The sequence below is a fragment of the Schistocerca piceifrons genome, chromosome 1, assembly GCF_021461385.2.
Source record: "Schistocerca piceifrons isolate TAMUIC-IGC-003096 chromosome 1, iqSchPice1.1, whole genome shotgun sequence".
Taxonomy (NCBI): domain Eukaryota; kingdom Metazoa; phylum Arthropoda; class Insecta; order Orthoptera; family Acrididae; genus Schistocerca; species Schistocerca piceifrons.
Window position 1 is genome coordinate 829,250,748 of NC_060138.1, and position 1,141,046 is coordinate 830,391,793.

Genomic DNA, 1,141,046 nt, shown 5'->3' on the forward strand with positions numbered 1-1,141,046 from the left:
TCTATATAAACGGCTTAGGAGAGCAATTCTCTTGGACAGTTTTTAGATGATGCTGTTGTTCACCGTGTTGTAGAGGCATCAGAAGATCAAAAAACTGGCCAGGTGCTAGTGGGTCTCACGCACTGAGGGTTCCGAACAGACTTAATTGTGAATACAGACAGTTCGTCCGATCCGGAAATCGAGAATCTCGACCATTTTTGCCTATTAACTACATTGATACTGACAAGGTATCGGTCACAGGGATTCCAAGATTTTCGAGAATATTTTGATTTCAGTAACATAAACGAGACATAATGTCATGCAGGAGGCAGACGACCGTTATTATAGTAATCAGTAGTTCTCCTTCCAGACCGCGTGGTTCGCAGTGGTAGAAGTCAGAAGTCACGCAGGGAAGGGCTTTGTTGCTCGTATGACACATTTCGGGATTTATCCATCATCACATATCCAGAGTAGCCTGCGAATGTTTCTTTCACGTACGACTTAAAACGCCATATCTACGTGCAGTGTCGCTTCTGGATAGCTAATGACGGATAAATGGTTCAAATCGCTCTGAGCACTATGGGACTCAACATCTTAGGTCATAAGTCCCCTAGAACGTAGAACTACTTAAACCTAACTAACCTAAGGACATCACACACACCCATGCCCGAGGCAGGATTCGAACCTGCGACCGTAGCAGTCCCGCGGTTCCGGACTGCAGCGCCAGAACCGCACGGCCACCGCGGCCGGCATGACGGATAAATTCCGAAACCCTTCATATGAGCAGGTCATTTTTTGGCCGCTGTTTGACTTTTGGCATTGCGACCCAGCCAGCCCGACTACAGAACTGCTGATTGTTTTAAAATTCCAAGTACAACGTCGGATAATAAATGACAAAAGAAGTATTTTTTCGTGGGACATAATTACAAATTAACAAATTTCATGATTCTAGGTCAACGAGAAGAACTCTAAAGGATTTGATAAGTGAGTTTGAGAGTATCAAAGTGTGTGACCTAAATGGCCGTATCTTTTGACTGTACTGACTTAGAAGCTTAAATTTGTTCACTGCCAAGGGACTGTAGGCCTTAATACGTGCCATAAATTTCTGCTTGGTACGTCGACTTGTTCCTGAGAAAAAGGATTCGTAACAGAGGACGGACAGACCGACAGTATGATAACAAATGTAAACAATTCTTTTTTCGTGTGATATAATTATAAACTTACAGTTTTCGAATTATTTCCTTTGAAACACTGCTTCTTGTCACATTTAATGATGCTAAGCAAGTGGAAAGTAAACTACTTGTTTTGATGAGTAAATATGAAAAGCGAGTTGGGGTAGCAATCATTAAAACAAAGGTATTCTTGATTGCAGTGCCGCAGGTTCGAATCCTGCCTCGGGCATGAATGTGTGTGATGTCCTTAGGTTAGTTAGGTTTAAGTAATTCTAAGTGCTAGGGGACTGCTGAGCTCAGAAGTTAAGTTCCATAGTGCTAAGAGCCATTTGATTTTTTTGATTGCAGTGAGACCTAATCACGAAATTTGAAACAACAGCTTTCTCTTTCGAATGCCAAATTTTTTTGTTGACTCCGACCTGCAAAGGGAAATTCAGAGGTCGCACGGAAAGGTTTACGTGTTCATTTTTTCGACCTACTATTCGCGAGTCAAACGTAAACACAAACACCACTCAGGGATTAAGCTTAGGCCTGTTCCCACAGATCGACTGCTGCTTACAAGGCAGTATGAGAAGCAATCTGTGAGCATGGATCACGTATTTCTCATGTCGACAATCCCTCCAGCTGTTATTGGCAGTAGATGAATCCTGCTGATGTCGCTGCTTCTTTATACGAGAGTGAAACGTTGCAGAAATATTCTGAAAGTAGTTCTATTATGAACATAAGAATGAATTGCATGTGTATTCACATAGATATAGGTTTATACATACACAATGAAGAGCCAAAGAAACTGGTACACCTGCCTAATATCGTGTAGCGCCCCCGAGAGCACGGGGAAGTGCCGCAACACGACGTGGCGTGAACTCGACTAAAGTCTGAAGTAGTGCTGGAGGGAATTAACACCATGAATCCTGCTGGGCTGTCCATAAATCCGTAAGAGTACGAGGGGGTGGAGAACTCTGCTGAACAGCACGTTCCAAAGCATCCCAGATATGCTCAATAAAAGTTCATGTCTGGGGAGTTTGGTTGCCCCCGAAACTGTTTAAACTCAGAAGATTGTTACTTGAGTCGCTCTGTAGCAATTCTGGACGTGTGGGGTGTCACAATGTGGAATTACCGAAGTCATTCGGAATACGCAATGGACATCAATGGATCAGGTGATCTGGTGGGATGCTTACGTACGTGTCTCCTGTCAGAGTCGTATCTAGACGTATAACAGGGACCCCATGTCACACCAACTGCATACGCCCCACATCATTACAGAGCCTCCACAAACTTTAACAGTCCCGTTCACGTCCATCCGCTCGATACAAGTTGAAACGAGGCTCGTCCAACCAGGAAACATATTTTCGGTCATCAACAGTCCAATGTTGGTCTTGACGGGCCCAGGCGAGACGTAAAGCTTTGTGTCGCGCAATAATGAAGGGTACACGAGTGGGCCTTCGGTTCCTAAATCCCATATCAATGATGTTTCGTTGAATGGTTCGCACACTGTCACTTGTTGATGGCCCAGCATTGAAATCTGCAGCAATTTTCGGAAGGGTTGCACTTCTGTCACGTAGAACACTTCTCTTCAGTCGTCGTTCGTCCCGTTCTTGCAGGATCTGTATCCGGCCGCAGCGGTGTCGGAGATTTTATGTTTTATCGGATTTCTGACATTCACGGTACACTCGTGAAATAGTCGTACGGGAATATCCCCACTTCATTGCAACCTTGGAAATGCTGTGTCCCATCGCTCGTGCGTCGACTATATGGCTCTAATGGCTCTGAGCACTATGGGACTTAACATTTGAGGTCATCAGTCCTCTAGAACTTAGAATACTTAAACCTAACTAACGTAAGGACATCACACACATCCATGCCCGAGGCAGGATTCGAACCTGCGACCGTAGCAGTCGCGCGGTGCCAGACTGAAACGCCTAGAACCGCTCGGCCACAGCTGCCGGCCGTCGACTATAACACCACGTTCAGACTCACTTAAATCTTGATAACCTGCCATTGTAACAGAAGTAACCGATCTAACAACTGCGCCAGACACTTGTTTTCTAATGTAGTCGTTGCCGACCGCAGCACCATTTTCTGCCTGTTTACATATCTCTGTATTTGAATACGCATGCCTATACCAGTTTCTTTGGCGTTTCAGTGTATATGAAGATGTATATTTAGTTTCGTGGATGACTTTCAAACTCCTGACTTCAAAATACACTCAATGAAAGTATGTGTAAACCTCACGGTAATGGATCTCACAGAATCGTCATAAGCGGGTACGCATACAAAAAAAGTCATCCTTTTTTTCTTGGAATGAGTGGACTTCACGATTGTGGGACAAAACCGCCGGAACGTTTGTAACATTCCTAAATACATTTTCCATAGGTGACACGAGCAACATTTCCTGCCCTCTTCAGCAGCTTCAGCCAATGCCCTTTTTCGTGTATTTGCTAAGGTCATGTGTTTTACCGTAATCTGCACGTATCTCGCGCTCTCTGCTAAGACTGGAGTTGCCATACCGCCAAATGTGGAGTGACACGACAATTCATAATTTTATTTCCACATTTCTCCAATACGCACAAGATGAGGTACGGCTGCAAGGGCTCAGCCATAAAATCATAATTTTGCCTCGACGGAAACGCAGACCATAGCTGCACGTGAAAGCTTGGGTGGTTCTCCACGAGCACACCAAGAAATACTTGTCGCAAACAGAGAAGGGTGGATTCGCAGAATCAGCAGACGGGTGTGCGTCCCTAATTCCGTCGGAACGGCATCGCATACCTTTGATGCCTGTCCCCCGTCCACAGTGGTTGCCTAGGGGGTTGCGGAGCGTAGCCAACCGCACGATCCTGTTTGGGCTGATACAAATAGCAGGCTTGCAGTTTCTGCAGTTTACTGTGGAAAAACTAAATGCTTTTGCAGTTCTGGAGTGAGCATCCAATCAAACTGCTTAGCTCGCATTTGCGCTCTCACGCAAAGGGCTCGGCAAATGATCGGGAGTCTCCTCTTAAGGCCATGCTGACCTCTGCATGGAGAATTACAATTTGTAAGAGATGGAAGGGAAATTTCGGTCGCTTTCCCGTTTATTTTGAGGAATCTTAAGAAAACAGCCATTGTCACTGTGGCAAAAGATGGGAATCCTCCCCTCCAACAAGACTTGTGAAAGAGAGATGAGGTTTCGAGATGTTAAGAGGAAAATCGGGGACAACGAGTCGATGACAGCGGTGCTGCCTGGCCACGGAGAGACGAAGACTCCTCCTGCCTCTTCGCCCTGACGCGTTTCGTTGCGTTCTTTGAAAAATTGTCGCACTTTACATCTTGCACTACTAACAGTTTATGTAGTAAAAATACGCAACTTGTGTTACATTCCTAAACTAGATCATATTTTGCAAGATCTAGTATCTGTTTCATATTGGCATCTCTGTGAGCTACTGGTGTTGCCTTAGGAAATTGGATTGTAATTGAAGGATCTAGTATCCGTTTCATCTTGCCTAACTGTGAGGAAGGTTATCGTGTATCCTAAACAGTCTTCCAATTATATTACATTAATCATCCAAGACTTGGATAGTTCCGTCAAATACCAATAATTTTCTGTTGTGAAGCTGTTTGCCAAAACTAGTAAATCTATGATTCGTACGGCGATAACTGAAGAACAGTCTCTTTTCTTTTGATGAATTCATACAGAACATTAATAGAATAAAACTATTATAATTAAATGGATATTTGTTCTGTAGTGTTTTTTAATTTCATAGTCCTACAACAGATCTAGGCTATGTGATCCTTAAGCAATAAATACTGTATAGTCAATACAGATCTATATTATAGTCTCACTGTGACGGAGCTGTCGTTGTAGCATAGGTGCCCACTCTTTAAAAACTGGAAATAAATTGTTTAATTATTCACTCACATAGCATTTTACTCGATGTTGATGTCGCAAGAGTGGCAGACAACTAACACACAATGCGGTCGGGTCCCAGTGCGATGTAGAGACAGAAGTTCCAGTCTCCCACCCAGCTTAAGAGAACGACCAACTCGCAGCATAAGAGTATTAGTGCTGCTGGTAAGAAAGGATTTACAACTCCTGTTTGCCACATTACACACCAACACTATCGTTTCGTTCATTGTGATTCGCCTTGTTTTACTTAACGGTGTGCAAAAGAGTGTAGATGGTTCTCGTTTGTTCTCGAGGGAGTTCGGCCGCCTAGCATCTCCTCCCCTACTTCTTTCAATTATGTTATCAAAAATTCTGACGGTTTACAACAGAAAACAGCCACAGCCGACGGTGACTAGTAGTGCGACTTTATTTTGTGACGAGATAAGGTCATAAATCCACGGGGCAGATACTTGGTAAAGATAGTGAGGGCAAGGATACGTGGTAATTCAATTAATCCGTATCGATCATCATATGGGTTCAATGGGACACTTATTCTAAGGTGCCACAACATTATTCATTTGGCCCTGATGATGTTTCTTTTTGCTTTACATGAAAACTTGCTACTTTCTTTTATAATCAGGACCTTAATAAAAATGTGATAGGTAATGTTAATCAGAACACAGGAAGGAGTTGTGATCTAAATACAATAAATTTCTTAATTCTTAACATCACAAGACAAAAAAAAATGGCTAAAGAAACGTCACACAAACATTTTTTATTTGACAAACTCTTTCACTAATATGGGGTCTATGGTGGACAGAGTCATCAGCTGGGGATCGACACACGACACTAACCAGAACACTAATCGCTTTATCTGACTTCATACACGTGAATCCGGGGTATGGCACAAAAACTACATTACCATCAAGCATCTATACTCTACTATTCCAAAAAGAAAAATATGGTTCGAAAGAACAGGGTGCTAAGAAACATATATTGGAGATCTACGCCATAGCAACGAATACTTTACCCTTCTGCTGGTCATGGCGGCACACCACGATGCGTTCGGCGACTGAAGTCATGGACGGCAGCAATCTGTTATTAATGGCGCGCGACCGAAAAATGCAAGTACGCAGTCTCGCGTTCGGCTAATTCGGAAATCAGGTACTTCCCTATGAGCCTCTGAAACCCCAGTGGATTCTAATATGCAGGTGGACCCGTTTGCAGGTCTGCCAAACCAATTTGACTCTGTTCCACGACTATGTGTTTCGGAATATGTCAAATGTTTAGACGGCCGACTCAAGACAAATAAGTACACCCACACATCACTCGTTGTGCGTGATGCTAGAAGCAGTACCTCTGACGATTCAGAAGGTGGCTGGCACAGGCTCTAAGTGGCACACTAGCGAAGGACACAAGTCTCACCGTTTAGGTAGAGACCTGCAGTTCTTTACCAGCAAAGCGCCAGTACAAGAGTGACCACTTCTCTTTCTCTCCGCTCTCCTCGCCGGCACGGTAGCAAAAGTCCATTTACATCATAGACTACTCCCACTGCAGCACAAGCCAATCAGCCAGCCGGTGTGGCCGAGCGGTTCTAGGCGCTTCAGTCTGAAACCGCGCGACCGCTACGGTCGCAGGTTCGAATCCTGCCTCGGGCGTGGATGACTGTGTGATGTCCTTAGGTTAGTTAGGTTTAAGTAGTTCTAAGTTCTAGGGGACTGATGACCTCAGCTGTTAAGTCCCATAGTGCTCAGATCCATTTGAACCATTTTAACAAGCCAATCAAGAGCTGGAGCGTCGCATTCGAAGATGGGAGACCTGTCCTTGCTCTGCATACACCGATTTGATCAATCAGAGACTTTAAAGTTAACTGGTAGAAAAGAGAGATTCAGCTTCCCAGCCTCTTTCCCACGCGTTTATGCCATGTCTTTTGCCAACAACATGACCAGAATGGAACCACAGCCCACCATAAAAAGATTATCATCTCCTCTGTTGCGTATATTTCGAAGTTTCCAAAGAACGGCCATACACTCGCTGTAAGCATCGTGCCTTCACAAACATATCTTTGTAACAGAGACTGGACGTCTGGGCGCCAGTGACCTGTCCCACAGAAATTCGCAGAACGCTCACAGTCATCGACTTCCTATCTAACAAGGGCCCATCCCCTAATTTATTGCCGGTCTTCAATGCTTTGGCCATTGCAGCGGCGTCTCCTCGGCGCTAGTCAGCCTACCTGGACGCGACCGGCGACCGTCGGCGCCATCCAAACGTGTCTGCACAATGAGACTGCAGGATTCGGCAGTCCGGAAATGTTGACTAATTGATCTCTGTAATAAATTTCAGTTAGTAACAGCGAATACTCTGTTCAATAATCGCAAGAGGAGCAGATATTTTGGAAAAGACGGAGAGATACGGGAATATTTAAATTAGATTACGTCATGGTTAGGCACATATTCCGAAAGTAGATAGACTCAGTTCACAATTTAGTAATGATGAAGAGTAGGCTGAAGTTTAAGAGACTGGTCTGGAAGAATCAGTGCATAAAGAAATGGGATACGAAAGTACTAATGAGTGAAGATATGCGCTTGAAGTTCTGTGGCGATATAGATAGTGCGTTAAGGACTAGCTCAGTAGGCAGTACAGTTGAAGAGGAATGAACATCACTAAATAGGGCAATTACAGAAGCTAGGAAAGAAAATATAGGAACAAGGAAGATAACTGCGAAGAAATTCTTCAGCTGATCGATGAAACAAGGAAGTACAAAAATGTGCAGGGAAATTCGGGAATACAGAAATACAAGTTATTTAGGGATCAAATAAAGAGGAAGTCCACAGAAGCTAATGCGAAATGGCTGCATGAAGAACGTGAAAAAATCAAAAAGGGAATGATTGTCTGAAGGACTGGTTCAGCATATAGAAAAGTGAAAACAGCCTTCGGTGAAATTAAAAGCAAGGGTGCTACGATTAATAGTGCAGTGGGCATACTACTGTCAAATGAGGAGAACAGAGCGGACAGGTTAAAAGAGTACATTCAAGGGGTCTATGATGGGGAAAACTGTCTGATGACCTGAGGGAAGAAGAGACAGGAGTTGATATAGAAAAGAATATGCAATATTAGAATTACAATTTAAAAATAACTTTGGAAAACATAAAGCAGAATAAGGCAATGAGGGAAGATAACATTCCACCACAATTTCTAAAATCCTTGAGGGAAGTGGCAACGAAACGACTCTTTTAATGTTAGTTTGTAGAATGTATGAGTCTGGTGACATACCATCTGACTTTCGGAAAAATATCATCTGCACATTTCCGAAGACTGCAAGAGCTGACAAGTTAGAGAGAACTATAGTACAATCAGCTAACAGCTCATACATCCAAGTTGCTGACAATAATAGCATACAGAAAGGTAAGGGGACAAGAGAGGCAATTCCGACGTGGAAGCTGATAATGGGAGGAAGACTAAAGAAAAATCGAGACTTTTCTTAGGATTTGTAGACCTGGAAAAAGCTTTCGAAAATGTAAAATGTTGCAAGATGTTCGAAATTCTGAGAAAAACAGGGGTAAGCTATAGGGAAAGACGGGTAATATACAATATGTACAAGAGCCAAGAGGGAACATTAAGAGTGGAAGACCAAGAACGAAAAGCTCGGATTAAAAAGGGTGCAAGACACGGATGTGGTCTCTTGCCACTACTGTTCAATCTATACATCGAAGAAGGAATAACGGAAATAAAAGAATGGTTCAAGGGTATAATTAACATTTAGGTGAAAGGTTCTCGCTGATAAGATTCGCTGATGGCAGTACAATCCTCAATGAAACCGATGAAGGACTGCAGGATCTCCTGAATGGAAGGAACAGTCTAATAAGTACCGAATATAGGTTGAGAGTAAGTAGAGGAAAGGTGAAAGTGATGAGAAGTAGCAGAAATGAAAACAGCGAGAAACTTAACATCGAGATTGATCATGAAGTAGATGACGTTAGTGAATTCTGCTACCTAGGCAGCAAAATAACACAAGATGGACGGAGCAAGGAGGCCATAAGCAGCAGACTTGCATGACAAAAAGGGCATTCCTGGCCAAGATAAATCTACTAACATGAAACATAGACCTTAATTTGAGGAATAAATTTCTATGAATGTGTAGGAGCACAGCACTGTAAGGAAGTGAAACATGGACTGTGGGAAAACCGGAAGAGAAGAGAATCGAAGCATTTGAAATGTGGTGCTGCAGAAGAATGTTGAAAATTAGGTGGACTGATATGGTACGGGGTGGGGAGGTTCTCCGGAGAATCGGAGAGGAAAGGAGTATACGTAAAACACTGACAAGAAGAAGGGACAAGATGACAGAGATATGTTGAGACATTAGGGAATAACTTCCATGGTACTAAAGGGAGCAGTAGAGGATAACACCTGTAGAGGAAGACAGAGATTGGAATACATCCTGCAGACGAGAATGTAGGTTGCTAGTGCTGCTCTGAGATGAAGAGGTTAGCACAGGAGAGGAATTCGTGGCGGACCGAGTCAAATCAGTCAGAAGACTGATGACAACATAGAAAATATGTAAATACATAAAACTCCAACCAGTCACTTTTTTGAATAGTTACTTATTATTCCATGAACCGGTTCTCGAACCTTTTCAACTTCACCTTCAGATGGGTTTTCTGGATGTTACATCACTATTTCTGGCCTTATGCTAGAAATAATGATGTAACATCCAGAAAACCATCTGAAGACAAACCTGAAAAGGTTCGAAAACCGGTTCATGGAATAATACATAACTATTCAAAAAAGTGCAACGTTCCATCAGTGTACTAATGATTGGAGATGAAGCACTTACTCGGATTGGGCAGAGGGACAAAAATTGTGGAGAGGGATATCGCCCGTACTTTGTTTAACTAATAATTTACGCTTTCACCTCGAGTTATTTAGGGAAGAACAGGAACGGGTATTTAAATATCATTTCTCCCTAAAACTGGCTATCTCGCGTGGTACTGTCGGTTATATAAAAGCGTTGATCAATTCACAGTCACTTCCATTTCAGACTGTTCCATTCGCTGGGTTGACAGCTATAGGGCAGCTGCTTGTCAGTGTTCATTTCGTCGATAACTCCAGGGATAATCTCTTTAATATTATGAGCCTCTCTGCAGAAAAGAGTATTTTATCAGATATTGGTGTTTGCTGGCTATGTAATAAATTCTGCTAAGCTTGGAATGTATGTGACCACTTTAGGTTTCAGAATTATTTTAAGGTTCACTTAGTAAAGGACTGTGGCCTGCAATGCTCAACAGCTCCCTCAGCGTCCCCTCATGTATCTTTCATTTGTTTTATATGTGAGTGATTGACATAAAAGTATACGACTGCTGGAACGGTTTCTCTGAATTGACCACGGCCAATTTCATGCATGAACCTTATCCAACTGGAGCTCATGCTCCACCTATGACAAACTCGATGCTCAAGGGACGTTAAACTTTGATTCCCGATTCTACACCCCCTCACTATTACAAAGCCTTTGAGTTATGGACGTTGATAAACTTGCTCAAATAAAGCCACTAAATTCAAAATTGACTTTTTTCCCTTTTTAATAATTACTTTGAAGATTCATCAGTATGCAGTGCAGAGATGTTCAACCGTATTTTATGAGTTCATTGTTGATGCTGTCCGTGGCCGTACCTGTCCTGTTTTTCGAGGTGATCATAGCCTCCGTCACGTCTTCTATTTATAAATCGCGAGATATGGGCCACTTATGCAAAGAATTGGTGACGGAGACCATGGTGGCCTTAAAATATAGGAAAGCTAGAGGCATGGACAGCATCAACAACGAACTGCTAAAGTACACTGAAATTTCTCTCCACCAAGAGTGCTAAATCTATTCAGTATGTGTTGGGAGGAAAACTGTCATACCAAAAGCTTCGAAACAAGTAAAAGTTTAATCGTTGTACATCAAAGGAGGTAGAAGTAACTGCCAGAATTATAAGGGGATTAGCATACTGGACACAGCTTAAAAGGCTTACGTTAGTATCCTGAACAGCAGATTGAAAATAATATCAGACTGTTTATAAAGCAAAGAACAAATGGGTTTCCATAGAGGACGACTGACAACAGATAAAATATTCGTGATGAAACAAATCATCGAAAAACATGCAGAATTTAATTGGGAGATGCCCTTAGCATTTGTTGATCAGGAAAAAGCCTTTGGTAAAATTGACAGAGACAAACTGTGAACCATAAAAGAGAAAAGGCGGTAACCAGTCCATGTAATAAACACTTTACGAAGCCCATACGAAAACATAACTGCGTTAGTGTACAGGGTCAGTCACTAACTATTGCCACCAAGAATAACTCCGAAAGTATGACAGGAGATGAAAAGTTTGTGGGACAAAAGTTGCATGCGACAACTGGGTCGTTAATACGACGTTGGTTTTTTGTTGCTAGGTGGGGTCTCTTCAGATATATGAAGGTCAACTTTGATTTTTTAAACGGGATGCTGTAGTTTGCTACTTATTTTCTGATAGTGGCTATTGAGACGAATCCAATGATGTGTAACAGCAAGGTCTTTGAAGGTCTTTGGAGGTCACAAAGGTGGCATGAACGTCCATTTACAGAAGGTGTTCGAAGTGATGACCATTAGTATCAATGCAGTGCTGCAGTCTTCTTATCATGGATTGAGTGGTATTCCTTATCACATAGGCACCTATCGAAACACATGCTCTGACAATTCTCTCTCGCATATCTTGACATGTAGTTGGAACGTCTTTATAAACAATGTCTTTTACGAATCCACACAAGAAAAAATTCAGAAGCGTCAATTTCGGCGAACGAGACGGCCACGACATCTCCTCTGCGTCCAGTCCAACGATTTGGGAATTGTCTCTGTAACTCATTTCTAGCCATCAGCGGAAACTGTGCCGGACACTCATCGTGTTGATACCACATTCTGTTCCATGTTCCTAAAGATATTTCTTGCAATAACAGATCTAATGTCTCTTGAACAAAAGTGGTGCACTTCCTACCATTAAGATTTCCTTCGATGAAATAGGGGCCTATAATTGTGTCCTCCAAAATCCCACACCATTCATTGCACATTTTGGTGTGCAAAAGAAAAAGGAAAAAAAAAATTGTTCAAATGGCTGTCAGCATTATGCAACTTAACTTCTGAGGTCATCAGTCACTTACAACTAATTTAACCTAACTAACCTAAGGACATCACACACATCCATGCCCGAGGCAGGATTCGAACCTGCGACCGTAGCGGTCGCTCGGTTCCAGACTGTAGCGCCTAGAACCGCACGGCTACTTTTTTTTAATCTCATTTTGTTTGCTTTTGTTCGTTGTATCTGCTCGGGGCGGACGTCGTAAGACATCCGTTTAAGTTCGTTGTTGATTAACTCAGTTTTTTTTTTTTTTTATTACCGAGGGCAGCTAACCCTCTGACCGAACAACCTGAGCTACCGTGCCGGCAACCACTTCGGCCGGCTTTGGTGTGCAACTTGCGGCAACCAACATGAATTTTCAGTTGCCCAAGAATGCATGTTATGCAAATTAACAATTCCATTGTTCGTGAATGTAGCCTCGTCAGTAAATAAAAACAAATTAATAAATGTGTCATCCCTCTGAATCAGAAGTTGATCCCATTGGCAGAATTCAATGCGACGCATACAATCCGTACGAGTTAATTCTTGATGGAGACTGATATGGTAAGGAAGATATTTATGGCGATGCAAAACACGAACACTACTACTCTGGCTCATGCCAGTTTCCCTAGCGATTTGACAAGAACTGACAAGGATTTCGAACCACAGTGGCAAGAGTACCAATTTCCGTTTCCTCGTTAGTAACTTTCCTTTGCCGCATATGTTTCCGATGCGTTAAAGATCGAGTTGTTCTCAATTTATCATACATATATTTCAAAGTACGACACATAGGGAGAGTACTTTGAGGATATCTGTCAGCATATAAGTCTGTACCTCTCACTGACTTTCGTTGGCATTCGCTGTAAATGAGAAGCATATCGATTTGTTCTTCGAAAGAATACATCACTCACATTCGCTTGATTCGACGATACTAATCTTACCGTTCCTATTATTGTTATATTGCGAAACAGTCTAATGGTGTTTACATGCCAATAGAAAGTTAGATGGATACGCCGTATTCGGAGAATATTTACTGAGACGCCGGCTAAACCCGCCTGGCAGAACAGGTAATTAGGATTGTGGAAAGGGCCAAATAAGTTTGGGGTCAGTTTCACCTTCTAATTGTAATTTATTGTAATTTACTAACACTTTTACAACCAAAGCGGCACATAGCCGAATCTTTACCAAATGCAACTCTTTCACGGCTGAAGGCCTCCAAACAAGAAATCTTAAAAATCAACAAGATAAAAATGCAGTTAAAATAGCAAATAAAATAATTAAAAAACATATCACCGCTAGGTGGAAAGCCTCAAGGCAAAGTAGATAGAACAAACATATGAAATGTGCAATACAAATGGCTGAAGGCCACAATTAAATTTCAAAATTTTAAAATATATTACTATAATTTATATTACCATAATTTAAGCTTGAAAGATAATTTTAAGGAAAAAGTTGCAAGGCTGAAAACCCACAATTAATTTTCCAAAACTTTAAAAAATATAACCATAAGCCTTAAATTTTAAATAACTGAAAACAGATAATTAAACACCGGTGGGAAAGACAATAAAGACAACGGCACTCAAAAGCCTCCAGGGAGGTTGGTCTGCCCTCGTTCACTTAGGTGAGACAGGTGGTGAGCACAACTATACTTGATCCGTCGGAACCCAACCAGGGAACAGCCACGGACCGACCGACACAACGACTTTCTTGCCATCAATCAGTACATGAGTACTCAAACGCAAAAGGTTACGAACGTGATAATCCACAATGATGTGTGTATTAGCTGTCAAAATTACACACCATGTTGAACAGCGACAACAGGTGAGGGAAGGACGCTGCCTGAAATTACGTTAGTGGCCAGGGAAGGTAACCGGAACATCAACAGCCACAAGGCAGCAAATTTCGCTGGTACACTTGAATTTGAAATACGGTAATATAGTTAATTTCACCCAAAAGAACACTGCCTGAATTAGCGTCAGTGGCCAGGACAGGTAACCAGTACACTAACGGCCACAAGGCAAAAAGTTCCACTGATGCACTCTAATTGTAGTGAACCAGTATAGTTAATTGCACTACATGGCGGCTAAATTTCAGTAATAGAAACACTCGGTATTGCTCACCGGAAAACCTCCCCAACAGCAAACGACTGCAACGAACCACCACAACATGATTGGACGTGGCTTGGGTAGTTGAAACCACTACTCAAATTTGACGTCCTGTGTCGGTGAACCACGAAGCTCGTAGTGATCGGACAGCTCCACACACTCTCCGAGAGTGCACAGGACCCAGCCGACTGCACTGCACGGAGATATCCTCCCTGGTCAGCACCAACCGACCGACTCCCGCTGGTCCGCCTCCCACTCACATCCAGACACACGACGGCGGAAATACTAGCTCGGACCCAACCATGCAGAGGGAACACGCCCACTGGCTAAACGACATCCCTGCACCAGGAAAGGACCGGCCAAGTTTCACAAGATGGTAATTGAAGGGGCCCAAAAACGCTCAAAGAACCAGTTACACGTCGCCCCATAAGACGACCGGTCTCTCAGAGTCAATACACTGACAACATTTAAAATAACTCGTCAATCAAAATCACACAAACTACACACAGCCTGACAAACACTTGCACGAAGACCTGAACGATACCCAACACTAACTAAGCACACGCGAAGACAAATCGGGAGTCGATGCACACGCACACAGCCGACTCGTGAACGACCGGCGAGCCAAAACGCGCCGTCCGGTAAGACCGTGGCCCGGTTCAAGCGATGCGTGGCGGCAACGGTTGGGCGAGTGAGCCATGTCGACGCAGACATCACTACTGCTCCAACCCGACTGCACTAGTGCCGCATTGCAACTCCCCGACTGGCAAGTTCGGACTGCGTTCCAGACGCGTTCCAACCGACTGGCAGCCCAAACTGGCATACGACAGACAACGACCGGGAAGTAATAGCAGTCGAGTAAAGATACTGCGAGAGGGGATATATCGATACGCGATGCTAACGCCGCTCACGGTCAGGCAAAGCAGCAACTCAGTGACAGTAGTAATTTAAATTAACGAAGTGAGGTGGAAGTAAGTTAAAAAGAGGGTGTAAAATACATGATGGCGGGAACACGAGCCACGCACGGCTCATTTACTATTTGCACGATATTCGATATAGAATTGTCAAAGCATGTGCTTCGATAAGTGCCGATGTGAAAAGGAATACCACTCAATCCATGATAAGAAGGTTGCAGCTCCTCATTGATACCAATGGTCACCACTTCGAACATCTTCTGTAGATGAACGTTCATGCCGCTTTTTTGACCTTCGTTGACCTTCAAAGATCTCACTGTTACACAACATTGGATTCGTCTCGATAGCCGCTATCAGAAAGTTAGTGCCAAACTACAGCGTCTAATTTTAAAAAACAAAGTTGACCTTCGTATCTCTGACGTGACTCCACCTAGCAACAAAAAACCAACGTCATATTATGGCCCCCCTTGTCCCATGCAACATTTGTCACACAAACTTCTCATCTACTATTATACTTTCAGAGTTACTGTAGGTGGCAATAGTTAGTGACTCACTCTGTATAAAAGGGGAGCTAGCAGCACCGTCCATCACTAGCAGAGAGGTCGGAGAGGAGTGTAGCATTTCGCCAAAGTTATGGGCCTTCTGGCTCACAGTTTATAAGCTTAGTGCCATACCATCCCTAGTGCTGTCCCAGCGATGTCACACACCCATGTTGCCTACATGAAGGCACAGGGTTGAAGCGAGGAGAGCAGCAGCATGAGAGTTGGCACAGATATGCATACACACACACACACACACACACACGCACATACACTCACATTCACTCTCTACATCCCAGAGCCACCATATATGTGGCTGTAGTTTGATACCTGTACACTAAATCTGTCACCTACTCTGCTAGTTCGATCTTTGTACGTCAGAAGCACCATATTTTTCTTGTAGTACAAGCTCTGTACCTCAGAGTTGCCATCTTCATTCTTGTATTTCAATCTCAGTATCCCAGAGACTCCATCTTGTTCTCGTAGTTTAATCTCTGTACATTAAAGCCACCATTTTGCTCTACTAGCTTGATCTCTGTATCCCAAATATGTTGCAATGGTTGTTCACGCTCTAACTTCCTGCTCTGCCGTCTTGGTGAGTAGCTGTCATCTAGTTTTTGAGGGCCATGCAGCCTTCCATTACTTGATCATAACCTTGTCTGTGATGTGTGGGCAGCACAGAGCACAGAGATCTTGGTTAAATTACGTAAGTAGAAACAAAACTTATTTCCAAAAAATACGACGGCTTACTGCCTTGCGATTTAGGACTCAAATAGGTATGAAAGGAGGCATATCGTGCTTTCAATTAGCTACTTTCAAATATTTTTCAGAAACTTGGGTTGCTATGCTTTCAACTATGCACTTTCAATTACTTTCACGTTTGCAAGAAAAAAGGTTTATTGTACTTTCGGCGACCCACATTTAGCTGCTATTCAAGGTTGACATCTTGAGGTTCGGGAATTCTACCGGATATCGGCGTCCTTCTTGCACGTTATTTCGACAACGTCGTACGTTGTCTTCATCAGGTGCTACCTGAGAATGTCATTCTTGCACAATATTTCAACAGCGTGACTCGATATCTTCAACAGGTGCTATCTGAGACGGAGAGTTTTAGGTAGCACTTGATGAAGATAAAGAATCACGTTGTCGAAATACCGTGCAAGAACGACACCGATATCTAGTAGAATTCCCGATTCCTCAAGATGTCAGCAGATCGCCGGGAAAGTTTAAGAATTATTCATGATAACCGTCCGAAAGCCACAGATGATCGTCAGCAGGATATCATTTCAGGATTTTTGGCACTTTCATTAACAAGAAAACAAATATTCTTGCATAAAATCTTTAATAATTTTTGTTTAAGCATTACACACAGAAAACAACTTTCTCTATTTTTGTTTGGTGTAGTTGGAAAAACATCCAGCTCAATTTTTAACATAATTTAAATTTACATCCAGACCATCTAATTCTTTTTCCAACCAATGATTTGCTAAACACAAGAAGGTACGTTCTCAAATTCTAATACATATCTAATTTTTGTTCCGTAAACTATCAGCTGTATTCCCCTAACAATTAGCTCTGTCCCTTCTTGCAGCCCTTCTAGCGCAGAGTATTCGAAAATTTTAACTTTTCCTTTTATTCCCTGCATTACACTATTGTTAAAGCATTCCACATCTTTTTGGGTCTATGTTACCAACTATTCTTCTCCACATTGTTGCAGAATTTCTATATAAAACTTCAAGTTAACAATCTTTGCAAATAAATTACTGATAAATGTAGTTATTCTATCAGTTTTAAACTTTGCAAATGCCTTTCTGTTTACTATTGCACAATTTCCCGTCCACAACATATAGGTACAATGTAACCATCTTTTTCAAACAGATTCAAACGGAAATTTTGTTCTACTAACAGGTATTTCTTCCGTCACTTTCCAGTGATTTTTACAGTGCATACTTACATCTTGTATTCCCAAATCATATCCATATTCTTCGATATATTGTGTTTAAAGTAATAGGTAAGCCTTGGTTGCACATGTGCAATGGTTTGTTCCAATACCCATTTATGTTCTTCCTTCGTGGCGATCGTTTCACCAAATATTCCAGTTTGCATCTGTTGACCTCGACCTTGGTTTATAGTTTTCTTATGCACTCACAAATCACGTTAACTGAATTTAAATGAGTATTGATATAAAACGGAGTGGTGTAAGTCTGTTTGATATCTCGCTTCTTTTTCTTAAGACCTGTGGAGTAATATTGCAACCAATTCTAATTCAGCAATATCTATATTTGACGGCATTGTGGAGAACAATTTCCTGGATTGATAAAAATAAATTTCAGCAGCTTTAATATACTGTCTAATATGTTGCCCTTGTTGGAATCTGTGTTAACATTTTCCACATAATTTATAAGTAAATAATTAAAATTAAAGGCAGATGGACATAGCTTATAATCACAATACTGGAGTGCCTGTGTTGTTCCGAAGTACGATGCAAAGTTCCTACTGACACGCATGAAGGCAGTATCTTATTTATCCGCCGACACTGGGAAAGTGACTTTCAGTTAAAATGCTTGCCTTGTATGGGAATACACATACTGAATATACGAGTACAGGTTGTAGACACATGGTTGACGTATGGAAGTTAGGCTCTGGGCGTGAGTCGCGCTTGGTTAGCCTCATAGTAAGACCTATGTTACGATATGTGGGAAATCCAGTTTCGAGTCCCAGTCTGGCACAAATTTTCACTGTCGTCATTCCATTACACAGCTGACTGTTCTCCGTATTCGCAACTGAGAATACATTTCAAGTATGGTTTATAACCTTTTCTCAGTCAGGATTGGCTGGAATGTTTACTTCCACACCAGTCAACTTTCCTGTATTCTCATTGCCTCACTATACATACAGTAAAACACAGTTCCACGAAACAGTTCTGTAAGCTGTTCAGTAGTTTACACCATATACAAGCAAGTGGCATAGAGTACAGTGGAGCACACTGAAATTATTGTTCGTCGGCATTTAACACACTTAATATTCCACAAGGCAACCACACCACACCTCCTATAGTTGAAAATCATAGCTCCCAGTGTGCTAATAGAAAGTTCTTTAGCTAAGGAAACATAAAAGTTTTTCGTAGAAACATATCAGGCCATTTTATAAAATCGATAAGAGGGTCACTCCTGTGCTTGTGACTTCACATATCAATTTGTTATATACGAGTATATTCACAATTAGAGCTCATCCAACTGTGTTATCGTTGTTTACAATCACACTGCTATTTTCTTGATTGTTGTTCTTGTACACAGAAGCCTTGGTTTGATGTTATGTAATTACAAATGTCTGCCCTGAAATGCTGTAATATATCAGTCATCTCTTCCATTACTACAGCTACTTTAACCTTAGTCAATTCCATTTTATGTAGTATAGCCATAGGATATTTATACTTCCTCGAAATGTTTTCCGATAGTTCCCTATCGATTTTTTCTAATATTCCTCTCTTTGTCGCAGTATCATTGCCATGTAGGAGTAATGGTGATTTCAACTCGACGCTGTGTCTCGCACAGATGAAATTGGAGGATTGGCCAAGTAGATAACAAACGCATTACACGTTTCCTTCTTCAGCATTGCAGACCGTCGATTCTCTCACTGTTCTTCACGGTCCACTTTATCCCAGACTCTAACCAATATAATGTCGTCAAGAAACTGTTCTGTAATCAGAGCAGGCATATTTAAATTTTTCTTCCTAAGGAGTACGACATTTTCTGTGAAGTTTATGTTGCCAATGTTAGTAGCAAGATTGACCAGGTTCTCTAATAATGATCACCAACCACAGCGTTCATCTGTTGGTCTGGTCTTCTTCCCTGATTGTTAAGGGATGGTCAGCACTTTTATAGAAGCCATTACGACGCTTTGAACTACCTCTAATTAAAGAACAACCGCCACTATCAAAAATTCTTAAATACTCTAAAGATTCAAGATGTCGACACTTCCGATCACATGGTTATGACCTGACTTCGTGTTATGTCTCCTACATTTAGTAGGTTGTTGGGTGCTGCCCCTCGGGTATCACCCCCAGTTCTCAATCACACAATGCAAGCAGCACACCACAGAATCTGCATACTGTGTCGTGGTAAGCCATACATACAGCTATAACGAAACAAGATTTCCGCCTTCAATAATCAACCTATCAGTAATGAATCTGTTTACACAAGAAAAATCTAACAAAATTTTAATAGATCTGATTAACGAAGAGAAATCTGGAGAATAAGAATGAGGAGGAAACCTAGTTGTTTACTAATGAAAGGAGTAAAAAGTCTTTTGTATTTCATGCTGAAAAAACTGCAAATATTTATAAAATTTGACTACGCTCTGAATTAAATTAATAGTAGCCCCACTTGTAGTAGCGCAGTTATTAATATTCATCAACACAGCTGACAAGTTCCTTAATCACTCTGGAACAATCCAATATGATAAGTTCTTACGAGTGAACAAACTTTATTCAGCACAAAACTATCAAGTTTAAATATTTTCCTCTGTCAAAACACTACCAACGAAAATTGATCTACTCTGCTGTGATTGGTCGAAGCTAGTTGACTTAATGGCTCCCACTGTACAGCTTGCATATTTCAGTAACGCTTCGAATAAAAGATTTCATAATCCATTGAAAGAGACTTCTAGAGATGCAAACGGGAGAGCAAAACGTGTGAATACCACTAATGTCAATTTATTACAATAAGGTAAAACAAAATAAATAAAATAGATTATTTCTTATTACTAAAAAATCAATAATATGTAGCTTTCTACTGTGAAAACTATTGCACAGTGAATTCAGTTTCACTTCAGTGCTTTTTACTAGAAAAACTACTAAAATTATTAGGTTACTAAGTTACATGGAAAGAATGACAATCAATAGGCATACATCTGACATTAGCAAAAACAAATTAAGTTTGACCTAACAAATTTTTAAGACAAAAGTAATACCGAAAGAGATACGTAATACGAGGTGCATTCAAGTTCTAAGGCCTCCGATTTTTTTTCTCCGGACTGGAAAGAGATAGAAACATGCGCATTGTTTTAAAATGAGGCCGCATTCATTGTAAATACGTCCCAGAGATGGCAGCACCGTACGGCAGATGGGATTTTACCGCCAGCGGCGAGAATGAGAACTGTTTTAAATACATAAAATGGCGACGTTTTCGTTGCTTGAACGGCGTGCAATCATTCGTTTTCTGAATTTGCGTGGTGCGAAACCAATTGAAATTCACCGACAGTTGAAGGAGACATGTGGTGATGGAGTTATGGATGTGTCGAAAGTGCATTCATGGGTGCAACAGTTTAATGAAGGCAGAACATCGTGTGACAACAAACCAAAACAACCTCAGGCTCGCACAAGCCGGTCTGACGACATGATCGAGAAAGTGGAGAGAATTGTTTTGGGGGATCGCTGAATGACTGTTGAACAGTTGTCGCTGGCCGCAGCTGTCGAAGTCTTCTGGCGTCTTCGTCTCGAGCTAATTTCGGAGATGACTAGGTTCCACGCGTTATTCAGCCCACCCAGACTGATTTGTACTTGCATTCTTCAAGTTGCCATCACCCATCCCAATCCATGAGTGTGCCGTCCGGAGTGGCCGTTCGGTTCTAGGCGCTACAGTCTGGAACCGCGTGACCGCTACGGTCGCAGGTTCGAATCCTGCCTCGGGCATGGATGTGTTGATGTCCTTAGGTTAGTTAGGTTTAAGTAGTTCTAAGTTCTAGGGGACTGATGAACTCAGAAGTTAAGTCCCATAGTGCTCAGAGGCATTTGAACCATTTTTTGAACAAACCATGAGTGTGCTTAAAACCCTTGTGCACAGGGCGCATACGGTGTCGGACGCAGAGTATTTGCCTAAGTAACTTGCACATTTAAGGGCGGTGTTCAGAGACAATGGATACTCGACCCGGCAAATTAACAGGGCCTTATCAACTAAAGCCAGGAACCGGGAAGTGGATAAAGAGAAGAACGTGCCAAGCAAGTCCCTAGCGTTTCTTCCCTTCGTTGGAAATAATTCCTTCAAAATAGCGAGGATTCTTAATAATTTTCTTGTGAAAGTGGCTTTTCATCCACCTTCTTAGATTTCGGATCTGCTGGGATCGGTGAAGGATGATTTGTAACTGCGAAAGGCGGGAATTTATAAAATAACGTGTGAATATGGTGTGGCCTATGTAGGACAGACAAGGCGTACAGTGGAAGAGCGTTGTGTGGAACATCAACGTTGCACTCGCCTACTTCAACCAAATCTGCAGTTGCGGAACATTGTATTTCCAACGGACATTCAATGGAGTATGACAAAACTTCGATTTTGACCACAGCAACAGCCTTTTGGGACTCCATTATCAAAGAAGCCATTGAAATACGTATTGCGGAAAATCTAATGAACCGTGACAGTGTTTACCAACTGAATAACGCGTGGAATCCCAACATCTCGGAAATTTGCTCGTGACGAAGACGCCAGAAGACTTCGATAACTGAGGCCAGCGACAATACCGACGGCAGCTGAGTCTTCCAGTTCCACCAGCGAGGGCGCTGCCACTGTGCGGTATGGTTCTTTTGTCTCCGCGACTTCAACGCATGCGCTGCAGTACCGTCAGCGCACTATATAAGACGGAGCGGAGAAGGTCTTCGTTCCTATGTCACCATCCATAACACGGGTTCCTACATCTTCCACCCATCCGATGGTGTGCCCCAAGGTTCCGTCCTCTTTTCTCTTCTCTACCTTCTATATACGACGGACATGCCGCCGCCTACACCCCCCCCCCCAACCACCTTCTCCAGTACGCCAATAACACCGCCATCCTTGCCCTCGCCCCCCAATTTGCAACGCTCTCAGCACTTTCTCCAATCCCATCTTGACCGGTTCACCACTTGGTGTAACCAGTGGCTGCTCAAGGTCAATCCTTCCAAAACCCAGGCAATCATTGTAGACAAAACCACCCCTTCCTTCCACCTCCTTGATTTTTATGTCACCACCTATGGCCGTCCTATTCACCTCACCCGCACCCTCAAGTAATTTGGTGTGACTGTTGACCGTCGCCTTTCCTGGACCCCCACCTCCGGACGACCCAAGCAAGCCAAGGCACATTCCCGACTCCGCCTCCTCGAACTCGTCTCTGGCCGCACACGGGGTCTGGACCCCTCCACCATCCTCCACACTTATAAATCCTTCATCCGCCCGATTCTCTGCTATGCCCATCCCACCTGGATTTCCGCCCCCTCCCCCCACCTACTATCCAAATGCTTGAACGCCACGCCCTCCGCCTCGCCTATCGCATCCATCATGTATTTGGCTTCATTCCTGCCATGACTTTCTGCAAAAGGAACATCCAGCATGTCGTAGCCCTATTACACGATCTCGTTCAAACTCGATGAGGTGCTGATAAAGGCGGTTTCGTCGCGTTAAAGGCGTTCTTGACTAAAATGAACTCACCACGTCCAATTTCAAAGGCAATTAACGATCACGATCGTTACAGCATGTATTTAAAGCGAACCTAATTTGCATCCTCACAGCGGCGCTAGTAGCGCGCTCTCTTATGCGAGTGGCGCGGAATTTGAATCTACATCATCTTACAGATTTAGAAACACGCCCACCAACTTTCGTTTATCTTGCACAACTTCTTCTGGGTGCTGCGACCTTTTTTCTTGCGCCCGTGCAATATGCAAAACATTCGGTGTGGAAGTTGTATCCGCTTCAAAAAGGAAAGAAGCGAAATGAGAAGGCTCCACCGCTTCAGCTGACGGTCGGCTCGAATCGTTTTGCACACCGGCAGCCCTGCCTAGTCTCAACTCAAGCCGTACCTACTGGCTGCTGGCTGCTAGCTACACCTCAGCTCGCGCACGCAGGTACGCTTCTGAATCTCTACCACTGCACCCCTGAGGTCAGCCCGAACAGGAACGCGAGCTCCCCCGCACAAATGAAATGTACTCCCCGGGGTGTCGAGTGCCAGCTCGTTGCTGCATTATTTAGCGCCATTTCGCTCCACTCCACCAGCCCCTGCCACTCCCGTGTCGAGCAGCTTCTTGGCCCAGTCGTCTGGCGTCTTTCTTCACAGAAAAAAATACGCAGCTGGCTGGTAGATTAGATCGTCGATCGCTGTCTGTCTTACTGGGTTACCAACCAACAGCTCACAATCTCTTTGGCCAGACGACTAAACATGTAACTAACTTGAAGACTGTCACCAATTTTCTCCCTACAGCCCCTAAGCAAGATACGTCAATATCATGGAGCGCTACGACAACTGTTGGAAATTTCCACAGGCAGGAATATCACCAGAGAGCCTGCAGTAGTGAAAAGAATGACCGCAAAGAGCAGTGGGTAGACTGAAATGTGTGTGTCGGGCTGGTAACTCGTGTGTTGTCCCATAGCTGCATCAGAGCGCATGTAGACTGCCTACAGCGAAGTATGGCGGAGGTGGTGTAATCATGTGGAATGGCGTTGTTGCTGGCAGACCACGAGTATTCTTTCATTCATCGTTCTACATCTTCATCTACATCATACTCCGCAAGCCACCTGACGGTGTGTGCTGAAGGGTACCGCTAACTGATCCCGCCTTCCCTCTTCCGTTAGTGAATGGCGTGTGGAAAGAATGATTATTAGTTAGCAACTGCCATTAGCTCGAATTTTCTCACCGTACTCATTTCGCGAGATATATGTGGGATGAAGTAATAGGTTGTCCGACACTTCCCGGGAAGTGCTCTCTCGAAATTTCGATAGTAAACCTCTCCGTGGCGCACAATGCCTCTCTTGTAACGTCTGCCATTGCAGTTTGATGAGCATCTGTGTAACGCTTTCGCGTCGACTAAACGATTTCGTGACGAAAAGCGCCCCTCATCCTTTAACATTCTCCATCTCTTCCGTCAGTCCTACCTGGTAATGATCCCAGATAGATGAACAATACCCAAGAGCCGGTCGAACAAGTGCTTTGTATTCCACTTCCTTCGTGGATGAGCTACATTTCCTTTGAATCTCAGCCTGCAATCTGCTTTCCGTAGTATTTTCTTTCCATGGACAGTCCACTTAAGGTCGCTCTGGAAAGTTACCCCAAGATATTTTACGGCACCTAATGTTTCCAGCAATTTGTCATCAATAGTGTAGCTACCCAGTAGCTGATCTTCTTTCCTTTGTATGTGCAATATGTTACAGTTATTTATGTTCAGAGTCAACTGCCAAAGCCTGCACCATTCATCAGTCCTCTACAGGTTACTCTGCAAATCGATACTTTTTCTGGCAGAGCGGTTCTAGGTGCTTCAGTCCGGAACCGCGCTGCTGCAAAGGTCACACGTTCGAATCCTGCCGCGGGCATGGATGTGTGTGATGTCCTTAGGTTAGTTAGGTTTAAGTAGTTCTAAGTATAGGGTACTGGTGGCTTCAGAAGTTAAGTCCCACAGTGCTTAGGGCCATTTGATACTTTCTCCTGGCATTGCTAATTTGTTATGGGCAGTCGCATCACCTGTAAACACTCTTAAAGAACTTTCGACGCGTATATGTCTTGAAAACAGCAACTGTCATAACACACTTCCTTGGTGCACACACCTTTCTGTGTGTCGATTTTGTGCTGTTAAGAGCGACATGTTGAGTTCTATCTGCAAGAAAGTCTTGCGGATAGAAATGCGGTCCGATACTCCATAAACTCGTTTTTTTCACTAAATGGAAGTAGTGGCAGCTTCAAATGCCTTCCTGAAGTTGAGGAACTCAGCATCAACCTGGGCGCCGTTGTGTACAGCGCTATGGATCTCGTGGAGGAACGAGCTGAGTTTCACAGGATCTCTGTTTTCGTAATCCACGTTGATCTTTATTGAGAGACTTTCGTTCTCCAGAAACGATATAATTCTTGAGCATAAAGCACGTTCCATAATAATCCCACTACAGACCGACGTCAACGATATAGGCCTATAATTATGTATATCTGTACTACGATAAATCTTGAAAACGGGAATGAGCTGCGCTTTTTCCAGTCGCTAGGTACCTTTCGTTGCTCCAGTGAACTACGATAAATTGCTGCTAGAAGGTGGGCATGTTCTTTTGCACATTTTTTGTAGAATCTTATAGGTATCACATCTGATTCTGATGCTTTTCCACTACTAAGCGATGGTAGATGCATTTTTATTCCCCCATCGGTTATCTCAATAACTGCCATTTCAGCGTTCGTACGATGACTGAAAGGAGGGGCAGTGTTACAATTTTCCGCAGTGAAACAAATCTTTACCGGAAATGTTTAGCTATCTGCCACATACTACTATCTGTTCTTACGAATTGTGGCTATCCTGCCTTCTCAGAAACCAGAAACATCGGTGTAGACGACTGTGACGTGATTGTTTAACACACACACACAAACACAGAGAGAGAGAGAGAGAGCAGTAAAACTATGTGTCAGCATGTAACCCATTAGACTCGGAGATACCATGGATCGAATGTACGCTGGCGCTTTCCTCCTCTAGAGGCTGAATTTTCGGTGATGAAAATCATCCCCCGGTTTTTGAGACTACTGACTCATTAACGGTTGGTAGGACACATTCTGAGGCATCAAGGGATCACCAATTTAATACTGGAGGGAAGCGCGGGAGGTAAAAACCTTAGAAGGAGATCAAGAGATGAATACAGTAAGCAAATTCAGATGCATGTAAGTTGCAGTAGTTACTCGGTGATGAAGAGGCTTGCACTGGGTAGAGTTGTATGGAGAGGTGCATCAAACCAGTCTTTGGACTGAAGACTACAACAACAACAGCAGGAACAACTCATGATCGGTAGCGTCTACGAATAAGAGAGCTAAAAAAAGAACAGAAGAAGAAAAATTCGTATCCAACCTGTTTTTCTAAAGCGTTTGTACAGTATAGGATTAACGGAAAAGAAAGAGAAGGTGTAGAAGAGAAATGGCCTTTTCCACCCGGACTGTAATTACAGAGTGGTTCCGTGATAATATTCCACAAACTTCCAGCGATTAGGGACAAGAGGAACTGTATCAACTTGATGTAAGGGATCCCCGTCCGAAAACAAACGAGTCGAACGTTATAAGCGCAAATCGTTCTGATACCTCTGCCGGTGGAATACATGTACTGGTGATGTTGTCGCTTGGCAGAGTACTTTCAGATGTTGTATTATCTAGTCTAGTAAACATGGGCTCTAAAATGCATACCTTAAGAGTAATGTGCATTTACGTATCTTTGCTACTATCAAACACATTTCTTCTACTGGACAAGAGCCCATAGCTCTTAAAAGAAAGATAACTCTCCGATAGGGTAGGAAAGGTGCAAACTCAAACTAAATTAAGTATCCCATCACAGCGTGAAGTGGTGGATCCGTAGCAAAAAATCGAAGCCCACCAACAGTCGGATTCACTAAAAAACAGTCTAAACACTGATGATGAATTTGTTTTCACATTTTTTTGTTTAGCTTTAAACTAATGTGATACCTAGCTTGTACGAAGGCTTCTTACAGTTGTGAAAGAAGATCGTAAAAGATTGAAGACTACCACCGCTTGATTCTAGATTCTCTTTTGAGCCTCGAGCAATTTTGGACAAACTTTCATTTTTTATTGGTTTCAGGCAAGACTTATCTGACCAGAAATAATTATGTGACACAAAGATACAACACGACATTTGTCGAACTTCAGTACAAAACTTTTTTTTTGGTCATCAGTCTACTGACTGGTTTGATGCGACCCGCCACGAATTCCTTTCCTGTGCTAACCTCTTCATCTCGGAGTAGCACTTGCAACCTACGTCCTCAATTATTTGCTTGACGTATTACAATCTCTGTCTTCCTCTACAGTTTTTGCCCTCTACAACTCCCTCTAGTACCAGGAAGTCATTCCCTCATGTCTTAGCAGATGTCCTATCATCCTGTCCCTTCTCCTTATCAGTGCTTTCCACATATTCCTTTCCTCTCCGATTCTGCGTAGAACCTCCTCATTCCTTACCTTATCAGTCCACCTAATTTGCAACATTCGTCTATTGCACCACATCTCAAATGCTTCGATTCTCTTCTGTTCCAGTTTTCCCACAGTCCATGTTTCACTACCATACAATGCTGTACTCCAGACGTACATCCTCAGAAATTTCTTCCTCAAATTAAGACCGGTATTTGATATTAGTAGACTTCTCTTGGCCAGAAATGCCTTTTTTGCCATAGCGAGTCTGCTTTTGATGTCCTCCTTGCTCCGTCCGTCATTGGTTATTTTACTGCCTAGGAAGGGAATTCCTTAACTTCATTGACTTCGTGACCATCAATCCTGATGTTAAGTTTCTCGCTGTTCTCGTTTCTACTACTTCTCATTACCTTCGTCTTTCTCCGATTTACTCTCAAACCATACTGTGTACTCATTAGAATGTTCATTCCGTTCAGCAGATCATTTAATTCTTCTTCACTTTCACTCAGGATAGCAATGTCATCAGCGAATCGTATCATTGATATCCTTTCACCTTGTATTTTAATTCCACTCCTGAACCTTTCCTTTATTTTCCATCATTGCTTCCTTAATGTACAGATTGAAGAGTAGGGGCGAAAGGCTACAGCCTTGTCTTACACCCTTATTAATACGAGCACTTCGTTCTTGATCGTCCACTCTTATTATTCCCTCTTGGTTGTTGTACATATTGTATATGACCCGTCTCTCCCTACAGCTTAACCCTACTTTTTTAGAATCTCGAACAGCTTGCACCATTTTATATTGTCGAACGCTTTTTCCAGGTCGACAAATCCTATGAAAGCGTCCTGATTTTTCTTTAGCCTTGCTTCCATTATTAGCCGTAACGTCAGAATTGCCTCTCTCGTCCCTTTACTTTTCCTAAATCCAAACTGATCGTCACCTAGAGCATCCTCAATTTTCTTTTCCTTTCTTCTGTATATTATTCTAGTAAGCAGCTTCGATGCATGAGCTGTTAAGCCGATTGTGCGATAATTTTCGCACTTGTCTGCTCTTGCCGTCTTCGGAATTGTGTGGATGATGCTTTTCCGAAAGTCAGATGGTATATTGCCAGACTCATATATTCTACACGCCAACGTGAATAGTCGTTTTGTTGCCATTTCCCCCAACGATTTTAGAAATTCTGATGGAATGTTATCTATCCCTTCTGCCTTATTTGACCGTAAGTCCTCCAAAGCTCTTTTAAATTCCAGTTCTAATACTGGATCCCCTATCTCTTCTAAATCGACTCCTGTTTCTTCTTCTATCACATCAGACAAATCTTCACCCTCATAGAGGCTTTCAATGTATTCTTTCCACCTATCTGCTCTCTCCTCTGCATTTAACAGTGGAATTCCCGTTGCACTCTTAATGTTACCACCGTTGCTTTTAATGTCACCAAAGGTTGTTTTGACTTTCCTGTATGCTGAGTCTGTCCTTCCGACAATCATATCTTTTTCGATGTCTTCACATTTTTCCTGTAGCCATTTCGTCTTAGCTTCCCTGCACTTCCTATTTATTTCATTCCTCAGCGACTTGTATTTCTGTATTCCTGATTTTCCCGGAACATGTTTGTACTTCCTCCTTTCATCAATCAACTGAAGTATTTCTTCTGTTACCCATGGTTTCTTCGCAGCTACCTTCTTTGTACCTATGTTTTCCTTCCCAACTTCTGCGATGGCCCTTTTTAGAGATGTCCATTCCTCTTCAACTGTACTTCCTACTGCGCTATTCCTTATTGCTGTATCTATAGCGTTAGAGAACTTCAAACGTATCTCGTCATTCCTTAGTACTTCCGTATCCCACTTCTTTGCGTATTGATTCTTCCTGACTAATGTCTTGAACTTCAGCCTACTCTTCACCACTACTATATTGTGATCTGAATCTACACTCCTAGAAATTGAAATAAGAACACCGTGAATTCATTGTCCCAGGAAGGGGAAACTTTATTGACACATTCCTGGGGTCAGATACATCACATGATCACACTGACAGAACCACAGGCACATAGACACAGGCAACAGAGCATGCACAATGTCGGCACTAGTACAGTGTATATCCACCTTTCGCAGCAATGCAGGCTGCTATTCTCCCGTGGAGACGATCGTAGAGATGCTGGATGTAGTCCTGTGGAACGGCTTGCCATGCCATTTCCACCTGGCGCCTCAGTTGGACCAGCGTTCGTGCTGGACGTGCAGACCGCGTGAGACGACGCTTCATCCAGTCCCAAACATGCTCAATGGGGGACAGATCCGGAGATCTTGCTGGCCAGGGTAGTTGACTTACACCTTCTAGAGCACGTTGGGTGGCACAGGATACATGCGGACGTGCATTGTCCTGTTGGAACAGCAAGTTCCCTTGCCGGTCTAGGAATGGTAGAACGATGGGTTCGATGACGGTTTGGATGTACCGTGCACTATTCAGTGTCCCCTCGACGATCACCAGTGGTGTACGGCCAGTGTAGGAGATCGCTCCCCACACCATGATGCCGGGTGTTGGCCCTGTGTGCCTCGGTCGTATGCAGTCCTGATTGTGGCGCTCACCTGCACGGCGCCAAACAAGCATACGACCATCATTGGCACCAAGGCAGAAGCGACTCTCATCGCTGAAGACGACACGTCTCCATTCGTCCCTCCATTCACGCCTGTCGCGACACCACTGGAGGCGGGCTGCACGATGTTGGGGCGTGAGCGGAAGACGGCCTAACGGTGTGCGGGACCGTAGCCCAGCTTCATGGAGACGGTTGCGAATGGTCCTCGCCGATACCCCAGGAGCAACAGTGTCCCTAATTTGCTGGGAAGTGGCGGTGAGGTCCCCTACGGCACTGCGTAGGATCCTACGGTCTTGGCGTGCATCCGTGCGTCGCTGCGGTCCGGTCCCAGGTCGACGGGCACGTGCACCTTCCGCCGACCACTGGCGACAACATCGATGTACTGTGGAGACCTCACGCCCCACGTGTTGAGCAATTCGGCGGTACGTCCACCCGGCCTCCCGCATGCCCACTATACGCCCTCGCTCAAAGTCCGTCAACTGCACATACGGTTCACGTCCACGCTGTCGCGGCATGCTACCAGTGTTACAGACTGCGATGGAGCTCCGTATGCCACGGCAAACTGGCTGACACTGACGGCGGCGGTGCACAAATGCTGCGCAGCTAGCGCCATTCGACGGCCAACACCGCGGTTCCTGGTGTGTCCGCTGTGCCGTGCGTGTGATCATTGCTTGTACAGCCCTCTCGCAGTGTTCGGAGCAAGTATGGTGGGTCTGACACACCGGTGTCAATGTGTTCTTTTTTCCATTTCCAGGAGTGTATATCTGCTCCTGGGTACGCCTTACAATCCAGTATCTGATTTCGGAATCTCTGTCTGACCATGATGTAATCTAATTGAAATCTTCCCGTATCTCCCGGCCTTTTCCAAGTATACCTCCTCCTCTTGTGATTCTTGAAAAGGGTATTCGCTGTTACTAGCTGAAACTTGTTACAGAACTCAATTAGTCTTTCTCCTCTTTCATCCCTTGTCCCAAGCCCATATTCTCCTGTAACCTTTTCTTCTACTCCTTCCCCTACAACTGCATTCCAGTCGCCCATGACTATTAGATTTTCGTACCCCTTTACATTCTGCATTACCCTTCCAATATCCTCATACACTTTCTCTATCTGTTCATCTTCAGCTTGCGACGTCGGCATGTATACTTGAACTATCGTTGTCGGTGTTGGTCTGCTGTCGATTCTGATTAGAACAACCCGGTCACTGAACTGTTCACAGTAACACACCCTCTGCCCTACCTTCCTATTCATAACGAATCCTACACCTGTTATACCATTTTCTGCTGCTGTTTATGTTACCCGATACTCATCTGACCAGAAATCCTTGTTTTCCTTCCACTTCACTTCACTGACCCCTACTATATCTAGATTGAGCCTTTGCATTTCCCTTTTCAGATGTTCTAGTTTCCCTACCACGTTCAAGCTTCTGACATTCCACGCCCCGACTCGTAGAACGTTATCCTTTCGTTGATTATTCAATCTTTTTCTCATGGCAACCTCCCCCTTGGCAGTCCCCTCCCGGAGATAAAATGGGGGACTATTCCGGAATCTTTTGCCAATGGAGAGATCATCATGACACTTCTTCAATTACAGGCCACATGTCCTGTGAATACACGTTGCGTGCCTTTAATGCAGTGGTTTCCATTGCCTTCTGCATCCTCATGTCGTTGATCATTGCTGATTCTTCCGCCTTTAGGGACAATTTCCCACCCCTAGGACAAGAGAGTGCCCTGAACCTCTATCCGCTCCCCCGCCCTCATTGATAAGGCCGTTGGCAGAATGAGGCTGACTTCTTATGCCGGAAGTCTTCGACCGCCAATGCTGATTATTTATCAAAATTTAGGCAGTGGCGGGGATCGAATCCGGGACCGAAGACGTTTTGATTATGAATCAAAGACGCTACCCCTTTTTTAAATTATTTTTTTCTTTTTTTCCTTTTTTCTTTCCTTTTTTCTTTTATTTTTTTGTTTCTTGTTGTTTTTCTTTTTTTGACCACTTTTTTCCCCTTAAAAAGCCCCTTAGGAAAATTGAACTAAAAAAACACCAAAGTGCCACCGCCACTTTTCATCCTATAACAAAAAGTCTGATCCACTTCAGGCGTTGGCTCCTGAGTAAACCCACCCCAGAGAGCTGTCTATATACCAGGGGAAATATGGTAAATCAAGGTTAGGGCTATCCTTTGGCACTTTTTTTTTTTACATGATTACATTTAGGGAACGTGTACAAATGAGAATTCTAGTAACTAAATGTTACAAGTAAGTGCTACAACAACAAAGGTGGCATAAAAGAGTAATCAAAAAATATAAATCACTGATGTAATACCAACTAATAGGCTCTTCAATAATGTAACTGGTTCCACTTGGAGCCTCGCCATCGTTATCTGATATCTCCAATAGCGCCTTTGAAGGGCATCTGCAACGGAGGCATTCTGCTTCGCTAGTGCCTCCAGCAAAACAGCATCCTTGCAGCGGCTTGTCTCTTCCTTCGCTCATTGCTGACAAAGCAGAATGTTCAGCCTTGAGTGTGATGCAGCACAGAACATTAACCGCAGCTTGGCACTTCCCAGTTGAGTGGAGGGTTAACGAAAACGCTGCGTAAATAATTTGCGAAGAGTGTACGGTATTTCGGTGTGCGTTCGAGGGCATTGTGAACATTTTGTAGGAACCACCAGTAATCAAGCTGCTCTTTCTCCCCGTCGCTGAAGATGTAGGCGACGGTAAGTCCTTTGAACCACGTAAGCGCATGATATTTTGCAGCCGGAAAGTAAGTTTCATCGGGACAGAGTAGGGTCTGAGGGTCAATCATATCAGGTGTGACCCGGAGGTAACAAGCCAATATCTTCTGTGTTAGTCGCCAAACTCCGGACGATGATGCGCAAGTAAAACTGTGTTCATCGGTATCCAAAAGGTGACAATCTGGGCAATAAGGGGAGTCTGCCAGTCCAATAGTGTGAAGTCGCTGTCGTGTGGCATATTTTTTGTTGGCGATCTGATACCACTTCGAACGCACCGTGGATGACAGAAAATTGTGGTGTATCGTTTTCCACACTCTTGGCCAGTGAACCGTAGGGTACTTGTTTTCCACCACGTTATGGGGAACAGCCCGCAGAAGGTTGGTATAAAAATCTTTCGCCTTTGGTGGACGTGTGGCGGAGAGGTTCGAGCTGACATAGCTGTAATCAAGAATGAAGGTCGACACATGGGAGAGCTGTGGTGCGACGTGCGCCACCGACACCGGCGGGACGTTAGAGGCTGGCATCAGAACCTGTAGTAAACCACCCGTGAGAGAGGTATATTGACTTTTCCATCGTTTCCTCATGTTACTCATGTGAAGGGCAGCTGCTCTCGCCCTGACGTTGACCAATCCGAGCCCTCCTTTGTGCACTGGGAGGGTAAGAGTGTCGTATCGTACTTTAAAGATATGACCTGCGGAAACGTAGTAACTGAAGGCCGCCTGAAGCCGGCGACCTATCTGCAGCGGTAGTGGGAGGACCTGTGCCACGTGGTTGAGTTTTGATGCCACATAGAGGTTCAGGTATTCAACACGTTGTAACTGATTCAAGTCCCGGAGCAGGTTCTGTCGCACCATTGCGCGTATGATCTGTAATAACCGTCGGTAGTTTGCTGCAGCTGTTTTACGTACATCTTTCTTGAACGTGATTCCCAAATATCGCAGATGAGAAACTGGTGGGAGGGGAGCGAGGGCTTCTGGTCCGAGACCACGTCCAATATCCAACGCCGCCGACTTGTTGATGTTCAGAAGACTGTCTGCGGCCTGTCCGTATCGCTCAATCCAGATTAGTACCCTTTGAGCTTCGTCATTGGAACGAACCAGCAGTAGCAGGTCGTCAGCGTATATCCTATAGCGAAAGGTGACGTCCCGCAGCGTGATGCCAGATAGGCGGTGGTTAAGGCCCCCTAGGAGTGGCTCGAGTGCGATTGCATAAAGGTAGGTAGAAGGGGGACAACCCTGTCGTAGAGACCTCTTAATGGGTACTAGTCCTGCCGTCCTTCCATTAACCTGGACGTGTGAGCTGGCTGCCGTCCAAAGACGCCGTAGGGTGTCGATGAGGCCCGGGGGGAATCCCATACAGCCCATCACTCGTAGGAGGAAGTTGTGGTGCACTCTATCAAAGGCGTGGTTGAAATCGACGGAGACGATCGCCGCTCTCAGACGGCACGCAGAAGCGATCGCTATTAAGTCCGTCACCGGTGGCCATGTGTATGTTGGCTTCTCCCCCCTGCGACGTCTGTTCTGGAGCGAGGATCATCGGCAAAGTCGTCTTAATACGGCTCGCCATAATCCTGGTGAAAATCTTGTAATCGGCATTCAGCATTGTAAGCGGCCGATAGTCGTTAATCGATAGCCCTCCACCTGGCTTGTGTACCGGTATGAGAAGACCTTCTACAAACGCTGGCGGCACAACACAGTCTGGAGACATAAGTTCGCGGAACATTATAACCCAGCGAGGCATCATGATGTCACGGAAAGTTCGGTAGAATTCGATGGGCAATCCATCAGGTCCAGGAGACTTATTGGCCGCACCTTTGTCCACGGCGTCTTCGACTTCTTCGAGTGAGATTTCCTCTGTTAGTGCACTCACGGTAGCCTCGTCGATAGTACGTGTTACCTGGTGTAACACTTCAGTAGTGGCGTCGTCATCGACGGTTCTTTCCTTGTAAAGATGACGAAAATGCTCCTCCACCGCCTTTACTATGGTTGCTTGGGTCGTACATAAGCGACCGTCGTGTGTCCTGAGTTGTGTGATTAAATGTTGGCGTTGTCGGCGCTTATCCGCCACAACGTGGTGCATAGTGGGTTCCTCTGCAACCGTTCGGTCGTGCCGTCGCGAGCGGACTACTGCACCTTCTAGTCGGCGCTTCGTCAATGATAGCATGTGAGCCTTGATTCTGCTTTGGTCATGTTGTCTCTCCGGGGAAGGGGGTAAGGCGTCGAGGTCCCTGAGTGCCTCGTAGTAAAAATCGAGGGTCTGTCGATGCCACGCAGTCACGTCTTTGCCATATTGCATAAGTGTCCTACGGATTGCTGGTTTGGCACAGAGGAGCCACCACTCCAGGGTCGAGGTGTATCGTGGGTGGCGGCGTTCACAGTCAGTCCACGTTGCTGCAACTTGCCGACGGCAATCCAGGTCCTGGAGATTAGTTATGTTGAGCTTCCAAAAGCCATTGCTGCGCCAGACTTGTTGGGGGCGTAGGTGTATAGTGCAGATATAGGCACTGTGATCGTAATAGGCTTGAGGCCATAGTTCGGCGTCCACCACACCTTGTGTGAGATCTTGTGACACATATATGCGGTCAAGTCGGCTGGCCGAATGACTGGTAAGATGAGTGTGGCCAGAGCGGTTACCGTGGACTTTTTCCCACGTGTCGCACAAGTGAAGTTCTTGGATCACCGCACCCAGTTCCGGACAAGGCATGTAATGTGGGATTTGGTCCTTGGGGTGAAGTACACAATTAAAATCGCCGGCGAAGACGCTGTGGTCGTATCGTCCAAGGAAAAGGGGAGCGACATCTGTGGAGTAGAATCTGGCGCGGTCGTGACGTCTTGTGGTAGCCGACGGCGCGTAAACATTAATGAATCGGGTGTTGAGTGCCGTAAATGCAATTCCTCGCGCGGAGGGAAGAAACGTGACGTCGGTAACTTCAATACCTTCACGCACTAATATTGCCACTCCAGTGTCTGCAGGGCTACCGGGCGTCACATGTGTGGCGTAACCGTAAAAGTGCGGGAGTGCAGTCGTTTTCACTTCTTGTAGGAAAGCAAAGTCAACTCCCATGGCTCGTATGGTTTCTTTCAAAAGTTGGATCTTGACAGGAAAACTGATCATGTTGATATTCATTGTCGCCAGGCGGTAAGCCTGGCAACGCGTTGTTTGGGCGAGGTTATCCATGTTGAAGTTGGAGAGAAGCGAACATCGGAAGTGATGTCACCCCCCGCCGAACGCGGTCCTCCTTGTGCTGCTTATGCTGCATGATCCGGCGGCGCCTCAGCTGGCCGCGGATCGGGATCTTGTGTCTCGACGTCCTCGGCTCACGAAGCGGGCGCGGATGTCTGTTCATGTTCCATAGCCTCGGAATGTTTGATAGTAAGGGACCGGGCGACTTCGCTGCCTGCACTGGTACCTTCCCGCTGCTCACTGTTTCTGTCAGTGGGCTGATGGTCGAAAGCTGCGTGTTGTTCTGTCTGTTCTGCAAGGTTGAAGTCAGTGGAAAGAGCCTCAGCTTCGCGGCTGGCTTCTTGAGTGGTCAGTTGTTCTTCCCGGCTGAATGCGAACCGCTGTGTTCCGACACGGTCCGACGACGGCGCTTTCGGCGATTCGGTGATCGCTGTTTCCGTACGTGGCCTTCGTTGTCAGAAGACGGCACTGACTCACGCTCCGCCGGAACAAACGCTTCGGTCGGTACAATAAGGGAATCAATTGCCATCTTGCTGTCGTCAATGTCTGTCGCGTTCGGTAGCTCCAGAGTCGTAGTACTATTTTCCACCACTGGCCAGGTCGGCGGACCATCTAGGTTTTGTCCGTGGAAAGTGATTCCTGTACCGCTGAAACGGTCGGCTGTGTCTGTTGTGTGGAGAATGTCGTGAGCGCCGCCGCGTAAGTCACGGGTAGAATAGTCTTCGTCGCTGATGGTGCAACGTCCTTCGGTGGGAGTTGTGTGATCCGACGCTGGAGACACTCGGAACGAAGGTGACCTTCCTTGCCGCATTCGGAACGCGTCTTCGGCTGGCCGTCATAAATAACTATGGCCCGGCATCCTCCTATCTGTAGATAGGATGGCACGTGTCGTTGGAGATCTATGCGCACTTGGCGTACTCCATTGAGTACTGGATACGTCTTAAACTGGGTCCATTTTTCAGCCACGTGTTCGTGTACCGTGCCGTAGGGGCGGAGCGCCGCTACAACTTCTGCCGCCGGGAGTTCAAATGGAAGTTCGAATATGCGTATAGTCCGCAGTCCCATTGCGGCATGGCCGACCTCGACGTTACCAACATTGCCATCTGCGTGGCAGAAGCGGAGTTCTTGTTTCATCTCACGAAGCACCTTGTCGCATGTAGTTTCGTTTATGAGCTTTACATAGACCGTGCTACTGACGATCGAAAAGTGAATGCCGACAATGTCGGCAGCCGGGATCTTGGCTTCCTCTTTTAAAAAGCGTTCGACTTCGAGCGCCTTTGGTCGGGTAAAGTCGTTCCGAAATGTGAATTTCAAGGTTGATCTTCTGTATTGGGTTGCCATGGTCTTGTAGCGCTACGGCGTCACGTTAGTGTCGGCCGAAGAAAGTAAACAAGGCGCGCGGGCCCTCTCTGACAGCGGAGAGCACACACCGCACGTCTGCTTCGCTCGGCTGCGAGAGCCGCACTGCCCCTAGACCACGGGGTTACACACAGTTTATTACACAAAACTAAATTAAACAAGAAGAATCCCAAGTACGGTAGCAAAATTTTGCATTGTGTTCAGGAATATTTTCAGAGCGTTTTCGTGTAACGGACCAGTAATATCCGGTGGCTGGTTATAGTATGATGTTTCAATTACGATTTATTCAGTTTGGTATCCCAATTACATTTATTTGTGTGAAAAAACTTTCACAATAGTGAAGTGTCATTTGTTATCACTCATCACCAAAATCCACAACCACAAAACAAAGAGTAATGCAACAATCGTCGGATGAAATATATACACTTTTATTACGGTGGGCTCCAATGTTCTAGCAGCGTACAGTCCAGTAGGTAACAAATGCACAACTCTTCCCTTACAGGCATTGTTCAAAATATGACCACTATTTTCAACGTTTCGCGGCCCTGTCAGCAACTGTATAAATATTAATTTTAATTTTAAATGGACAAACGGTAGTTACTTTTATTCTGAAGAAGGTTGGGTTATCCCGACGCAAACCTAGGTAAGTCTAGGTAAATTTTTCAACTGAGGCTGTTGATTTTTAAAATTAAAAATGACTACTATGTTCAGAGCAGGGTATACCATCAACTGTCTTACACGATCAAGAATGCCAGGTGTTTGGTGTGCTACATCCGCAGCTATTGACAATCCTAGCAACATGATCGACGTGAGTGTCTGCTGGAATCTCGTGAGCTAGGCTCTTTTTTGTAATTTACTGGCCTTCGGCACGTACCCATACAGCCGTCTCAACACAGGAAACGTTACACAACGGTTGGTTAGGCAGTTCATAGTATACATAAGTAAGTCGTGCCCTAGTACAGGTTACATTGGCTTAACAAAAGACACGTTCAAATATAAAACAAATAGTAGAGCCACAGTATAATGAAACAAGTTACATAGGCTTAACAAAAGACACGTTCAAATATAAAACAAATTGTACAGCCACAGTATAATGAAACAAGTAAATAAGACGCAGGATGCACAGAGGTAGTACGTGGTACTGGTAGCTCAATAATAAATGATGAATCGCCGTTGGTACACATTTGCGATATCCCTATTCCATCCACATTAGTGCGTATGTATATAAATTAACAATAAAATGTTCTTTTGTATGCCCTGTAAGAATTGTTTCAAAAGCTACGGATAGAAAATTGAATATTTGTGCAAGTCTGCAAGTACTGTCTACACAGAACTTGAGAAAAGTATACAGAAACCAGATTTGGGCATAACATCAATACATACACACACATCAATATTCAGACACATGCATATAGAGAGTACATAGTGACATTCATTTATACACTGAGCGTTTTTCATCTTCCTGAATAGCACGTTGGAGAATAGTCTATTAAACTGAGCTTTCCCCTGGCATTCTAATTATGAAGAGTGCTGACTTCGCAGTGCATAGAGCTATATCTGGGAACTCGTATAGGATTTTATACGCTGCTATATCATTTGATGGTAACAAGGTTTGGGGGCTGTTTGAGACCAAGAGACCGAAAACTACGTGCAAGTATATTTATGAGAGGTTCTAGGCGCGCAGTCCGGAACCGTGCGACTGCTACGGTCGCGGGTTCGAATCCTGCCTCGGGCATGGATGTGTGTGATGTCCTTAGGTTGGTTAGGTTTAAGTAGTTCTACGTTCTAGGGGACTGATGACCACAGCAGTTGAGTCCCATAGTGCTCAGAGCCATTTGAACCATTTATGCGAGACGCGTTCCGAGGACACTGCAGGTGTATGTGGTTTGCATCTTCTATATCTCCGCAAAGACATACCGGTGTGGCGCGTAGGTTGAACCGCTAGAGGTGTCTGCTGTATTTCCAATTATTAAACTTTAGCTATGCTAAAACTGTCGTGAAGCTTCTCGATGTTTGTATTTTATTATACCATGGTATTCTTGGAATTGTGTGATGAATTAGCGGGTAGTGGGTGCCGTTGATTTTTAGATGTTCTCGACCACTCTTCTTGCTTTGTGAGCACGGGTATCAAATCGGTGAAAGGGAGTTTATCATATTTAATAGTTCCATATAGAGATGCTTGCTTCGTTCAGGTATCTCGGAGTGGCCCTTCACCAATACCACCACGATGTGGCAATAGCTTCTTTGCACAAGAAACACACCGTCGATAATTACTGCCAATAGGCAATATTTTTCCCATTGCGTTAGCATTTCTGCAGCCCCACCACAGCGTATGGGGGTCGTTAAAGTAACCTAGTAGCAGAAGATGTTTCCCGGTGGAGTCAACTGCGTTTTAACTGTTGTTTAGTAAATCTGTTGTTGGGTGCTTTGTATGCTGAGACCAAATTCAGGTGCAGGTCCTTGATCCGCAGGTGGGTACACACCGTTAGCAATGTTCGATGCTGATTGCGAATATTGACAACAAAAAGTGGATATCGTGTTTTGCCAACAACTCTGCACCGCTGTAGCCGTCACCTCTATCTTCTCTAATGACAGAGCAGCCTGGGAGCGCGAACGTTCGTCTGGTCTGAATCGTGTTTCAGTCATGGCACAAATGTCTGCATTAGTTTCAAAAAAAAAAAGGTGGAGGCTGTAAGTCTGCCGTGGGCGATCTTGCGCTCCATTGGATGATTTTGTAGGCCATTTTGGAACGCAAAGAGTGGGGTCAACATATTTTGGATTGACATCCAAATGGAATCTATTTGTAGTACTGGAGTGGGCCCATTAGCAGTCTTTTGATGCGACATTATTATTCATCGCAGGCATAATTGTACTTTAAATGTTATTAACGAGGTAGTTCCAAACATCACTCTGGTTGTTTTTGTTTTAGGTCGCAAAAACAACTAGGGTCATACACGCCAAATCACTCTGTTGGTTGAGTCTGTGATACCGTGGTGAATAGCAGTTGGGATCCATTGAATAAAGAGGAAGGCAGAGTTCTGGCCCCAGTGTTCCATGCTTTGGTGGGGCCATCTATGATCCACAGATTTTACACGTTCCTGATGGTGTAATTGGGCATGCTGTATAGGGGGAGGGCCGGCAGTATTTGCAGTGAATCCAGTGGAGGCACCCTTCCTAATGTCTGCCGCATTTTCATCGTGGCACGGGTTACTGCGGACAGTAGTGGAGGTGCTGATATTTCCGCTGAGCCGCCGTTGAGTCGGATGGGGCGGTAATTCTATATCCTGTCTCGTAAAGTTTGCGAGAGAAGTAACTTCATTCGCATAAGGTCTATTTTCAAACACGGCTGCTGTTTCTCGGAATGTAATGTCACTTAGAGACTTAATTTTGTTAATTTCTTGGTGTTAGTGATACATTGGATAGGTTCGAGGTAGAGCACTGTGACCACCAACACAATGAATACAGGATGCTTAATTGACCCTCCCACAGGCATCACTTCTGTGTGGACCTGCGTAATACACACATCTCATGTTACTTCTGCACTGTTTGCTGCCATGTCCAAATAGCAAACAATTAGAGCACTGTAAGACGGAAGGTAGGTGCATACCCACTGAACAGCGAACTCCATGAATATAAATGAACTATGGGAGCTGCTGTGACCTAAATGTCAAAACAAAAAGTGGAAACGGCTTTGTTACACTTTCGCATTTCAGTTTTACATTTCTACTAAATCACCTGATAACAATAACTTCGCAGCAACACGTCATTTCAGTTAGTAATTAGTCCTCTTTAAGGAAGTTTTCAACCTTATTGATGATGCCTAGTTTAGTAGTGAATACTTTCGGAATGTAAGGCTGAGCCGCGCGGTATAGCCGCGCGGTCTTAGGCACCTTGTCACCGTTCACGCGGCTCCCCACGTCGGAGGTTCGAGTCCTCCCTCGGGCATGGGCGTGTGTTATTCTTAGCGTAAGTTAGATTAAGTAGTGTGTAAGCCTAGGGACCGATGACCTCAGCAGTTTGGCCCATAGGAACTTACCACAAATTTCCAAAATGTAAGACTCCAAATTTTCTTTGTCTAAGAAAGAATGTTGAACCAAGGCATTTGCAGTTAATCCTGACAGCCTCAATTTTCACACTGTTTTTCGCTGCCGCCGTAATACTGGTTAGGTGCTTGAATAATGACTCACATTCCCCTCTAAGAAGTTTGCCTAGTATCTCCGAGTGGAGTCGGCCTATGTTTCTCTATTTACTTTCAACAAAAAAGATAAAAAGTCTTTATCGGTGGTTGGGGAGAAGTTAGCTGTGCAACTTACTTTTTGTTAGGTAACGGTTTCTTTTTGGTTTCCGTCGATACGCAGCACCTTCTCCATTCTGTCTGGTTGGTCGTCGTGTCCTTCCTCCTCCAAGCTGTCTCACTGACGTTTGCGCGGGGGTTGCAGGTCTCCAGTCGTAGGTGCATCTACAGGTGCGAAGTGCTAGTGTGCGCCTGCGTTGCGGGAAGCGATGATAGCGTTGCTGGTCGCTTCAGCGGTAGCTGCATGAAGTGCATCAGTATCCTTTGCGACACTGCGACAATGGTTTTGCGAAGTTTCTGGTGCAGGGGAGCTGCGATCGCCACCGTCCATGGTGGTGATCGCAACTTAGCAAAAATTTTTGCGATCTCGCACAGCCTTCGTAAATTTATCGAATACTGGAACGAACTAGCACAGGTTACACTTCGCGAGTGCTATCCAAGTAACCAGTGTTTACACAGTCTAAGCACTTCAATGTCACTTCCGTTTCTCGGAGCGGACTAAACTAGGCTCTTCACATGCCCTCAGAAGAAGAAGTCCATTGGTGTCATGTCGGGCGACCTAGATGACCATGGAAGAGAAAACATCCGATCAATCTATTGTTGCCCAAAACTGTTTCTAACATACAGTGCAAAGTGCGTAAGCGCCCCGACATCTTTCAAGCAAGTAACGTGACGAATTCTCAGGGGCACATCTTGCAGGAATTGTGGGAGGACATGTTGAAGGATCATTTTGTGCGTGACTCCGTTGAATTTATCGGAAAGAACGAAGGTACAATCACATGATCGTTGACAATACATTTCCATACATTCTCAGCGAAACTGATAAGATTAAATAAAGCAAGATACGAAGACCACTGCCAAAAAGAACGGATGGAATGATAGGACATGTGTTAAGACATCAGGGAATAACATCCATGGCACTATAGGGGGCTGTACAGGATAAAAACTGTAGGGGAAGCAGAGATTGGAATACATCCAACAAATAACAGAGGACGTGGGGTGCAAACGCTACTCTGAGTTGAAGAGTTTGTCTCAAGAGAGTAATTCGAGGTGGGCTGCAACAAACCAGTCAGAAGATTGGTGACTCAATATTTTTCGGGACATAGGCCTACTTTAGAAGAAATTAATGGAAAAAAATGCTTCAATGCTCCAGCTCCAACTATGCTCTCCCATGGTTGAAATACGACACGATCTCAGTAACAAGTCTCGTAACGCATAAGAACAACATTCAAGCTTACCTGTTAATCAAAACGTAATATCAGCGAACACGCGTCTCTGAACTAGCAACATTAACATCTGTCGGTAACTTTTACTGTCACAGCTACGGAGATAGCTGTTTCGTACACTTTTAACCGTCAATCTGTCATTAATGTATTGTGAGCTTGCTCAGTGTTTTCATCTGTGATTGCTATTTTTAGAATTTAATGTGGTGCACTATCTTCAGGGGTAGGCCTACGTCGATACATTTCAGTTCAGCGACCCATCCTCACTAGCTTTGTATTTTGCAGTTCAAATTTACATTTGAGTTACGTTATTTGTTCAATATATAACAGCGTAAGAGAAACAAAATTTCATTTGTATCAATGCCATCTCTGTACTAAGCGGATAAGTTTACAGTCTGACTTCGCATGCTCCTGCCATCATACAAGATGTATTGCCTTGCGAAGTGTAGATGACATTGACACTTTCTAGCAACTTTACCCACCTAAGAGTGGGTAAAATCTGATTCTTATCTGCATGTAGATTGAAGTTACGGCGTTTGTTCATTCAGTTTGCTCTTGCAAGAGCTGGCTCTGGACTTGCGTCCCTTGCCAAACCTTACATATTAAAATGTATACGTCGTGAGGATGTGAACGACAAACCCACATTCGACCCTAGAAACGATTCTTTTTACGAAAAGTGGGCGTCCTCACAAATAAGTGTGTAGAAGAAAACTGCCTACCGGAACAGAGTTAAAATTCGAATCTTCATCTCCTGATAGGTAAGCGCTTCCATCAGTGCAGTCAAAATAAGCTAAACTCAAAGATTAAGCCTGACACTAACTCTTTCCACCTTCCAAATGCCATAGAATCTCTCTGGCACACCTCACTGGACTAACAACGCTGGGAAAATGAGTAAGGCATATGAAGGCTTTGCAACAGCCCTAGGTTTGGTTTCCAAGTGCAACTTTCGTACTGCAGCACCCTAATAGGAGTGGCTTAACAGCTGTTCCTGCGACAGAAGTTCTACTGTCATGATTATCACACACTACATTACAATTTTCAACTATTGAAGGCATCTACTAGCAATGTGGCTCGACACGACGTACCGCAACAGTCTTTCATCCGAAGTATCCACAGTGACGTTGCTACAGCACACTAGACGTACAGCAACAGAACAAATTTTAAATAATATGTTTAGAATATTACTAACTGGATTCCTGAAAATTCCTTGATTTTAAGAAAATGCAGCATATTCAGTTCTGTACATCACGGAGCATAACACCAGTGATAAATTTAAACCGTGAGCAGAAACTTGCAAGAGGGAAGTATCAAGATTTTTGAACCTACATACTGATGAGAATTTAAACTGAAAAAACCACATACTAGAGATTCTTAAACAACTAAATTCATCGACTTCCACACTTCTCATTATTGCAAGCCTTGAGACAGAGTAATTTGTAAGCCAATATACTGTATTCTCGGGAAGCTAATCGCTATGAGAGAAAGTGTTTATTGCACGAAAGTGTGTCATAACAATAACATGTGGCGTTCATCTTCCACTATTTTGTAGACAACTGTTAAGGAGCTAGGTCTTTTAACTACATCGTCACAGTACATATTTTCTTTCGTGAAATTTCTTGTAACTAAACCAGAGTTAGAAGAAATCTCACCCGCGGCTACAATGCTAGAAAAAAAAAATGACGAAGACCGGAAATATGAAAGTAAGCTGAAAAAGTTGTTTTGGACAACTTGTATACCATAAAAGGATATAGCTTATTTAGTGCACAAGTGTTGCTCCTGTTGTTAAACTAAATATTGCTTTCTGTTATGAGAGTTCTTCTGTAAATGCATTCACACTTAAATTCCATTTAAGTTAATACTGCCTAAACTCACTCGTTCCACATCACTGTGACATATCATGCAAGTGACATGTGGAATATATTATTAAATATCACGTTTCAAGACGAGACTATCAGCGTCAGCCGCTTCTCGCATTCATTTTCTTCCTTTTGTCACTCTTTATAGCTTTTTCTCTCTTTCCATTATGTGTTGACTTCGAAGTACCACATTTCCGAGTAAATTGTTATTGGAGATTACATTCATTGGCATTCATTCGGAGGCAACAGAATGAAATTTTTACTCCAGTGTTGAATGTACCGTGAAAGGCAAATTAAATCTTTGTTCTGAACTGGTGGTGCAATACTGTGCTTGGACTTCGCAAGACACTTGTCGATTTCGGTACGATGTGCCTCACGATCCAGCTCGATGCTTCAGTCTTTTGGCGCTGGTCCCCATCTTTCGAGTCTCCACAGACTCTTTTACTTATCTTACTCGACTACTGTTCCTGTTAAAAGGATGTGGCAAAGAACTGCACAGCAAAGGCATCAGGATGAAACGTTCTCTTTACAGCCAATAGAACTCTATAATGAATATTACACACCATTTATGACTATACACCACTCCCGGATTAGGACTTGGATTTTTGTTTTTAGTGGATAAGGCCTACCAAGTGAATGGTAAGCTCAACGAACAAAGTGTTAGCCACGACTTTCAAAGGTGTCAGCTCATTCAGTGTGATAATTAATTTCAACTAGAGGATAATGAGACAAGATCTAAAAATAATAGCTTTGAAGAGTAAATATGACTGTAGTGATTGAATGTGCTGATTTCTGGTAACTTCTTGTCTTAAGGTTTTGACATTTAACATGGAGTGGGGCTGCTCTTTGCTCCACTGAGCAAGCCTGGAAATTGCATGCGCAACGGAGTCAAGACAGGCATTGCACAAGTCTGGCAAAAGAAAAAGTGGGCCTTGGGATGAAACGGGGACACAGGGATTTGTGGAAACAGAGCAGGGCCATGCTGCAGGTGGGAAAAGATGTGTTGTCTTCGTGTAAGTTGCGTCGCTGCACGGCCGCATGGCGTATTACAGGTTTCATAGCGTGTTTCCATGCTGGCCAGGCAAGCAGAGCTGTCTGATGAGGGTAGGAACTTGTATCCTCACGAGGACGGCGATCTGCCATCTTCAGAATAGTGCCTCCAGCGGATAAGAATCTCCAGATTTCCAAAAAACATGAACGTGCTGCAGAATTAGCAGGTAGAATCGGTCACACTTTTTTAACTTTCTCAGGATCTAAGGGGGCCACGCTAGTTGCTGGACGCGGAAACGCCGATTGCTAAAAGTTGTGTGCCCTCATGAGATGGGATCACAAAGAGGGAAGTTTTGTAGAGAAGGAGGAATGATAGAAAAGTCATTCGAGTTTTTACCGTGACACATTTTCTTGGCGGTATATTTTGATAAAGAAGTAAATACGCCTTTGGTGGACATAGCGTGTTTGCAAGATGACTGGTGGTCATGTTTTCTTGGCAGGAAGAGAGCAGGCTGTTTGGTTCTAATGGACGAAAGGAGCTTCGGCGCAGGTGTTGGTGCAGGATACATCACTGCAGGCTCCAGTCTCTACTGGAAGAGACGACTGGAGGTCGAGTGTTCGAGTCTGTGGAAGCCCGATACTAGCGTCACACTCTAGAGAACAAGAGATGGAGCCCACACACAGTTCGCCTTCCGCTGAAAACTTATGACGAGCAGTAATGGCAGCACCAGCACGTTAGGACAATCCTTGATCAGCATTCAGTCTAAGCATAGCAGTTAACTGTTCTGCATCCATCAATGCGTTGATGGATCCATGTGGTTTCTCTCTCCAGTTCAGCACTCAGCCAAGCAGTCACTGCGATCGAACAGCAGGAAATCGTGAGTTGTTTTGGAACGTCAGTTACGTTTGTAGGTATCCATTTCAAACTTTCAAAGTAACATTACCCATCGGGGGATTCAATTTGTTTGAAATTCATGGTACACCTTTATATTTTTTAGCTTTATTTATTGTCAGTCAGATGCTTTTCCATATTTGTGCTTGTTTGAATTTTTTATGTCAGTTATTGAAGTCAGTTATTTCCACCGTTTAGGATCCACAGCTAGGGCCTTAACGTTTCTTTGCGTTTATTAATGCGTTTCTGTACCCCAATTTAACTTGGGTTATGAGGGTGTGAGTCTGTCTCATAATTAATTTTCTGAGTCAGGCTTTTACAATAAACACACGTAGGGTTTTGCTCCTTTAAAAGAGCACACCGTTCGCTTTGGAGAACTGAAGATGGCATAGAACTGGTACCCTCCACTACTGATGGAAGTCATGACAGTGATGTGGTGTGTGCATGTTAGTCGATCGTTTGAAACCAGCGAAGTAAGAAGTGACAGAGTGGCAGAAAAGAGCTGCCGTGTTTCGACGTACTCATGACCACGCCATAGATTTAGTTACCCGATATATTGGTCTGTCAGTGTGAAGTGTCAAACTTATCTGCAATGAAATGAAATGTCGTGTGACCAGGGCGTCCCGTCGGGTAGACAGGTCGCCTTGTGCAAGTCTTTTTAATTGACGCCACTTCGGCGACTTGTGCGTCGATGGAGATGATATGATAATGAAGGCAACACAACACCCAGTCCCTGAGCGGGGAAACTCTCCGACCCCGCCCGGAATCGAACCCGGGCTCCTTTTGCACAGCATTCCGCAGCGCTGACGACTGAGCTGTCGAGACGGACTATCCACAAAGAATGGTGTACAAGACGCAGCCGCGTAAAACGGCGAAAGGAAAGTGGTGGTAACAAGATACCAACAGAAAATGGCTGGAGATGAGCGTTGCGCCCTGTCAGTGACAATCGGTTTCAAACCCTACACAAATTGCTGCTGACAGTAAATGCAACAGCGTGTCAACCAGTTTTTGAGCGAACATTTAGAAGAGAACTACGTGCTATGAACATCTGGCGTCGGACACCTCACAGAAAACCATTCTCACAGCCGCACATAAAGCTGCACGTCTTTAGTGGGCCAGACAACAGAGAAACTGGACAGCAGATAACTGGAGGAGTCTAGTGTGGTGCAATGAGACGCGCTTTCATCTTTTTTCACACGATGCTAGGCGTCGAGTACACCGAAGGCCCAGTGAGGAGTTTCTTCCGCAGTGTTGGTGTTTTCAGGCCAGTGACAGTTCTGTGAAGTTTTAGGGTACTTTCGTACTATCATTTGGGCCACTTATTATCGTTACCATAAACATCAACCGGGATGTAGATCTAAATATACCCGGTGACCAAGTGTAGACCTTTCTTTCCATCTTCATGATGTGTACTCTTGGACACTCCAATCTTTCAACATGGTAGAGCGTTACACATACACTTTCCTGGTTTGACGGATACTTGAGGAGCCTATCGCATGTTGACTGCCCTGCTAAATCATCCTCTCTTAGTCCCATAGAATATGCTTGGGACTATTTGGAACAGAGGGTGAAACACATGAGTCAACAGCCCCGGGGCTGCGTGACGGCTGAGGCTCGACCTGTCTCGGCTTTCCACATCCCTTCCCGGAAGTAGCAGGTAGGGCGCAAAATTTAATTTAGTATTGCGATGTTGCATGATTCGGTAGACACGACATTCTTCTCTTCGGCAAAACCATGGTGTCAGCACTGTTTACCCTTCTCTGTTTGTTTGTAGTGTAAAGGAAGTTCACAGGTCCAGTGGCTGTTTGCACATAACGAGGTAGTCTGGCGGTCTATTGTCACAAGCCTTTAAAAGTAAATGAGAATGACCAAAGATGAGGATGAGAATTCTCAGTATCTATTGTGCAGACACATAATCGACAGGTACCGCAAATTACAACAGCATGCAGAGAGAATTTAATGATTTAGTCGAAGTGAAAGAGCAAAAAGTTACAGTGGTCTTCAGAGGGAATCGTGCTAAATTCGCAGGCATGGAGCACGTGATAAAGTTGGTGGTACGAACAGTAATTTTTCTGAAGTATCACATATTGTTCCATTGTCAGTTGCAACAGTTTTCGATGCAATTGAACGAAGAGTATTGAGACTTTACATATTATTGCAAAATGCGTTAGTGAAGTCAAGTGGCGTGCCTAAAACGATCTTACAATCTAACATGCACTATTGTTCAATTTATAAAGGAAAAAGGAGAGCAAGAACGAAATTTAGAATATCCACAATGGATTGCAGACCTTCCATTGTAAGTGAACTTGAGTGCGCATCGCACACAGTAAGACACTGCAAGGTGAGACACAATTTATTTTTGATTTTAAATGGATGCATTTAAAAAGGAAAATCGCATTGTGGAAAGGAGAAATTCTGACAAAAAACACCATCCAGTTCCCTAATCTCACTGGTGTAAAAAAGGCGAGTTTTAAAGAATTGATTGTGGCCTTGAAAGAATTACGGGGACAGTTTTTGAGGGCACTGCCCGTCTTACATCCGTTTTCGGTACCGTTTGGCAATTCAGTTGAAAGCGGCCTTGTGCATGTGCAGATGGAACGGACTGATCTGCGGTACATCTCCCGTTTAAAATGCAGATTCTTTTATGTTAAAAATGTACAGGAAGTCAATGTTGTTTTCGCCGGGAAAAGTTTGCACGTCTCCAGAACGAGGTTACGAAGGTAATAAAAATATTTCGATTAACATACATCTGCAAAAGGCTTTTTTCAAATATGAAACTAATTAAGTCACCATTACGTGGCAACCCGAGCGCAGAAATATTTGATATTGTCTGTGTCTGTCTGCATGCTAACAATTTGTACCAGATAAAAATTTAATAATACAAAAAATTTGTTTAGTTTGTGATCTATGTTGATGAGAAATATGAAATATGAAACATAGTCGTGTGCAATGCGACTGCACTGCCATTTAAATGTAGTACGTTATCAGTTTCCTTGAATTTCCCTTCCTCACGCTCCTACGGAATGGCATGGCATGGTGTGACCGTGGGGGAAGCGTGCTGCAAGGCGAGACAGCTACGGCACTCGTACCAGGGAGCACTGGTGAGCCGATTTCTTGGGCGTCCTGCTCTAGACGTTCTGATCACTAGCGTGTGGCTTCAGGTGGATATGTTGTACCTGAAGGAACTTTTGGACTCTCTTCCTCCCCGAAATGAGGCCATTAGTAAGTCTAATGTGACGCGGTCTTTGCGTGATGTGTCCTGGGGCTGCCTGTTAATTTTGCAGTGTGATTAAAAGCACCTGTAGTCTAATGTATCTTGTCAGTGTACAAGAGCTTTCACACATAGAGCTCATTAACATCGAAGCCTTGAGGAAGATACGTGTGCCGCCCATAGACATCACTCCAACCTCCTCTTTATGTTTTCTTTTTAATGTTTCTCACAGTTGCGTAACACCCATCACAAGTGGGACTGGACACAGGCACCAAATCAACAGTCCACCTCAAGACGGGAACAGTGCATACTCTCAGATTTGAATGGTACTGTGTTCCAGGAACAATGAACTTTGGTAATGTGGTAACGTCTTATGCGATCAAACTGCTGAGGTCATCGGTCCCTAAGCTTCTTCTTCTTCTTCTTCTTCTTCTTCTTCTTGGTTGGCTCTACAGTCCTTGAAGAACCTTGGCCTCCTGTATCACCTGCCTCCATTCTTCTCTGTCCATCGCCTTCCTTCTCCAATTTCTTATTCCCATCGCCTTTAGATCTTCTTCCATATCGTCCAGCCACCTTTTGCTGGGTCTACCTCTTCTCTTTCTCCCATCAGGTTTTCCCATGAAAACTTTCTTGACACTCTGAGTTTCTGGCATTATCTGTACATGTCCTGCCCATATTATTCTTCCCTGGTTAATTTTAACAACAATATCCATCTGTCCAAAAAGTATTTGTGGTTCTACATTTGTCCTCTTTCTCCAGCCATCTTCCTCTCTCACTGCTCCAAAATTTTTTCTTCTCAGTATCTTTCTTTCCCATCTCAATAACCAATTCTCCTTCTTTAATGTCAATACCCAGCCTTCTGATCCATATACGAGGGTTATTCCAAAAGTAAGGTCCGATCGGTCGCGAAATGGAAACGACTATGAAAATCCGATAAAGCTTTGCACAGATGTGTTGGGTAGTGTCTCTAGTATAACCCCAGTTAGCATCACGTCGCTCTTCTCATTTCTGAGCTCGCAGTGAGTGCGTAAAGATGTCTAGAAAATCGTGTCTGCCGCCAAGTACGAGGGCCTGGTGAGAAATTTCGCCTGAGGCTATGCAGCCAACATTACATAACTGTCGTGCTGTTTCGTCTTCACGACAATTCTCAGCCGCATTCTGCAGGGGCAATGAAGATACTCCTGCATCGTTTTCAAATGGAAATGTGAGATTACCCACAATACAGTCCGCAATTGTCTCCCCCTGAGTTTCATCTCTGGTCACATGAACCGCTGTCTTTGAAGACAACATTTTGACACAGACAACGAGGTGTAGGCCAGCGTGGAGAATTGGCGGAAAGCACTGGCGGCTGCCTTCTATGATGAGGCTATTGAAAAGTTGGTACAACGCTATGACAAAAGTCTAAGTCAGAACGGCGACTACGTAGAGAAGTAGCTGAAAGGTGTAGCTAATTGTTACAAGTAAAACATTTCTGATGTTCACTGTGGTTTCAATTTGGCAATCAATCGGACCTTACTTTTGGAATAACCCTCGTATTACAACTGCTCTTAATATGGTCATGTATATTTTGATTTTTGTATTCCTACTAACATTCTTGGAATTGAATACATTCTGCAAGGCAAAATAGCAACGATTTCCACTCACTATCCCTTCTTGAATTTCTACTGCTACTTTATTGTCCTCTCTTATTACAGAACCTAAATATTGAAATGTTTTCACTCTCATATTCTTTCCCATTCATTACTATTGAATTCTTTTGTCCGTTTATATTGGGCTCTCCCATCATCATATACTTTGTTTTTTTATGTTTACTTCTAGACCTACTTCTCTTGCTGCTTCCTGTAACGTATCGTAGTTCCCCTTTAGTGCCCATACATTCCTTGCCATTAATGCTACGTCATCCGCATATGCTACCACTTGAACTTGCCGATTAAGTATTGTTCCTCCTGGGTTTATCGGCATTTGCCGAATCACCTTTTCTAAAACTAAATTAAATAGCACTGTAGAGAACACATCTCTCTGTCGAAGGCCCCTCTGTACTTGGAATTCACCAGACAGTTCTTGCTCTTTTCTTACTTTACACGCTGTTGTTTTCTTTGTCATTTCTGTTAAATTGACCAGTTTTAGTGGAATAGTAAAAGGCATGCAACAGATATTATGGAAGTTAGCAGCTGCAGAGGGGCAGGTGGAGACACAGACCATTACTTTGTACGAATTAGATATAGGCAGAAGATAGATTTGGTAAGAAACCAAAGGGATGAGATAAGAATGAAACACAGTATACAAAGACTCCAAACGAAGAAAACACAGGAAGAATATAGGAAGAAGCTAGAAGAGATTTTGGAAGCAGGGAGAAACACAGGGAATGAAGATAAAGTGGAAACTAAATGGGAGTCGTTGAAAACTGCCATTAGTGTAGCTGCAGAAGAGATACTGGGGAGAGAACAACGCAAAAGGGTGGTTAAGTGGTTCGATGAGGAATGCTTAACGGTAATACACAAGAGAAATGAAGCGAGACGGAGAATGTGGCAAAGGAACATGAGGTTAGCGGCAGAAGAATACAGAGAAAAGAATGGAAAGCTTTGTAGGATAGAGAAAAGGAGGCATGAAAGGTTTCCAACCTCGAGCAGTTTTTTATAAGGATAAGGACGGAAATCTAATAGGAGATAAAAGCAAAGTCCTAGAAAGGTGGCAAAAGTATTTTATCGAACTGCTGGGCGGGAATGAAGGGGATAAAGAAGAAGGAACCGTGATTGAGAATGAAACGGAACAGGACTCAGAATTAGAATCAGAGTTAGATGTAGAGGATCTGGAAGACGAAGTAGTGCCAGAGCTAGAGGAAATGAAGAATGCTATCAAGATACTAAAAAATAATAATGCAGCAGGAGAAAACGGCATAGATGCCGAATTATTAAAATATGGGGGAAAGAAAATGGAGAAGGCAGTCCATGAACTTATAAAGGAAATATGGATAATGCCTAAGGGTTCGAACATGGGGATTATCTGCCCGTTACATAAAAAAGGCGCCAAGTCAGAATGTAGTTATTATCGTGGAATCACTCTCTTGGAAGATATTTTAGTAAAATTTTAGCGTCCAGGCTTGAAGGGATGATAGAAGGAAGTTTTGGGGGACTATCAGGCTGGATTTAGGAGGAACAGATACACGATGGATCAGATATTTTTATTAAGACAAGTGCTAGAGAAGTTTTATGAGTACGACAAGCAACTACATGAGTTGTACACTGATTTTAAGCAAGCGTACGACAGCCTATACAGGAAGAAAATTATACAGATCATGAAAGAATTTAGAATCCCACTAAAACTGGTCAATTTAACAGTCCCTAAGCTTACGCTCTACTTAATCTAAGTTAAACCAACTTATTCTAAGGACGACACACACACCCATGAACGAGGGAAGACTCGAACCTCCGACGGGGGAAGCCGTGCGGATCATGACAAGACACCCTAGACCGCGCGGCTACCCCTCGCGCTCCAGTGAACTTTAACACTGCTTTACACTAGTCAATAAATTCCTGGAAATGTCACTCAAACGAAATGAAAGCGATTTTTTCATGTATCTGATATATCAGAATATAGCGCACAGAGTAAATAACAAAGCCTCGGGTATATCAGAAAGACAGTCGTTCGTGTGAATGAGGCACATAGTATCTGCCGTATATAATTGTAACTGTTTCATATGGTACTTAGCCTCTACACTAAGTAACGTATATGAGGCTGTGCCAAACTGACTGTGACTTATGACACACATGGGTCTTGGAACAGTGACAGATGAGCACGTACGCATAAAAACTGATGAAATATTCTAATTTTTTTCATAAGAAAAAGAAATTGCTACCTTCCAATCAATGTAGTCACCTATTCCGTCACCCTTGACTCCGTCCGACTTGGCCTCTAAAGACCCGTCGTTTCATCAGTAATATACCTGTATAACATATCGTCTGTTACAATCAAGCTTTTCGTCTATAATGGTCGATCAAGAACTTTCCATTCGAAGGCCGTAAGGTCCTGTCGTCCAGAATCGGTATACCAATCATGCAAAGTCGCCCTTAGTGTTAAGACAATAATCCCACCGACACATCATGTTGAAGATACCTGTTTGGTAAAACACGGTGTCCTACTGTGTGAGGAAGACCAGAGCTGCCTGCTACACGTCCTCGTCCGACAGGAATCGCCGATCCTTCGAGATCTTTTTAAGGGACCGAAGGCCTGGTAATTGCATGGGGAGAGATCAGGACTATAGAGCGGGTGCTCGAGTATCTTCCACTCGAGTTGGCGTAACTTGTGTTTTACGACATTTGTGATACGGGGACCTGCATCAACATAAAGCAGCAGCATGTAACTCAGCGCACCATTCCACAACGGTAGTTTTCCACAGAGATTCTACGCCATACATATTCTTCAGTCTCTGATAGATGTCTACCAGTGTTTGCAGCCAAGAGAAGCCAAAAAAAGTTGCCAAGAAAAGAATAACAGCACGTTGGTTCTGTTTGAAAGCGTTTGGTAATAACATCGCCATAAGAAACGTTTCTGAATTTACTGCACGCATGTTGGAAGACACAAATTCCACACTAATCCCTTGCCTACATGTCGATGCTTATGTACGCGCATCGGAGTCGCGCTATATTGAATATATGCTGCAGTAACGTCCTCAAACAGGAACGTTTTGATTGTCCCCTACAGAATGCGACAAATATCAAAATAAAATAGTAACAAGTGGCACATTTACAAGTTTATAATTCATACCTACACTGCTGGCCATTAAAATAGTAACAACAGAAAGGTTAGCAAATAATGAAATTTCATGTATTGTTCGTATACACTATAGTATGAGGGATATTTTATCAAATTTGTAGGAAATTTGAGGGACATAGGGTGCGAAATTAGTTGAACTGTCCTTTGACAACAGCTACGGGAACATCATGCCATGCCAGTGTTCATCAATCCTACTGGCTGGCTAGTGGTGGCTTGCAAGTGTCTCGGCAATCTATGAGCAAAAGTTCCAATGGGTGAGAGATAAGGAGCATGTATGGACAGGACAACAGTCGAAAACGCTCTGTATCGAAGTTGGTCAGCACAACATGGCCAGGATGGTGTTCTGCGTGATCTTGTTAACACGTAAGGTCACAAGAGAACTCGAAGATAGGACACAGCCATCGGCCTTAACGTTTCAGAAGTGTAACCCACCCGCTGTCCAAACTACAAGCTAAGCGAACCAAAGGTGATCGTACTGTGTACTCGATGGCTCTCCCATACTATCGCTCTAGGTGCAAAGCCTGCGGGACGATGACGAATACAATCTGGCAATGTCGTTTCTCTTCGTAGCCTCCACGTGGGGGTATGTCCGCTATGACGCTGACACAGAAGAGGATGGGACTCGCCTGAAAGTAGTGCTATTCCTACGTCCAATTTTGCCGTTTAGTGCTCCACTGTCAGCATGCATTTCTGTTTTGCTTCGTCAAGGATAACAATGGTAGTCGCCCGTAGTGGTCCAAAGTGCGTCCCACTGTCCCTGTGGGCACTTGTCTTATCTCGAACGTGCCCATTTTATGACTCAAATTACGTGCCGTGGCTGTACGAACAAATACGTTCTAGCGGGTAATATGTCTATTGTGTCGGGCGCTAGTCGCGTTGGGCAGTTCAGATCCTGCGTGGTTTTTATCGTGGAATGACAAACTGCAATCACGATTGGCCACGATGCTGTCGCTGCTGCACTTCTACACGTTCTCCAGGTCGTTTCTTCTTCTTATCCGAAGCGTAGCACGTCCTTCTCACAAACAATCAACATTCAAATCTAATTTCTGAGTTAGAAACCTGCTGCATATTCTTTCCTTACACGAGGTGGTTCCGTGATGGTATTACAAACTTTCAGGGATAATGGAGACGGGTAAATGTATCAATTTCAGGTAAGAGACCAATTTCTGGAAATGACTGAGTCGAAAGTAATAAGCGAAAATCGTGCTGTTACTTCTGACAGTAGAATGCATGTGCCGGTACTTTTATTGCTAAGATTATAAGCTAAGAAACTTTCAAAAGTGGTAGTATCAACCAAAAATAAAACAGCACAGTAAACAAGGGCTCTAAACTGTATGTCTTAAAAGCTATAAGCACTTGCTCATCTTCGCTACTGTGGAACACATCTATCTTCTACTGAGCAAGTGCCCATACCTCTGTAAATTAAAACGCCATCCAGCTCATGAGTCGCGAAAACCACTTACGCTTACCTTTCGCGGTGGATGAAGTTGGTGGATTTCTAATGCCTAGCATCGAATCGTATTTGGTGTAGGCATACAGGAAAAGGTATTATCAACGCTGTTGTCAGGGGAAAAGGTCGAAGGGGAAATCCTCTGAAAACAATGTGCTAAAGGAAAAAAGAAAGATACTTAAACCAAACAAAGGTTTATTGCAGTACCGATATTATGATATTTAATTCTGCTCCAACCAACCCGTATCTAACGAACGTAGCAACGCAAACGAAAGGACGTCTATAAAGCGAACAACCGTGTTTTACGCTCCATTGATTTATACGACCAATAATTGGAAAGAGAAGAGAATATCGTGTGCCATAAAATATTCAGATGTTTCGCTATCTTGCTCTTTTCATATATTCTCCTCTTATACCTTCCTTCACGCAAGCGACGTGAATATTTCCACCGCAGGAAAAAGAACACTCGAGTCTCCCCACTGCCTTCTTTCTTCCCCTCCCCCCAGCCACCCACTCGGCCGTGCCACTTCATTTTTTTTTTCTTTTCCTCTTGCTGCTCCCTGTTTCTCATTTCCCCTCTTTATTCCGCGCAGGATATGTGACGTTCTTTTTATGCGCTCGATGTCGCATATTTCGCAGCAGTAGACTCCCGACCGTTACTCTGCCTTAAGCCCTGTGCTGCAATATTCTTCCGTTCTCCCTCAGGATAGGTTTAGTACAGAGTTTTCTTAATGGATGGTCGAGTAATGCACAGGCAAACACGTGCAGGGGGCAGGTGTGTCAACAGCGACGAGGTCTCTCCCCCACTCTGGCCCTCGCCACACAACCGCAGCCTTCAGGCATACACAGACACACACACACACACACACACACCAGGCTGCCGGCTTGCTCCGCTCGTTAACAACGGGCTCAACTTCCTTTCCGCTAATTCGAAAACAACCAGATGGATGGCCGGGATCTCGGAGATCTGTGCCTCGCCACACAAGCAGATCACTTACAAGATTAAGACTGCTCTCTCCGTCTAGTCTGTCTTAGTCCCTTGCGGTTACAGCTTAATCCCGAAACCCTGCAAAGTCCACGTGCGAGGCGGCGTTAAAGCAACAGTTTGTACCAACAGTTCCTCCAGCAGCACATGTTTCTAGCGGTAAAACATTTTAAAAAATCTATTTTGAGAAAGTTGTTATCTGGGTATCTTTGCTTTCACAGAAAAGCAACTTCAAGTAAGAGAATGTAGAGGTAATTTTCGGATTTCATAGCGCGTTCCAATATGTTTCGTGACTGACTGCAGAAGACGTCTTCAAAGGAATGAGCAAGTCAGTGCGAAGTATCACCGAAGACCAGTATTTGAGTGTATCGTGTACGATTACGAAAATATCGTCCACAGTTAATAACTACTTACCAGTTGTGCAGTAAGATTTTTTATTTGTTTATGCATTTATTTCACTTAACAACATCATGCACTTCAGCCTCCAACTTACATCTAACCACACATCCGCAGAGAGTTAACATTGCAATATCCGCAGTACGGTGGTCGTTACAAAAGATCAGTAAGATAGGACAGTAGAAAATAATTTGTTTCAAAAATACGTTTACATGCCTTCAATATAATCTCTATTCTTACTTGTCAGAGCTTCCCAAAGTTTTGGCAGTGTTTGTATTTCGGATAGTACGCTTTCAATTTTGAGCTGTCTGATTACTCGGATCACGTCACTGGAAGCTACATCAGTTGTATCAAAATGTTTTCCACGGAGTTGTTCCTTCAATCTGGAAAACAAATCAAAGTATGGTGGGTTAATTTTAGAACTGTATGGTGGGTGGAGAAGTATTTGCCATTCACTTTTGTCGCGAGTTACTCTCATTGGTAGGACCAGATGCGATGCTGCATTGTCGTGCAAAATGAGGACACCAGGTGCAGTTATGTCCGGCCTTCTTTGGTGAATTTCTAGCGCAATACATTTTGCAGAAACAGCTTGTAGAACGTGTCTGTTACAGATTTCGCCTAGTGCATTCTATTTGTAGCTTATTATCAGTTTCGCCTTTTATTTTTGGCGGTGGAATTTTTCGGGCGTAGAGAGTCAGAACTTTTCCATTCTGACGCCTGAGACTTTAGTTCGCGCTCAAAATCTCGTATACAGGATTCATCAAGTGCTACAGTCTTTTTCAGAAACTGTTCTGCTTCTGTTCTATAGCGATGAAACAATTCTTCTGCGATTCTTTTGAGATCTGCTTTCTGATCTTCATTCAGATCGTGCGGAACCTATGTGGCAGCAACATTTCACATCTTTAGCTTTTCAGTTTTGATTCCGTAAACTGAAGTGATAGACTTTCTGGCCTCATACGCAGTTTCCTCACAAGTTTTACGTCGATTCTCTCTCAAAACGTCATTAACAATAACCTGAGAGGTGTAGTCTGTTGCAGTTGATGGCCTTCCACTTCTTGGGTCCTCTCATTGCTTACCCGACATTATGGAAACGAGCAGCCCACGGTGATACTGTGCTACGGGCCACTACACTGTTCCCACGCACCTCTCTCACAGCGTTGTAAATTTCGCATATCAGCAGTACGTAATGTTCTCGTGATCTTCAGCTCGAAGACTACTTGAATACAGGTGTCTACACTAGTCTATCCTGTACAAGTCTCTCCATCTCTCCTTAACTACTGCAGCCTACATGTATTTTAACCCATTTACTGTGTTAAGATTTTCTCTCACTCAGAATCTTTATCCCACTCCCCCCCCCCCCCCCCCGTCCCCCCGCTACCTCACATTAACATTACCAGGACCATATTGTGTTCTATCAACCAATCTTTTAGTCAAACTGTGCCATAAATTTCTTCTCTCTCCCGTTCTGATCAGTATCTCGACCCTAGTTACACGATTTCCCCATCTAATCTTCAGCATTCTTCTATTGCACTACAATTCAAAAATTTCCATTCTAGTTAGAACATCCAAAGTCTCACTTCCGTGCACTGGAAAAAGACTTCCTAATACTTAAATTCGTATTTAATGTTAACAGATTTCTCTTTTTTTAGAATTGCTTCTCGTGCTCCTCCCATTCTTTACTTTATATCGTCTCTACTTCGACTACAATCAGTTATTTTGTCGCTCAAATAACAAAACTCATCGACTTTTTTGGTGTTCCATTTCCTAATCTGATTCTATCAATATCACCTGATTTAATTCGGCTACATCACATTGCACTTGTTTTACTTTTGTTGATGTTCGTCTTATAACCTCTTTTAAAGACACTATCCATTCCGTTTAACTAATCCACCAGGTCATTTGCTGTTCGAAGAGTGGGTGAGGAGGAAATGGGCAGAGAGAGGGGGAGGAGTGGTTGGATAGAAAGAGGGGCAGGAAGAGATGAAAGAGAGATGGGGGAAGAAGAAGATGGAAAGAGAGAGAGAGAGAGAGAGGAGGAGATGGACAGAGAGAGGGGGAACGAGGAGATGTGTGTAATATATGCACCATATGTGTACACGGGCAAACCCGCGAGTAAAAAGCTTCTTTTATATATAGAATGAAATATTTTGTTGTTGCTGCCTCATTTCGACAAGATCTTGCTATTGTTGCTGACACATTGTAATCAACATGCGAGATGAAACTGTCTAAGAATTGCATGACTCTGCACGTAAAATTTATCCAAGGAGAACAGTTATCGTGAAAGGAATTGGCGATTTTCATTATTCTGATTTATTTGACATGACTGCATAGTCCAGATACAATTCAGGCTATAAATATTCATTAGCTGCAAGTGATGTGTACTCGAAATATGCATGGCTTGTCTCTCTAAAGAGTAGAAGTGGTACTGAGGTTGCAGATACACCGACAATAATATACAGAAGTACACTGGTGTCCAAAATTAAAGCAACAAAAAGAAATTTTGCAGGGTTGAGTCTATTTTGCCACAAAACTGTAGAAACAGGTGATAGTAAAGTAGAAACAATGTAAAGAATACAGAACGAATCAACTGCAACATGCCCTACGTTAGACGAAAATGTTCTTCGTTTCTTTAACAGATTTGCACACACATTCCGACAACGGGTTAATCTGCTCAGTATGGGATGTGACCACCTCTGGCACCAATACAGGCCTGACAATGACGGGACATGCTGTGAAGTTCAAGTTGAGGCAATAACGCCCATGCTTCCTGCAGAGCTACTCACAAGTCTTGGAGAGTGATTGGTCGATGCTGACGTGATGCAGCCCGTCTCCCTAGTGCATCCCAGAATGCTCTATGGGACTCAAATCGGGAGAGCGAGCAAGCCACGCCATGCGTGCAATATCTTCCGTTCCCAAAAAAAACGTCCAACCACCAGTGCTCTATGAGGTCGAAAATTATCGTCCGTCAGTACGAAGTCTGCCGGACGGTGTGGCCGTGCGGTTCTAGGCGCTTCAGTCAGGAAACGCGCGACCGCTACGGTCACAGGTTCGAATCTTGCCTCGGGCATGTATATGTGTGATGTCCTTAGGTTAGCTAGGTTTAAGTAGTTCTAAGTTCTAGGGGACTGATGACCTCAGCTGTTAAGTCCCATAGTTTAAAAAACAGTACGAAGTATGGGCCCACAGCACCTCTCAACAATCAAGCAAGAGATCCCAAGATCTCTTCACGGTACCTGACAGCCGTTAAATCTTGCTGATTCACCAGTACAGTTTCATCAAGAGGTATTCGAGTGGTCAACATAACCCCTACTCACACAATTAGCGATCCTCCTCGATATTAGTGTCTTCCCACCATGTTTGGGTCCTGAAATCGTGTTCCACGTGTCCTGCAGATGGAAATCCCTCGAGAATCACTCTGCAGACCAATTCTGGACTCATCTGTGAAAAGAACATTGGCCGACTGTTCGACCGTCCAGGTGGCATGTTGACTGCTCCACTCCAGACGTTCCCTTCTATGAAGACACGCCAGAGGTAAACTGGTAGCTGGGTCTCCAACAATAAAGTCCACTCTGCTGGAGCCTTCTGTACACCATTTACGTCGATACAACACGTCCAGAGGATGGTGCGAGGTCAGATGCCAGCAGCAGTGCAGTACTTAGGCGCTACCGTCGTGCCCTTACCGCCTGATAACGGTCCACTCTTTCTGATGTCACACGTGATCGGCCCTGTCCTGGTCTCCGGGACGCAGTTTCGGTCTCTTACAAACTGTCGCCTCATCCGAGAAACAATAAAATGATTCACATTAAGCCATCGGGCCACATCAGTTTGCGACTCTCCCCTCCTTCCATTCTTTCCATGATCCTCCACAGGAGAGAGTCTGTATGCGTCTTCTCTGTGCCATACTGCACCGTCTGTGACTGTGTGACAGCGAATGTGGATGTGGGCCTACCCTGCAAACGCTACCCCGATTTATAGGTGGCCTGACGTCATTGCTGGGGTGATTGTCCGTTGGTCGGAATTCCATCTTCCGTGAAGAACCCGATCGTAGCGACATCTGTTGATAGTCTATGTGGCTATATCGTGAATTAGACACAGGACGGGCAAATAACAGTTTGTTGCTTTAATTTGGGAGACCAGTGTAGCTGGATCCGAGTCATTTAGAAACTGTCTTTAGTAAGGAATTTTACAGCAGTCCTTTCAAGAAGCTAATGCAAAAACAAAAGATTTATCATTATTCAGCTTTTCTACTTTGTAAAATTCAGTTATGGAGCGATCAGAAGAACTCTTGAAATTAAAATGGTTAAACGTTTCACTGCACAACATTCTTTCAAATGAATTGGTACGGTGCAAGATCTATTAACTAAGTAAAATCACACGAAACGTGAACAATTAATATGAGACCTGCTGACGTAAAAGATAACAGCCTTTTGTGTAGTGTATATAATAAGATCAAGATAACATATCTACGAAGAAGTAAATTCAAAGTTGCCGATTTTATTGGTAAACATAAGACCTTTTAGAAAATATTCAAAATTCTATCAGTTGAGGAAATAAAACCAAGAATATATCTGCTGGAAGATTACATTCGCGATATGTAGCAGGAAGTTTCGACAGCACTGAACTAGAAACAAACTAAAGACCCCGCTCACATTTTTAATTGAAAAAAATCATACGAAGAAAAGGGAACAAAGATTTCGTAAAATGGTTGGGTTTTGATAAAACACTATATTCCTGGATTACTTTGTAAGAGAATGTATTAGTAAAATAGGCCTACTGTAAGTTACACTAGTATTGCAAATATCTTGACGAATTTTGGATAAATAGTTCAGATCGTTTCGATACTTTTCAACACGATACGAAATTCACATTGTTCGGACCCTTTTGAACTTGTTGAGGGGGGCAGCTACATACTGATTGGCTGTTTTGTTTTGATGGCAGTAAAATACTGCTTCGTGACTGGCTTTTCGTTTTAATGGCTGGTATTTTGAATTTGCTGCCACTGTGAAACCATGTTAGATTGTGACGTGATTGCCCTGCCCCTGCTTCCAGCAAAACACATGTGTGAAGTAATGCATACAGTTGTGAGCTGCAGAAGTGCTTGCATGAGGTTTCAAGGTCAGTCAAACTGAGCCAAGCGGTACATTGCTATACTACTAGTAAGAGGTGGGAAAGAAATCTTCAGTAAAGGTTAATAAGACACAAGAAGAGGAAAATACGAGTCCATTACTTACACACAGCAGATTTATAATCTAACTGCTTTTAGCAAAATTCACAAATGATAATCACACCTCCCATATACTTCATCACATGACAAAGCATCCGGGAACAAAGGACATCCCATCGCAGAAACCAAGTCGTGCAGCCAACTGTCATAAATGAATCCAGCAATAGCATGAACAAAAAGTTACACGAGGTATAATGTACAGGTACTCCAATGTATCGAGCTTCCAGACGCTCTGTAGTATTCTAAAAACATACTCACCGCGATAACTACGTCTTCCCACAGTTAAATTAGTAACACAGACTCACATAACCATAAATTTCTACGCAGTACGAACGAGCATCCTTATTTAGTAAAATCTGCACGTATTCTGGTCTCATTCACCACGTGGTGAGACAAAGGATTTGGTGCTCGTTAACCACCTAGTGGTACGCAAATTTACGAAGAATTTCCTCTTTAGAAAATTACGAGCACAGACCACATTTTAGCGCAATAAATTCCTAGACAGTTACGAAATACGCTGTCGAAAAGCGACCTTAGTAACAGCTTGTGGTTCGTACAAAGTGACATTGCAAGAAACTTCACTCAATGTCTTGGTACGCTAATTTACGAAACATTATATGTACGGAGCCCGTCATAATGTAAAATACTACAAAGCAAGACATGTAATGAATGGACAAGGTAATATTAAAACTGACTAGCTGATTGGGAGCCTCTCGGACTTTGAAGCAGATCCATTCAAGAAAAGATTTTAATTATCAATTTCATTAATGAATTTACGGAAAACGGCTCAAATAATTGATCAACATGAAAGCCAGAATACAGGTGAGAAATGAAAAACTGTATACGACACATTGAAAACTGTCTCTCTGCTCACATGTCTCAGATTTAAATAGGACTTGTATTATAATAAATATAAATATCAAAATATAGCATAAACATCTAATTATACACCGTTACGTAGTCAGAATCACATAGCAGGATTCATGCAACTGCTCTGAGAATATCAAGTCCGAATCTCGGTGACCATATTTTCTGCACACCAACCTATTGAGTCTCTTCGGTTAAGTTTGCACAGAACCATTTCCACTGACTGGATGTATATAAGCTAACAGATTCCACTAAGAAATATTCTGCATTTCATTTCAGCCCCAAAAGGATACGATCCACCAGGTCAAAAATTATATTTGAAAGTCTGTCCTTCCCGATACTGACAATTTCTAGATACGTTATTTGACATGCGCTTAATGTGGATTGATCACGTATCTGACATATTCCAGAAAACAGGAAAAACGTTAACAAAATGAGATCTATCGCTAGAACTTCTTGGGGTGCAGATTCCTCCATTCTCTTGATCGTAGTCAAGGGCCTCATTCGCTTAGTCATCGATTACGGATGCTTCTTAGATCAAAACGCTGCTAAACATTCACCTCACAAACTTACAATTTACACAAGATGCAGCTCCGATGTCCGCGGATATGCCTTGGAGTAATGCGATCGACTTTGACGAACGCCTTATAAACTGAAACTACTGCTGAATCTCCGCTATATGTTCTACGTCAGTGCTTTATTTTTCACTAGAATCAGCAACCTAGTAGTACGTTAACCACCATCCTACGAGAAGTAACAATTTTTCGCTCATTAGGTCTTCAACGGATATGAGGAATATTTGCCACCTACTGCTGCCAGCATTAGACTCTGTGTGTACATTCAAGCATTAGATTCAGTTAGATGGATACAAGCCCCATTTGGAGTTCCAGTCTGGTACCAGCTGGAAAACATCAATATTCACTATAATAGTTTCATCAAAAATTGCTTCGGCACCATCAATTTAAGTTTCAGTTCTTACATTAATCATTGCAGACCACACTTGGCTCATGTGCTGACTGATGCCTCTCGATAGCAAGAGCCTCAAACATTAGCATGTACATTTCACATTGTAACAGCGAAAATGCAGGATGCGTGGCACCTGCTACCTTTATATAACTTTTTTTAATTGTATGTAAATATTTGTAATTTAAAGGCTTTCTTTTAATAAGTACGGACATTACTTCACTGTATGTGTACATTTAGGTAGAAGTCTGTTGACATTTCATTGTATTTGTGTTTTACTGTGAAACTTATAAGCTCTGGGAAAAAGCCAAAGGAATTCTTAGTTTCATCGACAAGCAACGATAAAAATAGTGCTTGTGTGTTGTAAAATCTTTGGGTAGGGGTTAGTTGCGCAGAGCGCGCGGATACAGAGGGAGACGGGTTCCAGCGCTTGTAGTGTGCGGAAGTGTGGTGTTAACGCTCTCGCAGTACAGAGTACCATTTTCGGCGGCATCATGTACATGCGCCGGCCAGATGTCTAGAGCTGGAGTACGGACAGTGGTAGAAAGTATTAGCGGCTAACCCAGCAGCACAACTGAATGTGATTTGGTTGATAAGATTTATTTAAATAATAAGCAGTTAAACTCAGGGAGATTGTGTCCTCATTGCCCCCAGACATTGTTACCAAGCAGGATCCTTGTTCCTCTTTTTGCTAATATGCTAACTGAATGTCATAAGAATCAAATTGAATAGTTACGGCCAGTTTATTAATGAATAAATTCTCTTTTAAGAATTTTAGCCTCAGTCTACTTTCAATTAATTATTGTACAACAGAGGCTTTAGTATATGACTAAAGTAAAGCAATTTCATTTTTCAAGTTTGAGAATCAATCACTGGAAAAAATACAAATCTAAAGATATGCACATATTAAGAGTTCGGAACTTTTACTTATTTTACATATAGCTTGGAGCACATGGCTGCTTGGTTTGGTACGTATTCTAGTATTTAATTCTGTTCAAGTCAGTAAAAAAGGCTCAGTTGTTCAGACAATAATATGAAATCCAATTTAAAAAATAAGTAGCGGAAAAGTAAAAAGTTCTTGTTTTTTTTCTAAATTTCTTTGATGACGTTATGCTGAGGTTACTGAAAGTCATTGTTCACGTAACGAAGTTCAGTACTAACATAGAGTTGAACTGCATATTTTCAAATCATTACTCGATTGCCTTTTTAAAAATTTAATGCCAAACATAACTAAGAGTGACTTCTCAGTTTTCTTTACCATTACATAATCACTTAAAGTCAGTGTCAAAAATAAAAAAAAAGACGTGGCAACATTTACTTGCCACGTCAGTGTTTAACAATACATATTTTTCTTTCCCATCATCTTGCACGGGATTTTCGATGTAAATTGCTCTAGTGGGCTGGCGACCGTTAATTACTTCCTTATCGTTCATTAGTGTAACTTTTGGATTCATTATCAGTGGTACCCCTTTCTGTCCAGTGTTGTTCGTGAGCGAATGCAAAAAATAACTTTCATTTTCCAAATTATAGCCCTGTTCGGTTTAATTACTTTTATTTTTAGTAGACTTTTCATCAGAAGGGTCGGTTGTAGAACTTCCTCGTACTTATCGGTATCACTTCTTCGGGAAAGATAGCCTTATACAATTAGAAAATATCCATTAGGCATACACGCGATCCAGGGTCATATTTTATATCGCAAGCAGGATAGGCCGATTAGTAAGAGGGAGGGTACAACTTCTCCAAGCAGAAATAATTTAAGAAATTACATCTTCCCCCACATTGTCCAGTTTTTACTACAGAAGAGATAGTGATTCGAGAGACTCTCAAATTTGCTCGTCATGCGGTCTACAGAGCTTGGTAATAGTACCAAATAATAGAAGCGTAATGCAGTAATTTGAAAGCCCAAAGTGGAACAATAAAATTTGTATATAAATTCCTAAAATTATATGAGAATCATAATAGAAGCGTAATGCAGTAATTTGAATGCCCAAAGTGGAACAATAAAATTTGTATATAAATGCCTAAAATTATACGAGAATCATTGCAGAATAAAAGAAGAGGTATTAGAATCTCCTTCGTAGCGCAGATGACAAGCAAAGCGGTCCTGCTAAGAAAAGGAATGGCGCCCCAGACCATCAGTCCTGGCTGTCGGGCCGTCTAGCGGGCAACAGTCAGGTCTGTATCTCCTTCGTGTTGACACAGACTCACGTAGGACTGGTTTACACTGGCAAATGGAAGCCAGTGCTCCTGGCCCTGTGACGGACGTAAGTCTACCACCCTCCGACTTCAGGTTATGCATATGGAATCTGGCCGGGGAACAACGGGCAGAGGTTGGCTCCTTTGGAGCTGTCCGGAGCGTCTTCGCTAGTCATCTGCTCTCAGTTCGAAGCTGAAGACAATTCTACTCCAGTCAATCATATCCCAGGCCGAAGATGTGTCTGGAGACGCCTCAGAGAGCGGTGGGATACGGACCCGACTGACGCCCACTATACGGGCCGACAGCCAGGAGTGATGGTCTAGGGCTGCCATTTCCTTTCTCAGCAGGGCCCCCTTAGCTTTCATCCGCGGCGCCCTTACAGCACAGTGGTACGTCGACGATATTCTATGCCCCGTTTGTTGCGCCTCATTGCAACCCGTCCTCGGCTTAGATTTCAGAATGATAATGGCCGCCAGTACACGGCGAGAGTTTCTACTGCTTGTCTTGGTGCTCGTCAAACCTTAACTTGGCCAGAAAGCTTGTTTGATCTTTCCCCAGTTGAGAACTTTGGAGCATTATAGTCAGGGTCCTCCAACTCGAGATTCTGGCGATCCAAAGCGCCATTCGGGCAGAATTTGGACCGATATCCCTCAGGGCATACAACAACTCTTTCAATCCACGCGAAGCCGAATAACCGCTTACATAAGGGCCAGAAGTGGGCCAACGCGTTACTGACTTGCTCAAATTGTGAAGTTCTTTCTCTTGTATAAATCATCCAATTTTTGTGAAAACGTGATCATTCATTTCTCTGTAGATGCACATCACATCTTCGGATTTCTGTTCCCTTAGATTTTTTTTGTCTTAGAGTGTAATTCATGCAAAAAAACGTCCTCTAAGTGCATGAAACTCTTTGAAAAATTGTCTTAAAAATGAAGTCTACGATTGTATTGTGACTTCTATGGTTCTCCTTAAAACATTATGGTGTAGCACTTACACTATATCCTTATTTCACTCTTTTGCCTGTCAGCTTCGGCAGTCATCGAAATTCCCTCAGTTTGTTCTCAACATTGGATTTTTCCCCTTTCAGCTGCCGTAAATCTCAGTTGCTAGCTCGTCCTCTCTTGCGGGTGCCTTAAAACGGTTCTTCCACTTCGAAAGCTACGAGCTCCACAGACAAAATTACGTCCCCCAGTACTTTACACAGTGAATCGAGTAACTCGTGAACTCGCACTGAAAATAGTATTAGCGCATTTCATGCGAACATCCTGTACGAAACAGTTCTTACGTGGAAATGTCCATTCCGACTTGGCACGAGGGAGAAACGGACCATAGCAGAAATCTTTGGTTGAGTAATTAGGTGGTAAGTGGCAAGATGGTTGAGCACCAATGCTAACTAATGGAAGAGGATCCCTAGAGCAAACAAACGGTGCTGATGTCCTTTCAGCGCTGCTAGCATCTATCAGACTCAGCACATGCTACATTATATTAATCATTTCACCGCAGCTGGGTTAAATGCCAACTCTCACGTGTGATATAAAATTCCACAACGTGTTTCAGGTGTCGCACTGTGAAAGCCACCACGTTTACACCTGTACCTTGAACTGAATTCCTTTTGCAGCCAGAAACAAATTGAGTTTTTTATAGAGAATTATTTGTAAACAATAACCGATCACCCTCCCCCCCCGCCTCGTGAACCATGGTCCTTGCCGAGTTGGGGTGGCTTATGTGCCTCAACGATACAGATAGCCGTAACGTAGGTGCAACCACAATAGGGGGGTATCTGCGGAGGGGCAAGACAAACCTGTAGTTCCTGAAGAGGAGTAGCAACGTGTTCAGTAGTAGCAGGGTAATCAGTCTGGACGGTTGTATGATCTGGCCTTCTAACATTAGACAACAAGGTTTTGCTAATTTCGTACACCAAACGGTTTACATCAACTGTAAATTACTGCTGTTGCAGCAATAGATCAAATAAGCAAAAAGACAAAGCGCAGTAGAAATCTTTGGATAATACACGAAATAATGAATTGACGAAAACGGCAAACGGCAAACTAAGCGGGCAAAAGACCATACAGTTGCATAAAACGTGAGACCGATAGAGAATGCTAGATGGCTAAGCAGGTTTGGCTGATGGATAAATGCAAGACCGTAAGCTTTCATAACTAGAGGAAAGATAAATGTTGCGTATAGGAAAATTAAATAGACATTTGGGGAAAAGAGAAACACCTGCATTGCAAGTCACAGCTGACACGGCAGGGCAGTAGGAGGCAAAGAAGGGAAGGCTGAAAGGTGGAAGGAATATGTAGAGGGGTCAGAGATGTGAAATGAACTTGAAGACAGTAATATACATAGATAAGAGGAAGTAGATGGAGATGTGATGGGAGATATGACACTGTGAGAAAAGTTTGACGAAGCACTGGTAGACCTGAGTCCAAACGAAGCCCTCGAAGTAGACGACATTCCCTCAGAATTATTAAGAAACTAAAGAAAGCCAGCCATGATAAAACTTCCCACCTGGCATACAAGACAAAATCTTAGAGTTTGAAAAGAATTTAATAATTCAATTTCCAAGGAAGGCGTGAATATTAGCGAGCTATCAGATTAATAAGTCATGCTTGCAAGACTGACAAGATTTGTTTACAGAAGAATGGAACAATTCGTTAAAGCCGGCATTGATAAAGATTAGTTTGGGTTCCGGAGCAATAGAGGAGCATGGAAGGCAGTGATGCCCCTATGGCTTAGCATAAAAGGAAGACCTTTCTTAGAAAATAGATCAACGTTTACCGTTTTTGTAGATTTAAATAAATCTTTTGACGCTGTTGATTGGAAAACACTCTTTGGAAATGTGAAGTGAGCAGTAATAAAGGTTATCTACAATTTGTACAGAAACCAGGCTGCAGTTACAAGAGTCGGACGTGAAAGGGAAGCCGTAGTTGAGAACAGAATAAAACATTATTGTATTCTATTCACGATGTTATTCTATCTGAACATTGAGCAAGCAGTAAAAGGAACCAAGAAGAAATTTGAAATGGAAATTAAAGTTGAAGAAGAAGAAATTAAAACTTTGAGCTTTGCTGATGGCACTGTAATCCTGTCAGAGACAACAAGGGACTTAAAAGAGCACTTAACGAAATGGATGGTGTCTTGAAATTAGATTTTAAGACGAACATCAACAAGATAAAGCAAATGTAATGGGATGGACGATAATTAAATCAGGCGATGCTGAAGCAATTAGATTAGGAAGTGAGACACTAAAATGCATCTTATTCATTTTTAACTATTATTTATTTATTTTATCGTCTCAGTCTCGCTGAGCTTTTGACTCACTAGTTTCAAAGATGTACGTTCATAATCAGTACATTGCCCGAGTGGTTCATGAAATATCATCTGATCTATTCACAACTGTTCAAATTCGAACATTCTGTGTCCATAACGTAAGTGTCGGCTGCGGCTTCCGCTAACAGATGGCTCACTGCATAATAGCCACTTACATTAAGCACACAGAATGTTCGAAACTGAACAGCTGCAAATAACTCGAAATGTACAGATGTAATTTCATCTATCATTTCAGAACCACTCAGGCAATCATTCGATAATGGACAGACACGTTCGAGGCTAGTCACCAATAACCCAAAAAAACGAAAAATAAATAAGTAATACATTGGAAACAGTTCCTTACATTACATTACATTGATGCTTGTTCCATGCATTACGTTCTTACGGCAAATATTACGAAAAAACTCCGTTTCCTTTTATAAACTCTTATTTCTTTAGCTTTGAAAAAAAAAACTCTTTTTGTGCTCTGACTGTTCTCATATACAACCTGAAGTACATACTGCTTCTTTTCATCGTCTTTCGTAAATTATTGATTGTAATCTTCCATGACAATGAAGGCCCTCTCTGTTAGATCTTTTACTGCTTTAATAATTAGGCAGTACCGACAAGATCTTCAGTTTCATGCTACTGCGAACGATACGGTTTAAGGAATTTGTCACTCAAATTACTTCTTGTAAAAAATATTCTTATTTTTTTAGTAACAAAATGTTTAGTCTAATTATTGACAATTTTTATAGCTTTTTAATATTTTTCTCTCACTGTTCCGCTTCACGATTCCATGCGCTGATCATATTCATTTTGGGTATGGGAGACAAATTAGGGTCAAAGATAACCACAGTGACAGAACAGGAGAGAGGTACAATAAATTATATCGAAATATGGTGCGTTAGTTTCTTGAGGAGCACAGAATCATGCTTCGACATAAATTGAAATGTAACATACGGATAGCGTAAGTTACACACTCTTCTTGTGGCCTTAATATTCATTCGTCATGGAAGCTTTTTCGGCAAGAAATCGCTTTCGCCAACAACTTTACACGAGCTCTATCCTCTGTTTCTTATCATTGATGAACCTCTTGCAATATTTTTTTTAGTTTCCTTCAGTACTGACACGAAGCCACTGACTATGGTATGCTGCTCCTCAGCTCCTACGTCTAAATGAATACTTTTCCAATAAATTATCACATCTCGCCCAAAGTGTGTGTCACTTCGATGCACAGTGAATTTACACATACGCAAATTGTAAATGGAAATCATTACAATTTGTTTGGAAACCAGGAGACTAGCTTCAGTTATTTCATACGAGTAATGCAAAGGGCGGAGAAAACAATGGAGCTACCACTAATACAACAAATTACCACTTCTGAGACGTTACAGGAAACCCGTCGTCATTCAAAGCGACTTCCAGTCGTCTCGGAATGGATAATATAGGTCCTGTGTGGTTTTCAAAAGAACATTAAGCCTTCCTTCCTGCAAAATAGTGGCAGATTCAGGTAACGATGGTGGAGGTGGATAGCGATCACGCACCCTTCTCTCCAAAGTAGATCATAATGCCTCAAAAATATTGGCATTTGGTGACTATGGTGACTTCGACCTCACAAAACCTGTCCTGGATGATACGAGCTCTGTGATGAGAGCGCATTTGAACGTCACTTTTGCACATTTATCATAAGAAAATTGTTGTTGTTGTTGTGGTCTTCAGTCCAGAGACTGGTTTGATGCAGCTCTCCATGCTACTCTATCCTGTGCAAGCTACTTCGTTTCCCAGCACCTACTGCAACCTACATCCTTCTGAATCTGCTTAGTGTATTCATCTCTTGGTCTCCCTCTACGACTTTTACCCTCCACGCTAAATTTGGGATCCCTTGATGCCTCAGAACATTTCCTACCAACCGGTCCCTTCTTCTTGTCAAGTTGTGCTACAAACTCCTCTTCTCCACAATTCTATTCAATACCTCCTTATTAGTTATGTGATCTACCCATGTAATCTTCAGCATTCTTCTGTAGCACCACATTTCGAAAGCTTCTATTCTCCTCTTGTCCAAACTATTTATCGTCCATGTTTCACTTCCATACATGGCTACACTCCATACAAATACTTTCAGAAACGACTTCCTGACACTTAAATCTATGCTCGATGTTAACAAATTTCTCTTCTTCAGAAACGCTTTCCTTGCCATTGCCAGTCTACATTTTATATCCTCTCTACTTCGACCATCATTAGTTATTTTGCTCCCCGAATAACAAAACTCCTTTACTATTTTAAGTGTCTCATTTCCTAATCTAATTCCCTCGGCATCACCCGACTTAATTCGAATACATTCCATTATCCTCGTTTTGCTTTTGTTGATGTACGTCTTATATCCTCCTTTCAAGACACTGTCCATTCTGTTCAACAGCTCTTCCAAGTCCTTTGCTATTAAACGACATTAAATCTCCTACAAAAAAAGCCCTGTTCATTTTTTCTATAGGGCTAATAATTTGCACTAAGAGACCAAGGGAATATGGAAAACGTCGCGCGACGAGCATGCGCTGTAGGTTAGGTTCTTTCACTAGGCTAATTTGAGGTAGTCTCGCGACTTGAGAGACAACGAGTGTCCTATGTCAAAGTCGTCGTCTCGTCTTCCTTTACACCACTGTGGTACGTCGTAAATCATTATAGTTTACCCTGCATATCTTCAGTCCCGGTCGCAGATGAAACAGCGTTCACCTTTCCGATGAGAGTACTGATTACTTTGAAATCACCATAGCGGATATTTTCAAGAAGTGGTGACATGCTTTCGAAAGCATCTTTCGGGTGGGCAGAATACGCAAATGTTCGGTATCTGTTGTTTAATACTAGTGCTCCTAAAACGTGCTTGAACGCTTGATATCAGACCTGGCACTCCGTCTTCAGGCCACAAGTGGCCCATCTGGACCATCCGACCGCCGTTTCATCCTCACACGAGGATGTGAATAGGAGGGGTGTGTGGTCAGCAGACCACTCTCCCGGTCGTTATGATGGATTTCTTTGACCGGAGCCGCTACTATTCGGTCGAGTAGCTCCTCAATTGGCATCACGAGGCTGAGTGCACCCCGAAAAATGGCAACAGCGCATGGTGGTCTGGATGGTCACCCATCCAAGTGCCGACCACGTCCGACAGTGCTTAACTTCGGTGATCTGACGGGAACCGGTGTATCCACTGTGGCAAGACCGTTGCCATATCAGACCTGGAACATCCATAAAATAACAAACAGTGCCACTCATTAAAACGAATCGCACAATTTTTGTGCTGAAGATGTGAAGTCATTGTACCCAGTGCAAACCATAGATATTTTAGAAGACCTGAAATGAGTAATTCTACGTGAGCTTTTGTTAGCGTCACATCGTTATCGGCAATGTGACTCCAGCTATGACATATGCAAAAATCGTAGCCAAAGGACAGTTAGTGTTCCGATATTGCAGGCCCTGTGTTCTTCCAAAATGTGATGCGGTGTTCCTTCGGATATGTGTGCATGTACAAAGGAGCATATCATTGTAATTCGGAATAAGACAGTCACTGCAGTATCGTAAAACTGGGCAACAGACTTTCAAGTAAAATGCCTCACCTGTACGGGAATATTCATAACACATGTGCGAGTACAGGTTGTAGGCGCATGATTGACGACGTATGGAAGTCTGGTTCTGTCCGTGTATCGTGCTCGGATAGCCTAACAGTAACGCTACCGCTGGCAATAAGTGGGAAATCCAGGTTCGAGTTCCAATCAGGCACAAATTTTCATTGTCATCATGCCATTATACAGCTGATGGTGGTCCATACTGGCAGCTACGAATTCATTTCTTGTAGTTGGTGTCCCAGTTAGGGTAATTTATGGGGCTGGCTGAAAAATAGACAAAAACGATGAGGAACTTCCGCACGGACTGTTTTCCACGCTACATAAAATATCTTCAAAACGTGATGTTACAGAGAAAAAGTTTTCAAATATGAAATTAGTACGAAAAGCTGCATCATAAAAAGTAAAAAAGTGCCAGATACCTGCGGCTGATTCATTAGCGTTCTTGATCACAGTACACAGAAGAAGAATAACTGCACTATTTCTTCTCTTTACTAAATCTTCAACACTCTAGTCGTCAGTCTCTGGCATAATGTCAAACAAATCATCTTTAACATACCCATGAATTACTGTTTCATCCTCTCCTTACAGAAGAGCCACATAAAAATGCTATGCCAAAGAATTTTGCAGCATCTTTTAAACCTCTATCTTTAGCATGTAGACCTGTAATAACAATTACAGACTTCTTTTCCCCATGTGGAACACAAGAAATGCAGAATTGTTTTGGACTTCTTTCCCTCGTAGCTTTCATCAAAGCTTTTTCACCCCTTTTCAAAAGTTACTTCCCTTCATCTCCCTTGGTTCATTTCGCATTTGTCATTTAATCACTTTTTCACGTCGCTGTTGCGATCTTATCACTGTTTGCTCTTTTCACGTTCACAATACTCAATGAGTAATATGCAATTCCCACAGTAACGTTCTCAAATAGTGTACATGACGTCCAGTTGTTGTCGAACAGAGAAGCTTGTAGTTTCGTTTTCAGTTATACTTTCTCATAGCTGTATGTAAAAGCCTAGTTTGTAGGTAACATTAAAATTTTCTCCCATTTCAATCAGTGTTGTCCAGAGGAAACTTAAACTCAGGCACTCAGTCACAATGTCAACACTTAAACCCCCTCACAGAGTGTATGTTACTTTGATGCCAACTAATGTAGTAGCAGAATATTGGTCTCTTTAGTTGTTGTCCTTTCAGGGAAGCAATTATGTTTAAAGGTTCGTTTTTAAAATGTGTCTTAATTTTCAAAACTTTACTACTCAAACAATGTAGACCATGTCAAATGCAAAATGACTCATTAGGACTAAACGTATTTTGTAACAGTTCGAGAAAGATGCTATCACTCCTTGACATTGATTAACTTTTGATGAGCCATATATATTACTCAGAATATGAGAGGACAATATTTGCACAGCTGCAATATATAGTAAAGCCAATGTCTCTGTAGTTAATATTATATTTTCAAATATTTATCTGTATCATTATATCTCATAACCATTGCTTCAAAAGTGACAATTAAGGTAATAATGAATACATTATTAATAGATATAAATAAACTCTTTTTGGATGAAATTCTCAAATATTGCACATAGTATTTACTTGACTTATCAGACCCAAACATTATCTTTCATCAAGTCATATTGATAACACATAACAGAGGACAGTTAGCAAACATGAGAGTCACATTAATGTCACTTTTCATTGTCATTCACTCAAAAATTGAATAACTGAAAGACATTAAATATTTCTGGGGAAAATTTCAATCCTGCATCACTTGAAGGATAATATTAATTCCAGCAATTAAAAAGATATGTTATTACTGTGACCTTCAACATACAGTCATTTGTTCAAGGGTTGAGTATTCTTATAATCAACCTTAAAAGTTATGAAACCAAAGTAGAGTGGGTATGATACTCTATTGAAATCCAACTATAAGTTACATGCTGTTCCACAGATTTCCATTTATTTATCTCAGAAAATCAGTCTTCTATAAATCATAAAGCATATTCTAATTTTATATTTGTTCCATTTTCGTTCACTTCATACTCATGCCTATATTCATCAACTCAAATTCAAATTGCTATCATTTTATGATTTGTGAGTGTCTACCTATTTGATAATTCTGTTTTAACACACAGTATGTTAACAAATGACGTAATCATATTTGTGATTCAGTAAAATCAAGGATTCTATGTGTGTGTATACTGCTTGTATATATCTAGGCCTGGTGTATCTGTTAACTACAGTTGCTCATCTCACAACAAACAAACAAAATCACATCAAACATATATTAAATCATATGAATTGTATCTAGAACTCAAGCAGTGGGTAAGGTATATTGTTAAATCACATTCTTATACTGCAACTTCGTATTATTTGAAGAAGAATATAAACATCATCAAATAAACATAACTCTATAGAATACCATTTGCCACCAAACATGGGTACATATATGTTTTACTGTTTAGAAAAAGTGCCCTTAGCACACTTTAGGGTGCTGTGTGGCTATGAAGAGTTAACAGGTACAAAAATAACAGAAATCAAACAATATTAATGTTGAATCGATGGTTTAATATAATCATCAAACAAATTAATATTTTTAAATGAAATAAATGCTGTTATTTGACTGTAATTTTCTGTTTATTTATTTATTTCAGTGACACAGTTTTGGCTGTAAGGCCACTTTCAAGAGTGGGGTTAAAAAAGGTCAGTAAATATGGGACACAAGTGAATAACATGTCATTGTCAAAATATTACCAAATTAATAATCGAGCAATGGTGAGTACTCAGCTAGTATTTTATGTTTGGAATTAAACATTTGAAAAAAGTGGCAGGGAAAACTTAGTAAATATTAGGCTTATTTCAGCTCACAAAGGCCAGTTTTAGTCCTTTTGTACATACAATGGAACATAATTCAAACTGTTCTACACAGGCATATTTAGTATAATTTTCAGGCATTCTTACAGAATGATTAACTTAACCATTGACATGTGTTATGCCTTTGAAGCCTAGTTTTGAAAAGCTACAGACTTCCTATAACTATAATTGTTCAAGACCTACACAAATCAAAGAGTTTCAAATATTTCTCACAAATATTTATCTCACTGGATATTATCACTTGTCAAAAATTGTTTCCCAATCATGAACTGCTTTTGAAATAGTAGGGTGACCTACACAACTTTGGACACCCAACCTGTAAAATATTATTTATCAAAGATCACACACTCTAATAGTTCAGTTCAATTTCCTGCATTTTTATTCAGAGTATGTGTCTCACCTTTGGGTCCAGAGTGTTTAAACCTTAACAGCGATAAACTATCAATGAAAATATCATATTCACAATACATTTAAGGGTTAAACTATGAATTTTCCAGTTTTTGATAGAATGATGTTGAAGATAACATCTTTTTGTGTGTTTAATGACTGTTTGAGGCTATAGTTAGTGAAGAGAGACAAGATTCCATAACTCATAGTATGTGGTTCCATATTTCAAGGCAGCCGTATTTTAGGTAACTGTTAGGAAATTTACAACAAAATAACTGTCTACTGCCTTATTTTAAACTGTAACATGAAGATAGATTTTTCCAACATACATGGACAAAAATGATTTAACCACTTGTTGTTATGTTTTCTTCTAATTTTTAGAAAATAATATACATTTAATTTTTTCTGACTCTTTGTGTAAACTGTCTTTCTCAACATTTATAAAATATGAGTGTTAGGAAAAAGTCTGTATAATTTAGTGAGCTATAGAGTCGAAATTAACAGGGCGACCCAGGAGGTATGGTCAGTTTTCAGGCATATAAAAGGAACTAGCATTTGAAGGAAAAAAGTCTAATGAAAATGGGCTAAAAACATGTAAAAACGTCCAGTAAACATCGACTCTGAAGTGCATCCCTTAAGAGCTATGAGCACTTGTTCATCTTCGCTACTGTGAAACATTTCTACTGAACAAATGCTCGTATCTATTAAGGTAAGCACTTTAGAACCTGAGTTTATTGTTTTTTTTTCCCGTTTGGTCCATACTACCACTTCTCAAAATATGGAAAGCAAAGAGCTGTCGATAGAAAGATTTAATCATAGTATCAAAAGTGAACAACTGCTCATAGCTCTTAAGTAGAGCCCATGGTTACTTCACTTTTTTGCCTCGAATTATCGTTCCGGTCCTTTATCTGAATATCGACCACTCCTCCTTCGACACCCTCTATATCATATCTACTGTTAATACATTACCAGCAAGCTGCCTGATGATTATCCCGAAATTATTTTCATGAGCTGTTCCTTGTGATATATTACACACAATCAATTATGCCCTATTCAACTATATCAGTATCCTCTTATTCCAGCAGTCATTTGAAATCCGGTTTCCCAGATAGTAGATTACTCGCATGCCTTGTATTCCATCATCACTGATTCCATTCTTCATCGAATTTTCAATAACCTCTCTGGAATCATGTATTGTTTCTGTCTTAACTTTGTTTATCCTCAGACATAGTTCTGTAGTAATTTTCTCTTATTTATGATTGTAAAGAAGTATACGTTTTCATTAAGTGACTTGTCTCCAACGGCATCCATTTTAGACGGAAAATTTGGACGAATGGTAGATGCGATTCCAAAGAGTGTCTCACAGATCCTCATTGATCTAAAATCCTACAGATAATTAAGTTCACAGTCGGTGCGCTCGCTGATGAGAGCGACCGTATGAGCATTTCCCATTTACCGTCGCTCCCGTCAGTCACCGCGCCGAGTGTCAACTTGATTTGTACGGACAGCAGTAGAGACTTCGCACAGCGCCGGTCCGTGTGGCCGAGCGGTTCTAGGCGCTTCAGTCTAGGTTCGCAGGTTCGAATCCTGCCTCGGGCATGGCTGTGTGTGATGTCCTTAGGTTAGCTAGGTTTAAGTAGTTCTAAGTAATGGGGGACTGATGACCTCAGAAGTTAAGTCCCATAGTGGATGGTAGCGAAGTATGCTTCTGCTAGTACACTCTGGAAGCATATCTTGTTGGTCATGAAACCACCAAACTATTTCGCCATTCACCATGAAGTTAATATTCAGTATGAGCTGCCTCCCGCCCTCCCTTTAGCTCGGGTCCTGGGTACACTTTTATTCGCCAAAGGATGTGTGCAGCACGAACGTCTTTTAATAAAAACTTGGACAGCTAGTGTCCTTCCCCATCAAGAATTAATTCTGGACTCGGAGAGAAACTTGCTGACAATTTATACATCATAAATAAACAAAACGACTCCCTGATTTGATTTCTTGGCCTGAAGATAGCCTTTTTGTAGGTAAATTTAACTCCGTCGCTCCTTATACTAGTAGTTTAGAAAAGGAGAGGTTGGACTGGCAGGTCAAATGCCAATCGACCATATGACTAAAGATATTCATTTGGCTGAATACCTAACGGAAGAGTAGGATACTTTAAGAATTATTTTTTGATTTGCTGTGGACATGGTATTGCCTCCATCACATGGTTAGATTCTTGGTTTTTTTGCTGTATTGCATCGCTTAGTGTACTGATGAAGAAGAATTACTTTTTCTCTGAACTGTTCTCAACAGCGATTATTACCTATGGCTCTCGAAATTTATATATCGTGCACTACAGCGTTCTCAGCACTATGCGTCGGCCTGCATAACACATAAAAACATAAGTTACAACGTGATATACACTCTAGTTAAAAAGGGTGCACAAAAAAAGGTTATTGTCAAACCTAATGGCAGCATTTAGGTGTAGCTCATCACCTAAAGTTTCTCTAATAGTCACATAAGCATTAAAGGACTTCTGTGTTTCAGTAGTAATGAACATCAGACTTCGATCGGAATAATATGGTAGTTAAAATGTTAGGCACCAAATTTCACCCTAATTTGATGTCTTTGATGCACAAGCGTAGGGTTCATTAATCAGATGTACAGTGAATAACGGTACCTCTTCGAGAATTAGCGGTATCAGCTCGGAAGGAATATCATGTGCACACAGTATTTACTCTTGGGGAACTTATTCAGCACGTTGAAGATCCCATCAGCAAATGAGGGCGCCAGTTTCAGAAACAAACGATTCCTGTCATATGGGTTCTGGCGTTCGCCAAGGAAGTGTTCTGCTCTTCCTGAACTATATAAACGCTTTAGGAGACAACCTCAGCAACCCTCTTAGATTGTTTGCAGATGATGCTATCATTACCGTCTAATAAACTCATCAGATGACCAAAACCAGTTGCAAAATGACTTAGATATCACTATGAGTAGGATAACACCGTCTTTTCTGGCTGATATAACGTTATTACCTCAAAGTCACTACTGCCAACTGGATGAGTTACATTCAGGGTCACTGAAGGGAACCTCTATCCTGACCATACACATGAGGCAATTGCATGTGGTACATTCAAGATCATGACGTAACCCAATACCAGTTATAATGTAACCCGATACCCCACCCATGCATCTTGGACATAGTGGGACATTAAACTGCTCCCACTTGTATTACTAAAGGAATTACAGGTTGTACCATTTGAGGTCTATGCACCACACTGAGAGAATCAGGTTTGTTAAAAACAAATTGAGTTCTGAATTATTAACAGTAATTCTCTCTATATGTAGTTCATTTGTACTCTGTAATGAAAGGGTCAGTTTTTTTTGTAAATAATAAAAATGATACAGCAAATTAACTTATGGTTAATTATTAACATTTTTTGGAGTATATTGTTTACATTATTCCATGCCTTTTTACACAATGTGATGCTTTTATTTGCAATTATTTCCAAAGTAAGTGACAATAATTTTTTTTCTTATCACGGATATCTCACGGCGTACGCCATGGCTGCTTCAGTGGTATCGTGTCCGCACTCGCCGAGCATCAGCGACATTTCGACGTTTATGCCATCTTCATGCCATGTCAGTAACTGTGGTATATTGAGCCCCGTTCGTTTGTATGGCTCGAACTGTCGAGTATACGGCGGTATGCGGCAACAGTCGGCCGTCTAACAGCGCATCGAGGAAGCTTCTCACTTCGTAACACTGGCGACGTTACAACTCGGCCGCACCACATTTAGAAGGTGCATTACGTTATGCGCAGCGTGTGTGGTGTCTGCCCCTGAAACTTTGAAGGGTTGTAGCTCGCAAACTAAAAGTGATGGGAATGTAATTTAAATTGATGTATACACAGCTGGTGTTATTGATTCCAGTGCATGATAGAAACAACTATTGTTCATTTACAAAATTGTATCTTTTTGCTGTAACTCTTTGGATAATAACACTATAAACTATATTCATAGCTCCGCAGCAGTGTAACGTTTCTTATGGTGACCTACCGCCTCTTACTTCGTAACTTACAGAGGCAAACACATTTAGTGAAACACCCTGTATATTGAAACTAATATTACCAGGTACATTTATACCAACTATTTGCGCTAAAACGAATAGAGAGAAGAAGAAGAATTTAAATTCTTCATTTTCCATTGAATTAGTACTTTGTGATATTTCTTTCATTCTGTTTACAGTTGTCACTTTTTTCAAACAATATTCAGATTTTAATTGTTACTTTCCAATTGAGTTGATAATTTCTGTATACAGTATATACAATATACAGGAAAAAGGTACTAGGAGGAGCAATTGAAGAAAACCACACAAACACACACAAAGAGTGCAGTCAATTTGTACATGTCCATAGTATACAAAATATATATAATTTGCATGCACAAATAGAGTACAGTCTTTCACGAATACCAATACACATGTAAATAACAAATGGTTCATCCAACTATTCATCATACACTCACACAACCCTCCACCATTACAAATAAAAAACCATCCACACACTCAATCACTAGGGACTGATGGCCTTTGTAGTCTGGTCCCTTCAACCCCCACAAACCAACCAACCACTCAATCACTCAAGGGAATAGTATGAGTACAGGAGAGACCCAATCCTGTGCTCAAAAGTGCACCATTTGTCATCATGATTAACAGGCTGGTTTTCAGCTGCAATGCTTTATGTGTCTCAAGGCCTCATGATCGAAAGAGCGCTTGGTGCACCGTATGTGAACTGCTACCAGTGCCCTCGATAAGGCATTTCTTATAAGCTTCAATCATGAGAGCCTTTGAAGCCATACAATGGGCACCCTTACCCTTGGGTTGGCACTTGTATCTATCTCGTATGCACACATTTAGATCTGAGCCCCACAAATTCTACAATCTGGGACACGTTACTCTTCCTTCATCAGGCCAATAACAGTTTTGTTCTCAGGTGTTGTTCCATAAGGATTATCGGCTGCAGATCCAGATGTGACAAATGCTCTAGGATTGCATCTAATTACTTCACACGGATCACAGCCTTTCAGCCAATAGGTGAAATTGTCGATATCCATATAAAGTAATTTGTGATCAGAAAAGTTTGGTTTCGTAAACACAAAGTGAAATCGGTACATGTGCAGTTTGGAAAAGCCCAGAATACACATACCGACACAGACAGGTTTCATGAACTGTAATCTCCACAGCGACTAGTTCTTTACCAAAGAGAGTGGCCTACTTAAAATTTGACCTAGTGATGTAATCTCTTACGCTGTAACGCCCATCCCAAAGGTAAACTAAATGAATTGCGCGCTAGTTTCTTACATTTTCCATTGTTACCTCGAAAACTGAATTACTTGGAACTTAAAAAATCCTAATCGAAATTACACATCGGGAAAGCCCTAATCTAGAAGTTTACACCAGTGTACTCCTCCAGTCAGTGTGACTGATTGAAGGAGATGCCTTGGACGATGCTAATAGTTTCATTCCCAAACTGAGGTATTGCTGGAGATTTCTGCAGTGCAGAATATATTTCTGTTAAGTCCCCAGGATTGTCACCAGCTTGGAGATGCAACACCTGCGTGGAACTAGGCGCTCCAGACACAGCGGTAAGTCACTGTCCGCATTGTGCAAATGGGTAGGATACGTCAGGTCTGCCCCCGAAGACATATCCTTCAACAGAATCTGCAGCCACATCATCTTCTTTTCCTTCAGCCTGTGACTGATGTCTCTGGACATCCATCAGGACGCTCCAAACAGTACAGATTGCTGCATAGCGTGCCCATAGAGGCTGTTTATTTCCAATTAAAGAATGTAAATCAGGGCGTCAGATGGTCAATATCACCCAAGTGCTCAACAAGAAAATAAGCATCATACCCACTTAAATTATGGAAGAAGATGGGTACGCATTATGGGAGTTGATATTTCAAGTTGTATGTGTTGTGGGGTGTGTTGTTGTTGGATGATAATGATTCTACGTGGAGTTTTCGTTTCCTTGTCCAACAGCGGACCATATGTATAACAGTGCTCATATAATGCATCATTCTCTTGTGACTCAGTCATGGGATTGTTGTTGCAATAAAGTTTATCAACGTGCCACTCTATTTTTGAGCTCAGAAAGCAGTCTCTCACAGGATTATCACTGATGTATGATTCGAATTGATTGTGGTTGGAATCATCCAAGATTACAACTTGACATGGTGCTGCATATGGTACATGCTTTTCTGTGAAGGTGCTGTGAGAGATAGTGGTCACCTTCACAACATGCTACAGGGGCTAGTAGGCACTCAAAGTCAGCATATACCCTGAAGGAACATTACTCCTAGTGATAGGCGTTCTTAAACTTTAAGAACTTTTTATTCTTGGTAGGGATCACATACCAGTCCTTGGGTAGAGCAACCAGTCAGATGCCTTTCTTACTTTTAGTAAAATATTTGAGGTATATGCATCAAAAATGTCGTTTATAGTCATTTTTATTGAACTGGAAGGAAAGTAGATGGGACATGTTGAAACCTTCCCGTCTCCTCTATATCTATTTTGTTACGCAACCTTCCCCTCTACAATAACCTATGAAACCTTCCCTTAGGATTTCTACCTCTTGCTTAATAATAACAAATGAAATTTTCCCTTTGAAATTAATTCTCTTTCTCAATAATAATTAGTGCAATCTTGGCATACAAATTTAAATGCTGCTTATTAAAAGTGATTTGCTGATTATTTCGACGAAACATAGAATGCGTCGTCGTCGTGGCCCTCAGTCGTTACCTGCAATAACTCAAAACTATTCCTTACCTTTTCTACTGTTGCTGGATCGTCATCTGACTGCTACATCGAACTGCGACATGAATATACTTACTCTGTTTTACTATACTCTATTAGCTTCTGGTGGGCTGTCATAATAAGTGGCTGTATTTACTACCAAAGCTGACGTTATTCTTTAATACCAAAGCTGAGGTTATTCCTTAAATAATTTGACTGAAGTTACGTAATTCATAGTTAAACTATTTCTTGACAACGATAAAATTTTGCAAAGTTTTACGTTGATGGTTTTTTTGGGATGGATTATAATCAGTAATGCAATATTGCTGACAAAAAATTAATTATGTTCTGAAAACGATTCTTCAAATACTTACTGTTGGTAATGAAATGATTTTACAAACGTTCAAATGAGACTCACTTTTTACAATAATCTTACAACTAGCATTGCGCAAACATACCTTCAGTAGTCTTGAGTTTCTCAACAACAACAAAAAATAATTTAAAAATATTAGTTCCTCTTATGATAATAGTTAGCTGATGTCTCTGTAAATCCGTTTACAATCTCTTGTAAATCGTAGCTGGTGGCTGGCAGGCACACTGCTCCACTCAACCTCTCGCTTCAGACCTGCTACCGACTCGCTTCACATCTCGGTTACTACTGACTTCCTACGAACGCTAAAGTGCGGTCTCTCCCTCCAACAATGCTTTCTGGTGCAGACAATCCCTGCTACCATTACAAAATGTATCAATGCCCGGTCATTCCCGCTCTTTTCTTAAAATGTATCCATACTTGGTCTCTCCCGCCCTTTTTAAAATTATATCTATGCACGGTCTCTCCCGCTAACAATAATTTGGTGGAGACATTCCCTGTTACCACAATTATTTCCAAAATGACAAATATTAATTATTCCTACTTAACCTTATCAATAAAATATAAACATCTTTCATAAATTGTGGTTTGACAATAGACAATAGAAATATACACATCTTACAATGTTTTTGAACCAGGCGTATTATTACTTTTCGCCCTCAGAACTCTTAAAAATCTATATGTTTGGGGTTCTGAGTGGCTAATTTGGAAAAGCAGAGGGTTGAAGCTCCTGCATACTTTACATATTTCTGCACAGTGTGCTCTTTCTCATCTTCTGGCTCACTGTCAACATCTGCTCCCAGATCCTAAATGTGAATTCAGTAATTCAGAATTTTCCTCTCGAATTTTGGTGAATCCTGGAGTTTTATGGAGAATGAGATACCTTTGAAGTTACAATACTCGCAGACGTTATTTGTCTGGTATATTCTCACATCCTTTGCATTTTTTTGGTAACATGTACCACAAGCCAGAAGCTACCATACAAAAAAAATCGTCCCCCACATCATACGTGCATTTTAGAAGCAATAGCTTTCAGAAGATAGGTGAAACTGGACCCCCTGTACTGTGTCAAGTTGAATATGTGTATATATTTGTGTCATCTTTACTTATTGAATTAACATTTGGAACTAGATTAATATCCAGTGGAATGTAAAAATATAATGCTTGTAAGAGTTTTCTACTATGTGTATTATAACTGTGTTGTAGATTTCATAGTGTTGAGATACAGTTTGTGCACATTCAAGAATTGCTTTGATCTGCTACAACATGTTGTAAGGTGTCAGGCTAATCCAACACCTTCCATGAAAACCCTGACATGATAAGCAAATCCTGTAGTATGTCACATAGCTCCGAATAAATCGTGACATTGAATTAACCAAAGTAATACGAGTAACGACTGAGCAAATGGAATACCACAGACTAACACAAGAATGCCTAAATGCATGTCATACTTTCCCACCGTGAGACAGACGCAGTTCCGAGGGGAGAAACGAGAACAGAAGCCGAGAGCAGAACCGTGTTAACCTAGAAGGCCCTACGATAAGGGACGGACACCGACGTTGCCAGCTAACCGCTAGGACCACCCCCCAGCCCATGTTAAAAGCTAGACCCTTCCAGAAGAACAGTATAGATCTTACGATAACACTAAAAGGGCCACCCCAGCCGCAAGTTTTAGCGTGAGACTTTTTCACGTCTCTGTTACGTTGCAAACTTTAAAAACATAGCCCCACCACGAAAAGTATAACGTTTCTCATTGGATAGACAGAATTTCTCTAGGCGGAGCTTAAGGTCAACATTGGGACCCTGATTGGTCAGATGAAAACACAGCCAGATAGTTTTTTTAAACCAACTTTGGTAAATTGTAGTAAAGAGAAGTTAGGAGAGAGTTGCTTCCGAGACGGCGAGGTGAGCGGAACTGTGCTGTCCGCCGCCCCCTGACGAATACTGACAAGGTAATGAACGTACGCAATGCCGCATAACAGCGCATAAAGCTTCACTCAGAACTGCAGAAGTCTCATCTGTTACACCCCCTTTTTGCGTAATACTAGTGTCGATCGTCAATTAAAGCTCATGGTGTTCACATTTGCCACTTGAAGTAAAAATCTGAAACGCGATGATTTTTCTGTTATATAGTTATTGAGAAGCCACATTAGCCACTGTAATTTACGACAAGTTAGATAAGTAATTAAAGATAATTGAGGGTCACTGTAGAGTATTTTGATAGTTTTCCCTCTTGTGAAAGTTAATTTAAACCTAGATTATAGATGTGATATGGCATAGGTCATCCTTCGATCCATTGTAGAACTTGAAAAGCCAGTCAGCGAATATTCGTTCACATTTTTGTTGAACGCAGTTGGTTTTTATCATCCTGTATTAAAACATTTCCTTTTATCAATAGTGCAATTTATAAACGATGTTTTGTGAGTAGAATAAAATTTCCGATGGTAAACTTAACTGCTTTTTCGACGTTATTTTACCAGATAACTAAAAATAGGAAATCCTTGAACCCCTTCCACTAAATTTAGTTAGTATTAAGAGTCTTTTACAGGGAGTGCAGTGGAGCCGACGCTGAAATCATTAAGTATTTGGTTATATCATCGCTAGTCTCACTGAACTCTTCTGAACTCCACATGTCATGTGTGCTCTGGCGTCTCCTTGCCAGCAACAGGTCCCAGGTTCAAACTAGTCAATTCCCTAAAAAACACGCTCAGAGCGTCGTTGCGCGAAAGTGGTAGGGAGACACGATATAGAACAAACAGACACCACGCAGAATGTTAGAATGTCACTGCACAGTACAGAGAGGTTACAGCATACCATCAGGGCTGGCCACTGAGAATACAGCCAACGGCCCTCAGAACCAATATTTAAATGTTAAAAGGAATAGTGACACTGTATATTTGTCAAAATTAATGGTTCCACTCTATTGTAACATGACCTAGATAGGAGAGCTGAATGAGACGTCGGTCCAAGTCGTGAAGAGATAGTCTTGGTTAAGATGGTTGTCGGCAGTGAGTTAGCGAGTGCGATAATTCGTTAGTGGAAGAGACTACAGACGATATACATCGGTTCATTAATCCTTCCAAGATAAATTTTGGAGAATCCGGTTTCTAGCTTCATAGCTGACAAAGTTGGGTTTCTCCTAAAGACTTCATATGGTACAGGGAGATCTTTAGTAGTAAGTTTATGTTTAACATGCTTGCGTAATTATTTATTGGTATAGTAGTATGTTTGCAGGCTGTGTGGAACGAGAGTTAATGATTGGGATTGCAATTTGTTGACTAGTGATAGTGGACTGGGAATTCTTATTCTTCTGTGGAGTATTGTTATGGTTCTGAGGTGACTGTTGTTGTGTGGCACACTCTAATGATTGAGTTGTTGTTGTTTTGTGGTTGTGTATAGATGGATTTGTGGGTCGTGAGTGGGTAATGACTCAATTGCATTGTATTTAGGGTGACAGACCATAGCATTTGATAGCGGAGAATTTGCCTGTGATTTCTTGAAGATCTACCATTATATAATTAAAGAAAGCCCACGCCTTTTAAGGAACCATTAATGAAGGTATTGGTAAACAAAAGCCACCACTTCTGCCTTAACAGTGTCAAGTGACCATTTCAACAAGGGATTTTTAATGGGTAGTATATTGCGAAAACATGAAGAGGTTTTGACTTTGTTCGTGCTGTTTAACTGTATGGACGAAAGTGGTGGTGCCACTTTTGTTGATGATTACTGTTCATCAGCGAAGACTCAGAATGTTGCTGGCACTTGTACACTTGCAACGAAGTGACTCTACTGTTTACTGAAATTAAAAGAAATATAATAAAGCTATGTTACTTAACATAAACTTGGGTTCCCGACCTGCAATTTTCAATAAATTGCCCTTCAACGACCTTTTTAGTAGAATAAATAAAATCTTGAAAAGTTTTTCAAGTGAAAGCAAAGATACACAATACACTCTAGATAATTATAACTGCAGAAAATTTAACACAAAGAGCTTTAATTGCATTATGACTGTCTGCTTTAAAATAGAAAGAAAGAATTGTAAAATACTGTACATATTCTGACTGGTTTATAACTATTACAATGTTAACTGTCGTCTGTAAATATAAAAAGGGAAAGGGAGTCAGATTTATTTTCAGAAAAGAAAAATAAAAGAAAGCCAGGGAAGGCAGTAAACTATATCGCTGGCTTGGCTAGTTGTCTAATCTCTGTGAGACGGTGACAAATTTTACCAAAGAATACAGCGTGATTTTCGCTGAATGTATCATCAATAAAAAAGTTTATATATGTAATTTTTTCTACTGATATTGGTTGACATCCCTGAGAGAAGGTGTTACTGTTAATTTTCATTCCTGTGTTAGCTAGTTGGAATAGAGTTTCGACAATAAACTAGTACAAGTCTGCGATATTTAGTTCACACTGAGAGCTAAGTTTTAAAAGTATTTAGCTTAGCTACCACAGGTAAATAAACTTAATTAGATCTGTTAAAGAACTCTTAGCATGATAATTTCTGTTAATGGCATTTACATAAAAAAGATAGCTAACGATGACTTGTTCTGAAAACCACTCATATCATCACTTTCAGAGAATTCATAAATAGTTACAAACTATCTATTAAGGGCTAACCAGTTTCTATGAGAATATAATAAGTCACATTCATTAAAACTTAAACTGCTTTTGTGTGAAATAAATATTTTGTGCTGGATAATCTACATTTGGGTGTGACAGAAAATAAGAACTAATTTCACCACAGGACAATACTCATAGGCACCTCACGTGTCAACCAGATAGTGACAATTAAACCCACCATACTTATTTATACAGTGTTATGTAAAATAAAGTGTCAGTGATACTTGTTTATAATATGGCCCAGTGCACACCATTTATTGCATCAAGAAGATGTGAGTATATATCGAGGAATAGTGTACAGTTGAGTGCCTTACCAGACACTCTATCCTGCATTTTGGAAAAATGTCCAGCGTGGTGCTCTTGATAAAAGTTCTGGACCACTCTGTGATTGATTTGCCCACGATACCACACCATTTCTCCTATAAATACAGACAATGCTCTTTTCTTTACCAACATCAACTGGAGGGTGCATGAATTCGCAGCACAGAACTGCAGTGCACTTAGTGGTGGGATACCACAGATCACTGACGATTTTGGGGTCATCTCTATCCGAAACGGCTTGACATGCATTAAAGAAACTGGCAAGATGTCGGTATCCTGAGTTATTGTCACAAATACGAGTTTTTGAGATCCTACCTCCCCCCCCCCCCCTCCCAGCAACACCAGTGTTTTTCAGTGCAGGTGCACGATTTTTCTGGTGATCTGTAACAGAGGGAGCAGTTGTGCTACCACTGCTAGGTCCATGGCAACATCGAGGTGATGTCTGATGCTGTGAATGTCCAGGACCCAGGAAAACTGCGAGCTGTACCTAGGGCATAGAGAGCGTGGCTGAATTGGTGAACAAGCTTGTGCTGTCAGCCTGTACCAGGCTGACATACCGGGTTGCAGCCTCGAAGGGCCTGCTCATGGTGTTGGCGAGCGCAGTGAACACTTCATCATCGACAGGGCTTGCTAGGGTGATGAACACATCATCACTGGGTCGAGTCTTGGAGTAAATGTAGGCGCAAACATGTGTCCACACATGTCCATCGCCTCTAGGAATAAAAAAATGACGACGTTGATAAATATCAGATGTAAAAAAAAAAGATACATGCATACGTTTATAATAACAGAAATTTGTAGTTTTGCTTATACATAAAATTATCAGCGCCTAAATCCTTCCACGTGGTTCTCATCGCATTATCATCATTATTTGCCATAAAACCAGTTAATATTATACCCAGTTGTAGATCCACAGTCATCGGACACATTACTATGTTATCATCAAGTGCGTCTATAAACAGACAAAAAAAACCTCATAAGTAAGTGTGTGGGTAAAAAAATTATCGTTACTGTAGAACATTAAGAATGAAGTATTGCTACTTACATATTTGCCACTCAATGGTTTATTTCATTCACCATGAGCTAACACTGGAGAATGGTGTCAGGCTATTTAGTGAATATCAGCAGCTGCTGCTGAATCAAACGACCCCCATAGCCATATGTTCATCAACTGCATCTAGAAAGAAACAAACAAGCACATCTCATCAGTAACACTTGTCAATAATACTGGAGAATGGTGAGGGGTTATTTAGTTGAATTTCAGCAGTTGTTACTGCGTCAAACCGTGCCCCGTAGCCTCATCATCATTGAGCGCATCTACAAAGAAACAGACAAGAACATCTCATAAGAAATGCTTGCAAGTGTGCGACAAACGTATTAGTAATGCCGTAGGGTAGAGAAAATGAAAAATTACTATTTATGTATTTGCTCCTCGATGACAGACATCATTCCCCCATGAGCTCACACTGGAAAAAGGCGTTGGGTCAGTTGCTTGGATGTCTGATACCAGAATAGTAGTTGAATCATTGTCAATAACAAAGTGTATAACACCACAACATTTTCTACGTGTTTTACAGAGTTTGTTTTATTAGTTGTGCTGAATATTATTCTTGTAAATATGTTGTCAAGGTACAAATGCTATTTGTTATTTAAGAAAGAGATTACGCATGGAATGTTGACATTTTGTGAGTAGACACGCTGGACTAGTCAGGTAAATTTTTTTTTTTTTTTTTTTTTAATGGACTTGTAGTCCGGGGTGATATGTTACAATACAGCATCACCGGTCTATTGCGGTCTAACTGTGTTGGTGAGGCAGTAAATTTCCACAGGGCAGTGACTGCGTCACTGCAATTCACTTTGGAGGTGTGGCGGTGGGACTTGTAGTCCCGTACCACCCTCTGACGGTGATAGTACTACATGAGTGAGGCACAAAAATTTTGCCTAACATGGGCAGGTGAAGGTGTGGCGGTGGTAAAAGCTATCGTCAAAGAATATAATAAATTGTAAATGCATTTTGGCTGGGCGTGCGAGTGCGCCAAAACAGTAGCAGTTCAGAGTCGCGAGGAGACTGTAGCCGTCCGAAGTACGGATCTGTGACAACTGAAATGGTTGTTTTGGCAGATACTTAATATGGGCATTTATTGGGCACAGTAAAAATGCAGCAAGAGTAATACACAGAAGATCAAGAGTACTGTGGGCTCTCGTTATTGGCTATGGCATGGCAAGAAGATCAACCTGTGCACTATTTTACTGCTAAAAGAAGCTGTTCGACAAACCAACGGCTTCCTAAAGTGAAGTAAGATCTAGACTTTTATAACTAGAAGTGTAATACGCTGACCAGCGTTGTTGAAATTTTATTACTTAAATAACATTGTTTTTGTGCATACTGTCACGTAAATAATTTTCCTAAGTCATTATCCAAGTAGTATCCATGTTATTCCTTAGTATGAACCGAGATAATCAGAAAATGAACTGAAAATGAAGTGAACATTAATTTATTAGAATATCAAAACATAATTCTTCCAACTTTTGAACATTTACGTAATAATAAAATTTTTGGCTGTAGTATGAATGATGTCAGAAACAGAATGATGCAAAAGCCAGTATTAATTCAGTTGCTAAAAATAGAGAAACTTTCATAATAAAAAAAATGATAGCAAAACGTTACGTAACTTGGACACTGAACTTCACTGTCAAGGCACAGTTTCTAATTGATAGCTTGTGGTATTAATTATAGCTTTTATTACAAAGAAATATCAGAGTAATTACTAGGTAAATGACGGTCCTTACCAATGAGTATATTCAAAAAAATCTTTCTGCTTGCTACAGTTACGACAGTCAGTATTACGGTGAATAACGTAACAAAATGTCTCTTTCCACAGCCAGTAAACAAAGAAGAAGAGGAATTTGTTAACATCGAGTATAGATTTAAGTGTCAGGAAGTCGTTACTGAAAGTATTTGCATGGAGTGTAGCCATGTATGGAAGTGAGACATGGACGATAAATAGTTTGGACAAGAAGAGAATAGAAGCTTTCGAAATGTGGTGCTACAGAAGAATGCTGAAGATTAGATGGGTAGATCACATAACTAATGAGGAGGTATTGAATAGAATTGTGGAGAAGAGGAGTTTGTGGCACAACTTGACAAGAAGAAGGGACCGGTTGGTAGGACATGTTCTGGGGCATCAAGAGATCCCAAATTTAGCATTGGAGGGCAGCGTGGAGGGTAAAAATCGTAGAGGGAGACCAAGAGATGAATACACTAAGTAGATTCAGAAGGATGTAGGTTGCAGTAGGTACTGGGAGATGAAGAAGCTTGCACAGGATAGAGTAGCATGGAGAGCTGCATCAAACCAGTCTCAGGACTGAAGACCACAACAACAACAACATGTTGTATGTGTTTGTTATTTGATTATTATCTGACTACTGTGGCATGTGTGGTGTGAAGTACTTAAAAATGTCCAGAATGAGATTTTCACTCTGCAGCGGAGTGTGCGCTGATATGAAACTGTCTGGCAGATTAAAACTGTGTGCCAGACCGAGACTCGAACTCGGGACCTTTGCCTTCCGCGGGCAAGTGCTCTACCAACTGAGCTACCCAAGCACGACTCACGCCCCGTCCTCACAGCTTCACTTCTGCCAGTACCTCGTCTCCTACCTCCCAAACTTTACAGAAGCTCTCCTGCAAACCTTGCAGATCTAATCCGGCACACAGTTTTAATCTGCCAGAAAGTTTCCTGTCGGCGCACACTCCGCTGCAGAGTGAAAATCTCATTCTGGAAACATCCCCCAGGCTGTAGCTAAGCCAAGTCTCCGCAGTATCCTTTCTTTCAGGAGTGCTAGTTCTGCAATGTTTGCGGGAGAGCTTCTGTAAAGTTTGGAATGTAGGAGACGAGGTACTGGCAGAAGTGAAGCTGTGAGGACGAGCCGTGAGTCGTGCTTGGGTAGCTCAGTTGGTAGAGCACTTGCCCGCGAAAGGCAAAGGTCCCGAGTTCGAGTCTCGGTCTGGCACACAGTTTTAATCTGCCAGAAAGTTTCATACTTAAAAGTGTGTTTCTTACGTAAGATTGCTTACGAGTATAAAGTTCAGATTCAATTTAATTATACTTGTTCTGGTGAGGAACTGGCGAGCGTTGGTTATTTTCATTAATGACATACTTTGAAAACATTTTTTTTCAAATTTTCCACCTTTATTTAATCGTATGGCTACGGTCCGTTCGCCGGGTGCCGGTCTTTCAATATGACGCCATTTCGGCGACCTGCAGTCGATGAGGATGATAGGAGGATGATGTGGACAGCACAACACTCGGATCCAGGGCGGAGAAAATTCCCGGCCCAGCCGGGAATCGAACCCGGCACAGAGGATTGACAATCCGTCACGCTTACCATTCAGCTACTGGGGGTGGACAAATTTTCCACTAACTACTGTTAATTAAAAATTAGTTTACGCGAAGAAATATATAAAGTTAACCGTACTTCGTTTCTAATAGCCGGCCGGTGTGGTCGAGCGGTTCTAGGCACTACAGTCTGGAACCGCGCGACCGCTACGGTCGCAGGTTCGAATCCTGCCTCGGGCATGGATGTGTGTGATGTCCTTAGGTTAGTTAGGTTTAAGTAGTTCTAAGTTCTAGGGGACTGATGACCTCAGAAATTAAGTCCCATAGTGCTCAGAGCCATTTGAACCAATCTGTTTCTAATCGTCAGTGCCAAAGAACTGAGCAATGGCGATTAAAGTTCATTTGCTTCTCTCAGTTTTGCATTATTCTTCGGAATAGATGCCTTTTCCCCACAGAGTTAGGGGCTTTAGGTACACGGTCATATAGCAAAGCCTAAATAGCCAGAGAGGTAGGAGGTTTATAAGTGTAGTGTGGAGTGTATGTTTACTGAGATGGGTTGCAATTTATCCATACCGAGAATTACAATGCCGTTGAAAAATTCTGCAAGCAACAGAACTAGAATTATATTAGATTGGTATATGATTCATACCAAGCCCCCCCCCCCCTCCCAACCACACACACACACACACACACACACACACACACACACACACACATACACACACACACACACACACAGAGCAGGGAGAGAGAGAGAGAGAGAGAGAGAGAAACTGGTACTTATGTTCACAAAATCCGCCATCCTCTGAAGCATCAATCAGCGTCATCAGATCCTCTTGTGTACTACCACGCATCAGGGATGATGGCACACTCGTAACTTATAACAAAAGAAGAAGAGATTCATTATCAGATTGTAGCAGAAATATACATAAGAAATACACCCACAAGAACACGGGAGGGAAGGGGAAGTGGGGGAGGGGGGGGGGGGGGGTATCATCTTAAAACACATTGCTGCAGTAACACGAGAATAAAATCAAGGACGCTTATTAACTTCTGATGAAGTATTATCATTTTCACTATTGCACTTTGTGTCTACAGGTCCAGACTTTGAGTGAAAGTATACGCAGAAGCAGTCTTGGGCAGCCTAACAAGGTATACAGAGGTACCGCACGGAAAGTGTAGGAAACTCTTCACCAAACCAGAAAGTGGGAAGGCAGCTGCTATTAATGTAGAACCAGAAACAAGGATTTCTCTGACCAGTCTAGTCAATAGCTGCTGGGTGCTCGGAGGGTAGCTGCTATTACCCTGTCACCAGAGAGTGCCCTAGATATTCTAGTTAGTAGCCACTTTATGTAAGGAGGATTGTTGCTCTTAATCTAGCACTAGGGAGTAGCCTATACCAGTCTAGTAAGTAGAAGCTAGGTATAAGAGCACTGTCAGTGTTCACACTAGAACGAGTCTCTGCATAAAAACGGCTCTTTTTTATAGCCAAAAACTAACTTAGACGGCTCGGCACTCGCTAATGGCAGTGCGCAGGCAACGCTGTCACGCCACATTTTTACCGGCATGCATAGAAATAGTATTATATTTCTTGAACGATCTGGTGCAGGTGGCCACTATTCCATTTAGAGGCCACACGTAGGCGGTAAAATTCAGCACTGTTTCTGATCAAAGAGAAGATTTTTTTTCCCCAACGCATTGAGGCTCACAGTGCACCATGACTGCTATCAGAGGAATGCCTACGCGCACCTTCTGAGACAGGCTCACAGTGCACCATGACTGCTATCAGAGGAATGCCTACGCGCACCTTCTGAGACAGGCACGGCCGCCGCTGCCGCCATAGTTTGCAGTATACCGTGGCTGCTATCGGCGCAACACCTATGCAGCCGCCAGTACCGTTTGTTTGTGCACGCTGCAGCTCCATGCTGGCGCTTACCATACCCAACTCCACATCTGTACATAAAGACTGAAACATGCACATCCAGCATGAGCAAAATGATGGAGAAGAAAAAGGAAATTCACTTTCCGGATGAGTGTCCGCAGCTCGTGGTCGTGCGGTAGCGTTCTCGCTTCCCGCGCCCGGGTTCCCGGGTTCGATTCCCGCCGGCGTCAGGGATTTTCTCTGCCTGGTGATGACTGGGTGTTGTGTTATGTCCTTAGGTTAGTTAGGTTTAAGTAGTCCTAAGTTCTAGGGGACTGATGACCATAGATGTTAAGTCCCATAGTGCTCAGAGGCATTTGAACCATTTTTCCAGATGAGTATGTAACTCAGTTCACATATTAAATGCTTAGGATTTCTCTATATACGGAAAAGTCCACATTTGCCCCTTGCTATAGACAGCTGTCGACCATCGCCACTTCTACAATCATACAGACGAGTCATCTAAAATCATTACTCCAATCCTCATTGAGCTGCAAAGGTAACATTTAATAAATACTCACATGAAACCTGTAAGAGGTATAGGAGAAGCTGAATAATAAAATACGCAGTTTTTAAAAAAATACAATATCATTTATTGGTAATCTAGTTTAAAAGTAATTGTACATTATCTGAAGCACAGGTTGTTTGCACGATACATTTGCTTGAGTCTTGAAATTGATGGCAGTTGTACTCTTCGAGATTTATAATTGAAACACTCTTGAAGATGTCATGCAGCCACAACTCTTTTTCATGGCCTTTGACATAAACTCCGCTGTCTGCGTGATCATAGTTATAGAATGATGGCTTCATATCTTCAAGCGGTATTCCATTATCTTCCCAGCGTTTTCCATGATGGAATTGCATCAACCACGCTGCAGTTCTTTCAGACTTCACACACGTTACTGTTCTAAATGGTTTAGGCAAAGCGACTACTGCGGAACACGTTGTTAATATGGGTCCAGTGTTGATGAACGCAGTGAAATTCAACATCTTTAAGCACAAATTGTCCACACTCGTCGGAGAAGGCTTGTATATCTGCAATGATATTTACACTTTGAGGTGTCATGGTGGAATGACTTTGGTTTGAAGCAGTACCTCCACGTTTATAAAAGTTACTGTATGATCCCTGTGAGAGGTGAATAATTTATTGCATGATGATGCAATAATAATGTGTATGCAGTGGTGCTTGGAGGGAAATTCTTTGATGATTTAAATTCAGTATGGATGTCTACAGGGCCTTATTTAGTACTCTTGCTTCGAGCAATCGATCACAACAACTGATGCTAAATTTTTAAACTCCTGTGGACTGAACACGGATCTAAGTTCATCACCCGCACAGTAAGAAGCACGAAACCTCACATACATATCCTACAGCAGACCGATATTGTTATTGTTCCATTCAAGCTGTAGATTGTTACATTGGCAGTACACAAAATTCAAGTACACTGTTCCACTGATCAGATTACGGTTGTTGAATATGCTGGAATCATTGTTCAGATTTCCCCCTCCTGTCTGTTTGCAGCACAAGAATAAACTGATGTCTTAACCACCCATGTCAGTCTGGACGTCGTCATTAGAACTGCAAATTCTTGAAGGTCCCAAAAATGGAAACTTAATGAGAGCTTGACACCTGCACTCAGTACATACAAAAGTTTCAGATGCTTCTCATCTGATACAGATATTTGGGCACTTTCCACACCAATTTGTCCAGCGCATTTTTATTCTTTTCTTCTTGCACTTCTTGAATGTTCACGTTATTATTCGTCGCAGTTTGAACAAGAATCCGTTCCTTTTAGGCATTTATAATTAGACGCTTACTATCCTCAAAGAACCACACAAATAATTTTGAGAGGGACATACAGACTAAAGTGCTTTATTATCAATCCGTCTATGGAACATGCTGCATTTTATAAAGCACTTATGTCCAACGTTGATGCAGAGACATATGTTTTCAGTGTCGACGTGATTCCAACGCTTCTTGTGCAGTCAGACTCAACATCATTAAGTTCATATCTTTCTTTAAACAGAAACAGTAAGGCGAACGTGTTACGTTTAAATCACGATGCTGCTGCTAGAAAATTTCCATACTTTTTCATAAATGTTCCTTTCAAGCGTAGGAAACTGTTGCTCAGAATTTTTAAATCATCCTGATGTCGAATGAGAATGCTTATCCCATCATTATTGTTAAATGTTGCAACGTTGCCGAAGCAAAAGATTTGTGGGAGAAGTATTCCTACCTAGTAATTCAGTCGTCATATTGAACTGGAGCTGCTATATTGAGCGACATCATTGCATGGTTTCAGTTCCATCGATGCCAAGAATTCATAGTTCTCAATTGTTGTCCTTACGTTGTGGAGTGATGAACTGATGGCTGTGTGCCTTGGTTTTATGTTTTATACTCATGCTGCTACTGGTGCTGCTGCAAGTGAAGATGCAGTACAATTATCCCTTCTTGAAAACTGTTCAACTTAAGATAGTCTACCGTCTAAACAGTCACTGGAAAGTATATCAGGCGGCATTGTTCGGTTCTCCCGCACGCTATTCGAGAGTGGAGTGGTAGAGAAAAAGCTTTAATGTGTTTCTATGTACCCCCTGTCAGGCACTTAATTGTGACTGAAATTAATGGTTGTATTTTCTTCACAAGTTGCATTGAAAAGTATCTATTTTTTATTTTTTGATGGCGACTATTTTCTGACACCTGTGTCTATTTTCAAACCATACGTGCTAATAACAGGCGGTAGCCCATGTACAGAAACTGCCCCTGCAGTAATCAAAGTGGTATATGGCCGACTTAACAACAGCAGGGTACTCCACACAGGACGGACACAGTTCTCTAATGTCCATCCTATGTGGTGTAACTTGCTCTTGTTAAGTCGGCCATATACCGCTTTGATTACTGCAATGGCAGTTTCTGTACATGGGCTATCGTCTTTATTTGTCACACTTACGGCATTTATTTCAATTAAAAGGCAAGTTGTGGACCTATTTTTCACCTGCAGCATGCTGCAAGTTCGTACTTAATTCTGAATTGCATAGTAATCGTGTAGATGTAGATTTAGATTTATATTTTCGTAACGACCCAGAAACAGATTAATGATGAAGCTCACAGCCTGAAACAGATGAAACAGCACTTACATAAGTGGCAAAAGTGTCTAGATACAAGAACGTCATTACTCGACCAGCGCGCAACTTTCGATCAAGAGAAAGATCACACACTTAGGTAATCAAAAGACACACAATAAAAAAGAGACAGTCTGAAAGTAGAGATATAGTCTGAAAGTAGTTCGATGAACCCTCTGCCAGGCATGTAAGTGTGAACTGCAGGGTAGACATGTAGATATAAATGTAGATGTAGTTTCCACAATGACTTAGCCAATGTAAATATTATTTGTCTAGATCTTGAGTTTATAAAATGATCTGACGGATTTCTGTTGTGTTAATAATCCTCTTCGGATCATAAAATATCGTTACACAAAGTGACACGTTACATATTGTACAATCAAGTAGTGAGCAGTTAACTGAGCTTTAATGACTCAGTCCTTAATTATACAACATGTGGCGTGTTACACTTTGTAACGATATTTTTTTGATCTCAAGGTGATTGTTAGTACAATCGAAACCAGTCATATCATTTTATAAACTTGTATCTTGATAAAGTTTATTTTAAATTAGCATTTTGTAAAGAAAACATAAATGACGTACTGTATACACACAAAAAATGTTTTTTCTGTGTTTATTCGTGTAAATTTCAGTACATCAAAATTTCCCTGCCCCGCCCTGTATTTAAACAGCAAAAAATCTGGAAAATAATGCCAGGCATATTTACTGCACTGTATTTTTACATTCATTACACGCCTTGAAATGAGATATCATTTACAGGACGCCACTTTCGTACTGAAAAAAACTTTCCTATTTAACAGACTCAAAACATTAACATTAATGACTTAAATAACAACGTATACATGACGAAATAAAAACCCTGTGCCAGTTGGGATTTCTCTCCCATTAGAAACAACGATTATAACTCAGCTGCATGGTATTTTCTTCCTCTCTTGAGAATATACTTTAAAAAGGATAGAGCAGATACTTTGCATACAGACAATGTATGCAAACCGAGGACCATAAAGCAGTTCAAATCGTATCTCCCGTGTACAGCCGCAGAGGGTGGAAATAACGCAGGCACTCAGCTTGCAGGCTGCGTGCTGCCATCTATTGGAGCCTGGATGAACTGCCTCCTCTACTTGTAAGCTTCAGAGCCGACAGATTTAATGTCTCGATGCGAATGACAAAAATAAAAGTATAAGACTTTGATGCAAGTTCTGGTCGTTGCATTTGAATTCAAATCTTACACAGAAAGTTCTTTTCAGCCTGAAATTATTATTCGTTTCTTATGATGTAGAGCTTCAGTTACTCATTTTCTTCCTTTGCGATTTTTATCGACCAAAACAATTTAGTAATGGATAGAACGCAATGACAACGGTGTACTTTTTCATCGTATTAATTAACTAACACAATTCTTGTTTGTCACCGTCGTAAGCAAATGTAATTGGAGACGGATTTTTATATCTTGGAGGCGTTTTCTTTGCCGTCTGTATTAGTCATGTAACTTTGTGGGATATGTTCTTAGTGCTCTATATCTGTACTCTGCAAATCAGTGTAGAGTGAGTGAGAGAAGTACTTTTTGTTGTGGCACAAATGTCTTTTCCTCGGTCAGTTCATGTATTGGGCCTTCGTGTATCATTCTTTTTCTATATACCTTGGTATCATTGCATTTACCTCTCTAATCGGTATCATTTTATTTTCAAGGTATCTGTTAATAAATACATTTTCATGATACGTTATGTGTCTTCTTGAAGTTCCTGCCAGTTAAAAGTTTTGAGCATTTCTGTTGCGCTTTTCCGACAATCAAACAAACTTGCGTATTGACGTAGTTCCGCAATGTCTGCAGGTAATCCGTTTAGACACGGTGTGGAGTTTCCCAGTATCTAGCCAGCCCCGATGAGAGGGTAGGGCAACATCTCCGCGGCTCAAGTCTCGAGGGGGGCCCAGGTCTCTCAAGGTTTGGGTTCTCCAGGGTGCTAAGTTGGCGAATATCAGTCTGCTATTGTAAAAAAAAAGAACTGTATTATACAATAAATAAAATTACCCCAGCACCAGCAATACGAATCTTTTTCATAAACTGTTCTAGTATTTTCATAAAGTGTTATTATGTCTTTTTGTGTATGTAAAATGTTATAAATGTGTTTTAGCAGTATGAATGATCCTTTCCACTTCAGTTCTTCAGCTTTGTAAGTCATACAGGATAGTTACACAGTTCTATGTCATGTATAACCGTGAATGCACAATATTTTCTTTAGAGATCGCTCACTAAAATCAACTTGTGATGGAGTCGAAAATGCGCTTCCTTTAAATGTTGTTTGAAATCCTACCAAAACATTTCTCCAGCACATGGACACGGCAACAGCTGTAAAACGCATTATAATTTCGTAGGTTTGCCGACAACATTCAATGATAAGACACCTCTGACTCCATCACGAGGTAATTTTACACGAAAAACGAATATACAGAAAATATTTTGCATTCAGGAGTAAACACAAAGTATAATATTTCTATTTGTAAAAGTGAATAAATGAAATGGCATTGAAAAGGTACATTGGTCATGGTGATGCCCAGAAGTAAAGAGGTAACGTTCTTTTTTGTTCGCCTGTAGAACAGCCAACTTACAAGTGGACTCTCTCGTTACCTGATGTGACATTATTTCTTGGCCAAAGCGGCTTGGTCTTCAGAGGTTCAGCTCAGAAAATTGGAGATCCAAATAATGGAAATTCCCTCAGAATATTAGAGCTCTTGAGTCTCTCTGATCCACTGCTTGCAAGGGAAATTAGCAAAATCAGAGACTGACAACAAGCGGGAAAGCTTGATTCATAACTAAGAAATAAATGAACGGTTTTTGGATTCGTACACTGTAATCAGAAAACGAGAAGAGCTGTTGTACATTTAATCCGATTAACACTTATGAAACATCAATATCTATCAGTGAAAGCTGCGGACAAGGTTATGATAACGGAAGTATTGCTAGAAGGTCTTACCTGTATAAAGGGGCCCAGACACATTTTCTTCACGAAATCCTGTTGCAAAATTGTCTGTGTGATTGTCATAGCCTTAAGTGGAGTACATGCAGCCGAGACTTCTCTTGAAGCAAATACTTTTTTCGGAGTGATTCAACGTCTTTACGTCCCGTTCATCAACAGCCCACAACGATGGGAAATTCTGAAACAGTGTGCTGGAAGCTCTTTATATCCCATGTCTGATATCCGTTTTAGTGCTCTGGTTGACGCTGCAATAGCAGTTTCAGCTCTCTTGGATAAGATTATCATTGTTGTTGAAAGTCTCAGTAAGTATACGGGGAGTAGCTGGCAGTTGATTCACCTCTTCCTTTAGCAACAAACAGCAAAAAGTCATTACTCACAATGTTGAGAATGGCTGTTATGTAGGGTCTGAGTGGGGTACAGTCAAGTTGGGGTGGGGGGAGGGGGGAAGGGTGCCCCAGGGATCATTGTTGAGCCACTCCTGTTTCTTATTTATATAAATGATATGCCCTCTAGTATTACGAGTAAGTCCGCCCCTCGTGGTCTCGCGGTAGCGTTCTCGCTTTCCAAGCAAGGGGTCCCGGGTTCGATTCCCGGCGGGGACAGGGATTTTTCCTGCCTCGAGATGACTGAGTGTTGTTGTGTCATCTTCATCATCATCATCATTCATCCACATTACGGTCGGAGGAAGGCAACGGCAAACCACCTCCATTAGGACCTTGCCTAGTAAGGCGGTGCGGGTCTCCCGCATCGTTCCCCTACGCTCTGTAAAGAAGCATGGGACTTCATTTCCATTACGAGTAATTCTAAAATGTTTCTATTTGCTGATGACACGAGCTTGGTAGCAAAGCATGTTGTGTGCAACATTGGCCCAGTTTCAAATAGTGCAGTTCAGGACCTAAGTTCACGCTAAATCACAGTAAGACTCAGTTTTTACAGTGTCTAACACAATTCAACAAAACCTGACGTTTTAATTTCACGGAATGGGAATGTGATTAGTGAAACTGGACATTTCAAATTTCTAGGTGTTCAGACAGATAGTGAACTGTCGTGGAAAGCCCACGTTCAGGATCTTGTTCAGACTTAATGCTGTCATTTTTACTATTCGAATGGTATCTGAAGTGAGTGATCGCTCGACACGAAAATTAGTGTACTTCGCTTATTTTCATTCGCTTATGTTGTATGGTATTATATTTTGGGGTAACTCTTCCCATTCTAAAAGGATATTTTTGGCTCAGAAACGTGTGGTTCGGGCAATACATGGTGCAAGTTCACAAACCTCTCGTCGACCCCTGTTCACTAGTCTGGGTATTTTGACACTGGCCTCTCAATATATATATTCCTTACTGTCATTTCTTGTTAACAATGTTAGCTTATTCCCAAGAATAAGCAGCTTTCACTCAGTTAATACTCGGCAGAAATCAAACCCGCATTTGGATCGGACTTCCTTAACTCTTGTGCAGAAAGGTGTGCAGTATGCTGCTGCATCCGTTGTCAAAAGCTATCGCTCAAATTCAAAAATCTTAGCAGTAATCCACGCGCTTTCAAATCGAAACTGAAGAGTTTCTCATGGGTCACTTCTATTCTGTCTAGAAGTTCCTTGAAAAATTAAGCTGATTCTTTTTGTATTGTTGATTGCGTTTACTTAAACTTATAGATTGACTTTTTTCGGGCTCATAAACATTTTATTTTTTATCTGTTATTACTTTTATGTTGTAATTTCATGTACTGACATGTTCCATGGCCTTGGAGTTTTGCTCCTCCATTTGGTCCTACGGAACGTGACGTGTAAACAAATAAATAAGTTGATTCAAATGGCTCTGAGCACTATGCGACTTAACTTCTGAGGTCATCAGTCGCCTAGAACTTAGAACTAATTAAACCTAACTAACCTAAGGACATCACACACATCCATGCCCGAGGCAGGATTCGAACCTGCGACCGTAGCGGTCACGTGGTTCCAGACTGAAGCGCCTTTAACCGCACGGCCACACCGGCCGGCAAATAAGTTGAATTTGTTACCTGAAACACGTTGTGTGGTAAAGGGTATTTTGATAGTGTGAGACAGTCAAATGTTTGATCATGGCATCAATTTAGCTGAAGTTGTTGGTACCAAATGACTACAGAAGAAAATTGCTACAACATCGAAATACTACAATTGATGTCGAAGTAAGACACTTTGAGAGATTATTAAATGACTTACCATCTTCGCGAAAATTGGGACACCATTCTCCTGATCTAAAGTTGTTGCCAGTGTAATTAATATCTATCCTGAACTTCCGGAGGTGCGCAATAAGGACAGGAAATCATTTCATAATGAAACGAGGAGTGAAGTAACAGATGTGAATTTACAAGATTTATTCAAGATACATTGTAACTCTCTCTCATGTGAAAGGTAAATTGTTATAATTTTACTGAAATGTAATTATCCATGGCAGTGAAGCGTAGCGCCGTATAACGATTCTGCCTTGGAGGCGGTTAAGTGGGAGATGTGTCTCAGAGCTGGATAGTGGCAGATGGTGACGCGAGACTGTATGCGCACGTAGTTTATGTATCAGCCGATTGAGGACAATATTGGATAGGGGGACTGTGATTTTAGTTTCGATTGTGCCAACTAGAGCGCACTAAAGTAATAGAATGTTTTTCATAAACTGTTCTAGTATTTTCATGAAGTGTTATTATGTCTTTTTGTGTATGTAAAATGTTATAAATGTGTTTTAGCAGTACGAATGATCCGTGAGTTTGGTTTAAGGTTAATATGAAGATAACTGTTTAACGAGTTATGTAGTGGGATTTAGTGTGGGAACATTTCGAAGAAGTATGGATATGGACAATGGGGATTTTTGTAGCATAGATTTGTAACGTAAGTTTATGGTAAAGGGAAAGTTAATTCAGGTATAAATAACAGTAGTAAATAACTTTATGCATAATCAAAACTTCAGCATATTAGATAATTACGTCGGTAAAAAGTGCAGTCGTTAGGTTTACTATTTTGCGATTGGTTATTAATGAAAAGCGCGGACTGACGCGGGAGAATGTTGTTTTGCTATTGGCTGTTGAGTAAACTGACAAATGGTAAAGCAATATTATCCGTGCGCCTTTCTCTGCTGGTAGAGAAGACATAAGAGTATTCTAGAAGGGTCGAAGCCTAGCCATGAAACAGATCGGACGTTTGTAGTAGTAGTTCTGATGGAAACGATAAGTTGCCGGGTCTAGCAGTGTTTCACACACCAAAAGTGTGGTAAAGTGACGGCATAATTATTCTGATGGGCATGTAGAAATTTCGGAATTTTTAAGTGAATTATGTGAAGAGAAAAGACAAACTCCGCGTGGCGTATTGAGCAGGTCAGTGGCTAAAAACTGTGACTGCATTTGGTACCGACAGACTTAATATTTGGCGAACATTACCAATCAAAAGCAAGCAGTATTTTTGTAGCTCTTACGTTTTCGGGAAATGCAACACCATAAACTTGTTAACGAGGGTGAAAGGGATTATGAGTGACTGTGTTAAGACTAGCACGGGCTTGGCAGTGATAATTGTTCACCTAAGTTTCAGAATTTATTAATTGAGGACAAAATTTCCAACCTTTCATTTGTGTGAAAATTTTTCCCGAAACGTAGATTAGTGACTTAAATTGCAGCCTGGTTCACATCGAAGTACAGTAGGTTTCACTGATGACATGCTGAGACAATGTTCACGGGTAGGTGCAGGTCCGTCGTAAAGGGACGGAAAGAACCGCGCCGACGCAACAGGAGTCATTATGTCACCCTAAACTCACTTACTGTATGGATATCTGTGTCGAAAATTTCCTTTCAGAGACAAAAATTAATTCGATGAACTGCTTTTATGATCATCATCATCATTATTATTATTATTAATTTATTTACTGCTTTGATTTTATTATTGTTATTATTATTATTATTATTATTACTGATTCAAGGAATTAGTTCTTTAGTATTCAGTCTCTCTAAGAAAAGAGTTTAGGTCTTTAAAATGAGTAAACAACCAATCCGATCTCACTAGACGACGTTTAAATTCAGTGGATTGTGCATGGTAGACTGGAGATCTGCTGCTGCACGCTGTCTGTAAGCTGTTCTCGATGTCCCTGCCGGTCGTCGAACTGCGTGCTGAATCTGTAGGAATCTTAGTCTACGTTAACTACGGTCCAATTCTCCGTTCTATGAAAGCTTGTCCGTCGAAGTGGATTTGTTTAAAAGTCTTTAAATTAATGACAGTATAGAGTTTGACGGTTCGAGTTTCCACAGTCCAAACAAATGTGTCGTAGGCATGTACAAATATTTGAAAATGTGAAACCATAAAATGGAGAATAATTTAATCAATACACACCTTGTTTGTGCTGTCGAGAAATTGGTTTATTGTCTTATTATACTCGCACAAAATCAGAAAATGCCCTTCAATTAAAGATGGTGGTCTCGCAACAATGCCTTCTCTCTTAAGCCGTAATACATTCGTCTATACTCATTAAGATCAGAAGCTAGGCTATATCTTTTCACAATAGTTAACATCGCACCAAAGCTCTCTTAGTTCAAGGAATAGAGAGAGCGTCAGCGATAATGCTGCTTTCTCGCAGCCAGTTGAGCTCGAGTACGCTTCAAATAACGTCATGTACACGGTTTAGTAAATGCCGTTAGTAACACATATAAACCAGATACGAAGCTGCGAAGATTTTGGATAAATGACGGGCGTTATGGTAAAACTAGAACGTGATTGAATATGAAGTCGTTGAGGGGCGCCAGTTACCTATCAGTGAGCACCGCTGTGATATCACAACAGATGTAAACGAGAAATTAAATATCTGAAAGCAATTCAAATTTAAAACCTTGAGCACATTGCTTTGGAACCATTAGACCTCAAGAATAAGATGCACGAGCTTAAATATTCAAGCTTATTTATGAACGTAAATGGAGCTTTGCGCGTGTTTTGCACCCTTCCTGTGACTGCCACTGAAGCAGAAAGTTAATTCGGCTCTCTGGCTCGTGTCTCAGATCAACTATGCATCAACAACGTTTGACAGTTTCGGGGACCTTGGCAACTCAGTATAATTTTCCAGGACATTTGATTAAACATGTGATTAAAACATATGTTAAACGAATGGCTCGCAAAGCATCATCGACAGTGTTACAGGCAAGATCGTTGGATGACCCACTGATGTTTACATGCGAGCGTGTTGATGTCTGATTACTGAAGTGCGTGGGCACGCCAGGGAACGAGCAGGGACGGAACGCCATATCACAACGTTACTGGTACCAGACATTTCGTCAATGTGCAAATGAGTATAATATTTAGCCTTTTGTTTTGTAAAGTGAATTGAAAGTAAATTAAACCGATTTAAAAATAAAATTAATTGGAGCTTACTTACATTTTACAATAATTCATTACTGAGTAGCATCTGAAGACGAAGAGGTCCGAGCAGATGTAATTTCGATGTATTGCTCATGCGCTGCCTGCGATATGCAAGGTATAAGAGAATCGCTGACCAGAGAGCAGTGTTGACTCAGTAGGAACTGTGTAGCTGTAGCAGTAAGTTGTTGCTAGTCTGTGTCTGGTCTGGAGTCTGCTCTGGTCTGGTATAGTGTATCAGTTTGACACGCCTAATTTGCAAGATTTATGCAGTGAACAGATAATTGTTTCTAACGAAAGTGAACAATATTCACAAAACACGTCAAGTTTATTTGATTCCAGTGTAGTGACCAACAGTGTACATTCAATTGGCAAACCTTTTCAAGAATTACAGAATGACCAAATAGATACACAAAACGTGACAAATACAGATATGTCATCAAATAGCACAGAGAATAGAGTAGGTAATATTGGCTGGGATCAAGTTATGGCAGTATTGCTACAAATTAAAGAATCGTACAAACAGCTTAATGAAAAACTAGACAACAATTATAAACAACTTACTGAATCGTGCAAACAATTTAATGAAAGTTTCAAACAGTCGAATGAAAAACACGACAACCTTAATGAACAGAACAAACAACTTAGTGAACAGATTACAGCCGTTACCGTGCAACGTTATGACACTAAAGGACAATTATGTGAGGAAATTAAGGCTTGTGCTAGGGACAGTAGTGAAGAAATTAGATCTGTTGCACAAGAACTAAGTAATACACATGTAGCCACAACGAAATTACTTACAGATGAAAGTAGTGCAAACGCTAAACAATGTTCTGAAAACGCAACACAGTTACGCGACGAGTTTAAATTAATGTCAGCAAAACTTTCACGCACACTGGATGCGAAAGTAGACGCGAAATTTGACCAACAGAACAGCCAAATTGACGAACGTTTTAACCACCACCTACAAAACAGTGAAACGCGTTACAGTAAATTCATACAGGAACAGAATAAAGTAAAGCAACATATCATGAAAACAATTACTGCACAGAGACAGGAAGATAAGCGTAAATTGTTTACGAAAGCAAAAACATACGTAGACAACAATATTGCTACAGTATCGGACGAAATCAAACAGTTGAACACCGAATTGCATGATGAAATCTCCGATCTTAAAACAAAAACAGACACACACACATTAGACTTTCAGACAATGACCAACAGACTTGAAAAGTTGGAACTAATACAGTATCCCGATGCCATCAAAGCAGACGTTAAGAAACTGAACAAAACCACACATAAAATACAAAAACAAATTAATGCTTGTGATACTAAAAACGATGATCAGGTAAAAGCACTGACTGAAAAATATGATGAATTGGCCAGTCGTGTTGATGTTATCGAAAATAATGATGACACCAAATCAGACGACACGTCACCTGTTTCGCTTAATCAAACACCCGAATTCCAAAATTTACAGCAGACAATCCATGACATAGGTTCGTCCAATAATACATTACGTAGAAAATTGTCAACTTTACAGCAAGAAGTGACAGAGATGAAAAATATTTCAGTCTTTAACACATCACAGCATACGCCACATTCTGAACATTTGTCACACTCACACAGCCAGTGTAGCTTAGGTAATTTACAGAGACTACGTGACTAGGAATCCGAACAGACACAGACAAATAGAGTCTCATACAATCCTGAACCTACTCAGACACTCAGAGACGAAAATTTTGATTATAAGCACTTTCTATCCGTTAGGAAATTTAAGTCATTTAAAAATGACAGAACACAAATACACCCTTTCGACTGGATACGACAATTTGCTTTTGTATTTTCACCAGCTTGGCCTGTAATGCAGAAACTAGCTTTGGACTGTATAAAACAATTTGCTTTTGAATTTTCACCGGTATTGCCTGTAATGCAGAAACTAAAATTTATTTGCAGCGCGTAATAGACCTCAGAGGATTCATTACGCTTCGATGAATATGTGCCGTAGCGTGCACAGGGCCCCGAGTCGTAGTACTGCTATTTCATCTTTAGTTTTCTGCACTGCTGCCTTCTCTTCAACTATCCTTTATATCTATCAAAACAGCTCTTCAACTATCGACTATCTAGGATTAGAAATGAGTAAAGAAAACCTGATGTGACAAGTTTTACCGAACGTGACAATTTTCATTAGACACTCGCGAAATGACAACCACGAGAATTTTAATAACAAACAAAATTTTAATCATCAGTAGGTACAAAATTTTCAGCAGTCGCAAACACATTTTGGTAACAATAGAGGTTTTCCCAACAACAGCAACAAAACCAACCGGTTAGCATACCTAACCAACAATGCAGTCTGCAAGGTCAACCAAGCTTTAATGTTTCGCCGCCTACACGTATAGCGTCGGCTCCACCAAATAGTAACGCACAGCAACAAGGAAATAACTACGTACAGAAAACACACCATTTCAATTCCTATCGCTACGCACCGTATAGCAATGATTATTATGACAGACGTAAAACTAATGAGCACAATTTTCAGCGTAACAGTCGGTGTTACAAGCAGCAGAATCATCTGCAACAACAGATTATCATGAATGAACCAGACAGTAGATATCATCCCGAACGTAATACGTCAGGACGAAATAACAGAACAGTACAAATAGTCGAAATGCCACAGCATCCTCCCGCAAATAATAGCACGCCAGATAGAATTTGACTAGATACACTGCAGAATGAATCTTCCAGCAACGCAAGCAATACTTTTGACACAGAGAATCTTGTTCACGAAAATGTTATTACTTTTGACGACATCTGATACACACTTTTACATGAAAAACCAATAGTCTGAATTTGCTAATCTGAAACAAGCTTTGTTGAATGCACCACTATTATCACATCCAGATCTTACTAGAAATTTTTCCATTGCCACCGACAGTTCTAACACCGCTTTAGGCGTAACATTTTTCAGGAAATTGAAGAAGATGGTTGTACAGTAATTAAAAACATCGCCTTTGCGAGTCGCATTCTGTCACCTGCTGAACGCAATTATTCTGTTACAGAACTTGAAACATTATGTGTTGTATGGGCATTTACGAGATTTAGGCATTTTCTTTATGGAAGACACACTACTGTTTACACAGATCATAGAGCTATACAGTTTTTACTTTCCGCAAAATTTACACACGACAGGTTAAGCAGATGGAAACTTTATTTACAGGAATTTAATTTTACAATTGTTCACATTCCCGGTACACAAAATATTGTAGCAGACGCACTATCCCGTTCTCTCAGCAACAATCAGCAAGACATCGCAACCAACTTCTGCAAAGCAAATTTCAGCGTCATGTATGTTCAACAAGTTGCATTTGAAAATTTCATTTCGTCGTCATTACGAGATATAGCACAAGAGCAGAGTAAAGACAACGTATGGAAAGAAATTAAACACCTTTGGCAAGATAGGAATAATGTTACCATCAGAAACCATTACACTGTACGCAATAATATTCTGTTTCGCCGCTTTCACCCTGACAGCAACAACTGGTTACTATGCATTCCTGACGAGCATGTTAACAAATTGATTTGGTATACTCATTTAAGTTACGCACATTACGGAGCCAGAAAATGTTTTCTTATACTGAGACAGAACTGTTATTTTGCCAATATGGAGAAACGTATTCGACGAGTTTTAGCGTCATGTAAAATCTGCCAGAAAGCTAAGTCAGATACGACTTCACATATTCCTCCATTACATCCCATTGTACCTGTTAAATTGAAACACATGGCCGCTGTAGATATTTTTGGTCCGATTCCCAGAACTAATAGAGGTTTTTGCTACATCTTTGTCGCTGTTGAACTCACTTCGAAATTGGTTACCTTCACCCCGTTACGCAAAGCTACTGCTAAATCTGTTTCGAAAGCATTTGTAAAACGTTTTCTATTTCACGTAGGACATGTATTGAAAGTAATTTCCGACAATGGATCACAGTTTCGATCTGCTATATGGACACGTATGTTACGAACAAGAAACATTTCTCCGATTTATATATCCAAGTATCACGCTTCTTCGAACCCTTGTGAACGACTAATGAAAGAAATTGGTAAACTGTGTAGAATATACTGCCATAAAAGACATATTGATTGGGAAACACACATACTCTCATTCCAGGATGTAATTAATTCCATACCAAATGAATCTACTATGCTATCTCCGACTGTTATGCTGAAAACTGTTGAACCACCTAACAAAATTAAAGAATTAGTATCCTTTCCTACATCTTGTCGTCTACGACACCATGAAATAATTGACATTGCGCTGAACAGCATCAAATGTGCCGCAGAGCGCCGGAGAAGACAGTAAAAACAGGTTTGTATACGCCGTGACTTTCTCATTGGACAAAAGATATTAGTACGTACACACTATCTATCCAACGGAGGAAAGAATAGATGCAGTAAATTTGAGCTTCTATACGCAGGTCCATATCGAATTCGCAGCATTCCTCACCCCAATGTAGTACACGTCGAAACTTTGAGAACCAGAAAAAGCAAAGGCAATCACCATGTCTCCAAGATTAAACCCTTTATTGAATGAACATACTTTATGATTTATCACACTGTAATGCCATTTCCTGATTTTTATATGACCACTTATGCAATTATATTTATAGGAACAATTACTAATGATATTTTATGACCAATTATGCAATTCTAGCTAGCGACATATTAATTTTATCAAATTCTTTCTCCATTAAAGTCTTCAACTCTCGCCTCTATCAACTACACAACATACAAGCTGAACACAAAGAAAGTCATTTCTTGTTGTTATATATCAGACCGTGCACATTTTCCATTTTTTATGTATGTATGATTGTTTTCCTGTTTTGTTTGTATGCACTACGAAATCTTTAAGATATAACAAACACCAGTTGACTTTGACATTTTGCCTTATGATATCTCAACATCGTGACTATTTTACACTTTTTTTTTTTTTTTTGCTACTACATTATGATACTCTGTGTACATTTTTGCACCTGAACACTGTCTATGTTTTTGACATAATACGTTTTCTGTCATGCTATGCTGTATGCTTAATTATATCACTAGAAACCAGTTTTTATTTAATGGGTATATGATTTAAATGCAAGATATTAATCCTTATTCATCATTTTCAGAAAGGAATAACGTGTAAAAGAAATAAATTAAACAAACCACAGTGGATTACTATGAAATGGGAATTTCACCTTCGGAATGAACGAAAGAAGATGCAATACCTCGTCACGAAGAGTAAATGGATCAGAATTAACAAACACTAACAAGAATATACTATACACATCGTATGATAGCAGTCTTAACTAATTTTTTCTTTCAGAATACGAGGCAATTGATGCAGGCTGTCAGACAGAACTACACATCTTAGTTTTAGTGATGAAATATGCTAGAAATAAGAAACTCTATACTATGAATAGTTATATGAAGTAAATGGTAATATGAATAATGAATAATGAAGTGTCTTTTTTGCAGATGATAGTGAATGATGATGAATAGTTATATAAAGAATATGCTAATATGAATAATGAAGTTTTTCTTTGCAGGTGATGATAGTGATGAATTTTATATGGTCACTTAACGGACCACTTTTAAGTTTTTCTTTGCAGATGAGTATAATGATGAAGTTTATATATTAGTTAAGAGATGCTATGTAGTTATTTAAGTATTTGTTGCAGTTCGTTTTGACAGTATGTCTTATGTCACATGGTATAATGACTGAATGTTTTGGAAAGGACAGCTAGAGTACATACATATTGAGTACACGCTTCATTACTTGTTAATTCGAAGTTCACTACTTTTCAGCATAATATGCGATTCTTCTTTCAGCTGAATAATCCATTTTGTATTTTTCCAGGAGAAGCTATTCATGAAATTAATGTGCTATAAGCAGTTAGTCATTAAATCTGTTCTAGACTTGCATTTTTTTTACCCATTTGTGTGTGTCATTCATGAATGTGATCACCAATACTCTACTTGTTTCATAACCTTGCTACAACTGACTCATGACCAATGACGTTACTAATCCTTATTTGCAGCAATAAGTCAAAAGCAAATATTTTCATCCCTCAGTAATTAATTATCGATCCCAATGCAATGCATTGCTAGCACAAAAAAAATAGACCTTGAATAATAGTTACAGTGTGTTACATTTTAAATATGTCTTATGTCACTGAAATGATGAGTTCTGAGTAATGCTGAATGATGTTTTCTAACCACAGACCTTGAATAATAGTTATAGTGTGTTGCATTTTAAATATGTCCTATGTCACTTGGATGATCAGTTCTGAGTATACTGAATGATGTTTTGTAATAATGCATAAATACTATGCCAATAATTTCTGTAAATAATATTTTTGTTATACTCTATAAATGCTATGCCAATAATTAACTCTCATTTTGAATGGTGACTCTTGAATAATACTGAATAATGTTTTATAAAACTATATGTATACTTTGTAACTGGCTAATGAGTGCCAATGAGTACTGTAACTAGATGAATTATGTTAATGCTATGCCATTAATTAACTCTTTTTTGAATGATGACTTCTGAATTATGCATAAAAATGGTATGTAACTGGCGAATGAGTGCCAATGATTACTATAACTAGATGAATTATGTAAATGGTATGCCGTTAATTAACTCTTGCTTTGAGTGATGACTTCTGAACAATGCATAAATATGAATACTGTTCTGTAATACTCCATACATAGTACAGAAGTGTTTAGTAACTAGGCAATGAGTGCCAACAATTACTCAAATCGGTAGTTAGACTAGTGTAATTCTCTATGATGACTAGTATAAGACTTAATGTCCTTCACCTTCTGACCTAAATGCAATATCCGTTTGTCCTGTCCATCCTCATGATCATGGAGCACTATATTTGGAATTTGCACTAATTCTATGTTGGTGAAAAAGTATCAATTCTGCAGGAGTGTGGTGTTGACACATCATGCTGTCCACCACCTTGAACGATGGAGATGTTATTATGGTCGCACTGTTTGGTGTACCTAATGTACTACCAAAATGATAACATTGAATATTAATACGGCATTTCAGTGTCTTGGCTACACTGATTAATACTTCAGGGAAGAGAACTTCAGTTTGTCTCACTTGGTGTTGCGCTTCTGTAGAAACATATGGACTTTCAGTGCAGCTACGTGCAACCTACTGTGCTACAACCATGATGCAATCCTTCCCTTTCCTATCCTAGTTCTTGTAAAATCGTAAAAAAATATTACAGTGCGTGTGCACTTTATGTCATTTGTTAATATGATTTGTATTCATTGCGTATACATTTTGTCATTGCTTGATATGTTCTGTACTACAGTGCGTATGCACTTTATGTCATTTGTTAATATGTTTTGTACTCATTGCGTATACATTTTGTCATTGCTATATATGTTCTGTACTACAGTGCGTATGCACTTTATGTCATTTGTTAATATGTTTTGTACTCATTGCATATACATTTTGTAATTTCTTGATATGTTCTGTACTCAGTGCATGTGCACTCTATTTCATTTCATGTTCTGCACTTATATATATATGTATATACTCTGTGACTGTGAACTTAGTTAATTAAGAAAAATTTGTTGCTCATGGAAAGTCCAATTGACTCACCATCGCTGCCAAATTTTTCCCTCCCCAGTGGAGGGTTATGTAAGAGGTCCGAGCAGATGTAATTTCGATGTATTGCTCATGCGCTGCCTGCGATATGCAAGGTATAAGAGAATCGCTGACCAGAGAGCAGCGTTGACTCAGTAGTAACTGTGTAGCTGTAGCAGTAAGTTGTTGCTAGTCTGTGTCTGGTCTGGAGTCTGCTCTGGTCTGGTATAGTGTATCATGTTGGCTGGGCCAGTCGCGGTGCAGCGATGCCGGAGCCTGAGTATTATTGTGTAAGGTAAAAAGCAGCCTCGCGCATATCTAGTAATGTTATGTGAACTCCCATGCAAATCTTTTAAAAATGTCCTAATGATGATCTTTGTCATATAAAGTAATTTCCAACAAGCATTCATTTCAATTTAAAGAATTTACTAATTTCTCCAATCCATGATCATTCCGATTGTTGCAAAATAAAAATCAGTTGCTTCCTTTCATAAATGACAAATCTAGTGGGCAGCATTGCACAGAGCTGTGCCGGAAAAAGTTATTGTAAAAGCAGATAGTTGGCGACTTTATTGAGGTAAGAATTTTTGCTTTTTATTCAGAATGATCTTACAGGGCCATGACGGAGCACTGCTGTCGTCCAAAATTTACCAGGTTACTGAATTTATTTTTTATTACGACGTTTAGGAATTTTTCTGTTTCGAGCTTACATTAAATGAGAAAAGAATTTTGTGGGTACATTAAATGGGAAACAAATTTTGTGTGGAGGTTAAATGTGAATGAATTTCTGTAGGGAGGTTATAAATGGGAACCAATTTTGTTCTGAGGTTACACAAAAAATAGAATCATAATATTATTATTATTTATTAAATTTTGTGGGGAGGTTACAACCTGTTTGTCATGACTTACACGGCGAGGAAGAAAACTGAGTCATGGTTCAGCTATCATCCATTCCCTAGCTGTAGTGGCTTTGGGTTCCTGATAACTGCCACCGTCACAACTTTTCAGAAAAATTTATTACTATTCTTTAAGTCTCCTACTCCATAAAAGCGTCATAGCGCTAGTATTCTTTCTCGGTCTATTTAACCTTTGCACATTCATTCATAAATCACACGTTATGCGTATTAGTTCTTACAAAGCTGCAGTCGAAAACAAGAGATATGGATTACGACTATTTTTTTTTTTTTGCTTTTCTACATTCCAATGTTGATTGTAATATACCATATAATTGTACAAAGTGGATCATAACAGCTATTACTACTTTTCTAAAATAATAGAGGGCACAAAATTAAACACGTTTCTTATTACAGCAGTGTGCATTAGTGCGTCATATTGAACTTGCACTGGGATAAAGGCTACTAACTCTATATTGTAAAATAAGTGCTGGCTGGACTGCACTGCGAAACGAGTGTGAAATCTGGAGCACGATCTCAGCAAAGGCACATCACGCAGGTGTGCTTCCAGCTGTTCTCTTTCTACGAAACTGTTATAATTAAATGCAATGAAAACTGAAAATATATGTATAAATGTTATTTAAACCGAGCCACCGCAGTCTACTCTAATTCAGAGTGAAAATGTGTGTAAAAATCAGAAATGAGAATGCAAAAGCTGCGCACGGAAAAAAAACTGCTTACTAGAGGTAGCAAATTTAATTCTGTGTCAATTCTGTAATTAGAAAGCCAGTCTTTCCCCACTTTCGTAGAAAAACAATGTTGCTGTTGTTGTGGTCTTCAGTTCTGAGACTGGTTTGTTGCAGCTCTCCGTGCTACCCTATCCTGTGCAAGTTTCTTCATCTCCCAGTACCTACTGCAACCTACATCCTTCTGAATCTGCTTAGTGTATTCATCTCTTGGTCTCCCTCTACGATTTTTACCCTCCACGCTGCCCTCCAATGCTAAATTTGTGATCCCTTGATGCCTCAGAACATGTCCTACCAACCGGTCCCTTCTTCTAGTCAAGTTGTGCCCAAACTCCTCTTCTCCCCAATTCTATTCAGTACCTCCTCATTAGTTATGTGATTTACCCATCTAATCTTCAGCATTCTTCTGTAGCACCACATTTCGAAAGCTTCTATTCTCTTCTTGTCCAAACTATTTATTGTCCATGTTTCACTTCCGTACGTGGCTACACTCCATGCAAATACTTTCGGAAACGACTTCCTGACACTTAAATCTATACTCGATGGTAACAAATTTCTCTTCTTCAGAACCACTTTCCTTGCCATTGCCAGTCTACATTTTATATCTTCTCTACTTCGACCATCATGTTACGTACTTTTATATTCGAAACTAAGTAAACAAATTTCGTAGATTATATTCTGTGACGCATAGTGACTAACTATCGGATTTGTGCATACGTTCGTTGCGTTTTTTCCGTAAGTTTAATAAATACAACGGAGATTTCAATCATCAGTTCTCATTCACTATTTATAACTGTCCGCCAACGCTGGGGTAATTTTTAGATTCATCACATGGTTCTGAGGCGAGAAACTCGTCGAACCATGTTCGGATCGCATTTTCATCCAGAAAGGAAGTTCCTTAAAGATTAAATAGAGAGCAGAAAAGGTAAAAATCTGAGTGCACAGTGTCATGTGAATATGGTGAGTGTGGAATGACTTCCTAATCCAACTCTTCGGTAGCGTTTAGTGTCAGTCTAGTAGAATACGGGCGGGCGTTATTGCGGAGTAGAGTCACACTGTCTCCTCTCTCTCCTTCCCTCCGTCTTCTTCTATCTTTCTCTTTTGCGGGCACTTTGTCTCACTGACCATCAGTATCTCCTTTCTCTTTGGCTACCACTGCCATTGTCTTCATCCTCTCTCTCTTTCACTGACATTTTCTCTCTGCCACCATCACTGTCTCTCCTCCTCTCCCACTGGCACTGTCGCCTTTCTCTTCCACCATCGCTGTCTCTCTTCCATTCTCTTTTAGTACCAAAAAGTTTCGTGAGGAAGATGGAATGACGACTGAGGCAGTTGGTTTTCCACTTTTATCTATCAGTTTCTTTTAAAAGAGGACATAGTCGCCTTTTTTGTGCTCCAATAGAAGCATTTTTCGCTGGTTCCCTTCTTTTCCCTGCGACAGCAGTGTATGCAGCTTATATAAAACGATCCCTATAGGTCAGTAAAGTTTTACAGTTTATAAACTTCGACATATTTATATACTTTGACAAATATAAACAACAAATAAGTACACGTAATGTAAGGTTAATATAAAATCATTAGCTTTACGTTTTTCTCAGTACTTTGTTCATCGATCGCAGTTCATTGAAAACGTCCAGCTTATTATATGCGCCATAAAGAGTGAAAATGTTATTAGAAATATTTTACTATTTTGCAGTCTTTCTGGTTTTACATCATTTTTGCCAGTCATTTTAAGTTCTTTTCAGGTATGTTAGGACCTTATCTAGTCCACTTTTGTTAACGCAGCGCTACTTTGGGCACATTTGTGTAGGCATGAAGTACCCATTACAGAGAGAGAGAGAGAGAGAGAGAGAGAGAGCACCATAAGGTATTACTTGTGAACAAATGCTGACTAAAAACATAGTTTGGTGACCTCAGAACTCTTGCACTGACCTTAGAACCTTTGCTATGTGTCACAACGTCAGTTATGTCTACATTTACGCCTCAGACTGGATATTACGAGCATACGAGGGTGGTTTGAAAAGTTCTCGGAATCACGACGAGAGGTCAGTGCTAGCGCAACGAGTTGTTCGTGTGATATTTCTTGGACTGTTGCCTGTAAAAACGTTCCATTTCAGTGCTCTTGGAAGAGAGCTGTGGCGGTGACATGGCTCTTTTGGTGTTCCCACACAGTGATTTGCGATGACGGAAAAAATCGAGAGCTTCGAGGAGTGATTAAGTACTTCGTAAAGAAAGGTATGAAAACAAAGGACATTCATGCCGATTTCCAGAATACACTGGAGACTCTGCACCTTCATATTCAACTGTTGCCAAGTGGACAGATGAATTTAAATTTGGGTGGGAGAGCTTAGATGATGATCTGCGCAGTGGTCGGCCAAGATGTATCACCAATCCAGAAATCATTGCAAAAGTGAACAAAATGGTCAAGAAGGATCGCCGATTGGAAGTGCGTGAAGTTGCTCACGCTTGCCAGATGTCATCTGAAAGGGTATATCACCTTTTAACTGAAGAATTAGAAATAAAAAAATTATCTGCAAGATGTGTGCCGAGACTCTTAACGTTGGATCAAAAACGCGTGATAATAGACATATCAGAACTACGTTTGGCCCGTTTTAGGAAAAACGAACAACATTTTTTGCACCAGTTTGTGGCCACAGATGAACCTTGAGTGCACTACTATACCCCAGAGACAAAACAACAGTCAAAGCAGTGGAAACATGCTGATTCTCCACCACCAAAGAAAGCAAAGAAAATTCCTTCGGTGGGAAAGGTCATGGCATCAGTGTTCTGGGATGCAAAGGGGATTCTGTTTGTGGATTATCTCCTCACTGGGCAAACAATTACTGGAGAACACTATGCTGACCTCCTGGACAAATTGCCACAAAAGATACGCGAGAAAAGGTCAGGTTCAGCAAGGAAGAAAGCCATCTTTCATCAAGACTATGCGCGTCCGCACACATGTGCCGTCGCCATGGCAAAATTACACGAAGGTATTAATCGTTGCCACACCCGCATTGGTCACCTGATATGGCTCCGTCAGACTTCCATATCTTTACAAAACTGAAAATTTTTCTTGGTGGACGAAAATTCACATCAGACGAAGCATTGATAGCCAAAGTTGACTACTATTTTGCAGGCATTGAGGAAACTGATTTTTGAGATGGGAGCAAGGCTTCGGAACATCGTTGGACCAAGTGCATCAATCTACAAGGAGACTACATGGAAAAATAAAAAAAATTTCAGTGATGGAAGTACTTTTTTTTATGCCGTTCCGAGATCTTCTCAAACCACCCTCGTATTTTACTGCGTGAGTACAACTTTGAAACTTGGATCTGGTAACGGATAATTACATCGAAAAAAGTTTCTAAGATCAACGATATCATCTTAAGAACGTACCGTACAAATCGCCGATCTGCCATCAACAGAAATTATCGAAGAGGCCATCCTCACAATTGGAGACATCCTCTTAGATTAATTCCAGATGATGCTGTCATTTACCGTCTTGTAAAGTCATCAGATGACCAAAACGAATTGCAAAATGATTTAGATAAGATATCTGTGTGGTGCGAAAAGTGGCAATTGACCCTGAATAAAGAAAAGTGTGAAGTTATTCACATGAACACTAAAAGAAATCCGCTAATTTTCGATTTCGCTATAAGTCATACAAATCTGAAGGCTGTAAATTCAATTAAATACTTACGGATTACAATTACAAATAACCTAAATTGGAACGATCACATCGATAATGTTGTGGGTAGATTAAACCATAGACTGCGATTCATTGGCAGAGCACTTAGAAGGCGCAACAGATCTACTAAAGAGACTGTTTACACTACACTTGTCCGCCCTATTCTTGATTATTGCCGTGCGGTGTGGGATGCATTTCAGGTAGAACTGACGGATGAAATTGAAAAAGTTCAAAGAAGGGCGGCTCATTTTGTATTATCGCGAAATAGGGGAGATAGTGGCACAGACATGATACGTGAATTGGACTGGCAATCATTAAAACAAAGGCGTTTTTCGTTACGACGAGATCTTCTCATGAAATTTCAATCACCAGTTTTCTCCTCAGATTACGAAAACATTCTGTTGGCAGCCATCTACATAGGGAGAAATGATCATCACGATAAAATAAGAGAAATCAGGGATCGCTCAGAAAAAATTAAGTGCTCGATTTCTCGCACGACGTTCGAGAGTGGAACGGCAGAGACCGCTTGAAAGTGGTTCACTGAACCCTCTACCTGGCACTTAATTGTGAACAGCAGAGTAATCACGTAGATGTAGATGTGGTACTTCCCGTTCCCAAAAAATCGTTGTTTTTCGAGGTTTTCTCAGGAGTCGTCCACAGCTGCTTTTGTAAGCCGCCTACGGTCTACACTAAAACATACCTAATGCAGATGAACTAGTCGATTAGCTCAATTTGCCTGGGCTGGAGAAAGCGTGTAATGTTGAAATGTTGGTCTTGTACTGCAGGGTAGCTACAGTATATCCTAGTACTTCGGATAGGTATACAAATACTCGCTAGACCAAGAACTACCTAAAACTGTTGACTCCTTACCTCTGTGGTCAGTAGAACCCGAGATATGACCTCCTGAAAAACTACATGTCCACGCGCGGCTGTTTGGAACACAATGGCACTGTGCACGGACTAATTGAATTTGTGAATATACGTTTAGTTTTTAATAAGAAGTTATATTTATTCCGTATTTCATTCGAACGCGTATCTTCGTGCATGTCCAATATTCCCCGAACTGAATTTATGTTTTAATCACGCCAAACCTTCTTTAAAATAACAACAGATTTGAACTGCTATATTTGCAGATGGGGCCCAGTCACACATCTCGCCACAGGCCCCATCCTGGCTCTTAGTGGCCTGCATCCAGCAAATTAATTTTTAGTTAAAACAGAGCTCAAGTGGTGGTGTCATTTCATAGTCTCACCCATTGTTAGTCTCAAATACGAGGGTTGGAACTTAAACAGCGGCAACTATTTATTCACAACCGATACAAAAGAGTTACATGTTTGTACCTGTTACTGTCCTTCAAAGTAGTCACCAGCGTTGTGTAGAACCCGTTGCCAGCGATGTGCAAGGCGTAGTATGCCGTTAGCTGAGCCTGCTCTGTAGATGCTGCGGATGGAGCTGTCTACTGCCTGTCGAATCTCCGGAACAGTTTTGAAGCGAATGCCACCAAGTGATTCCTTCATCTTCGGAATCAAATCAAAGTCACACAAGGACTGAAGTCCGGGGAGTATGGTGGATGGTACAGTACTTCCCAGTGCCATCGACCGAACAGAGCAGCCACAGCTTGCGATGTATGCGCCCGCGCATTGTCGTGCAAAATGATGGGTGGGTTGCGCAGAAAGTGTCGCCGCTTCTTTCGCAAAGCTGGTCGCAGGTGATGCTCCAAAAAGTAACAGTAATACTGTGCATTGACGGTCTGCCGTGGAGGAACGTAATGCATTAGATAACACCATCACAGTCGCACACGAGAATCACCATAACTTTAGACCGCTCCATTCGCACCATCAACAGAACAGGCTCTGCTAACGGTATACTACGCCTTCCACGTCGCTGGCAACGGGCTCTACACAACGCTGGTGACTACTCTGAAGGACAGTAACAGGTACAAACATGTAACTCTTTTGTATCGGTTGTGAATAAATAGTTGCCGCTATTTAAGTTCCAACCCTCGTATTTAATCGTTTAGTCAAAGGTAATAACATTCACACACTTTCTGAAGGGCAAAACTTTACCTTCCTCTAGAGTATAGATCAAGAGATAGTTCATTTAGATCAAGAGTCAGTTCGGAACCCCACTCATCATGGAAATATATTGAATCTAATGGTAACAAACAGACTTGGCCTCTTTGAGGATGTCCACAATGAAACTGGTGCCAGAGACAGTGACGCAGTTGTGGCAAAAATGATTACCAAAGTACAAAGGACCACTAAAACAAGCAGAAAGATATACAGGAGCAAGCAAAGGAACTATGTTTCAAGTTTAGAAGAATAGCTGACCGTGCACTGCATTGAAATGTACCCAGTAGAACAGTCCATAATGTGAGTTGTACAGACACTGCAGAGAAACTTCTAAAGAAACAGAAACTACTGCGAAACAGGTGTGAAACAAAGGATAGGACTGTAGATAGAGAGATGCTGAATGAAAGGCGTTTGGCTGTCAAGAGAGCAGTGTATGATGCCTTCAGTGACTTACCGTAGCAGGATATTGACAAATAATCTTTCGCAGACCCAAAGAAATTCAGATGGTATGTAAAGGTTGTTAGTATTAGTTGGTGTACATTCCCTAACGAATGAGACAGGAACTGAAATTGAGGGTAGTAAAGCAAAAGCTGAAATGGTTAACCTTGTTTTGAAATTCTACTTTACAAACGAAAGCACAGGAAAACTGCCCCAATATAATTCTCGTACCACTGGAAAGACGAGTGAAATAAGTATCAGTGTCAGTGGTGTTGAGAAATAGCTGAAATCGTTAAAATTGATCAAAGCTCCAGGGGCCACTGGAATCCCTATCAGATTCTATACTGAATTTGCGGCTGAGTTAGCCCCTCTTGCTACTATAATCTTTTGTAGATCCCTGGGACAAAAAACCGTGCCGTGTAGTTGGAAAGTCACACCCGTTTACAAGAAGGGTAGTAGAACTGACCCACACAAAACTACCTTCTAGTATCCTTGAAATCGATTTGTTGTAGAATCTTAGAACAGATTCTGAGCTCAAATATAATGAGGTATCTCGAATAGAATGATCTCCTCCATGCCAACCAGCATGGATTCGGGTAACAGCGATCATGTGGAACCCAAGTCACACTTTTCTCTCATGATGTATTGAAAGCTTTGGATCCAGGCAGTCAGGTAGATGTAGTATTTCTTAATTTCGGAGAATCGTTTGCCTCAGCGCCACACCTAAGCTTATCGTCAAAAGTACAATCACACGGCATATCAAGCGTAATTTGTGACTGGATTGACGGCGTTTTGGTAGGGAGGACGCCGTGTGCTTTCTTGGATAGACCTTGTCAGCTACATAAGCAAATTTGGGTGTACACCATGGAAGTGTGTTGATACCCTTGCTGTTCATGTCGTATATCAATGACTTTTCGAAAAATATTAATATTAACCTCATACGTTTTACGTATATACTTTATCTATAATGAAGTACTGTCTGAAAGAAGCTGCATAAATATTCTGTCAGATATTGGTAAGATTTCAAAGTGGTGCAAAGATTCGCAACTTCCTTTAAATGTTCAGAAATGTAAAATTGTGAACTTAACAAAACGAAAAAACGCAGTATCCTATAACTATAATATCGATGAGTCACAGTTTGATTCGGTCAGTTCATAAAAATACGTGAGTGTAACACTTTGTACGGATATGAAATGGTCACGTGGGCTCAGTGGTGTGCAAATAACGTGGCAGACTGAAGTTGAGTACTGGGGAAGTGTAATCTGTCTACAAAGGAGATTAAAAAATCACTCATGCAACTCATTCTAGAACAAAACTCAAGTGCGTAGGACCCATACCAAATAGGACTAACACATGAAACTAGTAGCAATACTAAACAGGGAAGAGCATGAAATGATTCTGATTTAAATCAGGGTGTCTGTAATGATCACACTCTGTAACATCATTGCTTAGTACAGGGTCTCTATGCCTGTGCATTGACCAACTTGAATTAGAATAGCTAACACAGTAAACATTTCTTTCTTAAGCTCGGTTTGAAGCAATTAAACAGAATGCAAATCTCACTACACTGGCTCTGAAAATGACTTTGCTTTGCTTCATTAACTAACTGGTCTAGTACATGAGGGCCCTTAAGTTTTCATGGTTTGAAGGACGATTCTTATTAACAAAACTACACAAGTATATATGAGGAACGGTAAATATTCTCATCAATAATTATTAATTAAGTAAAGCACAAAAACCAAAGGCAAATTATTTAAGGAAATAACTGCAGATTGATTTAAAATTGCACTGGAAGTGGAATATTTCTCAGACTATAAAACTGAATTTAGACACTATAACTCCACACATCAGAAAGCAATCACAACGATTTTTACAGCTGCCTAATAAGTCTTTCCATAATAAATTAGGACACTCGGAACTAAATCCACTAGGACAGGATTCCTGTATAGGTTTCTGATTTGGATAATCACGGGTGTTAAGACAGAGTTTTTAGCAGCACCAAGATTATTATTAAAATCAACTAAATTTCATAAATACCTAGTCCATTTACAGAGTGCCAAATATAAACAATTTAGTGGAAGGCTGGTGGTACTGGTGGCGTAATTTGCATTGGTGTTAACATGACGGCGATGCAGTCATCGCATACTGTTGACCTCGCCCTGCTACCGATCTTCTTGTCGTCGGAGTTATATTTTTATAGGGCCAAAAACCATGGTAATAGCCTCACCAAATGCAGCATCCGAGGCCCATAAATACTGCTCTTAAGCTCCTCTGGCCTCAAAACACCAAAAAATTTCCATGACAGATACAACATTCTTTATGACAACACTACAAATTGACATACAAATATCGATACAGATGCAAAATGTATAAAAAATAGGTGTACAAAGTTCTTCCAAATTTTGCCACCAGCTCTATATAAAGATCGAAAATCAACTAAAAGTATATATATATATATATATATATATATATATATATACTGCAGCCAAGTCAACAGAACAATGCAGAATGTCACACTTCAAAACCACCACGAAACAATGGAACAGTACACAGAGAAAAACGCACTTGAAAATGGGCATAAATTCTCGAAACGCATTGCATAAAGTGTAAATAAAAGAAAGTCCTGAGTGGTATCAGACAATTTATTCATAAACAATTCCATTATCGTGTCCGGAGTGTAGCAGACAAGTTATTTATGAACAAATCCATTATCGTATAACACATGACAAAAAAATGGCAAAACACATGTAAGTATGAAATGAATATTTTGACATGTCAGATTTAAAAAATAAACATAAAAGTTTACAAGTCAAGAGCATAGTGTACAGAGTGAAGAAAGAGTAAATAAACTACAAGAAAGAGTAAATAAACTTTTGAAACATTCACAAGTCGGTATTTAGCTGGCGAGTCTAGTTCCGAAATGCTGTGTAACTTCTGGAACGCCATTCCATTTCCCTTGATGCGCTCGAAGTGCGCGCCCGCTCAAAGCGCGGCTGATACTCCGTTGGGGCACCCCACAGTGACACAAAAGCTCCTGCATAAAGCCCCATTCATGAAGAGAATACGTGCATCTTCAGCCACAAGTTCGTAATCTCTTCAGTCTAACCCATTACTTACGCGGTAGTGACTGAGGCTAAGAGTTCTTCCTATAAAGACGACGTGTAGACGAGGTTTTTGCAAATATTGGCATTTTCTAATGTCCTGTACTTGTTGCGGATGATTGTTTCTGCTTCCCCGAAACGTAGCCGTCTAGATCTAGGAGTGTTTCTTACGAGTGGTATTGAGGCTTGATGGATTGGAAGAAGCTGTAGGCTGGTAGAAATTCTTTTGTATTCTCTCTGAGTGAGTCAGTTATTGGGAGATCTGGTAGCTTATTCGTAGAATATAGACAGTGGATCCACAGGTTGAGGCGCATAGTTTTCTATAATGTATTCTTGGATATGCGATTTCCAGCAGTATTGTTCCAACCTTTCTTGAACGATGGTTTGTGGCCTAGGGTAGATCCAAGGTATTTCGGGAAATGGCTGTACCACGTAATGACACCTGGAATGCGTGTAATATACTACTAATTGCGGAGGAATATTTTATGCTTTTCCAACGTTTCACTCACATATATTGTGCAGTTATCAACTTTCATTTTCACTGCGTTATCACTATGTAAATTAAGTGATGTGTCTGGCAAATTATACTGAACAGTATTCTCCATAGCAACACACTGCCACTGTCAAAATCGAAGTGGTCACTGATGAATTCAGTCGACAGGGTTCAGATCCCTGCCTAGTCATCCAAATTTTGTTTAAGGGAACAGCAGTGTGACTGCTTCAAAAGGGTCAAGGTTGATTCCTCTCCCCATTGTTTTCTGGCAGGTCTGCTGTCCCATGTCTAATGTCGTTGAATGCAAAATTTACCAACAATATATAATTTCTAGAAAAACTGTTTTAAATTTCACAACTGTTCAGTTTATTTCCCACATTCCGTTCCATAATTAAGGGGTATTCAACAACTGCGAGCCTGTGTATAGTGTTCCTTACTAACCATACGATTTCTGGTAAGAATCAGTGCTGCAAGATGAATGTCATCAATTATTCAAACTGTTACAATAAGTATGAATCAGACCATCATCAGTCCGAAGACTGATCTGATGCAGCTCTCCAAGTTAGTCCATTTTGAGGAAACCTCGTAATCTCTGCATAGGTACTGCAACCTACATCTGTTTAAACTATATTTATGTATTTTTCTCCCACTACAATTTTTATGCCCCCCCCCTTCCCCTCAACATCCATCCAACAGAAAAATTCACAATTCCTTGATGCCTCAGGACATGTCCTGTCCATCAATCCCTTCATTTTAACAAGTTGTGGCATAAAGTTCTTATCTCTCCATTTCGATTCAGTACCTAATTACTAGTTACGCGATGTACCATCTAATTTTCAGCATTCTTCTATAGCTACAATTTCAAAAGCTTCTACTCTCTTCTTCTCTGAACTGCTTATTGTCCACGTTTTACTTCTGTACAAGACTACACTCCATCTGAATATCTTTTTTATTTATTTATTTATTTTAGGTGGTCTGTATTTCGTCTCTTCCATACTGCGGCCATCATCATTTATTTTTCTGTACAAATATCAAAACTCTTCAACTCCTTTCAGTGTCTCATTCCCTAATCTATTTCCCTCAGCGTTGCCTGATTTTATTTAACTACATTTCAAATACCTCCTTGGTTATCTTTAGTGTTTGCTAACGAACAAATTGAATTAAATCAGGGATAGTAGTATGGTTTCTGTACAAGTAGTTAATAAGTTCTTGCTTCCAGTATTTTGTCCCCACTACGTTGAGAATGTCAAAGCTTTCTCTGAATCTACAAATGGAATAAATGTGGAGCTGGTTTCCTTCACCCTACCTTATAAGACAATTCAGAGGAACAGTATTGCCCACATGTTCATACATTTCTCTGGAAGCCAAATGGACCTTCCCCAAGGTCAGCTCCTAACAGCTTTTTTTTCATTCTGTAAGCCATTAGTGTCAGTGATTTGCTACTGTGACTTCTTACATTGATGGTTCGGTAGTATTCGCATCAGCTTTCATTGAAATAGGATTTAGTAGAATCTTTTTCAAGTCTGAGGGTATCTCGCCAGCGTCATATATCTTGCACACAAGGTAGAATAGTTTTGTATCGACTAGAATCATACACAGTATATTTTTCCTTTGTTTATGGCGTTTACCTTGATTAGTTTACATATTTCAAGCATTTAGTAATGGCCTACTATACTTGAGAGATTGCAGGGCACTCTCACTTCCGATTCGGTGTAGGGAATACGATCTACAGTGATTTGACTTCATACATTGTGATGAAATGGTGGGCAGCAGTTTATGGTCTCGTTTGCGTGCTCTAGGGAAAGAAATACGGTAAGTTTTACTTGTGTTCAAAGGAACAGGGTGCCGTCTTAAATGACTGCAGTAAAAGCACGGCGTTGGTGGGGCGACAAAGCGCGTTTTTTCTGGAGAACGATGAGGAGACATTGTGCAGAAACACATTAAACTTTGCACTGGACAGGGGGCAGACGTCCAGGTATACGACCTAGCGCCGAAAAGTCGCCGACGGCGCATTGTAGGCCTTGTTAGCGAGCAAGCTGCCAAAAGAAACGTAAACATTCTGCAAATCTCCATGGGACAGGGAAACTGGCGCCCAGACGTCCAGACTCTGTTTCAAAACATGTTTTGTCAATGGACGAAGCTGTTTACGTGTTTATGGCCGTTCTTTGCAAACTATGAAATGGACACAACAGGGGAAATAACAAGTTGTTTATGGAGGTCTGTGCTTCCACCCTTTATTGTGTTAGCAAAAGACACAGCAAACGTGTGGGAAAGAGGCCATGAAGCTGAATTTTTTCCGTTTTCTGCCAATGAACTTTAAAATCTCTGACTGGCCAAATCGGTTTGCAGTGCAAAGACCATTCTCAGAGTTTAGAATGCCAGGTTCCAGCTCGTGATTGGCTTATGTGAAAGTGGGGAAAGTCAAAAAGAGAAATGTGCTTTTGGAATCGAGCTGTGGAGGAAATGGGGAGAAAGGAAGAAAGATCTCTCTTGTACAAGTCTCTTGTACTGGTGCTTTGCTAGTAAAGAACTGTAGGTCTCTACCTAAACAGTGAGACCTGTGTCCTTTCCTAGTGTGTGACTTAGAGCCTGTGCGAGCCACCTTCTGAACCGTCAGAGGTGCTGCTTATGTCATTACGGTCACAACGAGTGGTGTGTGGGTGTACTTATTTGTCTTGAGTCGGCCGTCTAAAACATTTGACGTATTCCGACATGCACAGTCATGGCACGGCGTCAAATTGGTGTGGCAGACCAGCAAACGGGTCCACTTGCACACTGGAATCCATCGCTGTTTCAGAGGCTCATAGGGAAGTACCTGCATTATGAATTAACCGAACGCTAGACCGAGTACTTACATTTTTCGGAAACGTGCATTTAACAACAGATTGCCACCGTCCATGACTTCAGTCGCCGAACGCATCGTGGTGTGCCGCCTTGACCAGCAGGATGGTAAAGTATTCACTGCTGCGACGTAGGACTATAATATATATTTCACAGCACCATGTTCTTTCGAACCATATTGTTCCTCTTTTTTGTATGGTAGAATATAGTTGCTTGGTGGTGGAGTAGTTTGATGCCATAACCTGGATTCAAGTGTATGAAGTCAGACAGAGCGAGTTGTGTTCTGGTTAGTGTCACGTCTCAATCCCCTGCAGATCACTTTGTCCACCATAGATCCCACGTTAGTAAGGCATTTGTTAAATAAAATATTTTTTGTGTTGTTTCTTTAATAATTTTGTTGTCTTGTCATGTTTAAGATCAATAAATCGATGGTGAATTAGACTATAACTTCTCCTGAGTTCTGATTAACGGTTCCTTCACATTTTTATGGCAGTCTAGATCTGTAATATAAGGAGTAGCTTTTTCACTTGGTGTCCACTGCGTGGATCTTTTACTTCATTAACAATAATCATCATTCATACTTTGTTGGACAATAGTCTTCTAACAGCTGCATTCAATGTCAAGATATTTTCCGCCATAATTTTTTGTACACATTTGTCTGCAAAATAGACCACAAAGGCTCAATAATATTGAGATATGTTGACGGTGGTGCCCAGGGGAGAATCGACAATTCATCCCCATGATCACGAAACCAGTCCTGGACGATGCGTGTTGTGTGAACGGGAGGTCTGTCGTCTTGAAACGTGATTAACACGATCAAATGCCTTATCGAAGCCTAGACAAACAAGGCACAAGGGACGCACCTTACAGCAGCAACTGACACCACGTCACGTCACTCGACTATAGGGGTAAGAATGGTACGACCAGGCACGCAGCTTTGATGTTTTGCAACAATCATCTCCATCAGAGCCGACATCCTACTATTAAATGCCCTCGCCACAGTCTTATAATCAAATTGGCGAAAGTTATCAGGGGCAGCCGGTCCAGTGCGTTTCGGGATTAAAACAATTTTTCCCAGTTTGAACGAGGTCGGCACTACTCTACTCTGTAACACCTCATTCAAAAGGAAGGTAAAGGTAGCACCTAACAACGGCCAAAATCCCACGTAAAATTCCTTGGGAAGGCCATCTAGACCTGGTGACTTTTGAGAAGGCGATCCCGCAATAAGATTGTAAACTTCCTCAGGCTGAAAGGCAACTAAGAACGTTGCAGTATGTTCAGGCGTAATTGTCGTATCCAAGATGCTGACATGTGACTCATCGATGTCGTAGATGTCTACATACTAATGGTGTAAGATACGCTCTAGATCAGCATGCCCCATTACGATACGTCCATCATTTGTCGTGAGAGAATGAATACAAGCGGGTCGGCGAGGGTCTGATGCCGAAGCAAATGATACAAGGAAGGATGCCAATGAACGCGGTTTCGATCGGATTTTCAAACCTTCCATTTGTATTCCCTTTAAGGTCAACAATTTTGCCTTTACACGCCCAACATCCGCAATTCGCAGAGGGGCGTGATCCGAAGCAGCATAAAGTTCACGCAGGATGGAATAGTAATATGAATAAGTTCTCCGAAAGTCTCACGCTTTGGAAACACAGAGGAGTATCAAACTTCGCCTGAGCCTCGGTTTTGCTAGCTGTGTCCACCAGTCCAGGGTGGAAGAGTATTTCCCAGTGGACCGTAGAGTACGATCCCACACGACTTGCATCACTTCATCGAGAGACGAGTCAGCTAGGTGAGCGACGTTTAACGTCCACAGGGGGCGAAACAATTTGGGGGTTGTGTTCGAGATTAAGAGTCGTGATCACAGCACGGTGATCAATAAAGGAAGCTGGGATACCTTCAACATTACTATCGCTCTGGTAGTCTGATAAGTAAAACTTATCTAATCTGCTACTGGAAGTCGCAGTAAAGTGGGTAAATTTAACTAATGTCCGGTATTTACGTATCCAGACGTCTTTTAGGTGTAAGGAGCGAACCAATTCATGTAATTCACGAGAGAAATTAAAATTTGAAGATTTATCGGCAGGACGCAATACACAGTTAAAATCACCACCCAACAGAATACCCGGAGGACTCTTACATAACAGATAAATAATATCCTCTTTATAAAAACACGAACGATCCACTGCGCGACCAGTGCCAGAAGCGGCATATAAAAGAACCAAGGTAAGATTAAAAAGTTGACAACCTATGCCCTGCCAGAATCCAACATTTCCACCTCAGCAATAGGAATGGGAAAACCAAGTAAGGAGAAATTACTAAATAACACCTCCTGCAAGAAGACTATGTCCGCACATGAACCATAAATGAACTGACGCAGGGAAGCCAGTCGCAATTCTGGTTCCACACGATTAACATTTAAGGAAAGGAAGGTGTAGGCTTGGGTCATTTATCAAGGCTATACAGGGATCTACGGAAGGTATTGAGCAGGGTTAGGTAGACAGCTGAACGTCAAGGTCCATTTCGGAGTCGACAGATGAATCAGACATCGGGGGACCAAAATCCCCCATCATCACAACCTTTTTTGTTAGATTCCTTACGTGCCACTGCACGATCAGGTTGTATACGCTGTTTCTGTAGGCTACGCGGCATGGCGACCTCTGCAGACGGAGGTGTGGGAGAGGTCATAGGCACAGCCTCCTGCCCCTCACAAGGGAACCTCCCCATCGCACCCCCCTCAGATTTAGTTATAAGTTGGCACAGTGGATAGGCCTTGAGAAACTGAACACAGATCAATCGAGAAAACAGGAAGAAGTTGTATGGAACTGTGAAAAAAATAAGCAAAATATACAAACTGCGTACTCTATGCGCAACATAGGCAACATCAAGGATTATGTGGGCTCAGTGGCGCTGTGGTCCCGTGGTTAGCGTGAGCAGCTGCGGAGCGAACGGTTCTTGGTTCAAGTCTTCCCACGAGTGAAAATTTTTACTTTCTTTATTTTCGCAAAGTTATGATCTGTCCGTTCGTTCATTGACGTCTCTGTTCACTGTAATAAGTTTAGTGTCCGTGTTTTGCGACCGCACCGCAAAACCGTGCGATTAGTAGACAAAAGGACGTACCTCTCCAACGGGAACCGAAAACATTTTGATCGCAAGGTCATAGGTCAACCGATTCCTCCACAGGAAAACACGTCTAGTATACTCTATACGACACTGCTGACGGCATGTGCGTCACATGACAGGAATATGTAGTCGACCCACCTAACTTGTACACTTGGCGAATGGGTAAAAAGATTCTTCTACCTTGCCCGATTTAGGTTTTGCTTGTGGATGTCATAATCACTCCCAAAACAGTGATGATAACATAAGAGTTTGTCACATAAACTGCAACAAATGAATGCAACAGTTTCACAGTCGCACAGTTTTCCCTGTGCTCTGTCAAAACGTATGTTTTTAACGTTTTCAAATTTTTCCGTGTGTAGACTGTTAAATCCTGCATATGTCCAAGCAAATCTGAACATGTCCTGGAATTTTGGAGAGCGAAGTTGATCATGTGTGAGTACCTGAACTTTGATAATTGTCTGAAAATAAAAAAAGTCAACTTTTCACTCGACGGAAGACTTGAACCAAGGACCTTTCGTTCCGCAGCTGCTCACGCTAACCACGGGACCACGGCGCTACTGAGCGCACACCGTCCTTGATCTTGCCTATCTTGCGCATGGACTACTCAGTTTGTATATTTTGCTTATTTTTTTCATAGTTCCACACAACTTCTTCCTGTTTTCTCGATTGATCTGTGTTCAGTTTTTCAAGGCCTATCCAGTGTGCCAACTTATAACTAAATCTGAGGGGGGTGCGATGGGGAGGTTCCCTTGTCAGAACAAGGGTCATGTGCTGCAGGTCCAGTCACTAAGGCGGAAGCATTCTGTGGAACTACCAACACAACCGGTGATACTTGGTCGCTAATTTTATTCTCCTCAGGAGTTACCGTAGGCAGCAAATTCGGGAAACCCTTGGCGTCTGAAGAAGAAGGAGCAGGAGGACATTGCTTTGTCTCAGACTGTAACGGAGGACACAAAGACGAAGGGGGGGACTCCGTTCCCTCTCCACACTTAGGCAGCTCTGGAGGAGCCACTTCGCGAACAGGAGGGATGGTGGAGATTAACTTCTGCGCCACTCGCCGTGCCACAGATGGGAGGTATCGTAGCATCGAGAGGAGCAGGGGACACAATCGATGCGGAGGAAGTTGGGGCAGAAGGCACAGCCAAATCCTCACCCTCACCATCTTGAGTGCGACTTCGCTTGTTTTTCACTGTTGCGGGTTCCATCCTGGGGGCAAGAGGATTCTGAACCTGTCGCGGGGGTAAAGGCGGAAATTCAATGACACGATTATCAGAACTGACTGTTTGTTCATTATGACCTGAAGCAGAAGCAGGTCCTACGGCGGGAGTGGACGGAACAAGATCAGCAACCGTCAATTTGCGACGCTGCATTAATGACGGCTTTAATACAAAAACCCTCCGCGGGCAATTTCACCGACCGTGTCCACTTTCATGACATAGGAAGCAGATTCCCTCTTGAGCAGTCTACATGACACGGACGCGAAAACCACACAGTAGTAAATGTGATGGAATATTGCGTTTGACATGCATTTCCACGGAACGAATTCCACTATAACACTGTTGAGTAGACCAACGTTCACGACGGACGCTTTGAACACTTGAACACTGGTATAGTCAATGTCAGCATCTGCGAGTGACACCATACTAACAGAATTATCGCGATGCTTGAACGGGACTCGAGAACCATGTCGCGACAATAACCTTTCAACGTGAAGGAGATCCATCAACTTCGCGTAAAACACGTACTCGCCTGCGTCAAAATAAGTGGCGTGCACCTGATCAGAGTTCACATCAACGGTATCGACAAGCCAATCGTGGATTTCTAGAGACTCGGGCTGCACGTGTCGCTTTGTTTTATCGAAAGTGAAGCTCACAGTACCTTTTCGTGGAATATACGTGGAAACCATAGTAGCCATAGCGGAGCGCTGACGCTGCTGCAAGTAGACGAACACAGTCAGTAAGGCGGAGCGGAGGCGCTAAGATTCACTCGGCAGGCAGAACAACACTACCGAGGAAAATTTCAGACAAGCGACGCTGCGGCAAGTGAAATAAACAAGAATCTTCCCGCTCGGCGTTCGAAGCGTAACTGTACCATTAATCTATTCGAGCACGCCCCACAGCCAAACCCACACTTCCAGATATCGTCAACCAGGTGTCTGCAACCTGCACACGTACATCCATTATGTGTATTCCCGCACAGGTGAGACATTTTAATTGAAAGTTGCTTGCCCGGTGTCCACGGATAAATACGATACTACAGTGCTGTGTTGTTCAGAAATACGACGCACGGGTGCACGGATATGCACACATGTCCGAAGGCACATTGCATCATTTTTCTGAACAACACAGACACTGTAGTATCGTATTTATCCGTGGACACCGGGCAAGCAACTTTCAATTAAAATGTCTCGCCTGTACGAGAATTTACATAATGGATGTACGCGTGCAGGTTGCAGACACATGGTCGACGAAATTTGGGTCTGACTGTGGAGCGTGCTCGAATAGTCTAATGTTAAGACGACCCTTCGTGGGGAAATCTGGGCTCGAGTCCTGGTCAGGCAGAAATTTTCATCGTCGCCATTCCATTATATGGTGGTCCAGATTTGCAGCCGTGAATACATTTCATGTATTCCAAAACTGGTTGTCAGAAAGCAAAGTATCCGAAGAAGGAATGGAGGGTTTGGGTTTAGCGTCCCGTCGACGGCAAAGTCATTAGAGACGGAGTGCAAGCCCTGACTTTCGAAGGGTGCTTAAGCAAATTCGCCACTTCCTTTTCGAAGGAATCACTGCGAAATTTACCTTAAGCAAATGGAACCACCAGAGAAGCGGAAAAATTGTACAGGACTAAATATTCGAGTAGAGGGCATCCACTTCCACCATGTTTCTAAGACTGTTCCAATGATTAAGTGAAACAGGGTAGTTGGTACCACACCACAACGGCTGAGGAGGACGATGAACTACACGGGCTCCCGACTTAGAAGATGCAGAGCTTCGTCGAGTGGAAGAGGCGCCTGCAGTCAGCATTCGGTCAGTTGCACGTGGAATGAATGTTTCACAGAGTACTGAGTGGCAAGTATTACGTGCAACGCAGCTACATTCCTACCATCCACAGAACTCGGATGTGTTGACTCCAGCTGACGTCGCACTTCGTGTCGTGTCCAGCCAATGGTTCTTGTAAGTCGATTCTCACTTTCCTGCGTATGCACTTTTCGCGGATGAAGCCTATTTCACCAGCGACGGAATGCTACCTAGTCGCAGTAGTCATATCTCGGTCGACGAGAATCCCCGCACTACAGCTGTGAAGAGCCATCAGCACATATCATCCATCAAGATATGGGCAGGTATAGTCAATGATTACATTCTACGCTCCTTTATTCTTCTTCCCCGCTTAAATGTACCAGTGTGTACAGTGTTTATCAGAGACACACTACCCAGGTTCCTGGAAAATATCCCACTTGTTATTCGTCAAGGGATGTGGTTCCAACGTGGTGGTGCCCCACTTCACTTTGGACTGAGGGTTCCTGATCACCTGGATCGAAGATTCCCTGAAAAGTTGATAGGCAGAGGAAGTTCACCTAATCTCAGCACACTTGATTTCTTCTTCTGGGGCCATGAGAAAAGTTTTGTGTAGGAGACACTTGTCGAGGCTGAAGAGGACCTCCCGGCACGAATTCTCACTGCCTGCCACACTGTTCAAACGACGCTGGGGATATTCGAAAGGATACAATAGAAGTTTGTGCGACGATGCCATGCTTGCACTGGAGCTGGGGGACACGATTTTGAACAACCGTGTAAATGTAGCAGCTTGTGAAACTTGTGCAGGTAAACGGAGTATATTACTACTGTACTGTAAACTTAGGATTTTCGGTCCATCTGATTTCAAGTTAATGTGCGCCGTTACTAGTCCATCAAAACTGGAAATTATCTGAGGGTAGTGAGGAGTATTCATTGGGTATCACGGCAGTCATGATTAGGGCTCGGACATCGTGGCCCTTAGTTTCAGCGCTCGGCGAGGCTAAGGCGGAACTTGAGTAGATTTTCGCTTGTACCTTTCGACTCGGTCATTTCCGGACTAGCGTCTCCCACCTCAGATTTATACTTTTACCTTTCACCATCATCCCTGAAAGTGTCTATCATCTCAGTCTATCATCTCACGCAGTCACTCAGTACGTTTGTATAAATACTAAATGAAATTAAATGAAACAAACGGACTAAACTATATTATTGATTTACTTTTCTAGATATAGGCACCCAGTTTCACATTAAGCTGTAGTGGTTGAGAGTTGATCAAACGTGTAAAGTGCCATGTGCACTTCTCACTGACACAGTGTACAGGGTTTTCAGAAATTCCCGTTACGAACTTCTAGGACTTTAGAGGGGAGCGAGTACACAATATTCTGAATAGGAATCCATGTTCGGAAACTCCATCCAACGACGCTACAGGGCGTCAAAGCTATAGGCGCCGGCGCCTGTAAATGTATGTATATACAGGCTGATTCTGTGACGATGTTACAAACTTTCTAGGATGCTGGAGAAGGATAAATGTATCAATCTGAGGGAAGGCTCCCTGTACCGGAAACGAAGGAGTCTAAATTTAAAAGCAACAACCGTTCTGATACCTCTGACAGTGGAATATGTGTACTGGTACTCTTGTTGCTAAGATTGTGGGTAGGCAACTTTCGAACGTGGTAGTATGGACCAAAACAAGGAAGAGTGTCCAGTAAGCATGGGCTCTCAAATGCATGCCTGAGGAGACGTAAGCACTTGTTCATCTCCGCTACTGTGAAGTAGGGACCATTCTACTCATTTGTACAAGTGCTCATGGTTCTTAAGGTATGCACTTTTGAGCCCATGTTTTCTGGAAATTTTTTTCTTGTTGTGGTCCATACTACGCCTCTAAAGCTGTCTACGCACACTCTTAGCACCAACAGTACCAGTACACGTATTCCACTATCAGAGTATCAGAACTGTTTTCGCTTACAACTTTCGACACGTTCGTTTCCGGACAAGGACCCTTACCTGAAATTGATACATTTATCCTTCTCCATCGTCCTAGGAAGTTCGTAAAATCATCACGGAGTCACCCTATAAACACTGAAGCACCAAAGAAACTAGTATAGACGTCTGTATTCAAATACAGAGACAATGTAAACAGGCAGAATACGGAACTGCGGCCGCCAACGAATATACAGAGTGAGTCACCTAACGTTACCGCTGGATATATTTCGTAAACCACATCAAATACTGACGAACCGATTCCACAGACCGAGCGTGAGGAGAGGGGCTAGTGTAATTGTTTAATACAAACCATACAAAAATGCACGGAAGTATGTTTTTTAACACAAACCTACGTTTTTTTAAATGGAACCACGTTAGTTTTGTTAGCACATCTGAACATATAAACAAATACGTAATCAGTGCCGTTTGTTGCATTGTAAAATGTTAATTACATCCGGAGATATTGTGACCTAAAGTTGACACTTGAAACCTCCGACGTTCAGTTGCGTGTTGTAACAAACAGCTGCAACATACATCGCGTTTCTACAGAATGATCTGCCAACGTTGCTCGGAAATGTCCCACTGGAAACGCGTCGACGTATGTGGTATCAGCATGATGGTGCACCTGCACATCCCGCAATTAACACTAGGCTGACCCTTGACAGGATGTTCGACGGGCGTTTCATAGGACGTGGAGGACGCATAAATTGGCCAGTCCGTTCTCCTGATCTTACACCTCTGGACTTCTTTCTGTGGGGTACGTTAAAGGAGAATGTGTACCGTGATGTGCCTACAACCCCAGAGGATATTAAACAACGTATTGTGGCAGCCTGCGGCGACATTACGCCAGATGTACTGCGGCGTGTACGACATTCATTACGTCAGAGATTGCAATTGTGTGCAGCAAATGATGGCCACCACATTGAACATCTATTGGCCTAACATGTCGGGACACACTCTATTCCACTCCGTAATTGAAAACGGAAACCACGTGTGTACGTGTACCTCACCCCTCATGGTAATGTACATGTGCGTCAGTAAAAAAGACCAATAAAAAGGTGTTAGCATGTGGACGTAATGTGCTGTTCCAGTTTCTTCTGTACCTAAGGTCCATCACCGTTCCCTTGGGATCCCTACGTAATTCGGTGCTCTCCGATACACACGATCGAACAGCGGAGGAGTGGTACTCTAGCGTCAACTTTAGGTTACAATATCTCCGGATGTAATTAACATTTTACAATGCAACAAACGGCACTGATTACGTATTTGTTTATATGTTCAGATGTGCTAAGAAAACTAACGGGATTCCATTTAAAAAAACGTAGGTTTGTGTTAAAGAACATACTTCCGTGCATTTTTTTATGGTTTGTATTAACCAATTACACTAGCCCCTCTCCTCACGCTCGGTCTGTGGAATCGATTCGTCAGTATTTGATGTGGTTTACGAAATATAACCAGCGGTAATGTTAGGTGACTCACCCTGTATAAGACGACATGTGTCTGGTGCAGTTGTTAGATCAGTTACTGCTGCTACAGTAGCAGGTTATCAAGATTTAAGTGAGTTTGAACGTGGTGTTATAGTCGACGCACGAGGGATGGAACACAGCATCTCCGAGGTAGCGATGAAGTGGGGATTTTCCAGTACGACCATCTCACGAGTGTACCGTGAATCTCCGACATCCCTGAGGCCGGAAAAAGATCCTGCATGAATGGGAACAACGACGTCTGAAGAGAATCGTTCAACGTGACGGAAGTGCAACCCTTCCGCAAATTGCTGCATATTTCAAAGCTGGGCCATCAACAAGTGCAGCATGCGAACCATTCAACGAATCCTCATCGATATGGGCTTTTGGAGTCGAAGGCACACTCGTGTACCCATGATGACTGCACAACACAAAGCGTCACACCTCGCTCAGGCCCGTCAACACCGAAATTGGACTGTTGACGACTAGAAACATGTCGCATGGTCGGACGAGTCCTGTTTCAAATTGTATCGAGCGGATGGATGTGTACGGGTATTGAGACAATCTCATGAATCCATGGAGCCTGCATGCCAGCGGGGGACTCTTCAAACTGGTGGATGCTCTGTAGTGGTGTGGGGCATGTGCAGCTGGAGTGATATGGGACCCATGATACGTCTAGACACGACTCTGACAGGTGACATGAACATAAGCATCCTATCTGATCGCCTGCATGCATTCATGTCCATTATGCATTCCGACGGACTTGCGCAATTCCAGTAGGACAATACGTCACCCCACACGTCCAAAACTGCTACAGAGTGGATCCAGGAACACTCTTCTGAGTTTAAACGCGTCCGCTCGCCCTCAAACACCCCAGACATGAACATTATTGAGCATATCTGAGACGCCTTGTTCAGAAGAGATTTCAACATTAGTGGAACAAGGCGGTTGCAGTGACACTTTGCATTGTTGCCAGATGTATCCAAGATGGTGACGATGACGTCATTCAAGATGGCGACCTATAGACTTGGCAATGGTGCATGACGTCATCCAAGATGGAGGCTATGACGTCATCCAAGATTGCGGATTTTGGCGGGAAGATAGGCCAATTGGGCTACCTCCACTAACCTAATGCCCCCTCCCCTTCCCTCGCCCAAAAAATGGCGGTAAGTTAAAATTCCATTAGGAGATTGCCACACACCATCATTATCTCTACTAACCTAAGAAAATGACAGGAAAGAAAGGGCACTTGGGCTACCTTCACTAACGTAAGTAATCCGACCGCCACCTCTTCCTAGGAACTGGTGGGAAGTTTGAATTTTGGCGGTAAAGAAATATCACTTGTGCTGTCTCTACTAACCTAAGAAAATGGCGGGACAGAAAGTGCACTTGGGCTACCTCCCTTAACGTAAGTCATCTGACTGCCACCTCGTCCTAGGAAATGGTGGGAAGAGAACTCAACCAGTGCTGGACATAACTCTTTATTTTGCATGCACTATTTATTTAAACAATTAGAGGTAGTACCACCATCAAGTGTAGTTGCCATGGGGTCCAGAATCAAGTGACCTTGTTCACAGTACTGCCACCAGAGGGCGCTCATCCATTCCATGAAGTAATCCAAGATGGTGGCCTGGGATGGGGGGAAAATGGCAGGAAACAGTGTGGTCGCCATGGGTCCAGAGTCCAACTGACCTAGTACACAGTACTGCCACCAGAGGGTTCTGTCATCTGTTCCATGACATAATCCAAGATGGCAGGGGAAAATGGCGGGAAACAATGTGTTCACCACAAGGTCTGGACCTAGTACACAGTACTACCACCAGAGGGCGCTGTCGTCCGTTCTGTGATGTAACCCAACATGGCTGTCTGGAGGGGAAAATGACTCAGCCTGTGCTGTGCTGCTGGAGAGAGGAAGGAGCGAACTTTATTTATTTTGGAACCATTTATTTAGGGATGGATTTGAGATAGTACATTTATCACACTGATACAAAACACAAGTATATTTATCAAAATGGCTCTGAGCACTATGGGACTTAACATCTGTGGTCATCAGTCCCCTAGAACTTAGAACTACTTAAACCCAACTAACCTAAGGACATCACACACATCCATGCCCGAGGCAGGATTCGAAACTGCGACCGTAGCAGTCGCGCGGTTCCGGACTGAGCGCCTTAACCGCAAGACCGCCGCGGCCGGCAGTATATTTATCACACTGATACAAAACACACACTCTGACATGATTGAGGTCACGCCACACAGTCTACAGACCTGTAAAATACTCTTAAATAATGCATTACAGACACACAAACAACTCGTAAATCACCTAAATAATGCATGTATAATGCTCTGCAGACATGCTCATTACTCATAAACTGTCCAAATAACACATAGCACAGCCCACAGACCAGCTCGCAAAATAATGTAACAGACAAGCAAATAAAGTGCACAGCCACCGCCCGCTACCCCCTGTCGACCAGACCGCACAGGATGCTACCTCACAAGCTCTCAGAAGTTGAGATGCACTGGCTTCCCCCATGAACCGAAGTGGCTGTTGGTTGCCAAGCTATGCACAGGTTCCCATTTGGGTCCTCAAGCATGAGGCGACGGCATCCCTTTCATACTCGACACCTGAGAAATTCCTCTTGAAATATGTGATAACCTAGACACCGCTGATGTCGCGACCGGATGGCAGTGAAAACCTATTTGCAGAGTGAGGACGCTCCAAGGGTGCGTGTGTGTCAATGCCACCATGAGCCACCACTGGATGCAAGCCAGCATGAGCCATCACTCTCACGCACCTGTTGACGGCATGTCAAAGTCACCTCTACAGTTAAAGTTCTTCGAGTGTTATACTGACGTCACATGTCTATCTAAATAAGCGCCAAGTCATCCTCTGGGCCGTGCGCAGGTGTGTTCACCACTGGTGGTGTGATCCCTCTCTCTACCTGTGGTCCAGCGAAGACCTGATTGCCGAAAAACTCACGCTCGCAGACGCTGCAGAAACCCGTTCCAGAGTAGCACAGGGTGCATTGTTCCCAGTGATCCTAATAGGTCAGGTGTGATGCGCATACTGATGTCACAGATTGTGCAGTAGAAATCTGTTTGACTACCGCAATTCTAATGGGACATGCGTGATCTGTGGCTGACGTATCGCTGCACATAGCTACATACCATCGCAAGCGCATCTAGCAATGTTCTCAATGTTATACTGAAGTCACATGGCTATCTAAAATAAGAAGTAAGGCAAACTCTCGGAAATTGTATAGTGTGCCAGAAATACCTAACAACATACGATTTTGTAGGAGCTTTCGTGATGTCTCAGCTTGTGGGCACAGATATTCTTGCCCTAACAGGACCAGTTTACGAAAATACCGCAAAATAACGTCGAATGCACTCTTCCTCGTGGACCTAATGTGGCATCCCATCCATCACATGTTATCCCTCCTGATTTCAACATACACGAAAGTTCTCACCGCTATGTAGAGACTCCTATATCCCAGCACAAAGGATTTGTTGTGAATGAATTTGGCATTATGACTGGCTCTTATCGAATTTATCTGCCGAATTACTGATGCCACCAGTGTGGAAGCACCAACCACCTTTTTTTTTCTTTCTGCAGATGAGGCTTTCAGTGGCAAAAAAACTATTTTAAACAGATCGCCATATTGCACCAACAATTAAACCGTTCAAAGTGCCCCTACATATCGTCAAATACTGAAAAACCTTACTCAAATACACTGCTCACCCACTGAGGACGGGAGCTTGAATATTAGAGCGCGATACATATACTTCAAAGACAGACAGCACCGTATACACTCATCGCAGCACTAGACATTTCCCTGTGAGGTCGGCGGTCATCCACTCCCGACGGGTGACCAGGGTGCCCTCAGCAGACTGAAGTGACTCTAAAAACTGTTCTACAAATTCGGGCTTGTTCCCCCTCGGCACAAAGGCGTTACTGTTTCTGGTCCAGACCTGCTTGTTTGCTTGCTTTTCTACACCCATCTCGAGACTCTGGGATTATAAGAACACATGTATTTTCACATAGTTTGCCATAGTATTATACTATTTTCGCGGTACTTCTCGATATCAAACACACAGTAGTATCCTACCAGTCACTTGCGCAACTTAATTCCGAAGATATAGACTGCAAAGTATTTCTCTGCAAACCCAAAACTTTAGTTAGTTGGGGCATGTTGTAAACCACTGACTGACTACAAACCTGTCACGTCTGGGAAGACATTTATGTGGAAACTCGAAAAAAATAGAGGGAACTGATATATCCACTCGCAAATAACGATGTCAGTGATGTAGCCTCATATCTATTTTATTCCTGTACTTACAACTAAATTTTACCATTGCGGTCTCAATTGAACGACATTCGACAATGAGTGAAGTACCATAAATACACCCTGTTGATGGCTGTGGCTCTGGAAATAGAAATATCGGTACCATTCTTATGACTTGACATACTCTTTCCTTTGCTATCACAGTACTCCACGTCAAATCCATATTTTCCTTACGGCTGGATGTAGTCGTTTTCTTTGCACATGTCCAAACACAAGCACATAGTTTATAAGCCTGACGCTCAAGGACGAACCTGTCATGCACCCCCTACCATTAAACATAATACTTCGTCAATAACTGATTCCTGGAGATACAAAAATAATAATGACCGAAAATCAACGATGGGAGGACATGTCTCATAAGTTTTTCTTGTGAGTGCTACTACCGTGCCTTAGAAAGAGAGGCGTAATTGTCTTACAAACCGCTATATGTTAAAAAAAGTACCATCACATGCAGTCTTCATTTAACATGTGCACACAAGTATCCATGTTAAAAGCCATACCGGCTTTATAAATCCACATATGGCATTACCTATGAATCATGTGGTTTTTCCACACAAATACCGAGACAGTGATCGTAGGAGTGTATATTATCAGACCAGCAGTCCATTTACACGTAACCCACGATGCAACCTCGTTATAAAGTCGCTGAAGTTTGAAAGTGATTCAGCCAAGGAACATGGTATGAAACCGCTATTTGCAACCCCCTCACGCCATCGCCACTAGATATTTCTCCAGTATTTGCAACGTATTCTGTCTAGATACCACGTCAGAGGTTCTGCAATATATCCACTGAGTTATAGGCGACGATTGATTGAGAAGGATCACAAACAGTAGTAGATGGTGTCATGATTGAGGTCGTAAGAAATGTACACAAGCGTTTCAGATCCCTAGTGCAACTCGTTTGTTAGAAATGATGTCTATGATTTCGAATGAAGTCTTTCCATTCAACCACATACCTGCGTTGGATCCTATGGAGAAGTCCTTTAATGATTACAGCCACTAGTGAATCATATCTCTGGCACTCTCATATCTCGAAACGAGTCACCTTTCTCGAAACAGGCGAAGCTGAGCTACTGTGACAGAACTGTGTTTTGACTATTCGACGGAAATGAAACCTCCTCCTGCAACACAAGGTAGTATAAAAGACAGTCCGGGAACAGGGGGAAGGACATGGATTTTGCTACTGCATTGTGGTGCTTCTTCAAACTACAGACAGGTACTACAGATCCACATCCCTCAGAGGTTGCTGTGTCCTCTTCCTGCCATTTCCTAGGATGAGGTAGCGGGCAGATTACTTGGTTAGTGGAGGTAGCCAAGTGCCCTTTCTTTCCCGCCATTTTCTCAGGTTAGTAGAGATAGCCCAAGTGACCTTTCTTTACCACAAAAATTCAAACTTCTCGCCAGTTCCTAGGAAGAAGTGGCAGTCGGATGACTTAGGTTAGTGGAGGTAGCCCAAGTGCCCTTTCTTTCCGGCCACTTTGTTAAGTTAGTAGAGATAGCCATGGTGTGTTGCATTGTCCTGATGGAATTTGAACTTACCACCATGTGGGGGAGGAGAGGGGAAGGGGGGTTTGGCTAGTGGAGGTAGCCCAATTGGCCTATCTTCCCGTCAAAATCCGCCATCTTGGATGACGTCATGTGCTGTTGCCAAGTCTACAGGCCACAATCTTGGATGACGGCATCGCCACCATCTTGGATACATCTGGCAACAATGGAAAGTGTCGCCGCACTGCCTTGTTCCACTACCCTCCACCTCCTCGTACTCTTACGGATTTATGGACAGCCCTGCAGGATATATGGTATCAGTTCCCTCCAGCACTACCTCAGACATTAGTCGAGTCTGTGCCACCTCGTGTTGCAGCGCTTCTGTGGGGGACATACATGATATTAGGCAGGTGTGTCAGTTTCTTTGGCTCTTCAGTGTATACATACAATTACAGACGCTATGACACTGAAGCTAAGTTGCTTCTTTGGATGACCTTTCTGGACATGGGTTCCGATTCAAAATGGTATGCACTTACTTCCCTCTACAAGTCCTAAAAATTTGTAACGGGAATTTCCATTCACCCTGCGTGTAGCACATTTCTCAGGATACTGCTTTTATACTACAATTTTTTTCAAGTTCTCCTGGACTAGTCTCAAAATATTCCTTAACACTGTACAAAAATGGTGTCTTCAAGTTGTTTTATTTTGGAGACTGGTAGTACTTTTACATTTTTTTAACTGTCTAGTAGTCTGTTGTGTGATAGTACCCAGTTTTAGCAGGGTCTTTATAGTGAGTTTTACACAGATATTGTTGTGACAATCGTCTTTGACTCTTGTTCTATAACTGTGCGGTTCTCTGTTTAGCATCTGTGCACAGTTTTCTTTGAGATACATGACTGTTTCATAAAGGTACACGGAGTGCAATGTCAAAATTTTAAATGCTCTGAATTCGATTTCTAAGTATTTTCTCGGAGATAGCCTTCCAGCTCAGCTCTAGTAGTCTGTTTACATTCAGTTTTGCGGCCCTATCCCATATTATTACACAGCACAATAAATGTGGGTGAACTAGCCCAACCTTAACCACTGGTTACATCAGATGTGTGGAACATTTTCTTTCAGGCAATAGATTACAATAGAACTCTGGCAGTGATGCACATTTGTCCCTGATAGGTAAATGACATTCCTTATTCGATGATATGGCCACCTGTCTTTTAGGTTTAGTAAACTGATATCGTATTTCCAGAGTGAAGTATCTCCTGAAATGAATATTCTCAGGAAACAAATTTTAAATAATAAGCTTAATTTTAATTCCTGAAACCTACTTGCTGGAACATGTTCTAAATGCGAACATAATGGTGAGAAAAGTCCGGTTCTTGGGATAAGAGAGCTAATGTTGAGTTTTGAAGTTAGTCACTTTGGAACAAACCCACAGAATTTGTCTATGTATTGTCATTAAAACCAAGCATAATGTTTATCAATTTAACGTAAAAATTCTGCCACCATTTACATAATCTCGAGCACTGTTTGATTTGCTGGATTACAAAAATAGTTATGTTATAGTAAAAATCACAAAATAACTGGTAAATTTCGTACAAAGGTAGTGTTATAGGCCCTTCGCTGTTCCTTATCTGTATAAATGACTTGGGAGACAATCTGAGCAGCCGTCTTAGGTTGTTTGCAGATGACACTGTCGTTTATCGACTAGTAAAGTCATCAGAAGAGCAAAACAAATTGCAAAACGATTTAGAAAAGATAAATGTATGGTGCGAAAATTGGCAGTCGACCCTAAATAACGAAAAGAGTGAGGTCATCCACATGAGTGCTAAAAGGCACCCGTTGATCTTCGGCTACGCAATAAATCAGTCAGATCTAAAGGCCGTAAATTCAATCAAATGCCTGGGAATTACAGTCACGAACAACTTAAATTGAAAGGAACACATAGAAAATATTGTGGGGAAGGCTAACCAAAGACAGCGTTTTATTGGCAGGTCACTCAGAAAATGTAACAGATCTACTAAGGAGACTGCCTACACTACACTTGTCCATCCTCTTTTAGAATACTGCTGCGCGGTGTGGGATCCTTACCAGATAGGATTTGCGGAGTACATCGAAAGAGTTCAAAGAAGGGCAGCACGTTTTGTATTATCGCGAAGTAGGGGAGAGAGTGTCATTGAAATCATAGAGGTTTTGAGGTAGACATCATTTTAAAAAAAGGCGTCTTTCGTTGCAGAGCAATCTTCTCACAAAATTCCAGTCACCAACTTTCCCCTCCGAATGCTAAAATATTTTGTTGATGGCGACCTACATAGGCAGAAATGGTCACCGTAATAAAATAGGGAAATTAGAGCTCGTACGGAGAGATATAGGTGTTCTTTCTTTCTCTGCGCTATATGGGATTGGAATAATAGAGAATTGTGATATGGGATTGGAATAATAGAGAATTGTGAAGGTAGTTCTTTGAAACCTCTGCCAGGCACTTAAATGTGATTTGCAGAGTATCCATGTAGATGTAGATGTAGAAAGACTAAATTATTCATTATGTCCTCGGAACAGCATTTACATGCGCTCGAAATAAAATATCGTTTCATAAAACAGCTTGCCATATTATCCGTCAGTTATCCCTAATTTACTTAAAAGCTGATTGACATTATCTGCCATTCTGAGGGTTGTAAATATGATGAAAAAGATAGCACAACATACAATTACATTATCCTCACGGCGTGTTTTCATAAAGTATGTCATTCGAAACGGTATCGTAGTCTCTGATTATCATTCCCTTCCTTTCTCTGTTTTCTGTACCAAAAATAGCATTGTTAATAAAACTGCTCGTTCAAGACTTTTGCTTTTGATCATAGAACAATTCATGAAGGCTGTGGTAATCTCCTCGCTGAAGTTTCACTGTCTTGCAACGTCCTGAGTTGTGTTTACAAGCCATTATAAAGTGACTGCCACCGCGAGCACCCATTCTTCTGCCATTGTGATAGATTATGTCGCCTATTTCTGCTATAGCACCATTACATTTACCTGTACTCCATTTTTTCATCCGAAAGTGGCCATATTGTATACAGACAACAAAATCCACTCAAAGCTTCATAAGTCAAGACCTACTTTACGACCACTGTTCCCACACCGTCAACAATTAAGTTTCAGCATGTGGATACCCAACGAGCATCCCTTCCCCTCCCCCCCCCCTGCCCCTATTCCCTCAACCCTCCCTCAGAAGATATTCGAACGCGTTCGGGTAGACAAAGGCGTTATTTTCACGTCATTAGCACATGACTGACGACGAGGAAGTTTACAGAAATAATAAAATTGGGCAATAAGCAGTCAGCTCAGCTACTGGCGGGCACTGTGACGTCACCATGGTCAACATTCTTTCTCCCTGTTTTTTTAAATGCAAAATGTTTTTCTGGTGCTAAGTTATTAATTTTAAAGGTATGCAGTTTTCTATGGTAAGCTTGTGTCCCGCACATCAGTAACAGATCAGACGGCTGACCCACATTCTATTTCGAACCGTTGACCTAAATTCAAGAACTTGGAATACAATCTGCTGGAATACGTTAACATAAGGAATTAAGTGTTGCACGCTACGACTAACAGGAAACAAAGCGAGTTCGCAATCTTGTCAGCGACGCTACCATGCAATACGGTAAATATGCTAAACATTGCCATTATTAGTCTCGTAATGCTGCAAAATAATTGTAGACAAGTGGTAAGAATAAGAAATCTCGACCATTTCCACTTACCCACTTATTTTGCTCTTGACCGGTTTCGGTTATTTTATACAACCGTCCTCAAACAACATTACTGTACAGTAAATGTATGTTATAATCAAGGAGTGTGTGTTGTAACATCAAAGTACAGCATTTCTAATGGGCGATATTTCGAAACATCTACGCTGCCTGCATTAAAGTTATGTCGTAAATTGAATTTCTCTGCAGAATTTTTTTTCTTCCAAATTTTTATTCGGCTGTTCTCTATTAGCTCGATAAATGCCATGCTATTATTTTTCGAGGTGAGCTGCTTGTGGTTCTCTTACTTGTTTTCGACGACAGCATGAAGGATGAATGTTCGCGTTCTTCGGGAATTTTTATTATTTCTGGGTGAGTAGAGAGGAACCACTACGTAGTTGTACAGAAGTTTCTAAAGACATTCCTGTTTCAGAATAATTTGTTGCGTCCATTTATAAGAGCAAACGTTAATTCAAACCACTTTTCTGAGGGTTCGAACATTACTGCATGGCAAAGCACTTGATTGAATGTATCTGTCTTAACCCTTTCGTGGGCAAAATTATTGAGGAATTTTTTTTATGAATGGAGAGCTGACAGTAGTTAACAGGTAGGTATATTTATCTAACAGAATATCAAATTTGCTACAACTGTGAAAGTGAGGTCACACAACAAGGTGGGAAGTATTCTTCCCACTGCCCTTCCTTGGAGTTAAATGACAAAAACAACTTTTTCGATATTTGTCATATTTATTTGATAAATTTACTTCTTTTGCTACAATGATTGTTCACATTTATTTGCCATGACATTTTCTGAAACATGGGTCTATGCATGTGGTATTTGACAATATGTACAAACACAACGAGTGCGCTTTTCTGCAGCTTTGGTACTACAATGACGGCACCTCCTGTAGGTTTCTCCTAAAATGGGTTGATGCTCCCCTACAGCCACATGACGAACATCTTCAGGTACTTTACCCCTTTTTGCCAGAAAGACAGGTTTTTGTCCACGCCTTTTTCGGGATGAGAAGCCAGCGATCAATTGTCTGGCTAGATGGATCCTGTATGTGAGCTGATCATGCTCTCCACTTTCTCTTTTATTTATTTTCCACAGGATAAAACTGTTCACTACAGCAACGTCCACCAGAAAATAAAATATTCTGTGCCACCATTTTACAGAACGTCATCAAATAGCATACCGTTCTCGTAATTGATCAAACTTATCGACACCACCCATTATTTTGTTGTATTCTGCCACAACTTCAGGACAACAAAACTCTCTGCTCTAGTACCAACCTTGTTTTTCCTCTGTATTGTGGTTGTTTCTCTTGGGTTATGAATTGAGGACAGGAAAGTGACTGGACGGTTATCCATACATTTTACTGCAGAAATGGCTCCTTTTGTTTCAAACTGGAATTCTCCTCGATCCAATTTTACGTTTTCCTTCATAAATTTGGGTAAATCTTTCCTGTTGGTCTTCACTGTTCCACATCCATACACACCCTTCTTCGAAAGTGTTGACATTAATTTCACAGTGGTGAAGAATCTGTCAATTGCAAGTACATTATTTTTATTATGTATTTCCTTTGTTAGATCCACTACAACCCTTTAGCCCAGTGTAAACATCAAAGTTCATTATATATCCAGTGAGTGAGTCTGACAAGCACCACAACTTGTAGCCTCGTTTCACCGGCTTCATTGGCATATACTGTTTCATAGATGATCGTCCTTTGAAGGGAATCATCGATTCAACCACTGACATAAATCATGAGGGCTCATAATTATTCTCACAGCTCTGCAAAAGCTTTTCAATCAATGGCTGTAATTTGTGCATTTTATCATATTCTGGATAATTTCTTGGCTTTGCAGTTTCGTTGTTATTACAGTGAACATTCTCTACAATCTTTGTTAATCTTTTACTTGTCATTACATTAGCGATTGGCTCTACTTTTAGTATAGGGTCTGAACTCCAGAAGTTAGAGAGAGTAGGAAGTTGGTGAATTCCCATTAGAATAAGACATCCTATATACGCTCTCATTTCTTGAGTAGTTGTGTCCACCCACGTTTTTGATGGACATCTACTACCACGATTCTGCTTTGCATACAAGTTTGTTTCATTTACAATGAGAGTGAAAGCATCGTCATCAAAGAACTTAGAAAAATACGTGAGCTCCCGATCATTAGCACTACAGAGAAATTTTGGTTTTCCTTCCATTCGTGTTTCAAAGTTGTTCTTTACATTGTAAAAGTAAGAACAGTCACCGTTCCATTCTTCTTCACTTTCACCGTCCAACGTATCACTACTGGCAACAGCCGGAAGCACGAATGATTCACTGTCATGTTCATCACCATAAATGTCTTGTTCCACAGAAACATGCCTTGAATCACTGGTGACTGTGTTATCTAGAACATTCAGTTCATCTGCAGCTCCTTCATCTCCTTCAATTTTTTGAATCACTTTCATCAGGTAATGAAAATAATATATTGTAAATTTCGTCAACATGTTTAGGATTGAAACTTCCTGGCAGATTAAAACTGTGTGCCCGACCGAGACTCGAACTCGTGACCTTTGCCTTTCGCGGGCAAGTGCTCCATCAACTGAGCTACCGAAGCACGACTCACGCCCGGTACTCACAGCTTTACTTCTGCCAGTACCTCGTCTCCTACCTTCCAAACTTTACAGAAGCTCTCCTGCGAACCTTGCAGAACTAGCACTCCTGAAAGAAAGGATATTGCGGAGACATGGCTTAGCCACAGCCTGGGGGATGTTTCCAGAATGAAATTTTCACTCTGCAGCGGAGTGTGCGCTGATATGAAACTTCCTGGCAGATTAAAACTGTGTGCCCGACCGAGACTCGAACTCGGGAGCTTTGCCTTTCGCGGGCAAGTGCTCCACCAACTGAGCTACCGAAGCACGACTCACGCCCGGTACTCACAGTTTTACTTCTGCCAGTACCTCGTCTCCTTCCTTCCAAACTTTACAGAAGCTCTCCTGCGAACCTTGCAGAACTAGCAGAGTTCGAGTCTCGGTCGGGCACACAGTTTTAATCTGCCAGGAAGTTTCATATCAGCGCACACTCCGCTGCAGAGTGAAAATCTCATTCTGGATGTTTAGGATTGCTGACGTCTAGGGAATGAGACAACTGAAAGGAAAGCAATGCAAAGAAATAGAGAACTGGAGAGTGTAAAAAATAATATGACAGATTCAACGGAAGCAAGCACTTGGTTTGATATGGTAAACTTGACATTCTGTGGAAATTAACTAAGTCAAAAATGTCAAATAAATGTGGCAAAATATAGAAATATTGGTTCTAGAGACGTAAAACAACGGGCTACCAAAGGGGCGGTGGGGAGCATCCTTCCCACCAACAATATCAAATACTACAAGTAAAGTCCACAAGTAATGCAAGTAAAACACATTTTACAACAAACGGGAAACATCAAATAATAAGACACCATAGCAAAAATCAGAAGTATTTACCTTATACTATAACTTTGAGGAAAAAATTACAAAATGTCACGCAAACAGCACTGAAAGGCTCATCTACAGAGCAACACTCAGCCATACAAAGTATCTGCGCGAAGGTACAGCAAAAACGGCCGTAACTTCCGATTCGAAATAGTACCCTATACTGTTCACTAGGTGGTAGCTCCATACAGAGGTGGGAACTGTGAATCCCACGGGGTTAGGAGAGAGTTCATTGTAGTGGGAAGCATGTTTCCCACGGCTCACGAAAGGGTTAAATGCTCTTTTATACAATAACTTCAACAATTATGACCGAAAGAAGTTTCTTCCTCTAAAAGGTTCTTAGAAATGATAAGATCAAATACGACTGTCCGCTACATTTAATTTGCCTTTTTTACAGAATTTCGTCAGCAAAACTCCTTCTAGCCTTGCTTGGAAGAGAAATATGACATAAAACTTAAGTTCCTATTTTGTTGCGGTTGTGAAAATTACACCTTACAACAGTACAGCCTATCGCAGTGTAAGGCTTACATACAACTGTGACACCAGTGGACTGCTTCTTCTGGAGGTTTCTGGAGACCCTAGGTGACGAGACTCCACTCGATATTCAGCTGGATATGTTTGCTATTGTTGAATCGTTGCAGCTGCGGGAGTCCTACACCGAACTGTTGCGATTCTTTGGCGTGCAAGACCCGATGAGAAGTCGCTGTAGATCCAGCCATGATTATGGTGGTCGACATTTTGAACAGTCTTTAAGGTAGTATTTCTGCAGTTGTTACGTCTACGTCTTTACTCCGCATGCCACCTTAATGTGTGGCGTAGGGTACTTTGTGTACCCAATGGCACTTCTCCCTTTTCATGTTCCAATCCCGTATGGTTCGCGGGAAGAATTATTGCTGGTAAGCCTCCGTGTGGGTTCGAAATTCTGGAATTTTATCTTCGTGGTCTTTTCGCGAGATATACGTAGGAGAAAGCAATACATTTGTTGACCCCTCTAGAAAAGTACGCTTTCGGAACTTTAATTGTAGAACATATCCTGGTGCAGAACCCCTCTCATGGAGCGTCTGCCATTGCCTTAGCATCTCCGTAACGCTTTCGCGATTGCTAAATGAACCTGTAACGAAACGTACTGCTCTTCTTTGGATTTTCTCTATTTCGTCAAGGAACACTTGAACTTATAGAGCGAGCTGTGTCCCATACGATCGTTGTTTTCGGAAACCGTGTTGGTTCTTACAGAGAAGCTTTTCGGTCTACAGAAATATCATAATACGCGATCATAAAACATGTTCCAGAGTTCTAAGGCTTATAGTTCTGTGCGTCTGTTCGATGGCCCTTCTTGAAACCTGGAACGACCTGTGCTTTTTTTCTAATCATTAGAAACCCTTCGCTCCTCTAGAGACCTAAGGTACACTGCTGATAGAAGACGAGCAAGTTCTTTCGCGTACACTGTACACGAGGTGTGATTGGAAAGTTTTAAGAACGTATCCGCTACTGCTTACTGGTTTGGCGGGGAGGTACACGGAGGGTGAGGAGTGAGTCATGGCCTTGTCCTCGAACACCCTCTGACAGGAAACTGTTTTTCCTTTATTCAGTTTCTTGTGGCAGCTGATTGAGTGCGGATCTGTTAGGGCTTGTTGCCGGATTCTGTCTGCGTGAAAATGGACGTAAAGACGGAGTAACGAGTTTGTGTGAAATTTTGTTTTAAAACCGGGAAATCAGCTTTGAGACTTGCGAACTATTAAAAACAGCTTTTGGAGATAATTGTATGAGCCAGTCAAATGTATTTGTTTGGTTCAACAGATTTAAAAATGGTCGCTAATCATTTGAAGATGAACCATGGTCCGGCTGTCCTTCCACCTCAAAAACGAATGAAAATGTTGCGAAAGTTTGCGACTTAGTACACTCTGATCGTAGACTTACAATTATGGAGATGGCTGATGAACTTAATTTAAGTTTCTATGCAGTTCAGTCAGTTTTAACTGAAGATCGGAACATGCATCGAGTGTCCGCAAAACTCATTCCAAAAGTGTTGTCAAGTGACCAGAGACAATACCGACTTGAAGCGTTCCAAGAACTGATTAATCGGACTAAAATTGACCCAGATTTGTTAAATAGGGTAATTACAGGTGACAGATCGTGGGTATATGGATATGATACTGAAACCAAAGTGCAGTCTTCGCAGTGGAAGACTCCAGGTTCACCACGACCGAAAAAAACAAGGCAAAGTCGATCGAAGGTGAAGACAATGTTGGTGATTTTTTTCGATTCTACCGACATTATGCATTATGAATTTACCCCTGGAGGACAGACAATTAACCAGGGATACTACAAATGTGTCCTTGACCATTTGCACGAAAAGGTGCAGAAGAAAAGGCCTGCGTTGTGGAAAGACAATGCTCCAGCTCATCGTACCTTCTCCATCGTTGAATTTTTGCCCAAATTCAAAATCCCTGTGCTTCCACAACCGCCACATTCCTTTTATTTAGCCCCTGCGGACTTCTACCTGTTTCCAAAACTGAAATTTTCACTGAAAGGGAACCGATTTGACTGGACTGAAGACATCCTGGCAAATACGGAGAGCGTCCTTAACACACTTCAGGAAAAAAATTTCCAGGAATGTTTCTAAAAGTGTAAACACCTCTGCAGTAGGTCTGTTCGACCAGAAGCGGACAATTTTGAAGGAGATGCATCACAGTAGAATGTAAGTACCACCAATGTATAATTACAAGCCCATTCTTAAAACTTTGCAATCACACCTCGTATGATCGAATTGGTGTCCCGTTAGGATCAGTGGCCTTTCCTCCGTTGAGCGATTTCATTTGCTTTCTCGTCCACTGGTGCCTTGTTTCGATATCTGTGATTTTTTCGCTCGTGCAACGATGTAAAGGAGGCATTGCAGTGCGATCTTCCTTTGTGAAACAGTTTCTGAATAAGCCTTTTAGGATTTCGGTCTTTTCTGTATCTTCTCTGTTTCAGTGCCAGTATGGTCACAGTGTGTCTAGACCAGTGATTTTCAAACTATTTGAGCTTCGGTGGCATTTAAAAGGCCGAAAATAATTGTGGGAGCACTATACACACGTTTTTGAGTAATATTTTACGACAGTGAATATAAGAAATAAATACCGTGATAAAATAACAATTAAGTCGTTTTATTTTGAATTTCGCGACCAGACTACAGAAAATACAACTTATATTAACAAAAACATACATTACCACAATAGGAACAAATAATTTTTGTATAATAATTATGTAAGAGATTCATGAAGCACGATTGTCATCCAAATACGAAGACAGAGCGCCGTGTTGCCTCCTACCCTGCCAAGACGAAATGCAAGAGAAACTATTAAGTGAAACGTATAAAAATGAAATAACGATTAATTCAAATTAATGAGAAAAGTAATAATGGAATACAAATTTAACGTACCTTACGTCTACTCTTTCTAGTGTTTGTGAGAAACATGAGCCTGATGTGTCCTCGCGATTTCTTCAATGTTTGGAGATATATTTGAAAGACAAACACTCATTTCCTTGTCAATACATTGAAGAGTTCCTCTCTTTTTACATTTAATTGTGGTGAGGGCAGAAAATCCTAATTCACATAGATATAACGTCGAAAATTGAAGTTAAATGTTCAAAGCCTTTCTAGATATCGTCACGTATTCTTCTTTTATAGAAATACAAAATGCTTCAAGAGACAATTCCTTATACTAAATCATCAGTCCACGATCAATAGACACAGCTGCCAGTTCTTCTTCTTCTCTTAATGCTAAGCCGAATTCACCTGAAGTTTCCGTGTATGGGTTTCCAATCCAATCGTACTGTTCGGTGTTGAGGGATGAAAAATATGAACTCAGTTTCTCTTCTAAACTTATTAAATGATCTTCTACTATTGGAAATATTTCATTTATGCACGTGCTCCTTACCAAAGGGAACATTTCCAAGTTATCTTGAACAGCTTTTCTCTTCCACATTTGTAATTTACTGTGAAACGCTTTAATTTTGTCGGTGAATGTGAGAATATTTTCTTCTTTCCCTTGCATGCTAGTGTTCAAGATATTTAGCTGCTGAAATATATGGGCCAAATACTGCAATCTGGAAAATCCAAAATTCACTCTGAAGGAGGTTGCAAAAATGTAAATGTTTCATTTCCTCAAAAAACATGAGAAATTCGAGTCGTAGCTCATGCTTTGGGTAAATACTTTCCCCCTCGACAACCACCTGATTTCTATGTGTAAAAGCAGCCGTCTGTATTCTGAGTCTACATCGATACAAAGTTTTTCGAATAAACGGGTTTTGAAAGGTCTTGTTTTAATAAAATTTATCTTCTGAACAACTTGCTCTAAGGCTTCACTCAATTTTTCTCCCAAATGTTTTGCTATTAAGGCCTCCCTATGAAGAAAGCAGTGAGTTACGATAACATTTTCATTTTTTTTTTGTACGAAAGAAATAAGACCCTTAACACAGCCTACCAATGAAGGGGCGCCATCTGTACAAATGCCTACATACGACTTCCACATTAATTGCCACTTATTAAGATAATCATGTAAAATGTTGAGAACGTCCTCACCCTTAGTGGGCACACTTAATTCTCTGCAAAAAAAGAAACTGATTTACTGTTTGATGCCGGCTGCGGTGGCCGAGCGGTTCTAGGCGCTTCAGTCCGGAACCGCGCGACTGCTACGGTCGCAGGTTCGAATCCTGCCTCGGGCATGGATGTGTGTGATGTCCTTAGGTTTGTTAGGTTTAAGTAGTTCTAAGTTCTAGGGGACTGATGACTTCAGATGTTAAGTCCCCTAGTGGTCAGAGCCATTTTTACTGTTTGATCTTGATTAATGAAATGGAGAAATGCTAAGAGTTGCGATGGTTGGTAATGTCTGTTGATGTAAAGTTTGAGTGCTTGAGATTATTACTGCATACATTTTTCTCAATATCAGTAGACATTTCTATAATACGCCTGTGAATTGTATCATTCGACAAAGGAATCTTGCTTATTTTCATAGCTGTTTCCTTTCCAAGCATAGTAATGACCATTTTTTTGCAAGCAGGCAAAATAAGTGACTCACCTATAGTATGAGCTTCCATACTCTTTGCTATTAGTTCAGAGACTTGGTGGGAAGCGATCAGAGCTTTATCAGAAACAGACATTACACTTTTAAAGGAATTTTCTTCCCTTGTTTGCTGTTCAGACAATCTCTTGAAATAACTTACAGGTTTATCTCGCATATGTGAATGCATTGTTTTAAATGTTTGGTTCAAATGGCTCTGAGCACTGTGCGACTTAACTTCTGAGGTCATCAGTCGCCTAGAACTTAGAACCAATTAAACCTAACTAACCTAAGGACATCATACACATCCATGCCCGAGGCAGGATTCGAACCTGCGACCTACCGGTCGCTCGGTTCCAGACTGTAGCGCCCAGAACCGCACGGCCACTCCGGCCGGCTTTTAAATATTTGCTAAGTTCACTAGGAAGCAGAAATTCATTTGCCATTTTATACCCACATACTTAGCATAGTGGGAAAGGGTAATCTTCATTCCCAGTTCAAGTGAAACCATAAAATAAGTAGTATTCACTGTACTTAGACGAGTAGGCCGCTGTTTTGCTTTTTTCCTTGCACTTAACGTTTGTTCACTTCCAGAATTGGATTCCTCGATGGCATGCTTGTTTTTCATAAATCTGTCCATTTTATTCGATTGTATTTTGCGTATAAGATTCACTTCTAGCCCTTGGAAAATGAGTAGTACACTGTACACAAAACGCGACCCCACGTACGCTAACGACCCCTCAGTGACATACACCTGAAAGCTCTGCGATAACGTCAAGCCCAGAACAATGGAAACGCGTTTCCCTTCTGGGCCTCGATTCTTGTGCCTCCCTGGGTTTGCCAACGATAATTTTCAAGTTCCGTTAACCTTGCTGGGAGCTTCCGTCATGAATCAGCCGGATCACTAAACTGCAGTGGAAATGACGCTCAGAATTAGCAAGGCTTCATGAACAATGACGATCATGTTCACATCTGCAACTCATCCGTAGCAAAGAGCATGGAATTCTTTTAGTCACGGACAGCTCGAGGTCAAACAATAAGCAGCTGTCATAGATAATTTCCTCTCTCAGTTTCTCTTTTCAATAACATTTTACTGACAACAGAGAGTTATACATTTTCAATAAAATGTTATTAAAAAGTGACTGGTTGCGGATGTTATTTACAATGTTTTGATACGCTGTCGCGGTACCTAAATAGGTCATAATGGCCAATAATCATAATATGCAATTCACTTCCTACCTACTGTTGCAGCGCTACTCGGAAATGGTAGAATAGGTTCGCATTCATTGGGAACGAGACGAAACCTTCCGAATTCCATGGACAAGTTGTGATCACATGCATATCGCACAAGGCTCAATTTCATCATGTTTACTATTATAAAAGAAAAACGTCCATAGGCAGATCAACTGCGAAACGGAAGCACGAGACGACAAAATAATATTTGTAAGAGTTTCCGTCGGAAAAATCCGTCAGCCGTCGAATAATTTTTCACCGTTTGCTCCTGATTCTGAACGTTTGGATCTGACCAGAAATCCATTAACCCTTGACAACACTATGGATTAACTCAACGTTTATTTACAAACTTTAAGAGCGATACAAGTGTCGTACCGTTTTGTTACGGAAAGAACGCACGGAACGAGGCGTGCGAAAATAATTTGCACGGCGCCTACAGGGCGAAGGGTGGTGAGATGAGGGATGGTTAGGAAAATTTCACGACCAGCGCTAGTCATCCACTGATGCCTGTGCGCCTGGTACCAACCAGCAACTAAGACAGTAATATTTTACACACAAAAATGAAAAAGGTTCGCTAAAAGCACATTATTTCTATCAAAAATTGTCAAATTAAGGTAAGGCTGTTGTAATGCAGTTCTAGTGCAAGGAGTTCAAGAAAATGGCATTTGAGGCATTTATTAATTATGAATGATCATGAAGCGTTATGTTGTAATAAACTGGCAGTCCATGGTTGCAGTCGCGGACTGCAAGTATTTTACAACATATCAAATAAGGTACTGTGTTGGCCACACCAAACTTTACCATGGACAAAGTGATACATTTATAAATACAGTTACATTCATTGTTAAATGAATTAACCACTCCCACCACTGCATATTGTTATGATTCAAGCAATGTGACAATTTTCTGACCATCCTGTTTATCCAGACCGCAGCATTCTGTCATCCGAATAATTATTTTTCTCGCCCCACTGCGAATTACCCTTTCCCTAGAATTCCGTACACTTCTCGGAGGTGTAAGGGATGACCTCGATGGGCTAGCAATGGCTTTATCATCACTCGTTATTTTGAAGTGTCTTTGTCCAGTTCCCAAACAGCCGCTACTGTTAGATAGCTAAAAAGAGAAGAGAGAAGACAGTCGGCATGAAACGTTCCGAATACTGTCAACACTACAAAGAGAATAAGCTACCTTATTTCCTTAATCAAACTGAACTATTCGACAAAACTTAAGGACTCGTTCCATACTGTACCTGTCACGAAATGGATAAAACTGAGTACCATATGTTCTTTTATATTTGGCCATAAGTTTTCCTAAAATATTACAGGGCGCACCTGTTAATGTTATAGGGCGCACCAGTGCGCCCTGGCGCACTCTTTGAGGGCTACTGGTCTAGACAAATTGCTTCGATTCGTTTACTGATTTAACATAAGACCAGACCTTTTTAGATTTTTTATCAATATCGTAGATACATTTGCAGCGAAACCCTCTCTGCTTTTCTTGCAGCTTCCTATCCCCAACACGGTTGTCAGACCGTGGTGGGTCTTTTCCATCCCTCACAATTACACTTGAGACATACTTGTCTAAAGCGTGTTGTACTATGCTCTTGAACTTTGTCCATTGATTTTCAACATTGTGAGTGCTGGAGACAAGATATTCGTGATGACTTGTCACATAATATGGAATATGTCTCTTGTCGCTCTTGATAAACAGAAAGATTTTCCTGCCTTTTTTTGTATTCCTATTTACAGCCGTATTCAGTGATGCTGTAATGGCCTTATAGTCGCTGGTTCCCTGTTGTACGCCGAGTTGAAAAGTTCAGGACTGTTTGACACCAGCAGGTCTAAGATGTTACCTTCACGAGTAGGTTCTTTGATTAACTTCTCAAGATAATTTTCGGATAAGGCACTTAGAACAATTTCATATGATTCTCTGTCCCTACTACCAGCTCTAATCACTTGACTCTCCCAGTCTGTAGGTGGTGAGTTAAGATCTCCACCTAAGTCTACAACATGACCGGAAAATTTACTCGAAATGTTCTCCAAGTTTCCCCTCAATTGCTGCTGAGGCACGAGGTCTATAAAAACATTCGATGACCATGTTTGCTCCACCTGTAAGACTTACATTCATCCAAATTACTCGCATTCTGAATCTGTAATTTATCGTATTTTTTTAATTGCTATAAACACGCTTCCACCACCAGCGTTCAACCTATCTTCGCGATAAACAATTCCAGGCGGAAGTTAGAATGTTATTGCTATTAATCTTTGGTTTCAACCAGCTTTCTGCCACTGATACGAGGGTGGTCTGGTAAGTCCGGTAATAAAGCAAGAAAAACTCACCTTACTTCTCGACATAGTCTCCTTTGAGGGATAGGCACTTGATCCTCTGATCCTCTAATTTTTCATCCTATCGGAAAAATAGATTCTGTCAAACTCTAAAAAATACTCGTTGACTGCAACTATCACTTCCTCATTTGATGAAAATTTCTCGCAGTAAGCCAAAGTTTCAAGTTAGGAAAGAGAAAAATGTGACTTTGGGCTAAATCTGGTGAAGATGGTAGATGAGGAACCAACTCAAAGCCCATTTCATGCACTTTCGCCATTGCTATCGCTGATGTGTTGGATGGTGCGTTATCCTGGTGAAGGAGCACTTTTTTACGTACCAAGTTTGGTGTTTTTTCAGCCAATTCAAGTTTCAATCGATCTAACAGTGATGCATAATAGGTCTCCTTATGTTTCTGCCGTTTTCCAAGTAATCCATGACGATTATTCATAGTGAATCCCCAAAAACAGTGGCTATCACCTTACTAGCTGACAAAATGGTCTTTGCCTTCTTCGTCTCACTTTCACGAGCCTTTGTCCATTATTTTGACTGCCGTTTTGACTCGGGTGTGTAATGATGGATCTGGGTTTCATCAACAGTCGCAAATCGGCGCAAAAAGTCGTGCGGATTGCGATTAAACATCGTCAGGCATTCTGTTGAAATGTTGAGCCGGATGCGCTTTCGGTTGACTGTGAGCAGTCGCGGCACCCATCTCGCACATAGCTTCTGCATTGTCAGCTCTCCGTGCAGGATATTATGCACTGGCTCAGCTGAGGTATCTACAGTCCCAGCAACCTCACGAATTTTTATTCGGCTGTCTTGCATTATAATGTCATAGATTTTGTCAATGGGTTCCTTTCTGGCGACCTCAACTGTACCTCCGGAGCGTTCATTTTCGCCGGCCGGTGTAGCCGTGCGGTTCTAGGCGCTTCAGTCTGGAACCGCGTGACCGCTACGGTCGCAGGTTCGAATCCTGCCTCGGGCATGGATGTGTGTGATGTCCTAAGGATAGTTAGGTTTAAGTAGTTCTAAGTTCTAGGGGACTGATGACCACAGATGTTAAGTCCCATAGTGCTCAGAGCCATTTGAACCACTTTTTCGTTCATTTTTGGTGCTTGTCCGACCACATTAAAATTCATTAATCCAAAAGTAAATAGTCTTCAGTGATGGTGCAGAGTCCACGTGAACTTAATCCAATTCTGTTTTGATTTGTGCCTCAGTCCAACGATTAAAATAAAAAATGTTTATTTAAAGCGCGAAACTTGGTTTCCTCCATTTTCAATCGCAGTCGACACGCTGACCATTTCAGATGGCTGTCAACACTGAACTGTACGGTGTATATTGTTGAAATTCTTTATACGATCCTTGGAATAATCAAGTGTCCAACCGTGAAGGTGCAATAAAAATGTTCCATTCTTTCGTGGAAACTTACCATACTTACTAAACCACCCTCGTACTATGTGGACTTTGTTACCCTTTATAAGCGAGATAACGAGATTATTTTTGGACCTTCCATAGACGCTCCTGCAATTAACTAATACTGTATTAAAGTTTTCTTTCTCCGATCTGCTACCCTGGGCTCAGAGGGCACCTTATCGGGCCGGTAGGCTGTGAGCCTGTGCTCTATATTGATAGACCTGTTTGAAAACACTATGGAAAATGTGTATACGAGGGGGGACCCAAAAGAAACCGGATTCCGAGGGCGCTGCCAATCGTAGATGTAGTGCAGGATTCTCACGCTAGATGGTATTAGTAGAGACCTTCATGAAACAGCTGTGCAGACGGCGTCAGTGTAGAGCTGAACGTGCAAGTGTGGTATTGTGTTTCTCTGACTGTTTGTGGGTTACCTCTGCGAAGTCGTTATGGCAACTTTAAAAGAACAAAGAGTGTGTGTGAAATTTTGTTTCCTGCTTAAAAAAAACTGCAACGGAGACACACCAAATGCTTCAAGAAGCTTTCCAGGAGGACGCTATGAGCCGCACACAGGTTTTCGAGTGGTTTGGACGCTTTAAACGTGGTGAGATATGTGTTGAAGACCAAACTCGTTCTGGACGCCCTTCAACATCGCGAAATGAAGAGAACATTGAAAAGGTCCGCCAAAAGATCAACGAGGATCGTCGCCAAACGATCGACCAAATTTCAGCAGAGAGGGGAATCAGTTGGAGCTCGTGCCAGCGGATTTGCACGAGACGTGTTGCTGCTAAATTTGTTCCGCGCCTTCTCACACATTGGCAAAAAACCATCCGCATGAATGTGTGTCAGGACTTGAAAACAGAGATTGCACGTGATCCAAACTTCTTGAACAAAGTCATTACAGGGGATGAGAGTTGGTGTTACGGGTATGACCCAGAAACCAAGCAAGCGTCAAGCCAGTGGAGGACTCCCGACTCTCCCAGACCAAAAACAGCAAGGCAAGTGGGGTCACATGTGAAGACGATGATCGTTGTCTTTTTTTATGTTCGTGGAATTGTGCATCGGGAATTTGTACCCTCTGGCCAGACTGTTAACCAGCACTTTTACTTGGATATTTTAAGGCGTCTGCGAGAGGATGTGAGGAGGAAACGCCCAGAACTTTGGCGATCAGGTGACTGGTTTCTGCATCAAGACAACACTCCAGCACACACGGCCTTACGAGTGACCCACTATTTGGCATCTCAGAGGTGGTCTGTCGTTCCCCACGCTCTGTATTCGCCGGACCTAGCCCCGTACGACTTTTTCCTATTTCCACGAATGAAAAAAACGCTAAAAAGGGGGCGTTATGACGATGTGGAGGCGGCAAAAACAGCTTCGCAAAGGGCACTGGACAATATCAAACTTGAAGAGTTCCAAACATGCTTCCAACAGTGGGGAAAGAGATTTGACAAGTGCATCGCATGTAATGGAGAGTATTTTGAAGGTGACTGAAGTAATTTTGTAAAAAGGTTCATCAATAAATTTTTTATGACAACAATCCAGTTTCTTTTGGGTTCCCCCTCGTATGTTTAACTGTTTGTTGTTACTTTACTCTGTGCTTCGTGTCGTACAGTTTACTATATGACGAATAGTAGAAAATCACCGGTCACTTACGCCAGAATACTCAAAAAATATCCCTAAACCACCTTCGAAGTTTTGTGGATGGAGCTCGGGTTCTCCCTTAACTAGTTTTCATAAAGATTGAGTGATCTTTTCCTTTGGATTGGCTTTTTGAATAACCCTGCTTTATTCACACTCCCTATTATTAAGTGTCTTTTACAAAAAAATTACTGTCCAATCGCATTTTAATCAGAGCTTTTGTAGACTTCAATGGCCCACCCAATACAGTGTTATTTCTTAAAATTGTTCAGTAATACTGCACTGAAAGCTGTTCTCAAAGCAGTATGCGATCTCTCTCCCTAATATACAAGGTTCAAATGCATCCTTTTCATCACTGCTACATTAGCCGTTGCTGCACAAACGGAATAAGTCTGGCGTGCTGTGTGTAACAGGGAAGAAACACGCACGAAATGGCCGGGGACGGTGGAGCGGAAGACCGGGTTCCGACTGTTTTTAAGCCGCGCGCACGAATACGCGCGCATTCCGCGACAGCGCGGGCACGGGACCACGCGCGCGCCTGTGATACTCCGTGGAGCGCAAGCACACGCGGCAGTCCGCTCCGGTGATTCTTTTGCTGTCAAAAGCTGTTCGCGGCCCAGTCCACCTCCGTGTTCCCAAAGAGACACGTGGGGGGACTTTCAAACAGAAGCCACAACTTGATTCAAAATACTGTACTCGCAGCAAAACGTGAAAATATTTTACCTTGCTTTATCATCCATTTGCAAGTGTTTGTAGAGAATTTCAGCAAATTAACTCCGGATTAAAGTACATTACTACTCGTCTGCGAACTCTGCAAATACGTTCGCGAGTTTGTCTTTCCATCGGCCAGTCTCTATCGTAGAGCGGATTGTACGCTGCACTCGCTTTTTAAAATTTCGTCAGCAGATTTTCTGTACCAAGGGGAACAAACGGACAGTATCACTTACAAATGACTTCGCTGTAAAGCAATTACTTCAACCCGTGAACAAGAAAATCTAGGAATATTTCTGCATTCACGAGCAACTGTACTGTTAGTTTAGTTATCAGTAATGGAGAGGGTTTTCATACGCGCCATTTGGCCGAAACACTAGAAGTAAGAGTTCACGGTTAACGACTCTTGTTGAACAATATTGCATGTTACTTCGTCAGTGGGTCTCTTATTCCTGGAATTGTAACAAACTGGAAGTATCACTGTAATTGCATCCTGTAGGCTACGCAGGCTCGGATCTAGGGTTCGGCTATGGGGATGGGAGGGCGGGTGTCACAGCTGGACCTCGCGTTCCTCATCGCTTAAATGCACTCTGAGACAAAAAAATAAACAACAGACTCACCGCGAAGGCATTATCCGAATGGGCCGGAAATAAGAAGATGTGACGTAAATGTACAGACAAACAAATGGTAACAATTTCAGAAAAAAATGGATGGGTTATACAAGAGAAAGAGCTTCACAAATACGGCAAGTCAGTAACGCGTTGCTCTAGCTCGGGCCCTTATGCAAGCAGTTATTAGGCTTGGCATTGACTGGTAAAGTTGTTGGGTGTCCTCCTGAGTGACATCGTGCCAATTTCTGTGTAACTGGTGACATACAGTGCCTAAAACCTGAGCTGGTTGGAGGGCCCTGCCCATAATGCTCCAAACTTTCTCAATTGGGGAGAAATCTGGCGACCTTGCAGGCCAAGGTAAGGTTTGCCAAGCACAAAGACAAGCATTAGAAACTGACGGGCATTATCTTCCTGAAATGTAAGTCCAGGATAGCTTGTTTATAGGGCAACAAAACGAGGCGCAGAATACCGTCGACATACAGCTGTGCTGGAAGGATGCCTTGGATAACAACCAAAGGTGTCCTGCTGTGAAAATAAATGACACCTGGCCGGAGTGGCCGAGCGGTTCTAGGCGCTACAGTCCGGAGTCGCACGACCGCTACGGTCGCAGGTTCGGATCCTGCCTCGGGCATGGATGTGTGTGATGTCCTTAGGTTAGTTAGGTTTAAGTAATTCTAAGTTCTAGGGGACTGATGACCTCAGATGTTAAGTCCCATAGTGCTCAGAGCCATTTGGACCATTTTAAATGGCACCACTAACCACCACTCCTGATTTCGGTCCCTATGGCGGGCGACAGTCAGGTTGGTATCCCACTGCTGTACGGGGTTCTTAAGACATACGTTCGCTGGTCGTTGGAGGTCACTTCGGAACGGGCTTCATCACTGAAGAGATTTCTACGCCATTCAATGAGATTCTAAGCCGAAGACATGTCTGGAGACGCCCCGGACAGTGGTGGAATACCAATCTGACTGTTGCCCCCCATATGGCCTGACAAGCAGGCTTGATGGCCTGGTGTGCCATTTCTTTTAATAAGAAGATCTTTGGTTGTCATCTGCGGCACCCTTAAAGCACAGCGGTACATAGACGACATACTACGCGCCATCCTGGGCAAGATAATGCCCGCCCGCACACGGTGACACTTTCTGCGGCTTGTCTTCGTGCTTGCCAAACCCTGCCTTGGGTAGCAACGTCACCGAATTTCTCCCCAATGGGGAACGTTTACAGTATTATGGTCAGTGTTCTCCAACCAGCTCGGGATACTGATGATCTAATGCGCCAATTGGTCGGAATTCGGCACAATATACCTCAGAAGAACATCCAACAATTCTGTCAATCAATGTCAAGCCGAATAATTCCTTTCATATGGTCAGACGCATTATGGATTTTCTCAATTTGTGAAACTCTTTCTCTTGAATAAGCTATCCAATTTTCATGTGTTTGTCTGTACATGTACATCTACATCACATCTACTTATTTCCGTCCCATTCGTGTAATTCTTTCGTGGTCCGTCGTTTTTCTGATCTTCGAGTGTATGAGTTACCGTCACTCTCACTTCTAATGAGACACAGACGCCTAAGACATTAAAGATAATAACAATGCAGTATTTTTCTATTATAACCCCATACAGAAAAAAAAATGTAACGACTGACTGACTCACTCATCAACTCATCGTCGCCCAACATAACCGCTAAGGATAGAAATTTTTTATTTGGAGAGGGCGTTAATCTTATACTGTAGACGTCGTTGAAGATGGGATTTTTCGAAATTCCACGCCTACTGTGGTGAAATAGGGGATGAAATGTTTTTTGAAAATATGTTGCTATTAAGGCAATTTTAAGCCAGACCAATGAAAATTGGTATTTGGTTTCTTGGCAAAAAATAAAGAAATACGCGTTTCAGCTTTACATCTACATCTACATCTACATGGTTACTCTGCAGTTTACACTTAAGCGCTGGCAGAGGGTTCATCGAACCATTTTCATACTTCTTCTCTACCATTCCACTCTCGAATGGCGCGTGGGAAAAAGGAACACCAAAATCTTTCTGTTCGAGCTCTGATTTCTCTTATTTTATTATGATGATCATTTCTCCCTACATAGGTGGTGTCAACAAAATATTTACACATTCGGAAGAGAAAGTTGGTGGAAGAAATTTCGTAAACAGATCTCGTCGCAAAGAACACAGTCTTTGTTTCAGTGACTGCCTCCCCAACTCGCGTATCACAGCATTGACACTCTCACCCCTATTGCGCGATAACACGAAACAAGCTGCCCATCTCTGCACTTTTTCGATGTCCTCCGTCAATCCTACCTGCTAAGGATCCCATACCGCGCAGCAGTATTCCAGCAGAAGACGGACAAGTGGGTTTGTCGCATCTTCTAAGTGTTCTGCCATTAAAGCGCAGTCTTTGTTTCGCCTTCCCCACAATATTATCTATGTGGTCTTTCCAATTTAAGTTGCTCGTAATTGTAATTCCTAGGTATTTAGTCGATCTGACGGCCCTCAGATTTGTGCGATTTATCGTATAACCAAAATTTATCGGATTTCTTTTAGTACCCTTGTGGATGTCCTCGCACTTTTCTTTGTTTAGTGCTAATTGCCTCTTTTCGTATCATACAGAAATTCTCTCTACATCATTTTGTCATCTGATGATTTTAACAGACGGTAAATTACAGCGTCATCTGCAAACAATCTAAGAGGGCTGCTCAGATTATCACCTAGATCATTTATATAAATCAGGACCAGCAGAGGGCCTATGATACTATCTTGCGGAACGTCAGATATAACTTCTGTTCTACTCGATGATTTACCGTCTATCACTACGAACTGTGTCCTCTCTGAGAGGAAATCACGAATCCAGTCACACAACTGAGACGATACTCCATATGCACGCAATTTCATTACTAGTCGCTTGTGAGGAACGGTATCAAAAGCCTTCTGGAAATCTAGGAATATGGAATCTATCTGAGATCCCTTGTCGGCAGCACTCATTACTTCATGGGAATAAAGAGCTAGTTGTGTTGCACAAGAACGAGATTTTCTGAATCCGTGTTGGTTATGTATCAATAAATCATTTTCTTCAAGGTGATTCATAATGTTCGAGTACAGTATACTCCAAAATCCTACTGCAAATTGAGTTTAGTGATATGGGTCTGTAATTCAATGAGTTATGCCTATTTCCTTTCTTGAATATTGGTGTGACCTGTGCTACTTTCCAGTCCTTATGAACAGACCTTTCGTCAAGTGAGCGGTTGTATATGATTGCTAAGAAAGGCGCTGTAGTGTCTGCATACTCTGAGAGGAACCTGACTGGTATACCATCTGGACCGGAAGACTTGCCTTTCTTAAGTGATTTGTTTCGCAACACCTAAGATATCTACTTTTATGTCACTCATCCTAACAGCTGTTCTGGTTTCGAATTCTGGAATATTTACTTGGTCTTCTTTCGTGAAGGAATTGCGGAAAACCGAATTTAGCAACTCCGCTTTAGTGGCACCATCATCGGTAACATTTCCATCGCTATTACGCAGTGACGGTATTGACTGTTTTTTGCCACTGGTGTACTTTACATACGATCAGAATCTCTTTGGGTTTTCTACCACATTTTGAGACAATATTTCATTGTGGAAAGAATTAAAAGCATCTCGCATTGACGCCCGCACTAAATTTCGAGCTTCCGTGAAACTTAGCCAGTCTTGGGGATTTTGCCTTCTTCTGAATTTGGCATGCTTATTTCGTTGCTTCTGCAACAGTGTTCTGACATGTTTTGTGTACCATGGTGGATCAGTTTTGTCTCTTATTAACTGGAAATTTCTTGGAAACTGGTGATTTCTTTAAAGCATTTTTAAAGTTACATCTATGAACATTGGCCTCTGACTTTTCAGTTAGAAATAGAAAGTATGTGTTTAAGTGGTTTAGAAATTCAGCCCCTAAGTGGTGAAATAGGGGATGAACATGTTTATGGAAACAGGTCAAAGCATTTTCGAAGCTAAATCAATGAAATAAAATATAACGTATTTTAGTGTTTATGAAAATTCAACCCCTAAAGGGGTGAAATAGGACCCGACTGATACATTGACTCATATTGCCCAACCAAAACCACTGTGGATAGAAACTTGAAATTTTGGGAAGGTGTTGATCTTTATCTGCAGGCACCTTTAGGAAAGGGATTGTTCGAAATTCCAGTCCTAAGGAGGTGAAGTAGGCAAAATACGCTGTGCATTCAAGTTCTAAGGCCTCCGATATTTTTTTTTTTTTTCCGGACTGGAAAGAGATAGAAACATGTGCATTGTTTTAAAATGAGGCCGTATTCATTGTCAATACGTCCCAGAGATGGCAGCACCATACGGCAGATGGGATTTTACCGCCAGCGGCGAGAATGAGAACTGTTTTAAATACTTAAAATGGCGACGTTTTCCTTACTTGAACAGAGTGCAATCATTCGTTTTCTGAATTTGCGTGGTGTGAAACCAATTGAAATTCATCGACAAACAGGAGACATGTGGTGATGGAGTTATGGATGTGTCGAAAGTGCATTCGTGGGTGCAACAGTTTAATGAAAGCAGAACATCGTGTGACAACAAACCGAAACAACCTTAGGCTCGCACAAGCCGGTCTGACGACATGATCGAGAAAGTGGAGAGAATTGTTTTGGGGGATCGCCGAATGACTGTTGAACAGATCGCCTCCAGAGTTGGCATTTCTGTGGGTTCTGTGCACACAATCCTGCATGAGGACCTGAAAATGCGAAAAGTGTCATCCAGGTGGGTGCCACGAATGCTGACGGATGACCACATGGCTGCCCGTGTGGCATGTTGCCAAGCAATGTTGACGCGCAACGACAGCATGAATGGGACTTTCTTTTCGTCAGTTGTGACAATGGATGAGACGTGGATGTCATTTTTCAATCCAGAAACAAAGCGCCAGTCAGCTCAATGGAAGCACACAGATTCACCGCCACCAAAAAAATTTGGGGTAACCGCCAGTGCTGAAAAAATGATGATGTCCATGTTCTGGGACAGCGAGGGTGTAATCCTTACGCATTGCGTTCCAAAGGGCACTATGGTAACAGGTGCATCCTACGAAAATGTTTTGAAGAACAAATTCCTTCCTGCACTGCAACAAAAACGTCCGAGAAGGGCTGCGCGTGTGCTGTTTCACCAAGACAACGCACCCGCACGAGCTAACGTTACGCAACAGTTTCTTCGTGATAACAACTTTGAAGTGATTCCTCATGCTCCCTACTCACCTGACCTGGCTCCTAGTGACTTTTGGCTTTTTCCATCAATGAAAGACACTCTCCGTGCCCGCACATTCACTAGCCATGCTGCTATTGCCTCAGCGATTTTCCAGTGGTCAAAACAGACTCCTAAAGAAGCCTTCGCCGCTACCATGGAACCATGGCGTCAGCGTTGTGAAAAATGTGTACGTCTGCGGGGCGATTACGTCGAGAAGTAACGCCAGTTTCATCGATTTTGGGTGAGTAGTTAATTAGAAAAGAAATCGGAGGCCTTAGAACTTGAATGCACCTCGTAGTCGCTTTTAAGGCAATTTTGAAGCTAGAACTACAAAAATTGGCATTTGAATTCTCTGGCAGAAATTAAAGTACGTGCTTCAGCAGTTTTGGAAATTCAGCCACTAAGGACAACAACAGCGGGTGACTGCTTCTTTGGAAAATAAATCATTACTCAAGTCCTAATAAAGCATTTTTAAAGCTATGAAAATTAATATTTGACTTTTCAGTTAGAAACAAAAAAATAAAATAAAATACGTGTTTCAGTGTTCCTGGAAATTCAGCCACTAAGGAGGTGAAATAGGGCATAGAAATTTTTATGAAAATATTTCACTACAAAAGATTTTTTTAAGCTAAATCTAAGAAAATTTGTTTTTGCTTCTTGGTTACAAAAAATAAACGTGTTTCAGTTTTTTTGGAAATTCAACCCTAAGGGCGTGAAATAGGGAATGAATACTTTTATGAAAATATTTCGTTATATTAAAACATTTTTAAAGCTAAGTCTTTGAAAAATTTTTATTTGACTTCTAAATAAATATGTGTTAGGTGTTGGAAGTTATTATGGGTATATAACCACAAGAACTCAAAATGCAGGATTAACAAAGATTTCAGACTCTAGCTGACAGAACCGCTTTTCGTTCAGAAGTAAATTCGGAAAAGACAATGCTTCTATCGCCTTAATTAGCATGAAAAGTTTGGAAAATCTTTCACAGTTTGAGAACACAACAAAAATTCGATTAAAGGAAAAAAATCTATGCAGACAATACAGTTAACACCCTAAGCTGTTATTTTACATAATCTGTTTGCATCAGCGCTTAGTGCATCGCTTCAACATATCTTTCAGGAAAATGCATTCCAGATAATAACATAATGTGAAAAAGTATTTATTGAAAACTTTAAGAACTAACTGTGTCGTGTACGTCCTTCAACAACTACACTATGTACAAAACTTAAGTACGAAATTAATGTTTGCATGATGCGTCACCGACAAGTAACATAGCTCAATGATACATACATGGATTATCGTACGTAGAAAGAACTGCATCAGTATAGTACAGATGGTAACTGAAAGAAACAGGCAATGAGACGAAACGAAATTACAGTTTCATTCAAACAAAATAATTATACTTTATTGTTATGATGGTGTCCCGGATATTATAAAAGGTGGGGCAGGTCCTTAATAGGGTGTGTGACCACCACAGACAGCAGTGCATCCTCTGCAATGTGCTCCTATGATGGCCACAAGGTTGGTAAGAAGTTCTTGTGGTAGCGCGTTATATTCCTCTACCACTGAGGTCGACAGCTGCTGTTAGTGGATATGGACATGCTGCAGTGCCTCTTCCTGTTGTGTCCCACACATATTCAAAGGGATTTTAAGTCGGAGGAACATGGCAGGACAGTCCATTCACCGAACATCCACTAGTTCCAAGAGCTCTTCTGAATACACTGTTCATTGTGGTCACGCCTTGCCATCCATAAAAATGAAATCAGGGCCGAAAGTACCAGCAAAAAAAAGCATACGAGGTGTGATTGGAAATTCTTAAGAATGGATCCGCCACTGCTTACTGGTTTGGTGGGCAGGCACATGGAGGGTGGGGAGTGAGTCATTGCCTTGCACTTGAACACCCTCTGACAGGAAACTGCGTTTCCTATATTCAGTTCTTTGTGGCAGCTGGTTGAGTGCGGGTCTGTTAGGGCTTGTTGTCAGATTCTGTCTGCGTGAAAATGAAAGTAAAAACGGAACAACGAGCTTGTGTGAAATTTTGTTTTAAAACTGGGAAAACAGCTTCTGAGACTTACGAACTAATAAAAACGGCTCTTGGAGGTAATTGTATAAGCCAGTCAAACGTTTTTGTCTGGTTCAACAGTTTTAAAAATGGCCGCGAATCATTTGAAGATGAACCACGGTCCGGCTGTTCTTCCACCTCAAAAACGAATGAAAATGTTGTGAAAGTTTACGACTTAGTGCGCTCTGATCGTAGACTTACAATTAGGGAGATGGTTGATGAACTTAATTTAAGTTTCTATGCAGTTCAGTCAGTTTTAACTGAAGATCTGAACATGCATCGAGTGTCCGCAAAATTCATTCCAAAAGTTTTGTCACGACCATATCGACTTGAAGTGTGCCAAGAACTGTTCAAACGGACTAAAATTGACCTCATATTTGTTAAATAGGGTAATTACAGATGACGAATCGTGGGTATATGGATATGATCCTGAAACAAGAGTGCATTGTTTGCCGTGGAGGACTCCAGCTTCACCATGACCGAAAAAAGCACGGAAAAGTCGGTCGAAGGTGAAGACAATATTGATGATTTTTTTTCGATTCTGCCGCTATTGTGCATCATGAACTTACCTCTAGAGGACAGACAATTAAACAAGAATACTACAAATGTGTCCTTGAGCATTTGCGCGAAAAGTGCGGAAGAAAAGGCCTGCATTGTGGAAAGACAGGAGTTGAGTGCTACACCATGACAATGCTCCGGCTCATCATCCCTTCTCGATCATTGAATTTTTTGAACAAATTCAAAATTCCTGTGCTTCCACAACCGCCACATTCCCCTTATTTGGCCCCTGCGGACTTGTACCTGTTACCAGAACTGAAATTTTCACTGAAAGGGAAGCGATTTGACTCGATTGAAGACATCCTGCAAATACGGAGAGTGTCCTTAACACACTTCTGCAAAAAATTTCCAGGAATGTTTCCAAAAGTTGAAATACCGTTGGAGTAGGTGTGTTCAGTCAGAAGGGGACTATTTTGAAGGAGACGCATCACAGTAGCATGTAGGTACCACCATTGTACAATTACAAGCCCAGTCTTAAAACTTTCCAATCGCACTTCATATGAGGAAGGAATACAGTGTCAAAACAACAGTGACTTGTGAGCGTATCGTGTTAAGGATTTGGAGGTTGAAAGATGACAAGCCACTCTCTCGCTTTAACTCCTCTGGCGGTCAGATTAATATTCATATTGTAGGTCATGGTCCCTATGTATTAAATTTGGTATGTGTGGTGTATGACTTCCCTACATGAGGAAGTTGTGGGTAGAATGTTCATATAACGGCATGTGTAGCCAGTAGAGAACTTGCACCCTAGGGGTCTTAGTGGAGGCGATGGAGAACTGGGAGACTACGGGCCATAAATGTTGGGACCAGTGACCTGGTTGTACGAGTGACTCGAGGAAGCAGCGCTCTGTGAATTATACCTGCACAGGGACCTCAGGCCATGACACTCCACTCTTCCTACTTGGAATTGGAGCAGGAAGGTTCTGAGCTGCGAAACATTTTACATGGGCCAGATGACAGTCTATCGTGAAGGTAGCCAGTTGGCTGTAATCTGAACTTTTATGCAAATGGCGGGTCGGTCATGAAACTATAAACATTCTCATGTTAGAGGCTGGGACGATACGATCAGAGCAGATGGTGCACATGTTTAGTGGAGGCAAGACTGCAACTCTCCTGACACCAGGAAGTCGCCAGGTAGTTTTAGCGAGCTGAGAAAAAGGGCTATTTGAAAACTTAACAGCCTTCTTTCAGAAATTGGAAATGGCCGACCTGGAAAACTTACGAGGTGCATTCAAGTTCTAAGGCCTCCGATTTCTTTTCTAATTAACTACTCACCCAAAATCGATGAAACTGGCGTTACTTCTCGACGTAATCGCCCTGTAGACGTACACATTTTTCACAACGCTGACGCCATGGTTCCATGGCAGCGGCGAAGGCTTCTTTAGGAGTCTGTTTTGACCACTGGAAAATCGCTGAGGGAATAGCAGCATGCTTAGTGAATGTGCGGCCACGGAGAGTGTCTTTCATTGATGGAAAAAGCCAAAAGTCACTAGGAGCCAGGTCAGGTGAGTAGGGAGCATGAGGAATCACTTCAAAGTTGTTATCACGAAGAAACTGTTGCGTAACGTTAGCTCGTGCGGGTGCGTTGTCTTGGTGAAACAGCACACGCACAGCCCTTCTCGGACGTTTTTGTTGCAGTGCAGGAAGGAATTTGTTCTTCAAAACATTTTCGTAGGATGCACCTGTTACCATAGTGCCCTTTGGAACGCAATGCGTAAGGTTTACGCCCTCGCTGTCCCAGAACATGGACACCATCATTTTTTCAGCACTGGCAGTTACCCCAAATTTTTTGGTGGTGGTGAATCTGTGTGCTTCCATTGAGCTGACTGGTGCTTTGTTTCTGGATTGAAAAATGGCATCCACGTCTCATCCATTGTCACAACTGACGAAAAGAAAGTCCCATTCATGCTGTCGTTGCGCGTCAACATTGCTTGGCAACATGCCACACGGGTAGCCATGTGGTCGTCCGTCAGCATTCGTGGCACCCACCTGGATGACACTTTTCGCATTTTCAGGTCATCATGCAGGATTGTGTGCACAGAACCCACAGAAATGCCAACTCTGGAGGTGATCTGTTCAACAGTCATTCGGCGATCCCCCAAAACAATTCTCTCCACTTTCTCGATCATGTCGTCAGACCGGCTTGTGCGAGCCCGAGGTTGTTTCGGTTTGTTGTCACATGATGTTCTGCCTTCATTAAACTGTCGCACCCACGAACGCACTTTCGACACATCCATAACTCCATCACCACATGTCTCCTGTTTGTCGATGAATTTCAATTGGTTTCACACCACGCAAATTCAGAAAACGAATGATTGCATGCTGTTCAAGTAAGGAAAACGTCGCCATTTTAAGTATTTAAAACAATTCTCATTCTCGCCGCTGGCGGTAAAATTCCATCTGCCGTACGGGGCTGCCATCTCTGGGACGTATTGATAATGAACGCGGCCTCATTTTAAAACAATGCACATGTTTCTATCTCTTTCCGGTCCGGAGAAAAAAAAATCGGAGGCCTTAGAACTTGAATGCACCTCGTAGATCTCTTGGTAAATGAGGGACTATGGTCCCGTCTAGGTAGACGTTTTTTGCCAAAACCGTGAGAGCGACACGTCCCTAGTCTAAAATATTCCTATTTCAGGCAAGAGAGTTTTTGATTTGTTGATTGGCTTCTCTCAGGGCATGTAAAGCAGAGGCTTGCTCCTCCAGCATGGGAACCCTGGTGCTGTGTCTGGATAGGCTACCAGACCAGCAGAACAGCCAAGAGGGAAGATTCGATGAGTAGAGGATAGTTCGGTTGGTTTGTACAACGTGGAAGCGTTTTATTTCGGCTAATTCGGCATCTTCGTGGAAAGTGATTGTGATTCTTTGCTTTCTTCGTTTCTGGTGGATTTTCAGGTCTTTCCCTACTGGGTGAGACTTGTGGTGTGCAGCTTGTGGTGGATTAAGAGCCAGTTGCAGTTTCCATCTGTACCAGCAGTAAAACTGCATATCATCTTGGACATATCATGTGTCACGAGGGTGATCTTATTCGTCCTGAGTCGACAGTCTAACAATTCCAGCAAGTGCCGCATGTCTGAGTGTCAAATTGGTTGGCCAGACTAGTAAACAGGTGCGCCTCACACAGAAATCTGCTGGGATTTCAGGGCTCTGGTAGGGAAGTTTCCTACGTTCTAATAATCATAACGCCAATCCGCGTAGTTTGCAAGTTTTCGTGGACGTGTCAGAACATTACAGCTGCTGTCGCACTCCATCCGTCGCCCACAGCATGCCGTTTTCTGCTGCAGCCTGAATCAAGGTGAAAGGGTAACGTATTGCTGCACCGGTGTAGGGTTATTAAATGATATTCACAGCTCCCTGTTCTCTGTGAACCATAGTATGTGGTGTACCTGGTCGTAGTTGATTCCATTTGAATAGAATTTGGCCTCACAGTGGATTCATACACTGAAGCATCAAAGAAACTGGTACAAGCATGCGTATTCAAATCCAGAGATACGTAAACGGGCACTATACGGCGCTGCGGTCGGCAACGCCTATATAAAACAAGTCTCTGGCGCAGTTGTTAGATCGGTTGCTGCCGCTACAATGACAGGTTGTCAAGATTTAAGTGAGAACGTACAACCATTTCACAAGTGTATCGTGAATATCAGGAATCCGTTAAAACATCAAATCTCTGACATCTCTGCGGCCGGAAAAAGGTCCTGCAAGAACGGGACCAACGACGACTGAAGAGAATCATTCAGCGTGACAGAAGAGCAGTCCTTCTGCACATTGCTCAGATTTCAGTGCTAGGCCATCAACAAGTGTCAGCATGCAATCCATTCAACGAAACGTCATCGATATGGGCTTTTGGAGTCGAAGGCACACTCGTGTACCCGAACGAGTCTCGTTTCAAATTGTGTCGAGTGGATAGACGTGTACGGGTATGGAGAAACCTCATGAATCAATGAGCCCTGCATGTCAGTTGGCGGAGGCTCTGTAACGGCGTGGGGCTTGTGCAGTTGGAGTGATGTGGGACCCCTGATACGACTCTGACAGATAACACGTACGTATGCATCCTGTCTGATCACCTGCATCCATTCATGTCCATTGTGCATTCCGACGTACTTGGACAATTCCAGCAGGACAATGCGACACCACACACATCCAGGATTGCTACAATGTTGCTCCAGGAACACTCTTCTGAGTTTAAACACTTCCGCTGCTCACCAAACCCCCCAGACATGAACATTATTGAGCGTATCTGGGATGCCTTGCAACGTGCTGATCAGAAGACGTCTGTACCCCCTCGCACTCTTACGGATTTATGGACAGCCCTGCAGGATTTATGGTGTCAATTTCCCCCAGCACTATTTCAGACGTTAGTCGAGTCCATGCCACGCCATGTTGCGGCACTTCTGCGTCAGGCGGGGCCCCTGCACGATATTAGGCAGGTGTACCAGTTTCCTTGGCTCTTCAGTGTGTGAACGAAGTTTGATTGCGTTTTAGTTGAAAAAGGATGAATAAAAATTATTTATTATTATTATTGTAAACTTGAATACCCCACTGTTCTCATTCATACTCCCCCCGAAATTCACTGTTTTTATTTGATTGTGGTGATACAAGAATACACCAGCCATTTAGAATGCTGTCGTACTAAATTAGGCCTAGTTAATTTGATGATTAATCTGAGTTCTGAAAGTGACTGCAGACAAAGGCAACAAAAGTGCCATGAGTAAATTCAATAATGTCATACATAAAAATTAAGATTATAGCTCACGATTTGAAGATTGTTGAGAAGATAATATTTTTATATATGCAAAGATAATAACATTTAGCAGCACTTGGACATATATTTATGATAAAGCAAGCAAGCTCTCGTAGTTGGCGACCCTTGTATGTATTGTCTGTGTCATCTCTGAGGGTGGCTTGAAAAGTTCTCGGAACGGAACAGAAAAAATGTACTAACATCACTGTAACTTTTTTTTATTTTTCAATGTAGTCTCCTTGTAGATTAATGGACTTGGTACAACGATGTTCCAGTGCCTTGATCCTATCTCGAAAATGAGTTTCCTCCAGACCTGCAAAATAGTTGTCAACTCCATCTATCAATTCTTCGTTTGAAGGGAATCCTCGTCTACCAAGAAAAATTTTCAGTTTTGGGAAGAGACGAAAGTCGGATGGAGCCATATCATGTGAATAAGCTGGGTATGGCAACAATTCATACCTTAGTTCGTTTAATTTTGCCATGGAGACGGCACATGTGTGTGGGCACGCATTGTCTTGATGGAAGATGACTTTCTTCCTTGCTAAACCTGGCCTTTTTCCGCGAATCTTTTGTTGCAATTTGTCCAGGAGGTTATCGTAGTGTTCTCCAACAATTGTTTGCCCAGTGGGGAGATAATCTACAAACAGAATCCCCTTCGCATCCCAGAACACTGATGCCATGACCTTTCCCGCCGAAGGAATTCTCTTTGCTTTCTTTAGTGGCGGAGAATCAGCATGATTCCACTGCTTTGACTGTTGTTTTGTCTCTGGGCTATAGTAATGCACCCATGTTTCATCTATGATCACAAATCGATGCAAAAAATCTTGTTCGCTTTTCCTAAAATGGGCCAAACATTGTTCCGATATGTACATTCTCATACATTTTTAATCCAGCGTCAAGAGTCGCGGCACCCATTTTGCAGATAATTTTTGATTTCTAATTCTTTGGTCAAAATGTGATATACCCTTTCAAATGACGTCTGGCAAGCATGAGCAATTTCACGCACTTTCATCGGCGATCCTCCATGACCATTTTGTTCACTTTTGCAATGATTTCTGGAGTAGTAACACATCTTGGCCGACCACTGCGTAGACCATCATCTAAGCTCTCCCGAGTAAATTTAAATTCATTTGTCCACTTGGCAACAGTCGAATATGAAGGAGCAGAGTCCTCCAGTGTATTCTGGAAATCAGCATGAATGTCCTTTGCTTTCATACCTTTCTTTATGGAGTACTTACTCACTGCTCGAATCTAGATTTTCTCCATCTTCGCAAATCACTACGCGGGAACAACATCAAGGCCACGTCACCGCCACAGCTCTCTTCCAAGAGCACTGAAATGGCACGTTTTTACAGGCAACAGTCCAATGAATATCACGTAAACAACTCGTTGCGCTAGCGCTGACCTCTCGTGGTGATTTCGAGAACTTTTCAAACCATCCTCGTATTTGATTTTTCATTGTGTATCGTCTGTGACTTCTGTGTCACTTCTTGTCTGATGTTGTGTCGTTGGTAATAGCATTGTGCAAGCTTTTGTGGAGCAGATTTGCTTATGGGAATGTGTCAGGCACTGCCTAGCTAGTTATCAGCCGCCGGCTTTCTGCCATGACGACAGTGCTAGGACGATGTTCAGCCCTGTTTCGTTTTCCCAGTCGCCGAGCAGCCTCTCTGCTGCTATCAAGGGTGGCGGAGAGGGAGACGGGGAAGAATTTTTTGACCTTCACCGCTAGCGGCACGCATAGGTCGGTGATTTCGCCCACTTACCACCTTTTCGTAGGACATTTTCCAGCAGTTACTGCTGTCAACCAATGCCCGTACGGTGAGGCTGTGGCAGTTCTCCCCCAGGTTAGACGTTTCATTTATGCGAGGAGCGCCTTTGCGCCGACAACTGTATTCATCTGAGCCACCTGGAGATATGCAATGGTGGAGGCAGCGTTCACTTAAGGCAGTTTCGGGAGTCGAGAAGAAATGGTGGTACTGCAGGCCGCTTTTCCAGTAGTCAATACGCTTTCAAGTTAATTCCTGTTTGTGGACGATTAACTGTAATTACGTGTGCGTCTTTGAAGAACGGGCTAATCGACAAACAGTGCGCGAACTCTGTGGCTCTCTCCAAGGTCACATTTTCTCGTATAGCGAGAGAGGTGCTGTGCACTCTGTGAGTTCATGACTATGTGTGTAGAAGCAGTTTATTTTTGCTGCACAGTGGACATTGCTCAGTATCATTTGGGTGGCGGGGACCTGAAAGTATTATTATTTTATCTATTTCATCGCTGAGATTTCTTCCTGCATGTATGTATTCTCTCTCAATTTTTTTTAACATGTTCGTACAATGGAATCCAATCTTCTGTGGTCTTTGAATTAAATTTCACCTCGCACGTATCAGACGAAACGTTCCTAGAAGTTACCTAACCATTCGCAATAGACCAAATATTCCGCATTTGATTTAATTCCGGGTGGTAAGGAGGGAGTCGTAAAGCAACGTGACCAGCCGTTTTTAGAATCTTATGGATGGAGTACTCTACGGTCCTTGGCGTGCTTCTTTGAGCAAGCTCATAGGGAACAGATTGCAGCATGTCATCCGAGAAAGGGATATGTTCCTTTCCTCACAATAAAAGGATGACAGCCAAAAACAGTTGCAGGATAAAATTTTTTATTGAAATTCTTGACCCCTCAAGAAAGCGCCATGCTAGCGAGAGGTTTTAAATACAATTTCATGCCTAATATTAACGATCCTAAAGTGGTAGATAATTTTATTGTTGACCTTAAAGTTGGTCTTGACTCCGTAAAAACTGAAAAATCGCAACAAAATAGGATTGCTCATGAATGTAGCGCAATTATAGAAAGAGAGGTCAAGTCGGTAAAAAACAGTGATTTAAAACAGAGAGGGGGCAGCATTATTACTAGTATTGACCGTAAATTAAAAAATAATGAGGCTCTTATCACCAAATCAGACAAAGGAAATTCGCTTGTTGTAGCTTATAAAAGTGAATACATTGCTAAAACTTTGGCTTTTTTCGAAGAAAATTGTATATTTGAAATTGAACAGGATCCTACCCCTACGTTACAAAAGCAAATTAGGGATACGTTAAGAAGAAGCAAACATCTTATGAAAGAGTTTCAAAAGAAAACCTTAATTAATATGAACCCTAGAGCACCTATGCTTAGAAGTCAGTTTAAGGTACATAAAAGTCAACACCCAGTTCGTCCCATCGTTAACGGAATAAAGAGCCCACATCACAAATTAGCGCGATTTTTACACACTAAAATTAAAGAAGCCTTTGTTTTTGGAAACAATTATTCTGTTAAAAATAGTGCTGAGGTAATAAACAAGCTAAAATCGATAGAGATCACTTCTTCCTCTCGTTTGGTTTCGTTTGACGTCGTAAGTTTATACACTAATGTTCCAGTGGATATCACTCTTAAGATTATTGAAGGTAACATTCGACAACATAAAACTCTAAGTGAGCTACAGTTGTCGGAACTTATGTCACTACTGCAGGTTGTACTAGATTATAATTACTTTCAGTTTAATGGTAAAATGTTTGAGCAACCATTCGGCTTAGCCATGGGTTGCCCGTTAGCTGGCATCTTAGCTGACATCTTTGTGAATGCACTAGAAGAAAATTTCTTCAAAAACAATCCTACGTTAGGCAATAAGATTTCTTTTTATGCTCGTTATGTTGATGATATACTATTTCAAGGGTGTGACCAAGATCTACAACAACTGTTTCATGTTTTCAACAGTTTCCATGAGAAAATGAAATTCACAAAAGAGATACAAAATAACGAGAGAGAACTCCATTTTCTTGATTTGAAACTTAAGTTATCGGGTAATACTATTAGCTTTGACATTTTTCGTAAAGAAACTTTTTCTGATAATATTCTTCCAGCAGATTCCTGTCATCCTCAAACTCACAAGATCGTCTTTTTTCATTCTGCAGTTCATCGCGCTGTGAGCATACCTTTAGCACAGAATTGTTTTGAAAATGAAATATCTTTATTAAAATCAATAGCTACTAACAATGGATACGACCCTAAATTAATTGACCGAATTGCTAAGAAAAAAACAGCTGTAAAATTTTCTACTTTAGAAGATAACAGGGCAAAAAAGTATGAGAGTAATAACTTTATTTCTATTCCATTTTTGGGGAACGTTTCATATAAGATAAAAAGACTTTTACAGAAACAATACGGTTATAGAGTTGCCTTTTCCGTAAATAATAGCCTGAAACGTAGAGTAATTCATAATATTGGAGCACGAGAAGAACTCAGCACTAAATCCGGGGTATACAAAATTACTTGTAACGACTACCCAAACTATTACATAGGGCAGACAGGTAGACCCATTAAAGTTAGGTATAAAGAACACATGTTAGGTAAAAATGGGGAAAACGTATATAATTCCACCTTTGCTGAACATCTATGGCTCTTACGGCACACGCCATGTGAACTGGACGACGTAGAGCTGCTTCATGAAGCTAATAAAGGTTACAAACTAGACTTGCTTGAAGAACTAGAGATTTTCAAGCATCTGTCTCTAAAAAATGGTTTTGTTCTTAATGAACAGGTGCAGCTTCGAAACAAAAATTTTTTAGACAGTTTCAAACCCCTCATTGCCTTAATGTAATATAGTCTGGCTGACTAGAGTTATTTTCTTGCTTGTTGATGCCGGTGAGGTGTGCTTTTCCTGTCTTGTTGGGATTCTGCGTGTTTTGGTGTTTGTTGGTTGTGAATTTCGATGTGTATGTGTGGTTGAATGACTGCTATGTTTTATTCATAATGACAGATGGTTTCGTTTTGTTATAGCATTTTGGTTGTTTCGCTGGTATGTGTTTCACTGCCTGCGTTGCGCGGGACTCTCGCGCATTACACTAGTGCCCTCTCTCGTTAGATGTTCCAAGCGCAAGCTTTATCTGTTTGATACTAGGACACAGGTAAATTGGTTCTATATTTCTATTTTACATAAATGTCTTTAATTGGCCTGATACGTTTTATTTATTAAGACAGAGTTTGAATTAACACAATCTTTAATAATTTTTGATGCGCTTATGTACGTATTCATGGGTTTTTAATATGCGCGAGTCTGGCACATGCAAGTGCCCTCTCTCGGCGAAACCATCTGCCCTAGTGCTTTCACACTCGTGTCTCAATAGTTCATAAGCGAAGTAATGGTGTTAAACCGTTCGCTTTGACCCTGTGCCCATTACACATGTTGTACAAATGGAGATGATGTCTTAATTACTGACGACGCCTTTGGCATAATTGTTTTATTATTCTCCATTGCATGATGTAATTTTAGTAAGTACTAAAGATTTTGTGCCTGTATTACTTTGGTAATTTCACCGTTACTTAAGATTCTGTTTCTCACTTTTGTTGATATGGCTTTTCTAATTAATGTGTCTTTCTGTTCAGGAAGTTTTACTTATGATGGAGGTATATTTATATGTACCGAAACCTTGGTCAAGAATTTTAATAAAAAGTTTTATCCTGCAAATGTTTTTGGCTGTCATCCTTTTATTGTGAAAAATTTGAACAGTTGCTGCTGCAGCTATGTTTAAAATCTTGAAATATGTTCCTTTGTTAACCATGTTCTGATATCGTCTATAGTAGAATTAAATGTTGGAGTTTTGATTATCTTAACTTTGTCATATGGAGCATTGTCGAGAGTTGGTACAGAGTCAGGTTTTAAAATGGGAATCACGTTCCTGTCAGTCGCGTTTCGTGCTTCTGTTGCTTCCATGTGGTTGTGGTAACCTCCGTTTGCTTGATCTGACTTCCACATGGCAAGCGCATTACGAATAAAGCCATGTTCACTGTCAGCATGAGTTGTTACTAGGCGTTGTCCAGTAGATACCGGTTTGAAGAGACAGTGAATTGTATTATCAGTCCACGATTTCCCAGTTACAGATGATGATAAAATGAAAGTTTCATCAACGTTAACAAGGTCCCTAATTTTTTTTTAACTGCTTCGAATACGCAATCCTTTTTTCTATGATGTCGCTTATCTCTATCAATATGAGCCTGCTCGACGTTTTTGTGTTTTATTTTCTTTTTTTTCAGCGCAAACCTAATTTCTTTAATAAACGCCCCTACAATGGTGTTGCCATCTTGAAAGTTTACAACTTCTTTCAACATCTGTTTAATTCCTACTACTGTAGGCACTCGTTTTTCGCTCAGATAAAAGTTATAAGCAAGCATCATCAGACATATCAATTTCTGAAATTGTTTTACGCTTACATTTTTTATCTGGAGTTACAATTTCCTTCCTCCGCCAGCTTCCAATAGCCTGCCTTTCCTTTTAATTTTGTGGATAGTTTTACGCGAAACGTCTGTGACCAGCTGAACTCGCTGCACCGGAATGTTCCTTCCCTCAGAGGACTCATCTACCACAAACATTAAAACGTTATACGAGGTGCGGCTAGAAAAAAACCGGACTGATGCTGGAAAAAACATTTATTTACAATTTCATGTTATCTCCTTCAATGTACTCTCCTCCTCGGTCTCTACACCGCTCCATACGAATTTTCCACTGTTCATAGCAATGCTGCAGATCATTTTCGGTAAGTCCATACATTACTTCCGTCGCTTTTTCTTTTATTGCTTCAACAGTCTCAAATCTAGTTCCTTTCAAAGCTGACTTGACTTTAGGGAAAAGAAAAAAGTCACAGGGGGCCAAATCAGGTGAGTAGGGTGGATGATCTAAGATGGGAATGTTGTGTTTTGCCAAAAACGTCTTCTCTGACAACGCACTGTGAGCTGGAGCATTGTCTTGGTGAAGGATCCATGACTTTTTTCTCCACAAATCGTTCCGTTTTCTCCGTACTCGCTCACGTAGGGTAGCCAGGACGCTAATGTAGTAATGCTGATTCACTGTTCGTCCCTCTGGTACCCAATCAATGTGCACAATCCCTTTGATGTCAAAAAAATAATCATCATTGCCTTGAATTTCGATTTTGACATTCGTGCTTTTTTTTGTCGTGGAGAACCAGGAGTTTTCCAATGCATCGATTGGCGTTTAGCTTCGGGATCGTAAGTAAAAAACCACGATTCATCGCAAGTAATAACATTTTGTAAGAAGGTGGGATCACTTTCAATGTTTTCCAGGATGTCAGAACAAATCATTCTTCGGCGTTCCTTCTGTTCAATTGTGAGACACTTTGGAACCATTTTTGAACTCACTTTGTTCATGTTGAAACTTTCATGAAGAATCTGCCTAACACTTTCCTTGTCAACTCCTGTTAACTCAGACACTGCTCTGATTGTTAAACGGCGATCTTGTCGAACAAGTTTACCGATTTTTTCAATGTTTGCATCAGTTTTTGCTGACAATGGTCTGCCAGTGCGAGTGTCGTCACTGGTGTCTTCGCGGCCATCTTTAAATCGTTTAAACCACTCAAACACTTGTGTTCGCGATAAACAATCATCGCCGTACACTTGTTGTAACATTACAAACGTTTCACTTGCAGATTTTCCTAGTTTGAAACAAAATTTGATGTTAACACGCTGTTCTTTCTGTACACTCAACATTTTCCGACGCACAGACAAAACGTCAACTACTTAAAACAGACGCCACGGGCAGACTGAGTGCAGGAGGCAGATGAAACTCGAGCAGTAGGCGGAGCGAGAGTCACGTGACAGGCCACGCGACTTTCAGCCTTATTGCATTCGTTTTATTGTTTCACCAGTACTAGTCCGGTTTTTTTCTAGCCATACCTCGTATGCCACCTCCCGAGACCATCAGGCCCGGATCTACCGGTGGAGGGGGGCGGGAGTACCAATTCATTCATATTCTTGAAGAAAACGACCTTGATTCGCAAGGTGCCTAGCATCCAGCGCACGTTGGTCTATCGATTATTCACATGATTTTGGAACGCATCCCAATTGGTTTCTGAACATTTTTCAACACATTTTAAGTTGATTTCTGAACGGATCGTAAGTTGATTTTTGAATGCATGCATAATGTACGTGATGTCTCTGCCAGAGGAATCCCCGTCGCATCTAGAAATAAAACCTTTCCGGCAGACAAAAGAGAATGGGGCTATAGGATCTAAGCTGAGTAAATCCGAACGGGGGAATACGAATCGTTATTTGTTTATGTGCTTCATTGGGTGTGTGAATGGTCAGCGTTGTTATAATTATTAGCGAAATGCACTGATTCATACTACCAGAGGGAAATAAACGGCTGACAGGAAAAGCAGGTAAGAAAGTTTACATATCATCTACTGGTGTATCCAAGGAAATGAAATTTTGATGGAAATTTTTTGCCGGATCGCTACACTACTAAGGACCAGTTGTATACCGTAGTCCCTGGTTAGCAGCCGCTTAAGTTCTTTTCTCGGAATAGCGCGTAAAACAATGTTGTACGAACACGTGAGAACGCCTAACCGGAGAATTAAAGGCGGGATAAGTAAACTGGCACGTTTAGTGAAATTAAACGGAGAATAATTTTTGGCAATGGCAGGAATAATTACAGAATTAGTGGCTCTGTGCACTATGGGACTTAACTACTGTGGTCATCAGTCCCCTAGAACGTAGAACTACTTAAACCGAACTAACCTAAGGACATCACACACATCCATGCCCGAGGCAGGATTCGAAACTGCGACCGTAGCAGTCACGCGGTTCCGGACTGCGCGCCTAGAACCGCTAGACCATCGCGGCCGGCACAGAATTAGTGATGACAAGATTGATTGTTAGAAAGAGGAAGGAGAAGAAACGGGAACATCACACAAATTATATGGAAGAATATGACGATTTCAAATTTATATACAAATTCCACAATGGAACCATTTTTCGATCTCATTTTTGAGAAACTGGAGCGTGTGAATGAACAATGGAACTATTTCCTAACATAAAACTTTTTGCTCGCAATAGACCTAATAGTGGGTTAGATAGAGCAGCAATCAGTCGTAGAATTAAGCTGTTTTAATATGACATTTATAGTCGCAACGCAGATCAGATTTCGACCTGTGTCAGGTCATTATCAATGCAGTGCGGAACTGTAGCAGTTGTTCGTGCTCAAGTGAATGTGTACATTCGCTTGTTTACATTCACAACGCAGATCAGATTTCGACCTGTGTCAGGTCATTATCAATGCAGTGCGGAACTGTAGCAGTTGTTCGTGCTCAAGTGAATGTTTACATTCGCTTGTTTACATTCACTTGAGCACGAACAACTGCTACAGTTCCGCACTGCATTGATAATGACCTGACACAGGTCGAAACCTGATCTGCGTTGTGACTATAAATGTCATATTAAAACAGCTTAATTCTACGACTGATTGCTGCTCTATCTAACCCAATATAACCACAGTCGTTGCGTGCACCCACTCCATGGAGGGCAACCTGATGAGGACCTAATAGTGCTTCGTGCATTATATTCTGTTGCGTTACGCATGTAAATGAGGTACATAAAAATGACCATTTGTGCCAAAACTGTCTCGTATATTTGGCGTGTGTTACAACTGCTGCAATATTAGAAAGGCCTATTTCATTTTATCTAGCAAACTACGATGAGGAATAGATTCTTTTGCAGAAAGGGAAGTACACTGTGTAAAGCTGTAGGGAGAATACAGGAAAAAATGCTAGGACCTGAGGATTGAAGAGATGTATACTGTATTGCTTGTCTCTTATCTTTACTGCTTTTATTTTTTCTATTTAATTTTATGTCACACCGCGAGAAAGTTATTAGCTAATAGGCAATAAAGAGTGCAAATTTTGAAAGAGTTATTATTCTTCTGGGCACAAATAATTACTATCAGAATTAATTGTTAAGGAGGGTAGGATGTGCAACCGACTAACTGGAAGCAGGAGAGGCATCATAGGACATTTTAATTTCCGCTGTCCTGAATATAGTTTTGATGGCTTCCATTACAAAATATACACGTCTGAAGTCCACTGAGCGAAATGAAGTGGCGCACAATGGAAGAATGTTGTATGAAGAGGGGTGGCATTGCACTTTGGCACTCTTAAGACCAAATAACATGCCTTACATTTTTTCAAATATACATGTTTTGTATATCAAGCTGTTCAGAAAGAGGTGCATTACAAAATGAACACATTTTTGAAAAAATCGACTTTTAATTTTTTTTATGTACTATCTCAAACGCTTCAGGGGGTGAAAGGGGGGAGGGGAGGACGACAGTCCCACTATAAATTTTTTGTCACAGTTCGGAAATATCGTAGATCCGTGGCTGTGAGCTGTTTACATATACGTTGTTATCACCAAGACAATTCCTGATCATTTTACATCAAGCACAGAGGAAACTGCAAACTCTTTTGAAATTCACTGTAACTCGGGAATAGAAAATCTTATCACTGTTTTAGTATCTTGCAATAGTGGGGGTCAGCACCAACTGCGTCTGACCACAAATGCGAATTCATTTTCCAGTAGCAGGTACCAATGCTCGAAACAGATGTTACAAGGTTCACCCAAATCCTGTAAGATGGAGACCATGGGAAAGATAGTGCAAGTCAGGACGAAGAAAATACTACTGGTGGGTGGGGAAAGTTTTATATTAATGTCAGCAGACGAATTGCGGAATTACCAATGAGAACAAGTTACAATATGCCCATTCCGGATTAAGCAGACTACCTCAGAGACTTGTGAAATGGAATGGGGCATTAGGAGCGGAGGATACCCAAGGGACATCCTTGGAACACACCCTTATTTCTAGAAAGCAGGGTATCACTAGATATACAACACAATGGTAGTCTAGTTATCGCAAATTGTTATGAGTTAGGGTGGTCAAAGGTGCAGAACATTTTGACTGAATTTTCGTACCACAGACATAAAAATGAGATGATTCTCGTGGGTGCAGCACATGTCAGAAAGCATAACATAAAAAGTACTCACTTACCTGATCATTTATCAGGAGACTGTCAAAATCTGTGAATACATTACAGTAAATTTGAATATTTATGGAATTAATACACTGTCAGAATGAAACGTAGTTATGCACTTTTAGTAAATTTATCGTACACAAAATACCAAATCTTGACTGTTGTGACCAAGTGCTGTAAATACTGAAATCTAACAGACATTTTTACTTAAGCTGGTCTAACAGTCCCTATTAAGATACTCATTTATAGAATAGAAGGAGTTGTGTATCAAAAAGTCTTCCAAACTCTGTTTAAACTGTACTTTATCTGAAACCAAGTGTTTAATGGTTGCTGTCAATTTATTGAAAATGTGTGTTCCTGAAGTGTTCCTGAATGTTGGACTCCTTTTTGGACCAAGGTAAGTGAATTTAGATCTTAATGTAGATTCTTCTTATTCCTAGTATTGATACTATGTATTGAGCTATTGGTTGGAAACATATTATTTGCAGCAGATTTCATTAAGGAATAAATATACTGAGAAGTAGTGATTAGAATACCATTTTATTGAATTTACACCCCAAATGAGTCTCATTACATGCTTTTGCACACTAAAACTCTTGCTCAGTTTGACGAATTACTCCAAAATATGATCCCCTATCTCTTACATCTAACACAATTCGCATTGGAAATACAGACTTGTTTAGGTGCTTCAGCAATTCTGTGGTATACTTTTCCCTACTGATTAATGAGTTGTAATCCCAGAAATTTAACACTGTCAACCTCTTTGATCTGTCGTCATATATTACACACATACTGGTAGGATATCTCTTTACAGGTTCTGAACTGCATGCAGTTGGTCTTTTCAAAGATTAATGACATTTAATTAGCTTTAAACCATTTATTAGTGTCAGTGAAAATTTTACTAGCAGCCGTTTCTAAATCTGTATTTGACTTGCTATTTATTGCAAAGTTTGTATCCTCTGCAAACAAATAAAACTTAGCATCTGGCAATGTAACAGATGGGGGTTCGTTAATGTACACAAGAAAAAGCAAAGGACTGAAGATGGAATCTTGAGGAACACCACATTAACAGGCTTAACTTCAGCATGTTTTAGCCATTGTAGTAATATTCTGCTGATTAGAGGCTGTTTACACAAGTAACATATGGTAGAACGCAACTCAAACAAGCACTCTTTTTGATTAACTTCGTTGGTATGTTATCATAACAATACCGTTTTCATAAACAATATGAGTCACCCCGACATATCCATTACTGTACTTGCCCAACAAACCTTTGGAAATATAACCCACTAAGAACCTGATCTTCCTAAACTATACCTTGGATACCAACTTGCTCAGTTCACTGTATGGGTTTAGAGCAGTGCAGGAAGGGCATATTAGTACAGAGCAAATGTTTCAACACGTTCAGCTGTACCACCACAGAATCTCATCTACAGGTAACATCTCACCCCTGGCTCTGGCTTGTGCAGCCTATGTCTGTCTACAGCAGAGAGTTGCCTGTCCTCCTGAATTTCCCATCCGCCATATACTGACCACATGGGTGATCCTTAGAGTATAAAATGAATAATCTTTAAGTGTAACAACTATCAAACATTTGTGAATTGGACTGGACTAATGAAAAGCAGTTCGAGTGAAAATGTAAATAAATATAAAAAGAATGGTGTAAAATGCAGTAAGTAATATTTAAGTACTGCACAGATTTAACACAGTTCGGTGAATGACACATTCCAAAGGAGGCAGGAGTGTTGTGCCAACATCTTCCATGCAGAATTCACAATCTGTGAGCAAATGGGCCAATCTGCTTGCCTGTTTAATTTTGAAGCATGGCTAGAAAAGTAGTGAGATGACATGATGCAAGCAGTGAGCCAGATGCAGCAGACCGCTGGCTTACTTCATGCTGCACTGACTTGGCCCCTCTACGAGCCCAGAAGTGATGACTTGTCAAAATAAATTCTCGCCATGTGAACATAAATAATGACTGCTCCAGCCCAGCAATATCTGTCTTGGCCTGCTACCCATGCAAGGACTACTCCTCGCCAACAATCTACCTGATGTGGATAACCCAGCCTCATTTACAACTAAGTGCTGACTCCACTGGCTGTGAGTCTAGATATGAGGCTGGAACCTTCCACCTAGTGTCTCCTCCAGGCTGCCAGAGACTGACTCCTTGGCATCTGTAAGGGGTAAGGGGTCCTTGTCCTTGGCTTGTAGTCAACTCCTGGGTGCATCTCACACCCGATCTGCTGTGATCTGCAGCTTCACCATCACACACACACACTGCTGAGATTGGGACACCTGAAGTAACAAGCACTCATCAAGGTGCTGATGCTGTGTCTCTACTGTTGCCAACTTCCTGCTTGGTGCCCTCACACTGGCCACCAGCTGGCTGCTGCATGTTTTTCTGAAGTGAGCCACATCACCTCAGAGTCAGTGCACACCACTGAGAGGCAGTCTTCGGCAGCCGTATGATATCTGGCTGAATGAAATACAGTGTTGACACATTCCTGATTTTACAACAGTTAAGATACTGATTTTTCACACCAACTGTCCAGTTCACCATCCTGAGACATCATCCTGACATATATGGTGCCAAAACCTATCGGACCATCCTGGCACAATAATAAGCATTTCAGCACAACGTTACAAGTAGGTAGGAGCAACATTCTGCATATACGAAAGGATTTTGCATTAGTTTTTCACTCAGAAACACCATTTTAATGTTGGCTGTTTTTTAGAAGGTCAGATTAATCCTCGTGTAACAAGAAAAACCATCTGTCAAAACTTGTTGGGGCAGTTAGTCGAATCGAGCTGGGAAGAAAGACTCAGGTACGTCAGATTCAGGTATGTCATTCCATGCTGCTTCAGTTCTTTGTCAGAGTTCATCAGTAATAGTGGCTGGTGAGTGGTGGCATGCCAGTCTCTGGGCAACACATTACCAGATGTTTCCAACGATAGAGAGATCTGGAGAATCAGTCGAGCACCCATCCTCTGTACTGAGGTAGGTCAGGACAGCAGGGCCAGCATGCTGTCTTGTACTATCTGGTTGAAAGACATCATGGAGACCTTGAAGATAGGGCACAGCCTCAGTCTATAATATGTCAGAATTGCAATGGCCGTTTTCCAACTTACAAGCGAAGAGAGCCAGGAGGATTGTGTTGTGATGTGTAACATCATTCCATATGCTGGACCCATACGACAATGATGAATGCAGTCTGGCAGCCTTCATTCTCCTCGAAGCCTCCACTCATTGTTATGTCCACTGTGATGAAAACTTGAGGCCCATCATAAAATATATGATGCTTATCCTGTTTCCAATGTTCTCATTTGGCGCACTGTTTTGGCAGGGCCTTCTTAGCTGCTGCATTTAGGGAAGCAGCAATAGTGGCCTCTGTGCTGACAGACCATTATGCTCCAGACATTGTCACACAGCCAATATGAATAACTGTCTTACTATGAACAAACCCATTATATGGCTGTACAATCCTACATGGACAAGCAAATTAATGTCTATCTGCTTCAGAACTAGTCATACAGGGCCACTGAGATCCTGGAGAGTATTGAGTATGGGACTCCTGAACTTTATTTGTATGACAGTCACAGGATCTATACCAGTACAAGCAGCAATATTGTGGAATTATAAACAATAGTCTTGATAGACTACGATCGTGCAGCTGTCGAATTCTGACATGTGCTAATAGACATTCCTTTTCCTTATGAAAGGCATCACACAATCCTTTCACAAACAACCAACATTCAAATGCAATTTCTAAATGTGAAACATGCTGTACAATCTTTCCTTATATACAGAAAGTAGATGGCATTACACCTACCAACTTCATGTGGTTGCACTGAAATGGTAAACACTAGTGTATCCAAACATGTAGTACAATTCATGCCAATAAGATACTTTTTGCTAGCCATCTTTGGACTATGGCAATTTTTGCAATGTAGCTTTGAAATCCAAATGCTTTAACATTGTGGTATCAGAAAACTTGAGCACCTTAAGCAGCAAAAGCTCTAAGCAATTCTGGAGATCATGTATGAGGACCAAGTCATCAACACCCAAGTTCTAAAAAGAGTACCTTTCAACAACGTATAAGCTGATATCACCCATCATCTGGCGAAGATGGAAGGGACAGATCCTCCACATGAGTGCCGTCAGACCTCCTTCCCAAGTACATTGCAGTGAACTGCATTCTTGTTAGAGATGGGTTACAAAGATAAGTTGAAATGAATCACGAAGAGAACCAGCTCAGTCCTTAGAGCCAATGGAAACTAGCAGAAGATTGTGAATATCATCTGCATACTGTCACCATGGTTGTTGTTGCTGCACTTTTCTTCAAAGTCAACCAAGTTCAACTAAAACTACAACTACTGAGGGTGCTGCAGACAACACAAAGTTCACTCAAAAATTGATCTGTGCAGTCAAAAATTAAGAACTAATTTTGTGCAGAACTCGAAATGGATTACACTACGCCAAAGCACTTTGCTGAGTTAACTGGTTCTTAACATCACAGAAGTGATGTACATCTAGTGCACCACTCACATTTGGTCAGAAAAACAAAGAGTAAGAAGTAGATTGCAGCAGTGCCAGATGCAGGCAAGCGCGGGTGTTGTGCCCAACAGCTGCGTTAGCTGTTACAACACTGCGGGGTGTGGAAACAGCTGACACAGATGTACCGAAGCAGAAGAAAACAAAAGCCATTCTACACTGGTGGCTACTGAAGATATATCTGTGTGTGTGTGTGTGTGTGTGTGTGTGTGTGTGTGTGTGTGTGTGTGTGTGTGTGTGTCCAGCACAAATTTCCTACTTTATCCATTTATTTCAATCAGTGCCCACATATAGCCATTGTCTGTAATTCCTCTACTTGTTGATATGTGTATCTAGTCATTTTATATTATAGTCACTGGTGTTAGTATCGCAGTTCTACTACCACATGCCTGTGATGCTGGAGGAGATGCCATCCAGAATGCTATTTGTGGACCACAGTTTGGCTCTGCGATGGGACTGTCCACCCTGAAACCACAAGAGCCACAGTCACCATTACTCTGGGCCAGCACAGGCCATAGGAAGCAGTTTGATGACCATCAACACAGGGTCATGGGCCACACAATTATGGGACCAGTTTGCTGCTCACTGGGCAATACTGGGGGTGCAAGTCATACCACTGCACTTGCGGCCATAGTTAGCTGAGGCCACCAGGACCAGAGTCATCGCTGACAGAGGTGGCTGTGTCACTAACCATCGCTCAGCTGATGCTGCACTGTCAGCATTGCTGGATGACAACACACATGAGGCCACTGGATGCCCCAGCCATGCCACTGATTTCTGTATTAAACCATGGCAGGGAGCCATAATTAAGTAATTTGGGAACTTCTGGCTGTTTGACAGGCACTGCACATCATCTTTCTGCACTCCAAATCCACCAGGCATCTTCACTGGTGTCAGCTCAACACCTGGACCTACAGCCTACAGTGTGGTGAGTAAAGAAATTTAATTGTTGCAGTCAAAGTGTCTCGATGATGGAAAAGAATCTTTACTGCCATGCTCTTTGTAAGGTGAATTTTGTTAAAAGTAAGAAACCTGTGGATTTGTCACACTTAAGAGGTAATGAAAGTCACAGCTGTCTAGTACCTGATAAATGCATGCAGTCTAAGCTGGAAGGTCATTCAGTACTATATACAGAATCAGTATCAGTAGAATGTTTCACATGTAATCATTATGGTCATGTGGTTAGACACTGGCGAGAATCAAAATGGTTAGATGTAAAAGTTAAGTTAATATATTTTATTTTGTCTCTCTTGCAATTGTTGGCGTTTTGGAATGTGTATTGAGAAGAACAAGGCTTTTACAAAATCAGGGACGCAATGAGTATCAGAACCAGATGCAGTTCACATATTGTTGGAAAGGTTAGCACAACTGACAGCATTTAATATGGAGTTTTGTACACTGGTAAAAGAGCAGTCTGCACAGTGAAGTATATACACTCCTGGAAATGGAAAAAAGAACACATTGACACCGGTGTGTCAGACCCACCATACTTGCTCCGGACACTGCGAGAGGGCTGTACAAGCAATGATCACACGCACGGCACAGCGGACACACCAGGAACCGCGGTGTTGGCCGTCGAATGGCGCTAGCTGCGCAGCATTTGTGCACCGCCGCCGTCAGTGTCAGCCAGTTTGCCGTGGCATATGGAGCTCCATCGCAGTCTTTAACACTGGTAGCATGCCGCGACAGCGTGGACGTGAACCGTATGTGCAGTTGACGGACTTTGAGCGAGGGCGTATAGTGGGCATGCGGGAGGCCAGGTGGACGTACCGCCGAATTTCTCAACACATGGGGCGTGAGGTCTCCACAGTACATCGATGTTGTCGCCAGTGGTCGGCGGAAGGTGCACGTGCCCGTCGCCCTGGGACCAGACCGCAGCGATGCACGGATGCACGCCAAGACCGTAGGATCCTACGCAGCGCCGTAGGGGACCGCACCGCCACTTCCCAGCAAATTAAGGACACTGTTGCTCCTGGGGTATCGGCGAGGACCATTCGCAACCGTCTCCATGAAGCTGGGCTATGGTCCCGCACACCGTTAGGCCGTCTTCCGCTCACGCCCCAACATCGTGCAGCCCGCCTCCAGTGGTGTCGCGACAGGCGTGAATGGAGGGACGAATGGAGACGTGTCGTCTTCAGCGATGAGAGTCGCTTCTGCCTTGGTGCCAATGATGGTCGTATGCGTGTTTGGCGCCGTGCAGGTGAGCGCCACAATCAGGACTGCATACGACCGAGGCACACAGGGCCAACACCCGGCATCATGGTGTGGGGAGCGATCTCCTACACTGGCCGTACACCACTGGTGATCGTCGAGGGGACACTGAATAGTGCACGGTACATCCAAACCGTCATTGAACCCATCGTTCTACCATTCCTAGACCGGCAAGGGAACTTGCTGTTCCAACAGGACAATGCACGTCTGCATGTATCCCGTGCCACCCAACGTGTTCTAGAAGGTGTAAGTCAACTACCCTGGCCAGCAAGATCTCCGGATCTGTCCCCCATTGAGCATGTTTGGGACTGGATGAAGCGTCGTCTCACGCGGTCTGCACGTCCAGCACGAACGCTGGTCCAACTGAGGCGCCAGGTGGAAATGGCATGGCAAGCCGTTCCACAGGACTACATCCAGCATCTCTACGATCGTCTCCATGGGAGAATAGCAGCCTGCATTGCTGCGAAAGGTGGATATACACTGTACTAGTGCCGACATTGTGCATGCTCTGTTGCCTGTGTCTATGTGCCTGTGGTTCTGTCAGTGTGATCATGTGATGTATCTGACCCCAGGAATGTGTCAATAAAGTTTCCCCTTCCTGGGACAATGAATTCACGGTGTTCTTATTTCAATTTCCAGGAGTGTATTTGATAGCTGCAAGTTTAGTTGCTCCATTCTCTGGTAAATCAACTGAGGATGTGAAAGCACTTGTTGGTAATCTTAGGAATTTGGCAGAGGTGCAAGGATGGTCTGATGCAGAACTTTGTATGGAAGCAAAATTAAGATTAACTGGAGAAGCAAAAGCTTATGTGGATTATACAGAGGCTTTTGAGAGAGCTGGGTATTTGACAATTTCAGGAAGGGGTTGGCACAAAGGTATACAAAGCAAAACAGTGCCACACATTTTAGGGAGCAGTTGGGCACAGTAGCAAAGAGGACTTGGAATCGGTAGAAGAATTTGTGGACAGAATAAGCATGATCAATGGTTACATATACTAGTTGGAGTAGAATGCTGTGGTGAATGAAGTAATTTTATGGAAGGCTGATGTGAGGGTGCTTGACACATTTTTAAGATGGTTGCCTTCAGAAGTGTTAAGGTGAGTACGGACTGATCTGTGCACAGTTCTCAGACTGGCAGTAGAATGTGAGGAAATTGACATATCATCCAGCTGCAAGCTAGACAAACATTGTTTTCAGCAAATATAAGATGTTATGTGGGCAGATGGGACATGTTTGGAAGCAATGTCGCCAGCTGTGGGACACAGAGAATAGAGGCAGAAGACAGCATAATGGTAATGGTAGTTTCAGATGTAGGGTACAAGGAAAGAGGCAGATGTTAACATGTTAAATGTCAGTGGGAACCCAAGGTCCACATACAGGTATTTCCAGTAAAATTAGATGCAACGAAGTCATATGCAAAGATAGATAGTGTCGTCAGAGAAACAGTACAGAAAAAGAATTGCAGGAAGTTTTTGGACAAAGGGGTGCATATGTTGGCTGTCATTGGAGATCTGTAGGAACATAAGCAATGGAACCCACCAGATATGTCACACCAGTGGGATTATATAACAACAACAAAATTATTGATAAAATTGTTTAATTGGATAGATAAAAAATATACTCACCACGTGGTGGCAGAACACACACATAAAAGAATGTGACTGGCAAGCTTTTGGAGCCAGTGGCCCCTTCTTCAGGCAGAAGGGTTGAAGGGGAAGGAAGAAGGGTGAAGGAAAAGGACTAGAGAGGTCTATGAAATGGGGTAGACTCCAGGAAAGTCACCCAGAACTGTGGGTCAGGGAAGACTTACCATATGGGATGAGAAGGAAAGACTGATTATTGGAGTCTGCATCAGATGTGATTTGAAAATCTGAGAGCTTGAAGTTGAAAGACAGGATAATATCCAATACAGAGATTACTACTAAATCATCATGCATGAGTTACAGCAATACACCACCATTTTCACCTCAGCCTTCACTGCATGTAGTTACCCCAGAGCCTAGTTAAAACACAGATTTCCTGGGCCATCACATCCAATCCCGGTACTGCTGATCCCTCCACAAAACAGCTTTGGAACACACCATTGGTGACTCAGTATTAACCTGGTGTGGAAAGTGTTAATCAGCTACTTCGACAGGGCCATGACTTCCTAAAATCATGCCCTGAAATTAGATCCATTCTGTCTGAAATTTTGCCCACCACACCTAGAATAGCTTTCTATCACACTCCCAATCTCTGCAATATTCTTTTTCGATCCTATGCTCCTTCTACACTCATCTGCCTACCCTATGTCTCCTACCCCTGTGACTATCCCCACTGGAAGACTCGGCCTATGCACCCTCCTGCCACCACCTATAATAGCCCTGTAAGTGTCAAAATGTATATCAAAGGGAGAGCCAGCTGCTCAATGAACTAAGTCATACACCAGCTATTACGTAAACACTGTTCAGCCCTCTATATCACCATGACTTCCACCAAATTATTAATTAGGATGAATGGGCATAGGCAGAGGGTATATACTGGCAACTCGCAATATCCTGTTGCAGAGCATGCTCTACAATTCGTGACCTCAGCACCTGTTTCACCACACACACCATCTGGATTCTTCCTCCAAACACTAGTTTCTCGGAACTCTGCAGGTGGGAACTAGCACTACAACATGTCCTTGGTTCTCGCCACACACATGGCCTTAATTTACGTTAATTTCTTCTGTCTCAGCTTTTCTTCACTGTAACTATTCCTTGCTTCACTCTGTTTTAGTGTTTTGCGTCTTTCATTGTCTTTCCCATCTATTTTTCAGTGCACCCTCCCACCTCTGTTACATACAATGCATCTAGCTTTTCACTCTTATTAATTCATGCATGATGTTTTAGTAGCTCTCTCTGTCTTGCATATTACCCTGTCTTCCATCTTTAAGCTCTCAGGTTTACAAATCTCATCCGATGCAGTCCCCAACAATCAGTCTTTCCTTCTCATCCTGTACAGTAAGTCTCCCCTTTTTGTAGACCTCCCCAGTCCTTTTCCTTTAGCTTTACACGTTCCCCTTTAACCCTTCTGCCAGAAGGAGCCACTGGCTCCAAATCTTGCTAATCACAACAGTCTCGTGTGTGCTCTGCTGCCACTTGATGAGTAGACTTTTTATCTATCCAGTTAAATAATTACACCATTGGGATTGGTGGACATAGATCTTTTCCTGGGTACAATTCAGCTCCAACAATGTGTAGAGATTGTGCCACACAAGAGGGCTGTGACATAATTCTGGGGTTGGATTTCTTGCATCAGCATTGTGCCAAAATAAACCTCCGGCAGCACATGGTGGAGCTCTATGGGAAAATGTTTGTTGGACAAAACTGCTGCCAGTGTAGCCATGTTGCAAGGTAAATCTATCAAGTATGACACGCCATTCAAAATGCAAACAATCACACTAACAGTCAATTCACACAGTTGTGTACCTAAGGATACCAAGAAACCACTAGGGATGTTGTGTGGGGTGGAATTGTTGAAAGAAAATGAAGTACTGGATCAGGCAGGTTGTTTAGTGAAAATAAGAGTTATACATGTACAAGAGGCACATAGTGAAAAAATTGACACCTATGTTTGTGGATAATTTTGTGCCAAGGATTTAAGGTTAAGAAAGGGGTGGTTGATTACGTGGACATCCTGGATGAAGAAGAGTGGGACACAAGGGTGCTCACCACAGACAATCGCCGAATCCTGTTAAAACTGCATTACAAAGGAAAGAGAAGCTCCTAAAAGAGACTGATACGGAATTTACAGAAAAGTTACTGGTGAAATTCAGAAGTTTGTTTCTTCCAGAAGGGCCATTGCCAGTAATGCATAGTATGCAGCACCGAATACCAACAGGATATGAATCACCAGAATTCCAAGGTACTTGCAGCTAATTCTGGAGGAATTAATTGATCAGCAGCTGAAGTGTGGGATTATTGAGAAAAGTAATAGCCCATGGGGATGCTGAAAGAGGGGGGGGGGGGGGCTGTTGGAGCTGTTGTTGAGCTGAAGAAACCAGTGGATGGACCACAAAAATATAATGCCAAGACTGTAACAGGATCCTACCCTTAGCCAAACATTATGGAAACCACAGGCCATTTAGGCCATTGCAAGTGTTTTTCAGTGAGGGACCTAAGGAATAATTACCATCAGCTAGAAGTCACTTCAGAGGACCGACCAAAAACAGCACTTTCTTCACCCTGTAGACATCATCAATTGAGGAGGATGCTTTTCAGATTGCAGAAAGCACAGGCGACATTTCAGTGGGTGTCGGACAGAGTTCTCAGAGGAATGAAACCACGTCAATGCATGGCATATCTTTATCATATAATTGTCCTTGCAAGTGATGTGAAGGAGCACATACGTCACCTTAGGGAATTATTCCTGAGATTGAGAGCCATGAATTTAACTTTAAGTACAGAGTAGTATGATTTTGGGTTAGAAGAAGTAGCATACCTTGGTCACATAATTAGTTAATACGAGGTTCACACAGACCCAAGGCTAGTTAAAACCACAGTGAATATCCTGTACCTGAATCGGTGAAGGAACTACTATCGTTCCTTGGCGTCCTGAATTATTACAGTAGGTTCATAAAAGGATATTGTCAGACTATTAACACAATTTCTGAAGAAAGGTTCAAAGTTTATTTGATCAGAGGACTGTCAGCATGCTTTGGGAAACTGAAAGAAGTTATGTCAGCAAGACCAGTCTTAGTGTTTCTGAATTTCAATAAGGAATTTATTCCGTTATGCAGTGCACCCAGCCATGCACTTTGTTGTGTGTTGTCTCAAGAGATAGAGGGCACAGAGCATCCAGTGGAGAAGAATTACTCCACAAAATAAAAATAAATGTTGAGCCTTATTTATGGTATCACCTACATCAAGTATTATCTCTATGGGAAAAGGTTGTGAGTGATAACAGATCATGCAATGTTAAAATGGTTACTCAGTCGAAGGCTCTGTCTAGTAGGTTGTAGGTTGACATAATGAGCAGTATGATTGAGTGAGTTTGATTTTGAGATCATAAATAAATCTGGAAAAAAAACTGGGAATGCAGACAGGTTAAGTAAGACACTAGCAGTGTTACAAATATGTGGTAATGAGCTTGAAGAATGGCAGACAGCACAGAGAATGCATATCAAATTAAACATTTTAATAAGCAGTCACAGTTTTGTATACAAATGGGTAGGTGTGCAGAGGAACTAAGTTGAGCTGCGAATGGTGGTGTCAGCAGAGCTGAGAGATAGAGTATTATGGGAGACTAATGATCATATGTCAGCAGATCATGGGGGTTGTAGGTCTACCAAAAGGAGACTAGCAGAGAGATGAGATAGTGGTGGGAGGATAAGAAGCTGAAGGTGGACAAACATATATACAGAATTGTATACAGTCTGCACAGAGAGTGGATTTGTGTCAGACAAGGATAACATCGCACAGGTTACCTGAAGCATTAATATAATTCTAACTTGTCAGGATTGATTTTTTAGGTCCTTTCAACAAAATGCTTGCAGGAAATAAATATGTACTCATGATTATAGACCATTTTTCAAGAAACATGTAAATGGTCGCAATGCCAACCAACTGGTAGCAACAGTGGCACAAGCGCTAGTAAAAAACTGGTTACTGAAGTTCAGGGTACCTGAGACGATGGGGGACTGATGACCTTCGCTGTTTAGTCCCCCTTAAACATCCCAACAACCACCACCACCACCACCTGAGATGATAATGATGGATCAGGGAACCAACTTTATGTAGGATTTGTTCAAGGAATTGTGTGAGTTTTTTTGTGTGAAAAAACTACAGATGGGCCCTTTCATCCCCAAGCTAACGGTAGAATGGAAAGAAAGCACAGGCCTTTAGGGAAGTTGGTAATATACTATGTGAACACACACTGTACCAGTTGGGACATTTACGGTACGTGGTCTCAGTGTACAACTTGAAGAAATGCACGAATACGGGATTATCACCATACTAGGTAATATAGGGTCATAAGCTGCCATCACTGTTCAACATGCTAAAAACTAAGAAGGGTAATACAGGAGAATCAGTTAAGGAGTTCAAGTGCTAAAGCAAATATGTAACACGGCGTGCAGGGCTAATGATAGGGAATAGAAAAGCAAGAAGAAGAAGTGAGCCCAATGGCTAATGTTATTGACTTCTCATATTCCAAAGGGGAAGAAAAAAAATTTTGTGATGTTTCAAGGGCCATATCAAGTTGTGGAAACTATGTCACCAGTGAAAGTCAAGTCTGTTGCCAATGAGGATGACAGTTGTACATGTGGGACATTTGAAACTGTTTCAAGTGATTCCAGATGTTATTCCAGGAAATTTGGATTTGGAATAGAAGGGAAAAGTCAAAATGAAGGTGCAGGGCGGTGAATGAGAAGTTTTTCCTCAGGTTAGGTAGGTCAGGTGACAACATGGTGTGGACCATAGCTGTGCTACTGATTATCATTGGAGTAGAAGCATTGCAAAACCAACACCTGGAATGGGTAGTGCTGTCACTGCTGTGTGGTGCAGGTGCTATTTAATGTGTGATAATGCATTACTAGGTGAGACGACTAGAGTAAGTGTTCAACAATTTCCAGAAGGGTGTGGAGAGTCACAGAGTGCTTAAAGGAGTTAACAGGGCTATGTATCAGGACACATGGGACTTTTGAGAGGATAAAGAACGAGATGACACAGATTTAGGGGATTATATTGCATACAAGGAGGAGGAGAAGTTGGATCGATGTGGGGGGACAACTTCTGAAAACTGTATTTGCAATAGCTGACAAGTAGGGCATCAGAAGGATGGACAACATGGTAGAAGAAGTGAAACAATGGATGAAAGGAAACAAGGCAGGAAGTGAGTGACACACTACACAAACCAAAAGTTTGGAGAAAGATGTCTTAATGAATACTCAGTTATTATGCTGCCTGACTGGATAAGTAATGAACTTTGCAAACACTGTGGAAGAATCAGTGAACTGGAACATAAAGTGGCTATGGGCCAAAGTTGAAATATTGGATAGGGAGTAGTGCTAACAAAGTGGTTGCAGTCCTTGTAGAATAGTATTTGGGACGCACACAGAGAGGAGTCAGAAACATTGTAAGCCATGCAGCTAGCTGTGCAAGTATTACTGGCAATAAACTTGTCGTCACCAGATCAATAACTGGAGCGACTATGACGAGTGCAAAAAGAGCTATTGCTGTAATTAAAATTAGCCTTGAAACCTAGCCATAACAACTTGCCTTTCTATTTTAATCTAGTCACAGTAGAAGCAAGAACTGTTGGAGCAAAGGTGTACATTTCAGTTTCCTTTCCTATAGCAGGGAAGCAGAGATGGTATCAATGTTATGTAGTCCACATAATCCTGTTAAGTGGGTGATGCTGAAGGAGTCTGTTGGGGTAAAAATGCAATGATTGCTATCGATCACAGAAGATAAGAAAAGGCATGTGGAAATGGAAGAAGCAAAGCTGCAGAAGTGTTACAGGTGTGAAGTTACGGCTTGTCTAAACATTGTAGTAAGAGGTCAGAACTCCCGTGTAGTGAAGCTACTGCTGGGTCAGAAAATGAAAAAGGATTGTAAGCCAGTGGTGATTAGGCCTGAGTTGTACTTCCAGTAGACTGAGGCGCATTGGTTGTACTCTACCTTTGATAAAGTGATACTAGTAGCCAATCGTTCTAAAAAGCGAGGCTCATGACAACAAGTTAGAGCTAGATGGAAGTGGATTGTTGGTAAAAAGGGCATTATGTGAAATAGTGAGACCTACTTTCCATCTACCTGCCACAATTTCAGTAATAATCCCTCTGAACATTTTGCAGCCTCAATTGTATTGGTCACAGAAAACTACACAAGTGTTACCTGCCATGCATCTGACTATGATGAATCAGACTTTAGGACCCAAGTTTATTCAGTCCATATACAAATCCATTAACTAGCAGGAAAGATGAATCTCCATGGAGACAGTGTCAGAAAATGTGGATCGATATGGGGAGAACCAGTACCACAGGGAAACAAAATTGACCGTCACTGTACCAAGAACTGCAGTGACACTTATTCTGCTAAGTGTAGTCCTTGTTTACATGCACAAGAAGTGGAACACAAGAACAACTTTGGACCCAGCCACTGTTGAAACCCAGGTGGACTGGATTTCCACAACCTAGGAGGTGGTAAGGGAATTATAATTTTAAGTGAAGTTAAGCTAAAAAGGAAATGACAGAGCTTAGCACAAGTAGTGCATAAGAGATTGTAATGATAAGAGTGAACTGCAGTAAGAAGCAGACCAAAGCCAACAGGGCCAGCTGCCAGGGAATTTGTCACTGTAGTGTTGCTCAAGAATAATCTAGTTTAAGGAAACCCGAGGGTACAGGTCTTTTCCAAGAGGAGGGTACTGTAGTGCTGCTACCATATTTGGTCAGAAATGCACAGAATAGGAAATAAACTGTAACAATGCAAGCCGCAGGCAGGAGTAGGTGTTATGCCTTACGAAATGCAACACAGTCATCACAATGTTGCGGCCTGGTCAGGTGTGGAAACAGTTGACAGAGTAATACCTAAGTGGAAGAAGGCGGAAGCCTTTCCTCACCAGCAGACACAAAGGTGTTTAGCACACAAGTGTTTAACAAGGCACAGCAAAGCTCAAGCAAATGCAGCCTGAAAGCATATATGTAGCTAGCCTTTTACACTTAAGCCACTTGTATTAGTATCACAGTTCTACTTCCACAGGGCTGTGACACTTGGGGTGCCCCCCTAAACGTTGTTCATGGGCTGCAGTTTGACTCTATGACATGGCAATCTGTCCTGAAACCACAGAAGTTGGAGCTGTCACCACTTCTGGCCAGCATGGCCCCTGGGATGCAGTTTGCCAGCTGTCAATGATGGGCAGCGGGTCAGTGCCATTGCATCACGTGCCTGATGCCCACTGGACTGTGGTGAGGACGCAAGTCATGCCACTGCAATCATGGCTGTAGTTAGCAGAGTCTGCCAGGACCAGAGTCATTGCTGACATCAGCTGTTGCCTCATAAGCCACTACTCAGCTGCCACTGCAGTCAGTCAGCATTGCTGTATCACATACAAGAGGTTGCTGGGTGCCTCAGCCACACTGTTGCTTTCTTCATTAAACCATAGTGGGGAACCATAATAATGCAATTTGGAAACTTCTGGCTGTTTGACTGGTGCCACACAGCGTCTTCCTGCACCCCACATCCACAAGGCATCTTTATACACATCAGTCATCTTTTTAATAATGTGGGAATTGTGTGAGGGACAGTAGCTTCACAATTCTTGTTTTGGAGGGAACATTTTAAATTTGTCCCCATAACAGTCTTGAGATACATCCAAACTCCCTTAAGATTTTGGGAGAATTTCTATGACGAGGTTCTGGAATAATAGTTGTTAGCTACTCTGCTATTAATGTGTGATAAAAGGACACTGAAATACTGTAAATTGTTGTAAAGAAAGTCTAACATGGCTAACTGAGGGGACTGTTTTATGACTGCAGTCGTCCCTAAGAAATAGACTTAAAAATCTTATATCACATAACTGTCAACATGTTACCATAAGTCTCAATGAGTAAGTGTAAAACTATTGTGAAGTAACTGACGCACATCATGGCAAGACATCTCCAGTTTTGATCACTGGAACATGCAAATATTTAACAATAAATGTATTAATATAAAACAATCTAGGTACCTGATCAACCACAAAGATTTACAAAGATACACCCTTACACCGCAATGTAGCTGCCTAAACATAAATCATTCTCCTGAAAATCAGCTGCACAAACACAGTTCTTACCTTAGATCAACTTAGCAGAAAGGAATTTTTTTGTTTTTTCCTTTTTTGGGCTTAACTGTCACTCTACATGTGCATGAAAACCGACTCACAGGGTCTGCCAAACACTGCAGAACAAGTTTGTGAAACTCCCAGACAGACAACCAATGCTCAACAAGGATGTGAAAGCAATTTATGGAAACCACAGAAAACCCAAATGATGATGGCTAGACTATGATTTCAGCCTCACTTCTCCCATAGAATATTGCACAAGAAAATCTTAAGATACAACAGCAGAAAGAAAGATATATGTAAAATCAATTTTTGCAGTACAAGAACTGATGTATGCATTGGGGAACAGTAAATATTTTCTGGAAAGATTTGAAACCAGTAAAAAAAGAAAGTGCTTTGGAACAGCAGTGAATTTAAAAAAAAATGCTGAAACAAGAAAGCCCATAGGTGATGTCCACCCAGTGCTATTTTTAAAAATATTTCGTAGAATTTAGCTGACTTGTGGTCAGAAAATAGAAATACTGGAATTCTGTTTAGCCTCTTAGAAGCAGGCAGCATCCTGTGGGGCATGCTGCACTGGGAAAGTTTCCAGGATTTCACAAAAATTGAAAGGACCTTCAAAGTTAAAGATCTGCTCTGAAGCTACTAAGTGGAAACTAAGTTGCAAATACTAAATCTCAGAGAGAATGACCAGTGGAAAAGACTGGAGTCAAGTCAGTAATATGTTAGGCTATTGAGAGCATTTAGAGAGATCAGAAAGTTCTGATTTCCAACTGGAAGGCCAGTGTGAAAGACAAGGAGAGCAAAAGGAAACAAACATATACTCTCAGGGAAACAAGAACTGTGAATGTTAAATTTAAATTGTAAGTAAGGGGATAGCACAGCCACTAAGTAGGAATGTGGAAAATAAATTCTGTGCATGGCAAGGGAAGGAAAGCTTCAAAAACCTAACATAATCAAACAAGGGGGTCTGTTCATTTCAAGCCAAACAAACAATGGTCCACCCACTAAATGATAAAATTAGTTAGGTCCTTTGACAGATCTTCCTTAGAGAAAAGATTACGAGTGGTGATCATTTCTAATTGTAAGTGTTTCACATTTACAAAATTTTGAGTGAAACTTCCAGGCAGATTAAAACTGTGTGCCCGACCGAGACTTGAACTCGGGACCTTTGCCTTTTGCGGGCAAGTGCTCTACCATCTGAGCTACCGAAGCACGACTCACGTCCGGTACTCACAGCTTTACTTCTGCCAGTATCTCGTCTCCTACCTTCCAAACTTTACAGAGCGTCTCCTGCGAAACTTGCAGAACTAGCACTCCTGAAAGAAAGGATATTGCAAAGACATGGCTTAGCCACAGCCTGGGGGATGTTTCCAGAATGAAATTTTCACTCTGCAGTGGAGTGTGCGCTGATATGAAACTTCCTGGCAGATTAAAACTGTGTGCCCAACTGAGACTCGAACTCGGGAGCTTTGCCTTTCGCGGGCAAGTGCTCTACCATCTGAGCTACCAAAGCAAGTTTCGCAGGAGAGGTTCTGTAAAGTTTGGAAGGTAGGAGACGAGATACTGGCAGAAGTAAAGCTGTGAGTACCGGACGTGAGTCGTGCTTCGGTAGCTCAGATGGTAGAGCATGTGCCTGCGAAAGGCAAAGGTCCTGAGTTCGAGTCTCTGTCGGGCACACAGTTTTAATCTGCCAGGAAGTTTCATATAAGCACACACTCTGCTGCAGAGTGAATATTTCATTCGGGAAAATTTTTAGTATTTATCACACCTAGCACTTTTCCTGCAGATAATTGGAAACGGGAAGATACAATAAATTCTAGAAACTGAGGAAACAAATAAAAGGCAAGATAAGGTGAAAAATAAGAACTATGTAACAAGGTCGTATATGTAAACTTTAAGAATTTTGTATTTGCTCTGGGCACAAATGTAAACTATACTAGCCAACAGTGGCTCGATTACAAAGCCAGGGAGCAGAACTCCAGAAGAGGAAATGAAACTCAACATTTTAGTCAATCTACAAGGGAGCTGAGAGTTCAGACAATACACAGAGATGAGCACCGGAACAAATACAAAACACAACCAGCGTGACCAACTGAACAAATATGCACATGGAAACAGAGCATGGGGTAAGGCAAAGGCCAGGTCCAATGGAGTTGAAATGCAAAGATAGTGCGAGAACTGATGGTTCTGGCCTATCGCCACTAGCAGGTAAACACATGGATCAGTGGTTCTGTCCTTGCAATGCTTTATGCACATTGTGATGGCTAGCCACACTACTCTGCCAAGAGATTAACACCAAGTATCAATGTCCACTGATGGAGATATTAAATCCAACCTTCTGAAAAGGTCACATAGGGCCAAACATGCAAACTTAATTCTGCAACCTCTGTCACAAAGCTGGCGAGGATATGAGCTTCCCTGGCAATGTAGCTGTTCCCAAAGAAGCCAATACCGACACAGCAGGCATCTCTGGAGCAGCAGAATAATGCGGAAGCTGGCCTAACAATGGGTCTGCCTGCATCAATGGGGTCGAGGGCTCATCCACACAAGCCGGTGTCTTATTCCATGGGCAAAAGAAGGATGGTGGAGGGTGTGCTTACTACTGCAACTGGGAGCTGCTCACCAGGAAAATGACACGACAAACCTGACAGGGACACTAAAAATATGTCACAGGTTTTTCTATATGAAGGGTTGATAATTTGCATGTCTCAAAGAGAATAGATGCAAAAAGCAGTGAGTGAATTCGAGGGGTCTCATGGGGCAAAACAAGTTCTGCGATATGCTATATCATCGACTCAAAAAGTCTGAAAAACATTACAGTTTGTTGATAGGAAGACAAGCCTCCCACACAGAGTGCAGCAATCTAGGGTGGAGGGTTATCTGTCTATCTTGTTGTCTTCCTTCTTCACCCGTTCCATTCCTCTTTCTTTCCTTTTTTTATAATAGCTCCACTGACAGAGCTGGTTTTAACCCTAATGAAGTTTTTTGTGTGTCATCACAAACAGCCATCTTTACTCTGGAAGTTTCCAATCATACAAGTATTTCTATTACCCAGTTAGCATGCCCCTCTCACCCTGGAAACTGATTACCTCTAGCTTCCTTCTAATGTAACATGATTGATTATGAGGAACTCAAGTTGTTAAATTTCTATTTTCAGAGAGCAAATTATTTTTTACAAAAGGATATATAATGGTGGCATTCACATACATTAAACAGCTAAATTAATGGCCTTGGTTCTAATAAACTTCTTTTTTTAAAACAAATGTGAGTCCAAGTACTTCAGTATGATTCAGAAAGTGACAGACAGTACTGAAATAAAATATTGCCCTCATTAAAGAGATAATCATTTCACCCATAGAGGAACAAATTCAACTGAACTAATCAGAGTACTCATCGTTAGTACTATGGTAGTCGTTGAAAAAGTTTAGATGAATGAATGGAAGCACTAAGTGTCAAAAGTTATCTTATGTGAAGTAAAATTAGTACTTCGTTGAACAGGCACATTCAACAGTGGTGGTGAAAACTAAATAGATGTTGTAGCTACACTACTTTCAGTTGTATGACACTGTGTTGATTGGTTACCATATGTGGCTCTTTTGTTCCAAATTTAGGTCAATATTTACTAAATAAATTTTAACTGTGTGAAGGTGTGTGCCTTAAGACATCCAGATGTATCTGCAGATTAGGGGTACTCAGGGAAATGCTTGCTGCGAAAATAACATACCAAGTGCCTCACTGATAGCAAATGTAATGATTTATTAATAATTAAGGTCAGTGTACTTCAGTTAATATTTAGTTTATGAGCGAGAAATCCTAGAGAACTTAAGCAGTAGTATTTTGTTCGGAAAACCTTTGTTTGTTTTTAAGTTACTTTGGTAGTATCCACAAAATTCTATAGCACTGCCGAAGCTAAATAATAAATGTGGCAAAATCAAGATGCCTCACAATAAGAATCATTATTAAAACATTCTCTGTTGTTAATTTTCTTTTGGCTTAAAGGAACTGATACCTTTAATAAATAAAGATCATAGAACATTTTCATATAAGTTGATGAATAAATTATACCCAAAATTGACAGAAATACACTTTCCAATAAATAAAAATGTAAATGCTATTTCTGTAAAGACAAAGATTCCTCCATAACTACTTCTTACCTTTTCCATGGTTAAGTAAAAGACTCAACGTAAATATCAAGATATTATTGATGAGAAAAGATTTAATATGTTGACTGCCATGAAGTCACTACCAGCCACAGCAGAGCCTCATGCCCTACACCACGTGCCCACTGGCCTTTGATGAAACATCCATTACTGTGCGTGTAATAGTCAGCATGTTAAAAATAAAATACAGTTCGAGAGCAGTACTCCAACAGCCTAAAAGGATAAAAAGCAAGTAACTGACTATCTTTTATTTTAATTCAGCAAATATAAACACTTCGTGTTGTAATGTAACCACCATACAATGTCCCACCTCCAAGACAACAGCTGCCTCCAGGGCCTGCTACCTCTGTAGGAGACATGCACCTATCTGCCTATCGGCACTCTGAGACAGGACCTCTGGCACCCCCCCCCCCCCCCCCCCACCCTTCACCTCACCTTTCCTGTGAAAGATACGCACCTGATGAGGCCAAGAGACATCCCAGGGTGGCATTGTACACCTGGAGAGCTAAAATTTTTGACACCCTATATGGATGTTTCTCTGTGGTGTTGAGAAGACTGGAAGGGGCACAGATTCAAACACCTCATAGAACTGGAGGTAAGACATTACCTAGGCGAAAGGATGCTTGTTATAAAACTATTTTTAGCATCTGCATGTACTGTCCTGAGAAGTTTCGGAACTATGGCATACCTGACACAGTGCCAAGCTGGAGTGAAAGGAAATGTTAGCAGAGGATGACAATGAGGAGGAGGAGGAGGAGGAGGAGGAGGAGGAGGTGACAAATGGATGAATTAAGGGGTCACAAAACATAAACTGTTAACTGGTAACATGCAGTTTGATAGGCAAAAGGAATTTTGGCGGCAATATAGGGCGTGTGATAAACCAGCCATGGGATTTGTGGGCAGCACAAAACAGTAAAGAAGTATGGTGAACAATAATTTTATTGGCCTGAAGAGGAACATAAGCTCGCCAACTGGGTATTTGGTTACAGCCAGGGAGATAGCTCTGGAAAACACACAGAGATTGCTCTGGAAAATATTTATAATCAAGATGGGAAGGAAAGGACACTTGTCATACAGACGGCAAAGGAGACACTTCCTGGCATGAGTCATATACACTTTAATGCTGAGTGTAACTGCCGCAAATGTGGGCAACCAAGTTTGGCCACTGCCAAAAGATATGCCCTGCTGCAGGCTCCATGGCTGTCACCAGGAAATATGACCTATCGTTTGAAGCATGCCTGCCTGCTACTTTCACACTCCCACAAACACTTCCAGCTGCCCATGGCATGTCTTCCTCCATGCTGATAGCAATCTGATTACCACCCAGCTCTCTCTCATTCAGGTCCATATGCCTATTCCTTTTGTCTCATTGCAACCTCAATTTAAAACCATGATAACAACCTGGAGAATCTTGTAACTGATAATTGACAAATTATTATTTCTTTTTACATGAATGAACGCCATTTGCACATTGTATTTGAATAATCATTGTCTATAGGCACTTTAGTTTCTCAAATGTAAATATTTGCGACTAATGTAATTATGTTCTTGCGGCTGAGGCTCCTAACCTTTTTATATAATTTGCAAATGCTGCAGTCAAGTGCAATTTAATATATTGTAATCTTCAAAATTTCAACAACAACAGTGCAAATAGAATGAAAAACAACTTATGTCAAGTATTACAATAAAATGATGGCTGAAATATAGAAAATGGTAATATTGCTGTGAAGTCAGCTAAGGAATGGCATCAATATTTACATAGAAGCCATACTCTGTCATTTATTCCTTCACTTACAGATAATGTTTTTTTGATAAATCCAACTTACAAGACAATTGGAATAAAATAACAACTTCACATGGCATATAGTTTATTATACATTCAATACTTTAACATTCCATTCTTCAAGAAATGGCAACATTGAACATAAAACTGGCATACAGCTTTAGTTTATAGTGTTGAATTATCTGTACATAACAAGGTGCATTCTGAAATAAAGTATCACAAAAACATAACATCATGTTGCAGTAAACAGTTAACAAATCTGTGAACCCAAACGAAGGGAAACACTGTATACTGGTACAAAACTTTATCGCTTTAATTCTACACAAATTAATTTTACATAACTGACGTGCGTTTTCTCTTGGTACATACATACATACAATATGTACAATATATACATACATACCATGAGCAAAGAATTAATTTGGTGATTCACAAATGATTGCAACATAATTAATATATATGAGAACTAAATAAACAACGTAGGTGGGTTGATGAGTGCAGTTATTTTACATTTTGTTTAAATGAACTGCTTTTATTAATGCAATACATTGTTAATTGCCTTCAGGTAAAATGTCATAAATAGAACTATATACTGTTAAATTATGAACTTTACAGTTATGTACATATTTGGTTGCTAACAGATAATGTGCTTTAAAGCCCATTCAAGATATTGCAGAAAATCCACACACACTTTCACAACAAATCTCATATGGTATAACTTATCTCAAAAATTTAAATGTACACATACTTCATACATAGAAAATAAATAATGCCCAAGAAACTATAAATGTTAAGGTGACATGGCAACTGTACTTATGCATGACACAAAATCTGAAATGGCTACTCTTTGACAATACCTGAGAATGAGAGCCACTTCATTTAACAATCATGATAGTGAGTCATCTGTGGCACAGCCACTATCTCTGCACAGAAGAGAGATGAACATTCGATCATAAATCTCCCCTCCTCTTTCAGTTACCTCCTTGAAATTCTACTTTATACTGCAATATATTTTATCACCATCCTTGTGGAGCACTAATTTTTATTTAAAAAATCAACAAATCTCTTTTTTTGGTAAAGAAATAGTGCCATATGTATTCACAGAAGAAATATAAAAAGGACTAAATCTATATCCCATATAAAAATGTGTAGCATTTTTTTTTGTATAAAAGATCTTAATTTTCTTTATAAAAAAATGTCCCATTTTATGTGTGCCATTTTGATATAGTACAATATGGGAATAGGCTCAATTGTCTTGAAATTAAAGCTCAAAAGTCGATTTATTACACATTTACTTCTAAAGATTTAGTAGTCTGGTGGTCTCCCATGCTCATACACAACATCTCTACACTAGTTTGTAAACACAAGCAATTTTAACTCAACTTTCTCAAAATTTAATGAAATTGTGTAAAAATTGTGATTACAGCTTCTTCACACAGTACTTTGAGGCTATGTTTTTAATAGATAGTGTTTTTGTTTTCACTATTACAAGCTGAGTAAAACCTGGAGTGACACTAGTGGTGTCTTCAGTCTGATTTGCACAAGCAAACTGCTTTCTTTTTTGCAGAATAAATGGAGCTGCAGAGCTGCTGTTACAGTTTAAGATGCCTGACTCATCTCCTTTTGAATCTGTGTTGTTGCATCCCCTCCCCTCCTCCGACATTCTCACACTTAGTGTTCGAACAGCTTTTTGCGCTCGGCCACCATCCCACCCAGTGGACAGGGCGATGGGGAGTGGAGGGGGACAAACCATAAAAAAGACTGCTGAAGGTCTCGTGAACAGCTGTTATCTGGACACCGCATCAATTCTGTGAAAGAAGTTTCTAGATCATCAACACAGAACACCATGGATTTGCAAAGTTGTTTCTATCTCTACAGTTTACAATAATTGAGAAGATACAAATATTGTATTTATCATATAAAATTAAAATATCAATAATGACAGAGTGTGTGCAAAAATGTCTTATTAAATGACATTGTTTACTGGTTTCCAGCATTCTGGAAGGCAAGACCTCAGCAACTGTGTGGTTTACCAAATTATGCAATAAAGAGCAGAGAACCATCAAAGTTGCAATATTTTTTAATTACTTAATTACTAGTTTCAAGCCTAAGCTGATTATCAAATCATTTAATAAGCTATGCAAAACCACACATTATGACAGATACAGAATACCTTCCGCACTTCAGTGTCTCAGTTAAGTGAATGAAGTTTAGCCCTGTCCTGCTTTATAAGATGTGTTTATCAAGAATGAACAGTCATGTGGCTGTTATAAAGTATGATTCTGCATAGCTTATTGGATGATTTGATAATAAGCTTAGGCTTTAAACTAGTTACCAAGTAATAAAGAAAATTAGTATCACATATTCGATGGTTCTCTGCAATTTACCGTATAATTTGGTACATGGCATTCAAATATCTAAGTTCCAGAATGTCTCTTAAGCTCCTCTGCAATTTGTCTTACAACTTTATTTCCTTCCCCCTAAAGAACATGTCTAACAAAAGTGTTTTGTATGAAATTTGTTTGTGCTTCAGCTATAGTTAGAAGATACCGCTTAAATACGAGTTCTTTTAACATCCATAAAAGTCCATTATTAAGTTAACCAAAGTTATTTTTCTCTAATACTAAATATTTCCTAGACTGTGGATGCCTATGTGTTAACACACTGCCAGTAAAAACTTAACTAAATGAAAAAATACTCTATTATATACATCCTTTCGTCTTTCCCTCTCCTTCCTTCTTTCCTGACGAAGCAACCATTGGTTGCGAAAGCTAGAATTTTGTGTTGTATGTATGTGTTTGTTTGTGTTTCTATCGACCTGCCAGCACTTTCGTATGATAAGTCACATCATCTTTGTTTTTAAATATATTTTTTCCGTGTGGAATGTTTCCCTCTATTATATTCATATCATTAATTTGAACCCAACAATCACTATTATATACATATATATATATAAATTCCTTATAAACATTAAACAGGTACAAATGAAAGCACTACAACCAAGCTGACATCTACCCTGATCCAAGGAACAAACACGAGCTGTAAAATTTACTGATCAATAAACTTTCAAAAATGCAGCCATGTATTAGGCACATAAAACTGACAAGCAAGTGTGACAAACAATTTAGAAGAATTGCAAAGGGGAAGTAAAATTACCACTGGACATCAGTTCCTTACCAACTCAAAAGTTGAAACAATCTTGCACAGCAACTTTATTTATTGCAAGCAAAAAGCTGAAATGCCAGACCTTTATTCTTGTAGGAGAAATTAAATTGGTGGAGACTAACATGTAAATGAGATTAAAAAATGGAAAGGAAAGAAGAAAAAGCCATGTTGGATAAACATTTGAGTGAGAAAAAGCAACAGAATAATGTACCTAGCATTGTAGGGGGAGAGGACACGGGGGCAGATATGCACTAAACTAAACAAAAAGAGAGAGAGAGAGAGAGAGAGAGAGAGAGAGAGAGAGAGAGAGAGAGTGTGTGTGTGTGTGTGTGTGTGTGTGTGTGTGCGCGCGCGCGCGCGCGTGTGCGGAAGGGGGGATAACAAGTAGGCAATAAACCAAACAATCAGACATGTCTTGTCCCCACACAATTTCAATTTTATTGTAGGAGTAGTAGTAGTAGTAGTAGTAGTAGTAGTAGTGTACAACTGTGAGTTTTAAAGAATAGTCTCAATGGCACCATCAGTGTTTATTTAGGACAAACAAAGGAAGCATACACCCAAGGGGTCATCAATTTTGCTCTCATCTTTCGTTCAATTGCAGTGACCCGTGTATGCTTCCTTGTAAGAATGCTGTTTTAGGTTTTAAACAATCACATCACGAACTCCACAAAGCCAAAGACTGTCATTTCATCTTATTTCACACTCACTGTTTATTTCTAAGTTAGTAGTAAGCCAAACATCACTAAGTATGCAGCAACTATTCAATAACAAATATTCTTATTTGTAACTTACAGTCACACAAATGTATGACATTAACAGACATGTATATAATATACATTGGAATAACACACAAGGTTATGCTACACAGTGGAGACAAGGAAACAGATTAGTCACAATACCGCCACCTGCCACACTCAGTTATCCTATGTGACATGTAGAGTAGAGTGTTAGTAATGCATCTGACTACGTACCAATGCCTTGTTACACTAATGCATGCCAACAAACCTGCAGGGGCGAGAGCTGGCGGTTCCTTATGCTGTTTGGATATGGAGCATTGTCCTTCCTGATTTTTGTCTCCGTCTGTATCATGTCTGTTTGACACACCGACCTCGGAAGCTGAATACAGATTAGTACATGGATTAGTTTTAATTTTTAAGCTAAAAATTCAAAGAGACAAATAGAGCGGTATTGCTTAATGCAATGTATAGTTTTAATACCACACACTACAGTTTTGTTTCTGTTTGGTAATAAATGGCCCTCACCAAGTTACTATGCATACAGCTTCTCAAATGTCAAACAGCAACCATTAACTATAAATTCATGATAACCTTGCAAATGCAAGGCCAGATGTGATTAAAATATTCAGTGAGTTAGAAACAGCTAACCAATCATATGTAGGTAGCACCTTGTCCTGGTCTACAAATGGACATAGAGTCTCCTTTGAAAGAATTCAGTGTTTGCAGTAGAGGCAGTAGCCATCATGCACCTTCTCCAGCTCATCATGCTACTAGAGCTGTTGAGTGTACTTTAATGGAAATTGGATGAATTTTCTATGGGTATCAGCACAGCAAAGCATTCAAAAAAGTGAGTGTGTGGACCTCCTCAGAATGAACACAACACACAATGGACACTTGCTTAGCCCCTAATTTCAATCTGTGTCCTCAATGAAACACATCAAAAGGGCAGTGGCCAAAACATAGAGGCAGCTAGTATTGTAATCTGAAATCCATCTCTCCCTTCCTCTTTACAAAAGATTATTGTTTTCACATTTGGTGAATGCTAGGCAACGTGTACCACAAGGATGTGCTAACAATATGACAACTTCTCCAGGAATTTCCAAGGGATAGCAATGAAATTTGCCAACTTGCTCAGGCAACCCAACTCATTTATTCCTTTGATGTTAACAGTATCATGACTGGTGTGTAAGGGACCAAGCAAGCTGAATTACCAATTTGCCACTAGTATCACCTCCATCCCTACATCATGAAAATATGACTTAAAGACTCATCATGCACTGTTTTACCAATTGTAGGCAATAAAGGAAAGTGAAGGGGATTACTAGGAGAGTTAAGACATCAAACATGTGAATAAGGTGACAAACTAGATGATAAGTTGCTCATGAGTGGGTGTAAATGGCTGCTGATAAGTGACATTTGTTGACTGATTAAGATGACTTTCATCTTTTGCACTGGAAATGTTATGATGTCCAGAGGTTCTACTCCCCTGATCTGTTTACAATGGTTTGTGTCCCCCACACATGCTACACACTTGTACAGTCCACTCCATCTGATTAACATGACTACTATTTTAATTCTTCATCTTCTCCCATTTTCCACCAATTTGTGCTTTCCAATTTACACAAACACTAATAATAAAGTCAGTCATCCATATACCCATTCCTTTTGCTCAACTATTACATTTACTACCCATTTCTCCCACACGATTTATTTCACCTCAACAGAACTCAACCTTCAATTGGTCTTTCTTTTTATTTTGCTTTTAATTACATACTGTTATTCCCATTTACCTCTACAAATTTTAATAACATGTTTGATTGTATTAACTTTTACAGAAAAACATTCTGATTTTTAATTCCTTATTTATCACATGAAAAGTAACATTTTAATTGTGATTCCTGTTACAGATCAAATTTCTTCTCTCTCAAACACTTGAACTGCAGTGGAAAAATATCAAACATCAAAGCAACATATTTCAAAGGAAAAAAAACTGGTTCTGATCTATCGTGATTATTATGTCACTGGATCACACAACACTTTTAACATCACAAAGTACTTATGCAGATCTCTTGAATTATTTTGCCATTAGTTTCACACTATAAATCTTGTAGGGTAACAATCAAATAAAGCAATTAGGAAAGCAATATGGATCACATTCTATGTAGATTAGGAAACCCAGGTTCTCTGTTCAAAACACGTATCTGATTCAGAGGTGTACAAATTTTCCTTTCAGTCGGCCTGCCCCTGTCTCTGACACAACCATTAAAGCAGCTCAACCTGTTGTGATGGAAACCAAAGAGTACATGTATACTGAACCACTATGGTTAAAGTTGGTCAACTCATGTTTCTGCAAGCCTGGCCAGTTTCGTGGGCTCCATGCAACCTGCTGCACCCGACAAGTTTTCACAATCAATCCAATGTGGCTAATGAATGGGCAGCTATATATCTGCATAGGTAGTTTCACTGCAGATTAGGTGTTATAATTAGTGGGAGCAGTAAAATGAAAAAATCAAATTATAGGATCACTGGTGAGAAATTTAGAGTTGGGGAATATGTACTAGCCATGAAACAGCATGGGAAAAGTTTGTGCGCGCTTATGAGGCAGCTTCAAATAAACTAGTAGGTGTCTCACAATGCAAATTGTGTAAAAAGTTACTAAACATTCATTTTGGAACCTTGAGTATGTGTTATGACATTTGACTAGCAGTTTGCTTACTCCATAAGTATTTTGAAAGAGGACAAAGACTTAATGGCTGACAAGTGTTTGGAAGTGTGTGCCAAGGCCTTGAGGCCGTTTATCAGTATAGAGGGAGAAGGCTTTCTAAATTCATGGTAAACATTAATCAAAACACGAAAAAAATATGTCTCAGTGGATATAAAAACTTGTGCCTTTTCAAGTGAAACTAGAAAAACACTAACCTTTGGTAATAAAATGCCCAGAAAAGTGTTCCCTGCCATAGTGTGTGCTATTCACACTGGTATCTGTGCGAGTACAATTGACTTATAGACAGGTAATTACAAATATGTGCCATGTATGTCTGTTACGGTGTTCTACATTCGGACTGGCATTTGAATAAATATGTATTAATGCGCTCAGAATTTTCCAATGCCCAAAAACTGGAAAAAAATATTTGCCAAAATTAGATTTGTCACAGTCACAGATTAGGCCAGTAATATTGTTGAGGCTCTTGATGCATATATAAACATCTTCGATGCATGGCTCACGGTGCAAACACAATCTTTAAGCATGCTCTGCAGGAACAGCATTTGTAAGAAAATGTCTTTATGTATTAACTGTTCTTAAGTAAGTTAGACCTATTTAGACCTATGGTTTCCTCTCTACACCTGGGAAACTGGAGTTGGAAAATGATGACGACCTATGGTTTCCTACTTCAAGAGAAGTAGTCTCTGTGCAAAATTGAATTCATCTTTAAAGCAATGTGTTTCAACTCACAACAGAATAATTATTTTGACATGCTTCAATCAGAACATTCTCAGACTGAATCAGTGAAGGCTGTTTTAGATAGCAAATGCACCTCTGATAAAATGCTAGTTTGCGACCACTGTATACCTCCTCATAGCATTACTTAAGCCATTTAAGGAAGCAATAGTTTATCTACAGGGTGATAAGGAGAAAACCTTATATTTATTTCTACTGTGGTTTTACCCCTTAATAACACTCTGTACTCAGCAGGATGATGATGATGAGGTACATAATTTTATTTCATCTAGCCCTTATGGTATTTCTTGTATGCATAAAGTTACAATGTTCGTGGTGCCTGAATACCGCACATTGAGGAAGCCAAATGACAATGAAAAAATGTGTGTTTACCAAGCAGCTTGACAGATGTGTGCTGATAGTGAGTTTCTGAGATTATGTAGGTATTTTAATTATGTGCAGTTTAACTAATGGAAGGATCTCAACACTATTCTGAAAATACACATGCTCAAATAAATATTTTCAAAATAATCTGGGTCCAACCATATTAATTTGAGATCTACAGTGCAAAAGCCCATTCAAAGAAGCCAAGAAGTAAATACAGGACATTACAAGAAAACAAAATTTGAGTACTGGACAGAAGATTCTCTCCTAAATGAACAAGTCTATACATGCATAATAAGACATATGTAAAATTCACTTTTGTTTCAGATTAAAAATTCTGATTTCAATGCTCTCAAATGACATTTATTATTGTTTATAAACTGTTTTCAACTGCTTATGTTTGCTAAATTAGTGAAATATATTTTATGGGGTTTGTCATAAATAACTCTTTAATGAAACTGAAGGATATTTTGTGGGGTAGAGTTCTTAGTTCTAAAATTTTTGAAACTTCTGCAAAATAACAAACTGAAAGCAAATTTTAAGGTTAGTATTAGGAACACTGACCTACTCAGCCATAAACTGTTTCTCTCATCTCATTTATTCATTAAAAACAAATTTCTACATAACAAAGTTCAGTAAAAATATGGAGGGAATGAGGGAAAAATAGAACAGATTTTTGGGGGGGGGGGGGGGGGGGGTTTATGAAAGGTGTACAAAAATTTAAGTTAAGAAAATGGACTTGTGGTAAGTATACAGTGAATGGGTAAAGAGAAGCACACTTCACATGCACTGTGCAGGGGTATGATCAAATTGCTGCTGTAAATAAAAAACAAAATGAAGAACACAGCACATCGCAATGAAATTTTCATCCAGTTAATACAATCTGTATCGAAGTTTTAGGACAGTTCTTGTACAGTGTAAATACTCTTAGATTAAAGGAGACTACTCACCAAAAGCAGAAGCGTTGAGTTGTCGGCAGGCACAAAAAAAACCCACTTGCTATCTTGTTCTTTGATGAGCTGGAGTAACACCCCCCCCCCACACACACACACCCTATCTGTGCCCCTATATAGTGCCGGCTGGATTAACAGTGCCAATGCTTCATTTCTCTGAGGTTGATTGGTTGTGATGGGGGTCGTGTCATATGGGGTGGGTAGAGGGACAGGGAGGCACGAGGCAGGGAGAGGGGCTGAGGGTGGATGGCTAGCAGCTTAGAAGAATCCATTGGTTTGGCGGCTACAAATGCAGGAGGGTGAGGTGGCAGGTATATAGGCTAGGTATGTAACACATGATTGTAGTTACTGGTGGGAGCAGTGAATGCTGGAGACAATGTGGCGACATGAATTTGGAAGGGACGACAGGATCAAGCCAGGGGAAACTGTTGGGTGCAGGGTGGGTTACCCGACATGGAGTCCAGGATGATTATGGGAGTGGAGAATGCACTGTAAGGATAACTCCAATCTGCGTAGTTCAGAGAAGCTGGTGGTAGAGGGAACAGCCACTGAAATTAAGCATGTTGTGTGCTGAGCTGCATACTGTGCTACTGGGTGGTCAACTTTGCGCTTGGCAAGAGTTTGGCAGTGCCATCCGTCCTGGTGATCAGTTGGTTAGTAGTCATACTGACATAAAAAACTGTACAGTGTTTGCAGCAGTATTGTTATATGACATGGCTGTTTTCATAGGTTGCCCAGTCTCTGATAGGGTAGGATATGCCTGTGACAGAACTGGACTAGGAGATGCTGGGTGAGTGTATTGGGTGGGTCTTGCACTGTCTGCCACAAGGATATGATACCTATGCCAAAGTGTTGTGAGTGGGAGCACCATAGGGATGGACAAGGATGTTGTGCAGGTTGGGTGGGCAATGGACAATCACTTTAGGAGTGGTGAGAAGGATCTTGCATAGAATGTACTTCATTGCAGGGCAGGATGAGTGATAATCAAAAGCCCTGGCAATGATGTGGTTCAATTGTTCCAGTCCAGCATGATATTGGGTTCAATCCTTTGTAGCTGATTCTTGGGCAGTGGTTGGAAGATGGGCAGTGTGTGGGGATATGGCACAGGAAATCTGTCTGTGGACTAGGTTTCGGAGGAGGGGGGGGGGGGGGGTATTGCACATCTGTGAAGGTCTTGTTGAGGACTTCAGCATACTGGGCAATGCATTTCTCGTCTCAGCAGATACAATGACCACAAATAGTAAGGCTGTGTGGAAAGGAGTTTTTATTGTGGAAAAGATGGCAGCTGTCAAAATGCAGGTTATTAGTGGGTTTAATGCAGACAGAGTTGTGAATGGAGCCATCAGACCGGTGGAGATGAACATCCAGGAAGGTGGCGTATTGGGTAGAGGAGGACCAGGTGAAGCAGGTGGGAGATAAGGTGTTGAGGTTCTGAAGGAATGTGAATAGGGTGTACTGACCCAAAGTAAGATATCAACAATGAACCTAAACCAGCTTGGGGGATTGGGTGTTTTGGGATGTTAGGAAGGTTTCCTCTAGATGGCCTTGAAAGAGGTTGGCATTAGAAGGTGCGATGTGGGTACCAATGGCTGTGCTATGGATTTGTTTGTAAGTCTTCCCATCTGTGGAAACATAGTTGTAGGTCAGAATATGTACTGTAGGGTATATAAGAAATGATGTGGTGGGTTTGGAGTCTGAAAGGCGTTGGCAAAGGTAGTGTTCAATAGCAGCAAGGCTATGGGCATGAGGGATGTTGGTATATAGAAGGGGTGGTGTGAACAGTGATGAGTAGGAATCCAGTGGGTAAAGGGTTGGGGATGGTGGAAATTTGGTAGAGGAAGTGTTGGAACCTCTGAGGTAGGAGGCTAGGTTTTGGGCAACTGGTTGGAGGTAATGGTCAACAAAGGTGGAAATTCTTTCAGTGGGTGCACAATAGCCAGCTACAATGGGCTCTCCAGGATTGTTAGGTTTGTGGATTTTGGGGAGCATGCAAAAGGTGTGTGTGGGGGGGGGGGGGAGTGGGGGGGGGGGAGGGCAGATGATAAAGGAGATGGCCTTGGGGGTGAGGTTCTGAGAAGGGCCTAGGGATTTCAGTAGGGACTGGAGGTTATTCCAGACTTCTGGCTGGGATCACCCTGGCAGAGCTTGTAGGTGGAGGAGTCATAGAGTTGGCAGAACCCATCTAGAGGATACCTTTCTAGCCTCCCAAAACTCTCAACCCATAGTCTGTTTTGGGTTCACTGCTGAGATCTGACTTCAGACCAAGACACCCTATCCACATTCCTTCACAACCTGCTCCCCTACTCGCTTCACCTGGTCCTCCTTTACCAAACATGGCACCTTCCTGGATGTACATCTCCACCTTTCTGATGGTTCCACCCACATCTCTGACGACATTAAACCCACTAACCATCTATAATACCTACATTTCAACAGCTGCTATTCTTTCCACAACAAAAACTCCCTCCCATTCAGCCTTGCCGCTTGTGCATGATGTATCTGCAGTGACGAGAAATGTTTTGCCCAGTATGCTGAAGGCCTCAACAAGGCCTTCACAGACAGGCAATACCCCTCCCCATTCCCAAAACCTAGTCCTCACATACCGCCCATCAGCTACAAAGGATTGAACCCAATATCATGCTAGACTGGAACAACTGAACCACATCATTTGCCAGGGCTTTGATTATCACTCATCCTGCCCTGCAATGAAATACATTCTATGAAAGATCTTTCCCACCACTCCTACAGTGGTTCTCCATTATCCACCCAACAACATCCTAGTCCATCCCTATTGCATTCCTTGCCATAGGTATCATATCCTTGAGGCAGACCAGGGTGCAAGACCCACTCAATACATACACCCAGCATCTCCTAATCCAGTTCTGTGACAGGCTTATCCTACCTCCATCAGAGGACGTGCAACCTGTGAAAGCCGGCATGTCACTTACCAACTCTCCTGGAAACACTACACAGCTTTTTATGTCAACCAGCTATCCACCAGGATGAATGGTCACTGCCACACTGCTGCCACGAACAATGTTGACCATCCGGTGGCACAACATGCAGCTGAGCACAACTTAATCATATTCAAATGGCTACTTCACAATCTGTAGCATCTGGTTCCTTCCCTCGTGACCAGCTTCTCTGAACTATGCAATGGGGGTTATCCATACAACACATCCTCCGCACCTGTAACTATCCAGACTTCAATCTTGGGTAACCCACTTTCCTCACACCCTCCACCCAGCCGTTTCCCCTCTCTCCATTCTGTCATCACCTCCCAATTCACATCACATCACCACCTTCAATGTGCTCCACTCCCAACCGTCACCTACAATTGTGCATTACATGCCTAGCCCATGTACCTATCAACCCTGCTTCCCACATTCCTAGTCAGCAAAATGACTGACTTCCTCCAAGCCACTAGCCACCTACCCCATGCCCCTCTCCCTGCCTCCTGCCACCCTGTCTGTCTTCCCATCCCACCCAACACGCCCCCACCCAAAGCCAGTCCACCTGCTGAGAAACAAATCATTAGCACTGTTAGTCCACTCAGCACAATGTAAGGGCAGAGGCACAATAACTCTGAAAGCTAGCAAGTTTTTTTCCTTTATGCATGCCTATCGACTACTCAATGCTTCTGCTTTTCAGTGTGTGGTATCCTTTAACCTAATTTATATTTACACCATTTCTGACTTTGTAGATGATTCCGGTGAAATAAATCTTGTACTTCTATTTACTTACAAACTTTGACAATCAGAACATAATACATTAAAAGACATTTAAAAGGGGAGGAGTCAACCACGAGGATATTACGTTCTTATAGCTTTTCCAATGTTTCATTTAACACACAACAATAATTTACATTTTTACTAGCACTATGTTTAATGCTCTAACAGTGAAAGCTAGACTATATTTCTCTACACACACACACACACACACACACACACACACACACACACAAAAAAAAATAAAAAATAAAAATAATAATAAATGAGATTTGAAAACTGTATGAACTGAAGCTTTCACAACTGGTACACAATTTACAAGACTTCACCAAACCAAAATAGATCATACTGTAAACAAAAACACACACACACACACACACACACACACACACACACACACACACACACACACACACAAACAAAAATAACAAATAAATGTCAACTCTGTTGTGTACAAATGCATACCTTTTGAACACGCTGCAATGGGCACATCAGCCTTCTCTGACATGTGCTGTACCAAGATTTGCAGAGAGAGATGTAGTTTTAGGACAGTTATAGCTTATTAACAGGTTATAAATGCATACCTTTCTCATGTGGTGGCCATGCAGTTGCCAACTGTTGCAGTCTATTCCACAGAGCTGTCAGCACAGCCCCATCACCATGGCAACCACCGCACTCATCACGTAAGCGTGAGCACAGGGCACTCAGCTCCTCCCCATGCTGTTAGTTTAACACACACAAGCAACACATTGTGACACAAGCACAACAACTGAACTTGACCAATAGATGCTGTTCTAATCTTTCTTAAAAATTATCTAAAAACTTTTGGTGAGGACTCCCATGGTATTTCATGTAGATATTAGATTTCAAGGGGATGAAAGAAGGAGGACTGCAATTAAGCCAAGTCTTAGGAGAAATTACAGGCAGAGTTACTGTCTTACTTGGCAGTATTTAATATGTTGTTGGTGACTAAGCTGCCTATATTCAATTCTGTATTGTCATCTTCCAACTTAAAAATGGAACTATAACTGGTTACATATCATATCTGATGCCTTTTATGAACATGATTGGAGGAAAATATTAAAAATCAAAAGCTCAAAGAAAGGTATGTTGAGAGATCAGAATATATGGTACTACTGATAAAACACCTGAGACAATTCAGCCCTGCCAAAAGAGATCTACCAACAATAAGAAACAAAGAAACTAACCCAATTGTGATATTTTGATTCAATCACTATTATGTTAGCAGTATAAGAGATGACATATTTGACATCTCTCTCCAAAAAATGTTCAATTAATGACCTGCCCAAACGAATCGTTGATTATAATGAAAGAAGTTTACTGTTCCGTTCACTGCTTTCTCTAAGAAGGTGTCCCAAATGATTATGGAAAAGTATGTCTGAAAACGGATGGTACTGGGAGGGCATCAATGGTGAAAATTCAGTGATAATACTGAAGTACAGATATGAACTAGCAAACACACACTTAAAGCAAACGAGCAAAACAGTCACTTTTCTCTGTGTGTAGCTGACCCTAGACAACAGACTCACAGTAATATCCAGTTTACAATTTACTTCTACAAACAACAAAATGACAATATTATGAAAAGGATAAATTACTACTCACCACATAGAGGAGATGTTGAGTCACAGACAGGCACCTAAAATACTGCTACACATGTGAGCTTTTCAACAAAAGGCCTTTTTCTAAAGCAGACAAAACACACACACACACACACACACACACACACACAAAGCAAACCTATAGCTCTGGCCAAAGAGGCCAGAATGACCAGAGACAGTGGTAGTGTGTGTGAGATGTGCATGAGTGAATGTGTGTATGTTGCCTACTTTAGAAGAAGGCCTTTTGGTCAAAAGCTCAGAAGTTTAAAGTCTTTTTAGTGTGCCTGTCTGTAACTCAACATCTTTTCTACATGGTGACTACCAATCTGTCCTGTTCATAATACTGTCATTATTCCAGTCTGGAATTTCCACTGTTTAACTTTGAAAAAATTAGACATCTGAGCTTAAAAGTCTTCATCACATCTCATCTGTCTCATAATCAGGCAAAAACATTATACAAGTCATGTAACTACAGTTAGGCAAAGTCTACAAATATTTGTGCTAGCACATTTAGTCACGAGTAATTCAACCCATATTAAATAAAAAGACAGTTACATAAAATTTCTAACTATTCATGAGTATTTTCAGTATTAGTACGATTTACAGAACAAAAAAATTTTACTGGTTGTTACCACTGTCACATTCTCAACTACACAATGCAATCTGGATATATTCTGTGACATACATTCCATGTACAAATAGTAAACGCCATGTTTGTTACTGAAATATTAGAGGTTCACTGACGCAGAGAACTTTCTAACAGAATGCTTTCTTACCACAATAAAAACTATTTTGAAGAAAAACACACGAAGCTGCCGCCACCTCCACCACCACCACCACCACCACCACCACCACCACCACCACCGGCCCCACGGCTACTTTGATCATTTATATTTTAGAGGAATTAAACATTAACATTAAAAATCAACATTGAAATAAGCAGATTTGTTATGGAAAAATCTATGACAGTAAAGCACATCATAATCAATGAGATGACTGAAAAAAGCCCAGTTATCAGCCATGTTAACAGTATATACTCAGCAAGGGATAATATATGAATCCCACCAGTTGCACGCTCGCTTTCACACTTGTTTCTGTAATTTAGTATAACACCAATCATATGTTACAGTAGACTGGGTTACCAGCAAGACATGCGATGATTGAACGTTTCATCATATTGCAAGTACATACCATATACTGGTAAAGTGAAACAAGCTATGAATGTCTAATCTGAATTTCAAGCACGTATTCCCTTTCTGTGAGTATCTGGTTATCTGCCCTGTAACTTCATTTTCCCCAGGAAAAAATTAGGAAAAACAATGCAGCATTTCTTGGAATCAAATGCAAACTTCGTTTTCTGGATGACACTGAACTGTACTGCATTAGTTGTCCAAACTTTTTAAGGTACACTGTAGGAATTTAATGCGAACACCATTTTTAAAATAATTACAAATCAGGACTTATCAGATGTCGTAAATTTCAACACAATATTCAGTTTCAGTAGAGTAAAAGTAAATACTGAGTGAAGGCAGAAGGAGATGTAGAAATTAACAACAAAACATGTCACATAATTTAGATATGCATGTACACAACTGGGATGCATTTGCGAAGGAATGAGCACCCAATTTCCAAAGAAAAGTGCTACCAGAACTTTACACGATACTTCAGGATTTTTTTAATAAGACACTTCACAAGGTAAACTGTAAATGGACCAGTGAGAGAGGTCTCATTTTCTCTGGAAATGAAGTAGCATTGTTAAAGACTGTGGTACACTGAAGGGCAGAGCAGCATTGTTCTCCGGCAAAAATATTGAGAACATAGTTACAAGGAATACAAAAGCACATGTCTGGTTTAGTCTGGTAAGACATACTAAATAATGTATAGAAAGAAGAGAGTAAATATTGGCAGTAATTTTGGATGGCGTAAGTGTGGTAAAAAACCCTTTTTTTTATTGAGAGGTATGACAATTGTACTTGGGTGCAGAACTATTTATCAGCATGAAGTAAAAATACTCAGTTGAGGCAACGAATTTTGGGTTTCGTAGAGATGATAAACAATTGAAATGAATTTCAATTTTCAGTGCAAAAATGCTAACTTTCTTAAGATGGCAGAAACTTTCCCTAATAATTTCTTGGGAAAGTCTTAAAAGGTTCATGAGAACAGTAAATACAGCCTGTGAAAATGATTATGAAAGAGTATAGAGTTTCCACTGAAATTTAGAATATGGGAGATTACAGCTAATTTGAGAAGTTACTATTTTTCTTCAGATGGTAGATGGTGAATTTGCAAAATGACAGACCGGATTCACAATACATTAATGGAACTGATATTTCTTCTCACCCAAAGAAGTGGGGAAAAACAGAAATTTTAAGACTGAGGAGTAACTGAGTGAAGTGGGGTCATTCCAGGGAAAACTGGCATGAATCTGGTAACTTGACATAATATAGCAAACATCTACAATGAAGGCAACATGTTCACCACTGGAAATAGAATAAGAGCAGCAGAATTTTCTACATCTACATCAGTACACAGCAAGTCATCTAACTGTGTATGGCGGAGAGTACTTCTTATACCATTGTCCATCCCTGTTCCATCTGTGAAAGGCATTTGGGAAGAATGAGTGTCTGTAAACCTCTGTATTAGCTATAATTTCTCTAATTTTCTCATTGTAGTCATTTTGCAAGATATATGTGGGATGAATGTGTTGTCCAACTCTTCCTGGAATGTATTCTCTCTGACTGTCAATACTAAATCTCTTCCTGTTGCACAATGCCCCTCTTGTTGAGTCTACCACTGGAGTTTGTTCAGCTCCTCTATAATGCTCTCGTGCCAACTACATGGTCCCCACGATCATGTGACAAAGCACAGTGTTCTTTGTTGGATCTTCTCGATCTCTTCTATTAGCCGTACTTGTAAGGGTCCCACAGTGATGAGGAATATTCAAGAATTGGTTGAACAAGTATTTTGTAAGCCACTTCTTTTGTGGGTGAGTTACATTTCTTGAATATTTGTTCTACCAGTCGCAGTCTGTTATCTGCTTTTCCTACTATTTGTCTGTAATTGGTCATTCCATTTAAGGTCACTCTGGATAGTTACTCGCCAATATTTTTCCAGCCTTTTGTCGTCAATGCTGTAGCTGTACAACAGTGGATCTCTTTTCTCCTATGTATGCACAATAGGTTACATTTATTTATGTTTGGAGTCAACTGCCAGACCTGCACCATTCTGCAGCAGTATCAATCTCGTGGAGGAACAAAGTGAACCGAATTTTACAAGATCTCTATTTATGGAATCCAATTTCACTTTTGTATCAGATATTTTCTTTTTTAAAAATCGTCATAACACATGAGCACGAAACATATTCCATACTTCTACAACAGACTGTTGCCAGCGATGTAAGGTTGTAATTATGTTATCTGTCATATCACCTTCCTGAAGATCAGAATGACGTGTGTTTTTTCCAGTGCTAGGTACCCTTTGTAGCTCAGCAACGTACAATAAACTGCTGTTACAAGGTAATCCAGTTCTTTTGCATCATCTCTGTACAATTTTAAAGGTATCTTACTTGGTCTTGTTGCCTTTCCACTACTAAGTGATTGTAGTTGCTTTTCTGCTCCTTGACTGGATATCTCACTTCCATTTAGACTTTTGTAAGACAATTTAAAGGAGGGACTATAGCACTACCTTTTGTGGTGAAACAATTTCGGAAGAGCGAATTCAGTATTTTGGCCCTATCTCCATTAGCTTCTGTTTCAGTGCCAGTATGGTCACTGAATGATTCGTAGTTCATTTCAAAATGCTCACTCGTTTTACTTCCCATCTTCTTAGAGTTTTCAGTCATAGCAGTTGGCAAAATTTTAATTTCAAAGACACTGGATGCTTCTCTCATTGCTCTCCTTATGCTCATCTTTACATTTATTAGATTTCATTTTTCAGAATGAAGCTCTCTTTGTTTACGTTGCAGTTTCCTAACACGGCTATTAAGCAACAGCGAATCTTTCCCATCACTTAAGACTTGGCTTGGAACATACTTGTCAAAGGCATATTGAATGATGCTTTTGAATTTCGATTTGTACCCCACACATTTGTACTCAGCCCTGAATACTTGATGTTGACCATTCGGACACTCATCAATTTGTATCCTTGCAATCTTGCTAAGGAAAATTTATTTCCCACCTTTCTTAATATGCCCTTAATCATAGACGTCATCACAGCCTTCTGACCACTGATACCCTCCTCTACACTAACTGGTTCAAAAAGTTCATAATTATCTGTTGCTTGGAGGTCTGGTTTCCTAACTGTCTGCTCAAAGGAATTTTCAGACAAGACATTCTGAATAATGTCACACAAGTCATTGTCTCCGACATCAATTTCTGTATTTAGCAAAATGAAGACACCCCCCCCCCTCCCTAAATACAACTGCACCCCCCCCCCCTCCCTAAATACAACAGCACGGTCAGGAAACTTATTAACGAAATTCTGAATGTTCTCTCTGAAGGATTCTAGCACTACAGTTGGTATATAAAAGCATACTGTTTTTGGCCCATCATTGATGCTTAACTTCACCCAGATTAATTCAAATTCAGAATCTGTGAAAACCTCACTAGATACTATTGAACTATTTACTGCAAGAAAGACACTGTCATATTTGGCATTTGGCATCTGGCCTGTCCTTACAACAAATATTCCAATCTCAATTTAGGACTTCATTGCTATTTACTTCCGATTTCAACCAACTTGTATGAAAGAAAAACATAACATGAGCCTTCCAGAAATATAAAGTAAAAACGAATTAGAGGAACAATGTGTGTAATGCAAAAGGACAGTATTTGAATAGAGTGACATTCCAGCTGCAAGTACCAAGATTTTGGAGAACAAACCAATGCAAAATTGAGACCTTAACCCATTCTGAAAAATAGAGTGAAATAGTATTAAATTACAACTTTGCTCGAATATAGCCATATTAGTACAAAACAATGGCAAAGTGCTAATCTACAGAAATTAGTAGAGTTATTTGATGAATTTGGGCATCTAATCAAATATATATTATATGGTATGGTTTGTGTGGTACTATACAAAATTAACATATTCCCAAATAATGCACAAAGATATTTAATATTTTGAGCAAGTACAATTTGCTTTAGCGGCCGATAATGACCTTCCTATAGTGTTAAGCATTCCACAATATTAAACCTACTTCTTAAGAGTGAGGTACAATGTAAATTCATAACAACTTGTTGGTTCACTGTTCTCTTTCAGTATCCCCTACCCCAACCCAGTAAGCACAAAGCACAAAATACACCGAGTAGTAGTATCATCACTCACATGAGCAAGGTGTTTCTACTGAATTCATCAACTAATCGATGTATCACATATTTTTAGAATTGTTTCAAAAGGCATGTCCAGCTTCTGGCCATACTGAATACTACTAGCTATGCCTGGTTGCTCAGTTAACCATCACTACCTGAACTCCTGATCTTTTTATTCTTCGTGGACACACACATAACACTATATAATTCCATTGGTCACCAATGGAAGATGTACGCTGTGAGCAAGAAGAAAGTTTAATCTAAAATCCCTAGCATTGTTCTTCTCAGAAGTTACTGTCAATACAATGTGATAATATTTTGAAACAAAGTTCAGTTTAGATAGTAAAAATGTTTATGAAGTGTAAATTCAGCTGTCCGAGTAGGATAGGTAAGAGAGTATGATTTTTAAATGCATAGCCTGCCAATACCTTGAGTTAAAATCAAAAATATCTGTAGTGTTTTGATGGTGATAGATATGGTGTACATTAAGCCATGGGCCAAGGGGCAGTTACAATGGTATTCATTGTAAGGCAAGTCTACTGAAATCCCAAGGGTTAAAATAATTTTCATTGCTGAAATCTGCTTTTTAAAGGAAGCCTGGTAGCAGAGTAGAGTACCTGGTTAGCATACTCTGGATTTGAAGTAACACCTGCTCATATTGCTCAGTTACCCATTGGAAACACTGGCAATTTAGTGAAGGATCATAAACTGATGGCTGAAATATTAAATTCTATCTAGCGTTCACGCACTCAACAGGTCAGTCGGCATCAAGCTGTGGTCGAGTGAACGTCGTACCTGCGCTAGTTTAGTTTTTGTGGCAGTTTGAAATGTGTGCTGCAATAGAAAACCCCGCCAAATGTGAAGTGCGTGCTGTCATAAGGTTTTTTACAACCGAAGGATATTCTGCAGCAGCTATTCATCGTGAGCTTTGTGCCGTGTACGGACCAAGAGTTATGAGTGAAGGAGTTGTACGTGAATGGGTACGTTTATTTAGAAGTGGACGAGAAAACGTTCATGATGAAGAGAGGAGTGGTAGACCATCATTGGTGACTGACGAACTCGTTCAGACAGTTGATGCAAAAGTTCGTGAAAATCGACGTTTCTCAATGTCGGAGTTGTCTACTGGTTTTCCACAGATTTCTAAGACTCTCTTGTATGAGATAGTGACAGCAAGATTGGGTTACCGTAAGTTCTGTGCACGATGGGTGCCCAAAATTCTTACCCACCACCACAAAACTCAAAGAATGGCCTCTGCATTAGACTTTCTGTCACGTTATGAGGACGAAGGAGAACCACATTGTTGTTTTTGTGGTCTTCAGTCCTGAGACTGGTTTGATGCAGCTCTCCAGGCTACGCTATACTGTGCAAGCTTTTTCATCTCCCAGTACCTACTGCAACCTACATCCTTCTGAATCTGCTTAGTGTATTCATCTCTTGGTCTCCCTCTACGATTTTTACCCTCCACGCTGCCCTCCAATACTAAATTGGTGATCCCTTGATGCCTCAGAACATGTCCTACCAACTGATCCCTTCTTCTGGTCAAGTTGTGCCACAAACTTCTCTTCTCCCCAATCCTATTCAATACTTCCTCATTAGTTATGTGATCTACCCATCTAATCTTCAGCATTCTTCTGTAGCACCACATTTCGAAAGCTTCTATTCTCTTCTTGTCCAAACTATTTATTGTCCATGTTTCACTTCCATACATGGCTACACTCCATACGAATACTTTCAGAAATGACTTCCTGACACTTAAATCAATACTGGATGTTAACAAATTTCTCTTCTTCAGAAACACTTTCCTTGCCATTGCCAGCCTACATTTTATATCCTCTCTACTTCGACCATCATCAGTTATTTTGCTCCCCAAATAGCAAAACTCCTTTACTACTTTAAGTGCCTCATTTCCTAATCTAATTCCCTCAGCATCACCCAACTTAATGAGACTACATTCCATTACCCTTGTTTTGCTTTTGTTGATGTTCATCTTATATCCTCCTTTCAAGACACTGTCCATTCCATTCAACTGCTCTTCCAAGTCCTTTGCTGTCTCTGACAGAATTACAATGTCATCGGCGAACCTCAAAGTTTTTATTTCTTCTCCATGAATTTTAATACGTACTCCGAATTTTTCTTTTGTTTCCTTTACTGCTTGCTCAATATACAGATTGAACAACATCGGGGAGAGGCTACAACCCTGTCTTACTCCCTTCCCAACCACTGCTTCCCTTTCATGTCCCTCGACTCTTATAACTGCCATCTGGTTTCTGTACAAATTGTAAATAGCCTTTCGCTCCCTGTATTTTACCCCTGCCACCTTTAGAATTTGAAAGAGAGTATTCCAGTCAACATTGTCAAAAGCTTTCTCTAAGTCTACAAATGCTAGAAACGTAGGTTTGCCTTTCCTTAATCTTTCTTCTAAGATAAGTCGTAAGATCAGTATTGCCTCACGTGTTCCAGTGTTTCTACGGAATCCAAACCGATCTTCCCCGAGGTTGGCTTCTACTAGTTTTTCCATTCGTCTGTAAAGAATTCGTGTTAGTATTTTGCAGCTGTGACTTATTAAGCTGATAGTTCGGTAATTTTCACATCTGTCAACACCTGCTTTCTTTGGGATTGGAATTATTATATTCTTCTTGAAGTCTGAGGGTATTTCGCCTGTTTCATACATCTTGCTCACCAGATGGTAGAGTTTTGTCAGGACTGGCTCTCCCACGGCCGTCAGTAGTTCCAATGGAATATTGTCTACTCCGGGGGCCTTGTTTCGACTCAGGTCTTTCAGTGCTCTGTCAAACTCTTCACGCAGTATCAAATCTCCCATTTCATCTTCATCTACATCCTCTTCCATTTCCACAATATTGTCCTCAAGTACATTGCCCTTGTATAGACCCTCTATATACTCCTTCCACCTTTCTGCTTTCCCTTCTTTGCTTAGAACTGGGTTTCCATCTAAGCTCTTGATATTCATACAAGTCGTTCTCTTATCTCCAAAGGTCTCTTTAATTTTCCTGTAGGCGGTATCTATCTTACCCCTAGTGAGATAGGCCTCTACATCCTTACATTTGTCCTCTAGCCATCCCTGCTTAGCCATTTTGCACTTCCTGTCGATCTCATTTTTGAGACGTTTGTATTCCTTGTTGCCTGTTTCACTTACTGCATTTTTATATTTTCTCCTTTCATCAATTAAATTCAATATTTCTTCTGTTACCCAAGGATTTCTACTAGCCCTCGTCTTTTTACCTACTTGATCCTCTGCTGCCTTCACTACTTCATCCCTCAAAGCTACCTATTCTTCTTCTACTGTATTTATTTCCCCCATTCCTGTCAATTGCTCCCTTATGCTCTTCCTGAAACTCTGTACAACCTCTGGTTCTTTTAGTTTATCCAGGTCCCATCTCCTTAAATTCCCACCTTTTTGCAGTTTCTTCAGTTTTAACCTACAGGTCATAACCGATAAATTGTGGTCAGAGTCCACATCTGCCCCTGGAAATGTCTTACAATTTAAAACCTGGTTCCTAAATCTCTGTCTTACCATTATATAATCTATCTGATACCTTTTAGTATCTCCAGGGTTCTTCCATGTATACAACCTTCTTTCATGATTCTTAAACCAAGTGTTAGTTATGATTATGTTGTGCTCTGTGCAAAATTCTACCAGGCGGCTTCCTCTTTCATTTCTGTCCCCCAATCCATATTCACCTACTATGTTTCCTTCTCTCCCTCTTCCTACACTCGAATTCCAGTCACCCATGACTATTAAATTTTCGTCTTCCTTCACAATCTGAATAATTTCTTTTATTTCATCATACATTTCTTCAATTTCTTCGTCATCTGCAGAGCTAGTTGGCATATAAACTTGTACTACTGTAGTAGGTGTGGGCTTCGTATCTATCTTGGCCACAATAATGCGTTCACTATGCTGTTTGTAGTAGCTTACCCGCATTCCTATTTTCCTATTCATTATTAAACCTACTCCTGCATTACCCCTATTTGATTTTGTGTTTATAACCCTGTAGTCACCTGACCAGAAGTCTTGTTCCTCCTGCCACCGAACTTCACTAATTCCCACTATATCTAACTTCAACCTATCCATTTCCCTTTTTAAATTTTCTAACCTACCTGCCCGATTAAGGGATCTGACATTCCACGCTCCGATCCGTAGAACGCCAGTTTTCTTTCTCCTGATAATGACATCCTCTTGAGTAGTCCCCGCCCGGAGATCCGAATGGGGGACTATTTTACCTCCGGAATATTTTACCTCAAATCCTGCCCTGAAATGAGATCCATCCTTCATGAAATCCTCCCCACTCCACCAAGAGTGTCTTTCCGCCATCCACCTAACCTTCGTAACCTGTTAGTTCATCCCTATGAAATCCCCAAACCACCTTCCCTACCCTCTGGCTCCTATCCTTGTAACCACCCCCGGTGTAAAACCTGTCCCATGCACCCTCCCACAACCACCTACTCCAGTCCTGTAACCCGGAAGGTGTACACAATCAAAGGCAGAGCCACATGTGAAAGCACCCACGTGATTTACCAACTGACCTGCCTGCACTGTGATGCATTCTATGGGGGAATGATCAGCAACAAACTGTCCATTCGCATGAATGGACACAGGCAGACAGTGTTTGTTGGTAATGAGGATCACCCTGTGGCTAAACATGCCTTGGTGCATGGCCAGCACATCTCGGCACAGTGTTACACCGTCCGGGTTATCTGGATACTTCCCCCAGCACCAACCTATCCGAACTCCGGAGATGGGAACTTGCTCTTCAATATATCCTCTCTTTCCGTTACCCACCAGGCCTCAATCTCCACTAATTTCAAGTTGCCGCCACTCATACCTCACCTGTCATTCAACATCATCTTTGCCTCTGCACTTCCGCCTCGACTAACATCTCTGCCCAAACTCTTTGTCTTTAAATATGTCTGCTTGTGTATGTGTGTGTGTGTGTGTGTGTGTGTGTGTGTGTGTGTGTGTGTGTGTGTGTGTGCGCGCGCGCGCGTGCAAGTGTATACCCGTCCTTTTTGCCCCCTAAGGTAAGTCTTTCCACTCCCGGGATTGGAATGACTCCTTACCCTCTCCCTTAAAACCCACTTCCTTTCGTCTTTCCCTCTCCTTCCCTCTTTCCTGACGAAGCAACCGTTTGTTGCGAAAGCTAGAATTTTGTGTGTATGTTTGTGTGTCTATCGACCTGCCAGCACTTTCGTTCGGTAAGTCACATCATCTTTGTTTTTAGATATATTTTTCCCACGTGGAATGTTTCCATATATATATATATATAAAAAGAAAGATGATGAAACTTACCAAACAAAAGCGCTGGCAGGTCGATAGACACACAAGCAAACACAAACATACACACAAAATTCTAGCTTTCGCAACCAATGGTTGCCTCGTCAGGAAAGAGGGAAGGAGAAGGAAAGACAAAAGGATATGGGTTTTAAGGGAGAGGGTAAGGAGTCATTCCAATCCCGGGAGCGGAAAGACTTACCTTAGGGGGAAAAAAGGACAGGTATACACTCGCACACACACACATATCCATCCACACATACACAGACACAAGCAGACATTTGTAAAGGCAAAGAGTTTGGGCAGAGATGTCAGTCGGGGCGGATGTACAGAGGCAAAGATGAAGTTGAAAGACAGGTGAGGTATGAGCGGCGGCAACTTGAAATTAGCGGAGATTGAGGCCTGGCGGATAGCGAGAAGAAAGGATATGCTGAAGGGCAAGTTCCCATCTCCGGAGTTCTGACAGGTTGGTGTTAGTGGGAAGTATCCAGATAACCCGGACGGTGTAACACTGTGCCAAGATGTGCTGGCCGTGCACCAAGGCATGTTTAGCCACAGGGTGATCCTCATTACCAACAAACACTGTCTGCCTGTGTCCATTCATGCGAATGGACAGTTTGTTGCTGGTCATTCCCACATAGAACGCTTCACAGTGTAGGCAGGTCAGTTGGTAAATCACGTGGGTGCTTTCACACGTGGCTCTGCCTTTGATCGTGTACACCTTCCGGGTTACAGGACTGGAATAGGTGGTGGTGGGAGGGTGCATGGGACAGGTTTTACACCGGGGGCGGTTACAGGGGTAGGAGCCAGAGGGTAGGGAAGGTGGTTTGGGGATTTCATAGGGATGAACTAGAGGTTGCGAAGGTTAGGTGGACGGCGGAAAGACACTCTTGGTGGAGTGGGGAGGATTTCATGAAGGATGGATCTCATTTCAGGGCAGGATTTGAGGAAGTCGTATCCCTGCTGGAGAGCCACATTCAGAATCTGATCCAGTCCCGGAAAGTATCCTGTCACAAGTGGGGCACTTTTGGGGTTCTTCTGTGGAAGGTTCCGGGTTTGAGGAGATGAGGATGTGGCTCTGGTTATTTGCTTCTGTACCAGGTTGGGAGGGTAGTTACGGGATGCAAAAGCTGCTTTTAGGTTGTTGGTGTATGGTTCAAGGATTCCGGACTGGAGCAGATTCGTTTGCCACGAAGACCTAGGCTGTAGGGAAGGGACCGTTTGATGTGGAATGGGTGGCAGCTGTCATAATGGAGGTACTGTTGCTTGTTGGTGGGTTTAATGTGGACGGACGTGTGAAGCTGGCCATTGGACAGGTGGAGGTCAACGTCAAGGACAGTGGCATGGGATTTGGAGTAGGACCAGGTGAATCTGTGGAACCAAAGGAGTTGAGGTTGGAGAGGAAATTCTGGAGTTCTTCTTCACTGTGAGTCCAGATCACGAAAATGTCATCAATAAATCTGTACCAAACTTCGGGTTGGCAGGCCTGGGTAACCAGGAAGGCTTCCTCTAAGCGACCCATGAATAGGTTGGCATACGAGGGGGCCATCCTGGTACCCATGGCTGTTCCCTTTAATTGTTGGTATGTCTGGCCTTCAAAAGTGAAGAAGTTGTGGGTCAGGATGAAGCTGGCTAAGGTAATGAGGAAAGAGGTTTTAGGTAGGGCGGCAGGTGATCGGCGTGAAAGGAAGTGCTCCATCGCAGCGAGGCCCTGGACATGCGGAATATTTGTGTATAAGGAAGTGGCATCAATGGTTACAAGGATGGTTTCCGGGGGTAACAGACTGGGTAGGGATTCCAGGCGTTTGAGAAAGTGGTTGGTGTCTTTGATGAAGGATGGGAGACTGCATGTAATGGGTTGAAGGTGTTGATCTACGTAGGCAGAGATGCGTTCGGTGGGGGCTTGGTAACCAGCTACAATGGGACGGCCGGGATGATTGATGATTGGGTTTGTGAATTTTGGGAAGAAGGTAGAAGGTAGGGGTGCGGGGTGTTGGTGGGGTCAGGAGGTTGATGGAGTCGGGTGAAAGGTTTTGTAGGGGGCCTAAGGTTCTGAGGATTCCTTGAAGCTCCGCCTGGACATCAGGAATGGGATTGCCTTGGCAAACTTTGTAAGTAGTGTTGTCTGAAAGCTGACGCAGTCCCTCAGCCACATACTCCCGACGATCAAGTACCACAGTTGTGGAACCCTTGTCCGCCGGAAGAATGACGATGGATCGGTCAGCCTTCAGATCACGGATAGCCTGGGCTTCAGCAGTGGTGATGTTGGGAGTAGGATTAAGGTTTTTTAAGAAGGATTGAGAGGCAAGGCTGGAAGTCAGAAATTCCTGGAAGGTTAGGAGAGGGTGATTTTGAGGAAGAGGAGGTGGGTCCCGCTGTGACGGAGGACGGAACTGTTCCAGGCATGGTTCAATTTGGATAGTGTCTTGGGGAGTTGGGTCATTAGGAGTAGGATTAGGATCATTTTTCTTCGTGGCAAAGTGATATTTCCAGCAGAGAGTACGGGTGTAGGACAGTAAATCTTTGACGAGGGCTGTTTGGTTAAATCTGGGAGTGGGGCTGAAGGTGAGGCCTTTGGATAGGACAGAGGTTTCGGATTGGGAGAGAGGTTTGGAGGAAAGGTTAACTACTGAATTGGGGTGTTGTGGTTCCAGATTGCGTTGATTGGAATTTTGAGGTTTTGGAGGGAGTGGAGCTGGAAGTGGGAGATTGAGTAGATGGGAGAGACTGGGTTTGTGTGCAATGAGAGGAGGTTGAGGTTTGCTGGAAAGGTTGTGAAGGGTGAGTGAGTTGCCTTTCCGGAGGTGGGAAACCAGGAGATTGGATAGTTTTTTAAGGTGGAGGGTGGCATGCTGCTCTAATTTGCGGTTGGCCTGTAGGAGGATGCTCTGAACAACAGGTGTGGATGTGGGAGAGGAAAGATTGAGGATTTTTATGAAGGATAGGAGTTGATGGGCGTGTTGATTGGCTGAGTGGATGTGTAGGTGAAGGATTAGGTGGGTGAGGGCAATGGATTGTTTGGTTCATCCCTATGAAATCCCCAAACCACCTTCCCTACCCTCTGGCTCCTACCCCTGTAACCGCCCCCGGTGTAAAACCTGTCCCATGCACCCTCCCACCACCACCTATTCCAGTCCTGTAACCCGGAAGGTGTACACGATCAAAGGCAGAGCCACGTGTGAAAGCACCCACGTGATTTACCAACTGACCTGCCTACACTGTGAAGAGTTCTATGTGGGAATGACCAGCAACAAACTGTCCATTCGCATGAATGGACACAGGCAGACAGTGTTTGTTGGTAATGAGGATCACCCTGTGGCTAAACATGCCTTGGTGCACGGCCAGCACATCTTGGCACAGTGTTACACCGTCCGGGTTATCTGGATACTTCCCACTAACACCAACCTGTCAGAACTCCGGAGATGGGAACTTGCCCTTCAGCATATCCTTTCTTCTCGCTATCCGCCAGGCCTCAATCTCCGCTAACTTCTAATTTCTATTTGCCGCCGCTCATACCTCACCTGTCTTTCAACTTCATCTTTGCCTCTGTACATCCGCCCCGACTGACATCTCTGCCCAAACTCTTTGCCTTTACAAATGTCTGCTTGTGTCTGTGTATGTGTGGATGGATATGTGTGTGTGTGCGAGTGTATACCTGTCCTTTTTTCCCCCTAAGGTAAGTCTTTCCGCTCCCGGGATTGGAATGACTCCTTACCCTCTCCCTTAAAACCCATATCCTTTTGTCTTTCCTTCTCCTTCCCTCTTTCCTGACGAGGCAACCATTGGTTGCGAAAGCTAGAATTTTGTGTGTATGTTTGTGTTTGCTTGTGTGTCTATCGACCTGCCAGCGCTTTTGTTTGGTAAGTTTCATCATCTTTCTTTTTAGATATATTTTTCCCACGTGGAATGTTTCCCTATATATATATATAAACCTCAGTTGACACCATGTTTCTCAATTGCCTGAAAATCTTTGAAACTGTTGTGCATTGTCATAGTCTAAACCAAAGGCATTCTTCCAGAATAACCACCTATGTACGTGAGTGTAATAAAGATTTTTTATCAAACAAAACTATTAAATAGTGATAAAGTTGGAAACTCTGCAAAGAACTGTGATATCATCATCAGTGTTTAAGAGTTGTACTCATGGAGAACATAACTTTACCCTGCAAATAATAATAGCTGACCTTTAACATAATCAAATGTCATGTAACATCTGTAAATGGAAAATGCCCCCTGTTATTTCATTACGTCATTGCTGATTAATCAATAAATCTGTAACAGCTCTCAGAAGGAAAAGGCGTAAGACCCAACCAACTAGTTTGGCTCATGCTTGGCAGGTCACTTGTGCATCACCTAAAACTAAAGGACTCCGAGACATTTTGGTTCACTACCCCCTGGTTTTGATAATACTGCCCCTACAGTTCATGTCACACAACTGACTCAAAACTGATGGGATCAATAGATAACTGCAAACTGAGCATATTTCATGATCATCTTCTACATGATCCTCTAATGCTTATTTTCAGAGAAAACGAGGAAAGAAACTTCTGTGACTGATGCTTACATAACTGTAAGGTTAATGCCCTTCAATGAAAGCAGTGCTGGCTGAGTTATTAATTCACCTGTCTGGGAAACTGAGGACTTACATTTGATATATACATGTATTCTTCATGTTTCCTCCCACTCCAAACCAAAATTGTTGGGAATCAGAGGGTTAATAAGGTATATTTCTTCTGTGACGGCTCACAAATATTTATTTCAGCTCTGCTCTCAGGCTGTGCATCCTCTGTTATTAAAATTGTGCAACTGGAAAACTGTAGTGAACAACCTGATACTACTAAATACACAAAAGGGTGATTTATTACTAACAGAAGACCACCATATTGTTTCACAAAATGTATTTTATTCTGCAGATATAGGATAAAAATTCTCTGCATGTATGCTCATTGTTTGCAACAGACTCATAATGAAGAACTATTCCTTTCAGTTGTCATATATAACATTACTGCTGGAAACCATCACTCCTTGAAATTCAGAACTATACCGTGACTAGGGCCGGTATTACACAATCAAATTTCTTTGTCAAAGATTTGATCAAAGATGTGATCCAATATTCCGTCCAATATATTTGACAAAGATCTTTGATGTAGCGCTAGAAGGGGTATTACACTGTCATTAAATTTTTCGTCAAAGTTCAAGATGGCTGACAACAACTTGTTATTTAACCGCAGCAGTTCTACGTACTCCAATTGCATTGTGTGCACATGCGGAAAAGAAGTGGGGGGAAAAATGGAACCATACATATGAGGTTGACAGTCTTAAAAGTCCTGGGATTACAACTTGATAATAAATTCAGTTGGGAGGAGCACACCACAGAACTGCAGAAAGGCCTTAACAAATCTGTATTTGCAATTCGAGTGTTAGCAGACATAGGCAACATAAAAATGAAAAAGCTTGCATACTTTCATTCCATAATGTCATATGGGATAATATTTTGGGGGTAAATCTTGAAGTCAAACAAAAGTTTTCAAGGTCCAAAAGCGTGTAATACGTATTATTTGTGGAGTAAATTCACGGACCTCCTGCAGAAACCTCTTCAAAGAACTGGGTATACTAACTACTGCCTCTCAGTATATTTACTTCTTAATGAAATTTGTCGTAAATAATATATCTCTTTTTCCAACAAACAACTCAGTTCATACGTACAATACCAGGAACAAAAATGATCTGCACAAGGACTTAAAAGCACTTACTTTAGTTCAAAAAGGGGTCCACTACTCAGGAACACTCATCTTCAATAATTTGCCAGCAAACATAAAAAATTTAGTTAGAAATAAAGATCAGTTTAAAAGGAGCCTGAAAGACTTACTACTGGCCAACTCCTTCTACTCCATTGGCGAAATTTTAATAGAAACAAATGATGTATTGTATTTATTCATACTATTAGTATTGTTATTTCAGCTTAAAAAAAAAAAAATCGACATGTTCCACATCCACGAGGATCTCCTCAGCATGGATCTATGGAACGAAAAAACTAATCTAATCTGGGTGAAGCCGTGGGTTTTACGACGACACGATAAAAGCATTCAACAAAACTTGTTACGTGAGCTTACAGTGGAAGACATCAAGTCGTACATCAATTACTTAAGAATGGATGAGCATACATTTCTGTATGTGCTCAATGAAGTGTATCCTCATATCACAAAGCACAATATTCACTTAAGAACTGCTACATCTTCAGAAGACAGGCTCACTATAACACTCCGATTCCTTGCTACAGGAGAGGGTTATGTTAGGTTAGGTCTCCAATCTTCTTAATCTATTTTTGTATTCAGGGTGCCTCACGTTGTAAAGCGCCTCATCAGCTTCAGACATCTCTATTAATTTTGTAGTTGTCGGCACACACCAATTGTATTTACCGGCAATGGTTATAAAAACACTACAGACGACAGAACGCTGCAGCGATGCTAGCGCTCCACGTGGTAACATGTCACATTGCAGTGAACAGAAGACAAGCGGTTTCTTTGATCAAATATACAGCGAGGCCCTAGATTTGATCAAATATTGGACGACATTTGACAAAGTCCCTATTACACTATCAAACATCTTTGACAAAGATATTGGACAAAGATATTGGACAAAGAAATTTGATAGTGTAATACCGGCCTAACAGGCAATGAGGATAGCATATCTGGAATCTTGCAAATGTGTGCACTTTTCTCATATGTCAGTACAAACAAAATTTCACCCACCTGTTGTCCATGATCCCTCATGATGAATTCGGAAAAGTCCTTCTGAGAGTTGTTTTCATACATAGATGATCCAAATGTTCATTCTTTGCTAATCCAAGTAGTTTGAAGAATTTATTTATCTACCTTGTTATTATTCTTGATTGATTTATTCACCTTATGAAGCCTCCTATTCCCCCTCTAATTTCGATATGAAGAGAAATAAATACAAAAAAAATGCAGAATACAAATAGGAATCAAATACAGGTCCTCGACTTCCCAGCCAGTCACTCGGTTAGTGCTGCTTTCATCGAAGGTAGTTTACCTTATGCATACATAAACAGCAATCATAAGAATTTCTTATCTTAATTTCTCACAAAATAAGCATATGTGGACCCCAAATATAATGATGCAAAATGTTCAGTTTTCAATTATCTATTGTGGTGTAACAGAAATTAGCACCAGCTATACAAGGATTCTTACTACCCCAGTGTACTTTGTGACTAAATAATATACTGTCAATTTTGGAAGGCGACTATCAACAGTATGTATAAAATGTATGTCTGACCATCATTTGCAATTATTTTAACCCTCCCCCCCCCCCAAAAAAAAAGCAGCTGATGGTAAAACATGCATTTTACAAAATATACTGTCATGATATCCACTAAGTTATTAGAACCAGAATGTCATTTCTTATTTGAATGTTGTCATGATAGTTTTGTACATAAATGGTTGTTTCTGTGTGGTTCATGTCTTATGGAAGAGTGCAGCAAAAGGCCAATGACAGCACCTTCGTCACTGCTGCCAGAATGATATGCCAATCACTGATACACACCAAGCATGGCCAGTGTGTAGGAGAACATCCTGCCAGCAACTGTGGGCCACCTCTGTCTTCACCTGAATTACGTAATGAGAATGTTGTAATTGATGAAAAATGGATGTTGTTGTGCTAATTTGATTAACAACACTGACAATTTTTTACGAAGTTAACATTTTTACAAAGACTGTTTAAACTATTTTTGCTCAAGATGGAGTCTCTTGATGTACAGATTTGTAACTGCTCATCAGGAAACTTATCTGACTGACTTCAACATTTTGTGGTGACTTACACCCTGGTAAACAAAAATATGAACACATTCACAAGAAACTGTAAGTCAATATCTACCAATTGCAAGGTTGATTAGCTGAAAGTTTAACTTCTGCTATACGCCTACATCAGAACAAGGGTTGTAAAGCCACATTATGTATGCAGTCAATTTCGAATCAATTGTTTCTCATTAATTTTAGTCGTCATTATCTCAAAAATGAAGGAACTGAGAGCCATAACATCTCTGAGTACTTCCTTGCAAGTTGTACAGTAACAAAATGCCAACGTACGTGAGCCGAATCAGTCTGTCTGTCTGTCTGTCTGTCTGTCTGTCTGTCCCCCCCCCCCCCCCTCCCGATCCCATATACTCAGTGGGAGTCATTTTATTAACAGCATGAGACACACAACCTTAGATGCACTTAAATAAGAAAAATTTTCTTGTGTACATGAATATTCTTTCTCAGCTGCTGAACAAGCCTTTGCAGCTCCACAAACCTGAACACAACAGGAACTTTACTTGTATTTGCATCTGTTAAGCAGTCAGTTTCCTACACTTCTCACTGCTTTACACATCTCTTCTTCCCATTTTCGAACAAAGATCCTTGTTAAAAAGTTAAATTTTACTTACCTTATTCTTACTGAATGTTAATATGCTCTTTAACAACAATAACAATTGAAAACCATAGCATGCAAGTGCAGCTCATGAAACACTGTACAAAGCACCGTACAAAGGAATATTCACACAAAATGGAGTGAGTGCTACAATAATAACTACACAAAGAAACTGTACTACAAATGACACTACCCACAAAAACATTTCCTTTCACACATGCTTCATAATGTCTGTCTACACAATATCCTTTCCATAGACACTAGGTTACTTTCTTCAAACTACTTTCATACCTAATTCAGTTCAGTGTTACAATGTCTCAAGTTTATATTTTAAGTTTCTCAAATAAACTTACAGCATGTGCAACATTCAACTGCTGTTGCAGTTTCTGTATTTCTGCACATTTTTCTTGCAATCTTGATTCCTGATGCTCTAACAATTCTGCAGCATCTTCTGATGAAATCTCATTTGCTTCAGACATTAAATGGGCTCTCAGTTGTTTGTTCCTGGAAATTAAATGTACACATAATAAAAAAATAAAATCAATATTCTATTCATAGGTAACATAAGCTACTGGGTAACTTCTTTTTTGGTTTTGTTTGCTTCCCAGTATACAGCTGCAAATTCTAGTTTCAATATATTCTGAACTCAATAACATGTAACTAATTGAAGTAGCACTAAAATTATGATCTTGGAACCCTTATCATGATGAGTAGGGTTCAATTTTTAGTCAGCATCCACATGCTATTATAATATCAATGTCTACAAAACATATAACATCCTTCCAACACTTTCCTTTCCCTTCACGGGCAAAAATTCATAACTTTCTATGAACGAAATCTTGACTGATGACAGACGACTAGCCTTAAAATCATTTTAATAATTATTATGGGAATGATCACTGCAAATGCAGGACATATTTCCACAAGACTCTTATAAAAGCAAAGGTAAAAATCAAAACTACAGAATATGAAGAGATATAAAAATTATGTTGAAAATTTCTGGGAACTTATTTGCCCAAGGGCTGTAAGACACTACAGAATTTTAAACAGAAAGTCCCTCTTAGGAACTACAGAAGGCATAAGAAGATGGAAATATTTCAAAAAATATGGTGTGTAGATTCTATACTTAATTCACTAACAACTACACTCATGAGCAATTTAATTAGACATAGGTCCTGTGTTCAGGTGAGACCATGGTGACTGGCATGGCCCGGTGTGCTATGTGAATAGGATATATGTCAGAGTTTCTGTTGGCAATTGGTGTGACATCTGGGATGTAGCTGAGTAAGATATGTGTGCTTTGGACACAATTCTTACCTATATTCAAAAGTTGTGGGTGTTCATTGAATGGTTATAGAAAGGACAGCTTTGGGTCTCGTTGATTCTATGACACAACAGATTTTCACCATAATCAGATTGGAAACATGGGCTACTTGTTACTAGATATGAGTCTCCAATTCAGTTGCTCATGTGTAACTACTGTCTGACACAGTATCTCATGAGCAGAACCATATGAAGCTATTGTGTACCTTGCATCCAGCTGAAGAATGTGTTGCTGTGCTTCAGCAAGCTGCTTGTTAGCCACACTCAGTTGCTCTTCTAGTGCTGCTGACTCAACACATTTGATTGAATACTTCTCGGACAGTGACAGAATTTCTTTCTTTATCTCTTCCATCTCTGCCCTGCAATATAAAATTCATTAATAAGAATAATTACAGCACTGTTACTGTTTATGGAAACTGTCTTCCTCCTTTTGATAACAGTCTCCCTGCCATTTAGTATGGTACAGAACCCAATTTTTCTTTCATCTGAGCACTATATGACATGTGTGATGGTCATACAGCTAAAATGCAGGACAGTAACAAAACCCTTGTAAAAGAAAGAAAATATATGTCTCAAAAATCTATAATAGTTTATTTTATTACGAGTTCCACTGATTCCAATAGCATTACAGTTCCTAGGTTACAGTACAAGTTAGTGTTTTTTTGCAATGTTTAGAACTGTGAATTTTTAATAAAATTTGCAACAACAGATACAGTACCGTACAATATGCTAGATTTTTGATACTCATATCATCTAATGACCAATCATAATACATGAAAATAAGTAAGGTACATAGTACAACAAACACAACAATAATTTTTACATATACACTATGAGATGTTCAGAGTACTAATAGCCTGATATCTGTAAATCAATATGATATATTTTACAGAAAAAAAAAAATAAATAAAATAAAAATTATATTTATGTTCACAGTATAGGACATTCAAGTTCTACAATTAAACTACACAAATGTACACTCATTTATGCTAAAAAAATTCCCTAAATGAGTAGAATGAATTTTAAAAATTGATGTATCAACTTGTTCTTGAATGCATGAGTAATTTACACCTTTCTGCACAAGGGCAACATTTGTCCGATTACTGTAAAAGCATTGTTTTGCCCTCTGTACTGTGACCGACTTCATATAATGGCCACAACGTGCAACAAGGTTTTGAAAAGCCAATGATTTTGTTAATGAAGTATACACAGTAGTAAAGTAGATGTCATTCTAAAAATCCTATACTTTCCAGAACAGATTCCTGAAATACTGTCTTGGATCAACACCACTCATTACGTTTATAACTCTCTTCTGAGTAACAAGAACTTTTTTTCTGGCAAGAGCTGATTACTCCAAAAGTTTATGTTGCAAGACAACAAAGTATTGGAATATCTTAAGTATGCAGCTCTGGTGCCATCATAGTGTGTAGATGAAGTAATTATGAACATGGCAAAATTTGTGGAATGAAGTCTTTTTGGCAGATCTACGAAATGGCAGGGCCAATTTTGTTACCGATGTACACACCAAGGATTTTTAGAGTCCACTTGCTGTATTTGTTGTCCACTACATTTTATATTTATATCCTCTTGTTCTTTCTGTTGCTCATGAAATTGTACCTAATGAGTTTTTTCGACATTTAGAGAGAGTTCACTACACTAAACCAGTACACCATATTATCGAATGCACAGTTAGCAGACATTTCCAAGTTTTCCCACCTATTTATCCATTGAATGTACTCTGACAGAGTAAGAGGTCATTTCTAAGTATAAGAAATAGCAAAGGCGCCAAAACCAAGCCTTATGGCACAATAGTTTAACAGATATGTGTGTGAAACTGGCTGGCCACTATTAAGTAATCATCTCAACCACTTTACAACATGCTGAAACCATGCCTGTTTATCCTTTTCTTGTTAAAAGTCACCACTTTTAATTTAAAACATGCACCATCTCATGGTTATCGAAAATAATATACAGAGGCATAAATTTAGAGTTGCCCCATTGTCAGTATACTACAGAATGGTTGAGTGCAAGGGCATAAATTGGTAACTTCACTTTGCCATAGAAGACAGTCATGTGCACCAAGGCAGTACCCCATCCATAACTAAGGCAGAATGATCTTTTCCCATCTCAGTGGGAGGTAGGGTGTTTGCCTAGGCCTGTTGACTGGGTTAATCTTCATCTCAAATTATCTTGTATTCAGACTATTTATTTCATTGGAGGTTGGTGAAAAGCAAACTTTGTTCTAAAATTCTGAAATCAGTGACACAAGAAGAAGCATAATGAAGCTACATACAAAATATTTACAAAAAGGGAAAATACACAGACTGTTTCAAAGTCATCTGTTATGCAATCATGGTATACTGCTCCCCGCTTACTCGCTTGGAAATTATGGTTCTAGCACCATCTTTTAACTTTTAAACATAACATTTGAACTTGCTACAATGCTAAATGATCTATTTACCTTTTTTCCTACACTTGTTAGCTGCATGCAGTTCTATATAAAGCAGTTTATAATCAGAAATTGTTTAGACTTACTCATGCTCTTTATGAAGTGCACCAATGTCGTGTGTAGACTGCATCTTCTTTATGAATTCAGACTTAAATTTTGCAATCTCTTTCTGAACTTCAGTTTCATGTGCTTTTCTCATAGCATCTAGGGCTGAAAAATTGGTAGGGTTATTTAACACACAACTGACTACCATATTATAAAGCATCTGTCAAGATTAGTTTTAATGCATACCTGCAAGGGTGGCCTGTGTTTCCTCAGCAAGTGCCTGTTCCTTTTCTAGCCGCAGTTGTTCCAATTCCTGACGATGTTTCTCTTCCAGTTCAGCTATTATACGTCTGTGAGAATTTTCCATTGCAACCAATCCTTTTTCACACAGAGCCTGTTAGAGCAACAGATGGAATGTTACAGCACTATGTTAAAATCAGAAATCAAGTCTTCCTTGATGTTTCATACAGATACAATACATACAAGGTGTTCAGTTTGTGAAAGAGGGTGCAGAGATAGGAAGTGTTTTCACTTGAAGGTAATTATTTAATAACAATGCTGCTTAACAAGCAACAAAACTTTACACTGTGATTCATGTCGCTTATGATGTAACTGCTGAAATAGTCCATGCTATGGCATTATCACTTGCAGCTAGAATTCCTTATGTGCATACAGCAGAACAATTCTGCATTATTCGCCACAAATTACTGCATCTTTTCCCCCTACAAGATGCCATGCCAGCTGGTCACACAGCTGGCACCTTGTAGGTGCATAAGAAAATGTTTGCGCTCTCTCTCTCTCTCTCTCTCTCTCTCTCTCTCTGTGTGTGTGTGGGGGGGGGGGGGGGGGGGGGGGGGGGGGGGAGGAGGGACAACTTCATGTCCCTCTAGCTCAAAAAAGAATTTTTTGTGCTCTGGCCCGAAAAAGGATTATTCTAAGAGCTAGGAAGTTTCTTTTTGCCTGTGCCTATTGACGACTCAACACCCTTGCTTTCTAGTGAGCAGTCTCCTTTAATCCAAAAGTGTTTAAGTTCTACCAGAACTTTTCTACAAATAAAATTATAGAGTTCAGCATCATATAAACAATTAGAAAGATTTTGTTGAAAACATGTCATGGCCTTTTATGAGGAACTGCACTTGAATTTCAGTTCAGTAATACAAGAAAATCAAAGAACACCTAAATTTGAACAGAATAAAAATTTGAAACTTTATCTTCTGAATAATGGTGTAGTGTTTTAAGCAGCACAGGACCTCACTGACTCACAGATGGTTTATGAAGTTTCAAATTATATGACTGAGTGGTTAGGGGAAGAAGAAATTCACCTGCTTGAATATGGCCATCACCATTAAAAGGGCACTGTGTATTTAGAAGACACCACTATTGATAAGGAACAAAATTTATGTCATATGAAGCCTTAGAGTGCCTACACAATGTCATCTGATGCCTTACTCTTCTTACTTATTTTGAAGATAACACAATGAAAATGTTCCCCAGACTATGTTCAACAATATAAGTATACAGCACAACAGAATTATGAGCCTTTATTGGATGACTGCCATACAAAAATGGAACATGTTGTTGGAGACAGGATGAAGGATGGCTCACTGTATCTTTTTTTTTTTTTTTGAAATACCTATTTCTCAATTCAATTTGACATTTCATAGTGATTTATTCAAGGTGTTGTCTAAGCTCTGGCATCAACTTTGCTGTTCAGTATTATTATCTTTTTTTTTTTGTGGTTGATAATCCTGGTCAGTGCAGATTAACTTTTATGCATTACTACTCCTCAATTATGTCTGTCTGGGGATCAGATGTACACTAGTATTTGGTAAAAAGTTGCTCCATCTAAATATTCTGCCAAAAGCTGCCTTCATTACTCATTGAATACTGGCCAGTTATATGGCTGAATACATAATACGCTTTCTGTTGTACTTTCAGACAAATTTTCTCCATTACAAGAACAAATGATTGACGATTACAGCTCACATACAACAAAGGAGATGATGTGCTCTGGAGTAAGTGATGTTTCTCAACACAGTTATTTTCACTATTTTCATAGCAACCACTAATTTGAGTAGTTTTGTATAATAAAAAGAGCAAGGGCATAAAAGATTTTAAGCTCAATTCCATACGAATATTTTGAAAGTACCAACATTACTTTGATCAGTTTAACACTTGTTTAATATTTATCCAAAGCCACAGAAATCAAAGTCTTTCAATCTTTACGATGAATGGCTACCACCTGCTTATTTTTTCAGATAATACAGGGTGTACATAAAGTCCGGGAACACTTTCAATTATTTATTGCACAAGAACCAAACATTGTACAAATATCATACCTATGTCAGTTTGAAGAGAAACCCTGAAGGTTGTTCCTCTCCCCCCCCCCTCCCCCCATATATATCACCACAGCATAGTTTGATAATTTGCAGATAGTCAGCACTAGTTGCAAACATGGCGAGCAGACATCCCAGTGTGAGTGAAGTGAATGTGGAGCCATGTTTGTGATTAGTGCTGACTATCGACAAATTACCAAACTACGCTGTGGTGGTATAGATGAAGAAAATCTTTCAGGGTCTCTCTTCAAAATGCAATATGTATGACATCTGTACAGTGTTTAGTTCTTGTGTAATAAATAATTGAAAGTGTTCCCAGGCTTTATGTACACCTTACTTGTAATTTACGTGGTAATTCATGTGTACTTTACTGGAACACAGAAACATCAGAAAACTGTGTGTACATAATAAATTTTCCAAGAGATTTGAGCCCAAGATTACAGTTCTGCTTGATATTCCAGGCGAACACTATTAAATCAAATAAATTCTTCAAATAGTAACATTACGAACTCATTTGTATGCTAAAAAGAAAAGAAAATCATTGTCTTACCCTGAGGTGTTCAATTTCAGCTTGATATCTCTGCCTGATGTTCTCCTCACCCTCAATGTCCCTTTCAAGTCCTTCTGCTAGAGTTTTTTGATATGCAGCTCTGAGATTTTCCACCTGTTGCGTGTATTCAGAGTCCAGAGTACCAAGCCTACGTTCAAGGCGGCGGGCTCTTTCTTTCAACTGTGTCTGCTCATGTTCATGTTGAGCAATCTATGTGAAACATATAACAACTATTTTAAGTACAATTTTAATAACAAAATGAAACACTTTAATCTGCAACAGAAGTAAATATGACAAGCAAATCACAAAAACCCAAGTCATTTACAGCTTGATGAAGCCAATTCTCACACCACTATTTCATAAATGTTACATTTCATTTTTTACTGTATAGCATATAGACAAAAAGAGATAAGAAAAAAGTCTGTAAGATATGAAGACTGCTAAACTTCTTGACATGGCACATTCTAGGCCAGAGAGAGAGAGAGAGAGAGAGAGAGAGAGAGAGAGAGAGAGAGAGAGAGCGCAGTTGCTACTGTCTAAAAATCACATCTTTTATTTGTGATGCATGAGAAGGGTTGCCTACATGCAGATTTATAACTAAAACTGTGATGTTAAAAAGAAAATACATTATTTCTACATCTACATCCATACTCCACAAGCCACCTTTTAGTGTGTGGTGGACACTTCATGACACACCGTTCAGCATCCTTCAATACACACTACACTACTTCAAACATACTGTGTTGTTATTGTTCAAAGAGCTTATCTCCACATTTACTGTTTGCAGTAAAAAGTTAATGCCAGCAACTCATTAATTTCATTCAATTTCATTGTGTACTGCACAGGGACCTTCTGTCATCAGGTAAAGAAATTTAAGCCTGTAGTATGTGTGTGCAGGGGGTAGTTGGGGGTGGGGACAAAGGAATTATGAAAATCTTATACTTTATGATTCTGCAGTTGTCTCTCATGGTCATCAGAATAACCACAGAACTGAGAGTAATTAAGTGGTCAAACTATCAGCCACATCTAGTACATAACAATAAAACTCATGACATTATTTAGCAACTACAACAATGTGTACAGGAGTTCTTATGTTTTACCTGGTCTACCATGAACTTGACGTAAGTGAAAAAAACAAATGAAGAAACAGATGTTCTGTAACAAAACAGGTATTACAAACACATTATTCATCATTTACTGAAGTTTGATACGACATAGGGAGAGGAAAATAAATATATGTACACTAGGCAACAGTGCAACAGAAAGAATAATCAACACTGTAGATGTGGAACAACACAATCAAAAACGAGCTTCAGATGACATTAGAACCACAGATAGTGTAAAAAACAAAAACAGGTACTAAATTTATGATATGATTCTGGATTAAGGTACGGGAAAGGAAATCTACAGAAAAAGTGCCTCAAGGGGATAGCACGTGACAAGAATCAAAAGGATACAATTTCTCTAAGATTTCTGATGAGGTGATACTGGTGTGACCAGTAAGCTGATGAAAGTAGGCCTGGCAAACATTTCTCATCACCAATCTAATCTATATTTGGAATCCCAGAATGAGATTTTCACTCTGCAGTGGAGTGTTCGCTGATATGAAACTTCCTGGCAGATTAAACCTGTGTGCCGGACAGAGACTCGAACTCGGGATCTTTGCCTTTTGCGGGCAAGTGCGCTACCAGTTGGTAGAGCACTTGCCCGGCAAAGGTCCCAAGTTTGAGTCTCGGTCCGGCACACAGTTTTAATCTGCCAGGAAGTTTTATATTTGGAATAGTGGTAATTTTTACTGTGATCTTTTAACAATGAATTTACAAATAAAATAAATTCTTGAATAATTCTTACAAGAGCCTGCTGTTGCTGCTCCAACTCTGCTTTTAGAGCTTCCATTTCCTGTTGATGTGACTTTCTCAAGAGTGATACACTTTCCTGGTGGATCTCTTCAAGCCTGAGACAAGAAACAGTACAATAAAATAACTGTAATGGTTGTGACTACCATGCGATAGGTATATATCTACTGCTTCCTGCATTTATTACTACTTTATATGATTTGATGTAAATAACATACATTGCAGATTGCAATGCAAGTATGAAAGCTAATACACATTATAATTTACAGTCAAGCTGCATGTCAGTAGATCTGGTGAAGAAATTAGGCGATTTACAATTTTTACATAATTATCAACTGATCATACAAAATTTTATTTTTCTTGATGAATAATTGGGTCTTACCTTTTCATTTGTTCCTGTAGTTCCATGCATTTCGAACACTGGTGTTCATGCAGCATGTACCTATTTAAGTTGGCCACCTGTTCTCGAAGTGCGGAACATTTACTACACACACTGTGCCAAGTTACTTCCATATCACAATCTTCCAAATCTGTCAAATGTTGATATCCTGCATCAATTTCAGCTGAGCACAACATTTCCTGAGAAGTTAAATGATTACGAAGAACTTCTAGATCTTTTTCCAGGTAATAAAGATCCTTAAGAACTTCTTGAGCAGATTCCTGATTCGCCTTCTGGCCTGTTAGATAGTTAGGTTTATCACTGGAGCCACTATCAAGTAATCCTTGACACTCAGAATAAAATTTGTGAAATAAGAATTCAAATTCTGAACCAAGTTTCACATTAGTCTCGGGTGTTTCATCATCCAGAAGTCTAGCAAGAATTGGTTCACTGTCTAAAAGGTGTACTACATTTGAATCTGTGACACTGTTTTCCACCTGTTGTGGGAGAGGTGATCTATCTACTACTGAAGAAGATTTTTCTTGCACGATTACACTAATTCTAGCATCAATTAAAGCTTTATTAGCAATCACATCTGCAAGTTCTGCTAACAATTTTCTTGAGTCTTTTGTGCTTTGACTGCGATTAAGGTTCTTTATAGTATCTTTATTCTGTTTCAATCTTATTATATACTCTTCATACTTCTTTGTCAGCTCTTCAATACCCATTTCCATTTCTTTCCTCAAAATTTCTTCAACCGTTTCTGCCCACTGTTCCAAAAATGAACGCTGTGTTCCAATAAAGGTAAAACTGGCTTGCCTTTCTGCTGTCAGACTAGATTCATAAGCCTGACTGCACCTCATCGCAACATGTGATATTTCAGCTTGTATAAGTTCATGATTTACTGTTTCCTGTGCAACTGTCCAAGCTTCTCTCAACTTCTTATCTTCTAGTTTACAGTTGTTTGCTTCAACTATTTCATCAGTGTGGCTCAAAGTCTCATATGCCAAAGACTGTGCTAACTCATCTATTTTCTCTTCCTTGTATTTTCTCACACACATATTAAGATCGTTCTGTTTCTGCAGAAGTATATTAATGATGTGTGTATCTTGAGTGCCAGAACATACAGTGTCTTTTACTATTTTTGACTGAACTGCATCAGAAAGAGCTAAAGTCCCCTGTACAAGCAATCTTTCAGAAAGAATTTTTGTAAGATGTTCAAGGGAGCTTTGTGAACTTTTGTAACCAGAGTTATTTGTACCACTTAACTTCAGTTTAAGAGCTGATATTAGCCTACTACTTTCCAGAATCTCACTGTCAACTACCCACTTTTTAAAATCCAAAAAATTTTCTTTGCTTTTTAAAACAGCTTGCAGTACCCTGCTTATTATAACTGTTTCATAAGCCAGTTTTTCTGCAAGAAGATTTAATGATGCTTTGTAGTCTAACTGGTTACTGGCATAAAGACATTTTCTTTTTTCAAAAAGTGTTGACAACTTCTGCCTCAAAACATTTTCTAGTTGACTTACTACTAAATTTACAGAATCTCCAATTATTTGTACTTCCTCAGAGTCAAATACCCTATCTGTTTCACTCTCACAGTACTGTGTGTTGCACTGCTGCAGAATATCTTTAATTTCTGACAACCTACATTCTAAGGATAAGAAGTAATCTAACACTGAAGAATGATCAACAGACTCTCTGTAAGTCTGCATTATGTTCAAACACTGTTGTACTTTTTCTCTTGATTTTGCAATCATTGCATCTAGTGCATGTAAGCGCACCTCTGCTTCAGAACATCTGTCACTTTCTGCTTGTTCAACACTCACCTCCACTGGCAGACCTGAGTGTTCTGGATGTTCTGGCGATGAACTTTGAGTCGTCATGTCTACATCATCTGTCTCTGATGCCAAACTTTCAGTCGCTTTGGCCACTTTCGACTCCAGTGCAGACAGACGAATCAGAACCTTCATTGGCTCAGAGCTTGTTGCACTATCTAATGACTTTCTCCTTAGACGAGCTGATGAAGATTTCAAATTCTCATTGCTACCCAGTTCCTTCTGTGTTAGCTGTGGCGATTCACTTCTTGACACCCTAACTGATTTAGGGATATCAGTGAATGGTCGTCCTGCTTCCAGTGCATTTATTTTTGCTTCTAGTTCTCCCAGTTTTTCTTCTAGTTCTTTACATATCTGAAATGATTCTCTGCCCTTTAAAGATAGAGAACGTCTTTTTTCTCGGGAGTCTGACTTTGAAAGCTTCTGCTTCAGGCTACGAACCTGTGTAAAAATAATTAATCAGAATTTGTACTTCATAAAAATATGAATATTTTCAATGACAACATTTTAGTATTAGACTCTTTACAAAGTGACTAGTTATTTGAAGAATAATGTATACGAGTAAGTACTTAAAGGAAAGTCATTTTCCCTTTACCTGTTTCTCAGCAGAAGTAAGCTTTGATGTTAAATCTTCTATACGTGACACCATAAGTGCAGCCTGTGCCCTCTCGTTTTCTTCGCGGTTCTTTGCATCTTGCCGCAGGGCAATACATATAAGTTCAAGATCATCATAAAGAGCATGAGACTCACGTAATTCACGTTTCATCGCTTTAATTTCCTGCACAGCTTTCTCAAAACGTGCTCTGAGTTCATCACACTCTTCCAAAACTCTGGAAAACATTCAGTTCTTAACATATGTATATTAAAGAAAATAATTTGAAAACAGCTTGTTCAGTACTCACAAGGAAACCCACAAAATAGTAGAGTAATGGAACATCTAACACCAACACAAAGCATTTGAAAAAGAATCCTTAAGTCTAAGAGTAGATAACTGCTTGGTAAGAGCTTGCTTCAGATTTATTTATTTATTATTATTTATTAATTATCCATCTTTAAGCACTAAAAATGCTAACAATGAAATCTAGTGTGTACATACACATTTACAATTACATAAATAACATACACAATAAACACTGTGTAAAAGAAATTTACATCATTATTGTTTGCCAGACACAAAATTGCCTATCATACTGCACTTGATGTACTCAATAAATTCACATGTATATAAGTTTCATTTAAACTATATTGGGGCACATTTTGAACTCTTCTTCTATATAAAATGCTTTTTCTCGAAGCCATTTCTGTGTGGTGTTTTTGAACGTACTCGGTGGGCACATTGTATAGCTGCACTGGCAAAATATTTTTACACCACATATTAGTAACTATCTGGACTTTTCTTAAGTCTGATGACTGTGATGCTGATTTGCTGTTTTAGGCCTGTCTTAGTTGATGGACAGATAGTTGTATTTTGTGAATGTATTCATTTTCTTTTGTATTTATTAGTCAGCTTAATATAAAGAAGGATGTAACTGTTGGTATTTTTAGTTTTTTGAAACACAGTCTGCAAGGCTCGTTATTTCTGACTCCACAGATGCATCAGTTGCTTTCTTTTGCCAAATGAAAAATTTTTTGCTCCAGGGGAATTTTGTCATAACAAAATAGCATATATCAAGTGTGTGTGTGTGTGTGTGTGTGTGTGTGTGTGTGTGTGTGTGTGTGTGTGTGTGTGTGGAAGAAGGCATAGTATGCATTGAGCAATAGCTTATCATTAACACAAGACCTTAGTTTGTCTAACAAGTGTGTAACATGTGCTAAATTAGAAGAGAGATAACCATTATGACTCTTCCATGTTAATTTTGAGTCAAGATGGACCCTAAGAAGTTTAAAAAGTCCAGTCATTGTCATCATCTGTAATATATAAACTAAAGAAAATATTACAGTGGTTTCACGATTGATACACAACTCAACAATTTTGAACCACTTACTAGCTACTCTGAGACAATCCCTACTTTCCTGGTTTAATGCTCTTAAGTCTTTCTCAGCTGTAACAAACCATCATATTCTTTAACTGCACACTTGTTTTTTGCCACTCAGATAGGATCTGAGTAGAGATAATTCCGAGCATCTAAAAACACAGCAGCAGAGTTTTTCCTAGTAGAATTTTATGACACAGAGTCCAATGCTTTGCTGAGATCCACGAGAACAGCATTTACAGATGATCTTGAGTCAGATTACAATAGTGTAAATAAAAAAAAAATAAAATAAAAAAAATTAATTGCTTTTACTGTTGACAAGCCATATCTCAAGCCATACTGTGAGTCACTAAGAATGTTATTCACAGACAGATGTTTACTGATTTGGAGCTAATGCTGTACTCTAGTGCTTTCGACAGGATGGGTAAAAGAGAGATTGGTCAGTAATTATTAGGACAAGACTCATCTTTGATTTGTCACAGAAAATCATTAACAGAATTCTAGGCCTTTGTAGATAAGGTGTGGCCCAGTTACATAAAGGTGTAAGACCATGTCTTCTGGCAGTTCCCATATTTTTCCTACTACTTTAGGGCAGCTAGTTTTGAATGTATCTGACAGCGCATAGATAAATAATGTAAATGCATTTTCAATACGAGTACTCTGGAGCAGAATGCCATTCCAGTTTGTCATTTTTAGCCTGTGTTTTCGAGTTATCAGCGTTCTCCTCATTCAGCAGCCTGTGTACTTAATTTCATTGGAGTCAGATGCAGGCATTTTAGTTTTTAATTTAAACCAGATACCTTTATGGTCTGAAAAAAAAAGTGTGTTTAACAACCACAGTTCAAACTGATTTGCCTCAATATCAGTAATTACATTATTAAGACAGGCAGATTGTGTTGATGAGATATCATTAATATTTTACAGGTCAAGTGGTCTTAGTACATCAGGTAGATTAAGTTTAGGTGTCCTTTGCCTTACGTCAATATTTATGTCACCAAAAATTTAAACTGTCTATTTAGGCAATTTCTGAAAGTAATACCTGTGTCTGTAGGGCCACACAAATACTTCAGTATCAATTGGTATGCAGATTATATGTTTTAACACAGGCAGTAAAATTGCTGCTGTCAACAGTACATTTTATACTAGGGTTGGAACTTTAATAGTGGCAACTATTTATTTACAGCTCATGCAAAATAGATACGTGTTTCAAAGTTTTACTGACCTTCAAAGTAGTCACCAGCATTGTTGCCAGCAATGATACTGTAAGCAGTGCCAGTTGTGTTGACAGTTCGAGCAGCGCGGTCTATTGCCCGATGAATTTGTAGCAGTTTTGAAGTGAATACCGTGAAGTGTTTCCTTCAGTTTAGAAATTGAGTTGAACTTACGAGGTCTTAAGTCAGGGGAGCACAGTAGGTGGTATAGCACTTAGCAGCCCTATCAGTCAAACAAATCAGTAACAGCTTGCACTGCACTTGCTTGAGCATTGTCCAAGCAAAATGATGGTCAGATCCTAAAGAAAGTGTCATCACTTCTGTCTCTATACTGTTCATTTTTGGAACACAACCTACGACCAGCTTAGAGACAGAAGTGATAACACTTTCTGCAGGACCTGACTATCATTTTGCAGGACAATGCTCAAGCACATGCAGTGCAAGCTGTTACCGATTTGTTTGACTGATGGGGCTGCTAAGTGCTATACCACCTACTGCACTCCCATGACTTAAGCCCTCATAAGTTCAACTTGATTTCTAAACTGAAGGAAACACTTCATGGCATTCACTTCAGAACTGCTACAAATTCATCGGGCAATAGACTGCACCACTCAAACTGTCAACACAACTGGCTCTGCTAGGAATACCATACGACTTCCACATTGCTGGCAATGGATTATACACAATGCTGGTGACTAATTTGAAGATCAGCACAACTTTGAAACACATATATATTTTGTACGAGCTGTAAATAAATAGTTGCCACTATTAAAGTTCCAATCCCCATATATGTTAATCATTGACACAAAAGGCACTGTAATCTAAGTCTATGCCACTGCAAACATATATCGAGCCCCTCCCTCCTCCCATAGTTTTGTATTCATCTACAGTGACCCATTGCTAAGTCAAAACCTGATGGTGCATATAACTGCAGTTAATTTTCACTTAGCCAATGTTCATTAATGCATAATATAATATTCTTGTTCGCTTCTAACAAAATTGTTGAGATCATCAGTTTTATTTTTTAAAGACCTGATATTCCTGTGTACAAATAATAAAGGGTCATGTTCACAAAAGAATAGATCTGGATTCTTATGTAGCAGCGCATCAGTTTGCTTGTACATTCACCACTTGCAGATTGTGTAGTTACATCTATGGCCAGTTTCTTGAAGCTTTGGAAACAGATGGTGGTGATGAAGTGACTTCCCCAGTGCAGCCATAAAAAAATTACTGCTGCTCTCTGGGCCTTTCCTTGTTCTGGAAGACACACACATATAGTCGATTGTTTGCTGTCACACATGTAGTAGGTACTTCATCCCCTCCTCCCCCCCCCCCTCCTTTTACACCTTGACTGTCATCACAAAGTGTCTGAGCACACACTTATTTCCTTTGCAGCCAGCCTGTTTTAGCACACTGATTGGACTTTTGCTTTTAATAGATCCAATTGGACTTGACATGGCAACTTGATACTTATCTGGGCAGGTGCACTGACAATTTCCAATGAATTTCTCCTTTGCTGAGGAGAAGTGGAATGGGTAATGGTTTTACCTCTAACTGTCCTCTGAACACCATGCCCCAAAGCTGGTTTCATCATATGAATGAAACTTACTGAGGAAGTAACTAGGCTTGTCAATGCAGGCATCTTACATTTGCATGGAGAAATAGCAATACTTCAATATATTTTCTGTTTTCCTCGTGTTAAGATGCATTCCAAGCTTCATGTAGTCTCCTCTTTCTAATAGTTGGTTCACGTCAATTACAGTGATGTTGGCACATACATGTACTAGTTCCACTATACACTGAAGAGCCAAAGAGACTGGTACACCTGCCTAATATAGTGCAAGGTCCCTGCAGAAGTGTTGTAACAAGATGTGGCATGGACTCTATTAATGTCTAAGTAGTGCTGGAGGGAACTCACACCATGAATCCTGCAGGGCTGTCCATAAATCTGTAAGCATGTTGCAAGGCATACCAGATATGGTCAATAATGTTCATGTCTGGGGAGTTTGGTGGCCAGTGGAAGTGTTTAAACTCAGAAGAGTGTTGCTGGAGCCACTCCGTAGCAATTCTGGGCGTGTGGGGTGTCTCATTGTCCTGATGGAATTTCCCCAAGTCTGTCGGAATTCACAACAGACATGAGTGGATGCAGGTGATCAGACAGGATGCTCACATATTTGTCACATGTCAGAGTCGTATCTAGACATATCAGGGGCCCAATATCACTCCAACTGCACATGCCCCACACCATTACAGAGCCTCCACTAGCTTGAACAGTCCCCTGCTGACATGCAGAGTCTATGGATTCAAGTCCATCCACTTGAAACAATTTGGAATGAGACTCGTCCACCCAGGTAACATGTTTCCAGTCCTCAACAGTCCAATGTTGGTGGTGATTAGCCCAGGCAAGGTGTAAAGCTTTGTCATGTAGTCATCAAGTGTACACAAGTGGGACTTCAGCTCCAAACGCCCGTATCGATGATGTTTCATTGAATGGTTTGCATGCTGATACTTGTGGCCCAGCATTGAAATCTGCAGCAATTTGCGGAAGTGTTGTACTTCCATCACACTGAACGATTCTCTTCAGCCATCATTGGTCCCATTCTTGTAGGATCTTTTTCCAGCCGCAGCGATGAAGGAGATTTGGTGCTTTGGCAGATTCCTGATATTTACAGTATACTCGTGAAATGGTCGTATAGGAAAATCCCCACTTCATCGCTACCTCAGAGATGCAGTGTCCCATCTTTCATGCACTGACTATAACGCCAAGTTCAAACCCACTTAAAACTTCATAACCTGTCATTGTAGCAGCAGTAACTGATCTAACAACTGCACCAGACACTTGTTGTCTTACATTAGGCACCGTATTCTGCCTGTTTGCATATCTCTGCACTTGAATACGCATCAAGATTTATGTAATGTACATAATTTCTGGCTTGTAAAATCTATATGGGATTTTACACAGTTGTAGTCTTATATAACTCACTTTTGAAATTAATATCTGTACTGAACTCAGTTTTATTCCAGAACAGTCATTAAAACCTGCAATAACAGCAACTAAAAATCATAGGAGAAAAGAACATAGAAAATCAATAGAATCTCTTTTGGAACCATGTTTTTCTTTATTGGCAGCTAATGCGGACAGGAACCTAAAGGTGAAAAAGGGTTTCTATATTCTGTGCAAATTGGTTATCTGTGTACATTTTCTCCTTTGACCATATGTACCTTCACCTGTGACCTGGAGTCTTTACTAATGTTAATAACATCACTCCCCAGTCCTCCCTACCCCACAAATTATCTGCAGAGGACAAATTTCTGTTCTAATATGGATTGTTTATAGAGTTCTCTTGGATAATTGCAAAAATATCTGTGAGATATGGAAGAAATAAGGTCTGATGATTTTACTTACAGATAATCCACAAGCGAAGTTTGGTGGCCTAAAGAACAGTATTTGAATTGGTTCAGGTAATTCTACCAAAACAATCCAAATTATTAACAAAATTTGTCTGGGATAATAAAATCTATGGGGATTATAAAGGTTTCTTGAATCTGTGATCTCAAAATATTTATTCCTGAAACCATAGTAATATACATCACGGCATTCTTGTTATTATAGCAAAAGCTTGGTTTTCTGGGCTGTTGGTTAACCCTTTCGTGAGCCGTGGGAAACATGCTTCCCACTACAATGAACTCGCTCCTAGTCCTGTAGGATTCACAGTTCCCACCTCTGTACGGTGCTACCACCTAGTGAACAGTATAGGGTACTACCTCCATTCGGAAGTTCCCGCCGTTTTTGCTGTACCTTCGCACAGAGGCATTGTATAGCTGAGTGTTGCTCTGTAGAGGAGCCTTTCAGTGCTGTTTGCATGACATTTTGTGATTTTTTCCTCAGAGCTATAGTATAAGGTAAATACTTTTGATTTACCCAAATTTATGAAGGAAAATGTAAAATTGGAACGAGGAGAATTCCAGTTTGCAAGAAAAGGAGCCATTTCTGCAGTAAAATGGATGGAAAACCGTCCAGTCGCTTTCCTATCCTCAATTCATGTCCCATGAGAAACAGCCACAGTGAAAAGTAAAAACAATGATGGTACTAGTACAGAGATTTCTTGTCCTGAAGTTGTGGCAGAATACAACAAAATAATGGGTGGTGTCGATAAGTTTGATCAATTACGAGAAAGGTATGCTATTGGCAGACGTTCTGTAAAATGGTGGCATAGAATATTTTATTTCCTGGTGGACGTTGCTGCAGTGAACAGTTTTATCCTGTGGAAAATAAGTAAAAGAGAATGTGGACAGCATGATCAGCTCACATACAGGATCCATCTAGCCAGACAATTGATCGCTGGCTTCTCATCCCATAAAAGGCGTGGACAAAAACCTGTCTTTCCGGCAAAAGGGGGTAAAGTACCTGAAGATTTTCGTCATGGAGCTGTAGGGGAGCATCAACCCATTTTAGGAGAAACCTACTGGACGTGCCGTCATTGTAGTACCAAAGCTGCGGAAAAGAGCACTCGCTGTGTTTGTACATATTGTCAAATACCACTTTGCATACACCCATGTTTCAGAAAATTTCATGGCAAGTAATTGTGAACAATCATTGTAACAAGAGAAGTAAATTTATCAAATAAATGTGACATATATTGAAAAAGTTGTTTTTGTCATGTAACTCCAAGGAAGGGCAGTGGGAAGAATACTTCCCACCTTGTTGTGTGACCTCACTTTCACAATTGGAGCAAATTTGATATTCTGTATGATAAAGATACCTATATGTTAACTACTATCTGCTCTCCATTCATTAAAAAAAACTGCTCAATAATTTTGCCCATGAAAGGGTTAATGAAAACTTCAGAGTAATTTAGGGGAAGGAAGGACTAAACTCTCACAGCTTGCATCCACATCTGCAAGTTGTGGTAACAATAACGAAAAAGAAAAAAGTAGAAACTAGTCTAAGAAACATAGTTTCTTACATCAGCTATACATACTGAAACCACAAAATGAATGTGCAAAAGAGACCAAGGGTATAATATTTAGAAAAAAAAAAAAAAAAAAAAGAACCGGCTGGTGGATTACATGCACTGTGTCAGATGAAAGATTGCCTGAAAGAAAACAGGATTACCAGCAATAAGAAGAAGAAATGTTTGCAAGCCGCACAGAACGTATGTTCAGAAATTGCAGACACAAAGACAAAACTTTTAAGTAACTGATCATAACAGTGATAATAAATTAGAATCAGAAAATGTGTATAATTCACCAAGATGCACACTATGGCAAATTATAAGACTACATAAAATCTGTAGGAATCCTCGCAGTCAATCGTTAATATTTCTAAAAAGAATTTATTTTCTACAGAAACTTGTTAAATATATGTATTATGATCACTCAAGTCGAAGTGCAAATCGGAGTTAACTGAGCAATGCTTGAGAAGCAGAATTTAAACCTGTTGGTGACATGATAAACCCATGTGAGAATGACAGAGCATCTGGCCCTTGAGAAGCACCCAAAATAAGTCTGCAAGATTATAGTCTTTATTCCAATTACGATTTTTCCCGTACAACTCTTGCACACTTTATTGTCACGTGCGCGTGCACACACACACATACATACCTGTCCTTGTCAAGGGATGACAAATCACGTCGAAGGTCAATATTTGTTAGGTCACTCAGTGAACCAAAGCTCCGTCGCATCTCTCGTGAAGGTGACGTGACAGTTGAAGAGCGACGGCTGTTCTCTCTGGCCATCACAACAGTCCTCTCCAAATGTGTACAACGATTCTCTGATTCCTGCAAGGCTGCTTCGGCATGTTTCAGCTTCTGTTGCCAAATCTCGCCATCCCTGCTATATCTGCAACAGTGAAACAGTTAATTGTGCTTTTTGTACCTCTGTGAGTACAAATGCCACTAAAGTCACAATGAAATTTGTTCTACACTTCAGTTTTGTTCATTATGCTTTGAAGTGCTATCAGCAGTGAGCTCACTCACACTAAAGTTGAAATGATAGTGTTTAGAACAATAAAGATGGAGCTAGACACTATTAAGAAGTTGCTTTACTGTGTATGTATCTTAAACTTTGCTTATTTCAGTAAAGTGAAGAAATACAGACCACATAAAGATGCATCAGCATGGAGGTACAGCAAAATTACTGTCCAATTTCTGACTGAATTTTGTAGTATCAATGCTTTAGCTGAAGCCAAACTTTGTTACTAATAAATCTACACGCATTCAATGGAAACAGAACTTACCTGTCACTAATCTGTTCGTATAATGATCGCCAGTCTGGGCCAACTGCCTGCTGCCTCCAACGTAGCAGGAGTTGTTCATGCTCTTCTAGCAGCTGCTTGTAACTACAGACAGATACAATATGCTTGCCGAATGTATCTACTATGGATAACCTACTCTAAACACTCAATTGCTAGAATCATATGAATAAAACGAAATTGACTTACATTACACTGTTGATATAAATTCTCATGCTAAACTGACAGCTGACAAAAGGTGATTTACTATTATGGTAAATTGCAGAACTACAAAATACTCTGAAAAACCGTTAAGCACAAATTACTGTATTTCCTAAATAGGTTACTTTCAACATAGACATACATCTGACTACACAATAAAAACTGCCATGGTGCTTTTCTCAGTTTATCACTTAACTGATGCTCATCAAATTTTCCATTACAACTTTTATTCAACACTTGGCTGGGCAAATGTGAATACATAGTTCAAAATAAGTAAGTCCCAAAATAACAGTCTAAAATTTCCCTAAGAAGTTAATACAAACCATATGTATACACTAATAATTAAGGGAATATATTTGTCAACTATGGAAAAATGCATAACAGTAAAAGATTATAGACAGAATACCTGATTATGGTTAAGATCAAACTCTTGAGAAACTGGCAAATTGAATGGGAGTGGAACAAAGAAATGAACTGGGAAGGTGAGAGAGCAAATGTAAATGGATGACAGAAAGGTGATGCAAATAAACTGGACAGATTAAATGAAGTATGGAATACGGCGACAGTAAAGAAAGGAAAAAAAATGCAATTTGGAAAGAATCAGAGGTAAAGGAGAATCACAAGTAAACATGGAAGGGACTGTGAGTTCAAGAAATAAATGAATGGGCAAGTCTTTATTTTAAAGTATCACAACATGAAAATATAACTGTTTCTGATCCAATTTTGTTGATGCTGATACACATCAGTCTTATCTATGTTGAGTAGGAAGTAAGTTAGTGGACTCCATAGTGTATTTTAATGAGAAAGGCATAAATGAGCACAACTATAACTTTTAATATGTATTGCTTGTTACATACTATAATAATGAGGTCTGTTCATAATGTTTTGATGTAAGATAGTTCCCAAAGTACTTTTCAGGATACATTCCTGGATTTCTCTTGTGTCTCTCACAGCAGAAAATGGTTTTCCTGTTTACACCATTTTCATTTCTTTTCATAGAAATTATTCAATCCTTCATAATTTGTTTACAATTAAGATTATAAAATATATCCTCCAATTCATCCTCTATCAGTAAAAAGTGACGGGAGTCCTTTTTTTGATGAGATCTTTTTCTATACGAAAGATGTGTGTATCATTCTTTTGCTGTTTCTTATACAATATTGCAGGAAGTTGCATGCCACATCAGAACTCAAAACTGGAACCCAGTAATAGTATTGCCCATAAAAAGGAGTCATTTTCTTGATTCCTGGTCTGTACAAAGTTTGAATGTGCAGGATGTTTTACAACAGTGCTTAATCCACTGCAATGTAAAAGACTCATTCCATATATTGTTCTAATTTCTCGTTTTTTCAATGACCTGGAAAATTTTCCTTGACTGCATAACTGCCCCATTCTATGGATTCATATGTTACACAAACCCTAAACAAGTCGAGAGCTCATGTAGAACTTGCCAATTAATATGACCATCTGTGTGCACTTGCAGAACTTGCACCAAATGAATCACTATTTGTGACATTAATGGAAAATAATGATGAATAACATATTCAGGTGTTATCTAGCCAGAATACCGAATGTAAAGAAACACTAATATTCTGTGAATTGAACAGACAAGAAATTTGAATGATTCACTTGGCAGGTTTCTTCAGATTATAGTAATTTTTATTGAATCCCACCTTTTAAAACTACTGTGTTATTAACTACAAACCTATTTCTTCTGGCAGATATAACAACAATTTCATGTAGTTCAATGGCCTAGTGAAAGTCTTTCAATTGGACACCATTTTGTCAACATGCATGTTCCTATAACCTATCACAGTTATACAATTGGGGAAATGGACCTAGAATCTAACATTGAATCCACACCATGTGACGTTTCTGGCAAATCTCCACATTATTGAGACTTGAATCCTAAGGTAAAAGGCACACTGAAACATCTCTTGTCCGACCAGAATTGATCCTGCAGACTTTCAGTTTCCTGGTGATTGGTTGTTTGATTTGGGGGGAGGGGACCAAACAGCGATGTCATTGGTCTCATTGGATTAGGGAAGAATGGGGAAGGAAGTTGGCCATGCCCTTTCAAAAGAACCATTCCGGCATTTGCCTGAAGCAATTTAGGGAAATCACGGAAAATCCAAATCAGGATGGCCAGACATGGGTTTGAACCGTCATCCTCCCAAGAGCGAGTCATGTGTGCTAACCACTGCGCCACCTCGCTCCGTTTTCCTGGTGACTGCTTTCCGGCTAGATCACCCGATTTATGCAAGGCTCTTCAGGTGTGTCAGAAAAACTGAATGCCACATGCAAAAATCTGAGCTGGAATTTTCTGAAGTTCACAGCATGTTCAGTACTGCATAAGGAATGCCTTCTTTTCTTCTGCTGAAACTTGTTCCCATGATGGCTGCAATGAATCTTTTGTTAGTGGAGTTGCATTTGGTATTTTTCATTCTAACAAGTTTATAAATAAGATTATCACTGAAAAGCAGTTAAAAATATTTTGTTAACATTGCGTGCTAAGTACTTTGAAGACCTTGAATCAGATCTGTCTGACAAAGTGCAGGGAATCAATAAAATCACTATAAACCTTTCAGTCACACGTAACTGCCTTCCTTACCATTAACTTTAGTCATTGCAGTTTACATTACAGCCTACAGGAAGAATTTTCCTTACCTACTGTCATCACTAAATGCTCTCTCATTCATAGTAAGCTCAAAATGCCACATCTCAATATTATTATTATTCTACATATATTTTGCCAAGTATTTTTATATGAGCAAAAACCATGCAAAAGGTACAATCAATTGCGTACTTCAAAACTTCCAGTGTAATGTGAAACAGAGCAAATAATTTATGCTATCTGCTGGATAGATTTAGTACTACATTAGGATACCTGTAGCTGTCTCTCTTAGCACAGGAAACAATTTTATTACTGATTAAAGATATAAAAGATTTAAAGGAAAATCATTATGTTGGACAAAACGTAACATTGGTTTGGAAACAGTGATGAAAGAAGAGACAAACATTTAAGAGGGAGAACAAGATCGGAGACGTTTGTTCTCAGTGGCAAACAATCAGCACGCAGTCGCATCCCCTTTTTCCGATTGAATATGGACTGGAGAAGCATACCCATTCACTACATTGAAACCTGGCTGTTTTATTCTATGACATTGCTTTTTGGGGTGTTTTGTTCTGGTGGACAATGAATGTTGCATACAAAGTCCTGAGCTTTTCAGCTCTACTGTTTTAATTACATGTACACCTGAAAATGTGGCTTTTAGTGCCACAAAAGCAGTAGTGATCCACTAATGAAAGACTAAACACAGCTGAAGCCATTTACCAATACCCAAGATGACTACCCATAGCTGTGGTTGCCCCACCTACAAGATTGTCTGCAATCAGTCACAGTTACTGAAACTTGGTCATTTATTTTACATTACAGAACAAAAACTACAAGCAATAAGGATAACATACAAATGACTACTATAAGTACTCTAATTTCTGAACTGATTAATTCTTATAAGAGAAACTTAAGTATCGGCGGGAAAACTAAATTCTCTGTAGCAATATTACTATTCTGCTAGGTTATTAGGGGGAAAAAAAAATTGATTCTCAAAATGAAAGTAGACAACTATCTTAGAATTTCTGTCAAGGGCTGTGGCAGGCATAGCCACAAAATGTTGCTTAGATTTGAACTATGTACCAAGACACCATCACCACATTCATTCTAACACTGTGGCTATTTTATGTTCCCATATTATTAATATTTGTTAAATGTTTGTAAAGCTGTCATCGAACTCAAAGGGTGATTTGAACAATGCAGTCCTTCACTTGTACTCGTTCACTAGGCACGGTTCCTCTAGACGGTGTGCTGTTGCCTTCCTCCAACCTTTAAACTTACTTACCCACCCAATTACAGGGAAACTTTCAGTTTAACGTACGTTTTGAACCACAGTGCAGTTCAGCGTTTTTCACATAAACAAACATTTGCCAGAAATGAAAGAAATGCAAAGCGACAGACAAAAATTCCAGGACTGGCCACAGACTGAATCCAAGACCTTTGGACTCGTAATCTGGCATTTTACCACTGACACAAGACACCACCTCCCACCACCCCACCCCACCCCCCCCCGCCCCACCCCCTCTCCTCCATGAACTTGCCGCTGGTGGGGAGGCTTGCGTGCCTCAGCGATACAGATAGCCGTACTGTAGGTGCAACCACAACGGAGGGGTATCAGTTGAGAGGTCAGACAAACGTCTGGTTCCTGAAGAGGGGCAGCAGCCTTTTCAGTAGTTGCAGGGACAACAGTCTGGATGATTGACTGATCTGGCCTTGTAACGCTAACCAAAACAGCCTTGCTGTGCTGGTACTGCGAACGGCTGAAAGCAAGGTGAAACTGCAGCCATAATTTTTCCCAATGGCATGCAGCTTTACTGTATGGTTAAATGATGTTGGCGTCCTCTTGGGTAAAATATTTCACAGGTAAAATAGTCCCCCATTGGGATCTCCAGGCGTAGACTCCTCAGGAGGGCATTGTTATCAGGAGAAAGAAAACTGGCGTTCTACAGATTAGAACATGGAATGTCAGATCCCTTAATCGGGCAGGTAGGTTAGAAAATTTAAAAAGGGAAATGGATAGGTTAAAGTCAGATATAGTGGGACTTCGTGAAGTTCAGTGGCAGCAGAAACAAGACTTCTGGTCAGATGAATACAGAGTTATAAATACAAAATCAAATAGGGGTAATGCAGGAGTAGGTTTAATAATGAATAGGAAAATAGGAATGCGGGTAAGCTACTACAAACAGCATAGTGAACGCATTATTGTGACCAAGATACGACACGAAGCCCACGCCTACCACAGCAGCACAAGTTTATAAGCCAACTAGCTCAGCAGATGATGAAGAGATTGACGAAACGTATGATGAGATAAAAGAAATAATTCAGATAGTGAAGGGAGATGAAAATTTAATAGTTATGGGTGACTAGAACTCGATAGTAAAAAAAGGGAGAGAAGGAAACGTAGCAGGTGAATATGGATTGGGGGGAAGAAATGAAAGAGGAAGCCGCCTGGTAGAATTTTGCACAGAGCATAACTTAATCATAGCTAACACTTGGTTCAAGAATCATAAAAGAAGGTTGTATACATGGAAGAAGCCTGGAGATACCGACAGGTTTCAGATAGATTATATAATGGTAAGACAGAGATTTAGGAACCAGGTTTTAAATTGTAAGACTTTTCCAGGGGCAGATGTGGACTCTGACTAAAACCTATTGGTTATGAACTGTAGATAAAAACCGAAGAAACTGCAAAAAGGTGGGAATTTGAGGAGATGGGACCTGGATAAATCGAAAGAACCAGAGGTTGTAGAGAGCTTCAGGGAGAGCATTAAGGAACAATTGACAAGAATGGGGAAAAGAAATACAATAGAAGAAGAATGGGTAGCTTTGAGAGACGAAATAGTGAAGGTAGCAGTGGATCAAGTAGGTAAAAAGATGAGGGCTAGTAGAAATCCTTGGGTAACAGAAGAGATATTGAATTTAATTGATGAAAGGAGAAAATATAAAAATGCAGTAAATGAAGCAGGCAAAAAGGAATACAAACGTCTAAATAATGAGATCGACAGGAAGTGCAAAAATTGCTAAGCAGGGATGGCTAGAGGACAAATGTAAGGATGTAGAGGCTTATCTCACTAGGGGTAAGATAGATACTGCCTACAGGAAAATTAAAGAGACCTTTGGAGAAAAGAGAACCACTTGCACGAATATCAAGGGCTCAGATGGAAACCCAGTTCTAAGCAAGAAAGAGAAAGCAGAAAGGTGGAAGGGATATATAGAGGGTCTATACAAGGGCGATGTTCTTAAAGACAATATTATAGAAATGGCAGAGAATGTAGATGAAGATGAAATGGGAGATATGATACTGCGTGAAGAGTTTGACAGAGCACTGAAAGACCTGAGTCGAAACAAGGCCCCCAGAGTAGACAACATTCTATTAGAACTACTGACACCCTTGGAAGAGCCAGACCTGACAAAACTCTACTATCTGGTGAGCAAGATGTATGAGACAGGTGAAATATCCTCAGACTTCAAGAAGAATATAATAATTCCAATCCCAAAGAAAGCACGTGTTGACAGATGTGAAAATTACCTAACTATCAGTTTACATCTACATCTACATTTCTACTCTGCAAGCCACCCAACAGTGTGTGGCGGAGGGCACTTCATGTGCCACAGTCATTACCTCCCTTTTCTGTTCCAGTCGCGTACGGTTCGCGGGAAGAACGACTGTCTGAAAGCCTCTGTATGCGCTCGAATCTCTCTAATTTTACATTCGTTATCTCCTCAGGGAGAAGCAATATATTCAATACCTCATCCAGAAACGCAACCTCTCGAAACCTGGCGAGCAAGCTACACCGCGATGCAGAGCGCCTCTCTTGCAGAGTCTGCCACTTGAGTTTGCTAAACATCTCCATAACGCTATCACAATTACCAAATAACCCTGTGACGAAACGCGCCACTCTTCTTTGGATCTTCTCTATCTCCTCCGTCAACTCGATCTGGTACGGGTCCCACACTGATGAGCAATACTCAAGTATAGGTCGAACGAGTGTTTTGTAAGCCACCTCCTTTGTTGATGGACTACATTTTCTAAGGACTCTCCCAATGAATCTCAACCTGGCACCCGCCTTACCAACAATTAATTTCATATGATCATTCCACTTCAAATCGTTCCGCACGCATACTCCCAGATATTTTACAGAAGTAACTGCTACCAGTGTTTGTTCCGCTATCATATAATCATACAATAAAGGATCCTTCTTTCTATGTATTCGCAATACATTACATTTGTCTATGTTAAGGGTCAGTTGCCACTCCCTGCACCAAGTGCCTATCCGCTGCAGATCTTCCTGCATTTCGCTACAATTTTCTAATGCTGCAACTTCTCTGTATACTACAGCATCATCTGCGAAAAGCCGCATGGAACTTCCACTGCTGCAAAATACTAACACGAATTCTTTACAGACGAATGGAAAAACTGGTAGAAACTGACCTTGGGGAAGATCAGTTTGGATTCCGTAGAAATGTTGTAACACGTGAGGCAATACTGACTCTATGATGTATCTTAGAAAATAGATTAAGGAAAGGCAAACCTACATTTCTAGCATTTGCAGAATTAGAGAAAGCTTTTGACAATGTTGACTGGAACACTCTCTTTCAAATTCTGAAGGTGGCAGGGGTAAAATACAGGGAGCGAAAGGCTATTTACAATTTGTACAGAAACCAGATGGCAGTTGTAAGAGTCTTGGGACATGAAAGGGAAGCAGTGGCTGGGAAGGGAGTGAGACAGGGTTGTAGCCTCTCCCTGATGATATTCAATCTGTATATTGAGCAAGCAGTGAAGGAAACAAAAGAAAAATTCGGAGCAGGAATTAAAATCCACGGAGAAGAAATAAAAACTTTGAGGTTCCCCGATGACAATGTAATTCTGTCAGAGACAGCAAAGGACCTGGTAGAGCAGCTGAACAGAATGGACATGGTCTTGAAAGGAGGATATAAGATGAACATCAATAAAAGCAAAATGAGAATAACGGAATGTAGTGAATTAAACCGGGTGATGCTGTGGGAATTAGATTAGGAAAAGAGACGCTTACAGCAGTAAAGGAGTTTTGCTATTTGGGGACCAAAATAACTGATGATGGTCAAAGTAGAGAGGATATAAAACATAGACTGGCACTGACAAGGAAAGCGTTTATGAAGAAGAGAAATTTGTTAACGTCGAGTATAGATTGAAGTGTCAGGAAGTCGTCTCTGAGAAAGTATTTGTATGGAGTGTAGCCATGTATGGAAGTGAAACATGGACGATAAATAGTTTAGACAAGAAGGGAATAGAAGATTTTGAAATGTGGTGCTACAGAAGAATGCTGAAGATTACATGGGTAAATCACATAACTAATGAGGAGGTATTGAATAGAATTGGAGAGAAGAGGAATTTGTGGCACAACTGGACTAGAAGAAGGGATTGGTTGGTAGGGCATATTCTGAGGCATCAAGGGATCACCAATTTAGTATTGGAGGGCAGCGTGGAGGGTAAAAATCGCAGAGGGAGATCGAGAGATGAATACACTAAACAGATTCAGAAGGATGTAAGTTGCAGTAAGTACTGGGAGATGAATAACCTTGCACAAGATAGAGTAGCATGGAGAGCTACATCAAACCAGTCTCTGGACTGAAGACCACAACAACAACATAAGAAGCCACATTGTTATATGTTTATGAAAGTGTTACACAGGGTGGAGCAAATAAAAGAGGCCCAGACAAGCAGCAGTATTAATGGACGAGGAAAAGACCTACAGTTACTTCCAACAGGATGGAGCAACTGCCAATACAGCTGGGAGCACCTTGGAGCACGTTTACATACTCTTCATGCCTGACAGTTGTTAGCAGAAGTCAGCCTGGTCACCTCCCTAGCTGGTCACCCAGGTCTCCTGGTATGACTGTGTGCAATTACTTTGTGTGGGCAGCCCTCAAGTCTAAGGCGAATTGCAACAACCCTCATAGTCTTCAAGAACTGCAGCAGAACATTTCAGACTAGTTTGCAGGAATTTCAGCAGTCCATCATCAATCTGCCTTCAGCAACTTGCTGACCAGGGCCCAAAACTGCCAGGAGATGAATTGGGGTCAGTTTAAACATCTGCTACAGTCAGGTTTCCTCTGCTGTGTTTCTTTGTGCCCTGTAACTCTGTTCTTCGGGCCACTTTTATTTGCCTCACCCGGTACTAATTCCCCCCCCCCCCCCCCCCCTTCTTACATGAAATTCACAACTATGTTTAGTATGGTGAGTATGCTGGCTATCAACGACCAACATTGCAACTAAGGTGTACCTGACAAATACATCAGTGATTTGTACGTATAATACTACACTTCAAATGGGAATATTTAGGATTTTAGGACAAATCCAAAGCTTGAAAACTAATAGCCACTCAAGAGTGAAACATATTTGGAAACAAAAAATGCAGCTGCTCACTTTAAATACGACATGATGAAAACTGAGAGAGAAAACAGGGTCAACTCAGGAAACAAAAAATATGGGTGTAAGAATTTTAATAACTGATTACCTCTGATGTAACAAAACCAGATCTCTGCTGTTTCTTTCCGTTGAAATTGTGAGGAAAGTTTTCAAATTAATCATTAAATATGTCTCAGATTAGACTTTTTTTTTTTTTTTTTTTTTTTTAATGGAAAATGTTTCTGGCTACATATTTAAACTTCTGCCTTAACGACTTAACTGTACCACTTAACTTCCAAAAGTATTCACGAAGAAAAACATACAACTTACGTTTGAGATTTAAATAGGGAATAACGAAGAAAGTACATTAAATGCACTCAGTCCAAAAGATTCTGAATATCTAGTTTTGTAGTTTTATCTCTAGTTTAAAAACAAACATACAATGGTGAATCATAATGATTTCAGCATTCTTACCTTTCTTTGAGTCTTTCCAACTCCTCTGCTTCTCTTGTCCTAACTTCTAACTGGTGTTCAGTTTTCTCCAAAGAACTCATTAAATCTTTTACCTGAAACACAAACATTTAAGGAACTTTTAATTACATGTAAGAAGGTTGTACATATGTAAGTGACATGAAGACACTGCAAGGTTTCGGACTGACTATACACTGAAGTGTCAAAGAAAATGGTTATAGGCATGCATATTCAGATACAGATATATGTAAACAGGCATAATATGCTGCTGTGGTCAGCAATGCCTAAGTAAGACAACATGTGTCTGACGCAGTTGTTAGATCAGTTACTGCTGCTACAGTGGCGGGTTATCAACATTTAACAGAGTTTGAACGTGATGTTATAGTCGGCGCATGACCAATGGGATATAACATCTCTGAGGCAGTGATGAAGTGGGGATTTTCGGGACACCTGATACATCTAGATACAACTAGATACAACTTTGACAGGTGATGCGTACATAAGCATCCTGTCTTGTCACCTGCATCCATTCGTGTCCATTGTGCATTCCGACAGTGTATAATGTCAAGGAACAAATTTCAAAATTGGTTTTAGACTGACATTTCCAAGGGCAGATGTGAACCGTAATTTATTGATTATGACCTGCAAGTTAAAACTTAAAAAGGTAGGAAATAAAGCAGATGGGATCTGCATAAACTGAATAAACCACAGGTTGTTAGAGTGTTTCAGAGGGAGCATCAGGCAACATTGGACTGCAGCAGTCAAAAGGAATACAATAGAAGATGAATGGGTAGCTCTGAGAGATGAAATAGTAAAGGCAGCAGAGGATGACATATGTAAAAGGCAAGGCCTAATAGAAGTCCTTGAATAATGCCAGAGATAATAAATTTAATTGTTGAATGGAGAAAATATTAAAATGCAGCAAATGAACACGATAAAAGGGAATACAGATGTATAAAAACAAGACTGGCAGTAAAAGCAAAATAGCTAAGGAAGAAAGGCTAGAGGAGAAAAGTTAGGCTGTAAAAGCACGTATAACTAGGTGGAAATATAGGTACCACCTATATGAAGATTGAAGAGATTGGTGGAGAAAAGAGAAGCAACTGTATGAATGTCAAAAGCTAAGATGGTAAGCCAGTGCTAAGCAAAAAAGGGAAAGCTAGAAGGAATTTGAGAGAGCCTCAACAAGAGAAATGAACTTTAAGAGAATATTATAGGAGGGAAGAGGATCAAGATAAAAACGAGATGGAGATAGGATACTGCAAGAAAAATTTGGCAGAACACTCGAAAACCTAAGCCAAAACAAGGCCCCCTGAGCAGACGACATTCCCTCAGGATTTTTTAAATCCTTGGGGGACCCAGCAATTACTCCACTTCATGTGCAAGGTGCAAGATAAAGGAGACATGTGAAATACCCTCATACTTCAGGAAGAATGTAATAATTCAAATTACAAACAAGGTGGGTGCATACCGTTGCGAATATTTACCCTCATACTTCACTAAGAATGTAATAATTCAAATTCCAAACAAAGCACGTACTTACAGTTGGCCGGCCGCGGTGGCCGAGCGGTTCTAGGCGCTTCAGTTCGGAACCGCGCGACTGCTACGGTCGCGGGTTCGAATCCTGCCTCGGGCATGGGGATGTGTGAGATGTCCTTAGGTTAGTTAGGTTTAAGTAGTTCTAAGTTCTAGGGGACTGATGACCTCAGCAGTTAAGTCCCATAGTTGTGAATATTACAAAACTATCAGTTTAAAAATTATGGTTGCAAAACACCAACACAAATTATTTACAGAGCAATGGGCCAACTGGTAGGACGCAACCTCAGGAAAGACCTGTTTTGGGTTCCAGAGAAATTAAGTTACATCCAAGGCAATACTGGCACTCCAATTTTTCTTAAAAGCAGGTTAAAAGAAAGTAAATCTATGTTTATAACATTTGTAGATTTAGAGAAAGCTTTTGACAACATTGACTGGAATATACAAGGTGTGACTGGACAGTTTAAAGAATGGATCCGCTACTGCTTACTGGTTTGGCGGGCAGGTACACGGAGGGTGGGGAGAGAGTCATTGCCTTGTCCTTGAACGCCCTCTGACAGGAAACTGTTTCCTTTATTCAGTTCATTGTGACAGCTGGTTGAGTGCAGGTCTGTTAGGGCTTGTTGCTGGATTCTGTCTGTGTGAAATTGGATGTGTAAACAGAGCAACGAGTTTGTGTGAAATTTTGTTTTAAAACCAGGAAAGCAGCTTCTGAGACTTACGAACTAATAAAAACAGCTTTTGGAGATAACTGTATGAGCCAGTCAAATGCTTTTGTCTGGTTCAACAGGTTCAGAAATGGCCGCAAATCATTTGAGAATGAACCACGGTGCAGCCCACCTCAAAAACAAATGAACATGTTGTGAAAGTTCACTCTGAACGTGTTTATGCATGCCACCAGTCCTTCTACCTGATACTCTGAACATTTCTACCTCTTGCTAATCAGCACCACCAGGCAACAAAAATTCAGTTCAGTTGTATGACCACAAATCAGTTCACACAAACAACTCAACATTTCCTTTACAATCTTGTTAATAATAATCGATTATTTTCATTAAATCTAAATGGATATAACACTGCAGATTTCCCAATCTTTTTTACCTTATTTTCAAGCGCAGCAATTTCCACTTTGTTTTGCCGTAGTTTGAGAAGCTCTTTCTCTGCAATACTGACATCACACAGAGCAATGCTTAGGCGTCGTTTCAAGTCCTCTACCTCTGTTGATTGACTCTCTGCCGAGTCAAACAAAGAGCTCTTCACCGAGTCGACCTGAAACAGTTTTCCTTTGAAAAATGTGCAAATTCACAGTACAAAAATGACATAGTTCTACTAAGCATTTTCTCTGGGGTGTGGATGTCTACAGAAATACAACTGGAAAATACAAACTTTTCACTTATGTGCAGCAAAAAGTCCAATTATTTCTATTTACCTTGAGTATTGTAAAGGGCCATTTCTAAGAGTATTAGCTTTCATATGAAATCTCATATGTCTTCCCACATTTTTGGTTGTCTTTTCTTCCCCTTAACTTCTTGAAAGAGATAGTTCTAGTTGAGAAATTTCAATATCAGTTACTTGTTTGGGGGAGGCTGGGTAGCCATTGGATGAAACGAAATTCACTTGACTTCTAGTCTGGCTATGCTTCTGTGGAAAGCTAACAGTAATACTACATGTTCTACAAAGTCTTATTAAATAAATAATTCATGCAAAAAATTATTAACAGTTTACTTTGTTTCTGGTGTCTGTTGCACAACACCATAATGGCACATGTATGTGGCCAGAATAGTGAAATTCTGCAAAAGTAACTACTCATTACGACAGGACGGAGGAGGAAGAGGAGGAGGAAGAGGAGGAGGAGGAGGAGGAGGAGGAGGAGGAGAAGAAGAAGAAGAAAAGCATTAAAATCTTCATGTCCCATTATCGTCAGTGAAGATGAATCGAGTTGGGACAACTAACAAAGTTTGGCATTGTAAGAAAATGAAACACCTACAGCCGTCCTTATGATCTTATTTATTATGTAGCTACCATTTCTGGCACTTCAATGCACCATCTTTAGGCCTTAGTTCATGCTGAAAGGGTTATCATGATCCATATATATATGCTGCATCAGTGGCCAATGTAACAGGTTTATGCAGACTATCTGCAACTGTGATGTCGGCATCCAGTCAATAGCCCGTTGATGGTTGGAGATAGAAGGTAAAAGATACAGGTAAAAGGAACATTAGGGCAGCAGGAAGGTTAAAGGACAGGAGGGGGTGGAGGTGCGGGGGGAGGAGGGTGGGGGTGGCGATCTAATCAAGAAAGGTTGGTCAGGTGACAATGTGGGGAAAAGAACATGGATGGAGATGGAAATCATGGTGCAAAGAAGCAAGGTGGAGCACAACCGATGAACCTACCGGAGGGCAGGCAGGCGATGTCCCAGAGTCACAAAAAGAATAAAATAGAAGAGGAGAGCAGGGGAAGAACGGATAGTGATGGCATACAAAACCAGGAGCTGGGACCACCGAACTGTAAGGAGAGGGATCCCAGCATCAACCAGAAGACTACTGTCATGCCTAGTGTGAAAGCAACTGGTGGCTAAACCGATACTACGATAGTGAACCGGGTCCAAGAGGAGCAGCATGGAAGGGGCAGCTGAGCCACAAACTTAATAACCACAGTTCAGATGACCCAGAACTAATGCCCAATAAAAGTGGAGAAGAATCGAATGATCCGTACCCTAAGAGGTGTGAACAAGGAAGTGAAGACATTGAGTTTAAGAAAACAGCCAACCTTCAGATGATGGATATGGAGTAACCAAGTAAGCTTGTTGTCAAAAAGATGACCCATGAAACAGAACTGGGGGACTACAGTCAGGTGTTGGGCATTGACGTACAGCTCTGAATCACAAAGGACGTAGTTTGGTGACAAATATACACCACCCTTGACTTAAGGGAACAGAATTGATAATCGTGCGGATGTCCATGAAAAAGTACAGTGGAAGACATCCTGAAACTGTCACTCCACAGAGGCCACTGAGTGGGAGCTAGATCAAATACATAAACCATCTACACAAAGAGCAGGGGCGACCAACGGTCTGGCGAAGGCCACAAGTCCATTAATTGCAATGAGAAAAAGAAGGATACTTTATACAGAGCCCTGTGCATCATCATTCTCCAAACTGGTGAATGAAAGTTAAGAGTGGGCCCCAAAGACCCACTTGTGGAGTGTAAGGAGGATGTGATGGCACCAAGCTGTGTCATAGGCCTTACAAAGATTGAGGAAAACTGCAACAAGATGGCGGCACTGATAAAAGGTCTGCCAAACTGTGGTTTTCAAATCAAAGCAGATGATTGATTGGAGACCATCCGTTCTGGAAGCCACAATGCTAAGGAGAGAAAAGGTCCTGAGATTCAAGGACCGAACTGAGCTGACAAGCCACCATCGATTCAAAAGCTTGCAGGGGACATTGGTCAGACTGATTTGCTGGTAACTATCAAGGGACGGTGGAACCCTTCTGGGTTTAAGTACAGGAACCACAATACCACTGAGTGGAGAAAATGCCTTGGAGACAAATACAGTTAAATACGGAGGAGATATTGTCACTGAAAAGGATTGAGTTGTTGAAGCTATTGATTACGGATGGAATCGAGGTCAGGGTCTGAACCATGGGATGAAGAGAGGGCCAGAAGAATTTCTGATTCAGTAAGAAGTGGGAAGTTTCAGTCCACTGTTTCTGGAGGAGTAAGGCAGCTGGATAGGAGGCTGACACCAATGTCATCACAACATCTATCACTAGGTGTTCCATGAGACCCAATGGATCTGTATAAAGGTTACCTGGAAGGGCAAGGTCAGGGATGGAAGGCTGTCAATGGCAACCTTGGGGGGCAGGGGGGGGGGGGGGGTGGAGCATAGCCCACACCCATGACAAAGGGACACAAGAACCTAGGGAGGAGACAAAGAATCCGTAACACACCTGCTTGCTCTGTTTGATTAAGTAACGGGCTTTGGCACAAAGACATTTGAATGTAATAAGACTGGTGGGGGATGGGTGCTGCTTAAGATGTTGCAAGGTTCGACAGCGATTGTGGATGGTGGTGGCAATGGCTGTGCTCCACCATGCAACTAGCCAGTGGTGAACGGGGCCCGTATAGCAGGTAACAGCAATGTCAATGGTGTGAATTATCTTACAGGACACATCACAAATGACTTCATCAATACACTCTAACAAAGAGGGTGTAAACATTACCTGGGAGGTATATAGAGGCCAATCAGCATGATGGAAAGCCCAGCAGGATAACCAATCCATTGGGAGGTAAGAAGGGAATGAGAGAATCAATGTGAAGTGGTCATTACCACAGAGGTTATTGTGTGGCATGAGCAAAAGACCAATGCAGAGAAAATGCCACAGGTGGCAATAAAATGAGTAAGGGAACCATCATTTAGAAGGCACAGGTCGTGGTCTGCAAGAAACTGGTCAATTAGGAGCCCCTGACTAGACAAAAAAAAAAGCACTGCCCCACGAAGGATGGTGGTTAAAATCCCCAATAAGGAAGAAGGTAGAGAGGGAGGGAGTTTCTGAATGAAGGCAGTTAGGGCAAAGAGTGTAGGTGGCCTGTCACAAGGGAGATAAGAGATTGCAAAGTAGACCTGGATGGCAACTGCTTCCCATGTGGTACAAAGGGAAATCCATGTATTAACAATGTCCGTACAGACCGATGTGCAAATGTTACCAGAGGCCTAGCATGGTTCCGACAGAATGCGCTGTACCAACGAAGAGTTAATGAGTAGGCATTAGTAAAATAAGATATCTAGAGTCACAAGCTGCCAATTAGAAGAAAATAAGGGATTGCAACTGTCTTAAGTGATGGTAGAGTCCACTGCATAAGCAGGTAATGGGGATCTCAGTGGGAGGCGAGTGACCTGGTGCCAGTCACACTACTGAGTCAACATATGTCACCAATGAGGATTGGGTGACATCCATAAATAAGAGGTCAGACTCAGCTTGCGAGGGGGGAGATGGCACCTCTGGGGACACCAGAGGGGCCTTGTCCTGAGACTTACAGTTCTTCTTCTTCTTCTCCTCTTTCATAGGTCAAGCAGAGCAAGGCATGGAGAGAGAGAGAGAGAGAGAGAGAGAGAGAGAGAGAGAGAGAGAGAGAGAGAGAGAGAGAGAGAGAGACAGAGAGAGAGCAGGCCTCTGCAAGATCCGGAACTGAGAGCGGGCAGTCTTGGGGTGCATGGACTGTGGGTCCTGCAACTGAGCTGTGGCAACAGATCTCTAGCATGGGAGACACTGAGGGAGAGGAGTCTGGGTGTAAGCCCCATGATCAATGGGTGCCAAAGAAAGATGATACATCTCCAGCTGAGGAGGAGGAGGGGCACCCGGAGGCCAAGGGCATGGGAACCGCAGGGGAGGGGAGAAAGGAGAGAGGGGCAGGACTAACCTAAGAAGTCGGGAGGAGAGGGAAAGGACTTAACAGAGGCAAAGTTAGATGTCATGAACACAGGGTGAAGATAGGCAAATTACTGATGAGCCTCAGTGTATGATAAATGATCAAGGGACTTATACTCCTATATCTTCTTTCCTTCTTATAAACCAGGCAGTCTGCTGAGTGTGGAGAGTGATGCTCATGACTTTCAACACACAGGTGCTGGAACACAGGGGGCTCCCCTCATGGAGTGGGTGTCAACATTCATTACAAAGAGGTTTCTCCATAAAGTGGAAATACGTATTCGAAATTCAAACACCAAAAACATCTCACAAGTGGCATATAACTTCACATCGTGCTGATAACAAACAAGCTTGACCTTCTCTGGGACAGATCTCACTCAAATGCCAGAGTAAAGGAGCCAGTATTGATGCAATTGTCCTTACAACCTTTCTGAACATGCCACACAAAATGAATTCCCTGTGATCCCGAACTGGCCCAGAGTGCTTCATCAGTTTGAAAGATGAGGTCCATAGGATAAATCACTTTATCAAACTTGTTTTCGATATCTTCCACAAATAGTAACAGCTTGGTGGTGGTGAAATTGTCCCTGTCTGTCCTAGTGCAGGCCAGGCAGTGTGAAAAGTGTTTCATCCCAAGTCAGTGAGCCTGGCCAACCTCCCAGGATGCAGTCAAGGAAGGGAAGGCTAGAGTGTCATAAGAAGCAGTATTAAACGATTCACTGCCACACCGCCAGCTGAAGACATGGCCATATAATACCAGCCAGTTTTTTTTTTTTTTTTTTAATGCACAGTGCTCTGTTTACGTGGCAACTTTCTGTTTTAATTCCTTCTGAATGCATGCTGCAGTGTTGTAACAGATAAACATTTCACATGTTCTTGGACACACAAACTCTTTTCTTGCTTTGTCACTATTTTTTATGGAACTGCACTTGCCATACCAACTGGTGGCCACAATGCAAACTCCACGAGTTTACAGTTCTATTCATGCATCAGTCATATTTGTACATGTAATACTGTGGAAAATATAGAACATTGAAAATAAATGAATCATTTATAGCAACCCTGTATTGCACACTGGGAAATGTATGTATCATAAATACAATATCAACTGCTTTAGTCAAATAACAGTTACTACTGCAAAGGAATTATACAAGAAATAATTATAAAACTGTCACCTTTTACTTTTCAGGAGTGCCAATATTTCTCTAAAATTACACCCTCACGATGAGTAAGAACACAAAGGAGAGTGGTGGTGGCTTCCTTTAGAAGGTTCCTCCTTATGTTTGTAAAGCTCATACTGTGTAACTCCCACTGAAGACAATATTTGCAATCTCAGTGTATTTAAAGTTCATCCACTTTACATAGTTAGAAATACATTCCCAAACAAAGTCATAAAAGTCCAACCCTGTTAACTTGGCACTTGGACTGAATCTTGACTTGCACATGGTACTAAATAGAAAGACATTTTAATAGAAAATTGAGTAACAAATTTTAGATATTTGTGACATTTGTTCCAGGAGGAATATAAATAATTGAAATTCTGTTTGCTTAATGTATTTAGGTACCAGCATTAAAGTAATAACTACAATTATTAACAATTATTTTATGCATTACTTCCAGTGTGGTTCTTTTACAAGATGTACTGTGGGATGTATCAGATAAACTTTTAAATGAGGATAGTAGAGTTCAGAAGTGAAACTCTACAAATGTACTGTAGCAAAGAGCAGTTTTAGAGGAACTTAAGGAGTTCCTTCAAAGCTACGTTCCCTACCACTGAATTTGAGTAATTAATGCATAGCTGCACAGTCAAAAAGGACGAGGGATATTTAATAATCAAAGAGACAAATTTATGTAGAAAGAAACTGTATATTTTTACAAGCCAGACTTTTACTACTTCTTAACGTAATCCCAACCATTATTAATATAGTTGTTGCAACTGTGCTTGGCAGTATTGCCTTGGGTGGCACTACTGGTTGGCTATACTTCCTCATGCCTTGTGGTGTGCTCTCCTTGGTTGCAGAAGTATTTATCTGGCCGCAGTGGAGACAAAAGTGGGCAGTCAGACGGTGCAGGAAGCCACAAGGAAAGGCAGTCCTGGATGACCCTTGGTCGCAAGTTGTGAATGCAGTTTGTTTAGGGGGCCAGCTACACACAATGAGCAACTACACACACTGAGCGCTCACAAGCCTGTTATACTGTGGATTCCAGAGGCAGTGAAGCCTGAACTTACTGCGGGGATTATAGTGTGTAACTAAGTGGGGCATAAGGAGTGAATTCTGGCAGTGGACATTGATTTGGTGTGTCTGTATCACAACTTTCTAGTTACCATTTGCAGATTGTGAGCCGATAAGACAGTGTTCAAGGATTTGACAAGACACTATGTTCATGTGATGATGTAAAGGAACTGACTTTGTATTGGTACACATTGTTCACAGGCAGTTGTCCGATTACTTTATACTGTCTCTATGAATCTGACTGCTCACTGCATTTTAATGTTGTTCTATAGTAACATGCTTTGTATGACTGCACATTGTTCATGCACAGCCAGCTTGTTGGACTTGCAAATAGTACCACTATACTCGCTGGCTGCATTAAGAAGCCATGGTTTCCCATTTCTAATACTGAATTTACCCACTGAGGATCAGACAGACCTAACTATATTTTTGCCACTTTTGATTTGTTAGTACTGTAAGGTACACAGAATCAAGACCTATGTTACGATCAAACAAGCGTAACTCTATCTTATGTAGTTTCCGTTTTAGTTGTCAACGTATCTACATTTTATGAAAAATAGTAAGGATCAGACAGAAGAGCTGATCCATTTTTAAATCACAGGATGCAGTGTTAATTTGCAAAACGGAACAGCTCTTACATTTCTCTGATCCTAACAGGACTATTAGAAGTTGCTTTTCCCGCTACTTCTCTGTAGACGCATTGTCGCCATCGTTCTGTGACAACAATGAAATGCCATTTCCTGGCAAGGAAGACAAATATTGTTTCAGTTGTGAATGGATTTACAAGCAAGTAGAAGCACTATGGAGTCCAGAGGAAGAAGGATGGTGAAAATGTGCCGGAGAAGGAACAGAATTTAATGGAATCTTTTAAGTATAAGAATCTGTTCTTAGTGTATATATTTCACTACTAAGTTCTATAATAATAATAATAATAATAATAATAATAGTCATAGCTGAAGAAGAATGTGATGTGGAGATGCTAAGGACATCATTGGTTCAGTTGAGCTACAAAGGCAGTACCTAAATAAGTTAGTGGAAGAAGAAGAGAAACAAACTGTGAGGACAAAATCGGATAACTCATGAAGGAAGAGGACCAAGAAATTCTATCTAATAAAGGGATCTGATAAAATTCAAGTGTGTATGCAGTTTTTTCTCAAGGCACTTGACATTTCTGAAACCTTTGTAAGAAATACTATTAAAAAAAAAAAAAAAAGATGAACATCATGTAACTGAGAAAGAGCGAAGAGGATGTCATGGGACAGGTATAAAGAGACCAGAAGAAAGTAAAGAGGCTGTAAGGAAACACATGAAGAGTTTTTCTACCCTTCCTTCTCATTACAAGAGGAAAGAATGCGCAACAGATTATTTACCTGCTGATACGAGCATTAAGATAATGTATGAGTTATATTGAGAACAATGCTATGAGAAAGGAAAGACAGTCAAGAAATTATGGCTGTATAGGTAGATATTCACAAAGGAATTTAATGTGATATTCCACAGACCACGAAAAGATGTGTGAAATATTTGAAGTTTTCATACCTTTCAGCTGAAGAAAAGGAAAACAAAGATTTTAAAAGGGAACAGGAAGAGCATTTGAAAAAGGAAAGAAATGGCAGGGAATTTTAAGAACATTAAGAAAGGAAATGCAAGAAAAGGTGAATCTTTGCTAGTTGAATTTGGCTTACAAGCTGTGCTTTACTGCCCTAGAGTGAATGCAAAGGCAGTATTCTATAAAAGAAAGCTCTCTGTGTACAATGTCACAGTTCTTAATGTAGGAGAAAACAAAGCAGAGTGCTACATGTGGAATGAGGCAACAGCAAGAAGGGGGTCCATAGAGGTGGCTTCATGTCTGTGGGATTTTTTGAAAAATCATGCACAAGGAAAACTGATAACCTTGTTTTCTCATACATGTGGGGGCCAGAACAGGAATGCCAACATGAACACTGTATGTTTGCATGCAGTAAATACACTGGACATTCCAACTATCGATCAATGTTGTTTAGAGCCTGGACATTCACAAATGGAAGTAAACTCTGTGCATACGAGCATCAAAAGAAAAAGTAAACAAATGGATGTTTTTCATTCCAGCGGCTGGTATACAACTGTAAGAATGACCTCCAACAAGAGTGACATAAATGGATAGCACTCAAATTTCAGATTTCAACCAGCTTCAGAAGAAAATAATTCAGAATAGGAAAACTGCTAAGAATGGAGAAACTGTGAAATGGCTTAAGATTGTTTGGATACAATATAGGAAAGATCAGCCTGAGATGATGTTTCTCAAGTATTCCTACGATGATCTTGCTTATAGTACTCATTTAATAGCACTGACACACATTCCCATATCTTGTTCTGTGTAATCTATATTTATAAAGACATTATTAACAAAACTGCAGTAATCTTTTATTGATAATATTGCTTAAAGTTGCATATTATTTGTTTGGCATTCATATGTTATATAGCAGCAGTCATTAAGGTAAGGATTGGAAGAACTTAACTACGTGCATAATTTCATAAAATATTTCATTGGTGTTCACCAAGTGACTACAATATGTACCACTTAGTAGAAAACAACAGTCAATGAAGTATACTTTTTATTTACCATAGAAAGGTTTGTGAAAACTATTATAAAGTACTCAGTTTTTTGGACAAAACATTTAAATCGAATTATCTCAGAACACTGTTTTTGGAGTTACGTTTCTTTGATCCTAAATGGGTGAACTGTTTCAGGGCAGTCTGTGACATTTCCTTATATTGTTATGAACTGGAGTGGGCTGAAGTTGATATATCAAAGTACATGTCATGACAGGATGAGCTCTTAGGATCCAACGGATTATCCTTATGGTTCAATTTAAATTTAGGACCAGTCTGCTCGTAAGTTGTTAAAATGAGCATGTGTTTTTAAAATACACCAGAATTGGTGTCCCATACACCAGTTGCCTCCCCTTTCCACATTTCTATCCCACACAACAGTTCCCTCACATCAGCTGCCCCCTTTCAAGCTGCCAGCCACCCTTTCCAACCCGTCCCCTCACTTCCAGCTCTTTCTCCCTCCACCTACTCCTCTGACGCAACCCCTCACCACATTCTACCTGCCAAACTGCAATCTTGGCACAACTAATTCTGAAAGTAAGCTATTTATTTATTTTAGTTTTGTTCCACTCAATCCCATTTTCATAACTGGTAAATAGTCATATCTCTTTAGAGTAAAACATACATTACACATATTTTAAAAAATCATTCTAGAACTTACACCAATGCTTTCCTCTGCATCAGATTCAGGAAGTTCCCCACAGCATGCCAGTAAATCTTCAGGACGAATAGAATCCAAAGTAGAGTGCCGTGATGATGGAGGAGATGATCTTGACCTTTTATATACACGTGATCTTGAGTTTGATCTGGACCTATAAGCCAACAGAACTTAAGAAGTCTTGTAATGAGGCGAAACATTGTACTTATGCATCAGGTAGAAATTTTTAACTGTACTCAAGTTTCACGGTGTCAGTTTTACAAGCTGTAGGTATGGTAAAATATTATTTTCAAACTCACTGCAGAAGAATTACTAGCCATTAGAGCCACATAAAAAGAATATAACAAGCTAAATGTCACAGGGGTTAACATACAGGCACTGAGGAATTGTCAAAGTTTACTGGGGGTAATGAGCTGGCCAAGCAATGTGCATCTGCAGTCATAAACAAAAAATAGAGACTGCAGCTGTTCACTGCAGATGAAGCATTCATGACTGAGGGAGGAGGTATTTTCTATACAGGAGGAGACACAATGCGTATTATGGCTGGCTGAAATGTGATCAGCTCTAAGCACAATGGCATTTCTAGGCAGAGAATGGCCCTGTGCTCATCTCTCACCACAGCATCATGCAGTGGGACCATTATTTTTAACAGACAGGAAGTGTTGAATCAGAGTAGGGAAAACACTGAAACACCAGACCACTCAGATGACCAACGACAATGTACCACGCATCAGATGTCAGAAGTCCATGGGAATCAATTCATGCCAAAACACCGGAATTGGACATACTGGAACTCAGTGCCGATTGTTCTTTAGCCAGATCACGAACAGTTTGCTGAGATAATTCTGGAATGTGCCAACAATAACCTTTTCAAATGAGGTCATGTTTTATGTCAGTAGAAAAGACAACAGGCACAACTGCATGGTTTGATGAACTGAAAACCCACATGCTATGACTCTATACAAATCTTATAGTTTGATGGTGAATCTTTGATGCTATCTGCTGAAATGTGGAATCATTTAATTGTTCTTCCCCTAAACTATAGTCACCAGGACTAGATATCTGTATCTGGTGGAGAATTGTACCATCGTACATTGTCAACAGGTCCCACTTTTTCAACAGGGTAGCACCACTACTCACTATGCCAAAATTGTGTGCTCCTACCTTAAGGAGATGTTTCCGGCCCACTGGACTGAGTAAGAGGACCAACACTATGGTCACCATGCTCACCTTACGTGCCCCTATTGTGAGAGTCCACAACAGGTAGTGTGTGGCACTCATGTGACTGATGTTGCAAATTTGCTTGGACACATTCTGGTGACTACACTTCTGCCAAGGGCTGTGAATTTGTATCACTAGATACAGTCTATGCTGCCAATAGTTCTCATGTTGAGGTGTTCTTGCCAACTATGTAAACCTCGTGCAATACTTTTCAAGTCATATGCCTTTTGTTCTCATTTGTTCATTGCGGACACCTTTTAATTTTTATGTATTACAGAAGATAACAAATTACCTGGCTTTCTCTTTAACTCTTGAGATAGGTGTCCTGTTTAGTGGTGGAGATGGCGGCAGAGGAGTTAGAGATTCACCCCAATCTTCACTCTCCCTCCTTCCACCTTCTGACGCCGTTCTGTACTCTTCATCTGAAGAGAGTAGTACAGACCGTGGTGTTGCTGGAGTGCTTGGGACAATGGATGGTTCTGCACATGCCAACCTACAAAACACAGTATGCCATTACTAAATTTACCGTTTTCATGTATAATCACCACAGTAAAAAAGTCACATTTACTACCTAAATTTATACACAAAACTTGGCTGAAAGTGAGTTTTAATTGTAATTAATGAAAAATAACACAATTCCATAACGTGAATATGCACTGTCATCTTAAAAAATAATCTTTTGCTGTAACAGTATATTTTGGCAACAAATCTACACTGAAGCCAAGCCCTAAAAGCTGAAGAGTCCTAATGATTTTTTTTCAATTTTTTTCCAGATAACTCTAAAAAATCAGTCACAAAAGCTCAAATAATGTTATTATATAACACTCAGCTCTTATTTTCTCAAAACTAACACCTTAATGCACACAATATTCGTCACATACCACAGAGTTTTTGCATAAATTAGTTTTACTGTCAATCTATACACAACAGATGCATAATTGATGAAGCTTCACAAGTCAACTTAAGGAGGGGAAGGAATAAAACTGATCATTATGCCTTCATTTTAACACCACAACAGAAAACCGAAGTCTTGTTTGCTATGTTCTCATTTTCAGTGGCAGTCCAAGTAGGTCCCAACAATTAAGAAAACCAGCATTGATCTTGATGATGCAAATGAACTGTTAAGTTGCTAACTGCAATTTATGGATCAATTGTATCAAATCCCTAACAATTTATTAAGCAGTTAAATGACAATAACCACTAATCAAATTATGAATCATCAGAAATTTGTGATAATTTATGCTAGGACAGATCACAAGATATGCAGCAGTGTTTCATCTCCTTAAATGACTTAAGAGTAGTAAATGGTTCAGTCTGCTCTACGAGGCTCTCCTGACACCTACTGATGGCTTTTAACAACTGTTTTAAAAATTTAAGATGCTCATGCATAATTTAAAACAAAATGCCAGTGGTTGAAAATACCGCTTCAGTTGTAATTTTTATTTAGTATCCCATGACCGGTTTTGGGCTGTGTCGTACTGGAAATAGCAAGAGACGGGAGATAATTTTAACACAATGGAACACACACAAAAAAATAAAAAATTTTAAAAACCTTTAAAAATGTTTTGAAACTCAACAGGAGGTTCTGAAATTTTTTTTAAAGTTTTTTAAAATTTTCTTAGAAATTTTTTTGTTTTTTATGTGTGTTGCTGCATGTGAAAATTATCTCCCGTCTCTTACTATGTCCAGTATGACACCTGAAGATGGGCTTATAACAGCCTGAAACCTGTCGTGGGATAATAAAAGAAATTTACAACCGAAGCGGTATTTTCAACCACTGGTATAATACTCAGTTGTGGATGTTCTTCCAACAGGACTGTTTGTTAAAACAAAATATTTTTCCAGAATTTTGAATTTACCAAATACTCAGCACCATGTCATTTTGGAATTTAAGGGTCTATACTCTACTGCCATAACATATTGCCATCCAGTACTGGATCCTTACCAGATAGGCTTGGCAGACGACATTCCCAATGTTCAAAGAAGGACAGAAGGACAGATCATTTTTTATTACCATCAAACAGGGGAGGGGGGGGGGGGGTGTTTGAGTGAGAGAGAGAGAGAGAGAGAGAGAGAGAGAGAGAGAGAGTCACGGTTATGGTACGTGAGTTAGGGTAGCAAACATTAAAACAAAGGCAATTTTTGTTGCTGTAAGATCTTATCACAAAATTTTACTCACAAATTTTCTTCTCAAAAAGCCAAAATATCTATTTGACTATCACCTACTTGGGGAGAAATGACCACCACAATAAAATAAGAAAAATCAGATCTCACATATTCAATATTCCTGTTTTGAAAGAGGGTGGAAGAGGAGGGAGGTGAATGTCTTGGGAGAAGGTACGCAACCAGACAAAGTTGTAAGGAGTGAAAACATGAAAATGCAAATGAACCACTTACTTGCCATCAATGTACATTACTGTAAGAGATCGTACTCACTCATTCACTTATGTTCCAGTGATCCCACCTTTAGAAGTCTTACTGAAGCCCAAAATTTAAGGCGAACTTCAATGCAAGGTGCTTTTAATAGTTTCCACAACAGGACTGTCCCCAAATCTCTTAGAAAATCCAACTAGATTCTAGTGATATATAAAGTACACCACCAGCAACATGAAATCAGTACCTTCACTACACAATAACAATCGTGATGTCAGTGCCACTAAAGCTGAGTTAGTGAACACGGTTTTCTGAAACTCCTTAACCAAAGGAGAACTACTAAAGATGATAGCTGAAGAGAGATTCAAAATGGTTAACAAGAGAGCAAACAACACATACATCACACACAATGGTAGCAGCACCCAGACATAATCCTTTACAAAGGCAACAATCTCGAAATAATGGACCACAACGTGATATATTCCGCCACGAGACAACAATAAAGAAACACTGTCCAGTGACAACCACCTTCCAAATGAAAGAACCTAAATGCACACAAAAGAAAACAAAGTACATGGGAAGAACCTCAGAAAGATAGACGAGAATTAAAATACACGAAAATGGAGACAAGCTTACCGTCTTTGACAATAAAATACAGGAAAAGAACCTAAGGACCTAGATGCTGCAGCAGCAGTGCTAGAAGACATAATTAAAGCCGCAACCACCACAACCAATGAGAGAAAGGCAAAGAGATGGTTCGATCAACAATGCTACACAGACAGAAAAAGATTCTTACTAGCCCTCCATGTGGCCAAACACACACAAAAACAGGACGACCTGATCACATATAGCAGACTCAGAAAAGAACGTCCTAAAGAAAAAACAAGATGATTTCACAGAACTCTAAGCTAAAAGAATGGTGGAAGAAGCAAACAAAAACCCCTACGTAGCTCTAAACTCATGACGGTCTCAGACAATGTGGAAAATAGAGATGCCAGTCTGGGAGGACCACTTCACCAACAACCTAAATCAACAGTGTGTCAACAAAGCTCATGAAACAACAAGACAATATGAAGACATCAGAAGATTCACGACAGAGGAAATTAGAAACGCTATATCAACACTGAACAACAAGAAGCAGCAGGGCTGGGCAGGATATTCAACACACACATCAAGACAGCCTCAGAAGTTTTAATTCCAGCAATCACGGACATGATGAACTTATGTCTCCACGCAGGACGAATCCCAGAGACATGAAGAACCTCGACAATCAGAATGCTGTAGAACGGGAAAGGAAAACCACATGACCCGAACTCATACCAGGGAATTGCCCTGGAGAACAACCTCCTCAAAATACCGACAAGCCTAATGGAGATAAGACTAACAGAAGAAAACAACAAGATCCCAGAGGAACAATTTGGATTCAGGAAAGTCTGAAGCACCCTACACACAGTCAAAAACCTGATAGATGGCATAGAGGAGAAAATAAGACTCCCAAAAGGAAAATTTCACACAGTACTCATCGATTTCACAAAGGCATTTGACAATCTCAACAGGCCTGTAACATGCACCAAAACAGAACAGATGGTGGAACAAAACAAGGAACTAAGTGTCTTGACACATGACATCCTGAGCAAAAACTCCATCATAATATCAGACAACGTAAAAACCTCGCAAGAAATTACACAGACAAATGGAGTGTTAGAAGGAGACACCCTCAGTCCCTTCAGTTCAACGTAGCCACGTATGACGTGGTCCTAGCAATAAGAACTTTGGCTCCATCCCTCAAAATCTATATATCTGGGCGTAATGGTTCAGGCAACAGCACACTCGTACAGACTCCACACAATACAACGAGCAGCAGCCGCAACCAAAGCCATCTATGAAATCAAGTCACTAAGCAAACTATCCCTGGATACAGCCATGGTCCTCTTTGCAGCCAAAATTGTTCCTATTCTAGGATTTGCAATAGAGATAACATGGGGAAAGCTGTACTATGGAGACCTATTATGAACGGAAAAACTGAAAAAACAGATTCCTGAAGGCAACCCTCGGAATTTCCAACCACACAAAGTCAAGATCAGCGTACAAACTCATTAGAGAAACATTTCTAGTAGAGGACCTGAGATGGCAATTCAACTTGCTCTATACAGACAACTGGAAGAAACTGCGGCTAGAGAGGGAGAAGAAAAAGAAGGAGATACGGCCAGAGTTCTGCTCTTCAGAGGCCATGAAATCCAGAGCACTTCATAAATTCCATGACAGTCCATGGCTACCATCACATACTCTGCAAGACCAAGACATACCACGACCCAGTCTCGATATGCATATGTGAACTCTGTGAAAAACATTGTGACTGATACCACATACTAAAGTGTAAAAAACGTGTGAATCAATCATAGACCTCTGTGTTAAATAATGTATCTTAATACACACAACATGTGCACAATAAAGTTTATTATATATTATTAACCAAAGGAGGCAAATCAAATATTCCAGAATTCAAATCAAGAATAAATGCTAACATGAATAACTTAGAAGTAGCTATCATCGGTCCAGTGAAGCAGCTTAAATCACTTAATAAAGGCAAGGCCTCCAATCCAGATTGTATACCAGTCAGATTCCTTTCAGGGTATACTGATATAATAGCTCCATACTTAGCAATCATATACAACAGCTCACTAATCGAAAGATCTTTAACTAAAGAATGGAAAGTTGCACAAGTCACAATAATACCCAAGAGAGGAAATAGGAGTAATCCACTGAATTACAAAGCCATATCACAAAAATCGATTTGCATTAGGCTTTTGGAACACAGACTGTGTTTGAAGATTTAGAAAATAATTTATTGATGAATAGTCATCACAGATTCAGACAATACTGTTCTTGTGAAGCACAACTGGCTCTTTATTCTCATGAAGCAATGACTTCTATTGACAGAAATGTCAAATTGATTCCATACTCTTTTTATTTCCAGAAGACTTTTGACACCATACATCACAAGAGACTTCTAATCAGATTGTGTGCCTATAGAGTATCATCTCAGTTGTGTGACTGGATTCACAAGTTCCTGTCAAGAAAGTCACAGTTTGCAGTAACTGAAAGAAAGTCCTCAAGTAAAACGAAAGTAATATTTAGTATTCCCCAAGGAATTGTTATAGGATCTCTGCTGTTCGTGATCTACATGAACAATTTAGGAGTAAATCTGAGCAGTCCTCTGGGATGGTTTGTGGATGATTGTGTCTTTACTGTCTCATAAAGTCATCAGATTATCATAACCAACCGAAAAAATGATTTAAAAAAGATGTTTAAGATGTAAAAAATGGAAATTGACTCTAAATAGTGGAAAGTGTTCAGTCATCCACATAACTACTAAAAGAAATCTGCTACATTTTGGTTACAAGAAAACTCACACAAATCTAAAAGCTGTAAATTCAACTAAATCCTTAGGGATTACAATTATGTATAACTTAAATTGCAACTATCACACTGACAATGTTGTCTGGAAAGCAAACCAAAGACCGCGATTGTTGGCAGAACATTTAAAAATGCAACAAGTCTACTTAAAGAGACTGCTTACACTATGCTTGTCCGTCCTCTTCAGAAATACTGCTGTGTTATGTTTGATCCATATCAGATGGGAACGATGGAGAACATCGAAAAGGTTCAAAGAAGTGCAGTTCATTTTGTATTATTGTGAAATAGGGTAGAGAGTTCCACAGACAAGATACATGAATTGCGATGCCAATCATTAAAACATAGGCATTTTTCATTTTAGAACCAACTTTCTCTCCTGAGTATGGAAATATTCTGCTAACATCCACATACCTATGCAGAAATGATCATGGTAAAATAAGAGAAAACAAATCTTACACTGAAAGACTTAAGTGCTCATTTTCCCCGTGTACCACTTGGGAGTGGAATGGTAGACAAATAGCTTGAAAGTGCTTCAATGAATCCTCTGCCAGGCACGTAAGTGCAAATTGCATAGTCATGATTTAGATGTAAATGTAGATGATACAGAATGAATCGACACATACTTCAACAGAAGCTCTTCATAGAAAAATGATCTGTACACAGCACCAGCAATAGTGTCAACAAATTGCTTAATAATGTTTGTCCTTATGCCAAATACGTTTGATTTACTAAATAAGAAAGAGTGATTCTGCTTTGGAAAAAGGTGCAGCTTCATCAATTATACTAAATAGCTGTTGTTTACCTCCTGTTGTTTAATATTTACTGTGTTATGAAAGGACAGATTGCTACTCAGCCAACAGAGGAGTAATTGAGTCACAGCCAGGCACAACAAAAATACTCTTATATGTTTAAGCTTTCAGTCAAAGTGCCTTCTTTTGAGGTAGAAAAAATACACAAAAATTCATGCAAGCGCAGCTCAGAGTGTGCCAGTTGTACTTACATGAATGTACGTATTTTCTACTTTAGAAAAAGGCATTTTGGTCAAACACTTAAATGTATAGCAGTCTTTTTGTTATGGCTTCCCACAACTCAACATCTTCTCTATACAGTGAGTAGCAATTTCTTCTTTTCAAAATATTATCATTATTCCAGCCTCAGTTTTCCACTGTTTAATATTTACTTTATTACACTGGTAATTTAAAAGAAAATAGTTATCTAGATTTGTAAATACAGTGGCCTGTTTACAATACACTACTACTTGTCATCCAATTCTGTAATGAATGCTTCAACTTGACATACGTCTAATAGAAATTTTCAACTGCTTAGCTTAGATCATTTGTAGGAGGGGGGCTAATGAAGTACATTTTCGATTTTCCTTTGAACTATTATGTATTTCTAATTTCTTGCTTTACTTTACTGGAGAGTGTGATCCGCACTTCACATACTAGAAAAACTTACAATGGCCTACAAGAAAGTTGATTTCCTCCAAGGTCATTGTCAAGTTTTGCATCAGTCACTATTACACCATCCACAACAGGATCCTTCAATCCTGCAGCTCGACGGAGTGCTCCCATCCAGTTTGCTCTAATACCAGATGTAACAGCTGATAGCACACACTGCTTGCTGTCCCATGTCTGTAATAAAATACAGCTCACATTAGCTACACAAGTACTGTACAAAATGGAGTAGCTTTTCAGTTAACAAGAAATATATGTCAATTATTTCCAGAAACTATGAAATGGAATTTAAAGCAACCATGCTGAATTGGTTTTAGAGGTTATGTTCAATGACAAACAAGACACTTCACACTTCACAGTAATATTAAAACTTTAAACATGGTTGCGTTGTCAACGACTGTTACAAGGTAAAATTAAAACAATTGCAGCCCTTTGTCACAAAAATAATGTCTTTTTGAACTAGTTTTAGGCCACTTCTATGTGTGCCTTCATCAGAAATAAAACCTTTAAAACTGGCATGTCACGTATGCCACATGACACGTATGGCACGTGACACGCCAGTTTTAAATGTTTTATTTCTAATGAAGGCACTCGTAGAAGTGGCTGCAATTGTTTTAATTTTACACTTCACAGTCACAAATTTCTCTCTAAGATTCCAAAATATATTCTGAACATCTGAACACTTAGTACATTTTTCTGATGTGGATAATTATGATTTTTCTTACACTTCTGGCAAACAAATGTGACTTTATGTATTTGCAATTTTTAAAGTAAAACTTAGGCTCATAGCATACAGCATTACAATGCTACATAAATAGCACATACACAGAGCGTACTCGAAATTAGTGTACTAAACAGATGAGACTGGAGGAAGAGATTAATAATGGACAAACAATACAACAAATTTATTACATCTTGCGTAACGAGATGGTAGCATCCACAAAACGTCTGGCAGTGAACGAGTAGCAACACAATGTGTGGCGCCCACAAAAAGTGCTGAGTTTCAACCTAACTGCTGAGCAGAGAGTCCGAAAGCATGGTGAAAAAGAGACATGGGACTAAAAGTGTGTGACAGCGCAAAAGATTTAATGGCATAAATTCAAGGGAGCAGAGAAAAAGTAAACAAGAATCTCCAAAATAAGCTAGCATGTGACTGACTTCAAAGTTCTCATAGCTAAAGCAGTAAAGTTACGAATCCAGAAGCACTGGCGAATGTGTGCAACTCTCACGCTGCTTACAGTGGAGTCACAGATCACTCTGACACCTGATTCAAAACCACACCAGGTCTGACATGTGCAAGTCTGACAGAAATACTAAAAAATTCAAATCCATTTGTATAACTCTGAGGTAGAAGCAATGATAGGCTAGGTAGAAGGAAAGGGTATGAGTAATGCTGATCATCGTCAGAAACTCTAATAATGTTCACAGTGCTATGCCCCATAGTCCAAACAGTGGGACTTTTGCGACTGATATTTGAAAGCATGAACAGAATGTAATATGTTAATGTTGCCACAATACTATTGCCACCTATATTTCTGTAAGAGAGGCAAGACTGTGTGAAAATGCAATCTGAGCATTGGAGCATCATGCAAAATTAACATTCCCCATAGTGCTTTATATGACAGTATCATAGCAAAGTTTACATGTGGAAAAAATGGTGTGCAACTCTCATTGCACATGGTAATGAATGGCAGTGCAACATAAACCACTAGGAACACAAACAGTTTTCCGCTGAAAAAACAGTAACAAGATTTTTAAAAAAAACTGACACTTAGCTCTATTACAGGTGACAGTTCAATCAAAAAAATGCCATTATAGCTTTTCAAAATTGACATGCACATACAGTGTTCTCACATATTTCACAAACCACATAAAAATTGCCAACAATACTATGGTCTCTTAAGGCAAGCAAGAATACTATCCATAAAATAAATTTTGATCATAAAATATAGACAAATGTATATTGACAATGTGAAGCAATATTTATGAAATATCTAATTCTTTCACAGTTTCCTATCATGAAACCACTTACATCTATTTGGAAGCCGTAATTTCTGGCCACTTGTACTTCAATCACATTGCTGACTCCATTCAAGTCAATTACACCATCCAGTATACCATTGTCTTCTGCTGTAGGATCTCTATAATACATCAAGGCAGCACCACGAAGAACAAACCAATGTTTATTCCATTCCTAAAACAAGACAAAAAATAAATACATAAAAATTAAAATTGGTTCGGACAACAGAAAAAGGTGCCCTGGACACATTCATTTTTTAACCTTAAGGTGAAGCCTGTTAGCCAACACCTTCAAACAAAGAAAAGAAGAAATCACGCATGAGAGGAACATGTAAATATACCTGAAAACAAAATTAAAGCGTGTCCATACAGGCTTCCACAATAAAAATAAATATTTTTTTTCCTTTTTAGTAGTCTTAATTTAATTATGGAGTTGTCCAGTTTATATATGCTTACAGAAATGGCTAAAAGTTTTAAATGGACAGCTAAATACAAAGATAATAGCCATAGAAAACCTGATTTTTCTGCCAACACCTAAAAATGTTCGCACAAATTCAGCTGCGTAGCGTCTCTGACAACTGCTGTTGGCTAAGACATTACCGTAAGTTCTTTGAACATAAAATCAGTCTTATGAAGTCACAACAGAGAGAGAAACACAGATAATATGCACAGTCCTCCTTTCTTCACTATGACTTGGAACGTGTGTGTGTGTGTGTGTGTGTGTGTGTGTGTGTGTGTGTGTGTGTGTGAGAGAGAGAGAGAGAGAGAGAGAGAGAGAGAGAGAGAGAGATTGATTTTGGTAACAGTTTCCTTCAAAAAGCTTCATTGTTACATTATTTATATGTCCTCCTCCATCCAGTTTTACACTGCCAGATTATCGCTATACAGAGCGAATCAACAACAACAAACAAATGCAGGATAACAAGTACCATGCCATCCTTAATCAGTATCCCCATCCAGAAGCAATATGTAATTACATCAGGCCTTTTATGAGGTATAATATGACTATTACAATGTCTTTATATTTACACATAATCATCATAAATATTGGTTATGTAGTGGTGAGACTATCACTATGTAGTAGTGATAGTCTCACAACTACATAACCAATATTTACAATAATTATGGATAAACATACAGGAATAAAGAGTTTGTCACAGTCATACGTAACTAACCAATAATTTTTACTGTAGGATAAACAATGATTACGTTAATAGTAAGGGTAACAAAATATGAGGTGAGGCACACAATAGAAGAGAGACTAAAATAGATGAACATGGAGAGAGTGGGCAAAGCAATGAAGATAAAATTATGGGAAAATGAGAATGAAAAACGTCATTGATGATAGCCAATAGTTTGAAAAGTATGCAGAATGCCAAAATATGAGAGATAAGTGAAATAAATGGAAAGCCTGCTGAGACTAATGGAACTGTAGTGAAAAGGGGAGGGATGTGGGTAGGGTGGAGGAAGCAGGGAGTAGGCAGGCAAGAGGGGTGAGAAAGAAAGGATTAATACAAGACAAGCTCTAATTAATGAAAGAAAGAAAATTTACACAGTTACATTCAGCTCCCTCTATAGAATTATGTGGCTGTGTTACTGGCTGAGTGGATTCAAATAAAAATTTTGGTACATCAAGTGGACAGAAACCACACATGCTGCACAACATTCTCTTCCGAATTACAGTACCTCTGCAAGCAGCTTGCCTGTACACATTTATCCAATTGTTTATTGTTTTTGTGCTCAACCTAACACAAAAATCTACAGTGTCTTTACAGAATAGATCATTTAAAGGACTGAAATATGCAATGCAAGGTAGGTGAAAAATGAGATGTGTCGGGAGAAACTGAAATGATCACACGGGTAGACTCAGGGTGGGGGTTAAGACTGGCTGAACAGTGCTTATGCAACAGCTTTTACTAAAGAGTTAGAAAGACTACAACATACATTTCAAACACTGTGAAGAGTGTTGTGGGCTATGAACACAATAGTAAGGACATCAATATATTTTAATTAGAGTAATTTGTAAGCTTATTTTTGAGATTAATTGAAGGAATATATACATATAAATATCACACCTTATTTGTACCCAATTTCATTAGCCAGCCTTTCTTGATATTCAGCAGTTCCTCTGCAGGGAGATCAACACGTAGCTCAGAATTTGGTGAATATCTTTGGCTTGAAAGGTCGAGTCCACAACCATCAGGATCTCCACGTACCTTGAAAAGCACAATAATCATTTACAAATATGAAAATACGTTATATTGTTTCGAAACATTCTCCATTTCATGCTTTGGAAATAAAATTACTATTACTGATGACTAAAGAGTAGAATGGGCTATGAAATCTATTGCAAAATCTGATAGTACTTCTGATATTGACTTGTTTAGTTTTTTTCTAACATATTTACTACTGAATGTGAACATTCTTGGCAGTGATCATCAAGTAGTGACTTTTGTCAATGATAGAACAAAGTTGGATTAACCATATTTCTCAGGTCACTTTGCACTGCATTTCATTTGAAACTCTTCCAATAGACAAAGTGGACTGGTAATTACTGAAAGCACAGCATATTTCTCAAACTTTTAAGAAGTAAATTTTTCCAGAAAAATGATTGCTTTATCTGCTTACACATTCAAGTAGTTTCTGTCAATTATGAAAAGGAGATTAACATTAAAAATTTTGTTTCTTAAGCAAAGCACTGTCAATATAAAGGAAAAGGAAATTAGTGCAATATAAATTCCAGTTGCATAATAGGTACTAACATTTGATTTTTCCCGTAATAGTTTATCATCTCTGGTGTCAGCTTCTGTCATTCCTCGCAATGCAGGATTGATAAATGGTTTCTTCGTTTGATCTTTTAGTTGCTGTTCTTCCTCACTACATTCACCATCTCGAGTAGGCTTCAAGCTGCTGGCTTTATGGAGGTAGACACTACTGGCAATAGGAGCATTTCGCTTGTAGCGGACCCTTGTTATAGAGTCTGCAATATCCTTTAGTTTTTCGTCTCTTTTGCTCTCACTATCATAATTATCAAACAGTATCCTCCGAGATGAGTCCGTTTTATCTGTTGGAATATGAAACCATCATTTTAAGCACACACTTAAATAATTACAAGACACCAATACATTTACCTAGTTACAAAAAAAATTTCAAATGTGTGTGAATTCCTAAGGGACCAAACTGCTTAGGTCATCGGTCTTTAGACTTACATACTACTTAAACTAACTTATGCTAAGAACAAGCGCGAACAAAGAGGGATGTATGAATATACATCACCTGTGGGACAGTTAATAATCTGATCTCCTTTCTACACAGGTTTATTTTCTGTGGTATTTTCTTCAAACAACTGACTAAATAGTACAATGTACACTGGCTGTTGCAAGTGGTTGTGAACTAACAGTCTGACATTTGAATCTTTTGCATTTGTAGTACCATCTTTTTATTCAAACATGTATGCTCCCTTCCCTCCCATTCCTCAGTCCACTGATCCCATATTCTGGAGAGACAATCACATTTAATTTTCACTATGACCTCATTTTAGAGATATGGGTTTTCATCATCATATGAAGGTCTTTAATATACAATGATACTGTTCTCATGTAACGCGCATGTTTAGTGACTGTGACTGATTAATGGTGTGTTTCCAGATATTCTGCCAAGTTGTTGTTGTTGTTGTTGTTTCTATTTTATCCAACAGGTTTTTGAGGACTGACCTAGCCGTCTTCTTCATTTGCTGTGAGTTTTGCTGTTAACATGTTAAGAGCCAAACTTGCAGCACCTGAAGAAGAAGACGACAGGGTTGCTGTTGAAATTTTGTGCAGAAAATGGAAAGAACAACTTTGAAGAACACCTAGAATCACACCATTAATCAATCAAGTTACGGAAAATGTATGAGTGTTCTATGGCACTATGCTAACTGCCAGTGCCAGTATCCGGGATGTTGGGAACCAGTTGTGGGCCAGCTTGCCTCAGGAGAGGATATAAATGTTTTGTGCAACCCTTCCCAATCTAATCAGCTCTTGCATCCAAGCCAGAGGGGGTGTAATATCATACTGATAAATGGGCTCACACTGCCAAGTACTTTATAAATTTGCTTCTATATTGTTATCACTGAAATAATATGACATATCCTAACTGAGAAGTAGTTTCATTCATTTCCTGCGCCACTTCTTGATGCTTCACTTTTTTTGTGAGACAGTGCATTTTAAATGTGTGTACCATGCATCACAAAATTTTCAACCATGGAACTACAGCAGTTTTCTATTGTTATGTGCTGTGCCCAATGGGCTATGGCCCAAAGAGGAGGACACTGCAATGCACTTCATGTTTTCCGTGCCAGTCTGAAAGTTTCAAATTCAATTTTCTACACGATTTTAACTATAATTGAGTGATAATCTGAGGCTTTCCGCTAATACTTTCAGAGGCCAATTTTGATCATCTATTCAGACAGCTCTATGTGTTAGATAACAGTTTACACACACACACACACACACACCCTCTCCCTCTCCCTCTCCCTCTCCCCCTCCCTCTCTCTCTCTCTCTCTCTCTCTCTCTCTCTCTCTCTCTCTCTCTCTCTCTCTCTCTCTCAGCTTTTTATCACTAAAAGTAAATAAAAACATAAGGCAGTTCAAATTACGAGATTACAATGAAATTATCTTGGCAAAGCTTTACTTTTAAAAAATTGCAGAATTTTATTTTAGATTTCACCTTGTATATCAGCTGATGCCATTTTCCTTTCTCGCCACGAAGGAAGAATACCAGGTACACCAGAGAAATCTTCCGAGAAACTTCGGGCTGACTTTACTCCTCGTTTCTCTCTATTTACAACACGTCTAGTTCGACTCTTTTCCTCTGTTTGTATTTTATCTCTTGTTGGTGGTGATGCTGATGACACAGGTTTGTCACCATACCCTTTATTGAACAAAGAAGTAAATAATAATTTCACAGTTATGCATAAAATGTACAAATTATTTATGGACAATGTAGGAAAAGATAGATTGCCACTTACCATAAAGAAGAAATGTCAAGTTAACAGACAGGCACAATGAAAAAGACACTCACATACAGCTCTCAGCCACAGCCTTCATCATCAGTAAAGAGTGTCTCCAATGAGGTGTCCTCTTTACTGATGAAGGCTGTGGCTAAAAGCTATCTGTGAGTGTCTTTTAATCGTGCTTGTCTGCAGTCTATCTTTTTCTACAATGCTGATATTCCTACATGGAGTTTCCATTGTTTGATTTAAATTATTTATGGAAAATACCTACAGTACTTGAAAGAACATAGGGCATATTAAAAACTGCACTACAATATTTATTTTATAGTTCATAGTGAAATTCTACACAGAGCCAATAAAGACAGGAAACTAACATTACTTTAAATTTTCACGGTCAGTAAACACGTCACAGAATCGTTAATAATCAAATGTAGTCACATCATTGCTGAAGTAGCAGCCAGTTACTATTTTTCTCGCCATAAGACAGTATGTTTGTTGCAAAAAGTGTAACTGTTCCCCATCAACATTCCACTGACTCCTATCTCCCCTCTGACTCACTCTCTTTTTTTACCTATCCATAACATTCACCAGTTATTTTGTCCCCATGTCTGTATCAGTACTAACATGTGTACTGTATGGCATGTACATTCTTGCACTTCTAATCTGTATAATTTAATATAAGATTTATTTTTCACAGCTTCTTTGAGATTGCATTATACTCATGTTTCCATATAGATATATACAGCAGTTGTAAAAGGTCAGTGCGGCTGGTCCCGGCGGAGGTTTGAGTCCTCCCTCGGGCATGGGTGTGTGTGTTTGTCCTTAGGTTGGTTGGTTTGGGGAAGGAGACCAGACAGCGTGGTCATCGGTCTCATCGGATTAGGGAAGGATTGGGAAGGAAGTCGGCCGTGCCCTTTCAGAGGAACCATCCCGGCATTTGCCTGGAGTGATTCAGGGAAATCACGGAAAACCTAAATCAGGATGGCCAGACACGGGATTGAACCGTCGTCCTCCTGAATGCGAGTCCAGTGTCGAACCACTGCGCCACCCCGCTCGGTATGTCCTTAGGATAATTTAGGTTAAGTAGTGTGTAAGCTTAGGGACTGATGACCTTAGCAGGTAAGTCCCATAAGATTTCACACACACATTTTTGTAAAAGGTCATTATCTTTGGACAAACAATCTTTGTACAGCTATAAACTCTCACTGATGAATCTGCAGCTGATGGTCTAATGGCTAGCGTTGCTGCCTCAGAATCACGGGGTCTCGGGTTCGATTCCCGGCCGGGTTGGGAATTTTCTCTGCTCGGGGACTGGGTGTTTGTGTTGTCATCATTTCATCATAGTCATCGTCACCATCATTTGTGACAGTGGCTAGATTGGACTGGGTCAAAATAGGACTGTGTAAGAATGGGGCCTTTGTACAGGCGCTGACGACTGCGCAATTGAGTGCCACCAAACGTCATCACCATCACCATCTCACTGATGATGTGTGGCCACACTGCTTAGTCGTAAGTTGCTGGGAATGGCCTCGGTAGCCAAGGTCAGTTCACAACTAATTTTAAAATAAATGTTATTGTGGAACATAAATACTGCACATTTCAGTTTTTAATATGTATGGATCATTTTCACGTGCTATACAGATATGTTGGTAGTACTAAATGTAAAATGGGAAATCTAATTACACTATTATGTCTAAATCATTGTGCTAACAGACACATCATGTCCAAAAGCAGAAGTGGTTCACTTGTAAACACATGGGTATGCATGAATGAATGTTTGTACTCATTTCACAACAAAATTTTATTACCTTTGGTTGTTTCTGTTGTTGGTGAGGTGTGCAACTCTGATGGGACAATGGTTGATTTTGGTGAAGTCACATCTCTTGTTGGTATCACATCTGCTTCACTCGTAGTCCATTTGCGCTGTGGTGCTGGAGGAGGTTGTCGTAAAGGTTCAGTATGACAGCTGTTGAAGCGTGGTCGTGTGTCGCTTGGAGTAGTTGCTAGTAATGAAAAATGTACGAAATGTGGCTTTATTTCAACAGTGATTTTCATACATCTGGTGCATAAGTTACATTAAGCAAGTGAACATACCAACTCCTCTGTCTTAACTTTGTAAAAACAAATCATAATCAAGCTAACATTCACCTCTGACTGACTGTGTAGGTGGAAGTATACTTGATGACTGACCTCCAGGAAATGTTGCATTCCTTTTGTGCCGCCCCTGTAAAAATAGCAGGAATCCATTTAAATGAGCTGTAATGTAAGCTTTTTGTAGTTCTGTGAATACGAGCTGCTTGTTAATGTCACACATTATGCTAATTAGAGAACACTTCAGAAAGGAGGGTGGGAGGAGTGGGTGCATCACACCGTTATGTGCAAAAAACAAAGGTATAAAAATAAAAATACCTTCCTGAGATCCAAAAAATTAGCACTAAATGCTCGTGTTTACACTTTTCTGAAACAGGACAGTGGCTCCCCCAGTACGTAGCACTGATCTTTATCTAATGTAATAGAAAGTACTATATGACAGTAATTGTGAATCATTAATCTCAGATGTCGTAAGATCAATGTAATTAGGAAATGCATAATGAGTACCACAAAGACGGGCCAGTATAAAGTTCTCATAACGTCAACAACAACAACAACAACAACAGCAATAATAATGTCAACAACAACAACAACAATAACAATAATAATAAAATATGTACAAATATAATATGCTACTAATCCACTAAATAAAATCTTTGATACTGCACTATTCCTCTCAACATGAAGCGAAGTTTATTAAATGCTATCACTATTACAAGCTGCAACTCAGGCGATGTGAAATTTAAAAACTTTCTGTACGAAGTAAAACGAAATGAAATTGTTGTAGAACAGTAATTTTGTCCACTAACAATTTCACTAGTGGTAAGCTAGGTCGTGATAATCCTAATCAGAAATAAACACAGTATCTTGTACTTACAGCACTTGCACTGCACTAAAATTCATACACACTGTTGTACTTCATCAAAGACCCTAAATTATTTCACTCTGAAAAATCAAGTGGTCTGAGGATGGAAGTGAGGAGCCACCAAGCTACCAGCAGAGACTGCATGATGAGCCTTGACACAGGCAGGAACTATCCAATTTGGCCTTATCCCAGATGGTAAGTGCTCTGTCATTCAACAATTACGTAACCCAACAGCTGATATGAACAGTAATTTCAGTCTTCCTCTATTCTAAATGCTAGGATTGTATCACCAGCAAAGTAGCAAATTAATTTCGGTTTCAACGTCTGTACTTAAATGTATTTCACATACAATACATTTATTTAATTGTTTCAAGTAACAGCCACAGCTTTGGCTCTTTTGTGAATATCTGAATAAATACAAAAATATTTGAGTGACAAGTAATACTCTACATATGATGACAGTTACTTTAAAACAGATAAAACAGGTTAAGAATTAAAGTCAAGGAAATAAAAAATGTGGTAGAGATAATGTCTTACACTCATTTATTTCACTTCACTGCTAAATGAGGAACAGATTTCAAGTTTGTTATCTTGTATTATACACCGTGTTCCAGGAGGAATTGTCAGTATTCAGGGATATGACAGGAACAATCATCTGAAGCAAGGAACATATGCCCCATTCCAAATGGTTTCCACAACAGAACACATAATGTGCTTGTGATGTGCATGTTTGTTTCTTACCTACCCACCCCTTTGACATTTTATTCTAGCCCAACTTAACCTGTTGCTTCCAGCCTCTTTCCTCAGGATGTATTTCTTTCTGTCATTTTAGTCCACTGGATGCGCAGTTGTCCTTTGATGTGTTGTGAGTGAAGTAGTGTGATGGATTGAGAATGTACCAGACAGAAATATTGGTTAACTGCATGCCCCACATCTACACTAATCAAAAGTATGTAGATATGCTACATGTTTAAGACTCTTGCGATGCCAGTATTCCTGCTGCATCAAAGAATACTGTCCGCGCTTTCCAAAAAATCAAATTCCTCATTGTAGTGTGTTTATCAGAGTTTTTAGCACAGGTATTCTTTAAAGTTCCCCAATTTTTTTTCTGAATGTGTAGTTCAACAACCTGTATAGTAAGCACAACACATTGTTTAAATGGTGCAGCATGGTCCTACTACTAGCACAGAATGACTTTCTGCACTTATCAATGTGTGGCAAACATTACAAGCTGAAAACTTGAACCCATTTCACATAAAGCATGTCCACTAACTTCAGAATGGCGACAATGGCACATGACATGAATTTTGTCACTCGTTAAATAGCAGTCATCACTTGCTTCCCTTGATCCTATTCACTGCTGAGGCCATGTTTACATGGAATGGTATCCCCATATGGTCATTACAGAGTGAGCCCTGCTACTATTTCCACTCCAGTCCTATACTGGACAACTGTCTTTTTTTTTGCCAAGATATAAAGTCTATTTTTACTACATAAAGAAATTGATCGCAATTAACAAACAGCCCTTGATCAAAATTGGCAGATTATAACAAGACCAGCATGGTATGAAGCAATGTGCAGTTGGAATACTAAAAATCCAGGAAATAAGAATCAGGGTTGAGAACATGATGGACAGGAATACTTAACTTAATGCTATTTGTGCAAGAGAACTGAGTATTATGCACACGAATTAGTGAAGGATACATCAAAATGCAAAACTTCTAGCATCATACACCGGTGCAAAAGAACTGAGCATTATGCAAACGAATTAGTGAAGGATACATCAAATGGCAAAACTTCTAGCATCATACACCGGTGAGCTTTGAAGTGAGGAATATAGATGAATAAAACCATGGTGATTAAAGATATGAAAATTGCAAACAAGTTAAAGCATTGAATGCTACAATATGATCAAAAAGTCTAGCTGTAATAACGGTGTAAGCTGGTCTCAAGATAACTTACAATAAAATTACAATACTTAACGCAGATACTGTCTGGGAGGTAGAAGATCAAGCAGATGAGAATATACACAGCTTTCGTTATTTGGGCTGAACGTATAAGGGAAGCTACAGATGAACAAGAGCATAATCAACAGATATCAGATACTGCAGAAGCTATTACACAATGCAAGTACAACTTCATAGAAGACAATCTGTGTACAGCTGGAAGAAGACGTATGAAAATTTTAAAAAGGTATCAGGGGGACAGAAAGTGACATTTAGTTGGGATACGTAGATCAAGACTGGAGATGCTTAAGCATATTGAATCAATTTCAAGCATTATACACAAGAGAATTCCAGGGTATGTTGTTAAGATGGATGATGACAACATGTTGGCCACGAAATATGGAACAAAACATGCTTAACAGCAAACAATTGGATGTAAAAATAAAGCAGGACTGGAGTGCAAATGGAATAAGTAAAACAATTTATCTGCCGCAAAATGATGGAAGGTGATACATGGACTGACAGTATAATCAAAATTAAGATCACATAAGCAGAGAGAAACAGATACACGAGAATAGAGGTATTGTGGAGGAGGAGGAGGAGGAGGAGGAAAAGAAAACAGGCATGCTGTCTATGCTATAATTGTTTGCAGATACATTTATTTTATTCTGTGCAGATAGTTTTACTGAGTTCTAATGTTAAAATAAGAATCACCACTGGAATGCTCAACATCACTGAAAACGGCAAAGAATAATTTAGAAATCTTTATCTGGCATCAGAAGTCACTTAGTGATTGTGTTGAACTTGCATTTATAAGAATACATAATCCATTTCTTTTTATGGAAAATCGCATTTGGAGACAACAGGTAAGGACAATGTTACAGTTGTAAGCGGTAGTATCCTTACCTACACTTTGATTGTATGACCTCTAGGTGACATGATCAGTATTTGCTACATGTGGTAAGATTCTTTACAGTTTTCCAACTTAAAATGTATGAACTCCCCTGAATTTTAATCGCTTGAACTATCTGCATCCTAACAAATGTTAGTATTTATTACATTTTCAGATGTGACTCAGATGTTCTGAGATTTTGGTATCTTTCTTTTTACTCAAGCATCTTCTTTTTTCTCTCATTCTACCACCATCATTTCCTTTTACACCTTCTCTGAGGTAGTTAAAATCTCTCCCTTCATTCGATATTCCTGAATGTTCCCTCTCTTTCTCTGTGCAATCTACGAAGTATTGAGTATGAATGAATAAATGAACTTTTAAATTATGGGTCAAAATGCTAGGTGTTGGTGGAGGTACGTGACAAGATGTTACTAGAATAACTGCAATAGGCTAGTTATATATATCTAAATAAGGTTCTACATTCTATGAGTAGGTATATCCATACTAATGCATTTGCATAAAATTTAATATCTCTAGAGGTACATGCCTTGGATCTTGGGTAAACTGACAGTCCATCTGCCCACCAACGGCATTCTTCACGGCTGGTGCCTTTGACAAAATGAACGCCATCAGGTGCTGTGATCGCTAGACTAAATGCATTCCCCGTCACTTTCTCAGCATCTGCCACTTCCAGCACCTTGTTCATATCAATGCTTGCCTGGGGTACTGTGTCGGGCTGCAACATAAGCAACAAATAGTGTCAACATTAATTACGTAAGACAAACATCTAGATCATGTTGCTGAATATTGCGTGTTTATCTTTCTGTAATTTTGAAAATTTGTGAGACTGCTCTGAATGAAGTCACGTGACTGGGAAAAAAAACAACCCTTCAGGTAAATGATGAATCAATTGAATTCTGACATGCTAGACTGCAACAGACATGCTACACTGCAACACAAAAATTAAGAATAAGAGACTGTCCAACTAACTAATTTTCCAAACTAACCCTGCTCAGCAGCAACAGCCACCAGCTAAGTCTGAGCCTTTGACTTTAACAAAATAACGTTGCACCCCACACAGAAATGTTTTCTGTAGATTTTTTGTGATATTGAAGTAAAGCTCATTAACAGAAATACTGATATCTTCAAACATTTTACCGACCCTGGCCTAAGAAACTCAAAAGAAAGAAAAGATTGACTGTGAGGATGGAAATGACATCCTTGGAGGATTCCTATATTGGATATATCAACTTCGCATATTGTTCCCTCACTGGTAGAAAGGCTGCTATCAAGCCGATAGCCGGTTTGAACAAAACATTTTTTATGTTAACATTTGGAAACTTTTGGCGGCAAAATTTGTTCGTCCAGCCACTCACGTATGCGGTAGAGTGACTACGTACTTGCTAAAATAAGGTGGTAACTTAAGTTTACCATCGGTACCGACAAAAAGTTTTAGTCAGATATTCGTGGAACTCTAAAGATACAAAGTAAAACGATAATACAAAAATTACTTGAAATGCTCATGCCCATAACAGTGTACGAAAATCAGTAAAATTATATCACGTGATATCTTCATAACGTAAGTGGTAAAACAAACTACACCTTTTATGTACAAATGGCATACTGCAACAACAGGCTGTTAGAAAATGTCGATCTTCGTGTTTGGCAGCATTTAGGATTCGACAGTTTCACGACAAATTCACTTGTATTCATCCTAGCAAGCAGAGAAGAAACGCGCATACTGCTTCTAGACAACCTATAACAACATCCAAAATCTACTACTACCCCAGTGACATTATTATTATTATTATTATTATTGTATAGTGCACACAATTATTGTACGTTTAACACACAGAATAAATAAATATAAAAATCAATACCCACACCAATGATTTCCGATTATCCTCACGGCTTTAACTACAGAATCCACAAACAACAGAGTGCGAAGTTGATTCATGATCGTACGTAACGTCTACCGTAGCAAGCTACACTGGTGTTTAAGCGGGAGAAATTGTGCCTTCTTTATTTTCGCAGTGATTGTCTGTATACTGTTCACCAAATCTTGCCTTCACAATTCAGTAAACACGATATTCGCAAAGCTAGCAGTCCCATCTACGAACGTGGTAAAAAGCAATGTGACGACGGTTTAAAGGATCGTGGGGAAAAAATGCGAAAGGAAAGAAACAGATGCGCAAAGTTGCATACCCACATCGTTACCGTTTGTATCTTGTCAGGTGCACGGGCGTCTACAGAAACAGTCAGTGCTCATGATAACTTTTTGTTATGGGTGGTAAAGTGATCCAATTTGTATAAAACATTCGCGGTTTCGAGAACGTTTTATACAACAGTGCCGTTGAAAAAGACTTTGTTCTGAAAGTGATTTCAGTTTCTCAACTACTTAAGCAGCTCTACTTGGAGGTGGATTGTTCAGTCGATTGTCTTAAAACGACTCAAGAGACGCTGCTTTACAAGATGGTATTCTAGGACATGGTGAGGCAGCTCTTTAGAACTTAGCATATGTACACAAGGTGTCGTGTATTACACTGAGGGCAAGTGTCACGGCATAGCGATATGCACAGACACAGATGGCGGTAGTGTCGCGTACACGAGGTATAAGGCATTGTCGAAGCGGTCATTCGTACTCGTGTGATTCTTGTGACAAGGTTTCCGATGTGATTATGGCCGCACGACCGGAATTAACAAATTTAGAATTCGAAATGGTATTTGGAGTTAGACGTATGGGATATTCCGCTTCGGAAATCTCTAGGGAATTCTATCTTCCGAAATCCACGGTGTCAAGAGTGTGCCAAGAATACCAAATTCTAGACATCACCCCTCACCACGGACAACGCAATGGCAACGGCCTTTACTTAACGACCGAGAGCAGCGGAGTTTGCGGAGAGTTGTCATTGCCAATACACAAGTAACATTGCATGAAATAACAGCAGAAATCAATCTGGGACGTACGACGAACTTATCCGTCAGAACAGTGCAGGGAACTATGGCAGCAGACGACCGACGCGAGTGTCTGGTAACAGCACGACACCGCCTACAGCGCCACTCCTGCGCTAGTGACCATCTCGGTTGGACCCCAGACGACTGCAAAAGCATCGTTTACTCAGATGTCTCCCGATTTCGGTTAGTAAGAGCCTATGGTAGGGTTCGAATGTGGCACAGACCATACGAAGCCATGGACGCAAGTTGTCAACAAGACAATGTGCAAGCTGGTGGTGGCTCCATAATAGTGTGGGCTGTGTTTACATGGAATGGATTGGGTCCTCTTGTCCAACTGAACTGAACATTGACTGGAAATGGTTATGTTCCGTTACATAAAGACCATTTGCAACCGTTCATATACTTCATATTCCCCAACAACTATGTCGTGCTACCGGGCCACAATTGCTCGCGACTGGTTGCAGAACATTCTGGACAATTCGAGTGAATGATATAGCTACCCAGATTGCTCAACATGAGTCTCATCGAACATTTATGGGACATAAGTTAATGGAAAGGTCAATTCGTGCACAAAATCCTGTAGCGACAACACTTTCGGAATTATGGGCGGCTATCTAGGCAGCATGGCACAATATTTCTGCAGGGGACTTCCAACGACTTGTTGAATGTATGCCCCGTCGAGTTGCTTCAATGTTGTTGTCGTGTTGCTTCACTACACCGGGTAAAGGAAGGTCCAACATGACATTAGGAGGTGTCCACTGACTTTTTCCACTTCACTGTATGACCAACAGAGACAAAATGGGCCACTGAATAAGCAACTTCTGAGGGAAACTGAGTACCAATGCGTCTGCCTTTAGAGATGTGGTCTCATGTATTAATAAATTTAGACTGTATTAACTGGTCGCTGCAAGAAAAGAGTGCTACCATTGATGTGTCGTAGAGTTTGATACTTGGTTTTTTAACAGCTACATGCAGGAGTAGTGCAGAAACAGACAACCAAAGCCAAAGATGATTGTGAGCCTATATAAGTACAAGACAGTTTTTGTGTTAGAAGGCTGAGAAAGATGAAAAGACTGCCCTGAGAGATGGCTGCAACGAGGCACAACTGATTTGTGTTTAGAAACTGTTTGAGCTAGAGTACCTCAAAGTTCGCGATAGACTAACAAGTGTAACGGAAAAACTGATCCCTCATACATGAAACCATTTCGCCTGACTTTAATTTCCTGTGAAGATACGGCTTAAACGAAAGCTCTGTACCTTATCTTGAAAAATGTGCAGAGTTATCGATCAGCGGAGTTAGTTAACGAAATAGCTGCTTTCAAGTTCCTGGTGAAAGAGATAATGAAGAGATTCACACGACTTCTCATTTTTTTTATTGAAAGTTGGTGTAACACATTCTTCTTCAAATAACGATTTAACTATGACGACATCTATAATGTGAACGCAATTTCAGCGAATTAAGGACGATAAACTACTTCAGATCGAACACAGATGAAAGCTGGCTGTCAAATTTTGCAGTCCCATCGATAGAATATGACACTGCTAAGTAAAGTCGGTAGCATGCGTTACCTCATATGTTCTGAAACGTCGCGCACAAAAACGGGGTTCTTCCACTGATAGAAAGGTGGGGTAAAGTGTTTAGGATAGTCCTTGGGCTAGGGACCATTTTTATACCAAAAATGGTTCAAATGGCTCTGAGCACTATGGGACTTAACTTCTGAGGTCATCAGTCCCCTAGAACTTAGAACTACTTAAACCTAACTAACCTAAGGACATCACACACATCCATGCTCGAGGCAGGATTCGAACCTGCGACTGAAGTGGTCGCGCGCAGTTCCAGACTGTAGCGCCTAGAACCGCTCGGCCACTCCCGCCGGCGTTCGTATACCCAACGGAAAGGTCGTGTGTCACTATGCACTTGATGTAGCCTATGGGGGCCTTAGGGGAATTATAGAGGCACGATTAGTTCATGGGCGGTTCCTTAGAAAATCCAAAAAAGGTCCATTCGCTCATACCAAAATCGAGCTGCGAATTCCAATTTTTACGATATAGTCCTAAGATCCCGTGATCGAACAATCTTTAAAATTTTATTGGTATCTTCATCCGTTTGCGAGGTACAGAGGTTCAAAGTACCCTTCCTGTACACGTAAAACATGCACGCAGTCCGGTGTGAGGCGAAAACATTGTTCATGAAGTGACGTTGCACGGAGAAATGTGCTGTAAAGTGACTCCATTATCAACAGAAGGGTACTAGGAACCCCATGTAGCACTGAATCATATGCAAAATTTTTGTGCATATAAAATCCGGTCTGAAGTGTAAAATTAGTTTTGTATTAATTCAAATTCACATAAGTAAACATCAAAATCTTAGTGACCCATAAAGTTCTTTTCATATTAATGACGTGCCCTACTGTGGCAGGGAAAAGAAAGGAACCGTCGGAAAATGATCCTATTGAAACACAAACAAAGAAATATTTGTGTTTGAAAGTTGCCTCATTTTACCTTCCTTAGCACTTTTAAAATTTTCCAAATAATTGTGGCGCCCGAACATATTCGTGCTTTTTATTCTGAGAGAGGGGAAGAGACTGTAGTGGAAAAGACGGAAAGGTAATAAATACTGAAAGATAATAGACAGTGGCTGTGGTATAGAAAGAGCACACGAGACACTCGCGGTGTGAGACAACCGGGACACAGTGACAGGGGAACATAGTTTGCATAGGCAGAACAGTGCTAGAAAAAGAGTGAAGGAGAGAGTGCGAGTGGCAGAGGAATAAAGATAAGGAGAAAATAGAAGTGGGTAAGAGCCAGTGATAATGAGAGAGAAGAGTCTATGACAGTGACCGAGAGATGGTGACAGTGAGAAGAGAGAGCTACAGTAGGAATGAATGAATGAGATAACAGTGGGGAGAGGGAGGGGGGGGGGGAGACAGACAGAGAGAGAGAGACTGTGGTGGTGGTGGTGGTGGTGGTAGTAGTAGTAGTAGTACAGAACGAAGGACTCTGTGGCTGTAACGCAGGAAACATTGACAGTGAGTTGGGTTGAATGAGTGAGTGACATTGGGCAAATGGAAGTGGATGCACTAGCGGTGTGAGCGAGTCAGAGTTAGCGGAGCTTGTGGGAGTGACAGGTGAGTTGGCATATTAAAGGGAGTGCGAATACGTTCCCATGCCAGAATTTTTGGGAAAAATTTTATGGTTGCTGAGGAAGGTACAATGAGACAGCTGGTACCCCACTTTTCAGTAAGAGTCTTTTGAACAGGAGCATATTCGCCTCTTCCTGTTCCTATAGGAGCATTTTTCCGCTAGTTACAATAAAATCGCAATTTCTGAAAAAGGATATTTCTTCAACTCTTAAGTGTAGATCTTTATTTTACTTCTGATTAATAATTTATGTGCTATTAATAATTTATGAGTAGTAAATAGAGTATGTATTTACTATAAATCACACGAAAACCAATGTGCATTAGCTGCATAGAAAAAATTGTAGAATTAAGGTAGTTTTACGGTGAGGGGTGTGGGGTGGTTAGCTATGACAGTCTGCAAGGAGGGCAGAATCGCCTCGGTGCGGCTCTGCCCTCGGGGGGCGCGACAGGTCCGCCCACGTTGGATAATTTCAAACTGTCCACCAACCAAAACAGTTTGCAAGCCTTTCAGGTTGTAATTTATCCAAGTGTGTTTATAATATTAAAATGTGTGAGTACCTACAAGGAAATTCGAAATGATTGTAGAAACCTTCCTATACTTAATGACGTATTTCCGATGTCGATTGATACAAAAAAGACCTTAAAAAGGGTATAACACTCAGTCACTTTTAGCAAGTAACTAGCGACAACTTCGTGAATCCACCTATAGTTGTATGATACATAAAATCAGCCGTATATATAAGAAATAAATAATCTCTGTCCATTCGAATAACTGAATAAATTTTGGAGTACTGGATTCAAATATGACTTCTGCTTTATTTAATAATACCACCAAAGCGACTGAAAAATGTGTGTCAATGACAGCACATTCATTTATTAGTAGCGACTTAACTTCGAAACTGACTAGATCTAAATTATTTGGAATCACTCATTTGTGGCCATTTTTTTATTGCTGACAGCGTACCTTACAAATCGGAAAATACTTTGTGTAGCTGTACAATGTTAGTTGTCCTGTAATAGCAGATTCACGTCGAATTGTAACAAACTTGGTTAGTCGATTCTGGTATTGCAGAAAGACAAGTGAAAAGTACCACCATGTATATAATAGGATCACGTCTGAGAAAGTGCCGTGGTGTCCAAACCAACTTCTAGTCTGATGAATGTTGTATTTAAGATATTTATATCAGCATCTGCGGAAACATCCACAAAAAGACTTCTACTCTGTGGAAACACTACGGCCCTTTTCTCGAGAAACGCTGCGTGGTACATCTGGAAAAATTGTTTTTGACCTGCACTGTACACACACTTTTTTCCATAAACCTGTCTTCCAAGTCTGGAGCCTTACCTACCTCCTCGAGTGTCTCCAAGTTTGATCTTTCCTTTGCTTTTCCTCTCTGCACTTTCTTCAACAAGGAAAGAAAGAAACTAGTATACCTCTATAACTAGATATACGACAAAGGCACCTTTCTTGGAACAGTAATCGTACCAATTAAGGAGAAAAGAAATAGTAAGAAATCTGAAGGGCATAGTACTCAGCCTAATATCTCATGTAGCTTAGTGTTGCTAAGAGTGCTGAATAAAAGGCTAAATGGCAAGCTCGATAGATGGATTGAGGAGGAGCTGTTCTGATATAGAAGAGGAAAAGAAGTAAGAGATGCTATTGCCCTGTTAAGACTTATAAGAGAAAGATAAATCGAGAAAACCAGAGAAATTTATGTTGTTTTTATTTTTTTGAAAAAAAAAGCTTTCGGCAGAGTTCAACGAAACAAGCTGATGGGTATTTTGAAGAGGAAAGGAGTAGATTGGAAAAAGAGAAGACTGATACAGAATCTATATTTACAACGGAAAGAAAGAATAAGGATTTGAAATGTAATGTCTGAGGGAAGCAGCATTGGAAGGGGCGTTAGGCAAGGTTGTTGGCTCTTCCCTTTGTTGTTCAACTTATACCTGGTAGAGATTATTGCGAAAGGCTTAGATGGAAAAACGAGTGTGTATTGGTGGAAGAGAAAGAATGTATAAGATATGCTGATAACATGGTATTAGATGCAGAAAGTGAACAAACTATAAATAAAATGCTGAAAGATCTGAATGAAATGGTGCGGAATGTGGGATGGGAATAAGTACAGCAAATATAAAGAGAATGGTGATCGTCAAACCAAGGAGATTGGCAAATATTAGTATAGAGCATGTTGTTACTGGCTAAGCAAGAGCATTTAAATATCTTGGAAATACGATCACTGAGGAGTTGAGGTGTCATCAGGAAGTGAAAACTCGCACTGCTATAGCAAAGAAGGAATTTGGCAGAAAGGAGATTATTACGTGGCAAACTAGATAAATGTCTGAAGAAAAGACTAAGCAAGTGTTTTGTCTGGAGTCTGGCAATATATTATGAGGCAGAAACATGGACGCTGAATGGAAAAAAAAACCGCTAGAAGTATTTGAGATATGGATGTGGAGGATAAGCTGGATGGAATGAGAGAGTAACGAAAGTGTGTTGGAAAAGGTTGGTGAGTGGAGAAGACTGCTGCAGGGTATAAGAGAAAGGAAGAAGAACTGGGTGGGACAGTCATTGGGGCGGGAGTGATTGTTAACAGACAGTTTGTGAGAGGAGAGTGGGAGGAAGGAGGAGATACAACATGATAGATGACAAAGGGAAACGGAAATTAGGCGGACGGCAGAAGACTCGAGAGCATGGAGAGTTACCATGTGAAAATCTGCCTTTGGGCAGAACGCTAATGACGACGTGAAAACACTACTGACCATTATAGTTGCAGCACTTGGAAAGATAGCAAAAGAAAAAGTTGCTTATTATATGTATACAGTACTAGCGAACACGGAAATCCCTCGCTTAGGAACTAGATATACGTCTCCTGATATATATATATATATATATAATCTCCACCTGAATCGGTGGGGATCACTGGTACACAGGCTACGACAGACCTCTCCTGCACCTGGATCTGGATTTTAATCTGCATACGGGTAGGATTACGAAGTTTCGGACGATTCAGATTCCGTATTATCCTGATCATAATACGTTGTAAATAAAACTTTCCTGTTAGAACCGACTGCGAGGAAGAAAACAGAACACCACATAGTCGCATAAACGATTTGTCTTATGATTTAAATGCCCTGTTATCACAGTTACAACTGACTGTGAGAAAGAAGACGATAGCACACATTTTCACAGCACAGTGTAACACTTTATGTCTTGCAATCGGTTTCAAAAGGAAGCCTGTACCTCAAACTTAAAGACTGCTATCCAAGTTATCGGTTATGCGAACCAGAGGCGATCGTGTCGGGTACCCAGCGGTAAGCTACACCAAGAACGACGGCGAATACAATCCGACAACCTTCGTTCTCCTCGTCCATTTTGCTGTACGCAACGACAGATCAAAAGAAGTGCAGGTTCCCTCTGACCCTTATGCTTCGAAGTATGTGTAATAAAAAGGTGTAGATTTATGAATAATATCAAAAGGTTACCCAGTGATAGTTGTTCATAAAGAAACAAATTGACTTGTTACTGCATGCGTCCTTTCAAACAAATGTATGACGCACGTCATACGTTAGCAGTGTCAGCTGCATTTCGCTCTCGTTCTGTTATGTCCCCAACCGAAGCAATAGCCAAATGACCCCCTGAAGTATGAAAGCTGCATAACCGGAGAGAGCAGAAGTGTTAAAGTAACAATAAGCCTCGTCCACAGGACAAAACAATAAAGTGCACAGCGAATTACAGCGTATGTGCTTTCCCAGAATAATGAAGGAGCTATTCAAAGACTGAAAAAATTAAGGTAGGTTGAAGACCGATACACTCATTCCATCTCTGAATGAATGTAGTAACCTGTAACGAACAGAGGCACTAAGCAGCGTGTTTGCTGGCAACAGCTACTACAGTAGCGGAAATCAGTATAAAGACATGGATATCTATAGGAAAATTAACATTGTTGGTTGGAACAGTTGTACACAGTGTATATGCAACAGGATGAGATCCAGTATACCGACAAATGCAGTCAGAAACGGTATCGAACTTATGTCAGTAGTAGAATATGTTAAAGAAAAAAAGTCATCAACGAATCAGATGGTACATGCTGGAACTCGGCATAAAGGCAATCGGCTATGTGTCTTTACTGCAGATAAGAGACAGACATCATTCCTGACGGTGCGTGCATTGAACCAAGTAAAAATCGGTGCGTCACAAGGAAATAGGACTCTCTAATCGTCAAATCGCCAAGAAGTTAAGCCGTGTAAGTAGGGGACTGATAATTCTGTTACACTGGGCGCACGTTATGGACAGAACGGCAAATATGGGAAAAATAGAAAATTATCTGAGACATGAAAATGGTTACTTCTGTGCAACGTTAGGGTTACAAACCATTATTCTTCTCAACTAGCCGCTGATTTACAATCGCCAGTAACCGTCAGATGTGTACGACAAATTTTGTTACATGATATATTGCATTCGAGAAACAACAGCGGAAACCTGCTCTAACTCCCAAACATAAACAGGATGGATTGGAGTTTGTTGAAAATCATGTGTCATGAACTACAGAATGTGATAAAGTGATCTTCAATAACGAGAGAAATTTTAATTTAGAGGAGCAGGATGGATTTCAGTATTACTGGCATGAGCTGAGAACAGAGCAGCAGGTAAGAAGGAGAAGAAATTATGGTGATGCAAGTGTTATTATCTAGGCAGTCTTCTACGCTAAAGGTAAATTACGCATTCCTTGAATGAACAACTGACTGAACTCTGAACATGTGCACTGAGATGCTAGAGACAGAATTGATTAGGATGCATGATGTCCTAGAGGCCGAAAGTATTACGTTCCAACAAGATACTGCATATCGATGTCTTGCTCTGGCGTGCACATAGCTTGGATATGAACTCCGAGGAAGAACCATTGGGAATACTTGCAACGCGTGTTTATCGCAATGGAATGCAGTTCGAGGCCGTAAGTGAGATGAAAAGAGCGGTACGAGAAGAGTGGGCAACAATTTCGCGGCAAGAATTACAAAGCCTAATAAAATCAATACCGACGAGAATGTTTTTAGTATTTACTAAGGAGGGAAGTTAGACAAAGTACAAACAATGCACAACTGGACAACAAGTGTCTTTATACCAGTTATGTAAGAAACTGTGTGTTTATGTCTTTATGTGTACCTAATCATTTCATAATAAATTCGATACGTGTGCGGTTCAGACATTGTACTATTACTTTTACAGGAACCCTGTCTTTATACTGATGTCACTACTGTATAAGCTCAACGTACTTTCAAATTCGTACAGCCAAAGAAGTGTCCGTCAGATCAATACAAATATTCAGTGAGCAGGAAGCAACCGTCTTACCTAGTTCGAGTGGGAAAAAAAGCCTCCATCAATGCAGACGTATGTACAGGAACTAGGACCAGGACCGCTGAAACTGTTAATTTTGTTCTGTTATGCAACAACTGTATTACGGACGAGTAACCCAAAAATGATTCATAACGGTGCACTAAGAAAGATGTGAGTATCGCGAATGTTGTAGTGCAGATGGAAGCAGTGTGGGCTAAGAATGATGGCGAAAGGACCGCCGTGTGGGCCGAAATTTGGTCCTGGGAATGGTGAGGGATAAGAGGGGGGAGGGGGGGGGGGGGGCGTGTAGGAATGCGCCCGGCTCGGCGCTGTGACCTTCGCGCCGGCTACCACCGCCAGATGGCGCACAACTCTGGAGCCACCAACCTCCTCGTACACACGGCGCTACTCCACTGTCAGCTCACCCGTCTCGCTAAACAAGTTACGCCAAACGTCAAACAATGGAACAATGTGGCTGGCGTTAGTTTATATCTTTGTATTCCACGAGTAACCCGTTTGAAAACATCACGGTACAAACATCGCAGCGCCTTAGAGGCATGGTGCTATGTTGTCAGTAAAATGACAATACCAGAGTTGGTTACGAGGGAGAGCTTAAGAGGTTGCCTGTAGTGAAGTCGGATCTGAACCACGATGTAGTTAACACAACCAAATTTGAGTTTCAAAAACTGTATCCACTGAAATAAATCATAGCTGCTCTCTTCATAACCTTCGTTTATATTTCTCCCACGGAAGTCACTATTTCACGCTTTCCCTAGTGTACTGGTAGTGCGATATTCCTTAGCAAGGTCTTGGACGCAATAAAGTGAGCAAAAGATTTATAGTTGTTACTTTCGACATTTTGCCTGGTCATCAGTTTTCATCTGGATATTCTTCAGTGGACGGAAGCAAGTCTGCTAAGACAACAAGTCCAAGTTCCGGTTGGGAATATTACTTAATCATTCTGAACATTAATTTTAACTGATCTCAATAAACTCGATGACCTACCATTCAGTCCAGCGATGACACAAACAAATTAGCGCAAAACTGAAAATAAGGGAAACACACAAGCCCCGTGGCCTCTCTAACAACGAAGCGCGCAATGTTACTGGAGAAAGGTGCAGGTCGCTGCTTTCTGTAAGAAAGGTCGCAGAACAGATGCGCAGAACTCTTGGCCTGTGTCGCTGATTTCAAGGTGTGGTAGACTTACGGAATGTTTTCCCTGCGTACATATTAAATGGAATTTGCTGGACAATTCATTATGGCTTCTAGATAATTATTCTGAAATATGACTGTGCTTTCGTTTTCGATAGTCAACGAGACCCATCTCAAAGCCACTCAGATGAATATGTAACGGTAAACAGAGATGAGCGATAGCAGAAGAATACAGTAACTGTTACTGTGTGAACCATTCAAAGATGTTAACAACACCTACGACCCAAAGAGGCAGTTGGTATCTTTCTGATGAACTCATAATTACGGCTATCGCTGGAGAGGCATTCTTCACACTAAAACGAGATCGACAAAACATAACGATTGCATAGATAAATATCAGCACCGGTTTCCGGAGACTTCTGCTGTGTCATTGTTTTGCAGAAACTCTCTACTCTTCCTTCAGTGCTAAGTAAAGTCAGCATTCCAGCTGTCCAGTCCGGTAGTTCGATGACAACCCAACAGTAGAGACAAATGAATGGGATAAACTGACTTCACTAAGTCAGTTCCGGTCCACAATTTGACAGTTTCCATCCGCTAATAGATTTCCCAACCAACGTCCAGTGCGCTGTGCAATATATAAATAATACGCGTACACAAACGCAGCACAGTTCTTCTCTGTCCCTGACACTGCGAATCAGGAAGTAACTGAGGTAACTCGCCTATTTCGAAGAAGATGATGACCCTTACTTTAATTTACGATAAGCTTCCTTATAATTTCCAGTTTAGAAACGTTAAACGCCTTAATTTCTGGATGTTTCTTGGTATCTTTATTTCACGAGGAAATGAGAACGAACGAGACAGACTTTACCATAGATGCAAAAGAAAAACCGTATCAAATAAACTTCGCTCCTGTTTATACGTGAGCATAAGTGGGTAAAATTACAAATACGAAAGCAGTTCGAACTCCTTTTGAGGGCTTTGACCTGTTCCTATCGATTGGTTCATTTTAACAACGTATCCAATACGAACAATGCCATACTACGTTTTATTTGCCTTCCTTCGCAAACGAAGAATAGCGATTGTTGTGGAAAGCATGATGTAACCCGCAGAAGTGCCACGAGAAAGATTCATTGCCTATTTCCCACGAACAAAGACTCTGAAAAGATACGGAATTTTCTCAGGTTAGATGACACTTGAATAAGAAATCTGTTGTGACATTTATTTCAGCATTAACCTGCTATTTCTCAGAAACGGTTACGAGCGACCATAAAGATAGCAGTTTGGAATGGTCCGTCAACTATCACCGTAGACGAGAGCTGCAAGTTAACTGCTGCCCTATTGCGCTGTTCTTGTAGTACAGGAACGCAATTATCAGAACGAAAGTTGACTTTTTTTAACATAAGGAAGAAAGGATATCCAACGAGAATACTTTGGTGTGCAGTGTTTCCCTGTACAAAACAAACATTACTAAAGCGCTACACTCGAAATTAAAGAATATGACATTGTTTGGTACGTATTAGCAGTCTTTTTTCTTTGCTGCTTAGAGGTGATGCTGGATAACTGATCCATCCATCTACAGCTACACATATACTCTGCAATACACTGTCGAGTGCCTAACAGAGCGTACATCGTATCAGTATTGGCCACTCACTGCCCTACGCCATTAGCGAATGTAACGAAAGAAAAAATGTTTCTTCGCGCTCACATTCCCAACCTGATCTCAGTTATCTTAGCGTTTCAATACCCGTGACTTAGCACAGCGTACTTCAAATATCAATTCTCTATAGATGCTCAATGTGGTAACGTGGCCTAACTTCCAACAATTTCCACTTAAGTTCTTGAGCATCCTCGTTTCACTACCATCGATGACTGAAGATCTTCGTAGCGCTCATCTGAATTCTGTAAGACGTCTGCTGCCTTACCTTCCTGATAACGGACCAAACACTAGGGTAGTGTTCTGGAGGACACTTCACAGAAGTGTATTGTATGTGGTTTCCTTTATTTCTACCTTGTACTTCCACAGAATCTTTTCTACAACCTTAAGTCTTCCAAACTCTTTCCACACGATCGATTTAAAGTGTTCGCTCTCTTTCCTTTCGCTCAATAATACAACTCCATTGTATTTAAATAATGTAAATGTCTCCGGAATTTTACCTCTTGTCACGAATCGGATACTATGGGACTCCTTTCTTGTTTGCGGACATTATATTACATTCGTCGACACTGTCTAATCGAAAGTATCCGGACAGCCCTATGTAATACGAAATTTACCAGTAGATCTCAAGAGAGGTGGGACACGCCAGTGTAAAAGGAGGTGGGGAGTATCGTGTTGTTAGTAGCGCAGTGGGCAGAGACGGTCAAGACGATTCTCACATATTATTGAAGGTAAATATACAATGATGAGCCGAAACATTATGATCACTGCCCACCGTGAGGTTGAATGCATCCTGGTGGTGTTATGGGCACGCCACGCCGTAAGGAAAGACTGTAAGCAGAAGAGAAACGAAAAAAATGGGCAGTCATTACGGCGAAAATAAGGACCGCAAATGCGGAAATCCACTGATGTAAGCGGTTTGGACAAGTGGCACATTTCTGTGGTTGCAAACGAGAATCTCTGAAACGGCGAAGCTGGTCGCCTTTTTGTCGTACTACTGTCGTGAACACCTACGGAAAATGGTTGAAGGATAGTGAGATGACGAGTAGGCCGTATGGTATTGGACGACCACGTCTCACCAGAAAATGTAGAGGATGGAGTATCCCCCACCGTGTAATCCAGGATAGGCAGCGATCTGTGGCAAATCTGACGACAGAGTACACTGCTGGGGCAGGCACAAGTGTTTCGGAGCACAACGTTCAAAGGTCTCATTGTTGAACATGGAGCTCCACATCACACGACCCCTACATGTTCCTGTGTTGACACAACGACATCGTCAGTTATGACAGCATCATTGAGTTTTCACTGTGTATCACTAGAAACGTGTCGCTTGTCGAATGAATAGCATTTCTTGATACACCGCGTCGGTGGTTGTGTCCTTACACGTCTTCATCCAGGCGAATGGCTGCACGGGACATGCATCACGCCACAGATGTAGGCTGGCGTGGACAGAATTATGTTACGAGTTACACTGAGTGGGGCTTCCATCGGATCTGTTGTGGTAATCGAAGGCATCATGACAATAGTGAACTACGTGAACATTACTGTGGACCACCTGCACCGCCCCATGCATGAAGTCTCCCCCTATGGCGATGACATCTTTCAGCAGGATAACTGTCCGTGTTGCAAGGTAAGAATAGTGCTACAGTGGTTTGAGGGGCAGTACAGTGAACTCAAATTGATGCCTTGGCCAGAAAATGTGCCTGATCAGTACCCACTGGAATACATATCGGGCGGCAGCTGCGTGCCCGTAAACCATCATCCCGTAATTTGCCGGAATTGCTTGACCTGTACGTAGACCGTCTGGTGCCACATACTTCTGGCGTCCTGTCAAGGACTTGTAGGATCCACGCCAAGCAGTATTTATGTTGTACTGTGCTTGAAAAGTGGAACAACACGCTACTGCACAGGTGGTTATAATGTTTGGGCTCGTCGGCGTATATAGTCTCTCTGCACATCGACGCACGCACAGTGTATGCCAAGTCATCGTAGTGAGTTAAGAAATTGCGGAAACGTTATGACAGAAATTTAAAGTTAAGAGTGTCTGTATGTGCTCCATTAATTATGAAAAACTTGGGAGGCAAGACCCTACAGATTAGAATTTACCACACATAAATCCAGGTAGATCTGACGTACTAACAGATAGGGACCGTCGAGCATTGCGGTGGGTTGCTGGGGAAAATAGGATGAAATCAACGGAAGGAAACACTTGAGTTCCAAACAGTTGCCAGCAGTCCAGCTAGCACAATGACTGTGGGTAGGGAGGTAAAAGAGAATGGGGTGCAATGTTCGAGCAGCTCTTCATAAGCAACACATTTCTGCAGTCAGTGCTAAGAGACGCTTAAGGTCGTGTAAAAAACGACGCCACTGGACAGTGAATGCCTGGATACGAGTTATTTGGAGTGATGAATCACGCTATACACAGCAGCAACTCGATGAAAGGGTTTGGATTTGACGAATGGGTGGAGAACGTTACCTCCATCGTGTGTAGTGCCAACAGTGAAGTGCGGAGGTGGTGGTGTTACTGTATGGAGGATGTTTTTGTGGCCTCGCCATTGCGCTTAAAAAAACGCTAAATGCGGAAGGACATGACCACCTATTACAGCGCGGTTTACTGCTTACAGAAGGCTGTTTGTATCAGCGTAACACTGCACCTTGTCATAAAGTAGCATCTGTGAAAATTTTGGTTTGTGGACAGTAACATTCATTCATGAAGTGGACAGGTCTGCTCAGAGGCCCGACCGGAATACAATAGAACACGTTTGGGATGAGTCAGAACGTCGACTCTGCTCCCCAGACCGCAGCGTCTAACACTGCTAACCTGTGTGGTTCCGGCTCTTGAGGAGTAATGGGCTGCCATTCCTCCACGGACATTCAGACAGCTCGTTGAAAGAGTCCCGAGCAGAGTTCGTCACAAAGACGAAGGGTGGACACACCCCACATTAATATCTACTAATAGGTGTCAGGATACTTTTGATCACATAGCGCACACTTAGAATTTTCATTCATTAGACCAAGAGCTAATTCCGTCTAAGATGTTTCGCATTTCTGAACGACCACCCAGCGAAAGTAGTTTCCTGAAGACAATAGCAGCACCACGGACTATTTTGCTAGTGCTGCTGACAATACCTGATAGTTCTTTAATGTACAAATCGGTTATAATTAAATTTTCGCTGCTTGAGCAAATGTAGACGGGAAACTATTTATCGTATAGGTACCCAACTTTATAGTAATGATGTTCGAGAGTGGGTACGGCAGGATTTGCATTCTTAGTAGTATTAGTGTCAGGACTTGCCGTTAGGCGTCGGTGCTCGTACGGCGACGTAGGGTTGAAACACAAGTAGCAGTTTCCATTACAGTTGCAGACAGTCAACATTGGTCTTAACAATGTGAGCGGGGCTTTACTGTGAAAGCTGCTTTATCAAAACAACAGCAACAGAACTGTTCCTTTTCGCGAGTACCGACGCATTAAAGGAATACGGAGAAGTCTTCCTTCCACACAGAAGTTCAAGAACATGATTCGGAAGTTCGAATTAACTGGCGATTTGGGAACTGCTCCTGGGAGAGGCCGACGGCCAGTTGCGTCACAAATTGTTGAAGAAGTTACTGTTGCCATGGCTGATACTGCTGGATGCAGTGTGTGATCTTCATGCAGTGCACGAGCTACCTCATGACAGTTGAACTTGTGTGGTCCACTGATTGCAAAGTGCTGCGAACCGTATCTCTAGTGCGGTTTCAGCCTGTCGTGGATGTAGCGGGTCGTCACACTGATCAACGTTTGTAACCCGGAATGTAAACATGGTACGGAATTACCAATTGTTACCCTCTCATGTGGAAATTAAAACGTGTTTCTTTCAACGGTTCATTCATTATTCCCCTTTCGCATGCCCTTACAAATATTTCCATAAACTTCCATAGTCCTACGTTCACTCTTTTATCGTGCGGGTCCTCCCGAGTAGCGAAAGTTCCACCCTGTATACTGACATCGAAGGTCCTATTACTCTTCCTTCGCGCACACTCGATGTAGCAGTCGCCTAAGTTGAAAATTCGGGCGCACCGTGTACCGTACTGACGTCTTTTAGTGAAACAACGTTGTCCTAATCAGTTTACAACAGAGAAGGTACTCATCATCATTTCCTGTTCGCCAGTCGGCGAACGCTTTACAGCGTTGCACGTCAAACAGAAATCTAGGAAGACTTAATCTCTGTAGGCCTATTCATCTGGTTCAACTACTTACATTATATCCTGTGTGAGAAAGTTTTTTCTTTTTTTTTTTCTTCATACGAGTGGTACTATCTAAACTCTCCGCAACACAGGACCAGATGTTTTCAACGGGGGATGTCATGGCCACTTCCATCACGGAAGTTTTGCCTTCAAAAGGCATTCCTGTTGTTGCATAGCCCACTATTCACCTTATCTTAGTCATTTTAACTTTTTTCCTTTTCCTGAAAGCGGACGTCAATTTGGGACTCTAGAAAACACTCAAAAATGTGATGGATATGATAAAGGCCCTGCCAGCTGAAGCCTTTCAGCGCTGATACTAAGACAGGGAACAACGACTCCGCCGGTATGTAGCTCCCGAAAAAACTTTAGTATATAAAAAAATGAGGCTCATTACTTGTATCACACTCGTAAACAGCGCCGACTACTTTCGACGCAGGTGTATCTTGTCACAGGTACAAACTTGTTTCCGGCAGCAGAAGGACATACGCCTGGTTTTGTTGAACAGCTGCTAGACACTGGGGCAGGACGAGCAAGTTTGCAGCAACACTTGACTCAGACGCTGTCATGGCGTGCGCCTGTGCTGTGTGCTGGAGGTTAGGGGCGCAGCGACGCATCCCGCGCGCCGCCGCCGGCAGAGCTAACCGAATTACCTGCGGTACGCCGGCCTCTCGCCTCGCCTCGCCTTGCCAGCAGCCAGTAATTTGCCTGGGGTCAGCGGCACCCCTCTCTGGCCCTCGCACTGGTGGGTGCGGCGCAGTCGTGAGGAGTTTCGACGTGAGGACCCACTCACGCAGCTGCACAATTTTGGAACACTTCTTATGCTCGCGTATTGTGACCGAAAAATCTTCTCTCTAGGAACCACCGTGGATCCTGCGAACAACTGCCTTGGGAAGTGAAGTTCTCTCTGTCCATCCACGAGACTCGGAAAGCAAGATTCAGGTTGATGCTGAAGCCGCAACGCAAGAAAAATGCAGGAACCTGTAGTGGAGCGATGCTTGGGGCATAGATTGGCAGTTGATCTTGAACACATACAGTCACATTAATTAAATATGTCTAGGTATGCGAACACAGAAATTTAATATTGCACGATCAGGTGCGAGTAGGCCACACGCACTAACGGTTCTGTAAAAACTTAATTTTGTATACGGACAGTTCATCCATTCCGGGAATCGAGAATCTTGACAGTTTTGCTTGTTATTGACATTAATACTGACACGATATCGGTGCCAGGGATTCAAAAATTTTCGAGTTTTTTTAAAATTTCAATAATATACATGTGACCAAGTCATGCAAAAGACAGGCGATCATTGTTATAGTAATCAGTAGTTCTTCGTTCAGGCTCACTGGGTCGCATTGGTAAAAGTCAAACATTAGGCAAAGAATGACTTTATTGCTGATATGATGAGTTTCGGAATTTATCCAGCATCAGATATCCAGGAACGATTACTGCATGTAGATATGGCCTTTCTAATTGTGCGTGAAACAAAAATTCGCGGTCTGCGACGATGGATAAATTCCGAAACGCTTCATATGAGGAATAAAGTCATTCCTTGCCTCATGTTTCACTTTTACCATTGCGCCCCAGTCAACCTAAATGCAGATATACTTATTGTTTCAATTTAAATTTTGACGTTGGATAAAAAATGAAAAAAGAAATATTTTGTGTGAGATAATTACAAACTTACAGTTTTCGGATTTTTTCTTGCTAAGTTTCATGATTCTAGGCCAACTGGAAATACCCTATATGTTTTGATGAGTGAGTTGGTGATTATCCAAGAATCGTTTTGTTGCGTGACTTAGAAGCTTCAATTTCTTACGTCGCCAATGGACCATAGACCTCAGTATGTGACAACGTTAAACTCGATACGTCTGCTCATTCCCTAGAAAAGAAGTTTTTAACAGTTGGACAGACAGACGGACAACAAGGTGATCACATAGGGTTCAGTCTTCAGCGATTGAGGTATAGAACTCTAAAAATTAATCGGAGAAAAAGTAGATACCAGACTGATATTCACTGGAAAAGTCCTCACGGATTGTAGCACAGCCACGAAGGCTGATTCTTGCTCCTCACCTCGAGACTCTTACCACCTCAGATGAATACAAACAGAGAAGATCCAAATAAGCGTAATACTTTTCGTCTCTTGTTCATTTAGCAATATCCAAGTCGTCACGGAGATTCTCAGTAAGCTCCTGTCAGACACGCTACAGGAGAGGCTTCGTGCATCACTGTTTGGTATATGGCAAAAATTCACTGCCAGTACCGTTTTCGGACAACTAAGACGGTCTGCAGAGGGCTCCAGTTGTTTTATTACTTGTCACAGCCGGCCGCTGTGGCCTAGCGGTTCTAGGCGCTTCAGTCCGGAACCGCGCTGCTGCTACGGTCGCAGGTTCGAATCCTGCCTCGGGCATGGATGTGTGTGATGTCCTTAGGTTTAATTAGTTTTAAGTCTAGGGGACTGATGACCTCAGATATTAAGTCCCATAGTACTTAGAGCCATTTTGAACTTGTCACACTTCTGCGCAACATACCTACTCCTGAAATGTACTCCAGTGATACTTGTTCGGTCTGAAAAAAAGACTTGTTTGCAGTTGGGACTGCCTTGCTGTATATTATGAGGTGTTGGTGTGCCGTTTTCGACGTGTACGCAAGGTGCTTGCCATTAAATGTTTCGTGCTTTCTCTCAAAATTTCGTATGGTAAAAGGTACAGAATATTTACCATTGCAGCACATGGAAAGGAGGAAGGAAGATTATTGCTGAATTTCCTGTCTACAGTGAGGTCATTCGGATTGGTTAAGGATGGGGAAGGAAATCGACTCCGTCCTTTCAAAGCAATCATCCCTGCATTTGCCTTAAGCGATTTAGGGACATCACGAAAAACCTAACTCTGAATGGGTGTACGCTGATTTGAACCGTCATCCGCCCATATTCGAGTCCAGTGTGCTAAGCACTGCGCCACATCGGTCTGTACAGCGCAACAGATTACAGGAGCAGACATGTTGCTGAAAACACTGACAATGCAAGGAAACAGATGTAGTCATCTTGAGATGGACACAGTTATCCGAAGCCGGTAATGGCTACAGAAAAGAAATTCCTTTTTTTAAAATCCATGATCATCGCCATTATTTCAACAGGAGAATTTTATATGTGGGTCAGCAACTGACAATTTTTTTTCTGGAAACAGCAGTTTCACACCATTATAGTCATAATATAAGAAACATTAACACAACAGCAGTCCCTCCCAACGGCTAATTCAATGATGCATGTACATGCGTAACCTTAGTCTAACTGTGGGCAGTGATGATTCCAGGCTGCAGCTTGACAGACTGGCACCTGAGAATGGGAATGCGACCTCGGAGTTAGTAGCAAAGAAACTAATATAGATAAAATGAATGAATCCTGGATCGTTTGGATGCCCAAATCGAGCATCATATAGAATAATACGAAGAGAGCTTCAGGAAAGGTCGTGCAAAAGCAGAACAGATTCATAATCTCAAAAGCATCATCAGATATTTTACTCTATGGTCTAAACAGTGCGTGTCAGCCTTTGTGTACTTCAAGAATGCCTACAGTTAAACAGACCGCTAAGTCCAGATAAGCATCTTTAATGGGTTGGGGGTTTACCTTAAAATGCTAGTCTTATTTACGGCCAACCTGACTGATACAAACTCCAAGATAAAGTTCCTAGGATATCTATCAGATTCCTTGAGATCAAACTGGAGTCAGACAAGGCGATGCTTTTCAACTGTGTTCTTGAAATCATTATCAGTATCAGGCGAATGAGACTGACAGAAACCGACTACAGCCCGATGAGAATAGGAACTAAATCCCAGGCGATCATGGTAGATATCACTAAAAAAAAGAGAGAGATTCCACCCGAAACTCTAGATGAAATATGGAGACCTCAGCAGAGTAGTAAGTTTTAAGTATCGGAGTGATGTATGCAGCGGGAACTTTATTCCTAAATGCAAATAAAGGGCTCCAGGAAGATCTGGAGAAATAAGAGCGTATAATGATTACGGCAATCACAGGATCCAATTATAAGAATGGCATCCACCAAACAAGAAAAAAGAAGGTAGTCTATGAGAAAACAGAAGAAATGCAAATAAGACCACCAAGAGAAGTGTCCGATTTTACGGTCACCTCAAACAAATGGACCAAGAAGGTAGACCAAGCAGATGATATGCTTTCTGATTCAGACACCAAAACCAGAAGTACCACAGATGATCTCCACCTCCTAGAAATCAAAGCCGAAGACGCTTGTGAAAGGGGTCTCTTCTGTAAGAAGATGGGAGAAGAACATCCAAACAGACGTGGTGCACCTTGGCCGGAGAAGAGTAAGCAAGGCCACTCGGAAAAAAGGAAAGAAATCTGGGCTTCAAAGAAACCAAAGTAGATTTCCAAGTGTAAAAAAACTAAATATGGCCCTAAATAGCCCCAGTGAAATACATAAATAAATAAATTGAAGCTCTGGACCGGTATTTCCAGAAGAAATTAATTTATGACTGGTTTCCCTGAAAAATCTTGAATAAAGTATTCATTGTGTCACAGTGGGAAAAAAAGAAAAGAGTCTTCATGCTAAACTCGGTGAATTCAAGACGTACAAACATGCACTGTTAGCCAGTGCGGTATCTTCAATATACAGTGTGGAATCATAGGCCGAAGCCCAATGGGGGGCTGGGGGGGGGGGGTATACAAGGGGAAATTTCATCTTAACTAACCATAAAAAATTCCATGAAAAATAGATTTCTGAAAAATTTTCGACTTAGTAGCCTGTAATGCAGCACTAATGGTTTATTATATAACTGTATCAAATGATTAAAATGATAGCTCCCTTTACTGTTACGCTGCTGTTATTTGCCTACAATGGCGGATACCGCCACAATGGTATTTCTTTACATTGGGGCTACAATCGCGATTGCGGTCGTTAGAATGCTGACAAAGGGATGCTGACAAATTGTTGGAGTTTTTTCATTTGGTAGCAACGTACTTATTACGACAAAATATTACTTTTTATGTCCGGCCCTGGTAGCTGAGTGGTCAGCGCGACGGAATGTCATACCTAACGGCCCGGGCTCGATTCCCGGGTCGGAGAACTGGGTGTTCTGTTGTCCTTATCATCATCATCATTTCATCCCCGTCGACACGCAAGTCGCGTAAGTGGCGTCAACCCGAAAGAGTTGCACCAGGCGAACGGTTTAACCGACGGGAGGCCCTAGCCACACGGCATTTCCATTTCCGTAAGTCTTTTAAAAAGTACATTAGCATTTTTAATGGAGTTGCTTACCTGACTTCTGAATTTCGCGCTAAGCAAATCCCGTTGGTCGCTTAACTTGCTATTAACGTCTTGAATCCATGAGCTGTCACATGCTATTCATCTTGGGACATCTTTTACGTTTGCTTCAATATCTTGGTAACTGGTAAAGTTATGTGAAATATGGTTTTTCCCCGGCTTCAACACCTGCCAATAGATGGATACTCTTTTATGGTTCCTGGTTTGGATGACTTGCAGTGTGGAAGAAATCGGATTTCTGTGCAATATAACTCTCTTGAAACTGCTACAATCCGTTAAACATCCTTTAAAATTTCTTGGCAGTTTACCAGCTAAAGTGCGACGCGTTTTACCCGTCGCCAACGGAGAATATGCCGCGAAGGAATGCGGGATTTTAGAGAAGTCCATACAAAACAACTATGCCTACGTCTTTTTAATTATGAAAAGGCCTACACCATAGCATCAAAAGGAATACTTTTCTTTTTTGTGGTGCGGATCTGCAGAACGCATCCCTATTGCTAACCTAACAGCACGAGCATAAACTGGGCTCGAGCCCGCGATCCTGGAAACAGTCATCGTTTCCAGAACGAGTTTTCACCGTGCAGAGGAGTCGATCCTGATTTGGAACTTCCTGGCAAACCAAATCTGTGGGCCGGACCAGGGGGACTCTGACGTGGGACCTTTGCAAGTGGCCTAGAGGCAGGTTCGAGTCCCTGTCCGACGCACTGCTTTAACCTGACAAAGTTTCGGTTGCCGTTGAGGGATGCTTGTTGTCCAACTCCCCAGCTGGTGGGCGTAGCGCTGGCTGCGGGGCTACTAGTTGGGACGGCGTTGTACGGGGCTGGCTCTCCCGGCTACACGTGGTGGGCGAGGTTATCGGCCGTGCCGCCACGCCCCTGGGCCCCGAGCGGCGCGCCAGACGGCCGTATTGATCGGCCAGCCGACGAGCTGAACTGAAGCTGAGTCATGGAGTCTGGGCAGCCCACGGGGAGCCCCAGCAGAAGCTGCAGGCCGCCTCTCCGACACACACAAACGTACACGCATACACTCCGCGGCGGTGCCGTATCACCCACTGTAAAGGCCAACCTCAACCTCGCTCACACTTTGCCAAACAAGAAAACGTAACCGCCAGGTAGCTGTAGTATAGTTTCATTTACTAACGATTAGTTTAGATAATATTTTTTGGTCACTTAATTGACAAAAGACTTATTTACTAGACTATTTATTTACATTTACATCACCTCATGATTTGTGACGTTATCGCTGAATCATTGAAACAAAACCTGTTTTTCGAAGTTTTGAACAACGCAACTAATATGGCAGAACCTAGAATCAGTCTGGTGTAGAATTGTAGAACTATCGTAGACTACCGTAAGTATGTTTTGACTACGGTTGTGTTCCTAGTAACTATGGTCAGCTAGTGTCTTGCCCGCACTACATGTGTGTTAGGTGTGTTGCGTACCCATCAGGCGTTGCCTCACAACGATCGCCTTTTTTATGTACACCATCAGTGTATTACTAGTTTCCCCTGAAAGTGGAAGCTGTGAGCAGTCTTGCCAATGAGTTAGGATATATAAAGGTCTGGTTAATCTACAGAATATTTTTGTTCTAGACAGTTATCCTCCGGAATGTTGCTTAAGAATCAACAGTATTTATAGCAAAACTGGAATTTTCAATGTTTAATTCAGGTTTTATTCGATAACTGTTAACCAGTAGCGTGAAACAGACGGATGTTGTAGTAAAAATAAGGAAAAAATACAGATTTATCAAATAGCTCTAGAAAACGCAATTTCCTTAACAAAAAGCTAACATAAAAAAAATCCAGAAAACAAAAATATACCAAACATCGCTTCAATACTTCGTCGAACTCATATAAAACATGCTATTTTGTCAAAAATTGACAGTCTGCGCCTGTGGCTGTATGCAAAATATAGGTTGACTCTTACATAGAAGGTACCAGTAACAGCAACTTTTTACAATGTTATTTATTTATTTAAATAGCGCCGTAACCTATTTCAAACCGAGAGGTTCATCTTCAGATGGCTAGTTCACGTTAAGGTACAATTTTACATTAGCATTTTCCCAACTGATGGAATTTTCCTGGAGTGGTGGTGCCGATGAAAAATCTGCGCGATCACGTTCCAGTGCAGACGGCTTATGACCTTGCAGCAGCGAAAACTGTACGATGCGCTTCCTTTATGTATATATATGCACATAATCTAAAGCACCACTAACACACTGAGAAGTTTCACCACATGTGGTGATTTGTATGCATTAAGTGAATAATTGATTATTTGGATACAATTAATTGATATGATCAATCGAGTCATTTAAATAGTTGAAAAGGTAAATTACTCTATTGTTACTTATAACCACCCATTCCGAAAACTATCGCTAGCACGCACACCGCTCCTTCAATTGTTGGCCTGTTGGTGCCCATGAGTCTGAAGTGTTGTAACTGAGTGATGCGGTAAAAATTTTGGGTAAATAAATAAAGGCAAAAAACTGAGATAAAGTATTAATAGGATCATTTGATACGATCCTGCCGTAAAGTACTGACGTAAGAAAAGGTATCCACCGAAAAGTGTAAGTGTCGGGACGAAAGTACTCGCAATTAAAAAGTATAAAATACTTGTTTTGTTTTCCTGCAGAAAAACAGAGATCGACACAGAAGGTCCACTCCCGCAGAGAGCGTTCCCGAGGGATCTTACCACCAATCCTCAAAGTTTTTGGACTATGGAAGTATGGTAAACCGATGTGGGCAGTCTGTACAGTCTGGCAGAACTGGTGTGAAGAGCTGTGTGTGAATCATTGGCTGCATGGAATGCGCGACCGAGACCAAACCATCACAGAAACAATTTGTCCACGAGAAGTCTTATACCATAAGATGTTCCTATTACCCTTTCTATTTTGGGGCAGTCACATACTGATACGCAGTGTTCTTTGTAATATAGCTACTTCAGCTAAGCACTGGTCCTTAAATTGTAAGGGAGAAACAACTGAATCGAGTCAGCGACAATAGCGTGTGACGAACGGATGGTCCTATGAATTCAGATCATCACTAAATGTAAACATAAACAAACAGGCAGTTCGGCTACTGATACTGATACTTGCGATTTCAGGTTAAGTGTTACGTACACATATTTGTTTATGAAAGGTTATGTAACAAAGGAAAAACAAGAGAAATTAATCCGTATCGTTTTAAACTCCGCAACAGCCAAAAGGTAAACAGTTTCACTGATGACGAGAAATTTCATCTGCCACTGAAGTATCTGTATCGGACTATGTTCCGAGTAAGCCCCAAGTCTGCGGCAGCAGTGCATGTTAACCACATATTGCTATGTTGTGATACTTCAATGAAATGAAAATGTGACTGTGCTGGTCAGTTATATAGCGACCACATTTTGCTTTTGGCTCGCCAATTTCTCTTGAAGCATCACGCTGGACAGTGTTACCGAATGCCACTTCGAACAGCACATCTTGACGCCCGTCCCAGGAATCACGGTTACTAAACGCATACTATAACTGCTCGATGGTTGTTATGGCATGTGGAACTCTGCAATACTTATCTCAAACGCATCCCACACGTGCTGATGGGAATGAGCATGGTAGCCGTGCGGTCTAAGGTGCCTAGCCACGGTTCGCGCGGCTCCCACGTCGGAGTTTCGAGTCGTGTGTGTGTGTGTGTGTGTGTGTGTGTGTGTGTGTGTGTGTGTGTTGCCCTTAGCGTAAGTTAGATTAAGTAGTGTGTAAGCCTAGGGACCGATGAACTCAAAAGTTTGGTCCCATAGAGCTTACCACAAATTTCCGAAACTTGCTGATGGTATTTTAAGTCGGGGAAACGACCGCTGAGTACCCTCTCTTCCCAAGGGCGCTACCTGCGGTGTTCGGTGCAGCCGTGCACTATCATTCATACAAATGCAATCGGGGCCGAATGAATTCCTGGGAAGACGCACATGGAGAACCAGTACAGTGTCAAAATAGCACTGACCGGTGAATGTATAGTGTTCTGAGATCTGAAGGTCATACAACATTATTCCTCCTCAAACCTTAACACCTGACCCACCAGAACGATCATGTTCGACAATTTTCTTGGGTGCATTACGGGCTTCTATCTCTCGGCATCTGAGAGTACGTCCAGAATCACTGCTCATACTGAATCTGTTCTCATTCGAAAAGAGCACACGACCCCACTACTTGTGGGTACACTTGCTATGCTCCGAGCACCATCGCAAATGGTGCCGCTAATGAGCGGTTATCGACAACGTCCTGGCAGTCGCGAAAAGAGTCCATCCCCATCTATTCGCTGTCCCACTGTGGAGCGTGAGATTATGTGCCTTGCAGTCATGTTAAATGTGGTTGCAAGTACTACTGCTGTATGACGTGTTTCCCTTTTTGCGTGTGGCATGAAGTAATGTTCATCTGCTGCTGTAGATGATCGTGGTCGTCCCCTCCTCTCCTTCGGGCAATACTTACTGCGGTTGGGAACACTGCTCAGGCACATGAAACAAAGCATCGAGCAATACCAGACTGCTGCGCTACACTAGTCACACTTCCTCCTCCTTCCAGTCTGCCGATGATTCTTCCCTGTGCGAAGTATTCCAAATGTGCCTCCGGGACATGCTGTAATGAACATCATAGTGCACCGTAACTACTCGCTGATTTACGAACACTGTCTTTTTCCTGCTTCTTCCACTGCTTCGTGTTGCAAGGCCAGGCCCATTTGGCGCTAAAGTCACACTGACGCTAAGTCGTGTGATGTCTAGCTTTCTGTGCACGACTGGGAGGCCCCTGGCAACATGCTCCTGCACTTTCGATTATTTTCACCGAGTGGTTATGTTTTATTACTTAGTCACCTCGCCCATATATTTTGTAGACCAGTGTATTGCATATATTCGGCTGGGTCGGAGATTTTCTCCGCTCAGGGACTGGGTGTTGTGTTGTCCTAATCATCATCATTTCACCCCCATCGACGCGCAGGTCGCCGAAGTGGCGTCAAATCGAAAGACCTGCACCAGGCGAACGGTCTACCCGACGGGAGGCCCTAGCCACACGACATTTCCATTTCCATTTGCATGACACATTTACTTTTCAAATTTTCTAACAAGTCCTTTTCAAACGGCGAATTTCTCTGGGCTGCAGTTTCTTCAAAGATGTGCTAAAGCGATCTACCAAGCACTGATGTAAATATATTATCATAATGACATTCCTGTGTATAACCACCACAAAGCAGACAAAACCATTGTTGTTGAACAAATAGTTTCGATGATCTGTCAGAATCCGGCAGATTTTAGAATTTTGAAGTGTTTATACCACACGCCCGTGATTCCAGAATGAGTTATGTATCTATTTAGTGTTGTGAAAGTAAGCGGGCCCGTTGTACAGAGACATAGAATAGATGATATGGCATACTCCAGACCCATATGCGTTGATAGCACTGACTAGGTTTTTTAAGCTATTTTAAAATTATGGACATACGATGTACGCTATTTTAAAATCCACGCCATATGACGCAGTGTGGTAGTTATACATAAAATATTTTGTGTGTTATGGTAACTTGCATTTGTAGGATGGATGGAGGAGACAGTAACTGTGGTCTTAAGAGAATCTGCAATGAAACCCACATACTGAACAATGAGAACCCCCTCTCCCCCCCCCCCCCTTCCCACCCGCATTGCCATCTCCCGCTTGCTTCGTCAGCAGGTGAACACACAGAGTGATTCCTTCGGGAAAGTCAGGGACAATCTATCAGAGCAGTTATTTACCGCCACAGCTCGTAAGGTCGGCCAGTGCTGAGTCGCTAGCTAGGCCTTCACGTCTGGTTTGGCCCGGCTGACCACCCCGGCAGCCGCAGACAGCCTTGCGGGCTCGCGCGTCCCTCCTCTCCGCTTACATGTCCACGCTAAGTGCCTCGGCCCAGTGTGTGCCACTTTCGGCACCTCTGCTTTCGCCGCGGACACAACTTAGGCCTGTACTACCCAGTAAAAGAACTTTGTCAAATGTCCTTTGTAAAAGACGTTTTGTGACATCTTTGACAGTGTAGTAGGGTATTTTTTATCATACCGGAGAGCGAAACTTTCTAAATTTCCAATGCGTTGATGAGGAACCGATTTGAGCTGGAAGAAATTAGTTCCGATTTTGGCCACCAGGTGCAAACTTGGCGCCGTGAATGCAAGAAAGACGTATACAAATGTTTCCATATGTAATGGATTAGGAACGAGACATGGGTAGAGAAGGTTAGGCAAGCGAGAGAGGCGTAATGTTGGTTTTTCTGTTAACTGCTGCTTACACAATTTGTTCAATACGGTCACCGGAGGCGTCGATGAAATGCTGTACAGTGCCAGATTTGCACCTGTTTGCCACATTTGGAACTAATTTTTTCCAGCGTAAATTGGTTCCACATGAAAGCATTAGCACTTCTACAAAGTTTCGCTGCCTACGATATTATAGCCCACACTGGTCCTCCGTGTGTAGCTGAACTTTAATTAAAGCTACGAACTTTAATTATAGCCGCCTCGTATCTTTTATGTACGTTAGATTGTGGTCCTAGCTTTTATGAAAGATTTGTCAAATATCTTTGACGGTGTAATACAGACCTTAGCAACACACAGCGTCCAAGCGGTGAGATTACCACAAAAGACTTGTCTCAGCTTCCCATCTAAGTGGCTTTCCATGAAAACCGGCATGCAAGCCACCCAATGTGTCGTCGACTGAAATGAGACTGCACTCGGCGACCCAACTTTCCCAGATGGGGCCTCTGGCCAACAATGCCATACGCACATATCATTTCATTCCATTAAAAATATTCATAGTTCATACATTCCCTGTATCTTTTATTAGTCGTTCCTCGACAAAATTGTAATGTTTCATTCCAATAGTCTATCAGCCTTAAGTCGTAGTCGCTCTTATATTTTTCCTTCATATTTATGAATAAACCAAATTTGTATTATTTTACGATATTTAGGTAGGTCTTTATAATAATAACTACGAAATAAAAAACTAAGTAAAAACCAAGGTAACATAAGAAAAATACAATATCGCCACTGCGTAAACCCAAACAAAAATCCATCTAAAATGCTTCTAGCATCGTGTTTGGTATAATTTCGTCTTTTTACTTGTTTTAACCGTTTCTGTATATTTCCTTTGCATTCCTGGTAGGTTAAAACAGCCACGTACTTAGCTACTCTTTCGACGAAATAATCTTCTCCTTCATTTCAGAGTGCTACGTAAATGTTTAGTATATTTGAGACCTGGGGACTGGGGAAGTGCTTCTGTTCTATCTTCATTTTGTATAATGTCATGCAAGGCGTAGGAGAAATATTTTTACAGGAACTGAGACAAGAATACAAACACTAAACCAAGGAGAAAGGTCCACATTAACATATGCCCAAAATGAAAAACTTTTGAAAAAAAAAAAACTCTCAGGCACCTAATTTGCCTCACCTGCACCCACACACGCATACACTTGTTGGATTATTGTTTATCACATTTGTTCAACTATCTTTTTCTGGTGTCGAATGGTTTTGCATATTGCCGTGACATGATGGTGAATAGAATCTTTATGACGAACGTGTACTGTATAAACCATTTGCCTTAGGCGGTTTCACAGATAACAATATGAAATACTGATATCTAGAGAACGCACCGGCCATGAAACTGTCTCCCCACTGCCTATCCGTCACGGCAGATTCAGCCAGTAAATAACAGTCTGACTGAAATGCGCTGGTTTCCTCTCATGCATAAACCATTGTCGTCCTCTTACTTGCAAGGCCACATCCTGTAGCAACTCTGGAAGATTATACTGAATGATGTTCTGGCTACGCAGTACCTCAGAGACATTCGGCACCACCACTTTCAAACCACACATCAATCTTTAAGTGTCCTTGAATAATTTCAGAAATCATAAATTTTTGATTTGTTGACCACCCTTTTGAACTCGGGTTTAGTATTTTAAAATCTTAATGCTATTAACATTTAACATCAGGAATTCTATTCTCTTGTCTGTTTGTTTTGTAATGCAATTTTGTTCATTACACCTGTTCGTGAAGATATTATCAATGGCTCTTTTTCAGCAATTATCTAAGCCTAGTTGAGAGGTTTGCGGTAGGTATTAAGTTGAATGACGATGGTACTGACAATTTTGCTGCTGGTGTCAAGCCTGAAGCGTCTCCTGACAACTTTCAACCATCTACAAAAATGGTTGTTAAAATAACCTCGTCCTGTACACGCAGGCTCATCTGTAAATAGGACCAAAGAAACAAACAACGAATTGGGATTCTGTACAAGAAACCAGTGGTAGACGTTTTCCCGTGTTCGGTAATCGGCAAACCGAATTACCCTACGCACGCTGACTCGAGCTGCCAGTGAGGTAGTCTCTCTAATGTTGTATTACGAGATGTCACACGCTACAAAGACCTGCTGAAAACTGGAACTTCTTCGACAGCCTGTAGAATGTGTCCTGATCAGGTGTACGAGTGAAATCCCGACCCATCACCAACCACCGTCTGTGGCGTTAAAGAACCCTTTCTTATGAATAAAATCGTCTAGATAGCTAAATAAAATGTCTTTACTTCTTACAACGATTCGGCATATGTCGTCATCAGGTATCAAAAAACTCTGAATTGCGAAACAACGTTCAGTGTCAATATCGGGTACAGATTTAAATATTGACTCTGAACCTCGTTTCGCAAGTTCAAAGTTTCTTGATATCTGAGGATGGCAGGTAGAGAAACGTCGTAATAAATAAAGTCATTTCATTTAGCGATCCAGACGGTTTTATTCATTAAGTATTCAAGACGACTGCGGACGAAAACTGGAATTTTTTTCCTTTATTAATAAAAAGTTACAGAACCCGTATCAGCATGTGGCGGTATACACCAACAAAACGCTGGATGGTTCTGCTGTCTCCCGCTTGGAAATGTATTTTCAAACGGATTTGCATCCTTGTGCCCAACACAATTCGTGTGATCGTACATAAAAAATCATATTCGTCTGCTCACGAACTGATATAATCTGACGGTTAAAGAAAAACCTTTTTAGATACTAATTCGCGTTAAACTTTCAGGACACAATAGCCGTAAATGTACTGAAATGTGAATGTAAACACATCTCCTCAGTACAATATTGTCATCGAGGATACAATGAGTGTATCAGTAGACTGACTTCTAACGGTTCTATTCTCTAGCAAAAATGTATCTTAAATATTGATTACAAACATCAGCAGCTACACTTCAGATACAAAAGCTCTGAAGGTAATTTTTCATGAATAATTCAAAAACGAAAAATATTCAGAAATGTTTACACGGACGTTATCATTGTTTTGGTGTAAGGAATAGGTCACCAAAATTTGGAAGAGTATTTGGGATATACACTGTAACGTTACAGAATAAGAGGCATGTTGTAATACATTAAATTATATCGCTTATTTAAATAATTTAAAGAGAAATCGTGGATATCATTGGACTGAATATGCTCAAGTCCATGGAATATTTTCTACTTTGTTTTGTAGAAGGAACCTGCACCTCACTTGATTTCTTCTCCTTCTGCTATCTAGGTGCATGAGAGGAAAGGAAGACGTATTTGTAATTTTCATTTAATTGCGAATAATGAATTTTCTGAGAAGTTAAATTATTTATCATTTATTGAATATATTCCTTATATGTCACTGATTTTCTATACAAGCTTATTAGATGTTTCAGTTGGTGCATTCCGCTGGGAAGCGAAAGTTTGTTGCATGACGACTACGCACCATCGGTGTGCTATCAAATGCATATTTGCATCCTCTGTTTCAGAATCTGCAGTGTAATATTGTTTGTAGTAAGTAGTCGGACTAATTTTTCAAGGGCACTGCGACACATTTCACCGTTATTGTGCTTCGTTTTAAGACGGTCAACTCACCCAACTTATCGCTCATCTACAGCGATTTCTGCGTCTGCTTTCATCAGAACGAGAAAATCTAGCGCTTATTCCGGCTAAGTGGAAAGTTTTGTTTGAATATACCATTGATTTTAAATTAAGCGTGAGTATTTTTGCACATACTGTAACCTTTGTCCCGCCTCAGAACAATTAACGTTCTACCTTGACTCCAGAACTTACTCTACGGGAATATCACAATGTGGAATAAACGCGCAATTTTCGGCTCAAACTTTTTTTTCCGTTGCTGCAGGTTACCAGCATTCGCTAATCGAAGTAGCTCGCGGAGTCGTCATTCCGTTTCACGTCTAACAGTGCGATAGCTACGAAAAGGTAACTGCGTGACTACGTGTCAAGTGATACTATGCATGTGAAAAGACACTCGCTTACTTGGCCGTATATGATAATCAAATTGTTGTTGTTGTTGTGGTCTTCAGTCCTGAAACTGGTTTGATACAGCTCTCCATGCTACTCTATCCTGTGCAAGCTTCTTCATCTCCCAGTACCCAATGCAACATACATCCCTCTGAATCTGCTTACTGTATTCCTCTCTTGGTCTCCCTCTACGACTTTTACCCTCCACGCTGCCCTCCAATACTAAATTGGTGATCCCTTGATGCCTCAGAACATGTCCTCCTTTCAAGACACTATCCATTCCGTTCAACTACTCTTCCAAGTCCTTTGCTGTCTCTGACAGAATTACAATGTCATCGGCGAACCCCAAAGTTTTTATTTCTTCTCCATGATTTTAATACCTACTCCAAATTTTTCTTTTGTTTCCTTCACTGCTTGCTCAATATACAGATTGAATAACATCGGGGATAGGCTACAACCCTGTCTCACTCCCTTCCCAACCACTGCTTCCCTTTCATGCCCCTCGACTCTTATAACTGCCATCTGGTTTCTGTACAAATTGTAAATAGCCTTTCGCTCCCTGTATTTTACTCCTGCCACCTTCAGAATTTGAAAGAGAGCATTCCAGTCAACATTGTCAAAAGCTTTCTCTAAGTCTACAAATGCTAGAAATGTAGGTTTGCCTTTCCTTAATCTATCGTGTTCCAACATTTCTGCGGAATCCAAACTGATCTTCGCCGAGGTCGGCTTCTACCAGTTTTTCCATTCGTCTGTAAAGAATTCGTGTTAGTATTTTGCAGCTGTGACTTATTAAACTGATAGTTCGGTAATTTTCACATCTGTCAACACCTGCTTTCTTTGGGATTGGAATTATTATATTCTTCTTGAAGTCTGAGGGTATTTCGCCTGTCTCATACATCTTGGTCACCAGATGGTAGAGTTTTGTCAGGAATGGCTCTCCCAAGGCTGTCAGTAGTTCTAATGGAATGTTGTCTATTTCCGGGGCCTTGTTTCGACTTAGGTCTTTCAGCGCTCTGTCAAACTCTTCAGGTAGTATCATATCTCCCATTTCATCTGCATCTACATCCTCTTTCATTTCCATAATATTGTCCTCAAGTACATCGCCCTTGTATAGACCCTCTATATACTCCTTCCACCTTTCTGCTTTCCCTTCTTTGCTTAGAACTGGGTTTCCATCTGAGCTCTTGATATTCATACAAGTGGTTCTCTTTTCTCCAAAGGTCTCTTTAATTTTCCTGTAGGCAGTATCTATCTTACCCCGATAATCAAGTAACACGGCAAAAACTGATCATCAAAAAGGGGAGCATTACGACAACTTGTTAACTCAGATATTTTGAAATAATGAAATTATATACAGATACATCTTCATCATATCACAGTTTACCTTCTATTTTTAGTATTTATTATATGAAATACTCTGAACAGACTGACGTAATAGTGTGGCCGTATATTAAAGTGAAACACTGTGTACTGTGCACTGGTATCTTGCAAGTGGTATGTCCGCCAGTTTTCTCTAGATAAGCGGAAATTTTCTGTGTACTCGTGCTATGAAGAAGCTTGTAACATTTCAGCTAGGAGGAATGTAGGAATATCTGTACCTACTGGACACTTGCAAACCAAGAAAAGTGCGTAGTTATTATTGAAGTCGAGAAGCCATTAAGTTTTAGTAATGGACTTTTCGTGTCAATATTACAGGATAACCTCAGTTCAGGCGTGTTAAGATATATTATTCTAATTAACAGCGTTGCGAATTTTGTCACACTTTCAATCGGTAAACAGACAAATGTTCTCTGTAGAGCTACGTTGATATTTTTTTTGTACACGCGAATCAGGAGGCAAAACGAGTGAAACTGCGTGATGCTGTCTGCCGTTAGATAGAAAGGAATTAAGAAGAAACAAACAAGAATAATAGACTCAATAGGAAGATCAGATTATTAGGGTAAGGTTTTGCTTAACACCTTTTCCACATCACTTCCTGGACTCGGTTTGGAACCAGTTTCTAAACGAACCTGACGAACAGGTTAACAACGAGTCACGTCCCAGATATGTACTACAGGTCAGCATGTGAGACGAATGTGGAACCCAAGAAAGAAGTGATATCCGTTTCTCTGCGAATAAAGTTCGCACATTCATCGGTACATACCACAGAGCATTAACCTGCTGAACTATGACTGTGAAGTTACCTGGAAGGGGAGTAGGTACTGCGATTACACAAGCCTCCCTTTTGTGGTGGAAATTTTCTGTCTGCTCTAGTGACGAAACTGTTTAAAAACTACTTCTGCGCTAGGAAGAACGTTTTTACCTACTGCACTGTTCCAAAGCAAGAAAACATTGCAGTACTGCCCTCAGTACGCAGCAAGTAAGAGCACACATTTCGAATGACTCCCCTGATCATTACATTTGGCCTTTGTCCGCTATTTCTCTGAACAATGCATGCTGTCATACCGCTGTTTCCTCTGCACTGGAAGCAATCGCAAAAGTAAATAAAGAAAAGCAGCACGCTAATCGCAGCAACTCTGTGTCCGGTACAGTGGGAGACTTTCGTGATTTTTGGACAGTGGAGGCCAAAGCAATGTCACGCGTGCCCCCAATCCAGACCACAGAATACAGCGTTGAACGGTCTACGCTAACAGGTTCATACCCATTTCATTGCACAGGTTTCGAGGCTACACGACGCAAGCTAAGCAGCACTGTCGATACTATGCCCCATACGACCCGAAAAGTCATGATATGACAAACTTATTTTCTATTTTTCCAAACTTAGATCACTCTGTCCATTCGGACTCTCTCACATGCTGAGACAACACTGAAATATTACAAACATACTACTGGTACACTGTTGTAGGTATTCTCCGAATCTGTATTCATGCAGGCCACTTTTCCTACTGATTTTCACAAACGCTAGTTAACATGGCTTTCTGCGAATTAACTTGTGCGTATACCGTTCCCGCGCAGTTGGTAAACTGTACAGGAAATCCGGATGACCTGCGTTCGTAGTAAACGCTACCGCATGTGTGTCTAAACGGGCAGATGGTTAAAGTGGGATAGTAAATATATTGACGTCTGCCACGGGGATCTTGTCAACGGTGGTCTGTGAGGCGTGCCTTTGTGGTGCCGAACGCTCAAGCACTGCAGCTGAACGCCAAAATGCAGAGTCAACAGCACGGCTCGGCGGGCTGGTAAACAGACGCCGGCCGAGAAGTAACACTGGCTAAAAGCTTTGCGGCCGAGTGACTTCTAAATATTTCCTCACAGCCAGGTCACACGTGTTTGTACTAAGAATACCGGCTGTACACAACCGAGGAGGCACGAGTGGGCTTCCCAGAAAGAACTGTGCCACATGGATCGATCAGTACAACAGTCAGGCGCAAACGCGAACAGGTAAGTGTACATTCCTCAGATCGAACTTACTACTGTTGCATTTAGAATTACCACGATCTTACAGTGATATACTGTCTTTGAAGGAAAGATGTGGAGACGTATAAGGGCAGGTGTTTGATGAGACTGTTAATGAGACCCCGTCACAAAAGAGATTGCAATCTATGTTGTAACCACTACCTGACTTGAAAACGTCTTTCGGATGATCCTATCAGGTTGAATCCAACCATATTAAATTTTTAAGTTGTGTGTAATCGACGTTCATATATAAAATGGACAGATGTTCATTTGATGTATCCCAAATGAGGTGAGATCGTTGTTGAAAAAGACGTCCAGTAGCACTTTCCTTTGAGAAAGGTAGTTTTCAAGAACGGAGCAAAGTCAAGAGAGTAGCAACTGGGATGTACCCTGCCTGGAAGTGCCTTCAAACAGAAAGTAGGAAACTTATAATGGGCTTAACCCTCCCACAAGTCATTTTAAACATAACCGCGGCTAACTTAGATTATGTAGCCTTTAAAATGTCTTCTTGTTTACACATGTTTAAGAGATTGGTAACCAAACGTTATGGTCATCATATCGATTAAGAATTTACCCTTGTGTATGTAGTGGAAGTACATGATATTTGCGTTATTTTCTCGACCTCCATCCGTCTTCAAATACACTAAAAAGTTATTTTATATACCCTTGAAAAGGCTGCAACTGCTCCTCATTGTAGCTTCGCGTGAGGGTAATTATTCACTTATTACGTAAGCCCCTCAAAGAGCAATAATTCTCAAACTAACGCCGTCACGTATCACTTAGTAGGCCAACACACACACCGAAAATATTCGTTAGTACCGAAGTGACTTCGGTACTCACGAATATTTTCAGTGCGTGGGAACCAGATACGGGCCGCCGGAATGTGTGGGTTCCGAACTTCATACCGTACCTAATATTTGTTTCGGCGCCCGTGAATAGTTTCGTGGTCGTGGTGGTTCATTGTCTTATACAGACCTGCCTTTCGCATCTTCTCCTGAAGTGTTCCAAACAGCGCAGGAAGGCATACTCCAGCACAGCCAGCATTACTAGTGTACAAAGTTCGGTTGTGACGATGTATCCATTTGCGGCGAGTTAATTATATTCCGTAATTTTGCTAATACTCAAACTCTCTTCATTTTTGTTGTACGGTCATCTACAAGAGAAACCGGGAAACAATACGAATTGGTATAATCTTTCTTGTTTAGATTTCGCTGTCTACCCCGAAGAGTAGAATGGGCTGTTCTAAATCCGATCCATTCTTTTCAGCCCAATTGTTGGCGTAGGACGCCACATATAGTGTTTAACAATTTTGGCCAGCGTGATTTAAGCCCCCAAACAGTGACGAACACCACTCTTGTTCACGGTTAGACTATGCTGTACCTACAGATAGCAAACCCCCTGAATGAAGAAATTTGTTTTAGATCTTAGCGATCGTCGGAATCCAGTCCAAATCTTACAGTGACTGTAGTAGTTCCTTCGGAGATCGTCTTTTTCACTCATTCATTTCAAACAAAATACGCGTTGGCAATAGCCGGACCAGCAATACAATTTTTTTCGTTTCTGAAGTTGTTGAACTAAAGGACACCTGAGGCCATGGAAGAACATCACCACCAACTGCGAAACAAAATCAGCCAGCGAAATGATTCTAATTAAAACCACCTTTCAAATCGTGAACAAAAAGAGAGCACAGAAAATGTGATTTTCAGCTCATGGGTTGACAGCCACTGAACGGAACACGACAATGGAACTCCTACCACCTGTTTACAGTTACAACAACTGATAAATCTGGATGTTCCTAGGAAATGTCTTTTCTCGAAGGGAGACAACTTCAAACATTTTCTGTTCTTGTTAGGAAATTTACTTCTAAAATAAGAGTTAATATGTCAATAATTTCTTCATAACAGTGACAAGTCCTTAGGAACCGACTAGTAAAGTTGAAAACAGGTTGGTGAGGTCGTGTTCGTAAGATACTTTATGTTGATACTAAAAGGTATCTTTTGCCTTATGTAACACTAAGCGTTGATACGTGAGTTGCATTAAAAGTCTACGTTTTAGAAAACCTCACTGGCTGCCGTGGGAACATTGTTTTGTTCCAACAATGTCATTATGTTTGAACTTTGACAATGTTGTAGTATCTTGCTGTATTTAGAGGCTAATAATTCATGGAGGTTGCTCTCTCATCCCAAAGGTCTAGAATCACACGAGACGATAGAAATTTTCCTGAGCAAGTTTGTTTATAAACTCATTTCACAAAAACCTTAGTAGACCACACCTTCGGAGTGGAGCGCTGCAGATATTGTAGAAATGGTGTAACGGCAGTCAGGTGAGGCTCCACCGCTCAGGTAAGACTTGCCAGAGAGGTGGTGTGTTTGCGCCAGTCTGGTGAATGGAATCATTGCAGAAAGACGTGACATGACAGCTGGAAGAAGTTATCGTGTTTAAACGTGCTAATGACCAAATCGTGAATAAAGTTGCCCGATTTGTTGGTGTACCAAGTAGGACTGTCCAAAGTGTTTACAAGGAACAGTGTACCACTCAAAGCTGTATAGGTCGTAGAAAGATCCTAACAGCAGGTGCCGGTATTTCACTTCTCGTCAGTGACAATCGCTATTGCTGCTGTCAGTGAATAAAGTCTCATCTCCATCAGTTTCCGAACGACCACTGCGAAGGAAACTGCTTGCAGTGGACACAGGGAGTTGGGTACTTCTCGAAAGGCCATGCTTTCCACGGGACATAAAGCTGCATGACTTCACCGGTACAAAACAATACAACAATTGGACAGTAGCTCACTGGAGGCGTTCATGCGCTCCAACGAATCGTGGTTTTGTCTCTTTTTCAAACGAGGCGAGTGCAACGACAACCCAACAAAGCGTTTAACCAGTAGTGTGCAGCTAATTGTAGGCCAGACTAGAGAGCGTTCTATGATGTTTTGGGTATTTTTTCTTAACGTATGTTGGGGCCACTCATTCGTGTGACCGTGAACATGAATCAGGATAAACCCTCTTGGCAGACTAAAACCCTGCGCTGGACCGGGACCCGAACCCGTGACCTTTGCCTTTCGCGGGCAACTGCTCTGCCAACTGAGCCACCCGAGAACGACTCACGACACCCCCTAACAGCATTATTTCCGGAAGTACCTCATCTCCTACCTTCCAGACTTCACGTAAATTCTTGTGCGTAACTCGCGGGACTAGCACTCCTGGAAGAAAGGATATTGCCGGGACATGGATTAGTTACAAAGCGAAAATTCATTGCGGAAACAATCTCCCATGCTGTGGCTAAGCCTCGTCTCCGCAATATCCGTACTTCCAGCAGTGCTAATCCTGCAAGTTACGCACGAGATTTGTGAAGTTTGGAAGGTAGCAGATGAGGTTCTGGCGGAATTAAAGCTGTTAGGACGGGTCATGAGTCGTGCTCCGATAGCTCGGTTTGCACAGCACTTGTCGGCAGAAGCCAAAGGTCTCGGATTCGAGTCCTGGTCCAGCACGTGGTTGTAATCTGGCGGGAAGTTTCATTTCAGCGAACTATCCGCTGCAGAGTGAAAAAAAAGGTTCAAATGGCTCTGTGCACTATGCGACTTAACTTCTGAGGTCATCAGTCGGCTAGAACTTAGAACTAATTAAACCTAACTAACCTAAGGACATCACACACATCCATGACGAGCCAGGATTCGAACCTGCGACCGTAGCGGTCACTCGGCTCCAGACTGTATCGCCTAGAACCGCACGGCCACTCTGGCCGGGGCTGTAGAGTGAAAATTCATTCTGTGTGGATCAGTTTATTTCGATATTCTCGATGAACTACAAGTGCTCTTTCTTCCATCACATCTTCATGGTATGCTATGGTCAATCCTGTCCTCCGATATGGCTGCCTCTGAATCACGGGGTCCCGGGTTTAATTCTCGGTGGTGTTCGGGATTTTCCCGGTGACTGAGTATTTGTGCGGTCCTCCTCATTCATCATCATTCGTGAAAGTGGTAGACTGGACTGTGTAGAAGATTGGGACTTTGTAAGGGCGCTGATGACCGCGTAGTTGAGCGTCCCACAAACCAAACATCATCATCATCATCCTCCGATATGACAACGGCCGCGTTTACATGGCCTCACGAATACATTCATGGTTTAACCAACACTCAAGTAATTCTATCGCACCTCGACTGACACGCTAAATCAACCGATTGTAAACCCAAACCACTTGTCTGGGACTATTTGGAACAGTGGATGAATCATCAATGAGTGGCTTTAGCTGGATGTACCTAACCTGAATAAATTTGTGGACTGTCGTGAGGTTAGAGGCGATGCTACACGATATTACCATGATGTCTGCTCGGCTCCTCTTTTTTTTTTTAATTTTACGTCGTTCATTCCCAGCTTCACTCTTTTTAGCCAAATATCCTAACAGGGTAGGATTTGAGCAGAGGAGCTCCCACTTGCGAACATTTGGAAGGGTATTTCTAGACCTGGATTTGCAAAAAAAAAAAAAAAAAAAAAAAAAAAAAAAAAAAAAAAAAAAACCAAGGGCAATCTCCCGAAAATCTCGGTCGGACTGGGGGAATGGGACTATTTTAATTTATTTCTGTACCAATATTGTGCATTGTCTCATCCAAAGCTTACAAGTTGTGTATGTGTGTGTCTGAGATTTCTTTTTTTTACGGCCCGATTGTGTTACCAGCGCAACTGCTCCTACCCTGCGAGCGCGACCAGCTGATAGGAGCAGCTCTGAACTGACGAGCGACCTGTCAGTCGAGTTGGTGGCTAACCTGGAGGCAAGGCCGCGTCCCCAGAGTCCTTGACCCGGGCGCGATGGCAGCAGCAGAAGCGGCCGCAGGCGCCCCGGGCACTTGCGCGGCAGCGGCATCGGCAGCGGGTTTTAATTTGGCGGAGCAGGTGCTGGCTGCATTCCAGGCGCACAGCGGTACCCGCGAGGTCAAGGCTCGCGTGGGCGGGGCCTGCCGGCGGCCGCCTCACACACGCCGCTGCTGCACGGCACAGCCTGGCATTACACACTTTACCGCGGCCCTTACCCCGTCCAATGGCTCGTTACTTCCCACAGGTGTGTGACTCACCTGACACGTTGGATGTACCTTGCACCGGTACTCGAAGTCGGATATTCGCATCACGCAGGAGGAAACGAGGGGTAAAGGGACGCTCTAACAACTATGTTATCCGAACACGCCCCTCAGCTTAAAACTGCCATTGCTCGAAATACATGTACAGTTAAGGAAGAAGAAATAGAAACGTTCATGTTTGCCGATGACATAGTAATTCTATCACAGACGGCGGAGGACTTGGAAAAGCAGCTAAACATAATGGATAGCCTTTTATATTCTTCTGGACCCGCTGCGTAGCGTATGTCTTTTAACAACATTGTACAATTGTAATTTTTAATTCCACGTAGGTTGCTAAGTTTCGTTGCTTTTATTTTTCAACAGGCCTATTTCGGCTAATTTGCCATCAGGTTATTAGTAAGTAAATGACTCAATTTCGGTACATTATTTCTAATTTTGAAAGTAATTATAAAATGGATTTCATTATTCTACATTTTTATGTACGTCTGATGCTCTTGACGTCCATGCAATATCGGTGGTTGGGTCACTCTATATTTGCTTCTTAGTGACGTTCCGTTTGTGTTATTGTAATAATACGCTTTGGTTACCACCTTATCTGATTTATTATTTTATGTAGTTATCAGATTATATTCTTCGCAAGGGTATTATCGTGACAGATTCTTTGACAGATAATCCAATCTAGTCCCTTTAATCCCCCAAACCAACCAACCAACACACAATCCATCGTTACAGGCAGCGCTGTTTATGTTGCTTTTATGAAGGTATTGATCTTTGCATGTCTATATGACATCGCTGGGTGCTATCATTGTAATCTAGTTTCGTACGCGGATTTCGGTAAAGGCTGTGTTCTTTTTAATTTTCGTAAGTGCGTCTTTGGCTGAAATGCAAGATGTGGGTAGCGTCTTGAAAAAGAGGTGAATTTTCACGAAAGGAAGACAAAGATAATGGACTTTGGTCGAATCAGATCAAATCAGGCAATGCTGAGGGAATTAGATTAGGAACTGAAACCACCAGTAACAGTAGATGAGTTTTGTGATTTGTGGGCAGCAAAATAACTCACTTTGCGCGAAGAAATGAGACTGCAAAATGGTGGCTGCTAATTGCAAGTGAAGCGTTTCTGGGAAAGAGAAATTTGTCCACATCAAACGTGAATTCAAGTGTTAGGAAGTCTTTTCTGAAGGTGTTTGTCTGGAGCGTGGGATTGTACGGAAGTGAAACGTGGAAGATAAACAGTTCAGATAAGAAGAGAGCTGAAGCTTTTGAAATGTGATGGTGCAAAAAATTGCTGAAGATTAGATGGGTTGATCGGATCACTTATGACGAGGTACTGAATCGAACTGGGGGGGGGGGGGGAATTTGTCGCCCAACTTGAGTAAAAGAAGCGATCGGTTGATATGACACATTTTGACGTTTAGAAAAATTGAGTGTGTGTGTGTGTGTGTGTGTGTGTGTGTGTGTGTGTGTGTGTGTGTGTGTGTGTAAGGGGGGGTGGTAAATATTTTGAAGTAAGATTATGGTAAGAAGTTGAACAGAGATGAAGAGCTTCATAGAGGGCAGATTAGCACGGAGATCTGCATCAAACCGATCTTCGAACCGAAGACGACAAAAACAACAACATTATCCTTTCGCACGATCTGCTTATGAGCAAAATTCGAACGCTCCGGATTATTATCAACTTAGGCAGAACGAATTCATCCAAGCAGTTCAGAGATACTGCTGCTAGAACAAATGCTTCAAATGGCTCTGAGCACTGTGGTACTTAATATTTGAGGTCATCAGTCCCCTAGAACTTAGAACTACTTAAACCTGACTAACCTAAGGACATCACACACATCCATGCCCGAGGCAGGATTCGAACCTGCGACCGTAGCAGTCACGCGGTTCCGGACTGACGCGCCTAGAACCGCTCGTCCACCACTGCCGGCGCTGCTAGAACAACAGGGCAAAGGACTATTAAATGGGAGGAGTTGAGTTATTGGGATACAAATATATTCAGGTAATTCAGACGCATCGTAAAATAAATTTTGCACCGCCGTTGTATGTTTCGCCTAAGCCTTTTCAATACAATTTCAACCATATCAGAACGCATACTGAAGCACCAAATTAACGTATTTCATTCCGTAACAGGGAAGGAAACTTTGAATAATAGTCTAACGTTCACTTTGTATGCTACGTACACAGTCGGTCCAAAAAATTTTGGGACTGATTTTATTCGTGGCGTATAAGCGACGTCAGCACAATAGGTACTGTGGCAGATGCAAACAACAGACGTGCATCCGACCACTGTCAGGCAGTGTTAAGTGGTGGACTTGGGGCCGTGGTGTGTCGACGTCGCTGTGTCACAAAACTTAATCGATCAACATCTCTGAATCAAGAGTTTAAGGCATTCTTCAGAACGTTACATTTTGTTGGGCCCGCAGCACAGTAAACGTCGGTATAAGACATTATGGAAATGAATGCTTCAAACCAGCTACAATAAGGTAATACGTTTTTTTAATGTTTTACCGACAGGCCTGAATCGGCTTCTTGCCATTATCAAGTAACCTGCGAAATAACGTCAGTAATACTATCTGCACAAAAATTGCAGCTGTTTTACCTTTACATTTGCGTTGGTGCTTACGTCTCGTTAGAAGTGCCGACCATACTGCATCTGTAGTAGTCTTTCTGTCATGTCTCGGTAAGCATAATACTTCTTGTAGTTACAAAACGTAAAAATTCGTTTCTGTTAGATATTTTGACAGTTCAGTTTTGACAGATCTCTACTATAATGCTATATGTTCACAAAGTATATACAGCTTACCACAGATGTTAACTGTGAATGTTTTTATTTTCCTTTGAATTTTATCCATGGACCGTGTAAGTTTTGTTTACCATTTGACTATGTCTTTCCGTGTTCTTTCTTTGTGTCAGTAAAATTTTATAGATAGTATTTATGTTTAAAGTCTTTGGGTTGATTTAGAATGTTTTGTGGTTATTTCATCGTATGAATATAAATTTCCAGTTCTTCGAGAATGTTTATAGCAAGTACGTTCGGTATTTTTTGTAATATTTCTAACGCAGTTTCAATTTTCACAGTTTTGTGGTGTTGAGTTTTCAAGTGTAAATAGAAGCTTGACGGTTTAATATCACTGTTCCTAGCGTGTTCTTTAAAACAGGGGGTTGAAATTTCGTCCGGTTTGGTCAATACAGAAATTGCTGCAATTTTAAATATGATCGTCACTTCCAGCTAGACGTAAGTACCGGCGCAAATGTAAAACAGCCACAATTTACGTACAGAAATCTCACTAATGTTATTTCGCAGGTCACTTGATAACGCAATAAGCCTAAACAGGCCTGTCGTGTAAAATGTTAAAAAATATATTACCTTATTGCAGCTGGTCTGGAGGATTCATTTCCATAATTCAGAAAGTCATGAAGAATTGAAAAGTGTGTTTGTTCCGCACATCTTGGCTCCCGAACACTTTCCTCGACTCTATTGAAATGCAAAATGTGGTCAGGTCTTTCCTGGAAAAACAAATAATCACGGATGACACTTTGTGCCATCAAGAAGAATCTTTCTCATAACGACAGTATGCAGAAATTCAAATGAAGGTTCAACGCTTTGACGATCGTTTCTAACAGTTTCGCATGGTCGTACGAACGATCTCGGGGGAAGGGTGAGGGGGGGGGGCAACCACTGCGTAAAACACCTGAAGCATTAAAACCACCGTCTTAACTGGTTATTAATCGTCCAGTCTGGAAACGTTTTGGACTCACGGGGTACAGCGATTGGCAGAATAATGTGTTGCTCTAAATCAGCGACGGACAACCCGAATCAGAATAGGCAAATTGCGGGTACGCTCTTCTATCTCCTACGAAGTGGTTTCGGGACCTGTGTTATTTTCGGGATATGTATATTCCAATTCTAATTATCTTGTCTCACATTTCCTCTCTCCTCTGCTCTACCTTGCTCGAAGGTCATCCCAAATATATATCACATTACGATGACGCCAAAGAAAACAAGGCTAATTCTAAAGTCGGCCAAGAATCAACAGCCGTGTTCCATATTTTGTTACTGTTCCGTTTAGTCAATACAAGACTGTAATGAAGATGTTCAGGCATCATGCGTGGGAATCTTTGGAAAAAATAATAATAAAACCATTATTTTTGGGAGAGGCTATTCGGAAAATTTCCGAAGATAGTATTCGAGTAGCAGTAAAATTGTTTTACTGACTTCATTGTTTACATTGCGTGCAGACCAGATGAGCTAAGTGTTTTCGGAGCCTTTGGTTTTGCAAATGTAACAGGAAACGTAATGGTACGAGGTACGTCCAGCTATTTACTGTACAGTGGTCTGCGGGATATCGGTCTTGCCATAAAACTAGGTTGCCCCAGGTCCGTCTACCTGAGTTAAATACCTCCAACTATCTTCACAAACAGCACTGAAAATGACGTTTCTCTTACCACTGTGTCCTTGATCTTTAACTTTTGCATAATTAAGTCAGTGACACATCCAACGTCCGGTATACAGGTAAACATAATTTTCAAGTCTAGTTGTACTGCTATATCTTACCACACCAGCAGTAACGCCTGTCTCCGGCGTCCACTTACTGTTTCCCTTGACGGCGATCTTGCCCGCAGTGTTCATTAATCCCGAGCGAAAGATTTACATGCGAGTGCGGCTCTCGCCTTACTAGGCAAGTAGGGTACATTCCAACACACCCCTTTTTCTCTTCTTTTCTTTGCGGAAAAAAGGATACAGTTTTTAGCGTGAGCGGCTGTAGGACAACCCGGAGGAAGTTGCAAATAACACAAGACACCTTCACCGCCACTTACCTGTCGCTTACCATAAATTACGCGTCCTGCACTTTGAATTTAATGCCACGAAACGCCTCGTGTCACGTTTTAACACATGCAGGCTGGCGAGAAGCAGGTATACTTTAGAGGTGGATCTTTTAAAAGTTACAGAAACAGACGCCACACCTAGTGACGTCCGTAAGGGCGGAGACAAGGTCGCCGTGACTAACAGTCGCAGGACATTTCCATAAACGTCACGGTGTCTCTTCGAGAATGTATCCTCCGGAGGAGAGCGCTGAGAAAGGCAAACAGCTGCTGCGAGATGGCAACGGCGTAGTCTGAGAAAAGCAAGCAGTGGTCACGGCGTACGTCTATAAGGTACTGTTCTGGCAAACATCCACGAAATGGTCGTGCGTCATCAAAGTTAGCCGCATTTAAATTGGTATACGAACTACAAAACGACGCTACGAGGGTATTTGTGTGTCTCAGACCGACTTCGGGATCTCCGCGTAGAGAATAAGGGATTTGGCAAGGTGACCAGATCAGCCCGTAGACTGCTATCTCGCTACACACGGAGGTGAGCTGCACTCAGATCGAGTGCACGCGCTGAATAACTACGGCAGATCCGGTACACTCGCCAATCTTTGGGTAATTTTTACCCATTGTTACGACATCCAGACGAACAATGAAGTTGCTACAGTCTTTCAGTGTCAGAGAAACCAGACAAAAAAATCAAATTAAATGTAGGTACAGATAGCTGCGACAAGTCACTTATAAAATATTTCATTATTTCCATTAAGTAGTTTTTGGAGCTTTTTCAAGCTCATCTTTATATAAGATATGCACGAATTACGTGTTCACATTTATAGCATGCGCTGGGTGCTGGAGATCGCTTCTCGCGACAACATGGGCTATTGTGGTGTTGACGTTCAAATGACTGCTTGAATTATCAGTATCTATCAGCCGAAGAGTTAAACACCATTATTTTGTAAACACTAGAGTGTTAGCAGAAACTAGACAGGACCCGCCATATGCTGCGATACGGCAGTTTTACAGGACATGCTGGATGCTGACTGGTTTCTGTTGACAGTCTAGTGTTCACAAAATAAAAGGAGGACGTATTCGAAGCCATCATGGAAATGTAAATCTGGTAGTGAGGGGGGGGGGGGGGGGAGTAAAAATTAAAGAACCCAGTTAAGACTTGATTATTGTAAGCAGGTTCAAAATGATGTAGGCTGCAGTAATTACGCAGAGTTGAAGGTGCTTGCACAGGACAGATAAAATGGAAAGCTGCACCAAGCCCATCTTTGAAGAAAACAGCAGCAGCAACAACACAATGTCGCTGGAAGACTCCAGAACCCAGGGGGAAGCTACAAATACGGATCCATACCTTCTGGATGCCTAATCTGAAAATTAAACTGAAAACATTAGTTAATCGAAATTTGGAAATATTTCCGAAGGGAATTATTGCGTGTATCTGAATCTGTACCTCATTCAATGTACAGTCATGCAGTTTTTCAGAATCAGCCCAGATAAACAAGGAATAGCAACAGTTTTATTTATTCACGATCGGATGTGACCACCGAAGTTTGTTATCAAGCAGTCAGTGTCTGTGGGAACCGGACGCAAGTAAATTAGTTCTATGCTATTACTGCTGTTCTGCGTTTATGCGAAATTACGTTGATGGCTATGAGAGAGACTGTGGAGGGTACGTAACCCGGTGACTGAAATTAGTCTACTCCGCTTGAAATAGCATCAAGCTGTACACAGGGCTCAACGTCCCCATCCAGCAGACGAATGGCTCTGAGCACTATGCAACTTCTGAGGTCATCAGTCGCCTAGAACTTAGAACTAATTAAACCTAACTAACCTAAGGACAACACACACATCCATGCCCGAGGCAATATTCGAACCTGCGACCGTAGCGGTCGTTCGGGTACAGACTGTAGCGCCTAGAACCGCACGGTCACTCCGGCCGGCAGCAGACGAAAAATCTACAACAGTGGCCTGTCTCTCACAACAGAAAAATATGAGACGCTGAAACTTTTGAATTAAATCAAGAAATTGGCGTGCACGTTGGATATCGGATACTACGCGACCACATTCCCCGTCTTTCTAGACAAATTACGGAGTGGGTAATACCATCTACCTAAGTGCGAAAATTGGGAAGTTCCCTTTTTTTCATAGTAATCTACCCACTGACGCCAATGCAGAGCTATAGGATTCAAGTGGAAAATCGTGTTCCTTGCAGTCGTCTGTAGCGCCAGTAGATGATGCAGCCGCTATGGCGAGAGCTAACTGCCCATCAAAGGGATCTAACAACAGTTCCAACTTGACCTCATATTTTAAAGAGAAAAAAATACGCTTGTAAGTTTTCAGGCCCAGCAATCGACCCGACGTGAAAATTTTGGCGACAATTCTGACAGTACGCAGTTACAACCTTCTGAAAGAACAGGCTTTAAACTTTCGTGCGCACCAGTTGAAAGTCTTTCGTTTCGCGCCGCTGCAATCACCTAATGCCCGAACACCAAGTACCGTTGAGCGGAGTGACAACCAGAGCCCTCCCCTATTCGCGGCCAGCCGCTGGATGAGGGGGGGGATTTAGTGGACAAACTGTTTTGAAATCATGTTCGAGAACACAAGTTATTCTACGCGAAAAATAGGTAAGTACTGTGAGTACGTAATATGTCAACCTCACGGACATACACGTTCAACAGTATTTTAACAATATTCTGGTGTTGATATTCTACAGCTATGTATATACGCCTCAAAATCAAACTGAGTACACCTATGGAATTTGAGAATTATTGTAAAATGAAGAACAGCTGTTCAATTTTCAATTTAAGCACGCGATTTGCGTTTAAGAACGGCACAACTTCTGCAAATGGGCTTCACTATAAAAGCGCCAGCTTTAAAATTCAAAGAAGAAACGCACAACAGTAATCAGTTTCACAACAGTAATGTTGACAATTAAACTGTTCTATTTATTCGCCGGCCGGTGTGGCCGTGCGGTTAAAGGCGCTTCAGTCTGGAACCGAGTGACCGCTACGGTCGCAGGTTCGAATCCTGCCTCGGGCATGGATGTGTGTGATGTCCTTAGGTTAGTTAGGTTTAATTAGTTCTAAGTTCTAGGCGACTGATGACCTCAGAAGTTGAGTCGCATAGTGCTCAGAGCCATTTTTCTATTTATTTAATGACACACTTAATCATTTCATTCATTTGCATTGTATCTGTGAATCGTAACATAAAGCTGATGTAGGGAAAATAATATCTGGCGCCACGTAAAGGTTAGAAATCGCGCATTTTGACACGATGAACAAATGGTGTCATCTACGTCAATACAGTATTTTGCGAACCTCTTACTGCGCTGTGCAGTGCTTTGTGCTCGGGTATTAGACGACTGCAGAGGGGCGGAGCGGGTGAAAATTTGTAAGTTGTGGTTTCACATTGTCATAACAGAGCACAATTACAATTATAGTCCACATTTTCGCGTGGAGTAGATTTCTGGGGATGATGCTTTGCACTGTGATGTTTTCCTCTTAAAGTATGAGGCCAGATTGGAGATGTTTACGTGTAAGTACCGCCAGCATTACCATCAATCTGTGTATGAGAGCCGGCCGGGGTGGCCGAGCGGTTCTAGGCGCTACAGTCTGGAACCGCGCAACCGCTACGGTCGCAGGTTCGAATCCTGCCTCGGGCATGGATGTGTGTGACGTCCTTAGGTTAGTTAGGCTTAATTAGTTCTAAGTTCTAGGGGACTGATGACCTCAGATGTTAAGTCCCATAGTGCTCAGAGCCATTTGAACCATTTGTGTATGAGAGCTGTATCTCACTCTGATATAGTCTGCTGCTCTTAAAGTTTACTTTTCCATTTAGATGTGGATGTTCTGTGAAACAGATGTCTACGCTGTCAGTGCATCAGAAAATGGGAAGGAGGAACGGAAAAGGAAGCTGATGCACGCGCATGGAGTCAGTGGAAAGTGCTACCCTATTCAAAAGAGATATGGTAGGACAAATCCCCTCAAGAAAATACACGGAGAAGTTAGCCGCGTTACATGGCTGCTCAGCATAAGAGCTGATCCACGAATCGTTTATCAGAAGAACAGCTATAGTGAGCACCTTCAGTGGAAGAAGGCTTTTATTCTGAAGTAGGGAGTCACTGCCCTTTACAAGAGGCCAGCAGAGTTTCCGTGCTTTGCTGCGAAACCCTGGAGTGTAATAATGAAAGCGGGCATCCGTGGTGTGCTTGAATATTTGAGTGAACAAAGCAAGGAAGTTTAAAACAGCTTAGTTTAAATTCGATATCCCAAAATGCACGTAGCTCTTTCTGACTGATAACTGTAAAAACAATTCGTTGGTGCTGGTTTTCTCACAATCGTTGCTGTACCTGAAAATGTTCATTATTCTCAAGAGTTAACAGAAGAAAAAATAATCTGTTTAAATTTTTTCCAGTGTACTTGTTACATCTCTCCTGAGATTTTTTTTTTTTTTTAAGAAACTTAGATCATTTAGCTTTTCAACTCTACAAACGTAGTGATACAAATTTTTCTACCTGAAGGATTTGAGCAGGCTGTCTCCAAATCGACTGTCAGCACAGTAGCGCTCGTTGGCAAACTACAGAAGATGGTACCGCCGGAAATGTCTGGGGCTTCGGGAAGTTGGCGGACTCGGGGAGGCTGAGCTGGCACTAGTGTCACCCTACTGCGAGGGCAGGAGTGCAGACACGGGAGAGAAGGAGACTGTGGCGCGGCCAGGCGGTGCACAGAGTGCTTGGCCGTCCAGCCCGCCGGCCGCCGGAATGTTAATTGCGACGCACATGTCGCGCCGCTTTCTCGCCAGACACGGCTTTCGGTCTGGCCCCAGCCAGAAGCGGTCTCCGCCCAGTACCAGCAATGCACAGGTGCGCCACTCCTACGACGCTGGAGTAAGTCCCACCCTCCGCTCACACCCAAACCACCAAATGTTGTGTGTCGATCGAGTATCAACCAAAACACCGACATACTCGTGCTGTGTGCTGTCGTTTAGTAGAACGTGTATAAATGGCAATTACAAGCAAGACCACAACTACGGAGTTTAGGAAAGGTGTATCTATGAGGTGTGAATGTGGATATGTGTGTGGTAGGTGACTTGGTAAAGCATCAGATCGTCCCTAGTTCGAAACCCAATCATGGCGATATTTTTTTTTTTTAACAATCTACGCATGAAATTCTTATACAAGAGAACATTTTTCTGACATGTAAAAGGACTTTTCGGCAGAGTACATTTGTATAGATAATGTTATCTATACAGATATACTCTATAGGTGTGCTATTTCCAGCTAAAGAAGAGAAAGCAGACTGCCAAAACAACATTGCTACAAACTCCGAAACGTCCTTTTACATGTCAGAAAAATGTTCTCCCATATAACAATTCACGAGTCAACTGTTAAAAAAAATCGCCATAATGGATTTCGAACTCGGAACCTGTGTAGTACATTTATCTGACGCTCTACCACGTATCTTCGCATTAACACACCACAGATACGCTTTTCCTATACTCCGTACTTCTTGTATTACTTTTAATTACCGTTTACGCAACTTCTACTGGACAACAGCACACAACACTGGTTTGGTTGATACTTTTTCGACACACAACGTTTGGTAACGATCAGAGTGTCTCTGATCTGGAGGTTTAAGTGAAAGACGCAGCGAACCCACGATTATCTTAAGCTTTTACAGCACCGTCGAAGGAGAAATTGGACCACTACATACCTTCCATTTTTGTTGTTCTGTTCTAGTCTAACAATCTCTTACAAAATTTCGCTGCGTCTATTGTTGCATCACAAATTGTTAAAAAGACTGTAGGCTTTTATACCAGCAATAAGCAAAGAAGGGAAAGCTGAAAGATGGACCGAACATACAGGACAGTCAGAAATAGTCTGAAAAGCTTCTAACGGAGTTGCAGGTAGGCTGTGCTGAGAGATAACTGTCAAGAAAAAAAAAAAAAAAAAAAAAAAAACGATATGTTACGGCGTTTCGGAGATAATTGCACTGAAGTTAGCCAATCAGGCTGTTGCTTGCGGAAATTCAAGTGGCGCGCCAGTTACAATTACTGTCTATATTTATCGTAGCGTATATGATAGCGTACAAGAATGCTCAGCCTTTTGCTCACGTTTGATTCTTACTACCGTCTGATGTCCAATTTTCCTATCACTCTCTTGTTCGGTTATACGAAACCAAAGAGAAGAATATATCTGGCGACACAATCTCTGGCGCGCCACTTGAATTTGTCCGTGCAACGGCCCGATCGGCTAACATCAATGCTAATTAACTCGGAAACGGCGTACCGTATCGAATTTTTTTTCTTAAGAATTATTTCTCAACATAACCTGCCCTGTAAGACTCTTACAAGCTTTTCAGACTGTTTCTGAGCACCCTGCACAGAAGGCTGTACAAGGGAAATGAACCTTAAGACAATGTAATACGAAGGGAACACTAAGTGGAAGAATATAAGATAGTGCCTGTAGAATCTGACAATACAAGACTGTAATGAAGATGTACCAGGATCATACTTGCCTCCCAAAAAATAAACATTCTTCCGTAGGTTTGTGTCACTTTTTAGGAACCTTATATAAGGTGAAACAAAAAGTGTGTTGATCATAGTCGTCCACAAAAAGGGGAGAAGAGAGGGGGCGCCCGAGTCCCGCCTTTATCCATCCGTTGGGATATGGAGTATTGAATTTGTATTCATCGCAGGAATCGGTTTTTAAATAATTGGCTATGATTCTACTAAACCGCCTACTGAGCATATTGTGGTATTACGTTGCCAAGCGTCAATGGAAACAAAGTACTTTCAGCCACTATTAAATTACGCCTTTGAACTTTGCTCAGTAGCGGTTTCGTCACCGTTGCACAACGAAGATGAATGCGAATCTTTACAGGACAGTGCCGAAATAAAGTCACCAAACTTCTTTTCCGTCGCTTTCTCTTAGATTTACTGTACAGAGATGGGCAGATCAAACACCATGGCGCAAAGATTTAGCCAACAAGTCATTGGACACCCGCCAAATCTCTCGCCAGTACAACATGAACATGATTATAGTGCGTCTGGCTGAAATACCCAACGAGGTTCAACAGGCAGAAATAGAATTGCAAATTCTGCAACCCCCTGGCATAGCAGCGCCTCAAACTGGGGATAAAGACTTCTCAGTTCAATTTTAGGCTGTTCGGAATCGGTTGTAATGGCCAGTTTGATTGTGGTTTTTGGAGGCGTTACGTGGCGTAACGTCAGACTACTTTACAGCTCTTTTGCTTAATGACTAGGACAAGTCATGCCGTTTTGAAGATAATTCAGTTGTGTTAACGTGTTGTGAAACAGATGTTGAACTGAGTCACTGTATTAGTTTTTACCTCGCACGTCCCCCTAATGTGCCATGCACACCAACACGTAATTCAGAAAATGAATACAACGATGTCTCTACGAAACATATTTTTGTAAGTCTTCCTTAACGAATTTTCTCAGCGACGATAGGGACAGAGGGGTGGTATGACATGGCTGATTTAGAATACACCATTCTAATACAGGAGTTCTTTCCTTTCTCTTATTTTTGTGAAAATTGTAACTACATTATAACGCATTACACTGACGGTAATATGCATATGTATGACCAGTGGTATCATGTCTCTGAATAATAAGGTAAATTGACACCTGAAGTCTAAAAGACGAGCCCTCAGGGGTAGAAACGCGTCGTGCTTTTAAAATAAAAAAATCCCACTTGTTGAAGGCAAATTCTTTTTTACTTTTACAAAAATAATACAGTCATGGATGACTACAGCTCTCTGAACAACGAATGAAATGTTATGTATTAATTATTAATGTCAGACGTACTAATTGTTATTATTAGTTATTACGTATTTTTTATTACTAAATTACAAATTTAAATTAAAGAGCCATCGTTGGGGAAGGACCCGAGATCGACTCCCGGTATCCCCTTAGAGGTAGACACATCTAGAACTGGGTCCACTCAGCCTAGTTACGCCAGATTAGGAACTGACTCAATAAAGAAGCATAGGCACTAACAGGTTTTCTCTACTGGCAGTAGCGGCAGAAGGGATTGGCGACATGCTAATCACGTGTCCCACGATCGCAGATCGCTCCTCGCACTGCCTTGTAGGCAGCAGTCGCCTAGTCGAAACAGATCTAAGAGCTAATCCCGTGAGTGGTATTAACGCTTACAAATTTAAAGAATCGGTATTACAGCATCAGAACTATAATGCGAGATGTCATCTAAACCAAGGAAGTGTAAATCAGCCGTTATCAAAAACGGAACACCATACTGACAACACCAAGAAACGTTTACTTTTATTAAGCGAGGTGGGGTAGCCGATAACAGCCTAGCTTCGTATTCGAGAAGACTGAGGGTTTAAATCCCCACCCAGTCATACTGTTTTAGATTTTCGTGGCTTTTCTGAGCTATGTCAGCCAGGTACTGCGATGATTCCTTTCGCAAGCGATATGCTTCCTTCCTACATTTTTTCCCAACTTGGCTAGGTCTCAACCCTGATGACTGTTACGTTCACACTTTTTCCTTTCTTTGCTCCTCCCGATAGGTTATTCTCGCTGCAAATAAATGGTGACATTAAATGATACCTACAAATGGCTCAACGTAAGAGAACAGAATTAACAAGAGAAGTGGTGCTCACACCTATTTACTGAATGTACGATATCTTTGTTACTCTGAACTGCGCAGCTGAGTGTAGCTATGTACAGGCAGCCTAGGTAAGTGGTATTTCACGGTCAAACGCACTGTGTGTTAAACAAGCTATCTTGACAGTCGTTCGGCCATTGAGCCGCCCACGACCAGTCTACGTCTGCCTGTGACTGAGGTAGGAGGCGAGAACTAATTGGAAGACTATGCTCTCAAGACACGCAGGAAGGAATACAGCAGTGCATGACCGACTGAAAGATGGTTGTGTAGTTAACTCTTCACGTAGTTTGATGATCATGCATGCAACTTTGTTGAACAGTACTGCGAAGTCATGGCTCTAGTAATGTGACTGTGATCATTCCCCTGCTATTGGTCAATAGTACTGTCAAGAGGCAACAATAACATCGTTCACAAAAACTGCGAATTACAACTGCACGAAGGAAGGTAGGTTAATATTTAACGCCCCATGAACGATGGTGTAATTAGCGACGGAACTCAAGCTAAAGTTGATCATGGCAACGGATAATTTTTGGCCCTAATCATTTCAGTGGAACAATTTCGGTATTCGTTTAAGTTATTTGGAGAATGCAAGTAGATGTGTTCCTGATGATATAGTACTAGGCCTTGAAGAGCGTTACTTGAAATTTGTTAATGTGTACGTTTGCTGATAAAGCTGTAATTAGTAACTGTTTTTAATACTGTGATTTCTGAGGTTTCCTGATGTGATATATGCAACGCAAAGTTTCACCTGGTTAACGACAAGGCAGTAAGAAGGAGAGTATTCGTAACACCTGACATAGAACTCTAAACAGCCAGTGAAATATGTACGCAAAAAAGAACATCGGTGGACATCTAAAAATATATTTCTCGTTGCATATTGTTTTCACTAGCGCTCCGCGGAAATGAATAAAAACGAGAATATACGTAGTGCTGACACACGATGGTTGGTTTTGACATAATGCAATGAAAGTGTTGCTCATAAACAGTAGCTTATTAAGACCTCTACATTAAAATGTTGTCCATAATAGCTTGTTCTTCTCAGAGTTACACTGTTGTTGATACGAAGCAACAAGCTACGAAAACCTGTCTTTAGAGAAGACAAACAAACTGTGAGGATTCGGTAGTCACTTGCTCACATATATTAATAGAGTGGCTGAAATACTGAAATAGTTGAACCTAGCAGGTAACATACAGCATTTTTACTACACAATGTGAGGAACGAACGGGTGAGTAGTGTCAGTGCGTGCAAAGAACGCTTCCTGGTTGGCCACCCGGGTAGGGCAGAAGTGTGTCTTCGTCGCGTGTTTAATTAAGATAAAATGTCAATTTCTGCTGACGTACGTTGTACTAGTTTAATAATACTTGTATAGTATATGCAGCATATTATTCGTGTAACGTTAATATCACTAATGATGTGAATGAACAATAAATACTACGCAAAACTTAGAACTACGTCTGGTGATTCCATAGTTTATTGGTTGCATATATAAAAAAAGTAACGTTTTTCACCGTCACCCCCCTTGTTCGCCCTCCCTCCCCTCTCTGCAACCTAAGTTACACCGCCGTAGAGATGGCAGGAAGTCACAATGCAATCACCTAAACACACAACTGTCGGAAAAGAAGACCATGGCAGCAGCAGAATTAGATAAACGAGGGCAGATTATGAAGAGTAGACACAAGCGCTCTTTCCGCGTGGGATCCATCAAGGAAACAGGCAGTGTGACGGAGTGTACTGCGGCACAGCATATCCTTCACCACACACTGGCAGCTTTAGATCTACACTTGTACCACTTTCACTGCCGTTAATCCCACACCGCCCTCAATCCGATGTGCTATACCAGTGGTCACGTCTCTAGAAGTGATCAAAGCGTGTGAAACACTATGTGATCAAAATCAGAGTTTCCAAAACTGTGTTCCGCGTTACATTAGTGTTCTGTGAGAAATGATTAAGTGCTCCGCGAAAAGCTATTAATAAAACGTTTTTGGCCGGCCGGTGTGGCCGTGCGGTTAAAGGCGCTTCAGTCTGGAACCGCGTGACCGCTACGGTCGCAGGTTCGAATCCTGCCTCGGGCATGGATGTGTGTGATGTCCTTAGGTTAGTTAGGTTTAATTAGTTCTAAATTCTAGGCGACTGATGACCTCAGAAGTTAAGTCGCATAGTGCTCAGAGCCATTTTAAAACGTTTTTGTTCGGCGTATTGCTGATATTAATAACTTTTTACAATTTCTTATGCTTGTTGTGTTACTTGTTATTATTTAAAATTGAAATAATCCCTGAGTAAAACAAGTTCTCTTTTTTTTTATTTAGAATTTTGTTAATCTTCAAAATAAGGTGTTCTGTCAAAGGGCCAGGATTTTCAAAGTGCTGCGTCAGAGTAAATGTTTGGGAACCCCTCATCTATATCTATCTACTTACTCTGCAAAATGCTGTGAGGTCGGTACAGAGTGTACTGTCCACTGTACCATATGCTAGGGTTTCTTCTCATCCCAACTGCGTATGGGCATCTCTGCCATTTTTCTAAATTATTCACCTTAAACTAGTTCATGAAACTTCCTAGGAAGACTCTCATAGGAGCTGGCGTGTACCTACAATTGTCTTCCAATTCAGTAATTCTTTTTCCTTCTACTCTCTATCGCGAATCAAACATACGTGTGACCATTCGTGCTGCATCTCTTTGAATAGCTTTAATATCTCTGTTAGTCTTATCTGGTATGGATCCCAGACACTCGAGAAATTTTGTAATATAAGATGCACAAATGTTTTGATAGCAGTCTCCTTTGTAGACTGAATGCATTTTCCCAGCATTCTGTCAATGAACGGGAGTCTGTCACTCGGTTCATCTACGACTGAGCGAATGTCATCATTCCATTTCATACGCATACGTATCAGGTACTTGTATGAATTAAGGATGTTGAAATCACAAAATGGTTCCTCTTGGGATAAAAATAAAGGTTCTTTCCTGTACGAAGGTGCTGCAGACTCCATGATACACAGGTCTTTTGCGCCCAACAATGCAATGCGTCGTATCTCGCGAAACTGTTTGAAAGTGTCACAGTAGTCCTAATCCGCGCTTGGCCACTGGCGTGGTGACGGCGACTATTCTCCTCTCAATATCCACTGCACAGTGCGTAGTCTACAGCGGTGGGCCTGTCGGAGCGTCCCGAGAACCCTCAGCGGTCGGTGACATTAAGCCTCTTAGAGAAACGACGGCGGCGGCGACCACTCGCAGCGAGTGGGGAGCCCGAGGCGGCACTTGGCGGGCTTGCAGTGCCAGCGCGGGCTTCTCTCCTGGCAAGGGGCTTCCAGCGCCCAGGAGCAACTACGCTACGCCGTTCGCAGCGGGGCACCCGTCAAAAGAGGGCCGAAGGGCTGACAGGCATTCGTGTCACACATGACAACGTATTGGCTGGGACAAGTCGCCAAGGCACGGGTGCCAAATAGCAGCTACAGCCCTCTCTTAGAAAGGCTACAGCCTAAATATCAAAACTAATGCCAATTACATTAATTGATTTGGACAGGATTTGTGATTGGTGTAAAGAATGGCAGCTAACTCTAAATATAGATAAATGTAAATTTTGCAGATGACTAGGAAAAAGAACCCCGTAATGCTTGAATACTCCATTAGTAGTGTAGCGCTTGACACAGTCACGTCGAATAAATATTTGTGCGTTACGTTGCAGAGCGATATGAAGTGGGACAAGCATGTAATGGCAGTTGTGGAGAAAGCGGATAGTCGTCTTCGGTTCATTGGTAGAATTTTGGGAAGATGTGGTTCATCTGTAAAGGAGATCGCTTATAAAACTCTAGTACGATCTAATCTTGAGTACTGCTCGAGCGTTTGGGATTCCTATCAGGTCGGATTGAGGGAGGACATAGAAGCAATTCAGAGGCGGGCTGCTAGATTTGTTACTGGTAGGTTTGATCATCACGCGAGTGTTACGGAAATGCCTCAGGAACTCGGGTGGGAGTCTCTGGAGGAAAGGAGGCGTTCTTTTCGTGAATCGCTATTGAGGAAATTTAGAGAACCAGCATTTGAGGCTGACTGGAGTACAATTTTACTACCGCAACTTATATTTCGCGGAAAGACCGCAAAGATAAGGTAAGAGAGATTAGGGCTTGTACAGAGGCATATAGGCAGTCATTTTTCCCTCGTTCTGTTTGGGAGTGCAACAGGAAGAGAAGACGCTAGTTGTGGTACGAGGTACCCTCCGCCACGCACCGTATGGTGGATTGCGGAGTATGTATGTAGGCGTAAATGAAATCGCCACAGCAACTGGCCACATCAGTAAACTGTACACCACTGATACCTTCAACGCATTTATCGGAGTAAAACGTAGTGCTGCAAACAAAGGCGGGAAATCTGTCTCATATACCTTAGGGCAGTGGAAAGGACGCCAAGTTTGGCCGAGAAATACTGTACAGTCCCGATAGCCTTCAGCCTTACTTGGTCACATTTTACGAACTGTAGACTCAGAGGATGTTCGCCGTTAGCTTGGCAAGAGGTGAGTCGGGTGCGGTTCTTGCAAGTCACCCCTGCTTGTGTTGTTGGTCTCTGAGCCACGTGATAGGGACCTAACACAACGGAAAAATTCAAACAAGAGTTGTTCTCTCTCAGTTTTTCGCAGTCCTTGAGTTACGTGACAGTTTGCGGCCCGTCTCTCCACCGCTGCCGGTGCACCGACATATGAGTACCTTCCGTAAGTTAAGTAGTACAGTCATTGTCTCCGCCCCATTTGCTGAAGCCGGCACGGTAGCTCAGCGTGTTCGGTCAGAGGGCTGCTTGCCCTTTGTAATAATAATAAAAACTGAGTAAAGGAATCAACGATCAGCTTGAACGGATGTCTAGTGATGCCCGCCTAGACCAAACGCATCGAACTAAATCACAAAAAGAAAAAAAAAATAGAAAATGTCAGCGCGTTGGACTGCCACGCACGAGGATCCGGGTTCGATTCTCGGCTGGGGCGGGATGTTTTCTCCCCTCAGGCACTGGGTGTTGTGCTGTCATCATCATTTCGTCCCCATTGTCGACGCGCAGGTCGCCCAATGTGGCGTCACCCTCAATAAGCCCTGCACTTGGCGGCCGAACTTCCCGTCTGGGAACTCCCGGCCACTGACGCCATACGTTCATTTCCATTTTTACCGTCATTTTCTCTATCGCGTAATACAACATCATTTTCATTCCGGTGTGGCCCTTCTTGAAGTGACTTCTGGGGCGACTTTCTGCAGCAGTGTATTTTGCTGGAACTGTACTCTGTTTTTTCAATGACAAATGTATCTTATTATTGGGGCCAGTAACGGCGGTAGGGAGAAGCTACCTTATTCCTTGCAAGATATGGTGATTATCAGTAAAACAACACGGCAAGAATCTCTCCTGCAAGTAGGGAAAAAAAGCCGCATTGCCTTGCGAGGGATAAATTATTTCACAACCTTAGTTGAAGGGGAATTAATGTCACTTGCACGACAACATCTGCACCAGTTACCGCCCACCTAATCCAGCTCCTCCATCCCCGCCATACTCCTGTTAACTGGTGGACACAGATGAGTCCTCTACCCTGCTGTATACGTCATATAGCTTTAAATGTGTCGCTAAGGTTAAAAAGTCATAATTAGTCACTGCTCTGTAGCAACCCTCTGGCATTCAGATAAATTCCTAGATACAGTCACTGGACTGGAAATATATACAGCTAATAACCGTTTTTAAACTGGCTCTTTTTGCAACGTCGTCGCAAAACACGCAGAAGAAAAAGTTTTAGGATGTCGATTCAAAGATGTGTGTCAAAAAGCCACACCAAAATTACACTAGCTTCCACGGAAATACGGTTCATCCCCATTGTAATAAACTGCTCTCAGTTTGTTTCGCTGAACAGATCCTGTTCTAAAGGCACCAGATCTAAGTCAATGGTGCCACTGTACACTCTACTTTGAAAGTCTCAACCCTTGTTCAACAAAGATGCTGCCATAAAATAACGCGCGCCTCTCCAAAAGTCTCTCTCTCTCTCTCTCTCTCTCTCTCTCTCTCTCTCTCTCTCTCTCTCTCTCTCTACACACACACACACACACACACACACACACACCCCTCACTCGAAGCAGCCAGCAGCAAACGGTAAAACTGTAAGCCCGTAGGATATGCTTCTTCCCTGAATCATATTCTTTTGTTAAGAATAACCCTTGAAATTTGTTGAAACTTTGAGAATTTTTAGCATAATATCAAAGAAGAGTGTTTTTTTTCGTTCACGTAATTTATCACCGTATGACCCACTCCATTCGGAACTGACGCCTGACAGAATCACTCTTAACGTACAATAGGCGCCATCGACGACATCAAAAAGATCTTCCATCATCTTGGTATTTCGGGCACACAGGTACGAAAATGGTTCAAACGGTTCTGAGCACTATGGGACTTAACAGCTGAGGTCATCAGTCCCCTAGAACTTAGAACTACTTAAACCTACTAACCTAAGGACATCACACACATCCATGCCCGAGGCAGGATTCGGACCTGCGACCGTAGCAGCAGCTCGGTTCCAGACTGAAGCGCCTAGAACCACTCGGCCACACACAGGCACGTTTAACAATTGGAGGGGACATGCAAAAATCGCATAGGGGTTGCCTTTATCGTGGGGTTCAACCGCTTAAGCTCAGTGTATGTCGGTACTATGAAGTAAGCGAAGTCCGAGAAAATCTGTTACGGACAATGGAGAGGATGAGAATCGACTGAAAAAGATTAACAACAGGAGCTAACACTGAAATTTTGATGCTTCAACCAGGTCTGTATTACTTTCAGAGAAAGACTTTTTTGCCCATTTCAATACCGTAGACATCAGAAGAGGCTACATAAACTGACACGTATGCATCATTCTTTGTGGCAGTCTTTCTGTTGAACGGGAACGACAGCCGTCTGAAAGTTAAAACAGAAAATGTCATCTTATTGCCAGACATTTGGCCAGCTCCCCAAAAGCGAATGCCTTTCACCCTATGAACCTGTGAATCCTATAATGTGGTGCCGCTTAGTTATATATCCATTTGGTCATGAGTTGCCAGTGGCGAATATCCTTACTTATTGATTATTCTATGGGCACCACTATCTCACATTCAACACTTCGAACAGACTACCTGCTGTCCAATCGCCAGTGAGTGGACGATCTGGAACAACGCGTCTTCAGCGAAGGTCAATGTGTATACTGGAATGTCCTTAGCAAAAAACAGAGTACTATTGGAGACCACCGGTGCCATCCGGTCGGAGATGTCTTAACACTTGTGAAGCCAATGTGAAATTTATTGAGAACAATGTAATGACAATGGTGATTCAAACGCAACAAGAACAGTAGAAGAAAACTTCGTTACTGCTTGGTCGACTGGTTGTCTGTTCACCACAGAACAGTGTACCCGTTTCAGCAGCGCCGCACTTTCTTGGAGGAGGACAATGGTGACTTTTTTCCCCCGCTGCTGCTGACAAATAGGAGCGCCTTCTCTTGTTTAGCAGTGAACAGAGCGACCACAGGACAAGCTGCGGTTTCGGGCCTCTACCGAGTGAGGCGAAAGGCGCGATTCCTGTAGCGGACGATCCATAGGAATGAAGTTTTCGGCGCGGATGTTGCCTCATTAGCCAGAGGAAGAAAGCTGAAGTACGTTGGCGCGGTCGTTTCAGGTGAAAAGGAACGCCCCAGCCTGTATCAGATCGCTTTCTCGGCGGCGCACGGAGTCCGCCGCAGGCTGTCTGGCTCTCGAGGACTCTTACACGGCCAGTAACGGCCCAGGGACTAGCGGATCCATGACGCGCTCACCGCCAGTGTGCATCTAATTTACGACCCCCCATTATGCCGTTCGTGATTCGCCCCCATGAACTACCCACCCCCCTTCGCCCGGCAGCGCTTAAATTTATTAACGACACGAAGGCCCGGACGTGCCTGTTGCTTCCGTATTGTTCATCTACGGCGCCAACGGTAAACCAGCATATGATACGCTGTTAGGATGGGTATCCGCAGAAATTTGTGTCGGAAGAGGGGCCAGGTTCTAAAATTGTCTTTATGTAAATGAGTTGGTCAATTTCGGACGTGTCATGCCACAAGCCACATAGCGCTACACTTGGCTAAACGTGAGATATTTTTTTGTGTTTTTGGGTGGAATTGCGATAAATCACTTCTGCAAGAAAAATCTGCAAATTATGACTGAAAAAACCACACGAAAATGGTGTAGCACACTACAATATTTATTGTTTTACATTCCAGTTTTCGGCTGTTACGTCATCCCAGAGAGAAAGCTTTTGACAATGTTGATTGGAATACTCTCTTTCAAGTTCTGAAAGTGGCAGGGGTAAATACAGGGAGGGAAAGGCTATTTACAATTTGTACAGAAACCATATGGCAGTTGTAAGAGTCGAGGGGCATGAAAGGGAAGCAGTGGTTGGGAAGGGAGTGGGACAGGGTTGTAGCCTATCCCCGATGTTATTCAATCTGTATATTGAGCAAGCAGTAAAGGAAACAAAAGAAAAATTTGGAGTAGGAATTAAAATCCACGGAGAAGAAATAAAAACTTTGAGGTTCGCCGATGACATTGTAATTCTGGCAGAGACAGCAAAGGACTTGGAAGAGCAGTTGAACGGAATGGACAGTGTCTTGAAAAGAGGATATAAGATGAACATCAGCAAAAGCAAAACGAGGATAATGGAATGTAATCGAATTAAATCGGGTGATACTGTGGGAATTAGATTAGGAAATGAGACGCTTAAAATAGTAGATGAGTTTTGCTATTTGGGGAGCAAAATAACTCATGATGGTCGAAGTAGAGAGGATATAAAATGTAGACTGGCAATGGCAAGGAAAGCGTTTCTGAAGAAAGAGTAATTTGTTAACATCGAGTATAGATTTAAGTGTCAGGAAGTCGCTTCTGAAAGTATTTGTATGGGGTAGAGCCATGTATGGAAGCGAAATGTGGACGATAAATACTTTAGACAAGAAGAGAATAGAAGCTTTCGAAATGTGGTGCTACAGAAGAATGCTGAAGATTAGATGGGTAGATCACATAACTAATGAGGAGGTATTGAATAGAATTGGGGCGAAGAGGAGCTTGTGGCACAACTTGACTAGAGGAAGGGATCGGTTGGTAGGACATATTCTGAGGGATCAAGGGATCACCAATTTAGTACTGGAGGGCAGCGTGGAGGTTAAAAATAGTAGAGGGAGACCAAGAGATGAATACACAAAACAGATTAAGAAGGATGTAGGTTGCAGTAAGTACTGGGAGATGAAGAAGCTTGCACAGGATAGAGTAGCATGGAGAGCTGCATCAAACCAGTCTCTGGGCTGAAGAACACAACAACGTCATCCCAAAGTAAAAAGATGAACAGATGTGGTTGTGAAATTTTTGTGGGATCAAAGGTTTCTACCAGTGCATTTACAAAGTATCTCAGTTGGTTTCCAAAGCAGACAATTATTGAATTTGATTTAGGTCCAAAACTTGAGGAAAATTTCAGTAAAAATACGACGTAAAACAATTTACCTTAAAATGTATGTGACAAATTAAATAATGCACTGCATGACAAAATTACAACAATTTTTCTGAAATTAAAAATACACTCCAGGAAATGGAAAAAAGAACACATTGACACCGGTGTGTCAGACCCACCATACTTGCTCCGGACACTGCGAGAGGGCTGTACAAGCAATGATCACACGCACGGCACAGCGGACACACCAGGAACCGCGGTGTTGGCCGTCGAATGGTGCTAGCTGCGCAGCATTTGTGCACCGCCGCCGTCAGTGTCAGCCAGTTTGCCGTGGCATACGGAGCTCCATCGCAGTCTTTAACACTGGTAGCATGCCGCGACAGCGTGGACGTGAACCGTATGTGCAGTTGACGGACTTTGAGCGAGGGCGTATAGTGGGCATGCGGGAGGCCGGGTGGACGTACCGCCGAATTGCTCAACACGTGGGGCGTGAGGTCTCCACAGTACATCGATGTTGTCGCCAGTGGTCGGCGGAAGGTGCACGTGCCCGTCGACCTGTGACCGGACCGCAGCGACGCACGGATGCACGCCAAGACCGTAGGATCCTACGCAGTGCCGTAGGGGACCGCACCGCCACTTCCCAGCAAATTAGGGGCACTGTTGCTCCTGGGGTATCGGCGAGGACCATTCGCAACCGTCTCCATGAAGCTGGGCTACGGTCCCGCACACCGTTAGGCCGTCTTCCGCTCACGCCCCAACATCGTGCAGCCCGCCTCCAGTGGTGTCGCGACAGGCGTGAATGGAGGGACGAATGGAGACGTGTCGTCTTTAGCGATGAGAGTCGCTTCTGCCTTGGTGCCAATGATGGTCGTATGCGTGTTTGGCGCCGAGCAGGTGAGCGCCACAATCAGGACTGCATACGACCGAGGCACACAGGGCCAACACCCGGCATCATGGTGTGGGGAGCGATCTCCTACACTGGCCGTACACCACTGGTGATCGTCGAGGGGACACTGAATAGTGCACGGTACATCCAAACCGTCATCGAACCCATCGTTCTACCATTCCTAGACCGGCAAGGGAACTTGCTGTTCCAACAGGACAATGCACGTCCGCATGTATCCCGTGCCACCCAACGTGCTCTAGAAGGTGTAAGTCAACTACCCTGGCCAGCAAGATCTCCGGATCTGTCCCCCATTGAGCATGTTTGGGACTGGATGAAGCGTCGTCTTACGCGGTCTGCACGTCCAGCACGAACGCTGGTCCAACTGAGGCGCCAGGTGGAAATGGCATGGCAACCCGTTCCACAGGACTACATCCAGCATCTCTACGATCGTCTCCATGGGAGAATAGCAGCCTGCATTGCTGCGAAAGGTGGATATACACTGTACTAGTGCCGACATTGTGCATGCTCTGTTGCCTGTGTCTATGTGCCTGTGGTTCTGTCAGTGTGATCATGTGATGTATCTGACCCCAGGAATGCGTCAATAAAGTTTCCCCTTCCTGGGACAATGAATTCACGGTGTTCTTATTTCAATTTCCAGGAGTGTAAGTTGAACAATATACAGCAGGCTTCGCTGGAGTGTTCCAAGAGGGTAAGTGAACAAGATAATCTCGTCCGTAACACTTTATTTCAAACAAGAAGGATATTACAAGTGACAGTAAACAGGTAACTGAAACAACTGCAATTATAAAAAGTAAAATGTAGAAGACAAGTGGAACTACAGTAACTGAAACAAAGGAAAATGGAGCGTATGAGTAGGAGGGGTAGTTTACAAAGTGGTCTGGATCGGATTATTAGCAGTATTTGCAGTTAGAAGTGGCGACTGAGGCAACGCGTGTTACATTTCAAACTCATATATTAGAATAAAATTTGAATATAAAATGAGTGCTAGTTCGCCTATGCAACTGGGCCTTTTGACGACGTGCTACAAAAATATTTCACATACTGAGGAGGAAGCACTTTTATATGCTTTCACTCTCCAGTCAGAGGGAGCTGTTCCAGTAACGATCCATGATGCATCAAGACATGTCACCTGGTAGTGCGGCAGAGGAACTCCCAACTGGGAACATTTGGGAGGGGTTTTCAGTTCCGGCAGTTGTCTTAGAACCAACGGAAACCACCCGAAAAGCCTTGGTCAGAATAAGGGGATGGGAACTATTTGTAATTTAATTCTTGGACAAAATGTCTCAGACAAAAATGTGGAAGCCTAAGCCTAGTGTACGTGAAACTACCTTTTCCTGTGTGCACAAAATGAAGTCGGTGGCTTCCTCGACTTGTGCCCTGTACCTGCGCTTCTGCCGTTTTTGCTTGTTGCGTGACTGTGTCAACGGGAGGAAATAATGTGAGTTTATTTTTCTCTCCCGTAAGGCATTACGTACCCCGACAACGGGAACAAACTTAATTTTCGGAAAGAATATGTGTAAGAAAATAATCTTCACCATGGAAAGAGACTCAACATCGTAACATACAACATGTTTCCTAGAATTTTTTGCTGAAACTGATGACTCCGGTACAGTGTAAGTGTGGGATATTTGACACCAATATTGGCCGCTAGCTGCACAACTTTATTTGTTTGCGGAGAGCCTGCTTCCCAGGCATAGTCGAGCAACATATTATTCCCGACCACGTACGTCTCGTGGATTGATCAAGATGAAAAAAGATCAAAGTAGTTAGAGCCAATGTGGAGGTCTTTCCAACGATCATTTGGAATGGGAAAAGACACCACAAGGTGGCTTGCGTAATGCATATCTAGATATAGGCAGAGCAACGAAAGACTGTCTGGATATCTCCGTACATGTTCCAATCGCCCTTTTTTGTTATGATCTCTACGCGAGATGACCTATGCACCAATTCTGCTGCTACCATAGCACACGTCTAATATGGTTCTCTGAATTTATTCCTTAGACGTCACGTTGTCAATACACGATGGCCACCTGAGGAAACTGTCAGCCCACACCGCATCTTACGGAGGCAGGCCTCCCAGAGGCGAGGCACCTGCCGATATTCAGGCAACCATAATTGTACGACAGGAGGGTAAAAGTTCTTGATGGCTTTAGAGACATTTTTCTGCCATTGATGAATTTACGTGTGTGGGGGGAGGGGGGGGGGGGCAGGGAGGGAGGGGGTGCACTCAAACACATTATATAATTGGAGATAAGAAGACGTTTGCAATTTGCCAGGTGAGGGAATGCTTGCTACAAAAATATCCTTTTTAGCGGTCCTCTGCTACGAGAAGTGTGGGAGCGATCGCTGACCCAGGGACAAAATGTCAAGATGGAGGGAAAGGAGAGATTAGCAGGTGCAGCGTCGGAGGTGAAAAATGGACGAGTCTATAGGACAGGCCATCCATTCTTAGCTGAGAGCATGCTGTTTGACAGGCGAAGAAAAGCTGTGCGACAGTAATTTACATGTGCTCTTGCTGCATGAGAATTATTGGTGGCACAAAATAATTAACAAGAAATTTAAACAATAATTTGAGTGGCTGGCGAATCGAGTGTATAGCCGCATCAAAGGGAAGAGCGTTCTGGAGAACGAGCAAAAATCGCCCTCTCTGGCGCCAACTTCGGACGTCCAGCTCCAGCCACTGCCAAAGATGCCTCGCCCGCCGACTCCGTGCCCTCGCCCGACCACGCTACCAGTCGTCTGCAGCGCGTCTTCCTCGCAGATAGCAGCCTCGCCATCGACCGGCAAATGCACTACAGCTCTCTCATCTAAGTCCACCGGCCGTTGTGGCCGAGCGGTTCTAGGCGCTTCAGTCTGGAACCGCGCTGCTGCTACTGTCGGAGGTTCGAATCCTGCCTCGGGCATGGATATGTGTGATGTCCTTAGGTTAGTCAGGTTTAAGCAGTTCTAAGTCTAGGGGACTGATGACCTCAGATGTTAAGTCCCATAGTGCTTAGAGCCATTTGAACCTTTTTTTTTTCGTCTAAGTCCGCCCGCCAGTTCCACTTGCTTTTTAGTAATCACGATTTAAAACCCACGTAACTAATCTCAGATTTTATTACTGGTATTGGGAAATTAGTATTTTTTTGCGAGTAACAGTAGCTTGTATGATGTATTTTTATAACCGTGGTCCAAACGCACTCTTGTTTCTAGAATAAATAATTGTTACTAATCTCCTAACATTTAACATGTAACTACCGCTCTCTAGTGCATACAGGTATACTGTAATTATCAAGTGTTTTGCTAGAGGGTCAATTCCTTTTCCCAATCACTGCCTGTTAGTTCGCTGAGAATCAGTGTCCTTATCTGTTACGATTCACGCAGCGTATCTCTCAGTACATTCGATTTCTGCCGTAGTGCCTACTTCATAAGGGCTCTAAAACACTGGGGCTTTAGTCTGGCATAGATCGCATTGCAGTTTTATATGTCATCTCCTTAAAAACATCTGCTGCACTTTACAAGAAAACTCGTCATAAATCTAAGCATTCCACTTTTATTCTTTCTTGCTGAATTTGAGGTGCTCATTCTACTTTTTTTCCCTTCAAAATTTAACCCTAGGTAGTTAACATAAATAACCGAGGTAAAACAGAGAATGTAAGTTGCAAAAGTCACTTTCATTAAGGCTTGAAATTCTTTGCATTGGATAGATTCAGTTTTTAAAGAACTGTACCCCAGCTCGGATTAGACTTCGACTGGACAGGAACGCGGAGTAGCATGTCGAAAGAAACCCTTTCAGCAGTCTCCTTACATGATTTAGGGATCTACGGAAAACTTCGATGTTAATGACCGTACAGGGCTCTCAACCTCGCTTCTCATGAATGCGATTCCATAACTATTACGTCTTAACAGTCAGTAACTTACCCTTACGCTAAGTTGGCTCATACATTATCTTACTCTTCTGCATATTAACACGCAATTCGAAACCACAACTAATATTTTCCGGAAAGGAAGGAACAATTGCACTTAACGCCACGTCGACGAGGTCATTGCAGTCGGAGCGATTCAGAGAAATCATGGACAAAATGAATCTTTGTGGTCGGACGCGGATTTGAACTGCTGTCCTATCGAATGCGCGTCCGGTATGCTAGCAACTGTATCACCTTGTTCGATAAGGCTGTTTTAGGTGTGTCTCCAGCAGATCAAGTTTTGTCTGAAGCAGAAGCTCATAACCGTTGTATTCCGACAGAAAAAAAAATCATGCACAATTACATGGAAATTTTTTGACGTTAGAACTGAAAATGGAACATCGAAACACGTCATTACTTCACTAGACACATCATCTGTCGCTGGGAGCACTACCTTCCAAACTATCGTTAAGTGGACTCGAGAACGTAGTAAGTTATAAACGGTCTTGCAGCGCATCAGATTGCAAGATGTTCACAAGCTGAACTGTTTGCACCTACAGTACATTTATTTACCAGCTGTATCTGATTAGTTTTCATTGTGTGAAATACTGGGTGTCCATAAATTATCTTTACAACTTAAGACTTTAAAAACTTCAAAACTACAGTACATGTTAGCAAATGGTTTACAACAAGTGATAAGTCGAAGTTGTTTTTACCTTGCAGGTACAGTGCACAATGTCTTGCATACGTGGTTACAACCATACCTCCATAAGGTGCATCTGCACTGAAACCTAAGAACAAATCTCAGCGCGATATGTTTGCAATGGAAGTGTTGGTCAAGACTGACGGAAACAATGAGTTTTCGGAAAAGATTTGATTCTCCGATGAGGCAACGTTTCATGTATCCGCAAACTGAATAGTCATGACGTTTGTATATGGGATTAACAGTATTCTCATGTTAAACGTAAAATGGAAAGAGACAGTTCAAAAGTCGATGCCTGGTGCGGATTGACACACAATCGCATCATGGGTCCATTCTTTTCCTCAAGCCTGCAGTCAACGGTGACATTTATCTGGACATGTTACAAGATTTTGCTGTGCCACAACTGGAACACCTGAAACCTGGTATCGTATTCCAGCAATATGTGGCACCGCCCCACTGGTCCCTAAATGTCCGTCAATTTATAGATGGATAGTTTCCGGCTTGGAGGAGATGGTCCAATTCGATGGTCGCAACGATCCCCTGATCTCACACCACTAGACTTCTTCCTGTGGGGTTTTGTAAGGGATCTGGTGTACTGAACCAAGGTTAGAGACCTACAGGACTTTAATAACACATTTTCAATGCTTTTGAACATGCCATTTTGGAGATCTTCAATCGTACGTGGAGAGACATGTACACTCCTGGAAATGGAAAAAAGAACACATTGACACCGGTGTGTCAGACCCACCATACTTGCTCCGGACACTGCGAGAGGGCTGTACAAGCAATGATCACACGCACGGCACAGCGGACACACCAGGAACCGCGGTGTTGGCCGTCGAATGGCGCTAGCTGCGCAGCATTTGTGCACCGCCGCCGTCAGTGTCAGCCAGTTTGCCGTGGCATACAGAGCTCCATCGCAGTCTTTAACACTGGTAGCATGCCGCGACAGCGTGGACGTGAACCGTATGTGCAGTTGACGGACTTTGAGCGAAGGCGTATAGTGGGCATGCGGGAGGCCGGGTGGACGTACCGCCGAATTGCTCAACACGTGGGGCGTGAGGTCTCCACGGTACATCGATGTTGTCGCCAGTGGTCGGCGGAAGGTGCACGTGCCCGTCGACCTGGGACCGGACCGCAGCGACGCACGGATGCACGCCAAGACCGTAGGATCCTACGCAGTGCCGTAGGGGACCGCACCGCCACTTCCCAGCAAATTACGGACACTGTTGCTCCTGGGATATCGGCGAGGACCATTCGCAACCGTCTCCATGAAGCTGGGCTACGGTCCCGCACACCGTTAGGCCGTCTTCCGCTGACGCCCCAACATCGTGCAGCCCGCCTCCAGTGGTGTCGCGACAGGCGTGAATGGAGGGACGAATGGAGACGTGTCGTCTTCAGCGATGAGAGTCGCTTCTGCCTTGGTGCCAATGATGGTCGTATGCGTGTTTGGCACCGTGCAGGTGAGCGCCACAATCAGGACTGCATACGACGGAGGCACACAGGGCCAACACCCGGCATCATGGTGTGGGGAGCGATCTCCTACACTGGCCGTACACCACTGGTGATCGTCGAGGGGACACTGAATAGTGCACGGTACATCCAAACCCTCATCGAACCCATCGTTCTACCATTCCTAGACCGGCAAGGGAACTTGCTGTTCCAACAGGACAATGCACGTCCGCATGTATCCCGTGCCACCCAACGTGCTCTAGAAGGTGTAAGTCAACTACCCTGGCCAACAAGATCTCCGGATCTGTCCCCCATTGAGCATGTTTGGGACTGGATGAAGCGTCGTCTCACGCGGTCTGCACGTCAAGCACGAATGCTGGTCCAACTGAGGCGCCAGGTGGAAATTGCATGGCAAGCCGTTCCACAGGACTACATCCAGCATCTCTACGATCGTGTCCATGGGAGAATAGCAGCCTGCATTGCTGCGAAAGGTGGATATACACTGTACTAGTGCCGACATTGTGCATGCTCTGTTGCCTGTGTCTATGTGCCTGTGGGTCTGTCAGTGTGATCATGTGATGTATCTGACCCCAGGAATGTGTCAATAAAGTTTCCCCTTCCTGGGACAATGAATTCACGGTGTTCTTATTTCAATTTCCAGGAGTGTAGTTCCGACTAAACGTTATCCATGCCACAAACGGTGCTCACATTTATGTGTATGAATGAGGAAGCAAAACTTCGTGAGTCATCTTATGACATGTTGAAAACCATTTGTTAATATTTAGTATATACTCATCACCCGAAACGTTATGACCACTGCCCATCGCGACGTTGGATGCCACCCCGTGTATTGCGGGCACTGATGCAATAACAAAAGTATGTAAATGGAGCAGACACGGAAGGGGGGGATCACCCTAGCGAAGATAAGGACTACAAATGGGGATATCCACTGAGATAAGCGATTTTGACAATGAGCAGATTATTATTACGCAGGGCCTGTGAACGAACATCTCGAAAACGACGAAGCTGGTCAAATGTACACGTGCTACTGTCGTGGGCTTTTACGGAAAGAGGTAGGAGGACAGTGAAAGTACCACTAGGCGCTAAATGGTTTGACGTCCACGACTCTTCATAGAACGTGGGGCTCGGAGGCTTGTCAGCTCTGTAATGTAGGATAGATGTTGATCTGTGGCATCTTTTCCGAAAGAGAACAATTCTGGAGCACGCACAATTGTTTCGGAGCACACCGTTTATCGTACACTATTGAACATGGGCCTCCACATCAGACCATCCCCATGTGTTCACAAGATGACCCAATGACACTGTCTGTTACGATTGCAACAGTCACGGGACTATTGGGATTCGACTGTCGATCAATGGAAACGTACCGGGTCCTCGGATAACTCACATTTTTGCTATAGTAGGTCGATAGCCGTCTCCACTACCGCCGTCATCAGAGTGAACGGCGGCTCGAAACGTGCTGCGCGCGCTGGTGGAAACAGTTTTATGCTATGGGAGACATTCTCCTGCGTCTGCATGAGACCTATGGTAGTAATCGAAGACACCACGCCGTCTGCGGACAACATGCATCCCTTCATGCTTGATGTCTTCCCCGACGGCGATGTGATCTTTTAGCAACATACTTGCCCGTTTCCCGGAGCCAGAACCGTGCTACAATGGTCTGAGAAGGTTACTGTGAGCTAACGTTGATGTCTCAACAACCAAATTCGCCTGATGTAAATCCTGCGGAACTCATCTGATTGGCTATCCGCCATCACCACGTACGCAAATCAGTGGCCCGTTATTTACGTGAATTACATGACCTACGCATAGACATCTAATGCCACATACCTCCACAAACCTACCAAGAAACTGTCGGATCCCTGATACGCAGAATCACAGATGTATTTCGTTCCAAAGATGGACAAACAAGCTATTAAGCAGGTTGAAATAATTAAATCAAGACCCTAAGATGTCAACAGGCGTTGATATACATCAACGGGGACAGTTGAAAATGTGTGCCCCGACCGGGACTCGAACCTGGGATCGCCTGCTTACATGGTAGACGCTCTATCCATCTGAGCCACCGAGGCCACAGAGAATAGTGCGGCTGCAGGGATTTATCCCTTGCACGCTCCCCATGAGACCCACATTCCCAACTTAATGTCTACACACTATATTCGTAGTGCCCCTAACCAATACGCTCATTACTCGCGGCAGAAAATCTTACGGAGTCCCGTAAGAGTTCGGGCAATGCGTGTGCATCCAGCACAGAACGAGGTGGTCAATGGCCGGTTAACCTTAACTATATGAAGATGGTATCTGCTCTTTCGGTCATATCCGAAAGAACAGATACCATCTTCATATGCTACGCAGGTGGTCGTAATGTTTTGTCTCATCAGTGTAATTTTGAAGGTATTCAAGTCTTATGTTGGAAAGATAATTTAAGCGCACACTGTATATTATCTGTGTGCCAATGGCAATTTCTAGTATCCACCACGGGCCTTCACAATCTTCATTTTTCACGCTTTACTTTCACAAAGACTGTTCAGTAGCTAGTGTCTAGTGGTTGCTGGTACTCACGTGCTCGTCCACAGAGTAGCTGAGCTCCCCGTCGTCGTACAGCACGAACCAGCGGCGCTGCCATCTCTGCAACAAACAGATCCGTTATTTAGTCTCTGGATAACTCAATCGAACACGAATAAGTCAAGGCATGAGGTCCTACGACATTTTGAAATAAAATAAAGCAGTTAGCCGAACGAATAAGAGGAGATTAATGCTGGACGTCCCGTCGACAAAGAGGTCGTTAGTGACAGTGCACAAGCTCGGATTGGGGAAGGGCGGAGAAGAAAAGCGGCCATGCCCTTTCGAAGGAACCAACGCGGCATTTGCTTTAAGCGATTTAGAGAAATCATGGAAAACCTAAATCAGGTTGGCCGGACGCGGGTTTGAACCGTCGCCTTTCCGAATGCCAACCGGACGAATACAACAGATTGTCACGTATATCAGCTCGTAAGACACACACAAATTAATTTCTGTGTGTGATTCTCTGACTTAATGAATTAAATAAGTCTACGGTTGTCTCCGTAACAGAGGCCGCTGATACGCTCGTGCGGCGGTTCTACACTCAGAAGAAGCTGGTTCGAATCATAGTAACGGAAGAAATTTCCACTGATAGTATTTTATCCGGCAAGGAGGGTAGAGGTGATGGCGTGAATTTCCCTAACATCGGACGTTGTGCCCACCGTCATGTAATGCATTTCCAACTTTCACACCGCCTCTCGTGGACTGTCGGCGTGTGCCCCGTGCCGGTACCGAGTTTCACCCTCTCCCCTCCATCGTCGTCGTCGTCATTGTGATCAACAACACATATACCACTCTGCGCTATACACAAACTCATTACAGTCATCTGCTCTAGGCAGTTACACTACACACACCTGGGAAACAGGCCATCAGTGGCGTTAATAGAGAAGCCTCAGACGAGACTGTGAGACGGGGGGAGTTCGTTGTCATCTGCACTGACTGCGCTCTCAGAGGAAGAAGAAGAAGAAGAAGAAAACTCACAGTTGCCAAGTCGCGGCCTCTAGGAATTGTTTACCATGAAAATATCTTTTCAACGTGGTTTCAGCTAAAGAGGGCTACTTTCAGAAAGTTAAAGCTTGGGACAATATTTTGGAAACGGGACCGTTTTAGTTCTAAGACAAGGAAAATTGGATACTACGGAATCCTCACGAATTCCATTATAATTACAACTTATTTTTAGTGTCATAGAAACTAATTAAAAATAAATTTTTGCTATTATCATAAAATGATTAAGATAACTTTTTTTCAAAATTCCACGGTTTCTCCACTCAGGTTAGTGATGCAACTACTTGTACATCAAAGCCACCTGGCCGTCGTTCAACATTACTTCAGTTACCGATAGCAGTTTTTACGTATAATTGTACGTAGATGTCGTTAAATATGGGAAGCCCTCGACCATGGGTCACCAACCAAGCTATTTCGAAGTCGCGAGTTGCCATAAAGTTGTTATTGTTTCATTAATTCGTCGAAGGCCTAATCCATCCAGATAGTTTTGTTACGCAAGTGTAGGATCGAGCGAATTCTACAAACTACATAATTTATATGAAAACTTTTTTTGTACGCATCCGAATACACTTTCGTTCTATTTGATGCTTTATCTATAGAGAACACATAGAGTGACGACACACTTAACAGCACATACACAAGCAAGAGGTGAGGCCTGTCACGTACGTGCTTCGAGGCAGCATCTCTGTAGCAAGGTCACTGCATTAGCGTCCAAAGACGAGCTCAGCTCTGAAAACTAGTCTTTGTTTTTTTTACATAAATATAGCAATACGAAACTTAATTTACAAAATGAAACCCAACATAGAGGACTTTTAGAAGTGTCATGTATATTCGTCATTTATAGTGCCACAAGTGTAAGTATCTACAAAAGGCCAAATAAAAACGTTTTCTGTTTCCAACGATTTTTTTATGGTTCTCAGAAAATTTTTGTTTACATAATGAACCACATGACATAAATTGTTTCGAATTCCTCATTTCAGAATTCTGCGAAGGTAAGCTCTGTGCTTTTCCATTTGAGGCACTGTGAATCATAAGGCCCCCAAAGAACAGAAACAAAGTTTTGAGCAAAAGAAATGTTTATGAAAATCAGATTTATAAACAAACTACCACTCTCATAGGTGTGAACTGTTTTTTCTTAACCAAGTCGCAACATCCTATACTTCCATGAAAAAATAATGTACCCACATGCTATGAAATATTAATATTAGAATTATATTTATTATTAATATTAATTCACAAAACTTCCATATGTAGGCCAGTGAAAATAGAGCCTTTTGACAGTTGTAAAATTTGTAATTAGTATTAAACAAGAATCAGAATGTAAACAACAGTTACTAAATGCTCCATATGTGCAATTATGACCTGCTCCAACATCTCATGGACTTCGTTATCGTCATTTCATTAAACACATTTTGTGGCTTTAAGTTCAGATAAAACTGCCGATTCACCTCCGATTATGAAGTATTACTGCTACGATATGATGCAGACACTGAATTATTTTGTCAACCCCAGAGAACAATTGAGCAGCGCCGAACAACAAAATTATGCTTTGTGCTTTTGGCCCATATCCGGGAAAATGGTTGGACAGTTTTTCGTGGATGTTCATATACAGTGTGGGGCTACAGATACAAATAATGCTGGTTCACCGAAAGATCACCAGGTCCTTACGTTTCTCAGGGCCTCAGCTGTTTTTTTAACCGTACGTACACCACAGATCGTTTTGTGCTAGGCTGCATCTGCACGAGCACTAAATTCCTATGTATAGCTGTCTTACACAATACTTTAGACCTAGTAAGATCAATACCAGCCGAACAGACTTAATGGAGTTCATATTCTTTGTACAGAACTTTTCGATTTTTCGTTTATCACATTTCTCAGAAAGTTACCATTCGAACACGCATTCAACTACAAAAAGTAATGACCACAATATATTTTTAAAACACGTGCCCATCAGACTGCTTCTCGCTTTATTTTGTGAAGTGTGGAAAGCGGAGTTTGCCGCCGCTTAGAGAGAGCCCGTAAAAACTGGAAATAAATATATAAGGCTGCAGCCCAATAGTTGCGCGCCTTAGTGCGCCTCGTGATAAGAACGTTATTGCATCCGAAAGCCACTAAATTTTTCTCAGTAGCGGTGCCCACGTGAACAACGCAGCGAGGCTGCAAACCAGTAATTAGCGGGAATATAACGCACCGCAAAAGGTGGGCACCGGAACCGTAATGAAGAAGGGGAAAATCTCTATCTCCGTGGGCAGCTCCATAAATTCTGCGCGGCTTATTAAGTGGATTTGGAGAAGCTCACGAGATCACTAGACTGCCTGCGTACGCCATAAATACTATCTCCCGCAGCAGCAACTTGTTACCTGCAAGCAGTCTCCCAGATAAAACGCCTCGTATTATTATAAATAGCTGTGCGAGTTTCGACAGCAGCTGTTGGTTCGGGAGAAGCTGTTCGGAAATTTTTGAATAATTATATATTCATCTTTATATGCGAAATTTCGTTATACGCATAAACTCATTTTCATGTAGCTGTCTACGATCCTACTTAAAATTTTAATTTTTATTGTTTTATGCAATTTTCATTGTCTGGCAGTTGAAACTGAATTTTAAGAAACAGCGTTCATTTACAAAAAGTAAATACGTAGAACGCTTAAGTATGATAACTTTTGTGGAAATCATTAGATAATGAATAGAAGTAAAGCGAACGACAAGATAGCTTTAATTGGTGATTGCTTTATTGCGACAACCGGTTTCCCTTCACTAGAACAGCATCCTCAGGTGAACTACGTAAGAGGGAAACGATCCCATGTAACATATATGATCAAAATACTACGAGGGCTGTTCAATAAAGAATGATCACAATTTTTTTTGACAACATACCTTTACCCATCCTCATAAATTTGATGGTCGTTCTCAAAGTAGACTCCCATGAATGCGATGCACTTGTCCCAGCGTTTCTGCCAGTCTTCAAATATATGTTGGAAACCGTTTTTTGAGAGCTACTTCAAAATCACCTCCACAGCCTTCACCACTGCTTCTGATGATTGATAATGCCGCCTACGAAGGCGTTTCTTCATGTTAGGGAGTAGAAAAAAGTCGCATTGGACTAAATCCGGACTACAGGGAGGGTGAGGGATGCACTTCACGGTGATTTTTGCAAGATATTCAGCAAAAACATTGGCAATGTGCGGCCGCGCATTATCGTGGTGCAGCATCCAGCCTACTTCACGGAAATGTGGTCTTTTGCGCCTGATATGAACTTGGAATGTTTTCAGGACATCCCTGTAGTATTGTCCAGTTGCTGACGTGTGTGCATGCTGATAAACCATTCCATGAATATCAAAGAATGAGATGATCATAACTTTCCTAGCAGCAGCAAGCAGTTTTGCTTTTTTTAGGGGTTGGTGATGAAGGAAATTTCCACACTGAGCTTTGCTGTTTGCTCTCAGGATCAAAATGATGTAGCCAAGTTTCATCAGCAGTGATTACCTTTGAAAAACTCCGAATCTTCGTCTAACATCAACTTTAACAGCATGCAGACCTGCACGCGAATGTCCTTTTGTTCGGGAATCAGCAGTCTTGGAACCCATCGCGCACAAACGCTTGTCATGTGTAATTTTTCTGTCACCGGCGTGTGGGTGGCACCCAACGAAATGTTCAGTATTTCAGAAAGTGATACTAAGGTAATTCGTCGATCCTCTCTTACAATGATGTTTTCTTCCGTGAGAGCAGTAACTGGAGCACCGAGTCCATTTTCCTTTGAAATTGATTGTCTCCCCTCTTTAAACATTTTAAACCACCTTCGAGCTGTGCTGTAGGGAAGAATAGAATCTCCAAAGGCTTCCTCTACCATTGTATAGGCCTCAGCTGAAGATTTGTTGAGACGAAAGCAGCATTTCGAAGCCGCATATTGTTCCTCGCGTGTTACCTCCGTCGCAGCGGTAGGCGATACTGAACATGTCTGACGTTGCCTGCCTCTCACGGGCGGGAACAAGGAATCCCAACAATGACACTGTCCGCTCCTGCTAGCTGAGTGGTCAGCGCGACGGAATGTCAGATTCCCAGCTGTGTCGGTGATTTTCTCCGTTCAGGGACTGGGTGTTGTGTTGTCCTTATCATCATCCTTTCATCCCCGTCGACACGCAAGTCGCCGACGTGGCGTCAACACGAAAGACTTGCACCAGGCGAACGGTCTACCAGACGGGAGGCACTAGCCACACGGCATTTCAATTTCCAACAATGAAACTACTACGGAGTGTTTTGTCGGAAGTCCCATGCGGCTTTTCGCGGATGATGCTGTAGTATACAGAGAAGTTGCAGCATTAGAAAACTGTAGCGAAATGCAGGAAGATCTGCAGCGGATAGGCACTTGGTGCAGGGAGTGGCAACTGACCCTTAACATTGACAAATGTAATGTATTGCGAATACATAGAAAGAAGGATCCTTTATTGTATGATTATTTGATAGCGGAACAAACACTGGTAGCAGTTACTTCTGTAAAATACCTGGGAGTATGCGTGCGGAACGATTTGAAGTGGAACGATCATATAAAATTAATTGTTGGTAAGGCGGGTACCAGGTTGAGATTCATTGGGAGAGTCCTTAGAAAATGTAGTCCATCAACAAAGGAGGTAGCTTACAAAACACTCGTTCGACCTATACTTGAGTATTGCTCATCAGTGTGGGATCCGTACCAGATCGGGTTGACGGAGGAGATAGAGAAGATCCAAAGAAGAGCGGCGCGTTTCGTCACAGGGTTATTTGGTAACCGTGATAGCGTTACGGAGATGTTTAACAAACTCAAGTGGCAGACTCTGCAAGAGAGGCGCTCTGCATCGCGGTGTAGCTTGCTCGCCAGGTTTCTGGAAGAGGTATCGAATATATTGCTTCCCCCTACTTATACCTCCCGAGGAGATCACGAATGTAAAATTAGAGAGATTAGAGCGCGCACGGAGGCTTTCAGACAGTCGTTCTTCCCGCGAACCATACGCGACTGGAACAGGAAAGGGAGGTAATGACAGTGGCACGTAAAGTGCCCTCCGCCACACACCGTTGGGTGGCTTGCAGAGCATAAATGTAGATGTAGATGTGTTTGTTGCATACTAAGCTAACAGAATTTCATAAGATTCAATTTCAGAACGAGAAATTATCATAAAAAATTATGATCGTACTTTATTGAACAGCCCTCGTATATCAACCTTTCACAAAAATTTTAAAAATTTTTAATTTTTCTGGAGAATTTTAAGAAAAAGAAATATTTTTGTACCTATTATGTGAAGCATTTAAACAGGCAGAAAACATCAAAATTAAAGCATACAACAGCGTCACAAGAGCGCACCAAGACGCCCCGAAATTTAAGTGTCAATAATTACGTGTCAATAACGGCCAACATGTCACGGTTTTAATTTAATGCCCTCCATTTCATGCGCATATCGGCTTGTTGCTCAATCAATCTCACGGTCAGGAAGGTGTGAAAAATCGGTGGGGTGAAGTTGATTATTTAGCTCGCTGAATGCCCCAATTTTGATACTTCCTTATTATGTCTTTCGTTTTAAATGTTGTACTTAGATATGGTTTTTTTTATCATTGTGCACCACAGCACTATTCGCCCCGATGTCCTGTTTTATATCTTTTGATGACGTCCTCTCTTTACGGATTTGATTTTTTGATACGAACGTTGGGAGCGTCTTGGTAATCTAGTGTGACACTGTTGTACGTTAATTTTTAATTTCGACTTTTGCAGTTATTTAAATACTTTATATAGGATCTATAAAAACATTAATTTTTTTCTTAGAAGCCTTGAAGAAATTAAAAATCTAATTTTTTTTTAAAAAAGATGCTTACAGTATTTTGATCATATGTTTTACATGGCAGCCTTTCCTTCTTATGTAGTTAACCTGAGAACCTGATTTAATGTAGCGAAACCGGTTGTGACCATAAAGAAATCACCAATTACAGCTGTGTTACGGTTCATTCTACTTCCCGCATTACTACGTTCTGTGTGGCAAATGATTAGGATTACAAACCAGTACTATGCTCGCGCCACGAGTTTTCCGCTGTTAAAGGCGCGAGTGGCACGCTAAGAGCAAAGTGCCCTGTCTGCATGCGCAACACGTGCAGCGAAGTCCTACCGGCAATACATTAACCATATCACTGTGGTGTGATAAGCAGGCAACGCTCGTAGTTCGGGCTGTAGCTTCTCCTGGCGCGCGTGCAGTTCATCGTACATGATACTGACAATATTCAGTATGTAGTAAAGCTCTCTTTTTCTACAATCACAGCCGTAAATGTCACGGCACGGAATCAATACGAGATGGATGCTCTTACTGTGGAATGGTTGGTTGATTTGGGGGAGAAGACCTAACAGGTCATCGGTCCCATCGGACTAGGAAGGATTGACAAGGATGTCGGCCGTGCCCTTTCAAAGGAACCATCCTCGCATTTGCCTGAAGCGATTTAGGGAAATCACAGAAAACCTGTATCATGATGGCCGGAAGTGGGTTTGAACCGTCGTCCTTCCGAGTGAGAGTCCAATATGTTAACCACTGCGCCACCTCGCTAGGTTTACTGTGGAATGTCACAGTTTTTTTTTCAATGACTGCTGGAGGAACTTTATGAATTGAACCACATTCTAAAGAAAAGAGCCATTTCTCATAACTAAACAAATTGAATTAATATAAGGGGCGTTCAAAAAGTTCCCGTTCAAAGGCCGTACAGTCCAGAATCGGTATGCCAATTAGGCCCTGAGTATTGAGGTAATCGACCCACCGACGCACCAGGTCGAAGATACCTGTTTGTTAAAACACCGTGTCCTGCTGCGTGAAGGTGTCAGTAATTTCCTGCTGCTCATCTTCGTTCGACAGCCCTCGTCGACTTATCGAGGACTTTTGTAGGGGACCGAAGAGAGGGAATCGCAGGGGGTGAGTTCAGGACGACAGGGCGAGGGCTCGGGTGACTCCCACTTGAGGTGGCGTAACTTCTGCAATCCTTCAAGATCGACTGGCGTCTTGTGTCGATTCGCGACCAGCTCAGAACTGGCGGTTTTCGACAGACACGCTGCCCCATATGTGTTGTTCATCATCCGACGGATGTCTACCGGTGTTTGTCCTTCGGCAGCCAAGAAAAGGATAACAGCACGTTGGTCCAGTTTGAACGCATTTGGTAATAACGTCGCCATAGTTCACGTTTCCGCACGCACGTCGGAAAGACACGAGTGCCACACTGGTCCCTTTCCTACATGTCTGTGCTCACATACCCGTATCCGAGTCGCGCTACGTTGCCTGTACGCTGCAGCAATGCCCTCAGACGGAAACGTTTTGATCTCACCTTATACTAGTGTTGTTCGTTAAGCACCATTATACTGCCTGCAAAAAAAACGAACTCATTCTTGGACCTGGGTGCTATACAGGGCGATTCCGTGATGTTGATACAAACTGTCAGGGATGAAGGAGAACGGTAAATGTATCAATTTGAAGTAAGGGACCCTGGTCCGCAAATGAACGAGTCGAAAGTTATAAGCGAAAATCGTTCTGATAGTGGATCTCTTCTGCTGCAAGATCTTTGCTTTCCATATTTTGGGAGAAAGTAATATGGACCAATAGACGAGAAAAAATTGTCTTGTAAGCATGGGCTCTAAAATGCATTCCTTAAGGTTGGCTCTGTGCACTATGGGACTTAACATCTGAGGTCATCAGTTCCCTAGAACTTAGAACTACATAAACCTAACTAACCTAAGGACATTACACACATCCATGCCTGATGCAGGATACGAACTTGCGACCGTAGTCGTCGCGCGGTTCCAGACTGAAGCGCCTAGAACCGCTCGGCCACACCGGCTGGCGCATTCCTTAAGGGTATGAAGATTTTCTGAGTACATGTGTGTCACATTAGCGAAGATGAAAAAGTGCTCATAGCTCTTAGGGTATGCATTTTAGAGACCATGTTTACTAGACTTTTTTGCTTCGAACGATCGCTCCTGTCAGTTCCCTGAATACTGATCATTCCTCCTGGGACATACTGCATTTGTTTCGATCACAAAGTTAGAAGAAAAACAGAACTTATGTGACCTGAAAATAGCGGAGGACAAAACTTTAATGTAAGGTTGATTCTGTGTTCACAGCTGAACACAGGAAGACATCTATCACTGGAAAGAACATGCGTTATGCTCTTACACAGCGTAGTTTGCCACAGAAAAAGTCTTATTTCTCTAATACAGTAGCAGCACTGGGGGTCCGCAACGGTTTTTTTACCGTTAAGATTATAGGACAATGAAACTACGCAGAAGAAATAACCCATTGGAATTAATCCCAATGGACAGCTTTCGTGGATTAATACGAACCGAGGCTTAATTTAGACAACCTGAAGTTTGATAATATGTGTAGAAGCAGCATGTCCCCGAATGGGCAGGCATACAACCTTGTGCTTCTGTTATCAACTTGAGAAGTAGCAGACTTGTTTTTCCTATTGACAGATAATCTTTTACTTAGTAGAGGACATAAACCATCCAACACATTGTTTTATCCGTTCTGTCTGTTATATCGTTATTGAAGGTAAGGCGCTTTTCCAGCATGCATCAGCTTAAAATCAGAGCTGCTAAAAACGGTGGACCCACGAGTAGTCGGCAGCTATCCAGAATGTGAAAGTATGCTGTTAACTGTACATGGTGTGCAGGTATCAGTATCTCAGGACCGGCCTTTTACTCCGGAGCAGCGTATCAAAAGATTAACGTAACTGGAACTGATTAGTAATAAAATTATTTGTAATCCAGACGTTGTTGTTGTTGTTGTTGTTGTTGTTGTTGTTGTGGTCTTCGGTCCTGAGACTGGTTTGAAGCACCTCTCCATGCTACTCTATCCTGTGCAAGCTGCTTCATCTCCCAGTACTTACTGGAACCTACATCCTTCTGAATCGTCTTAGTGTATTCATGTCTTGGTCTCCCTCTACGATTTTTACCCTCCACACTGCCCTCCAATGCTGAAATTGTGATACCCTGATGCCTCAGAACATGTCCTACCAACCGATCCCTTCTTCTAGTCAAGTTGTGCCACAAGCTCCTCTTCTCCCCAATTCTATTCAATACCTCCTCATTAGGTATGTGATCTACCCATCTAATCTTCAGCATTCTTCTGTAGCACCACATTTCGAAAGATTCGATTCTCTTCTTGTCCAAATTATTTATCGTCCATGTTTCACTTCCATACATGGCTACACTCCATACAAATACTTTCAGAAACGACTTCCTGACACTTAAATCTATACTCGATGTTAATAAATTTCTCTTCTTCAGAAAGCCGGTGCTGGTGGCCGAGCGGTTCTAGGCGATTCAGTCTCGAACCGCGCAACCGCTACGGTCGCGGGTTCGAATCCTGCCTCGGGCATGGATGTGTGTGATGTCCTCAGGTTAGTTAGGTTTAAGTAGTTCTAAGTTCTAGGGGACTGATGACCTGAGATGTTAAGTTCCATAGTGCTCACAACCATTTGAACCATTTTTCTTCAGAAACTTTTTCCTTGCCATTGCCAGTCTACATTTTATATCTTCTGTACTTCGACCATCATCAGTTATTTTACTCCCCAAATAGCAAAACTCCTTTACTACTTTAAGTGTCTCATTTCCTAATCCAATTCCCTCAGCATCACCCGATTTAATTCGATTACATTCCATTATCCTCGTTTTGCTTTTGCTGATGTTCATCTTATATCCTCTTTTCAAGACACTGTCCATTCCGTTCAACTGCTCTTCCAAGTCTTTTGCTGTCTCTGACAGAATTACAATGTCATCGGCGAACCTCAAACTTTTTATTTCTTCTCCGTGGATTTTAATTCCTACTTCAAATTTTTCTTTTGTTTCCTTTACTGCTTGCTCAATATACAGATTGAATAACATCGGGGATAGGCTACAACTCTGTCTCACTCCCTTCCCAACCACTGCTTTCCTTTCATGCCCCTCGACTCTTATAGCTGCCATCTGGTTTCTGTACAAGTTGTAGGTTCTTCAATAAGCAAATCACGATCACAGTATTCGCACGGCATGTCCCTGATAAATAGTAATGCCGTACGGATAGTAATACGCCGCTATAAAGGGAGCGGTATGTTTGTTTCGTGACGCAAGGAGCGGGATGCGCCGTACAGCTGTGGGTTTACCCCGCGACTGCAAGCATGGTGGAGCACGGTTCTCAGGCGGCGGCGGCCTCGCGGCGGGTAGTGCGCGGCGAAAGCAGGCGCGCTCTGCTCTTGTTACGGCCGCTATCGATACCTCGCAGCTCAGGTGACCCTTCTGGAATTACAGAGCCCTGCCGCCCGCGCTGTCCCTCACCCCAATTACGCGTTATTAACTTCGCTAGCAGTCTGCCGGTGATGAATTATAGCTGTCGTGTCCGTAACGTTACTTGCAATGAGAGGCTACATCGCGTTATTGATACATCGTCCAGTCACATTAATGTGACCACCTGTCAAAAGCCGAATAATCACCTTTTACAGCACGGACCGCTGAGAGAGACGTGCACGAAGAGAGGTAACGAGGCTTTGAAATATACCTACATGGACGAGCAGCCATGTCGACTCCAGCGCTTTGGCCAGCTGCACGGTTTCTCGGTGGAGGATCCACGGCGCGTACAGTTTGACCGAGGTGGTCCACACATTCTCGACTGGGTTTAAATCCGGGGGGGGGGGGGGGGGGTCGGGAGGCCAGGGGGGTTCAGCAAACTCATCTGGTGCTTCTAGAATGAAATATCCACTCTACAGTGGAGTGTGCGGTGATATGAAACTTCCAGGCAAATTAAAACTGTGTGCCGGACCGAGACTCGAACTCGAGACCTTTGCCATTCTCGGGCAAGTGCTCTACCAACTGAGCTACCCAAGCACGACTCACGCCCCGTCCTCACAGCTTTAATTCCGCCAGTACCTCGTCTCCTACCTTCCGAACTTCACAGAAGCTCTCCTGCGAACCTTACAGAAGTAGCACTCCTGGAAGAAAGGATATTGCGGAGACATGGTTTAGCCACAGCCTTGGGGGATGTTTCTAGAATGAAATATTCACTCTACAGCGGAGTGTGCGCTGATATGAAACTTCCTGGCGTGAGTCGTGCTTAGGTAGCTCAGTTTGTAGAGCACTTGCTCGGGAACGGAAAAGGTCCCGAGTTCGAGTCTCGGTCCAGCACACAATTTTAATCTGCCAGGAAGTTTCAGCTGGTGCTGATCGAACCACACACGAACACCGCGAGCTGTGTGACATGCCCCAGGTATATCGTGCCGAGAAAAAAAAACTGCATGTAGGGGTGGACGTGGACCCCAAGGACAGACACTTACTTGCCTTCATCCACTGTGCCTTCCAGAATGACGAGGTCACACAGAGAATGCCTCGAAAACATTCCGCAGGCCTGTACTCTTCCGACGATTTTTGCAAGGTGTTAGCTTCCAGAAAATCATTATATCTTAATCAAAAAGTTTCAATTTAAGTGAGAGGAGAAAGTACAAACTGGATCGGACTAGGAAAAGAGTAAGACAAGGATGCTGCCTAACACCTACTCTTTTCAACCTCTACTTGGAAAATATGATTGACCAATGCTCATTAGATGACAAAGGCGTAGAAATTGGAGGAAGAAGAGTAGGGTGTTTGAGGTTTGCTGATGACATGGTCCTTCTAGCCACAGGGGAAAAAGAATTACAGGATTTGGTGGACACCATTGAAACTAACGGAAAAAAATATGGAATGAAAATTAACACAAATAAAACAAAAGTATTGGCACTAGAAGGAAATAAGGAAATAAAAATTATGCTGAATGGAGAAATACTAGAACAAGTGCAAAATTTTAAGTATCTTGGAAGCAGGATAGACACCGACTGGAAGTGCACCACAGAAATTAAAACAAGGATAGCAATAGCAAAAGAGGCGTTTTATAAGAAAAGGAGAATTTTCTGCAGCGGTCTGGACAGAGAGCTCAGGAAGAGACTCATAAAATGTCTTGTATGGAGTGTTGTTCTATATGGCGCTGAAACATGGACTATGAAGAAGAAAGACAGAGAAAGGCTGGAGGCGTTTGAGGTCTGGACATGGCGGAGGATGGAAAGAATAAGTTGGATGGACAGAGTAAAAAATGAAGAGGTACTGAGAAGATTTGGAGAGGAAAGACAGTTACTAGATGCAATAAAGAGAAGAAAAAGAAATTGGATTGGGCATATATTGAGAAAGAATGACGGACTGATAAAAACAGTTTTAGAAGGTTATGTAGAAGGGAAAAGGAAGCGAGGAAAGAAGAGATTCCAGATACTGGATGACCTGCTAATATAGCACATAACTGATGATGATGATGATGATTGCTTCCAGACGTTTCACATCGTGCACGCCAACGGCCATGGAGCATAAAACGTCATTCATATCAAAAGGCTCCTGTCGCCACTCACTCAGTGGATGTCCAGTTGCTATACTGGAGTGCAAATTCCAGCCTTCGTCGCTAAAAAACAGCAATCAGCATGGCTGCACGAACGAGGCGCCTGCTGTGGAGGTCCATACGCAGGATCGCTCGCTGAACGGTCTTTGAGGAGACACTGCTGGTAGGCCCTTGGTTCAGCTGGGCTGTCAGTTGCACGTCTATTCGCCCGTACACATCTCCACAGGGGTTGTTCACGCCTGTGATCTATGGCCGATGCTGCACCACAGTTACTTCGGCGCCAGTTTTGGATAGCGCCATTTTGCCATGAGCGGTATACTTTAACCACGGCATCAGGCGAACAGTTTGCAAATTTGTCGTTCCGGACGTCCTTCTACCCTTGACCCGAAAGCCAATGATCATGCCCTTTCGGAAGTCAGATAAATCACTTCGTATCCGCAACACGACAACGACTGCACTGGTTCACGCGTGCCCCGACAAGCATTACACAGTCACCACTGCTAGCACTATCACCCTATGAGTGGTTATTGCAAGTTGAGGTCGAACAAAAGCGGCTGTCAAATTAATGTGACTGGACGTGCGACGTGCAAAACTACGAGAGTCGTTCAATAAGTAATGTCCCTCATTTTTTTTTAAAAAAAAGCCATTAATATACATAGAAAAACGTCCTTGTTGGTGCCTTTAAAAAAATGTTCAAATGTGCGTGAAATCTTATGGGATTTAACTGCCAAGGTCATCAGTCCCTAAGCTTACACACCACTTAACCTAAATTGTCCTAAGGACAAACACACACACCCATGCCCGAGGGAGGACTCTAACGTCCGCTGGGACCAGCCGCACAGTCCACGACTGCAGCGCCATTGGACCGCTCGGCTAATCCCGCTCGACCTGGTGCTTCATAGTTGATGTTTGTTCTGTGCTCCAGTGAAGTTTCGAACCGTTCTGGCAGATGGCAGAGCCGTAGTACAGCTTCAAAATGGTGTCTACATACGCTACAAGCAGCGTGCTATTATTGAATTTTTGTGTGCAGAAAAAGAAACCGTGGTGATCATCCATAAAACGTTTTTTTTTTTTTTTGGGTAGGGTTTAAGGGCGCTCAACTGCTGAGGTCATTAGCGCCCAGTCACTGGTTTTAGAGCACATGGAATCTCCTAAAACTCAAGGGGATGGGGGGACATCAGAAGGACCTGACAAAGATGCAGATAAAATAAGTAAAAAGGTTAAATGTCTTTGGACAAGCCAGTTAAAGTTATAAAACGCAGAATACGAGCAGCTGCTCGAGCGTCATCAGCTAAAACATCCGGTAAAGTAGATGGCAGGGACAGGATAACACGAAATTGACTAAAACGGGGACACGACAATAAAACATGGCGCACTGTTAAAGCCTGACCACAAGGGCACTGCGGGGCTGGGTCACCGGAGAGCAGGTAGCGGTGGCTAAACCGGCAATGCCCAATCCGCAACCTGGTCAGAAGGACCTCCTCGCGCCGAGATGGTCGGGAGGATGTTGTCCAAGCAGTTAGGAGCGGTTTTGCTGCCCGGAGCTTGTTTCCTTGGAGGGATGACCAAGCATCCCACCACAACGACACAAGCCTCTTACATACATCCCCACGAACGTCAGATGGCGGGACACAATGGGAGGCTGGCCGAGGCAGGAGGACTGCAGCCTTGGCTGCAGCATCCGCAGCCTCATTCCCAGGCACTCCTACATGTCCGGGAACCCACAGAAAGCTGACAGAACCACCATTATCAGCGAAAGAATGGAGGGACTGCTGTATCCGTTGAATCAAGGGATGGACCGGATTGGGAGCTCCAAGGCTCTGAAGAGCACTGAGTGAGTCAGAGCAGAGTACATACGATGAATGGCGGTGGCGGCGGGCATACTGAACGGCCTGATGGAGAGCAAAAAGCTCGGCCGTAAATCTGGAACATTGGTCGAGGAGCCGATATTTAAAGGTGGCGGCCCCGACGACAAAGGCACAGCCGACACCGTCGTCAGTTTTGGAGCCATCGGTGTAAATAAAGGTGTGACCGGCAAGTCGAGCACGAAGCTCGACAAACCGTGAGCAATACACTGCAGCCGGAGTACCCTCCTTCGGGAGTGAGCTGAGGTCGAGATAAATAGGAACCGGAGCCTGGAGCCAAGGTGGTGTCGGGCTCTCACCCTCTCTGAAGGTGGTAGGGAGGGCAAAATCCAATTGTCGAAGCAGGCGACGGAAGCGGACTCCGGGGGGCAGCAGGGCAGACACATACAACCCGTACTGACGGTCGAGAGAATCGGCGAAGAAGGACTCGTAAGAGGGGTGGTCGGGCATAGACAACAGCCGGCAGGCATACCGACACAGCAGTACGTCGCGCCGGTAGGTCAATGGTAACTCGGCAGCTTCAGCATAAAGACTCTCGACAGGACTAGTGTAGAAGGCTCCGGTCGCAAGACGTATCCCCCGATGGTGGATGGAGTGGAGCCGGCGTAAGAGGGATGGCCGAGCGGACGAGTAGACGAAGCTCCCATAATCCAGCTTCGATCGGACTATGGACCGATACAAGCGAAGCAGGACAGTGCGATCCGCTCCCCAATGAACCCCTAAGAACTCTGAGGACATTAAGGGAACGTGTACAACGGGCCGCCAAATAAGAGACATGTGGAGACCAACACAGTTTCCTGTCCAACGTGAGCCCTAGAAACTTAGTTGTGTCCACGAATGGGAGAACAACGGGACCGAGATGTAAGGATGGCGGAAGAAACGCTTTATACCGCCAAAAGTTGATACAAACCGTCTTCTCTTCAGAGAACCGGAAGCCATTAGCCACGCTCCAAGAGTAGAGGCTGTCTAGACAACGCTGAAGGCAGCGCTCCAGGAGGCATGTTCTCTAGGCACTGCAGTAGATCGCGAAGTCATCGACAAAGAGAGAGCCTGAGACATTAGGTGGAATGCAATCCATAATTGGATTGATCGCGATGGCAAAAAGGGCTACACTCAAGACGGAGCCCTGAGGCACTCCGTTCTCCTGGAGGAAGACGTCGGACAATACGGAACCCACACGTACCCTAAACTTTCGTTCCGTTAAAAAGGAATCAATAAAAAGGGGCAGGCGACCGCGTAGGCCCCACCTGTGCATAGTGCGGAGGATACCTCCTCTCCAACAGGTATCATAAGCCTTCTCCAAGTCGAAGAACACGGCTACCGTTTGGCGCCTTCCCAAAAAGTTGTTCATGATGAATGTCGACAAGGTCACAAGGTGGTCAACAGCGGAGCGGCGGCGACGAAAGCCGCATTGGACATTAGTAAGTAGTCGTCGAGATTCAAGAATCCAGACTAACCGAGCATTAACCATGCGCTCCATCACCTTACAGACACAGCTTGTAAGAGAAATGGGGCGGTAACTAGAAGGAAGGTGTCTATCCTTCCCGGGTTTGGGTATAGGAACAACAACGGCGTCACGCCAACGCATGGGGACTTGACCTTCGGTCCAGATGCGATTGTAGGTACGAAGAAGGAAGCTTTTGCCCGCCGGAGAAAGGTGTGCCAGCATCTGAACGTGAATGGCATCTGGCCCCGGAGCAGAGGACCGGGACAGTGCAAGCGCACGTTCGAGTTCCCGCATAGTAAAGGGGGCATTATAAGTTTCCAGATTCAGCGAGTGGAAGGAAGGTAGCCGAGCCTCTTCTGCCTCTTTCCTGGGAAGGAAGGCAGGATGGTAATGGGCGGAGCTTGAAACCTCCGCGAAAAAGCGGCCAAAGGCGTTGGAGACAGCCACAGGATCAACAAGGACCTCATTACCTGACGTCAGGCCAGGTACTGAGGAGTGGGCCTTAATGCCCGACAGCCGGCGCAGGCTACCCCAAACGACGGAAGAGGAAGTAAAACTGTTAAAGGAGCTGGTGAAAGAGGCCCAACAAGCTTTTTTGCTGTCTTTGATGACTCGACGGCTTTGTGCTCGGAGTCGTTTGTATTCAATACAATTCGCCAACGTAGGATGGCGGCGAAAGGTGCGTAAAGCACGTCGTCGAGCACGGATAGCGTCCCTACAAGCCTCGTTCCACCAAGGGACGGAAACGCGACGTGAAGAAGAAGTAGTACGAGGAATGGAACGTTCGGCAGCATTGATGATAACAGCCGTGAGGTATTCGACCTGACTGTCACAACTGGGAAAATCGTTTTCCGGAAAGGTCGCCAGGGAGGAGTAAAGTCCCCAGTCAGCTTTAAGTATGTTCCAGCTCGAAGGACGTAGGGATGGGGTGTGGTGCAGGAGACGAACGACACAGGGGAAGTGGTCGCTCGAATAGGTGTCAGAAAGGACATACCACTCGAACCGACGGGCAAGAGTGGCAGAACAGATCGAGAGGTCCAAGTGGGAGTAGGTATGAGTAGAGTCCGAAAGGAAAGTCGGGGCGCCGGTATTGAGGCAGACAAGATTGAGATGGTTGAAGACATCCGCCAAGAGTGAGCCTCTTTGACAGGATGCAGGAGAGCCCCAAAGGGGATGATGGGCATTGAAGTCGCCAAACAATAAGAACGGCGGGGGAAGCTGAACGATCAGGTGCATCATGTCAGCCCGACTAACAGCAGATGACGGTGGAGTGTAGATGGTACAAACTGAAAAAGTAAAAGCAGAAAGAGTAATGCGGACAGCTATTGCTTGGAGTGGGGTGGTCAATGGGATGGGATGGTAATAGACATCGTTCCGAACGAGCAACATGACCCCACCATGAGCTGAGATACCGTCCACAGGGGTGAGGTCATACCGCTCCGAGGTATAGTGGGTAAAGGCAATACGCTCAGTCGGGCGCAACTTGGTTTCCTGGAGACCAAGGACGAGCGGACAGTGCAGGCGGAGGAGCAGTTGTAATTCCTCCCGATTAGATCGAATACCTCTTATGTTCCAATGGAACAACGCCATCGCTAGTCAAAAGGTTGGGGGAACGAGACGGGGGAAGAGCTGGTCACCTCGACGGCCGCGGAGGGCCAGGTTGCGAGGGAACAACGCTACAACCGACGGGAGGCGGATCCGGTTCCATCGACTCGTCGCCAGCCGCGGCCGCTGTCCCTGGTTGTGTAGGAGGAGCCGCATCATTTGCCGACGAAAGGCCGGCGGAGCGCCTGGCAGCAGAGCGTCCCGGCGAAACTGAGGACGGCCGGGAGCAGCGACTCACGGATGGAGCGTCAGACGAAACGCGCCAGGGTGGAGAGGGGGATAGAGACTTCTTCTTGGAGGCCTTCTTGGAAGGCCGAGGAGGCACAGGGATGGTGGGCTGGACCCGAAGAAGGTCCTCACGCGCGGGGTCCGTTTTGGAACGCCGGACCTCGGAAGCTGGGGTCCGGAACGTTGCCCCGATGGGCGCCTGGGAAGAGGATCGCTTCTCAGGTGGCGTGGGGGGGGGGGGGAGGAGGAGGAGGAGGAGGAGGAGGAGGAGGAAGAGGAGGAGGAGGAGGAGGAGGAGGAAGGGGGGCCCCTGGGGCAAAGGGGGTGGGGGCCACAGGAGAGGAGGATTTGGAAGGGAAGGATTTGGGAGGCGGAGGCATAGCCCCCTGATGGGCGGAGGAGGCGGAGGGGGGACAGGATAGGGGTGAGGATACCGCGGAAGGAGTGGACACAACTGAGGCGAACGAAGTGGTCAATGACACGGGATGGAGGCGGTCGTACTTCTTCCGGGCCTCAGAATAAGAGAGCCGATCCAAAGTTCTGATTTCTTGTATCTTCTTCTCCTTCTGATATGCGGGGCAGTCTGAGGATCTAGGCGAGTGGACGCCAGGACAATTAACGCACCGAGGTGGTGGGGTGCATGTATGTTCCTCACGAAGGGAACGTCCGCAATCGCCACAAAGGGGCTCAGCCTCACACTGTGATGACATGTGCCCAAAACGCAAACACCTAAAACAGCGCATAGGAGGCGGGACGTAAGGTCGCACGTCACACCGGTAGCACATCACCTTTACCTTCTCCGGGAGAACGTCCCCCTCGAAGGCGAGGATAAAGGCCCCGGTGTCGATGCGACGGTCTTTGGGGCCGCGCTGGACTCGCCGGACAAAATGCACGCCTCGGCGCTCCAGGTTGGCCCTGAGCTCCTCATCAGATTGTAGCAGGAGGTCACGATGAAAAATAACCCCCTGCGTCCTATTTAGTGCCAGATGTGGGACATTGGATACTGGGCTGTCCCCTAGGCGGTCGCACGCCTGGAGCGCCGCCGACTGTGTGGCGGAGGTGGTCTTGAGAAGAACGGACCCGGAACGCATCTTGCTGAGAGCCTCGATTTCCCTGAAGACGTCCTCAATGTGCTGAACAAAGAACATGGGCTTGGAGGTGGCGAACGTCCCCCCATCGGTTCGAGAACAGACCAATTAGCGGGGGAAGTACTTCGCCCCAAGCCGGCGGGCCTGTCCCTCCTCCCATGGAGTGGCCATGGGGGAAAGGGCAGGAGAACCAGAACTAGAAACGGTACCTTTTCTTTTGAAAGACTCGGCCGCAGAGTGACCTGATACATGTTGACGTTTCATCTGCGAAACGTCCGCCCCGATACCACCCACTCCGACGAGGGGCTCTCCCCACGGGCGCCACCCAGCCGCAGCAAGGGCCACCTGGCAGGATGACCATTGCCGGGAGTCCTGATGCCCCAAGGAGACGGGCATCTACTCCTTGGCCGACGTGGGGAGGGTGCAGCTCAGGTATCGGCAGTACGATCCCTGTGTTGTCAGGGGGCTACAACCTAGAGGGTACATGACGACCCCACCACAACGGGCTGGCTACCGTGCTGGATTTCTGGTGCCATGGAAAGTCCATCATGATCGCTGGTGCAGATGGAGATGCACTATGGGCGTAACTTGGACAACCCATCACGCGTTGAGGCCCAATTTGAGGAATAGTGGGTATGGTTACAACGCCAGTGGAATGCTGAGTGCCAAGGTCTTAGTGCACTTAGGACCAGTGGTACACCATGTAAGGTGTCCTTCCCCAAAAGGCTCGTACTTCTGTAGAATTTTGAAAAATGGAGGTCAAACCCCAAGGGGGACCATCACATGGAAGGCCGAAACGGTTGAAACTCCTTTTAGTCGCCTCGTACGACAGGCAGGAATACCGCGGGCCTATTCTAATCCCCGGACCCGCAGGGGGGTATAAAACGTTTGTGTGCAGTATATGGCGATGCTGCAGTTGATATGAGTTTGCGATGGGTAGAGAAAGTTACAACCTCAGGAAACGCAGAAACTGAGCTCCATGATCAGCCACGCTATGGACGTCTTGTCACAGCCACTGCTCCAGACGTGCTGAATCGTGCGGATGCCATCATTTGAGCCGACCGGTGCATCACAACTCGAGAATTTGCTCAACAGTTGTCGGTCAGCATTGGAAGTGTGTCTGCAATGGTCGAGACTCTCGGATATTCAAAGAGATGCTCACGATGGGTTCCACGAATGTTTACAGCGGACCACAAGATTCAAAGAAAGGCCATTCCATCTTAATTGTTGGAGCGTTTTGAGACTGACGGAGAGGCCTTTCTGTCACATTTTGAAGATAACGAGAGTGTCAGTCATGCAGTGAAAACATGGCTGCACCTATAGGACAAGAGCTTTTAGCAGCAGGGAATATGTGCTCTTCCACAGCGTTGGTGTACGGCCACAGAACGTGACGTAGACTACGTAGAAAAATAGGACATGGACAAGAGACCTTGATGTATATTGTCACCAAATCCTGACCCTTAACAATAAATATCTTCTGAGAAAAAAAGTGGGTCATTACTTTAGTGCACACTGTTTAATGCGTGGTCTTCTGGAGAACTTGCATACCTTGTTGGTTGTATGGGAAGGAAGAAAAACTAACAGCAGAAAGACGTGCTGTGATACTGCACCAAATGACTGAAATATGTCTCACTAAATCGCGTCAAACGAAAATGAAAAGTAAGTCCTTATTCAGAAATTACAGAATCTCTCGATGGCGTCAAGTATTTTCTCAACATCTGAATGACCATCACTATTTCTTTTAGTAGCAAATAGATTAGGCAAATACGACGTCTTAGACGGTGACTGACTGGCACGCAGTTCAGTCAAGTGTCAACCATGGCTCGTACAACTTTCAGACGTGTACTTCAAGGTGATATGTATCATTGCCTGTGGTGCTACGAGCAATTAAATATTCAACTAGGATTTCATCACTGTTGCGAGATGTTGGGCACACTTAATCCCACAGGAAAGTGTTATGTTTCCCAGGGCATTTCGGATAACTTTTAAAAATAAGATCACTAAAAAAACTGCCAGGTGTGAGGGAGGCAGGAAATCAGAAAGAATAGACATGAAACGGGTTTAAACGAACGCCGTATACACGAGTGCATAGCTTATCAAATTCGAAAAAAGACGCATTAGATGTCTGTGGTTGAAGAGCGAAGATGTTCACCACTTTAGGGTTTTAACAACTCCTTTACACATTTTACCTGTAATACCTTACAAGGTAGGATTGCACTGCTAATATTTGACTTCGTACGTCTTTAACAAAGAGCTCGGAATTCGTTTTAAGATTCTGCCGCGCACTCACTACATCCAACAAAAATGAGTTATCTCGAACAATGACCACCTCTACGTCAGCCTCCATTGATTGCGAAAACAAAACGCCGGTAACGTGAAACTCACGCTTTTCTCATTTGCCATCCTGAAAGCCATGGCTCAAGTTAGTGTGTTGTCCCGTCTGACTTCTGAAAGGATTCTGTTCAGTGCCAGGCCCACCCATGTTGATAAAAATTCGATCATATGGGCGTGAAAAAAGGATACCTACGACTGGATTCAGGGCAAAGTAGTAGGGAGAACGCAGCATGCCATCTTGGAAGGACAGATGTGAAACTAACTTCAGTAGCGCGACAGGGACATGTGTTGGAACTGTTGTTATGAGTGTTATATATTAATGACCTTCAGATAACATTAATAATAACTTCAAATTTTTCACAGATGACGCGGTTATATGTAATGCGCTACATTCTGAACTTAGCTGCATAAATTATCTGATGTTGTTAATGTTTCTACGTCGTTCAAAATACGGTACCTTGCTTTCAATGTTCAGAATCGATGTAAACTTCAAACACACAGGAAAGCTACTTCTAGGACTACAACGTCAAAGAGTCTCAAACGGAATCGTTCAACTCATAAAAAGACCTGAATAACAATTTGTAGAGATATGAAACGGAATGATCACACAGGCTCAGTCGTAGGTAAGGCGAGAGTCAGACTTTGGTTCATTGGTAAAATACTTGGGAAGTTAACTCAGGTTATAATGGAGACTGCTTAGAAAACAATAGAGTGAGTGTGACCCATCACAGAGTATTAATCACGTGTATGGGACCGATACCAAAAGAACTAACAGCAGATGTTGAACGAAAGCAAAGAAGGGCAACAAGGATGTCCACCGGTTTGTGTGACTCATGGGAGAGCGTCACTGAAATGCTAATTAATTTGAACTGGCAGACCACTAGAGATCGATGCCAACTCTCCCGCGAAAGCCTACTAACTAAGCTCCAAGAACCGTTATTAAGTGAGAAATCTAGACACACACGGTAAGCTCCTTCCTATCGGAAAAGGTAAGATTAGATTAAACGAATTACAGGGCACACCCAGGCATTTCAGCAGTTATTCTTCTCGCGTACCACACGCGAATGGATCAGGAAGAAACCTTAATACGTGGCCAAATGGAACGTATCACCGCCATGGATTTCACATCGATTTGAAGAAGTGTACAGGAGGTGGAGCAAAATATGGTTCAAAATGGTTCAAATGGCTTTGAGCACTATTGGACTCAACTTCTGAGGTCATCAGTCCCCTAGAACTTAGAAATACTTAAACCTAACTAACCTAAGGACATCACACACACCCATGCCCGAGGCAGTATTCGAAACGCGACCGTAGCGGTCTCCCGGTTCCAGACTGTAGCGCCTAGAACCGCACGGCGAGAAAAATATGGAAACACGAAAACGCAACTCATTACCACCCCTAACACTCCTTGTAGTCGTTTCTAACTGAATAAATACAGGTGCTGTATGGTCTTTAAGGGTACCTTATACCATTCTTCCTGCCAATTGATGGCAAATTTAGATAATGACAATGGAGGCAGATAGCGATCACGCAAATTTGTCTGCAAAGTAGACCCAAAAGGCTCAATGGTATTGGGCTCTGGTGACTGTGGTAACCAGTGGATATACGAAAATTGATCCTCGTGCTCAAAAAACTGGTCCTGGGCGATGCGAGCCTGAGCAGTGGTTCATCCCCACTGGGGAAAAAGTATGGAAAAAATGGAAATGAGCGTTTGGCGTCATTGTCCTGGAGGCCCCTTCGGGGCAAGGGGAATAAACATACTACCATGGGAAGGACCTAATCAGCCAGAATGGTCACATAATTCTTGGCAATAATGCGCCCTTGAAGAGTAACCATGGGGCCCACAGAAAATCACGTTACGGCTGCCCAAACCAACGGTGGACCTCCACCATGATTCACTCTTGCGCCGTAAACTTGGCATGAAGTCTGAAACAGTGTGGAACAAACTCACCCGACCAAATTACTTTCTTCCATTGTTCCATAGCCCACGTTTTGTGGCTTCTGTACCATGTTTTCCTATTATGTGGATTTGCGTCAGTTATGAGTGGTTTTAGACCTCCAGTTCGTCCTGCAATTCCCTGGTTATCTAACTTTCTTCGTGTTGTTTTGGTGCTGACAGGGTTCGCGAGTGCGATATTCTGTTCTGTTAATTTCTGCAGCTGTTGTCCTCTTATTTTTCGTCATAATTCTCTTCTATGAACGTCCGTTACGATCACTCAACACACACTTTCGTCCGCGCTGTGACTGATGATTTTCCGCTTTCCCTGTATGCGTTATAAATCTTGGATACGGTGCTTCTTTTAACACCAACACTTAGGCCACCTTAGTTACGGAAGCACCCACCGTACTTGCACCAACAAGTTGCCCACGTTCGAATTCACTTAGATTCGACAAAATACAGTCACAACTCCGCACAGAACACTGTTCTGACCATGGTTAACACTTGCAACATATTGAGCACATTGCACAGGTGGCTTTTGTGTTCAAATACAACAGTCCAACCTGCTTGGCTATCGTCTGCATTTATGTTCAAGCGTTCATTTCTCGCTGTGTTTCGTCATTTTTTCCAATTGCTGTGGATATATTGTACTTTCTTTTGTTAAGTATATCCAAAGATCTATAGTTTTCTTCCTTCGAGTTACGCGTCGTCGATTTCGAACTGCACGTATTTCGCAAATGGAATACCGTGTTTCATCCTAGCGCCGCCTCTTGCTTGGAGCACGTTGCCTCAGTCCCAGTAATTCTGAAGGCAGACGCCAGCGTGCTATTGTAGTAAGTATACAGTGGCCAAGCCGTCGATCGTGAAACACGGGGTTGCGGCAGCTCGCGGTGCGGCGTGCCGTCCTTGTACGCCTGGGTCAATGACGTCACACCCACAACGAGGCGAGTCGCTGGCTCGACCACAGCAGCTAGCCTGCGATTGCCGGGCTGCCCAACGACACTGACATCCGTCTTCCCAGCAACTTTGCGTGAGAGGAAAAACATTAGGCGCTATTATTCACGAAGGACTCGACTCGCACTGTAGTCAAAGATCGGGCGTAAGGGAAGAAACACCTGACTACTTCGATGCTGCCGAAAACTAACAATTAAGCTAACACTCTATTATTCGACAAAGCGAACCGTAGCCAAGGCTGGAGCAAACTTGGCCACGAGATAGGTACCGCCATGTTCCTGTTCAAATCAGCGCCCGTTGCTACCTCGCAAGGAAAACCGATCGCAGGCAAGGCCTTCTCGTCCAGTCGCGACAGCTTTCCGTTAAACATTTATTGCCGATGAGAAGAAGAAAGGAGTCATATTGCCGCCAGATGTGCGACTTGACGTGAAAGTGAAATGTTTAAGTTGAGAGAGCCAATGATGCTCAGATTATGGCAAGACGTAACTTCGCCAAAGGAGAAGCTAAGTGTAAACGGCACATACCTCATTGACGATGTGGGTAGATGTGTAATTAGGCAGCAATATCTGCGGTATTATGGACAATACAAACGAAGATCAACTTTGCGAAAACTACACGCATTTGGTTCTGCACAACTCGACTTCAAGACAAGCAAGCAAACTCTGGCAAAATCGGTTCTGTCTAAGAGATTTCGTTTCAAAAGGTGGCCGAATAAAAGAACAATCATGTGAGCATAGGAGACGACATGCATAACGCATGAAATTTTCAGGAGAAACTGGAGAATTAAAACTGAAGTGGCCAATGATTTATTCAGACGAAACGTGCATTCATACTCTTATAAGAACTCTAGAGTGTACCCTAGAGTGAACTCTAGGGTATAAACACAACGGTGATTACATCCTTTCCAGGGCTTCAGTTTTCTTTACAGGGTAATATTTACTAAGGTGACAATGTATGTATCTGGGGACTTGTAACACGTCGACTACTTTGGGCTTTCGCCAGAATTCTGTGTACAGGAAATATGCGTGTTTTCCAATATTCCCCAGCTCAATGCAGCAATCAGTTCTATCAACCAACCTAATAATATATTTACAAGACGAACAAATTTATTATTACTTATTTCAGGTTCGACTTTCGTCTCTTCTTCGTTGAGTCTCTTATGTATCTGTGCATGTATTATTGATTAGGAATTTTACAAGTGGCAACTTTCTCATGCACTTAACCTCTGTTAACATTTGCATACAGGAAAAAATACCATCTTCGAATGTTGTTAAACTAGAAGATGCTAATCATCTGCACTGTAAAATACAAACACTCTTAGTCGCAATATGGTGCTGCGCTGTTACTGCAAGCATTACGCCAGCACATTACTCGTAGCAGAAATAGAACGGGGGCGCGAGAGTAGCGTGACAAATGCTGCACTGCCGGTGGTTACGTCACAGACCGGAGCAGGGCGGCGTGCTTCCGGGCGCATGCGCAGATAGCCTTGGCGCCAGCGTCCGCGGCTGGCAGGTGTCGTGACGTCACGTTCAGTGTGCCGCCGTAAACAGCCCGGCCTGCCTTACGTCAATCGGAACATCGATGTTGTGCATTATATCGCGCTGCTGTCCATAAATACCCTCTGCTACCTCTATTTTCGTATGTCTTGCACAAAAGGAAGAAAAATTAAGAACTAGAGACAATATGAAACATGAAATAGCCTACTGAATATTTTTAAGAAACCAACATGCAATAACCGGGATTCAGATCGTAGTACTTATCCCTTTGAGCCCTAAGGGTGTGACTCACTGATACATAGAAGCATCTCGTCAGTGCATCTATTAATATACTCGAAACTTCGATATTGTTTGTTTGTTTGTTTGTTTGTCCACGAAAGGAGTTCTCAGCATCAAAGTCACACAGTTTTAAACACGACACTAACTGGGGGCAGTGGCAGCAGTGGACATTAGAGAAGGGTGTGGGAGAGTAAAAGAAAGAGGAACGTGATGGAACACAAGTAATGCAGAGTGCGGGAAAGGAGGTGGCGTGACTGTCGGCGATACAAAAAGGTAAGAAAGCATAGAGAGTAGAATATGGAAGCATTTCCGTTACTGTGTGAGTGAGAGATACTTGTCGTACTTGTTTTTAGGGTAAATGTTACACGGTTGAGAAAAGGAAGTGCTTCATTCTGTTATTAAATGCGACAGGGCGTTGATTTGTGCGTGAAGTGCAGGGCAACTTCTAGTTCCAAAAGCAACAGAAAAGAAGTTCGTCAATGCTATTGTTTTACGGATAGGCGCAGGTAGAATACTAGAGGACACCTTGCACTGTGCTATGATGACAGATACCTGTTCTCTCCAAATCATTTCAGATTTAATAAGTCTAGCGTTTTATGTTTTAAACATGTTCCTGACGAGCTTATCTCGTTCATTTGTGTTGAGTGATTCCGTGATTCAAATTTGTAGACTTACGAGCAGTATCACAACTTGTTTTGCTCCCAGACACCAATGCCTGAAGGACGACCGTGAAAATTCAAAAATTGGGAACGAACCTCCATGAAACTATATTGCTATTAGCCGTGAGCTTATAGTAATACAAGCTTTTCTTAACACTAATAATAATAATAATAATAATAATAATAATAATAATAATTATCTGTAGCTTGTAAAGATTTCCAGCGAGGTAGACGAAGTTCAAAATTTTTATGGCTGACTGAAGCTTTGAGAAAATAAAGTGGTACTTTAGCTGCACAATGAAGTAATAAATGACTCTGAAGAAACCACGTGTCACATCTGAATGGAGAAGCCTCAAATCGCGCCCCGTGCCTACGCCTAGCGCGCGTAAATCAGACAACCCGCGTGACAACATCGTGTTGCGGGTTGCGTGCGCGATTCTCTAGCAGCTGTACGACTGTCGAGACTTGCGGGATGATTTCTATTAAAGCGTTTTTCTTCTGGTTTAAAACATAGGAATGGTACATCCTAGTTTAAAGTTGTCAAAGTATGTGTCTACAGCTACGGTCACTAACACATTTTCATTGGCGGTTGGAGATATATTGCTGCAGCCTATATTAGGACTTAACGTCCCACTGTCAATTAAGTCATTACAGACGGAACTCAAGTTCGTACAGAGAATTGATAGGGAAGGAAACAACCGCGTTCTGTCCTAAGAAACCATCCGGGCATTTTCCTTGAGCCATTTAGGAAAACCACGCAATACATAAATCTGTGAGATCTGAAACGCCCTCTGTGCATTGCGACACAAATATGACAAGACGACTGGGTTCCATATTTCTGATGTTTTGTAAGAATAACGCCTGTACTGCCTACTGCAACGAGTTACCTCTCCGGAAAGCTTGTGAGACGACATAAAAGCTGCTGGAAGGAAACATGACAACAAAACATGTAGGGCACACCTGAGATACAACATCACGTACTTCCGCTCTGGAGTACACTGAAAATCCCGAAAAGTTATATGAAGAACATACAAGCTAACATCTGTAGTTTTTGATTCATGATTAAACTGTTCATGTCTATTGCTGCAATGCAACTTCAAATCCACTGCGTTGCGTACACCATAACAGATTATTTCTCTTCATGCAGCTCTACTGAACATTCTTGTCTGCGTTTGTTTCAAGTGATGAATAGAACACTACCTGTTCTTCGGGTCGATTGATCCGCGGACGATATTCCGTCACTGATAGATAGTTTTTGGTATAGCCACATATTGCAGTGATGAAACACTCACCAAGCTGCTTAAATCTCATGAATACTTACTGCAGTTATTTCACGCTTAAGCCACTTCTCCCATTTTCGCAGTTCACGTATACTCTCTTCCCCCTTTACTTTTTGAGTTCGATAAAACTCGCCACGGATTTCTCTCCTGCTACAGCTGTATCTCAGAGTGACACTTGCACCTTACATCCTCAATTACTTGTTATATGTATTCCAATCTCTGTCTTCCTTTCCAGTTTTTAACCTCCACAGCCCCCCTCTAGTAACATGGTGGTTATTCCCCGATGCCTTAACAGATGTCCTGTCATCCTGTCCCTTCTCCTTGTCAATGCTTTTCGAATGTAGCATTCTTCACCGATTCTATGGAGAGCCCCCTCATTTCTTATCAGCCCGCTTAATTACCGTTTTCGGTCACTGTTGGCATTACCCTATACTCATCTCTCCAGAAATTCTTGTACTGCTTCCATTTTACTTCACTGACCCGACTTACATCTAGATTGAGCCTTAGCAGTTTTATTTTCAGTTTTTCAAATTTCTCTACCACGTTCAAGCTTCTGACATTTCACGTTCTGCTGGTCTTCTCTTATTCATTATTTTTTCCATAGTTACCTCCCCCTTGGTAAACTCTCTCCGGACATACGAATGGGGGACTACTCCGGAATCTTTTGCCAATGGAGAGATAATCAAGACACTTATTTAATTACCGGCCACACGCCCTAAGGATACACATTGTGCGTGTTTAATGCATCGGTTTCCGTTTCCTTCTGCTTCCACACGCCGTTTATCATTGCTGATCCTTCCGACTTTTATGTTCAGTTTTCCACTTCAAGATTGTCCTGAAACACTGTCTGCTCCTACGCCCTCTTTAACAAGGTCGTTAACAGAAAGAGGGTGATTCATTATATCGGTAGTCTTCGGACGGCATTGATGAGATTTTTTTATTCAGAATGTAAGCTGTGCATAGGTTAGATCCCAGGACCCAAGAGATTTTGATTAGTAATCAAAGGCGCTAGCCGTAGACCACGACTAACATCCCCCCTCTATCTATCAGCATTTGCCTTCGCGGCAAATGGCTTCCGGCAACAGACGAAACTAACCTCTTCCCACTGTTGGGAGAGCTGACATGATAACGTGAGTTACGTTCGTCGGTACGAATGCGAATAGCCATGGACGTCTGAGAGCAGCCTAAGTGAAGGTAAATATTTGTCTAGGGCTCCCAGATGACTACAGCACTTTTTCAAGGCTGTACAGAGGCTCACACTTGGTGAGAGGAGTAAAGACTGAATCGCAGAGGTGTTCCCTCACGTCCAGGAGGCGGCTGATATTTAATGCGATAAGGTTTCTCTAGCCGTATGTCAACCGAATTTGTACTTGGAATCCTTCCCCGAATGAAGAAGAAATTGAAAATCAGGAAGCGATCTTCAATTGCGGGAGTCGGCACAAGTACACACTGCAAGCACCCTCCTCCACCAGCGAAATCTAAAGGATGTTCGCTGCTGATTTCCATGTCTTTCAGAATAAGTCATGGAAACAGTCACACAGCATTAGGTACAGGAAGTATATACCATGTGTACAAGTATGAATTGCGGATTTCAGACAACAGATGTCGCATCAATGCAGTTTGCGCTATAACGATTTGACGCTGTGTCATTTTGTTGTGACATCAACAAGTGTCAGATGGAAAAATGTGTGCATAGTGTTGCGTTGTTGTGTTCAATACGTCGAAATTTATGCGGAACAAATAGCATTCGCGGGCAGCATTTGTTTTCATTTGAAGAAAACTGCTGCTGCATCATACCAGTTACTTCGAGAAGCTTATGATGTTTTGGCGTTTCGAAACGGGGATAACGATGTTGCAGACAAGGAAGGATGAAGATGTGAAATTGGAAGCATTGTTGAACGAAGATGATTCGTAAACACAAAACCAAGTCGCCGAGCAATTGGGCGTTAATTAACAAGCTGTTTCCAATCGGCTACGAGAGACGGGAAAGATTCAGAAGGCAAAAAATGGTTCAAATGGCTCTGAGCACTATGGGACTTAACTTCTGAGGTCATCAGTCCCCTAGAACTTAGAACTACTTAAACCTAACTAACCTAAGGACATCACACACATCCATGCCCGAGGCAGGATTCGAACCTGTGACCGTGGCGGTCGCGCGGTTCCATACTGTAGCGCCTAGAACCTCTCGGCCAGACCGGCCGGCGATTCAGGAGACAGTTAGAGGAGTACCATATGAGTTGAACGACAGGCAAAAGGAAAAGCGGGAAAAAAACGTGACATTTTGCTCGCTCGGTACAAAAGGAAGTCATTTTTGCGTCGTGTAGTTACAGGGGATGAATCGCTTTGGCACAAAGACGATGCTCTGTGTTGGGGGGGGGGGGGGGGGGGGGAGATCAGAGGGGCGTGGTCTATTAGGAGCTGTTAAAACCTGGGGAAACGTTAATACTCAACTTTACCACATCAGTTGATCGATTTGAATCGTTGCTGTCTGAAAAAAGACCACAATACCTAAAGAGGCAACACAAAGTCATTTTCTTTATGACAGCGCTCCTTCATATACGGTAACGTGGGTTCGCGACGCGCTGGAAGTACTCGGTTGGGAAGTTCTACCCCTTGCGGGTTACTCATCAGACTTGGCTCCTTCAGATTACCAACTGTTTGCACCGATAGGCCACGCACTTGCTGAGCAGCGTTTGATTCGTACGAAGATGTGGAACAATGGCTCGATGGATGGTTCGCAAGAAAGGGAAAATTTTCACAAACTGCCCGAAAGATGCGAACAATGTTTAACAAACGATGGTGCATACTTTGAACAAAGCACAATTTATCATTCTTCTGAATTTAACACGCATTTTTAGACAAAAAATCCGCATTTCATACTTTTAGACCTGGTATTGTCGGTTTACGGCCATCCACTATTTTCATACAAGCCCGCAATTACCAGCCTCACTCTGGCCTTCGACAGAAAGTTATTACAATTTCATCGTTACTGATTTTAGCCCTATGGCTATCTCATTGCAATCTGAGAAACTCCTGATGTGAGTACCGGACTAGAAATTACAAACTCAACTCAGCCTTAGAACTGATTCCTTGTAATATCTTTGGGTCTCTCAACATAAAATTTTAGGTATAGTAGTTTTAAGTTGTCTACAGTTCTGCACAAACAAACACTTCAGAAGCCACGTATAGAATACAGTTTAGATCCACATTACCAAACTCAGGTAAGTCCAATGCAGTCACCAAAACTTCTCCACAAACCTTACAGGATGGCTGGCGAAAAGTAAAACACGCCTAGGCTAAACCAAGGCCCTTCGTTTCCGAGACTCAGAATTTCCTAAAGATTTATCATCTGTGATCTAAGCTCCACATAAGTGTAGCATGCCTATATACGTTCCGTAAGCTTACAATCGACTCCATGAAATAGTTGAGCTCTAGCACCTCACATAAGTGTTTAACATTTATCCTTTCAGTCAGTTCACACTGCATTTAAATGTTGGTTACTTAAAAATACCCCGTAGAGCACTGGGAACACCTCCAAGTGAACAATAGCTTGTGGAATCCACTCAGTATTACACGACCACGGAAGATAAAGCCTCGTCAATGAAGTGGCTGCAGGACGTTCTAAATTACGTCCTGATCGTAAACTTCCGAAATCAAAAACCGGATCGGATAATTAACTACTACGACAGCAGGTCTCCCAAAGGCAGAGAGGCGGTGTGCTACAGCACTTTAAACGAGGTGACTTCTTTTTCAGCTGAGGACACGCCCACTGTTATACGAGACAGATATCGACCACCGTCACAGCTGCTCAATAGGAGTCAGCGTACAGAAGTACGTTCAGAACTTTCCTACACACACACACACACACACACACACACACACACACACACACACTATTTCTTCACTCAGGCATGATACCACTGCACCATTACTTGTATTTATTAACTACTCAGTGTTCACATTTATAAAGCAATGTTGCTACTACTTCCTCTCTGCGCACTTTAAGCATTTTCGACTTAGAACTGTCAAAAGCCTCATACAACAGCACTCTTCACAACCAATACGGTTACGGCATCAGTTACAATATTATAGATGTCACATTGTCGTATTATAGGTAGTACTCAGCATCTTTGTTATACACTAAAATAAGGCGAACGTAGTGGAATAAAGTTATCGACTTATTAAGAGTTTTCAAAAATCGTTTCTTGTTTTGAGTATGCAATAAATTACGCGCAAGGTATTTTTAGTGTCTGTACTTTAACACACATACCGATAAGGTGGTGTAGCCGCTCTGTGAAACTGCTGAACTTCCGAGAATTCAACCGGTCTTACTGTTCCACATTTACCCAGTAAAGCATGATTTTCATGATTTTTTGATAATTTGACGATAATGCAAGATAATCGATCCCACATGCAACGACTAAACTATACTATCGTTCAACTACACTAACGTTTTCAAGATACTCTAGTACCCCCATTAATGTGCATTGAAGACAGTAAAAGATCTCTATCATAAAAGCAGTTAAACTGAAACACTGGTCTATGGATACATTCCCGTGCTAGAACATTTAACCCATATACGCTCCAAAACTTATGAACTGGCCTCTAAAGCTGAATGGACACCACTTTAGGCCTTTACACTGGGTATCGAAACAGAGATATTGTAACAGTAGCCAGCGATTTTATCCACTCAGGCAGTAGTAAAGGAATTTTTGTCTGTCTTTTTATTAAGTCTCTGAAGAGTATGACACTATCTTGCTTCCACTTCAGTTTGAAAGGTATTAATTACTTCTATATTTAATGTACGTCAAAAATAGTAGTGAATACCTTTAGTTCAATAAAAATGAAACGAAGTGAGAAATAGCTCGTTGTGTTCGGCATTGAATTTTAGTTGGGTATCTAACAATCTAGAGAAGTTATTGCACTTTCTAATTTCATCATCATAACTTGTCTTCATTCACCTTTCCATCTATTTAATGTCAGATTGATAGGGGAACCTTGGAGACAGAACACCATTGCAGTTATCCAAGGACTGGATAAGGAATTGACAATGTTGAACTCTAAGGAAATATGTCGACATACAAATATAGCGATTTATGTAGGTGAAGGATAACGGAAAAAATGACACACAACTCCAGCCGAGATGCGAACCTCACTTCTACCTAATATCTCAATTGATTCACCATTGTACGCCTCGCCCCCTAATAGGGAAAAGGAAGCTCACGTCAGCGCTATTTTCCTTTTATGAGAGAGAGAGAGAGAGAGAGAGAGAGAGAGAGAGAGAGAGAGAGAGAGAGAGAGAGACGGGGGCGGCGGTGGGAGTAACAATGTGGGCAGATATAAAATATGTAAATAAGCAAGTCCTTGGTGACGATTTGCGTTTCCTAGGTGCACCCAGTCAAGGTTGATTGCAATGGGTTAGAGGTGACCTCGGCTAGGGTCTTCCCTCAGTGCTTAAGTGCTTCCTGCTGGTCTGTCGCCACGCCCACTACAGTACGTCACAAAAAAGCTGATGTTCCAGTTGACCTTGGCGTATTCATGTACAATACAAGTGCTGCAGCAACTCTGTTCCGTCACTGCTTGTCACTACCGCAGTATTACCAGCAACTGTGATGACTTAGTAGCAAAGCACTGGAGTCTTAATCCTGAGTACAAGTAACACGATTCTAAACTTTGTCTGGCCATTCTTTGAAGGAGAAAAACTTTTTTATCTCTTTGTTCGAACGCAGTACCACCAGCTTTGCTGTTCTAGATCGACTCATGTCAGATCACTGCCATATTGATTCGCTTTTTCATGCACTTTTGGAGGTACGGCCTGTGGTACTGTGTTCCTTGCCGTCGTTCGGTGATTATAGTTTAGTGCGAACACTGCTTAAGCAACGCACATTTAAAGTGTCACAAAGGCGACTGTGAGAACATGCATCTCTGCATCTACCACCAGATTTTTAAGGACCGTTCACATGACGATTCCAACTCTGTTACAATTAATTAACTGGCTGATGCTCATGAGCAACGGTCTGTCGTTAATTAGTATCATATAAAATTAAGATAAACACGTTACGTATATCAAAATGGAGACTGCTCAGTTTCAACGGTCTCCATAACAAATGAACATGAGGGGTTTAACAAATATTAGACCCTGTTTATCATTTTGTGTAAATTTAGGCAACCAGGCTTTGGTTAAACGTCGCAGGAATCATAAGTCATGCCGAGAGAAAGGAGCTTTCAGAGCCCTCAGTCCACCTCCACTAAACTTATCACCGTTTCGCTGGATTAGTTCTGGCGAATACTGGAGTAAGTCCCTCCACGAGGCCACAACTTCTCCCGTCGCCGACTCTGGTTATTACTCCGTTTGTAACAACGTCGATTACGACCGCAGGCTACACTGTAAACCATCTTTTCTACACAGAAAGGTGGATCTTAGAAGCAGCCTCTCGTTGATGTACCTGGTTCCAGCTCCCGCGAGAAAAAAGACGATAAAAACAGTATTTTGAAAGCCACGTTGACAATGATCGCGTTTCGTGTACATTTTCATGGTCATCTCCCTTCTGAGATATTGTGCAACTGCAGATAACGAACGCACGATGATTTCTTTGGCGCACCAGGTATATTAGGTCCAGCCAGCAATCTGATTCACTGAATAAAATGTGTTACGTCCTTCGGAAGCGAGCTTGAAACTGCGTCCCAGGAGATGGCCTGATGATGGGACTTGACTAGTGCGACGGTTGACTAAAGCAAATACACTCTTAAGACAAATAAAAAGACACACTACGAAGGTATTATCCAAACTGGATGGTGATCGGTAGACGTGATGTACATGTACAGAAAAACAAGTGATTACAGTTTCAGAAAAATTTGATGATTAATGCAAGAGAAAGAGCTTCACAAATTGAGCAAGTGAATAATGCGGTGGTCCTCGTCTGGCCCCTATGCAAGCAGTTATTCGGCTTAGCATTGATTGGTAGAGTTGTTGGATGTTATCGTGACGGATATCGTGCCACATTCTGTCGAACTGGCGCCGTTAGATCGTCAAATTCTCTAGCTGATTGGAAGGTCCTGCCCATAATGCTCCAGACGTTCTCAGTTGGTGAACGATCCGGCGTTTGGCAAACAAGGAGATAAGCGGTAGAAACACTCACGGTGTGCGGGTGGGCATAATCTTGCTGAAATGTAAGGGTGTCGCGGATGACAACTAAACGAGTCGTGCTATGAAAAGAAATGGCACCCCAGACCATCACTCCTGCTTGTCGGGCAGTATGGTGGGCGACAGTAGGTTTTCACCCAACCGATGTATGGGGCATCTCCAGACACGTCTTCGCTGGTAATCGGGGCTCAGTTCGAAGCAGGAGTCATCGCCGGAGACAGATCTGCTCCAGCCAGTGAAATTTCAAGACGAAGACGTGTTTGGAGACGCCCTGAACAGCCGTGGGATACCAACCTGACTGTCGCCACCATACGTCCAGACTGTCAAGTGTTGTGGTCTGGGGTGCCATTTCATTTCATAGAAAGGCCCCTTTGGTTGTCATACGCGGCATCCTTACAGCACAGTGGTACGTCGACGATATTCTACGTCCCATCTTCTTGTATTTTATGACAAGCCATCCTGGGCTTACATTTCAGCAAGATAAAGCCCGTCGGCACGCGGCGAGAGCTTCTGCTGATTGTCTTCCTGTTTATCAAGTTATAACTTGGCCAGTAAGGTCGTCGGATCTCCCACCAACTGAGAACGTTTGGAGCATTACAGACAGGGCCCTCAACCAGCTCGGGGTTTGACGATCTAACGCGTCAGTTGGACAGAATTTGATCGCTCAGGAGGGCGCCTAACAAATTTGTGAATCAATGCCAAGCCGAATAACTGTTTGCATTAAGGGCCAGAGGTGGACCAAAGCATTATTTAGGTTGGTCAATTTGTGAATCTCTTTCTCTTAAATTAATAATCCATTTTTTCTGAAATTGTAATCGTTTGTTTGTAAATGTGCATCACATCACCGATTTTCATCGTATTCGGGGAATTCCTTGGTGGTGCGTAGCTTTTTGCCTTAGAATGTACGTCTTTCTGACAACGGTCTTACCGCAGTGGTAACACCGGCTCCCGCCAGATCACCGAAGTTAAGCGCTGTCGGATTTGGCTTGCAATTGGATGGGTCACCCTCTGAGTCTGCCAGGCGCTGTTAGCAAGCGGGGTGCATTCAGCCCTTGTGAGGCCAACTGAGGAGCTACTTGATTTATAAATAGCGGCTCCGGTCACCAAAGCTGACAATGGCCGGGAGAACGGTGTGCTGAGCGCATGCCCCTTCATATCTGCATCCAGTGATATCTATCCCCTGAGGGTTACATGGTGGTCGGTCGGCACCGTTGGGCCTTCTGAGGCCTGTCAGGACGAAGGAATATTTCTTTCATTGTGTTAGTCGATTTTCCAACCGATAGTACGGTGCCTATAAGCGCAGCAGGTATCACGGTAACATAGTTTAAAGGCGCCTCTAAACTACATAACGGCCTTAGTTCGAGAAGAAATGTAGTCAACAGGTTTCTCTGTATACGACGTAACTAAATGAAGACAAGATTAGCGGTATAATAGTCGTTCCCACTGAGCTATCAAACTGCGGGGATGTTGACTACTATATTTTCTACGGGATTAAGACAAGAGTGGTTTAGCGGACTAGTCGGGTACTATACGGTGGCTAACTGTTCATCAAACAAGGAACGTAAGCGTGCAGCATTGTGAACACGGAAACTCTCATTTTGGAAGAGGGCAATGTCCACAGCATACTCAACCTAGAATGCATAAGAATGAACACCACTTTGTTACCGAGAATGTAGAAATAAACATAGTGGTTCACGTCTACGGTGACCTGAACGAGCGGGCCCAATCACGGTACAAAAAACAGCCACAAAAAAGGGGGGGAACTACTCGTTGGATCAGACCATCGGTCACAGTCAGCTAATGTCGAGTTTCTGTGTTGTTTGACCCACTGAAGACGTGCTGCTCTGCACGCCACTGTGAGCAATGGCCCTCTGCCAAGTACCAGACTCCAAATGTTGGTTGGTTGGTATGGGGGGGGGGGGCGGAGGGGAGGGCAAAACAGCGAGGTCATCGGTCCCACCGGTTTAGCGAAGGATGGGGAAGGAGGTCGGTCGTGCCTTTTCAAAGAAACCATGCAGGCATTTGTCTGAAGCGATTTAGGGAAATCGCGGAAAACCTAAATGAGGACTGCCGGACGGGTATTTGAACCCTCGTCCTCCCTAATGAGAATCCAGTGTGCTAATCACTGCGCCACCTCGCTCGGTGACTCCAAATGTCCGTTGCACGAGGTTCAAGTTGGATTTAAAGCCGATTGCCACTGATAAGTCGTGGAGCACGTCTCCAGTCCCTAACGGTTATGATCTTCCCAAGACTATTGTTACTACGGCTTGTTTGATGGCTGGGTGTGGTAGACCATTACCTGTAGACACTGGACAGTCAGCGTTAATACCCCAAGAAATTGGGCAATTTCATTCATGGTGTGACCATTGGTACGTCCGAAGACGATAGCTCCTTTCCTCCAGTCTGTCATGCATTCACGTCAACCAGTCTTACTGCGCCAAATCTAGACAACCGATTGGCTCAAAGATAGCATATTACATAAGGTGAAGAAGAAGAGAGGAGGCGTGAAACGAAAGGAAGTAACGATAGCTGCATCGGGACTTCGTGCGGAATCAGTGGTAACGAGTGAATGTGTGTTCTGGACCGGGATTCGAACCGAGATCTTCTGCTTACTAAGCACTTACGTTAACCACTGCACCACCTGGACATACTGTTTATGTCCGGAAGAACATACACCACGCATCCATATAACTGATCAGATTCGGTGTGCAATGCATCCACAACCTGACTCTCTGATTCGGTTTCGCATTCGACCTCCAGCGGGCATCTAATATTAGAGAGCATGGAGATATTAGATTGCAGATAGGTGGCGCAAGGTGAGAGTGTGAGTCGACCGTAGAGCGTGCCGAAATAGTCAGCGCTTTTGCGATAAACTCTGTGTCCGGGTGGCGCATTGTTTAATGCAACTGCCTAGTAAGCATAAGATCCCAGGTTCAAATCCTTGTCCGGCACTCATCGCTGCTGGTCCCGGACATATTCAAGATTCAGCTGATGTTATTACTTTCTTCCCTTTCTCCCCCATTCCCCTTCAATTTACATAAGATGTATCACAGCTGCGGATCCCGCATTCATACCAAGTAGCGGTACAGTGGCTCCTGACCGCCTATTGCCATTTCTACACCATCTACAGGGCTCCAGAGCAAAATGTGTGCTCTTTTAAAGGAGAGGGGGAGTTGTTGTTGTGGTCTTCAGTCCTGAGACTGGTTTGATGCAGCTCTCCATGCTACTCTATCCTATGCAAGCTTCTTTATCTCCCAGTACCTACTGCAGCCTACATCCTTCTGAATCTGCTTAGTGTATTCATCTCTTGGTCTCCCTCTACGATTTTTACCCTCCACGCTCCCCTCCAGTACTAAATTGGTGATCCCTTGATGCCTCGGAACATGTCGTACCAAACGATTCCTTCTTCTAGTCAAGTTGTGCCACAAACTCCTCTTCTCCCCAATTCTATTCAATACCTCCTCATTAGTTATGTGATCTACCCATCTAATCTTCAGCATTCTTCTGTAGCACCACATTTCGAAAGCTTCTATTCTCTTCTTGTCTAAACCATTTATCGTCCATGTTTCACTTCCATACAGGGCTACACTCCATACAAATACTTTCAGAAACGACTTCCTGACAAATCTATTTTATATCCTCTCTACTTCGACCATCATCAGTTATTTTGCTCCCTAAATAGCAAAACTTCTTTACTGCTTTAAGTGTCTCATTTCCTAATCTTGTTCCTCAGCATCACCCGACTTAATTTGACTACATTCCATTATCCTCGTTTTGCTTTTGTTGATGTTCATCTTCTATCCTCCCTTCAAGAAATTATCCATTCCGTTCAATTGCTCTTCCAAGACCTTTGCTGTCTCTGACAGAATTACAATGTCATCAGCGAACCTCAAAGTTTTTGTTTCTTCTCCATGGATTTTAATACCTACTCCGAATTTGTCTTTTGTTTCCTTGACTGCTTGCTCAATATATAGATTGAATAGCATCGGAGAGAGGCTACAACCCTGTCTCACTCCGTTCCCAACCACTGCTTCCCTTTCATGTCGGGTAGTAATATTTCCTGTGGGGAGCTTATGGTCAACGAATGGGAAGCTGCCGTGTTAGAGCTACACGTGCACGTAGCTCCCGGCCATACGCTGCAAAGGGCGAACCGTGCACGCACTCGCTGGCTGTCGTCACACAGCAGCCAGGACTACAGACAGCGAGCAGTCCGCCTCCCCGGCGGCGCCGCGCGCGAACAGCTGGCGACCGACCGGTCGATGCCCCGGCGCGGCGTAGCGCGGCGCCAGATACCGCGATACGCACAAGAAACGGCGAGGCGCCTCGGAATTAGCATGCGTTCAATCATATCGCATGCCTGGCGCGCGCGCCGCCGATACCATCTGCGGCTATTGTGGAGCCGCTCCCGCGCCCAGCTGTTTATGCTAGTCTCCCCTCTCACGAGTGGCTGCGCTTGTACTTCCCAGGTTTCTATTCGTTGCATCTAGGCGGAGTGCGCGCAGCACACGTGGGAGAGGACAGGTCGCTTCCTGCCGCTTATCTTCGTCTGAAATCTCTCCATCACTGCCAGACTGTTTCACTCGCTGTCTGAAGATTCTAAAGTTGAAGATAAAATTACTTTCATCACTGCCTACCAGTGTTTTAAGCATTTTTCAGTGATGGGCCTTTCAGTAGGTTTGATGAGGTCTACCTGCTATCTTACGTAAATTTGAATATATCTGAAAAATATCGTGCTCAATAACATCAGTAATATACAGACTACACTCACGAAACCAAACAGTATGACCACTGCTCACGTAAAGACCGAACGCCACCTGACGGTTTTTCGGGTACGTGACGTAGTAAGGAAATTATATAAGGGAAGCAGAGACAAATGGAGAAACCCACTGCGTAAGCGACACTAATGAAAAGGCGGGATAAAGGCTGATGAGCACGCCTCATCACAGAACTTGGAGGTCGGAGACTTGCCTGGTCTGAAAAGCAGGACAAGCGGTCATCTGTGGCAGATCTTAAGACAGAGCACAAAGCTGGTGCAGGCGCAAATGTTTAGTAGCACACAGTCCAGCATACTTTGTTGAACAACGATCCCGACGACATCGGCAATTACGATTGCAGTGGGCACAGGATCATCGTATTCCAATACGTATTGATCAACTTAGCAACTTGAAACATTTAAGTAAAATGTTTGTTCCTCTTAGTATAAATTTAACGCAGGACAGTTACAACAAAAATTCCATGTTCCCTCATGCTAAGGTTAAACATTAAAAAACATCATTCTCATCAGAAAAAGCGATCTGGAAAATATCGTGAGGGAACAACAAAGGATTAGGACGGAAATTCTTGACTCAGGACAATCAGACTACTGGTACCCACTGAAATCTAAAAAGCAATAGGCCAATTACCAAACCTGACTGGACACATTAGAAGAGAACGATTAAATTATGCTCATGTTCCAAGCCTCCCAACAATGACGCACAGAAGATCACGACATACATCTAAAAGCTGTAAAATATGACATGGATTCAGCAAGTTAAAAAGGACCTCGAGGGACATCGGACAGATGTAGTGGAAGTGGTAGGTGGAAATCTGTTCAGTCAAAAGGTAAACTGTTCGACACTACAGTCAGACTATGAGGTTTACGGAGAGAAAATTATGAATCAAGTGGACTGATAAAGAACAATAGCCCACGGAGAGAGAATAAGAGCGATATGGAAGAACAGAAAAACGAATCTAAAAGCCATGTGTGATCCAACATGATCCATACAGTATTATTATTATTATTATTATTATTATTATTATTGTTGTTGTTGTATCTTTAATAATAATAATAATAATAATAATAACAGTAGTAGTAGTAGTAGTAGTAGTAGTAGTAGTATTATAGGTAGGGATGGTAAGAGGTTGGAGCTTAACGTCTCGCAACCCAAGGGTTTAATTAAACTGGTGTATAATGTCGTATGGAAAGAAATCAGACTTCAGCGACTGTTTGCCCTCCTTCCCATACGCATAACAAAATCTTGCTATAGACGATCTTGACGATGGCATCCAGCTACGGTGCGCTAAGATAGTACAAGCAAGTCTTTTTGTATCTTGAATCCTTTGACAGAATCCACTAGCGAGTTCCATTACCAGCAGGTTTTCCGAATATAGCCTTTGGTTCGTAGTTGTAGGAAAAAGCACGTTAATCCCTCTCTGGTTATTTTCCTCACCCGGACACAACAAACGAGCAGCCTTTCAGGCAGAGTGCGATTGGAACGCGTTTTACAGCCGGCGCATCTGGTTTTATGGATACTTCTCTAACGCCCGGCAGGATAACGCAGTTAGCGTTCCAAACGAGAGGCCCCAGAGCCGTGTCTTATATAACCAAGAACTTGCCTGCTAGCCTTTATGACCCACACAAACAATTTCTACTCACTGCCCAGTTGCACAATTTCATGCCCTCTGCGGGGCTTCACATGTCCACTTTCACCGTGACTCGCATGTACAATCACGTTAGTGAAGCGCTGCAATTCCCAAGAGCGCATCCTCACCACAGAGTCATTCATTCCTGTACAGTAAACACATACCCTTATTAACAAGTTCTCTAAACGTCATTCATCGGCTGAACTTTTGCATCAGTGTATTACTAAGACGACACCGATTAAACTAGTCTCCAACTAATTTACACAGAGAAAACGACAAATATTTTTCCTCAGTTTTTCCTTGATTTTCGGACTTCCCGGTGTTCACTTTATCGGCGCTGTGTGTACTGGCAATACTTCGTACATAACCAGATTAATCCGTATTCAAATGGCTCCTGAGGCAGGCAGCTATGTGTCTGATAGTGACTAACATGTGCTTGAAAGCGTACTGCTTGCCATTAAAATTGCAACGCTATTAAGGCTATTGTGTTCAGTGTACTACGTGCATTACAGCGCAAACGCACACAAAAAATGGTTCAAATGGCTCTGAGCACTATGCGACTTAACTTCTGAGATCATCAGTCGCCTAGAACTTAGAACTAATTAAACCTAACTAACCTAAGGACATCACACACATCCATGCGCGAGGCAGGATTCGAACCTGCGACCGTAGCAGTCGCTCAGCTCCAGACTGCAGCGCACAGAACCGCACGGCCACTCCGGCAGACGCACACAGTAGGTAGGAATAAATCCACCCGTTCTGTATTTAAGGGGAGATTAGGCAGCGAGTTTTTCATTCAGAGATCCCATCTGAATACTGCTTGTTGCTGAGAAGATAGGGTAATGTCTTCTGTGGGAAGAAGAAACGTATAGCAGCACGTATTCGTCAGCAGCAGCATCTTTAACAATCGAGAATGTCGTTCCGTTATATAGCTGCTCGCGTCGGTCAGGATCCCACACCTGTCATGTTAATAGTGAATCGATGGGTTCAGGAGAAATTTACTAAACGCCAATTAGGACCGCAACGGACTGACGCAACTAGCGCCCGAGAGGACAGACATTGTCCACTCGGACATGCAGGATCATACAGCCAAGTCACGTGCTAGAGTCCGGAAATGAACTTCCTTACAGCAAGCCAAGTATCGACACGGACAGAGCTATGACGTCTGGAGCACGAAGGGCTCTCAGTATTGCGACCATTGTTGCAGCGTCCCTTGACGTGGCAGCAGAGAGTGGCAGCGCCGACATTGCGTTCGTCACACGGTCCCAGTCACTGGTGGTGGTGATGATGATGGTTTTGTGGTGCGCTCAACTGCGCAGTCATCAGCGCCCATACAAAGTTCCAATTTTTACACAGTCCAATGTTTTCACAATCCAATCTAGCCACTGTCACAAACGATGATGATGAAATGATGAGGACAACACAAGCACCCAGTTCTCGGGTAGAACAAATCCCAAACCCGGTCGGGAATCGAACCTGGGACCCTGTGATCCAGAGCTAGCAACGCTAGCCACTAAATCCCAACACCTAGTGTGAAGTACCTGGTCTCCTACCATCCGAACATTACAGAAGCTCTCCTGCGAACCTTGCAGAACTAGCACTCCTGAAAGAAAGGATATTGCGGAGACATTGTTTAGCCACAACCTCGGGGATGTTTCCAGAATGATATTTTCACTCTGCAGCGGAGTGTGCGCTGATATGAAATTTCCTGGCATATTAAAACTGTGTGCCGGACCGAGACTCTCCTAGGAGGAGACGAGGTATTGGCAGAAGTGAAGCTGTAGGACGGGGCGTGAGTCGTGCTTGGGTAGCTCAGATGGTAGAGCACTTGCCCGCGAAAGGCAAAGGTCCCGGGTTCGAGTCTCTGCCAGGAAGTTTCATATCAGCGCACACTCTGCTACAGAGTGAAAATCTCATTCTTAAATTTCCCTTGTATCCCTACCCTCCTCTTTTTCTTTTCTCTCTTCCACCTTCCCTTTCACTCAATATATCTCTTCCCTATTCTTCCTTACAGCACGTAACTCTTCCACCTTCTTCGGTCTGTCTCCTCACACCCACTCCCTCTTCCACCTGTCTCCTTACACTCCCTCTCCATCCTCACACCGTCTCCTCCTTTTATTTGCCTCCTCAAATCCTTTTCCTTTTGCGTTGCCCACCAACCCTGTCCCACCTTCAATCTGCTTCCAAACACACGCCCTCCCTTCACTCTCTCTCGGTCCATCTCCTCCTCCTTCCCCCTTCTTTTTGCATCTCCTCCTCTTTGTCCATCTCCACGTTCCCCTTCCATCTTTCCATATCTTATGTCAATCGGTTTTCACCCTCACCCCAATGGGGCGTAGGTGCTTCCCACATACACAGTGTTTCTTTCCAGCCAATAAGAAATATACACTACTGGCCATTAAAATTGCTACACCACGAAGATGACGTGCTACAGACGCGAAATTTAACCGACAGGAAGAAGATGCTGTGATATGCAAATGATTAGGTTTTCAGAGCATTCACGCAAGGTTGTCGCCGGTAGCGACGCGTACAACGTGCTGACATGAGGAAAGTTTCCAACCGATTTCTCATACACAAACAGCAGTTGATCATACACAAACAGCAGTTGACCTGCGTTGCCTGGTGAAACTTTGTTGTGATGCCTAAGGAGGATAAATGCGTACCATCACGTTTCCGACTTTGATAAAGGTCGGATTGTAGCCTATCGCGACTGCGGTTTATCGTATCGCGACATTGCTGCTCGCGTTGGTCGAGATCCAATGACTGTTAGAAGAATATGGAATCGGTGGGTTCAGGAGGATAATACGGAACGCCGTGCTGGATCCCAACGGCCTCGTATCACAAGCAGTCGAGATGACAGGCATCTTATCCGCATGGCTGTAACGGATTTTGCAGCCACGTCTCGATCCCTACGTCAACAGATGGGGACGTTTGCAAGACAACAACAATCTGCACGAACAGTTCGACGACGTTTGCAGCAGCATGGACTATCAGCTCGGAGACCGTGGCTGCGGTTACCCTTGACGCTGCATTACTGGCAGGAGCGCCTGCGATGGTGTACTCAGCGACGAATCTGGGTGCACGAATGGCAAAACGTCATTTTTTCGGATGAGTCCAGGTTCTATTTACAGCATCATGATGGTCTCATCCGTTTTTGGCGTCATTGCGGTGAACGCACATTGGAAGCGTGTATTCGTCATCGCCATACTGGCGTATCACCCGGCGTGATGGTATGGGGTGCCCTTGGTGACACGTCTCGGTCACCTCTAGTTCACATTGACGGCATTTCAGATGCGTTACGACCCGTGGCTCTACCCTTCATTCGATTCCTGCGAAACCCTACATTTCAGCAGGATAATGTAGCGAAACCCTACATTTCATGAAGACAATGCACGACCGCATGTTGCAGGTCCTGTACGGGCCTTTCTGGATACAGAAAGTGTTCGACTGCTGCTCTGGCCAGCACGTTCTCCAGATCTCTCACTAACTGAAAACGTCTAGTCGATGGTGGCCGAGCAACTGTCTCGTCACAATACGCCAGTCACTACTCTTGATAAACTTCGGTGTCGTGTTGAAGCTGCATGGGCAGCTGTACCTGTACGCGCCATCCAAGCTCTGTTTGATTCAATGCCGAGGCGTATCAAAGTCGTTATTACGGCCAGAGGTGGTTGATCTGGGTACTGATTTCTCAGGATCTATGCACCCAATTGCGTGAAAATGTAATCACATGTCAGTTCTTGTATATTACATTTGTCCAATGAATACCCGTTTATCATCTGCATTTCTTCTCGGTGTAGGAATTTTAATGTCAAAAGTTGAGTTGAAACTGATCTAATGGTTTAGCAGCAGACGTGGAACATTCTCACATATATTTTTATAATGTTCATATTCTCTTTCGGCTGGTGGTGCAATTTTTGAAGGTCAGTAGTGTGCATGCGTGCGTTCATTACATTATAGTGTAGCATTTCTTCTCCATTGAGCATTGTATCGCTCCAACATGATGCGTGAGACATAATAAACGACGCTATGAAGGAAATGTCCACACATCTGTATTGTAGCCGTCTCTGAAGTCATCGGCACGTCGATGAACGGTAGCCGAAAGCTTTCTCAACCCGCCTGCCGTGCCGAAGAGGCCATCAAGCCAGGCCACAATGCGGAGTTTGCACTAAGCACTCCGCTACGCCTCGTCCACCCCGCGCCTTCCCATCACGGCGAACAATGGCGAGGTCCGGGCCCCGACGCCTGGAGACGCCGAAGGGCGCTGGCCTCCGCTCGCCACTATCGGCAGGCGGCAGGCAGTGTGCGGCCAAAAGAAAGCACCACCACAGCCAAAGCCAAACGCGCCGTGAGAGGAGGTGAGCGCGTCACAATGGCCGCCTCAGAGACAATGCCGAATTCAATTTGATAACGCCGCCGACGGGCACGTAAAGTCGTAATTTATGAGCTGCAATAAGGAAGCGATGATCCCCGGTTGCGGGCTGGTATAATTGCCGACGTCTTTTGGAAGGTGCAGCGAGACGGCGACTAGCGCGCTCATTCCCAAGAGGAACAGAGATTTCCTCGCGGCTGCAGGACTGTTACTCACCTGCCTGCACATTAGTTAACTAGCTACATCGCCGCGTAATGGCGAAGCTGAGTGGATCTCATATTACAGAGCCCGACAAACTTCTCGTGGGCGTCCACACTAAAACGTACAGTGCAGTTGAAGACATACTCAGTGTCTGCTTAATAATAAAAAAATTTAATTACTGAACATTATCTTCATACGAAAAATTTGCACAGTACGGAACTTTAAAACGTAGCATTAGGCACACGTGCCCAGATGTACGCACACCGATTCTCCTCTCCTCCTAATGCTCACTCCATCTACAATTCGACTATAGTTTGTCTGTAAACTGAAGAGCGAGCAGTGCTTGTGGTTGGAGAAGTTCCCTTTCCCAGAAGAACTCTACGACTGCCGCGAAGGATGACAAAAACCAATATAAGTCTACCAGTGCAACGTAGCAGTGATTTGTGTACAATTTGTTCGTACGAGTATTCGTTAATTATATCTGTATTCTTTAGAGCGTTAATGTATTTACTGGAAAACAGAAACTCTTCAGAGATGTCTTTCAACTTGTAATGGTTCTTTATTTACGTGACCATTATGGCACTCCAACCCCAGTTCTCGATACCAGTAATATCGTACTTTTTTCTGCGAAGTAACAGACATTTTTGTGACAATATTCACATGTGGTTTTACTAATGTATAGGTACTCCAATGTATCGATATATTACAGTGATATTGTTCTTGTGTGTATTCATTTCTGTGAGACTGTCACAATCTTTGACTTACTTGAAACCGTTTTGGCGCGAATGCGCACAGAGCCGTCTTTGTTTCACTTTTCAGAAGTTAAGTTGTTATTTCGCTTTGTAAAAGAACAGTCAAGTCTTGTGTTTAATTAAAGTGGACATTAAATATATGAAGATTGATACAAAACTGTTTTCTTGACGATGTGACAATTAAGAAGAAGTATATGTGACTTTACAAGAAGTTTAATAAAAATGTGGATCGTGAGCACTAAGTCAAAAATTATTTTTACCATACCATTGTTCTGATCTGGGATTGTTTCATCATTACAAATTTCTTGAAAAACGCATTTGTTATGTTTTCAAATATTGCTAAAATACAGATCTGGACCTTCTAGCAGTCAAAGTGGAATCACCCTAGAATCAACAAGATGAGCCGTAACAACTTCGACGAAATCTACGTGGGAATCCATTCATGATACGTGCCAAAATTAATGACTTTTTTACAGTGACTTCATTATTTCCATTCTGACGATACCATCCACAGTCAATAACTTTGCTGTTGCCCGATAAAGCGAACATATGCTGCGTGAGCAACATTATTAATCTGATTTCTAACTTACTTTGCAAGTGGTGGTATTGTTAGAAACTGCGTCGCCTCTGATTCAGAAAATGCGCCGCGTAAGGGCCGGTGTAACTTGGGAACAGCCTGTAGGAGCTCCTTGTGGCGTGGCTGCGCAGACCGACTGCAGTTTCGCCTGCTCGCTCTTCAGTTTAGAAAAGTGTGAAACAGGCGTACAGAGAAATCTACATTCTTGTGTCACTATGCCAAGCTCTTGTTGCAAGCCGCCATTCATCGTACGACGCTGCCTCACGAAGACACACACCTACAGGTATGTAAGTCTGCAGGCTTTCGTGGCCGCTGCCACTGAAGTTAAAATCTTCTGGTTTCTTCTAAAATGATCGACGTTTCGACCCCTCTGCTGGGATCTTCCTCAGGATCTTCTGTTGTCCACTACTGCTAGAACACTGAACACCTACAGGTACTTAATTATTTCTATCCCTCTCTTTTGGTCTCGTGCAGAGTAGACTAGAATGACGTACCTTCTTAGCTCTAAAACTAGCTAAGTTCAATTATGACAAACGAATCACTTAGGTGGTCAGATTGTATAAAAGTTGATGAACACATTTAAGGTAGCTGATCAAGGTTCAAAAGAAGCCGCCAGACATGTGCAACCATCCATGAAGGTAACATCCAAACGTGTCGTCTTTGAAAACTGCATCTGTTGAACGTATGGAATTTCCCTAATTGTGCTGTCACACACAAGAGTAATCAACAGCATTGACACACATGCATTTTTAGTCGCATTTTCAGATCGAAATGAAGATCATTACATAACAACAGGAGTCTTGACGATGAAACTGTGATTTCGCAATGTTCACTGGTATGGTAAAAATTCTATAAAGACTGTAGATCGATTTTCTCTCATTTATTTCATTTTGTTGGTCTGCCAAGAATATCCACTACATCTGCCATGAAATCTGTAATTATTTCGTATTTACGGAGGTATTGGCATTGTCTCCAACCGCAGATGAATATATTTTATGACTGCTGTACCAGTGTGTCAAGAATAGCTCTGAATGAGGAGAATATTCTGGAAGGACATAACTGTAGTTTGATATTCTAAATTTTCAATTCTCGTTAACGACTTCACTAATTTACAAATGACGATCAAAAAGTAACGCCGCCTGCATCGTACAAAAACTAATAATGACCGTATAACAGCTGAACTAGTACAGATCTAACCTGAACTATCCTGTACACAACACTACCGTTCAACATGCTCTCTATGCGCTTGTACCCATTTTGCCGTCATTAAACCCAGTTATCTAAACAAGTCTGAAAAAAATTAAATCAGCATTTTGCTTCTTGACCCATTTTTCTCACAATGATTTTGAAGCCGTTTATTGTGAACTCTACTACGTCTGTGTCCTCAAATCAGTTTGTCAGCACGTCCTCGATTGGCATTTGTGACCCATGTCGGCCGGTCGCTGCTGGCTTTATCTGTGACGTCTTTTTCTCAGTTACCGAACTTCTTCACCCAACGCCGCAAATCGCTGATGCCCATTACAGCGCCACATGCACTTTCTTCATGGGTGAGGTTAAAACAACAAAACAACTGTCTGAACATCAAGATGATTTCCGCCAACACCCTCCCCCCCAACACACACACACACACACACACACACACACACACACAAACACACACACACACACACACACACACACACACAAACACACACACACACACACACACACACACACACACACACACACACACACACAGTGGTAGTAATCGATCTAACCCTATTTCTTTCTTCGTCATCAACAACGACATAAAGGCTGCATAATTAGCACTACAAATACACCACTGGCCATTAAAATTGCTACACCACGAAGATGACGTGCTACAGACGCGAAATTTAACCGACAGGAAGAAGATGCTGTGAAATGCAAATGATTAGCTTTTCAGAGAATTCACACAAGGTTGGCGCCGGTGGCGACACCTATAAAGTGCTGACATGAGGAAAGTTTCCAACCGATTTCTCATACACAAACAGCAGTTGACCGGCGTTGCCTGGTGAAACGTTGTTGTGATGCCTCGTGTAAGGAGGAGAAATGCGTACCATCACGTTTCCGACTTTGATAAAAGTCGGATTTTAGCCTATCGCGTTTGCGGTTTATCGTATCGCGGTATTGCTGCTCGCGTTGGTCGAGATCCAATGACTGTTAGCAGAGTATGGAATAGGTGGGTTCAGGAGGGTAATACGGAACGCCGTGCTGGATCCCAACGGCCTAGTACCACTAGTAGTTGAGATGACAGGCATCTTATCCGCATGGCTGTAAAGGATCGTGCAGCCACGCCTCTATCCCAGAGTCAACAGATGGGGACGTTTGCAAGACAACAACCATCTGCACGAACAGTTCGACGACATTTGCAGCAGCGTGGAAAAAAAAAATGGTTCAAATGGCTCTGAGCACTATGGGACTTAACATCTGTGGTCATCAGTCCCCTAGAACTTAGAACTACTTAAACCTAACTAACCTAAGGACATCACATACATCCACGCCCGAGGCAGGATTCGAACCTGCGACCGTAGCGGTTGCGCGGTTCCAGACTGTAGCGCCTAGAACCGCTCGTCCACTTCGGCCGGCTTTTTCGGATGAATCCAGGTTCTGTTTACAGCATCGCGATGGTCGCATCCGTGTTTGGCGACATCTTGGTGAACGCACATTGGAAGCGTGTATTCGTCATTGCCATACTGGCGTATCACCCGGCGTGATGGTATGGGGTGCCATTGGTTACACGTCTCTGTCACCTCTTGTTTGCATTGACGGCCATTTGAACAGTGGACGTTACATTTCAGATGTGTTAAGACCCCAAAGTTCTGTTTGACTGAATGCCCAGGCGTATCAAGGCCGTTATTACGGCCAGAGGTGGTTGTTCTGGGTACTGATTTCTCAGGATCTATGCACCCAAATTGCGTGAAAATGTAATCACATGTCAGTTCTAGTATAATATATTTGTCCAATAAATACCCGTTTATTATCTGCATTTCTTCTTGGTGTAGCAATTTTAATGGTCAGTTGTATACATCCTTACGGCAGTGTCTCGCATAAACATTTAAACCTGAGTTTACACCACGCGAAATAGTCTCGTGGAAGTGTTTCGCATCTTGTTTGTATTATTTAGCGTGGTATAAAAGTCGTTCCTCTTTACGCCCGAGGCAATGAACTAGGAGGCTGCGCCTCCCACACAGACAGCGCTCTCTCTTTTCGTGCCTATTTCGTAGAACGTTTCGCTCTGTGAAAACGAAGGGAGAGACAGTTGTGTCGCGAAATAGCGTCGCGCAACCATTTTGTGAGGCAGGTCTTACGTAGTGGAAACTGATCTTAAGAGAGAATGGTTGTACTTCGTAAGATGCTAGCTTGCGCGGAAAAACAAATACGATTTCTTAGCTGAAAGTTCCTTAGGAATTTCCCGTCAATAAGCCCATGTTACTTTAGTTTTAGTCTCAACCTGCCAACGTAATTATTTGTTGTGTGTCCCGCGTATAAAAACGTCGTACTGCGGTGCACACTGTCGGCTGTCATGCCTGGTACGGCAAGTGCGGGTGGAGCGAGAGCGCCGTGCGTCGTGCGTCGACTGTGGGGCCGTGGCCAGTGGCGGAGGTGGAGGTGAGCCCGGCGCGGCGCGGTGGTACCTGCTCGCGGTGAGTCACGAGCAATTACACAGGCAAAGTTCAAAGGCGGCGCCTGCGCTGCAGATCACGCGATACGCCGCAACCACGCCACGCCGGCCCTGTCGCACGCCCTGCCCACAGGCACAGCCCGACACCCCGAGTCCTGGCGTCTGGATTCTGTAACAAGCAAGCGTAGCAGGAGGCACCAACGCGTTCAACGCTGTGCTGCTACAGCCGTGATTACACGGGGCTGGTAAGCCAGTTGGTAAGCCTTCGTGTGGGCTCTAATTTTACCTTCATGGTCTTTTAGTAAGATACACTACTGGCAATTAAACTTGCTACACCAAGAAGAAATGCAGATGATAAACGGGTATTCATTGGACAAATATATTATACTAGAACTGACATGCGATTACATTTTCACGCAATTTGGGTGCATAGATCCTGAGAAATCAGTACCCAGAACAAACACCTCTGATTGTAATAACGGCCTTGATACGCCTGGGCATTGAGTCAAACAGAGCTTGGATGGTGTGTACAGGTACACCTGCCCATGTAGCTTCAACACGATACCACAGTTCCTCAAGAGTAGTGACTGGCGTATTGTGACGAGCCAGTTGCTCGGCCACCATTGACCAGACGTTTTCAATTGGTGAGAGATCTGGAGAATGTGCTGGCCAGGGCTGCAGTCGAATATTTTCTGTACCCAGAAGGGCCCTTACAGGACCTGCAACATGCGGTAGTGCATTATCGTGCTGAAATGTAGGGTTCCGCAGGGATCTAATGAAGGGTAGAGCCACGGGTCGTTACACATCTGAAATGTAACGCCCACTGTTGAGAGTGCCGTCAATGCGAACAAGAGGTGACCGAGACGTGTAATAAATGGCACCCCATACCATCACGCCGGGTGATACCCCAGTATTGCGATGACGAATACACGCTTCGAATGCGCGTTCACCGCGACGTCGCCAAATACGTATGCGACCATCATGATGCTGTAAACAGAACCTGGATTCATCCGAAAAAATGACGTTTTGCCATTCGTGCACCCAGATTCGTCGCTGAGTACACCATCGCAGGCGCTCCTGCCAGTAATGCAGCGTCAAGGGTAACCGCAGCCACGGTCTCCGAGCTGATAGTCCATGCTGCTGCAAACGTCGTCGAACTGTTCGTGCAGATTGTTGTTGTCTTGCAAACGTCCCCATCTGTTGACGTAGGGATCGAGACGTGGCTGCAAAATCCGTTACAGCCATGCGGATAAGATGCCTGTCATCTCTACTACTAGTGATACGAGGCAGTTGGGATCCAACACGGCGTTCCGTATTACCCTCCTGAACCCACCGATTCCATATTCTGCTAACAGTCATTGGATCTCGACCAACGCGAGCAGCAATGTCGCGATACGATAAACCGCAATCGCGATAGGCTACAATCCGACTTTTATCAATGGCGGAAACGTGATGGCACGCATTTCTGCTCCTTACTCGAGGCATTACAACGACGATTCACCAGGCAACGCCGGTCAACTGCTGTTTGTGTATGAGAAATCGATTGAAAACTTTCCTCATGTCAGCACGCTGGACGTGTCTCCACCAGCGCCAACCTTGTGTGAAAAGCTAATCATTTGCATATCACAGCATCTTCTCCTGTCGGTTAAATTTCGCGTCTGTAGCACGTCATCTTCGTGAGCACGTCATCTTCGTGGTGCAGTAATTTTAATGGCCAGTAGTGTACATGTAGGAGGAAGCAAAATGTTGCTCGAGTCTCCTAGGAACGTACTCTCTCACAGTCGTAACAATAAATCACACCGTGACACAGAACGCCTCTCTTGTAGCGTCTAGTATTGCAGTCGGTCTGAACATCAGAACTGTAGGTTTTTTTAGTTTTCATAATGTAGACGCCTAAAACCTGAAATATTTATACTGCTGTGCATCGGTTCTGGTATTAATGGGCACGAGAACATTGTCACACCCGTGGGCACGAGGTTCTGGACGTCCACGAAGCACAGGCACCCGCCAGGATCGACGTATTGTAAGGGCGGCAGTGGCAGATCGTTCAGCTACTACAGCACAGATAAGATGGTTTGTGAGCCCACATGTCAGCATAAACTGTTGCGAACACTTTATTACCTCTGCATCAACGTGATTACTCAGCTATTCACAATAAAGTGCCTAGCAGAGGGTTCAATGAACCACCTTCATGCTGTCTCGCTTCCGTTCCACTCTCGAACGGCACGTGGGAAAAACGAGCACTTAAATTTTTCTGCGCGATCCCTGATTTCTCTTATTTTATCGTGATGATCATGTCTCCCTATGTAGGTGGGTGGCAACAGAATGTTCTCGCAATCGGAAGAGAAAACTGGTGATTGAAATTTCATGAGAAGATCCCGTCGCAACGAAAAACGCCTTGGTTTTAATAATTGCCACTCCAATTCACGTATGATGTCTGTGGCAGTATCTCCCCTATTTTGCGATAATACAAAACGAGCTGTCCTTCTTTGTACTTTTTCGATGTCATCCGTCAGTCCCACCTGATGCGGATCCCACACCGCACAGCAATACTCCAGAATAGGGCAGACAAACGTAGTGTAAGCAGTCTCTTTGGTACACCTGTTGCACCTTCTAAGTGTTCTGCCAATGAATCGCAGTCTTTGGTTTGCTCTACCCACAATATTATCTATGTGAACGTTGCAATTTAGGTTATTTGTAATTGTATTTAGTTGAATTGACAGCCCTCAGATTTGTGTGACTTATCGCGTAATAGAAATTTAGCTGATTTCTTTTAGTACTCATGTGAATAACTTCACACTTTTCCTTGTTCAGGGTCAATTGCCACTATTCGCACCACACAGATATCTTACCTAAATAATTTTGCAAGTCGTTTTGATCATCTGATGACTTTGCAAGACGGTAAATGACAGCATCATCCGCAAACAATTTAAGACGGTTACTCAGATTGTCTCCTATGTCGTTAATATAGATCAGCAACAACAGAGGGCCTATAACACTTCCTTGGGGAACGCCGGATATTACTTCTGTTTTACTCGATGACTTTCCGTCTATTACTACGAACTGTGACCTTTCTGACAGGAAATCACGAATCCAGTCGCACAACTGAGGCGATACTCCGTAGGCATGCAGTTTGGTTAAAAGATGGTTGTGAGGCACGGTGTCGAAAGCCTTCTGGAAATCTAAAAATATGGAAACAATTTGACATCACCTGTCGATAGTACTCATTACTTCATGAGCATAAAGAGCTAGTTGTGTTTCACAAGAACGATATTTTCTGAATCCGTGCTGACTATACGTCAATAAATCGTTCTCTTCGAGGTACTTCATAATGTTCGAAAACAGTTTATATTCTAAAACCCTACTGCAAATTGACGTTAGTGACGTAGGCCTGCAATTCAGCAGATTACTCCCACTTCCCTTTTTGGGTATTGGTGTGACTTGAGCAACTTTCCAGTCTGTAGGTATGTATCTTTCTGTGAGCGAGTGGTTGTATATAATTGCTAAATATGGAGCTATTTTATCAGCATACACTGAGAAGAACCTGACTGGTATACAATCTGGAGCGGAGGCCTTGACTTTATTAAGTAATTTAAGCTGCTTTGTTACACCGAGGATAACTACTTCTATGTTTCTCATCTTGGCAGTTGGTCTTGATTGGAATTCAGGAATATTTACTTCGTCTTCTTGGTGAAGGAGTTTCGGAAAACCGTGTTTAATAACTCCGCAATCGGACTGCGGGCCCGCACACACACACAGCATCGACGTGTACGGCTTCACTGGTGCCGTCAGACGATCACTAGGAAGATGGAATGGGCAGCCGTGTCTTCAGCGGTGAAAGCAAATTCTGCTTGCACGCAAGTGACGGTCGTTTGCGCGTACAGCGTAGACCTGGAAGTGTTGTGTCGAAGAATGCGTTCGTCTGAGACACTCCAGGCTTTATTGTGTGGGGTATGATAAGCTACATCTCTCGTTCACCTTTGGTGTGTATTTGTAATTCTGAACAGAAATTCAGGGCTGGGTGTACCAAGTTCCCAATTTCCCATGCTGCAAAAACAAACGTAAAGAAAATATAGAATCCAATGGCTGCCACAGGACCGGCCGTCGATTAACAGAGGTTCCAGGTGGTGGTGCGTGTCCGTGCAGTGGCCAGCCACGTAACAAGTGCTTGCAGGGGAGCGCTCGGCTGAACAGCGTTCTCGGGAAGTAATGGGCGGACAGCTGAGGCCGACGCGGCGCTCGTTCCCCTTACACAACGCGGCCTGATCGACACGCCAGGCGCTGTCCGACGGAGCGCTTTTAACGGCACGAAAGCCTAACAGACGGGCGCCCTTAATGCCGAGTGTCCATACGTGAAAATGGCCACGCGTTGCCTCAGCACAAAAGCACTGCCGCGTTCAGCCTCGTCACTGTTGACCGAGGTTGCTCGGGACACGACAGCTTATCCGGCTCCTCTTACCGATTCTATCGGCGGTGTGTGTTAGCTAATGGAGAAGCAGCTTCGTCAGTAAACCTAACTGTATTTACTTTGAAACTCACGCGCTGAAATTGGCCCATACTACCTAGTCTTACGCTGGATCACGCTGAACAAGACGATCTGTAAGGTGATTACCGTTCTTCGCGCTCTGCAAAAGCACGTTTATTTAAGCCAGTAAGACGGCACCAGACACACAACCTCCCTTTCCCGTATTATTCTTTAAGTAGTGACTTCTCGAGCGCATGCATCGTATTTTCATAAAAAATTAGTTCATTCTTTCTATTACTTAGCGCATTATATTCACTGTATAGCATAAGAAAATCGTTTAAATTAGAAATGAGGCATTATGCTCCCGGTACAAGGTCATTGCCATCTTCAGGGACGGGAAAAGTAAAGTTAAATTTCCAGCTTATGGTTGTGCTGCGAAGATTATCTACTAAATGAACAGTTGAATCACAAAACTAGCTCGGGATGATTGCAATGAAGATAATTATTATCCGTTACAGTGTAACACTAATGCGCGCGAGTCCATGTATACCTAATGGACTGCTATCACCTGGATTACCAAAACAAAATTTATTAAATATCACTTGAGAAAAAATTGGAAACAGCCACGTTTTCGGTGAATGATTTATTTCGACAAAATAAATTAGCCCTCAAAATGTGGATAGTTGCAGTTTTTTCTTAAATGATATTTATGAAAACAGACGCGGTGTTCTCAAACAATCTGGATAAAATGATGTTAGTACAGTATATCTTAGTCGGAAGAATATTAATGCAGAGGTATCAGCCAGCAGAAGGGGGAGATTTTCATCAGAGTGTTTCCTTGAATGCTACTTAAGTCGTTAGGTTAGAATATATCTCAAGGATGAAACTTTAGGAGCGTTCAGCTGTATTTCAGTAATACACTGTTACTGGCTTGTCCATTCAGTTGTTTTATTCGTGGTATTTAATTCAAACAATCGATTTACAAATTACACAAAAACAAATTCTGTAGTTTTTAAATCCATCGTGTTATCAAATACCATCAACAAAACTGCTAATGAGTCACCAATAACAATACATTTCGTTCTGTAAACTGCCATTCATATACGTGCTTTATATACTGACTGGCGTAAGGGTACCACCTGTTATTCTTCATCATTGTTGTATATACAATATCTATTTCAACGTCAACGTTATGTGAGTGAATACTTGGAATGGCCGTTACTTAGAGTGCCCAACGTTATTTTAAATGGCGAAATTTCCAGTACTTTCCTAGCCGTGATTCTGGTAATCCTTTATATTCTATTAAATTAGAAATGTTTAGACCCCATCCCCTCGTATTTCTAGTTATTATTGACAAATTACGCAATCTGTTGAAATCATGACTATATATTACAAATTTTTTAATTAAAAGCAGACTTCTCGAAGATGCGTGTGTGAATAGCTCAATCCCATAGCAGTACTTTTTCTTGTAACAAAAGTTTTCCTTCTTTTTAAGTCTGACAGTATTTAAGTGTCATCTCCATTTTCACACTCGTCTCCAGTCTACCATGCGAACTTCGGTGTATGACATACTCTATGGAGAGGTTGAATTCGAAATTTAGATTTCCCCTCACTTTCCCATCCTTAACACTGATCAACACGGTCTCATTCGAGATAAACTACATCCACATTTACGTGACTCTTCTGCAATTTACAATGAAGTGTTTGGCAAAAGGTTTATCGAACCACTTTGGCATTATTTCTCTACCAGTCCACTGCCCAACAGCGCACGGAGAAAACAAACACTTAGATCTTTCCGTGCAAGCCATCGATTTTCTTATTTCATTCCAATGATCATTTTCTGCAGATATGTCCATCTCCTGTACTTGATCGGGACTGTAACCAGAGGTATGCCGCTGGTGGATAACGGTCTACAGTCTACATTATTAGTAGGAAATTGCCTCCAACGTAATAGCTTGTCTCTCCTTTTCCAAACGGCTCCTGAATTTTCCAAACACTGTTGTAGCAGCAACTATGAGAGGACAGATATTGGTGAGGTTATGTCCTCCGTAGCATACAGTTTGCTGTAAACTGGAATTTATATACCCTCTCGTAATTCCTCCCAGTGGAGGGTGCAAAGGAGACAGTATGTGGAGTTTGGAAAATATGAGCCATATACTTCCAAACTGATCTTTTTAATCGGACCGTGAGGCACATTCTGATGGCTCAGGTGGTACAGCATTATACGCAAAGAAGAGTTTTCACGTGCGTTTCCGGACCAAGCTGTTGTCAGCCAAGGAGCAGGTTTTGCAATCGCACTCTCCACCGAGCAGTCAAAGTTTCATTCTGGGATAACCAGTCTGCACATTGCTTCAAAATTCAAGGATTATTATACCAAAATATTTGATCAGGCGATCATCGGCAACTGAGGAACATATTTACGGAATAAAAACAGCTTCAGTTGCCAGTAATTTTCTTAATTTATTCCACGACCGGTTTCGAAGCTTAAGCTTTAACCTTCAGATGCCACCAAATATTTACGGGACCATAAATGAGTGGCGGTCGATCCAGTTAATCGTGGGCTATCACACCAACGTCAAACAAATGCATGTGGGCGTAGGACTAGCAACCACAGCGCCCGTCTGGATAGCACGTCACAGAAGTGACTGGCCACACAGCCTGGTAGAGCAAGAGGAGGAGGAGATAGAAGGTTTACGTCCCATAGGCAACTAGGTCATTAGATACGGAGCAGGAGCTCGGAATATGGAAGACTGGGGAAGGAAATCGGCCGTGGCCGTTTCAAAGGAACCACCCCGCCATTTACCTGGAACGATTTAGGGAAATCGCAGAAAAACTAAATTTGGATGGCCGGACGAGGATTGGAACCGTCGTCCTCCCGAATGTGAGTCCAATGTGGTAATCACTCCGCCACTCCGCTCGGCAGCATGGCAGATGCACCCATTCACAGGTTAACCATCCCCCATGTCAACAACAAATCCGACACGGCTCCCGAGTCCACAAGCAGAACATTCAAACCACAGGAAGTCGACTGAGAGAAGACAGAAAGGGAGAGACGCTCCACAGGGAGACGTCATGAACGCAGGGAGGAGAGGGGGAGGGGGGAGGACTGAAAGAAATAACGTTCCACTCGATTACGCGCTCTGCAGACGTGTCTTCAGAGTCTTAGTGCTTACTGAAATATTCGTAGTGCAGAGTGTTAGATTTACACTGTGCAAATTATGATGTTGTCAAAGATGTGAGATTCTGAGGATAAATTAACTGCATGGCACATGTAGTTTTCAAATTTTCGGGCAACGCTTTTCGAAGTCCATGTTTTTCTTAGTTGCAGTTTCTTGGACGTTATGTTAAAATGAAGTACTCACCACCGATGTAAACATTATTATTATATTATTATAATATTATTATTAAAAGATTTTAGATGTGTTATAATCATTATAAAATCGCAGGCGTTTGTAGTGTGTCAAAAGTGGGGGTTACGGCAAACTACGAGTATATTTTGGGGTTTGATGACGTGTAGAGGGAGGAGGGACAGTAGAGAATTACGAAGAATCACCCTCCCCTTTTCCCAGGGCCAAACCATGGATCCACACACGCTGATTAAACGTCATTTAAAAACCGGGTGTGTACAGTCCTTGATCGGATACGCAAAAAAAAAAAAATAATAATAATAATAATAATAATTCCGCGGTTAAGCCCTGAATAAGCCCTGAATGCCAGTAGCCGTGACCTTTCCCGACATATGGTGTCATTTGGATGTGGTATGGCAGAGCATGGGATCATCTCACCGCTCTCCCGGACGTTGTCAGCTTCTACAACTTGGTAGCACTAATGTTTTTTTTAAGTGCCTCCTACACAGGCCTCACGTGGCTGAGTGCACGCTATTCCAGTCCTCCTACCAAGTAAAGTACCGGGAACTGAATCCGTGTCCCCCGCGTGACAGTCTGCCGCGTTGACGCTCAGCTAGGAAGGCGGTCAGTTTAATAGGATGGTACTACTTTTTCGCCGTATGTGGATAATCTGGATACGAAACAGGAGAACAAGCGAAATGAGACACAACGGCGGTCCGCGTTAAACAGTGTGATTACGCGGTGTGGGCGTGAAAGCTGCAGCTGCAGTAGCTGCGGTGTAGCGAGAGCGGCTCGAACCGCATAAGCGGCGCGTGTATAACAAGCTTACCGCAGACGGCAGTATTAGCGGAGACAGGTGACGCAAGCGCGGCCCGCTGCCGTCACGGTGCGCCAGCGGCCTGGGTTCCCACGCGTGGCCGCCTCGCCGCTTCTGCCGGCTCACCCGCGACCCGAGGACCCCACTTTCACCCAGACTGCCGACCCCACACTGGCCGGCCGCTCTTCTCCATTCTGGGGCAACCTGCTGTTTTCTCGCCCGCCTCCGTGCACTCGCATTTTTATCACCGGTGCACTAGTCGTGACGAGCAGAGAGAGGTTCGAGTTTTGAGGTCCTCTCGCCGTCAGACTTACAGTCTAAAGCCGTCGGCACACGGATCGTGCTGTCGAACGTTAACGTTGAGCGTGCCAAGTTCAACGTGTTGCTGAACGCTCAGGAACGATGCGACTTGTGCATACGGGGCGTGGGCCCCAACGTGGCTTACGCGATCGCAACGCGCTCCGGCGGCAGTTGAGGGATGCATCTAGTTCGTAAATCACATTGTTTACTCAACGGGCGCGCGTACAATTCCCACGTTAGCCCTATTAAAACGCACATTTCCTCGATCGTCCAAGAAAAGGAAAGTGTACCATGTCCAATCAGTAAGGACACAGGATAAAAAAAGATTCATTACAAACAGTGCGGTACAAATTTCAAATACTTCTCCGCATAAGATAAGCATTATTTCATCATTCCCACATTTTAGTAAAACCCCAAGGTCAGTCTTACTTGATCACTGTTCCTACCCAGTAGCAGAATCTCTGCAAGATGTGAATTACGAAACGTAATAGAAAAAGGAGCAAAATACCTTTATACAAGTAGCTGTCCTGTAGATTAAGCCAATCGAACAGTCACCTCTCAAAAAAAGGTGAACTTATATTTACATAACATCAAATATTATACTATATACTTATATTAAACTAATAATAAAGTACCAGAACCCAATAAAAACGTGACGGTAGTGGGAAGACGCGAACCACCGCCCCAACAAACATCTCACTAGCGGACAGTGACGCTAGTCATTACGCTACACGAACAACTTGCGAAATATGTCTAACAACAGTACCTTCGCACTTGCTGAAAACAATCATAGATATGTTGCTAATTGAAGTTCAATTATAACAAATTGTACGAAGAACACTGCGTTTTGGGTGGATCTTCAGTGTGTTGCTGCATTCAAATAGCCTACTCTCATAATACGAAAGTTACAATAATTCCTTTGCCACGAAAATGATATTTCTCATTATTTCATTGGAACGAATCACACAGTTAACAACGGGTTTTCCAGTGATTCTCAATTTGCTGGTGCTCAGAAACGGCTTATATACATATAGGCTTGAAATGAATGCCAATATGGCGCCTCAGAACTGTGTACTGAAGGGAGACAGCGTGCGTTTGACGTAGGTGCCGTTGTGCCATCTCATTGGTCAACGCTCAGAGGCACGCTCAGAATATCTGACATGCCACATATTGCTCTGCACGTTCGGAAAGATTTCCGAACGTGCTATTCCACGCAATGACGTAAGAAACTCGGCACGCTCAACGTTCGGATGCTCGGTCCATGTGCCGACAGCTTTACTGTTATAGGGAAAGGCAGTGTCCCCTTTTGACGAAGGTTACTTGCGTGGAACTGGAACGAGCGTTTCGGAGGAATGAGCCGGACTTGAAATTCAGTCACAGCCCAGCACGGCTTTGGATTGACAAAGCACTTGAGGCGTTCTGAGGAGAGGAGTCGGACCCGGCACTGCGACGAGTCGGTGCGAGCGGCTGGGACGGGAGCCGGCGGGGCAGATCGTGCCGGAAGCGTGGGGCGGCCACAACGGGGAGCTACACGCCACGGGCGGCTTCTGATGGCGCACGACCACCGCGCTAGCTCACAGCTCACGAGCCCAGCGAGCGGAGGAGGGAACGGCTCTCTCTCTCTCTCTCTCTCTCTCTCTCTCTCACTCTCTCACTCTCTCACTCTCTCGTGCTCGCTGTTTTCCCCTGAATGAAATGGCGGCAACGTGCTGCGCTGTGCGTTGCAGACTGTGCGCAGGAATGCGTTTCGCAAGGTGGCGCGGGCTGCCGCTTGGAATTCACGACCGGTGCGTGCGCGCTGGCAGCAGTGCGTACCACGACACGCCACTGCGCGGCGCCGCCTGCCGCACCGGCCGGTGAAAGTCGCAGCGCAGCCGCTAAGCGCCACCCGCACTTCAGTCTTGAGCCCCAGTACCACCGACCAGGCGTGACTTCCAACACGAGTCGCTTCCTAACCTTCCACATACAGGGTGTTACAAAAAGGTACGGCCAAACTTTCAGGAAACATTCCTCGCACACAAAGAAAGAAAATATGTTATGTGGACATGTGTCCGGAAACGCTTACTTTCCATGTTAGAGCTCATTTTTTTACTTCACTTCAAATCACATTAATCATGGAATGGAAACACACAGCAACAGAACGTGCCAGCGTGACTTCAAACACTTTGTTACAGGAAATGTTCAGAATGTCCTCCGTTAGCGAGGATACATGCATCCACCCTTCGTCGCATGGAATCCCTGATGCGCTGATGCAGCCCTGAAGAATGGCGTATTGTATCACAGCCGTCCACAATACGAGCACGAAGAGTCTCTACATTTGGTACCGGGGTTGCGTAGACAAGAGCTTTCAAATGCCCCCATAAGTGAAAGTCAAGAGGGTTGAGGTCAGGAGAGCGTGGAGGTCATGGAATTGGTCCTCCTCTACCAATCCATCGGTCACCGAATCTGTTGTTGAGAAGCGTACGAACACTTCGACTGAAATGTGCAGGAGCTCAATCGTGCATGAACCACATGTTGTTTCGTACTTGTGAAGGTACATGTTCTAGCAGCACAGGTAGAGTATCCCGTATGAAATCATGATAACGTGCTCCATTGAGAGTAGGTGGAAGAACATGGGGCTCAATCAAGACATCACCAACAATGCCTGCCCAAACGTTCACAGAAAATCTGTTGATGACTTGATTGCACAATGGCGTGCGGATTCTCGTCAGCCAACACATGTTGATTGTGAAAATTTACAATTTGATCACGTTGGAATGAAGCCTCATCCGTAAAGAGAACATTTGCACTGAAATGAGGATTGACACATTGTTGGATGAACCATTCGCAGAAGTGTACCCGTGGAGGCCAATCAGCTGCTGATATTGCCTGCACACGCATGGTACGGAAACAACTGGGTCTCCCGTAGCACTCTCCATACAGTGACGCGGTCAACGTTACCTTGTACAGCTGCAACTTCTCTGACGCTGACATTAGGGTTATCGTCAACTGCAAGAAGCATTGCCTCGTCCATTGCAGGTGTCCTCGTCGTTCTAGGTCTTCCCCAGTCGCGAGCCATAGGCTGGAATGTTCCGTGCTCCCTAAGACGCCGATCAATTGCTTCGAACGTCTTCCTGTCGGGACACCTTCGTTCTGGAAATCTATCTCGATACAAACGTACCGCGCCACGGATATTGCCCGTGCTAATCCATACATCAAATGGGCATCTGCCAACTCCGTATTTGTAAACACTGCACTGACTGCAAAACCACGTTCGTGATGAACACTAACCTGTTGATGCTAACCACTGATGTGCTTGATGCTAATATTGTAGAGCAATGAGTCGCATGTCAACACAAGCACCCAAGTCAACCTTACCTTCCTTCAATTGGGCCAACTAACTGGCGGTGAATCGAGGAAGTATAGTACATACTGACGAAACTAAAATGAGCTCTAACATGGAAATTAAGCTTTTCCGGACACATGTCACATAACACCTTTTCTTTATTTGTGTGTGAGGAATGTTTCCTGAAACTTTGGCAGTACCTTTTTGTAACACCCTGTATACCCGCAATTCGTTTAACATTAGCTAGGAAAAGATTCTCGCAAAATGTTCGTCAAGTGAGGAACCCATGCCCCTCTCCTTTTCTTCCTCCTCCTCCTCCATCCTCGCCCAAGACCCTCCCTCCACCCCCCCCTCTCTCTCTCTCTCTCTCTCTCTCTCTCTCTCTCTCTCTCTCTCTCTCTCTCTCTCTCTCCCCCCACACAGACTGTGTTTCCGGGAATGTTGAGGAACATTTTCTGAATGTTTTGGTAAAAGGGAGCCGTGCAGTCCAGTGGTTCTCTAGAGAGAAATAATGTGATTGTAGCTTGTCATTACACTTACCTCTGATTTGTGAAAATACCTTCATAACAGTGCAAACGGCTATTGTATGTTATCACCGAAATGTACAGCACGCTGCCAGAATAACAAACCAGTGACAGGACCGAGCAGTACTGAACGAAAGCGTGAGGGCGAAGAGTAGATTGGGCATTGCAGTTGTCAACAGCACCTAACAAGAGTAAATGGAACGAGTCTGCTTCCACGCAAGATAACGCAATACATACCGTCGACATTTACACTAATGCACAGATAAGTGCAGTGCAGTTTTAAAGCCGAATGGAGGCAAAAAAATCAAATTAAATGTAATTACTATCTAACAAGCCGCTGTCGCGTTGGTTCACGGAGATTCGGGAATCTCCCAATATTTAGTAAGCATGACATATGAAGCAACGTGTTTCTCCATGAGCGTAATATTAGACAAAATCCAATGGCATAACATTTATTATAGTTTATATTTTACAAGCTTGCTTCTGATTGAGCTGTATCAAAATGTTTGTCGCCAGTAAATTGAAGAAAATGAACGTACGTTATCAATATTAGGTTTTACGATTTTGAAATCATAGCGGCTCGAGTTCCTCCATATCAGATTTTTCTACTGCATTGCTCGAGAAGCTAAAGCCACCACGATTGCAAAATATAAAAGCCTAAAATTGATAACGCATGTTAATTTTTTGTGTTACTGACGACAAACATTTTATGGAGCTTTAACAGAACCATAGCTATTAAAACACTTAACACAACGGTTGACCTTGTACCTTTGGATTTTCGGAAATATTGCGCTCACAGAGTAATAGCTGTTTGGAGTTTCATTACGTGGTATTATTACTAAATATTTGATGCTGCTCGATCTTGAAGAACCAGTCTTCTCCAAGTAGATAGCGAAATGAAGACGCTTTCTGTGTATAGTTTCAGCAGTAATTCAATGAAGTCACGCGACTGATGTCTGGTTCTGATCTCAACTGACTGCTTATATCCTGTTTTAAATCATGCTACTACTACTACTGCTGCTGCTGCAGCAGCAGCAACAGCAACAACAACAACAACAACAACTACTACTACTACTACTACTACAACTACTACTACTACTACCACCACCACCACCACCTACACAGCGCCTCCGCTGACAAGTTCTTACTGTCACTGAGTACTGGTGTAAAATTTCCGGCTTTGATTTCCGGTGACCACCTCAGTGGAATGAGAGGTCGTGAACCCAGTGCGTCGTGAGGCCTGTTGAGAAACTGATAGGGGTAATATGCAGCGATACTGGCACGCAACCTGCCAAACCAGGATCACATCAAAAAGATTACTTTTTCTGTTTATTCACTGCTATAGTTTTCTTTCTTCTGTCGGCTGAGGTGCTCTGTCATCCACTGAAAACATATACAGAACAACAGGTTGATCGGAAGTTATCCTGCTATACATTCGATATCGACGAAGATATTTTCAGTAACAGAAAAGCAACCGAGCGAGGTGGCGCAGTGGTTAGTACACTGGACTCGCATTCGGAAGGACGACGGTTGAAACCCGCGTCCGCCCATCCTGATTTAAGTTTTTCGTGATTTCCCTAAATCGCTTCAGGCAAATGCCGGAATGGTGCCTTTGAAAGGGCACGGCCGACTTCCTTCCTCATCCTTTCCTAATCCGATGGGACCGATGTTCACGCTGTTTGGTCCCTTCCCCGAATAAATCAACCAACTAAGCCGCGCGGGATTAGCGGAGCGGTCTAAGGCGTGCAGTCATGGACTGTGCGGCTGATCCCGGCGGAGGTTCGAGTCCTGCCTCGGGCATGGGTGTGTGTGTGTGTGTGTGTGTGTGTGTGTGTGTGTGTGTGTGTGTGTGTGTGTGTGTGTGTGTGTGTGTGTGTGTGTGTGTTTGTTCTAAGGATAATTTAGGTTAAGTAGTGTGTAAGCTTAGGGACTGATGACCTTAGCACCTTAGCAGTTAAGTCCCATAAGATTTCACACACATCATCTGAACATCAACCAACCAAACAACAGCAAGGCGCTTACGACAATAGCTGTTTGAGTAACTACTTCGAACGATACACCACATCAATCACAGCAACTGCTCGAAGTAAACAAACAGGTTGCACACTATCCAACCTGAGGCCCCATTTACAGATATTAACCAAAAACGTCCGTATAGCGTCAGGCCATACTATCAGACCTTAAGTTAGCTGCTCTACGAGACATACTGCTAAAAGTTAGGGAGATATGCGCCGATCTGGTCGCTCTCCTTTCGGCACAAGAACTAGCCACTTAGCACTCCCCTCAGGAACAGAGTCTCGTCGCCTTCTCCCGCCCGATGTCCCCTTCACCGCAGCTACGCCGGACGCCTCTCGCAATGGGCCCTGAACGAGTACAGAGCGCAGAATACGCAAGCGGCGAGAGCGGAGGACGGCTCCTTGCGTAACAGGTGGAGGCTGCAGAGTCAACGTCCGGCAGCCATTGTGGCCGCGCCGCCATCCATCACCGCCATTGTCTCCTGGCCGGTCGCGGTCCAGCTGGAAGTCGCAGCCCGCGCTACGCGGCTGCCTCGTTGTTGGATTGGGGAATACACGCTGCGACCTACATTTGCGTCTGAGCTAGCGATGTGTCTCAGAAAACGCGAGGCGAATGTGCGAAGCCAGTGTCTGACTTGTGATAGCGTTACAAATGAGGGGTAGTCAAATGAAAACGAGAAAGATGGGGAAAAAAGTAATCGCCATAACTGTTGAGACGTTTATCCCACTGTGACAGAGGACGGTCAGTGCCTTCATGGGAAAAGTGTTTGCGTTTGGCAACCCAGCGAGCACCTCTTCGCTCGAATCAAATCGACAGCGAAACGAATGTGCCGGCCGGAGTGGCCGAGCGGTTCTAGGTGCTACAGTCTGGAACCGCGCGACCGCTACGGTCGCAGGTTCGAATCCTGCCTCGGGCATGGATGTGTGTGATGTCCTTAGGTTAGTTAGGTTTAAATAGTTCTAAGTTCTAGGGGACTGATGACCTCAGAATTAAGTCCCATAGTGCTCAGAGCCATTTGAACCCTCATCTAAATAGGTGAACACTTGGCAAACACCCACGTCCCGCTTCAGGCAAACATGCAGGAAAAGTTCTCACACCTGAACATAGATTAACTCAAGATGTAGACAGCTGGGGTGCACAGGTTCCTCCCGGTGAGAGTGGTTCCATAAGGAAGGGTGTCTTGTCAACAACGACCACTACCATAGCCTCAAACCCATATAAGAATGCCGACCTTGTTGAGCGCAGATGAAACGGGAAAATGCAAAAGAAGAAATTTTAAGAATTTACACGGTGGGAAATTTGGTATAGAAGAGCTATACCTATGTATCTACGGCAGTAACAACGGCTCTACCGTGACCAGGCATCGTCTCGAACTGAGCTTGGATGTCATATGGGTACGTTGTTCCATGCTGATCTCTCTCTCTATGCCACAGTTCATGAGCAATGGCGGCTGGCGATTGGTCCCGCGGCATTCTCCCGGCAACCCATGACTCAACAATTTCAGTGGGTGAGAGATCTGGAGAACGTGCTGGCTACCGCAACAGCCCCACACCCTACGAAGGTAGGGCGGGACAGTAGAGGCAACAGGTGGTCTTGTGTTATCTAGTTGAAAGATAAGATCACACAGATCTCGAAGCAAGGGCACACTTAACGGACTTAACATGTCAGAAATGTAACACCCGCTGTCCAAATTACAGGGCACCGATCAATCCTACAAGCAGTATGGCAGAACGATAAACCACAGCCTCCATTGTCCGCAATCCTGCAGCTGTTGCACTTCTCATGAGGCGTAACTATTTTCTCAGAAACAACCAACATTAGAATCCATTTTTTGAATGAGAAACCCGCATCGTAATCTTTCCTTTTATACAGAATGTACATAGTGTTATTCCTACCTAGTTTGTGTGATGATTCTGAAATGCTAATGCCAAAGCATATCCAAGCACGCAACAAAATTCATGCTAATTTGACGTTTGTTGCATAATGTCTTCATTTTCTGCACACCCTGTTTGCTGTGTCGTTTTGTCTGTTACCAGAAATATAACTGCGAGTAACAAATGTAATTTTATTCGCTGAAATAGAGTTAGGATATGTCGCACTAGTGGGGTAGCCACTGTTCCTGAGACGAAAGGCTTACGTCCGGATTACGTCCTGCTCTTGTTCCTCTAATTACTTTATTGATTACGTTGCGTACTTCATGACGTCAGTTTTGTGCAGGAAGGTGGGTCAGTTCTATTATTTACAATTACGAAGATTTTAAGTACCCAACCTATTGTAAAGGCAATGGTTTGTCATCTAAACATGAGACTATAATTTCATAAATTAGTTGTGATTAATAAATCATTTTGATACAGCTGTTGATGTTTTCATCAGCTGAAATGAAACAGAATTGCTTCAGAGCTTTACACTTGCGATGGAACGTGTTATGTGAAAGAAATAGTTGGATATCTCGAGCCCGTATCGTCGCACGATTCACAGATCATCTACTAAATTTAGTTTTGGTAACGCAAGCACTTGTAATACTGAGACGGTTACAACGTCTGGTGATTCGCAAATCGAAGGCACGCTTATTATTTCACAATACTGAGATGGAATTGTTTGCCAACGGAAGATTCACGATACGGCCAGAAACTGTATATACAGTATCTCGGGTGAAGTGATACTTAGTATTCTGCACAATCATTGAGTCAGAGTTCCTTCACAAACCAACAATTCTTCACTTTTTATTCCATTATGAATGCTGCAAAGGACTCCCTTTATGTTTTAGAAACATCATCTTGTTTTATTATCTTAGTGCCAATGTGATGTGTAGTCTTCAGTTAGTTTCTCAGCAACCACAGAAGCTGTCTATCGCGTAGTAATGCACTGAAATCCAATGAGCATCTTGTAATGCCATCAAGTACATCATACACAACAAAGCTATGCTTCCAACATCCTCCTGAGTTGAATCGGTAAGGTTTACCAGTAAATTATTTTGTTTTCGATCTGTCCATTACTCCTATCACGTCTCTACAAATCGGCATAGCTAAATTCTGATTACGTCGTCTTGAACACCCAGTGTCTTGGGTATACCAACGTCAGACATGCAATGTAATAGTTCAATGTCGCCTCTGCAGTCTTACAATTAACTTGTCGATAGGCACAAATTTGGTGACATGTCCGCGTAAGAAATGTGTTCAATCAGCAAGTGACTGCTGTGTGCTAGATCAGCGTTATTCAACTGGGGTGTCGCGAACACATGTCAAATGTTTCGCGATATTTTTAATATCTTCTAATATTCCGATAACAAATCTAGAATAGAAAAAAATATTTATCGCCAAATCCTTTCTTGGAGTATCCCAATATGCGACAAATCACTCATTATAAGAGATTACGTGCATAATAAAGAAAAAATGTATGTACTTCATGTGTTTGCTTTTTTGCATCTGGGAAATGTAGGGGTTTTGCTAAAGTTTGGAACGTACTTTGATGTGCGCCAAAGGAAAAAGAGGTTGATAAACGCGATGCTAGATGATCAGCTGATACTGCGGCAGGATGGTGGGCGTTGCCCTACGGCTAGAGACAGGGCTAGGCAAATAGTGTTCGCGGCATGAGGCAGCTCTGCGCACGAACCGCCGTAATAAAACCATTGCATCACGAGGCGGAGTAGCGTCGTGGAGCGACCTGGACCTGCATTTCCTGCACGGCGAAAATATAGCGGCGGCGCGGAGCTGCAGCCGGCACGAACAACTTAATGGCTGCTTCATAAAACTGCCGCATTGTGGCTGTCCGGCCTTACGGGGAAATCTTGATAAAGCCGCCGGGCCAGCGATACACACAGAAACACGTTCCTGCTTTACTGCCGCGTCTGTCTAGTCGCGGAAATAATACTCTACCAAAGGGAACCTTATGATGTAGCACAACTGTTCCAGTGAAAAAACACAATTACTTTATTCTGTAGTGACAACTAGCGGCACACTGATTTCCGTTTTTCTTACTAGACGTCCAACTGGCTTCACACTACTTCGCAGGCCAACAACCTACAATGGTGCACTTAACGTACGTGGTAAGACGCTGCATATAAATCAGTCGTTGCTGTCAGCCAATTGAGCGCCCATAAACCCCAACACACACACTGTCAACCAAGATTATTCCGAGCGCAGGGGAAGCACAAAGCCTGCAATAGTGTACTTTGTGACAGTTAGTTGTTTCTATCATGTCAGGGTATCAACAAAAAACGAACGACACTGATGAGAGTATCGTACATGTGTCTGAAATGACGTTTTATTGGAGGGGGGGGGGAGAGAATATTGTCTCCATGGCGTTACTAGCGCTAATGGATGAAACTCAAAATTTTTGCAGCGATACTGGGAAACTATGTTCAGAGATTTCCTTCAAGTTACGATGGTGGAGATTTCCTTCAAGTTACGATGGTAGCTTCTGTCTAGCTAAGTTTCTCATAGGAACTCACGTCCAGGTATTCTCTCTGTGTGTTACTGTAATGAAATCCATCTCGATAAGCATCAGTCATTCACTGGGGAAACATCGAGATCTATTTTGTCATTGACCTATGTGTACGTCAGCGACATAGCCTATCGATATGTTTAACTTTTGTTGGACTGTCGTCCTGAAATACATAAATAAGTGTATACTATTTTTTTCTACACTACTTTCACATTAAAACATCTGGTACTTTCTGACGATGCCTATAAAAAAATAAAGGCGAAATGCATATGGCATAACAGAGTAACGTTGGCTTTATTCAGCTGCACATAGGCGGACTTAACTTGAACCTTATAAACAAAACATTAAAGCATGATGTCAATTCAACGTCGAGGTCATCAGACCTTTAAATCAGCTCAACTGAAAACGAATCAGTGATATATCAACCATGACGTTGTTGAAGGAATCGACTTTCCTATAACTGTATAGTACGGTGTAGCCCGAACATGCTGCAGTCGAAGTGCCTAAAGTTCATTGCGTGGAATCTAAGACGGTCTGGGTATCATTCCTTGGGATTCTCCCTCTACGGTGTTTATGTGTAAGACCATCAACAGTAGCGCTGGATGATAGTGGCGAACAAGGTGCTGATCAGCCACGTTCCAGATATGTTCAATGGGATCCCTGAAAACGAACAGGCAAATCATTCTTCGAAAAAGGCTTGCGCTTTCATCGCCACATGTGGCCGCTAATTATCCTGCTGTAATACGGCATTTGTAGTTGACCAAAAGCGGTGCAGGATCTCCCACTCAAGAAGTTCCTGACGCAGAAGTTTCTATTGAAATTGCCCTCGATACGTATGTTGTATTCAGTGCCGGCCCTATGCACCACTCCCGACTCACGTCCGCTATATCGACCAGCGATTTGGGCAACCAGATTCCACAAACCACAATAGCGTCTAGTCTGCACACGTGGATAACTGTCGAAAATGTTGAAGAGAGCAACCATTGTAAATAATATTTTTTGTAACACAACTCGCCAACGACGATGCTAACGTGCATATTATGAATTATTTAAGACGTCTGAAGCAGCCAGAATCTAATGCGTATCAGCAGTCCCCCGAGTAAATGACAGCTTCTTATAGCCGACGCAGACAGATCCACAACCGGTACAGTGCTCCAGCAACGAGACAAACAGCGTTGAGGCAGTCATCGAGTAACTGAAGTACGTTGTTGTGCCGGTGTCGTGGAGCTCCATCCTGTTCGAAAATGAAGTCGTCCGAATCCTCCTGCAGTTGTGGAACAAGCCAGTTATCCAGCATTTGAAGACAGCTCATTCCAGTTACAGTGTTTTCCTCAGAAAAAAAGAACCGTTCACTTTTTCACAAGAAATGCCACAAAAAAACGTCCACTTTGGGCGAGTCTCTTTGGAATGTCATGAGGTGTCTGGAGTCCTAATATGGGCACGTTATATCAATTTACTTCTACATCTGCATCATTACTCTGCAATTCACATTTAAGTGCTTGGCAGAGGGTTCATCGAACCACGATCATACTATCTCTCTGCCATTCCACTCCCGAACAGCGCGCGGGAAAAACGACCACCTAAACCTTTCTGTTCGAGCTCTGATTTCTCTTATTTTATTTTGATGATCATTCCTACCTATGTAGGTTGGGCTCAACAAAATATTTTCGCATTCGGAAGAGAAAGTTGGTGACTGAAATTTCGTAAATAGATCTCGCCGCGACGAAAAACGTATTTGCTTTAATGACTTCCATCCCAACTCGCGCATCACATCTGCCACACTCTCCCCCCTATTACGTGATAATACAAAACGAGCTGCCCTTTTTTGCACCCTTTCGATGTCCTCTGTCAATCCCACGTGGTAAGGATCCCACACCGCACAGCAGTATTCTAACAGAGATGTTAACATGAAATGTTTCATCACAGAAAGTTAACCGTGGTAAAAATATACCTTCTTCTGGGTCCTCTAGCAAAGCATTGCTGAAGCAACCCGTTTCCTCTTATCGCCAACGCGACGAGCTTGCCCTAATTATAGACTGTGTGGTTAAGAGACCAAACGACGTAACACTCGCCGGATACTCATATGAGGACTGCCAGTTCTCCGCTTACGGGGCGAGTAGGCTTTCGTGGACACCACTCCAACGTTTGCCGAATTCTTTCCACCAACTCACCAGAAATGCGAGGTCAACCTGGACTCTTAACTTTGCAAAAGCGTTCTCTCTGTTCAAATTGGCGATACCAACGACGAATGTTTTTGGGTGCAGGCGGAACAATGCCAAAACGCCAATGAAAACCGCGATCGACCGAAATCACTGACCCACTCTTTGCAAATTTCACCACACGAAACACTTGCTGTTGAGCGGACGCCTTCTTACTTCCGAGTGACTGCAAACTCAGAAGCATTGACTGACATCTAACGGCCTTTTTTGCATCTCTTGGCCAAGACCATTCAAGTAACGTATGCTTCCTTGCCGGCACGTCCCGTATCTCGTTACTATTGCCGTCAAGAAACACCCCGTATACTAACAGCAGTGAGAGAAAGTGGCAGCAGATGAGAGACAAGGTACGGGCGGGCCAGCTGCTGCTGCCGGCGTTATTGCCGCGGGCATAACGAGCCCGCGCTGCGCGTGACGGGGCCAGACGCGACGCGACACAAAAACCAGGGACGCGCGGCGAGGCGGCGTCACGCACATGCAGAGGCGCTTCTTGCCGGCGCCCCGTGCCGTGGGAACGGCCGCCGCGGCCCAACACCCGCCAATGTCACCGCGTGTGCGCCCCGCTCGCAAGCGCCCGCCACGCGGACTCGGACGCGTCGCGTGAGCCGCTGCGAAGTTGCCCGCGGGCGGTCGCCAGCCGCCGACAAATTGCAGAAAATGACGCCGCCTCTCCTGCTTTGGTTGAGATGGTAAAAAATACAGCCGAATATGTCTGCACACAATAAAACTCTGACATCTGCCAAGTAAAGGAAATATTAGCTGTCGTTACAACCAGGCAAGAGGTAATTTAGGCTCTTTTTGGATAATCACAAAGAATACGACGGCAGGAAGAAGTATTCATGAGAGTTAAAAAAACAAAGCTGTTCAGTATAACAGACATATGCAATAATAATAATAATAATAATAATGAGCGTATGGCATTGGTGGCCGGGGACCACTCGCGCCGCTCCACAAGTTCTTTAACGCCACTACGGCGACTTGTGAGTGAATGAGGATGAAATGATAATGAAAGACACACAACACCCAGTCATCTGGAGGCAGAGAAAATCCCCGACCCCACCGGGAATCGAACAGAGGACCCCGTGCGCGGGAAGCGAGAATGCTACCGCAAGACTTTTTTAAAAAAAAAATCTCATTTTGTTTGCTTTTGTTCGTTATAACTGCTCGGGGCGGACGTCGTAAGACATCCGTTTAAGTTCGTTGTTCATCGATTAACTCAGTTTTTATATTACAGAGGGCAGCTAACCCTCTGACCGAACACGCTGAGCTAACGTGCCGGCAACCATGAGCCGCGGACGACATATGCGATGCTTCTTACACAGTAAGAGTAAATATATTTTCCCTCTTTACGATACGTAACCATGCAGCCAAAAGTAAGGAGTGTAGGGAAGAAAACGGAAATAGAATGAAGTTTTCACTCTGCAGCGGAGTGTGCATTGATATGAAACTTTCTGGCGGATTAAAACTGTGTGTCGGACTGAGAATCGAACTCGGGACATTTGCCTTTCGCGGGCAGGTAGGAGACGAGGTACTGGCGGAAGTAAAGCTGTGAGGACGGGTCGTGAGTCACGCTTGGGTAGCTCACCGAAACTAGCTCAGCGTGTTCGGTCAGAAGGTTAGCTGCCCTCCGCAATAAAAATAAACTGAGTGAATGGATGGCATCTACAGAGTTAAATTGCACACAAACTATTAATTAATATAATAAACGAATTACAAATATATTATTAAATTACTGATTGCAAACATCAATATGCGAAAGATTAGGGAGACAGCCGCTGCAGCTATTGTAAGTCCACATCTAAGCAGGTCACCCACTGTACAGCACGTGGAGTAGCATTTACACACCAGGCGACCGAACTAGAATGAATTTCTCTCACAGTCAAGAAAATCTATAGAGGAAAGTGAACGGATCATCGACGAACTTGTTTGGGTGTCATGGGGCGTCCGCCCGAACAAACGCAACGAACAATGAGAACAAAAATGAGATAAAGAAAGTTGATAGAACACTTGCCTACGAAAGGTAGAGGTTCTAAGTTCGAGTCTCGGTCCGGCACACATTTTTTTAATCTGCCAGCAAGTTCCAAGTAGAAATGGGTTAAACATCGGAATTAGATAAGGTACATTTGAGGAACTTTAATGATTCTCTTATCTAGGATACAACATTACACTAGATGGGTGAGATACTGATGACTTAAGACGCAGACTCACAGAAAGATGTGTTCTTCTTCAAAAGCAATCCTTTCGTGTTGAATATCTGTACTACTGTACGGCTAACCCAGGGCACGATCCCAGTTGCAGGTTCTCTGTCAAACAACTTCCAAGAGCAACAAAAATTTGATTTTCAATATTTCATATAATTATGAACCACATTTAAAAATTTGATTTGCTATCGTAATTCTGCTCTTTAAGAGAGCTACGCCGGTACAAGCCGGATAGCTTGTCGTTCGACGATTTAATCCTGCATATATCTGAACATGGTGAAACTGGACTGAAACCTCACTCGTGTCACCAGTGAAAAACGTTGCTGAATGCGGTCACAGGAGAAACAACGAAGAAATAATACAACTCACAACTTAACGTTAACCCGCCAGGAACAGCACATTCAAGTTATGCTGTAACTATGCACTAAGGAGTAGGCACGCAAGATAGAAAAACATAAAAATGATCAATCAATGAATAAACAAAACCCAAATACATGTATAACACACAGCGCCTCTACTATCCGGCACATTGAGTAGAAATATCTCTGGAGTCAGCATTGCGTTCTGCGAATGTTGTCAACAATAATCTGGAATTGTCACGTGATGTCGGAACGACGCTGTTTGTTTAAGGCCAATAGTCACATTGAGCGTTACGCCACGTCAAAATATTTCACAACGCATTTCACACGGTGGCATTTAGACAGGCCGTCAACGGATTGACGTATCATATCACGGCACGTCGAGGTTTCTCAGAAGGAAGTTCTGACCGCATCGTCGTATGCTAACAGAGCAGGTCAAATTATTTTCGCCGCGGTCACTCGTGTTACGGGAGTGGATCTCACGCTTGTGTGTCTTCTTCATTTTATTATTATGCTTTCTTTTCGTGTCAAATTACAGATGTTCCATGACGACTTGAATATTTTTCTATTGGGTGTTCTTACATATGCGATGCCAGATACCTGAAAGCGAAAAATTAATTAGGTTCTACAATATCAGGGCTGTCGCTCACAATGTATATACATAAGAACATATGTTAAGGAAACAAGTCCCATTAAACAACGTTTTAAGTTAAAAGTCAATTTCAATGAAGGGGAAGAGACAGTTGTTTATGACATTAGTTACGTATGACATTAACATAATGGATAAGATAAGGGGGTTTCATTTATTCGGTTATAGCTACCGTTTGAGGTGTTTGATGTATATAGTTCCCCTAGCTAGCAAATAAATGTCCATGTTTTTAAATGTTTCACTTCTCAGCATTTTAACAAACGACACCGATTGAGAATATACGTTATGAAGTTTGCTTTAGCCATTAGTAAACGTTGTCGTCGTTAGTTCCTCAGTCCCGCTACTATACTTTGACTTTTTCTATGACGGATGATTATTCATAACCTCACTTCCGCCGTTAGGCACTGAACTAAGCGAACTGGCGTGAGGTGACGTGATGAGACTCTATAAGTGCACGCTGACGTGACGGTGCCATTACGTGATGCCCGCTCATTTTGCCCTTACAAGCTAAGAGCCCACTTTATTCCAGGCATGAAATGCAAATTTTTACAGTATCTACAACATGCCTGTACCAAATCCACAGCACCTAGACGTTATCTGTCTGTACTAGCGATATAATGACACCTTAGTCTGTAGGACGCATTATGGGCTAACAACGCCATCCCGAAATCACTGTGGCAACGTATGCTAACAACGCAAAATCAGTTCTGTTCGTCTGAATGCTCACTTTAGAGTTATTTCTGCTCTATGGTCTGGCGTGATTTGTTTGACAGCGCAATGTTTGTAAACACACGCACAAGGTTCGTGCGTCACGTATAATCTCATATTAAAGGTTTAACACAAGAAGTAAGTATAAAACCTAGAAACTGTTTGTATGTCTTAAGGCAGCTTAACTCATCGCGCGCAAATTATCCAGACTATTGTAACATATAACGTGCTTGTCTGTTTTGAAATGTGTTTAAAATACGCACGAGTGCGCAACCGGTGCGGCAGCGATATCTTTGATTTGAGCGGCTAACTTCCAGAGAAGCCACATCAGTTTTGCCAGTGTAAGGATTCCGTGTTGCTAGTGGCATCTACTCGCTGGTTCTATACGTATTATAAAATGAACTGTAAAATGGCTTGATAGCCCACTTCAGCTTACTTCATCTCCACTTTTCGACTTTCAGTACATCTGAATGGCAACAATGTACTGATATTAAAAATCAGTTGGGAAGTTTATCGAAATTGGACATAATTGTCACAAGAGAGTAATCCGTGATCCTTATTTATGCAGTTCCTTCACGGCAGGTTACTCTGTTACTACAATAGCTTTAAAGATGGGCAACATTCCCTAAACCGATGATTTGGAAATAAAATGCAGCTACTTGAAGAAGGAAAAAAATAAGACGAAGTGAAAGTGCGAAGGGAAGACGCGTAAAGTTGAAATTATTAAAAAAAGATGTCTGCTAAAATGGGAAGCATGACTATATAAATGGGAATATGGATTGGTGAGACACGCACTGTATCAGTCACAAAAAAATGTTCAAAAATGTGTGAAATCTTATGGGACTTAACTGCTAAGGTCATCAGTCCCTAAGCTTACACACTATTTAACCTAAATTACCCAAAGGACAAACACACACACCCACCCACGCCCGAGGGAGGACTCGAACCTCCGCCGGGACCAGCCGCACAGCCCATGACTGCAGCGCCTCAGACCGCTCGGCTATCAATCACACCGAAGTAGTTAATTTGGCAATAAAGAGAGAAATGGAAAGTTAAAGTATACAAAGCTATGGGAAACCATGTCAAAAACTGATACCGTCATATCTTTCCACAGGTACTTAAGAAGCGTAGGGATCCATACAGGAGAAGAAAACACTAATGGTGCCGTCAAATCACTGGAACTACAGACGCAAGCTTATGTCTTTAGACGTCACTATGTAACAATCCTTTTAAAACACACACACACACACACACACACACACACACACACACACACACACACACAGAGAGAGAGAGAGAGAGAGAGAGAGAGAGAGAGAGAGAGAGAGAGAGAGAGAGAGGGGCAGGCTTATACGAAATTTAGATGGATTTCTGAAATACATGATCTTCCCGAGAGGATCACAAGGCTCAGATCTCATCGCAGCACGGAAGTACATATCTAAAACCATTAATTAACAATCCACACTCATTCCTACTCATTCCGGATGATCAAACTGGAAACGGAGAGCCAGCTACGGACACCAATATCACGGTGCTTTGCCGTTTCATCGACTTTCTCGAAAGTGTTCCCCGAAAAAGTTATCCCAACTTCCTATTTCACAACCGCAATTCTTGTGCCCACTAAAAATTGGGGAGAGTCCAACAAACAGGCGGCTCCGTGACACTGAAATACAAGTTGTCAGGTCATTCACCCGTTTTCCTACGTGACCATGAAGCTTATTACGGGGTAATTTTCGATGTAGTTGGTTATTCCACGACGAATCGGAAAGAAGGTGCAACGAAAGCGCTCGGAGGCGGAACTCTGCAGAATCCGCGTCGTATAGAGCCTTACGGCTGACAACATTATTTGTCGCTTCAGCAAGTACTAGACCGTGGCAATCTGCCGTACCAATTTTTGCTGTAAGTTTTTTTGAGAATATAACCGTAAAAATCTATAAAAGCAAGTAACTTTTTCTACGCACAAAGGTGAGATTGAGGTGGACAAACGTCTTTTGGCCAAAGCTGCTACACCGTGCAAATAGAATGTATTCGTACGTCGTATTTTATTTCATGCACGTAGATGTCAAGTCTACCATTTCCGTTATTACTTACGTGTAACTTCTTATGCTGGTGGTCTCTGGTTGTGCGCGCTGCTTCTTAAACTGCGGAAAGTGGATGCCTAACAATATATTATTTTACAAAGGGCTGGTATTGGGAGCATGCGAACATCAAGACTTCAAAACTACATGGGGATCGTTTCCAGGGCTCTCCTGTGTCCAGCCAGATGCGATCGTTAAGTCCCACGATATTTCGGCGAATAACCTTTCCACCATTATCAGGTGGTTCTGATGGAATTCCATCTTAACCACCTGATGATGGCGGAAAGGTTTCCATCAGAACCACCTGATGATGGCGGAAAGGTTATTCGCCGAAATATCGTGGGACTTAACGATCGCATCCGGCAGGACACCCGAGAGCCCTGGAAGCAACACACACACCGGGAAAGCCTCCTATCACATACATGGGGATCAGTCAGAATTTTACGTAGTATTATTAAACTATCCGTAACGGGCATTCTATTTTCTTCTTACAATCGTTGCATAGATCTAGGCTCGCAAATTGTTTCATCCTCATTGTAACCTTCTTCGTTTCATATAGGTCAATATTATTTTTCTTCTTGCTTTCAGAAGGTATATACGTAATCTGTCTTTTCTCAATGTGGCATTCCTCATTACCCGTATACCTATCCACGTTTATTCCAAGCATTTTTCTATTTTCAAGCAGCAGCCCGCAACTGTCATAGTGGGCAGAGATTCGTGTTTCGCAGCAGAAGTAACGCTACGAGTGCGGCTGCAGCATGCCACATTTATAGAATCACGCACGCATGACAAAGACAAACCAAGACGTGTGAACTACAAAATTGCTAAATCAAAGCTGTAATATTAGGACCAAAGTAAATGCAATGGTTGCACTTTCAATACGCTGGACTAAATTAGTAACACCAAATTAATATTTTACAGTGTGAAATGCAAGCTTTAACAACAAAATATCTAAGTTAATAGTGATGTACTGCTACACAGGATTTTTGTTGTTTAATTTCATTAGGTATTTGTGGTTTACCACATTCGTGTTTTTAATTTAATCTTCTTCATTTGCATTTTAATTGTATAACGAAACTTTTGTTTCTGATAAGTTTAGTTCGAAAATTTTTTGACTATTTTTACTTCGTATTGGAACGTTCTGCCTACGGCCTTGCCGCAGTGGGAACACCGGTTCCCGTCAAATCACCGAAGTTAGGCGCTGTCGGGCTGGGCTAGCAGCTGGATGGGTGACCGTCCGGTCTGTTCAGCGCTGTTGGCAAGCTGGGTGCCTTCAGCCCTTGTGAGGCAAACTGAAGAGCTACTTGAGAAGTAGCGGCTCCGGTCCCGAAAACTGACAAATGGGCGGGAGAGCGGTGTGCTGACCATATGCCGTATTCTCATCCAGTGACGCCCCTGCGCTGAGAGGATGACACGGCGGCCGGTCGGTACCGTTGGGCCTTCCAAGCCCTGTTCGGGCGGAGTCAAGGTTTAGTTTTTATTAGAACGTTCAACTATGACGTTTCAACTGTGTGCAGTACGGCATTTCTAAACGTTTGTAACTTATACGGGGGATAAATGGGGTGCGCGCGGATTCCTATAACATTAAAGAAGAGAAACTACTGTGGTTAAAATTTATCGCACAAAGCGTTTGTAGTGAGCTACTGATTTTCTACAGAAAGGGATTGGCTGTATCGCAACCGCACTGTACTTTGTGTGAAAAATTTGTTCTGCTGGCTGTACCAGGCTAACCAGCATGTACTGCGACGAAAATGTGTTTGTTAATGCTATGGAACAGGAATTTACTCACTCTAACAGCATTCAACGTACAGGAGGAATTCCATAGTTCAGCAGGGGGCTGCGAGTAGTTTACGGTGCAACCTGGCTAGTAAGTGGCGACACATTTACCATAACACAATGCGCTACTCGAACCAACAACAAAGCAAATTGCTGTCTACGTACGGTAGTGCTAATTGTAATTTGGTGTATACAGTAACAACCTAACAACAAGAGGGCAACGTGGCCACGGGTAAAAGCCGCTAAAGGTTTCTGTATTCACCAGCAGTTAAGTATTCTGTAGGTCCATGGACAGATCGCAGGGTGCTCACGCCGGAAGTTGTCGTCTGGGCTACCCAGTCCTCAGCATAACCGAAGTCGGTATAGGCTGGTAGCCGAGATGTGCTCCAGAGGTAACGGGTGAGTATTCTCGATGGTGACTCGTCAAATACGTTAAGAGAAATCTCACGAACAATGTCCCCTGGGGTTTATAGATACCGCCAGAGAATCTAGTTTACTTGGATTCGATCGTTTCAGCGGATTTGGTCCGAAGTGCAAGGTTTTTGTCCATGATCCCTGATCAGCTTATGTATGCTACCCCAACTGAATGGATCATAGTACTTCACCTTCGTGACGAACCCACTGCCTGTATTGCACGCAAATGTGTCTGTTGCAGCTCACCGTGCCATATGGCTCATGCCTGAGGGAGCTCCTGCTCACTTCCTATATACGTCGCTTGTTGGGGAATGGGGAACACATTCCCAAGACGAGATCAATAGCGCTGAGGTGTTTGGTCCCCTAACCTTATACTGGCGAACTTTGGTCATAAGGACACATGAAAAGATTGGTGACCACAACTCTGCTTAACATCGATGTCTTCGAACAACGCACTCTTAACGCCACTACAACGGTTCAGGAGGTGTATGGGCACACTAACGGCTTCGCCCTTCCTCATTCCTGCGTTGTCATGCAATGCACTGCTTTTCACTGCACATATTTTGACCATCTCCTTTGATATGATCAAGTTACAATGCTTCGTGGGACAAATGCTCATACGAACATTCTATCTCATTTAGATCCTTGGAATAATATCAATTTTTTTATTTTTTTATTTGTTACCAACTTTCAGAAACACTCAGTAGCACGGTAAGTTATTTAGCAGGTCTTTTTTTGTCCTTTATTCATGTTTTCACTCAATCGTTCAGTTCAACTATGTGATTGTCTGGTCTTCATACTCCTTTTTTCTTTCAATTCTGCTATCAGTGTAGCAGAATGACTGTTTATAAATAAATAAAAAACTGGAGAAGAACGCTATCTCGTCTAATTACTACTTGGCTCGTCGACAAGTTGAAATATAAACTTTAAACCAGGTTCAGCATTTAGTTCTAGTAATGATGAAAACCGCCTCCTGGCTGGCGGTTTATGTAGCTACCATACGCAACCACTCGCTTTTTGAATTTGATAAGATTTCTGGTCCCGGCGGAGGTTCGAGTCCTCCCTCGGGCATGGGTGTGTGCGTTTGTCCATAGGATAATTTAGGTAACGTGGTGTGTAATCTCAGGGACTGATGACCTTAGCAGTTAAGTCCCTTAAGATTTAACATACATTTGAACACTTTTTGATAAGATTTAATGACCCACTAACTAATTTGCAAGCCACGTTAGTCATATCATCAGATGGACGTATTACGTGAACATTATATCTTGGACCGTGTGCAGCTAGACCCTAGGGTTATGGCGACTGCATTGCACGTTTGTATTCACGACAAATTCACTGCTATAATTTATACACTCCTGGAAATTGAAATAAGAACACCGTGAATTCATTGTCCCAGGAAGGGGAAACTTTATTGACACATTCCTGGGGTCAAATACATCACACGATCACACTGACAGAACCACAGGCACATAGACACAGGCAACAGAGCATGCACAATGTCGGCACTAGTACAGTGTATATCCACCTTTCGCAGCAATGCAGGCTGCTATTCTCCCATGGAGACGATCGTAGAGATGCTGGATGTAGTCCTGTGGAACGGCTTGCCATGCCATTTCCACCTGGCGCCTCAGTTGGACCAGCGTTCGTGCTGGACGTGCAGACCGCGTGAGACGACGCTTCATCCAGTCCCAAACATGCTCAATGGGAGACAGATCCGGAGATCTTGCTGGCCAGGGTAGTTGACTTACACCTTCTAGAGCACGTTGGGTGGCACGGGATACATGCGGACGTGCATTGTCCTGTTGGAACAGCAAGTTCCCTTGCCGGTCTAGGAATGGTAGAACGATGGGTTCGATGACGGTTTGGATGTACCGTGCACTATTAGTGTCCCCTCGACGATCACCAGTGGTGTACGGCCAGTGTAGGAGATCGCTCCCCACACCATGATGCCGGGTGTTGGCCCTGTGTGCCTCGGTCGTATGCAGTCCTGATTGTGGCGCTCACCTGCACGGCGCTAAACACGCATACGACCATCATTGGCACCAAGGCAGAAGCGACTCTCATCGCTGAAGACGACACGTCTCCATTCGTCCCTCCATTCACGCCTGTCGCGACACCACTGGAGGCGGGCTGCACGATGTTGGGGCGTGAGCGGAAGACGGCCTAACGGTGTGCGGGACCGTAGCACAGCTTCATGGAGACGGTTGGGAATGGTCCTCGCCGATACCCCAGGAGCAACAGTGTCCCTAATTTGCTGGGAAGTGGCGGTGCGGTCCCCTACGGCACTGCGTAGGATCCTACGGTCTTGGCGTGCATCCGTGCGTCGCTGCGGTCCGGTCCCAGGTCGACGGGCACGTGCACCTTCCGCCGACCACTGGCGACAACATCGATGTACTGTGGAGACCTCACGCCCCACGTGTTGAGCAATTCGGCGGTACGTCCACCCGGCCTCCCGCATGCCCACTATACGCCCTCGCTCAAAGTCCGTCAACTGCACATACGGTTCACGTCCACGCTGTCGCGGCATGCTACCAGTGTTAAAGACTGCGATGGAGCTCCGTATGCCACGGCAAACTGGCTGACACTGACGGTGGCGGTGCACAAATGCTGCGCAGCTAGCGCCATTCGACGGCCAACACCGCGGTTCCTGGTGTGTCCGCTGTGCCGTGCGTGTGATCATTGCTTGTACAGCCCTCTCGCAGTGTCCGGAGCAAGTATGGTGGGTCTGACACACCGGTGTCAATGTGTTCTTTTTTCCATTTCCAGGAGTGTATTTCAGGCGCGTTACACATACGCACGCTTACATACTATTTTAGGTGCACTTGCATTTACAGTACGCGAAACTGTAAGACAAAGTGCACCTGCAAGGCTCGAAAACTAGTTAACAAGTTATCAAAATCAAAACGCAACTGGTTGCACATCGTATCTACATGAACTGCTAATTTAAGTAACTGACGCAGTTCGTTATCCACAATGGATACGATGAGCACCTCTTAGCTGACCATGTTACCAAATGTGGCCGCCCCACCCTACTCCACTCTCCTACTTACTACTGGTGGAAAGAATCCGCTCGTGACCTATTTTACTGGTCTATCAACGGCAGTAGAGTACTATCCTAACCCAAAAATTCGACACGAAATGGTTCTCTTGTTCTGAGTGGAGAAAGAAATATGTAAACAGTGGGCGACAGCACCGTTCGGAATACCCTATACTTGGTGTGACGAGGCACTCGCAGGCAGTTGCGGCCGGCCAGACGGTGGTGACGCAACAGGAATGCCGGCACCTGCCAGACGTCCCTTGGTCCGCTTTCTCCGGGTCCCAGGCCGCGCTGGCTGTTCCCTCTCCCGCACGCACGCACACCTGTTCGCTTATCCCGCCACCTGCCCGCTTTCTCCTCAAGGCTGCTAATGAGCCACTTCACGGAAATGCTGTGGAGAGGACACATGCAGAAATTTCCATCCTTATAACCCAAATCTTGGCTGCTAGCGCTTCTTGTAACCCACAAATTATACCGCCCGTCCAGGAAGCGGATAGTAAACGGGAAAAATAAGGTGTCTAGGGTGGATCAACACAAGCGATAAGCGAAAAGTTAGAGCTCACAAGCCACGTGAAAGTGAACTCAACAGTGGAAAGAGACGATGCTCTGCTCTCCTCTACAGTGCTGTGCTCTGCTCTGTCCCTCCCCCACCACAAAAAAGGTAACAGCAGTTCTATTTGTGATAGGCCAGTTCCCCCGTCAGCGGAATCTCTGATTACTTTCAAATCACAATCGAAGAATATACGGAGATGTAACAGGCGAATATTGTATCAGTACAGCAAAAAGTAAGGACAAAATTCCAAATTATGCATCTCATAAATTGGTATAGTGGTGAAACTTCCTGCCAGATTACAACTGTATGCCGGACCGAGACTCGAACTTGGGACCTTTGCCTTTTGAGGGCAAGTGCTCTACCAACTGAGCTACCCAAACACGACTCACGCCCCGTCCTCACAGCTCTAATTCCGCCAGTACCTCGTCTCCTACATTCCAAACTTCACAGAAGCTCTCCTGCGAACCTTGCGAAAGACAAAGGTCCCGAGTTCGAGTCTCGGTCCGGCACACAGTTTTAATCTACCAGGAAGTTTCATATCAGCGCACACTCCGCTGTAGAGTGAAAATTTCATGTGTGGTTTCACACATAAGCAATAATAATAATAATAGTAAACCCTTATTTCGTCTGCTTGCGTATCCTGCTGAAGTGGCTTTATTTACAATACCGTCGTAACAGTATCTTACACACCAGTCTCTTGTTTGATATAGTTCTTCGTTTCCTTGTGTCTCCAAGTAATACCCAACACCCGTATTTTCTTTGCTCACTGACAAAAACTGAAACAAAGAGAAAAAATAACGAAGACAATTGTTTAACGCTCCGTCAACGAGGTCCTCGGACTGGGGGACGATGAGGAAGGAAATCAGCCATGACCTTTCAAGGGAACCAATGCGGCATTATCCTTACGTGAGTCAGAGATATCACGGAGACTCAAAATCTGGGTGGCCGGACGGCGATTTGAACAGTCATCCTCCCGAATACTTGTCCATCGCCTTACCAACCGCATTCGCTCTCTGTTTTTTAATGTTTCCACAATCTAAGACTGTATCTGAAACACAGGCAAAATATTTAGATTGTGAACATCCCTTTTCAGACACTTTAGAAACTGGATTTTCAACACCCAGTTTACTTATCCAAAAGAACTCCAGGGCATTTTTCTTCATTTCTTTCGCTGTCCTTCCATACGTTGTCTTCACCACCCTAAATACAAAAACCTCGTCTACCGGTTCTATGACTTCACTGCTAATTTGTACAATTCGCTTTACTTTGTGCTCATGGTATATTCTGTCAGTCTTACTACAACTGATTTCCAGGCCTACTCTGATACTTGCCCTATTAATTTATTCCGTGTAATTTTGTGGCTCTGTGGAAAGATTACAGACTGCAAATTTGGAGGTCCACTGTTCAATGACGTGAAGGTACAAGAATTTTTTGTCATTCTGCGCATCTTTCACCTCTGATGACGATTTTGTAACTTAAAAAATGCCAATTTCCGACATGTTTTGGAGCCCATGTTAAAATTTGTGTGTCTCTGTAATCTGTAACTCTCTGTGTGAATTAAGTTCAAAAGTCGGAGGAAGGCAATGGTATATCACATCTAAAAGGAGCGCGCCTGCTACAGGACTGTAGTGTTCAAAGCATATTTAAACTTGAAGATAGATTTACTTTTTAGTGGTACGTTCCCAGATGTAGTTTCTCTGCACTAGAGATAGACACTGCAATGTCATTAGGAAAACGCGGGTGGCTCACATGTATAATTTTGCGGGATCGTCTTCGTTACTGTTGTGACAACTTTAAATCTTTCTACTGAAATACCGCCAATCACAGAGTCATTGATTTTTTTTCAACCTAGAAGTCTTCATTCGCCTCACTTGGATATACTTTTATTCTTACCTGTAGTCATTATTGACCCCTTCAAATAAACACTCTTCGAACGCTTGAATAATTTTCTCTCTGTTGTTAGTTATTGTGGCATCTACCATTTTAACTACCGAAATGCGGCCTCTAAACAAGGAAGTTCCTAGCTGTCCATCTTCATACCCTTGTCGGTTTCAGTTCTTTCCTTAATTATTTTTCTTTATATTTTACCAGATCTTCTAAGACATTTCCAAACAGTTCTGTTTAATTCAGCATATTCTATGAAGTTACTGTCATCATAGTCTTAAAACTCTTGTCTTTTCTGTAATAGGTTTCTCGATCCATTCGAGTTTTTCGTTTCTTTTGCGTTCCTCATACCTACAACAACTTTTATTTTTTGTGTAAGTAAGTGTTTATATACATAATCTTTATTTTCCATACTATGCTGAGCGTGTTCTTAATTTGATCTGGTGTATCTCCCTATTTTCAAACACTCGTAACCTACAATTATGGCACCCTGATAATTTTTTTCTTTCCATCTTTTGTGTATTTCCACATTGTATCTCACTAGTGTATGACAACAAACTGTAGTATATTTTAATTTTAGCTCGATTAAGTTTCTGCGAAGTCTGTTTCCTGGCACCTCGTGTGTAAAATCTGAATACTGATAAACGGGATCATATAAAACAGACGGCTTCGATATTTCATGTACGACATGAAAAATCCTGCTGAGTGATATAACGAATTGCGGAATGTTCAAAGCGACATGTTTAATGATTCCCAGAAAACAGCATGTCAAGGGTCTGCTAATTCCGTTCATGAATTCTGTGTATGTTATTTACTTATTTATTATAGCTGCTATCGACAACAGCGTGTCAACATTACATCGTGTGCTTGTTTCAAATTGATAATGAGGTCACGAGATTGCCAGAAGGAGGACGTCTTAATGAATACAAGTAACACGTCAGAGGCAGAGAGTTGTCTCAGTCCCGCCAAACTGCCAGTGGCTGTGGCAACAAATATACATCGATCCTCGTTCGTGTTGCATGTGATATATCTCAAAGTATAGCAGAATACATTTGTTTCGTAAGGAATCTCGGGAATATTTTGCGTTCGGGTAGTATTTAACACACGCTGTGAGTCTAGTCGCCGTCGTAGTTTAGCATTAATTTTCCGTATTTCAGAAAAAAATCATGCGTAATTGCAACATAAGACTACTTTACTATGAAGTCGTCTTCATTTAGCACATGGAGCTGTCATCGCCGTGACATGATCTTTTATTTTAGAGTAGGGATGCAGAAAGATGCCACTATAATGTCGTGGCATTAATAGCGTCCTCTTGGGCAGACGAAGCCCTATTTCTGAAGCAGGAGGCATAGGCGACATTAGTGAAAGTTAATTCAGAAATGGGAGATATAAATGTAGAGTCCCACAACTTTTTTTTCTGGGTCAGCTACAGTTCTTCGCTTATGTAAATAACCGTCGATCGCCTTTGAAGGATATTCAAACCCATAGAAGTAGTTGTTGAAGCAAATCTACTTATTACCTGGCGAAATTTAATCATCCCACACTAAGATCAAATGACAGCGGCAGAGGCCTACAAAACATTCACAGCAAAAAGTTAAATCTCTTTTCTTCAAAACCTGTATTGTTCAATTTCTTGTGAGTAACGCTGGTCTGCTGGTATGAGGACCCACACTCTGAACGATAGCTGCTAGCTTGACAACACGCTAGAACTGAATTTTCACATAGACAAATAACCAAGAATTTTAATACGATCTGTTTTTCAATTAGAAGTATCTCTCGTTGTATTGACACGAAGAATAGCGTTCTTACCCATTTTGGCAATTTCAGTCCTGATTATATGACGGCGTTATCTTTGGATTAGTGTAGCTAAAGCAAAAAAAGGATCTGTTCAACAACAGCGAGAGTTAAGAACGTCCTGTAAAGTAGATACTCACAAAACTCGTACGTAACTCATCAAGAACCTTCTGACACTCACTTCCGAGCACATTTATACTGTAATGGTATTTGTAACAATGAAAATGATTTTCATACGAACTATGATTTACATAAACACAACAGAAGACAAATTACTTCAATACAGAATTTGGGCTTAGCGTGGGATGTGATGCAAATGTCTTCAACGAGGTCCCATTACACATAAAGGATTAAACTGCAGAGCACTACAAATTCAAAACTAAAACAATGCCTTAATTCGACAAATAATCTGATAGTCTGCATTGAAGAACTGAAGATTAATATTGTATGTATGTCGAGCAGCAATGATTATTGTAAATAGGTCTCTTCTCACGATTGCTATAGACGTTCTTTTACAAACATCAATGTGATCTTAATAGGAGACACAAATAGATTTCTTTTTCAAGGGGGGGCGACATTCCTTTTAATTTAAGTTAAAATTAGGTTTGCAAGCGTAAGAGGTATATTATTAAACATAATAATAATAAAATCTCTATATATCCTAAATAAAGTCATGGCCAAGTTTGAGGATCTTAAATCTAGCTTCAGGACATAATCTTCGACGTTTAAATACGTAATCGGTATAATTATAGTGACTTGGTTCAAATGGCTCTAAGCATTATGGAACTTAACATCTGAGGTCATCGGTCCCCTAGACTGAGAACTACTTAAACCTAACTAACCTAAGAACATCACACACATCCATGCCCGAGGCAGGACTCGAACCTGCGACCGTAGCAGTCGCGCGGTTCCGGACTGAAGCGCCACACTGGCCGGCCACACTGGCTGTAGAGATAGATGCGTGAAATCCGACATCATACCACGATTAAACAACAAAAAAATTTAGAGCCCATACAAGTTGAAAAGTTACGATTTGTATATCAAGAATTTAACTCTTGTAGAAGTAATGTGAATGGTATCTTGTAGCTGAAATACTACTGCGTAACTGAAAAGGGTGGAATAATACTTCAGTTCATAGGGAGTTCGGTGAAGCAGTTGGGGAGTTATTTAACCAAAATATATTATTACAACGAAATAAACGTGATAGAACTCAATAACATAATTCTAAGACGCGGTTGAGCATTGGAAAGCGTTAACGCTACAGTGGAGTGTATATTACGTTAAAGTGTTATATCTTTCTCCGTCAATGGTAAACAGCTTCGCGTAGCATCACGTAGGATAACCGGGGAAGTGAGGATGCAGGTATGATCATCAAAACTCTCAAAACTGGAATGTATTAGAAAAGAATAATATGTTTCACAGACGAGGAGGATAGTGAGCTTCCTGGCTAGTTGCTCAGACGATTGTTACTGACAAGGGAAGGCCACGACGTTTGGAACGCGGATTTACTTCAAACTTCGTACACTCTTAGTACTCCATTAGGACAACAAAATGTGTAAACAGTAGCGCGTACTTCTCAAGCGTTATTGAGAAAATCGCAAGGTAATTTCGCTCGTCCTGTGCGCGACCCTTTTTGCCATAAAGCGGCGGCAGCCGACTGTCCAGTAAAGAAAGGAGCGAAGGAGATTTTTGGACGTACATCTCCGACCAACATCACAAGCTACTACGCATGAATAATTACTATGATACATACGCAAACTTCCTCGGAAGAACCGTCATGTGAACTCCATTTTCGATGATGAGATTCAGAACATGAAGAAACGAGAGACAATTTGGTCTTTGAAAAACAAATACGATCAAATGACGAACATCACTATCTGGTTTAGACTTGGATTTCTTCTAAAATGTCACGGAACCTGTAATTAATTTTAGTTTGCTTTATTACTTTTAAATGTCAGTTGAAAATTATGTACTACTGCGGAATGTTATGACCAATAAAGTGCGGGGAAAAAAAGTGGATAGCTTCAAGCCCCGTAATCGATGGATCGCAGCATCGAGTCCCGTTCGTCAGTTTTTTTTATTTCTAACAAAGTCATTTTCTTTACTACTTATATTACAATTAATGTAATGGGAAAATACGTGTAATCGGATGAACTTTCATTAAATTTACAATGTATTTGACAGTTTACAAATTTTTATTGTCAAATTCATAACTATCGACTAGTAAACGACCAAACGCATAAAGTGATACTGAAAATGTATGCTTGTTCGTATCTTCGAAACTGTTCGTATTTAATCGAAAAAGAACGAGAAATTGCTTCTCGTGAAGACACTATTAAAATATATTCAATATTGCATGATCAATTATCAGCGCCGATATTTCAGGAAATGCTGCGTTATGCATGGTTTGCTTCCAAATTATCGGCTGAAAGAGAGGTTTTTGAAAATGTTAACGAGGTTTGTTTTTCCACGGAAAACCTCAAAAGACCTTGCGTATGCGGAAACAGCAGTTATTCAATGCAGCAGCTGGTGGCGTTTAACTTTATGTTTTCCATGTTTTTACGAAAAATGCCATCCTGCCATTGCACTCGTAATGTCGAAAGCGGCGATTAAATGTACATCTTTCGAAAGCCGTCTGTGCCGGTCAAAACTTCGACATAACAAGTAGTTTCGGGCTCCTTCCAGGTATAAGGGATTTCTCAAATCACGGACAAGCATACATTTTCAGTATCACTTTATGACTTTATGCGTTTGGTCGTTTACCAGTCGATAGTTATGAATATTATATTATTTGTGATAATAAAAATTTGGTAGACTGCCAAATAACATTGTAAATTTAATTAAACGTTCATCCGTTTACACGTATTTTCCCATTATATCAATTGTAATATAAATAGTAAAGAAAATGACTGTGTTAGAAATAAAAAAACCGACGAACGGGACTCGATCTTGCGATCCAGCGATTACGGGGCTTGAACGCTACCCACTCGGCTGCTGTCGCTTCCTGGTAAAAACGGCCACGCACAGGTGTATATCTGACGACCGATATTATCTTGCGCTTTTCTCAATAACGCTTGAGAAGTACGCGCTACTGCTTACACATTTTGTTGTCCTAACGGAGTACTACGAGTGTACGAAGTTTGAAGAAAGTCCGCGTTCCAAACGTCGTGGCCTCCCCTTGTGAGTACGCGAGTAACATCCAGCGAAAGTGTACCTACAAACTTCGGTGTCGGTTGTAACAGGTCGTGGTTCTCCGTGTCTGCGGAGCCAGTATCTCCCGGGAACGATCATTTCCGAATAGCAGACGCAAAATCGGATAGCGTCCTGCCCATTTGCCGGCCGGCACGTGCGGGCGTCGAAGGCCACTGCGAGGGAAAGCGGAGGGTCGCACGATTCTGGCTGGCTAGCTGGCTGGCTGTGCCGCGACTGCCTCACTGCTCAAGGCTCTGTCTGTGCGTGAGCCGACGGCGGACCTGCGAAATAAAACCAACTAACGAGATGCAATTTGTCCGAAAGGCGCCAGTTTCACTACGGAGACGTGGTCAGATGGCTGCCCTGCTGCTTTCTGGCAATGGTACAACTTTGGTGTACCAGTAAAAATGCTGTGCGGGACAACAAGAGCAACGCTGCAGTATTGTTGACAGATTTACGGTATATGGCATCCCGCTCTTCAGCTTAAAAACCAAAGTTGCGCAGAGTTCGATCTCTTGAAAGTATTATCGTACAGATCTAGTGGGAAATACCTATCGATATGACAGGTATGCTCACTGGAAAGATCGAGCTTCGATGCGCGTTCTGGAACATTCTCTTGAAGATTTAGATGTTTCTGATGACTTGCCTGCTACGTGACATCTCTAGAGACAAGATGAACAATGTAGAGACGTTAGACAGCAAAGCGACGTTTATGGGATAAGAGTGTTATAGTTAATATTGACTCAAAAGTGAAAATTTCAGCAATATTAAAAATACATTCAAGAAGTAAATATGTCTTCCCCACAAGTAAAAAAATAAAACGTAACAAAATCCAGAAAACCAGGAACACCTGCAGAACACTCGATAATAATGTAAAATCTGTTCTCTGCACATGTTTCATTAATGGTCACCAAGTAAACTTGATGTAAGTTTTCACAGTAAAAATGCTTCAAATGGCTCTGAGCACTATGGGACTTAACATCTGAGGTCATCAGTCCTCTAGAACTTAAAACTACTTAAACCTAACTAACCTAAGGACATCACACACATCCATGCTCGACGCAGGATTCTAACCTGCGACCGTAGCGGTCGCGCGTTTCCAGACTAAAGCGCCTAGAGCCGCTCGGCCACTGCGACCGGCTTTTCGCAGTATCTGGCTTCAATAAAAATTTATAGCCAGATAGCCAAAAGGTGATATAAAACGAAAAACGGTGAATAACTACTTGATATTAATACAAGCTGTAGATGATTAGGACATACAAGAAAATACATGTAACTGTTGAGAACTGAGTAATGTAATAGGGTATAAAACAGAGAGAGTTTAAGAAACGAATATTAGAGTTTAACACTCCGCAGGGAATCAAATCACTAGAGAGAGCACACAATCTCCAATAGGGTAATATCAGATATAAAATCGGCGTTGCCCTTTGTGTAGGAACCATCCCACCATCCTCATCAAATGATTAAGGGAAACGACGAAACAACCAAATATGGATGGCCGATTGGGGATTTCGACCCTGTTCCTCCCGAATGCGGAACTAGGATCAGTCAACACTTACAGATGCTTGGCTGTAATGATTTGTGTACATCTGTAATGGAACAATCACATAGGCTCAGTCGAAGCTAAAACAGATGGTTGATTGGCTTGTGTTCATTGGCATGGTACTGGTAAAACGCAATTAGTCTACAAATGAGACTGCTTAGAAAACAAAATTGTTTAATTTTTCATGCTGCGCGGTTTGAAGCGCCATGTCACGGATTCCGCGGCCCCTGCCGCCGGAGGTTCGAGTCCTCCCTCGGGCATATATATATATATTAGGTGTGTGTGTGTGTGTGTGTGTGTGTGTGTGTGTGTGTGTGTGTGTGTGTGTGTGTTTTTCTTGGCTTAAGTTAGTTTAAGCAGTATGACTTCAGCAGTTTGGTCCCTTAGGAATTCACACACATTTGACAGTTTTTGAGGTTTTCGTGGTCGCTTGGTGATGTAGTGCCTGTTCGGTTTTGTTTCGGCTTATTCAGCCGCTGTTTGTTCAATGATTTTTGTGGCGTTTTCTCAGAACTGTCGAAGATTCAATCTCCATCGCTGGTTAAAGACTTTTGCGCCCCATCTTAGAATACTGCTGAAGTGTGTTGGACACATACTAAATGGGGCTGACGGGAGACATTCAATGTATTCAAAGAAGAGCGGCACGATTGGTCACAGGTTTGCTCGGTTAACCCGAGAGAATTTAATTGGCGGACATTTGCAGGTTGATGCGACCGTGAAACCCATTTACAAACCATGAGAACCAATATTAGCTGAATAATCTAGAAATATACGGTCAGGTTTCTACATGCTACTCCAACACTCCAATAGGGATAGCAAAGACAAGATTATACTAACAGTGGAGCACATACAGCGCTCCATGCGTTACTGGAACGAGAAGCAATCCTAACATATGACAGTGCTAAGTAGACTGTCATGTACTTCACTGTGTTTTGCAGAATACGTATGTAGACGTGCAATAGAGTCACCTGTCCAAACCACTGTGGCACCTCGAACGGTGTGTAAGAACAGCAGGTACATGTAAACGCAACACCGCAGAAGAGTTAAGATGGTTCAAATGGCTCTGAGCACTATGGGACTTAACATCTGTGGTCATCAGTCCCCTAGAACTTAGAACTACTTAAACCTAACGAACCTAAGGACATCACAAACATCCATGCCCGAGGCAGGATTCGAACCTGCGACCGTAGTGGTCAAGCGGTTCCGGACTGAAGCGCCTAGAACCGCACGGCCACACCGGAAGAGTTAAGAGAGAAGAGAAAAACTCTAGAGTTACGGACGTCGCTAAAACAGAACGATCTCGAGATCGTACCAGAATCCTCTGTGGTTCACAAAAAGAGTAAAGTCATTGACGTGATTATGATCTGGTCAGGCTACGAATATTTAAGTCATTAACTCGAGAACATCACTTTTGATGGCTCAAATGTCGACATCGGTCGAATAGGATTAATTTTTACTTTATTATTCCAGACTGGTATTGGACCACAAACATATGGTGCGAACGATCCTATGTACACGTGCTGTATGTTGTATGAAACAAACGGTGCCCATCTACACCAACGTCCACAGATTGAGTGAAACCAGACAGATGGTTTGGCCGAAGTGTTTACAACTAAGGGGTAAGGAGAGGCATATCGGCATAATACATTTAAAATAAATCCTACACGGCACCTGCCTGGGTCGACGTTACGCAGCTGTCATATGCGGGTCATGCCACTGCATCGGCTTCAACTACCATCAAACCACAAACGCCTCAAACTAAAATGGGCACCTGAGCATCGTCGCTTGCGTGCTAAGAGTTTACAGAATGTGGTTGAGCCAGATGCCACGGAGAAGCCGGGAAAATAGTAATGTTGGAGGAGGCAGGGTGGAAGAATGTAATTCCGGGGAGCTGGCGTCTTGCCGACTGGTGCGGTCCCCCGCAGTGGAAGCTATATGATCTCAGGGAACAAAGGCGGTCCCCCGTGAATGTCGCGTGTTCCGCAGGGCCTCGGCGGGCGCGCCAAGATTGGGCGTCGGACGGCATTGTCCGCGGCGAGCCACAATGGCGGCCAAATGTCAGGCGGGCCCTGCTCGCGTTGCGCAATGCGCCCTACGGCTCGTCCCCTCGTTATTCCGGCGTCGCGGCGCTGGCAAAAGCCCACGACCGGTAGCTGTGTCCGACATACGTTACTACAATACCGCGACACGGTTGTCAGCTTCAGAACCGGGGTCGGAGGGAGGGGTACTGTACATGAAATCAAAGGGACACTGTCTAATGTAGCTATCGTCAGTTCATTTGTAGATACGACGACGACCGTGTCCTAGCAAATATAGCCTATGAACCCCAGATGGCAGTCTTAGATCTTTACACTAACACCGAGTCTCTTTGTACGAGATCGTTGCATTGGGTGGACGGGGACTACGGCCTAATTAAGAAAGCATCCTGGCAGTTATCCGATATAATTTAGGGATTCGATGGAACACGTAAGGCAGGGCGGCCAGGTGATGATCTGAGTTCGCTTCTCCGAGTCACCAAATGATGTGCCACAGTGATGACGCGGCGGTTCAAGTCCCTGTCGAGCAACCAGACTTAGGTTCATTGTGGTTTCTGTAACTCGTTAAAGGCAAATGTCAAGCTGACTCATTTCGAAAGGACGTTGCCGATTTCCTTCCCCAAGCAACCTAAATACGAGCTTGTGCCCTATCTATAATGACCTCGCCGTCGACAGGATATTCAACCTTAACCTTCCTTTCCTTCTTCGAATCCCAATTCAGTTACTTACAGGGCTGCCTAGCCCCTTATTGAGCCGAACATTCATTTTCACCCTATTCCGCGATCGTCATGACGAGGACAGTTAGAAATGATTATTTTCAAAATACTGGGTGGTTATAATTAAAGTGCAGCTACCCTCGGAGTTCTAGTGTGGACTTTAATTATCGTGCAGCAGCGAATCTTGATAGACATTCTAACGTATTAATGCGGAACCGATTTACGCTGAAGAGCAATTACTTCGGATTTTCGCCAGCAGGTCCAATCTGGCGCTGAGAATGCAACAAAGACGCATAGAAATGTTTCCATATGTAACGGATTAGGAATGGGACATGGGCAGAAAGGGTCAAGCAAGTGAGAAACGCATAATGTTGATTATATTATTAAAAGCCACTTACAAAAATTGTTCAACATGAACACCAGAGGCGTCGACGAGATGTACTACAGCACCAGATCTGCGACTGGTTGTCAAATTTGGAACTAACTTTTTTCCTTCATAAATCGGGTCCGCATCAATGCGTTGGCATCTCTGCGAAATTTCGCTGCCATATGATAATTACAGCCCACAGTGGACCACTGTGAGTAGCAGCACTTTGATCCCAACCATCCGGTATATGCATGGAGTAAACAAAACATTTCAGTCTAGCAATGCAGTTATGAAACGGTAATGATTTCATTTATGCTAGAGTATATATATATATATATATACAGGGTGAGTCACCTAACGTTACCGCTGGCTATGTTTCGTAAATCACATCAAATACTGACGAACCGATTCCACAGACCGAACGTGAGGAGAGGGGCTAGTGTAATTGTTTAATACAAACCATACAAAAATGCACGGAAGTATGTTTTTTAACACAAACCTTCGTTTTTTTAAATGGAACCACGTTAGTTTTGTTAGCACATCTTAACATATAAACAAATACGTAATCAGTGCCGTTCGTTGTATTGTAAAATGTTAATTACATCCGGAGATATTGTAGCCTAAAGTTGACGCTTGAAACATTGTCCTCACTTCAATGCAGGGGCCCAAACAGCTGCAACATACATCGCGTTTCTACAGAATGATCTGCCAACGTTGCTCGAAAATGTCCCACTGGAAACGCGTCGACGTATGTGGTATCAGCATGATGGTGCACCTGCACATTCCGCAATTAACACTAGGCTGACCCTTGACAGGATGTTCGACGGGCGTTTCATAGGACGTGGAGGATGCATAAATTGGCCAGCCCGTTCTCCTGATCTTACACCTCTGCACTTCTTTCTGTGGGGTACGTTAAAGGAGAATGTGTACCGTGATGTGCCTACAACCCCAGAGGATATGAAACAACGTATTGTGGCAGCCTGCGGCGACATTACATCAGATGTACTGCGGCGTGTACGACATTCATTACGGCAGAGATTGCAATTGTGTTGAGCAAATGATGGCCACCACACTGAACATCTATTGGCCTGACATGTCGGGACACACTCTATTCCACTCCGTAATTGAAAACGGAAACCACGTGTGTACGTGTACTTCACCCCTCATGGTAATGTACATGTGCGTCAGTGAAAAAGACCAATAAAAAGGTGTTAGCATGTGGACATAATGTGCTGTTCCAGTCTCTTCTGTACCTAAGGACCATCACCGTTCCCTTTGGATCCCTACGTAATTCGGTGCTCTCTGATACACATGATCGAACAGCGGAGGAGTGGTACTCAAGCGTCAACTTTAGGTTACAATATCTCCGGATGTAATTAACATTTTACAATGCAACAAACGCCACTGATTACGTATTTGTTTATATGTTCAGATGTGCTAACAAAACTAACGGGGTTCCATTTAAAAAAACGTAGGTTTGTGTTAAAAAACATACTTCCGTGCATTTTTTATGGTTTGTAGTAACCAATTACACTAGCCCCTCTCCTCACGTTCGGCCTGTGTAATCGATTCGTCAGTATTTGATGTGGTTTACGAAATATATCCAGCGGTAATGTTAGGTGCCTCACCCTGTATATATATATATATATATATATATATATCACTGCTGAGGAGCAGGTAGCCAAACCGAACAGGGAGTCATTAACGCATTTTTAACAAGTGTGCACTAATAATGTAAACACGTTTTCATTGCAACAATACTCTATACACACTGGAGAAACTATCGTGTATCTTCTGTTAATGTTTATAAGGTTTAGGGACCCATCCCAAATTGAGACCTCCACCTATTTGACGAGAGCTCTTTCTTGGCAGCGTGGAATGGAGGTTGAAGTTACTAACGTGAGTGAGCGATTTATTTCTCTTATTTGCTCTTGGCTCATTGTGTGCAGCAAATATCACCACCCACGATCAAGTTAGATTTGCTGGAGTGATCACTTGACAACGTGCAGAAACGACACCCACAATCCCTCTAACTGATTACATATCGCACTATACCATACTTCTCCTGAAATACGACATGAAAGATATGTTTGGAAGATATATCAGCAACAGTACACTGTGCACTTACCCGATTCTGTCGCGCAAACTTCGTCCATTGCTGCTGACAATTCTGCATCGAACTCGACCGCTATTATTGCAAGAACTACAACCTGCATTAAGCATCTGTTTTTCCAAGAATTCTAAGATGTGCTTGTATCCTGAAGTATAAAAACGAAATAAAATCATACGCAGAAACGCGCACATTAATTATGGAACTGATTGTGCGTCGCTTTAATTGCTGCATTAACTCGACAGTAAAATGGTGCAGGTGACAGCGGTTACGCACACGATGACTTGAGCGATAAAACAACTTTACGGCTCAATGCAGACAATTACGCGTATCTGGAGATCCAATCATATAGGTCGTAATTGATGCACTTTAAAGCTTCATCTGGAAAGAGCTGTAAAGGTAAGGAAGCCGCTGTTTGTCTACCAGCTGTAAAAAACGAAAGTTCATTCCAGTCGAATAAGAAAATGTGGAAACAGAGCGAAACAAAACTTACAAGTTGAATCGCCACTGGTAACTGCTGGCGTATAGCCTCTCTCTCGCTGCTCCTAAAAGCTATTTTTCTTAGAGTTCCCTTTTCACGTATCTTACATGTTTCACATTTTTTTACAATCCGAGGGACTTTTATGAATCAATACTCAAACGTCGAACGACATATTTTACGCACTGAAGGGCCCCATAAAATGCCACTAATTGACAATGATCACAGCAACAAAATCCCCGTGTTTTTTTATCATTAGTATCAAGCTTTTGCCATCTACGGTAAGTACGAGTAATAACCGCTTCAGTCCTTTTTTTATGTTTTACTGAATCACACACTTTATTACGACCCTGTGGATCTATCATCAGGTGCAAATCGTTTTGATGCTTTGGTAACTTCTACGTTGAGGTAATGCGACATGTGTGCTCCTGCTGTGAGAAGGTCAGACGTTAGGTTTTATAATTTGCAAATTAAATGGTGGAAAATGTGATGAGAAACGTATCCGATTCGCTGATTCCAAAATCGAACATCTAATCCTGTCACAGTGGGAACAGACAATTCGCATTATCTCACTCGGGAGCAGAAATAAATAATAGATTAAAACAATTTGCATCTAATGATGGACCCACATGACCCGAAATGCATCGTATACTTGAATAAAATGAGAAAAATAATGCAACTGAAAGCTTATTCATACTTCCTGTGCATTTAATACAGTCACATCTACAACTGCAAATTATGGATAAAACTATTTTTCCGCGTAGGATGCCAGAGGATATGGAGATGGTTACACACACACACACACACACACACACACACACACACACACACACACACACGCACGCGCACGCACGCCCGAGGGAGGACTCGAGTCTCCGTTCGGGAAGGGCCGCGCAATCTGAGACATGGCGCCTCAAAACGCGCGGCCATCCTGCGTGGCTTAAAAATCTTAAGTCTTGTCATAATTTACCCACTGCGAGGTATAGTTTTATATTAAAAGTGTAACACTAGAAGACAGGCCTTACAGTTAGAAAGTGTGTGTTTGTTTTGAGGCAGCATAACTGACGTGCAATAATAACCGGACAATGTTCACCCACCATTCAAGAAATAACAGCACTTAGCGACTTCCAACAAATTTTACAAATAATTTCAACCCTTCAAGAAACTTTTTCTCGCTGACAAGCCCACAAAATAACTGAAGCGAGAAACCATTTTCGCTGTTACGCAATCAGTTATTCCACTTGGCACTGACTGACGGAGATGCTGGATGTCTTCCTGAGAGTAATGGTGCCAAATTATGTCCATTTGGCGTTAGACCGTCAAAAACCCGAGATGGTTGGAGCGCCCTAACTATAATGCTCCAACCGTTCTCAACTGGGCAGGGATCCAGCGACGTTGCTGGCCCAGGTACAGTGTGTTAACTGTAAGACGGCAGAGTTGTGAGGGGAGTGCGGGGAGAGGAGGAAGCAAGCATTGCTGGCGAGGGGTGTGGAGCCGTTGGGGGGGGGGGGGGGGGGGGGGACAAGGCACGTCTACCAGTTGCAGTGCTGGCACTACAAATTGCGCGTCATGCTTACTCGAAAGGCTTGGAAGTAAAACTCGCTTTAAATGTTGTTCGTAAACGAAACTGAAATCCTCAAGTACATTAAAATCTATCTATAAAAATGAATGTATGAATGTTTGTCTACTATGCACTCACAAACCATTCATCCGATTGCAATGAAATTTTGGTGATTTGTTCTCCGTACGCCCACGAAGGTTTCTAGCCGAAAAACTGGAAGCAGTGTTCGCAGGCTCGGCACAATCTTCCGCACTGAATAAAATTCCGCTACCGTGTCGCGAATGACACGCTGGTTGAAATCATCGATCATTACTTCGATTTCTCCACTTCTTTTCCTGAGTTAAAAAGAGAGAGAAAGATTTACAAGAAAATGCCTTCTGCACTGCATGTATTTTTTTGAATTTGGAAAATGTACTGTAATATGAATGTGTTTCGAAATAATACAGTAACCAGTGGTGTTTCCATGCAAAGCAATACGGTAGCAAGGAAAAATGAAATATAAGGTAATTCGGACGAAATAGGGGGCTCCTTCAAAGTGATCACGAACAAAATATCCGAAATAGAAACTCACCTTTTCTTGCCAGGCGTTTGTGGTGATACGCCAGGATGATTCTTGGAAAACTGTTTGAATCTTCCAATGCTACGCATGCTTTGTCCTGTGTATGTAGCAGCTCTCACTGAAGATTTGTAAATGGGGTGAAGCAATTTTTTCTGCTCCCTATCCCTTTCGCAGCATTCAATCACACGCAATATAATTTTGCGACCATCGCTACGTAATACTGGTTTCCTTCTAACCGTTGGCCTACCGGTTCGAGTTGTTGGCGACTCCCGAGATGGGCCAGCAACTGCCTCTTCACTCATTTTGATAATGTTTAGCAGAACTGCACAATAAAAACACGCAGAACAGTACAGTGCAAAACAATAACGAAGCAGACGACAATGGCTACCTTGTACAACACAGTCAGCTACGTAATGTTGGCAGCAGTGGAAACTGCGTGCCTACCGAAGCCTCCCGACGTTTACCGACTTCTACCGATTCAGGACTAGGGAGAGGTCTGCCATCTAAAGTTTACACACTGTACGGTTTGGTAAGCACGAAGACAAGCAGTACAAACTCTCGCCTTGTGCGGGCGGGCATTGTCTTGCGTAAGCTCATGATTGCTCGCCATTAAGGGTATCTCCGTATCGAAAGAGGACCATGGATGACATCCAAACGGGTCTTGCTACGAAGGGAAATGGTACCCCAGACCATACCTCCTGGGTGTCAGGCCGTCGGGTCTCATCGGGTTAGGGAAGGACGGGGAAGGAAGTCGGCCGTGCCCTTTCAAAGAAATCATCCCGGCATTTGCCTGGAGCGATTTAGGGAAATCACGGAAAACCTAAATCAGGGTGGCCGGACGCGGGATTGAACCGTCGTACTCCCGAGGGCGAGTCCAGTGCCTTAACCACCGCGCCACCTCGCTCGGTTGTCGGCCCGTACGTCGGGCGACAGTCAGATTGATATCCAACTGCTGTCCGGAAAGTCTCCTAACACGTACTCGTCCTGGAATCTCACTGGCCGGAGTAGAACTATCTTCAGTGATGAGTCGGACAACTTGTTTGGATACCAACCCAACTGCCGCCTGCCATACGGCTCTATAACCAAGAATAATGGTCTGAGGTGCCGTTTCATTTCATAGCAGGACCGCTTTGGACGGTATCGGCTTCACCCTTACAGCATAGCGCCACGGTTTGTTGCCCTTCGTGGTGAGCCATCTTTGGCTCACATTTCAGTAGGATAATGCCCGTTCGCACACGTTACTGGTATACCGTCTACCCTCCAAGAAACAAGGTTGGATGGCTAGCTGAAAATGAAAGTCGAGGCGGTTTTCTGAATATGTTTATCTGTATTCAACTTGTCCACGTCAACAGCAACGCCTCTCAGCATCGTAAATGAAGAGGCCTACTCATTTGCTGGTGGTGCGGCCCTCCGCTCTGTGGCTGCTGCGCGCTGCAGTCCGCATCTGGCGGCCAGAAGCGCGCCGCTCTCTCTCCGGGCATCCGTAACCTGACGCCGAAGCTGCTGCCCGCAGCCCTGCACACAGCACGCGAACCACACGTGCCGTTTGCATATGCTGCTTGGCACAACGTATGCAGCAGTGTTTACACAATTACTTTAAGTAACTCTCACACCAAATGTTGTTGCTGACGTACTGCGTTCCAGCTATCAATCTACAACGGTGCGCATATCATCATCTTCAAGAGCACAAAGTAAATAAAAAAGGGTAGAAACTAAAAGCCCATCTACATCTATACACACACTCCGCAATCCACCATACGGTGCGTGGCGGAGTGTACCTCGTACCACAACTAGCATCTTCTCTCCCTGTTCCACTCCCAAACAGAACGAGGGAAAAATGACTGCCTATATGCCTCTGTACGAGCCCTAATCTCTCTTATCTTTGTGGTCTTTCCGCGAAATATAAGTTGCGGCAGTAAAATTGTACTGCAATCAGCCTCAAATGCTGGTTCTCTAAGTTTACTCAGTAGCGATTCAAGAAAAGAACGCCTCCTTGCCTCCAGAGACTCCCACCCGAGTTCCTGAAGCATTTCCATAACACTCGCGTGATGATCAAACCTACCAGTAACAAATCTAGCAGCCCGCCTCTGAATTGCTTCTATGTCCTCCCTCAATCCGACCTGATACGGATCCCAAACGCTCGAGCAGTACCCAAGAATAGGTCATATTAGTGTTTTATAAGCGGTCTCTTTTACAGATGAACCACATCTTCCCAAAATTCTACCAGCGAACTGAAGACGACGATCCGTCTTCTCCACAACTGCCATTACATGCTTGTCCCACTTCAAATCGCTCTGCAATGTTACGGCCAAATATTTAATCGACGTGACTGTGTTTAGCGCTACACTACTAATGGAGTATTCAAACATTACAGGATTCTTTTTCCTATTCGTCTGCATTAATTTACATTTATCTATATTTAGAGTTAGCTGCCATACTTTACACCAGTCACAAATCCTGTCCAAATCATCTTGTATCCTCTTACAGCCACTCAACGGCGACACCTTCCCGTACACCACAGCATCATCTTCCGAACGGAAGACGTAATATAGAACATTACATGAGCTAGGATGCGAAAATTATTCGACCTTGGCTTTAGCCCTTCCACAACGAAGTTTATTTCAAGCACACTATTGTGTGGTTATTGTAATTAATGTCTTAGGCAGAAGTAACAATATGAAAAGAATATTTTCCGCGGTTTCGTTTTCCAGTGGGGTTGGAGAGTGGGTAGGACATACATTGTTTACTCTTAAATACCTGAGGCTTTCAGAAGACGACTGCGCAAGAACTGCAACACATACTGAAAACAGAAACACATTTGTAGACAGAACAGCTCTCCAAGTTCGCAACTCACACTACAGGTGCTCAATATTGCCTTCGTTTGTGATGTGACATGCATAAATTCGTGGGTGTAATTCGCTGACACAATGTGTCCCCGAAGGTGCGAAAGCGGCCCGCTTTGCGAGTGTGGTAGCTGTGTTGCCTATCCGGAGATGTGAACTAATTCAATGTGACAATAAGAAGACGAGGGTTAACAATGAAACTGGAGGACAACACAAGTACAGGTCCAGTCTGTAATTATAAGAATACTGCTAACCATTAGCAGGCTTCCCTTTACCAGTGGTACACTAAAATGTGTGACTAGGGCCACCCGTCCGGTAGACCGTTCGCTGGGTGCAAGTCTTTCGATTTGACGCCACTTCGGTGAGTTGCGCGTCGATGGGGATGAGGTGATTATGATTAGAACAACACAACACCCAGTCCCTGAGCGGAGAAAATCTCCGACCCAGCCGGGAATCGAACCCGGGCCCTTTGGATTGACATTCCGTCGCGCTGACCACTCAGCTACCGGAGGCGGACAGTGGTACACTGATATATAGCAAAAAAATGCAACAAATTCCAAGTGGTTCTCTCATAACCTGTAGTGGGACAAATGCGTCCCGTTGGTATTCAAAGTAATAATCAAGGACCTATCCGAAAGTTTGCCAAAATTCATTTAGAAACATCGTATCATTGTTGTATTTCGATCACGAGTTAGATGGAACTTCGTTATAGATATAATTACTAGATCAATATACTGACAGTTACGTGTAAAGATTGTAGCCAGTCAGTACTGTCCTTCAACGTGTAGTTTTGAAGTTATAGTGGAACGTGCTTCCAGAATGAATTTTTACACTGCAGCCGAGTGAGCACTGATTTGAAACTCCTTGGTAGATTAAAATTGTGTCCGGACCGGAACTCTAATCCAGAACCTTTGCAGTAGAGCCAGAACCTTTGCATTTCGCGGACAATTGCTCTACAGACTGATCTGCCTTGGTACAATTGGCCTCACAGCTTTATTTGCGCCAGTGCCTCTTACCTTCTAAATTTCACAGGATTACTCTGTAAAAACATTTACCAAACACTGTGGCGCAGTAATTAGCACAGTGGACGCTCATACGGGAGGACGAAGGTTGAAATTCTCCTGCGACCGTTCTGATTTAACTTTAACGCGATTTTCTCAAATCGCTTACGGCAAAGGCCGGGATGGTTCCTTTGAAAGGGTACGGCCGATTTCCTTCCCTATCCTTAACCAATCTGAACTTTTGCTCCGTCTCTAATGACGACATCGTTCAAGCGACGTTCAAACCCTGATCTTGCTTTTTTCCTGCCTTGTCAAACCGCTTTTCCTTTTATTTCACGGGACATGTTGCTTTACACTGTTCAAAAATGGTTCAAATGGCTCTGAGCACTATGGGACTTAACATCTATGGTCATCAGTCCCCTAGAACTTAGAACTACTTAAACCTAACTAACCTAAGGACATCACACAACACCCAGTCATCACGAGGCAGAGAAAATCCCTGACCCTACACTGTTCACTGTGGTACGAAAAATAGTAGCAGTAGCATGAACGAACAGTGACCCATTAAGTTTCGGGCTTGCAGCCGCAAAAATTCCAGCTCGGCTTCTAATATTTCGGTAGTGTACCGTTCAGCAATTTCCAGAGTTAGCCTCTCGCCCGGAAATTTAATGGAGCAGTCATTTCAGAGCGAAAACATGTTGATGCACATTAAACGTTAGTCTCCCGAGGCGCCTCATGCATGGCAGTGTAATGCCGCTCGAGACTGAGGCTCTTCTAACCTCGATGACGGAATAAGATTTCAGCGGTATTTCGGCAAGGGAAAGAAAGTTAAAGCGTAAAAATTAAGGTCGACAGATCTTTCACCGTTGTCCTGAGTTGAAACGCAAACCTCTCCGTGATCTCGGGAAGTAACTTCGTCCGCCCGGCCAGGTTTAGATTTTCCGTGAGTTCCTTCAGCCGTTTATGGCAAATATCGGGACTGTTGCTTTGAAAAGAACGGCCGATTTTTTATTTATTTATTTATTTATTTATTTATCGTTCCGTGGGACCACATTAAGGAGAAGTCTCCATGGTCATGGAACGAGTCAATATATGAAATTATAACACGATTGTAGAAACAGATAAAATGAAATATAAGAAACATATTCAGGCGACAAGTCGTAAGTTTAAATAAAGAAAATCAACAATGTAACGCTGGAATTTGCTTAATTTTTTAGCTCTTCCAGGAGCTCCTCGACAGGATAGGAGTGAGCCATGAGGAAACTTTTCAGTTTAGACTTAAAAGTATTTGGGCTACTGCTAAGATTTTTGAGTTCTGGTGGTAGCTTATTGAAAATGGATGCAGCAGAATACTGCACTCCTTTCTGCACAAGAGTCAAGGAAGTGCATTCCACACGCAAATTTGATTTCTGCCTAGTATTAACTGAGTGAAAGCTGCTAACTCTTGGGAATAAGCTAATATTGTTAACAACAAATGACATTAAAGAAAATATATACTGTGAGGGCAATTTTCATCCATACTCTTCACCCAATGCTAGCTTGCTTTCCATCTCTGATGACGTCGTCGCCGACCACACATTCACCAGTAATTTTCAGTCCCTCTTCCTTCGAAGGAGCGAAAACTCAAAATACAATGGTTTGCGTCGCACGAGGAAGAAATTTCACAGACTTCGTTCGTACTACTTGGTATGCATGCGTTATGGGCTCGGTCTGGACTCCTCTCTTCCCATTCACGTCTTTTCGTTGCAGCCCTATATTGCAAAAGCACTGATCATAATCAGTCATATGATACAGGTACACACTTACAACACCTGCTGACTTACCCCAGGGACTTTTTTTTTTTTTTTGACAGGTCCGTCTTGATCTCACAATTATTTTTTTCATACTTCACTATTACCGGTTTCGGCTACTACATCAGAATATTTTATGATCTGAAGACGGCTGTAGCCGAAACTGATAATAGTGAAGTGTAAAGAAAAAAAAAAGTGTGATCAAGAGGGACCTGTAAAATAAAGTGCCAAAAATATGATCACGACTCATTTTCAGACTTGATGTCTTCAATTTACCCCAGGGAGTCAGTCGCAAAGCAATTCCACTAGCAGTTTGCCCCGACTGCAATCTTAGATACCCGCATTGTTCCGAACGCTCGTTGCAGAAGTATTTGATCTTACAGTACGCGAATGAAGCGTGTGTTTGCTGTTAATACCTTGTTTACCGAAATGATGAAGCCAGTACGATTTTTAAGAAATAACATTTTTTAGCTCATTCCACAGCTCGCGTGAAGTACAGTAGGCGAACAAAAAATCTTAGTGTTTGCAATGAAACGTAACATACTGCGCTACTACATCACTGATGACAAATTGCTGGAAACAAAATAGCTACGAGTAATAATCTGGAACGACCTTAAGTGGAATGAACACACAAAACAAAAATAGGAAACGCACGTACCAGACAGATTCACATGAATCCGCGCAGGAGGTGGTTTATAAAGCGCTAGTTCGACAGATTCTTGAGTATTGTTCATCAGTCTGAGACGCTTACCAGGTAGTGCGTTTCGTCATACGAGTTGTTTTGTCGGCGCGAGAGCGTTACAGAGACGCTGAACAAACTCCATTGGCAGGCGCTACACGAGAGACGTTGCGCATCACAGAGTGGCTTGTCACTGAAATTTAAGGTGAGTATGTTCCGGGAAGAGTTGGACAACATATAACTTTCCCCCTCATACGTTCCGACAAAGGACCACAACGAGAAAATTTCGAGTTTTAGAACTAACGCAGAGATTTGCCGACAATAATTCTTCCCAAGCGCCATTCACGAATGGAACAAGGATAGTGGAATCAGTTACTACTAGAAGTAGCCTCCGCCACAATCAGTCAAACGGCTTGCGGAATACTGATATAAGCATAAATTACCCGCGAAAATAGCTTAAAACTGTCCGAAATTTGATGTACTTCTTTCATAGTCTATGTGTAAGAGGAAGCTGATTAATTTCAACCTATTTCCCAGCTTCTTTTCTCAAAAGTTTCACTGAGACCATTGACACGTGTCTATATTCAAAAGGTAACACATGTAAAAAATATACTTTATCATTGAATCACAGTTGCTCTTATGTGTCAGTTGATCATACTGCACGTCTTAAGTACTTGCAGAGAAGCTTTGTTGCAATGCCTTATCTCATAACGTCATACTTGCGTTGGGTATTGTGTATGGAAAATAGTGCAGGTCGCTCAGCAGTAGTAGTCTCGTCAAGTTTGGAAGGCTTCGGACAGCTAAAGAGGAGAGAAATTTCACAGCAGAGGAGACGGTTCCCCTTCTCTGAGTGGGCCGGGAACAAACCTTCAGACACCGGGCCGTGGCATGTTGACCGTGGACGTCACCTTGAGCAAGACGGCAGACCTTTCTCATAAGAGAGTGCAGAGGCTGAGGTAAGACTGGACGCGCAGTAAAGATAGAATGCTTTTAAGGGACCCGTACTTAAAGCTCATTAGCCGCGGCGCGGCCCGCTCCCGAAAGTGGACAGTGACTGCGTAATTCGTGTCGCGGCCGGCCCGCGTTTATCGACGGCAGCTGCCCGCCCGGTCGCCTCCATTTGCATTCCGATTACCCGGCCGGACGCCCGTAGGAGCTGATATACGGCTACGGGAGGGACTTCAAAGCGTTGACGCAGGACTGGTCGGGCGCGCTCGGGGCGGGGCGTACGTCACCCGAGAGCGGCAGCAGGGGCGGCGCCAATTGTCGTAGGTCCCGCAGAGGCCGACGACCCTGCGCAGGAACGCACCGGAAGACTGGCCGGCCGCCGCAGAGCGCGTCGCCTCCACCAAGGTCCCTGTACCAGGCGCTTCGCCGTCGACGATCGTGCGGAGTACTGACATATTTATTCTGCATCCACGTATACACTGAGGTGATAAGAGTCGTAGGATACATCCTAATATCGTGTCAGGACTCCTTTTGCCTCATGCAGTGCAGGAATTCTACGTAGAATGGACTCAACAAGTCGTTCAAAGTCCACTACAGAAATATTGAACCGTGCAGCCTTTATAGCCGCCAATAATTGTGGATGTGTTGCCGGTGCAGCGTTTTATGCTCGAACTAACATATCGACTGTGTCCTATAAATTCGCTCAAACTGTCCAGAATGTTCTTCAAACCAATCGCGAACAACAGTGGCCCGGTGATATGACGTCGTTGTTTGGGAACATGAAGTCCGTCAGTGGCTGCAATTGCTCTCAAAGTAGCCGATGGACCAGAGGATCCAGTCCAAATATAGCCCAAACCGTAATGGAGCCATCATAATCTTGCACAGCACCTTGCTGACAACTTCGGTCCATGGTTTCGTGGGGTCTGCGCCACACTAACCCTACAATCAGCTCTTACCAAATGAAACTGGGACTCATCTGATCAGGCCATTCGCCTAGGCTCCAACTGATATGGTCACAAACCCAGGATAGGCGCTCCAAGCGAAGTCGTCCTGTTAGCAAAGGCACTCGCTTCGGTCGTCTGCTGCCAAAGCCCATCAACGCAAAATTTCACCGCACTGTCCTAAAGACACGTTCGTCATATCACACATTGATTTATGCGGTTATTTCATGCAGTGTTGCTCGTTTGTTGACACTGACAACTCTACGCAAACGCCGCTGCTCTCGGTCGTTAAGTGAAGGCCGTCGAGCACTGGGTTGTCCGTGGTGAGAGGTAACGTCTGAAATTTGGTATTCTCGGCAGAGGTAACGTCTGAAATTTGGTATTCTCGGCAGACTCTGGACACTGGGTATCTCGGAATACTGAATTCTCCAACACTTTCCGAAATGGAGTGTTCCATGCCTCTAGTTCCAACCATCATTCCGAGTTAAAAGTTTGTTAATTCCCATTCTGCGGCCATAATCACGTCCGAAACCTTTACGCATGAATCACCTGAGTGCAAATGACAGCTCCACCAAGGCACTGTCGTTTTATTCACTATGTGATAAAAAGTATCCAGACAGCCCCCCATCGGTAATGCTGGGATTCGATAAGGTGTCCGCCCACCCTTAACCTTGATGACAGCTTCCACTCTTGCACGCATACTTTCAATCAGGTGTCGGAGGATTTCTTGGGGAATGGCAGCCCATTCTTCACAGAGTGCTGCACTGACGAGAGGTATCAATGTCGGTCGGTGAGGCCTGGCACGAAGTCGGCATTCCAAAACATTGCAAAGGTGTTCAGTAGGAATCAGGTCAGGACCCTATGTAAGCTAGTCCACTAGAGGGATGTTATTGTCGTATAACCACTCCGCCACAGGCAGTGCATAATTAACAGGTGCTCCATCGTGTTGACAGATTCAATCGCCATCCTCGAATTGCTCTTCAACAGTGGGAAGCAAGAAGGTGCTTAAAACATCAATGTAGGCCTGCTCTGTGATAGTTCCACACAAAACAACAAGGGATGCAAGCCCCCTCCATAAAAAAACACGACCACACCATAACACCACCGCCTCCGAATTTTACTGTCGGCACTACACACGCTGACAGATGACTTTCACCGGGCATTCGGCATACTTACACCCTGCCACACTGTGTAGCGCGATTCGTCACTCCAAACGTCTTTCCACTGTTCAGTCATCCAATGTTTATGCTTCTTACACCATGTCAGGCGTCGTTTGGCATTTACTGGCATGATGTGTGGCTTATGAGCAGCCACTCGACCCTCTTCAACTGTTGGCGGCATCTGCCAGTATACAGACGAGGTCGGCCTGTACGCTTTTGTGCTGTACGTGTCCATTCACGTTTGCACTTCACTATCACATCGAAAACAGTGGACCTAGGGATGTTTAGGAGTATGGGAATCTCGCGTACAGCCGTATGACCACGTTCGAAGTCCGTGAGTTCCACGGAGCGCCCTACGATGTCTAATGGCTATTGAGGTCGCTGATATGGAGTACGTGGAAGTAGGTGGCAGCATAATGCTCCTAATATGAAAAACATATGTTTTCGGGGGTGTCCGGATACTTTTGATCACATAGTGTATCTTGTGTACGCGATACTACACCCATCTGTATAGGTGCATATCGCTATCCCACGAGTTCTGTCACCTCAGTATATATAAAAAAGGGAGGAGGGTGTTCCTGCGTGCTATAGTACCTTTAACACACAGCGAAGCAACAATGATAAAAATATATCGAAATAATATACTACAAAAATTTGTGCGAATGTTTGGCTACAGTATTAAAACAGTGCAGCTGTTAACTGCGCTGTTTCACAAGGTGAATCGCTGGGAACTGCGTGATACAGGAGCGAGGCTAATTCTTACCTGGCAGTTATACAATTCAAAAGAAGCTTGACAATGTAAGACACCCCATGCTACACTGATCTTCGACAGCTGTCGGTCTCCTAATAGTTTTCTGGACGAATTCGTTCATATGTTATGCAAAAGCCTGCGACGGTATGGTCATCCACTATAGAAGTATGATGAAGATGAATAGTTTCCTTTTTTGAACTGACGAGATTGTTACAAAACTATCAATTTGAAGTCGGTCCAGTGTTCACTTAATCCAAATGAATGCAGCTCGACTGTGCAGCATATCTGTTTGCATAAGCTATCAGCATATACCACACCGAGTCAAGCGACAAGGAAATATCTGTGCTCGCATACGCTCGACCAAGCTTGCTTTTAGGCTCGTTGTCGTGTAATTTCAGCTTTTCGGGCAACACTGGAGCCGTGTAAATGTAGCACAGACTCAACAAGGACCTGGCCCGAGCGCCGAGCACGTGGATAGCAGAGTATGGCGTGGCGTGGTCGCCGGCGGCGGCAACTCTCACAGGGGCAGGGGTCGCCGCCGCGCTGCCTCTTGCATGTCGATAATTCGTCGGCGGCGCACCAACCAATTGCCAGTTGTCGATATCCCCACATCTCACGACGGCGACCGACAGACCAGAAAGCCTCACTTGGAGAAAGGTGTGTAACACTTTTGCCGGCGATGCATTAATTTTCGCTCGTGACTGCGGGTTTAAACATTCGCCGTTCAGAAAATGTCAAGACAAGGAATCGCTGAGCGTCCGGAGACGAAATACTGGTGGTGCGTACTTTTGAGCCTCGTGCAAGCTAAGGAGAGATTTCTGTGCACAGGGACCGAGACTCTCGGTGTTATGAGACACCAAGGAAAGTTCACTCAGTTTTGTCGAAAAACCTGAAAATGTTACGTGTTAACGGAAATTATAGCAGTTGGCATCAAGGACAAAATAATCTTGACGGTTAAGTCACGTCAGATCGAAATTTAAGCCTCATTTTTCGATTAAAGCTATCGCCATCGGAGTCAGGAGTGAAACTAGTGGCAGGGGAAATGATTTTTTGTCGTTAGTCTTCCGACTTGTTTGATGTAGCCTGCCACGAATTCCCATCTTGTGTCAACTTCATGTCTGGCTAGCACTTAAAGCCTACGTCCTCAATTAATTCTTGGATGTATTCCAATCTCTGTCATGTCCTACAGTTATCACCCTCTAGTGCCATGGTAGTTATGCCCTGACGTCTGAAAACATGTTCTCTCATTTTTCTCTCTCCTCTTGTCGTCAGTGCTTCCACATATTCCTTTCTTCACAGATTCTGCAGGAAACTTCGATTCTTATCTCATCTACCCAACTAATTTTCAATTAACGCCTCGATTCTCTTCTTTTGCTGTTCTTCCCACACTCTACGATTTACTTCTGCGCAGTGCTGGGATCCAGATGTAAATTCTCAAAAATTTCTTCTTCAAATTAAAGCCTATTTTTCATACCAATAGACTTCTGCTGGCCAGTAACGCCATTTTTGCCTTATTTTACTTCCGAGGTACTTTCGACTACTTCATGTCACTAATTTTGGTGTTAAGTTCATCGCTAGTCTCATTTCTACTACCCCTCATGACTTTTGACCTCCTTAGTTCCCTTCAATTCATATTCTGCAGTCCTTACAGTTCATTCCATCCAACGCGTCCTGCAGCTCTTCACGGTCACCGAGGCTACCAACTGTATCACCAAATCTTACTCCTGAACCTTTCTTTCCTTTTCGCTGTTGCTTCTTGGATGTACGTACTGAACAGTATTACTATATAAATATAGACAGTGAGTGTGCAGCGGCTAGAGGAAACAGGCCTAACAACTTGACTATTCACCCCAATCCGGCATATGTCTGTACTGAAGCCTCATTTCTAATTCTTAGTCACTAGAGATTACCACCCGGCTGTCTATGTAGTCCGTGTCAGATCAGTCGCAGAAATGGGTTTATGACTTTCAAATAACTTCCGGGAATTCAGCCAGGTAACACGTTCAGCGACCGCCGATATTTCGACGGGAGAACACCCCGCCATTTTCAAGGCAAACTGCAACGGACAGTTCTCGGACTGAAGCAGGAAAGATAACACACACACTGAACCCTAGTGCCACCAAAGATGACCAAAGTCAGAGCTATCGATATTGAGACTACGAATTCGCAGGTGAGGCAGCATTGACTCTGTCCGTTTTTTGACAAGGGAGAGAGCCGGATTCCAAACAGAGTTTAAATAGAAACCTCCATCCCTGTTAACGAGGTTCAAATGGTTCTGAGCACTATGGGACTTAACTTCTAAGGTCATCAGTCCCCTAGAACTTAGAACCACTTAAACCTAACTAACCTACGGACATCACAAACATCCATGCCCGAGGCAGGATTCGAACCTGCGACCGCAGCAATCGCGCGGTTTCAGACTGTAGTGCCTAGAACCGCTCGGCCACACCGGCCGGCTTAACGAGGTGGCTCACTAATTTAATCCCAACTGCCTCCCTAATAACACTGTCCCAATAGCTGGACGTGCATGCCAATATCTCGGTGTTATTATAAAACATGAGGTGACCAGTATCCAAGCAATGTTCGGCAACAGCAGATCTACCTGTGTGCCGTTTATGCTCAGTACATCGGTCCTCCGCGGTCGTGATAGTTTGACCAATATATGCCAGGCCGCAGCCACAAGGAATACGATATACACCCGCCTTACGCAGACTCAGGTCTCAGAGGGTTTATGACTGCTGTTACAATGCTTGTGTGCCGGCCGGTGTGGCCGTGCGGTTCTAGGCGCTTCAGTCTGGAACCGCGTGACCACTACGGTCGCAGGTTCGAATTCTGCCTCGGGCATAGATGTGTGTGATGTCCTTAGGTTAGTTAGGTTTAAGTAGTTCTAAGTTCTAGAGGACTGATGACCTCAGAAGTTAAGTCGCATAGTGCTCAGAGCCATTTGAACCATTTTGAAGCACAATGCTTGTGTACATTTCTCTACAGTTTTAGGTGGTACTCTATTGCCCAAGTCGGTATCCTCCTTCCCCCCTTTTCCCTCGTATACCACCAACATGTTGTGTGACCAACATGCACTCTCCTCCTCATGCTACACAAAAACCACGCCGTTACTAATCAACTTGGCTCACCGATCTAGTAGAAGTGGTCTTCACGTTCCATATTTGCATCACTCATTGAAATGTCGCCTTCACGTTGTCCCTCACACATACAGCTTCACAATATGTACTGCTCCGTTAAAGTAAACAAGGCAGTGTATTTAAATTTCATATCTCCCACTTAAATTTACTGATGTGCGAGATAATTCTGTAACTTCACAAACGTATAAACTAGTAAGACAAGTGCAACGAAAGTAGTTTACTATGTAATGGTTCAAATGGCTCTGAGCACTATGGGACTCAACATCTTAGGTCATAAGTCCCCTAGAACTTAGAACTACTTAAACCTAACTAACCTAAGGCCCGAGGCAGGATTCGAACCTGCGACCATAGCAGCCTTGCGGCTCCGGACTGCAGCGCCAGAACCGCACGGCCACCGCGGCCGGCTACTATGTAATGTTCAGACCACTGTGTCAATGAAACAGACTATTTTAAGTGAGTGAAAGATAGTAATGTTGGAAAGAAAACATATTTGTTTATCCGCCTAGGGACAACTTACGTGAGTCACCACGCTAACACAATCACGTACCGCGTCTGTGAGCAACCACACAGACAGGTTACAGGAGAATCCTCGAAACAGGACTGCGAGTGTACCAACTGTGGGTCGGTACGAAACTGGTGAGTCGTTTCAATCTGTAGCATGCGTGGCTACTCAAACTGCCAAAGTGCCAACCTACGAGCAGTATTTTAATGGAATATTCCTGAAAGGTTAACACTTTATGTAAAACACTGACTATCGCAATCACCTGCTTTTCGCAACAAGAGTTGCGGTTTGGGACCTTTGAAAATGTCTTGAAAACATTACATCCTAGCTATATTACCCAAAACAGCGAAGGGCAAAATTGGACTTTGATTTAACACTTTCGGAATCAATTTAAGGATTCTAATGTACAGTGAAAAAAGAAAAAAAAAACACTGAAGAAACTAATGTCAGCAGAGCTCAGAAATACGAGAGACTGAACATAGATAAATGAATCAGTAAAAATGGCTGGTGACTGATGTAGCTGAACATCGTACTGCTGAGAAAACCTGGGCGATTCTAGTATCAGAGTAGAACATCTGCATCTATATAGATACTCTGCAAATCACATTTAAGTGCCTGGCAGAGTGTTAATCTAACCACTTTCACAATAATTATCTTTTATTCCAATGTCGTACAGCGCGCGGAAAGAACGAACACTTATATCTTTCCGTGCGAGCTCTGACTTCCCTTATTTTATTATGATAATCGTTTCTCCCTTTGCAGGTCGGTGTCAACAAAATACTTTCGCTTTCGGAGGAGAAAATTGGTGATTGAATTTTCGTGAGAAGATACTGGCGGAACGAAAAATGCCTTTGTTTTAATGTTGTCCACCCCAAATTATCATTTCAGTGACAGTCTCACCCTTATTTCGTGATAATACAAAACGTGCTGCCCATGTTTGAACTTTCTCGATGTACGCCGTCAATCCTGTCTGGTAAAGATCCCACACCTCGCAGCAGTAATCTAAAAGAGGACGGACAAGAGTAGTGTAGGCCGTCTCTTTGGTAGATCTGTTACATTTTCTACGTTTCCTGCCAATAAAACGCAGTCTTTGCTTAGCCTTTCCGACAACATTTTCTATATGTTCCTTCCAATTTAAGTTGTTCGTAATTGTAATTCCTAGGTATTTAGTTTAATTTACGGCCTTTAGATTTGACTGATTTATAGTGTAATTGAAGTTTAACGGACTCCTTTTAGCACTCATATGGATGACCTCACAATTTTCATTATTTAGGGTCAACTGCCAATTTTTACGCCATACACATATCTTTTCTAAATAGTTTTGCAATTTGTTTTGATCTTCTGATGACTGTAGATGATGCTGTCGTATATCATCTAGTATAAACAACCTAAGACGGCTGCTCAGATATATATATATATATATATATATATATATATATATATATATTTTTTTTTTTCTGGCTACTTCCCAGGAGTAATATAGCAGTTTTACTGTTAACCCCTAAGTAATGTGAGCAGTAAACGCGCCGGGAAGCAAATCAAACGTCCTCCTTACAACGTCTCCCAGCAAGGGCACGCGCCAGACTTCAGCCGTGTTCCCAGAGCAAGCACATTTGTTGACGGTGAGAAACTGGCGCTAGAGCCGGGGTATGTTGATATAAGCGTACTGTCCTGTTCTGCTTTTGCGAGTGCATCTTTTCTGGCTGCAGTGGTGCGCCTCTCGTAAAAACACTGCTCGAGACAACGTCTGGTCCCACGTCCCAGAGCTCTCAAACACCCAGACGCGCCAGCGGCTGCGCCCAGTGCCCCAGTAACAGCACGCAAAGAAATGGAACAGTTCTACAGAGTGAGGCCAACATCTGCTACAGCTCGGCCCGCTTGGCAGGCGCTCTGGGTGAGACTGCACATTAAGCAATAGGATACAGACATATAATCAGCTCAGCGACAGCACTACTTCTTGCTAACATAAGAAGAAAACTGCAGGTCAAGTAAACATCATATTCATATGTTACCTCATTTAAAAAAAAAATATTGACAAAGAACAGGTCAACTGAGCCATACGTGATTGCAAATGATCACTACCGACGGTGGGCGATTGGACAATAGGTACATGAACCCTCATCTGCAGTGATTTGTTCCCGCTTAATTGATGGTGTTGACATGTCTAAAATGTGATGCATTATGACGATAACGCGCCTACTCTATTGAAAAATGTACCTAAATGACTCATTATGGTCTTACGGCTGTAGCAACACGATAACTTCCCCAGAATGATTTGACCAAAATCATGGAACAACTTAGAAACGAAAAGGTAAAGTACCATTTTTTAGAGATCTCCTTCCCATCATCGGACATCTGCAATTCCGCGACATCGAGCCTAAGAGAATAGAGTTTCCTTATATCCAACCGTATACGATGAACTGTAAACTTGCGCATTCCACATTTATACAGTAACAAAGGTAACCACAAGGCTCATGTTGCTTTTGTCGCATTGGGCAAAACTTCACGCACATGGATAACGTTACATCATACTGCCCGACGCCAATAAACTTGCAGACATCTATCGAGAATTTCAACACTAACCTGTGTGCACTTGTAAAATGGGCACCGGGAGTACGGTTGAAGCCCCAGGCGGTACTGGTTGGTCATTCTGGATTCACTACCCCGAAATATCAGGAATCCATACCAACTTGAATCCCAATATCAATTTCTCTCCCTCAGCAAAGAGTCTAGGAGACATAATAGATGAAAAATGAAATTAGACTGAGCACATAACTGCATTGTGCAAGAGCGCAACAGCATCTCTCTATGACCGTAAAAAAGAAAGAAAAAACCTCTTCCCTTTGCTCTGAAAAAGAAACTTATACAAACGATTATACTTCCAATTAATAATTACAGCTATGTTACCCTAGAAGGACTTCCTCAGGAAAGTTCACGGCGCCTGGCACTGGTTATGAACGCCTGCGTTCGATACATCGAGGACGTTCGACTCTTCGAGCGTATTTCGCCATCATATACACAGCTATCCTGGTTGCGAGCAGACAAGTGCAGAGATTTCCATACACTATCTCCACTATTGTCGTCTTAACGAACAATGTCTGTCACATCTTTCCTCCACCTTAACGCTCTTGTCTGAACAACATGGGAGAAACACTAACCGTTCCTAATATTTACTCTAATATTTACAAATCCTATCTTTTACCGCCCTGACACAATTAAGTTACTTTTTTAAGTGAGATGGACTTAGGTAGAATGTATAGAAAAATTGCTCGTCTACGGACAAATGGTAAAATCGAAGACTCTACCATGAGATATGAATCAATACTTTTCATTTGGGTGGAGAAAGGACCCTTTTAGATGTTTAAGCACTTACACTCCGAAAATTCAGTGGTATTCATATCAGTACGTACAGTTAAGCACGTGTCTAGATGACTGATCTGCATTTTACACCAGCAAAGTTCCCGAACATGTTAGAAAGGAGGTGAGTAGTGCCACGTGCAGAAATAGAAAATGAAATTAATGGAGTCCACGCATCAAGTCTTCCCCGAAGGGAGAACAGAACGCAGTGTGGAACTTTCTCCTCTCGGCCCAGCAAGACGAGGAGTAGTGTACGTATCTGATTGATTACTTAACGTTGTCCGTAAGCGGAAACGGCAGGTTAGCTGACCGGCCCGCAGTGTGGGGACGGCGTCCAATTTATCTCGTGCAGAACGACAGCGGCGCGGCGATAAATCACCGCAGCGGCCGACACAGAAATAAAGGAGGCCCGCTCTACACGCGGGCCATTACGGAGGGACTGTCAAACAGCTGGGCGCTTCCACAGCGCTTCCCCGGGAGCGAAAGCACAGCTTTCTGCTCCGGGTTTCCGCTCGACGCATGCTTCCCCGAAGCACAATGTATCGGGTGGTTGCAATTAAAGTGCAGCTACTCAGAGGTCTAGTGTGGTCTCTAATTGCCGTATGGGAGAGAATCTTCGTAGATACAATAATGCGTTAATATGGAACAGGTTACGATGGGAAAAAACTTAGTTCCAATTCTGGCCGCCAGGTGCAAATATGGTGCTGTGAACGTAAGACCGCAAGACCGCTACGGTCGCAGGTTCGAATCCTGCCTTGGGCATGGATGTTTGTGATGTCCTTAGGTTAGTTAGGTTTAACTAGTTCTAAGTTCTAGGGGACTAATGACCTCAGCAGTTGAGTCCCCTGGTGCTCAGAGCCATTTTTTTTTGAACGTAAGAAAGGCATGTAGAAATGTTTCCATATGCAACGGATGAGGAATAGGACGTGGGCAGAAAAGATCAAACCTGTGAGAAAGGCATAATGTTGACTTTACTGTAAACTGCCGCTTACACAGTCTGTTCAATATGAGCGCCGGAGACATCGAAAAGATGCTTGAGCCGTAAAGCGACGTAATAAATAGCTGCTCGCAGCAGTTTTGGTACAATCTGAGCAAGGTGTTTCTGTATACTGGCCTGCAGATCAGGTGGAGACCGAACGTGTCCCTGGTAAACGCGTTCATTAAGGTATCCCCAGAGCCAAAACCCACAAGGCTTCAGATTAGTTTATCTTTCATGCCAGGCATCTGGAAAACCTCTGGAGGTAACACGTTTGTGAAAGGTTGCGTTAAGCAGATTTTCAATGGGCGAGCGACATAAAATGTTGCCCCTTCTTGTATGAAAACATTGCGCTCTTCCAGAGCAGGATTAACACGCTGTACAAGCAGGTTTCGAGAACGCGCAGACATGACTGTACATTTGACAGGCCCTTTGGGTATATTCTCTTCAAAGAAGAATGGACCGAGAATAAAGGTGCTTGTGAATCTACATCACACAGTCACATACGGCGAGTGCAATGGCACTTGCTGCACAACTCGCGGTTTAACAGTATCCCAAATTCGGCAGTTCTGTTGTGCTTAGTCACTCCATAGAATATTGCCCGGCCACATCTCATCAACCTCAATCAGTGCCAGAAACCGAAGGGCAAATTCAGAATACTGCTGCGAAACCAAGAGATTTCAATTGTACCGCCTGGATCTTGTATGGGTATCGGGGTAGAACAGACCGCAAAACTTTCTCTACAATGCTCGTGACACTGTACGAGCACTGGCACTGCCCGGGACACGTGCTGCATGGTCAAGTTACAGCAGCAGCAACCACCGAGATAGGACGCCTTGCTCTTCCAGGTGCCACATCAAGGTCACCGGTATTTTCGAATTTTATTATCGTCTCCTTTAAATTGTTTAATGACATCAGGCCTTCCCTCAGACATTTCAGTTGGCAATACTCTCTCAATGGCGCCCTTTAATTGCTGCCATTCACATAAAACGGTTTCACTTACAGCGCCCATTCTCTCTTCTCGATAGCCATACTGTTCACTCAACTTATGACTTGTCAAATTACAGCGCCAGATTTGCACCTAGTGGCCAAAATTGGAACTAATGTTTTTTCTAGCGTAAATCGGTTCCGCATTAAAGCATTAGTATATCTGTTAAGTTTCGCTACCTTATCATAATTAAGGACGACACCGGATCTCTGGGAGTAGCTGCACTTTAATTATAACCAGCTGGCACTTAGGTCCCTTACAAAAAGCAATCCTTTCACTGACAGGATACGCACTTTTAGAAGCCAGTGTTCCTAGAAATCCTCGTCGCAACTTACTGTCTGGTTACGTAAGCTGCGCCCTTCAAATGCGCAACACATGTGCTGCTACCAGTGTCCGGGTGGGAAAGTGAAATGGAACGTCCGATGCGTCTAGTTTTAACTACCAAACCGCGTTCAAATTCTGTTAATTTCCGTCATTTGGCCATAACCATGACGAATACCTTTTCACACGAATCAGATGATTGCTCCGCCAATGCACTGCCATTTTATAGCTTGTGTACGCGATACTACCGCCACCTGTATATATGCATAACGCTATCCCATGACTTGTCCCTAAGTTTATATTTGCAATACATTCCGACGAAGATTCCAGTCCTCATAATCATCTTACACGAACTAGATTTGTGTCTTGTGTCTAGTACAATCCTATTTCGGACCGCAGTCCCATATTACAAAAGACCAGCAACCCCAGATTCTTTAACGAATCGAACTCCCAAGTATAAAACAACTACAGACCGCTGATTACTTTACAAATGAGTTAATGTTTTTAAACATTTGACGTTAATCATGCAAATCAAAAAGTTTAAAAAAGATTGAAATTATGTTCAAAGTTTGAAGTCGCTATGTGGTCTCATTCACAAATGCGGGATGAAGAAAGTCCGGGTAATTTACGCTCCGCGACTTATGATGTGTCAAGACGTGTAAGTATTTTCTAACTAATACCTGTCTGTGTTAAACCGTTGACGTAAGGTTATACCTTCTAATGATCAGATTGTGGCAGCATTTTAAATATTTAAATTTGGTCAATAACTAAACGAAATAACGAAAATAAAAATTTTGTGCCCTTGGCAGCCGTAGACAGGCAACCTGCAACTGACAGCATGCACCATGAACAGCGCTAATCTTTTATTATAGTGATGCGGATATGTGAATCCGTTTTTGCATTATGCACACGATCGCTGATAGCGTGCACGAGTCCTGATATCTTCAGAAGACGCGAGGTGAAGAGAACATAAGCCTTCGCGAAATATTATGGAATAAATTACTTAACGAGAGATCTGGAGAATGAACTGGCAATGTGTAGAAGTGATCATTGGCCTGATAGACGTCGTGGCACCGTGTCTTGTTGCAAAATCATCCACTTCTTGTCGTCGTCGAAGTCTTCGTCCTTCCCCTCCTCTTCCACTGTGAGTAGCGGCATTTTTTCTATGTTCTATCGTGACCAGACACATATGTGCTCCTTCGAATGAAATGTCAGCACCAGTAGCACTTTTCATTTACAAAATAACTAACGCTTTCAGCCCTCCCCCCCACCCCACCCTCGCAAGGCCATTATGCACTTATATGAATGTCAGGCGTCCTGAGAGAGTTGTTACTATAACGATGTAATGAGTTAACAACGCCCTGGGAGAAACGGAACTTACGTATTCGTCCGCCACATTTAAAGCACAGGGAAATGATGGACCATATCCTGTTCCACTATTAAACCAGTGTCCGCCTGCTTAGCTGCCGGCACAGTAGCTCAGCGTGTTCGGTCAGAGAGCTGGTTGGGCCTCTGTAATAAAAAACTGTGGGAGGATCAACATACGAACTTGACCGGATGTCATGTGACGTCTGCAACGACCAAACACATAAAAAAAAATGGTGGGCGGTAACGCGCTCACCTGCCATACTAGCGGACCCGGGTTCGATTCCCGGCCGAGTTGGAGATTTTCTCCGCTCGGGGACTGGGTGTTGTGTTGTCGTCATCATCATTTCATCCTCATCACCTGCGCGCAAAGCGCCCAATGTGGCGTCGGCTGAAATAAGACTTGTACTTGGCGGCCGAACTTCCCCTGATGGGGCCTCCCGGCCAACGATGCCATACGCTCATTTCATTATACCAGTAGTAAGTATTGGGTATACTTATCGTATCAGCTGACTATAAATGAAATAATTACCAGAATTACGGTAAACTGCTATCGCTACTCCGCTCTTCAACGCTGGTGACCAGATTTACTGTTTCACATATACGGTTTTACCTATACGAGTTCCTATTGAAAAAGATGTCAACTCGGTCATGACGACATGTTTTCGAAGTGTACGATGCAATTTCAGAAAGGCCATAAATACATGCATAGCCGATTCACAGCATAGGAAAGTGGGAATATTATTTCAGCGAGTGGTACTCTGCAATTTCAACTGTCACTGAGAGCGCAGTGTCCAGTTTTTAAGTATGATCCAGCAGTGCCAGTACAAGTTGTCCGTTATATGGTTTACGTCATCCCCACAGAATGACGGCATCCGCCGCACGCACCTGTCTGCGGAATCACAGCACAGCATATTTGACCTTCGAACGGCGTGAAACAGTAATTTCTCGTTTTTGCCAATGCCAACGAGGATGTGATTGAATCGAATGCTCTGTACTTTCGCCGCTTCCTTTGAAGTTCAAGGCTGTCAACAGCACAGCAACGTCGTTCTCCAAGCGGAAAGGCCGCGCCTTATCTCGCTGCTCTGTCGCTACCTGTACTGCTATACTGTCACTTCATGACTAGCGCGTGCTGACTCCGCCACCGCACAGGTGCCACTTCCCTTTTCTGGCTACTTAAAACACATTAAGATCGACTTGTTAGATACGTGCCGACAGTTTTGTGCTGAGTAGTCCGTGCAGTCACACGTTACTGTAAATAAAACGGCGGATTTACAGTACACGGGGGCCTCTTATTAAAATCAGTCAGACGCAAAGGGAGGGAACCAAAAACTAATGTCGCTTCAATTTCTCAATTTATGTATGTTGTCCCTTTGTCCTTTTATATATACGCGATATCCAGTGTTGCCCATATCATAAATTTCTAAATGCCATATTGCCCTTCCACGACCCTGGTTCGTGAACATTTTTTGGTAAATTTTTGCTTTCTTACCTTATGAAAAAAATATATATATATACCAGAAATCTGTAGTAGTGAATCGTATTATTTTTTCCGTAATTTCCCTGAAACATTAAATACTTAACACACATTTTTATTAGAGTATCCATGCAGCTTATTTACTGCATTTGGCCACCTTAGCTACTTCTTCCACATGACTGAGGTCAGCACAGTGTAGCTAATGCTACGTAGTTCCATTCACGTCCAACCTCTAATATTTACATTTATGGCAAGAGGCTTCAAGTGGAGTATTTGCCACTTTTGTAGTTTCTTATGGCTGTTCAACGTTGATGCCTTCCGGCACACAACAATTACACCAGCAAAACGTCGGTCATGCCTCTTCGTATGTGTCCGCACATTATCCATAAAGCGAAATAGAGCTCTTCCGTGTATTTTCACGAGGCAAAAATCTTGTTTTGAGATCATAAATGGTTTAGCTGATTCGCTCTGCACAACCAGAAAAGCAGTGAGAGTGCAGCAGTGCATCACATCACTGATAATTTGTGCCCAATACGAAAAATAATCCTTGTAGGAAGAAAAGTAGTTCGCAGCATATCAGTCAGGGAGGGCTCTTACAGACTGGATTAGTAGAACAGAGAGGAAAGAGAGAGGAGAGGGGAGGGGGAAAGAGGAGAGGGGAGGGGAAAAGAGGAGAGGGGAGGGGAAAAGAGGAGAGGGGAGGGGAAAAGAGGAGAGGGGAGGGGAGGGGAAAAGAGGAGAGGGGAGGGGAAAAGAGGAGAGGGGAGGGGAAAAGAGGAGTGGGGAGGGGGAAAGAGGAGTGGGGAGGGGAAAGAGGAGTGGGGAGGGGAAAGAGGAGTGGGGAGGGGAAAGAGGAGAGGGGAGGGGAAAGAGGAGAGGGGAGGGGATAGAGGAGAGGGGAGGGGATAGAGGAGAGGGGAGGGGAAAGAGGAGAGAGGAGGGGATAGAGGAGAGAGGAGGGGAAAGAGGAGAGAGGAGGGGAAAGAGGAGAGAGGAGGGGAAAGAGGAGAGAGGAGGGGAAAGAGGAGAGAGGAGGGGAAAGAGGAGAGAGGAGGGGAAAGAGGAGAGAGGAGGGGAAAGAGGAGAGAGGAGGGGAAAGAGGAGAGAGGAGGGGAAAGAGGAGAGAGGAGGGGAAAGAGGAGAGAGGAGGGGAAAGAGGAGAGAGGAGGGGAAAGAGGAGAGAGGAGGGGAAAGAGGAGAGAGGAGGGGAAAGAGGAGAGAGGAGGGGAAAGAGGAGAGAGGAGGGGAAAGAGGAGAGAGGAGGGGAAAGAGGAGAGAGGAGGGGAAAGAGGAGAGAGGAGGGGAAAGAGGAGAGAGGAGGGGAAAGAGGAGAGAGGAGGGGAAAGAGGAGAGAGGAGGGGAAAGAGGAGAGAGGAGGGGAAAGAGGAGAGAGGAGGGGAAAGAGGAGAGAGGAGGGGAAAGAGGAGAGAGGAGGGGAAAGAGGAGAGAGGAGGGGAAAGAGGAGAGAGGAGGGGAAAGAGGAGAGAGGAGGGGAAAGAGGAGAGAGGAGGGGAAAGAGGAGAGAGGAGGGGAAAGAGGAGAGAGGAGGGGAAAGAGGAGAGAGGAGGGGAAAGAGGAGAGAGGAGGGGAAAGAGGAGAGAGGAGGGGAAAGAGGAGAGAGGAGGGGAAAGAGGAGAGAGGAGGGGAAAGAGGAGAGAGGAGAGGAAAGAGAGAGGGGGACAGAGAGGGGGAGAGAGAGAGAGAGAGAGAGAGAGAGAGAGAGAGAGAGAGAGAGAGAGAGAGAGAGAGAATGAAAACGGCATGTTTCGACAAGGATTCGGTTTCGTTAAGCGAGAGCTTTACGGATATGCGCAGTACATGAAGGAGACGTTTATTATTGAAATTTCAAGAGAGTATATTGTGGTAGCAGTCTGACAACATATTGCTTATTCCCACACACATCTAGCGATATGACCACGAAGAGTAGCTCGAGAAATTATGGTTAATACAGAGGTTTACCGACAATCATTCTTCTTGCATACGACTCGGGAGTGCAATAGAGAAAGGGGATGGGTGGGAGATCAGTTACTGGCACCAGAAGTACCCTCCGCCACACACTCCTCCCTCCTGTCCCCCCCCCCCCCCCCCACACACACACACCGGGGTGGAATGTGTTACTTTAACTGTGAGCAAGTAGTCAAGTCATGTGATATGGAAGTGTTGAATGTTGAAAGTTTGCGAATCGTAAAACTTGGGCGGGGCTTGGGTACTAACCCGGTATTCACCCAGTCTGATGTGAATAACCGAATAAAAAAACCACATCAACGCAGGCTGACACACCGACACTTGTCGTTAACCCACCTAGCGGATTCGATCCGGAACCGGCGCACCTCCCTGTCTCCGAAACGGCACTTTAGCCTGTGCATCTATCCGGGCGGGTCAGTGTACAGAGATACACTGTCTGATAAAATAAGTAAAGCACCCAAATGACATGGTAGGACGTCAGTTTACTTTCTTACACGTACACATCATCGGCTGCCATATGACGGATAGAACGGTTGGCAGAGTGCGTTAGTGTTGTTGAAATTTATAACGAGCGTGTACAGCATTAGATGTTGAATGATCACTGTGAAGGACACTGAGGTGCCGCACACTCGTGTGAGACGGCTATGACAGAGCTTGAAAGGGGCCCTCAATGAGTGTCTCCATTTGGCCGATTGGTCCAACAGTGCAATATCCAGTTTTCTGGGCTATTCGATGGCCCGATGTTTGTCTGCATAGGAAAGTGAGGGGAGGAATACGCGTCGTTAAGGCACCGACTGATCACCATCAAGGAGGATCGCCTTATTATACTACCAGCACACTGTAACCACTTCACATTTGTGCCTAACTTTGGACTACAAGCAATGAACCCCTTGCAACATTCTGTGTTATCCGATACCACTGGTCGGAGACTGACAGTAACGGGACTACGAACTTACTGTCCCAAGAGTAGGACGCCGTAAATACCGCAACACAAACGGCTGTTTTTAGAGTGGTGCCGTGACCTGGAAGCGTGGACTACTGATTATTGGCGCTGGATTGCATTCGGCGATAAACTGCGATTCTGTACTACCTAGGATGGCCATCATCTGCGATTATGTCTGCGACCTAGCCACAAATCCCATTCTTCCAATGTTCTGGAGAGTCAGAGCGCTATTACTCCTGGCGTAAGGCATGGGAAGCCATCAGGTATGACTTGAAGTAATGGCTGGTTGTGACTAAGGGAGCTCTGATATCACAATGGTACATTACGGACATCTTTTGAGCTCGTGTGTTACCTCTCATGCAACAGTATCGTAGTGCCTTTTTCAACAGGACAACGCTTGTCCAGACACGGAAAGTGTTGCTATTATCTGCGAGATGTCGACACATTCCCACGGCCAGCAGGATCCTCAGATATATGCCCGATATAACATGTGGGAGACCAGCTCGGACGTCCCAGTGCCAGTTTCCAGGCTATCAAGGTCCAGTTACAACAGTTGTGAGCCACCTTGGGTCAGGAGAGGATCAAATATCTTTAATACACCCTTTCCAACAGTATCGCCGCATGCGTCGAGGCCAAAGAGGGGTGCAACGTCGTGCTGGAAATGGGCTCATACTGCCAAGTTCATTCCAGATTTGACGCGATATTTTGATCACTAAAATAACGACACATAACCTCTCATACTGTGAAGTTCCATTTCATTTCTTCTTCACCTTCCGAATGCTTCACTTTTCTTTCTTTCTTTTTTTTCCAGGCAATGTAGCTGGTTAACGCTGTGACACTGATCCACTCACTGGCCAGCAAAAATTTCGGACCAGTCTATATTATTAATAACGGTGATGAGTCCACACACCTGTCCTAATCGCAGAATTTGACACACACACACACACACACACACACACACACACACACACACACACACACACACACACACTGCCACACGGACTGAATTTGTTGCGGTAAGGGCGAGAATGGCGGGGGAGCCAGGGCGCAGCGCGCACGGGCCAGACGTCAGCCAGCCGCAGGGCGTCTTCCCTGCAGCGGCGCGGGCGGCCGAGTTCAGTGGGACAGCGCACCTGCTACCGTTAGCCCGCTCACTAATCAAGTGACCGGGCGCCGCCCAAGTAGGACACACACACACACACACACACACACACACACACACACACACACACACGCGCGCGCAGTGTCGGCGATGCTCCCGACGCCTGTAACCGAATGCGATGGGTCGCGGGATCCTCTCCCGCCTATCCGGTTGCTAGGGCGTCTGCAGACCGGAGCCGCTCCCACGGCCACGCGTATGCACGATCGGTTCCAGAAGCTGCATGCATCAAATAACATGTGCACTGTGCCACCTATACAATGAGCTAAACGCTCACAGGTAGGTTAGAGCAACTTCTTCTTGGTATTGAGCCGCAGTGCCTGAAGCCTCCACCTACTTTAGGCCGTCTTCTTTCGCCTTAAGCGACTTACTATGACGCCCAGCGGGAATGGCAATTATGCATTAATGAGTGGATAAGATGACGAGCTGGATAATAACAAATACATATTCAAGAAACGAATTTAGAAACGTTTGTATGAATAATATTGAAACTAAACTTCACGTCAGGAACCACGGCAGTCCATCCCATTACCTGATTCCCAGGTCACGCGCCAATGTATCAACTGCACATAGTGCTTACTGCTTCCTAGTGGCGAAGTACTGCTCCATTCTTCCAACAGCATGCGTCGTAGAGGACAGAATTGCAACAATACTATTCGCAGCCTCCATTTAAATAGGATCAGTATTTTAGCACATTATCGTAGATATACAGGGTGAGTCGTCTAAGACGTAACACCCCCTTTATTGCGGGGGCGATTGCACGTATCGGCATGCGGTTTTCGGCGAATCATAGCGCACTATGGGGCACATAACGTTGGTACATGCACAATAATCAAAACGTTTATATTGTCCGAGATAATGAGGCAAGTACATGTTTTTTAAATGGGACGCTATACTTTTTTTACCATCATTCGAACGCTCTGGAAAAGATACGTATAGTGGTGTGACGCATGTTGATATTGTGATTCAAACTTTGCTTAAAAAAGGGCGGATGAGGATTTACCTAAGTAGCGTAGGCCGTCCATGCTGCATAGAGCGGGGAAACTCGGCCTGGGGGTCGCGCGAGGCGTGTTTACAGTCTGCAGCCGCTTCCGACCGCCTCGACCTCCAATCGTACAATATTTCCCAGCGCCTTTTAAGCGAAGTTTAAATCACAATAGCAACATGCGTTACATCACTATACGCGTCTTTTCCAGAGCGTTCGAATGATGGTAAAAGGAAGTACAGCGTCCCATTTAAAAAACATGTACTTGCCTCATTATCTCGGTCAATATGAACGTTGTGATTATTGTGCATGTACCAAAGTATGTGCCCCATAGTGCGCTATGATTCGCCGAAAACCGGACATAGCTTGTCGATACGTGCAATCGTCCGCGGAATAATGGGGGTGTTACGTATTGCACGACTGACCCCGTATTTTAAGGCGCAGCAGGCAAGGGAACGCTATACTATTTGCTGCGTCCATTTAAATACAATCAGTATTTTAGTATCTGATCGCAGACATATTTTAAGCTACAGCAGGTTAGGGAACGCTCTCTCTGTAGTGCACATCGAACTAATCAACCAATCCTGAGGCAGCTCGGCATCAGAAGACGACTGTCGGCATTTGTCAACCAAAATGAGTTGAAATATTTTGGTCGCATTGCCAGAAGGCAAGAGACGACGGAAAGAAAAATGACAGAGGGAAAAATCGACGGCCGACGACCTAGAGGCGCAACAGGCTAGGGGATTCATCCTCTGTAGCAGTTGGACGTATCGCCATGTAGTGGGTGCGGGGAAGATTCGACAGAGAAAGTCGCCTGTCTATGTTTTTGGTGGTCACGACGGCTACATATTTCTATAGTTTAGTAACTAATGTGTTTTAATAAATGATTTCAATGTGAGAGGAACTTTACTTAACATATCTGACCGATAGACAGACAGACAGACAGACAGACAGACAGACTGCCTATAGTACAAGAATGAAAGACGTCTCATTTTAACAGATAAAGTGTATAAAATGACAAAAAATAGGGCGTAAAGGACAGTTTTAAAACTACCACTGGATACGACTGAATAACGATTGAAAACACAAACGTTTCGTGTGCCAATTTAGCTATTGTATATCTAAACCTCCACGAAAAAATTCTGATCTCAATCCAACGGAAAATCGAAGAGGCGTGATACAAGGACGAATGAGAACACGTTTTAATTCCAAGTGTAAAATATAAAGAAAAGGACCAGTGGTGACATGTTCAGGTTCATAATATATGAGAATCAGTTTATAAAATATTAACTGCAAAATAAAAAAATTGTGCAATGACCCGGTTTTGCTACTCGATATATGCCCGAATCAACACAAAGCTCGCTCTCGTCCGAACTTCAATTTTCCCTGTCGCAACCAATACAGCAGAAACTTTGACGATGAAAACTTTGGAAATGTGGTGCTGTAAAAGATTTCTTCGAAAACCATGAACAGTACATCGAACTAATGACTCAATCTTGATTATGATGACTGGATTGTGGGGCGCTCAACTGGGCAATTGCCAGCGTCCGTACAAATTCCCAAACCTTTGCTCAGTCCAATCTCGCCATTTTCATGAATGATGAAGAAATGATGAGGACAACACAAACACCCAGTCATCTCGAGGCAGGTAAAAGTCCCTGACCCCGCCGGGAATCTAACCCCGGACCCCGTGCTCAGCAAGCGAGAACGCGACCGCGAGACCACGAGCTGCGGACCTCAATCGTGAGGTAGCTTCGTATCATAATAATATCTTCTCAACCAAGATCAGTTGCAAGGTGTTGCTCACATTGCCAGACGGTAAGAGCCAATGGAAAGAACAATGCTACAGGGAAATATCGACGGCCGAAGACCTAGAGGACGTGCACTGTTACAGTTGATAAACCAGATTAAGAACTTGACCGGGATGGCGTGCAGCAAGCAGTTCACCTTGCCCAAGACAGAGCTTCGTGGAGACAGTTCGTCAAGGAGTTTACCAAATGATGCCACTATGCCCTTGCGTTGTGTTAGATCGAAGGGAGAGAGAGAAAGATACGGCCAAATATTAATGATTTTTACTACAGTTAAGTTGACACCTGTATGAGCGGCGAGTCATTGTAGCAGTAGAGAAATTGAGGAATATGTAGAACATGTTGTCCAGGATATCCGACGTAGTGAGCATAATCAGATGAAGAGATTAGGACAACAAGGAAGAGTTGAAAGGTGCTTCCATACCAGTCCGTGAAATGTGGACTCATAAGGCGGGGCTGCCATGCATTAAACGCAGTTGGCACGAAACAGTCATCGTTTCCGCTGCCTATTCCTCTGCTTAGTGACAGTTGCGTGCGAACTACCAGTTTTAAGCCCACAAAAAACGACACTGTGATGTCCTGAGGTTAGCAGCGCTGTAGAGCTAATCCCGAAGATTTGTAGCTCGGTTTACGACTTTTGTTCGTTCACACATATGGGTATACGTATGTGGCAAGAAGATCGCGACGATTTAGTATTGGATTGTGCAATAACAAGGTTAAGACGATCGTCGTGTTTATATTAAAGTCTCCGCCTAGTGCATGACAAGGACATCTTATTTATGCGCAAACTGGCAATACAAAAAGGAGTTTGTCCACCTCACCGCCATTACCTGCACAATGATGAAGTGCCTTGCGGATTAAAACGACATAGCACGGAGCACAACTAAAAGGTCACGTAAGACAAGCTGAAAATAGCTTGAACAAACACCGTATCACAAACGCAGTACAACTGATTCCATATCGAGGTCGGAAGTGATCTGGTCTGCAAACATTATTCTGCAGTATGTAACTTGGTGAAAGATAATTGAAGACAGGCCGATAAAAAATGGAAGAGAAAAAGATAGAAGCACTGAAGCACGTCAAGTGAGCATACGAAACGAGAACACAATAAAGACTGAATACTGTAACTGTAGAAAATAAGAAAGTCTTCTTAATGGTGTTCATAGGAGACACTGATGCGACACTCTCTGATGGAAGAGGAAAGAACGTGACGTGGCGGCGTAACTGATACAGTGTTACCTGATGACACACTAAAGCTGTACAACGTTCCACATTCATGAGTGACATGATGAGTATACTGGAGTATCTGGCATTCTTCTTGCGTTGCGAATGTCAAGAAATGCTGAGGCTTTATATTTCCGAGATGACGATATTCCAAGAACCCACCGCAGTGGAACTTTTCATTTTCCTTGAGGCCAGGGATTTTTTTTTTTTACATAAAAAAAAAACAGGCTGCTCCAAGCCGGGCATTCCTTATAGCCATACTGACACAGCTACTGGGTACTTGCGCAAACGTCGCTCTCCATTCTGTATAAGCCTTCCATAGAAATTTTACAGTCTAATATTTCATACCTCGGTAAGATAAAAAGAGAAAACAGAAAAATGCGCAGACGAGACCCATATTTTCTTCATCTTTATTACTTACTTTTAGTAATAAGTTTAATCATTACATTAACCTTAACGATGCCGACCTAATTATTCAGTACTGTGAGTGGGTGAAGAACCAATAAGTAACAGCTGTTTTCAGTTACGTATCATTTCGGAAGTCAGTAACAGACAGCAGCGCTATAGCCATGGGGACAACAGCACGTTCCTTGTGGTGCATGGCTTATGTGCCTTATCTTTAAAAAGGCAGTTTCCTACCAAATCGGAAGGTTCAAGAAGTTCCGTCATAAAAAGGGACCGCCTCCGCCGCTCTCCTCCAATACCCTCCCCAACGACTTTCTTATCTGTCTGCGTGCCAATTTAAATGTCAACTCTTCAGTAGCCATACGGAGTTCTCGTAATAGCAACTAGTCTTAAAAAAAACATTATACTTACAATATAATGACAACATGAGAAAGCGAGTTCGACGCCTGGGCGCTAGGGGATAGCCCAATGATTATTCTTGGTACCTCAACTGCTAGTCGTTCGTCAAAATAAAAGTGCGATTGTTGACTGGTGCAAATATTTTTTCTTATTGTATTAGTTGCTGTTCCAATGAGCAGTAGCCGAGAGAGATGCACAAGTGTTTAGCACAATGGACTTAAATTCCCGTCCGGCCATCCAGATTCAGATTTTCTGTGATTTCGCTAAATCGTTTAATGCTTTCTTTGAAAAGGGCACGACCGATTTGCTTCTCCATGTTTTCAGAGGCTTGTGTCTCGTCTCTAATGATCTGACGGGACGTTGAATTCTGATCTTCGTACCTACCTAACGAAAGTATAGCAGGAATATGCAATTTCTCTTCGTTATGACCTAGTAACGATCTGGACATCTACGTAGTGACCCCTCATTTTTCGTCAGTTCTTCCTAGAACGACGAAAATAAAGTTAACTACAAATTCCGCTTCCAGCGGTCTGTAAGCTGACATTTCCGCCCTTTGATGTGAGTACAGCGCATCAGGTGACCTTCGATTTTAGTTTCTTTCTTCTAAATGATATTTTAGACGCCAAAAAACACGACAATTCTCATTAATTTTTGGTTATATGCAGATTGAAGCGACGAATAAACATTTGTACGCAGGTCGGGATTCGAACCTAAGTCTCCTGCTCACTAGGTAGATACGCTAACCACTTCGCCACCCTGGCACAATAGTCCAGCACAGTTAACCCAGCACGCCTAAAAAAAAATGGTTCAAATGGCTCTGAGCACTATGGGACTTAACATCTGAGGTCATCAGTCCCCTAGAACTTAGAACTACTTAAACCTAACTAACCCAAGGACATCACACACATCCATGCCCGAGGCAGGATTCGAACCTGCGACCGTAGCGGTCGCGCGATTCCGGACTGTAGCGCCTAGAACCGCTCGGCTACCCCGGCCGGCCAGCACGCCTCCTTCCGGAATCCAAATTTCCAAATTCCCCCTTAACTCAGAGAGCATTGCAGAGGTTCTCCAACTGTATTGGAATAGCAGCTCAGCATCGAACGAAATGGATGATCTTGCCTGGACATATAATCAAATGAAACTGCGTAGTTCCAGAGGCGTTTTGAAGTCTCAATCGTCTATGATGTATACACGCAAACTGAAGCAACGAGTATAAATTTGTATCTAAGCCAGGATGTGAACCTGGGTGTCCAGTTCACTAGGCAGATGCGCTGACGTCTACGCCACCTGGCACAGTGGCTTTGCGCAACTGCACGGGCTACCCTAGCACACCTCCTGTAACAGGACTTAAGGCAGGAAGCCCTGCTTCATTCGACACCGAGGTGCTATTACAATACAGTTGGAGAACATCTGCAACGCTGTTCGAGTTTAAGGGGGATACACCGAGTGGGAAAAGCATGAATGGGAATTTAGACTGAGGAAAGAGATGCGCTAGGATAGTCCGTGCAGTTTTGCAAATTCACTGTGCCCAGGTGGTGTAGTGGTTAGCCCATCTACCTAGTGATCAGGAGACCTGGATTCGAATCCTGACCTAGGTAGAAATTTTAATTCTTCGCTAGAGTCTGCATTCATAGATCACTGATGCTTGAGACCTGAAAAGCTCTGTGGAACCATCTAATTTCATTCACTAAATTTTGGCCATACACGAAATAATCAACATAGATCTTTCAGATCTAGCCAACAACAACTGGAGATCATCAATTCCGGAAATGTTATGAACGCGTCGAAGTACCGTCGCTCCAATGGTCGAGACGCTGTCCCCGCATTCCGACCGCCCACGCCATTTCAGTGCAGCGGGTCAGAGACAATCGTCAGTGATGTGGTGCGGCGTGAGAATTGCGCCTAGCGGGGAGGCGGTAAACGCTTCTGCCTTAAGAGGGGCGGCGCGGGCGGCTCCGCCTGCAGATTAGCCGGGGCGGCGGTTTCACAGGAAAGCGGCGCGGCGCCCGGTTACGGCCTGCGCCGGCTATCTGGGATGGGATCGGCGCCGGGCGCCGGCTCGGCCGCCGAGATCGCGTCCGCCGTTACGCGGCGAGGCGAGGCTCATTTCTGCAGTGCTCGTAACGAGGCGGCGCGGCGTTTAAATGCGAGAAACCGCCGGCGTACCGGTCTCCGGGGTCAGCGGGCACCGCCGCCGGCCACCGGCCGCACTGCGAAAGTCCGGCCACCGCGCCGGTCATGCTGAATCGGCCAGATCGTAATATCTCTATCTCGCCGCCGATAAATTTACACGTCCACTCTCTTCATCATATCGGAAACTCCAGATACTGCTTCCTACGCCGTATCGCGGCGCCATTTTCTTGGAAGCTCTCAGTACCCCTAAATGTGCACGTTTCTGCGTTAAGAATCGGCAAATATACATGTTTTATCCGTGCGTATGGTGCCGCGTCGTACTATAAAATAGTTGTCACCGACGTTTCGGCTACAGTGGCAGTGCTCTTCACCTGGGTCGACGTGAATACTACCCTACTGGCCATTAAAATTGCTACACCAAGAAGAAATGCAGATGATAAACGGGTATTCATTGGACAAATATATTATACTAGAACGGACATGTGATTACATTTTCATGCAATTTGGGTGCATAGATCATGAGAAAACAGTACCCAGAACAACCACCTCTGGCCATAATAAAGGCCTTGATACGCCTGGGCATTGAGTCAAACAGAGCTTGGATGGCGTGTACAGGTACAGCTGCCCATGCAGCTTCAACAGGATACCACAGTTCATCGAGAGTATTGTGACTAGCCAGTTGCTCGGCCACCATTGACCAGACGTTTTCAATTGGTGAGAGATCTGCAGAATGTGCTGGCCAGGGCAGCAGTCGAACATTTTCTGTATCCAGAAAGGCCCGTACAGGACCTGCAACATGCGGTCGTGCATTATCCTGCTGAAATGTAGGGTTTCGCAGGGATCGAATGAAGTGTAGAGCCACGGGTCGTAACACATCTGAAATGTAACGTCCACTGTTCAAAGTGCCGTCAGTGCGAACAAGAAGTGACCGAGACGAGTAACCAATGCGACCCCATACCATCACGCCGGGTGGAACGCCAGTATGGCGATGACGAATACACGCTTCCAATGTGCGTTCACCGCGACGTCGCCAAACACGGATGCGACCATCATGATGCTGTAAACAGAACATGGATTCATCCGAAAAAATGACGTTTTGCCATTCGTGCACCCAGGTTCGTCGTTCAATACACCATCGCAGGCGCTCCTGTCTGTGATGCAGCGTCAAGGGTAACCGCAGTCATGATCTCCGAGCTGATAATCCATGCTGCTGCAAAGGTCGTAGAACTGTTCGTGCAGATGGTTGTCGTCTTGCAAACGTCCCCCCTATGACGACTCAGGGATCGAGACGTGGCTGCACGATCCGTTGCAGCCATGCGGATAAGATGCCTGTCATCTTGTCTGCTAGTGATACGAGGCCGTTGGGATCCAACACGGCATTCCGTGTTACCCTCCTGAACCCACCGATTCCATATTCTGCTAACAGTCAGTGGATCTCGACCATCGCGAGCAGCAATGTCGCGATACGACAAACCGCAATCGCGGTAGGCTACAATCTGATTTTTTTTCTCAAAGTCGGAAACGCGATGGTACGCGTTTCTCCTCCTCCTCGCACGAGGCATAACAACAACGTTTCACCAGGCAACGCCAGTCAACTGCTGTTTGTGTATGAGAAATCGGTTGGAAACTTTCCTCATGTCAGCACGTTGTACATGTCGCCACCGGCGCCAACCTTGTGTGAATGCTTTGAAAAGCTAATCATTTGCATATCACAGCATCTTCTTCCTGTCGGTTAAATTTCGCGTCTGTAGCACGTCATCTTCGTGGTGTAGTATTTTTAATGGCCAGTAGTGTATACCGTAGATGGTCACTTCGACTTAGCCCCTCAACTGCACGAAACATCAATTTTTTAAGAATGCTATTGATGTTACTGGTTTGCTTCAAAGGAATGTTGGGGTTGCTAGCAGCCATCAGCGTCTTACAGGCCTCATACCAACAACTTGAGGCGCGAGCGATACCAGCAAGAAACTGTTACTGCGCTTCCGATGTTCAGCACGAGAAAATCATAACTCTGCATCTCATTCACCAGCAACTGCCATCCTCTCTCATAATGTATGACGTAACACACACACACCTTGCTCCGCAGAAAGCTAAATTTCCGACCTCTTTTACCACAGTAAATCATTGATACCAACTGTTTTCTTATTTCGCTTTGTGACGTAATGTCATACCAAATAGAGGAATCACGACAAAATATAAGTGCACCATCGACAGCATAGGACTCCAGTTCTCAAAAGAACACTGGTCGAAACGTCACTGCAGCTGTGGCCGAAACGTCGAAGTACCATGACGAGAAAACTTACATGTTAACTAAGAATACACGATTTCTTGGAGTAACAGGCATAAGCGCCGCTTAGTGACTGGTTCCGAATAACGATTCCGCTTTTCCAACCAACGACGTATCTTTCTTACACCTCCTCCCCAAACTTGTATCTCTGCACTAACAAACTCAGCACCTTGAGCGCCTGCCTATCTTAACATATAAAACTCCGCCCAAACACGCCACGAAAACCGAACTGTACCGACCAGCCGCCGTGTCATCCTCAGCCCACAGGCGTCATTTGATGCGGATATGGCGGGGAATGAGGACAGCACACCGCTCTCCCGGCCGTATGTCAGTTTACGAGATCGGAGCCTCTACTTCTCGATCAAGTAGCTCCTCAGTATGCTTCACAAGAGCTGAGTGCATCCCGCTTCCCAACAGCGCTCGATGGTCTCCCATCCAAGTGCTAGCCCAGCCCGACAGCGCTGAACTTCGGTGATTTGACGGGAACCGGTATTACTTCTGCGAATCTTCCCATATTCCCACTCCAAACATTATTGGGAAATACCTATCTCTGAAAGAATTGCGTAGTCCAACTTTTCATCGACAGCTGATTTACTGAGATAGAGCACGACCTTGTATTGGGCGAAGATGTGAGAGACAGTAGTTCGTGACCTCGTTTCAGAAACCGTACCGGTAATCGCCTTAACAGACTTTCTGAAAGTATGTACAACCGAAATCAAGAGCATATACAACGTATTTCACCTCTCACTATTTGATGAATGAATTCAAAAGCAGCTCGTAGGAAATGGGAAGCTCTGTTTTTAGTCCGGCTGGATATCTCATATGTAAAAAATATGAGCCCTGGCTGTGGTTATGACGCTGCATAAATTCATATTTATTCTAAGTTAATCAACAGCTGTGCACTATACCTTGCTTCACGCATATTCTGAAGAGTAGGTGCGCGAACTGGTCGGTTCACAATCCACTTCTGCCCAGGGAAATCATGTGTCTTATTAAGCCACTCTTTCTTCGTCTAATTTGAGCTTTAGAATTTATTCCATTTTGCCAATTAGACATGACACGACCTGAGCTATTGAGTTCAAACGTCCAAGCAAATAAGTTCATGTACCCTAACTTCCAGATAATGCCAGGGATAGTCTCTTTTGTTTCAGTTTCTACTTACAGAGCACCGTCGTAAGTGTAAATCAGTTTTGACTAAACACACACAGTTTGATACTGGAACTAGAAACAGGCAGAGGACTTATTACTCACAAAACAGCTACGCTTCCCTACTATTTAAATGATCGCCTTAAGAAACATTGCCTTAGAACTTGTTAAATATTCCACGTACAAGTTAGATTCTCAGGAATTTTCTCGTATCTCTTCTTTCATAGATAGTTCTGTGTAGGCTGTCGTATCAGTAGAAGAGGTTAGAATTCGGTCTTCCGTAATATACTCTCAAATTATCTCAGTGTTTAAAGGATTATAAAATTTTACCTCTGTATTTCGTGAATATTCAAGAAGTGATCAGTTCTTACGCACACTGTATACATGTTTTGCAGACATGACAATTAGATTTCTACGTGTGAGTCACAACGTTCTACAATCCCGTATCGCCCATTGCGCTCAAGGGACAAGTTTGTCTCACTTTGAGCTGTGATACCGCAGGCACCAGTAACATGATATGATTTTCTACAATGTCCTAACACAGCTCGTTTAATCAAACTCTCGTATCTGTACATTTTTTTTTGTCCTTGCCAATCTATAAACACTGCAAAAAACAGTACGTCTCAGGAAACAATTACAGCGTTATGTGAAGGTAGTGCTGAGCCATTCGAAAGCACCTTCGCTGCTAAGAATCAAAACTGACCTTTGTCAAGTTCATCAGCACAGCATGAAATTGAGAAGGCAGTAAATAGGAAACAGTATTGTTTGGAATATAGATATTTCTGTACTGAATGGACAATCCAAAATAGAACGAAAAACCGGATTTCAGAGTGCAGGCGAGATTAAGACAAGTTTAAAGGCACAAAGTTATTACTGCATTATATGTCCCTACGAAAATCAGTTACCTGAACAGAGAACTGCATCAAACCAACCTTAGGATTGATGGCCCAAAATACGGCTCTTCCACTACGACAACGCATGAAGAAAATTGAGAGTTCATTTTATTTAACCTTTTCTCGTTACAAGATTATCGTGAGCTAACCCCTGCCCAGACAGAAGCAATGGTCAGGAACAGTGTTGTCAGGTGAGTCATGTGTGCACAGGGCGAATACCTCTGACGCCACCAGCTCAGAATATACGGTAGCACAGTCGGCGAGGATCGTCGTCCAAAATACCCGCGGCCTCTAGTGAGAACGTTTTAGGTCACGAGAATCTAATTAGCCGTATCAGAGTTACGCTGGCCGTGCGAAAAGAAACAAGTCCGCGCTCCGGTTATGCAAAACCAGAGTTCTGCGAATCTTCCGGGGAGGAGGTGGGAGCTTCTGGTTTCCAGGTCGCGCCGGTCGCAGGGAAGTGGGATAGATGCCTCGTCTCTAGTCTGTTACACATACGGCTTGGAAGCACGGTGCGGTTGTCGTACAAGTTAAAAATTCGAATTTAATTGGTCCGTGTGAAATTCTTTCTAACGTCTCGACGCCGTAACAGGTACCACAGTCTTCTTCGTCACAAACACGCAGGGAAGAAAAGGCTTTCAGAGTGTTTTCGAAACAGCTCAAGAGTGTTGAACTATGGGAGATAACGGAATACGAGTAGGGTAACTAGGGTACGGCAGCCGGGCGCGTATTCTGAGCGCAGTTTCCGTGGAGGCGCAGTTCTCTGAAATGCAAAAAGTAAGGAAGGGCAAAAAAAAATGGTGTTGAGGGAGAGGAGGAATGGAAAAAGTAGAAGCAGAAAAAGGAAAAGGTGGTAGTGGATTGGAGGGCACTAAAATGGGAAGAGAGAGGATATTTATCAGCCATTAGATGGATCCATTCTCGTTACGCTACGTGAGCCATGTTAAGAGAAGTGTGAGGAGTTTAATTTGCGTTTGGCGTTTTGTTTGTTATTGCTTTGCACTGATCGGCAACTGACAATGAAAAAACAATCGCGTTAAGTTGATTTTGGATTGAGCGTTACTCCATTTCTTTAATTGTGTCTTTTAAGAAGTATTACTGAAATGTGTATCTTTTACTTCATTGTGAAGTCTTGTGCATCTCAATATACGAATGAACAGGTTAATCAGAGATGAGAGTTAACAAAAAAGTGGCACGATGTCAGCGGGTAGGGTTGAGGGCAAAGTCGATGTTAGCCCTGAGCTCCAGTTACCACGGTTATGCCACTGCGAGTACCTGAAGCATTTAATTCTCAAGAGGAATTTTGGAATCCAGACACCGACGTAACTGAGACACTGCAGTGAGAACGTTCGCCACATGATAACCAGGAATGTCGATATGAGTACACAAGATGGACCTGCAAATGCAGCCACAGTGAAATTTCGCAGCGTGGTGTAGCCTACTTGCGACCAGTTTGTTGTGGTGGCATGTATGGATGCACTGATAAACTTCGCAGAGTTGTACCACTGGCTGGGCGCACCTTGGTGCTCCAAGTGATTGCTACTGTCGACGTTTGTGCCTTTTTCTGGTATTCCGTATCACGGGGACGGAGGAATTTATTCATCGTTCCAGACTGTTTGTGGTCGGAGCCTACTAGGCTGACTCTAGGGCTTAGGTTTAATCATAATATCCGGAGTTCCCCCAAAACCCGTTGGGAGGAAACATCTGAAAGTCTTGGTCGGAGGTAGCACTTTACAGGCACTGCTTTGGGCGGGAGGCAGGAAACGGTCAACGGAAATTCCTGGCCTCTTTCTGCTGAGTGCGACAGGCTGAATAGCCTAAATATGAGAAATACTGCAGAGTGGTTTGGAGGTCGCGAAGTAGGGGAGTGGGCAGCAGCTCTCGTGGGGCGTCGAAGTCGTCTGCCCTATGGGGTGGCGACAGCTCTTTCGCAGTGTACTTATGAATTCAGGAGTAGGTGATCCTTTGAGATCAACCAAGTTATTTATTGCAGTACGGAAAACAGGGAATCCAATAGAGCTTTCCCGTAAGCGGACCTGGGTTTTTAGTTGAGCCATTTCTGGTGTTGTTGGAAATGTCGCCGTTTAGCGAGTCTAGGCAAAGACCTTAAATTAGGTTGTCGAGCCAGGCAGTTGGCTGGACGCTGGTGTTCAGTGAACGGAATGGGCGGATCGTAGCCAATAAATTACGTTTGTTTCCGTGGAAACCTGAAACGTCCCGTTTTTGTGAGACTTTTTCCCCTGTTATCTTTATATTGCTGCTTAGCCAGCATGGAGATAATCAGCGAAAGTTGCGAGGAGATAGTTGGTGGCGGTGTATGAACTGTTAGTGTACGTACTCCAGTCCAGTGGTCGGATTTCTATAGCATTCTCAAAATATTTGGATTGCTACAATGTTTTATTATTGAGACTGGAGTGGTACGAAGTTTAACGCTGCCTCCATTATGCCGCAAAACAGCCTAGCGTGCCTAGAAAAACCTGGTTCTCTCCACTCAAGCTACCTAGACGTCAAATCACTACAGCAACGAGCACACAGTCGGATCGGCTGTTATCCTTCACATCTTTAGAGGATGAAAATTTATCTCTGTACTTCGAAATCCGTGCACCTGAGATTGCAGACCTCAACCATATGCTACCAGCATGTTGACATTACGAAAGATAACGCTGCCTGTCTTTTTAGGACCTTGATCACATAATGAGACAAATTCGGTAGCATAATTTAAAAATATATAAGGCGGATTTGCAAGACGGATGGACAGTTGCATTAGGTAAAAGTCGATATGTTGGCTGACTAAGACAGAGACGTAGATGAGTGAAGTGATGAGTGGCCCAAGACTGCCAGGAAGAGGGATAGTCGGCCGAGCGGTTCTAGGCGCTACAGTCTGGAACCGCGCGACCGCTACGTTCGCAGGTTCGAATCCTGCCTCGGGCATGGATGTGTGTGATGTCCTTAGGTTAGTTAGGTTTAGGTAGTTTTAAGTTGGACTGATGACCTCAGATGTTAAGTCCCATAGTGCTCAGAGCCATTTGAACCATTTGAAGAGGGGTATTATGAGAATATAGCAGTTGGCGTAGTGCATAAGAGGGTGTCTGTGTGGGCGAATGCTTGGAGGGGGAATTTGAGAGATTAAAGATGGATGGCGTTGCGGACCAAGCCTTGGATGTGGTCGAGTGAAAGGGAGCCCCGTCCGTGGGATGTGGAATGGGTCTTTTTAGATCTGGTAGGACTGGTATATACCAGGGCGGATTTCATTGTCGGGCAAGTGAAGGCGATTACAGTTCCGTTGCTAGGGCTTGTGGAGAGAGTGAAGGAATGTGGTAGTAAAAGCGCGGCAGATTACCAGGAGCAGTGAGCAGGAGAAGAAACTAGAGGGTGGGTAGTGTCGAGTTTACGAGTAAGCAGGTTATTCAGAGGTGTTCAAGATGGGTTCTGGCCGTAGCCGCTCTTTGGAACCCACACCACGCCACGCCACGCAACCCTACGGAATTTCCGAGGGCGGACGAAAGCAGTGTTTCAGGGTGACTAACTGACTGGCCAGTAAAGCAGAATAAAACACTTGCGCAGAGCGCGGCGGCCGCCCCCGCGAGTGACGCAAGGCGCGCCCGGAAGCGGGTAATTTCCCCGTCCGCCGTGCGCACTGCGCAGTCCGTGCACTGCCGGCCGGCGCGGGCTTCGCTAATGCGCCCGTCCTGTCGTCCCGCGCTCGCTGCTGACTAAGCCGCGAGTACGTTCTGACAGGCTCAGGGTCACGTCGCCTGCCACATACTGCTCTTCCGCCACGCGCACCGTGTAGCCGTGGCGAAACTCAAGGTTGTCACTGTCTCCTCGGCTGCGTCTTATCCACGACCAGTGCGGTTGCGTAACGTCTAAGCTCCCTCGTCAACTGCTCAGAGAGATTCCTTTCTCATCAACAAATGAGTCGCCTAGATGCAAAACTGTCCATGTCCTCCATAACCGGATTTGAGAAAAAGTGGAAACACTGTTTTCACTGGGTAAATACACACTGCCCTACACTGTATGTTGTATACATAAGTATGGATTAGTACAAAACCACTTTGGCTATTGAAAGAAAATCAGGAACTCAATGCATGTAAGATACAAGCAAATTAAAAATGGACTTGAACAGTTTTGCATCTGACTTTGCAGATGGCCACTTTTGCATGCAACTGAAATGGACATTGACAGTTTTGAACCTGACTAGTTGTATATGAGGAGAGGATATGGGGTGAACATAAAACTGTGTATTCAGTTTTAATTTCTTTTAATATAGCAGAGCCATAGTATAGCATAGTTCGCAAGCTTACGTGTAGGGGGGAGCGCGCAGTTCATGAAGTAAAGCCACCACGGCCGCATTAACCCTTTCGCTGCTACAAAGACGTGCTCCCTGCATTCCGCGCTGTGGGCGATTTTGTCACTGTACTGCTCGCCTGTGCAGACACATTGTGTTCCGACTGCTTTGACACTCTTTATCATTCGATTCCACAAAAACTATTTGGCTCAAAAATTAGATTTTTACCTATCTTCTTGACTGATACCTTCCCCCCATAAATGACTTAATTTTGTTTCGATGTTCAACGCAGTTATTATGCAGCATTAAATATAGTAAACCTTTGCACGAAATTTTGAAGAGTTTGCAGAGGTAAAAGTCCATAGAGTATACTTTCCGAATGGTCGATTTTAGTTGCCACAATGTTGAGAATGAAATATGGACAAGATACCTATATATTTAATTTAAGTACCACATAAGTGTCGTATGTAATATTGAGAAATATTCCACCTTTCGCGACTGTAACAAAAGTTTTACTTACACTGGGCACGTTTGGCTTTATTGTAAAGCACTTCAATCAATCAAAAGGAAGTAGACAAAATACATTAAACAAAACTGTGGACTTACAAAAACATTAGGACTTGAATATATCGTCTGTCAGTGAAGTGCTCAGAGCTATGTCTAATATATAATTTTGTGTGTGGCACACACAAACAGCATTTGTTTGCTAAAACACTGATGAGCCAACACAAACCGTTGAATATTGTGCTACCGCAGCACATAACTACGAAAGGTGACTTGGCAATGGAGGACACAAAATACAGTCCTCTTATGATGCTTCAAAAGAGAGAAACGCGTCTGGTCTAAATAAGTCGCTTATTACAGTTGCAGAAGAGGGATATATTTCAATACCATTGGCAAAACTGCGACTGTGGAACAAAAACAAGAAATAGAACATGAATACCATTGTGTATGTGCCATACCTTTCACCGATGGAAGTGCTTTAAAATAAAGCCAAACGCGCCGTGTGTATATAAAACTTTTATTACAGTCGCGAAAGACCGAATATTTCTCAATATTACATACGACACCTATGTGGTACTTAAATTAAATGAGATATTGTTATACTGTAAATATTATATGAAATTTAGGTATCTTGTCCACATTTCATTCTCAACATTGTGGCAACTAAAATCGACCATACGGAAAGTATACGCTATGGACTTTTACCTCTGCAAACTCTTCAAAATTTCGTGCAATGGTTTACTACATTTAATGCTGCACATCAAAACAAAATTAAGTCATTTATGGGGGGAAGGTATCAGGCAAGAAGACGTGAAAAAATCAAATTTTTTGGCCAAATAGTTTTTGTGAAATCGAATGATAAGTGTGTCAAAGCAGTGGGAACACCATGTGTCTGCACAGGCGAGAAGTGCAGTGATGACAAAATCGCGCACAGCGCGGAATGCGGGTAGCACGTGTCTGCAGCAGCGAAAAAGTTAATGAAGAGGCAAAGCACTAGAAATTTCATTCAAACGAAAAAATTCGTGAAGTAAGGCACTCCAATATTGTTTTTAAATAAAGAAAATATTAAGCACCGCACAAGGTTTGAACTCATAACCTTTCACTTGGCAGCCCAACACCTTTACCGTTCCGCTACCTCAGCTCATCGAACACTGTAACTCCATAAGGACTCTAAGACCTCACGCAACTACTTATAAACACTGTTGCTATGACTATGAATTACTCACGCTTCGTCGAAGTACAATAGGAAATAAACAATTACCGCTGTTCTTTATTGCGAAAAAGCAGTTCGTGAGATTGAAACAAACACCTTTCCTTGCTATCGCCTGACTTAGGAGTCTTATTGCTTGTTTGGTTTAATTAATTAATAGAATATGAAGCAAAGCAATTGGTATAAAGAATGCTTTTTCCAAACTTTCTGTAAAAGAAAGTCTGCTATCAACACATTGCTTTTGTTCTATTACTTTATTTATGACTGAACGTTTATAAAACTGAAGACACTCGTCCGTGCTCTGCACTGCTGTCGAGATCTGGCAACGTCGTTCTCTGTTCATTGGCTGACTGTGTTTTGTGACGTCAGATGCGCAGAACGAACCTAAACTCGGCCGCCAAGATATATGACGCGCACTTTAGTAATGTCATGTACCAAGACAGGGATTGACGTTCCCTCCAGGACTCACCATAGTGTTTTTCGAGGAGTTTTGAAATATCCTCCAGTTTCTTTTCATTAATAGGAACAACCGTGTTCGTAATGCAGCTCGAGTTTGTGTGTCCTAAGTGTTTCCCACGTTTGCATACGGACACTGGTAGGTTGATTTTAGAATTATAATTAGGTTCCCCTTAGACTTTTATAGCATTCTGAGAATGTGTATAACTTTCAGAATAAACAGCTGTAAGAGACCACACAAGTACAATGTTTACATGCTTATGGTAGCCATCTTGCATTACAGTCACACGACCCCAGCCTTCAATGCGATTTGTCAAAAGGGACAAGGCAAGTTTTGCACCCAACTTACTGATGGACATGGACAGTTTTGAATCTAACCACACTTTTCGTGAGCTGTTTTCCATAGGACATGAAGAACTTTGAGCATAAATAGCATTCAAGCACGTGTAAAATGTCATGCTCTACAATCCAGAGTTGCCAACTCAATTTTTTTAAAAAGTGGACATGGACAATTTTGCATCTAAGCGACTCAAATACTTTTAGTGTTTACAATTACAATTTACACCGATGGGAGAAAACGCCAAGAAGTAGTTGTGCGACATTAACAAAAGTTGACAAGTGTGTTTCTACATCTGAAAGATGATGTCTATTCAAATTTCACACCAGACGCTCAAGACTGGCGCTAGTAGCCCCACTGTGAAGATGCAAGTTAGGCTTGTTTTAAATACACGCTGTGAAGGTCGTGAGCGTTAGTTAACTTTGAGATTGGATGTGGTGAGTTGATGTTAGCCCAGAATGCCTGTAAGGTCAGAAAGACTCCATTATCAGCACCCATCAAGAGACTTCTCTATCACGCACACTTACTGCGGCAGGCATGTAAGCGATCTGTTAAAGCTCGTGAAAATAAATTCCAAGAACCAAATCACATCACGTTCGATTCCTGATGCACGCAGTTTGCACCATAGATACTTTTCCACGTATCAGAACTAGTATACTGTTCACTGTACTGCAAATTATGTCAAAAGAAATCTTCAACTGCCTGCAGTTGCAAGTAAACATAAGACGCGACATTTTTGAATACATTCATCTGTCCTGAGTCCTGTACCTCAAATGAGCAGATTCTTGTGTCCGGACGGGTGGAACTGGCGTGCAAGAGTAGCGACAGAGAAGAGAGGCATACAAAGGCTGAAAAGCGTAACGAAAAAAATAAATGTATATTTTTCACTCATTTCGATTATAATTTACGTACCAGTAAGCGGCATCTCCCAAGTACTTTTATACGAGTGAGGAGGCAACAAAGTAACAAACATACCCCTATCTCCATCCAGGTTAATGACAATATTAAGTGTTTTAGTCAAGTTTCATAAGTTGTCTGTTCCATTACAGTGACTACTAAGTTCTTTCCAGTTTCCTCAGATATTACAGTAATTTTATGGATTTTCTGTCCCTCGTTTAACCTACACTCTCTCTCGCGCGATCTAATCGCCAGCAAACGAGAATATCTTTTACCATGCGAATGTTGTTAAAGTTACTACCTTTCCTCATTTTCTTTTATTTACGCCCTATAGGACGTTCTGAGAGAGAGTGTTAAGTTAGTTAAGGTGAAACGCTTTTTTATAATTAGCGGGAATGTATGTCAGAAATTTACTCACGCTTCGTCACTCACCGTATCGACGACACGTTAAACCAGAAGGAAAACAGATGCCGTCTACTACTCAAAAGTTACAATATTTCGGTATTGCACTTTTCTTCAGGTCTGGTGGTAAGTTGGGAATGTCCATACCTTCTGATCCCTCGCCTTTCTCCTCCACTGTTCCCCGTTCCTTACTGAACTTCACCTTGTATTCCATTACATTCGAAGGTACTAGCTTTTTTGCTGTGATGCAGCAGTACTATGTAATTGTAGGTGTAAATAGACCGCAGACAAGCTTTCAGCTCCTGTTTATTCGTAATACCCGAAAACATCACGAACGTTCTCAGCCGACTTACAGTTTCCAGTATTTGCAATTGAAGGGAACCGTGAACATGTACTATGAGGAGAGCAGATGGGGATGGCCTTTCTTACGCTTCAAAAGACACTAACCCCACTAATCGAATTTTGAGAGTCTATCGACAGAGTGCCTTTACGTTTACAATAACTTTGGTTTGAGAATATGATCCGATGTGTGGCGGCGGAAGGACACGGCATTTTCTCCCTCATCGTATTACGACAACGTACGGTACGTGAGAAGACTGCCGCTACATCTCCAAATCAGCTGCAAGGTCTGCAATTTCACCGCCATGGCCATTAAAGAATTAAGTGACGACACGTCAGTGTTATTGCGACTCGGGTGAACCCAGCTACGAGAACAACACCGCCGATGACAGGTGCGGGTTACCGCAAGGGCCTAATTACCCGCGGTTCACACGGGAGGGTTTTTCTGCCGCACAGCCTGTTGTTTGCAATCCCCTGAGAACTGCGCGGGTTCTCCACGGGCCACAGAGCGGCGGCCCGGCTAATTACGGAACGGGTCCTGAGTCCGATGCCGGAACGCTGCTGCGGCTGCGGATATTAAGTCGTGCGCCCGGCGTCTGGCCGTGCCTGCCGTTCATCTCGGCGCTGACGCCTCACGCAGGCGCAGGCACCGTTACACGGAAGCTCCGGATAATAAATTAACGCCACCTGCGCGCGATAACAATGCGCAAAAGCTGCCGGTCGCGTCTCCGTACGTGCCCTCCGCGCGTCCACAATGCGTCTCGCAACTCTGCCGTGAGGTTACGTCGCCTTTTGGGGTTGTCGGTGACTTCACACTAGTCGGCGGCGGCCACACTGCGATTGCGTGGCCGAGTAACGGACGTGTCAGAGGCGACGTAGAACAACCGTACAGTAGTTCATTCAGAGCTCATCACATGACCAGGCACATGAAGGCGTTACACTGCAACACTACTCATGTGAGAGAGGGGCCAATGGCAGCCTTGTAGCATCGAAGAAACAACAACGCGTAACGCGTCTCCGATTTTCCACATTTGGGTCATTCGGCAGACTTGAATCAGTGGTTGCTGTGTGACAAATTTTTAATTCAAAATGGTTCAAATGGCTCTGAGCACTATGGGACTCAACTGCTGAGGTCATTAGTCCCCTAGAACTTAGAACTAGTTAAACCTAACTAACCTAAGGACATCACAAACATCCACGCCCGAGGCAGGATTCGAACCTGCGACCGTAGCGGTCTTGCGGTTCCAGACTGCAGCGCCTTTAACCGCACGGCCACTTCGGCCGGCCAAATTTTTAATTCTTCACAATCTATATTTATAGTTTGAGAAGCACTGAATTGTATGGCAGGGGGTACGTCCCACTGAACCGGATATGACGGCTTTTTCCTGTACAGAGAGCAGGAAGAATGATTATTTAAATGCCTCTTTGCGTGCTATAATTTATCTAATAGAGACCTCACGATTCCTTTTAGAGCGGTTTGTAGGGGATTATACTTTTCTCCTAGAGACATCATATAGGGCCGTTTATTGAAACTTTGTAGTAGAATTTCTTGGGACAGTTCCCATCTATCTTCAAGTGCCTGCCAGTTCATATCTTTCAACATCTCTGCCTACACTCTCCCACGAGTCTACATCTACATCTACAAGGATACTCTCCAAATCACATTTAAGTGCCTGGCAGACAAAGCTGTGACCTCCTCTGCTTGTCCCATGTGATGCGGGCCCCACACATTTGAGCAGTGTTCTAGGTGGATAGTACAAGTGGTTTGTAAACTTTCGTAGACTCATTGCATTTCCTTAGTATTCTACCAATAAATCTACGTTACAATCAGATATTTTTAAGAGTTTACCGATTCCAACTTTGACTCAGTGATACCAATAAATCCTGAATCCAGTCACAAATTTTGTCTGATAACTCACACGATCATAATTTTGATAACAAGCGTAGATGTGACACTGAGTCAAATGCTTTTCGGTAGTCGAGAAACACAGCACCTACCCGACTTGATCCATAGTTTTCAGAATGTCACGTGAGAAAAGTGCCAGTTGGGTTTCGCAAGATCGATGTTTGCGAAATTCATGGTGTTTGAGATGCGGGAGGTCGTTCTACTCGAGACACCTCATTACGTTTGGGCTCAGAATATGTTCTAAGATTCTACAACAAAGAACATGCAACTGCAAGAATACCGCGGAAGTCAGAGCAGGTACCACCGAATGACTTTTCACTTTGCAGCTGAGTGTGCGCTGGTTTGAAACTGCAAGGTGGTAGATACGAGCTGGGATACTGACAGTCGTGAAGCTGTAAGGGTAGGTCGCGAGTAGTGCTTGAATAGCTCAATCGGTAGAGCACTCCTTGTGAAAGGTAAACGTCCCAAGTTCTAGTCCCGGTTCGGCACACAATTTTAATCTGACTGGAAGTTTCAGATTAAAACTACCGTAAATTCCGTGCAAACACGGAAGAATGAAACACCACCCTGCAAGGCTATTCATGCATTATGATGTTGTCCACAGAGGGGTTCCAACGCCACAATGATGTAGCAAAATAACGGAACACATGCACAGGACCGTCAATCGGCGCACTGTCTGGTACTTCTCAATCACTCACAGAACCAAGTTTTCACTCTGACACTCTTCTTTGAAGAGAATGAACGATTCCTTTCTCAGTGAAATGATCCATTTGTGAAACGCTGTAGTCTTGACTCAAAAACTGCTTGCCAACACGGAGAAACACGGAACAAGCAATAACGATGTGTTCTGGCAGTGCGCCCTTCTGCATTTACGCGGAAAACGGACATAGTAACTTATGTGGTATTTCTCAGTACTTCTCAATGAACGTTGCAGAAAATTCAGAAAAACCCTCACTGTTTTACTACGTAAGGTCCTAGTTGTTTGCATTATGGGTGCCTATGGAACTAATCTTAGCTGCAGGCCTTCCCCCATCGGGGGCACAAAATGTAAAAGGCAAAGTAGGCTACAGATGTAACACTAATTTTTTATTACTGAACTCCTAAACTCTGTACCAACTGGTCTCGGAAGACCCTGACGGTACTGACCGACCGCCGTGTCATCCTCACCCCCAGGCGTCACTGGATGCGGATATGGAGGGGCGTGTTGTTGGCTCACCGCTCTCCCGCCCGTTGTCAGTTTTCGTAACCGGAGCCGCTACTTCTCAGTCAAGTAGCTCCTCAATTTGCCTCACAAAGAGTAAGTGCACCCAGCTTGCCAACAGCGTTCGGCAGACCGGATGGTCACCCATCCAAGTGCTAGCCAAGCCCGCCAGTGCTTAACTCCGGTGATCTGACAGGAACCGATGTTACCACTGCGGGGCGGCCGTTGGCATGACTTTTCATTAGTTCTATATGAAATCTTTATTCAAACTGAGTATTTGTCATATCGCTAAATGGTTTGACAAATACCCTCTGCAATAAATTCTCGCGCGTGCGACTGCAGCCAGCGCGTAACGGCAATTTAAATTGCTCGTCGGAGACAAAGCGACTTTTCAGGTTCATTAAGATATTGAGCAACAAGCAGGAAAGGAAACAAAAGAAAAATTTGAAGTAGGAATTAAAATCCATGGGGAAGAAATAAAAACTTTGCGGTTTATCGATGACATTGTAATTCTGTCAGAGACAGCAAAGGACCTGGAAGAGGAGCTAAATGGAATGGACAGTGTCTTGAAAGGAGGATATGAGATGAACATCAACAAAAGTAAAACGAGGATAATGGAATGTAGTTGAATTAAATCAGGTGATGCAGAGGGAATTAGATTACGAAATGAGACACTAAGTATTAGACGAGTTTTGCTATCTGTGTAGCAAAATAACTGATGATGGTCGAAGTCGAGAGGATATAAAATGCAGACTGGCAATGGCAAGGAAAGCGTTTCTGAAGAAGGATGTAGGTTGCAATAATTACTTGGAGATGATGAAGCTTGCACAGGATAGCGTAGAGGGCTGCATCAAAGCAGTCTCTGGACTGAAGATAACAATAACAACAACAGGCAGAAATCACTTCAAACAAAGTCTAGTGTGTAGGGCTGGAGTTAAAGAACGACACATTTGAGCTGACATATTCACTCTTTTGGCTATCGCTAAGTGTATGGGCGAGAATTTTCGGTAGGCAAGAGACCGCTTCTCAGTTTTCTCAACAACTCACAGAAGGCTTCAGATTTTATTGTCCTCCCACATAAAAGGCTGCTTTAGAATTCCGAACATTGGTAGGCTCAACTTTGCTGGTTGTTTGTTCTCGGTGTAGCACTGGGGGCCCATATCCCGCCGCGCCAGCGATTTTGCTCAGTAGGCTTTCTCCTTCTCATTCGTAACGGAAAAGAAAGTCTCGCAGCAGTCATCCGTTGAGCTTTGGGGTTCTCAGTAAGGAGCTGTGGAACTCCACGAGCACAGAAGTCGTGCTACCCAAATCACATGGTCACGCAAAGCTCTGACTAAAATACAAAAAGTTGAAATACCACGACACGCTGGTTTTAACGAATTTTTTCGTTAATTTTCAGCACCAATTCGTTGCTTCCTACGGACGAAGTTTTTGCGTGATAATGAAATTTCGTGTTCTCCTTTACATCGAACAACACGACTGATATACAACACCTTCACTTATCACATTTGTTCAACATACAACACAAATTCCACATCGAAAGTTTACAGTTTCGAGATCTTTTGCCACTAAAAAGCCGTGTCAGGGAAGATGTATCACAGTTTCAATTGCAACGCTCATTTTGCACGTCTAAGGTAACCGTTAGAGAATGTGACTTTCTCGCCAGTATCTTTGGTCAAAAGACTCTGACTTAGGGCGTAAGTCACGGCAGCCACCGCTTGGTTCCTCTAATTGCTTCCCAGGGTACATTAAAACTGATGTCATTTTCCTGATAGCTCTCGCACTTTTTTAGAGTTGTACAGAAAGGGCCGCCGAGCCTAATATCTCCCTCCTGAGAAGTGATCATAAATTCTGCTGTGTGTGATTGAGCGAGGGAGTGTAACAGAGAGGTATGAGATATAACAGAGGGCGAAGCGGCGCATTCCACTCGCCAGGAATTGTAAGACACCAAATAATAACGATGAAAAAGTTTTTCCACCTGCAGGATTCTAATCGGTTATCTGAGTCGAACGGGTACGTTAGTGACTGCAGCTACGCAGGCGAGTCACGAAGGCAGGAAGTTCGAAGGATAACCACTTTCACGCCACAATCCTAACCTACTGGCTTAAAGGAAGGAAGAGACTCAGCGAGCCGTCTCTGGGCACGTATTCATATGGAGTGGCGTTCGAATCGGCGAAAGAGCTGCGATAAAGCAGAGAGGGGAGAGGGAGGGTTAGTCTGTCGTGAGAGCAGCCTTAATCGTAAAAACGAATCACATCTGCGATCTCGCCTTTGTCAGGATATTCGACAGACTTTGAAATCTTGAATATTTCGTTGAGTTTTTATCTCAGGAAGTGGCTCATAGCAAGAGAAAATTAAGCACTAATAAGCGGAACCCTATGTTTAACAATACTTGATAAAATAAATTGATTTCGCGCCTGGAGTAGCCAGCTCTACCAGGCTGCAGATGCTTTCCTGTCTCCAGGTGCATCATAAACGCATATCATATATTTAGTGTTTCCGTTAGTAACTTCATCCTTATAACGCGTATTCGTCTCGTATAACTTCACGGTAGCCACGCAAGACAAAACAATAATCTCTACAGTCTTCGTTGTTCAATATGTACGATGTGCGGCTCTTAAATGATAAAAATTAATCTTCGCCTGATAAGCCCGTGTCTGGTTCGGATATTTCTTGCTTAGTGGCCATTATCACATCACATCGACACTGGCAAACCGATGAGCAGAGATCAGGTACAAGCACTGCAGTTTATCACGGAAATTAGAATGCCTGTACTCCTATTTTTGGGAAGTGAAAATTTGATGGTAGGTATTGTATCTATCTTGTCACTCATCTCTTTTTATTTTGTAGTTAGTAACGGTAACATTATCAGCTTTATTTACTTCTTTTATTCATTAGCAACTGGTTTCGGTACACCATCTTTAGGCCCACGGCTACAGCAAACATATTTATCTGATTGTACAAAATGTATCAGAATATCTATAATTACTTTTAAAAAATTGAAGTTCATGCGTTAACTACGTTAGTCTAATGTAATTAAGGTATCTTCTTTTTTTTTAAGTATGTGTAGTTATTCTAATAAAGTATTTTGTACACATATATTATTTTCTGAAAAAGCATTGTTGACGACCCGAAGTTGCAAGAAATATTTGCGAAGTTAATTCGCTAACTATAAATTCCTTGACACTAGTTGTATTAAGTATAGATCTACTACGCAATACTGATATGTGAAAATTTGTGCCGTACCGGTACTCGATAAATGAGAAAGCCCCATTATCTTATGTCACTATTGGGTAGTACAATTAGTGTAAAGGAATACACACTCAAATATTTCGAAAATATTTTCCACAGTATGATAACGGATACATTTGTTGTACCCAGGGCGCTCAAGATGACGAATTGTGACACCGAAAACGGTTGCGTATGAATAAAAACACACAAAATAAAGTTACAACAGTTCTCCAAATATCTACCAGAACATGGATGTACGGAGACCTTTGTTTTACAAGGGGAGGCCACGACGTTGGGGTCACAGATTTACTTCAAACTTTGTATATCTTTAGTAGGCCATTAAAACAAATGGTTCACAAATGGCTGTAAGCACTATGGGACTTAGTATTTGAGATCATCAGTCCCCTAGACTCAGAACTACTTAAACCTAACTAACCTAAGGACCTCACACACATCCATGCCCGAGGCAGGATTCGAACCTGCGACCGTAGCAGCAGCGCGGTTGCGAACTGAAACGCCTGGAACCGCTCGGCCACACCGGCCGGCAGCCATTAAAACAACGTAATGTGCAAGTAGCAAGGTGCACTACTCTGACAACTCCGAGAAATTCCCAAGAGAAGTTTTACGCGTCTGTTATGTAACTGACGTATCTGTTCGCAGATGCTGGACTAACGTCCGGCATGGTAGTCAAGTAGCCGGCACGATAGCTAAGCGTGCTCGGTCAGAGGGTTAGCTGCCCTCTGTAAAAAAGAAAAAGGCGAACGTGTATGAGGCGACGGTTCGACTCCCGCTCAAACTTGATTTTAATCTATATTTTTTTTCATCACTTGTCATGCCATTTAATTTAATTTGAGAGGTAATATAATTTTAAAAAACAATGCTTATTTGTATAAAATTTTAATGAATTTCATTTTCTATGACTACTTACTATTTTAAATTAAATCTAATTATTAAAACGAATATATTTATAACTATCGACAAATAAATCAAGAAACGTATAGTGTTTTCCTGAAAATGTATCCCTGTTGTGATTTCCGAGATCCCTTATTCATTCAATCTGTTAATGTACCCGGAACTACTTTGCACATCGACGCTTCGAACTGCAGACACAGAAGAAGGCCTCATCTGGTAGTTAACCTGCGTAACGGTGTGACGTTGCTAATGTAGCAAGAACTAATAGTGAAGGTGCTAATTTTTTGAATGTCACAAACTTTACACATGTGCTACAAAAATTAAAGTTTGAACTGGAGTCGAACCATCGCCTCAAACACGTTCGTCTTACGAAGCTCGAACGCTAACAACGTAACCACCATGATCTCAAACATCGGCACCTAAGCACAGATACAGCAGTTACATAAATGACGCGTGAAATTTCTCTTGCGACTTTTTCGGAACTGCTGGAGTAAAGGACCTCACTAGTTGCACATATGTTGTTTTAATGGGCTACAAGAGGTGTACACAGTTTGAAGTAAATCCGTTATGTCAACGTCCTGGCCTCCCCTTGTCAGTTTTATCACAGTGGAGGATGAATTCAGCTCTGATGTCATGAAGAAGATTTCAAACCACAGTGAATACATTCGATGCAAAAGAAGGAAAAAAGTAATATCTGAAGAGGAACTTCTTACGTAACAGTACGTTGTCCTCGATGGTGAGTGTTCACAGGAGACAAGGGTATCATTCGGAGTGCCCCAGTGAAGTGTGATCCGACCGCTGTTATTTCCTATACACATGTATAATCTGGTGGACACGGTGACAAGCAGGCTGCGGGTGTTTGTTGATGAAGCTGTGATGTACGAGGTGGTGTCGTCGTTGAATACAAGATGACTTACACAAACTATCTAGTTGGTGTGGTGAATGGCAACTAGCTATCAATGTGGAAAAATGTAAGTTGGTGCAGATGAGTAGGAAAATTAAACCCATTATGTTGGCATGCAGCATTGGTAGTGCTCTACTTGACGCAGCCAGGTAGATTAGGTACCTAGGTGTAACGCTCCAAAGCAATAAGAAATGGAGTGAGCATATAAGGACTGTTGTAGAGATGGCGAAATTTGGATTTCGGTTTATTGGGAGACGTTTAGGAATGTAAGGTTCATCTGTAAAGGAGACGTACAGGACGTTAGTGCTGTTCGAGTTTTTCCGATGAGCAGCAGGTTGGATTGAACGAAGACACCGAGGCAATTGAGAAGTCGGATGGTAGATTTGTTACCGGTAGGATGGGACAACACACAAGGATTTACGAAGATGCTTCGGGAACTTAAATGGAGATCATTGGAGGAAAGGCGATGTTCTTTTCGAAGAACGCTACTGACAAGGGAACCTCCCCATCGCACCCCCCCTCAGATTTAGTTATAAGTTGGCACAGTGGATAGGCCTTGAAAAACTGAACACAGATCAATCGAGAAAACAGGAAGAAGTTGTGTGGAACTGTGAAAAAATAAGCAAAATATACAAACTGAGTAGTCCACGGGTCGCATAGGCAACATCATGGACAAAGTGAGCTCAGGAGCGTCGTGGTCCCGTGGTATCGTGAGCAGCTGCTGAACGAGAGGTCCTTGGTTCAAGTCTTCCAACGAGTGAAAATTTTAATTTCTTTATTTTTGGATAGTTATTATCTATCAGTTCGTTCATTGACGTCTTTGTTCACTGTAATAAGTTTAGTGTCTGTGTTTTGCGACCGCATCGCAAAACCGTGCGATTAGTAGACGAAAGGACGTGCCTCTCCAATGGTAACCGAAAACATTTGATCGCAAGGTCATAGGTCAACCGATTCCTCCACAGGAAAACACATCTGATATATTCTATATGACACTGGTGACGGCATGTGCGTCACATGACAGGAATATGTTGTCGACCCACCTAACTTGTACACTTGGCGAAGGAGTAAAAAGATTCTTCTACCTTGCCCGATTTAGGTTTTCTTGTGGATGTGATAATCACTCCCAAAAAAGTAATGAAAACTTAAGAGTTTGTCACATAAACTGAAAATAAAAAATTAAACTTTTCACTCGATGGAAGATTTGAACCCATGACCTTTCGTTCCGCAGCTGCTCACGTTACCACGAGACCACGTCGCTCCTGCGTTCCGAATGTCCTTAACGTTGGATATCTCCCCATGAACTACTCAGTTTGTATATTTTGCTTATTTTTTCGTAGTTCCACGCAACTTCTTCTTTTTTTCTCAATTGATCTGTGTTCAGTTTATCAAGGCCTATCCTCTGTGCCAACTTATAACTAAATCTGAGGGGGGTGCAATGGGGAGGTTCCCTTGTGAGAAAATTTAGAGAACTGCCACTTGAGGCCGACTACATAACAATTCTATTGCCACCAACCAATATTTCCCGTAAGATATAACGTTTTTCCCTCGCTCTGTTTACGAGTGGAACAGGAAAGGGCATAACTAGTAACGGTACACGCACTATACGGTGGTTAGCCGAGTACGTATGTACATGTAGAATATACAGTCTTCTCAATGACGGGCAGCTTAGGAAATGAGGCCTATAAAACTAAAAAGGGAAATACATACGGTAAGGATATTGATTACGTGTCAAGTCATGTAGTGCATAAGATGACCTGTTTGGCGTGAGAATCCTCGAAAGCCAGCTAAGAGATTTTCCAGGTGGCGCTACGATGGCTCAGAGCTGTGTCGGCGCTCGGAGATGATCGGCTGCGAAGCGAGCCGGCGGGTCATCCGTGCCATCAGCAGGATACGAACCCGGATCCGGGCTCTATCAGCTGTGCTGTTGCGACCCACATACGCGCCGCGCCTGGGAACCGCTAAGGCCGATGCGCAGCCGCGGGCGCCTGCCGCCTGCCTCTGCCTCCTGCCACCAGGCCCGCCCCAGCCGCGCGCCCCGCCGGCCACCCACCGCCGACAGCCGACAGCCGCTCCGCTGCGCTGCACCAGCTTCCCTCTGCAACACACTGCGGCTCGCTCTGCCCTACTTCCTTCTCGCATATCGTGATATCGCAGCATTAAATGCTGTTGCAAAGCTCCGGACGGAAAGAAAACGTCAGGAAGAAGACAAATTTATGTCCGTTCATAACTTCGCTGGTGTCACTGAACTTAACCGATGTGAAAACAACAGCATCTGAAACCAATAAGTTATTACACTACTGGCCATTAAAATTGCTACACCACGAAGATGGCGTGCTACAAACGCGAAATTTAACCGACAGAAAGGTAATGCGGTGATATGCAAATGATTAGCTTTTCAGAGCATTCACACAAGGCTGGCGCCGGTGGCGACACCTACAACGTGTTGACATGAGGAAAGTTTCCAACCGATTTCTCGTACACAGACAGCGGTTGACCGGCGTTGCCTGGTGAAACGTTGTTGTGATGCCTCGTGTAAAGAGGAGAAATGCGTACCATCACGTTTCCGACTTTGACAAAGGTCGGATTGTAGCCTAACGCGATTGCGGTTTATCGTAGCGCGACATTACTGCTCGCGTTGGTCGAGATCCACTGACTGTTAGCAAAATATGGAATCGGTCGCTTCAGGAAGGTGATACGGAACGCCGTGCTGGATCCCAACGTCCTCGTATCACTACCAGTCGAGATGGCAGGCATCTTATCCGCATGGCTGTAACGGATCGTGCAGCCACGTCTCGATCCCTGAGTCATCAGAGGGGGACGTTTGCAAGACAACAACCATCTGCACGAACAGTTCGACGACGTTTGCAGCAGCATGGACTATCAACTCTGACACCATGGCTGCGGTTACCTTTGACGCTGCATCACAAGCAGGAGCGCCTGCGATGGTGTACTCAACGACGAACCTGGGTGCACGAATGGCAAAACGTCATTTTTTCGGATGAATCCATGTTCTGTTTACAGCATCATGATAGTCGCACCCGTGTTTGGCGACATCGCGGTGAACGCAAGTTGGAAGCGTGTATTCGTCATCGCCATACTGGCGTATCACCCGGCGTGATGGTATAGGGTGCCATTGGTTACACGTCTCTGTCACCTCTTGTTCGCACTGACGGCACTTTGAACAGTGGACGTTACATTTCAGATGTGTTACGACCCGTGGCTCTACCCTTCATTCGATCCCTGCGAAACTCTACATTTCAGCAGGATAATGCACGATCGTCTGCATTTCTTCTTGGTGTAGCAATTTTAATGGCCGGTAGTGTATCAGTTTTAAATTTATTTTATCCGTCTTCGCTGGTGCTGTCCCACCTGTCAGCTGTAGTCCTAGTGGTACACGACTTCTAAGTATCTGGTATGGATCCCGGGTTGTGAAGATGATTTTCGTCACCAGCACGTTGGCGCACAGGTGATGTTGGCCCAGCGTCTCCAGGCACTTGACTATGCGCCAACGTACTTGTTTAACAGAATGAATTATCAATCACGAAAAGAACACTCCAAGTGCCATAACCCGATTTCCCAAAAGCACCCCCTAGTGGCAGAGGCGTCAAAATAAGCGAACACGTGCCTCGGCGTATCCGTAGAAACACGACTGTTTCTGAGAAAGCGACGGTGGTAGTTACATCTGTAACTTATATGCCAATTAGCGCGCCACGATTTCATCCGGTGGTGACACTTTTGCGCCCCGTGTTCGAAATCAGATTTATTTTATTTTATTTTTTTTTCTTATTTACCTACCCACGTCCGTAGAAGATTACTACACGAATGTGGAAAAAACAATAAATGAATGCACCAAACCTTCCTGAAGAATAAACGTAAGTATGACAATTTAAAAATATTGGAACGCCTAAAAATACCATACATACATATATTACATTAAAAATGCATGACACTTACTGTCAGACCCAGTTATAATTTTACAATTAATGTAACGTCCTTGTAAGCTCTTAGTAAGAAACATTCGTGCGCTAACACTCTACAAGAATCGGTAGATAATAGAATAAAATAAAAATAAATAACAATCAGGTTTCGAACACGTGTCGCAAATGTGCGATCCGCGACGGTAGCCATTGTGCCACCACTTCGGTGGAACTTATGTAGAGCTGGTGGTGGTGGTGGTTAGTGTTTAACGTCCCGTCGATAACGATGTCATTAGAGACGGAGCGCAAGCTCGGGTTAGGGAAGGATTGGGAAGGAAATCGGCCGTGCCCTTTCAAAGGAACCATCCCGGCATTTGCCTGAAACGATTTAGGGAAATCACGGAAAACCTAAATCAGGATGGCCGGAGACGGGATTGAACCGTCGTCCTCCCGAATGCGAGTCCAGTGTGTTACCCACTGCGCCACCTCGCTCGGTATGTAGAGCTAAAATGCACTTAAACTACATGCAAAACTTTGAAAGTCGTTTTCTACGAAATGGTTGAGTGTCTACGGATAGGCTGCCACACGTGTTCGCTGTTTTGACCGCTCTTCCACTGGGCGAAGTTTCTGGTAAATCGAGTTATGGCACTTGTCGTGTTCTCTTCGTCAGCAGCGGAGTGTATGCAGAACTGAAAACTCTCGATGTGTAGCAGACCGGAACCCGAATCCAGAAACTTTGCCCGTGAGGGCAGGTCTTGCCTGGATAGCTCAGCCGGTAGATAATTTGTCGTGAGAGGCCTAGATTCCAGGGTCGACTCCTGCTCCTTCACAGGCTTTTAATCTACCAAGAAATTTCAAATCTGCGCACACTCCGCTGCAGAGTGAAAGCTCATTGTCGAGATAATTCCCTAAGCTGTAGCCAGACCATTTCTCCGCAAAGTTAATTGATCCACGATTACTAGCACCGCGAAGTGCGTGAGAACACTTTTGTGAAATTTGGGATGTAGGAGAGAGGTAATGGCAGAAATGATGCTGTGCGGTTAGGCCGTGAATCGTGCCTGAATAGATCAGTTAATTAAGAATCAGCCCGCCAAACGCAGAGAAGTTCGAGTCCCAGACTAGCACATTGTTTTCCATCTTCCAGGAAGTCTCGAATCCCGGGTTGAATCCCGAGACTCTTCATGGAGAGGGGGCATATGGACCACCATCAGATAAAGATCTTACGACACAAGAGATCCGAAGCATTATTTCTTAGGGCTGCTCAAGTGACGTCACCGTGTTCCACCATGCATGTTCCCTTCAATTACATAATCACTTGTGAAAACACAAACGTAACAATGCAGCTTGACCAAGGTAGCTGTATACCTGGCGACGAGTGCAACACAGTTCCATGTTACGCTGTAGAGAGAAACAGACGTCTATTTGTATCCTCAGGATAAATGAATAATGGAGGATCCTCTCCGAAGAACGAATACAGAAGAGCGAGAAACGAGTACGCCATGGGAATACTGCAACTTAAGAATTTCCAGCTGCACCGTTGTTTATGCAGGCACTCCTTTTGCTTAGTCAAAAGCATTCTTTAACAGTCGTTTGTATGATAAATGCAAATAGGGTAGTGAGGGACTAAGAGACGTGTTCCCTCAGTATTTCATCATGTCCCACGATGACACAAAAACCTGAGTCACAAGTCATCCGAACTAATGACTGAACAGCCAACTTCTACCATTTTGTTTATTCTGGCGTGCAGCCACGATCGGAACAACGAGAAAAGGCTCTCCGGTGGCGGTGTTGAGATATTGCGACGTTCCGACGAGTGTCAGTCATCATCTTCTGGCAAAGTGAAGATGATGAGTGTGTAACTCGTCAAACGTCGCCGTGTTCCAGCACTGCCATCCGAGACCATTTCATCATCAGTACACGCCGAGAAGGTCTATGTTCACAGTAAGATTAGAAGAGTTTAAAACTCCCAACAAATGTGAACGTTTACAAACAAAAGCAACATTGTAACAGTTTTCAACAAAAATTTTCTGCACTGTCCATCGCGTTCTCTAAGGTGCACAAGTTTTAACGGAGTCTGTTTAAACATAATGATAAGCGGACATATTGTACACCGTTCTAGAGCTAGAAATAGGTAATTTTCTAGGTTTCACCTTCCTGTCGTTCTGATGGAAAAGAATAAGATCTAAATTCATCTCAAGGCTAATGCTAGAAGCGACCCATATAAAATTGTGAACGAAAACATTTTATCAGGTACCGTAAGAAGAACTATGATACTACATCAAAGGAGTGGAAAGACTGAACTGAATTTTAAGAACTAACAGGTGTTTGTAAAGACAACGCATACGATGCTGATGAACGGTGAACTGATTTACGCAGTACATCTCATAGAAGTCAGAGCATTTTATGTTGTATTAATTAGTAAAACTGACGCTAGACTTAAGTCTGTTTAGAAAATAGAAAGCACAGGCTTTACCCATAGTTATCCGGAATCCCTGGAAGTTGTTAAAGGAAGAATTACCCCTTCTATATCTCAGATTCATTGACAAAGTATACTGAAGAGGTTATGGTGGGTATTACAAGTACCTTTGAAAACTTACTGTGGCCGACGACTTACGAAGGGGTGTGCAAACAATTCCATATACCAATGAAAATGAATGATTTTAAAGGTACTGTTGTCATTAAACAAATATATAAACATTTGCAGGCAACTACGTAAGCGGTAAAGTATTTAAAACTGCCTCAAATCACAGTATATTACAAATACAGTAACGGAAGGAAAGAACCACAAATTTAGAGCCCATAAAATTTTCAGTTTTTCTGTGGACCACACTTCCGCGAAAAATGCTTAAAGATTCAGCATGTAAAATTTACTGAAAATATATAATCTAATTTAGACAAATTTAAAACACTCCTATTTACTCATCTAAATTGGATGCAGCCGCTGTTAACGTATTTGTGCGCGAAAAAGTGAATATTACTCATCGATCATCCCTTCAGTAGGAACACATTACCCTCTCGTAGGCTACCGAAACCACGCACACAACATTCCCGAATAATACAGGATTCATCTCTATAGGATGTGTTTGGATACACTTCATTTGCTTTTCCTGACATTCACTACTTTATTACTATTCAATTTCCTGCTGCTAATGGGTACCCATTCACATTTGAATCACTTATCACTGAATGGAAATGCTTAGAGAGGTAGCGAGGGCTCAGCGTCTGGTGTAATGGATCACAGAAAGGCTCCTGGGAGGGATTCCAATTTTCATCCTGCGGTGTCTTCGTTTGCTCTGGCACCCCGAGAACTTTGTCTTCCTCTAGCTTCGTCTATGCGACGCAACCGGTCACGATCTCCACTCCGTTTATCTTCTAACCGTCGCTACATTGCTTTCAAATCCGAATCAGTTGTACTGCTGCCCGCGAATGCGTGTGCTGTCAGCAATAAAGTAGCTCAGTAGCGCTGCAATTGTAGCGAATTATAAAGTAATAGATGGAAAATTTTTGAACGCATTCCTTACAAAAAAGATAGGTCTGAACACTATGGAACTCAACATCTGAGGTCATCAGTCCCCTAGAACTTAGAACTACTTAAACCTAACTAACCTAAGGATATCACACACATCCATGCCCGAGGCAGGATTCGAACCTGCGACCGTAGCGGTCGCGCGGTTCCCGACTGACGCGCCTAGAACCGCTCGGCCACATCGGCCGGCCCATTCCTTACATTTTCTACATATCTGTTGTCCCTATCTTCTTACACTGTAGCAACGCCTGCCACATTCGAAAAATTGCCTAACAGGGTTTTCCATCGTCTGGTTTCCATCTTCTGGTTTGAGTGAATCTGTCTAAAACGAAAGTGGACCCAGCAAACGTCGACCACAGAAGTGTGGGCGGCGAATCTCCACGATAACCTGCTTTATGCGTACAAGGGAAGACTATCAATTCCTGGCTGAGGCACTTATAGGTTAAACAAAACTGCGACATTTATTGAAAATTTTCAGTACTAACACATCATATACACTGTTGATTTTTAAGCAACTCCTGGTAGCCGAAGTAACTACCGACAGCCGAAGTAACTCCAGACAGCCAAAGCAACCGCAGACACTGCCTCGGTAGCTGCGCGACCAGTGCGGCGCATTAATAACCGGAGAGGCCCGGGTTCAGTTCCTGACCGGGCGGATATTTTCTCTGTTCGGGAACTGGATGTGCTACTATCCTTACTTCTGTATTGCCACAACTGTCATTCCAGTATTGCGATAACTGTATAAGTACGTCTCTAAGCCCAATAGAGTAAATAAAAAATAACCACCGACAGTCAAAACAACGGTCGACCGCCAAAGTAAACAGATAACCATTCAACTCTTGGGGAGTAGAAGGAAAGAACCGCCAAGTGAGCCATAGTATCTCATGTTTGAGGTACTTCAGCTGGTCGGCCTTGCTCAGCGACAGAAACAGGCAGCACTGCACCCTGGGTAGCGAGGGCGTCGAGAGCCCTTGGCTGCGAGGGCGCTCCGGGTGAGCGGCGCCCGCGGCAGGCAGAGGGCCATCGCGTGTCCGCAGGGCCGGGGCGCAGGCCCTCTGAAAGCCCTACCGCCGCTCCGCGCCAGGTAATTAATGGCCTAGCCTCGTCATTTGTTATCGCCAATAGGCGCTCGTCTTAAAAGGCTCTCCTGCCTCCACGCTGTTGCTCGGCGCGCCCTCTGCTGGAGCAAACGCGATGAGATGCTCGTTTGTTTTCTTTCAAGCGAAGCACTTAAGAAGACTCAACGTCGTTATCACGCTGTTATTTCATAAGCAATCAAATCACACCAACCTCCAAGAGTAATGAACCGGGAACATTGGTAAGGTTTCTCTCAGAGAAAACGCCATTAAATGGCAACTCTAACTACTTTCACCAAGATATGCCGGTGTGCAAACACATTGTATGAACATCACCTACTACAAATATGTCTCACTCTCTCAGTATTCCTTAGGCAGCAGAAAGGAGTCACTAATTCCTAATACTGACAAGAGTGTTCTTTCATTCAGCACACCTCTAAAGAATGTTAACGGGAGCACAGAACGGTCACAATCCCTCAGACACCTACAAAGAAGCTAAAGGTGCAGAACCGTATTTCTATTATCACATCGACTGTAAAACATATGGTACTGTTCACTATCGTTTCCTGCAATGCCAACGAGTATGATATATTAAAGTAATTTCCGGCTATTGTTTCAGAATGCTAAAAGACGAAAACACATTGCACTTTTCCTTAGTGCTTATATTGACGATAAATACTTGCACTAAAGCAGAGAAAAGAGAAACTGATGCACAAGGGAAATACTCTCCTTGGACATTATCTTATGACGGCTTATCCAAGCTAACTGAGTTCAAAGAACATATTTCTTCGGCTTCATGAAATTTCTGACATGCCAGTGAAATGTTGCTGACTTGTTCTTCCAGTGTATCTATTATGTATGTCGTCGAGTTACACTCGAGAGCCATTATTCTCCATTTTGCTTAAAATGGCGACTTGTTTAACTTCGAAGTAAGTATTCTGAAGTATTTTTTCATACAATTAACAGAACATCCATTTGCAATGCTATGCAGAGTAAACTACTAAGGCTCATGAGTAACTTCTCTCTGGGAGGTAGTGGACAGTTTTCGTGATTGTTTCAAGAACCTGATTCAAGTAAAAAACGCAACAAGAATGTATGGTGTTCAAACAACCTTTAGGGACGCAATTTGGGCACCTGCGTCGTAGTGCCCAGCAAAAGGCTACGTTTTGTGATGTTACAAATAAGACCATCCGTCCCACACGTGTAAGCGTACCCTATGCAAATCAACATCAATACCACTACACTGCGAAAACGCTTTTCCACTTTCTTCTGCAGTATTACCATCGCACCATTTTATGGTCGGAGAAGAGAGCAGAGTCAGTTTTTCTATAAATGCTTATCGTATTGTAATTGGCTGAGATACTTACTTAACTTTCGATACATGCTCTATCGGAACGGTTTTATAAGTCATGTTTTATTTTACAGCACGTGTTAGTGCATTATCAAATTATCATGTTGACGAGTTGTGCTGGGAGGTTACGGAACGAGAATTGAAAATTGACCCCAAAAACTTGCGAAAGTTATTATTTTGTTTGAATGTCTTAGGTTATTTTGCGTTGTAATCTGCTTACAAGAGATGAAAGCAAGCTAGAATTTAGTCTCACATAGGCAACGATATTATTAGAGACTAAACACTAGTTCGGATGGAGGTGGATAGGAGAAGTGGATGGTAGTGGGCTGTTTAACGAATCAATTCTATCTTCGCTAGCAGTCACTTTGGTGAATCACGGGGAACAAAAATCAAGATGATGGGGCGAGGTCCGAACACCCATTTCTCCCGTATGTCAGTTTAGTCTATCAGTCACAGCTGTACTTTGCTCTAAAAGTAAACGTGTGATCGACCCCTTAATGTAGCTTGGAAGCGTTGCCATGTGCAGACATTTAACACAGATGCCGCTTTTTGTAACAGCATTCTTTTCCAACAGAGAAGTGAGGGTGCAAACCCTGTGCCTTCTAATCATTATCCTAATTTTCGAGAGATGATTTTGATGATTCGGCGCTGTGACCATTCAAGTTAATTGTATAACGTGAACTTGCATGAGTGAAAATGCCACACCAACTAAGATATTTCGGGTTATGATGACGTGGTCTAACGAATTTCTTAAGAGAAGAATTTAAGAGACAATTTCTCAAAGAAAATGATTCGACTACAGCACAGCACCTCGGTATATAATCGTTAGCATTGCACTTGGCACAGACCGTAACGGTGGAGCGAATCTTGAATGAAGAAACCATGTATCAGTCTGCAAGGCATTGGGAAAACAATGACAGGCAGAGTTTCAGTGACTACCACTATAGGAGTATCGTATCAGAAATGCAGTATATAAAATACGAAATTTTCAAATTACTGAGTTAGCAAGTGTAACAGAGCACTGGACTTTGATGTTACGCAAGCCTTGCACCTAGAGTAGAATTCGATTAGAAACAATTGCAAGACCAAATACCTACGTGATCTGCACTGGAGTGATTTGAAAGATAAATGGAAAGGTAGTAGTCGTCAGCAGCTTAGACTAATTTCAAGACTTCTAACAACAAATCAGCAAAGTGCTTACTTTGGTGAAACTTCGAGTTCAGCGAGATGCCAGAAACCTTGATGGAGAATGTGGAAGGGAACATCCTTACTATAAGTGGGAATACATTGGATGCACAAGCTAAAGGAAACAAGTTTCGAGATGTGAACGTGGGGTGGGAGTAACAAAATATTGTTATAAATTTGTACTCACAGAATACTCGATTATTATTTGCATCAGCGTAGTTTCTTCCATGAGAGTAGCTTCTTATCCAATGAAATGACTATAAATAATTTTCTTTGTGAGACACTTCGGTACCAATAAGTAACTGCCGTTACGTATTTGCCTGGATCCATATGGTCAGATGAAGTTTGAGCCCCCCCAATTTACAAAATTGTAGGGTAGGTTAGGCGTTCCGTCTAGACGTTGGAATCACGTAGACAACTGAGGTGGTGGGATATCGATACGGAAGTTGGCGACCAGGGTGAGTGACTCCCGTAAACTATCTCGCCGGCCTCGGTGGTCTAGCGGTTCTAGGCGCTCAGTCTGGAGCCGCGCGACTGCTACGGTCGCAGGTTCGAATCCTGCCTCGGGCATGGATGTGTGTGATGTCCTTAGGTTAGTTAGGTTTAAGTAGTTCTAAGTTCTAGGGGGCTGGTGACCACAGATGTTAAGTCCCATAGTGCTCAGAGCCATTTGAACCACTTTGAAACTATCTCGAGTAAAGTGAAGCAAAAGGTCAAACCAACGTCCTGGAGGAGTCTTGTCTAGTTACGTCAAGGTGGATACCTAGGTGGTCTATCTAAACGATCTCCAAATTGGTTCAGGTTCCGTAACAAATCGGAATGAAGTCTTTGAAAGAAAAAAAAATTTGAAACGAACGAAACGAAAACAGGCGGAAACAGTTGCAGTCCTCTTTAAATTCTCGTCTTCATAATGTTAAGGGTCTCTTCAAACTCTAATGGGTGACTAAGGAGAAAGGGGTCAAGAAGCAGTTCAAAAGAATCCCGAAAATTTTTGTGTATGATGAATTATAATACTACATTATCTCGTTGCAATTTTTATGGCTGCAGACTTACAGTCATATATATTTAAGAGATTCGGCCAGACGTAAGAGAATACCAGTGGGTTTATTTTCCTTGCAGCCTATGTGCACGGTACAATGGTGGACAGCGAACAGTAAACTCACTGTGCCATTCACCAGGCGTTGACGTGCAGAGGAAGAAGGTTGAATCAGAATTGCGTTTAGCGCGCCACGTCAGGTCTGCCAGAGAGCAGGAGAGTATGCGCGCATGGGTGAGGTCAGAATCCTCTAGGGACTGTGTCAGACAGATGGCAGACTCCGAGCTTTGAGTTACACACACACACACACACACAGTGGTGACAACAGTCAGCCAGTTCGCCCTCACATCAGAGGCAATGCTTGCTGTACGCCTGGCACGGCCGCTTCGCCGGTCACGCCCCTGCTCCGTATACGCACGTGGTCGCAACTCGCCGTGTCATCAGAACGCACACAGGAAGCACCGCACTAACAACAAATGACGAAGCAGTAGATTCCCAAGCTACGTGCCGCAGGTCCAAATTCAAACAACAATATAACTACTAAAAATTAACAGAAATCTAACTGCATCCTTTCGCACTATGCCAAACCAGCTGAAATTATACTTTTGTCAACCGGACACTAGAGTAAGACACTAACAGGACTTTCACTGCCATCTATGCATTGGTTCTTTGAGAAACTGTTGCTAAACACTTAGTAAAAAAGGAAATAACTGACTCCCACATTTATTACTTGAAAACTTATTTACTTTTCCATTTGCGCACAAGCACACCAAAATTCATTGATATACACTGCTAGCTACTAAAATTTGCAACAGCTTGAAGGACAGTAAGTAAAGAAATGTTTCTTACAGCAGGTATATATAATCGTACGAACATTACATTATCAAATTGGTAGGTGAGTTGGATGTATACAGGGTGCAAAATTGCAAAGAGCTACCACCAAAGGCAGCATTAATGGCTGTAACCCGGCTGGGTATCGAGTGGGACTGAGCTTGGGTGACAGATATGGGTACGTCATTTCACGGTACTTCAGCTCTCCTCCAGATATCATCAATCGCAGTTGCTGGCAAATTGTGGCGTACAGCTCTCTCGGCAGCCCATTACCAGATGTTTCGATTGGGTGAAAAGTTTGGAGGACGTGTTGGCCAGTGCTACAGCCGAACGCAATATGTATAGAGGTAATTCAGGATGACAAGGGAAACTTGTGGTCTATCAAGAGGACCTTGAAGGAAGGGCACAACCTCCGTCGTTAACACTTCTGCAATGTAGCGCCCGCTGTCCAAATTACCGCTTATGTTAACCAGAAATGATACACACATCAAAAAAAAGTTTTCCATCAATGCGGTTCCCAGAACTCGGGAAGATAGACATTGACTGTGGGAATTATATCACGGACACCGTCCCATTGACTGTTCAGAGATGTAACGAAACACTCCCAAAGATGTAAACAACCGTGCATGAGCAGAGCCTATTAGGCGGAGGGAGTCCGACAGCCGATCAGTTCCAGTCATTCCACCAGGAAGGACGGCTCGTGTTGTCTGTAGTTCAACCATGCCTAGACGGTCAATACCGCGGCACGATCGCGTCCGTATTGTTACTTTGTGCCAGGAAGGGCTCTCAACAAGGGGAAGTGTCCAGGCGTCATGGAGTGAATCAAAGCGATGGTGTTCGGACATGGAGGAGACAGGAATTGTCGATGATATGTCTCGCTCAGGCTACCCAAGGGCTACTACTACAGTGGATGACCGCTACCTACGGATTATGGCTCGAAGGAACTGCGACATCAACGCCACCATGTTGAATAATGCTTTTCGTGCAGTCACAGGACGTCGTGTTACAATTCAAACTGTGCCCAATAGGCTGCATATGCACGACTTCATTCCCGACGCCCATGGCGAGGTCGATCTTTGCCATCACGATACCATGCAGCGCGGTGCAGATGGGCCCATCAACATGCCGAATGGACCGCTCAGGACTGGCATCACGTTCTCTTCACCGATGAGTGTCTCATATGCCTTCAAACAGACAATCGTCGGGACGTGTTTGGAGGCTACCCGGTCAGGATGAATGTCTTAGACACACTGTCCATCGAGTGCAGCAAGGTGGAGGTTCCCTGCTGTTTTGGGGTGGCATTATGTGGGAGTCGACGTACGCCGCTGGTGGTCATGAAAGGCGCCGGCTGTACGATACGTGAATGCCATCCTCCGACCGACAGTGCAACCATATCGGCAACATATTGACGAGGCACTCGTCTTCATGGACGAAAATTCGCGCCCCCATCGTGCACATCTTGTAAGTGACTTCCTTCAGGATAACGACATTGCTCGACTAGAGTGGCCAGAATGTTCTCCAGACATGAACCCTATCGAACGTGCCTGGGATAGATTGAAAAGGGCTGTTTACGGACGAGTTGACCCACCAACCACTCTGAGGGATCTACGCCGAATCGCAGTTGAGGAGTGGGACAATGTGGACCAACACTGCCTTGACGAACTTGTGGGCAGTATGCCACGACGAATACAGGCATCCATCAACGCAAGAGGAAGTGCTACTGGGTATTAGAGATACCGGTGTGTACAGCAGTCTGGACCACCACCTCTGAAGGTCTCGCTGTATGGTGGTACAACATACAATGTGTGGTTTTCATGAGCAATAAAAAGGGCGGAAATGATGTTTATGTTGATCTCTATTCCAATTTTCTGTACAGGTTTCGGAATTCTAGGAACCCATGTGATGCAAAACTTTTTTTTGATGTGTGTAGTCTTGTAGGCCAGCGACAACCACCATACCACCACATGCTGGGCGACATGCTGTTGAAGAATGCATTCTGGCAACGTTAGATCTTCTCGAAGTCACCATATAGGGATACGTCCATAGTGATGCTGCACGCAGACCGATGAGTCGTATGGAAAGAATATACGTCCTAAAAATCTCCGAAAAATTGCTTGGTATGCGCCAAAGGATATATAGACATCAGCAGCAACCCCTCTGGTGGTGATTCGGCGATTTTACAGAACTTTCTTTTTCCTTTACATTGTCGTCAAAAATGATATGTTATAGCGTTCAGGGCCGTTGTCGTCTTCAACGTCTTCTCGATCTTCTTTGAAACGTTTATATCACGCATAAACTCTTGTTTTATTCACAGCACATTCGCCAAACGCCACAGTCAACATTTCGAATGGGGTGCTGCACTTTATTTCCGTTTTTAAGCTAAATTTAATGCAAAATCTTTGATTCATCTTTTCCGTAAATAAAAATTTGACAAACATTCGAAAACTCCTATAATCTTTTCGATTGTCATCAATAAACTAAATATTCAAAACACCAGGAACTTTTGTACCAACAACACAGAAAAATTGTTGAAAATCGGATGCATAAAGCCCGCGATGTTAAAAAATTCCCGTTACTTTTTGACCGCAACTCGTGTGTAGTACAGTTCATGCCAATTTGGCGTCTGACGCCGCCTTTGTGGTGATGCAGCTTTGATGGCCATAACAAAGCCACTCGGTCGTGCTACTATTTATTCAATAAAAGGAATTTCTTCGTTGCTGAGACGACGTTTTGAGTGCTTTGAGCCAGGCTGACAGTGTCCGGCGGCGGCTGGGCTGAGTGCTTGAGGCAGGTCTGGAAGGCGTCCGCGGGTCGCGCCGCTCCACGCCGTGAACCCGGATGCGTCGTCGCCGATGGCTATCCACCCATCCGCGCCGTCGCCGCTGCCGCCATTTGCATTTTCCCAATTGGGAGCCAGACGCGCGCACCGCAGCCGCCTGGCCTCACGTGCGTGTGGTAACCACGCAGCGGGGGTCGCCGCTTATCGCAGGCTGGCCATCTGGTAAACACTGATGCGGCTGCCCAGATAACAACCCCTCTTCCTTTCACCATCAGGCTCCTGCGAATAAGTACTCTACGTACGAAGAAATCTTCGTGATGCAACAATTAATACGCGCTGTACCGGTGATTCATCTCCGGAGACAACAGGGTATTGGTGCGGAAAAATTTGACACTACTAAACTAAGACACAAAACACGAGCAGCAGTTCTGGTGCCGACTGTGTGTTTGAATACTGAAATAAGTCAAATTATTCTACAGGATGTTCAATCGAAACGAGAAAAAATAATATTCATCCTTCAACAATGCGCTATAGACATTTTGACGCTTCCCAACTTTCAGCAAACGATGAATAGGCCCCAGCCATCTATACCGACACACTGATGAAACCAGATTAAGTAAAATATATTGCTACATTTAAAACCGTTTACGAGGGTTTGAGAGAAGAATTGAAATATGAAAAGACATCTCCCGAGTAATACAACCAACCGGACGCCTTAAGCAAGGGTGCTGTATAGCACTTACTCTGTTTCAATAATATCTGGACGCACTTCTGAAACAATGGATGAAAAAGTGTACAGCAATGGGCATAGACATAGGAACTATCGAGTCTACTATCCGATGACATCAAATAATATTGGCTGCAGATGAATAGAGTACATGATGAAGAAAATCTAACAAACGTACCTTACCTCTGAACAATCTATAAATTTTCATAAAACAAAAAATATCTCTGCAGGAAATAAACACATGGCATTATCAAAGAGATCAAAGGTATAAATACATCGCAGTCATTATTTCAGATTACGGTTCCAGTAAAGACCAAATACGGCAAATGAAAATGCAAATTGAACAAGCAATCTATCGTTTGAATTCCATCATTTGGGCAGAAATATAAAGAGAAAGAAAAGAAAATAAGTTGTATGACTCAGTAATACACTTCATTTATTTATATGGAGCGGAACCCGGCGCAGAATGAAAGAAACAGATTGATGAAGGTGGACAGTGGACATGTAAAGAAGAAATTTCAAAGGTTTCCACAAGAATCAAGAGGCTTGGATACGAGATTGCGAGAAAAGGTCTAAAAGGCACTAAATAAATGGCTTAAAAATAGACTTTCGAAATAACTGAACACTTCATCACCACTTCATCATCATCGGTTTTTACACCTCTCATTTCCCAAACATATTGCCGAGGTAAGTCAACTTAGAGCACTGTTATTTAAAGCTGGGTATCAGTATGTAGCGATGGGGTAGTTGGACTTTCAACAAAAGTAGCTCAAGTGTTATATGTCCTACCGTCATCAGCTCGTGGTCTTGCGCTAACGTTCTCGCTTCCCGCGCACCGGGTCCGGGTTCGATTCCCGACGGGGTCAGGGTTTTTTTCCCTGTCTCGGAATGACTGGGTGTTGTGTCGTCTACATCATCATCATCATCATTCATCCCCATTACGGTCGGAGGAAGGCAATGGCAAATCACCTCCGCTACGACCTTGCCTAGTACAGTGCGGGTCTCCCGCATCGTCCCCTGCTCTCCTCGGAGTATGGGAGCTCATCATGTATGTCCTGCTGCTACTTCGATACTTCATACGATGCTCTATACACACAATTAAGATGACGCACACTCTTCTCGACGTTCAGCTCAGGGTCAAAGTCGAGTTTATTGGGAAATGGTACGCAGACGGAGTGGGAGAGGGGGGTGGGGGGGAGGTGAGTATGAAAACTGACCGACAATGTGGCAAAAATGACCAAATAAAACTGCATAAAACACGGAAGTGGACGACCAACGATTACCGAGGGAGATGTACTGAGAAGTGAAATCCTACCTTTGGCGAAGAAAGCGTTATGCTATGTTTTGTCGAGCTAAAACGATGTATCAAATCGGAAATCAAAGTAGCACCTGCCCCATTCGCCCCTGAGAATCAGAATTTCAATACACTTAACGAGCCGAATGAAAGTTTCAGATTGCCACAAGAAATGTCAATGGAATGGTTCAAATGGCTCTGAGCACTATGGTACTTAACTTCTGAGGTCATCAGTCCCCTAGAACTTAGAACTAATTAAACCTAACTAATCTAAGGACATCACACACATCCATGCCCGAGGCAGGATTCGAACCTGCGACCGTAGCAGGCGCGCGGTTCTCGACTGAAGCGCCTAGAACCACTCCGCCACAGCGGCCGGCTCGATGGAATGGAGAGATCCCAATGCCACTACGAAGCTGCAAGTCAAACTCTGAGGTGTGCTCGGAAGAGCATATCCCGCAAAAGTAGGAAACATTTGGAGAAAGACAGATCTTCATAAGCCGATATTCTCACATGTAAAATGTTTCACTTTTTCGCTTACGTTATCATACCCAGGCAACATGCAAGTCGGACCACCAACCTAGGACTGAATTATAGTTCCCAAATCCGGACAGAAGAGTTGGCACGCGGACAAGGCACTTAGTCGTTAGACACGACGCCTGTTTAGTGCCTGTGTGTAGGTCGTGTCGACCTGCAGCAGCGTGCACCCTCAGGGCCGACAGGAGCTGTGAACCTGATCGCACGAGGACGGAGGGGAAGCAGGCCGGAACGCCGCTGCAACCCAGCTGAGCAGAAAGCCTGCACGCGCCCCTGGCTGGCTGTGGCCACCACGGCTGGCTCGCACCGATACACACGCTGATACCGCGCCTACCACACGCCCGCCCTGCGACCCCATACCGCGATCCGACCGATATGGCTGCTGGAAACAACACTGTCCCGACGGCTGCATTTTAACGTAGTCAGTCAAACGACTTTAGGACCGACCGGCCAATCGAAATGTGACACTCTGTATTACCAATGTAACATCTAACCGTCTCGTAGTATTATTGGTGGTGATAAATTTCCCCGTATTAATTAGAGCAGATCCCTATCCAAATTTCAGCAGTCCCATCGACATTCTCATTTTCCTCGTATCTATCTAACTTGGATAAGGTGGACCTCGTTTCAAGCACAATTACTCAATAATACTGAACACAGAGATACCTGAGATAATAACATTTCTTAAGCATACGATAGTTGATGCAAACAATAATGGTTCTGTTCCTTTACTGTAGCCAAGTAACTGATGTTAAATGACATTTATATCCAGTGACCAGTTCCGAAAATTAATTTATTTACTGACTGAAAGCTTTTCAGGCTCTTGCTATATCATCATTGTTGTGGTCTTCGTACCAAAGACTGGTTTGATACTGCTGTCCGTGCTGTTCTACCCTAAGCAAGCAGTTTCATCTTTGCACAACAACAGAATCCTGCATCCAGGTGAGCTTTGTCACCACATTCAAGCCTTCGTCTTCCTCTACCGCCGGCCGCGGTGGCCGAGCGGTTCTAGGCGCTTCAGTGCGGCACCGCGCGACTGCTACGGTCGCAGGTTCGAATCCTGCCTCGGGCATGGATGTGTGTGATGTCCTTAGGTTAGTTAGGTTTAAGTAGTTCTAAATTCTAGGGGACTGATGACCTCACATGTTAAGTCCCATAGTGCTCAGAGCCATTTGAACCATTTTTTTTCTCCCTCTACCATTTTTATCCCCTTGCAAATTACTGAATTACCAAACCGACGACTCCTCAGGGTGCGTCCTGTCCCTCACTTAAGTTGTGCTACAAACTGCCTTTTCCCCTCATTCATTTCACTGATTCCTCATTAGTTATACAGTCTTCAGGAATCATATTTAAGTCCCAAGTCTCCACAGATACTACTGGGTTGTAGCTGCACCTATGATATCTGTATTCTCGAGGCAGGAAAATCAACCCATCGCGGTAGTGTCTATGGTGCTTGGGGACGTGCGTCCATTAATCTCAGACTACAACATGTAGTAAAACTGTTATGAAAATAACGATATTGGGCATTTCGTCTGGCGCAGCGTTGATCTGAAGCTGCTTTAGCATTTCTATGAAATTAATATACGTAAAGCATTAGAACAAGTGATCAAAGCTCAAAATGCTTTATTCAGAAACAAATTTAATGAAATTGAATAGTTTGTAGAGCATGTCGCCGTCGTCGTCGTCGTCGACGATGATGTTTTCTGTCCAAAGACAGATCTGATGCAGCTCTCAGTGCTTGATCTTGTATGCATGCTTCTTCATCTCTGCTTGACTACGTTAAACCATATCTATTTGAATATGCTAACTTTATTCGAGTCTTGGTCTTCCTATACAACTTTTACCTTCCAACCTTACCTCGATTACGGAACTGAAGATTCCTTGATACATCACGATGTGACCTATCAACTGTTTCCTTCTTTTACTCAGAATGGGCGATAAATTTATTTTTCCACAGTTGGATTCACTATCTCTTCATTAGTTATTTGATATGCGCGTCCAGTTTTCGGTACTCTTCTGTAGCACTACATTTCGAACGTCTGTATTTTCTTCTTGTCTCAACGGTTTATCATCCACGTCTCACTTACCTCGGTACAAATACTCTCAGGAAATACTTTGTAACCCTTAAACTTATAATCTACATTACCGAATTTCTCCTTTACAGAAAGCATTTCTTGCCGTTGACAGTCTGTATTTCACATCGTACTTTTATTTTATATCCTCCATAATTCAAACATCATCAATTATATATGACTGATCGTAAATTTAAATCATTGTAGACGGAGCGCAACCTCGAATTAGTCAAAGATGGGGAAGAAAACCACCCGTGCTCTTTAGAGGAACCATCCTGCTCTTTCCCAGAAAGATTTAGGGAAATCACGGAAAACCTAGAACTAGATTAACGGATGGGGATCTGAACCGTCATCCTCTCGAATGCGAGTTCGGTGCGCTAAGCACAGCTAAACTCCGCTCGGTTTTTTTCTGAATGCTTTTTGCATCAGTTAACACCGCCACTTACTGCAACACGCATACATCATAAGGCTTCATTCAAAAACATCATTTCCCTGCTATGTGCAGATTTCCACGACGCTCAGTCGTGATAAAGTTGCAAATGTTAGTTTTCCGCTTCTGTTCATAAATTAATCACGTAGCTAATGTAAACAACTAAACATGTGTCTGAACAACGGGATTAATGTGTACTTTCATCATCGCAATGTATACAGTAGCCGATGGCTGCTCGTGCAATGTGTTTTCGACCTCTGAGACTCCCAGATAAGTCTATATAGAATTAGTGGGAAAGTGGTACGGACTTTGCTTCAGAACAGATAACGAATCTCTAAGAGAAATGCTGAAATACGACGGGAAACATTTGGTAGAGGAAATCAACTACTGTCACTCAGTCTTCTGCGACTTGAATCGGGGTAAGACTTTGCTTACTATTTACCTTACCATGTTAGTATCATCCCCCCTGAAGCCGACCGAGGGGAGTGCAGTGGCGAGATAGCGAACTCGCGTTGCGGAGGTCGGCGGTTCAAGCCCGGCCGGTCGCCCACAATGAAATTTTCGGCTATTCCAGTAAAAACTCACGAATGTTAGGATTCTTCCTTTGAAAAGTACACCCTTAACTCTGTTCATGCGCTGCAACGAAGTCTTCTCTAGCGAACGAGCATAACTGACGATTTGTCGACACAGTATGCATACGATGCAAGTAGGAATTAACTTCTTACTCCCACCAAACTGTCGAATGAGTTTTATTCTCCCCCGACATTTTCACGCAGAACTATATAGCAAACAGCAGAATTTTGCACAGAGGTAGCTCGTCTATGTCTAATTTCTCCAACGGCATGTCCAAGTGACCCCAAAAATTGTTGCTCTGCTTACTTCATTTAAATTTTTCAAGATGTGACAGGTAATACAGCCAAGTATTTTACCTCGATAGAGAGCTACGGCAGCGGTCTATGACGATCAGCGTTTGTGAAGTATAAGCACTACAAGCACGCGCTCAGTACTGTTAATCCTTGATAGTGTCGGCAGTGCAGTTTCAGCCTTACCTTTGATCACCTTCCAAAGCGCTGCTTAACAGTTACTTCGTATGGTGAACTGCTTACCTGTGAATAAAAGAGAACAGAGTGTAAGGCATAAATCTTTTGTTTGTGAGTAATAGGTTGCTGTGTACCAACACTGATTCTAATATTTATACTACTGGGTAAACTTGGTGAATGGAGCATTGGGATGGTGCTTGGCAGAGTGTACAGCCCGAGTTGCGATGAAGGCTATCAGATGCATCAGCTAAATGTGTTTTCCATCGAGAATATCACTCAAAATGGATAACGTTGCGGAATGCTACGAATGAAATAGGTCCGTACCATTGTGTCCCTGAACAAAAATTTTGTTCGTAACGCAACGACTGAACTGTGCACAGACACTTCCGACTTAGACGCCCCGCAAAACAACTTTAAACGCCATATCTACGTGCAGCAATCGATGCAGGAAATCTGGTGATGGATAAATTCCGAAACTCGTCATGTGAGCAATAAACTCAGTCCTTGCTTGATGTTTGACTTTTAATATTGCGACACAGTCAGCCTGAATGCAGAACTACCGATTGTTTTAATATCAATTTTGAACTCGGATAACAAATGACAAAGTTTTTTGTGAGATATAATTACAAATCATAAATTTTCGGATTTTTTTCCTTTACTAGTTCTGTGGAACCTTGTTTCATGCCAAATTTCATAAGTCTACGTCAACGGGAACTACCCTATAGGTTTTGATGAGTGAGTGTGCGAGTATCAGTATTTGTGTCATAAATGGCCGCATACTTTGATTGGTCTGACATAGCTTAATTTTTTTACACCCTCAAGGGTCCGTAGACCCCCATAAACGGGATAAATTTCAACCTGATATGTCTACCCGTTCATAAAAAAAATGTTTTTTGGCGTCAAACGAACAGACATATCGACGACAAAGGGTTCCGTTTTTACCGACTGAGGCACGGAACTCTAAAAAGCAAAAACGGATTAAAAGAAAGTATGACATTACAATGGCGCAACTGAAAATTTAAAATCTCTTTTTCACAGAACGATAAGGAATGTCGAAAAGAGCTGCTGTTTCTACCAAACTTAAAAAAGTAGTGCAGCTGCCGTTAGGCAGCGAATTGCATCGTCAGTTAATAAATGTTAAGTCAACAGAGAACTTTCAAGCAATAAACCTGAATTGCCGTACTAATAGCTTTAGTACACTGACCAACGCCAGAAATGTGTGTCTGCAGGATAACGATGAGGGTGGCAGGGTGGGGAGGGAGAAGGGGAAAAGGAGGGGAGGCGGGGTGGAAAGGGTGGAGAGGAAGAGAAGAGGGGAAGTGGGACTGTGAGAAAGGTGGAACCCCCAGAGGAGTAATGAATGCACTCATTAAATCATCTAAAGTACGTAACAGCTGACATGTGTGATGTACTTTTCTGAGAAAATGCTGCAGCAACTGCTAACTCGGTAACTCCCATCTTCTGGCAAGCTTATCAAAACTTTTACCCTTTGCCAAAGCGATGTTCCAAAATAACCAATATAAACTGAATTGATTGGCCTACCAATGAAAAGTGGAGAAACTTCGTTTTTCCCCCATCTCATGCACTCCTTAAGAAACTCTACTGTGATCACTTGTTGCACGACGGTCCTAATGTGAGTTGATGGACCAAAACTTCGGCTGCGGACCTCAGTCTCCATACTCTTAACGTCAAAGGATATCGTGTTAATTAGGTCTCTTTGACGAAGCGAGTGTAACTATAAAAGAAACAGTTGTGAATTAATATCACAGTCTTACTGTAGTAGCATTTGTCATTTTTATTACTGTTATTAAGACCATGTAATTATTTCTCTATATGTTATTTAGCACTTTTAATAAATTTACTGTAGATCTATTTGCGTATAGGTAGAAAACAAAATAGAAAAAATAAAAGGCAGAGCTGCGGGTTAGAGTGGCGTAGCTGAAATTGGTACGGATTTCAATCATCATTTTCATCTGCGTAATTCGTATGATATCTTCTGGCGGCATCTATGGACACTGGTAATAATATGTACAGAATCATTCGCCGATATGTCAGTGTGTAGTGTGACCTAATGGAGATGTGGCCGTGCGGTTCTAGGCACTTCAGTCTGGAACCGCGTGACCGCAACGGTCGCAGGTTCGAATCCTGCCTCGGGCACGGATTGTGTGATGTCCTTAGGTTAGTTAGGTTTAAGTAGTTCTAAGTTATAGGGGACTGATGACCACAGATGTTAAGTCCCATAGTGCTCAGAGCCATTTGAACCATTTTTGAAGAGAAAGTTAATAATTACATAGAGTGAAAAGTAAAACTGTTTCTTTCAACACTTTGTATACTGTTTGGTTAAAGGATGGCTGTTTACAGAAACAACATATGATTTCGAGTAATTTTAAAATATTTTCAGTCACTTTCGTAGCTAAAGACAATGGGTATACGAAAAAAAACTATCATTTGCTGTTCATTTTTTTCTCAGCCAGTCTCAAGACAGTACATTTCCAACGCTTTTCGCAGAAGAGATTATTAGTTATTGTGGTCCGTTATCTACAACAACAATAATGTGTCTGCAACGGTACTGGACGTACTCTGTTCGCTTTATCTTTAATACCTACAAGACAAACACTGCACTTAGGAAACAGCATTGTACGTGTACATTTCGTATGTCACCCTCATTAAGCTCCTCATACTCATTCTGTCTCATTGTCAAAAATTAACGAATGAGAGAGAACAGCGTGATTTTAATACTGGTGTTTTAGTTTTAACGCAGACATAAAAGACGAGAATTTGAAACTTCAAATTGCCTTCTTCGCTCTAAACCGTTACAAGATTATTTTGTAGGTCTGTAGAAATTCTCCGTTTCCAAATATGATTATTTATAGCTTGGACTTTTACAATAAAAAGTCTTCCCAACCCTGTCTTCCGGAAAGAAGAATTAATTAAAACTTATTGATTGTATGACCCTGATAGTAATGCAAGGTGACTGCGTACTGTGGACCACAGGTACTCTGTAAATTTGTTCTACAGCGCCTGTAGATTTCACCGCAGTTGACATAGTCCAGTTTTTTTGATGATATCTGGGTTTATGGCAGAGATCTCAGAGTCCAGTCTTGATTAGGTTACTGATACTATTATAATCGTTACTACCTAGTGGTGGAGCTCAACTCTCGTTCTCTTGTTCAGTATGTAACGTGGAATTAAAATGATTAAAAGACCGTTCTTCGTAGCACAGCACAAAACGTTCTATTTTACCCTCCATTACCAGTCACTAAATACATACATATTGTGTGTGTGTGTGTGTGTGTGTGTGTGTGTGTGTGTGTGTGTGTGTGTGTCCCACATCTTCTCCTGTACCACAGGACCGATTTTAACCAAACTTGGTACACATATCCCTTACTGTCAGTCAACAAACGCTATGGTAGTAAGAATCACCTACCTATCATGGTTTAGAAGATGAACAATGAGATGCGTGAAAAACTGCCGTGTCATGCATGAAATTTTAATACATTTATTTTTTACTACGAAGAAACTGCTACAAATGAGTCAACTTAAGGAAATCCCCGACACCCTCCACCGCTTTTGACAGCTTTCAACGGCGAGCGCAAACGGCTGTGGGCGAAAACAGCAGTTGTCTACAGAGCTATGAAGAAGTGTTCCTTCAGAGACGTTTGCAAAATCGCGTTGTAGATACGCGAAGCAGCTGCGGAATTATACGTTTCTGATATAAAACTGACAAAATGAATACGCGGGCAATGCTGTGTTATAAGCACGAATATAGCCAAGGATTCATTCTGTACGGTTCTGGTTATTGGAGGATCAGAGATACTGGTACAAAAATCCTTTGGCAACCATAATGTTTATACGACATGGGAATGTCCTCTTATTATTCACATTGTACAGCCGATCAACTGTCTGACGAAGGATTATATATCAGGGTTCACTTACTATCTTCAAGACACGTATTATAATCAAGCTGCAAAATGTTGCTTAACATTTCACAGATTTGCTGTACATTAACATCTAAGCCTTGAATACAAGGACTGAACTCTCTTCTTCCACGTACTACTTAACAGACGGGACAGTGATCATGAATACGGTGATTAGGCTATGTGATTACGCCTCCATTCTTGGTAAAGAACGTTAGCGCTTATCATCAACAAAATGTGCAGCCTATATGCATATAAGGGACTGTACTCTGTTTTATTTATGAGACCATGTCAATGACCTGATATTCTGAACGTGCTCACTTCTTTCTCACGCTGCGTCATCACAGACTGCGCCGACCCGAACGACCACTGCGATAAGCGGGAAGCCAGCGCACGGTTCAAGTACGGCCGAGAGGCGGCGTGTTTATGCCTCTGCGCCCATAGCTAGCAGTTTCTGCAACCACTAACCGCTCTTTCTTCATATATAGTCGCGGACTGTGGGTGTACTCATTTTGTCTCCATACCTTCCTGCAGTTAAGGAAACATCAATTCGCACACCTGAAGTCTGTCTCCTCCACGAACACCACCCCAGCATCGAGCTAGTAACTAATACAAGGCATCCCTGTGCACGCTCTAAGCCGCAGCACTTGTCGGCAACAATTGTAAATGTACCTTATGAGAACTTTATGCCCGAACTCTCGAAGCAGTTGCAAATTTTCCGTCATCCCGACATCATAAACATTTAACGCTTTGGAACATCAGGGGTCAGGACTCACCCACCGCCAGCACCCAGAAAGTCTACTCACCAATTCCCTGACTTTGTGAGCTTAGGATACTTACTGAAACTGCTCACACATTACGACCATTCAGCTCATTTGACTGCAGGTGCAGACGATCACGTGGTATCCTAATGGATCAGACCCAATGAACGTTTAAATACTGTCCCAATTAAAATCCAAATCGCAAAATGTCGCCTTAGAACATTCTTCCCTGCAGTCTCGCAAATGATGTTTCAACGCGCGTCTTCCCATAAGATGTGCCCGTACTGTCATAACCATCATCAATAGTGGTGGTCACATCATATAAGAATCAAAGATGTGGTAAACTAAAAAGTTGAAATTTCATGAATACTCGTTGTCCTATGGATCAACAGACGAGATGTTGGATAGGAGTCACGAGATGGTTCTTACTGAGAAGATGCCTCAGTTTACATTGTAACATCAGGTCGCCTGACATACAGACAACGGTAAAGAATATTAGAATGCTAGGATATGTTTGAAAGTGGCAACTGATTTCTTACATTTCGGCCGTAAAACCCCTGCGTTTTGTGTTCAGAGCACATAAAATAAAATACAAAACCTAAAATAACGGGTGCTGACAGGTGTGAAAACTTCAGAAATAGTTTTGGCAAGACACTGTTGCAAAATATTGACACTATTATTTACAGAAGATTGTAAAAGCTAGTAGAAGCAGATTTCAGAAAAGATCATTTTGTGTGCCAGAGAAATACAGGAACAAGTGATGTAATACCAACATCAGGGATTTATCTCAGAATGTAAGACTGAAGCAACCTACTATTATAACATTTGAAGATTTATCTAAAGTTTGTCAGTGTTGACTGTACTGCACTCTTTGAAATTCTTAAGGTAGCAGGAACAAAATACAGGGAGCTAAAGGTTTTGTACTACTTGTTTCTGTACAAGACTGCACTTATACGAGCAAAGGACATGAATGGGAAGCAGTAATTGAGATGGGAGTGAGACATGGTTTTAGCTTATCTTCGATGTTGTTGTTACACAGTCTGTGGAATAAAGCATAAGTGAAGGAAACAGACGAAAAATTTTGGAACGTAATTAAACTTCGAGCAAAAGAAATCAGAACTTTGAGATTTGATGATCACATTGTTACTGTGTCAGGGAAGGCAAACAATTTGCAAGAGCAGTTGAATGGAATGCATCGTGTCTCGAAAATAAGTTATACGATGAACATCAGCAAATGTAGTACAAGGGTGTTGGAATGTTCTACAATTATGCCAAGCGATGCTGAGGGAAGTACGAGGGGCCTCCATTAAGTAATGCAACACACTTTTTTTCCAAACCAGGTTGGTTTCATTCAGGATTAAAAATATACCATATTATTTCCTTCTCTTTTGCTACAAATCTATTTTTCAATACACTCTCCCTTCAATGCGACGGCCTTACGGAACCTTACTGGGAGGGCCTGTATGCCGGCATGATACCACTCTACTGATCGACGTCGATACCAACGTCTTGCTACATCAGTAACCTCACCATAATCCACGTACTGTTTCCCGCAGAACGCCTCCTTCCCTGGGCCAAACAGACGACAGTGGTAAGGTGCCAGATCTGGGCTGTACGGTGGATGAGGAGAAAACAGAGCAGTTAAGTTTTGTGAACTTGTCTCGGGTGCCAAGGCTTGTGGGAGCCCTTGTGTTGTCACGGCGAATGAGGAGTTCGTTTGCATTTTTGTGGCGACGAATACGCTGAAGTTGTTCCTTCAGTTTCCTGAAGATAGGGCAGTGAACCTTAGAGCTGATCACTGCACCGTGAGGGAGGACATCAAACAGAATAACCCCTTCAGAATCCTAGAAGATCGTCGCCATGACTTTACCGGTTAAGACTGCAGCTCTTAACTTTTTCTTCGGAGGAGAGGTAGTGTGGCGCTACTCCATGGATTACCGTTTCATTTCCAGTTCGAAGTGATGAACCTATGTTTCATCGCCTGTGACAAAGTTCGACAAAAAATTATCCCGATCGTTCGTTGCACATTATGATCTTCTGTTAGACGGCGAGGAACCCAACCGGCACACACCGCAACTGGTGGACGAGTGTGTAGCGCTACCAGCAGAGACGTCCAGCTGAGCAGTGATGTGTTTGTGATCCGTCGATCACCTCGAATGAGAGTGTGCGCGCGTTACGAGACTGCAGGAGTCACAGCTGTGTGTGGCCAGTCAGCGCGCGGGAGATCGGATAGGTCTGCGAGACCTTCTTGCTAAGATGACAGACGTCTCGCCCAACGACTCATCATGCTTTTGTTCACTGCCAGGTATCCGTAGACTTTCTGCAAGCACCTGTGAATATTTGCGATGCTCTGATTTTTTCGCCAAAAGAAACTCAAAAACAGCTCTCTCGGCCGGAGTGGCCGTGCGGTTCTAGGCGCTACAGTCTGGAGCCGAGCGTCCGCTACGGTTGCAGGTTCGAATCCTGCCTCGGGCATGGATGTGTGTGATGTCCTTAGGTTAGTTAGGTTTAATTAGTTCTAAGTTCTAGGCGACTGATGACCTCAGAAGTTAAGTCGCATAGTGCTCAGAGCCATTTGAACCTTTTTTGAACAGCTCTCTGCTTGGAACGCACCTCAGTTGCAGACAACATTTCCAAGCCTATCGGACTTCATGAAAGTCTAGAGGCAGAATAGGGAATAATCCACAATGTCCAACAAGAACTTCCATGTTTTTTCAAGCGAAACTGGCCGAGAGAAAAAAATGTGTTGCATTACTTACGAAACGCACCTCGTAGATCAGGAAGTGAAACACTAGAAGCACCAAATGAGATTTGGTTTTTGAGCAGAAAAACTAATTATGGCCGCAGTGGAGAGGATATAAAATGCAGACTGGCAATGGCAAAAATAAATAAGTAAATAAATCTGAAATGGAGATATTTGTGAACATGTGCCTGCAGTGCAGATAAGGTGACTGAATGACGTATCAAGGGATCTTAAGGACATTAAGTACTCTTCGAAATCTCACTTCCGCAGTGTGGTACAAGTACCTCGGTGAATGCTCAGGGTGGAGCCTGGACGCCGCCACCGGCACAGGCCGGCCCGCCGCTGTTGGTGGACGTGCGGGCCGCGCAGTCTGCCACGGCAGACGTGACGCGATAGCCGCCAGATACACGACGCTAACGACGGCGCGCATCCAGAGCGCTTTAAAACGAGCTTCCCTGTCGCGGGGCCGCCACGCTGAAATAGCAGCTTTATCTCTCAGCGTCTGGACCGCAACTCTCCTCCTCGTCAGAGTGGGAGGGGGAGGGAGAGGGAGAGCGCGTGTTGCGTGCGTGCGTCCCTGTGTGTGTGTGTGTGTGTGTTTGTGTGTGTGTGTGTGTGTGTGTGTGTGTGTGTGTGTGTGCGCGCGCGCGTATAAAAGAGGGGAAAGGGATGTCACAGAAAATCCACGGTGCTTAACTGAGAGTTGCAATGTTTATGGTTTTCAGAACTTTGTTATCTACCAATACAGTGAGGTCGTTTGCCTTTGGAATCGATAGTTAAATTCCTCTGCCGACGTAAACTAACAGCGCGTACCATCATCTTCCTTATCTCCTCATTCAATCACGGCTCATGCGCGGGAAGAGAGACTGTTGGTAAGTTGAATTACTCTCATTTAGTGTTACGACTTTTTCCTAAGATACATTAGAAGGAAAGTAACACTTTCGATGGGCTTTCTTCGAATTTCAGCTGGCATCCTCACCGCGACGTACGACTCTCTTTCGGTGTAGGCCGCTGCATTTGGATGAGCATCTCCGTGACGCTCTCGTACCTGCTGAGCGAACCAATGACGAATAGTGCAGTTCTTTCCATCTTTTTCTCTTAGTACTATCCGGTAAGGGAGACACACGAACTGTATTTCAAGAGCAGCTCAACTGAGGTTTTATATTTTTTTCTTTGTATCACTGTCCACAGCTCGTGGTCTTGCGGTAGCGTTCTCGCTTCCCGCGCACGGGGTCTCGGATTCGATTCCCGGCGGGGTCAGGGATTTTCCCAGACTCGAGAGGACTGGGTGTCTTTGAGTCATCATCATCGTCGTTCATGCTCATTACGGTCGGAGGAAGGCAATGGCAAACCACTTCCGCTAGGACCTTGCTTAGTACGGTAGTGCGGGTCTCCGCTCCTCTGAGTATGGGACATCATCATCATCATCACCACCACCACCACCACCACCACCACCACCACCACCACCACCACCACCACCACCACCACCACCACGAATTTGAAGCACAAGATTTTTAAAAAGTGCGACAGTATTCGTGGATTGATTACCAATCGATGATGGGTCTTTCTGCTCATTAGTTTGCCGCTGGCAATAGCATTTTCGGAAACGTGTGAACAATGATGTGCGTCTTAAAAATAGCAGGAAGAATGCTGTACCGTCCATGCGTTTTAGGACGTGAGATGAAATGCCGGGTATTTTTCGTCGTCTGTCGGTATGACTTCCGTGGCAACAATACCTAATGTTCGCACCCAAAATCGAACACCACACACCAGACTATAAAATTTCTTGCTCTTCTGACATCTTTATGAGGCTGAGTATGTGCGAACGATTTCCTTGTGGTGGGCACAAATCAGTACGTCCTTTCGTCAACACTAGAGCATAGACCAACAGCGAATCCGGTACAGACGTTGAAAATTGAAACTCGACAACACTGAAGCTCTATGTAGACCACGGTACAGCTATTCGACTGACATCAATAGCAAACGAAGAGCACAGGTGGTGGGGAGTTATCTGCTGTTACCGTTAAGAAGATAAAAATATTATACCTGATAAACATCATACCGTCTCTACGCACGGACAGACCTAGCATATTTCTCGACGTTACCATATGTACTTTCTGTTAAGCACATAATCTCAAGCAACACTAAATAAAAAAAAAGAAATCAATCATTACTCTCGGGGTAACATATTTCGCTACAAGCATTTCCTGATGAATAGCGATGAATTTAACCGTGTGGTTGGTTGACTTGAGGGGGAGGGGACCGAACAGCGAGGTCATCGATCCCATCGGCTTAGGGAAGGAAGTCGGCCGTGCCCTTTCAAATGGACCATCCTGGCATTTGTCTGAAGCGATTTAGGGAAATCACGGAAACGCTGGAACAGGATGGCCGAAGGCGGATTTGAACCATGGTCCTTCTGAATGCGAGTCCAGTGTGCTAAACACTGTACCATATCGCTCGGTCGGGCTTATGTCATACTGCGTTATGAGACATCAACTTCCTTCAACAATTTAAATCTCTCGATTCTTTTATCACACGACACGTGCCGTAACTGAGTAAAAGAAATAGTACCTAACCTGCAGTCGCAATCGTGAACATGTCAACCAAGGCTGTCTTGGATCTAGCGTAAGTACTCCATTTATCACTCAATTTTCTGTTACCGCTCCCATGAAATAATACTTTCTTTGCCAGGATGGAAAATGTTTCAAACTTTAGAACCCTTGTCGTTTATGGGAAGTGCTCAAATGAGACAATGTCACAAAATACCCGCCCTTTTACCATCACACTTACTATAACTGCTTATACTAGGCAATTCTCGTATCTCCAGAACGAAGCACCGTTTCCCCCGTTTTTTAGGTTATGAGCAAGATATGTTCGAACTACAAGGCCTTATGTGCGTAATTCAGCTGTCTATGAAATCTAGAAACACCTTGTGTATCACCTATTAGGCGTTGTAAATTTTACAATTTTCCCGGCGAATAGAATTCTCAAGGGAGATTGCTAAACTCCACAATATTTAGGTTGGGCACTTGGGAGTCATCCTCAGGCTGAAAAGGAAGACTAAAGGGTGTGCCGGTGGTGCCATCCTGGTGACAGCTGACTTCCGTAGTTCCACCTGTGAAAATTGCGAAACAGAGGTTGTCTTAATCGAATTTAATCTCCTGGTCGAGTGATGTAATATCTGTAAACTCCAAGCAAATCCACTTAAAAGCCAAACCGCCTTCTTTGTCGCACCACCCGGCGTTTCTGTCGCCCTGACTTCCAGCTCTCCGTCTGCAAACAACCCACCCTGCAGATGAAACAGTCAAGTACTCGGGATTAACCCTGAACAGAAAACTAACATGGAATGCACACCGCCTTTAAACCGACAAAAATTGCTAAAACTGCTAACAGGCTGCGCCTTGTGTTTACGCTCTGGTGTGCTAATCCTCTTCTATTAATTCCTTATCAACGCCTTCCTAACGTATATCCACCTTAGTCGATCTCTGTCTCCATTCAACATATTCCTTAAAATTCTGGAAAGACACGACCGTATCGCCTCCCACAACCGCGTACCTTACAACCCGCACCCATACCAACCCTTAGAATGGGACCTGAACTTATAGGGCCGAAAAGTGTGACACTCCTTTTAGTCGCCCAGGCGGGGATACCTCGGGCCTATTCTAACTCCCGGACCCGCAGGGAGCAGTGCGCATGGCGCTCATCTTCAAATGCGGTACTCATTCGTAGTAACGAAACCTGAAATAAGGCTGTTATAATCCAATACACAGAGCAGAAGAAAGTTGACATGTGAAATGTTTATCAAATTCTTGCAGTAGTGAATGTAAATACAAATACTATTATAAAACAAAATCATTCGCATAGCCAGTGAAACCGACAACATTTCATCAAACAACTATAATGCAACAAGTGTTAGATCGCTGAGGAGGCAGTAATCTGAAACAGGCCACAAGCGACACGATGTATTCCTAATAGTGCCGACTCTTAACGACCAGTACTTAAGGGCCGACGGCCAACTTACTGCGCCCTTACTATAGCTAATTTCCTTAAATCTAATGGATAATGGTACAGCAGCTGTTTATTTATGTGCAGCAACATAAACACTATCAGCTCTCTGCATTACTTTTATTTAATTGCTAACGGTTTCGGGGGTAAGATCTACCATCTTCAAGCCCTTCTGCAACACAGGGTGACGACGTTTTCACTGGGCATCACCACCGTATCTCTAATAAACGGAGCAGAAACCACCGGCTTTCGCGGAACTTTTCTTTTGTACTGCAGCCAGACGCAGCACGAACCGAAAGTTCCTCGGATGCCGGCTGTTGCTGCTGCTATTGTTAGAGTGTGGTGGTAATGCCCGCTGAAACCACCACCACCACCACCACCGAGCGAGGTGGCGCAGTGGTTAGACACTGGACTCGCATTCGGGAGGACGACGGTTCAATCCCGCGTCCGGCCATCCTGATTTAGGTTTTCCGTGATTTCCCTAAATCGCTCCAGGCAAATGCCGGGATGGTTCCTTTCAAAGGGCACGGCCGACTTCCTTCCCCGTCCTTCCCTAATCCGATGAGACCGATGACCTCGCTGTCTGGTCTCCTTCCCCGAAACAACCAACCAACCAACCAACCAACCAACCACCACCACCACCACCACCACCACGTGTTGCAGAAGGGCCTAGAGATGGTGTGTCAACGGCCTTGCCGCAGTGGATACACCGGTTCTCGTCAGATCACCGATGTTAAGCGCTGTCAGGTGTGGCCGGCACTTGGATGGGTGACCATCCGGGCCGCCATGCACTGTTGCCATTTTTCGGGGTGCACTCAGCCTCGTGATGCCAATTGAGGAGCTACTCGACCGAATAGTAGCGGCTCCGGTCAAAGAAAACCATCACAACGACCGGGAGAGCGGTGTGCTGACCACACGCCCCTCCTATCCGCATCCTCATCTGATGATGACGCGGCGGTCGGATGGTCCCGGTGGGCTACTTGTGGCCTGAAGTTGGAGTGCGTTTCTAGAGGTGATCTATTGTATCCCCGAAACCGGCTGCAATTAAATAAAATTAATACACACAGGTGATAGTGTTGTTGTTGCTACATATTAACTAAAGCGACTGTACTGAGAGTTCACACTAGTTTATGTAGGTTACAAATTATTTCTAAGGTCGGCATGTAAGCGGCCAGAGGTGCTACCACACAATGTCATTATTGGCTCTTGGGGGGGAGGGGGAGTTTGGGGACCACTGTTTTAGCGGGTTCGTCTCCGCATGGTGAAGTCAGCTCTCGTTAAGTCGCACGTCGCATCCGCATTCCAAGCCCTGCTGTATGGAGAGCAATAAGGCGTACCTTCCAATGCTATCAGTACAAAACCCAGCGTCATTATGAACTGTTAACCAGCGATTTTGTGACGGGGAGAGTATTTGTGATGTGGACACTTCAAGAAATGGGAGAAAAAGACGATTGGTTGCCTAAAACGTTGTAGACCGACTAAGTCCATTTCACACTATGACACACAAACACAGCTGCAGAATTTTGGTTACGTAAAATCTTCAACTTCCAAAAGAAAATGTTTCAATGTGTGTGAAATCTTACGGGACTTACCTGCTAAGGTCATCAGTCCCTAAGCTTACACACTACTTAACCTAAATTATTCTAAGGACAAACACTCACACCCAGGCCAGAGGGAGGACTCGAACCTCCGCCGGGACCAGCCGCACAGTCCATGACTGCAGCGCCCTAGAACTTCCTGGAAATCCCATTGTATGACGAGAAAGTCAAGGTGTGGTGTTGATTTATCCTATAAATCATGACCGGGCCCTTTTTCTCCGAGGAAATTCGGGGTGCTGCTTTTAAACTGTCAGCGTGACGGGTGAGAGGTACGCTGATATGTTACAGAATCACATCATCCCTAGCCTAGCTGATGAACACCGACTGGGAGGTACGGCTTTTATAGGGGATGGCGCTCCATCTCATATTGCTACACGGCTGAAAGATCCCTTCTTCACATCGTTTGGTGCTGAGCCGGCACATTCGTCATGCCTCGCCTTCCAGATCCCCAGACCTGAATTCGTGTGATTATTCGTTGTGGAGTTACCTACAGTCGCGAATTTACCGCAATCGTCAGTCTTCATTAGGGATACAATAACACAACATCCGACGACAATTTCTCACCATGGCTACAGTGCTGTTCAGAACACTGTACCTCTACTAGTGTTGGTGTTCATGAATGACTGTCGCCATGTTGAGCATTTGTTATAAACAACATTGTCTTTCTTCCAAATCAATATTGATGCTAATTATTGCTTTTGGATCATATGAGAAGCTATCTGATGGTAATTTTGTGCTTCTTTTTTCGTTTCAATGAAACCTCATGGCATTTCAAGCATGTGGGTCAATTTTTACCTCTTCCGGGTCATCCTGTATTTTTTTTTAAAAATGTGTTTTCCGCTGTTTTTTATATACTTTAAATCTTCTCTTCAGTAAGTAAAAATGGCTGAAGAGCAGCGTCATCGGATCTAAGACCGACCAATCGCGGGGATTTTGAACAACAATAAAGGAAAATAAATTTTTTGTTAGTCTTCGATGGCCCAACAGATGATGAATGGCAGATGCCCAGTAGAAACATCGGGTAGTGTAGAAAACGACGATTGGGAGAATGCCCTAAACTTGTTTGAATATGATTAGATACTCTAGGTCTGAATATTATTTCAACATTCCTTCTTCAGAATAAAAGAACGAAACTCTGCAGATGAAGTAAGTTTGACGTTCAAATTCGTCTACAAAGACGTCATTGTAATTAGGACTATGTGAGTTGGACAGCGGTAGACGATGAGGTGTGATTAGATCAAGAAGAGCAGGAAAAACCTTGCTGAAGGAACCAACCCAGCCGTCTCCTGATGTGACTTACGGAAATTACTGAAAACCCGGATGAGTCAAATGGGGTTTTTACCTTACGCTTCCCGAAACCGAACAGTGTCTTAAGCCCTGAGCCAAATGCCTGGCTGGAACGCACCAACCAACGAAACGTAGTTACGTATCTCCTGGCAAAATAGGGACGAAGGAGACGTACTGCAACGTATGGCGGCGCCAGGCTCCCCTTTGCTAGTGCTACGCCCCGGGGGAAGAGCATATATAGTACGGGCGGTAGCACTGCTAATAGCGGCCGCGGGGCAGTCCGTGGGTATGTTGCAACGCGGAAGCGCGGCGCAGTGCGGCCGGCGGCAGATAACATCGGGTGACACCGCGAATGCTAAGAGCAGACGCAGATGGCACGGGGTCGTCGGCCTGCTAGATGACCCTCCGCGGACAGGCCGTGCTTACGCTGCGCCTGCACGTGCCCACACCACGCGCTCTGCGGCCTGCACCTGCGACGCCACACCCCGCTACCGCCGACCAGTCTCATGTCGCACGGACTGCTTCGTCGTTGCTCTCGCAAGGCAAGTACCCTAGCTCGAACGGCCAAAATCAAACAAAATCTACGAGGGGGCGTTCACTAAGCAATGCGACACATCTTTGCTCAAAGAAGGTAGGTTTATTCAGGATTCCAATGCACCACATTATTCTCCGCTCATTTGGCAACAGAATCCTGTTTGTCAACTAAATCTCCGTTCAATGCGACCGCCTTACGCCATCTTTCTAGGCGGACTTGTATGCCCACATGATACCACTTTACTGGTCGACCTCGGAGCCATCGTACTGCTGCGTCTGTAACCTCCCTGCCCTCCACGTTCTAATTCCCGCGCCGCGCGGAGTGGCCGTGCTGTTTGAGGCAGCGTGTCACGGATTGCGCAGACTCTCCCATCGGAGCTTCGAGTCCTCCCTCTGGCATGGGTGCTGTTCTTAACGTAAGTTAGTTTAAGCAGTGTGTATGTCTAGGGACCGATGACTACAACAGTTTGGTCCCTTAAGCAGTCAGCACACGGACCGTGCATCCGAGCGTTGAGAGTGCCTAGTTTCTGACGTCATAGCATGGAATAGCACGCTCTGGAGTCTTTCCGAACGTGCAGAGCAATATCTGGCATGTCAGATATTCTGAGCGTTGACCAATGAGATGGCACATCGCCACATACGTCACACGCACGCCGTCTCCCTTCAGTACAGAGTCGTGAGGCGCCATATTAGCATTCATTTCAAGCATATATGTATATATGCCGTTTCTGAGCACCAGCAAATTGAGAATCACTGGAAAACCCATTGTTAACTGTGTGATTCGTTTCAATAAAATAATGAGAAACATCGTATTCGTGGCAAAAGAATTATTGTAACTTGCGTATTAAGAGAGTAGGCTATTTGAAGGCAGCGACACACTGAAGATCCGCCCAAAACGCATTTGTTATAATTAAATTTCACTTCGTAACATATCTACGATTGAGGTTTTTACCGATCGGTGAGATACTATGATTAGATACAAAAGGCGTGATGTTGCTTTAGCATAATGAATAGCGTCACTGTCCAATAATAATTTTTTTTTGTTGGGGCGGTGGTTCGCCTCCTGACACAACCAATTTTTTTTCCCCCTAACATTCGAGTTTTTATTAGGTTCTGATACTTTATTATTAGTTCAATATAGGTATAGACTATAATATTTCATGCTCACAAGTTCACCTTTTTTTGAGGGGTGACTTTGTTCGATTGGCTTAATCTAAAGGACAGCTTGCGCTACTTGTATAAAGATATTTTGCTCCTTCTTTTACGCTTCGTAATTCACATGTTGCAAAGATTCTGCTACTAGGTAGGAACAGTGATCAAGTAAGTCTCACCTTGGGGTTTTACTAAAATGTGGGAATGATGAAATAATGTTTATCTTATGTGGAGAAGTATTCCAAATTTGTACGCACTGTTTGTAATGGAACTTTTATAAGGCTGTGTCCTTATTGATTGGACATGTTACTTTCCTTTTCGTGGACGATGGAGGAAACGTGCGTTTTAATAGAGCTAACGTGGGAATATTACGCGCGCCCGTTGAGTAAACAGTGTGATTTACGAACTAGAAACATTCCTCAACTGCCGCTGGATTGCGTTGCGATCGCGTATACCACGTTGGGGCCCACGTACCGTATGCACAAGTCGCATCGTTCCTGAACGTTCAGCAGCACGTTGCACTTGGCACGCTCAACGTTAACGTTCGACAGCACGGTCTGTGTGCCGACCGCTTTAGGAGTGTATCCTTCGTTGGCCCACACAGATGCAAGTAAGGAAGGTGCGAGATTAGGGCTGTACGGTGGATGAGGAAGAACAGTCCAATGAAGTTTTGAGAGCTTCTCTAGGGTGCGCAGATTTCTGTGAGGTCTTGCGTTGTCATGGGGAAGAATAAGTTTGTGTATTTTCTGTGACGACGAGCACGATGAAGTAATTTCTTGAACTCTCTGAGGCTAGCACAGCTGTGTGCGGCCGGCCGGAAAACAGGCGATCGGACAGATTTGCACGACCTTGTTGCGCTGATGACAGGCGCCTCGCCCAGCGACTCACCGTGCTTTTGTTCACTTCCTGGTCTGCGTAGATGAATATTTGCGATGCTCTGGTTTTCCGCCAAATGAAACACCGAGACACCTCTCCGCTTGGAACTTACCTCCATGCTAAACGTCATTTTGAAGGCAGTGTACAGAGACGTCACCTATTGGCACTTCAGGAAATTAAGAGGTATTGCAGCGAGGTATTCCACGATGTCCCACTACAAATTCAGCATTTTTCAACCGAAACTGGCCAACAAAATGAAGTATTACCTTACTTACTGAACACATTTCGTATTTTAAAATACAATGACGTGTCTCTTTGCGAGAGCTATGCGGTGCAACACTTGGGCGGAGCGGAACGTGTTGACACTTCTGCAGAGTCCAATACACTTTAGGTACTGGACCTCGCCGCTGGCTTTCCAGAAGAAGGATGCGCCAATTTGTTCGTCGAATTCTACTCCTTTGCTGTGCGTGTTCTTTATTGGCTATGACTACCTCAGCTTTCTCAATCAGTGAGTGATACAGAGCTATCGTCGCCTCCCACTTGTTCGTCGTTTTGTTTTTGTCCAGTACGGCGCTATTTTACATGTGTGCGCCAACAGTAACATAGCATCTATCTTGGACTGTGGAGACACTTTCCTATTGTAAGTAAGTTTAATAGGGGACGAAAAAAAAGAACCACCTCGTGGTCTTCCCTGGAAACTACATAAAGATCGTTGCAGCAGCAACACTGGCAAATGACATGCAACTATATGCATTAACTCTCCCTCAGATAAATACATCTTATTTTAACAAATAAAAGACTGTTTGATGGATGTTGGATGCTGAAACTCCTTGAATTTTGATATAACGAAAGTCTGAAAAAAGAACTGCCACCAATTACTTTTTATGCTAATTTATTTTGCTGTTAGCCTTATAAACATCGTTGTTACATCCTGCAAGCAACAATTTATGCAAAACCGATTTCCTTACAGATGTACAAATGTAACCTAGCCCTTTCAGCCAAACAGAATCAGGAAAAGAATGTAAGAATTTTCTGTATTCGTTTCCCGCTGCCAATTATAGCGTTTCTGTAAGGTTCTCAAGTTTGCGAGGCCCTTTGCAAGTTTCACTGTCGGTATTCGAACCGACTCTCTCTGTATCGAATGGTACCGAAGTAGCCTCCGTTGGGGACTTCAGCATTTCAGCGGAATAGCCTTCATACTAGCCAAGAGAAAACGTACCCAGTAACCTATTTAACGGACAACAGTGCCGTGCACTTCTAATTTAGTTCAGAAAAACATCGATCTGTTTGAATAATCGTTCTTGTAATATTTAGAGGCACGCTTCGGCGGTGCGACGGAACGTTAAGCACAGCGCACTGATTGGCACAGAATTTACAACAGCCCCTTGCGCCTTTCTCATCACGAGGTGTGCAGGTGGCTGCACTTACCGCGCGCCCTCACCTAGGCGGCAGTCGTAAAGAGCTCAGCTCCGTGCCTGACACCGTTTCCTGGCAACGCCAACTTCACGAACACTACACCAAATGACTCACTTCCCTTCTAGCGCAAGCTTATGATCTGCTTCGTAGCCAGTAATTCTTCCAAGGTTAGTGCGTAATTATTAAGCTACCGGTGGAAAATCACTTTTTATCCTTCTTGGCTTTCAAATATAGTTCAACGGAAAAATCAATACACCAAAAAATAGTGTAGAGTAAGGAAATATTTGGGAATACATTTGTCTAGCTAACATATTTAAGTGACTAACACTGCAAGATCACAGGTTAATGTAAGCGCGAGATGAGCCATTGTAAATGTGAAACGCTGGTATATTAATAACCGTTGTAACCGAAAGAACGTTGAATGCAAGCATGCAAACGTGCATGCGTTGTGTTATACAGGTACCGGATGTCAGTTTGTAGGATGCAGCTCCACGCCGGTTGCAGATGGTCGGTCAATATAGGGACGGTTAATACTGTTTGTGGATGACGTTGGAGTGGATTGGAGACGGATCTGGGTATAAAACAGGCCAAGGTAACATGTCGTCGCTCCGTAGAGCATGTTGAGTTGCAACAGCGGTACGTAGACGAGCGTTATCCTGTTGGTGAAAACATGTCTATAATGCTGGCACAACAGAGCTTATCACCAGACTGACTTACAGATCTGCAGTGAGGATACGTGGAATAACCACGAGAGCGCTCCTGCTGTAATATGATATCGCACCGCAGACCAGACATCCAGGTACATGTCTAGTGTCTTTATCACGCAGACGGGCTGGTTGCAAGCCATAAAATGTGTGTGAATTCCTAAGGGACCAAACTGCTGAAGTCATCGGTCCCTACACATACACAGTACTTAACTTATGGTAAGAACAACACACACACCCATGATCGAGGGAGGACTCGAACCTCCGGCGGGAGGGGCCGCGCAATCCGTGACATGGCGACGTAGACCACGCGGCTGCAGGCCACCAAGTGGCCTCCTCCTAACCTACACACCAGCCCGCCCAGTCGGCCGTGCGGTCCAACGCACGGCTTTCCGGGCGGGAAGGAGTGCCAGTCCCCGGCACGACTCCGCCCGGCGGATTTGTGTCGAGGTCCGGGGAACCGGCCAGTCTGTGGATGGTTTTTAGGCGGTTTTCCATCTGCCTCGGCTAATGCGGGCTGGTTCCCCTTATTCCGCCTCAGTTACACTGTCGGTGATTGCTGTGCAAACAAGTTATCCACGTACGCGTACACCACCATTACTCTACCACGCAAACATAAGGGTTACACTCGTCTGGTGTGAGACGTTCCCTGGGGGGAGGGGGGGGGGGGGTCCAGGCCAGGGGTCCACCGGGGCCGAACCGCACAAGGGTTGGGTGTGGGGGGTGGCGGAGGGGTGAATTGGACTGCGGTAGTCGTCGTGGAGTTGTGGTTCACTGCGGCTGCGGCGGGAACGGAGCCTCTCCGTCGTTTCTAGGTCCCCGGTTAACATACCATACAATACAATACAACACAACATACACACGGCCATCATTGGCACCAACGCAGAACCAGTTTTCATCAGAAAACACAACAGACCTGCACTTTGCCATCCAATGGCTCTCGCTTGAGAGCACTTAAGTCGAAAATGGCGATGGTCTGGAGTCAGTGGTATGCACGCTACAAGGCGTCTGCCTCGGGGCTGTGGTTGAAGTAAATGGTCTGTAACAACTCGTTGTGTCACTGTTGTGCTAACTGCTACTCAGACAGCTGCTGCAGATGCAGTACGTCAAACACGATGACCTTTCCTCTCAGTGGTGCCACGAGGCCGTCCGGAACCTGCTCATCTTGCGACCCTACGTCCTCGTGACCACCACTGCCAGCGTTCAAGCACAGTGGCTACATTCCTCCCACGTCTTTCTGCAGTATCTCAGAAGGAACATTCAGCTTCTCGTAGCTTATCAGACGACCTCGTTCAAACTCACGTGTTGATAATGGTGTCTTTATCGCCTTAAAGGCATTCTTGACTAACAACAACTCACCACATCCAATCTCAAAGGTAGCTAACGCTCAAGACCTTTACAGCGTATATTTAGGGCAAAGCTGATTTGCATCCTCCTAGCGGCACTGCTGTCGCTACTCTTACGCGACTGGTGCGAAATGTAAATATACATCATCTTTCAGATGCAGAAACACGCCTACCAACTTTTGCACAACTCTTCCTTGGTCTTGCGATTTTTTTCTTTCGGTGTATAATTATGGAAATAGGGTTCTGCCCTCAGCAGACACTAATTATTCTTGAAAACTCATTCATGTGTCGGTGAAGGTCCACGACCGTAGGTGGGATCATTTTATTTTCTGTCTAGTAACAACTAAAATATTTGAATTATACCATGTACAGTTTTGGGCTGTGGTATTCATGTTCATAACTTTATGAACAAAATGTACAGGGTGTCTCTCCAGGCGCATTTTTTCTGGTGTTTCGACGATATTTGCAATTTAGTTTTTTGCATTGTGCAGCTGGAGTCTGCTTAACAGTTGTAAGTAGGCTGTTTAGGTTTTTTATATTGGTAACGCCACGTAGCGCTCTGTATGAAAATCACTTGCTGTGCTGTGTGCAGTCTGTGGCTGGTTTGCATTGTTGTTGGCTATTGTAGTGTTGGGCAGTTGGCTGTTAATAGCGCGTAGCGTTGCGCAGTTGGAGGTGAGCCGCCAGCAGTGGTGGATGTGGGGAGAGAGATGGCAGAATTTTAAGAGCGGACGATCTGGACGTGTGTCCGCCAGAAAGAGTAAATTTGTAATACTTGATGTCATGAACCGATATAATGACTTTTGAACACTATTAAGGTAAATACATTGTTTGTTCTCTATCAAAATCTTTCACTTGCTAATTATGCGTATCAGTAGTTAGTGCCTTCAGTAGTTTGAATCTTTTATTTAGCTGGCAGTAGTGGCGCTCGCTGTATTGCAGTAGTTTGAGTAACGAAGATTTTTGTGAGGTAAGTGATTCATGAAAGGTATAGGTTATTGTTAGTCAGGGCCCCATTCTTTTGTAGGGATTATTACAAGTCAGAATGCGTTGCGCTAAAAGTACTGTGTGTCAGTTTAAGCACAGCCATTTATAATTTTTCTAAGGGGACGTTTCATAGTTACTGCTCGTCGCATCTTTGACGCGACGCCCAGTTTCAACAGAAAGCGCCGGTTAGTTTCCCGATTAGAAAGGAAACTATTTTTAAATGTACTTTTACGTACTCATTCGAGTGAGCGGTCTCAAATTACTCTAGTGCGATTTTCGTTTTGTCGGCATGTATTAACACGAAAGGTGAAACACAAAAAATAACCAGTACTCCAGAGTCACTGAGCAGCGCTGCTGCATGGCGGCTGAGGGCAGCGCGGGCCGGCGGGGCAGTGCTGACGCTGCAGAGTACCCGTTATCAAATGGCTCTGAGCACTATGGGACTAAACTGCTAAGGTCATCAGTCCCCTAGAACTTAGAACTACTTAAACCTAACTAACCTAAGGACATCACACACATCCACCCCCGAGGCAGGATTCGAACCTGCGACCGTAGCGGTCGCGCGGTTCCAGACTGTAGCGCCTAGAACCGCTCGGCCACTCCGTCCGGCACGTAATTGCAAGTATGTGCCGCAAGACCACAGAAAAAGCGTATGAAGACTCTTAAGAGAGACACCCTGTAGACCTTAATATCACATACTGATGTAAGTGTAGATGTTTGCCACTTACAGTACGGTTGATATTTTGCTCCAGTGTGACATCTGCAAATAATCGTGGTTTCTCAACAGTGTATTACACACATTTATATAAATTCTTTGCCCACAATGAAACTAACGTTACATTACCGCAAGACAATTACCTTACACTCCGCAGTCAACACCGATTTGTTAGCTGTTCTTGAAATATCATTTCCTAGGTTACTGTAAAAGCCTTCAAAATAACCAACAGTTTCATTTTAGGCCTAGAATTTCCATAGATACATGTACGTTGTAATACTGTGTACTACTGACAAGTCCTGATTATTAGCGGAGTATGAACTGGAGCAAAACATCAGCTGTGCCGGACATTACAGTCAGTTACACAAAACCTCAGGATATACTATCAAGCAATATATTTTTTTTAGAAATGTTATGTATGGTGTCAGCGAAATTTGTGTATGTTCTTTGAAAGAAAAGAAAATTAAACCACTGGCTTGTTAAAACTCCACCGAAATATGTACAGGTGTTAAAGAAAAATGTGCCTCTGCTCAAAGTATAGCCCTATTTCTGTAATTGCTAATGCCTAGTTATCTTGTTCACTTTCATGGACGGAAGAAAAAAGGAATTTCCACTAGTCGTTTAGATGTATTTCGGAAATAGCCGACAGCGTAATATATTCAGTTAGGTGGCGGGCACGTCTGACTCGGATCGCATATGAGTGTCATGCTTAGGATGAGTTTCGCGTTAGGAAAACTAGCTCTGGTAGTGAGTTCGAATGCTGTGCTTCATATACTTATAGAAAGCGTACAACAATGTCTTGTCGGTGCAACAGCTCGTGTGAAGAGTACGAAGTACAATATACCCTTAAAAAGAAACACACAAAAATATTCTATGCACAGAGAAAAAGTTTCTGTATAAATATGGTCAGAACATAACCACATTTATAAAACTTGTTTAAAAGTAAGAGTCCGCAACTCGTGGTCGCGCGGTAGCGTTCTCGCTTCCCGCGCCCGGGTCCCGGGTTCGATTCCCGGCGGGGTCAGGGATTTTCTCTGCCTCGTGATGACTGGGTGTTGTGTGCTGTCCTTAGGTTAGTTAGGTTTAACTAGTTCTAAGTTCTATGGGACTGATGACAATAGATGTTAAGTCCCATAATGATCACAAGGGAAACTCCCCATCGCACCCCCCTCAGATTTAGTTATAAGTTGGCACAGTGGATAAGCCTTGGAACACTGAACACAGATCAGTCGAGAAAACAGGAAGAAGTTGTATGGAACTATGATAAAAATAAGTAAAATATACAAACTGACTAGTCCATCCGTAACATATGCAACATCAAAGATATTAAGCGGTCAGGATCGCCGTGGTCCCGTGGTTAGCGTGCGCAGCTGCCGAACAGAAGGTTCTTGGTTCAAGTCTTCCCTCGAGTGAAAATTTTACTTTCTTTATTTTCGCAAAGTTATGATCTGTCCGTTCGTTCATTGACGTCTCTGTTCACTATAATAAGTTTAGTGTCTGTGTTTTGCGACCGCACCGCAAAACCGTGCGATAAGTAGACGAAAGGACGTGCTTCTCCAATGGGAACAGAAAACATTTGATTGCAAGGTCATAGGTCAACCGATTCCTCCACAGGAAAACACGTCTGATATATTCTATACGACAATGGTGACGGCATGTGCGTCACATGACAGGAATATGTTGTCGACCCACCTAACTTGTACACTTGGCGAATGGGTAAAAAGATTCTTCTACCTTGCCCTATTTAGGTTTTCTTGTGGATGTGATAATCACTCCCAAAAAAGTGATGAAAACTTAAGAGTTTGTCACATAAACTGCAACAAATGAATGCAACAGTTTCACAGTCGTACAGTTTTCCCTGTGCTCTGTCAAAACATATGTTTTTAATGTTTTCAAATTTTTCCGTGTGTAGACCGTCAAATCCTGCATATGTCCAAGCAAATCTGAACATGTCCTGGAATTTTGGAGAGCGAAGTTGATTTTATGTGAGTGCCTGAACTTTGATAATTGTCTGAAAATAAAAAGTTAAAATTTTCACCCTAGGGAAGACTCGAACGAAGGACCTCTCGTTCCGCAGCTGATGCCGCTAACCACGTGACCACGGCGCTCGTAAGTTCACATTATCCTTGATGCTGTGTATCTTGCACATGGACTACTCAGTTTGTATATTATGCTTATTTTTTTCCTAGTTCCACACAACTTCTTCCTGTTTTCTCGAGTGATCTGTGTTCAGTTTTTCAAGGCCTATCCACTGTGCCAACTTATAACTAAATCTGAGGGGGGTGCGATGGGGAGGTTCCCTTGTCAGAGCCATTTGAACCATTTTTAAAAGTAAGATAAGGTCACTACAGCGTTACATACGCCTTAGGCAACCATATTTACTGCACGCCATCGGGCGTGACGACAGCACACGCTTCTTCTATCCTTTCGCGCAAATGGTTTAAATTACTTTAAGATAGAATAAAAGTTACTTAGACGCTGGCAAGAAACACACTCACAGGCGGGTGATACGAATTTCGAAGTCGGCTCGCAATAGCACCTCTATGAACTCGCGGTTAAGGAATCTATTCGTTAAGTGCACAGAGGAACCAATGAAAAAGAAACTTGAAACACATCTTAATGTGTAGTCGTCATTGATCTTTCCGACCATGACAATTTGGCAATGCTTCTTACTAGCAATCTTATCTCAGCAGAACAACCAAACCGGTGTTTAGTCTACTATATATGTTCACTACACTAGTCAAACTATGTTTAGGTCTATGGTATTTCAGTTATTACTCTTCCCGAGTTTGATCCAAATAAATCTTGTTAAACCTTAATTGTGGCTGGTTGCTGTTACAATTATGGACCTTGTAGTATTACAGCTACCGTTCTAAACACGTCAATTTTCGACAAAATACGGTTATCCTTTCTGCACCAAGTGAATACATCTACATCAGGGAATACACACATCACGCAAGGCATTAGTAAGTAGTTCGCTAATAGTTCTATACATAATCTTTGAACAGGAGCCAATTTGGACATACATTCATCACGGAAAAACAAAAAAACTACAAAAAGCATTTTCTATCAACGAATGTATCTGTATATAAATTGCACAAAGAGACGAAAACGGTCACTAAAATACAACAATTAAGAGGCAACTAACAGATACTTCAGAGGTAACGCATGCTACACTATTAAATTTTACACTGAGTCTTCAGAGTAGGAATTAAAAGCTAAAGGTAACAGCTACACCACTTTATCGCATTACAATATATAATCTCAACGTAATGCTTTTGCAATCAATGTAATGATCTTGCGAAAAAGTGCGCCAACATCTACAGAGCATTGCAGCAACGTCTTTTTCATTCTACTCAGGTCAACATCTCACACATGAAATGGGGCGCTGACTCAAGTTTTCTTAACAGACTGAAGGGAGCACATGGAGACATGCATGTTCGCTGTCTTGTAATCACCAGCGTGCCTTTGCGAGGGCAGCGGTGCTGTACGAAACCAGTTTTACTGTACGATGTATGGGGAAAATTGTTTATGATCAAGAGAATCCTTTAGAGTAAGGACCAACCGAATGAGGCAGTGCAGTTGTTAAGACACTGGCTCTTGTCATACTCGGGATGGTGGATTTTGCTCTATTAGGCCATCCTGAATTAGGTTTTACTAAATCATTTCAACAAGTGGCGGGATGGTTTCTTCAGCAACGCCACGGTCACCAACTTGTCCTGTACTATCCTCATAAACATATGTTCTGTGTGTGTGTGTGTGTGTGTGTGTGTGTGTGTGTGTGTGTGTGTGTGTGTTTGAGTTATGTATTTTCATTGTACATTGTATTATGGTCACAAATCCTATATTGTGAAATGATTCCTCGATGTATAAATAAACAAATAAATAGACAAATAAATAATTGAAATTCGGGAGAAATAAGATATCAATAAGATCTGGCAGACGCAAAAAAGTTTTCTTTCTGGAAAGACTTCCACTGGTATCAAATATTGGTAGAACCGTGAGTAAGTTTCTTAAGAGTATGTTTGGACCAGAACATGTAACGGAAGTGAGACGTGATGTCAGAAATAAAGAGAAATGGTAAGGATTTGGAATGCAGTGTTTTTGAAGAATGTCAAAAATTAAAATCTAAACAGGATAGAGGATGAAAAAACTTTATGGAAGATCCTCACGGGAAGAAGAGACTAATTAGTGGAACAATCGTTATTGTCCCTGGGAACAGTTAACTTGGCGCCGGATAGAGCATTAGAGCGGAAAAAATAGGAATAGGCAAGGACTACTATATGCACGAGATAGAAAAAGATGGGAGCAGCATCAAACTGGGCGAAAGATCGATGACGAAAAAACTAAAAAAATCAACCAGTACCTGCAAAAAAATTGTGTGTCCATGTTTCACGAACTAAGGCATTCTGTCCACACTAGAAATAGGTAAGGCTCCCGTCCACTTTTCCTTGGTGTGTACCGATAGCAGAAAGTGGTCTGCAAATTGTTATTCTCGTCCAACAGTTTCCTGGCGTTAACTGCTATTAAGTATCTTCGGTGGTCATTATACCTACCCATGTAGCAAAGAGAGAAACTTTCATAGCAAAAGTTGCCATCTCTCTGTCTACCAATCACTGTCATTTCCTGTAATAGCAATACTTCCTGCTAATCTGCCCGATTCACCACCTGACTTTGTAACGGAAAGTCTCATTAAGCAGCCGGTTACCAGCGGTAACAGGTTACTTAACAAGTCCCGCCTCGCAGACCGAGGACACGAGTTCTAAATCCAAACAGTGGGCTGCTAATCACGTTGGCACACAGCCACATGCCGACACCTCTCCACGTCTTAGAAGACGTGGAAATGTATTTTACGCACAACCATCATCAATCCTGGAGTATCTGAACGTGCTCGTAATATGTCAAACGTTCATGTAGCAGTGAACGCCTTGTCTCGCTGTAAACATTACAAGCGTGAATTTCAGCTAGTGTTGCGTGATAAACGACGTATCTAAGCGTTCCATAAAGGAAAATGTAGGCGAACTGTAGCACTCGTCTAATACCTGCCGAAGACACTACGTTTAAAAAATCTTGCAGTTACCAGTAATATGTCTTTCCATTTTAGTAGCGGATACTTAAAGCCAAGCAAGTTCATACATATTCAGGACACACGAATAACAAGTTTGTGTGTGATCAGGAGCAAGAACTCACCTTGGTGCGGTTGAGTGGGTTGGAGAAGTCCCATCCTGGCGCCACGAACAAGTAGCCGCACTTGACTATCGTACGCGTCGCCTGCAACAGACAAGCAGAAGCGTGCTGTGAGAATGTGCACACAGAACTTTCATTTCAACAGCAATTTTATTCTACTCTTACCAAATGCGAAGCATTAATATAAGCAACTGTCAACTTCTTAACAATTTCATACAACATAGTACACTTCACTGGCAGCTTCATGCTACAGATGAAGATCCAAGTTAACACAGAGATACCACAGTGTCTGTATACTGTGGTGATACCTCTAACCAGTTCACTAAGTTCCTCTAACAAAAGGAAACTAGGAATAGCTTCGTTCTTTGTAGTAACTAAAACGTTGTACTCTGCGCTAACTACAGGTGCCAATCAAGCTGTACATTGTTACAGTGAGTGATGAAGTTTAATCATGGGTATGGTGATTAATAAGAAGGGCCGTACTAGAATTATAATATAGGAAAGTACTCGACAGCATGTCTGTCGTGCACCAACGATTTATATTTTCTTAAACAAAAACAGTTTTATATGTACTAAGATGGTATCTGTTCTTTGGGACATGTCCGAAAGAACAGATACCATTGGTGACCACGCAGCTCGTTAGAATGAAATTACAATGAAATGAACACCCTTAGCTGCTTACAGGCGTTGACATACATCAACGGGGACAGATGAAAATGTGTGCCCCGACCGGGACTCGAACCCGGGATCTCCTGCTTACATGGCAGACGCTCTGTCCATCTGAACCACCGACGACCCAGAGGATAGCGCGACTGCAGGGATTTATCTCTGGCACGCCTCCCGCGAAACCCACATTCTCAACGTATTGTCCCGCACTACATTCGTAGTGCCCCCGCCCATTATGCTCATTACTCGCGGCGCGTTGCCGATTCCCGTTAGAGTTCGGGCACTGTTTGTGCATTCGCAGAGAAGAAGAAGATGGTCAAGTGGCCGGTGAGCCTTATCTATACCATCTTAGTGTATATATATAGTTAAGCCTCACCGGCCACTAGACCATCTTCTTCTTCTCTGCGAATGCACAAACAGTGCCCGAACTCTTACGGGAATCGGCAACGCGCCGCGAGTAATGAGCATAATGAGCGGGGGCACTACGAATGTAGTGCGGGACAATACGTTGAGAATGTGGGTTTCGCGGGAGGCGTGCCAGAGATAAATCCCTGCAGTCGCGCTATCCTCTAGGTCCTCGGTGGCTTAGATGCATAGAGCGTCTGCCATGTAAGCAGGAGATCCCGGCTTCGAGTCCCCGTCGGGACACACATTTTCATCTGTCCCCGTTGATGTATGTCAACGCCTGTAAGCAGCTAAGGGTGTTCATTTCATTGTAAAAACAATTTTGACTGAAGTCAGAGCTAATGTCAATTATGTTCCTCGCGTAAAAAAATACAAATCTATGAAATAACTTACCGACGTTTATAAAGACACTATCGGGTACAGATGACAGACAGAACTACGTGCAAAGAGGAGCTACAGTGGAACCTGACGATGCGGTAGATGCGTTGTCGCGGCAGCTGCAGACAGTTCATCTTTCGATAGTGACAATAACGAATACTGAATACATTTCGTAATTTTAGACGTTCTTATCACTCCTGAAAATTTAGAACCCCTAAGTACAAGGATTTCTTCAACACTGTGCCTGACGCGAAGTCCACTTTGGTGTACATGGATTACACTATGCGGACGTTACGTATTTCATGTTTCAGTCCGCCCGGGTTTGATTCCCGGCTGGTTTGGAGACTTTCTCCGCCCAGGGACTGGGGTGTTTCTGTCATCATCATCATCATCATCATCATCGACGCGCAATCCGCCGAAGTGGTGTCACCTCAAAAGACTTGCACCAGGCGATCAGGTCTAACCACCGGGAGGCCATCACCACACGACATTTGAATTCCATTTCATGTTTCAGAGGGCTAACAGGATTGAGGCTGAGTAGCTCTACTGGGTCCTATGTAAAGGTCCGAGCGAGGTTTGCGAAATTCACTACTCACACAACAAATCGAAGTTTCCAGAGTACTACGTCACTTTTACTAGCAAGTTCTAAGGGAATTCGACAGAGCATGTTAGGTTGCCATAACCTAGCTGGTCCTAACCGCCAACTACCTTCCCGGTGAGGTATTCTTGCGGTCATGGTGCCATTCTCCGCGTAATTAACACATCTAGAGGTCACAGCTACGTTAATAAAGATCAGTAATTAAACCGAGGGAAGTTACATCGAAATTAAAAGCATAAAAATACTTTCATAACTAAAGAACAACGGTATCTAATTTCCGTCTCTCTCTCTCTCTCTCTCTCTCTCTCTCTCTCTCTCTCTCTCCCTCTCTCGTCTTGGGACCACATACTGCACATTTGTTCACAGTACGGACTATACAACTAATGTTATTCTGAATTTATCGCTTACCTCTTGCTAACCATGAACGTCATTGAGTTTGCACTTTGTAAGACGTCCACTGAACATTGTCTCAACGGGTGTACAGTAATAGCCCACTTGGGCAACAGCGAAACCAGTCATGACAGCGGGTGAAATTTGCGAAGCGACAGGGTCCGATGAGAGAAAGAGATATCACTCAGCTGGATTTCATGTGGCGCCTGTACGTTCGATGAGCTGTGTCACCAGTAATTACTTTGTGTAATATTGAAGAACAGAAAAAACAATGAGACTAAAAGTACGTGGAGCACTTGCACGTCACTGAACATATGTTCTCTCCTATCTTGCGGAAACTAATCTAACACAACATTTCACCCGCAGCACTAATCATCAAATCGACCGACATTCTGGTTTAGAAATATTTTGTAACTTTTTGTAGATCTTGATCGCTTTATGATCCCTTGCATGTCTTATTAGATTTCTGAAAGGCGTTAGACGCTATACAACACCGTGGACCAATAACCAGGATACGACCATAGAGAGCAGTTTATATTAAAAATGAAGAAATTCCCCAGCTGTATTTAATGTGTCGAGTTCATTTTGGCAACTAGTTTCAACGTTGTAACAATGTTATCTTCAGGCACCTACACTTGGTGACGTCAACTGCGTGCCGCTGATACTAGAAGTCAGTGGTGACATACGGACGTGCTCCCTGTGGCCTTCCACACGGTACAGCAGAATACCGACGATTTCCGGGTTATACAAGATAGGCTCTGCAGAGTGGAGGAAGAGAAGCCTCGTCTGCTGAAGGTAATCGATCACCCAGCCATCTTCTGAGACATGATGGTATCATCGACAGTATCACTGAAGGGACAGTGGAAGGAAAGATACAAGAGGCAGACCGAAACTAGAATACACCAACCAAATCATGGAGGGTGCCAGCTGCTATATACCCCTCTCAAAGAGGAAGTCCTAAGATAGAAATGCACGGCCAACTGCTGGAAACCAACCTGATGGTTGAAGACCTATGCAGCAAGGAGAATAAGAAGACCAATGCGAGAGTATTACAGAAATGCTACAACTTAAATGGGAGTACCTAGAGGGGAGAATATAGAAAAGGTTTAGAGAATCAGCACTGGCAACAGACTCTAGAACGATCCTGCTGTCATCAACATCCCTTACACGGATCGGAAGAAAAGAGAAATGGGAGCTCGTACGAAAGCGTATAGACTATCGTTTTTCCCTTGTTTCATTGGCGGATGGAACAAGAAAGGGAATGAAACTTCCTGGCAAATTAAAACTGTGTGCCGGACGGAGACTCGAACTCGAGACCTTTGCCATTCGCGGGCAAGTGCTCTACCAACTGATCTACCCAAGCACGACTCACGCCCCGTCCTCACAGCTTTACTTCTGCCAGTATCTCGTCTCCTACCTTCCAAACTTTACAGAAGCTCTCCTGCGAACCTTGCAGAACTAGCACTCCTGAAAGAAGGGATATTGCGGAGACATGGCTTAGCCACAGCCTGGGGGATGTTTCCAGAATGAAATTTTCACTCTGCAGCAGAGTGTGCGCTCATATGAAACTTCCTGGGAGATTAAAACTGTGTGCCGGACCGAGACTCGAACTCGGGACCTTTGCCTTTCGCGGGCAAGTCCTCTACCAACTGAGCAACCCAACCACGACTCACGCCCCGTCCTCACAGCTCTGGAAGGTAGGAGACGAGATAATGGCAGATGTGAAGCTGTGAGGACGGGGCGTGAGTCGTGCTTGGGTAGCTCAGCTGGTAGAGCACTTGCCCGCGAAAGGCAAAGGTCCCGAGTTCGAGTCTCGGCCCGGCACGCAGTTTTAATCTTCCAGGAAGTTTCATATCAGCGCACACTCCGCTGCAGAGTGAAAATTTCATTCTGGGAGAAATGGAACGACTTACAGTGCGCCGCTGGTGGTTTGCAGAGTACGTTTGTAGATGTCGAACAGATAGCTGCTGTAAAGTAGTTCCACCCATTGCAGAAATAATGACCTAGCCGTGCTATTCAGTACGACGAGAGGGCGATCCGTTGTTTTCGAGAACAAAGTTGCTAGAAATGGGAGCTGCTTCTACGACCGGCATTCAAAGCGGCGTTAAGGAACAGCGACTGAGCAATCTCTGCCGGTGCATAGTGTGAATGGGAGGATAGAGGATTGGACGCAGGCGGGATGAAAGAGAAGGGTTCCACAATGGCGCTCTGGGTGGCTGCGCCGCTGGGACTGGCGGTGCGTGCGGCCGCGGCCGGGCTGGGCTGGCGCCGAGATGAAGTCGCAACGCCGCCGTTTGTTTTTGCGGCGCGCGATCGCCAGGCACGGAGCCGGGATTTCACGCCGCGCCGGGAGCTGCCAATGGAAGCCCGCCCTCGCCTCACCTGTGATTACCGCAGCGAGGGCCGCCTGCGGCGCCGGTGCGATGCTCAGCCCTCCTCACAACCCTCTCTTCCGCCCTCCTCCTCTTCCGCCTTCCTTTCTCGCTATCTCGCAGGAAGACCCTTTGACACGTCGCAACGAAACACGAAATTACATGAAAAACTAAAACCTGAGCCGAAGCGTCATTTTGCACACGAAACAAGCTTCTGATACGACTGGCATAACACATGTTTCTATTTCGACTTGCGTGCGTATTTGCCATTCTCTCATTGTCGATTATCGACGTATCTCCCGAATATCACACTTCTAGTCAAAATGAGGTAAAGCTGTCATCAGCACGAATATTGGTTTGCTGCTCGGGATTAGCCGAGTGGTCTAGGGCGCTGCAGTCATTGACTGTGCGGCTGGTCCCGGCGGAGGTTAGAGTCCTCCCTCAGGCATGGATGTGTGTGTTTGTCCTTAGGATAATTTAGGTTAAGTAGTGTGTAAGCTTAAGCTTAGGGACTGATGACCGTAGCAGTTAAGTCCCATAAGATTTCACACACATTTTGGACAATATTGGTTTGAACACCAGCTAACTTTACGAGGCATGATCCTATTGGAGGCGTTATGCCCTTGCCTTTCCCCAACCTCTGAATTTACTTACTTAGCCAGTTACAGGGGGACCAACAGTTTAACGTAGACTCCAAACCAATATGCGACTCGGCATTTCTCATGCTGATAGAGGTGAAAAGTGGTAAGAGACCAGATAATAGCTCCAGGGCTAATCAAGGATCGAAACCCAGAGCTTTAGATCTGCATTGTTTCTCTACCACTCAATACTTACAGACTACAGCACATAAAAACGTTAATCTGCAGTACGAGGGGTGTTCAGTAAGTAACAGAACGTATCTTTTTTTTTTCTCTAGACCAGTTCCGGTTCAAAAAATGCGGAGTCGCTATGGCTCAAATGGCTTTGAGCACTATGGGACTTAACATATGAGGTCATCAGTCCCCTAGAACTACTTAAACGTAACTAACCTAAGGACATCACACACATCCATCCCCGAGGCAGAATTCGAACCTGCGACCGTAGCACTCACGCGGTTCCGGACTGAAGCACCTAGAACCGCTCGGCCACAGCGGAGTCCCTATGGTTTCACGAAGTTCCGATAGCTAGCGGCGCTATTCGTAGTCTTCGAAATGTGCATCTATAATGTATTTGCGTTCCAAGCAGAGACCTGTCACTGTGTTTTCTTTGGCGGAGAACCAAAGCATCGCAGATATTCATAGCCACTTGCAGAATGTCTGCAGAGACATGACAGTAATTAAAAGTGCGGTGAGTCGTTGAACGAGGTGTCCGTCATCACCGGAACAAGGTCGCGCAAATCTGTCTGATCTCCCGCGTGCCGGCCGGCCGCAAACAACTGGGACTCCTGCAATGTTGAAACGTGCGGACACTCTCATTCGAGATGACACAAACGAACTTCTCCTTCTCCGTGACAACGCAAGACCTCACAATAGTCTGCGCACCCGAGACGATCTCACAAAACCTCATTGAACTGTTTTTCCTCCTCCACCCTACAGCCTGGATCTCGCACCGTCCGACTTCCTTCTGTGTGGCTCAACAAAGGATGCACTCCGCGAGAAGCAGTATGTGGATGAGGGCGAGGGTACTGAGGCAGCAAAACGTTGGCTCTGACGTCGAGCACTAGAGTGGTACGTGCGTACAGGCTCTCCCTGGGAGGTGGCGTAAGGCCGTCGCATTGAACACAGATTTAAAAAAAGTGTTGTGTTACTTATTGAATGCCCCTCGTATAAACACAATCCACCAAAAGTTATTCAGACCGCTAACACAGCGTAACGTGCTTCTAGTCTTCATGAGAGCCTCAGTTCCACGAGGATAGGGAACCCACAAGTTACTTCGGGTGTGCTGTACCCAGCTGAAGCCAATCAATGATTATGTTTCGTACAAGGACTAAATAGTTATTATGTTGATTACTATTTCTTACCCACTGTACCAAACAATCCCGGACATTTTCTACGGAATTAAGGTCGAGGGGTTTAGCGGGTCAGTCAAGGTGCAACGGGTTGCGCCAGTTTTCCTAAAAACAAACATGTGAGTGTCTCGCGTAGCGCCCTGCTCCCTCGCTATCCGCTACCGCCATGTACCGGCGCTACTTTTTCGCTGTCTGTGTACTGATTATTCTTCGTATACTACTGATCCTGTTAATACATGTCGTTGAATTGAATATCACACTACACTAACATGGGACCCCTGTGCAGTAGAACTATATAGTCATAACACAGCACGGCTATTACTCGTAGTCATTTTTCTGACGCAATTAAATGATGATACAAATTTAAACGTGCAAATGTATAATCGCACGCGGAAAGCAGCGAACCCTTCAGAAAACACTAAACGCTTAGTCTCAACACAATATGACCGAAAGCTTTCGGACAGTCCTATGTGATACAGAGTTGACCACTGATATCACAAGAGACGAATCCACCACAATAGAGGGAGGCAGTGAATATTACGTTGTCAGCAGAGGAGCACCAGCAGGAGAATGAGCCGCTCAGGAGCGCTCAGTGACTGGTCATTGGATGTCAGATGAGTAACAAATTCGTGATGGTATTTCAACCTTTCTAAATGTGCACAAGTTGACTGCTGTTGCTGGGATTGTGAATTGAAGAGACAGCCACAGCTAAACTGTAAGGAGGCTCTTATATGAGCAGTGACACAGCTTACTGAGATACATCGAGCACGACCGACCTGGTCACGGAAGCACTGGACAGTGGATGACTGAAAAAAAGAGTGATTTAGAGCGATGAATTACTATGGAAATCCGATGGAAAGGTTTGGATTTGGCAAATTCCTGGAGCACGTTACCTGTCACTTGCCGTAAGGAGTAATGTCAACAGCGAAGTACGTAGACGGGAGGTGGTGGTGACGGTGATGTTTTTCGTTGTTAGGGTGCGGTCCTCTTATTGCAGTTAAGAAAACGCTTAATACCGAAGGGTATTAACACGTTTTACGGCATTGCATACTGTAAACAGAGGAACAGTTCAAAGACGATAATTCTATCAGCATGAAACTGCACCCATTCATAAAGCACCATCTGTATGGCAATGGTCTGTGGACAATAACGTTCGTGAAATGAACTAGGGTGCACCGTGTCCTGACCTGAACCGAATAGAACGAATTTTGGAAATTTGTGGTAAGGACTATGGGACCAAACTGCTGAGGTCATCAGTCCCTAAGCTAATGCACTACTTAATCTAGGTTAAAAACTAACTTACGCTAAGGACAACAACCACACACACACACACACACACACACACACACACACACACACACACACACACACACACACACATTTATATATATATTTTCGAAGGACGACTCGAACCTCCGACGGGGGGGGGGGGGGGGGGGCGGGGGGGGGGGGCGAACGTAACAAGACGCCCTAGACCGCACCGCTACCTCGCGCGGCCAAATAAAAAACATTTGGAATGAGTTATAACCTCGATTTAACTCCAGATCCTAGCGACCAAATTAACTATCATCTCTGGTTTCCATTCTTTATGACGATTCCTCCGCAGACATTCCACAAGTTATTAGAAGGTCCTAAGCGCAGTTCAAGACGTCATAAGGGTGAACGTTGGATATACCTCATATCCATTATTAGGTGTCCGGACATTTTTGATCAGACAGTGTATTCCGTATTTCTCACATTGGGATTAAGGAAAATTTGCTAAATGAAGTATATTTCTCTCCATCGTCCTCTACGGTAACTGTCCGTCTCTCAACACCTTCTGTGTAGAAACAGTAATATTCACTACTACTGATTTCATTCGCTGTTCAATGGGTCCTTCTTGTATTGAAAATGAAACTTGCTTTACAAGCTGCAAAAAATTTTCGGCGCTACAAATAAAATAACGTTCTAAGAAATTATAAGAATCACTTTGTCATTGTCTATCAGTAGTTTCCTATGAAATACAGCAGTTTATCAACACCAGTTTAGTGCATCAGCAAACTACGGGATAAGACGCACTTGCAAAGGTGTTCGATTCTGAAGGAACTCAGTCTTTCGAAAGGTGTAGTGAGCAGTGACATTGCTTACTCGGATAAATGGAGCCCATGGCAATCGTGATCACGGATGCAGCCAAGAGTAAGTCTCGTGACAGGCGGAATGTAGTGTTACTTGCGGTAGACCGAACATGCCGACTCAGTGAACAGTATGGAGTAGTTCTGGAGGAGGGGGCCAGACTGGGGCCAGAGGCCTCTGCTAGCTGGCGTGGGACGGCATTCCGGACGCGGCGCCCCATCAGCGCTGTGTTCGGAATGTTATCTGTGACAACGGCGCAGGTGCCCGCCAGATGCGCCGTAGGCCGGAGTGCTCCACCAGTCCTCTGAGCGGACCCGCAGTCCGCGCGCACAGCCCCGTGACCGGGGCATCCGCTCTAGCGGCCTTCACAGCTGCAAATCCAGTTTTCTCTTCGTTGTACGCTTCCCAACTGCTGTATGACTACTGAACGCTGACACAAACGCAAAAAATTGTTATTAAATTTAAACTCAGCAGGTCTGCAACAGAGAGTATTGGTACAGCATAGTTCTGCATAATTCCAGTTACATAGGCCAACGGCTCACTGCGTACGTATATCTGGTTGTTCGTTCTCCCTTATGAAATTTACATGTGTAACTGTTGAGCATCTTTACAATTGTCATTGTTGTTGTTGTGGTCTTCAGTCCTGAGACTGGTATGGTCCAGCTCTCCATACTACTCTATCATGTGCAAGCTTCTTCATCTCCCAGTACTCACTGCAACCTATCTCCTTCTGAATCTCCTTAGTGTATTCATCTCTTGGTCTCCCTCTACGATTTTTACCCTCCACGCTGCCCTCCAATATTAAATTTATGATCCCCTGATGCCTCAGAACATCTCCTACCAACCGGTCCCTTCTTCTTGTCAAGTTGTGCCACAAACTCCTCTTTTTCCCAATCCTATTCAATACTTCCTCATTAGTTATGTGATCTACCCATCTAATCTTCAGCATTCTTCTGTAGCACCACATTTCGAAAGCTTCTATTCTCTTCTTGTCCAAACTATTTATCGTCCATACATGGCTACACTCCATACAAATACTTTCAGAAACGACTTCCTGACACTTAAATCAATACTCGATGTTAACAAATTTCTCTTCTTCAGAAACGCTTTCCTTGCCATTGCCAGTCTACATTTTATATCCTCTCTACTTCGACCATCATCAGTTATTTTTCTCCCCAAATAGCAAAACTCCTTTACTACTTTAAGTGCCTCATTTCCTAATCTAATTCCCTCAGCATCACCCAACTTAATTCGATTAAAATAAAACTATTACCAAGTTTGTCAGTCCGTTTAGCTTAACTGTTACAACACTGTTATACCGATGCCGTATCTGAGTACCTATGGAACATCGGTATTCGCACAGGTTCTGCCTATTCTTATCTCACAGATTATATGCTGAAGAGCATTAATAGTACTGAAACTTAGAATTAATTCTTGAGTTCTATTGAGAAGGCAAGTATCTGAATTTAAAAAAACCTTCTGAAATCGAATTTAAATGTATGAAAGCTTGACATTATGTCAAGTCGAGATAACTCGGCGGCAACTGAATTATTATTCTAATTTTTGTTTCGCACTCTATCACCGTATTTGTCTCTATAATGCTTATTGGTTTAGTTCAAATTTCGAACATCATGTGATCTAGGATAGTTGCTGAGCAATGGGGCAACTTTATGTGGGTGTGCACAGCCTCCACAACTCACTAGAAGAAATATGAAGAATGCGCACGGCACATAAAGTTGACCGGTTGCTCCGCAATTAGATCTGAATATGTTTAAAATTTGAAGAAAAGCGCTAATTATTGTTAAGACAAATGCGACAAGAGGCTGCTAAACAAAAATCAAAATAATAATTTAAAAACGTTTTGAGAATGATATTCATGTTTCCATAAACGTTTTCCCGGTATGTGACCCCGTCGTCATATTGTTCTATGGACTGATGTACCGGCCACTGTTACGAGTGCTCTTCATCAGGACTACTCGTTCATTCCCAGGTTCTGACTTTACATACAAAAACACAGTGCATTTATCTAGACGAAAATTTCCCCAGTACTATTTCTATTCCTACTTCGCTCTGATGTCTCCATTGTTTGGTAGCAAAAATTTTAGTGAAAATTCCCAAACAACTCTGAACAGCTGCGCTGTTTGGTATGCGCCAACTGTGTCCCCCTCCCCCCTGGCTGCAGCTCATGCGTGCCGGCCCGTCCACAAGCAGACACTGTTCCGCACAACAGCGCCATTATCCCAGCTACGCACGCGCGCCCTGCGTCACGCGATGTGCTTTTCTAAAAGCAGAATTACGCGCGCTGCACTAATTCAGCGGATCAGTTGAATGCAGAACACGTTACTTTCTAAAAATATCTCACGTATTCTTTATATCGATACAGAATGTTCGTGGATTGATGATGGAAGATAATGTTGGTGCTGCTTAAGACTGCCGCTGATAATTTCCGTTCGTTGTGTTTTCCGAGTGTTCCATCGTGTTTTCAATAACCTTCGCTGTCCGCCCCTGGTAGCTGAATGGTCAGCGCGACGGAATGTCATACCTAACGACCCAGGTTCAATTCCCCGCTGGGTCGCAGATTTTCTCCGCTCAGGGACTGGATGTTATGTTGTCCTTATCATTATCATTTCATCCCCTTCGACACGCAAGTCGCCGAAGTGGCGTCAACTCGAAAGACTTGCAGCAGGCCAACGGTCTACCTGACGGGAGGCCCTAGCCACACGGCATTTCCAAAACCTTCACTGAACTGATGCTGTTCGCAGCGTAGAGTCGAAAAATATAGTCGGGAACAAATTCTCTCTCAATCTTAATCGGGTATTAGGTGTTGTGCAACATGTTCTATAACGCTATAGCCCTCACTCCTCCTGTTCACTTATTATTCGGATTTTTTTAATTTTAATGTCTATGTTAACGCGAAGTACTCTACTCGACCATTAAGGATTCGATTACTATTTCACAATTAATAATTGGTAGAGATAATTGAGTTATGAGAGTTTATGAACATTTCAGAAATTACTTCATAAATAATTGTGACCTGCCCGCATAGACGCGCGTTAGAAAGCCGCTTCTGTGGTTCGGAGAGCCTCTTCGGATCCGGATCGAATGCCGGGTTGTTCCTATATACTGCCTTTTACACGATCCGCAAACACTTCGAAAACGTTTCCACACTTCCACATGTATAACACTAAACACTAACAAACGGGGCACACAATTTCCGTCCCTTTAAGGGGGGAAGGTTGGGTGGAGCGGGGCGGCAGGAAGGGCATCCGGTCACTATATAACACTAATATTGCTAACTACAGGTTAACATGCCGACTCTGTGAAGATAACGGCACAAGGCTACGAAAAAGAAGAAGACTTCATAAATACTCTACCCGTGAACTGCTTCAACAGGAGTGGAACATGTGTGTCAGTACACGATAAAAGGTGGGGAGGGGGAAAGAGAAAGAGAAAGAGAAAGAGAGAGAGAGAGAGAGAGAGAGAGGTGGAGAGGAGAGGGGGCAGTAATCGTGGCTTGTGGCTGCAGCGTCAGTTGAGGACGCACGAGGAACTGCGCATGCTCCGGCAGAGATCGAGAGCCACTAATGAATTCCCGAAAGAGCGTTCTGTTCTGCGAACGCTGTCTCATCTCTGTGGCCGGTGTAGCAGCTTCCCAAGAACAGCAGAATTTTCCACAGACGGGACGCACTCGCAACATTCCTCTTGTGCTGACCCTCGAATTTTTCCATCTGCACTCTATATTATCATTTGACGTAGAAAAGATCGAGCTAAATCTTATAGTGGGCGCAACACAACATCCGTTATTGTACTGGCAGACGTAAAATATGAAGAATCATAAAGACGTTCATTGTTACAAACCGACTGTCGTGCATTAATGAACTCTGAATCACCCGATGAAGGAGGTAGCTTAGAGACCACTCCTTCAAACGATTCTTAATTAATGCTCGTCAGTCTTTATTTCTTATCAGGTAGGATTAGTAGGAGGATATAGAGAAGGTTTATGACGTCACTGGTTTGTTTCGTAGGCGGGAGAGCGTCTCCAACATGATCATGAAGCTCCAATAATAGACAACGTAATGAACACGTTGTGTATCACAGAGAAGGTAACTGTCAAAATTTTGATAGTATAGTGTAAAAGAAGAGTTGAAAAAAAAAAAAAACCTCGAGCACTTACGAAGGCTTACTAACTAACGTTTTTCCCCTGCACCATTCGCCGGCCGCGGTGGTCTAGCGGTTCTAGGCGCTCAGTCCGGAACCGCGGGAAAGCTACGGTCGCAGGTTCGAATCCTGCCTCGGGCATGGATGTATGTGATGTCCTTAGGTTAGTTAGGTTTAATTAGTTCTAAGTTCTAGGCGACTGATGACCTCAGAAGTTAAGTCGCATAGTGCTCAGAGCCATTTGAACCACTGCACCATTCGCAGCTTCATTAACAAAGACGAAAATGATGGTGTACGGAATAAATGTGTGGAAGTAAATAAGAACGTATCACCCGTTCTCATCACTCTGCTTAGAAAATGCATCCGATAACTGTATCAGAAGATCAGATTGGAGTGTCAACTATTTCTTAACGTTGAAACACTCTATAGCGCATATGCACCGATCGTGTACCTGTATTGTTTCAAAGCGGCTTTTACGGAAGAAAACGTCCAGCTGTAGCTGTCAGTGAACAGTTCGCCGCTTTACCTCGAATGATGTCTCCTGCAGGCGCAGACGAAACGTCAGGGGAGAGTTTTATACAGGGCGTTTCAAAAAGAAAGAGCAGATTTCAAACATTTATTTCTCAAAAACTACAAATGATAGAAACACAATTCCAACGGTCCTTCACTCAATATGAGTACCAAATGTTACACAACAAATATCAAAACTGTACCTCAATATGAGCACCATTTGTTACACGACAAATATCAAACCGGTATCTCATTTCTTGCCACACACGACGCAACTGGTCTTTAGTTACCGAATTCACGGCCGCAACAATTCGATGTCGTACCTCTTGAAGAGTAGCGGGCATAGGTGGGACATAAACACAGTCCTTTATGTACCCCCACAAATAAAAATCGCAGGGAGTAAGGTCTGGTGACCTGGGAGGCCACAGACGATGACATTGATCTTGTGCTCCTGCTCTTCCAATCCACCGTCCTGGAATGGTGTTATTTAGGTACCGTCGTACAGGTTCAGAGAAGTGTGGTGGGGCGCCATCTTGCATGAAGATGAAGTGATTTGAATCTTCCTGAAGTTGAGGAAATAGCCAGTTTTCTAACATGTCCAGGTAAATGGTTCCTGTGATAGTTTTCTCCATGAAAAAGAAAGGTCCATAAACTTTGTTTACCGAAATTGCACAAAAGACGTTAACCTTTGGTGAGTCTCTTTCATGTTGAATAACGTCCCTCGGAGTTTCACTCGCCCAAATTCGTACGTTATGCCGATTAACTTTACCAGAAATGTGAAACGTTGATTCATCTGAAAAAATTAATCGTTCGGCAAAATTGTCCTCTTCCATGTCCTGTAGAATTGCAGTTGAAAATTCGAACCTTTTGTTGTGGTCGTCAGGACGCAATGCTTGCAATAACTGCAGTTTGTACGGCTTCATGTGCAGACGCTTACTCAGAACGCGCCATACCGTTGTTTTAGACATGTTTAGTTCGTGACTTGCCCGTGTCGTGGATTTTCTAGGGCTCCTTTCGTAAGCTGCAAGGACACGCTCGACATTTTCATCCGATGTGCGTGGACGACCCGTGCTTTTTCGCTTGCAGATGCAACCATCTTCTACGAATCTGTGATGCCACTCATAAATTTGCTTATGACGAGGCGGCTGTTTGTTGAATTGACGGCGGAATGCACGTTGCACACCAACAATGGACTCTAACTTTGCAAATTGCAGCACACAAAATGATCGTTCCTGTGGTGTCGTCGCCATTTTCCTACAAACAAACGCCAGCGCCACTGCGGATTTGCATGGAACTTCTGCGCGGACCATTGAAAAACTTTGAACCTTTCTCTGACAAGAAACGTTTGAATTGTGTTTCTATCATTTGTAGTTTTTGAGAAATAAATGTTTGAAATCTGCTCTTTCTTTTTGAAACGCCCTGTACATCGACCACGGCCTATCAGCCCGGAAGTTTTAAGCGAAGACAATACCGATCGTGAAAGCCTACACTGTATGACCAATGAACTTTAACGTCCATCACAAATTTTACAATGTTGGGAAAAGGATGATTTTAACCAGTGACGCGTTCCTTTGATTTATGGTGATCTCAGATTTTTTCGCCAACAGAGAGAAAGAACTTGAAAAGCACTTTCAACTTCCGCAATGTACTCAAGACACATTTAAAGTTTCTAAAAAATTACAATAGTGTCAAGTTTTAATCGACATACTTTCATCAAAATCAAGAGCGAGCTCAAATGTAGAGGCAAACTGAAAATAGTAGTTTGGATTAAAGAGCTGTATCAACCTCACATCGCACTATTTGTGCAAGGTACTGAAAACCTCACTCAAGAGAGCTGGCTTGTCTGCATGTAGAAGATTCGCTAACAGAATGCAACATTAAAGGCAAGGCAATCAAGGCGAAAATAAACATTCATCTCATGTACATTATACACAAAAATCACGTTAAAAAATAAATAATGGAAAGGAAACAATCTTTAACACTCACACGTTTTTAAAAATGTCGAGAGACGTAAGAAATGAAAATAAGAATTCCATCCACTACATAAATTATCTTTATTTACGTATGAATTTCAGCGGACAGGGCTTATACTATAAGGGAAAATCGTACAGTATCGTCCGCATTAAGCTTTTTTTGATATCATCGTGTAACTGTGGTAGTTAAACGGGATGCTAATATACCATTCTCTTATCTCAAGACTTGTTCTGTGAATAGCAAAGTGTAATGAATTTCATATTTTATTTATAGTACTTAATTACATCGAAAGTGAAAGAGCTACAATTAGAAAGTTTCTAGAAAGCATCACGCAATCTCGGCCATTGTCTTCTCTGTAATGGTGTCGGGTTTTAATTATTCACTGCACTGATACTTACTGAATAATAACAAAACACCTAAGCATGAGAACTCATTGTTACAGCTTCAGCGGAGTTCAGCAATGTTTAGCTCCCTGTTTTACAGACATTGCAAATGAAACACAAAATATTCTCCTGATCCACACATCCAACATGTGTCCAGCCTCCACACTTCAAACACAGCACTCAATCTTTTTCTTCAGTTGACTCTAAACACGTAATGCAGTTTTCAGTATATTTTATTGATCCATTACTTTCAGTAAATCCTAGTTTTCTTCGCCGCTTTGTAATTGGCTTTCCACGGCCAGCCTTTGTGTGGTTATTTTATTTTGGAGCACACAACACAAGTTCGTCTTTCTTCGGCTCCGTTTCAGACCTTATTTTATCCGCTTTTAATCTCTTCTCTTAGGTGGCGATGTTTTTCTTTTTTAATTGGTGAAAACGCTTCAGCCGCCTTACTCGCCGTCATTTTGTTAAACATGACATTCCTCACAGCCATCCGCATGAACTCTTCATTTCATTTCTTTCCCATTTCTTTTCTCACTTTCAGCCATTTCAGTCTGAGGAGAAGGAGAAGAAAAAAATGTAATTTAAAATCGGAAATTAATACATTAATAGTCTCCTATATGGAACAAATACTGTCTCACGAAATTCCAATCATCAACTTTCTCCTCCGAATGCGAAAATATTTTGTTGATGCCGACCTACATAGGGAGGAACGATCACCAAAATAAGGAAAATTAGAGCTCATAAGGATAGATATAGTTGTTCGTTCTCTCCGCGTGCTATACGAGATTGGAAGAATAGATAATTGTGAAGGTGGTTCGATTAACCTTCTGCCAGGCACTTAAATGTGATTTGCAGTGCATCCATGTAAATCTAGATGAGGGCATTATTCAGAATTCAGCAGGATTACAAAGTCTCTACCAAGATAGGCAGTGAATGTGCGCGAAATAAATGCCAAGTACGAAACTAAAGATAAGATGGCATTGTTTACTAGACGAAGGAACGTTTTACTCGAAATGGATAACGAACGCCTCCTGTGTCATCTAATTTTCAACGCCAAATAAGCTGCCAAACATTTTTCCGCCAAATAGCCGAGCCGATAAACAGAACTGAAAACAAAACAGGACAGCACGAAATTCAGGCAGCAACAAACTGTAGCACCGTGGACCAAGACTGCTCTTTCGCGTCTTACACGTTAATAAATATGGAGCAAGATGTTTCAGGTGGCTGTGTATTACTCCTAAACCTCTTAACACGTAGGAAAGATACTTGGCCTACTAAGAGTCTGATGGACAGAGAGCGTGTCCGTCTTGACACTTCAACCGCCATTACGAATGCGGGTCAACTGATCAACTAAGAGGGCAGTGAAATCGTTACTTTGGCCACTAGTCCAGGCAGTTTCATGTTGTCGACTGAAGTGTAACTGGGAGCGACCGCTCTTGAGGCCGTAACTCTCTGATCGGAGTGCAGTCTACATCTACATGATTAGTCTGCAATTCACACTTATGTGCTTGACACAGGATTCACAGAACCACTTTCAGACTATTTCTCTACCGTTTCGCTCTCCAGTGGCACGTGGAGAAAATGAACAGCTTAATCTTTCAGTGCCAGTTTGGTTTCTCTTATTTTACTACGATGGTCATATCACCCTACAGGACATTGTTTGCATTTTGTAAGTGCTCTGACAATAAAACGTGGTCTTTGGTTCGCTTTCCCCACATCGTTTTGAACGAGGTTGTAATGCTTCCAGTGTAATTTACTTGTAATTATATTGCGTAAGTAGTTTAAACGTGAATGATTTATGGTCTATCGGAAATTTAACTGATTTTTTTTAGTTTTCTTGGTAACGACCTCACATTTTTTATTGTTCACGGTCAATGGGCACTCTTCCATTTCATGTAGGTATGTTGTCTAAAGCACACTGCAATTGGTTTTGATTTTCTGATGAATTTATTAGACACTAAACGACAACATCGTCTTCAAACGATGTCGCATTTCAGTTTCGCTAGATGATTTCTCGTGATGATTACGAACTGTGACCTTTCTGACAGAAGATCACGATTCCAGTCGCACAACTGAGACACCGTCATCATAGGCTCGCATTTTTATTAGAAGCCAATTCTCAGGAACCATGTCAAAAGCCACCTGGAAACCTAGAAATAGGGAATCAACTTAAGGTTCCACAATAGACAGAAATAATTTTTCAGACGTTCTCCTAATTTCTGCCTAATTTGCAGGACTAGCACTCCTGAAAGAAAGGTTACTGCGGAGACGTAGCTTAGCTACTGCTCTCTGTGAAGTTCGCAAGCTGGAAGATGGGTTGCTCACTCAGTAGAGCAATTGTCCGGGAAAGACAAAGGTCCCGGATTAGAGTGAACACACACACACACACACACACACACACACACACATGCGCGCGCGCGCGCGCGCGCGCTAGCATAGAGGGAGGGGGAGAGAGAGAGAGAGAGAGAGAGAGAGAGAGAGAGAGAGAGAGACTGACTTCCGCCACTTTTGAGCTTTTTGCGCTTGCTGGGCGCACCCAACGGCTCCACGAAAGGCGGAAGAAAGTGCGCGATCGGCCCCCATTCGGGGCGGCGCTTAGGGAGAAAGTGTGTCCACAGGCAGGAGCCAAGTGCACAGGAAAGCGTCGCAGAACCGCCACTGGCCAAATTTCCGCCAAAAGCCACATTTGTGCCCCACCAACACGACGATACAGAGTCATTTCGTACTCGTGACTCAATCGTATTTGTTTTCCTTGTTATGTCTGCAACACAGCATTTGATTAATAGAGCCTCAGAGAAGGAAAGGTGGAGGCCTAAAGTTCCTAATCACCAGTCACTACGCTAGTGTGTTGGGCTAAATTTCCTTGCAGTGTCTCTTCGAGTGATGGCATGTGACAACTGTTGACGGTGGTTCGTACTTCGAGTGGGGTCGCGGAGCTCTGTGCGCCTTCTCCATTTTTTCTCAGTGCCATCAGCAACACGAAAAAGACACTGAAACACATTGGGCAAGCTTCACAACCAACCACACTCAGCAAAAATGTGTAATACACAACTCACACCCTTAGCTACGTGTGGGTGACATTGTGAACCGAATATCTCACCAATACGGCCAAACAATACTCTACGACTTTAACTTTTTTTTAAACTAATACTTCTTTTCACCTTGCTTTATTTCGCGACTGAGCGAGTAACGTAGAGTTTATTAAAGATAAAGAAATTTAATTGCAGTAAAAAAGCGGACATGCAGTATAATGTAACTTAGTTTTACAATGTGTTTTGCGTCCTACCAGCCTGTCACTTTCCGTGCGACTTTGCATATGACTGCAATCAGCAGTTCCTACAGCCTCTCACTCATTTTATAGCACGAAGTCGTCATTTGCTTAAATCTACAGTTATGTTTAGTCCCAAATTTAACGTATAATACGAGCAGCTTATCGACCGCTATTATCTACTACGTACTGTAGTACATTGTCGGGTACGGATTAGTACAACTGCTGAAGTATGGTCTACAAAAATGACAAGTTAACATTCATTTAATTGCTCTTGACAGATAATCTCACACGCTTACAAACTCCAACGTCAGCTAGGATCTTGTGGTAAACAGCTGTTGTACTCAGTTTGAAAAAGGCTCTCAACTCCTTAAGAGGTGCTAGTCTTCCTCAAAATGGCTCAAATGTCTCTGAGCACTATGGGACTTAACATCTATGGTCATCAGTCCCCTAGAACTTAGAACTACTTAAACCTAACTAACCTAAGGACAGCACACAACACCCAGTCATCACGAGGCAGAGAAAATCCCTGACCCCGCCGGAAATGAACCCGGGAACCCGGGCGTGGGAAGCGAGAACGCTACTAGTCTTCCTTTCGCTACAATAGTGTCACAGCAGACCTTCGATATTTTGTCTCACAATTCCTAAAAAAGAGCCCAAAAGATTTCAAGTGGAACGGAAGGACCGGGATACAATAAAGAAAACTACGGGTCTTGTTGAGGGGAGGGGGAGGGGGGTGATATGTAAAGTATCAGGCGGAAAGGAGTGGTGCACAAAAACACGGAGATGCAGCTAGAAAAGTAACAAAGTATCAATGGCCAATGGGGCGCTAAGCGGACAAAATTAGTTCGAAAATGTCCACAAACACTTAAATCGCAGTGAGGTGTAGGAAAGAGATGACCTGTAGAGCTGAACGAAAATGCGTAGTTTTACTCCATGAACACCTAGACCGATCACTGACAAAATGATAGTCCGGTATTTCATTGTGTTGAGTTCTCTTTCCCATCTGCCACTCCTAGCGGGCGAATTTCGGCAACTGGCTAGGTCAACCTGTCGAATAAAAGCTGTTCCCTTTCGCGGACAGTTGCAACTGTCCCGTTCGTTCAAAGTAGGTAGTTGCCGAAACGCTCCAGCGTGCGAACGTATATCTCAACCAGGCAAACGCCGCAGTGAGCGGATTGCGCTTTAGAATGAAGACAGATGCCGAGACACCGTGCCATGCGCTACAGCTTGCGCGCGTCTTGTGCAGTTCGTAATGCATTTACGAGACTACGCGTATTTTTACATCTAATACCGCGTGGAACTAAAGGCAGCGCAGTGAGCTCTCTCGCACTATACGCTCACAGCGAAAGTGTACAGTGTAGTACCAGAGGCCTGCGAGTGAACCGAGTACTCCAAGCCTATGGGGTGACCTGTCCAAAGTTTCATTCTTATGCAAGCTTATTTTCAGTATTAAAAAAAAGCTGTTTTTACAGATGAGGAACCGCGTGCACATGAAATTATTAAATGTGTCTAGCGCTACTGGATCTTTTCAGGTGGAGTTCGAAACATAGTGGCACATAAAACGTTAACGTGCAACCTATCCTCATGTTTTGGACTTCAGGGACATGGGAGCATCTTTGCTACGCATCTTGCATACTGTTTTCTGTGGTGCAGTGGCAACAGAACGAGTGGTGACGAGGTGGGCTCTACAGCACACCACACGGTGAGAGAGACCGTCACTGGGACATTCCGTAGCATTCTGTTGTGTTTAGAGGTGAGTCCGCTCTCTGTTTTTGACGGCGGAGCGATCAGAGCGATGTCAAAATGTCCGTAGACGAACCAGCTACTCTCCAGGCCTTTCTAACCCGCGGAATCGGGGTGTGGGGGGTGGATTACTGGGTAACACAACAGGAGTGATTTGTTAGTTGTTGAGGGGCGACTGAATGCTTGTCAAAATGTGGCACTACCATGAAATATTGTTGTCATATACTACTTGATCAGAGTACCAAGTGGCATATTACAGCAGGACGAAGCGAGTCCTTCTCCCCCACCCCCTCCTGACTGCAGTTCACACCACAATGGTTCGAGGAATGTACGGATACTTGACGTGTGTGTAAAGTGTATCCAAATATACAATAACGTTATTTGGTGGATTATTAGTTTCACTTTTGGCATTGGACCGAGTTGGGCTCTGTGCATAAAACAAAATAGTTGTCGCCCACAGAGCATCCTTAGGATGCGATGGGAAGACTTATACTTTGATGTCAGCCTCCAGCCAGAGATCATCAGGCACTGGCACAGCATTTGTTTCACGCATTGAAAAATTTCCTCAAGGTGACTTTCGGAGACAGTTTGTTTCCACCCAACGACGAAATACAAAAGCGTATTTGTCAGTGCGGAAGTCACGCTTCTTACTCATCTCGATGATTGACATAAGTTCCAAATTAAATTGAAGTTAATCATACCAAACAGCAGTGCCTGTGTTATAAAGTATGCTGGAATGTTCCTTCGGACATGAATGCATATCCGAAGAACAAAATGTTTCAAATGGCTCTGAGCACTATGGGACTTAACTTCTGAGGTCATCAGTCCCCTAGAACTTAGAACTACTTAAACCTAACTAACCTAAGGACATCACACACACCCATGCCCGAGGCAGGATTTGAACCTGCGACCGTAGCGGTCGCGCGGTTCCAGACTGTAGCGCCTAGAACCGCCTGGCCACCCCAGCCGGCTCCGAAGAACAAGCTCTGCACAAGGGCAGATTGTGACACATGGGCGGCGACATAAGAAACTTCGGGTCTGGCTGTGATTCGTGCACGGATAGCCGAAGCGGTTAACGCTACCTCCCGCGTAAAGCGGGAAATCCTGGTTCGGGTTCCGATTCGGCAGAAAATTTCAATGTCATTTCAATATACAGCCTATGGTGTTTTATATTCACAATTGCGAATGCTTTTTCTGTATGTATTATTTTATGTATGAAGAAGACGTCCACGAATTTGGTCCCAATAACCGTCGCCGTCAGTACCTTAATGCGAGTCCAATGAGTGTACACATCTTGGATTTCCTAGTAGTCTTTTCAGCTAAGTGTACGGAAGCTCGAATTTCCCAATGCAAGCTATAATTCCCAAATTCGATTGCGGATTACCCTTTGCTGAAAAGAATGGGAGAACCCGGTTTCTAGAAGATGTGATCTGCTTTAGGAATCCCGCCGACTCAGAGTACTAGCTGCGTGTGGCCGTTGCGCTAGGTAGGGAGGCAGCGAGGGTGCCCCGCGCTGGCGCGTCCAGGAGACGAATCCAATTACACTGGCATCCAGCGGGCGGCGGGCGGCGCGCCCAAAAAGACGAGCGGCCATGTAAAACAAGTTCCCCGGCGGCTGGGCTCAGCTGCGCCCGCGCCCGCGCTTGCCCACACTCCGTTCGCAGCCTCTTCCGACTCCGGCAGATTCCTCCTGCAACTGTGTCTCTCTCTCTCGTCCTGCCTTCTTGTTTTACGCTTTTATTTCCCGGCGGGGTGCGGTGATTGAATATCTCCGAGAATACAGGAGCAACAAGAGCGGCGGCCGTGCGGATGCGGCGAAATTTGAGGTCGTAAGCAGATTGAAACTCCGGCTCTGGGGTCCCTCACCCGCAGCCCGTTCCCTTGTGGAGCCACTTACGAACCACGGCAACCTTGCCAAGCATGCAGGTTGGCGAAACATAAAAATAAAGGAGCAGAAAGCAACTACCACCGTTTTAGCTCGTTATTTTCGCCTCCGAGACTCACCTCGTTCTAAATACTGCTAGCTGCAACATGATACTTGCCTTCTGTAAGGAAGCACCACGGGAACTCTGAGAACTTAATTGTAAAATACCAACATTTAAAGTTATTTACGTCGTGTGCTTCACTAATACCAACCAGGGTCGCATTACTGTCGGGTCGACTAAATACCCAGATGAAACATATACAGAAAAGGGGGCTAAAGGGACAAGAAAAGAAGGCGAATGGACTATCGGGATTATCAGATGCGCAGCACAAAGTTAGTTGGGCTGTTTAAATAATTGTCTTGGCATTCTACTGCAGTCATCCAGGTAATTATTTTTTTCTATCAAATTCAATTAGCTGTCATAAATTCTAGATCCCTTGCTTGAATTTCTATTACTGATCTTTAATTTCACATATTTCCTTCCTAGGGTACCACAATCATGTAGAATATTTGAAAGAAATTTTCGCCGTTTGACCGTAAATTGTTTATTTACTTTACATAAGTATGATTTTGGCTTTAAAGCCATTGTCAAGTGCATGTTGAAATGTTCCAACACAGCCGACCCGTCTGTGACATGTTATCGCCGGAAAACATATATCTGGTCTCTGAGATACATAATATGGCAGACATTGTGCACAGTGAGTAATTATTAAATACCGAGCGAGGTGGCGCAGTGGTAGCACACTGGACTCGCATTCGGGAGTACGACGGTTCAATCCCGCGTCCGGCCATCCTGATTTAGGTTTTCCCTGATTTCCCTAAATCACTCCAGGCAAATGCTGGGATGGTTCCTTTGAAAGGGCACGATCGACTTCCTTCCCCATCCTTCCCTAATCCGATGAGACCGATGACCTCGCTGTTTGGTCTCTTCCCCCAAAACAACCGACAACAGTAATTATTAACACACAGTATGGCATATTTAACAGCCAATGTCTTCCTGTGACCAGCATTCATCACACCTGTGCAACCTGAGCTGATGCACACTACCAGTATTAATAAATTAGTGGCACAGCAGTAACCCAAAGCATGGGGATACAAACAAAATTTGACTGGTATTATTTCGGAAGTATCTGTGCTCTGAAATGAGACGACTTGATATAGTTACGTCATTCGAACGCAGTCAAGTCAGACACAGTTAAAACGTCCACGTAACTGCATCCATGAAAATGTTTTTAGAAGAGCGCGTCCGCGTCTCGAGCACGTCACAGTACTCGCTGCCGTACTCCAGTTGCGCACAGCGCATAGTAACTGTATAGTTTTTCGGATTTATTTTGATTGTGTGTAATGTATCAAAACACAATAACGTCACTTGGTGGGTTATTACTTTCACTAGTGGCGTTGGATGGAGTTGCGCTCTTTGCATAAAATAGACTAGTTCCAAGACAGTAATGCCATTACTTGACATAATTCCACTTTGAACCAATCTGTATTAGGAACGGTTCGAGCTTCGACATAAAAACCTGCGGGTTGTACCCACTCGTCACTACACCAAACAACTTCGGACGTTGTGCAACATTTCATTAATAATTTGGCCACTGCCCACAGGAGAAACACAATTATATTGAAAGAATAGTTCAATGAATTTCTGATTATATTTGTTAAATAAAGGCCGCCTACTCATGGAAGAAGTGGTAGGAATTAGGGTTCATAAATGGATCGTTATCACAATAATAACCATTTATGCAAATTTAAAAACCACATGGAATCTTACTCGCATGTTACTCTTGGAAAACAAAAACACAGAAAATTAACATGAAAAACAGAAGCTAACAACATGGGACTTCGATTGACATCTTTAGGAAGACGGAAAGAAGAACAAATCAGTGTTTCTCTTCTACGCAATTTGCATTTTCAAATAAGCAAGAGAAATAACCTAATGAACTCTGCATCAAAAGTGCAGAAACAGTCATATAAATGCGAGCTTCCCAGAGTACGGATGCTTGAGATATGAAACTAAGACCTGAAGCTGTAACAAAAAGCAACACTTACATCTTCAAACTGCACAGTCAGCGCGGGATGTCAAACAGGAAGCGAATGATTATAATGTCAAGTTGTTTGTATTCAACGCTAAGTGTCTTTGTAGGAGCGACAATAGCTTGTTGCCTATGTAACGAACAGGAATGTCCTTCGAATCATGAAAATAGAGCAAAACTCTGCAAAAGTCGTCGGATGTAGAACACAAACATGCATAGACATTGTCTAAAGCTCACACTGAGTTTGAACGGTCTTCTACCGCAGATTGACGTGGCTCACATAATGTCTAGAACAGGAGGCAACATACAGGATAGGCTGAACAGAAAATACACTTCAGAAGGCGCTACATTTCTCACGTCTAGTGGGAATGGAAACGCAGGATTCTTGTTGACATCCATACTGATTAGATACCTGCTACATCAAGTGGGCACTTGGAGGTTAAGGCACCATTGCAGCCGCATGTCTCAGATTAACCCCCAGAAATTGCAACTTCAGAATGCGCCGAGCAGGCTCTAGGGACCACCCCAGAATTGCCGCCGAACTTTAACAAAGCCTTCTTGCTGCAATTCCACAGTAGGAATGGCATGTCCCGGTATCAGCAACTTCGCGTAGGAGCCTTTCAGTCACCACCCAACGGGCAGTACTGCCCGCCTTGTATATGAAACGAAATGTAACTGTAATGATATGGGATTCATAAGCGATCTGTACCAGTCATGTTACATACTTTATCAACCAGTCTGGTTGGAATCCAGGCAACGAATACGCCTAACAACACAGCTCGTTGCAGCTGAAGAAGACGGCTGGATTGGTGGTCGAAGTATTGTGGACAAAATGGAAACAATTATTTCGTAATGTCTAGTGCAGCTGTAATCGTCAGTGACAGTGTGTGTTCCTTAAGACATGCAAGCTCCTGAAGGGCTAAAAACGACGGTATCATACATAGACGTAACAAAAGTCTTGGGATAGCGATATGCACATAAACAGATGACGGTGCTACCGCGTGCACAAGGTACAAAAGGGCAGTGCATTGGCAGTGTACTCAGGTGATTCATGTGAAAAGGTTTCCGACGTGATTATGGCCGCAAGACGGAAATGAAGATACTTTGAATGCTGAATGGCACTTGGAGCTAAACGCATGGCACAAGCGCTGAGAATACGACATTTCACACATTACCTCTCACCGCGGACAATGCAGTGGCTGACGGCCTTCACTTAACGACAGAGAGTAGCGGCGTTTGTCAGTGCTAAAAGACAAGCAACACTGCATGACATAACCGCAGAAATCAGTGTGGGACGTACGATGAACGTATCCGGTAAGACAGTCTGGCGAAATTTGGCGTTAATGGACTGTAGCAGCAGACGACCGACGCGAGTGCCTTTGCTTGCAGCACGAAATCCCCTGCAGCGCCCCTCCTGGGTTCGTGACTATATCGACTGGACCCTACACGACTGCAGAACCGTGGCCTGGTCCTATGAGTTCCGAGTCCAGTTGTTAAGAGCTGACGGTAGGTTTCGAATATGGCGCAGCTCCCACGAAGTCATGGGCCCACGTTGTCAACAAGCCACTGTGCAATGTGGTGGTGGCTCCATAATGGTGTGGGCTGTGTTTACATAGAATGGACTGGAAGCTCTGGTCCAACCGAACTGATCATTAACTGGACATGGATATATTCGGCTACCTGGAGACAATTTGTTGTCATTCATGGACAACGATGGAAATTTTATGGGTGACAATGCGCCATGTCACCGAGCTACAATTGTTCGCGACTGCTTTGAAGAACGTTCAGGACAATCCGAGCGAATGATTTGGCCACCCACATCGCCAGACCTGAATCCCATCCAACAATTATGGAACATAATCGAGAGATTGGTTGGTGCACAAAATCCTGCACCGTCATCACCTTCGCAATTATGGACGTCTATAGAGGCATCACGGGGCAGTATTTCTGCACGGAACTTCCAAAGACTAGTTGAGCCCATAACAAAGTCGAGTTGCTACACTACGCCGGGCAAAAGGAGGCCCGACATGATATTAGGAGGTATCTGATGAGTTTTGTCACCTCAGTGTATTGACATCATCATCTGAGTGCACATCTCTGTGATGAATCCTTTTATCCTACAACAGAAATCAGTGACTCCACCGTTCGGGCAGAGGCCACCGGCTGCGTACAGCGACGATTAACAAGAGAGAGGGAAGTGCCGGCCAAGGCGCCAAATTAGCATCGGCTTGCGGGCCTCGTGTGGAGATGCCTATCTGACTGCGCGGGCCATTTGTTGCAGTCTCCACTGGCCAGCCGCACTCCGCCGCGCCGCATCGCCGACAAGTGTCGAACGCTGCGTAACAGCTAAAATTAGCGGTTGCTTAGCACTCGGGGGAGCGAGCGGTGCCCCGCTCGAGTACGGCCATCGGCTCGAATACGCGACATGCCTGCGGACTCCCTCTTCTGTGGAGGGGGGCTCAAGGTCACCAGGCTTGTACTCTGGAGGGGATCTCGAAAATTAGAAGTGTTCCGTTAGCCCGTAAAATTACTGCGAGACATGGGAACATGAGCCTGCTTTGTAAAGAAGTAAGACCGTCAAAACATTTATCATCATAGCTCCTGTGCTCACTGGCATCAACAACTTGGTCTCAAAGAGAGGATACTCGACGAAAAACCCCTCGAAATAATCAATAAATTGAAATAAACTTTATTTCTCCGTTATTGATGTTGTTTCCGTTGTGGTCTCCAATCCGAAGACTGGTTTGAGGCAGCTCAACACGTTAGTTTATCTGTAACAGCGTTTTCATCTCCGTATAGCTACTGCAACCTACATCCGTCTGTACCTGCTTATTGTAGTCTCCCTCGACCACTAAAATTCACAACCTCTCAGCATCTCCCACAGTGCCATCATTACCAAATTGACGATTCCTTGATCACTTCTTTGATCAAGTTGTGTCATTTCTTTCCTCTCCAATTCGATTCAGTACCTCTTCGTTAGAACTACTTATCTAATATTCAGCATCCTTCTGTAGGATGACATTTCAATAACTTTATCATCCACATGTCACTAGGGTAATTCTACACCCACCTGACTACTCTGCAATACTCAGTCTAGTGCCTGGCAGAGGGTTTATCGAACACCTTCAAGCTATTTCTCTACCTTTCTACTAACAGCACGCAGGAGAAACGAACACTTAAACCTTCCCGTCCAACCTCTGATTTCTCTTATTTTATTACTATGACCATTTCTCCCGATTTATATGGGCGAAAACAAAATATTTTCGCTATCAGAGGACAAAGTTTGTGATTAAATTTTACGAGAAGATCCTCCTGCAATGAAAAACGGCTTTGTTTTAAAGACTGGCACCCCATTTCGCTTATCATGTCTGTGGCACTCTCTCACCTATTTCGCGGCAATACAAAACTTTTGTGGTGTCCCCCGTCAATCCTATCTGATACGGATCCCATATCGTGCAGTGATACTCTAGCAGAGGACGGACAAGGGTAGTGTAGGCAGTCTCTTTAATGGATTTGCTGCATCTTCTAAGTATTCTGCAAACAAAGCGCAGTCTTTAGTTTGCTTTCCTTACATCATCATCTATGAGGCCATTACAATTTAACTTACTCTTATTTAGTTGAATGCACAGCCTTTAAATTCGTGTGACTTATCGTGTAATTCACATTTAGCAATTTCCCTTTGGTACCCATGTGGATGACTTCAAATTTTTCTCCCCAGACAAATCTACAGAAAGGACTTCCTAAGACTTAAATTTAAAATTCAAATTCTGTATCAGCAAACTGCTTTTATTCATAAATGCTTTTCTTGTTGTTGCCAGGCTGCATTTTATGTCCCCTCTATTTCTGTCGTCTTCCATTATTTTGCTGCCCAAATAGCGAAACTCATCTACACTCCTGGAAATGGAAAAAAGAACACATTGACACCGGTGTGTCAGACCCACCATACTTGCTCCGGACACTGCGAGAGGGCTGTACAAGCAATGATCACACGCACGGCACAGCGGACACACCAGGAGCCGCGATGTTGGCCGTCGAATGGCGCTAGCTGTGCAGCATTTGTGCACCGCCACCGTCAGTGTCAGCCAGTTTGCCGTGGCATACGGAGCCCCATCGCAGTCTTTAACTCTGGTAGCATGCCGCGACAGCGTGGACGTGAACCGTATGTGCAGTTGACGGACTTTGAGCGAGGGCGTATAGTGGGCATGCGGGAGGCCGGGTGGACGTACCGCCGAATTGCTCAACACGTGGGGCGTGAGGTCTCCACAGTACATCGATGTTGTCGCCAGTGGTCGGCGGAAGGTGCACGTGCCCGTCGACCTGGGACCGGACCGCAGCGACGCACGGATGCACGCCAAGACCGTAGGATCCTACGCAGTGCCGTAGGGGACCGCACCGCCACTTCCCTGCAAATTAGGGACACTGTTGCTCCTGGGGTATCGGCGAGGACCATTCGCAACCGTCTCCATGAAGCTGGGCTACGGTCCCGCACACCGTTAGGCCGTCTTCCGCTCACGCCCCAACATCGTGCAGCCCGCCTCCAGTGGTGTCGCGACAGGCGTGAATGGAGGGACGAATGGAGACGTGTCGTCTTCAGCGATGAGAGTCGCTTCTGCCTTGGTGCCAGTGATGGTCGTATGCGTGTTTGGCGCCGTGCAGGTGAGCGCCACAATCAGGACTGCATACGACCGAGGCACACAGGGCCAACACCCGGCATCATGGTGTGGGGAGCGATCTCCTACACTGGCCGTACACCACTGGTGATCGTCGAGGGGACACTGAATAGTGCACGGTACATCCAAACCGTCATCGAACCCATCGTTCTACCATTCCTAGACCGGCAAGGGAACTTGCTGTTCCAACAGGACAATGCACGTCTGCATGTATCCCGTGCCACCCAACGTGCTCTAGAAGGTGTAAGTCAACTACCCTGGCCAGCAAGATCTCCGGATCTATCCCCCATTGAGCATGTTTGGGACTGGATGAAGCGTCGTCTCACGCGGTCTGCACGTCCAGCACGAACGCTGGTCCAACTGAGGCGCCAGGTGGAAATGGCATGGCAAGCCGTTCCACAGGACTACATCCAGCATCTCTACGATCGTCTCCATGGGAGAATAGCAGCCTGCATTGCTGCGATAGGTGGATATACACTGTACTAGTGCCGACATTGTGCATGCTCTGTTGCCTGTGTCTATGTGCCTGTGGTTCTGTCAGTGTGATCATGTGATGTATCTGACCCCAGGAATGTGTCAATAAAGTTTCCCCTTCCTGGGACAATGAATTCACGGTGTTCTTATTTCAATTTCCAGGAGTGTATTTTTAGTCTTTCATTATCTAAATCTAATTCTCGGAGTACCGCCTAATTTAATTTCACTACTTCGAATTACAGTTGCCCACGTTTTACCTTTGTCGATATTAATTCTGTAACCTCCTTTCAGCACATTAACCACAACGTTCAGCTGATCTAATCCCCTTCGCCGTCTCTGATAGGAGTTACGATGTTATTTGTTAAATTTAATTTTATATAGTTACTTAAAAAAGCAAGTTACACATACGGTCAGCGCTAAGACCACTGGCCAGAAACTCGGCGCATTGTCAGAAGAGAGGACGTGTTGAGAGTTTTTGCAGAGACAGTTCTTCTGCGGTACAGGTAACAAATGTGCCATATAGTGGGAGCGAAACGCCATGGCTAATAGAAACGTACCCCAAAGTTAAAGAACGAGGGACGATAAGATTCTTTTGGGCAAAAGTCTAAATTGCGCGTACATTCACCGTGAACTTCTTGCGGTGTATGGACCAAATGCAAAGTCTCGTCGAGCCGTAGTGAAACGGTGCCAACAATTTGACCAAGGCCGCACAAGACGTAGTTGATACCGACTGGGAAGGAAGGCCACAGACGACAATGTCCTCGCAATCGAGAAACAATATCTGCAGGAAAAGAGGTTATACAACGGCGAGAACTTTTACACAGCAGTTCTCGAGTGTCTCCATGACCAAGGAGCGAATTTCTGTCATCGATGAAGTTAGCGGCTGGTGGAAAGTTCGAACCGTTGTTTACAGAGATTTTGTGGCTATGTTTTGATGTGTAGTGCAGCATTCAATGAACGTTATTTGCCCTGTCTTAATAATGCCCATCTTACTTTTTGAAGCCCCCTTGCATTTCTTCTCCCTAAACTCTATAAACTTTCCAATTTTCTCCTTGGTTTCCTTTACTGCTCACTCTGCAGGTTGAAAAACATGGGCTGGTGGAGAAGGGGGTGGGGGGAAGGGGGGTAGGCTCCAATCCTGACCCACTACTATCTCAACTACTGTTTACATTTCATGTAATTCACGTTTTTTTTCCAGTAGAGTGTCAAATCAATTTTGAATTCTACTTCTCGAACAAACTGATGTCAATAACAGAGCAAAAGTTAGATTTCGGATTTTCTAGCAGAAATCTCCGTTTAAGTAGTGCTCTATCACTATTACATGGATTATTTCACTTAATAATATCATTATACTTTTAAAACATAAATTCTTTCCGTTGCTTTCCTGCTCAGTGCATCACCAAATTACGGAATTTTTTTTGTGTGTGGTGTCCCCCGCCCTATGTATCATATATATTCACCAAGTCACTATACAGTATATGGTGGATTGTGTTTCCTGCCATTACCAGTTACTCCTGTCGTGAAACGAGCAAGGAAATAATTACTATCTGTATGCCTCAGCACGTGCACAACTTTCCATATCTTCACCTTACAGTCTTTATACGACAACGACGCTTGCAGGTATTAGTTATTTTACAGTCCATTAAAATAATGGTTGTCTAGGCAACAGCGTACAGCATTTCCAGAGAAGAACGTTAACTTTCGTCTGCTTAAGTTCCTCGAATATATCCAACATGCTTGTTATTCCACAAATACCTTGTAATGTGCGGACTGTAATGTTTACAGACTCTGGCACTTATCTGGAAAATTAGTGTTATTTCATGGAGAAATGAGTCGTGTAAAACAACTGACGATGTTGGTGAGTCAACAACGAAAACACATTTTTAGTCGGCAACTGCGAACCTTTCGCTATGACAGGTTTTGAGAATTCGTTCACCTAAACGAAGTATGACGAGGTTAAGCGCGTCATGCCACTTCGCCAATCTCAGAGCGTGTATGCAAGTTCAGTTAGCAGTTTGTGTTCTAATCAGTCACCAGAACTGATAACTTGGTTGAATAGTTTTTGCAGATCTCTTTATTTTCATTGGTGACTACCATATTTCCACGTACTTCCCACTTTTTCTCATCCATTTAGCACTTGGCGCGAACAGTGACTAACGTTAAAAAAAATGGCTCTGAGCTCTATGGGACTTAACATCTTAGGTCTTCAGTCCCCTAGAACTTAGAACTACTTAAACCTAACTAACCTAAGGACATCACACACATCCATGCCCGAGGCAGGATTCGAACCTGCGACCGTAGCAGTCCCGCGGTTCCGGACTGCAGTGCCTAGAACCGCACGGCCACCGCGGCCGGCGACTTACGTTCATTTGAATTATTATTATTCGCCTCTTAATACACAAGCTCTTGAAAGTTAATACTTCTCGATTACCAAATTTCTCAGTGTTTAGATTTTTAAAACAAAATTTAATAACCGAACGCTACAAAAACAACCAAGTAACGTACAAATTGGTGTCGAAACAGGCTTCGTTGAAGTCCCAGGTCCTGATGGCACAATAATGGTAAGAAGATACTTTCCTGAAAGCAAACGTTACGTGCAATTCTTGATGTGTTCTGAAGTGCCAAGTAATAACACAATTCTCCTTAGCCAGTATCAAATGACAGTTCAGTGCAGTGGTATTAGATGAGACGTGTTACTTGAAGCTGATTTAAGAGTTCGCAAAGTCTGTCTTCAATTTTCGCAGCCTTCTCTTGATTTGACGATTAAGAGCTATTGAAATTAAAACGTCACGAGAAGGGCAACCCAAATTCACAACATTCGGCAGTGCCTGCGTCAATACCAACAGAACTAAAATGGTGGCATGGACAATCATGCAAGAATGAATATCACCTGCTGTTCATATACTGAAGACTTCCGAGGTAAGTTTCGGGAGACAAAGCAAGGAGAACAGCAATACGGTCACGAAAGCACTAAATAAGGAGGGAATAAAGAAAGAACAAGTGAAATGATAAGTAATGGGAGCTAGAAGAAAAGGAGAAAAATAAAAAACGATGGAGGCCTATACTTTAAACAGAAAATGACACAAAATTAAGCGAGAAAAATGGATCGGAGAGAGAAAGAAAGAAAGAGAGAGAGAGAGAGAGAGAGAGAGAGAGAGAGAGAGAGTAGCGCTCTCGCAGAGAAAGTACGGCAGCAGTCGTGAAAATGGAAAGCCGAGCAGGAGTGCCGTGGGAGTTCCTGGGAAGACGCAGACCGCCTAAGCCGACGGCGGCCGCTATCGCAGCTGGGAATTGCTATTAACACCTGTCCAAGGCCGCCCCTGCAACGCACCGCAGGGACTAGCCACGGCCCTCCGTACAACCCAGCCGCACGCGCTGCAGACCTTTTCACGCTTTGTACACAACCATTGACCAGACCTTTTCAATTGGTGAGAGATCTGGAGAATGTGCTGGCCAGGGCAGCAGTCGAACATTTTCTGTATCCAGAAAGGACCGTACAGGACCTGCAACATGCGGTCGTGCATTATCCTGCTCAAATGTAGGGTTTTGCAGGGATCGAATGAAGGGTAGAGCCACGGGTCGTAACACATCTGAAATGTAACGTCCACTGCCCAAAGTGCCGTCAATGCGAACAAGAGGTGACCGAGACGTGTAACCAATGGCACCACATACCATCACGCCGGGTGATACGCCAGTATGGCGATGACGAATACACGCTTCCAATGTGCGTTCACCGCGATGTCGCCAAACACGGATGCGACCATCATATGCTGTAAACAGAACCTGGATTCTTCCGAAAAAATGATGTTTTGCCATTCGTGCACCCAGGTTCGTCGTTGAGTACACCATCGCAGGCGCTCCTGTCTGTGATGCAGCGTCAAGGGTAAACGCAGCCATAGTCTCCGAGCTGATAGTCCATGCTACTGCAAACGTCGTCGAACTGTTCGTGCAGATGGTGGTTGTCTTGCAAACGTCCCCATCAGTTGATTCAGGGATCGAGACGTGGCTGCACGATCCGTTACAGACATGCGGATAAGATTCCTGTCATCTCGACTGTTAGTGATGCGAGGCCGTTGGGATCCAGCACGGCGTTCCGTATTACCCTCCTGGACCCACTGATTCCGTATTTTGATAACAGTCATTGGATCTCGACCAACGCGAACAGCAATGTCGCGATACGATTAACCGCAATCGCAATAGGCTACAATCCGACCTTTATCAAAGTCGGAAACGTGATGGTACGCATTTCTCCTCCTCACACGAGGCATCACAACGACGATTCACCAGGCAACGCCGGTCAACTGCTGTTTGTCTATGAGAAATTGGTTGGAAAAGCTAATCATTTGAGTATCACAGCATCTTCTTCCTGTCGGTTAAATTTCGCGTTTGTAGCACGTCAAGTCATGGACTGTGCGACTGATCCCGGCGGAGGTTCGAGTCCTCCCTCGGGCATGGGTGTGTGTGTGTGTGTGTGTGTGTGTGTGTGTGTGTGTGTGTGTGTGTGTGGGTGTGTGTGTGGGTGTGTTTTTGTCCTTAGGATAATTTAGGTTAAGTAGTGTGTACTCTTAGGGACTGATGACCTCAGCAGTTAAGTCCCATAAGATTTCACACACTTTTTTTTTTTGTAGCACCTTGGTGGCATAACAATTTTAATGGCCAGTAGTGTACGTTTGCGCAACATGTGCAAGTCAGTCAAACTGTTTTGGTGTCACTGTTACGCATTCCAGATTTGGGGGTAATACTATACTTTATTGTGAGACTGTTTGGAAACTGCATTATCTGCGTGTTTTAATGGCTGAGTATTTTAAAATCTTGAGGCTCATAGCATCGTCCTCGTAATCTTGGAATTTCCAATTTGAGATGTATCCTCTAAGGTCTTGGAGTACGTGGAAAATATAATCTGTTATCAGGGATGACATGAAAATGCGACTCTAACACTACGTCGCTTTGTGAAGAGCTTGCCGTATCTCCCTCTTGGAAGGGCTGGCTGTGCCGCTTCATATCCTCGTATTACTTGGAACGAAGGAGATAAGAAGTTTAACATCCAGTCGACACCGCGGTCATTGTAGACGGCGCACAAGCTCTGACTACGAAACGGTGGGGAAGAAAACAGGCTGCGCCCTTTTCAAAGGAACCAGCCCAGCTTTTGCCTGGAGCGTTTTAGGGAAATCACGAAACATAAACCTGGATTGCCGGGCGGGATTCGAAACGTCGTCCTCGCGAATGCGAGTCCACTGTGCTCACCTCTGAGCCACCTCGCATCGGTCGTTTCAAATGCAGCGTAGCAGTTTTGCTCTCATACGGTTGCGCAAACAGCACGTAGTCATAACCACAGTACCGTTACGTGATGGAAGCCTTTTCCGGCGTGTGTTCCGTGTAAGCTAATCACTGGCGGTCTGGATGGCTATTAACCGTACGCAGAAGCGTGTCGGAGTTAATTTCCGGCGTTCCACGTACCGTGAGTAAAGCCACGATGGCGAAGCCGGTGTACGCGGAACAGGAGGTGCATGGCGCCTCCAGGGCTGAGCGCTGCGGAAATATCTGCTGCCGAAATAGAAGCGCAGCCCAGCCCACAGAGCGCAGCTGGCGGTCGCCGACCTCCCCTCACCTGGCCACTCCGCTCGCTAGCTGCAGCCACACAATGCGCCGCCGTTGCTATAGCCGCTCCTGCCGCGGCACATGAGCAGGACCATACACAGTGCGATTAAAGGCATTCTGTCACCTATTACTGGACGTTATATGAGATGTGTCCACCCATCGCCTTTGTGACGCCTAGGAATTTGCTGGGGACACTTTGTAACATGTCTGTATCCCTTTGGAGGAATGGCAGCCCATTCTTCGTCAAGTGCCGGAACCAGAGTTCTTGTTGGACGCTGTGTTCTGGAGCGAATAAAACATTCTAAACCATCCCAAACGTATTCCATTCGGTTCAGGTCGAGAATATGAGCTGTCCTGTCCATTTCAGGAGCATTATTGTCCGCAAACTACTGCCTCAAAGATGCCACTTTGACAGCGTACATTATTAAATGGTTCAAATGGCTCGAGCACTATGGGACTTGACTTCTGAGTTCATCAGTCCCCTAGAAAAATGGCTCTGAGCACTATGGGACTTAACGTCTGAGGTCATCAGTCCCCTAGAACTTACAACTACTTAAACCTAACTAACCTAAGGACATCACACACATCCTTGCCCGAGGCAAGATTCGAACCTGCGACCATAGCGGTCGCGCGGTTCCAGACTGTAGCGCCTTGAAACGCTCGGCCACTCAGGCCGGCGTACATTATCAAGCAGGTACACTCAATCATACTCTCGGAAGTACTACTCTACTTTACGAGGAACACAAAGCTACAAAATGTGTTCACTTTCTGCCGCATTTAATGTTTTCTTAAGTGCAATAACGGGATCACCTCCTATCACGTAAAACACTTCCGTAGCGTAACACCAGCACCTCTGTACTTCACTGTTGCCACTTAACATGCAGTCAAGTAAAGTCCTCCGGACATTCGCCAAACCGAAAGCCTCCAATCAGATTGCCAAAGTGCATTCGTGCATCATCATTCCAAATCATTCGTTTTCAGTCATCCACTTCCCAGCGACGTCGCTTTTTGTAGCATCTCAAGGGTGGCTTAGCATTGACTTCAGACTTGTGCTGCGTTTGACGAGCTGCTCGACCACTGTACCTCTCACTTTTGAATTCTCTAGAGCTAGCTAGACTGCTGGTAGCATTTTGAAACTCGGGAGTCATTGCTTCCGCACATTCCACGCGGTTTTCTACAACCACCCACAGGAGTCCATAATCCGCCAGTACATGAGGGCTGCCTGGTCCTGGTGTATAGCTGTGGCTGTTCCTTCGCGTTTCCACTTCACCATCACGTCACCAAGAGTGACTTGGGCAGCTTTAGAAGGGTTGAAATGTTGCTGATTCATTTTTTTATTCAGTGACATCCGACGACTAGTCCACGTTCGAGGTCACTGAATTAGTGCTCCTCTACTGACAACATAATTCTCCCTGCCTCCTTTTACAATGGTAAAAAAGTGATGCAAGTTCCTATGGGACCAAACTTCTGAAGTCATCGCTCCCTAGGCTTACACACAACTCAATCCAACTTTAATTAACTTACGCTAAGGACAAAACACACACCGATGCCGGAGGAGGACTAGAACCTCGGACGGGGGGAGCCTGGGGAACGGTGGCAAGGCGGCGATCGCGCGGCTACCCAGCCCGGCTATTTTACAATGCCCGCTGGACACGTACCGGTCAATTCCACATTACACAGGAGTGTCCGCATCCTTCTGTCCCTGGATATAATAACCAAGTGACTGACGTTTGTTTACAGGACAGTTGCAGTAGTACCAGCCAGTCAGAGCAAGAGTTCGGTTCTGCGCCCAGTTGTCAAATCGCTCTGCTGCCACAGATGCAAGGTTACTAGTCAGCTCTGGACAACAACTACGGTCTATTTCTCAGTGCTGTATGTTTCGTTTACAGTACCTTTGGAGCTAACTGTGAAACTGCTTAGGAAGGTAGTAAGAGCATTATGATCCTCCAAAGCGTAGTCAGTGCTGCACGTACTCAGTACGGAAAGCACAGCTGCTGCTGCTGGGGTCATACTACGCTGGCGCGTAAAGGTGAACTGACAGTGTTCGCCCACCATGTCCACATTTTGCTCAATTGTCAATGACTTCGTTATTCTGATCCAAGGCCAACCTGGCTTAGTCACAGTGGCATTGATTGACGTCACCCAAACATCTATGAGACGTATTCAACGAATAAAAGGCAGTCAAGATAATGAATACATTTTCAAAAAATTTCAGTCCTTCTGGAATACATTTAATAGAGACTTTATCCGGCGTTTGAGACTGGCAGTCGCATTAAAGAAACAACATGTACTCGTATACGCCTAGCAAGAGATCTTATGTTCCAGCTCTGCATGTTCATGTTCATAAAAAGAGCTGCTCCTGTAATGACGTGGGGATAACAAACTATTGAACTGCTTGACACAAACTTCATAACACCCCTCGGTCGTAACCATCACCCGTTTTTCGTACAAACACCAGCTGACTTTCTTTACGATGATCTTCTCAGTCGTGAGGAGTATTCACAACTCTACTCAAAAGAAGTCCAACAAAGATGAGGAACCCATTTCCCATAAAACACTCAACTGCACATGACAAAACGCATCAAAACATTTTTCTTCCTTTTTTGCTAAAAACCAGGAGAAGTTTGCTTCTCACATTTCACATATTACTTTTGTATAAGTGTGTGCCATGTGTTTTCTAAGTACAAATGTTAAACACGTTATCGTGGTTTAACGAAATGGTTCAAATGGCTCTGAGCACTATGGGACTTAACTTCTAAGGTCATCAGTCCCCTAGAACTTAGAACTACTTAAACCTAACTAACCCAAGGACATCACACACATCCATGCTCGAGGCAGGATTAGAACCTGCGACCGTAGCGGTCGTGCGGTTCCAGACTGTAGCGCCTAGAATCGCTCGGCCACCACGGCCGGCGATACGCTACCTAGCTAAAATTATCTCCTCACGCAGAGAGGGCCAAGGGGAGGTCGTCCAAGCCGATGGGAGACGTTTAATAACCCGGAGCTTGTTCCCATGAAGGGACGACCAGAGGTGATGCCGAAGTGACACCATCTGTTAACGGGCGGCAACACAGAGATCATCGGCGGGAGTGTAAGAACTAGCTGGCTGAGGTATGAAGACTGCAGCCCTGGCGGCAGCGTCAGCGGCCTCGTTTCCTATCAGACCGACGTGGCCAGCAACTCACATAAACATCACTGCGGCTCCACCTGGAGTGAGCAAGTGACAGCTTTCTTGGACCCGTTGCTTTAAGGGATTGCGGTGTACGGGACACACAGGCTTTGAAGGGCACTGAGATAGTCGGAGCAGATGACGCCTGTGTCACCGGATGTACTGCGTGGCCTGATGCAGCGCGAAGAACTCTGCTATAAATACGAGCGTGTTCCGGAAGTCGATACCGAGAAGGATTTGGAAAATGTTAAGACGGAAAGAAGCGGCGTAAGTAGACTAAAGTATATGGGGAAGCTAATCATATGAAGGCAGAGAATGTTAGTAATGGCACTAGGAAAGGAAATGTACTATAGTTCAACTTTGTGTCACACTTGATACAGACGTGGGCAGAAGAAGATGGGAGACAACATCATCAAAATCTGTCTGATACAAAGTTGTAAGAAAATCCACGTCAGTGTCGTCGCGCCTATGTAGAAATGACATTCGGCGAACATTTAGGTCATTAAGGCATAACGCTTAGACAGGCTATGCCTGCGTATGGGACGGGACCGCGTTTGCCCAAGCAACGACTACGTTAACGCTTCTACAGTAACAGCGGTTGAAGGAATAACCAGACCAAAGACAGTCATGAGCAGAGTGTTGGTAACAAACTGGAAAGATAATGCCTGTTACTTAACTGCGAGATACAGCAGGGTTTATGAGGGTGCTGTGTTTGCCTGCTAAGCACCGTGGCCTCGCATGTCACTCGCTCACACCGCAAGCAGTAACATGTCAGCCGCGAGCGTCATCCTCGCTGGGTACTGAGGCACACGCCCATTCTGTGGTCTTCCCGCGGGTTACGCAACTTCACAACATCGTCTTCCCAAGGAATGCAACTTAACTACTAACGTCCTCTCTCTGTCGCAGTGTCTGCAATCCTATGATCGCTTGATGCTGCAGACACGGCTGATGAACACATTTCAAGGTGTTTAAAATCGTCTGGATGTTGAGTAATTTTTGTTCGATTACGTGGTAGAATCCTGCCAAACAATGTATCACGTCATATCCTCTTGCTGACGTACACACGTATTCGATAGTTACCGAAGGTAAACCGTAAGTTTGAGTACGGTGATGCTATCTGCTGCAGAAGTGAATAGAACACACAGTTGTTCCACCTAGCGGTACTGTATAATTCACTTTCCGCCTTTTCGAAGTCACTTCAAGTGGAAAAATTAGACATTTTAGTAGCCAGCGAAAAAGGCTACGAACTCAAAATCGCCAACACAGATCCATAGGCAGTGTGGCGCAAAACTACAATGGGCTTGTGTGCGTTAAGTTAACAATTTCTTTGATTTCCCTCAAGTAGTCCTTTAATCCTAATGTTGGTTATGATTTTTCGTGCAACATTTCCTTATAATTCGATAGATGCTCTCTGGAAAAATGAACAGGATATTGTGACATGAATGTATATTTACCCAGTACGCTAAATCTCAGCGACTTCTGGGCCATTCAGTCAAGAAACCACAAACTGTATTTCCTGGCGCAACGTATATCTGTTGGCTGTATTGCTAAGGAGATAAATATACAATTCCACTTTAAAAACATTTTGTTTCAACAAACAGGCATTTTCCGTTCACATTGGTCCTTGCATGAAATCCGTCATGAGCAGCATTTGCTGGGATTGACGCCATGTATAGACTGCAAAAACGAAATTGGCAAAACACCAGGATGAGTGGGCACGTCGACTCTTTGGAGAGAGATCCAGTGAATATATCACACAAATTATTAAACACACAGAATGAGTTTAGTAGTTCAAAAGAACCTTTGTGGAATGACTGAACTTTTAGTGTCTGAATACCTTCCTTTTCTTAATGTACTGAACACGCTGTTTAGTTTGATCTAATGTGTCTCCGTGTTGTTAAAGAAATACCTCAGTTAAAATGTATAAATCTGACTTAGTACCTGATGACACCGCTTATAGCTTTGTATTTGTTTTTGCTCTGCATCTTACGATGGCATGTCCATTTGAAATTCGAAAGTGAATAAGGGCCCTTACATACTATTGATTTTTTCTAGTCTTTGGTCAACTGCAGTCAGTTGCAGTCTTAGTTCCACTTCGTTCTTGGTAAGTCCATTTCGTAAATGTTTTGCTATGGAAGAATGTGTTAAGCGAAACATGATGATCCCGTCAAATTCTAGTATAGTATTACCTATGTAATTTCTGGTATCATATCGTAAGTTCCTCATTGTAATATCGTTTTTTAGTTTTTGTCCTACTCTTGCATTAAAATCTCCAACCATCATCTTGTCCTGTGAAATAATGTCATTTATCAGTTTTTAAACTCTTCGTAGAGCTCTTCTATGTTACTAATTTCCGCGATGTTATATGGTTTAAGTCGTCCTCGAATTCTCTTTCCAGTGCCACAGAAAAAAAAGCATGCAGGATGTGAACGATCGCTGTTTGTATAACACGGTGTAGGTAAAGTCGAGGCGAACAAATCGATATATGAAAATTGCTGTCTATCAACCCAGGAAACAGCCTGAGACTGTCCTATAAAAGCCACCTAAGCTACAATGCATGTACGGCACAAGATTTTAATATCATCGTCGAACATTAAAAAACCATGGTTCTTGTACTTACAAAATGTAAAATTGATGTGGGTATAAAATTTATCTGAAAATACCTTTAATTTTATCAGCATAAAATTAACAATTAAATCGTTTTGTTTGTGTAGCCTTCTTACGATAAAACTAATGTGCTCGCAAGGATTAAGTTTGGATCAAATTGGAAACATAACTAGTTTTGCATAATATTTACAGAAGTCTTTTCCTTTCATTGCCTGAAGAGAAAGTTTGGATTAATACAGTTAACAAAATAGCCTCCTCGTGAGAAATTCAGCTTGACCTTTTCTCACATGATATCCTAAAAAATCATGAATGGAGAGCAACAGGAAATTCCTTATTCCTAGAAGTGTGGAAATCATTTGACACGCAGTCCCACTGCAGGCTATTGAAGTTCCAAACGTACGGTATACGTTCCCAGATATGTGAGTGGCTCAAAGTCTTTTTACATAATAGAACCCAGTACGTTGTCCTCGACGGTGAGTGTTCATCATAGACAAGGTTATCGTCAGGAGAAGCCCGCAGAAGTGTGACAGGACGGCTCCCATTCTCACTACACAAAAATGACCCGACGGACGGAGCGATCAGCAATTTACGACTGCTTGCTGATGATACACTGGTGTACGGGAAGGTGTCGTCGTTGACTGACTGTAGGAGTATAAAAGATGATTTAGAATTTCTAGCTGGTGTGATGAATGGCAACTTGCGCTAAATGTAGAAAAATTTAAGTTAATGCACGTGAGCAGGAAAAACAAATACATCATTAGTACGTGCTGCCTGACACAGGAGTCGCATCGATTAAATATCTAGGTGTAACGTTGCAGCTCCATACAAAATGGAATGAGCACGGTAGGTTGGTAGTAGGGAAGATGAATTCTCGACTTAATTTTATTGGGAGAATTTTGGGAAAGTGTGGTTCATCTATAAAGGAGACGGCGTATAGGACGCTTGTGTGATCCATTCTTGAGTACTACTCGAGTGGTTGAGATCCCCACCAGCTCTGACTGAAGGAAGACATCAGAGAAATTCAGAGTCGTGCTGCTAGACTTGTTACCGGTAGATTCGATCAGCACGCGACTGGTACGGAGGTGCTTCAAGAACGTAAGTGGGAATCCCCAAAGGGTAGACAATGCTCTTTTCGCGACGCACTGTTGCGGAAATTTAGAGAACGGCCATCTGAGGCCGACCGCAGAAAGATTCTACTGTAGCGTCGTACATTTCGCGTAAGAGAATCGTTTTTACCTCGCTGTATTTGCGAGTGGAACGGGAAAGAAAATGACAACCAGTGGTATAGGGTACCCTTCGCCATGCACCATGTGGTGGCTTCTGGACTTGCATGTACATACGAAAGTCGATGGCGAAGAGAGCGTGATGATATTGAAACCCTCGCGCTGAGCGCATGTGCTGTAGCTTAGGTGGCTTTGTAGTCTAATTTGAGGTAGTTGCCCGAGTGGATAGACTGCAAGTCTCCTGTATCATCTAGACTACTTCTACAATAGTGTACTAAACAGTTATCGTGTCTAGCTACCAAATGATAATACTGACTTCTTTGTCTTATTATAATGGCCTTTGTAACAATGATACTGAAGTTTTTTTCGTCTGATTATCCCAAAGAAAGCAGGAGTTGACAGGTGTGAAAATTACCGAACTATCAGTATAATAAGCCACGGCTGCAAAATACTAACGCGAATTCTTTACAGACGAATGGAAAAACTGGTAGAAGCCGACCTCGGGGAAGATCAGTTTGGATTCCGTAGAAATGTTGGAACACGTGAGGCAATACTGACCCTACAACTCATCTTAGGAGCTAGATTAAGGAAAGGCAAACCTACGTTTCTAGCATTTCTAGACCTAGAGGAAGCTTTTGACAATGTTGACTGGAATACTCTCTTCCAAATTCTGAAGATGGCAGGGGTAAAATACAGAGAGCGAAAGGCTATTTACAATTTGTACAGAAACCAGATGGCAGTCTTAAGAGTCGAGGGACATGAAAGGGAAGTAGTGGTTGGGAAGGGAGTGAGACAGGGTTGTAGCCTCTCCCCGATGTTGTTCAATCTGTATATTGAGCAAGCAGTAAAGGAAACAAAAGAAAAATTCGGAGTAGGCGTTAAAATCCATGGAGAAGAAATAAAAACTTTGAGGTTCGCCGATGACACTGTAATTCTGTCAGAGACAAGAAAAGGACTTGGAAAAGCAGTTGAACGGAATGGACAGTATTTTGAAAGGAGGGTATAAGATGAACATCAACAAAAGCAAAACGAGGATAATGGAATGTAGTCCAATTAAGTCGGGTGATGCTGAGAGAATTAGATTAGGAAATGAGACACTTAAAGTAGTAAAGGAGTTTTGCTATTTGGGGAGCAAAATAACTGATGGTGGTCGAAGTAGAGAGGATATAAAATGTAGACTGGCAATGGCAAAGAAAGCGTTTCTGACGAAGAGAAATTTGTTAACATCGAATGTAGATGTGTCAGGAAGGCGTTTCTGAAGGTGTTTGTACGGAGTGTAGCCATGTTTGGAAGTGAAACATGGACGATAAATAGTTTGGACAAGAAGAGAATAGAAGCTTTCGAAATGTGGTGCTACAGAAGAATGCTGAAGATTAGATGGGTAGATCACATAACTAATGAGGAGATATTGAATAGAATCGGGGAGGAGTTTGTGACACAACTTGACTAGAAGAAGGGATCGATTTGTAGGACGTTCTGAGGCATCAAGAGATCACCAATTTAGTACTGGAGGGCAGGGTGGAGGGTAAAAATCGTAGAGGGAGACCAAGAGATGAACACACTAAGCAGATTCAGAAGGATGTAGGCTCCAGTAGGTACTGGGAGATGAAGAAGCTTGCTCAGGATAGAGTAGCATGGAGAGCTGCATCAAACCAGTCTCAGGACTGAAGACCACAACAACAACATAGTAAGACCGAAGTATTTGGTAGCTAGAAACGTTAAAAATTAATTGTGTAGGTTAGAAAATCTGTCGCCTTGTTAGTTACAACTGAGCGTATATCTCAACTCGAAATATTTTGTGTGGCCTGTCATATGCTTGCATTAGTAAGTGCTTGTTGGAAGCCTGTTTTCTGGTCATAAACGCAACTGCTTATGCCACAGCTGCGGCGCTCTACGTAGAGTACGTATGTTGACTTGGACGTGAGCTGGGCAGTCAGGCAGTGCTGGCAGACGGCGTCGCTGCGAGCCGAGCCCGTCGTCTTGAAAGCCTGCTCGGCTCGGAGCGGCGTCGTATTTTACAGTCCTTTCGAGGAAACCTGGCCACTCTCTCCGCGCAAACGGCGCAGCGGACACCAACGGCGCTCCCAATTTGAAAAAATGAACAAGACCGCCGGCCTGACACAACACGACGGCCCCTCCTTACGCAGAAGCGCGGCTGCCCGTCACACTTGTCTCTCCTACTTTCGAGCGCACGCACACCGGAGGCCTAGCCGCGTCGACACTGCTAGCTTCAGACATCAGCTGTCTCCGCTGCCCAAATACGGTTTCTTCTTTCACAGAAGGTAGACGTAACACAATGCGACCCGTACACAGCGAAACTCTGAGCATTACCATGCGGAACGAGCACGTGAACGAGGCCCGGATCGAATGCGCGGTGTTGGATTAACGGCCATTCGCCATCCTGAACGGCAATTTTTGGTGAATTACGTCCCAAAAGCCAAAACATGAACATATAAAAAGTGTGTGTGTGTGTGTGTGTGTGTGTGTGTGTGTGTGTGTGTGTTCAACTTCTGTGCGTTCCTATACCATTCATCCGATTACAACAAAACTTTGGTGAGCTGCGAGCACGCTTGCGAAGGTTTGTGTGAGGGTAAGAATCAGCAACCACCTGTAACAGTATGAGTGAAAGAGAGTCACGAAGAAGGTTAACTCTGGAACTCCTGGAGCAATTTCTATCTAATTTTCTGTATACGTGACTCGTTAGTTGTGAAAAATAGTGTCTGAGCAAGATACTCTTACTATTACCAGAGCCGGTGGTAAGCATGAGAAGAGGTGATACGTAGAAACGTTCGAAAACGATCTATTTACATTTCTTTCCTGTAAGTATGGTTCAGATGGCTCTGAGCGGTATGGGACTTAACATCTGAGGTCATCAGTCCCCTAGAACTTAGAACTACTTAAACCTAACCTAAGGACATCACACACATCCATGCCCGAGGCAGGATTCGAACCTGCGGTTCCGGACTGAAGGGCCTAGAACCGCTCGGCCACCGCGGCCAGCTTTCCTCTAAGTAGATGGAGTACTTTGAAAGTATTAAAGTATATCCCTTTCTGATAATATTATTTTAAGTAATATTCGAATAGTATCACAGCAGGTCTAATCTGCCCAACAAAAGCTACTACAGCCTTCCTCGGGGCTGACTCTTATAGGTTAATAACTAATAGTAATCATTCCTTTCAATAAAGCACGTAAATTATTCTCCACAATTTTTAATTGTAACTGAAGTTGGTTGGAGGTTTAATAAAAAGTATTTTCTTTCTAGTTAATCATAAGCTCATTGCAGTGCGTTCTGTACCGTATAGTCAAGTCAGCTTGAATATTACCTCTAAATTAGTTAGGCTGATATACTAGATCGTCTCCAAATGGAGATTCTGTAACGACTAACCATAATTACCAGAATGAACTAAAGGGTATGTTCTGATGCTGGAAATAAATGCCAGCCGGAGTGGCCGTGCGGTTCTAGGCGCTACAGTCTGGAGCCGAGCGACCGCTACGGTCGCAGGTTCGAATCCTGCCTCGGGCATGGATGTGTGTGATGTCCTTAGGTTAGTTAGGTTTAATTAGTTCTATGTTCTACGCGATTGATTACCTCAGAAGTTAAGTCGCATAGTGCTCAGAGCCATTTTTTTTAAAATAAATCTCTGAAGATAAACTGTCACACCCCGTTCGAGGTAGACGTTTTCTTATCCTTGAGACTGCTACTCATTAATCACGAATTCCTCCGTTTCACGCCTGTCATCTGACAACGAACGTTAACAGAGAGTAAATCCGTGATCGGGTAGCGCGCAAGATTGCTGCTGCTCCAATTATATATGCTGTGGCACGTGAAATTTTCACAACTTATTTCGTCATAAATTATAGTATGAAGCGGAATGTGTGTGTCTTATTTGTGTTGTTCAGTGCATCAACAACGTAGTGAGAATGGGCAATGCAGCGACCCAGCAATTTTGCCAGAGTGTTTCGGGATGACAGGTCGTGGCACACGGCTGAATACCACGGATACATTTAACGTCCTCTCTAGAGTCACTTGTAAAACAGTCGGGAATCAGAGCCAGCGAGAGTACTTTTTCTTCTAGCGACAGTCAGGTGCTGGCAAAATTGTAAGTTCAGATAAAACTGCAGGCGAAATTCGATATATACTGTTGTTTGCGGTGAAACAGTCGCCGGGAAATGTGTTAGTTGTGCGGCCCAAGTCTACTGACGAAATGCTGCTTCAGCTTTGTGAGTCAATGTCGCATGGGAATTGCAGTTAATACATCATCTCCGAGATACTGCAGCGAGTTGTAGCATATCTCTCAGGGTGCAGGACCGCAGTTTGTACCGGGTGATCAAAAAGTCAATATAAATTTGAAAACTGAATAAATCACGGAATAATGTAGATAGAGAGGTACAAATTGACACACATGCTTGGAATGACATGGCGTTTTATTAGGACAAAAAAAATACTAAAGTTCAAAAAATGTCCGACGGATGGCGCTTTATCTGATTAGAATAGCAATAATTAGCATAACAAAGTATGACAAAGCAAAGATGATGTTCTTTACAGGAAATGCTCAATATGTCCACCATCATTCCTCAACAATAGCTGTAGTCGAAGAATAATGTTGTGAACAGCACTGTAAAGCATGTCCGTAGTTATGGTGAGGCATTGGTGTCGGATGTTGTCTTTCAGCATCCCTAGAGATGTCGGTCGATCACGATACACTTGCGACTTCAGGTAACCCCAAAGTCAATAATCGCACGAACTGAGGTCTGGGACCTGGGAGGCCAAGCATGACGAAAGTGGCAGCTGAGCACGCGATCTCACCAAACGACGCGCGCAGGAGATCTTTCACGCGTCTGATAATACAGCTTCACTAAAAGCGCCTTTTCAGGTAACGTCAACATGCTGCGACTGCTGGCGCATCTGATTCTCTCTCTCATTACAGCTCCTTTTATACACGATTGTCATGGTCACTGACGTTTTGCTGTCCAGCGTCATTTGTCGGACATTTTGTGAACTTTGTTTTTTTTTTTGTTCTAATAAAACCCCATGTTATTCCAAGTATGTGTGTCAATCTTTACCTCTCTATCTACATTGTTGTGGTTCATTAAGTTTTCAAATTTATACTGACTTTTTGATCACCCGGTACATCACGAACAGCACTTGGCCAAATCTTCTCGTCTTACATCTCTTACCTACTGAAGAAGACACGTTTGCAATTTCCATACATCCGCAGACAAGCATCAGTAGTTGGTAAGTGAAACGTGACAGCAGCCGACGCCTTATCTGCACTGACTTGCTGTTCCGCCGCCGTAGTTTCGTTGTGAGACAGTAACAGAGCAGACACACGTCTACTTGCACGGAAGCGAGTCGGCTGCCGTGGCGCTGCCTGCTGGCTGGAGACGGCCAGCGCGTGTTGTGGCCGCAACGGCCGCCGTCCTCCCCCGCCTCATACGGTATGCGGCGGATAGTGGTTGCCGCGCCGCACTGCGACGCGTGCTCCGCATCGCGGCACAACCGCCAAACGTACCGCCCAGACATGCCACGGAATGCCTCCGTGCCGTACGTATTCCCCTCCAGGTATGTAAGTCTACACACTGCCGCTGGCGACATATGTACCCCCTCCTGATAGCAAAAGCGTTGTAAGCAATGTGGTACGTGCAGAAAGAAAAGCTGCACGAGAAATTACAATGCAAAATCTCTTTCACCTCGAAGTATATTTCAAACGCTACCTATCGATGACAGTGCCGCTAAAACGGAGTTACTGAACACGGTTTTGCGAAGTTCCTTCACCAAAGAAGACGAAGTAAATATTCCAGAATTCGAATTGAGCGCCTAAGAAGTAGATAGCCTCGGTGTAGCGAAGTAGCTTCAATCACTCAATAAAATAAAGTCTTCCATAAAAAAACTGGAAATTTGTGGTAAGATCTTATGGGTCCAAACTGCTGAGGTCATCGGTCCCTAAGCTTACACACTACTTAATCTAACTTAAACTAAGTTACGCTAAGGACAACACACACACCCATGCCCAAGGGAGGACTCTAAGCTCCGACGGGAGGACTCCAACCTCCGACGGCAGGATCCATGCGAGAAGTGACAAGAGGCCCCGACCGCGCGGCTACTCCGCGAGGCGAAACGTCTTCCGGTACACACTGTATACCAGTAAGGTTCCTTTAAGAGTATGCTGATGTAATTGCTCCGTATTTCACAGTCACATACAACCGCTCACTCAGCGTAAGATCCGTATCCAAAGACTCGAAAATTACACAGGTCACACCATTACCGAAGATAGGAAATATAAATAATATGCTTAATTATAAACGCACATAACTAACATCAATTTGCAGTAAGATTTTGGAACATATACTGTGTTCGAAAACCACGAAATATCTTCTAGAAAACGATGTATTAACACAGTCAGCACAGATTCACAAAATATCGTTATTGTGCAAAGCAACCAGCTCTATTACACGAAGTAATAAGTGCAACAGACAGGTGTCTAAATTTATTCTGTATTTATAGATTTACCAAAGGCTTTTGACGCCATTCCTCACAAGCGACTTCTAATCAAATTGCGTGCATAGGAGTATTGTCTCAGTTGAGCGATTGGATTCGTGATGTGTGTGTGAAATCTTATGGGACTTAACTGCTAAAGTCATCAGTCCCTAAGCTTACACACTACTTAAATTATCCTAAGGACAGACACACACACCCATGCCCGAGGGAGGATTCGAACCTCCGCCGGGACCAGCCGCATAGTCCATGACTGCAGCGCCTCAGACCGCTCGGCTAATCCCGTGCGGCGATTCGTGGTTTCTTGTCGGAAATGTCACAATTCGTAGTAAATGACCGAAAATTCGTGGAGTAAAACGAAAGTAATCTCTGGAGTTCCCCAGTGTAGTGATATGGGCCCTCTGCTTCTCCAGGGTCTGCGAGGAGGCTCTCTTAATTCCAATATTGTTGAGATGACAGTGTATGGCACCACGTGAGTGAAGTGACCGCCACGGTTATCAGTGGATTTACAGACATTTTCTTTTGCACTAAATGCGTCTTAAGCTAACGCACATGTAGATCTCGCAGATTGTAGACCAATGCCAAACGTGCAGATTCTGCTAACCTGAATCTCTTACTACATCTACTATTGGCCTTCAGCTACTGAAAGCAAAATTACACCTATTCCAAACTCTCTCTGGGATTCTACAAAGCGTTTGATTTCTTTAATTAGGTTAGCCTATGTAATGCCAGCTTTTTGTGTAAGTTTGCATACCACTATTCAAGTGCCTATAATGAAAGGTAGAATCAACTATTATCTTGTTGTGAAACGTGTTCAGGCCCACTTCCCTATATCTTGCAGAGCGACAGTCCATTGAACAGAATGATTGCGTGATCAACTGAGGGCTGTAAGTTTTTGTATGGCACTAACAAGGGTGGTAAACGTCTAGTTTTTCTACAGCTGCCTGAAGAGATTTCAAACTTATTTACTAACGAGACTCGTGGTTGTTACCTCCTTTGCTTTGCCGATGCATGTAATGAGCATTCCATCACTAATTGGAGACCTGGTGATTCATTACAGAAGCTAGCAAAGCGCTTTCAATTGCTGAAGCCTCATACGCTTTGGCAAGAAAGAAAATCTGCGTGCAGAGTAATTTCGAGGTTAGCGGCTAAACTATGAGGCTCGGTGATCTGGAAAAATGATTTTCTTCTCTCTTTGAGCGTACGCAAAAAATATACACGTGTTTGAGTTTCACTGTTGAACCGCTTTCCTTTTACGTGTTACTTAAAATGTTGCCGCAGAGTTCTAAGAGCACAAGCGAAGATCACAGAAGTCAGTTCGCTATTTCCAGTCGAAATTTTTCGAACACAAAATGGTGACAGACCAGTCACTGCTCGAAAGTGCCCTTTTATCAGTCACGTAACAGCTGTTATTCATTGCTAATCCTGTTTAAATACTGAGTGATATATTCGAAGTGTATTGTCAGAAGTGCGACACTATCTTCAAATAAATGCGCGAATGGACTGTCTAACGATAATCTGCATTGCCAAAGTAATTACATTAATCATCACCAGGTGCAGCTTCATTTATGTCAATGGTTCGTTTTGGCGTCGAACAACTGACTTCACAGTTACAGGTATTTACATTAAGTAAAAATATCTCCTTGTCTATTTTCTTTTGCGTTTTCGGGTTAGTTTAAGGATGGTCCCATTTGGTATCTCTTTCACCTCCGTCACAGCTTCTATAGGTACTTTCCTTTATTCCATTCTACTGACTTATTTTCCTTCCCCTCCTCCTCCTCCTCCTCCGTAAATCGATTTCACCAAACAGCCAGTACCAGTTCCATCAGTATTTGGTTTTCCTCAACCGAAATATTAATCGTAGACTTCGTCTGTAACGCTGGTCTTGTTCAGCTTGTCACAGAAAACTCTCTAGACAATTCGAGGGTGTTCAAGGCTCTTCTAAATATTTTCTTTCACACAAACTGACCCGTCTAAGGAAATGATTGTAAAAAAAGGTCACAGAAACGCAGCCAAATGTTTCTCACACGCGCACACACAACTGACACTGTTAACAGCTGTCTATGTGTTGCTTTTCCAGACGCTACCCTAAGCAGCGCAACTGTCCCTGACCATTCTTCCCCAGGGAGGCGGCCAATGACATAAAAAAGCCACACGTCCGCCTGTTAAGAGCACTTGAGTGAGGACCAATGGCTAGTTGCACCAAGAACAAAACGCAGGCGCCGCTGCTTTGCATGTAAAGCAGCCGGCCTAAGGTCCGATCCACGGAGTCCTCTGTCGTCGGCCGCCTTTGAAGTCGAAGAATGAGTGGCGAAGAACGTGACTAGGCGCTGCTTACTTCTGCAGCTCGGCTGTCGCTGCGTACGAGGCGTCACCCTCTTGTGGCCGCCCGCTGTATGTTTCCACTTCCCACTGAGCGAGAGCTCATTAAACGTGTTATCCATATTTATAAGGTAAACACAAGCTGGCAACAGAATCGCCTGAAGTCTGTCCATTAATTGCTAGATGAGTAACGGTTCTCACCATCATCGGACCGCGATAAATGTTCACTAGTCAGTGTCAGCTATTTCAATCACCGCCTTCGAACAGTTGCTTCGTTAGATAACATCAACGGACATTTCCGTTTCATAAGTCACCAACGTCTATAGTCGTCAATAAATATTAATTTGAGCTATGAGCTAAAATGCAAATATATTCGCGGCAAGCTTCTCATTTCGGCATCATTAACATTGGCGGAACTTGTCCAACGGCAAGCGAACGAGCATATCAATTGATATCTCCGACTTGGCCAACAAACCTTTAGAATCGTCACCCATTCAGCAGTCCAGGGTCTTTCACGTGATGCGCTACACCGACAGTCTGGTGGAACGCAGCCTAGGTGCTGTTGAAATGGTTAAACTGACGTGGAACTTGTATACAACACGTAAGTTGCCTTGCCATGGTGGACTGTCAGATTAAGCGCAGAAATATTTTTTTTTCATATCACCGAAATAAGTTATATCCAGCCTTGTTGGTGAGATGTGCCTCAATCACACACAATCCTAGTAGCGGCTAACTTTTTAAGCATCGACTCGCCATAGATAGTAAAGATAGGCACGAAAAATATTATTGCTAGTCCACACGATACAAGAAATTTGCTTGTGACAGGTAAACGAAAACGTATTCCCTACACAGAAATCGATGCTATGTGTCAAGATGACACGTCATTTACCGCTGTCAAGGCTATGAAAGTTTGTTTCCGTCTGAGATGTCAAGTAGTCACAAACATCTTGTCTACACGAAACCGGAAGCATTTGGTTCAAAACGTACGCCTTTAAAGAGCAAAGGTTCAGGCCCTGTCGTGCTGCCCATCATACGTTGTATAAGTATATACAATTTAAGACAAAATAGTGACTTAGTTTAACAACAATATTCGGAACAATATCTGAGAAAAAACAAATTAACAAGAGCGTGCAGGGTTACTGCCACATAAAACATTAATAGCAGCAAGTGTAACAGAGCTATACATGAACTCGACAAAATCTAGTTAGACATTGTCGGAAGGTACTTTACAAAATAATAGGAAACGATGGTTTCTCGGCGAATCTACATCTACTGGAACTAAATTTCACCTATCACCTATATCGCATTTTCTTAATAATCCAGATTATAAACTAAAACGCATTATATGCTGTTTTGTCGTGCAAAATGTATTCTCCGAAGCTCATCTGTAGCATCGTAGCAAATATTAGTTTTTCTCCTATGTTCCTTTCACGGAAGAATGGCATTCTCAGTGTGAATTGTAATTCCACTAACTTTGTCTCCAAGATTGTTACGACAGCACCATATACCGAGCACCTCTTCCAAATAGTTGTCTATTACCTTGCCCCTCGTGTTTTTCAGTTGCCAGTTTCGTTAGGTGACGTGTAGACTGAGTCAGTTCAGTAAAGGCTGCTCTTAGTGATACATCATGTGACGTCACTCGGCAACGGTATTTGCCGATCTGTTTCATACCAAATACGAGAACTTAATTCAAACTGTAATTCTATTTGTCTCATCAATTGAGCAACCTCGAGTTAGTCTGGCTGCGTATTCAGTGAGACTGTAGTTAGTGTGTCACTAATTTTATCAGCGACTGATTAAGGCATCTTCCGCGCCGCACTGTCTTACTCACTGTTAAAAAAACTTCTTATTGAAACACAGTTTTAATCTTCCAGGAAGTTTCTTATCAGCGCACACTCCACTGCAGAGTGAGAATCTCATTCTGGAAACTTCTTATTGTTTGTGTCTGTATAGCTTTTGACAAGTAACGTACGAGATCAGTTTTAGGAAGCTATAAAGTTTGATTTACTTCCACTAATATCATCATTACCCTCATATTAGATTGTAAATCTTGACAGATCACAACCCGCCAAGAAAAGAAGTAAAAAAAGCGGCAATTTTTAGTTTGTGTGACTGAAAAATACGTATGAAGTGCCCCAACGTCACGAAACACGTCAGACCCCTATTTCCCAATTTGTCCACTTCACGGTAGTTGAGTACTTCATGATTCACCACGGCAAGATGAGCGTTGCTATCGATGGGTGTGCATGGGTCATTCAAGAACAGCAGTAAGTTCAATGTAACTTTTATATAATTGTTTAGTACAAAGTAAGTGTTTATAGAGTGCCTATAACTTACATTAGAATTTCCTGATCACTGCTGTTGTATTTATAAAGAGTGTTTGTACGTTGGAGCGCATACAAAAAGAAAAATGGAAATTTCTGCTATAAAGGAAGTTCACACAAAACCTCTTTTTCGTGTGGAAAGTATTCCTACCTTACACAAGCCCATGCATAATTCAACATTTTCTAAAATTGTTTTCCTTAAATTGTACCTAACTGATGATCTTTATTAATTGTATTAAGTTTCATAAATTATAATTTTGCATTTTGTATTTTTTCTAATAGTTCAATTTCGACGTGTTTTTCATTTTGCCTGATGGAGGTTCGAATGTCATATTGCATTACAATTAGTAAATAAAGATCTTATTTGGGGTGGAAAAGTGACAAAAGTATTACGTGAGGAGTCATAACAAAAACAAAATGTTTTAGAAAATCGAGGAAAGTGGCATCTCAATGAAGTAATCAATAATTACCCGATAACACCTCACATTCTACGAGAAAAGAACCGCATGTTTATATTACTGTTGCATAGAATATAATGAAAATTACTGCCAAAATGCTTCCACGAAATTTAAAGGAAACTAATACCATTTGAATATAGGTTTCATAGAATTCTGTAACTATTTTCTCAGTTATTGCATTTTTGAGTTGTGTCACCGTTACTACCGGGATGCGATATAATGGCGCAGGATCACTCCGTAACAAATTAATGTTTTTGTTCTATTTACTTCTTTCCTTTTTCATCTAAAATAATTATATTTGTTGCCACTTACAATATGTGTTATGACCAATACTGAATGCTCTGTACGCACTGAAGTAAATGTGTTGTATCATTAGCTGTACGACTTATGTGCCGGCCGAAGTGGCCGTGCGGTCTAGGCGCTGCAGTCTGGAACCGCGAGGCCGCTACGGTCGCAGGTTCGAATCCTGCCTCGGGCATGGATGTGTGTGATGTCCTTGGGTTAGTTAGGTTTAACTAGTTCTAAGTTCTAGGGGACTAATGACCTCAGAAGTTGAGTCCCATAGTGCTCAGAGCCATTTGAACGACTTATGTAAGATAGCGATGGCTGCACGGAATGTGTATTTGTGCAAATAGAATAAAAATAAGAGAAACTGAGCACATAATATGAGACGTCAAGTAACATTCCTCATGCGAGAGAAACTAACATCCCTCACTGGCATTGTGCGCTGCCTCCGGGACACAACGAGCTGTCAGTTTCAGCTACCATCTACGAAGTTAAAATCCGGAATTGGAAAATTTTGCAGAAGCTGAACGGCCGGTAGAAGCCACACTCAGTAAATGAGGCTGCATTGCATTTATACGCCTTGCTTTTAGGGTACATTTTGCACAACAAAACGGAACGCCATCCTGCGGCCCCAAGAGGTGACGATCGGTGTGAAATCCAACAGGAATTGCTGCTGTCAGTTAATACAGGTGCATCTCAACCATTCTCCGAGCGGACACTGGGAAGGGGACTGTATCAATGAACATTTGGAATCGGGTACCTTGCAAAATGCCACTGCTCGTAGAGGTGCATAGTTGTATGTCTTCAACGGGCCAATCAACAAAGACTTGACAGTAGGTGAGCACGAGTATAGTGTGATCCGACGAACGACGATTTTACCTCTTTTTTCCACTGATGCAAGGTTTCAAGGACACCTAGAGTCCAATTAGGTCTTTAACCGAAAGGTTAACAGATTATAGAAAAGCTACGTAGAGATTTGGGAACCATGAAGGTCCTTGAAAGTGCCAGGATGAATTCAAGGTATACAGCTCCTGAAATAACCTATGAACAGGCTACAATGCCAGACTAGATGCAGACCTTGTTACCAGGATGATCCCAATCGGCAAAGGAGTTCGCAAAGGTGACATCTCTCCGAATCCGTTCACCCTTGCATTGGAAGATGCATTCAAACCACTAGACTGGAATAACACAGGAATAAAAATCGATGGCGAACATGCAAATCATCCGCGTTTTGTTGATGATGATGATAATGATGATGTGCACGTAAGCGAAGATTTGGAAGAATTAAGGAGTATAATCCAGGAACTAAAACTTGCCTCTCTGAGGACTGGCTTGGAACTTGGAAATGAACGTCAATAAAACTGAATTACTAAGCCCGTACAAACAACCACATTAAGTCAAAAAGCCCGTCTATAGGAGATTTTTGTGAATACATGTACTTTGTCCACAAAATTAAACTAGGGGAAAAAACAATCAAAAAGTAGAAATTCCTTGCAGAATAGGACTAAGCTGAGCAGCGTTCCAGAAACTAAGGTTTCCACTGACCGACAAGGATTTCCCAAATAATCTGAAAGCTAAGGTCTATAATATGTGCATACTATCAGTTACAACCTACGGCCTGAAAAATGTGACCTCGACTAAGGCCAAGTGCTCGTAAACTAAAGTGCACACAACGAACCATGTAGCGACAGATGTTAGGAGTCACCGTCAAGGAAAGGATTCGGCCAGAGGACGGTAGAATGGGAACCTAGATAACAGACTTCATAGAAATAATTGTAAGACTGAAGTGGCAATGAGTCAGATACGTAGCTGGACAAAATCACGGCAGGCGGACTCCTAGAATTGTTTATGACGTGAAGCTGGCTGCTTGAACACGATGGCACCACATGGCTCAATATAGAAGACAATGGGAACATACGGAATTGACCTGTATCCAGTGGTGGATTAAAGTATGCTGTAGAAGAAGAAAGAAGAAGGGTGGCGGGTGTAGCAGAGGACGGAAGTGGTTCTGTGTGGTGTTTGTTTTCCGCCCCATTCATTCATGCTACTGTGGCCATGAACCATAATGTTTATTGTAACATTCTGGGTGAACAAGTGTTGCCCTTTCTTCTATATCTTTATCATTATGCTATACAGTCCGCTTAAAATTACCATATTGTTGACGCCTTTCACTTGCCGCTACAGAGCTGTCACATCAACTGCCAGCTAGCGCTCGGTTACAGGTGACACACAAACATGGCGGGTGACTTCACAACTGCCGTTATAATTTCTCGCTATCACTAGTTACCTAGAACTATCCTCGCACTGGCTATACGAGCTGCCGTGTTACCGACCGATGAGCAGTCCTGGTTGGCACTCGATTGCAGATTATAGGCAACACAAGCAGACAGGAAGATAGAAAATAAGAGGAAATAAAAAAGTCAATACGATGATGAAAATGACGCGGCAAAGAACAAGAAATTAAAAAATTACTTTTAAACCAATTACAGGAATAAAAATAATCAAACTCCTTTTATTAGATTTAAATATAAAAATATCGTTACATTTGACGAGATTCGAACCTTCAACATTCTACACGTCATGTTAATACGCTACCCATTTTTTTTAATCTCATTTTGTTTGTTTTCGTTCGTTGCACCTGCTCGTGGTGGACGTCGCAAGACACCCGTTTCAGTTCGTCGTTGGTTCATTAACTCAGTTTTTTATTACAGAGAGCAGCTAACCCTCTGACCGAACACCTTGTGTTACCGTGCCGGTAACCCATTGCGCTACGACAACAATGCCGTGCGAGGCTATCTAATGTAAGCAGATCTCTGTGATTATGATAACTATATATGCGACACTGAGTCACGTCTTATGCGCAAGAATCCAGTAGTGTTTAGAATGCTAGCCAAGGAATTGGAAGTGAACTGACCAGCTATTGTGGCAGATTGGAGGAAACCAGCACCAACGCGTGAAATGTTAACTATAAACTAATTTTAATCGGATTATATACACTTTCGTCTGCTAAGATGATACATGTTCACAGGATTGCACGTATACACTTCAGGTTTGACGAACTCACTGGCAAGCTATAGCATCTCGACTGGTCTGCTGAATCACGCTATCGTATTTCTACAGAATGTGTCTGGATGAAAGGAAGCAGTGAACATTCACGCACTTGGTACCTCTACGGAATCTAATCGATGAGTGGTTTCAGGCGGATTTGTAATAGGTGAAGAAACTTATGAGACGCACTTCCTTACCTAACTGAGCCCAATATCAAAGTTAGAGACAGTGTCACACAGTATTAGAGTTGTGTCTTACGGGTTTTTTTTTTCATTAAAAGTATTTGCAGACTGCAAATATATTACGTCAATACGATTTACTGCAAACATGAAAATTTGTACCGAACCGGTAATCGAATCCTGCTTTCCCGGTCTTCTTAGCCACTTCCACTATCCGTGCACGCTACCAGGACCGACCCAAAACTCCACATGTCCCACTTTCTGCTTACCACAGTGCTCGTACAATTATGTGACTGCAAAACAGGGAAATATTTATTTATTGTCAGGTTGCCTTGACTTTGGCATAAAATACACTACTGGCCATTAAAATTGCTACACCACGAAGATGACGTGCTACAGACACGAAATTTAACAGACAGAAAGAAGATGTTGTGATATGCAAATGAATAGCTTTTCAGAACATTCAAACAAGGTTGACGCCGGTGGCGACACCTACAGCGTGCTGACATGAGGAAAGTTGCCAACTGATTTCTCATACACAAACACCAGTTGACCGGCGTTGCCTGGTGAAACGTCGTTGTGATGCCTCGTGTAAGTAGGAGAAATGCGTACCATCACGTTTCCGACTTTGATGAAGGTCGGATTGTATAGCCTATCGTGATTGCTGTTTGTCGTATCTCGACATTGCTGCTCGCGTTGGTCTAGATCCAATGACTGTTAGCAGAATATGGAATCGGTGGGTTCAGGAGGATAATACGGAACCCCGTACTGGATCCCAACGCCCTCGTATCACTAGCAGTCGAGATGACGGGCACCTTATCCGCATGGCTGTAACGGATCGCGCAGCCACGTCTCGATCCCTGTGTAAACAGATGGGGACGTTTGCAAGACGACAACCATCTGCACGAACAGTTGGACGACGTCTGCAGCAGCATGGACTATCAGCTCGGAGACCATGACTGCGGTTACCCTTGACGCTGCATCACAGACAGGGGCGCCTGCGATGGTGTACTCAACGACGAACCTGGGTGCACGAATGGCAAAACGTCATTTTTTCGGATGAATCCAGGTTCTGTTTACAGCATCATGATGGTCGCATCCGTGTTTGGCGACACAGTGGTGAACGCACATTGGAAGCGTGTATTCGTTATCGCCATACTGGCGTATCACCCGGCGTGATGGAATGGGGTGCCATTGGTTACACGTCTAGGTCACCTCTTGTTCGCATTGACGGCACTTTGAACAGTGGACGGTACATTTCAGATGTGTTACGACCCGTGGCTCTACCCTTCATTCGATCCCTGCAAAACCTTACATTTCAGAAGGATAATGCACGACCGCATGTTGCAGGTCCTGTACGGGCCTTTCTGGAACATGTCAGTTCTAAAAAAATGGTTCAAATGGCTCTGAGCACGACTTAACATCTGTGGTCACCAGTCCACTAGAACTTAGAACTACTTAAACCTAACTAACCTAAGGACATCACACACATCCATGCCCGAGGCAGGATTGGAACCAGCGACAGTAGGGATCGCGCGGTTCCAGACTGTAGCGCCTAGAACCGCTAGACCACCGTGGCCGGCACATGTCAATTCTAGTATAATCTATATGCCCAATGAATACCCGTTTATCATCTGCATTTCTTCTTGGTGTAGCAATTTTAATGGCTAGTAGTGCACATTAGCGCAATGCTTGTATTTGACTGTGTCTCTATAATTCGACGCAATGTTCCTTCGAACTTTGTGGTACCGTATTCGCAATCCGCGAATACATTTAATTATTTTACAGAGCAACGTCAAATCATTCGGACCTATATGCACGCATTGGGGGTCAAGGGAAGTGCAACCCTGCCCCTGCGCCTGCTGCTAGGAAAAGAAGCCGGCGCCACAGAGGGCAGGGCGGCGAGCATTGTGGGGCGGCCGCCACTCACCAATATGGTCACGGCGCCGGAAGGCACGCAAAAGGCGCGCGAGCGCGCATCGCAACGCGGCGCGGCGCAGCGGTCACCCACCCCCGCGCCACCGCGCCACTTGCTGCCGCCGCGGGTCCCTAACGGCTCCCAATAACAATACTGGCAATAAAACGCCGCGTTGCGTGTGCGAAACACAACCTGCCCGTTAGTCACAACTGGAGCGCGGGAGAGTTCACTCACCTCTGCTCGCTAGCGGGGACACCAGCCGCGCTACGACAACATTCACTTGGCTTGCGTGACGCACTGCATTTTCAAACGCTACAATTATTGTCTGTCCCTTGGAATCTCATTGCTAGACGTAACTCCGGTAACATTAGCACATGGTAAGCTTGAACGTGGTAGGGAAACTAGAAAATCTGAAAAGGGAAATGAAAAGGCTCAATCTAGATATAGCAGGGGTCAGTGAAGTGGAAGGAAGACAAGGATTTCTGGTCAGATGAGAATCGGGTAATATCAACAGCAGCAGAAAATGGTATAACAGGTGTAGGATTCGTTATGAATAGGAAGGTAGGGCTGAGGGTGAGTTACTGTGAACAGTTCAGTGACCGGGTTGTTCTAATCAGAATCGACAGCAGACCAGCACCGACAACGATAGTTCAGGCATACATGCCGACGTCGCAAGCTGAAGATGAACAGATAGAGAAAGTGTATGAGGATATTGTAAGGGTAATGCAGTATGTAAAGGGGGACGAAAATCTAATAGCCATGGGCGACTGGAATGCAGTTGTAGGGGAAGGAGTAGAAGAAATGGGCTTTGGACAAGGAATGAAAGAGGAGAAAGACTAATTGAGTTCTGTAACAAGTTTCAGCTAGTAATAGCGAATACCCTGTTCAAGAATCACAAGAGGAGGAGGTATACTTGGAAAAGGCCGGGAGATACGGGAAGATTTCAATTAGATTACATCATGGTCAGACAGAGATTCCGAAATCAGATACTGGATTGTAAGGCGTACCCAGGGGCAGATATAGACTCAGATCACAATATAGTAGTGATGAAGAGTAGGCTGAAGTTCAAGACATTAGTCAGGAAGAATCAATACGCAAAGAAGTGGGATACGGAAGTACTAAGGAATGACGAGATACGTTTGAAGTTCTCTAACGCTATAGATACAGCAATAAGGAATAGCGCAGTAGGCAGTACAGTTGAAGAGGAATGGACATCTCTAAAAAGGGCCATCACAGAAGTTGGGAAGGAAAACATAGGTACAAAGAAGATAGCTGCGAAGAAACCATGGGTAACAGAAGAAACACTTCAGTTGATTGATGAAAGGAGGAAGTACAAACATGTTCCGGGACAATCAGGAATACAGAAATACAAGTCGCTGAGGAATGAAATAAATAGGAAGTGCAGGGAAGCTAAGACGAAATGGCTGCAGGAAAAATGTGAAGACATCGAAAAAGATATGATTGTCGGAAGGACAGACTCAGCATACAGGAAAGTCAAAACAACCTTGGTGACATTAAAAGCAACGGTGGTACCATTAAGAGTGCAACGGGAATTCCACTGTTAAACGCAGAGGAGAGAGCAAATAGGTGAAAAGAATACATTGAAAGCCTCTATGAGGGTGAAGATTTGTCTGATGTGATAGAAGAAGAAACAGGAGTCGATTTAGAAGAGATAGGGGATCCAGTATTAGAATCGGAATTTAAAAGAGCTTTGGAGGACTTACGGTCAAATAAGGCAGAAGGAAAAGATAACATTCCATCAGAATTTCTAAAATCATTGGGGGAAGTGACAACAAAACGACTATTCACATTGGTGTGTAGAATGTATGAGTCTGGCGATATACCGTCTGACTTTCGGAAAAGCATCATCCACACAATTCCGAAGATGGCAAGAGCTGAAAGTGCGAGAATTATCGCACAATCAGCTTAACAGCTCATGCATCGAAGCTGCTTACAAGAATAATATACAGAAGAATGGAAAAGAAAATTGAGAATGCGCTAGGTGAAGATCAGTTTGGCTTTAGGAGAAGTAAAGGGATGGGAGAGGCAATTCTGACGTTACGGCTAATAATGGAAGCAAGGCTAAAGAAAAATCAAGACACTTTCATAGGATTTGTCGACCTGGAAAAAGCGTTCGACAATATAAAATGGTGCAAGCTGTTCGAGATTCTGAAAAAAGTAGGGGTAAGCTATAGGGAGAGACGGGTCATATACAATATATACAACAACCAAGAGGGAATAATATGAGTGGACGATCAAGAAGGGTGTAAGACAAGCCCTTCGCCCCTACTCTTCAATCTGTACATCGAGGAAGCAATGATGGAAATAAAAGAAAGGTTCAGGAGTAGAATTAAAATACAAGGTGAAAGGATATCAATGATATGATTCGCTGATGACATTGCTATCCTGAGTGAAAGTGAAGAAGAATTAAATGATCTGCTGAACGAAATGAACAGTCTAATGAGTACACAGTATTGTTTGAGAGTAAATCGGAGAAAGACGAAGGTAATGAGAAGTAGTAGAAATGAGAACAGCGAGAAACTTAACATCAGGATTGATGGTCACGAAGTCAATGAAGTTAAAGAATTCTGCTACCTAGGCAGTAAAATAACCAATGACGGACGAAGCAAGGAGGACATCAAAAGCAGACTCGCTATGGCAAAGAAGGTATTTCTGGCCAAGAGAAGTCTACTAATGTCAAATACCGGCCTTAATTTGAGGAAGAAATTTCTGAGGATGTACGTCTGGAGTACAGCATTGTATGGTAGTGAAACATGGACTGTGGGAAAACCGGAACAGAAGAGAATCGAAGCATCTGAGATGTGGTGCTATAGAAGAATGTTGAAAATTAGGTGGACTGATAAGGTAAGGAATGAGGAGGTTCTACGCAGAATCTGAGAGGAATGGAATAAGAGGAAAACACTGATAAGGAGAAGGGACAGGATGATAGGACATCTTCTAAGACATGAGGGAATGACTTCCATGGTACTAGAGGGAGCTGTAGAGGGCAAAAACTGTAGAGGAAGACAGAGATTGGAATACGTCAAGCAAATAATTGAGGACGTAGGTTGCAAGTGCTACTCTGAGATGAAGAGGTTAGCACAGGGAAGGAATTCGTGGCGGGCCGCATCAAACCAGTCAGTAGACTGATGACAAAAAAAATGTTAAGGATGGCAGCTTTGAGACCTACCCTCTATGGATTCCGTACAAGTTGTTTGCATAACGCGAAGGAACTCAATTTGTATAGGCTGTTCTTTTATTTTGAAATAAACGCTATTTCATTCTTTAGCTGTTAGCTAATTTCGCTCCCTTAGACCTATACAGATTACGCCATTGTTACAATTAAACTTTCGCTACCTGAATCAATGTAGGCTTAAAACTACTTACCGCATGGGTACACAACTTTATGGTAATGATGTTCAGACCGTGCGCTGCAGGCTATGCGTTATTAGTAGCGTTCGTGTCGTAACTTCTCCTTACGCGCCGTGACTGGTACGGCGACATAGGGCTGAAACTATACAGTATCAGTGTGTCACAAGAGCTTAACATTACATAGCCAAAACTCAACCTGAGATGTTTCGGGCAGCAGTAGAACCAACTACCGAGCGGTTGAGCACTGATGGGTCTGGACAAGGTGATCAGGGCGTAGCTACTAAAGATGTTTTAATAAAACAGCAGCAATAATGCTGCTGCTCTCTTCGAGTATCGATGCCTTAAAGGAATATACAGAGGTCTTTCCGCATCGGGGTTGAAGAACACGATTCAGAAATTAATACCGATTTGGGAGTTGCTCGTACGAGAGGCTGACGGCCAATTCTGCCACAAATAGTTGAAGCTACTGTTCGCATGGTCGAGAATGCCGGACGCCATGTGCGATCTTCGAACAATGCACTAACTGTATCACAACAGCTTAACATTTAATGGCCCAACATTCAACCTGAGATGCTTCGGGCAGCAGTAGAATCAACTACCGAGCGGTTCCAGGCCGCATAAGAACGCTCTTTTTCCATTTCATTTATCGACTTGACATCTGGGTTAGTTGCGCCTGTTCTTACTGCGGTTCTGCTAAATCATTATAAGGGACAGCACCACATGTTACTTCAGCAACCGCGCTTCATCAGGGCTCTCCGCTTTTCCTTTCTCTTACTATTTCTAGCCATTTTCTCCTTCCCTTCGCATCTTTTCTAACCCCTTTCCCCCTCCGTATTATGCCTCTACACACACACACCTAATTTCCCAACATCCATTCGCTTTCCATTGGTACTACTCATCATTCTTCCACATTTATAACCACACCCTGCTGCCTGCTAAATACCTTTTTCCCCTCCAACAACAGGTCATTTTTTTTGCCAGGCCAGGTCCTTCAACTTTCACTGCAAGTACACTGTTTCCTTTCTAATACGACCACTTTTTAAAACATGTTTTAAATGTATGATTACTCTTTTAGTTTTATAGTATTAATTAAAGAAGTCTCTTTCATTTATCTTCATTTACGTCATCCTTCACAAGTTTTAAAAACCTTTGTGAAAATCTCACCTTTTGGTTTGTTTTTTCGTCTGTGTATGTTACCCACCCTTTGTCTGAAGAGTGGGTCCATTGTACAGTTGACGGTCCACCCCCCACCAACATCGGGCGAAAGAAGAAACTTGTTGCCTTTCGCATATACAGCTGTCTTCATCACGACATGCCGCAAAAACAACAATTGTTGTTGTAACGTAGTTTGATAACTTCCAAGGGGACGGAAATTAACTGCTAAATAATAAAATTAAGTATTTATTTCAAAACAGGAGAAGAACCTACGTAGTAAAATTACTTACTTTAAGAAATTTATGGTGGACCATACACAAAAAGAGTCTTGTTCACACTACGACCTGAACTGTTCCTTCTTCAAGTGTTCCACATACTGTAGGTGAAATGGGTACAAGCTTTGTACGTGTTATGTTCGCCTTACTCATGAACGTGAAAAATCAGGACTTTCAGAAAACAGTTTCTTTCTAGGTGCGTGACTAGGCTGAATGACAAATTGCTGCCGATTTCTACTATTAACCTTAGATATTTGAACTCTGTGACAGGCTACACAAAGTCGCCAGTAATCTTAGAAGCAGATATCAGAGCACATTAATCGTGGTCGGAAAACTTCCAAGTCGATTTCCTGAAGTATTTTTGAGAATGACATCTAAATGCTTTGGGAGAGGCATGTTTGAGTTCTCAACGTCACTTTCAGCTGAACTTTGGTTCGGAGTCCACGTCACCTATAACTGGCTCGGTAATTCAGTTCGTATAGCCCCAACTGTGGTGTTCAAACTAACCTTCTAGTTGCTGACAGCTTTACTTAGTACATAAAGCCAAGCTTGATTACCTGAAGTCTCCCTTCGTCATACCAAGGTGTCTTCACTTTTAAGAATATGACGCCGACTAGCAACTTCGCCTTCCACCTGCAGTCCCCCCACAAAAGCCGTCAAAGGCGAGACTACTTGGATAACTTCCAAAGCAGAACACCTCGACTCTGGTGAATAACGCCGCCGTTAATCCGGCGACGTCTCGGCAGCCCGTTTGCAGTCGCGGCCCGTTAATTACCGACAGCGCGTTCAGAACAAAGCAGCGCTTCTGCGGCTGTGATTTATTCAAACGGCGCGTGTAATGAAAGCGGAGGTGCGGCCCTGCCAGGCGCGTGCCATTCGCGACTGCGCGGCGCGGCGCGCCGGAGACTCGGATTTCACGCATGCTCCAGAGTGCGTGTCGGCCAGACATCTCGGCAATGCGCACGGGCTTATTTACGCCGTTCTTGAACGTCTTCCAGAGGAGCGACCGCTGCAGCAAGGACGGCGGCGGTCAGGGACGCGCTAGCCACAGTCTCCGCTCCCACCTGGCGGATGAACTGTGCAAACGAGAATACTGCGCTCCTTTTATAACCTCCCGGCCTTCGGCGCCGCTGTGCGACTAACGACACGTGTTACAAACCGCTTAGCTGCGCCTCGCACTAACCGCAGAAGACAACTGCAAGATCGCTCCGACGCTATGGTGCCACCGTCTACGCAGCTCCTCCTGCAGTGTCCTGTACTGAATTATGATAGTCGATCTTAAGGGGTGCGAACGCCGGCAAGTAACGCCGGCAAGTAACGCCGGCAAGCTTGATTTGGGGGAGAGTGTCACAGGGATACTGAAGAAACTGAATTGGAAGGCTCTCGAAGATAGACGTAACCTATTCCGAGAAAGTCTATTAATAAAGTTTCAAGGACCAGCTTTAATTGATGACTCCAGGAATATACTAGATGCCCTACATATCATAGGGATAGTGGAGATAAGATTAGAGGAAGTACTGCTGCACGCAGACATTTGAACAATCGTTCTTCCCGCCCCGCATACGGAATGGAATGGGAAGAAACCCCAATAACTGGTACAATGGGACGTACCATCTGCCATGCATCTGCCAGTGGTTTGCAGAGGATAAATGTAGATGTATAAGTAATTCCCACAAGTATCCCTCCAAGTAACCCGTACCCCAGGTAACTCCTCCTCTCCCACGTACCCCCCCCCCCCCCCACACACACACACACACACACACAAGTAACTCCCTTGAGTACTTGCTGAAGTGTTCACATTAGAACAAGAACTTGCCCAAGTTACTTTTGCAAGTGGACTGGGCAAGTTGATTTCACGAACTTGCGGCTAGTGCTTACACAAGTGCATCCACCAGAGATGTGATGTGGGATAGGCAAGTGAAAGTTTAGTTTACAGTGTCCTACTTCAAAACCAGAACAGTTGCCACTGCTGTATTATTATTATTATTATTATTAATATAGATCGTGACGAAAACAAAAAGGCAAAAGAAATGTTGGTGTGAAAAAATATGTTAACAAGTGTACATATTTTAATTTTCAAGAGACACTGTTGAGTAAACTAAAATCAGAGAACTTCGCTCAGATAAAAAAATTTCTGAGAATTTAGTATGAAGTTTTGAACATCTCTTGTCTATTGTGCAATCAAATAAGGTAGGTGCGTCAAGTAAGGCGATAGTCCCCAAAAGGGCCACCCCTCTCCTTCAATTCAGAACCATACAGTCATACATGATTGGAAACGGCGTCATAGAGACGAAAGAAAGAAGAAGAAGCGCCATCTTTTGCGTTATTCTTCTGCAGACGTGATTATTGGTTTCAAAAAGTTTTTGCTACGCTGCTAAGGCAAGGTTTTCTAAGTTCTGGTGTAACTGAGTGTTGTAGCTGCTTTACGAACTGGTGGTTCTTTTGAAGCATATTTATGGTAGATTTGAAACATATGAGTTATTTTAAGATGGTCTTATTTAATATGGTAAAAACAGGCGCTGTAAGGATGAAAATTGTATGTAGACCAGTAAAACCACTCTGGACTTATTGGACTCCACGCCTGTTTTTTCCTTCCGCTGTAATTGTTTGGTTCGTTTCATATGACTATTGTAGGTATCTTTGCCTGAGAGCTTATTATTTGGTTCCTTATGGCAGTGTTCGCAGATGATGATGTAGATGGTTATTTTCCGAAGATCAACTGAAGCGAGCTTTTGTCGCTGTCAGGAATGGAATGAGTACCAAATGTGCCTCTTGCATTTATAACATTCTTCGCAGTATTCTAAGAAATCATTTTAGTTCTGCAGTTCAGGTAAAAAGGGTAGGCCGTCTACATAACTCACTCTCGACCAAGAAAATTAATCAGGATTATCAGGATGCCTGAAACTGGACTGCCCATCACGCCTAAAGTTTGTTCAGCCTTTAGTATACATCTTCCGTGCACAACATAATATCGCTCATACATTTTCATTTGTAAAGGATTTAGCTGGAAGGGTGAGGTTTCGTGATTCGCAATCCAGGTATCGCTAAGAGAAAGGCACAGAACCTGAACTCTGCACGTGCAATGAAATTGAATCGATGGATATTTCATTTCAACAAATTACACGAGGTAATGAGAAAAATCTATTTGGTGGACAAACCACACAACGGGTGCAGAGTGACACTGAAAGTATACCAACACCAATGGTTCTCGACAGAGAAGACAAAATCGTGCAGTTAGTGACTCCAGGACATGCAGAAAATGTAACGATTGTGGCTTGCGCGAATGCTATTGGCCAATCAGTCCCTCCCATGATATTGTTTAAGGGACGCAAACTAAAGCCTGAATGGACAGAACACTTAAGTTGGAAGAGAGGGCTTGGTGACAACAAAAGGCTCCATGCTATCCATGGGTTCCACTGAATGTTTTAAACATTTTCCCAAGTATAAAATGACTGGCACGGCTTTCTTGATATCTGATGAAGCTTCATCTCAGATCGATGTAAACATTGTTGAGTCAGTAGAGGAGAATTACATTGATCTTCACTGCTTTCCAAGCAAGACAACCCACTCCCAGCAGCCAAGCCCTTCGAGACATTTTGGGATGACGAAATATTGCGATACCAAAACATCCCTCACAGGAGAACAACAAAAGTTACGGTTCGGGAATTTTTTCTCGAAAGTGTGCCCAAGAATTTTGACTCAGAGCAATGTAATTTCTGGAGACCGGAGCTACCCCAATGTCATCCGCCCTGAATTTTTTCCTCGCACTGAAACCACTGTGGAAGGAAACCCTGCACCAACAAACAACAACCGGTGGCGCGGAAAACTTCATGACGAAGGTAATGGAGGATGGTGACACACTAGATGAGAACACTTTCGATCTGCTTGATGGATATGAGACGCAAGACTTGCAGTGGAACCTGATGAAGCCGATCGAGGTGATGGAGTTAAAGTCAACGAAGCGACCTCACAAGATTAACCCCTCCCGAAAAAACGGAATCCTCGGTCCCCCTGCTCATCGCCTGACGGGAGGTCTTTCACAGACAGCTTAAAAACCTTGACATGAAGACTCGTACGCAGAAGAGCAAAAGTGTGAATTAAGTGGGGGCAAACCTCAAAGATCAACACGAGAACAACGGAAGACAACGTGCTATTGAACGCACTGGGTGTGACCGGCTGCAGATAGTAGCACATGTCGGAACGAATGACGCCTGCCGCTTGGGTTCTGAGGCCATCCTTGGTTCCTTCCGGCGGCTGGCTGATTTGGTGAAGACAACCAGCATCGCACGCGGAGTGCAAGCTGAGCTTAATATCTGCAGCATAGTGCCCAGAGTCGATCGCGGTCCTCTGGTTTGGAGCCGTGTGGAGGGTCTAAACCAGAGGCTCAGACGACTCTGCGACTATAATGGTTGCAAATTCATCGACCTCCGTTATTGGGTGGAGAACTGTAGGGCCCCCCTAGACAGGTCAGGCGTGCACTACACACCGGAAGCAGCTACTAGGGTAGCAGAGTACGTGTGGCGTGCACACGGGGGTTTTTTAGATTAGAGGGACCCCCCCTTGGGCGAAACGATAAAATACCTGACTGCTTACCAGAGAGGACATTATCATCGTTGATAAATAACGTCCGTCCTCAGAGACCAAAAACAGGAAAAGTTAACGTAATATTGGTAAACTGCAGGAGTATCCAGGGCAAGGTTCCTGAATTAGTATCTCTCATTGAAGGAAATAGTGCGCATATAGTATTAGGAACGGAAAGTTGGTTAAAACCGGAAGTGAACAGTAACGAAATCCTAGACACAGAATGGAATATATACCGCAAGGATAGGATAAACGCCAATGGTGGAGTATTTATAGCAGTAAAGAATTCAATAATATCCAGTGAAGTTATTAGCGAATGCGAATGTGAAATAATCTGGGTTAAGTTAAGTATCAAAGGTGGGTCAGATATGATAGTCGGATGCTTCTATAGACCACCTGCATCAGCAACCGTAGTAGTTGAGCGCCTCAGAGAGAACCTGCAGAACGTCGTGAAGAAGTTTCGTGATCATACTATTGTAATAGGGGGAGACTTCAATCTACCAGGTATAGAATGGGATAGTCACACAATCAGAACTGGAGCCAGGGACAGAGACTCTTGTGACATTATCCTGACTGCCTTGTCCGAGAATTACTTCGAGCAGATAGTTAGAGAACCAACTCGTGAAGCTAACGTTTTAGACCTCATAGCAACAAATAGACCGGAACTTTTCGACTCCGTGAATGTAGAAGAGGGTATCAGTGATCATAAGTCAGTGGTTGCATCAATGACTACAAGTGTAATAAGAAATGCCAAGAAAGGAAGGAAAATATATTTGCTTAACAAGAGTGATAGGGCACAAATCGCAGAATATCTGAGTGACCTCCATCAAACGTTCATTTCTGAGGAAGAGGATGTGGAACAAAAATGGAAAAAATTCAGAAACATCGTCCAGTACGCCTTAGATAAGTTCGTACCGACTAAGGTCCAAAGCGAGGGGAAAGATCCACCGTGGTATAACAATCATGTACGAAAGGTACTACGGAAACAAATAAAGCTTCATCATAGGTTTAAGAGTAGTCGAATCATAGCTGATAAGGAAAAGCTGAACGAAGCGAAAAAGAGCGTAAAGAGAGCAATGAGAGAAGCATTCAACGAATTCGAACATAAAACATTGGCAAACAATCTAAACAAGAACCCTAAAAAGTTTTGGTCATATGTAAAATCGGTAAGCGGATCTAAATCCCCTATTTAGTCACTCGTTGACCACGATGGCACCGAAACAGAGGACGACCGAAGAAAGGCAGAAATACTGAATTCAGTGTTCCGAAACTGTTTCACTGCGGAAAATCGTAACACGGTCCCTGACTTCAGCCGTCGCACGGACGCCAAAATGGAAAATATTGAAATAAACGATATCGGAATTGAAAAACAACTGCTATCACTTAGTAGCGGAAAAGCATCCGGACCAGACGAGATACCCTTAAGATTCTACAGTGATTATGCTAAAGAACTTGCCCCCTTTCTATCAGCAATTTATCGTAGATCGCTGGAAGAACGTAAAGTACCTAGCGACTGGAAGAAAGCGCAGGTCGTTCCCATTTTCAAGAAGGGTCATAAATCAGATGCGAATAATTACAGGCCTATTTCGCTTACGTCAATCTGTTGTAGAATAATGGAACATGTTTTGTGTTCTCGTATTATGACGTTCTTAGATAATACAAATCTCCTTCATCATAACCAACATGGATTCCGCAAACAGAGATCATGTGAAACTCAGCTCGCCCTATTTGCCCAAGAAATTCACAGTGCCGTAGACACTGGCGAGCAGATTGATGCCGTATTCCTGGACTTCAGGAAGGCATTTGATACGGTTCCGCACTTACGTTTAGTGAAAAAAATACGAGCTTACGGAATATCGGACCAGGTTTGTGATTGGATTCAGGATTTCCTAGAAGAAAGAACACAACATGTCATTCTTAACGGTTCAAAATCTGCAGATGTAGAGGTAATTTCGGGAGTACCGCAAGGAAGCGTGATAGGACCTTTATTGTTTACAATATACATAAATGACTTAGTTGACAACATCGGTAGCTCCGTGAGGCTATTTGCGGATGACACGGTTGTCTACAAGAAAGTAGCAACATCAGAAGACTCGTACGTACTCCAGGAGGACCTGCAGAGGATTAATGCATGGTGCGACAGCTGGCAGCTTTCCCTAAACGTAGATAAATGTAATATAATGCACATACATAGGGGCAGAAATCCATTCCAGTACGATTATGCCATAGGTGGTAAATCATTGGAAGCGGTAACGACCGTAAAATACTTAGGAGTTACTATCCGGAGCGATCTGAAGTGGAATGATCACATAAAACAAATAGTGGGAAAAGCAGGCGCCAGGTTGAGATTCATAGGAAGAATTCTGAGAAAATGTGACTCATCGACGAAAGAAGTAGCTTACAAAACGCTTGTTCGTCCGATTCTTGAGTATTGCTCATCAGTATGGGACCCTTACCAGGTTAGATTAATAGAAGAGATAGACATGATCCAGCGAAAAGCAGCGCGATTCGTCATGGGGACATTTAGTCAGCGCGAGAGCGTTACGGAGATGCTGAACAAGCTCCAGTGGCGGACACTTCAAGAAGGCGTTACGCAATACGGAGAGGTTTATTATCGAAATTACGAGAGAGCACATTCCGGGAAGAGATGGGCAACATATTACTACCGCCCACATATATCTCGCGTAATGATCACAACGAAAAGATCCGAGAAATTAGAGCAAATACGGAGACTTACAAGCAGTCGTTCTTCCCACGCACAATTCGTGAATGGAACAGGGAAGGGGGGATCAGATAGTGGTACAATAAGTACCCTCCGCCACACACCGTAAGGTGGCTCGCGGAGTATAGGTGTAGATGTAGATGTAGATGTAATAACTTTGGGAGTACACCTCTCAAGCAGGCCCCAGCACTTCTGAACTGGATGCACCTATATCTTGGTATTGTTTAATCTGCACTGACAATTTGGTGGAACTGTATGTTCACGAATTTTGTGCCGTGATCGACAAAGGAGACACACTTTATGGAAAAAACGCTGTAGAGATCGATGTAAGTTTCTTATTGCCACACTTTTCGTTTCAAGGTCTCTCTCTGACTGCGTATAAACTACAAAGCTACATTAAAATTCCGTTACTGCACGATCTCGGTTGATAAAAATGTATCCGCATTAATCATACCGAAAACTGCTTCTCCCCTCACGCATTATGAGTTGTTGTAAACGTTGTTAAGATAACACGTACCGCTTAAGAAATCTGAGAGCAAACCACGCTATGAGAGGCACCTAGTATAATCATGTATGAGGATATCATAACGCCACAAAATGCAAGGCAATATCCAGATGCTGTTTCCTAACAACACAAAAGCATTCAAACATGTAAGTATCGGTATCTCATAAACTAAAAGAACATACGTTTGTTCTGGAAAAAAATGCATTATGAAAGCATTATGAATCATTTCCATTGCTCATGGAAGAAGATTCTTTGGGTGTGTATTTTGCTTTCAAAGAAGCAGGTGTCTTGCCGTGGAGACTTTAAACATACGTATTTCCAAATGGGGTTGAAATGACTGGCTGTAAGGAATTGTGTATCTACGGCATGCAGCTGTTTCATTGGAAAGCTTCGGCGAGATCGAAAAAGAGACTGGAAGGTAACGCATGTGCTGTTCCTATCCACGGCAATGAAACCTCTCCCTCTACCAGAAATAGTCCTGCTGGAAACTCGGCATGTGTCAGCATTGCAGAGAGCAAAGCGAGCAAGAAATTGGCTTTCCTTTTCCGCTAACGCCGTCGCCATAAATACGGGCTCAGTGACATTGGAGGAAGCTGGCTGGCTGCCAACAGCCATCCGCGCCGCGGACGCATTTTCTCCATCGTAAACAAATTACACCAAGCCTCTGTCCTCCATCTGCGATCGCTTTCTTGCCACGAACGGCCTCCAGCAGCGACGCGACTGTATTGCTGGTATTAACCAGGCGTTGTGGCATGCCTTCAGAAGGAACAATTACTGACACAAATTGTCAACATTGACATTACACGTAGCTTCACTGGTGCAGTGGATCAAACTAAGTATCTTAAAATACGCAATCAAGTACATATGTGGTTATGATTACGAAAATCATATAATTTAATCAAATCCTTCACACGCAGTATTGATACACATTACCGCACTCGTTACTGAAACTGTTAAGCAACAGAAAATGACTTCTTATAATTTTTTCCTCTCTTTGCACGCGTAATTTATAGCGCTCATCACCAATGAATACATGTTAAAGAGTATTGTTGCTGCTACTGAAGATGGAACTAAACGGTTGGGAGGACATGAAAACTGGTACAAATGTCATTTAATCTTCGTGATGGCGGCGATGTGCTGCCACTTGAGAGAACAATGAAGCAGATTGTTGCTGAGAATAGCATCGAAACTTGTACCGTGTAGACAGAGTTCAAACTCAGATGGACAAGAAAATCTGTTGCGATTTCGGAATTGTCCAAGTACGTAATATGAATGACGAAGCGACATCTCATTACCTGAAAAGGCAGATAGAGAGTCAACGTCCAGATACAGGTATCCGAGGAACTCAGTACTTTTACTGATGTTGAAACTGAGACCAAAAGAGTAATCGTGTCCCAGAAAGAATTAAAAACAAGTGTTTGGGTTAATTTCTCTTCGTTCAGAGGTCTATCGTACAGGACGATTACCTGGTATATTAATCCTATACACTGAGGTACATGAGCAGAGAAACACATATCCCAATAGGACAGGGCACCGTCCCATTGTCACGGAAACGCTAACAACAAATCGGTACCTCCATCGTCGATGAATTCGCAAGGTTAGAATTTAAAGGCCCGTAAACGAAGAGTCCATTAAGGATGGAACACTGGCTAGGTCTGCATGGACATAAAAGCAGCCATATCTTTTCCAAAGTAACCATTTCACCATTCGCCGCAAGTAACTTAGAAAAACCACGGGAAACTTGGGCCCAACTTCTCCTGAATAAGAGTCCTGTGCAAAGAAACTATCGTCGCTGTATGAATGTGATCCACCTGATGTGAAAACAATTAAGGAATGGTATAGGAAGTGTCTGGCAACAGGAAGTGTTCTGAAACATTTATGGAACGTTTCTCAGAAGCCCACTTAAGTCAATTCGTCAAACCTCTAGAGAACTTGATGTACCTCGATCAACATTGCATCGTGTAGTTTGCCAGCGTCTTTGTATGTGTGCTTACAAAGTGTAAATTCTGCAACATCTGACGTCGAACGACAAACCACGCCGACAACAATTTGCTGCGGATATGCTGCAGCGTATTTTCATTGAGCATTTTCGTGATAGCCCTAAACTAAATGTCTGGTGCAGGCTAATGCAAGACAGGATTGTTGGAACAAACAGTGAATTTTGCTGAACAAACAGTGAATCGGTCAGTGTATCTGGACCTGTTGGAGCAGTTTGTGTACCCTCAGACACAAGACTTGCAACGCAACATCATTTTTCAACAAGGTGAGCTCTGCCGCATTGGTCAACGGCTGTTCACAAGTTCCTGGATAGGAAATTTCCCAATCGTTGGATCGGACGCGGAGGACCCACTGCCTGGCCACCACGTTCACCCGACATTACGCCGCTTGATTTCTTCATGTGGGGACTCGTGAAGGACCGCGTGGATGCGACCAAAGTGGACGATATTCCTACGTTGCAATATCGTATCACTTATGCGATTGCAACAATAGCAGAGGAAATGTTAAAAGGAACTGGGCAAGAAATTGAATATAGACTCGATCTTCTTCGTGCTACAAATGGTTCACATGTAGATATGTATTGACGATAAATAAATAAATTCTTTGAGATGCTCTACAATGTGGTGCATTTTTTATTGTATCTACTGTAGTTTTTTTTCCTGGGCCTTTGAAATCAGGGAGGTTTGAGTGGGACACCCTGTATGTAGCCGTTCTCAGTCTTTGCACAAGTGAAGCCCTACGAAACTGTCCTATAATTTTTAATTAGTTTGTATATCTGTTGAGACAAGACTAAACTGCTTTCGTCCAGCCATAACTGTGAATTCCTTAATTGCTCTGTGAGAGGACTCATCAAACTAGAGCACATGAAATATTAGTTCACTTTATTGTATACATTAATAAAAGATTTACTTAACTTTGACACACTTCTTTGCCACATGGTTGATGGGTACTTTGCAACTGTCATTGACTAACAAAGCATCACTTGATCCACATGTATTAAGAAACTGTTCTCTTCTAGTAGAAAATGCAACATTTACGAAAGAACATTTCATTTTAGACTTTAACAATTGTCACTGCCCTACACGATGATGACTGCTGTAGACGAGGTCACGAACTGGGGCATAGCTCTTCCAAGCTCGGTTCTATATCGACCGCAGTGCGAGGGCTCCGCAGTCCTGAGAGCGGAGGTATGGTCTTCTGGAGTGCCTGCCAAACGTCGTTGCGGATTGCACCGAGACCTCGCTAAAGCCGTCGGCGCAAAGACCGTGTTGTCGAACATCAACGTTGAGCGTGCCGAGTTCACAGTGTTGCTGAACGTTCAGAAGCGATGCGACTTGTGCATACAGTTCGTGGGCCCCAACATCGTATACGCGATCGCATCGCGCTCCAGTGGCAGTTGTCGGCTGTATCTGGTTCGTGTATCGCAGTGTTCGTTTACGAAATGGACGGGCGTAAATTTAGCTCGTATATTAGCTTCTCCACATGCTAGTCGGGTTGTTCTGCCTGTAGTACACATAAACAAAAATTTCAATATCCATAAAAATATTATAACGCAAAAAGGAAGTACGACGTCCAGTCACACAGTTCCATTACAGATAGTGTTATAGAAAATTACTGTAGTTCTCCACGTAAGATAAAAAATTATTTTATCATTCTGAATTTTTAGTAAAACCCTAAGTACATTCTTACTTAGTACTTAGCAGAATCACTACAGCATGTGAATTACAAAACTTAAAAGGAAAAAAGGGCAAAGTATCTTACTGCAAGTAGTGCAAGTTATCCTGTAGATTAGGTCAATTGAACAAAGTCACTCCCTAAAAAAGCGCACTTCTATTTATATAACATAGTGTATTGTAAGATATATTTCTATTAAACTAATAAGAAAGTATCAGAACCTCTTAAAATCGCGAAGGTTAGAATAAAAATATTTGGATGTAGCCGCTATTCATTGCACTCTTTTTTTGTTGATCTCACTGTTTGTTATTGTTACTTTCATTTGTTCGGGGGAGATGTCCTGTGACACCCGTTGAAGTTCATCGTTGATCCTTTCAACGTTTTTTTTTTTTATTTTATTACAGAGGGCAGCTAACCTTCTCAGCGAAGACGCTGAGCTACCGTGCTGGCGCGTTAAAAGTGACCAATATTAGATGGCCATACCTGGCATCTTACTATGTCCTGAAAGCTTCAATCCTAGCTATATTACTAATTGAAATTTAATGATAAACAGTTCCAAGAACAATGCGTTTTTAATCGATCCTCAACATACTGTTGCCTACAAATGGCGTACTCTCACAATACGATAATATTCAACTTACAATAATTATTTTACCACTAATATGGCTTTTTCGTCATTTCATTGCAACTTACCATATAATTAACATCGGGTTTTCGAGAGCTCCTCAGTTTACTGGTGCTCAGAAGCAGCATATACACATACGAGCTTCCAGTGAATGTCAGTGTGGCGCCTCACAGCTCTGCACCGAAGTGAGATAGCGTGAACGTAACGTAGTGGCGCATTGCCGTCTCATCGGTCAACGTTCAAACGCGCTTTGAGCATATCTGACAGCACAGTCGAAAAGATTCACAATATGCTGTTCCACGCTATGATGTCAGAAGCTCGGCACGCTCAACGTTCGGCTGCACGGTCCGTGTGGCGACGGCCTAACGTCTGTGTTGCCGGCTTTGGTGTGGTGCCACGATCTGTGGACGATACCACAATATGTGCCGATTCCGACTGGTCCTCAGTATCAGAGAGCTGGGAGGCGGGCAGGTGACACAAACAAGCGGTGTGCCGTGGGCCGCGGCCTTCCTCAGCGCGCTATCGCGACCGGAAGCTGCGCGCCGGCGCACCTGCTGACCCACTGACGGCTGGCGGCACGCTCCACGGCTTCCTGCCGCAAGAAAGCCCGCTCCATTCGCGTCGTGACCCCTGCAAACCGACCATTCAAATCGCACCGCTAAGCACGCCGGCCGCCCAAACCTCGGCGCTGGCCTGGTAACGGACCCTGTCTCACTCACAGCGATGTTTAACTGTTCCAGCTTCTAAGCTGACCTTCACGCATCCACATATGTACACTCAACATATCGAGCGAGTCCTCGATTTTACTCTTTACACACGTAAACAAATACACTTTCATACATTAGGTTGGTGCATAAATTCATAGCGAATTCCCATAGGTAAAACACCACAGATACACACAACAGAGACTTTAGTCCTCAACAACATACACTTCAAGAAGAATATAATACTTCCAGTCCCAAAGAAAGCAGGTGCTGACAGATGTGAAAATTACCGAACTATCAGTTTAATAAGCCACGGCTAAAAAATACTAACACCAATTCCTTACAGACGAATGGAAAAACTGGTAGAAGCCGACTTCGGAGAAGATTGGCTTGGATTCCGCAGAAATGTTTGAATACTGACACTACGACTTACCTTAGAGAATAGATTAAGGAAAGGCAAGCCTACGTTTCTAGCATTTGAACACTTAGAGAAAGCTTTTGAAAATGTTGACTGGAATACTCTCTTTCAAATTCTGAAGGTGGCATGGGTAAAATACAGGGAGCGAAAGGTTATTTACAATTTGTACAGAAACCAGAAGGCAGTTATAAGAGTCGAGGGACATGAAAGGGAAGCAGTGGTCGGGAAGGGAGTGAGACAGGGTTGTAGCCTGTCCGCGATGTTATTCAATCTGTATATTGAGCAAGCAGTAAAGGAAACAAAAGAAAAGTTCGGAGTAGGTATTAAAATCCATGGAGAAGAAATAAAAACTTTGAGGTTCGCCGATGACATTGTAATTTTGTTAGAGACAGCAAAGGACCTGGAAGAGCAGCTGAACGGAATGGACAGTGTCCTGAAAGGAGGATATAAGATGAACATCAACAAAAGCAAAACGAGGATAATGGAATGTAGTAGAGTTAAATCGGATGATGCTGCGGGAATTAGATTAGGAAATGAGACGCTTAAAGTAGAAAAGGAGTTTAGCTATTTGGGCAGCAAAATAACTGATGATGGTCGAAGTAGAGAGGATATAAAATGTAAACTGGCAATGGCAAGGAAAGCGTTTCTGAAGAAAAGAAATTTGTTAACATCAAGTATAGATTTAAGTGTCAGGAAGTCGTTTCTGAAAGTATTTGTATGGAGTGTAGCCATGTATGGAAGTGAAACATGGACTATAAATAGTTTAGACAAGAAGAGAATAGAAGCTTCCGAAATGTGGTGCTACAGAAGAATACGGAAGATTAGGTGGGTAGATCACATAACTAATGAGGAGGTATTGAAAAGAATGGGGGAGGAGTTTGTGGCACAACTTGACAAGACGAAGGGATCGGTTGGTAGGACATGTTCTGAGGCATCAAGGGATCATCAGTATAGTATTGGAGGGCAGCGTGGAGGGTAAAAATCGTAGAGGGAGACCAAGAGATGAATACACTAAGCAGATTCAGAAGGATGTAGGTTGCAGTAGGTACTGGGAGATGATGAAGCTTGCACAGGATAGAGTAGCATGGAGAGCTGCATCAAACCAGCCTCAGGACTGAAGACCACAACAACAACAACAACAACAACAACAACAACGTATTCTCCTTCACTATTTACAACAGTCTGCCGACGCTAGGGTAACTTTCCGATTCAGTGACTGTAGAAATCACTTGGCTTTGAGACGAAGAGCTCGTCAAGCCATGTTCGGAGCGCATTTTCATCGTAGGTGAAAATCTGAAGGCGCAAGATCTGATGAATGAGGTGGGTGCGGAATAACTTCCCAACCCAACTCTTCTATAGTTTAGTCAGTCTAGCTTAGTCCGGGCGGGCGTTATCACGGAGCAGCATCACTTCACGCAGTCTTCCTGGTTGTTGTTCTTGGACTGCGCCTGCAAGAAGGCTCAACCATTTTTTTCTTTTCATTGCGTTAGCATAAAGACACCATTTCTGGTCATCAGTAACGCTGAAGGGTAGGGACAACTGATGAAGAGCAAGCAGAGATACACATATGGTAACTCGCTGATTTTTGTGATTTTGGTTTAGAGCATGCGGTAAGCACACAGCCGACTTTTTAACCTCGCAGATGTCGCACAATGGTGGAATGATCACGGTTTATTACATTTGCCAGTTCTCGTGTATAATGACGTGGATAATTATGGATTAATGCGTTCAAACCATCTTCAACAAACCCCGAAGGTCTTTCTGAAGTAGAGAGTAACTAACGTCAAAACGATCCTCGGTTACATTTTCGCAAGATCTTGTACTTCAACCTCATAACCATCAGGAGGAACTGGAGACGATTTCAGCTGAAAAAATTGTCCACAATCAATACTAAGGTAAGATATTTAGTTTACAGTATTTTAATTACGCATGGCTGACATGTTCTATCTTCTATTATAAAATAAACTGTGTGCTTTCCCTTTGTTTATTTAAACAGACATGACGTGTCATTAACAGTTGTTCTAATTAATATAATCAAAAATTTCGTGTTTTCGTAATATTCAGCACTACAAATTGACACTGCAATACTCCTGTAAATTCCCGGTGGAGATCAATGAGACAGAACGGCCTTCTAGTCATCCCAGTTTCGGTTCTCTGTGACTTATATAAATCATTTAAAGCAAACATTGATACAAATGCGCCGGCCGCTGTGGCCGAGAGGATGTAGGCGCTTCAGTCTGGAACCGCGCTTTTGCTACGGTAGCAGGTTCGAATCCTGCCTCGGGCATGTATGTGTGTGATGTCCTTCGGTTAGGTAGGTTTAAGTAGTTCTAAGTCTAGGGGACTGACGACCTCAGATATAAGTCCCATAGTGCTTAGAGCCATTTAAACCATTTTTTGATCCAAATACACCAACAAAATCAACGCCGGTACTAACTGCTTCTAAATTTGCGTTACTGCTCAATTTTTAATGACGACGTTGAATCTGGGGGTACACAGTGCAGTACAGGCCTCCTTTAGATTTCAACCAGCAAGTGAAGATTATCCAGCAATGTTGCACCCAGTTAACAAGTCGAATATCTCGTCCGTGCGTACTCCAGAAATAGTGTACAACAGTGTTCACATACAATTGGTTTAACATTTCCTCCCTTTTCCTATTACATTCGCAGATGTTGCGCTGGAAGAACAACTGTCATAATTTCTCGAAACAAGCCAGACCTACACTGTCATAAAAGAGGTAAGTATTTAAGTTGAGGCAACAGGTTTCTCTACTCGTTTCGGAATGTACAATGTCTGAATTTCAAGCGTAATTCGCGTTACATAATGCTGCACAAACTAGATGTAGGACTCAATTGTCAGGTCTGGTCAGTAGATCACTTCATTCTGTGCCTGTTAACAAATTATAATGGAATAAAGAGATTCAGAGGCCGGAAGAAGCAGCAAAAATGTGGAACACCATATCCTTTCTACTGCTGGCTTTTTTTATGCTACAACGTGAAATCTCCATAATTTTGTATAGGCCCTGAAAGCACGTCGAGAGAACAATTCCATACTACCATTAATTCCCACAAGCGTTATACTGTATGTTTGGCTTTACCAAAACATGAGATATGCGGAACTTCGAATCAACGTCTTCATAATGCTTGCATATGACAATGTGACACTAAAAAGACTATTAAATATGTGACAAATTCTAGTCTAGTAAACATCGGACCACCTGTATGTGGGGCAGATGGCAAGGGACACTGCTCGGTTTGTAAAGAAGATCATCTCGGTCCATAATCTGTGTCTTTGGCAGTTGGGGGAACGCTGACAGAAAAAGGAAGCAAATAGAAAGCGCGGTAGTGCCGCATTCAGGCCGGAAGGCCATTCCCGTAAAGGACTCGCTATCCGGGTAACCTGTGTAGCGATAGCAGCTAACGGCCCAGTTTGCCGCGCGATAGTACCACACATAGCACGCCACTTTGGCCCTCTATTCACTCAGTGACCTCTGCCTTATTTTCCTCTTCGTGTATACAATTAAACTTTCAATAGGTTCCTTTGGCTGCGTAAGTCAAAAATTAAAATGTGCTTTGCATTCTTCTGACTATAGTCTCCCCGCCATTGTGACCAATACCTGTTTGAAGTAAATTGATAGCAGGAAGGAAGTTGTCTCAAACTTGCTACTGAACTATATTTTTTTTAATGTAAAATGGTCGATTTAGAAGTTATCAGTCTCCTCTGCAGATGTACTTGCTCATGTTAATAGTTATAGTAAGCCATTGTATAATAAATACTGTGTTACTAATTATATCTTACAACTTCCTTGACCTCTTGCCGTCATGAGCTTTACTTCCGCCAGGACCTTCATCTCCTACCTTTCAAAGTTCATAGAAGTTATACTGCGTAACTTATAGAAATGTTTGTCTGCCAGGAAGTTTCAAGTTTGTGCTTACTTGGCACTTCCACTGTACTTCAGATGTTCTAACTCAGTTTCTGGTCTGGTCTGAAAAAACAATTTACACCAAGAACTGAGAAACAGTAAACACTTTCAAAATCTTTGGCTGCCAATGGCTATTGACCGTTACCAGCCTGGAGCATAACGTATACAGACCGCAGACACTATTATTAATGATTTGGAATCAATAAATAAATTTGTTGGGTGTTGAGTTAGGAAGTTTTAACATCATCTGGCATTTAGATTCATTTGTCACGAGGGAATCAAATCAAGTTCAAAACAATAAAAAGTTTGCCAATCACATCTTCGACCAGACTGGAACGAAAGTGTCTGTGTCTCTGTCTCAGTGATTCTCGGTCTGTCCACAGCTCAATGTTGCTACATTTATTCAACTACTGGAGGGTCCAGTTGTCTCGCGGAATGAGAAACTGCTGTCTCGTAGTCAGAATAATCGGCACTCCTCCAATTTTCTAAGGTTTAGAGCTACCTCACTGTCTCATGCATAAAAAAATGCAGTTACGTGAACTAATGTGGAAATCTGCTGTAGTTCTTCAGGTCTCAGTAATTAGAATACTGGCTATCAAATTTCTTCAGAGTACAAATACAAGCTCGCGCCTGCCTCAGTCCAGTGACTCAGCTGTAGAGGGCAATCTCGCCAATAGCCACAGACGTGACGAAGTGTAAGATGATAGGACTTTACACAAGACACCACGAGTCCTCTCAATAGGACTGGCTCCACTTCTTCCACAGCAACAGCCAAGAGCCATGGACTAACTATATAATCTCACCTACAGATTTTCGTAATGCAGAGAAGTCTGTGATAAACGTCGTTATATTATCATATCTTACACACCTTTCGTACTTTTCTATATTCAGTTTCATTATCTGAATCTGCTTCTTCTATTTCACCAACTGCTTCTGACAAGGTACTACACTCCCAGAGAAAAATGTTCGTCAAGTGTTATTTAAGTTCAGCTTGCGCTTTTTAAAGAGCACAATACCTTATCCTGTAAATGTAGACAATACCAGTGAATATAAATCAGAATAAATTTTTAGCTACGCTATCTCATTTGTTAAAATGTACTCGTCATATTCAGCACTGGATAATTATCTTATGTGTTTCAGATTTAAAAGTAGGAAGAATCGCCGATTTTAATAGCAGATTTTGAATAGCAGAACCCATTTGCCACTAAACTGATGAAACATCAGCTGAAGACGATTACCATATAAATTTAATGAGCCCCAAATTCAAGCAATAACCAAACTATAGAATTCAATTCTAAAAAAATGGTGTCCTTTATCTACAAGCGATCCAAAGCATAGAACACAAACTACGCCAAGATGATACAAATGCGGAAAAAGAACTAACAGGAAATTAAAAAAAGAGAGATACTGACAATTATATATTACGTTACATTCGCTTGGAACAGTTATAGTTTCCAATTCTATCTCGTCATACAAAATATTGCCGCGATAACAAGACAGATTTTTTCCTTATAGTGTACATCGTCCCTCATACAGTCTTCCCTTTCACGTATTTACAAGGGTGCACTTGCGGCGATACGCCGATATCCATGAACAGAGCAGCCAAACACTAAGTCTACAGCAGCCGAAGAAGATGTACGGAATGTCCTGGCGGAGCGGACAATGTGCATAGTGATCGGTGGGCGGTAGAAGCCGTGGCCGACCCAGTTTCTAGTTGGAGGAGTCTATTTCTGTAGAAGCAGCGTGCTTCGCTGCGCTACGCCACTGAGTCGTGGGCCAGTTTCTCGGAAGGCTGCGCTCTGGTGCAGTGCTCCGCGGTCGCAGACACTGAAGCCTCACAGCGGAAAACTGTGCCAGGAAATGGTAATGCCTGCTGAGAAGTAGGGCCTGCGACGCAAGCTGTGTAGATTTGATATAGCTCTATAAACCAACTAGTTTTAGCCGTGTGTGTGTGTGTGTGTGTGTGTGTGTGTGTGTGTGTAAGTAATTACGTACAGATGAACATAATATTACTGCGAAGAAGTTATGATGTACACTTCCATAAGGCAGAGTACCAAACATGTTTACGACGGAGTGTATTATCTGGTGGATGACAGAAGCATCACGAGGCCAGTACTGAATTATAAAATCTAACAAACGCAGATCTATAATTTAATCTGTATCACCGGTGGAAGGATCACAGACAGTTAACGTGAATTTGGAAATTTGTAGTAAGGTCTTCTGGACTAAACTGCTGGGGTCATCGGGCCCTAAGCTTACGCACTACTTAATCTGCCTTAAACTAACTTACGCTAAAGAGACACACACACACACACACACACACACACACACACACACACACACACACACGCCCGCCCGAGGGAGGACTCGAACCTCCGACGGGGGTAGCGACGCGGACCGTGACAAGACGACCCAAACCGCGCGGCTGACGTGAGTTTTCAGCTTTGAATGTACGATGAACACCAAACGTTGCAGACAGAGCTCCTGCTGTTGATGATAATTGTGATGACATTAAGGTAGATCGTATGAACGATGGAGATCCCAACGTCAGGTTTATGTAGGCTATTCGGAAATTCCATTTACAGACTTCTGGCTCTTTTAGAGGGGAGCGAGTACATGATATTCTGAATAGGAACACATGTCCGGAAACATACCGTTTACATTCTACGGCGGTTTCAATTCAGATGTGTAACGCGTCCACGTCTGCCAAGGGAAAGAGAGCAGTCTCAGTGTTGCTTGACTTGGTACGCAGCAGGGTAGAAACGATGACGTGTACTGTCAGACGGTCACCTGATGTCACATAACACGTATGAAAATTTTAATTTACAAGACTCCTGTAGAGACAGAGGAAGACCTACTGGCAAGAGTTGTGGTCGGTGCACTAGAAACTGAAGAGGCTCCAGGCGGGATGGAGGGTGTGTAGCAGAGCATGCTCCGTATGTACAGTATCTCTAACGACGCTGGTGGTCGCTGCACCGAGCCGCTCTTATAATACATCACTACTGTTCTGTACTCACAGTATTCTTTCTTTTTTCTTTGGAATAATGTAAACACGTAATTTTCAAATGTTACTACAAACAGATGTGCTTAACTAATAAATGGTTCGTTATGTTTCCCTTCGAATTATTACCCAATTCTAGTACTGCGCGATGTCTAATTCAGTTGCTGAAGCAGAAGTAGACGATTTAAACATCTGAAATGAAACCATCAAAGAATGGAAACGGTTTTTTCCGGACATGGGCTCCTGTTCAAAATATTATGTACTCACTCCCTTCTACAAGTTCTGTAACTTGTATGTATTGACATGAAGTTATGAGGTGTGATTCCTTTTCACAGGTTCCAAACAGTAAATTCATTAAATCTAATGTTTGCGTGATTTTTTTTTTTTTTTTTTTTTTGCGAATTCGTAACAGGGTAATATTCAGGCAGATATAACAATGGCAGAAAATGCAGGGGGCCCTACTTTTCGGGAGAAACGGCAAGTTAAAGATGGGAAGGAGGAGAAGGTGGAGGGCAAAATGCAGCCATTATATTGAAAGAAGAAATCAGTTTCGAACAGACAAGAATTCCGTCGTCCTCCCTTCGCTGATGACGTCGTGGTCATGAGACAAAGTAAGTTTCCTCACAGTGTCATCAAAGTCCTGCCATTATTTTGTAACGATAAAGCTATTGAGAAAGCTGCATAAGCAGATTCACGTCAAGGAAGTGTATCGACAGGACAAATAAAGAATTGAAGACGTAAGATGCCTGTCGTACAAAATAATATCCTCCTACGTATCCGAATGATTGGGAACACTGCCACTTCGATGCCAGTAGTTAAATGATATACCATCCCCCTCCTCGCCCGGAAAACTTTTCCATGTTTTTTTAAAGAAAAAAACGTCGTTCGCAAATGCATCAAGGTGGTGCAAATAGCGCTGGAGCGACATAAGAGCGAATTAAATTTTCCAAGCCAGCTGCAAGTAGTAATTTGGAAACGTCACAGAGAGAGTCGTGAGGACGATCAGCTGTGTAGCGGGCGCGATGCTAGGGCAGAAGCAGCATGTTGGAAACGAGGCCGCCTCATGTTTGAGCCCTGCTAGCGCCCAGGGCGGAGGCAGAACAGCAGGTGGCTGGATGGCGCCCGTAATAGTGGCGTCCGATAAACGCTGGTCCTCATTAAACATGGGCGCTCGGCACGCCATGACCAGCCGCGGGGGCTGCCCGCTGGCCGCTGCTTCATCCTTATGTCCACGTGACCCACGCGTCGCTATACTCACGAGGAGAACACGGCAAGTGCCATAACGCAATTTCCCAGAAACTTCGCTCAGTGGAAGAGGAGTCAAAATACGCTTACACGTGTCTCGGCTTGTCCGTAGATACTCGACCGTTTCTGAACAAACGACGGTCAAAGTTTTCGAGGTACTTTATGTGCCTTTTACTGTACGATATCCTCAGACGAAATGTTGGCTAAGTGGCCAGCACTGCGGCTTCCTAATTTTGCGCCCCATGTTCGAACCCGGATAACTTTAATTTCTTTTTCTTCATTCTATTTTTATTGTTTTCATTTATCTACCCTGTAAGAGGTCCATGATTAAGGAATTTGTTGCTAGCGCACTCGAGCAGATGTAATTTCGATGGATTGCTCATGCGCCGCCTGCGATATGTAAGGTATAAGAGAATCTCAGACCAGAGAGCAGTGTTGTCTGCAGTAGGAACTGTGTAGTAGTAGTAGTAGTAGTAGTAGTAGTAACTATCAGTCGTGTGTATGGAGTTGGCTGGGCCGGTCGTGGGGGAGCGATGGCGGTGCCTGAGCGTCGTAGTATAAGGTAAAAGCAGTGTCGCACATATGTATTATTGTTATATAAAGTCCCATGTAAATGTTTTAAAAGTCTCTTAATAATAATCTTTCTTATAAAAAATTAACTTTTGACAATCATTCACCTCAATTTAAAGAATTTACTTCTTTCTCCAATCTATGGTCATCCCGATTTTTGTAAAGCAAAATCAGTTATTTCTTTTTCTACATAACAAATCTATCGGCCAACATTGCACAGGGCTGTGCCAGAAAAATTTCTTACAGGAGCAGATATATATGCGTTATCCGGCGAGCTTATTGAGGTAAGAATTTCAGTTTATTCAGAATGATCTTTCAGGGCCATGACGCAGCACTGCTGACATCCAAATTCACCAGTTTACATTCACAGTCAGTTAATTATTGAAAGGTTATAAGTAAGCCACAATTTTATTAGGAGGTTAGTTACATTGTATTATTGGTAGGTTACGGAATTTATCTGTTGGGCAGTTACACAGAATGTGAATTATATTTCTTACTGTTGGGAGGTTACAACCTTTGTCCGTAAGAGGTTACTACACAACTGTTTCTTATCAAATTAGGTGATGAAAGGGCGTTATATTGAATGTAAAATAACAACTGGATAAACAATAAGTAACACACACACCACACACACACACCACACACACAGTGTTTTTTTTTTTTTTTTTTTTTTTTTTTTTTTTTTTTTGAGGAGTTTCAAATTCTCATATTCTGATATTTCATTCTTATATTAATTCTTGTATTTTATTCATATGTTCACTCATCAGGAAAATATTGTATATTACCTTGAATGATACCGATCGTAGAAACAGTCGAAACTCAGATATTCCGGACACCACGAGCATCGCGCCAATGCAAGTTTGCCACAGTGATATTTCTTCGTATGAATTTCACTCGGGAGAGAAACATCGTGAACATTACTGAAGATTTCACGGGTTGCCAATAATTTCAAGAGACACTACACGAATTTCACAGAAAACACTTTCAAATAATTTTCTTATTCTTTGAATTAATTCATCTGATACATAATTCGTAGCGAATTAGGATAACGTTATATGAGGTCACACTAAAAGACATACATGAAAAACATCACTGGAGAATACCCACCGCATTAGAGGACAAACAACAATGGAATAATGCTTGTGGAACTCAGTCAAATCTTCAACCTCAAAATTATGACTACACACTTCAAGAAACATTCCAAGAAGAGGAAGACTTTGAGAGCACCAAATCAACTCCTTGGAGAACTCCAAATTGACCACATAGCCATTTCTAGTAGAGAATTTAAGACAATTGAAACTATTAAGGTAAAGAAAGGAGCCGAAATAGATACAGATCACTTTCTTGCTCAGTCTAAAATTAAAGTCATCCCAAATTCACGAAGAAATAATAAAAAACTTATGAGAAAGCATTTTTAAACAAGGAATATTGAGGCAGATACTCAAAATTATTTCAAATCAAAATTGCAAGGTGAGACATGAGACGAAATGAAGTCTCAAATAATGAAAGCTGCAGCAGAATCTCTTCAACCAAAACTAAACAGAAGAATATCTGGTGGAATGAAAAGTGCAATGAAGTTTTTGAAAACAGAAAAGGTTTGGCAAAAATTTAAATCGAATCCGACACAAAACAACCTGGAAAAGTTCAGAGAAGATAGAAAAATAGCCTCCTACACAATCAGAAACGGAAAGAGACTGTATGAAAGATTATCCCTTCAACAAATACAGGGATATTCTTCATTCAAAACAAATCCAGAGACTGGTAATAGCCTTTCAAAAAAAAACCTGAAAGGTTACGAACCACCCAGTCTAAATTTTCGAGACAAATCAGGGAGACTAGGTACAAATGACCAAGAAAACTGCAACATTTTATCATACTGCTTCGAAGGCGTTCTGAACTGTAAATCGCCTCCAGAGAAACCGGAATTCAAAACTCCAGAAGAAACCCCTACATAATCACATCCACCAACTCTAAATGAAGTTCGGCAAACTGTAAAATCCCTCAAGAACAAGAAATCTTCTGGTGAAGATGGAATCACAGCTAAACTTTTGAAAATAGGTGAGGAAAAAGTAGCACTATACCTCGGTACAATTATTAAGGAAATTTGGAGAACCGAGAAGATCCCAGAAGATTGGAGGACGACACTTATACATCCATTTCACAAAAAGGGTGACAGATAAGACGTGAACAATTACAGGGGGAATTTCCATCTATGCTTGCCATAGAAGGTCCTTTCCAAGATATTACTAAATAGGAGTGAACCAGTTCTCGATGCACATATAGTAGAATACCAAGGTGGATTTAGAAAAGGGAGGAGCTGTTCCGAGCAAATTATAAGTCTAAAAAACATAATTAGAACAGGTGCTGGTCAACGACATACTATTGATTTTAGAATAGCGTATGACTTGATAGACAGAGAAAGCCTCATTAGAACTCTAGAGGAATTTTGAATCGACAGAAAAACTAGAGAGAGATAGTAAAGCAAACACTGAAAGATACCAGGTCCAAAGTCAAATTTCGAGGCAAGATTTCTGAACCTTTTGAAATCCAAACGGGTTTGAGACAAGGGGATGGACTCTCGCCAATTTTATTCCATATCACTTTGGAAAAGATTGTGAGGGAGACATTGGCGGAACGCTCACAACAAAAAGTAAAGGGAATTTCTTTTGGACGATCAGTTAAAGGCCTTACGATACATGTACTAGCTTTAGTAGATGATATTGCTCTCCTGTCCACAAATATAGCAGATGCAATCAAATAAATTGGAATCTTAGCAAAGCATGCAGGTAAATTTGGTTTACAGATATCACAAGACAAAACTAAATTCATGTCTAACAAATAAGGAAATCGAAGAATTGCACACAATTATTTGATGTATCGAAAGGGTCAAACACTTTAAATATTTGGGAGAATCAATAACGGATACTGGCATAGAAAAAGAAGCTGTCAAACTTTGAGTAGCTAAACTTGGAAGGGCACCTATTTTAATACAGAAGCTGTGCAACAAAAAATGCCTATCTCGAAATGCAAAGTTATTACATTACAATAGAGTGACGGGAACAGACGTTCAGTATGCAGCAGAAACACACTCCCTCAAGAACAAAGGACAAATAGATGAGCTCGAGATGAAGGAGTATTAAATACGTGGTTTTCGTTTTAATCTCCGACTTTTCAGACTACACTATTCACAAGACTGATGCTACTTTGTCTGTAATCTTCATTTACAGGAAATGAAGTGGTATCACGCATGCATGAAAGGCAACTGCTAAGTGAGTATCAGTACCAGTGGATCTCCCACGTGTGAGCTAAAGCACACATGTACATGTTAAAAGTACCGGGTGGAACTACTCTTTTTTTTTGTCTACTGTATGTTCAAATGGTTCAGAAATGATTCAAATGGTTCTAAGCACTATGGGGCTTAACATCTGAGGTCAACAGTCCCCTAGACTTAGAACTACTTAAACCTAACTAATCTAAGGACAACACCCACATCCATGCCCGAGGCAGGATTCGAACCTGCGACCGTAGCAACAGCGCGGTTCCGGACTGAACTGCTGTATGTCAATTGTCCTAGAGAAGATTCTAGCATTGTCTTGCAGAATTCAATGGAGGTGCAATATGAGGAAAGAGTAGGTTTCTAGGAATTAATTTAAGTTTTCCTTCGGTGTGGTTGTGCTATTTCTACGCGGCGTCCGTGCCAAGACGAGGCGCGTTGGGCGAGGCGCAGCGGCACCGGAATGGAATGCTGGGGCAACAAAAGCGGCAGCAGGTGCTGGCCTGCTGAGATGGGACAATCTTGGCCCGGCCTGGCCTCACGTGCCCTGCCCTGCTCGTAGGACAGCCCCACAAAAACCAGAGTGGCAGGCTCCAGCATCACGTCGCACCGGGAAGTGGATGGAAGTGCGCACTCGCGGTCACAACGGCGCAAACTCTGGTGTCATACGATGTATGGCCAAAGTACTGCAACAGTGGCTTACTCGGATCCCTGAAAGTAATCTGCATTAGGATTAGGTACCCACGGTGGAAGGTGAGTTATACAGGGTGTTTTATAGTGTTTCAAATTTGAATAACAAGATACATCGACGGTGGCGACATCTATTGGTAGTGCGGAGTTTTAAATTTCATTCTATACGCAATTCAGTGATGATGTCATACTGGTCGAAGCAACGTCGTGCGTCCGCAGTGGTGTGCTATTTTCATTTCAAGATTCAGCGGCGATATCCAATTCCAACTCGTAGAACAATATTGAACTGGATAAGGAACTTCCGTGCAACTGCCAGAGCATCAAATCGAAAGTCAACCGGGTCTCGGAACCCGAACCCCTGAGAATAGGCCCCGCTTGCCTGCTTTAACTACGCCAGACTCCAATCTGTCGGGGTTATTTGAGATCTAGACTGTACTTCGACCGACCGACCGACCGACAAGCTTGCGACAGTTAGAAGACGGAATTCACGATGCGATTTCCAGAATTTCTCCCGCAGTTATGAAATGTGTGTCAAACACTGGATGCAACGACTCGAGAAGTGTGCAGCCGCGAAAGGTCGTCGTCTGTCCGATGTAGTATTTCGTAAGTGAACTTGAATCAATTTCTACCACGTGTAAAATGTTCAACTTTGTTTCGCTGTTAGTTTGTGCGTGATTCAAATTTGAAATCGTCAAAACGTTGTGAAAGACGCTGTATATACTGGTTGAATAAGCAGTACTCCAGCAGCTATTGAGCAGCGCTGCGTTAGCAGAGTGCGTGACACGTAAGTCGCTGCTGGGGTCCATGTTATTTTTCCTGTTGAATACATATCGATAAAACGAGTTTAGCACTAGACTAATTTAGGACCGCTAAATCGAATGAACACGTAAAATTCGGCTTTCAAAAGTCACCACCTTATTTGTAAATCGAAATAGACCGACGTTTTCCGCACACACTAGGCGCCGCATGAAACATGGACTGAGCAGTATTTACGCAGCCCAACTCCAGCTACGCATTCCAAAAACTGATTTCAAACACATCCCGATATACCAAAGAAAATTCGACTGACGACACTTGAGGTAGATTTTATATTATGGGGGCGTTCCACATTATTTTACACTATTTTTCTCATCATTCATGGTGTGCTATTTGACTCATTGTAACAACTTTGATCTGACCATAGGTGACAGGATAATCATTAGAACGCAGTGAAGCTTATTTTCCCCAACTGCTGTCATTACGTGAACGGACAAAGCAGAGAGTTATCGTCAAGGACAGTTCTGCACGACGTGGTTTCTGTGGATGGAGGATGTAAACACTGCGGATATTGGAGGGTGATTGGTGAAGGTGCGAGGAGTGTGTACACCGTCACTAAAAGTGCTCTTGCAGCCCGACAACGCTCGCCCCCGTACGAGTCGTAAAACCGCGGCTTCCATCGTCGAAATGGGGATTCCAGGTACTGCCAAACCCACCATATGCTTGCGACTAGGCCCCTTCTGGTTAACACTCATTCGGAGCCACGAAGAAACCTCCGCGTGGACGTCATTTCGCAGATGTCTAGGAAATGCGAGGACTGTCCACGAAAGCGGTTCAAGAAGGCCCTACAGAAGCTAAACGGGGCAAGTCAGGAGAAAACTGTGGGCATGGCAGTACCTGGAACCCCATTTCGGCGATGATAGCCCTGGTTTTCCGACTCATATGGGGACAAGCGTTGTCGTGTTGGAAGAACACTTCTCGTGATTGTGCACACACTCCACACACATCGTCTGTCAATATCCGCAGTGTTTACACCCTCCTTCCAAAGAAGCCACGTCATCCAGCGCTGTCCTTTATGATCACACTGCAGGTTGTTCATTCACATAATGAGAGTTGCTGTGAAAATAGGCTGTACTGTGCAGGTATTACACTTACAGTGATTGTCCTGCCACCTATGGTTAGACCAAAGCACTACATGATTGCAGTTGTAATGGTGAGTCAAATGGCACATCGTGAACAACAGGAAAAAAATAAAGTGTGGATCAATATGGAGGGCCCCCGTTTTATACATGGTGTAACGGTTCTAAATGCAGATTTTTTTGTGTGTGGTACCTTAATTTACGCACACATCATTTTGTTGGTTGTTTTTTCTGTGGGTTGAACATTCTTCCCACAAACAGATCACAAACTTTACGACCCGATGTTTTCTACATGGCTGTACCTCGGCCGCGAAGTGAACGACGCCTGTCACTAAGACTCCCGTTTTGCGTCAGTACGTCCAAACTGGTGCTACAGAAGAATGCTGAAGATTAGATGGGTAGATCACATAACTAAAGAGGAGGTATTGAATAGGATTGGGGAGAAGAGAAGTTTGTGGCACAACTTGACTAGAAGAAGGGATCGGTTGGTAGGACATGCTCTGAGGCATCAAGGGATCACCAATTTAGTATTGGATGGCAGCGTGGAGGGTAAAAATCGTAGAGGGAGACCAAGAGATGAATACACCAAGCAGATTCAAAAGGATATAGGCTGCAGTAGGCACTGGGAGATGAAGAAGCTTGCACAGGATACAGTAGCATGGAAAGCTGCATCAAACCAGTCTCAGGACTGAAGACCACAACAACAACAACAACAACAAAAACGTCCACACTTTAAGAACTGACTGCTGCCCAGGGGAAAATATGCATTAAGGGCTTGGTCTTGCCACATATACTTGGAGGTACTACCCAACCTAAAAACATTCCACTTGTAATAGCTGCAATAATCAGTCTGCAAAGGACGCACATACGGATGTACCGTTGTTCAGTATACCGCCTTCAGTCACCAAAAGAAAATATGCATTTACAGCACCTATACCCTGTATATATTTTACGTAAGGGGCCAAGCTGAAACATGGCGCGATGAAGACTCATTTGGAAATGTTTATCAGGCGTAATAACCATAGAACGATGGAGCTTAGTGACTGCACTGAAGCTTCCTAGACTTTACTCCTCAGTAAATCGTTCTCAATGGGAAAATTACAGGCTCCGGCCACGCTACTGTGCGCTATGTATCACAAAATAAATAGATCGGCGTGGAAGCTAACTTCTCTTATTTACATGCTGTTTACGCACCAAAAAAAGCATGCAAAATGACAGAGTAACACTTAGTTTGAAATTTTCTGGGAATAATAAACCCTGATGAACAGTTCGCTGTAGACAACAAGGAAACAGCTCCAGTAATGTTTTTTAATTCGGCAGCACGAGTTTATGTTTGAAAAAGGAGGGTTTCCCAAAATGCTTCAACACACTACCTATCGTGTTGAAAGGCAACGGGGAAGAAAATAAGCATAGGTATGGTGAAATTGAGAGACAGTAGCTAACCAGTGTAAGTGCTGGTACCAGAAAGAACGAGAGAGTGGCGTATCAGATGTCACATCACGTCAGGAACGAGGCACGCCGCAGACTGAAGGATCAGCCAATAGGGTCAACCGTCTTTAAAAGTCTAGTGATACACGCTCGTCGCCATCTCGTGTTTATGACTGATTGGCCCGCAGCCGAACAAAAAGGTGAATTAATTGTGGCTTAGCAACTGCTCCGCCAGGACATACCTTCCTTGCTGCGCCGTGCCATTCGAATGTAATGGCGCAGAAGTGTTGGTGCAGCGCTGCAAGATGAGAAATTCAGTAGCGGTCGATGGCCCCAGATAGCGCGGCGGGCAAATGACGAGATTAGTTTGATCGTAACTCGCGGCGACACCGGACTAAAATAACATGTCTCTCTCTCAAGGAAGACAAATGGAAACCGCGACTGTCTCGCAAATTCTTTCAGGGTTCTCTGTTATGGCTGTGCGGCTGTAGTAACAGCAGCTGAAAGACTAGCTCTTTTGACAAACAGCATAACGGTATTTAACTTAATTGGCTGTAGCGTCGGTGCTTGGTGGAATATCGCGCATCACAGCAGACTTATTGACCACTTAAGAGTTAGCGCTCACAGCCCAGCTTAAGACGCTTAGTGTCAGCAGTAATGTCATATAAACATGCAGTCATCTCTCTTCCTACCGTTGCAACGAATTCAATCACGGAAATCGGGGAAAGAAATAATCAAAGCGTTTGACATGTGGTGCTATAGAAAAATAACGAAAATCAAGCGGACAGATAAGAAATGATATCTCTTGTATAATCGGTGAAGAAAGCCATATGCAGAAGACGCTGACATGTGGAGAGGAAAAAATGGCAGGACATTTATTAAGACATCAGGGAGCAACTTCCACAACACTGGAGGGAGCCGTAGAGGGTAACAACGGTAGAGGAAGACAGGAAGAGTGAGATACACACATCCAAAAAAAAGTTTGCGTCACCTCGGTTCCGAGAGCTCCGGAACCTGTACAGAAAATTGGAATAGAGATCAACATAAACATCATTTTCGCCTTTCTTTAAAGTCGGTACCGCCACTAGACTTAAATTTACAGTGTTACATTACACTTACACAATCATGATTTCGGCTTCAAAGTACCATTATCATGTGTTTTAAGTGTTATAAACTGCCTAAGATGGCATACTGTCGTATTAAAATACAGTATTAGACACACTGTCTAAGAGTCGATATTTCTGGCAGAGCCTGCTGCTTTGTTTCATTACTGAGTACACCATCTCTGAGTCAAGATGGTGTACTCAGTACTAAAACAAAGCAGAGGATACGTGAGAATACATAATATAATTTATAGTTACAAATTGAAACTATAAAAAGGGAAGGGGAGAGTGAAACAGTAGCTATGTTTACTAATTTAAGTAAATATCATCACAGAATGGAAAAAAATGTAATTCATTTGGGTCAAAACTGACACCAGCAGTAAATAATGTGAAAGAGAAAACCAACTAGCGAAATCATCGTCAGGTATCAAAAGGTTCGCGGTAGTATCCAGGCATTTCTGTAATAATTTCAATGCTATAGCACAGCTCAAGACCGAATGCTGTATTAGCAATTTTGTTTCTATACATTTTTCCTTTTTTTAGGTGTGTTTGTGTGTGTGGGGGGGGGGGGGGGGGGGAGTGGGGATGTTATAAGGTTCGAGTTTTCTGTCTACAAGAACATGCGACTACGTAAGTGTCGGCGTGTCGTAAATTGTATTTACTAAAATTCAGAAGCCTTACTTTATTGTGTTTATAGAAGCTCTTAAAATGTTTTGGCTAAAGCTCTTTAGAAGCTTTCTTTTATTTCGGAAATCAAACAGCGAAGATCTGCTGCTTCAAAAACATGTAGTGTTACCTAACGTCCGCGAAAAACGAAGTTGACACTCGGCACGGCGGCTGATGGGAGCGACCGTAAACGGAAAACCCTTTCGGTCTCACCCATAAGCCACGGCGCTGAGTGTCAACTTAGTTTGCGCGGAAGTACGTCGCACCGACGGAGCAGCTACGAAGGAGGTACTAAGACACACAGTCCTAGACCTGTCTTTGTCGGGCCATTATCTGTGTTGTGCGTTGCGTTTCCTGGACAGCCGGACGAGCGGTGGTTATCACGGAGCCGACGCCTAGAGCCGAAACCGCCGCGGCGGCTTCAAAAGGCGGAGGCGGCAGGATGTCGTGATAGGCGCAGACACAGGGACAGGGGTCAGCTAACAATGGGCGGCCAAGGGCGCGGTCGCCAGCCGCAGCCGCGCCCACTCCACGCTGCGAACGCTCCAGCTTATTGAGGGGACGAGGCAGCAATGAGCAGCGTTGGCGGGAGAAATAACGCTGAAGTGGAAGCGTCTAGTCGCTGTGCACACTACAGCGGCAGTCAACTAAGATTCCATATATGCCTTGTTAACTTTATCACCCAGGATATGTTTAGGTAAGGTAGTAGGCTCTTCTGGATTAAGGTAGTCGAATCGTTATGCTGCCAGATACAAAGACAATAGGAAAATATCCCCCCCTCCCTCCCCCCCACATACACCTTTACTACCGATTTATTTTCTTAAATTCTGAAAACGTTTGAGGCATTCAACATCCAATCGAAACACATCAGACGAAGTGCAGCTTGTTAATCTCACGCAGCTTGTCGAGTACGGTTCGGCAACCAACCATCGCCACCATTCAACATTCGAAATGGACTGAGACAAGGAGATCAACTGACGCCAATACTTTTTAACTTTGCCTTGGAAAAAGGGAGCTGTAACACTGGTCGAATCAGAGAAATGGAAATGGTGCAAGCAGACACAATCTTGCTATTTGCTGACAATTTTGTGATTCTTGAGGACATCCTGGAGCAAGCAAGCGCTGATACTTCCCGATTTATCCACACTGCGAGGAAGATTGGGCTGGTGATGGATGATCATAAAACAAAATATACCAAGCCGTCAAACTCTCCTTCCTTCCATTGTTGTTGTCGGGCATACCGTTGAACGAGTTCAACAATTCAAATGCCTTGGATCCAAGCTGACCAATAAAAGTGAAGTGACGAAAGAAAAGAATCAAGGAATAATAAACGCTGATCGCATGTCATAAAGTCTCGACAATTTATTCAAGTCATGACTAATGTCACAGAAGAGAAACGATTCAGCTGTACATGGCAATAGCACGGCTGGTACTTTTATATGGTTATGAAACCCGTGCGAATCAGCAACACCTGAAGAAGCTATTTATGCCTTCGAGAGGAAGCTGCTTCGGAAGATCTACGGACCAGTCGACAATACCACGGAAGGTAAATGAGAACGAAGAACCACAGAAGATCTGTACCAGCGGATTAGAAAGTCACACATTGGCCGAATATTAGGGCAGATTCGAGCTTACGGATCCCTCCCCTCATACCTTGTCCCCATTCCCAACCTGCTGGGAAAACCCCCAAGAGGACGTCCAAGGGCGCGAAGGAAGCGCCCGGTGGAAGATGAGGATGGAGACCGGTAATAATGGACTATCATTTGCAGTACATATCTCCTCTGTTGTGACTGAAGGCTTCATTCTTTAATGTGATTTCTGTAATGTGTTCTTTTACAGTTGTATGAATTTATAGTGTGGTTATTTCCTTTGCTTTATGGTTTGCAGGTTTTACAGCCCCATTAATGCAACAAAGGGTAACGACAAAATTCTGAAATAGGAGAGGAAAAAATGAGTTATAAAACAAAAGGGCTACATGTAGCGCGTACCTTCTTCTAGTGTTGCATTTTTATCCTTTTCTCGTTGTAGGTGCTGTGTGTGACCATCCTTAGCGATCCTTAGCGAACAACGCACTACGGTCTAGTACTTCTTTTTTTGTTGTCTTCCTTTTCTACACCCATCCGCACCTACACTTCACATAACTGACTATTGTCACTTACAGCATCTATGTAAATATCTCACACGTGCAACAGGTGTAGGAATGCAATGGTAAACTACAGATTGAACCAGAACTGAGCCGGCAAACTCAAGAGGTGACGGTATGGAGCAAGACAAGAACAAATATCCAGTATGTCCCTCCTTTAGTACATGTGGGCTCTAAATGGCATACCTTAAAAGCTATGAGACGTATTTAACAGCAGCGTAGATCAAGTGCTCGTAGCTCTTAACAAAGGCATTTTAGAGCCATGTATTTCGGACGTATTTTTCTTGTTTTGGTCCATACTACCACCTCTAAGTTTGTCGTGTCCTGGCTGAACATGCATATCAACTAAATTCTTATGGAGTTCTATGAAGGACTTTTTACATCACAACGAAGAGTCGGGTTGTAGACGTACTTAACCATAACCCCGCCATCAGTGAGAAACGGCCTCAAAGGAAAGCCTAAAAATTAGCACTGCGTCAGTGTGGCTCAGATCAGTCTGCAGAAAATCAGTGATGCTGCACAATCCAGTCACATTATTGTGACCATCTGTCAAAAGTTCGAATAACCACCTTTTGCATCTTCGACCACTGTGAGCCGTGCAGGAAGAGAGTCAACGAGGTTCTGAAAGGTACCGAACAGGATGTGGGGGCATGTCGACTCCACTGCCGAGACCAGCTGCGCTAGTTTTCTCGGTTCAGGATCCATGGTGTGACCACCGTCTATGTTCAACGTCAACGTGCAATAACCATTTACAGACGGCAGGTGGCAGCACTAGCAGTGGAGGGCATATGAAACCTGTCGGGGGCACGCAGGAAACAATGCAGTCGTTCCAGAATGAGATTTCCACTCTGCAGCGGAGTGTGCGCTGATATGAAACTTCCTGGCAGATTAAAACTGTGTGCCGGACCGAGACTCGGACTCGAGACCTTTCCCTTTCGCGGGAAAGTGCTCTACCAATTGAGCTACCCAAGCACGACTCACGCCCCGTCCTCACAGCTTCACACAGTTTTAATCTGGGAAGTTTCAATGCAGTCGTTGTCGTAATGGAGAAACGGAGCGATTTATTTGTCGTCCAAAATGGCATGATCATTGGCCTTCGGTCCAAGGATGGGAGCATTTCAGGAACGGCGAAGACTGTAAGTTGTTAGCCTGCCGCCTTGGCTGCAGTTATACCGAGCATGGGAAAACGGCATTATCAAAAACTGGCGTCGGGCAACTGTGGTGCACCGCGAGCCACAGATAACTGGCGGTAAACGATGGCTGCAACGATGTGTACAGCCCAATACTTGAGTAGCTGCTGAGCATCTGACCGCCCAGATGAACCAAGGAGCTAATAACAGTGTCTCCTCAACGACCGTTCAGCGAACGTTGCTGCTTATTGGCCTCCGCAGCTGGCAGCTGTCCATCAGCGATGACGGCTGGAATTCGCACGCCAGTGCCGCAACTGGACGTATACTGAGTGACGGCAGGAGGTATTTTCAGAAGAGTCACGTTTTATTCTCTATCGGACAGATGACCTTTGGCGTGTACGGAGTGAAACGTCTGAAAGCGAACACCCTCCAGCAATCGTCGGAGAGTCCAGGTCGGTAGAAGAGCGTTATGGTCTGGGGAATGTTTTCGTGGTATTTCCTGGGTGATCTCGTCATTCTGGAAGGCACAACGAATCAACGAAGTATGTATTTATCCCTGAGGACCTTGTTCACCCCCTACATAAAGTTTATTATTACTTAGCACGATGACATCTACCTGCAGGATAATCCGACGTGCCACACGGACCACAATGTACATGCGTAGTTCGAAGAGTACTAGGATGAGTATAAGTTTGTCCCTTGGACTTCAAACTCCGGATTGAAACCCAATCGAAAATTGTGGAACCATCTCAGTGGTACTGTTCGCGCCATGTGTCCTCAGCAGCTGACCACGGCACTGGAGTCGGTATCGCTCGACATCCCTCTCTGTACCTTCCAGCATCTCGCTGACTCTCTTCCTGCACGCCTCGCGTTGGTCCACGCTACATAATGTGGTTATTCAGGTTTCTGGCTGGTTATCACATTAAGAGTGGACAGTGTATTACCTCCTTGCGTGGATGTTACAGTCGTAGATGGAGTGTACTGGTAGCGCTATGTCGACAGTTTGCTGCAAGCAACATCATACTGCAATATAAGTAATTCCATCAGAAGGCTCGCCTGCGAGCAAAGTAACTCGGCAAGCCCGACACAGAAGGCCGTGCCCAGTGGGTTACGAGTGTGGGCCGAGCTACAGTGAGACGACCGGAGGGCGATACCTGCTGGTGGCTGCCGTGACCGGGCACAGGAAACAGAGCAGAGCGGCTGTGGCTGCGGCCAGGGCTGGAGGAGAGGAAATTACAGGAGTGTCGGTGCGGCCGCTGTGTAATTTGAAGCCGTCCCGGCCTCTCCACGCCGCTGGGGACGGCCGCCGCTCGCGCCCTTGAACCCGCCGCGGCGCGCCGCCTGCACACGTGTGCCCGCTCTTCCGTATTTGTCTACTGCCTCTCACTCGCGGCTGTCACTGCCGTCCGTCCACTCAGAATTACCTGTCATTCAGTGCTCTCATAAAGAAGTCCAATCCAGACGCCATGCCTCTACCGCAGCGCGGTTAAGAAGTTCACGGTCTACAAATTTATCACCTTTAGCAGACACCATGTAACATTGCATCTGGCCTCGATAATGGCCACACTACGGTGAGGAACGGAGTGAACAAGTTTCTTCAGCAGTGACATATCCAGATCAAGCCACTCATTGGTGGTTAGATACTACACCGTCCAAAGCCTTAGAATATACATTCCGCGACGAGCTAACAAACTACCTAATCACCAACTGTCTACTAGATGAACACCAATCAGGTTTACATAAACATTACAGCACAATATCTGTCTTAATGAACTTAACAGATGGTCTGAAGCTTGTCATGGATGCATAACGGGCGACACTTCAACAGAGCCTTCGACGCTATTAGCTTCGATATTTTACTTGCCAAACTTAGCAGCCTAAATTTCTCGCCAAATGCAGTGCAATGATCTCGTTCATACAGGACGTCTCGCCAACAATGCTTCACGTCCGGCACCATACAGTCACAGTGGAGGCGGGTAGTATCAGACGTTCCCCAGGGTTCGGTATTAGGTCCTATACTCTTTTCATCGTATGCAAATGATGCGCCATCAGTTTTGTCCTACTGCAAGTTCACCTCATATGCTGATGATCTCCAGTTGCATCAAAGTGCAAAATCAACAAACCTGAAGACAGCTACAGATAATCTCAGTAAAGATCTGAGTGCACTATCAAGATAGGCGCAGGATACAGGATTAAAGCCTAATCAGTCCTAAACCCAGCCGCTACTGGTTGGTCATTTAGGCTCATTAGCCCAGAACATGGGAATCTCCACTATCTTTAACTCTAAATGGGACAAATATCAACTGCTCTCCTTCAGATAAGGGCCTAGGAGTAATAATACACGAAAATGTAAGTTGGATTCGGCACGTAACTGTAATGTGCAGGAAGTCATCAGAGTCTCCCTTGCTCTACAAAAATATAAAAAGCTCTTCCCTCTTGACCTGAGAATGTAACTTGTACAAACATTTATACCTACAATTATTGATTAAAATGGTTCTAATGGCTCTGAGCACTATGGGACTCAACTTCTGAGGTCATCAGTCCCCTAGAACTTAGAACTACTTAAACCTAACTAACCTAAGGACACCACACACATCCATGCCCGAGGCAGGATTCGAACCTGCGACCGTAGCGGTCTCCCGGTTCCAGACTGTAACGCCTAGAACCGCTCGGCCATTCCGAATTATTGATTACATCGATGTTATCCTGCAAGGCCTTTCTCAATAAAGGTCACAGCGCCTGGAACTGGTTATGAATGCCTGTGTTCATTATATCTGTGATTGTAATGTTCAACTCTTCGATGATATTTCACCATCGTATGTACAGTTATCTTGGCTGTGTGCAGACAAGCGCAGAGATTTCCATGAACTTTGTCGTCTCTGCTGTTTTATTAAAGTACAGTGTACCCCATATCTTCCCTCGACCTTAACCCTCTTGCATGAACTACATGGCAGAAATACACGCTCCAATCAACGCAAAATGCTTTCTGTGTCTTTCCAATGTCTGGCCACTTTCTCGACATCCTTCTCAGTAGCAGGAATACGACTCTGGAATATCCTCCCACATTACATTAGAGAAATGAACAACATCTCCAGCTCCAGAAGACAGTTAACGACATAACTACTACAGCAACACTAATGCGTTTAGTCAAAATATAACGTGTGATCTTTAAGCATGTAGCGAGTATTTTAAGCAAAGAGGGTATTCCGCATCGTTGACCTAGGTAACAGCCTAGTAGGAGTGGAAGCTCCATACCTTTCTTTCACCCTGTCATGAAATGTCGAAGGTTCATCTTTGTCGTGGAACGTTGATAAGTACTTGTGGAGTGTAGTCATGAGTTTGTATTGCTGTCAGTATAGAAAGAAACGAGGATTTCGCGGCGAATTTCTTCTGGTGGCTCCAGTGAGAGCGATGCTGCAAAATGATCAACAGAGCTGATGTAATCTGCTATTAGTAGTACGAGGGGAAGATTATTAGAACTGTCAGGGAGCGATGCAATAAACATCAGCGACACACCCGACTAACACAAACCAAAAAAAAAATAATCAGCTGCCGCCTAGCATTATCTCGAATATTATCACGAAATGAAATATGAGTCTACTATCGTTACACCGTTAGTAAAGATCCATCGGTTCGATAGAGATTCACAGCTGTGCCTCTCCAGTCTCTTTTCTTGAACGGAGTAAGCTACACACCGGCATCAGTACTGCACCTTCACCAACCATGGCTTTATAAAGCAATGACGGATTTCCTCGTCTGTAGTGGAAGTATAATGGGTCGCGAGCGTTCTTCACAGCGTGAACACCGCGAAAGAATAGGTCTTCGTTCCGGCATTGTACAAGATAGAAACAATGCTTTGCTGAAGCGGCTTTGCTTTGTAACGTTAGGCTCATGGACACAACAGCTACCCGTGTGGAAAAGAGGGCTAGGACGACGTTGTCATTGTCCATGGCTGTGGTGAAATCTTACTTGAAGTCGCACCAGTTAGCCGGAAACTAAATTCTACTTTCATTTCTTTTGACCGATTCCGCAGCGTCGGCGTATCGTTAAGTTTTAACTTTTATCCTTGATGAACTTTTATTTGTTGTTTAATGGCGAATGTTATTGGGGAGGGGGGGGGGGGGGAATTCGAGTAGTAACGTACTGGAAAGCGAAGCCCTAATGTTGCTCTGTAACCTTGAGTGTGAGGGAAACGATTGCATCGAATAGGTACGAATTTTTCAGTCATCAAGGTCAAATAAAGATAGTTTCGTGGCAAGTCACTTCTTTCATTACGTCAAGATATTAATAACATTTTCTTACATGTACTGCCGCTGTAGTACAAAGTAATTCACATATAAAATCTCGATACGAGATTTGACAGCGCTTCTTCACCGCTTTCTGGGATGAAATTTGTGACAAGCGCTGCCGTACCGTTGCTACTTTTTGTCTTAACGTTAAAGAAACACACAGTCAGCGCCTTATTATAAGCGATATGTGAAACTATCTGGTTACTGATACTTTCTTCGACTCTAAAATATGGTAGGTGCACACACAGAATTTGCAGATAAAGACATGGCAGACGTGTTGAAAATATGATGTTTCTTGAATACGTTACAGATGCATATCAGTCCGCTACTCAGGCCAGAATCTTTCTTGTCCATTCACTGGTAGAAATGTAAGATTCGAGACCTGCAAGGTCACGTTATGGCTCTGATTCAAAGTCTCGTTCTGTAGCACTCCTAGTCTACTTTTCAAATTCATCCAATACTCTCCAGCATACTGCGAGAAAGAAAGCGGCGGCGATTGGCTTGGCTACAATCAGGGGATTATTATCGGAAATGCAATTTCAGTGTACAGCGGAGAGAGCTAGTAAGTGAACTTCCATTATCATGTACGTCTACCTATGAGCCGATCCGGAGCTTTGTGTGTAATTTATAATTTTTACAATTTAGGAATACCTAGACATGGGAAGTATGGCAATACGAAGTGAAATGATCTCACACGCACAGTCCTGGTCAAAACAAATGGTTTAGGTTCCAATGTACGTTGCTGGGAAACTGTAGATCTCTAAAAATGACACTACTTAAAAGATGTTTATACGACCAGACGTAGGGCACACCGTGCACGAGAATGTGCTAAATCTACTGAATATTACACTGGACTAAGAAATCAAAGACGTACAGAAAAACGAATTCTAGAACAAATGGCTCTGAGCACTATGGGACTCAACTGCTGAGGTCATTAGTCCCCTAGAACTTAGAACAAGTTAAACCTAACTAATCTAAGGACATCACAAACATCCATGCCCGAGGCAGGATTCGAACCTGCTACCGTAGCGGTCTTGCGGTTCCAGACTGCAGCGCCTTTAACCGCACGGCCACTTCGGCCGGCATTCTAGAACATGCTTATGAAATTTATCCTAGAACACTCTACGAGAACGACAGAATAACTGAATAAATAAATAATAATTTGTTAATTACTAGTCCAGTAAGAATAACGGACAGTCAGATCAAATTACATTTAAGTTATCTTTCTACTAAACATTTTATAGTGCTTTTTTGTACTGAGTGCCAAAGGAAGTTTACAGTATCTAATGTATTACTTTTTCCTGCTCTGTGTTTCTATTACGTTAACGTTTTGATGGCGCTCTATTTTTCCTACGACATTTGTTTCCGCTGTTAGGTGGTCCTTTACCGTCACAAAGAAATGAGCTATAGGTTTCATTTACTACAATCTGTCGTAACTAATTTTACAATTATCTTGGTCATCTGCTGCTATTAGTGGAAATACAACAACTATTACCAGAACTGCACATAAGGGTACCACTAGAAAACTACTACTACTAAAACTTTGTGTTCTGCCTTGCGGCAGGTCTTGTCATGGCGGAAGCCTCATGGCTCTGAGCACTATGGGACTTAACAGCTGTGGTCATCAGTCCCCTAGAACTTAGAACTACTTAAACCTAACTAACCTAAGGACATCACACACATCCATGCCCGAGGCAGGATTCGAACCTGCGACCGTAGCAGTCGCGCGGTTCCGGACTGCGCGCCTAGAACCGCGAGACCACCGCGGCCCGGAAGCCTCATCAGAGAGGTTCACCGCATGAGCGTCTAGGGAAGTGATTCCAGTGGTGGTTTCCCGATGCCTTCCACTGACGATGATGAAATGATAATGAGGACAACACAACACCCAGTCCCTGAGCGGAGAAAATCTTCGACCCAGCCGGGAATCGAACCCGGGCACCTTGGCGTGACCGACCGCCGCGCTGACCACTCAGCTATCGGGGCGGACACTACTACTACTACTACTACTACTACTACTACTACCATAATTATTATTAGTTGGCCCTGATTTACTACAACAACAACAACAACAACAACAACAACAACGACGACGACGACGACTATTTATGTTACATCCAAATACTGTGGTTCTACTACGATTATGTTTATAACGTTTAAGTTGCTGAGTACGCATAAGTAGTTCAACATGGACTAAGAATGGCACGCACATTACTATTATTGGATTGTTTAATTGCTCTATAAGTTCTGTGCCGGATCAGCAATACTATCGGGTCCATCAATATCTCGCTGCTCGCAGCATAGAAGTGGATTAGAGCACTTTACTTATATTTAACTAGGAAGCCTAATTACTCTCGTGTGTTACTGTGTCCATTCACTGATCCGTTACTCAGCCGAATAGCATAAAATGACCAATCTCCGCGAAACAACACGTCTACTTCCGAAATAGTCATCAAAGATTCGGCTAACACCGTTATGGCTCCCTGCTCTTCCTACATCCATTCTTATAAGACAACATTTCCTGTCGAAATAACAGATATACGACTAATTTAGCTACAAGATTTTCGAGAAGCGTGTAAGCAGTAATTCTTCGAATATTATGTTCGCAAATGAAATTCGTAGTACACTGCGAAAAATCGGCGGTATTCGCAAACCCTCGCTGGTCGCACAGGAAAACAACCAAGCGTGTGGGGACAGATGGCTCGGTATTAACACAGTTGGCGTGTGCGAAGGCGTCGCACAGTGCTGGGTAAGTGGCAGAGTTAGCCGGGCCCACGCTGTCGAGTTTCTGCGGACGCTCGCGTCACACAGGAAGCGCAGCCGGCCTCGTGCCTGATTCTGCGGCTCGCGCTGGGCGGCGAAGGAAGACGCGAAATGCCAGTGAAGTCATCCAGCAAATTGCGGCACCAATTCCAAGTGGCGGGCCTCATGAGACAAGAGAGCTGGGCCGCAAATTATCCAATTGCTGCGCCGCCGCTGGCGCCCCATTTTCGTCGGCTGTCGCGCCACGCTCCTCCCCATCCGCGCCTTCCGCCACAAGCTGGGTCGCCGCCCCGTCTTGCCAATCAGCTGAGACAGTCGTAACTCGGCATCCGTGTGAACTTGTCTCTCACTGGGTGCGGCAAGTGGTTGAATTCTCTCTAATCTGGGAAAATATACTTCTGGCCAGTAAGATTTCAGCACCAGGAAAAGTAGCAAATAATATTTCTTCTTATGGTTATACAAAATAGTAGGAAGATTGTTTTTAAATAGCCCCATATTCAGGATGTGGTCATAGAGCAGCAGAGATGCAGGATCCTGCACTGCCGCTCGTGGGAAGGTCCTAGTGAAAGTGGTTTGGCGTTGCCTTCCTCCGACCTGTTATGAAGTGTTATCTGTGTCGTGCGGATGACTGTGATGAGTGTTTTATGCGGTGTAGTGTGTTACGGATGAAAAGAAGCCGGCACATAATATACTCCTCGCTAGACGCACCAAGCGGGATGTCCAGCTTAACGTCCCCATCCACCATCAACAACGTCGCATGCTCACATTTCCTGACACTCTATGGAGAGGTTTGGAATTTAATCCAGGCCATTGGCGCAAAGACTAGTGCCCAGGAACTTTACGCCACCACCTCTGCTCTCCTCGTCGACCAAATAATGGCAGTGAAACTTTCCTCCACCACAAGGATTCGAACTAACTTACCACAGAGTCAAGCGCCACAGCAGAAGTGTGCGTTAGCGACCTCGGATTCGGAGGCGTTCTATTTGGAAGATTACATAATTAAATTCTTAGGTGAGTTTGGGGTATGTAGGTGGGTAAATTTAGCACAAAGAGCGGCCTCCTCTGGCAGCAACACGGTCAAACTTGCCTGGCATCTAACTGCTTCATTGTAGCAGCGGGCGAGTGGTAGCGGCTTTGTTTCCAGGCAACCCGTAACCAGATGGTTTTGTATGGTGCAGAGACCTGGATAACCTGCTGGCCTGGACGACCGTCAAACATTCTTTATTGAGGAAGGTTACGGAAACATGTGATCTTGTGTTGTCTTGTTGAAACGTAACATCCGAGAGACCTCGAATACAGGGCACAGCCGCCAGCCTTAGCACGGCAGACATGTAATGGCTGCTGTCCAAATAAAAAGTTGTGCAAAAACAAACATGATCTTGTTGTGTACCCAGTGGCAGCCCATACCACCGTGCCGGGAGCTAAGCCATTATAACTAAAAAATGTGAACTGGCAGTGTTCGCTCCCTTCGCTCTCAACGCGGATACTCCGTCGTGATGATCTACGCACAACTGGGACTGCCGGCCGTAGTGGCCGAGCGGTTCTAGGCGCTACAGTTTGGAACCGCGAGACCGCTACGGTCGCAGGTTCGAATCCTGCCTCGGGCATGGATGTGTATGATGTCTTTAGGTTAGTTAGGTTTAAGTAGTTCTAAGTTCTAGGGGACTGATGACCTCAGAAGTTAAGTCCCATAGTGCTCATAGCCATTTGAACCATTTTGAACAACTGGGACTCGTCTGAAAGACGACGTGCTACACTCTTGTGTCCAGTCTTACTGGTTGGCGCAGCACTGTCTGCGTGCGCTGACAGTATGTGCTGCAGACGTTGTCGCACTGTCTTTATCGATACTTGTCTTGCTTTACGAGGCATAACATGTTGCTCTCACAAACAAACGACATTCAAATCAGACTTCTGAATAATGAACTGATTGCGTAATGATTCTTTACAGTACACTGTATACCAATTTGAAATTTTCTGCATGCCGTCTTCACGGTGTTGAAATTATAATTGTTAATGGTGTAGGTGTTACGGAGAAACTGAGGCGTATGCTCTGAACATCATATAGATAAGACACTGCTCAAAATAATTGTGGAAACACAATTTTGGCCTTCTGCCTTACTCCATTGATCAATAATGAGGACTGGATATGTTACGTGATTGTACCTCTATCTTTCACTGATTTAGTACGCAACAAAACATCATTACATACTCCATCCTTTACATAAAAAGAAGAGAAATATTCGACAGGTATCGAAAACAAAGAGAAAACAGTCGTTTATCCAGTCATCCTGGGTGTTTTTCATTTGCCTTTGAGAGCCTCATCCCCTCCGTGAGCGTTTGTCACTGCCTGACACTTACATGCACCGTTTAAGTTTACGGATCACCCTGTGGTAACCGTTTCCATTCTTCAATGAGAGCCTATGAGAGGGTTCTTATGTTCCATATTCGCCGACGTGAAAAACATCGGGTAAAAACAAACAAATGGTCGTTTATTTATGCTGCCTCAATGTTTCGCTACAAGAAGCCCGTGAATCAGCTGATTTATCGGTTGCTATCACCATTGTATTTAAAAGGTGATAGCAACTGATTAATCAGTTAAATACAACGAAATAGATCTAGCCGAAAACTATGCACTGCCGCTTTCACGTTAATTCGCAGAAGGCTGACTACCCTTGTTGCGACAAATTGAAGAATGAATCCTAAAAGTTTTTGCTGCTATTTACTGATGTAACTACATACTCATGGTTAGGTCAGCTTGAGAAAGAAAAAAAACATTTACGCAGCAATGTGTTATCAAATACGGTCTTCTCACGGCATAAAATACAAAGTAAACATTGGTATAATACATTAAAACAGTTTGTTCGTTTCCAGGGTGAGTAAGAGCTGTCAGTCGGAAAAAAAATCAGATTAGTTAAACTTTACTGAGAGCTGCCGTCAATAGTTTTACAGTAACCACATGAAAGTTGTGCCCCCAACACAGCAAGACAATGCCCGACAAGGGGGAAATAACGATTCAGTCCCCGGTGGATAACGATGTAATATCCCTACAGTAACATTGCTCAATAGCGCACATGCTGTGCAGAATAAAGTACAAAAGCGAAAGAAAAATCTCCGTACCAAGGTTCAGTCTCGTTCGATCGACGACTGTCTAAGAGATGTTTACGAAAAAATTAAAAACTGCTCTCCCTCTGTCTGTATTAGAAGCGATAGTAATGCAGGCGCAAATGATTCAAAAAATCGTTAGACTTTGCGTAATACTTATTTATCATGTGTTTTGCTGGATAGCATTGCTTGATTGTTCCACTATTCACAGGTGTCAAGATGAAGTTTGGACACGCAGGTGAACAGCTGAAACGGGATGAGCAGCCGTTAGTTGGGCTCGAGCAGAGAGCCCGCGCAACAACAGCTGTCGCGCCCACTAAAACGCTGAACGGAGCAGGCGAGGACAGCCCTCAAGGCCCAGAGGTCGCCGCGGCCGCCTTTTTGAATATGGAAATGAAGCGAATGCTAATAAAATGCTACGCGCGTCGCCTTTCTCGTTACCGGGCGACATCGAAGACCATCGACAAAAATTACTTCTTCCCTCCTCTCGAAAATATAGCTTTGGCGAAAATTTATTACCAAATTGGTAGTGGAATTTAAAACTATCATAAACAGTTCAACAAAAACATGACAGAATGTTATTAAAAATACGCACCTGTTGATTCAGAAAACAATGTACAGTCCAGATTTCTTTTAACTCAGAAATGATTTTGATTTTGTTTGTCGAACTTATTTCTTAGCCTGTACGAGAAAATGAAGGAATTGAAAACACCATGCCATCTGCGATCGCCCTTTATTGATCAAAACGAATGAAATAGATAGATCTTTTCGAAACAACATAATTTTTATATTGGAACATTTATCCATTCGAATGTTATGTACTGCATGCTATGCACATTGAGAAATGTTTGGCAGAAGATTTGCATATCACTGAAAGAAATTCGAATAACATATGAGACACTCGAGTTGTAGGATGGGAACAGGTTTCGGGAGTTCACCGTTGTATTTCTCTCCATTACATATATTTCAGTCCTGCATGTTCTACACTCCAGCACACATCGTGTATTCCACAACACACCACTGAATGGCTTGCGTACTGATTGTTGATCCAGAAATCAGACTACGTCCACGAGGAAATTAAATTACCAGTGCCCTGCGTCCTTATTTCGGTAGAAACGAACTATATACACCCTATAATAATGTCATTTTGTGCGATGAAATGACATGTGCGTATGGCATTATTTGCCGGGAGTCTCATCTGGGATGTTCGGCCGCTTGCCTCAAGTCTTTTTATGTGACGCCACTTCGGCGGCTTGGGAGTCGATTTTGATGATGATGATGATGATGATGATGATAACACACACACACACACACACACGCAGACAGACAGACAGACAGACAGACAGAGAGAGAGAGAGAGAGAGACACGAGCGGAGAAAATCCCCGACCGAGCCGGAAATCGAGCCCGGAACCCCCTGATCGAGAGGCAGACACGCTAACCGTAAGTCCAAGAGCTGCTGACATTTTCTATGATAATGGTAAGTACTGAAGTCGTTTAATCTTAGTCTCTTGCAGTCAAACATTCATACACGCCTCACTGGCTATCGACCCTTCATCCACCAAGTACTCTCTTTTCTTCCAAAACTACAGAAAAATTCTCCCGCCAACACTAAGTCTAGTGTGCGGTGGAGAGAGATTTATTATGGCTCTCTCCGCGATAAGCTAATACTGGAGATTTCGTAACCAAGGCTCATCGCCATTGGCGTCTTTGAATCGTTCCAAGCACTGGACGTAAACTTCAACAGAACGGGTCGGAGTACCGATCTTTCTGCACGCTCATATCATTTATTACGAGAATCCTGCGTCTTCTTCGCCAAAGCATTTGTCAGAGGGGCTACACTAACTTATGTACGCACAGAGTTTCCATCAGTGTTTTAGCGGTTTAATCAGACAAAATCGAATAATCATATTATTGAGGGATGGTTACACCATTCTCTTACGTACAACCGGTTGTACGTATACGGATGACGCAGACATGCAACATAGTAAAACGCATGATGTTCGGCATCATATCCTCGAAAATAACTTTTCCCATTCACAAAGGGTATTTTTGGCTCAGAAACGGGCAGCTGGAGCAGTGTGTGGTGTTCGTTCACGAACTTCTTGTCAGCCCCTCTTCAGGAGACTGGGAGTTCTGACAGTGGCCTCTCATTATTTATTTTCTTTAATGTCACTAGCTATGTCCAACAATTAGAAGCTTTCACTCAGTTAATACTAGGCAGAAATCCAATCTACATTTGGATGACACCACCTTGATTATCGCTACATCTATTTTCGAAAAGCTACCTTAAGAGCTAAAATATCTTACACAAGTAACTCTCGCATTTTCAGACGTAAATTAAAGACTTTCCTCACGGCTCACTCCAATTCTGTTTGCGAGTTCCTGGAAAAGTTGAAGCCAACTCGTGTGTTATATTGTTGATTACGCTAATACAGACTCAGCAGGTTGTCGGCAGGATATGATTAGTGTACATTTTATTTTATTTATTACTAGCCTTTTCCACGTAACTTATACCGTGTATGTGTTTGACACATATACTGAATGCAACTCCTCTGCCCCCCCCCCCCTCCCCGTGTCCACTGTTTCCTCCCTGTGTGTCTGTCCACCTCAACCTTCCCCCTCTATCTGCCTATCTCCTCGTCCCCAATCTCTCTCTGTCTACCGCTCCTCCTCCTCACTATGTCCTCCCCCCTCGTCCTTTCTCACACACACCCTCTGCATCTTCCACCCGTCCCTGCATCTCCCACACCTCCCCCCTCTCAGTCCATTTCAACCTGTCCCCAGACATGTTCATCTGTATGTTTAGCCCCTGCAATACAGTTCAATATGCAGACTGATACTACTCCCAAAATAAGCTTGTCATGCAGAGCAGCCCACATGTGGAAGCCCAGAAAACCATTTCTTGCCACTGACATGTAGGCTGCCTTGCAGAGCAGTTTGGTTTGTTCACACACAACATGCCTGTCATGCAGAACAGCCTATACATCAAGGGCTGAAAAAAAAAAAAAAACACGTGTCTTGCCCATCTCCACTCGTATTGGAGCTAGGAGATTATAAACCCCACAGTTCTGATATTCATGGGGCCTTCTGTTTCTGTGCCAAATTTTAGTTGAAACCAACCCACGGGTTGAGGATGAGATCCAGGACATATACATATATACATACACTCTGCTTTATACATATTACCAGCAGTTTTACAGTCTTTTAAGCTTGTTTGCTGTCATGAGTAACGCATCAATGAATATTCCACATTAAAATGATAAGAATGTCTTTGACATTGGGAAAGATTTAGCATCATGTAAACGTAAACAGACTGTTTATTAGGTTCTGATGACAGAAATATTAAGAGCAAGCAGTTAATAACTTACTTGCTTTAGACAAGGTATTCAGGTAGGATGTTCCCCAAATATAGTGTTTTATATAGGGGTCATCTTATTTGATGACTAAGCTGCCCATGGCACAACTGTAACGAAAAGGCCGCCACCACTGCCTGCATAGAATTCCACGACAAAACCACACGTCAGCGTCACATCTGAAAATACACGATGCTGTGTGGAAGTATGTTTTGTCTACGTCCGTGTGCAATCTCTCAAGGAAATTAAGTTATTCGGTAACAATGCTCTAGAGATCGTTTCCTGAAACCACTAAGCAAACAAACTTACACAGGATTAAAGTTTCCAGCCTTCTGTGGATGCGTATTTTTCGCTGCAAACCTATGAAGTCTCTGTTACGGATCTAAATTCCACATCGGGCAACGAGTGTGTATCTTAAATCAGCTGCTACTTTGTGTAATGAAAAATGATAGAAAAGTGTGTGTGGGGGGGGGGGGGGGGGGGGAGGGTTGAAATTGTATGCAAATGAAATGTCCTCAAACAACAACATATTGAGCTGAGGGGATGGCTGCATAGTCAAACGATAAAGAGGCACAATCACCACCCTATCTGCCTCCATAGCTCAGTGGTTAGTGGGGCTGACTGCCATGGGGAGAACACGAGTTTTTCCTTGGTAGGAGGACTGGAACGCGGTGCACACAGTCTCTTGATGCCAACTGAGGAGCTACTTGACCGAGTAGTAGCGGCTCCGGATCACGAAAACAGACAGAGGCCGGGCGAGCGGTGTGTTGAACCGACGCCTCTTCTTACCACATTCAATGACGCCACTGGCAGGGGAAGACCCGGCGGTCGTCGAGTGGTCACCGCAGTTTTCGTTTATGTTACAATCACCACATTATAGAATTAAGTGTGCAGGATTTTGAGGCTGCTGTCATTGAACTTAAAAGCTTCATGTTGTTAGGGCATGTCACATTCCTCTTCAATTTCTTGTCAAATAGACAACGTTTGGACTCCTCTGCTTAGACTTCTTCACCACTAATGCTGTTCAGGTAACTGGGTGCACCAGAAGATCCTGAAGAAGATTCCAACCAAGGGTTCGAAACGTCGATTGTGTAAGAAGACACTGAAGAGGAATAGGACGCGGCCTGACAACCCAGAAGATTTTGCCTGGCGATATTGCCAACTATGATGTTCGTATGCCTCACCGAATGACGAGGTAGCAGATTAGCTTTGAAGTGCGTCATACTGAGTTAGCGAGCTCAGGAGAAGGCAGGATCAAAACGGAGTAGGACGGCTCATCACCGCAGCGGGCTGTTTGTCGGCGCGCTCGTGTCGCAGCGGCGCGGACAATGGGCCGTGGGCACGGGCCATTGTGTGGATGTCCCGCAGCGTGGGCCGCGCCGCGCGCCTCACGTATTCCGCCCTCCCGCATATTACCCCACAGATGCTTATCGGCCGCGCCCGCCTGCCTGTGGGAAACGCTCTGCCGCCGAATGGGGCATGTGCTCCTCACATGCTCACGTGTTTGGGCAACGACAACCACGCCGCATTTCTCCACACGATGTTGCTTATTGGATGATTATAACGGTTTCCTCTAAATTGCACACAGTGAAATTTGCGTAAGGAAAGGTCGAGAAAAGCTTCACTAAACCCCTGCCCGGAGTCCTCAACTTGCTCGACAGGTACATCTACATCCATACTCCGCAAGCCACCTGACGGTGTGTGGCGCAGGGTACCATGAGTACCTCTATCGGTTCTCCCTTCTATTCCAGTCTCGTATTGTTCGTGGAAAGAAAGATTGTCGGTATGCCTCTGTGTGGGCTCTAATCTCTCTTAGCGAGATATACGTAGGAGGGAGCATTATACTGCTTGACTCCTCGGTGAAGGTACGTTCTCGAAACTTCAACAAAAACCCGTACCGAGCTACTGAGCATCCCTCCTGCAGGGTTTTCCACTGGAGTTTATCTATCATCTCCGTAACGCTTTCCTGATTAGTAAATGAGCCTGTAACGAAGCGCGCTGCTCTCCGTTGGATCTTCTCTATCTCTTCTATCAACCCTATCTAGTACGGATCTCACACTGCTGAGCAGTATTCAAGCAGTGGGCGAACGAGCGTACTGTAACCTACTTCCTTTGTTTTCGGATTGCATTTCCTTAGGATTCTTCCAATGAATCTCAGTCTTGCATCTGCTTTACCGACGATCAACTTTATATGATCATTCCATTTTAAATCACTCCCAATGCGTACTCCCAGATAATTTATGGAATTAACTGCTTCCAGTTGCTGACCTGCTATATTGTAGCTAAATGATATGGGATCTTTCCTGCTATGTATTCGCAGTACATTACACTTGTCTACATTGAGATTGAATTGCCATTCCCTGCACCATGCGTCAATTCGCTGCAGATCCTCCTGCATACCAGTACAATTTTCCATTGTTACAACTTCTCGATATACCACAGCATCATCCGCTAAAAGCCTCAGTGAACTTCCGATGTCATCCACAGGGTCATTTATGTATATTGTGAATAGCAACGGTCCTACGACTCTCCCCTGCGGCACACCTGAAATCACTCTTACTTCGGAAGACTTCTCTCCATTGAGAATGACATGCTGCGTTCTATTATCTAGGAACTCTTCAATCACACAATTGGTCTGATAGTCCATATGCTCTTACTTCGTTCATTAAACGACTGTGGGGAACTGTATCGAACGCCTTGCGGAAGTCAAGAAACACGGCATCTACCTGTGAACCCGTGTCTATGGCCCTCTGAGTCTCGTGGACGAATAGCGCGAGCTGGGTTTCAAACGATCGTCTTCTTCGAAACCCATGTTGGTTCCTACAGAGTAGATTTCTAGTCTCCATAGAAGTCATTACACTGAAACATAATACGTGTTCCAAAATTCTACAACTGATCAACGTTAGATATATAGGTCTATAGTTCTGCACATCTGTTCGACGTCCCTTCTTGAAAACGGGTATGACCTGCGCCCCTTTCCAATCCTTTGGAACGCTACGCTCTTCTAGAGACCTACGGTACACCGCCGCAAGAAGGGGGGCCAAGTTCATTCGCGTACCCTGTGTAAAATCGAACTGGTATCCCATCAGGTCCAGCGGCCTTTCCTCTTTTGAGCGATTTTAATTGTTTCTTTATCCCTTTGTCGTCTATTTCGATATCTACGATTTTGCCATCTGTGCGACAGTCTAGACAAGGAACTACAGTGCAGTCTTCCTCTGTGAAACAGAGGCTGTAGGTACAAGAGCCTGTGGCTCTTGCATGATGTTTTACTCCTGATGAAAAGGGTAGAGATGCTCTTACAAGAATGTAATGCCGTAAGTTTTACCTTAGAATGTGATAAGGATTTATTTTGTTCTATATATGACACTATCACAAATTTATTATCATAGTGAATAGAGGCCAAAGCAATGTATTAAATTTTGTAACAGGGTCGGGATTCGCACCCAGGTATCCTGCCCACTAGGCAGATGGGCTAACTACTCCACAACCCTGGCACTGCGCCTAACACAGCCTCGCTGGTTACCCTAGTATGTCTCCCTTCCTTATACAAACTCCAATTCACACCTCAGCCCATCTTGATGTTCCCCTTCGTAACCCGCATCAGTATTACAGATAGATAATATTTAGACTCAATACGCCTCTGGAACAAATAATTTATCTGATTAATATATACAAAATTTTTTCGCTATGACTAGATCTTCAAAAACGACAATTGAAAACATACAAACCAAATTATAAACACAGCATTTAAAAATCATCTCTCTTCTACTTCACGAAGCCTACCTCAAAACAGACATGAAAGCAAATATGGTACATACCTGTTGATCAGTATATGTAACATGTGGCGTACATGAGCTGCATTATCATATTAACTGAAAGGCCAGGCTTATGCACATACACCGTCGGAAAAGAATTCAGTTCGCCGGCCGCTGTGACTGAACGGTTCTAGGCGCTTCAGGCTGGAACCGCGCGACCGCTACAGTCGCAGGTTCGAATCCTGCCTCGGGTATGGATGTGTGTGTGATGTCCTTATGTTAATTAGGTTTAAGTAGTTCTAAGATCTCAGATGTTAACTCCCATAGCGCTCAGAGTCATTTGAACCTTTTTTTAAGAATTCAATTCACTGTATAAGAGGTTTTCAGTTCACTGAAGATTTATTGTTGAAGCCGTGCATATGGAGTACATGAACTGATCACATTTACACATACTTGGCACAAGCGGTTCTGAGGTACCAGGTATCGACCCATGCTGAAAGACCTGTATTAGTACATGGTACAGCCCCCACGGGGGCAATGCAGGCACTGACTGCCATCCAGTCGATCGTACTGGTGTGAATAATGTCCTGGGATACGTTATGCTCGATCTGTTCACATAGTTCTGTACAAGTTGTTGTCTGACGCGTTGCAAAAGACACTTCCCATCCCATCGTATCTCACACATGCTCGACTGGAGACAAGTCCATAGATCGTGCTGGCCAGGGAAGTTGCTGAACGTCTGGCAGAGCACTTCACACCGACCACCACGCATGTCCAGCACAAATAAATCGTTACACTTTGCTCATTCGAGGAGATAATCATCAGTGATGAAATAGGAATTAGTAATTAATTCATTTTTCTCATTAAGCAGTCTGTCTGACACACTATTTTTGCAATTTAGTTCTTCAATCCTTCTGAAATGTCGAGTCGCCTGCCCTTTCCTATTTTGTACATCACTTCCACTTGCTCTTCAGCGTTGTGTATGCTAAGTTTCTCCTTACCAAAACACCAACCTAGGCTAGTAGTGTTAAGCATGATCTTTCTGTCATCCACTGAGGTGGACATGGACTCTTGGGGTGGGGGTAGTCTGTAACTTTGTTTCCAGGAATACTGGGTCATATTCCACAGACTTTTGTTTGGTGCACATTTCACAGGCCTACTTTTCAAACATACAATTGCATTTATTTTATGGCCCATGAATACTGTGACAAGTACGTTTACTTTTATGAATTCTGCGGTTATGTATTATTTACTGTACCAATAATTCCACAACGTAATTTAGTAACAGTGATCTGAAGAGAGGTTCGATAGGTGACTCCACTGCGTATGCCTTTATTTTCTGTAAAAAAGGGAAAGATGAAAGTGCGTAAACGCAGCTACCAGGCGAGCATTATTATAATGCCGGAACAAGCACACGGTGTTCACAACACTAGGGCATTTGATTATCTCCCTAATGTACTGCCATAATGCACTTCGGTAATCGTGGAGCAATGAGCTGCACACAAGTGAAACTATTGTTAAAAAGCGACCTGTTGTGAAGAATTATAAAACGAGGACACGAAATGCCATATGATGGCAGAAAACTAGTACTCCCTGCTATTGACTCCCCTCTGCCCCCTCCTATGTACGTGTTTAGTGCAGACTCTTCACTGTAAGGAAAAATAAACTGCAATTTCGAAGACGCTATATAGAGCAGTGAAGCCAAGTAATGTTCTCAGATGTTTTCTAAGTACAGCCAGATGACAGTGTTAATGCTTGGATACAAGCAACAGTTAATATGGTATCAAGGCAGCCAACACGTCTTTCTTTCCTACAGTGCCCAACACAACATCTTATGATTCTCCTGTGTGATCGAGATAAACGATTCGAAGTTTTGTCGTTCTAGTCAAATGGAAGGCTTCTCTTAAATTTTGCTAACATCCTACGCAGTCACAGGATCTTTCTTTAGCGTCATAATTATCATCTTCCGGGCAACCTCATCATAGTTCAGCTTCCACAGTCATAACGGAGTAACCTACTAAAACTATCACGCATTGTACTCGTCAGATTTTGGTCACTAAACTACTCGGGTCGACTTCCATGCATCTCACTCAGGTTTTACATTACTGTACTACCCTGTTAAATGAAAATTGTATGCACTGCGACGTTACCAGTTACTGTTCGCTGTCTTTTTTTTTTAAGCACTTTGCGTTATAATACCAATTTTACATTCATGATGTGCAATGCTCGAGATCACCTCAGTTTGTAACGTATCTTTAACACGCCTACGTTAATAAATGGCGAAATACTAATCACCCGATCCGGAGACCACTTTCGCGTGCTTTAGTTCAGGGCGAGAGACCGTTGTCGTTAAGACGAGAGTATCCGCTAACTTTTCGCAACGTTCCAAAATGCACGGGAGCTGGACTACTATCTTCACCAGCGGTCTGAGGGGGATGAAGTAACTCTCTCCGAATCCTTTTCGTGATGTCACAGAAAATTTTTAAAGTGAATACGTTTCCAAAATTCGCTAACGAGTGATTCTGGAAAACTACAGCAATAACTAGTATGTGGATATTAGTTATAGACGGAGTTGGACCAATGAGAACAGTTGTGACCAACGATCCTATCATTCTGCATCCACTGGTTCACTAAGAGATCTACGTGTTAGCAATTTTGGAGGATTGCTCGGCACGCTATTGTACCTCGAGGAGGGAACAGGACAGGATTGTTGGGAAACAGAGTGTTAACGCCAAGTTCAGTGACGAAAGTTGCTAGTTTTAGAGTGAACCGTGAGATTTGACCAAGACAGATAGCTGATCGGACTTAAAGCCTGCAAGACTTACAGTTCGTGGACTGCACCGCCGATGAGATTTCCCCAGACAGCGTTGTTGGGAATCACAGCACCTTGTGTAAATTGTAAGGGACTGAACATACTTCATAATGCATGTGGAGTTCGCAATCTTTCCTAATAGAGTTTTGGGTACATTGCGAATGATAAAACCTGTACCATAAAGAGAGACGCGCACTTTGAAGTTAATGGAATAGATAAAATGAAGGCAATTAGTGTTCCGAAAGCGTCGTAACCTCTGAAGACTACAACGCCAGTAATGTGTTACGACATATTCGTTTACAGAGAAAGTACGAAAGGCGGCAGCCGGGAGCCGTTTCAACAAATCGTGACAATGTTCCAGTTTTACGTAAATTTTGCGCAATTTCATGCAAATTTCAGTGTACCTAAAACTGCTATTTATTTGTGAGTACTGTTTCAGACAGCAGTGCGCAGTGCAGTGAAGTGAACACTTTATTTTACATAGAGATGGAAACAAGTATGCTTTTGCTAGCTTGAATCGTTACTGTGACCATGTCAGCTCGTAGTCAGTGTAATCCTTCTCAGAAATATTGCGAAAGTGTTCGTCTGCAGTAATGTTGCTTGTCTGGGTAGTGAACAACAGTCATTTGTCCGGAGTTCGACTCAGGCATTTGTGTATCCACCGTGAATGTTCCACTTCCATTGCGTAATATTGAACCGTCGTGTCAAAACACTATAAGAATATCGCTCAGACGGACACAGACCCAAATGTTGGAATGGTTCGTACTGAATATCATGTAATTAATCGCCGAACGCACCAAAAATATTAATAAAAATTGAAACCGGTTACATTTACAGTTCTGGTTTCATACCAGTTAGACTAGCTATTCAGATAAACGATTTGCACGGAGCAAGAGAAGTAACGTGGGACCGGAAGTTAGTGCAGGGCCTTGACCTGTACTTCTACGGTGCCGCTTTTGCGCTGCGTAAAACAACGGGAGCGTTTGTCCGACAGCCAAGCTCGAGTATGGTTTTCAGCCTGCCAGAAAAGGAGCATACAGACGGGATCCGACCTACGCAATCGGTCCGTCTGAAGCGCGGTGTGTAAGTGCAAACGACAAGGCCGACAAGCGGAGGGCATTCCGTGACCCGCGGTGCTGACCAGACGGGAGCGCCGCTGTGCTTGTACCGCTAATGACCGCAATTAAAAGGCCGCGATAACGGCCGCCCGCCACCAATCAAACAGCATTTGCATAGCCGCGCCTTGGCGTGCTGCCATCTCGCTGGGAAGGCACGTCCACACCGCCAACAGCTGCAGCTGGTCTCCCGTCTTCACCAGCACGCACCTCCTCCCTCACATACTCTCCGCTAGTGCCCGACTAGGCCACCATCGACGTGGATGATGAAGTAGTCAACGTACGCGTTTCCTGCTTTCCTGTTTCCCAGTGTCAATAAATTGGGAGCAGTACAAGTAAGTGTTGTAAAAATATTTTGGATAAAAAAAGGGCAACTATACCTCTTTACTTTTACTTTTTCATGTTCGGAAATGTATCATAGTATTTCAGTCGCACATCGGGCCCCGTCAAGCGCTTCTTTCTTGTCTACCCACAAATCGTCGAGGTTACATCTGCAGGGACAGTTTGGACAGCCCATGAGGTGTTCCATGTCTTACACAGCACCACAATCGAACTTTTCGTCGTCCATGTTACCACAACCCCACCTGATCATGTTTGCTTTCACGGGAGCCAATCCTGTTCTTAAGCCTTTCAGGGTCCTCCATGTTTCCCAGTTTGTTGTGGAATCGCCAAGCACCAACTGTGGTGGTGGATGGTGAAGTGGTGATACATGAATGGCCATGTTTAAGAACCTTATACGGGATCTCAGTTGTCCAGTCTCGCACTTAATGCCAAAGAGAGGATGTCGATCATCGATGGTTTGTCTGAGTCTCTCTGTGAATTCATGAGATGTTCTTTGGGAATAAGAACTTCGAAATCAACGTAGGATACTGCACGTGGGTTGCGTCTGCGTGTGGGCGTAATGTATCCTGTATCTGGTATTATTTGATAACTTGGTAATAAGTCGAAACCGGTAATGCTACAGTCTGCGTGTCCCTAGTATGAAGTGAATAATTCCAAGACGCTAACTGTGTTTCGCATAGGTAGTAGTACGGCGAGTCTGTAATAATATCTTCCTCCGAAACGCCAGCTGAGCTGGCTTTTGAAATTGTTATCAGCTCGTGAACCTGGAATTCGGAAACAACCTGAATGGTTCTTATTCTGCTTCCTCACTTTTAACCTCAATTGTTTTTCCATCAAGGAGCACACACAGTATAGGCTTATAATTACTATTACTTAAAAATCTAAATAACCAATAGTACCTTTCACTTTAAACAGAGCTTCACCCTTAATAACTGTGTGATCAACACAAAGCACTATTTGCGACGGACGTTCAGTACGTAATGCAACACTTTTTATCTGAGGGCAGCTTGGTTTTATTCAGGATTCTAGTACACCACATGATTCCCCGCTCTTTTGGCTACATAACCCTATTTTTCAACATAATCTCCTTTCAACGTTATGGCCTTACGCCACCTTATTGGCAGTGCCTCAATGCCCAAGTGATTCCACTCTACTGGTCGACGTAGGAACCAAAATCTTACTGCTTCGATAACCTCCATATTATCAACTTATTGCTTCCCTCGGAGGGCATCCTTCATTGAGCCAAACAGATTGAAATCGAAAAGCGCAAGATTCACACTGTACGGCTGATGAGGAAGAACAGTCCAATGAAGTTTTGTGAACTCCTCTCGGGAGCGCAGACTTGTCTGAGGCCTTGCGTTGTCATAGAGAAGGAAAGGTTCGTTTCCATTTTTGTGGCGACGAACACGTTTAAGTCGTATCTTGATTTTACTAAAGGTAGCACAGTACACTTCAGAGATGATCATTGCACCATGAGGGAGGACGTAAAACAGAATAACCCATTCAGAGTCCCAGACGACCGTCGCCATGAATTCACCGGTTCAGGATGCGGCTTTGAACTTTTTCTCCGGAGGAGAGATGGTGTGGCGCCGTGGATTCTTATTTTGTTTCCAGTTCGAAGTGATGAACCGATGTTTCATCGCCTGTGACAACGTTCGACAAAACTTATCACGATTACCCTCCTAATCTACATCTACATCTACGTCCATACTCCGCAAGCCACCCGACGGTGTGTGGCGGAGGGTACCTTCAGTACCTCTATCGGTTCTCCCTTCTATTCCAGTCTCATATTGTTCGTGGAAAGAAGGACTGTCTGTATGCCTCTGTGTGGGCTCTAATCTCTCTGGTTTTATCCTCATGGTCTCTTCGCGAGATATACGTAGGAGGGAGCAATATACTGCTTGACTCTTCGGTGAAGGTATGTTCTCGAAACTTCAATAAAAGCCCGTACCGAGCTACTGAGCGTCTCTCCTGCAGAGTCTTCCACTGGAGTTTATCTATCATCTCTGTAACGCTTTCGCGATTACTAAATGATCCTGTAACGAAGCGCGCTGCTCTCCGTTGGATCTTCTCTATCTCTTCTATCAACCCTATCTGGTACGGATCCCACACTGCTGAGCAGTATTCAAGCAGTGGGCGAACAAGCGTACTGTAACCTACTTCCTTTGTTTTCGGATTGCATTTCCTTAGGATTCTTCCAATGAATCTCAGTCTGGCATCTGCTTTACCGACGATCAACATTATATGATCATTCCATTTTAAATTACTCCTAATGCGTACTCCCAGATAATTTATGGTATTAACTGCTTCCAGTTGCTGACCTGCTATTTTGTAGCTAAATGATAAAGGATCTATCTTTCTGTATATTCGCAGCACATTACACTTGTCTACATTGAGATTCAATTGCCATTCCCTGCACCATGCGTCAATTCGCTGCAGATCCTCCTGCATTTCAATACAATTTTCCATTGTTACAACCTCTCGGTACACCACAGCATCATCTGCAAAAAGCCTCAGTGAACTTCCGATGTCATCCACCAGGTCATTTATGTATATTGTGAATAGCAACGGTCCTATGACACTCCCCTGCGGCACACCTGAAATCACTCTTACTTCGGAAGACTTCTCTCCATTGAGAATAACATGCTGCGTCCTGTTATCTAGGAACTCCTCAATCCAATCACACAATTGGTCTGATAGTCCATATGCTCTTACTTTGTTCATTAAACGACTGTGGGGAACTGTATCGAACGCCTTGCGGAAGTCAAGAAACACGGCATCTACCTGTGAACCCGTGTCTATGGCCCTCTGAGTCTCGTGGACGAATAGCGCGAGCTGGGTTTCACATGACCGTCTTTTTCGAAACCCATGCTGATTCCTACAGAGTAGATTTCTAGTCTCCAGAAAAGTCATTATACTCGAACACAATACGTGTTCCAAAATTCTGCAACTGATCGACGTTAGAGATATAGGTCTATAGTTCTGCACATCTGTTCGACGTCCCTTCTTGAAAACGGGGATGACCTGTGCCCTTTTCCAATCCTTTGGAACGCTACGCTCTTCTAGAGACCTACGGTACACCGCCGCAAGAAGGGGGACAAGTTCCTTCGCGTACTCTGTGTAAAATTGAACTGGTATCCCATCAGGTCCAGAGGCCTTTCCTCTTTTGAGCGATTTTAATTGTTTCTCTATCCCTCTGTCGTCTATTTCGATATCTACCATTTTGTCATCTGTGCGACAATCTAGAGAAGGAACTACAGTGCAATCTTCCTCTGTGAAACAACTTTGGAAAAAGACATTTAGTATTTCGGCCTTTAGTCTGTCATCCTCTGTTTCAGTACCATTTTGGTCACAGAGTGTCTGGACATTTTGTTTTGATCCACCTACCGCTTTGACATAAGACCAAAATTTCTTAGGATTTTCTGCCATGTCAGTACATAGAACTTTACTTTCGAATTCATTGAACGCCTCTCGCATAGCCCTCCTCACACTACATTTCGCTTCGTGTAATTTTTGTTTGTCTGCAAGGCTTTGGCTATGTTTATGTTTGCTGTGAAGTTCTCTTTGCTCCCGCAGCAGTTTTCTATCTCTGTTGTTGTACCACGGTGGCTCTTTCCCATCTCTTACGATCTTGCTTGGCACATATTCATCTAACGTATAATGTACGACGGTTTTGAACTTCGTCCACTGATCCTCAACACTATCTGTACTTGAGACAAAACTTTTGTGTTGAGCCCACAGGTACTCTGAAATCTGCTTTTTGTCACTTTTTCTAAACAGAAAAATCTTCCTACCCTTTTTAATATTCCTATTTACGGCTGAAATCATCGATGCCGTAACCGCTTTATGATCGCTGATTCCCTGTTCTGCGTTAACTTTTTCAAATAGTTCGGGTCTGTTTGTCACCAGAAGGTCTAATATGTTATCCCCACGAGTCGGTTCTCTGTTTAACTGCTCAAGGTAGTTTTCAGATAAAGCACTTAAAAAAATTTCACAGGATTCTTTGTCCCTGCCACCCGTTATGAACGTTTGAGTCTCCCAGTCTATATCTGGCAAATTAAAATCTCCACCCAGAACTATAACATGGTGGGGAAATCTACTAGAAATATTTTCCAAATTATCCTTCAGGTGCTCAGCCACAACAGCTGTTGAGCCAGGGGGCCTATAGAGACATCCAATTACCATGTCTGAGCCTTCTTTAACCCTGACCTTCACCCAAATCATTTCACATTTCGGATCTCCGTCAATTTCCTTCGATACTATTGCACTTCTTATCGCTATGAACACGCCTCCCCCTTCACTGTTCAGCCTGTCTCTACGGTATACATTCCAATCTGAGTTTAGGATTTCATTACTGTTTACGTCTGGTTTCAGCCAACTTTCTGTCCCTAGCACTATATGGGCATTGTGACCGTTTATTAATGAGAGCAGTTCTGGGACCTTTCTATAGACGCTCCTGCAGTTTACTATTAGCACATTAATATTGTTATTCCCTGTTGCATTTTGCCTACTCCTACCTTGCCGCGTCTCAGGAGGCGTCTTGTCGGGCCTAGGGAGGGGATTCTCTAACCTAAAAAACCCCCGTGTGCACTCCACACGTACTCCGCTACCCTTGTAATGTGCAAGTAACTCCGCACAGATGGTCTTTCGTCGCACTTTACGGTCTGGTGTTAGGCGGCGAGGAACCCAGCGGCCACACCCTTTGATACCTCAAATGGTGGAAAGGTGTGTTAGCGCTACCAACAGAGACGTCCAGTTGTGCAGCAATGTCGAGCATCTCAAATGAGAGTGTCCGCACGTTCCACATTACAGAAGTCACAGCTGCGTGCGGCCGGCCGGCACGCGGGAGATCGGACAGGTTTGCGCGAACTTGTTGCGATGGTGACAGACGCCTCGCCCAACGACTCGACGTGCTTTTGTTCAAAGCCAGGTCTCCGCAGACGTTATGCAGGCACCTGTGAGTATCTCCGATGCTCTGGTTTTCTGCGAAAAGCGAGCCAGTGACAGTTCTCTGCTTGGAATGCACCTCTGTTGCAGACACCATTTTGAAGGCTACGTATAGCGGCGCCACATATTGGAACCTCATCAAACTACAGCAGCTGAAGCAGGAACATTTCACGAAGTTCCACAAAAAATTCCACATTTTTTTCAAATGAAATTGGCCGAGAAAGAAATGTGTTGCATTACTTATGAAACACACCTTGTATTAATGGCAATGAAGTCTCGAATTTGTTCAGTTCAGCTGTATCTCCTTATTTGTTTACGATGCGATTGCCCACGCCTCCCAGTTCGATTACTTCAGCCCACTGAACGAACAGGTGAATTTTAGGTTAGTTGCGGCCCTGGCTGCATAGACGTTAAGCTATCCAGCCGTATACTGGCAGGAAGGCAGATTAGGTTTTAATACTTCATTCAGCAAATACGATAGAACTGACGTTTTGGAACAACTTTTCACGGCATTCAAATTAATTTACTTAGGAAATCAGAGTAACACCACGAATCGTTCGAATACCAATTCGGGACATACTTTTTAGTTTCTAGGTTACTAGAGAACATGTGGTACATAAGAAGTAGCCTCAACCGATAGATACCCGGTGTTTATAATTGAACTGCAGTTACTCACTAAGGTCCGATGTGGGCTGTAATTTGCGTATGACAGCGAAACTTGATAGACACGCTAATGCGTTAGTGTGGAATCTATTTACGCTGAAAAAATTAGTTCATACTTTTGCCTCCAGATGTAAACCTTGCACTGTACAGCATCTCGTCGACGTCTCCACAGCTCATATTGAACAAATTGTGTGAAGGATGGTCAGTAGTAAAATCAACTTTATGCCTTTCTCACTTGTTTGACCTTTTCCGCCAACATCCCACTCCTAATCCATTACATGTGGAAACATTTCCATATGTAAAACTTTGAACATAGCTGCTAAGTTTCAGTGACCGTGTCAGAATTATATTAGAACAAATAAGCCCTCGGTCACAAATATTAAGTCAAAATTGACCAGGTTTCGACGCTACTATGAGCGTCGTCTTCAGAATTAGACTAACTGTTGTAAAACATATTGGGTAGATAACACATTAATAAAATTAAAGTTTGTACTGACTGGAAAAAGATGACTTCAGTCTTGTTGCAACCTTTGTTCACAGTACGAGCAGCCCTTAGCGGCTCGCCATCTCACTTCCAACTATTCATGACGTCGTCGCCTTTCCAGCTTAGATCTTTTTTAATATGTGACTTGTAAGTACTGCATCTTTTTCCAGTCAGTACAAACTTTAATTTTATTAATGTATTATATACCCAATATGTTTTAAAACAGTTAGTCTAATTCTGAAGACGACGCTCATAGTAGCGTCGAAACCTGGTCATTTTGACTTAATATTTGTGACCAAGGGCTTATTTGTTCTAATATAATATCTATATGTCTTTCTTGCATTAACAGCGCCAAATTTACACCTGGTGGCTACAATTGTTACCAGTTTTTTTCCAATGTAAATCATTTCTATATTAACGGCTTAGAATATCTACCACGTATCGCTACCATACGATAATTACAGCAACACTGCACTACTTTGAGTAGCTAAAGTTTAATTATAACCACACTTCGATTAAAAAAATGGTTCAAATGGCTCTGAGCACTATGGGACTTAACATCTGAGGTCAACAGTCCCCTAGAACTTAGAACTACTTAAACCTAACTAACATAAGGACATCACACACATCCATGCCCAAGGCAGGATTCGAACCTGCGACCGTAGCGGTCCCGCGGTTCCAGGCTGAAGCGCCTAGAACCGCTCGGCCACACCGGCCGGCGAAATGTTGTTTTCCACAACGGTGAAAGTCAAATGCATGGACACTGAAATAATAAGTGAGTGCCATTGAACATTTCATTTCATATCAATGTTTTTGTGTTGACGACGAAATTAACATGACACTCAGAGGAAGAAATACTAAAAAATGGATCTCTATGGTAACAGTCGTGATAAGATTTTGACCCACGACATGATATGGAAATATCTGACGTGGTCCCAGCACGCCGTTTCTGATCGACATACATTCTCGCTCTGCATCGAAATGTAAGCGGGTGTTAACATTCGCGATGGACCACAACCCTGTGCCAACTCCGATCTCGAATACAGATATCTGCGTTTCTAATGCCAGGATCTGCCAAGTGGGTTTCCCAACCACAGCTTGTTAAAATTTTGTTAGGGCTTGTGGTGTTAACGCGCTCTACAAGTGTTGGTGAACGCTGGACGTTATTCATTGACCATCGTTTGTCAAAAATGTTGATCTCTAGAAAATTGGTGCATGGCCAACGCATAAACGGGTCTTATTTGTTTTCTAAGACCATGGCATTGTGAAAGGCAATATCCTCACTTGTCTGTAATATTGAGAGTCAAACAATACACCACAAACAAAGATTTGCCGCAAAATGAATTATGTAAAACCAGCAACTCAAGAGTTAAACAAAATTGTAAATAAATGAAAGACAAACAAGCGCGCATCACACTTGGGTCTATCTTGCTTGCTTATTTACGAGGGTTTGAACTTAAATAGTGGTAACACTGCTGTGGAGACACTATGCAATGGAATCTACTATTGTCGCTGATAGCACACGTTGTTGACATACCTACCTTACTTCCGAGCAAATGGGCTCGCCCGTCCCACGTCACCGGCTTGTGCGCAATCGAGGGAAACACAGTCACTTGTGAGCGAGCGGTCCAACGTAACGTTGTCACTATGCTTTCGAAACAGGAACAACGAATTTGTATCGAGATTGAATGTGCCGGAGGTCGTACAGCACGACAGTGTCATCAAGGTCTTCAAGAGGCGTGAGGGGGATTGACATTGCCGTACAGAACAGTCGCACGTTGGGAAAAAAGCCTTCAACGAAGGTCGGCAAACTGTGACAGACATGCAGCGGGCAGGTCGTCCTAGCGTCTCTGAAGAAGTAGTGCTTGCTATTGCCGCGTTAGTGGACAGTGATCGACGCTGTACGATTCGTGAGCTCGCCCACGAAACCGAATTAGCGCATACGACTGTGCTTCGCATCCTGAAGGAACGCCAGGGTATTCGAAAAATTTCATCACGATGGGTTCCGCATGAATGGACGGAAATTCTAAAATGGATGCGTTACGACGCTGTTCAGACGCACTTCGAGCGCTATGAGCGCGAAGGAGAGGCTTTCTTACGCCGTATCGTAACACTGGATGAGACGTGGGCCACATCGTACGAGCCAAACCTGAAACGCCAATCCAACGAATGGTGTCATTATAGGTCGCCGCGAAAGTCGAAAGTGCGACAGAGCCCCAGTATGGTGAAAATTATTGTGATTCTCGTGTACAACTGTGCTGGTGTTATCCTAACTACGTTCCTTCACGGCAGATCGTCAGTGCACGGTATTACTATTCGTTTTTGGAGCATCACCTGCGACCAGCTTTGCGAAAGAAGGAGCGACGCTTTCTGCGCAACCCACCCATCATTTTGCACGACAATGCGCCGGCGCATACAGCGCGAACTGTGGCTGCTCTGTTCGGTCGGTGGTACTGGGAAGTACTGTACTATCCACCATATTCCCCGAACTTAAGTCCTTGTCACTTTGACTTGATTCCGAAGATGAAGGAACCACTTCGTGGCATTCGCTTCAGAACTGTTACAGAGATTCGACAGGCGGTAGACCGCTCCATTCCCACCATCAACAGAACAGGCTCTGCTAACGGTATACTACGCCTTCCATATCGCTGGCAACGGGTTCTACACAACGCTGGTGACTACTTTGAAGGACAGTAACAGGTGCAAACATGTAACTCTTTCGTATCGATTGTGAATAAATAGTTGCCACTATTTAAGTTCCAACCCTCGTATTTATTTACTATTTGCTATTTACTTATATATATATACTTACTTACGATGCATATTAAACTTCCGTATCTCTGTACTACTCTGGAGACGCTTACCTGAAACAAACGAAAATAAATTTAAAAATTCTATGAATTACTAACCTCAGATCTGTTAGTGCTGCCTACGATGATGTTTCGAATATCTAACAGGGTCAGCCTCTAGGTGACGTGACAAGCTGTGGATGAATGTAGAACATACGGAACTACTTGTTACATAAATGAAGCCTTAATGGGGCAGCTGGGACAGGAAGATTTCACAAATAAAAAGAAGTTGACAGCAAACTAAAGCGTTTAAAATAAATTTCAAAAAGGTAATCGAGTATTAAACTAATGAGTCTAAAAAGTTACCGGAAACCTCAGTGTTGGTGGAATAATTGACAGAAGGAATGAAACAAAATAAATAATTTTTACTCTCAGACTGAAAAACATCCAGAATTCGTGAAAATCAGAAATCATTCACTTTCTACGAAAATTCAAACGAGGGATGAGCAGCGGCACGCTCAAAGAGTTTATTGACAAACTTAAGTAGCCATATGACCTCATACAGAAAGCTTAATTCATCCACCAATACTCCATTTACATGTGCTATCGTAAAGCATAGTTTAACATTTGTACGTTAGCAATCACTGAGAAACAATCTAAATATTAATTACTATGTTCGTCGGCTCCGGCAGGATGAATTAAGGCGTCAAAGATATACTAAGGCTCGGTCGTTTATTTTTACACCCACGTTTTGTCAAAAACAGAAGTAGGCTGAGCATTGAGTGGGATACGGCGTAATGCAGAACAACGAAACACATTTCACTGCGCTGCTCTCAAAGGGAGCCATTGTCGGCTGGAGACAAAAGGCGAATGCTGTGGCTGAAATACCTCTACCCTCCGTCAAGGCACGTTACTCTATTCTGAAGCTCTCTCCCCAATTTTATGCCAGCATGTACTTCCTGACTCTCGGTACTGCATTCCGCACAAGACCTGTTTCAGTACTGCAGTCTTTACTCCAGTGAACACAAACATTACCTACCCCAATTAAAGCTGGTTGCTTGTAATGCGTTAAGAGCTCAATTTCTGTCTCATAATATACTGAGAACACAAAACTTAGTCCTACTTCATTTATGGTCTCCCACCGCAGCACAACGCTTCCAAAATGAATACACCTCGATAAGGAAATAAATGGTGATCATCCAACTGTATCCGCGTTTTCATCACAGTGCTCAAACGTACGAAACGCAATCATAGTAACTTTCCCTTCCTTGTCATCTACCTAAATTTGAAAGCCAACATACACTGTGATTAAGATAAAGTTACTACTGGTATTGTCAATCACATTATGAAAATATGTAGAAAGCAAGAAAACTCTCGTCAGGCGTATTTCCCTGCCTGAAGTGTCAAATTCAAACTTCGGCGTTGTCAGATCATGGACAGCATATTTCTTGTGGCGAAACGACATCCAAATGATAAGAGTGTATATTTTAAATTTTACATAAGCTAATAGGAATTTTAGTTGCCATTAGTTTTTTTGTATACATTTGGTTCCGATATTTTGTGTAATGTCTCTGAGAATGTGTACGTTATAACTAGTGCTAAGTCGTAATATTAGGCCTAAGTGAATTTGTGAAGATAAGGGAACTTTTTCTAGCTATTGTCGAATCTGCCAAACTCAAGGAACTGACAATAAAAACCATTAGTCTTCTAACATTTAAATTGTCCACTTTTGTCACAGTGACAACACGACGTTGTTTTGCTTTGCTCGCCCAAATTCATGTCTCCGCACACTTTCTTGGTCTACGAACCATTCAACATTTCCAAGTGTTTAGCACAAAACTAGACGACGCAAAGATGACACATAATTCCCTTATATGGAAACGAAACAGCGTTGGAAACATAAAGAAGTCGAAACCCTTTATCAAATGAACAATCGCAACATTACAAGCGAAGTACCCGCGATACAAAAACCCTAGTAACTAATCTTGAGTACGTTTTCTGTGGTTCTTTTAAATCAGTCCAGGTAAATGCATCCTTCGCCAAGATGATGACCCACCCTTAGCCAATAACCACCTGAAGTAGTGCAAAGTGCCAATTACCCAAGATGTTCATAAGACGTAAGAAGTTAAACCCTGCATAGATCAAAGCGATTTTGCGGTATGTAGATTGAAACGCTTCTTCACTTTTTACACTGCTACAGCAAATTCCATATCAGAGACCCAGAGAATCGTCGCTGATCTATTTTAGTGCGCCAGGGCGCCACTGAACGCTAGAGATAAATCTTCGTGAATTTCTCATCTCTCTAATACGAAGAGAAGGAGGCGGAGAAAATTGACAGCACCGGACAGTGATGGCTAAAGCGAGGTTGAACGTGATACTCGTTCGTGAGTGATACCAGATGGAATACCTCGCATACGAGGCAGGTCCTGAAAGCGAGGCAGGAAGCTATCTCGCAGAGTACGAATTTACTGCGTCACGATGAGGCAGCATAGCTGGGGTCCACAGATGTGCGAAACTGCACAAATGGAGGTGCCTTATAGCAGCCCGGGAGGAAACAAGAAATACAAGACGTGTGGCAGCTTGGAGCTGCGAATTAAACAGTCCCGCAGAGCCGCGGGGCAGTGAATCTCGCAGCCGACCCCGGTTCTGCTACGGTGAATCAGCGCCAGGGAGCACGGCTCCAGCTACCATCCTCTGTGAGCCTGGCAACAGATATCCTCATAGATATGAGTGGTGTCTTTTTCGTCGGACATGTCTGACAGAACAGACACCACTAGCGATGAAGCAGTTGGGCCATACGCATGAATAATTGGGGAGAAAGGAATGGAAATTGGACGAGAAAGAGATAGCAAGGAAATAATGACTTCCAGCTGCACAGGGCACTGCAGCAATGTAACGCCGAGAGTTGAACATGGATCATCGCACAGTAACAACTCCCGCCCATTAACCCTATACTCGCAGGTTTCTGATTACCGTAGGAATTCGGACGTTGGTTGTACGTCCGCAATGAAATTTTTTCATCAAACAGCTGTGCCCATCGTTCTAGAGAAGCGGAGCATCCATGTTTGAGTCCCTGTCCGGTACAAATTTTCAACTCTCGCCGTTGCATTGCCTCCAATGCCTTGCGCGACTCGGAGTCAGTATTTTCTTCCTGTCTCTTTGCCAACCTTTTCCTTCCCATTCCTTTCATTCCAATTTTTCCACACTGTATATTCTCCCAAACCGCTTGTCGATGGCGGTGTTACTAATTATCTCCTTCTTTCCTAGCGTTTATCACGACATGTGGAATCACCTTTTTTTATTATTTGGAAAATTTATTTTATTTTAACTCTGGCTGCAGGAGGAGGAAGAGATTAGTGTTGAACGTCCCGTCGACAGCGAGGTCATTGGAGACGGAGCCCACGCTCGGATTGGGGAAGGATGGCGAAGGAAGGCGGCCGTGCCCTTTCGAAGGAACCATCCAGGAACTCACCTTAAGTGTTTTTGGGAAACAACATTAAAACCGAAGTCGGATGGCCGGACGCAGGTTTGAACCGTCGTCCTCCCGGATGCAAGTCCCGTGTGCTAACCACTGCACTTACCCGCTCGGTCTTTGGCCGGATACTTGTCCTGTCAAAAAACTGATCAGTTAATATAAAGGACGTAAGTCGACTGCGGGATCCGTCGTGAATCGTACTAAACTTTGTTCCCAGCGTTATCGGAAATTAACCGTTAGTGTATCTTGTTTTCTGAGGCAAATATTAGGGAGAATTTGCCCTAATGATCGTGCATAACAAGCTAGAAACCACACACCGGCGGGCTAGTGTACCAGACCAACGATCGTTTACCCGCCCTATAGGTTCGATCTGGGCCTGGCTCAAATGGCTCTGAGCACTATGGGACTTAACTTCTGAGGTCATCAGTCCCCTAGAACTTAGAACTATTTAAACCTAACTAACCTAAGGACATCACACACATTCATGACCGAGGCAGGATTCGAACCTGCGATCGTAGCGGTCGCGCGGCTCCACACTGTAGCGCCTAGAACCGCTCGGCCACTCCGGCCGGCGGCCTGGCTCACCTACGTGTCACGGAAACTAGAGCGTTGCGTGTTTAGCTTTAAGATAAGGTCTATGTTCCTCCGTACGCTTTCAAGGTGTACACAGGCCATTTACCGCTGTCCACCACATTGCCAGTTACCTCTTCCCGAAAATCTGATGGCCAATGAAAAACTTATTACATATTAACCCAGTTTACTAAGAGACCTACTCTGACTTCATCAGACATGTTTTCTGTTTTTTATTCATTTGCGTATTAGGTTGTTAAGAATTTGTACTAATAAAAGATTATACATTGAAACTGAACTTATTTTAGTAAATTCCTTTTCACATAGGAATAAAAGAAATCTACCAGTCGTTGCTTTCTATCAGCTGTGACTTTAATGTCTCTGGTTTCCTCGGCGTAATCGATTGATAGTGTACTTCCGGATGTTCAGCCAAGTTGTAGTTTCCATTTTATGCGCAATATTTCGACGAACGACCCAACACCTTACAGCATCTGAAGAATACTGTGCAAAAAATGGAAGCAACAACGCATCTGAAATCGGGATGAGTCACGACCATCGTAGCGTATTGTGCATGTGCCCGTTGAAACGTGAACACTAGAGTATATCTTTGAAGCGTGGCTTGCACCTGGGGACAGTTATCATTAGTCACCACAACTTCGTTTCACAATTCAGCTTGCGCCACAGGACTGTTTATTTACCCCAAGATATCCGATAAACCTTGGCAGAACAACCGATGAATCAGTAGCATGGTTTCTTATACGCTGAAAATTTTCTTCGGTCTCGTCTTCGGAGCTTCCGCGGTGTCACGTGTAGTAGAGTAGAATCCACATGCTATTAGGCTCAATGCACACGAGCACAACAGCTCCTGCTCGTAGCGCCAGAAACCTTTTCAACAGACACAGGGCGACATCGAGCGATAACTGCGCAGCGCTGCTAGACTAGAAGCCAAGCAACCCGTACGGACGTAGGCAGAACGATGCAAACGGTGTAGATGCCACACAATAAATCAGCGGTTACACTGAACCAACTACTATAGCAGAATAATTATATTTTAAGCTGACTGATTTGTACTTCCAAATGAAAGGTCTTTCGCGAAGAGGAAAAAAAAAAATTGCTGGTTAGGACAATTTGAAGTTTTGGATAACCATATCCGAGCAAAGATGGTCATTGCTACAACATAAACAGTATCATTTCTCTCTTCATTCTGTTCTGCAACAAAACCCTCGCAAAACATTTCCCACATTTATTGCTGTCATGATACTCCTTGTGAGATGTGTCCGACATTCCACGGTATTTCTTCGCTTCTTCAACGAACAATTCCACAGTCAAACCGGCTACATCTGTGACAAGCTGACTGCTGCTGTGGCTGGGTTTGCGAACACGTGTGGCCTTCCAATTCTCCCTCTACGAACTGTTGCATAGTGGCGATCTTAAGAGAGCGCTACGAAGCAGCAATGGTTGGCGAGTACAATTTTATCGCCTCCTGTTCGTGCCGACTTCGCAGTTTCACTGCCACATTGTGCGTGGTTCCATTGTTTTACATATACTGCTAAAACGCGCGTTGTGAACTGGCGATAATAAAACGCTCGTGTGCATCGAGCCTTGCAGCGTGCGAGACAAATTACGCGGCTTACTTCTCTTACATTTACGCAGAAAAATCTTGAAGTTTGTCACTGCTATCGACTCTATTGCAACTAAATAATTCGGATACATTTACTGACAGGCTTGGATTGAAGCTCTGCACTACTACACGTTGCATACTTTAGATATGCCAGCCTCGCAGTGCCTCACGAGCCACGTTTAAACGTGTTATTACTCCAAACCCAATAATTAATAGCTTGTACCAATTCAACTACTTTCAGGAAATTCCGAGGTTCGAACATGGCACTGGAATATATGTGCTACTAACAGTTCGCACACCGCGTGTAACTGGCTCGTAGCAACTTCTGCTGATAATGTCCATTAAAACACAACATAAGGACAAATTAAAGTGTACAGGTGAACATTCCACATAAAAGCACAACACTTATAATCCACGGAAACAAATGTAATTTATAGCCTTCAGTTAAACCTCAACCAAGTAAGTCACTTTTATCAAACACCCCCTCTATTTGGCTAATGGGCAAACTCTCTACACACTACTGAACGCGTTTTCGTTCACCGAAACGCAATATTCTCCAGTAAAATGGGAAGAGCCAACAGAATTCTAACGCAACGCACGGGAAAGCAATTGCACTTTCCATACTTGGTTGATCACTAAGAATCACAAGCTATCGACTTCACAAACACACTAAGAAACAACGATTCCGCCCCAGAGCGCTCATGTCTTGCTTTCTATGCTCTATAAGCCCTGTCTGCTAACTTACCCCAACTGAACGATATCCAAAAAGCTCCAGAAATTATTTTTAACATTCAGACCTTTCAGACTACTAGCTTCACGAACAGGTACCTCCACTAGCCATTTCCCGCACCCGTTAAAGCACTATTAAGCAAACGGCTGCTTTCTGCCTGCGATTTTCGAAGTTTATTCGCAACAGATGCTGGTAAACACTGGCAATCGTAAGAAAATCGCTTGACCTTGACACCGGCGTAGCAGGTCCAGACCACAATCAATTTAGGCGTGCTAGGGAAAGACTGACACATTTCAGGGCAAAAAAGAAAGGCCGCCTTCCCCCGGAGGATACCGGAAGCCGGCTCCGTCGTACACCGTCCAAAAAAATGATACCAGGGGCGTTGAGTGAGTAATGTAACACATTTTTTCCCGAAGCAAGTTGGTGTCATTCAGGATTCCAATAAACCATATTATTGCCCACTCTTTTGGCTACAAAATCATGTTTTTAAACATAACCTCCGTTCAATCCGAAGGCCTTACGCCATCTTACTGGGAAGGCCTTTACGACCGTAAGATGCCACTCTACGATTTGACGTCAGAGGCAACTTATTGCTGCATCAACAACCTCCGCATCATCCACGTCCTGCTTCCCGGAGAGTGCATCCCGCATTGGGCCAAACACATGGAAGTTACAGGGTGAGGAACCCGTCGAGCACACATCCTCGAGTATCCGAACTGGTGAACGACCAACAGAGACGTCCAGCTAAGCAGCAAGGTGTTAGATAGTGATCCGTCGATGACCTCGAGAGAATGTGTCCACACATTGCAACATTGCTTCAAAGCTGTTTGCGACCGGTCTTCACGCAGGCGATTGGACAAGTTTGCGCGATCTTGTTGCGATGATGACAGACGCCTCAATCAACGATTCAGTGTGCTTTTGTTCACTGCCAGGTCTCCGCAGATATTCTTCAAGCTCCTATGAATATCTTCGATGCTCTGGTTTTCCGCAAAAAATAAACTCAGTGACAGCTCTCTGCTTGGAAGGCACCTCAGTTACAGACGCCGTTTTGAAGGCTACGTACAGCGCCGCCAGCTACTGAACTTCATGAAGCCGTAGGGGCTGAAGCGAGAGAATGTTTCACGATGTTTCCCAACAAATTCCGCAATTTTTCAACGTTAATCGGCCCAGAAAAATATGTGTTGTATTGCTTATGGAACGCCCGACGTACATTACAAACTGGAAGACGTCCAAAGTTCTCAGTGGTAAAGGGTTATTGTATTGTATTGTATGTCAACCGCAGACCTAGAAACGGTGGAGAGGCTCCGTCCCCGCCGCAGCCGCAGTGGTCCACAACCCCACGACGACTACCGCAGTCCACTTCACCCGTCCGCCGCCCCACACCGAACCCAGGGTTATTGTGCGGTTCGGCCCCCGGTGGATCCCCCAAGGAACATCTCACACCAAACGAGTGTAACCCCTATGTTTGCGTGGTAGAGTAGTGGTGGTGTACGAGTACGTAGAACTTGGTTGCGCAGCAATCGCCGACATAGTGTGACTGAGGAATAAGGGGAACCAGCCCGCATTCGCCGAGGCACATGGAAAACCGCCTAAAAACCATCCACAGACTGGCCGGTTCACCGAACCTCGACACAAATCCGCCGGGCGGATTCGTGCGGGTGACCAGACGGTCCTTCCTGCCCGGAAAGCCGTGCGTTAAGCCGTCGGCACACGGACCGTGCTGTCGAACGTTAACGTTGAGCGTGCCAAGTTCAACGTGCTGCTGAACGCTCAGGAATGATGCGACTTGTGCATACGGTACGTGGGCCCCAACGTGGTATACGCGATCGCAACGCACTCCAGTGGCAGTTGAGCGATGTTTCTAGTTAGTAAATCACACTGTTTACTCAACGGGCGCGCGTAAAATTCCCACGTTAGCTCTATTAAAACGCACATTTCCTCCATCGTCCACGAAAAGGAAAGTACCATGTCCAATCAATAAGGACAGAGACACACAAAAGTTCCATTACAAACAGTGCGGTACAAATTTGGAATACTTCTCCGCATAAGATAAACATTATTTCATCATTCCCAGATTTTATTAAAAGCCCATGGTCAGTCTTAATCACTGTTCCTACCCAATAGCAGACTCTTTGCAACATGTGGATTATGAAGCGTAAAAGAAAACGAGCAAAATATCTTTATGCAAGTAGAGCAAGCTGTCCCGTAGATTAAGCCAATCGAACAAAGTCATCCCTCAAAAAAAGGTGAACTTATATTACATAACATCAAATGTCATAGTATATACTGATATTAAACTAATAATAAAGTATCAGAACCTAATAAAAACGCTAATGTTAGGAAATAAAACACAGAGTGTCAAGACGCGAACCACCGCCCCAACTAGCAAATCAATACGAGACAGTTACGCTGCTCATTACGCTAATCCAATAACACACGGATACATGTCGCAAGTAATTCAAGTATGTTACCCGTTGCAGAAAACCTTTTTAGATATGCTACCAATTGAAATTTAATTATAACAAATTGTACAAGAACAATGCGTTTTGGGTGGATCTTCCTTGTGTCACTGCCTTCAAATAGCCTACTCTCATAAGACGCAAGTTACAATAATTCTTTTGCCATGAAAATGATGTTTCTCGTTATTTTATTAGAACGAATCACACAGTTAACAACGGGTTTTACAATGATTCTGAATTTGCTGATGCTCAGAAACGCTATATATATACACATAAGCCTGAAATGAATGCCAATATGGCGCCTCACAACTCTGTACTGAAGGGAGACGGCGTGCGTGTGACGTGGGTGGCGTTGTGCCATCTCATTGGTCAACACTCAGACGCACGCTCAGAATATCTGACATGCCAGATATTGCTCTGCACGTTCGGAAAGACTCCCGAACGTGCTATTCCACGCTATGACGTCAGAAACTTGGCACGCTCAACGTTCGGATGCACGGTCCGTGTGCCGACGGCTTTAGACCGCACGGCCAACCGGGCGGGTCTTCCAGTTTAGTATGTCATCGCTTCACACTGTTTTCGGTAAACCTGGAAAGACTGCACGTCGCCTGCCACAGAGCGAGCGATCCTTGATATGTGGCACATACTGCTGCGCTGACCTACCATTTGTGAGCCGCGGCAGCAGGCGGTCGTCTATAGCCTGCGGCCCACAATGCGGCGCGCTCGACCGCGAAAGCCGGCGCACAATGCAAAACGGTCGCTGCGGCGCGGCGGATTAAAAAAGGAGGAAAAAAAAAGATATATCCTCGTGCCTGCCGGCCATTGTCGGCTTAACGGAAGCGTGGCCTCCGAGACGCGGAGTGTCGGCTCAGAATGCAGAAGCGAGTCGTTCCCCGCCGTGGGGCAGGTCCTCTCGCTCCGCGGGCAGCGCCCGGGGCCGCTTTGTGCTCCCACTTCTTCTGCGTCCGCCGTCTTCAAAGCGCTCTCTGCCCGATTCCCCGCAAGCCACGCCGCGGAATACTATGGCCCATTGCTAGACTCCTCCACAGCGCCGCTTCCTCCTTTTTTTCCGCCCTCGCGCAGAATACGTAAACCGTAATGGAGTTTGGAGATTGGACGCGCACCGCACAGCGTCGAAAAAGGCCGGTCGCGCCTTGCGGCCGCGTGGACGGACAGATCGGTTCTTGCGACTCGCCGTTACGGGGCGAGCAGCCGAGTACCGTTAGGGGCGACCGAAAACCACACAGACTCCTCGAGGTGTCTGCAGCGGCCGCCGTCTCGGCAAGAAGTCCGCGCTGGGAGACCGCTCGACCGCACCCGCAGGGCCGTCCCCGGGCGCCTCGGCCACACCTTGCGGTGGTTGACGGAGGGTACTTCGGCGAACCGCTGTTCTTCCTTTCCTCCCCCCCCCCCCCCCCTCGCCTTCTTTGACATTCGCGAATGGTGCGTCGGAAGATTGACTGCCGATCAACCTTCGTCTGATTGTCCATTATAATTATCCGGGCTGTTATGCCGTGGTCGGTTGATGAATTATGTGTCAATTCCCAACGTTTCGTCTCCGACTGCGGGAGACATCTTCAAGGGGGTCCGTAGCTCGATGGAAGGTCCGACACACCCACTGGCTCGCTAGCGAGCCCGGATAATTATAATGGACATGATATTTCCGGCCGTGAAAGTCTACATTTTAGTATCTTCGTCTGATTTTCTCGTTAAGGGGGGTAGGATGTTAAACGGGCCGTCTTGGAGCAGGAAGAACACCACAGGACATTTTAATTTCCACTGCCTATACTTTTACGAATAAATTCATAAAACTTTGTCAGCATGACCAGGAAGGATTCAGGTTTCACAGTCATAGCAGTGGAAGTTCAAAAACATAACAAAATAATTTTTTTTACGTGTGAAAGTTCGTCATTTTTCCACTTCTATTGGCTGCATTTGTTGCTATAGGTACACGTTTCTTCGTAAGTAAGAGAGATTCTTCGATGAATTTTCCACAGCATACAAACCATACTCACAGGTGTATGAAACTCTAGAAATTATTTAATTTATGAAAAAATAAATGTGCTGTTATATTTTTAACTTCATGTTTAAAAAACTCAAATTTTATAGTTAATTATCTCAATTTTTACCACATTTTTTAATAGATTTGGAAAATTCTAGAGTTTCATACACCTATAAGTATGGTTTGTATGCTGCGCAAAATTCATTGAAGAATCTCCCTTACTTATGAAGAAAAGTGTACCTATAGCAACAAATGCAGCAAATGGTAAGTGAAAAAAAGGTGAAATATAAATGTAAAAAAATATTTTATTTTCTTATATTTTTGACTTTCCACCACTGTAAGTGTAACTCCTGAATCCTTTCTGGTCATTCTGACAAATTTTTATGAGTTTATTTTTAAAAGTATAGACAGTGGAAATTAAAATGTCCTGTGGTGTCTCTCCTGCTCCAGGTCGTCCCGTTTGACTTCCTACCCTCCTTAAGGCCAGTTTACGCGTCGACACTGACTTGCATCACTCGTGACGTGAAACGAGTAGCGTGCAGATGGTTTCGTGCATGACTGTACACATGGTGCCACCACTGTGCACTTCAATATAGTCATTTTGTGGTTGCTGTACTTGCGATGGAGTTAATGCCTCGTTGGGTAAAACTGCTGCATAACAAAAGCAATCAGAAATGTGTATGGGTTCGTAACTGGATAAAAAAAAAATTACGTCAGCTCAGCGACCTTCGTGAAAGAAATTGGAGCAGTACACAACAGAAGTTGTTTTAATCATCCTAGAATGACAAAGAGCAGTTCACGTTTCTTCTAAATAGAGTTAATAAAGCAAAAAGAAAGAAAAATAGCGTAATGCGGGAAGGATTGTCGCCAGAACTCTCGGCCTGCTCAAAAATGTAGCTTTAGTTGGTGATGAGCTTTTCCGTTAATACCATATTTCATTAAGCCTTTATCATGACATGACGCACTGAGTTTCACAGACAGAATATAGGTAGCCGTGTTGCGAGAAATGTGTTTGGAATTGTTATTTTCCAAATTCCGCTTCTGTAGAAAACCAGTTCCGTTACGCCAACAGGTAGTTGACAAAATTGTCGGAGTTACATTGGCAATTCACAGCCGGCAGAGAAAAACACAGCTCACAGATCAAGAGTACGTCGATAATGAGTTTACCGGCCAGGATTACGGAGAAGCATTAACTCTGGAAGGGGGGGGGGGGGGGGGGGAGCTGATAGAGAAACGTTTTAAGGCTAATTCTTGATGCTGAACCTGTACAGTGGCAACATTTCAAAGTTTAAACTGAGCGGGAAGTACTACTGCTGAATAAATGAACATAGCATAAAGAATTCTGCTTTTCAGATTTGTGTTGCCTCAACGGACTTGCCGCAGTGGCTACGCCGGTTCCCGTGAGATAACCGAAGTTAAGCGCTGTTGGGCGTGGTCGGCACTTGGATGGGTGACCATCCGGGCCGCCATGCGCTGTTGCCATTTTTCGGGGTCCACTCAGCCTCGTGATGCCAATTGAGGAGCTACTCGACCGAATAGTAGCGGCTTCGGTCAAGAATACCATCATAACGAACGGGAGAGCGCCCCTCCTATCCGCATCCTCCACTGAGGATGACACTCCGATCCTTTGCTGTAAGGTAAATACTAGCAGCTCACCATGCACAAGCCTAAACGATAGACATAAGAAATGTTCCGACTCTCAGGGCGCAAACCCGTGACAACTATGTCACAGGGACGCAGCATTTTTTAAAAAATGTGATAGACACACTCATCGCTGGAGACCGCGGCACGCCATTCCATATTCCAAGTCATCCTCTGACGGCACCAGTCGACCTGTGCACGTCGATGCAGTAGCGTTAGTGAAAGACGGGGTAGAAGTGTGCGTGTCCGCAGTCCCTCTGCTAATAACTGGTTCGCAGCAGTTCGTGCTGACACGTCTGGGATCACAAGACTCTGATCTGTGCTGTGGTAGCTGTGAGATCTGCCACTGTTGCCCTCACATTACGACGGGCGGGCGTCTGTAATGCACGGGCGTCCAGAACTTCCTCTACGGGTGTCAGAATGTTCACGTGACCACTCATACCATTATCGTTACACAATTGACGCAGCACGTCCATCCTGTGTGGTAATTCTCAGAGAGGACCACCCTTCCACTCTGAAGGCTCCAATGCGACCCCTTTCAAACTCGTTTAGTTGACAGTATGAAGCATGACTGCGTCTCCATAGGATGGTTACCTGTTTGATTCAAAGATCTGCACCACACTGAGCTTTATGGCTGTGAGTATTCCTTATTGAAGGGTGGACACAGATGATGCTCTGGTAGAATAGCTACGCCACTACGCTATCTGTTGGCAGGCGATGCTGCTATCCGCCAGGTGGCATAAGCCATCATCGGATCAAAATTGACACGGCGTCCTCTTCTCAAGTGTACTTTTTTTCCGGCAGTGTACATTGTCTGTCTTGTTTTAACATACGCCCTCATAAGTACGGCAGTGAAACTCCCCAGAACGCTGACGCCTCTTTTTTAGCTGTAACGTATCGCCTATAATTAAAGTTGTCTAGGTTATGGATCACAAAATCAGTAACCATTTCCATTAGTACATACGAGACCAGTAGTTGTATATAACTGTTGATGGTCCAGTGAACCACAGACTGCCGTGGTTCATCACGTAATGTGGGCTTGACAGGCAGATGTGCAATTGCCACTTCCAAATGCTACTTCAGAAACAGGATAAAACTCTTAACTCACTATGAGAGAATTATTTTACGTAAAGAAGGAAATTCTGTAAATGAGACCATTTTGGAAAGATGTGCTATCAGGATGTTTTATGTTTCTTCTTTTGTGAATACTGTCAGAATCTGGTAAAATCAGGGTGTAGCTCATTGGAGGCACCTCAGAATCAACGACAGCATGCTGCCTACAGTATAGTTATTTTGTCAATGGCTAAGACATACAAGGAAAATGCAGTTACACAACCTCATGTGTAGAAGAGAGGAATTTAGGTACGTCAACATCTTCGATACAGACGATTAACCCAGTTAAAGTGCAATTACGAGTTATTAGGTACCCTTTTGCACATCCGCCCGGATTTTTATACGTGCCTTCCAGGAGGCAAAGCAATGGAACCTGTGGTTTTCTAGGGCTGCTTCTGCTCTTGTTCGTTTGCTGTCGTTACTGTTGGTAACAGTACTCTGAAATGGCCTGCCTAACTGCGTACGCGCGATAGCTACCTCACCACACGAGATAATAGCAGAAGCAAAACAATCCTCTGCCACTAATGGCGATGCTTCGAGGGACCTACACGCATGCTCCGGGAGTCAATTAGCGGCCGTGCGACCGATCTAGAGCAGACGACCTTCCTTCACGAGGTGCGAGCGCTGTAGCTTCCCGTGTAAGGCAGCAAGATGAGGGGCAGTATTTGCCTCACCGACCGATACATTTTGATCGCAGCGATTCGTGAAATAAACAAGGCGAGGCGAGGGGAGCTCATTATACTCCGTTTCTTACTAACAGACAACCGACTCTTGCGGTATGCACATCCCCTACGCAGTGACATCTTCTGACGCCACTACACGCTCCTGGCGGTGATCCGCCTGCTCGTCAAATGCAGATGTTCAGCCCAGCAACCTCGTTTTCCTTTGCTTTTCTGCAGATCTGGACTGGTACTAAACTCTGCCTCCTCCCGTCTTTTTTTAAACACTTTTACAATCTTTAGTACTCTTCAAATCACGATACCTGGAAAGTTACTGTGATCACTCATCACTAATACGTAACAACGGCGTAAAACTGACAAATGCTTTCCACACACGCCTTTGAAATACTAGAAGTGATTTATAGATTACAACCTTATCGGTAGGGTAACATATGTACTATTTCTACCTGATGTTTGAAGTATTACAGACAGAAATTGGAGAGGTGAAGAGAACAAGAAAAAAGTAAGAGTGGATAACAGGAAGTATGTTGAGAGAAGAGGAGCTACGCGTGATGTTGAAAAGTATTACTAGAAGAGGCGAGGAGTAAGGAATGAAGATAAATATAGGAAAGATAGAAGTGATGAGAATAAGCATGATGGAAGCTCCAGTTAACACATTCTTAGACGAAGGAAGGCTGGGAAGCTGAAACAAGAAAAACATTTTCTGTGCCTGTGAAATGTCGTGACATGTAACGGAAGCTGCACAGAAGAAATATTGGATATACACATGAGAAACAGAGCATTTGAAAAATTGTTGCAGTTACTGACAAATAGAAGAATTCCAATGGAGCTAAGGAAAAGTTTTATACAGCAGTGAATTAAGACAGTTAAATACAAAGAAGAAAGATATTTAGAAAGTTTTAAAATGTGGATATGGAGAAGTATGTTTAAACTGAAGTGCATCGCCCGACTTAAGATGTAACGAAGAAAATAGAGGAACAACGGAAATTATTCGAAGTAACCAGAAAGAGGAAATAATCTTGACTGGGAAATGCGTATACTGCATAGGAATTGTCTGCAGCAAAAAATTATGGATGGGAATGGAAGGAAGAGAATTAGAATGATGGATGATATTAGAGGATAACCAACACACAAATAGATGAAGGAAGACGCTCAGAACAGGAGAAAATGAATACCCTCCATAAGACACATGCAAAACAGAAGAAAGGAGAAGAAAAAGAAGAAGACTCAAAATACGTTCAAGAATTCTAGTTGACTTTTAATGGCTTCCAATACTCTTACAAGTGTGTGTGTGTGTGTGTGTGTGTGTGTGTGTGTTTCTCGCTGCATAAAGGCAGAAGCAAACGAACTGCCCCGAGGAGTCGTTAGCGTCACTAGACGTGTACCTAGGCTGCAAAACAGCTCTTTACTGCTCAGGTGAGAGCTAACTAAACTTGGAGGAATATGAAGCAATGTAGCCGCAGGGTCTTTGTATTAAAACTCATCACTTTCACCTTCAAGCTCCGTAATGGCCAGTTAAGGCGACGGAACGCCAATGCCTTAAATAACACATGTGTGAACAAGATGACACCTTCTTTCTAACAAGGCATAAGCACTGACTTGAGAACAAATGGAGGGGAAGGGAGCGGGGGGTATCATTTTATGCTGTCGGAACGTATGAACGTTCTCAGTGCCTAATACGGTCTCATCACGAGATGCCCACAAGATTTTAGCAGGTCGATACGTTGATTTGAATGCACTGACAGGTTGCTCATATTTTCGGGAAAGTCCTACGTATGCACAAGTAGCAGAACTTGACACTGTTGAACATCCATCATGTCTGCGCCCTCCAGTTAAAAGCACTCTGGGTGTCGATCGAGAAGCGGGCTTGGTCCGCGCTGATTTTAGAGACCGTATCAGCAAATGGTTTCGAGATTTTGACCAACAATACGAATTCCGTCTCTTGCCAATTCCCACTGGTACATTTTCTGCAAACTAAGTCTTCTGAGAAACTAAGAGGTATTATATGTCACTGTTGTTGGTTTCGGGCAACAGTCAATAGCGAAAATAAGTAGACTTATCTCATTGCACCAGAAATCAAATGCTACAATATGGGGAGTAAATTACGAAATATAGATTTACGAGCAAAGTAAGACTTGCTCACTTCCAGATGTTAAGGCGAGGTTCGGATCTTTCGTAACCCTTAGAACGAACGTTGTTATAAGTAAACTAAACGCGTTCGAGTGCACTCCTGTCTAATGGGGTGGAAGCTGACCTCTTAGCTCTACACAGAAGTCTGTTGTTGAACAATCCTTTGCATGGTATGCCAGCAAAGCCTGAAACAACACAACTAATATTAAATTTTAACTACAGTCGACATAATCCTTTTGAGCTTCAGCAAATGTTTAGGTAATTAAGACAATTCTCATTTATTGTTCCGTCTCAGTTGCACATTTTTAATTAGATTACATATTTCGATCAATCTGGATAATCTTAATATCTAAGCAGTTTCGTGAGTTGGGTACTCTGATCTCTGATATGTGGTTCTGAGTAGACAAGACGGGTTGCTGACGGAACTACTTAGATCTCAAGATGATCCAGAGTGATCGAAATATGTAATCTAATTAAAAATGTTCAATTAAGAAGGAACAGTAAATGAGTATTATTTGAAATATGGAATTTCTCGATATCAATGGCTTATAAATGACGTTTAAAGCGCTCTGTCGCGGTTTACCGACAGTTCCGATTTGTTTAATGACGACTTCAATGGCGTTTCGCCCAGACAAGGCAAACTGAGCAGGAAGCAGTGCTGAATCTACGGACGATCAACTCTTGCAGAAAGCAGTAAATATGGAGATGATGATTAAAATCTATGCTATTCCACACAGCTTTAGGTAGTGGCCGTTTTCCGTATACAATCACCTACCTACGAAGTGAGATGGCGCAATGTTATGGTTAACACACTAGACTTACGTTAGGGATGAAAGAGGTCGAAATTCTTATCCAGCCAACCCGGAATACAGGTTCACGAGAAAGTTCCTGTTCTGCTGATGTCCAGTCTGAGCCGGTGTTCTACCCGTAACGGACTCCACGTTAACTAAACGCGAAACCTTGATTTTTTTTCAGGGCATTCTGCCTTTTTGCATCTATAAACATCCAAGATTAACCAACTGTTACTCCCGTTTTCATCTTAAGTAACCCAAATGCAATGAATTAATAACATTCCCCGGACATTTCCTCCTTCACCTGATCTTGCACAGTGGATTGGAAATAAAGAGGAAAGAGATGCCCGCACACGGTTTGTGAGTGAACTTCTACATCTAGGGAAGCAGAAACCGTTAGTATTTCCCGTTACATAGATACTTAAGCACTAGTGAATACTTATCACTACACTTAGAGACACGGGGGATAACTCAGACCGCCTGATTATCTAAGAGGATAAACTACCCTCTGACAGCACTGGTGAACTACCAGATAAGTAATCAGTAAAGTTCCAAGTCCAAACGAAGTACGAAGCGACCATCTTACTTGAATCTAAGACAAGAATCGTTCCTTACAACAAATGAACATTCGGTTGCTGTTAAGAGGACGCTATATACATCTCCGTATCTTACATAGGTATCATGCTTTCGACCATCACGACTGGCGGATCGCCGACTCTTTAACATGTAGTTAGACCACGATGGACCTACGGTGTCGTAGAGAGTTTAACGAGAATGTATTTCATTCTCCATATTGGGCCGCGTTCATCCTTCACCCAGACGACATGCTAATAGTTTCATTGCTTACTACAGTGGTTCACCACAAAACAAAATGAGTAGCGTTTAACGTCAAGTCGATGTTATGGCCTTTATTTAACACAAGTACAGAAGGCCAATAATAGCGCGCGAAACTTGTGGTCGTACTAAAGAAACTCCGCACCGGAAGTGAGAAAGGAAAATATGAGATACCTAAACTAGAATGGCCCCAAGGGGATTTAACCCTCCTCAAATGTAGTTTTAGGAGAGAAGATTCTGAAAGTGCAAGACATCGCGCGAAACGGCACGACATTCGCTGAAGATGTGACCTGGTTAACAAGCATTAGCAGCTACACAAGTTTCCCCTTGTCGCGGATTGGTAGCACGTCCTCCGACCACAGAACATCCGGTTGTGGACGACAGGTAACCGAGCCCAGAGAAGCCTGCCGGAATGGCGATCTCAAGAAAGCGGCGGACACGTCTAACTGTACAGACGTATAGGATGGCGTGAAGCTGCATCAGTGACTGCGACGTCCACTAGATCATTTCTCATCCATTCTACGTCCACTAGATCATTTCACATTCATTCTATCATCTTTTATTCCTAGTATCACATTATGCAGCAATACATTTCATCTATTCCATACCAGTATCTGGTACTTTGGTTCTATGGTAACCTGAACTTTTTTTTAAATGTGTTGTTATGCGAACAGTCTGACGTAACAGTTTTGGGCGGGAGTGCTTTAAATTACGGTTGTATAAAAGACCGGTAGAGGTCGGGGCTGTGAATCTTCGTTTACGACACTGTCAACATCAGCAATCAATTACACTGTAGTCATTACGTAAAAATTTGTGCACTCTGCTTTACTTTGTGTTCTGTGTTGCTCTTTGCTATCTTATTTTGAAATTAGTCCGCCCTCATCTGGAGTACTGCTGTAAGGCTTAGGATCCGCGTCAGATAGGATTGACGGAGGACATCGTGGAAATTCAGAGACGGGCTGTTCGTTTTGTATAACCGTGAAATAGTGGAGACAGTGCCACGGATATGATACGCGAATTGGAATGACAATCATTAAAAACAAAGGCATTTGGCAGGGTCTTCTAGCGAAATTTCAATCACCAACTTTCTCCTCAGAGAGAATATTTTGTTGGCACCCAGCTACACAGTGAGGAATGATCACCGTAATAAAATATGACAAAACAGAGCTCTCAGGTGAAGATTTAAGTGTTCAGTCTTCCCGCGCGCTATTGGAGAACAGGACAGTAGAGAAAAACTTTAAGATTGTTCGATGAACCCTCTGCCAGGCATTAACTGTGAATTGCAGAGGACTCATGTGGATGCAACTGTAAGTGAAAAGACTAATCCTGGTGCATCACGGGATTCGAATACTACTCTCTCAAAACCAGAACCGTTCGGCGACCTCCATGGCATCATGTTAGTTATGCTTTCGCTTTAGCACGAATCACGGGTATAGGCTGCCAGCCCTCTGTCAGGACGACAGGGCTGTGATCCCCCGCACCGCTCCTCTCATCTTAGGCTGTGTAAGATCTTGTTTGTTTACCTTTGCGGCTTTTTGTCAAGTTACAATGGCCGCACTACGCAAGTTTTCACAGTTCTACGGCACAACGCTCATGTTTATTGTTTTTGGAGAGTGTCTATCGAGTCAGAGATGTGTTTACAATGAATTTAAAGCGCTGTAAAAGAATAAATATCTGAAATTTTTTTGATAGAGTTTATAAATTATACGTTTTTGAGTTTCGGTGACTTCAGATGCTGACTGCAGCTAACTAATGCTACTGGTAATCTGCTTCGTTGTCCAACTTTTAAAACCAGACATTTGTGGTTCAACAGCAGGCTTTTGAGAAGTATGTTTTAGTATTTCTCAAGTCAACAGAAAAAATATTATAAAGGTCGAAGCCCGAGGTCTCTGAAGTGCTGCTCGATCTTCGACCGCAGACCCGCATGAGGAGAGAGAAGAGGCGGCGGTAAACATCGCTTAGGTAACGATAACACGGACGACCTTGGGGTTCTTCGCTAACTACTTAACACCAGCTCGGAGCTGCAATTTGCGCGCCGCCGCCTTTGCCTTGCACGTACGCAGCTCACGGCGCAAATATCTTTCCTTGCTGGTAGCGGGAATCTCTCTAACTATGGATGGAAGGGAGGTTGGGGTTACTCTCCCGTCCACGACGGAGTCATTAGGGACGGAGCACTTCTTCGGACGGGAAGGATGTCTGAGGAAATCGGCAGTAGCCTTTCGAAAAAATCATCTCGACATTCCCCCTAAGTGATGTACGAAAATCTTGGAAAATCTAAATGTACTTAGTCTTTTGAGAATTTGAAACTCTATCCTCTCTAATACAAAGCCAGAGTCTTACTATTGCGCCAACTCGCTCGGTCTCTTGCTTGTGTCGCAACAATTAACACTGCTTGCAAGTCGCTAACATTATACTAGCCAACAGGAGAGTGGCAACCCAGGGGACGCAATAAATGCCGCATTTTGGCAGTGATCGTCATTTTAGAGAAGTGTGTGTGACGTGCACTTCTTGTCCACGTGATCACGGTTCTCGAGAGTGTGTGGAAAATACTAAACATAGGAGAGTATGGGACTGGTGTTTCCAGACCATCCTCCGAAGCGGTCTGCGTGAAGTTCTCAAGGCATCAAGTGAGCAGCAGAGATGGAAAGATATGACCAAACGTGGCCTACCGACACTGTATGTACTATGATGAAGCAAAGTTTCGATGTACGTCACGCCTGGACGCCACACGCCGATATAGTCGTCATGCTTGTAGTATACTAATTCCTAAAACGATGAACCAGGCGACTTTCTGTTCAAGCTTTTTCGGTTGGTTCATTTTTAATTTTTCTGTACAGAAAATAAACTCAAAGCTGTCATCAAAGGGTAAGTTTGCTTAAATGCCACAGCACTATGCTAGACGTAACATTAGGCCGTGACTTCCTCAGAGTTGACAATATACTTACCTTACCCATTTGTAGGACGATTTGCAACTCAACGTGGAATTCCAACCACAATGTAACATTTTTTAGGACGCGAAATACTAGCATAAGCGTACGTACTGTCACAGAAAAACATTAAAATCAACCAGGAAACGAGTTTTGGATCTTACTCGTACTGTATCGTAAACACTCGTGCTGCAACAGTCACACAGTACGACCTAGATAACACTTCATTTAAGATTTAGCGCTTTATTACAGCTTGCAACGCAGAAATATACCGTTTGAGGTGAAAGATGTGAAAAGAAGGTCGGTTAGAGCTAAATCCGTTATCGACTCGGGCACTATAACCAGTGGAGATGATGGAAAAATGGGAATGTCTTTGTTTATTTGCAGGAGCATCCGTGGCATTTTGACTAAGCGTTGTCGGAAATCGCAGAAAAACTAAAACGAATGGCATTCTGAAAACGTCAAGGAAAAAACAAGGAAGACTGGAAATTCCCGTCGACGACTAAGTCATTAGAGATGGAGTACGAGTACGGATGGGTCACGGGAGAAAATTTGCCATATATTTTTCTAAGTTACTATGTTAGCCTTGGCTCATTTAGGGAAACCACAGAAAATATTAATCAGTATGGCCTGGCGGCGATTTGAACCCGTTCCTCCGTGCCAACTCACTTGATCGATCAATTCGATTCAGTGGTTCTGCAGGTTAACCATAAAATCTGGCTCGATACCAAATGCAGCATGCTTCGCAGTACAGACATAACCGCAATGGAGGACTGAGTAGGTTTGTAGCCTCTTCCGTATTAACCCGACTCAGACAAGCATGAAATACATAATAACAATTTTCTTCAACATAAAAGTGAAAATACGCACTCGAGTCCGCTCTAAGGGGAATAATGCTGCGATGTACCGGCCCTGGAAGTATACTTGCACCTAATTAATCTGCAGTAATTAAATTCTTAGAAGAAAACATTGTCTGTTGTAATTTTATGTATAATTTGTTGTGCTATCGACCATTCCGACTAACAAGCCACTATCAAGAACATATACAGTAACATTATGCACTATGTCGTACTAGATGGGGCACGTAAATCAAATTATGAATCCACATGTGAAGCCACATGTGAATGAAAGAATGCTTTGTATCAAATACGGTTGGAAGGAAAGTAAAATACAAAAAAGGCCATTGTGAAATGTAACGTGAGGACGAAGCTATCGTCCGTTCGTTGCAGAACCACAACCAACACACACTAGTCACATGAACATACGGAATTAATTCGTAATCAACCGTTTTGACGAGATTATATAGTAAATAAAGCTCACATAATGAATATCAGGATAACTTGTAGTATTCATCTTTCTATAGTTATAACTATCGCTGTCAGGCTGTAAATTTATTCTTTCTGCTCCTGATCTCCAAGTAATGGCGAGTATGGAAAGTTTTTTTTTAAAAAAAAGTAATGGCACTAAGCATCAACAGGAATACAAAGGTCTACTGGTGGTGGTTGTTGTTCGGTCCGAATGCGAATGCTCGTTTGAGCCTTCTCTCCACGCTAATCTGCCTGTGCAAGCCTCTTGGTCTCTGAATAAATATTGCAACCTACATCCGTCGATATGGGTTCGCTAAATGTCATCTGCAACGGAGTTCGAATGAATGAAGAATCCTTCGGGTTTTTATTCTTTATTTGGTTCCGCGTCATAAGGATTCCTTCAGGACCATTAATGCCGAAGAAACGCACAGTATTTCTCTTGATAAACTGAACTACCCCGAGAATTTTGTCCTTCACCTATTTCAGCTTCGTTAGGAATGACTTGCTAGAAGCGCCTGAACCTGTGAGCCAACGTCGTGTTTTCATCTGGTTCGGGCATTATGCAGAAATATAATAAAGATAAGATGCATTCAGTCCGTGATCATATTTTCCCTACAGCACCGTGTTTGGTTAACACGTGAGACTTCGCTTCGGGCTAAAATTTTCTACAATTCCTCAGTTCCATTTCAGATTAAGTCTTATAACATTAGTAACTTCATTCGTGGCTATAACACATGATGAACACAGATGACATGTTCTCAAACCAGTGGAGAAGCTTTGACGAATATTTATTCATTCGTCAAGTCTTTCGTGCCCGTGGAGGTATAATTTAACACTGCAGATTACTGTTGACAATCAGACTTCATTTTTTAATATAGAAATAATTATAAATTAATATGTTCTTTCATAATTAAGTAAGTGCACCGCACCGGCCGTATGTTCGGAGTGAATGAATTTTGTTCTTCGTCCAACACAGAAAAGCAAAATACGGTGTGCTTCAGGAAAGCGTCTCAGTCATTTTTTCGAAATAAACGATGGCAGCATTAAGGAGATGGCTATTTCACAAGGTGGTAATCAACTCGCGGGAAATTAACTTCCGTATTACATGCATCTAGCGGCAGTACCGCGGCGACCGGCAACAAAGGCAGTCACAAATTTTCGTAAGCGTCGTATTTCGCAAGAGCTGATCGCTGATGAGGCATCTAATACGCTCCCATCCGGCATTCGATCGGACTGCCAATCGCAGTGCGGGTTAATACTCGGCAGATACGGCCAAGTACCGTATCGATCGGCAATTAGGCCGCCGCCATTACCCGGACGCCCATACTGGCGCCAATCACGTAGCGAGTGGCCGCGTTATTACTCGCTAGCCACTCCGCTCTCAGCGTTATGCGGTGGATTAAGTCGCATTAAGTAGCACACCGGACTGCCGCGACTGGATTTCATTACGCGACGGTTCAGCAGTTAATACAGTGCGGTTGCGTTAGCGCGGGGATGCTACTAGTCCACTTCCGGCATCGGTGAGGGCTGTTAAACAGCTAAGAGTGACCAACTGTGCAGCCAAGCGACAACATTCAGATTCTAACTAGAACTGACTGCGTGACCCGGAGAATCACAACATAAGTATGCTTCAAAAGTCACATAAAGGTGGTACCATATAGTTCGTGCTACATTATACAAACCCAACATTAAAACTCTTTGGCCTTTAAATCAGACTTTTTAGGGTATACTACCTTGATACAAAATAAGCTATACAGTTAAATTTACTTAGGGAGCACGAGGCGCGTTCAATAACTAATGCAACACTTTTTTTCTAAAAGCAGGTTAATATTCTGGAACTCCATATTATTCCGCTCTCTTCTGGCTACAAAACTGTTTTTCAATATAATCTCCATCCGCCGCGACAGTCTTACGCAACATTACTGCAAGAGCCTGTACAGCTACATTCTAACACACTACTGGCCGACGTCGGAGCTAACTTCTTGCTATACTACTGGCCATTAAAATTGCTACACCAAGAAGAAATGCAGATCATAAACGGGTATTCATTGGACAAATATATTATACTAGAACTGACATGTGATTACATTTTCACGCAATTTGGGTGCATAGATCCTGAGAAATAAGTACCCGGAACAACCACCTCTGGCCGCAATAACGGCCTTGATACGCCTGGGCATTGAGTCAAACAGAGCTTGGATGGGGTGTACAGTTACAGCTGCTCATGCACCTTCAACACGATACCACAGTTCATCAAGAGTAGTGACTGGCGTATTGTGACGAGCCAGTTGCTCGGCCACCATTGACCAGACGCTTTCAATTGGTAAGAGATCTGGAGAATGCGCTGGCCAGGGCAGTAGTCGAACATTTTCTGTATCCAGAAAGGCCCGTACAGAACCTGCAACATGCGGTCGTGCATTATCCTGCTGACATGTAGGATTTCGCAGTGATCGAATGAAGTGTAGAGCCACGGGTCGTAGCACATCTGATATGTAACGTCCACTGTTAAAAGTGCCGTCAATTCGAACAAGAGGTGACCGAGACGTGTAACCAATAGCACCCCATTCCATCACGCCGGATGATACGCCAGTATGGCGATGACGAATAAACGTTTACAATGTGCGTTTACCGCGATGTCGCCAAACACGGATGCGACCACCATGATGCTGTAAACAGAACCTGGATTCATCCGAAAAAATGTTTTGCCATTCGTGCACCCAGGTTCGTCGTTGAGTACACCATCGCAGGCGCTCCTGTGTCTGATGCAGCGTCAAGGGTAACCGCAGCCATGGTCTCTGAGCTCATAGCCCATGCTGCTGCAAACGTCGTCGAACTGTTCATGCAGATGGTTATTGCCTTGCAAACGTCCCCATCTGTTGACTCAGGGATCGAGACGTGGCTGCACGATCCGTTACAGCCATGCGGATAAGATGCCTGTCATCTCGACTGCTAGTGATACTAGGCCGTTGGGATCCAACACGGCGTTCCGTATTACACTCCTGAACCCACCGATTCCATATTCTGCTAACAGTCATTGGATCTCGACCAACGCGAGCAGCAATGTCGCGATACGATAAACCGCAATCGCGATAGGCTAGAATCCGACCTTTATCAAAATCGGAAACGTGATGGTACGCATTTCTCCTCCTTACACGAGGCATCACAACAACGTTTCACCAGGCAACGCCGGTCAACTGCTGTTTGTGTATGAGAAATCGGTTGGAAACTTTCCTCATGTCAGCACGTTGTAGGTGTCGCCAGCGGCGCCAACCTTGTGTAAATGCTCTGAAAAGCTAAGCATTTGCATATCACAGCATCTTCTTCCTGTGGGTTAAATTTCGCGTCTGTAGCACGTCATCTTCGTGGTGTAGCAATTTTAATGGCCATTACTGTACATTAATATAGTCACCACATTCACGTACTGCTTCTTGGGAGTTCATCCTTCATCAGCCCAAACAAATGGAAATCGGAAGGTGAGAGTTCCGGGCTGTAAGGTGAATAAAAGAAGAAAAGGCCAATGATGTTTTTTGAGCTGCTTTCGGAACTGTAACATGAGTGAGGCATTGCGTTATCATGGGAAGTAGTCGTTCGTTTGCGTTTTTATCACGACGAACACGCTGAAGTCGTTTCTTCAATTTTGTGATTGTAGCCCGAAACACTTCAGAATTGATCATTGCACCATACGGGATGGCAACAAACTTAATAACCCTTTCATAGCTCCAGAAGATCGTCGCATAACTTTACCGGCTGGAGGGCGTGGCTTTGGTTTTTTTGTTCGGAGGAGAGGTCGTGGGATGCCACTCAATAGGTTGCTGTTTTATTTCCAGGTGATGAATCCATGTTTTATAGCCAGCCTGTGATGGTGGTCGAGAAAAAGTTGTCCTGATCAGCAAGAAACTCTGGCAGATGATCCTTCGTTTCACTTTATCGTTTGCTCTTAGGCGGCGGGAACCGAGCGGGCACACACCGCTGACCGTGTCAGCACTATCAGAGATCCAGTTGTGCAGCGAGGTGTCTGTTATTCGTCGACCACTACGAATGAGAGTGTCCGCTCATTCCAACATTGCGGGGGTCACAGCTGTGTGCGGCCGGCCGGCACGCTGGAGATCGGACAGACTTACTTGATCTCGCCCGTCGAGTCACTGTGCTTTTGTTCACTGTGTAATAATAGTAATTTTCGCCTCACAAACATTAATGTACGCCCAATAGTAAACGCCTGATGGCCTAAAGTTATCGAACAATTGTAAAGTAAATGAAATGAACCATCGCATAGCAGCGACAGAATCTATTATTCTTTATCTTTGCCGTTCTTGCGCGGTGCCTGTAAATCTCTATGTACGTGTAACGATTAATGATATAAAAAATAATTCTGTTGTTTCGAGACAAATAAGGCATTGGGCGCCTCACCTTTTACTGTTTGGATTTCATGAAAGGCGGACGCGGACTTGCGTTCCGCATCGGTATTTTATATTTTATGTGAAAATATTCAGTAAATATGCTAATTGTTGTTTTTCCAATTAGAAAGCATGTAGTTTCTTGTAATTGTACGAACAGACAGCATCAAGAGGACATTTTGACTTATGTATAAAGTATTTAACCACAATGGTCGTCTATTGTAATTTAATATGAAAGGTACGTAGCATTAAAAACGTGTGTTAAAGGTAAGTGTGCTCATTTTAGTAAATTAAACTAGATAATTACCATCACCTCATTTACTTGAATGTTAATTATTTTGTGTTAGTTCATCACCAGAAATTACGATCATGCTGATGGGCCGAACGCAGCATGCGGCAGAAGGAACATTATCGTTTTCCTATTATTTCTGAATCAGCTCTTTTTTTTAATTGTGTAGTGTTGCATTTCTTTTAAAGTCCATAAATCTTCTGATCCCTTAGCGTTGTTCCGGGTATGACTACATCGCGGCTATAAAAATGCACAGAAATGATAAGGTTTCTTCCGAACGATCTCAAATAAATCAATCTGCTGCTCTTGTTCAAAATAATACAACCAGCTATTTAATGCTCAACGTATGTTATTATAATAGTGTAATCAGTCCCTGATTCTGTTGCCAAGTGGCCCACCAAAATATTCACTTTTTCGACATTTTCAAAAAATATAAAATAACAATTCTTTTTCTTTGGGCCCCCTCCCCCCAAGAGCAACGCAACAACCGCCAGGCATCCGTTGACATTCTGCAAGAGCTATCAATATCTGCGATGCTCTGTTTTTCCGTAACGAGAAACACTATGACACCTCTATTTGGAGCACACTTCCGTTACAGACGTAATTTTGAAGGCTATGCATAGCACCGCCACCAAGCGGAACTTCATTAAGTTGTAGGGGCTACAGCCGGAATTCTCCACCATGTCCCACAACAAATTACGCATTTTTTCAAGCGAAATGGGCCGAAAAAAAAAACTTAGTTGCATTACCTATTCAACGCCCCTAATATATACAGGAATGACCAGCGCTCTTTCCCAGTCACCCTGGACCAATCGCTGCAAGAGACGTTCTCGATAGGGAGATGTAGATCAATAGCAGAGAGGAGTGTTTCTGTGTTAAGAACACAAATACCATTAAATGAACGTTTACGGCTTGTCTTAGAAGCTAGACTAAGAGAAGGCAAACCTACGTTTCTAGCATTTGTAGACTTAGAGAAAGCTTTTGACAATGTTGACTGGAATACTCTCTTTCAAATTCTGAAGGTGGCAGGGATAAAATACAGGGAGCGAGAGGCTATTTACAATTTGTACAGAAACCAGATGGCAATTATAAGAGTCGAAGGGCACGAAAGGGAAGCAGTGCTTGGGAAGGGAGGGAGACAGGGTTGTAGCCTGTCCCCGATGTTATTCAATCTGTATATAGAGCAAGCAGTAAAGGAAACAAAAGAAAAATTTGGTGCAGGTATTAAAATCCATGGAGAAGAAATAAAAACTTTGAGGTTCGCAGATGACGTTGTAATTCTGTCAGAGACAGCAAAGGACCTGGAAGAGCAGTTGAACGGAATGGACAGTGTCCTGAAAGGAGGATATAAGATGAACATCAACAAAAGCAAAACGAGGATAATGGAATGTAGTCGAATTAAGTCGGGTGGTGCTGAGGGAATTAGATTAGGAAATGAGACACTTAAAGCAGTAAATGAGTTTTGCTATTTGGGGAGCAAAATAACTGATGATGGTCGAAGTAGAGAGGATATAAAATGTAGACTGGCAATGGCAAGGAAAGTATTTCTGAAGAAGAGAAATTTGTTAACATCGAGTATAGATTTAAGTGTCAGGAAGTCGTTTCTGAAAGTATTTGTATGGAGTGTAGCCATGTATGGAAGTGAAAGATGGACGATAAATAGTTTGGACAAGAAGAGAATAGAAGCTTTTGAAATGTGGTGCTACAGAATAATGCTGAAGATTAGCTGGGTAGATCACATAACTAATGAGGAGGTATTGAATAGAATTGGGGAGAAGAGGAGTTTGTGGCACAACTTGACAAGAAGAAGGGATCGGTTGGTAGGACATGTTGTGAGGCATCAAGGGATCACCAATTTAGTACTGTTAGGCAGCGTGGAGGGTAAAAATCATAGAGGGAGACCAAGATGTGAGTACACTAAACAGATTCAGAAGGATGTAGGCTGCAGTAGGTACTGGGAGATGAAGAAGCTTGCACAGGATAGAGTAGCATGGTGAGCTGCATCAAACCAGTCTCAGGACTGAAGACCACCACAACAACAACTTCATCGATAGGTTTTCAGTGGTGGCAGATGACTGGCGTGAATGGAGTAACCGAGCATGAGAGCGTGAGAGTCGGGCAGTGAATGACAGCGCGCGCAGCCGGCCAGGTGCGGGCGCCTGCAGCCCGGCGCGGCCTGGCGCCAGCTAGCATTCCGGCACGGCCGGGTCCCGGGGCCCGGGTTCGCCAGCACCGTTACTGCGCCGCGCGGAAAAACGCGCGCCCGGCCCACCTGCCGACAGCGCCCGCTACAAATGACGCCACTCTTCGTCACGCGCCTCCCAGAGCTGTTTGTCGTTAATATCTCGCTGACGATCCGGTTTCAGAGTCGCGGACAGGACAGTCCACTCGGCGCAGCTCCGGCTGTCTGTAACTCTGGGCCCGTTTCAAATAAAAACGGAACTTCCAATAGCGTATTACACTGAAGCGCCAAAGAAACTGGTTCAGCCATGCGTATTCAAATACAGAAATACGTGAACAGGCAAAATACGGCGCTGCGGTCGGCAACGCCTATGTAAGACAACTGTCTTGCATAGTTGTTACATCGGTTACTGCTGCTCCGATGGCAGATAGTCACGATTTAAGTGTTTGAACATGATACGAGGGTAATCCCCAAAGTAAGGTCTATTTTTTTATAAGTACATAGACCTGTTTATTTCTACAATGTTTACATCAGTTTACAGCTTGAATATTTAGCTATTTGTTGACGTAATCACCATTTCTGTCGATGCATTTTTGCAGACGCTGAGGCAGTTTTTGTATGTCCATGTCATACCGCATCGCCGCCATGCTGTTTAGAAAGTTATGAACATCATCCTTCACCACGATGTCGAAGCTGAATCGCTCGGACCACACTTAACGCTGACAGGTACTGTGAGACTCTGAAAAACTCTAACGGGCAATTCAGAACCGGAGAAGAGGAATGATGAGCAAGGGCGTACACATTCTCCATGACAACACTCTCCCACACATCGCTCGGCAAACCGTTGCTCTCCTACAAGAGTTTCAGTGGAACATAAATCACCCACTCACCCACCCACTCACCCACCACATAGCCCTGACTTGGCGCCCAGTGACTATCGCCTGTTCCCTACGTTAAAAGAACATTTGGCCGGAAACCGTTTCAGCTCCGACGTTGAGATGAAACAAGAGGTTCATAACTTTCTATACAGCATGGCGGCGATCTAGTATGACATGGGCATGCAAAAACTGCCACAGCGTCTACAAAAATGCATCGACAGAAATGGTGATTATGTCGAAAAATAGTAAATGTTCAAGCTGTAAACTGATGTAAACCATTGTAGAAATAAACAGGTCTATGTACTTATAAAAAAAAATAGGAGACTTTACTTTTGGGATTACCCTCGTTGGCGCACGAGCGATGGGATACGGCATCTCTGAGGTGGCAACGAAGTGGGGATTTTCCCGTACGACCATTTCACGAGTGTACCGTGAATATCAAGAATCCGGTAAAACATCATATCTCCGACCGGCCGGAAAAAGATTCTGTAAGAACGGGCGCAACAACGACTGAAGGGAACCTGCAAACTGCTGCAGATTGCAATGCCGGGCAATCAGCAAGTGTCAGCGTGCGAACCGTTCAACGAAACATCACCGATATGGGCTTTCGGAGCTGAAGACCCACTCGTGTACCCTTGATGAGTACACGACACAAAGCTTTACGCCTCGCTTGCAGCCGTCAACACAGACATTCGACTGTTGATGACTGGAAACATGTTTCCTCGTCGGACAAGTCTCGTTTCAAATTGTATCGAGCGAATGGACGTGTATGGGTATGGAGATAATCTCATGAATCCATGGTCCCTGTATGTCAGCAGGAAACTGTTCAAGCTGTTGGAGGCTTTGTAATAGTGTGGGGCGTGTGCAATTGGAGTGATATGGGAACCCTGGCACGTCTAAACACGAGCATTCATTTATGTCCACTGTGCATTGTGACGGACTTGGGCAATTCCAGCAGGACAATGAGACACTCCACACGTCCAGAATTGCAACAGAATGGCTCCAGGAACACTCTTCTGAGTTTGAACACTTCCGCTGGCCACCAAACTCCCCAGCCCCTCGTACTTTTACGGATTTATAGACAGCCCTGCTGGATTAATTATGTCAGTTCCCTCGAGCACTCCTTCAGACGTTCGTAGAGTCCATGCCACTTCGTGTTGCGGCACTTCTGCGTGCTCGCTGGGGCCTTACATTATGTTAGGTAGATGCACAAATTTTTTGGTTCTCCAGTGTATATTACTCTACATACACCCAGAGAACACAATAATTATTTGGAACTAAACGTTATACAATGTGACATTATGCAACGAATTTATTAACTTTTTAATATGGTCTAAGCTCACTGATGTAAAAAAAAATAATAAGTATGTTACATTCCTTACTTCACCCACTTACAGGTTGGTTTTTCTTTTTTACTTTCTGAAGTAACCTATGTTCTTGTTAAGAGTTCAGAGAATCTCCTTACCGAATTTTATTGGCATCTGCTGAGCAGTTTAGTCGTGAAAATGTGACAGGCTCCGTTACTTTCGCGTTTATAATACTAGCATGGATGTACGTAAGTGGCACTCAATAGATTCTGTGAGCTAAAGGACAGTGACCAAGCTGTTTGTTTTGGAAATGTACTTCCGCATACATGTGGTGGAGAATTTGAGAACTGTGATGCTGTGACTCAGCCTGCGTGTTCCGCTGGACAATCAAAGTTTGAAACCTTAACAATACGCAGTTACTTAGGAAAAATTCACTGTCAATATTTCGGTAGCCTCCATGGTTTTGTGGACGAGTCACATGGAAATCACACATCAGAGTATCTACAGTCGCAGAATACATCTCCCCGTGATACGTCTAAATTCAGCGAGAAAGAAGCTCAAAGTTTACTAAAAATTTCACAACCTGACAAATACACTCCTGGAAATGGAAAAAAGAACACATTGATACCGGTGTGTCAGACCCACCATACTTGCTCCGGACACTGCGAGAGGGCTGTACAAGCAATGATCACACGCACGGCACAGCGGACACACCACGAACCGCGGTGTTGGCCGTCGAATGGCGCTAGCTGCGCAGCATTTGTGCACCGCCGCCGTCAGTGTCAGCCAGTTTGCCGTGGCATACGGAGCTCCATCGCAGTCTTTAACATTGGTAGCATGCCGCGACAGCGTGGACGTGAACCGTATGTGCAGTTGACGGACTTTGAGCGAGGGCGTATAGTGGGCATGCGGGAGGCCGGGTGGACGTACCGCCTAATTGCTCAACACGTGGGGCGTGAGGTCTCCACAGTACATCGATGTTGTCGCCAGTGGTCGGCGGAAGGTGCACGTGCCCGTCGACCTGGGACCGGACCGCAGCGACGCACAGATGCACGCCAAGACCGTAGGATCCTACGCAGTGCCGTAGGTGACCGCACCGCCACTTCCCAGCAAATTAGGGACACTGTTGCTCCTGGGGTATCGGCGAGGACCATTCGCAACCGTCTCCATGAAGCTGGGCTACGGTCCCGCACACCGTTAGGCCGTCTTCCGCTCACGCCCCAACATCGTGCAGCTCGCCTCCAGTGGTGTCGCGACAGGCGTGAATGGAGGGACGAATGGAGACGTGTCGTCTTCAGCGATGAGAGTCGCTTCTGCCTTGGTGCCAATGATGGTCGTATGCGTGTTTGGCGCCGTGCAGGTGAGCGCCACAATCAGGACTGCATACGACCGAGGCACACAGGGCCAACACCCGGCATCATGGTGTGGGGAGCGATCTCCTACACTGGCCGTACACCACTGGTGATCGTCGAGGGGACACTGAATAGTGCACGGTACATCCAAACCGTCATAGAACCCATCGTTCTACCATTCCTACACCGGCAAGGGAACTTGCTGTTCCAACAGGACAATGCACGTCCGCATGTATCCCGTGCCACCCAACGTGCTCTAGAAGGTGTAAGTCAACTACCCTGGCCAGCAATATCTCCGGATCTGTCCCCCATTGAGCATGTTTGGGACTGGATGAAGCGTCGTCTCAAGCGGTCTGCACGTCCAGCACGAACGCTGGTCCAACTGAGGCGCCAGGTGGAAATGGCATGGCAAGCCGTTCCACAGGACTACATCCAGCATCTCTACGATCGTCTCCATGGGAGAATAGCAGCCTGCATTGCTGCGAAAGGTGGATATACACTGTACTAGTGCCGACATTGTGCATGCTCTGTTGCCTGTGTCTATGTGCCTGTGGTTCTGTCAGTGTGATCATGTGATGTATCTGACCCCAGGAATGTGTCAATAAAGTTTCCCCTTCCTGGGACAATGAATTCACGGTGTTCTTATTTCAATTTCCAGGAGTGTATAACACAAAAAAGGTAATACAGAAGTAGACTCTACAGTTGCTATTGATCTTATTTCAACGCGAAATTACTTTTATTGCGGGTTATAAACTGATATTTCATTACTATATTTAGAAATTTATTTATTTATTTACTATATTTAGAAATACACAGAGCCGATGTCATCCTGTGCAAAATTATTTTTCTATGTGTCAAAACACATGGTCTCTACGGAAACTGTAACAGCTCCAACATCTCGAAGGAAGCTGGAAGTCAAAATACTTTCGACAACCATAATATAAGAAATGGTATTCAGAGCAAGATGTAGTTAATAAGCAGATGCCTTTTATTACTCGGATACACTAACCGAAAAAGTTTTGGATTTTGCTTACAAAAATGCACGATAATAAACACGTGAAGTGTTTCTCCTCCGAAGTACGAGCGACAATGAACGTAACCCATTAAATGAACTACCACTATATGTAGTACCATTGTCTAAAGTGATCGTAAATATTTCCCAAACAGCTGCTGAATTACGTCTTTGGAATAACCTGTGTTTGACGTACGCATAGCACTTCCCGTAATGAGGCGTGGTGTGACACGGGAAAGGAAGGAAGGAAGAAAGATTAGGGTTTAACGTCCCGTCGACAACGAGGTCATTAGAGCTGAGCACAAGCTAAGATTAGGGAAGGATGAGGAAGCAAATCGGCCGTACACATTCAAAGGAACCATTCCGGCATCTCCTTAAGCGATTTAGCGAAATGACGGAAACCTAAATCTGGATGATGAACTAGGAGGGGAATCCAGTGTACTAACCACTGCGCAAACTTATTCGTTGCTGGTGGGGTAAATGTTGCTTTTTATTCAAGTCCAACTCGAAAATAATACTGGTGATGTATGATTATTATAAGGATTATGTAGTTTTTTCGCAATTTCTCATGCGCTCCCAAAATCAAGATTCCTAGCCGTACACTGTGTTGCTTGCGTAAACTGCCAGTACGTCATAAAACCCTTTGTGTACCGTCCTCAAGTTAGTATTTTATTTCTATTTTTTTATTCGCATTTCTAAAGCATCAGATATGACAAGTTGATTTACATCCAGCACTCTTACGTGAACCAGCAGTACATAGATCATTCATCGTTGACACCACGTTCGCAGGTAGCATTACGCTTATATGCACACGCCGGAATATTCTGTTACACCGATCAACACGTTAAGATAAAATAAAGAGAAACAGTGTTCCACACTAAGAGTGCAGTGATGTTATTAAGCATGTTTGACGCTTTTAACAACGAACGGAGACTACTTTACAGAAATAAATGTCAAAGAGAGCGACGGACTTTTTAATTTGCACGATGGGACTCTGCCCTCGCTGAATAACGCGAAAGGCGTCAGACGTGAAGAAGTCATTCGCCGCGTCCTGTTGCCCGTTACAGAGTGTACGAGACACTCGCGAAGCGTAGCAATTACACGGCAAATAACGCGTCTCATTTAAACCCAGCGGGCGCAAGGCGTGCTTTCGCTGATGCTTTGTTCGCAGGGCGCACATCCCTCTTTCTCTTTGTGTGGAGACAGCCCATCACGCGGTGTCTGGCCTGTTAATGTCTCGCGTGAACACCTGGCTTCAAACTGACAGCGCGCTGCGGCGACGCTTTCAACGAATTCCAGCATCCCTGAAGCCATACGTCAGAAACTCTTCTGTTATGCAGAACAGTCACTATGAAGTGAAAATCTGTTTAGCAACTATACTGACCAAACAACTAATTGCATAGTATCATTGCTGTGACATCTACTCGTATATGTATTACAAATGCAGCTTCAAAATGGATTTGTTTATATCGTATCGCGGTTTGTTTGCTTGTACCTTTATCCTTAGGCAGCGGGTCATGCCTTTTTTCCTCCAGAAATGCTTCATACTCGGCGCATTTTTTCACAGCGTCTAATATCCTTTATACAGTTATTGTGAAGGCTGAAAGTGCTCAATGAGTTCACGTGCTCTACCAGTGTTAGTGAATGCTCAACAAATGGTTCAAATGGCTCTGAGCACTAAGGGACTTAACATCTGAGGTCATCAGCCCCCTAGAACTTAAACCTAACTAACGTAAGGACATCACACACACCCGAGGCAGGATTCGAACCTGCGACCGTAGCAGTCGCGCGGTTCCAGACTGTAGCGCCTAGAACCGCTCGGCCACCCCAGCCGGCAATGCTCAACATCGTTCGATAAATATTGTTTGTCAACAGTGAAGGTCTCTAGAAAACTGTTGCATGAGCAAAGAAATAGACGTGTCTTCGTTTACCTGTGTCTCTACGACTATGACATAGCGAAAGAATGTTCTTATTTCTCTGTAACGTTGTGCGTCGAAACGATTACACCACAAACAACAGATTGCTACTGCCGCCAAATGAGTTACGTAAAACCACTATCACAAGAGTCAAAAGTAATTATAATTAAATGAAAGACAGAAGCGCACACCCCCCACATGCGAGCATTCTTTCTTACTTACTTAGGACGCGTATTATTCCTCTGTATTAGTCTGGAGACACTTACCTGAAACAAATAAAAACTAATTTTAAAATTCTATGCATCAAGTATTTACAAATGATTATATATACTTTGGAAACGTATATTTTGTCTGTTACGAATTCAACCATTGTTGCCATCAATAAAACTTTTTTCTAAATGTATCCCTTCTCAGGACCGTAGAACATTTAAAGTAAACATAAAAAATTATGAAAATATTTTCTTCCCTAAACTAACTTCGCACCCGGGAAATAGCGGACATGATCCTGTGTGTGTGTGTGTGTGTGTGTGTGTGAGAGAGAGAGAGAGAGAGAGAGAGAGAGAAAGAGAGAGAGAGAGAGAGAGAGAAGTTTCTAGAAAAGCAACATCAATGTTATAAGTTTGGAGAATTCTGGTGCGCTTTTTTGTATTGCTCCGTCTATGGATACAAGGAATTTGTTTTCGCGAACAGTGGGAACAAAAAAAATCAAGGCTGTGCTACCTGCACCAACACTCGCGCACCAGTGCGAACGCGTGATAGAAAGCTGACACCTGGTGCTTCATCTTCCGTCGCCTCATCAGCATGACGATCCGTGAACCATTCGCGTTCTCTTTTCGCATAAAGGCTCTCTGCATACTCGACAAGCAATGCAGATGCGAAAGCTATTCGAACGCCAAACGAATTAAAATAGGGCTACGTCCTGGAGTAATTAGAAATGCGGTGCAACTGCGCAAGACGTGAATGCACTACCAACACGAGGCAGGTCCAGACTGCCTGATGGCGTTCACATTATACTAGGCGGCTTTCTCCTCCTGCTAATTTTCTTCTCTGCTGACTCTACAGGCGCTGTGGATCTGGTGCAGAATTTTTCATCTTTCTAGGCCCAAGGTGAAAAAGTGAGTGACTGATGTCGACTGCACGCGAAGTTCTTGGAGGATCAGAAATCGTGAAGGAAACTGCGGACACCTAGTATAGATAATCAAACGATTGTCTGAAATTAACTTCTCTCACGCGTAAGTCCTATGGCATAACCAATGCGTCTGCTTCCGCAATGCATTAAAATGTTAGGTCCGCCATCTGTGGCGCTACTTCCTTTGATAGCTGTAAAAGCAGTAAATTAGCAGTCTTAAGCACTTCGTATAAGCGTCTTAGCATATTTGGTGATTTTTGGAGAAATTCTCATATAGAATGTAGGCATTAAAGCGGAAGGCTGTTGAGCGGTAGTGACCCCACAGAAACAGTCTGCCACTTTATTATGAGCACTCATTCCACTCCATACTAAAGCACAAGCGTGCTTTTGTTTTCGATGCATGCACTAAGAACGCATTAGCATTTCGCCTATCCACGCCATCGTTATGGCTGTTACGTGACGCCTATAACCAATTATCATAATGTTCACGGAGACGATGGTGCCAGCTTCCAACCCACAATATGCCACGATTTCAGTCGACGTCACTAAGCAGTCTTTTGTCACTATGGAGTCACAATTTTATACGCTATGCGGAAAAGTGCGTCTGTCACTGAAGTGAGACAAACTGCAGAACTTTTTAATTCCACTCGCAATTTGTTGCTGTTGCAAATACAAGTCTACAAATAACTTTCTTTGCTATATGTATTCCTGAAGGTTTCATAACTTTACTGCCGAAAAAACAAGCTACAGAATTTTGTTCTCGTTTTTTGATTTATCTGTAGCTTGGCATACTTTCTTACGCTATTTTTAACATTTCTAAGTTACAGTTTAATGACATTATTCCGACGTTTATTACGAATTCAATGCTCTAGTTAGCCTGACAGACTAATTTCTAGTGCAACCTTTGTGTACATGAAACACTCACTCAGGAGGAACAGAGCGTAATTCAGAGACTGGTCATTCAGATAAAGATTTCGCGTGGTTTTCCTAAACCGCTCAAGCTAAATACTACGACAGTTGCTTTGACAAATTCGATGCCAATTTCACCACGGTCTCTCTCCGAAATCTAGACTGTCTCGTCTATGTGACTTGGAACCCTAATGATCTTTGTTTTTCCATGAGCGAGAACGGTTACCACGGACAAAATTATTAATGTGATCGAAGTAAAAATGTTTCCTGATTACGTAACAAAACTCTCTCGTTATTTCCCGTTTCTTTTCCTTTGAGAGACAATGGTATTTGGAAGGCGCGAAGTCCGTTCCCATTCTGGCCATCGTCACTTCTCTTCAATGCGTGGACGGTTTTTATAAAGAATTATGGCTGATTCCTGCCTCAATCTTGCCCAGCTGAGCAAGAGCTATGGCCCTACTGACTTCAAACCATAACCTAGTCCCTCTTTTCTGTTTTAAAAACCTGTAATTGAAAGTTCCAAAGAAGCTGTCAGCTACATTCTTCAACTAACGTTGTCATATGGGTGGCGAACAGCAGGAAGGTAGTCAACAGCATCGTGCGACATGCTAATAACTTGTGGAGTACACGGATTACAATACCTGCAGCTGTATCTGTCAACAGCATTTTATCCGCACAACAAGACGTAACAGGACACAGATACAGCTGCTGAACGCACAATTCGACACGAATGCTAGACGTCTGGCGCTCGGCACGAATGTGCTGCAGTATCATCTGCTGTAGGGTGCCCAGCTGCAGGCGAGACTGTGTTTCGTAACCAGTGTCTTAAAACAGGTGGCTGTGACATATTCAGCCATCAGACAACCGAAGAGACAGCAGACGTTGCTGAATAGCGCAATACGGATTACAACATGGAAACCCTTCCTCGTTTCCTCCTACAACTGCCGTGCATTAATTTCAGTAGCAATTAAGTCAAGAAGGTAATGTATCTTCATTAATATGTGAAGTACCACCAAATGTGAACCGCCTAAAGCCAGTGATGTTATCTGCCATGTGATGAATGCAAAAACATTAACACTGCTACTCTTCGACTGTGGCCGCACATAGATACGTAAAATGCTAACTGCAGAGAACTGTAACATCTTCGTAAATAAACTGCAAAGGTCGCAAAGTGTCGTTAATGTATCTTGCGCTAATTTTTTATTTAGAGAACGTTTGTTGCGACTCTTGATAGATACGACACTGCTCCGCATGTGCCATAATTTTTATCTACGGCAGAGAACACGAGCACAACTGTCCAATATACATTTTTCAGTAAGCGCATAATCGAATGACGAGATTAACATTCTTACTTCCTTAGTGGGCATGGCTCGTGTTTTACTATGGTGTGTGATGACTAGTCTTCTAAATAGTGTCTTAGGTAGAAGGTTTTAATTTTATATGAATGAGTAGAGTACGAAAGAAAAGATGCCACGCAGGATCTGAAGCCGTGATACATTGTACGCAAATTGAAGGTGGAGGGGGGGGGGGGGGAGAGAAAGGAAAGGGAAGGGATTACCAAAGGATAGGAACATTAAGCGCAATCAGCGGCGACAAGTGAAAATGTGTGCCGGACCGGGATTCGTAACCGGGCTTTTCTGCTTACTAAGCAATTGCATTAACCACTGCGCCATCCGGGACAAAGTGTTATCGCAGTTGCGCGGACTACCTCGGCTCGCTTCGCGGCAAACCCACATCCCCATCGAGCGCCATCTATCCGCAGCCCCTGCCCATTCCCATTCCCTCCATGCTCTCTACTCAGACTCCCGCAGGAGGACGGACGTACACCGAACAAGGTGGGTACATTGCCCATCTAGGCGAATTCGTTGTACAAACGCGTGGTATCTGTTCTTTCGGACAAGTCTACGGTGGTTGCTTCCTCTTTTATTTTCCAATTGATCGTGTAGGCCCATTTTCTTGCTCCACCATTATAGATAATGTGTGGTTATAGTCTATGCGTTTTATCCACACACTGCCTTGAGGCATGCGTCCTTTGCTATGCCACACTGAGTGGGAGTGTCTCACAATGGCTGAGAATCACATTTCCTAATTTACGTTTTGTTGCTTTCTCAGAACTCATAGTCAGACTTTTACTCTGTTAGTTCAGTACGGGCGATGATCTCGCTGTTGAACGCCCTACACATACCACCACCACCGTTATCAGATGTGACAGCAGCATATGACCAAATGACTGCACATGACTTTTCTCGTGGTTCGGCAGTACTAAACTAGGTTGTTAGAGGGAAGAACATGGAAAAATTATAATTGCGCTAACATTTAGCTTCTAAGTCACTAATTAAGAACGAAGCGAAGTTACGACTTTAACGTCATGTCAACGACAATGGAGCGCTAGCCGAGCTAAAAGAACGCTGGTGTCAGAATACGGATTGGACTTACCGAAGGAACTCACACAAATTCATTTGAAATAATTTATGTAAAAACAAGGAGTCGTGGAATTCGTACGACAATCAGAGCGACTACTGGACACAGATTACTTTGAAAATATGACTAACTTCTGTGAATTTCTCAACTCAGTTTTGAGTATGAAAGTGTCGATCATCTAAAACGATTCTTGACTGTAAAATCAAACCTGATTTTAAAAAATTCTCTGCCACTTAGCTGCGTGTCGTCTTCCAAATGGTGTAGTCCTTCGGCGAGCTGAGTTCGTGCCGTCTTCAGCTGGTCCTGATAAGTGAGAGTTCCCCGCTGGGCGCCCAGCGGAAAAAAAACCCATCAGGATCGCTTGAAGATGACAGCTTGCTGAAGTACTGCACCATTCGGAGGACCTCACCTGGCTTCGGCAACGCCAAAAAGCTTAAAATCGCACAGGAACATACCTTCCTGTAAGGTTTCCCTTTCGGCGGTGTCCGTAAACGTACCAGCATGGATATATGGTATCTCAGACTGAAAAAATCCACCACCCTCGGTTTAGGTAATTGGCCGGGTCGTGTTACAGAGGCGTTGGCGCGTACAGCAGTAATATCTAGCCCAGCGGATTGCACGCAGGGATCCTGTATCCCGGGCCGGCGGCGGCGCGCGTGCGTGCGTACGCGCCCGCCGCGGCCCGCGCGGTGTCGAGTTCCAGCAGCCAGGGCACGCGCCCCGCCGTCCAAATGTCACGCGCCTATATATAGGCAGCCGCGCCTCTCCCGGCCTCTGTTTACAAGTAGCCGGCAGGGCCGTCGCGCGGTAGCCGACCAAGAGTTCCTCTCGTCTCTCCGAGATCTTCAGGCATAAACCTGCCACCAATTGAAATAAACTGGTCTTGTTATTTAACTGTTCTCACCTAATGCACTGTAATCTAGAGATGGTTGGATCAGAAACTGACGCCGCTGCTGCTGCCGCCGCCGCCGCCGCCGTCTGCCCCAGCCATTTGCCGTCCACTATTGCGTAAAGGCCCCCAGTAGATGCTCCAGACATCACGGTCTCTCGTCATATGCACTCATGTTGCTCATCCATGGTTTCCAACGCAGTTTACCCACTATTAAGCCGTCGTCTCGGTCTTTTCTGATATCTACGAATCCACCGAAGAATTTCCATGGACCCCCTAATGTCCGTTCGCTTGCCATCGTGTCCCTTCCAACTGCGTTTCGTTTCCTTTGCAGTTATAATTACATCTTCAAAAGCAGACTGTTGCCGGATGAACTTATTATCCCTTCTCCCTTAGAGATTCATCTGTTAGGAACTCTCAGGTTTTTATGTAGGAAGTCAAAGACTTACTGGTGTGCGTCAAAACTGGTAACATACAACGACTGTGAACTTATCTTCTCAGATACATCAGAATCTTAGTACTGAGATAGGAAACCTAGACGAAAAGTAACAGAAACTGATAAATGAGAGCAAATAACACTACAAGACAATGATGAGAGATTTTAGTACGAAAGTAGTTACTGCAAGTATGATACAGTTCTTCGGTGGAAAACTGCGGATATGATAAACAGGAATGGTATAGGTCAGATGATAGAAGAATTTGCAGAGATTATCATCGTCTTTCGCTGTACCACATCCTATCAGAAAAAAAAAGAAATACGTGTATGGCATTTTTGGCCGCGAGGCCCCATCTGGGGACTTGTACCGCCTGGTGAAGGCCATTTTATTTGACGCCACATCGATGACTTGCGTGGTGTTGATGATGATGATGATGGACAACACACGCGCCCAGTCACGAGCGGAGAAAGTCCCTCATCCCGCCGGTAATCTAACCCGGGACCCCGGGACCAATTTTCAGCAACGCTAACCACAAGACTACGAACTGCTGACCCTTCCAGAAAAAAGGACGTATAAATGAATTCGAAATGACTAAATCGTATTAAAATGATATTGATTGTAATTTCTGGGAAGCGCTAAAACATGGAATAGTTCCAAATCACGTTCTAATTGCAAGTGATCATAGACTCTCAAGACGAGCAATAAAAATGAACACCAAGTCTAATCGGGCAGGGACTGAGTGAGCTATGAGAGCTTAAATACGAATAGGTAAATATTACCTTAGAGAAACATTTGTCGTCATACCAGAGGTCTGGTTTGGTTTAAATGGCTCTGAGCACTATGGGATTTAACATCTATGGTCATCAGTCCCCTAGAACTTAGAACTACTTAAACCTAACCAACCTAAGGATATCACGCAACACCCAGAGGTCTGGTTTCTCTAAGAATAGTCGAAGGAAAACTGGTGCATGTCCAGGGTAACGATCGAAAACCGACTCTTTGAATTAAGTATCAAGACAGATGGCAGCCAGAGCACAGGTCTCCAGACCACGAAAGACAAGAAAGTGGACTTTTTTTGTTTTTTTTTTTAACACGTGGGATCACTTGTGAATCTGAACTGCTGCAGGAAAGTGGTGATACTTGTGGATGATACAAACAGAAATTGTTTTATTACTACTGACATTATTCACATTAATATCTATAGCAAGATATGCAAAGAAAGACTAAGCAGAAACATGGACCCACATTTAAGAAATAAAAAACTGAGATTTACAAGTGATGTGAATGGCATAAGGACTAATCAAAAAGCTTCCTTTCGAAAGCCGTACAGACCAGAATCGGCATGCCAATCAGGCAAAACCGCCGTGATCACTGAGGCAATTATCCCACCGACGCACCGGGTTCAAGATATGCGTTTGGTAAAACACCGTGTCCTGCTCCGTGAAGAAGCCGTTACTGCCAGCTGCACATCCTCGTCCGACAGGAATTGTCGACCCTTCAAGGCGTTTTTAAGGGACCGAAGACGTGATAATCACATGGGAAGAGACATCAGGACTAAAGGGCGGGCGCTGGAGCGCCTCCTACATGCGTTGGCGTAACTCCTGCGTTACGACAGCTGCGATAAGGAGACAAGCGTTATCATGAAGCAGAGGACCCCTTGCGGCGCATCATTCCACAACGGTGGTTTTCGACAGACATGACGTCCCACGAACATTCTCCGATGGGTGTCTACGAGAGTCTGTCCTTCGACAGTCAAGAAAATGATAACACTTCGTTGGTCCTGTTTGGACGCATTTCGTAATAACGCCGCCATATTTCACGCTTCCGGGTTTACCTCACGCTCGTGGGAAACACACGAATGCCACACTAATCCATGTCTACACGTCTATACCCACATGGGAATCGCGCTATGTTGCAAATACGCTGTTGCAACGCCATCGGACGCAACGTTTTCGATGGACCCTTATAGAAAGCGGCATTCCGGGGGATTTTCAGTGAAGTAATTAAAACAGCTGATGGAAGAACTCGTGGCAAAGATCAAGTACCTCATGTAGGCCTCTTGCGAATCTCCTGATCGTAATAGTTACACAGTACTTACTTCAACGAGTTGTGCTTTTGTTCTATTCTTATTCGTTAAACTAAAAACATTGCTTGTATACAGGTGTATAACTTTACACATAAACGATCTTGATAGGTGGGAGAATAGACATTATCATCTTATTTTGTATTCATTTTCACTCAGGTTTCACCATTGTAGCTGGGGCACTTCCCTTTTAAGTTTTCAGCCGAAGTTCAAGTACTGACCGCATTACTGCCACTTATCTAGATCTGATGACAATGGAATGCTTTATCAGATAGACGGCTATCTGGAAGGCGTAAATATTGTGTGAGGGCGGAGGAGTGTGATCTGTGTAGTGAGATAACACTCTTCCCACTCAACCTCTCCCCTGTCCGTATCTTCAACATGTTTCCAACTACCATTCCTAATAAGAAACAGTACTCCGTTTCACAGCTCCAGAGTAATGCTCTACCTAAAACTACAATGCACTTTTAATGAGGCTGAGGTTCCAAGTATTAACTTGAACTTCCTGAGTTTCCACTTAATGAGAACTTGCGCTGAAGCTGATTGCCTGGAAGAGCAAACCTTATGTCTAAGATTGTCGTTCGTTTTGCCAGTATTATGTTGTGTGTATTACTAAGTGACTATCCCAGAACCCGATTCAGTTGCAGTTTATTCGTATAGCAGGTTCCAGGAGCAAAAACAATTCGATTTTCAGTATTTCACGTCATTATTGACTGAATCTGGAAATTTAAAATGCTACCATAGTATACTAATTAAGAGGTGTAACTTACGTTAAAGGTTTAACTATTACAGTTAGAAACAGTGGGTTTCTCTTCAAGCAGCGCAACTGACGTCCATCTAACAGCCTGACTTTATTCAGCCAGTAATTGAGAATCAGAGCACTTCGCGACTTCCAACAAACTGACATTATGCTTAAACTTTTCTTAACCTACTTCTCGCTTATATGTTTAACTTCGAATACATAAGATATCAATTCTTCTGTAAAGTAATAACACGTTGCAAGCTGTTTTATACATCGTAGATCGATATTTTAAGGAGAAACGAGGATACTGATAGTGTGCCAACCAAGATAGTGTTTTCATACGAAATACGGGCAAGTTAGTAATAATACCACGTCATCAGAGAACACTAAGAACGTCAGACGAGCACTTCAGATAAAGAGAACATTTGTTTCTAGTGAAGAGATGCCCAACAAACAATGGATTTAAATGAAGACTTTATAATGTAGAATATATGGTCGAATAGTAGCACTAACTTCACCCGAACTAATAAAGAAAACCCAACAAATTATTACTTCTGACTTACCTGCTGGAGTCGAAGAAGATGCCTATGTGTTTCAATTTGAAGAGCACTGTACTACATTCAACAGCTTATTTCGAAATTCCAGACCAAGAAAAAAGGGAGACGTAGTACGAACAACACGTAAATAATACCCTGCTATCAATGTTCTTTCGGGTACATCTAAAGTAACACTTCGGGCCACATACGTCAGTTCAGTGACAATGAAAGTAATGCCATATAGTATTTTAGTAATGCTGCCACTGTATGTAATAAAAAGCCAAACATTGGTTTGCAGTCTGAAAAATAGCGATGAAATTACAGAATACCAGTTATTTCGGTTTAACCTGGCGTTAGCAGGAAATAAACTGCTGCGAATTGGTGAGATGGCGAAAACTGGAAAAGTTAATTGTGTTAACGAATTGCATGAAGCTATAGCAGACAGTACTTTGTCTTCTTGTAAGAGAGAGGGAGGTATACTTGACTATTTATTTAATAGTATGATGATTTCATACAATATACAGTTGATGTAAGACAAATGATTTTATACAATATACATATGATATAAGAAAAAATTAAACCTTAAAGCCCATGTTTTTCAAACAATTAATTAAGCTGGGTGTGAGAGTGATCAAGTCGTCGGTAATTCCAGGGTATGAATTAAGTGGACAGCGTTGGACTAGATGTTCATTTGTCTGCTCTTCTTGGTTACATTCACATATTAGTGAACTGATCCAGCACCATTTGTACCTGAAATAGCTACAACAACCATGTCCAGTCCTTAACCTGTTGACGAGGCACCAGAGGATCCTCGGTAGGCCAAAACCTTTTCGCTTCTTTGTGGGATCAAGGTGATAGGCTCTTGTTCCCAATGTTTTTGTTGACTGTTCATGCTTCCAGCTTTCATTTAGACCGAAACCATCGGCGATGAGTTGTTCTGCAGTAACACTTGCTGGTCTTCTTGATCGCAGTCGTTGCTGTGACGGGTGACAGAATTACTGGTGCAGTGGTAGGGTGATGCAGAGATTTTCTTGGCCTCCCTCAGTAGAGCTTGTTTCCGCCTTAAGTGAGATGGAAGTAACCAATGGCATGGGGTTGATTTGATGGAACCAGTAATGCAGCGCATTGTGTCGTTCAGTTTTGTGTCTACCTTCTTCAGATGTACACTTTCCAACCAGACAGGTGCACACTACTCGGCAGCGGAGTATACAAGACTGATGCCACTCAAACGCAGACAGCAGAGGTTCCCCAGGTGGTACCACTGAGCTTATGTAGTATGTTGTTTCTTGCAGCAACTTTATGACAAAAAGCTTAGTGATATGCTGTATGTATCTCAGGATTCTATCTAGAGTGATTCCGAGATATTTTGGGAAAGGACTGTACCTCAACGTTCGTCCATTGAGCAGAACTCTTGGTTTGTAGTTCGCAGCACGATTCGCTAGATGGAAACAAGATATTTCAGTTTTTGATGTGCTTGGGATCAATCTCCAAGTCTTAAAGTTGACGTCTTCTCTATAACTTTCGTAAGAATTAGTTCACCATCTTCGAAATTACTGATCTGTGCTACCAGTGCGATGTCATCAGCATAGGTGAATTTAGTTGATAGTTGGTAAATCATTAATGTATAAATTGAATAGTGATGGGGCTAAAACAGATCCCTGTGGTAGTCCATTATTTAGTTTCCGTTTGTGGCCTTAAGAACTGCCTAGAAACACTTCAACTTGCCTTTCACTAAGCATGCTGGATATTATATCACAATTTCTCGACTTGGTAGAACTTGCAGTAGATTGTAGATCAGTCCCTGTCGACAGACAGTGTCGTACGGGGCTGTCAGGCCGATGAGAACAGCTATTGATTTCAGATGGCCTTGAAAACCTGCTTGAATATGGATAGTTAGGGCAAGAACTTGATCGGTGCAGCTGCGTCCTTGTCGGAAGCCAGCTTCTTCAGGAGGGGTAGCAGCCTCGACGAACGGTGCTATTCTGGTTAGGACGACTCGTTCTTAGAGTCTGAATGCACAACTGAGCAGTGCTATAGGGCGGAAGCTTTCAGGGCTGTCTTCAGGCTTGCCAGGTTTGAAAGTGACTATAACATTCGACAGTTTAAATTGTCTGGGAAGTTTGTTCTCTTTGAGTATGTAAGTGAAGAGCGAAGTGAGCCAGCGTATGCAGTGTGGGCCCATGTTCTTAACAAATTCATTATAGATGTTGTCGGGGCCAGCAGCCTTACCGACTTTCAGTTGCTTGACAGCACTTTCTATTTCCGCTATGGAAAAGGGCCTGGAAAGCGGCTCGTTTCTTGGGGCGCTGCGCTTGAGGTTAGAGAGGTTACATTTTACTGCTCTGGTATGGTTCTTGCCTCTCTTTGCCCTTGTGAGGTCTGTGATCCGGTTGGCAATGAGGTAAGGATTCAATGTAGGAAACTGCTTTTTGGGGTGTTACTTGTGTTACTTGCCAGCTGGCCCATTCGAGACTCTCCATGCTTTCCTATTTGACTTCGCAAAGTTCATTTCTTTGAGTGCTACTTTCCATTTCTCTCGTCTGTTCTTGTTTAAAGAGTGGAGAGGCTGTGAGCCCACTGTTTGATTTCTATAAGTTTCGTATTCATAGGTGATATACGATATACTTCATTAGATTTATGTTAATCTACCTGCAGACTGACACTATTTTCCGTTTTTCCATATAGTCGTGACCACAGGGAATGTTACTATTGTGGGGCGGTTTATTTACTGACCGACTTCAAATAGGTCATTTAAGTTACGAGCTGCAGGAAGGAGATACTACACTGAAACAACTTCAATGGGAATTTAAAGAAAAAAAATGAGGTAATTTACTGTTGCCGAAGAGTGCCGTAAACTCTTCTAGACCAGATGTCTTGTCCGGTCTCGTAGGCGTCACTGTACGAGGAAGAAAAGTGGTATTCACACTACAATATAGGCGCTATTTGTTCTTTTATGACCATAATCATTGGAAAGGAAGATTATAGTTTAACGCCCCGTCGGCGACGTTGTCATTAGAGGCAAAGCACAGGCTCCGATTACGAAAGAATAGTAGTTCACATCTGTCATGCTCTTTTCAAAGGACTTGTCGCACGATTTGCCTTAAATGATTCAGAAAAATCATGGAAAACCAAAATCTAGATAAGCGAAAGGTGGGGAGGGGCCGCTTTTACTGCTGTCCTCCCGAATGACAGCCTAGTTTTAACCACGTCGTTGTATCACTCTGTGCAACAACTGAGATGTTCATTTACTTCATATGCGAATCACCCATACCTGTGCTGGAGATTTTAAGAGATTCATGATTCTTACACTGTTTCAGTACGATTTGAAATAGCTGGGGAATTTCACCAATGCGTTCAATAGAAGTGGACGTCAAGTACGTAGTATATTTCGTAATTCGTAACAACACGTCGTCCCGGAAAAATGATCCTTCTATGTCTGCCAAGTACTTGCAAATTTTTACATTCTGTTAGTACTGGGGGAAAAGAAGGAGCGCCTTAAATACACTACGGGCCATTAAAATTGCTACACCAAGAAGAAATACTGATGATAAACGAGTATTCATTGGACAAATATATTATGCTAGAACTGACATGTGATTAAGTTTTCACGCAATTTGGGTGCATAGGTCCGGAGAAATCAGTAGCCAGAACAACCACCTCTGGCCGTAATAACGGCCTTGTTACGCCTGGGTATTGAGTCAAACAGAGCTTGGATGCCGTGTACAGGTATAGCTGCCCATGCAGCTTCAACACGATACCGAAGTTCATCAAGAGCATTGACTGACGTATTGTGACGAGCCAGTTGCTCGGCCATCATTGACCAGACGTTTTCAATTGGTGAGAGATCTGGAGAATGTGCTGGCCAGGGCAGCAGTCGAACATTTTCTGTATCCAGAAGGGCCCGTACAGGACCTGCAACATGCGGTCGTGCATTATCCTGCTGAAATGTAGGGTTTCGCAGGGATCGAATGAAGGTTAGAGCCACGGGTCGTAACACATCTGAAATGTAACGTCCACTGTTCAAAGTGCCGTCAATGTGAACAAGAGATGACCGAGACGTGTAACCAATGGCACCCCATACCATCACGCCGGGTGATACGCCAGTATGGCGATGACGAATACACGCTTCCAATGTGCGTTCACCGCGACGTCGCCAAACACGGATGTGACCATCATGATGCTGTAAACAGAACCTGGATTCATCCGAAAAAATGACGTTTTGCCATTCGTGCACCCAGGTTCGTCGTTCAATACACCATCGCAGGCGCTCCTGTCTCTGATGCAGCGTCAAGGGTAACCACAGCCATGGTCTCCGAGCTCATAGTCCATGCTGCTGCAAACGTCGTCAAACTCTTTGTGCAGATGGTTGTTGTCTTGCAAACGCTCCCATCTGTTGACTCAGGGATCGAGACGTGGCTGCACGATCCGTTACAGCCATGCGGATAAGATGCCTGTCATCTTGACTGCTAGTGATACGAGGCCATTGGGATCCAGCAGGGCGTTCCGTTGAACCCACCGATTCCATATTGGACCAACGCGAGCAGCAATGTCGCAATACGACAAAACGCAATCGCGATAGGCTAGAATCCGACCTTTATCAAAAACGGAAACGTGATGGTACGCATTTCTCCTCCTTACACGAGGCATCACAACAACGTTTCACCAGGCAACGCCTGTCAACTGCTGTTTGTGTATGAGAAATCAGTTGGAAACTTTTCTCATGTCAGCACGTTGTAGGTGTCGCCACCGGCGCCAACCTTGTGTGAATGCTCTGAAAAGCTAATCATTTGCATCTCACAGCATCTTCTTCCTGTCTGTTAAATTTCGCGTCTGTAGCATGTCATCTTCGTGGTGTAGCAATTTTAATGGCCAGTAGTGTATGTATGATTATTATACAGAACTGAATCCACAGTCTAGCTCCGATACAGGGACAACAACCGCAGCATAAACCTTTCATGCGTCGTGGACTTCATAAATTCAACAATCTTGCATTCGAAAAATAGAGTTACGCAGACAGATGCGTTTCATATCCAAGTACATGATCTAAGTTTCAATTACGAGCAGCTACAAACAATAGGCAGATCACTGAAGTCTACGCTCAGGTTCAGTGGGGTATAATTTTCAGGGTTTTTAATCTCATGGCAACTGTGTGAATGTCGGCCTTCTAAAGGCTGTGAACTAGGTCTAAGGACCGCAACGAGCCCGTTGTGATTCTCAGTTACCGCACAGCTGCGCCGCTCGACTTTTGAAGAGAGGCTCCGATAACCACAATCACGGCCGCGCAGCTCGAGCTCCGATTTCACAATAAAATGCGTGCTATCACTACCGACTGAGCAGCTGCCGTAAATCACACGCGATTGCGTAACGTGTTTTGGCAAAATCTCTTTGTTTGGATCCGCTTCACTGCGATGATGTTTTAATGCTGTCTTCGGTCTCAGATTTATTGGTTAGTGTTGTATTTTTAGTGCCTGCACGTTCTTGTTCCTCACTCGGCCGCCCTCTACGGCTTATATAAAGCTTCATTGTATCTTCAACTATCGAAGAATAAAAATTCATGTTTTCCTCGCAGCTTACTAGTGATTTCTTAGATATTACTCGGACCTTAGCTCCATACGGGGGAAAACATATTGTACGTTCGATTGGGCCTGCAGCATAGTACAAGTCACAGTACAGGTATGACATTCTGAAAATGATAGTTCCAAAATGGCTGCAACAGCTGTTTCGGCCTTACCGCCAGTCTCAATTCAAATTAGACGTTACTTGAGAACGGCAATAATGCCGAAACAGCTATCGTAAAGAATATTAAACTACTTGCATCTGGCCTGGAACTATAATTTTCAAAGAAACATACGTTAAATTAATATACACTCCTGGAAATGGAAAAAAGAACACACTGACACCGGTGTGTCAGACCCACCATACTTGCTCCGGACACTGCGAGAGGGCTGTACAAGCAATGATCACACGCACGGCACAGCGGACACACCAGGAACCGCGGTGTTGGCCGTCGAATGGCGCTAGCTGCGCAGCATTTGTGCACCGCCGCCGTCAGTGTCAGCCAGTTTGCCGTGGCATACGGAGCTCCATCGCAGTCTTTAACACTGGTAGCATGCCGCGACAGCGTGGACGTGAACCGTATGTGCAGTTGACGGACTTTGAGCGAGGGCGTATAGTGGGCATGCGGGAGGCCGGGTGGACGTACCGCCGAATTGCTCAACACGTGGGGCGTGAGGTCTCCACAGTACATCGATGTTGTCGCCAGTGGTCGGCGGAAGGTGCACGTGCCCGTCGACCTGGGACCGGACCGCAGCGACGCACGGATGCACGCCAAGACCGTAGGATCCTACGCAGTGCCGTAGGGGACCGCACCGCCACTTCCCAGCAAATTAGGGACACTGTTGCTCCTGGGGTATCGGCGAGGACCATTCGCAACCGTCTCCATGAAGCTGGGCTACGGTCCCGCACACCGTTAGGCCGTCTTCCGCTCACGCCCCAACATCGTGCAGCCCGCCTCCAGTGGTGTCGCGACAGGCGTGAATGGAGGGACGAATGGAGACGTGTCGTCTTCAGCGATGAGAGTCGCTTCTGCCTTGGTGCCAATGATGGTCGTATGCGTGTTTGGCGCCGTGCAGGTGAGCGCCACAATCAGGACTGCATACGACCGAGGCACACAGGGCCAACAGCCGGCATCATGGTGTGGGGAGCGATCTCCTACACTGGCCGTACACCACTGGTGATCGTCGAGGGGACACTGAATAGTGCACGGTACATCCAAACCGTCATCGAACCCATCGTTCTACCATTCCTAGACCGGCAAGGGAACTTGCTGTTCCAACAGGACAATGCACGTCCGCATGTATCCCGTGCCACCCAACGTGCTCTAGAAGGTGTAAGTCAACTACCCTGGCCAGCAAGATCTCCGGATCTGTCCCCCATTGAGCATGTTTGGGACTGGATGAAGCGTCGTCTCACGCGGTCTGCACGTCCAGCACGAACGCTGGTCCAACTGAGGCGCCAGGTGGAAATGGCATGGCAAGCCGTTCCACAGGACTACATCCAGCATCTCTACGATCGTCTCCATGGGAGAAGAGCAGCCTGCATTGCTGCGAAAGGTGGATATACACTGTACTAGTGCCGACATGGTGCATGCTCTGTTGCCTGTGTCTATGTGCCTATGGTTCTGTCAGTGTGATCATGTGATGTATCTGACCCCAGGAATGTGTCAATAAAGTTTCCCCTTCCTGGGACAATGAATTCACGGTGTTCTTATTTCAATTTCCAGGAGTGTATATCGTCATCCATATTGCGCTGCACACTTTCACTAGGGTTTGATACACTACCACTCTCAATCTTTCGGCAACGTTACTATCTATGTCCCATTGGATTCGTGTTAGAAGTATCAAAAGAACAACAGAAAGAACGCTACGTCCAATTATGTTTACTAGGTTGTCGGCAATATCGTGACTTCTACCTTCGTCTTATTTCCGGTTCAAGTGGGCCAAGCAAATACGCAACTCGTTACCGTGTAGTGTGCATGACCCACAACACTGCCAACATGCGTGCAGACTCCTCAGATGCAGAAGTTAATGAGATCATATCACCATTCTCTCGGCCCAAGTGTATTCCAGTACCTGACGTGTCATACAGGGACAAAGTCCTGTACAACATGGTCTGAATTTCAGTAGCTTCCTGAAACTAAGACTGTAGCCGAAGTGTGGTTGCGTGCTTTGATTCGGTTACAGTCGGACAGTAACAGACGATCTAGTTTGAGGAAGCATTCCGACATTCATGACACAGTGATCTGGCGGAACCGCAGATATTACGGACTGACAAGAACCTACACGCCCGCAAGCCGATCGCTGATGGTTTGTGTCCACATTTCCACGTCGCTGTAGCCACTATGCAGATATTAGACTTGCAGTATGCCGCGCTCTGCTGAAACTCTGTATGCATACTTTCTCCCCTGAGCTGCGTCTATTTTTCCAACCTTCCTCTGTAGGAAGGAATAGTTCAAGTGTAACCCCTCTCCAAAAACCTCAGTCATGTGAACACATGGCGTTCACGATGGACTGAAGTGCAGCATACCCTTTCCAGATAGCACTAGCTGTCAAGTACGAATCGTGCTAAGAAAGAAAAGGTTATCGATGTTTAATTACGGGCAGATAAGGGGGTGAAGGTGAGAAGAACTGCTTGTGCTCAAACGAACCGTCGATACATCTGTAACGCCACAAAAACGTCGGTAGTCGAGACGTACTCTGGCTCTATAACCCACAAAGCGTCAGATATAGCACCGCACCAAAATTGCCCAGTCTTAGCGATAAATTCTGCTTGCTATGGCGAGTGTCAAGTAATTCATGATCAGCTTCCACTGCCACCCACCTTTCCTTCGATTGTCAGATACGACCCAGTAGGGTATTTCCGACGCGACCTTTATTGTATGTCAAACATTTTACCCTCATATAATTTTTACTAAAGAGGGGCAAAATCGACTTCGGTTTATCCGAAGAATTTTCGGGAAGTGTGGTTCACATGTAAAGAAGACCCCATATAGGACGCTAGTGCGACCTGTTCTTAAGTACCGTTCGACTGTTTGGGATCATCACCAGATCGTATTAAAGGAAGTTATCGAAGCAATTTAGGGGCGGACTGTTAAGATTTGTTAATGGCAGGTTCGAACAACACGCAAGTGGTGTTACGGAGATGCAAGTTTTACAGAGATGCTTCGGGAGCTCGAATGGGAGCCCTTGGAGGAACGGCGGAGTTATTTTCGAGAAACACAGTTGAAAAAATTGGAAGAATCGACATTTGAAGCAGAATGCAGCACGATTCTGCTGCCGTCAACACACATTTCACGTAAGGATGACGAAAACAAAATTCGAGAAATTATGGCTCATAAGGAGGCATATAGACAGTCGTTATTCCCTCGCTCTATTTGCGAATGGCACAGGAAAGGAAATGACTAGTAATGGTGCAGGGTACTATCCACCATACACAGTAAGGTGGCTTGTGGAGTATCTATGTCGGTGTAGATAATAATTACATTATAGACTGTATTTCTCGCGCGATACAGAAAGGAAGATATCATCCCATTGATATAGATGTCATTAGAGACGGAGCACAATCTATGTGTTTCATGGATGGGAAAAGAAATTGGTCGTGGTCTTTAAAAAGGAACAATCCCAAATTTGCCTGGAGCTATTTAGGAAAATCTCACGTCCACGAGACTCAGAGGGCCATAGACACGGGTTCACAGGTAGATGCCGTGTTTCTTGACTTCCGCAAGGCGTTCGATACAGTTCCTCACAGTCGTTTAATGAATAAAGTAAGAGCATATGGACTATCAGACCAATTGTGTGATTGGATTGAAGAGTTCCTAGATAATAGAACGCAGCATGTCATTCTCAATGGAGAGAAGTCTTCCGAAGTAAGAGTGATTTCAGGTGTGCCGCAGGGGAGAGTCGTAGGACCGTTGCTATTCACAATATACATAAATGACCTTGTGGATGACATCGGAAGTTCACTGAGGCTTTTTGCGGATGATGCTGTGGTATATCGAGAGGTTGTAACAATGGAAAATTGTACTGATATGCAGGAGGATCTGCAGCGAATTGACGCATGGTGCAGGGAATGGCAATTCAATCTCAATGTAGACAAGTGTAATGTACTGCGAATACATAGAAAGAAAGATCCCTTATCATTTAGCTCCAATATAGCAGGTCAGCAACTGGAAGCAGTTAATTCCATAAATTATCTGGGAGTACGCGTTAGGAGTGATTTAAAATGGAATGATCATATAAAGTTGATCGTCGGTAAAGCAAATGCCAGACTGAGATTCATTGGAAGAATCTTAAGGAAATGCAATCCGAAAACAAAGGAAGTAGGTTACAGTACGCTTGTTCGCCCACTGCTTGAATACTGCTCAGCAGTGTGGGATCCTTACCAGATAGGGTTGATAGAAGAGATAGAGAAGATTCAACGGAGAGCAGCGCGCTTCGTTACAGGATCATTTAGAAATCGCGAAAGCGATACGGAGATGATAGATGAACTCCAGTGGAAGACTCTGCAGGAGAGACGCTCAGTAGTTCGGTACGGGCTTTTGTTGAAGTTTCGAGAACATACGTTCACCGAGGATTGAAGCAGTATATTGCTCCCTCCTACGTATATTTCGCGAAGAGACCATGAGGATAAAATCAGAGAGATTAGAGCCCACACAGAGGTATACCGACAATCCTTCTTTCCACGAACAATACGAGACTGGAATAGAAGGGAGAACCGATAGAGGTGCTCAAGGTACCCTCCGCCCACACCGTCAGGTGGCTTGCAGAGTATGGATATAGATGTAGACCGAAACGTCGTCCTTCCGAACGCAACTACCGTGCCATCTGGCTCGTTTCGCGTAATAAGGCACGGAATTGTTCTAGTGATTGACTTTCGCTGTGTCATTCTTAACCTGGGTCCTCGACAGAAGATTCTCCCCTGGGGTTGCGATACTGCCGCCAGTAACGGCGTTACTACTACAAACAAACCTGGCGGTGATTAAAGAAGCATGGTTAAAGAATAAAAACAATGCGAAAGTTTTAACAATAGAAGAGTTCCATTGCGATCCGATTGCCCTAGCTGGTTTTCACAGGCACGCTGAATCTGGCTGCACCTGCCAGCCGCAACAGGCAGGACTGCCAGCTTCTCCCCTCGCCGCCCCCTACCCCCCCCCCCCCCCCTTCGGCCCTGACAAGCCCTCCCCCATTCTGATGCTAATACCGGGCTGCGGGCTCCCGGCTCCCCGCAGCGATGCACTGCGCGAGATCCTTTCGAAAACACCCCTCACAGTCCTCTGCGGCATCTGCATATCCATTCGTGGGCGGCGAACAAAGTGCGACGACGGAAAACCAGCTTCGTTCAGCCCGCCGCAGGCGACGTTCTCAGAAGGGGTTCGCTCACTGTATCGGCACACGCTACTGCTGTTGCTGCTGCTGCTGCTGCTGCAGCAGACAGAGTCTCCTAACCAGCAGCAGCGGTTAAGATAAAAATGAAAATAAAAATTGCCGTCTAGGGGAGAGCGTTCTTATTACCAATAAATGCTGTAATAAAGAAGGGCAATACAAGCACAGAAACTAGTTTCATTATAAAAGATTTCTATGGGTTGCCCATTCCGTCGTGAATAGAAAGTAAAGATGGTTCCCAACGTAATATGGTCTGGTTGCACTGAGACCGAGCGCTAGAATACACGTCCATACGATTCAGATAAAGCACCGGTTGCTTTTCATTTTTCCAATGACGTCACTTTTACCTCTGCGCATGGTACATGAATATGAAAATGACTAAGCTGTACCTGGCTATTAATTCGACGCTAGCGTTTATGAGATTGCTAATGACCTATGATTCTACCTTCCATCCACACAGCCACTCATATATGCCTAACTGCGCATCCACCTAAAACTGCGACAGAGGTTAGCGAGCCGAAGGAAAGCATGCGCTGACCACCTTCCAAATCATCGTGCCTACAAAATCAATGTGACGTATAAACCAACTTTTGACTAAAGGATATTATACTTAAGAAAGGACAGCTCGCTGTTTGCAAATCCTTAGATCGTGTTTAATACGCCGGCTTCAAACTTTGCGAAACATTATCTACAAAGAAGTGTGATAGAAAATGTGAAACTGTTTTTTAAATCTGTAGGTACATTTATGTTCGTCTGCCGTCGAAACAGCATTACAAGAACTTTTCTTAAAGTTGCACGATGTAAATCTGAAAGAGAAACTTTGACACACATTTTTTACTACAAAATGAGGCAATGTTACTAGTTTACGACTGTCTGTAAACGATCAAATTGTGACATTGTGTCAAAAATGCTACTACGCTTTTACGCAATTATTAAATTAACAGATCCTGAAGGGATATTGCCGGCCGCGGTGGTCTCGCGGTTCTCGGCGCTACAGCCTGGAGCCGCGCAACCGCTTCGGTCGCAGGTTCGAATCCTGCCTCGGGCATGGATGTGCGTGATGTCCTTAGGTTAGTTAGGTTTAAGTAGTTCTAAGTTCTAGGGGACTGATGACCTCAGATGTTAAGTCCCATAGTGCTCAGAGCCATTTGAACCATTTGAAGGGATATCCACTGTGCGTCAAACGTAATTTTCTTTAATATACTCCTACTTGGGAAAAGAAATTCTATATGAAATAACAAATGTATTATGGTAATGAAATATTGCTTGTCGTGAATGGTCCTCAACAACAGGGCATCGTCTGGTAAAGAACTGCTGTGCTGAAACCAAGTTTTGCGTTGAGAACAGTTGTAGTTTACAGTTCATAAGCTGTGCGTCTGAAGCGGTAACGGGGAGGCGTTCTCCGTGAGGTGCGTCCTACACGACAGCACCATTAAACTGCTGTGGGTGGACGCCGCAAGGTTAGATGCTAGGCCTTGTATTACATGCTCTATACACTATAGCGTATAGTATTCTCTAACGCTCCGTCGAAATCAGCTGGCGGGTCGATTGGCTCCGTACAGTGAGGAGATGCTTGCATTTAATAGAAGGTAAAGCAATGGCTCTCAGTACTATGGGACTAAACATGAGGTCATCAGTCCCCTAGACTTAGAACTACTTAAACCTAACTAACCTAAGGACATCACACACATCCATGCCCGAGGCAGGATTCGAACCTGCGACCGTAGCAGCAGCGCGGTTCCGGACTGAAGCGCCTAGAAACGCACTGCCACAGAGACCGACGAAGTTAAAACAGTCTTATAGTATTTAACTCTAAGAATATCTAGACAACATCGTTAACAAGTGCTAAGTGTAGGGAACAAAATAAACCACGATTAAAGTTTTTTTGAGACCTGAATGTCAAAACTGTTGGCGATAGGAATTTTAAACGATGTAATGTAAGCGAGGTGGTGTGCAAAAGCCGTTGCAGCTATAGCTAACTGTACATGGGGCATAGTGCATTAATAGTGATTACCTAACACTTCACTCGTGCAGCATGAAGGGAACCATACCGTTCCACGACTACGGACAGGGAAATGAGCTGAAGATCTGATCTCCCAATATACGGCCAAAAACATGAAACGATAAATTAGTTTGAACATCGAGCTCTCGAGCCGCTAACGTTAACTGAAGAAATAGAGCGGCTGCCATTTCTGCTCTTTATTTAGCTGCCAAAAATTTTGGGTTTTCGCTCATATTTAGACGGCTTGCAGAAATCATTTAAATTACTAACCTTTTACCTAGCATCGTATGCTATGCAACGCCTGCGGTCTGTTTCAACTACGAGTACATACGTAAATAGTAGAGGAAGAACCTGCTAATGGTGACACAAAATAAAAATGAAAGTAGCAGACACATTGCTGCAGCACACTGACTCTCATTCCGGAGGACGACGGTTCAAACCCGCGTCTGGTCATCCTGAATTAGGTTTTCCGTGATTTCTCTAAATCGCTTCGGGCAAATGCGAGATGTTTGCTTTAAGGACGCGACCGACTTCCTTCCCAATCCTTCCGTAATCCGATGCGACCGATGACCTCACTGTTTGGTCCCCTCCCCCATGTCAACCAACCAATGTCAAGAACAACACAAACAAAACAATTAGCGCTATACGACCTGCTTATGGACTAATGTTCTAACCCTCTCTTACGGTTCTGAAATTCTCTCTCTCTCTCTCTCTCTCTCTCTCTCTCTCTGAACCGTACTGTTTCGTGCGTAAATGCAAAACTTCCCTTTTATACACCGTAGACTGTGCTTCTGCCCAACGTAGATTCACTCACTGCAGCCACAACAATGCTGCTCTGAATAGTTTACTGTATCACCAGGGAATAAAAATACATTCGAAATGAAATAGTATCGAAATGGCACAATTAAAAAGTGAATAATCTACTGGGTCATAACTTAGAGCATCCGAGAACTCAGTACAGCACTAAACGTACAAATTCGATATCAAGTACTATCTACGTAAGGCCCTAGCTTGTCTTTAAGTAACAAATTTTTACAGCATCGCATTTTGTAATAATTTTTTATTTTATAATATGACAGAAATAATAAATGTTGTATTGTACTTACATTCTGCCAAGATGTACGAGTAGTTCACATTTCACGACGAAGCGTTTTCAATTGTTAAAGCAAAGATATGTATAGCTGATAGGCAGCGCTCCGTTTCCAGAGATTACTGTACCATTTATAAACTGAAGTTCTGGGGAGACGTTAACTGTTTCGCATAGTGTAGTACACATATATGTGCCGCATTGTATTTGCAAAGTTCGAAAATATACGGGACTTGATTACGTGATTTAGACTTTTGCACTCCTGTGCTTCACAGTACAGATAAAGGGTAGTTATATCAGAAACGACCATACTCATGATTTATCGTGTTGGCGTGTTTATTTTCTTGTAAGTACGCTTTGAAGACACTGCAGGATCATAATCAGATGATGGCATTAACAAAAAAAATTATTTGGGGACCCGAACACAGATGTAATATCTTAGGTTAAGATCATTATAATTCTAATTATTTATATCTCGTAGAACCCACAATAATCTGCGACATTTTTTAATATAAAAATTATATATTTTATAAATTAAATATTATCAGATAACACATCGCGAGTAATTGTGGTTCATGTCTAAAACCATCTTGTAATTACATAGCGGACTTAGTGTTTATCAGTCTCCCGATACAACAATAAATGGATGTATCCGTATCCGAATATGAAGCACAATTGGCAGTCCATGACTTCCTCGACACGCACAGTACTGTTGTGTGCCCACGCAAATATTTGCCGATTTAATCACGTGCTAGTCTCGGCGCTATTCGTGTTTCGTAGTATGTCCGTATCTTCCACGTCTATCCATCTGATAACTGCAGAACGTACGTAAAGAATGTCTCATTTACCGCTCAGTTGTGATTGTTGCCTCCACTGCTAAATGTCAGGTTTTTCGACAACCTTTGGCAGAATTCTGTACGACTCTGCCGAAAATCACTAAAAGCTGAACAAATGATCGACAGTACTGTTGTACGGCCTCAGATTGTGTCAAATTCTGGCTGTGCCAAAAGGAAACTTCACGAACCACAGCTCCCCTTCTTTTGTGTGTCACGTTTTCGAAATTAGAAAATGGCTCTCAGTACTATGGGACTAAACATCTGAGGTCATCAGTCCCCTAGACTTAGAACTACTTAAACCTAACTAACCTAAGGACATCACACACATCCATGCCCGAGGCAAGATTCGAACCTGCGGCCGTAGCAGTCGCGCGGTTCCCGACTGAAGCGCCTAGAAACGCACGGCCACCGCGGTCGGAGAAATTAGAAGCGATATTCATTCTTTGGCGAACGTAATACTGGTTGATCATCCACCGTACACTCCAATTGCCACGACTGCGTATCTGAAGCACTGTAATAGTCGAAAAGCTGTAAAACTGGGGGAGACTCTCTCTCTCTCTCTCTCTCTCTCTCTCTCTCTCTCTCTCTCTCTCTCTCTCTCTCTGTGTGTGTGTGTGTGTGTGTGTGTGTGTGTGTGTGTGTGTCGGGAGGGAAAACACGAACTTAACAAGGAAACAAAAATAAAATAAAGGGAGAGCAGAGCTGTTTAGAATCTGATGTTAACGTTGTTCGGCTGCCTACTGTGGAAGAATTTTACTCCCCGACTAGTATTTAATCCTTCTTTATAGCGTCCCAGCTTAACACAGCCAACAGATTCGCGGCCGGGTAGAATGACCTACAAAACATCCTCTTCCGTGAACACATTTAAAAACACAGAACAGTTAACCGAGAAATAGCCGATTTGAACTGTTCCGTGCCCCTTCTTTTACTGCCAGACATAAACCGACGGTGATTTAAGGCATTCAAAGTTTCGACTTGGCTCTTTGTAAGCACTAAAGAACGCTAGGTAACATTAAAAGCGTTCCAGAACAAGAACCGTCGCTTCGCATCAAGCAAGCCTTATAACACTCAGACAGTTGAGGAACTTCGTATTCCGCACTTCGTCTAAGTCATTCCAGATAAGGGTACCTCGTTGAAGGTGCTGCCTTTTAGACCGTGTCTGGGAGAAGGCACACGCCTCGTCAGAAACTACTCTCTTGACAGTCCCGTCGGCTGCACGACAACTTTCTTTCAGCAGACAACTGCCAACTCTGCTAATATTGCGATCACGCTAACGTCCACTCTATCACCGTCATGTCAACACACCGAGCCCGTTGCGACACAGGCGGGAAAGCGGTCGCATCGCTGTCGGTTTTGAAACCACAATAAAAAGAAGTATCACACGTTACACACGTAGGTTTAAAAACAGTTCGGAAGTTAAGCTACTACTCTACAAACCGGGCCCGTTCCGTTACTGGCGACTGCTACGTAGTAGCGCTATTATTGGTAAATTTTCCAAATTTGAACTAGACAAAGCACGACTGGAGTGCCGTTCAATATTCATTTCAGTGAAGTAAATATTGTGCTAGGTATGTTGCTTAATATAAAAAAAATTCGATTGAAAAAAAATCAGATTTTCAAGTTGAGTTGCGTCCGAAATGAGGAAAATACGTAAGACCATCTTCGTTAGCACTATATCGATTTTAAGAAATATGTCAACCTTTTCTCAGTAAAATTTCCAAGCTACACCGAACTGTAAAATCCTTTGACATTGATGATCGCTAAGAAGATGGGGCCTAAAGTATCAAACATTATTTTTAGTTTTCGGTACACATATTTTTTGTGGGCGTAATAGAGCTTCGTGGTTTTATCTTTACATTTTACGATACGTATTACGCTTTCCTTTGTTATTAATGATCGATACGTTGCTTTATAAAAAATATTAACTCTCTGCATAGTTTTGGCATGTTTAGTTATTACTGACGCGATACTCTTTTGCGAATGGAGTCTTCTTTTTTTACACCGCGCCCCTTTATTGCTGTACTACATTTCTTAAACTGAATCTTCGTCTATACACCGCAAGCCATCCTGCAGTGTGTGGCGGAGAGTATTTTGGTACCACAGTCAAGCCCGCCTTTCCTGTTCCTGCCACGAATAGTTCGCGAGAAGAAAGATTTTCGGTCAGTCTCCGTGTGGGTTCGAACCTCTCTAATTTTATCTCCATAGTCTTTTCGCGAGATACAAGTAGCAGGTAACACGTATTTGTTGACTCTTCTATGAACGTACACTCTCCGAATTTTAACAGTAAACCACGCCGTGATGCAGAACGCCTCTCTTGCAGCGTCTGCCATTGGAGTTCTGAGGCTTTCGTGCTTACGAGATTAACCTGTGACGAAAGGTGCCGCTCTTCTTTGGATCTTCTCTATCGATCCTATGTGGTACGGAACCCATACTAACCAGCAATAATCCAGTGTTGCTCGAACGAACGTTTTGTAAGCTGCTTCCTTTGCTGATGGGCTACATTTACTGGGGAGTTTTCCAATGAACCTCAGTCTGGCATCCGCCCTACTCACTATTAATTTTGTGTGGTCATTCCAGTTCAATGCGTACTCCATGTATTTTATGAAAGTAGTTGCCCTCACTGATTGCTCTACAATTGTGTAATCGTACAACAGAGTGTTTTTCTGCCTATGTATTCCCAGATGAGTATGTGTTCTAACAGATTTAGTTTTCAGGAGCCACTGAAGTCGGTATGCTTTGACTATAGATCTTATTTTACAAACTGAAAATAATGGGACCTTCGACGATATTTCGAATGTAAAGATATGATGTCTGACATCTGCCCCAGAAGTGGCGACCTAGAAAACGACATATGATTACAGCGACAGAATTTCAAGGAAAGTTGCAGAAATACTGGCAAAACTGATTTATATCTTCCAAATATTGCTTTAAAAATTTGATTACCGGAACTGATAAATTCTTATCACTAGACTCACTGAGTTTACTTCCTTCCATTTCCAGTTGTGTTGCACTCGCACTTAAACTCTGAAAATATTTGTACAATTATATTACGGAAGTTTCTATACTGAAGTCGAAAACAAATCAGCTGCTGAAAATCATCTTTTTCCTATGTTGAAGAAAGTACAGTTTGTCACAAATTTTGTTGAAATAACTGTTTAACAACAGTAGAGAAGTCTTCATTTTTCATATTAAGCATTATAGTTACATGCCTATTTTACCTTGTGATGGGTGCCTTATAGTGAGTTAGAAAGAAATATGCCAGATTTTTGTTGTCTTGGCACATGGAAAATAGGAACTGTTGGCAACAATAGATGGCGCAATACGCCGACATTCCAACGCACTTTAACAGCTTGTCGTAGATAATGGTTTTAGTAAGTTTTCTGCAGCCATGTAGAAAAATGCTGGCGTTTCCTTCGACCCTTCTCTCATGTCTGTTGCTGCTAGCCCTCTGAGTTTAAATTTACCTTCCTGTAGCTATTTGAAATTACATTGCTGTACTCCCCGGGAACGAATGTAATCTGCGTTTTCTCTTTGTTTCTGCGTCATAGTAATTGGTAAATGTTTTATAGTATTGTGTATTATATGTGTAAGATGCTTACCGGTATCGTAAGGAATGTAATGCAGAATATATAGAATGCCTGGTTTGATGTAAGACAGGTTCTGATGACACTAATCTTGCTTATTTAAATAAATCAATAAATAAATCAGTAAAACTTGTTCCATGAAAATATGGAACAATCGACTACCACCTCATACTCTAAATCGAGCTACAGTAGATATAAAAAGATTTTACAAACTTTGATGGCGACAGTCTGCATCTGGACATTAATGAGAAACAAACCAATTTATTCTAAAACTTTAGAAGTTTTAGGATATGACTGGCCTTGATTTTGAAGTTGGTAAGCTGTAAAAACAGCTGAAGACTTTAAATAAAAACATCTCTAAGTGTCGATCCATGAATTTGAGGGAAATGAGTTAAGCATACTAGACATTTAACGCATAATTGCACTATTAATGGGTTTTATTTGAAATTTAAGCATAGTATAGATCTAGTTTCCAAAGCGAATTACTAACAGTGCATTGTAATACTATGAAAAACCTACTGAAATTGGAAATGCAAGAAAAAGCTGTAAAAGCCATAGTTCAAGACTCAGCAAAAGGATGGTAAAAATTCGTTCTATTTTTGTAAAATCGTATGTCCTCATTATTTGTCAGGTATCGCACCATTTCCAACAAATTCTTCTTCTCTTCTTCACAGAGGTGGGTTGTAATATCAAAGGCAAGCACTTGCATTTTATTGATGGTTATTACTTTTATACATTTTTCCGACACTGGGATACCTTCCGAAATCTCAGTTTCACTAAACTTCCTCCTGGTATTAACTACACGAAGCTTACGTTTGTGTAAACGTAGCCACAATACTTGGACACGTTTAGATTTGCTGTGTTAATATTACAATCTGCTGCTGTCTTGAAACGTTAAGTAGTCAGAGGCATTCATGTTATTGACGATAAATGGTTTTATTTGTCTTGATTGTTGAGTCCTTTATATCTTCTGGAACAATACATTTGGCAGCTCAGGAATAAACACTCTCGAGTTAAGGTGTAGGTTAGCGATCAGTAATGAGATTTACGTCCGGCGCTGAATGAGCTTTAGTAGGAACACATTTACTACTTGAGCTCGTGTAATAAAAAAAAATGGTTCAAATGGCTCTGAGCACTATGGGACTTAACATCGTAGGTCATCAGTCCCCTAGAACTTAGAACTACTTAAACCCAACTAACCGAAGGACATCACACACATCCATGCCCGAGGCAGGATTCGAACCTGCGACCGTAGCAGTCCCGTGGTTCCGGACTGCAGTGCCTAGAACCGCACGGCCACCGCGGCCGGCTCGTGTAATCATTCGCTCCATTTTTCACAGTATCTTATCCTTTAATTCACATTCTTTCCACTCAGACATTTACAAATATCTGCTGCCTCTGCCATTTTATCTAACAGTGAGGAGTAATCGCGCGGAACATAGAGCCTTACATATGTTAATAGCTGTGGCTGTTAAACCGAATGCCATCTGTTGACTGCATTTGGTACTACATTTTCATTCGTGGCATTTCGGCGTTTTAAATGTTATTGGGATCGACATTTAGGTCCCATTCCACACAAAACTTCAACATTCCTTATTATCGCACTTAGAAACTTTATTTCATGTCTTTACTTTATCTAAAGGTAGCAAGTTTAAAAAACAAAATCAGGGTGGAGTGTTTCACTGGTAAAAAATAACGGTCAAATTTTATCACAATGACAGTACGTGATTCTAGCTGCAACTTCGTGAGTTCCGTTTTGTATTTGCACATCGTACCAAGTCTACTTAGTGTACTGCTACGTTGCTAAGAACGGATCTTGTCCGCCGTTATTGAGTTATTGTTCTATGAAGCTAACAAATCACGACCGAGCAGCGCACAGGTTACGCACGAATGGTCTGCAACTGAAAGGCTTTGGCACAGGGCAGCCTGCCGCGGGGAACACAAGGGCCGCCTGGCTGTTGCTTAACGCAAACACGTTCACAACCTCGGCGAGGCTTCTGCTCTCCGAGAAATATTGACCACGGGCTGCTTCCTCATTCATCTGCAGTCAACGATCTTACGGCATATTAACTAGCTTATTATTCTTGGCAAGCGAGCCTCGCCATTGACTCGGTAACGACGTTGTGCCGAGTTCAAATCAATCCCATTCATATTAATAATTTACTTTTCACCTGTCACTGTATTTAAAGCTACATTCTTGGTATTTTTTCGTGGTGCACGATGTTTAGAGTGTCGAGAAAGACTAACAGAGGACCGTAGAGGACAAACAATTATTAGGACACGTGAACCATATTTTAATGACTACAATGATAAAAAAAACTTTCTATAGCCAAGATCACCTAAATACAGTACTTCTCTATTTTCGACAACCGGTTTCGACAGACGTTGCTGTCATTTTCAGGTCTTCAAAAATTTGTGTTACAAAACGTGTTATATGTAGCGCTCACAGACGATTGTCAAGTATTAAAAATCACAATACACAGTAAAATTCACCTTTGCATACATGTTTCCATTAGCTTGACATGTTCCATTCATTGATGATCCACTTAAGACGGCGCTGTTTTAGATGGATCACCAATTAAAAAGAACATGTCAAGCTGTACGTTGTGATTTTAAGACTTGACAATCATCTCTGAGCTCTAAATGTACGGTCATGGCCACGTGCACAACGTGCTCTTGATTATATGTGTTTTATTTCTGACAAACCTTTGTTCAGTGTGCTGTATTTCATCCACTACTAGGACAATTTAGCATGAGGCTCCAACTTAAAATGATCATGTTCTGCAACATAATTTTCTGAAGACCGGAAAGTGACAGCAAAGTCTGTCGAATGCGATTGTCGAAAATAAAGAAGTCTTTATACGTTTTCGGCTATTGAAAGTTTTTTACCAAGTAAACCAGATCGCTCCTTCTGATTTCTCAACATGAGAAAATTCAATCTACAAATATATTCGTTATACTTCATTATGAGTAGTAGCTAAGAATCCAAATTATAGGGTGTCATTTTAAGCCTACGAGTGCTTGCGTGATAGTTGTCTGTAAAGTACACATTAGACATCGGAAAAAGCAAAGCAAATTATAATTTTACGGTCGAATAATTTTGTAGCGTCGAAGGTGGCTATAAAAGTCAGTACTAGTCTGTTTTGTAGCGTTTCACCCGAATGTTGGAGTATTATGATGTCTGTATACGAAAATGCCTTGTGCGCTTGTAGATTCCAGAATTTCTCTCTTTAATCGAGGGTCAGAGTTAGTAGGCTAGTTTGGTTTCTGTATTAATTTTTTGCATGTTCCATGGATCATTTATCCAAAGAACAACACTCATTTCGCAACACTTTCTGCAAACGCGGCATCATTTTGATGTCACGAGCAATATCGGCAACCACAGGAACTGCTATCGACTTTGTGACAAGGAAGAATACGAATGTTCTCTTCGTTTCACTGGCAGCAATTTAAGCTGTCACTTAGGTTCCTGCTCAACCACACTCTCGGAAATCGCCAAATATTTATTTCATCCTTACTTCTCTAATCAGAGATAAATATTGCAGAACATGCTTTTCTTACATTCATAAGAAATTCCCGTAATTTGTGGACAACGCTAAGGTAAAAAAATTACTTGTAGCAAGATGCGAACCTACATCCTTTGGCACTAGAAACCACAATATTATCTACGCTAGCACATCATCATGTGAAAGCATATTTTGGTTATCAGAGGATCTCTCGAGGGCTTATATCATTGGTGTGTTATTAACTGACATTTAATCATAATGGCGACAAGTTTGTGATAATTTTTCAAGTTAAAATACAAGCGTGTTACACGCTTAATTTGTAAATTATTTAAGATAACAACTCATTCCTGTGAGAGCACTATTATGAGAAATCATTGGCTCAAAAATGATTCAAATGGCTCTGAGCACTGTGAGACTTAACATCGGAGGTCATCAGTCCCTTAGAACTTAGAACTACTTCAACCTAACTAATCTAAGGACATTACACACACATCCATGCCCGAAGCAGGATTCGAACCTGCGACCGTAGCAGTCGCGTGGTTCCGGACTGAAGCGCCTAGAACCGCTCGGCCACAACGCCGGGAGAAAGCGTTAACCGTCGACAAATCATTACGTGACGTTTAATTACAACAATAATTACAAATCGTACCACGAACGATGTCTTTTTTTAAATCTCTGATACGCGTGCATGAAGTCTTGCGAGAAGCCCGTAACGAACGCAAACTAAAGTGGACAGCAGTGGTTGCGATTGTCGATACAGCGTGACGTCAGAATGACATCACGTTTGCAGAAAGTCTTGTGAAATGGGTGTTACCCTGTGATAAACGTATAGTGCAGCTAAGACTACGCACGAATTGCTGAAAGATACGATGCCTTGAGATAGAGGAAACCGATAACATCCGAAAGAGTTAATCAATCCGAAGAGCACATATAGGTGAACAGCCACGCATTTTAAAGCAAATGACATCAGTGGCCCGCAGTAATTTACAGTTTGGTTTTCTGAAATGAGTCCTAATTTATATAATGGGAATTGCATATACAAATACGAACCTCTCTCGACATCGTTAATTTCATGCTAGGGAACATCGACGGCGAAGAACGTTCTCAATAAGCGTAGATTTTGAACAGGTGAAATACCTCCCCAGGCAGATGGGTGCGTAAATCTGCACATCCGTCGCGTGAAGTATTTTCAAGCAAGCAAACGAGTTAATTTTATTCGTCCAGAATTTTCCTGAAATGAAGTTGCGGCGTGATGGATGTACATAGCGATAAAGCACTAATTTTCTTTGCAGGAAAAAAATGTTTTAGTGAGAAATACTCTGAGCTGCTTCCCTTTCCTAGTTTAGGATGAACCCCCATTGTATTACGGCATGTGAACCTCAACTGCACTTAATGAAGAGCGCGGAACGGTAGCGGCAGCTATTATATTGAGGTCGTCTTTAAATCGTGATCTCATGATGTAGGTTTCCTTGTTCCGAGTACACTTAGTCGAAGTTCTGTCAAAAGTAAGTAAGCTGGTGGAAACTTTTCTATGGTAAGCTGAGTATGATCCAGCAAAAATGAAAAAAACTAAGTATCATTTAGATGTGTGGAACACCACCACAGGGAACACGTTCAGAAGTTTGTCATTAAACTTAAATAAACTTTAGTCATTTAGGAGAGTGTAGAAAGACAAACGAACAAAGAAACAATACCCTAACCACGAATAATGAACTACTACAGTGCCAACAGTCGCCATTGATTTTTGGAAACGCTGGATTTTGAGGATAGTTATTCCGAAACCCTCTCCACAGTTTGTAGGTACTCGTGTTTTCAGCTGATTGTAATTCTAAATATTTCCAAGGAATAAAGCTGCAGCGTTAGAAACGTCCGTAGATACCGAAGAAGAAGAAAAATGATGTGATACGAATTTGTGGGAATGAAAGAAAACTGTTACTATGTGCACATTGTCTCCACTCCCCCCCCCCCTCTCTCTCTCTCTCTCTCTCTCTCTCTCTCTCTCTCTCTCTCTCTCTCTCTCTCTCTCTCTCTGTGTGTGTGTGTGTGTGTGTGTGTGTGTGTGTGTGTGTGTGTGTGTGTGTGTGTGTGTCACTGACTTTACCTCGGAAGACTTGATCAGGATCACAGTATGCAGTACTCTCAGTATTCCAAACATTCAACATGCATTTTGCTGTTGTTGTACTGTGTCAACAGCCTACGTGTTAAATGGACGACGACAAACGTGACGATCTGTGCGGTGGATAGCATGTACTTGGTGAATTACGCAAAATGCCTGAAGGTGACTGCCGCTACACAGATGTAAAAAGAATACTAAAGCACATGATCGATTCACAGATTCTAGCCTGTAATGTCTTCGTTTCAAAGCGTACGTTCCGATAACAATACCGCTGTTAGAAACCATCGTTTATGCATGCTAAAAGCTTTTGTAATAACCTGATATCCTGATACGGGAATCTAAGCCAGGTGTCAAGAAATTGTGGATGACAGCAGTTACTGACAATCCAAATGTGGTTACAGACATGGATAGTACGTACTCAGCGCGAACAGTTCTTACCAGAAATTGTTCGTATTCGCCGAGTTGTCTCACTATTCATTGATCATTTAGTCAGGAACAGTTCACCGACACATACTATGAGATTATGTTTAGCATGGGTCGCTACGAGCAAAACGTGTGGAGAATTGGTTTCCTGTCGAGTTTCGAAAATCTGCATGTAGCGTTGGAGTGTTGTAAGGTTGCACGCAGCAGACAGCCGCAGTCGATTACAGTAGTCGGTGATAACAGATCAGACAGGTGGATTAAAGTTAATACCGCTGCAACTGGCGCTGACGTAACGTCTGGTTTAGACAATGGACAGCCTTAACAGCTGAGAAATGACTCTCGCCTGACATTATACGAAGTTTCCATATACGTCCGACGTCGCAGAGTCCGATTCAAGTCACATACATTAGAGACCTTTCTAGACGCGGATTCAGGCTAAACACGTACATACACGGAACATATGTAGAACCCACAGCGCATCCATTTGCTTAATCATGTAGCAGAGATTGACAATGAATACTGTGCAGTGGGACACGATTACAATATGCCAACCCACTTTCCTCTCTGCTCCTCTCCACTTTTCTTTCCCCCGGTTGTGAGGATTTTCATTATCTCATTACTAGGCAATGTCTGTTTCGTAAAAGTTCACGAACACTTTACAGAGGGTCGATGTTATTACCTTGGCGAAGTAGTACATGGCACAGACTGGAAATAAATAAGAATAAAAAAAGAGGAGAACGGACATCAATGGAAAGGTGGGTTTGAACCCTACAGTCTTCCATTAGGCATAATCCTAAAGGTAAACTGTAGGTATTTGCTTTCCTTACAGATGTTGCAGTCAGTTGTAGGGGAACCTGGAGAGTATTATCAAGCATGATGCAATTTGATTTCTTACAGACATGAAGCACTGAAAGAGATGTAAGATGTTTTAATACTGGGAAAAAAGATCCTATCATCAACTGTAGACAAATTAAATTCATATGCATGTAATTGTAGCCTCTGTACACTTAACCGCAAGAAAATTTTGAGACTAATGATTATAGCTGTTGTATTAGGTTAGTTAGAACCTCCGTGTACATGCAGCAAGAAAAAGCCATTAATACTCATTTACCCCTGGGCCACATGTCACGTGTTGACTCGTGGACGCAAAACGGTGAGTCTATATTGATAGGCGTAGTCCACTTAGTGGTGCAGTATGACCGAGCAGAAAACACCAGCTCAAAGTTTGTGACGTGATTGTGGGAAGGCTGTTAGACACAGAGAAAATAAACATTACACTGATGTGTGTACGTACGAACATACTACATATAAAAATACTTGCACTTACACTCGTCACATGCTGTAAACAATGCCCACAACTATGGAGTGATGACACTACTGAAGTAAACTAAAGACCTATGTATACTTCAAGTAAATACCTTACCCTGTTATCTCCTCGTACCTTATTTTACCTGGAATCTATTTTAGCGTACATTTGCAATTTCTAAAGAAGCCGAATACTGCGGAGTCTTCGTGGGCAAGTTCAACCAGTTGCCGGTCACAGTTATCATCTGAGTGAACTTCAAGTTCCGTGCTTTTCTTTCATGAAACGAATTTCAGTGTTTTCTCCACGGAACAGGAGGCTCCAAAAACAGCGAGGTACTCTAATTTCACAATTTGATCAGACGATTTACACGCATTCTCTCTTTTAAAGAACGTGGAACATGAAAGAGAAGCGCAAATTTGGATGCAGTGAAGGAATGAAGATACTTTAAATCGCATTTGCAGCTACTAAAAATGTGAATTGATTTTACAAACGCGTTATGTTCCATTAACACTGTCAGTAGTCTAGAATGAAACATATTTACAATTCTGGTTTTCTTTTAGATTTATAAACAGTTTAGAACGACGAATACGTGTGATTTTCACTTACAGCTTTTTGTCTGGTTCCCAGTTACATCAGCAAGTGTTGTCTGCACATATTTTCTACTTTGGCTTGCAGTATTAATCATTCGTTGACGTGTTACATGACGATATATTGCACCATTTAACATTTTTTTTACTTTCTCCTCGCTGAATGTATGTCTGTGTGTTTTGTGTTTATAGTGTTGCCAACGTATCAGTTATTTGTGGTTTTAACTTTGTCTAAATAACGTTCGTTGCTACGTAGTTCCCCATACGTGTACTGTCTCGTTTAATTTATCTTGACATGTCTTTATTTAAATATGTAAGTGGAATGAAGGAGTTAATTATCTAAATGGAGAATGGGGGGAGGAGGAGGGGGGGAGCAAATATGAATAGGAGGGGGTACTGAACAATGAACTCAAATTAGAGGAAGGGAGAGTGGTTTGGTATGGAGACGGACAAAGAGCGAGGGGGGTGGAGGTGAAATTGAGGGGAAGGAGTCCCCTACTTGGTATTCATTGTTCACTAGCTTGTACGTATCTTCGCCCTCCCTCCCCCCCCCCCCCCCCCCCCCGGCAATCTCTCTATATTTGGATCGTTAAACACCACACTACTACTTCATCTTGTATATTTAAATAATGCACATGAACATAATTAAAACGACATATCACACATATGTTAAGCCCCAAATCAAAAGAATAAATTAGGGTGAAGTGAAAACCGGCACTAGCATATAAACTGGCAACACTACATAGGCACATGTAGTTAGCCTGGAGAACGTAAATAAACACTGATTGTGCAGTGTTTTGTTTGTTTTACATGAAGACATGTGTTGCGTTGTGAACCAAAATGTAATTAGGCTAAACACGATAGAGCAAAATGCGGGAGTTCCTGAAATATATGCATGCAAACTTCACTTCCAGAGGTGCACAGATGTCAGAAAAAAAGTAGAAATCACATTTCAATGTCTTTTGGTACAAACCGTGTTGAGATCTAGAAGCAAACCAGAACTGTGAATATGTTCATTCCACACCACTCTGCTGTTTTGAACCGCTACATCTAAAAGCGTACGGCAGAATATAAAAGCATTTTATGGCTTGCGGAGACAGACTTTAAATACCTTGTAACGTCTAGAGAAACAAAAACAATATATTATGTAATAATTAGAGAATTAGATGTATCATATTGTGTCATTGTATAAAATTATGTATTTTTTTTTATTTATTTCTGAAAACGTCTGCGTCGGCGAGTAATAAAACCAACACAGAAGATAAATGTTAAACAGAGATTAAAAAAGGAACTAGTATATAATACGTGTTGAATATGAATGTCTTTGTCGTCTTAATTTGGAAGTTGTGCGAGTAAGATCTCCTGTTGTTGTCGTAGAGAACGCCAATGTAGCATTCTTTTGTCGAGACTAAGCAATGTACGCCATTACGTGTGAATTCACAAAGGTCTGTAATCACTGAGATATTTAAAGGTTTTAATAGAGTTGTTTAAATGAAAACTTGTATTATTTATTGTTAAGCTTGCTTGCATATTATCCCATCCTGTTGAGACATTTTTTCAGTTATATAAATATTATCTGTGGTGCTGAGCTGCGTGGAGAACGAAGAGCCGCTGCCGCGGCGTATTTAAACGACTTACAATATAGTCGAGCATACCGCAAGGAAGCGGTAAAATAATAGTAAAATAATATTATTTCTTTTAGCTCCCAGACTGGCAGTGAAGATCAGCAGATTTTATGATGTGTTGCAGATTGACGCGGGCTGCTGATAGGATATAATTTACAGTGCAAATAATTTAATGTACCTTCAGAATCGGATAGGAATCTTGCTGTGCTCCGTTCTGATCTGGCAAACTTTATAGTGACAACGTATTTTTTGACGAGAGTCTCATGTTCTTGGGCTAGTCGTGGTAGGAAATAGCATTTTAACGAGAAATAAAATCCACTGCGAACTTGTGTTTTTGAACGATCACACGAACTGTAACATCAGTGTTCATAACAAAGTAATTTCAACTTTTAATCACTATGAAGTAGGGAAGATATATTGATTCTTAGCATGAGTTGCAGTTACGAAAAATCGTTCCTTAAATTGTAGGCCAGATACAGAACAATAAGACTTCCATATATACATTTTATTCCGCCAAAAGGTAATGATGATAAAGAAAAGCAAAGCACAGCATTGCTAAAAGTATTTCACGTAACTCTTTTCGTAAATGTGTTGTTACAAAGAGAATAAATAAACCAAAGAGCAACAATTTTACAATCCGCGAGAGAGTTGTACGTGAAAACCTTTATTGTAAAGCGGCTAAGAGCAATACGGCCACAAATGGAGAATTTGCGGTTAAGGAGTTTGCGGAAGACAGTGCTATCTTATGTGACGGAGCTGGCTCAGATACGCATACGGAACTCACGCGCCACCGTCCAGCACAGCTTACGCAAAAACGTCTCCCAGGAACGCACGCGCCCACTCCCTTGTTCGTGTATAAACAGCCTCCTTCCAAGTCTGGCAACGGCACATACCGAGAAGACTCACCGCCACCTTTTAAACTCCGCTTACTCTTCGGGGCCAACAATTTATCGCCTACCGCTATCTAATGTTCATTCTGAACGGTAGCACAGAAACGCGACGTCTTACATAAGACAGTTTAGCGCTTCTGTTTCGTAACAAAACTGGTCCTAGCAGACAGCGTCCGTATGTGATGCGGAGGTGGTGAAAGCTCCAGATTAAACGTCTGCGGACAGACAACAGAGACAGCAGCCTCAAAATGAGTATTCGTGCGACGCGGCCTAATGTGCTGAAATTAGGACATTTGATAAAACTATGAAACACATTTACATAACAATGTGTGAATTTACATACCATACAGACTGGACGCGACAAATCAGTGAACTTTGTTCTTGACTGTTCTTACCACTGTGCACCACCATATCTTCGTAAGCTACGATGTACTGTCGTTAAGACACTATCATAGGTGAGAATGGGTAATATCTTGATGTTTTCTTCATATGTTTAAGAGCACACGTTGACTTGGCCATGCTAAACAGATAGAAACACGACACACTTCAAATGTTCGAGATGAGCTTTTGGAACGCATGTGCTGAAAGCCACGTAAAGTCGAAATGTAACGCGACTGGGGTATTCCACCCAAACTGACTTAATCTACTCGAATAATAATTTGAAACCATATTGACTATTAACCCACCGCGACTGTTTCAAAAAAGGGGAAAAGGACTTCGAGTACCGCTACCAGTCACAAAACTTGTTGGCAACTAAATTATTTATTTAGCAATATGTTTCGGGATGTATCTGATCATCAGGCATACTAGCATTACAACAACATTTAACACGTGATTATACAGGTATTAAGTTTTTTTATATGACTACTGTGATCATCTTTGTTCTTGCGGCGTAGCAGTTTTCTAGTGATGTGTTGAGGTATCGCTGTTTCCATTGCTCTTTTGGACTTCTTCACCATTGTTTAGAGGGCTTCACAACGTTGTCTTTAAGGACGCCGTTGTGAAGTCTGTGAACAATGGTGAAGTAGTCCAAAAGAGCAATGGAAACAGCGATACCTCAACACATCACTAGAAAACTGCTACGCCGCAAGAACAAAGATGATCACAGCAGTCATATAAAAAAGCTTTGATGTCTGTATAAAAATGTGTTAAATGTTTCTGTAATGCAAATATAGCCTGATGATCAGGTATGAACTCGAGACATGTTGCTATATAAATACTTTACTTGTCAACTGATTTTGTGACTGGTAGCGGTATCTGAAAACCTTTTCACACGAATAATGACGCCTGACGTTATATTTGCCGCCGTTGCGAGAAACACCTTGTCTTCAGTTCCACAAACTTTATTTCGATGATGATGATGACGACTACTGTCACTCTGGTGACAAACTGATTTGGCGTTAACTTCTGCACCCTGAGTGTCAACGTTGTTGTCCATTTACGCAATCAGTTTCTCATTTGATCTCTTAGGGCTACGTCGAACCTGTTTTGCGTCTTTCCCCCCGTAGAAGAGCCGAGTGTCTGCGGGAAACGAATCCGATACGTTCGTAGCCGCCAACGCCAATCTCAATTCGACTGCCACCTGAGATATTCCCATATGTCTGAACTACGTAACACACCGTGTGTTTTTTCTCGCTGTGTCAACTGTGATATCACAGCTGCAAAAAGCTATCTCGAATCCTATCTCAGTTTTTTTTTCACATTTTTAAGATTTTTACGGGCTTCACACGTGATGGATAACCGCCATCGTTAAACTGGAATAACTATATTTTTGCGGTGAGATGCGGCTTGTGTCGAGCTATAGTTAAAACTGTTAAAGATAGTCACATACGTCGCTTAGGAGGGTAATTTGTCCATTTTGTTCTGCGAGTACACGTATTTTAGAATTTTATACAAGGTGTCCCAAGAGGAATGGTCAGTATTCAGAGATACGACAGGAACCGTCATTCGACGCAAAAACGTCTAGTGAACAAGAGCTCTAAAATCAATACGTTAAGGCTATAAGCAGTTTTTCTGTAGAAGAGATGTGTTTCACATTAACGAAAGATGAATAAGAGCTCATACCTCTTAAGGTATGAACTTAGGAGCCCATGTTTATTGGACGTTTTTCTTGTTCCGCTCCATAATATCTCCTCCTATAATATGGAGAGCGTAGAGTTTGCAGCAGAAGAGGTTTATTTCACAGCATCGAAGATAAAGATCTGCCCATGGCTCTTAAAGTAGGAATTTAGAGCCCCTGTTTACTACAGTCTTTTTACTTCGAATGATAGTCCCTGCCATATCCTTGAATATCGATCATTCCTCCTAGGACACACTGTCGTGTTTCTCATGTAGAAGTAATTTCCTAACTAGATTTTGTATGAAAAGTCACCTTCACGCTGGCCTGATTTAGTATGGTTACGCTGACCGTGTGTTCCACTCATTCTTAGTAAGACGTCTATATAGCGGACTTTAATCACAGGGCTACGGATGTCTGTCTCGTGAATACAGGTGACATCTGTATGATACATACAAAACTCTGTACTGAGATATTAGCTCTCAATTTTGTAACAAGACACAAAGACATTAAAGACATTATCTGCCAACAGGTATTGATTTATATCAAAGGGGAAGATGAAAAGTTGGCCGGGCTAGGATTCGAACTCGAGTCTCGTGCTTACCAGGGAAATGTGCTGATCACTACGCCGTTCGGGTAGAGTGGTCACTACAACCGCACGGCCTACCCTAGCACGCCTACCGTCAGACCCAAACTCTCAACTTGTATCACACACTAATTATTTAGTGCCCCTGTTTATTAGGCTCATTACTCGTGGCATCTCGCCGCTTCCCGTAAGAGTTCGAGCTTTGTGTTCATCTGCACTGAAGGAATCATTGGCCGTCATCACCTTATTGTATATGTGGTGTCTGTTCTTTGGGACATGTCCGAAGAGATTACACCCAGAGCGTCATCAAGAACCGTCGGGAACAGACTATTGTAGCTGGGTTGAGATCTGTCGTAGCCGTCCTAGGTTTACCGCTGACACCGTACCACAGACTTGAATGGCATAGAGCACCGACTGAACTGGGCCTTTGAGTGATTTTTATGGTGTGTAGCGGTGAAACTCCCATGCACTCTTAGAGGCAGGTCGTTGTCGGCAGGTCCGTAGACGACCTGGTGAAAAACCATAGAAGGCAGCGTTTTTCGAGACACGTACTTTCCCAATTCCGGAATCATGGTATGGGGAGGTATTGGATTTGACAACAGGACCGATTTCTTAATTGTTTAAAAGAAGCTGCTGTTGGCCAGTCTGTAGCAAGAATGGCAAACCAGGGTTTTAAATAGCAAATTACATCAGATTAATAGGAAATCCCCACACAGCAGTTCACACAAGCAACGCCTTGCGCAATGTATGAAGCCTTGAGTGGACTGCCTGTTCCCCTAACTTATCAAAGAGAACCTCCCGGATGAGCTGGGAAAACATACGCGTACTTCCACACCATCCTCCAGTCTTCATGAATGACACAGCATGTGGTTCGGCATGTCAAGAAATTCCTGCAGACGACATTCGGAGGTACCAGCGGTATTCAATGGGTAATGCAATTTTTTTTCTGAAAGCAGGTTGCTTTTGTTCAGGATTCCAATACACCTTATCATTCTAGACTCTTTTTGGTTACAAAATCCCGTACTTCAACATAATCTCCGTTCATGGCGACGGCTTTACGCCACCTTACTGGGAGGGCCTGCATGTTACCACTCTGCTGGTATACGTCGGAGCCAACGTTTTGCTGCATCAGTAACTTCCCCGTCATCCACGTACTACTTCCTGCGGTGTGCATTCTCCATTGGGCCAAACGGATGAAAGTTGGAAGGTGCGAGATCCTGGCTGTAAGGCGGATGTGCAAGAACAGTCCAATGAAATTTTGGGAGATTCTCTTGGGTGTGCTTTGTGTAAGGCCGTGAGAGGCTAGTTGCATTTTTGAGGTGACGAACACGCTGAAGTCGTTTCTTCAGCTTCCTTCCGATGGAGGACATAGAACACAATAGTCCCTTCAGAGTCCCAGAAGACCGTCGCCATGACTACCGGCTGAGGGCGCGGCTTTGAACTTTTTTCTTTGGAGGAGAAGTCATGTGATACCACTCCACGGATTGGCGTTTCGTTTCTGGTTCGAGGTGATGATCCATGTTTCATCGCCTGTGACTATGTTCGACAAAAAATTGTCATGATCAGCCTCTTAACGCGCAAGCGATCCCACAAAGATGGTCCTTCGTTGCTCTTTATGATCTTCTGTTAGGCAGCGAGGGGTCCAGGGAGCATTCACCTTTGATTACTCCAACTGTTGGACGAGTGTGGCAGCACTACAAAGATCTGTTGAGCAGCGAGGTGTTTTGTGATCCTTCCATCACCTCGAATGAGGGTGTCCGCACGTTCCAACACTGCAGTAGTCACAGCTGTGTGTGGCCGTCCCGGCCGACACGCAGCAGGTCTGACATGTTTGCGCGACCTTGTGCGATGATGACAGGCGTCTCTCCCCATCTACTCGCCGTTCTTTTGGTCACTGCCAGGTCTCCGTAGACATTCTGCAAGCGCCCATGAATATCTGCGATGCTCTGATTTTTTAGGCAAAAGGAACTCAATGACACCTCTCTACTTGGAACGCACCTCCTTTACACGCCATTTTGAAGGCAACGTACAGCGCCGCCGTGTAACGGAATTTCATGCAACTATAGGGGCTGAAGCTCGAAAAGTTCCACAATGTTGCAGGACAGAGTTCGCATTTTTTCAACCGTAACTGGTAGAGAATTGCATCACGTATTGAACGTCCTTCGTAGTTTGGTTCTCTTCGCGTCTATGACTACGAAGGAAAGAGTTATCGATGTTGGAAGTTGTTGAACTATGTGACCATCAAGGCTTGTGGCATTTGTGACTGCGTTCTTCACAAAGAATGGCACAAGCCGTGGAATTGGGGTGGGAGTCATGCCTCATATGTTCAGCATCAGTTCAGAATAGAAAGAAAGTTTAAGAATTTTCTACACGTTATGTGATGCGCATCTCCACGAAGTTTGAAGGATCTCAGAGTGGTACCTCATTACGCAACGTTCACCATTTCCGTCGGCATATCTACAGCAGCCTGTGCAACGCTAGGAGGAGTCGTTGCGGCTCTGACGCACCGCCGGCCTTCACGGACTCGCGCTCAGCGGCGGCAGATAAGAGGATACCCGCGACAATTGTCACGTTGGTCGTGGCGTGCGAGTTGTCTGCTATCTCTGGTGGGGTGGGAGGCCGCGTCACTTCGCCTTGCGTAACCGCAGGCGTGCACGCTATCTGCCGGCGCCCTCGCCCGTCTGTCGCCAATGAGGCGTCGCCCCATAGAGCAGGCTTTCACCTCGCAGCCACTTCTCACGGCGGCGTCGCGATTTTAATTCCTAGTGTCGTTTCCACGTAGTTGCCAGACCGAAATAGCACCTTATCGTTGTCACGATCGCGTCAGCAATTAATGTGCTAATCCACAGTTCCTTGCGGTTTGTGCACAGCCAAAGCTGGTAGCCTTTTTTCTTCGAAATATGGCAAACAATGCCCCATGGTAATGTTTAATCTATAGCTTTTGTCAGGCGACTGCTATAGGAGGAGCTTTTTTAATTCCCTATCCACGTTGGCCGGACGGGCTTGGTGTGTCGCAGCAGATCTCTAACCATTTCAGCTAGGGCCAGACGACCAGTCAAAGGGGCAAGGAGTAACAATAATGATTCTTGTGACCAGTGCATTTTTTCTAAAAAAAAAAGTTTGAGGGTACTCCGACAGGGGATAATATGCAGCGAAAATTAGTTATAACTGAAGCATGGGATACCACTAGTCTGCTTTTAGCCATGACGTCATCAACGTGTCGAACTACGAAAAAAATGGTATCGGACTCTTCAGTTGACTTTACAGTTCAAATGAAGCAGGCGATACCGAGAAAAACACAAGAGAAAGTGGTATCGAACACTTCAGTTTACATCACCTCAAATGAAGCATGCGATTTGAGCGTAGGCATATCCGTTTAACACTACCATCGCCCACTATTAGCGGGCGAAGGCACTAACTACATGCTTGTCGAACTGGCTGCCAGCGATTCAGCTGTCGAGAACGGTTGCCGCAGCTTCGAAATGCTTGAAACATCAATGAAATCGATTTTCCCACCAAAAACTGCACTGGTGTCGTTCGTATTGCAGTTACCAACACGAAATATTTAAGTCCGTGAAATAAATCTTTGGCACCCTTCCAAGTTCTCAACTTCGTAAAAAATTACTTCAGGGGTACCCATCCCCCAGAAAAACAGCACTGCTTGTGACAAGCTGTACTTTGTAACTGTTCATGGAAGACCACCCCCTTCCACCACTTCTACAGTCTATTACCTTTTCCTGGCTTGTGGTTGCCAGCTCTGGTCTTGTACAGCCATGCTGCCGATAGTTAAGACATTTGTATCTCCTCTACTGCCATAAAAGCATGATCTACGATAGCTCTGCTGCTTCCCAAGGGCTTTGTTTTCAGCTCCAACATGCTGTTTTTGTTGAGGGTATTATCTAGTACAAATTTTGCAAGTTTGTGGTAAGGTCTTATGGGACCAAACTTCTGAGGTCATCGGTCCCTAAGCTTACACACTACTTACGCTAAGGACACACACACACACACACACACACACACACACACACACACACACACACACACACACACACACCTGAGGGAGGGCTCGACCCTCCGACGGGGGAGCTCCGACGGGGGAGCCGTCCGGACCGCTCCAAGGCGCCTCAGACCGCTCGGCTACCCCGGAGGTGATTTATCTAGTACAATGTAGGCTTTCGCGGTATGTGCTTTTTCAGTTTTCTGTCTGATTTGATGTCGCCCGTCACGAATACCTCTCTCTCTCTCTCTCTCTCTCTCTCTCTCTCTCTCTCTCTCTCTCTCTCGTGTCAACCTCCTCATTTCAGAGTAGCATTCGCACTGCGCTTACTTCATTAAAAACTTTCTGGTTGAGCAGCTGTGATCGATGTGTAGGATGAACCAGAACTCCACTGACAAGATTTCGGAGACCCTTCAGGAATATTTTCGAAGTATTTTTATATAAAGGACGCGTGGCCTATGATTGTTCGTTACAGAGTAACTTAATTTCGTTTGGTTTCTTACCCCCTTTTGTCGCTATTGCATTGAAAATATCTGCACAACAGTTGCGTTGTTGACGGGATGCGCTTTCTTTCCCTTGTCTGGAAACCAATTTGGTCCATTCACTCACGGCAATTGCTGTTGACAACAGTGAGGCCTGCTTTATTTTTAGTGGTTCAAATGGCTCTGAGCACTATGGAACTTAACTGCTGACGTCATCAGTCCCCTAGAACTTAGAACTACTTAAACCTAACTAACCTAAGGACATCACACACATCCATGCCCGAGGCAGGAGTCGAACCTGCTACCGTAGCGGTCGCGTGGTTCCAGACTGTAGCGCCTACAACCGCTCGGCCACTCCGGCCGGCTATTCTTAGTACTCAAGCTTGCATACAGTACTACACTGTCCTTTGTCGGGTCTGTTTTTCCGGCAGTGTTAGTTGTACGTCGGCAGCAGCACACAGCAATAACAAGATGTTTACTGATGAAGAATAGGCCGCTATATGTCTAGCCTATGGGGTCAATGAACGAATTTGAAAAGTGGCTCAGCTGTTCCCACAGCGACGGCATTCACATCACAGTAGTTTTGAATCTGTACATAGGCACCATCGAATAACCGGCTTCTTTTATGTTACTACATTTTGGTGATTACATATTAGATCTTTCTTCTATGAAAGTGAAACTGTGGTATCAGGTATCGACACTGCCCCACGGGTGTCAATATTTGTAACGGCACAGCAAATTTCCGTCAGACGCCTATAGCGGTCGTGTGGGGTCCTGTGGACCCAATGGCGCACGCCCGCTGAGCCATGCCTACGGCAATACTGGATTACGAACGTCCTGTGCCGCCGCAATACAGCAGGTCTGGCGGCAGTCACTCAGCCCCGCTTGCACTTGGAGCCTCTTCGCGACGACACCATCGTTTATGATTAGTTGAGAGAGCCTCATCCTTGTTGATATGTAGAGCTCGACTCTTTGTTGATGCATTATTTGTCATGAGTCTACGTACACCTGCAGAAATACAACCTAAGTAAATCTTTTGTTCACTGTGTTAACTTGTTCGCTAATCATTTCTGCTGCTGTTCATCTTTCTAGGACGATAGTTGCCACACCACTCTGTAGAGCACCTCTTCTGGACTTTGTGTACGAAGTCTTACACAAGAGAAAATATGTTCACACCAACAAGAATAATTCTGTAGACAAAGCCAAATAAATCATAATTACATTAGTAGTCTGTAACGAGATCCCTCATATCGAAGTACCCAGAAAATATCCCCGAACAACCGCCGAAATATTCTCCGTGAAGTTCTGTTTAGCCCTCTATAAAACTACTCCCTGATGTTTCATCAGTGACTGGAGCAGGCATCGTCGATGGTTGCTGTTTTGCCTCTTCAGGTGTCTTCCGCAGTCGGGGAAGAAATATCAGAATATTTTCGCATACCGACCACGGCCTCTCAGACCGGAAGTTTTTTAATTTGTTTAACTTTTTCACAAGCGGGCTGCGTTGACTATTAATGCCTTGAAACTGAAGCGCTTGGGAGAACAACGTGACAGGTGCTTTCGAGCGTGTTAGCGGACTGCTTCGGCTTAATTTCTGTCAGTGTTGAGCTCGCGAAGAAAAAGTAGAGCTGTCTGACTTATGGCCATGTTTTTCATTCGAGAGCATACATAAAACTTAACAACACGCTAGCAGTGAATTCGTATTTCTGTTCATACGCAGATATATGTGTGCGCGTGTAACTTCCCGATACAGCGACACCGTTAGGCCTTGTTCCGGAATATCCAGTTCGCCTGCCTCGCAGGAACGCGTCGTTTCAAACAGAACGAGCTAATACATCAGCTTTAATCACTGTCGCAGGCACGCCCGACGAGTTCAGCGCCCGCGACTCTTCTCGATATGCGGAAGTTCAACACGGGGTGCCACTCCCAGCACCCAATTAGCACCGGTAAGGGCCCGTTCCATCTCTCATACGGCTGTGGAGAGCCAGACGGGACCAGTAAAAACAGAAAAAAGTAATAAAAATGTCTGGCACACGGCCGACGGAGACGGCGATGGCGCTTACGAAATGGCAGGCTGCGTGTTGCAAGCGCCGGCGGCCCGCGAGAGCGACGGCCCACCTACGGCCGCCCAGCGGTCTGCTGACGTCAGCGCCGCCCGCAGCCACTTGACGAGTAGGCCTAACCATCTGTCCCTCAGCACGCAGTCGCCAGTACGGAGCGCAGAGGCGCGACACTGAAGGGTCGCTGACCCTCAGCTGCTAGCCGCAGTCCCTACTGCAGCCGGCATCGCATTTGTGTCCTTCGGCGCTGCTGAAAATACAATACTAGCCACTAGAATTGCTACACCAAGAAGAAATGCAGATGATAACCGGGTATTCATTGGACAAATATATTATACTAGAACTGACATGTGATCACATTTTCACGCAATTTGGGTGCATAGATCCTGAGAAATCAGTACCCAGAACAACCACCTCTGGCCGTAATAACAACCTTGATACGCCTGGGCATTTGAATCAAACAGAGCTTGGATGGCGTGAACAGGTACAGCTGCCCATGCAGCTTCAACACGATACCACAGTTCATCAGGAGTAGTGACTGGCGTATTGCTACGAGCCACTTGCTCGGCCACCATTGACCAGGCGTTTTCAGTTGGTGAGAGATCTGGAGAATGTGCTGGCCAGGGCAGCAGTCGAACATTTTCTGAATCCAGAAAGGCCCGTACAGGACCTGCAACATGCGGTCGTGCATTATCCTGCTGAAATGTAGGGTTATGCAGGGATCGAATGAAGGGTAGAGCCACGGGTCGTAACACATCTGAAATGTAACGTCCACTGTTCAAAGTGCCGCCATTGCGAACAAGAGGTGACCGAGACGTGTAACCAATGGCACCCCATACCATCACGCCGAGTGATACGCCAGTATGGCGATGACGAATAAACGCTTCGAATGTGCGTTCACCGCGATGTCGCCAAACACGGATGCGACCATCTTAATGCTGTAAACAGAACCTGGATTCATCCAAAAAAAGGATGTTTTGCCATTCGTGCACCCAGGTTCGTCGTTGAGTACACCATCGCAGGCGCTCCTGTCTGTGGCGCAGCGTCAAGAGTAACCGCAACCATGGTCTCCGAGCTGATAGTCCATGCTGCTGCAAACGTCGTCGAACTGTTCGTGCAGATGGTTGTTGTCTTGCAAACGTCCCCATCTGTTGACTCAGGGGTCGAGACGTGACTGCACGATCCGTTACAGCCATGCGGATAAGATGGCTGTCATCTCGACTGCTAGTGATACGAGGCCGTTGGGATCCAGCACGGCGTTCCGTATTACCCTCCTGAACCCACCGATTCCATATTCTGCTAACAGTCATTGCATCTCGACCAACGCTAACAGCAATGTCGCGATACGATAAACCGCAAACGCGATAGGCTACAATCCGACCTTTATCAAAGTCGGAAACGCGATGGTACGCATTTCTCCTTCTTACTCGAGGCATCACAACGTTTCACCAGGCAACGCCGGTCAACTGCTGTTTGTGTTTGAGAAATAAGTTGGAAACTTTCCTCATGTCAACACGTTGTAGGTGTCACCACCGGCGCCAACCTTGGGAGAATGTTCTGAAAAGCTAATCATTTGCATATCACAGCATCTTCTTCCTGTCGGTTAAATTTTGCGTCTGTAGCACGTCAATTTCGTCGTGTAGCAATTTAAATGACCAGTAGTGTAATTTGTCAACACACCTCGCCGCTTGATTTTAATTTTCCACATGCTTCAGTCATCCGTCTATCGACTGGTTTGGTGCGATCCATTATCTCTTCCAATCTTTTACAGTTCTCACCCGTGTATAAGGAGAAGTCAAAATGCTAGAAATACACGAAGGACCGACGCTTAGTGCCGAGATCGGGTGACGATCCTCAAACAAATGCAGCGTAGTGGGCGTGAATAGGCGGAAAGACCTGTTATTTTACGATTACAAGATTAACGAAAAATATATGGAAGCAGTCACATCCATTAAATATCTGGACGCAAACGTGAGAACCATTTAAAGTGCAACAACTGCATAAACCTAATCATAAGTAAGATAGATTGCAGACAAGTTCGCCGGCCGGAGTGGCCGTGCGGTTCTAGGCGCTACAGTCTGGAGCCGAGCGACCGCTACGGTCGCAGGTTCGAATCCTGCCTCGCTCATGGATATGTGTGATGTCCTTAGGTTAGTTAGGTTTAATTAGTTCTAAGTTCTAGGGGACTGATGACCTCAGAATTAAGTCCCATAGTGCTCAGAGCCAGACAAGTTCATTGGAAGAATTATCAGGAGATTTAGTCATACCCAAGACGGAGGTAGCTAAGAAACTCCTCGTTGAACCAAAATACCATTATTACTCCTCAGTCTGTCACCCTTAGCAGGTATGATTGATTGAGTGATGCTGTTTGGTTTTTGGGCACTCAACTGAGCGGTCATCAGTGCTCGTACAAAGGCCCAATTTTTGTATACAATCCAATCTAGCTACTATCACGAGTGATGATTATGAAATGATGAGGACAACATGAACACCCAGTCCCCGGGCAGAGAAAATCCCAAACCCGAGGTGGAACAGAACCCGGGACCCAGCAGCAATGCTAGCCACTAGCACACGAGCTGTGGACTGAGGATTGATTGAGAAAACAAGTAAAATCCAAAGAAAGCAGCGCATTTCGTGACAGGTCCATTTAGTAACTGCCAAAGCGCAACGCAGAAGCTTACTAATGTTCAGTGGCAGACGATACAAGAGAGGCACCGCGTATCACGATTACGATATACTGTTAATATTAATTGCGGGAACATTATTCTGAAGTCAACAAATACATTATTTCCCCGACAAATCTAGTGAAATGCCCATGTAGGTAAAATTAGGAAAATTCCAGCCCACGTGGATGCTTTTCCATTTGTACTTCCCGTGCACCATGTTGTTGTTGTTGTTGTTGTTGTTGTTGTTGTCTTCTGTCCAGAGACTGGTTTGATGCAGCTCTCCATGCTATTCTATCCTGTGCAAGGTTCTTCATCTCCCAGTACCTACTGCAGCCTACATCCTTCTGAATCTGCTTAGTGTATTCATCTCTTGGTCTCCCTCTACGATTTTTTCCCTCCACGCTGACCTCCAATACTAAATTGGTGATCCTTTGATGCCTCAGAATATGTCCTACCAAGCGATCCCTTCTTCTAGGCAAGTTGTGCCACAAATTTCTCTTCTCTCCAATTCTATTCAATACCCCCTCGTTAGTTTTTTGATTTATCCCCACCTTATCTTCAGCATTCTTCTGTAGTACCACGTTTCGAAAGCTATTTTCTTCTTGTCCAAACTATTTATCGTCCATGTTTCACTTCCATACATGACTACACTCCATACAAATACGTTCAGAAGCTACTTCCTGATACTTAAAATCTATACTCGATGTTAACAAATTTCTCTTCTTCAGAAATGCACCATAAGCAGCTGGAAAAGGAGGGGGGCGAGTGGCAGTGGCGCACGAAGTACCCACCACCCCACATCATAGGTGGATTGCAGAGGATGAATGTAGATGCACTACACCGAACATCGCTCACTGTTAAACTTTCCCGTGATTCTGCTTCCTCTAGCGGCAGTATTCCAGCTCCATTTAGGCGATGCCTCTACACCCAGCCTTTTCCATTTTTGATAAGCATTTCCGAAAGACGGCGCATCTCGAAATTTTTTGCACAAATTCTGCTCCAGCGGCAGTGATACGTCAGGGAGGGCATCCGGCCGCAGCTGTCATTAATATTACCAATATCAAATGGTTCAAATGGCTCTGAGCACTATGGGACTTAATATCTGAGGTCATCAGTTCCCTAGAACTTAGAACTACTTAAACCTAACCAACCTAAGGACATCACACACACATCCATGCCCGAGGCAGGATTCGAACCTGCGACCGTAGCGGTCGCGCGATTCCAGGCTGAAGCGGCTAGTCCGCAGCTCGTGGTCGTGCGGTAGCGTTCTCGCTTCCCACGCCCAGGTTCCAGGGTTCGATTCCCGGCGGGGTCAGGGATATTCTCTGCCTCGTGATGACTGGGTGTTGTGTGCTGTCCTTAGGTTATTTAGGTTTAACTAGTTCTAAGTTCTAGGGGACTGATAACCACAGATGTTAAGTCCCATAGTGCTCAGAGCCATTTGAACCATTTTGAAGCGCCTAGAACCGCTCGGCCACTCCGGCCGGCCTGACCAATATCCATATAACAAACCGCCACAGCAGACAATCGGGAAAAGAGAAAAGTAAAAGGGAATATTCATTTTCAGTAAAAGCTGACCTAGGAGCGATCTGACTTTTTTTTTTTTTTTGCCCAATACAACCCTGTTACTTTACCTTACTACATGAAGAGAAAATAAGGAAAATACAAATTCCCGAAGGCCAGGTTTTCCCACTGTGCCAACTTGCCCTGCACGCAGCGTGATTCATAATGTCAGTCTCACTGCTACTCTCTCACCAGGCACTTTCTTCCTCTTCCTCCCTCCTTGCCTGCCTGCCTGCCTGCCTGCCTGCCTCCCTCCCTCCCTCCCTGCCTGCCTGCCTGCCTGCCTGCCTCCGTCCGTCCCACCCCGCCCCCTAAAACCGCGCCCTGTTCCTTGTTCTTCATTATACCAGCCTTCAACATATATTGCTATCACCTCTCCTGCGCACCACGTGAAGGCTAACTCAGGCGAGGTGCAGTGTGTTCGTAGAGTACTTCATTTCGATTTATGAGCTTCCTGCTTACAGCTGAGCCACTCTCAGAACTTCATAGCTCTCAGCTGGGGACGTCCAGATACAATTACACGGGGCAGGTCTTTGCGTCGCATACGTAACAAGTCGGGATTACGGGGGACGGCTAAGTGGCGGAGCATTTCCAAGTCTAAGGCCGCGGCCTGTACAGGCGGAGGCCTCGTCAGCGTCGGTGGGACTCGTTCCCGTGGCCGGCTGCTGGCGCTGCCAGCGGCACGCCCGCATAGTCCCTCCCTACAAGGGCACCGCCGCCGCCGCATACATTACCGCTGCCCTAGCCGGCTTGCTAGCCGCGCTCGGCACAGCGCCTGCTCTGACGGTCAACAACTGCATTTACACTGCCAAGTGCACGGCGAGGGCACGCTGATTACCGGCACAGTACTGCTAAATATTGCACAGGCATCTCTCGTGAAAGCTGGCAAACATGCAATAGACGCAGCAGTCCTGGTGATGTACTCCTTGCTACTGCTTGAGCCCACTGATTCACTCCGCGGGCAGATACAACGGCGTTGTCGTTGGTAGCCATGACCCCCTGCAGGGAAGAATTTACTACGAGGGTAATTCCAAAAGTATGGTCTCCGATTTTTTTATAAATTCATGTTGTTGTTGTTGATGTGGTCTTCAGTCCTGAGACTGGTTTGATGCAGCTCTTCATGCTACTCTATCCTGTGCAAGCTGCTTCATCTCCCAGTACCTACTGCAATCTACATCCTTCTGAATCTGCTTAGTGTATTCATCTCTTGGTCTCCCTCTACCATTTTTACCCTCCACGCTGCCCTCCAATACTAAATTTGTGATCCCCTGATGCCTCAGAACATGTCCTACCAACCAGTCCCTTCTTCTTGTCAAGTTGTGCCACAAACTCCTCTTCTCCCCAATTCTATTCAATACCTTCTCATTAGCTATGTGATCTACCCGTCTAATCTTCAGCATTCTTCTGTAGCACCACATTTCGAAAGCTTCTATTCTCTTCTTGTCCAAACTATTTATCGTCCATGTTTCACTTCCGTACATGGGTACACTCCATACAAATACTTTCTCAGAAACGACTTCCTGACACTTAAATCTATACTCGATGTTAACAAATTCCTCTTCTTCAGAAACGCTTTCCTTGCCATTGCCAGTATACATTTTATATCCTCTCTACTTCGACCATCATCAGTTATTTTGTTCCCCAAATAGCACAACTCCTTTACTACTTTAAGTGTCTCATTTCCTAATCTTATTCCCTCAGCATTACCCTCGTTTTGCTTTTGTTGATGTTCGTCTTATATCCTCCTTGTGGTGTCATCGCCAGACACCACACTTGCTAGGTGGTAGCCTTTAAATCGGCCGCGGTCCGTTAGTATACGTCGGACCCGCGTGTCGCCAGTGTCAGTGATTGCAGACCGAGCGCCGCCACAAGGCAGGTCTAGAGAGACTTCCTAGCACTCGCCCCAGTTATACAGCAGACTTTTCTAGCGAAGCTACACTGACAAATACGCTCTCATTTGCCGAGACGATAGTTAGCATAGCCTTCAGCTACGTCATTTGCTACGACCTAGCAAGGCGCCATAGCATTTGATATTTATAATGTGAAGCATGTATCATCAAGAGCGATGTTCTACAATTGTGGATTAAAGTTAAGTATTCCAAGAACTACGTTCTTTTCTTTATAGGATAATTACTTTACCTTGTTCCAGACCTCACGCCAATCTGCGTGAGCTTAACAGCGCGCATTTCGGCCTCCTCTAACAACACGGTGTTCGCTCTTCTGCCAACAATACACTCCTTTCAAGACACTGTCCACTCCATTCAACTGCTCTTCCAAGTCCTTTGCTGTCTCTGACAGAATTACAATGTCATCGGTGAACCTCAAAGTTTTTCTTTCTCCTCCATGGATTTTAATACCTACTCCGAACTTTTCTTTTGTTTCCTTTACTGCTTGCTCAATATACAGATTGAATAACATCGGGGAGAGGCTACAACCCTGTCTTACTCTCTTCCCAACCACTGCTTCCCTTTCATGTCAGCATACAAACACACACACACACACACACACACACACACACACACACACACACACACGACCACAGTCTCTGGCAGTTGTTGTGCCTTCTTAGACTAAGCATCTCGGCTATACGATATCAACTGTCCTTTTCATAATACTGTTACATTCCATCCTGGATCTTCCATTGATTCTTTTTGTTTTATTATCATTTTTATTAAATGCAACGTATCTGTGATATGTTGTAACCTTGGGTAAGAAGTTAAAAATGGCTCTGACGCACTATGGGACTTAACATCTTAGGTCATCAGTCCCCTAGAACTTAGAACTACTTAAACCTAACTAACCTAAGGACATCACACACATCCATGCCCGACGCAGGATTCGAACCTGCGACCGTAGCAGTCCCGTGGTTCCGGACTGCAGCGCCTAGAACCGCACGGCCACCGCGGCCGGCGGTAAGAAGTTATATTTGTTTGAGTGGGACATGAATAACTTACAGTAAAAGTAGGTACAGCATACTACACAAAGACAAAAATATCAGGAGTTGCTTAGTGGTCTTTCTTGAACCCCTCCTCCAACAGGGACGCCGAAGATGAAACGTGTTTTGAAAACCCCCCCTGCATCAAGAACAAAGGATCTATCAAAGGATATCTCTCACTTTCCTGAGATATTATTATCATTCTACAGTTTAGGTGGATACTTGTGTTACTGTAGTTCTCATGGCGTGATCAGAGACTGTCGGAAACGTGACACTTGACCGTTAAAGCTGACCCATTTCGAAAGAGCGAATTTATGTTAACAGTCACTCGTATTCCCCATACGTGCAACTAACAGCTAACTGCCGGCCCCATTCAAAGTATCGGCGCTACTCAGGATTAAGGTGTCGCATATAGCCGGAATCCTTTCAACAGCGAGAAGCAACTGCTAGCTCTTTAACCAGCACAATGCAGTCTTAATACATCTTTCTGAGTGGCGAACGACTACTGCCAAATGCTCAATGGACAAATGGGTTCTGAACGAGCTTTATGAGTAACGCGCGCACCGCTGTGGGAAAAGTGCTACTGGTCGTAACATTGATGTGGTTGTAGAACTCAGGTGCGCCTGCGAGATGGCACGCGGATGCCTTCTCACGCCTCTACACCTGCTGCCAACCTGTATAACATACGAGTCTGATAATTTACATCGGAAACGCCAATATGGCCGCTCCTCAAGTGTCACCAGCTGCCCGGAATCTCTATATTTGCATCAATATTACGTACATGAATAAACAACAACTTAATTTATTACTCAGACGGGACCAAGATACACGAGCATTACAAAAAGACGAGCATACTTGCTGAAGAGAAGTTTTAAACTCGTTCCAGCAGCAGTTAATATCCATGACAGCCCGTAGCGAAAAATCCGCTTCTCCAGTTTCCGTACCAATTTGAAAAGCAAACAAGAGCATCCTTTTCCTGTGTCGTCAATTGATCATCGATGGTTGGCAATTTTAGCACTATTTTTTAGTCCTTCTCCTACCAGTTGGCGTTATACAGGTTTAATTATAATCGTACTTGCTGTGTTTGTGCGTGTTGCCGAAGTGATGTTTTGGTGCAATGTTTGAATGCCCTTCTCAAATATGCATCATCAGAAAATGTATTAGTAGCCTGCTAATCGTACTTCTAGTCTTTTTTTGTTTTTTTTTTACTGTTTAATGCGATTCCGCCGCGGAGATGGGCAACTGACCCGACACTCTGGTAGAGGAAGGCGTAAAAACTGCCTGGCATCCGCACCTATGCTCACCAGAGTACCAAACACACAACCATGAATAAGAAACACAGGTTAGTTCCGGATCTGTCATCGTGCTCTAGACATGCAAGTCACTGCTGAAAGATATCATACTGGTAAATCACGTGTATTCGCTTATCTTAATAAAAGTTTTGAGAAGAACGTTTTGTACAGCTCCAGCTGCAATGAATATAGATTTGATGACTTGGAAGCTCCTTGAAGCTGTTATACATAGAAAAGTCTTAGTGTTGGAATGCTATAGCGAAATGCTGCAGAGGATCGGATATTAGTGCGGGGCTTCGCATATGACACTCAACATAAACTTCTGGACAAGAACATGGAAAAGATCCGACAGATTTTGATAACGCGTGTACACATATGCCTTCTGGCCCTGATGCGCTTATCTGGATCAACCGACCACCGTGTCATCCTCTGCGAATGGAGTCATTTCATGCGGTGTGGGAGGGCACCAGGTCAGCGGACGGCTCTCACGGCCGTTGTCAGCTTCCCAGGCCTTGGAGTCGCTACTTCTCATTCAGGTAGCTACTCAACTGGCGTTACACGGCTGAGTGTAGCCCCTTCCAGTCCTCCGATCGAGGAGAACATCCTTGCAGTACCGGTAATCGAACCCTGGTCCGAGGCATAGCAGCCAGATACGCTGGCCAAGTAAAACGACCACATAAACCTAGTCGTGGGAACGGCTCATGTATGATGTATTGGAAGAATCTTCAGGCAGTGTGTCACCAACGACAGAGGTAGCTGACGAAACTCTTGATACTTAACTGTTGCTAGTCAGTGTGGTGACAAATACCACATAGGATTTGTATTAACAGAGAGGATTGTGTGTGTTGCACGCGGCTTCGATTGTGTTAATAAATCAAGTTTGTGTCTCCTGACAAGGAAGTCTAAGAGACCTTCCACCTTTCTTCATAAATCACGGGATAAGTCTTGGCCCCATCCTAGGCGAATGCTATTTGTGTCTCACGCACAACGTAACTCGGCACTCTAGCGGAGGATGCTGGGGAGTAAACAAGCGATCTCCACGCAGCTCGTGGGCTGCGGGAGAGAAGACGTGAGGGATGGTGGCCAAAACAAACACATCATCCTCATCCTCCACCTCCACCTCCTCCTACCGCAGATGGCACAGTGGAATCAACACTGCGTCTACAACGCTATGTTCCTACGCTTCCTAGGCTGGTAATGGACAGAAACAGTATATACCGGTACTGCTCCGAGCCCTTCGACTTCCATCAATGCCTCCGCTCCCAGGAATTGGCGAAGTCGTATTTTGCGTATAGCAGTCATCAAGTGCAGTGCGGTCTCTCTGAATCGCTTGAGGCAATGGCCGTGATGGTTCTTTAAAATGGGGACGGCCGATTTCCCTTCCCTATACAAGATTGCGTTCCGTCTGTAAATGTAGCTAAGACCTAACTTTACTTCTTCCCTTCCTTCCTTCCTTCCTTCCGTCAGTTAGCGCGTCAGCGGCCTCCACTGGCTCTCTCACGTGTACAGTGGAAGTTGTTTTGTAAACAATATACGTGAATACACTGGATTGGTAGCATACACGTACGTAAACATCCTGAGAACCGAGGTAGGTGTGTGTGTGTGTGTGTGTGTGTGTGTGTGTGTGTCTGTCGTGGGAGGGAGCGGCAAGGAGCGGCCGCGGTGAGCCGGGGAGTGGGATGGGGGAGGTTGGGGGAGGAGATGAATAACGAGGCGGCGTGTCGCGGCGTGTCGCAACGTGATCCAGCGCCGCGAAACCCGACGCAGGGACCGGACCGGAGCGCCGCGTCGCGGCTGCAGCCAGACGACACAACACGATCGCTCCGCCGCCCAGCAGCAGACACCCAGGGAGGCAGGCGCAGAGACACGCCTCTCTCTAGCCGTACCCTCACCGTGCGACAGCAACGCCGCAGCAACAAACTGTCACCTCCTAACACGAAGGTACTTTACCTTCCCGTACACATCAAACATACCAGAGAAGGAAAGTCAATGCGTGTACTGAGTGACACGCCTATTTCTACGGTTAGTCTATGTTGACAGGCGTAGTCGACTTAGTGGTGTAGTATGACCCTTTAGGAAACACCAGACATTTGTGGTGGTGGTGGTGGTGGTGGTGGTGGTGGTGGTAAGTCTATGGGACCAAACTGCTGAGGTCATCGGTCCCTACGCTTATACACTACTTAATCTAACTAAGGACAACACACACACACACACCCATTCCCGAGGGAGGACTCGAACCTCCAGTTGGGGGGGGAGGGGGGGGACGGGGAGCCGCGCAAACCTATCAGGGCGCCTGAGACCGCGCGGCTGCCACGGGAGACTGCAAGGGGGGGGGGGGGGGGGAGAATTCCCCTTTGCATCATGGCCGAGACATGTTTGCCCCGCTATTTGTAGCTTCCTGTCAACAGACTCGTAACTACGTAACGAAATTTGTCAGTCTTGCCATCTGTTTATACATGTTAGTCGAGAAAAATAATGAGGCAAAAAAAGAGATCTCACGTCTTTTAGTGATAGCACTCACTTGCGTTTATTTCTGCATTACGAATGCAGAGCCTTACTGTAATATCTCTTTATATTCTACTAATTATCCCTGTACAATTCTATGAGTGAATTACGTTTCCTACTTGACCATCTATATACTTGCAGAATCGATGCGCAAAGTAGTACAGTAATATTACTATTCCATGAGCGCATAATTACTCTTTTTAATATTCTCTCTGGTGTGTTGAGAGGACTTCTAGGATCTTCTCCGTGCCGAATAGCCGCATTGAATAATTGTAATTTTGCTATCGAGATTACTGGAAGAAAGAGGTTGAAAATATATTTTATGCTACTCAAGAAAATTATATACTGAGCATTTACATCAAAGGTGTGTAAGGAATTTCATTATATATGTATTCTCTAATTGGAAATTTGCACGGAGGTGTCATTTCGTTGGTAATCAGAAGGGAACTTCCGATGAATTGGAAACGAACCTGCAATTATTAGATCCAAGAGCTCCATTATTTCATCGGATAATTAAACTCTATCAAAGCAAACTTTCCGTTTGACGTGAGGTTTCCCGACTGACTACGCAACGCAAGAAAACCAAGACATTTTATTTACACAGGATTGCAGATAGCTTCGAATCATCGAGACTGCGGACAAGGAGAGTCATCGTCCGATTCTGATTAAACAAGTAAAGCTTAATTGTAACTTTCTTGAGCGACTGTGATATGGCTGCTTATGAATGAGATCATTAATAAAATACTAATAACTAACTTTCCTCCTCACCAGCAACCAGTATAAAGACAATATTAGTTAGAATTATATTACGACAGAAAACAAAGCTATTAGAGGACGCACAAGACAAAATAAACATATGTGTACCGCAAGGGAGCAAGGAAGAGGATTATTTTCAGCCACAATGGCTATTTTTGTGCACCGTGACTGTGTGGGATAATTATTTATTTCAAGTTTCTGCTACCAGTCACTTTTTATTTTATGCTTACTCTAACATAATGCAACGCGTTTCGAACATGTTCCGTTCATCTTCAGGCGTTTATAAATACATACATACATATAGAGAAATGTTACTTAAAAATAAACAGTCTTAAACTAGATGTATGGCTAACCATACACTGCCCCCCTTCTTCCCCCTAAATGCCACAGCAGCAGCTACAGTAAAAAACAATGGACAAAGAGTTCTAGATTAATCAAGTTTAAGACAGTTTATTTTTAAGTAACATTTCTCTATATGTATGTATGTATAAACGCCTGAAGATAAACAGACCGTGTTCGAAACGCATTGCAGTATGTTAGATTAAGCATAAAATAAAAAGCGACTGGTAGCAGAAACTTGAAATAGATAAAGAGGAGGATGATGTTATGGTTGGCCGGTATCTTCTTTCTACGACACAAATGCACACCTGAATTAATATGGTTCTTTATTTACATGAACAAATACTTATCTTCAATAGGGTCCATGTGTTGTGGTACAAGCTCATCAGTAATAGTCCTCTTGCAGACATTATCGGTTATCTCACTATTACAAACTTTTGTCTCACTACTAGTCCCGCTATGAACACTAATATGGTCCCTATGCCCTGTCGTAGCCTCTGACCCGCTCTGCGAATAACTGGATGACTGGGTCCGTGAGACCCTCCAGTCAGCGGCGGTGGCCTAAATACTTGCTGCTGAGAGGGCGTTGGCGGAATGTTGCCTGTCTGTGTGTCTCTAGCCTCTCTCGTGATAGGCGCGCTTGATACAGAGCCTGCTATCGACCTTCACACTTCAACTTTGCCGACCAGGGTGCTGGCGACAGCTTACGCCAGCACATTAGTGGTGTGAGAAACTATTATTAAAGTACACCAGAACAGCTGTTTATAATAAATGATCCTTATTAACGTCCGACTGTTTCGGGTTTTATCACCATTGTGTAGTATTTGCGATTACAACTTCGTTGGGACCGTGTAAAGATGGGAGTGTCATTTATATTAAAGTGACTATATTGTACTCACTTCTAGAATGATGTAACGTCCATATTACGTCGTTAGTGAACTATCTGATAACTGTCAACGTTTTGATTAGATGGTAAACGACCTTAATTAATATGGTTTGATAGCAATTTGACAGTTCTGCTCTTACGACATTATTTGTTCACAAAGATTATACAGATGAACAGTGATATTACTTTATTAGCTAAATTTTGTCACGATTATCTCTGGTTGTGGCATATATATATTCAAAAGCACTTGACAATGGCGATAAACGCTGGAAATGCTTGTGTTGTGGCAGTAAAGCCTTCCTTAAAAGCAGGAACATCGGCAGTTTTTTTAAAAAAAAGAAAAAAATAGACAGTGCTTTAAATATGTATTGCCATACACGGAATAGTGTAGTTTGTCATCCGTTAGATTAACTACTTACGGTCTCAAAGTTAATAAAACTAAGGGCATACCTGTGATCAAATTTCAAACAGTTTTATATAGATACTAAGACTGGAAAGACGGCACCAATCACGGGCGACAACAACCTGAATTGTAACTGCTAAGTATTTCCGAAGCAACACACGGCTGAATTGAGCTTCAGGCCTCGCAGAATTGTGCTGCAAGCTTTAATATACTCACAATTTTATTATGTGCTACAGACGCACTCCCGTGGCCTAAGTAGGGGGAGACTGGAATCCGAGGCAGATATGGATAGAATCTGCGTGCGGGATTAGCGACCGCTGATGTAGCACGGTGAATAAATGTCTCAGGGAAAAGAGTCGACTGGAAGATGTAATTCTGACTACGGTGGAACTGAAAGACGGATGGATAGGATACTACAGTCAGGCGACGGATCTAGGAAGTTCTTTGCTGGTCCCAAGAGTTAGAGGAAGTCCGAAACGACGACTTAATCGAAGGTTGGTAGATAAAACGTGAAAGAACAAATAAATGGGACATTCTAGAGGAGGCCTCTGTACAGCGCTGGATGTCAAATGGCTGAAGTGGTACAACTGCCAATTGTAATTTGTTTAGGCTCACCGCACTCCCCCTCTCTCCCTCTCTGTACACAGCTGTTCTGGCGAAGGGCGTGATGTCTTCCAGAGGAGCAGCACACACAAATAATGAAGAAACATAAAGCAGGGTGCACGCCATTCGCAGCGTATCTGCACATAGCGTACATAATATTCATGTACTTTGATTAATGTGAGGTTTGAGAGCGTCTAGGGAATCAAAAAAATACCACAGCTGCGATGTACAAACACTCATCAGATCCCGACGATAAAAAAATATAATATAAAGAAAAATATAGGATAAAGAAAAAGAAGGAGGGGAGGGAGGAGGAGGAGGAAGGAAAAAAAAACATCCAGTTACTCTTGACCTTCAATCCCCCCTGAAATGCCATCGAGGATCCACCCTGATTCCAGGGTAAAATTTGAGAAAGTTGACTACCTTGACGATGGGAGTTGATAACTAATAACCTAGGTAAAGCACTATATGTAAGACGGGAATGTTATCACAGCTGAGAAAGACGTTCGTCTGGTTAATGCCTACCCGTTTGGATATCCGTCTAGTAACTATGCTACTGTTGGCTGAGCGCTGTGCCTCACTGAAGCACAGGAGTCTTCTGCATGGAGACGAGCGTCATTCGCTCATTTCGTTGCTGTTTAGTGGAAACGAGGAAGCAGAAAGAAACAATTAAACGTGCAGCATTGAAGTCACCTTGACGGTATTACGACGCTACGATTCATGGCCACCGTGCCTCACCCAAACTGCCGGCATTCCTAGTGAAACAAACACGTGGGGGAGGGGGGGGGGAAGTGGAAGTGTGTGCGTAAGCGCAGGGTGCGGCAGAGAGAGAGAGAGAGAGAGAGAGAGAGAGAGAGAGGAGAGGGGGGGGGGGGAGGGGAGGGAAGTCCCTAGGCGTAGTACGAGCGCGGAGGTGCGTTACGCAAGGCGGCAACACTTTACGACAGTGACGTCGCCGCACCTGGCGCCTGCGTGGGAGTACGGCACTCGCGGGAGCAGAGCTGACTGTGGGTTCAGCCGGGGCTGGCTGCCTGTTGCGTAAAGCGCCGCCTTGCGCCTCGCGCGTGGCCGACCCGCAGCCCGCCGCTGCCGGCCATTCAGGTCTGCTCCGCGCAACGAGGGAGTCGTGCGACGCCAGTACAACAGTGCCACTACCGTCACGAACGAACGTAGCCCACGACTAGCGGTCGAAGTTCCAAATAACACATCAGAGAAATAATGTTACCTAATTAATTCTCTGCTTCTATAGGTGCGTAGACACTAGGCCTGCGAAGACCAACGAACGACAGACACTGGATTCGGCAGAACGTTTGTTGCCAATGCATTGGCGTTCGGTTTCTCATCCCCACGAAACGAAGGGCATAGGAGCAATGGATTCGGGCATGCATTTGGCTCTGAAAACTTGCCGACGTTGCTCCCGTTTTGTTATTGTTATAAAGAAGTGTTTTAATTATAATTTCATCGACGTATATTATGATGGAAGAAAAGGATTTAGCAGTCGTCGCATGTGCAGCGTTTAGTTTACTGCAAGAATCTGATTATCAGAGAAAGAAGAAGAATACGTGTTACTAGCAGACGATCTTTCTTTTTAAAAATGGCGAGCAGTGTGGTAGGACAAAATTTATGTCTGCCTTAAATCCGAATTGGAATATGGGCTCTTTGTTAATTTTTTTCCGAATGAAACCTACAGAACTGTTGCTGTACTGTGTACGCGCTAAAATTGTCAGAGAGCTTTTAGGAGATCTGTACCTGCAATTAACGGTAACTCCCAGTTTTTTTCTTTTTTTTTTTGGCGTTCACAGCAGAAAGATGTCAATAAACACTCCATTTTCTTGAATGAATAAGAATGCAGTGGCATACCGTCTCTCTGTGCAGAGCCTGGAATTGCAAGAGAAGTGCCGGCCGGTGTGGCCGTGCGGTTAAAGGCGCTTCAGTCTGGAACCGCAGGACCGCTACGGTCGCAGGTTCGAATCCTGCCTCGGGCATGGATGTGTGTGATGTCCTTAGGTTAGTTAGGTTTAAGTAGTTCTAAGTTCTAGGGGACTTATGACCACAGATGTTGAGTCCCATAGTGCTCAGAGCCATTCGAACCATTTTGCAAGAGAAGTGCAGACCTAGGTGCTCGTAGACTGCAGTGTCACAATCGAAATGATACTGGAACAAGTGAAAATCAGTGATGGGTCAGCTTTCAACATCTTGCACGATATGTTGAATATGAAAAACTGCCACTGGTGTCCGCGACTGCTCACACTCACTCAAACAGTCCGCCAAACCGAGTCATCAGCGGCAATGCTGCCCTTTTGTCACGCCAATCCCGATGACTTCTTCAGCCCCCTAATCACCACTGGGTGTTTCACTGTGACTCCGAGGCAAAGTAAGCAGTGGGAACATGTGGATTCATCAACGTTGAAAAAGGCAAAGACCCACCACCACTGCACAAGGTGATGCCGAGTGTTTTGCTGTTGTTTAGTACTAACAGGTCTTGCTCGTGAGGGGCAAATAGTGACAGGAACACACTGCTGAAGTGTCCTGACGAGATTAAAGGAGGCTATCAAGACAAAGCACAGTGGGCAACTGTTGCTCCACGACAACACTGCAGCTCATTCTGCACAAGGCAGAGTCGCACACGCTGCTATCAAATTTTGCCTCTCCCTTTGTATTCTCCTGAGATGGAACCCAGTGACCAATGGCGTTCGTGCACATTCCTACCAGTGTGCTACAATGTTGCGGCCTTCAGCCTTTTGACTCGTACAATGGTAGTAATCTCAACTAAATTGAATATACGAGGGTGGTTTGAAAAGTTCTCGGAACGGAATGCAAAAAAAGTACTTACATCACTGAAACTTTTTTTTTATTTTTCGACGCAAATTAATGCATTAGTCCAAAGATGTTCCAGTGCCTTAACCCCATCTCGAAAACAAGTTTCCTCCATGCTTACATGGCGTTATCAACTCCGACCATGAATTCTTCGTTTGAAGTGAATCTTCGTCCACCAAGAAAAATTTTCAGTTTTGGGAAGGCATGGAAGTCTGACGGAGCCATATCACGTGAATAAGTCGGGTGTGGTAACAGTTCATACCTTAGTTCGTGTACTTTTGCCATGGCGACGGCACATGTGTGCGGGCGGGCATCTTCTTGTCGCGACACCCATCTTGCAGATAATTTTTTCATTTCTAATTCTTCAGCTAAAATGTGACATACCCTTTCAGACGACATTTGGCAAGCGTGGGCAGTCTCACGCACTTTCAACCGGCGATCCTCCATGACAATTTTGTGCACTTTTGCAATGATTTCTGGAGTAGTGACATCTTGGCCAACCACTGTGAGGATCGTCATCTAAGCTCTCCCGACCAAATTTCAATCGATTTGTCCACTTGGCAACAGTTGAATATGAAGGAGCATAGTTCCCAGTGTATTCTGGAAATCTGGCATGAATGTTCTTTGCTTTCATACCTTTCTTTACGAAGTACTTAATAACCGCTCGAATCTCTTTTTTTGCCATCTTCGCAAATCACTACGCGGGAACAAAAGATCCACGTCACCGCCACAGCTCTCTTCCAAGAGCACTGACGTGGCACGTGTTTAGAGGCAACAGTCCAATGTATATCAAGTGAACTTTCGAACATTCGAAATACAATTTCTAAGGGAAGGCCAATGCAAATTTATTCCGGAAAATAAATAAAGCCTGACATGAAATAAATCATCGCAGTTATTGCCCAGACAAATTGCTTTTTCCAGTAAATATATGACACGAAGTGTGTCTGTCGTAATTTTTTATCATGTTCAAGTTGTTACGGTATGCCGAAAACACTCTTGGGTTCAGTTTTATTGTCTCTGTACCGCAGCTCTGAAACACACGCGTGTACAGCAGTCGTTGCTGATGCTCTGTGCAGTTTATTTCTTCTGTTACAACTCACTGATACTACGTTCATGGAGTTTATTCAAGGCCAAATAACGATAATTTACGAACTCTGAGTCTGGGGTTTTCAACAGCATTTTTTGTTCGTTTACAACGGAATTGTTGCTCGTGCGCTACTGTGAAGTTTGGCAAGGTATAATGAACATAGCGAAGTTCTGCCTTAAGCTGCAGCTGACGATTAAATGCGGGAGATTTTATGTAAAAGCAGTACTTTATACTGACAAGTTTGTTCATATCAAATGAGCGAATCTACTAAAGGACAGGCCCATGCTACTGTGGCAACATACTGTCACGAGTACCTCGTCCTGTTTGTGAATGAAGTGGAGCATCCACTAATAGTCGTTCAGCGGAAACATACCTGTAACAGCAATTTGCATTTCACTGACTCGGACGCTGACGAAACATGCAGCTACGTTATTCATCTTGATGGTTCGAAGTTGTACATGCGAGGTCGATCATTACCCACATCCCCGCCTGCAACTAGTTCTAGTCTCAGAACGACGATGAGTCGGCAGTTTAAGCAGATCGCAAGATATCGCAAGGGACACGGCTCGGTATGCCCTGCGGTGAAAAGAAAACTGTTGATAACCTTTCCCGTTAGGTTGCGCGAATTGCCGTCGCTAAATCACATCTGGCAGCGCAGCCAGAAACCGGCTGTTGGTGGGTATCATTTTTCACGGAAACAAGAGCCCGGCGTACGGGCAACACTTAGCAGCCGCTGTAGGTACCTGATCACCACGTCTCTCTCCCTCTCGTGTGCGCATGCGCCGCAGGCGACGGAGACATACGGCTTAAAAAGGCCACTTTGCGGTTATTCGCTCCAGGGCCACGCCCCGCCTCGCATAAATCACGTCGACGGAACGCGTGTTCAGTATTTTACGTGGGCAATGGCAACCTGTTGTGGGGGCAGGAAGCGTACGCGGTGATTGCGGCGCTGTGCGAGATAACCGCCATTACCGGTAGCAGAAAACCACCAACGACGGAGCCCGCGGTGCGCAATTTTACGTTTCATTAGCGCAATTATGGACGCTACCGGTTGTCTCGGCGACAGCCAGTAAAGCACGCGCCAACTCCTTCCACCAGGCTACCTTATCACCAAATTTATTTCCTATGTAGGTTGTAAGTTTCCGGTTATTTTTTCCTTGCATTCGTTCATGACTAGTGTGACGGCATCCTCTATTACTGCACCGTGCTAATATTTTCGTCTCTCAATACCAACCTTGAAACACGTATGTAACGCAGCAGCGATGGCGAGGCATTGTAGCATCTGTGACCAGAGAGTTTGCGCTTGACCGCGCGAGTGTTGCGAGCGGTTCTCAGTCTGTGAGTCAGTCGTTGCGAGTCGGTCAGTAGTCGTTGCGAGTCTGTAGCTCTGTCTAGTTGAGAGCAGTACTCTGTCAGTAGTCGTCGCGTGCTGTACGCTAATAGTCGTCATGCAGAGCGGTCGGTCAGAAGTAGCAGCCCAGTGCGGTTGTGTGATGTAGGCGGTCGGCAATACTGGTCAAGATGCTGAATAAGGTATACTGTTAATTAATATAATCATTAGATAATGTAAAAATTTATTTGTTGTAATTATTCTCTAACAAGTGCCTCAATAATAATTTTTATTTCAAAAGCATTTTTTTCAAAAATTTAATTTTTATTGAACTAAAGATTTCGTTGCACTTCCCATTTCACTCCACTTCTTTAAAAGAAAATTTTCAGTAAAATCACAAAAAAAAGAGAATATTATTATTTGCAATGCAGTTCCTCCAAGCGGTGCGCAACAACAAGAGCAGAAATGTGACATCCATTTATTCTGAGGTAAGACTTTAACTCCGATTGTTTTACACAGGGCCAAAGACCGATATTTCGGTTTAATTGTATTTTCTTGTCACTGAACGAACTTTAAATTTTGTGAAGAATTTATATTTGAGTCAGATTGCGAATTTCACATTTTTGTTGTCATTGTCAGTACATTTCATTGTGGGCAGGTTACGCTTAGAGCAATGTCCATTAGCATTCCTAAATAATATTGTCATTACTTTAAAATTTCGGTGGCAAGGTTATACTCGGCTCCCATTTGTATTAAATATTGTCATCCATTTTTCCTTTTAAAAATTCCGGTGGGAAGGTTACAACCTATAGCGTATCAAAATATTGTGCCCCTAATTGATATAGCAGAGTTCCCGTACCCTTAGTGGATATCCGACGGGAAAGAAGTGAGAATAATACAGGAAACCACTTGGGGGCGACGATGCACGATCATATGGGGCATCTCTGAAGTTCCTGACTGGGAAGGGAAGGAGGACGAGAGTCATTGACAGATACGGATGTAATTTTAGTTATCCCGTCCCCCGGGAATCGCGTCGGGACTCTTGCTGTTCGTTTTGTATGTTAATGATCTTATAGACTACATCAGTAGTAACCTCATACTCGTACTTATTGCAGATGATGCAATTATTTATCTGCACAGGTATTCAGTTAAATTTTGTTAGGATTGCAAAGCGATCCAAAGATCGGTAATGTGCTTTGATACAGAGGTGTTTCACAACTCAGTTTGTAGAAGGGACTTAGCAGTTCACGTTTTACATAGTAACCCACGTTCGTTAACGTTACCCAACGACACTAAAGACCGTCAAAACTATTGGCGCCAACGTCTATAAACGATGTTACAAACGTTCAAGGATGACGGAGAAGTATAAATGCATCAATATAATGTAAGGGTCTCTGTACAGGAATCGAACTAGTCGAAAGCTTCAAGAGAAAACCGTTCTGAAACCTCTGATAGTGGAATACATGCATTTATACTGTTGTTGCTAATATTTCAGCCTGGGCAACTTTCCGAGGTGATAGTATGGACCAAAACATGGTAAGAAGTCCAGTAAACATGGGTTCTGATATGAGTAGCTGAAGAGCTATTAGCACTTGTTCAATAGAGATGTGTTTCACACTAGCGAAGATATGCTCATAGTTCCTTAGGTATGCATTTTAAAGTCCATGTTTACTTGACTTTCCTCCTCCTTTTGGTCCGTACTACCACCCCAAAAAGTGGTCCACGCTATAATCTTAGCAACAACTGTCAGAGACATGAGAATGATTTTCGCTTGTGGCTTTCGACTCGTTCATTTCCGCATTTCCGAACAGGGACCTTTGCCTTTACCCGTCTCCATCATCCTTGAACGTCTGCAACGTTATCACGGAATAAACCTGTATATACTTATATTTACAGGCGCCGGCGCCTATAGCTTTGACGCTCTGTAGCGTTGTTGGATGTTGTTTCCGAACATGGGTTCCAATGAAAAACTTCATCTATTGAGTCCCCTCTACAACCTCTAGAAGTGTTTAACATGAATTGTGAAACATTCCGTATGTGTGAAAAACGTGCAAATCACAAAACGGAAAACCGTAGTATTCTATAATACCAGTGAGTCACGCTTTGAGTCAATTAGTCAACACATACAGACACGTGGGAGTAACAACTTGTGGGGATGTGAAATGGTATGATCGCAAAGCCTGAAGTGTACGTGGAGCAGGTACTACGACACTGGGAAAATGCCGTCGGACTACAAAGCAGATGGCTTACCAAATACTACTGCGGCCTGTCCTACAAGATGTTTGTGGGACCTGTACCAAATACAACTGCCCGCATGGAATATACACAACGAAGGACAGCAGATATACCGACATGTTTGTTCGACCCTGGAGATGCTGAAAAGTAGACTACCAGGTGCATAAAGTGTTTCCGTCTATCCTGTGAAAAATGTTTGCAAAGTTTCGAAAACCAGTTTTAAGTGAGGAGTATAGGAATACACTAAAGCACCATACGTGTCGCTCCAGTAGCGATTGTGGAGACGCATTTAAGCGGTCGTTCATCCAGCGCCCCGAACGCAAATAGAATCATGGTAAGAAGCGCTAATAATAGGTATAGTGGGGAATACCCATTGCCATACACTTCGCAGTGGTTTGCAGAATATAGATCTAGATTTATAAGCAGATAGAAGGCCTGCGCTCGTGGCTTCTCCCCGAGTAAAGATTTAGGCAGATACCAACAGCCTGAGATACAGATCCCCACTATGGGGGACAGGTGAAACACTAGTGAATTTTGAGTACTGAAAGAAATGCAAGATTGTCTGGGGCACATCCTGATCTAGAAAAACGCAGCCTTGTGAATCTGACAACCAATAAGATGGAAGCCTTCAACTTAACAGATGAACTATGACAGTGTTGAACACAGTGAGGACGCCGTGGACCGATGTGCGAAGACGATACCTGACGGACTTCAAAAGATCACTAAGTGACTGGATGGGTGGTATCTCTGGAGCAAACACTGGAGTCCAACATAAGCGAATTGAACAAATAGGTGAACCATCTCAGTAACATTATTAAGTTCTTGGGCTTCGGTACTACGTCATTCTTTCCACACTCTTCAGATCCAATATTTCCGTCTTCTTCCGGGAGAAATTGTCTACTAAATGCGCAACCTGTTCCCGGAAGAAGGCCTCAGCAATATCTTCAGGCATCGAATCTGAATAGTCTGCAAAGAATATCGCGGTACCAAAACCGAATAATATTTAATACCATCGACAGCAGCAGCGAAAGCTTATGATCTTGGGAAACTTGCCTCAAAGTAAGCCATTGGTATGAAAACAGGAGTGCATTACAAAATTCCTTCGTTTTCTTTGTTCCTTTTCAACGGATGATTTTCACGTTTTTTTTTTCAGAAGTACATGTGTTTAGGAAGCCCAACGAGTAAATCACTATCTCTTCCTCGATCTTCCCGCACTTCTCTTGGCGATGCTAGTTTAGGAAGCCTTTGCATCTGTCTACTTACATCTGTGTGTCTGTTTCTATCCACACAACCACCCACTAACACAGCTAAATTGTGTGTGTGTGTTTTTTTTTATCTTAAACAGCTTGAAGGTGACTGATCGTATCATAGAATCGAACGCCATCTAGGATGTTCAATCTAAATATCTGGAAGGCTGCGACCAGTGGAAGGTGAGACGATCGGACTAAGGGCGACCGCACCATCCAAATCAAAGAAGTTCGAATTGAATCACCTGGTTCAATATCTGACGTACAGCGCACATCGCTCAACATGTTCCTGTACCGCTTTATCTGGCCATACTATTATCAAGTGTTTAGTGGAAAGAGATTTCGCGTCACTTTTCATTAGCAGTCGCTCACGCACTCTAGCGATATAAAACAAATAAACGCTGGATTACGCAGAACTTGAGTCAGAGTGCATTTAACGCCGAACCTAGGTTGCATTCGTGTGCCAAGTCCCGTCCAATCTGGACATTTAGTTGTGAATATCAATCCTTAGGCTCTGTGGTGAGGACCTTATAGTTGTAAACCACCTTACTTTCCAACGCACGTAAAACCCTTCTTCGGAAAACCTAGCATTGCAGGAGGTCCACCTTTCTACATCATAAGGAGCACTTACTTCAGTCGGTAACAGCCCATGTCATGTGATTTAATGAAAAATATGGATATCGCTCTTGAGATTCTGAAATCATCTGTGTATACGACGTCATAGTATCGTCTTCTCTTTCTCTCCGCTTCGCGCCAAACATGCATTTCGAGAGAACAATGGATTCGCCGACAATGCCGATTTCCTCGTAAGAGGGTAACGCCCAGATAGAGCGTTATCTATGCAACTTTCACGTTCTTGACAGCTGTTACCCAACCAATTTGTTCTTTGGTACAGTGTGGCGAATAGGTATAGCTGTTACTGAGATAGGAAAGCGATTCTTTCTCACGAAATGCATTTTGTATGCTGTTTCTCAACTTGACATTTCCATATCAAACAGCGGAGTGTATTAATAATAGATAAATCCATATTCTTGAGTACATTCTGCCATGGATTACTTAGCTTTTTTTTCAGTAATGAATCTTACCCTTACCTAATATTCAAATCCTGAATACCTGAGCCAAAACATAGGAAGAGTAAGAGGCAAACACCGAGACAATATTGCAACGTGTCACCGGCAATATCCTAAAATCAGATTTTTTTTATTTTAACTGGCCTGAGGTACCATATTCGGATTTTAATTAGAATTCGTCTTCTTTAACACTTAGCTGTAATGTGTAGACAGTGATTAATGTAACCCAAAGCCAGAAGTGAGAGTAATATAGTTTTACACGTGGGCAAGAAAATTCCAAGAAACTTTTGCCGAACTCAAAGTTAGGGTTTTGTACATTACACTCTGGTTTCACTGTGGAGTCCTCACTGACTAAACCAGTAAGTGCGCATTTCCTCACCAGAACTGTCATCAGGAGTGTTTTATCAGTACGGGAAGTCTTGTACAGAGTATGTTTTTGCAAATCACAGAGAAAGTCCTCATAAATCTATAATCCACGTGATTTGAACGTGAGCAATTTAAGCTAATTAAAAATTGCGTAGTTTTGAGTACGTTTACGGTCTAATACGTGAAGAGAGCGACAGATATTTAACTAAAGGTTTCAAAAACGTAAAAAATGAAGAAAAAAAGAAAAGAGAGAATGTTGGCCATGGGTAGGCCCCATCTACTTACTGCCTTCTCTTCATTCCTTCTAAAGGATGAGTGGAATAACAAAAGGACAATTAAGTGCTACAGCTCTTTTTGTCCATATCAAACTGAGGTACATCTTCAAGTTAAGATAATTTTTTTGATAACCACAATATGCTCAGTAAATAACCTACGAAAGATCAAACTCATTTCTGCCGCTACATCTCGGCAGCAGACCACCTCTTATGGATATTGGGCCACTCGGTCCGCGGGAATTTCTTTTATGTCCTGCTGTCGTGGGACAACCCTGTACAGTTTCACTGGAGTAGCAATGATACTTCACCAGATTCTGTCGTATTTTAAAACTGAGACAAACTAATATCTAGAAACAGTACTCGGAAAGGATAGAAGGAAAACCATTTTAAATTACGCCGCACAAAATATCACACTTTAAAAATGGCTCAGTTTACAAATTTAGCATCAGACAGCTGTTTCACAATACATACAGATACGGGAATCGCGACGGTTGCGTCACTGACAAACAGTGAAGATTTAATACGACAATATCAGTTTTTCATGGTGTGCAAACTTTGACCAACGTCTTTTCGCGATTATCCAAATTCGTTTTACGTCTCCGTTGGGTAAAACAGAAAAAGAAATAAGAACTACGCTTCTTACGCAATTCGTTAGTTTCCACGACTGAGGCACGGATCAGGTTTTCAGACGAAGGGAGTCTGACGTGAAATCTGAAACGATCTCCGCCGTTGCGTAACTGAGCCGCGCTGAACTTAGGACGTCCGCGGACCGCGTGATCTCACGGACCCGTTGCCGGATGAGACCCCAGCAGCACCGGTTTGCTGCAACACACTTACGGCCGGTTCGGGAGAAGAGGCGGCGTATCGCCTGGTAATTGGTACCAAAGTACACAACATCCCAAATACGTGGACGGAGGTGAGCAGGTTCTCCCCTCGCTTCACCGTCTCCCCGAGCGTCAGCGAGGAGTCGTTCGCCTCTGTCCCAATTCAGTGGATATCCGAGCCATCAGGGCGGCACATTTGGCGAAGTAAGAACTTTGAGGCTTTGCACAATCTTTGGCTCAACTGCACTCCCAAGTGAACAATGATTCAGGCGAATGCAAAGAGTAACAAAATGGGCCGACAGCTGTAATACTTAGAACCGCTGTTATCATTCACGTAACGTCTCACGGACTAATTTTTAGTTATTAATTTCTTGATTTCGTTACGAATGTAAGCAAAATTCTTTTATTTACTTAATCTTCAGTACCTTAGTTGCTTTATTGTTCCCCTGTTCCTGCTAATGCCATTCTCGATGTACAATCAAATACCGAGCGTGACAGCGCTCGTGGTTAACACATTCTTCTTCCGACCATCTATAATAAAGTTTTTTTCCGTTTTCACATTCGATCTCATCAAGCGAATACTGGAATGGTTCTTTGGAACAGCATCGTTCCCTATCCCTCCTCTCTAACATCCTCGACGTCAAACTCCGCCCTTTCTTCGTTCGCTCCTACCTAACGCCCCGTGGCCCAAATGAATGTATTAGAACAAAGACTGGCGACTGTTCAGAAATAAAGCATATTCCAAGGAACGTAAACACTCCACGTATTTCATGAGCAGTTCAAGATACCGAATCAGTGGTATTACCAAGGGGTAAGGCGCTAACGCCGGGGTAGTCTCTTGTAGAAACTCTTGAGACAATGATCTAACAAGAAATTTAAGAAATCAGGCTTTTTTTTAAAAAATAATGATACAGGCTTAGTTTTTAACGGCAATGGGGATCTGTAGAAAACTATCCGCAGAGATCGGGAAATGTGGAACTGAAAGGACCATCGCTGATGTCAGAGTGTGGTTCTGCCGTGAAAACAGCACCCACGTATACTACGGATGTAATCATTCTTAAGTTCGAGTTTACGCTCTTCTCTACATGTACCAGAATCCTTCAGAAAAACACGCTTAACACAACATTAGTACCAAAATTATGTATAATCAATGCGCTGAAAGGAACGCAGTGAAGGTTAATAATGGCGATATTGGACCAGGCCATGGAATTTGTACTCATAGAAACTGAAGCAAAGCCGATCGTTGTGGCCGAGCGGTTCTAGGCGCTTCAGTCTCGAACAGCGCGACCGCTACGGTAGCAGGTTCGAATCCTGCCTCGGGCATGGATGTGTGCGATGTCCTTAGGTTAGTTAGGTTTAAGTAGTTCCAAGTTCTAGGGGACTGATGATCTCAGATGTTTAAGTCCCATAGTGCTCAGAGCCATTTGAACCATTTTTGAACTGAAGCAAAGAGAAGACACTAAAACAAACAGTATGACAATCTCCTTGTAAAATATACCACTATTTACAGCAAAGTATAACCTGTAGTAAGAGCCACGAAGCACAGACAGGCTTATTGACTAACTATTTCTCAACTGAATCTGTTTGAAATTTGCGCTTTCGTCTGAAGTAAAATTTGATGATCAAAACCAACTTCACGACTTGCTTGCTGGATATGAAAGTATAGACTGAAGAGGTGCAGTTAGTTTTTTAATCAAGATGGAGTACCTAGCGTTAGAAGTAAGAAATAGTGTCTGCAGCAGCATCTTCACAAGACTATCGTCTTAATGCGTCCTTCAAGCACTGAACTTTTGCTAATGTCTATTTTTTCCGGTTAGATCATCGTTAAAACAGTTTGTCTCGGAAATCTGATCAAACTTTTTATTAGAGCACATTTCATGAGTTTCTCTGGATGTTTGCTCAGTGTATTTCCATTTCAGTTTTATAACTGTCTGACATCCTCGTGTGTTCTCTGAACATTTTATTTAACATCCTGTAGTTTCCTGTAGTTTCAACATTCTTTTCTATTTTCCGATTTGCAACTTTTTGGTCGGTTTGCGCGATTGCACTCCGTGTCTGCTGCCGTAGTTCATGGCCCGCTGTAAATGGTGAGTAACTGGGATATTTTCTGTCTTGCTTCATTCGCTTATCCAGTGAAGAAAAAATAACTATCTATATACTTCTCTATGCGCTCTGAGTCCATTTATCTTATTCTAATTATCCCTGCGCGAGATGTAGCATGGTGGCAGCACAATGCTCGCAGTGTTTTCTTCGAATAAGGATTCTCGAAATCAGCGCAACTAGGTTCCTTGAGAACAACGTTATCTATCTTCTAGGATGCTCATTTACGTTTCCTGAAGATTTCTGTTACACTTTCGGATGGTGTACGTCGACCTGTAACGTTTCCAGCAGCGTTTCTCTCAATTCTGTTATTGCCTGTTATGCCTACTTGCTAAGGGCTCTAAACCCTGGCAAAAGGTACTCAATAACCAGTAGTAGAAGAGTCGCGCGCCATTTCCTTTACAGACGCACTATGCTTTCGCCAGTGTAATTATAAACAAATCTAAGTCTCCCATCGCCTTCCCCAACACTAGTTTTACGTGATCGTCACAATCCACAATCAGATTTTAGCGTAGTTTTTAAATAGTTAAGCGGTGTGACTTGCTCAAGATGTTCACCACTACTCTTGCCATCAGGTAATACGGGCATTCAATAAGCAATCCTACACAATTTTTTCTATGCCAGATTGGGTTGAAAATAAAAATGCGGATTTTGTTGTGGGATATTGTGGAATATTTCGGCTTCCGGTAGGTGGCGGCGCTATACGTAGCTGTCATTGAGTTTCTTTTGGGGGAAAACCCGAGCATCGCAGATGTTCATAGGCGCTTGCAGAATGTCTGCAGACATCTGGCTGTGAACAAAAGCACGGTGAGTCGTTGGGCGAGGCGTGTATCATCGCACTAGAGGCGCTCGAACCTGTCCGATCACCAGCGTAGCGGCCGGCCGCACACACACGTGATTCCTGCCATGTCAGAACGCTGGACACTGATTCGAGGTGATCGACGTTTGATAATCACCTTTCTGCACAACTGGACATCTTTGTTTTTAGTTCTGACACACTCGTCAACTAGCTGAGGCACTCAAAGGCGTGTGCCCGCTGGGTTCCCTGCCGCCTAACGGAAGACCATAAACAGGAACGAAGTATCATCTGCGCGGAATTGCTTGCGTGTTACGAGACTGATCGTGACAATTGTATGTCGAACATTGTCTGGTGTTGAAACGCTGGTTCGCTACTTCGAACCGGAAACAAAACACCAATACATAGACGACAATGTTTAAAGCCGCACCCTCAGCCGCTAGCTATGGCGATGGTCTTCTGGGTCTCTGAAGGGCTTATTCTGTTTGATGTCCTACCTGCAAAGATCAGCTCTGAAACGTATTGTGCTAAATACAGCAAACTTAAGAAATGATTTCAGTGTGCTCGTTGCCACAAAAATGCAAACGAACGTTTCCTTATCCATGTCAACGCAAGGCCTCACGCAAGTCTGCGCCCCCATCCATCCTGCAGCCCGGATCTCGCACCTTCCGACTTCCATATGTTGGGTCCAATGAAGGATGCACTCCGCCGGAAGCAGTACGTTCATGATGGGGAGATTATTGATGCAGCAAGACGTTGGCTCAGACGTCGACCAACGGAACGGTACCATGTGGGCACATAGTTCCTCCCAGTAAGGTGGCGTAAGAGCGTCGCATTGAAAGGACATTATGTTATAAAATATAGTTTTTTAGACAAACTAGTGAGGAAAAATATGGTGTACTGGAAACCTGAATAAAACCAACCTGCTTTCAGAAAAAAAGTTTTACATTACTTACTGAACGCCAATCGTACTATCCGGGTCCATTCTTGAGATCATCTAATCTTTATATGAAGATAGTAACTATTCTCGAAAGAACAGGTACCATTGACGACCGTGCAGCTCCTTTAGAATAAATTATAATTAATTGAAACCCTGAGCTGCCAACAAATGTTGTTCACATACCTTGATGGGGACAGCTGAAAATATGTGCCCCGCCCGGGACTCGAACCCGGGACCTCCTGCTTACATGGCAGACGCTCTATCCATCAGCGCCACCGAGGACACAGATGAATAGGGCGACCGCAGGGACTTATCCCTTGCACGCTTCCCGTGAGACCCACATTCCCACGTATGTAGATTGTGGACAGTTGCGCTATTCATCGGTGTCCTCGGTGGCTCAGACGGATAGAGCGTGTACCATAAAAGCAGTAGATCCCAGGTTCGAGTCCCGGTCGGGGCATACATTTTCAGCTGTCCCCCTTAAGGTATGTCAACAACATCTGTCGGCAGCTGAGGGTTTCAAATGATTATCATGTGATCTAATCTTTATCCATTTAAGCAGGTGGAAATTTTCTTCAAGAATTTCTCCGTCTCCTTTAATCCCCCTCCACTTCTTCGACATTACGCTGTCTAGTTGCTGCCACGATAGCTACCACGTCCTCGTCAACCCGGAGTCTGGGCTGCCGGCCTCCCGCAGAGCTTTCCCCGGAGAGCCGGAGAGCATTGTCCCTCGCCGTGGCGTCTCTCGCAGAGCCCTGTAACGAGCCCGCGACCACGCTGAGTTACGGTACACGCCCGCCATAGTCTCCGACTGACTCCACCTCTGTTTCTCTTTAGCGTCCAACCACCACAGCCATAAATAACGGCGCAGGCAATTTTCACAAAGCTGCTCTGTCTCTCACCTACTCACGGATTGCAAACGAATTCTGCCACAGCCCTCAATTTTTCATGTCGTGCCTTTTCAACTTTCTTCCTCCTCTTCTCTTCTAGTTGTCCGTCTACGTTCCAAGGAATGAACTGAAGAGTCATTTATAAGAAATAGTAACAGTATTTAAGAAACCATCATTTCCTGTCTTTCTTTTCTAACCAGACGTAGACTGACTTGTACGAAAGTCTGTAATCATCTCACTCAAAAAATTCTTCGTGGTGAAGACAATGCTCGGAAGAAAGTGCCTTTGGGCTGAAAGGTTCCTTAGCGGCAGAAATTATTATTGGCTTAATCTCACAAAACTAGTTGAAACAGAACGTAAGCTTAATATATAAGACAATTTCCTACATAGTGTATAAATTTGGTGTTTCACTTCATATGCTCATGTCTGTATTTTTTATACGGATACTTTTTCGAGCCATAACTTAATCAACTATTACGTTCTGTGCTGTGATAAACTTCACTTACATATGGATCTAAATGCCAATTTTTTCTTGAAGTTTGCATCTTCTCAGTCACTGACTGGGCATTTGTAAAATCTTTTATCTTTATTATTTACCAAGGCATAAGCGCGAAATGTACCAAAGTCTGAGACGGGCACATACAATAACAGCGATGTTATTAATAGGCCTGCAGCGTGTCCGGTCTACAGGTGTGCAGAAACATTTGTCTGTATTTCAGTACCTATTAAGAGTTATAACTTTATTTGTCCGACATCGTACACAGGAAATCAAACATTTTAGTCATACTGGTACAGTACAATGTGGGCACCGTTTGTGAGTCAACAGATATCTAAATGGTATCTCGTGCCACATCTTCATAAGCATGACACGTGTTGTGGCTTCTACTGCGGCGTACAACCGTTACATCCGTTGTTTCAAATCTACCAAGTCTGGAACCCTTGTTTGTAAACAATGTCCTTGGTAAACTTCCATTCACTGAAATCGAGAGAAGTCAGATCGGGAGACCGAGGCTGCCAGGCAATGGGTCCCCCATTCCGATCCATCGTTCACTAAACGTCTCATGGAGAAATGATACAACGTTGTCCCCATGATAGCGAAAGGAGTGGGCACAATCATGCGGAAAAATGACGTCGGGAGACATCTGTCTAACTGCATAGTTCGCCAACATGTCGAGACACCTGTGGCGCGTCACTGGCGCCCATACTGGTGAGGATCACACATCTTTGAGAGTGTCTCTACCGACTGCGTACTCACCCTACGACAGAAATGTCGAGTTACTTCGTTATTAGGATTTGTTTTTATATACATCTAGCCTGGTTCGAACCCTGCCTCGGGAATGGATGTGTGTGATGTCCTTAGGTTAGCTAGGTTTAATTAGTTCTAAGTTTAGGGGACTGATGATCTCAGATGTTAAGTCCCATGGTGCTGATGATCTCAGATGTTAAGTTCCATAGTGCTTAGAGCCATTTGAACCATTTTGAACCCCTAGTCTGGACACCCAGTACGTGCAACGCATGGTAATTGTTGTATAACATCGGCCTTAATCTGAGGACGAAATTGCCGAGAAAGAGTACGTACGCAGCAGCTGCTGCCGCACTGTATAGTAGTGAATTACGGGCCGTGGGAAAACACGGAAAGATGACATTCGAAAACATTTTAGTATGTATTGCTATAGAAGGATTTTCAAAATGAGGCGGGCTGACAAAGAATTAGGTTCTCCGCAATATCAGCGAAGAAGCGAACATAAGGAAAACACTGACAAGAAGAAGGAAGATGACAGGTCATTTGTTAAGACATCATAGAATTACTTTCATGCTGCTAGATGAAGTGTAGAGGATAAAAACTGTAGGGGATGGCAGGTACTGGGATACATCCCACAAATAACTGAAGTCGTAGAGTTCAAGTGCTAGTCTGAGAAGTTGACACAGGAGAGGAATTCGTGGGGAAAAAAAAGCCACCATAATGACGCAGAACTCAGTCTTTGCTATGCATCACCCTCTGCCCACTGTAACATGTAGCCTTCTGCCTGTGAATCCACTTCCGACTCTACCCAAATATCTTAACCTAATTTATTTTCGTTGTGAGTTGCTAATGTGGCACTGAAATGAAAACATTTCGACAAAAATCGAGAAACCTTGTCCAATAGGTCGTGTCCGCTTCAGTCCATATCTTCATCAGAAAGTAAGGAAAGAAAGATCAGAGTTTAACGTCCAACCGACAACGAAGTATTTAGAGACTGACCACAAGCTATTAACCAAACGGACGTTGAACCTTGGTTCTCTTGTCTGCTACCTCGCTTCGTGACATTGCAACAATAGATATCAGAAAGAGTGCAGTTCGCCTTATTTGACATTGGTAAAAGCTTACGCAGCGTTCGTTCAGCAACGTGGGTGTTGACATACGCTTTGGCAACCAAACAGCAGTTACATAGCATCTGTAGACTTTCCAGTACTTGGAAACGTATCTGAACTCGCCAGACAGTAGTTCTAAGCAAGCGGTGCGTCATTTCTTTTTGCGAACTGATTTTCCCTTAAATGCGTGGAAGACATATTCAGTACGCGGCCCACTTTCACATGATTACGGCAACAGTTTCCTTAGCAGCATTCGCAGAATGCTACCACTAACATAAAAAAATGCACGCCTTTAACACGTCTCTCTCTATCCTGACTTTACTATTGAAATCTTATCAGGTATTATCTCCGCAATCGCGAAAAATAAATTGAAGCGCGCAGCTAACTTCGTACTTGTATCACTGCTGAAAGGCCGTTTACCACCAGTCCATACAGGTTCACTTGAAGAGCGCTGTCACACAAGATAGGCCAATCACGGCCAGTCTGAGTATGAGTTGGAAGTGGTTTCCCTGAAAACCTTGTCTGGTTACCTATTTTGGCCCTAAGAACAATACACGAAAGATCTAACCGCGGTCACACATGAAAAAATTTATCGGATTCGTTGACACGACGTTCAATCTTAAGATGTGAAGAGAAGAATGGCATTCGTACACCGAAATGTGACATTTTATAATAACAGATCGTCACTGATCGAACGACACTGAAGTACAAATGAAACGCACAAAATTGTTGATTTCCGACGTTGTTGATTTAGTTAACCGGTTTTCAGCGTACAAGGCCATCATCGGACTACAGCTCGCGTCGCTAAGGAGGGTATAGTACTGATGAACAGCTCTGAAAAACATATTACACTTGGAGAGTGAGGTGCAAAAACAGAACACATGCGACCTTTGGCGCAAGAATCAGTTAACATGACAAAATATTCCACCACAGCCCCATTATCTGTTACAGGATTAGTAACACAAAAAGTAGTGAACGCAACACGAAACAGATTTCACAGAATTTTCTACTCATAATTAGGCCACATTATGTCTCCATCAAGTAAAGAGGAACACTTGCAGCTGCAAATAAAGTCACTGAGACCGCAAAACATACGTGGCTAAAGAAACTGTTGCACTGTCTGAGACCAACCTTATTTTGCTTTGTCTAGCATTTTTTTTCTTCTCTTCAGAGTTACTTACCACTACTGTAGCGTCTTCGATGAAGATAATAGGTTTAGTATGACGACGGCCTTTAAGGCACAATCCGCATAACAGAATAAATTCTACTGTGGTACATCGACAATTTTGTGCTTTTGATTTATAGCTATGGAGTTGTTTTACGAAGCAGTGACGGGAGAAGCAATTGGCTTATGTAAATCAATATGTCAACTCTTTTTTCTATACTGGGTGCTGAACTAAGTTTACATTAGCTTTTGTATTAATTTTTCCTAATTTCTGTTGTTTGTAATACTAGTATTTTAACGTTTGAGTGGTTACCTATAAGCTAATTTGCATGCAATTTTCCTTTGCCATTTTTTTTTTTTTTTTTTTTTCACTGTCAGTCGGGTGTTTCTTTCCTATCACTTGAAAGAGATATAAGTTTTTGTTATTGCAAGCAGTTTTAACTATTTTCATTTTTGCCTTTGCAGATGCTGTTGCTACCACTGCTACCATCATGATTTTACTATACGAACTACCATTACTATAACGTAAGTTATAAATGATACTATAGTTCTACAACAAATACTTTAGATGACATTTTGGGTGGTGGTCTACACTACTGGCCATTAAAACTGCTACACCAAGAAGAAATGCAGATGATAAACGGGTATTCATTGGACAAATATATTATACTAGAACTGACATATGATTACATTTTAACGCAATTTGGGTGCATAGATCCTGAGAAATCAGTACCCAGAACAACCACCTTTGGCCGTAATAACGGCCTTGATACGCCTGGGCATTGAGTCAAACACAGCTTGGATGGCTTTTACAGGTACAGATGCCCATGCAGCTTCAACACGATACCACAATTCATCAAGAGTAGTGACTGGCCACCATTGACCAGACGTTTTCAATTGGTGAGAGATCTGGAGAATGTGCTGGCCAGGGCACCAGTCGAACATTTTCTGTATCCAGAAAGCCCCGCACAGGACCTGCAACATGCGGTCGTGCATTATCCTGCTGAAATGTAGGGTTTCGCAGGGATCGAATGAAGGGTAGAGCCACGGGTCGGAACACATCTGAAATGTAACGTCCACTGTCAAAGTGTCGTCATTGCGAACAAGAGGTGACCGAGACGTGTAACCAATGGCACCCCATATCGTCACGCCGGATGATACGCCAGTATGGCGATGACGAATACACGCTTCCAACGTGCGTTCATCGCGATGTCACCAAACACGGATGCGACCATCATGATGCTGTAAACAGAACCTGGATTCATCCGAAAAAAATGACGTTTTGCCATTCGTGCACTCAGGTTCGTCGTTGAGTACACCATCGCAGGCGCTCCCGTCTGTGATGCAGTGTCAAGGATAACCGAAGCCATGGTCTCCGAGTTTTTGTGTACGTTCTGTACCAGCTCAACCGTGCTATCGGATCCATCATTATCTTGCTGCGTCCAGACCACATGGGGACGGAATCACAGACTCTTCCAGTAACTGCTGGCCCCACCTCCCTTCACTGTTCCGTGAATGGGCTAACCGGCCTCGTCCTCGTTCCCTACTGGTCTGATAAATTCGGGCGGGACGTGCCCTCGTCATACGCGGACGCCATCCACGATGTCCGAACGCAAGCCAATGAAGGACACTGACGAGTTCCGTCCTGTCGAACGGAGCGGGTGCCTGCTGTAACAGACAACACGTCAGAACGGAATGGCACCCCGTAATCAGATAGCAGAAACACAGCTCCGCGTACAGTGCCTTATGTGGAGACGCATGGCATGCAGAACGGTGGACGTCACGTTCGCACCTAATCCGGTCGGAAAAAAACCACGCACGGCTGCGGGCAACCCGTCGGATTGGGCGCCCAAGGGCCTGGCTGAGGCCATCCGTGGCGCCTTCCCTTCACCAGAGCTTATCAGCGACGCTCTGGAAATGTTTATGTCCAGTTCGTGTGGCCCGTGTTAACCGCCGCCGTCGTTCGCGTGCTGGTGTCTGCCATTTGGGGGCCGGCTCCGGACCGGACACGCCTGCCGCAGACCAACGGCGGAGGGCCCGACCGCTTAGCTGCCCACCTCCAGCTGTTCAGATCTCACACAAAAGATTCAGTAGTAAGCACCTGAGTACGGGCAAACGACAGAGAGGAACTGTCATACATTACACCGTATATTGTTGATATTATTGTCGCGTCTGCAGCCGTATCATGCAGTCATCTAAACTAGGTTCCGTTCGAACAGGCCTCGGATGGCCTATTGTTGCCGACCGACAGCCAGGTCATCCTCAGACAATAATCATCATTGGATGTGGATATGGAGGGGCATGCGGTCAGCACACTGCTCTTCAGACTGTTGTCAGTTTTCGTGACCGCAACTGCTACTTCTCAACCAAGTAGCTCCTCAGTTGGCATCACAAGGGTTGAGTGCACAGCGCTGGGCAGACCTGGACGGTCACCCATCCAACTGCTAGCCAAGCTTGACAGCGCTTAATTTCGGCGATCTGACGGGAAACAGTGTTACTACTGTGGCACGGCCGTTGGCCATGTAGTCATATATACACGATATTTCCTCGGTCCATCCGGCCGCCGGAGAGAACTGATTCATAGCGTGAGCGACGGTCCTTCTACACGCAGCTGAAGAAGAACAGTGCGAGCACCAGAAATCGTCTTCTGCTGCCCCTCAACCCAAGTGAAGGTACAACACCACCACCACTGACTGAGGCTGGCAAAAACGATGATTCGTTATCGACCGAGCCAAGTCAGCGACCGTTAGCTTTTATTACAAAAAAGAAAAGAAAAAAAACAGGATTACGAACCTTAAAAATGGTTCAAATGGCTCTGCTCACTACGGGACTTAAGTTCTGAGGTCATCAGTCCCCTAGAACTTAGAACTACGTAAACCTAACTAACCTAAGCACATCACACACATCGATGCCTGAGGCAGGATTCGAACCTGCGACCGTAGCGGTCGCGCGGTTCCAGATTGTAGCGCCTTGAACCGCTCGGCCACCCCGGCCGGCTTACGAACCTTAATTAACGGACAACCCCTGTGTCTGTTTATAATGTTCTCTGTCAGTCTACTTGGTGGGTTCTTAAAACATAGTCCGCATAGTGAGACGCAGCGGCAACCATTTGTGTCTTAACATACGACATTCTGTACCCCTCAGTAAGATAGGGCTCCGCCACGGCAGATTTCTCAGACTGCAACCAACGTGCGTGGCGTTGGAGCTCAATACTCGCACATTTCTCGTTGATGGTGCAAATAGTTTTGCCAATATACGTTATCCTGTAATGTCAAGCGATTTTGTGAACGCTGCACTCCAAAAATGTTCAAATGTGTGTGAAATCTTATGGGACTTAACTGCTAAGGTCATCAGTCCCTTAGCTTACACACTACTTAACCTAAATTATCCTAAGGACAAACACACACACACACACACACACACACACACACACACACACACACACACACACCAATGCCCGAGGGAGGACTCTAACCTCCGCCGGGACCAGCCGCACAGTCCATGACTGCAGCGCCTAAGACCGCTCGGCTAATCCCGCGCGGCGCTGCACTCCCTCAATCTTATCGTTCGCCAAACAAAGGAGCGGTCTAATCTTAGCTGGCTGACGAAATACACTTCCGATTTCATCTCTCTATCAGATCAGTTCCTTATGTGAGGATATGCTCCCATTGCACTTATCTATGTGTCACCAGTTAATACGCCGGCAAAGTCTACGTCGACACCTTGTGTTCCTAAACGAATTCCACACTTCAACTATCTGAGGGAAAAGTAAGGAAGATCGTTGCACCCCTCCGTTGCTACCCAGCGAAACAAATCCAGGAACACGGGGTAACGTATTTTGTAACAAAGGCTAGAAGTATGTAATGAAGCAAAAGGCGATTACCCTATGTAGAGCGCAATAAATGACAACAGATAAAAAATAGTCACCCCAGTATACGTCATCCTAGTACCTTTGAATACAGAGCCTAGCCCTGATAGTGGACTCAGTTCAACGAGGAAGATAATCCACGAGTATCTTCAGGTGTGCCATATACAGCTGAAGTCCCTCACTGATAGCTATATCCCACAGAGTTACCAAAAGGCGAGGATGCTGACTGGTCTGTTTCACCCGCTGTTCGAAATCGTCCCACACATTTGCTATGCAATTAAGATAGACTGACTTAGCGATTCAGTCGAGGTACTATCCTGTACGCGATTGTTCGTTAAATTACGAACGTATGCGTACAGCCCCGTAAATAGGGATGTTGTCATCTTACAATACGGGAGTGTTCACAACATACTCATCACGAAAATGTACATGAAAGGAGTACACTCGTTTGCCGATAAAGTCAAAACAAACGTCATGGTTCATGCCGAAGGTAACCCGAGTGAATGGGCACGCCTGAAACATCACATACCACAGTCCGAATTACATCCTCCGCCGGCTGAACACCCCTGTGGGCCGTTGGTGCACTCGACATCAAGGAACGTCCCGTCCACATCGAGGTCATTAGAGACGGAGCAGAAGCTCAGACTGTGCCAAGTATACGGAAAGAAATCGGCCCTGCCCATTCAAAGGAACCATCCAGGCAGCTGCCAGGACCGATTTGGGTAAATCACGGTATCATAAATCTGGATGGACGTACGCGGATTTTAACCGTCGTCCTCACGAACCCGAGTCCAGTCTACTGGCCACTGGGCCACCTCGTTAGATGCACTCGAAACTAAATCAGTCATTTGAAAATAGGCAATATCGCAACTCATCGGATCACATTAAACGCCTCCAGTCGCTGCTGTTTAGTTTCTCTATCGTTTGGCAATCTGAAGGCGTGCATCTGTGATGCGCTGTGAGCAACGGGCTTTTGTGAGGTACCCGATCCTAAATGCCCGTTGTATGCAGTTCCTTTCGTAATGTTCGCTCCGAAACTGCAATCACTGGCAGCAGCAAATCGGGTTTGAAACTAATTGTTATTCATCAGGCGTGACTTGTCCTCAGTCCCTATCGGTTAATATCCTTTTAAGACCACACGGTGTCTTACATGGCTGCAATTGGTAAACAAGTCATTGTAGGTACGTTGGGCAGTCAAAATTGACACGTCAACAAATCGGGCAGCTGTATTCAAGGAGCGCTCACAGGCATATCCAAACGAAAGATGGTTCCTCTCTATCATTCCGTTAGCTCTCCATATTGTTCTGTCTTATTGCGCTATTCCATACAACCGACCGGCACGTTCCAACCATTTCACTTACAAACTTCTGTCTGTGGTGCTGTCAGCTAACAGCCTGGCAACAGTTTCACAAATGTACAGCATTGCAACATGATCAATGTGCGCTTTTAAGAGGATGATTAGTATCTCGTCCTGTGAGCTTATTTAACTACATTCCTGCAGGAAACAAATCTTAAGTTTAGAACTTTTAATTTATACCAATCATGCAGGAAACGACTATGTTGCTGTCCCTAAGCAGAATCGCAACACAAGCCAATTGTCGCAGGCGTGTTCTTCAACAGGTACGACGTACGAAGTTGTTGCTAATCTACGAGCACATGAACTGCGTGCTCAGATTTGTGTAGAAACTTCGTACTTCCTTCTTGAGATTGTCGCAAGATGGTTTATTTATGATCAGCATTGATGAAAATGATCTTTTGAAATAGTCAACTAGTTTCTAACCACACAGTTTACTGTGTTTTAGAAGAGAATGCCAGCTTCCTGAAATTGTCGAGCAGCGTTAAACGACTGAATTTTGATGACGTGAAATTAATAATGGTAAACGTTAAAGATCGAATTCCATAGCCAAGCTCGTAGACTAATGAAAGTAGTAGTTTCGAAACCCAGAAAATTTTCATCTCCAGAACTTGGTACGCAAAGAAAGAAAAAAAAAAAGAAAAAAAAGAGTTGGTTAGCTTGCCATTCTTGATCAAAACCGTGCAGCAAACTCCAGCGTTGTAGTCCAAAGAGGTAATAATCACATAAACTTGTAATAAAAGTTCATTTATTTTTAAGTGCTGAAATGACTAGGCGATACTGCGTGAAGCGAAAGGCTAGAGCCGACCGGGGTGACCGAGCTGTTCTAGGCGCTACAGTCTGGAACCGCGCGACCGCTACGGTCGCAGGTTCGAATGCTGCCTCAGGAATGGATGTGCGTGATGTCCTTAGGTTAGTTAGGCTTAAGTAGTTCTAAGTTCTAGGGGACTGATAACCTTAGAAGTTAAGTCTCAAGTGATCAGAGCCATCTGAACCATATTTAAAGGATAGTGAAACATTAAACGGACTCCGACGGTCTGCTAAGATTATAGCTGGAGGGATAGCTGAAAGCAGTATACTTAGGAAGTCTAGTTACTATCCTTTTGGAAAATCGCTACAAATAATGTTTTTCTTGCATTGAAATGAAATTTAAATGATTGTGGCCAGTAAACAACTCTTAGAGGCTGTGCATCAACTTTTGGTCTTCGACTACTCCGTAGTAAATGTGGAAAACAACAGGTAAAGATCTTGTCTACTCCGTCAAGGTAACAATACACAGACTTCTTGTGACACAATGGTGACAGAATTTCAAGAGTGCAGTCATGTGGATGGAGGTTTTGCTAAGCCTGTGAATAATTTCAGAGAAACTAGTGAACGGAGCAAAGCGTTCAGTTTCGTTACCCACGTTACAGTCGAGCGCCTTCTACGAAGACAAGTGGACCTCAGCGCACAATACTGACAAAAATGGAAAAATCCAGTCACGATTCACTGAGCTATGTTTTGACCATGAGACGCTCAATTATCTGCCAAAGGAGTTTGGCTGAAGGAAAAGCAGCACTTGTATCAATTTTGCTCTGCGTCTGGAAACGCGAGCTGCTGCCGAAGAAATGATGCTGTTCTAGCAAGACTGTTGACGAATGTTCTGAATGGAAGCACCCCATTTGGACTGAAGAGCGTATGTGTGTCGCAAATAATGAGAATAATAGTTGCGTAAAGAAATGCATAATTGTGGCGCTGTACTTCAGATTTTAGGGAGTTTTGACTCAACATATGAAAAAAGCTACAGCACAGTATATACTTTCCCATTTATGCCGACCACTTCTACTATGTTTTTTATTTTACTTCAAGGCAAAAATGTATTACGTAAATGTTATTTAGCTACCAGAGGAGATAACCAGCAGACTGAAACTTCCTGGCAGATTAAAACTGTGTGCCCGACCGAGACTCGAACTCGGGACCTTTGCCTTTCGCGGGCAAGTGCTCTACCACAGCTGTGAGTACGGTCGTGAGTCGTGCTTCGGTAGCTCAGATGGTAGAGCACTTGCCCGCGAAAGGCAAAGGTCCCGAGTTCGAGTCTCGGTCGGGCACACAGTTTTAATCTGCCAGGAAGTTTCATATCAGCGCACACTCCGCTGCAGAGTGAAAATCTCATTCTGGAACCAGCAGACTGCTTTTCTTGCAACTTTGTGCGTTACGAAGATACGTACAGCAGAACCTATTTTAAATAGTACCCTATATTTTTAATTCGGTATCCACTTTTTACATCTACATTTATACTCCGCAAGCCACCCAACGGTGTTAAAAAATAAACCATAGTATACTGGCACCATTCGCGTAAATAGGAACTTATTAGAAACCTAACAGAAAACTGTCTGACTCCCCCAGGCGGACAAGTTGTGTTAGGCCGGTTAGCTTCACTGTGTGCTAGTAGAGAACAGTGAAAGACAACCTTGTATTGCGATTTCAGCAGTATCAGGTTTACGTGAATAGTCCACTGTGATGCATTTTCGAGCAAATCTTAAGGAGAGGAAGAGGTTTACCCAATGAAAAAGAGGTAGTGGTGTTCAAATCTTCGTAAAGAACGTTACAAGAAAGGCAATTATGACGGTTGATCTCTTCCTGGTAGCCAAACAATATAAAGTAGACATTTTTTATTTCACTTATGGAGAAAAGGTTATTTTGGTTGTCAAATCACGAGGGACATCGTGTTTATATCCTGGCTACTGGTTTCAAATACGAAACGAAGTCGATCGTCAATAACTTGGAACCAGTAACTAGTACAAAAACAGCCTTTTGAAGCAAATCCATTTCTCCATTTCAAAGCCACTTGTGCAGGTGATAATATATGGCTGTGAGCACTATGGGACTTAACAGCGGAGGTTATCAGTCGACTAGAACTTATAACTACTTAAAGCTAACTAACCTAAAGACATCACACACATTCATGCCCGAGGCAGGATTCGAACCTGCGACCGTAACGGTCGCGCGATTCCAGACTGAAGCGCCTAGAACCGCTCGGCCACTCCGGCCGACGCAGGTGATAATAGACTGCAGCGCTGTTGGCAAGCGGGGTGCACTCAGCCGGGAGAGCTGTGTGCTGACCACATGCCCCTTCGTATCCGCATCCAGTGACGGCTGAGGATGACACGGCTGCCGGTCGGTACCGTTGGGCCTTCGTGGCCTGATATGGCGCAGTCTAGTTTTAGTTTCCTAGTTTAACAAAAAAATACGAGTCACAGTCAGGCAATCTGCAAACTTCCTCACGCGCGTCTCCTCTGTATATTTCGTGAAGACGACTAGACGGCCGTCTGCAGGTCTCAATTCTCCAGTGGCCAGGTCGTGCCAGAAGATTGGTATGTGGATACGGAGGGCCTCGTGGGAAGTTTGACAAGGCGGTGCGCTTCCACGCGACGATGGGGAAATGTGCAGCGAGAGAGATCCGCGGAGGGTCCTCCCGCGTAGGTGAGGCGCAACCTCTTCCGAGGAGCACACGCTCCTGGGAACCGCAGCGCTGGCTGGGTAGGCGGCGCGGCGTGGAGAGTGATTCACATCCCATGCCGTGGCTCGCTCACTTCTGGTCTACAACCAGTAAGAAAGTGAACCTGCTACTGTAACGTTAACATCTGTTTCTTCAAGCAAATTTTCCCAAGCATGTGGTGATGAAAATAGTTTCTTCAATAATTACCCTACACACTTTTCTAGCCGCTATCTCCAGAGCCCGCAAATTCGGGAGCACTATCTGGAATTAGACTGGAGGTAGTTTAAATTTCCACCGCTATTTTTCGACATGTAAAGGGTGAGAGACGTTGTGGCGAACACTTCATCTTCTAAATAAGAAAGAATTTCTTCGCCTAAACGACAAAAGCAGCCTTAGTGTCTCAGAGTAAGGCGCGTAAAACTGATGGCGAACGAGGGGTGGGGGTGGGTGAAGGGGGTGAGGAGGTGGAGCTAACTTCAGCTTCGTGATTCCAAGATTCGATCAAGAGAACTGGACCATGTTGATATCAGATTTGTTCTGATATCGATCCCCATCTACAAGAATGGAAAAAAAACTAACCTAGATAAGATACAAGATAAATCCACGCCATCTCTTGAAGGTAACGGCAGAACATCCCCATGATGGCTAGCGCAGTAATCAACACGTTACTCCTGTCTCTTGTTTACCGCTTGTAGAAGATTGTTAAACTGTTTTTAATTTGTCACTTTTGTCCCTCTAAATCAAACTGATTTTGAGCTTGAATATGCTCAGTTTCGCTCAGTAGATATAGATAAGTCACCACCACTCTATAGTTCAAGGTGCTATCAAGTACACTTCACTGCTGAGAACGGCTACCTTTTAATATCGAGCCGGCCGGAGTGGCCGAGTGGTTCTAGGCGATACAGTCTGGAACCGCGCGACCGCTACGGTCCCAGGTTCGAATCCTGCCTCGGGCATAGATGGGTGTGATGTCCTTAGGTTAGTTAGGTTTAAGTAGTTCTAAGTTCTAGGGGACTGATGACCTCTGTTAAGTCCCATAGTGCTCAGAGCCATTTTTAATATCGATGTATGAAGCGTATTCCTATAGAAAGCATCGCGCAGCCACCACATCGTCAGTGTAGCGCCCAGTGTAAGCCAGCAGTCTTCTGTTAAAATTGATTATATAAATTAAAATATAAACACTTTACCTAATAACTTACAGGTTTTCAGCCAAGTGAGCTCAACTACATGACCCTAAGTTTCGATGAGTGTCACTCCCGGGAACTTTGTACACCCAGAATGAGGCTGGAAGGTAGGAGAGATTCTGGCAGGAGCGAAGCTGTGGTGATAGGATGTGAGCCATGCCTGAATGGTATAACCAGTTAGACCACTGCTCGACGGACTGAAGGTTCCGGGTTCGAGTCCCGGTCTGGCACACAGTACTACCTTGGCAGGAAGTTTCAGCTTTATACGAGTTTAACTATCCAGAAAAGACGACAAATCATACGAAATGTAGCGACTGCGGTGCAATCTGCAGAACACTGACTTTGTATGGGACAGCAGTCCTATCAATGTTGGAGCGTACTGCTGAGCAAGCCGGTGTTTGGCTGACAGGCTCGCCACGTGTGGACAGCAGAAGACGCGGCAGCAGCAGGCAGGGTGGGGCAGGCCGAGACGCCGGATGTTTTCCCGGCAATTACCTGCGCCTAAGCGGGCGCGTAATTGGCTTTCGGCACCGGTGCGTGTCGCCGCCCCGACCGCTGTACTCCAGCACACAGCATCCAGCGCACAGGGCCAGAGCCTTTTCCCACACGACGCATCTCCATAAAAAGCACGTCTCCCCGTGGTTTCTGGCGGTCTGCGAGGTCGTGCGACAAAAAAATAAGTGTGTGATACGGCTCGTGAAAGACACGAAGTGTACGTAGGAGCTATCAACGTGCTGAAGTACTGTCGATTGTTGTTACAACTGGAAAATGGGATGATAGTGGCACCGCAATAAAATTGCAGCATTTCGAAGGTATGTTTCACTTACAGCAACAGCAAAGGAAAACAAAGTGAAACTTGGAAAGTGTTTTAAACTGTAGTGTCTACACATAAAAACTTAAATGTTTGGCAATGACATAATAATTGCGACGGCAAAGGATTTCGAAGACCAGTCGAGCAAAATATATAGAAGGTTAAAAATGGGACTGGATAGTTGAATAACACGTATATCAACAGAAGTAAAAGATGGGTAATGGAGTTATGTCGAATTAAATCACGGGAAGTTGAATAAATCAGATTAGGAAACGAGACAATATAAGAAATAGATAACTTTTATTATTTGGGCAGAAAAATGAGACGACCGTCGAAGAATGAAAGATATAAAATGCAGAGTGGCAATGTCGACGAAAGCTTTCCTTGAGAAGACAAATATGTTGATTTTGTGAAGTCGAGTGTAGCCTCAGGTACAAGTGAATGCGGACGAAAAAGAAAAAAAAAAAAAAATTAAGAGGTACACCACCACCACAAATGAAGCACGTTGGGTAGATCGAGTAAATAATTAAGAGGTACACCACCACCACCACCACCACCACCACCACCACCACCACAAATGAAGCACAGTGAATAATGGGAAATATTTTATCCTGAAAGGAAGCAAACTGGCCAGCCGGTGTGGCCGGGCGGTTCTAGGCGCTACAGTCTGGAACCGCGCGACCGCTACGGTCGCAGGTTAGAATTCTGCCTCGGGCATGGATGTGTGTAATGTCCTTAGGATACTTAGGTTTAAGTAGTTCTAAGTTCTAGGGGACTGATGACCACAGATGTTAAGTCCCATAGTGCTCAGAGCCATTTGAACCATTCGAAGTGAACTGGGAGTATATCCATCGAAAGGAAGTCCTTGCAAACAGACCGAGGGATGTGGCGCAGTGATTAGTAAACTGAACTCGCACTCGGGAGGACGACGGTCAAACCCGCGTCCGGTCATCCTGATTTAGGTTTTCCACAATTTCCCAAAATCGCTTCGGACAAATTCCGGGGTGGTTCCGTTGAAACGGCACGACCTGTTTCTTTCCCCTTCCTTCCCTAATACGAGTTTGTGCTCCGTCTCTAGTGACTTCGTTTTCGACGAAACGTTAAACACTAACCTCCTTCTCATCCTCCTTATAAACAGAGATATTTGTTTCACGAGTTGCTGGAATTTCGGCCCTGAATTCTAAGGCAAGTTTGATGACTATGCGATCAATTCCTGTTGCTTACCAGCCAAAACTTTCGGTTCAGCTTAATTGCTGTATCCCAGCCACATCACAGTCAGTCCACCTTACGCCTAGGTTTGATCCTGCCATTCTTGCCTTCAACCATCCCTGTAACTACAGCTGAACATTTCCTGTTGCTGCATTATACGTCAAGGCAAATTATCACATTGCAGTCGGCAAAAAAGGTAGCGTAACTCCGTCGAATGTTTCTCTGAGTCGTGCGACAGCTATAGATCTATTAAGCCTGTTGCACACGTTTACAATACTTCGGTAATAACTGATGTGTCGGTGAAGAACCAATAGTCAATGGCGTAAGAGGACGTTAATGAACACACGAGGAAAGATATCGTAGCTGTATTCAGAGAGTTTGTACCCGGCAAACGCGAAGGTGTTATTTTGTAAACTTATGCAACTTCTCAATATACGATACAGAATTTGTAAAAGGAAATGCTTCCAGAAAATAAGCTGCGTTTCCTAATAAAAACAGAACGAGTAAATGTACAGAAAAACTGAACTGAAAAACCCGCAAATCTTAAACTATATTTTGACATAGCTCCCCCGTTTTGTACGCACTTGCAATAGCGTGTGGCAAGATTTTGTATGCCTTCCTCATAGAACGTTTCCGCTTGAGTGTCAACCATGTGGTTGCAAGCTCTTGGAGGTCGCCATTGTTTTTCAATATTTGTCCACCAGGATTAGAAACACCTGGACGTAGCTAGTGGAGATGTCAGAGCTGTAAGGAGGGTGGCCACACTAGCTTCTAAGAATAGTGGTGTGTTATTAGCTGTATGATGTCATGCTTTGTCATGAACCAGGACCATACGATTTGTGGGTTCTCCGTGGCGCTTATTCTGTACTGAGCAACGCAGCTTCGCAAGCGCCTCACAGTAAACATTTCGAATGATCGTTTCACATCGCGGTAAAGATGCACCAGTAGAATGCCTTGTCTATCCCAAAAGACTGTGCACATGGCTTTTCAAAGGGTCAAGATTTGCTTTGCTTTAATCTTTACTAGTGACATAGTGTGACTCTGTTCCATTGATTGTCGTTTGAATTGAGGTGTTCCATAAGCGACCCACGACTCATCCATTGTCAATATTTTGCTTAGAATGTTATCGCCTTCTTTGTTGTAACGCGTCGAAAAATCAACTGCACTGCCCAGAATGTGCGTTTTGTATTGTTCTGTAAGAACGTTTTGCACCCAACGAGCACACAGTTTCCTAAAATTCAATTTTTCACAAACAATGTCGATAAGAAGTGATCTTGAAATAAGCCTGAAGTTTTAGAAAGATGGGACGCTGTAAATTACCGTTTTCCTTTACGTGTTCTTCAGCTGCACGAATCAGTTCTTCGTTAACCAACAATGGACGCCCACTTCGTTATATTACCCTTGATCATGTCCTTCACTGGACTGTCTGGCAAATCTCCTTCACTCATCGCAATTTCTTCCGTAAACCTGGAAAATCTGTCGATGAATGTCGATCGCTTTAATGTTCTTTGGATTTATACTTTTATTACAGATCTAATCTCACAAGCGGAAAGATTTTTAATCAGACTGTTTATTCTGAGCAATCACTCAAAATCGAGTCATTTTTTCTCGTTGATTCAAAACAACTAACACACATGCGCCGAACAGCGAAAGAAATACCAATTTGTACTTACTTCTGGACGTGCCTCGTGCATCATAAAGAACTGTTGATAGTAATGAAAGAGTAATGATGGAGCTCAGTAGTGTGTGTGTGTGTGTGTGTGTGTGTGTGTGTGTGTGTGTGTGTGTGTGTGTGTCGCTCGCTTTTGAGTAGACCAAGTACAGACAATGGTGAACGTAGAGTGAGTTGTAGTGGTAGTGGTAGTGAACGTGAACGACACAGAGCAAGGAACGCGATCGACCGAAGTTCTTCCAGTAGATGCTGACTGCCATGGAAAATACCGCTTTGTTCCAGACAGGCCAGTATATGAGAACACTGACAGTGTTCTACATTTATCATCACATGGTTATATTTTCCACACATCGTGTGGCCTGTATCACTCACATAAACACCCAAGGGTGGAGTCATTCAGAAAGTATTCTGTGATGTTTCCTTAAGGAGAGTTAGAAAGGAAAAAAAATTGTCACATTTTCGAATTTTTATCTCATTGTAAAATTTGCAATTTTCTGAATAAAATGATGCAAATATCACTTATAAACTCACATGGGAAGCATTTTATTTTGTTGTTTTTTTAAGTATAATCTACACCAGTTGAAAACATTAACATTTTTGGGCGCATTACTGCAAGATCTAATAAATCGGTGTTTTTTTTTTATATAGAAGGCTGTGGATTGCTGGTTATGAAGGCCATGTCCAGAAGAGTATGGGCATCAGGTTGAGGAAGCTGAAACAAAGTTTGAGAGACAGGAAACTTTCTGATGGTAAAACCATAAGAGGCAGGCTGACAGACAAACTGACTGATGAACTACATCAGTATTATGAGATGGTCATTGCAAATAATACTGAGGATTTGTTGAAAATGAAGCAAGCAGTACGGGCTACATTCTTCCACAGACTGTAAACTGATGAAAAACCAGTACACCACCTCTGCCCTCCTGGACCTGATTCATGGGGCAATTACCACAATGCTCAGTACTCAAACAATTCACACGGCCATAAACATTCCATCCCAGCAGCAGTCATGGGTATCATAAAACCTATTTACAGAGACCTCGCAAATCCTGAATTACTGAAGAAGTATCTGCATGGTCATACTCAAAATTCCAATGAGTCGTTCAATAGTCTTACATGGATTCGATAACGAAAAAATGTTTTTGTTGGAATGAAAACACTGAAGTGGGGGGGTCAGTGATGATGTTACTGCTTTTCATGATGGCAACATTGGTAGGGTCAAAGTGCTACAGCATATTGGATATTAATCCTAGAGCATACTACATCAGAGAACTTGAACGGATGGACAAGGTTCGCATTGATGAAGCAGAGTATGCAGCACAGTTGGCCACTGAGGAGTCCAGAAAGAAGAGAAAACTAGGAAAAAGATCAAGAGGATGATATGCAGTATGGTGCAAGGTGCTTCTGAGTTACTAAAAATAAAAAGTTAAGCATATATTAAGTGGGTTACAGTCTTTTGAAACTTTAGAAACCGTTACTGAAAATTTACATTTTCTGTTGCATTTTTCCCGAAATCTCAGAAACCACTTCGAGTAGAGTATTCAAATTTTCAGGGGGTAATAACATACCTATTTTGAGTCTACTGAACTAAAATAAGAACATAATCTTATGTATAATTAAAATTATTTAGGATAACGTACAAAAAACTACACAAAATTTTAACCGTGTAACTAAAAAATTTTATTTCCGAAAGCAGTGGCTGAAATGCAATTATTGTAGTTCAGTAGAGTCAGAACATACGGTTTAATGTCCTGTAAAAGTTTCATGTCAATGGCTATAGTGATTTCTGAAATACAGGGAAGCCAAGCCACTAAATTTAACATTGTCGGGATAGGGCGATCCAACTCCCCTTAATCTGTGCTAATGAAGGTATCGAGATCAAAGGGTATGTTCGATTCCATTTCCTACTATCGTTGCATGCCAGCGGTCGATACATTGTTATCCTAGCCGTTAAGAGGACGTCAAACCCTGGCAAAAGATTCACTAAAAGAAGAAAAACAGGGACTGGTTCGCAGTTTTACGCATGCAGACACTGCTGGTATTCGTTCCCTAAAACGGGCGCTTACGTGGACAGCTCAATTTGCATGTCCGTGGAGAATCACGCCCCGAGAGCCATTTCCCTTTCTCTGCGCGCTGACAGAAAATGTATTCTGCACACCAGAGGGTACCGCGAGCAGGGCGTCTTATTCTCCACGCCCGCCCGCGTCGGCGAGCGGCCAGAAAACGCAAACACCGCAATAAAGCAGGTCGTTTTCTGCAACAAGAAGTAAAAGATTGCAGAAAAAACAGAGGACTCCGGTCTCGAAAAGAAATGACAGCCAATTACCGCGACGGGGCGAAACTTAAGTCAAAATTTTTCGACAGCGGTGACACCGGCCACTTAAATTTATAACGCCCCGTCGAGTGTGGGCGGTCGCACGAGAGGGCGCTGAATATTCATGCCGGGGGGCGTGGGTGTAGCCGGCCCAGACCTCCCTCCCTCCATATGCGCGGCATGGGCATCCATATGCAAACCCCCGGCCTGCGCTGCCCTGGTCTGCCCTCATCAGGCAGTTGTCGCTGTAATTACAGAACTGGCAGCTCCCGCGATTCACTGCCGCCAGCTGCCCGAGTTTCTTCGCGCAGCAAACCTGCCTTATCCAGACGCCGATTACACGTCTTGCCGACGCCCCAGGCATGTCTCCGGTGATCTCTGTGGATCGATTACTACTACTAATTGTACATTTTGTACTCCGGATTACCTCTACCAAACAAGGCAATTACACCCATTAAATTCCCTATTCATAAATCCTCTCCCATAGCAGGACTCCTGATTATCGGACTGCGCATTGCAGGAACCTGATTTCTTCCCTGTTTCCCCTCCTCCCCTCTCCCAACAGGCGATCCCATTTTCTAAGGCGTACCGTCTGAAGTCTTACTCTTGTTTAAGTATACATACACTACTAGTCATTAAAATTGCTACACAACGAAGATGACGTGCTACATACGCGAAATTTAACCGACAGGAAGAAGATGCTGTGATATGCAAATGATTAGCTTTTCAGAGCATTCACACAAGGTTGGCGCCGGTGACGACACCTACAACGTGCTGACATGAGGAAAGTTTTCAACCGATTTCTCATACACAAACAACAATTGACCGACGTTGCCTAGTGAAACATTGTGATGCCTCGAGTAAGAAAGGAGAAATGCGTACCATCACGTTTCCGACTTTGATAAAGGTCGGATTGTAGCCTATCGCGTTTGCGGTTTATCGTATCGCGACATTGCTGTTAGCGTTGGTCGAGATGCAATGACTGTTAGCAGAATATGGAATCGGTGGGTTCAGGAGGGTAATACGGAACGCCGTGCTGGATCCCAACGGCCTCGTATCACTAGCAGTCGAGCTGACAGCCATCTTATCCGAATGGCTGTAACGGATCGTGCAGCCACGTCTCGATCCCTGAGTCAACAGGTGGGGACGTTTGGAAGACAACAACCATTTGCACGAACAGTTCGACGACGTTTGCAGCAGCATGGACTATCAGCTCGGAGACCATGGCTGCGGCTACCCTTGACGCTGCATCACAGACAGGAGCGCCTGCGATGGTGTACTCAACGACGAACCTGGGTGCACGAATGACAAAACGTCATTTTTTCGGATGAATCCAGGTTCTGTTTACAGCATCATGATGGTCGCATCCGTATTTGACGACATCACGATGAACGCTCATTGGAAGCGTGTATTCTTCATCGCCATACTGGCGTATCACCCGGCATGATGGTATGGGGTGCCATTGGTGACACGTCTCGGTCACCTCTTCTTCGCATTGACGGCACTTTGAACAGTGGACGTTACATTTCAGATGTGTTACGACCCGTGGCTCTACCCTTCATTCGATCCCTGCGAAACCCTACATTTCAGCAAGATAATACACGACCGCATGTTGCAGGTCCTGTACGGGCCTTTCTGGATACAGAAAATGTTCGACTGGTGCCCTGGCCAGCACATTCTCCAGATCTCTCACCAATTGAAAACGTCTGGTCAATGATGGCCGAGCAACTGTCTCGTCACAATACGCCAGTCACTACTCTTGATGAACTTCGGTATCGTGTTGAAGCTGCATGGGCAGCTGTACCTGTACACGCCATCCAAGCTCTGTTTGACTCAATGACCAGGCGTATCAAGGCCGTTATTACGGCCAGAGGTGGTTGTTCTGGGTACTGATTTCTCAGGATCTATACACTCAAACTGCGTGAAAATGTAATCACAAGTCGGTTCTAGTATAATATATTTGTCCAATCTGCATTTCTTCTTGGACAGTAGTGTATATATCGACTACATTTTTACTTTAGAAAACGCTTAATAAGTATATGACCTCAGATGTTAAGTCCCATAGTGCTCAGAGCCATTTGAACCACTTTTTGAAATCGAATATGACCTGTTGGGACATGTACAGCGTGAGTTTAGCTATCGTACTGACGTTTGCTGCGTCATAAACGATGACCACATTGAGTGTCTGTAATGTGAGTTGAAAACTTGGGCAGCTGCTCTGCCCACTGATGTGTGTATTTTCTTTAAGTCTTTTAGTTTTCGCTGGTCGTCTTCTGAAACCCCGGAGGTGTTTACGAGTAACCCTGTATTTGCTAATCACTTTAATGTGTAAGCAAAAATCCAGATTACACTTGGTGTTCTAGAAATTTCATTTGTAAATACTAGAAGCGCATGCCAGTACCTTTTCCGCAAGTATATGTAAAATGTTATTCGTGACTTTATTGAGATGAGGCTTTCCACGAACAGCTACCCGAATCGAAATTTAATTTTGACGGAATATTTTTTTTAGTCGGATATGACACACGGGCACTGGGGACACATCCAGCATCCTGAGGATAGTTGCTCTGATGCGTTGTATTTTCCCTAATGCGAGTTCAATGTACTGTAGTTGGACGCCCTTAGGCTGGCTGAACACACTGACTGTCGGCCAAGACAACCTTGCAGTTCTTTTAGTGCTAGCCAATTTTATCAATTTTTATTACGAGAACTAGTCAATGTAACAATGATACTAACGTTTTATGAAAGCTTGAAATTTCTGGATTGCGTATTTCTGGTTTTTTTCTACTTTTGTATTACGTATTGCAAAAAAAATAAAATAGCTCACAAAAATAAAAAATGTATCATAATAAACTACTATTACTCTTTCAATAACTGAAAGCTGACTTCCTAAAACCGTAATTGTATATTCTATATTAATATTATTTTCAGGTATTATATTTTTTTGTAAAATACGTTCTGTAACGTGGTTCTCTGCACATGGCCATTCCGCTGGGTGCACTGATACAACGAGTCTTTTATCGCACTCTTTCAGTTTTCTTTTCTTCCTCTAGCTGAGGACAGTACATTCAATTCTGAGTAAAGAGCAGGCAAACATTTTAATTCTCATGAACGAGCGAACGATCGAGTCACGGCAAACAACTTTCAAGTTCTGTGGCTCAGCGAGTGTGCTCTCGATCGATATGCAGGACACCAAGTGACTGGAGCTGCTGTTTAATGGAAGTGACGGAACAAAAAAAGAAGTGTTTCAGGTGCCTTTTGAAATGATGACGACGAATGGCTATCCTGTTTTGCCCTTGTGTAAATTGTCTGTGGTAGTTCCGTGGTACTACTGGGAGACGAGAAGGGGTCGGAGTTTCTCGTTTGCGGATCCATGGTGCCAACAGTCCCATCGAGGTGGTCCCACAGATTCTCGGTAAGATGTAAATACGGTGAGTTTGACGACTAGGGAAGTGGGGTAAACTCATCCGGTGCTCTTCGTAACACGCACGTACACTCCGAGCTGTGTGACTAGGTGCAATGTCCTACTCGTAGGTGCCATCGTGCCGAAATGAAACGAACTGCATGTAGGTGTAGACATGGTCCCCAAGGACAGATTCACACTTGTGCCTTCCAGAACGACGCGATCACCCAGGAAACGCCACAGAAACATTCTCCAGACAATGACGCTCCCTCCTCTGGCCGACGATTGTTGTAGGGTTTTTGCTTTCAGTTGTTTCACGCCGTATACGCCAGTGGCTATCTGTACTATGGAGCATGGAGTGTGATTTATCTGGGAAGGCCATCTAGCGCCGTTCAGTGGACATTCATATGCGGTATATGATGTGCAAATTCCAGCGTTCATCTCTGATGATCAGCAGTCAGCGTGGGTGCATGAACCGGGCGCCTGCTGCGGATGCCCATATGAACGATTGTTGCGGAGACACTGTTGGTAGACCCTTGGCTGATCTGAGTGGTCAATTGCTCAACAGCTGCACGTCTGTTTGCCCGTTCACATCTTCGCAGCCGTCGTTCACCCATGTTGTCAGCGGCCCGTGGTGCACCACAGCTTCCTAGGCGACGGTGTTGGAAAGCGTCATACTGCCATGCACGGTGTACTTCAACCACGGCGGCATCCGACCAGTGTACAAATTTCGCTATTTCAGAAATGCTTCCACCCTTGACCCGAAAGGCAATGATCATGACCTTTTGAACGTCAGACTAATGGCTCCTTTTCCGCATTACAACGACGACTGCAATTTTTACGCGTACACCCCCCCCCCCAATCTCCCCCGCCGCGCTTTATATACCCTCCAATGCTAGTACTGCCATCTGCTGCCCGTACGAGTAAGTGGATGTTGTGTTGACGTCGGACATAGGCGGGTTGATCGTATTAACGTGACTGTAATGTGTACAAATGACTAAGAGTCTTGTCTTACTACAAATTTGAATATGTAAACACGTTTGACAAGGGGACAGCACCCTCTTATGCTATGTGGCGGGCCATGAAGCAAGCTATAACTTGAGAATGGCCTAACAGGCCAAAATCGCGATCGTTTTGGATAAAAACATTTAATAACACTTAGTAACAGTCCAGGTAGAAAATGTTGTCCTTCGTAAAATACTGCAGGGCTATAGAGATAAGTAAACAGAAAGTAATATAAATACGGCTCGCGTATGCAGCATCCTTTTGATGTCTCTTTACCTTAAAAAAAAAAAAAATCACCTATTTTGCACTGGGTCTGTAGCTGTGAAAAGGAGTCTGTGGTCTGCAGTAATACCAAGAAATGAACTGCGCAGTTATTCAGCTGAAGATCATGGTGTGAAACAGCGAAACGTTAGCAGTACAAGTACAACAAACACGTGCCTACCGCAAAATACTGTTTCAGTTGTGTTTGATGTGAGCTGTTCCTCGGAATGGAGTATGTTCTGCAAGTCCTCAATGATGATGGATAGTAACAACTTGAAACCAATAACATGCGCAGAAGTACATTCCGTGTGTGTGCTGCTGTAACCACCCATTCTGAAATTGTGATTATTTGCAAGATTGAGTGTAAAACGGGACAAAGGACATTCAAAATTTAACACAAGAAAGAAGAGTGGTCAGTAGGTGGAAGTATTAGAATACAGGAGTGGTATCTCAATATAATGTATATTGGGAGCTCTTAAACAGTTTTTTGTTACTTACACTGCGCAGCTCGTGAGAAACTTACCTGAAACAAATAAGAAATAAAAATCAGTCAAATGTATCTGATAATTAACAAGAAAGCTATTTTAACCACATGTAAGTACAGGAGTAAAGAAGCGTAATAAAAGGAACGTGAACAAGTCAAAAGTAGAAGTATTCATCTTGAGACTGAGGTTACGCATTGTATCCGTGTTTGCTCACAAATACATTTATTTTTGGATAGCTTCAACCTCAAGATTAATATTACAGCGCCTTGCCAGGCATCTCCGAAAAGAAAATGAAAAAAGACATTGATGATGTTGTAGCTCCTCTGAACAAAGTTAGAAGAAGAAAAAAACTGTTTGCTTAAAGTGGAACCAATTCAAAACTTTTTTGTATGTAGTGCTGTGCGACAGTAAACCAGTATTAGCTAGGAAAACTATTCCTGTGTTATTTTTATTAATTACAGTTACAGCCATTAACAACAGAACGATTGATAACAAGAAGGGAAGTTCATTAATTCGCATGTTTTTAGTCTTAAGGACACTGTCATTATCACTCATTCGAAGACAAAAAATGAAAGAAACAAGAAGTAATATTCTTTGAAGCTAGGGTTTGGATCAGCAGTCTGGTTGAGGCATAATATACTGAAAAATCGTTTCAGGTGTAGCCCCATGGTCTTAAACCATGATTACGAAAACGTGCCAGCTACGCACATTAAAACGCTTATAGAGAGGCACGATGGGGAACTACTGTAGGGGCCTACTTCGGTTAGATATCGCTGCTTAGACCGAGCGAGTTGGCGCTGTAGTTAGCACACTGGCCTCGCATTCGAGAGGACAACGGTTCTAATCCACGTCCAGCCACCCTGATCTAGGTTATCCGTGATTTCCCTTAATCGCTTCAGACAAATGCCGGGATGGTTCCTTTGAAAGGACACGCCGACTTCCTACATCAACTTTTCCGAATCCGAGTTTGTGCTCCGACTCTAATGACTTCGTTGTTGACGGGACGTTAAACAATACTATCCTCCTCCTCCTCAATCTTCGCTGCTTAGGGCTACTGATGGAAAAACAGCCGAAACATTTTTTGAAATGTTGAAATGTGTGTGAATTTCTAAGGGACCAAACTGCTGAGGTCATCGGTCCCTAAACTTACACACTACTTAAACTAACTTATGCTAACAACAACACACACACCCATGCCCGAGGGAGGACTCGAACCTCCAACGGGAGGGGCCGCGCAATCCGTGACGTGGCGCCTTTAACCGCGCGGCCACTCTGCGCGGACGAAACATTTCGTTCACAGAAAAAAACCGTTCACTTCTTCCCTTTTTCAAAGCGTTTCTGCAGATTTTCAAACGTTTAAAATAAGAGTCGATATTTCACTGCATTAAGAAAACATTATACCCTTCCTTAGGAAAAAAAGGGGCATTTCGGAGCGAGGAACTGTACAAACACACTTTTATTCTCCACCGGTTTCGGTTGAATACGCTCCTGGGAAGATGGTTTTTTAACCGAAAGCGGTAGAGAGTAAAGGTGTATTTGTATACCTGATGACTCAGAAATGCTTGTCTTCAAATATTTGGCACCTGTAAACAGTTACATCACCAAATTTCTAAAAAATAAAAAGGAGAACATTATGAAAATATTAGAACGAAATGTGAACAATGGTGAAAACGATTTACAGGTAGTAGCTGCATACTGTAACAGCTACAGACTTGGCTGTCTTTTCGTAACCATTTCGGTAGCGGAAGTCGCCTGGCTGATTCACGAAACCTTATGCTTCACATGCGCTAGTAGCTGCATATGGAATCAACCACTGCTCCCCCGAACCTAATCTTAATGGTTTATCGCGATATAACGTCGTTCACTTGTATAGTGTAGCAGACAGTTCGTATAATGAAGTGCAGTAAATACTGAAAAGTGTACTATTGTTGTACCAAGTGTTCAAATAGCATGGACGTGTCGCCACAAGAGATAATCGCCTCTAAGAGCATAAAGGGGAACTAGAAACATACGCCAGCACATTTCCTCCTATTGCCGGTAAATTTGTACTTTAGGGCCGAGAGCAACAGCAGTTTATGGACTCCGACCACGTAGCCAGATGAGAACGAGGCGTCCGGAAATAATGGGAGGGGGGGAGGGGCGACCCTCTACCTCCAATCGCTACCATGCGTCGTTACAAAACTGAAACGTAAATGGAAACTGTGGTCCTTCGTTCCACTCGCCACCCACGTTGTATTACCCGGTAAGCATGAATGTGTATGTGGCATTACCTACTGCGGATGGGAACGTTACGCACGAGCGCATAGGAGAGGTAGTATTTCGAAAGGCGGATTTGTGCGTAGAGAGAGAGAGAGAGAGAGAGAGAGAGAGAGAGAGAGAGAGAGAGAGCCCTCTTATGTAGGTGAGTGACCGCGGCAGGCGGCGGCAGGGTCACGCCGCACCTGTGGCTGACACCGGCTGGACCCACGGGCTGCAGAGGCCCGACACGGCCGAAGGCGAGACGCGGCCATGTTGCCATTAGCGACGTACCTCCATCCCCTCCGTCAACCGAATCGCTAGATCTGCAGTGACGCAAGGCGTGTCTACTCAGGAACGCGGTCCACGGTACCATAACTAGTGACCTTACTTCTACGTCCCCCACATACTAGTCGCATGCAGCGAACAACGAATGCGCTCAAAAATCCTACCTTTGTCCCACTGCTTCTATTGTAGGACGAGGGACATTAACATGTTTGCTACAGCTGCCCTCCGTAGAAATGCATGTTATTTCCTAAATATAATATACGCTGCGGTGACAAAAACTGTGCGATAGATATATGGACGTATACACGTGGGAGAATACCGAGAAAGAACGATAGAGTCTAGCGTACTGTCGATATCGAGAGCGTTAGAATCGATAAGGGTAATCGAATTCGACAAGAATAGGATGGAAACTGACGTAGTCTTGTTTAGGTAGCCCACCTGCTTCCGAATGCAGCTATGATAAGCCATCCTTAGCCCAGAGGTTCGTTTGGACACCACAGTGCTGCACCAGGCGTGGAGCTACTAGAAGTGATTTCTCCGTCCTCTGTGCCGAATTACACAGCCGGCCAGAGGGGCGCTAGCGTTTGAATGGATCCCGATTGCCTATAGTGAGACGAATCTTCGAGGCACGGTTTTTCATTCTAAAGAAACATATCATCGTTATATTACTTGTTTAAGAAAATCATCAGTATAATTTGATGCTGTCCTCTAACTTTTCCAATCTTGTGATAACCTTTTCATCTTCATGTAGCTATTTCACCCAACAACTTACTTTGTCTTGATCTAAAGTGCAAAGCAAAAATCATCTTGATTAGCGAGTCATTGTCAGATGTGTTGGTCTAGTGGTACAGCATATGCCTGGAAATCGAGAGTTTGTTGGATCGAATTTTTGTCCTGTGTACTTGGATGAGTGTCTACTTGTGGGTGTTTTAGGTCTGTGATGGAAATGCTTGACAGACAATAATACTATTGTGCATAATTGCAACCATTTTTCCGTAACTGCTACTTCAGTTATGTTTATCATGTAGATAAGCGTAAGTATTATCCATATCCATAGCTTCGACTAGGCCTAAAATCGAAACTAATAGAAAGCTATATTAGCCAGTCAATAATGTCAATTATTTAGTGTAGAACATGATGGATGATTATCTTTTCCCTAAAACGGCGTTTAGGTAAGTAAACTGAACTGAAAACAAGCAATAAAAGGCCAGTGTATTAGCGGAGCGTCATTTGTACTCATGTGATTCATGTGAAAAGTTTCCGACATGGCCATGGGCGCACGACGCAAATTAACAGACTCTGGACGCGGAATGGTAGTTGGAGCTAGACTCGTGGGACATTCCATTTCGGAAATCGTTAGGGAATTCAGTATTCCGAGATCCATAATGTCAAGTGTGCCGAGAATACCAGATCTCACCTCGGACAACGCAGTGGCGACGGTCTTCATTGAACGACCGAGAGCAGCGGCGTTTTCGTAGAGTTGTCAGTGACAACAGTCGAGCAACACTGCAGAAATCAATGTGGAACATATGTCGAACGTACCCGTTAGGACAGTGCGGCGAAATTTGGCGTCGGTGAGCTACGGCAGCAGACGACTGACGCCACAGCCTTTGCTAACAGCACAACGTCTCCTAGGCAACGGCCTTGCCACAGTGGATACACCGGTTCCGGTGAGATCACCGAAGTCAAGCGCTGTCGGGCGTAGCCGGCACTTGGATGGGTGACCACCAAGCCGCCATGCGCTGTTGGCATTTTTCGGGGTGCACTCAGCCTCGTGATGCCAACTGAGGAGCTACTCGACCGAATAGTAGCGGCTCCGGTCAAAGAAAACCATCATAACGACCGGGAGAGCGGTGTGCTGACCACACGCCCCTCCTACCCGCATCCCCAGCTGAGGTTGATACGGTGGTCGGATGGTCCCGATGGGCCACTTGTGGCCTGAAGACGGAGTGCTTTTACAACGTCTCCTGCAGCGCCTCTCCTGAGCTCGCGACCGTATCGGATGGACACTAGATGATTGGAAAACCGTGGCAAGGCCAGATGAGTGCCGATTTCAGTTGGTGAGAGCTGATTGTCGGGTTAGAGTGCATCACAGACTCCACGAAGCTATGGACCCAAGTTGTCAAGAACGCACTGTAAAAAAAATAAAAATAAAAATAAAAAAAATGGCTCTGAGCACTATGGGACTCAATTTCTGAGGTCATCAGTCCCCTAGAACTTAGAACTACTTCAACCTAACTAACCTAGGGACATCACACACATCCATGCGCGAGGCAGGATTCGAGCCTGCGACTGCAGCGGTCTCACGGTTCCCGACTGTAGCGCCTAGAACCGCTCGGCCACAACGGCCGGCGGCACTGTAAAAGCTGGTGGTGGCTCCATAACAGTACGAGTTCGTTTACATGTAATAGGCTGGGTCCTCTGGTTCAACAGAACTCATCAATGACTCGATATGGTAATGTTCGGCTACTTGGAGACCACTTCGCGATTGGCTGGGAGAGCCAAGATCGCCAGCCAGATCGCCCAACATGAATCCCTCCGAACATTTATGGGAAATAATATAGAGATCAGTTCGTGCAAGAAATCCTGCAGCGACAACAGTTTCGCAATTATGGATGGCTATAGAGGAAGCACATTTCTGCAGGGGACGTCCAGTGACTTGTAGAGTCAATGTCACGTCGAGTTGCTGCACTAAGCCGGGCCAAAGGAGATACGACACGATATTAGGATGTACCGTAAGTTCTTTGTCACTTCAACGTACACTACTCACCGTCTTAATTTAACTTTTATTCAGGTGTTTGCACTCTCGTAATTACTGGTAGTCCGTCTTCATTCTCGTAATTACTGGTAGTCCGTCTTCATACGAGATTCATGGAGCACACAGGACCAAAAAATTAGCCATTCCAGGTGACATCAAGCTAATATTACATAACATTATCTCTAGCCTTGATATGGCCTCAGTTTGGCGAGGAAGACAGTATGGGTACGCCAAATTTAGCTGAAGCCACTCATTCATGACCAGAAGACCCCCAATTCCTTAAAGAATCTCATGCCGATGTGTAAAAGAGCAACAGACTTCTGATGTGCAGTCATGAACTATCGACTGCATACCTTCGATCGCAGCACCGCGAAACGGTATGAATGAAGAACGTGCTGACTCGCGCGCCAGTGGAAGAAGCGGGCAGCGCCGCACCTACAGAAAGACAGAGTTCAGCGCCCCCTGTCAACGCTGACTTAACTAGCCGCCCATCGCTCGTCGATCCCAGTTCGGTAGCAGACTTGGAGAGCATCAATACAAAGTACTATGAAGACGATACTTAGCTTCAGGGAGAAGTAATTGCATTTAGGAGGCACAGGAGAATATAAAGCCGCATCGTAAGGGGAAGTTATGTTTGTTTCCTTTTTGGAAATAAAGAACTCTTAATTTGAAAGTTTAATGTACAGATCATTTTGGATTCCTGCCACCGGCTTCCGCAACTTCTCCTGTTCCTTGTTTGTATCGGTGCTGACTTCCACAGTACCGGCCACAACATCTGATTACTATACAAACGAGTTAATGCGCAAATATTTGACGCTAAGCACGTAAACGAGAAAAGGATTAGAAAAGCTTTAAAATTACGTGGAAAGCGTTCTGGACGTCGCTAAGTGCTTTCTGCTGTGTACCAGGCTTAACAGTAGACAACAAATACTACAAGAGGCACCCACCATCTGACACAAACACTCGCCTGGCACCTCAGTTCCAATGGGCAGCCTCTAGAAGGCGCTTACAAAATGGTTCAAACGGCTCTGAGCGCTATGGGACTTAACATCTGAGGTCATCAGTCCCCTAGACTTACAACTATTTAACCCTAATTAACAGCCGGCCGGGATGGCCGAGTGGTTCTAGGCGCTTCAGTCTGGAACCGCGCGATCGCTACGGTCGCAGGTTCTAATCCTGCCTCGGGCATGGACGTGTGTGATGTCCTTAGGTTAGTTAGGTTTAAGTAGTTCTAAGTTCTAGGGGACTGATGACCTCAGATGTTACGTCCCATAGTGCTCAGAGCCATTTGAACCTAATTAACCTAAGGACATCAAACATATTCATTCCCGAGGCAGGATTCGAACCTGCGACCGCAGCAGCAGCGCGGTTCCGGACTGAAGAGCGTAGAGCCGCTCGGTCACAGCGGCCGGCTAGGAGCTAATAAATTCAGACCACTTCCCACTTCTGCGCCACATACATCTGTGCCTCGCTTTCGTCCGCCGATGTGTTGTTAGCCACCAATGGGTGTGCTGCCAACTGCAATCTACTTTGCTTCCGCATTGTACCGGTGGAGATGGAAATCCTTCCGCCTCAGACACTCAGCGCAGTTTCGATCCTGCAGTCATACAGCTCAGTACAGTGCCTGCAATAATGCTGCATACACGTTTCTACGTGTTCCGCTGAGAGGACAACATTCTGACTTAGCAGTTGCTATTTACAGAGTAATACGAGAATCAAGTGTGAGTGAATAATTACACTCAGTCATAGTGACAGTATCATTGACTTCCAAGAGAAAGCGAAGTTATTTAGATTTCACTGTATTAGGTATAGGACATCACTTGCCATGCATCCAACTGTACCACAATTCAGCAGCAGATGCTGATTGTTACATTTTGTGTTGCCACTTTTCTGTTATTGTGCTGGCCTCTCAAGCAAGTGTTTAATCAATGAGGAGGCAATCCGCCATCTACTTTACTGAACCCCAGTAGGAATTAACGTTTCTGCTACCGTGGGCGTCTGGCCTGAATTAATACTAGCGTTTAGTAACAACATTCCAAACACTTTCATTCTCAAATACTGGATAATGTCTGGGTAATTTGCACGCCGTGAGTTACAATGCCTCAAGACTTAAACCCATTTCGTAACTGCGATACTTGACTGACTGTGTGAAAGCTGTAACTTAAGATCACACTCCTTAATATGTAGGCTATGACAGCATTTTAAATTTTCAATTTCGGTCAATATTTATATAAAATATTGAAAATCAAATTTTATTTCCCTCTGGAAACTACCCACAACTGGAATTGGTTGTCTGCGCAGCGGGTTAGTCGTTTAGTAATACTGTTTGGATCCCGTAAAGCTCCCAGACTGCGGTTGTGGTGATCTCTACCTTTCACCTGTTGTTCAAAATAGTTCACATTCGGATTGGAAGATTTAAAAGCCAGTGTTGACGGGATAGGCTGCCTAACTATTTGTCAGACGTATGCATTCACAATACGATTGTCGTCATCTCTGAAGTCAGTATACGATTGTCGTCATCTCTGAAGTCAGTATACGATTGTCGTCATCTCTGAAGTCAGTATACGATTGTCGTCATCTCTGAAGTCAGTATACGATTGTCGTCATCTCTGAAGTCAGTATACGATTGTCGTCATCTCTGAAGTCAGTATACGATTGTCGTCATCTCTGAAGTCAGTATACGATTGTCGTCATCTCTGAAGTCAGTATACGATTGTCGTCATCTCTGAAGTCAGTATACGATTGTCGTCATCTCTGAAGTCAGTATACGATTGTCGTCATCTCTGAAGTCAGTATACGATTGTCGTCATCTCTGAAGTCAGTATACGATTGTCGTCATCTCTGAAGTCAGTATACGATTGTCGTCATCTCTGAAGTCAGTATACGATTGTCGTCATCTCTGAAGTCAGTATACGATTGTCGTCATCTCTGAAGTCAGTATACGATTGTCGTCATATCTGAAGTCAGTATACGATTGTCGTCATATCTGAAGTCAGTATACGATTGTCGTCATATCTGAAGTCAGTATACGATTGTCGTCATATCTGAAGTCAGTATACGATTGTCGTCATATCTGAAGTCAGTATACGATTGTTGTCATATCTGAAGTCAGCAGTGCCCACAGCATACTTAGGATGTTTGAGAAACGGGAGCACTTGTTCAACAAGAATGCGGTGGCAAACACCTGGTTTACTATCTCGGTAATCCGAATGAGCAGACCCAAGTCATCGTAAACAAATGCCTCTAACATACCACCTAAAGCCTCAACTACACCGTCCACGCACTGCACTTTAAACGCTTCATTGACAGAAGATGCACTCGACGCCTTGCAGCGTCCGAGAAGAGGTAACATCGCGGTTCGTCGAATCGTACCTCACACCACCAGTAAATTACTACCAGTATCTGTGTTGTTATCCCATTGAAGACCTAATCCTTCACGTGCTGCTGTGCGCAACGGCCTCTTGCGGCGTATCGCTCTTCAAATGTCCAATGCATCCAGTTTCTTTCGTAATGTTCCACCGGAGATAGATCTGTACCTGTTTGCGATAGACCTGTACTCACTAAAAGCGGAACACGACGGCTCCCTTCTGCCGTTCTGTCACGTCTTATGCCGACCCATCTTACTCCGCTGATTCTACACAACTAAGACATTGAAGTACACACCACGTCACTGCCATAGCGCACGGTGCTCACGACAAATATGGACCCCGCAACGAACTGGTGACGTCACACAAGTCGGCTTGTGCGCAAGGCTTCGGGAACGTTCGGCTTCTTGCAGGGCCCACGGGAAATCAATATAGAACTGAAAATTTTCTCAGTAAGGGTTAGTCGTGTGTTATTGAGAGCTTGCATGCATGAGTAACTGAAATCGTCTGAAATAGTTGCTCGTTCTCCACTGCTGGTACTCGCAAGACCTGCAGTGTCACGTGTTGTGACGTACGGCCGGCCGCGGTGGTCAAGTGGTTCAGGCGCTCAGTCCGGAACCGCGCGACTGCTACGGTCGCAGGTTCGAATCCTGCCTCGGGCATGGATGTGTGTGATGTCCTTAGGTTAGTTAGGTTTAAGTAGTTCTAAGTTCTAGAGGACTGATGACCACAGATGTTAAGTCCCATAGTGCTCAGAGCCATTTGAACCATTTGTGACGTACGCGCCACAGCCCGTCTTTCTCGTGGGCCTCGCATGGTGTACGTCCGTGATGGGAGATTACACAACTGCCTGCTAACAGTTCTACACCGGTTATTGCGTCCCGAAGCGACCAGTGTGTTATAGCTGCTTTTGGTTGTTTTGCTAATTTTGTAGATAGTGAGAAAGTGGGGGTTTAACACATAATCAACACGGTGTTCATTAGACCCATAACACCAAGACATATGAAGAAGAACTAAGTGACACTGCCGACTGATGCACCCCTGCCTAAAAGAGAATTTAAAACCTTTTGGAGCAAAGTAGACTCAGGCCATGCTTCTTGCGATTAAGAGTCCATTGTCTTAAGCAATGTGTGCACTCTTTCGGTTCTGTTGGAGTTTCAGCTTCTCCGAATCTGAAGTAATCTAATGTGTCATGTGTTCCTGACAGTTATCTCTGGTGAAAGTTTTTGCAAGAGTTCTTTAGCAATAAATACGAAGAAACCTGATAAGCGATTCCAAACCAGTTTCTAAACTCTAGAATAAATATTAGGTTCTGCTTCTTCTGACAGTGACTCACTTTATATTTTTTTTAGCTAAGCACGATAAAAGATCATGCATCGAAGTCTTTCAGGCTTTCAGAGGATTTAGCCATACTGCTTTACATTACAGTTTTACCATTTAGATCAGGTATTCCCAGGAAACATGTGCAGATATTACAACAGTGGAATTCTCTGAGCAGAATATACTACTATACCCGCTTTCAATATATCGAATCAGCGTCGCCACAATTTCCTAATATCATCTGAGTAATTGATCTGCGTCGTCATCAATCCCGGGTCAACTATAATTTGCCGTCTGCCGTGACAGGTACACATGATGTTTGTCTTCGCTTTTGATTTGTTTACAAATCCAGCTACTACCTGTTCTGTTCGAAACAGCATCGCTTATTGATATTTCCAGTCAATTGCCGTTTCCATTCTTTACGCACAGATCTGTGTATGCTCCCTTGCACGATTGCGGCTCTAGGGTTTGGATGTTGCGATCAGCTTCGATATATCCTCTCTCTTTACGACTATCTCGCTTTCTGAATCCTGGGAAGCAATTAGTGAAAAATTCGAAACTTATTTTACATTTCTCTTCGTGCAACGTATGTCCTGTTCTATAGAAAATTACATGGGCGCAAAGCATTGCCTGTTATCAGCCTCTGCAGCAAAACTACGGGTAAAAAGTATCAAGGCAAAACTCCTAGAATCCACTATGTTCGTGCGAAACTGTTTCTATCGATTTGTGGACGACACTCCTGTTTTACGACCGCATGAGTTTTCACTGTTGCTAAGAACATGTAAACTTTGTCCTCTATGTAACATTCACGGTGTAACTTCTGTATGAGGACTATCACCGTGACCCTCATCCACGGAGTTCCCGTGTTGACATACAAGTAGTTTTCAAAGGAAAAGCGCACTCACGCCGACTTTGTGCTAGACACCAGCAACCCCTACGGAACAGTTCGACACGGAGAAACAGAAGAAATTCAAAAGCCACTTGTCTGTTGTACGCTGATACAATCCCCGAAAAAACAAATACTATACGAAAAAATTATACCTAACACATTCCATTTTCGCAAAGAAAATTCAGAGGCCTTCTTCGTACCGTTCAAGACGATCGGGTGTATACCCGTAGTGCATACACTCCTTATATGGCATCTCGTATGTGGAACAAACCATGGCAATAGACAACGCGACTTAGAAGGCGTAACAGCATTGCCTTGACTACAATCATGAAATTAGTTACGACAGGAGTGTCGTGGCAGATACGCTATCCGGGACAGCGTAATTAAGGAGTCTGTCAGGACAACTATCAGAAAATCTAATGAACAGGCACTGAGGTTCCACTTTAGGTTGAGTTTATGAAGTTCTTACCGGCCATCTCATCTGTCACAGACGAAAAACGCCGAGGGGATCAGCGTTTCACGGAATGGCAGTACGTACCGGTGCATAGACAAAAATTACCGAGTAAAGAGCGCAGTAAACGTCGCGAATCAAACAGTATTATGATCAAAGACGTGTCTCCAACGATGCCTAATAATGCGTTTGGAATGCAACTGGCGAAAACATGTAAGAAGAATATTTAATTAGAACTGCAAGCTCAGTCGACAAAACTTCGTGCACAGAAATCGAATCGTCAAATTGCTGGAAGACCTACTCTTTCTTATCTCTGGTTGTTAATAATGAATTGTTAACAACCAGCTCCAGTGCACAGTAGATGTGGGTTCGGATTCGAGTAGAGTATGAAAGGACCTCGGGTGCAGACTAATGCATTCACCGGGAGCTACACTTAGTAGTGTCTGAAGTCGTAGTTCGCAAACGGTCGTGGACTGTCGATTGTTAAACAACTGAATTTCTAATGCTATTTTGTCTAAAACTGGCATTGTGAGACCGTGGCTGTGTACAATTAATGTAGGTTAATTCTTACAAAGAAGAAAACAGCAACCAGCCACTATTAATACTGCTTTTTATTTAGGTAAATAGCGCCGTAACCGGTTTCGAACTGGCAAGTTCATCATCGGACGGCTCTTAACATGATTTTCAAGATCCGCTTTACATTATCGTCCGTGGAATAATAAAAATCAAAAACGGACGATAATGTAAAGTGGATCTTGAAAATCATGTGAACAGCCGTCCGATGATGAACTTGCCAGTTCGGTAACGGCGCTATTTACCTAAATAAATAGCAGTAATTATAGTGGCTGGTTGCTGTTTTCTTCTTTGTAAGAATTAACCTATATTCTGTCCTGAGAGAAAGGATTCGCAATCGTGTAGCAGCGAGAAAGTGCGAATAGCAACATGCCTTCAGAAGTAAATGTGGAATGAAATATACCTAAGCAGTATCAGGCATGCTGTGGTTAATAATATAAATGTATGCCGTATCACATAATATTAGTAGGTATGTGACATTTTTCAGTGGTAATGATATGGTAACAGGGACCACACGTACTCAAATATTGCACACACGAAGGAATGATTTGCGTCAGTCAACCTCATATTTGTAAGGTTCTTTTTGTTGTTGGGTTAGGGTATGAAGGGGCCAGACTACAGGGTCGTCAGTTTCTTTTTCCTCAAGCAAACAAAGCTCAAGATAAAACAATACGCGAAAGGGGGAAAAGGAATGGGGAACCACACCGAAAGAGAAGACGAAAGAAATGAGCGATAAAACGATGAAAACGTACACCACAAGGAAAATTAGATGGTTCTGAGGACTATGGGACTCAACTTCTGAGGTCATTAGTCCCCTAGAACTTAGAACTAGTTAAATCTAACCAACCTAAGGACATCACACACACCCATGCCCGAGGCAGGATTCGAACCTGTGACGTAGCTGTCGCGCGGTTCCAGACTGTAGCGCCTAGACCCGCACGGCCACTTCGGCCGTCAGGCAAAGTAGAGAAAGGTATTAGAACCATAGAGTAGATGGTCTGGGCTGGCTGATCACAAGAATAAAAAAGAATGAGCCAGCCACTCTGCAGCATACTAAAATGTCCACCCCAAAAAGACAAGGCGAGATGAACACAAGTAGGCAAAAGACAAACACAAAGACAAACAATTGGAAAGAAAAGGTGATAGAGAGTTAAAATGGAGAAGGCCAGACGTCCACCCTTACATGGTACGATAAAAAAATAAATAAATAAAAAAAACACGAATAAAACGTAAAACTAAATCTGCTGTTGAGGCAGTGTCGCCCAACACAGTAGGTAGGGCGCTGGGAAGGTTAGAAGTCCGACGCAGAGAGGCTAAAACTGGGCAGTCCAACAAGGTGTGATACGGCATATTATTAACAACAGCGTACCTGATATTGCTTAGGCATATTTCATTCCACATTTACTTCTGAAGGCATGTTTCTATTCGCACTTTCGCGCTGCTACACGATTGCGAACCCTTTCTCTCAGGAGAGGAATTCAGTTGTTTAACAACCGACAGTCCACAGAAATACAAAATTTCCTAAGGGTTCTGTGATTTCGGCCTTCTGGGATACGTGAACGGTCGGAACCTCACGTTTGCGGAATTGGTTTTGATTGCCAGGTTATGTCTCGGCAGAGGTGACCGTGCTCGGGCTCACGACACAGGCGCGCGTCCCTGCTACTTGCAGCGTCGCCCGCGGGCCGCGTTATTACGTTATCAGAGCGGCCAAATGAGAGCGCGGCCGGCGTTCATGTTTCATTCAGCGGCCAGAGGCCGGCGACTGGCAGATTTACGGCGCTCTCGTTCTGCTCCGTCATACGCGCCGGCCGCCGCCGCCGCCTGCATTATTCATGGCCGCCGTTCACCACCAATAACAATTTGCGCACTGTATATTATCGCGGACGGGAAGGTGGTTGCAGAGCCGTGGAGATGCGTGCGTGCGTGCGTGACACGCCCACGCCTCGCGCGCCAGCTCGGTTGTTGACTGACGCCTCGGGCGGCTCCTGTCATCGCAAATTGCGCCAATCCGCCGTTAAGGTTGTGACTAGTGGTTTCAGAAGTTACTAGGATAGTGATCGAGCAGATCTGTGGCTCATAGGAACGGATAATGGAGTGCAATTGTCCTAGGGTCATTCTGCGAGTGAAATCCGACACTCTTATGCACTGTTGGAAAATAAGAGGGAACAATTCGCAGAAGATAGCTGGAACAAGTATATACTGGAACATGTATTCATGAGAACTTATACAGAACTGGTAGGGAGTACATGCTACGATTAACATTTTTGACTAGTTACAACTGCGTGCCGGACAGGGATTCTTTGTCCGTGCCTTTCATAGACCTTTGCTCTAATCGAAGCACACGAATCGACTGAAAGTTTCAATTTGATACTAGTTCGTCTCCACACGCCGACCCAATGCTCGGACTGTTTGGCAGGTGGGATATCAGTTAACAACACGCTTTGTGACTTGTCTACTGTGCTATGGAGAGTACGTTTTCACGTGAAAAAGTCAGTTTGCTCATCGGTCGAACTTTGTGGGAGAAGGTGTGGCAGGGGTGGCCGAGCGGTTCGAATCCTGCCTCGGGCATGGATGTTTGTGATGTCCTTAGGTTAGTTAGCTTTAAGTAGTTCTAAGTTCTAGGTGACTGATGACCTCAGAAGTTAAGTCCCATAGTGCTCAGAGCCACCTGAACCATCAGCCTCGGCAAATGCGGGATGGTTCCCCTTCTTCCGCCTCAGCTACACTATGTCGGCGATTGCTGCGCAAACAAGATCTCCACGTACGCGTACACCACCATTACTCTACCACGCCAACATAGGGGTTACACTCGTCTGGTGTGAGACGTTCCCGGGGTGGGGGGGGGGGTCCACCGGGGGCCGAACGGCACAATAACTCTGGGTCCGGCGTGGGGCGACGGAGGGGTGAAGTGGACTGCGTCATGAGGTTGCGGACCACTGCGGCTGCGGCGGGGACGGAGCCTCTCCGTCGTTTCTAGGTCCCCGGTTAACGTAACATAACATATGGTAAAGACTTTCAATCAACAATCTTTCCTGTATTTAGTTATGGAAGAACGCTTTCGGGAAGTGTCAGGTCACCTTCGTATAAAAGTTTCTCGGATAATGAGCCACGTTGTTATCTACGTCTACACTCAGTAAGTCATCTTATATTGAGTGGTGGAGGGTACTTGTGGTATCGCTACGATTTCTCCCCTTCCCTGTTCCATTGGGGATGACGCATCATTCGCGAGAGAGCCAGAACGCCCTTTTGTGCAATCAGCAGCAGGTGGCTCTGGCCACGAGCGACAGACGCTTGCGCTGACAAGGAAGGACCCAGGTACCGACTCCAGGCTAGACGCAGCCTTCTCCCAACGGATGCCGGATCCTGTTCATGAGCTGGCCACAGGTCAGGTTGGTAGTGCAGGCATTATGGCATGCAAAGCTATTTAACACCCGCCTAGAGGAACAGTGAAAGGAGAAGAAATTACAGAGGAGCCGAGGAATCGAATACTAGTTACAGACTAAAGATGCTAATAAGAACACGAGGTGAGCGAGGATGGAAGGGACTGGAATAGTGTGAGAAGGATGGAGTGGAAATGTATAACACATGCTGCGCGTTCAACGATGCAAAAGAACGGTTAGGCGTAAGCCTAGGCGATAGATCAGGACGGTACGGTTCTAGTTGTGTTTTATGGCAACACAGTAGTTTGAAGTGAGATAAGTCGAGCAGGCGAGCACGTGGAGTTGGCGGCAGTGTCCAGCGGAGCGTATCAGCACAAGTGGCGTGCACCTCTGCGGCTTATCGAGTATCAGTGACGTCAACCGGGAAGCGGGGCAGAGCCTGTATTACTGTATAAGCGATGCGGGGAGGTTCGGGCCGGCTCCCACATTAAGTGGGGCCGCCGAGAGGCGCGGTCGTAAGTTGCCGTTAGGGCGCTCTCCGCGGCCGGCCGGTGCACTCACTTCCCGGTAACACGAGCGGAGGCGTCGCGCCGCCTCCGGCGCCAGCTGCAACTCGTCCGCACGTCCAGGCTGCCATTCGCGAGCCAGTGGCGTGCAGTGCCAGGGCTGATAACGCACAGTGACGTCCGTCATCAACGGCGGCATCCGTACTGCACAGCAGGCGTGTGCCCCGTAACGAAAGCGCTCTCCACACTTGCCACAGTTCTCCCCACATTACACAAATAACTAGCACGAACTCGGCCTACGTTCTTGTCCCCTAAACAGTCAACCGAAAGCAACGACTGCATCACCGATTTTTAAATAACTGGTCTTGCGGTAGCGTTCTCGCTTCCGGCGCACGGCATCCCGGGTTCGATTCCTGGCGGGGTCAGGAACTTTCCCTGCCTCTAGATGACTAGGTGTTGTTGTGTCGTCTTCATCATCATGATTCGTCCTCATTATGGTCGCAGGAAGACAATGGCAAACCACCTCCGCTAAGACCTTGCCTAGTACGGCGGTGCGGGTCTCCCGCATCGTCTCCTACGCTCCTCGGAGTTTGGGACGTCATCATATCTAAATATCTCATATATAAAAGTCCAATTTCCCAACACCAAAGTCACGTTATCACTATTTAATACCGTACAACAGTGCTCAGCAATGGCTAGAGTATTGGGTTACATTACCTGAGAAGAGTACTTCGAACCTGGTTGAAACGTAACAGCCCATTTTTCTAAGCTAATTTGGATCGCTTGATTAACCGTTAGGTCATTAGGGAGGACCCATACATGAAATTTCGCCTTCGGAGCTCTGCAATATGATTTACAACAACTACGCGTCAAAGTATTCGCTGATACGTCCATCCGGTGGTTCAAATGGCTCTGAGCACTATGGGACTCAACTTCTGAGGTCATCAGTCCCCTAGAACTTAGCACTACTTAAACCTAACTAACCTAAGGACATCACACAAATCCATGCCCGAGGCAGGATCGAACCTGCGACCGTAGCGGTCGCGCGGTTCCAGACTGTAGCGCCTAGAACCGCTCAGCCACTCCGGCCGACAAGAAAAAGCACCTAATATACTATACCTTATAATGTTAGACACCTATAACAACTGTATGTCTCACTGTCAAATTGCCTGCCGTTGTGGAAGAGCGGTTCTAGGCGCTTCAGTCCAGAATCGCGCTGCTGCTACGGTCGCTGGTTCGAATCCTGCCCCGGGCATAGACTGTGTGATGTCCTTAGGTTAGTTAGGTTTTAGTAGTTCTAAGTCTTGTCTGACTAGGGGTCTCACTAGGGGTAAGATAGATACTGCCTACAGGAAAATTAAAGAGACCTTTGGAGGGAAGAGAACCACTTGTATGCATATCAAGAGCTCAGATCGCAACCCAGTTCTAAGCAAAGAAGAGAAGGCAGAAAGGTGGAAGGAGTATATAGAGGGTTTATACAAGGGCGATGTACTTGAGGACAATATTATGGAAATGGAAGAGGATGTAGATGAAGACGAAATGGGAGACAAGATACTGCGTGAAGAGTTTGACAGAGCACTGAAAGACCTGAGTCGAAACAAGTCCCCGGGAGTAGACAACATTACATTAGAACTACTGATGGCCTTGGGAGAGCCAGTCATTACAAAACTCTATCATCTGGTGAGCAAGATGTACGAGACAGGCGAAATACCCTCAGACTTCAAGAAGAATATAATAATTCCAATCCCAAAGAAAGCAGGTGTTGACAGATGTGAAAATTACCGAACTATCAGTTTAATAAGTCACAGCTGTAAAATACTAACGCGAATTCTTTACAGGCGAATGGAAAAACTGGTAGAAGCGGACCTCGGGGAAGATCAGTTTGGATTCCGTAGAAATGTTGGAACACGTGAGGCAATACTAACCTTACGACTTATCTTAGAAGAAAGATTAAGGAAAGGCAAACCTACGTTTCTAGCATTTGTAGACTTAGAGAAAGCTTTTGACAACGTTAACTGGAATACTCTCTTTCAAATTCTGAAGGTGGCAGGTATAAAATACAGGGAGCGAAAGGCTATTTACAATTTGTACAGAAATCAGATGGCAGTTATAAGAGCCGAGGGGCATGAAAGGGAAGCAGTGGTTGGGAAAGGAGTGAGACAGGGTTGTAGCCTCTCCCCGATGTTATTGAATCTGTATATTGAGCAAGCAGTAAAGGAAACAAAAGAAAAATTCGGAGTAGGTATTAAAATTCATGGAGAAGAAGTAAAAACTTTGAGGTTCGCCGATGACATTGCAATTCTGTCAGAGACAGCACAGGACTTGGAAGAGCAGTTGAACGGAATGGACAGTGTCTTGAAAGGAGGATATAAGATGAACAACAAAAGCAAAACGAGGATAATGGAATGTAATCAAATTAAATCGGGTGATGCTGAGGGAATTATATTAGGAAATGAGACACTTAAAGTAGTAAAGGAGTTTTGCTATTTAGGGAGTAAAATAACTGATGATGGTCGAAGTAGAGAGGATATAAAATGTAGACTGGCAATGGCAAGGAAAGCGTTTCTGAAGAAGAGAAATTTGTTAACATCTAGTATAGATTTACGTGTCAGGAAGTCGTTTCTGAAAGTATTTGTATGGAGTGTAGCCATGTATGGAAGTGAAACATGGACGATAACTAGTTTGGACAAGAAGAGAATAGAAGCTTTCGAAATGTGGTGCTACAGAAGAATGCTTAAGATAAGGTGGGTAGATCACGTAACTAATGAGGAGGTATTGAATAGGATTGGGAAGAAGAGAAGTTTGTGGCACAACTTGACTAGAAGAAGGGATTGGTTGGTGGGACATGTTTTGAGGCATCAAGGGATCACAAATTTAGCATTGGAGGGCAGCATGGAGGGTAAAAATCGTAGAGGGAGACCAAGAGATGAATACACTAAGCAGATTCAGAAGGATGTAGGTTGCAGTAGGTACTGGGAGATGACTAAACTTGCACAGGATAGAGTAGCATGGAGAGCTGCATCAAACCAGTCTCAGGACTGAAGACCACAACAACAACAAGTCTAGGGGACTGATGACATAACTGAAGAAGAGGGAAACTAAGGGTTTAGGCCGTGGCAATAGAACAGAGTGAACATTTAAAGAATAAGTAAGTTTTTATAGGTAAAATAATAGAGGATAAAAGGAGGAGCTTAGTGTTTAAAGTTCCGACGTGAACGACTTCAACAGAGACTGAGCACAAGCTCCGATTATGGAAGGATGGGAAAGGAAATCGGCTGTGCTCTTTCAATCGAACAATCCCGGTATTTGCCCGAAAAGATTTGGGAAAATCACGGAAAACCTAAATCAGGATGGCTGGACGCGGCTTTGAACCGTCGTCCTCCCAATGCAAGTCTAGTGTGCCAATAAAATAATGGGAAAAGAACCCTGACTTCGGAATTAGAAGTAAGCAACTGCAAGTATTTTGTGTAAGACTTACAGTAATTGCAGTCTAACGATTATAAAGCCAAATACCACTCCATACCGTGCGGACCAATAATAGCTAGCAAAATAATAATAATAATAATAATAATAATAATAATAATAATAATAATAATAATAATAAATGTAGTCTGGCATCGAACTCATCACCTGAAGACTATAACGTCCTTTTAATCAAATTACAATTTTATTGAAACAAAACTTTGTAAGGCTACCGGTCAATACAACTAACAACCATCTGAAACATCCTTGGACAGTTCCAGAATAAAGTCTCTAAACGTAAGCTGCTCACTAAGCAAACAGATGCACCTCTAGCCGAACTACAATTTCTTCAGGAAGCGTTTACAGCATAGCAGGCGACACCCATCAGCAAATGGGTGCCCATTTTCCTTTATCATCAATTAACTCCAGCCACTGTTTTCTTGATCCCAGATATCACTCGCACATCTCTTGCTTCTGTAAGTAGTATGTAGTACTCCCATATTTTTTTAATAACTGTAACTACATGACTTCGTTGTTATGATTTTGTTGTTAAGTTCTGCACATCAGAGTAGAAGCAATTAGTTGTAGCCGGAATTTATTTATTTAAATCTCACGATAGGACCATGGACCACGATTCACGCATTTCGTGACGGGGATTATGTTTCAATACCGTCCTCCTGTCAAAAGTCAATCAAGACAATTGACTACGAAAATTGAAGCGCCAAACTGTTGAAGCTTCCTATTGCTTTAAGGTATTTTTACTTGCAATTTTTTTCGCGAGCTCTTCCACAAAGGGGAAATGATGTGCCACGGGATCGACGGGGAGTGTGAACATGGACAGACCATGACACACATAACCCACTTCACGGGACGAGCGTGCTCGTCGAAAACAAGCTTTTCCACGGCCTCGACAATGCTTGAGTAATGCCGTTCCAGTCGTGTTCACCGCTATCTCAAACGAACATCTGTACTATTTATTGCGAGAGGGGAGTCGAGAAACACTGATTAACATTCCTAGCTTTTGATTCATGAAACTGGAATGTGCGTTTCGCTGGGGTAAATGGGAACAAAAGTAATGGTCCGGCTGTAAATAAAAGCTAAACGTATTATTAACCTGGGTAGTCTCCCGCTGGAGCGCTGATGATTACGAATAAATTTTGCTCCGAACTTTTAGAGGCGCCCGCGGTGGTTTCTTCGTAATTATAAGAACTTACATTAAGCGCTATCTATAATCCCCTTATAATTCGTAGCGCAGACAGGGCGGCCCATGTTATCGTTCATCTGAGACACACCGACCTGCCTCTACGACCTCCCGTTGTGGTACAAGCCGTACCAGTCCAAGCCTGGATCTCGCGAACTGACTCCGTGAAATTCGCCAACAGACTCACCTTACTCTTGATAGCTCTTCCCCAACAGTCACAACCACATTGTACGAAGGATGTGCTATTCGGAGCAGTATCATCAAAGTTCTGTTTGCTTCTAATGAATATCGTTATTCGTATACATCAAAGGAGTATAATTCTGCCATCTTCAAACCATACGAAGAGCTACATAAACTTTATCGAACATAAAATAATCATTTTCACATTGTTACGTTCCCTGGGAACACCAGGATGGGGAGAAAAAAGTCCTGAGACTACAAATGCCGTCGCAGTGTTTTGGAAAAGCCAAACGTTCCTGTTTAGGAGGGCTTATACAGTCCTGTCTATCCGTATGAACCTAGGAAATTTTGCGGCTGTCTTGCGTGACACTGTAGGAAATACGAACCATCCACAATTTTTCTTGAAATGGTTTTTGCGAGGGCTCTTTTGCGAGATCACAATCGGGCGTATAGGACGATGTTCTTTGCGAATCTTTAGTTGCGATCGAAGTTTTGAGGCTGAAGGGTTCGTTACCGTGCCTTCAGATTTTTCAAATGAGGTTAGGAAGAAGTTACACTCTTTGACGACTTTTTTGAGCTTAGCCTTGAATTTTAGGGTTGAATTAATTTCTTTTATGTAGTTGTTTCTCATAAAAATCGAATGTCTTATTTATGTAATCGTCTTCACACAGTATTACTGCAGAGCTTTCTTTGTCTGCCGTTCTTTATTCTCATCGAGATTTTTTATTTATTTTCTAGGATCATCAGGAAAATTTGCATTGTGCCTCGTTGTGTCCATGTGTTTTTGGATTAGTTTGCAGCAGGTAATGAAATAAACATTCTTATCACAATTATTTAATTTGGCTTTGTCACATACAATTTTGGTTTTAACAATTACGTCTTTAACGTTATTTTTATTTGTTCTAGATTTAATGTTATGTTTTAAGCCCTTGTTTAGCAGGGTTTGTTCAGAATCAGTGAAAGTAATAGTTGTGGAATTGATAACTCTATCAAAGAAACAATCTTCACCAGAGAGGGGGGTATTGTATGGTTTCTTGCTCTAAGTTAGGGCTGTTAATTTCCTCTTATGTCTTTGTGATGTGATATGATATGATGTTCTGTGCTAAGGAACACACTGATTTCCTGTACAATACATACAGTACGAAATTTAGAGGGAACACCAGGTTACTTAGTTCTAAATGAAGTCCATATATCCGCCTGTTCAGAAGCTCTTTCTGTGTTGAGCTCTGATTTCAGTACGTAACTGATACGGTTCACACTTTACTTTTGCTGGTTCTGCACTTTTACTGTTGCTCTTGATATTCAGTTTGATATGCATCGGCTCACTCTTTTAGCTAGACAGCTTTTGTTAAACGCTATAGGAAGTATTATTTTCATTAGTTGAAGCTTGCGCTTTCTGAAGTCATAAACACTTCTCGTTACCAGACGGGGTAATAACGACATTAGACTGTATGAAATCTCACTGAAAACGGAACCTGGGACCTCCGCGTCAGTAGGCAGCGTGCTTAGTAAATACGTCCAACCCAAGATACCCGGAAGTCACTCCAACGTTCTCCGACGTATAAGCAGAATTGTAAGAATACGAGAATGGCGGTGGAAGCGAAAAATAAAATCCTTCGCAAGTTGACTGGTTGCACGTGTGTCTCCCGACCATCACCCCTGAGAACATGTTGCAGCACTGCAGATAATGTGTGTCCTGTCTGCTATATTACGCCCGAGCAAAAGTAGTTGAGAAGTTGTATAACGCTACAGGCTCGCAGGCATAGCGCAACTAGGTATCATCTTTAAGTAGCCGACGGAGTGAAAACAAGTCAGACGCATCAGGAAACCCATCCATTAACATGGGCACGTTTCAACAGCCGAAGGTTGAAGTACTGGTAACATTTCCTAGAGATCACTTCAGTCTTGCAAACAGCAGCAGCTCCAACAAGGAAACCATGGTGGTTTCTCGGCAAGAGAATAACTCTACGTAGCCACTACCTTGTGAGACCCTCCCAGTTGGGCCTGAGCGGAATTGGATCGTGTGAAGGTAACTCAACCATCTTCGTTCTGGAATTGGAATATCAAGCAGCTATCTCCCAGGAATGGCACTTCATCGTGGGTACCACCAACTGGGACTGCGGAGAACTACGGACCATGAAGCACCTAAGGGATTGTAAACAGTGTTCTGCATCTTGCACAGAAGAAGGTAATATGCTCGCGACTCCGATCACAACTGAAGATCCAAGATTTTAGTTAACAATTGTGTAACTTGACTATTCTTTCTTTCCTTTGCTTTTCATGGTATTAACCAAGCTCTGCATTTGTTTCTTCCTCGAATAAATGAATCACGCTGAATCATTAGCAGTTATGGTAAAGCTGAGTATCTTTGTGACAATCACCCTATGAGGACATCTGAATTTGTAGCTCGGACATCTGGACACTCGACTTACTAACATACCTTACTGCTCTTTCCATGCACATTAAATTGTGGTAGATAGATCTGCTTCATCACACAATCCCAAAAATTATCAACCAGTCCTATCTTCTGATAAAATTACAGTAAAAACAGAAAGTACTGGAAAGAGATGGCCTCAATTTAACAGCACTTTTCTTGAAGTAAACGATATATTGAGAAAGCAAGATGACGTTGCAGACTGAACACTAGCACCAGATGTCTCATGTTTCTTTAAGACCGACCGCAACTGCTTCCACGTCAGTAGGACTCCTCGATGATACCTTGTGAGGGAGACTGCAGTTCCATACACTGAACAATGTGGAGCACTGACTGAGAAACTGACCTTTTATCCGGCAAGCATCGTGTTAAAATCCCCGCTAGATTCCTTCACAAACAACACACTGGTTTTCTGGCCATCATTCTCAGATACAAGCTTTTTGCATTTTCTTTTTCCCTTTCATATGGCCTACTAAGCTCTTCGTACGAAGCCATATTAAAGATTCGATTACAACCGTATCTGTGGATCAACTGCATCGACGTTGACTGCACGGTGTGATGTTGCCTTATACTGAACGTGAATCTAATCGTCATGTCAGCGCAGGCAGCATGGTTACTTAATTGGAAAAATGAAAACATACACGCACACACAATCTAAATGTACGAAGTGCATAATAATTATAGCGAAAATTGACAAACTGTAACAGAAGCAGAAATATCACAGTAAATGCAAGCCCCCAAATGCTCTGTTTGCCAAGTAGCCTAATGCCAATGCGTGGTAATAAGCCGCCTCCGACTTAATTATGAAATATCGTCCAAATTAGTTCAAATATATTTCACATCTTTTTCTATAAATTCCCCACGTAATTGACTGTAAATTTCACATATGACCCATGTCATCCCAAAACGTAAAGTTGACACTGCTGAAGACCTGGAGTAGTGAATCATACTGTCTTGTCAAGATTCACGAGGTAACATACCATACAGGCGAGCGCAGTACTGCATCCAAATGCAAAGACGACTCTTGGAACATATCTATTAGCAACTAGGTGTGCATAGTAACCTACAACTTGTAACGTGCAGAACTAATACGACGGACGTTAAATAAGTAATGCAAAACATTTTTCTTCTGAAAGCAGGAGTTGGTTATATTCAGGATTTCAATACACCATATTATTCCCCCACTGTTTTGGCTACAAAACCCCATTTTACAATATAATCTCCGTTTAACGCGAGGACCTTACTCCACCTTACTGGGAGGGCCCGTATTCCCGCATGTTACCACTCTACTGGTCGACGTCAGAGCCAACGTTTTGCTGCAACAATGAACTCAACATTTTGCTCCTCGCAGAGTGCATCCTCCACTGGGCCAAACAGAGAGAGGTCTGAGCCGAAGGGTGGACGAGGAAGAACGGTCTTATGAAGTTTTGTGGGCCGCTCTCGTGTGCACAGACTTGGGTGAGGCTTGGCGTTATCATGGAGAATAAGTTCGTTTACATTTTTGTGGCGACTAAAACGCGGAAGTTGTTTCTTCAGAGTTGATCGTTGCACTATGAGGGAGGACATCACACAAAATAACTTGTTCAGTGTCGCAGAAGTGTTCAGAGTCGCAGAAGACCATCGCCATGAATTCACCAGCTGAACGTATGGCTTTGAATTTTTTTCTCCGGAGGAGAGGTGGTGTGGTGCCATTCCATGGATTGCCGTTTTGTTTCCAATTAGAAGTGATGAACCCACGTTTCGTCGCTTTTGACGATATCCGACAAAAAATTGTCAATATCAGCCTCGTAACGTGTTCATTGCTCTTTACGGTCTACTGTCAGGCGGCGAGGAACCCAGCGAATACATACCTCTGAATACCCCAGCTGGTGGACGAATGTCTCAAATAGCTCTGAGCACTATGGGACTTACCATCTAAGGTCATCAGTCCCTTATAACTTAGAACGACTTAAACTAAACTAACCTAAGGACATCACACACATCCATGCCCGAGGCAGGACTCGAACCTGCGACCGTAGCAGGCGCACGGTTCCCGACTGAAGCGCCTAGAACCGCTCGACCACACCGGCCGGCAGTGGACGAAAGTGTCAGCGTTACCTACGGAGGCGTTCAGATGTTCAGTGAGATGTTTTGTTTGTGATGCTTCGATCACCTCGAATCAGAATGTCCGCACGCTCTAACACTGCATGAATCACAGTTGTGTGCGTTCGGCCGGCGCGTGAGAGGTCGGACAGGTATGCGCTACCTTGTTGCGTTGGTGACAGACGCCTCGGCCGACGACTCACCGTGCTTTTGTTCACTGCCATAGACAATCCGCAAGCGCCTATGAATATCGGCGACGACATAATTTTCCATCAAAGGAAACCCAGTGACAGCTCTCTGTTTGTAACGCACCTCCGTTGTAGATCCCATTCTGAATGCTACCTATAGCGGCGCCACCAATCTGAACTTCATCAAACTATAGGGGTCGATGAGGAAATATTCCACTAAGTCTCACAACAAACTACGCAATTTTTAAACCTAAATTGGCCCAAAAAAATTTGTGTTGCATTACTTATTGAACGCCATTCGCTTTTTCTGTTAAGGACGACCATGGGTGAAATTTGAGCCAAATTAGGTGGGGACATAATCGACAAAACTTACATTTCAAACACATTTGTACTGAAGTTAGTGACAGCTCGTGACCAAACATTCGCAGTTATCTATCAAAGGGAACTCTTTCTGTTCACTTGAACGTTTCTGCACGTGATATTTTCACCCGTTTAATTTCCGCTATTAATTTTGATTATACGTATTTATTTACTCCCGTAGCACAAGGAAGAAAAATAGATTTCTCGGGAAATTCGCCACTTTCCCAAATATCTTATTAGCTGCCATCATGAGAGAGAGAGAGAGAGAGAGAGAGAGAGAGAGAGAGAGTCCGGCGTGTATCCGTGTCAAACTGTCTCGAGCATACTGGCTGCAGGGAGAGTTCGCGTTTTTAATTACAGAAGTCCTCGGACCGGTGTACACAGTATAGCGGCTTGTCGTGTGCAGCTGCCATTAGGACGTATGTGATAGCGCGCGATCGCACGGCGGAGAGCGTTTAATGGCGAGCTGCCGTTAATTGGCGCGTAATGAAGATTGTCGTCAGAATAAAGGGGCCGAGAGGGGCTTTTGTCGCGCGGCTACCCGGAGAGGCTCCGGCGGGCAGTAAGCCGCCTCGGGCTCGCGCTGCCTGGCAATTACTCAGCTCTCGACGACGTCCAAAGGCGCGCAGGCAGCCGACGCCATTCGGAAGCCGCTTCCTGACAGGCTGTAGTGGCGATATAACTTATCTGTGGTACACTCTAGACCAATCACGTGCGCTGACGTGGGGCTGGAGCAGTACATGAAAGTTTTCAACAGTTCCTCACTGCTGACTTAGAAACAAAATAGTCCCATTGCGAAATATCATAACAGTTGAGTAAAGTGATAAATTTTTCTGGCAAACAAAATTCTGTTCATCGTTCTCTGTAGGAAACCAAAAGCGAAATCAGCGTGATGTGTGACTTGGGCTTCCCTTCGGGTAGACCGTTCGCCGGGTGCAAGTCTTTCGATTTGACGCCACTTCGACGACTTGAGCGTCGATGGGGATGAAATGATGATGATTAGGACAACACAACACCCAGTCCCTAAGCGGAGAATAAAAAATAGAAGAAGATAGGAAACCACGTACCAAGGAGGATTATGTCCGAATGGGACAGATATCGACAGATGCAATGTACATGTTCAAACAAACAAATGATTGCAAATTTCAGAAAAGCTGGAGGATTTATTCAAGAACAATAACTTCACAAATTGAACAAATCAATAACGTTTTGGTCCACCTCTGGCCCTTATGCAAATAGTTACTCTGTTTGGGATTTATTGCCAGAGTTGTTGGGTGTCCTCCTGAAGGATGTCTTGATAAGTTCTGTCCAGTTAGTGCGTTAGATCGTCCGAATCCCGAACTGGTTGGAGGCCCTGCTCGTAATGCTCCAGGCGTTCTCAACTGGAGAGAGATCCGGCTACGTTGCTGGCCAAGGTGGTGTTTGGGAAGGACGAAGACTAACAGTATAAACTCTCGCCGTGTGCGGACGGGTATTACCTTGCTGAAATGTAAGCCAGTGATGGATTGTCACGGAGGATACAAAATGGGGCGTTGAATATAGTTGACGGATCGCTTTGCTGTAAGGGTGCTGCAGGTGACAACCACTCCTGGTTGTTGGGCCGTATGGTGGGTGATAGTCACGCTGGTATCCCACAGCAGTTCGGGGCCTGCAATCTCACTGACCAGAGTAGAATTGTCTTCACTGATGAATCGCGGTTCGAACTGACACGTGACAATCAGCGAAGGCGTGTCTGAAGACGCCCTGAACAGTGATGGGACACCAACAGTAGTGTCGCCCGCCATACGGCCTGACAATTACGAATGATAGTCTGGGGTGACATTTCTTTTCATATCAGAACCCATCTGGTTGTCATTCGCGGCACCTCTACAGCACAGCGCTATGTCGACGTTATCAACGGCCCGTTTCTTTGCCCTTCATAACAAGCTATCCTGGACTTATATTTCAGCAAGATCATGCCTGGCCGCCCGCCCACAGTAAGAGTTTCTATAGCTTGTCTTCATGCCTGCCAATCCCTTCCTGGACCACCAAGGTCGCCGAATCTTGCCTATTCGAGAACGTTTAGAGCAATGTGGGCAGGGCTCTTCAACCAGCTCGCGACTTTGACGATGTAGCGCGACAGCTGGACAGAATTTGGCACTATATTCCTCACGGATCGACTCTCGCAATCAAGCCAAGCGAGTAACTTTTGTATCCCGCCTGGAAGGCGGCGCGTGGGTCTGCTCCTCTGATCTGCAAAATAGGCCGAGTGAAGAAGCCAGTAGGAGCAGGAGAGGTAAAGCACTTCGGTACTGCGTGTAAAATTAAAGAGGTTTACTATAGGCAAAACCAAGTTAATAAATGGTTACATAACTTTGCGATGATGAGATCGTAGGTGCGAAGCCGTATTCCCGTCGTAAGCAGAACGAAGTCTCAATAGCAAGCCAACACACACTGAAGTTGAAGCGATGTTTCCAGGCCGTCTGATCTTGATGAAGTGGGCAGTAAGCAGAGCGCCGCTCGTCGAGCCCCACAGCGTCGGCTAGAGGGCGCTGCGGTCGGCGTAGTTGGTCCGCTCTCGTAGTGCCAACCTACGAGCGTGCACTTACGCTGTGGCATCTGAACCATCGATACCACAATAACCGCTTGCGTAAGGGTCAGAGGTGGACCAAAACATTATTAACTTGCTCAATTTGCGAAGCTCTTCCTGCTGAACAAATCATTCGATTTTTCTGAAATTGTAATGATTCGTTTGTCTGAACATGTACATCACATCTATTTCCGTCCCATTCGGGTAGTTCCCTCGTGATGCGTCTTTTTTTTTGTCTTAGAATGTAGCAAACCGTCCCGTAGGTGAGGTCGCCTGAGTCACACTGTTCCGCAGACACCTGAGTTATGGGATGAAACTGAGAAATTCTGCCGTGACTTAATAGTTTCAAAACGCGAAGCCACCTACAACAAATAATCCACACTTACGGTTTAACAGCTGTAATAAAACGCTTCTAAGCCGACATGATTTCTGTGGCTCGTCGGTACGACTAGCTGGAATCAGATACAATAATTAAATACCAGAGGGTACATATCAGGAGAACATTAAGGTAAAACGACCAGACAAATCCTGAGGCGGGGGATGAGACTTGTCAGACAGATTCATTGGAAGAGTACTATAAGTAATTCAATCACTGAGGAAGTACTTCAGAAATTATCGCCGGAAAATTCTACAGCCTTGTTCGTCTGTGTGGAATTTGTGTCATGGCACATTAACGAAAGAGCTAGTGATAACTCCTTATTTGGCAGGCGTGGCAGCAACGACATTCTCCGATGGGAATTGTTACGGTTAGATGCAAGTATGCAAACCTAGTGTTTTTCGAGAAGGTGAATATACTACACCGCTTATTAAGCTTGCATCTTAACTCGTGTATGCTTCATAATAGAGTGACTGAAATGACTGTGCATGCATTTACGCAGCCACTCCATGAAAGGGAAATACTTAGTTATCCAATATACGCGATCTAATTTTTCTCTCAGTTTACGCCCTACTTTCGCACAGAAAAGGAACAAATATTCACACTTTACTTCACAGCTGTTAGTTCTCTATAATTCATCTACCCAATGCTTGATGAATTCCACCCAGGAAAGCGTGCCATGACGTGCTAAAATGTGTAGTTATCTCTCGACTGCAAATATGCAGAGACAACAGTAAGTTAGCAAGGTCAGATAACGGCATCCTTTACGAGCGTCGTATCTTCGCGTTGTTTGGACGCTACCGCAGCGTACCGTAATGTTTGAACTGGCTGTGCTCAGAGTAAACGCGCGTCAGAGCGGGGCCAAGATCACTGGAACAGGGCAGACCATTATGCTTCAAGCTTCTCACAGAGTCTGTGGACACAAACTGGAATATGCGCAGGATCTTCCAGATAGTCAATGCAACGCTGATGTAGTGCCACACTTTAATAGCCAGGATCTGACAGGGTCCAAAACCAGGGCCTGTCCTATCAACGTCCGCTGCCTGTATTTTTCAAGGACCAGACAGTGCAGGAAGGATGTACAGAAAACTAGTCAGCTTTAACTTTTTATTTGAAGTAACGTACGCCTAGAGCATTGTTGATTTGGAATTTTAACTCTAGCTGGGAGCACTATTTAATGACAAAATTTCTTAATGCAACACTGGTCGTGAAACGACGTCGAATGAAGGATGATGGTACTTCCTTCGACAACAAGGGAAGCATTGCTTGATATGTGTGGAGTACGAATTGGGCCACAGTACCATTCGACAATCATCCACTCTTATTTAGGAAAACATAATATACCAAGAATAAGTTGGTCAGACGTGAATATTATTATGGAACTTCTCAAATAATAATCAATTATGTTAACCACTGTGCTATCTCTCTCAGTAAAACGGTAAAGATGAAAAGGAGTAAGCGAAATACGGATCTATAAGAATTAAGGTGTTGGTTGCAATAGTTATTCGGAGACGAATGTTTGGCTCAGTATTGAGTAGCGTGGAGAACTGAATCAAACCAGCCTTAGGACCTTAGACCACAACAACAAAATAATGAGGTGGTGAAAGAGATTTAAGAACTATGAGAAGAGAGAAAAGGAAAGAAAAGCAGAGCACTGGATGGCAGTCTAAAGCCATGAAAGTGGAAGGAAGGAAGGAATATTAACGTTTTGAATCCCGTCGGCAATGAGGCCATTAAGAGACTGAGCACAAGCGCAGACTGCGGTAACAGCGCGGAAGAAAATCTGCCGTATCCGTTTCAAACGAATTATCTCGAGATTTGCACCGAGAAATTAAGAGAACCCTCGGATAATTTTAATGTAAATAATCCAACGGGGATCTGAACCGCCTCCATCGAGATCATGACTCCATTGTCATATCACTCTTTTCACTGGATGAACAACTACAGAACATCCTTTGCGTTTCTGTATTTTTGTAGTATTGTTTGAACAGAAGATCGCAATATAGAAGTGCTGTAAATATCTTACACCAATCAGCGACACGAAAGGATTAATGGAACATTACGATTAAAACTTATCACTAGGTCGGAACAAAGAAAATCTTTTTCAACAACGACTGGTGTGGTTAGCAAACTGAAGCGGTATTCGGCAGGCGCAAGGTTCGTACTCCAACATAGCCACCCTCCTTTGCCTCTTTGTTGGAGTTCCTGTAACAACTTATAACAATTACTGGTAAGATTCCCAAATAGACTACGGACGCTTTCTTTACAACTGTTCGATATTATGAATCCATGATTCCTCTCTAATGATCTAAGTTAAATTATCATCTTCCTTCTCCGAACTGGAGTTTGATTTTATATGAATAACATTCTTAGCATCTAAACCATTCGAGAACACCTCACGAATATATCAATGGTCCACTCTGCTAGAGATACTGTGCCCCATAGTCTTCCTCGCATAACTCAGTTGATTTGTTTCGTGACAATCAACACTTTCATAATAGCCACACTCAATCATTTTTGAGGCTCACCATTAAGACAGTCACTCATATTAGAACATTAGAGGGTATGATCGATATCGCAGGCTATGCATTTACTTAGAGATGTGTTAACTGCAAGAAACTGTCACTTCCAAAGGATATCACGCACTCACTCATCTGACGTCGAAACAATCATTACCACAAATTTCTGAAACAACAGACAGAAGGGTAGATAGTGCATGAAGTGTGAATGGACAAAGTCAGTGAATGGAGTGAGTGTATGAACGCCATAAAAATATTAGTTATTCACGGTCAGCTGCACTTTGCTGTAACATTTCTCCCTATTATAGCAATTGTGCTACTGATTTTAAATAAGACAACATTCGTCTACACGTTGAATTCATCTACTACGCTTTTGACACTGGATTCTGTTTCACTTACAAGTTTACTGGGAACTGCCCAAATTTTCACAACGTTAATTGTAGGAAAAAGGTGCATTTGTGACATCGATAGAGCGTCACTGTCTAACAGCCGTTTTGTTACAGCAGCATTCCTAGACAGCAACTTAAGAAGAAACTTTCAAGCCTGCATAATTCATTGGCATTATATACTTATTTCTGATGGTGATACTGATGAACTGCTTTGGTTGTTTCATGGTACTATCACAAAATGCTTTTTGTTGGTGATTTCAATATGGCACTGTAGTTTGTATAAAGGAAGAAGCCAGAAAAAAAGCTACCAAGGGTGAAACAAGAAAGGAGGAACATGGGGGAGGGAGGAAAGGAGGGATGTAGGGGAAGAAAGAAAGGAAGAAACCAAGACAGAATTAAGGTGAGCGAGTTACTCTGGGAGGATGCAAGCAAGGGAGACTGGATGGAAGCAAGGGAGACTGGATGGAAGCAAGGGAGACTGGATGGAAGCAAGGGAGACTGGATGGAAGCAAGGGAGACTGGATGGAAGCAAGGGAGACTGGATGGAAGCAAGGGAGACTGGATGGAAGCAAGGGAGACTGGAAGGAAGCAAGGGAGACTGGAAGGAAGCAAGGGAGACTGGAAGGAAGCAAGGGAGACTGGAAGGAAGCAAGGGAGACTGGAAGGAAGCAAGGGAGACTGGAAGGAAGCAAGGGAGAAATGGATGAAGACCAATGTGCAATCAAGGTGAAGGACGTTACAGAAACAGCGCACACCCACACCATACTCATAGGAGTATAAAGGAAGTTGCATCTGGCTCGCGCCCAACTCCTTCCCCCCCCCCCCCCCCCCCTTACCCTCCGCGACACTGATATAATGGAATTACAAAACAAATAAATCTGTACGACTGGACAGAAATTTGAAATCCACCCCTTCCGAATGCGAGTATATTGACCTTACCACATCACCTCACGTTCTCAGTGGGTGCAAGTGCTTTTTAGCGAGAAGACGCCGGGTGAAAGACAACAACTGGCAGAGAGGGCAGACTAACTGCGCGGCGCGGCGGTTGTCACAGGAGTCCGGGAGGTTTCCCGGAACAACTCTGGCCTAGTGGTCGCCTCTGATGAATGAACGGCGTGGAGAGCTGGCCGGCGCGGCGTGGAGTACCGTTGTCTGGCCGCACCATAAATGGATTTCCCTCATCTTTTAAGGAACTTACCGGCCGCTCAAGCACGCGTTTATAAATATTAATGGCGCCCGGATTTATGTCGCGCCGCGTGCGGTAGCGGCCGCGATAAATTGCGCTCACACCAATTGCAGTCTTTATAATCGGTGAGCAGAAGCATAACGTGCCATTGCTGTTGGGAGAATCATACTCGTCAGCACGCAGCTTGCCCTAAACCGCACCAGGGGCAAACAAGGCCTTGACACAGAGTGAAGCGACTAGGACTGGACGCTGAAACTGTCTTAGCACTGAAGATTTCATCTCTAACAATACCATAGTGCTTAGATGATATGTGGCAGTTGCATTCGAGGCGTTGTTTAGTCAACAAATTTTCGTTTTGTCATCAGTCCTTTAACTGGTTTGATGCGACTCGCCATGACTTCCTCTCCTGTGCTAACTCCATCTCAAGACCAGCACTTACACCTAACCTCCTGAATTATTTGCCAGCTATATTCCTGTCTCGTTCGTCCTCTACAGTTTTTACCCTCTACAGCTCCGTGTAATATTACACAAGTTATTCCTTGATGTCTTAACACATGCCCTGTCACCCAGTCCCTTCTTCTTGACAGTGTTTTCCCTACGTTTCTTCGCCGTTCTGCGGAGAACCACCTCTTTTCTTGTCAGTACACTTAATTTTCAACTTTCTTCTAAGGCAGCACACCTCAAACACTTCGATTCTCTTCCTTCATAGTTTTTCCACAATCCATGTTTCGCTACCATGCAGTTCTGTGCTTCAAACGTACATTCTCAGAAATTCCTTCCGCAAATTACGGCCGATCTTTGATTCTACTAGATTTCTTTTGGCCAAGAATGTCGTCGTTGCCGGTGCTAGCCTGCTTCTTATGTCCTTTTTGCTTCGTCTGTCGTGTATTTTGCTTCCAAGGCAGCAGAATCCCTTCACTTCGTCTACTTTGGCGTCACCAATTTTGACGTTGCGTTCATCACTGAACTCATTTCTGCTGCTCTCATTACTTTCGTCTTCCTTCGCTGTACTCAGTCCATAGTGTGGGCTCTTTCCCCTCTAGTTTACTCACTTTATTCTCAGAATTTTGGGTTTCTTGCACAATTTTACATTGTTGAATACTTTTTCCAGATTGAAAAATCTTATGAAAGTGTCTTGATTTTTCTTAAGCCCTGTTTAATAATGGTAATCCAATCGCAACTTCCTAACAGCCTCTCTGTTAGCTTTACCTTCACGAAAGCCAAACTGATCGTCATATAACGGTCCATAACTTTTTTCTCCGTTCATTTGTATATTATTCTTATTGGCAACTTGGATGTAAGAGATATTAACTTGATTGGTTGATAGTTCTCACTCTTATCTCCTCCTACCATGTTGGGGATTGCGTGGAAATTACGAAAACCTAAATCTGGATGGGACGTATGTTTAAAAGTTTTTTCTAGATGACCGTTGAGTTTCCACGATCACGACGTCATATTTACTTGAACAAAAACTTTCCGCTCCATATTGTCAGAGGCAAAAGCGAACGCCAGCAGCAGAATGCGAGACGAGAGAGAAAAGCGGTTGGCACTAAAAATAAAGGTACTGCATCGTAAGGAGCATACGTGAATGTTAACATACGATCTTACAATGATGTGTAGAAACAATTTTAAGTTATACCGAGCACTTGCTACACGCAGTTAAATTTTCAAATGCTATCTCAAATGAGAAAAACAAAAGTGCTGTATCGAAATCATTAATACCATACATTAAGGTTTAATCTACGTCGCACTTACGTCGGGTGAACAATGTATCTCACGCCTTATGGTAATTAACTTTTTACGATAGTGCTACCTTCCCGCAAAGCTCTAATGCCGTCTTTTGGCGGCATAACAACTCAAACTGTTTCTGCTACTTTTAAACTTTTGATAGGTCGCCTGTGCATCAACTCTAAAGAAACGAAAGCTTATCTCTATAATGGGAGAACGATTACTTTCTGTCGTGCAGAACCTGCACTCCAGTGTTAAGTGAGAGGCGTAACCTGCATCCTATCGCAGTCGCCAGTTTATTTTCTAGTAAGTGTGTTGGCAGCTGAACTTGATGGGACATAGGTTAAGTAAAAATATGAGAGGCACAGATAAAGATAATTATTTTGTTCGAAGAGATTTCGGGATTGCAGCCTGTCGTCGTAAACTTCACGACATTTCGATTCGACGCCTGCCACAATTATTACTTTTTTTTTAAAGAAAGACAAGCTTATGTTGAATGCTGAAAGTCCAGACGCATAGACTGCGTAAATTACGATTGTAATGCCAGTTGTTTTCCACCCTTCAAACGGACTGTAGTCTATATCCTGCAGATTCTTTAAATTATGTACGTGAGAATTTGACAAACAAGATAAAATGAGTAATATTACATTACTGTAAAGTCTTTTCGTATTCCCACTCGATAACTAAACTCATTTCTGTGAAAACATCAATGCATATATTAGTGACACAGTCGACCTGAATAAGAACTCTTAATTCGAATGTAAATTAACTTCTTAACATTTACCAAATTATCTCAAGACAGAACAGAATACAGCGGCAGTATGCCTCTGTTATACACATGCACATCAGCGTCAGTCAGTACCAGTCCAAGAAAAGACAATAGTGAGAATCAATAACTACGGGTAATCGATACTTCTTTTATATTTGACATTAATGCCGCGAGAAAGCACACAGTTGACAGCGATTATTAAACTCGCGCGCTTTATTCGTTGTCCAGAATCGCTCATATCAGCGATTCCTACTAAGTTCCCGATTTTGCTGTTCACGTGATACTACACGTCTTACGAGCAAGAAAAAGAAATCCTTGTGTTGTATGCCCCTGGCATTTAATCAACCATTATCAATCGCATGTAGTGGAAAGGTCATTACAACTTCCATTTATATACATGTGTAAAACATTCATCGTTGGAATGCACTCGTGCTTTACTGGAAGCAGTGCTACTGGGGATGAAACCGCCATGGCAGTTACACACACACACACACACACACACACACACACACACACACACACACACACTACTTCTTGTAAACACTTGACTATAGGTACCAAGAAGGAAACATACTAGTGGTATGGATTTACAAGGTATTCATAGTAAACAAAATGATAGAAAAATATCCCGCCATTAACTTGCCTGACACCTTCTGATAGCCCGTGTAAGTCTAGATAGGAATACTGAACTCTGTGCGTCTGTCAATGGTGAAACTTAACACGAGGTATCAATACGCATTGCTACGCCAAACGGGTGTCATATAACCAAAGTACAAAGTTTGAACGAAGAGAGATATCGCCGTTAGTATGTGTGGCTTGTCATACTCACGAATTGCATCCTCTGTGAGATCTAAGTCTACTATGGTGATGCATGTAAGACGTGAGGTAGAGAACCGAACCGTTTGAATTCCCAGTAGTACGACACGCTATGTACCATTCTCCACGTGGCGGTGACTGTAGAACTTAATTTCTAGGACCAGCAAAACCTTGAACATTTTTACTCTAATTCTACTTCCTGGTAAAGCAATTTGTTGCAGCCTGCTATCCCAAGGACTGCATGTGCATATTCATTTGTACATAACATCCAAGATGGCAAACCAAAGACTAATTTCTCTGTGTTGTTGACACCAAGGAATAGCCCTGTCCTTTGAGTTTAGTTTGATCTGGTTACATGTAAGAGTTGCTTGAACGTGAGACGCCATATGGGTCCACGCAATCTTATGAGGTAGCATCTAAGTTCTGTGATAAACTGGAGGGATTACTCTTAAACGTTAAAATCAGATTTGAAGATGATTAGTATGGGATAGAAACCTGTCAATTTAAAAATGGAAGCAGACTGGAATTATAATAATAATAATATCTGTTTAACAACACATTGTGTATTTTCTCCGAGGACAGCACGTCAATTTGCGCTTTCAGAAGTCGTTGGAGGGTTTAGAACACTGCAATTTAGTCGAGAATAAACGAGCTCCAATCGATATTTCGCAAGCAAGATATAGGTTCTTCATTGTTGTCCTAAATGGCTTTACGTAGCAAATAGTCCCGTCAACAGAGCAACTCGATTTCATACACAATAGACTTTGAACGCGGAATGGTAATTGTAGATAGATGCGTGGGACACTCCATTTCGGAAATCGGTAGGGAATTCAATATCCGGAGATCCACGATGTCAAGAGTGTGCCGAGAACACCAAATTTCAGGCATTACTTCCCACCACGACCCACGCAGTGACAAACGGCGTTCACTTAATGACTGACAGTATCGGCGTTTGTGTAGAGTTGTTAGTGCTATAGACAAGCAACGCTGCGTGAAGTAACTGCAGAAATCAATGTGGAACATACGACGAAGGTATCCGTTAAAACAAAAATCTGGATTTAATGGCCTATGGCAGCAAACGACCACCGCGAGTGCCTCTGCTAATAGCACATCGCCTTTAGCGCCTGTCCGTGGCTCGTGACCGTATCAATTGGGTCCTAGACGACTGGAAAACTGTGGCCTGGCCAGGTGAGTCTCTACTTCAGTTGGTAAGAGCTGATGGTAGGATTCGAGTGTGGCGCAGAACCTACGAAGCTATGGACCCAAGTTGTCAACAAGGCACTGTGTAAGTTGGTGGTGGCTCCATCGTGCTATGGGCTGTGTTTAAGGAATGAAATGGGTCCTCTTGTCCAACTGAAACCATCCCATCATTGACCAGATATTGTTGTTCGACTACTTCGAGACCATTTCGCGACTGGTTTGAATAACGTTCTGCACAGTTCTAGTGAATGATTTGGCCACAAAGATCGCCCCCCACATGAATCCCGTCGGACATTTATGGGACATAATCGCGAAGTGAGGTAGTGCACAAAATCCAGCGCCCGGAAACATTCCGCAATTATGAACGGTTACAGAGGCAGCATGGCGCAATATTTCAATGGGGGACTTGGAAAGATTTGTTGCGTCCATGCCACGACGAGTCACTGCACTACGTCGGGCAGAACGAGGCCCGACATGATATTAGGACGTATCCCACGACTCTTGCAGGCTCCGTGTGTACGTGTTGTTTACAGGAACCGAGAGTAAGTGTTATCTCTAATGATCTTCACTCAGTATTTCCCAGATTACTCTCATCACCTATGCAAGACGCAAATCACGGTTTCGTGAGAATAACGTAGTACTGTGTCCTTTTATCTTGGGCACTTCTTCAGGCGTATCTTATCCCCGGAGTATCTCCGATAACACTTCGGCCTGTCGGTCACATCAAAAAGACAGCTTCGGCTCTCTAAGATAGCGACGTTTTCCAACGGTACCCGTCAGCGTTTTCCCCCAGCACACAGCCGTTACGCAATGGCGTCGCGACGCCCCCGCCCGCATGCTTGCCAGCAGGCGTCACGGCGCCGGCGCCGACGCTGTTCGGTGTGCGTACAGCGCCGGAAATAGCGGAATTTCCCTGTGAGTAACGCCGTGCGTGACCCAACTGCTGAGAGCTCGCGGGAAACGTGCGAAGCCGCGGAATGAGACCATTACGCCGGCACCCGAGTCTTCTCACACGGATCATCTCGACTCGGCTCTGCTGAACACGCGAGCACACTATTACAATACTGAGCGGGGCGCAGCGTGATTATTATCGAGCATGTATGCTACTAGAACAGACATGAAAGGAATTAAGGTCTGTTTAACGTCCAGTCGGCGACGAAACTGATTATCGTTAAGTGCAGTAACTTATATATGATTTCGACGATGCTGAGCACCACAGCTGTATAGACACTAATATTAATGATCGATAGAAACCACCTCAGCTGTATTATTACACATTTATTGCGTTACGGGCGGTTTCGTTCGTAGATTATCTTTAGGTGGTCTGCAGTTAAACAAAACAAGGAAGTATTTATTTAGTTTGAACAGATTAGGGCCTTCAGTTCCTCTCTTACATCGGACCAGGCTTTCACACACATATTACTTTTATTTTCACATCTTAGTTACTTAATAAATAACAATAATACGACAAATAGTAATAAAGTGATTTGAGTGCGTGTACAGACAATGTTAAGTAGTACTGAGAAAGACCTAATAGTTTCATACTATCAGTACTTCTGCTGCTGCTTCCTCCAATAACAAAAACGCTAATAATGATAGTGGTAGATACAAAAGAATTTATCGGCCTGCAGAGTAGGTATTTTCTGGTGTAGTGAGTTCTGGGGAAAGGAAATTTAAGGAGACCGCACCAGCTAAGACCATTACGAAAATGTGGTTCGACAGGAGGACGTAAAAAGGTAGCTAGTGTGTATAGCGACAACGGTTGCCATTATTGTTGTTTCATTAGATATGCCATTATCTGTCTTCTCAAAGTGGTGATGTTATTCAGCTCCATAATACAATGAGGGAAGGTATTCCTGAGTCGGTTTCCTGATGCTGAAAAGGACTTCGAGAACGCGGCTGAACTATGAAGCCGCGCGGGATTAGCAGTGGGGTCTTAGGGCTGTGGTCGAGCGGTTCTAGGCGCTTCAGTCTGGAACCGCGTCACCACTACGGTCGCAGGTTCGAATCCTGCCTCGGGCATGGATGTGTGTGATGTCCTTAGATAGTTAGGTTTAAGTAGTTTTAAGTTCTAGGGAACTGATGACCTCAGATGTTAAGTCCCATAGTGCTCAGACACATTTGAAACTTTTTTTGTCTGCATGCAGCCAGGATAGCTGTGCATATCATGGCGAAATATGATCGAAGAGTCGAACGTCACGTATATATCGAATACAGGCATTTAAAATCAGTTCTAGGCGCCATGAAGTATCTTGACAAAGGCCTTCCAGGATAACACCGCTAAATTCATATAAGTGAGGAGGTTTAAGTGTTTGTACGAGCTTCTTTTCCAGATGAAGAGGGCAGAGCTTTTCATATTTTCGTACGGCATGGAGAGATGATGTTGCCTTCTTGCATATTACACTTACATGCTCAGTCCAGTTTAGATGTTCACCTATTTCATTCCAAGAGTGAGGGCAAGTAGGTGACAGTCGTTCCATTTGGGATTAAAGATGGTAGGAATTCCAATTATTTCTTGCTAATGAGGCTAGAACGACCAACCACTTCCGCCTGGGTGTTGGATGGGTCGAGTTTTAACGGTATTTCTGTACACATTCTGATAGTTCACACGAGTCATTAATTAGACTAAAACTACAGCAAATGGTTCAAATGGTTCTGAACACTATGGGACTTAAAATCTGAGGTCATCAGTCCCCTAGAACGTAGAACTACTCAAATCCAACTAACCTAAAGACATCACACACATCCATGCCCGAGGTAAGATTCTAACCTGCGACAGTAGCGGTCGCGCGGTTCCAGACTGATGCGCCTAGAACCGCTCGGCCACAACGGCCGGCAAAGCTATTTGCATCTTAGCGAATGAAATGGCCAGCTCGCATTTATTCTTCTTTTTTTGTAAACAACCGTAGCAACTGTAACACAGTTCGACTAATTTTATTAATCACGTATGACTAAAACCACCAGTTTGGTTGATTAGCTCTTTTACATGTACAATGGCAGTAAGTCTCCTGCAACTACCTCATTTTTGAATTACGGTCTTCATGAGAGATCGTAATTACCGTTTCCAATATATTTCACATAATTATTTAACAACCGTATTTTATAATTATTGACTTACTGTCATACATGTCGAATGACGATGCAGTTCTGTGTTAGCGCTGTCATTTGCTCTCTTCTCATCGTGCATAATCGTCTGGTTAGCCTTTGTCATTATCGTCTGGTTAGCCTCTGTGTTTTGCACAAGTTTTGGATAATTGTGTAGCGTCTTTTTATTCTTTACTTGTCAGTTCTGTACATAAGGCTTTGTCCTTGCTTGTGGGCATTATGATCCACAGTCTATTATCGCACTGGACAGAGGCTAACTCTCTGGCGGAGCGGTCCTCACTAGTCAGTCTAATGTAGGCCCGTGCCGAATCTATGCGCCGTAGCTCCGCCAGGCGGTGCGCACGTTTGTCATCATTGCTTGCGGATTTGCTCTTTAACCTTACATACGACAACCAGACGATTTACATCGGATTTGGCACAACTCAGTGAGGTTTTATTTCGAGACTTTTGACAGTGGGGGCTGCTTATTTTATTCACTAAGATGCCGTATATTTAGCCTCATTTCTTATTTTATTTGACTGTAGGCAATGTGAAGATGTTCTAAGAACGAAACGGGCCGTAACACAATGTACAATAACAGAGCTGAAGTGAGTTTTCACTGATCATTAATATTAGTCCATGTGATTGCTGGAAGCAGAAGCAGACGCTATGAACTTGGGTGGTGAACACTTGCCTCCACGTTAACAGTCGTTAATGCTGCAGCACTTCTCGCTTAAGCAGCCGGCTCACATCATCGTACGTTCACCGTCATTGGGAGGAGAAGCGGTGGCGTAAAATTCTGATTCTAGTGTGCGTCAGCTTCCTTGATTATACTCCAGAATTCTACGCAGTTTCTCGCAAAATGGCGACAAGTGACACTGTTGAAGGTGGTCCGTTTGTCAGTTGGAGACGTTAAACCCAACGGCTCCGCTCTTGTTGGCAGAGAGGACTGGCGTATGGCCAGCATAGTGTTCTACCCATCATAAAATAGCTGTTAATTTCAAAATCACTCATCACAGTCAGTTACTTCATGCTACTTGCGTGACAGAACTGGATTTCGCCCATCTTTTCTTCCAATGGAATACTCTCTATCACAGATTCAGTGAATTCATCTATAGTCCCTGCATTACGTAAACTGAATATATTTAAGTCGAACGTTGGCTTCAACACTAAAATGGTTTACTAGACATGATCATATATCGTTGCTTTCCTTCGGCCTATCTAAACAGATGTACCCACCCGGTTTTAAGGGAGCGTGCTGTTTAACGTGGACTGCCAAGTAGGATGGAACTCGACATTTTTCACATAAACAAATAATTCTTTCAACTGACTGGGTGACTTCTGGATCCGCAGTTTGGCTATTTACTACTGAGAAGCGCCACTTACTGTTGACGAAAACTAGTAAATTCCTTACAGAGTGAGCTTGGTAGGCTCTTCGGAAGTCGCCTGTTTCTATCGGGGGTAACATTCTAATGGATGTAGTTGCTACCATTTCTATCAAACGCTTTACGATGTTGTTATTACTTGGTTCTTACCGTGTGGATGATTGTGGCAACTTGTTCTGCACTGTTTGTGTTCCACTGTACTATCAAAAATATGGATTCATATTCGGGAAATTTCCTTCCACAGTCCAGACTTTTATTCCATCTCTGTCGGCCAGTGTGGCCGAGCGGATCGAGGCGTTTCAGTCTGGAACCGCGCGACCGGTACAGTAGCAGGTTCGAATCCTGCCTCGGGCATGGATGTATGTGATGTCCTTAGTTAGGTTTAAGTAGTTCTAAGTTCTAGGGGACTGATGACCTCAGATGTTAAGTCCCATAGTGCTCAGAGCCATGTGAACCATTTTTTCCATCTCTAACGACATCGTTGTTGACAGGACGTTGACCCATAACCTTCCTTCCTCCCGTAACACACCTCGTTGAGTTTGCAAGGTACTGAAGGAAGATGGCACACAGACTTGGGGGCATAGGCGCATTCTATCCACTTTTTGCCAACCCAAACAGTAAGGATGGAAATATCTTTCTGCACCAAGATTCGAACAGGCTACTCCGTCTCGTGGGCAACTGGATAAAAGGTCATTGACACAGCTACCTAATGTATGAACACATGATTTGAAAGATACAATTTACAGATGTTCCAAGGAAGAGAAGTTAGTACTACTATCAGCTACTTGTGACGAAAATTTGTGCCGGACCGCGACCCGCACCCGTATTTTCGACCTAAGCGGTTGCCTTACAACTTAGGCTATCCGAGGAAGCCCCCGGTGTCCGGCCAAACCTCCATACGTCACACTGGTACGATCCGAATGCTCGCGTATTTTTATGACTAAGCGTAAGAGAACTATTGTTATTTTTTGTATCGTCATTTTAGCCTCGCGAGGGATGATTATCTAGTATTAATGACGACAGTATCTGTGCTAGTGCAGTAACTACGTTTGTTACAATACACTGTTCTTCAGACATTCATTTTTGAAGGACATTGTAATGTAATAAATGCAGTTACTGTATCAACACAGACACTATCGTCGCCAGCCGCGTACATTTTTCTTTTTGAAAAACTTCATTTAACGGTTTTTCGAGCTTATTCGGCGTCTCCTACTGAGGAACCCAGTCAAGATTTGGTGATTCTCTCACGACTGTTTTCCAGCCTCCCTCGTTGATAACGCTGTCTTGGCGCCACGTGCTTTAGGTGCCTTGGATGCTTCGACTGGAAGTTTGTCAAGAAAGTGCGGAAAGAACTCTCTTCTGTCTCTAGCCCGTTCCACGAATTACTGTAGTGGTTTAGGTTATTAATAACCGCATAGCACAGGCATATAATAAAAGTCACGTGAACCAAGACCATGTAACAACAGCTCTGGAGTAGCACCACTTCCTTGTTTTCCATTAACGCTTAGTCCTCTGTACCTCGGGCGCCAGCGGCGCAGACTCAATGCACGTTCTACTTAGCGCGTGAAGGGTGTCTTTTAAGGCAGTATGAGGTGGGTATACACTGGGTGATAAAAGTCATGGAATAGCTCCTAACATCCTGTTTCTTTAGCCCGGCGTAGGGCAGTATCTCGACGTGGCAAGCACTTGGTTCAAATGGCTCGGAACACTATGGTACTTAACATCTATAGTCATCAGTCCCCTAGAACTTAGAACCACTTAAACCTAACTAACCTAAGGACATAACACAACACCCGGTCATCACGAGGCAGAGAAAATCCCTGACCCCGTCGGGAATCGAACCCGGGAACCCGTGCGCGGGAAGCGAGAACGCTACCGCACGACCACGAGCTGCGGACTGGCAAGGACTCAACAAGTCGTTGGAAGTCCGCGGCAGAATTGTTGAGCCATGGTGCCTCTACAGCCGTCCACAATTGCGGAAGTTTTGACGGTGCAGAATTTTGTGCACGCACTGACCTTTCGATTATGTCCCATACATTTTCGATGAGATCCATGTCGGGCGATCTGGGTGGCTAAATAATTCACTCGAATTGCTCAGAATGTTTTCCAACCAGTCGTGAACAATTGTGTCCCGGTAACATGACATCGTTGTTACCGATCAAGGTGGCACAGTGGTTAGCACACTGGACTCGCGTTGGGGAGGACAACGGTTCAATCCCGCGTTCGGTCATCCTGATTTACGTTTTCCGTGATTTCCCTAAATCGCTTTAGGCAAATGCCGGGATGGTTCCTTTGAAAGGACACGATCGACTACCAAATCAACCCTACCCAACATCGTTGTTTGGGAACAAAGTCCGGGCATAGCTGCAAATGGTCTCCAAGTAACCGAACATAACCATTTCAAGTCAATGATCAGTTCATCCAGTTCATTCCAGGTAAACACAGCCCACACCATTATGGAGCCACCACCAGCTTGCATAGTACCTTGTGGAAAACTTGGGTTCATGGCTTCGTGGGATCTGCGTTACACCTAAGCCACACCATCAGCTCTTACGATCTGAAATGGAAATCGTCTGATTAGACCACCTCTTTCCAGTCGTCCGGGATCCAACCGGTATGGTGATGAGCCCGGGAGAGGTACTACAGGCGATGTCGTGCTGTTAGCGAAGGCACTCGCGTAGGTCGTCTGCTGCCACAGCCCATTAACGCTGCATTTCGCCGCACTGTCCTAACGGATATGTTCGTCTTTCGTCCCACATTGATTTCTGTGGTTACTTCACGAAGTGCTGTTTGTCTGTTTTCACTGACAACTCCACGCAAACGCCGCTGCTCTCGGTCGTTAAGTGAAGGCCGTCGGCTACTACGTTGTCTACGGTGAGGGGTAATGCCAGAAATGTGGTACTGACACTATGGATCCTTGAATACTGATTTCCGAAATGGAATATCCCATGCGTCCAGCTCCAAATACCATTTCGCGTTCAAAGTCTTAATTCCCATCGTGCGGCCATAGTCTCGTCGGAAGCCTTTTCACATGAATCACCTGAGTACAAATGACAGCTTCGCCGATGCACTGTGGTTTGTACCTTGCGTACGCGATACTACTGCCATCTGTGTATGTGCCTAACGCTGTCCCATGACTGTTGTCACCTCAGTGTAAAGACAAAGGAAAGGGGTAAGACGAGGCAGATCGACTGGAAGCAGCCAGCTCCGCGAGTCGGCAATTGCAACGGCTAACGGCTGCCCAGCGGCAGGACCGGTCATGCAGGCGATGACGCGATGCGTGGGCGGCAAGTGCCCGCCGCCGCCGACGCCTCCGGGCGCATCAGCTCGCGAGCACCAGTAGAGGGGGCCCGCATCGCTGCAGACTCAGCACTGGCTGTACACTGTGCGAGGAAAACGCCGGCAGCCACGTCTTAGAAATCAGTATTAAGACGACAGTGCTGACTATTATAGTGGGACGCCTGGCCTGCACATTAGACGGGTAGTAATAGAGCCAGAAAGCAGCTACAGGTAGGTTACGAACATTCGTGCAAAAGAACAAACGTTAAGTATGGCGGGGGTCACCTGCCGCTGTGCAAGATTAAGTCGCTGCGGTGACGTAATTACACGACTCCCACAACCAAATCCACCTTGCACACTCCAGCTCTCTTGTCAACATCGCCTCGGAAAGGCAATAGCAGCAGCGCGTGGGAAACTCTGAGCGCCAGAACGGCGCCGTTGCTAATCTCTGTCCCTGATATACCGGCGATTCTAGTGCTCGGGGTCACGTTTTCTGAACTTCCAAATTTTTTTGCTCTGTTATGGCGGAAGCGGGACTTCTAGAATGAGTCAGCTTTGGGCATTCAGTGTATGCAATGCGGTTCAATTTGTTCCGTTGTCAACCCCTCTCCTCTCCTCCGCCAACCTGCTGCAATCACGACTCCTTCTGACCCTCTCCCCTTGTCGCACTTCTTCCACGGCTTTCACCAATAGACCAATCACCAGATAAGCATTTCTCTAAACCCTGCAAACTTTGGAGACAAACATCTGTACAGAGTTACACTATGATAGCAGTATAGATATCTGTATTTAATGGTTGGCGAGAAGGAAATGAAAGCTGTATGTAGCTCCGCTATCATGTTTTCATTCGGTTAAGTTCAAAAAATGGTTCAAATGGCTCTGAGCACTACGGGACTTAACTGCTGAGTTAATCAGTCCCCTAGAACTTAGAACTACTTAAACCTAACTAACCAAAGGACATCACACACACCCATGCCCGAGGCAGGATTCGAACCTGCGACCGTAGCGGTCGCGCGGTTCTAGACTGTAGCGCCTAGAACCGCTCGGCCACCCCGGCCGGCCGAACAAGTTGACCTGCGTGTGCTGTCATGCACTGACATAAGACTAACACATGGTGCTATTTTGTTTTAAACGTAGTTATGTAGCTTCTTTGATCTCGGATGGCACAGTATTGTCAAAATTGTCACTACTTTCCTCAAGGAAAACCTGAGACGGCGAGCATATACCATTATCTAATGGAAATTCAAACACTGTTTCCTACGAAAAATTCATCGAAAGTTGCCTGAACTATGACAGGGTTTGAAACTTCCTCAGAATGCGAAAATACTTTGTTAACTCCAACCTACAGAGGGAGAAATGACCATCGTAATAAAATACAGCTGTTCATTTCTCCCACGTGTTTCTCGAGAGTGGGGCAGTCGAGAAATAGTCAAAGTGGTTCACTGAATTCTCTGCCAAGCGCCTGGATGTTAACTGCAGAGTAGTGATGTAGATCGCAGATTGAAACCGTGTGCCCGATCGCGACTCTAACCTGGATCGTTGCCTCCTGCGGGCAACGCTCTCACCCTCGCCCAACCCAGGCACGAAGCAAGGCTTCCGTCACAAACTCACTTCAGCCAGTCTCTCTCTCTCTCTCTCTCTCTCTCTCTCTCTCTCTCTCTACTTCCTAAACTTCTCCTGCGTACCAATCTGGCGAAAGGATATTATGGATAAATGGCTCAGCCATAGCCAATGCAGCGCTCACTCCGCTGCAGAGTGAAAGAGCCTTTCTGATGGTGATTTTTGTTTTACTCTTCTACTACTCAGGAGGTATTTGCTTACTAGAAAGCAAAATGATTGACCTTCGCTACTCTCCTTCAGTTTTATGTAACGTCTATTGAAGAATACGTTGGTTTGTTGATTTGAGGGAGGGGAACAAACAGCGGAATCATCGGCCCCATCGGATTAGGGAAGGGTGGGGAAGGAAATCGGCCGTGCCCTTTCAAAGTACTCACACTCTGTCTGGTCGATTAGTGATTGCCTAAAATAATTTAAAAGTTGGGAACCCTGAAATGAAGAAAGCCGAGGTAGTTCCAAGAATGCGCCGAAGACGCTGGACAAATTGTAATGCTAGAAACTTAATGAGAAGGAAAACAATGATTCACATACACTAAAATTGCAAAGAATACCAGAACCCAGCAGATGCAAAGAATCTGACAGAGGAATGAAAGACGTCACTGACCGATTTACTGAAGACGTACTGATGGGACGTGGACGGTGGCAGAAAAGCAAGATCTAATCAAAAAACACACAACGTGCCACACACTATCATCTACTTTTCCAGAATGAACTACAACACTGAATCACTTATTGTGCCCCGACATATGTATAATTAGTCCGTCAAACAGCGTGACTGTAGAGTTGTTAAACCGATCCGCGACTACATTCTAAATGTCATCCTCATCGTTAAAACGTTCACCAGCAAGGAATCAGTCTTCTGAAAGAAGGGGAAATCAAAGATTCTATGTACAGTTTTAAGAAATTTCCGCCGTTTGTCTGTTAATTGTTCATTTACTGTAAACCAGCGTGATTTCGGCTTTGGAGCCATTCTCAAAAGCATGTTGAAATGTTGAAATATGTCTGACCCAGCTGTCACATATTTCAACATTTCCGCATGCACTTCAGAATGGCTACACAGTCGAAATCGTTATTGTGTACAATGAAGGAACAATTAATAGTCAAATGGGGGAAAATTTGTTTCAAAAATTCTATATGACTGTAATTCTCCACGAAGTAAAGTCCTGTGTATAGACTGCAGAGGTGACAGTTTTTTCTGCCGATGTCCGATCCACTATTCTGAAACATCAAGTTTACGTTAGGGTCACTTGAGGTGTTCGCAACATCTTCGTCACACTGAAATCGAACCGCACAATTCACTGCTTGAATCATATATAAGGACAAAGTTTACTTCAGTACAACGAGCATCGGCGGAATGATTCCTTCATCAGCTGACCATCTGTTAAACATTATTTTGCACGAATACGCCAAAGGTAAGATGTTTCTGTTGTGTGTGCCACTGAATCAATAGAACAAAAAAAAAAAAAACAGCCATAACAAAAAATGGCGTAGGCATGCAAAATATTGTTTATTTAATATATGTGCACCTGATGACAACATTAAGGTGCCGAAACGCGTCAAGCTGAAGTAAATGCTGTAACTGAACGTGACCGAAGGAGCAGAACTGTGTTGTGTATAGAATTCGCCAGAAACTGCAGTAAGTTTATGAGGTTGCAGGCTGTAGTATTATCCACCTGAAAAAATGTTACTCGCATCCTACATTATAGAGGCGTCTTTTTAATAGGCAGAGTTAATTGCGACGACCTTTTGTCCTCATCGGTTGATTAAGTTCGTGATACGAGATGCAGTAGGCAAACATCTGCTTCTTACGGAATGTAGAGTGTCAAATGACTGACCGACAAGAAACATTGTACAGGTAAACGTTATTTACTTTCCGAGTGACTTGTCATCGAAACAGAAAAAATGTCTTACTCAACGGCCACCTGGTCACCATCTGAATCCAGTCGAAACGGTAGTACTCAGTAGTGCCGAAATACGTCAAGGACATTGTGGGCTGAAGGTCGAAAGAAGCGCACGTACTTCACGCTTCTTATTCTGGCACGACCACGAAAGAATAAAGGAAATATCTTCAGTGACCTCGGCCGAGTTTGGAAAGGCTAGCTTTGTTCCGAGCGCTGCGATTCGACCGTGTCACTCTGCATTCTGATACCGAAATTTCTGCTAGTAGCTAGCCGACAGCAGTCTGCTTCCACACTACGGGAGCAGCGGGGCGTCTGGCGGGCAGCCACATGTGGCGGTAACCCTGGCCGCTGACACAGATTCCGGCCGTGGGCGGCGCTGGCGGCGCTTATCTGCGCTGCCGCATCGGCCGATACGGTGGCGTCGCGCGGCGCGCCTATCAGATCGCCGGGGGAACTGAGGCACGACAACACTGGTAGCAGACGCCCGGCCCGTCCCCTGCCCTAGCCTTCGCGCACACTCGTCGCGCCGCGGGTCGACCTCTGCCACACAATATCGACAGGTCGATCTGAGCATACCGTTCGCAACGCCCAACAATGGCTCGTTACGGCGCGCACCGCACCTCAATTAGAAGCGTCAGTCACGCCACTACAGAAAGCGGCAATCCTAATCTGTACGGTCGCTCAGGTAGGTCTGGGACTAGAGCAGCGAAAAAAAACCTCTGTCGGCGCTTGCAGTACGGTAGATTAGGCATTGTGCGATTTGCAGGGGGGGGGGGGGGGATTTCCCTCTCCTCCCCCCCCCCTCTACATCAGACCATCCCTTTCTCTGGTTTTAGTTTATGCATCCCAACCTGGTATGTTTATTTCCCACGCACTGGAGTAGAACTTTACATATAATTTAAATTTGTGGAGCCGAACACTGAAAGTTTACTATTAATACTATGTTTGCTTATTAATTTTGAAAAAGTGTTATGTAGTAAAGCATTTCAAAACATTTAGAACTAAATGACAAGACGACGCACGCCACATTTATGTAGCATGCCACAATGTTGCAAGACGTCGCCCCAGCGTAAACGAGGCTTTGGAGCCAGGTCTGTATTGTATGGTGGATGTGATGTGTTGCGTACGAAACTAAAACGTGCAATCAGATCCAAACGTCGTGGAAAACTGTGAAGAGGTGTCATCCTGCAGCAAGATAACGCTCGCCCACATTCTGCCAAACCGACAGCCGACGCAATAAAGGAGTTGAGATTCGAGGTGCTGGAACATCCACCATACAGTCCAGACCTGGCTCCAAGCGATTTTCACATGTTTGGATCCTTAACGGAAGCACTATAGGGAAGAAGATTTGAAAGTGATGAAGACGTCATTGCTGCGGTGCAAAATTGGTTACAGATGCAACCGATAAACGTATTTTCTGATGAAATAGAAAAAACTCGTAATACGTCGGGAAAACTGCATTGAAGTCCAGGGAGGTTACTTAGAAAAATAACGCATGTTTCAGTTTTCTATCATCAGAATAAGTACAGCTTTTCACAAATGTGCTTTTACTTTTTGAATTCCCCTCGTATACCTGTATGTAGATGATTTTGTAAATAAGCTTTACCTATAATGTACTTTTAAAGATATAACAAGGGATGGCTTTTCTGATAGTGCATACGCATGAATAGTGAGTTTCGACATTAACATCTATTTATAAATAACTGTTTAACCATGGGTAACGCCACGGTCCAAGCTAGTAACATATATAATTATACTAACCCACTAAGACATCCCCTCCCCCCCTCCCCCACTAGTAAAAGCACAAATCGCACACTGAGATTAGGTAAGTAGAAAAAGAAATGCTTGTAATTTGAAATCATGGGGGCCAAACTGGAAGCACTGTCGAAAGTGTAGCGTTTGACTCGTTGCCGAGTTCGATTAAGGGGCGATTGTTAATGTCGCTGTTTTGAACAGCTGTATAATTTTGTGTTGCATCGGTTCGTGTGCAAAATGATCTTGCTTTAATTGTCATTTATAACTACATTCATTAACTATCGTTATTATTGCATATGTTTACTACTGCTATTTTTAAGGAAACTATCCAAAACATGAGTGGTTCATTATTTCATATTATAATATATACACATTGCTTTTCTCTCTCTGAATAAATGGCATCCGTCTGATTTCTATCTTTCCCTCATTGGATACTAGCCTTATTCCCACAGCTTCGCCCGTGTGTGTGTGTGTGTGTGTGTGTGTGTGTGTGTGTGTGTGTGTGTGTGTGTTTTCGACACATATACTGAACGGCTCCTCCTCCCCTCTTTGCGTCCTCCCTCTATCTGTCCACTTCCTCCTCTCTCTCTCTCTCTCTCTCTCTCTCTCTCTCTCTCTCTCTCTCCTATCTGTCTCTTCATCTAAACTTTGACAAAACACAGTACATACAGTTCCACACAGTAAATGGAATAACACCATTAATAAATATAGACTTCGATCAGGAATCGGTAGCTAAAGTAGAATATTCAAAATTTCTAGGTGTATGCATTGATGAGGGGTTGGAAAAAACACACCGAAAATCTGCTGAAACGTTTGAGTTCAGCTACTTATGCTATTAGGGTCATTGCACAAAAGCGTGTAATCAGAATAATTGCTGGAGCTCATCCAAGATCATCCTGCAGGCACTTATTTAAAGAGCTGGAGATCTTCACTGTATCCTCACGATATATATATATATATATATATATATATATATATATATATATATATATATATATATATATATATATAACTTACGAAATTTGTTATTAACAATCCTAACGAATTCAAAAGTAATAGCAGTGTACATGGCTACAACACTAGGAGAAAGGATGATCTCCACTACTGAAGGTTAAATCTAACTTTGGCTCAGAAGGGGGTAAATTATGCTGCTACAAAAGTCTTTGGTCACTTACCTAATAGCATCAAAAGGCTGACAGATAGCCATATAGCATTTAAAAGGAAATTAAAAGAATTTCTTAATGGCAAATCCTTCTATTCATTAGATGAATTTTTGGATATAGTAAGTCGGTAATTTCCCGAACCCCCACCCCAAAAAAAAATTGAAAATATTGTCATGTAATATTTTGTGTAATTTAATATCTTGTATAGACACCTTTTATTAACCTGACACGTTCCACATCATTACGAAGTATCGTATTCATGATCTATGGAACAAGTATAACCTGATCTCTCATCCTCCCCACTCTGAGCCCATTTCCTCCACCGCATATCTTTCTCCCATTTCTCTTTGATCATATCCTCCTGCCCTCTCCTTTTCCATCTCCACTTACCTCTCTTGCTTTCCACTTGACCACAGCCCCTCTGCACCTTCCACCTGCCTCATGTCTCTCTGCCTCCTCTCCTGTCTGTCTTTCCTTCTCCTCCTCACTCTGTCCATTCCTACCTCTACCCATCTTAATGGGACCTCAGCTATGCTCATCGGCATTTGTACCTCCTGCAATACAGTTCAGTAAAACAGGTCAATACGGCTGCCACAGCACACCTGTCATGCAGGAAGGCTACACATCAGGGACTTTAATATCATTTATTTGCGACTACATCTCCATACATACTCTGAAATCTACCATACGGTGCGTGGCGGAGGGTACCTCGTACCACAAATAGCATCTTCTCTCCCTGTTCCACTCCCAAACAGACCGAGGGAAAATGACTGACTATACGCCTCTGTACGAGCCCTAATCTCTCTTATCTCTGTGGTCTTTCCGCGAAATGTAAGTTGGCGGCGGTAAAATTGTACTGCAGCAGCCTCAAATGCTGGTTCTCTAAATTTCCTCAGTAGAGATTCACGAAAAGAACGCCTCCTTTCCTTTAGAGACTCCCACCCGAGTTCCTGAAGCATTTCCGTAACACTCGCGTGGTGATCAAACCTACCAGTAACAAATCTAGCAGTCCGCCTCTGAATTGCTTCTATGTCCTCCCTCAATCCGACCTGATAGGAATCCCAAACGCTCGAGCAGTACTCAAGAATTGGTCGTAGTAGTGTTTTATAAGCCGTCTCCTTTACAGATGAACCACATCTTCCCAAAATTCTACCAATGAACCGAAGACGACTATCCGCCTTCCCCACAATTGCCATCACATGCTTGTCCCACTTCATATCGTTCTGTAATGTTACGCCCAAATATTTAATCGACGTGACTGCGTCAAGCGCTACACTACTAATGGAGTATTCAAACATTACAGTATTCTTTTCCCTATTCATCTGCATTAATTTACATTTATCTATATTTAGAGTTAGCTGCCATTCTTTACACCAGTCACAAATCCTGTCCAAGTCATCTTATATCCTCCTACAGTCACTCAACGACAACACCTTCCCGTACACCACAGCATCACCAGCAAACAGCCGCACATTGCTATCCACCCTATCCAAAAGATCATTTATGTAGATACAAAACAACAGTGGATCTACCACACTTCACTGGGGCACTCCAGATGATAACCTCACCTCCGACGAACACTCACCATCGAGGACAACGTACTGGGTTCTACTACCATATGGAGGCACTACGCAAAGCAGGTGGATAAAGCAGGCCGATACTACTCCAACACAACACACCCATGATGCAGGGCAAGATACATGTCCTGGTCCAGAAAAACCGTTTCTTGCCCCTGACATGTAGGCAGCCCTGCAGAGCAGGTTGATTTGGCAAGCCAATACCGTTCCCAGAAAACACAATTGTCACACAGCAATGGTTGAAAAAAAAAAATCACATTCTGTCATGTATCTACGCTCCTATTGGGTCTAGGATGTTACAAAACTCTCCATCAAATTTCGGAGATGCATATCTTCGCAATCTTTGGCTACGAGCCACCCAGTAACAATGACTGAGGTAAAGCTAAACAAAAAATTAGGAATCGAGTTAGAATATGCCAACTCCCCATATGGATAAGTGCCTGGCCTACTGGGCATGCACGTTCGTGAACTATCATCTACGGCCCACTTTTAAGCAGACATCAGCAAGATGCCACCTTCACAGGCGAAGTTATTGGCGCAAGCTAAGAACTGAACAACTTAGTGATCGCTCACTCCTGAAGTATGGCGACTGGTTGTAGCTACAAAAATTACAAGTACGCCACCCCCCCCCCCCTCCTCTTTCTCTCCCTATCCCATTCCAATCAACTAACACTTGGTGTCAAAAAAACCAAATGGAAGATATTTCCTGGACTGGACACCGGGACAGGGAACGGAAATTCGTGGCGTATCTATACGTGACGCGTCCCAGACCCGTCTCCGCTCAGAATGAGTATCGACTTAACAGAAGGAAACCCGAAACTAGGACGGGACACAGTATCGCGGGGCTACAGTGCACAGCCGTGGGTCTACCAAGGCGGGCGGACTGGCAAGAGCAGGGAGTCGGAGGCCGCGCGTTGCGACAGCGGCAGGCAGTTCAGCGCGGCGCAGCGCAGGTGCCGCGGTGCGCTGTTCGGCCCGGCCGTGGCCCGGTTCTGACTTCTGGCGGCCGCGCCGCCTCCGGCTCACACGCCAGCTTGTCTGCTCTGCCCTCACAGCCGGCGCTGAGCACTCCGAATGTCTTCTGAGCTTCCGTGGCGCCGCGCCCAGCACCATTCGCGGTCGCCAGCGGAATTCACGCACTATCATTATTTTGCACCGCGCAGTACTAATTACCCGATGTGCTACACTCTAGGTTCACTCGAAAAACATTATTGGCAGTCCCAGGTTAACCATCTGCTTCACTACGAAAAGAATGTGGCCACTCTCACTTTGGGTTAAAATTTCGTGGTTGACGCCATGTTTCAACAACCATTACCTCTTTTGTAATGGAAAATAAACACTGTGTGGATCACAACCTCAGGTGCAATACGTCAAGGCTGATCTGCAGCGCAGAATGAAACCAGTAGTCGCTAGTAAGAAGTTCTGGTCCAGGCGGTGTTTGTTTATTATAGGTTTAAACTGCCACTGCCCCCAGGGTCAGTAATTAATGCTCTTGCTCTATCTTCTATATATTACTAAATAGTTTATACGATGCATAGTTACAATAGCGGATTGCCTATTAACAGATTCTAGGTGCAACAAGAAATTTATTTTCAATATTTCAGACGATCATTGAGCAAATTTAAAAAGTTAAAATACTATTCATGATGTATTCGTTACGGTATAAGTTATAATCTTATATTAAAAGCTTAACACAATGAGACGAGTACCGGTTGGTTATAATCAAAGTGTAGCTACTCACCAACGCGATAACGCGGAACCGATTTGAAAACAAAAAAAAGTTCCAATTTTGGCCACCAGGTGCAAATCTGGGGCTCTGAATTGCAAGAAAGATGCACAGAAATGTTTCCATGTGTAATCGACGTGGAACTGGACGTGGGCGAAAGAGATTTGATTATTAATCGCAGCTTACACAATTTGTTGAATGTGAACTCCGGAGACGTCCACGAGATACGGCGCTAGATCTGCACCTGATGCCCAAAATTGGAACTAATTTTTTCCTTATCAATCGGTTTCGCATTAACTCATTAGCGTATCTCCACATTTTGCCTGCCATACGATAAATACAGCTCCCACTGGACCTCCGTGAGTAGCTGCACTTTAGTTACTTATAACACAGGTACAGTACTACAGTTAAAAACTGCGTATTTGTCTGGAGGCAGTAAAACTCACAGCCGACAAATTAGTCACACTATATTCTCCAAGTATTAAAGAATGAGAGCACTTACTATCTTCCAACGAACTTTACCCGTAATTTCAAACGTTTTCTAAATTTACTTGCAAGCTTAACGTCAAATATTCAATATATTAACGTCTTTGTAAAGTAGTCATATATACAAGGCAGTTCGATTATTTAAAAAATTGGTGGGGGATTGAGGGGGGGGGGGGCGACAGGTTTACTAGTAGCAATCTAACTAAATTCAGAAAGATTGCGCGATCAGGCCAATGGTTTGCAAAAAGAGCAAGGAATGTCTCCAGCCAGTTTCTAGTAACTTACGTCGAGTAATTTCCACGAAGATGAAAGTAAGATAATAGTACCCAACCAACGAATTAAAAGTACCACATATTAACTTTCCGCAGGCATATATTTAACTTAATGACGCGAAATAACCCTCTAAGTCCACTTGTTGTATTGAAGACTATCTCTTGCTAGCTGACGGCTCCACACGGTGATACAAGCATTGTGCCTACTAAGCACCTTCGCCTCACAGGGCTGCTTCTACACCTTGTGAAGGCGGTCAATCCCTGTTTCCGGTAGTAGCAATGGTCCGCAAAATGTTGTATCCCCCCAGGACCTTCGTAAATTTGTTTCCAACACATGCTGTAGAAACACTCCGTAATGGAAAAGTCACTAGCTTTCTAGCCAAAATAGTGGGCCCTGACCACATGCCATTTAGAACTGTTACGAAAATACGTATCTATCATCTCCAGGGGCGACAAAACCCCTTTCACCCAAAACAGATCAGAGGTGGAGCCCACGGTAGTGGCCAACAACATCATGTTAGACACTAAGCCTTATCAAAGAGGGCCCTTAACCGCAGTAGCTACGCTAAGGAACTAGCAAGACATCCGCAGCGGTCAGTAATATGGACCAGCATGCGGGGTTTCAACGTCAGGCACTGTGTACGGCGAAGTTTGTCTTCGAAAGCCGCCTCAGTACACTGCGGGATCAAGGCTCCTAGTTCCAGGATCGCTGTTAATGGGATCTTATGCTACTCCTCGTGAAGATATAGCTGCCTTTTGAATATCTGACGGGAGATGCTGGAAGAAGTTTAACGTATCATTCGCGAACATGTCCGAGAAGAAGATTTGAAAAAATAATTACCGCACTCGTATGTTAATTGTGACAGGTATTTTATTTCTTGTTAAGTCTAATCCGTTAGCCCGCATCTCGTGGGCGTGCGGTAGCGTTCTCGCTTCCCACGCCCGGGTTCCCTGGTTCGATTCCCGGCGGGGTCAGGGATTTTCTCTGCCTCGTGATGGCTGGGTGTTGTGTGATGTCCTTAGGTTAGTTAGGTTTAAGTAGTTCTACGTTCTAGGGGACTGATGACCATAGATGTTAAGTCCCATAGTGCTCAGAGCCATTTGAACCATATTTTTCTAATCCGTTACGCGGTCGAGATGTGTGGACGTGTTCTTGATTGTTAGGTACGCGAGAGCTGCAAGCACCAATAGCGGCAGCGGAGACAGCGATATGGTCTGAAATATATTTTCGTAGCATTCTGTAGCATCAATAATCAACAAGAGAACTCTCTTGAGTCATTTGATCACGAATTAGTCCTCAGAGGCGACGTTGACTGGGCGTAATTTTGCACTCATTACGAAGACAGATCTAGCACAAAGTTTGCTCGGGTTGGTACCGACAAGATGTGTGCGCCCGTCGCTCTAAAAGCTCGATTAGGACATCGTAACATGTTCTTAGTCGTTGTTTAATCCCGATCTTAAGCAAACTGGTTATCTGTTGGATAATCTCAATCGTAATGTTTCATGTGTGAACCCCGCCGAGATAGTCATCGTCTGTACAGGTCCAAACGTTTCCAGAAATCTGTGAAGGTTGTAACGACCAAATAATGCGGACGGCGTTAGGGAACCGGAAATAAATGGACAATACACAGTAAGATGACTGGATGTCGTTTCCACCCCGTACGTGTTCCACAAAGGTCCCTGCTGGTGCACAGCGCAAGGTCTCAACACACGTCTGGCAGAAGGATTGCGCAAACCTCACTGGAAGTATACCGACCGCACCACTCAGTCAGGACATGGCGAATTGTGGGATACGCTTCAGCCTAAGAACTCTGCTTCAACAAATATACCTGCGTGCATAACTGAAGTCCCTCGGGATCAGGAGTTCGTCACTGTCAACTGTGTGAATGTAGAACCAACATTAATGCGCAGAAAACTGGGAAGTAACGGATTTTGGCTGCACTTTTGAGGAAGCTGACATTATGAGATCTCACATAAAGGACGGCAGGAAGATCCTGACCCATCGAAAGCAGGGGTATCGTTAAAAAGTTTGTTGTATTGCAGCCACTCATGAGAAGACGTGAAGACGGCAATACGATGTGCAGCAAAGAAGAAAATTGAAGTTCTGGCTTGGAGATACGTAAGAATAAATTATTGTAGGAGGCTCAGAAGGCGAACGAGCTGTTCGAATGAAAATCAGTAGGATGCAAAGTTCCGACTTCTAACGACAATTAATGCATTGCTCAGCCCAGGAGGCAGCTCCATGTGTATCTGCTTGAGACAGAATGTCATGCTGGATGCTTTGGCATGCTGAGAATTAACCAAAACCTTGCAGACTGTAGTAAATGACACCCCAACACCAAAATGTTTGGTTGAAGAGATCAAATTACAATTAAAATAGCATCATTAGTTGATCTGTCAGTGAATAAATGTACACTCCGCAAGCCAGCTTGCGATGTATGTGTGGTTACTTTGTGTAGCACTGCCGTTTCCATTTCCTCTTCTAGTAACGACGATGCGCGGGAAATACGACTGTAGTACGAGGTGTGTGTTTTAAGTAAGTACCTTTTTGAAATTAAAAAAGACGTGCTAAGATGTCTCAATAATTTTATTTTTACATGAAAGCCTGTGCCTTAATCTACTTTCCAACACAATTTCCGTCAATATTGAGACACTTGTCATAACGTCGTACCAGTTTTTGAATACCCTCCTCATAGTAGTATGCCGCCTGACTTGTTAACCACTGCATCAACACTGTTTTGACTTCGTCATCGTCTTGAAGACTCTGACCGCCCAGGTGTTTCTTCAAGTGCAGAAACAGATTGTAATCACTGGGTGCAAGATCGTGGCTGTACGGAGGATGATCTAGAGTTTCCCATCGAAAAGATGTGATGAGATCTTTGGTCTGATTCGCCACATGCGGACGGGCATTGTCTTCCAGCGAAACAATGCCCTTGCTCAACTTTCACGGACTGTTGCTTTGGTCTGGTGTGACGTAGGCCACCCATGTTTCATCGCCCGTAACAATTTGGCTTAAGAAATCATCATCGTCATTGTGGTACCGCTCAAGGAAAGTCAGTGCACTGTCTAAACGTTTGGTTTTGTGCACACCCGTCAACGTTTTCGGTACCCAACGTGCGCACAATTTTCGGTAATTCGAGTGCTCGGTCACAATATCATACAAAACACTACGAGAAACATTAGGAAAGTCATCCTGCAAGGAGGAAATCGTAAAGCGTTTGTTTTCTCTCACATTAGTGTCCACTTCCTGTACCAAACTTCCATTAACGACCGAAGGACGCCCACTCCGTTGTTCATCATGCACATTTGTGCGGCCATCTTTAAATGCTCTCACCCACTTTCTACCATTCCATCACTCGTAATGTTTTCTCCGTAAACTGCACAGATCTCACGATGAATATCGATCGCTTTTAGGCCTTTACCACTAAGAAATCTTATAACAGCCCGTACTTCACAGTCAGCGGGACTCACGATTATTGGAAGCATCTTAAACACTCAGTACACAACGTGAACAAGGAAGAATCAGACTGTACTGGCGTCAGTGCGTAGATTAAGGTACAGGCTTTCACGTAGAAACAAAATTATTGACATACCTTAGCACGTCTTTTTTTAATTTCAAAGTGGTACTTAAGAAACACTCCTCGTAAATCTCCGCGAGAGCTCGAACCTCCCTAATGTTACCTTATTGGGTTTTTCGCGAGATGCTTGCAGGAAGAAGTAATGTGTTGGTCGGTTCTTCTAAGAATATACGCTCTACGTATTTTATTAGTAATACTCTCCGTAATGCAGTGAAGGGTGTCCCGTAGTGTCTGCCACTGTAGCTGGATGACCAACTTCGCACTTACTAACCGAACCCTGTGGTAAAATGCGCTGCTCTTCTTTGGTCCTATTTCTTCGATCTGTCCTATGTGGTACGAGTCCTAAGTAGGTTACCAGTGCCGGTTCTAGACACAGTGGGCGGGGGAGGCCCTGAATGTACAACATACAATTGCCAGTTATAACCCGGGAAGGAGGGGGGGGGGGGGGAGGTAGAGGAGTGAGGGTGACCTTGAACATAACTATCCGAAGTTTGTACCTGATACCGGAAGTCTTTATCAGTAACCCTGACAGAACGTTCTTATCTATTCTCGTACATACACTGGATAACTACAGTCCCGCACTAACGAACAGTACACAGCATTTTACAGTATATCAGAACCTGCTCGAGTCACTTGAAGCTCGACTGACTGCAGACCGTGCAGTGAACCGCTGTTACTCTGCGCGCTGGCAATAGGTCTTAATACCGCGATTCGACAGTGTGTAAGGCGAAACGGCACTCATTCGTTTCCACGCTCGAACAAGTTCCGTGCTAGTTTATTGCGGGCTCCGACAGAGCGTAAGAAAATTGACCCAGTGGGGATTCCATTCTCGGACGACAAACAAGAGAGCGACCAGCCGGGGCCTCGGTGCGCCACGGCGGCGGCCTCAATGGCGCGCCCCGGGTGGGCCAATGAATTCAGCGACACTGGTAGCCGGCCGGCCGCGTACTCACTCTCTGTACACCGGGCGCCCTGCTAAATCAGCCCGACAGCCGAAAGCGGGTCCTGCCACGGCCGACGCGAATAAATCAACATGTGTTTACGGGCGCGCGCCGCCGGCCAGACAAATGGCTGGCCCTGCGAGTGGCCGCGGAAAAACGACAAAGCTGCGAGCACGCGCTGCCCGCTGGTACGCGCAACCAGTCCCCACACTGGCCGCTGCCCGATGTTCCGTTTCTGGCTGCGGCGCGCCCGCTGCCCTAAGAGGCAGTCAGCAAAGTTCTAATTACCACATAGAAAAATAATGTTGTTGTTGTTGTTTTCAGTGCTGAGACTGGTTTGATGCAGCTCTCCATGCTACTCTATCCTGTGCAAGCTGCTTCATCTCTCATTACCTACTGCAACCTATATGCTTCTGAATCTGTTTAGTGTATTCATCTCTTGGTCTCCCTCTACGATTTTTACCCTCCACGCTGCCCTCCAATACTTAACTGGTGATCCCTTGACGCCTCAGAACATGTCCTACCAACCGATCCCTTCTTCTTGTCTAGTTGTGACACAAACTTCTCTTCTCCCCAATCCTATTCAATACCTCCTCATTAGTTATGTGATCTACCCATCTAATCTTCAGCATTCTTCTGTAGCACCACATTTCGAAAGCTTCTATTCTGTTCTTGTCTAAACTATTTATCGTCCACGTTTCACTTCTATACATGGCTACACTCCGTACAAATACTTTCAGAAACGACTTCCTGACATTTAAATCTATACTCGATGTTAATAAATTTCTCTTCTTCAGAAAAGCTTTTCTTGCTTTTGCGCGCGGGACTAGCCGAGCGGTCAAAGGCGCGGCTGGTCCCGGCGGAGGTTCGAGTCCACCCTCGGGCATGGGTGTGTGGGGAGGAGGAGGAGGAGATTACTGTTTAACGTCCCGTCGACAACGAGGTCATTAGAGACGGAGCACAAGCTCGGATTAGGGAAGAACCATCGCGGCATTTGCCTGAAGCGATTTAGGGATATCGTGGAAAACCGAAATCAGGATGGCCGGACGCGGGATTGAACCGTCGTCCTCCCGTATGCGAGTCCAGTGTGCTAACCACTGCGCCACCTAGCTCGGTGGGTGTGTGTGTTTGTCCTTAGGATAATTTAGGTTAAGTAGTGTGTAAGCTTTGGGTCTGATGACATTAGCAGTAAAGTCCCACAAGATTTCCCCTCTTGCTATTGCCAGTCTACATTTTATATCCTCTCTACTTCGACCATCAACAGTTATTTTGCTCCCCAAATAGCAAAACTCCTTTACTACTTTAAGTGTCTCATTTCCCAATCCAATTCCTTCAGCATCACCCGACTTAATTCGACTACATTCCATGATCCTCGTTTTGCTTTTGTTGATGTTCATCTTATATCCTCCTTTCAAGAAGGATAATGTACGTAAATAAGTTTTCCTAGCCTAAGTACATGTCTGCAGTCCCGTTGTACACTGAAATTCCAGCGCCACAGTACAGTAGAATGCCGTTACAGAAGCCAAAACGAAATGAGAACACCGCTGACAAAGTGAAGTATTGTATGGTAGGGATGGCGGTTATCGCTGTAACAACCGTGTTTAGGGTTTGTCCGCGCCAGTTTCAAATGACTACTAAATCCGCTCAAGGTAAACGGTTCCTGAAATAAGCGATTCTCTGTTTCTTATTCCTATTTTTTCCTGTAATAAACGTAGGAAATATTTGGACTCTGTTTCAGCATTCATAGAATCAAAATATTAAATTGAATAGGTAAGTACAAAAATCTTAGTCTGTCCACCATTCCTAAAAGGTGATAAGCGGCTGAATACTATAAAATTCCAACAGCATTCTCCTACTTATTCGAATTTTTTTGAAACTGTGCTCAAAAATGAAGTTGTAATCTGAGATGATACCATTATTTGAGCATTACGAACTGTCAGTGCCGAAGGGTGAAAACTGAGGTTTTTCGTAATATAATTGGTTCAAATGGCTCTGAGCACTATGCGACTTAACAGCTGAGGGCATCAGTCCCCTAGAACTTACAATTACTTAAACCTAACTAACCTAAGGACGTCACACACACCCATGTCCGAGGCAGGATTCGAACCTGCGACCGTAGCGGTTGCGCGGCTCCAGACTGAAGTTCGTAGAACCACTCGGCCACACCGACCGGCCGTAATATAATTGCGTAGGCTACCGCGGCCAGAGTCAACTGGCATAAAAGTTTACTGAGTATCGTCCCGCGTCGTAATGTGAGAAAACTATACTGCGGAAACCAATGTCTCGACCCGGTTACAGTGGCAAAAAAAAAAAGTTCAAATGTGTGTGAAATCTTATGGGACTTAACTGCTAAGGTCATCAGTCCCTAAGCTTACACACGACTCAAACTAGATTATCATAAGGACAAACACAAACAACCTTACCTGAGGGACGACTCTAACCTCCGCCGGGACCAGCCGCACAGTCCGTGACTGTAGCGCCTCAGACCGCTCGGCTAATCCCGCGCGGCAACAGTGGCCGAAACGTTGGTTTCTGCAGTATAGTTTTTTCACATTACGACACGGGACGATAACCGGTATACCTTTAGATCTGTTTTTCGTGTTACTTTGTCGGCTTTCAGAGGCAGAAGCAGTTAATGGCCTATTATGGAGATAAAGGCAGTGGATCAGCTACTTCAGATTTTTATTCTAGACATGAATTAATTGTTGTTAAGTTTTTAATTTACTGCTATTACCGTAATTTCCTTCCTCTTATTATTTGATACAAATGGCAGACAAATCTTTCACGTTTTAAATCAACGTCAGTTCGCAAAAATATTTCCCGACGAGGTTTGGTGCCATTCCGCGAAACAACGGATGTCCCGAGACGACAACGAGAAACTACCGTGTAGATCGGCTGGGGGCAAGTCTTGCACACGGCACGTATAGAATACCTTAAAATACGGCAACAGGGACGAGATTGTCTCAGCAATGCTGTAAAACTTCTTATGCCATGTTTCAGTTGCTCGTTTCTGTCGGCATTGTTACTGAAACAGCATTGGTCGCTTTCCCCATTGTCTATGATAGCGCAATACTTCAAATCAATCGAAATTTTTCGAATGAAAATTACTCCCTTTTTTTAGAAAAAGGAGTATTTAAAAATGAAAAATTTTAACACCGCTGCTATGACTAGTCGATATTTCGTTTTTGTAGTCCGTTATTAGTATATAAATAAACACCTGTTAAAACCGAGACGAAACAAATTCCGAAAATAAGCGATTATTCAGAACTAAAATACCGTTACCGGTTTTTACCAGTCGATTTTTTCCATCCCTGTCGTATCTAAATTCGTTTTCGGCTGGGAATGTTGCTTGTGTTTCAGGCCTTAAGTGGGTAGACCAAGACGAGGCACTATACTGGAACCTTTATTCATGATTTTTTTTCAATAAAACAAAAACCAAATTACGAAACTGACATTAGACCTTTATCGTACACCCTTGAGATTGTGTTATGTGTTGTTTTTGAGAACACTACACGTCATCCGACGAAAGGCATTTGCGGAGTGCGAGGGCGATTGTTGGGTTCCACAATTTTCAACCTAGAACACATTTTCTGTGAAAGTGATGATACAGTCTAACTTAGTACGTAGGAACATTGTGAAAAATGTTCCTAACAAAATGGCGGCACTCTGAAATAAAAGTCAGTTTTTTCGACAAAAAAGTTGTGATAAAAAGTTGCACCAAAAATCGAAATTAAAATATCGCAAAAATCGTATGTACTGCAGCACAGAAAACGCCGTCTCACAAACTATAAAAACGTATAATGTAATTGCATGTATATTCCATCAGCTAAAGCTCCCACCAAATTGAAAATGTTGTTTTTAAGAAACAAGCGCTTGAAATTTCAATGGAGTGTTTTATAATACTGAAACTGAACAAACTTTAATCAGCCTTGTGAGCATTGCACAATTGGCCTTTTTTTCGCCGATGTCAAAATGCTCTCAATATGAAGATGTAATATCGATTAAGTATCTTCCGCTTACCAGTCTTGTTCAGAACAGAATTTTGGTTGATACTAATACCCTCTATGGTACTACTCAAAACTAAGAGGACCCCTATTCCGTCGGCAACTATTAAAGTATTACATCGGTTGCTTCGGAGCCCTCGGATGGGCCACACACCCACGCAGTAAATCGCGGTTTTCCATATTTTGACATTTATCGCATGAATGAATCTTAAAAACGGACTATCTAAGGAACATAATAACCCAAAAAAAATTAGGCTAAAACAATTTCTACCATGATCTACTCCTGTGAGTGGCCAGACATCTGCAGAATTCCCAATACCAAAAATCTCGCATAAGGCAAACAACAGAATGAACGCTAGGGCGACACGAAGAAGGTAAAAAAAGTAAAAAAGGCTTGACTTTAATCCAAACACGTCTGTTAGTCCAAAACTTAAGACTTCGCCGAAGATGGCTATAAGACAGCCGTGGACAACTGCGTGTCGAAAATACACATTCTTTCCCCTTATGCTGACTGTGTTATGCATCAATAAAGCAGTCAGCATTAGGTGCGAATTATAAAATTAGGCTAACAACATATTTGACATGCTTTGGTACTAAAAAATTATGAAGGACGTTCAGAAATCCTACGATGAGTGCGGTGGGAATGACCACTGAAATTATTCTGCTTCAAATCATATCCCTGCTATTAGGTTCGGGAAAAAAAGCGTCTGTTGCAGCCTGCCTACATCAATGAATCAGGATTTCTCAGTAGATTCTTCCATGCGCTGAAGCACACGTACACATCGTCTACAGTGCACCCAGCGCGATCGGGCGTTAGTAACATCGCCTTTGGTGAGCGCGATACTCGACCCCTCTACCAGAGGCGATAGATTACGTCAAACAAGAAAACGAGTATTGGCAACAAGCACAGCAGATAGGGCACGGCGATTCTACCAAGAATCAAGCAGATAGGCGCCCATAGAGATACGGATTGCGTGACGTCGTCGGTGGCTTATTGCGTCACTTTCCGCATTGTTGAAAGACTAACTTTATGACTAAAGATTAACAAACTAACATCGTCACACAGAAGTAACAAACCAGTTTAACGATGATCGCATGCTGCAAAGTTATGGTATTACTAAAACACTTTTGATCCTAGCAGTGAAGAGAAGCAGGACTGAAATTTGTAAAGAATTATACTAACCACAAACTGCAACATTGTTGCGTATGAAAACAGTGACCCTGGAAATACAGAATTTGTTTCTCTCATTCCACTCTATGACCCAAGACTACCGCCAGACTATTGATTGTGGTCAGTGGTAACGCTCTCCACATCTGTTTAAAATATCCTAGTAACGGCTTTTGTTACATCAGTATATGTTTCAAAAACGGATCTCGAGATCGTCGCCACTGACCGAAATCGATGGTCTGACGGCAGTTTTCGTGATAATCGACTGGAATTACAGAAACCAAGTACAACAATACTGATGTCTCGGCGAAAGGTCAGCAATAATGTTAACTGCTGCACACGCAGTGCTAATACTTGCAACCAACTGAAGATAGGCCACCGTTATACAAGTTGGGGGCAAGATGATGAAGCTTCGAATCAGTATACTTTGCAAAACGTGAAAATTTTTACTGTAGCATTTGGTTTCACTCTCCTTCGAAGAGAAAGAAGCATCAAGAAAAAGCAAAAATGTATCAAGAAACAACGACGTCACCGTATTACCGAAAGTAATGAAAACAGTATTACAGAAAGCTATTACACACTGCCAGTAACATCAGAAAATGTACTGGTGACGCGCAACTTTTAGTTCGAAGATCCGCCCTTCCTGCTGCAGACACACACTTCGTCTGGTAAAGCTGTAGAGGCTCCATTACAGTTTTGCTACGAAACACGGGAAGATTTTATTTTCAACACAAGTATTCATATCAACTTTTAATATTTTCGTTTGCCCTCTCACAGGCAAGAAAATGAGACAACTGTCTCAGTACAGCCAACGTCAGCAATTGTTCCAATGAACGCCTGCCACGGACTGCTTGAATCTTATTCCGTCAGTGTTCCTTGACCAAGAACTTTCAAATCGCAGTACCAACATACCCCATTTACCACCATTACTTAATGTGAAGAACACTATTACGTCTCCTCGAAAATTTTCTTGAATTTTTGAAAAGTTAAAGTGCGAGTCTCTTACATATCTTCCTCTCGCACATCTCTTCCACCTGCAAGGTAATTTATGTCCAATCGATGACGTACATATATATCACTTGCCAGCCTCTCCAATTAAATGACAGAGGACTTCCGCTGTTCCTCCTCCTTCCCCTCCACCCCCCCCCCCACCAACCCACTCCTCCTAACCTTGGTATTCTGCGAAACAACGATGTACACCTAATCAGTACAGTAATGGCTACGTTGAGATCAGACCGTCGATTACTACAAGATCTAAGCTGCTCTATCACGAACGTGCCCCCTAATGAGCTGTTCAAGGTAGTTTTGAAACTGCGTTTAGCACGATTTCACGAGTGTCCTTACCAACGCCAAATTGCAAAACAACTTCCCCTATAACGTTTTCTTTAAGTTCTACATAATTTTTAGAATTAAATTCTGAAAATATTTTCCCATTTCTAACTGTCATATCGTTTTCTTTAGAGTTCAGACAAATTTCGCTGTGGCATATAACAAAGTATCCTTATATTCGTATTACAACATCATTTGAGATCTTTTCAGTAAAGGAGCTGCATAGAGCAACGCATCTTTTACGATCCTAATTTGTCGCCCGATTAAATTTACACGAACTTCATTACCAGTACTGCGTCACGATTAGTATTTGCAGTACCGCCCTTTAAATATTATAACTCCAGTCCAACTACAATCCTAGCAGGCAGTGTTGATTTAGCAGCGCAGAAGGACGTGCAGCGAGTGAAAACTTGGAAGTTTGTGTTAAGTTCCTGTGGGACCACACTGCTGAGGTCATCGTTCCCTAGGCTTACACACTACATACTCTAACAAACTAACTTACGCTATGGACAACACACACGCCCATGCCCGAGGGAGGACTCTAACCTCCGACGGGAGGAGCCGCGTGAACCGTGGCAAGGCGCGCCCCAGACAGCGCGGCTACAGTGAGTGACATTTGTTTTCCCACGAAGGAACAATACACCCTAATATTCCATCACCATCTTGCACTTTATTGCCACAATATTCTATCATTCTTCAACGACGCATATGCGTATTTCAAGGGCACTTTGTTACAGCTAAAATTCTGAAAACAGTTCGAACGGACGCGGGACAGGTGTTGTGATGGGGAAATGATGGGGATATAAGACGCAGACAGGCAAAGATCACTTTCTTCGCTAAAAGAACTGTTTTGGTATCGAAATGTACCTTAACTTGAGGAAGAAAATTCTGAGAATTTACGACTGGAGCACAGCATCGGATGGAAGTGCGCCAAGGGCAGTGGAAAATCCAGAAAAGATGAGAGAAAACGAAGCGTGAGTGGTGGTGTTACAGGAGGATATTGAAAATCAAATGGACTAGTAAGTTACGGAAACAAGAGGTTCTCCGCAGAAATGGCGAGGGAAGGGATATGTGGAAAAAGACTAGAAGAAAGGACAGGATGACAGCATGTGTGCTAAGACATCAAGTTTAACCTCCACGGTACTAGAGGCGTCCGTAGAGGATAAAGACTATAAGGGGGAAAAAAGACTACATGCAACAAATAAGAGAGGACGTAGATGTTCCTCTGAGAGAAAGAGGTTGGTATGGGAGAGGAGATCGTGGCGAGAAGACTGAAGACCCCAAACTAACTATCCGTGTACTATGTGGGCATCGTCCAGCCACAAAGTTATTACATATGCCGTATAAGCGATGATCAAAACAAATTTGTGGAAGCAGACGCGGAGCGTGTAATGACTGATGCCATCATAGTAAATGACAATGAACAAAACTCTTATACCGTTGAAGAAAAAAACTAGTAAAACTACCGTAATTAGTTCTGAACTGAAATTGCTACATAATGTTACGGTTACAGTAAAGGTTAAACAACAGGTAGACATTGCCTGTCGCTTGACAAACATGTCATGACAAGCTACAGCAGCTCACCGTGCTAATACCCTCAATTATATTTGCTGGATTCAATCTCTTAGAAAATTCACGACGATTCAGCAACTTCTAGCATTTTTTTACGTGAGGGTAATGATGTTTCTACTGAAAAACTAAAGTTTCAACTGGCTGAATCCTGGCATAAGATGATTCGTTGATCACGATGCCCCTCACACGAAAGAAACAGGCAAGTTCTGTGTCACACAAAGTTCAGAAGTCTCTGACACCTACCTATTCTATCTAGAGGCTGGAGAGGTTTGTGTGATGGAAGCGCATGATTATGACGGACGTCGCATGCCCTGTGTTGTGGGTCACCGTTGTTGCTGACCGGTACAACGGTGCGTTTGCCACAGTCTTCCGACTGCCGGGGACGCTTCCACAGATGTCAAAATAAACTGGCCAGTCTTCTAATTCCTTAAGTACACCACCTTCGGCATACATACAGAGGACGCCTTCGCGATCACAACAATGTTTTACCCCTTGTACTAACGACTGTGTCAGTCACCATATGCTTAGGTCCTGCATGTGATTTGAAATGGCTTCCACTGAGGATCTTGTGCTTCTTACTCTCGTCTACATTATCCAAGCCTATTCCAAAATTTGCAGTCTGCAAGCATTTGTATTTTATTGGCATATGGAATTATTGGCAGGGTGACCCTATCTGGGGTAGTTCGGCCAACTGGTACAAATCTTTATATGTGACGCCACTTCGGCGTCTTGCGCGCCGATTAAAACCCAGGCTAAGAACCTTTAACCCTGCCTTTCGCGGGCACTGCTCTTACGACTGAGCTATCCCTGGCTTACCACCCTGCCACACAGCTTTGCTTCTACGTGTACCAATCCTCTTTCTAAACTTCACAGACTACCTCCAGCATAACTTTATGCACAATTTTAATCTCTCCGGAAGTTTCAAAACAGTACACACTCCGCTGCATACTGAAAAACATTCCAAAAACTGGCTTGAACGCGTACCGATTTTCCTTGATAATGTTTTCTAACACCAAGCTTAGGACCCAACTGCTTGTCCGGGACCTTTCGCCTCTTCGAAACCTGACCGGACAGGTCAGTTTTTCCTTATGTTTTGTACTTTAATTTAGCGAACAAAGCAGGATTTGCACGTAAACACTATATTATCGTGCTGTCTGCTTTTGGTGGCTTTTCTGAAAACCTGATGCTGTGCTCTACGTAATTTGTAATGGAACACTTACCTGCGCCATATATCCAGTACTTCGAACGACATCTGATACTGTTCTGGAGAGCCAGAGAAGGCTTTGAAAGAGAGGTTATAAGAAAAGCTACCCAAATTAAACAATATTACCTGACCTAATACTGACAAAATGGTTCAAATGGCTCTGAGCACTACGGGACTTAACATCTGAGGTCATCAGTCCCCTAGAACTTGAACTACTTAAACCTAACAAACCTAAGGACATCACACGTCCATGCCCTAGGCAGGATTCGAACCTGCGACCGTAGCGGTCGCGCGGTTCCAGACTGAGCGCCTAATACTGACAGAATTGAGTCATTTTCACATATGTAGATTGCAGGGAAATTGTACTGTTTCTTTAAAAATTCGTAACGATGGTAACGGTAATATTGGTAAATGCTGACTGATTTTGTGTTTTCAAGGACGTACTGCTAATCTTAACACTGAATACAACACAACCTTAAGTAACCCTTTATTAAACAGTTGCGTGCGCCTCCATTTACAGACAATTTAAGCTTTTCATTATCCACGCCATGCCGTTCGCTCATTATGCCTTTTTTTCTTACGGCGAAACACTTGTTTCAAGGTCACATACACTATTTCACACAGCGTTTAATTTCCTGTCCGGTTCTCAGTAGCCACTCCAAAAGAAAGTGTTTCAACAGGTGTCGACATAAATCGCAATCACAGATACACAGTACTGGGAAGCAAACGCCTGTTACATACTGAACCAGCATGACTCAACCCATTGATGCAGTTGCTTGCGTCAGAACTGATGGCGTGGGCTGGTGCTTAAATCCGACAGGCGTTCTCAGTTACTGATGCTATCTTAAGAATCATGCACGCACTACAGAAGAGATCTTCAGTCTGCAGATACCGTCATAAGATAAATTTTCAGTAGTTCCCGGGATCAGGTCCCGGTACTGCAGTGCCCTCAAGTTAGCCTCGGCAGCGAAGACATGCGCCTAGGTAAACACCCTCACATACGCGATGTGCAGATATTTTTTAAAAATGTCAGATTTGACGACACGATTTCGCTCGATGCAGACAGAAAGGGCACACGGATTTCTCGCCGCGAAGGAGACGACTGGTAGTAACTTTAACATGCCTTTGAGAGTGGCGACCCTCGTAATAACGGGCTATATAGCGATACTGTTGGTCCTCCGCGAAACTGGGCTTGACTGGAAAGAATCCACCAGGAAGGATGGAAGTGATGGCCGGCGTCCGACGTCTGCACATGATTCAGGCCTAAAACATGAATGATTCACCTCCCTGCTGAAACCGTGAACATGCACGTCGCAGTCGCTCATTGGCACCTGGTCGCCTCCATACAACTAGACGGGAAATCCTACACCTGTCATTGCAAGGAACACGATCGCACTGTGCCAGATTCCATTCTAGGTGTTCCCTGGTCCATCTTGACAGCGGACCACGTTACTGTAGGGTTTGTGCTGTCTGGAATAGGCGCCTAGAGGACAAATTGATTGTGTGGAGACGGCTACGCACTGTCTAAGTCAATACGGCTCTCTCCGTTGAGTGAAAAAGTAAGTACGCAGTTTATTATAGTCTCCTCAGGATACCTACGATGCGTAAGTTGCAGGTGGCGGTCATTATCTTGCATTGCTGGCTACGAACCATCACTGCTAGGATCTTCAACATTGGCCGGCCGGAGTGGCCGTGCGGTTCTAGGCGCTGCAGTCTGGAGCCGAGCGTCCGCTACGGTGGCAGGTTCGAATTCTGCGTCGGGCATGGATGTGTGTGATGTCCTTAGGTTAATTAGTTCTAAGTTCTAGGCGACTAATGACCTGAGAAGTGAAGTCGCATAGTGCTCAGAGCAATTCGAACCTTTTTCTTTTTTTTTTTTTTTTTTTTTTCAACATTGTTTGTCTCACCTTGCCGGCTAGAGTCTCGATTGACATCAATGTGATGTGCATCAATTCGGTAGGCATCTTCCCGCGTTGGTAGTTCATATTACCGTGAAGTGACAAAACATGCATATTGTAAGCTTGAAAATTCAAATAAAATGATCCTTCGGGGCATTTTGATAGACCGAACTGTGTACAGAATTAGCTTTTTCTTTTTTTTTCTTTTGACTGACATTATTTGGACTGAGCACACAGTGCACTCTCTATTGGACTGCACAGGAAATGCAGGTTCGCTGTTATGTCTTACAAATGTGCCCTTACGCAGGCATTTCCTGTGGTCTAAGGAGTATCAGTTTAACAAATAAGGGTTGCAAAATATTGACACGAATTAGTTACACAAGAATGGGAAGATCAGTATGGTTTCCGCAGAATTGTAGGAACAAGCTGAAGCAATACTGATCCTACGGTTTATCTTAGAAGATAGGTTGAAGACAGACAAACCTACGTCTAGAACATTTTTAGAATTAGAGACAATGGCAATGTGGACTGGAGTAAACTGTTTGACATTTGATGGTAGCAGGGACATAACACCGGGACCGATATGTAATTTACAAATTGTACAATAAACAGACTCCAATTTTAAGGGTCTAGTGACACGAAAGGGAAGCAGTGGTCGACGAAGCAATGAGGTAGGGTTGTAGGATATCCCCGATGTCATTCAATCTGTACAATGAACAATCTGCAAAGAAAAACAGGGAGAAATTTGGAACGAGAATAGGCGTACAGGGAGACGAAATAAAAGCTTTTCACCACTTTTTTTATGTTTTACACGAACTAAAGATGGATGTAGAAAGCAACCGTACCCAGTAATTGTGGTTCAATTGCTTAAGAAAAAATTTAAATTAAAAAAATTCACAAAAAACTGGGGTTGATCGATGACATCGTAAATCTGTCAGAGGGGCTAAGAACTTGGAAGCGCAGTTGAACGGAATGGTTAGTGTCCTGATAAGAGATTGTAAGATGAATGTCTAGGAAAGTAAAACAAGGGTGATGGAATGTAGTGAAAGTAAATTAGCGATGCTGTGGGAATTAGATTAGGAAATGACACACTAAAAGAAGAAGTTTTGTTCTGATATCTGGGCAGTAAAGTAACTGATGATGGCCGAAGTTGGGAAGATATAAAATGCAGACTGGCAATAGCAAGAAAAACATTTCTGATAAAGAAGACTTCGCCAGCACCTAACACAAATTTAAATGTTAGGAAGTATTTTCTGAACGTGTTTGTCTGAATTGTAGCCTTGTATGGAAATGAAACGTAGAGGATAGGCAATGAGATCATTGACGCTCTTGAAATGTGGTGCTAAATAAGAATGCTGAAGAGTAAATGAGATGATACCGAATTGAATTGGGGGAAAAAAAGAAATTTATGGCATGACTAAAAGAAGCGATTAATTGACAGGATGCATCCTGAGGCAAAGAGGAACTGTCTATTCAGAAATAGAAGGGTAAAAATTTAAGAGAGTAAGGGCCGAATACAGTAAGCAGGTACAGTTGGATGTAGGTTGCGGTAGCTATGGAGGGAAGGGCAGGCTTGCAAAGGGCAGACTAGTATGGAGAACTGCATGAAAGAGTGTTGACACACACACACACACACACACACACACACACACACAAAGTGAAAGTAATGGTTGGGGGGAGGGGGAGGTTAAGCGAAATTAACTCAACGATATCAGCGGAGTGTCTGCCTGCTCAGCCGGCAGCATCGACTCCTGCTCACCCCCGTGATGTTGCAGGGGAGGTCGGGGGCCAGCAGGAGCTGCAGGTCGGTAGAGAAGTGGCAACGGCGGCAGAAGAGCCGCGCAATCATGTGTTGTTGAAGTGTGGGCTGCGCTGGCGGGGTTACGTAAGCAAGCGTGGCCAGTGTTAGCCCCTGGTGCGACGTCGGCTGTGCCGCAGGTAACAGCCGTCACTCGGACACGTGCTCCCAACCAGCAGGAGGCGCAGGGGCGCTCATATGCCTCGCCGAATCGAGACTTTTCAGCCAACTCCGGGTGTTAATATTATTCTCCCCATAAATCGTTATTCAACCCCGGCTCTCTCCACCTCCTCCTCCACCACAAGCGTAGATCCAGCCAGGTAGCTACACCAACAGTAGTATCACGACGGACAAGTAACAGTTACCGGTAGGTACTGACAGATACGATTATTCGAAGCTGCTATGACAACGAGAAGAGTGGAGAAGAGATCGCAGTTGTAACATTGTATACACTGAGGTGAAAAGGAGTCATGGGATACCTCCTAATATCGTGCCGGACCTCTTTTTGTCGGGCATAGTGCAGCAACTCAACGTGGCATGGACAAGTCTTAGCAGTCCCATGCAGAAATAATATTGAGCCATGCTTCCTCTATAGCCATCCGTAATTGCCAAAATGTTACCAGTGCACGATCTTGTGCACGAACTGGTAGAAAATCAGTTGGCATTCAAAACAGCTTCCAGTCGTATAGGAATGGACAAATACAAGTCCCGGATGATTTTGACGGGAATCTTCTACCAGTCCTCCTACAAAATATTGGCTAGTTCAGATAACGATAATGGAGGTGGATAGCGATCACCCACACTTCTCTTCGAAATAACCACTAAAGCACAATAATATTGACATCTGGTCACTGGTGACCAACGGAGGCAAGAGAAATGGTTCAAATGGCTCTGAGCACTATGGGACTTAACTGCTGAGGTCATCAGTCCCCTAGAACCTAGAACTACTTAAACCTAAATAACCTAAGGACGTCACACACATCCGTGCCCGAGGCAGGATTCGAACCTGCGACCGTAGCGGTCGCGCGGTAGAGGCAAGACAGTTCTTTCTCGTGCTCACAAAACATGTCCTGGACAATGTGAGCTGTGTGAACAGGGATCGTGCCAAAACTTCCTGGCAGATTAAAACTGTGTGCCGGACCGAGACTCGAACTCGGGAACTCTGCCTTTCGCGGGCAAGTGCTCTACCATCTGAGCTACCCAAGCACGACTCACGCCCCTTCCTCACAGCTTAACTTCTGCCAGTACCTCGTCTCCTACCTTCCAAACTTCGCAGAAGCTATACTGTCTCCGCAATATCCTTTCTTCCAGGAGTGCTAGTTCTGCAAGGTTCGCATGAGAGCTTCTGTGAAGTTTGGAAGGTAGGAGACGAGCTACTGGCAGAAGTAAAGCTGTGAGGATGGGGCGTGAGTCGTACCTGAGTAGCTCAGATGGTACAGCACTTGCCCGCGGAAGGCAAATGTCCTGAGTTCGGGTCTCGGTCCGGCACACAGTTTTAATCTACCAGGAAGTTTCGTATCAGCGGACACTCCGCTGCAGTGTGAAAATCTCATTCTGGAGAGATCCTGTCGACTTGAAACACAGCGTCACCATTGCACGATAGGAGACAACTGCTCTATCCAAATGGTCACATAGTCCTTGGCAATAATGCAACTTTCAGAATACCATACAGGCCATGGAATACCACAACATGGGCTCCCAAATCATCACCCCCACCATGTTTTTCTCCGCCCGGCCAGAAGTTGGAATCTATGTGAAACAAGACTCATCAGACCAAATGGCTTTCTTCCATTGCTCCACAGTCCAGGTTTTATGGCTTCGACACGACATTTTTCTGTTACCGGCATTTGCACCACTGATAAGTGCTTCTGGTATTCCAGCTCGCCATGCCAATACCCTGCTAATGGAGCTCCCTTCATGATGTTTTGGTGCTGACAGGGTTCGCGAGTGCGACTTCCAGTTACGCAGTGATTTTTGGAGCGGTTGTCCTCTTATTTTTTGTCACACTCTCGTGCAGTGACCATCTGCCATTATCACGACCGCGTTGTAACTTAGCGGATTAGATTTTTCCGCTTTCTCTGCATGCACTATAAATCTTCGACAATGTGTCTGTTTAAACACGAAAAATTTTTGCTACCTTGGTTAACGAAAGTACCCACCTCACTAACAGCAAAAAATTTGCCTCCTTTCGAATTCACTTAGCTCCGATATAACGCGCTCACAACTACATAGAACAGTCTTATGACCACAACACATTTGCGACGTACGGAGGTCATTCTATACGTGCCGTTCGTGGCAAATACTACGCGCAACCTGCAGGTTTCGCTACAATTTGCATTTATTTTCAAGCATACATTTTTGCCAATCCCATGTATTTATAGAATGGTTAAAATTTCTTGTCTTGTTAACGTCGAAATTCTACATCTAAATCTACATTTATACTCCGCAAGCCACCCAACGGTGTGTGGCGGAGGGCACTTTACGTGCCACTGTCATTACCTCCCTTTTCTGTTCCAGTCGCGTATGGTTCGCGGGAAGAATGACTGTCGGAAAGCCTCCGTGCGCGCTCGAATCTCTCTAATTTTACATTCGTGATCTCCTCGGGAGGTATAAGTGGGGGGAAGCAATATATTCGATACCTCATCCAGAAACGCACCCTCTCGAAACCTGGCGAGCAAGCTACACCGCGATGCAGAGCGCGTCTCTTGCAGAGTCCGCCACTTTAGTTTGCTAAACATCTCCGTAACACTATCACGGTTAGCAAAAAACCCTGTGGCGAAACGCGCTGCTCTTCTTTGGATCTTCTCTATCTCCTCCGTCAACCCGATCTGGTACGGATCCCACACTGATGCGCAATACTCAAGTATAGGTCGAACGAGTGTTTTGTAAGCCACCTCCTTTGTTGATGGACTACATTTTCTAAGGACTCTCCCAATGAATCTCAACCTGGTACCCGCCTTACCAACAATTAATTTTATATGGTCATTCCACTTCAAATAGTTCCGCAGATATTTTACAGAAGTAACTGCTACCAGTGTTTGTTCCGCTATCATATAATCATACAATAAAGGATCCTTATTTCTATGTATTCGCAATACATTACATTTGTCTATGTTAAGGGTCAGTTGCCACTCCCTGCACCAAGTGCCTATCCGCTGCAGATCTTTCTGCATTTCGCTACAATTTTCTAATGCTGCAACTTCTCTGTATACTACAGCATCATCCGCGAAAAGCCGCATGGAACTTCCGACACTGAGGATGGAGCGTTGGCTCAGGAAGAAGAACAAAATGGGGGGAAAATGTTACCCTAGGGCTTTTAACCATCCTCCCGGTATTTATCTGAAGCGATAGCACAGGAAACAATTTGGCTGGTCAAACAAAGATATGAACCATACAATGTAGGCTCCTAACTTTCGACCACGGCCTCTCAGTCCAGAAGTTTTAACTGAAGAAAGATATGAACTACTTTCCCTCGAGTAGGTCCAAGCTCTTTCTGTAGAATGTTCTAAGAAAATCTGATTATTTCCGTACAATGGAACAGTGAAACAAACACGTAATGACGGTGATCGCATGAAGCCTTTCACACGAGTATATGTCACCTCACTGTCCCGATACGGGAGCAATCCAGATTAATACATGGTACGTGTCTTGTCAGAGGGCAGTAGAAAGGCAAGACCATACCTTTGATACCGACATCACCAACACCAAAGACTCTGACACTAATTTCTGTTATTACTCTTAACTTTCTACGAGCTCTTTTCTTTTCCTGGCTGGCGAAGGCGGTATACAGCTGGCCTCAATGGCGAACACTCTTCAATTGAAGAGTGAACGCAGCTGCTACGGCAAGGTCGTAAATTTCAGTTGAGCGGGCTACTAAAAAGCTAACGTGACCATCAAGGACACAAAAAAAACAAGTTTCAAATTTCGACAACAATTCAGCTGCTTGTCGCTGGCGGACCGTGAGAGTGCACGAGCAGTGAGCGGCGCCTCGCAACGACCGTTAACGAGCCTTTTACGCAAGCCGGCAGCCCCTCGCTGCTGGTGGTCCCGTCATATCTAGCAGTGAACTCGCGACTCTGCGGGGCTCGCCCCCCTGTAATTGCTTCGCCCTTGATTCTCCTCCTACTCGCAGAATTTACACTGCTGTTCCCGTCGACTGAGGACACGGTAGTCCCGCCATCCACCTGAGGCGTTTGTAGCTCAAGCCCCTAATCCCGTCTTTCTTCACGAACGTAAATACTACAGCGGTCAAAATAAATGTTGCATATTGCTTTACTGTCAACACTGGACACAATATAAATCGAAACTGATTTTGTTCTGCCAAGTACAGTAACAAGGAAACAATAATAAAGGAGACAAATATAAACACAAATATAACAAAACCTTACAAAAGATTCCGCTGTGAAGACTGCAGGTTCTTCTCACTGTACCATGCTTTCGAACCAGTTGGTCCTTCTCGTAATTGGAGACACTTCTGAAAGCGGTTAGGCATTCTCCTTACCAGATTGCCCAGATACTGCCCCATTCTTCCACAGTGACTTCCATGGTGCCATGTAATATGAGGTTTGTCCGAAAAATACGTATAAAAGTTGAATAATAACTTTATTTTACAATTATTCAGGTATTACAATATGGTATCCTTCAAAGTACTCGCCCTGAGACGCGATACACTTCTGCCAACGCCGTTTCCACTGTTGATGACATTGCTGAAAGTCTTCAGTTGTGATGTTGTTCAGTTGCCCTGTCGTTTCCGCCTTGATGGCTTCCAAATCTCCCACGTGCAGCCCCCGAAGCACCATTTTGCATTTCGGGAACATGAAGAAGTCACACCGGGCTAAATCGGGTGAATAAGGCGGGTGGTCTGTCACGGTGATTGAGCTTCGGGCCAAAAACTCGCGCACAACGAGCGACGTGTGAGCGGGCGCATTGTCGTGATGAAGGATCCACCTGCCCCCTTTTGCCAACTCCGGTCGAACTCCGGCCACACGAGCTCTGAGACGTGTCAGAACTTCAACGTAAAAATTTCCGTTCACTCTCTGGCCGGGAGGGACAAAACCCTTGTGAACAATGCCCCTAGAATCAAAGAAAACAATCAACATTGTCTTCACATTGGACCTTGATTTTCGCGACTCTTTTGTTCTCGGTTCTCCTGCTAGTTTCCATTCCTTGCTTTGAGATTTGAGCTCCACATTGAATTCGTAAAACCAGGACTCGTCTCCAGTGATGACTGGGTGAGAAAGTCCCCTCGTTCCTCTGCTTCCAACCAATCCTCACAGCACTCAACCCTCTTTGCTTTCTGTTCTGGCGTCAAGAGCTTCGGTACGAGTTTCGCACACAATTTCTTCATTTCAAGTTTTTGTGTCAGGATTTCGTGAACGATTGTTTTGGGGATTGACAGCTCGTCAGCAATCATACTGACTGTCAATCTACGGTCTTTAAGAACACAAGCCCGAATTCGTTCAACATTTGCATCGGAACTCGATGTTGACGGGCGTCCTGGGCGAGGGTCATCGTTCACGTCTTCTCGGCCATCCCGGAACCTTTTTAACGACTTGTTCACGGTTGATTCCTTCAGAGAATTGTCTCCGTAAACCTGTTTCAAACACACAAAAATCTCACGGCCATTCTTGCCTAGCTTTGCTAGAAACTTGATGTTGACGCGCTGTTCCTCAAACAGAGAGAGCTCCATACCGACGGCAGGTGAAAAAGGGTAACTGTCAACAAGCTGCCGCACACTCCCCGCGCGACGCTACGGCCGCAGGTTCGAATCCTGCCTCGGGCATGTATGTGTGTGATGTCCTTAGGTTAGTTAGGTTTAAGTAGTTCTAAGTTCTAGGGGACTGATGACCTTAGAAGTTAAGTCCCATAGTGCTCAGAGCCATTGTTGAAAACCATCAAGTGGATCTTGAAAACCCCGAGGGAGTATTTATTCCAAAATACGTATACGAAATAAAAATTTAAAAGTAACATAAATGTAGTCGACAATTCGTTTGATAAAGGAAAAGGAAAGTTCTACGCGAATCGAAGCATCATTAAGCAGCGTCGACGTAGAGTTTATCGCGATCAAATAAACTCCAACAACCTACGGAATGTGTTTGTTTAGCCAGTATCTATTGACTAAATAAAGTACGATCAACTTTTAAAAGTGATCTTTGTTCTTTTCTGCAGGTCTACATTTTTAAACAAATAATTGAAAATTTATGTTTAATAATTCTACCAGTTGTGATTTCTCTGCGGTACGATCGGTGTGATGTGCTGCAAACAATGTTTGTAAAAATTTTATTTCGCGATATCTGCCTAAGATTTTTTTTTTTCAGACGAAATAGTACATGTCGACTAAATTACACCCTGACAGTCCTGAATCTAAGGTTTCCAACCGAAACGAATGAGAGTGCGAGTCGTTTCGGTTGACAGTATGCCACCTTACAGGCAGGTCATAACAAAAAATGTAAATGAATTTCGCATGTGACTATTTTTCAACTTACGAAACAAGTGAGTTTCACAAATAGCTCTTTATGAAAAAAATACTACCGGCTGGGTATCAACATCTGTTGAAAGCAAGTCACTTCTCAGTATCAATAGCTAATATGGGTGACTATTCAAACCCCCGACCGGCCATCCTGATTAATATTTTCCGTATTTTCCTCTAATTGCTTAAGGAAAATCCCAGAACTGTTCAGTTAACAGGGACGAGGCCGTTGTCCTTTCGCTAATTCGCGCTCCATTTCTAATAATGCTCACGTTTTTGAGGGGACGTTAAACCTTAAACTTTCTTCGTCCGAGTTCTCCTGGCCAGCTGGAGGATCGAGAAAAGTAAATAGCATTTTGCATTCATTGCCAGTCTTTGTTTTCAGGGAGGTCATCATCCTCACCCAATCCACCAGATCTTCTGCAGGCCGCTCGGTACCGACTTTTGTTTTGTAAGTCATACTTTATTTCACTTTTTGAGTGGGGCACTATTATGAGATTCTGTGGCGTTATTCCTGATTTTCTGACGTCCCCTCAAAAACGAGAGCATTATTAGAGATGGAGCTTGAATTGTGGAAAGGAGCACGGCTGGTTGCCTCTGAAGTGAACAGTTCCGGCATATACCTTAAGCGATTTGAGGAAAATACAGGAAACATCAATACGAACGGCCAGTGGGGAATTTGAACCGCCATCCGTTCGAAAGCGATTCCAGTGTCTTATCACTTCGCTCTGTCTAAATTAATAAACCTAAAATCACACCACGTACAATGGGTCCATTTCCAGTCCAGGTCAAGTGACAAAACCAATTCTCTGGTTCACAACTGCTCTTCTTTATTGCTTACGTATATTTCATGAACTGTGAAAGCTTTATTTAGATCAGGTGAAAGATTACCTTTTCGGTATGATTAACGACATGTCGTATACCCTTCCTAAAAAGCGGTTATGATTGCATTCACACAAATACTGAGCTACTAAATGACAAGTGAAAATGATGCACACGTGATAACTAGACTTGCATAAGAGCTTTCGCATTAAAGATGGCAGTGATGACTTTACAAACACAAAAGCGAATACACTATAGCGTTTTTGATCCCCGTTCTCTTTGAACAGCATTGCGCAATGTTGCAGCTGAGCGTAGTTGGCGAACACGCGCGTCTCTGCGTTAACTCCTCGCTCTGAAACCAGTTTCCCGATCTCACTCGTGGAAACGATAACGTCAGCCTCAATACGGCGTTCGGGTGGAACGGAGACAGACTGTAGACTGTTTGCGCGAGATAGGCGGATACAAAGAGACAACTGTGTCACTCCAGGTATGAAGGCGTTCCATGGAAGTGCCCATCCCCTCGCCGGCTACGCACACAAGCTACACGCTTTCCCGTTGCTGTCTACTCGACCTATCAACATACCTACGTGAAAGGCCACAGTTTCCGGTAAGGGGGTTCGTTGTCAATTTATGACGACTACAGATGTCAAGTCTATATTTTAGTTATTCTGTCTTCAGGAAACTAGCTCGTTCCCCGAACATTGTCACAATACTCCACGTCCACAACACAGATTCGCACTCTAATCTGGGGCTACGTGTAGCCTTCGTAACGCCTAGCACACAAAAATAAAGTAAGACGGTCGCTCTGATTTACGACAAAATTTCGAATTATAGATAATCAAAGTAATGCTCGAGCATTACTAAGAACATCGTCTTCGAGTCTAGCGATTTTATTATTCTTCATTCAATCTTTTCAAGGTTTTTTTAATCATATTGGTCTCTCTAAATTCCGTTCCAGGCCACATAAATTTTTGAGTGGTGTGTCATTCAGAAGAAGAACTTTTAATCGTCATTACTCTGTAATTTTTTGTTATTTCTTCGTAATGCATACATCACTAAATTTGTCTCCTTGTTGACAGCTATTCTGATGTTAAAATAAGACGAAAAACCACTTGAAATAGTAAAAATCATACTTATATTTATCTGCGCGGTTAATAAGACCACCCAAGTATACTGGTCATTTTATGAGTTACTTGTTACCAATCGTCCGTTTCAAAACAGAATGTTGATAATGTATCAGAATTTAAGTGTGATAAAAGAACCTCACGCGGTAAACAGCTTTGAGAATGCTTGTTGGAAGATGACAAAAAAATGTGTAACTTATGCTTGCGGAACTACATTACAGAACGAAGAACTTCGTGTGAGAAAACCTACATTCATCGTTTGAACGAGTCCATGCTATTAACTACAAAATATATGAGACGAATGGAAAAACTGGTAGAAGCCGACCTCGGGGAAGATCAGTTTGGATTCCGCAGAAATGTTGGAACACGTGAGGCAATACTGACCCTACGACTTACCTTAGAGAATAGATTAAGGAAAGGCAAACCTACGTTTCTAGCATTTGTAGACTTAGAGAAAGCTTTTGACAATGTTGACTGGAATACTCTCTTTCAAATTCTGAAGGTGGCAGGGGTCAAATACAGGGAGCGAAAGGCTATTTACAATTTGTATAGAAACCAGATGGCAGTTATAAAAGTCGAGGGGCATGAAAAAGAAGCAGTGGTTGGGAAGGAAGTGAGACAGGGTTGTAGCCTATCCCCGATGTTACTCAATGTGTATATTGAGCAAGCAGTAAAGGAAACAAAAGAAAAATACGGAGTAAGTATTAAAATCCATGGAGAAGAAATAAAAACTTTGAGGTTCGCCGATGACATTGTAATTCTGTCAGAGACAGCAAAGGTCTTGGAAGAGCAGTTGAACGGAATGGACAGTGTCTTGAAAGGAGGATATAAGATGAACATCAACAAAAGCAAAACGAGGATAATGGAATGTAGTCGAATTAAGTCGGGTGATGCTGCCGAAATTAGATTAGGAAATGAGACACTTAAAGTAGTAAAGGAGTTTTGCTATTTGGGGAGCAAAATAACTGATGATGGTCGAAGTAAAGAAGATATAAAATGTAGACTGGCAATGGCAAAGAAAGCGTTTCTAAAGAAGAGAAATTTGTTAACATCGAGTTTAGATTTATATGTCAGGAAGTCGTTTCTGAAAGTATTTGTACGGAGTGTAGCCATGTATGGGAGTGAAACATGGACGGTAAATAGTTTAGACAAGAAGAGTATAGAAGCTTTCGAAATGCGGTTCTACAGAAGAATGCTGAAGATTAGATGGGTAAATCACATAACTAATGAGGAGGCATTTAATAGAATTGGGGAAGAGTTCGTGGCACAACTTGACTAGAAGAAGGGATCGGTTGGTAGGACATATTCTGAGACATCAAGGGATCACCAATTTAGTATTGGAGGGCAGCGTGGAGGGTAAAAATCTTAGAGGGAGACTAAGGGATGAGTACACTAAACAGATTCAGAAGGATGTAGGTTGCAGTAGGTAATGGGAGGTGAAGAAGCTTGCACAGATAGAGTAGCATGGAGAGCTGCATCAAACCAGTCTGTGGACTGAAAACAACAACAACAAGATGGTGCTGTTTGAATTACCTGACGATAGAATCATGTTTGAACGCACTAATTTACTCGAGTACACGAAATCGTAATTCACAACAAAGTTAAATCAGAGTAGAAAAATCTTCATGATTTAATGTCTACGACAATTGAACATACACATATTTTCAGCTCACACACGTTCACCTGCAGAAAGAGATGCGACTGCTATGAGTACCTTCGTGGCCCGACGATTCGAAGTTCGTGACCTTGTACCATGATTAACTATCAGAATATAGAGGAACTGAAAGTACCCGAAACTACTTAACACAACGAAAACATGTGAACGAGTACGACTAACAATTATCTTCAACCTGTGCGATTCGTTATGAAATCAGCTCGTGAATGAGAGGAATTTTATAACATACACCATGCAGAATTTCCGCCAGCTACGATAAGCTGGTAGTGTGCACTTGATAATTTGCACAGTAACGTAGTGGTGCTATAGCCTGTCGATTCTACAACTTTGGGATGCGTGGAGGAAAGGGGAGTGGCCTCCAGTTCCAGCGGCATGTGACAATACTGAAACTTGGGCTTTGTAACGTTGATTCATAACAATAAGGTAATTTTTAAAAAATGATGCAATTGGAACAACTTAGGCGTTCTTTTAAGCGACCCACCTCCATTGTCTTCCGGCATTAGCCATATCAGTAGACAGTCATTTGTCACGTCTTGGTTGTACCGGCCAGTGCTGCACTGTCTACTGCAGCAGTAGAGCCCGATGCTCGGCCGCTGCTAGAAAACTGGCAACTCTTCGTTTTCTGCTGTCGACGTTGGGGCTGCTCTATCGAACAGACTCAGAAAATTCCACTAAAATAAATGTGTGTCGAAAATGCCCCGCTGTCATTTCAACAAATCACAACTTGGCAAAGAATCGTGGTTTGTTGTAAAGCGTTTAGCAGTTCACAAAGTTTTTTCCCCCTTGTTCGTTGTTGCAAATTTAACTTGCAGTGCATCAAAATGGCGAGCGACCAGAGGCTAGAACAACAATGTGTCGTCTGGTATTGCGGAATTAGCGACGCCTGTGTGGAAGGGCACCACTAGCGAAAACAAGCATAATGCTTCAAAAACTTTATTAGAGCCAGGCAGTGTCAAAGACGTTTCTGAAAGTGGAAATACCCCTGCGTCTCAAGCATGTGCAAGCTACATTTCAATGCAATCCCCAGAAGTCAATAACATTGCTACCTTTTGTGCACGGACCAATAAAGCGATCAGAACTGTTGATGTTACAGTGCCGATCCGAACATGGGCAGAACTCTAATGTCGCCTTAATGTCGTACGAGCGAAGAATGGGGCACACATTGAAATTCTGGACAATTGAAAAAAAACTAGAGCTGCTAACGTATTACAGCAAACCACGATGCCGTATCTCTAATAATTTACAAGATATGTTTTTTTTTAATCATACGAGTTTATGGGCACTCAATGGCGAGGTTATCAGCGCTGAAATTATAGCGGGGCATTATGGACACCCTGCGTGTTTGTAATGAGAAAAAACCAACGTCTCTGAATACTGAACCTGTCTATACTACCTCTCTGTTTTTATCCACGACATTATATATAAATGCGCACACAAAGCGCAAAATACACGCCGTGGCAAGAACCATCATCTCATTGTATCGTATTCAATGGTTTCACCAACTCACAACGAAAGTGTTACGTCTGTACCTAAACTTAGGTGTTGTTTAACGTATAATTTCCGAGCTGCACCTGTATGCTCACATGCTCATCAAACGGCTATTGCGTCCGCCAGAGCCAGTATCCTGGTGGAGGAGGGGTGGGGGGAGGGGTGGAGGTGTTCTCCTGTTTGGTGATGATGGGTCAGCCTATCCTTAATTCTCCTAAACAGGTTTTGACCGGATCCTAGAGGGCTATGTTGAAGGTTTGTGATTTCCCGTCACGACTAGTACTTCCCACCATCCGTTGAAAAAAAAAAAAAAAAGAAGGTTCTGAAGAAGCCGACAGGAAGCAGCGCCTTACAGTAACTTTGTTAGCGGGAGCAAGAAATACCTACATTTTGCTTCTGGTTCTGACTGGCTGAATCGCCTAAACACTAAATAATTTCGTGGAGCGGTTTGTAACTCGCGAAATCGAGAAGTCAGCCACCAGTCCGTACGGAGCCCCGGGGGTAGAACGGGTGTCTTGAGCCCAGTAGGATGGTGCTGAGGTTTTAGAAGTATTGCTTGTATGGCGTGGGGCGTGAATAATCCTCAGTTATCATTATAGCCGTTTTCCGGGTTTCTGAGCAAAAACAACTCATCGAGAGAGCTTTTCCTAGGTGTACAGATGTCGCATGTTGGAACGCGGAGGCATCAGCAAGCTGGAGGTCGTATTTCATAACAACGAGGCGAGCTTGGCGAGGTATTATAGGTAATAAATTTCATTTATTGCAGTGCAAACTTGTGGTGTTTTGGCGCGTGTTCCCTTTAACTAATAAAGACTGTCGTCCACAGATACTATGAACTGTAGGCCGTTCGGGACAATGTTGAATGTACGTTCATAGATTGCTACAGGGCACTGATTAGTGATTATTTTAAGCCTGTCTCTCAGGGCAAACCGAGGCAGGCGACTCTTCTTTCACTTGATGCCGTATGTGTAGCTATGCATACAAACAATCTGGGGCCGCCAACAAACGTTTCCGAACAAGCCAAAGGAGCAATACGGCGCATAATCCATCTTGCGCGCCGCACTTTGTTAAAAGAACATGGATCTGGCCGCGGTCGAAAGTTAGTCTTCGCCAGACGCCAGGGAAACTCCAGCATTGGACGAGAAGGAATGTTTCACTCGGACTATGCTACACAGCAGGCTCTCAGTACACACAACATAAAAAAATTCAACGAAATCATTCGAGTCTTTCGTAGCCACTTGTTGACACATTGCCTATTGACTCCTGTCTCAGATGTTCCGGCGGAAGTTGGCTGGACGATTTTTCTGATGGTTCGCCAGCACGAGTGGCTGGCATTGTCAAAGCTTCACCCTACGCTGCTGGTAGCAGACTGGACTCGTGGCCGTGTCAGGAGTTATGTGCCTGCCTCGCCGACCTGCGAGGGCTTGTCCCTGGTCACTGCCGCTGCGATTCCCCTTGCTAGCTGCATCGGTCGCTCGCTGCAGCACGGGAATCCACAATCCTTTTAGCCTGAGGCGTTCCTCTTTCTTGCTGAAGGTACTGCCATGTTTGTGTGTTCTATGGCTTCCCTGAACAAGCGGGCGTGGTAGCTCTTCTCCACAGCAACAACTTCCGTGTCGGCGATTTTTATTATGTGGTCGGTGTTACATAGCGCGTGCTTAGCCACGATCGATCCTCGCATCTGTCCCAAACAGCAGTACCGTTTATGTTCGGAGATCCTGGTGCTAACGTGTCGTCCAGTCATTCGTGGACACTTTTCCACGTGTACGGAGTATGCGGTGTATTTCCGACATTGCAACTGGGTCCCTTTCGCCCTTGCCGATCTGAGACATAATTTCATCACCTTCGTCGGTTTGTGAACAATCCTCACGCCGTGCTAGCGCAATAACGCGGCCGATTTTGTTCGTCACCCTGGGGATGTATGGTAGAAAGGCGATATCGACATTTTTTATTATGGTGTGTCACTTCGCTGAGTGTTAGATTCCGTGATACATCTTATGCAACTGCTGGAGTAGCTATTGCTTCTCAGAACGCTTTCAGGCCGGCTGTTGTGGCCGAGCGGTTCTAGGCGCTTCAGTCTAGAACCGCGCTGCTGCTACGGTCGCAGGTTCGAATCCTGCCTCGGGCATGGATGTGTGTGATGTCTTTAGGTTAGTTAGGTTTAAGTAGTTCTAAGTTCTAGGGGTACCTCAGATGTGAAGTCCCGTAGTGCTCCGAGCCATTTGAACCATTTTTGAACGCTTTCCAGACGTTGCATCTCGAGTCGGAGATGCAGCGGCTCATCAATTCGCCTCGCGCGCGTTGTGAGGATATTAATCAGTCATTTTTTCTGGCTCTGGTAATAATATGTCAGCTTGTGCAGGTATCCGTCCGCGTCTGTCTCCGGTAGACGCCGTGTCCCGGGTTCTCATCAGTCATCGTAAGAAGCACATGTAGAAAGGGCAGCTGTTGGTCTCCGCAGTAAATTTTATGTTGCCATGGAGTCCGTTCAGATGTTTTATAAACTCATCGAGGCGTTTGTTCACAAACCATTCCGAAATACAGGCGATGGACTTGGCACCTAGTAACTGTAAAGTATGGTAACTGTAAGGTATGGTACCTTACAGTTACTAGTAACTGTAAGGTATGGTACAGGTATGTCTACGACACCTTCGTCGGTAGAAGCCGTAATTGAAAAGTCTTTGTTGGAATGGGTCTACGATCCGCCAGTACAAGTATTCCCGAACATGAACGGTACAGGTGGAGAAACAGGCCGTGGCGGAGCACGCGGTGTGCGAGACGGACCAAGCAACAAAATTCCCAACTCCCATACGCCTACGTTCTCGCTGTGGAGAAGGGCTAACACTCCCGCTCATTCAGGTAAGCCACAGAAATCGACAAAGATGGCAATAGCTTCAACAAGAAAAGAAGAAAGCCCCCAGGTGGACGGGTTGCAGATTTTCGTGTTGCAACCAACGATCGTTACAGGAGATAGCAAGTGGACAACCACAGCGGCAATGAACAGCGAAAAGTCCTCCGACATTGGTGCTACAGGTACATATGATATTCGGCCGCAAGCCCGACTCCAGCTCGGCATCAAGAATGGAATGTGAAGTTCTGAGCCAGCCACTCACACGTCAGAAAAAATCGTCAAACAAACGTCAGCTAAAAAACTACTGGCAGTGTTGTCCTCTCCGCTTTGTTTGCGCACGTATGACGCCACATTTCACATCATTACGTCACGGGTAAAATTCGATGTTGCGAGGGCAGCGGTTTTGCTTGCTTCTGCAGGGATCCACTATCTTGGGCCATGTTTAAGCTTACAACTGAAGCCAGCATCTTCACTGCCGCAGTTTCTGCAGCTTAGAAGACCCTTCGATATGCGGCAAATCAAATCAGTTCCTTACTGTCATGGATTCGAGGACTGTACTGGAAAACCTGGAAAAGCAGCAATGGGACTCCAACATTAACCGCCATGTGCTCGATGTGATTAAGTTAATCTATCGGTGTGAAAGTCAACATAAAAGTGTCTAGTTACTATGGATCAAGGGACACTCGGGTATACCATGTAACGAGATAGCGGACCACCAGGTGAAACAAAGTGTGACTGCCCGCAGCTCGTGATCTAGTAGCTAGCGTTGCTGCGTCTGGATCACGGGGTTCCGGGTTCGATTCCCAAACGGGGTGTGGATTTTCTCTGCCTGGGGACTGGGTGTTTGTCTTGTCCTCATAATTTTATCATAATCAATCGTTACAGTGGTTAAATTGGACTGTGTATAAATTGGGTCTTTCTAAGGGCGCTGATGACCACACAATTGAGCGCCCCACAAACCAATCAACAACATAATCGAAATGAGATGGATGGCCAACCTTATTACACGTGTCTTCCACATTCAGATTTTGTCGCTGACGTAAGGAAAAAGGTGCATCAAAAATGGTCACAGACGTGGGAGACCTCACAGCAGTCCAAAGGAAGACATTATGCAGCGAAAATCCTGGTTCTCCCAAAGCTGCCGCGAGGGGTACCAGTGCGGTCTCGGGCGCCTTGACACGGTTCGCGCGGCTCCCCCCGTCGGAGGTTCGAGTCCTCCCTCGAGCATGGGCGTGAGTGTTGTCCTTAGCGTAAGTTAGAATCAGTAGTGTGTAAGCCTAGTGACCGATAACCTCAGCAGTTTGGTGCCATAGGAACTAACCACAAATTTCCAAAATTTCCAAATCAAGCTATCTCGACATGGTACCGTTACTATAAAGCGAATCCCGCTGTGTCACGGCTGTTACCCTTCACGTGCGAAGTTCACCCAACTGAGATTGGACAAATGTAATACTACGGTTGTTCGCGCTCACAGACAACGCCGCACGTTTCTTAAAGCCTTGATCAGAGCAGAAGTGGATATTCGGTTGTAAGTCAGACAAGGTATCCAGCGTGTGTAAGTTGTCATACATGGCTGTGTTGAGTGCGTGACTATACAAAATGTACCATTAAATTTATTTAACTCACTCTAACTCTGCCAGAACAGGCTCTGAAGGCCCAAGAGCACCGACCGGCAGCCGTGTCACCCTCAGCCCACAGTCGTCGCTGGATGCAGATATGGAGGGGCATGTGGTCAGCATATCGCTCTCCCGGCCGTTGTCAGTTTTCGAGACCGGAGTCGCTACTTCTCAATCAAGTAGCTCCTCAGCTTGCCAACAGCGCTTGGCAGACCGGATGCTCACCCATCGGAGTGCTAGCCCAGCCCGACAGCGCTCAACTTCGGTGGTCTGGTGGGATCTGGTGTTACCACTGCGGTAAGGCCGTTGGCATTAAGTTTATTTGGAATTAATATTATTTTTGATGTCTACGCCGTATGTATACGATATCTGTCGTTACTCGCTTCTCTGGTTCAATGGTTAACGGCAAAAGCCAATAAATTAAAAAAATGTCTTCTATTGGTAGGTTCAACAGAGGCGACATTTCCGTTGACACACGGCGTCGTATTACACACGCCAAGTTCATTTATTTATTTGTATGCAAAAACTGAACTTTAAAAACACCGGAAATTTGCACCCGACGACTCGTATGAGACACCAGGTACATACGACAGCGCGCGCATGCGCACAGGTGCAGAGGGCGGGCAAGCGGCGCGGCGGCAGGCGTTGAGTCAGGCAGGCGCTGGGGACCCGGTGCGGTGTCGCCGTTGCTGCTGGCTGGCCGTGGCAGTGGCCAAGGTTAGCGGCCCGGCGCGGCGCGGCGCCGCAGGAGCCCGGCCAGCAGCCATCGAGCGGTCTGCATTCTTCGGGCATCACTCAGCGGGCTGCGGACGCTCCCCACTTGACACGCGGGTCGCGCCTCCACGCAAGTTCACGGACGCCAGCCATCGTTCATGTGCGACGCCGCCGCAACGTGATTTAGCACAACCGCAGCCCATTCCGCAAGCAACCCATCTCAATTACTCTGACACGAGGCACCGAATTTATCGCAACAGAGCGTTTCCGAAAATAATACAGACATACGACGAGCCTTAAACCGTAAAATATCGCTAGCTGGTATTTTTTTGTAATCGCCTACAAGGGAATAGCCACACTTATGTCGAAACCAATGTTGCTTTTTTTTACTGCTGTGAATTAACGTTGAAAAAAGCTCGCACGCAATATTTTAGCTGCTGACATGACGTGGAAATCTGCAAATAAACTGTACGAGGTAATACATTTGTCGCATGGCTTACGCGCTTAGAACTGCTTACTGTACAGCCCTGACCTCTCTCGCCACGTTATACCGACACCATCTAGGGTCAAGATGGCACCAGCTACGCGCTGTTCTCTTGCCACAGCAATGAGAGAGCTGATTCGCCCAGTGAAGGCGATCGTAAGACAATTAAACACTCGCTGACGCGTGCCACTGATACGTTATCTACAACATTCTTTCCAAGTTTGTATGGAATACGCCGGCCGTGGTGGCCGAGCGGTTCTAGGCGCTACAGTCTGGAACCGCGCGATCCCTACTGTCGCTGGTTCCAATCCTGCCTCGGGCATGGATGTGTGTGATGTCCTTAGGTTAGTTAGGTTTAAGTAGTTCTAAGTTCTAGGGGACTGATGACCTCAGATGTTAAGTCCCATAGTAGTTCAAACGGCTCTGAGCAGTATGGGACTTACATTCTGGGGCCATCAGTCCTCTAGAACTTAGAACTACTTAAACCTAACTAACCTAAGGACATCACACACATCCATTCCCGAGGCAGGATTCGAACCTGCGACCGTAGCGGTCGCTCGGCTCCAGACTGTAGCGCCTAGAACCGCACGGCCACTCTAGCCCGAGCGATGGGTGGGTTTACCACTAGATTGTCTCCGTAGAACACTGTTCTTTTCACACGTAATCGACAACGTTCGTTTGATTTTTGAAAACATGTATACAGTTTAGGTAGCAATTAACCGTCCTGACTAGTTACGGGCATTATACTGTAGGAAGCTGTTAGTACAGTTGTGGACTTCGCAGTCGCCTCTGTGGCTTTTTCCCCTTCGAATGACAGTGTTCTTTTAGCACGCATTTCTTCTTGAAAACTAAACTGATCTCCATTGTAAACGCAAGAGACACTCGAACTAGTGATCTTATGCTTTGCGTTCGTGATAAAGATTATTATTTCGGTTTGAACCGCTTCATTTTTCAAGATGTTTTCTTGCCACAATATTATGTGATTTTTTGAAGCGACTAAAGCAACTCTCAGAAGATGTAAATTCTTCAACGCCTGTTGCGTTGCCGCCGCACAGTCACATGAATTTCTATCGTTGACAGTAAACAACTTTTGTCTGGCTTCGGTACATAGCTCAAGAGTCGCGCATTTAACTCCGTCGCAATTACCCAGTTGCCTCTTATGTCGTCCAGCGACTTCCTTTTTTCGCCTATACAATTCACGTTCAGAATGGACAAAGTGATATTTATTTTGAACAATGCTTACACGTAGGTGTGTCTTAGCACTTTCTTTCAATCAATACGTCACTCCTTTCTCGTTATCTGGTAAGGTAATTTTAGCTCCTGGTTCATTATACGTAGCACTAATATTGGAAGAGTACAACTTTCTTCAGTTTCTTCTAAGTCTTTTCGCAGTCTCCAATATCAAGTGTTTCAGTCGTTTCTAGCCACATGTCTGCGCTATTTACTCGCTAGTCTGGAAGTTTAACTATCTTTTGGCACGTCACATAGTCTTCAGGCGTGTTTTTTGTTGATGGCTTCATTTAGCGTCTGTTGTATATCTTCATTGCAAGCAGCAAAACTTTACAGGGTCGTCATCATCTATGAGGGTAGATTAAATGTTCACTGTAAAGTGCTTTCCGAAGTATACATGTATAGTACAGACTATCGTCACAACTCCTGCTAGGGTCACGGCAATGCGTTTCGAAATACGAACCAGAAATTGAAAGAAGGGCTTCCCAAAGAAACGAATAATAGTTTCCCTTTTTTCACCAAAAGCTTGCAGCGGCATTCCTCTTTATTGAACGCTGCTATAAGATGACCGGCACTTCCCGACCATGCGCGCAACGATCATCGTATCAACAGTTCGCGAATAGCGATTTCCAGAGGCGACCAGCCTTCATTGCAAGAGCCAAGCAAGAAAAACAGCCGTTTTATGATTTTGTTTACGTGACTTCCAGTTCATGTCAGCAGCTACAATTCTCCGTCAGACCTCTTTCACAGTTAATTGACGGTGCTAATAAATCAATACATGTTTCGGCATGACAAGTCTGACGATTCACTTGGCAGAAAAAGCTTACGTCTAATATATAAAGAACAGAAATTGTTAATGATATTTTTCAAGACACTTGTTGTTGTTGTTGTTGTTGTTGTTGTTTGGGGAAGGAGACCAGACAGCGTCATCTGTCTCGTCGGATTACGGAAGGATGGGGAAGGAAGTCGGCCGTGCGCTTTCAAAGGAACCATCTCGGCATTTGCCTGGAGCGATTTAGGGAAATCACGGAAAAGCTAAATCAGGATGGCCGGACGCGGGATTGAACCGTCGTCCTCCCGAATGCGTCAAGACACTTAAATGGTTCTCTCAAAATGGGGTGTCCCTAAATTTCGAGAACACACTATACTCTGTTTTGTACAGCAAATATAGTCATACAAACAACTGACGTGGCACAAGAACGCGAGTCAGTAAACAGGGTGGAATGCTCCATATATCCGAGGAAAGAAATTTAAGAAAACTTGAAAGGAAGAAGCGTTGTTCAAACAGTTAACATTACTTTCTTTTACTCTTCGTATAATTTCTACTCTTGGAAACATGTTGTGCAAATTTCCACTCAATAATGTCATCTGGAATAATTTTCTGGGGTAGTTTTTAGCTTGGAAAGAAAGCACTGATTGTGCAAGAGCGAGCATTAAGAATAGTGTGTAGAGTTCTCCCCAGTCATCTTAACAGGAACCTCTTAAACGAGATAGGCATTTTTATCTGCACCTTCACAATAATATGTACGAGGGGTACAAAAAAACCGGAATTATTTTTTAAAAGCGGTATATTTTCAAACTGTTTACGCAAAACCTTATCGCCTTCAAAATATTCTCCATTATAACTAATATATTTGTCCCACCGGTGCTTCCAATGTTCGAAAATTTTTTGTAGTCATTTTTGGAAATGGCTGACAGCTCCTCCCTCGTTTTTTTTTTGTTTTTTTTGTTGACTTCTTCAATGTTGTCAAATCTGTGTCCTTTTATGCCCCTTTTCATGCGTGCAAATAAGTAATAATCACAAGGACCCAGGTCAGGCAAGTAAGGTGCGTGGGGTAGCAAAACCATGCCACTTTTTGACAAAAACTGTCAAACAGAGATGGTTGTGCGTACAGGTGCGTTGTCCTGGCGGAAGAACCAATCTCCTGTCCACCACAAATTCGCTGAACCGAGCTCCAAGATAACCCACTAGTCTCTGGCAGTTGGTCAACTTCTGTCAATGATCTGTGAGTACAAAGCTCTCGATTTTGTTCAGTATTTTCGTCGATTCGGACAGCTGATGGACGTCCATAACGAGGTTTATCATCAATCGGCATGTCGCCATTTTCAAATCGAGCAAACCATTCGCACACTACAAATTTCCCACAGCGTCATCTTGGTAAGCTGTTTTCGACATCACAACAGTTTCAGCACCATTTTCACAGAGTAGAAAACAAAATCTCACAGCTGCACGCTGTTCACTTAAACCTGCCATCATAAAAAACGAAACAAGAACAAAAGAGCGATAGCAAAAGCTGTCACTGCAGATTAATAGTACAAGTTAGATCGACAACACACAGGCGGCACTGAACTGGCAAATACAAGCTCCGCCCATTTCAACGTTATTCCCCGCCCGCTTTTTATTTTTTAGGTACCTCTCGTATTCACCAATGAAATTCCACCACTACTTGATAACAACAGTGTTGTCCACACCTAGAACACTAGAAGAAAAAACGGCCTTCAATACCCATAAGTGGCTCATAAAGGAGTTCAATATGCGTATTTAGTTACTCCATGATTTGCTCGATATGTTTATATTCATTGTGTTTAATACAGACAGAAGTAGCACATCCTCTAATACTTACACGAATATTAGGACCACGGAGCTTATCAAGAGAAGCAAACGGCCAATAGTTTAGATAATTCTTTAGCGTAGTGAAAGGTACTGCACTTGTTGCTATGTGGATATAGGTGCGCGAAGCATGCTACCGGAAGAAATAGATCATACAGCTTGTTTTCACTTGAATTACTGATGCCACACACTCTCGACGTGGAACAATGTTCTTTATGTCGTCACATGTGGGGGAAGAATCATTCAACGGTTGTAGATAAACACTTCGAGTCCGCCGTACGATAGTGGCTTTTCTATCAACTTGCGCTTGGCGAAAATGTTCGTTAAGCGCATTTCGAATCTCTGTAGATATGTTCCTTTGAGGTTAGGACTCCTCGCACGGAGTATGAATGAACGCTTGATCTGTTAGAGGTGGTACTACGTGGACGCCATGATGTGCCTCAGCTGGAGGAAACAACGCTAATGAATAGAGCGTTTGGTTCCGCCAAGTTAGGCAAGACAACTGTAGGAAGGGCCTGCAGACGGAGAAACGCGCTGGAGAGAATGGCCGTCGCTGGCGAACATGAAAGAAGACTGCGCGTTCATAAAGAGCGCCACGGCGAGGCCGCCACGATGGAGGGAAAGGTCATCTCCCTGTGAGATACGGCGCGCCTGCATCGTAAAGCGATACGCCGACCATTACCGAAACTGGGACGCGCGTAAATCGGCGGGCGTAACTGCCCACGGTTTATTCCTCCAGCAGAAACGCCGCGCGGTACCTCCCGTCCTATTCTTCCGCCGTGTTGTCTCTGTGACTGTGTTCTTTCAAGATGTCTATTTCAAGTACCAAAGCAAACCACAGTAATATCTCCCAAGGCGATCATTTGCTGAATTACTAGCCTCTGCAGTTTTCAGAGTTTATGTTTATAATTTTTTTTTTCGTTTTTGCCGACAGACTATAGCACTGCTCAGAGTTAATGACCACCAGAAAATAATCGTCAGTCAAACAAATTAATAATGCAAGACTGCTTGCGAAATATATTTCTGCCTCTGATCTCTGAAGTTCCTGGGTTCACTTGAAACGTTCAAACCGTTACAGTACAAAACAGTTTCTTTCTACACTGAAGCGCCAAAGAAATTGGTATAGGCATGCGTATTCAAACACAGAGATATGTAAATAGGCAGAATATGGCGCTGCGGTCGGAAACGCCTATGTAAGACAACAAGTGTCTGGCGCGGCAGTTAGATCGGTTGCTGCTGTTACAATGGCTTGTTATCACGATTTAAGTGAATTTGAACGTGGCGTTATAATCGGCGCACTAGCGATGCTACACGGCATCTCCGAGGTAGCGATGAAGTGGGGATTTTTCCGTACGAACATTTCACCAGTGTACTGTGAATATCAGGAAACCAGTAAAATATCACATCTCTGATATCGCTGCGCCCGCAAAAAGATCCTGCAAGAACGGGACCAACGACGACTGAAGAGAATCGTTCAACGTGACAGAAGTGCAGCCATTCCGTAAATTGCTGGAGATTTCAATTCTTGGCCATCGACAAGTGTCAGTGTGCGAACCATTCAACAGAACATAATCGAGATGGGCTTTCGGAGCCGAAGGCCACTCGTGTACCCATGATGACTGCACGAAAACGCTTTACGCCTCGCCGGTCCCGTCAACACCGACATTGGACTGTTGACGACTAAAAACATGTTGCCTGGTCAGACGAGTATCGTTTTATTATGTCGAGCAGATGGGCGTGTACGGGTATGGGCATAACCTCATGAATCCATGGACCCTGCACGTCAGCAGGGGACTGCTCAAGCTGGTGGAGACTCTGTAATGCTGTGGGACGTGGGGCTCTGACAGGTGACAAGTACGTAAGCATCCTGCCTGACACCTGCATCCATTCATGTCCCTTGTGTATTCCGGCGGACTTAGGCAATTCCACCGGAACAACGCGACACCCCACACGTCCATAATTGCTACAGAGTGACCCCAGGAACACTCTTCTGAGTTTAAGCACTTCTACTGGCCACCAAACTCAAAAACATTAGCACAACTGGGATGCCTTTCAACGTGCTGTTATCCACCCCCTCGTACTCTTTCGGATTATGGACAGCCCTGCAGAATTCATGGTGTCAGTTCCCTCCAGCACTACTTCAGACATTAGCCAAATCCATGCCACGTTGTTGCTGCTGCACTACCGCGCGCTGGCGCGGGATCCTACACGATATTAGGCAGGTGTACCAGTTTCTTTGGTTCTTCAGTGTGTAAACAGTTTCCTTCTGTACACGTAAGTTTCCTTCTGTACACGTAACAGTAGCTTTCTGAAAACACCTGGTGATCTGAATGTCTATTACAGCTAAGAATGGCCAACTTCCAAGGCCAGAGATGCGTACATAACCGTCAGTACCTAGACTGACTGACTGCCTGCCTCACTGCTGCTTGGCTCAATTTTCACAATTCGTTCCTAGGGATGGTCGCGGTGGAAAGAGGGATATTAACGATGTTGAAAGACAAGTAAGGTATGCAACGAAGAGGAGACACAGTTATGTGCGTTCATTCGATAAAGCTTCATAAAAAAAATAACATTACTGATAAACGAAGGTCTAAAATTGTACTGATCGGATAAGCCCCTTCTGCATCATATTAAATTCTCCCATCCCGCACTCTTGGGGTTAAAAAATGCTCAGTCATTCTTATGTTACCAGAATCTAACAAAAAGTAATTGGAATTTGGATTACTATTTCAATCAGTCACAGGTGGAAGCCACCTCCCCACGTATCTAGACCTACCAGGGAACTGCACAGGCCCCACACCATTACAGAGCCTTCACCAGCTTGAACAGTCCCCTGCTGACATGCAAGGTTCATGGTGGACTCATGAGGTTGTCTCCGTACACGTCCATCCACTCGATACAATTTGAAACTAGACTTGTCCGACTGAGTAATATGTTTCCAGTCATCAACAGTCCAATTTCGGTGTTGATGGGCCCGGGCGAGGCGTAAAGCTTTGTTTGTGTCGTGCAGTCATCAAGGGTACACGAGTGGATCTTCAGCTCCAATAGCCCATATCGGTGATGACACTTGTTGATGGCCAACATTGAAATCTGCAGCAATTTGCTAAAGTGTTGCACTTCTGTCACTCCGAACTATGCTCTTCAGTCGTCGTTGGTCCCGTTCTTGAAAGATCTTTTTCCAGTCGCAGCAATGTCGGAGATCTGATGTTTTACAGGATTCCTGATATTCGCGGTAAACTCGTGAAATGGTCGTATGGGAAAAAAATCACCACTTCATCGCTACCTCGGAGATGCTGTGTCCCATCGCTCGTAGGCCGACTATGACACCACGTTGAAACTCACTTAAATCTTGATAAACTGCCACTATAGTACTAGTAGCCACGCCAGACACTTTTGTTTTATATGGGCGTTGCCGACCACAGCGCCGTGTACTGTGTGTTTACATAGCTCTGCATTTGAATATGCATGCATATACCAGTTTCTTTGCCGCTTCATTGTATATGTACATGTAGTAAGAGATTTAGAAGGTGGAAGAAGAAGTTGAAGTGGTAGCACTAGTAGAGGCCGAAGGTGGAAATTGAAACGGTGATTGAGGAAGTGAAGGATAACCATTAGGAAAAAAAGGAGGGAGGGAGGGGGAGAAATGGAGAAGACGACTACAGTTTTTCTTGATTATTTATCTCAGGTAAGTGTGGTCCAAAGATCGTTCTCAGTTTCATGCAATAGGCAGCAGCCTTTGGACTGAAATTGTAGTTAAAACCGTTAGTGGTATTGAGTTTTAACGAAGCAGTGAATGGCGAACACGTACGCAGCCGCGCTAGCAGAAGAAGTGCTGCTGAACGGGTGGGAACGCGCAGGGGGGCCCCCAGAGCGCGCCCCGCAGCGGGACGTAGCGGTGTCTGTTACGTGACGCGGGCACGGCGGCGGCGGCGGCGGCGGCAGCAGCGGCGCGCCTGTCTGCACCGCACTCGCCGACTCGACCCGGCAACGCGCGCTCGCCGCAGTCTGAGCCCCGTGATTGACGGGGCTTCCGGCCGACCATTCACGGCGAGCTTGCCCATTCAGCGGCAGCCTCTTTCTCGGAAACCAGCGGCCGCGTCACAGGCCACGAGAGCTGTCCGCCCCAAATCCTTTGGACACCGCCGACAGGTAGTCGTCGCGACAAGTACGGACCTCTCCGTACGAGGCGAGCGCAAGCAGCGGACCGGAGCGACCCAGCTGCGTACCGGCAAACCTGCCATCACAGCGCGCGGGCCCAACAGAATGGACGACTCACTCTGCGGCATTCTGCTGATTCTCACGTTACTGGTATCAATCTTCTGTTACGTCTACGTGCAACTGAACTTTAGCAAGACGAAAACCGAATGACGGAACCAGATTTTTGTGCTGATGAGTTTTTACGTGTTAAGGCCTGATTCAATTTTGCTATCTCCGTCAAATATCGGTTTCAAGTTACCTTCCATTAGGAATATGGGAATTTATAATGAAGATAGAACAAATCGGTTGGCTGCTGGAGCCCTCTATATGCACTACTTAATATGTAACATTCATAGAACAGCAGTAGTCTTGAATCAACTGTGACAGAAGCCCGAACAACAGGGGACTGACGTACTAGGACATTTACTGAAACTACGAAATAGTGGTATGTAATCAAATGTACGAGAGGGCGTCTGAAAAGTCCGTGCAAAAATAAAAACAACTTACGTGTTTGGGATAAGCCTTTTTTATTTTCGACTTAGTGTCCTTTCAGACTTACACACTTCGTCCAACGCTGTTCTAATATGTTGATCCCCTCCGAATAATAGAAACTGTCCAAGTCTGCAAAATAGCTATTAGTTGCTGCAATCACCTCCTCGTTTGAATAAAATCTATGTCCCGCCAGGCATTTCTTCAAATTGGGGAACAAATAGTAGTCTGAGGGAGCCAAGTCTGGAGAACAGGGGGGATGTGAAACGAGTTGGAATCCTATTTCCATTAATTCTGCGACGACAACTGCTAAGGTGTATGCTGGTGCATTGTCGTGATGGAAAAGGACTTTTTTGCGGTCCAATCACCGGCGGTTTTCTTGCAGCTCCGCTTTCAAACGGTCCAACTACGATTAATAATATGCAGCTGTAATAGTTTTACCCTTTTCGAGATAGTCGATGACGATTATCCCCACACTGGACTCGCATTCGGGAGGACGACGGTTCAATCCTGCGTCCGGCCATCCTGATTTAGGTTTTCTGTGATTTCCCTAAACCGCTTCAGGCAAATGCCGGGATGGTTCCTTCGAAAGGGCACGGTCGGCTTCCTTTCCCATCCTTTCCTAATACGATGAGACCGGTGACCTAGCTGTTTGGTCTCCTCCCCCAAAACAACCCAACCCCAACGATTACCCACTTGCGAATCCCAAAAGACAGTCTCCATAACCTTTCCGGCCGCAGGAATGGTCTTCATAGCTCAAACAAGAAAAACTCTAGCATCGTTATTTTATTACTAAACATCGGTTTGAATCAGAGCGATCATCTTCAGGACAAAACTAAGCCCAGCGGTCTCAAACAATCACGCACGAAAAATAATTTTAAACATAGGTGTTCATAGTGATGAACATGCCAACTAGCAGGTAAGATTCAGGACTGAATAATAAAGAAACGCTTTCGAATGTATAAGACCAGTTTCTCTGTTATCAAAACTTGTTGTGTGGTCGTGGTGTACAAATTTCCTAACGGAACGCAATCTCATTCTGGGTTCCAGCATTGCGCACCTAAACACACCAGTACTGTAAGGCATTTTAAAAAAATCTGTTACCTCATTAACACACAAATTTTCGGGTATTAAGTTGAAAAAATGGCTCTGAGCACTATGGGACTTAACATCTGAGGTCATCAGTCCCCTAGAACTTCGAACTACTTAAACCTAACTAACCTAAGGACATCACACACATCCATGACCGAGGCAGGATTCGAACCTGCGACCGTAGCAGCAGCGCGGTTCCGGACTGAAGCGCCTAGAACCGCTCGGCCACCGGGGCAGGCCGGCTATTAAGTCGACAACAACGTCCCAGCCCCTTTTGCTCACTAACGCTCGTCGACAATCTTGAACGGTGGAAACGGGGGAGTTCCCGTCGTTTACTCTTGAGGCGCGTTCGCCTATGTAGCTGAGTAGTTGGCGCGGCTCACTGCCATTCGGAGGACCCATGTTCGATTTCTGGTACTGCCAGAGTTTTTTCTTTGCTGGAAGGAGTGGTATGGGGTGCACTCAGCCTCGCGAGGCCAACTGAGCAGCTACTCGGCCGATTAGTGGCGGTTCTAAGGTCAAGAAATGCAACAACGACCGGGAGAGTGGTGTGCTGACCATGTCATTCCATACCGCATCCAATGACCGTGTTAGCAGAGGATGGAACGGCGGTCGATCACGTACAGTCGGCCCGTCTAGAACCAGAGCGCGGAAGTTCACCTTTTTACTTCCATCCGCTACGGTCGCAGGTTCGAATCCTGCCTCGGGCATGGATGTTTGTGATGTCCTTAGGTTAGTTAGGTTTAACTAGTTCTAAGTTTTAGGGGACTAATGACCTCAGCAGTTGAGTCCCATAGTGCTCAGAGCCATTTGAACCATTTTACTTCCACCTGAGGCAGAGCTTGTAACGAATCTTATTAATATATGTGATGGCAATGAATCGTATGCACATATAATTCGGAGTGTTGGCAAAGTATCGATGTCGACCGGTGAAGCCTGGCACGAAGTCGGCGTTCCAAAACATCCCAAATATGTTCTGTAGGATTCAAGTCAGGACTCTGTGCAGGCCAGTCCGTTACAGGGATGTTATTGTCGTGTAACCACTCCGCCACAGGCTGGGCATTATGAACAGATGCTCGATCGTGCTGAAAGATGAAATCGCCATTCCCTGAATTGCTCTTCAACAGTGCCAAGCAAGAAGATGCTTAAAACATCAATGTAGGCCTGTGCTGTGATAGTGCACGCTGGAAGATGACGTTCACCGAGCATTCGCCATACCCACACCCTACCATCGGATCGCCACGTTGTGTGCCGTGATTCGTCACTGTACACAACGTTTTCCAACTGTTCAGTTGTCGTATGTCTACGCTCCTCACGCCACGCGAGGCGTCGTTTGGCATTTACTGGCATGATGTGTGGCTTATGAGCAGCCCCTCGACCATGACATCCAGACGAGGTCGGCCTATACGCTTTTGTGCTCTACGTGTCCCTTCACGTTTCGACCGCACTATCAAACCGGAACAGTGGACCTAGAGATATTTAGAAGTGTTCAAGTCATCCTTACGGTTGATGACAGTTTCACATGTATTTATTTTATTGATTTATTATTTTTTTATAGCCCACTTGGTGCCAGCTGATTTTCTCTTTAGCGAAGTACACATTTCAATCTATCATTCATGAAATATATTTCCAGTACACGACGATCACTACTGATCATTATGTGAATTATAGTAGTGAGATTAGTAATACGGTTGTGTTCTAAATGTAAGCTCTATTATGTCACTGACTTTGCTTGCACTCAAACCCAAAAGCCCCCTCCGCAAACGGCTACTGAGACACGGCGAGCACTGAACGAAGAGGCGGGGACCACGTAATACTCGTACGAGGTTTACACTGCATAAAAGTCAGGGGATGCCTCCCAATACCGTGCTGGACCTCCCTCTTGCTCGGCGTAGCGCAGCAACTCGACGTACCATGGACACAACGAGTCGTAGGAATTCCCCATCCTGCCTCTATAGCCCTCTGTAACTGTGAACTGGTTGCCGGTGCAGCATTTTGTGCAGTAACTGACCTCTCGATTATGTCCCATAAATGATCGACGGGATCCACGTAGGGCGATCTGGGCGGCTAAATCATTCGCTCCAACTGTCGAGAATGTTCTACAAACCAATCGTAAATAATTGTGGCCCAGTGACATGACGCATCGTTGTCCATGAATGGCTGTAAATGGTCTCCAAGTAGCCAAAGATAACCATTTCCAGTCAATGATCGGGTCAGATGGACCAGAGGACCCAGTCCATTCCATGTAAATACAGCCGACACCATATGAAGACACCACCAGCTTGTACAGTTTCTTATTGACGACTTGGTTCCATGGCTTCTTGAGATCTGCCGGCCGCTGTGGCCGAGCGGTTCTAGGCGCTTCAGTCTGAAACCGCGAGACCCCTACGGTCGCAGGATCGAATCCTGCCTCGGGCACGGATGTGTGTGATGTCCTTAGGTAAGTTAGGTTTAAGTAGTTCTAAGCTGTAGGGGACTGATGACCTCAGATGTTAAGTCCCATAGTGCTCAGCGCCATTTGGACCAGTTTGAGATCTGCGCCACACGCTAATCCTACCATCAGCTCTTACCAACTGAAAGTGGTAATCATATGAGGTGATCACGGCTTGCCAGTCATCTACAGGCCAACCAATAAAGTCACGAGCTGTTAGCAGGGGCACTCGCGCCCGTCGTCTGCTGCTACAGCGCAGTGACGCCAAATTTCGCCGCACTGTCCTAACGTACAGTTCGACGTAGGTCCCACATTGGTTTCTGCGGTCATTTCATTGAGTGTTTCTTGTTTGCTAGCACTGACAACTCTATGCAAATGCCGCCGCTCTCAGTCGTTAAGTGCAGGACACGGTGAGAAATTTGATACTCTCGGCGCGGTCTTGACACTGTGGATCACGAAATATTTAATTCCCTAACGATTTCCGAAATGGAATGTCCCGTGTGTCTAGCCCCAACTACTATTCCGCGTTCAAAGTATGTGTATGCGAAACTACCGCCATCTGTATATGTGCATATCGCTATCCCGCGACTTGTTACCTCAGTATACTGTGAACTGCCCATTCACAGCCCAACTGGTCCACCGACCCGCTCGTCGACCCACCTGACTGTCTGTTGACACAGTGACTGTTTGGCAGATCCTACCTGCCAGCACTGATGTGGTGTGGGCTAGTAGGGAGAGGTTCGCTGGTCAAACCGACGCATCCGGAACGTGGAACCGACCGCAGACCCACCGCCCACACACTGGCGGAGAGGTGGAGGTCAGACCCGTTCGGAGGACGAGTCGCCAGACTGTGAATGAGGGCCTTGCACGCGTCAAGCAAACGATATGACGATCCCTTCAACATGGCCAACCCCGGTACGGTTTCCCATCCTCGTGGCACCCGAGACCGACCCGACAGCCGACGGGACGAGGATCTCCGGCGTGGCTGGCCCCCTCCTTTTGTCCCGGCGCGGTGCGGCGGCTGCGCAGTATGACCGCGGCGGGCAGCGCCACTGCCTTTCCCGGCTCGGCAAGAAGCGGCGGGTGCCGCTGCCGCGCTTTCCCACGCTCCTATTTTAAGTAAGGCAGGCAGGCGGGCCGCTTTTTGCCGGAGCGACAGTCCCTGGATGGGCACGGCACTTGCCTTCTATGACGAGCGGGTCGCGCGCGCCGCGCCGCCCACGTGACAGGAAAGCCGGCCGCCAATTACCGACCGGTGACGCGACAGTCCGGGCCGCTCCGCCGCGCCTCCGAGAGCTACCCGCGCCAGACCGCCTGGCTCCGCGGGCCGGGCTTCCTACTCGCCCCTCTGTGCGCAACACGGTGGCCACCGAGCCTTTCGTGTCTTCAGCCGAAACCAGGTCTGCCAACTTCTTTGTCCTAAGTGATAAGCGAATCAACCGAAACCGAAAGGATAATTCGCTGAAATAATGAGGTACACGTGCTCAGCGCTACATATTGGGAAGCGGGAAGAGTGCGTAGCATACTGCTCTCTCTTCTCCTCCACCCCTCTTCCCATATTCAGAAGCCCACCTTTTCTATTCCATTTGGAGACGATGCGCGAGAACAAAAATGGGTGCCACCCTTCAGAATAAGCCCCAGCTTGTCTAACTAGGGGTCGTCGACATTGCGCGAGTTACTCGTCTTCCATGAAGATTCATCCGATTTCAGAAGACTACACACTACCTAATCAAAAGTATCTGGACGCCTATTAGTGGACATTCGCGTGGGTTATGTCCATCTCTGCCTTTATGACGGCTTGATCTCTGGTAGAGACATTTTAGTCAGATCTCTGAATGTCTGGTGGAATGGGAGCTCATTCTTCCTCATAAACCGAAACCAAAGAAGCACCAAAGGAATTAAATGACATTTAGCTCCGTAGTGGGCATTGATTTACATCAATGAAGAACGTTGAAAATTGGACTGGGCTAGAATTCGAACCTGCGTCTCCTGATCATTAGGCAAACGCTCGGACTACTAAGTCCGCCAGATAAGTTGAGAATTCGTGTCCGAAAGGAAGAATGCCGTTACCATGACCACTGCGCCCGCGTGGCTTCATGGCCAGACCATTAGCCTAGTGAGCACAAGACCTGGGTTCGAATCACAATCCAGCATCAATTTTCAACTTTTTCCATTGATGTGAATTAGTGCCCATTGTGCAGCTAAATTTCATTTAATTACTTCGTGCCTTGATTCAAAATGTCTGCAGGATGAAAATGTTATGTAGACATATAGAAACCAGAGAATGTAGCGATGTTGTATGCTGGGGTCTGAAGTGAAGTCTACGTTCTGTAACACACCTCTTAAGTTTTCCGTTTAGTTCAAGTTGGGACTCTGGACTCGTCAGTTCATTGCAGGACTGTTGTCCACAAACCACTGCCCCACAGGTGTGCTCTGTGGCAAGGAACATAGTCATACTGATACTACCACTGTCTCCAAACTGTTCCCCTACTGCACAAAGCACACAATGCTGTAAAATCTCTTCATATCGTTCTGCATTTAGTGTCATCTTAAGAGCAACACGGGTAGCACACCTTAATCACGAAAATTACCCACACACTGTAACAAAATCTCCTGCGTACTTCAATGTTGGCACTTCACCACACCCAAACCCTTCCATCGGGCTGCCACAGTGTATAGCATGATTCATCATTACAAATCATCCACTGCCCAGTGACGTCCCTCTTTAACCACGTCAAGATTTTCCTAGCAGTGTGGAAGGGTTTAGCTTACGAAGAGCTGCTCGAACACTGCGCCCTACTCTTTGTAACTTCCTATGCACAGTCATTCTACAAGTTGGCAGGACTTTGGAACTCAAGTGATTCCTTCCACTGATTTCATACAAGTTTTCACGTCCGCCCTTCACAATGCTCGACGGTCCGTTAAGTACATGAGGCCTGCCTTGACTTCGTTTTCCTGTGATTGGTCCTGCGCGTTCCCACTTCACAACCACATCACCAACAGTCGACTTGGGTAGCTCTAGAAGGTTTCTAAATGCTCCTGACAGATCTGTTACTCGGATGACATCCCGTGACTAGTCCACGCTCATAGTTACTAAGCTCTTCTGACCGACCCATGCTGCGCTCTGCCGACAATACGACACTCCCTGCCTCCTTTTATATCGTCTGGTCCCTCCTTCCTGACATGTAGCGGTCAGTTCCACATTACATATAGGTCTGATATTACAGCGGATCTTTTATACGAATGAACATAAAAACTTGGGGTGAATTTTAACTTACACGTCGGAGCTACAAGTTTACTTTGGTACCAGTTTTAAGTACACATGTTTGTTTGTAGGGGGGTATCCCTAGCGTAAATCAATAGGCTGCTCCGCCGCTTGCCCGTTACCCAGCGTGCATCGAGTCGAGAAGGCGGTAATACAGCAAGAAAAGGAATCTTGAGTTCTCTGTTCAGCAGATGTAATTCAGATACACACGAACAGTGTGAAGTCGTCGAGAGAACGGCATTGAACTTTTTACAGGTCAAAGCATTAGAAGATGGTGCCAACTGTTTGAGGAAAATGATTGTTTACCTAAGGGGAAACGCACAGCTCGCCTCTACGTGGTCGTTCAAGAGGTAGAGCGCATTCGAAAGAGTGTTTATGTAGTCTACAGTCTACACAGCTTGTCAACAGACACTTAGCACTAGTAGTTTCTCGAGTGTTGTGCTGTCACTATTGTGTTTCAAACCATTAAGATGATAAGTAGAGATTAGTGAATTCATACTGGGCTTGGAGACGGAAGACAGTATTTTTCTTTGAAGTTTAGAATTCAGTGACAAGGCTACGTTGCATTTAAGTTGAAAGTGAACCACCACAGCAAAAGCATATGGCGAACACAGCATCCACGTAATAAAAAATGGTTCAAATGGCTCTGAGCACTATGGGACTTAACAACTGAGGTCATCAGTCCCCTAGAACTTAGAACTGCTTAAACCTAACTAACCTAAGGACATCACACACATCCATGCCCTAGGCAGGATTCGAAACTGCGACTGTAGCGGTCGCGCGGTTCCAGACTGAAGCGCCTAGAACCGCTCGGCCACACCGGACGGCTCCACGTAACATGTCGAGCAAGTGAGACACTCTCCGGAGTTCCATGCGTTTCACGCCGTTTCCCGAGAAAGGATTGACGACCCGTCCGTGTTAGTTGAATCGACTGTTACAGGAATCAAGTACAGGAGTTGTGCAGAAATACGGAAACCCTGAGAGAAATTACGTGCTTGAACATAAATACAGATGCTAGCCGAGCCCGCAGGTTGTGCTGTAGTATTTGACCACGAACGGCATCTGCGCGATGCCCCCAATACAGTGCATGTGCCAGTCGAGGTCAGAACACTGTTCTGCGTGGTTGTCAGTGCACTATGTCGGAGACAGGTGAATTCGAACTTGGGCAAACTGTTTGTGCTCGTTTGGTGTGTGCTTCCGTAACCAGGGTAGCCGAAGTGTTTGGTGTTTCAAGAGGCACCATATCGAAGAGGTATACCAAATACAGGGAAAGCGGAAATAATCATCCACCAAGTCACAACGCGAAAGAAAGTGCGTGTTTACCGATCATGACGAACGCTCACAGAAGAGGATTGTGACAAAAAATAAGAGAACGACAGCTGAAAAGTCGTTTCAAAACTGAATGTCGTACTCGCGAACCCTGTCAGCATCAAAAGAACAGGAAGGGGGCTTCATAACGAGTGAATGGCAGGACGAGCTGGAACTCCAAATCCACTAAATCCTGCTAAAATGGAAGATATATCAGGCGACAGCTGTAGACGGGCGCGTAACGGAGTAAAATAGGGGCACTCAAGTAAAAGGTGTCTTGCCGTCCACAGTTGAGAGCAGTGGGAACAGAGTGGGGGAGAATCGCCACTCAAAAGATGTCGATGGCTAAAAAGACAGTGCCCTGTCAGTAATGCAAATGCCTGTAACAGAAAACCATGGTACTGAAGTCCTGAAACCTGAAGTACGAAACCATGGAAGAATGTAATTTCGTGGGATGAGTCTCGGTTCACACTATTCCCAACTTCTGGCCAAAATTACGTCCCAAGAGTGAAACGTGGCGGAGGATTCGCTGATAATTTGGACAGCCATACTGTGATACTCCACTGGCCCCATGGTTACTTTGCAAGGTCACACTACTGCAAAGAATTGTGTGACCATTTTGGCTGTCAAGTCCATCCCACACGATAGAATGTTTCTTCCTCAATGGCGATGCTGAGTTCCAAGACGACAAGGCCCCTGCTGACACAGCTCGCATCGTCCAGGCCTGGTTTCGTGAGCACGAGGATGAACTGTCCCATCTCCCCTGGCCACCACGCTCTCCACCTTCATCATCTTTAACTGAACTTGGCACAGTTTTCTAGGAAGATTGGTATACGATTCCCTCTGAAATCATCTACAACGCGTGTTTTTGTTATGGTTTTAGGGCGCAAAACTGCTACGGTCATTAGCGCCCAGTCTGTAACTTAGGAAAAGGTAAAAAAACGAAACTGGAAACCAGCAGCAATGGGAGCGAAACTCAAAAAAGTGGGGAAACTAAAAACAGAAGGAAAGCTTAAAAAACCACTATAGAAGGGGGGCTGTTTGTCCCCAAAAAGAGCTTCAAATGACTGACGTCATCTCACTGGCACTAATAAACTCGAGAACGCGATCGGCTGAGCGCGTGTCATCTGCTAAAATGGAAGATGTATCAGGCGACAGCTGTAGACGGGCGCGTAACGGAGTAAAATAGGGGCACTCAAGTAAAAGGTGTCTTGCCGTCCACAGCTGAGAGCAGTGGGGACAGAGTGGGGGAGGATCGCCACTCAAAAGATGTCGATGGCTAAAAAGGCAGTGCCCTATCCGGAGTCTAGTTAAAATTACCTCCTCCCGACGACGAGTTCCGGAGGAAGGTGTCAAAGTACAGGGAAGAGCTTTCACGTCCCGCAATTTATTATTGCGAAGTGTCGACCAAAGTGCGTGCCATAAAAGAGCAACACGACGACATAAAATACTTCGTAGAGCGGCGAAGGGAATCATGCGAATAGCAGGCTGAAGGAGAGAGACTGCAGCCTTGGCCGCTATATCGGCCGCCTCACTTCCACAGATACCAACGTGTCCTGGGGTCCAGAGGAACGCCACAGAGACGCCCCCCCAAGTGGAGAAAGTGGAGAGCTTGGAGACTGAGGAGACAGCTGAGCGAATCTGAGTAGGTAACATACTGTATCCGCTGATGGCGACGGATGTATTGGACAGCCTGGAGAACAGCGTGAAGCTCCGCAGTAAAAATCGAACACTGGTCGCGAAGCCGTAATCGATTTGGGGTGTCGCCAACAATATAGGCACTCCCAACAACAACCTGTGTGTGTGTGTGTGTGTGTGTGTGTGTGTGTGTGTGTGTGTGTGTGGGCGCGCGCGCGAAATTGTCAGGAAAGTCCTCCTTCGAGACGTTGTTCAATTTGCGCGTTGCTTTCGCACTTTGTTCTGTCTCTGTGAACTAGTGGAGACCCTTTTTGCACTTTATCGTTTTGTGGTTGTTGGTACGTGTTGGTAACACCAGTTCTCGTCACCCTTGATGTATGTTCTACGATTGTCGACCGCTGGCCAGAAGTTTTATTTCCAGTCAATAGTGTTTCAACTTCTTCCGCGTTTTACATCTCAATCAAGTCGCGCGGCGTCCAGCCATCCTTTTATTCTGGAGTCAAGGTGTACGCTACAAACAAAGCACACTCTTTTCACTTCTTCAAAACTTTCTGGAGAATGTCTCGAACATATGATTTACAGATGTTGGTGGTTTGGTCACTGATCTTGAGTAGGGCTAGGGCGGTGTACAAATTCTACACCGTCCATCCAGATTAAGCTGTTCTGTGATTTCATTTGTTTTAAAGGAAATGCCAAGTTGCTCTCTGAAAATGACAGGAGCAATTTCCTTTCCCTTGCTAGCCTACTACGAACTTGTGCCGAATTAACGTTAAATCCCGGTTTTCCTTCCTCTACCGGTGTCATGATCTACTGGAGCAACGCATATATATCTAGTTGCGTCACGAATTGGGAAAAAATCTCGGTTACAGTGTTGGGACAGGAGTATGAAACGGAGTAAATGAGCTAAAAATATTCCTGCCTAGTTGAAACACTACTGGTCTAGAAATAAATCTTAACAATGCATCACATTCTGGCCAGCGGTCGACAATCGTAGACACACACACATCAAGAAATTACGACAAATCCTGGCAGAAAGTAAGTTTATTCAATGGTAAGACATTACACTCGCTTTCGGGTGGATACCGGTGCAAACCCTCGTCGAGCCATCCATATTTAGATATTCGATGGTTTCGCTAAATACCTTCGGGCAAATAATGGGATGATTCCTTTCAAAACAACACTACGAACTTTTCCCTATCTCTCCCAATCCGAACCTGTACCTTGTCTCCGATGACCGTGTCGTCGTTGTCGGTACGGTAAACCCTAATCTTTCTCTCTCTCTCTTTCTTCCTAGAAAGCTGAGATTGTTATCAGAGGAATTTGTGATTGAAACCAGCGTTTTTATACTGTCGTATACATGACTTAGGTAAGCAGACCACCTGGTCTATTTGTACCGTAAATGAATGGGAAGTAAAAGTTAACAAGTTGGATTTTACACAGTCCAAGGGACAAGTAATGTAATGTTATTCACCAGCTTTACTGCGTCTCAGAACCCCAAAGACATTTTTGGTCGCTATTTAGACAGATTTGCATGAGCAACAGAAAATTCGTACCTGAAAGTCTATGACTCTCCTATTGAGGCAGTTTTGAGTTGTTTGCAAATAAATAACGGGAATATTTGAACAGAGTTTTACAAGACTGACAAAGAGACGTCTGCTGCATGACGTGTAGCATCAACGCCTAAATGATTATTTGCTACGAATTTCTAGCAGCTTTACAGACGTAATCAAATGTGTTGTGGGTGAAGATGAGTACTCTGAATTCAAAACGAAGTTTTCCGTCTGTATTTTCTTTTTTTGTAGTACAACATTCACAGAACTGTTTGAAATCAACTTGTAACAGAACCGAACGTACAGCTACGTTCTAACGACAACAACAAATACCCAACGCAGGAACAGCAGAGCAAACGAGGCCGCGAGTTTGTGCTCGCGATTTTCGTTGTCACTCAGTATTCGTAAAATGTTAGCATCTCAACCGTCAGTCAAAGGATGTGGCTAAAAAGTCCCGCACATCAACGCAAACCTGTATTAAAAGAGTGACAGACAAATAAACGCGTGCCAGTCAAGCAGATTAAGAATATCGATCGCTGGACATTGCGTATACGGCTACCTACGCCCCCGTACTGTAATAATAGAGAAGGCTTACGCATCGTAACTTGGGCGGACCCTAAGCAGTGCACCAATTACCTGCGCAGTTTAGTTTCTGAACCAACTGAAAGTATCGGGAGCACAAATGGTGACACATACCTGTAATTCAGTTGATAACGGGCGCGGTACTCATTGCTATGCTATGACGTGTGTGAAATACAGATAATATTACACTTTTCTCTGTGTAGATCCAGATCTAAATTTCTTAACAATGGCTCTCAAATCATTAGTAACTTTTTTTTCTTCGAGGTACACATATAAATTAACTTCTGCATCTGTCATTATGTGGTACGAGTGACTGTAAGTCAGAGAAATAGATCATGATTCATTCTTACATCCGTTTTTGTTGTTTTCTGTCAAAATTGACCGACTGTGAGAGACCTCTTTAATGAGACAGCGCCAACTGGAGCGTAATTTTGGTACGCCCAGAGAGCAAAACCTTGCGTGTTTTTGATACAGATCCCAAGTTTACGAAGCTCGCGGTGATTACAATGGATAGAGTAGGAACCACATACTGAGCATTAAAACCGAACCCATAAAAACAGTATTTCACCAGCTGAAAAAGTGCTGTATTGTTCCGGCCTTCTTAAACAGTTAATAAGCAGGGTGGCCGTTCCAGGGCAGCAGAACTGGACACAATACCTACAGTTAGCTTTACTTTGGAATAAGTTGCATTGTAAGCCTGTAGTAGGCGGGATAGACCTTCCATAGAATTGCTGACCACGTTGGACGTCAGGTGTCTGTGCCAGAGGTCCAAGCAAGATGCATGACCGCTTCTCAATGGTTTACAAATCTCACTGTTGGAACACCAAACAAATGAGCAGTTATTACAGATTACGAGACGACGCACAAGTTAGGGATATAGCACGATATACAGGGTGAAAAGTATTTAAACCGACAAACTCTGGGAGACTGTAAGGGACATCAAACCAAATATTTTTCCCTAATGTCATTTTTTCCTATGAGCAGTATTTAAACCGGTAGAGGAAGATTTCTCTGGCGGCAAATCAATTAAACCAACAAACACTTTTCCATTTTTTATGACCAAGAGACAACACATTAACACAACCCAATTTCAATTACAGTAGATTTTCAAAAATGACTCCATTGACACGTAAAGAAAAGTTACACCGTCGGATCACGTTCTGTCTGACACGGGCAAAAACCCCAGGAGTATCCTGAATTGTTCCTGCTGCTGCTACTGTTCGGGCAACCAGATCCTCTTCTGATGCAACAGGAGTTGCGTAAACAAGGTTGCGCATCTCTCCCCACACAAAAAAGTCCAGAGGGGACATATCTGGGGATCGAGCAGGCCATGGTATAGGACCACCTCTGCCAATCCTCGTTTCTGGGAACCGTCAGTCCAGGAATCGTCGCACACGATGACTGAAATGTGCCGGAGCCCCGTCAATTTGCAACCACATGCGTTGTCTTGCAGGGAGCGGTACGTCTTCCAGCAATTCTGGCAATGCTCTGGCGAGAAAATTGTAATAGTGCCTGCCATTTAACGGCCTAGGAAGCAGATACTGCCCAATTAAACAGTCTCCAACAACACCGACCCACACATTAACGAAGAACAGCACTTGATGAGCGCTAGTAACTGTGGGTTATCCTCACTCCAAACATGCGAATTGTGCATGTTGAAGACTCCATCACGCCCTAACGTTGCTTCATCGGTAAACAATACAGAGGATGGAAATGTAGGATGCATTCAGACTGTTCCAGGTACCACTGCGAAATCTGTTCTCTGGGTGGATAATCAACTGGTTCCAGGTTGTGAGCACGCTGCAAGTGAAATTGAAGTAACAATTGCTCTCTAAGGACTGTTCTTACATTCGTCTGATTCGTCCCCATGTTATGTGCAATTGCACGAGTGCTGATTGAAGGATTCCGCTCCAAATGGTGCAAGACAGCTTCCTCAAATGGCAACGTTCTTACTGTGCGACGGCGTCCTGTCCAGGTAATCTGCTAAATAACCCGGTCTCACGCCGACGTTGGTACACAGTAGCAAAGGTCGTATCATGCGGGATACGGCGATTAGGATATTGTTGTTGATAAACCTGCTATGCAGCTCGTCCGTTGTGGTGCGCTACGTAGTACGCACCAACCATAACAGTGTACTCACTCCAGGTGTATCGCTCCATTAATGAACAGAGACAATGCACTCCTACGCTGGTGGACAGCAGTTGCCTACAACTGAAGAGCGTAATACGCCCTGTAACAACTGAAGATCGTAATATGGCCTCTAACAACTGGAGAGCGTAATACCGCCTCCACTGGTTTAAATAACCCTCATAGGAAAAAATGACATTAGGGAAAAGTATTTGTTTTGATGTCCCCTACAACCTCCCAGAGTTTGTCTGTTTAAATACTTTTCAGCCTGTATTTATCACGTGATGACATTCATGGATTGCAGCCCGTCGTTCGTTATCGAGCACAAAATTCCACCTAGACACCTATAAATACTGACAGACAACTCCAGACTTCAGATGTTCACAGTGAAATACATGAAATGGCGTGTTTCATTACGAATTGCGGCTGGAGGCAGTCATGGTGCATCATCTACTGTTATTCACTACAATCGGAAAATTTCACGATTCTCTTTACCAACTGTTGTAACTCGTTTACAAAAATTTCGCGCAACAGCTGAACTACGAAACCGAACTCTTAATCTGACCACAATTACCTTCTACAATCGACAGTGCTCAAAATTAACTACCTTTATTCAGGACAAACCCGAACGTGGGGTATTGACCGCGCAAGGCGACTTTTGGGGCGGCGTCAAAAGCCGTTTAATCTCTATGGAATCTGAACGAAATTCATGAAGATGAGAAAGAGTGCTACTGGAACATGGTCACAATCGGCACTGCTATTAAGCGATGCCTAAAGGCCTGCTCTACGTCCTCTCTAGTTGTGCGATCTAATAATTCCTGATTCGGATTCAGCTTTCCCTACGTAGATTGGTCCGCAGGAAAGCAACTGTGTACAACAACTCAGAAAGTGATTAGGTTGAGAGAACTGACAAGTTTGCCCTGCTACGTGGAAATATCAGGAGTCCTGCACCACGGAACTCTCATATCAGTCCCCCGAAACAGACGTCTAGTGGAACACACAGTACACGAGAAATAGTTTTACAAACTTCACGCGCGGATTCCTCTAACAAAAGGGAAGAAAAAATCTATCTTAACATACAATCGAAAATCTTTCGTTTTTTAATTATTAAAAGAAGAGAGTTTTACGAAATTAGTACGTCATAAAACCATAACAATTGTTCAAAACATGCTTCAGTAAGTACCCTCACAACATTTATGGGCAGATAAGTCTCTTGGTGCAGTTCAGGCTAGACAACACTTTCGAATCTGAGATTAGTACGTGGACTGGGAATACAGAAAACAAACTGCTTAGCTTTTATGGCGTCCCAGCACGTCTTATAGGTGCTGTGTACAAGAACTTTCTTTAAAAAGGCTGGCTCGCCCTTGCTGTAAGATGTGCCTCTGTAAATAAGAGGAAACATGTGGCTTTTTAGGAGTGATGGATTTACAGCGTATTTCAGTTATATTGATGGAGTTACACTGGATAAAATGTGTATCAGGGCATATGGGTATGTAAAAAATGTAAATGTCGTGTGACTAGGGCCTTCCGTCGGGTAGACCGTTCGCCGGGTGCAAGTCTTTCGATTTGACGCCACTTCGGCGACTTGCGCGTCGATGGGGATGAAATGATTATGATTAGGACAACACAACACCCAGTCCCTGAGCGGAGAAAATCTCCGACCCAGGCCCTTAGGATTGACAGTCTGTTGCGCTGACCACTCAGCCACCAGGTGCGGACATATGGGTAGGTAGTGCAGAATCCGTTCCATAGCCCATACGCTTCTCCGGTCTCTGGATTAATATCTTTGAGACCGCACCTTGTTTATGCAGTATGCATCCTGGTAAGGTGTTTGAGAGGCTGTGACAGTCCATGCTCCTACGATTACATTGATCTTCACAGCACAGTAGTCGATATTATGAACATTTGTGCCGCGGTTCTAACTTGTGTTCTGCATAAAATGATATTTCATTGATAAATCGAAACGAAAAAAAAATTCCAAGATAGGTTTGTATTGTCAATTCCTTGTTTTAATATGAAGCGTATGTCTAGAAAGCTTGTGAAACTACTGTTGTCACATCCTGCTGCAGGCGGACACGTTCTATGTCATTTATTTTGGTAAGAGGAGCAACCGTGTATCAAGGTTCCGCCAGTAAACCTTTTGGCAACACGAGTGCTTCACAGCACTGCAAGTGTTTGCATCTTGCAGAACCAGTAAGCCCCGATGTGGAGCAACAGTCAGATCCACGAGCAGTTCGGCGGAGACCGTGAAGGAGGTTGCGTACTATATGTTTAAAGCAGGAACAACAAACAAAAATCTTTTACGATGGTGTACTGATCGTCAAAATGCAGCAACGTTCCCAATTTTCCAGCTAGATCAGTCAGAACTTTCAGTATCTGAACGCCAATGCCTCAAGTGGTGATGGTCTCTCTGAAACAGTGGCAAGCTATCTGTCGAATCGGAACAACAAACAGCACCAACAGTACAAAACAGGTGAATGGTTTTCCCACTATATAGCAGCGCAATCAAAAATCCAAAAGAATGAATGTGAATGTGTGTATGTGTGTGTGTGTGTGTGTGTGTGTGTGTGTGAGAGAGAGAGAGAGAGAGAGAGCGAGAGAGAGAGAGAGAGAGAGCGCGTGTGTACATACACTTTTTTTTTTTTGCTGCCGAGGTGAGCCATCGCCTCATATTGCGCTGGAAAACCTGGGGGGGGGGGGGGAGATGTATTTCACAAGACACAATAGTCAAGCGGTGACTCAAAGAACAAGTTTTTACATTTATTCACGAAAATGTCTTGAAGACTGAACTTTCTAAATCTATGACCGTTTTTAACAGTCACTGGTATCTTGCGTTGCAAGCATTGCATGCTTTAGCTCCAATCCCGTAAAAGAATCTGCAACAGTGTCATGGACCACCATACCTGCCGCTCTTCGTTATATTATTATTTTTGAGATGCTAAAGCAGCTACAGACAACTGTGCTGTTATAGTAAACATAACAAATATATTACAGCTATGGGCATCACGTTACTGGTCCAGCGTTCGGAGTATACTTCCACTAAAACTGTAAACACTAGTTACGATACTCGGTGATCCAAATATAAACAGTGACGACCGGCACAAAGTGGGACATAACTCTTCTGTTTCTGACATGTAAACATTGCTCCGGGGCGGTTTACAAACGTGTCATGAACACAGCTGATTGTTTACGTTACGAGAAAATGCACAGCGTTAATTCAAGGCTAGTTTCTTGGTTGAAGCTCGTCCCAAATGTGGTATTTTATTTGAATAGTTGAGGATTTTGGTTCCGCAGCAATACTAAAATACTACAAATACTAGGCGTCCCGGTGTACTCACCCTGTTGCTTTCCAGAGCCTCAGCGCTGTGTTCCTCCTTCTGACGAAAGCAATTCGCACACTTGCTTTTGTTGAAAATGTTGGGAGCAAACTGTTTGCACTCAGGCCTCATGAGTGCTGTTGACATGATGTCACACGAGTCGACACACACCGACGTATAATACAATGCTCTCAATCCTGGATCTTCGGCATTGTTTCACTTCGAACATATTTATCCACCAAATAAAACTAAAATTTATGCAGCAGAGTAGCAACGAGATCTCCCAAATGGAAATTCGATGCCTCGCTAACAAATCGTTACTACGTCAACCGGGTTCTCGCACAGTGATCGATGTAAACAACAGCAGCGCCAGACGTAAGGTGCAGCACTATCCATTATTGCACGTAGTGGCTTCCGGCCACAGCACGGGTCGTTCACATAATCGTAGACAGTTCGATCGAATCGTTGAAAAGACGCTTGGCAGAACCGTATTTCGCAACTGAGCAAAGCGAACCTCTACCTTGCGGCCCAACTCGCGACTGACTACACAGTCCGCTGCCCGCTGCGACTAGCGTCCATGAGCCGAGCGACAGCTCCCACTAAGCCGTCTGCGCATGCGCGCGCCGAACAGCACGCGCAGCGGTGGCAAACCGGCGCTCGGCGCGCTACCTCGTGAGCCACTGCGGCGGTAGGAGCGTCGTGGCTGCGCGGAGCCATTCACGTTGGCGTAGCCTGCAAATAGTCATCGAACGAATTTTTGGACTACTAAATTAATGACTGCTTCTCGATAACCCTCCTGCAGATGTCATGATTTCGTCTTGTCAACGCAATTCCGGAGTATAGGCCTAGTTCAAGGAACTATGGGACTTAACATCTGAGGTCATCAGTCCCCTAGACTTAGAACTACTTAAACCTAACTATCCAAAGAACATCATACACATCCACGCCCGAGGCAGGATTCGAACCTGCGACCGTAGCAGCAGCGCGGTTCCGGACTGAAGCGCCTAGAACCGCTAGGCCACAACGGCCGGCTGCAAATGAATACGTCAGTGTTTGCCGATGACATTGTAAGTCTGCCAGCATCGACACAGAATTTGGACTGCCTAAGCCGTTTCCTTCCTGTTCTCTGAATATTTGTACTGAACTAGAAGACACTTCGTTCATTGTACGAATCTGGTAGAACCTTCCAAAAACGCTACTTGGTGTCTTTGTTGGTTACAAGTAATTACATTTGTCCAGGCCTGGAATGAGACTGTCAGTCTTGAAATAACTTACCTAAATATTTCAGTCTGTATCAATCCAACTCCTGATGAATCACAGATAACGTGAACCATCTTTGTAAAATCAAGAAGGCTCAAAATTATAAGCTCGCTGAGTAGTTGCTTGATCCTTTGGAATCCATACAAATTATAAAAACGTACATACGTATGTATGTATGTATTTATGTTCCACATCTCTTCCTAAACCACGGGGCCGGCCGGTGTGGCCGTGCGGTTCTAGGCGCTACAGTCTGGAACCGCGAGACCGCTACGGTCGCAGGTTCGAATCCTGCCTCGGACATGGATGTGTGTGATGTCCTTAGGTTAGTTAGGTTTAAGTAGTTCTAAGTTCTAGGGGACTGATGACCTCAGAAGTTGAGTCCCATAGTGGTCAGAGCCATTTGAACCTAAACCACGGGACCGATTTCAGCCAAACTTGGCACACACACAGAGTGACAATTACTGAACTACATGAGAAAAAAAAATTAGTTACAAACTACGGCGTGTACACACTTTATTCAACATGTAAAGGTTACCACAAATATTCGGATTTAGGTTATGACATGTTCGATACGCCTGCCATCATTGCCAATGATGTGGTGCAGACGAATAGCGAAATTCTGTATGACCCGCTGACGTGTTGGAACATCGCTGATGTCGATGACCTCCTGAATGGCTGTTTTCAGCACACTAACGTTTTTGGGGCTATTGCTGTACACCTTGTCCTTAATATAGCCCCACAAAAAGGAGTCGCATGTGTTCAGATCAGAGAATATGGCGGCCAATCGAGACCCACGCCAGTGGTCTCTGGGTACCCTAGAGCCAGAATGGGGTTCCCAAAGGGCTCCTCCAGGACATCAAACACTCTCCTACTTCGAAGGGGTCGAGCTCCGTCTTGCTTGAACCACATCTTGTCGAGATCAGGATCGCTTTCGATAATGAGGATGAAATCATCTTCCAAAACTTTCACGTACCATTCAGTAGTCACTGTGCCATCATGGAACATCGCACCGATTATTCCGTGACTAGACGTTGCACACCACACTGCCCGTCGTTGAGGGTGAAAAGAAATCTCGTTGCGAAATGCGGATTCTCGGCCCCCCAAATGCGCCAGTTTTGCTTATTCAAATGGCTCTAAGAACTATGGGACTTAACAAAATGGTTCAAATAGCTCTGAGCACTATGGGACTTAACATCTGAGGTCAACAGTCCCCTAGAAATTAGAACTACTTAAACCTAACTAACCTAAGGACATCACACACATCCATGCCCGAGGCAGGATTTGAACCTGCGACCGTAGCAGCAGCTCCGTTCCGGACTGAAACGCCTAGAACCGCTCGGCGACAGCGGCCGGCTTTGCTTATTGACGGTCCCATCCAAAAGAAAGTGGGCTTCGTCGCTAGACCAAACCATACAGCGCATACTAATTCCCATCATGCCACGCAGGCCAAACGTGCAGTTTGAACGCCCTAACTCAAACCGCTGAGAAGTTATGGCGATTTTATTTCATTTAGTTCAATAACTGTCACCCTGTATCATTTACTGCTGGGAAGAATCACTGTTGGGGTAAAAACCACCAACCTATCAAAGAGGTAGGACCGTAAACATAGCAGGGCATAAGACTATTAATCTATTAATACGTAATTAACGAAGTTAGCTTTTCGAGTAACGGATTAACTTTTAAGTTATTTTTAAAATACGTTAAAGCACTCTTTAACTTCCGTTAACTTTCTTTGATTGCGTTAATCGTTATAATAAGGTACCCACAATTTATGACAAAAATAACGTCGCACCGCCCGCGGAAGTCGTATTCTGAAAAGTTCGCTTGAAGTAGGAGTGTGGCTACGGCGGGGTGCGCACGATTGATGTACACAGTAGAGTGCGAGTGTTGGCTGTTATTGTTACACTATGTGATCAAAAGTATCCGGACACCTGGCTGAAAATGTCTTACAAGTTCGTGACGCCCTCCATAAGCAATGCTTGGAATTCAGTATGGTGTTGGCCCACCCTTAGTCTTGATAACAGCTTCCACTTCTGCAGGCATACGTTCAATCAGATGCTCGAAGGTTTATTGGGGAATGGCAGCCCATTCTTCTCGGAGTGCTGCACTAAGGAGAAGTATCGATGTCGGTCGGTGAGGCCTGGCACGAAGTCAAATGGTTCAAATGGCTCTGAGCACTATAGCACTTAGCATCGGAGGTCATCAGTCTCCTAGAACGTAAAACTACTTAAACCTAACCAACCTAAGGACATCACACACATCCATGCCCGAGGCAGGATTCGAACATGCGACTGTAGCGGCGCACGAAGTCGGCGTTCCAAAATTTCCCCAAAGGTGTTCTATAGATTCAGGTCAGGACTCGCGCAGGCTACTCCACTACAGGGTTGTTACTGTCGTGTAACCACTCCGCCACAAGCCGTGCATTATGAACAGGTGCTCGATCGTGTTGAAACATGCAATCGCCATCCCCGAATTGCTCTTCAACAGCGGGAAGCAAGAAGATGCTTTAAACTTCAACGTAGGCCTGTGCTGTGACGGTGCCACGCAAGACAACAAGGGGTGCAAGTCCCCTACCATGAAAAACACGACCACACCATAACAACACCGCCTCCGAATTTTACTGTTGGCACTGCACGCCTGGCAGATGGCGTTCAGTGCGCATTCGCCTTACCCACACCCTGCCATCGGATCGCGACGTTGTGTACCGTGATTCGTCACTCCACACAACGTTTTTCCACTGATCAATCATCCAGTGTTTACGCTCCTTACACCAAGCGACGTGTCGTTTGGCATTTACCGGCGCGATGTCTGGCTTATGAGCAGCCGCTAGACCATGAAATCCAAGTTTTCTCACCTTCCGCCTAACTGTAATAGTACTTGCAGTGGATCCTGATGGAGTCTGGAATTCCTGTGTGATGGTCTGGATAGATGTCTGCCTATACAGTACTGCCCTCTCCAACTGTCGACGGTCTCTGTCAGCCAAAAGACGAGGTCGGCCTGTACGCTTTTGTGCTGTATGCGTTCCTTCACTATTCCACTTCACTGTCACATCGGAAACAGTGAACCTACGGATGTTTAGGAGTGTGGAAATCTCGCATACAGACGTATGACACAAGTGACACCTAATCACCTGATCACGTTCAAAGTCTGTGAGTTCGGCGGAGCGGCCCATTCCGCTCTCTCACGTTGTCTAATGGCTACTGAGGTCGCTGATGTGGAGTACCTGGCAGTAGGTGGCAACACAATGCACCCAATATGAAAAACGTATTTTTTGGGGGGTGTTCGGATACGATTGATCACAAAGTATATTTATTTACGGAGTTCGATTTAAGTAAGTTACTACGTTTTGTTCAAGTGTTGCGGCACTTTATCCAAAGTTCCGGTTGATATCGATGGAAATTTATGACAACTGTCGAGTGGAAGTAGTAAGGAAACAATTCTTGGAAAAAGTTTTAGAAGATGCTTTGAGGCACGGAACCAACGAAAGTTCAAAGGGCAGAGATACTTTAAGCGGCGGCAGAGGAAGTAGCAACAACAAAGACGAAGAGGAAGATTTTTTAACGTCTGTTACTCAGTCTAAAAGGAAGCTTAGAAATAACATTGGTAAAAAGTAAAGCCCAGAATTTATTCAAAATGCGACTGTAAATGAAAGAAAAGACTCATTCAATAATGCCGTATTTCTTGGGGGAATAGGTTTTAGTAAATTTATTTATTAAATACAACGTGTATCAAAAAGAATCATGCGATTTAAAAAATCATAACTATTACGTTATTTGAGATGTGTTCGTGAACAACATACTGTTGGAAAGACAAATTCTCGAGTTTTACATGGTTCCCGCTAGGTAGCAGCAGTGTGCGCCCCCTTCATTTCTAGCAAAATTGGTGTCGGGACAACAGAAAGCGTTTTGTCTTCTACGTTTTGCGCGCTGCGGGTCAGTAATAACTGTTCAGCGTGACTTTCGTACTAGGTATAGAGTGGATCCTCCTACAGCACAGAGCATTATACGATGGCATGAACAATTCCGAGAAACAGGTTGCTTGTGTAAAGGCAAATTGCTGGACGCCCTGGGTGTCTGACACATACGTCGAACGCATCCGCTATGGTTTCACAAGAAGTCCGCAGAAATCCTGCGCCGTGCAGCTCGACAGTTCAACATGTCCTCGATGTCCGTCTGGCGTATGTTGCGTCGACGTTTACACATGAAACCATACAAAATTCAGCTACTGCAAGCTCTTCGTGAAGGTGACAAACAACAACGTGTGGAGTTCCGTAATTTCGTTCTTGGCAAGATGGAGGATGACAATTTTCTCCCCCGCTTAGTGTTTAGTGACGAAGCAACATTCCGTTTAAATGGAAAGGTGAACCGTCATAATGTGAGAATATAGGGTATGGAACAATCATGTGAAGTTGTACAACATGAGCGGGACTCTCCAAAATGTATTGTATTTTGTGCAGTTTCACGGGAAAAGGTGTATGGTCCATTTTTCTTTGCTGAGTACACTGTTACAGGAAGCACATATCTCGACATGGTTGAGAACTTCCTTTTCCCACAGTTGGTGACTGATCCGGACGACTTCATTTACCAACAGGATGGGCCATCGCCAAACTGGCATCTGGAAGTGTGGAAATTTTTAAATCAAAGACTTGCTGAACAATGGATCGGTCGCAATGGACCAAATGATTCAGCCTTACATTACTGGCCTCCAAGGTCACCGGCCCTGACTGTATGTGATTATTTCTTGTGGGAGTTTATGTAAGACTCCGTTTATGTGTCTCCGTCACCAATAATAATGATTGAACTGAGTCATTGCATAACACCAGCTGTGGAGGCTGTAACTGAAGACATGCTCGCTGCTGTGTGGGAACAATTTGAATATCGCATTGACATATGCCGTGCTTCTCAACGGGGGCATGTTGAACACCTAAGAAAAGGTATGAAATTTTTTTTTGGGTTTCCCGTTCATCAAAAAACCAAAATTCATTGTATATGTTTATTAGACATATACACATATTGACATGTCAAATCGGATGATTCTTTTTGATACATCCTGTATAATACTCCTATATCTTCGGGAGCTGCAGTCGAACGACTTTTTACTGTGGGCAAAGACATTTTGCCTCCTAAACGAAAATTTTAATACGTTGATGTCCATGAAGGGAAATACGAAGCTCGTGTAAGATTATTATAGATTAAATGTAACCTCCTGAAAAGTAACGCCTTAACATTTAACTAAGTTAATTTTTTTAGTAGCGGCTTGACGTTTAGCGAAGTTAACTTTTAGATTCACGTTGCCCAGCTATGGTTGTAAAAGCAGTACAGCCCACCACGCGAGAATATACATCCAGTGCTTCAGACTGAGAGTACTTAGAAGACAGTGTACTTACAGGATTCAGGAACGGGCAGCACCTGCCAATACCACGCAGTCCAATGTGCTAAAATATTGTACCCCCACAACTGAGACAAAATTTAGACAGCTGAGTGGCATAGATAGTGTCATGAGAAAAGGTTACAAGATGCACATTAACAATTAACAAAAGTAAAACAAGGGTAACTGACTGTAGACGATACGGAGGGAATTGAGAAGGAAATGATACACTAAAGGTGATATACGAGTTTCACGATTTGGGCCGTAAAGTAACTTATGGATGCTGTAAAGACTGACATGTTTCGTTGTTTCCTGTCGTTCTTTAATGCATTCAGAGGGAAGAAGTGCTCCATTCAGTGTACTGGTTTGGAGTCTGTTCCTAATTTTGGTTTTCATGAGGTTTACCTGAAGTTGAACATGAAACTTTAATAACCTGACACGTATGAAATCATATTATTAACTAGTTATTAGCTTCATTGCTTTACATACCTTAGAAAAAACTCTTTCGCAGTCTGTATTTGAATTTGGTAAACTCAAAATTGAGAGAGCAAAAACGCTCAATTCCTTAAATTCTTCAGATTCTTTATTTAATATATTCCACATTTTGTCCGGTGATTGTTCCTTTTGTAGTGAGTCTGGGAGACAAGCCAAAACCAGAGGGAGACGCCTCCACTGGTCATCTGTAGTTTGTGCTAAATCGAGATCAGATGGAGGAATTATACGTGGCAACAGTTCCATTAAAGGCATGAGTGAAGGTGTCGTATCTCGGAAACTTTGTGACAGGGCATTTGTAGGTTTGAGTGCCGCTAGTTTGGACAGCATTTTATCTTCCATATCATACCGTAATTTGATCTGGCACGAAGCTGTCTGTAATATTTGAGAGTTAATAGCTCTCATTAGGTATGCCACACATAAACACACAAATGTGTAGAAAACAATAAAACACAAATTATATATGATTTCAGGCAAACGAGGTGTACTCACCACAAGAAAGTTCCTGCATCGATGATAAAAATCCTTGATAAGATGTGGGTGATTCTTTATTTCTGGTGTGCCAACGTTCTTCAGAATTTTCACACCCAAATACAGTTGTGAATCTTCCAGATGATGAGCTGCATTTTTTGGGTCATCACCACCAAGATTTTTTCCCATGCCATAAGTGCGTTTCATGAAACACAGAAGTATTTCTGTATAGAGAGCTCTAATCTTGTCATGAAGGTCAACAATTACTACTGCTCTAGACTGGAAATACTCGTTGAAAGTAGTAAATTTTGGTAGAATCCACTCTAAGAACATATAATACATTTTTGGAAAGGAGTCATGTAAACAGTTAAAAACTTGTTCAGCACTTAGAACTCGCTCAGAAAGCCATTTTTGGTTAAAAAACAGCATTAGAGCATCCCAGTTCTCCAGCAAAGTCCGAACAACCGCGATCATTGACAGCCAACGTGTCTGTGAAGGATGTAGTAATTTGTGTGGTTCCAAGTTTAAAAATACCTGGAATAAAACATAATGTTTAGCCTATTTCCACACGATCGGACATAAAATAAAGTCTATGAGATATAAAATGCTACAATACTTGAAATTCCTTGAACTCTGCCTGCCTCTTCGCACTGAGTTTGAAAAAACCATAAATGTTCCTCGCAAGGTCCTCACAAGATCTTGGAAGGTTCTTGCACGCCTCGCTTGCGCATATATGCACCGAATGACAAACACACTTCATTACAAAAATTCCCGGGCAGCTATCTCGGAATCTGCTTGCTACAGAATTACGAACTCCCATCATAGTATTGCGACCATTTGCTCCAAAGCCAATATTATTGGCAAATGGAATGTTATGCTGTTGAAACGTTTTTACTACACCATTGTAGAGATTTTCTGCCGTAGAAGCTTTTTCAACATTTAAGTCTCCATCTTCATAAACTTTATACAGCTCCCAAAACTTACTTTCAATACAACCTGTAATAGGAGAAGTGATACAAAGTGGTAACTTCACAGGAAAATTTATTTTAGAATTAATTTGGTTATTATTTCAAAACTAGCTCCTATTATTAATCACCTGAATCTTTGTCATAAAAGCGGATCGCCACGCAGGAATTTTTCACAGTTCCGATATCGGTGAACTCGTCCGTTATTATGCTAAATTTGGCGTGTTGTTTTTTCGCCAACACTTCTTTGTGTAACGTCCCAATAACTAGAGAAACAATGGCACGTGCTTTGTGCCGTTTAAAAGTCCGAGTCTGGAAAAATATCTTTTAACAAACCGGATAAATGGTCAGCAGCTAAAAATGCCACATTATGTTCTGCTAAGAATGCTGATAATTTGATTTCAGCTTTAGCAACCTTCCTCTTAACTGGTTGTGCGTTTGTGACAAATTGAGCAACTGAAGGCTGTCGCACGGTAGCAGACTGCACCATGTTTAGGCGCTTCTTACTTCTGGAATGGTTTTTAATGTTCTGAATTTCGGAAACCATGCTGGTATTGCAATATCTGCATCGCGCCCTGAGCGGATCACTATCGCGCACCAGCCAATTACGTAAACCTGGCATATGTAGCCACTCATCACGAAATTTTTGTTGTCGATGGACAGGCCGTTCTGTCTACGAGATTTCACCTCTTTTTAGACGTTTTTTCTCCGGCGTGCACGAAAGTTTCGTGCTTGTATTTTCATATTCACTGTCACTTCCCATTTCTCCACTCACAGTAACACACAGTAACCCGAAACACTTACAAAAAGAAACTACGCAGTAAATGAATTCAGCTTAACGTACTCGTAATGACTATACGCGAAATACGCATTGTTAAGAATATCGTTTGTTGAAGACGAAACAATACCGTCTGATGAAATGTCTTTCGTTTGTACTTAACAATTCCACAGTATTGTAGGGTAATTAGGTCTACTGTTAATTGCTTTCCAATAATATTCGATTGAAGTTCCATTAGTGCTTTGAGATTCGTTGGCGGCTCTATTTCTGAAACTTAACAATTCGAACTGAGTGAAATATGTCATGCAAAGCAAAGTGATTCGTTATTGCTAGCTTATTTAATTTATTTTCCAGGGCCAGGTTTGAACTAAGCCTCATTCTCGACTTAATCGTTTTGTCATGTCGGTAGTTTGGCGCTCTCTCTCCTGCCTGAAATTTGTTGATTGACAAAGACTGCATGGATTCGTAACAGTTTCTAATCATTTTTAAAATATAACAGATGAATTGATTATTTTCCAAACAAATGTGTGTAATGTATATTTGGTAAAAATTCTCGTACATATCACAACCCTGCTGGGCAGAGCGGCTCTGAGGGAATCACACAGCGTTGCCAACACATGATTATTTTTCCGTCAAACCAACACCCTAAAACCTGTAAAAATGAAGTGCCTCCACATTTTCTTGCAAAAATAAAGAAAAAAATAAAACTTATTTTAAAACATTACACTGATTACTTTGTTTATGCCTCGAGCAAACATTTAAAAATCCGCCAAAATCCGTCAAAATCAGATATCTCTGTATTTTCTTGCAAATAAAAAGACGAAATTAAAATTTATTTTAAACACTATTCTCATACCTAGTTTACGAGACGGAGAAACATTTTAAAATCAGCCGAATCGGCCAAAATGTGAAATGTGTATTATTTTATTACTACATCACATTTTAATGCAACAGTAACGATCAAATTTAAATACGCTCCATTAAATTTCGGGGTGCAGTGACAAACAGTCGGTTTCTACTTCTAACATTTAGGTTTTATAACGTCCAGTCATTTTCAGAATGAGCCGACAGACAGATGGCTGGACAGTATACAGCCGAAATATTAGAAGAAGAAGCCGAAACTATGCGAAGCACGCCCAAAATTTAATGGAGCAGTCATTGCGCCACAAAAACGTAAGATGCACAAATTTAAAAATATTTACTCACCTGTCTTCATTAAAATAATAACAGTTCATCCACATCGTCCACTGCCTCTTCCGCAGTTGATGTGCTGGATTGTTGTCTCCTCAGTAAGCAGCCATTGTGCCAATTTGCTTCAAAGCGTGCTCTGGTAAGACGAAATCATGACAGCACTTGTTCACACGCCTAAGTCCGTCCCGTACAGTGAGAATTGCGTTAACCATATTGGTTTTAGGTCTATTCCTGAGGGAGTTTTTCACTTTGTTGAGCATGTTAATTGCTCTTTCGACTTCAGCATTTGACCAAGGTAAACACCACAAGCATCACTGCAAAATCTGACAGCTCCTGAAATGGATTTTGGGAACTAGTGTCTTTATATGACGCGGTCTCCGTCCAAAGTTCTATTGTAATGTCGACATTTAGTCCACTGAACAGTTGTTAATTTTGACCACTGAAAGTCAATTTTTATTATTTGTGTGTCAGGTAATTGAAATTCCTGAGCTAGCGGGATTATATTCTCCTTCACCACCCTCAAACAGTGGCCCGGAACTATTAGGCACACTTTTTGCAAAACCTTGACATTATTCGGCAGTCGCCTCTGAAGCTCATCTGCAAAGCACAGCAGAAAATTTTCGCTTCTACTGCGAAAAACGTTTTCGCTTTCTGCATTAATTTTGTTCTTTCATCATATTTGCCAATGAAACCTCTACTTCAAAGCCAGGATGAATATTAAGGGATTTGTATTTTCAAACATCTACCGTTAACAAATCCTCCTTATAACCGAGGACAACAATCCACATCGTAAGACCTTCAAGAAGAACTAAGTCTTGCAGTAGCTTTTAACAGTCTGCTGTTCTTGATTATAGACTTTTTGACATTCTTCTAGAGCTGGTAAAAGAAACAGAAGATAAAACTTATTGATGGCATCAGAGTACATACTATATAATAGTTCAGCAGTGTAGCACTTAGTCTGATGTTCGAGCCACTGACTTAAAATGCGATACAGTAACTTCGATCGATAGCCATCTTGTGTCTGATTCGTGTATAATTTTAAGGGGTTCGGCTCCATTATTTATTGCTTTAAACAACACCCTATACATGGCTTGTCTACAAGTAGATTTAGAAAACCACGAATAAGTTTCACAAATTAAGAACTCAAGATCCTTGGCAGCATTTGGGCAGCAGAGGAAACTGCTAACTGAACTGAATGGCAAACACCGGGGATCAATACAAGATTAGGGACTTCACATTTCAGTTTGTGGTAAACCCCATTGTTAATACCCACCATTACTGAGGCATTCATTATCCGTACCAATTCCTCTCATTTGTTTAATGTCTGAACTATAATCTGAAAGTAATGACTTTACTGCAGTAACGATACATTTAGCGTTCCCCTGTTCAACAGTTCCTAAAAAGGTGGAAATATCTCTGCTTTGTTGTTTTGAAAAATATACAATGCACACAGCCAACAGTTTGGTGTCAGAAATGTCTGTAGATTCATCTACAAGAAGACAGAAATGTCCATTACCAGCATCATTCTGTAGTTTAAAGTGCTGGAAGAGAATGTTCCAGATCAAAGCACTGCTCCTCGTACGGTGTAGTCGTAAAGGGAGATGCATGATTAGCACTTTGAAAAAGTTTCTTGGTTAGATCCGAAAGATGATCATCGGCCCTAACTGCACAGTGATTAACTACAAACGATGTACGTGCGTACGTATGTGACTGAAATGACAATGTTTATTGTCGTGAAGATCAAAAAGGTTCAGATGGTTTTAACTGTTTCTTAATGCACATTTAGGTTGCATTGGAAACATTTACACCATGCACTACTAGGTTCCCCGGGCAACTGTTACAACCAACCCTTTAACTGTTTATCACTTAACCACTCTTTTCTAAAATTTTGTACATACCGCTTGACATTCTTTTCAGACGTGTTCATTCAGCCGTAAAACAAACAAAAAGAACACTAGACACTAGTTGTTAAGCACACAGTAACTCACCACAACATTATAGTCTGTAGCCTGGTACACAGCTGCCCAGCTACGTTCGGTAGCAGTTGGTACTAGCCGAGAGAAATCGTGCCCTAGTGATCTGCAGATGTTCTTTGCCGACAGCGCAGCGTCCAATTAGCCGGTGTTGAGTGCATTGTCGTCTTCTTTATTGCTGAGCTGACCTGTCTGTCTTTTGTCGCGCTATATTCATTGTGATTTTTACGAAAATGAGTGATGATGCGCTTGCTGGCTCATCACGGGAGCTATCCTGTACTCCATTTCAGAAAAGAAAGCGGGTTATCAGGAGCTCATTGAAGCTGAAAACACTGGTTTCTGTTGCCTTCACTGGATGCTTACAATACATGGAGGTGGAGCTTGTTCCCCCCCCCCCCCCCCCCGCCCCGCCCCCAACGCAACCCATCACTCCATAATGTATTGCACTCACTAATCAGAATTCGCAGCATTAACTCATAGAGCAAAGCATATTTTTGTTAGTGCGCTGCAGGTGCTAGAGGCACATATCGTGTATTTAAAGCCAGTTCGAATCCTGGTGGTGTAAGGTTTCATAAAAGTCTTAGTAATGGATAAGTCTCATCTCCAAATGAATACGTGGGCTTAATTTAATGTAATTTCATAAATCAGTGCTACGAATGGGCACCAGATTCGAAAATGAATGTATCTATACTGCATAATCATGAAAGTTTGTTACTTCCGTGCGTCACTTCTACCACTGCAAATAATAGGTATAGGGTGCAAAATGTACACATTTGATGACAGCACTGTACGACAATGGTGCAAATTATTACTCCCTGCTATAAGGTAGAAAGTGCGCTTCTGTTATCCTGAGTGCCTGGGTTAAGAAAAGATAGGCACACTGTAATAGTAACGTATATTCGGCTCAAAAATCACACAAATTACTGCACTGTGTGTAATGAAAAATGAACTGTGTTGTCTGAAATGTTTAGTCGTCATTTCATTCCGTTTTGTCAGAAATTGCTCAGAAGTCTTTAACATGCCAAGCCTCTTCTACTCCGCCCAAAAGAATGCTTCACCAGTAAACCTGGTTGTACCACAGAACAGAAGCGGACAGACAGGGGAATGTATTAAACAAAGAATTCTCTTAGTGTCTGTCGGTGATGATTATAAGTTTCATTAATTAGTTTTTGGTACATAAGTGATTTCATAGAACATTCATTGTGTGTCTTTTATTGGCTCGTGATGGATATAATAAAGAGTTTCTCAATTTTTAAATTTTTGTTAATCATTTCTGTAACTTTGATCACTTTTTAAAATGACTGTAAATACTGAAATTATCGACCGTTATTTCGAAATATCAGTATTTTTGCCTCGATAAAATCAATGCTGCATGGTGGTAATATCATAGCAGACGGGCAAGCCAAGAGGCGAAATTCTTTGTTGTTGTTGCATCACTGAAGACTGCAATATCAGCACAGGCAGAGGGAATTATTTTATTTTTTTAATGTCTTACGTTACAATTTCGATTTCACATTGGAGTCAAGTTTTGTTGCATCATTAAAGAATGCAACGTCAGCGGGAGGAACAAATAAGAAGGGAGTTAAATGTTGCCAGACTTTATTTTCGTGTGTGAATCCGAAGTACACACGGCGTATTTCCGACCCCACGCGCCTCATGTTCATTCTTTGGTTTTGTTGCGTTGTTTGTCTGGACTATTTATCAATGCTCAGTTGACTTCACAGCTAATGTGTTCTGAGTTACAACTCAGCATTGAGGATAATTTAATTAAAAGAGACGATGAAAGTGAATTATTGTAGTAAGAAAATGTTCTCAACATAAAGTAATAAGGGGATGGTGAGCCCGTCGGAAGAAGAGTAGGGGAAAGGAGTCCACCCGCGTACTCCTTCCGATATGGCCCTGTGTGTGTTCGATTTGGTATTAAAACATGCCGGAATAAACGGGCCGTACGTGTGCAAACGAGACACTATCATTTGAAAGGGGCGTACTACGTCACTTTTTTTCTTCTTTTTTGTTTTTTACAAAAAGCTGAAGCAAAGGAGTTAAAGTGCTCATTGATTTCTTCAGATAAACCGTGGATTCCTACATATTACCCTATCAATAAATGTTATCAAGTTGTGTGAGGAGTATTGATAAACAAATGTGCCGCTTAGTATGCAGTTATTGTGCTGTGGAGGGGTTTGACATATAGACGTGCAGTGTGTGACAGCTCTCCAATTGAAAGTCCGTATTACACGAGCGACTTTCTGGTCAATAAGGACTGCTCTTAAGGGCAAAAACCTTTCGCGCCTGCGTGCATATCAGTAGCCACACACGTCACGTGTGTGTCTGTGACGTTAATGATCTATAGGTTGTACCGAGAGTGGAGTTCTGATTTTCCGAGTATGCTGCGGACTGCATGCAGAGAATCAGGCAACAGTGGTGACGTCTGCTGACGTCGGGAGTTAACCTACTCTGACCGGGCTCACCCCAATTATAAAAATGGATTTCGTCCTCCCGTGAGTTATTAATCTTTATTGAGTTCTGTGCTTTATTTCTGTGGCCCACTGAAAAGTTTGCAGGAGGTCTTGGTAATTTTCCTAGTCGTGTTCTCCTTCATGAGAAGGGAAATATCTGAAAGCAAAAACGTATTTACGTTTTCAGATAGAACGCCTGCACAATGTGCAAATAAGAATGTAAACATATAAGAGTGTAATTATGGAGAGTATTTCAACTGTGAAAAATTCAGAATTATTTGAAGAGAAAAACAATTTTCAGTGTTATTTGTCGCTTAGCATGAAAACAATATAGAAGGGTTAAAGTAAAATGGAACTTTTTACTGCGATCTGGATATTGTTTGAGGTATTTACAAGTAGATAGTTTCTAGAGACAGGAATGTATACTATTTTGAAATGTTTGGACGACACTTCTCTTTCTTTCAATTCTCAGGAGATACAGAATTTACCACACCCTTTGACGAGAACATCCACTATGAATTTTACTTTGGTCATTAACAAACACTATTATCAATGCTTGTTCCTAAATGTTGGTCCTATACTTCGATTTTTTTCGTAAAAAGATAACCCCTCATAAACTCACTTTGATCGTGCAGGTGCCAAACTGCACGGCAGACAGTTGTCACAACACACGCGGTTTTGACGCTGACGTGTAAATGAAAATGACGACTCAAGACGGGTGAGACTCAATTAATACAGGAATGAAACGTCAGCGGCGGCACAGTAGACGCACTTGTCGCTAGTGATCAGTTGAGATGAGGGGCTTCAGGATACTGGGATGTACGCCATTCTCCCTGTATGGTTTCAGCCGCATTAGATTCAGTGGAGTGGAGTTACATCATTGAGTTTGTCTCATACGTATCTGATATTCTGGAGCGAAAAGCCTGTGTCTGAACTGTATTCTTGAGACATAAAAATTAACATGTCTCTTATAGAGGCCTAAGCTAGGGCAAGGGCACCTTGTACCGTGCCGTGTGTAAAAATGAGAATGTAGTGGTGAGGCTTTTGTTAAGTCAGTGTACATATTTTAGATCCCACAAACATACTGGTCCTCGATTGTTCTAGGAAAATTGTTAATAATCTCGTCGTTGGGTGTCCTAATACCAGAACGTTATCATAATCATCACTACTAAGGACAGAGGAAATTTCTGGGAAAGCCTCAGATTTAACATTTCATATTGTCCGTCCAACACTGCGATAAGAAAGATTGACAGAGGGCGATACTTCTGAAGATAATCGCATTGTCAGTTATGGATACCTGGTCACACGAAATTTTTTGTTAAATTATTGAATAGTGAAAACTTGTCAAATGGAATAAGGCTATTGTTATAGAACGTCATAGCTTTATTACAAGGATGTCTGAGGTACTCTGGGGCTTGAGGATGTTACAGAAGGTTACTCGGAAGTTGTGTACTGTGTCCGTGTGCTAACGGATTACGCTGTTTCATCTAACGTAATCTATACCAGATATGACGTTTTCCTGCACTGAAAATATCCTTGGAGGACAACAGTCTGATTTTCGATCAAATAGTGGCTCTCGGGGTCAGCTGTTAGTCATCAGGTAAATTATGGAAATCTTTTTATGAATATGATAGGAGACTCCATTTCTTATCTGCTGATAGTGTTAAGCGGCAACCATTGTATGCTGTGCTAAAATAATTGAGCATCTGTACCCTTGAAGGGTACAAAGGCCAAACCATAGAAGAATGATAACAAAGAGATGATGGGTCTGGGTGATGACCAGTGCTGTAGCAAAAGACACACAGACACAGCCTCCATTGTTGCCAGATATCCCACAAGGTCAAAGGTCGCCACCTACCACTCCCTCTCCATCCTCGCCCTCTCTTCTAGGCAATGTGGGTGAGATAAAAATTGCACAAAAGTCAAAATGAGGAATGGGTGTTATGCTATTGGCTGGCAGTGTAAGGACAGCCTGCATAGCTGCAAGATTTCCAGAATCCTTATCACTATAATTTATTACGTAATTACATGAATTTATGATCCTTATCACTATAATTTATAATCCAATTATAATAATGTATGACCCAAAAATGACCAAAGGTCACCAAGACACCGGATATGTAAAGTATTCTAGTATCACACCCTTTCGCAAGATCCTTCCACCCAGGCACGACCATGCTGTATGAAGCAACTCCACCCCCTGGTGACAATCACCGCCCTCACGTGCAGAGGTTGCTGACTTATGTCAGCTGGTTCACATCCAGATGTGTATAGTGAGGCAGCATTTTCTGTGTTCAACATCCTCCTGCAAGATGGCAGCACAATACATTGATACTTTAGGAGTAAATACAGTTCACATAGAAAAATATAACACACACTTTTTTTATCCTGAGTGGACTATATCCAAAAATTTGTCATTCTCTCATACTGTAAACAGTTACAAGTAAGATCGCTGCTATTTATCAGGTTAGGGAATAAATCTCAATTTGGTACAATTAGATGGTAAGAGCCCTTTATCAGGAAAGTTGTATAAACAACTGGAGTGATAAACTAAATGTTCTTTTATTATGGAAACAAATAATGGTATTTAGGAAGCGAATGTCTGCAGCAGAGAGAGTAGTTTTTTATCCATTTTGTCACTCTGACAGCTATCATATATTTTTTATCAGACCACGGAACAAATTCTCACTAGTTAATGAATTGTTGCTTAGAGTCTCTGGTTGACATGTGCATTGTGACAGTTTTCCTGTCGTGCGGATAAGCCTGACAGTTGTTTGGACATCCAGCTGTAGAATTTTTGGGGTGGTTCCTCATCTCTGCATTGTAAGTGGTATTACATTATTTCACATTGCTACAGTAATCAAACCATTCTTGTCAACCAGTGCACTTTAAGCTGTAAGTTAGACAAGTGGTAGTACAATGCGATCTGCGCGTGTTTCGTTGGAACATAAAATGAGATTTCTTGGGAGAAAGACGACACAGATCCTGCAAAGCAGAGTTAGGTAAATTGCGAGAACATTTGAAGAGTATGGTGTGGAGTGCATCACAAGCACCACCAACTGGTTGAAACACAAACAGTATTTAAGAAAATCATGGCTGGCACTAAAAACAGTTATTTTATGAAGCAACCTTTTACGACAGATCCATTAACCTATACTTTTTTTCGTATTATTCATATACACCGGAAAATGCAACCGATCAGCAGAATAGTATTCTGTGAAGTCGATGTGTTTCGTTTCAAGTTAATGTGGAGTAATATTCTATGCACTTTGCCATCATGTTACACTGTAGAACATAATTTTTGTTGTGTGAAATTTTTGATGTTTCTGAACTACTATTTTAAGTTGATTTCAAATCTGTTATTACCTTTTTCCTATCACTTACAGTTTATTCCCAAAACAAGTAAACTCATTTTCCATTTAAATCTCGAAAACTTTTTTATTCCGTTGTGTGACGGCATCATTTCTTCTCTGTCTACATTTAAGTCAAGTATGAAGCACTGCCAGAAGCAGTAGCAACCTTCAGCTGGGCAGAAGAAGTGTAACAGTACGTACATCTCAGTTCTTTTTGTTATAAAAGTATGGTTATTACTAGCAAAACCCACCAATTTGTGTGCTCATGTCACAGTGCTCCAGTGCTGTGCAAGGCAGCAACTAACATTGTAAAGCTTCCATGCACGACTTAGAGAACTAGTGTATGTGTATTTTACAGATGCACAGACCTATTGTGACTGATTAATAACGTTAAGACATTCTCTTATTTCATGTGTTTGTACATAGATTTAGTTGTTCATATTACAGACCCTGATCTGGTGCTGCTAGTGTCGCAACAATCTGTTGAATTTAGAGACGTATGAGAGAGGTGGACGGTGGCCTGTATTCCATAAAATGCACACTATGTAATTTAGGTGGCCACTGTGCCCTGGAGTGCCCTCAATATGCAATGCCGGGAGCAGTGTGCATAATATATACACTCCTCGAAATTGAAATAAGAACACCGTGAATTCATTGTCCCAGGAAGGGGAAACTTTATTGACACATTCCTGGGGTCAGATACATCACATGATCACACTGACAGAACCACAGGCACATAGACACAGGCAACAGAGCATGCACAATGTCGGAACTAGTACAGTGTATATCCACCTTTCGCAGCAATGCAGGCTGCTATTCTCCCATGGAGACGATCGTAGAGGTGCTGGATGTAGTCCTGTGGAACGGCTTGCCATGCCATTTCCACCTGGCGCCTCAGTTGGACCAGCGTTCGTGCTGGACGTGCAGACCGCGTGAGACGACGCTTCATCCAGTCCCAAACATGCTCAATGGGGGACAGATCCGGAGATCTTGCTGGCCAGGGTAGTTGACTTACACCTTCTAGAGCACGTTGGGTGGCACGGGATACATGCGGACGTGCATTGTCCTGTTGGAACAGCAAGTTCCCTTGCCGGTCTAGGAATGGTAGAACGATGGGTTCGACGACGGTTTGGATGTACCGTGCACTATTCAGTGTCCCCTCGACGATCACCAGTGGTGTACGGCCAGTGTAGGAGATGGCTCCCCACACCATGATGCCGGGTGTTGGCCCTGTGTGCCTCGGTCGTATGCAGTCCTGATTGTGGCGCTCACCTGCACGGCGCCAAACACGCATACGACCATCATTGGCACCAAGGCAGAAGCGACTCTCATCGCTGAAGACGACACGTCTCCATTCGTCCCTCCATTCACGCCTGTCGCGACACCACTGGAGGCGGGCTGCACGATGTTGGGGCGTGAGCGGAAGACGGCCTAACGGTGTGCGGGACCGTAGCCCAGCTTCATGGAGACGGTTGCGAATGGTCCTCGCCGATACCGCAGGAGCAACAGTGTCCCTAATTTGCTGGGAAGTGGTGGTGCGGTCCCCTACGGCACTGCGTAGGATCCTACGGTCTTGGCGTGCATCCGTGCGTCGCTGCGGTCCGGTCCCAGGTCGACGGGCACGTGCACCTTCCGCCGACCACTGGCGACAACATCGATGTACTGTGGAGACCTCACGCCCCACGTGTTGAGCAATTCGGCGGTACGTCCACCCGGCCTCCCGCATGCCCACTATACGCCCTCGCTCAAAGTCCGTCAACTGCACATACGGTTCACGTCCACGCTGTCGCGGCATGCTACTAGTGTTAAAGACTGCGATGGAGCTCCGTATGCCACGGCAAACTGGCTGACACTGACGGCGGCGGTGCACAAATGCTGCGCAGCTAGCGCCATTCGACGGCCAACACCGCGGTTCCTGGTGTGTCCGCTGTGCCGTGCGTGTGATCATTGCTTGTACAGCCCTCTCGCAGTGTCCGGAGCAAGTATGGTGGGTCTGACACACCGGTGTCAATGTGTTCTTTTTTCCATTTCCAGGAGTGTAGAAGACAAGGCCACCTGGTGAGCAACTGCCGTGAGCCCATGTGGCTCGCTCTGCGGAGAAGAAATAACGCCTATAGGGAATTCGAGATACTGGTAAACTGGCTGTATAATTGATAAACTGGAGTTGCGACGGCATGCATAAGCCAAACATGCCACAATTACACCACGTACACCAAAAGTATGCCGTAATTAAGCCACAATTACGCCACACTCACCTCAATTACGCCAATAATACACCACTATTAGACTGCACTTACCATGAATACACACGACCGGTGTGTCGAACACATGCCACAGTAAGACGCTTCAACAGTAAAATTTAATGAAGACGCAGTATAATCTGCGAAGGTGATAGACAAGGGATGTCAAATTGGGAAATCGGTAAACTGACAATCTGGTAGGGGTTCCAGTCAAAAATTGATAAAACAGCCTGAAAAAGGTAAATTCGTAGGACACAAAATCTGGAAATTGGTAAAGCTGGAAGGATGGGCCAAAAACTCGAACACTTTATGCAAATATGTACCTGCCTCTGCGTAAGTGTATCGATTCCGGCAGCAAAAGATGTGTGCAATGTAAATGATGAGATGCCTGAGATTAACTATATGTTTTCGCCCAGCAGCACTCAAGCAAAAGCTTATCACATTATAGCCTGTATCCAAACGACCTGAATTATTTACTTGCCATGCACAGTTGCTCTCAGCCAATAGCTGTTGGTCTCCCCTGCTCTCTGGCAACTGCTCTCCACTCTGAGTCTGCGCTCTGTAGTGAGAGGTAGGGTAAGGGTATTTATTATAAGACATTTCTTTTTGTAATTGTTCCAATTACCTGAGTTTTCGTCATTTGCTGTAGTGAGAAGCAGAGTTAATAAAATTGTGTTCTGAGATACTTCGTGCCATTAGAATGTGTGATATCACAGTATATTTGACAAAATGGTGGTAAATATTAACTTAAGATAGTTTCGTATTACACTATGTGTGAATTGTACAAAAATGTTAGTCCTCTATGTGAATTGCATGTGTGTATGCGTGTGTGTGTGTGTGTGTGTGTGTGTGTGTGTGTGTGTGTGTGTGTGAGACTGATCCCAAAATGTTTTGCATCTACCTGCCAGAGTAGTGAGGGGGGGGGGGGGGGACAAGGAGATCTACTACGCCCCAGGTGTCACTCACGGAGAGGCGTCAAATTGTCTTCAAGAGAAACAAGATTATAGATATTATAATTAGAGTAAATTTTGTATATTATGTTACTATAAATGTTTCTGGAGGGGGCAGAGCTGTCAATGAAGTGTCATGCATGGGTGCAGTCACGTTCGTTATGCCACTGCTAGCAGCAAAATTCTGAGCACTTTCTATAAGTGCTCCAGAAATATCGAGACTGTGAAATGTATCTACGCTAAGTATTTGTGTGTGACAAATATGCATTAGCAGTCGTGTATGTTAAAGTGTTTTTTCAAATCATATGTTCATTAGTCAGTACATGCATTTCTACTGAGTTGGTGATTTCTAAAAAGCTTTAACTGGGTACTTTTGCAGGCCACGTCTTGTCAGGACGAACATCCTGTGTATTGCCATCTGTGTAAACCAACACCTATGTGACTATCCAAGTGTTACATTAATGTAGGAGGAGAAATGTATTCTTTTTACCACAAGACCATCAAGCATTGTTATTCCGTAAGTCTTAAGAAAAAATTATTTAATGAGAGCATTGAGACACTGCTGTATCAAATCATGCATCACGTGGCTGATCTGTTTTTGTATGCTAAGCGCCGATTTACGGTATCCTACACATACAAGGAAGAAGATATAGAACTAATGCAGTGCAGTGCAAGTACTCTTATCAAGTGTGACCAGTTATAAAAATGATGGAATAGGTAAAAATTTAAGCACAAAAAATTTACAGACGTTGGCTCCTCTACAAAGAAAGACAAATTTTTACTTTTCCCCAGAGTTGATATCTTGTCTATAAGCTTTAGAAACCATGACCACTGTTCGTCTTTTACATCCTTACATACCAATTCGATACCTGCAGCAAGAAAGTTGGCATATATTTGCAACATGATTCACGCTGTCTTGTGACACCCCAACCAAACGAATAGGGTACACCTTGTCGACGTCATGATCATCTCGCCCCAACTGAGCTGCCCACTATAGACATCCCTCCAATTGTGTAAGAAGAAAAAGGTCGCTGCGCGCACACACAGAGATGTCACTAGAACTGACAATGAATGTCAGATACCAAGTGTGGCTGGCAATCGTCTTGATGCAGTGCGCTCTTGTTTCAATTTAGCGATGTGCAAATCACATAAACTATAAGTATGGAGGCATTGATTCGAGAACTGGAATCTATTGGCTGGACAGGAAAGCCTTCAATAAGCATGCGAAGTGCAGAGTAGTAGTTTGTAGTATGCTTTTGTGATGGTGCTCCATCACAATCCACACAAAACACGAAGAATCTGCTACATGTATGCAGCAATAACTAGCGTTTCAGTTTGATAGTTGTTTGAACATGTGTGGGGGTAAATATTGGACTGGTTTACCATCCCCACAGTGAAATAGGCTTCCATCTTCTTTTCTCATGAAACTGTACACCTCATCTATTAATACTAGTGTCCCAGACTGACGACAAATCCTGTATTTTGCACATAATACATGACTAAAATCCAAAAGGTATTCTGCAGGTGACAAATAATTATAAATGCTATCGAATGTGATGGGTAGTCAAGGGTATTTTTTACAGATGCATGTTGAAATTAGCATTGTGTGGCGGAACTGTAGCACATTTACCAATATAAAGTTATCTGTCGTAGCATTAGAGTACTAAGCTAACTCATCGAAAAGCGATGTCATGCTCATATGACTAGCCTATAAGGTTAATGCATTAAATCTGCTCCACTTATTGATCCTTTAGGTATCTATATGCTTGCCATCAAGACAGTCAATATAGCTATTTTTTGCATTCTCACAGATACTGTCATGGAGACAATGACTCTTAATAAACTTTGTCCTTATTCTTAAACTAGCAAAGAAATCCGTTGGGAAGGTGGTGCTTTTGCCTGTCACAGTATTTGCATGCAGCCATATGGTCGAAAATATCGAAATCGAGACCATTTTACTGCACTAATATTTATTACGCTCCATTAACATTAGGATCTTCTTAAAAGAGGATGATTACAATGCATCTAAATGTGAAGGACTAGATGCTGTATACCTAGTCCTATACATGGAAGTAGCATTTTAACAAGTGAATGGACGCCTAATAGTTTACGCCAAAAAAGAGTCTTATATCTGGGAACAGAATGGACCACGTCTATGACCCTATGAAAAAACTGTACTCTGTTCCAGTCACTTACACTAACCTTCAGTTAATGAATAATTTATGGAACAGCTGCTGTATGGGGTTTAATAGTATCCTGCAGTTTGTTTACTGGGATAATAACCCCATAAGCATGGTTAACATGTTATGTGTGCCGAAAGGAAAACTGAAAATGGAAGATATCGAAGTCAAGAAAAGAAAAGAAAAATCAGTGTCTGTGGTGTAGACAACTGTCATAAAGGAAGAAGATATAAACTGGAATTAAAAAAAGAAGAAGCTATCGCAAAAAATGTGCAAACAAGGTTTGCATATTGCTTTAAAGACAGGAAAATATTAGTATTTACTGTAAAGAGCAATAGTACATAGCCATATGTTGGAGCACTGGTCGAAAACGGTCATAATAGAAACCACTTACTGCATTAATGGATACATGCAAAATCTGTTTATAAAGCCCCGTTCACATCTGGATTTGCTTTAAAAAAAAGAATCATTACATTACATCTAGATGTGGCAGACTAAATGTTGTAAGTCTATTTGCTTTAAAAAAAGAATTGTTACATTACATCTAAATGTGGCAGACTAAATGCTGTAAGCCTAGCATATGACAACATTTGCAGAGTTTAAAGCTGATAAATAAATAAATAAAGCTGATAGAGTAACAGCTTTTAACGGTAATTCATTTGCAAAAATGATTAATTAACTTCTACATGGCTATACAACGCTAGATGCAGCAAGCTGCTGCTGTATTCCAATGGAGGTTCTCTCAGTATATGGTAAAATGGTAATCATTTTAATATGTGATCTGACGTACACATCTCATCTCGAAAGTGTGCTCTTTTTTCTTGCTTCCAGGCCCTGCACTCGCAGGCCCATGCATACACAGTGTGTTGATTGTGAATGCTGATGGCTATCTACACTCCAAGCCTCACTTCCATGTGCAATCCTGCATACGTTTCATGAATGCATGTGCAAATGTTGTGGCATGACTTCAGTTCTAAAAATTGCGTGAATACCCTTCGGTAACAGGCTGGGTCATGCAAAAAGTATGACTCCATTATGATATTTCATGATACAAACACAGCCAGCTCACCAGCTTTCCACAAATGCATCACTTCAGGAACCTGTTCACACCACAACATTTGCAAGAGCCTTCTCATAGAGTATTGAGTTCCGTGCATGGGATCTCAGGTGTAGACGACCTTCAGCGTTCATACTGAACAAATTGTGCTTACACGAGGCTGGTGGTGCAGGGCATGGAGCCTAGGAAGAAGAACAACATATTTTAGTACACTGATGCTCATAGTTTATGTGACATGTATATTGCTAAATTGGAATGAGAGCCCACTGCATCAAGATACACAGCAGCCATTCACTGTCAAGGCTAGTGACATCTGTGTGTATGTGGTACCACTGGTGAGTTGAGAGACAGGCGGAGGATGCACCACCTCACAAAATACATTCAATATAGAGCTGATGCTGTATGTTCTCTATGTTAATTTATAGGTATGCATTAAGATGTGGTGCTGATGCATATGTGGATGCAGGGTCACATTATCCAATATTCTGGGGGGGAAATTATTTTTTTTTCCCTACCCATCTGGAGGGACACCTATGGGCAGCTCAGCTGGTAGTTATGGTGGGCGAGGTGATCCTAATGTTGAAAATGCATATCCTATGCATTTAGTGGGGGAGTCAAGTGACAGGCGAATTATGTTGCAGATACATGGAGCTTTTATGTTGTAGGTATCGCTTTACTGTGCAAGGATGTGAAAGATTGGCAGTGGTCATGCTTCATAGTACTTACAGACAACACATCTGTGCAGTTACTCAAAAGAGTACATGTTCCACCACTTTTGACAACGATGACATGTAGACATGCTAACATCATACTTTTCTGGTACACCTGCACACCAATAGCATATATCTTCTCCCATAGGATAAATACTGTAGTTGTAAATCGAAGATTGACACATAAAAATAGATAAACCAAATGCTGCAGGACATGATGCAACATTGTCCTTTAGTAATTAATGCTATATACAGATAGATAATAGCTTGCATTTGGTAAAGACCTACAAAATAACAATGCTTCACAGTCTTGTGGTAAAGAGAATATATTTCTCCTATTGCATTACCATAACACTTGCATAGTCTCATAGGTGCTGGTTTACATAGGTGACAGTACATAGAATGTTCTTCCTAGCAAACTGCTTTTCAGCGATTACCAACTCTGTAGAAATCCTTGTGCTGCCTAACAAACATGTGAATCGAAAAATACTCTAACATACACAATCGCTAATGCACATCTGATGCACCCGGACACTTGATATAGATATGTTACACAGTCTAGATAATTGTGGAGTGCTACAGAAAATACCCAGAACTTTGCTGCTAGATACAAGAGCCGTCAGTTATGGTAACATGGGCTACCGTTTTAGGATCAGTTACACACGCACACATTCACCTAGAAGACTAATATTTTTGTACATTTCACAAACACCATATCGCCAAAGTACCTCATTTTAATACTTACCATCATTTTGTGGAATACGCTATGATGTCACACACACTGCAGTCTCAAAGTATCTCACCTCACCATTTTTTAAACTCTGCTTCTCACTATAGGAAACGATAACAACAAGTAAATCGAAGAATACAAAAAATTAATATAAAAAATTAATTTCTTACAACAGATACCCACACAACAATCCTCTCACTACAGAACTTAAGCTATAATGGACAGCAAAATGCCTAAGAGCAGTAGAGCCCTACAGCTATTGGCTGAGAGCAACAGTGCATGATTGATGAATGATTTAGATCGTTAAGATACTTTTGAGTACATACTACATTGTATTGTGGTTAGCTCTTGCATGAGTGCTGCAGGATGATGACCTATACTTAACGTCAGGAAGATAATTATTTACATTGCATGCATCTTTTTCTGCAAGAATGGATGCATTTACGCACTAGGAATATACTCATCCACATAAAGTGTTCAGTTTTAAGGCGTATCTTTCCAATTTTACCAATTTACTGATTTGATGTCCTACCAGTTTTGTTAAGGCTTTCGTGGCCATTTGTTGACAAACTGCCTATTGCCTTCTGACTCGGGTTCTTCGGCCGACGTTTCGCCAGCAGGAGTGGCTGGTATTGTCAAAGCTTCGTCCTCCATTGCTAGTGGTGCAGTCGAGCTCGCAGCCGCAGATTATATGTACCTAGCGCCCCTACGTCCAAGGGCTTTTCTGTGGCCATTTCCGGTCCAGTTCTCCTCTTGCTACCTGCAATGGTCGATCGCCGTAGCGCAGGAATCGAGGGTACGTTCACCTTGAGGCATTCTTCTTTCTTTTGAAGCTATTCTCATACTTTTGTATTTCTATAGCATCTGTAAACAAGCGGGTGTGATAGCTCTTCTCTACAGCCAGAACTTTCGTGTCAGCGAATTACACTATCTGATCAGCCTAGCATAGAGCGTGCTCTGTCAAGGCCGATTCATCTACCTGTCCCAACCTTCAATTCCGCTTGTGCTCTGTGATCGTGGTGTTGACTGATCGTTCAGTCTTTCCAATATACACTTTCCGGCGTTTGCGTGGTATGCGGTATATTCCAGACATTACAAGTGGGTCCCTTTTCTCCTTTGCCGATCTGAGACACTATTTGATCTTTGTTTTTCGCTCATAAACTGTCTTTACGCAGTGTTTGCGCAATATACTGCCCATTCTGTCCGTCACTCTGGGAATGTATGGCAGAAAGAAATTTCTTTTTCCAATGTGCCACTGTGCCGAGCTTTTGCCTCTGTTAAACTTCTTATATAACTGATGGAGTACCCATTGTTCCTCAGGTCGCTTTCCGGGTGTTGCATCTTGCGTCTGAGGTGCGGAGGCCTATATATTCGTTTTGTCGCATTACGAGCGTATTAATCATGCTTTTCTGGCTCGGGTGGTGATTTTACAGTTTTTGCAGGTATCGTTCCGTGGGAGTCGGTTTTCGATACACGCTGTGTCCTAGGTTTTCACCGTCCCTCGTGACCACCACATCTAGAAACGGTAGCCGTTTGTCCATTTCTACTTCCATGGTAAATTTTATGTTGGCAAGGAGGCTGTTCAAATTTCTCAGGAAGTCACTGAGTTGTTCCTTACCATGGCTCCACACAAAAAAGATATCATCGACGTATCTGTACCAGACTTAAGGTTTACAAGGTGCCAAGTCCAGTGCCTGTGCTTCCAAATACCCGTGGAGAAGTTGAGCAACACTGGACTAAGAGGACTACCCATGGTGACGCCTTCCAGCTGTTCGCAGAAGTTGCCATTCTACGTGAAGTAGCTCACGGTGACACATGTATGACATAGCACGGCGATGTCTTACAGGAAAATGGAACCTATATGCTACAGAGTGTCACTGACTGGCAATTTGGTAAATAAAGAAACAACATCAAACCTGACTAGGATGTCGTTTGGTCCAAGTCTTAGTTTCTTCAGTTTCTCAATGAAATGTCCTGAGTCCTTTACATATGTGTCAGGCTTCCCCACGTGCGGCTGGAGCAGAGAGGCCAAGTTTTTTGCCAGTTTATACGTCGGTGAGCCAGAAGCGCTACAATCGGTTTTAATGGAACATTATTCTAATCAATTATTCAAAATGACAGTCACAATCGCATTATTTATCTTGCCGCCAACCGGTTTCAACACGCGATGGGGTCATCTTCAGGGCAATTTACACTGTAAACTTATAATACTAGTAACTAATCATGTACGTAATCTACAAGCAATTAGTCAAGATTACATAAATAAACAGATTTTTATGCCCATTTGGTCGCTCGGTTTTCTTATGGATCTTTAGCAATCCGTACAGTCGAGGTGATAATGTTTCTGTGTTGCGCAGGTTCCTCTGTATGTACGCCAAGAGAGAAGAAGCCTTGATTGACCGATTCATGTTCCGTGTGATCTGCTGCGTCAGATCTGAGCTTATTTTTCGGAACGTCGTCGGATCTATTAGGTCCCGGATCTTCTGCTCATAATCTTCGGTCTTCATTACGACAATCGCTTTTCCCTTATCGGCAGGCAGTACCAATACACTCTTGTCGGCGTTAAGACTCTAAATAGCTTGTACTTCTTGTTTCTTCAGGCTGCAAGCTGGTGGTTTTGCTCGGCGCAGTATCCTGAATGTTTCAGAGCGTATCTCCTCATCTTTTTCACAAGGTAGGATCCGAATGGGCACTTCGTTGTTAGCAATGATATCCTCCATGGGATGATAGCGACATTCCCTATTTTTTGAGTGACATACTGTTCCTCTTTGGTCAGCTGTCGTTTACTGAGGTTGACCACTGTGCGTGTCATATCGGGAATCGCCTTGTCAATCTCCTTCCGGCATCTTCCAAATTTCTCCTGCTGTCAATCGAGTTCGTTCTACATGTTCCTGTGAGTAATGCTATCGACCATGTCACAGCCGTCTCGATTCGGGAATGTACCGCATACCTTGTACATGCGGAAAAGTGTTTGTTCGAATGACTGGGTGATCAATCAACACCACGATCACAGAACACAAGCAGAATTGCAGGTTGGGGCAGGTGGAGAAATCGGCCGTGGCAGAGTTTGCGCTGTGTGAGGCTGACCACATAGTAAAATTCGCCGACACGAAAGTTCTGGCTGTAGAGAAGAGCTATCACATCCGCTTGTTCACAGGAGCTATAGAAATACACAAACACGAGAATAGCGTCAACACGAAAAAAGAAAGCCTCAAGATTAAAGGATCCTGGTTTCTTGCACTGTAGCAAAGGGAGAACCACACCAGAAATGACCATGGAAAAGCCCGCGGACTTTGGCCCTCTAGGTACGTGTTAAACTGTGGCCACGAGCTCGGCTCAAGTCCACCACCAGGAATGAGGGTGAAGTTTTGACAATGCCAACCATTCGTGCTGGCGAAACGTCTGAAAAATCATCAAACAAATGTCGGCCCGGCAACCCGAGACGGAAGCCAACAGGCAGCTTCTCTCAGCAATTTTACTGCCACTTTTACCAATTTACCGCCGACCGTTGTGATCGAGCGGTTCTAGTCGCTGCAGTCTGGAACCGCGCGACCGCTACGGTCGCAGGTTCGAATCCTCCCTCGGCCATGGATGTGTGTGATGCCCTTAGGTTAGTTAGGTTTAAGTAGTTCTAAGTTATAGGGGACTGATGACCTCAGATGTTAAGTCCCATAGTGATCAGAGCCATTTGAACCAATTTACCAGATTTAACTTCTAACCAAATTGTCAGTTAATCAATTTTCGGATTTGGGGTCTCTCATTTAACGTTTTCAGACTATCGGACTATACTATGACTTCATTGTTTTATATTATCGAAGTATCTTTCTGTGGTATACCTACGACATATCTATGGTGTATGTGAAGTGTATGTATGGCGTGTGTACAGCATATGTACAGTGTAAACATGGTGTATTAGTGGCGTAATTGAGAAAAGCTTGGTGCATTTGTGGCATCATTATGAAATACTTGTGGCGTATGTGGCATAATTGTGTCATATGTGGGGTATGCACGCCATTGCGAGCCAATTTACAAATTATACAGCCATTATCAATTTCATACCAGATGCCTATTTCCAACCAATTTCCAGGTTCGGTCTCCTACGAATTTGCTTTGAATTTAATTGATGAAAGGAGAAAATATAAAAATGCAGTAAATGGAGCAGACAAAAAGGAATACAAACGCCTCAAAAATGAGATCGAAAGGAAGTACAAAACGGCTAAGCAGGCATGGCTAGAGGACAAATGTAAGGATGTGGAGGCTTATCTCACTAGGGGTAAGATAGATACAGCCCACAGGAAAATTAAAGAGACCTTTGGAGAAAAGAGAACCACTTGTATGAATATCAAGAGCTCAGATGGAAACCCAGTTCTAAGCAAAGAAGGGAAAGCAGAAAGGTGGAAGGAGTATATAGAGGGTCTATACAAGGGCGATGTACTTGTGGACAATATTATGGAAATGGAAGAGGGTGTAGATGAAGATGAAATGGGAGATATGATACTGCGTGAAGAGTTTGACAGAGCACTGAAAGACCTGAGTCGAAACAAGGCCCCCGGAGTAGACAACATCCCATTAGAACTACTGACAGTCTTGGGAGAGCCAGTCCTGACAAAACTCTACCATCTGGTGAGCAAGATGTACGAGACAGGTGAGATACCCTCAGACTTCAAGAAGAATATAATAATTCCAATCCCAAAGATAGCAGGTGTTGACAGATGTGAAAATTACCGAACTATCAGTTTAATAAGTCACAGCTGCAAAATACTAACACGAATTCTTTACGAATGGAAAAACTGGTAGAAGCCGACCTCGGGGAAGATCAGTTTGGATTCCGTAGAAATGTTAGAACACGTGAGACAATACTGACCTTACGACTTATCTTAGAAGAAAGATTAAGTAAAGGCAAACCTACGTTTCTAGCATTTGTAGACTTAGAGAAAGCTTTTGACAATGTTGACTGGAATACTCTCTTTCAAATTCTAAAAGTGTAAGGGGTAAAATACAGGGAGCGAAAGGCTATTTACAATTTGTACAGAAACCAGATGGCAGTTATGAAAGTCGAGGGGCATGAAAGGGAAGCAGTGGTTGGGAAAGGAGTGAGACAGGGTTGTACCCTCTCCCAGATGTTATTCACTCTGTATATTGAGTAAGCAGTAAAGGAAACAAAGGAAAATTTTGGAGTAGGTATTAAAATCCAGGGAGAAGAAATACAAACTTTGAGGTTCGCTGATGACATTGTAATTCTGTCACAGACAGCTAAGGACTTGGAAGAGCAGTTGAATGGAATGGACAGTGTCTTGAAAGGAGGATATAAGATGAACATCAATAAAAGCAAAACAAGGATAATGGAATGTAGTCGAATTAAGTCGGGTGATGCTGAGGGAATTAGATTAGGAAATGAGATACTTAAAGTAGTAAAGGAGTTTTGCTATTTGGGGAGCAAAATAACTGATGATGGTCGAAGTAGAGAGGATATAAAATGTGGACTGGCAATGGCAAGGAAAGCGTTTCTGAATAAGAGAAATTTGTTGACATCGAGTATAGATTTAAGTGTCAGGAAGTCGTTTCTGAAAGTATTTGTATGGAGTGTAGCCATGTATGGAAGTGAAACATGGACAATAAATAGTTTGGACAAGAAGAGAATAGAAGCTTTCGAAATGTGGTGCTACAGAAGAATGTTGAAGATTAGGTGGGTAGATCACGTAACTAATGAGGAGGTATTGAATAGGATTGGGGAGAAGAGAAGTTTGTGGCACCACTTGACTAGAAGAAGGGATCGGTTGGTAGGACATGTCCTGAGGCATCGAGGGATCACAAATTTAGCATTGGAGGGCAGCGTGGAGGGTAAAAATCGTAGAGGGAGACTAAGAGATGAATACACTAAGCAGATTCAGAAGGATGTAGGTTGCAGTAGGTACTGGGAGATGAAGGAGCTTGCACAGGATAGATTAGCATGGAGAGCTGCATCAGACCACTCTCAGGACTGAAGACCACAACAACAACATCAATTTGCTCATTATACAACATAACGCAGCTGACAGTTGGAAACCCTGCTGTTGAAGAAAGTTTAACTACAAGCAATTCGTAATCTGCGCGTGTGTGTGTGTGTGTGTGTGTGTGTGTGTGTGTGTGTGTGTGTGTGTGTGTGTGTGTGTGTTATTGATTGATAGAATTAAAAGTAAAAATTCTTCAGGGTATCAGACCGCATCGTCATAATTTAAAATGCGCCAACGTTTCGGCCAGCGTTGCAGCTAGCCTTCATCAGGGCCTGATGAAGGCTAGCTGCAACGCTGGCCGAAACGTTGGCGCATTTTAAATTATGACGATGCGGTCTGATACCCTGAAGAGTTTTATTGAAGAAGAGAACGGCCGCGGAAGCCTACGCTTACATTAAAAGTAAAAACATTTTTTGCAGAATATCAAAGCCCTACAGCTATTCTTCTTCACGTAGCCAGCCACGTTAATTCATGGCAACGGCTTGCCAGGTGGTGTTACATGTTCTGTGCATCTTCTATATTGTGCGAACTGCCTCTGACGTGTACTGGTGGCATCCCAGGGCACTTTGGCCATCCAAATTACGTAGTGTGCATCTTAAGAGATACAGGCCATGGTCCAATTTTCTCGTATTGCCCCTAAATTCAATAGATGGTCGTCGCTCTACCAACGCCAGATCAGGTTCTATAACAACAACAACATCTAAGTGTACACACATTAAATAAGAGAATGTCATAACTTCATTAATTTACCGCAATAGGTTTGTGCAGGTGTAAAATACACATGCAGTAGTTCATTAAGTCAAGCACAGGGCGTGTTACAATTTTAGTTGCTGCCCTTTCACTGTTTTGGACAGTTGTGACACGTGCACGGAAATTGGTGGATTTTGCAAATAATAACCATATTGTTATAAGAAAAACGATTGACAAATACTTACAGTTAGACTACTTCTGTCCGGCTGATTGTTGCTGCTGCTGGGGCCACTTCATACTGGACGTACACACAGACAGCAATGAAATGACTGCAGTGACACAATCGCATAAAAAATTGTTTGAGGTGAAGGAGGATCGAAATGCCAGTGCTCTGCGGCTCCGACGCAATGACGATGACGCAGAAACATATCACCATTGTGTATAGGGGGTGGGGTTAGGTCGATGGCCTTCATAGGCAGGGACATGATGTCAGAAATCCAGGAATGGATGCCGATTTCATCGAAATATAACAACTATCTAAGCACAGGACGCTGGCATCTGTGATCCTGAGAATGCTGATGTCATCAATTCCAGGAATGCTGGTGCTGATGTCAGCGACCTGGCCCAAAACCAGCAGTCAACTTCTACTCAAAAGGCTGATAACCTTTTCATTATTGTGTCACCTAAGTAATTAACGCAATACAGAGTGTCTGCTGTTAGTTGTACCGTATTCTTCAGAAATACAGCTGAGGCATTTGCTATTCTAAACGACAGGTGCTTTTAACAATCCGAAAGGCATGCGTCACATAATGATTTGCTGTGATTTACTGTCAAAGGTAAATATGCATTTAACAGGTCAAGTATTGATAAAAATCGCCTAACTCTGACAACAGTTCTCATATTTTTAAAAGGCATTATGATCATCTTTGGCTGTAAAACTACACTGCGTAACAAAATTGGTGAATGGAAGGAGCAAACGAGATGAGATTGAGAAAGTATGTGATGTTATTTCAGTGATTACAAAATCGAGCCACATTTACAAAATATTGACAATACTAGTCCACTTATCACTACGATTTCAAAATCACTCTGGCTTGGATGCATGCACTGATTCGGTTCAAATGGCTCTGAGCACTATGGGACTCAACTTCTGAGGTCATTAGTCCCCTAGAACTTAGAACTAGTTAAACCTAACTAACCTAAGGACATCACACACATCCATGCCCGAGGCAGGATTCGAACCTGCGACCGTGGCGGTCTCGCGGTTCCAGACTGCAGCGCCTAGAACCGCACGGCCACTTCGGCCGGCCACTGATTCGGTTTTGCGAAGGGTGTTATACGCTCTCCTGAGACAAGTTGCCCAACAATTCTTGTAACTGATCCTTTGTATCCTGAATACTGGAACTGGGATGGATTTGACGTTTTAACTGGAGCCACACTTGTCCTATTGAAGACAGATCTCCGGATCTTGTTGGCCACGACAGTACCTCAAGAACACACAGACAGTTCACAGAGACACATTTCATGTGTAAACGAACATTGTCGTGATTGAAAATGGCAACACGATACTGTAACATGAGAGGTAATACTTGAGGATGCTGGATGACTGGTGTGCTGTAGTTCTGTCAGATTTCCCTCAATCACTACTAGCTGTGACCTGGAGTCATACCCGACAGCTCCCCACACCACAACGCCATGGTGCCTCTCCAAAACACTGGAACAATGGGACCTCTCTCCAGGTCACTGTCGTACCCATTGACGATGATCTTCTGGTTTAATACAAAATGGCGTTTAATCGATAGACACAATACAGTGCCATTCATTAGTAGGCTATGCCTCCCAGTCACAGCACCATTCAAAATTCATCAGTTGTCAGTAACCTGTTTATATGTTGGCAGCGCTATTGACTGTATTAATACCGCTGACAGCGCTTTGCGCCCTCAGTAAGAGACTCTGGTTGGATGGACTAGCAGTCAGCAGTTAGCGAATGGATGGCTTGTACATGTGTCCATGGAGACTCAGTGTTGGTAGGACATGCATTGTAAAATGAAGATGGGTGTAGTTGGTTATGTTTGGGTCGTGGAATTACTGACAACTACATAATTTTTGGAACTGGATGTCACTTGAATAAGGTACAGTCTGCTAAACACATTGTTTACTCTTCAACAAAATCATTCTTTTACTAACCACATGCCTCCTAGTAGTTGGAGCCTATAGTAGTTAGAATCCTTTTATTTAGCTAGCTGTAGTTGCTGCTTGCTGTAATTGCTGTAGTTCATGTTATGAAGATTTTTTGTGAGGTAAGTGAATTATGAAAAAGTGTAGGTTATTGTTAGGATTTCTTCCAATTCAGGGTTATTCTTTTTAGTTAATTATTTGAAGTCATGTTGTCATTGTAGAGCAGTAAGATTGCGTTGGGATTGTGTCTTGTTGGTAATAAATGAATAGGTTAAATTTGAGTTGTTATTGTGAGGGAAAATTCCGTAGGTCAGTGTTGAAATGATAAAACTAAGTAACGAGACAGTAGGTTCAGTTTCATTCAGCAGTTCAAGTAAACACAAAGAAGTTTCACAGTTTGTGTGTTGGTACCGGGTGGAGCAGAGGAAACGCATGTTTTTCACTATTGAATGACTGGGGCCAGTTTGATAAGAATAATAAAAACCAAGCATTAAGTGATAGTTTTTAATGCAGTTTTGAAATATACATACTTTAATTAGGTTCGAAAAATAATATCTTGGCGACAACGTCCTTCTTGCTGGATACAAATTTGCATCCTCTCCCGAAAGTTATGCATGGCTATCTCCAACATTTCATTCAGCACAGCTTCAACTTCCTGATGAATGGAATTCTTCAGGTCATCGATTGTGCGAGGCTTGTTCATGTAGACTATTGATTTTAAGTATACCCACAAAAAGAAGTCGGATTATCGACAAATCGGGTGAGTGAGAGGGCCAGTAATATCTCGAAATAACATGTCCTGGGAACATTTGTCGAACCACTTCCATGGATGCACTCGCCATGTGAGCTGTGGCACCGTCCTGCTGAAACCGCATCTCTCTCATGTTCACTTGACGCCTTTCAAGTTCTGGACGAAGAAAGTTGTTTAACATTTTAAGGAGGGCTAATGTCATAATAACTGCAGTTCCTTCCTCTTCAAAAAAATAGGGTCCAACAATCTCCATCTTTGAAATGCAGCACACCACACTTACTTTTAAACAGTGGCGAGGTCTTTGGTGTAATTCATGTCGGCTCTCCGGTGCCCAATACCGACAATTTTGAACATTGACGTGACTGTCTACATGAAAATGTGCATCATCACTCATGAAGACTGTAGCATCTGCATCTGCCCGAGAAAACTCTCTGTACTGCGCAAAATCCCCTTCACTAAGCTGCTGGACGATCATTATCTTGTACTGGTGAAACTTAAGATCATCATATAAGATGCAGTGAAGCGAACAATGTGACATACCCAGCACTACAGCCTGTTGTCTGGCTCATCGTTTTGGACTAGCAAGAACTGTCGTTCTCACTCGGTATACATTTTCTGGAGCACGAACTGAACGGGGAAGACCAGGTGGTTTCTTTTTCATCAAAGATCCAGTACTTCTAAACGCTGGCACCCATCGGAGTACAGTATTTCGATCAGGCACTGCACCTCGATGTCCATCTCTAAAATTTTGACGGAAAAGACGTTGCACTGTGACTACGGAATTATTGTTTCTAAAGTACTGCTCGGCAACGAACACACGATGCTCTACGCTCCAACGCTCCGTAGAGACAAACTGCATTGTGTGGGCAGTCTGCCAACATTCATTCAAGGTCAATCCCACCTCTCGTAGCCGCGTACTAGCAGTTCAAAAGACATGCGTTTCCTCTGCTCTACCCTGTATTAACGGCAGCCTGCATATGCGACGGTAATGCCCTCGTCCGGCTGCTGCTAGTCTCCGACGACTGGTGGAGAATGACGCAATGTTGCAAGGAGTCCATTATGTGTTCTCAGATGGCAGGCACAGTATGAAGGGATACGATGTGCTTGGTGCACAATATGGCGGGCATTTCGTGTGGCGGTCAGACGTTGTCTTCCGGAACTTGACGGCGAATAAACCTGCCCTTACGTTCCCACACAGTCCAACATCGGGCCATTGTCACATCTTAATGCCTCACTAATCTTGACATACACTGCACGATTCGGCCACATAGCCAACTGAAGACCCACAATGAGGCACCTTTCAAACTCTTGACAGATGCTGATAATGCTGTCTGATATATGAGTAAGTGCCATTTCTGTGGCCTTCAAGTGATCAGCCAACTTCTGACGCTGTTCTCGCCCCCTATATAGTGTACCAGGCGTAGTGACAGCAGTATTTTTAAACCTGTCTATCTGCACAGACCTTGAAGAAAAATCTTTTCGTTCCTCATCTAAGAAATGAGCGAACGTTTTAGCTTTTATGTATAGTATTACACCAGCCACAGGCATGCCTTTTTCTCGTTGTTCCATGAACCAAAGATAATGAGATTCACTTACTTTTGACTTTTCTATAAGGACTTTTCACAGATTGCTCTAGAAATTTAGATTTCGACTTCATCCTTAAGGAAACGGTTGAATCTCTGTCTCTGCAATTAGCTGCAACAGTTTTCAATTAAATTCCTTTTCCACCTTCATTGGTAGCAGCAAATTCATCAGCGAAAGTAATGAGAACACGCTTCCACTTAGTCGCAATAGCACAAAAACACACGTGCAATGGAGAGAAACAACCACTTGAACGCACTACTGTTGGCAGAATAGTGTTGTTTAAACTGGTGAGTCGGTGAGTGCGGAAGCAGTTCACAGTCAGGTGTTCATCTTTCCCACTAACTGCAGCCAGCGTGCTCTCCAAGCGCTACAGGTCTTGTTTTTGCGCGCGCGCAAAACAATTATGAATAAACAAATTTATAAAAGAATGGGATCATTAAAAGAAAACCAAAGAGCATCCCACAGTGCCCAGGAGAACCCAGAGAGCATCCCAGAGTGCCCCTGAGAGCTAAAACACCAAGAAGAATCGCTTCTCGGCTTTTGAGAAGATCAATGTGTAGTATTTTGTTATAGATCATAAAATAAGGAAATATATATATATATATATAGACACATATAGACACACACACACACACACACACACACACACACACACACACACACACACACACACACACACACACCATTTTACAATATAACAAACAGGTCATTCAGCATACACCCACCTATGAGTGTGCACATATTTATAAATACATCCACTCTCTCTATCACCTAAGTGAATTGTGTGACTAATGCAGGATTCCAATTCTGTCGTGAAAAATGACCTGTTCATCATGAAGTGACAGGCCGCTTTTCAGATGTAGTACAATATGTACCAAGTGACTCAAGACTGAGTATCAGCTTGGTGCACCACATGCGGAGGACGAAGTCGAGCACTTCCACCATCACCAAGCAGGCATTCCAAGTAATCGTCAAGTGTGAGATACATTGAGACCACACTTTGAACATCCTTAGCCTGCTTTGGGGAGGCACCTGTCACTTTACAATACGTGTACATTTTGGAACTAAGACCTCCAAACACAACAAATTGTGACTCATTCACCTTGTCTTTCATTAAGTTGTAGATCATCTTGTTTTCAGCCATTATGTCGTAAGGATTATCAGCTCCGTATGAGGGAATGTCGGATGCGTAGATGTCTCGCTGCATTATTTTATGTGGAACAACCCTTTAACCAAAAGATGAAGTGGTCGATATCTGTATAAAGCAACTTTGTATCTGCAAAATAAATTTTTGTAAACTCAAAGGAACTGGTACATGGAGTTCGGATAGGTCCAATATACACACACCAGCATAAACAGGTTGTGTGAACTACCGAAACCTTAGCCATCACCCGAGCAATGATTTCTTTATTGAAGATTGTGGCCCATTTAAAATTTGGCCTAGGGTCCATCCCATTTCGCTGTTACTTGAGTTTCGCGATTGTTTTTAACATTCTCCATTGTTTTGCCGAAAACTGCATTACTACTAAGTTTATAGAAAATGTTTTCAAACTCACAGGTCGCGGAAGTTCTCTTACCAATGCTAATGTCGCTGGTTGAAAGTAATAGTGTGACTAATCAATTTCTTCCCCAACCTGTGACATTGCTGGCTGATTTCTTAGTGCTTTGTTAGTATCCTGTCGCCTTTCGAAATTAATTGTAATGGTAAATTGGACATAAGCGTCTCAAAAACAGAACGTTTTATTTCTGATTATAATAGTCTGTTTTTAGTAGTGTACAGCCAGCCACCAAAATTTGAGTCTAAGAATCTAGTTAAACCGTTTGTGACACAGCACATGCTTGACTTTCCGTGTAGGCCGCATTACAAATTACGGTTTCTTTAATACTGACGGTAGCAACGCTTCCTCCCCAGGTTGTCTACACTGGAGATAAAATGTGACATATTCCTAATAGTTATTTCTCGATCAATGTTGCAAAAACAATTCACTTGTAGAATATCTTTATAAAGTATTAATTTAATATCCAATGCATTCAGACTTTTGACGCTTTTAACAATTTTTTTAGGTTTCTCGGTGGTCTTAGCTCTCGATTTCTATTTACGGACATTTGCGAGCTATGAATTTTAAATACCTTGATAAGAATGTTGAAGACTGTGCTTTTCCCAGTTTTTAAACAGATCGCTTCCATGGAAAGACTAAGTAGACATAAACAATCGTTTATATTTTCCATTACCTGCCATTGCCTAAATTCTAATAAGTTTATTCACACATTTCTATACAGATAAGCACTTGATGATACACATATACTTTGTGAAACCAGTCATGTCTTTGAAAAAATTTTAACAGTTGCAGCAACCCTTCTTATACAACAATGCTCTCAATTCAAGGCGTTTTGTTTCTATAGTGCATAATATTAGTAGTTCTATATTCTGAGCCACTTTGTTATTGTGGGTTGCGTACATTCAGTGGCAGACTTGATTGATTTATGATCCCTCACCTCCCCATAACCTATTGTTCTGTTAATTGATTCATGACCCCATGAGGCTTGATTTATGAAACGTGGCGATCATCTGTCCATCCAAGAAAGGCCCACCCCTCCACCTCCCCACCCCTTGAAACATTTAACCCTCTCCCTCCTCCTCGAAAATAAAAGCGCACATTTTATACCAAATTAATTGACTAATTAATAAACTATGAATTAATTAACCCCTCCACCTCTGGGAAATCCCCCAGCCCTCCTCCTCTCCTACCCCATCTGGAAATTGGCAGCAAAAGGACTCAGTCTGTGCTGGAGAGGAAGGATCTCATGATAGGAAATTCAAATCACTATCAATTACATAGCAAAGGATATGCTGTTGATTTATAAATTGCAGGATCTAAAACTATTTCATTTGGTGGGAAGACCTCATCATTCTCTGCTATTTGGCAGATGCAGGTCTTGTGAACTACATCCAAAGGAAGTAATTCGATAGCTCGCCTTTTTTCCTATCGTGGAAAGAACACCGTCATGAAATAGAGGTCAAAATAACCCAACAGACATATCTACACCGTTAAAAGTCTTTCGATCCCATCTTTGCACCAGCTGCAGGGCAGACATATCTGCTGCTTCCTGTATTTGCACACGCACTATGCTTCCAGGAACACGACCATTGTCAGCTGGTGCAGAGTCAGCCACCTTGCATATTACCACACATGCAGATTGTGAGAGGCATGCAGACCAGAAGCCATGCCAATCCCTGAACAAAGTACCAGGTGACAGCAACCCTTTGATATTGATACCTGAGAAATTACTGTCGAATATATGCTCTCCCCTGCTCTCCCCTGCTCTCCCCTGCTCTCCCCTGCTCTCCCCTGCTCTCCCCTGCTCTCCCCTGCTCTCCCCTGCTCTCCCCTGCTCTCCCCTGCTCTCTAAAGTGGCCATATCCTATCATATGACACTGTTTGGGAGAATTCCGACGAACCTGTCCAAACCAACAGACCATAAAGTGTAAACTTTCACGGCCGGAAATATCATGTCCATTATTATCCGGGCTGTTATGCCATGGTCGGTTGATGAATTCTGAGGTGATTCCCAACGTTTCGTCTCCGACTGCGGGAGACATCTTCAAGGGGGTCCGTAGCTTGATGGAAGGTCCAACACACACACTGGCTCGCTACTGACTGCCGCTAAATTCCGTGTCCGCGCGCCCCCGCGCCGCGGCGTGACGTCACGTGTTTTGAGAACGTCAGTCTCAGAACTGTGTCGCGGTTAATAAAAAAGTCCCCCATTGAAGAGAGTGTACAGAAAGGTTTCTGCAGTTCGGTTGCGCTACCACCGAGGCTTTATGGATTGCCCAAAATTCATAAAGAAAATGTTCCGTTAAGACCGATACTAAGTGCCATTGGTTCGCCCACCTACTCGTTAGCCAAGTTTTTGACTACGCTGTTAGAACCACATGTGGGCCGTTCGGACTCTTACATAAAGAATTCGACACATTTCATCAGCAGATTGAATGGCATAGTGGTCCAGCCGGAGGACATATTGGTCAGCTTCGATGTGTTATCGCTGTTTACCATGGTTCCACTTAATGATGTATTGGAACAGCTGGATCGAGTTTTTCCTGCCGATATTTTAGAGCTGTTTAAGTGTTGCTTGACGACCACATAGTTCAAGTGGAATGAACAGTTTTATGAGCAAACGGATGGCGTGGCTATGGGAAGCCCCCTAAGTCCCGTAATTGCACACTTCTTTATGGAGAAATTCGAAGAACAGGCCTTAGGTACTGCCAGCAAGAAACCAAATGTATGGTTCCGATACGTGGATGACACGTTTGTGTTGTGGAGACATGGTAGGGAGGAACTAAGCCGGTTCCACGAACATCTGAACAGTATAAACTCAAGAATTCAGTTTATTATGGAGGAGGAGGTAGACGGCAAACTACATTTCCTCGATGTGCTTGTGTTTAGAAACGAAAATGGTAGTTTGGGCCGCTCAGTGTACCGCAAACCCACGCACACGGACCGTTATTTGCACCACTACCCACAACAGAAGCGGGGTGTTATGAAGACGTTAGCGGACAGAGCTAGAAATATTTGTGAACCTGAGTTGCTCGACGCTGAGATGGAACATCTCCACAACGCACTAACGAAGAACGGATATTCGTCCGCCGAAATAAAACGTGCGTTGAGGCAGCCACGCAGAAATCATACTGACGTACAGGCTACTGCAAAATCTAAGGTTTTCCTGCCGTTTGTTAAAAATGTAACGGAAAGAATAGGGAGGATCTTGACGAAGCGGAATATTACCGTAATTTACAAGCCCACCAGGAAGATACAGGAATACCTTAGGCCTGCCAAGGACGCTCGCAAACCATTGGAAAAATCTGGAGTGTATAGGGTCCCATGCAGCTGTGGTGATGTTTATGTGGGTACCACCAAAAGAACTGTTTCTAAACGTTTGGAAGAGCACAAGGGAAATTGTAGGAGAGGAGAAACGGAACGATCAGCTGTTGCGGAGCACGCTTTCCAGCCAGGGAACCACAATATTCGTTTCGAGGAGACGCAAGTACTAGCGGCCACGAGCGGATACTACGAAAGGCTCTACAGGGAGGCAATCGAAATCGCTAAACACCCAAATAATTTCAACCGAAAGGAGGGCGTCAAATTAAACGGTATATGGATGCCGGTGTTAAAGAAGATGTGTACCACTCGTCCACTACTGGGTGATGGCAACGGCGATCGACGGCGACGGACAGCGGCCAATTGCACTGACCTTTTCAAAACACGTGACGTCACGCCGCGGCGCGAGGGCGCGCGGACACGGAATTTAGCGGCAGTCAGTAGCGAGCCCCCTTGAAGATGTCTCCCGCAGTCGGACAGTTTCACTGTCCTTTAAGCCCTCTACAGATCGTTACATGAAAAACTTAAAACTAACATTTGGATAAGCTACCTGACTGCGTATTTGAATACGAAAAATTACAGGAACAAATGAACCTGTAAAATGAATACCTAAGCCATCTGACCGTTTTTGGAAAAGAATTTTCAAGTGATACAGAACCTGATTTGTGCAACGGAATTTACTGGACTAGAGTACATGACGTATTGTCGGGTGTCTGTTTTGGCACTAAGTTTTGCACTCACCTCTATAGATGACTGCCTTTCTCCATGTGGTTTACAGCAAAGCGCAGCAGCATGCAGCAGGAGCGGCTTAAGCTTATTGTATTAAGAATCAATTTAATAAAAAGGAGTTTGCTTGGGTCCTGTTAACTACCAACTAACTTTTGAGAAGGGACTTCATTAATTAACTGTATTTAAAACTTCAGAATATCATGAACAAATATTAATAATGACAGTGACAAATGACATGTGTCAATGATGGCTGAGTCTCAGATTAAAAAGTTATTACAGTTTCAAAACTGCTTTAACATTTAGTAACTACAGCATATTATTTAGATGTGGACAATTACTAATATTTTTGGAGGGTAAGGAGGCTTCTTTCACGGACAAACAAAACATAGGATTATTGCAAACTGACTAACAATCACGAGCCTAGCCTTGCAATTAATTTTGCGCTATGCTTGAGAATTTTACCTTTAATACCATCTTGAAGCGTAGCTACGCCATCTAAACCTCTCCTGACTATATCAATGAAATCAGGCCTTAACTATGGTAAGATCTGCCATCACCGACGTGAGGGCAACGTCACAAGTCTTCTGTCTTCGAGCTGTCGACTGACACTACCACTTCCACTCTCGCAGACATACCTGGCCTCACAACAATGCTTTGGATTGCGCTCCCAAGTTTCGCCCTCACATTGTTACTATCGATATCTCAGTGCTTACACAACGCAAAGAATAATGTTAAGTTGGACTTACCGTTTTATGTATTGGAGAGTTCTAACACTCCTTACAACATCTCGATAGGAAGTGGTGCTGTATAAGGTATAGTTGGTATTTTAAATTTTGGCGTGAATTTTTTATACCGTCACAGTTGTGGAATTCCCGACGTCTCTAGGTCTGCTAAGAGCATTTTATAAAAGACTACAGAATTTCTTAGTTTGTTCTCTCAGCTACACCAGAACGAAGAAGGAGGAAACGGATGACTGCGTGATAGGATAGTAACATGAACAAATATCACTACAAAACTGAGTGCACTGCAATGTACTGAGAAGCACTAAACTACACTCTTAGTGGTTGTCACGGCTATATGCCTGAGATCGCTGAATACTCACACATACAACACACTAACGCCCATCCCCCAGATGTCCACACGCGGCACGTCCATCCCCTCATACACCACCAGCACCAATGCTCAGAGGTCGCAGAAAACTGCTGCCATGACTGCAGCCACAGTCGTGGACATGTGCATGCCAGAGTGCACCACCCCAGCCGTGGAGGGCACCCAGATATGATTGGAGTGGTAGGAATTTAGATGTTATCAATACATCCAGTGCCAGTACTTGGCAGTGATCAATGCTGAGTCGCTCAATTTAGCACAGAGAATAAATGCAGCACATACATTTGTACAGACCGCCCAATACATAGTGAGTATTAGTTCATTATTCAGATTCAGCTACCCAGAGAGTGCTGCCAGAGCCGCCGCTATGACTGGCCGCTGCAGTTGGCAGGCTAGAACCGACTAGCCGGCCGGCTGGAACTTTTCTTTGTACTGCCGCTCACGACAGCGGTAAGCTGGAATTGTCAGTTCATTCCAGTCACTGGCTACCTCCGCCATGCAACTGAACAGCTGGCAGAATCGTCCTAAGAAACCAACCTCGTATTTATCACTGTAATTACAATTAAATATTACGATTCCAACCCCAATCTGGTAACATTTAACAGTGAGCGAGGTATTGGAAAATTCTCCTTCTGAAGGCTGAGGCTGTGTGACTTATCTCACGTTAAATGTCTTACCTATATCCTCCTTATGACTGGACACAATTTTCCATGTAAAATCTTTCATCCCCCTTACGGATATCTATGCAATTTTCAATGTCAGATCCATACCTCCCTTTCGACCGGACATTGTCACATTTTTTGCACATGTTGGAACACTGATGGCAGTAATTTTACACTGCAACACATACTTCATAAGCCTGCCAATCACAGCGGATCTGTCACACATCTCCTCAGTATAATACTTCGCTAATAACTCAATGCTGGTAACATTGACTACTTTAATTTAAAATCGGCTAAAAGCCAATAACTTATGACTCAAACCAAAATCAGAAATGTAAAAGGCAGAAGGTCTTATCTTAAATCAGTTCTTTAAATTAGGCCGAAGGCCCAAACAATATGACCCCTTAAGAGCAAAACAACTTTAATTTAAAAATCGGTTGAAGGCCCATCACTTAACAATCAAATTACAATTTTTATAAGGCCAAAGGCCTTACCTTATAACACTTCATTAAATGAGGCTGAAGGCCCAAACAATCTTACGCTTTAAGGGCAAAACAACCTTAATTTAAAAATCGGCTAGAAGCCGTACAAATACAAACAACGAGGACAAATGAGAAAAGGCAGTACACCCAACGGTGCTCGGAAGTTTCCGATAGTCGGCGTGGAATTCAAACACGCACACTCGCGTAGGTGAGAGGCAGTCGGCCCAACCATTCTCGATCACACGATAACACGATAACACAATGGACAGTCAACAGACCTACCAACAAAATAACTTCCGCTCCACCCGACCAGCACACAACAGGGAGTTCAATACAGCAACGTAGATGGTATTGGCGCCCACAACCAATTATACCTTAAGCTGTCAAACTACGCACTGTGCTGTACAGTGACAACACAATAAGGAAAATACACTGCGTGAATTTACGTCAGCGGCCAGGGGAGGTAACCGGAACGTTAACGGCCACAAGGCAGAAGATTTCGCTGGTACACTTCAATTCAAAATAACCAAGTAGAGTTAAACTCCACCGGAGGGTGGCTAAAATTTGCCAACTTGAAAACACACCTTGTTGCTCGCGGGAATGTCCCAATAGCCAACAACGAAATCCATACGACACAATGTGAACAGTCGTGACTTCCTGGTAGATTAAGTCAAAACTCAACCTTCGTGTCCAGGGTCGGTGAGCCACGGACCTCGTAGCGATGGAAACAACACCACACACTCTGACCACGCCTGGACGCCACCAGCGGCCTCCACCAAACTGCGCGCCTCTGAGGTTTCTTCCCTGCTCCACGCGAACCAACCAACTCCCCAGACCCGGAAGTGTTGAAAGGACCAAATATACGTCGGTTGATGAGACGACCAACCGAACGACCAACCAACGGTCGTTCCTCTCCAATCTGCCTCCGTCGAACAGTTCATGTGTGTCGCCAGCGGTCGGTGAGCACTGACTGTCGGTGCCTCACCGGCGCTCTGTCCCCAACTGCACTGCTGCTGCGTCCCGACTACACTGCTGGTCCGTCTCCAACTGTGTGCCAGACACACGACGACCCGGAAATGCCATCGGTCGCTCCAGAGATGGTACGACAGTGCACTTATCGATACGCGCTGCTACTGCCGCTCAGGCTCAAGTAAGGCAGGAAGTTAGTGACGCCAGTAAATAGAAGAAAAAAACGAGGCGGCAGTACCGTAATAGAAGATGACAAACAATAAATGACATGAACACGAGCCGTGCACGACTCAGAGCGTAAACATTGGACGATTGAACAGTGGAAAAACGTTGTGCGGAGTGACGAATCACGTTACGCAATGTGGCGATCCGACAGCAGAGTGAGGGTATGGCGAATGCCCAGTGAACGTCATCTGCCAGCGTCTGTAGTGCCAACAGTAAAATTCCGAGGCGGTAGTGTTATGGTGTGGGTCGTGTTTTTCATGTATTGGGTTTACACCCTTTGTCGTTTGGCGTGGCAGCACTGGCCTACATTGATGTTTTTAGCACCTTCTTGCTTCCCACTGTTGAAGAGCAATTTGTGGATGGCGATTGCATCTTTCAACACGATCGAGCACCTGTTCATAATACACGGCCTGTGGCGGAGTGGTTACATTACAATTACATCCCTGTAATGGACTGACCTGCACAGAGTCCTGACCTGAATCCTATAGAACACCTCTGGGATGTTTTGGAACGCCGACTTCATGCCAGGCCTCACCGACCGACAATGATATCTCTCCTCAGTGCAGTACTCTTGTGAAGAATGGGCTGCCATTCTCGAAGAAACCTTCCAGCAGCTGACTGAACGTATGCCAGCGAGAGTGGAAGCTGTCATCAAGGCTAAGGGTATGCTAATACCAGCATTACCATCGGAGGGCGCCACGAAGTTGTAAGACATTTTCAGCCATGTGTCCGGATACTTTTGATCACATAGTGTGACCAGATATTATAAACGCAATCACAAGACTATGTTAATGTCACCCTGTATAAAAAACATTCTTGGTTCTATAGGAAAACATAAGTGTCACTGACGACATCCATGTTGAAAACTATACATGCTTTATAAATCGAGGTATGGTATTGCATACCGATGAAGCGATCTTCCACACAAACACTACAGCATTGAATGTAGACGTTGATTGTGGAGATGTGTATTAACAGACAGAAAGTGCGGGTGCATGTCACTCGCAATTAAATCACCCTCCTTACTAAATTTAGAAAGTGTTTTGGCTAAGGAACTCGGTGCTAAACTGATATTTGCAACTCCTTCATGCCGCTGCTAGATATTTTCCACGCTAGCAAGCAGTATTTGTAACACATTCTATTTCGATACCATTCAGACAGCGTAACGGAGGTTCTGCAATATATTCACGGGGTTATCGGTGAGGGAGGATGATGATTGATTGAGAATGATCACATACAGTAGATGTGAAGAATCACTTAAAAAATGCACTGCTAAATTGAAGTTGTTAGAGGTGTGCAAAATTCTCTGAGCAATACACCAGCTTTTCATATCTGTAGTGTTCCGCTCCCTGGTAGAAATTTTGTTTGCGATTTGGAATCAAGTCTCTCCATTAAACTATATAATTGGGTTGGATACTATGGAGATGTCTTTTAATGATTACAACGACTGGTGAATCATATTCATGGCACTCTCATATCTCAAAACTCTCTGACTTTCAAATCTTTTCACACAACATCATCCACTTTTATGGTTTACTGTGTTCAAGTACATGTGGACAAGAGGGGTAATCTGCGGGACTTAACCCCATAGAGCACAAATAGTATCCACCATCAGTGGTCACTCCCACAGGTAATTTTATCAGGTTTTCCATAATTTCAATGCATTTTACTCAATTACTTGAGATCCAGGCCAACACTCTCAACAAGTTGTCACGTCAACAAAACGCCTCACTGTGTCGATCTCGTGATGCTATCAGCCAATGACATTGCAGCATGGTTCTTAATTTCTGTATCATCGCTAAACCACTCCCTCCGCTATGAAGCTTCCTGGCAGATTAAAAGTGTGTGCGGGGCCGAGACTCGAACTTGGGACCTTTGCCTTTTGCAGGCAAGTGCGCTATCATCTGAGCTACCCAAGCACGACTCTAGCCCCGTCCTCCTGCATTACTTACTGGCAGAAGTAAGTAAAGTGATATAGACGAGTTTTATAATTCCAATACTGTAATTGCCGTTCTGAGGACACTTTTCTGTACCAGTCTTACGTCATCCGTACAATTACACACGATCTCTCAAGAAGCTTGCGTGCAGAGGAGTTTAGCACGCTTTATTGGTGTATAGTTGATACCATCTTGCTACATTTGAGGATGTTGCGGCGATAAGAACAAGAAAAAGAGGAAGAAGAGACGTTTGAGTTGTGCATGATGAAGCTCCAGACAGAAGGAGTTTGAAACACTTAGGTCAATTCTGTAGAACTGTCATAGTGTCTGGATTCCATACCAAAAAGTTGCTGGGAAATGCATAGTGGAGGTGTTTGACATGTGAAATTACACGGCATGCTACACTGACTCCCTGAATGGAACACACTCTCTTTCACGCAAACATTTCTGAAGCAGATGTATACACAGGGATTGCAGTGTCTCGTAAACCCCCATTACTAACTTAGAATCACTAAAGTTATCAAACTGAAGACTAAATTTATGCCCAAGCTGTGGCAGAGAAATGGGGTACTTCGCATACATCTTCGTTCATCTGGAGGAGGCTGTTGAAATAGGTTTTCATCGATGTACATGATACATAACACATGTGTTGGAAGTCCTCTGCTGACTATGGTATGAAGCGATATGGTGTTAACGATTTCAGATAGAGATCGCTCTAGGTCACGCACGGAAACGCAATTGTATACGAGTCGATCGCAAGTTATACCACGCAATTGATACACCACGAGAGAACAACGGAAAAAATGGTTAAATGAGTGATAAATGACCTGCAGCAACATGTCTTCTCTCTAGAACGCATCATCAGTCTACCGTCAAATCATACCTCGCTACAAACCCTCTCAACTGATCACTGCATCTGATCATCCTTTAATACAGATCCATGCCAATTTAGAGACAGATTGTTCTCTTTTCCAGGAAAGCATCGAGGACACCAGTCAACTTGCATATATGACTATTATCTCAATAAACATACAGCAGAATGTTGTTAAAAACCATGCAGCAACTGTTCTGTAAGGTATTTGTTAGCTGACACAGCTTGGTTGTGACTGGTGGGCGGTACAGAGAAGCAGAAGAAGTAGAACAGGTGTTACATTCTTTGCAAAAGAAACATATCGAAGCATATTGAAACTCAGCTCGTTCTTTTCCTTTAGGAGACCTCGAATGTAGTGGTATATTACCCTCTACCTCAAGTCAGTTTCAAATCAAATCAGGACCAGTGTGTAGAGACGGTTGGTTAAAGACAAAGGAACAGTTACGAAATGCAAGAGAGAGGCCGTGTAGAGTTTAGCTCTGGTCCTTAGCCTGTAGCTTCAACAAAGGGGTAACTAATGTTGAAATAGATGGATGAGTGCTAAAGTTCTGAATCTCTGACTTTATTCCGCAAATACGAGAATACTTTGTAATTCCATCCACACACGGGGGAGGGGGGGAGGGGGGAGGGGGGGAGAACAGATGGTAAATCGTAATAAAATCTTACCGAATTCAAGCATTTCGTTTAAGGAACGTAGCATCTGAATCTCCTCTCTACTGATGGCTATTTCCTACACTAAGAAACAGTATTTGTATCATATCATGTAGGTCGTGTAACAAGGGTAGTGATATGTCCACATACATATGACCCCAGCAGTCTGATGGACGGTGTGGTGTGGAAATGATACAGAAATTATGAACCATATTGCAGTGTCGTTGACAGTTGGAATCGTGAGATCGACGTGATGAAATGTTTTGGTGACATAACAACTCGTCAAGAGTGGTGGTTTAGACCACGAGTAATTGAGTAAAATGCGTTGAAATTACAGAAAACCTGGCAAAATTACGAAACTTTACACTGGTTTGTGCAAGCGACTTCGATCACTGGCTATCTGCTCCAGTGGACCAATACCTGCGTATTTAATACACTCCTGGAAATTGAAATAAGAACACCGTGAATTCATTGTCCCAGGAAGGGGAAACTTTATTGACACATTCCTGGGGTCAGATACATCACATGATCACACTGACAGAACCACAGGCACATAGACACAGGCAACAGAGCATGCACAATGTCGGCACTAGTACAGTGTAGATCCACCTTTCGCAGCAATGCATGCTGCTATTCTCCCATGGAGACGATCGTAGAGATGCTGGATGTAGTCCTGTGGAACGGCTTGCCATGCCATTTCCACCTGGCGCCTCAGTTGGACCAGCGGTCGTGCTGGACGTGCAGACCGCGTGAGACGACGCTTCATCCAGTCCCAAACATGCTCAATGGGGGACAGATCCGGAGATCTTGCTCGCCAGGGTAGTTGACTTACACCTTCTAGAGCACGTTGGGTGGCACGGGATACATGCGGACGTGCATTGTCCTGTTGGAACAGCAAGTTCCCTTGCCGGTATAGGAATGGTAGAACGATGGGTTCGATGACGGTTTGGATGTACCGTGCACTATTCAGTGTCCCCTCGACGATCACCAGTGGTGTACGGCCAGTGTAGGAGATCGCTCCCCACACCATGATGCCGGGTGTTGGCCCTGTGTGCCTCGGTCGTATGCAGTCCTGATTGTGGCGCTCACCTGCAAGGCGCCACACGCGCATACGACCATCATTGGCACCAAGGCAGAAGCGACTCTCATCGCTGAAGACGACACGTCTCCATTCGTCCCTACATTCACGCCTGTCGCGACACCACTGGAGGCGGGCTGCACGATGTTGGGGCGTGAGCGGAAGACGGCCTAACGGTGTGCGGGACCGTAGCCCAGCTTCATGGAGACGGTTGCGAATGGTCCTCGCCGATACCGCAGGAACAACAGTGTCCCTAATTTGCTGGGAAGTGGCGGTGCGGTCCCCTACGGCACTGCGTAGGATCCTACGGTCTTGTCATGCATCCGTGCGTCGCTGCGGTCCGGTCCCAGGTCGACGGGCACGTGCACCTTCCGCCGACCACTGGCGACAACATCGATGTACTGTGGAGACCTCACGCCCCACGTGTTGAGCAATTCGGCGGTACGTCCACCCGGCCTCCCGCATGCCCACTATACGCCCTCGCTCAAAGTCCGTCAACTGCACATACGGTTCACGTCCACGCTGTCGCGGCATGCTACCAGTGTTAAAGACTGCGATGGAGCTCCGTATGCCACGGCAAACTGGCTGACACTGACGGCGGCAGTGCACAAATGCTGCGCAGCTAGCGCCATTCGACGGCCAACACCGCGGTTCCTGGTGTGTCCGCTGTGCCGTGCGTGTGATCATTGCTTGTACAGCCCTCTCGCAGTGTCCGGAGCAAGTATGGTGGGTCTGACACACCGGTGTCAATGTGTTCTTTTTTTCCATTTCCAGGAGTGTAGGTTTGCCACATATGCTCGATGTCAGCATGCAGCCAGGATTTGTTTTCAATGTAACGGAAGAGAGGGTTGAGGTAATATCTTATCAAGTTCTCTACTAGGTGAGGTTAGTGAAGTTTCTGTAGTTCATAGTTTTTCTCTGTTTGATGGTACAGGATAATATGAGGGAGAAAATGTTTGGGTGACAGCCGTGAATGCACCCAGAGAGATGCAGATATCCTTCAGACTTCAGTACCTGTACGTAGTTTGGAAATGCACAGCAGTGGAGTAGAAAAATCCTTGTCCTTCCAGTTCCCATATGACATGAAGTCTTCCTAATTTTCCCAGTAAGAGACATCCCCCATAACTGCTAGTACTGTCTTTTCTACTACCTTGTGTCGCAGGAGAAAGTTTGTTTGACGCTGGGCTTACACATCAAACCCAGCTGAGGAGGCTATAACAGCACGTTCCCATTTCAACAAAGTAGCGAAAACACAGTTCTGTCGCTTTATTTCAGCTCACCGTGTTTCTCCATGGGATGCAGAAGGTGGTAGATATAGTGCTCTCTGACTTCCGCTCAGTTCCGACTTACATTGGAGCGATCAAATGCACAAAGGTGGAGAGAGGGCCGGTCAGAGACTGACAAACAGCTGCAAGATGCAGAAAGACTGTCTGAAACCACGCTGTAATTTTGCTATATGGGATCCTTGGCAGATAGGTTAGATAAAGGTGACTCGTTTTGAAATACGAGGATGCCACGAACTTGATTCACCAGTGACTGTAATCATTAAAAGACATTCCCATAGGATCCAAGGTAAGTATGTGGTTGAATGGAGAGACTTGATTCCACATCGAAAACAAAATTTCTACCAGGAAGCATAACTGAAAAGCGAGTCTATTGTTCATAGGATACTGTATATTTCTTACAACATCAATTTACTGTTGCAGTTTTTAAGGGACTTCTTACATAGCACACTGTCAACTGTATGTAATCATTTTCTGTCAACCATCATCTTCCCTCACCTATAACACCATAGATATATCGTATGACCTCTGTTACACTGTCTACATGATATCGAGATAGAATGTGTTACAAATACTGTTTGCTAGCGTGGGAAAGATCTAGCAGCAGCATGAGGGAGTTGCAAATACCAGCTTAATATCACGTTCCTTAGCCGCATCACTTTCTAAATTAGGAGATAAGGGTGACTGTATTACGAGCTTACACTTCTGACGACGTGCACCTGCACTTTTGTCTGTTAATACACACCTCCATAATCATTGTCTATATTCAGTGTCACAATATTTGTGTGGAAGACCGCTTCATCCAGAAGCAATACCATACCTCGATTTATATGGCATGGATAATATTTAACATGGATATCGTCCGCGATACTTACATGTGTCTGTAGAACCAAGACTGCTTTTTATGCAGGTGACAGTAACATAGTTTGGCGAACGGGTTTTCAAGAGGTGGTCGTTTATAAGACGATTACGTCTCTCTTCCCCAGACACATTGATATTACTCGCAAGAGAAACAAATGAGGCATGCCCATCGATTGAGGATTTTCGTTCAGTGTTGTTTGGTGCTACCAGCATTGAGTTATTGGCGAAGTATTATACTTAGTAGAGGATGTGTGGTAGATTCGTTGTGATTGGCAGGCTCATAAAGTATGCGTTGAGGTGTAAAGTTACTGCCGTCAGTGTTCCAACATGTGCAAGAAATCTGACTATGTCCGGTCGTAAGGGATATATGGATTTGACTTGGAAAATTGCATCGATATCCGTAAGGGGAATGAAAGATTTTACATGGAAAATTATGTCCAATCATAAGGAGGATATAGGTATGATATTTAACATGAGATACGTCCCACAGCCTCAGCCTTCAGGAGGAGAATTTTCCAATACCTCGCTCACTGTTAAATGTTACCAGATTGGGGTTGGAATCGTAATATTTAAATGTAATTACAGTGTTAAATATGCAGCTGGTTTCTTAGGACACGACTCTGCCAGCTGTTTAGTTGCATGGCGGAGATAGCCAGTGACTGGAATGAACTGACACTTCCAGCTTACCGCTGTCGTGAGCGGCAGTACAAAGAAAAGTTCCAGCCGGCCGGCTAGTCGGTTCTAGCCTGCCAACTGCAGCGGCCAGTCCTAGCGGCGGCTCTGGCAGCACTCTCTGGGTAGCTGAATCTGAATAATGAACTAATACTCACTATGTATTGGGCGGTCTGTACAAATGTATGTGCTGCATTTATTCTCCGTGCTAAATTGAGCGACTCAGCATTGATCACTGCCAAGTACTGGCACTGGATGTATTGATAACATCTAAATTCCTACCACTCCAATCATCTCTGGGTGCCCTCCACGGCTGGGGTGGTGCACTCTGGCATGCACATGTCCACGACTGTGGCTGCAGTCATGGTAGCAGTTTTCTGCGACCTCTGAGCATTGGCGCTGGTGGTGTATGGGGGGATGGACGTGCCGCGTGTGGACATCTGGGGGGTGGGGGTTAGTGTGTTGTATGTGTGAGAGTTTTCCGCGATCTCAGGCATCTAGTCGTCACAACCACTAAGAGTGTAGTTTAGTGCTTCTCAGTACATTGCAGTGCACTCTGTTTTGTAGTGATATTTGTTCACGTTACTATCCTATCACGCAGTCGGCCCTTTCCTCTTTTTTCTTCGTTCTGGTGAAGCTGAGAGAACAAACTAAGAAATTCTGTAGTTCTTTATAAAATGCTCTTAGCAGGTCTAGAAAGGCCGGGAATTCCACAACTATGACGGCATAAAAAAATTCATGCCGAAATTCAAGATACCAACACCACCACTTCCAATCGAGATGTTGTAAGGAGTGTGTTAGAACTCTCCAATACATAAAACGGTAATTCCAACTTAACGCTATTCTTTGCATTGTGTAAGCACTGAGATATCGATAGTAACAATGTGAGGGCGAAACTTGGGAGCGCAATCCTAAGCATTGTTGTCAGACGATGTCTGTCTGCGAGAGTGGAAGTGGTAGTGTCAGTCGACAGCTCGGAGACAGAAGACTTGTGACGTTGCCCTCGCGTCTGTGATGGCAGATCTTACCATAGTTAAGGCCTGATTTCATTTATATAGCCAGAAGAGGTTTAGATGGCTTAGCTACGCTTGAAGATGGAATTCAAGATAAAATTCGCAAGCATGGCGCAAAAGCAATTGCAAGGTTAGGCTCGTGATTGTTAGTCCGAGTTTGCAATAATCCCATGTTTTGCTTGTCAGTGAAATAAGCCTCCATATCCTCCAAATAATAATTATTATTATTCTCGACATCTAAATAATCTGCTGTAGTTACTAAATGTTAATGCAATTTTGAAACTGTAATAATTTTTTAATATGGCACTCAGCCATTATTGACACATGTCATTTGTCCTTGTAATTATTAATATTTGTTCATGATAGTCTTAAGTTTTTATAGACTTAATTAATCAGAAGTCCCTTCTCAAAAGTTATTTAGTAGTTAACAGGACCCAAGCAAACTCATTCTTAGTAACAATAAGCTTAAGCCACTGCTGCTGCATGCTGCTATGCTTTGCTGTAAACCACATGGAGAAAGGCAGTCATCTAAAGAGGTGAGACACTGACACCCCATAACATGCCATGTACTCTAGTCCAGTAAATTCCGTTGCACAAATCAGATTTTGTAACATCTGAAAATTCTTGTTCAAAAACGCAGTCAGATGGCTTAGGTAATCATTTTACAGTTTCATTTGTTCCTGTAATTTTTCATATTCAAATATGCAGTCGGGTAGCTCATCTAAATTTTAGTTTTAATTTTTTCATGTAACGATCTGTTGAGGGCTTAAAAGACAGTGAAACTGACACTCATACAACATACACACAGTGTTATGCAGGTTAGATTTAGGCGCTGCTGCTGCAAATTTGTTGCAGAAACATTACAATGTCAAATCCTCAATTGGACAATTCATTGTTTCCAATAGTGGTACTGAGAGCAAACATATCAATCCAACCCCTCCACAGATTGTTTAACGACATAGCATGAAATTTGAAACTTTTAGCTACCTACCAGATGAGCTAACTTTTCCAGTATCCAGCAACCGAAGGAAGGGAAAGAAAAAACTGAAAGTATTTGGAAACCGGGCAGTTGCGGGATCGAATCCCGCCACGTACACCAGTTCTAGCATCCACTAATAGAATATAAGAAAAAACTACCCTCACAAAGGTATCGATTTCATTAATTAAATCAATCAATCTGATAGAGTGAAAGAATATTTTCAAGACATCCACAGCTGGGGATTTACCAGGTATCCACTAATTTGTTCAGGACACAGGAGTGTTTAGTGTGGCACATGACAGACCCTCACTGGGTAGGAAGTAGCCACCTGATGGAGAGAGAACATATGTTTTGGCAGGACTTTCCTAGGTATTAATATCGAAGTGTTGCTGTCACTTGTATCTGAGAGTTGCCGCCACCTGATACTCTCTCTGGAAGTATCAGTAGGGTAAACAGAGGGAGAGGAGGGAATTGGAGGGAGGATCGTTGGGAAGTTGCTTTTTCTAGTGTCCTTTGCTAGTGGTATTGTGAGCTAACTCAGTCAGCATCTGTACAGAGGAGCTACTTCCACTGTCCTGGTATGGAAGGTGGGTGTTTAAGAGCAGATATCACAGATACTGCAACTAGAAGTAGCCACTTAAGGTGGCAAAGGACATTACCGCGAACAAAGGGGACCACGATTTTTCGTGTGACCTGGCTGCTGGATGGACTGAAAGAATTGACCGAAGGTTTATGAGACACTATGGTCTGTTGGTTTAGGCAGGTCCCAAACAGTGTCACATGATAAGAAATGGCCATCTGAGAGCGTGGTAGAGAGAAGGAGAGAGAGAAACAGAGCATATATTTGACAGTAATTTCTCAGGTATCAATATCAAAGGGTTGCTGTCACCTGGTACTTTGTTCAGGGATTGGTATGGCTTCTGGTCTGCATGCCTCTCTCACAATCTGCATGTGTGTTAATATGCAAGGTGGCTGGCTGTGCACCAGCTGGCAGTGGTTGCATGCCTGAGCACGCACAGTATGTGCACAAATACAGGAAGCAGAGGCCACATCTGTCCTGCCAGCTGGTGCAAAGATGGGATCGAAAGACTTTTAACCGTGTAGATATATTTGTTGAGTTATTTTGACCTAGATTTCATGACGTGTTCTTTCCATGATTGGAAAAAAGGCTAGCTATCGAATTGCTTCTATTGAATGTATTTTACAAGACCTGCATCTGCCAAATAGCAGAGAATGATGAGCTCTTCCCACCAAATAAGAAAGTGATCCAACTCCTGCAAACTGAATTTTATAAATCAACTGTATATCCTTTGCTACATAATTTACATTGTTCTGAATTGAGATCCTTCCTCTCCAGCACAGCTGAGTCCTTTTTCACTAATTTCCAGAAGGGGTAGGAGAGGGAGAGGGCTGGCGGATTTCCTGGAGTTGAAGGGGTTGATTAATTGATAGATTCTATTAATTAGTCAATTAATTTGATATCAAATGTGCGCTTGTATAGTCAAGGAGAAGGGGAGAAGGTTGAAGGTTTCCAGAGGGGAGTTGGATGTGGAGGGGTAGGTGGAGGGGTGGATGTGCAGATTATCCCCAGGGGGTCATATATCAACTCTCAGGGATTCATAAATCAGTCATGTTTGCCTCTGAATGTATGCAACCCACACTAACAAACACAGCTTGTCCCACTACTCATTATTGTTCTCTTTTTACTCCCAGCATCATCGCCAGTTTCAGCAAGGTATGGTTTTGTGGAATTTGGTTCTCTAGACACAGTGACTAACTGCTGTATGCATTGTGCAAACTATATGGATATGGCAAGTTGGTGTCTGGAACATATTCTACAGCAGAATCTGTTACTACATCTCTTATATCACCTAATTTGATGATTTCTTCATTGGAGGGACATCTGAACCGTCCAGTTGCTAGAGACTCCTGCATGACACACTGATATAAATTGTTTACATCCAGGTACACAATGTAACTCTGATCATCAGATGCATTAAACTTTTCACCCATTCGCAGATTATTTGCCTTGGTGTGCCTATGGACACATTGGCATAGCCCCCAACGAATCCTGCACACAAATAATGATATAATGTTCTCACACTCAAAAATTTGATGTCGAGTTCTGTGCCTTTGTGCGTTTTGTCCCATGAAAGGTCTGGGTTGGTATTGTATAAACCACAATTCTGAGTGTATGTCTCCATGTGCGCACTCTGGAAAGTCTAGAAAATATCTGCAAGTAAGTTGACCTCAGTGTCCATATAAAGACTTGCATAACCTCCTAAATCAGAGATGTTAAATTTCTGCCAAACATTCACCCATACTCCACATCCACTATGCAACAGCCTGTGATATTGCTGGAAAATGCAGTAAAGTTGGAAAATATGATTTCATTGAGTTTTTCCACCAGAATCCAAATATTCGTAAAGGAAGAACCCTTTCTTCTTCATGAGTTGAAACTTAACATCATCAGGATATGCAGCTTGGCTGAGGTGCATGTCCTCCAGATGCAAATTTCTGAAGTGTTATGTGCATACAACATAATGAACCCAAGAAGCTCAGTGTAATGTTCCTGGTGATTCATCTGGAAATTAATATTTTTCAGTGCTCTCAGGTAGGAAGCTGACCTAATCATTTTGCAATCCAATATCAACAAAGAGCGTAACAAGGAAATGAGCTTCATACCTGCTCAAATTGTTGGTATATGTCATACCATTTGGTAGTTCACATTGTATGCATTGTGTGTTCCACTGTGGAATATGCTAATTAAATGACAATGATCACTGTCTGGAGTTCCGACTTCTCTATTTCTCTGTCTACTGGCAGCTCATAAACATGGTGGTTATTTGCTTTCCCATGTAATACATAATTTTCCTACAATTCAGTCATGGGTTTACGTGCGAGATCACAACAGCTTTCCTTGCAAGCTCTTCAAGGTCAAAGAGCAGCAATCAAAATGGTTATGACTTGCATTATATATGCTTACAACCTATAATGTCCTGGCATATGGTATGTGCTGTTCTGTAGAGGTGGTATGTGTTATGGTGGGATCATCCTCACAATTTGCCATAGCATTGAGGAGGCACTCAAAGTCAGCATATGCTACAATCCTGGTGCTCGAAATTCTTAAATTTTAAGAACTTATACTCCTCGCTAGCCACACGCAGCAGTTCCTGCGTAGAACGATCCGGCAGATGCTTTGTTAATCGTTCACTTGTAGTAAAAGTGTCCAGACAACTAAGGCAAATATGCCATGTACCACAATGTTTTGACAACTGTGGGGGAAATTAGATAGGATATGTTTTTGACTCAGCAGTAGTGTTGTTTTTCCCCTAAAGGATAACAACAAAACTACATGTTTTTGATGCTGACTAGCTAAATTATAAAAGTGAAGGGGTTCAACGATTTTGTGTGTAACAACATTGTCATCTGACTTCCTTTCCTCCAGATGGTAAATATGAACTGACTTACGAGGGTTCAACCTCTCAAATTTACGTATATCCTGGAGTTTAATGGGAAATCAGTACCATCGAATTTATAATGTCCACGAACATTAAACTATGTAAATATGAAACATTTATGGTGTGAACTGTCAAAAAATAACAGGAAATATTACGTCACACTGTATAAAAAACAGTACAAAATCGACGTGAAATCGATATTTTAGAATTTCAAGCGAAAAATAACGAGGGCTGTCACCAGATACAGCCACACCAGATTATATACATATATATCAAGATAACGTAGACGACTTGAAAATGGAAATCTTTCAAAACAGCTGTTGTAGTAATCAATAAATCTTTTAAGCAGTGATACTGGAACCTTACTTACAATTTGGTACTGAGTTGCATGCTCAGGACGATTCTCGTAATTTCTTTCGCAAGCCAAGAGTGGCCACACAAAGCAAAAGTCATCCTCATGATTTTGCACTTTTTTTTATAGTTATATGTTCAGGAGGAGGGATATAGGCGGACCCCCATTTAATGGATAAAAAATGTATGATTGGATATTGAGGTGAAGTAATCGTCTGAGACTCTTACCAGCCCCTCTTTACCTCATTTCGAAAAATTTGGTCTGTGTGACTTGCAAGTTCAAATCTTGGAAACACACCGCACTTGAGATGCCCAACGATGATACACCATTTCCCCCCATGTACTGACAATGTTTTTCACTATCACCATCATGTTGCAGGGGCTGTAAGAGTTTGCATTATAACACTGCACTAGACTTAATGGCGGGATGCCATGAATCCTTCATGATTTTAATATGCTCTATTTTCTAACAGGGTAGACACATGTTTAAGAAATGGACCAGGTCTTGGTAACCTGCAGTAGAATTAGGTATGCGAGCATACCAGAAAAGCTGGTGAAAAACGAACTTGGTGCTTGTCTACAATAGTAGGACGGGTCAAGAAACTGCTGCTAGTAAGTGGATAATTACAACTAGCTGACAGTCCAGGGTGTGGTGAATGTGACGACGCTGCCAGCCCAGATCGAAGTGAAAGTGACGACGTCGACGATCCACGCCGTTGTATGTCGACGTTCTGGGCCGAAAGACTACCTCTTGATTTCTCCAGCTTTTCTGTCTGAAAAACAACGACATAAATAAGTGTTGTGTGTGTGACAATTCCAAACAAGAATTATATGTAGGCATAATTTTTTAACTGGTGCTCACGTAGGCCATAGTCAATATAATTATTGGTCCAGTGGGATTTCATCTAAGCATCAAGTGGCTGTAATTTGGGCATGGCTCTCAAAGTATTGCTCAGCTCAGCATGGGGATCTATGTCATTGACAAATTTCGCCATCGCCATGTCGTTATCCAAACTCCCTTGAAACAAGGAACAACAGTTAAGCAATGTTTGTAAGCATAAATTATTATTTGTGGTAGAAACACTTTTTATATGATTTATCATTTACATATTTATTCATCAACAGTTGTAGTCCATATCTGGGAACGTACACTCAAGAATGATGCCCTATATTGGAATGGGAAAATGTTGGCCATTTCATTGTGTTCAGTGCCTGGAATATCCTTATCAACCATGTCCAGAAACGAAAACATATGATACGCATTGTATGCAAGTGTAAATTATTATTGCAGAAGCAGTTTTTATGTGAGTTATCATATACATATTCCACAATGTTACATGTATTAGGGCTAGCTAGTTGGGCGCCCAACATAGCTATGAGGTAAGGTGAAATTGACGTATGGCTGAACACTAGTGGGCCGGAGTGGCTGTGTGATTCTAGGCGCTACAGTCTGGAGCCGAGCGACCGCTACGGTCGCAGGTTCGAATCCTGCCTCGGGCATGGATGTGTTTGATGTCATTAGGTTAGTTACATTTAATTAGTTCTAAGTTCTAGGCGACTGATGACCTCAGAAGTTAAGTCGCATAGTGCTCAGAGCCATCTGAACCATTTTTTGAACAAAAAAATGGCTCTGAGCACTATGGGACTCAACTGCTGAGGTCATCAGTCCCCTAGAACTCAGAACGAGTTAAACCTAACTAACCTAAGGACATCATAAACATCCATGCCCGAGGCAGGATTCGAACCTGCGACCGTAGCGGTCTTGCGGTTCTAGACTGCAGCGCCTTTAACTGCACGGTCGCTTTGGCCGGCCATTTTTTGAACACTAGTGGGTCTGGAGCTCAGGGCGGGCTGCAGCACATGCTGCAGGTCAGCTGGGAATGAGACAAGGAGCAAATGGCCGAAAACAGGAAAATCTTGGTATGGAGAATTTTGACATGTCTATCGCTTAACAGTGCCAACTATGCTCCCAACAATTACAGGCTTTGACACAAACTGAAAGATGGCCTCTTACAGCTCTTTGAGAGTCTACAATACTTTAAAATCAACTATTAATGAAATCCGTCAACATTGGCGATTCCAGAGAAATGAAACACATCCAATGACACAACAAATTTCAGTATCATCAAACACCGACGTTAACATTTCACAGTGGATAAATAATTACACAATGAACTCTGAATTAACTCATTTTAAATCTGAAACTTCCTGGCAGATTAAAACTGTGTTCCAGACCGAGACTAGAACTCGCGGCCTTTACCTTTCTCAGGCAAGTGCTCTATCATTTGAACACCCAAGTATGACTCACGACCCGTCCTCACAGCCATAATTCCGCCAGTACCTCGTCTCCTCCATTCCAAACTTCACAGAACTCTCCTGTGAACCTTGCAGAACTAGCACTCCCAGAAGAAAGGATACTTTCGAGACATGGCTTAGCCACAGCCTGGAGGATTTAATTCTGGAAACATTTTAATCTGCTTACGCGATTTCAATATACCATATCTCAGATGATAGCATTACACTATAGCTATCATCCCTGAAAGCTATGTCTTTATCTATTTTATTTATTGATTCACAAAGTCTTTTATATCTGATTCAATATATAAATGATTGTCAGAACATTGTATCCACCACTATTACACAGTAAATGAACACAGCATCAGTACCTCATATTGCCATACTTGAGTGGCTATTTAATGAACAGGTTACTATTTTGTGAGTAACTTTATTTAAATGTTGATTACTAGCGATCTTAAAAACCTGTGCTAATTTATAAGTGGTCAATCACATGTGTTCATGAATACCATTATTGAAAAGAGAACCAAAAGATACTTCTGCCAAGAAGGCATAAATAACTGCTTAAACACAACTTCAAGTCAATATGTTGTCATTTATTGTGAGCACATTTGCACAAGAATGATGGCTTTATTATTTATGAACCAACTATTACTTATATTTATTGTAAATGATATGAGTGTAATCAAATGTTTAAGACCTTTCTTTATTTAAATACTGTTGTAATACCAGGGCTATTTCGAAAGTAAATCCCGATTGGTCGCAAAATGGAAACCACTGTGAAAATCCAATGAAGCTTTACACAGACGTGTTGGGCAGTGTGTCCACCATACCTGTAGACAGCTTCACGTTTATCTTTTCAGTTCTGGGGGCACAGTGAGCACATAAACGTGGCTATGAAATGGCGTCTACGGCCAAATATGAGGACCTTGTTAGAGATTTCTCCTGAAGTCATGAAGCCCACAAAACACAACAGTCATGCGGTTTATTCTTCGAGACAATTCTTGGTCACATTCTGCAGGGGCAATGAAGATGGTTCTGCAGCGTTTTCGATGGGGAGTGCGTGATCATACGCAGTACAGCCCGTAACTGGCTACCCCTGTGTTTCGTCTCTGGTCACATGAACTGCTGGCTTTGAAGAAAACATTTTGACACAGTCAACAAAATGTAGACCAGCCTAGAGTATTGGCGGAAAGCATAGGCGGCAGCCTTCTATTATGAGAGTATTGGAAAGTTCGTACAATGATACGACAGATGTCTAAGTTGGACCTGGAAGGTTTAGCTAACTGTTGCACATAAAACATTTCTTGTTTTCGCAGTCGTTTCCATTTCATGACTCATCAGAAATTACTCTTTGAACAGCCCTCGTATATAGTTTAGTCCGAGAGGTGATCAGCTTGAATCAGATCATCTCCGTAGAGTTTAAGGAAGATGTATTTTAGGTGGGAATGGTCTCCAGACAAGGGAAGAGCAGATAGTAGCGTAACAGTACGGAACTCAAGCGGAGACTGGGAGTTTTCGAGTAAAGAGCTCAAGGGAGCGACACTGGGCATTTTGTGGGGAGTTTTGAAAGAAGGCAGACCTATCTGACATATGTGACTAAGACATACAGGTGATTGTTTCTGGAAGGTGAATGGCCACTACAACGCTTTTGAAGGGACTTTATATTTCGAGAGTTCTGAATGTGCTCCAAAGTAGGATTCTAACTTTTGCCATGTGATTTACAGAACTCAGAAAAGAGAGAGTATGAGTTACTATTCTTCGCATTGTGTGTGTTAGTTTGTGAATCATCATGTTGAACTCTGAATTATAATCAGCTGGTGAATCTTTCGTGTATTGTGATCACGAATTGGACTTACTTTTCAGAAGTCTTTGATGACTACTTAGATTCTGCTGTCGGTCACGTAACGCTCTCAACATAACTTTCGTGATTTGGTAAGGGTATCTTTGTATTTTAATTGAATATTGTAGGATTACTTGCTGTTGATTTGAGATGTCCTTTTCTTGAATTGATATTAAATTGTTATAATTCTCCATCGTCTATATCAATTATAGACATTAGGATGGAACACCTGTTATTAAATTATTCATTTATCTTTTATTTTATAGTTCTGTGTATTTTAGTAATTCGCAATTCTAGCCAGTGCATAGACGATTTGATTGTAGGATCACAGCTATAGGTTATTATTTGCATTGAATCAGCCGTGAGGTATGAGAGCAGACATGAGCAGCTCGACATTCTGCTGGCGACTGGGTGTTTGTGTTGTCCTCATCATTTCATCATCATCATTCAAGACAGTGGCTAGATTGGACTGTGTGAAAATTGGGACTTTGTACAGGCGCTGATGACCACACAGCTGAGCGCCCCACAAACCAAACATCAACATCATCATCATCGACACTCTGACTATAGAGCCATGAGTGGCCCAAGTACCCAAAGTACAAGTTAACTGCAGATTAAGACACACCTGGTTGTATAGTTTGCTATTTGGAAGAGCAACTAAACACAAGTAATTAAGATGTCTACAACTGGATTCCAGTTGTGTGACGTTCTGGCTGAAATAGGGGTCGTATTTTTCGTTGCCAAATCCCATCGCCAACATGAGGGCTGGGCCCCTCACAATCAGGGAGCCGACTGTCCCTGACATAACATGGGATATGAATGTCCCTGACATAACACCATTCGACAAACTATCTCCAGACATGTCTTTGCTGGTCATTGGGCCCCAGTTCAAAGTGGGACTCATCACTGAAAACAATTCTACTCCAGTCAAGGAGCTTTCAGGCCGATCTGGAGATGCCCTGAATAGCAGTGGGATATCAACCTGATTGGCGCCTGCCACACAGCCAGAAAATGAGGATTGATGGTCTGGGGTGCCATTTCTTTTTATAGTAGGTTCTCTTTGGATGTCATCTACAGCACCCTTGCAGCACAGCAGTACATAAACGGTATTCTATCCCCAATTTTGTTGCATTTCATGGCAAGCCATCCTGGACTTACATTTCAGCAAGATAACGTCCACTCACAAATCACAAAAGTTTCTGCTGCTTGTCTTCATGCTTTCCAAATGCTACAAATTGCATAAACTGAACTGATACATTATGTTGACATTTTGTTTCTGTAAAGAAAATATACTATTCATATTGTTATAACACATATGTGAGGAAATAGCATAAGTATCAAATTTCTGCAAACTACATAGCAAGATTTACACTACTAGAAAAGTGAAACAGTGAAAAATCACGTTTTCAAAAATACCTTGAGTAACAAAGTAATTACATTCACTAATAAAGTTTAGGAATTCCATGACTACAATAGACAGGTAAACGAAAATCTGTTTCTGATTGACTCATTACAGAGCATTACCTGTTCAATGGTATACTGATACAAACACAGTGGTAAAACAGTTATCAGTTTCCATAATGAAGGTAGGAGATGAGATATTGGCAGAATGAAGCTGGTGGAATAGGTAGTGAGCTGTGCTTTGGTGGTTCAGTTGATGGAGCACTTGTTTGAAAAAGGCAAATGTCCCAAATTTGAGTCTCGGCCTGGCAGGAAGTTTCTTGGTTATTAATTAGACATAAGGAGAGTAAAGTATGAGTAATATATAAAATAGTTACATTTTCAAATAAAGTTCAACTTAAGATCAGAGTGACACATGTTTATTGGAAAATAATCATATTTCACATATGATAACTAGAGATGGGCAGACTCGTTCATCCTTGGGAACTAGTTCACTGCTGATCGTTCTTTTTTGGGAACTGTTCATTTTTACTCATTCACCGTTCATTTGTGCTTGGTATATGGTTCTTATGAAAAACTGAAAATTAGTAGCGTAGGTGACTGAAGGATGGAGGGCACCAAGAGGGGGCACTTGCCTCCCCCCAGGAGTATAGAGTTTTTATTTATTACAGAATTCTTACACCCTTTTAGAAGCAATTTCTGTGATTCTGCAGAACCTCTCGTTTAGCCAACCGTAGCCTTGCGTGGCTGATCGCAGGGAAATAATATAGGGTGGTACACGGAAAACCGGGCCCGAATACAGACTGCTCGCCAATTACGGACGATGTGTTGCCCATTACGAGCAGATACAACAAACAGACAAACATGTAATAATTAGGCAGTGAAGAAATAACAAGCAACAATTGCGAAACAATCGATTGCGATGTGAAGAGAGCTGGAGAAGAGAACATGAAAACCTCACGTGACGCGCATGGGCTATAGCTCATGTAGTCTTGTAAACCTGTTGGTGGCTGTTTCCCAACTTAGTAGACCATAAGTGTCTTGTATAAAATTCTTCGTTTCGACTTCCACTACATAGCTATGCTACATTGTAAATAATAATCATTTACACACTATATATACTTCACATTGTCTCTGAGTTCGTAGGCGTAGTACAGACTTTATAGAAGCATAAAATAAAATGTGGTTTTCTCATAGTTGCGTCACACGCTTACTAAAAATTAAGTTTTTATGTTGCATTATTAAAGTTAATGCAGCAATAATAATTAAGTTCGCAGTAATAAAGTTTTTGGTTTCAAAGCTCCTTCTGAACAGATGTTTTTGAGATAATAAGTAAATACGATTTTTGACTATGTCTTTTCAAATGGAGAGGCACCACTTTTGCTATTGAGCCAAAATGACCCACAACCCACTTCTTCTTTTTTTTTTTCAAAGGGACCTAACTAGTAGGTAATGCAAATTGGAAACAACCAAACTTAAAAATAATTAAAGCCTTCCTAAATGTAATGTTTTGTATATGAAATATACACGAAAATCGTTTTATACAAATTATCTTACACGAAAAATTAAGCAAATTATTGAAAGTTAGCTGCTAAATCAAGTCGATGAAACCAAAAATTATATGAATAACAAAAAAACTTGTCTTGTTACAAGTATGTCTTCTGCTGTTCATCGATATAATGAAGTGAGCTGATATGCCCTTTTGTTAGCTGAAAAGACGTACCTATTACATACAACATAATTTTTATCTAATTCACGTTAACTATAAAATACTTTTTGATTACCGGTCGTGGACGCTGAATAGCCGGAACAAAGTGCAAGAACAGTTTGGAACACATGTAAAATGGGCGAGCGCAGTGAACGAAACGAACAACTGTATACTGAACTAACTAGGAGCAGTCGGCAGTGGAACTGAGACAGGTGGTCATGCGAAGAACGACGAGTGCTTCCGAGGGAGACCGAGACTGAGACGACCACGCGACTGAGGCTGGAACGAGAACTGCCGAATTGACCGCCGCGACCGAAGTGAACTAGTGAACTATGAACCGATCGTTCCTCGTTCCCGGAAACTATAAGTAGACCGCCGCGACCGATGTGAACTATGAACCGATCGTTCCTTGGAATTCGTTCCTCGGTCCTTTCGTTCATCTTGGTGAACCGTTCCTTTGCACCCGTTCGTTCGCGAACGACCCTTTTCTAATGATAACCATGACAAACAAATAAATTTCTCCCTTGTGTTTTTCCTGCATATTAAAACAGTACAGAACATTTGGTGCATGTGCACTATTTAATGTAGAGCTTGATTCTGTGAACTCTGACGCCAATCAAAGTAACAAGCAAGTGAAAAACGGGTAATTCCACTGACTCCAATCAAAGTAACATGCTCGCAAAACATGTAACTTCTCCAGTCAAAGTGACATGGACACCTATGAATCACCTAATTATTAAAAAGAAGTGTTTAATTGACAAGGCTGGACAAAACTCTGCATGAAATGATATTTGGTATGAGACCTGATATTCTGGGATGGAACCCTATAAACTGGAGATAAATAACCAAAATGGAACAAAAAAATGTGTAGGTAGATTAACAAATTGGTGCAGAACCCACGACAGGAATGATGTGGGTAAATAATTAAATTGGGACAGAACCCAGGGCAGGAAAGATGAAGATATGAGTGTAAAACACCTTCTATTTTTCTACAATAGCTTTATTTTTGTGCCTGCATATTTCACTCATTATTAGGTTCATTACTAAGCCTAAAACAGCGCCACAGGCTGGTAGTTTTAGAGTTAGAACAGCATCAGTTTTCAGCTAACCTTTCGAAGATATATTCAACAGTTCACTTTTCAAGTAACTTTCGTAATCAGAATCAGTAAAATGTAGTGAACAGACATGACCATTTTCACTGAAGATGAATATGCACATTTACAAGCATTTATCCACAGTCTCGTTGTTTTTAGGAAATATATTAAATTTAAGTCCTAAGTTACTTACTTTTCTGCTGTGGTTAGTACAAATGGCAACTGCACAGCAAACTATTGTTTTTCACTTAAGAAGTTACTCTAAAAAATCCCTCAGTACACTAATAATTACGGCATAATCCTGAGCTCAGTTGCCAGTCACTAATAAAATTTCGTTCTTCCATAAGCAACCTTGTTTTCTATGGTAAACACATTTACAACATAATATGTTACAGCAATTGTGGGCTACTGAGTGCTGTTTGGGTGCACTCTGATACCAATGGCGCGTCTCGCTACTCAACATACACCTTGTGATCCCTGCTGTACCGGTGGATACACCCAACTGTGGAAGATACTACCCACTATGTAGTGTGTCCACTAAAGAGTAGTGAACCTCCTATGCAATCAATTTATCAAAATTTCTCTTACATATATGGTTGAAAACACTATTCTTTTCTACACACAATAACTTTTTCTAGACAAATGTTATTAGAACAAGATGTGAATAAATCATTCCACAATGTGACGTTAATATCTAACAAATCTGACCTGTTGTATACTAAATATTTCCAGACAGATATAATTTTTCACATAGGACAGCAGTTCCAAAATGTGTCCAAAATCATGTATAAATATGTCTATTTCTTTGCTGGTGGAAGCTAGGGTGGCAAAATATTTTGCTGTTTGCATTCTGTTTGCTCTCATTTAACAACTACATGTGGTGTCTTCCTAAGTTCTATGTTATGACACTCCACCATGCATCATACAGCGAGATACAGAGTATGTGTGTAGTGCAGATTTATTTGTATCTCTTATCTGCTACTTTGTGTCAGCTACTAGGTTCGTTTTGATTAAAACAGTACTTTGCATACTTTCATTCAATTATGTTATGCAGCATCGTATTCTGAGCAGCTTCCCCAGCCAAGGTTATGTTTCTCAAGTCTAAAAGTAAATTATTTCTTTTTTGTATTTGGAAACATTCTGTCATAGCTGTTTTGAAGATTATGCATGATGACTCTTGCCCCTAAGTGTATACTGAAATAAGAACAGTTTTCATATATGCTTAGAAGTATTAATTTTTGCCCTGAAATTGTGAATAATTCAGGATCATAGATTTTTAAGAATATGCTAGCAGCCATAAAAGGTTTAGCATCTATTAAAATATAGCTTAAGATGAGTTCCTTCCACTGCGACTGCGTAACAGGAACAACTGTTATGTATCTTATTATGAATTGAGTCTACAACACAGTGTCTGTGGATATTAAAAACAGCCGGTCAGAGTGGCCGAGCGGTTCTAGGCGTTACAGTCGCAGGTTCGAATCCTGCTTCGGGCATGGATGTGTGTGATGTCCTTAGGTTAGTTAGGTTTTAGTAGTTCTAAGTTCTAGGGGACTGAGGATCTCAGAAGTTAAGTCCCATAGTGCTCAGAGCCATTTGAACCATTTTGATATTAAAAACAATAATGTAATTTGTAGAAGAAACACTGTAAACCCTTTTCACCTGCTGAATCTTGGCTCTAAAAGCCAAAGCAATTTTGTGCGTTTCTTTGTAAGTTTCTAGTTTTCCAATTTTTTGATTTGTTCTACATCCTTGAGGCTCTGTGGATTATTTATCTAAATATATCATTTCTTTTTCTGTTCTGTTGTAGATACAGCTTAATCTGTTCAGTGTGGGTCTACAAAACACACAGTGTGCATAATGAGTCTAATATTAAGTAAATGTTAACACTTAATTTTATCTTGTTGAAAACTGTTAGTTTAGGTCATACAGATGTCTGTCTGGTGCCAGTTCTAAGAACAGGTGACAACAACAGCAGCTAATTTTCCACATATTCATTTCGGTGGGTTACAGGTGCTCCCCTGAGTAGTTTGAAACTAACAGAATCAAAATATTTATTGATTTTTTTAAATATGTTGCATGCAATTGACCACTCCAAAGTATAAAACAGAGTCAAATGTTGTAAATTGTTGAAGTATTTTATTCTTATGTACCTATAGTTACTTACTTTTTGTAGCTGCTCAGAGGTGAGCTGGTCGAAGGAGTAGGTAGTGATTCAGCTCCTATAAAAAAAGGTTGATCCATAGCATTAAATGTGTAAAATGTAAAAGATATCTAAGAAATTATATCTTGTGTGATATGTGCGATTGTTGGAATGACTTTGCTTGTGCAAACATTACCGAAAATGCCATACCTGAAGTAGGTAGAGATTGGATTTTCCCAAGGTGTGCTGATACAATAGGTAACATTGTAAAACCTAACACAGTATGTGAAGGAGATAAAAATTCTGTATTATCAGTTATATCTGGGCTACAAGAAAACTTAAAAATACTGAATGATGAAAACAGAAGACTGAAGCATACCTTGGAAGAGAGTGATCATCAGGTATGTCTCAATACTTCTAAACCAGAAGGATTGCCAGAAAGCTCACAATAACATGTCCAACAGAGGTAAGGGAAACTGTGAAATCGAAGAGAAGCTCTTTCAGATCCATCGATAATAAATGTGGGCAGGATTTTGTATTATCAATTATTAACAAATATAATTCATTGCAGAACACAGATGATATAGAAATTGTATCAGCATGCCCATCTGATAAGGCAGTGCAAGAGACTCAAACATAGTAAATAGCGAACTAATATATAAGAAGAAAGGTAAAATCATGATTTACGCAGATAGTTATATGTGAGGATTATCAGTTAAGTCAATGGAAAGTAGACCTTCTGTGATGGACGAGTTTGAAATAGAAGGAATCGTTGAACCAAGGGCTGGATTACAAGATGTTTCAATGTCAAACAAGAAAGTCAGCAGGGCCCCCATGGACAAAGACTTTGTAGTGGTAATGGCTGGAACCAAACAATATCAGCAGAAATGGTAGGAAGACAGCTAAATCGACTCTACAGAAGACTCTCAAAGTGTTAACCCACACCAATGTGATTGTTGTCAAGTTCCTCATCGACATGATTTGCCTCAGTGGTCATGTGCGAATAAGGGAGTGGGGAAAACCAATTAGGAGTAAAAAGCTATCTGTAAGCACTTTAAGAACATTTCCTTAGTTAACACCACTAGTTATAGCAGAGATTGGAATACCAAACATGGCCGATACCTCAACAAACTAGGTACACGTGTTTTAAGTAATAAAACTCTGAGAATAGTATTGAATAAGCTTTGGAAGGAAGAAAGATCAGTACTCTGTTTGGATTATGTTTCAACTAAGATGACAAAAACCAGAGGATTAAACCATGATAGATGTTCCAGTACTACAACGACACAACCTCATCAACTTTTATATGGTTAAATTAGCCTACATCAATTAAGTAAACAAACCAAAAAAGTAACCCCAAAAGTAGAGTTTAAAAATAGGTTCCTCTACATTCATGGCATCATGGATAGAAACCTAATAGTTAATGACATTTTGAATGGAAACATTTTATGTTTTAAGTGAATATTGGTGTACAGATGAAGATCTTGGGTACAAAGTACTGAATGATTACACATTACTTAGTTACTGTAGTAGAGGACATCAGTTGCATGATTGGGAGGGGCGTGTAAAAATACACGTAAAAACACCTCTTGTGTGAAACTGTGGTAGGTGACATCTCAACACCCTTTGTGATGAAATGAATTTTGAAATTTCAGGTCTGGTTATTGAGATTCTTAAGATTCTTTCTTGAGAAACTTGATGATCTCTTTATGTACATCTGTACTATATCAAAATGAGAAAAAAATGAAATTGTCGTCGATGGGGTGGTTAGGTCAAGTTTTGACGTACTGCAGGACAAAAAAACTGTGAATAAGCTCAAAAATGTGCTTCAACAACTTAATCTTTATTATGTTCACGGTAAGCCCACAAAAGGCCCTGCCTATGTATTTCCTCTGATGTAATTGCTTTCCCTTCTCACATAATGATACAGTATTTATCAGTCTTAGTAATGTAACTTCAGACTATTCTGAACCAAAACTTAAATTTGTCACTGCTAGACCAATTAGCAAAGTGAAGATGGATAGGTTTAGACATGCCCTCACTTGTTAGTGCTGGGACTCCATTTTCAGTAGGCTTCAGCGTTGTTCTCTGGTATTGTCTTCATGAACTGTTTCTCTGCATTTTAAAATACGTTTGAAAGCATCATCCATCTGAAAAAAGATACAGTGAATATTAGTAGTAACTACAAAAATAAGAAAACCAAGGATAAGTATACTCCAGAGTTAACACAATTGGAAAGTACTGTCATGTTATAGTCTGGTATGCATAAAAAAGTAATTCTGAACTGTGCAAGGAATTGTATGCTAAAGCTAAGCATAAATAGCATAAATATCTACATCTACATTTCCATGGATACTCTGCAAGTCACATTAAAGTGCCTGGCAGAGGGTTCATCAAACCACCTTCACAATTCTCAATTATTCCAATCTTGTATAGCACACAGAAAGAACAAACATCTATATCTTTCTGTGTGAGCTCTGATTTCCCTTAGTTTATCACGATGATCGTTTCTCCCTATGTAGGTCGGCTTCAACATAATATTTTCTCCCACACTGCACAGCAGTATTCTAAAAAAGGATGGACAAATGTAGTGTAGGCACTCTCCTTAGTAGATGTGTTACATTTTCTAAGTGTCCCGCCAATAAAATGCAGTCTTTGGCTAGCCTTCTTCACAGTATATTCTATGTGTTCCTTCCAATTTCAGTTGTTCATAATTGTAATTCATAGTATTTAGTTTAATTTACAGCCTTTAGATTTGACTGATTTATTGTATAACCAGAGTTTAACGGATTCCTTTTAGCACTCATGTGGATGTCCTTATTAGGGTCAATTGCCAATTTTCGCACCATACAGTTATCTTTTCTAAACTTGTTTTGATCTTCTGATGACTTTATTGGTCAATAAACGACAGTGTCATCTGCAAACAAACTAAGACGGCTGCTCAGATTGTCTCCCAAATCGTTTATATAGATAAAGAACAGCAAAGGGCCTATAACACTACCTTGGGGAACGCCAGAAATCACTTCTGTTTAACTCGATGACTTTCCATCAGTTACTATGAACTGTGACCTCTCTCTCCAGTCACATAACTAAGACGATATTCCATAATCACATAATTTCACTGCAAGCCACTTGTGTGGTGCAGTCTCACAAGCCTCCTGGATATCAAGAAATATGGAATCAGTTTGAGATCCCTTGTCAATACCACTCAACACTTCATGGAAGTAAAGAGCTAGTTGTGTTTCACAAGAACAATGTTTTCTAAATCTGTGTTTACTGTGTGTCAATAGACCACTTTCTTTGAGGTAATTCATAATGTTCGAACACAATATATGTTCCAAAATCCTGCTGCATATTGACGTTAATGATATGGGCCTGTAATTTAGTGGATTATTCCTACTACCTTTCTTGAATTTTGGTCTGACCTGTGCAACTTTCCAGTCTTTGGGCACAGATCTTTCACCGAGCGAATGGTTTTATATGATTGTTAAGTACAGAGCTATTGTATCAGCATACTCTGAAAGGAACCTAACTGGTATACAGTAGAAGACTTGCTTTTATTAAGTAATTTAAGTTGCATTACTACTCCGGGGTTATCTACTTCTACATCACACATATCGGCAGCTGTTCTTGATTCGAATTCTGGAATACGTACTTCGTCTTACTTCATTTTGTGAAAGGATTTTGGAAGGCTGTGTTTAGTAACTGCTTTGGCAACACTGTCTTTGATAGCATCTCCATTGCTGTCATGCAGAGAAGGCATTGATTCACTAGCTTACATCACGTATGACCAGAATCTCTTTGGATTTTCTGCCAGGTTTTGAGACGAAGTTTCGTTGTGGAAACTACTATAAGTATCCCATATTGAAGTCCACACTAAATTTCGAGCTTCTGTAAAAGATCGCCAATCTTGGGGATTTTGCGTCTGTTTAAATTTTGCAGGTTTTTTTCGTTGTTTCTGCAATAGTGTTCTAACCCATTTTGTGTACCAAGAAAGATCAGCTCCGTCGTTTGTTAACTTATTTGGCATAAATCTCTCAATTGTTTCCGATACTATTTCGCTGAATTCAAGCCACATATGATCTACACTTATATTGATAATTTGGAAGGAGTGGAGATTGTCTCCCAGGAAGACGTCAAGTGAATTTTTATCTGCTTTTTTGAATAGGTATATTTTTCTTTTGTTTTGACGATTTGGGGGTTACAATATTCGATCTCGCTATGTCAACCCCGTGTTCACTAATCCCTGTATCCGTTTTGATACTCGCTATTAACGCTAGATTATTTGTTGCTAAGAGATCAAGTGTGTTTTCACAACCATTTACTATTTGTGTGGGCTCATGAACTAACTGCTCGAAATAATTTTCAGAGAATGCGTTTAGCACAATTTTGGACGTTGTTTAATGCGTATCTCCGGAATTAAACATGTATTTTCTCCAACATATCAAGGGTAAATTAAAGTCACTACCAATTATGACTGCATGAGTGAGGTACATGTTTGAAATCAACATTAAGTTTTCTTTGTACCTTTCAGCAATGGCATCATCTGAATAAGAAGGTCAGTAAAAGGATCCAAATATTATTTTATTCCGATTGCCAACAATGACCTCTGCCCTCACAGGAACTATCTACCTCATTTTCACAACAAGACAAACTGCTTCTAACAGCAACGAACACCCCACCACAAACTGCGTTTACCTTTCCTTTTGGAACACCATTAGGTTCTTTGGAAAAATTTTGGCTGAGATTATCTCTGGCTTTAGCCAGCTTTCAGTGCCTATAACGATTTGAGCATCAGTGCTTTTCATTAGCGTTTGGAGCTCTGGTACTTTCCCAACACAGCTATGACAATTTACAACTGTTATACCGATGGTTCCTATATCTACTTTCTTCCTGTGTTCGGCTGCATCCTTTGTGACTGAAGCCCTTTTTGTGTTTTCCCGAGACCCTCCAACCTACAAAAACCGCCCAGTCCACGCCACACAGCCCCTGCAACCCGTGCAGCCACCTCCTGCGGACAGTGGATTTCTGACCTATTCAGCAGAACCCGAAACCCAACCACCCTATGGCACAAGTTGAGGAATCTGCAGCGTACACTGTCGCTGAGCTGTCTGAGCCTTTGATTCACACCCTCCACTCGGCTCTGTACCAGAGTTCCGCAATCAGTCTTGTTGACGATGCTGTAAATGGTCAGCTCTGCTTTCGCCTCGCAAGCAAGACAGGCAGCCTTTACCACTTCTGTTAGCTGGTCGAAACCAGAGAGAATCTCTTCCAATCCAAAGTGACACACATCATTGGTACTGTCATGAGCCACTACCTGCAGTTGACTGCACCCTGTGCTCTTTATGGCATCTGGAAGGACCCATTCTGCATCCAGAATGACTCCACCCAATATGTGTATGGAGTGTACATTGGTTTTCGTACCTAAGGGGTCCCATAATCTCCCAACTATCAATAATCCCACCCTCTGTGATTGCCCGGATCTTGCAGGCTGAGACAATGCCAGCCACAGACAGCACCTGGAACCTGTTTGTCAGACTAACCAGGGAGTACTTACGGTCAACCCCCTGGGAAGTATTTCGCCACCTGCCATGCCCCGGGGAGACCTCCTACTCGACCACAGGTGAGGGGTCAACCTCGGTGAAAGCAGTAACTGGTCTGGCCACTTGTGAGGACTGATTGGAGGACTCGGACATGCTGGACATCTGTTGGATCCCCACAGCCAGCCCACAACAGTCGTGTTCATCCACTGCAGTTTCAAGCTGTGTAACAGAAGCCATCACAGCCTGGAACTGAGAGCGAAGTGACACCAAATCTGCTCGCATCTGCATACAATAATCACAGTCCCTATCCATACGAAAGACAGTGGAAAACTAAACTACCCAGGTAAATGGACTACCAGCATGTGCTAAGGAACTCTTCTGTAGACCGTGACCAAAGTGCAGGATCTGTGTCTAATAAATTAGATTAATACCCAGAGATTCAAGAACCTAACTGCCAAAGCACTCATGTGAAACTAAATAGTTTGCCTCTGATTAGGAAAAAAATCAGTTTACTTTCCAATGCAAACGAAAACGAGAGAATCATAGCTGTCGGATATTGAATTAACATGCAGAAATTCAAGAAACTAAACTATTACAGCTCACAGATGGTATTATACAATTCGCTCCTGGTTAAGAACTCGGTTAGTTCCCTGTTGATGCGTCAGCCTCGGCCGGCTGCTGCTGCCAAGCAGGGAATCAATGAAGCAAAGAAACTATGTAACACAGGAAACACTGAAAACTCCAAAAACAAATGTAAAAAAAGCCTGGATTGTGATCAATTCTATTGTGATAAACAAAAAAATAACGTTACTGTAACTCCAGAAGAATGTAATAAATTTTGTATCCAATCTATTGAAGAGTTTAGTACTATTTAATATAAACTCCCAGAAAATGCTCTTAATATCATAGATAACTGCTTTCAAAAGCCTCCCCTGGTCATTTTCACTTTTACTTTCACAGAACTATGTCAAAAAAATGTTCAAATGTGTGTGAAATCTTATGGGACTTAACTGCTAAGGTCATCAGTCCCTTAGCTTACACTCTACTTAACCTAAATTATCCTAAGGACAAACACACACACGCATGCCCGAGGGAGGACTCGAACCTCCACTGGGACCACCTGCACAGTTCACGATTGCAGCGCCTTAGACTGCTTGGCTAATCCTGCATGGCAGATGTCCAAAAACCATCCTGCAAATAGTGAAAAATTTCAAGAGCTTAGGTAGTATGAATTACTATGATCTGCCATGCGATATGTTGAATGATGTTATTCTTTGTGTAATTAATTCTTTTACTTATAGTGTAAGTAAATGTCTAACTGATAGTATGTCCCCTGATATACTAAAAACGTCCAGAGTTGTGTCTGTATACAAAAAAGGTGAAGAGAACAGTCTCACTAATTGTAGGTCTAACTCAATAACACCTGTACTGTCTAAAAATTTTGAAGCAGTTATTGATAATGACGTCAGTGTTCAATTGGATAAATCAAATATAATTAGTGACAAACAATTTGGATTTAGAAAAGGTAAATCCACAACTGGTGTAATGAATTCCCTAGTAAAATTTCTTCTAGATGTGATCGAGGCTAGGGACTATGCCTAGGTTACTTTTTGCCACCTGAGCAGAGCTTTTGACTGTGTAGAGCATGATTCTTTGTTGAATAAGCTATTCCATTATGATTTCATGGCAACAGCATAAATATGTTTAAATCTTCTCTAGAGAACCGATAACAAGTTATGTGCCCCAATGTGAAGTCAGATTTAGTTTATGTTAGGTCTGGAGTGCCACGAAGGTCTGTCTCCAGAACTTTATTGTTTTTATTAATGAATAATGATCTGCATCAGTTCATAAATTCTCACGTAATACTGTATGCCAGCTACACAAGTTTTCTATATAAAAGTACAAATCTAAGCACACTGAAAACACAGTTTTTACACACCTGACGAATTTTTTGTAGATGAAAATAATTCTTTGTTACATCTAGTTACTAGTTTTAAGTATTTCATGTAAACTAAATTACATTATTATAGTAGTTAATGTAGAAATGTATGCTTTTGAGTTTGTCTATTGCTGTAAGAGCTGAATGACAGTGAAATTTTATTATTATTGTTACTGTTATTGTTGCTGCATGTGGGAACTCCATATTTCTAGTGGCGCAACTTAAGAGTGGCAACTTTTGCCAAGTCACAAAAAGTACAAATTGCTGATTGTGTTGCTGGTTGTATATCGAAACATGTATTCTATCGCATTATCTTGGATTAATTGCTGCTTCACTCCATTCGTTTTCATCGTGTTTTCGTTGTTTTAGTGAAAATAGTGAAACCAGTGGTCGGCAGGTACTCTTTCGTAGCCTTTGGAGTTACAAGAATTGCAACATATGTTTTATTTTCTGCAGCTGTGTGTGTGTGTGTGTGTGTGTGTGTGTGTGTGTGTGTGTGTGTGTGTGTCTGTGTGTGTTTATGAATGCAAACCAATGATGTATCACACAATCTTAGAAGACTTTTGGATTAATAAATAAATAAACTTAATATGTAACCAAAAAAGCATGTCGTATAAACTTCGGAATTTGTGAGACTAAACACTGTATAAATTGTGTATTATATACAGGAAATAGCCTCCGAGTGTAATGCAGCAGGTGTTAATCTAAAAATTAGTTATTCAAATTCCATACATCAGTGAATACATAAATTCTAAAATATTGGAAGAATGGCGTGTCTGCAGATGGTATTTACTTGGCAGATTTTGGTTCGTTTGCATAGCAGACAGCATTTTCTCCACCGAGTGTTATTTATTTTATAAATGTGTTCGTGATCGCTGATTTACCTCTGTGCGAAATGTATTTTCGGATCCAACATTTGAGTTTCGTCTTCCTTGTATTTAGCTCTTCTCGCAGCTCTAATGCCATGACCTGCAGTATAACATTCATATCCGTTCATATGATTTCATATGAAGCCATACTGGTAACTGTGCAACGACGTAGAATTTGTGGGGTCCTGTGTGAACGGTAAATCATGGTGCGACAACGGAATGCCACAAGCTGTGGCGTCACATTAGTTGCGTTATGAACCTGGCTTTAGGACAACGTCATAGAGTTATTAATATGAGTGTTCAAGTTATGCTTGGAATCGTCGGTTAAAGCACAAAAACGATCAATATATTAATACATATAAACGTGGAAATGTATCCAAATATTTTCCAACGATATTTTGATGTTTCGATATCACTTGTTGCAGTCGACTGCAGCTTTGCGCATTCTTGCGACTGTCTTTTATTAATCGAAACCGCGAAGGTTGATAATAGAACCTAGAACGTAGTTGTTGATGCAAATGCGTGTTCTGAGTGTAGGAAGGTAACTGCGAGAACTGTGGAAAAAAAATCCACTTCTTCTTATATGTTACACCTTCATTATTTTGTTGTCATTATTGGCGCTGTATGTGTAATTGCCATACAACGTGCTAGATAGTGCTGCGTTTTGAGGTTATGATACAGTGTTTTTGTTTAGTTATGCTGCTTTTCTTACAGATACAGATGACAGATGTTGGATGGATGGTATTGTCGTTCTGTAGTAGCAAATGCCGAAGGAGAGGACGATGAAGATGATGAAGAAGAGGAGGAAAGTCAAGAAGAAGGAATTAATTATAAAGCCCAGTATAGGAGCTTGAAAAGGAAATTAAAGGATCTTATCTATGTGAGTTACGATTGCGACAGATTCTCGTTTGATGATGTTGATTTAAGTTTCCATGTCTGTCAACCATATATTATGTTTTCGTTATTACACTATGGCGTAGAAATGACGCAGTATTATTGAACAGCATTAGCTTTGACACATTATAGTGATTTCACGTTTAAATCGTGTAGGAGTAGGGTGTAATGAAGTTACGTATTACTTAGGTATTCGTTTGGTAAGCTTTCCTGTGACCCGGTTTGGCGTTGAATTACAGTAACACGGATATCTGATTAGAGTTATATAAGATGTTTTGTTCAATTGATGCACAGGCTTGATTTTGGCCGTGTAAACTGGAGAGATGCTTTAAGTGGGTGTAAGACTACATAATTGTATGAAGTTGTGTTACTGCCATTTGTAGAAACTGAAAATGGCAGTAATTTTTGAGAAGCTGTTCTGTATTTTATTCTTGCTTGATTCAGAATCGTTTCCCGTATGCCCATTTTCATTGTCTGAAGAGAAGTGAGACTGTTGTTGATACTGGTAGAGAATTAATTTTGGTCTAACGGTATTCATGCTAGAACAATGTATTTCTTTCTTCTGTAGTTTTAAACTGTGATTGTGCCACAATCTTTTTTTGTGTCCAGATCTTACTAATTCTCACATCACTTATTTTTGTTGGTGGGTAATTTTTAGGAAAATGAGTGTTTCCAAGAAGCACTTAGGAACAGCCAGCGGCGTCTGTTGAAGATTGCAAGGGACCGCAGTTTTCTGTTGGACAGATTACTTCAGTACGAAAAATTAGATATTACATCCAGCGAAAGTGAAGAAACGGAGTCATCAGATGATGGTGAAATTGTTCGTACAGATCAGTCTAAGAGGTAATCCTAATTTATTATTCAGTGATAAATCGGTAGTTCTAGAATTGCTGTCTTTATTTGGGAATTATTTGTGACACAGGCTATTACACTATTACTTCAGTGATAAGAGAACAGGGGTTCAATTTGTTGATTTGTATTTTACTATTTGATCATTCCATCCCAACTGATCTAATCTCCCTGCCATATAATCTCAATAAAATTAGGAATTTGGTTTATAGGTTTCACGACTTATCGAAAGTAATTTTACAAATTTTTAAAGCTTGGTATGCAGATGTACTCATTTTAATGAGAGTGATTAAAATATTGTATTGTGAAGTACTGTGTGACGTTTTTGACAAAAGATTCCGTAGTTGTACTCACTGCTGAGTACAGTAGTCAATTTACGAATTGCAGGAGGATTCATTTCGGAATAGTTCAGATATCGTGTCCACTGAAAGCGAAGAAATATTAGTCAAGAGGAATATTCAGTAGCCTACTTGTTGTTGACTTCAACCAGTGATATAATATTAATGGCTGCTGTAACATCACCTTTCAGTACGTATTTTTGAACTTTTGTTCTTAGTTTGTGAAGCCAACAAATGTGAAAGGAAAAAAGTCTTGTTGTGGCGATGGCCTGATTTTTAGTATAATCCAGTGTCTTATGTTAGGTTGGAGAATGACAGCTGGATATTGAGTTGATGAAGCCAGCGAATGTGAAAGCCAAAATTGCGGTTTTATCGGCAGACTGATCTGTACCGTAGCCTGTTTGTAAAAATTGCTTCTGATATCATGTTATAGTTGCCCTGTTGATTTATGATGTTTGTCAGGTAGTTTTGTATCAGTAATCAAAACTGATCACTAGTATTGAACATTCATCTTTATCCAAATATTCAACATGTAAAGTATCTTCAAAATTTGGCCATTAATTTTTCTTTATAAAGTTCCAAAAGGATTCTTTCTGTAAGAATCTAGAGTACTTTATGGTATGAATAATCACAAAGTCCTCTAGGCATTACTGTTGCACAGTTTGAGACATTTGGGGTAAAAAGGATCCAAAAAAGGAAATACAGAAGCGTCCGATTCCACCCGTCTCTTTGACCCATGACGTCACAAATATGGCGGAAACGACCATGCACTATGACTCCAATATGGCGCCTATGATGTCATCATGTAAACATGACCACATACACGAAAATACATTGAAAAACCAACAAACACGATCTACAGAAAACCTAATGAAACTAACGAGACAGCGTGGGAAATTGGTGGTTTTTGGGTGGGGACAAAGTAAATATAAACAAATTTAGACACACACCACCATACCAAACCACACAAAACGACGAAAAAAATGACAACACAAAACTCCCCAAATTCCACTACACACAATATCCTCTTGGAATTGGACTCTTCCCTTGACCAGTATAGGTCAACAGAAACTACCAATACCAAATTATAAAACCCAAAACTACAACCATGTCCACAATCATCACTACCTCAAAAAACACAACAAACCAACAAAATCGGAATTGAACACTTCCCTTGACCTGTTATCCTTACGAATTCTCAACATACAGCTGTCCCTGGTCCGAAATGCTGGAACTTTAGTAAGCCTCATTTCTTCACGGCATCTGAACACCTCACGACTTCATCCAAAAATCTGAATAGTTGAAGAAATTTTATTAGAAACAACACACTGTCCCCCATAATCGCCAACAACCGAAAACTGTTGACCTTGTCAGTCATATCCATACCTACCAAAGACATAAAAAAAGCAATTTACGAAAATCCACACCCGACAAACAGAAAAAGACTACAGTAACGTTGAAATAACGAAACTAAAATCAGTTAACTCTCTGAAAAATATTCCGCTGATAACACAGTCCCGATACCACACGTGTGCAATGCTATCACGCAAATGAACCCCATACTCCACGTAACACGCTACCCATAAACACACCACCAGAGAGCACCACCGATCACATCAAAACGACACCTACAAACACCCTACTCTCACAAACTAAATTCCGTGCCGTCATAACATCACACACCACAACAGCCTTACGTCATGGGTCAAAGCACACTTCTGTCGACCCCCAAAAACGTTCACACAAAGTTTTAATCCGTTTTGAAGTCCTGTAACCCAAAGGGAAATCTCCACCTTTTAGCTTATATTAACATGTGGGAGAACTGTAATTTGTTTCATGGACACACTTTGGGAATATTGCAAATTAAACGTCTAGTGGAAAATAACTTCCTTTAAATGTTTCATATAGATTTTCCTAGGTGGACTATATTACACTTCATATTTAGGCCTATCAAAGAAATTACCATTACCTGGAATTTTTAGTTGAATTTATTTATATAACTGTTGGGGTTCAGAACTGGGGTAGTCTGCACCTTTATGAATGTCTTCACATCAGACATGATGCAAAGACTAGCAAATGTTAACATTATTCCACCATCTGTGAATCATGGTTAGTATGATGTAGCTGCTCCTTTTCCATATAAAGAACGCAACTTACCCAGATTTCATTATGGGTTCTGGTAACGCTGATGAACTGCTCAACACTGTGTGGGCTTATAATTCGAATTAAGAATAGTTTTGTATGTCATCTGTTGACGTATCTACATCTATAATACATACGACACACAGTGTACTGCAGGTAGTACCCTTTGCCATTGGCAGTCGTTCCCTTTCCTGTTCCACTCGCAAATGGAATGGGGGGGGGGGGGAATGACTGCCTACTAAATGCCTGCCTAAATGCCTTTTTGCAACTGACATCTCTTATCTTGTCTTTGAAGTTGTCATGTGACATGTATCAAGGTGGCAGTAGGATCATTCTGCAGTCCATCACAAATGTATATCCACTAAATTTTGTCAGAAGTGCTTTGTCATTCTTCTTCTAGGGGTCCTCATTTAAAATGACATATTGGGTGTATATTCCATGGGACGACAAGGAAAAGTGCGAGAATTTTTTAGAATCCTGGGAATTTTTCATTGCCTTAGTTTTTGGTTAAATTTCTGTAATTTTGTCTGGTAAGGACTGATACTATAGCAAGAATATTTCTTTAACCTGCTGCAGCAATAAAACATAAATAAGAGAATAACACCAAAATAAAACTTAAGATGCAGAGAAAATGTGCCATTTACATAATGAGAACACAATGCACACACAAGCGTACACTTACAACAGATTGTGTCAGAGGCTTGAGGATGGAGAACATGCAATACTTCGTAACAACAAACTGCTTTTGACATCTCAACTCTTTGCATTTCTAACAGGTCGTGGAAAAAAATTGTGAATGGTGGTTTCAGGCAGTTACTTTGAAAGTAAATTTCCTTTTATGCAATATGGCTGAAGTTATGCTTGAGAATGTGCAATGAATGTCTTAAATCACTGACCATTTGACGCTCATTCAAAACTTAACACTTTGAGGACCAGCCATGTAGAAAAATTGCAGGCCCAAAAGACCAGCCATTTATGCCATTATTTAAAATATTACTGTCACATTTGTGTTTGATATTCTTAAAGGACAATAACAATGCCAGAAAGTATAATTATCCTTAAAAAAACTGTGAGGTGAGTTCCTGAGCAGTTTCACATGTAATGGGCTTTTCTGTGGAAATACCGAAGTGCTCGACAGAACATATAATCAGCCAGGTAACCCATGAAATGCTTGTTGCACAGCATTGAAGGTTATAATCATGCTTGTCACAAATATTCAGCTTCTGTAATTTGAGTTCTTTATATACACTCCTGGAAATGGAAAAAAGAACACATTGACACCGGTGTGTCAGACCCACCATACTTGCTCCGGACACTGCGAGAGGGCTGTACAAGCAGTGATCACACGCACGGCACAGCGGACACACCAGGAACCGCGGTGTTGGCCGTCGAATGGCGCTAGCTGCGCAGCATTTGTGCACTGCCGCCGTCAGTGTCAGCCAGTTTGCCGTGGCATACGGAGCTCCATCGCAGTCTTTAACACTGGTAGCATGCCGCGACAGTGTGGACGTGAACCGTATGTGCAGTTGACGGACTTTTTTAGCGGGGGCGTATAGTGGGCATGCGGGAGGCCGGGTGGACGTACCGCCGAATTGCTCAACACGTGGGGCGTGAGGTCTCCACAGTACATCGATGTTGTCGCCAGTGGTCGGCGGAAGGTGCACGTGCCCGTCGACCTGGGACCGGACCGCAGCGACGCACGGATGCACACCAAGACCGTAGGATCCTACGCAGTGCCGTAGGGGACCGCACCGCCACTTCCCAGCAAATTAGGGACACTGTTGCTCCTGGGGTATCGGCGAGGACCATTCGCAACCGTCTCCATGAAGCTGGGCTACGGTCCCGCACACCGTTAGGCCGTCTTCCGCTCACGCCCCAACATAGTGCAGCCCGCCTCCAGGTGTGTCGCGACAGGCGTGAATGGAGGGACGAATGGAGACATGTCGTCTTCAGCGATGAGAGTCGCTTCTGCCTTGGTGCCAATGATGGTCGTATGCGTGTTTGGCGCCGTGCAGGTGAGCGCCACAATCAGGACTGCATACGACCGAGGCACACAGGGCCAACACCCGGCATCATGGTGTGGGGAGCGATCTCCTACACTGGCCGTACACCACTGGTGATCGTCGAGGGGACACTGAATAGTGCACGGTACATCCAAACCGTAATCGAACCCATCGTTCTACCATTCCTAGACCGGCAAGGGAACTTGCTGTTCCAACAGGACAATGCACGTCCGCATGTATCCCGTGCCACCCAACGTGCTCTAGAAGGTGTAAGTCAACTACCCTGGCGAGCAAGATCTCCGGATCTGTCCCCCATTGAGCATGTTTGGGACTGGATGAAGCGTCGTCTCACGCGGTCTGCACGTCCAGCACGAACGCTGGTCCAACTGAGGCGCCAGGTGGAAATGGCATGGCAAGCCGTTCCACAGGACTACATCCAGCATCTCTACGATCGTCTCCATGGGAGAATAGCAGCCTGCATTGCTGCGAAAGGTGGATATACACTGTACTAGTGCCGACATTGTGCATGCTCTGTTGCCTGTGTCTATGTGCCTGTGGTTCTGTCAGTGTGATCATGTGATGTATCTGACCCCAGGAATGTGTCAATAAAGTTTCCCCTTCCTGGGACAATGAATTCACGGTGTTGTTATTTCAATTTCCAGGAGTGTATATTAAAAAACAAAGATTCTGTCACTTACCAGGCGAGAAAGCGCTGATAGATAGACACAATAAAAAAACACACACAAATTTCAAGCTTTCGCAACCCACGGTTGCTTCATCAGGAAAGAGGGAAAGACGAAAGGATGTGGGTTTTATGAGAGAGGGTATAATTTTTGTTTATTTATGTTCTCGAAACTTTTCCTTCTCCTTTGATAATACTCCACTCAAGTTTGGTTCTTTTGTTACAGCATTTTGAAACTGTAACTTATATTAGTGAAATGCAAGATGATTATAACTTACGTTGTTAACACGGTAAATGACACGGAAATATTAATTGTCCCCAAATATGATGGCAGACTGGCTTTTGTATCTTCCGCTGCGTAAATTGATAACTTTCTAGGCATCAAATTCATTATGATGTTCAGATGCCTACCTAGAAATGTTAGAACAATGATTGTGGTACATAGACTTGATACATGCTGTTAACATAAGAATGGCTAATGACAGACTAGATACAAAGATGTTGTGTATGTTACTGTTTGCCGCAGGAAGGGAAGAGATATTTGTGACCTGGTGTACAGGTGATTTGGAAACTGCGAAGTAGTTTATAAAACTGTCCTATTGCAACATAGAATAATTCCTGATCAGTGGCTTAGTTCATTAATAAAGGTTTAACTTAGTCCAGAATAATTGGAGCAACAAAAGTATAGTATCAGATTTGGGAATTAAATAGATGCAGTGGCACAACTGGCAACAGTAATTTTGGGTGTTTCCAGACTTCAGTACTAATCATGTTAACTAGTATCCAAAGCATTAAAACCTGTTACTGTAAAGTATGGAGTCATAACTTTATGATGGTAAGTATCAATATTTCCAAAACTGTGAATTAACTCAATCAGAATTTAACATTACATATCATTAACAATGATTTCAGCAACTCATTACTTTTAATTGATACGGTTTCCAGAAAAACTAAACACGTTACTGTGACCAGCATGTTACAAATTATCTCCTGAATAATAAATTTGCGTGAAATATAGTCTGAACACCATTTGATAGATGTGGGAATACAATATACACAGCAGTAGGACAAAAATATGGAAACCCCAAAAACACAACACACAACCATTCCTGATAGAGTGTAGGAGACCATTCACTCTCAAAACAGATTCCATTCATCCCTGAATGGATAAACACATTGCCTTCATGATTTTCAGGGGAATCTGAAATCATTCTTCCAGCATAGTAGCGGCAGGTACAGGTATTGGATGACAGGGGTGGATAGCACTCATGCACCCATCTCTCCAAAGTAGACCATAAAGGCTCAGTAATATTGTTATCTGGTGACTGGTGACGAGGGGAGGTGAGACAGTCCATCCTCGTGCTTACAAAAAAACCAATCCTGTATTATGTGAACTGTGTGGAAAGGGTCCTGTCATCTTGGAACACAGCATCACAATTTGGGGAAAAAACTTTGTACTGAGGGATGAACCTGACCATTCATAACCCTTGGCAGTAATGCAACCTTTCAGAGTAACCATGGAGCCAGTGGGGCACCATGGATATAATCACTGAATCTCGGCCACATTTCAGACATAAATTCGGCCAGAAGTTGGAAACAACGAAAAATGAGGCTCATCTGCTCAAATAACATTGTTCCATAGTCAGGGTTTTATGTCTTAGTCACTTAAGTTTTCGTATTACATGCTTGTGCATCGTTGATGAGTGGTTTTAGAATTCCAACTTGCCCTGGAATTCCCTGCTTATGGATCTCCCCTCATATTGCTCTGGTGCTAACAGGGTTCGTGAGTGTGAAATTCAATTTGCAGGGCCATACACAGCTGTCGTCCTCTTTATTTTTCATCGTAATCATATGGTGCCTCTTGAAATGCTGCACATTTAGGCTACTTTTGTTAGTTACTTTTGTTATAGAAGCACCCACCATACAAGTACCACCAGCAGTTTGCCCTCATTCAAATTCACTAACTCTTTCATAATGCACTCACACTTGCAATGTGTTTGGGACATTGCACAGGTTCTTTTTTTAGACAAATACTACAGCACAGTCTGCAGGCTTAGCTAGTATCTGCATTTGTTCAAGCATGCACTTCTCGCAGTGTTTCAATATTTGTGACCCACCTCCCGTAACAGCGTGAAAGTGTGTGGGTACAAATCTAGTGCATAGCAAGACTGTGAAAGAGCAGGTTTGCCTATAAATGTTTGTAGGCAATGCTATTTTAACAGAGCAAGCTGGAACTGTTCCATCTGCTATTATCGGATCTCCATTTTATCTTCTTCTCCTCATTTTTCAATTAAAATGATATATATATATATATATATATATATATATATATATATATATATATATATATATATATATATATATATATATATATATATAAAAAGAAAGATGATGAAACTTACCAAACAAAAGCGCTGGCAGCTCGATAGACACACAAACATACACACAAAATTCAAGCTTTCACAACAAGCTGTTGCCTCATCAGGAAAGAGGGAAGGAGAGAGAAAGACGAAAGGATGTGGGTTTTAAGGGAGAGGGTAAGGAGTCATTCCAATCCCGGGAGCGGAAAGACTTACCTTAGGGGGAAAAAGGACGGGTATACGCGCGCGCACACACACACACACACACACACACACACACACACACACACACACACACACACACACACATACACACATATATATATATATATATCCACACATATACAGACACAAGCACTCGTGCACCCATCTCTCCAAAGTAGACCATAAAGGCTCAGTAATATTGTTATTTGGTGACTGGTCACGAGGGGAGGTGAGGCAGTCCATCCTTTTTTCCTCCTAAGGTAAGTCTTTCCGCTCCCGGGTTTGGAATGACTCCTTACCCTCTCCCTTAAAACCCACATCCTTTCGTCTTTCCCTCTCCTTCCCTCTTTCCTGATGAGGCAACAGCTTGTTGTGAAAGCTTGAATTTTGTGTGTATGTTTGTGTGTCTGTCGACCTGCCAGCACTTTCATTTGGTAAATCACATCATCTTTGTTTTTAGATATATTTTTCCTACGTGGAATGTTTCCGTCTATTATAAACCCCCCCCCCCCCCCCCCCCACACACACACACACACACACACACACACACACACACACACACACACACACACACACACACACACACACAGAGATATATATAGACACACACACACCATACGTTATGTTAACAATTTAAAATGTTTTCTGTGTTTCTTTATGTTTCCATTGAGATCTTATATGATGATTCCTCAGTTAGGGGAGTCATATGATACTCAGTACCAATTTGTCTTGCTTTAGTGTGGATTCATATACCATTAGTTGCTACGCAATAAGGTTATATATATATATATATATATATCATTTTAATCAAAAAATGAGGAGAAGAAGATGAAATGGAGATCCGATAATAGCAGATGGAACAGTTCCAGCTTGCTCTGTTAAAATAGCATTGTCTACAAACATTTATAGGCAAACCTGCTCTTTCACAGTCTTGCTATGCACTAGATTTGTACCCACACACTTCCACACTGTTACGGGAGGCGCAAAAATCTTAAACGCTCCTTTACTTTATGGCACAGTTCTAGTGTCGCAACACTAACGTTTGTGCCCATTTCCATGCCATAGTAATGGATGATTTATTCATTGCTGTCTTTTGTATACCTTAGACTCTTTGACCAGCTGCTGATCTAGCTTGTCCCCATGCCATCGCATGAATCAAATATGTCTGGAGCTGCTTCTACTTGCACCTCCAACAAGCTGTTCGAGGAAATGCATCAATCACACTTTCATTTCTTGTCCTTGACCCATGGAATTTCTTATTGAATCTTTTAAGCCTATTACCTCAAATGGCTGTATCAAAGTGGTTGTTATGCTGATGCTCTCTACGTCTGTTGTTGCTCTAAATGTGAGGCATCAATTGCATCTCTTGTATTTCTGTTGTATTCTCAATTGGTCAATCCATCCCCTTGGTTACATTAATTGTCACTTTTCCAATCGGCCACATGCATATTTTGGTGCCACCCATCTACCCTCTTGTAATAAATCAACTTCATGAATCATCACCAAAAATTCCTCAGTGACTTTGTCATGTAGTGTGAGCAACTTCTCAAGGTACTCGATTGTTATTTTGTTTAGTTATATAAACAAATGTCTGTTGGTGACCTCTCGTGGTCCAAGCACTTTGCTTTCTTCAGATATTCCCTGAAATATTGTCAAGCCATACTATTGACTGTTGTACATTTCATAGTCAAAGTTCTCATAATCTTGATATCTTTCTGTGGCACCTGCTGCCCACAAGCACTGAACTTGCATTCGGGACGATGATGGTTCAAACCTGCGTTCAGCCATCCTCATCTAGGTTTTCTGTGATTTCCCTAAATTGCTTCAGGCAAATGCCTGGATGGTTCCTTTGAGAGGGCATGGCTGACGTCCTTCCCTAATCCGGGCTTGTGCTCTGTCTCTAATGGCCTCGTTGTTGACAGGACATTAAACACAAATCTCCTCCTCCTGCCCACAAGCGGTGTCACCTTGCAGCTGATCTGTAGCAAAAAGTTACTTATGTTGCTCATCACATCAGCAATAAGACAAAACACCAGGAAATGATTTGACAAAAACAAATAGGTAGACTTACTTCCTTCCAAGCGGAAGGTGTAAGTTGCTACCTTCTGCAACAGGGACCCGTCCAGCTAACTTCTCCCCCACTTCATTTGTAGTGCTGTACTGCTCTTGTGATGTACAAAATTTGCCCACTCAGCTTTTAAGTGCAGAGATCTGTGAGTTCAGTGCACAGATTTTCCATTACAGATCTTGGGATGGGAGCATTATCTCCCTCAGTGCCTTGGCTTGTAATTTTATCATGTTGACTTGCACTTGCACAGTGTGTAGTTCACTTAGTACCTGGCACTGAGCCTTAGATACATCCTCAACAAGAACCATAACTTAGTTAACCTTTGTTAGCTCCAGGTTTACCAACTTTGTATTTAACCTTTCATTAACAAAAGTTTCAGTTTCCTTGTATTGTTGGGAAAATGCCTTTTTGGGGCTCTTGTTGTGGCCTTCCTGTTGACTTGTGCACTGTTCATCTAACCTACAGGGTTGCTCTTTGTGCCACTCATCAAACTTTTTCTCCAAAATATCCATGAATTTTTTTGTCCAGCTACTCGGTTGATTTTACTAACTCCTGTCAGAGTCTATACTCCAGCTTTTTAAATTTCTGATTTAATGTTAACAGCTTGGTTTGTCAGCCAGGTGTTCACTGTTTTTTTGAATGCAGCTACATCTATATGACTGCTCTGCAATTCACAGTTAAGTCTGTGGCAGACACAGCTTTTTGAGAAGTTGCTGTCTTGACAATAGTGACATTCTTCTTGACTCATCCTCAGCAAAGGTTTTTAGTTGCAACATCAGCACAGCAAATTGTTCTGCTGTGGCTATAGATACTAAAAATTCCATACTAGGCTAATATCTAAGTGTTTGCCCCCTGGATAAAAATTGTGAGTGTAGAATCAATACTAAATTAATGTATGTTGGCAAGTGTAGTGGATGTCAACAATGCGTACAACCGTCCTCAACCAATCTGAAGCTGTCGTCTCTGAAACAGTTTAGCAGCACTCAAACATACTGGTCTGCTAATATATCAGATCTGCTGCTGCGCAGTCATATATACTGTAAGAAATTTAATTTGCGCTTTTCAGATGCACATCCTACTCCAAAGATAAACTGAAAAAATAAGACTAAACTAAAAAATAACTGCTCTCTGGTGAAAGTCTATACTACAACCATTAAGTAATAGTAACTTGTGTGTGTTTGCTGACATTGCTCTCTGTCATACATTTTGTTTTAAACAATGGAAAATCCAGGATGGAATGTAACACTATTATGAAAAGGGTAGTTGCTGCATACCATATAGTGGAAATGTACCAGCCTCCTCCTTACTCTGATCACCCATTTGCGTCTCCCATCATGCACTGCTCCTTGCAGTCTGGCTTTATCTCCCAGAGACCTTGGTTATGTGTCTTTTTGTTCTGCCTATCTGTGCTCAGCATGTCCGCTATATGGTGAATAGCAACTACCCCTTTCATAGTATATTTGGTTTTCTCATTTTAATTCCTTCCTATCACCTTTTGGCTCTTTACAGTTTCCAGTGCTCGCCAGACTGGGTTCATTAGTGCTGGTTAAATGTGAAACAGAAATTACAAGACATGCATTAGTACATACCATTACGACTACTGTATTTATGTGTAAATTGACTCTTATGAAACTTTGCATATGAAGATTGCTGTCCTGTCCCTGTTTGGTTGTTGTCTATAACATACGTTTTATTGGAATACGAATTCCTCCTAAAAATATGTTATGTATTTGCTACTAGACAAATGGAGCTTTAAACAAAAGAAATAGTGATTAATATTGAAAAATGTAGCGAAGGCAACTTTTTTGAACTCGTCTGTTTTTAGTGACCTTTTCCCTTTACAAATATTTGTTTATCCTTATTGCTAGCAAATATTCTCCTACGAACGTCTGCTTCAGTCAGTGATACAGAAAGAAGTACCATATTCAGATTTTTATTATAGGATGAATAACTAACTAAAGCCTACTGAAATGAAAATGATCTATTCCTGCTACTGAGAGGGGAAGCGTATGAGTTAAAACACCACTTGCGTAGCACATAGCAGGATTGTGGTTTATTCTGATATCTGAACTGTCACTAATAGTGATTGCTCATATTTTCTCTTAACGTATTTAACTTACCTGATAGTGTTCAAATTTTGGGTAATTGTTTTGTAAGGTTTGTGAGAGGCTGTTTTGAAACATACAGTATCCATGTAGGCTGGAATTGGTACACAGAGAGAGATTGCGAGTGGTGAAGTCAATGGAATAAGGTTCAAATATGTACCAAATCATTTACATAGTTCACTATATCAGTGTGCCATGTCACCACAAGCAGTTACTTCCCCCGTATTTACTCGAATCTAAGCCGCACTTTTTTTCCGGTTTTTGTAGTCCAAAAAACCGCCTGCAGCTTAGAATCGAGTGCAAAGTAAGCGGAAGTTCTGAAAAATGTTGGTAGGTGCCGCAACAACTAACTTCTGTCGTCGAATATATGTAGCGCTACGCAGGCGTGAGGCATGCTTCGCAGGCTCAAAGACAAGTACTGGCACCAAAACCTCTGCGTTAGTAAATAAATAAAAAACAGGTGGAAGACGAGCTTTTTTTTTCTCCGCCCCGACTTTCGACCACTGCATTTTCATACATTATCCAACGAAGTAAATACAAATTCCGTATTGTTCCTCTTCGGACGTAGCAGCATTTCAATGTACTACGAAAATCCGACTGGCAAGACTGTTTGGGATATTTGTCAATATGGCCAACTCTGCTTTCTGAATTTTTTCCTAACTGTGAGAAGAAATGGTTGCTAATAGGAACTTTTATGAATTGTGAATCACATGCAGTATTCTCTTCACCATAAGAATAATACGAATATAAACATTTTGCCATGGATTCTTTCGTGTTTGCTGCTATCTCATTTAAATCCTGTCCGCCTAATAAACTACGAAACTAGAGTGAGACAACAGCAGACGCAGAAGAATATACATACCATGTCATGTTTATATTCGTATTATTCTTATGCCTAATAGTGATACAGTCAAAAATGAAGCACGGCAATTGACTAGATTTTTAAATCTAAGATGACTCTAATTTCTGTGCACAATGTAATGTACTAAAGAGGCGTCTGTAAAGATTTTCAAACGGAAAAAATTTTCGCTAAATTCTCGTTCAGAACATCTTCTATCATACACAGTCTATTATTTGATTCTTGTTGATCATTATCAAAGAAAGCAGCAGTGTAAGCAGCAACGAATAGCAGTCTCATGCCATTGTTTCGCTAATGAGACGATTCCTCTCTTTGTTTTTTTTTAATTATAAGCGGCGGTAGCTTGCACAAAAGCAAGCCATGCCGCGAGCGGCGACAGGCCGTAAACCCTCATTTTCAGAATGCGACAAACAATGCATGACACAGTACAGTAATGCATTTTCAGCTTTGAGTGACGGAAACACCTATAACAAAGAGAACTGCTCTTGTCAGATCAAAGAAAAATAAGCAATCAATTCAAACCAGATGAAGCACGTGAAAAAGGAAGGGTACCCGTATAAATATGGACGAAGCGCCTGACGCATAACAACAGCTACCTGGTAAAGCTTAACTGCTAAGCTTACGACTCGAACCAAACTACTACAGCTGTATCGTCATTCATTCAACCTAAATTGTGTGTCATATTACAATGGACCAAGTTTGTTTCGATTTGGAAGTGCGGCCTAAAACTTTTCTCTCCCCTTGAATTTCAAGTCTCAGATTTCAGGTGCGGCTTAGATTCGGGAAAATTTTTTTTCCTCGAATTCGAGTCTCATTTTTCAGGTGTGGCTTAGATTCGAGTGCGGCTTAAATTCGAGTAAATACGGTATGTCTACATCCTTATTCTGAAGCCACTGTGAAATGTATGGCAGAAGGTACTTCCCATTGTACCAGTTGCTAAGTTTTCTTCCCAGTCCACTCGTGTACTGAGCACAGGAAGAAAGATAGCTTAAACACCTCTGTGCCACCGTAATTGCTCCAATTTTCACTTTGTGATCCCAATGGGAGTGGTACGTATTGTATTGCAGTATATTCCTGGGTTCTTACTTAAAGTTGGTAATTCCAGCTTTCTAAGTCAGATTTCGCAGGATAACTTGTCTCTATCTTCATGCTTTTGCCAGTGAAACGAACCTGTGACCATTTGCATTGCCCCCCTTTGTATACGTTCACTATCCCATGTTAATCTTATTTTGTACATGTTGCACACACTCGAGAAATATTGTGGGACGAGTTGCAAAAGTGTTTTGTAAGTAGTCTCCTTTGTAGGCTGATTACGTTGCACTAATATGTTACCAGTGAACTGAAATCTGCTACCAGTTTTACCTACTGTTGAGTCTAAGTGAGGATTTCATCTCATATCCCTATAAATTGTTACTCCTGTGTATCTGTGGTTTGACCAGTTTCCAGCTGTGCCTCATTGATGTTGTAGTCACAGGATACTATAGTTCTTTGTTTTCTGAAGTGCATAAAGTTACATTTCTAACATTTAAAGCTTGTGCTAATCTTCGTACCAGTTTGAAATCTTACCAAGATACAATTGAACAGTTTTTAAGTACTTCATTGTACAGTACATAATTATAAATAACTGTACCATCTGGAAAAAGTTTGAGGTTATACTTAATATTGTCTGCAAGATCATTAATGTACAAGATGAACAGCACAGGTCCCAACACATGTACTGCACTCATTATTCCATCAAGAAATCATTATTGCTTGGGATTTTTAATGATTATGAAAAGCAGCTATTGATACCTTCCCAGGTTTGAAATTCAGTGAGGAATCATAATGAGCATATTCTTCAATCGGCTGTGAATTCTTGCAAAGGATTTGTTGTAGCCTCCATTCAAAGCCAGATCATCATGTTCGAAAATGCTTGAGGCTGGTGATGGTGATCTGACAATGATGATAAGTTTGTCAGCATGAAAGGTGTTAGAGAAAAAGTTACCATGCTTAACTTGTTTTGGTGCCTTACCATTAAAGTTTCAAAAGAGGGCCTACTGTTTAAAAGACAGGAAAACATTGTGGTAAGTGGACACATCACTTTATGGTTTAAATTCTTCTGAGCTGCCCAGTTGTAAAAGCTGTGAAGTTTTCATTGATTAGCGTGACATATTAAAGCTGTGCATTTCAAATCATGCTAAGAAAACTGTAGGTTGTTTGTTTGGGGTGTGTGAAAAAGACAGTTACTGAGTTCATCGTTCCAAAAAGAACTTTTAAATTCCTTAGAAGTTAAAAATGAAAATGGCATACTGGCATTGGCAGAAAATAAGAGGGGCAGATTTCATACTGAAGAAACAAAAAAGGGCCTTTTTTCATTTCTTTCTTTTTTTTTTCCCCACTCTGACAATTTTTGTCAGCTTTGTGCAGCTGTGGTGATAAGACGATTGTATCCTGCAGTTTCTAAGTTGGTAGCTACAGTTAGCAGTGAGTCAATGCAATAAGTTTCACAAGGAGACCACTCTTAACTACTATGTAATCTTTTGTCAAATGTGACAAAGAATTTTGAGTGTCAAGCATGACATTTTCTTGAATTAGTGCAACACGTCAGGTATTGCAGTCAAGAACTACAAATTTGTATAGTTATGTTTAGGAAGTTTGGACTCTACACACCAAATTTTAGCAAAATCTGTGATGCTAAAGTGGAGGGGGAGGGACATAGACCAAGTTTCCTGGAATGAGTCTAATGATATGCTAAGGACCTTGCTACTCATACTACATGTAATTGAATATGAAGGGGTTATAATATTCAAAGTGGCAGCTAATACACAAGTGTTGGCAAAATTAAGAGCTAAATTTTAAACTTAATAAAGCAAATTTTATGATATTCTATTCGAGCTATGTCAGAATATTCTGGCTTTCAGCAGTTTTCTGTGCAGGTTTTTTCAGGAGAACACTATTACCGGCCCCAGGAGATACAGAGAGACTTAAGTACAGTTACTTTCTGGAAAGCTATAGATATTCTTTGCTCCTCTCCCTTTGGAGAAGGACTCCGTACCAGTACTAGTCCTAGCCAATGTGAACTTCTTTCTTTATGACAAAGTTGCAGGATGTTAATGTAATCCTTGGAAGATGCTGTGAAAAACAAAAAGGGTACATACTGCCTAAATAATTTCCTTGCTTGTTGCTAGGTTAGGGCAACATTGCCTTGCTCTATAGGAGCAGTGCATTGATTCTTTTTTTGCTCATTTGTTGTTATTGAAACGAACTTATTCTCTCCTGCTGCCGCCAGTTCTTCAAAGAATCGAACGTTCATGTATAAAACAGCTCCAAACATCTGATTTCTTTACAAATAAGACAATGTTCACCTCGGTTCAGAGAGTTCCGGGACCTGTACAGAAAATAGGAATAGAGATCAATATAAATATAATTTTCTCCCTTTTTATTGCTCATGAAAACCACACATTCCATGTTGTACCATTATACAGTGCGACCTTGAGAGGTGGTGGTCCAGATTGCTGTACACACCGGTACCTCTAATACCCAGTAGCACATCCTCTTGGATTGATGCATGCCTGTATTTGTCATGGCATACTAGCCTAAACTCCATCAAGACACGATTGGTCCAGATTGTCCCACTCCTAAACGACGATTCGGCGTAGAGCCCCCAGAGTGGTTGGTGGCTCATGTCGTCCATAAACAGCCCTTTTCAATATATCCCAGGCATGTTCGATAGGGTTCATATCTGGAGAACATGCTGGCCACTCTAATCGAGCAATGTCATTATCCTGAAGGAAGTAATTCACAAGATGTGAACGATGGGGGCGTGAATTGTCGTCCATTAAGACGAATGCCTCGCCAATATGCTGCCAATATGGTAGCACTATCAGTTGGAGGATGGAATTTACCTATCGTACAGCCGCTACGGCGCCTTCCATGACCACCAGCAGCGTACATTGGCCCCACATAATGCCACCCCTATAAACAGGAGGGAACCTCCACCTTGCTGGACAGTGCGTCTAAGGCATTCAGCCTGACCGGGTTGCCCACAAACACGTCTCTGACGATTGTCTGGCTGAAGGCATATGAGATACTCATCAGTGAAGAGAATGTCATGCCAATCTTAAGCGGTCCATTTGGCAGTTTGTTGGGCCCATCTGTACCGCGCTGCATGGTGTTGTGGTTGCAAAGATGGACCTCGCCATGGACATCCGGAGTGAAGTCGAGCATCATGCAGCCTATTGCACATGGTTTGAGTCGCAACACAAAGTCCCGTGGCTGCACGAAAAGCATTATTCAACATGGTGGTGTTGCTGTCAGGATTCCTCCGAGCCATAATCCATAGGTAGTGGTCAGCCACTGCAGTAGTAGCCCTTAGGCGGCCTGAGTGAGGCATGTCATCGACAACTCGTGTCTCTGTGTATCTCCTCCATGTCTGAACAACATTGCTTCGTTTCACTACGAGATGCCTGGACACTCCGCTTGTTGAGAGCCCTCCTGGCACAAAGTGACAATGCAGATGCGATCAAACCACAGTATTGGCCGTCTAGGCAGGGTTGAACTACAGATAACAGGAGCCGTGTACCTCTTTCCTGGTGGAATGACTGGAACTGATAGGCTGTCTGACCCTCTGTATAACAGGCGCTGCTCGTGCATGGTTGTTTACATCTTTGGGTGGGTTTAGCGACATCTCTGAACAGTCGAAGGGACTGTGTCTGTGATAAAATATCCACAGTCAACATCTATCTTCCGGAGTTCTGGGAACTGGGGTGATGCAAAACCTGTTTCGATTTTTACTTGGCCTTATGCGTGCAAACAAGATAAAGTTTAGAAAAGGCTTGAAATTATGTGTAAAGACAGTTGAAAGTTGCTAAGAGCTCTCATTCTCAAATCTGGATGAATATAACTGGGTAACTGGCATGTCATGAGTTACACTGCCTGAAGACATACGCAATTTCTGATTGTAGTCCTTCTCTTACTGGGTTGAACCTCTAACATAAGATTATCTGTCTGAACGAGTAGATTATGACAGACTTTAAAATTTTTAAATTCGGTCAGTGTTTATATGAACTACTGAAAATTTTTGTTGCCCTTAGCTGTTAGGCAATCTGCAACTGAGGCTGTGCATCATGAACAATGAATCAGGTTAGCTATTCAGTAATATTGATTGCATAAATTCGGTAGTTCCAATATCTGGGAACACTTTGGCAGATTTATTGTTTGTTCTTAAGATTTACATCTGTCCATAAAAAAATACCATCCGTTGTACGGTTACGTGTAAGTAACAATTGAGAGAATTTAAAATAATTCATCATGCAAGGCAGCTATTATTGGTTGGTGCATTTAGTTATGTTTCAGCTCACGTCATGACTTTTTTACATGATTCTCTTCCAATTGTAAGGTGAACCCAGACTGAAAAATCAAATGTATTGAGCCAGACCACACAAAAAATGACATAATGAACAAGAGACAACGGCAATAATATCATAAGCCTGCTAATACTGCCTATACAAAAATCTCCAGTTATTGCTTTGCACTGTGGTGTGTGCCCCTTTGAAATAGTAGTCAAAGTGCTGCGAGACAGAGAGAGAGATAGAGATAGATAGATAACGCGGGAGGGCCTCTTTATATTTATTTGCAAGATAATTTTGCTTGTTGTAGTTAAAATACAAATGGCTGATAATGGAACTTAATTTAATAGTGCAAATTCTCTAATTCTGTTTACAGAAGGAAAGTAGAGCAGAACATCAACAATCACACGTCAGTAGGTCAGTCATCCTCTGGAGCTGCCAGGAACCATAACCCAGTCAAGAAGAAGAGACCACAACTTAAAACTCCAAAGCAGAATAGTACTCCTCCAGTAAGTGTAATTGCTGTGGTTTAAACACTGTAATTGTGTAAAAGTTTACTTGTTGGTAGAGTTCGTAATTAGTTTCAGCCTAATGATTTTACGAGGGTCACTCCAAAAGAAATGCACACTGTTTTTGTAAAAATACAGTTTCATTCTGCATGTGTGAAAGTTTTACAGTGTGTAGATACATCCTTCACGCTTTTTTCAAACTTAGTTCAACCTATTCCCGTGAGTGGCGTCGTCACAGCATGTCTTCAAGATTGCTGCTACACTTGACGTTCGTCAGAAGCAACGTGCTGTCATAGAATTTCTGTGCTCTGAAAACAAGACAGTGGGAAACATCCACAAGAGGTTGAAAAAGGTGTATGGAGATGTTGCTGTCGATCGCAGTACAGTTAGTCGGTGGGCAAGCAGGTTACATGATGAAAGTAGGACGGCAGCGGCAGGCCTCGTACTGCACACACTCCAGACAGTGTGCAGAGAGTTAACGAATTGGCGACTGCTGACAGATGCATCACAGTGAGTGAATTGTCACGCTACGTTGGGATAGGGGAAGGAAGTGTTTGCAGAATACTGAAAGTGTTGGTGTTAAAAAAGGTTTGTGCCGGGTGGGTTCCCAGGATGTTGACAATGGCTCATAAAGAAACAACGGTATGCAGCAAACTTTTGGAACAGTACGAGAATGTGGAGATGAATTTCTTGGAAGAATTGTGACAGGAGATGAAACATGGCTCCATCATTTTTCACCAGAGATGAAGAGGCAGTCAATGGAGTGGCATCATGCAAATTCACCCAAGGGAAAAAAAAAAAAAAAAAAAAAAATTCAAAACCACACCTTCTGCTGGAAAAGTTATGGCTACGGTGCTTTTCGATTCCGAAGGACTCTTGCTTGTGGACATCATGCCAAGTGGAACCACCATAAATTCTGATGCATATGTGATGACACTGAAGAAACTTCAAGCTCGAGTGAGTAGTGTTCAACCACATCGGCAAAAGCAGGATGTTTTGCTGTTGCACGACAATACATGGCCACATCTCAGTCAAAAAACCATGAAGCGATCACAAAACTCGGGTGGACAACACTGAAACACCCGCCTTACAGTCCTGACCTGGCTCCATGTGACTATCATCTCTGTTGGAAACTGAAAGACTCTCTTCATGGAACAAGGTTTAAAGATGATGACTCCCTTGTGCACGCTGCCAAACAGTGGCTCCAACAGGTTGGTCCAGAATTTTATCGTGCAGGTATACAGGCGCTGGTTCCCAGATGGTGTAAGGCAGTTGAGAGGGATGGAAATTACATGGAGAAATGAAAATATTGTTCCTAAAGGATGTATCTACACACTGTAAAACTTTCAGACATGTAGAATAAAAAGACGGATATTATTTTTTTTTTTTTTAAGTGTGCATTTCTTTTGGAATGACCCTCGTATATGTTGGTGATTGGTTTATTGAAGTGATTCATTTCTAGGTATTCGGAAATGTGCCAGTTACCATGCTCTCAGATGGGCATATGACTCCAGAAGAAGTTGAACGACATTTGGAATCTAGGCAGTCATATCTGGAGCTTGTACCAGAAAAGGCCCTGCCCACAGTACCTGCAGAGATGTTCAGTAATGATCCATCTTTAGACAGGTAATGTATTACAATTAATTATACATAAATTGTTAATTCTCACCATGTTGATGATTCTTAAAGATAAGTCTTGTTTTTCCAGTGAATCAAATGAAATATTTGAACTAGAAACATCTCCAAGCAATATGGGTGAAGACTGTCTGAGTGTTGACATGATAGCTGAGTGAACAATGTCAACAAGAAAAATGAGCTTTCATAAGCATTAGTTACTATTAATGTATGCTTAAGTAAGAACAGCAATATTCTGTGTAAATACAGTTCACGTTTATGTGATTATTTTCTCATTTCAGTTGTCTTTTTCTCTGTAAATAATTTGCTAGTATTGTATGTTTTCACTAACACAAATGTGAACCAAGCTAGCAAGAAAATAGCCTTTGTGGAGAAAATCTGTGATAAGCTTGTTGAAAGAATATTTGTGTTGTCTTCTCATTTCTTTCCAGTACATTTAAGCTGTGAATGTCCAATCCATAGCTGCTGCATGAATGACGTATTACAGAACACTGTACCACTTTTCAGTGTAATTTAGTGCTGATTTTAGTAAGGTAATTTTTTATGTATATTTGCCGTACTCTGTAACATGATGCCTTAAAATAAATATAAATGATGCCATTTTTTATTGTATGAATATACCATTTTTTCCGTTAAGAAGAAAATGACGATTTCTACAAAGTTTTTTTTTTATTTTTTTATTTTATTTGCAGATGATTTTCAGCCAACATGAGTTCATTAATGAATGGGAGCTATGTATAAAGGACAGTTGCACAGGGCTGGGGGGAGGGGGGGGGGGGGAGAATCTCTTGATATAATAGTACGTATTCATGGATTTCCATGTTGTGTGTGATTTTCTACTCATATTTGTCAAAGAAATCAAAAAATGGTAATTACATCATGCCACATTCCCAAGGAAAAAAAGCTTGTCTTCACACCAAATGTAGATTTAAACACCATGGGCCTCCATTTGAGAAGATCAGAATTCACATTCCCCTCTGGTAATGCACACATGCCTGTGTGGTTCTTTTGCATAGGAAATTGCACATTCTCTTTCTCATCCTTGTGTACTGAATTTGCTTGGTGCCTTCCTAGAAGAGAGTCTCCATTCCTTCCAAACTAACCATGTAAGCATTGACTAGATGTGGCTTAAATTCAAAACAGTAGTACTGACTGCAGTTGAGACATTTTTAGCAAATAAATTAATAAGAGACAGAACTGATCTCCCAAAACAGGTCAGAACACTGTTGTAGAAGCAACAAAAAAAGCATGCCAAATTTGAAAAAGATCTCCAACTCTTAACGATCAGAGAAGTTCTACAGAAGTTTGAAGTTTAGTACAGATGTCAGTGTGACATACCTTTCAATAGTTTCCTCAAAAAAAAAAAAACCTCCTTCTCAAAACCTGGCAGAGAATCTAGAGAGATTCTGGTTGTACCGCAAGACACAATCAATACCTTCACTTTGCTATAGTTATAGTAATGTTACCCATGACAGTTACACTGAAACAGAGTTAATAAATGGGATGCCTCGAAAATTACAAAAGAAAATGCAGTAAATATACCAGAATTTGAGTCAGGAACTGCTGCCAATGTGAGTAACTGAAAAGTAGATATCCTCGGTGTAGCAAAGCAACTAAAATCACATAGTAAAGACCACTCTTCCAGTCCGGACTGTATACCGATTCGATTCTTCTCGGAAAATGCTAATGTAATAGAATATAATAGCTTCGTATGTAGCAATCATATACAACTTCTCGTTAGACAAAAGATCCACATGTAAAGACTGAACAGCTTCATTGGTCGTACCAATACCCAAGAAATAAAATAAGAGTAATCGACTGATTTACAGATCCATATCCCTAATGTCAATTTGTAGTAGGATTTCGGGACATACACTGTATTCGAACAATATGAATTATCTCAAGGAAAATTATTAGTTGACACACAGTCAGCTCACATTCACAAATTACCATTCTTCTGCAACACAACTAGCTTATTATTCTCGGTAAGTAATGAGTTCTATCATCAAGAGGTCTCTAACTGATTCTCTATTTCTGCATTCCCAGAAGACTTTTGATACCATTCCTCACAAGTAATATCTAATCAAATCGTGTGCCTGTGGAGTTTTTTTCTCAGTTGTGCGACTGCATTTGTGATTTCCTGTCAGGAGGTTCATAGTTTGCAGTAGCTGATAGAGTGTTTCCGAGTAAAATGGAAGTGATACCTGGCTTTCTGTAAGGAAATGTTACCAGGGCATTCCCTAAGGAAATGTTACAGGTCATCTACTATTCCTAATGCATATAGATGAAATAAGGGAAAATCCAGGATTTAATAATGACAGTATTATGAAAAGGACAAATTGTTGCTCACCATATAGTGGAGATGTTGAGTTGCAGGCAGGGACAACAGAAAGATTGCTAAGCAAGAAAGCTTTAGGCCAAAAGTCCGTCTTCTGAATTACACACACACACACACACACACACACACACACACACACACACACAGGCGTGTGCACATTCATACATTTACGCATAAATACATGACCACTGTTTCTGGCTGCCGAAGCCAGAGTGCAAGCGACAGTGTGTGGTGTTAGAAGCAGTTTGGGTGGTGGGAGTAATGGAGCGGCTGATGTGGTGAGGGGGAAGGATAGCAGGGTAAGGTTGGAGGACAGTCAAGTGATGCTTGTGGGAGCATACGGGAGTGAGGTGGAGAGAGGATAGGACAACTAGGTGCAGTCAGGAGTTTAGACAGAGGGGCGAGGAGGGGGATGGGGGAGCAGAATAGGAGAGGACTGAAAAGACCATGGGTCCACTGGTGGATGTCCCACTCCTGCCTTGAACTGCCACTATCCAACACCTCTACAGCAGCCACTAAATTTCCCCCACATCCCCTCATAGCTGACAAACCAGCCACTAAATTTCCCCCACATCCCCTCATAGCTGACAAACCCTGCCTTGCAGACTTACTATATTTACCCCAACCTCAAAAACTCCCTCCCACAACCGAATAGAAGGTAGAACCTAAACAGATGCCAAACAAAGTCATGAACCTTTCCTCCAGAACTATCAGCCCTTTTCAAAGGCCTTTCCTTTTGTCCCAATTCCAAATTCAACCATGCTGGACTTGTTCAAAAGCTTCCCTCCTTATCCTGTTCCCTACAGTGGAAATGTTTTTTGCCACCAACCCGACAAATCAGACTCGACCAAAGACCAATGTTCAACCCTTCGTAAACCAGTTCATTCCTCCAACCAACTGTGATTGAATCCCACTGCCCTCAAATCACACCCATGTTACCTTTCCAGAATTTCTTAACCTCGATCTTGCCTCACCATCATTTCTCAAATCCCTGAATATCCAAACTAACCTTAAATCTGCAGAAAAAGGACAGTCCACCATCTAAAAACTGATCCTGACCTTATAATTCTACCTGCTGACAAGGGTGCCACTTCTGTCATTTCGAACTGCAAGAATTACCTCATGGTAGAACTCTGGCAGCTGTTAGATTTGTCCACGTACAAACCCTTCCACAGTGACCCCTTTCCAGAAATCCAACAGGATCTCCAGTCTCTTATCAGGTCCTTAAAGCTACCACAGAACCTTTTCCTTGAGTCTCTCTTTCTCCTCACCAGTGCTATCCCTACACTCCTGCCTTCTACATGCTTTCTAAAGTCCATAAATCCAACCACCCAGGATGCCACATTGTGGCCAGTTACTGTGCTCCCACTGAGAGAATATCTGCTGTCGTAGACCAACACCTTCAGCCTATTACCCGTAACTTATCCTCCTATATAAAAGACACCAGCTTCTACCTTTACACTAATGTTTCTAACACCTATGGCCTTGCTCTTATTGAACACTACCTTTCTCATTGCCCAATGGATCCCAAACCTGCAACCTCCTTTCTTGTCACCATGACACACTATATCCTCGCTCACAATTACTTCTTCTTTGAATGCATCACCTACAGACAAATCTGGGGTACAACAATGGGCACCTGCATGGCACCATTTTATACCAACTTATTCATGTCCCATCTATAGGAATCTTTCCTAACCAACCAGAATCCCAAACCCCTCACCTGGTTCAGATTCACTCGTGACATCTTTGTGGTCAGGATCAAGGGTGAGGACACCCTCTCTGCATTCCTTCAGCACCTGAATAGCTTCTCGCTTTAAACGGTTCTCCTCAACCCAACAAGCTACCTTCCTCAATGGTGACCTCCACCTCAAAGATTGCTACATCAGTACTTCCATCCATATCAAACGTACCAACCACCAGCAATATCTTCACTTCGACTGCTGCACCCATTCCAGACCAGTAAGTCCCTTCCATTCAACCTACTCACCTACAGCTGTCGCATCTATAGTGACAAGCGATTCCTCTTGAAATATGCAAAGGGTCTCACTGAGGCCTTCACAGATTGCAGTTACCCTCCCAAACTTTTACAAAGAGGAATCTCCCATGCCTGAAGTCTCCAGACACCCAACTCCTTCCAAAGTTCCACCACCTGGCCACATTGCAGCTTTGCTCTTGTGATTCAGTACCACCCAAACTACCTCTCATCATGCCCTGAAATGAGGAATGGCCTACCCACTATTCTTCCCACCCCTCTCACCATGGTGTACCACTGCCCATGGAACCTACACAATATCCTCGTCCATTCCTTCTCGACCGTGCTGCCAACCCCTTGTCTGAGGGCTCATAGACCTGGATGCTAGAGTTGTCCCATACATGCTCCCACCATGACCTGCGCCAATCTGGTCAGAAGATTACTTATCCCAACAAAGGCAGGGCTCGCTGTGAAACCAGTCATGTGATCCACATGCTAAGCTGCAACCACTGTGCTACATTCTACATGGGCATCACAACCAACAAGCTGTCTGTCCGCATGAATCACCACTGACAAACTATAGCCAAGAAACAAAACAGCTGGATCACTCAGTTGTTGAGCACACTGCCCAACACAGTGTTCTTCATTTTAATTATTGCTTAACAGCCTGTGCCATCTGTATCCTTCCTACCAACACCAGCTTTTCTGATTTGCACAGGTGAGAACTCTCCCAGCAATATATCCTATATTCCTGTAACTCTCCTGGCCTCAAATCTTTGTTAGTCACTGTCCTTCACAACCTGTCCCTTTCCCGGTTCTCACTCCAGCACCACACAGCCTTCTATTCTACCAGTGCATGCATGCACGGTATTTTTACTTCTTTTCTGCTGCTCCCACCCCCACACCCTCTGTCTAAATTCCTGACTGCACTTAGCTACCCTACCCTCTCCCCAGCTCATCCCCGTATGCTCTCACAAGCAGCACTTGTACTGTCCCCCACCCCTAAACTGCTATTCCTCCCACTCCCTGCCCCAGCCTCCTCCTTACCTTCACCACCCTCATAGTTTTACTGTGATGTGCTTTTGCTTACAGTAGGCATCGACAGCCAGATACATTGGTTGCCTGTCTGCGGCTCAACATTTCCACTGTGTGGTGAGTAGCAGTCCATCCTTTTTATAATATTATAATTTGTGTAGATGATTTACCAGACCATCTGAGCAGCCCTCTTATTTTCCCTGCAGATGATAGTGTCACTTACCATCTAGTAAAGTTATTGAAAGGTTAGAACGAGTTTATAAATGATTCAGACATTTGTACGATATGAAAAGTGGCAATTGATCCTAAACAACGAAATGTGGGAGGTCATCCATATGAGTATTAAAAGAAATCCATTAAATTTTGATTACATGTTAAATCGTGTACATCTGAAGGCTGTCAATTCAGCTAAATACCTATGGATACTGCTTATGAACAACTTTAATTGGAATGATGACACAGACAGTTCTGCAGGGAGGGTGAACAAGAAAACTGGGTTTTATGAGCAGAATGGATGCTAAAGGTCGACTGAAAAGACTACGCTATGTGATCAAAAGGATCTGGACACCTGGCTGAAAATGATTTACAAGTTCGTGGTGCCCTCCATCAGTAATGCTGGAATTCAATATGGTGTTGGCCCACCCTTAGCCTTGATGATAGCTTCCTCTCTCGCAGGCATACGTTCAATCAGGTGCTGTAAAGTTTCTTCGGGAATGGCAGCCCATCCTTCATGGAGTGTTGCACTGAGGGGAGGTATCGATATCAGTTGGTGAGGCCTGGCACGAAGTCAGCGTTCCAAAACATCCCAAAGGTGTTCTGTAGGATTCAGGTCAGGACTCTGTGCAGGCCAGTCCATTACAGGGATGTTATTATTGTGTAACCACTCCGCCTCAGGCTGTGTATTATGAACAGGTGCTCAATCGTATTGAAAGATTCAGTTGCCATTCTCGAATTGCTCTTCAGCAGTGGGAAGCAAGAAGTTGCTTAAAACGGCAATGTAGGCCTGTGTTGTGATAGTGCCATGCAAAATAACAAGGGGTGCAAGCCCCCTCCATGAAAAATGAGACCGCACCACACCACCACAGCCTCCGAATCGTACTGTTGGCACTAGACACGCTGGCAGATATCGTTCACTGGTACTTCGCCATACCCACACCCTTCCATTGGATTGCCACATTGTGTACTATGATTTGTCATGCCACACATTTTTCCACTGTTCAGTCGTCCAATTTTTACACTCTTTACACCAAGCGAGGTGTTGTTTGGCATTTACCAGCATGATGTGTGCATGTATCCTTGAAATGTGCTTGTTTGTGGTGTGTGTGTGTGTGTGTGTGTGTGTGTGTGTGTTCGTTTTTTTGTTTGTTTGTTTGTTCGTGCATGCATGCGTGCACGCTCCTTTTCGTCTGAAGAAGGCTCTGGCTTGTAGCTAATGTGGAACAGTCTTTTCGTTGGGCCTGTCTGCAATTCAGTGTCTCATCTTTACGGTTTGTAGTAGTCTGTTATTTTCATATTGTGAATGGAGGTTAACTTCTGGGACTGAATGGGAATTTTGTGTGTAAATACTTGTTACCTTGTCCTCAGATAGTAATTATGTACTCATATTGGGTCCATTGTTACAGACCATCTCTCCCTGGAGCTTGTTCACAAAAATGTTCATTTGTAAAAGTAAATGTTTGAGAACAGAGATAATTGATTGACATTACGTAAATACTTCTATAGTGGGGCTATCAGGAGCACTTGCATTCTCACAAATACGAAGAGGTAATTACCTATGTAACATTTTAAGGTCATTCTATTACCAGAAACATTCACGTAAAAAGTGTAAAAGTGTGCACCATGCCTTGCAACTGCTTTAGACAAAGTTTTCTGCACCTAAGGAACTTAGCAACAGCTATATTTTGTGACTTGTGTACTGAAAATATTCAGTGTGACAGAATCATGTGTTCAGCCTCTCCGTGTTGCTATATCAGTCGTTAAGCAGCAGCAAATTGATGATCTGTAATGGAGAATGATTGAATAGCAAGTCTGTTTTCTCTGCGTGCTGTTGAATAACTTCACTTGTTATGTATCACGTGGAACGAAGCAACCCATTTGAAAGATGGAAAAACATGTTGAGGTGGTGAATGAATACAAAAATGAACAACTTGTTAGTCTTTACATAATGTGTCCCAATTATTAGGGCTGTTCACATGTATGAGACTGTGTGTTTTTGGTGTAAAATGAGTCCTTAAAAATATTCTAAAACTATCAGTTAATAGATTGTATCGATGTTGGTCGAACAGTAAATGTATTGAGAATTCAGTCAGAAGGCTTTGATGATTAGGCTCTACAGCATGTGTATCTGCCAATTTGAACCTATGGGCCACTTCATGATGCATTTGGACACAAATACTCTTGTTTTAGATGTATTTTATTGGTGACAAAGAACATGAAATGAATTTCTTGTAAATGGCAAATGGAAACATTCAGAGATATTGGTGTCTCAACTGTGTTCCTTCCATGGGTACATCGGTATCTTAGTGTCTTTCGAAGTGTTTTGTGTCTTTTGTTTTGATTGTATGGAGCATAGTTCAATTGAAGCAAATTCTGTCAGCAGCAAAAGAATTACGAGAAAAATACTAGGAAGCGAAAGTAAAAATTCCCGGATTCTTAAACAGGCCTTTGCAGGATGCACAGTTTAGTTTTCACAATATTCTGATTGCTTGCTTCTCCTGAACAAATACTTCACTTAGTTTATGTGTACTGCCCCAGAAGGTAATTCCAGTCAAACAGAGATACTCTGTGTGCTTCGCAGAGTTCTGGGGTTCCACAGGGCTTCTGAGAGGGCTCTGCCAGAATAATGTCAACGTAAAGAACGAAGCTCATCGAGGTTTGTCACACACTGAGAGAAATAACTCCTCTATAAATATTGTATCAGTGTTGATTTTACAAAAGCAGTTTTTTTTCTGTGTGCCTAATAGATAAAAACGAGGCAACAAGCAGCGTATAAATTTACAATAAGGCTATGATCAAAAACTACAAACCAAAGAATGTAACATGTAAGAGTACGTACGTAGCGACAATATTCATCACGACGCATCCATACTCTAAAATTAAGCTGTTGATTTTAAAGACAGACCAGTGTGTTGGCTTAAAGGTGTTGCAACAAAATCTTGCATTGAAAGTTCAGAGCTGGTTTGGCTGACAGATACAACTTCCAGCCTCAAGGTTTCAAGCAGTAAGATATCTGATTCACAAAAGGTGAAAAAAGGAAGTTATGATGAAACTTACACAAAATTTCAGATTTGTTGATTACAACAGCTCACCTCTGCATGTTGTGTAGCAAGCTACATCTAAATAGTTCCATGGTACCTGCTAAGATAGTTTGATATTTACAAACTACACCCCAATTGAAAAGATCAGAATGAAGAATGTTATTATACGTAACAAAGAACAATTAAGAAGTCAAAAAGCTAAGAAGCTTGCGACTCAAACTGTGACTCAAAAAGCCACAGAGGCAATTTACACACATCAAAAAAGGTTTTGCATCATCCCAGTTCCCAGAATATTGTGGATATTGTATCACAGACACAGTCCCTTTGACTGTTCAGAGATGTCACTAAACCCACCCAAAGATGTAAACAACGATGCGTAAGCGGCACCTGTTAGACAGGGGGTCCAACAGCCAATCAGGTCCCATCACTCCACCAGGAAGAAGGTACATGGCTCGTGTTGTCTGTAGTTGAACCATTCCTAGACAGTCAATACTGCAGTTCGATCGCGTCCGCATTTTTACTTTGTGCCAGGAAGAGCTCTCGACAAGGGAAGTGTCCAGGCGTCTCCGAGTGAACCAAAGCGACGTTGTTCAGGCTTGGAGGAGATACAGAGAGACAGGAACTGTCGATGAAATGCATTGCTCAGACCGCCCGAAGCTACTACTGCAGTGGCTGACCGCTACCTATGGATTATGGCTCGAGGGAATCCTGGCAGCCACGCCACCATGTTGAATAATGCTTTTCGTGCAGCCATGGGACGTTGTGTTGACAACCAGTGCACAGTAGGCTGCATGATGCTCGACTTCACTCCTGACATCCATGGTGAGGTCCATCTTTGCAACCACAACACCATGCAGCACAGTACAGATGGGACCAACAACATGCCGAGTGGACCGCTCAGGATTGGCATCACGTCCTCTTCACCAATGAGTATCACATATGCCTTCAGCCAGACAATCGGTCGGAGACGTGTTTGTGGGCAAACCGGTCAGGCTGAACGCCTTAGACACACTGTCCAGTGAGTGCAGCAGGGTGGAGGTTCCCTGCTATTTAGGGATGGCTTCATGTGGGGCCAATGTACCCTGCTGGTGGTCATGGAAGACGCCATAACGGCTGTACGATACGTAAATGCCATCCTCCAGCCGATAGTGCAACCATATCGGCAGCATATTGATGAGGCATTCGTCTTCAAGGATGACAATTCGCACCCCCATCGTGCACATCTTGTGAGTGACTTCCTTCAGGATAATGACATCGCTCGACTATAGTGGCCAGCATGTTCTCCAGACATGGACCCTATTGAACATGCCTGGGGATAGATTGAAAAGGTCTGTTTATGGTCGACGTGAGCCACCAACCACTCTGGGGGTTCTACACCGAATCGTTGTTTAGGAGTGGGACAATCTGGACCAACCGTGTGTTGATGAACTTTAGGCTAGTATGCCATGACAAATACAGGCATGCATCAATCCAAGAGGATGTGCTACTGGGTATTAGAGGTACCGTTGTGTACAACAATCTGGACCACCACCTCTGAAGATCTCGCATTATGGTGGTACAAAATACAATGCGTGGTTTTTATAAGCAATAAAAAGGGTAGAAATGATGTGTATATTGATGTCTCTTTTAGTTTTCGGTACAGGTTACAGAACTCTCAGAACCGAGCTGATGCAGAACTTTTTTTGATGTGTGTATTTGGTCAGCTATCACATTGCACAAGCGGGCGAAGCACCCACTATGGCTGAGAATTTAATAAAACCGTCTGTGTCATGTGTAACACAGTGTATGCTTGATGAAAAATCTGCAAAACATCTTTCTAGTGCCAGTTTTGAATGATACTGTTTTGCATCGAATTAACGATCTCGGAGGCTACAGCAAACAAGAACTGTTGGCCACAAACTATAGAATAAGTTCGTATTGCAAGTGGATGAGTCGACTAGTGTTACAGGACTGGCCATCATGCTGATTATTGTACTATATCCATATAAACATTGAGCTGAAGATGACTTGCTTATATGGATATTGCTGCAAAACTAACACTATTGGAAAAGAAATTATTAGCACAGTTAACAATTTCTTTGAAATAAACTGTCTCAATCTGTAAGATTGTATCAATATAAAAACAGATGGGGTGAAGGCCTTGAATGACTGGTGAAACAGCAGGAAGTGGTATCACTAGTAAAAAAGTAAAGTGCCCAACTGCAGTGCCAACAATTCTACCCTGCATTGACAAGCACTCTCAATAAAAAAGACATTGCCAAATCTGAATCCTGATAAAGCAGTATCATAATGAACTGTTAAATGTCACTCCTTTCCATGCCAATTGTTTTCAATATTGTGTGAAGATTATGTGAGCAGACATAAAACACTCCTGCTCAAACCTGAGGTTAGATGGTTATCTCAGGGTACGACCTTAACAGTGACTGACATTTCTTTGAAAATGAAAAACCATTGGAGGAAAGTGACTTGCTTGTTCAGACTAGGCTGTTTGGCAGATATAATAACAATATATAATTAGAGTTCCCATTTCAATACTCTGTTAAAAAGAGAGAGAGAGAGAGAGAGAATTGAAGAAAATCTGCTGAGAATAATGTCAAATTTGATCGGAATGTTAATGGAGAAGGGGAAAACAGTATGGAAGAAAAAAAAAGTAATTAAAACTTTACCACTATATGGTGCTGTAGACAGCAGAATATACGAAATAAGATGCGGAGTACACTGCTGATACTCATTTTGCATCTGTAATGCTTGACATGACTGTCTTGATGCAGGATTGTGCATTGCTGGTATATCTGTTTTACAAGAATGGTCACTGTACACTAGTAGCTCTGCAGAAGTTCTGGGCATTCAACGGTATGAAAAAAGAATTGGTCTGATGTCTGTCAAGGGTTTGGAGAAAATGGTTATGAAATTCAGAAAGACAGGTTCTTTAGAAATGCAGTGAGGCAGAAGTAGATAACAGTTGATCTGATATCAGTAGCAGATGTAGCTGCAGCAATGCAGAAGATGAGTGCTGGTGTGCAGACGTGCACTGCTCAGGAAGTTGCCCAAACCTTGGACATTCCTGTGAGCATGCTGCATAAAATTCTATGAAACACCTTGTATTGCTATGTACACAAAATTGAGTTGCTTCATGTTGCCCTGCCAGTAACACACACATTTGCTCTAGAATTTATTGCCCACATGGAAGTGGAGAATGAATAGTCATGGAACTGTCTGTGGACGGACAAAGCCCATATCCATCTCCAAAGACTTGTCAATACAGTACACAGAATTGCAAAATATGGGCAATTGGTGGGTAGGGCCACTTTTATACAAGTTGGTGCGCCTCTACACATTCTGTAGCTAGTGAAGCAGCTGTTACAGAGACATTTTGGAAAGGATAGAATTATCAGCTGTAATTTCCCTACAGTCTGGTCCTCCAGATCGCTTGACCTTAATCCATGTGGCTTCTGGCTGTGGGGTTATCAGAAAGGTACTGTGTTCTGTGCTCAGTTTACAAATGTAACTGAATTGAAGGCTTTCATTATACAACACATTCTTAATGCGTCCACTCAGACACTCCGATTTGTTATGGAACCTGTTGTTTCTCGATTTCAACTTGTGGCAGAAAACAGTGGACAGCATGTTGAACAGGAGCTGTGCTACTCTCATGAGAATTAGAAACTGGCCCTCCACATATTTTACAATACACATCTTCACCTAACACCCATGTTAGGATGTGTAAATCTATCAGAATATAACCTAACCTACCATTTCCATCACTTTCGTTTTGGGAAAACTGTATATCACAATGTTTTATTTTGATCTTCGAGGCACTAATGGATTTTTCTCTAGATACTGATGAGTTTCCCTATATTTCATTGTCTGTAATTTCACATGCCACATGTTGAAATGTGTTTCCCTTTATATGAAAATCTATTCCCATGAAACCTACATTTCTTAAAATACTTCATTTTGGCATCATACTTTACTTTTTGAGAGATTTACCAATCTTTTTGTCACTTTTCCTCATGCTGCACTAGTGTCAGTCCTAGTCGAGGGAAAGGGACATTTTATCAAAAGTCAATGAAGAGGCAGTTGGACGATGGAAATTGGGGCCGCTGGCAGAGTGTGGTAACAGTCGAGAGCCAGCAGGCCAGGCAATGTAAACGTGCCACCTGTGGGTACGGAGCTGCGACGGCAGTATTTCATGCATGATATGTTTTGAGTGGTGCTGGAAACTGCAGCGTTGCTTGAAGTTATTGCGATGCATGAGGCGGGGCACTAGGCCAGAGCCAGGAGGACGATTTGTAAGTGGCTGATGGGTGGGAATTTATTCCTGCCATAGTTTCTATCTCTTTCTGACACTAATTCAGAAGCAAGAGGAAACCAGTATAAATAGATGGGCAGTTTTAGCTAGAGAGAGTGTGCCAGATCAGTCAAGCGTCGGGACAGACGTGCTGGTCTACGCTTACAGGGACCAGTCTGGCAGCAATGTTGTAAGTAGTCTACATAAACTTGTACTTGTTTGGGCTATATTCCGCCTCTGGGGACCCAACACTGGGGCACGATGGAACAGCAGCCTGGAACTTGGAGATCACACAGTCTGCCCGAAAGGGTTTCACTCCAGTTGAAAGGCCACATTCGCTTTCCACCTGATGTACCAGGGTCCAGATGAGGCGTACATTGCAGGAAGCGCAGCAACGCCAGGGACAGTGGCGGGTGTTGCCATCCGGCAAGCACCACTAGCAGCAAGTTGCAGCACTGCATCCAGGCCGGCACAGGTTCGAGTCCGGTCATGTCCTGGGAGCAGCGGCGGCCCGAGGGCCCCAGGGCACAAGTACATCCAACTTCTTCCCATGGTTGGACAGAGCAGGCCAGATGGGGCGGAGGGCGGCAAGGACAAGGGTCTGTAGCAGCCTCCGGAATCGTGAGCAGCATGGCTCAAGACATGACGCATCAGCGGGCGGCGACTGGGGAGAGTGAGGCCGACTTCCAGCTGAGCAGAGCTGATGACAGAGCAGTGGCGTCGGCATACCAGGGGTCAGCTGAGCTGGCTGGACTTGCGGCAGCTCTGCGGGCGGCATGCCGACACTTCGCTGGACCCATCTAGTACTCTAAATTAGCTGAATAAAGTAACACTTCTGAATACAACTGTATCACTCTACACTGCCCCTCGACGCTCTTGAACTTGCTCAGCCTCCTGACGAAATATGGCACGGTGGGTCCCGGCTTCAGCTCGGCCATCTGGAGTCCATGGTTTGACCCTCCTGAACCCACAACACTCGGAAAAATGTTAGCACTTTGACATACAATGTGTGTTTATACTATGGAATGATACAATACTGTTTTTGACAGTTCTGCAAATACAAACAAGTAATTTAACCTTTATAACACAGCAATCCTCAGCCTTCTACATAAAAAATTACCGATTTTACTAGATCTTGAAGTGATGCATGTAAAAATTTTAACATTTTCACCTGGTGTAGATTATATTTAAAAAAATAAAATACTTCCCATGTGAGTTTATAAGATTTTATTAGGAAAACTGCAAATTTTATAATGAGATAAAAATTCGAAAATGGAAAAAAAAAATTTTTTTACGTTCTAACTCCCCTTAATGTTGGTCCTACCAAGTTAACACAAGTTCACTATTCTGCTAGAAACACCGTCACAACTAACAGACTTACTAGTTTTTAATGAACTGGTGAATTTTGTTATCACCTTAGAGCTTGTGTTTTAGAATCTAATCTGTCGTCGTATTGCATTCACTATCTGTGGAAGTAAATGCATCTGTATTTGGTTATTTATTAGTGGGTGCAAGGTTTATTGCCACTCTGACATTACCATGGAATTTAGTAGACAGTGATAAGAATGTGTCATTATTTATGCTAGAGCTGTTTTCTGGGAGCTCAGTTTAATTTATATCATTATTTTTCTTTGTGTCTCATTTTTTGATATTCTGTATTGTTTGTCTTATTCTGGGAGTAATTTACTTTTGTGCATAGTGCAAGAGTTAGGCTTTTACAATATTCTTGGTACTGTAGCTTCAACTTTCAAGCATAGCTTGTCTTCTGAATTGCATAGATCTCTCTTCCTAGCACAATATACTTAAGTACCAGGAGCTACCCACCCCATAGTTGTTTCTATTCATTCCTACATTCTTTCAGTTTACACATTATGTTAAATTTAACCCTTATCTGTTCTAGAGTAAAATGTCACACAGAGTGCTTTAGAAATAATTTTAAGGAAGAGTTAAATTTGTCCATCTACACTGTCTACTGCATAAATCTCTCCCCGATGTTGTTCCCGTAATTTCTCTGTGCATACTGTGTTGTGAGAAGTTTTTCTTGTTCTGTAATGTAATATTTATTTATTTGATGGGTCTGTAAATCTAGTGTTACAGTGTGTGCTGTAGGAAGTGAACCAATCCTTAAGTGCTACAAACGTTTCTTATACTAAAACACAATTTTGAAATTAAAAATAATGTTACATAACACCGTACTAGTGAGGACATTATACGAATTTTTTTTCCGCTCAGGTACTCCCTCACAGAATAGAAGCAATACTCAACCAATTTATTATTGTCTATTACTGTTCATGTGTATGTTGGTAATGCATTATACAGTTTGATGGTAGGATGGAGTTTCCCTTTTTGGAACAGTGCTGTATTTGTCTACGGAACATGCAAATCATTCACTTGTAAATAATATAGTGATAGCTAAAGGAGACCAGTCACCAAAAAGTAGTAATATTAAGATGTCAAAAGGCAGATGGAAAAGAATAAAAACTAGCTAGCTTTTGGACAATTCCTTTAACAAGCTAAAGAGAGTGTATAGCAGCCTTGCACAGATTTATCATGATAATTACAAGGATCACTCATTTTCTAATATGTTCGTAAAGCAAAGTGGTAGAATTTCATTTTCACGAAATAGTTGCCTGCATGATGTTCTTAGACCTGCTACTAACATCAATCTGATTATCTTTTTGTGTTGCCTGAAAAATTTCTGGCTTACTCTACAGTATCCTCAAAATACTCTTCTGTATGTCAGTAGTGAGTGACCGTATTGAAAACACATAGTCCTAAGATTATCGTGTGAGGTGAAATTAAGTATTATTCTGATAATGAAACATGTCTTGCTCAATTTTTTTGTTTTTGCAGTCTGTTTGTGTAGCCCATTTCACATTTTGTTGCATCCATATGACAAAAAAGTTGTACTCTTTATTTTGGTAATTGTTTGTGATTTAGTTTGATATGAGGGTTATTTTGTTGGTGTCCTATTCTGTATGGTAAAATATATTCACTGCAAAAGTTTTTTTTCTAAGTTTATAAATAAGTTGTTGCCTTAAAGTAATCTACACTACTGTATAAAGGAAAGTCATTTAACATTTTTACCAAAAATATTGAAAAGTACTAGACTGATTTACTTCGGGTTGTAAACAATATTGTAATAAGGATTTGAACATCTGTAGACTATATATTCTAAATATATATTTAATATATAAATATGTACATAATATAGGGAAAGTCATTAGCAAACACATAAGAAAGTTTGACAAACTTACTTCAGATTTTTACACGATGTTCTAATAATCTTTCAGACGGATGTAGCCTGTAGATTTTTTTAAACAGCGATGGACAGGTTTTTTGTTAAAACCGACTGGGAGGAAGAAAATGCTACACTGTGAAAATGTGCAGCTTTACTTTCTTTCTCACAATCAGTTTTAACTAGGACAGCAGGACATTTAAACTATTAGACAAATTGCCTCCCCCACATGTATTCTTTCTCCTTCCATATAATTTTAAACAAAATTTGTGTACACAACTCTGTACTGCTTTGTTTTTTCCCTCACAGTCAATTTTAACAGAAATTAGAAAAATTATATTCATGGCTTATTGGCTCGTGATTAGAATACTACTGTAGAATCTTAAGCATCCAAAACTTGTAATCCTACTTGTCCCAGATTAAAAATGTGCGAATACTGACATTGGAGCTACTATACTCACAGATCGAGCAGCAGGAGAGGCCTGTCATACCTCATGTACCAATGATACCAAGGGATTTACCCATTTATTTTAAGTGACTTGAAGTACTAATAAATTTTTTGTTGGCTGTAACAATGAACAAGGCTCGGGGTCAGCAAGAGGAGAAGAGGAGACTGGCATAGAGGAAAGTGAGTGAGGAAAATAGAGAGAGAGAAGGGGGGGGTGTCAGGACATGTATCCAGTTCCCACACATATTTAGCATTTGCGAAGCACTGCCAGGTTTGCTAGTCTACTATATTCTCAACAGCTTTGATGTTTTCTTCCAATATTAGTTTAATATTTCCTTCTGTAAGGTGCTGATGTAATCTGCAAGTAGTTATATTTTACTATGCCTGTTTTTTATTATTATTTTGAAAGTTGTTTACCCACAATGAAACAGAATTGGTCCCATTATGGTTTCTTGAGGCACAGCTTGTTCAATTGCTAATAGAAGTGCTAGTCATTTTCTTCATATGCTGTATGTGTGTGCTGCTTTCTTTGAAGGTGGTAAGATTTGATCTAGTCATGAGCTGCCCCTATAATACCTAAATCATGTATCGTCATAAATATTTTATCATGGTTGATGGCATCTGAAGTCTAGAAATATGCATTAAACATAATCCTACCCTGTATTTATTGCCTGCAGTTCTTCATACAGAAAAGAAGATATAGCTTGTTTCAGGTGAGTAATGGCTTCAAAATTGATGTTGAGATTCTGTTTAATATCTTGTATTTATTTAAGAAATGTGACAGTCCATCATAAAAAAGTAATTTTGGAAAGACTGACAGGTATGATACTAGCCTTAGCTTTTCACTTCTTCACAGCTTTCTTTTTTATGAAACTTTTTTGCAGTTTGTAAGCGATCTGAAAAGGAAGCCAGTAGAGAAGGACAAATATGTAAAATAAGCTAATGATTCAGGGATTATGTTTACACATTACTTTTGTAAGCAAATCTCCCTGCAGAGTGTTTAATTTTTATCTTAATTATTTGCTATACTTCATTTGTTATAATGAGAAATATTGTTTTACGTGCCTGTTCTGTTTTTGGATTCAGATGTATGAAATTTTTATGAATGATATTTTGTCCAATAAGCTTACGAGCTACATTTACAAAAAGTGTGAAGCACTATCTACATCTTTTGGGTTGCTGGAAATTTGGCAGTTTTTATTCATCTGTATATTATCATAAATGATTTAAAGAGTAAAGGTAACGACTCAGTTAATACCGGTAATAAAGGTTTTGAGTCACCTAAGGCACGTTGTTATCAGGAGAAAGAAAACTGGCATTCTACGGATTGGAGCGTGCATGTCAGATCCCTTAATCGGGCAGGTAGGTTAGAAAATTTGAAAAGGGAAATGGATAGGTTAAATTTAGATATAGTGGGAATTAGTGAAGTTCAGTGGCAAGAGGAACAAGACTTTTGGTCAGGTGAATACAGGGTTGTAAATACAAAATCAAATAGGGGTAATGCAGGAGTAGGTTTAATAATGAATAAAAAAATAGGAGTGCGGGTAAGCTACTACAAACAGCATAGTGAACACATTATTGTGGCCAAGATAGACACAAAGCCAATGCCTACTACAGTAGTACAAGTTTATATGCCAACTAGCTCTGCAGATGAAGAAATTGATGAAATGTATGATGAGATAAAAGAAATTATTCAGGTAGTGAAGGGAGATGAAAATTGATTAGTCATGGGTGACTGGAATTCAATAGTTGGAAAAGGGAGAGAAGGAAACATAGTAGGTGAATATGGATTGCGGGTAAGAAATGAAAGAGGAAGCCGTCTGGTAGAATTTTGCACAGAGCATAAATTAATCATAGCTAACACTTGGTTCAAGAATCACGAAAGAAGGTTGTATACATGGAAGAACCCTGGAGATACCGACAGGTTTCAGATAGATTATATAATGGTAAGACAGAGATTTAGGAACCAGGTTTTAAATTGTAAGACATTTCCAGGGGCAGATGTGGGCTCCGACCTCAATCTATTGGTTATGAACTGTAGATTAAAACTGAAGAAACTGCAAAAAGGTGGGAATTTAAGGAGATGGGACCTTGATAAACTGACTAAACCAGAGGTTGTGGAGAGTTTCAGGGAGAGCATAAGGGAACAATTGACAAGAATGGGGGAAAGAAATACAGTAGGAGAAGAATGGGTAGCTCTGAGGGATGAAGAAGTGAAGGCAGTAGACGAGCAAGTAGGTAAAAAGACGAGGGCTGGTAGAAATCCTTGGGTAACAGAAGAAATATTGAATTTAATTGATGAAAGGAGAAGATATAAAAATTCAGTAAATGAAGCAGGCAAAAAGGAATACAAATGTCTCAAAAATGAGATCGACAGGAAGTTCAAAACTGCTAAGCAGGGACGGCTAGAGGGCAAATGTAAGGATTAGAGGCTTATCTCACTAGGGGTAAGATAGTTACTGCCTACAGGAAAATTAAAGAGGCCTTTGGAGAAAAGAGAACCACTTGTATGAATATCAAGAGCTCAGATGGAAACCCAGTTCTAAGCAAAGAAGGGAAAGCAGAAAGGTGGAAGGAGTATATAGAGGGTCTATACAAGGGTGATGTACTTGTGGACAATATTATAGAAATGGAAGAGGATGTAGATGAAGATGAAATGGGAGATATGATACTGCGTGAAGAGTTTGACAGAGCACTGAAAGACCTGAGTCGAAACAAGGCCTCCGGAGTAGACAACATTCCATTAGAACTACTGACAGCCTTGGGAGAGCCATTCCTGACAAAACTCTACCATCTGGTGACCAAGATGTATGAGACAGGCGAAATACCCTCAGACTTCAAGAAGAATATAATAATTCCAATCCCAAAGAAAGCAGGTGTTGACAGATGTGAAAATTACCGAACTATCAGTTTAGTAAGTCACAGCTGCAAAATACTAACGCGAATTCTTTACAGATGAATGGAAAAACTGCTAGAAGTCGACCTCGGGGAAGATCAGTTTGGATTCCGTAGAAATGTTGGAACATGTGAGGCAATATTGAAGAGGCAATACTTACCTTACACCTTATCTTAGAAGAAAGATTAAGAAAAGGCAAACCTACATTTCTAGCATTTGTAGACTTAGAGAAAGCTTTTGACAATGTTGACTGGAATACTCTCTTTCAAATTCTGAAGGTGGCAGGGGTAAAATACAGGGAGTGAAAGGCTATTTACAATTTGTACAGAAACCAGATGGCAGTTATAAGAGTCGAGGGACATGAAAGAGAAGCAGTGGTTGGGAAGGGAGTGAGACAGGGTTGTAGCCTATCCCCGATGTTATTCAGTCTGTATATTGAGCAAGCAGTAAAGGAAACAAAAGAAAAATTCGGAGTAGGTATTAAAATCCATGGAGGAGAAAGAAAAACTTTGAGGTTCACCGATGACATTGTAATTCTGTCAGAGACAGCAAAGGACTTGGAAGAGCAGTTGAACGGAATGGACAGTGTCTTGAAAGGAGGATATAAGATGAACAACAACAAAAGCAAAACGAGGATTATGGAGTGTAGTCGAATTAAGTCGGGTGATGCTGCGGGAATTAGATTAGGTAATGAGACACTTAAAGTAGTAAATGAGTTTTGCTGTTTGTGGAGCAAAATAACTGATGAAGGTCGAAGTAGAGAGGATATAAAATGTAGACTGGCAATGGCAAGGAAAGCGTTTCTGAAGAAGAGGAATTTGTTAACATCGAGTATAGATTTAAGTGTCAGGAAGTCGTTTCTGAAAGTATTTGTATGGAGTGTAGCCATGTATGGAAGTGAAACATGGATGACAAATAGTTTGGACAAGAAGAGAATAGAAGCTTTCAAAATGTGGTGCTACAGAAGAATGCTGAAGATTAGATGGGTAGATCACGTAACTAATGAGGAGGTATTGAATAGAATAGGGGAGAAGAGGAGTTTGTGGCACAACTTGACAAGAAGAAGGGCCCAGTTGGTAGGGCATATTCTGAGGCATCAAGGGATCACAAATTTAGCATTGGAGGGTAGCGTGGAGGGTAAAAATCGGAGACCAAAAGATGAATACACTAAGCAGATTCAGAAGGATGTAGGTTGCAGTAGGTACTGGGAGATCAAGACTGAGAGCATCACAATTTCCTAGAATCCTCTTTCAAGAGCACATGCAGAAATGCATGCCCACATGCTCCCACCCCCCCCCCCCCCCCCACACACACACACACATACACAGACATGTGTGGCTATATTGTACCAACTTACCGTTGTTTTTATTATTTCCTGATTCTTCTTTTATAATATTCATTTTATTAAGTGCATTTCCTTAGAATCTATCATTTTGTGGAGCAGATTCTCTCAATGATTAATAATGAAGGATTTGATGCTGGCTGCATCTGCTTTACAGATGAAAAACACTTTCACCTGAGGGAGCTGTAAATAACCAAAACTGACAATTTTTGGATTCCAAATGTCCCCATTTGAGTGAAGTGAAACCCCTGTTTTCTTGCAAAGTTACTGTTGTGGCAGTGGTACGCAGCAGAGGCATTGTTTGGCCTTTTTTCGTGTGAGAAATGATCACCAGTGAATGTTAAGCTGTAATTTTGGAAAACTTTGTTGCCGCTCAGCTAGCATTGGAGGATCAACCAAGCACCGAGTGATCATGCAAGAATATGCCAGACCACATCACATCGTACAGGTTTTCTCTTTCTTGATGAACATTCAGGAACAGACTCATTGCTGTTGGGTTATTGCAAATTTACTGACATAGGGGTGGATTGGCCTTTATATTTACCCAAACTGGCTCCTTGTGGCTACATTTTTGTGGGACACATTGAAAGACAGTCTGTTGGAATCACCCCACCATGCTGGATGAGCTAAAATCAGTGATCTGTGTGATGTCTGAATCCATTTCTGTTGAGAGACAACAGGCTATGAAAGCAAATTTCATTGTCCATTTTTGCGGCCTCCGTACTGCGAGTGGCAGACGTTTAGAAAAGATTGTGATTTGTTTGCAAAGATTGCTTACAGAGAATGAGTTTAATTATGCATGCTTATATTGGGTGAGCTACACAGCATTCATACCATCTCTTAGCAGCTTTTTCAGCTATTTTGAGACTTCCCCAATACTTTTGTACAAAATTGTTACAACTTTTACGACAAATTTACTTTTCATTGCGCTTGTTTATCAATCTTAGTTTTTGAGATATCTAATTTTGAAATTAGACGTCTGCGCTGGACACACTATGTGTGGATACTGTGTGCAAAATATGTTGTAAATAGGGTCAGCAGTAAAGAAGTAATAAACTATAATGGCATGCCTGATGCTGAAGTTTTCTACATGAACAGCGAAAATGTAGTGTTCAGTAAACTTTTTTTCCTTTCAGCCTTTTGTGGGAGGTGTCAGTGTTAAGAAGTTTCATAGAGGTTTGAAATTATATCAAAAATTTGTTGTAAGTCTCATTCTCAAATACTGTATGAACACAGTTTGTGGAATTTGCATGCCGTGAGTTACACTGCCTCAAAACATGTACAGATATTTTACACACACCACTGCTCAAAATCGACTCTAATAGTCCTCAGGAGGTGGCATAAAGGGTATCAATGAAACCATACCTTGCCTTGTAGCATTGAGTCCCACACATTTTGCAGTCAAAAATAGCAGTTTGCTGTGTGATGAGCAACAGGATGATGTTCTTGATGACGTGCGACTTCGCTGACAGTCCCTGGATGATTCAGCCCTTCTCTAAGGACAGCATGGCCATGTAATGCCACTGAACGTGATGTGACCCCTTTGAAATACACCCTGACCCAAATTTTTGCCCTTTTTGCAGGTGGAACAACTAGGCACCATTCAACAAAATGTGATTGTGATCTGAAGCAGCAAAATGTGTTAAATGCTTTTTCAGTTCTACTATTTTGGACCCTCCTGCGGGGAATGCAACATTGGCACATGCGTGAATAAAATGGGCAGAGTCCCTCTAAGACCCCAGTTTGGTAACATCCTTGGTGCCACCTGCACATCTTTGTTGATCACTTTTTATGTGTACAGAGACATCAACGCCCATTCAGCTGTGTGGTGCTACACTGCTTCTCTAATGCCTGCTTGTGGGGATGTGGAATGTAAGAGGTGTTGAAGGGATTGCCTGCCCTGCTGCATTTACACTGACGTGAGTTTAGAAACATGTACCGGTTCCCAACATTCTTTCTAAGTATGTCCGTAACATGTTTGCAACTTTGTTTGTTATTTGTATCTCCATTCACACTAGTGGCAAACATTTCCGTTCGTGCATTTGCATCATCTGCAACACTGGCTCTGGGGGGAAATATTTCACATTGCATATTGCACTGTGTGGCTACTACATTCATTGAAGATGATGAATTAATGATAAGTAATCATCACTAATACTCAGCAAGGATATAGCCATCATGTTAGATGGAAAATATACTGTAGTAAATGTGGCGGAAATGATATGCTGCATGAACTGAATGTGGAAGAAGACACTCTTTTTGTAATATCAGTAGGATGTCACAGTCTGATTTTAGAATACTTACATACTTGATAGAGCCATTTGCTTCAAAGAAAGACACAAGATTTCTGAAAAGCAATTCCTACGAACTGGAGACTTGCTGTTAGTCTTCGATTTTGTTGACAAGAGATTCCTTTCATAGCTTTGCAAGTTTATTTCAGATTTTGAAACCAGGTATATCTCAGACAGTTCGTGCAGTCTATGAACAACAGTTGAATAATTATGTAAAGGCAATTGAGTTATGTAAATAACATAGAATTATTTGTTATATTGTGTACTGAAATACTGATCATACATTAATACATAAAATCAAATCATCTTCATCTACCACCACTTCTACAGCAATGACACAACTGGTGCTAGTTGAATGTGACAGGAGACTCTGCAGTTGTTGTCAGTTCCCCTTCCTTGTCCATTGTCACTGATGAAACTACTGTTCGCTTATATAAATTCAGCGTCAGAAAATTTTGGAAATTTGTGGTAAGGACTATGGTGGGACCAAACTGCTGAGGTCATTGGTCCCTAGGCTTACACACTAATTAATCTGACTTAACTCACGCTAAGAACAACAACAACAACAACAACAACAACACCCCCCCCCCCCACACACACACACACACACACACACACACACACACACACACACACACACACACACACGCCCGAGGGAGGACGTGAACCTCCAACGGGGGGAGCCGCGCGAACCGTGGCAAAATGCCTCAGACCACGTGGCTCCCCCCCACCGCCCCCTGGCAATTCAGTGTTATCTCAAAAGATACCTCTGTACTATGTTAGCAGAGATTTCAGTTTATTTTCTATATCACTGCTGCTGGTTTTAAGCAAAGCGGTGATTTTGTGGCTGGTGTTCTGTTTTAACTTGGAATTTTTGTAGTTTGCACTTCACCCATCCCACAAGTACTCTGCTGTCTCATAGAGGGAGATAAAATATCTTTTGTCCTGACGTAGCAATTAATATTTGAACTTATCATTCTTTGCAAGACAAGTTTCTTGGTGTCCACCTGGACAAAAGTCTTTGTTGGGTAAACCACTTTAATTTTCGGTGTCAGAAAATCCACAGTAGCTTGTACTTGATAACCCACCTATCAAAAATAGTTCTAAGTCAAACCTTAAAAGTTGTATGCTCTGAAAAAATTTATCCGCTTCTTAATTTGGTACTGAACTACAGGGCTGTGTGGCAGACCTGCATCTGAATAGAATATTTATATTACAGAAAAGAGTAATTAGGTTAATACATAAATTGAGGCCCTGAGAGTACTGCCATAAAAGCTTTGTCCAACATAAATATTTAACAATGTATTTTCACATATTAATGGGCCGACATGGTTCAACAAGCTACCATGTACTATGAAAACATATTAAGTAGAGCGGTTCTGCATTGAGTTAAAAGCTTTCCTAGTAAGTAAGTGTTTGCGCGTTGTTACATGTAATATCTTTAGAATATTAAGATGAATATCTGTACCACTACTATACATAAGTGTTATTTGTGTTAATTTATTACTCGGCCTATGCACGTCATTTGCAAAAGCTGTCAGCTTGATGGCTACATGCAAAAGGATATAAATAAATAAATAAAGCAGTATTAAGCAAAGAAGAGAGAAGAGAGGAAGGAGTATATAGTGGGATTATACAAGGAAAATTAATTTGAAGGTAATGTTACAGAAGGGTTGAGGACATAGATGAAGATGAGATAGAAGATATGATACCATGAGAAGAATTTGACAGAGCACTGAAAGACCTAAGTCGAAATAAGCCACTGGAGTAGATGGCATTTCTCACAAATACTGACATCCTTGGGAGAGCCAGCCAAAACAAAACTATTCCACCTGGTGTGCAAGATGTATGAGACAGGCAAAATATTATCAGACTTCAAGAAGAATGTAATAATTCCAATTACAAAGAAAACAGGTGTGAATATTACCAAACTATCAGTTTAATAAGCCATGGTTGTGAAATATTAACACAAATTATTTATAGAAGCATGGAAAAATTGATAGAAGCTGACCTCAGGGGATTCCAGAGAAATGTAGAAACATGTAAGGCAATACTGACCCTACAGCTTCTCTTAAAGGATAGGCCAAAGAGAGGCAAACTTATTTTATAGCATTTGTAGACTTAGAGAAAGGTTTGGATGGTGTTGACTGGAATACGTTCCTTGAAACTCTGAAGGTAGCGGGGATCAAATAGAGGGAGTGAAAGGCTATTTAGGGGACTGATGACATCAGATGTTAAGTCCCATATTGCTCAGAGCCATTTGAACCATTTTGAAAGGCTATTTAGAACTTGTACAGAAACCAAACGGCCATTACAAGAGTCAATGGGCATGAAAGGGAAGCAGTGGTTGAGAAGGGAATGAGGCAGGGTCATAGCCTGTCCCCAACGTTATTCGATCTTACATTGAACCGGCAGCAAAGGAAACCAAAGAAAAATTTGGAGAAGGAATTAAAGTTCAAGGAGGAGAAATGCATTCCAGCAGAGGTGGCAAAGGACTTCAGAGAGCAGTTTAATGGAATGGACAGGTCCTTCAAAGGGGAATACAAGGTGAACATCAACAAAAGCAGAACAGGGCTAATGGAATGTAATCAAATTATATCAAGCGATGCTGAGGGAATTAGATTAGGAAACGAAACACCAAAAGTAGTACATGAGTTTTGGTGTTTGGGCAGTAAAATATATGATAACTGCTGAATTAGAGAGGATATAAAATGTAGACAGACCACAGCAAGAAAAGCATTTCTGAAGAAGAGAAATTTGCTAACACTGAATATTGATATAAGTGTTAGGAAGTCTTTTGTGAAGGTATTTGTCTGGAGTGTAGCCATGAATAGCCGGCCAGAGGGGCCGAGCGGTTCTAGGCGCTTCAGTCTGGAACTGCGCGACCGCTACGGTTGCAGGTTCGAATCCTGCCTCGGGCATGGGTGTGTGTGATGTCCCTAGGTTAGTTAAGTTTAAGTAGTTCAAGTTCTAGGGGACTGATGACCTCAGATGTTAAGTCCCATATGGGTGATTAACAGTTTGGATAAAAAAGAGAATAGAAGCTTTTGAACTGTGATGCTATAGAAGAACACTGAAGTTTAGGTGGGTCGATCATGTAACTGGTGAGGAGGTACTGAATACATTTGGGGAGACAAGGAATTTGTGGCAAGACTTGACTAAAAGAAGGGATTGTTCGACAGGGCACTTTGAGACATCAAGGGATCACCAATTTAGTATTGGAAGCAACTGTGAGGGGGAGCAAAAAATTGTAGGAGGAGACCATGAGGCAAATACATTAAGCTGTTTCAAAACAATATGGCTTGCAGCAGTTATTCAGAGATGGAGAGGCTTGCACAGGATAGTGTAGCACAGATAGCTACATCAGACCAGTCTTTGGGCTGAAGACCACAATCACAACCACAACAAAATGAGAATTGTGATGTCATCAGCAAAGAGAAAGGTTCTCTTAGTAGGTAAGTTTAAGGGAAGTTCATTTGTGTGAAGCAAGAACAATAAAGGGCCTAAGACTGATCATTGTGGAACCCCATTTTTATGGACTGCATAGATGAAAGTACAGTACTGGCAATTTCCTGATATGATTTACTCGAATATGTTGTTCTCAGTCTTTAAGATAATGTTTAAACCAGTCAGAGCCAGTTCCCCTTGTCCCGTACAGGAATAAATCTTTTGCAGCAAGATGTTGACATTAACTGTGTTGAAGGACTTTCTAAGGCCACAAAAATACCTATTGTTGGCAGTTTCTTGTCAATAAGACTAATTGTAAATGTAAAATTTAGTTCTCTTTCCTTGGGAGCCAAACTTTTCAAGAGACAAAACGTTTATGTATTTAATCTGATCGCATGGTGCATTAAAATATCCTGCTGAATACTAAGAGTACTGCAGTTGGTCTGTAATTGCTAATATCTTCTCTGCTCCCCTTTTTGTGTCTTGATATGAACTGTGGCATTTTAAATTTAGTTGGAAATGTGATACTTAGCAATAACGAGTTTATTATGTGGAACTTTGATTTACTAATAAGCTTGCTGCATTTATGGAAGAGGAGGTGCAGAATTGTACCTGGTCATATAGATGACAATTTCTGTATTTTAGATTGAGAAATTTTTTCTGTCTCTATGTCTGATGTCAGTGGTAAGAACAACGAGGCAGTGCAGATATTTGAGACCAGTTCTGGAGGTGATCTGTGAGAATTTCAAGTGTTTCTGTAAAGTATGTTAATTTACTGTAGGTTAATGTTGCTTCTACCTGTATTTGTATTAATAATTTTTCATGTGCAGTTACTTTTGTTTTATGATGATTTGAGCAGGTAATCATTTGCAGCTTTTTGGTCACTGCACTAAATATATTTCTACAGATCTTTTTATATGTAGTAAAGTACTTCATTCTTTACTATTGCCAAATTTGGTTTTTTCTGAGGGATCAAAGCTCTCTCTTTCTTCTAGCTGATGTAATGATACCTATGGTGATCCATTTGGAGGGTTTCCTTATTTTTAAGGGAAGTGGCGGTTAAAGTGACAGCTTATAAAGTTCCTATCTACAGTTTGGTGCTGGTATACAGTTTCCTTATCTTCTGTCATGGAAACAGCACTGGTTGAAGAAAATCCATTTGTTATGTAACAAGTACAGCAAGGAAGACCCTGAGAAAATGTCAGTGCTGTCTTTGACATGAGATGGCCTCAGATGGGGAAGCATGCTGATGTCAGTAGTGGACCAGTGGATGGTAAGCATGCGGCATCTTCCCTCAGGCAATGGTGGCAACCAGTGAATGATACTAGATACTGTCAGCATACTGTAGTATACTGTAGCCCTGAATAAGGAACAGAGTGCAGTGGCTTGTGGCAGACAGTGCAGAGCACCCTTGGTGCAGCTGGCCCATACCCACTGCCCAGCATGGAATGTACAGAGCCAGGCAGGATCAAACCATGACCCCCAGAATGGATGATGGCAATGGTGTGTACCTGCGCTGGGTGATGGTGAACAGTGACAGCACATGCTCTCTCAGGCAGCGATGGCTGAGAAAGTAGATGGCTGAGACTTGAATGCTTGTCCATTAGGCAGGTGTCCTGCAGCAAATGATAATCACTGAGAGAGTAACCTGATGGTGGTCAGATTTAGCACAGGCTGTGACCTTGACTATTGAAGACAGCATCTGGCAATGGCAGCTCACTGATGCATCTTGGCTCAAAGACTAGCCTGAACCTCCTCTAGTGTCTAGCCGCTGTTGATGGCTGAGACTGGCCTTGTATATGGAAGCTGGTCTGCTGTCTTTCCTGAAATGATAGCAGTTTTGCTTTTCAAGTCGAAGCACAAGTCCTGATTGTTGAGAAGCATAACATTGTTGCTCCATTATTCCCATCATATCAGCAACTCCACAGTCCTGGTGATATTGTAATAGTGCTGCAAGTTCTCCTTTCAGGAGCTCCAGGCAGTGAGTTCTGCAACATCAGTGTGCTGAATGCATGTTCTTGCACCTGCAGCTAGTTACTGAGTCTTCTTGCAGCATCATCCTTATGATGATGATTTGCTGAGTTGGTCACAAGAGTGTTCCACTTTGTTGGGTGGAAGCATGGTGTGACATATGTCTTTTTCATTGCTGAGGGAGCTACATATGCATATGTTAAATGGTATGCTAGTGATATTGTCCCTGTATACTTGAAAACTGAAACACTGGTCTGTACTGCGATAACGCAACACATTCTATTTCAGAAGACCTCATGTAGTTCTCAGTAAGGCATAATATTAATAGATCTGACAAGTCACTGTTACTGTCAACTATGATATCTATTTCACTAAGTTTATTCTTGAGCTCTTGTACATTATAAAAGTAAATTTTTTGGACACAGCTGTTAGAAATAAATGCATATTGGTGACAGACTTTTGATACTATCTTATTTGCTACTACTGACACATGAAATTTGCTGGGAATATTTTAAAGGGCTTGTATCTTGTTTGCAGAAGACAAAGTAAATTTTTTTTTGAGGGGGGGGGGGGGGGGGATTTGAAGCTGCTGCTAGAATCTATATAACTGGTGGTGCCACCGTTAGTTCTGATGCTGATGGTAGCAGCTCTGCTGATGTTACTAATGTTGATTCAGCTGCTACCACTGATATTGATTCTAATCTTGTTGATGCTCTTGCTGTTGTTACTAGTGAGGACGCTGATGCTTCTACTTTCCTCTTTGTGTGTCTCATTTTTCCTGCATGTGACACAAAGGGATTCAAAGTGATTGTGTCAAGCTGTCTTAGTGTTAAAAATTTGTTCCCAAGGCTGTTTAAATGAAGACCATGTGTAAAATGGAATCTTCAACAAATATAAGTGATATGCACAATATTTGCATTTGGAAACTATTTTCATATATTTGAGAGTTGTTCCTTTACAGCACTAATCCATTTGTTGTAATATGAGTAAGATGGCAGGTCATACACATTAACATATATAATGTAAACCACCCCAGACTGGAACAACTGAACCAGATCCTTCATCAGGGCTTTGATTACCTATCATCATGCCCTTTGATTACCTTCATCATACCCTACCAAAGATCCTTCCCATCCCTCCTAAAGTGATGTTCTGTTGCACATCCAACCTCCACAACATCCTATTCCACCCTTATCCCACTCAAAATCCCAACCCCCTAACACAGGGATCATATCCCTGTGGAAGAGCCAGGTGAAAAACCTGCCCAATCCAACCCCACAGCCCTTCCTATTCCAGCTTATCCAACCCCATCAGAAGCTGGACCACTTGCAAAAGCAGTCATGTCATATGTCAGCTCTTTTGCAACCCTTGCACATCTTTTTATATCTGTATGACTACCAACTGGCTGTCCACCAGGATGAATGGCCACCACCGTACTGTGGCCAAGAGCAAAGAAGACCACTCTGAGACACAACATGCAGCTGAACACAACAAGCTTGATTTCAGTGGTTGCTTCACAACCTGGGCCATGTGGATCCTTCCCTTCACCACCAGCTTTTCTGAACTGTACAGATGGGAGTTATCCTTAAAACACTTTCTACGCTCCTGAAATTATTCTGGCTTCAACCTACAGTAACCTACTGTCTCCACACCCTCCACCCAATAGTTTCCACCCCCTCTCTCCTGTCACTACCTTGCTATGCACATCCCCCACCCTCATTGTGTGCCACCCTCTGCCAACACACACACCTGTCTTCTTCTTCTGTGCACTCCCCCACCCCCTTTCCCTCCCCATCACCTCCATGGTCCACATTCTCCTGACATTGTGCCTGGCATTCTTTATGCCTCCATCTAGGCCCTGCAAGCTCTGCCAGAAAGCGCTCTTCTCTCTCCCCTCCCATACCCTGCTATCCCTTCCCCTTACCCACTTCCTCTATGTTTCTGCCTTCGTTCCTTGTGACAGTTGCATTCTGTTCCCAGCTGCCAGAGATGGCAGTCGTGTGTGTGAAGTGTGCTTGCTTGTGTGAATGAATGTATTTGTGTTTTCTTTCCTGAAGATCGCTTTGGCTGAAAGCTGAATAGTAACAGTCTTCTCATTGTGTCTGTCTGTAACATGATGTGTCACCCTAGTGGTGAGTAGCAGTCTATCACTTTCCTCGTATTGTTGATATTCCAACATGGAGTTCCCATTGTTTGATTTCACCTAATGGTTTTTCTCCTATCCCACAACCCTGTGACGTTTTCCTTTCTTACTATTCTCTACAGCTTTACCCTTCTCAACATCTTTCTCTTCTTTCCCGTGTTTTTTCATCACGTTTCAAACCCCACGTGATCTGATTTCCAAGTCACATGGTATCAATGATCTTCTCCATGCATAACATGATTGTTGGTGCAGCTTCTCATGCTCCAAATTCTTCCCACTGATAGTTGTTATTATTCCTGTTGATCACATTTCCTCCTTCATCCTTGCATATTTTCGTGTTTTATTTTCCACTCCTACCTCCTACACATACCACACAAACTTGTAAACCTCAACCTAACCAGATGCCCTCCCTCTCTCTTTCCTCATTCCAATATGCCCATGCTCCCGTACCTCAACTACTCCTTATCTCCCAAGTTTTTGAACGCTATGTATTGGTGCTTATTTTTATGGTGTTTAACCATTTTTCAAATTTTTATGTATTTTTAAGTATTTGTACTTGTTTTTGAGTGTCTTTGTGTATTTTTACATGTCTTTTCTGTTATTCAGGTTCCCTCACAACCACCTAACACCTTCATTTGCCCATTACTGCATCATTCTCATTTCCCCAATGCCATCCCTGCATAGTGGACCCCTGCTCCATCTATCTGCACCAGTTCAGTACAGTGTCCCTTTGCCTGGCTAAAACATGATCCCACATCTTGTTCCTTAAATGCTGCCTAAACAATGGACTCCCCCCCTCTCAAATGTCCTAACCATAAAAATTCCCTTCTCTGGACCTCACTCCTCCTTTCACATTAACAGTGTCCTTTTCGGACTCTGCCAGACCCTGGCCCTCACAAAACTGGTAGCACAAAAACAAATTTCTATGGCACAGGCATCATACAACCACCTCTGGTTCCTCAGCATGATACCATTACTGTGCAATCCCTATCACATACTTTGCATCTCTTAAAGTGAATCCCTTGCTTTTCAGCACCTGGAGGATCATTCCAAACACCACCTGTGTAAGTTATCCAACCTGCTGACACCCTACTGCTGCCTTGGGGCACCACCATCCATCCCCTATCCTAGCTACATTGTTTCTCTTTGTTAACCCCCTCATAGCGCCAAGATCATGCGTAGCTGACCCATTCAACTTGCTACATCCTCCAAAGCTCTCACCCTCAGGGGCTCAGCAGCATTGATTAGCTGGGTGCAGACTTGGCGACCCCGTGTTTCCTCAGCTGGGGACTGGTAGACACTGACAATCTCCTGTCACCATAAGCCCTGGGCATGCTTCAGCATCCACTGCATGGCGTGGTGGTGGTATGTTGCGTGTCTCAAGGAACAGGGATGTTGGCTTGACCGCCTGGATCACAAGGATGGGATAAACCTTTATATATATATATATATATATATATATATATATATAAAAACCTCATTCTCAAGATGAGGTGCACACTGATGGGATGCATGGCTGTTGAGGTGGAACAGTTGCTAGGGGGCAACCTCTGGGGAATCTGCCGCACCTCAGCTGTATAAGGCTTACTGAGGAATGCGAGGCTCTGTCTGAGTGGACCATTATTTCCCTAGCTGCCCATGGCACCAGGATGGAACCCACGAAATCATCTTCTTCTCCTTCCAGCGGGAAGGGTGTAGTGCCTGGGAGTATTCACGCCCATTCGTCCAAAAGAAAGAGAGAGAATCCTCCTGGTAATAAGAATACTTCACTGAGCAAGGTGGTGCAGAGGCTAGCACACTGGATTCGCATTTGGGAGGACGACGGTTCAATCCCGCGTCTGGCCATCCTGATTTAGGTTTCCCGTGATTTCCCTAAATCGCTCCAGGCAAATGCCAGGATGGTTCCTTTGAAAGGGCACAGCTGGCTGCCTTCCCCACCCTCATGGAACAACGTTTTTCTGGTGATAAAGAGGAAGGAGAGAATATTTGAAAGAGTGTCACCCTTTCATATCCATAAGGGTTCGGAAGACCTTGCTGGAACATTAAAATCTATAGAATGATTGCATAATGGCTCATTGTTGGTTGATACTAACAGGTCAAAGCAGGTAGACTTTCTTAAGAAATCGCAGAAACTGGGTGACTATGATATCATTGTTGAGATGCACGTCTGTCTCAACTCCAGAAAGGGTGTTGTCATATGCCGAGATATCATGGACATGGACATAGCCAAACTGAAGCGAGAGTGGGCATCCCAGGGAATAGCTGATGTGGATCAAGGAACATGCAGGAATAATGGAGCAACTGAAAAGACTGCCACTTTCATTTTCACGTTCAGTTCTCCAACACTGCCTGAACATCTTATGGTGGGATTCCTTCGACTTAATATTCGGCCTTACCTTCCAAACCCTGTGTGGTGCTATAAATGTATGGCCAGCGTTTCGGCTATACAACCATAAGTTGTGGAGGTGACGCAATCTGCAGGAACTGTGGAAAAGCCGCTCATGACACTGGGACTGATTGCTCGTCTCTGGCAATCTGCATCAACTGCTCTGGGAACCACCCAGTCTGGAGCCAAGTCTACCCTGTTTTTGCTGAAGAATGCAAAATATAGGAGATAAAAGTGACCAAGTGGATCCCCTATGCTGAAACCAAAAAAGAATATAAGGGGACGAAACTCCCTGTCTTTGCCATCTCATAATCTTCCATGCTGCAGAAATCTATTCCCAAGGTGGATGCCTTGAAGCAGATGGCTCCTGTATCCACCACAAGCGCCTGTACTTGCATGTTTACATGTCAAGGGAAAAAGAGTAAGGACAAAGCAATCCAGGCAGCCACACCAGGAAAGACCAACAACAGTTCCACAGCAAGCATCCAGAAGGCACAAGAAAAGCAGAGTGCCTCTCAATGCCCCCTTTCCCCCTCATCCTTGAAGGGACAGGATGCAGGAAAAAGCTCACGATGTTTGGATCGAAGCAGTCTCGAGTGCCGCCAAATGTCATTCTTTCCCATCTGACTGATGAACACTGTGACAGCATCCATGGATGGGTGGATCACCTCACATGTGTGATACATCGTGCTGCTGCCCTCTCCATCCCACAGTCCTCAGGTCATCTTAAGAGGTGACCAGTACCTTGGTGGACAGATGAGTCCTGGTTCGCGAGCCAGGAAAGGCGTGCAGCTCTTCAACATTTTAAATGCCGACCGACAGCAGACAACCTTAGGGCCTTTCAAGTCGTGAGGGCCAAGGCTCGACAAATCATTAGGTACAATAAGAAAAGGTCATGGCAGGTGTTCCTGGACTCCATCAATCATTCCACTTCTTCTATAAAAGTATTGGAAGCCATCCAGAGGTTTTCTGGTAATTGCAGCTGTTTAATGATAGTAGCAGTTCTGAAACAAGGGTGCCTCCAAACAACACCCAGAGACATGGCTCAGATGCTGGCCAAACATTTTGCACTAACTACTGCCAATGCAAGCCTGGATATGGCGTTTTGTCGCTATCATACGACTGTAGAGAGGGAAAAGTTGGATACCAGGTCCAACAGTTCTGAAGCCTACAACTCCACTTTCTCCATGTGGGAGCTCGAATCAGCACTGACTGAGGTCTGTGACACTGTGCCCAGTCACAACCAAATCCGGTACTGCATGCTTCGACATTTGCCAGCAGCATCAAAGGAAGGAAATCCTCTTTGAATGTTTTAATCTGATATGGCAGACAGGCAACTTCCTCAGCTCATGGAGGGAGGCAATTCTGATCCCTATCCTCAAACCAGTAAAGAACTGCACATGTCCCAGTAGTTATCAGAGTATTGCCTTAATGAGCTGGTTGTTAGAGACCAGGCAACTCCTTAGTCACTCTCAGTGAGGATCCCAAAGTTTTGATCCACTGTCGACAATCTGATCCTCCTAGAAGTGGCTGTTCAGCAGGCTTTCCTCCAAAAGCATTACTGTATCTGCATATTCTTCAGTATAAGTAAGGCATATGATACTTCTTGTAGACACTGTATTCTCGCACAACTGCACTATTGGAGCTTTCATGGCCACCTCCCCACCTTCATACAGTCTTTCCTATCTCAGCTGTTTTTTAGGACCTGAGTTGTAGACATGCTGTCTGATCGATTTGAGCAGGAGAATGGTGTTCCTCAGGGCAGTGTTTTACGTGCTACCCTCTTTGCCGTAGCCGTCAACAGTATCACATCTACAGTGAGGATTCCTGTACAATGCTCCCTATTTGTAGACGATTTTGCTGTTTTCTGTTCCTCCTCCAGTGTTGCAATGGTGAGCCGTCAGTTGCAACTTACAGTGCGGAGGTTAGAGGAGTGGGCTGCAAAGACAGGATTCCAGTTTTCGGCAGATAAGTGTGTGTTTGTTCATTTTAATCATTCTCATCGTCTTTTAAATTTGCCTGCGTTGAGTATGAGGGACACCATCCTACATTTTAGAGGCACAGTGCGGTTTCTGGGCCTCATTTTTGACTCCTGATTGTTGTGGTTACCACACCTGAGAGACCTGAAAGCCAGAACCCTGAAGGCACTAAACAACACCAAGTGCCTCAGCCACAGGTGTTGGAGAACAGACAGCGTGTGTCTCCTTCAGTTTTATTGGGCTTTTGTGCATTCCTGGCTTGACTATGGTTGCACGGTGTGTGGGTTAGCGAGGCCCTCTTACCTGCAGGTCATTGACGCTGTCCGTCATGATGGGATTTGGCTGGCCACAGATGCTTATCGGACCAGTCTCATACCTAGCACCTGTGCTGAGGTGGGGGGAACCACCACTTACCACCTGGCACCAGCTCCTCATGGTACATCAGGTGTGTAAGTTCCTTGCAGCTCCACCTTCACCCGCACTTCATACTGTTGCTCGTCCACCTCTGGAACACCTGTTTACCAACCGTCCACAAGTCAAGTTGCCATTTGGGGTCCACCTGCAGCATGTGCTGGAATCATTCGGTGTGGAGCCAGTACAACCCCAAATCCAGGGTTTTAACCATCTGCTGCCCTGGTTACTGGAGAGGCACAGAGGGATTTTAGATTTGGTGCAGTAAGGGGAGATAGCACTCCTACTTCCATTTTTAATGTGATATTCTCTGGTATTTTATCTGAGTACCATGAACATGTAGCTGTTTTTACGGATGGGTCTAAGCAGGGGACTCTGTTGGTTGCTCTGTCGTTTTCCCAGATTGTGTCATCAAGGTCTGACTGCCTCCAGAATTTACTGTCTTCGTCGCAGAATTATATGCGAGCTTGCAAGCACTGGAGCAGATGAGACATTCTTGCGGTGTTAGATTTCTTGTCTGCTCAGATTCTCTGAGTGCCCTTTACTCTCTCCAACATTTGTACCCAGCAGATACAGTAACCCAGAATATCCAGGATGCCCTCCTATAACTACAATGATGGGGAAGGAGGTATCTTTCTGCTGGGTACCTGGGCACATTGGGACTGTGAGGAATGAAAGGGCAGATCAAGCAGCCAAGGAGGTGTGTCGTGATCCTCTAGTATTTTGGTGTGCTATCCCCCTGCATGCTATCATCTCGCAGTTAAGGTACAAAGTCATGTGTCAGTGGGAAGACAAGTGGCTGGCAGTGACTGATATGAGCTCCATGTCATCAAGCCTGCAACTCAGCTGTGGAGTACATCAGAGAGACGAGGTCCTTCTTACTCGTCTTCCCATAGGCCACAGCCCTATGACACATGGATTCTTACTTTGGCGAGAGGACCCTCCAGTGTGTGGTGCTTGTGGCGTGCATATCACGGTGCAGCACATTTTATTGGACTACATTCTATTTGATGACCAGCGGACTGTGACAGATTTGTTAGTGGATCTGTTGTCTTTTTTATGTAATGTTCGAACGAAGGTGGTTAGGGTTGTAAAGTTTTGTGAATTGTCCAATGTTTTTAACAAGATTTTAGGGAGATGCTCTTAATGTGTCAAAGGGTGGTCAGCCACTCACCTTTCCCTGTGATTTTCTGTTAGTTCTTCTTTGTTTTGTTTTACTGTTGTTAACCTTTCCATAAAAATCTTCAGCCCCACAGAAGTTTCAGTCTTATCCAAAAGGCCTCATCTATAGCCCTACACCCAAATTTAACCATGTTGGACTTGTCAAAGACCTACTACTCTCCTTCTCCCTATCCCTACAATGGAAACACTGCTTTGCCATTAATCCCTCCAACCAATGCCAACCTAATCCTAACATTGAACCCTGCCTCTCTCAATTCATAGTAACATTCAACCATGAACACCCCCACCCCAACACCCCCTGGTCACCTTCCAGCGATTCCTTTCTTTCAACTTGGCCTCACCATCCTTTCCAAGGTCCCTTGTGTAGAACACCAACCTTTCAGCAGAAGAAAGGACAGCCAGCCACAACTTCAAAACAAATCTTGACCTAATCATCCTACCTGCAAACAAAGTTTCCACCACTGGAATTATGAATCACAGTGACTACTTGGCGGAAGGGCTCTACCAATTATCTGACTCCTCCACCTATAAACTCCGTCAGAGTGACACCATCTCAGAAGAAAGCCGTAGGCCCTTCCTAGAACCTCACCCCTGAATCCATTTACCTCCTCACACTTACAACACCCTACACACCCACCATCTACATGCTCCCCAAAATCCACAAACACTGTTGTGGCTGGTTATTATGCCTCCACTGAAAGAATTTTGGTCCTCATTGAGCAACACTTCCAACCAACTGCTGGAAATCTGTCCTCCTGTGTCAATGATATCAACCACTTCCATCACTGACTCTCCACCACCCCCACTCCTTTATCTCCTGGATCCCTCCTCATCACTGTTTGACACTACTTTCCTATATACCAACATCCCTTGTGCCCATGGTCTTGCCGTTATTGAAAACAACCTTTCCCAACGTCCTCCAGATTACAAATCCATTACCTCATTCCTCATACACCTCACTAACTTTATCTTAACTCACAACTACTATTCCTTTGAAGGGAAGATATACAAATAAAGGCACAGTACAGCCACGGGCATCTGCTCGTCACCCTCCTATGCCAACGTTTTTATGGGCTATTTAGAGGAGACTTTTGTAGTCTTCAAAAAATGTCAGACCCTTAGTCCAGTTCAGGTTCATTGATGATATCTTTGTGATCTGGACTCAGGGCCAAGACACACTATCATCATTCCTTCACAACCTCAAAATCTTCTCTCCCATGCACTTCACCTGGTCATCCTCAACCCAGTATACCACCTTCCTGGTCATTGACGTCCCCATCTCTGATAGCTCCATCCACACCTCAGTCCACATTAAACCCACCAACTATGAAAAGTACCTGCATTTTGACAGCTGTTACCCCTTCCACACCAAAAAATCCCTCCAATATAGCCTGGCCACTAGGAGGTGGTGTATTTTGCAGTGACAAGAACTCCCTTGCCTAGTATGCTGAAGGTCTTAGCAAGGCCTTTCCAGACATGCACTATTACCCAGTCCCCCAGACCTAGTCTTCAAATAGATCTCACATGCTGTTCCCCACACACCCCCAATCCTCCCATCTCCCCCAAGAACCAGCTACAAAGGAGTGGCCCCTTCGTCACCCTATAGCACTCTGGAATAACATTCTTCATCAGATCTTTGATTTCCTTACACCATATCCTGAAATGAGGAACATTCTACACAAGATCCTTCCTACCCCTCCTAAAGTGCTGTTCTGTTACCCACCCAATCTCCACAACATCCTTGTCTATCCTTATGCCACTCCCATTCCCAATCCCTTGCCACAGGGGTCATATCCCTGTGGAAGACACAGACCTGCCCAATCCATCCATGCAGCACTTCCTGTTCTATTCCTGTCACTGACTTATCCCATCAAAAGACTGGTCACCTGTGAAAACAGCCATGTCATATACCATCACTGCTGCAATTATTGCACATCTTTTTATATTGGTATGGCTACCAACCAGCTGCTCACAATGATGACCAGCCAATGCAAAACTGTGACCAAGAGTAAAGTAGACCACCCTGAGGCACAACATGCAGTTGGACATAAGATGCTTTATTTCAATGGCTGCTTCACCACCTGGACCATGTAGATTCCCCCATCCACCATCTGCTTTTTTGGACTGCACAGATGGAAGTTATCCTCACAACACATCCTCTGATACCAGAGTTATCCTGGCTTCAACCTACAGTAACCTACTGTGTGATAATACTTTGTGGCTACTTAATAACTTCCTCTGAATGTAAAAAGTTGTTTAAGAAAGTGAGTATATTACCTCTACCATACCAATATATACTAGACCTACTACATTTTACAAAAAGAAACAACAGTAAACAGGAACTTGGATTGGCACCACCATGACACAAGTTCAAAAAAACTCACTACAGTCGGTAAAAAAAAAAAAAAAGACTGTACAGCAAATATATGGGAATAAAATTGTGCAGTCATCTTCCAATACTAATGAAGAACACCATAGATCTAAAGGATTTCAGAAAAAAAAATTAAGATCACTCCTAATAAAGCTCTGCTTTTAAAGCAAATGATTATTCTTAGACTGTCTTGACACAGTAAGCAGCATGTGACAAAGCAGGTTGACTCCGACCATCTATCCTACTATGTCTGCACTCCTGTTTCATACATTAATGTCTGTATGAAGTTTTCACTAATTTTCTTTTCAAAATTCCAGTGTTACAATTCCTACATTAATCATATGTTATGAAAATTACTAAGATTGTAGAAACAAATCCCCACACAAAACTTGATTATCCAGATAATTCAGTCTGTTATTGTGATTGCAATGTGCTATTTAGTTTCACCAGCAATGAAGGCCAACAGAAGTTACAAGAATTATAAAATTTCCTTCATCTTGCCATAGGGAAAATCTTATGAGTTAAGATGTAAGTTCAGAAGGAAAGACCAACTCCAAATTTAAGAGCTATTTTTCGTCTTTTGTGTAAAGTATTTACATTAACTCAAACTTAATTACTTTAAAAGATATTGTTAGTTAAAGATTTCATCTGGCCAACTTTCAGTGCCAATTATAGGCAAACTACTGTGTTTCCAGGATCTGTATATATCGCCTGACTTTTCTGACTCTATTGACACCTTTATTACTGAGCAAGGTTTCTTAATTAAAAATTAATAAATTTTTAGTAACTAAATTTTAACATACAAGATGGATCCTATGCTCATAAATCTGGGATCCCATTGTGAGGCATGACATAGTACTGCATACTTTAATAGATGCTGCTCATGAGAAATAAAATACAAACAAAATATAATGACAAAATCAATGGCAACAAGAGTTTAACTTTGTGATCTATAGAATTTGCAAACTATTATAAGTTAACAAAGTTCAGCGATATCCTCTTTATAAGGCCAACATTTACACCATTTCAGTCAGTTTGTGCTCACAGTAATTTTGTTCATTCTGGTCTTAATCTTCATGTGGTATAGGTTCAGGTTAGCTAATTAGTATTTTAGTTCAGTCTCATAAACCGTTTGTGTTGCCTCACCATTTGTTTAATTGAAGCTGATGAGATATATTTTATGATTATGAGCAATATACGTCAAAATGTGTGTTTTAGGTAATTTGAATAATCTTTGTGGCTATAGTAGTAGTTCCATAATGATTTTTATTTAATTGCATATGAAGCAACTTTTGATCACTTCATCTGTACTGTGTGCTCTTTTATTTTCTGACATAATTTTTAAGCTCTGCGTATGTCTGTGCTAACTAATTGCTTGTAAACTTTGTTAGAGACTGTAAGAGACCTGGTCACCACTGGTAGGATCTTAAAGACATGATTAAAGATTGGTTGACATACAATTTTGAACTTAAAAAAAAGAAGCTTCTCACTATTAATTTTAACAATAGATCCTATAGCAGCACTTCAAGGTGGCAATCCACAACCAAAGCTTATTTCATAGCAGGTAGGTTTAGTTATGTGACAGACAGCATGCCTGGACACCAAGAGCCCTTTGTCTAAGTCATTTTATCCACTTAAGTTACGTATGTCAGTGTGTGTAAATGGTCAAATGAATATAAATTTTCTGGTTTTAAATCTTTGCAGCTATAACCTACCTGAATGATGCGATAATAATACTGTCTGCAGAGTTCAAATATTCCTTAGTTATATGTGCATTTATGTTCTTACTTAAATACATATTAATTATTTTTTTTTTAACTCTTAATTTGCAAGAACTCTCAGATCAGATTAATACCCATTATGTAAAGCAGTGTATCTGAAAACATATATTTTTTAAAAATATGTGTTGTATTTTTCTGAACTCTTCAGTATGTAGATAATATTCTTCTTTGGTGTGCAGCCGGATCATAACGTCATCTTGACACAATATTTAAGCAGTCCAACTGGCCGCCATCTTCAGGTGAGAGTGCTGGTACATGATCTCGCCGGAACTGACTTCTCAGCGCAAGCGGGATCCCCTATAGAAGCCGCAGAAGGCCCACAATGTGTGCACGAGGAGGTGCTGTAACTGCCCTCTAGCACAAGTAAACATACTGCGCCACCATTGCCTGTTTCCACCACTGGCGGTGCGGTATGTTTGTATGATGGTATGACATCCATGCTGTCATTTGACAAGCCATAACATGAGTGAACAGTATAGGTATGGAGAAGCTGTTAGTGAAACTGTTTTATGTGAACAGCAGCGGTTACAGTGCTACACTGTGTGAGAATTGCAGACTGAAAGTACTGAGAAGGGACCCGATGTCATTAAATAGTTTAAAGATGATGACAATGAGATTAAAAAATATGGCTAATCTTGGCGTGGCACCTGGAAGAGGAAGATGTCATATCCCAGTGGAAGTTATTGATCAGGTTACTGTTGCTGTAACTGACCATGCAGCACATGGCTTGGGTAGTGCTAGTACTCGTGCACTGTCACTAGAATTATCTATCCCATCATCAACAGTACGGAATGTTTTGTGGTCTGTTTCATGCTGGTACCTGTACAAGATCTGGACTGTGCAGCAACTGAAATCTCATGACCTGCAGCAACATTCTGAATTTACTCTTTGGTTTCTGATGTGGATCAAAGTTGACGACATATGGCTGGGCAAAAGTATGTGGAGTGATGAGACACATTTTACACCAAAGGGTGCAGTGAGAACACAGAATTAACAAATTTGCTGCACTGTCAAATCAAGTATAGTGCATGAAGAGTCATTGCACTTGCCACATGTGACCGTGTGGTATGTATTCACTAGTACCTTTATTCTCAATACTTCCTTCTTTGAAGACAATACACCCAGAGGGCCTGTCAGGTATACTGTGACATCTGCACATCATCGAGACCTCCTTATGCAGCATGTAATTCCTGCTTTGGAATAACACAGCTGAGCAGATACCACTGTTTTCATGCAAGATTAGGCAACACCTCATGTCACTTGCCCAGTGAGAGATCTGCTTAATGCATCTACCACGAACATGTTCTCCTCTCAGGTGTTCTAAATACATGGCCTGCAAGACTGCCTGATCTGAATCCATGTGATTTTTGAGTCTGGTGATATCTAAAAGAATGTCTTTACTGGAGACACATTCGGTCTCTATCCTATCTGTAGGCGCGTATACAGGAACACTTTGCTCAGTTCCCATCAGAACCGCTATGAGCAACTGTGGATCATTGTTTTATAGACACAACATCTCATCAACATCTCTGGTGCCCATATTGAACTAAATTATGTAAGTGGTTGTTAATAATAAAATCAACATTATGTCTTTCTCATTTGTTTGACCTTTTCTGCCTGTGTACAGTTCCTAATTCATTTCACATGGAAACATTTCTATACTCCTTTTTTGCATTCACAGTGCCAGATTTTCACCTGGCGACCAAAATTAAAAGCCGGCCGTGGTGGTCTCGCGGTTCTAGGCGCGCAGTCCGGAACCGCGCGACTGCTACGGTCGCAGGTTCGAATCCTGCCTCGGGCATGGATGTGTGTGATGTCCTTAGGTTAGTTAGGTTTAAGTAGTTCTAAGTTCTAGGGGACTGATGACCACAGCTGTTAAGTCCCATAGTGCTCAGAGCCATTTGAACCATTTTTGAACCAAAATTAAAACTAATTTTTTTCCAGCATAGATTGGTTCTGCATTAACGCAGTATTCTAATGTCTAGCAAGTTTTGCTACCATATGCTGGTTACAGCACATGTTGGACTTCTGTGAGTAGATGTACTTTAATTGTAACTACCTGGTACTTATATCTATTGTACATGAGCAGAAGAAACATTTAGTTTATGAATCTGTACTACTGTCTGCAGAGTTTGAAAGTTAGATGGCCACAGTCAGCATAGGGACCATTTCATTTGCATCATGGTAGTGGCTTGGACTCATTACAAGACCTATAAACTTCTCTATGTATGTAGTTGGTAATTAAGAACAAAATACACACAGACACAAACAGAAACAAGCACTGACTGTGTCTGACCAATCCCATTTCATAGGGTCCGTCTGTCAGTCGACTGACTTGGTCCATGTTCTACATCTACATCTATACTCTGCAAACCACCATCCAGCGTATGGCAGAGGGCACATCCAATTGTACCAGTTATTAGGGTGACTTCCCATTCCATTCACATATGGAACGTGGGAAGAATGATTGATAGAATGTTTCTGTGTGTGCAGTTATTATTCTGATCTTATCCTCATGATCCCTATGTGAGCTGTATGTAGGAGATTGTAGTATATTCCTAGAGTTGCCATTTAAAGCCAGTTCTTGAAACTTTGTTAATAGACTTTCTCAGGATAGTACACCTATCTCCAAGAGTCTTCTATATCAGTTCCTTCAGTATCTCTGCGACACTCTCCCACAGATCAAGCAAACTTGTGACCATTCATGCTGCCCTTCTCTGTATAAGCTTAATATATCCTGTTAGTTCTATTTGGTACAGGTCTCGAACACTTGAGCAATAGTCTAGGATGGTCCCATGAGTGGTTTGTAAGTAATCTCCTTCGTAGGCTGATTGCACTTCCCCCGTATTCTACCAATAAACCAAAGTCTACCACTTGCTTTACCCACTACTGAACCTATGTACTCATTCCATTTCATATCCCAGTAAAGTGTTACAGTCAGGTATTTGTATGAGTTGTCCAATTCCAACAGTGACTCATTGATATTATACTCATCCGATACAACATTTTTTCATTTTGTGAAGTGCACAATTTTACATTTCTGAACATTTAAAGGGAGCTGCCAATCTGTGCACTACTTTGAAATCTTATCAAGATGTGACTGAATATTTATGCAGCTTCTTCTAGATAGTACTGCATTACAGATAACTGCGTCAATTGCTAAGAGCCTGATTAAGCCTGATTTTACTATTAATATTGTCTGCGAGGTCATTAATATACAACATGAACAGCAAGGGTAGCAACACACTTCTCAGGCAGACAGCTGAAGTTACTTCTACATCCAACAATGACTTTCCATCCAAGATGACATACTGTGCTCTCCCTACCAAAAAGTCCTAAATCTAGTCACAAACTTGACTGTGTACCCCATATGATTGTACTTTTCGCAACAAGAATAGGTGTGGTATGGAGTCAAATGCTGTTTGGAAATCAAGAAATACAGCATCTAGCTGACTGTCTTGATCCAAAGCTTTCAGTATGTCACATGATAAAAGTGTCAGTGATCGATGTTTTCAAAATCCATGCCGGTTGGCAGTGAGGTGGTCATTCTGTTCAAGATACCTCATTATGTTTGAGCTCGGAATATGTTCTAAGATTCTACAACAAATCAATGACAAGGATATTGGACGATAGTTTTGTGGGTCACTTCTACTACCCTTCTTGCAGAAGGGTGTGACCTGTGCTTTTTTCCAACAACTGGGCACAGTTTTTTGTATAAAGGAGCTACAATAGATTATAGTCAGAAGAAGGGCTAACTCGGGTGCAAATTCAGTATAGAATCTGACAGCGATTCCAGCAGGTCCTGGAGCTTTGTTCAGCTTTAACACTTTCAGCTGTTTCTCAACGCCATGACACACATACTTCTTTCATTCATTTTTTCAGCGGTACAAGGATTAAATTGAGGCAAATCTCCTTTGTTAAGGAAATTTGAAAACAGAGTTAATCATTTCAGCTTTTGCTTTGCTACCCTCAGTTTCAGTTCATGTTTCCTTAAGAAGGGACTGGACACTAGCTTTGGTGCCACCAACAGCCTTTACCTGTGAGGGATCATTTGACAATATTATGCTGAAGCAGTCACTGAAGACATCGCGCATTGCTCTCTTGACAGCCAAATGCTTTTTGTTCAGCATCTATCCACATATAGCCCTATGCTTTGTTTTACACATATTATGCTGCAGTCTTTGTTTCTCCAGAAGTTTCTTTACACTGATTGTGTATCATGGAGGTTCCCTCCCACTATGAACGGTTTTGCTGGGTGCATATCTATCCAGTGCATGGTCAACTAGTCTAGTTCCTCTACATGCTCCTGCCATGAGCTGAAATTTTTGGGTTCCTCATTGAGATATGACGCTATTGACTTTGTATCTAGTTTATGGAACACACAATTCTTTCTACTTTTTTTACTTGCCCTTTGTACTTTGGTAATCATTGATGCCATGACCGCGTCATGGTCACTGATACCAGTTTCATTGTGGACATTCTCAAAGAAGTAAGTTCTGTTTGTCGCCATTATATCCAATACATTTCCATCACAAGTAGGGTTCCAAACTATATGTTCATAGTTTTCAGAGAAGGCATTTAGTAATGTTTCACACACTGTCTTATCATGACCACTACAAACAAAACTAACTTTCTCAATTGATAGCTAGATGATTGAAGTCTCCACTGATGATTACAGTATTACCATTTTATGCCCACTCCTGATATTGAGTCGTGCCCAATCTTGTTTGTAGCTTGAACTTCTATCTCAGTGGATTTGGGGTTCTTGTCTACTATGACGAATACACTACCTCCATTTCCCATTAGCCTAACCTTTCGATATATACTGAGTTTTCTCCAAAAATCTCACTGCTATCAATTTCAGGTTTCAACCAGCTTTTTGGTACCTAGAATTATGTGGGCTTCACTGCTTTTCAGGTGCGCTTCGAAGTCTGGTACTTTGTTGTGAATGCACTGGCAGTTAACCACTGGGATTTTAATACTCTCGCCAGTGGGAGGCATTTCTTATGATCTTTCACTGATACTTCTGGCTTTTCCAACAGTTATCGTTATATGGGTTGGATTGTGGGGAGGGGGGGGGGGTCACCTAATCCGAAAAATCCTTCTGTGCACCACACACGCAGTCAACTACCTGAGTAGCAGCCTCTGGTGTATAGTGCACATCAACCCTATGCTGCATATCCAGGAAGTCGCAGCCTAGCTTGTAACATAACCTTCGAAGTCTCTGGTTCAGCCCTACTAGGCTCAGAACCAAAGGTCACCGTTCTATTCTGGGAACAACTCTGCAGATTGTGAGCTTCGTTGAGGCTCCATACGCAAGGCTGGTCTTCTCAGCCTTCTCTGCCAGTCGCTGGAATAACCCAAATATGAGCTCGGGAGCCCAGACGAGAGGCCTCAATCCATTGTACCAACGTCTGCAGTTGTTTGCACCCTGTTTCCTCTATGGCTGCCGTTCGTGTGCACTATGCAGTGGACGCGTACCAATGCCGTTACATGTTTTAGTCGGACTCGTGCAGTCATACAGCGTCTCCTAACTTGTTCGACGAATACCGCTCCAGTGAACTCTCAGCCTCAATGACCATAAAAAATTCAATACAATACACGTTGCGAACATCGATAGTAAAGCAGAAGTAGCAAACAATATTGTGAACATTGTTTCTAGATTGTTTCACACCCAGTGTAGATGTGGCTTTAGGTTTGCTGTGCAGACAGATCGTTGCGTTTGGACCGGCATTTATGTGTTGGAGTATTTATTTGAGCACAAAAAATGACGAATACTTGAATTTTAATTTTATTTGATATAATGCGTAAAATTTTTAATTTTTTGCAATTTGTGTAGAAAATAAATACCATGGTAAAATATGTAATCTATATTGTTGTAGTCAATGAAAAATCTCTCCCAATCATATCGTGAGTCGATTTCTGTAATTGTAACTGGGGTCAGAGACAATTCACTCGTTTGTATATGTTGCTATCATCTGTGATTTAAACAGTGAAAGCGTTAGTTTTGGTTCCGAGCTTGAGGCGGTAATGTTGTTGCAGTATGGATTTTGTCAGATTGAAATTAGGAGATGGATGCTAGGTTCAGTATAGATTTTAAGTGTGTAGAACGATGGGAACATAGATATGTTTAGGCTGGCTGTGTGTTGTGTCAGGATTTACTGTTATGGGCCACGAACATTGTAATAAAAAGAATGCCTGTTTACGCTGGCATTTTTATAAAATATTTCACCGTCCCCTGTGTATCACATAAACAGTTACTTGTACGTAGTGGGATATTTTGACACATTCTACAAAATGTCTCATCATGGACCTTCATATTCGCCAGCGTACGTACACGACGAATATGATTTTGAAGATGACAACGACGATGATTTGGACGACGACAGAGAGAATGACGAGCACGATGAAAGCGATGAAGGTAATAATACGATAGCGGATGATTGACAAAACCAGTTTGTAAGGCAGCTGGCTTATACAGGACTTGATTAAAGCTTCTGTGGCAAATTAAATCTTTTTACTTTTCATAATATTCCAGTGATTTAATTTGTTGTGCAGTAACAGACCGGTAATTCCCGATCAGACTAAAGCTATCTTAAATTGTAAACGGTCTTAAAACGGTATTTGGGTTCGACCTCTGGCGTGATCAACAGTTTTGTAAATTGATGTTATTCTTCTATAAGATTGTCAGTGAGGGTCAGCATTTATCAGTGGATGTTCACGTGTCATGCATTATTAATCTAGGTTCTGAATAACTGACGAAGCTCTTATGAATTTTAGGCATACCGGTATATTAATATAAAACTTCCATGTAGATAGTTTAGATAGATATTAAGCCTAGGAGTACCATACTATGGTATTGTATTAAAGTTTATAGAGTAACTTAAATCGTGATTTATTGTAGAGTGAAATGAACTGCTAAATTCCATGGTTGCTTTGTAGTAGAGCATTAGGCATATGTTACCCAGTCAAGACAAATAATACTGTTATTAGCAGAAGAGTGTCATATGGATTCTTAACTTACAGGTACACCCAACATTTGACATGAAAGCATGTGCCTACTGCCTAGTGTTACAGAATAATTGTAGAAAAAGCTTTCTGCCTTTCTTTCTCTCTTCTTATGGTGTGAGGAAGTGGGTGCAGGAAAAGGTGAAGGCTTATACATGTGTTCTGGAAGAGAAACGTTGAAATTCCAATCCTTTTCCTTTGAGGGATGACGTTCACGTCGATTTTATTTTTTTACTGCGCATCTGTAAAATTTCTTCTCTTTTCGCATTTGCTGTCTGCTTTTATCTCCTATGGAGTGAGGTGGCCAAGAAAACTCACATTCAAGAAGAGAGTTCAGACTCTTTGTGGCCCTCCTGATGTAGGTTTTTTTATGGCTTTCTCAAGACAAATGTTGGTTGGGTCCTATGAAAAGGACACAACTAATTTATTTTCCTCTCCTTTCTTAAATCTGAGCTCCCGCTCATTCTTTAATGACTTGATTGTTGACTGGGTGCTTATCTCTAACCTCCCTACCTCTCTGTTGATAGAACTACCACTCTACATGTTAAAGATGCTATAGAGATTTTACAGTAGGAGATGTGAAATATCAACCAGTTCCCCATATAGGGCCTATTATATAATATTTTTAAATTGTATGTTGTAATAACCTGAAAAGCTTCTTTTTGTGATGGAAGGCAAATATTTTAGTACTGTACCAGTGTTGTGCCTTTCTCTACATCTAACATTTTCTAATGTTATATGTGCACAAGTGGCAATAAACAGTCTTGATGAAACTTGGTGGATGTGTAGATAGGGCAAAATAGTGCAATACATATATTTTTGTTTGTGCCCAATTTTATGTGTGGGTCAGTCCATGCAAAATCAACCTATGGTCTGGTTCTTGATGTATCAAATTTTGATAATTTGGTTGTAAGAAAAATCACAAATTAAATAAAAAAAATTTTTTTTGGACCTTTCAGTTCTGAGTTATTAGTTTCAAAAACTTCCTAAATTAAGCGCAATGTTAATCACTATATCTCCTTGACTTACAGACCTAAAATTTGTACCATTTTATTCACATTCTTATAACCTTTGGTAGTATATGCTAATTTATGATATCCATTACAATGCTGCATTTTCCCAAATGAAATTGTTTTTTAATTTTTGTAAATTTCCAAATTATATTTTTTGTTTTGAAAAAAAAAAAAGGTTATTCACTCATTATTTGTTAATGTGTGTGCCAAATTCCATGATCGTGCTCCAGCAGGAACATACTAAAATTAATTTCATTTTATGATAAGCGCAGCACCTTGTGCATTAGTTTGCTAGGCCTTTGACTTGTAACTAAGGTGTAATATGTTAAAAATCAAGTAACAGTCAAAGTGGTATTTTTTATTTAATGATAATCAGTTTAGTACATTATTACAATCACACACTTAAAACTGAAATTAACATTCAGCTTTCAAATGTTAAGTGTGACGATATTTTAACATGCACTGTAACAACACATACTACGAAGAGACTACAAATAATTTAGTTAATTATGCCATCATTTCACAGACACGTTAATATGATTCAGTATTATTAATTAAACAACAATATTCAGTATTATTAATTAAACAATGATGTAGCTGTTATTTGAGTGCCTTGTAGAGAGATTTTTTTACTCATTTTCAACAAGTAAGATGTTATGGTGATCCACTAACCATCTTATTACAGTCTAACATTAGAGTCAATTGAAGGGTCCTATTTCACCCATTTGGTTTGACCTGTCTTAGCTGTGACATCACTGAGGCGCAGCGTGTTAGAAATAGTTTGTGCTTGCCAAAGGTGTGAACTGGAGCAAGTCGTGGCACATTCTAGTGTGTGATGTAGGTTTCTAAATTGTTTGATTGCGTTGTTCATAGTTACAAAACTTTTTTTTTACTATATGTGGATGTTAAAACAAAGTTTACTAGTCATTGGTTAGTTGCTCTTATGGACGACAATATGGCTTACGCAATTAAAGTTCTCCAGTTATATAACAGCTTGGTGGAATGTGTAAAGTGTTTGCAGTGCATGGAAATTATGATGTTGAGCCAAGTTTCTGCTTCTCAAACCAGGTACAGGTGTATGTGGCAATGTTTTCAGTGATGGTTATTTTTGTGTGTGTGTGTGTGGGATGGGGAGGGGGGGGAGGCAGGGGGATGTGTCTGGTATCGTTACTATCCTTAGAGCTATATCGGTCAAATGAAATGTTAGATTCCAGATTTTTTTTCATTTTTAAATTTTTGTTCGGTTTATTCTTAAGGATTTCATGTTTTTCATGTTTATTTTTTAGTATGGTTTTAGAATGGTGACATTGTTACTGTATATTTAGCATGTCACCACCCAAGACCATCTACTTCCTCTCCCTCCCTGCCCTTCCTCCCCCCCCCCCCCCCCCCAAAATTAGTTTTTAGCTGAACTGAAATATGGTTGCCGTACAAGTATCATCTTGATGGTGTTACAGGTCAAAGCATTGGCAAAATTGGACACTTGCTTAATTTTATGTATTGCACTTTCCTTTGAAATAATATAACCTATTTCCCCCCAAGCAGTAATGACATCCTTGATGTAATGGCACGCTCTTGCGCAACTGTACATCTAATAGTTTATATGTTGTTCCAGTGGCGGTTGAGGAATTTAATTTGCAAAGTACAAAGTTTTTTTATTACAGCCAATTTATCTAATCTTCTAAGTTGTGAAAAAGAAAGATTTGGTCCACAGTGATGTGGAAATAAAAGGTTTACTTCTCCTTATTCATCACTGTATAGCACAGAAGGCATCAACCAGGATTGCTTCAGGTTCTGGAAACCGGAGTGTTTGAAACACATCAGGGAAATTTGGGGGGGGGGGGGGGGGGAGGAGACACTGGAAAAAATCTCGTTCTTGTCTTCCCTGTAATGGATCGGGCCTGCCGATCTGAAGCTGTTAGGCTCCCACTAATGTGTAGGCCCTGCCTGTCAGATCTAGTCTTACCGATCTGCCCACAGGCCGGGTCTGTTTGTGTGTGGCGTAACACAGTGGATTTTCATGGTTTATTAGTGGACCCAGGACTGCGATGCTCTTCAGCAGGCCAGAGGCCATGGACGGTAGATTTCCGGAATGCAGACTCTCTCATCCCCAAGTATGTTGTACAGTGTGGTGTTTTATAGACATTTTATTTGTTCTAGTACATTTTGGCACTTCAAAAGTAGCCTTGTTAACATATTGGAAAGTATGGGGAAGAAAATTGTGTCGCTGGCAGTTTGAACACTATATATTAGTATATTTCTCAAAAGAAATGTCATAAAATACTTGTAAAATAATAGGTATACCACAGTGGATAATAACCGACAATAACGAACATAGTAGATCCAATATTTTATTGGCAACCATCTGCAGTGGTTGTTTACACAATTCTTCCCCGCCTTATACACTTCTTTTAAGAGGCCTACATCTTTCTGAGGTTATTCCTGAGATCAGTGAAGGTATTTTAAATCTGTCATGTGACTCCAAGGAAATGGGTATTTCTGTCACCAAATGTGTGTTGGTTTTATTGAAATGAAATGACATCATTGGTTTTCATGAAATACATGTACCATTTGGCATGCTTTCTCCATCTAAAAACAGTTCATTACAAAAGATGTTGGTGTTAGTACTTAAGATTTTTTCTCACATTGGGAAACACCACCTGCTTGCAAGTTTTTTATTTTAGATATTACCTGACTTCTGCTATTGTTTCGTGTTCCATAGCTGCAAAGACATATTGTCAACATACCTCTTAACTTACCCTTGAGTTTTCAAAATTTGCCAGGGAAAAATGCTAAAACTTGTCTGGAAATCAGGGAATTTCACTTGAGGCAACCCTGTCCACTGTTTATTGTCATAGGCACAAACAACAAGTCCTGTAATCTGTTCAAAAGGATGCAGCATATGGGCCCAATTGAATGTTATGAACATAAAAATCCTTAAAAGCCAGAAGCAGTTTTTGCTTTACCTTTAGGTTTGCCCATCGGAGTAAATGCATGATACAGCTTTATAATAACTGTAACTTCTTGCCAAGCTCTATTTTTATGCTGCATGTTCATCATTTGTCATGTAGAAGTGACTGATGACATATATGCTTTACCCCTCTAAAACAATTCAAATTAAGTAAATATTTGCTCATGTTGTGCTCCCACAATTGATTAATATGGGTGTTAAGAAAACCAGTTTGACTGTTGTTGTGTGTGCATATATCAAGTCACTATTTTCATTCTATAGGAACACTCTCAGGTGACAGAGTGGCACAAACGCGCCACTGTCATGATTTAAAAATGCCTAGTTTACCAATAAAACATTGAACCTCTCATGTCGGAATAAGTACAAACTTCACTTAGTAGCTGGTGTATTTCAACATGTGCCTTTCAACATTTTATTGGATGATTTCTGCCACCTCATCCCTTGAGCTCATATGCCTAAAGAGCTACACATGCACAAAGCCCCCTGGTGTGCTTTGCTAATTTGGTCTCAACAATTCATTTATAATGAATTGAATTACATTCAATAGAAGTAAATGTGTGTGTACACACACACACACTCTCTCTCTCTCTCTCTCTCTCTCTCTCTCTCTCTCTCTCTCTCGTATAAATATGCACAACAACTAATGCAACTTAAGTTACATAAAATGGAAAATGCATACTATCCCTTACATTATTGATGGTAATTGTTACATGGTATAGTTAAGTACAATTTCAAAAGGATGATGTGTGCTTAATTAGTTCTCCAGTATTTTGTTTTAACAACAGCTTAAGGAACCAGATTGCAAACAAAGTGCAGTTGAGATACAATAGTCAACACGAATAGCAGTAAAATAAAATTTATTTCCATGTGTTCCCTTAGGAGTGACATCATGACATTTGGTACACACTTTAACAAGTAGTGTACAACTAATATATATTTTTTCAAAACAAAAAATTTCTATTTCGAAATTTTCAGAATTGAAAAAAAAAATTGTTTGGGAAAATTTAGCATTTTTATGAATTTGGTTAAGCAAATCATATTTTCAAGGTCTGTAATGAACTGAGTCAAATGGTATAAATTTCAAGTCTGTACCGCAAATACTTTCCAAGATATGACCATTTAAGATTTCAAAACATGGCAAAAATCACTCCATTTCAAGAGCTTTAAAAAGTGATAATTCAAAAACAATATGTCAAAAAAAATTTAGTATTGGCTTTTGTCTTATTTTCATATGTAGAAAATATCAAAAGATTCTAAATCATCAGGGCTCATTTTTCTTTTTTTATTATTGATTGATTTCACATGGAATGACAGTTTTAAGGGGTAAAAGTCACCAAAAAGTAGTTAGACGTTTCGGGTTTAGAGGGAATATTTTTGAAATGATATATAAAAATGTTTTTCATATAAAAGTTGATATGTAATTAAGGCTCCTGAAAACTGTGTAATCAGTTTTTGTAACAATTTGAAATTTTGCAAAATTTCGTACCACCATTAATTAATTTTTGAAAATATAAACTTTTGTTATGAAAATAAATTAGCTTTCAGGCCACATACATTCCTGTGTAATAATGCTGGAGCCTGAAATACCATTTTTGGAAAATAAGCTTTACACAATGTGCTGTCTGAGCATTTTCAACAAACCTAATTAAAATATCTAAACATTCATTACTATTCTAATTATTTATTTTACTTGTGTTTCTTTTATGTTTTGAACTGTCATTTTACATTTTAAATTCATGGCTTTTATTGTTTTTTACACGTGATTTTTGTTTACTGAAAATAATAATTGATTGTTATGATAGAAAATAATTACAATAATGATAATCTATAAAGAATGCCTAAAAAAGTGATTTTTTTTACACTGTGCAAGTAAAAGGAATGAAGTTTCGTCACATAATGTAGGCCTACATGATGGAGAAGACAACATAAAATGGAATTCAGCAGGATTTCAAATTGTCGTTGGTGATCCTCTAAATACCATGATTTGTGTCGCCGTATTTCAGTGCTTTGATAAGCCTTTGCAAAGAGAATTGATTCTGTACTAATGACTGCACCGTGATTATAGTTTCTCAAATAGAAATTGATATCATCATTGGATCTAAAAGTCTTCTCACAAAGTTCTTCTAACACTGAAAGTTGTATACATCCAAGGCTCCACCTGTGCTGTCAAATCCCATATGATCACCAGATGAACAAGTTCCTTGTCCTCTGGTACGATGCTCTAAATAGTTCTTTCACATTGAACATCGCAAGAATCTAACAATAATACGGATATTGCTCCATCACTGAGAAAGAAAGCATCTTCCAAATATTTTTTGACATGGTCAAGCATTTCCCAAATATTGATATTTTCCCAGGGGGCTCACCACTCTTTAGCAGGTTTGTGCTCGGCTACCACAGGGCCCCAGCCTTTGCAGTGTTGCAGCATTTTTTCCTTCTGTGCTGCATGTCTATCTTCTTGCTATTCTTTTTCCCCTTCCTTGGGAAACATGTCTGGGTATTATTGAGGATGTCCTGCATTCTGTTGCTCACTTTTCCTTTCTTTGTTTCCCTTCTCCTCTCGTTCCTCTGCTTTGGCGTTTGAGAGTACTCTTTTTTTCTTCTTCCTCCTTGTGCGCTCCTGAAGGCCGGCCCACGTGCCTCACGCATAACAGGTGACTGGGTAACGCGTAATTCTCAGCCCCAGGTAGACAGGTAGGGTTAGCACATACCCCTGGTACAGGCCAGGCCCAGGGAGGGGTGATTGCCTGAGCTGTAACCTTCCCAAATTGCTGATTGGTCCCTCTGTCAGGTGTTCGGGAGATGTGAACTATCACCTAATGTGTGTGTGCCCCCTAGGGCCCCCAGTTGGAAGGACTGTGCCATCGGAGACACTGGCAATCATGGGGATTTTCTCGCGATGAGTCAATCATCTTCCCACTCAATGTCTACAAAACACAAACGTAATGAGGCTAATGATTCAAAGCCCCTTCCCACTGCGCCATGGTTCCTCGTGGTGTCACGTACTGAAGACGGTCAGTCCTTTGCCATGGGAAATCCGTTTATTATTCAGAAAGGTGTTGATGCAATTGCTGGCCCTGTGAAAGCCTGCCTATGGAATGGAACTTAGCTTTTGGAGACCTCTTCTGATTCTTACGCATGACTACTGCTTGGTTCCTCGCTTCTCCATGGTTACCCTGTTTGTGTCGAGGCCCATAGAACTTTGAATTCTCCATGTGGTGTAATTTACACCAGGCTTCTCGGTGGTCTAATAGAGGCCAAAATCTAATCTTATCTCTCTGATCAGTGTGTCATAGCCGTCCATCGTATAATTAAAAAAGATTGATTCCTCCTCAGTGCTCACCCGCACTCTCTTTCTCACCTTTGATAGAGTGGTGCTTCCATCCAAGCTCAAAGCAGGCTTTGAAATTATAATATTCCAGCTGTACATTCCGAACCCAATGCGCTGTTAAAAGTGTCATTATTTCAACCACACTAGAACGCCTTGTCGACACCCAGTCAAATGTGTCACTTATGGTAGGGATGTGCACGTGGGCAATTGTCCACCTCCTCCTCCCCGCTGTGTCGACTGCAATGGCGTCCCTCCAGCCTTCTCTCGAGATTGTCCCGTGTATCTTGATGAGTGGACTGTCCAAGAGAGTCGGGTAAAGGAAAAAGTGCTGTACCCGGTAGCTAGCAAGTTACTGGCTAATCGCAAACCCTGTTTTCTTCAGTCTGGCACCTATAATTATGTTCTTGTTATCTGTCACTCCATGAAGGACTTGGCCACGCAGACACGCGACCTCAAATTCAGCTCTGAGGTTGTGAAATCACCCAGTGTCAAGGTAACATCGCCATCCCCCCGTACGGCTGTGCAACAATTTGTCAAACTCTCACCTCAGGGGCGCAGCCACCAGCTGCACAACCAATAGGCTGGAAAGGACAGGAGTAGTTCTCATGTGAAGACTTCCTCCATCCCTCCAGCCAAACACCATCCAAGTCTTCCTCTAACTGGAAGGGCTCAAAGAAGTCTACCAAAGGCAAATGGTCTTCTCCTTCGCCAACTCGAAGATCCTCTTAGGTGGTGTCACCACGTGGTACCTTAGCCCGGCCAGCCTCAATCTTGCTGGTGCGCACCACCAACAGTTGGACTCCACAGACGGACCGCACAAGCATGCCAATGCGTCTGTGGACCCCTTGGAGCAGGGTCCTCCTGCTTCTGTGCCCTGTAGCAGTCACTCTACACCAGCTGTCAGTCAGTGGCCGCCGAGTTGACATCCCTACATCTCTTTCCTCATCATGACTGTCTTCCAATGGAACATTCACGGCCTTTGGTCCCACAAAGAGGATTTACAGCTGCTTTTGGTGTCCCTTTGTACTCTGCCTTCAGGAAACGAATTGATCTTCCCAGAGGTCTGCATTCCATCTCATGGGGCATTATACTGCTCATACGGGATTACATTCATAGTCAACCCCTCTCTCTGACTAACCGTCTTCAAGCTGTTGCAGTTCGCCTTTTACTTCCCCACCTGACTTTGCCCGCTGTACCATTTATATCCCTCCTTCATTTGATGTCACCCGGGCAGACTTCCTTCAGCTTATTGGGCAGCTACCTCCCGCATTTTTGCTACTCAGTGACTTTGATGCACATCATCCCCTTTGGTGTTCTCCCAGGACCTGTCAGAGAGGTGCCCTCTTGGCTGACCGTCTTAACTAACTTAACCTCTGCTGCCTTAACACTGCAGCACCCACTTTTCTTTCGACTCCTCACACCTATACCAATTTGGACCTGTCCTTGTGCACTGCCCTGCTTGCCCCTCATCTTGAGTGGTTTGTTCTTTCTGACCGCGACCATTTCCCGTGTGCTATTCGTTTGCTGACTCCTACCCCATCCACATGCACGCCTGAGTGGCAACTTCTTAAGGCTGGCTGTCAGCTATAATCCTGCATTGCAACCTTCGAAGAACGTGATTTCCCCAGTTGTGATGATCAGGTAGACTATCTCACCAATGTTATCCTTATTGCTGCAGAACGTTCCATTCCTCGCACTGCCTCTTTACCACGTCATGTACCTGTCCCTTGGTGGACTGAGGCATGCCGCAATGTCATTCACACACGGAGAAGTGCTCTCCGCGTTTTTAGCCATCATCATACGGTGGCAAACTGCAGTCATTAAAAACAGATGAGTGCAAAGTGTCCTTGTGTTCTTCAGGATAGCAAACAAGCTAGCTGGATTTCATTCACTAGTTCTTTTAACAGTTCCACCCCTTCCTGTGCCGTGTGGGCCAACCTCCGATGGTACTCTGGGACTAAGATCCATTCCCCCATTTCCGGTCTCACAGTAGCAGATGATGTTATTGTGGACCCTATTGCTATCTCCAACAACTTGGGCCACCATTTTGTGGATATTTTGAGCTCTTCCCACTATCACCCTGCCTTCCTCCATCGGAAACAAGCGGAGGAGGCTGGGGCATACCCTTCTCTTCTCTGAATCGTGAGTTCTACAGTGCCGCCTTTACTATGAGGGAGCTCAGTTCATCCCGATCCTCTGCCCCAGGGCCAGAAGCCATCCACATTCAAATGTTGCAGCACTTTTCTCTTCAGGGCAAGCACTCTCTGCTTAATATGTACAACTGCACCTGGGCAGAGGGCACATTCCCTGGATGCTGGCATGAAACCACCGTCATACCCATACCTAAGTCCGGTACAGACAAAATCATTTCTTTTAGCTACCGCCCCATCTCTCTTACCAGCCGTGATTGCAAGGTGATGGAACACCTGATTCATGCCCGGCTGGTATGGTAGTTAGAGTCTTGCAATTTACTGACGAATGCACAGTGTGGATTTTGGTCACGGCGTTCTGCAGTTGACCATCTCGTTACTTTGCCCACCCATATCATGAATGGTTTTCTGTGGAAATCCTAGACTATGACTGTGTTTTCGATTTGGAAAAGGCCTATGACACCTGCTGGAGAACTCTTTACACTTGGGGCTTCTGTGGCTGCCTGCCCTGTTTTCTTCAGGCATTTTTAAAAGATAGAGTTTTCAGGGTGCGTGTGGGTTCTGCCTTGTTAGACACTTTTATCCAGAGAATGGTGTACCTCAGGGTTCCGTCCTGAGTGTTGTCCTGTTTGCTATCGCCATTATCCCTATCATGGCCTGTCTCCCAGCGGTCATCACCGGCTCCCTTTTTGTTGATGATTTTGCCATCTATTACTGTTCTCCATGGACCTGTCTCACTGAGCAGTGTCTTCAGTGGTGTCTTGATCGTCTTTACTCCTGGAGCATTGACAATGACTTTTGCTTTTCCACTGACAAAACTGTCTGTATGAACTTCTGGCGAAGCAAGTGGTTTCTCCTACCATGTTTACATCTTGGGTCTCTTGCCCTTCCATTTGTTGAAACTAAGAAATTCCTGGGGCTTGTGCTCGATAGGAAACTTTATTGGTCCTCCCATGTCTCTCACCTGGCAGCCCACTGTATGCGCTTCCTCAATGTCCTACATGTCCTCAATGGTGCTTCCTGGGGTGCCGATCGAACAACCCTCCTCCGTTTGTACCAATCCCTTGTCCATTCGAAACTAGACTATGGATGCTTTGTTTATGCGTCTGCACGCCCATCCCTCTTATGTCATCTCAACACTATCCACCATTGTGGCATCCCTTTAGCCACAGGCGCCTTTTACACCAGTCTGGTTGAGTGTCTGTATGCTGAAGGTGGTGAATTACCACTGTCCTATTGCCGTAACTTTCTCCCCAGCAGAGTCCACTTTCGGCACTTGCTACAGCGACTTAACTTCACACTACCTGCACCTTTCCCAGTGGGTGTGAACCCTTTGCCACCTTGGCTTTTGAAGTGGCGCATGTTAACCTTGTCCTTCATTTGCTTCCTAAGGACACTACTCCGGCTTCAGTCTATCGCCTTCAGTTGTAGTACCTTTGTTGTATGCATTGATGGCTCTAGGACTGACTGTGGGGTCAGGTGTGCCTTCGTCATTGGCACCCATGTCTTTAGATATCGGCTTCCGGCACACTCCTCCAAATTTACAGCCAAGCTCTTTGCCTTGTATCAGGCCACGGAGTACATCCAGCGACACAGCCTTTTCAATTGCGTCCTCCACTAACTCTCTGTGCCCTTTCCAGCCTTTGTGTGCTGTACACTGCCCATCCCTTAGTGCAGCTGGTCCAAGAAAACAGTCACCTGCTTACTCTTGATGGAGCCAGTGTGATGTTTCTGTGGGTTCCTGGTCATATCGGTTTGCCAAGAAACGAGGCTGCTGACACTGCTGCCAAAGCTGCGGTCCTAGTACCTCAGCCCTCAAGTACCTGTATTCCCTCCAAAGACCTCTGTGTTGCCGTCTGTCAGGAGGAGGCATCCCTTTGGCATTGCCAGTGGTTCTCCCTTCACAGGAATAAGCTCCAGCTTATTAAGCCTTTCCCAGTGGTTTGGACGACCTCCTCCTGGCCCTCCTGCCAGAAGGTTGATCTCTCTTTTAACTCGGCTGCATATTAGGCACTGACTTTTTAGCCATTGTCATTTGCTAAGTGGCGCTACCCCACCACTTTGTACACATTGCGCCCAAGTTTTAACTATCTACCACTTACTGATGGAATACTCGTTTTTTGACCTTTTACGTTCCCATTTGTGTTTGCCATCTGAGTTATCAGCCATTTTAGCAAATGGCGTGTGGGCTGTTGACTGCGTTTTACTTTTTATCTGCCAAAGGAATATGGCAGAGGCCATTTAATTTTTAGTTTTGGACCTCTGTTTCTGTATGGTGTCTTTTTTAGCCCTTTTCCCTCGTGCCTGCATTTAGCTGTCTTCTGTTATGTCAGTTGGGATTGCTGTATAGTCGGTTTTTTTCTTCGAGTTCTATAGTTTTGACTTGGGCGTGTATGACCCCAGTTGTTTTTGCGCCCTAAAACAAAAACAAACAAACAACCAGGACATATGAGGATTCAAAAAGGTATTCTTGAATTCTCGATCTAGACTGACCGTTATTTTTTCTTTCCGCTTGTGGAAAACGCATTTTCAGGTAATCTACAAAAGCGTCTCACCCTGTCCACTCATTCTAGTATAAGTGAAAACGACTTCATTTGTTCTGTGTGGTATATAATTAGGTTTCAGAATCTCTGTCAGAAATAAAATTGTGTGATGTTGTAGTACAGTAACATAACTGGCAATGTTGCACTGGCAAGCTTGGTGTAAATGGGACAACTTTGGCAACCTAGAATTTTGCCTTTTTCTGACCTCTTTCACACTTTTTTAATCAAGGATTTTTGAGTCTTTGTACAGATTATTAGAGTGCTGAGACTTATTAGAACGAAACTGGGAGCGCTCAGGCATCAAACTTGTGACTACGGTACACTAAAGCTCTACAGTGATTAATAAGCAAGTGAACAATTGAAACACAGTAAAAGAGTCAGTAATCCTCGAACAATTGAAAACAAAGTGAAGAGTCTCCATTTAAAGAAACCGGGGCATCAGACTGCACTGAGTAGTGAAGAAGAGATCCTCAAACAAGTTCTCGTGTGTACAGATTGGGGAATGCCTCTTGGGTGCCCTGGTTTTTCCACTAATCATGAGAAATTTCTTGGATTCTATGAAGAAGCAGATTTTATAATTAAAAAATAACTTACCTGGCTGTAACTGGTACTGTTCTTTTGTGAAATGGCATTAACAAATACTTTCTTCATGAAGTGCCAAAGTATTTCCCATTCCAAAACTAGCATTGGAATAGAACAGCTTAAAGCATACTTTAATAATCTGAAAGACTCGTTAGAAGGAATTCCTCTATCCCACATATTATCCCATGACAAAAAAATTTGATTGATGATACAGAGCATAAAAAAAGTTTTATTTCGTGGGGGCTGCAAGTATTCAGAAAGTCATAAATTCTACCAAAGCAAGTGTTTCTTTAATATTTGCAACTTTGGCATCAGGAGAACTAATTCCTCCTTTTGTGATTTATCGTTCAAAACTGTTATGGGACACATGGATTTTAGGAGGACCAAAAGAAACAAAATATGGCAATACAGCAGGTGGATGGTTTGATGCTCTGCATTTTGAAAAGTGGTTTTTCCATGTTGTGCCATGTGCAAAAATCCATCTGGCCCAAATGTTCAATAGGAGATACCAAGGTATGCAGAACTCACGATGTTCGGTTTGTGTTCTTGCCTCCAGCATCCACTCATCTGTGTCAACCTCTGTATTTTTCAGCCTTTGTTTTCTGTAAAGGGAAATGGAGAGCCATATTGTCAGATTATAATATGAGGAACTCATTTAGTTCCACGATGATTGAGAGACGTGCATTTCCCAAACTGTTGGCAAAACTTCTCTTTGCTTTGGACGAAGGAGAGAAAATGAAATTGAACATCATATCAGGGACATAGTTTATTCTAGAATCATAGGTGAATAGAGAGCTGGTGGTAATGAAGAATTAGTGATTCACTCTTAAATTACCTTTGAGCCTGATGCAGAAATAAGGGTACACTGAATAGAAGGAGAACTGATATGGTCACAGGAGAAGCTGTTAATGAATCACACTTGATGAACCATCAATCTCGTCAGAGTACCTCTGTAACGAAACAAATTGGGGGTGTGGGGCGGGGCAAGGTGTTAGATGGAAGAACACTCAGAGGAATCCCTCTGTGCCTTTTCTTTTCATGATACAAATTGACTTTGAACCTGAACAGATGTTAAACCTTGGAAGAACTAGGTAGCCAGGAATTAGTTGATCTCTCTTTTTGCAGTGAAGAGGATTGTAATTCAGGCATTCGTTAACATAATTAAATTAATGCCGGAGCTACCCAGCATCTTAACACTGAAGCTTGGAATGTTTGTTGTAGTAAAATTCAGGGGGGGGGGGGGGGGGGGACTGTCAAGCAAAGCATTTTGTTGGCAAGCTTATTCAGTTCTACGGAATCGGGGAGTTCGAGGTGTCATATCTTTCTACAGGAGATGGAGAAATGTTGTTACTTTCCATATGGGCCAGATGAAACATCCCTGAATGTAAAAGACATTGCGTACATAATTAACAATCCTTGCAATCGAAATCGAGGCAAATTTTTCTTTTCTTATGAAAATATTGAACTTTGCTTTTAACTTTCAACTTAGAAGATTTAAATTTTGTATGTACCTATCTGTATCTCTTTTATCTATCTTTGCATTAAAGCATTTAATACCAATGTGGAAATTTTCAGTGCTTTAAACTTGTTTTTCGGTAATTTTTTAGTGGTTTCCACAGATTTTAACACAGCTGCAAAGTTTCCCAGTTTGCCAGGTAACTTTGCACATTTTTTTTAAATGTACAAATTCACAAGTTGTAATCTGTTAACAGATTATAAAGTTAGAGATCAAGACTCTTGTTTTAAGATGATTTCAAAAACGTTTTTTTGCATTATTGGATAAAAAAACCAGGCTGAAGAGGAAAAAAGGGGCAAATTTGTCCCAGTTTACAATACGTGAAACAGTGAATTGAAAAACAAAAAGCTATGAATTTCAAACATAAAATAACAACTTAAGACATAAAACAAATAAAAGTAAAATAAATAATTAGAATAGTAATGATTATTTAGATATTTTAATTAGGTATGTTGAAAGTACTTAGACAGCACATTATGTACAGTTTATTTTTGAGAAATAGTGTTTCAGGTTCCAGCTTTATTATAAAGGGATGTATGTGGCTTGAAAGCCTCTCTAATTTATGTTGTAACAAAAGTTTTCATTTTTCAAAATTAATTTGTGGTTGTCACGTATTTTGCAAAATTTCAAATTGTTACGTAGGTTTATTATATAGTTTTGAAGAACATTAATTACTTACGAACAGTTTTTATATATCATCATTTCAGAGATGTTCCCTCTAAACTTAAAATGCCAAATTACCTGTCATGTTGTGTTTCACCCCTAAAAAATAAAACTGGACATAAACCAAAAAAGGTGTGTTGAACTCCTCTGCACACCTGCCAGGTTTCATCAAGATTGCATAGTGACATTTGGTAATGTTTGCTTGTTAGCAGTTAATTAACCTGCAATGTGAGGTCTGTGTCATGAGTGCCAACTTACAAATATAGGGGAGCCTATTTCTTCTTCAGATATGAATTTTTTTCCCACTTAGTACTGAATTAGATCATCCACATTCTTATTTGATCTGTTGGTCTTTGCTTGGTGTATGCAGGAATTGTGCCATAAGCAGTGTTACAGTTAGTGTCTTCTCCTTTCTTCACGAGGTTGTGGTACAGTCGTCTCTAAGGATCTTACATGGCAAGATAACATCAGATGTGTTTATTAAAATTATTGTTCCTTTACAGATGGTTATTTTCTAATTATTTTGTTTTACTTCTCTAGATACGGAAGAAGCCAGTGAAACAGATATGGGAAAATCCGAAGAATACACGGAAATCAAAGAGCAGTAAGTAAATGAGTTACATTTGTCTTTGAAGCTAAAGTAATGTATGCTTGTATTCTAATTCCATAATGAAGTAGGTATACTATAATAAAAAAAGCCTTGCACAAATAATCAGATAGTTGTTAAGATTTCATAGTGATGCAGAGATTAGCATCTTGCTTCGAAGGTTCAAAATTATAAAAATATGAATGCTTTTCAAACTGCAGAATAGTAGTATAGTAGGGGTAAAATGTCACACTCTATAACTGAGTCGGTGTAAGTTGATACCTGACAGTTGCAGTGGACTGGGCATGGCAACTTTGTGGGATTGCCTCGACCATTAACATTTTGCAATTTTGTAAATGTCTCTTTGGCAATGCCTCAGTGTCGTCACAGCTCTGTAGATGGCTTCTGTTTTTGCTTGCAGCTGTTAGTGCACTGCAGTTGAAAGCTGGCAACAGTGCTGCAAGCTATCAGGGAGTCTGTCTTGATTACTGCTCAACATGGTAAAGGATAACATAATAATGATGTAAAATTAGAATGCGATTGATGAATTTAAACAAATATGCCGTCTCCATAATTCAGTTTTCTCTTTTCTCATTGCAAAAATTAAGGAATGTTATATATCTTATGACAACCTTTATATCTTTGACACAATCGTTTTCACAGAATTTTACATTAATATGATGTTTATGACTGCTGTAACTTTATTCTCTCATGGCCACCAGCTTCCCAACACACAGAGAACAAGATGCCTGGAAACACTATTAATTTCTCTGTAATAACGGTGAGTACAGTTGCAGTTGCCCATATGTATAATTACTTCTGGTTCGATTCCTGGTGGGGTCAGGAATTTTCCCAGCCTTGAGATGAGTGGGTGGTGTTGTTATGTTGTCTCCATCATCATCATCATCATCATCATCATCATCATCATCCATGCCCATTATGGTTGGAGGAAGGCAATGGCAAACCACCTCTGCTAGGACCTTGCCTAGTCGGCGGCAGTGTGGGTCTCCCGCATCGTCCCCTACACTCCTTGGAGTATGGGACCTCATCATCTACACCACTTCCATTCTGCACCTATGTACATACCCCACAAGCTACTGTACAGTGCATGGTGTGAATGGTACCTTGTACTATTGTCACCCATTTGCTTCCCTGTTCCACTAGCAAATGGAATGAAGGAAATGTGACTGCCTAAATGCCTCCATTGAGCCCTAATTCCTCTTGTCTTCATGGTCTTTACATGAAATGTATGTTGGCAACAGAATTATTGTTCTGCAGACAGCCTCAAATCCTGGTTTTCCAAAATTTTCTCAGTAGCGTCTCAGGAAAGAAAATGTTGTCCTCCCTTTTGAGTTAAAGAAGCTTCTCTGTAATGCTTGCATGCTGATTGAAACTACTGCTAACAAATCTACCAGCACGACATGCTCATTCCATTTCATATTGTTCTGCAGTGCTACGCCAAGATAGTTAATCAATGCGACTATGCCAAGCAACACATTACTTATGTTATATTCGAATATTCTGGGATTGTTTTTAACACTCATTTGTGGTAATTTACGTTTTTCTACATTTAGAGTAAGCCACTAATCACCACACCAACTACATATTTTATCAAAGACATCTTCTATTGTTCTACAGTCACTCAATGATGATAGTTTCCTGTACACCATAGAATCATCAAGAAACAGCTGCAAATAGCTGTTTGCCCTCTCTATCAGATCATTTATGTATGTACAGAATAGCAGCAGTCCTATCATTCTTTCCTGGGGTGCTTCTGATACACCATTGTCTCCGATGAACACTTGTCATCCTAGTGTATTGGGTTCCTTTACTTAAGAAGTCTTTGAGCCACTCATGTATCTGGGGAATCTATTCCATATGCTCATACCTTTCTAATCACTCTGCACTGGGGCACCATCTTAAACACACTCTGGTAGAGTAGGAACATGGGATCTGCCTGTTTATCTGTGGTTCTCGGAATGTTGTGTGAGAAGAGGGCAAGCTGAGTTTCACATGAATGATGCTTTCTAAATCGGTCCTGATTTGTGGACAGAAGCTTTTCTGTCAAAAGTAAATTTATCATATTCAAACTCAGAAAATAAGAATTCCGCAGCAAACCAGTGTTAAGGATATTGGTCTGTAATTATGCAGGTCAGTTATTATTCCTGTCTTTTATTTGAGACAGCTGTACTTTTTTCTCAGTCAATTAGGACTTTGCGCTGGGTGAGAGATTTTGGGTAAATGTGCGCCAAGTAAGGTGCCAGTGCCACAGAGTACTCTCTCTCAAACCGAATTGGGATTCCATCTGGACCTGGTGACTTTTTTGGACCTGGTGACTTTTGTTTTCAACTTTTTTGATTACTTCTCTAGGCCAGGGGTGCCTATTACTGTCTCTCGTGTATGGGGGTCTGTGTGGTAGTCAGACAATGGTATGTTTAATAAAATATTCTCATATTTCAAGCTGTGTCAAGTGGTTCACGAGAATAGGTGGCCAAATGCTTTGCAAGTGTGTAGGTCGGTGATCTGATTGCTATATCAGCACAGCAGTGACATTCACGTGACAGTCAACCACTCGACAATGTCAGAGGAGACCTCTGCCAAAAGCTCCTGGGCATTAAACCACTTGACATGGCTTCAAACCTGAGAATATTTTTTAATGGATATCGCTGTGAGAGCATGCATTCGTACACAGCGATATCTTAGTAAGATTATCGTGGAAGAATGGTTTCTTAAATGCAAAATTTAAAATGTCAGCTTTGTTTTTTCTGTCTTCTGTTGCCATACCACACTGGTTGATGAGTACCTCGATAGAAGCCTTGCATCCACGTAGTGATATAAACGTATAACCATAATTTTCTCGGGTTCGCAGCAAGATCTTTTTCTAAGTTATGACGGTGGAAGTTGTTATATGCTTCGCAGGCACAAATTTTTACTAAATTTTGCTTTTGTCATTATTGTGTTCATTTTTGAAATGAGGTGCAACCATCTCTGGTTCTCACCCCTTTCTGAATGTTATTATTAAACCAGGTGGATGTTTTCTGTCCTTAATCCATTTGCTCAGCAAATATGTATCCACAGAATGATTCACAGTTGCTTTAAACTTTAAGCTGTAATTTATGTCCATCATAATGGAACTAAATGATGTCCAGTCATTGTCTAAATGAGATGCTAACCGTTGCTTATCTACTCTTTCTAGCATTAATGCTCTACTAGCCTTCATCTTGGATTTATTCACTTTAGTAACCAGTGCCACTAAGAGATCTTGATCACTAATGCCTATAGCTGCTGACACTGATGATAACTCCAGTTGTAGGTACAACTCGTACGGGACTTGCTAGATTAATCTGCCACGAGTAATGAGTATGTGGGCAAACATCTATTAGGCGCACTACAAATGTAGTGGTGTGGACATGTTGGGGAATGTGGGTCTCACGGGGAGCGTGCAAGGGATAAGTCCTTGCAGGCGCACTATCCTCTGTGCCCTCGGTGGCTCAGATGGATAGAGCGTCTGCCATGTAAGCAGGAGATCCTGGGTTCGAGTCCCGGTCGGGGCACACATTTAAAACATGTCCCCAATGAAGTACATCAATGCCTGTTTGCAGCTAGGGTGTCCATTTACTTATCATTTCATTTCTAGCAAAGCTGCATGGTCATCAACGGTAACTGTTCTTTCGGGAACAGATACTGCCGTCATATATTTCCATTGTGTGTAGATTGTCTAACTAGCTGTTCAAGACGGTTTCTGGAAAAATGTTCAAAAGTACTTCAGAAAACTGTGTGAGCATACCATCTGAAATGAATCAATAGACACGGAGTCTCTACTATGTTAAAGTCACCTGCAACTAATATTGCACAATCTGGGTATTATTTCCACACAACTGACCATAGACTTTATTTGAATATTGCATCCAGTTAATTTCCCAGTTGGATTCAATTTCGATCTCGATAGGTAACATGTTTTTGTAGATAGCAATGAAACAGTTACTACTACTCCTTTGGCATCCAGCCGTTCTTTTCGATATACATTCCAGGTCATCCCAAATACTTTGGAGCATCCTGCTTCGGGTTTCAACCAGCAGACAGTTTAGAGAAAGATTTGAGCATGAAAATTTTCCTGGTGGGCAGTGAAATTTCCAGTTAAACCTTGACAGTAGAAGTATCTTTGCCTTCTACACTGTTCGATTTCACTCTCTGCGCATCTGTCTTGGTGATCATTTGTCAGAGGACCTCAAACTATAGGCAAGCCTAAAAAATCCCCGTGTGCACTCCCCAAGTACTCTGCTACCCAAGTAGCTGCTACCTTTGTGTAGTGCACCCCTGACCTATTAAGGTGATTCCTACAATTCTTCACCCTATAACCCAGGTCCAGAAATATCCAACCCTCCCGCACAGCTCCAAACCAAAGGACCCTGATTAATTATAGAAACAATGCTGTCGATTGTGAGCTCTGCTTGCATTCCACGTGAGAGGTCAGCTGTCTTTACCACTTGCACCGTCTGCCTGTACAAAGTGAAGATGGCCTAAGAACCCAAGTGCCGACATCAGTGGTGCTGACATAAATCACAACATCCTGCCTGCTCAATAACTGCAGGCAGGGTCTCTTCAACGGTTTGCATAAGGCCCCTGTGCCAGATAAACTGAGTGCACACTGGATTCCTTTCCATCCCTAAAGGGCTCCATAACACATCTGATGTTGCATCTTGACAGCATTGAGCAAATAATTAAACGGAGTAAGAAAAATTCTTAACCTGAGGGGATACAAGCCTACATTTTTTCATTCTTTTAGTGACGGGGGATATAACAAGAGTACCCCTATTACACTGTTAAAGATGTAGTTGATCATATGAGAAAGTTAGTATTCGGTGTGCCCAATTTAGTGAGAAATTAACCAACAACTGATGCAGAGCTACACAAGGCAGTTTAAAAAAGAAGTGGGCAGTGAGGATACATTATGGTGAGTAAACAGTCAATCACAGGAGCATGCTGCTTATTCACGTGTGTAAATTACACAAATCTTATTTTGATATATTAAGAATCATTCACTTGTAATACAGGGGTTTGACAAAAATATGGAAACATTGTAGGAAATGCATTCTTGAACATAAATGCAGTGCTAGCCAAACCTGCTGGTTGTGCTGTTGTATTTGACTACAGTGGCACCTGTGCAGAGTCCTCAATAAGCTGCAAGTGTCAGTCATGGTCAGAAAAGTGAGAGTCCATTATGTCAGAGCCAAGTGAATCCAGATGTGGGCCATTTGTCGGTGCTCATGTGGTGGATGCTTCCGTAACCAAGGTAGCCGAAGTGTTTAATGTTTCAAGAGGTACCACATCAAAGATGTATACTGTGTGTGGGAAAAGTGGAAAATCATCATCTGCTGATTCACCATGTAAACTAAAGTGTCGTGTGAGTGATTGTGTCAGTCAGTCATTCAAGGAGATTGTGGAGAAAAATACGACAATCACAGCTACAAAAGTTACTGAAAAACTGAATTTCACACTTGATAACCTCGTCAGCACCAAAACAATATGAACAGAGCCCCAGAAGCAGGAAACTGCCAGTAGAGCTGGCATTCCAAAACCATTCGTCAGTGATGAAAATGCCCATAACAGGAAAATGTGGTATCAAAGCCATAAAACCAGGACTGTGGAGCAATGGAAGGTTACACACTGTTCCCAACTTCTGGCTGAGTTTACATCCCAAGAGTGAAACATGGCGGGATTCTCGACGATTTGAGCAGCCATACTGTGGTATTCCATGGGCCCCATGGATACTGTCAGTCAAATTACTGCCAAGAATTATTTGAGCCTTTTGGGTGATAAGATCCGTCCCATGGTGCAGGGTTTGTACCCTAATGGTGATACTGTGGTCAAAGGTGACAGGGGCCGTACACAGTGCTTGCATCACCCAGGACCAGTTTTGTGAGCACGAGTATGAATTGTTGCGTCCCCTCTGACCAACACAGCCACCAGATCACAGTATTATTAGGCATTTGTGGTATAATTTAGGGGGGGGGGGGGGAGGGAGAGGGAGAGGGGGGGGGGGGGTGCATGATTGACTGATTGCTATCTATCTCTATAATTGTTACCTGAACTTGCCACTATTTTGCGGGAAGAATGGTATAAGATTTCCTTGAATACCATACGGGACGAGTATTTATCCATTGAGAGACAACTAGATGCTGTTTTGAATGTGTATAGTATTCCTACACCGTGTGTGTGTGTGTGTGTGTGTGTGTGTGTGTGTGTGTGTGTGTGTGTGTTTGTTTGTTTGTTTTATCCACCCCTTGTAGGTATTATAGTGCTCACCTCCCGTTTCCAAATTTCATACTGTATTGGAGCTGTGTGCACAAACAAATTGTTAATGCCAAATGGCTGGTCATTGTCTTGTTGTAGGTAGTGGTCATCAGTAACATGACACTTGAAAAGAACTCTGCTGGTAATCATTTTAAATAGTAGGTAGTACATCTAAGCATTTACAGTAAGTTCGCAGGTGTGCCAACTGGAGGGAGAAAAACACTTCGGACTCGTAGTTGGTGTAACATTATAGACGCAAGGCAGTCAAAAATATTAATAAAAAAGCACTTCATTTCCTTCCATATTTGAAATTCAACTTGTGCCATGTTGTAAGATGTTTTGTAGGTACTAGATGATACCTTTAATATACTGTACCATCAAAAATCAGAATTTTAGTGTTGCTAGAAATCTCTCAGCTGATCATAAGGTTGTTCAGAATTTAGAAATATGGCGCAGAAATTGACGTGCAGTTAATTGGTGTTTAATGATTGGGTTGTGGCATAGTATTTGAAATTATGGATTCATAATACGTATGTATGTGAAATGAAATGGAAGAAAGAAATGAAGTGATAAAGATAAATTGTAAGATGTCAGTACGTAAGCAACTGAAGTAAGATGACAGGATTAACGGCAACAGGATCAAGAATGAGATGAACACTATAGCATCAGTGAACTTGAAAATTGCATTTAAGATACTAATAAGTTCTGAAACATAGACCATTAATCAACAGAAATTAGTTTAATCAAAGCTGCTTTTTGATTCTGAAGTAATTATACATATGGGCAACTGCAATTGTACTCACCGTTATTACAGAGAAATTGATAGTGTTTCCAGGCATCTTGTTCTCTGTGTGTTGGGAAGCTGGTGGCCATGAGAGAATAAAGTTACAGCAGTCATAAACATCATATTAATGTAAAATTCTGTGAAAACGATTGTGTCAAAGATATAAAGGTTGTCACAAGATATACAACATTCTTAAATGCTTCATAATAGAAATTACAGGCTGAAAACAACAAATAAAATAATGAACAGCAACTGCTCACCTGGAGATAAATATAGGGTGGAGCATAGGCAGACAGCCCCTGTCCTTCTAATGACAGTTCTTGTACGTGAGAAAGAGTGGAAAATACTAAAGTTAAAAAAGTGTGTCCATTTACCATTTATTGTTCATCTGCAGGTAAAAATCAAACAGTGCAAAATACAGGATCGAATGTAACAATACTAGAGAAGGAGAGCTGCTTCTCACCAAATAGTGGAGATGCTGAGTCACGATGTTGTTGTTGTTGTTGTTGTTGTTGTTGTTGTCTTCAGTCCTGAGACTAGTTTGATACAGCTCTCTATGCTACCCTATCCTGTGCAAGCTTCTTCATGTCCCAGTACTTACTGCAACCTACATCCTTCTGAATCTGCTTAGTGTATTCATCTCTTGGTCTCCCTCTACGATTTTTGCCCTTCACGCTGCCCGCCAATGCTAAATTTGTGATCCCTTGATACCTCAGAACATGTCCTACCAACCGGTCTCTTCTTGTTGTCAACTTGTGCCACAAACTCCTCTTCTCCCCAATTCTATTCAATACCTCCTCATTAGTTATGTGATCTACCCATCAAATCTTCAGCATTCTTCTGTACCACCACATTTCGAAAGCTTCTATTCTCTTCTTGTCTAAACTATTTATCGTCCATGTTTCACTTCCATACATGGCTACACTCCATACAAATACTTTGAGAAACGACTTCCTGACACTTAAATCTATACTTGATGTTAACAAATTCCTCTTCTTCAGAAATGCTTTCCTTGCCATTGCCAGTCACGATAAGCACAACAAAAAGATTCACTCAATTGTAGCTATCGACCATTAAGGCCTTTGTCGGCAGTACACACACACACACACACACACCACACACACACACACACACACACACACACACTCGTCTGCAGTCTCAGAAACCACACTGTGAGCAGCAGCACCAGTGCATGATAGGAGTGGTGGGGGTAAGGAGGAGGCTGGGGTGGGGAGGGGGAGGGATAGTATGGTGGGGGTGTCGGACAGTGAAGTGCGCTGCAGTTTAGACGGAGGGCAGGAGAGAAGTTGCGGGGGGGGGGGGGGGATAAGTAGCGGAATGGAGAGAAATAAAAAGAAATTAAAAGACCAGGTGTGATGGTGAAATGACGGTTGTGTAGTGCTGGAATGGGAACGGGGGGGGGGGGGGGGGGGCTGATGGGTGAGGACAGTGACTAACGAAGGTTGAGGCCAGGTGGGTTACGGGAATGTAGGATGTATTGGAAGGAAAGTTCTCACCTGCGCAATTCAGAAAAGCTGGTGTAGGTGGGAAGGATCCATATGGTACAGGCTGTGAAGCAGTCTTTGAGATGAGTGATACCATGTTTGGCAGTGTGTTCAGCAACAGGGTGGTCCCCTTGTTTTTTGGCCACAGTGTGTCAGTGGCCATTCATGTGGAGAGACAGCTTGTTGGTTGTCATGCCTACATAGAACGCAGCACAGTGGTTGCAGCTTAGCTTGTAAATCACATGACTGGTTTCACAGGTAGCCCTGCCTTTGATGGGATAGG

At 43.1% G+C, this 1,141,046-nt stretch overlaps 4 protein-coding genes, 2 non-coding genes and 1 pseudogene across 8 annotated transcripts in view; 4 read left to right on the forward strand and 3 right to left on the reverse strand.

The window, feature by feature from the left end:
- Positions 1 to 73,183: 73,183 nt before the first annotated feature.
- LOC124722018 lies at positions 73,184 to 73,301 on the reverse strand (annotated as a pseudogene).
- A 76,292-nt stretch (positions 73,302 to 149,593) lies between these two features.
- On the reverse strand, positions 149,594 to 150,292 carry LOC124775428 (piggyBac transposable element-derived protein 5-like). Its single transcript, XM_047250264.1, has one exon. It carries the CDS (start codon positions 150,290 to 150,292, stop codon positions 149,594 to 149,596), a length of 699 nt encoding a protein of 232 aa, XP_047106220.1.
- Positions 150,293 to 210,273: 59,981 nt separating this feature from the next.
- Positions 210,274 to 969,182, reverse strand: LOC124714599 (protein outspread). 2 transcript variants are annotated; one of them, XM_047243036.1, is made up of 28 exons: positions 968,673 to 969,182; positions 586,108 to 586,188; positions 381,782 to 381,847; positions 307,411 to 307,599; positions 303,218 to 303,293; positions 302,878 to 303,072; positions 300,784 to 300,987; positions 298,839 to 299,140; positions 298,152 to 298,292; positions 296,090 to 296,251; positions 294,059 to 294,234; positions 287,103 to 287,303; positions 285,593 to 285,743; positions 275,776 to 275,943; positions 273,142 to 273,233; positions 263,450 to 263,551; positions 262,816 to 263,052; positions 254,623 to 254,857; positions 252,193 to 254,468; positions 251,806 to 251,908; positions 249,955 to 250,164; positions 247,315 to 247,462; positions 247,110 to 247,233; positions 244,781 to 244,933; positions 243,605 to 243,755; positions 223,188 to 223,323; positions 214,368 to 214,478; positions 210,274 to 212,005 (listed from the first exon to the last, which is right to left on the reverse strand). In XM_047243036.1, exons 1-28 carry the CDS (start codon positions 968,796 to 968,798, stop codon positions 211,869 to 211,871), a joined length of 6,453 nt encoding a protein of 2,150 aa, XP_047098992.1. In that variant the 5' UTR covers positions 968,799 to 969,182; the 3' UTR covers positions 210,274 to 211,868. The 2 variants fall into 2 exon arrangements, with proteins under 2 accessions (XP_047098992.1, XP_047098993.1); XM_047243037.1 differs by lacking the exon at positions 223,188 to 223,323 and having other exon boundaries at positions 211,874 to 212,005.
- On the forward strand, positions 590,293 to 590,369 carry Trnas-cga. The gene has a single exon. It is a non-coding gene; the product is annotated as a tRNA-Ser (tRNA).
- Positions 969,183 to 1,047,513: 78,331 nt separating the features above from the next.
- LOC124794957 lies at positions 1,047,514 to 1,069,635 on the forward strand. Its single transcript, XM_047258676.1, has 6 exons — positions 1,047,514 to 1,047,601; positions 1,047,775 to 1,047,940; positions 1,048,613 to 1,048,797; positions 1,067,268 to 1,067,400; positions 1,068,863 to 1,069,026; positions 1,069,109 to 1,069,635. The coding sequence occupies exons 2-6, from the start codon at positions 1,047,788 to 1,047,790 to the stop codon at positions 1,069,191 to 1,069,193; spliced, it is 720 nt and encodes a 239-aa protein (XP_047114632.1). The 5' UTR covers positions 1,047,514 to 1,047,601; positions 1,047,775 to 1,047,787; the 3' UTR covers positions 1,069,194 to 1,069,635.
- A 46,166-nt stretch (positions 1,069,636 to 1,115,801) lies between these two features.
- The window catches only part of LOC124714625 (sin3 histone deacetylase corepressor complex component SDS3-like), a 100,802-nt gene continuing 75,557 nt past the window's right edge, over positions 1,115,802 to 1,141,046 (forward strand). For both annotated transcript variants that reach the window (XR_007005640.1, XM_047243038.1), the window contains exons 1-2: positions 1,115,802 to 1,116,238; positions 1,132,135 to 1,132,198. Coding sequence is in view for 1 of the 2 variants with exons in the window: in XM_047243038.1 (XP_047098994.1) it covers positions 1,116,115 to 1,116,238; positions 1,132,135 to 1,132,198 (188 nt within the window). In the remaining variant the exon portion in view is untranslated. The remainder of the gene's footprint in view (positions 1,116,239 to 1,132,134; positions 1,132,199 to 1,141,046) is intronic.
- Trnat-ugu lies at positions 1,135,660 to 1,135,734 on the forward strand. Its single transcript has one exon. It is a non-coding gene; the product is annotated as a tRNA-Thr (tRNA).

Coding starts and splice junctions, on each gene's coding strand:
- LOC124775428 (XM_047250264.1), bottom strand. CDS start 150,292: ATGAAAGTGATTCAAAAAATTGAAGGAGATGAAGGAGCTGCAGATGAA.
- LOC124714599 (XM_047243036.1), bottom strand. CDS start 968,798: ATGTCAACAGCACTCATGAGGCCTGAGTGCAAACAGTTTGCTCCCAAC. Junction 299,141..300,783: donor GGCATCAGCTGATATACAAG/GTGAAATCTAAA, acceptor ATATTCCAACAG/ATAAAACGGACTCATCTCGG. Junction 254,858..262,815: donor TCATCCCTTGACAAGGACAG/GTATGTATGTGT, acceptor AATGTTTTCCAG/AGTTTTGGAAGAGTGTGATG.
- LOC124794957 (XM_047258676.1), top strand. CDS start 1,047,788: ATGTTGGATGGATGGTATTGTCGTTCTGTAGTAGCAAATGCCGAAGGA. Junction 1,067,401..1,068,862: donor AGCAGAATAGTACTCCTCCA/GTAAGTGTAATT, acceptor ATTCATTTCTAG/GTATTCGGAAATGTGCCAGT. Junction 1,069,027..1,069,108: donor AATGATCCATCTTTAGACAG/GTAATGTATTAC, acceptor TTGTTTTTCCAG/TGAATCAAATGAAATATTTG.